A 1,153,433-nucleotide genomic window follows, 5' to 3' on the forward strand; every position below is an offset into this window, starting at 1 on the left:
TAAATCGCAAGGGTAATAAGAGATGAGGGCGGTGAAAGTGGAGGTTAAAAATGGGAAATGGGGACAATACTGAGCTTGAACTTGTTTCTTTAAAAATAAAATCCAAGACCACTGAAGAGTTTTGCTCAAATGTATATTTCAGAAAGATCCCTCTGTTAGGTAGAATATGGACTGGAAACTGCAAAACTGAGAGCAAGAGATAAAGGCAACAAAAACGGGGTCAGTGGAGTCTGAGAGATCTTTAGGAGATGGAACTGACAAGACTTGATGATTGATTGATGGGTCATCAAGTGGTGAGAGAAATAAGCAGGAGAGTCACCACGGATCCTGGTTGCGTCAGAGTAGTTACTTACTAGCGCCTCCTTTCACTCTCAAGAGCACAGCACTTCAAGTGATCAATGTTACAGTTACTCCTGTTAGAAGTGAAAGATGTCTTGTGGGGTCTTGGTTTGAGCCACAGAATGGATGCCATTCACCGAAACAGAGAATGAAGGAGAAAGAGCAGGGGTAAGGATGAAGACGTACTGGACATTCCGGACACACTGAGTTTAGGACTGAGGTTAGAGGACAATGGGAATCTTGAAGATGTCGTGACGTGTCGGGGCCAGAGACGTAGCTTTAAGGATCATTTGCATAAAAGAAATGGTATCAGATCCAATCAATACCTTAGAGCTGCTGTCACATACGAGGCAAGGCTCTGAGACATTTTGTCTTCAGGACCAGATGGTTGGGAAATTTTGGAGAAAAGCAATGAATCGAATATTTTCTGTGTACCTTCAGTTGAGTGGATGGATGTTTCCAGTACAGGGCTGGTTCGTGGGATTTTCTGAGTAGGGCCATCAAGTAATCATTATAACTGGGACTGCTACAGGTGCCCTGCAGTGCAGGGTCATGTTCCTGATAGAAGAACATGAGAGTTGGTTCTTGTCCTGAAGGACCTTATGGTCAAGTTAGGTAGATAACAGCTGACTATACAACCAACTATTGTCTACTTAGTGACATACAAGAAACAATTAAAATGATGAATTTATTTTTAAAATGAAGCATTTATATATTCTAAATTGGCAGTACAAACTAAGAGCGTTTTAGAATTTCTGAGCAGAGAAAGAACACCTTGAGCTGGAATAGTGACAGCCACTTGCTAACTTGGTGTTGCATTTTCCTGAGATGATTTTGGGCACAGGCGTAGAAGGACCCCCATGAACGGTTGTTTCATATGAATTTATGCCAGTCCTTACACTGCTGTGCACTGTCTTGCCTGATCGCTGGAAATCTCAGATGTATCAGCATTCATGTCATTTCTCCCATGAACTAGAGTTGGAGAGATCATGTGGAAAGCTTCAGGGAGGTGCTGGGCCTTGGCATAAAGGAGCGGGCATCCAGAGTGTGGCACATACAACAGGTAACAAGCTGAAAGAGTGGGCCAAAAGTGAGTCTGGCATCGTTGAGAACCATTAAGGAAACTGTGAAGGTTCATGGTGAACAATAATGGAGGAAAGGTTTAGAGAATACTTGTTCTCTTGGCTGGAGCTCTCTTCTGCAGACCTAGCAAGCTCCTGCTTATGTTGAAGAAAGTGAAAGTCACTCAATCATGTCCAGCTCTTTGTGACCCCATGGACTCCTTTGGCTGCCAAGCTCCTTTGTTCATGGAATTCTCCACACAAGAATACTGGAGTGGGTATTCATTCCCTTCTCCAGGGGATCTTTCCAACTCAGGGATCGAAACCAGGTCTCCCGCATTGCAGGCAGATTCTCTGCCATCTGAGCCACCAGACCCCATCCAAATGTCATCACCTCCATGGAGGTTTCTGTGATCCTCCAGACAATCAGGCCGTCCTCTCTGTGAGCTTTCAAGGCACTCGTTGATACCTCTTACCACAGCATCCATCACAATCACTCTGAACTGGTTTACCAGGCTGATTCCTCCATTGGACTCTGAGTTATTTGAGGATAAACTGTCTTTTTTTTTCTTGATTCCCCAGGATTCTAGTATAGTACTCAACCTATAGAAAAACTCGATTAATTTTAGCAGATTAAAGATTTAAATGACAGATAAGATGGGACTTACTTCTCCTGCCAAATAGGTTTACTAACTGTCCTCAGACAAACTTCGCCCTGCTCTGTCTCTGCCTTCTGTCCATCAGCATTCCCTCCAGGGCAGCACTCTCCTCCTCTCTAACATCTAATTCTCGTGTTTTCTTCTAGTAGTGTTAGTGTTAGTCACTCAGTCGTGTCTGACTCTTTGCGATCCCATGGACTGTAGCCCGCCAGGCTCTTCTGTCCATGGCATACTCCAGGCAAGAATACTGGAGTGAGTTGCCATTCCCTTCTCCAGAGGATCTTCCTGACCCCGAGACTGAATCTGGGTCTCCTGCATTGCAGGCAGATTCTTTACCATCTGAGCTACAGGAAACCTAGGAAAGTTTTCTCCTAGGTACTGCTCAGAGTCCAGAGCTCCCACGCAGCCTCCCCTGAGATGTGCCTTATCCCTTTGTCAACAATCTTTGGTTCGTCTGATCACAAAGACTCTTACCCTCCTGGACTGGAATTCCCCTATTTTATAGTGAGGAGATGGAAAAGCACCAGTGTGGAATTGGCTTCATCCTAAAGTTGGGCAACAAACATTGTATAGAGTGGGAGCACAGTTCAGTGAAGTCCCTTCCGATTGGCAAGGCAAAGAGGGACACAGACGAACAATCCAAGGAAAGCAACAGGGGTCTTCTCCGTGTGATGGCAGCCCTCTTTTCCCCAGGCTCTGGTTGTGTTTCTCCGTGTTTATGTGTCAGAAGTCGTCCAGCTCAGCCCCGAAGCTGCCTTTGCTACTTTGTGATTACAGTGGGCAAACCTCTGTTTAAGGGAGATATATACACATCTTTCTGGATCTTGCTGATCCCCTTGCCTAGATTCCTAAGCACAGCCAACCATTAATAATATTGCTTTTTCATTAGCAAGTTCTTAGCAGAGCACTCAGAGAAGGCAATGGCATCCCACTCCAGTACTTTTGCCTGGAAAATCCCATGGACGGAGAAGCCTGGTGGGCTGCAGTCCATGGGGTCGCTAAGAGTTGGACACAACTGAGCGACTTCACTTTCACTTTTCACTTTCATGCATTGGAGAAGGAAATGGCAACCCACTCCAGTGTTCTTGCCTGGAGAATCCCAGAGACGAGGGAGCCTGGTGGGCTGCCGTCTATGGGGTCACACAGAGTCGGACACGACTGAAGTGACGCAGCAGCAGCAGCAGCAGCAAAGCACTGTCTCGGGTAAACCCAAATGAAAGTGCCAGGACAAACCCTTCAGTGTCTCTGAGTGGCTGTCCTACCTGTATAGTGTATAGTGAAGTGGCTCAGTCGTGTCCAACTCTTTGCAACCCCATGGACTATAGCCCACCAGGCTTCTCCATCCATGGGATTCTCCAGGCAAGAATACTGGGGTGAGTTACCATTTCCTTCTCCAGGGGATCTTCCTGACCCAGGGATCGAACCCGGGTCTCCTGCATTGGAGGCAGACGCTTTAACCTCTGAGCCACCAGGGAAGCCCTGTCCTACCTGTAGTTAAACTAAAAGAAGTGATCGTTGCTTTTGTCCCCTGGAGAGCTTTCTCCAGTTTCAAAGTGGGCCAATAACTCTCTGAACAGAAGAGGAAGCAAACTATATTTAAAGCAGTGCCTTCTTGTTTCTGTTTTAGCCATTTTGGCAAACCATTTGAAAAATGAAATCTTTTGGCCTAAACTCAGTTAAATCTCAGATGCAGTTAACTGTGCCAAGATAATTCCAATTTAGCATCACCTTACATTATTTAAAGCTGTGGCTGAGGAAGCATCCACAGGGGCCATCAAACAGAACTGGCTTGAAGTTTTGGATCTTGTTTGTTTTTTGTGTTTGCTTGCAAAGAGGGGGCGGATATCAAAATGTATGGCAAACGGGGGTGGGAGTTGAAGGTAATTCACTGGTTTATCCACTCAACAAGTATCTTTTTAGGCGGTCTGTGCCAGACACTACACTAGGTGCTAGAAATAAAGTGATAAATAAGACCCAGGCTCTGCTCTTGAGAGGTTCATGGGGATTCAAATATTTATAACCTAAACCAGAAGTCCAGGAATGTAAAGTGCTAAATGCTGTATGTGGGGGCATGGAGAATGCTGCATGTACACTTTTAGAGGATTCATTTGAGCTGGAACTTGAAAAACAAGTGAAGTCTGCTTGAGAAGAAGGGCATTCTAGGCGGAGGAAAGAGCTTGTGAGAAGTCAGGCATGAAAAGGCAGGGAATGTTCTAGAAGCAAGAAGTAACTGTGGGAAATAGAATGAAAGAGATGCAAGGGACCATACATTGAAGGCAGATTCAAAAGGGTCTGGTAAGCCATGGTAAAGACTTGAAATTTATTCTGTAAGCATACGGAGTTATTAGTGATATTTAACAGGCAAGAGAGTCAATAATATCTGGGAAGGAAATGTCAGCAGACACCCTCATAGATGGAGATTTGCTCACCATGATCCCATTCTTTCTTTTAGGAAGAGCACGCTGGCTGCAGTACGGAAGATGTTAATACCTGGCCTGCGGAGACCATGAGCAAGTATAGGAGGCTGTTGTGACTGTCAGATGGGAGATGATGCACTGAACTACGACAGTTGACAGTGGTAATGAGAGGCCAAATCAAAAGATATTTTGATGATAAAATGATCAGGATTGAGTCTGGTTAAATTTCTTCGAGGCCGTGTAGGCAGCATAAAGCAGGACTTGGAGAGCCATGAACTGCCAATGCTGGAAAAGGACGCAGGAGGAGCAGCCAGTTTGGTTAGGTGCAGGGAAAGGCAGGGTGAGTGAGGGGAAGACGTGGCATGGCTTTGAACACAAGTCTGATGTGACAGAGATCTTGGTCAATGGTTCACCACCTGCGATGCCCAGCCTGCCCCAGACCTGAGGATTTACAATGTCTGGCAAACAAGGGTGTCCTTAACTCCTGTGGTGATTTTGAGAAGATCCTCCCACCTCCTCCTGGTTGAAAACCACTTTGGGTGGCTTCCAGCCACCCTCAGAATGAAATCCACATGCCTCTCCATGGTCTAGAAAGCCCTTGGTTCCTGGCCCCTACCTCCCTCTCTAACCTCATCTTGATCCCCTCTTCACTGGTTCACACAAGCCCCACTGGCCTTGTTCCTGTTCCTGAAACTCCCAAGAGGTCTTAAGGGGCTTAAAACCTTTTCCTATTCTGTCCGCACTGACCTTCCAGATCTTTTCGTTTATGACTCTTTTGTGTCATCAAGGTCTCAGCTTAAAATTCTCCCTTCAACAACCACTTACTTGTCTGTCTCTCCAACTTCAGTAAACCGCCTCCTTCCTTTTTGTTTTCATCACTGAACTTTCATTATCAAAAAGCATGTTGTTCTCACAGACAGAGAACACAAACTTATGGCTCCCAAAGCAGGAAAGAGGTGGGGAGGGAAAAATAAGGAGCTTGGGATGAACAGATACACATTATTATATATATAACAGATAAACAACAAGGACCTACTATAAAGCATAGGGAACTATATTCAATATTTTGCAATAACCTATAATGGAGAAGAATCTGAAAAAAATGTGTGTGTGTGTGTGTGTGTGTGTATACAAAACTGAATCACTTTGCTGGATACCTGAAATGAACACAATATTTTAAATAAAATAAAACAAAAACCAAAACCCCAAAGAATGATAAATTGGAGTGGTTTCTGGAAGCTATATCCCCATGTACCCTCCATGAAAACAGGTGCTGCTTTTATAGTTCTGGTGCTTAAGAATAACAGAACACAGTAGTGCTCAGTAAAAATTTGCTAAAGGATCTACTAAGGGAGGTAAGGAGGGAGGGAGGCAGGGAGGGAGAGGGCACTGCAGGAGCCCAAAGCACTGGATCTAACTCAGGACGTGGGAACAAGGGATCTTCTGAAAGAAGTGAAGTTGGGCTGAGTCTTGAGAAACGAAGAGGTTCCCACTAGGCTGAGAGAGTCCCACTAGGCCGAGCTGGAGTAGTCAGAGATGAGGCTGAGGGATGTCCTAGCGCAGAGGCTGGGCCCTCCTGTGGGAGACCACAGAGCATCCCTTAGGGGCTAAAATGTGAAGTTCTAGGACTTTATTCTGGCAAATCTGCTGACTGGTTCCTGGCTTCTGTGACCGTTGCAGAGTTGATCTGATATGTTGCTTTGTCACCTCTGACATTTCTTGGGCTTTTTTTTTCTATTAAATTCCTATAAACTGCAAGTATGCAATTAGAAGAGGTAGTTTGAAAATGGGGAGTGGGGGGAGGAACTAGAAAAATATCCTGTTTTTTGAGTCAACCCATCCAAGAGCCTTGTCTCTGCCATAAGAACCAGTTTCTGAGTGCTCTGTACTGTCTGTGAGGATAAGCCACTGCCTCGTGCTGTTTGTGCAAGATGTTGGCAAGGAGAATGGCGAGCGATTGCTGTTTCTCTGGGGCCCTCTGGAAATGAGATGCCTGTCTCCCCAGGACACTCGAGAGAGAGCCAGATTCTAAGTGAAATAGAGCTGCATCTTCACGAAGACTGTTTTGTGCACTGAATTCAAAGGATCTGTTTCTGCTGGTTTTCTTTATCTGATATTTAGAACTTGCATATAAGGCTTTTCCTGTTGTTGTTGTGCTCAATCATGTTGGATTCTTTGTGACCCTGTGGACTGTAGCCTGCCAGGCTCCTCTGTCCATGGAATTTTCCAGGCAAGAATACTTGTGTGGGTTGCCATTTGCTACTCCAGGGGATCTTCCCGACCCAGGGATCAAACTCATGTCTCCTGCGTCTCCTGCAGTGGCAGGCGGATTCTTTTTACCACTGTGCCACCTGGGGAGCCCAAGGCTTTCCCTACTTGCTTCCTTTTCCTCCGATCATCCCCCTTTTCTATCCTTTTTCCTTGAACTCCACATCAGAAATAAAAGCTTCACAAATTTGGAATCATTTAGTTTGGACATCAAGATTAAACAGGCACAGATTTGAGATAATAAGAGTCAGACTTGTTCTTACTCAGCATTTGCCAAAACTTCAGTTAGTCACCTCTCACCCTGGTGACTCTTTCCATAGGCACACAATGTTGGTATGATCTCTGTTTTTCTTTGAAGAGATTTCCTTTTGAATTTTTTACCCATCTTGAGCATTATAAAATCATGAGTAAGATGCTATATTTATAAATTTTCCAAAGGCATGTTAAAATAATCAACTATTAAAAGTAAAAATATCTGTCCTCAATAAAGCTAGAAAAAAAAAATCTGTCCTTTTCCAACTAAATTCATCTTATGGAGGTTCCGGAACTTGGGAGCCACTGGCCCAAGACCAAGACCTGACCAGTTTACATCTGCACTGGCTGATCTCATTCCTCCTGAGGATTCTAACCCAACCACAGGATTTTCTGTGACTTCCCTGGTGGCTCAGACGGTAAAGCGTCCGCCTACAATGTGGGAGACCTGGGTTCGATCCCCGGGTTGGGAAGATCCCCTGGAGAAGGAAATGGCAACCCACTCCAGTACTCTTGCCTGGAAAATCCTATGGACGGAGGAGCCTGGTAGGCTACTATCCACAGGGTTGCAAAGAGTCGGACACAACTGAGTGACTTCACTTTCACTTTCTCCAGGCACGTCTGCTCTTCTTTAGTTGGGATCCAGGACTAATTAATTAATTGGGGTCCAGTATCACCAATGCAATGAACTTGGGCAAGGTCGGGGAGATGGTGAGGGACAGAGAGGCCTGGTGTGCTGCAGTCCACAGGGTCACAAAGAGTTTGACACCACTGGGCGACTGAAAAACAACACAAATTACTGAATTCTAAAGACTGTTTTGCAGGTTGATCAATTAGTTGATATTCACAATCATGCTTTGCAAATCAAGAGAGTCAAACGCATGCTAAATATCATGATTTTGAAAACACTTTATAAGCAGTAGTCACTCTTTACATCTGAAAGAAGAAAGATCTCTTTCGGGCATCTAGAACTCCGGCCCTCCCTTCCCTTCTCCTGCTGCATGTTTTATAGTCTCCTCAGCTTTGTGGCTTTTATCCGTGTTTTTTCTAGTTTCTCCTTTGGGGTTTAATGGTGCAGATCACATCAGCAGAGTTAGTCATCTTGTGTTTGCTCTGAAGGTATTGCTGTATGTTTTGTAACCTTTGTATCTATCCATTTATATAGTTTTAGAAAGCAATGAGGTGTTCCATACCAATGAGTCTTTAGATAATTAAAGCTTATCCTCTGTAAGCTCCCAAATATTTAAAAAAATCTCAACCGTTTTGATAGAAATCTTTTCAAATATATTATACACTTGATTGCCTTCTTATATAAACGTGATATAATTTTACCCTGGGAGATAGCAATATGTCTACAGTAGAAGGAGAATCTCCAATCAGCTTGTGTTTGTTTATATTTATGGTTTTCTCTTTGACCCAAGAGTGACACCATCATAAGCTAATTAGATTGATTTTTTTTGTTGTTGTTCTGACTCCCAGGCTCTGTCTTCAAGGAGCTCGGAGCTCACAATTTTTGGGGGGGGAAGTAGGTATGTGAATATATCAAAGATATAATTAGTGATAAATATTGTGACAGCCTAAGAAGACAGACAGTCTAGGACAAGTTAGAGTTGTGCTGGGACAGAAAGGGTGAATGAGATAAATAAAAATAAGATGCCTGAATTTTAAATGATAAAAAAGTCCATCTGGACCAGAAAGGTAAATGAATTCTAAGAGGGGGCACAGAAAACACAGAAGCTTGACTAAATGATATGTCTGCTGATAAAATCTTCAGAGCCCAGAATGTAAAGATGGCTTTGTTTGCCAAGCTAGTTTTCAGTTTTACTTTGTGATGAGGAGCCCTGAAGATTTGTAAAAAGCAAAGTGGCATGATCATATCTAAGTTTTAGGAATCTCACTCTGGAGCATTTTTGCATTCAACGAAATTAAGCATCAGCTTTGTACAGAAATAGATCTATTCACGCATGATAGTCAAGCAACCAAAGTGGGTGAATTCCTTGCACTCATGGGAGTAGAGTTGAAAGTGAAATAGGAGCTAAGCCCATTAGGAAATACATTGAATTCATCCAAGAGACAAGCTTTGAGAGATTTTTGCACATAGGTCTGATAGGAATTTATAGAGATGTAGAAGATCACTCTAGGAAAACTCCCAGGAGTCAGGCTTGGATGGAGATTGGTGGTGGTGAGGATTAAGGGAGACAGAGCTGTAGCTCATGTAAGAAACAGACTATCTCATCTATCTTTGGGAGCATTCCTGGGCACAGCTGACCTAATCTTTCTCCTACTCTGATCCAGATAATCATCTTCTCTTCCACGCTACCTCTTTATCTTGTACATCATCTAGGTTTGCTTCTGCTGTTAAACTATAACATATGTTTACTTTTCTTTCTTTCCTACTGTTCTTGGAGATCTCATTTATCTCTGTAAGCTCAGGACCAGACACTTAGATACTTGGTACTTCAGTAAACCTTAGTTGAATTTTCAGTAGTGAGTGAAAGAAGCTTAGGGGGAGAGCAAGGGTCTTTGACTGGGGGTTAGGGGTGGGTAAAGGAGTAATAGAGAAAAGATGATTAGCTGAACTTTGAACATATTGAATTGGGAGACCTTGTGGAATATGAACATAATGAGAAATAACAAGAGTTTTAGATATATATATATTTGGTTTTTCTGTTGTCTATTGTAATTTTTTTTAAGACATACATTTGGATTCATCAGCATGTATTAAGATCTGGGTATAGATGACAGTCTTTGGGCAGCGGCTTCCCATTTTCCTCTCAGAGTAAAAAGGAAACGGCTCAGAATTTTAAAAGGGGGGTTGGCTATTGGAAGACCATGGGATGATTCCCAAATAAAAGGAGAAATCAAGGGAAGAGAATTTAAAACAAGAAGAGCATAGTGTCCCTGAACTCACAGAATAGAGTTTCAAGGAGAGCAGCTCATAAATAAATACCACAGAGAGAGTCACCTATGATCAGAGTAGATGTACCATCTTATTTGGCAGTCACCTTGGCTAGGAAGGTTTGAGTGTAATGTCAGGGCCAAGAGCCTGATGGTACAAAAATGAAGTCTGTTCTTCCAAGAAGCCTCAAGAAGAGGAGAAGAAAAGGGTCACTATCGAGGCTGATGGGAGCTGCCCCAGAAGCCAAGGTGAGATTTCCTCAACTGAGAAGGATTGAATATATTTTATACAGAAGGGATGTGAAGGAGGAGATAGCTGATGGAGCACAGTCCCTAAGAAGACGAGGAGTTACAGAGACCAGGAGGGGGAGCTGACTTTAAACACAAGGAAGACTTCCATTCTTTCAGGCGAGGAGAGAAAGACAATGGGTCCTTGTAGGAAAGGGGGCAGGAGCTCGAATGAATGTGTAGTGGATGGCCTAAACTTTCTCAGAGCAATGCAGTACAAAGATGCACCAAACCAAGAAAGAAGAAAACTGAAGGAGGAGGCCTGGGGCTTCAGGGAAAGTCTCAAAGGCTTAGAACTACACGTTGTGAAATGGAAGAAGGAATTGGCCTTGGGCATGTAGGCTAATACTCGAGAAGCAATTGCCCCACACGTCTGCCCAGCCTGACTTCCATGGTTTATTCTAAGTCCCTGCATCTCCTACTCTATTGATTTCAGCAAACCCTCTGATCTCTCCTTGCAACCTGCTAAGAGGAGCGATTTATCTTTCCCCTGAGCTTCTGAGTGGGAAGGAATAGCTTCCAGCAGAGTGCAGCTAAAAACACTGCCCCTTGGAAACAAAAGACGCTTTCTTTTCTGCCCCTGCCCACTGTTCCCTTTGCAGCATCTGGCCAATGAGGATTTAAGTGTTACTTTCATGCACATCAAAATTGTCCTGAGACTTGATTTTTAAAATGTTCTCTCCCTTTCCCCTCCATCACCAGCTGTGTGTGTGGGCTCCATCGGGTTATTTACTCTGTGGTAAAAGGTCCTGAGAGGCTGTGCTTTTATTGTCCTCGGGTCTTTCTTTGTAGTTATTCTGTTTCTCACTCCTTTGGTCACTTATTGGCAGACTCTGCCTACGACCGTTGGAGGCTACATATTCATTTCCTAGGGCTGTCATAACAAAGCACCACAAATTGCATGATTTAAAACAAAGATTTATTCTCTTACATCATATTCTGGAGGCTAGAAATCCAAAATCTAGGTGTCAGCAGGGCTGCACTCTCTCTAAAGGCTGGGGAAGAATTCTTTCTAGCCTTTTTCTAGCTTCTGGTGGTTGCTGGCAAGTCTCAGCATTCCTTGGCTTGTAGCTGCATCACTTGACTCTCTGCTTCTGTTTATCTTCATATGGTCATCTTTCCTCTGTGTGTGTGTGTGTGTGTGTGTGTGTGTGTGTGTGTGTGTGTGTGTCTGTTTGTCTGTCTGTATTTGTGTCTTATACGGACACTAGTCATTGGACTTAGGGCCTGTCCTAATCGAGTATGATCTCAGCTTAACTAATCACATTTGTAACAACCTTATTTCCAAATAAAGTCACACTCTGAGATTTCAGAATGATGGATAATGCATTTGGGGGGCACTCTATGTAACCTTGTACAGCCCTGTTCTAATATCCTGTTGTTCATATATTCGATTTGCCAAAAAGTTCGCTCTGGTTTTTCTGTAAGATATTATGGAAAAACCTGAAGGAGAATTTTCGCTAGCTCAATACTATAAGCTGGGACATTAATACTCTAGCCAAGCATAGCCTCTTCTTCCCCAGAAGAAGTCAGCCTGAAGTTAGCCCACAACCCTCAGTCATCAAGCTGGCTCTAGCCCCCAGATTTCTGAGTGAGGAAATGTTACTACCTCTACTGTAAAAGTGTAAGAGGAAAGTCTAGCCATTTATCTCTCTTCTCAGTGTCGCTCACACAAAGATGGAGCAGGCTGGGGATGCCCAACCCCTAGCCAGCTCCCAACAGGGTCTCTAGAATGAGCATACAGGGGCCTACCTGTAAGTAGAAATTCCTAGTGCCTGGAATTTTTTCTGGACTCTTGTACCAAATGAAAGCTATCCAACAAACTGAGACTCTCAAAATCTGTTAAAATGAAATATTAAAACTCATGCTATTTCAGATTTCAGAGTGTGTGCGCTTGCTGATAAATGTATTTGATTTCCACAGATCAGATGATTCTCTTATATTTTTCCCTTTTCACCATGCTGAGCTGGAGTTATTTGCTGATAATGTAGCCATGAGGTACAATTTTTGCCCCTTTCTGATTTTTCATTTTTAATTTGCAGACTTCCACTTGACCTACTTATTAGAGAGTTAAGGCTTAAAAGCCGTAGGCCTCCAGTGTCTTTCTCACCCTATGCAAAGCCACAGAGAGATGTATGCCTTCTTCCCATTGAATTCAGGGACCATCCTCAGGGGACAGCAGGGCAGAGGTGCTGGCCTGTGCCTTCCTCAGTGACTGTGTTCCCCATCGCATCGTGTTGATCTAAACATCCATTGCCGACACCTTCACTTATTTGGTGTGTACCTCAGAAGTTTTTCACTCGCCTCTTGTTTTGATGTTGAGGGAAGCATTCTTAACAGGCAGGGTAGCCATTGCCTAAATCTTTAGTATTTTCTTCGAGGTGGATCCCCCTCATCACCCCATCTTCAGATGAAACACCTTCTTAACTTTAATCAAGAACATATGGGAGTAAACACAACCTGAATCACGATGCATGTGGACGGAAGTGGATGCCAGACAGAAAAGTGCAAATAGGAGTATTTATAGGATGACAGAGCTTCTCTGGTAGCTCAGCTGGTAAAGAATCCACCTGCAATGCAGGAGACCTTGGTTTGATTCCTGAGTTGGGAAGATCCCCTGGCAAAGGGATAGGCTACCCACTCCAGTACTCTTGGGCTTCCCTGGTGGCTAAGATGGTAAAGAAACCACCTGCAGTGTGGGAGACCTGGGTTCAATCCCTCGGTTGGGAAGATCCCCTGGAAGAAGGCATGGCAACCCAGTCCAGCATTCTTGACTGGAGAATCCCCATGGACAGAGGAGCCTGGCAGGCTTCAGTCCATGGGGTCGCAAAGAGTTGAACACGACTGAGCGACTCAGCACAGCACATAGGATGACAGAAAGGGAGCTGGGAAGAAAATGCAAATGGGCTTAAACAGAGGTGTTGGTTCAACCAAAGAAGGAACTCTCCACAATTTACTTTCATTCAATCATCACCTTGTAGCCAACCCTTGATGTCTTACCCTTCTACAGATTCTTCTTATACAAGCATTTCTATTTCTCTTGCCATTGATTTCAATCCACCTTGGCTTTCTTTTTCCCCTCTTTTTCCCCTTTTATACCCTGTTGGAATATTTATGGCTGGGCAGCTTGTAGCGATTTCGGCCATGCATTCATTTCCCTCTGCACACTGTTTCCTTCGTGGCTTTCTCTTCAACAGCTTTATCCTGTTTCATTTCCCTCAGCACTTTCCCCCTTCTTCCAAAATTAGCTCTACTAAAATTTAATGACTTTAGTTTCCCCTTCTGCTGTGGCTTCAATTCTCTCTGGTATAAACACAACTATTATTAGCCAATCTCTTTGCTGGTGGGCAAGTCTGTCGCTGCAGTATCCACTCTCTCGCTGTGTCCTTGGTCTTGAATCCACACAAACACGGCTGTGCTTGCTTCACCCCTTGCCTGTGCTTGGCATGAAGCTCTGGCCTGTGCAAACGGCGTGCCTCTTCTGTAAGTTTTCTCTGCTCTCAGGGCGCCCTAGTACGTCACAGAGTATAGGGTATCCGGCTAACTGCTCCCCCTCTGATGCTGTCAACACCGCCTAAACTGCTATGACAGTCCATCCTATGGTTAAAGACGTGAATTCCCCTTGGACTGACTGTTAAAAGGGAACACGCTGAAGAGAACCACAGCCTGATTTTTTTTTTTTTTTTAACGTGCTTCATTCTCTGACACTGACGAAGCCATTCACGTGGAATATGCATGCTTTCTCTCTCAGCTTACCAGTTTCAAGATGTTCAGTCTGGGCTTGCTCTGTGCTGTGTTTAGGGTATTTTATTCAGCATTCAACTTGAAAGCTTCATTTGATGGACACGACTGAAAGATTGAGGCAAAAAAAAAAAAAGAAAGAAAAATTGTTGCTGTTTATGCTCCCAGCCTTCTGGAAGAGTGGAAAAATACTCACCTCTCCTGAACATTTGCTCCACTGCAGTTGCCAAATTATCTCACAGCCAGTCACTCTCCAATTTGACAGCATGGTATTTATTTTTAAAAAATTATGCATTGTGGTGTCTGTTTCTATGACACGTTCCTTATAATAATAATGGTAGCGCTTTGGCCTTTCCATCTTGCCTTTTAATTCAAGAATCTTCCAGGGCTTTGGACCCCTCATCGCCTCTGTGGCATTTCATAGACAAAGAGGCAAGGGCGGGGATTAAGTTACAAGAAGGGCAGAGCTGTGGGGTGGGTTTTCAGCAACCCCGGTCTCAGCCAACTGGAATGTCTTCTATCTCCATCTTAGTGACCTTCCTTCTCTCTTCCCACTCCTTCCTGCTTTCTTTTTTTAATTTTTGTTTTATATTAGAGTACAGCCGACTTACAATGTTGTGTTAGTTTTCAGGTGCATAGCAAAGTGGTTCAGTTATCCTGAACCACTTTGCTGGTTCATAAACACATTCCTGTTCTTTTTCAGATTCTTTTCCCATTTAGGTTATCACAGAATACTGAGTAGAGTTCCTTGTGCTGTACAGGAGGTCCTTGTTGACTATCTGTTATATATAAATGTAGTGGTGCTGCTGCTGCCGCCAAGCCGCTTCAGCCGTGTCCGACTCCGTGAGACCCCACAGACGGCAGCCCAGCAGGTAGTGAGTACGTGTTATTCCCAACTCCTCATTGACCCCCACCTTCCCCCTTTAGCAACCATAAGTTTGTTTTCAAAAACTGTGAGTCTGTTTCTGTTTTGTAAACAAGTTCATTGTATTAAGTTTTTAGAGTCCACATGTAAGTGAGACCGTATTTGTCTTTCTCTTTCTGATTTACCTCACTTAGTTATGCTTATCCCTAGGTTTTTTCAGATTGCTACAAATGACATTATTTCATTCTTTTTTATCCTGCTTTCTTATTAGTGGTAAACTCCTCCCAAATCCCTCTCTCTTTGCATTTTCCCACTATTCACAGACTCTTTATTTATTTTCATTGGAGTATAATTTCTTTACAACATTGTGCTAGTTTCTCCTATACGACAAAATGAATCTGCTATATGTGTGTGTATATATATCCCCTCCCTCTTGGACCTCCCTCCAAGGTTTTAGACCTTAATAGCATGCCTCACTATTTCAGAAAAGAGAATTATTTGGAGTATACTAGAACCTGAACAATAGTTTTGAATCCCTTGGCATGATAAGGGTATGTTAAATACCTTAACAGCATATTCATCCATTGAATTTTTAATGGCCGAACTGAGTTTTGAAGAACAAACAGGAGTTAACCAGGCAAGAGGGGAGAAAGATCACTCAATGTAAAGGAAGCAGCATGTGCAAAGTCCCTGTGGTTGGCAGGTGCACAATAGCTTGTATAAAAAGAAGGAGGGTTGGTGGGGCTGGAGCAGGACCAGGGGTCAGAGAGAATATAGAACCTGATGGGGGTGGGGACAGGGCTGGAGCAGTCCATTTGGAGCTCCATTGACTTCGTCAAGAATCTTTGTCAAAGCAATGGTGAGCCTTCAAAAACTTTGGGGGATGGAGTGATTAAAAAAAAAATCTGAGTTTTTAAAAGATCACTCAGACCATGAATTGGAACAAAAACTGAATCGAGTGGCATGGCTCTACAATTGACATGGTGGGGGTGGGGAGAAAGCCAATAACCCCAGGGGATGGCAGACATGTTTTAGAACTTCCTTGGGAGTTCTAGGTGATTTCAGCGATCTGGTTGCCTGGAAGAAAACGGCTCAAGATGAGGAGGTCATAGAGGGTAGGGGCCTAAGCTCCAGAGGCAATGAATTTGGAGCTAACCTGATGCCCAAAGGAACATCAGGTTGTAGGTGAGGCAACACCACTGCAGATTCTGGAAAGACTCAGAGAATAGCTCCATCAATGAAACAGGAGAAATCCCCAAAGACTGGATAATTACCTCGAGAAGATGTCTTTAAGCTAGAAGAGATGACAAGCTCACGTGTTGTGTGCCATCAGCAAAAATGGAGGCTAAGGAGCAAGACGAAGTTAGTAATGGAAAGGAAAGTGTATGGTAAGTAAATTCAAAACCATTGAAAACTGATTGAGTCAACAGTGCAAAATGGCTCATGTACGGTGCCTTCAAAATTGACTAATCTTATACAATTTGATTTCCTTGTCGATGTCAGCTTCCCTTGATTTGGGGAGCAGCACATTTGGAAACAACTGCTGATCTTGATAATGACTATTACCTATGGCTCTGAAGGAAGTGAGCTTAGGTGTGTGTGTGCACGTGTGCATGCTCAGTCATGACTGACTCTTGCGACCCCATGGACTATAGCCCACCAGACTCCTCTGTCCATGGAGTTTTCCAGGCAGTAACACTGGAGTGGGTTGCCATTTCACTCTCCAGGGGAATTTTCCCAACCCAGGGATCAAATCCACATCTCCTGCATTGGCAGGTGGATTCTTTACCACTGCCCCATCAGGGTATCCCCCCAGTGAGCTTACAAGATGTCATTTTTGACTCAGCTTGATAAACAGAGAATTGCACCTAAAATATTCAAATAGATTCATAACATGCAAGTATATTGATGGATGATAGAAAATGTAATTCTGGCTAGGTCAGAAATTGCACTGGCCTGAGCAATGTCTTCTCCTGTGAAGCAAGCTCTCTAGAAAGTGAAATCACCACAGGGGCTTGGTGAGTGTGGCATCAGAATTGGATTGGAATGTTTAATGGCATAGAGTCTGATAGTCCCCTCGCTAAGATGGGAATATAACTTTCACCCTCTCCCCTCAGAAGTGCTTGGACAGGCATGGCCAAGCTTATCTCTCCCACTTTTCTTTCTCTTTGCACCATAGTCTTTTCATTTTCAGCCATTGATTTCTCAGATATTTGCCCACACAGATGAAGACCCACTGGTCAGAATTTGCTCTTTTTTCTAATATCAAGAGCTTCCTACTGAGCTTGAAAGAAGTGCAAATTCTGATGCCTTTTATAGTATGAAAACCGAACTCAAGTACCCTTCAGCCTTCATTACAGCAAGTCTTGTTATTTAGAAGTTAACCAATTGGAAATTCATTGCATCGCAGCCTCTGATGAATGAACATAGTCATTCCATTTAGCCCATCACAAATGTGTCCTTCTCCAAAGGTGAGTAATTCCAATTTTCATGCCTCGGCTGCTGAATCTGCAGGACTGGCTTCTCATCATCACAAACTCTGCAGAGTAAACACAGAGGCAACGTCCAGAAAGTGGGGAAATCAAGGGGGTTGCTGGCCGTCCTTTAGTTCTCACCTTTGTTTCTTTCTTCTCGTATTTTCCTTCTACCCCTCCAAACCCAGCTTCTGTTCTTCTCTGCCCCCAGCACATAGGCATAAAGTCCCATGGAAGGAGAAAAGCAAAACCTGGGGAAGAGGGTCAGACTATAGATGGGGTTGATGAAAAAGCGTTGATGTGATTTCACCTCCCAAGTCATTCATGCTTCACGCACAACTGGTACCTCTCATGGCCACTGTTCCAAAGCATCTCCTTGTTGCCTCATCTGTGTTCTTGGCTATCCTCTTAGTTCACTCATCGCCTAACTCAAGACTTCCACCATCACCTTGGTTATCCTTCCCTGTTGTCTTCCCCATGTGGAGATGAAGGGGTGTGTGTGTGTGTGTGTGTTTGTGTGTGTGCATGCGCACACGTGCACACGCTGATAGACTGAATTGGATTAGAATGGACTAGAATGAATTGAAAGCCAGGGAGAAAGCTATCCACCCACTACTGCACAAACAGCTCCCTAGAAGGGAGATAGGATTGATGAGAACCCCACCTAGAATTCCACACTCCAATCCCCTGGACCTTATTTTCTTTTTCCAAATGCACTTTCCATTCTCTGTGATTTTACCCAGTAAAAAGGAAGTAAGGATGAGATGCCATCAAGCCCAAGCACTCTGCTTCAACTTCCTCTAGTACCAAAGGGACAGAGGCCGTGCTCTGGGCCACAACAGGCGCTAAAGTATCACATTAAATCAGCTAATCCCAGGCTCTTCCTTCTGCTTGTTTGTTGAAACAGAAGATGGCATCAGGACCTAGGCCCTCCCCAGACAATGGGAACCCTTTGAATGAATTACATTGGTTTCAGATAATGTTAATGACCCATCATTTCCATTTGAACAAGTCAATAGGTGGCCACTTAATAAACAAAGGTAGCCAATGATGATAAGCTAGACACTAGCTAGATACCAACTCCGGGAGTTGGTGATGGATAGGGAGGCCTGGTGTCCTGCAGTCCATGGGGTCACAAAGAGTCGGACGTGACTGAGTGACTGAACAGAACTGAGACACTAGACGTGTGATAAATAAAGATGGTCCATCGTGATAAAGTGGTTCCCATATGGCACTAGTAGTAAAGAACCTGCCTGCCAATGCAGGATATATGAAATGGGGTTCAGTCCCTGGGTCGGGAAGATTCCCTGGAGGAGGGCAAGACAACTCACTCCAGGATTCTTGCCTGGAGAATCCCATGGACTGAGGAGCCTGGCGGGCTACAGTCCTTAGGGTCACAAAGAGTTGGACACAGCTGAAGTGACTTAAGCATGCACAAATCACGGTAAAGTTGCTTTGAGGTAATTTTTTTTAATTTAATTATTTTTCCTTCCAGTTTTATTAAGATATAATTGCTGCACTATACCGTGTGAGTTTCAGGGGTGCAGCAGGATGATTCGACTAAGGCAGTTTTCTGCCATGCCTCTCGTTAGGCTGAAGATCCTCAAGTATTCTTTGTGGTCGTCGACTGGCTTCCCTCCCAGGATGTCTCACAGAAATGTGATGGCGGCACCTTAGTGCTCAGATATAATTGCCAACTAAAAATAGGAAAGAAGAAAAAGAATCTAGCTTTAGAAAAATGACAGATTGGCAGGCTGAAGGTGGGTTAACAGGAACAGGAATTATCTGCTTGAATGATACTCATTCCCCGGTCCTGGTCCCATTAACACTGCAGGCAGGACTGAGATGCTGGTTCCATTAACACGCCCATCCGAGTTCTCTCTGTTTCCCCTATTCTCCAGTACTGATCAGTTCCTTTAAAAAGTGTCCTCAGGCTGAAATTTTCCCTGTTTGACATCAATCCAAAGGTAAATTGCCTGCAAAGTTTGAGACAAATTGTAATTGTGTTCATGTCTGCTTCGCAACGTGTACAAGCCTTCTTTTCCAGTCAATTTTCATTTTTGAGGGTTTTTCTCTACAGCTCGCTTTGCGTCACTGACAATGATTTGATAACAGACTTTTGCCTGCTGCATTGTCTAAGGAGGAGCTATTTTTACTTTTGCGCATTTAAAAAGAAAAGAGAGTAAACATCATGGCATTATTGTGCCAGGGTGGTGTGATGGTAATGAACCTGCCTGCCAATGCAGGAGATGCAAAAGATGTGAGTTTGATCCCTGGGTCGGGAAGATTCCCCCAGAGTTGGAAATGGCAACCCACTCCAGTATTCTAGCCTGGAAAATTCCATGGACAGAGGAGCCTGGTGGGCTACAGTTCATGAGGCCACAAAGAGTCAGACATGACTGAGCAACTGAGCACATATATACAAGTTGCATAAATAAAGTACAGTAAGTATTAACAAGATGTATTACCTGGAATTATATTCATATCATGACAGCTTGTGTTGGTTTGTTTATACATATCTAGACAGATCCATTCATCTCTTTATCAGTGATGAATCTAATTTTGACAGAAAGATCAAGATTTTGCTGACGGACCTTTATATGTTCTTTCTTGTCCCTGTAGATTAAATGGCTTGTATTCTTCTTTGGAGGAACATGGACTCTACCTTAAGACTATAGGAAATGCCTGCTGGTTTATGCCCAGCCTTCCTGGTTGAAGAATGTTTCAAGCCACGTTGCTTGGGCTGTAACCAAGGATGTCTGTAACTCAGCAGTCCTGTTACCTGAAAGATGTTTTTTAAGGTCATCTCAATGTCAATTCCATCATGTCTCAGGGTGGCAGGATCCCAATGGGTTAGAAAAGTGAAAGTGAAAGTATTAGTTGCTCAGTCATGCCTGACTCTTTGTGACTCCATGGACTGTAGCCCACCAGGCTCCTCTGTCCACGGGATTTTCAGGAAAGCAGTACTGGAGTGGGCAGCCGTTCCTTTCTCCAGGGGATCTTCCCAGTGCAGGGACCGAGTCCAGGTCTCCCGCACCACAAGCAGATCCTTTACCATGTGAGCCACCAGGGAAGACGTGAACTAGAGAGCCAGTGTGGAAAGCCAGACCGAGGATGGCAGCAAAGCTGACCAGAATGTTGGAGCTAGTAAACAGGTTCAGGGTGTCTGAGTTTTTATGTGGGGTTTCACCAAAGCTTCCCAATTGCCAGAAATGCTCCTTTGAATGATTCCAGACCTTAACTGCACTAACCATTCATGGGACTACTTTGCCAGGATGGAAATATTACCATATTGTTATTACTTCTTCATTCTCCTTTTGTAAAGAACAAAAGGCACTTCTGACTAGATCTTGTAGGTAGAGGGCCCTTTTCCTTCTTTACAAGTCAACATGTAACTGAAATTTATAAGAAAGAAATAAACAAGCCACTTAGTCTCCATGACTTGCCCTATTCTAATTTCTGCATTTTCTTCTTCATTTTATTGGTTATAGAAAGAGAAGGAATGAGAGTAGACTGGACTTTTGAAAGGTATGTCTGTTTTCATCGAATCTGATAAATGTAATTGTACCCAGTTTTAGAAATGCGTTAAGAGGAAATATTTGTTTACACCTTAAGCTGCATAAAAAGCAATATTGCTTCAGTCTTGTTAAATCAATTACTCTCTGGGCTTTCAGGAGTTGGCAAGCAATTCTGCATGCCCTCAAAAAGAGCTGAAGTTGCAGAATTATTATTTAAAATCTATATGATTCACCTCCTCCAAAAAATCAAACATAATCCCTTCTGAAATTCAGATTGGACAATTTCAATCACAAAAACATACATTTATTTTTTCTGGCACTCCCTAGGTGTGAGGGACTTCTTGGGCCATTCAATCTGGCCCAGCTTTCATAATGAAATCTATCCCTTAGATAAAAGAAAACAAACAGACTTGGTAGCTTAAGCTAACATGATTTTCTGAGTTTGGGAGGGCAGCAGATTGTTTATTTTTTTTTTCAACCTGATAAGTTTCCAAGGCGAAATGATTTATCTCTGTCCAGTTCTTCTTGGGATATTCACTGGGCAGAAAGTGGATTAAGGAAGAAGTATAGAATGGGCTGAAATAGAAAGGCGAGGAACTCTACGGGCAATGCTGAATGGGCAATGGCCTAACCCGATTACTGTGTATCCTCCAAAGAGAGCAAAAATCAAATTAAATTGGAGAAAAAGAAAGTAGAAAGAGAAGGAAATTGCAATATTTTGGTCTAAGGGAGATTGCATTGTAGGGTTAATAGAATTTAGATGGCAACATCATTTTTAAAACTAGATTGGCTTATGCCTATAATTCCTCAATGTACTGTTCACAGGCAAGGTTTGTGTGTGTCTTTCTCTGACATGACACAAGAAAAAAAAAAATGTTCACAAATGATAATTGCCTAGTGCCAGCAGTCACATAGTTCCCTTTCAAAAGAGAAGAGGGAAAAGAGCTGTTGCCAAGGCGAGCTCAAGGCTGTAAGACCCAAGAGTTCTCCAGTATCTGAGTCCCACCCACAGCTGTCATTTCTCTCCAAGGCATCTGCTTGGCACCTGGAGAAGCTCTGTTCCCCAGGCTGACTTAGAGGAACTGCCCAGCTGGGATCTGCTTAATCCAACATGAACTCTCCAGTAACAGTAACCCCATGGGCTTGGGAGGCTCAGCACTCTCTGAAGGGGGTGCCCTGCAGTGTCACAAATAGACCTTATCCTCCAGAGACAAGACACACATTGACTTGTGAGCAACCCAGTATGAGTCCAAGTTGAATGTGAATATATGCCAAATTGGTGTACAGACCAGCTGTTCTCAAGGTTGTCATGATCATGGGGAGAGAAAAAAGTGGAGTTAGGGCCACCATTGCTGTAGGGGGCTTCCTAGGTGGTGCTAGTGGTAAAGAACCTGCCTGCCAATATAGGAGACATAAAAGATGCCAGTTCAATCCCTGCATTGGAAAGATCTGCTGGAGAAGGGCACTGCAACCCACTCCAGTTATTCTCGCTTGGAGAATCCCAGGGATAGAGGAACCTGGCAGGCTACAGTCCATGGGGTCGCCAAGAGTCAGACATGGCTGAAGTGACTTAGCACGCATGTACCCATTGCTACAGCACCAGATTCCACGACCTGTCTTACCACAATCACAGGCAGCATTCAGACAGCGCCAGGTGTGCTGGGGGCAGGGGGTGAGGAGTGAAGCGCTTTAGGGCCTCACTGCAATGCTATGTGTGGTCAAGAGCAGAAAATCAAGAATAGCTACCTCTCAGGAGAGGTTTTCCATACGATGCCTTCAGTTAACTCCTGGTGTTAACGTGAGCTTTGAATTGCATCGTCTTCCCCAAATGAAGGATAAGGAAACCAAAGCTGAGTGTGGTAAGTAGTAGGTAGTTGTTGGGAAAACCTGAATTCAAACAGTGGTCTGAGTCCCAAAGCCATTCCCTTAACTTTGAGGTCTTACTGCTCTGTGCTGAGTGGGCATGGGGGTAGAGCCCATGATCTGTGTCAGTAACTGTGAAACACACCTCCATTACATGCCTCAGTGACAGCTGTAGGAGGAAGTTTTAAGAGAAGGTTCTGGGGAGGAAGAAAGGTTTTCAAAAATTGTTAGGGTTAAGTAGGCAAAGGGAAAGGATGTTTAGATGGTGGAGACAGACTGGGAGACGATGGGCAGGGCAGTCCCAGTTAACCATCTGGGAAAAAGGACATTAAGAAAATTAAACTTACACCTCAGTCTTGCTCTCCACGTGCTGCCAGGCATGTACCACAAAGCCTTCTCCTCAGACACACAATTCCCACTGACGTTTTCTTCCTGTCTTTTCATAAAGCTATCATGTTCAGTCATTCACAAAACCCCAGGGTATCACAGGACCTTGATCCAGATCAGACAAACATTTCCAGGGATGGGGAGCTCACTACCTCTCAAGGGAGCACAGTTCTTTGATGGACAGCTTTCGTTCCTAGAAAGCACTTCCTTTTGTCATCTCCGCTTCTTAAAGCCCCTCCGATATTTAAAGACCACTATCCACTATTCACTATACTGAATTTCTTCCTCTCCAGGCCAAACAAATACAGTTTCCCCATTTTTAAAACTGCCCCCATGCCTTTGCTTTGATGCAACTACTTCCAGTTTGTAACTTCCTGGACACAGCACAGCTTTGGGAAGCAGGGAGTGAGTTCACATTAGCAGATCTACGTACAAAGAGTACCACTTAAGAGAGGCATAAAGGCTCCAAGAGGAGACGAAAATCACATCACCTGTACATATGTGCGAGTAGCTAAAGTGCAACGACATTGCCTGCCATATGAGGGATCCCTCAAGTCTTACTGCAGCTTTAAGAACTTCAGAAGTATATTTGCTAAAATCTTACACTATCACACCACTGGAAAGTTAAATTGTGTACATTTCTATTTTATTTATTACATCTTACAAACTTTTAATAAAACATTTTTATGAGAATATTTGTTTCTGGCAACCTTGGTCATCTTCAGAACGCCGGGCTCCCCTTAGAGATGTGTGACTCCCCTTCCTGACCTGCACATAATGGGAATTTTCCATGGTTAGGTGGCTGAATGTAGACCCTCCATATCAGGAGTTGGTGACTATTAGGAACCCGAAGGCCACATTTCAGACACACAAATCTATGCTCAAGGTCTCTCTTTCTTAGCATCCTCAAAGTGTCTTTGGGCTGCAAGATGGCTACTTGAGTGCCTGCCATCACATCTCTGTTCCATTAAAACAGTGGGAAGAAGCAAAACAGCAGAAATGGAACTTCTCCATTCTTTTAAGGAAGCTTCCCAGAGTTCCTACACAGTACTTTCACTTATATCTTATTGACTAAAATTAAGTCATAGCTAGACTTTGGCAACATAGCTGTGAGGAAGGCTTAAAAATCTTGTCTTTATTCCAAGCAACAGTACAGTCAGTTTAAAAAGTAATGGACTCCATGACTAAGCAAAATGGGAAGAATGCATGTTGGAAGATGATTAGAGTTTCTGTTCTCTTCAAGCAGGTTTGTATGACAGCACATACTCCCATATTCTCACCACCACTGAGTATTACTGTTTCTTAACATCTTTGCCAATTGACATGCTCTAAATGGTATCATGTTATTTTATTTATGTTTCTCTCATTACTGAAAAGAGTGAGCATGCACGCATATTTATTAACTACTGGTAGTCTTTTCTGATAAGTTGCTCTTTATACCCATAGCCTACTTTTCTTTTTCATCTTTTTCTTACTGATTATTAACAGCCTTTTATTTGTTAGAAATATAAACCATATACCAGGCAAACTTTTCCCCCGTTTTTAAAATTTTACCATTAAAAAATATTTTATGTCCCTTAGCCATCAGTATGGATACTATCCAAAAAAAGCCAGAAGATATGACAATTGTTGGCAAGGATATGGAGAATTTGGGATCCTTGTGCACAGTTGATGGGAATGTAAAATGATGAAGTGCTATGGAAAACATTATAGCAATTCTTCAAGATATTAAAAATAGAATGACCAGGCGATTCAGTCATTCCACTTGATATAGACCCCAAAGAACTGACAGCAAGGTCTTAAAGAGATATTTGTACATTCACATTCATGGCAGCCTTATTCACAATAGCCAAAATGTGGGACTAACCCAAACGCCCACCAGCAGATGAACAGATAAACAAAATACAGCACGTAGTACAATGGAATATTAATCAGCCTTAAGAAGGAAGGAAAACCTAACACTTGCCACAGCATGGATAAATCTTGAAGATACTATGTTACAGGGAATCAGCCAGTCACAAAAGGACAAATATTGTATGATTCTACTTGTACGGGGGTACCTAGAGGGGTCAAGTTCATAGAGGTAGAATGCAGAATGGTAGTTGCCAGGGGAGGAGAGAAGGGAGCAACAGGGAGTTGTTTAACAGGTTACAGAGTTTTAGTTTTGTCAGACAAAAAGAGCTCTGGAGATTGGTTGTGAAGCAATGAGAAAGTACTTAACACTACCAAACTGCACACTTAAAAATAGTTAAGATAATAAATTTTATGTTATGTATATTTACCATAATTCAAATATATTTTCTTTCACTAGATTGAAAATCCTTCTCTTTTATAGTTTTTGCCTTTTGTATCATGCTTAGGAAGTCTTTTTTTACCTCCACGTGAAAAATGTTTTTACCTGTGTTTTTTTTTTTTTCTGTGGTTGAGTGTGGGATACTCAGGTCCTATTGATTCATTTCCTAAGATATTATCAGTGGTTGGTAATAATCAGTTCTTAGGCATCTCTCTTTTTACTTTTTTCCTGTAATCCCCACTTTCTATTCCATTCCTCTGCTTCATAAAACCATTCTAAGGTATTGAATATGTATCTTTTTCATTTGCATATGTTTTTGCTAAATATGTATTGTATGAGATTCACACATTTTAACTGACATAAACGATATTGTGTTATATTCCTCATTATGCTTCTTACTTGTTTCACTCAGCATTGCATTTTTAAGATGTTCTGTGTGCACTTAGTCCATCGCTTCTAATTTCTGCTCAGCATTCCTTGGTGTGCCTCTTAACATTTTATCAATCTGCTGTCCCAGCACTGAACATTCCAACTGCCTCCAGCTTCCCATCACAAACAACACTGCATCCACTTATGGATTGTGTGAGATGGATTTCATTTTATCAGAATGAAGGACTTCTGTTCACCAAAGACTAACATTTATAAAACTGGTATTTTTAAAATGACAAAGAGGAAAATGGTATTCACAATGTGCAAATTAACAAGGGATCAATATCTACAACACACAAGGAACCTTCTCAAATCAAGAAGAAAAATACAGAAAGCCCAGTAGAGATTGGGAAAAGGAGGTAAACAGGTATTATAAAAATGGAAGTACAAAAAGCTAAAAAGTATTTGAAGAAATGTTCAAATTAATAATCTGAGATGTGCATTTTTAAACAAACTTGTGCTATTAGAATGACAAAACCCAGAAACTAGATAATATCACATATTTGTGTGGGGGGACACAAAATATTCTGCTCAAACGGAACCCTTGCACTGCCAGTGGGAGTGTAAACTGCGGTCAAATCAAGTGCATACACGCTCCTGACCCCAAATTCCACTCTTCCATCAGTACTTTTATAGTTTGGGGGTTTGTTTATTTTTAGCACATAAATATTTACTCCATCTGGGATTTTATTGTGTTGTAGAGTGTAAGTATTGAGCAATATTTATTTTCCCCAAATGTTTGGCCAGTTGACTTAACACTTTTGGATAACACTACCTTTTCCTCCACTGTCACTCTATCATTTACTGACTTCCTATAGATTCCTGGGTCTGTTTCCAGGTTTTAGGTTTCTAAACAGTGTATCTTGGGGCTGCCAAGCAGTGACCCACTTGGGGAATGTTTAATCCCTCCTGTGCTTTGTGCTTTGATGTCAAGAGCCATGTACTAACTACAGATCCAAAGGAAAAACAGTCACAGAAACCAAGGGCTGTTTTCTCCTGATACTTATAAATTCCTGTTGGATGGAACTTTGGTTTCTGGCTTTTATTCTTAAATGAGCGAGCCGCTTTCACATTCCTCCTTCCTGGTCTCCCAAACGTCTTGTAGCATCTTCTTCCATTTCTTTGATTCAAGAAGTTATATTTTTATTATTATTCTAAATATTTATTTATTTGGCTGGGCTGGGTCTTAGCTGCGGCACTCAGGATCTGCGATCTTTGCTGGGGAATACCGGATCTTAAGCTACAGCATGAAGGCAATGGCAACCCACTCCAATACTCTTACCTGGAAAATCTCATGGATGAAGGAGCGTGGTAGGCTGCAGTCCATGAGGTCGCTAAGAGTCGGACACGACCGAGTGACTTCACTTTCATTTCTCACTTTCATGCACTGGAGAAGGAAATGGCAACCTGGAGAACGCCTGGAGAATCCCAGGGATGGGGGAGCCTGGTGGGCTGCTGTCTCTGGGGTCGCATACAGTCGGACATGACTGAAGCGACTTAGCAGCAGCAGCAAGCTACAGCATGTGGCTGGAACCCAGGCCGCCTGCAATGGGAGCTCGGAGTTTTAGCCACTGGAACATCAGGAAGTCCCAAGAAGTCAGATTTTAAATCTCTCTCTGTCTCCCCGTCTCATTCAGTGCCCAATTAATCCTGTTTCAAAAACAAAGTTTGAAGTCTTGAACAGAGCTTGGAAACCAGAAAACCTCTCCGGAGATTAGCAATTTAGCAACTTGGAGATTTCACACAGACCAAAAAAAAAAAAACAAACAAAACCCCAAAAACCCCACCTTCAGAACTGTAGCACCTCTCCGTTCGTAACAGTGCTCCTGGGGGCACTCCCGCGAGATCGCGCGTTCTTCCCGTGCATGCTCAGTCCAAGAAACAAGATGTCTGACCACAGAGGGTTAACACCGTGAGAAGCTCAGACACCTGAAAACTAACTATCTTCACATCAGGAGAATCAAGTCACATTGCCAGACTGCAGGAAGGTGTGTGCTTCTTGAAGAGTGTCAGTCACTTTCGTCTTAAAAGATGCAGACAAGCACTTAAAGGCTGTCAATCATTTCCCTTGAGGGGAGACAAGAAACTTTTAACATATGACTTGCCAATATTTTTCCACAGTAAGGTAAGTAGAAAATTGCTTTTAATGTTAAAAAAAAAATTGCCATACCAAAAGACCAGGTTTTTTCCATGAGAATATTTGGAATAGCATTCATTGCCTGTCAGATTAAATAATAATATTGGGCTGGTCAAAAAGTTTGTTAGAGTTTTTCTGGAAGATGTAAGGGAGAAACTTGAAAAAACTTTTTTTTTTTAACTTTTCCAATCCAATAATGATAATAATAGACTTATTAAAGCATAAAGAAAAAGATCTCGTCTGACTTCCCTTGAAGGTGATGTTCCATAAGCAGCCTGGAGACAGATAATATGCCAGAATAGCATGTTTTCTGCCGAAGAAAGCTGACAACCAAATTGTGCTGTCCAACATAGCAGCCACCAGACACATGGAGCTATTTAAATTTAGTTAAAATTTGATAAAACTAGTTTTAGTCATACTAGCCACATTCCAAGTGCTTAACAGCCCCATGTGGCTAAATGGCTGCTATATTGAATAGCACCGGAATAGAACATTTGTATTATCACAGGAAGTTCTACTGGACACCACTGATTAGATCTTTTCTACTTAAAATATAATCATAGACCAGCAGCACTGGCCTCTCCTGGGAGCAGGGGTGGCTTCATGGGCATGTGGCCTGTAGAAAGGCAGAAGACCTCAAGGACTCTGCTTGTGGTTTAATACTTTGTTGTCACTATTTTGAAATTGTTAATTTTTTAATTAGAAATCCTGAAATTTCCTTCCCTCCCGAGCCCCACAAATGATGCAACCACTTCTGCCTGGGTGCTTGTTACAAATGCAGAACCTCAATTACACTTGCTGAATCAGAACCTGAATTTTAACAAGACTCCCAGGTGACTTAGGGCTTCCCCGGTGGCTCAGCAGTAAAGAACCCGCCTGCAATGCAGGAGACGCAGGATTGATCTCTGGGTCAGGAAGATCCTCGGGAGAGGACATGGCAACTCACTCCAGTATTCTTGCCAGGAAAATTCCATGGACAGAGGAGTTCATGGGGTTGCAAAGTGCCGGACTTGACTGAGCACAGATGACTTATGGACATTAAACTTTGAGAACCAGGATTTTGAAGAGTATTTCTCAAACATTTTAAATCTACAGACTCTTTCTTTAAACTGATTAAAATTTGCACAGATCCAGAGATATAAAATAGATGAAAATAATTATGCCCATTAGGCAATTATATAATAATTGATCAGCTTAAATAATATCAGGTTATTTGTGGATCCCTAGGATTTTATGGAAGAGCTTGAACACCTTTAGTCTAGAATTCTTTGGTTGGAGACAGTTTTCAATGTCAAGACAATTCCAATCCTATACCCTAGAACCAACAGACCCCAGGGAAGACAAGTTTCTTGGAATACGCATATGAGAACCATGGTAACCAGGGTGTTGTGCAATCTTTGTGTGTGATATTAGCCAACCCCCATTAGGGCATATAGAGGCTTCCCATTTTGCACTGGGCACTTCATCACATCACGTCATTTACACTTCACAGGGCTGTGGGGAGAGCTGGCATGAATGGCATCTTACACACCAGTCAGTCAGTCAGTCATTTCAGTTGCTCAGCTGACTCTTTGCGACCCCATTGACTGCAGCACTCAAGGCTTCTCTGTCCATCACCAACTCCCAGAGCTTGCTCAAACTCATGTCCATCGAGTTGCTGATGCCATCCAACCATCTTGTCCTCTGTTGTCCCCATCTCCTCCTGCCTTCAATCTTTCCCAGCATCAGGGTCTTCTCTAATGAGTCAGTTCTTTACATCAGGTGGCCAAAGTATTGGAGTTTCAGCTTCAGCATCAGTCTTTCCAATGAATATTTAGGACTGATTTCCTTTAGAATGGACTGGTTGGATGTCCTTGTAGTCCAAGGAACTCTCAAGAGTCTTCTCCAACACTACAGTTGTTACACACAAGTAAGTGAGGTTAGATTGGTTAAGTAACCTACCCAAGCAGAAGCAGAATTTAAACTCAGGTTCAGAATTCAGATTAGGATGGAATGAATGAAATGCTCTCCAGTGCAAGCTGTAAGGGGAGGGGGCACAAAAAACTCAGTAATCAAGGTAAATAATATTTAAATTCAATAATTTTAAAGACTCCGAATACAGAAGTATCCATGATGAACAAATTACCATCATTTGAAATAAAGACACTGTTTATTGCGACCCTACACTATTGTGCAACAGGGACAATTGCTTTCAGTCAGCTCATTGCTCCCAGCACTGCAGGCCCTTCAGTCTCCACTGCCTTGATGCCCAGGGTTGACCATAGTTCATGAACAGATTGGACAACATAGACGTTATATGCAGTCTTGCTTTCTGATTGTAGAGATTTTATAAACGTTTCTCATTTTGTCTGAACTAGAGAAGGATGTTTTGATAAGCGTATAGTAGAGGTCGGGGCTTCCCTCTACAGAGGGAAGAATCTCTCTGCACTGTGGGAAACCTGGATTCAATCCCTGGGTTGGGAAGATCCCCTGGAGGAGGCAAAGGCTACCCACTCCAGTATTCTGGCCTGGAGAATTCCACGAACTGTATAGTCCATGGGGTCACAAACAGTGGGAGATGACTGAGCAACTTTCATTTACTCACTTAGAGGTCAGACTTTTTTTCTTTTGCCTCAGGCTACAAATGTGGCTTGCCACTGCCCAGGTTTGTTAAATTCTAGATCCTGGGTTAGAAAGTGTACTTCTGCCTACACCTGTGGCTCTGAATCCTGACTGCACATTGAAATAACCTGAGGAACCATCAAAACATCCTCATGCCCAGGACCCATCCTCAGAGTCCTTTTAGTTTGCCTGGGTGGTTCTGAATGCGGCTTGGCTTTGGGTTTGTTGCAAAACTCACCAGTTCATTCTAATGTGTGCCCAAGGTTAACAATGATTTTGCCACTCTGCACTGCCTCCCTTCAAGGATGACAGAAATCCAACACACAAAATGAACTTTCTGTAAGGTGAAGTTGGCTGGAAAGCACATCCTCTTTCAGACTGGAACAAGAATCATAGAATTTTAGATCTAGATGGTGCCTTAGGAATCATAGATTGTAGAGCTAAAAGGACCTCTAATTAGATTGCCAATCTTATTAATGAGAAAACAGAGGCTCAAATATCATATGATCTCATTTATATATAGAATCTAAAAGATAAAACCAAAGTCCCCAGATACAGAAAACAGACTAGAAGTGGGGGTGGGCAAAATGGATGAAAGTGGTCAAAATGTACAAACTTCCAGTTACAAAATAAATCAGCCATGGCAATGTACAGCATGGTAATTATAGTTAATGATACACCACTGTATATATGAAAGTTGCTATGAGAGTAAATCTTAAAAGTTCTCATCATAAGAAAAAAATTGTAACTGTGTGGTAAGGAATGTTAACTAGACCAATTGTGGTGATTTTGCAATATAAACAAATACCAAATCATTATGCTGTACACCTGAAACTAATATGTATAATATATGTCAGTTATACCTATGTCAGTTATGTTCTCCGTACTTTCTCTGCATAACAAACCAACCCTAAATTTAATAGTGTGAAAGGAGAACATTTTACTATGTCCACGATTCTGTGGGTCAAGGTTTTTGACAGGGCACTATATATGAGTATGTGCATGCTAAGTCACTTCAGTTGTGTCCAACTCTTTGTGACCTTATGAATTGTAGCCTGTCAGGCTCTTCTGTCCATGGGATTCTCCAGGCAAGAATACTGGAGTGGCTTGTCATGCCTTCCTCCAGGGGATCTTCCTGACCCAGGGATTAAACCCAAGTCTATGTCTTCTGTAATGGCAGGCTGGTTCTTTAACGCTAGCACCACCTGGGAAGCCCCATGTCAATTACACACCTATTAAAAAAAGAAAACAGTGGGTTAGAAAGGTAACCGAACTTGCAAATGAGGGGCAGAGAGAGAGGAGCAAAGGGCTTCAGGAACTCAGCCCAAGCTCTTTTCAAGGCCCTCATGAGAGAATAATCAGTCCCCTCTCTCACCAAAAAGAAATTTAAGCAGCTCCCAAAGTCAGTAATTTCCCCTAAGTCATAAGAATTATAGTAAAACTTGTCTGTTAATTCAGCGTTTTACAACATTTTTTTAGAACAAATGTGATCAATCTGAATCCCAATTCATAAAGGATCAGCCTGCAAGCTTAACTGTTTATTTGGTCTGTACAATGCTTTCTACTCAATACTCTGTGATAACTTACGTGGGAAAAGAATCTGAAAAAGAATGGAGATACACACACACACACACACACACACACATATGAAACTGAATATTCACCCCTGACATGCTATACACCCGACACTAACACAACATTGTAAATCAATTATACTCCAATATAAAATAAAAATTAAATTAATAAAATAAAAAGTTGACCCAAAGTTTAAACATGGAGAGACCTCACCTAAAGTTTTAATATAATGTACTTCCTGGGCAGGCTTGGAATACTTGGCGCTGGGTCCTGCATTCCTGACCGTAACAACTAGCCAGGCTTGAGTCACCGCTGCCCATTGGAGGAAGCCTCCACCCCTTCCTGCTGCAATTCAGGACTCTAGGCTGGCTAAAAATGAAATCGGACATCTCCCAAGTGCCAGAACCCTCCACCCATCTGTTTCAGGCATTTGCATTGACTCTTTGGCCTGGGTTGTATTTGAGTTTGCAGCCCCTGGTCATGTCGTCACATGCCCATCGTTCCCCAGGCATTGGGGACAGAAAGAGCATTGCTGGGCTCCCTTCTGACTGGAAGAGCAGGAAAGGCTGGGTGGTGAGGTGGGTCCTCTACGGAGAACCCTCAGGGGGCTGGATCTTCTATTCTTGGGTTTTGCTGTCAATCATCCTAACACTGTGGACTAACAGATCCTGTCATTGGAAATCTCTGCCCTGCGTCGTCAAGGTTCCTCTTCCTGCTGGCTTGCTTTCCGGGCTTGCTTTCCGCCCCTTCCAGGATGCCCTCCCTCTTTTCATGTAAAGTCCACTCGTCCTTCTAGGTTCAGCTTCCTGGATTACTCTGATCCGTGGTGTCCTCTCCCTTCTCAGAAACTCCTCCCATGACATCATGTCAATACAGAAACCATATGCTCTTTTGATTTCCCCAGGCCGGAGGATAAGCTCCTTAAGTTTGCCTAGTTGTAATTCCTTTGAATCCTCCCTAACACCCTGGACGGTGCTGGACAAACAGAATCTTTACAATAGACCCTGTGCTTTTTAAACTCAGGATTCCCCTCAAACTCCCTCCGCCCTGGGAGCAGGCGATGCAGCTCCCAGTGTCAGGCACTAGAGGTCGCTCGGCCACACACATCTCGCCCTGCCCGGGTTCCATGCCGCACACGGAGTACTAGCGCCTCTGGAAGTAGGGCAGGCTCATTTATTTCCTCTCCAACACAGCCTCGGGCCATCAGAGCCTCTGATGTCAGGGTCCCTGCCGCGCAAGCTGCAGAATGAAAACACTGCAAATAAGAAAGGTCACTGCCTCCGCTCTGCACATTTACTTCTCACCTGAAATCTCTGCTTCACTAGCAACATCCCGGCTCAGGCTCTGAATGTTTTTCCTGACTCAGTGTTCCAGCAGGAGGGAGAAGAAATCTGTGACTAGTGCGCACACGTGTGTGTCCTTACAGATTATTGAGTCAGGTCCATGGGCCAGGGTTGTGTCAAGGTAGGCTTCCATCTGCTCTCCTCTCCACCAACTCCCAGGAAGGTTCTGACCAGGGCACTGATGCCCCAAATCTGTTTTGCTTTGGCTACTGTTGTTTTCAATGAATAACAAGAATGACCTTTTAAAACAGGCCTTATCAAGTTGTTCAGCCTTGAAGTAAAGGCAGCAGTCAGGTTTTATTTGAGAGACTTGCTGAGCCCAACACAACAATATGAGGGGAGCACAGTAGGTCTGAAAATGGGACAGGTGCCATGGCAGGTGGGAGGGGCAGAAGAGGGAAGACCTAAGGGAAAGCTGATCACGCACACCCAAGGGCCCAGCATGGTGTCATGTTGGCATTGCATGACCCTGACACTGGTTGAGTCAGAGTGATTGTAGAGCTTAGCAAGTAATGTGTCCATCACGGTGATTCAAGTGAATGTCCAGACACTGGGAAGAAAGCTTAGAGTAGAAAAGACCCGGACCCTAAAGCTCAAAGAACAAACTTTCTGGGCTGGAATAACATATTTCAAGGCCATCTCATTGGTAACTTCTAAATAGCACTCAGACCTCTTTAAAAGAAAGGCCAATTTGTGTGTATGTCATCCATCAAAAGGATGCACTTAGTATAGCAACTCTGAAGCTGGACTCCCTAAGTGGAAATCACAATTCTGATATTTACTAGGCATGACTTAAATGCTCTCTCTCAGTCTATTCATCTGGAAAATGGGACTAATAATGACACTTATTTCATTAGGTTAAACAAGTTCATATATGTAAAGTGCTTAGAATAGCATGTGGTACATAGTAAGTGCATATGTAAATATAAGCTAAAAATTATCTGCTTTGCACAAAGATCACAATAAAGCCCCTCTTTTCCATGCTTGGCTGTGTCTGGAATAAAGAATGAAAAAAAACTTTTCCAATTTTGTACCTAAGTGGTGACAATACCATTTTCAGTTCAACAATTATTTCCTTTCTTACACAGTCAAGTTTATAATTATCTTTAAAGTGTTTATTTTCTTTTCATCCCACCTCTCTTTAAATAAAAAGTCTGAAAAAGTGGGTAAGGGAACAAAATCAAGAATTGGTTCTTTGAAAAGATCAGTAAAATTGGCAAATCTTTCGCTGTATTAAGAAAAAAAGAGTGAGTGAGAGTGCTTAAATAACTAAAATCAGAAATGAAAGAGAAGTCATGACTACCGATTTTACAGAAGCAAAAAGGATTGTCAGAGAGCACTGTGACCAATCGTAGGCCGAGAAATTGAATAACCTGGATGAAAGGGACAAATTCCTAGAAACCCAACCTATCAAGACTCAACTGTGAAGAAATAGAACATCTGAACAGAACTATAACTAGTAAGGAAATTTAATCAGTAATAAAAAGCTTCCCAATAGAGAAAAGCCCAAGACCAGATGGCTTCTTTGGCAAACTCTACCAAACATTTAAAGAAGAATGACATCAAGCCTCCTCAAATTCTTCCAAAACTTGAAGAGGAGGGAACACGCCCAAGCTCATTTTAGGAGGGCAACATCTCCCTAATACTAGAGCCAGACAAAGACACTACAAGAAAAGACAACTACAGACCCTGATGAATATTGATGAAAAATTCTTAACAAGATTGTAGGAGACAGAATTTAACAGCAGACTTAATACTATTAAAAAGTCAGTACCACCCAAAATGGTCTACAGCTTCGGTGCAATGCCTATCAAAATCCTGACTTTTTTTTTTTGCAGAAATAGAAAAATCCATTCTAAAATACACATCAAATCTCAAGGAACTCTGAATAACCAAAGCAGTCTTGAAGCAGGGCAGTGTTGGAGATCTCACACTTCGTGATTCCAAAATTACTACAAAGTCACAGTAATCAAAACAGTGCAGTACTTGCATAAATACAGATATATAGAGCAATGAAGAGCCCCTGGGACAGCAGAGATCAAAGCAGTCAATTCTAAAGGAATCAACCCTGAATATTCATTGGAAGGACTGATGCTGAATCTGAAGCTCCAATACTTTGGCTACCCGATGTGAAGAACTGACTCCTTGGAAAAGACCCTGTTGCTGGGAGAGATTGAAGGCAAAAGGATTGAAGAGATTGAAGGGGGCGGCAGAGGATGAAGTGGTTATATAGCATAACCGACTCGATGGACTTGAATTTGAGCAAATTCCAGGAGATAGTGAAGGACAGAGGAGCTTGGCATGCTGCAGACCACGGGGTCACAAAGAGTCGGACATGACTGAACAAACAACAACAAGACCAATGAACTAGAATGGAAAACCCAGAATAAATCTCATATACATGGACAAATATTTTTTGTAAATGTCAAGATCATTCATTGGGCAAAGGAGAGTCTGATCCAAAAAATGGTTCTGGGAAAACTGGATATCCATAAGCTAAAGAACGAAGTTGGACCCTTATCTTACATTACATGGCAAAATTAATTTAAAATTGATCATAATAGCAAATGAAGCAACTGACAAACAACTAATCTCAAAAATATACAAGCAACTCCTACAGCTCAACTCCAGAAAAATAAACAACCCAATCAAAAAATGGGCCAAAGAACTAAATAGACATTTCTCCAAAGAAGACATACAGATGGCTAACAAACACATGAAAAGATGCTCAACATCACTCATTATCAGAGAAATGCAAATCAAAACCACTATGAGGTACCATTTCACACCAGTCAGAATGGCTGTGATCCAAAAGTCTACAAATAATAAATGCTGGAGAGGGTGTGGAGAAAAGGGAACCCTCTTACACTGTTGGTGGGAATGCAAACTAGTACAGCCACTATGGAGAACAGTGTGGAGATTCCTTAAAAAACTGGAAATAGAACTGCCTTATGATCCAGCAATCCCACTGCTGGGCATACACACTGAGGAAACCAGAAGGGAAAGAGACACGTGTACCCCAATGTTCATCACAGCACTGTTTATAATAGCCAGGACATGGAAGCAACCTAGATGTCCATCAGCAGATGAATGGATAAGAAAGCAGTGGTACATATACACAATGGAGTATTACTCAGCCATTAAAAAGAATACATTTGAATCAGTTCTAATGAGGTGGATGAAACTGGAGCCTATTATACAGAGTGAAGTAAGCCAGAAGGAAAAACATAAATACAGTATACTAACGCATATATATGGAATTTAGAAAGATGGTAACAATAACCCAGTGTACAAGACAGCAAAAGAGACACTGATGTATAGAACAGTCTTATGGACTCTGTGGGAGAGGGAGAAGAAGAGGGTGGGAAGATTTGGGAGAATGACATTGAAACATGTAAAATATCATGTAAGAAACGAGATGCCAGTCCAGGTTCCATGCATGATACTGGATGCTTGGGGCTAGTGCACTGGGACGACCCAGAGGGATGGTATGGGGAGGGAGGAGGGAGGAGGGTTCAGGATGGGGAACACATGTATACCTGTGGCGGATTCATTTTGATATTTGGCAAAACTAATACAATTATGTAAAGTTTAAAAATAAAATAAAATATTAAAAAAATTGATCAAAGGTCTGAGCATAAGAGGTAAAGCTATAAAGTTCTTAGAAGATAATGTAGGAAGAAAGCTTCATGACACTGGATTTAGCAATGATTTCTTGGATATGTCACTGAAAGCTCAGGCAAAGAAAGAAAAAAAAAATAGATAAACTGGACTACACCAAAATTTAAATCTCTGTTCATCAAAGGGTACAATCCCTTGAATGAAAAGTAAATCCACAGGAGAGAAAATATTTGCAAATTATATATCGTGTAACAGTTTAGCATCCAGAATATATAAAGAACCCCCACAACTCAGTAACAACAACAAACTTGATTTTAAAATGTGCAAAAGACTTCAAAAGACATTTTTCTAAAGAAGATATACAAGTGGCCAAAAAGTACTTGAGAAGGCATTCAACATAGCTAATCGTTAGGGAAATGTAAATCAGAACTGTAATGAGATTACCTCACATCCATTCAGGTGGCTACTATAAGAAAATAAGACAAAACAGAAAATAACAAACATTGACCAGAATGTAGAGAAATTGAAAACTTTGTGCCCTGTTAGTGGGAATGTAAAAAGATGCAGCTGCTATGGAAAACAGTATGGCAGTTCCTCAAAATATTAACAGTAGAATTATCGGAAATTCTGGATATGTATATACCCAAAAGAATTGAAAGCCGGACTTCAAAGAGGTATCTGCACACACATGTTCATAGCATTATTCATTATAGCCAAAAGGTGGAAGCATCCGAAGTATACGTAGAAGGATGAATCCGTAAACAAAATGCAGTCTATACATGCATTGGACTATTATTCAACCTTTAAAAAGAAGGAAATTCTGACACATGTTACAACATGGATGAATTTTGTAAACACTGTGCTAAATGAACTAAACCAGTCACCAAAGGGCAAATACTGTAGGATTCTAGTTGTATAAGGTTCTGAGAGTAGTCAAATTCATAGAGAAAGAAAGGAGAATGGCGGTCCCCAAGGTCTGGAGGGAGGGAAGAACAGGAAGTTATTGTTTCTGGGGTGTGGAATTTTCATTTTGCAAAATGAAAAGAGATCTGGAGATGGATGGTGGTGATGACTGCACAACCATGTAATTGTACTGAATGCCACCAAAGCGAGCACTGAAAATGGTTCAGGTGGTAAATTTCATGTATTATGTATGTTGCCAGAATGAAATAACCTGGATAAGAACATATTCAACCACTCATTCCTTCAATAACTATTAATATTTCCTGAGGGCCTGTAATGTGCCAAGCTCCTTTTCAGGTGCTGAGACGCAGTGGTGAGACAAATACATGGTCCTGCACTAACGAGAGCTCTAGTCTAATTGGTGGGGGGAGGGTTGGGCAGGGCACAGGGAATACACAAGAAAACAGAGAAGTAGGCAAGGCAGTTTAGATACTGATGAGTGCAAGGGAAATGAACAGGGTGATAGGATAGGAATGACTTAGAGGCTGGGGTTTACTTATGATGGGCTGATCAAGCAAAACATATCTGAACGATGACATGTGAGCCAAGATCTGAAAGCAGAAATGAATTAGACATCCAAAGAGCCTGAGTAGGGATAAGATGTTGTTCAGCGGCTCAGTCATGTCCAACTCTTTGCGACCCCATGGACTTCAGCACACCAGGCTTCCCCATCCGTCACCAACTCCCGGGGCTTACTCAAACTCATGTCCATTGAGTTGGTGATGCCATCTCCAACCATCTCATCCTCTGTCATCCCCTTCTCTTGCCTTCAGTCTTTCCCAGCATCAGGGTCTTTTCCAATGAGTCAGTTCTTTGCATCAGGTGGCCAAAGTATTGGAATTTCAGCTTCAGCATTAGCCCTTCCAGTGAATATTCAGGGTTGATTTCCTTTGGGATTGACTGGGTTTGATCTCCTTGTTTGGTCCAAGGGACTCTCAAGAGTCTTCTCCAGCACTACAGCTAGAAGGCATCAGTGCTCAGCCTTTTTTATTGTGCTGCTCTCACATCTGTACACAACTACTGGAAAAAACCATTGCTTTGACTGTACAGACCTTTGTATACAGTATGATAAGATAAGCAAGTGCAAAGACGTCGTAAAAGGCTTGGGAAATCAGGGAGCACAAGAAAGACCTGGGGCTGGAGCAGGAAGTGAGAACGGGACAGAGTGAGTTTGGAGAGCTGGGCAGTGGCTACATCATGTAAAGCTTTGTTCCCTCGATAAAAGGGTGTTGATTTTATTCTGATGAGAAGCTACAGAACATACCTAAACAGAATAGAGACATGATCTAATTTTTGTTTCAAAGTATGGCAGTAAGAGAGAAAGCATTGAGCCCAGTAAGGAAATGAGAGGCGGTGGTGGCTTAAACCAAGGGGACAGCAGCAGCAGCAGTTGTTTTTCAGTCGCTCAGTTGTGTCTGACTCTGTGACCCCATGAACTGCAGCCCGCCAGGTGTCTCTGTCCTTCAGTATCTCCCGGAGTTTGCTCAAACTCATGTCCATTGAGTCAGTGAGCAGCAGAGATGGGGTGAAGTGGATGGATTTTAGATAGATTTTTGAGTTAAAACACAGAATGGCTGATAGTCTGACAGTGGAAGTTGAGGGAAAGGGAGAAATTAGTCTTTATTTCTAGTTGCTTTTGACATGCTCGGATGCGTGGATGTTGGCATTTACAAGAGAAGCAGCAGAAGACAGTGCAAGAGGCAACCCGGGCTAGGAGAAGAAGGTTTGGTTTTGCACATGTTCCGTTTAATGTGAACATCAGATATCCAAATGGAGATGTCAAATCGGCATTTATGTACACAAGTTTGGGGTCCAGGAAAATGGCCAGGCCTGGGGAAGTAAACCTGGGAGTCATCAGCGAATAGATATTTAGAGCCAAATGCCTGATTGATATTATTCTAGGGAGAGTGTGTGTTCTGGATATTTTACATGGCTGTTTGCCTGGAATGGAGTGTATGATTGAGCCCATTAGTAAGAAAGTCTCACAACAGTTTCCCACTAGAAGCAATTTTTCTCTCCTGGATGAGATGTGCACGTCTGGGTTCTATAACACACTGAGGAAGAGGGAGAACTGGGTTGAGGGGTGTGTGTCTCTTTTTTCCATCCCTTCTTCCAAGATTGTATTCATTGAGCAAGTTTTCAGTGAACTCCAGACGCAAATGAATCGAATTGCTTTCCTCTTCCCACTCTGAGCAAAGCCCTGGATGACGATTATGGGAGGCAGATGAGAAAAAGAAGTGTAATTCTTCCCTGTAAAAAGCTTAACTACTCAGAAAGAAAGGAAGTTAGTGAAAGAGTAAAGTAATCATAGGTAAGGCATTATATGGGTTCAGTGCAGGAAAGAGAAACTAGTTACTTTATTCAGAAAAAAACGATGGATGAAGTGAACTAGGTGCGTAAAAAATTGTGGAAGATTTCAGGAGTTCACTTTCAACGGGCCCCGGGGCTGACTCCTTTAACATTAAAGAACTGACCACCAGGGAGCTAGGCACCAGTGTATCTGTTGAGTTCAAAACCTCGCCTTAACAACTGCTATTCGGGACTCGGGAAGTTGGAATCTGGAAGTGGCCAGCACTGGGCAATTATGGAAATTGTCTCTTAATACTGAGAAAAACTGGATACTAGGATGTGGAACACTGAGCCCAGCCACGCCTCACCCCACCCCACGCCCCCTACACACATACACACACACACACACACACACACACACACACACACACACACAGAGCTTCCTTTCAACACCCAGGAGAATGGATGTGGAATATTGCTGAAGAAATATTTTGCATCCTCACAACCCTTTCTGTCATTTGAAACCAGCCAAAGGTAGAGGAATATGGTCCCCACCTCACTGTAGCCTTTCAAATCTAGCACAAGTTCACCTGCTTGTCAAAACCTATTTCCTGCCCTGAATTCTAGATGAAATAGTCTGAGAAATGTGGTTTTCAGCCTTCTTGCCTCTAAGGTTCAGAGAGGTACCTTAGGAGTGGTTCTCCCCTGGGAGTGAGTTCCTTCCCCTCTCCACTGCCCTGGAGACATTTGGTAATGTTGGAGACTTTTTTGGTTGTCATAGCTGGAGGGTGAATGCTACTGGCAACTGGTGGGTAGAAGCTAGGGAGGTCATTAAACTCAGGACACATGACGGCCCCTCATGACAAAGAATGATCTGGCTCCAAATATCAGTGGTGCTGAGGTTACAGAAACTTTGTTATAGAAAGAGGGTGAAATAGAAATTGACTAAACCTAACCGTTGTGTCAAAAAATGGTGAAGGACCCAGATTAGTTATACAAATAATTAGTCTCAATGGGATTTTTATTTATTTATTTTTAATGAATATCAATTATGCAGGAGTTGGAGAGGGTCCAGAATTTTTCATGAATGACACGGGGACCGAATTGCATTCTGCAGATGGTGAAGGATTGAATCACTATATGCTGAGACAGCAAAGTGGGTGATAAAAGTCAGGAAGGGGGAAATAACCTAAGGCTTGAAGTTAGGAAAGAAAAGCCATGTTTGCAAGCTGAAAGGAAGATCAGCCTGACTATGGCAGGAAACTGAAATTATGAAGTTTTGAAATAGGTGTTTAAATAGGTGGTATCAGATTGTGAAGAGCTTTGAACATCTGGCTGAGAAGTTTGGACTGTAGTGTGGTGGAGTGGAAAGTCTTAGGAACCAGGCAAAAGAATATTGCAGCCTGTCTCCACCTCCTATAGTGAGATCCTGGAAATACTTCTTACCTTTTCCCTATCTAGAGATACTGTGACAGCCATCTGTGGTTTATGTAAGATCAGGATAGTACATGATCCTATTCCTCTTTTGACAATAAGGACTGTGGGAGACTTGTCTCTTCCCCAATTCAAGAAGAAACCAGACAGTTCTACAGCCTACGAGCCAATCTCTCAATGCAACCACCGTGCCGGGACATCTAGCCTCTTAGTCGACAGCCAGGCAAAATAGTAAATGGAATCACCTTGTTTTTCCCATTTTAGAAATATTTCAGTTTATTTAAATTGTTAAGTAGAATATGAAACCAAGCTATTACCAGAGAATGGACTTAACTGAGGTTTAAGGAGAAGTTTCTACAAAGGATCACAAGAGACTTACAGAAAAGGGAGTAAAGCCCTAATTTTAAACAAATAGAATTCATGTTTCAAACAGATTAGACGAAAATTGATATATACCCCATTTCCCCCTTTTTTATATTTAGAAAGTACAGATTAAACAAAAGGTACCTGTATCCTTTGTGTATACAATGCAGATTATAATTGTGCAAACAACAAAGCTGTCAGTCTGTTACCCCAAAATTCCAGGGTTTGGGGCCAAGGGGTTGGGGTATTTCTATTACTTTACTAAACACACTGAGGTCATCTATATTTGTTTTTATCTATCTTTCTTTCTCTCTCTTTTTTTTTTTTGGTTATAGCCATCTTAGACTAAAGTATTTTTTGGTGACTTTGTTTTGCATTTCATTGCATAATAACTTATGTCTGTGAACATCTTTTCATGTGTTTGTTGGCCTTTTGTAAATCTTATTTTGGGGAAATTCTATTCAGTTACTTTGCTCATTTTTTGAGTTATTTGTTGCCTTGTAAGAATCCTTTCTATATATTCTGAACATTAAACCCTTAACAGATACATGATTTGCAAATATTTTCTCCCGTTCTGTGGTTATCTTTTCAGTCTTTCAGTGGTGTCCTTTTGTGCACAAAAGGTTTTCATTTTAACAAAGTCCAGTATATCTATTTATTTCTCTTGTTGCTTTTGCTTTTGGTGTCCATCTAAGAAAACATCGCCAAATCCAAGGTCGTGGAAATTTATCCCTCTCTTTCCTTTTAAGAGTTTCATAGTTTTAGCTCCTATATTTAGATCTTTGATCCATTTTGTGTCATACTGTCTTTTGAATTATCTTGCTTTCTGTAGAACTCTGTTCACAAGTTGCCCTACCAACCTCCATGTCCCAACCTCCTCTGACAAGTGTTGCCTGCTCACTACCTTCCCACAATGGTCTGTTTAGACCTTCTTTCTCTGGATAGTGCCCCATTCTCCAGATCTTTGTAAAAGTGCCAGCCACCAAAATCTTCTTTCATAGTGCTCCCTTCAAATATCCCGTTCTTTGCTGTTGGCGGTGGAAAAGAACTGAAGTAACTGATGGTTTCTTAGAATTCAGAAGAGCTGATCAGTGGAAGGCTTTGCCCTTTCCAAGATAGATCACATTTTACTAGTGGACATTTTTAATAGACTATTTTTAGAACAGTTTTTGGTCCACAGTAAAATTGAGAGGAAGGTACAGAGATTTCTTGCATCCTCCCTGCTCCCACACATGCATCACCTCCACCATTAGTAACATCCCACACCAGAATGGCACAGGTATTACAATGATGAACCTACATTAGCACATAAAAACCACCCTAAGTCCATAGTTCATGTTAGGGTTCATGCTTGGTGTTATATGGGTTTTGACAAATATGTAATGACATGTATCCACAATTATGGGCTTCTCTGGTGGCCTGCCAATGCAGAAGACATGGGTTCTATCCCTGTGGGCTACGGTCCATGGGGTCACAAAAGAGTTGACACTAACTTAGCGACTAAACAACGACAACAAATGCACCATTATTGTGTCACGTGGAGTAGTTTGCTGCCTTAAAAATTCTCCGTGTTCCACCTATTCCTCTCTGCCTCCCCACCGGCCCCTGGAACCTACTTATCTTTTTATTATCGCCATTGTTTTGCCTTTTCCAGGAGGTCATGTACATGGAATCATGAAGCCTCCTAATGGACCTTCAAAATCCGGTTATTGCCTTATTTCAAGCACAAATCCACAAACTCTTTGAGAAAAGGGATTGTGATTTGTCTTCTCATATGTCCAGGAGGCATTTATTATCTATAGAACGTGTGAATGAATTCCTAGTGATGACATTTCAGTATATCAGCAATCACAAAATAGGCAATACCTTTGGAAAGAAGATCCCTCTCAGAAGCACTGGTTTATAATGATCATCTAATGGGAAGTTAGCAATGAGAAGAGTCTGGAATCACTTTTGAAAACCTAGGTGATATTTTTCTAACCAAGTCTTGGACTATCCATCAGTCTAAGACACAATGAAACTTTGAGACACAAGGGCACAAATAACAACTGCCACTGCAAATGAGATAGTCATTGTGGCTTGTAAACTTTCTACATGATTTCCTGTGATATTGCTCATTCGCCCTTAGGCTATCAGGGTAGGTTCAGAACACAGGAATAAAGAACCACTTTTACCTTCATAGGAAAATGAATAATTCTGTCCAAGCACTTCAGAATGTCCTATTCCATGATGATAAGATACATATCTCATTCTTTTCCCTCAGAGAATCCCCTGCTTTCTGTAACATTTCTTCAAAAAATTGTTTTGCCGGTTTTGTGAATACTCAGTATTAGGGTCAATTTAGGAGTTGTTTATTATTGGAATCTTGAAAGAACTAAACATGTCTTTGGTTAGTCAAAGACATTTTGCTTTGGTGATTTAAACACAGCAAATTAGAAAAAGCCTTTAATGTTGAAATTATGGGAGATCAAATATTTAATGTTCAACAGTCAAACAGCAGAGCAATTAATTTACCAGAAATTTTTACATAAGATAACTAACCTCCAAGAGCCATCATTCATGACTAAAAAAAAATACCTATTATTTCAAGGGTTGGTCAACTCAACCAACAAGCTAATTATTGGAGTGTGTGTGTGTGTGTGTGTGTGTGTGAGAGAGAGAGAGAGAAAGAGAGAGAATGTGTGTGTGAGAGAGAGTTTGTGTGTGTGTGTGAGAGAGAGAGAGAGTGTGTGTGTGTGTAAAATTGCCAACCATTTCCCCCTGAAGAACTGAACATTGCAGAAAAGCATTTGCAATATTGAAAAAAAAGAAATTTTTTTTGCTTATACTTGAGAAAGCAAGTTGTTCTATCTTCTCCTTAGATGGCTTCTGTGTGTGTGTTCTGTTTATTTATTTTGGAGACTGTAAATGGTAGGAGGACAGGACTCATGTTATCCTAGTTTTCCCTAAAGGGAAAGAGGATTGTTGGTGGCTTGGGAGGGAGGGTGGGACAGAGGGGGACTGCTTAGCAAATAATTATGTAAGAAATAAAGCCTCCTGCTTTCTACAGGCAATAAAAGACTAAAAAATATTGGAAAAGTAAAAAGGATTATTCTCATTTGACATTTCATAGGTCCCACCATAAAATTTGCATGGACAAATATTCTCTAGAGGCTTTGCCTGCCAGGGAAGTGAGGCTTGGAGGAACAGGGCTAGGGGATGAAAGTTGCAGAGAATCCTTTAACTGCAGAAGAGGTTGGCCTTCATCTGTCCCTCTGACTTGCTCTTCCTTTTGTGCGCACGCATGCACACATACACACACACTCTCTCTCTCTGTCTTTGTATTTTCCTTCTTTTTCCTCTTTCTCTCAGCTTCTTTTATTTGAAGTAATTAATTTATTTTAATTGGAGGATAATTACTTTACAATATTGCGCTGGTTTTTGCCATGCTATGCTATGCTATGCTAAGTCACTTCAGTCGTGTCCAACTCTGTGTGACCCCATAGATGGCAGCCCACCAGGCTCCCCCATCCCTGGGATTCTCCAGGCAAGAACACTGGAGTGGGTTGCCATTGCCATACATCAACATGAATCAGCCATGGGTGTACATGTATCCCACCATCCTGAAACCCCCCTCCCACCTCCCTCTCCACCCCATCTCTCTGGGTTGTCCCAGAGTACTAGCTTTGAGTGCCCTGATTCATGCATCGGACTTGCACTGGTCATCTATTTTACATATGGTAATATACATGTTTCAATGCTATTCTCTCAAGTCATCCCACCCTTGCCTTCTCCCACATAATCCAAAAGTCTGTTCTTTACATCTGTGTCTCTTTTGCTGTCTTGCATATAGGATCATTGTTACTATCTTTCTAAATTCCAGATATATGTGTTAATATACTATATTGGTGTTTCTCTTTCTGACTTACTTCACTCTGTATAATAAGCTCCAGTTTCATCCGCCTAATTAGAATTGATGCAAATGCATTCTTTTTTATGGCTGAGTAATATTCCATTGTGCATGTGTACCACACTTCCTTATCCATTCGTCTGCTGATGGACATCTAGGTTGCTGCCATGTCCTGGCTACTGTAAACAATGCTGCAGTGAACTTTGGGGTACACGTGTCTCTTTCAATTCTGGTTTCCTCAGTGTGTATGCCCAGCAGTGGGGATTGCTGGGTTGTATGGCAGTTCTATTTCCAGTTTTTTAAGGAATCTCTACACTGTTCTCCATAGTGGCTGTACTAGTTTGCTTTCCCACCAAGAGTGTAAGAGGGTTCCTTTTTCTACACACCCTCTCCAGCATTTATTGTTTGTAGACTTTTCGATGGTGGCCATTCTGACTGGTGTGAGATGGTACCTCATTGTGGTTTTGATTTGCATTTCTCTAATAATGAGTGATGCTGAGCATCTTTTCATGTGTCTATCAGCCATCTGTATGTCTTCTTTGGAGAAATGCCTGTTTCGTTCTTTGGCCTACTTCTTGATGGGGTTGTTTGTTTTTCTGGTTTTGAGCTGCATGAGCTGCTTGTATATTTTGGAGATTAATTCTTTGTCAGTTGCTTCATTTGCTGTTATTTTCTCCCATTCTGAAAGCTGCCCTCAGCCTGTTTCTTATGCATTGTCTCATTTCTTTGGAAAATATGTACTTGAAGCATGTGAATATTTTTGCATTTAAGAATCAAAGTTGTATTTTTCCCTCAAAAATGTAAAGCAGATCAAATATTTTCTGTATCTTTCACTCTGGTCTCTCCCCAAACCCTCCTCACCCCCTGTAGGTTGGTTGTTGGCTGCTGCTTTTACTTATAGCTTCCTTACACACTAGGTGAGTGATACTTAACAGAAAACTCTAACCCTATCCAAGAAATACTACTGGAGAAAATGTGTGAGAAAAATGTTACTTTGGAATACCTCTCTTTGCTGTTTAATTTGTTTATTTCCTGCCTTATGCCAGAAATTAAGGATCACCCACAAAAATAGGAATAATTTGGAAATATACAGTAAATTAAAAGCAGATCAGAAGTTGGATAAAAGGAAAAATAAAGATAGAAACCAGGAACAGATCATGTTTTAAACTTGCTCAGATTGGCTCCTCTTTTCCTTTTAGCTGACCAGATGTATTCAAAGATATTGTTTTAGCAAAGCCCCCTTTGTCAGAGGTAGCGGAGGAGATTATCTTCCTTGGAGAAAAGATTGTCTGGATTTCTGTTTTTTATTTAGTTGTTGTATCAGTAAAGTGAATGAAGCAGTTACCTTTGCTGGGAGAAGGTTCATCAGACACAAAATGAAGAATTAGGGGGCATGAAGGAATGATGTGAGGCCAGAATCAGAAAAAAAAATAATAAAGAGCTTGCAATCTTTTGACGTCTAGATAGAGTTTGCATGACACGTTATGTCCGAGGAGACTGTTCAGCACGTGCATTCATTTAGTGATTTTTTTTTTTCCCATTTATCTAAATCAGGATTTCTCAACCTCAGCACTACAGGCACTTTGGCTGGATAATTCTTTGTTGTTAGGGAACGTCTTGTGCATTGTAGGATGTTTAGCAGCATCTGTGGCCTCTAAGGGCTAAATGCCAAATTGCTCCTCAGGTGTAACGAATAACAGTGTCTCTGAACATTGCTCAAAGTCCCTGACATGGCAAAATTGCCCCTTACTGACCTAAATGTATTCAAATATTCATACCAGGCATCCTGTGAATTGGAGAGATATGTATTTTCTTCCTTCATGGAGCTTGAACTCTTTATTTGCAAAATGAAATGCATGAATGTGGACATTAAGTGAATGAGGGAAAGAAAGATTAAATTCAGTTGCTGTGAAGATCAATTAAAAAGACCCACAAAAAGTGTTTAGGGCAAACCTTGGCACATTGTACATGGTCAATCAATGTTTACCATTAAAAATGTTCATTAATATTACCATGGTTACTGTCAGTATTGATTTAAAGCATGATGGTTTTCAGTCTTTTTTAAATTGCTTTCTCTCTCTTAATCATCACAACTTAGTGGGTCATTGTTGGTGTTGCTCCTATTGTATAGATGAGGAAACAGAGGCTCAGAGAAGAGATGTGTCCCATTGATAGCTGGTAAGACTCAGGTGGCTCTAGTAGTAAAGAAAGTGCCTGCCAATGCAGGAGACATAAGAGATGCAGGTTCAATCCCTGGATTGGGAAGATCCCCTAGAGAAGGGCATAGCAACCCACTCCAGTATTCTTGCCTGGAGAATCCCATGGATTCTGGGGGGCTATAGTCCATAGGGTTGCAGAGAGTTGACACAAATGTATTTCTGAGTTACTAAAAATTGAGTTACTAAACAGTAGGTTCAAGACTCAGTCTAGTCAAATCCAACTTTTTTCATCTCCTCCACATTGTCTGCTACAAAGAGAACTGGCAGGACTAATGCCATAGAGTAAGGCATCCACGCTGCATATAACTGTGATCAGCTATGGGCATCTGTCTTTTCTTTCCAAACACAACTCCTCCTAGACCTCCATATTATACCGTTAGCAAATGAAAATCAAAAGCCAACTTGACACCCTTGTATTTTTTTCTAAAACAATCTAATATTCATCTAAGCCTGTGTTCAGTTCAGTTCAGCCACTCAGTTGTGTCCAACTCTTTGTGACCCCATGGACTGCAGCACGCTAGGCCTCCCTGTCTATCACCAGTTCCCGGAGCCTGCTCAAACTCATGTTCATCGAGTCAGTGATGCCATCCAACCATCTCATCCTCTGTCATCCCCTTCTCCTCCTGCCTTCAATCTTTCCCAGAATCAGGGTCTTTTCCAATGAGTCAGTTCTTCACATCAGGTGACCAAAGTATTGGAGCTTCAGCTTCAGCTTCAGTCCTTCCAATGAAGATTCAGGAGTGATTTCCTTTAGGATTGACTGGTTTGATTTCCTTGCAGTCCAAGGGAAAGAGGAGAGTGAAAAAACTGGCTTAAACCTCAACTTTCAGAGCCTATGTATCCAGTCCTAATCTCTGTTCAGAGTAGCTGCATTGGCAGAGGTATTACGTCTTAAGAGCCATCTACCCTTTGTGTACACGTAGTAGGGGAAGTACAGAACCAAGGTTTCCTATCCTGTGTCAGAAGCACACAGCCTTTCCCAAGAAAACCTTTGGCATACTACAACTATGTCATGGATCTTTCTAAGATCCCCCATTCAAGGTATTGTCATCTGTGCTGATGGTAGTTTCTACATGAGAGATAGAGTTACTGGGCCTTACTGTTCACACGCCCATGTACCAATTTGTTCCCATGGAATACGGCTTCTGCAAAAACCAGTTGGTCATGTGAGACCCTTGACTGCCAATGCTGAGTACTCAACATTGTGAGTTACCAGGGCTGGCTGACAAAGAAGCAAAAGATTGAAGGTTGAGGAATAGAAATCACAAAGTAAAGAACTCATCATTGTTCCATGAAGATGTGACAAAAATTAGATTTGTTCTGAATGTCAGATTTGGATTTGGGAAAACATTGACCTTTACCATCAGAGAATCAACAGAGTCACTTCCCCTGTACAGTTAGTGGCTCCCCCCAACCCTCCCACTTTATTACCACCACTCCGCCTCCCTCCTCCTACACATGCAGGCCAGGAAAACATTTACAGCTGGTGAGTATTTTAGCAGTGTGGTTTTAAAAGGTATTTTAAAATTTTTCTAGAGATCATCTTTCTGACATGGATAATGTTACATGACGGAATGAAGACCTCCAAAGAGCTATTGCTATTAATAAATTGGCTGATAAAATGTCAGAGTGAGCCACCGTTCTAATTCTCAAATAGCGAAGCATGTTGTAAGGATAAAACTTCTCCTACTAATGCACCAGGACCTCCTCTGCCTTGAAGAAAAACATATATTTTTCTGTTTAAAAATTATAATAAAGGAAGGACTAGAAAGAAAAATTAAAATTAAAGAGAAGCAAAGAAATGAAAATAACACTAGACACCTTTAGTTTAGAAAATTTGGGAGATCTTCCTGGTTATTTAAAATTTTGGGGGTAACAGAACACTTCCTCCAATTAACAGCCAGGACTGATCTCCTTTAGGATGGACTGGTTGGATCTCCTTGCAGTCCAAGGGACTCTCAAGAGTCTTCTCCAACACCACAGTTCAAAAGCATCGGTTCTTCAGTGTTCAGCTTTCTTTATAGTCCAACTCTCACATCCATACATGATCACTGGAAAAACCATAGCCTTGAATAGACAGACCTTTGTTGGCAAAGTAATGTCTCTGTTTTTTAATATGCTGTCTAGGCTGGTCATACTTTCCTTCCAAGGAGTAAGCATCTTTTAATTTCATGGCTGCAGTCACCATCCACAGTGATTTTGGAGCCCAGAAAAATAGTCAGCTACTGTTTCCACTGTTTCCCCATCTATTTGTCATGAAGTGATGGGACTGGATGCCATGATCTTCATTTTCTGAATGTTGAGCTTTCAGCCAACTTTTTCACTCTCCCCTTTTGCTTTCATCAAGAAGCTCTTTAGTTCTTCTTCACTTTCTGCCATAAGGGTGGTGTCAATTGCATATCTGAGGTTATTGATATTTCTCCCGGCAACAGTATATATCATATATACAGATGCATTATAAAGTCCATCAATCATTTACTTGATGCTTCTAAACACAATCCTAGATTTATATGCATCCCATTCAAGAACTTTCCAAAAAATTATTGTTCCTGGGCTTGAACTGGTAGAAGGGGGAATGACAGGTCTGGGATTTACTTACTCTCTGTCACTGTGGAAAAGCTTGAACGTTTGCAACTGTATGTCAATAAAATCTTTTAAAAAATCTGATGAATATGCTAGTATTTCCCTTTAAGGTAAATATTAGTTTCTTTTCAATTTAAAAAAAAGACACGAGAAAAAAAGTTTCAGTTAGTTATTTATCTGGCTGAGTTTCAAATTTCTTGCCTATAATATGTGAGTGGTGTTAATAGTTAACATTCATTGAATATTGGCCACATTCCAGACCCTCTGCTCTGTGCTTTATATTCATTATCTCAGTTAATACTTTCAACAATCCTTTAATGTAGGATTTAATATTATCCCCATTTTCCAGATACAAAACTGAGACTTGGAGGTCAAATGAATTGTTAAAAATGCCACAACTAATGAATGTCCTAGTAGGGATTCAAGACCAGGTACAACATAATCCAGAGTATAAACTCAACTATGTTCCATAAAGTTAAATAACCCTTCACATATCCAGCAGAGTAGAGTGTCTGTCGAAAATGGTAATAAACCGTGGTTGTGGATTTTAAAATAAAATCTGCCTGTAGGTATCTTTGCTTATGAAAGAGGTTCTCAACTTTGTTGAATGTTCAGATCACAAGGGCTATCTCAAAACAAATCAAAACCAAACCTTTGCTCACATTTCCTCCCATACAAATGAAATCAATATCTTTGGGACCTAGGTATATGTTTTATTTTTATTTTCAGAATCTTTGAGACCTAGGTATGTGTTTTATTTTGTATTTTTAAAGCTTCTGGAGTTCTGATTCCCAGTAAGATGGAGAAGCACATGCCACCCAATCTCTCCCACTGACTGCAATTATAAAACTTGAACAGATTGCGTGAAGCAGCTATTTGAGGGTTCTGAAAAGTAAAAAGTAATAAGAAAAAAAGCAGGTGGATTGGGGAAGAATACCAGAATTCTCAGTCCCACTAAACCATCAAAAGATAAACCATAAGTTTATCTTTTCTTTCTTTCTTTTTTTCACTTAAACTCAAGGTGTCCTGAAACCCAGTGGCACAGACAGAAATATTTCCACAAGAAGCCCTTTATTTCCAGCACAAGAAGAAGAAAAATGGTCTCCCAGTATATAGACAGAGTAGGAGAAATCTTGTTTTTATAATATTCTCTTTTCTTTTTTTCTGTTCTCTTGATCCTCAGGTCCCAGTGACCAGTAGGCACTTTGAATTTAAAGGAGGGGGTCCTTCCTCTCAGGTGAGAAGAACTGTGGTCCCAAGAAGGTAAGGGGAACTCCCCTACTTATTTTTCTCTCTCTGTCCTCTCACTCCTTGGCCCTGGATATGGGTACATAGTAAGAAGTACGTGACAGAGTAGACAAATAAAGCCTCAAAAGACCATAAAGGGTGCCTCGGGAAACTAGCATGTATGGTGGAGATGGCCGAAAGGGAGAAGATCCAGGAAGCAACCCCATAAAAAAGTGTTTTTGTGCCTCTAGTCCCATGAACTCTTCTCATAAATTTGATCCTGACCAGCATCTCACAGGTTGTGAGAGCTGACCTATGGGGTGGATTCTTACCCAGGTCCTAGAATGGCCACTGAGTGGTGCACATGTAAGACTGATCTCAGTAGCAGTGCAAGGCTTTGAATATGGAAGAGACAAAACTCCTGAAGTCTTGCTGGAACCAACCAGCTTGTTTGACTGGTAAAATGAATACTTCAAAAATCTCCATAGATTTAAATAATACCCAGAGTCTCATAACCCTCAGAGATGTCCAGGATGAAACCCTGAAGTACTCAGCATGTGAAGAACCAGTAAAATCTCCACTTGCATGGAAAAAGGCAACCAACAAATGTCAACATTGAGGCGATACAGTTGTCAGAATCATTTGATAAAGACTCAAAAGCAAATATGGACAAATAGGACAAATCTGCTCCAAGAAGTAAGAGTAAATCCTGTTGAAGTGGCTGGAGGGATAGAATGATAGATTTTTCATTAAAAGTAAAAATTGTAAGGAGAGCTGGTTTCTCAGTTGTGTCTGACTCTTTGCAACCCCATGGACTATAGCCTACCAGGCTCCTCTGTCCATGGGATTTTCCAGGCAAGAGTACTGGAGTGGGTTGCCATTTCCTTCTCCAGGGGATCTTCCCAACCCAGGGATCGAACCCGGGTCTCCCACATTACAGGCAGACGCTTTACCATCTGAGCCACCAGGGAAGCACCCCCCCCCAAAAAAAAAATTGTAAAGAAGAACCAAATACGAATTTGACATCTAAAAAACAGAATAACAAAAACAAAAAACCTCATTAGATGAGCTCACTAGTAGAATGAAATGACAAAGGAAAGAGCAGTAAAATGAAGATATAGCAATAGAATTTAACAATTGAGTAAAAAAAAAAAATTACACTAAAATCACTGCAGATGGTGATTGCAGCCATGAAATTAAAAGATGCTTACTCCTTGGAAGGAAAGTTATGACCAACCTAGACAGCATATTAAAAAGCAGAGACATTACTTTGCCAACAAAGGTCCATCTAGTCAAGGCTATGGTTTTTCCAGTGGTCATGTATGGATATGAAAGTTGGACTGTGAAAAAAGCTGAGCACCAAAGAATTGATGCTTTTGAACTGTGGTGTTGGAGAAAACTCTTGAGAGTCCCTTGGATTTCAAGGAGATTCAACCAGTCCATCCTAAAGGAGATCAGTCCTGGGTGTTCATTGGAGGGACTGATGTTGAAGCTGAAACTTTGGCCACCTGATGCAGAGAGCTGACTCATTTGAAAAGACCCTGATGCTGGGAAAGATTGAGGGCAGGAGGAGAAGGGGACGACAGAGGATGAGATGGTTGGATGGCATCACTGACTTGATGAACATGGGTTTGAGTGGACTCCAGGAGTTGGTGATGGACAGGGAGGCCTGGCGTGCTGCGGTTCATGGGGTTGCAGAGTTGGACATGACTGAGCAACTGAACTGAACTGAAGATGAAGATAACCCCACCCTCTTCCCCAAAAGAGAAGGTGCAAAATCCTATCCACTGCCATATCCATGTCTTGGAGATATTTATTCCACTTCTAGTTCAGCTGCAATCCCACCTGGATATGTTATAATCTAAAGATTAAATTGCAAAGTTAACAATCGCCAACAAAACTGTCAGATGTGTAACTAGTTTGGCCAATAAAGAGAGAGGGAGAGGGAAAAGACCCAAACAACCACCAGCATGCCTTATATAAAATAGCAGAAGGAGAAAGGAGGAAAAGAATTGGTTTCATATGCTAACAAGTGTTGTGAGTTGAAGTGTCCCCTCTAAGAGACAGAACCAAAGTGAAAAGAACGCCCAGTTGTGGATATGACTGGTGATGGAAATAAAGTCCAATGCTGTAAAGAACAATACTGCATAGGAACCTGGAATGGTAGGTCCATGAATTAAGGTAAATTGGAAATGGTCAGGGAGAAGGCAATTGCACCCCACTCCAGTACTGTTGCCCGGAAAACCCCATGGATGGAGGAGCCTGGTAGGGTGCAGTCCATGGGGTTGCTAAGAGTTGGACACGACTGAGTGATTTCACTTTCACTTTCCACTTTCATGCATTGGAGAAGGAAATGGCAACCCACTCCAGTGTTCTTGCCTGGAGAATCCCATGGACGGAGAAGCCTGGTAGGCTGCAGTCCATGGGGTTGCACAGAGTCGGACACGACTGAAGCGACTTAGTAGTAGTAGTAGTAGGAAGTGGTCAAACAGGAGATGGCAAGAGTGAACATCGACATTTTAGGAATCAGTGAACTAAAATGGACTGGAAAGACTGAATTTAATACAGATGACCATTATATATACTTCTGTGGGCAAGAATCCCTTAGAAGAAATGGAGTAGCCCTCATAGTCAACAAAAGAGTCTGAAATGAGCACTTGGGTGCAATCTCAAAAATGACGGAATGATCTCTGTTTGTTTCCAGGGCAAACCGTTCAATATCACAGTAATCCAAGTCTATGCCTCAACCACTAATTCTGAAGAAGCTGAAGTTGAATGGTTCTATGATGACCTGCAAGACCTTCTAGAACTAACACCAAAAAAAGATGTCCTTTTCATCATAGGGGACTGGAATGCAAAAGTAGGAAGTCAAGAGATACCTAGAGTAACAGGCAAGTTTGGCCTTGGAGTACAAAATGAAGCAGGTCGAAAGCTAATAGAGTTTTGCCAAGAGAATGCACTGGTCATAGCAAACACCTTCTTCCAACAACACAAGAGACGACTCTACACATGGACATCACCAGATGGTCAACAGTGAAATCAGATTGATTATATTCTTTGTAGCCAAAGATGGAGAAGCTCTATAGTGTCAGGAAAAACAAGATCTGGAGCTGACTATGGCTCAGATCATGAACTCATTATTGCCAAATTCAGACTTAAATTGAAGAAAGTAGGGAAAACCCCTAGACCATTCAGGTATGACCTATATCAAATCCCTTATCATTATACAGTGGAAGTGAGAAATAGATTTAAGGGACTAGATCTGATAGACAGAGTGCCTGATGAACTATGGATGGAGGTTCATGACATTGTATAGGAGACAGGGATCAAGACCATCCCCAGGAAAAAGAAATGCAAAAAGGCAAAATGGTTGTCTGAGGAGGTCTTACAAATAACTGAGAAAAGAAGAGAAGCTAAAGACAAAGGAGAAAAGGAAAAATATGCCCATATGAATGCAAAGTTCCAAAGAATAGCAAGGAGAAATAAGGAAGCCTTCCTCAGTGATCAATGCAAAGAAATAGAGGAAAACAATAGAATGGGAAAGACTAGAGATCTCTTCAAGAAAATTAGAGACACCAAGGGAACTTTTCATGCAGGACAGAAATGGTATGGACCTAACAGAAGCAGAAGATATTAAGAAGAGGTGGCAAGAATACACAGAACTATACAAAAAAGATCTTCATGACCCAGATAATCATGATGGTGTGATCACTCATCTAGAGCCAGACATCCTAGAATGTGAAGTCAAGGGAACCTTAGGAAGCATCACTACGAACAAAGCTAGTGGATGTGATGGAATTCCAGCTGAGATATTTCAAATCCTAAAAAATGGTGCTATTAAAGTGCTGCATTCAATATGCCAACAAATTTGGAAAACTCATCAGTGGCCACAAGACTGGCAAAGGTCAGTTTTCATTCTAACCCAAAGGAAAAGCAATGCCAAAGAATGTTCAAACTACCACACATTTGCACTCATCTCACACAGTAGCAAAGTAATGCTCAAAATTCTCCGAGCCAGGCTTCAACAGTATGTGAACCGTGAACTTCCAGATGTTCAAGCTGGATTTAGAAAAGGCAGAGGAATCAGAGATAAAATTGCCAATGTCTGTTGGATCATCAAAAAAGCAAGAGAGTTCCAGAAAAACATCTACTTCCGCTTTATTGATTATGCCAACGCCTTTGACTGTGTGGATCACAACAAACTGGGGAAAATTCTTCAATAGAGGGGAATATCAGACCATCTGATCTGCCTTTTGAGAAATCTGTATGCAGGTCAAGAAGTAACAGTTAGAACTGGACATGGAACTGTTCCAAATAGGGAAAGGAGTACGTCAAGGCTGTATATTGTCAACCTGCTGATTTAACTTATATGTGGAGTACATTATGAGAAATGCTGGGCTGGATGAAGCACAAGCTGGAATCAGGATTGCTGGGAGAAATATCAATAACCTCGGATATGCAGATGACACCACCCTTATGGCAGAAAGTGAAGAGGAACTGAAGAGCCTCTTGATGAAAGTGAAAGAGGAGAGTGAAGAAGTTGGATTAAAGCTCAACATTCAGAAAACTAAGATCATGGCATCTGGTCCCATCACTTCATGGGAAATAGATGGGGAAACAGTGGAAACAGTGACAGACTTTATTTTGGGGGGCTCCAAAATCATTGCAGATGGTGACTGCAGCCATGAAATTAAAAGTCACTTGCTCCTTGGAAGGAAAGTTATGACCAACCTAGACAGCATTTTGAAAAGCAGAGATATTACTTTACCAACAAAGGTCCATCTGGTTCAAGCATGGTTTTTCCAGTAGTCATGTATGGATATGAGAGTTGGACTATAAAGAAAGCTGAGCACCAGAGAATTGATGCTTTTGAACTGTGGTGTTAGAGAAGACTCTTGAGAGTCCCTTGGAGAGCAAGAAGATCCAACCAGTCCATCCTAAAGGAAATCCATCCTGAATATTCATTGGAAGGACTGACGTTGAAGCTGAAACTCCAATACTTTGGCCGCCTGATGCGAAGAGCTGACTCCTTTGAAAAGACTCTGATGCTGGGAAAGATCGAAGGCAGGAGGCAAAGGGGATAACAGAGGTTGAGATGGTTGGATGGCATCACTGACTGGATGGATGAGTCTGAGCAAGTTCTGGGAGTTGGTAATGTACAGGGAAGCCTTGGGTGCTGCAGTCCATGGGGTCGCAAAGAGTCAGACATGACTGAGCAACTGAACTGACTGAAAAAAAAAATAAAAAAAAACAACAATAGAGAATTAGGAAGTTATGTGGCCATACCAAAATACCTAATATTCATGTTATTGGAGTTCCAGAAAGAGGAGAAAGTAAAACATACAAAAAATATTTGAAGAGAATTTCTGAAAATCCCCTGAATTTTATGAAAGACATCAGCCTACAAATTAAAGAAACTCAGAGAACTCCAAATGGGGTGGGGGGGAACCCATAGAGACATCCATGCCATGACACATCTGTAATCAAACTGCTAAAAACTAAAGACAAAGTATTAAAAGCAGGCAAGGCAATGTTTCAATTGACCGTGGACATCTCATAAGAAACCATGGAAGCAGAAGACAGTGGCATGACATTTTAAAAATGTCATTGATTTTTTCATCAAAAACCATGGCTATCAGAAGAAAGCATGTCATGATATATTTTAAACGCCAAAAGAAAAGGACTATTGATTCAGAATTGTATATTTAGCAAAGATAATCTTGAGGAATGAAGGAAAACAAAAGGTAGTCTCTGAGGGAAAACCATGAAAATTCTTAACCAGCAGCTCTATCCCCTCAAACCACAAATGAAAACCCCACAAAAGACAAAAACCAAACAAACCCAAGACTCCTCAAAGAAAGCTCAGATAGATATTTGTAAAATTTCGGATGGAAGTTTGTAAAAATGAAGGAAGAGCCATAGAAATGTTAGGTATATAGGGAGATGTAGTAGACTACACTTACTTCATTCTTTAAAATATGTGGGATGACTGAGAGCAAAAATTATAATTACATCTGATTGGGTTTCAAAATATGTATATATACTATATAAGACAACTACAATATGAATAGCAGAAGGTGAAGGAATCTATTAATATATATTGATAAAATTTCTATATTCCACTTGAAGTGATAAAATATTGACCCTAAGTAGACTGTAAAACTTAAATATGCTTATTATAATCTCTAGAGAAACCACTGGAAAATAAAAACAAGAACAAAATAACAAGCAACAAAACTACGCAAAGAGATTTATCCAAAAACACAATAGAAGAGTTTAAATGGAATACTGAAAAACATTCAAATAACCCCAAAGAACACAGGGATGGGGAAGGAGAAGGATGAAAATAGAATAATAAAACAGAAAACAAATAATAAACTGTAGACTTAAATCTAAACACGGCAATAGTTATATTAAATGGAAATACTCTTAGCGCGCCAATTAAAAGACTGAGATTTTAGATTAAAGGGAAGTCCATGACCCATCTATATATACTGTCTACAAGAGATTCACTTTGAATACAATGATAAAAGTGGATTAAAAGTAAAGGATGGCGAAGTTATGCAAACTCTCATCAAAAGAAAAATGTGTAGCTGTATTAATAATCAGAGTAGAGTCGGAGAAAAGAAAACTGTTGAAGATAAAATGGAACTTTACGTCATGATAGAACAATTGATTCGCCAAGAAGGCATAAGAGTCCTAAATGTGAATGCATCTTACAGCAGTTTTCAAAACACTTGAAGCATAACCTGGAAGAACTGAAAGGAGAAGTAGACACATCCACAGTCATAGTTGGAGACTTCGACATATCTCTAAGTAATTGATGAAACAAGTAGACAAACCAAAAAAATCAGCAAGGGAAGCTGGAGAAAACGGAACAGAATAACGTAAAAGTGAGCAATGAAGGAAGAAAAGGCCTTTGGACTATCGCAAACAAATATCACCTATTCCCAGTTTGTTTTGCACACATACATCCCTTGTAAAAGTGAAAATCCGTGTAGTGCTTTCACTAGAGAACCTTCTACACGAACCGTATCTAAAAGAATTTCCATTCATTCCCCTAAAATATGATTGACCTTAGGCAGGACCCTTCTCCCTTCTGGGCCCTCTTTTACTTCTCTGCAGAGTGAGGGGGTGGGGGCTGCCCCCACTCACCCTTAACTCTTCCCACAGGATTAGACTTTATCCAGGTTTTCTTCCAGCTCTGTGATTTTCCCTATGCTTTTATTTCCAGTGACTTTTTTTCCCCCTAGGCAGGTGTTTTCAAATTGTTCTGTACTGATAGAGCCAAAATATCTTTCCATCTTTCTATTGTTTAATTTGCCAAGAAAGTATTAAAGATAAGACAGGGTAGGGAACTGAGTCATTGTCGCTCAGCCCAAAGGCTGCGGTCTGGAAATCTCCCCTCAGACAGAAACATTTTGAAACAAAGGTGGAAACCAATATGGAAAAAACAAAAGTAGAACAAGTTCCAGCCAAACATGTTGCTTTATTTTCTGCTGAAATCTTTTTTCCCCTGTCGTGGAGAAACAGCTTAGGTAGTATTTAACCAAATATTACTTATGTGTGATGAGAAACATGGTTCTATTACATTTAGGAAGTTACATGTTACAAACAAAACCTGACAAACTGTTCCAAGTTTGATAATAGGAGGAGAAATGGAACAAATGAAAAGGTAAACCACATTTTTCTCAGCTTCCTGATGGGTTTTGTCCAAACAGCTTGAAAAATTGCAAAATATTACTCAGGTTATTTTCAGGCATTCTGCTATTTGCATTGGAGCAAAGCTTATTGAATACTGTATTGTTCTAGTTCTAGGCCCTTTGGAAGGCAAAGAGATGTAAAAGACTTGGTCTCTGTTTTCTAGTTATTGTGAGAGCTTCTTACTGGACTGCAAATTCCAGGAGGGCAGAAAGTACATCTGCTTTGTTTATCACTGTGTAACCGGTTCCTAGCGCAGTCCTGCAAATGGGATGCTCCAGACTACTGACTTGGTGATCCAAGAACTTGATTACTGAGTTAATCTTGTTTACCTCCTTACTGAGAGAATGCCTCCCTATACAAAAATGGCTGGTGGTTCAGACGGTAAAGAATTTGCCTGCAATGCAAGAGACCTGGTTTCAGTTCCTGGGTTCAGTCCCTGCAGGGAAGATCCCCTGCAGAAGGGAATGGCAACCCACTCCAGTATTCTTGCCTGGAGAATCCCATGGACAGAGGAGCCTGGCGGGCTACAGTCTGTGGGGTTGCAAAGAGTCAGACATCACTGACATAACACTTTTATCATATATATCAGTTCAGTCGCTCAGTCGTGTCCGACTCTTTGCGACCCCATGAATTGCAGCACGCCAGGTCTCCCTGTCCATCACCAACTCCCGGAGTTCACTCAGACTCACATCCATCGAGTCAGTGATGCCATCCAGCCATCTCATCCTCTGTCATCCCCTTTTCCTCCTGCCCCCAATCCCTCCCAGCATAGTCAACTCTTCGCATGAGGTGGCCAAAGTACTGGAGTTTCAGCTTTAGCATTATTCCTTCCAAAATACCCAAATATGTGAAGTGTAGCAAGCAGATTCATGCTCAAAGGTTATCTGCTATATGTATATATGTAACAAACAACAGACTTTTTAGTTTGTTTTTACTCATGTGCAAGTAAAAGTGTTAGTCACTCAGTCATATCTGACTCTTTGTGACCTCTTGAACTGTAGCCCACTAGGCTTCTCTGTCCATGGAATTCTCCAGGCAAGAATACTAGAGTGGGTAGCCATTACCTTCTCCAGGGCATCTTTGCAACCCAGGGATTGAACCCAGGTCTCCTGTATTGTAGGTGGATTCTTTACCATCTGAGCTGCCAGGGAAGCCCCGTTTTTACCCACAGAGAGCCCACCTCCCCGAACAACAAGATAGATGAAATTTGTCAGTCTCATGGCTGTTTTTCTGAGACTCTAATAGTACAATGCTTCTAAAAACCAATCACGCAGAGATTTTGTTTAACTGCAAATTCTGATTCAGTAAGTCTGGGGGCAAGGTCTGAGATGTGCATTTGTTACAAACTTCCACTGACTGTGTGTGGAGACAAAGCATACACTGCCAAACAGAAGTGGTATTCAGGTCCAGGCAGAGAAGTTACAAGGACTGCATCGTGTGACCAGGACAGGGCTGTAAACACAGAATTTTTTTATTTGGAAATAGCTATAGAGATTATTGTGATCCACACAGTCAAAGGCTTTGGCATTGTATGCAGGTCAAGAAGCAACAGTTAGAACTGGACATGGAACAACAGACTGGTTCCAAATAGGAAAAGGAGTTCGTCAAGGCTGTATATTGTCACCCTGTTTATTTAACTTATATGCAGAGTACATCATGAGAAACGCTGGACTGGAAGAAACACAAGCTGGAATCAAGATTGCCGGGAGAAATCTCAATAACCTCAGATATGCAGATGACACCACCCTTATGGCAGAAAGTGAAGAGGAACTCAAAAGCCTCTTGATGAAAGTGAAAGAGGAGAGTGAAAAAGTTGGCTTAAAGCTCAACGTTCAGAAAACGAAGATCATGGCATCCGGTCCCATCACTTCATGGCAAATAGATGGGGAAACAGTGGAAACAGTGTCAGACTTTATTTTTCTGGGCTCCAAAATCACTACAGATGGTGACTGCAGCCATGAAATTAAAAGATGCTTACTTCTTGAAAGGAAAGTTATGACCAACCTAGATAGCATATTCAAAAGCAGAGACATTACTTTGCCAACAAAGGTTCGTCTAGTCAAGGCTATGGTTTTTCCTGTGGTCATGTATGGATGTGAGAGTTGGACTGTGAAGAAAGCTGAGCGCTGAAGAATTGATGCTTTTGAACTGTGGTGTTGGAGAAGACTCTTGAGAGTCCATTGGACTGCAAGGAGATCCAACCAGCCCATTCTGAAGGAGATCAGCCCTGGGATTTCTTTGGAAGGAATGATGCTAAAGCTGAAACTCCAGTACTTTGGCCACGTCATGCGAAGAGTTGACTCATTGGAAAAGATTCTGATGCTGGGAGGGATTGGGGGCAGGAGGAGAAGGGGACGACAGAGGATGAGATGGCTGGATGGCATCACTGACTTGATGGACGTGAGTCTCAGTGAACTCCGGGAGTTGGTGATGGACAGGGAGGCCTGGCGTGCTGTGATTCATGGGGTCGCAAAGAGTCGGACATGACTGAGCGACTGATCTGATCTGATCTGATAGAGATTATGTTGGAGGCGTGCTATGGATCCTTAGATATAAAGAGGTTGAAAATGACCTTCTTGAAGCCCTCTAGCCAGTTGTGGTTTGTTCCCACTGGGTCTGGGTCTTGGAACTTCTGATTTTAAATCTCCTGTTCTCTCCACAAGTTAAGGTGTCTACTTTGATTAACAAATTTAAGAGCAGTCACTTTATCTATGTGAGGAAGAGCATGTCCTGCAGAGACCAGGGATGTGGTCTAAGCTTACAGCCTTAGTGTAAATGAATCTTGGGTCTCGGGTAACATAGCTGAGCTACCTTCTTTCTCTGAATCACTGCCCAGGTGGCCTGTGTCTGGTTCCTGCAGCAGGGAGAAAGAAGTGGAATACAGCGTCCAGAGCATCCCACAAAATAACCTTTGCAGCCTGAATCAGGATATATGCCTCACCCCAGCAGCCTGCCTATCAGTATTTTTGGGACAGGCTAGCTCATGTCCAAGTGGCTAGGTCCTGAGACTGAATTTCTAGGGTCATCTGGACAGTCTGGCTTCCCTATCTCTAACTTGGGAAATGATTGATTGCCTACTCTGATTTCACAACACTGACGATGGCTACTTCCTAAATAACACCTTAAAAACTGTTCTTACCTGGTTTTATCTTCATCAGACTGGCCCACGTGGATGAGAATGAATGTAGGAGAGAGCATGGTTATTGAAAATGTAAATAAAATCCACAGTTTCTAAGTTGCTTGGAAGTCACCAGCATTTTTCTTGAAGCATTCCTTTGGAGGCTGTTTTCGAGGGAAAAGACTCATGCTAACTGAATCTCAGGACACCCCCAAAATCTTAATTCTGTTCGCAACATATCCATTATAATTAGGTGATGAGCTGTGCGTGTTAGCTTGTGAGGGCGGTGGACATGTGGAGAAGATAAACAGGCAGAAAGCATCGGTAGCAGTTAGTGCTTTGAGCTCAAGGAAGCTGCTGGTCTTCTGGCATCACTGCTAAATTTTGGAGGGTCTTAGAAGTCTCTAAGTCCATAGCATCGTCTTATAGTGAGAATCACAGGCTTTCTCCTCAGTGAATGAAAATCTAATAATAAATTTGTATCAACATATTTAAGCCACCTCTTTCTGAGAAACAGAGTCCTTTTCTGGGGACTTTCTTTCCGCAAACTCTCCCCTTCCTCCTACGCTCCACTACCTTTAACTTTTCGATGGAAAGAGACAAAGCAAAGCCAGCAAGACAAGCACAACTCTTCAGGGTACAACGGAAAGCACATAGGGAGTAAATACACACGCGTCTGAATTTTGACTCTCTCGGTAATTAGCTCTGTGACCTTTAGCAAGTTGCTCAATTTCTCTTATGTTTCCATTTCTGGTTATGAAATAAGTTGAACTAGATTTCAAAATATTTGTTTAGCCCTTAATATCTAGGCTTCTACAGCTTAGTTTCTTTCTAGGAGGCATAAGAGATTCAGGTTTGATCCCTGGGTCAGGAAGATCCCCTGGAGGAGGGCATGGAAATCCCCTCCTGTATTCTTGCCTGGAGAATCCCATGGACAGAGGAGCCTGGATGGCTACAGTCCATAGGGTTGCAAAGAGTCCGATACGACTGAAGCGACTTAGTAGCATTAGCAGAGCTCATAAACCCATCCCCTGGATTCTAACTTATTGAGACAAAAACTCATTCATGAGACTTGTGTCCTATTGAGTTTGACATTGGAATTCACTTAAGAAATAAATATTATCTTGATTAAAACACATATTAAATCCCTACCAAAGTCAAGGGGAGATCATCACACTCAGTACATTATTAATTTTAAACTAATCAGCTTGGCAGTTGGTGGTTGATAGCCCATTTCCTTGTCATTTGCCATTCTCCAAAGCATTCTTCTTTCTTTGTCCTTAGGTTCGTCTGACACCACTCTGACACTCTCAGGCGAATCTAGTCAGTACCCACCCCGCCCATCCCTACCCCAGCAGGGGGGACTCAAACACAGAAACACAAAGCCCTATCAGTTGACAACAAAACATTGAGTCTCACAGGAAGTAGATCTTGCTTTGTTTTAATAAAAACAATCTTAGAGCACATACACACGCACCCACCACACATGGAAAAAATGTGTCATTTGTACCTCTGCCTGGAGGAAAATGTTGATATTGTACCATGATTAATAGACATGAAATCAACGTTAAATCTCTAAATGACTTTTCTCTGCGCATGGGAGGGGTCCACAGTTTCATATACAGAGAAGAAAGGCAGAAAGAAACCTGAGCTAAAGTGACTTGGCATTTTGGTTCACCTAGAACCGGAGTGTGGAAAGTCAGGTCTTGGGGAATAGGAGGGGGAGGCATCTGAACTGCCTGAAAGCGATTACAAGAGAGATAATGGACAATTACATCAGAACTAACTCAAACCTGCCATGAGGCTCAGTCTCTCTTCATTAATAATGGGGATGCTGGCAGAAAATGAAATAGATGAGTGAGAGGCCTTGACTAAGCACACACACTTCAGCACATGCTCTGCCAAACAAGTTTGCATGTGGCATGTTGTAACTTTACTACTCAGAATCATAAAAGAGCTGGGCAGGATTCCCAGAACATTGCTAACTTTTCTTTCTTCTGCGGTCCACATATTATAATTGTATGATTTTTTTCCAAAGCCATTTTCAACTCTAGAAATGGAGAGAATATGCAATGCACATGCTACCCAAGTTTAGACCGAGTTGTGCCCTGACACGTTCTGCCCAGCATTTAGCTCCTATGGGAACTGTGGTGGTTTACAGTCAGAGAGGAAACGGAGCTAGCACAGCAACTAAGTTCAAGTCCCTTCACGAGGGTTTGATTAGCCAAAGGCTTCGTCAGCATGGCCCCTCTCCTTCCTGGCAGGTGATCTCAGCAGCAGGTAAGGTATCAGCCAACTTGGCTTCCTTTTTTTTCACCCCAAAGTTCTGGGGATCCTCATTTATTCTCAACAACTTTTATCCATCTCAGAGACAAAAAGCATCCTTGCGACTTCCCTGGTGGTCCAGTGGTTAAGAATCTGTCTTGCAATATGGGGGTGCAGTTTCCATCCCTGGTGAGGTGCAGAGCAACTGAGCCCACGAGCTGCAACTGCTGAGCCTGTGCTCTGGAGTCCCTTCACCACAACTAGAGAACCCATGCATTGCAATGAAGAATCCTGCATGACACAGTGGAGACTGTGTGCCATGACTAAGATGCCAGGCAGCCAAATAAGTAAATAAAATTTTTTTTTTAAAAAAGCATCCTTCGTCTACTCAAAGCCACACCCACCATTTTTGCCCTGAATCTCATCTCCTCCTTCTTGATTCCCCAATCTGACCATACATATCATGTGTGGGTTCATAAACAGAATTATGGATCTCCTTCCATGACTTTCTCCTCTTCATATTCTGTCCCACAAGTACCCCTTTACTCAGTTTTTCAGATCAGGAAAAATGGGTTATTATCTGAGTTTTAGCAGCTAGCACCTCAGAACTCCCCTTCCATCTCTGTACTTGAGATAGTTCAGAGATCAGAGTCATGGAAAAGGAAAAAAACAGAAAGAAAAAAAAAATGAAACTTGGGAAATTCATTCCCTCGCAGATGATTTCTTCAGCTTTCAGCCTTATCCCATGATCTGCTTGTATGGACCTAATTTTCAGAGTCTTTTTAGCAAAGTTTCATCTTTGAGGCAGGTCATTTTTCTTATTTTCTCTCTCCTGTGGGTCTCTGTCTCTGCTCGTGAATTTTAAGCAAGTCCTCCTCTCTAAAATCCCTCTCTCCACCCTGCCTCCATACCAAAATTCCATCCTGCTCTCTTCTTTTTCTTTTCTCCAAGCTTCCTGAAACTGTTCTTTCCCACATGAACTTAGACTCCTTTTCTGGCAGAGCAGGGCAAGCCCACCACAGCCTACCTCTCTGGCAGATTGCAACTAAAAACTCTAGACAGAGCACAAAAAGTAATTATCTGAGAACTCTGGAAACCAAACCTAAGCAGGCAGGGGTTGGAGAAAGGAGTTGAAACTTGAAGTGACCTGCAAGTGAATTAATTTCTCAGGTCTTTTTTACCCTGGCTTTGCCCTGAGGATGACCCCCCAAGTACAGAACTGGAAAGGGGTCAGGGCTGCAGGTGCCTAAAACTAAACTGCTGTTCCAGCTTTTTGGACTGAGACCTGGAAAAGGGGGTTTTATGGGCCAGAGAGTGTGGAGGAGAGAGAACTACACAAGGGGATCCATAATTCTGTTTTAGAACCTACACAAGTACATGTGTGGATCAGACCCAAACCAACATAGCCAAGGCTTTGTGAACTGAACTGATATGTAAACCACAGCCCAACTCTCATTAATCCCTAAGTGGCACACACAAGGGACATACTCAAAGCAGCATACTAAAGGCTTTAAAAGCTGAACTGAGATTAGAACCACCGCCCACAAAAGGCAAAACAGAACTTTCAGTCTGAATCGAATGAGGTTGATTACCTGCTGAATCAAATGAATTTTAAAAATCAACACTTTCCAGAGAATGAGAACAAGAATCTACATGACATAATACTCATGATGGCCATTGACAATGCAGTTACTCAGACACACATAGAACCGGAAAAATATGACCAACCCGCAGTGGAAGAGAGAAGCAACATAGGCCAACGCTGAGATGATCCAGATGTTAACACTTCCAGGTAGAAATTTTAAAGCAGCTTTTATAACTATGATCCATAAAATAAATCTAAAAGTACTTGCAATGAACAGAAAGTAGTTCTTAGCAGAGAAAGAGAAACTATAAAAGGGAAGTAATTAGAAAGTATGGAATTGAAAAAGAAAATATCTGAAAATTTAAAAGGTATTGAATAGGCTCAACAGCAGAATAGAGATGACGGGAAAAAAAGAATCAGTGAACTTGAAGAAAGATGAATTAAAAAGTATCTGATTAGAAGAATGGAGAGAAACAATAAAATGAAAAGAGAGCCTCAGGGACCAAAGAACCCTATTGAAAGGTCGAACATATATGTCATGGAAATTCCAGAAAGGGACGGAAAGAAAATATGAGCTGAAAACTTCCAACATTTTGGAGACAGACATAAACTTAGAGATTAAAGTAGCTCAGCGAACTCCAAGTGTGTTACATTCAAAATCAACTGCACTTGACACATCATAATCAAACTACTGAAAACCAAGGATTAAAAAAAAAAAATCTTGAAAGCTGTTAGGGAAAAAATGACACATCGCACACAGGGGCAAAGTGATTTGAAGGACTGTGAGCATCTCAGAAACCATGGAGGTCATAAGAAAGTGGATCAGCGTCTCAAAAGTGCTGAAGGACCAAGAATGAGGTGGTGCCTCCATCTGAGAGAGTCTGGAGTGCATGCTGATGACTCAATATGGGTTCAGGTTCAGGAAATGGGGAAGAAATCTAGAGATTAGTACTGGGTGGGGCTCAGAAACAAGGCAGTCAAGGCTTGATTAGCAACTGAATATCAGATTCACACACATGTACGCACACACAAGCGCATGTGGACACCCAGGGGCCAAGAGCTCATCCAGTAAGCTGGGGTAGAGGTCAGACAGCCACAGCTTCAGGAGAGGAGGGCTCTAGGGGCTGGGACACCTGGCTGGACGTTAATTCTTTTTTGTACGTGTCTAAAATATCACACCTTTGTTCACACCATTGCCTCTGCCTTGATCTCCTACTTTCTCAACTCAGTATGAGTAATTTTCTGCCTATCCTCAATGATCTAGTTCACATGCAACCTTACTCATTCTGCAGAATATTTACTGTGTACCAGCAAGAGAACGTCTCCATCAAGACTTCCCAGATCTTCCCACCGAGAGCAGTTTCCCCCTCCTTTGAATTTTCATATCAAATCCTTGTACTCATTTTAGATTTAGCCACAAGCATGTTTATTATTTGGAGAAGGCAATGGTACCCCACTCCAGTACTCTTCTTGCTTGGAGAATCCCATGGACAGAGGAGCCGGTTGGGCTGCAGTCCATGGGGTCGCTGGGAGTCGGACACGACCGAGCGACTTCACTTTCACTTTTCACTTTCATGCACTGGAGAAGGGAATGGCAACCCACTCCAGTGTTCTTGCCTGGAGAATCCCAGGGGTGGGGGAGCCTGGTGGACTGCTGTCTCTGGGGTCGCACAGAGTCGGACATGACTGAAGTGACTTAGCATAGCATAGCATAGCATGTTTATTATTGATGCTTGAGGACAGAGGTTATTCACTTTCATGTTACCACCAGGGTCAATCATGGTGACTTAAACATAAGTTATTAATACTTTCAATGAACTATCTGAGAGAATACCATTTTTTCCTCCCAAACCAATTAAAATGCTACCAGTCATTAAGAGTAGTATGAATTGTTTTTATTTTTTTACATTGCTTGATAAAATAAGTTTTAAATTAGCAAATGATACAAAAGTTAGAAGACAAAAAGAACACTGATATTTCTTAGAATTATTTTTCACGATTCTTTGGTATTTACTCATCCTCAGAAGAATCACAGCATATAGATAGGACAGGAAGAGAAACCTAAAACCAAAAGACCAAACTAATTTTACAGAGTAGAATACTAAGAGATTAAGAGGCTCTTCCAATCCCACACTCACTGAACCAGACTAGAATATAATTATTTTTCGGCTCTCCTTCTGGAGTTCCCGTTTCCTCCAATTCAATGCTGCAAGTATAGCATTACTGAAAGAATAGAAGGCCAGAGATTGGTTGATTAACAGACTTGAAGCGGCTTTTCTCCTCCCACAAGATTAAGGAGCTCTTAGGAAGGTTACCCTAATGTTCGACTAGCCCTTCCTGAGTGCCTGAGGCTGGAGACAGCAGCCACTTCTGCCTCACCAGCTACTCTCCGTTTATAACCCCTTCACTTGAAGTACCAGAGTTCAGAGGGAATCAGTTATGAACCAAGAGGGAAAGCATGGTTGGAAAGAAAAGCTCAGCGTCTCACGCTCTCATCAATTCTTTCAAAAACTGAGTTAAGGGTGCTGCCAAGCCCTTGCCTTTGCTACCTCAGTGTTTCTACTTGTTAAAGGATGATGAAGATGCTAGTAACTCTGGGAACAAACATGGAATGCATATCAACCGGCCACTAAATAAAACAGATTTCAGATGCGAATAGAAACAAAAAAGCTGGGGAAGTACGAAGAGTTTTAAGGATAAAAAAAAACCTAAAAAGATAATCCTTTTAAGAAGCTGATTTTTTTTCTTAGTCATTCCAGAAGTAAGAGGGACAGGGTAATACCGCCAATGCTTAACTCCAAAATAGATAAAAGATTTTTTTAAAAAGAGAGAGGCTGCTCTATTGAGGAAAAAAGCCCTGAAATAACCTATCACTGGTGTTCAGAAGTCACAAGGTCATCATTCATCTTTATAAAAGGAGACACTGAACAAAGATGAATAAGGTAAAGCGTTTACTTTTACATAACGCCAGGACATGTGAAAGAAATAGCTTAATTCCACAGGCCTTGAGCACGACAGAGAAATACAAAGCTTTAGGAAATATGCTATGAAATGCTATACTTCTGCTTCCAACAAATGCTTGGAGACATCATGAAAGGCCTTTTGATGTGGACAGAAAATTTTGTTCACTATTTCTTTTAAATTCATTTTTTGGGGGATCTTTTAAAAAAATTAAAGTATAGTTTATTTACAATGTTGTGTTAGTTTTGGGTGTTTTGCAGATTCTTTTCCCTTATAGGTTATTACAAAATATTGAATATCATTTTCTCTCTTTTAAATCTATTTAAAACAAATTTTTTTTTTCCCAGAGCTCTCCAGTCTACTCTCTGTCTTGATCTAAGATCAGTCAGGGTTAAACAATCCATAACTTTGGAAGTTTACATCTAATTTTATACCTTTGGCCTTAATATTTATTAACTTCAACACAGGACAATGTATTACTCTAACAATAGTTAACATTGCTGATGCCACGAGCTCTCCATTTGGCTCTCGATAGTAATTGCCTTTGTAGGGCTCTTTAAAATTGACATGTATACAGGCACACATTCTTACAAAATGAATGGAAAGAAAAATTAATGGGTTTGTCCAGTGAAACCTTGACATAAATGTACTTCTGATGGTGGAGGTAAATGTATAGGAGACCAGGATCACAGACTGACATATAGCAAGAATAAAATTTCTTCAAAATCTCCTGTTTATCAAGAAACTTACACAAAATTAAAATTGTACATTGTGATATACATAAGTTTCTTTTAATGTTAACTTAAAAATATACATTTGGTTATATACAAGTTTCTTTTACTGTTGAAATAATATTTTCCTCCAAAATTTCCTATATTATTTTGTATGATTGGCATCCATCAGTACAATATAACAAAAAGAAAGCTCACAACACTTTGGATTCAATCTTCTGGCTATTTCCAGGCCAAGTGTTTTGGTTTATTTTTTCTTTTGAATTATTCAGATCTCCATACCCAGTCATGCCCCACACTTTGCATAAGTATAATACTAAGAAATCTTATAATTTTTTATTAACTTGCAGATTTTTTCTGGGGTAGGAATATTGTTTAAATATTCCCTAAGGAGAAACCAAATGAGAGGGAAATTTTCCTCTGAGTTTTCAATTGTAGCTGATAGTGAATGGGAAATCACTTCTCACTTAGATCTACATGGCTGTTTGTGAGCAGAAAATAGTTTTAATTATCCTGACTGTGCAACCAAAATTTCTGGGACAGTCCCAATTTCATTCTTTTCAATAAATGTGAATTTCCATTATACTTACAGGAAATTGTCCAACACACGTATTCATACAGGTGATTAAAGTCCATTGTAGAAAGCTGTTTACTGCACTCTTGTGGGTAATGGTAAACAACTGGAAACAAGTTAAATGTCCTTCAGTAAGGAGAAGAGTTTAAGAAATTTCCATACATCCATATAATATAACACCAAGCAGAATCAGGTAGATCACTGTGTACTGGTCTGGGAAAATATTCAAGATACATTGTTCATTTGAAAAATATCATTACAGAACAGATGTTTAGTTGTACTCCCATTTGTGTTACACTTTGAAAATTTCCACCATATATGTTTGTAAAGGGTTAGAAAATTTTGGCTGGACGTATCAGAAACAAACCCCAAAATTTCCTCTGTGGTTGGGATGAAGAATTAGAGATAAATGGAGACTTTTGTTTGTTACTCATACTTCCTAACTCCCAGTATTTCCCGATTCCTCCAGTTCTCATTGCTTTCCACCATGTTTGAGACCCCGGTATTGTCATAAATCATACAGTAGTGGCTACAAGATATGGGCTTGCATGAGACTGGTTGGAAAAGTAAAGAAGATAGAGGTCACAGAACTTGATTAGCTATGGGATTGACCTCTGAAGGAGGAAGCCAGTGGGTCAGTGAGTCATATCTAGAGGGATGAGATATTCCAGTCCTGGCAATGTCAAGAAAATCCTGATCAGAAGTGAGTGTAGGAGCTACCAGGTGGAGGTGACACAGGAAGTCAAGCATGTGGCATCATCATTCCAAATTGTCCAACTTTTTCCTTGAACTTGGTTTGTGGTGGACATTACTGTTGCAATGTTGTGCCTGTGCTCGGGTGCTCAGTTGTTCAGCTGTGTCTGACTCTGCCGCCCAGTGGACTGAGCCCACCCGGCTCTTCTCTGCGTGGGATTTCCCAGGCAAGAATACTGGAGTGGGTTGCCATTTCCTTCTCCAGGGGCTCTTCCTGACCCAGGGATTGAACCCACATCTCTTGTGTCTCCTGCATTGCAGGCAGATTATTTACCACTGTGCCCAATATCTATTCTCCTTTTCTTCATTATTACAGAGCCAGAATTTCTTTTGGGGCCACAGAGTACCCAGTTAAACACAATCACTTCTGCAGGTTTTCTTAATGTTAGAGGTGACCAAGTTACTCAGTATTGGCCAATAGCTTGAAAGCAAAGGCTTTTGGGTGACACTATCTGAAATTTTCTCTTTTCCTGATAAAAAGGACAGATTCAGTGACTTATGCCTTTTGCCTTCATCTTTCAACCTGATTGGAAATAGATTTGAGTTCTGGGGGTAGAAAAGTCACTTTGCACCACGAAGATGAAAATCAAACCGTAAGGATGGTAAAGCAGGTCATCCGTGAGGACCTCGGGCACTTGCAGAGGTAGCCTGGGAGTCCTTCTGGAGCTCCAGTCATACAAGAAAAACGGCCCTCTGTTTGGCTAAGCTGTTGACATCAGGTGTCTGTGGTCAAAGGTAATTAACTCTAACCAATTCTGGATCCTCCACAAAGGTTCAGATGAGAGGAAACAAAGGGCTGTTCAGTTCGGGATGAGTCACAAGAACTCTGTACGAGTAGGCTGTGATCCTGCTGAGCAGGGGAGTCTGGAAAATAGACCAGGAAACTCCAGGAGAAGCTGGGCAAGGACCTGGGAGAACACAAGGGAGGCTGCATATTGGTAGGTGCCTAGGAGGCACCTGAAAATCAGCGGTCTGTTTGTAGAGCAGGATCCTGCAGGTAACACAAAGTGGGGTGACTTCTAGCTGTGGTCTAAAAAGGACTTGAAAGAAGGTTCCACACTCTTGCCAGGATCAGCTGCTTTCTGGTCCTCAACCTGTGGGGTTGATTTTGATTCGCAGGTGCTCGTCCAGGCCATGGTGGTGAAATCTCTGGCTCGTTTGCCTTCATTTCTCTGCCAGGACTCAGAGCTTCAGGCATCATTTGCACGCAGCTGCTCACGGGTGTTTGGCTTGGCCGAGCCAATGGCCTGCTGTTGGACGTGATGGGGGAGGGGAAGAGCTGTACTCCGGTAACCACGCTCCTCCAACAGCCCACCGTCACTTGCTCACTTCTGTTACTTTTACTTTTCTTAATTAAAAAAAAAAAAAAAAAAAAAAAACTCCATAGTCAAGGAAAGGTGAGTAAAAAGGGATAAATAAATAAGTGTTAACTGGGAGAGTTTCATTTTAAATTTTTTTTCAAACTTACTCAGAAGGATGCATTATCTGTTAGTAAGTAGTGTAAGTAATTATCTTTAGCGTGGAACTGGTATATTTTTGGCAGTCCCACTGAAATGGTGTAAACAACATTTCCTGTGTCAAAAGCAGAGATCCAAGTCTGTTTTAGAATGGTCCTAATCTCCATCTATTATAATTTCCACCAATAACTTGTCTTTTTATATATGCTGGCATCTGTGTGAAAGACAGCATCCCACTTTGACCAAATCTCCATCTGGTGACAGGCGGGGGAGCAGGAACGTAGACTGTCACTTTATGCAGATGGATTTCTATTAATACAAACAAGTGACCCTAAAAGAGAAATTGGCTAGCTCCAGCAGAACTTTAAGAAGATTGTTCTGAATTTCCTGAAAGCAGGTTATTTCTAAATACATGGTGTTGCCTTTTAAACACAGATCAGGCATTTCTGTCCTTCTGAGAGCTGGTTTCACAAAGTGGGCTTGCTGTTCTCAGCCCATTCGCTTGGGGCGGGAGTGGAAGGAAGTGACTGCAATGAAAGAGGTTTCTTATGGGAAGAGCCCTGAGTTTTGCTGTCCCCGTTTCAGGACTCATCAGGTTATGAGTCCTGGAGAGAGTCAAGGAGGAGGGCAAGAGAACTGAGGGGAAGGGAAATGGTTTCACCCTGCATGACTCCTGACCACCCCTTATTTGTCCTGCCTTACCAAGAGGAAAGGTAGCTTTAAAATATACTCCAGTGCATCCATCCAGTAAATTCACATTCTGAACTTAACACAAGCAAACCTTTCCCAAGGGAGTCTGCTTTCGAGGATGGCCAGACAGGTTTTCTCTGGCGACTTCCTCTTCCTTTGTGAGCCATCCCCAGGCCAGCAGTGGCAAGGAGGACACTAACTGGGCCCTGGAGAGATTCACCAGGATAACAAACCCTGGTTGTAGACAGCCCAATGGCTCATCAAGAGAGACTGAGTCCTGCTATATCATCCATGCAACAAACACTATGACATGATTAAAAATAATATTTTTGGAGGAGTTTTTTTTAACTACCATTGTTTCAGTACCATTTCAGAGCGTTTGCCCTGTTTAGCCCTACTATTACATACTTTGTGTATTTCTTTAAATTTGTTCAGTTTTTAAAATATATACTCCCTCCTCTCCTGACCCTAAGCACTTATATGTGTGACATCAGTTTGATGAGCTAGTTATATTTTTTTAGTACACAATAACATAAATAGACAACTAAAATAAAAACTTTTCGGGGGCTTCCTTGGCAGTCCAGTGATTAAGACTCAATGCTTCCAATGCAGGGGGTGTGGGTTCAATCCCTGGTCAAGCAATTAAGATCTCACATTCCCTATGGGAAAAAAAAAAGTTCACTCAAGTTTCAGCTCAAATTGTCCGGAGCATCCCCAGTGGTCCTCTTCCCACCTTTTGGAGAAACCCTGCTTTATAAGAGTATTTGGTGTCCTTGGGGTAAAGGCTATGCCATTACCTGAAAAACAGCAAATGCAGAATGCAGTGCTTGATCAAAATCTTGCGGAGATAATGTGTGTGTGTGTCTGCGTGAAAAATGCACATATGTATTTGTGCATCCCCAATATGAGAATAGCATTAACTCGATTAATATGTCATATGGTCTCAGATTGAGTTATGTCTTTTTTACAAGTGCCACCTATACTTAAAAGTGATGGTTAACTCATTGGCTTAATTTTTATAAGAACTTTCAGTTCAGTTCAGTTCAGCCACTCAGTCGTGTCCGACTCTTTGCGACCCCATGAATCACAGCACGCCAGGCCTCCCTGTCCATCACCAACTCCCAGAGTTCACTCAGACTCACGTCCATTGAGTCAGTGATGCCATCCAGCCATCTCATCCTCTGTCATCCCCTTCTCCTCCTGCCCTCAATCCCTCCCAGCATCAGAGTCTTTTCCAATGAGTCAACTCTTCGCATGAGGTGGCCAAAGTACTGGAGTTTCAGCTTTGGCAACTTTATTGAGATATAATTCACATACTAGAAAATTCACACTTTTAAAATAAAAATTCAGTGTTTTTAGCATATTCACAAAGTTGTGTACCACCAGTAATATCTAGTGTTAGAACATTTTATCACCCCAAAGAAACTCTGTACCCATTAGGAGTTATTACCCTGTTGTCCCCTACATCCAGCCTCTGGCAATCATTAGTCTACTTTCTGTCTCTATGGATTTGCATATTCTGCAAATTACATATAAATGGAATCACGGAATCATACAATACATGGCCTTTTCTGATTGGCTTCTTTCATTTAATATAATGTTTTCAAGGTTCATCTATGTTGGAGCATGTTTTAGTATTTCGATCCTCTTTATTGTAGAATAGCATTCCCCTGCCTGGATATATCATATTTTTATTTATCTATTCATTATTTGGTAGGCAATTTTGCTATTCGTACTTTCTGGCTATTATAAATAATTCTGCTATGAATATTTATGTACAAGTTTTATGTGGACATATGTTTTAAATTTCCATGAGTCTCTATCCAGAAGTAGAATTGCTGAATTATATAATGACTCTATGTTAAACAGATTAAGGAACTACCAAATTGTCTTCCAAAGTGGCTACACCATTTTATAATCCCAGAAACAGTGAATGAGGATTCCGTTTTCTGCACATCTTTGCCAACATCTGTCGCTGTCTGTCATTTTGATTTTAACTATCCTAATGGATGTGAAATGGTTATCTTATTGTGGTTTTGGTTATTACATGTTTCCCAGAAAACTAAGGATTTCAGGTTTATTTTCCTGTGTTTGTTACCCATTTGTCTGTCTTCTCAGGATAAACGTCTATTCGATTTTTTCCCTGTTTTACAATTGGAGTGTTTGTCTTCTTCCTGTTGAGCTGTAGGACTTCTTTATATAATCTATATGTCTTTTATCAGATATACAATTGCAAATAGTTTCTCCTATTCTGTGAGTTGTCTTCTCATTTTCTTGACAGTGTCCTTTAAAGCACAAGAGTTTTAAATTTCATTAAGTCCAATTATATTTCCTTTTGTTGCTTGTGGTCTGGGTGTCATATTTAAGAATCCATTGTCTGATTGGGTCACAAATATTATGCCTGTGTTTTCTTCAAGGAATTTTATAAGTTTAGCTCTTATATTTAGGTCAGTGATCTGTTTTGAGTTAATTTTATATTTTATTTGTGGAAAGGGTCCTGTTTCATTGATATCCAGATGTCCAAACATTGTTTGTTGAGAAGACTGTTCCATGCACATCGAATGGAACAAGGGTTCTTGGCACCCTTGTCGAAAACGTCATAAATTTGTCAAAAACAAATTCATAAATGTATGAATTTGGGGAATTCCCTGGTGGTCCAGTGGTTGGGACTCTCACTTCAACTGCAGAGGGCTTGGGTTTGATCCCTGGTTAGGGAATTAAGATCCTTCATGCCTGTTGCATGACACAGACAAATAAATAAAACAATAAATAAATAGATTTAATCCTGTACTTTCAATTCTATTCCATTGATCTGAGTGTCCAGCTTTATGCCAGTACCTCAGTGTCTTGGTTATTATAGCTTTGTAGTGGAGTTTGAAATTGGTAAGTAACAATCTTTTAACTTTGCTATTCTTTCTCAAGATTGTTTTGACTATTCAGGGTTCCTTAAATTACCATATGAATTTTAGGATCAGCTTATCAGTTCTGCCCAACGAAAGGCAGTTGGGATTCTGATACAGAGTGCATTGAACCTGTAGATCAATCTGGAGACTATTACTACCCTTATAATACTAAGTCCCGTGATCCACGATCATGAGATGTTTTTTCATTCAGTTAAATCTCTTTTAATTTCTTTCAACAAAGCTTTGTAGTTTTCAGTACATAAGTCTTACACTTTTTTTTGTTAAACTTACTCCTAAGTATTTTATTCTTTTGGTGTTATTGTAAATGGATTCAGACTGAGTTTTACTTTCTTCTTTATCCTTTCCCAAAATTAAGAAATTTTTACAATAATATTCTTTATTATTGTCAATAATATTTTTATAGTCAGAAAGAATATGAAAGAGTACAATTTCTGCCCTAGGAAAAATTGGGAAAACTAAATATGGACTTTGGAAGAATTTTTTTGTTATATGAATTTGACTTATAATTTGATTCAAATAATTCATGAAGCCTCTAATGGAACTTAAGTTGATTTCATTCTTAACTGCGTGTTTAACCTATTGTAAAGATGGAAAATGCACATTTATTACTCACAACATAACAAATTTTAGGCATTTTGTTTAATGAAAATGAAAGATGTTTTATTGGAAGTAAGATCAATAAACTCTACAACCTTGAGTCTATAAAGCAAGTTAAAATAAAGCACTTCATGGTCTTACAGAGTAGAGGGAATAGGAATGGGGATCTCAGTGTGAAAGGGAAAAACGTCTGTTGGCTTGCCAGATTTTGAATGTAGCTGGCCTGACAGAGTAGCTGAATCAGCCTCCCACACCCCAGCCTCACCCTAGGCTGTAACTTACCTTTCCCTTCAGTTCACTTCAGGCACCCAGTTGTGTCTGATTCTCTGCGACCCCATGGACTGCAGAGCGCCAGGCTTCCCTGTCCATCACCGAATCCTTCTCCCTTGCAGGTTTATTATGCATGTGCGTGCTCAGTCACTTCAGTTGTGTCCAGCTCTTTGTGACCCTATGGACTGCAGCCCGCCAGGCTCCTTTGTCCACGGGCTTCTCCAGGCAGGAATACTATAGTGGGTTGCCATGCCCTCCTCCAGGGGATCAAACCCATGTCTCCTGTGTCTCCTCCATTGCAGGCAGATTCTTTACCCACTGAGCCACCTGGGAAGCCCTGCAGGTTTATTATATTCTAGTTTTAAATCAGATCCATCAGTTGAACCACCAGGCCCCTCAGAGATCTCTACCTCAGCAAAAAATGTCAGTTTATGGCTTAAACCTGTCCTTTACAATGTTGTTTGTTTATTGACTTTAAATCAAACAGGACTTGCTCACATTGGTGGTAGGACCCACTTGTTATTAGCCCTTAGCAGTTTTAGTGAATATAAGACTTACTTGGTCATTGTAGCAGCTGCAAAGAGTCATGTCACTCATAACAGAGCTAAAAGATCTTTCAGATCCTAGAGATAGTCCCCTGGGTAAGGCTAAACCTCCACAGCTAAAATCATAGTTCCTGGCAAGAAAAGTTACCGGCCAAAAATATCCTGCATGGAGAACAGAATTCAGCTTCAACAGTCACTTAGATAAGCTCTTAGAAACTATTTCTTGTATAACGTAAGACAGTCAGTCCTCACCTGAAAAGAGTGCGCGCTAACACTCAAAATGCTCTATGTTTGCTTTTCCAGCATCATCCAGTAGATGCTGATGGCTTCCCAGTAGACCATGTCAAGAACTGAGAAAGAAATATTTGAGAATTCACACTCAGAAAAGGCTCATCAATATAAGCATGTCACATATTTAAATTCAGAAACTAATCTCAGGTCCTCAGACACAGAGAACCAATAAAGAACACTTCGTGGTACGATTAGAAGCCTTTTAACAACTGCCAGCCTTTAAAGCAAGAACTGGGTAAACTGAATCCCTTGTCCCCAAATCTAGACTTCTGAGTTCTTATGTACTAGTGTCTCTACCCGCTTCTTTCACTGGGAAAAGCATTAAGAAGCTAGCTAGGTGGGGATTTCTCTGGTGGTCTAATGCATAGGATTCCATCCTCCCAATGCAGGGGGCCTGGTTCAATCCCTGGTCGGGGAACTCGATCCCACATGCCACAACTAAGACCCGGCCCAGCCAAATGAATAAAAATAAATATTAAAAAAAAAAGAAGCTAGCTAGGAATGCAGTCAGCTCCCACAGTATCTTTAAGACAGAGAGAGACAAGACCTGCTAATATAGCCCTCTTTATAAAGGACCCATAACTTTCTTTCCCAACAAGAAACTGAACAGAAATCTGCAGCCCTTCAGGGACTGAGACTCTGTACCCATCTCTGCACACATCCAAATAAGGCTTAGCTCATCTCCCAAAAAAGGAAATTGAGTCAAGAAGGTCAGGTGAGAAAGGTCAGGATCTTCTATATGCCTTCCTGAGGATGAGCAAAAAGATTTCATGCTCTTTGAAAGCAAACAGAATAAAAGGGTCAAGGTTTTAACCATGGTTCTCCTCATGAGGCAGAATCTTGTGTGATAACATTTTCATCAGTAGAAACTCTCAGGCAAATTGTTCTACTCATCTCTCCCCGGGAAGCTTAACCCTAACCCTCAGCCAATCTCTTTCTCAGCAGTCCCAGAACAATATCCTGCCCTGTATCTGCATGACTTCTTTGCAAGACCTTCCCTCCAAAGATGGCCCGATAGACCCAAATCCTTCCTTTGACTGCTATGCTTGGCCCTGATAAGTCAGGCCTCGCCAACCACAGGTCAACAATAATAGAACCGTTTAAGGTCAAGCCCTTAAAGAGAAATATGGCCTTTCTTTCTGACACCTGGAAGTGTCTTCTGGTGACAGCTCATCTTTGCCTTGAAAGTGGGAAGGTAGAGGCAAACTTTCTGATTTTAAAATGTATCTTTTAGATGCTAATATCACCCATTTTCAGATTACCCCGTGTTCCAGAAAATCCTTCCTTATCTGACTCTTCAGTTCCTCCTTGTATTCTTCTCAAGCTTCAAGGCAGAGGAATTCTAGTGGGAGTAAAGGCTCTGGCTACATTGATTTTTGCTGACATTAGAGGGTCAGCTTGTGGAATATCAAGCGAATGTGATTCATTTTATTCAGACAGCAAGAATGTACACCTCCTAATTCTGGTCTGGCTTCCTGATGGGACCAGCTTGGTCTATCATCATATATCAATCCTACCTGCTAATGGGCACACAGAGTCCTTTAATGTGTGGAATCACTCTGACAGTTTTCAGCATACATTAGCTTACTGAACACTTGTTGGAAAATTGAATGACAGATTTGGCAACGGTTCTTTAAAATTCCATCTACAGAAAATAAGAGATGTGGAGATTTATCCCCATTGGTCATTTCCCTAGGGATGTCTGCATGAATCAATAAGGACTAAATGCATACCATGATGACTCACTGATGGCATATTCAGTGAGTTTGTCATGAAATTTGCTTATATTTTTAATCAAGAATGAATATACCCTTTAGTAATCTTTGTTTTTTAGTTTTTCTCTGTTTTCAAGGTGGATATTTTAAGTTGTGTTGAACAACATTAGTTCTTAAATTAGTTTCTTAAATTTACTCTGACCACAGTGGCATATGCTTATTAATAATTAAAAATGCTAGTTGAATGTTGAATGAATAAAAGGATGAATGAATGAATCCATGGAAAAAAATGTATAATTTTAATTTATGGATATAATGTTGCTGCAAATGTCTAAAAACCAAATATATATATTGACAGATTTAAAAGATAACAAGGACAAATGATAATATTGATTTTGTTATGTAATCAAATTGAAGGAATTTTTCATCTTGCTATGTCCAACAGTCTTATTGCAAAAAAACAACACTAAAAATGAATCTGATAATACACAAAACTTACAGACATAGGATTATGAGGTAAGAAAACTAATAATATCATGAGATGATCAAAAGATTTAAAGCAAGCTTTCAAGATATCTACTTCAATCAATATATATATAACAAAAAATTATAGATAAGCTGGAATTCATCTTGACTGTCCTCTTTGGATAAGCAGTATATTTTAGTTTAATAGAGGCTTTTAATAAGGAAAAGGAAGAAATAGCAAAGTTAAAAAGAAAAACATCCTTTTACGAAACTGAATTTTATAGACCTCCAAAGTATTATGTTTCACTATCAGGGCCAACAGTAAGTGGAGGTAGAGTAGCTGCCTTTGGTGTAATCTCTGCAAAAAAAGGTTACCAGGAGGATCAGTCTTTCTTAACTTCATGAATTCTTTTTCTCAACTTGAAATCTCCACCATCTCTTAATGTTTTGTAGATCCCGGTTTTGAGTCTGGAAAAAATATCTGTTTTAAGCATCTAAAGCTGAGAAAGCTCCAGGGTTGTAGTAAAAATAGCTTTCATTCCATCTTAATTCAGTGGTCCCCAATTTTTGGAGCCTTTGACAGTTTTCATGAGTACTGTCACACTGATCTCGCTCACCCTCTGTTTTTTCTTTTATTGGAATTTTATTGAGATACTTGTAGGTTTGCATGCAGTATAAGAAGTGATAGAGATTTGTTGTATACTTGACCAAGTTTCCCCTAATGGTAACATTTAGCGAAACTAAAGTATAATATTCACAACCGACATTGACATTGATGCAATTCACTGATCGTATTCAGATTGTGTGTGTGTGTGTGTGTGTGTGTGTGTGTAGTGAGTCCTGTACTATTTTATTGGTGACCTCCAATTTTTGCCAAATTATTTGCCCTAATTTTCTCTTCAGATGTAGTTAATTTGGGGTATTTTCAAAGTGAAATCCACCCCACATTTAACCTAGAATGTTCCACATCTGCCCCAAATTAGAGACTCATTGGTTTACTATTCATCTCTTCAGTGGTCTACATCAGCTTTCTTCTTAAGATTACAAAAGACAAATTTTCTTGGATTTAGATGAACATGAGTCATCTCTGGGTTAATCTGTTCCATTTGAGTATAGATTCCAGATTTTTCATGGTTTATTTGTTCATTCAAAAAATATTTACTGGTTGCTTGCTGAGTCCTTAAAGTAGTATCCTAGGAGCCTGGTGTACAGTGGGGAAACAACAAGCATGATCTCTGCTCTCAGAAGACTTAGGATCTACTAGACCGCCAGGCTTGTGCCAACAATAAACTGCCAGAATCAAGTAGGTGGAGATTAGCTGAAAGGGTGGTCACATTTTTTAAAAAGTTCAATGCAATCTCCTCACTTGCCTCAACAAATAGGTGACCTTCATTTAGTCTCCATAGGAATTCATCTACCTTAAAAAAAAAAAAAAAAGGAGAAATACTACAAATAGAATACAAAGAAATGCTACAATAATATTCAACTTTTGTCATTCAGAGGGATTATGCAGCCAGTTATAAACCAAGGAATCCACATTACCACCTTAGAGTTTCCAAATTCTTCATCTTTCTCTTTAGTGTGGCATTGGCCAAACTTGAAGGACCTAGTTCATAGATTTCTTCTAATTGTAGAGAAGGTACCACTTCCATCCTTTTCAGCTAGCCCAGAAGCTTTATGGTAGGATGATACAATGGAAGGAACCTTGGAGTAAAAACAAAAAAAAGAGTTGAATTTATACAACACACTGAAATTACAGTGTGAGTAAAATTTGCTATCAGGCTACCACACATTTCCTAAACAAAAACTATAATCACTGAATTTATTAGACAGTCTCCATCATTCAAATAGACAACACCCTTAGCCTCAGGTTGACTTATTCAGAATCTCGGAATATATTTTGCAGTGTACTCTTTGGGATTCCCCTTCTAAAATTCATTCTTCTACCCAGACTATGATTAAGTTATTTTAAAATTGGAACTGCCAGATTGTTCCACCTGCCCTTTCCCAGTCCCAAACTCTAATCCGTTCTTTGGGCAAGGGTTTTGAACCAAATTCTTGTTCAAGTGCATGCACTGATTCAAAGTTTTTTTTGAGTAAAGTCTGGCTTTGCACAGTTACCCTGTTATCAAGTGTGTACACCAATAAGGTAGCGCCCCCCCCAATCTGGGCTAGCGTACAAGTCAGGTTGCTAAATTTACACAACAGAATGTTGGCTTTGCCATCTGCACACCTGTTATCTAAAGCATATGGCTCTCTCTTTAATCAACAACACAAAACATAGGCTCTTCAGGCGCTCCTGGGAGATTTCAGTCCTGCCTCTGATCCAGCCCTTGGCAAAAGCTCACTTGAAACATCTGATATTTGAAGGAGAGTCTTTAAGGCATGCTAACTACACATTCCTTTAGGTACCTAAGTGAAAACATTTCCCTCTTACATGTAAATATTTCGAAAATAATGTATCTGGACACTCTGTGAGCCTCACACAGAAGTTGTCCCTCTGTGATATGGATTATAATGGAGGTAAACACATATTTACTTGTAGTTTATTTTGGCATCATCTGCAATTCTGTATCTGATGAGCATATTTGAGAACAAAGATGAGGGTGCAGAAAGCTAGAGGGGACTATACCTCTCACAAATTGATGGAGTCACCATACAGCACTCACTCACCTACCTTTGAAACGGGAAGTAAAGTTCTGAATTTTTCAGACCACTGTTATTATGAGATTTTTATATTAAATGTAGTGAGATGGAATTTTGACTGACAGCAGTCCTCAAGGAACCCCTGGTGGCTCAGACGGTAAAGAGTGCTTGCAGTGCAGGAGACCAGGGTTCGATCCCTGTGTCTGGAAGATCCCCGGAGAAGGAAATGACAACCCACTCCAATATTCTTGCCTGGAGAATCCCATGGATGGAGGAGCCTAGCTGGCTACAGTCCATGGGGTCGCAAAGAGTCGGACACAGCTGAGCGACTTCATTTTCACTTTCTTTCAATCCTAATAATCATTGTCTTGCTCATTACTTCATTAAACAAATAATTTTTATCACCCAAATTATGCTAGGCTAAATGTGGATTAAAAATGAATAAAATACAGTCCTGCACTGAAAGAACAAAGTCAATAAAAACATAATGCAAGCCACATATGTAATTTTAAACTTTTTACTAGCCACACTTAACAAAAAGCCAAAGTAATAGGTAAAATAGTCTTTAATAATTTATTTCACTTATCCTAATATATCACAAATATTATCATTAACATTAAATTGAAGTAAAAGTATGCTAATGATATTAACCTCTCATCAGATATAGGATTCACAAAAATGGAAGAATCATTTCATGAGGGTTTTCTTTGCTTTGTGGATCCTTTTTAGTTCAATGTAGTCCAACTTGCCTATTTTTTGTTGTTGCCTGTGCTTTTCATGTTATATCTAGGAAATAGTTGCCAAGACCAATGTCAAAAAGCTTTCTCTCTGTTCTCTTCTGGGAGTTTTCAGTCTTATATTTAAGTCTTTAATCCATTTGTAGTTGATTTTTATCTATGGAGTAAGATTAGGGTCCAGTTTCATTCTTTTGCATATGGATTTAGTTTCCCCAACACCATTTGTTGAAGAGACTCTCTTTTCCCACATTCTATTCTTGGCATTTTCGTCAAAGGACAGTTGTATGTGAATTTACTTCCAGACTCTCTATTACATTGGTCTGCATGTCTGTCTTAGCAACACTAATCCCTGGGATCCTCTGCTGGTCTCTTGTTGCCTTCATCTACAGTCTCCCTCTTGGTTGGTTTCCTCTCTTGCTTGGGACACATCCTCCTGTTGCTTCATGAGGCAGGATATGTGGAAAGCAGATTTTTGAAAGCTCGAATGCCCCCAAATGTTTTTATTTTCTTCTGATACTTGATTAATAGTAGTTTTATTGCACAGAATTTTAGGTTGGATTCATTTCCCTCAAATATCACTTTGTTATTTTAGAGCAAAAAACCAGATACAAATAATTTCTAAGTATTGGTCTTTGATCTTCTTTTTCCTGTAGCAGCCTTACAGGAAAAAGTAAGCCTTACTTTCTCCTTACCCCAGGTTCTGAAATGTCACAATTATGTGAATTGACGTGTTATTGTTGGTGGTGGTGTTGTTCAGTTGCTAAGTTGTATCCAACCCTTTTGCCACCCCACGGACTGTAGCCTGCTAGGCTCCTCTGTTCATGGGATTTACCAGGCAAGCATACTGGAGTGAGTTGCCATTTCCTTCTCCAGAGGATCTTCCTGATCCAGGGATTAAACCTATGTCTCCTGTACTGAAGGTGGATTCTTTATGGCTGAGCCACCAGGGAAGCCCTTTAGCCCTCAATGAGCCCCTTTAAATCGTGAATCCATATTTTTCTGTTCTTAAAATATTTTACTTGATGATATCCCTTTCACTCTTGTATTCTTGTCTCTCACTAGAACTGTGTTAATCTATTGATATTTGGGTCTCTAATTCTCTTATATTTTCCATATATATATATATATATGTGTGTGTGTGTGTGTGTGTGTGTCTTATTTTCATATTTTTTGAGTGAAATTCTCAAACTTATCTTCAAGTCTTCTACTGAATATTTTATTCCTATTATTACATGTTATCATTTTCAAAAAAGCATATGGATTCAATTCCACGAACATTTGTTGCATATTTATTATATTAAGTTTACTGCATTTGGGAATGGTTTGTTGGGAGTTGTAGACAGATTTTTAAAAAGCTTTTAATATAAACATATATACAAATATCTATGAAATAAAAGCTATATTAATTTGAGTCAACAACTCTAAAAGTAGACAAGGAAGAAATGCCATCAGTATTCTTCTCATTTCTAAACCAAAAGTGCAACTAATGAGATTATCAGCAAATTAATTAAAAGATATTACTAATGATCATAATAAGAAAGCTGACAAATTCTCAAGTTTGATTGACACTACTCAAGGTAAAACTTTGATTGACATCCATTCAGTCATTCTAATACACGTCTCAGAGCTCATGATAGATATAATGAGCATAAAGTTAAATTCTGGAGAAAATATATTCCATCCTGTTACAGAATATTTTGAGATCAAATAATAGGGCTCTTTAACAAGTACGTAGGATGTTCAACTACTGGCAAACCTTACATGAAGAGATCACGTAATTGGTTTTTGTCCTGGTTAAAAAAAGAATCCTCTAACCAAGGTCACATATGGGATTATTCACCAGTCTTAAATCTAGTAATAAAATGGATAATGGGAAGGCAAGAAGGGATATTTCACAGTTTTGACTCAAAATGTCTGAGCAGCATTTATAATGGAGCAACACAAAAGAATTGCTATTTGACACAAACAGCAGGGGACTCCAGTCCACTTTCCCAGCACTATGGAAGCAAGACAGGGTTCTAGAAAAGGAAGTTGGAAAACAGGGCTGCATGACTCTGAGAAACCCACTCAAGTAAAAGGTGGCTTTTTTCTCCCCTGCCCCCAGCTTTATTGAGACGTCATTGACCTACACCATTGTGTAGTTTGAGGTGTACAACAGGGTGGTTTAATATACTTAGATGTTGCAAAATGATTACCACCATAGCTCACACTTCAGTGTCACATAATTACCATTTTGTTTTTGTGGTGAGAACATTTAAGATCTACACTCTTGGCAACTTTCAAGTATATAATACAGTATGATTAACTAAGGTCATCTTGCTGTACATAAGATCCCCAGCAATTATTCATCTTATAACTGCATGTTTGTGCTCTCTGACATCTTCCCATTTCCCCCACCTGACCCCAGAGCCTATAACCACCATTCTACTCTCTGGTTCTATAAGTTGGTCTCTCAGATCCCACATATAAGTTACATTATACAGTGTTTGCCTTTCTCTGATTGATTTCACTTTGCGTAATGCCCTAAGGGTCCACCCTTGTCTCAAACAGCAGAATTTCTTTCCTTCTTAGGGCTAAATAATATTCCGTTTTATATATAATGCTGCAATAAACATGGGACTGCAGATATCTTTTCAGTTCTAATGTTTATTTCCTTTGGATATATGCCCAGAAGTCAGATCGTTGAATTGTACAGTAGTTCTATTTTTAATCCTTTGAGGAAACTTAATACTGTGTACCAGTTTACATTCCCATCAGTAGCACATGTTTCTCCACATCCTTACCAACACTTATCTGCTGTATTTTTGATAATGGCCATTCTAATAGGTGTGAGTGATATTGTGGTTTTGCCTTGCACTTCCCTGAATATTTGATGTTGAGTACTTCTGTATACCTGTTAGCCATCTGTATGTCTTCTGTGGGAAAAGTATCTATTCAGTTCCTCTGCCCAGTTTAAATCACATCATTTGTTTTTTTGCTGTTGAGTCATAATAGTTCTTTGTATAATTTGGATCTTAACCCCTTATCAGATATATGATTTATACGTTTTTTCCTATTCTGTAGTTTGCCATTTCATTTTGTTGATTGTTTCTTTGGCTGTGCAGTTTTTGAGTTTGATATGGTCCCACTTATTAATTTTTGCTTTTGCTTCTTGTGCTTTTGGTGTCATATCCCCCAAAAATCATTGCTAAGACCAATGTCAAGGGGGTTTTGCCCAGTATTTTCTTTTAGAAGTTTTACAGTTTCAGTTCTCATGTTAAGTCTTTCCAATATGTGTAGTTTCCCTCCCCCCCCCCCCCCCCATTCGACCAAGCACCTCTCTGACACCAGCCTGGTGTCCTACAATTCAACTCAATTCAATTCTGATGCTTCCGACCTGGAGATACTATGAGATCACACAAGGTAAGGGGCTCAGTCCTCTAGACTGTCCGTCTCTCACTTCAGACGCCAGTCACAAGTCCAGCTTGTCACCTGTGCTTCTGACCAATTGGTTGTACATAAGAGGTTCCAACAAAACCCTCATCAGGTCTGACTGATTTGCTAGAGTCACTCTCAGAACTCAGAGAAACATTTTATTACAGATTGCTTGTTTATTATAAAAGGATATAACTCATAAACTGCCAGATGGAAGAGATGCACTGGGGAAGTTGTACACGAGGCTCAGAGCTTCCATACCATCTCAGAGTGTCTGACACTCCCAGCACCTCCATGTGGAAGACCTCCAAACCCATCATTTGGGATTTGTAAGACGGCTTCATTATAGAGGCATGATTGGTCATTGGTAACTGAACAGTCTCTAACCCCACTCCCCTCCCAGAGATCAGGAGCTAGGACTGAAGTTTCGGTTGTAAACATTTCCAACCATCTAACCATCTGGTTGGTTCCTCAGAAGAAGGATCCCATCTTAGGCTACCTTGGACTTTCTAGAAGTCACCTAATTAACATAATAAGAGATGCTATTATGGTTTCATCACTTAAGAAATCCAGCTGTGTGCCAGGAATAGGTCAAAGGCTAAATATATATTTATTATAAATTACAGTATCAAAGTCTTCATTCCATTTTGAGTTAATTTTTGTGAGTAGTGCTAGATAGAGGTCTAATTTTATTCTTCTATGGGTGGTTTTCCAGTTCTCCCAATACCATTTATTGAAGAGATTGTCCTCTTCCCCCATTGAATATTCTTGGCTTCTAAACAGCAGCTTTTCATTTTCATACCTCAGGGTCCAGAAGGAAAAGCCAGCTGAAATTAGCAGATGAGGACATTGTTTTGTCTGCTGATATAAGAGATGCACCCCCTAGAGAGGTGCTGGCATTTGACATTAAGGACAGAGAAGCCTGGTGTGCTGCAGTCCGTGGGGTGACAAAGAGCTGGACACGACTTAGTGACTGAACAACAACAATAAAGAAAGCCTAACTGTTCTGTGATTACAATTCTTATTTGGATTTCTCAATTTCAAGGACCTCTCATCACTGGGCCTGAATCTTGGGAGAACTTTGAGTAAGTGATATAGCAGTAGCTTTATTAAGCTAGTGTGGTCATGATCTGTATAGCTCTGACTCTGTGTTACCCAAGTTCAGTCAGGGAGTAAACAGGCAGTAGGCCAGTAGAATTAAGGCTGTTTCTACATGCCTAGAATAAAAGGATAAGCCACCCATTTCATTGATTTAACTGATTCAGATCTCTGTAAGGCTGATCCAATTAGCTGTGTGGCAGTAGGCTGGTTGCATGCCATAAAAAATGAGCAGTTCGTGTGCTTAATAGATTTCTTCCTTCAAAACATGATCTTTGTATCTTAAGAGCCTAACACAGTGTCTGGCACAGCATGGCTGCTCCATAAATATTCGTGGGATGAATGAGCTCTAAGAAGTCTTAGACAAAGCAACTTAGTTCCATCCTCACTACCTGCTGTGCTAAAAATCTCCTTGGCTGATTCCATATGACACTTAGGAGACCTTTCTTGTTTTGTTTTTTTTTATATTGCATTTCATCAGTTCCTGTTAAATTCAAAGAAAAGAAGTTGAAACAGTTCTTCAGCAAATATTTATGGAAACCTACCACGTACAAGGCACTTCTTGGAAAACTAAAACTCTAAGATAATCTTTTCCCTGCAATAGCTTATAGCCTCAAAGAGAAGATATGCATGCACATATACATTCTCAGAACTACAGCTTTCTAAATGATAAATGCATCTGTATGCCGTTATATGCCCCAAGCTTATGAAAGGGGTATAAAATAAGTCTTTCTTTGGTTTGATGCTTCGTATTGGTTTTTTAGTTTTTAATGTTGATGCAGACACTTAAAAAGAATTTGACCGTACCAAGTCATAGTTGCACCATGTGGGATCAAGTTCTCTGACCAGGGGTGGAACCCATGCCCCCTGCATTAAAGCATGGAGTCTTAACCACTGGACCACCAGGGAAGTCCCTGCATCATATTGTTTAATGTTGAGATCCAAAATGACTCTAAGCTCTCCATGGTTATAAATGACAATCTTTTCCCCCACAATTTCCCTTACTAAGTACTTCCAAAAAGTGTCTGGCATTTCTCTTCTGGGTAGCCTCTGTTTGTCCCTCCTCCTATTCTCCTCTTTTGTCTGCCTGCTCTGAGTCCCAGGAGGCTGACCTCTCCCTACACTACTGACTGTATCACATGGGCTCCATAGTCCACTGGCTTACGGTTGGGTTGGGAGAGTGGAATACACCAGCAGAAGATGGGGATGCAGAGAGAAAGAATGGGTGTGTATTCACTTCTCTTCTTCCCTGCCTGAGAGCTGTTCTAACAGCAGCTGCACCTCTCTCAACCACAGATCCTGTCTCAAGACTCATGACTCCACCTCCTGCAAGGCTCTGGGAACAGTATTCGTCCTTTGCCCCTGTCATGGTTAATTTCATGTGTCAACTGGATGGGGTTGATGGGGTGCCCGAATAAGTGGTTAAGTCTTATTTCTGAGTGTGCCTGTGAGGATGTTTCTGGAGAAGACTAATATTTAATCAGTCGGTTGAGTAAAATAGATTGCCCTGCCCACTGTGGCCTCATCCAGTCTGGTGACAGCCAGAATAAAAGTCTGAGTGAAAGAAAATGATTTCTTTCTGACTGTCCTTGAACTCACACTAAGGCTGGAACTTACACCCTCGGCTCTCTATCAGTTCTCCTGGATTCCGGCTTGCTGACTGCAGGTCATGAAGCTTCTTAACCTTCATCATTGCATGAGCCAATTCCTTATAATTCATGCATACACAACATACCCTTTTGGTTTTGTTTCTCTGGCTAATTTTTTTTCTCCTGATTACTATATCCCTTCAGATCTAGAGATGGTAACGGCTTCCTAGTGTTGTCAGACTCTGGGTACTTCAACATTGCTTGTTGGTACGCTTAGCCCCGCCCATGCCTCTGCAAGGCCTTCTCAGGTGGCAAAGAGTCTGCTTGCTAATGGAGGAGATGCGGGTTTGATCCCTGGTCAGGAAAGATCCCCTGGAGAAGGAAATGGCAACCCTCTCCAGTATTCTTGCCTGGGAAATCTCAGGGACAGAGGAGCCTGGTGGGCTACAAGTCATGGGGTCACAAAGAGTTGGGTATGACTGAGTGATTGAACACACACACACACACACACATATACCTCCTACCTCTGCAAATAATCCCTTCAATAAACTTTCTCAAAATCCTGGTTGAGTAGGCATCTGTTTCCTGCCAGAAGCCTGACTGAGACAATAGCCTGAATGGTACATCGTCTCATTTACCATTCCGGCTGGAGGACACGGGAGCTCAGAGCCCCTGAGCTCAGTGGTACCTAAAGACCCCTCTCCAAAGCTGGTGGCCTCCAGACCCTCTCACCCACTGAGCTAGGTTTGTTTGGCAATGACTATTTCCCTCACTCAACCGAAGACTTTGTGTCACCTAGGAAAGAAGAATTCAGATAGTTCATCTAATACAGTGGAAATCTCTAATATGGCAGAGCTAGAGAAGCATCTGACGTGTAAAGATTTTATTCTATTTAAATATAGAATGATAACAGATTACTCAGGGTTGCCTACTCTGTCTTAATCCTTCATTAAAATAAGGTGGTAAGATGCCAGTTACAAGAAACTGAAATAATCCTTTTCTTTTTTTACTGTGTCTTAGGTACATTACAGATCAAAGAGGCTTTGGTCTTTTGGTTTTATATTCCAGCCATTTTAAATACATTACTTATTGAAGACGACATGTTCTCTGCCCTAACAACTGGCTTTGATACTTTTGTCATGAGATTTTTCTTGTATCACATTTATTTAAATATCCAGAGTAGTATACTTATTCTCATAATAAGGCCTTTATATTATTTATCATTTTATCTCCAAAGCTATAATCTTTAGTACAGAAGGCACTATAAGCATTTATTAAGTGAATGAAAGAATGAATAAATGACAATGGGCCTTGAAATGTAACTCACTTGTAAGTTGAGAGCTATGAAGCTTGAGGGGCACAGAGTAATGCCATGGATTCCTGTCCCCTTACTATGAAGGGTTCTGCCTCTCAGCTCTTTCCAGGCTTGTTGTCGTTGTTTAGTTGCTCAGTTGTGTCCAACTCTTTTGTGATCCCATGGACTCTAGCCCGCCAGATCCTCTGTCCGTGAGATTTCCCAGGCAAAAATACTGGAGTGGGTTGGCTATTTCCTTCTCCAGGGGATCTTCCAGACCCAAGGATTAAATCTCAGTCTCCTGCATTGGCAAGTGAGTTCTTTACCACTTGAGTCAACAGGGGAGCCTGTCTTGCCAGGGTATTTCCTACCTATTAGGTGTATGTTGAGCGCTTTTGAAATTGATTAGCAGCCTATGAAATTACCCGGAAATTCTGAGGTAAGCTGTTCTTTCTTTCCTATGTCTGGCAAGCTGCTTTTTACCAATATAATAAATTTTGTGCAATTTTCAAATTATTGCCTATTGAGAATATGATTCACAATATATCCCCTCTATTCTCCAAACTTCAAACTAAGTCACAGGAGAATTACCAGTTTATGTACCACAGAGAAAAATCTGCCCCCCCCCCATTCTATTATTTATTATATCACAGCGAATTGATGACTCAGTGATTGATGAACCTAAGAATTTTAAGCCCCTGAGCAAACTTTCAAACTTTCATTGTCCCTTGCAATGCAGGGCTACTCTTGATATAATATATATGTGCATATATATTTCTATATAATATATATTTATAAATTATATGTATATATTTAAGTACACTATATTTAAATTATTTATTTAAGGAAGAAAATGGAAGCAACCTCTTTTCTCATTGTTGTGTGTTTCCCCAGGCAAAAGTATCAGAATAGTTAACCATCAGCAGACTGCACAGCCTATGCACAATCATTCGCTACACCTTCAGCTTGTAGAGTTCAGCAGAAGTGGATGTTTGCTCAGTCTTAGGTAAAGATGCAGGAAAATTCTAATAATTCTCCAGTGCTATCCTTTGTTGACTTAAAATTATTTTCATGTACTAGCAGCCATCCGTAAATCACAAAACTGTCAGTGGTTTAACACAACAGGAGTTAATTACTACTCATTTAACAGTCCAGTGAAGGTTTCCTGATGGGTGGACAGATTTCCTCCGGTGGCGATTCAGGGGCCCAGGCTCCTTCCATATTATGGCTCCTCCATCCAGTAGCTGAGTCCTTGGAGACCAGCAGCCAACTGGGAGAGAGCATGATGAGTGTTCCATTAGAGGCTTTAGTTCACATTTCATTACAAACAGCTCAGCCACACGTCTGCTCCTAACCCCGAAGATGCTACCGCCCAGTGACAACAGTACACCAGGAAAGAAGGACACAGATTGTTCTGTGAATAAAGAGCTGACTGCCACTGGAAGTATGGGCACTATATAATCCCAAATAGAATATTTCTGTGGGTTTAGAGTGAGAGAAAAGGCAAGTGCTGAATCTGAAACTCAGAAATGCTAGAGATCTTCAGCCCTTATGCCTTCAGTAATAGGGAAGAATCTTTATAGTCTGTTATAAATTAATCACTGAAAGAATGTTGCCTATAACCTTGCTAAGTCACTTCAGTCGTGTCTGACTCTGTGCGACCCCATAGACGGCAGCCCACCAGGCTCCCCCGTCCCTGGGATTCTCCAGGCAAGAACACTGGAGTGGGCTGCCATTTCCTTCTCCAATGCATGAAAGTGAAAAGTGAAAGTGCAGTCGCTCAGTCGTGTCCGACTCTTAGCGACCCCATGGATTGCAGCCTAACAGGCTCCTCCGTCCATGGGATTTTCCAAGCAAGAGTACTGGAGTGGGGTGCCATTGCCTATAACCTTAAACCATACATAACAGCCCATCTCTGGGAACCCTGCCTCCCAAGTAATGAACATAAAGCTGAAAAGCCTTTGTTTTACCTACAGGAAACATCCTGACCAGGCCCTCTTGTGAATGACTGCAGGGAGGAAGAAATTAACACAACCCCTCCTGAGGCTGACCAGAATGAGGAAATGTTTAAATTGACTCCCTCCCTTTTAGCGTAAAAGAAGCCTGAATTCTAACTCAGACAAGTTGGTTCTTTGGGATGCAAGTTCACCATCTTCTCAGTCTGCTGGCCTTCTGAATAAAGTCTCTGTTCCTTGCCCAGACAACTCGTCTTTTGATTTATTGGCCTGTCTTGCAGTGAGCAGTACGAGGCGAGCGTACACTCGGTAATGAATTTCCACGCAGCCAGCCAGGAGCCTTGCTGCCCGTGGCCCGCAGCCCCATTTGGGGAGTTTTCAGGTGAGGCCCTAGCAGCTGTCCAGTGCTTGTCCTGAGGGTCTTTCCTTCAAAGTTCCCCAAAGCGGCACTGGCTGCCCAGTGCTTGGCAGTTGGAGCAAGGAATGGACATTTGGGAAGGTGACCAGACTCCAAGAGTGCATACAGATGGATAAGTTGCGCTGGTATGTACAGCCAGAAATTTTTTTTCCTGCATATGTGGGGCTTTTTCTCCAGAATAAGCTAATTTGTTTTGGGGGTACCCTATTGGAGAGAGGAAATAGTTGCGTTTTCTCTTCGTTTGGTGCCTTTTGTGTGGAATAAGCCGATTTGTTTGTATCTGAGTGGGGTGCCCTGTAAAGAGGAGTTGCTGGACTTCTACCTGATTTGTGAATCAGTGAATTGGTTCATTTGTTTCTTTGGATGCTAGTGTGTGTGTGCGAGTGTGTGTGCATGTGTGTGTGTGCCATTTGTATTTTGTCTTGAATTTCTGTCTTTAAAATGGGAAATGTTTTATGCGTGCTCAGTCGTGTTTGACTCTCTGGGACCCTATGGACTGTAGCCCACCAGGCTTCTCTGTCCATGGGATTCTCCCAGGCAAGAATACTGGAACAGGCTGCCATTTTCTACTCCAGGGGATCTTTCCGACCCAAGGATTGAACCCTCGTCTCTTGCATCTCCTGCACTGGCAGGCGGATTCTTTACCACTGCCCCACCTGGGAAGCCCACGGGCAGTGTTTAACGATCCCTGAAGAAAGTCCCCGGAGGCGCACTTTGGGTAACTGATCTGATTACAGCTCTGAGCCCATGTGTGAGGGGAGGATGGTACTTAATTGAAACAGTGTGTGGCAGCAGTACTGTTAGGGCCTCCACAAGGGGCTGAGGCAGAGTGATCCTGGGACACTGTGGGCTCCCCTTGTCACGTTAATTATGTTGTCTGTGGTCTCCTGTGTCGAAACCCCAAGACCAAACTTGAGGGTTTATTTAGGATTTTCTGATTGTCTTTTTTGGGTTTTTCATTTCATTTTGTTTGGTACTGTTTCTCCACTTATAGCCAAATCAGTTTTGTGATATATAAAATGTTTACTGATGTGAAATGGAGAAAAGGAACAGGAAAAAAAAAAACTAAAAAAAACCCTGTCTGTTCTTGTCCGAGAATGGGACAGTCCCAGGAAGAAGAGAAATTTCCACGTGTTTCCTAAAATCATCAGAAGCTACAAATAGACATAAAGGTCTTTTCCATAAATATTAGTAAAGAGGATTTAGCCATTTAGGCAGGTAACCTGGACATGTCCCATCTGCCAGAAACCCAATTTGAACCCAACCTCTTTTGTAATCAATGGGTTTTACATCGTTGTACCTGACTCATGGCTGAAATTTCGGAATGGGAACTGTGAGGTTCCTGTGTTTGTCTGTTTGTACATGTGCTATAGTTGTGTGGCATTACCACAGTTAATTTGTAAAAGAGCTGTATTCAATTGGCTTAAAGGAAATTAAGCCCTTATATGAACATTCAATTCAAACATTATATGAATTTTGGGTTCATGTGATCTTAAAATTCAGTATTGAATTATTTTGATATCTGTTATTAAAGTTAGCTTAAGCTTATTGGTTTGATTAAGTATATTGCTTTTTTTGTATCTGGGTTTACTAGAAATCAAATAAGACCTTATTATTGCCATTACAAAGTGTGTCAGCAAGAAAAATAACAATATGACAGAGCTTTTAAGAAAATAAAATAGAGGTAAATGAAGTGTTAGAGTTTTAGGTAAACTCCATAGGAATAATCGTGTCTTAGGAATGTCTTGAATGTCCATCCAAAATAGTCTCTCCAGATTTTCATGTCTTTGAAGTAAGTTGAATGAAGGAAATTCATTGACTATCTGGATCACTTTATTTTCTGTGTATATATACACACAATTTCAGTGTAATTGCTTTACAATGTATTTCTGTTGTACAAAAACATGAATCAGCCATAAGTATACTGGGTCATTTTAAATAGAATAGCATATTAGAACATTAATTACTGGGCAGGTCTGCATTTGCTTTTCTAGAAGAGGAAGATTAAAGTGTAAGTTTGTCAATTAGGAAATGCTGGTGTGACAGATAGTTGATAATTAATTGCTCCTTGCTTTTCACTAGAGATAGAGGTTAAGAATTATAAGAGACACATTTAATATGCAAAGATTTAGGATGTGTGTTTTCAGGAAAGAAGATATGAGGAATAGAAATGCATTCTGTTGTTTCTGAGGGGAAAAGAAAATGCGTGTTCAGTCATGTCCTACTCTTTGTGATCCCATGCACTCTAGCCCACCAGGCTCCCCTGCCCATGAAATTTTCCACGCAAGAAAGATCCAGGGGATCTTCCCAACTCAGGGATCAAACCCACGTCTCTTGCATCTCCTGCACTGGCAGATGAATTCTTAACCACTGTGCCAAATGAGGGACAGAAAAATATGGATACAGAAAGTTATGGAAGGTTTCTTGAGGAACACAAAGTTTTGTACATGGTCATGATTGGCTAAGATAAGATTGAACTTAATTAAGAAATGAATTTTAAAGGTGAAGTACAAAACCAGAATTTAATTCTCTAAGGGAATAAAGTTCTTTAAATATTGAATTGCTTTTTAATAATTGTGAGTTTCTTTAAGTGATCTGTATTTGTGATCTTTTTTTATCACTGGTTAAAACTTTTTGATATTTTTAACAAACTTTCCAAAGATCAAATTCTCAATGAAGTTCATTTGACCTCTAGCCAATTTTTGAGGCTTTCCAAAGGGTCCCTGGAACACCTCAAAACATTTGTTCTCTCTTCATCTCAGAGAGAGGAATATTAAGCTAACTAGGATTATTTGGTATGTTAAACCATGTGAGAGGCATTGTCAAATAAGCAGTGATAACATATCTTAGATTATATTATATGGGTAAATATTATTAATATACACATTCTAGAAATTATATGGAACTCCTAAAATTCTGGTATATCCTGGTAAATGGTATCAGCCATAATTTTGGTAATTAAATTGCATGTTACAGAAATAACCAGTTTTCTTTTGAACTACATTGTAGTCCCTGTTTTTTGATGCCAAAGCAAAAATCCCCCTTTTAATAGTCTTACAGTGGTTTCTCTCAGTTTATTGGCCTATTGTGTCATGAGCAATGCAAGTTAGGGCTCAGTAACATTGGTGCTTTCTCTGTTTTGAGTGGCAAGTCAGGTGCTCCTTTCCCAAGATGTAGAAGACTTATCGGGGAAATATTCCATCCTTCCTGCCCTCATGTTTCTTCATAGAGAACCATTCACCCCTCCTAATAAAGTCCAATCATTTGGACCCCACTGAGCAGCAGTGGACCCCATATCTTGCTTCTTCCACTCCTTGTCACAATTGAATAAAATCGGATTAGACATCAACCCAAGTTAAGCAAATCAGATACTCTCTCCAAGAAATTAGAAATTGGAATTCAAAATACTAGGTAGACTATACTGAGTGTTTAAACTCCTAGATGAGAGAAAGCTGGGACTGGCCATCTGTGTTTTAGCTGGTGTTACAGGTGCTCAGAAAGTCGATCTGGGGGTGAGCATACAAAGAAACAAGAGTCTCAAATAAGAGTAGCCTTGAGTTCTGGCATTCCAGCTCCTGGTTCCCTCTCTTAGAAGTTTCATCTTTCCAAAAGATATCCTTCTAAGCTGAAACTAGAGGGGGTGAGTCTACAGCCACTTAGTTTCTAAAATTAATTTTCACTTGGTTGCAGGGACTATCTCCCTGTAGACAATGATGGAATGTAACAGTAAAGTAAAACCCATCCATAAAATTTATCACCAAACTCCAGAAATAGAGCCCTTTTCTATATCCAAACCTCCAGAACGTTCTAGGGATGGCACAAAAAGACAAAACTCAAGACTTGGCAAAAGGGACTTTGAGATCAGGAGATTATTCTGGATTATCTGGGTGGGCCTGATATAATCACAAGAGTTGTTACAAGGAGGGTCAAAAAATAAGAAAAAGATGGGACTTGAGACCCGTTTCAGACTTCTGACCTTGGAAGAGAATAACTTTGTGTTTAAGTAATTAAGTTTATGGTAATTCATCATAACACAATGGGAAATGAATACAGCTAGTAATTAATAAACGTTCATGTAGGCTTAGTCAATCAATTGTGTCTAACTCTCTGTGACCCTTTTAGGCTCCTCTGTCCATGGGATTTTTTAGGCAAAAGTATCAGAGTGGGTTGCCATTTCCTGCTCCAGGGGATCTTCCTGACCCAGAGGTCGAACTCATGTCTCCTGTGTCTCTTGCATAAGCAGTTTTCTAATAGCTGCTTGAATATAATTTTAGAGTGAGTTCAGCATGGGTATGAAAAAAATGGACCCTGTTCTTCATTGCATGTTATAGAGGCAGGAGAGGAACCTACTTTACGGAATCATTCTTTCAAAAATGGGTATGGGGAGAATTTCCTTGGCCATCCAGTGATTTGGCCTCTGCTTTCATTACTGAGGGCCTGGATTTGACCCCTTGTTGAGGAACTAAAATCCCACAAGCTGTGCAGTGCGGCTAAAAGAAAAAACAAACAAACAAACAAAACTAAGCTTGGGGATGGGGGTGGGAGGCAGGGTTTATGCAAGAGGATAAAAAGTAGGTCTCTAGCAATTCCAAAAACACTGAGTTTAGGGGGGAAAATGTAGGTTCCATACAGTTAGCTCCTTTTTTAGAACCAAGAGTGTTAAGAAGCAGATATGATGTCTTAACCATCTGAATTAACCATCTAGAATAAACAAAGCTCTGTCCTTCAGCTTCTTAACCACTTTATAGAGCATATGTGGCTCACCAGTCCTGTCTTCATCTCCTGCTCTTTTTAATGAAAATCACTTCTTGACACCTGGTTCTTAGTAGAGTCTCATGCTTAAAGAAGATGGGAGATTACCGTCTATTAAAACGTTCTGGTTGATCTCTTGGCAATTTTTTTCAGCCTCTGAGCATACCAGCTTCACAAAATGAGATGATCTTACCCACACTACAAATACCTTAAAAACACTCAGATCAAGTATCACTTCTTTTTCACAAAACTCTGATATGATAGACAATGATAGCTATTGGTTTTGTAATTCCCAACAAGAGTTCTTTTCTTATCTCTTATCAGAGCCTGTCTTCCAACCACAGGTCGGGGCAGGTGCACCAAACTTGACTAATCAGAGTCGCTCACTGGCACTGATATATAGACACTGGAATTGCTGGATGTGACAGGACCCATCTGAGGCTATCTTCCCACCATGTTAGTTGAGACTGTTCTTAGAATGACTCTACGCAGAGACTGGTATAAATAAAAAAAACAGAGCAGAACAACACTGTGACCTGTGGCACTGAGTCCCAAGTGTTAATCTCTACATCCCTATCCTATATATTTCTCTAACTTTGTGGACTCCACATTCTTTTCAGCTGCATGAGCCAATTCATCCCTTTTTTTGCTTCAGTTAGTTTGAAGTGTATTTCTGATTCATCTGACAACTAAATGAGCACTTCTCATTACATTAGAAAATATGTCAGTGTATAAAGGTTAATTTCTATTTCAGTGAATTCCAAAGAACCTATTTTGTCATTGGAGAACATATTTTGCATAATCCCAGTTTTTAAAAAATGTATTGAGGCTTGTGTGATGGCCCAGGATATGGTGAGTCTTGATTAATTCTCCACACACAGTTGAAAAGAAAGTGAATTCTGCTGGTGTTGTAGGATGGCTTGTTCTATAAATGTCAGTTGGGTCAAACTGGTGAATAGTGTTGTTCAAGTCTTCTAAACTCTAATTTTCTGCTTATTTGCCCTATCAGTTATTGAGAAAGTGGTGTTGGAATCTCCACTATAATTGTGGGGTTGGCCTGCTTCGTTCTTGCAATTCTATCAGTTTTTGCTTCATCTGTTTTGCTCTATGAAGTGCATACACATTTAAAATTCTTATGTCTTCCTCTATGAAATTATCCCTTTGTTATTATGAAATGTTTCCCTTTATCTTTCATAATATTCTTTGTTCTGAAATTACTATGTTGGATATTAATATAGCCTATTGATACAACTTTCTTTAATCATTTTGCTTTTAACCTATATGCATCTTCATATTTAAATTAAATAAGTTTCTTATATGTAGCATATATAAGATCTTGCTTTGTGATCCAGTCTGACAATCACTGCCTTTTCATTGGAATATATGGACCACTTAAATTTAATGTAATATTTTATTTTATTAGATTTAAACATATTACCTTGTTATTTATTATCTAGTTGTCCCATATGCTCTTGGTTATTTTTTTCCTTCCCCTGCCTTCTTTTGGATTAATTAAGCAATAGGATTCCATCTCCATTATTGCTATACTCCTTTGTTTTATTTTTTAGTGCTGAAACCAAAAGTTTTTAATATATATCTTTAACTTATCACCATCTATATTTACGTACTATTATATCTCTTCATATGCAATGTAAGAGACTCACAATCGTATGCTTTCATTTCTACCCTTCTTTTCTTTACATCACTCTTGTTATACATTTAACTTCTATATGTCATGAGTTCCAAAATATATTTTATTTATTTATTAATTTTGCTTTAAGCAATCACTTATCCTTTAAAGGTATTTTAAAACAATAAAACATTGTCTTTTTATAATTATCCACATATTTTTCATCTCTCACCCTTTTTAGTCCTTCATTTTTATGTGTAGATCCAAATTTCCATGTTCTATTAATTTCTTTTCACCTGGAGAACTTTCTTTAAACTTCTTGTAGTCCAGTATAGCTGGCAAAAAGTCTCTTAGCTTCTATTTGTCTAAAAAGTCTTTGTCTTCATTTTGAAAGATATTTAGTATAGAATTCTAGGTTGACAGGATTTGGTTTGGTTTTGATTGTAACGGTGTTGCTCTTCTGTTGTCTAAGTTGCTTTATTTCTAACAGGAAGTCTGCTGTGATGCATATTTTGTTCTTCTGCATATACTGTGTCTTTTTCCCCCTCCTTGCTGCTTCTAGAGTTTTCTCTTTATCACTGGTTTTAAGCAATCTGCTTATAATGTGACCTAGTAACACTTTCTTAATGTTTCTTCTGCTTGAGTTCATTGACCTTCGATCTATAAGTTTGTACTTCTCATCAAGTTTCAGAAAAATTCAGTCAACATGTCTTCAAATATTCCCCTATTCTTTCTTTCTTACCTTTTCTCTGGGACTCTGATTACACATATGTCAAATTTGTTGATATTTTCCCACAGATCACTGATGGTATGTTCACTTTTTCCAGGCTTTTAAAAATATGTGTTTTATTTTAGGAGTTTCAATTGCTGTGTTTCCAAGTTTACCGCTCTGTCCAATCTGCTGTTAATCCTATTCGCTATAATTTTCATTTCAATTATAGAGTTTTTCATTTCTGGAAGTTCTATTTAGTTCTTTTTTAGTCTTTCTATCCTCATCATGTTCATCTTTTTCATAATATCCTGGGCCATATTTGTAAGATTCATAAAGCTGTTTTAAGGTCCTTGTCTGCCAGTTTCAGCATCTCTGCTACTTCTTGATTTATTTCTATTGTTTATTTTCTTCTCATCATGGGTCATACTTTCTTGGCTACTTTGCATGTCTATTAATACTTTTATTGGATACTAAACATTATTGGGTGCTAGACTGTGTTGTGTTCATTCAGTGTGGGACTTTGTTCTATATGCAGTTAAGTACTTCATGTCAATTTGATTCTTTCATGACTTGCTTTTGATAAGCCTGAGAAGCCTTTAGTCTGGGAATAATTTAGCCCCACTGCTCGGGAGAGTCCATTCTCAACTCTTTACCCAAAGCCCATTTATTACAAAGTTTTTCCCTGTGACAGTGAAAATGTGACCCCAGTCTTATGTAAGCTTGGGGATTTTCCAGCTTCTTTCTGATGGTTCTTTACCAAACTTTTTCTGTACTCCCCACCCCAGCCCCCGCCAAAATATCAAGGGATCTCTCTGCACATCTTTGGAACACTTGTATTCTCCCCCACCCTTCACTCTCTCCCTCCCTCCCCTCCAGTGTATGTGCACAAATTTAGCTGTATTATCTCGCTGAGCTTCACCTCTGGCTTTCTTAACTCAACAAGACTGCTGGGTTGTGTTTGGGTTTCCCCAGCCTGTGCTACGACCTGGAAACTGCTCCAGGTAAAAACTGCAACAATCATAGGACCCACCCATTTGTTTTCCTGCTTTAGAGGTCATTGTCCTGAATTCCATGCTGCCCAATGTCTGACAACTGTTTCATAGAATTTATCTGGTTTTCTAGTTGTAGCAGCAGGAGAGCAAATTCCATACCAGTTAACCCTTCACAAGCAGAAGCAAGGTTTTCCACTATATTTTGGTGGTGCTATTTATTTAGGTTTGCTATTGTGGTAATAGTTTTCCTTTTGAATGATATATCACAAGACATTCAGATGTACAGCAAAACTGGTCTTAACTGCTCTGATCTCAAGTGTTGAAGACCAGTAGAAGTGGGGGAGGATCAGAGACTAAATTTTAGCGCGATATGGATGAATCGTTCCACTGCATCAGTTTAAACTGTCTCTTTTAGTGACTCCATTTTTGTTTGGATGAGAAAATCGTATTCAGTCTCACATCCTCTTAGGGTAATCAACAGGTTGTAGTTCACCCTCAAAGTGTTCTAGTTTTAGCAGTTTTAAAAGTTTTAAAAGTCCTGCATCCTGGAAAATCTCTCAATTCCAGGGAAATTTGAAGCAGGTGGTCACTACATCACCCCCTACTCCTCTCCAAGATGGTGCCTGAGTGTTGAGACACTGGTACATTTTTCCTATCCCTGTGGTTGCAGAAGAAAGATCGAGCAGTAATTCTTACTGGCCACTAGCCAGAACTGGTAAACAAAGATTCAATTGGTTCCATTCCTGGTAATTCTATTGGAGCTGTAGCCACATATCTAGGGAGCAATGGCCATCTACTCTTGATGAGTAGGAACTGCTTCAGTCTCACTGGCCCAAGGAACCCACGGGTTCTTATAAGGATACTCATTGTTCTCCAGCTTGAACGATCTGACCTACAACCTCAAGGACAGGGACACTGCATGAAGGCTCACACTGGCAAGCTCTCCAGATAGCACGCCTAGCTACCTTTGGCATTTCTCCATAAGGCACACTGGAAATACTTAATTTTATCCCCAACCTGGGAGTTCCTGTGGAGCTTTTTCTGCCTGACGACATGATGCCACTGAATTTAGCTTGATGTGGTCACTCTCAGTTTGTTGTGGGGACAGGCAGTGAGCCTATCTAATACATCTTGCCAACTTGAAACTTGATCCTGGGAAGGGTCCATCAGGATGCATGTCTGACCACTGGTTTCTTCCACCTATAGTTCTTTATTTTCTCACCATTCTCGGGGAGTTGAGAGAGGTGGGATTTTGACTTGGGCTTTCTCTTTATCACGTGCTTCTACTGTAGACCTCAAGTATAAACTAAAACTGACCCACCATTTATAACTCTTACAATATAAAAGGTGGAGACTTTTAAAAATCATAATACTTTTCTCTACCAATATAGCCTAGCTTTCTAGATTTACACATCAGAATTTTAATATTGACTCTTATTACACTTTAGCTAGACAGCATATTAAAAAGCAGAGACATTACTTTGTCAACAAAGGTCCATCTAGTCAAGGGTATGGTTTTTCCAGTAGTCTTGTATGGATGTGAGAGCTGGACTATAAAGAAAGATGAGCACCGAAGAATTGATGCTTTTGAACTGTGGTGTTGGAGAAGACTCTTGAGAATCCCTTGGATGGCAAGGAGACCAAACCAGTCCATCCTAAAGGAAATCAGTCCTGAATATTTATTGGAAGGACTGGTGTTGAAGCTGAAACTCCAATACTTTGGCCACCTGATGTGAAGAACTGACTCATTTGAAAAGACCCTGATGCTGGGAAAGTTCGAAGGCAGGAGGAAAAGGGGACGACAGAGGATGAGATGGTTGGATGGCATCACCTACTGGATGGACATGAGTTTGAGCAAGCTTCGGGAGTTGGTAATGGACAGGGAAGACTTGGGTGCTGCAGTCCATGGGGTCTCAAAGAGTCAGATACGACTGAGCGACTGAACTGAACTGAACTGAATGAGGTGGATGAAACTGGAGCCTATTATACAGAATGAAGTAAGTCAGAAAGAAAAACACCAGTACAGTATATTAATGCATATATATGGAATTTAGAAAGATGGTAATGACGACCCTATATGCGAGATAGCAAAAGAGACACAGATGTAAAGAATAGACTTTTGGACTCTGTGGGAGAAGGTTAGGGTGGGATGATTTGAGACAATAGCATTGAAACATGTATATTACCATATATGAAATAGACGACCAGTCCAATTTTGATGCATGAAACAGGGCACTCAAAACCGGTGCACTGGAAGAACCCAGAGAGATGGTATGGGGAGGGTGGGAGGGGCGTTTAGGATGGGGGGACACAGGTACACCCATGACTGATTCATGTCAATGTATGGCAAAAACCACCACAGTATTGTAAAGTAATTAGCCTACAATTAAAATAAATATTTTTTTAAAAGAATGTTCTCATTAAATAAGTTTGGAAAATTCAGAATGATATAAAGTTAAAAATATTTCTTATTGTAGTTCTTCTTATAACTTTCAATATGTTAATGAATTTTAGACTCCAAAAGTAGAATACAGGATATGCCAAATTTATTTGACCACAGAATCCTTTTTTCAGTGAACCTTTACTGAAACAATGATTATAAAACCTGTATGAGAAATGCTATGCTAGTGATTTCCTAATATTAAAAAAACTTATACCCTATATTCATGTGAATATTAATAAATTAAAAATGCCTCTGTTGTCTGCACTAAATATTCTGTTCCTCCCCGGGTCTATTTTCCATCCATCTCCAATTTGCTTGAAGGCTCGTGGGCTGTCCTCTGTGTTCTTCTGGGTTCCCTCATCAGACTCAGCTGGGCCAGCCAATGGGAGGCCCTGGCAGGAGATGAGAGGCTATGAAGAAAGCCTGTTATGGGGCTTCCCTGGTGGTCCAGTGGCTAAGGCTCCTTGCTCCCAGTGCAGGAGGCCAAGTTCAATCCCTGGTCAAGGTACTGGATTCCATATGCCGCAACTAAGACCTAGCGTAGCCAAATAAATAAATATATAAAAAAAGGAAGAGCCCAGTATCACTCTCCTAGTTTCCTTCTGTCTGGACCAGGGGTTGGCAGTGCTTTCCTCTTGAAGGCCACAGCTTCTAATGGGAAGCCGGTTCTACAGTTACTGCTCCAGCTCCAGCTGTCTCTAGGTTCCAGAAACCATTATTCCTTTCCATTATTTCTTCAGGCTTAGCAGTTGGTAACAGCTACATGCTGTTACCACTGCCAAGGTGTTTCACCATCCATTGCTGCTTCCACATAACTCTGTATAAGGTATATATGTCGAAATCATTTCTTCATTAAACTCCCCTTGATTTCACCACTTGAGTGAGTCCTCTGTTTCCTGATTCATATAATGTCTGTTTATAGTACTGAAATTAACTCACACTTCCACATCCCCTTTCCCCTTCCAACCACAATTTTTGTTTGTTAATATGGAATTTTAGATGAGATTTCACAGTTTTCAGTTGTTAGTATTATCATTTATTTTAAACTGAGATTTTGTCTATAGGAAATGTTAGTGATATTTTGCATTTCTTCAGCCATACTTATTAATATTGTTTAGAATAACTTTTGTTTAAATGCTTTGAAGGCTCATTTTTAGTGCTTTTATCCTGGGTCTACTCTATTCTTGAATACTTTACTTTGCTTAATCACTCAGTTACCTAGAGTGGTTGTCAGAAAGAATATATGAGTTGTATATTTTAAAAGTCATTGCATATCTTAAAATATCATTCTGTTCCCTTCTCAGAACAATGCTTTGGCTTGGTATAAAATTCATGAATCACCATTCCTTCAAATCCTCTACATGTTTTTTCCAATATCTACTATATTTTAAGGTAGTGGAGAAGTAGTCTGGGGCCAACCCAATTTTCCTTTGACCAACCTCCTTTCCATTGCTGCCAGCTGAAATTTCAGGGAAGAGTTCTTATTTCAGAAGACCCCCATCTCTCCCCCCTACCCCACCACATGCAAACTTTGAGACCATGAAAATATTCTGTTCCTCAAATTTTCCTATGAGATTTATCATTCAGTAACTTTTCTTGTCTGATTCTATCTTTACCATGATGCTTTCAAAATGATGGTTTTCCAAATTTTACTACTTGGTCTCTGGCACTCAACTGTAAGCAAGAGCTTTCTCTTCTCCCTGAATTATTTATCTATTTGTTATAAGTATGGATGCAGGATTTCTGGTTTTTTCAATGGTTTACATTTCATTACTATACTTAATTTTTTTTCACATTCAGATTTTCCCAGACCTATCCAGTGAAAGCCTTTTCAATCTGACACCCCCTCTCTTGACGTTCAATTGCTCATTTCCAACAAAATTAACACGCAGGGAATAAGATTCCTAAGCTCAAATCATCAGCCTGTCCTAGAAGCTACCATCATTTTCTCTCTGTATATTCCCCCATGGCCAGACTAGGCATTAGACAGCATCTCCTGAGTTCGTTCTCTATTTCTTCAAGTCTTTTCTGATGATGTATTCTTTTGTACTGATTGCTACAAGCTTCTGTATATACTTGCATGTGTCTAAATTAGAGAAATCTGTAGATCTGATTTTTTTTTTTTTGGTTAGATCATCATAAAGCAAGATCTGACATTTTGAACATAAGTTCAAACGTGCTTATGCAAATATCCATCTAAAAATACGAACCTTATGGCTGCACAGTCTAATATGATGTGTGTGTGTGTGTGTGTATGTGTGTGCGCGCACATGCACAAGTGTGTCCACTGTTGTTGGAAACCATCCAGGGAACAGGCTATCCCTTATTAAAACCACAGTGAAAGTAGCATTGGGTACAATTGGTTATCAGTTCCAGACTAAGCTTGGTGGTTGCAAGAGGTTGCTATTGGGATCAGTGAAGTCCAGCAGAACACAGATCAGAGCAGAAGCCAGAATGAATTAGAACTTAAGTCAAGTCCAGGGTAGAGGCTAGACTTCAGGAACAAAACAGAAGGCTCTGGCCTCCAGATCAGGGAAAATCAAAGGTGGAAGCAGCCCAGTACCCTGGATAGCTCCCTGAGCGCAATAGCTTTGCTTTGCTTCAGAACGCCATTTTGCTTCTCTGCTCTATCTGGAATTCTCAGGAACTTAAAATTTCTTATCCCCTCTGTGTTCCCTCTCTTCCTCTACCCAACCTGGTGACCATTTCCATTCCTGCGATGGTTGATTTTGTGTGTCAGTTTGACTGGGTCCCAGAGCAGATAATGGTTATTCTTGGTGTTTCTGTGAGGATGTTTCTGGGTGAAATTTACATTTGAATTGGTAGACTGAGTAAAGCTGATTGCCCTTCCTGTTTGCGGAAGAATCGCATCCAGTCAACACAGGGCGTGCATAGAATAAAAGGCTGAATAAGAAGGAACTCTTCTTGACCAACTGCTTTTAGCTAGAATGGCAGGGTTTTTCCTGCCTTCAGACATAAACTGAAACATCATCTCTTCTTGGGTCTTGAGCCTACCAGCTTTTGGGTCGGAACTTACACCACCAGCTCTCCTGGGTCTCCAGCTGCTGACTGCAGATCTTGGGACTTCTCTGCCTATATGATTGCATAAGGCAATTCTTTATAATAAATCTGTGGATGGGTAGATTGATAGATATTCTATTGGTTCTGGTTTTCTGGAGAACTCAGATACAATCCTCTTAAGAGTGTTTTTTTGCAAGTTTTATATTGAGAGGGAGGTTCTCTCATGGAATATTCATGTCTTTAGAAGGATCTACAAAGCCTAGAATGAGGACCCTGGGACACAGCATCAAACAAAGAAATTAATGGCATTTCTCTCTTTGCCTCTATGTGAGCGTGGCAGTTGAGTGTCATCTTTCAGGATATCTTCCTGCATGTGTGTGTAGCACGTGAATGCCTCCAAGGGCTAGGAGCTACAGCCCATAAACTGTTTTAACCCCCTCCTGCCACTCAGCCCGTGACACGCCGCAGCCAGCCTGAGCCGGCACCCACTACCGTCTCATGGCTCTTCCTTCCCAGTGAGGCTGCCACATGTCACCAAGAGCTGCAGTTCGCTCTCACACGTTTTGCATAATCAGTTTCTATTCTGTCATGTTCTCTCACACATGGTGCTCAGAGACTTCTGGAAAATAGAGAACATTTTTCAGTTCAGATGAGTAGCATGATTTTACGCTGTGCTCAGACTGTTTGGTAAATGAAAAGTCAGTTACTCACATATCTGTCAGATGAAGAGAAAGACGCAGAGATGAGTAGAAGCTGTTTTTAGATCCAGAGGCCACTCCTTTGCCTCCACCCCCACCCCCTAAGAAGTGATCTGCATCATGGTCCTGAGAATTGCTTGCATTTAGATTTATAACTAAATCTGCTGAATGCATTTCTGCAATAGCTTTTAAGTGTTTCTTTCCTTTTGGTACATTCTACAAGCCACTCCCCGATCAAACTTCTGAAAGCACAGTTTATGCTCAGCTTAGAGACTTAGTTTTGCTGTTGACTGGCTATCCAATCTATTAATGTCACCCCTTCTCTGAGCCTCACCTTCCTGAAGTAACATTAGGATGATTATGTTTCTTCCTTGAAGGACTGTTAGGAGGATTCACTGAAAGCTTGTACATGAAGGGCTTTCTAAAGGGTCCCTAGCAGTGTTCATTAGTTCTCAGGATCTTTCTGTGGCTTCTCATTACTCAAAGTTCAAACTCCACCCTGGCATTTTAACGACTCCAAGTCCAAAACCCACCCGAACACCCGTTTATTGTTTTGATTTTCTATTCCCCCCAGATAACAAACTTTCTTTTCCAGCTGGACATATGTACCCATATTCTCACTGGGTGTGGCTGGTGTAGAATAATAAAGTCCAGAAAAATTCAGGACATTGAAGAAACATGGCAGAAACACCAGATGACTTGGCAGAACTTAGATTTGAATACACATTTTAAACAGACATTTTTCTCACTTGACTCCTGATGGTAGAGTGTACCAATTCCGTATTTTTTTTTTTTCCAATTCCGTATTTTGGCAAAAACGACCAAGGCTTGGTTTCTGGCTGGCACTGTTTTCCAAGTGTGTGACCTTAGGATGCTCTCTTTAACGCCCTAAGATTTCCTTTCTCTTTCTGTTAACATTTTGAATGTTAGCAGATTGTTGGGAGGAATCGATGAGCCAATGTATGTTAAAAATAAAGTTAAAGGAAAATGTTAAAGGATTACACAAATGCTAGTTTGCCATTAACGGGTCATTGTGAGGACAGGTGAATTCACAGTGCTTGACAAATACCTGCAGAGCAGTTCTTTTGATCAACAAACTCTGTAATCCCCTAAAATAGGTGATTCCATCATTCCCTCCATAGATCTATCCTCAAATTTTCATAAGCAGAGCCAATCTAAGGGGAGAGGAAAAGCAGTTAAACAACCTAAAAACACTAATTTCCCTTAAATTTGGAGAGCAGATATTATCCGAGCAGGCAGTTGCCTTGCCTCAGAGCACTCACAGTATACTTTAAACCTCTTTCCATTGACAGCCAGCTTTTGATCATCCAGGGACTGCTCACTCCGTTTAGGGCTTTGCTTTTCTTCCTCTTCCTGCCCACGGCCTCCTTCTTCATCATCCCCTACCCATTAGCACACCTCCCCAAGGGAGGGCCAGGAAAGAAGACATTGATTAACTCAAATAAGTCAATAAGAGTCCTTTTTAACAACTTAAACTGGTGAAAGAACAGGTCACATAAAATGTGGTTTGTGAGCACTCTGAATTTCATTCATTCACCATCCTTTCCCCTCCAACATAACCACAAGTAAACCAGAGGTGGACTGAACTGAGCCCTTCTCACAGAAATTCAGCTTCTTTGGCGAAGAGCCACAACGCGTCAGGGTGCCCTCTTCTCCCTTTTACGAGTAATGAAATGCTGTTTGACTCCTGAAAGCTGCTCTTTAGACTGTAGGGACACGAGGCCAGGGAACAGGAGTCACCCAGAGTGACTGTTTTGGAGCCATAGTTTTCATAACAGAAGCAAGAAGATCCGAAGGGGAAAGGCAAGCATCCTTCAGCCAAATCCAGACAGGGGTCATGCATTCTTCACCTGACCTGCATTCAGTAAGCACACCTCCAAGACGCACAGGCTCCCCTGAAAACGAACTGCCTAAACATCTGTGGGGAGACAAAGGGAGACATGGTGAAGGAACCCAGAAATGAATATTTCAGCAGAAACGTGGGAAGAAGTACACTGCAACTTGCAAACAGCCTTCTGTAGCGCATGCCATAAATTAACACAATATAAATTTATACATATTTACACCACATAGTCTCTAACTATATAAATCCTCAATACTCAGACTTGTGGGGTAGGTGTAAGAGAACAGTCCATATGTTTATTCATGTTCTGTGGAGCTCTAGGGAACTCAGTGAGTTTATACACACACACACACACAATATAACTAAAGGTGATTCTAAATGTTTAAGTCAAATTAATGCCTAACGACAAAATTCTGTTTTAGGAAATGTTCCCATCTTCAAAGATAACTCACAGCCAAAGATAATTTTAATTCCATTTAAACTGAGCATTTACCTAGTTGCCTTATGTATACCAAAGCATCAGTAAATAGTTACTGATGTGCACGTACAGATTGCGACCCCATGAACTATACGGTCCAAGCAATTCTGCAGGCCAGAATACTGGAGTGGGTAGCCATTCCTTTCTCTAGGGGATCTTCCCAACCCAGGGATTGAACCCAGGTCTTGTGCATTGCAGGCAGATTCTTTTACCAGCTGAGCCACAATTGAAGCCCAACTCACAGCCAAAGATAATTTTAATTCCATTTAACTAAGCATTTACCTAGTTGCCTTATGTATTCCAAAACATCAGTACATAGTTACTGATGGGCACATACAGATTGCACAGAGTAAGTTTTTTACTGAAGGAAAGGACAATTTAAATGACTTTTCCCTAGGCTCTCCCGTTGTATGAAAGAAAGCAGGGCTAAAATACAAGACTTTCAAATTTCTCCAGGGAAGCTCCCTAATTAATAAGGGACCCTGTAATACCTGAGTCGCTGGGGAAGTTGCTGAAATCAGAGTCAGAATAGCTGGGTTCTGCTCGCGGTTGACATTTGCTGCCGTATTCTCCTTGGACAAGTCACTCAATCTCTTGGAGACCCATATCCTTGGAAAGATAGTAACAACTGCCCCGAATGCCTCCAAAAATGGCAAGAATCAGTGACACAGAGCCGATGTGAAAGTCCTTGGCAACTACAGTGTTTTTCGCATGTACTGTCAAGTCATTGTTATGGGTTCTTTCATATTTGCTGCTAAGCAAACAAAGCGCATTCAGTTTCTTTTACAGCTTTCTTGGAAGAAATCTACAGCTGAATTGCTGTTGACGCTCTTTGTCTCAGAAGAATGCCATCCACAGTGGTCAGAGAAGCACATCGCAGCACCAATTGCCAACTTGCCTTGGCACATGCGTGTGTGTGGGCAGGGATTGTCAATGTGTCTTGGACATTGCCCAGTACCCAGTGGGCACTCATTAAATATGGAGTAACAGTAAGTATTTTAGGGGAAAATGGCTGTCTGACACAAACAAGACAGCAATTTCCCCACATGTCACTACTTTAAAGGTATAGCAGATGTAAAGTGAACAGAGTCTTTCTGTCCTGGCAGGCACCAGAGAATCACAATAGAGTAGAACTACGCTCATCTGAGCCAAAGAAACAACCGCTACACAGTGAAGGGTAGAGAAGCCTCATCTCTGCTTTTCTTTACACTGACAGTAAATAGAATCCTCTGCAGATAATACCTTGTCTCTATTTCTGAATAACTTGTTTCTCCCACTCTATATATTGGTAATACATCCTTTGGGGATTGGAGGGGAGAAACTTTCCTTCCAGGCATGGAAAAGGGCTCCACATCACAGAGATGCCCTTAGACTCCATGTCACAGTCAAGACATCAACTGAGAATCACATATAATAATTGAGTGATGCTGTGTCCATATGGACTCCCCATCTACCACCACCAGCACCGCCACCACCACCATGCATAGTGGAGCAGTGAGGAGTCCAGCAGAGTCACCCACCCCAAGCTCCGTGAAATCGGTGAGGCCTCCTCCTGAGGAACAGAGTTTGGCATATGCAAGAAACAAGAACGGGGACTTCCCTGATGGTCTAGTGGCTGAGACTCTTCACGCCCAGTGCAGGGGGCCCAGATTCGGTCCCTGGTCAGAGAACAAGACTCCAAATGCTGCAGTGAAGATCCTGGATGCCGCAACTAAGACCCGACGCAGCCAGATAAATAATTGTTATTTTTAAAAAAGAAAAAGAAACAAGAACAGCACCAACATGGCACATGGGAGCACCATTTTAGAGCAAAACCCCACCAGCCTCAGCTCTAACGGTGGAGGAAGGACCGCATGTGAAAGAATGAAGATACTTGAAAAGTTCTCTTTCTCACACTCCTTCTTTTACTCCACCCACAGCCTGTGAGGGGTTAAGATGTGAAGATGGGAATGCCCAGTCAAGAGGAACACTTTTAATTTAGAATTCATAGATCATTGTCTTAACCTGATGAAATCTATGGATTCCTTTTCTTAAAAAGTGCATGTGACACAAAATTACAAATATAATTTTGGAAGGCTGACCACCGCTACTAACCCAATTTAGGAGCTCAGTTCTGAAGAATTAAAGGAAAGACAGCAAGGGGTGATCTTTATAGGTTTATACTTTCTGCGGGGCTAAAAGGGGGAAGGAGTGTGTGTTAGCTTCCTATAGTTGCTATAACAAATTATCCCAAACGTGGTGCCTTAAACAGCACAATTTAGTTGTCCTACAGTTCTGGAGATCAGAAGCCTAGAATTGTTCTGCAGGGCTGTGTTCCCTCTGGGGGTTCCCGGGGAGAATCTGGTTCCTTGACTTTTCTGGCTTTTAGAGGCTGCTCAAACTCTCTGCTCATAACCTGCTCCATCCTACCTATGCTTCCATCATTACATCTCCTTCTCTGATTCTGACCCCCTCTTCTCCTTCTTATAAAGACCCTGGGATGGCAGAGGACCCATCTGGGTAACTCATGATAACCTCCTGATCTCAAGATCCTTAACTGACTCACATCTGCAGAATCCCTTTTTGCCGTGTAAGGTAATGTATTCACCGGTTCTGGGATTTAGGAGGTAGAACATAATTGGGGGCCATTATTCAAACTACCATATGGTGCTTGAAGGGTTTTACTTTGCAGAGGACCAGGGGTTCTGGGTAGAAGTGCTAACCAGAAATTGAAAGTAGGCATTGACTTACCACGTCCTCCAAGTTTCTATCCTCATGGAAGTTACAGGATGAGAACCAAATCTGAGCAATGGGAAGAAATGACTGTGCTGCAGTGCTTGAGACAGCATGATTCCCTGTTCAACCATGGCTCCAGGAAAAGACACTTGGTCTCACTAGTCTTGAATGGTACCAGGCAAACTAGATTATTGATGACTTTGAATGGCACCAACACAAAAAGATAAAGGAGAATTGAGGAGATGATCAAGCTAATTGAGGTTATATATTTAGTCAAAATATTTTATGTCACTCTCCCCTCAGTTTTCTGGATCTTTGAAAGTCATTTTTCCTTAAATGTCCAAAATACCTAGATAATCTCCTCAACTAGCCCCTTCATTTTCCCTAGATAGATAGGATAATGTGCAGGCTTGAATCTGAACATACAAAAAAGGAAATGATCTTTGTCCATAACACGTTAGGACTTTATGATTACCTGGAGGAGTTTTTGCAGATTTCATATAACACTGAGAGTGCTATTCTTAGCAAAATTCACACTTGGTATGCTCAGTTTCAATATGAACTCAATATTTGAGGAAAAGGAAATTAAATCAGCATTTGGGTGGTTGTTTTCTTTTCTGTTCTCCACCAGACTGGTGTGTCTGGATCCTGTGATCAAGATAGAATGTCATTATCCTGGTTTTTGTCTGTGACCTGTCAGAGCGGACGATTGGGTTTGAACTGAAAGGCAGCCCATATGCTGCTGAAATGCTTAATTGTAGCAACAGAGAAACATTGAATAAGCTTCATGTTGAAAATGTTGTCAGTTCTCTTCCCAAGTCCTTCAGTGTTAAAACTGGGAAAAAAATAGATGGTCGAGCAAAGGCTGTTGTTTCCCTGATGTTCTCAGAAGCCAGTTCCCAGTCCTTGGCTTAGCTTTACTGCTGAGTTTGAACTGAGGCTGGTGAACACATAAATGCCATACAGTCCCCCACATTGGAAATCAAATGGAGGCTTTGCATCTTTCTAGAGCATTGCACTAGAGTCCTGTTGATCTGGTTCTTTAGATTTAAATGGAAAACCCTCCAGGGAAGTTTTGTGTACTGTAAGCATGATCTCTGTTGGACCAGATAATAGGATCTATGTGAATGTAATGCAAAAGAGAGAGAGAGAAAGGCGGGGTACGTGGTAATGCAGAATAGAAATTATTCAGCTGAGACTTTCATTTACTGGGGCACATAATATAAAAATGCCTCTCTCTCAACTGCCATTTTACTGTGATTTCTCTAAGCTTTGGGGAAGATTATTTTACAAACAAAACAAGTTTAACTCTCAAGAAGTTAGGTTGATGAAGCTTCATATGTATTCCCAACAAATACTCATCTACACTGTGTTTTTAAACTGCACATGTTTTAAAGGTAACATTTGAAATCAATGATAGTGGATATGATTATCACTGATTTCACTTAGATAAACAAGGAGTAATTGATTTGAAAATGGATCTTCTATTAAAGGAGATATAGAGAATGGTTAGATAGCTTAATGATTCCAAGGAAACAATGACGATAGTGAGGATGCTACTTTTAGTGCTGTGATAACTAAAAGAGACAATGTCATGAAATTCTATACATGCCAAGAATGCTCATCTTGACATCGAAATATTAATACATCAAGAATGTTAGTTCTTGGCATGTTCCCTCCTGTATTAGTCAGCGTTCTCCACAGAAACAGAACCAGGAGGAGCTAGGTAGATAGATGACAGATGACAGCTAGAGAATAGATATATTATAAGTAGTTGGCTCATGGAGTTAAGAATTCTGACAAGATCTTCCGTCAGCAAGCTGGAGACCCAGAGGAGCCAACATTGTAGTTTCAGTTTGAGTCTGAGGCCTGAGACCAGGAAACCTGATGGTGTATTTCTAGTCTGAAGATGAGTAGTCTTAAGACCCAGGAAGAGCCAAAGTTTCAGTTCGAGTCTTAAGGAAGAACAAAAACAATGTCTCAGCTCATAGGCAGTCAGGTGGAAGGAATTCCTTCTTTCTGGAGGAGGTGCAGCCTTTTTGTTATCTTCAGGCCTTCAACTGATTGCATGAGGCCCACCCACATTAAGTGGGAGCAATCTGCTTTACTCAGGCTGCGGATTCAGATGTTAGTCTCATCCAGAAATATGCTATCCACACAATGGAATATTATTCAGCAATTAAAAAAGAATGAAATACTGATACATGCAACAACATGAATAAACCTTGAAAACATTGTGCTAAGTGAAAGAAGCTATACACAATATTATACTATTGCACTTATATGGAATGTCCAGAGGAGGCAAATCTATAGTGACAGAAAGTAGAAGAGTGGTTCCGTAGGGCTGAAGGGAGGAGGTTGGGGAATGATGGCTCAAATGCAGGGGCTTTCTTTTTAAGGTGAACAGTATGGTCTAAAATTGATGGTGGTGGTGGTTGCACATATCCATGAATATCCTAAAACCCAGTGAATTGTTCTTGGATGCTTGCTGTGCCAGAAATAAGCACAGGATACTCTGGGAGCTGATGAGAAAGTGAGGGAAAGCTTCATGGAGGAAGTGATACTTGCTGCTAAGTCACTTCAGTCGTGTCCGACTCTGTTTGACCCCATAGACGGCAGCCCACCAGGCTTCCCCGTCCTTGGGATTCTCCAGGCAAGAACACTGGAGTGGGTTGCCATTTCCTTCTCCAATGCATGAAAGTGAAAAGTGAAAGTGAAGTCAATCAGTCGTGTCCAACCCTCAGCGACCCCATGGACTGCAGCCTTCCAGGCTCCTCCATCCATGGGATTTTCTAGGCAAGAGTACTGGAGTGGGGTGCCATTGCTTTCTCCAGTGATACTTGAGCTGGATTCTAAAATATAGGTAGAAATTGTCCTGTAGAAGAGAGACAGGGAAAATAAGGAATGTAAGAGCATAAAAGGAGAATATTAATACCAGAGAGGATAACATGAGCAAAGGTTTGGGGGAAAGTAGTAGTAATAATGGAAGTTTGGATTTTTGATCATGACAGTAGTGGGACTGGAGAGTTTGGGAAAGACTAGAAAAAGGGTGTGATGTGTATGGACTTCACGCTCCAGGTTAGCAGCATGCTGCAACACCACAAACACTGTTGCATCTTTGATCCTTAAGTAACACCTAAGTGTGTTTTAACCAAAAATGTATGCAATCATAGCAGTGCCTGTAGAAGCAATATTGAGCTGACTAGGTCACAAAATATAGCACAGAGCACGAATTGGCTGCATTAAATGTTAAGAAGTACAGCTCTTATATCCCATAAATACCTTAACTTTATGAATGAGCCATCCTCTTGCACTACTCGCCTCCAGAAATTCTCTTCCTATTTCTCCTCCTGTCTTTCTTATCTCACCTGGAATGCTAAGTCTAAAAGACAGGAGTGTAATTTTAGGGGGAAAAAGAAAAGAGTTAAGAGGTATAACTTAATAGGCTGGTGTACACAAAATATTATATGTTTACTGAAACATGTAAAACTTTCCTCATAAGTCTATAGGAGAACCTGGCTGGATAGAAAACAGTCTTTTTCAATTGAGAACAATGGTGAAAGACATATGGAAAGAAGTGCAATAATTGCAGATGTATTTGTAGGTGTTACAAGCCATAATCACACCACTGCTGTATCTGTGCAGTAATTATTGCTGACTTGCTTTACGTGTTTATAGTCCTTCAAATGTACTTCCAAAAAAATAGAATTTTAAAATAAGTTTTGAAACACGTAAGTGCTGAGAATACTACTTTCAGTTGTAGGGTTATTCAGTTCAGTTCAGTCGCTCAGTCGTGTCCGACTCTTTGCAACCCCATGAATCGCAGCATGCCAGGCCTCCCTGTCCATCACCAACTCCCGGAGTTCACTCAAACTCACGTCCATCGAGTCGGTGATGCCATCCAGCCGTCTCATCCTCTGTCATCCCCTTCTTCTCCTGCCCCCAATCCCTCCAAGCATCAGAGTCTTTTCCAATGAGTCAACTCTTCACATGAGGTGACCAAAGTACTGGAGTTTCAGCTTTAGCATCATTTCTTCCAAAGAACACTGGATAATTAAAGGTAACTGTGGCACCAGACAAATCCATGTTATCTCAGAGACTGAATAAGGTTTCTTGCTTGCTTTTATACAATGGGATATAATTTATTTCCTCTTGAAGATATATCATCTGGAGTAGGCATGATCCAACAGAAGAGACACTGAGCAGTTAGCAGCCTTAGCCCAGAAGTGTCACCTAGCACTTCTGTTCCAAATCCATTGGTCAGAACCAGGCATGTGACCCCAGTCTAACTCAAAGAAGACTGGGAATACAGGGGAGCACAGGGAATATTTGCTGAGCACCGAATGTTCCTGTTACATGTGTGTAATGAAGAACAGGCTAGAGGCTGGGAGGCCTCCCTGTATCCGCAGTAAGCTTTTACATTGCGGGAGCAGGGTACACGTGAGATGGGTCGATTGGGTGGAATAAAATGAAGAGAGGAAGCAAGAAAAGCCATATGGCTGACAATTTTTGATCTCAATATCCATCTTAGGGGACTCCCCTGGTGGTCCAGTGGCTAAGACTCTATGCTTCCAGTGCTGGGGGCACAGGTTCAATCCCTGGTTGGGGAACTAATAAGATCCCACGTGCTGTGTGGTGTGGCTAAAGTAAATAAATAAATTATAAAATGTTAAATATATATGAAGTAATTTGAAAAAGAAAATTTTAATTAATAAATAAATATCCATCTTAGGAATTATCCAAGCCAGTTAATTTCCCCCTTCTCCCTCTGGAGATCCCTTCCAGGCTACTGGAGAGAGGGCTGAGTAAGATAAAGAGATAAAAGTATGAAAGCATGGAGACATTTTCTGTTTGTCAGAGGCACAGGAGAGGAGATGCCGACTTCTGATGAAACAAGGTGGAATTCACTCATTCATACTCCTTCTGTTTTTCACTCTTGCATATGGCTGAATAAAATAAATTCAGGGGTATCTGCATAGACTCATAGTACGGAAGCATTGGATGGCCACAGTAACCACTGTGACATTTACATCTGATACGATGACTTTATTGAGGAAACCGAACCATCCCATCTTCCTACAGGACTCCTCCAGGTCATCTCATCACCGCATTTATCCCTTTCCCCTTCAGAAAGTACAATATGTCAAAACCAGCAACAATGACCACACTAGAAAGCCAGGCTGGGAAAGAGAAAGGACAATATTGCCAGTTCTGCCCCTTTCAGAGCACAGGTGGCCTCTGGAGATTCAGCAGGACCAGAAGTGGTCCTCAGACCATCATCTCTGCCCAGTCAGTGGCTGATGCTTAATGGATGGCCAACAGCTTATTTCCTGTGGCTTAAATAAGACCAAAGTGAACCAATGGGTTTATCTTCCTGGTCATAAATCAACAAACCGGCAGTGTACTTTTCCTTGAGCTTAACTGACAGTTCAGTTTTCTTTGAAAGCATTAAAGCACTTCAGCAATGTGACTGGAGTTATTAGCTAGAATTCAGAACGATTCTCTTCCTACTCAATGGATTGTAGGAGAGACTGTCAGGATTGACACTGTCTATGGAATTCTCTAGTCAAGAGTACTGGAGTGCGTTGCCATGCCCTCCTTCAGGGGATCTGCCCAACGCAGGGCTCGAACCCAAGTCTCTTACTTGTCTCCTGCATTGGCAGGCGTGTTCTTTAGCACTAATGCCACCTGGGAAGCCATAATAGAACAGATGAGTTGAAGAAGGAGATGGAGCCAAACCATCCTCAGCCATCACGTCTTCCTGGAAGTCACCATTTTAAATATTCACCATGATCACTACCAGCTCAGTTCAGTACCTTTTTTTTTTTTTTTGGAGTTTCCATAGTAACCCGAGCTTGCAGCTGTTCCTACTCTTTTGCTATCTTACGGTTATCTTTTTATGTGTTGGTTACCCACTAGACAATGAACTTTCTGAAAAAAAGAATCCATTCATCTTTTTTATCTCCAGCATGCATACCAACACGTGTAAGTGGTCAATGAATGTTTCTGGTATAAATGGATGAAAAAAAATGGTGACATTGCAAGTCTCCCTGTGACAATGGCTGGAGCCGGTATGATGACAGTGGTGTTAGGGAGCAAAGAAGGATTCTAAGAGACAACGCTTCTCCAAAAACACTTGGAGTTTTTCCAGTGTGATTTGACCTCCTTTCAAGAAGTCTGTCCCTCCTCCCACCCACCCTTCTTCAGATTCTTTCTAAGGATGACCCACTTCTCACTAAGATTTCTTCCAGATAACAGGTTATTGGGAGCCTTCATTAAAGAAAAAGGTTTCCCCTTCAATGAAAATGACTGGAAACGGTGAAAAGACACAGTTTGAAACTGAAGGCCCCCTGCCAATACGATGACCCAGTTAGGAGCCAAAACAAAGAACAGATAAATCAGGGGAATAAAAGTCTCCCATCATTCCCACCCCCACCCCGCCCTTCTCTCTTCTACTTACTGCAGTGAGTTCTATGAAGTTTTAAACCTGAGGAGCTAATTTAATTCCCTAGAATTGGAAAATTCCAGCCTTTACCTCAAAGTTCTTCCCAGAGAAGTGGGGATAGAGTTGTACACACTCTTATGCTGTGAGAAGGTCAGTTTTCTTCTCACCTCTCAGAGGCACAGTTCCCTGTTGCTCATTCTTCTTCCCTCTCCTCTCTCCACCCTCCCGTACACCTTACAAAATGTATCCTTGTCTTACTTCCCTCAAAATTATAACAGCTCAGCAACAACTCATATTGGGGTGAGCTGGGGGTTGGAAGGTACAACAGAGTGTTGGTAAGGTGGGGAAAGAAAATTACCCTCCTTAGGGAAGTGGCTTTTTAAACAGTTTTATTGAATTGTCCAGTAATGGCAAAGGAGAGTTGAAGAGTACATCTTAGGGCCTGGAGGCTTAGGCAAGCCCGAACACTTAAAAAAATCTCTTGTTTTTTCTTTAAAATTGCTGAAAATTTCTTTTTATCACACACACACACACACACTTCTCTGCTGCTAAGTCACTTCAGTCGTGTCCGACTCTGTGCGACCCCAGAGACGGCAGCCCACCAGGCTCCCCCATCCCTGGGATTCTCCAGGCAAGAACACTGGAGTGGGTTGCCATTTCCTTCTCCAATGCATGAAAGTGAAAAGCGAAAGTGAAGCCACTCAGTCATGCCCAACTCTTAGCGACCCCATGGACTGCAGCCTACCAAGCTCTTCACATGGGATTTTCCAGGCAAGAGTACTGGAGTGGGGTGCCATTGCCTTCTCCCATACTTCTCTACTTTTGTACTAAAATAATAGTCCACCTACCAAATTTTTGGACAAAATTGACGACAAACACCATGAAGTTTATCCTGTGCCTTCAGGTACTAGTATCTCCCAAGACCATCTTTCCCGCTGAGAGAATGAATACCCCCAGTTTAGACCAGTTCCCCCAGGACATCCGTTCTTTTAAATTTCAGGCAAGCACGTGCAGGGGTTGAAGCTACCTGCCATGTTTCAGTGAGACAGTGGACGAGCAGACACCCAACTGGGTTTTAACCCAGTTTCAATTGAGCTTCTTTAGAAGTCTGTTAGGAAAGTTGCTGGAGACCAGAGAGGAGAGAATTTGTCATTGTCTTTTGTTTAAAAGATTGATTTATTTAATTTTTTAGCCGTGGTGGGTCTTTGTTGCTGCCCGCGGACTTTCTCTAGTTGCAGCAAGCAGGGGCTGTTCTTCGTTGTGGAGCACAGACTCTAGGTGCACGGGTTCAGTGGTTGCAGCACGTGGGCTCAAGTAGTTGAGGCTCTCAGGCTCTAGAGTGCTGGCTTAGTACTTGTGGTGCACGGGCTTAGTTGCTCTGTGGCATGTGGGATCTTCCCAGACCGGGACACTTCTCAAACCAGTGTCCCTTGCATTGCAAGGTGGATTCTTAACCACTGGACCACCAGGGAAGCTTCTGTGATGTCACTTTTTATGGCCATTGATGGGTAAGCAAAATTTACAGAGATGTAGTGGTTTATTTCCGTATGATCCATTGCTAGGTAGGACATGAGAGCAGAGCATTTGAAAGGTTGCAGAGGCTGTTCATGGTGGCTTTTAGCTTATCAGACTTCAGTTTCCTGTGGGCCTCATTCATTTCCTCTGTCCTTCCTCTATCCTTGTTTATTTTCTCTGTCTTGCCCTCAGAGCTCCAGAAGGGGACGTGGCTAGTTCTACTTACCTCACCTAAAGTTTCTGGGTGTGACAGACCACGCGATAACTGCCGCTTTGGATATTCTTTTTTTCCAATTAAAGTGTGATTTTGCTTTTCTGTGGCTCTAGCAAATTATCATTTTCATTGCAAAAAATATCATTCAACAAATAATTTTCACGGTTTTTTCAATGCATTAAGGAAACAAAAACCTTATGTCACAGTTCAGTTCAGGCCAGTCACTCAGTCGTCTGACTCTTTGCGACCCCATGAATCACAGCACGCCAGGCCTCCCTGTCCATCACCAACTCCCGGAGTTGACTCAGAGTCACATCCATTGAGTCAGTGATGCCATCCAGCCATCTCAGCCTCTGTCGTCCCCTTCTCCTCCTGCCCCCCAATCCCTCCCAGCATCAGAGTCTTTTCCAATGAGTCAACTCTTCACATGAGGTGGCCAAAGTACTGGAGTTTCAGCTTTAGCATCATTCCTTCCAAAGAACACCCAGGACTGATCTCCTTTAGAATGGACTGGTTGGATCTCCTTGCAGTCCAAGGGACTCTCAAGAGTCTTCTCCAACACCACAGTTCAAAAGCATCAATTCTTCGGCGCTAGGAGTGCACACTATAGAAAAGCATTTTATAGTTTCTAAATTTCTCTGCTTTGATTTTCCTTCTATTCCGGTGCTTAAGACAATGCCTGGAATAGTTCTTTTCCCCGTCTTGTTGAATTTGACTGAATTGCTTGAAAAAATCGTAGAGCAGAGACAATGTACGGAGGATGTAACTCAAACACCTTGTGCTACAGAAGAGGATCCGGGAAGCCAGGCGGATTGTCCATGGATGAACAGGTAGTGGCTGAACCAGCCAAGTCTGGTCCATTGCTCTATATCACACAGCCTCAAAATTGAAGCTGGTCCAGTGTTACTAAATTGACTCTCTCTTAATAACTTTGTTCTGCTTTTAGAATTATCTAGGATCAGATGTGATCTATAGACTAGCTTGTTAATGTTGAAATGGCTCCCACTTAAGCTACTATGTTGGATAAGTTGCGTTTGGCTGTAAGTGACAGAAAATCTAAGTCAACTGCCTTAATAAAGCATTTTACTAGCTCACATAATTGGAAGTCTACAAGTAAGTTAGGTATTACATGAGACTTGTTATAGCTCATTACCTGTCCCCCTGTGACCCCATGGCTCCACCCTCCTCCCTGTCCTCAAACCAGCAGTGAAAAGGCTACCATAGTACCAGGAGTCCTGCTAGTGCTCTGCGAGGTGGGGGCAAGGGGAGAGTACCTTTTCCTGTGCATCTCTGTGAGGGGCAAGGACCCTTACCTGAAGCCTCTAATAAACTTCTTCTTGCCACGTGTGATGGTTAATTTTACTGTCAGCTTGATGGGCTAACGGAGGCCCAGATAGCTGGTAAAACATTATTTCTGAGTATGTCTGTGAGGATGTTTCTGGAAGACACTGGTAGACTGAGTAACAGAGAGTAGGTCACCCTCATCGGTGTGAGTGGACATCATCAAGTCCACTGAGCGTCCAAGGAGAGCAAAAATGTGGAGAGAGGACGGATTTGCTCTCTCTGCCTGGGCCAAGACGTGCATTTCCTCCTGTCCTTAGGGGCTCTACAGGCTCTCGGGCCTTTGGACCAGGACTGAATTATACCAGCTTTCCTGATTCTCCAGTTTACTGATGGCCTCCATAATCACATGCATCAATTCCTATAATAAATCTCTCTCTCTCTCTCTGTCTCTCTCACACACACACACACACACACACACACACACACACACAAACTCATGCACCCAACTGGTTCTTTCTTTTATTTTTTTGGCTGCACTGTGAGGCATGTGAGATCTTCCCCAACCAGGGCCAGGGATCTAACCCGTGCCCTCTGCAGTAGGAGCATGGAATCTTAACCACTGGACCACCAGGGAAGTCCCCCAATTGGTTTTCTTTCTCTGGAGAGCCCTAATACACCACATTTAAGACAAATGGACATCCATCAGTGAAAAAAGGCTTCATTATATCTGAGTAAGCCTAGTTTATGAAAGTCGTCCTTGGCCTAGTTGCTTGGCTCTGAATTTCTCCTAGTCCCGTAGCCCCATGTCCCCCGATCCAGGACCTCTCACTTCAGATTCTGCCTTATCGTCACTTCTCAGTCATTGGTTGGGTGGCAACTTAAATTTTCTAATCAACAGCTGAGTCTTTAGCATCACATCACCTTTGCCTCTCTCTGCCCCTTCTGCCCTGATCCTTGATCCTGAGTTCCCGTTTGGGGAACTGTCCAGCTCTCTGCTTGCCCCATGACTCTGACTCTTTGCTTCTTCTTTCCCAGCTGCCACCATGGCCATGGACCCCCTCTCAGAAGCTTGAAACCTGTTCCTTTCGATGACCGTCTTCCATGTCAGCCACTTGTCTGCTCTGTCTTGTTAGTCTGTGTCTCCTGCTCTGAATTTCCACACTGAGTTGGCCAGTTCCTGGGATGCTTTGCCATCTCTTTTTGGACTTCTCATTCCCAATTACTTGCCTTGATGGTGAGCCTCAACTTCTAGCCCTGCCCCTACTTGGAGGCCCAGTGCTCATTCCTACGAACCCTTACCAGCTCCATCACAAAGTTTGTAAGGGGCATGTCCCATTCCTAATGTGATCAACCTTTGTGCTAGTCAATCATTTCTTAAGATATAGAAATTGTCTTCCTAGTTGGGAGAAGGTTTTCATTGCATCATAGAGCTCAGACTTCACAAAATGGTTTAGTGCAAACTTCTAGACTCCCATAGCACTTAGTTTTACCAGTTTATAGTCTGTTTTTATATATATCTTCTCTCTCCCTCTTACAGCCTAGTGACTCTAAGTTCCAAGACAACTAGGGCTCCGTCTTATGCTTGTTCTATGCAGAAGGGCACCTTGAAGTTCCTGCTAAATGCTAGTGGACTAACTGAGCCAGGTGAACAGACCGAGTCTAAGTCCAAGGTCACAGACATAATTGGAAGTCTACAAGTAAGTTAGGTATTACATGAGACTTGTTACAGCTCATTACCTGTCTCCTTGTGACCCCATGGCTCCACCCTCCTCCCTGTCCTCAAACCGGAGGCAACCAGAACTCAGGTTTCCTGATTTCTTGGATTTTCTGAATTACAAAACAAAGTATATAATACCGGCTTTAAAATAGTTCTGTGTATCTTATCATATTTTCCCCTCAAAGTGTACTAAAGGATTTTGCAAATAATTTCTCCTTTACCATTTACATTTCAGTAGGGAGAAATTGTTGTTAAAACAAACCAAGATTTCCTGAAGGACTCACTGAGGTGAAAAAGCCCTGAAAACTCATCACACAGCTAGTTTCCTACACTTCTCTCGTTTGCTTTTCAGACCCATGGTTGAATTTCCCCATTCCCTCTCCAAAGCGAAAAACCGTGGCTAGCTTTGTCAACAGCAAATAAAACACGGGTAACTACTTTGTAATCAGTTCATGTATTCATCTCTCGGCGTCTATTATGAATCTATTATGAATCAAGCTATACTTGGCAAATATGTAAAAGAGCGTGTGAAGCTTTCTTGCAGAACAAAAAACAATAACACTCATATTCATGGATTGTGATATTCTGGGAGAGCCATATGTGACTCGTGTGTCTTCAAAATATTTTATTCTGTTGATACATAAAAGGTTTGAAAATGTTGTTTTCTCGGCCTCTGATGTTCAAGGAGGCTAAAGAGCTGGAAACAGGGTTTTTTCTTATTCACATGCAAAAGTTGTATCAGAAACACTCTTCTGACGTAAGTTAGTTGTGTCTTCAGGAGTAAAAACGGGTGTCCCTCTTTTTCAGGCCACAAAAGCCACCGGTCGTTAACCGAGAGTGACTGTTAATAAATTATATGCCAAACAGAGCTTTGCCAGTACCCAGTGAGTGAATGTTTTCTGCTTGTTTTTATTGAAGTAGAGTTAATTTACAATGTTTTAGATGTACAAGTGATTCATTATTTTTATAGATTACGTTCCATTTAAAGTTATTATAAAATATTGGTTATATTCCCTGTGCTGTACATTCATCCGTCTGTCTTATTTCTTTTATACCTCATAGTTTGTACCCATTAATCCCCTTTCCCTACATCGTCCCATCCCTATCCTCTTAATGTGTTTGCAAATTAAATTATTCTTCAGATCTATGAGTCCAGTTTTATCACCTTCATTCCTTTGTTTTATTTTTTAGATTCCACATATAAGTGAAAACACACAGTATCTGTCTTTATCTGACTTACTTCTCTAAGCATGATACTCTGTACATCCATCTACGTTGTTGGAAATGACAGAATTTCAGTCTTTCTTATGGCTGAGTAATATTCTGTTGTATATATACCACATCTTCTTTGTCCATTAGATACTGGATATTTTGAAAGGTACCATGGAATTGAATAGGGTTCTTCTGCCTCTGAACTATGTTTAGTATTTCAACATAAGGATGTCTTGTGTCATAGAAGGAAGAAGATATATAATTATATTTTATTTATTAATACCTCATCTAGTTGCAGAAAAGATTTAAAGCAGCTTCCATAGAGACTTAGAGTATAAGAAGAAGACAAATGAAACAGAAGAAATGTGAGAAAGTTGAAGCCAGAGGAAAATGAGGGCAGTATGTTTATATGAAATTTAAGATGCAAAGACTTAAGTCAGTGCTAGAATAGTTCACCTAAGAAATATGCCTATGTCTGTCTAACTTTTGGAGAACCAAACATATACAAATCCAGACTTTTAAGCCAGAGAACTTAGACTAATTACATTTCAGAAGTATTTTTCATTTTACAAAACAATTCATCACTATATTCCTTCAAATAATGAGGCATTTGCATTTAAAATACATTCATGTTGTTGTAGACGAAACTTCAGTGTATCCATATATGATGTTTTACATCCTTTCTGCTGAAACAGGCATGAATAAATCATACCTTATTGCTTAGGAAGCCTTCCCTGGTGGCTCAGATGGTAAAGAATCTGCCTGCAAGGCAGACGACCCAGGTTGGATTCCTGGGTTGGGAAGATCCCCTGGAGAAGGAAATGGCAACCCATTCTAGTGTTCTTGCTTGGAGAATTCCATGGACAGAGAAGCCTGGTGGGCTATAGTCCATGGGGTCACAAAGAGCTGGCCACAACCGAGTGACTAACACTTTTATTGCTTAGGATGTGAGTGTACAGCAACCATTATAGGGTATGCTACTGACAAGTGCCTTGAAAATATTTAATCAAAACTATGAATGATGAGGCAGGAAACCAGTTGGAGAACAGCGAACACATAGGTCTCTCCAATTAGGCCAGGATTCCACTTCAGAGACATAAGCTGCCTTGCTAAGGAGGGAATCACACATTTGTAAGTTCTCATCCTACCTTCTTCCTCTTCATCTGCTAAAAATCCTTACTGTGATGTTTGCTAGATTGTAACCTCCTGGAGTATAGGCTTATTTCATCTGTTAGCGCTCAGGTCAGTACAGCAAATACAGTAGACACATGAAATATTTTCTGAATTTTGCAAGGAGAATAGAAAAGAAAACATTCATTATTGAATTTTGAATCCATAGTTCTTACAAGTCAAAGTAGGATTTACGTTCCTTTATGCATTTTCTTTTCAGGGTCCCACTCTGATGCTGCGGGACTGAGACCCCAGGCAGCTCAGTAGTGACTTATAAGGGCGGGGGTACCTTGACAGGGCACGGAGGTGGGCCCAGAGGAAGAGGCAATTGCTAGGTGAGGAAGAGGAGACCCAATTGGTCCTGAAATCAAAAAGATATGAGGGTCAGATACCCACAGTACCGAAGTCCCCACCATGGGTGGTCTCAAGGCAAACAGGAAGAGCTGCCCTTTAACCTTTTCATATTTATATCTCAAGAAGCAATACTCTATGGGTTTTTTTTCCTCTTCAAGATTGCTTTTGACATTCATTCCAGTTATAAATGTCACAGTTGTTGCCAAAGAGTGATTAAGTAACCCCTTACTCAGAAGTTCCCAGGATAGCAGTGGAGACTAAAACCTCCTAAGGGCAGTCTTGCTATATATTCTCTTTCTGCTATTTTCCACCATCTCATTTGCTAGTCATTTCTTTGGCTGTGTGTGGGGGAGGCGGGGCTGGGGGGCGGGAAGATAACCCATTTCAACTAAAAGAAAGCTTCCTTTTTAAGTTTTTACAATGTTAAAATAAATTCTGAATTTGAGAGTCGTATCTTTAAGAATGTTCTGGGCTATTCTTCAAAGGTAGTTCTTCTGATTTATTGAAAATAATGTGGTCAAGTTAAAAGAAAAGTACTAAAGTTTTACTTTTAAAATAAGCATTGGGGTACTGATCCACTGCTTAGTTTCCCTATAAAATTGTGGAACAGCTAACTCCAAAAATATTCTGTGCCTTTAAATTTTTCTCTGCCTAAAATTTGTTTTTTTTTGTAAATTATTTTTGAATTTATTGTTGGATAATGCTGTACTACAGAAATATATAAAACACAAGCTGTCTCTTATTTTGTTTGGTGCTGAAATGCTCAATTAAAAACAGGTTATGTTGCCTGCCCTTGGCATCCTGAGCTGATATCGTATTGTTCAGAATAGTACATGTCACCCTGAATAATTTCACATGCATCTGTTTTATTAGTAGGTGCTAATTAAACATGTATCTTGTGCAGTGACTTCACATAAGATCATTTTGCAGTTTCCTGTATTATTTATGTAGCACATTGGGATCTGTAAGTCACAAATCCTACTATAAACTTTTCCTCTTAAAATTGTTACTGGAAAGTAAAGTCCTTCTTTAATAGTGTTTTTTTTCCAGATATGCTTGGAAAAATATTCCAGTGAAAATTTTAAAACAAAGAAAGAATGTATTTCTAGTATACACTGGGTTACTATTTTCCCAATTTAGAAATTACCACAAATGCTCATTTCTCGAGAGTAATACCCTCTTTTGATTGAAGGTCTACATACTGCCCCTGGGGGTCCATCTAGTCCTATTTTTTTAAAAACTTATTTTATTGAAGTATAGTTGATTTACAAAGTTCTGCTCTACAGAAGAGTGATTCAGTTATTTATATACATGCATATATATATGCTGCTGCTGCTGCTGCTGCTGCTAAGTCGCTTCAGTCGTGTCCGACTCTGACCCCAGAGACGGCAGCCCACCAGGCTCCCCCCGTCCCTGGGATTCTCCAGGCAAGAACACTGGAGTGGGTTGCTATTTCCTTCTCCAATGCATGAAAGTGAAAAGTGAAAGTGAAGTCGCTCAGTTGTTTCCTACTCTTAGCGACCCCATGGACTGCAGCCTACCAGGCTCCTTGGTCCTTGGGATTTTCCAAGCAGGAGTACAGGAGTGGGGTGCCATTGCCTTCTCCGATATATATATGCATGTATATATATATGCATACATTGTTTTTCATATTATTTTCCATTATGGTTTATCACAGGATATTGAATATGGTTCCCTGTGCTACACAGTAGGACCTTGTTGTTTATTCGTCCTATGTATAATAGTTTGCATCTGTTAATCCTAAACTCCCAATCCATCCCCCCACCCCTCCTCCCCCTTGGCAACCACAAGTCTGTTCCGTGTGTCTTATGTCACATTTAAATTCCACATATAAGTGATATCATATGGTATTTGTCCTCTTTTTGACTTATTTCACTTAGTAGGATAATCTCTAGGTCTATCCATGTTGCTGCAAATGACATTTTTTCATTCTTTTTACAGCTGAGTAGTATCCCATTGTATACATGTCCTGTATCTTCTTTATCCATTCATCTGTCGATGCATCTAGTTCTATTCTTGAGGCCAAATTATCCATGCAGATTATAGTCAATATAAAGATAACTGATGGTAAGTTTCTCTGGTAGCTGAGAGCTATGGCTTTGCCCAAGTGTTCTGCATGATCCACTAGACCACACGCACTCATCCAGTCTGGTCAGTACCGGACTGCTTCCTCAGTTCCTGTGCCTCTTCTCCAAATACATCTCAAAACCTCAAATCTATAGCCTATAATTGTTCCAGAAATGGCCACCATCCTTTCTTTCTCCACTTTTCATTCAGTGTTATACCACCACTGTGGCCCACTATTCAAGTAAGTCGTCTTATTTATATGTAGGTAGTTTTGTAGCTTTAGACAAAGCCCTCACCCACTCTGGATCTTGCTTTCTTTTTTGAAAAATGGATGTGCATTTCTTGGAATAATCTGTCCATTAAATGAAAAAGAATCTCAGTGAAATAAGCTTGTGACCTCTCTTGATTCATAATGCATATTAGTGTATGAAAGAATCTAAGAAGTTCTACAGCAAAGAAACTGGCTTATCTTTGCTTAACTCGATGTCCCTCAGATTATATGATCTCAACACCTTCTCCCTGGTGATATGCTACCATCATTAAGAACCAGGAGGAAGTCGTTTTGAAATGCTACTCTAGACAATTCTTTGAATGACTGTTCTGATTGTAATGGACACTCTCTGACTCCCTTTTGCCACTGTGCTCTTCCTCTCACAAAGAATTTGTATGCTTAGATCTCAGCTCAGTTAATCTAACTAAATGACTCTATATAGTCAATAGTAAAAAAAAAAAAAAATTTTTTTTTCTAATTGCTTCAGTTTGAATCTGGGAGTTGGATCTGCCCACCAGTCACATAGTTCATGGCATTTAACACACACACCAGAGTACAGTATGCTAAATCCTTTCAAGAGTGACTAATACTCTACTGTGATAGGACAGACGCTTGGGGTTTTAGCCAAATCTTGTAAATTTAGCAAAGAATATCAGAGCAACTCCTTCTGTTACCCTAAATGTCAGGGACTCTTACATTTTCATGAAGAACATGCAGGTCTTGGTTTTTAAAGGTCTGATGTGAGCACGTTCATTGAAAATCATGACTCGTTTGCATTGAGAAGATGAATGCTCTAGTTAGATGTATGTGAAAAATTGACCTGGAAGTTGCAGCAGACTTTTGGTATTCCTGTTGCGTTGATTAGATCAAATCTCAGCACCCTGAACGTAAGTCACATTTTGGGACCAATAAGACTACTTTTCCCCATAATCAATTTTTAAATATATCACGTATTTTCTTGCTCTACTATTTGGAATTGAGCTGAGTAAGCTATGAGCTAGTTGAGACCCCAAAAGCACATTAAGTATGAAAATTAGCCTTTATGTTTTGCCCCATATACTTAATTTCATAATCTAATTACCTCCTCTCCTAAGTAATCACTCTCTATTTCCCAGCCTAGCCTATCCAATTCTTGCCTTAGTTTTATTCCAGCATGAAGTCTTAAAGACAGTCTATGAAGGCAGACTTAGTCTCGAGGTGTCCATTTGACCAGTACCTTATGTTTACATGATTGTTGAAATCCTGATTCACCTAGATCTTGTTTATTTGCTGAGTTTTATTCTCTTGACCTTGGAAGGAAAGTTAGCATATTCATAGTTTGAATAGCAGAGACATTACTTTGCCAACAAAGGTCCGTCTAGTCAAGGCTATGGTTTTTCCAGTGGTCATGTATGGATGTGAGTGTTGGACTGTGAAGAAAGCTTAAGCGCCAAAGAATTGATGCTTTTGAACTGTGGTGTTGGAGAAGACTCTTGAGAGTCCCTTGGACTGCAAGGAGATCCAACCAGTCCATTCTGAAGGAGATCAGCCCTGGGATTTCTTTGGAAGGATTGATGCTAAAGCTGAAACTCCAATACTTTGGCCACCTCATGCGAAGAGTTGACTCATTGGAAAAGATTCTGATGCTGGGAGGGATTGGGGGGCAGGAGGAGAAGGGGACGACAGAGAATGAGATGGCTGGATGGCATCACTGACTCGATGGATGTGAGACTGAGTGAACTCCGGGAATTGGTGATGGACAGGGAGGCCTGGCGTGCTGAGATTCATGGGGTCACAAAGAGTCGGACATGACTGAGCGACTGAACTGAACTGAACTTGTTTTTGGTTTTTCATTATTGAGGTATAGTTGCTTCACAATATTGCATTAGTTTCTGCTGTACAATTAAGTGAATCAGCTATGCTGCTAAGTCACTTCAGTCGTGTCCAACTCTGTGCGACCCCATGGACGGCAGCCCACCAGGCTCCCCCTGGGATTCTCCAGGCAAGAACACTGGAGTGGGCTGCCATTTCCTTCTCCAATGCGTGAAAGTGAAAAGTGAAAGTGAAGTCGCTCAGTCATGTCCGACTCTTAGCGACCCCATGGACTGCAGCCTACCAGGCTCCTCCGCCCATGGGATTTTTCAGGCAAGAGTACTGGAGTGGGGTGCCATTGCCTTCTCCGAATCAGCTATAGGTATACATATGTCCTCTTCCTCTTGGACCTCCCTTCCACCCCACCCTCAGCTTACCCATTTTGGTCTCCACAGAACACCAAGCAGCTCCCCACCATCTATCATTTTACATGTGCCGTTGCACAGATGTCCATCCCATTGCACTCCTGACAGCTCAGCTGTTTTCAGAGAAACAACCTCTATGTTAACCTTTCCATTATTGTTTCTATCTTGCTTTGGTTCACCTAGATTTGCTTTCTAACCTGAATCCAACTCCAGTCACAGCACAATATTATATTAACAGGTCCATTTAGGTGTGCTGGAGCATAGAGGAATAACAAAGAATGTTGAGCACACACAAATAAACCAAGTGAAAGTTAGTCAGTCAGTCATGTCCAACTCTTTGCAACTCCATGGACTTCCTAGAATTCCTAGTGCCCCCATCAAGCAATCACAACAGAGATCCCGGAGAGCCCCTCCTTAGAATCCTCTTTACCCCTCTGTCAGCTCATAGTAATGCTCAACTAAAGTAAGCCTGCCAGGCTCCTCTGTCCATGGGATTCTCCAGTCAAGAACAACTGGAATGAGTAGCCATTCCCTTCTCCAGGGAATCTTCCTGACCCAGGGATTGAGCCTGGGTCTCTTGCATTGCAGACAGGTTCTTAACCACCTGAGCTGCTAGGGAAGCCCCATATATACTAAGGATATAGCATTTGGATGGAGTCATTTTACAATTAAATGGCTACATTTAACTAACAGTTGTATCAAGTCATATAGGTATAGTGTCATGGACTTGACTTCTATGCAAACTCTAGCCACCATGGATGGCTCAACTCAAGTCACATCTTCGAGAAGCTTTCCCTGATTGCCTGAGCCCCAATGAGTCTCTTTTTTCTGAATTTATATAGCTCTGATTGTCGGTACCAAGTGCCAGAAATTTACCATTGTCTGGCATTGAATTCCATGATTATCTCATTGGCTCTATTTTTACACAGGGATAGTCTTCCTAACTAGATGAGGACTGTGTCTAACAATTTTTTATATCTCCCACAATATGTCAGAACAGAAAGTAACAAGGAGATATTCTCATAGATTCCATCAACTGGACAGTGTGATATGGGGCAATGAGTTACCTATTTGAGTGAAGTGGAAATTGAGACAGAACATGACTACTGTGGGGAATTGTTGGAAAGGAATGAAGGTGTTTAGAGGCAGAGTGAGGAAGCTAAAGGGGAAGTTCAACTGCTGTTCTGAGAGTTTGGTTTAAACTAAACACTACCATTTCCTTTGTCCCACAAGATTTTCAGAATTACCTTCCTCATTCATAATTACCTACACTGGACAAATTAGACAAGAGTCTTCCAAGAATTCCTAATGCCCCCATCAAATAATCATAGCAAAGATCCCAGGAATTAAGGTTGAGAGCCTCCTTATAAACTTTTTTACCCCTCTCTCAGGTTATGGTCGAAGAAGAAGGCAATGGAGAAGGCGATGGCACCCCATTCCAGTACTCTTGCCTGGAAAATCCCATGAACCGAGGAGCCTGGTGGGCTGCAGTCCATGGGGTCTCGAAGAGTTGGACACGACTGAAGCAACTTAGCAGCAGCAGCAGCAGCAGCTTATAGTAATGCTCAACTAAAGTGAGAAGAAAGCTCTGGCAAAAAAACTTTCTTCCTCTTTCTCCTCAACATCAGTCTCAACAGTCTTTGGGTAACTGAGACTCATGTTTCAAAGAGCATGGGGCCGATCTTAGATTGGTTGTGATTCTTCTCATTATCACAGACAGTAATTGTGCCTCTCCTTTGAAATAATTCATGCCCAGGCCTGATGAGTTTGCCCTCTTTACATATTCATAGCTTTTTGTTGATTTATTGTATGTAGCTGTATCTTTTCCAGTTTAAAAAGATCATTTTCAGAAAGATAAGCAGTGGTTTCTTAATGATGATATTTGATTAACCCCAATAAATGATTCAGCAAAGTGTTGGCTTTTAAAGATGCAAATATAAATGTGGGAGTGAGGTTTCTTCCTGCAATAATTACAATGTGCCCAGGTGACTTAATAAGCCAAACTGTTCCTAAGCACTGAGGCCCAGCCTCAACATTGGGAATCTGACTGTGGGCTAATAAAGAACTCATTGTCTTACTCTCAGACTGATAGCTGTATGTTGTCCAATTGCAAATGAGCAGTTGCAAATCTGGCTCCTCAGAGGCTGAGAAAATCTCCTTTCATCTGTAATCATAAACAAAGGAAATGAATGTCCATCTAGTATGATTTTAAGACAGAGTTCAAAAAAGGAAATGGTAGTGTGATGAGCTCTATTTTGAAAATCAAAAAGGTAGGCCTATAAGTGGATCCATGGGGAGACCCATAATGTTTTATAGTTACCTGAAAGTGAAAGTCGCTCAGTATTGACAAAGATGTGACCCTATGGACTATACAGTCCATGGAATTCTCCAGGCCAGAATACTGGAGTGGGTTGCCATTCCCTTTTCCAGGGGATCTTCCCAACCCAGAGATCAAACCCAGGTTTCCTGCACTGCAGGATTCTTTACCAACTGAGCTATCAGGGAGGGAAGCCCTTAGAGTTACCTACAACTGCAGAAATGATAGAAATCCATGCAACAGAATGCCAGGGAAATAAGAACCATTTATTTCTGTTAGCTATTGATGTGCTGTCTGTGCTCTCACATTCCCCTCGGCATGACACAGTCCACTGGAGTCAGACGGACAGTGTTGTATGCCTGGCTCTGCCTTAAGCTTGCTGTATGGAAATTTTATACCTTCTCTGAGTCTCGGGTCCTCTTCTGAAAAGTGGGGACACAAGTGTGTTCATTGTCTTACCCAAGAGGGTAGTCGTGAAGATAATATGTGATAACCTTGGAACCAGCTCAGTATGCAGAAGAGTTCTCTGTCCGTTCACTGACAAATCAAGTCCAAGGGAGATTTCCCCAAAGGCTCCTTCTCTCTGCCCACAGAGGTAGTTGTAGATGTCAACCATCTTTCCATTCTGCCAGCTGTGTGTCAACCAACCCCAGTTACAGACTTCACTTCTAATGAGTGTTTGCTGCCCTTCTACCTCCCTTTTCAACACCATCTTTGCCAAAACACTTTGGAACTTCCCAAGATGGCCAAAATGTAGCGCTCAGCCCCTTTTCAATCCATATCCAGGAGTCATAAACTAGGCCACTTCAACATGGGCTCAACTGCTTCTCCTAAAACTCTGCTTGGGCCTGAGCCTCAGGCTTCAGCCTGCCTGGAAGGGTGTTAGGACAAGAATATATGTGAAGGTGGTATGAACTGTATGATAATTCCGTTCTGTTGTAAAGTAGCCACCGCTAAGGTGATTTCAGTAAATTATCCATCTGATCTTTAGTGTTTCTTTATGGCTTGTGCAGTAGTAGTATATTCACTGAGCATTCAGAGGCAGTCCATTCCATCTTTGGATAGCTTTGGTGGTTGAACTGGAATCTGGGTCCCTGTCATTCTTCTCAGTGCGGTCCAAGTGCTACTCATCAATGCCAGATAGAGGTCTAATCATCCTTCCACATAATAATTATACATTTTATTTATGTATATAATTGTGTATTTATATGTAAATAAATATTTATATATGGGATTTCCCAGGTTGTGCAGTGCTAAAGAATCCACTTGCCAATGCAGGAGATGCAAGAGACATGGATTCGATCCCTGGATTGGGAAGATCCCCTGGAGTAGGAAATGGCACCTCACTCCAGTATCCTTGCCTGGAAAATTCTATGGGCAGAGGAGCCTGTTGGGCTACAGTCCATGGGGTAGCAAAAGAGTCAGACACAACTGAATGACTGGGTGCAAATATTTATATGTATGCATATATATTTTTTTTTTGGCCAAGGAAACTTGTTTTATCTGTTTTTTTTTTCTATTATTTCTCATAGATACATTGTCAAAATTCTTCATTGCCCTATTTTCTTCTCTCTAAACACCTCCAGTTTTTCTAGCTTGTTTGTAATAACTCATAATAATTACCAGTACTAATATTCAGCTAATGATTTGCCAATCCCTTGACAAGATTATTGTGAGTGATTTTGAGGTTTTCTTAATGAAGGCTCAAATACAGGCTAAGAATGAGGTCCACATCTCCCTGATTTCCTTATTTGCAAGCTTGATACATTGTCAGTGAAAGAGATGAATTTTGTTTGACAGGACTTGTTCTTAATGAATCAGTGCTAGTTCCTGGTGGTCACTGATTCTTCTCATATTAGTCCATTCTAGCATCTTACCCAGAAACCATTTGAATTCTCTTTCTGGAATTCATAATGTCATCTCAGATTTTGAATCTTCCTTATTCTCTATAATTCCTCACAGATTAATAACAGTGATCTAGAAATTTCTCAAACATGATTTCTCATTTTTATATTTTCATAAGAGATAGAGGGAGGAACACCATTTGAATAGAAGAATAAAGGCATAAACAACTTTGTGTGACTGGTGTGGTCACTCCTTTTTGTATAAAATCTGCTATTTCTAAGCTCCTAGATGGCCTTTTTATTGGGTTGGCCAAAAAGTTTGTTGGGGATTTTTCTGTTACATCTTATGAAAACACCCAAATGAACCTTTTGGCCAACCCAATCATTGAAAGAAAGTTCTTTCAATTCTATTGTGCTTTTCAATTTTCAAACTTTGCACATATGTGATTTCATATAATCCTATAATAACCCTTTCTTAAATTCCCTACTTCTATATTGCCCCTTTCCCTTTTCCTCTTCTCACTGGTAATCACTGGCTTGTTCTCTATATCTGTGAGTCTGCATCTTTTTTTACTTGTTTTATTCAATACTTTGTTGTATTTTTAATATTCCACAAGTTCAGTTCAGTTCAGTCACTCAGTCGTGTCTGACTATTTGCCATCACATGAATCGCAGCACGCCAGGCCTCCCTGTCCATCACCAACTCCCGGAGTTCACCCAAACTCATGTCCATAGAGTTGGTGATGCCATCCAGCCATCTCATCCTCTGTCGTCCCCTTCTCCTCCTGCCCCCAATCCCTCCCAGCATCAGAGTTTTTCCAATGAGTCAACTCTTTGCATGAGGTGGCCAAAGTACTGGAGTTTCAGCTTCAGCATCAGTCCTTCCAAAGAAATCCCAGGGCTGATCTCCTTCAGAATGGGCTGGTTGCATCTCCTTGCAGTCCAAGGGACTCTCAAGAGTCTTCTCCAACACCACAGTTCAAAAGCATCAATTCTTCGGCACTCAGCTTTCTTCACAGTGCAACTCTCACATCCATACATGACCACAGGAAAAACCATAGCCTTGACTAGATGGACCTTTGTTGGCAAAGTAATGTCTCTGCTTTTGAATATGCTATCTAGGTTGGTCATAACTTTCCTTCCAAGGAGGAAGCGTCTTTTAATTTCATGGCTGCAGTCACCATCTGCAGTGATTTTGGAGCCCCCAAAAATAAAGTCTGACACTGTTTCCACTGTTTCCCTATCTATTTCCCATGAAGTGGTGGGACCAGGTGCCGTGATCTTAGTTAGTGATACCAAACAGTGTTTATCTTTCTCTGTCTGACTTATTTCACTCAGCATAATGCCCTTCAGCTCTATCCATGTTGTTGCAAATGGCAAAATTCTTTTTTATAGCTAATATCGCATTGTATGTGTGTACCATCTTCTTTATGCATATATCTTTGATGGACACAAATCATTTCCATTCTTTGGCAATAATAAATAATGCTGTTATGAACATTGAGGTACATATATCTTTTTGAATTAGTTTTTTTGGCTGTATATTGAGGAGTGGAATTGCCGAGTCATACATTAGTTAGTTTTTTGAGAAACCTCTGTATTAGCAAGAGAGTTCCAGAAAAGCATCTATTTCTGCTTTATTGACTATGCCAAAGCCTGTGACTGTGTGGATCACAATAAACTGTGGAAAATTCTGAAAGAGATGGGAATACCAGACCACCTGATCTGCCTCTTGAGAAATTTGTATGCAGGTCAGGAAGCAACAGTTAGAACTGGACATGGAACAACAGACTGGTTCCAAATAGGAAAAGGAGTTCGTCAAGGCTGTATATTGTCACCCTGTTTATTTAACTTATATGCAGAGTACATCATGAGAAACGCTGGACTGGAAGAAACACAAGCTGGAATCAAGATTGCCGGGAGAAATCTCAATAACCTCCGATATGCAGATGACACCACCCTTATGGCAGAAAGTAAACAGGAACTAAAAAGTCTCTTGATGAAGGTGAAAGTGGAGAGTGAAAAAGTTGGCTTAAAGCTCAGCATTCAGAAAACGAAGATCATGGCATCCGGTCCCATCACTTCATGGGAAATAGATGGGGAAACAGTGGAAACAGTGTCAGACTTTATTTTTCTGGGCTCCAAAATCACTACAGATGGTGACTGCAGCCATGAAATTAAAAGACGCTTCCTCCTTGGAAGGAAAGTTATGACCAACCTAGATAGCATATTCAAAAGCAGAGACATTACTTTGCCAACAAAGGTCCATCTAGTCAAGGCTATGGTTTTTCCTGTGGTCATGTATGGATGTGAGAGTTGCACTGTGAAGAAAGCTGAGTGCTGAAGAATTGATGCTTTTGAACTGTGGTGTTGGAGAAGACTCTTGAGAGTCCCTTGGACTGCAAGGAGATCCAACCACTCCATTCTAAAGGAGGTCAGCCCTGGGATTTCTTTGGAAGGAATGCTGCTAAAGCTGAAACTCCAGTACTTTGGCCACCTCATGCAAAGAGTTGACTCATTGGAAAAACTCTGATGCTGGGAGGGATTGGGGGCAAGAGGAGAAGGGGACGACAGAGGATGAGATGGCTGGATGGCATCACTGACTCAATGGACATGAGTCTGAGTCAACTCCAAGAGTTGGTGATGGACAGGGAGGCCTGGCGTGCTGCAATTCACGGGGTCTCAAAGAGTCAGACACGACTGAGCGACTGATCTGATCTGTACTGTTTTCCACAGTGGCTGCACCAATTTACATTCCCACCGACAGTGTAGGAGGGTTCCCTTTTCTTTACATCTTCCTGTGTTTTAAAACTTCCTAATGTGCATCACCCCTAGCAAAAAGGGGGAGTTACATTTGTCTCCAGATTTCTCTACTTTGGTTGGGCATAGTCAGCAGTATCTCTTCTCCTGGGGAGAAGACAAGTGTCTGCCTGGTCTGGATTAAGAAACATTCACAGGGGAAGCCTGTGGTCATTTAAACAGTGCTTGTTCCCACAATGCACCAGGGTTAACAAATTAACAAAAAGGAAACATGCTGTATCAATGCTGAACCTTTTTAAGCATGAGATCATCACTTCCAGCCGTCTGCATTTTACACGAATCTAAATGAAAGAAACTCAACTCCCACTTGCCTACATACACACCAAAAATCATTCATCTATGAGTAATAGCTGAGCATACTTTTGAGGACAAACTGCAGCAGTTTTTAACTGTAAGATTGCAAGGATACATTCTGTGCTAAAAAGTTTTATTGAGATGGTATTGGAAGAAACGGATTTATTTAAGTACCACGTTGCATTTTCCTTTGTTCTTTCAACAGGTTAGTAATTACAGGAGTAGTAATTAGCCTCGACAGAGAGTACACAAAACAATAAATGGGAGAGTGTGTTGAGTGGAGGGGCTCTGTGCTGCCAAGCTTATTATTTTCAGTTGAAGCTAATTATCCTTATTATACCGCATGACTCTTTTTCTCCTGAATTATGAGTGGAGAAGTGCTGAATAGAAAATTTTTTCCAAAGTGCCCTAAACTGTGGAGGGAAATGAAAATCACAAACAACAAAAAGCTTGTTAGACCATGAGTTTGATCATCTATAAAGGGATTTTGAAGGAACTTGCGTTCCCCGGCACTGAAACAGTGTAACGGGCTGATGTGAAAATGCTCTGGATTGGTTTTGTTTTGCCGCATGGACGATGGGGCAGAAAGAGCTAGACTCAGCCTCAGTCTCAAGTGAACCAGAAGGAGGAAAGATGGAAAGTCTTGAGTCCTTGCACAAGTATAGGGAAGGGGCTGTGTATAGACAGAGGGTAAATTCGCGATAACCTTTACATGCAATTAAGCCTCTGTAGGTCAGAGCTCTAGGGGTGAGGAAGGGTTTTGGGATCCTGCCTGGCCCAAAGGCCACCTGCGAATTGATCTGAAAAGAGAGACTTCAGTTTCAAAGCTGGTTCCTATGCAACCCTTTTATCTCTCTTTTTTCCCCCATCTCTATTGCCCCCCCCCCATTATAGCAATGCATATGAGCAAAATTCCACAGATGGTGCATGCTTTTATGAGCTCAGTCCTGAAATTTGGTTTGAAATTTCCCCAGTGTCCTCTGAGCTTCTGTCTTTGCAACAGATGCACTTAAATGTTAGCAATTTATTTGCGGCCTGTGCTACAACCAGAGCTGAAGAGGGGAGAGAGGACTGTCATTTCTTGATCACAACTGCTGCAGGAGCGGGCGGGAGGAGAGCTTGGTTTCTGCGGGCACAGCCAGTAAGCCACATAAAAATCAATTTTGTCTTCCCCTGCAGATCACGTCTGTTCTATGAACAAGATGTTAAATCCAATTATTCTCGAGGAAGTTCTTTGCTTTCTTTAGCCTATCATGCTTAGTATTCCCACACGACAGCATCTCATTTCGGTTGTTACCACTTAGCAGGCCTCTAGATTTCCGAGGGCCGGGATGTAGAAATTCATGAGAGGCCGTGAAGAGGCAGATTCCTTTTAAGGACACCCGAGCCCTGTAAGGTGACACCATCTAAGAATACAGCACTGGTTCCAGAGCACCGTGTGAGTCAACTCTTTTGTTTAGTATGTCAACAGTTATATGCTCATTTAGCTGCACTAAAATATTCCTGAACAGAAAGTTATGGGCTTTCTGTGTGGGTTTAGAAATGTCAGCCCAGATAAGCAGGCAATTAACAAAAGCACAAAGTTATCTTCCTCCAAAGCAACCATCATGCATGAGAAGAGATGATAGGTGATTTCTCAAAGAAGGGCATGCACTAATAATGATGAACTAAGGCTGGTAACACGGGCTGGAGAAGCAACATCAGTTGTCTAACGGGGATAAAATCCCACGTGGGCTTGTGGTATTATTACATAGGTCAGCAATGCCACAGGCCCAGTTGTCGAGGTGCCATCCCCAGATCTGATCATATTGCTGATCTACTTATACCCTCCAAAGGCCTCCGCTGCCATTAGGATAAAGCCCAAATCTTGCAAGATTTTGCAAAGCCCTACATGACTGAGCGTGTCTTGCCTACTTTTTGTGGTGTCTCACCACTGACGTCTAAACCCCATCTCTCCTCTGCCTGCAGTATTCTCCCTTCCCTCAACCCCTCCATTGCTACTGCCCACACGTGCTTCAGGATCCCACTTCCCTAGGACTCCCTCTGGGAAATCTTCCTAGTTTCCGCATGCCTGAGTTGGGTGTCCCTCTGGTCCAATACAGACGGCATTTTTTTTTTCCTTTTTTTCTCTTCCTCTCCCTCTGCAGCTTGGGGAACTCTGTGAGGAATTGCCAGTGTTGAGTTCACTGTTGCACAGGGCATTATGTCCCATGATTCATTACATAACACATTTTATTGAGTCTCTAAATATGCAATGCACAATCTTCCATCCTCCGTAATGCGAGCTGCATGGCTCAAATGGATTAGTCATTGAAAATTAGATTTAGTCTAATACACATATATACCATACTACTCAGACTGGCTTATTCTATTACCGTATGTCATTAGGAAATTCTAGGTGGAGGTCAAAGTTTGGGACATCTGCCAATAAATTTAGACAAGTCAGTTTTTTCGGGGGTGTGTGGCTATTAACCACATAATGTCTTATGGGTAGAGTTAATGAGTGACAATCTGGTGAGAGGGGTAGGAGACTTCTCCTAACGCTACATTTGAGGTGGTAGCAGAGGAGAACGGAGCCCTCCCATGATGCTGTCCTGGCGTCCCCACCAGGCTGTTCTGCCACCACTCCCTTTGCTCCCATGACCTGCTTTGTGGTTTAGCAGTGTCAGCTTTGGAGAAGGAAATGGCAACCCACTCCAGTGTTCTTGCCTGGAGAATCCCAGGGACGGGGGAGCCTGGTGGGCTGCCGTCTATGGGGTCGCACAGAGTCGGACACGACTGAAGTGACTTAGCAGCAGTGTCAGCTTTAAGGTTCCACACTGGTCTCCTAGATTCCCACCTGCTTTTCTCAGTGAAGCATGGGAAGCCAGCTTTCTGGAAATTCTAGAACACAGGGACAAAGAGAGCCGGACCTCCATACCTATTTTGCAAGGCTGTTCATCCTCACATGGTAGGTTGTCAGGCAACTCTGGCAGATACAGCAGCCCCTCCAACCCCCGCTAAACTTAAACACCTGAAGTGCAGATTTTCTGATTGAGGGAATACGGCTTTGTGTTAGTTGTTGACAGTTATGAGCTATAATCATGTTTAAATCTCCCTGCAAACTATATCTGTTATGCCAAAATCACCCTGCTTAGGTTTATAGCCTGCTCAGAAGAGTAACTCCTGGTGTTATTAGATTTTAAGCAGCTGAAAGGTAGTGCTCAGGGATTTATGCCCATGGAAATTTATAGATTTTGTTATGTCTATTCCTCAACTATAAAAATGAGAGGGACCAATTTTGTTTATGCTCTCAGTTTATTGTTTGCTTGGCTAAAAGTCAGGTTGCCAGCAACCAAAGGGATAAGACATGAGTCAATGGCTAAGAAAACTTTTAAAGGCTTAGACAGAGCTGCTTTTAGATTTCGGAATTGCTGGTGCCCACTTAAAAATAACAGATGTGCTAAGATTTCCCTGGTGTTACACAAATGCTAAGGACAGCGGAAAGCTGACCTTCTCACACTTCTTAACAGTTTTTGTTCAGTCATGACCCTACCCTGCAAATGCTAAGATCTGCTGGTGGCTTTGTACTAGCTTCCCTGGTGGCTCAGATGGTAAAGAATCCGCCTGCAGTGGGGGAGACCTGGGTTTGATCCCTGGATTGGGAAGATCCCTTGGAGGAGGGTATGGCAACCCACTCCAGTATTCTTGCCTGGAGAATCCCCATGGAGAGAGGAGCCTGGTGGAGTCGCAAAGAGTCAGATACAACTGAGTGACTAAGCACCGCACAGCACATTTTGCTACCGTGGTCGAAGCTGGCATGAAATTAGTGAATGGAGGAAGCAGGCATTCCTTTTCTAAGACTATGAGGAGCCTGCTAATTTCTTCAATTAGAACAGATTAATTATAGTAATGTATCAACCTAATTATGATAAGGATATGGGAAAAAAATGAATGTATAGGAATAAAATGTATTTGCCTAGGGACTGTTGAATCCTGTCCCAAGGAGGAAGAGGTCTGGTGCCTATGTTTTCTTAATTTATCTCCAGTCTGTCAGAGCAAAGATCGTATTGTTACAGTTAGAATTCTGTTCACCTTCAGACAAGCACAGAAGCCATGTACCTCCAAGAGTATCTCCATCAAGGAGCACCCATCCAAGGAGATAGTGTTGAGGTCATTAGTAGAGTTACAAGGACAACTTCTCTGTTTTATCTCTATTATCTGGCTCTTCCTCTTGCCTAATCAATGCCTGTCCTGGAGCTGCCATATAGGACTTGAAGAGTGTCCCTAGAGTATAAAGTTGGCTATTTCTAGGGAGTACCATGGGATGCCCTTTCACTCGTGAGGCATTATAAACAAAGGCAAGCAGAGGTCTGCGTGCTGGAGGAGCACGCCTGTCATCTTGGTGACTGAGTCAAGCAACTCCAGCTCTCTGAACTAAAACTCAGGAATGGCCCAGTAGCATGCACTACCTGCCTTGGGCCCTATCTTACATTCACAAAGAGGTGTGTTACTAATATATTCCTTTAATTCTCTTCCTGACATTTTTGCTAATCTGCTTTCCTTTTCCTTTTTTTAAATTTTAAATTTAAATTTTATTGTGATAAGAATCTTCAATATGAGATCTACCCTTGAAAGGTTCCCCCTGCCCTCCTCAGGGTCTAAGCAGCTTTTATTTAAAAAAATAATTTATTGGAGTATAAGTGCTTTACAATGTAGTCAGTTTCCGGATCCTCTATATATAAACATATATCCCCTTTTTAAGTGTACAAACTGAGTCGTTAGCGGTAGGCACAGTGTTATACAGTAGATCTCCAGGACTTACTCATCTTAAGTCACTGAAACTTTATGCCTATCAATTATCGACTCCCTACTTCCTACTCCCACTTCCTCCTGGCAACCACCGTTCTGCTCTTGGCTTCTCTGACTATGTTAGATACCGCATATAAGTGGAATCATGCAGTATTAATCTTTCCGTGACTGGCTTTCCTCTTCCTCTTGACTCAAGAGTAAACTTAAGACCATGGGACAGGCGGGTAGTAGCAGATAGTAAGTTGAACTCTGAAGTAGGAGAAGCACTTGAAGAGTGATTTGACTGGTGTGTGTGTGCTGTGTGCTCAGTCGTGTCCGACTCTTTGCAACCCAGCGGACTGTAGCCCACCAGGCTCCTCTTCAATACTGAAGTGGGGTACTGGAGTGGGTTGCCATTTTCCTCCTCCAGGGGATCTTCCTGACCCAGGGATCAAACTCATATTCTCTTGCGTCTTCTGCATTGGCAGGCAGATTCTTGTCACTAGCACCACCTGTGAAGCCCCGATTTAACGTGGGGAGTTGGTTTTACATTACCCTTTGGGGGCCATGCCACCACCTCCTGAAGCAGCTGTGCTAGTGAACACACTGGTTCTTGCTGACCCATGATTCTGCATGACTGAAGAATCTTTAGACCTTAAAACCAAGGCTCTCTATGGAATTATTAAAGACTTCCAAGACATTTTTACAAGCCTAAAATTCTGTTCTCTTATTCTCTAAATTGCTGTTTAATTAAGTATAGAATACCTCTGTAATGGATCTGATAGTTGGATCAAGCACAGACCTTTTCCTTGGAGGGAAGAAATACTCTGGTTCAATTACATAATACCTTCATTATTTACCTGCATATTCTGAAAAAAATAGGACTTATTTTTGTTTGCTAGGTTTTAGTTGTACAGTAACCTTTTACATGAAGTCCCATATTTAAGATGTTGAGATAAAGTAAAATAAAATCACATGATATTTTTGGTTTTGTTTTATAACTTTTTCCAGTGAAAAGCTTTTTCTCTAATTGCCATGGCTAAGAGCTTCAGTTAATTATATCTGTAGGCCTGTATGGTGTGGTATGAGAGTCAATGGGGGGGAGGGTCATTTAGACTTCTGCTCTATATACATCTCACTAAAATAATGATAAATAAACTATAAGTCAAGTTATAAACATTTTGAAGTACAACATTTTGAAATTAAAAAATTTAATGTACAAAAATATATATTACAAAAATCAAGTTATCTTTCTTTTAATGGCACCACAGATTTGTTAATTTAAAAAAACCACCTAAGCTTTTTAAAAATTGAGGTATACTTGACATATAACATTACATTAGTTTTGGGTGTACAACATAAAGTAATGGTTCAATATTTGTATATATTGCAAAATGATCACCACAATAAACCTAGTTAACATCTGTCACTGTACATAGTTACAAAAATATTTTTTTTCCTTGTAATGAGGACTTTAAAGATCTGCTCTCTTAGCAACTCACAGATATGCAATAAAGTATTGTTAACTATAATCACCATCAGTTCAGTTCAGTCTCTCAGTCGTGTCCAACTCTTTGCAACCCCATGGACTGCAGCATGCCAGGCTTCCCTGTCCATTACCAACTCCTAGAGCTTGCTCAAACTCAAGTCCATCAAGTCGGTGATGCCATCCAACCATCTCATCTTCCACTTGGTCCACTGGGGAAGGGAATGGCAAATCACTTCAGTATTCTTGCCTTGAGAACCCCATAAACAGTATGATTATCATGTTGTATATTATATCCCCATGACATATTTTAATCTGGAACTTTGTATCTTTTGATCTCTTTCATCTATTTCATCCAAATTATCTTTTAAAAGTGTGCTCTTTCTAGAGTATAAGTAAAATGTTTGCTATTATAAAACAATTCCAGTTGAAGAAATAGATTAAGTAAATGAGATACAGTCCTTATGTATATTTTAAGCATTGAGTAAAATAATCTTATGGTCTTTCATCGTCACAGGAAGTCAGCTAACACCCTGAGGGAAAGGTTATTACAATTCCTTCCCCCGTGTGTTGCCTCTTTGGACATTAGCCTGCAAGGCATCTCTAAAGGTACTCAGCACTAATTAACACTATCTATAAAGATCCTTATTTGTAGAATTACTTACAGGGAGTCAGGCATCTCTTAAAAGGGTGCTGAATATTCTTTCGTAGCCCATAGAGAAATTTTGGCAGCCTTTAAAAGATAAGTTTAATTAAAAAAGGAAAAAGAAGAATGGAGGACATTTACAAAAATTTCTGAGAAATAAGTGTACATTCCAGAAAATTCATTGTGTAAGTTTATTAGTAGCAAGAGAACTCTACTCTGATCCAAGAGACCTATGCTCTGGTCTTGGTTCCACCAGGATCTAGTTGTGACATGCGGGACCATTCTCAACTTATTGAGCCTCATTTATCTTTACCTGGAAAATGGGGTGACATCTTCCCTACATCGTGGGATTATTGTGAGGATAAAAATGAAAGGACTAACACGAAGCACTTTGAAAAGCTGGAATCACTGAGTAAATGCAACATCTTATTATGCAAATAATCCTGAAATGTCTGAGGTCATTGAAAAAGAAATATTTGGTTATTTTGTAAAAGCCTGTATGTGTGCATGCTCAATTACATCCAACTCTGCAACCCCACGGACTGTAGCCCCTCAGGCTCCTCTGTCCATGGGATTCTCCAGGCAAGAATACTGGAGTGGGTTGCCATTTCCTCTTCTAGGAGGTCTTCCTAATCCAGGAATTGAACCTGCATTTCCTGCATCAGCAGGCTGATTCTTAAACCACTGAGCCACCAAAAATAATATGCCTAAAGAGTCAGGCAATAAGTTCTATGGCTATACATGTTCTCATTAAAATATAGGTTCTCTATTTGTCATTTTTTGATAGTTGGGTACCTCTCCAATTCCCCCATGACCTCTTGAAGAAAAATGTTTGGTGTTTCTGGGGTTAATTCTAGTTTCTTAAGTCAGATAAGCCTAAAAACTGAAATACAATCTTTTTCTAGGAATTCAGCTTAATGAGACACTTTCCAATCCTAGAACAGTTTTCTAGTCTTGACTTCTTTCTTTTTAAATTTTTTTCAAATTACATAAGCAACATATGATTACTTTAGAAATTTGAAAAATAGAGAAAAGCAGAGAAAAAGAAAATAAAATTACCCATCCTCTCATCACGTCTTTAAAAAATTTACCTAAACCAATAAGTAAAAGACCCCTCTGCACGCCACCAGTCCCAATCCCAGGGACAGTCACTGTTTTCTCCAGAAGGGTATGTATCCTTTCGTTCTTATCCAAACATTGCCAACCCATCAACAGAACATGCATATATGAACAGCAATAATTAAATCCAATTGCCTGATAGTCTTCCAACTTCCTATCATATAAAACCATAGCTTACACATATTTTTTCGATTTTGTCCATCTGAAGCTGTATTTTAGTTAACAGCTTATTAACTTGATTTACAACTTTTATGTGTTTCCACAGATGGTAAGTGGCCTCCATTTGTGCTCTGGCCTCGGGCTCCACAAATGTTCAGGGTGGGGCTGCGGCAGGGAGCCTGCTGCAGCGTGTGCTTCCTGGTCCCTCACTGCAGCCAGCCTTGCAGAACCTCCACCGCCATCTTGCACCTCTGGGTTAACCCCCAGTCCAGGCCCTTCCTGGAAACCGTTGATGTGAGGGAGGGGAGAGACAGCGAGTGGAAAACTCAAAGAAGCTAGAGCACAGGGGAGAAAGTGGAAGACAGGCAAAGGGAGCTATTGGTGCATTTGATCCCTGTCCTAACAATGATGACACCGTATCCTGAACGAGACTATGACCTTTTGAGAGCATCAGCTGACTTATGTTCCAGGTACAGAATAGGCACTCAAACAATAACTGTTGAAGAGACTGAGCAAAGGAGACTTTTGAAACCCTAAAGTGGAAAAAAAAAACTGGACTTGCCTGGTGGCTTAGATAGGAAAGAATCTGCCTGGGATGTAGGAAACCCAAGTTCCATCCCTGGGTCAGGAAGATCCCTTGGAGAAGGGAATGGCTAACCACTCCAATATTCTTGCTGGGATAATCCCATGGACAGAGGAGCCTGGTAGGCTACAGTGCATGGGGTCACAAAGAGTTGGACACAACTGAGTGACTAACACTTTCACTTTTTTCAAAGTGGAAAATACAGAATTACTTATGGATCTCATAAACTGACAGTCCTGAAAGCAGAGCTCTGAAACATGTTAGATGCGTTTGGCCACCTCATTTCAGATGCATATCTTCCGTATGTTTGTGAAGATATCAGCATTTTCAGCCCATAGTCAAATGATGTTTTCACCCTAAACATGACAACCAACATGGAGAGCTCTAGGAGAAGTTGTAACTGTTGTTTTTTTTCTTTTTAAATTAATACATCTGAGATTAAACTCTTTTTTTTTGATACTGTGGATGTATGATGAAATTCACTGTTTGCTTTTGAGTTTGATGACGTATCAGTTAGCATGGTGATGTTTTTGACCCTATGAAGTACTAATGCATAAGGAATGAAAAGACAGCAAGTGGAAAGTAAGGAAGGGTCAATTTGTGCGTGTTAAAGGCAGGTAACAGGTTGTGTCAGCCAAATGCAGAGTAAGTTGCTGGTTGACAAAATGGCAGCCCAAATCTAACGAAGCTTTCGGCCAGCAGACCTAGGATGACCATTTTTACATTTTTATCTCTAGGATCAGTGTTTACACAACATAAAGGAATCAAAAAAAAAAAAAAAGAAACAGGCATCTCTGAAATACAAGGGTTAAGTTTTCATCTTGTCTGTTTTCCTAGTCACCATATCAGCCGTGCTGCTGGACTTGAATTCCCATACCTATAATGTGGCAATCCTACATCTGAGGAATTTATCCTGCGGAAATAATCAGTTAGGGGCACAGATATTTACATACAAAGATGCTCACAGCATTGTTTAGAGTAGTGAGATACTGAAGACAGTCTTAATGGGCTACTCTGGGAGACTGGATAAAGCAAGTGCAGAGTATCTGCAGGACGAAACATTATACCATTGAACATCACAGTGCAGAAGGACAGAAGATCATGTAGGGGACAGAAAACCACAGTATATTTCACAGCCTGTTGATAAAGGAAAGAACTGTTTATAAGCAATACACAATATGATTCTACTGTTGTTCTAAAATACATAGATACGCGTAGAAAAGTGACTTAGTGTTGGTCACTCATTCGTATCCGACTCTCTGTGACCCTATGGACTGTAGCCCGCCAGGCTCCTCTGTCCATGGAGCTCTTCAGGCAAGAATACTAGAGTGGGCTACCATTCCCTTCTCCAGGGGATCTTCTGGACCCAGGGAACAAACCAGGTCTCCTGCACTGCAGGCAGATTCTTTACGGTCTGAGCTATCAGAGGAAGCCCAGAAAAGAGACTAGAATGACATATAGTGACATTTTGCAGTGTTTTTCACCAGGTGACATTAGGGGTGATTTTTTTCCTTTTGTCTTTGTGCATTTCTCTATTTTATATATTTTCTACAATGAACTTGCCTTCAAAATTTATATTTATAAAAGGATAACTTTATATCAGCATTTTAGTTTGTAAGGTTGAATGTTATCACATTCTACAGTCCCATTTTGCAGAGTTTCCTATCCAATGTCCTCTTGCCTCCTTTGTATTATCTGGTATCTGGCTTACTCAGTGGATCATATATGCTCTTTTGATGGCCAAATCTGTGTCTGATTCATTTTCATATTCCCAACAGAAAATAAATAAAAACCCAGGAAGCAATCCTAGATTTTCTCAAAGATCCAGAGAAAATCAATCCAGAGAAACCCCCGATTTCCATGCCACCACCAACACACGCCTCCAGCCTTTCACCTGGTGTGGGCACAAAGCAGTCACGTGGGTTAAAGCATTATAGTAAATACAAGGTGTTGACCTCCAGCTGTATCTGTCTGATTTACATGCACTTTCGTAAGCATTTACTATTCGCTGTATGAGCACATCACCCAGGTATAAATGAATAGTTGATTAAAGATGGTAATGGTGGTCATGGTCATTTTAACAAAATACTGTTAGTCCCTTGTTCAGAACATAATCTTCATCATTATATTATTTCAACGAGAACATCAAGTCATTTTTATTTGTTTCCAGGAAAGTTTGCCCCTCAGTAAGTGAGAGACTTGCTCTCAGATGGGGGATTCCCGTGTTCTTCTCTGGGGATGGGATGGAGTGCAGGGGAACTCTCACCCCTTCATGAGAGCCCTCCAGTGACCCTGGTCGTAAAGATGATGATGCCTTTGCCACAGGCCTCATGTGATTTATGAGACTCGGTTGGAGTCAAGGGTGTTTCCCTGGAGTGTCTGCTGCAGCCTTAGACACCAGCGCACGTACCCCTCTGGCAGGTAATTAGGGACGATGGAACTAGTCTAGACTTTGGGATTTTTCTGGTTCTAGCATGCCTAGTCAATCAATATGCATTAACCATTATGTCCTCAAGTGAACAGGATTCAGCCTTAGTGACTCATCAGCTTCACACACAGGACAGTGTGTTGTGACTTGAGACGAGCAAAAGAGTTAAAGGAATTAAGAAACATTATGCCTCAAGGTGCAGAGTACACCAGGGATGAGTGATGAGAGCCCAGTGGTGAGGTAGAGAGCAAATGCAAACCAAATGAATTTTGTGCAGCCTGCGGAAGGCTCCTTCCTAGCATTGTCTGCATGGCTCAGTTAGCACTCAGCATATGCTGCTTAGCATTGTGATTATTTGTCATTTATAAATGCCTTATCCTTCCAACTTTGCTCTGCGCTCCAGAAGGGTAGGGGCCACACAGCTCCTGTCTGGGTCTCCAGCACGTAACACCACCTCAGAGAGAACAGCCATTCAGCAAAAATGGCGGATGAGAGTTGTATCTTGGTGATTAGGGTGGGGCTTCTGGCAAAATCTGCTCTGCTGACCACATAAAGGTAGAACTTTTAGAGGTGCTGTCAAGCTTGATTGCCCAGCGAAACTTCTTTGGCCTGCTAATCACTGAAAAACAGGCTCTCTCACTCATATGAGATTTCCCCTCCTTCCTGTTCTCAGCTAGAAATACCATGAGAACAGACTGTCTCACAGTGTTTTCAGATTTCCACTTCGAGTCCCTGCCAAAAGCAGGAAGTGCAGAAGTGGGCGATAATTCTTTTTTTCTTTTTAGAACACTTTATTAAAGAGTTTTGGTTGTTACTTGTTTTTTCCCCCTGAACCTCATTAGAATTAATTTGAGCAATACTTTGAATTTACATAATGATTTTCTTACAAGTCACACAAAGAGTTTTATTTATCAATGCCATTTCCCAGTAAGGTAAGGTAGAAAGAGGTACAGCATAGCAGAGATTGAGGGCACCTCAATTTTTCTGCTTCAGCATTATTTATTTATTGGCTGATGAGGCGACTGAGACCCAGAGTTATCACCGGGGGTATTTCTCGTTCTGTGTCTGCGCCTACCACTCTGTTTCCACACTGTCATTCTTCCTTCCTCCCTGCCGTGGGGTATCACACTTGTTTCTCGTGTCTTACACCAACACCACCGCGACCTGCCACCCTCTTCCCATCTATTAAGCTCTCTCTGCTTCCCTACTCCTTACCCGTAAGTCAGACCTTTCATCCTGGGAAAATCAAAAGCAGATAACCATCACTAAGAGGGCCAAGTACCACTGTGTCTGACTGTATACTATTAAAAACAGAGAGAGAAAGGAAGACATGGAAAACAGGAAGGAAGGGAAAAAAGAGGAATAAAACATGAAAGAGAAAGAACAGGAAAGGAAGGGAAACACAGCTTTGTCAGGGGTCAAGGAAATCATTTCTCTGTGACATGCCTGGGCTCTCCTTGCAGCACTCTGCTGGGAAATTTGCTCTGTGCAGGGTGCCATTTGGTTCTACTTCCTGGAGGTCATTGTTCTACTCCACCCTGCTCTAACATTATCCTCAGATCTGAGTGCATTGAATCCTTAAGAGGTGAGACCTCAAGAGCAAGCCAGAAGTAGGGCACAATCAGTGCTATGGACTGAATTGTGTCCCCTGCAAAGTCTATACCCTGAAGCCCATACACTCCCAATGTGATTGGATTTGGAAATAGGGTTTTTAAGGTAAATTAACTTTAAATAAGGTCCTAAGGGTGGGGCCCTAATCCAATAGGACTGCTGGCCTTATAGAAAAGGACAAGGTTTTTCTCTTTTTTTGTCTGGGAATTCACAGAAGGAAGGACATGTGAGGATGCAGTGAGCCGAGGGCCCATCTCCAAGTGGGGAAGGCAGCTCTCACCAGAAATCAAATTGTCTCATCCCTTGATCTTGGACTTCCCAGCTTCCACAACTGTGAGAAATCAATTTCTACTTTTTGAGCCACCAGTGTGAAGGATTATGGCAGCCCCAGCGGATGGATATATAGGTTATTGATGAAAGCCACATTCTGAATTTTTCCCATGACACTATATGGTCCCATAGATACCCATCCCACTCGACTTGGACATACTCTGTGGGTATAATGATTTCTCATCATGAGTCAGCATATCAAGTGACAGACCTAAATTCAATTGTCGTAGGACCAAAGCAAGGTGCCAGCACTGTACAAAGTCACAAAAAAGCGGGTGATCATTCATTAGAAGTTCTCAGGATAGTGTGTTCACTTCTTCAGACAAAGGGAGATTTACTGTCATGCTCATGAAGCTTTAATTTCAGAGCACCTGCATGGGCTCCTTCCTCAGCCCTGAACCCGATTCTGTGTTTGTGTATTTTTTAAATGTTTTCATTAGAGCTCCCCCTCCCAAATTACACATGCCTCATACCCCTTCATCTCACCCCTGCATCCAGCAGGTATTTCTTAGCCAAGGGCTGAGAATAGGGTCCAAAATCAGGCCATCAGAGCCCAGGTGCATGAGTTTCAGGGTAAATGGATTGATTTATGTGAAAACAATCAAACTATGTACTAGTAATACATGAATACATGATAGTCGAGATGGAAGAAGAGTTTATGACCACTTTACAAGGACTCGGTAGATGCAGCCTGGATCTATTGGGTTGGCCAAAAAGTTCATTCAGGACTTCCATACTGTCTTATAGAAAACCCCACACAAAGTTTTTGGCTAATCCAACAGTTTGTCTCTTCCTGGCCCCAAAGATGATGCATTTCAAATGGAGGCAGACATATTCATAGAGAGCCTGCTGTGCACACCAGGTGAAGTACTCAGTATCTGGCATGTTATCTCAATCATTTTTAAACAACATCCATGTGGCATAGGCATCATTATCTCCATTTAGTAAGAACTCTGAGGATCCAAGAAGTTAGATAACCCAACCTACAGTGGAGCTCACTTTATATCCAGGCCCACCTGACCCTAAAGATTCCAAAGCTTCCAGTTTGCCATACATTCTGCTGATACCACCCCCCACCCCCTAGCTGAGGATGGGCTGACAGTAAGGGAGGAGATGATGGAGAAAGAGGAGGACAGGGTCTTCAAGCCTTCCAAACGATCATTGCACAGTCCTCCAAATGTCATTCTTTTCATATCGCTTTTACTCATGAGGGGCCCAACTGTCCAGGGCCGTGTGTGCTGACAGCAAATGAGCTCAGGCTTTGGGCATCACCATGCCTCTGAGGGCTGAATTCAGAGCTTTTTCGACTCTTCCTAGGGATCTGAGCTCTGTAAAATTTGGAATTTTAAATTCACACTCCCCCTGGCTATTGATTCAGACTTTGGATATCTAATTCTAGGAGAAAAGGAAATCATTCAAATTTTGAAACTGTCGGCATTGAATTAATCATGCTTGACTCCAGAATCTTCACCCTGCATAGCCCTTATGTAAGCTCCTTGATGGAGGTTTCCCTGTGCAGACAGAAAAAAAAAAGTGTCAAATGATGATAAACCACTCTCTTCTTTGGCTGTGAGTATAACAAGAAGTACTAGTATGACATGCAGTTTTTCTCCTTTTATCTTCTTAAAAGACCAACCAGAAATCCAATGTGAAAAAAAGCTAATGTGATACTAAGTTTGCAAATTTAAACTAAGAGTTCTGCAGTCAAGACATGTAAAAGTTTCCATAGCAACATTAGCTCTCATCTTTAGGATTTTCAGTTCTATTAAAGCCATTAAAATCATACTTTGATATATACAAGGGTATATACAATGTGATTGGATTTAAGGGGTTGAGGTTTATTTTCCATATTTTAATTATAAATGATTCCTGGTACAGCTTTGAATGCCTGTTTCCTGAATGGACCTTTTGTAAATGGAGAGTATTAAGCAGCTGGTTGATTTCTTTTGTTCTTCTCCAAATTTCTTCCTCTTTTATGTTCCATTCCCTCAATACCTTGGATGCTGAAAGAAGGGAAGATAACAGAATCAGACTGCTATAGACCTCACAAGGGACCCACCTAGCTATCATCATGGTACCACCTCCATGCATATTGCAAAACCAACTTCCTTTGGGAGGCAGGATGGGGAAGGGCAGGGACTAAGCCTACATTCTCCCCAGTAGCCATAGACTGACCTACTCACATATGCTGCCTCCTGTAGAGGGCTTCCTAATCACTCTGAAAGCTAGAAAAGGAGCTGGCTTTGCCAGCGGCCACAGAGTCCACCAGCTCCCGGAGGGGGAGAAATGTCTCCTCAAACTAAGCCTGAGTAGAGAATCTAGTAAAATCCTACATCAGCTGGAAAGGGTAGTTGTACTCAATATTTCATGAGCTATCCATAGAAAAATCACACATGTAATAAACATTTCCTTGAAAAAAAATCCCTAATAATTGTAGACTCTTGTTTGCAATGTGGATGGTGTTTACTTTTCCAAAAATGAGTGAAGCAGATGGGGATGGCAAGGATGCCGGAAGATTCCCGTGAGTTCTCCTAATAGGAAACAGCAATGGACAGTTGGGGACATCTGGAGTGAACGTGGGGGAGGGAAGCAAACATTTCTTCAATGCACTTTTCATCTGAAATAGTATCACCGTGTCATAGACACGCAGAAACCCTGAATGAAACAGACAAATGGATGCGGCAGAAGGCTTAAAGTGAAATCAGCCTGCAATGATCGGGGCTATTTTTAGTTTTCTAATGAAGAAAGCAGCTGTATTCAGAAAGGCTGTCACCGACTGCTTGTGAGACCAATTTGTTCTGTTCCAGGGTTCCAGCATTTATCACCAGCAAACTTCCCCTGAGATCCTCAGAAAGGGGCCCCAAATAGACATTACTGTGTGTGTGTGTGTGTGTTTTTTAAAGAAATGTGAAGAAGATTCTTAAGAATCTTGGTTTATAGATCTATTAGAACCAGAGAATAATAAGCTAAATAATAATTTATTCTTATGCCCTCCTGGTATAAACCCGATCGCATACAAATCAGTTGCAAAGCCTTGAGGAACAAAGGGCAAAATTCCAGCTTACTCTTTCGATGACCCAAGTGGCTAGTCTCTGCCTATTTCATTCTTTTTGGCCAGAGCTGCTAAGCAAGAGGATAGAAGACAATAGACATTTTCCAGAAACTGAAAGGCAAGCAGTGAAGATGACCCACTTTTAGAAACAAGAACCTGCCAGAGAGTGATTTACTGTTGTATGAGAGGGGTACTGAAGGTGGTTATCTGAGCTCCTGACAAAGTCTGTTTTCAGCAGTGATCCTGCCATTCTCTCTGGGGCCACAGCATCCTATGTACTTAATTCTCCTGACATGATGACATTTACAGGGCAACTATACACAGGATTCTGTCCAACCTATTAGACCCCACATATGACCTTCATTAAAAGCTGCTCTTATTGGGCAGTAGAGTATGTCTTCTTATTTCTAAATATTTAGCTTGCTGGCAGAAATTGCCCATTATGTTAGCAAGAACTTGAGAAAAGGCACTAGTTTTGCATACGTGGGTTATAAATCACACCCACAGATCTAAACCCTTCTCTGTCTTAGGGAAGTGGGAAGGAAGATGGCAGTAAGGGAATGGACAGAGATCCTCCCACAAGCAGCTTGAAGTTGGGGACTTAGCTCCTCATCCTGTGGACCCAGTGGTACTGTCGTGTGTAAAGCTTCCTGGAGGCAGCCTAGGAGAAGATAACCATGGCCTCTCAGGACAGGATGAGGCTTTGGGAATCATCAGCACATAATCCCAAGTTCAACTCAGACAGAAATGAGTTTGAAAAATCGGAGAAGGCAGTGGCACCCCACTCCAGTACTTTTGCCTGGAAAATCCCATGGACGGAGGAGCCTGGTAGGCTGCAGTCCATGGGGTCGCTAAGAGTCGGACACGACTGAAGCAACTTAGCAGCAGCAGCAGCAGCAATAGCAGCTTCTAGGTTTAAAAAGGAAAAGCGGGGAGGAGGAGTTGAGGATGTAAAAAAAAAAAAAAAAAAACAAGCAAGCAAACAAAATCATCTATAAACATCAAACAGTAATACCCAATACTGGCCTTCCATCGTTTGTAAAACAAGATGGAAGACTCTGAGACATTGAAGTTTCCTTCCAGTTCTTAAATCTGGACACAAGAGATGATGAACCCCCTGCCCCTAAAGCTTTCATGTTAATGTGGGAGTTCTCTCACTTTGGGAACATGCCTCCTCTAACCCAGAGGGTCTGAGCCTCAGCTACACATTAGAATCACCTGGGGAGCTTTTCAAAAATCCCATTTGTTCCTAAGGCCCAGGCCCAACCCCAGACCAATGAGGTCAGAATCTTAAAAATGGTGGTACCCAGGCCTCCATATTTGTTTAACGGCCTTCATCTGCCCAGCTTAATCCCTTCTTGTTTCTTCCTCACGGATACTCTGAACAGCCACGCAGGCCTTCTCAGCAGCCTCGTTTAGGGTCTGGACCGGCGCTGTCCATCACACTGCCGCTTTGGCCACATGTGACCACTGAACCCAGGAAATGTGGTTTGTTCACACTGAAAGGCTTCACTTGTAAAATACATACTGGGTTTCTGAGACTTAATGTAAAGAACATAAAATATGTCATTAAAATAATTTTGTACTGATTATATACTGAAATAATTACATTTAGATATATTGGGTTAAATAAAATATATTATTCAATTTTTTCTTACCTATTTCCTTTTACATTATTTAATGTGCCTACTAGGAAATTTAAAGTTACTTATGCAGCTCATGTTTATTTCTATTGAACATATTTTAAGCTATGGTTAATCATTCCTCTCTAACCTCTTCCCCACCTTGAACAGTACCAATTCTTTTCACTTTTTTCCTTAAATCATTTTTCCAGGACAAAGGGCTTTTTTTTTTTTTTTTTTTTCCTGTTTGCTCTTCTCTGAATCTCTTTCATGGTGGAACTTAGAGTACATATAAAGATTTGCATTTAGAATTTGCTCAACTCATGTCCAGCGTGAGGAGCTATTGGAAAACCATATAAACCCAAAGTACCTCCTCCATTTCCATTAGATCATTACAACATTCATTTGGGTTAAGGTACCAGTTCCCCCCAAACTTTTATCAAATGTTCTCCCAAGAATTTTAATCCACTAACATTCATAATATTTGCAAAGAGTAAGCAGACTGATAGAGACACAGAACAGGCAGCTTTTTTCACAAGAGTGTACAGTTCAGAAGGGGCCTGTCTGATGGTAAGAATAAAACGAGTGCTCATAAACAGGCAGGAAAATGACGATCTAGAATTGCCCTCAGCAAGTTAGAGCAAGTGGGAAAGTACTCAAGAGAGATTTTTGTCCACTGAGCAATGTTGCTGAAGCACTGTACTGCTCTTCAAAAAAACTGTTTTAACTCAGTCTTTAGAAACAGGTAGAATAGGAGGTGATTATTCATCTTGCCAGAGAAGTCCTCCTTTTAGATAAAGATTTGCAATCTTTTGCCTTTAAATAGCAACCGCCCAGACATATTTTTCAAAAGATTCTATTTACAAAAATTCCTACTTAATCACAGCCACAGCATAGAAGGAAGCAGCTTGGATCCCAGAAAGGGTCAGTAAATTACGGAAGCATAATGGCAGGATTGCTCTGCGAGTCGTTCTTATCTCTTCGCACTAGACTGCCTGCGTCTCAGCGTCGCACTTGGTGTTTCGCCACTCGCGGAGCACCACACCCTCGACTGCTCGCAGCATCCGCTCCCCAAGCCACTTCTTCCCTCAGCCCTGGGCACTTGGCGGGGGGTCTGGTTGTTCTTTTCTTTTCTTTAAGTTGAAATGTAGTTGATTTACAACTTGTGGGAGACACAAGGTTGGGTCTTCACATTTGTCTCTTGCACATACGTGCTGTTGTTCCTACATAGATAAATCAACCTTGTATTGCCAAACAGTCATGATTAGAAACCTGCAAGCCCAGGTCCCAGGAAAAGGGAGGGGCTGCTGGAACCTGGAGTTCAGCTGCATCGTCTGCCCTGATAAACCACTCAGACTGGCACGTGGTTCTATTTTTGTACCCATTACCCTGAACTAAGATTCCTATTATAAGCCTATCTCCCCTCTGACTCCTCACCGGAAGAAAATGTGTCCCATTTCTTTCTTTGTCCTTAAATCTAGGATAGTGCTAACCACATATTAGTTAATCAATAAATGTTTGGCAAACAGGTGAATGCATTAAGCATGTTAATCAGCTCTGCTCTGCAAATGGACTAAAAGAGATCTAGTTAATGAGCCATAAGGAATGTGGACATTTGAAGCAGAAATGATCAGTTTCTTAGGCTGCTGCATAAGAAAGCGTATTGAGCACAAAGGCCTAGCAACTGGCCAGTGAATGTTTTCAACACACAGTACAGAGTGAGAAGAAGCAATGGGACAGGGCTGAGAGACTGACACCCGCCCTGCACCAGGACACCAAGTCACGGGGATGTGAAGGAGCTGTGCCTTAGGTTTTGGTAGGATGGTGCGCGGCCCAAGGAAAGGCTCTATGGGGTCAGAGGGAGGGCCTTGGACACACAATGACCCAGAGTCAGAAGTATGGCAGGGCCCTGAGGTCATGGGGATAAGACGAAGGATGATGCTGAGACCAAAGACAAGGAAGAAGGTGCTGATGGAGACAGAGAATCCTCTGATCCAGTACTTTCTGTCAGCTTCTGGGAGACATGAGGTTGGGTCTTCACGTGGGCCAGAGTTCCTGGGTCCCGTTGACCAGGAACTGAGTGGAGCATTTTGAAGTGGCCAGGAAATCACAGACTCACCTCCAAGCCAGCGTCTCCTTTGCTAACTTACCCATAATGGGGCTTCCTAGCACCAGGCGTTCCCACAGTGGGGCAAGAATGTCCCCTCATCCGGTGATATGTGCAAGTACTTTGGTTTTGGATCAGAAACTCTAAGGCGGCTCAGCAATCTGTTCTTCAACCAACACTCCAGGGGATTCTGATGCAGGTTAGACTTAAACACCATCCTTGGAGATCCTAATCTAATTGCTCTGAAAGCTTGGTCCTCAGATGATGCTAATTCATAGCCACAGCTTATGGCATCTACGTTTCTGTGCCTTGAAGCCAGTTTCTTCCTCTGGTTCCTCTTCTGCAAAATGAGGATAACCCTATCCTTTTTATCTCAATGCAATGTGCTGAATTAGATGATTTCTTGAGGTCCCTTTCATCTCTAGAGAAAATGAGTCCTTGAAACAAAAAAAAAAAAAAAAGGAGAGTGAGAGAAAAGAAAAGAATCAGAAGAGGCTGGTGTGATGAAGAGCCAGCTAGCTAATGCTCCAGAAGATAAAGTAAGGCTTCTAGAGGTGGCCGTGGAATATTTTTAGCCGAATCAAATATGTAGGACAAGCAGCACTTGGTATTTCTCCATTGGTGACTGAAACAAGCCTTCTTAAGATCTCGGAGGAAGATGTAAATGGATTTGGATGAAAGGACCATTTCAAAACATTTTGGTAACAAAATAAAAGACTCTGTGGGGGATTCCTTGGTGGCTCAGTGGTAAAGAATCTGCCTGCTAATGCAGGAGACACAGGTTCAATCCCCTATGCTGCAGAGCAGCTAAGCCTGTGTGCCACAGCTATTGAGCCTGTGCTCCAAAGCCAGGGAAACACAACTACTGAGCCTGCGTGCCTTAGAGTCTATGCTTGGCAACAAGAGAGGCCCCCACACTGAGAAGCCTACGCACCGCAACTGGAAAGTAGCCCCTACTTACCACACTAAAGAAAAAGCCCTTGAGGGAACAAAGACTCAGCACAGCAAAAAGTAAACAAATAAATAAAATTATATATATATAAAGGACTCTGTAGCTGTCTGCAGGTTCCATGATGAAAATTATGTTAAGGACCAGCTCAGCACTTGACAGGGTGGACTAGAATGGGACAGACTTGGATCTCTGGGGGATAACTCCAGTGTTTTCTTCTTTTCTCTTGTCCCTTCCTCTGCCTTGTAAATAGGGAAGAAGTCTGGGAAACGTTTTTCTGTTTCCAGACATACCAGGGACAAAGTTGAACTAGGTAAACATGAAGCCTGGGGCAGGGGTTTAAGGGTATGACTGGAAGTGAAAATATAAACAGTCAATTCCTTGATGACCCGGAGTTCTGGCTGAGAGCCTGGGCTGCACCAGGAAGTCACTAGGCATCGCCAAGAATAGAGCTAGTTTCCAAGTTTCTGTCTTCAGAATGGGGCAAAGCTAGGAGAAGAGTTGATTGTATGGATGAACCTTCAGGAAGCAGACTGTGCCAGCCTGGGCTGGTAACCACAGTGGCTGAAAAAGGGCTCACTTTGCAGACTGTGGACAGACTACAACTAGGGAGGGAAGGCAGGAAGCCAGGGTTCAGTGCCAGAGAAGAAATGTCAGTCATCAGGTCCATACATACAGATCAAAATAGGAATGGTGCTCTCTTCAGTTAGGTGGTGCTGGAACAACTGTCCATGGCAGCACTTCAAGATAGCTACGACACCAGAAGATATAACTGGGGCTGACCTCCTATTTCTTCCAAATAATGCCTTTTTTTCTGAGAATGATATAAAATGACTGTTACATCAAAGGCACCACACAAAAGACATGAATTTAATTTATGGATTCCCTTTTCCCTCCCGCTTTTTTCCCTTACCTTCTTATTTACTAGTTCCTCAGTTTCTCAAAGACTGACTATGGAACTGGGATCAGAAATAGGGCTAAGCAAGAAATGGCCCTAAGCAAGGGGCATTTGGGCTTCCCTCCTGGCTCAGACAGTAAAGAATCTGCCTGCAGTGCAGGAGACCCAGGTTCAATCCCAGAGTTGGAATAATCATCTGGAAAAGGGAATGGCTACCCACTCCAGTATTCTTGCCTGGAGAATCCCATGGACTGAGGAAGCTAGCAGGCTGGTCTATGGGTTCCCAAAAAGTCAGACACGACTGAGCAACTAACACATACACCCAAGAGCCATTAGAGATTATTTAGATAACCCTTTCAAAAATATGTTAACTTTGAATCAATTTGGCACAAATTTAAAATAGAGAGCTCCAGTCTTTTCTACCTGCTAAGTTGATTATTTGAACTAAAAAAGAAAAGCAGATGACTAGATCATTATGTTTTACAAATTTCTTTTCAAAAAGATTATGTAAGAGCCCCAAAGAGTGTCCCAAATAAAATCCTGGAGATAAATGAAATCTACATTTTCATCATGATAGTTACTAGTGAATGCCGAGAGAATAAAGTCATTTCAGGAAAGACAGAAATATGAGCCAAAGGGTGGCTTGGAATGTGTCTTGGCATGAGATGGCCAAGATACAAAGAAAAAGAAAAATATACCTGGCATCTTGGCCATCTTCCCTCCTCAGAACAGAACTTCATTTTATGGAAGACATAATTATCTCCTAGCTTGTCCAATGCTGGCTGTCGAGCTAATTCTATAGAGACAGGCTATTTAAATGTTCTAGGAATGCCTGCTGGTAGGGTTTGCATATGATATGCATGGCCTCCCAAAGATTTTACAGAGCAGCGGGAACTGCGGTGCATAATTCTATGGAGGGAATAGCTTGTCAGACCTAAAAGTAGGTACCTTTAACTTTTTTGTAATTTTATGCATATTTCAGAGACTATATACATTTGCTTGTTATACTTACGTCTGTATCAGGGTTGAGAGTGAACTCAGGCTGATGTCTGAAATAAGGTATAACTTACAAGGCTTATTGGATGAGTGTCCCGTTATATGGACCAGTGGAACTGTGGCTGCGTAAACTCCCAGGACAGAGGAAGCCCTGTGTGGGCGTGTCTCTGATTTCCCAGATTAATCAAGTATCCGTCTACTTTCCAACTGCTCCAGTGCATGGGAGATCCAGAAAAGATCATCTACATGTTTTGTTTTTTTTTTAATTTTTGACTGCAACGGATCTTAGTTGCAGCATGCAGGATCTAGTTCCCTGACCAGGAATTGAATCCAGGCTCCCTGCATCGGGCATGTGGAGTCTTAACCACTGGATCCCTATCCCAGTCTACACGTTCTTACGGCAACTTACACTTCTACAAGGTCCTATGAATGGCACCAGTGATTCTTTATGGACAACCACAGCATGAACGAAGCTTCCCAGACTCATCAACTAATGTCATGTTCAGAGAGAAAGTTTGAATAACCCTAGGGGTTATACTTTCATGATAATTTTGAAGATATATAAGGAACATAGACTTTGTGACTCTGTTATGAATGCTTCCTGAGCTCAGTAAACTACTGTCCCCTACCCAGCCATGGGGGGTGCCTTTTGCACTCCCAGTGTGTAGCAAGAACCCCAGGAGAGGTCTCCAGATTTTAGAAAGAACCTTGTTGGGGAGGAACAAGGATATCCCGGGGGTGGGGAGAAGGAACACAGCGGGTGTCAGAAGAAAAGGAAGAGCGTGCCAGTTAGGGTCTTGGGAATCCCCAAGAAAGCGATACAGGAATCAACTGCATGGGGGCTCTGCACTGTTTCCTCTTTCTGACAATCAATGCTTTTTTTTCACTGAGTTTCAAGGCATCCTCCACGGATCAGCATTAGCAGAGGCATTAGACACATCCGAATCTGAGAAGCGCTTTAATTACAGTGAAGCTCAGAGCTCATCCTCCTCTAATCAGAGAGTGTCTGACTATGGAAAGCGACAGAGAGACTCATCCTCCCTTGAATGAGGGTTTTCTTAGGGCTAAAAATAGGTCTTGTAATCACCAGGCTAGCACTGTCCTGCCACTTCCGGGTTGTGTGGGGAGGGGGTTCCCTTCTTTTCTTCAACCCACTTGGACACCACCTTCACCCCTTGTCATGTCCTCATTTAGTGTGTGTGCCCGCTTGCCTCTGCTTAAACCCAGCTCAGCCCTGAACTTCTGTCAGATTACTTAACCAACCCTCATCTGTAAAATGGGGATAATGACCGTGCTTTCTGCCTAGAATTATCCCAAGAACAAATTGAGTGAATATATGTGCAGTGCTGAGAATGAGAACTCTGGCAAGTGACAAACGCTGAGGATATGTTGGGGGTTACTCTATAATTATAATTTTACATTTTTCTCGGCATTTCTGAGTTCCTTAGTGATGACCACTTTTCTTCATAGGAAGTAACTTTGCTAGTCGGGAATGATCATGGATGACCAGTTAGGGGTTTAATACATGTTCAATCCAAAAGAAAAAAAAATGCAGACTTGACAAGTAAATGTTATCTTAGGACAAGAGTTGGCAAGCTTTTTCCGTAAAGGGCCACATGGTCAATGTTTTAGACTTTGCAGGCCCTGTGGTCTCTGTCACAAGTACTCTACTCTACTGTCATGGTGGAAGCAGCCACAGGCAATATGTAAATCGATGAGCATGACTGTGTTCCAATAAAACTTTATTTACAAAACCAAGCAGTGGGCCAGATTTGGTCCACAGTTAGAGTCCCCCAACCCCAACCCAGGTTATAGATGCCACAAGAGAGGGACCAAACCCATGATCACCTTGACATCCTACTGCTCAGCATCATGTCTGGCACACACTTGTTGCTCACATTGTGACAAATTTCTGAGTGAATGAATAACTCCAGAGGAGAGTTTTTCATTCCTTTAAACAGTGGACTTTGGCATACCTATTCAGACTCTGAAATGCGCAGTTTGAAGTTCTGCCAATAGACATGACAAAAGAGTTCTTGGGAACGACAGACCATTTCCATCCAAGGGTTTCAGGCTCTCTGGCAAATGTGTGTGTTAGTTGCTCAGTCATGTCTGACTCTTTTGTGATCCATGAACTGTAGCCCTCCAGGCTCCTCTGTCCATGGGATTCTCCAACCAAGAATACTAGAGTGGGTTGCCATGCTCCATCCTCCTCTAGGGGATCTTCCAACCCAGGGATTAAACCTGGCTCTTCTGCATTGCAGGCAGATTCTTTACCATTTGAGCCACCAGGGAAGCCCCTCCAGAAAATAGGTGTTATTAAAAAAAAAAAAAAAAATCAGTGACAGAGACTCCAGCAAACCACAGCACTGCCTTTATAAAGCTTTGTCTATTGTCCATTTTGGACACCTCCAAGTCAACAATGGACGGGCATCTCCTATCTCTGGGCACAAGGAGCTTGAGATCTGAAACTTCTGCCATGTTGTTCCTGCTCCCCTGCCCAGGCTCTCGGAAGAGGTGATTCAGTTAAGAGGTGGCTCCGGAGTCAGACAGGCTCATGGATGCCATGAGCTTAAGCACATGACTTCCCCCACTTATGCTTTGGGTTCCTTGTCTACACAATGGAAATATAATAGTAATAGTCCCAGCTCCCATAGTTGATGTGAAGATGAATCAGGATGATGCTCAGTGCCGGGGTCCAGCCCCAGTGGATCCAGGGAATTCGAAGCGGGGACGGCGTCGGTGAGGATCAGGAAACAACTGCTTAATTAAACGTTAATTAAGGATATAAAGAGTAATAGAATAAGGATAGCTCAGTGAGGAAATTCAGTGGAGAAAAGAGGCTGAATAATTCAGCCAGAAGGTGAGAGAAAGAACGACATGGGGAGACCAAGTTTCGGTGAACAAGGCCCGCACTTTATTTTCCAAAGTAGTTTTTATACCTTAAGTTATGCATAGAGGATAATGGGGGAAGGGGTAGAGTCATGCAGTAAGCCAGGCTTTCTTCCTGCAAACTTATCATATGCAAAAGCTTAGGTGATTTGCATCATCTTCTGGCCCGGAGGCCTGATAACATTTTAAGACCCTTTCTTCAGAAAACTTATTTTTCTCTGAAGGTGATTAGTCAGGCGCCACCCTCCAAAAGCATTAAAGTTGCATTCCTATAGGCCAAAGGTGTGGTGGGCTATAACAAGAAAAAGAATTAACTCAAGGGTCCAAGATTACAAACACTAAAGCTACTACTTACACCAATTATATTAATCAATACACTGCCAGGGACACAGCAGGTAAGGGATATGGAGACTTAGCAGCAAACATTGGCCCAACAAGTGAAAAACCCTTCACCAATACAATTTCTAATCAATCTTTTAACTGCTCAAAGGAATCTGTGTTTAGACAGTTTAGAACATCTCATGCCTCTCACAGTTGGGAGGCTCTGAGCAATCACATGTGGCCAGAAAAACCTATTCAGGCAGGCTAGAGGACTTCCAAAGGAGTTTGTAGGTTGAACACTATCACACCCAGGAACTTTATTAACTGGAGCTGTAAGTTAACTCTTTTTTCCAGAGAGAGGTAGTGGGGGACAGCCCCCCATAAAGTCAGAGGTATAGGTGAGAGCACAAAGCAGAAAGTAGGCAGACTCTGGTTTTGAGGGGTAGATGCTCAAGAATTTCCAGGGGGACTCCTGAGGCTCGATCCCGCCTTTGCATATGCCAAGCCTCATTCCTCATGACCTTTGCCAGGGGCGGAGCTCCTGCTCCCGGCAGCTCAGCATATTGTCCATTGAACCAGCACTCAACAAAGCTAGCTTTACGGTTTCTGGACCAGCACCTGGCATCTGTTGACGTGATGGCTAAGGGCAGCCTCGCCCTGGTTCTGAACGGCCAGCTGATGCCTGGGAAGGATACCTGAGAGGCAGTGCTCCCTGCTTCCCTCCTGCCTTTGTTTAGCCCCTTCCTGCTCTTGCCCACCCCTCCTTGGTGGTTTCCACATCTGCAGGAGATGACGGTGTTCTGAATATTTTGGGAACCAGGGCATTCTCTGGAGGCTAGAAAACATAGCCCCAAAGGGTTCAAACCTGAAAGAGACACACACTGAAGCTTCCTTCAACAGGCAGTTAAAATTGAGGAAACTGGGGGATCACTTACACAAAGAGCTGGAAGGTAAGAGGCAAGAATTCTCTTCCTATCTTAGAGCAAGCAGATTCTGAGGCATGAAGCCAGGGAGAGGTCCTCACTGTGCCTCAATTTTCCTACTAGGGAGCAGGAAGTAACCATTTTAGGACTGGTTTGGGTATAATTAAAATGAGGGTTAAAGCGCTTGGCAAAAATAAAACATGATCTACAGAGGGGTGGCATCATTTAATAGTCATGATTTACGGCTAGCAGGATAACGATAGAAGCCACCATAGGTCAAAACTAATTTTAGGAACCGCTCTGCCTAGAGGCTAAATGACCTCCAACACCTTCTAAATGATTCTCTGTGACTGCCGTACAGTTTCTTCAGTTTCAGGAGAACAAGGCGGAAGCCCATCTGAATTAGCGGAGAGCAGAACTTTATTGCAATCAGTCCATCAAATCTAGCCCTTTTAGAAAATTAAAAAGTGGGCCTTTAACCCAGTGTTCCTATGAGAAGTTTTCTTAGGAATAGATTTAAATTACATGCAGTTGCTTATACCTGAGTAGGTGTTTATAGAGAGTTCCAGGGTATTGGCAAACCATTTATTCTCTTAATTAATGTAAACTTTAGTCTGCAGTCTCTGGCCCCCAATCTTGGAGGTATGGTTGTTCCGTTTTCTGTGAGGTGTCAAAAGAATTCCCTGGTGGTCTAGTGGTTAAGACTCCACCTTTCCAACGCAGGGAGTGCAGGTTCAACCCCTGGTCACAGAAGGAACTAAGATCCTGCATGTAGCATGGCGCGGTCAAAAACTAAAAGAGAAAAATTCTATAAAGGAATTCCTTTGGTTTGCTATGCAAACCTTATCTTCACTGATATTGCAAATGTAAACTTCAGGCCTAGCTCAGTCACCACAATTTCTAATTTATGGAATCTGCATTCCTAAGGACTGCAGACCCCCACACTGCAATTAAAATCCACAGGAATGCTGAGGACTCAGTCTGTGGCCTTTCAGGGGGGAGTGTGGGTCAGTCCGTAGGAACCCCTCACTTGTCACTCCTTCTCTCTAACCACAGGGCCGTTGGCAGCTGGGCTGCGGAAAAATGCCTTCAATCTCCTGCCGACCAGCTAGGAGAAAACAAGTAAGAGAGAGACTGGCTTGCTATCCTGTGTGGTGTGTGGGTTCAGCTCCATAAGAACTTTTGTCGAGATCCAGACCTTTTGTTGCTGGGTTGAAAGCCAGGGGCCTGTGAGCACGCACACACAGTTTACCAAATCAGGTGGGCTTGCCCTCAGTGATTCCTGCAGGGGTTTGTAGAGAACCCTGTAGGGTAGGAATGCTGATTCCACCCTGCAACTCCCACTGTCCCAGGGATGTGTGCTGAGGAAGAGGGGTGCAGAGGGGTCCGCCCATGCACACAGTTGGGAAGTTCATCCTAGAGTCAAATAGGAAAGGTACCTGGCCAGCAAGAGCAGGGATGATCCAGGCTCTGCCAGCAGTTTCCTTCCCATCATCATCCAAGCCCAGGGCCTGTCACATAGTAGGTCCTCAATAAAGTGAGTGAACAAATGAATGACTGAATATTTGTTTCTTTGTTGAGTGAATCAAAGTATCTAGACCACACAAGGCCATTCATTGGCAAGTGTGGGGCAAAGCCCACTTAGAAGGGTGACAGCTGAGGGAATTAGTGTGTGTCCTTTCCAAAGTTGCTGGCTTTTCCTCCAGTTAAAAATAGATGAAATAAATTTAAAAAATATTTTAATGAGGAAAATGCAAATAAATAAATGAAATTGCTTGCTTAGGAGCCCAGGTTCCTCAGGTCCAGGGTTCACTCCTTGTTCATAGGAAAGCTCACCACTTTGCCTCTTCAGAGACACAACCCTGCTATCTTTATTAGGGTCACTCATCTTGCAAGTGGAAGTCATCCTTTTTTAAGATGATGATGCGCTGGGGAAGTTCAGGTTTGCTATAAGTCTTCTGCTTTTCAGGATTAGCCAAATAGGAGCTTGCATCCAGTAGATGGCACTTTGACAACGAAGGTCCCTGAACTCCCTGAGAAATTTGACAACAGCTTTTTAAATTCATCTCAACTTTTAAAATAAGAAGAATCAAGCCACAATCCGTAATTGTGGTTGCAGATGGTCAGTATTTGGCTATCAGTAACACCATAATTCTCCAAAAGCCCCTAATTTCAGCTTGAGGTTCAGGCAGAGGAAATAATTCCTGTGAAAATTTAAGACAAGCAAAATCATTCCAACTCCTGAAAAACCCCGAAAGAAATAAGGTCATAGGACTTTCCCTGGTGCTATGGTGTTTGTGTTCAGTGATTTCTCTCTCTCCTACTAAATATACCATCTGGAAGCAAGCTTACCATCTGGAAGGACTCTAAGTGGGTTCCAGATGGATCTCCCTTTGATCCAATCGATATGGACAGGAGAACACCAGAACAAACTCTATCCCATATTCCGAGTTGGCTGCTAGATCATAAATATTTCAGAACTGGAGCTAAGAGCAAGCCCTGTACTGATGGGTTAGGAGCAGGCTCTGCAAGAAGAAAGGGCGAGCTGAGGGAAGAGAAATACCTGCAGAGAGGGGATGGGGGGATAGGACAGAATTTGAGGGTACCCAGAGGACTTGCCATATCATAGGTCACTGCCCGGAAGGACAGTATCATCATTTCAGGTTTTACTTTGTTTTAACAAAAGGGTCACAATCTATTTTTCCATTGTTTGGCACATGTGAGGGGAGTGGAAGAAAAAAGTTAAACATTGGCTCAACCTTTTCACCCTAGGGCTGTGCCAAGCGGCCACATACAGAGCGCTGTAGGAGATAAAGCCAAGTGCAAGGTGCCTGGTGTTTCTTTCCAGAAACCCCATGGCCCTAGAGCTGAGATTGGAGGACTGAAATGGAATTACTAGGATTAGAAGGCAAAGAAAGGCTTGGGCCATGTGAGTGACAGCTCTGTCCTTATACATGCATAACAGTTCTTGCCTCCTGGAATTGTGCTGAACAAATGTAGGTAAATCACCTATTACAATGCCCGGCACTTAGTAGGTGTTCAATAAACTGTAGGGTTGGTTTTTGTGTTTAAGTTAAATAAGTACTCTTGCCTAGAAAATCCCATGGGCGGAGGAGCCTGGAAGGCTGAAGTCCATGGGGTCGCTGAGGGTCGGACACGACTGAGCGACTTCACTTTCACTTTTCACTTTCATGCATTGGAGAAGGAAATGGCAACCCACTCCAGTGTTCTTGCCTGGAGAATCCCAGGGACGGGGGAGCCTGGTGGGCTGCCGTCTATAGGGTCACACAGAGTCGGACACGACTGAAGTGACTTAGTAGTAGTAGTCATAGTTTACAAAGGACCTGTAGAACACTCATACAGGTGTTGAGTCTCACAATAACTTTGTGAGACAGGAGGGAACTCTTAATACTGTGTTGCTCATGAGGAAAATGGTGCCCAGAAAGTTTTAAAGAATTGTCCAAAGTCAAACACTGGGTAAATGGAAATCTTGGACTTGAAAGTGACACGATTGGATTCTAGCTTCGAGAGGTCTTTCCACTGTGCCAACTGTACCGTCTTTTGTATAACTCCAGTGCTTTAGTCTTTTTTCAGTGTACTTCATTTCTGGTTGATCCCAATGGTTATGAATCACATTGAGTAAATAGCTCTGATAATTTGGAACTAAGGTGACCTGTGCGTGAGTGGATATGTTTCTACTTTGGGAGAAAATAGTGAAAGTAACAAGAGACACGTAACCCTGATATTATTTAAAAAGAGAATCCTTGGTCTAATTCTATGCTATACATAAATAGTATTCTACTATTTTACATTTGGTAAACTGCATATAAAATAAAATACTTCTAGCATTTAGTACAGATAGATAATAGTGTTACATAACCTAAAATAGAAAATGACAAAAGAACATTCTCCAAAGGGGGAGAAAAGGTATCTTTTTCACGTTCTGATTCTCTAGTGTTAGGGTATATGGTCCTAATTTGTTCCTATACTTTCACTAAAGGCTTCTGAAAAGTCTCCTCATAAGGCTCTATTTTTATGGAGAGCTAAAAACAAATTAAAAAGTGAAACCTTTTCAAGGGAGAATTTTCTGTGTGCTTGGTCATAGTCTAATTTTTATCCCAAAGATGGCTTTTCTCCAGGCCTGTTTAGCTGTTGGAACAAACCTGGAGGCCTCAGTCACAGACATTTATTTTGTCTAATAAAAACATTGTGGAATTTGCATAACATATTTCAATACCCAGGAGGTTTTCACTTATTTCCACTTATTTATTTATTTATTTAATCCTATTTTGGGAGGAGAAAAAAAAAATGTAATAAAAACCAGAAGATAACACCAGGGAGGCCTAGGTTGGAATCGTTTTGTCTAGTGGTCTCTGGTACATGTGCCGAGGAACAAATGTGCCCAGTCCTTCTTGGCATCTGGGGCACCATGAGCTCTTTTCAAAGTTGAGAGACTTAGAAATCTGTGGTTCCTGGTGGGAAAAATATGATTTGGCTCCCGTAGCTTTTCCTTCCCCGGGAGTAGTGGTTTAATTAATGATGTTGGAAAACTAGGCTAAACACAGACACCATTGCAGTAGGAGGCAGGAGCAGCAAAAGGCCCAACCTCGTGTTGTGGGCGTTGGGCCAGTAGGAACGCAAGAGAAAAATGGTGCCATCTGCCCATCTTCTTCGGGAATTGCTACAGCCAGGTGACTAACTGTGGGGTGTGGGTGCTTCTGCTTCTTTCAAACGTTAAGACTGGTTACCAGTGCTCCTCCTCCGCCTTTTGTTGCATCACAAAACACTGCAAAGAAATACTTGGATAAAGACATCAGGGAGCCTCAGTGCAGTCCTTAGACCACAGGTGTTGGTTCAAAGACCTCAGGATCCTCCCTCCCGGTTTACATTGGCCAAGGAGATCAATTTGCCTCTCTAACCCATTCATGGTGCAGTGAAATCATCTTCAAATTTGGGTCCTGAGAAGGAAGGAAGGGAGAATAGAAGAATATATACACTTCTACCTAAAATGCAAGTGGATATTGGGAATACTATCTATTAATACCCTTTGTTGCCATTTTTTAGTTATCCCTTTTAACTTAAAATATAGTGCAAATCTAGGCTTGATGTTCAAGAAGGGAGACACAAATTTACCACTGAGTACCCAGTCAGTGGAAATACCCTATGTAGTAATGACATTCTAAGTTCTAGTTTTCAACTTTATATATCTGGACATTTGAGTTTTTTCATTGTGCCCAGATTCAGGAGGTCTGGTTCTCATTAACCAACCTCAAAAGAGACTGATGCATAAACAATAATATCAGTGTAAAAGGTTATAATAGGAGCTATTCAATCCCTGGGTCAAAAAGATCCCCTGCAGAAGGAAATGGCAACCTACTCCAGTATTCTTGCCTGGGAAATCCCATTGATAGAGGAACCTGGCAGGCTACGGTCCATGGGATTGCAAAAGAGTTGGACAAGACTTAGTGACTAAACAACAATAGAAGCTATTCCTTTCTTACAGCTAAAAATGTAAAGTTTAGCATCGAGATCACCTTCTTTTCAATATCAGAAAAGTCCATTTGGAACAAAAATCTGTTTGTGGAGCACAGAGTCCGAACAAAAAAGGGTGGCTGGATGTCCTTTAGAGAACTTTATTTAGGTCGCGGGAAAGCCTGATGAACCAACCATCCTTGCTTTCCCTTGGAGTACCCTCTCTAGTGATCATGATGCTTATGAATCCCAGATCCAGTGGTTCAGTCCTTGGATAATACTAGATAACACAATGCTTACACTTTCCCTAACTTTCCCTTTTAGAAACCCTAAGCAGGCCAGCCTGTATGTTATAATACTACTGATCAACTTAGTAAAATCACATTCTACTCACATGGCCCTGAAATTATGTGCTTCAATGTACTTCACGTCCTGGAAGTACCAGTGTGCTTCAAATAGTGTTGGTGGTTCTTCAGATATTCTTTCCTAAGTGACTCTTATAGTTGGTCTCACCAGTTTTATATGAACTCTTAGTGTTGTCAAGCTTGTGTTTTCAAGTTCAGGGGGCACTTCACTTTACTTTTTGAGCTTCTTCTGATGATAAATGGTGAGAAAAAATAATAAGATCTATGTTTGTCTTAACATATGTGGGTCAGTGCTTTCTAATAAAACTGGAAGCAGTTAAAAAAATCAGCTATAATTGTAGATCCTTAATTCAGGTCAACTAGGGAAAAGACTAGCTTTGAATTAACCAAAGTATTTAATCACAGCTTTTGTTTTTTAAAGGTCTGATTTAATGAAAAGTACTCTGAATTGGAATGAGATCTCTACTCTATTTCCCTCCTCCATTCACATTGGCCAAGATCATTAACCTCTCCAGGTCTCAGTTTCCTCATCTGTAAAATCAAAGTATTGAGCTAACTTGCCTCTAGGGACCCTACCAGTTCAGTATTTACTTTCTTTAATATGTGTCTCTGTAGCCCTCAAGCAAAAGAATTGCTGTTTGCAGGCAAGGAAGAGTAGCTCGCAGTAGTTAGATGGTCTTGCCCCAGTGAAACACAATTTTCAATCCCTGAAACTCCACTGATGACAACAACAACAGTTAGCATTAAATTCCAAAACTAGTTCTGTGTTAACCTTCAAAAATAAACAAAAACTTTTTTGGCTTAATTTTTGTGGTATATTTTTGCATTAAAATATTGCATAAAATATTGTTATTAACCTTTGAATGGAAATGACGCAATAATAACACAGCAGAGTTTGAGCATTCCAACCCCAAAAGAACCAGGATTTCTCCACCACACTATTCATGGTTTCAGGTGGATGGTATGTACTTTTCTTCAGTCTAGGACATTTTTCATTTAACAAATCTTCAAGACTGAGTTTTCCCATAAGTAGAAGACAGAGCACATCCTTGATCATAAATTGAGATGGAGAGGCAGTAAACGCTGGTAAGCCAGTTAAAACACTAATGCTGCCCTCATGTCCCCAAGTGAAATTACCAAAGGGCAAGTATATTGTTGTTTAGCCGCTAAGTCACGTCTGGCTTTTTTGCGACCCCGTGGACTGTAGCCCACCAGGTTCCTCTGTCCTGCTGGGACTTCCCAGCAAAGGATACTGGAGTGGGTTGCTATTTCCTTCTCCATGGGATCTTCCCAACCCAGAGACAGAACCTGAGTCTCCTGCCTTGGCGAGCAGATTCTTTACCACTGAGCCACCTGGGAAACCCCTAAGTACATTACAGCCTGCATTAAAATACTTGACATTTTCAAACCCAAACAAGATGCAAAATAGATTATTTTAAAATTTATTTTGAAATGCTTGAATAAGTGATTGTTCTAATCCTCTTTATTATTTTGCCAAATCCTGAGGAATTATTGTCCCTATTTAACAGGTGAGAAAACTGAGGCACAGAGAAGATAAATAATTTCCCCAAGATCATGTAGCTAGTAAGTGGAAGAACTAGGCTTTAAGCCAGGTAATCTAATCCCAGAATTTATGATTTTAGCTTTTATATTATGTTATCCCCAATTAAATAAGCAAAATGTTCATATGACCAAATATTTTTCAATATGTGTAACTAATAACTAAAAGTAAAAAGAGTTACTGATGTGGGGAAATATGTAACATATTGTTTTGTGGATAAATAAACTATGGGTTAAGTTCAGTTCAGTTCAGTAGCTCAGTCGTGTCCGACTCTTTGTGACCCCATGAATCGCAGCACACCAGGCCTCCCTGTCCATCACTGACTCCCGGAGTTCACTGAGACTCATGTCCATCAAGTCAGTGATGCCATCCAGCCATCTCATCCTCTGTCGTCCCCTTCTCCTCCTGCCCCCAATCCCTCCCAGCATCACAGTCTTTTCCAATGAGTCAACTCTTCTCATGAGGTGGCCAAAGTACTGGAGTTTCAGCTTTAGCATCATTCCTTCCAAAGAAATCCCAGGGCTGATCTCCTTCAGGATGGACTGGTTGGATCTCCTTGCAGTCCAAGGGACTGTCAAGAGTCTTCTCCAACACCACAGTTCAAAAGCATCAATTCTTCAGCACTCAGCTTTCTTCACAGTCCAACTCTCACATCCATATATGACCACTGGAAAAACCATAGCCTTGACTAGATGGACCTTTGTTGGCAAAGTCAAGTCTCTGCTTTTCAATATGCTATCTAAGTTGGTCATAACTTTCCTTCCAAGGAGTAAGTGTCTTTTAATTTCATGGCTGCAGTCACCATCTGCAGTGATTTTGGAGCCCCCAAAAATAAAGTCTGACACTGTTTCCACTGTTTCCCCATCTATTTCCCATGAAGTGATGGGACCGGATGCCATGATCTTCGTTTTCTGAATGTTGAGCTTTAAGCCAACTTTTTCACTCTCCTCTTTCACTTTCATCAAGAGGCTTTTGAGTTCCTCTTCACTTTCTGCCATAAGGATGGTGTCATCTGCATATCTGAGGTTATTGATATTTCTCCCAGCAATCTTGATTCCAGCTTGTGCTTATTCCAGCCCAGCGTTTCTCATGATGTACTCTGCATATAAGTTAAATAAGCAGGGTGACAATATGCAGCCTTGAAGTACTCCTTTTCCTATTTGGAACCAGTCTGTTGCATGTCCAGTTCTAACTGTTGCTTCCTGACCTGCATATAGGTTTCTCAAGAGGCAGGTCAGGTGGTCTGGTATTCCCATCTCTTTCAGAATTTTCCACAGTTTATTGTGAGCCACACAGTCAAAGGCTTTGGCATAGTCAATAAAGCAGAAATAGATGTTTTCTATTTAACTATGGGTAGCATAGCATAATTTTCTGTTTAACTATGGGTAGCATAGCATAATTCTATTAAAAAGTATTTTACATGTATTTAACATGTATACATTATAGGCATAGAATATATACATTCACAATTTAACTGATTATCAGTGGTTAGTGGAATTATTGGTGATTTTTATAGTCTACTTAAGAATTTTTCTGTATTTTTCAGATTTTCTAAAACCTTTGAACTTAAAAACTTAAAAAGCTGCATTTGAACTTTCAGTTTCCAGCCCAACCTGTGAAGAACTTGGAAATTGTCACTCTGTCCTTGCAGTAAGAAAAAAAGCTGCACAAACTAAAATCCAATTACCCATCAGAGAACTCGGCAGAGCAAAACTGCTGCCTTCAAACTGGAGAGACAAACAGGCAGATACAGAGAATCACAGCTTCTGTAGAGCAGAAGCCCGTGACTGCAGCCAGCGTCTGTATGAACACTTAAAAACCGTGACTGATAAATTGCTGGAGGCTCAGTCTATCCTAGTTGTTGTTGGGCTTCCCAGGTGGCTCAGTGGTAAAGAATCTGCCTGCCAATGCAGGAGATGTGGGTTCGATCCCTGGGTTGGGAAGATTCCCTGGAGGAAGCCCACGGCAACCCACTCCAGTATTCTTGCCTGGAGAATCCCATGGACAGAGGAGCCTGGCGGCTACAGTCCATGGGGTTGCAAGAGAGGTGGACATGATTAGCAATTAAACAACAAACAGCAACAGTCTATCCTAGCTCGAGAGCTGAAAATTCTCAAGCTAGAATAGGGGCCCACACACTTTCCTGAATTTTATCTCCAGGAGCCCTACCAGGTTCCCACTGTGAAAATGGAAGAAAAAAAAAATCCCTACATGCTTCCAGCAGGGTTAGGGGGATAAGTAAACATTTTGAAATCTGCCCAGAGCATCCAGTTCCTTCATTAAAGCCTAGTCTCAAGGAACCCTGTTTAACCAAGTGTAACTGACTGGGGTTTTACCAGATCATAACACACCCAGGGGGAGGGAAATACCCAACTCCAGTCCTGTCTAGCCTTTGACATGAGGGAAGGGAAATACCCACTCAGGCTCACTGGAAGACTGAGACCTGTAATAACAGGACCAGAGAACACGTTCCATCCCCCCACATCTCACCACCGCAGTCAGGGCTCCTCACAATAACAGGGGATTGCAGCAAGAAGAACTGTAAGCCTCAGAGGCTATTTAAGTAGTCTCTAGGAAAACCCCCAAACAACAGAGGAGACAAAAATAAGGACATCAGAGGAAACTGTAACCTCTGACACCAGAGCTATAACAAGGAGTAAACAAAGCCTAAGCGAAAGTCACTCAGTCGTGTCTAACTCTTTGCCACTCCATGGACTGGTATGGAGTTCTCCAGGCCACAATACTGGAGTGGGTAGCCTTTCCCTTCTCCAGGGGATCTTCCCAACCCAGGGATCAAACCCAGGTCTCCTGAATTGCAGGCAGATTCTTTACCAGCTAAGCCACAAGGGAAGCCCAACGAAGCCTAACTCCTAGCCAAATAAACACAAAAGCTCATGTTACAGTCGTATCTACCTCCATTCCTTTTACCCCACACATCATGCCTGGCTTTCAACAAAAAAATTACAAGGTATAATAAAAGGCAAAAAACAAGGTCTGAAGAGACAAAGCAAACAACACAACCAGACTCAGATATGACAGAGATTTGAGAATGGTCAGACCAGAGATTTAAAAATAACTTTGACTAACATGTTAAGGGCTCCAATGGAAAAGGTAGACAGCATGCAAGAACAAATTGGTAATGTAAGCAGCTAAGAAAGAATTTAAAAAAAGGAAATTCTAGAAATCAAAAATACCCTAATAAGAGGACTTAGCTAGTGGCCCAGTGGCTAAGAATCTGCATTTCCAATGCAGGGGCCTGGGTTCAATCCCTGGTCGGGGGACTAAGATCACATAAGCTGTACGGGAGACCAAAAAAAAACTAAAAATGCCCTAACAAAAATGAAGAATGCCCATGTCTTCGATGGGCTCATCAGTAAATTAGACATGGCCACGAAAATAATCAGATATTTCAATAAATGCTTTCAAAGCTGAATCGAAAAGAGGAAAAAAGAAAACAGACTGTCCAAGAACTGTGGAACAACTACAAAAGATATACCATACGTATAAGGGGAATACCAGAAGGAGAAGAAGGAGAGAAAATAACTGAAGAAATATTTGAAGTAGTAATGGCTGAGAATTTTCCAACATTAATAACAGATATGAAACCAGGAAGCTTGGAAAACACTGAGTAAGATAAATACCCCCAAATCTACACTCTTTCATATCATATTCAAACTTTAGAAAATCAAACACAAACAGAAACTCTTGAAAGAAGCTTGAGATGAAAATAAAACCAAGAATCACCCTACCTACAGAGAAACACAGCAAGAATTATACTTCTTTTCAAAAGTCATGCTATCAAGGAAAGAATGGAGAGAAATATGTAAAGTATTGATAGAAAAATCCAACAACTTAGAATTCTGTGTCCAATAAAATGATCCTTCAAAAGTGAAGTCTTTCTCAGACAAACAAAAATTAAGGTAATATGTCACAAGTAGAACTACTTTGCAAGAAACATTAAAAGGAATTCTTCAGAAAAAAGGAAAATTATACAGATCAGACACTTGGGTCTATATAAAGAAAGGAAGAGCATGAAAGAAGGAATAAATGAAGTCAGCCAGGAACCATATTTACACAGAAGATTCAGGAAACCATGAGCCCAAAGTTACCTGCCATCAGAGCTCCATGAATGCAGGCACACTCTGCCACAGGGTTTGCTGGAAGTGCCCTGCCTCAGAAGCTCCATCAGAAGCAGGAAAAAAAAAAAAAAAGACTTCTCCTCTCTTTAGTCAATTTCCTATCAGTTTCACATAAGTAACCAAAATAGTCTACGCTTTGGCTACTTAGCAGCCTTCTCACCATGATTAAACTTCCAAATAATAAGAACAGTGGCAATATCATGCATCAGCTTCTAGTGTGCAAGAGAAGGTGCAAAATCCTATCCATTACCACATCCATGTCCTGGAGATATTAATTCCATTTCTAGTTCAGCCGCAATCCCTCCTGGATACTTTATAATCTAAAGATTAAATTGCAAAGTTGACAACTGCCAACAAAACTGACAGATGTGTAACTAGACTGGCCGATAAAAAGACAGAGAGGGAAAAGACCCAAACAACCACCAGCATTCCTTATATAACATAGGAGAAGCAGAAAGGAGGAAGAGAATTGGTTTTATATGCTAGCAAGTGTTGTGACTTGAATTGTCCCCCCTAAAAGATGTATTTGGGCTTCCCGGGTGGCGGTAGTGGTAAAGAACCTGCCGGCTAATGCAAGAAACATAATGAGACATGAGACTCGGGTTCAATCCCTGGGTCAGAAAGATCCCCTGGAGGAGGGCATGGCAACCCACTCCAGTATTCTTGCCTGGAGAATCCTATGGATAGAGGAGCCTGGCGGGCTACAGTCCATAGGGTCACAAAGAGTTGGATACAACTGAAGCAACTTAACACACACATGCCAAAAAAAGTATTTAAGTCCTAATCTCCCAATACCTGTAAATATGACCTTATTTGGAAATATGAACTTTGCAGATATTTAGAGGGCTTCCCTCATAGCTCACTTGGTAAAGAATCCGCCTGCAATGCAGGAGACCCTGGTTCAATTCTTGGGTCAGGAAGATTCCCCTGGAGAAGGGATAAGATCCCCTGGAGGAAGGCATGGCAACCCACTCCAGTATTCTTGGGCTTCCCTTATGGCTCAGCTGGTAAAGAATCCACATGCAATGTGGGAGACCTGGGTTCGATCCCTGGGTTGTGAAGATCCCTTGGAGAAGGGAAAGGCTACCCACTCCTGTATTCTGGCCTGGAGAATTCCATGAACTGTATAGTCCACGGGGTCACAAAGAGCTGGACACAACTGAGTGACTTGCACTTTCAGAGGAGGTAATACTGGATTAGGTGGCCCCTAACTCCAGTGACCATGGTTCTTATAAGGAGAGAGAGATTTGGAGACACACAGACACACCCAAAGTGAAGGAGGCCCTCTGACAACAAAGGCGGAGACTGGAGTGCCAGCAACCAGCAGAAGCTGGACGAGAAAAGAGCCTTCAAAGAGAGCATGGCTCTACCAACACTTTGATTTCAGATTTCTAGCCTTCAAAAACTGGGGAGAGATTGTTTCTGTCTTGAGGAAAAAAAGTTGAATTTGCTTTATAATTTTTAAAAAGCCCCCCTCCTGATCCACAAGGGGTTTTGTAGTAGGAGCCAGTGTGTACTTGGACATCTGGATCTCCTTATCTGGTTTATCGAAGTTGGAGCCTGTTTGACAAGGGCTGAATTGTGCTTTTCACCCTCTAATATGCTGTAATCTGGCTTGGTATTAGTGCACTCTTCAAATACATGTTTAATTTTCCAGTAAATTCTTAGCCCCTGTAATGTTTAAATGAAAAGATTAAAATGGTTAAGAGCATTCGATTCTGTCTATGCTTCTAAAACCACTAATTTATTTTTATCTGAACCACTCATTTTATCTTATTTGTTGCCTGTCTAATTCTCACCTGTATCAGAGTCCTGGTAGGAAACAAGCGATACCCTAACATCAGGGGAATCTGAGGACATGTGAGCAAAGCATGTGGGAAGAACAAGCGACTGACTAACCCTGGGACCAGCGACCTCCAAGCCATCACTACCCCTAGGACCAAAGGGACAGATGACATTTAAATGCAAGAAAGGTGCTCAGTTGTGTCTGACTCTTTGTGACTCTGTGGAATTCTCCAGGCCAGAATACTGGAGTGGGTAGCCATTCCCTTCTCCAGGGGACCTTCCCAACCCAAGGATTGAACTGAAGTCTCCTGTACTGCAGGTGGATTCTTTACCAGCTGAGCTACCAGGGAAGTCCTTTAAATGGAAGAACATGTCTTTAAACAAATATTGGGTGTTTTTTCCCCCCAAAATGTGGACCATTTTTTAAAGCCTTTATTGAATTTGTTACAATATTGCCTTGGTTTTATGTTCTGGTTTTTGGCCCAGAGGCCTGTGGGATCTCAGGCACACCCCCTGCATTGGGAGGAGAAGTCTTAACCCCCAGACTGCCAGGGAAGTCCCTAAAACAAAAATTGGCTTCCACCATGTGGTAGAATGTAGGGTGCTGAATGCAGGAAATTGAGTAATACACACTCCCTTCCCTCCTCTTGGGACTTTACAAGCAGGTGGGAGACAGAAACACTCAACGGATGACTCCACAAATAAATATCACAGATAGCCGTTAAGTTCCATGAATGAAGAGAAGATTGAATGAAAAAGATTTCAGTAGGGGGCTGGGACCTGATTCCCACTGGTCAGGGAAGGCTTTCCTGAGCAAGTGATGTTACAGCTGAAATCTGGGGGATGCAGAGGAGATTTCAGTTGCAAGAGTGGGCAGGGAGGGGCGCCTGACACGATGGGAACCACGCCCCACAGTGACCTTGACCTCGGAAAGACTGTGGTGCATTAACACTGCCAAGAGAAGCCCAGTAGGGTTGAAGCTCAATCCCACAAAGGGGAGGGAGGGACAAAATCGTGCCAGGTCCTTCAGGCTGGATTGGGGTTTGGAACTCAGAGGAACACAGAAAAGAGACAGGAGGATGCCAAGATCTGTCTTTATTTCTAAGAGATTCTTACAGGCAAGGGCTGCCTTTTGCTCATTTTCCAATCTTGCCCAGTATCCTTACATACAATCGGTGCTTTTGTTGAACTGCACTTCAGTTCTTCAAGAAAGGTGTTTTAGAAATTGTGTTTAGCAGTGGAAAGTAATGGAGGGGCTGTGGAATGAAACTGGGGATGAAGCAATGGTTGCTTTCCTTCCAGAAATCTGTTTTCTCTTTTTTGATTCTTGATTTGATTCTTGATTACCACGTGTCAGGGTCACATAAAATGGAAAAGATGCACTTGCTTAAAAGAACATAAAATCAGCATAAGGAAAACATTATTTCTTATGTATTACTGGTTAGTGAAAGTGAAGTCGCTCAGTCGTACCCGACTCTTTGCGATCCCATGGACAGTAGCCTGCACCAAGCTCCTCTGTCCATGGGATTTTCTAAGCAAGAGTACTGGAGTGGGTTGCCGTTTCCTTCTCCAGGGAATCTTCCCCACCCAGGGATCGAACCCAGGTCTCCCTCATTGTAGACAGACTCTTTACCATCTGAGCCACCAGGGAAGTCCATTACTGGTTAAACCATCTGCTAGGAAATCAGACTGCCTGAATTTGAATCCTGGTTTAATTACTACTACTTACTAGCTGTGGATCATTGGATAAGTTACTTAGACCCTCTGGGCCTCAGTTTTCTTATCTGCAAAAAGAGATTATAATACTACCTACGTCATCTCTCTGTTGTGAGGTTTAAGTGAGAATACATGAGAAGCATGTCAAAGACTGCCAGGCACAGAGTTAAGGGCTCAATAATGTCACCTATTATTAATTGCATACAAATTAATATATAAAAAGCTGCTTCCCCCAACTGTAAAATAACTTGCTCTTTAAAATGTTCCCAATCCTTGACTCTTAACAGGGGCTGTTGGTTATGTATTCATAATAATATTATATAATGGCAAGATGACTTATACAGAAATGTTTAATGCATCAGGTTTTGCTGGGCTTATTACACAGAGGAATAAGATCTCTCTCCAGTATTAAATTGTTTTCTGATGCATTCCAGATAATGCACTCTACGAAATGTTTAAAGCTAACAACGTGTAAACTCATGGCATGTAATTTTCTTTGATTTCCAGATCATTAGAGGCATTATGAAACATATCTGGGGTTTCCATGAAGGCATGGTCTTTTTTTTTCTTCTCTTGCCCATCTCTCAATTTTCAGAGAGCTGTACATTTGAATACTGTTTCTTCCCCACTCTCCCCCACCCCCTACATATGCTCCTGAGTGAGAAATGCACATTAGGGCATGAACATCACACAAATTGATTATTGAAGCTTATGAAGGTTAGCTCAGTAGACAGGATGTTCATTCTCTCCCTCCTAGCTGCAAAACAGGACTCTTGATCTGTCAGTCTCATAAATCATTCCCCAACTAGTCCATGACAGACAAAAATCAAAGAACATGTTAGCACCGAACCAGTTACAGATTAGAAATCAGGCAATAGCAGGCCCACTGTTTCTTGTAGAATGTCCCCCATAGGGGTACGCTGCAGTGCATGGGTAAGCACTCCCCCACTTGCTGACAGAATTATTTTTAGAAAGTAATGCCTTCCCATTTTTAAAACCCAGAGAGAGGCAGCAGGATATGTAGGTGGTAGTTCTCAGCCCTGGCTTCCAATCAAAATCACCTGTGGAGCTTTTAAAACTCTGCAGAAGCCAGGACCTCACTCCAGACTGATGGTTTTCAGCCCGGGCTGCTCATGTGAATCGCCTGGGGAGTTTTTGAAAAGCTAGGATGCCTGCCAAGCTGCCCCACCCCAGACCAATTGCATCAGAGCCTCTGGGAGTAGGGCCTAATCAGTCCTCCAGGTGATTTGAACATAGAGCCAGGCCTGAGAACCACCCCTCGAGATGGATTGAATTCACTTATTCATTTCACGAATAAGGACTGGCTGCTCCTATGTGCCAGGCCTTGCTGGCAACATAGCACTTAAGAAAATAAACACTCCCTGATCTCTTGGGCTAAGAAATCTGAGTCCAGATCTTCAGGAGTGGGGCCTAGGCATCTGAAATTTCTAAAAGCTGAGCAGCCAAGATTAAGAACTGGGGAGTAGCAAAAAGGGCAAGGAGTCCAACAGCTGTGTTTGAATCTTGGTTCAATCCTCGGCTTATTGGCTGTTTGATCCCATATATTATGTAACTCTTCTAAGCCTCTGCTTCCTATCTTTAAAATGATGAAAAGCAAATCTTCCACTCTAGGGCAGTTACGAGTTTTAAATGAAAAAAAAAAAAGTTGATCAAAATCTTGGTGGAGTGGCTGGTACCTATCAGGCACCCAATAAATGTTCAGTTCAGTTCCATTGCTCAGTCGTGTCCGACTCTTTGGGACCCCATGGACTGCAGCATGCCAGGGTTAGTTTTCCTTTTTCCTCCTCCCTTTCATTTTTCCCATTGTCCTGATGATGTACAATTGAAATGTGGGCTTCCCTGGTGGCTCAGTGGTAAAGACTCTGCCTGCTAATTCAGGAGATGAGGGTTTGATCCCTGGGTCAGAAAGATACCTTGGAGAAGGAAATGGCAGCCCACTCCAGTATTCTTGCCTGGGGAATCCCATGGACAGAGGAGCCTGGTGGGCTATAGTCCAGCGGGTTGCAAAAAGAGTTGGACAGGACTTAGCAACTAAACAAAAACAATTGAAATACCAGACACTGGCCCTGGCTTTCCAGGAGTTGTGTAATAAAGAACAGCCACATCATACCTAGGTGTGTGCTCCCAGCCGCTTTTATTGCTGCAGGCTTTCTGAATGGGGAGAAGTAATCACTGAGAATCAGAAGTCAGAGGTTTCCTAAAGAGGAAGAATTTAAGAGGAGGGTTTAAGAGCAGAGGAGGGTACTGCAGACTGAAGAAACAGCAGAGCAAGATAACTTCGAAATAATACCTGCAGGTAGGTCATGTTTAAAGACAATATTTACCTTTCAAACATTATTTGACATGTATCTATGCATGTCATTGACCAAGAAAGTGGAAGTTTACCTTGTTATCAGCATGTGCCTGCATAATAATGTATATGTTCTATGTGTTTATGAACATGTATGAGTTTTACATTTTTAATGAGAAATGCATTTTATATGCATATTCCTGAATATGTTATTCAGGAAAATGCTTCACGCCTCTCTGTCTTTCCTTGCATTCTCCTTGAGGGTATCAGCCCGCCTTATTAGAAATAACTCACTAGCCTCAGAAATAACGATGAATTTTCTCAGCACAAAGAACAAAGAACTGAATCAAGATGACATCATCCTTCTTGTAGTGAATTTTCATTCAGGTGAAAACATTTAAGCCCGGCTGAAGCTTTGTCCAGAAGAATGGTTAGTCCCAGACCAATTGTAAACGGCCAAGAAACTGGATTTGACTAAAAGCAAGCCAGGCTGGCGGGCGAGCGTGCACCTCGCTGCAACCGCGTCCCGCGGGGCAGCCGGGCATTAGGTTCCAGCCTTCCGCTGCGAGGCCTGGGCCTCCACGCAGGCTCCGTGGACTGAGGCTGACAGCGTAGCCCTCCTCTGCTGAGACTACCTGAATGACCTACTTTGAAAATGGTGTGAACTCGGCTGAGTGCCAAGGGATTGAGAGGCAAACAGGCCTGCCCAGAGGGCTTGCAGCAGAAGAGAGCAGGCTTCCTCTCGGGGGGACCCTCCAGAAGCCGTGTGTATGGTTTTGTTTGGCGGGTGGGGGGTAGTTGCTTTTTTTTTTTTTTTTTATTCCCAGGGCCTTGCCTGTTACAATTCATCTTTCAGCTCTCGGAGTACCGGCTATTGATTGGCTGGGCCAGCTGTTACATCAGAGAAAGGCAGCCAATCAGAGCAGGACTCTGCCTGTCTCCCTGCTGCAGACTGCTGAAGTTGTAACAAACAGGAACTCCAAATTCAGCCAGGCACTGCTCTTTCCAGGGCAAAGCCGGGAGGAACGCGAGGACTCAGAGCTGAATCACAGAGCGGGGACCTCCTGAGGCCTCCATCCTGGCCCCTACGTGGAGCACTGGCAAAGCTTCCCTTCCAGCCAGGTTCATTTTTCTCTGAGTATCTGACTTTTAAAGCCAATATGGATGTCTGTGGGGTGTGGGAAAGGGAAAAACCAGGGGGCAGAAATGTTGGCAGTCACAAGATTGCTGTACTTTAAGTGATGACTCCAGATAATCCCTTTTTTCTTTACTTTCAGAACTGCCTGCTTAAAAAGTTAGGCCAGCTTTGGATCTAGGGAAATTATCTGCACTTGTAAATCACTTTAAAAATGAATTTTTAAAAAAAAAATTTCAAAGCATTGCCCTGAATTCAGAATAACTAGCTTTCAAATAGGTGGGAAACAATGGAAACAGTGACATACTTTATTTGGGGGGCTCCAAAATCACTGCAGATGGTGACTACAGCCAAGAAATTAAAAGACACTTGCTCCTTGGAAGAAAAGTTATGACCAACCTAGACAGCATATTAAAAAGCAGAGACATTACTTTGCCAACAAAGGTCCATCTAGTCAAAGTTATGGTTTTTCCAGTAGTCATGTATGGATGTGAGAGTTGGACCATAAAGGAAACTGAGCACTGAAGAATTGATGCTTTTGAACTGTGATGTTGGAGAAGACTCTTGAGAGTCTCTTGGTCTGCAAGGAGATCAAACCAGTCCACCCTACAGGAAATCAGTCCTGAATATCCATTGGAAGGACTGATGCTGAAGCTGAAACTCCAATACTTTGGCCACCTGATGTGAAGAACTGACTCATTGGAAAAGACCCTGATGCTCGGAAAGATTGAGGGCAGGAGAAGGGGACAGCAGAGGATGAGATGGTTGGATGGCATCACCAACTCAATGGACATGAGTTTGAGTAAACTCCAGGAGCTGGTGATGGACAGGGAAGCCTGGCGTGCTGCAGTCCATGGGGTCGCAAGGAGTTGCACACAACTGAACAACTGAACTGAAATGTTTACCATCTGATAAGACTCTTAAGATGAAGTTTTTGTTGATAGACATATGAAGAGAATGGGAGCTGGTTTATCAACTTTTCCCACTGGAAAACCACAATGTTTTCTCTTTGTTGAATCAACTTGGGCTGCTATCAAATATGAAGGAAGAGAGAAATTTTACTTTAACTCTTATATTTGAACCTAAAATGAAATATTTGGTATTTATCTGAAAACACCATTTAAAATTAAATGCCTGTGACAGTTCTGTGACTTAGTGCTCAGAGTGCTTCTCCCCTTATTTATTTTTTTAAGCTGTCAAGATATTTTGCTTTCATGAGTTTTCTACCCTGAAGTCCTCTCAATTGCCAAAGACGCCAGTATTTGAAATCCACCACTTTCAGTTTCACCCCAACATTCCAGTCTTTTTCAGAGCTTGGTCTATGGAATACATCAAGAACTAGATACGTTTTCCTAAAAGGAAGGCCTGTGTGCCTGCTCAGTTGCTCAGTCGTGTCCAACTCTTTGCAACCCTATGGAAAAATGGTGAACACGGAGTTATCACTCCCAAATGCACACATGATTCTTCACATAAATTCACATTTGGTACCACTTGGTAAATGTTGGCAAAATGGAAGTATAGGGGTTTTAAAGTAGGGAAACACAAGCAAAAATTTTAAGTATCCTGAAGTGTAGTTGTTGAAAGTGACAATCACTCAGCCGTGTCTGACTCTTTGTGACCCCATGGGCTAACAGTCCGTGGAATTCTCCTGGCCAGGATACTAGAGTGGGTAACTGTTCCCTTCTCCAGGGAACCAAACCCAGGTCTCCCACGTTGCAGGCAGATTCTTTACCAGCTGAGCCACCAGGGAAGCCCAGGAATACTGGAGTGGGTAGCCTACCCCTTCTCCAGCAGATCTTTCTGACCCAGGAATCGAACCGTGGTCTCCTGCATTGCAGGTGGATTCTTTACCAGCTGAGCTACCAGGGGATCCACATTGTTGGTACTGCCCTTTTCCCAGTTGCTCGGTGGACACACTGGATGGGAGAAATGAGCAGAAAAAGGAAAGTGACAGAAATTGGAATCTGCATTTGACACACAACAATTGCTGGCTGTGCTCACGATATGGGACAGTCCAGATATTTACATCATCTCTGGCAAACCATCATCTTTTTCTTCAGTCTGACTCCTTGAGGACTTCTGTCTGACAGATGTAAGAATAGAGGCCACAGGGGAACTGACAATTTTATATCAGCAGGGTCACTCCCACAAGCATCAGCCTGCAGTGCGTATTAGTTTTAAAAGCTGAATAAAGGTGGTTGTGCCCAAGACTTGACCACTGGGCAGAAAAGACCCAGACTCCTCTATGAGACGACAGGCGATGGAGGGGATCAAACACCAGGCTGAGAATAGCCTTTTGGTTTCAGGAGCAGAGCCCAGTGCTGAGGAAGAGAAAAGAATCAACAGTGGAAGACAGAATTAGGAGGACCTAACCTGGAGAAGGCATTGGCACCCCACTCCAGTGCTCTTGCCTGGAAAATCCCATGGACAGAGGAGCCTGGTAGGCTGTAGTGCATGGGGTCGCTAAGAGTCGGGTACGACTAAGCAACTTCACTTTCACTTTTCCCTTTCATGCATTGGAGAAGGAAATGGCAACCCACTCCAGTGTTCTTGCCTGGAGAATCCCAGGGACGGGGAGCCTGGTGGGCTGCCCTCTGTGGGGTCGCACAGAGTCGGACACGACTGAAGTGACTTAGCAGCAGCAGCAGCAACCTGAAAAGCAGTCATAATGATGGAGATGGTGCTCTGTAGACAGCTTAACCAAATGGAATGGAGAAGGCTAATACGGTTGAGTAGATAGTTTCCTTTTTCCCAAAATAATTTAAAGTGGCTTCTGTTTTAATTTTACAGCCCAAGTAAAATGTGGCAGGCGCTGTGATGTTGTTGCTCATTGTTAGCTAGTATTCATTGACTTATGAAACACCTGGACGCATGTGATGCTGTGCGACGTGTCACTCCCAAGAGTCTGGCAGCCCTAGGGGAATTTGTAGAAGCAAACCCAAAGAGAAAGCTGTTCATTGGAATGCCACATCTTCCTCCTTCTTTCCCCCATGAAGGTTTGTAAATGTTTCTATTTAGAACAGCTATTTTGGCTTTCACTAGATTAGCCACAGTAATCATGAATACAAAGAGGAAGAGAAAAACAGTAAAGAAGAAGTGAAGCCTTGGACCCCAGGAAAACCACAGGATGCTCAAGCATCTCATATGGTGTATGCATCCTAAGTACCTGTTGAAGAGACCACCTGTTGCTGAAAATTCCTCAGTTGCTGTTTTCCTTCTGTCCTGAAGTTTTTCAAAATGCTGAGGAAAGATGATGGGGCCAGAGGGTTTCAGTGGTCTGCTGTCCCCTGGGGCCCAGTCCCCTCTGGGCTCCAGCTCATCTGGCCTGCTCAGTGACTCCCTGCCTCCTATCTGTTCTACACATTACCTGTTTAAATAGCCACATTACATCAAGTGGTCCCTGGTGGCTCAAGGGTAAAGAATCCATCTGCCAATGCAGGAGATGCAGGTTCACTCTGGGTCAGGAAGATCCCTTGGAGAAGGAAATGGCAGTCCACTCACGTATTCTTGCCTGGGAAATCCCATGGACAAAGGAGCTTGGCGGGCTACATGGGGTCACAAAAGAGTCAGACACAACTTAGCGACTAACCAACAGCCAAAAGGAAATACTATAAGAGAGAGATGAAAGGAGAAAACATTGTCATTGAATACCACAGTGATTGGGCAAGAACAGGAACATATCAGCTCCAGCGGAAGGCTTCAGTTCGAATGAAGCACTATGATCAGGAAGAAACTGGCTCTAACCTAATACCTGGGCAGGGGGCGGGGGTGAATTATGTGTAGCCTTCCAATAAACTAGGCAAACAGACTGGTGGCATGTTTGAAGAAATGACTGTGATTAGCTTTTGGTTTATCATCTTCTATCCCAGGAAGCTCATTAGTAAGCACACGATGTGAGTGTTGTCAAAATTCCCCTGAAATATACAAGAACAATATCTCCTGATATCAAGCTCCCGGGAATATGATAAGGGCAGGTAGGAATCTATACCCAGTGCATAGAAATAGGAAAACCACAGTTCTGCAAGGTTTCATTCACAAAGAGAAGCAGGTCATGGGGCACAAATACTAATTCATGCTTAGTAGGGACTTCACCTTTGCTGCTAACAGAGCTATGGTTTAGTAGAGAAATTCTCTTTAGTTTCGTGGGGAGAACCAGTGTATGTGTTACGAATGTCTAAAGGGCATCATTGTGGGAAGGATACTCATTTCATCTGCTGCTGCTACCGTTTAGCTGCTGTCGTGTCTGACTCTGCAACCCCCTGGACTGTAGCCTGCCAGGTTCCTCTGTCCATGGGATTCTCCAGGCAAGAACACTGGAGTGGGTTGCCATTTCCTTCTCCAGGGGATCTTCCCCACCCAGGGATTGAACCCCCGTCTCCTGTTTGGCAGGCAGATTCTTCACCACTGAGCCACCTGGGAAGCCCTCATTTCATCTGGGAGAAAGTAAAAAAATCAGCAAAAGCTTGGTCACTAGGTAGGTACCAGAGCTGCAGGAAAGTAATTTTTCTCTTTTCGATTCTGTGCTGAGTTCTGCTGGCACCCTGAATCAGGATGAAATTAACACCACACTCCTCACAGGGAACTTAGCATTTTAAAAAAGCTCACATTGTGTTTTAAACCTTTTATCACAAAATAATAGAAGTCATGAAGTTCAAGTTTGTTCCTGTGGTTTTTCTCTGAAACATCTGTGATTTTATATGGGGGATGAGTTTATATTCCATGTGGATCTTTGTCCATTGAAAATATGGTTGAAGAGCTAGTGGTTCAATATGTAAGGCTTACTCCCCACCCCCATCAGAGGTACTTGCTTTCCTCCTTGCAGGCACTCCAGAAATTTTTTTTTTTAAATAAGAAACACCTTTTATGTTCACATTCATTGTCATTATTACTATTTGCTGTGTCTGAACAGTGTGACTCATTCCAACTAAAAGCCCCCAGGAGAATAGAGGAGGAAGGCTAAGAAGCAAATTCCATTCAATAAATTACTATTGAGCACTTACTATGTTTGGCGCTATGAGGCCAGCATCCTTAAAGAGCATGTTATCCAGCAGACTATGTAGGGCAGATATACTAATAACTATAAATCAGGACAAAGTAAGGGAAGAGTCTTACCAAAGGTGCTAAAAATCTGGAGGAGTGGGTGGATCACCATTTGAAAAGGCTCAGCAAAGGTTTTGGAGGGAGACTGGTAAGGGGGGAAAAAGCTGTGGAAGCCAGGTGCCAGCTGGGCCCTCCCTGCCATTAAGCTCTAGGTTGGACAGGCCTGAATACCCACTCCAGGCCTCCTGGAAAATCCAGCCCTGCCCCCCCCACCCAACACTTCCCCACCCCCTGCATGTGCCCGTTGTCTGCTCTGCAGGGTGTCACCACTCATTCGTTCCCTCTGCTGAAACCCCATCTCTTTTCTTGATTTCCACAAAAAACCACTTACACAAGCCTTTCTGAGATGCCATTATTATTGAAGGGGTTGGAGAGATGGGTTGTAGCCCAATAATGATCTCAATGGGGCATGGCAGCCCACTCCTGTATTCTTGCCTGGAAAATCCCGTGGGCAGAGGAGCCTGGCGGGCTACAGTCCATGGGGTTGCAAAGAGTCGGACAGGACTGAAGTGACTTAGCAAGCACTCACACAATGATCTTAACACTGAACATTTGTCATCTCTGTGTTTAAAAATCCTTTGGGAGCCCCACCCTGTTGCTCATTCATTTTCCCTTTTGCTGCCTCTCTTTTGGTCAAAACCCCCCAAATTCCATTCATTTTCTTTTATAAAAGAGTAAGTAATTTATTTTTACTTTAGCAGCACTGGGTCTTTGATGGCACGCGCAGGCTTTCTCTAGTTTCAGGATACAGGCTTAGTTGCCCCTCGGCATGTGGGATCTTAGGTCCCTGACCAGGTATTGAACCCATGACCCCTGCATTGGAAGGTAGATTCTTAACCCCCTGGACCAGCAGGGAAGCCCCTCCATTCATTTTCTTAAACACAGAATTTCAACCTAAATTGTAGTTTACACTCTTCCTTTACACTAGGAACTATGGCCTACTTTTCCTAACAAGTGACCCATTGGTGTTTTATTTTCTTAAAGACTGTTTTCCTCCCTCTAAGATAAACTCTGGTTGGTATAATTTTATTTTTAGCATGCAACCATGATAACTTTTCAAGGCAGCGTTGCAAGATGAGGATATTTCATAGGGTCATGGGGTTAGAAGACCTAGAAAAATTCTTAGAGATTTTTCAAACAACCATCTCTCATTTTACCAGTAAGAAAACTGAAGCTCAGCCCTGCTCGAGTGCATGAACTTACTGGTGCAGAACTTTGCCAGCTCCATGCTTTTCCACACGATGATGAAGACTTACGGATGAAGGTATAAAGTTGGAAAACCAGGCATTTATTACAGGAGGTGTTGTTAGGTAGGTTGTCGGGTGGCAAAAGATGTGAATAGTAAAAGTAGCTTTTTTATTTCCTTGTAAGTGACCTTATAAGCCACTCAGCCCACCACACTGGCCAACAGGAGCAATCTAGACTTTTCAAATAGCAACATCTCCATGAATGTCATAGCAGTGTTTTTGATTGGTTTAGAGCCCAGAATATGGAGCCAGATTGCTAGGTTAGAAATCTCATCTCTGGCATATACTTTCTAGATAACCTTGGCAAGTTTCTTTATGCCTCAGTTATGGTATCTGTGAAATGGGGGATAATGATAGAGCTGCTTCGTATGGTTATGTAGAAGCCAGTATCTAAAAAGTGCTTGGTGGTTGCTTAGTCACTAAGTCGTGTCCAGCTGTTTTTGCTACATTATGCACTGTAGCCTGCCCGCCAGGCTCCTCTGTCCATGGCATTTCCCAGGCAAGAATACTGCAGTGGGTTGCCATTTCCTTCTCCAGGGAATCTTCCCAACCCAGGGATTGAACCCATGTTTCCTGCATTGGCAGAGGGGTTCTTTACCATTGAGCTCCCTGGGAAGCCCAAGCAGCGCTTAGAATAGTGCTCTGGGCATAATTCATGCTACATAAATATAAGCTATTTATTATGTCAGTTTTTCTTTTTAGTATTTTTCTTATGTGAAGAACACACTATAATGATTATAAATGAATATATTAAAATAGTGCATCCAAATGTCAAGAGTAAAAGCATGACCTCTAAATAGAAGGACATTTCAACATACTTCTCAGGAGTTTAATAAAAGATACTGACATTCATCCAGCTCGTTGCTTGTATCACTACTTTGTTCTGATTATCACTGAGTAGTATTCCATGGTATGGATGTGCTGTGGTTTGTTTAACCATTCACCCATTCAGGGACAGTCAAGTTGTTTCCAGTTTCTGGCTATTGCAAATAAAGTTGTTATGACCATTCATGGACAGGTTTTTGTGTGAACGTAAGTTTTCATTTCTCCGGGATGAATACTGTAGTGTGTAATATGTGGTTGTATGGTAATTGCCCATTTTTTTGTCCACACCCCAAAACATGTGGGAATCCAAGTTTCTTGACCAAGGATCAAACGAATAGCATGGAGTTTTAACCACTGGACTACCAGGACAATCCCCAGCATATTTTTTTTTTTAAAGCAACTGTAAACTTTTCGAGTGTCTGTTCTATTTGGGATTACCAAATATAGGAAGAATCCAATTTCCCTGCATCTTTACCATTTGGTGGTATCACTACTTTTTATTTTAGTCATTCTCATAGATATGTCGAGATATCTCGTGGTCTGAATTTGCATTTCCCTGATTAGTAATGATGTTGAGGGCTTCTCTGGTGGGTCAGTGGCAAAGAACCCACCTGCCAATGCAGGAGACGGAGGTTCAATCCATGGGTCAGGAAGATCGCCTCAGGGAAATGGCAATCCACACCGCTATTCTTGCCTGAAAAATCCCATGGACAGATAGTCCTGGCAGGCTACAGTCCATGGGGTCACAAAGAGTTGGACATGACTTAGCTACTGAGCATGCACGCAGTGATGTTGAATGTATTTTTCATGTGCTTATTTGTCATCTGTAGGACCTCTTTGGTGAAATGTCTCTTTTGCTCATTTTCTCACTGGATTGTTTGGTATTTTTACTGTTGAATTTTCCAAGTTCTTTATATATTCTAGATACTAGTCCTTTGCTGGATATGTGGTTTGCAAATATTTTCTCACAGTCTGTGTCATATCTTTTCATCCTCCTAACAGGGTCTTTCACAGAGTAGCATTGAAACATATACATTACCATATGTAAAATGGATAGCTAGTGGGAAGTTGCTATATAACACAGGGAGCTAACTCTGTGACAACATAGAGGGGTGGGGGGTGGGGAGTGGGAGGGAGGTTCAAGAGGGAGGGGATATCTGTATACTTACGGATGATTCACTGTACAGCAGAAATCAACACAACACTGAAAAGCAATTATCCTCCAATTAAAATAAATTTTAAAAAGCAGATTTTAAAATTTTGGTGGAGCCTAATTTATCAGTTTTTCCTTTTATGAATCATACTTTGGCATGAAGTCTAAGACTTTTTTGTCTAGCCCTAGATTCCAAAGATATTCTCCAGGTTTTTTTTTTTCTTTCTTTCTTTCCTGAAAGTACATAGATTTCGGTTTTATTTTGTTTATATTGTACTTTTATTTGAATTAATTATTGTATAAGGTCAAAGTTCAATTTTTGTCTATAAATGTCCACCTGTTCTAGCACTATTTACTGTAAAAGTCCTGGAGGTTCCTGCAGAGTTGAAATCTCAACTGTATAGCGCTTCGTGAAGTGATTACATCTAAGGATCTAAAGAAGCATGGAACATCTGGATGTGCCCTGGGTCTGATAATGCCTGCACATGGTTCTTCTCTGTATTTGAGGATGGTTAGGTGGGTGATGCCACCATTAATACTCAGGACCCAAGATACAGAGGGAATCATGTCTGTGATCAGAACTCAGGTTTACACAAACTGATGGGTACCCGCCTTCGTAACACCCTCCACTCCCCAGGACCCATCTCCCCTCCTAAAAGGGCTCAGGAGCAGCAGGTGAGGCTACCCCGAGAAATCAAGAACCCACTATCAAGGGGCAGAAAGATGATAGAAGAGGCGGCCTCCGTGGTGGATACTGACCCAGGATCCATTCCACATTTGGATGCCCCAGATTGACTTTCCACCCCTGATTTTCCCAGTTGACTTAAGAAATAAAGTCAGTTGGGAAAGCAGACAAACAAACTAATAAAACAAAAAAGTAAATAAAACAATGAAACCACGTTGTGTTCTCTAGGTGTGGGAGCAGCAAGAAAAAAGGGAAAAGATAATGGCTTCTTAGGACAGCTTCACCAAAGTACCAGTGAATCCAATCCAGTTGTTGGAATGAGAAAAGTATCTCTTCACGTGGTTACTCATCCTTTCCAAAGTCTTGCAGAAGTCGTGAACTCTTCTGCTCCTGGCACTCAGAAACATTCCATTTTGTTAACTCTGGAGTCTCAGTTTTCTCTCCTCCCTTCTCCTCCTCCTCTCTTCTTCCGTTTATTCCTCCTCCTTCTCCTCCTTCACCTTTCCTCCATTGAATCCCTTTTGTATCATTGTAAAATATCCATTAGGCAAGTGTGTGGATGTATCCAGGTGTCCTGGCCTACTAATATTGTGGGTTATGTTGATTAACTCCCAAATACTGAACCAGACTTGCATTCCTGGATTAAACCCTACTTAGCTATGATGTATAATTCTTTGGCAATATTGCTGAATTCTATTTGCTAATATATTGTTAAATTTTTTTGCATCATTGTTCACAAGAAATATTGGTCTGCAGTTTTCTTATTTTGTATCATCTTTGCCTGTGTGTGAGGATAATATTAGCTCTATAAAATGAACTGGAAGTGATTTTTCTTTTTTCTATAAGAGATTATATAGAATTGGTATTAAGTCTTCCTTAAATGTTTGGTAGAATTTCTCCTGTAAAACCCTCTGGGGTAGGAGATCTCTTTGGGGGGGAATTTTTAAAAATTGCCAATTCAATTTCCTTAATGATGTTAGGATTATTGAAATTTTCTATTTCATTTTTGGGAAGTTGTTGTGGCTTGTGTTTTTGAACAATTGGTTAATTTCATCTGTGTTGTCAAATCTATATGTTACTTTTTTTTTTTTTTTCATGGTGTCCCCTTTTCTTTTTGACATCTGTAGTGATACCTTTTATTCATTCCAGATATTGGTCATTTGTGTCTTCTTTCCATTTTCCCTTTGTCAGTCTTGATAGAAGTTTGTCAGTTTTGGTCTTTTTGAAGAGCCAAGGTTTGTATCATTGATTTTCTCTATTGTTTTTCCTGTTTTCATTGATTTCTGCTCTTAACCTCATTGTTTCCTTTCTCTTGCTTGCTTTGGGTTTATTTTGCTTCTCTTTTTCTACATTCTTGTGGTGAGATCTTAGATTATTGATTTGGGACTTTGTCCCTTTCCTAATGTATGCCTTTGGAGCTATAAATGTCCCTCTCAGCACTACTTTTAATGGCATCCTACAATTTTGCTATTTTAATTTTTATTCAGTTTGATGTATTGATTTCTCTTGAAATTTTTCTCATTGGCCCTTGAATTATTTAGAACCATGGTATTTAGTTTGCAAATGTTGGGAGATTTTTCTATTATCTCTCAATTATCAGTTTCTAGTTTAATCCCACTGTGAATGAAGAACATACACTCTGCTGCTGCTGCTGCTGCTGCTGCTGCTTAATCGCTTCAGTTGTGTCTGACTCTGTGCGACCCCAGAGACGGCAGCCCACCAGGCTCCCCCTGTCCCTGGGATTCTCCAGGCAAGAACACTGGAGTGGGTTGCCATTTCCTTCTCCAATGCATGAAACTGAAAAGTGAAAGTGAAGTCGCTCAGTCGTGTCCAACTCTTAGCGACCCCATGGACTGCAGCCCACCAGGCTCCTCAGTCCATGGGGTTTTCCAGGCAAGAGTACTGGAGTGGGGTGCCATTGCCTTCTCAGGAACATATACTCTATGAGACCATAAATGTCTGGCTGGAGTTTCTTAGAAATCATCAACTTGAAATATTTCTTACTTTACCATAAAGGAATCTGGGGATAACCTGGGTTTATAAAGAACCCAGGCAAGCAGGGTTTCTCTTCACTGCCCATTCATTTCTTTATTAACGCAACATTTGTTGAGAATCTAATATGTACCAAGCGTATCATGCTTCTCGGTTTAGACATTTCATTCCCAGGTGACTCAGTGGTAAAGAATCTCCTGCCAGTGCAGAAGCCACAGGAGGTGCGGGTTCAGTCCCTGGGTCAGGAAGATCCCCTGGAGGAGGAAATGGCAACCCATTCCAGCATTCTTGCAAGAATAATCCCATGGACAGAGGAGCCTGGTGGACTACAGTCCACGGGGTTGCAAAGAGCTGGACACGACAGAGCGACTGACTGAGCATTGACAAGTGCTAATAAAAGGACAAAATTCTCTGAGGACAATTTGACATATAATTTTCCAAATTCAGACAGAAACACAGTGACTTCATAGAGGAAAAGTCTATAGAAGGCTCTATAAGAACTACTCGATTCAATTGCATTTAGAAATGGTTATGTAACTGTTGCACTGAACTAGCATGACTCATAGGATGTAATCAATCATAAAGCAACACTTCAAATTTATTCCACAGAGTTAGCACTTTCTCGGCTCTTGGGTTTGAAATTTAGAGGAAATTTTTATTCTTCCAGTTACTTCCAGGTAATATATCCATTGGTCAGTAATTAACGTGTCTGGATTCACGTCACAGTAAAAAAAAAAACATCGACAGGTTTCTCCCATCCCCAGCTCAACCTCCTACAAAGAGCTACAGTTGGGTTAGGAGAGAAACCTGTGTTCCCTTCCTTTCCACATCCCTGCCCCTTGCAGTCTGTAGAAGGCGGCTGCGCACTTTTCTCTGGTTAGAATACCAGGAGGAGGAGGAGAAGGCGGGGCAGGAAAGTTCTTACTTGTCTGGTCCTCTTGTGAAGATCTGGTGTTACAGTTCTTTGATCTTCACAGGTATATAAAGTTGCCTCTCCTGTTGGTTTGTATGAATTTTTTGGAGATGCTCCAGGGTAGAGTTATCTCACCAAGATTTCCCTGCGAACAAATGGATCCATCTTAATATGGCTATCACTTACTCTTTCCTGGGACCCCAGGAATCTGTTACCAACTCCAGCCTTTTTGTTCATCTGGCTACACGTCCAAATGATCCTCTTAGAAAGGATGCAAGATAACCCCATGCTTGCATTCTTTTGTGGGTGACCCACATCCGATCCAGGGGAACTACCCACATTTTCTTTGCCCCTAAAGATTTAGAAAAGTTGGTGGGGGGAGGACACCCAGCACACAGACTACTCTATACAAAACAACTGCCATCTTTAACCTCTAGTTTTCATTTTTTATGTACTTTATATTTATGTAAGGGGTTGAAAGCCATGTGATCAGATTTTGATAACCTCTCTCACAAATTTTGCACATGGAGGTCTTGTACCTCACTTTTAAATGTGACATCAGTGTCACAGTGCGTTAGCTGAAACTTTCATCCGTCTACAGTTCTACCTGCCTTGTGATCCTAGAATGACCAGTTTCTAACCCCACCTTTGGTTTAGACTTGCCATGTCACCATGAGAAGTAGCCTTTTCTTCCCCTAGTTTCATCATCTAAGGGAAAGTTAATATCAAGTCTTTATGTAATTTGACGTACTCACTTTCATAATCTGGAGATTCCTAGGGCTACCACGACAAAATAACCACAGACTAGGTGTTTTAAAGGTTGGGCAGTCCCCAACTTTTTGGTACCAGGAGCTGGTTTCACGGAAGACAGTTTTTCTATGGATCAGGGGTCGGGGGGAAGATGGTTTGGGGATGATTCAATGGAACAGGGGTCGGGGGAGATGGTTTGGGGATGATTCAAACACATTGCACTTATCATGCACTTTATTTCTATTATTATTACATCAGCTCCACCTCAGATCATCAGACATTCAGATCCGGGAGGTTGGGGACCCCTGGTATAAACAATAGAAATTTATATCTCACTGTTCTGGAGGTTAGGAGTCCAAAATCAAAGCGTCACCAAAGCCACATCCCTCCACCAAAGACTCAGACTAGAACCTGTACTGAGCTTCTCTCCTAGCTTCTGAGGGTTACTGGCAGTCCTTGACTTGCAGCTGCATCACTCCAGTCTCCGCCTCTGTCTTCACATGATGGTCTTCCGGCATGTCTACATCTCTGAAGGACCTTCTTATAAGGCACCAGTCATTGGGTTTAGGGCCTACACTAATCCAGTACGACATCATCTTAATGTGGTTACATTGATAAAGACTCTTATTTCCAAATAAGGTCATATTCACAAGTTCTGAGTAATCATGGATTGGGGGGAGGTAAGGGTAACACAGAATATATAATCCAGTACAGGTACAGTAATATTTTCTATACATTTATTTTTATTTGTTTATTTTTTGGCCATGTTGTGCAGCATGTGGGATCTTAGTTGCCTCACCAGGGATCAAACCCACGCCCCCTGCAACGGAAGCATGGAGTCTTACCCACTGAACTACCAGGGAAGTCCCTAATATTATCTATGAAAAGTTCAACATCAGTTGCAAATATGACTTTGCATGTTTTTTCCAACAAATAACCTTTTGCAAACTATGGAGCTTACATCAGGTTTGGAAAAACCTGTGGAAATGGGTACCTCTGGGCTGCACTAGACTGCACTGCATAGCTGTAGTCATAATCATAGCACAAAGGAAGCGAGCAAGCAGCTTAATAAGCATGGGTACAGATCATATGAGAGAATCGAAGCATGCTAATCATAGCTACTCTAGAGATGAGCTAACCGATGCTTTTCCCCCAGCTGAATCCTCAGAGGGATGATGTAGTATTTGTTGATTTTGCCATGTGACTTGTGAAAACAAAAGAGATACAAAGAAGACAAATGACATTGTAATTTTGAGTGGTTTGACTGTAACTGCACATACTACACTAGTGGTGATGTGTTGTTTTGTCTACTTCTCCCTTTTCAAGGCTTTGCAACATGTTAGACATTTTTCCTGAGAGCATTTCCCACCCCCACCCTCCACCACCCCCATACCAGGTTTCCCCTTTGCCAAAAGTTTAAACGGTTGGTTGGAACCCTGTTCAAATAATGACATAACATCAGGCATAGCACTGAAAACCACTAAAGGGGAGTTTTCATGCCATCCGTCAAAATTGGGTTTTTTTAGACTAACTTCAAATAGAGCTTCTTCATGACTTATCAATAAAGTCTGTCCTGAGAAAATCTGGACCTTTAGAATGATCCAGTGAATGGTTCATGCTTATGTATGTTCTATTTCCTATCCAAACACTCTTGCTAATCTTGAGTAACTTCTTCCTGGACCTTTGATTTCGCTTGGCCAAGAGTGTCTTTGGAAAACCATATATTTATGTACCCCTGCTGATTTAATGAGATCGCCATGCAACTTTAGAAACTTGGAATGACTACATTGCATAGCGTGTATTTCCTTCTATTTTCCATGGAACTTCTTTTTGGACCATGGCAAATGCCACTACATGCCTACCTTGCTATGTGCAAGCAGCCAGTGGATACTTATCCATTCTTTTGCTGCAAACGATGGATGCCAAATTCAAATCTTCCTCTAGATAATTGTTTTCTTTGTGTCTTGCTGTGTTATCGCGTCTTTCCTGCAATTTGTATTTTCTTTTGTAAGACATTTGGATTCTTGTGAAAGTGTTATGTATGTAAATAATGGAAACAACACCCACACCATTCCTTAGCTGCTGTGGGTGCTGCCACACTTTCTTCTTGTTTTCTTTCTTCTTTCTCATCTTTTTTTTTAATCACCATAAGAATAGCTTTTAGGAATAGAAATGATGTAACAATCTTAAAGATAAAGTCAGTGCTTTATTATGAATTAGGGGAGAGTAATAAAAATTGGCTTCTCTAGCTGATGGCCGACCTGACGTGGCTTAAAACACAGTAGCAGATGTGATACACTTTGTATAATGTTCCACCACAGATTGAGCAGGGCAAGAGGTATAACACCATAGGTCAAAGTGAAATGGTTGCATGGGAACCAGAGAAATGATTGAGCTTCTGTATGCATTAGCCTGTATTTATAAAGTAAGTTGGCTTCCCTCATAGCTCAGTTGGCAAAGAATCCACCTGCAGTGCAGGAGACCCGGTTCAGTTCCTGGGTTGGGAAGATCCACTGGAGAAGGGATAGGCTACCCACTCCTGTATTCTTGGGCTTCCCTTATGGCTCAGCTGGTAAAGAATCTGCCTGTAATGCAAGAGACCTGGGTTTGATCCCTGGGTTGGGAAGATCCTCTGGAGAAGGGAAAGGTTACCTACTCCAGTATTCTGGTCTGGAGAATTCCATGGCCTGTATAGTCCATGGGGTGGCAAAAAGTAGGACACAACTGAGCGACTTTCACTTTCACATTCATAAAGTAAGTTAGGCCACAAAGATTTTTCTCCACCTTGGAGAAAAGAGCCCAAACTACAAGCTGTGCAAAACAACTGGGCCCATTTGTAGTCAGTAGTCTTCCAAGACTTTTAGGATATCTTTTACCTAAAGGGCTCCAAGGGCAGTGCTTGGAGTTGGCCTACACACACAAGCAGGGCCATGAAGTCCCAGCATCTTAGATGTTAACAGAGAGAAGGGACTGAGTCCTGCCACCCTTGCTCTGTGCTGGCCTCCTTCTCTTTAGTAGGAGACATTTGTGTGTAAGGCAGGCTGAGACCGCATCAGCTCAGGCCCTGGGAAGGGGGAAGAAGCCAAGATTCAGGGGGACAGAGGGGACAGAGCGTGTCTTCAGAAGCTAGCCTGTCCCCAGGAGGCAGCGAGGCAGACTTGTGTGCAGCAGTCAAAGGCCGTGACTAACTCAGATTGAGCCAGGCTACTTGGACATCTGACTGTGAACTCTCTGCCAGCAGAACGCAGTTCTGGAAGAAGTCCAGGTGACAATATTCAAAATCAGGCACAGTTCCAGGTGATCGGGCCAGTCACAGCGGGTCCCCAGCAGAAGCTGAGAAGAGAGTAGGAAAATCACATCCTGCGTCCCAGAGGAGGGGCAGTGCAAGCCTCTGGTGGAACGTGAGGACCGCACTGAGGAAACTGGGGTCCTGGCCAGGATCCAATCCCTGCAGAGAACTGACACGCTAGCAGAGAAACTGAGGCCAACTGGAGTCACACGGCTTTGGCCAAAGTGGTAGGAGCACTCTGAGATGCAGAGTCTACAGGAGGAACCAGATTTCCAGGTCTCTAGGCAACCAAACCAGTTTTGTCTATTAATAGGGCTAAGGCTGATGACATTGATCAGGTCTGGCTCAGATTGGCTGGGGGCAACTAAGAGCTTCTGGAACTTGACTGTGCATACGAATTGCCTGGGGATCTTGTTAAAATGAAGATTTGGACTGGGTAAATCTGAGTTGGGGCCTGTATTCTGAATTTCCAACAAGATCCCAAGGGATGCTGCTGGTTTTCTAGAATAACAGAACTCAGAAAATCCACACTTGCTGTCATTTTCTCCTCCCCACTTTCTTCCGCCCGCCCCACTGTTCTCCACCCATTTCTCCAGCCCTCCTCCAAATCATGTCTGACCATCTTCTTTTCCTTTCCTTTCCTTTTCCCCTGTTGTCCCAACCCCTTTGATTGGCTGAATTTCTCTGTCAAGACTACCAAAGAATTTCCACTTTGGGATTTCCCTGGTGGGAATCTGTCTTCCAATGCAGGGCTTCAGGTTAGATCCCTACTCAGGGAACTAAGATCTCACATGCCTCAGGGCAACCCTCGCAACTACTGAAGCTAAGGGCTCTACAGCCCACGTGCTACAAGGAAGACCCAGAGCAGCCAAAAATAAAATATACACAGAAATACTGGGGGAGGAGAGGGAGGTAAGGGATATGTATACAATTTGTGACTGATTCATGTTATTTTAGGGCAGAAACCAACATAAAATTGTAAAGCAATATTCCACCAATTGAAAAATAAATAAAAAATTTAAAAATCTGACACACACAAAAATAAATAAATAAAAGGTTTCTTCACTTTTAGTCCAAAAAAACCATAAATAATTTTTTAAAAAAACCTTCCATTTAGATGATAGATGGTGCGAGATAACATAGTCAGAAACATTTCCTCCATTTCTAGCACGCAACTAAATGCTTTTATGTTTGATAGAAATAACTAGTCCAGATTAATCTCCTTTTTGGTCTCATAAAGAAAGTGAAGAATATGTTACCTTTCTCTCCTAATATAATCCAACCATTACAAGAAAAATTTGTCTGAATGCTCGCTTAGACAACACATATACTAAAGTTGGAACAGTACAGAGAAGATGAACACAGTCCCTGTGCAAAAATGACATGCAAATTTCTGAAGCTTTCCATATTTTAAAAAAGACATTAAAATAGACATAAATTAATGGAGAAATATACTGTGTTTATGAAAGACAGGAACCAAGATAGTAAAATTTTCAGTTCTACTCCAATTAATCTATAAAAGGAATGCAAATCCAATAAAAATCCCAACAGAGTTTTGGTAAAACCTAATTCTCAAATTCAAATAAAAGAGCAAATGGGCAAGAATAGCTCAGAAAAATTTGAAGATAAAGAACAGAGTTGGGGTGGGGGGTGGGAAGAGGAGAGTGTGGGAGGGGAGTTCTCACTCTAGTGAAACTCCAGACTGAATATGTAGTCAGTTATTAAAACGGTGTAATGATAGATATTTTATCTAATGTGATCATAAGTGATTTTGATTTTCTTATTTGTGCTCTTTTTTCCTACATCAAATGTGCTAGTTTTGTAATAAAAATAAAGCTAAAAAATTAATGCTTTAAAAAAGGAAATCTCTACTATAAGATAAAAAAATTAGAATGTTGTCACATATTTATGTCCCTACTGCCTAAAAACATGTGGTATACACTACCAGCTCTAAGGAGTTACCAGTTCCTGGCTTCAGTTCAGTTCAGTCACTCAGTCGTGTCCGACTTTTTGCAACCCCATGGACTGCAGCACACCAAGCTTCCCTGTCCATCATCTGCTACTGCTAAGTCACTTCAGTCGTGTCCGACTCTGTGCAACCCCATAGAGGGCAGCCCACCAGGCTCCCCGTCCCTGGGATTCTCCAGGCAAGAACACTGGAGTGGGTTGCCATTTCCTTCTCCAATGCAAGAAAGTAAGAAGTGAAAGTGAAGTCGCTCAGTCGTGCCCAACCCTCAGCAACCCCATAGGCTGCAGCCTTCCAGGCTCCTCCGTCCATGGGATTTTCCAGGCAAGAATACTGGAGTGGGGTGCCACTGCCTTCTCCATGTCCATCATCAACTCCCCTCAAACTCATGTCCATTGAGTTGGTGATGCCATCCAACCATCTCATCCTCTCTTGTCCCCTTCTCCTCCAGCCTTCAATCTTTCCCAGCATCAAGGTCTTTTCTAGTAAGTCGGTTCTTCACATCAGGTGGCCAAAGTATTTGAGTTTCAGCTTCAGCATGTCCTTCCAATGAATATTCAGGACTGATTTCCTTTAGGATGGACTGGTTGGATCTTCTTGCAGTCCAAGGGACTCTCAAGAGTCTTCTCCAACACCACGGTTCAGAAACATCAATTTTTCGGTGCTCAGCTTTCTTTATGGTCCAACTCTCACATCCATCCATGACTACTGGAAAAACCATAGCTTTGACTAGATGGACCTTTGCTAGTAATGTTTCTGCTTTTTAATATGCTGTCTAGGTTGGTCATAGCTTTTCTTCCAAGGAGCAAGCGTCTTTTAATTTCATGGCTGCAATTACCATCTGCAGTGATTTTGGAACCCCCAAAAATAGTCTCTCACTCTTTCCATTGTTTCCCCATCTATGTGCCATGAAGTGATGGGACTGGATGCCATGATCTTAGTTTTCTGAATGCTGAGTTTTAAGCCAGCTTTTTCACTCTCCTCTTTCACTTTCATCAAGAGGCTCTTTAGTTCTTCACTTTCTGCCATAAGGGTGATATTATCTGCATATCTGAGGTTACTGATACTTTTCTGGGCAATCTTGATTCCAGTCTGTGCTTCATCCAGCCTGTCATTTTGCATGATGTACTCTCATATAAGTTAAATAATCAGGGTGACAATATACAGCCTTGATGTATTCTTTTCCCAATTTGGAACCAGTCTGTTGTTCCATGCCCAGTTCTAAATGCTGCTTCTTGACCTGCATACAGATTTCTCAGAAGATAGTAAGGTGGTCTGGTATTCTCATCTCTTGAAGAATTTTCCACAATTTGTTGTGATCCACACAGTTAAAGGCTTTGGCATAGTCAATAAAGCAGAAGTAGATGTTTTTCTGGAGCTCTTTTGATTTTTCTATGATCCAACAGATGTTGGATATTTGATCTCTGGTTCCTCTGCCTTTTCCAAATCCAGTTTGAACTTCAGGAAGTTCTCAGTTCATGTACTGCTGAAGCCTTGCTTGGAGAATTTTGAGCATTACTTTGCTAGAGTGTGAGATGAGTGCAATTGTGTGATAGTTTGAACATTCATTGGCATTGCTTTTCTTTGGGATTGGAATGAAAACTGACCTTTTCCAGTCCTGTGGCCACTGCTGAGTTTTCCAAATTTGCTGGCATATTGAGTACAGCACTTTAACAGCATTGTCTTTTAGGATTTGAAATATCTCGGCTGGAATTCCATCACCTCCACTAGCTTTGTTTGTAGTGATGCTTCCTAAGGCCCCCTTGACTTTGGACTCCAGGATGTCTGGCTCTAGGTGAATGATCACACCATCATGGTTATCTGGGTCATTAAGATCTTTTTTGTATAGTTCTTCAGTGTATTCTTGCCTATTGTTCCTGGCTTAGACTGAAAAATAATCTTATGAAGCCAGTTACTTAAGCTCAGACAGTTTTCCCATCTATAAAATGATGACATTAATAGCCTCTCAGTTCATGTTGGAGGTTTTATTGTTGGAATTGTATAAGACTTGTGAAACTGCTTCACAAAATATAAAACAAGATACAAACTGCTATTACTGGTGTGTGTGTGTGTGTGTGTGTGTGTGCTCAGTTGTGTCCGACTCTGTGAGACCCCACGGAGTGTAGCCTGCAGGCTCCTCTGTTCATGAAATTTTCCAGCAAGAATACTGGACTGGGTTGCCATTTCCTTCTCCAGGGGATCTTCCCGACCCAGGGACCAAACCCACACCTCTTGGGTCTCCTTCATTGGCCAGTAGATTCTTTCACTAGTTGGAGAAGGTGATGGCACCCCACTCCAGCACTCTTGCCTGGAAAATCCCATGGACGGAGGAGCCTGGTAGGCTGCAGTCCATGGGATCGCAAAGAGTCAGACACGACTGAGTGACTTCACTATCACTTTTCCCTTTCATGCATTGGATAAGGCAATGGCAACCCACTCCAGTGTTCTTGCCTGGAAAATCCCAGGGACGGGGGAGCCTGGTGGGCTGCTGTCTCTGAGGTCACACAGAGTATTTGAAATGAAGCCATTGTAGAATTTAAAGCTTCACACCATCCTGTGTTGGTTTGATTGGACTCTTTGAAGCCATTTGTGTTTAATGGGTGAAGTGAGTTGGAAGAGCATAATTTAAATCCCAGCTCCACTCCTCACACTCCATCTCATTTCACAACTGTTTTTCACCCATTCAATAACTGTATTTATTGGGTGCCAGTGTGCACTAGAGCTGGCAGTTTCAATGGTGAAACAGACATGCGTGCGTGAAGGACATGCATGTCCTTGCATGTGTGAAGCTTATGGATTAGCAGCATATTTGTGGACAAGAAAATAGGCTATTTCAAAATAAGGTGACCAGCGCTGTGATGTGGTAGGTTCAGGGTGCCATGAAGCTGTTGCTTGGGTGGTCATAGAAGGTTTCTTCAACCATGTAATGTTGGGGAGGATGAAATATGCAGATGATGAAAAGGGTAAAGGAGAACAGTGGAGGATGCTTGCTGATCAGGCGATGGGGAGGAGCAGCGTGTTCCAGGCAGAGGGAAGGAAACTTGGACTGCCCTCTGGGCAAGGAGAGCAACGGAACGACTTTTTTTTTTTTTAAAGCATCTGGATCATTTTTTGTTCGATTTCAGTACTTTATAATATTTCCTAGGTCAGGATCAGCATGATGAGTATTAGAATACATTTTAGGGTGACCTCCTCCTCCCCGCAAGCCTCCTGACCACTCCCATACTGGCCTTTCCCCTCACTGGCTGGCCTTTCCTTTTGAAGAGGCAGCACACCGAAGAGGTGGAAAGAGGCTTTTCTCTTTTGAAGCTGCAGCATTATTAACAGAGAAGTAAAAGTCTCCCATGAGCTACGACAAAATCCTGCAGATTGGTTTATGAATCACTGTAGCTTAGGTTAAAGCAACCTAATTTCCTGAAAGCCACTCCATGGCTTTAGCCTTCCAAAGGGGCATAAAGCTTGTATGATATTTACTCTTAGTTAAAATTAAATGGAAATTGAAAACAAAAAAACCCAAGAGTTTCTTCTGGGAGATCCAATCATTAAAGAAAACGAAAATTAAAGGCTACAAAGCCGTGTGGGTAAGATGTACATATTGCATTAAAGAAGGTCTGGAAAATATACATATCAAAGTGTTAAATTGATAACTATCACTGAGTAATTGGGTTTCATGTGATTTTTATACCCTTTTTATTGTGAAATATACATTAGAGAAAGTGTATGATATATAAAAGTATAATTTCATAAATTTTTATTATGTGAGCCCTCACATAACCATTACTCAAATCAAGAAATTGAATATGGCCCAGGGGCTGTCCATCCACCCCTTCCCACTCACAACCCACCCTCTCCCCAGCACCCTTACTTTTATGATAACTTCTTTTTTCCTTTTCTTTAGTTTTTCCACCCAAGTGTGTATTGATATTTTCACATATTTATCTTTTCTTATTTTTTGGACTTTAAGTAAATGGGAACACATGCCTTTTTTTTTTAACTTCTATCTTTTAACATTAGATTTCTCAGCTTCATTTATGCTAAGGGTATTATGGTTCATTCCTTTTGAAAGGCTGTATAGTATTCCAAGGTTGGATATAATAATACCACATTTTATCTACTCTACTGTTGGTAGACAACTTGTTTTCAGTTTGGGGCCATTATGAATGGAGTTGCTATTCTTTTGGTGCTCACATGCACGTATTTCTATTGGATATACACCCAGGGATGGGAATCTGGGTCACCAGATGTGTATATCTTTAATAGATAAAGCCAAATGCAGCAGTAGCAATGAATACTCTCTGCAGCAGGGTGGGAGTGTTCCCATCGTCCTACACTGAAGTTTTGCACGTTTTTTTTCCTTTAGCTCATTTGAATTGTCTATTTTTCCTCTACAAATATAAATATCCAATATTTAATTAGCAGAATGCTTTTCTAATATGTCTTAAATTTGTCTTTCCCAATGTGAATATTATTTTTAAACTTTTAAATTGAAGTAAATCATTCTTATCGTAAAAACCACCCAGATCACAGGTATATGGCTTAATGGATTACCACGAAGTGAACCCACCTCTGGGTCCATCACCTGGGTCAAGAAATGGAATTTTCTGGCCTCCTGGAAGCATCTTCATGCCCCCTATCTGGCACGATCCTTTCCCTCATCAAAAGTAAACTATATATTTAGTTCTAACATGATAGATTAGTCTTGTATGATTTTGAATTTTATACAAGTGAAACAATACAGGAGACCTTATTTCACGTGTAGCCGCTTTTATTTTTCAACATTTCGAGATTCATCTGTATTGCTATGTTTAGTAGTAATTCATTCTTTTTTTTTTTTTTTCCTGCCACAAGGAAGAAATTTTGACCTAAGAGGCAACCTACTCAGTGCTTTCTTAACTCATGGACTGTATTGACCCTTGCCACATGTGGATTAGAACACTTCACAGTCATCTGTGTGTTTGTTTCCACATCAATAATAAGCTTTGGGGTTCTAGGTGCTGCTGGGAGAGTGAGTATGGTACCCAGCTGCCCTCTGATATCCATAATTATGGCTCCATTTGGAGTTGTCTCTCAGCAATAATGAATGTTTTCTTTCCCTTCTTCTCCACCTAAAATACAAAATAATATCACAGCCCCAGGCTGCACACTTTTATGTAAAACAGAGCAGTCATAGGATTTTACTGGAAAGTTGATTTATTTCCGAGGATCATGAGAGTCCAAGGATAAAACTGGCATCTGGCCACAGGGAGAGCCCTTGACCTAGAAGTGGAGACAGCTTCAAAGCTGTGTTGGTTTATAATGGAACAAGGCACTTTTAACATGAATCAGAGCCTCAAAACTTTCTGGGGGCCAAAAAAAAAAAAAAAAAATCCTAAAACTGTCCTCCAAAAGGAAAGGTAAAATCAATAGCTTGGGTTTTTCACTCTTTCAGATAAGCAATACTAAACCCTTCTACCAAAACAGTTGTTTAAATCTAGCTTTTGGTTTTTTTTTTTTGAAAGAACAAAGTGTCAACTGAGCTTGAACTCTTAAAGCAGAATCTTGATATCAATCCTTTTTTTTTTTTTTTTTTTAAAGCAGCCAAACAGGCTTTCAGTTTGTCTCTGAAAGGCTCTGGTAAGTCTCTGAAAGGCTGCATGTGAATATGTAGTAAATGTAATTTTTCTTCTTTTTTTCTTTAGGCCTTGAGATGTAATTATTAAAGCTGCAAATGTCCCCAGTGATATCAGCTAGATAATCAAATTTGGATCACAGGAATGAAATAACCTGAAGTGTGCCTTTATTACTGCTTCCCTAGAAATAATTCACTTAAGATAATTCTACCCTCCCCCCACCCACAAATCTGTAACCAGACAATGGAGAGAGCCAGTAAAACTAGCCAGAGTAGTCAAAAGGGTCAAATTGATTCTCAAAGCAAAGAATGCCAATATTTCTCCACCGTAAAAATAGAATAAAACATTGCCAAAATCACATGCAGGAACAAGAAATTAAAAGGCTGAATAAAAATGCAAAATTTAGAAGACTTTATTGCTAAAGTAGCCATGAATTACTGATTAACTTTCTTAAAAAAAAACAAACAGCAAAAAATAACATTTTTTATAATAGTTGATTGAGAATAGTTTTTGTTAACAAACATATGTACCCACTGGAAAAAATGATCTATGAATATATAGGACATTCAAACAAGGATATAATTAGTATTATATAAACTTAAAATAAGCAAAATCAAGATTTCAACAAATTGAGAAGTTCTGAACTGTTTCAGTATACTTCCTTTCACTGCTGCTGCTGCTGCTAAGTCGCTTCAGTCATGTCCGACTCTGTGCGACCCCACAGACGGCAGCCTACCAGCTCCCCCGGCCCTGGGATTCTCCAGGCAAGAACACTGGAGTGGGTTGCTACTTCCTTCTCCAATGCATGAAAGTGAAAAATGAAAGTGAAGTCGCACAGTTGTGTCTGACTCTTAGCGACCCCATGGACTGCAGCCCACCAGGCTCCTCTGTCCATGGGATTTTCCAGGCAAGAGTACTGGAGTGGGGTGCCATTGCCTTCTCAGTTCCTTCACTAAGAAGATAAAAACCCCTTTTTGCTCTTACCTACCCCTCTCTTCCAGTGCTATCAGTAAAGAACCCGCCTGCCAGTGCAGGAGATGTGAGAGAGATGGGTTTGATCCCTGGGTCAGGAAGATTCCCCTGGAGGAGGGCATAGCAACCCACTCCAGTAATCTTGCCTGGAGAATTCCATGGGCAGAGGAGCCTGGCGGGCTACAGTCTATGAGGTTACAAAGAATAAGACACGACTGAAGCGACTTCTCACACACGCACACCCCTCTCTTCAGTTAAGGCCAGGAGAAATTCTTAGGCCAGTAAAGCTCGGGGTGGGAAGTCATTGCATTAAGACTGCTCTCTTTTGCCAATGCTTCTTAATCCCTATGTACCAGTCTTCCTTGCTATTTCATGAAAAGAGGATCCCAGCTGGGCCAAATTGTGTGATAGCTATATAATCTAGACACAGTCCCCAGGGGCTTAGAACAAAAATTAACCCCAAATATTTAAACTTGAAAGCTTAGCTATAAAGAATATCTACAAACATTCACAGACCAGTCAGAGATTCTATCCTCTTACAAGAACTCAAGAGGGAAGATTACCATGAGAAAGGTCTTCTAGAATTGGACTTTGCTTATCACGGAAATGTCCGTGGGTGTTAAAACAGAACACACGTTGAACCGAGAAATAGATGTCTTGGGTTCCAGAACTGAATTTGCCACCAACCAGTATAGTCTCTGCCAATTTCTTGCAACTCTTTGGCGGTGATTCCTGTCTATAAAATGAAAGGAAAAAAAATTGAACTAGATTCTGTAAGGATCCTTCCAGGTCTAGCAATTGTGTAAGTTATATTTCTAGATCATGATTAAGGAATAGCCCACCCTCTCCCCATTATTCCACATCCACTTTTTCTTTCTTGCTGATGCACTGAGAGATGGTGATGGGACTGGGAACCTAACTCATTTCCCAGTACCCATCTCAGGTCACTTCTTAGATCCAGAGTCAATTGAATGTGCTTTAACATCCTATCTCCCTAGGTTCCTTTCAGAGAAATCCATTATCATATTTGGTCTTTTTCCTGGCATTAGAATTCCCATGATGTTCCATGGGAACACTAGATCAAAACAAAAAGTATGAGAAAAGCTAGGTTTAGGGCTCCAGGCTGCCATATGTGTTTGTGATGTTCCCCGGAAGACTCAGAATCCATAAATAAATGGATTGCACTCCTTTTAACCTTTGGGAGTTACCGAGTGGATCATGTCAGTGTTGAATAATTGTAACTAGAGCTCGGGGGACCATTTGAAATAGTATGTTTTAAAACGTCATCAATGAGACCTGACATGTGAGAGACTCTTCTGCACTAAGAGCTACAGCGGATGCCACATGGAAGAGCTGCAAACCGGGAGCAAATCCACTCCATCCTACTATGAGCCTTTCCTGTTTTGTCAGCCAGCATGGTTTCCTAAATCTCAAATTGCAGCCGAACTGTTCTGCAATTCCATGGCTAGCTATTTCTGGAGCCTAACACAGCAGGACAAATGTGTACAAGTCCACACAGTATGACAGAAGAATTAAAAATGTATTTACCATCTGTTGGTAGTTTCCTTGTGGGTCTCTTTTCCTCTCCTGCAGCCATGAATAGGGTCTTCTTACCTCCTCCCATCCTCAAAGAACAGAGTTCTGTCCTCAGATCTTTGGATGAAGGGCTTTTTTCCTCCCTCTTTTAAATTTCCCAGACTGTTGAACTCTGGAAGTATTTCAGCTTCTAGGATTGTTTCCTGCAAATATAAAGTGGAGTGAGTCTGTGAACAGGTGGTAGTGTTTTATACGCCTTTGTATGGCCAGGTTACTTTGAGATCCTGGCCTTGAGTTCTGGTGACAGTGGCCTTTGGGAAGTTCAAGAGTAGAACAAGAGAAGTCAAACCCAGGTCAACAGAAAGGAAGTTAAACTTTCAGTTAGGCTTGGAAACTCATGTGGGCCCTTTACAATCTATTTAGACCTTACTATGATGGAATGTGTCAGATTCCAGACACAATTTCTGAGAGGAAAGGGTCCTCAGAATGTGACCATGGGCTTCAAGTGAGAGTCATGGCAGCCATGTAGCAGCATGGATAAAAATCATAAGCTGGAGTATAGTTTGGCAAGTTGGGAAACCAGTTAGGTTGCTTTGAAGCCACTTGGCTTATGTAGGAATATTCAGTCCTCAATAAGCATCACTAGTTTTAATTTCTGGGACATATATTATTCACTCAAAAATAAAATCTAATAGAGAGTTCTACTAAAAGTGTTGCTTTAGCCAAAATAATTACAATGCAGTGTTACGACTCCACTTGGCCTGTATCATTCAGGTAATGACTTGTTAAAAACTCTCAGGCTGTGTAAGTGGATAGCTTCCTACCTTGAAACCAGTGCTGGGTGAGCTTGGACCTTGGGCAGGTCCCCTTAAACTGCCAGCCTCAGTTTAATCATCAAAGAAATGGGAAGCATGATCTCAAGGTCACCCGACTGCGGTGGGGATTTAGATGAAATGACATCTGCCAAGCTCTTCCCACGTTGCCTGGCACAGAATAACAGCTTGATAAATGGCAGCTTTTAACAATTATTATTACTGAAAGCTGGCACTATGCTTTTTCTGTTTTTCCTCAAAACTTGCTGTCAGGTTTGTACATTGTCTTCAATTCTGGTTTCAAATTTTGTTTTTAAAAAGTCCTTCACAAATCTGAGCCTGACTATGAATTCAGCTCTTTCTGATCCAGTCTTACTAGGCGTACCAGATATGATTAAGTCAAAGATCAATAGAACATGTGGACACAATGCGTTGGTTTTGGATTAGCCTATAATGAGGGAATCATTGTGCTAGAACTTAAAACCTTGCACATAGTAGGTCCTGAAAAATATTACTGACTCATTAATTCATTTAAATGGTTGATAAACCTTTAGTCTGTCGTGTGCCAAGGACTGTTCTAGATATTTGGGGTTTATCTGTGAATACAACAGATAAAACCTCTGCTCTCGACAAAAAATAAATAAAGGAAATGACTCAGAACGTTCTAAGGTAACACATCGATGGAATAACAGAGCAGAGCAAAGTGGATCAGGAAAGTCAGGGGTCCAGTTTTAAGTAGGGTGGTCAGAGCAGGCTTTGCTGGGAGGTTTTTAATTTCCTAAGCAAAAACGCTGAAGAAAGTGATGGAGCGAGCCATGTGGATATTCAGCATTCCAAGCCAAAGGACCAGCAAGTAGGAAAGGCCCGGAGGCAAGGGAGCACCTGGTTTGTTTGGGGCCGGAGCTGTGGGACTGAGGAGGAGAGAGAGAGGCAGGGGATCTGAAAGACAGAGGGCATCCCGACGGTGTGCAACCTCGGAGGTCACGGGAGGACTTTGACTCCAGGTGGAAGATGACATTTCACACGCTTTCGAGCAAAGCTGTGGCATCACCTCACGCAGACGCCCCAGTCAGGCCTGAGGCCGACACGGTGGAAGCAGACAGAGGATTCAGGAGTTCAGTCCGAACATTCTGATGAAGGGTGGTGGTGGTTCCGCTCCAGCAGCAGCAGCCCAGGTGGTGAGAAATGGTCCGGATACATTTTTAGAGGGTAAAAATTGGATTTGGCGGCAGGTTGGATGTGGGGGTGTGAAAGAAAGAGAGGAGTCAAGGTGCTTCTTGGCCTGAGCCCTTGGAAGGACGGAGCTCCCACTTCCTGAGATGAGTGTGTGAGGACTGTACCATCCTTCTCATGGAGACTCTGAGAACAGACACTTAGGGATTCTAGGCTCCAGTGGAAGGCCTCCCTCCACCTGCTGGGGGAAGCTTCTTGAAACCAACGAGCTTCCGGATGTGCTTTTGAAAGATGGGACTCAGACTGAGTTTTTCCTAAGGACTTTTATAAGACTCAAATGAACAGTTTACAAAAAGGGCAGCAGTTTTGGGGGTTGTATTTCCTCCTCCGTGCCAAACAATTAATTGTGTTTTTAGTATTTTCCTCACCCCTACTCCACACAGAGAAATACCACTTCTTTTTCTTTTAAAGTTTTATCTATTTATTTTTTAAATATTTGTTTATTTATTTGGCTGCCGTGGGTCTTAAGTGCTGCACACAGGATCTCCCATCTTCGTTGTGGCAAGCAGGATCTTTGGGTGCAGCATGTGAACTCTCAGTTGCAGCATTCGGGATCTAGTTCCTTGACCAGGAATGGAACCCAGGTCTCCTGCATTGGGAGTGCGGAGGCTTAGCCACTGGACCACGAGGGAAGTCCCTGAAATGCCACTTCTCAAGAGGAGAGCTGCTGTGGCATCCTGGCACCAGTAGAGGGAGCCGAGGAGCCCTGGGAAGACCTTTGAGCTGTGGCCCAGTGTGGGAGGAGACAGGTCTATCTCAGACCTCTGCAACCTCTGTGCCTGGGCCAGAAGCCCGGTGTTTCTGGGAGGATGGGAAGGTAGTTCTAGAACTCTCTTGCCAGCTTTCCTATTCCACCGCAACTTTTGTTTATTGTTGTGGTCATGGCTAGAAGAGCAAACACACATCCAGAACTGATTACCGATGTGTATCTATAGAGGGAAGACAGTGGGCCATCTATGTAAATACAGACAAGAAAGAATGCAACGCATCTGTTGCCATTGCTCTTGTAGAAACGGTGTCTGAATTTCCTGGGGCTGTGGTAAAAAAAAAATTGGGTGGCCTCAAACAAGAGAAATTTATTCTCCCACAATTCTGGAGACCAGAAGCCTAACGTCAAGGTGTCAGCAGGGACCTGTTCCCTCTGAGGCTTTACGGAAGAATCTTTCCTTGCTTCTTCTAGCTCTCCGTGGTTTCTGGCCATTCTTGGCTTTCCTTGGCTGGGGGGAGCATAGCTCCAGTCTCTGCCTCTGTCTTCATGTGGCTGCTCCTTCTCCCCCGTGTCTCTTCTGTGACTCCTGTTCTTAGGAGGATGGTAGTCATATTGGACATAGGGTCCACCCTAATCCAGTAAGACTTTATCTCAACTAATTACATCTGTACATGCTAAATCACTTCAGTCATGTCTGACTCTTTGGGACCCTATGGACTGTAGCCCACCAGGCTCCTCTGTCCATGGGATTCTCCAGGCAAGAATACTGGAGTGGGCTGCTATGCCTTCCTCCAGCAGATCTTCCCAACCCAGGGAGGGAACCAGCGTCTCTGGTGTCTTCTGCATTGTAGGTGGGTTTTTCACCACTAGCGCCACCTATGTGGAGAGACTCTATTTCCAAATAAAGCCATACTCACGGCACTGGGGACTAATATATCTCTCCGGGAACACAAGTCAACCCACAACAATGGGAACTCGCAGGGAGAACTGACTAGTTGGGGTGCCACATAAATGGAGCAATAAAAGGAAAACAGTGACATGTGAAATTGTAAGTGGAGGTCAGACGGGTTTGGGAGTAACAGGAAATATTAGATAAGAGACGCTCTCATTTAGGAGACTCTTTCCATCTGTGCTTACGGCCCTGATTTTTTTCTTTTCTGTCAGAGTTAAAAAAAAAATTGTATAAATAAAAAGAATAAGAAAATAGCACTTAGCTGACTCACACGTTGGGCAGAGCCACAAACTCTTGTGATAACTTCGCAGAAATGTTGGTGCTTGAGCTGGATCCTGGAGGATGGGAATAAAAATTACCCTGCAGAGAAGGGCTTCCCAGGTAGGGAGAAAGTATATGGAAAAACACAATGTTATTTAGGCGATCCCTTTACGCCTTAAGTAGGGTGAAGAGTGTCTAAAAGCAACGCCCAGATTGTCTGCTTAATCTCTATTACTAAGAAATGGTATTAAAGAAAGGAAGAGGCAGAGATGTTTCTGGTTTTGATAAATGCACAAATCAGCACACAGTAACCTGAGGAACTCTAGGAGCATCTCTAAGGCGGAGTTCGTTCTTGGACACATTTGCCAAAGCACAAATATGGAAACCCCGCCCTCAGCCAGATCTGAAGAAATCAAAAGGCTGATGTGGTATAAATTCCTCTGCCCTGATTGCATAAAGGAGATGTGCCAACATTTTTTTCTCTGATATATTCCTTTCTGCACAGAGAGCTGAACTGGGTTCTTAAAAACCTGATCGTGAACTGAGATAGGCAATTCTGAATCACCACCAGGATCTAGGAAAATTAACTCCTCACTGATCTTCCTAGATAAGCTCCCAATCTTGCTGCCTCTCAGATCAGCACCGGGATCTGGTGAGGTTTCTGCCACAGAGCAACTCCCTTTTTTGGCATAAGAATGTACAGGATGCCAGTAAAGTTCACGCTGGGTCATCTAAGTCTCTTTAAATGCGCGATGATTCATTGCTGGGGGTGGGGGCGAGAGGAGTGAGGGGGAAGGAAGTGCTGAGCTGAGAGGCGGAGCGAAGTCATTATGAAATTGACTGCAGAAAAGCTGGCGCTGGGAGTGCTGGGGTCACATGGTCTTACTATTGGTATTTCAGCTACAAGTTTTAAACCAGAGGTAGGGGGAGGGGTTGGGAAGCATCACCTTGAAGCCTGATCGGCTTTCAGAGGAGATGCTTCCGTTGATGGCTGGCATGTTGATTAGAATTACAATGGGCGTATTAATTTCTCTTTATATCTGACAAAAAAAGAAAAGTTCTCCCATGACAGTATGGCTAGCAGAATAAGAATCTGGCTGTAAGTGGTGTGAGTGAACCGTTTGTCTTTTTCTACTTGATTTACTTGCATTCTAGCTGACAGGGTCTTCCATTCTGTGCATTCATTTTGTACTTAAAAAGGGATTGTTTGTAATTTACAGTTGAAGCCTGAGTGCTATTAGTCGGCTCGGTCAGAGAGCATGGACAGCAGGAGCAATCGCTCCATGTCAGTGCCAGGGCACAAAGCAAATTTGGATCTTCAGTCATCAGTCTTGAGAGCTCCCCAAAGTTACCCAGCAGTTAAACTGTGGAGCGGCCCTGCCCCACAGGGCTTCTGCAAATAACAAACTGCCTGACAAACCCTGCTGAAATCCTGACACGGACAGTTTCCTCTACTTGTTTATGTCAAAAGGCAAAGTTTGCCAATGCATTTTTCTCTGACTCTTCCTCTTTGGGGTAAACTTGGTAAATTCCTCATAAAATAATTGTCTTAAACTCTGACCTGCATTTGGATCAGCTTTTCCTAGCCGAAACAGACTCAAGAAAAACAAAGGCACGGTAAGAGCTTATAGCTATGTGTTTTAATGTCTTGAAGTCAGAATAACAATGTGATGGCTATTGTTCTCCCTGATCTTAGTTTGAAGGCACCCCAAGCTTTACCCTCACAACCTATCAACAGCCTCTATCTTAAGTGTAAACAATGGTGGCTTTGGGCTTTGGTTTTAATTTGGAAAATATATTTCTTTCGAGGAAACAAAATGCCAAGTTGTTAATGACGTGCTTTTAATAGCTTTCCAAATGCTCCTGGCCAATACTGAGCAAAGTTCAATTCACTCATTCTGAGCCTTAAAATGTTCATTTTAATTTCATATAAGAAGAGCTATGTTCTATAGATGCATAAAACCACAAATTCTGTTACTTCATAAGTCACTGCAGTACATTCAATGTTGATAATACTTATATTGATGAAAATGTATCTAGGTCTTGCTTGCAAAATAAATGGTAATGGTTAAAATTCATCTCATTTCTGGACATGTCCTATTGTACTAAATATTTTAGAAATTGTTAAAAAAAAAAACCCACAGATTTCCTTTTGGCTTTGATTTGTTTTCTAGTGAAGCAGTAACTGTATACTTTTCATTATCCACGCCTAAAGCCATTTCTTATTAAAAGATGTCACCCTCAACCATTCAGCTGTCACTCCAGAAAGTGTGTGCTTTCTAAAACAGAGAACAAGTTTTCCATCAGCTTCCCAGGGTGGCAAAGTATCTGAGGCCTGTCCCTACCCCACCCCGAGAGACTGACTCTTAACAAATTTTTAGTCTAACATAAAGCCTAACAAATTTTTGTTTGCTGGCCCATAGCATATCTCAGGATTATGCATTTACCAATAGCTTACTCTCACAGATCATTTTAATAAGGAGTAAAGTCCATGTTGGGCTTCCCGGGTGACTTAGCTGGTAAAGAATCTGCCCGCAATGCAGGAGACCTGGGTTCAATCCCTGGGTCAGGAAGATCCTCTGGAGAAGGGAATGGCAACCCACTCCAGTATTCTTGCCTGGAGAATTCCATGGACAGGGGAGCCTGGCAGGCTGCAGTTCATGGGGTCCCAAAGAGTCAGACATGACTGAGTGACTAACACTCACTTTTCAAGGTCAGTGTTATACACTGCAAGGGGGGAATCTCAGGAAGGTAGAAAAGTAACCAGATTACCTACTGCTGCTGCTAAGTCGCTTCAGTTGTGTCCGACTCTGTATGACCCCATAGACGGCAGCCCACCAGGCTCCCCCGTCCCTGGGATTCTTCTCCAGGCAAGGACACTGGAGTGGGTTGCCATTTCCTTCTCCAATGCATGAAAGTGAAAAGTGAAAGTGAAGTCACTCAGTTGTGTCCGACTCTTCGTGACCCCATGGACTGCAGCCTACCAGGTTTCTCTGTCCATGGGATTTTCCAGGCAAGAGTGCTGGAGTGGGGTGCCATCGCCTTCTCCGAAATTACCTACTACACTACTGCAATAAGGTCTCCAACTATGGTTCTTAGAACTAATTCCTACACCTCCCCAGCCCCACTGTCTTTACTAGTGCTGTCCATCAGAAACATAATGGACACATGGCATTGTGAATCTTATAGTAGTCACAGTAAAATGTAAAAGGAAACAGGTAAGTTAATTTTAACAATATTTTAATTTAACCTAATATATGTAGAATATTTTCATTTTAACATTTAATCAATATAAACATTGAGATACTATATGAATTTATGTGTATATATGTGCATGTGTATGTACGTATATGTTTCAAGTCTTTAAAATCCAAGGTATATTTTACAATTACAGCCCATCTCAAGTGCTTAACAATCATATTGGACAGTACTAGACCTATGCTATTGGAGGAGGAAATGGCAACCCACTCCAGTGTTCTTGCCTGGAGAATCCCAGGGACAGGGGAGCCTGGTGGGCTGCCATCTATGGGGTCGCACAGAGTCGGACACGACTGAAGCGACTTAGCAGCAGCAGCAGACCTATGCCAAAGCACTTGTTTTTGTTTTCATTGTAGACAGAATCTTATTTAAAATTGCCTAATATGTGTACTATTAAGTCATAAACTGTCAGCAGATGTTTAAACACAATGATTTTAATTTCACTCTTGACTATTGCTGATGTCACATTCATTACCCAGAAGCCTGTGGTGCTACAGTTTGGTGGAGGGTCAAGAAAGCTGATTCAGAAGCATGTCTTTTAAGAGTCTCCATGCCAAGAACAGAGCCCAGTGACTTCAGTTTGGGTGTGGTGAGTTGACCTCAGAGTCTATTGTGTGAGTGGTTTTCACTTTTGTTTTTAGTTTATTTTACTTCTCTGGTCTCTCAGCTTTATTTGGAAGTGCAGTCTAAGGAAAGCATATTGGTTTTGTAAGCATACTATGGTTTGCTCAGATTTTTAAATGATATATATAGGCTACCACTCTCCTTATAATACCGTGGTTAAAGAACTGTCAGTGTTTCCACTAACTTTGGGGGTTTTATTACACAACCATAACAAATTGCTGCAGGTTGAAATTTGGCAGATCTTTCTTTAGCCTGGAGGAAATTCTTTTTAGCAATTTTTTAAGAAAAAGATATAAATTATTAAATGCTGACCATTTAAATTTACTGTGATTTTTTTTTTTCTTTTTTGGATAGGCAAGGATATCAGATAAAATATATGTTGTATCTTTACATTTTGGTTGTTTTACAAATTTGAAATATTAATATTAGCTTTATAAATAACTTTGGCTGATGATTTACACAATTCCCTGATCCCCAACCACATTTTCAATGATCCTAGTGTTTGAGCCTTGTATTCGGAAGTCTGATCAATATACTGCTTCTGAGAGGTACTGGAACAATTAACTATGAATCTTTTAAGTTTTATCATGGTAAAAATAGACATTTTTCAAAAGATAAGGTTTGTTTTGCTATGAGCTCCTTGCAGACGGAAATGTCTTACTCATCTTTATAGTCTCAGGGCCTCGTTATTGTAAATGCAAAATGAACAGCTGCTGGTAAATAAGTGATAAACACATAAAAATATAGCTCGAGAATGAAGACTGTCTCTGTTGTTCATAAGTTTCTTATTTAAATATTCAATTATTAAATATTTACTATCTGATAACTCGAAAAATCTTAAAAACTATAAAGAACATGTTGCTGGGTCTTCAACCTCTATGATTTCCCTCATTTCTGAACAAATCAGTGGGTTACTCACTTGTTCATTAGTAATAAGTTAATGACTTGTTCATCATTAAACAACTCAATACTGTTCAGGCATGAGCCAATTCCAAAACTTTTTAGAGGCTGAGCTTTATAGCCATCTCATCCATCTCCCAGAACCACTGGAAGATGCAATGTGGAAGGACTGTAAAAAGTATGAAAAGCTACATTGATATAATTGAAACATAAATCTACCCTTCTACAAACATAGAGGATAACCCCCTAAGATGACTGTGAAAGTAAACACACTAAGAAATACCTCTCCTTTCAGCAACATATCTGATTCCAAATGAAGTGAACTTATCTGATATCATATTGAGTTAATTGACCCCAAGATTTTTAGAGAAACAGGAGTGACTCTTACTTGCCTTACTCCGTGTTGTATATCTTTATTTTTCACGGTAGAAAAGATAAGGCATCTTTCTCAAGTATGACTATTGAGGCCCACTTTAAGAATTCAAGCCTGAAACTGTAAATAATTATATCTATATGCTACTGACTATTTAGCTTCCAATCCACTCTATTACTTAGTTGTTACAAGCCGCTGAGCCCTTTGTGTTTGCTTGTCTTTGAACTGTGTAAGAGGCTACCTCCAATGAAGACATACTCTACAATTAAAAAGCCCTTGCGATTTGAAGGGCCTGTACACTTGCTTTATTAAGCACTCTTGTGCTCCCTCTGCTGCCCTGAAGAAAACCTCCATGTCCAAGACCCTGGTATATTCCTTACAGAGTGTTCCCTTGGCAATGATGATGCAGATTTGTGCATAACCCTTCTGAAATGCAGTACTGTTTGACCAAAGCATAGAATGTTAATGATTTTTCATTTGAAAAGTGCAAAGTAATAAAAGGGAAGGGAATAAAAAGGAATACATTGAAGAATCAAGTTCCACGTTTGCGAATAAATTCATCTAGACAGAGCCCTGGAGTGTAGACAGGGTAATGCACTCAGCAATCACTGTGGGGTCGGGGGTTGGGGTGGGGTAGGGATGTTGGTTACACTGTGATTCAGTAGGTCTCGGGTAGAACTCTCTGAAGGTCTAAAAAGCTTCCAGATGCTGCTCTGAAGACTATGCTTTCAGAAGTACGATGTGATATATAATTATATGATATAAAATATACTTGATAGGCCATTTTAAACCTTTAAAAGTAGACATTACCCTAACAGTGAAGTAGATATGAGTGTTCAAGCAATGCAGAACACAGATTAGGAGGAAGAAGGCTCAGCAGGCCTTATTTTTCAATCTCCTTTAATTGCAAAGTTCAACTCATGCTGGCATGAATGTAGTACCAGGTTTATGAATAGAAGCATAGTACTACAGAGTTGCTTACTGGCTTCTTGAAAACCCTTCTTTCACTGAGTTTTTCTTTGCTGGAGAAGGTATTGTTTTTAAAGAAATCAGGGCCAGTTGTGATTGTACATTTCATATTTTGCCATCTGAAAATACAACATTTCAGTACTAAAGGTAATGAAACTATATTGTGAGTATTATGTTTATGCTGGACCTTGCAGGAAGAAATAGTTACAGATTTTAACGGCAGATTATGGTTTTAACCTTAATGGCTAAGTAACTAAATGACACAGTTCTTATTAATTGTTCTTACTGTTTGGGTAATAAACATATTTATCTTCCTTGAGGGAACATTTAAATTAATTGACTAACTGTAATCTGAATTATGTGTTTTAATTTGTCTAAGGTTGTTATAATAACTGCTTGCATCAGTGTAATAATGAAAGTATTAGCTTTTTTCTTTAACCCCAAATTGTCTAAATGTAAGATGTCTAAAAATAGAGTGGAGGTGGATTGGACAATCTGCAGATTAGGAGTTGGAATGAAAGCATCTCAGTTAAGCCAAAAACATGGCAACCAATATTTTCTGTTATAAAAATATTTTAGATGAATTTATTTTTTTATGAAAGCTGTCTGAATCTGAAATGAAGAGCAGAAGTTCTCTTTTTATTCACAGGCCAGTAATAATAATACCTGCCTCACAAAGCATAGGTCTTTTCCCTGCAGAGCCTACAGCTTCTACTCCTTTCAGAAACCCACTCGCCAATTCAGGAGAAAAGATATTATTACCCGGTTATTAACCTTCACCTTGATAATGCTTGTCAACGAACACAACGCCAGGCAGAGCCTTTTCAGGAAACTGATTTTAATTGTCCACTAGAGGCTGTAATGAGACCAACAATGTCACTTTAGACCAAGCCGGGCTTTAAACTGTAACCATCATTGATTTTTAAGTGGAAAAAAAAAAGTTGTAGAAACGAGTAAACAGTAGTAGTTCTTTTAAAATAGACATGTATATGTGCATGGTATTTCAAAATGTGAGAAATATTTCCGGGGCACTACACCTTCCTAGTTAGGATGCTTTTATTTCTGCAACACCTTGGCTCTACAATACAGTTGTTTAAAAGTTGACACATTTCTCTTGGTGATTCTGTATCCTGCTTCAGTTGGTGACTAACGGTTAGATCATAAGTAAATTAAGCCAAAAGATTTCTCAAATACAACTTGCAGTCAAGTGGAGACTTTCAGAGAGAAACTTACGTGGAGGGATTCTATTTCTAGCCATTTGGTTCGAAGCACCTGAAAAAGGTCAAATGTTGCCCGACACCTACCGGCCTTCCAGAATTATCTGCAGCCAGGAGAACGCCGCCGCAATGAGCTCCCTGTAGCATGGCTGTGCCTTCTCCTCCTCCAGGTGGCACACCTGTTGGCCAGGTACCACCAGTCCAAAGAAGAGTCCTTCCCTTCCAGCTAATGCCTGGCGGTGGTACCCACGGAGGGTCGGGTGGCGAGGAACTGAGAACTGCACTTTAAAAACTGAGTCCAGAGGAAGTTCTTACCGCGCGGATTCACGAGAACTGCCATCTGATGCTCGGTTTGCTTTCTCTATCTCCTACACTGGTTACCTCATTTCCGATGAAATTAATGATTCCGAATTAGAGGCGAGAGGAGTGCGCGGGTCGTCTACCCAGGCTCGAGCTGGGTAGTTCCGTGCTCTGAGCAGATTTCCGGACCTGCAGAAAGAGAAAGGAGAGCAGGGTGGTCACCAGCTTTCACAGGCAGGAAAGGCGAGGGTGCACGTGCAGACGGGGGGTTGAGGGGGAGGACCCTTAAAACTTTCCTGAGTTGCACGCCAAGGCGATCCCCGCGGCTCGGTGGGCTGGGTTCCAAAACGCCGAAGCTAAACCGGTTTGAGGGTTAACGTGCGTGAAGGTCGGAGTCAGCCCTCTTAAGACGCTTCTCCGCACGCCCGAAGGGAACGTCGGGATCGGAACCGGCCCACCTCTGCTTCCCCAGAGGGGATTTCACGGGCTCCGGTTTGCAGCCCGGCACCCCTCGGAGAGTCCCTCCAGGGTGCCTGAGTCGCGCCCAGCCTGTGCCTTCACAACTCGATGCAGGGACCCGAGGAGGCGCGCGAGGACCGACCGGTCACCGCTCCAATTACCTCATCGCTTCAGCTCCCCGCCCCTTTCCCAAACCTGGAAGAACTGTCCCCTCCGGTCCCGGTCACCGCTCCCGCCCCGCGTCCCCCCCCCCCCCCTCCGCCACCCCGATCCCGAGCGGGTCTCGGGGAAACGCGCCCGCCTCCCCGGGGGGACTGCCGGGCCCGGAGATGCGCGCACCCAAGGGTTAAGGGCGCCGGCCGGCGGCCGCGCCGTGCGCTCGCGGTGCTCAGAGCGGCTCGCCCCGCCGCCCCGCCGGAGGGTGGCCCCCCCCCAACCCCCGCGAAGTCGGATCCTTGAGCTGCGGCGGCGGCAGCCAACTGCTCCATATTTGGCTTCTATTACACATTTACATACTGGAGCGAGCAAGCGAGCGAGCGCGAGAGAGCGCGAGGGAGGGCGGGCGGAGGGAGGAGGGAGGAGGGAGGAGGGGGGAGGAGGAGGAGAGAGCAGAGTATACCGCAGACATCATTTCTACTACAGTGGCGGAGCCGTACAGGACCTGTTTCACTGCAGGGGGATCCAAAACAAGCCCCGTGGAGCAGCAGCCAGAGCTACAGCAGCCGCAAGACACTGTTTCTCTCCCTCTGCCCCCCCCTTCCCCACGCAACCCCAGATCCATTTACACTTTACAGTAAGTGGCTATTTTTTTTTTCCTCCTCTGATTCTTTCTCTCCCCCCTCCCCCCATCTCCTTCTCCCCTGATTTAGATCAAGATCCCCCCCTACCCCGCTCTCCCGAGAGGGGCAAAAGCAACAACCAGCAAACAAACCCCAAACCCCATTCGGCGGCACGGAAAACAGCTGGAAGAGGAGCGAAGGAAATCGACGCGTCGTGTTGTGTTGTGTTGTGTTGTGTTGTGTTGTGTTGTGTGTGTGTGTGTGTGTGTGTGTGTGTACATACACCCTTCCCCGGCTCCAGCCTCCCAGGCCGACTTCCCCAGCTGTGGGCGCTGAGACGACCGGCGGGAGGGTGGTGTGCAGGGGCCGGGTGGGCGCCCGCCCGGCGAGGGGGCGCGCCCGGGCGGGGGGCGCGGGCGGGCGGGGAGATCCGCGACGGCTCCCCACTACGGCGGCTGCCGGTCCGATCGCCAGTGGGGAGAGCCGTGTCCTCTTCCCAGGAGGTGGCGTAGGGGGGAGGCGGCGGCCGGGGGTCTCGCTGTCCCCTCCTCCCGCCGCCCCCTCCTCACTCCTCTCTTCGCAGAGGGCGGCGAGAGCGAGCGGATCTGGAAGAGGGCTGGCTTTACCGCGGGGGCCGCTTGGCCCCGGAGCCCCCCGGGGCGGGGGTCTCCCGACGGAGGCCCGCCTGGGCCGGCGCGCGACTGCGGACCAGGAGGGTCTGCGCCCGCGGCCGGGTCGGGACTTTGCGCGCGCCGCCGGTCGGTGGGATCGCGGGGGGCACCGAGGGAGGTGGGCGCGGGGGGAACGGGCGCGCGGTGCCGGGAGCGCGGCCGGAGTAGCGGTGGCGGCTCGGGCGGCTGCCGCCGCCGCCGCCGCCCTGTTGGTACGGCCGCTTCCTGATCATGTGCAGCCGCCGCCGCCGCCGCCCGGAGCCGGGAGCCCGCGAGCGCCCCAGCCCGGGCCGGCGCCCCCGCCAGCGCCCGCGGCCGGAGCCGGGAAGCCGCGGCAGGCGCTGCCCTGCCCGCGCCGGGAGTGAGCGGCTGCGCGGCTGCTGAGAGGGTGAATGAAGCCGGGAGGAGGGGAGGGGGGAGGCGGCGGCGGCGGAGGAGGCGCTGCGGGCGCTGGGATGCGCCCGGAGCCCCGCTGCTCGCTCACTCTGGGCCGGGCCGGAGACTCCGCCACTCCCGCGGCCGCCGCCGCCTCCTACGTGGTTCCAGCGCTGCGCGCAGGCCGGTCCCGCAGGGGGCAGGGCAGGGGGCCGGCCGGGCGGAGCGAGAGGTGAGGCGGCGGCGGAGCGCGGCGTGAGTGTGTGAGTGCGTGTGTGTGTGTGCGCGCCCGCGGGGGAGGGGGCGGCCGGGCCATCGCGGTGGGGAGGGGGCCCCGCCGTGGCCGCTTGGCTGACTCCGCAGTGCCCTGACCCCTCCTCGGCCACCCTCGCCCTCAGGCCGCCTTCCTAAACTCCGCGGCTGGTGCTTTCATTTTATTTCAGACCACGTAGGGGGCTGACTGGAAGCGATGGAACAATTCAGGTTTTCTAGGGAGATTGAGCAAGAACCTTAGTGGGGGGTGGAAGTAGGGTGGTTGTGGAGATCCTGCCAGAAAACAAACAACAACAACAAAAAGCAGTTTCTAAGGACTAGTGGGGTTCAGTTCAATCCCGTGGCAGCTCTGTTTTGTTTTGCTTTCTTGGTATATAATCCTACAGATAAGAGGGTAATATAAATACTTCGAGAGATTGGGAAATTGCTGAAGAGTAGTAAGGGCACACACACACAGAAAGCCAGTCGGAAGCTGGTTATATAATGCGCGATGTGGCTAAGGAGAATGGCAAGCTATTTTTATTTTGTTTACCGTATGCTGTGCAGTAGGGACTCCTCCGAACTGGTTCTGTCCCCGAAGAGATTCTTAGCTTCCCTGTGAGAGCCACAGGATACAATTAGCAAAATTAGAAGACCCTATTACACCCACAGAATAAAAACTAATGGCTTAGAGTGGCATGCTCCTTGCACATCCTGGAGCTTGCACGGGAATGTGTGTATGCAAATAAGTTCTCCTTTGGCAATCTCGTAGTCACATCTCAATGACATTTGTGTTTTATAATGCAGGCTGTTCTTAATATTTAAACATCATCGTTACATATCGCTCGCAGCAGCGGGTACTTGATGGGTTATTTTTAGGCACAGCTAGTTACTTTTTCGACCGTGTTAGCTAAGCCATCTCATTTGGGTTTCTGAGGAACCCTACAGTTCCTGGAAGCCCTCGTCTTAAGCCCACCTTGTGGTTTATTTGGTGGATGAGGGTAGTTTGACACTTGAGCTTTTTTTTGGAATGGAGCGTCTGCCTGAAGAAACCACCAGAGAGAAGGATGAGAAAACCCTGCACATGAACTCTTGGAAAGGGATTGCACTCTAAGGGCTAATGCTATGGCATTTAATCTCCTCTGATTGCCCTCTAACTGTGCCTGCATCAGTCAATATTTTAGCAGCTCCACAGATAAATGGGCTTGAGTGCCACCTTCTACAGAAAGCAGAGGTCGAAGGGCTCCCCTGAACCTTCCGCCTGCCTGCCTTTCTCATCTCGTAGATACCTGTCAGCGGGTGTAGGTTTTCGGTGCACTTACTCCATCCCTGATCACTCATGTAATTAGATCAGGCTGCCATGGCAACAGACAGTGTTCTCCCGTCCATTCAGGTGGGTTTGTCTGTGCCTGAACTACTCCCAAGTGTTTGATGCACAGTATTTGTGCTGCCCCAACCAGATGAGAGACTCTTTACTATTTCAGCCGCATCTTCTTTTTGTCACTTCGGATGGGAGACGCTGCATGAGGCTTCTAGCTACTCAGCTTTTATAAAGGAGACCAACAAGCTGTGCTTACTGGGTGCAGTATGTAAATGCATCTCCCCAGACCGTGAAAGGAGCCTGACAGTCCTGCTTGTGAACACATCAACAAGTATTTGGTACTTGCTAGAAACCTTTCAGAGCTGAGGAGCTGAGGAAAGCAACCTTTCTCTTGCAGTTTGTCTGGTGCCTTTGGCCTTGCAGGCACTTAACCCTTTCAAGTGCAAAAGAACTCATCCTTTAGAACCCAAGCTGCCAATAGCGGGGTTTTCTAAAGGATTTATTCAGCGGAAGTAATTTATTTGAGAAGGATATCCCCGTTGTCATATTTAAAAACTTTATGGCCATCCTAATGACACACACAAAAAATGCTACTGGCAGTAGGCAGTCATTCTGAATGTATTCATTCTTAACTTGGATTTCTTGGCCAGGATCCTTACCTTGGAGGTAGTAAGTTAAAAGGTTTTTGTCTCAGGTAAGAGATGATACAGGCCTTTAGCTGGTAGACTGATAATGTTTGGTGCTTTTGCACGGTAATTTGTACTCTATTTGGGAATAAAATTTAATGAGCATTTAATAACAGCGAACAACATTCTGCTCTTTGCATTAGGTGGCCACCTTAATAAGCCTTCTATGCAAAGAAAAATAATACTGTTGGGGAAAAAAAGGAAAGCAGCTTTGGTTGCTGAAGCTCTGTGTTGTTCAGGCAATCCAAACAAGAGGGAGTATTTTAATAACTCTGATATTTGAAAGAAAAAATAATTGAGAATAATAATGTCTGGATGTCTGTGTGACCTTGCTAGTCAGTTTACAGTTTTACAACCCCATAGCTAAACTGGTAAATCCTTTTTTTTTTTTTTAAACCTCTGGGGCCTGGATTGAGAGAGCTATTCAGTGTTCCTCACAGAGGGCTTATGAGTTTCTACCCTTTAGTGAGTCTCTGCAGTTGGTAACATGATTGCGACCTGCTCAGATCAAGTGTTGCTGTGTTTAAAGTAAGCCATTCTTTCTAGGAGGTAAATAGATGGGAGAGGCAAGGATATAAAATGAAGCACAGAAGTTTAAGTTTTACACAACGCCTTGGAGGTCCTGACTTACATTTTACTATGTACAGAAAAACACTTTACTGGCAGCCAAATGTGAACGTGTATTTTTGAGTGCACAAATAAATTTGTGTTAAAATAAGTATGAAAAATGTGCTTGATTGGGAACTGTGAAAATGGGTATCTTCCCCTTCCCTTCCGGATTTCATTTTAAGAGGGTTTGATAAACAGAAGTGATATTTAATCAGACTAGGTTTCCTGGCCTCTAATTTGTCTTTTACCCTTGCAAATAGATTCAAGAATAACTCTTCAGCCATCAGACTGTACATGTAGCTGGCCTTACGTTTCAATAGGTCTAAGTCAGTTGTCTGGGGGTCCCAGGAAAGGCCAGCCTGAAGAGCTTATTAAAATATTAATAAACATGCTTCTGTGACTTCTTGTTTTGTTGTCATTACAGAGTTTGATTCACATTCCTTTTGTATAATGTGCCTTTATTTTTTTTCCATTCTGAAATGTCAAGTGGATTTTCTGTTTGCACTTACCTTGAATGACAGTTTTTGATGACTAACGCATGGTAACACCGGCTCATTTTGTTTCCTATGAGAAGTTAGTCAATAAACATGTTTTTACTAAAAGCCTGAAATTTAGCGAAGGTAGGAGTGAATGTTAATTCTTTAAACTATAGTTGTCTGCAAGTAACACATAGTTTTGATTCTGAAAAGCTTAAATATGTGCATATGTGAGATGACATAGTGCAGCAAGACAGAATATTATTTTTATGGGGAGACAGATGATTTGATTTCCATTGCTTTATATCTTTTGATATGTGCAGCTTAACTGCTTCAAAGAGCAGATTTAGTTCTGCTTATATTTCCCAGCTTATCAGAAGCAGGCTCTCCTTATTTTGTGAAAAGATCGAAAATAAGAAATCATAGAAATTCCAAAAGAGATAATAATTTCTGTTCTAAGGCGTTCCACACAGGACTGCCCTTTTTTAAAGAAAGACTTTTATAGTCCTCAATTATGCTGTTCAAATTTTAATTTAATTTAATTCAGTTTAATAAAATACACATTCAAAATTTCTTTAAGAGGTGATAAGTGTATACTCTGTGCTAGTTTTAAGAGAATATTTTCAAATGTTGGCTGAAAAAGTTGTAATTGGATCAAGGTTTTAAAAATATGTAAATGCTTAAAATTCCAGGAGTAATAAAAAGGCTTAGGTAAATAATCTTTAATGGTGGAAACAGTTTTCAGAAATCTCTTTCCTATTTCATAATTTATGTATCTTTGTCTTTATCAGTGTAGTAGTATATTTTATAATCCTTATAAATCTGAACTTTTCAGGCTAATGCACTATAAATTCATGTACTACCTATTGCCACCTCAAATGTACTAAAACATGTTTAGAACTATTAAAGACAAAAAAGCAACAAGCATTATATCCTCTTTGACACATTTGATGGGAGCAGAACTGTTTCATTGATTTTTTAAAAATATAACTTTTAATGCATCCCATTTGTGAAGTGATGAGAAAGCACCAATGATGGCAATAATGCAAGCAAAAATTGTATACTAAACCTGAATGTTACTTTTCAGAAAACTCCCTGTAATGTAATCAGTTTGAGGCTTCAGGGGGCAGAGGCTCCCCTGGTGATGGCATTTGGGTTCAGGCTAAGAGGAAGTTCTCTTTTTTCTACTTAGGTGCTCTTTAATGGATACCTTTTGAGTTATTTATCAGAAGTTTTTAGTCATCACTGTTATAGCTGCTAACCTGTAAATGCTTATGCTTCTAGCATTCAAATGCTAGAATTCTAGAATTCAAATGCTAGATATTTTTTCTATCACCGTGTGTGGCATATTTTCTTTTATTGCACCCTTAACTTTGGCCTACTCTCCCTGAAGTATTTATGTTTTCTTCTGTATCTACATTATTTGTATAGTATCTCCTCTTTACTGTCACATCAGTATTACTTAGGCCACCTTTCTATCTCCCACTATTTATAGTGTTGTGTTATGTTGCTCTGCTGTGCTTTTTAAATATTAAAAATTCCACTTTTAGTAGATATATTGTCTTCAACAGTCTATAGGCTATTTTATTGTACGTTGTCTGTATATTTTTGCAGTGAGTCCATTCTGCCTTGCTTTTATTTTTGGCTTCTTCCCTCTGATAGAACCCAGCAAGTTATGTTAACTCTTTAGTTACTCTAACTGGTGTAGCAACACAGATACTTTTGAAATACGCAGGCATACCGATGCGAGAGTAAATTAATATTTTACAGCATTTGCATCATGTTTGACTGTTCTCTGCACTTCAGCAGAATAGGAGGAGACTGTAATTTGGACTCTATAAAATCTTATCTGCCAGGTGATAGGTAAATAGGATAGTGTGCACACACGTCGATACACAAGCCAACACTCTCAATTGTTAGCTCATAAAGCAAGCACTCTGCAAATCCATGGTACCTGCACATTGTTTGAAAATGATGATCAAGGATTTTGAGGCTTCATTTGAGATGTTACTAGATAAAATCAAGATCACCCCCTGGCCCTTAAACCAAGTACTGTGTAAGAATAAATAGAATATTGTGAGCTTTTATTTAACTTGGCCACTATTAATGTTTGTAACTCAACAAGCTTTTTACTGGAGGGCTTGTCTTCCAAGGACTTCAGAGATGTGATAGTCTAGAAAGGCTTCCTCCTTTCTCTACACTTAACTGTTTGGGATTTCCCAGGTGGCGCTAGTGGTAAAGAACCTGCCTGCCAATGCAGGAAACCAAAGAGACGAGAGACTTGGGTTCGATCTGTTCGGAAGATCCCCTGGAGGAGGGTGTGGCAACCCACTCCAGTATTCTTGACTGGAGAATCCAATGGACAGAGGAAACTGGTGGGGTACAGTCCATAGGGTCATAAAGAGTTGGCCATGACTGAAACAACAGCACACAGACCTAACTGTTTACAGATGGGGAAACCAAGGCCTAGAGAACTTCCTTCTGCATGTCAGTCTATGGCATGCAAATGAGGCCTAAATAAATAGTTGGTGAATGGATTAGCGAGAAGTAAGAATACTTTGGCTACTATTCATTACTTTGCAAAGTGTTGGAAAGCAATCGACATTATTTTCCTTTCCAGCTGGGCTGTGCTCTTAAAAATAGTGAGTGTGTATGGATGAAAATAATCATGAGATGTGTTGCCATGTACCCAAGGCTAATTGGCTCACTTACCTGTTTACAGATTATTCACATTGGAGATCATATTCATAGCTCCAGAATAGTTTCTTTCTGACACCCAATATAATCCTGGGCCTTCTCCTTCCTACTGTTACCTGGCGTGGGCTTAGGAAACCCAAACTAAATTTAAAACCAGCCTAAGCAAATATGCAGATCAGCTCCAGTAATGAAAGGCTGAAAAAAAAAAATCAGCAATGACGAGTTTGGGGATTAGTTTATAATAACTGTGCTCCTGATTCTATTTAATGTGGACAGTTGGGAACTACCAGTATTTAAAAATATGCTTTGAATAGATAGGAAAGTATGTTAGCAGATCGAGTCCTCAACTTCTTCTGTTTCTATGCATAGGTGTTTACCTCACAAAAACTACTAGGAGCGCCAGGCTCCCTGATGGAAAGGTATATGGAAGATTGATTCATTCTGTTTCATTCATCCATTCACGCATTCACTCATTCATCCTACAGTGGGTAATCTTTCCTTAAACATGCTCAAGGTGTTATGGCAGAATGAAAATCAAGTAGATGTACATTCAGTAATTAAATCCTTTAAAGTTCAGAGGAAACTCTAGTGAGTATATGCATACTTAAATTTTTTTTCTGCGTTTGATTCTTTTTTTCTATCCCATTAGACTGGTATGCTAACAACTGTGCTCTGTGTCATGATTGTGCCTAAAGTTGCATGTTGATAGTAAGATATGCCTCATGAAAATTAGTCTTGGGCTCAATTACTATTCAGTCCGTGCCCATTTCCACCTGATAGTCCCGTAATGACCAGCATGTGTTTATGAGGTGATTCGTTAGAATCTTAGAGAAAAGATTGACAGTAGCTGGCTCAAATGGAGAGACCAAGCTTTTAATTTGATTGAAGGGATGACCTTTTTGTGTGTTGGCCTCCCTCCGAGCCCTGTTGAATCAAACCAGATCTGCCTTTTAAGCTGGCTGGTGCCTGTGTAATTCTCATAAAACGATGCAAAATTTGATGTTCTTAAAGTTTAGATTTCCCTGCATGGTGTCTTCAGGTGGAATTATTTTTTAAAGCCATTCGTGCTGTTTCTCATTTTGGATTTCCTCTTCTGCACGCCCTGGACCACTGCAGGAGGAGCCGGCTGCAAATCACCGAGGTGTTCCATTCAAGCTGCAGATTTGTCTGTCGTCTTTGGACAGCAGTCTCTTCCTCCACGGCTGCTTTGGGGGAGTCCAACACCCATCGGGTAAGAGTTTTGCGATGCTCTCTGGTTTCTATCTGAGGATAAAGTCTGGCCTGGGAAAATCACTTACTAGTCATACTTTAGCACTTTACAGACTGTTGAAGATAATTGTCTTTGCAAACTGTACTGTGTGGGAAATGGAGAAATCGCAGAGAGGTGTTTTTTTTTTTTTTAAACTTGGATTCAGGTATCCTCCTTTTTGGTTTATTTGGTTGATAACAGTCTGCCTCTGCCTTGCCGATGGTTCATTATTGTGTGCTGGGGTTGAGCCTGATCGTTTTAATTGTCACCTGTACTTGGAGCCGATGAGCAGGTTTTGCTACCAAACGGTTACCTTAAGTCACTGTCTCCATGTTTTAGGTCGTGGTCGTTGTGTGACTGTGGTGCAGGGAGATAGCTTGTTGGTTCCGTAGCAACCCATGTTGGCTGGATCTTGAATTTCTTTGTGTCAGTTTTGGATTTGACAACTTCCTGCTTTCTTCATGTACAGTAAATTTTTCTGACCTGGAGAGTCATGCAGACACAGGGTGGATGCAGGGTTGATGACTCATGGTTCTCTGTTGAAGGGAAGACTGCCTGCCTAGAATCAGGAGAGCAGGGGAAGTTAGTTCGAAGTTGGGGCAATAAGGGCTTGGGAACACTGGTATTCGCAACCAGAGGAGATTGTGAAATCGATCCCCTCTTTCTGTTTGCCTTGGGAGTAGTCCTGCTCCAAGCTGTGGAAATAGACCAGTTCAGAGGTTCTCGAGCCTGGCGGGACACCAGAATCGCCAGGAGAGGTTAAAAAAAAAAAAGAAAAAAATAGAACCGGGACTCCACCCTAGACCCACTGAATCCAAATGAACCGGAATGTTCTCTTGGAGTCACACTGGTGTTCCACTGCTGTGTCGTGGGCTGGATCTGGTGGTCTCAAGGCAGCTCTTCCCAAGTCATGTTCTGTTTCTTTCCCTGATAAGATGCATCGACCACTTTTATCCAACCTTACGTACAGAAATTTGGATTTTCAGCTCATGTTTAAGAGGCGAATCCTTGCTTTATCAGAATGTTCACTTTGAAACTGATTCACTAGATTTCTTTAAATAAAGAGCTTGCCCCTCGTCCCTGACACCCTGCTTCTAAGGTCCAGTTTTTTAAGTTCTATATAAATTCCGTGGTATTTAAAATAAGGATGCGGGGCTCTGGAACCAGCCTGTCTGAATTTAAGATATAGAAGTGCCACTGTAACCTTCCTGGGCCTCAGTTTCTTCATGTGTAAGATGGAGATCATATGAGAACTTCCGCTAGGGCTGCTGTGAGGTTGGAACGATGTAATATTTGTACACTGGACAGAATAGTAACCTGGTATATGGTTTATGATCCATGAACATAAGCTATCACTGTGAGCATGTGACTTGTCTTGACAGGGTGATTGTAACGTTCTTGTTTGGTGATGGTTGCTCCTTAACCATAAGTGACGAGGAGTAAGTAAATATCCCTGTACCTTGGTCTTTGGACCAACAGTGTGGACATTTGCAGCCCTGAGAGCCAAAAGGCCTTTTATTTATTTTTCTGGATTTTGTGTTAGTCTGCCTCGATTCCTGACCCAGGATCCCTGTGTGTTGTTTTTCTACTGTAGGATGAACTGCTGAGTTGCAGGCGTAAGTGAAGTTATTTGTGGTCTGAGTGAAAACTCACACACACACACACACACACACACATACACACACCTGAATGATTGAAGTACGGTGACTCAGGAAGGGGGATCAGTAAAGTCCTACTGGGGTGCAAGGCAGGGGAGGGGGGAAGTTATCACACACGTTCTGTTCTTGTGAAATATGGAACTGGGTACTTTATATTTTATGGGCCTTGGGTTAGGGAGGTGTCTTTTAAAAGGAAATAGAATAACTCCGGAATTATGTGCAGAGGGAAGCCTCATGAGGTCTGTAAGTATCAACTCCATTGAAAGGGGTGCAGTGTCTTATTGCTAGTTTCTCTCTTAGGGGTATTATCCATTTTAGGCAGAAAGTTCTCACATTCACATTTTTGGGGAAGTAGCTTAATTGCACATGTGGTTAATACATATGCAATTTTTTTTTAATCTGCGGTGTTTAAAGAGAGTCATGTGTTAAAACAAGAATGTCTCAAGAATTTTATTATGAAAAAATCAGGCAGCAAACAGTCCTGTCTCTCAGTCAGTACGGGAAGCTTATTGAGAAGAGATCCAGGTTTCTGTAGTACCTGGTACAGTGCATGAAGGGTTGTAGGAATGTTCGTATTGTATTACTGACAAAGTAGTAGAGTCACCTTGAGTTTTAAGCAGCTGACATGTCCTAGGATCACATTTAAAGGAAGCGTATAAGTATTAGCTAAACATGATGCATAAATAATGGCCTCATTACAGTCCTCACAATTGATGGCTAAACGTGAGCAGGGAAACAGTATCATTCATGTTGTACCTTGTTATAGTCATTAGGTTTTTTTAAAAAAAAAAACCTAGATTACAGTTATTTTAGGTTCTAGCTATTTTATCAATGTTGCTGTTGTTTACCTGCTAAGTTGTGCCCGAATCCTTGTGACCCCCATAGACTGTAGCCCACCAGGCTCCTCAGTCCATGTTATTTCCCAGGCAAGAATATTGAAGTGGGTTGCCATTTCCTTCTCCGGGGGATCTTCCCAACCCAGGGATTGAACCTGCATCTCCTGCATTGGCAGGAGGATTCTTTACCACTGAGCCACCAGGGAAACCATATCAATATAATATAGCTATAGCAAGTTATGACTTACCTTGTTCACAGGCACTGTCTGTATAAAGAAATGATTCATTCATTTATTCAATGTGTACTTTTTTTTTTTTTACTACTGCACAGAGTGAGTAAGAGCTACCAGAAGGAGGTTATATTCTTCGTGGTCAAGTAGGGGAAAGAAGACATGCTCTGAAATTACTAATACAGAGCAGGAGGGGGTGGGTTGTGCTTACTGGGGTAGGTTCTAACACAGCGGAAATTCAGAAGAATGGTGCTGAGTAGGATGATGGGGAAAACTTGGAGGAGGAAGCACCATTTGGGTTGAACTCTGGAGGCTGGTTAACATTTCTTTGGGAAGAGAAGAGAGGGCGGAAGGATGACTGTTTTGGTGGCTGGGCCCTTACAGGCAAGTAGCATGGTGTGTAATCGATCAGGCCGTTTTGGCGAAAGCCCAGGTGCTGGTGGACATCTGAGTTGCTGGAGTCCAGCAGACGCTAGAGAGTGTGGGAAGAAGATTGCTGGGACGTCCAATCTGGAAATAAATTTGGAGGAGCCACTGGCCTAAAAGTGATCTTTGAGTCTGGGCTTTGGGTTCTTGTGCCTGGTAGGAAGTTTACCAGGCAGGCGGGAATGAGTTTTCTTTCAGCAATGAAGTCAGCCAGAGTGGAATATGTGAGGGAAGGCAAGAGGCAGTGGAGGCAGCAGAAATGGAGCGCTGGTGTGACACAGCCTGTGTATGTTTCCTGTTTAAGACCTGAGGCGAAGGGAGAGTGGGTGGAAAAATTGGGATGATGCCCAAGTGGATAATGGAGTGCGGCAAGGCGGGGTGTCTTCCCTAGATGCTCAGGTACCTTGGAAACTCAGGGCTGAGCTTCAGCTCAATGAAATTTTGTTGAAACCTTTATTCTTTAAGACTTAAAAAAAATAAAGTAGAAACTGGAGCTAATTTTAGCCAGATCTAATGTGTGTGTATGAAAATGAATGCTGCTTTTGAAATTCAACATATGCAGTATCTCTTTTCATTTAAACAAATGATCCCTCTATTTTCCTCTAAACAGTTTTATTAAGAAGATTTTCAGTGAAGCCCTGCACATGTTAACAACAATTCCAGCTTTGCCTTTGATCTTTTCCACCGTGGATTTATTCATCTCATATGATATGCGTAAATCACATTGTGCCACCTACTTGTTCGGGAGCAATTGTTCATTTGTGGTAATTCATTTACTATACTTTGATAAATCACAGTAATATGAGTGTGTTTGATAGCTTCCATGTGGACTCTTGAATGTGATGTGTGTGTGTTAGTGTGTATGTGTGTGTGTATGTGCTTAGTCATTCAGTCGTGTCCGACTCTTTGTGGCCCCATGAACAGGAGCCCACCAGGCTCCTCTGTCCATGGGATTCCCCAGGCAAGAATCCTGGAGTGAGTTGCCATTTCCTTTTCCAATGTGCGTGAATATTCATATGTATACACATTTATATATATATCAGTCAGTTCAGTTCAGTCGCTCAGTTGTGTCTGACTCTTTGGGACCCTATGGACTACAACAGGCCAGGCCTCCCTGTCCATCACCAACTCTGGGAGCTTGCTCAAGTGCATGTCCATCGAGTCAGTGATGCCATCCAACCATCTCATCCTCTGTCGTCCCCTTCCCCTCCCGCCTTCAGTCTTTCCCAGCATCAGGGTCTTCTCCAGTGGGTCAGTTCTTCACATCAGGTGGCCAAAATATTGGAACTTCAGCTTCAGCACCAGTCCTTCCAATGAATATTCAGGACTGATTTCCTTTTGGATTGACTGGTTGGATCTCCTTGCAGTCCAAGGGACTCTCAAGAGTCTTCTCCAACACCACAGTTCAAAAGCATCAATTCTTCGGTGCTCAGCTTTCTTTAGAGTCCAACTCTCACATCCATACGTGACTACTGGAAAAACCATAACTTTGACTAGATGGACCTTTGTTGGCAAAGTAATGTCTCTGCTTTTTAATATGCTGTCTAGGTTGGTCATAGCTTTTCTTCCAAGGAGAAAGTATCTTTTAATTTCATGGCTGCAGTCACCATCTGCAGTGATTTTGGAGCTCCCCAAAATAAAGTCTGTCACTGTTTCCATTGTTTCCCTGTCTATCTCCCATGAAGTGATGGGACCGGATGCCATGATCTTAGTTTTCTGAATGTTGAATTTTAAGTCAACTTATTCACTCTCCTCTTTCACTTTCATCAAGAGGCTCTTCAGTTCTTCTTCACTTTCTGCCATAAGGGTGGTGTCATCTGCATATCTGAGGTTATTGATATTTCTCCAGGCAATCTTGATTCCAGCTTGTGCTTTATCCAGTCCAGCATTTCTCATGATGTACTCTGCATATAAGTTAAATAAGCAGGGTGACAATATACAGCCTTGACGTACTCCTTTCCCAATTTGGAACCAGTCTGTTCCATGTCCAGTTCTAACTGTTGCTTCTTGACCTGCATAAAGATTTCTCAGGAGGCAGGTAAGGTGGTCTGGTATTCCTATCTCTTGAAGAATTTTCCACAGTTTGTTATGATCCACACAGTCAAAGGCTTTGGCATAGTCATTAAAGCAGAAATAGATGTTTTTCTGGAACTCTCTTGCTTTTTCGATGATCCAATGGATGTTGGCAATTTGTAATCTGGTTCCAGATTATGTATTTCTGGGCTTCCCTGGTGGGTCAGTTGTAAAGAATCCGCCTGCCATTGCAGGAGACTTGAGTTCGATCTTTGGGTCAGGAAGATCTCCTGGAGGAGGAAATGGCAACCCACTCCAGTATTCTTGCCAGGGAAATCCCATGGACTGAGGAGCCTGGCAGGCTACAGTCCGTGGGGTTGCAAAGAGTCATCCATGACTTATGACTAAACAACAACAACAACAAATATATTTCTGGCTGCTAGCCAGAGCTTTGCAAACAATTTGACTTCTCATTTATACTTTATAGAAAATATAGAATCAGTGAGCCTTGGCTCTAGGGAGAAAGATCCTAAGACTATATGGCTCAAAGTGAAGGAGAAGGCTGGAAATTATCAGGTTGTATTGCTGTTACAGGGGACTCAGTCTTAATATAATTAAGGAATATTTGAGGACTGTGTATTTATTTTTTAACCTGTGTTATTTCATTGGGCCTTCTGTATTCCCCTAAATGGCCCAGAATGAGGCTGTGACTTACCTAACTTTTATAAAAGATCAGAAGGTTAAGATAGGAGTGATATAACTGGAGAAAACAGCTCAGCAACTCCAGAGGGCTGCAGACAGTGCTGTCTGTTAAGATTTAATGAACATCTAAGGTGTGAAGGGTGTTATGCCAGCTAGACCCTAAAGGAAATAAAGAGATGATCCATAGTCCACGCTTTCTGTATTTTAACTCTTTTAATCTTCACTGTGGACCTTCCGGGGCAGGCACTGCTATTATCTGCATTTCACAAGTGAGGAAACTGAAGCACAGAGTGGTTAAGTCGCTTGCCCAAGACTGCCCAGCTGTCAAGCAGTGGAGTCATGCTGGGACCCCAGCCTGTATTTATTGCTGCCAGGCACTGTCTCTCAAGCCCCCAGCCCCGTCTGTAAGAAGGCAGGGTAATGCCCAGGAGCAGCATTTAAAGACCCACGGCAGAAGTGTGGCAGGCTCTCAGAGGTCGGGATCAGGGGAGGTTCATGGGCCATGAGCCCTCCTTTTCCAGGCTTGCCTGTCTGTCCAGGGTCACCTACAAGCTGTTTCCCATTCTTTCAGTCTTTGTCTTACCTCCCTGAGATTCCTACGCACTTTCAATAATTATTAATGGAAGAAAATGATGACCATGGCATATGCTTATCTGTGTTTCAGAGGATTGGCTTAAGTTGGGCTCCAAATGTTTGGCGTCCAGAGTCCCAGCGAGGTGGTGAACTTTTGACTCTCAAAAAGAGCTTCACTGGGTCCACGCTCCGCTTGCCAGATTTGGCCGATTGGAACTATTTTTGTCTCCAGTTTGATAGATGGGGGGTGGCACCGAATCCAACTCTTAAGAACAAAGCATGCAGTGAAGGGAGGTGACTCCTGCGTCAGGGATCCACTGGGAGGCGAGTGCTGGGTCCCCTCCTGTCCCTGCCCCTCCCTGTCTCACCTCCACTGGACCAGAGATGAATCCTCACTGACTCATGTCAACAGGATAGAGAAGCAAGATCATTTTTCTCTCTTAGCCTGTGCAGGGAAAACAGAGAGCTTGTCTTTCTTACACTGAAGGAAAATTACCAACGTGGTGATCGTTTTGTAACATGTAGAAATATCGAATCACTCTCTCATACCCTTGGATGTAACGGAGTGGTGTAGGTCAATTATACTTCCATAAAGGAAAGAAAATTACCATGGATTTTCTTTTTTTTTTAAAGTGTCTTCAGAGCCCAGTCTTGCTTTGTAGACACACAGAACAGAAGGATTTGGGATTTACTCTTTGTGCGTGAGGCTGGCAACCCCAGCCTACAGCCCAGCTGTAATCATATGTGATGCATTTTATTTACAGATTAGGAAGCTCTGACTCTGACATATGACTAACGGGGAAGCTCCTCCCTTACAACAGTTGTATGTCATCTGCTTCAGAGAACTAATTGCTTGGCAATTCCCCTTTGGTAATTCCCTCTTTATTTTCTGATGAGTTACTTAACAGTGACGGGCTTGTTGAGCGGAGCGTAGAGTTTAATGTGTGCTCCAGAAACTCCACTGTAGGCCTGGGGGATATGTTTTTCGAATTCTGTTTAGCTTTTACTGAAGGAACACTGAAACCATTCTATGGCCTGTTAATATTTCACTCAATACGAGGTTAAGTGTTGAGCGCTGTGCGATTTTCCAAAAGAAATCAAAACCAGGCTTCTTTTTTTCTTTTCTTTTTCAGCGTACCCCTGTGCATTTGAAAATTATTTAAAAAGGAATTTAATAGTTATAGAATGTTTAATGCTTTTTTTCCCCCCCAAAAGATTTCACATGGAGTGGCTTTCCAGGACTCTGTGGCATGAATGGGGTGTGGTGGAAAGCTGTTAGACCGGTTTTGGGGAGACCGAGAGTTTCTTTTTAACTGCCCTGCTGCAAGGTGAGTTGGACCAGCCACCCACCTTTCTGGGCCTCAGTTTCTCCAATTACAGTAAAGCAAGTGGGTGAAAGAAATAAGCACTCAGGCCCCTTCTGTCTCTCACAAGGCACAGTTCCATGAACAGACTTGATTGTCATTCTTCCTCTTGGTTCCATGCCTCCTCCCCCCACCAGACCTTTGCTCTGTCAAACATCATTTGCTGTTGTTTGACTTTGTTCCGTTTCGTCTTTAATTAGAATTTACATTTTCGGCTATTATTGTGTCACTGTTTATAAAGTAAGTCAGAAGGGGTGCCTAAAATCATCCATCACCCCATCTCTATTAGTTTTATACCTTACTGCTTCTTCAGCTTCTTTTCCCTCTTCTTGCTACCGTACCCCAAACAACATCCTTTTCTGGAGTGGCTGTGTTATCGCTGGAAGGAATCTTTCTGCTAATTATGGATAATTTCTTTGCAAGGAGAGCGAAGAATCTCTTCTCTGCAATAGCGTCAAGGGTCACATTTGGCTTTTAATTTGCAAGTAGAAATCATTTTTGGGTGCCGTTTGGCTTTTACCTGCAGGTGCAGAGTTGAGGCTGGAGGTAATTTCTTTTTTCTTCTGCATCAACTTTCCCAATTGGTGTGCACAGACCATTACCTTGTCTTATTGGTTAATCTGTAAGCAGTTGGTACTGATGTCTCCTGATTCATGGAATGGTTTTTCTAGGCAGCCAGTGCAAGTAGAAGAGGTGACATTTAAGAGTCTTCTTGTTTTGTTGTCTTATTTGTTTTCACAGGGAGGGAGGAAGGAAGGGAAGAGGCAGGATGTGGAATGGTAAGAAGTGAAGGCTTTGAAGACAGGGAGATTGAGGTCTGAATTCTGGCTCCAGCTGCTTAGATGTGTGTCCCAGGCCACATTTCTTAAGTCTGTGATCTTCAGTTGTAAAGTGGGGATGATGACATCTATCCCACAGGATTGTTGGAAGAATCAAATGGATGTTCACTTTTCATAAGTCTGTGATTCTCGGTTTTCTCATCTGTAAAGTGGGGATGATGACAACATCTGTCTCACAGGATTGTTGGAAGAATCAAATGGATGTTCACTTTATATTGCATGGTGGCTCAGTGGTAAAGAAGTCACCTGCAGGAGACACGGGTTTGAACCCTGATTCGAGAAGATCCCCTGGAGAAGGAAATGGCAACCCACTCCAGTATTCTTGCCTGCGAAATCCTATGGACAGAGGAGCCTGGCGAGCTAGTCCCTGGGGTCGCGGAGTCAGATACGACTTAGCGACTGAACAACAACAAAGCCTATCAATATGTAATTTTATAAAAAGAAAGAGGGGGGAGGTATGGAATTTAAGGGCCGTAAAAAAAAGCAAAGGAAAGAGTTGTGTCTTTGGAGGGTGGGTACTAAGGGTAGGAGGGTCTCTTCAGCCCTTTGTGGCCAGGTTTAAATCCTACATGGACCACTGAGACTTGAGAGGATGTAGACAGCCTTCCATGATCTGCGTGTGATGTTCTCTAGGAGGTCGATTTGCTCCATCGAAGAGGGAGTTCAGAGACACTGATGTATAGAACAGTCTTATGGACTCTGTGGGAGAGGGAGAGGGTGGGAAGATTTGGGAGAATGACATTGAAACATGTAAAATATCATGTAAGAAACGAGTTGCCAGTCCAGGTTCGATGCACGATACTGGATGCTTGGGGCTAGTGCACTGGGACAACCCAGAAGGATGGTATGGGGAGGGAGGAAGGAGGAGGGTTCAGGATGGGGAACACATGTATACCTGTGGCGGATTCATTTTGGTATTTGGCAAAATTAATACAATTATGTAAAGTTTAAAAAAAAAAAAAAGCTGTGGTACATATACACAATGGAGTATTACTCAGCCATTAAAAAGAATACATTTGAATCAGTTCTAATGAGGTGGATGAAACTGGAGCCTGAGAGTGAAGTAAGCCAGAAAGAAAAACACCAATACAGTATACTAATGCATATATATGGAATTTAGAAAGATGGTAACAATAACCCTGTATATGAGACAGCAAAAGAGACACTGATGTATAGAACAGTCTTTTGGACTCTGTGGGAGAGGGAGAGGGTGAGATGATTTGGGAGAATGGCATTGAAATATGTATAATATCATATATGAAACGAGTTGCCAGTCCAGGTTCGATGCACGATACTGGATGCTTGGGGCTGGTGCACTGGGATGACTCAGAGGGATGGTATGGGGAGGGAGGAGGGAGGAGGGTTCAGGATGGGGAACATGTGTATGCCTGTGGCGGATTCATTTCGATATATCGCAGAACCAATACAATATGTAAAGTTTAAAAATAAAATAAAATTTAAAAAAATTAAAAAAAAAAGAAGAAGAGGGAGTTCACTGCTATAGAATGGATAGAAATATTACATTTTAAACGCCTGTTGCCTATACTTTACGACAGTAAGAGGAAACCAATAAAAGCAAAAGTCCCCTTTGACTCTGCCATCCCAGTCCATCAATCATAATTGCTGTTAGGCGTTGTCTTTTAGTCTTGACAATTTAACATATATCTTTTTTCACTTTTGCTTTTTCTGTTTAGTGTGAGCATTCCGATTTACAACTTCGACTGTGCAGTTATCCTTTGCAAGGATACTACCAAGTTGTTTTCTTTTAATTTCAGTTTTGTATTATTTGTGGACGTTGGAGTTGCTTCTGATTGTTTACTGTTAGAAAACTGCAGTGAATACCTCTATACGCTGAAGTATTTTCTTCGGATTACAGTCACATCAGAAGACTTCATTCCTTGATAGAGGGGCCCTTGCTCTGAATTACTTTCTAAAAGACAATATTTGCATTGTTACTGATGATATATGATTGTCTTGCTTCCACCTGATTAATGGTGAGACTTACTCTTTTTGGCTAATTTAATGGCCTCCTTGGCTTTAAAATATGCATTCCTTTGATCTCTCTCAGTCATAGAACATTTCCATATGTGTTTATTTACTGATTTTCTTTTACACAATTAGCAGTGAGTCTTGATATTTTCTCATCTGTGTCTCTGAGTTCTTTGTGTGTTCTGGATATTGATCTTTTTTAAAGTCATATGTACTGCAGCTGTTTCTCCAGTCTGATTTCCTTTTATTTGGATTCTCTGACTTTGTGTTGTAAGAAAATTCAAGTTTTTTGTAGGATGTCTCTCTTTTCTTCTGTGATTGTGCCCAGGGCCAACCTGGAAGGACAAAGAGGGGTGACCCCAGGTCACATTCTGCACCAGGCTGGTCAGCGACTTGGCTTGGCTAAGTTCTCCTTCTCATCTGCCCACTTCACCCCTTGGGAACCGCTCCACGTTGAAACCTTGCGTGTGTGCTAAGTGGCTTCTGTTGTGTCTGACTCTGTGTGACCCCATGGACTTCAGCCCACCAGGCTCCTCTGTCCATGGGATTACCAGGCAATAGTACTGAAGTGGGGTGCCAGGCCCTCCTGCTGGGGATCTTCCCGACTCTGGGATTGAACCAGTGTCTCATGCCTCCTGCATTGGCAGGTGGGGTCTTTTCCACTGGCGCCACCTAGTGCTTTTCCATTGCTCAGGGCCCTTTCTACTTTCCCACCTACTTCTCACTCCTTGACCTTGATTCATCCTGGGCCAGTTTTCTAGTCAGGGGTCCCCAACCTCCAGCCACGGACCAAGTCCCAGTCATTGCTGGTTAGGAACCGGGCCGCCCAGCTTGAGGTGAGTGTCGGGCGGGTGGGCGGGCAAGCTATGGAAGCTTCATCTGTGTTTATAGCCGCTCCCCATCGCTCGCATTATGGCCTGAGCTCTCCCTCCTGCTCAGTGAACTCAATAAATGTGGTGCGCTTGAGTAATCCCTAAACCATGCCTCCTCTCCTCCCGTGTGGAAACATTGTCTTCCACAAAACCGGTTCCTGGTGCCTAAAAAGGGACACGGCTCTTCTAGGTGTCTCGTCTCCTCTGCCTGCCGTTGGGGCTCTCCGCCCTGTGTGGCTGACCCTCTTTCTCTCGGGGAACTTGGGGGCCGTGCAGGAGGCCTGGCAGCCACCCTCATGTGGGCCTGGAGCCATCAGTCTGGATTTTCAGGCCCGGCCGAGGTTGACCCGTTCTCCAGGGCTCCCCACACCTTCTGCTCCCTTGGTCCTAAAGGCCTCCCTCGGGTTTGACATTCCTCACCCTGCCCGGCCTCCCTGCCATTGCAGCTCTTCCCTGGAGAGAGCTCTTCGGGCAGGAGATTGGGAGCAGTTTCCTGGGTCTGGAGCTCTGAGGGCATCTGGCCTCCAGGCCTGCACTGGGCCCAGTGGCCCTGCTGACCTACAGTGGTCTGCTGCTGCTGCTGCTAAGTCGCTTCAGTCGTGTCCGACTCTGTGCAACCCCATAGACAGCAGCCCACTAGGCTCTGCTGTCCCTGGGATTCTCCAGGCAAGGACACTGGAGTGGGTTGCCATTTCCTTCTCCAGTGCATGAAAGTGAAAAGTGAAAAGTGAAAGTGAAGTCGCTCAGTCGTGTCTGACTCTTCGAGACCCCATGGTCTGGGATGTGCTAAATCCCTCCTCAGTGGTATTCCTCTCTGAGGCCGAAGTGGACATTTCCTCTTCTTAGATATCTGTTTGCATCTCTGTTGTCCGTCTGCCTCTCCTTGGTTTTTCATTGAACTTCTGAATACTTAACTTCGTCCTGCAAGTTTAGCCCTGTCCCTCGTCTATTGCCCCTTATTTGCTTCAGTCATTTAGTTTTCTCCTTCCAAGTAACTTGTCCTTTCTTATTGTGTTACAGCATTTAGCCACGCTCTTCCCCTTCCCTACCTGCCTCTATCTAGGGGGCTCACTCTGGCCCATTCTTAGAGTCTGGGTTTGGAGTCCTTTCCTCCCAGGACTGGTTTTGTGTTGCCTGTCAGGCCCCCTGCTCTTCTGCTTTTGAAACATTCCACATCTCTTTTCCCAGCGTGGAGACACCAGGGACCTTTGTCTTTCCCCCCCATTCTTGGCAGTTGGCACCCAGTAGGGCTGCAATAAATGTTAAGCATTTCCTCTACAATGTGGGTTTTCAGGATACAAACTGGATGTGATTTCATCTATTTATACAGACCATGACTTAAAGGATTGTGGTCTGGAACCAGCCTGGGGCCTCATGGACCTAAGTGGTGGAAAAAGCCGTGGTGTCTTTGGGTTTGAATACTGTTTTGGTTTGAATACCGTTGTTTGTGCATCAAACAATTGGTGATAAAGGTGAGCAAAATTTGTAAGAAAGCTATGCTCAGACGAAAGAAAAGCCCAGTGATGAATTTTCTAGAATGAAAGTAATAAACTAGAATGCTGGATTTGCTTAGGGATATCTCAGTTTTGTAATACTACACTTATAGCCATGCCAAACACTATTATTATTGAACATCAGTGCAGGGCAAAAATTACTTTTGTTTTTGAATGTCTAAAACTGTCTTTCTCTGTAATGAAAATATTTTCCTGTTGGATTTTGATTATATGAGAGGATTCTTAGGAACACCGCCGTCCTGTGGGATGAATGAGCAGATTCGAGGTTTACCTCCTTAACATCTGTTCTTCGCTTCGATCAGTCTCCCTACGCGCGTGCTCTTGTGACCCGGCTCTCCAATTCAGGTGAAAGCTCTTGATAGGATAATTTCCCCAGGGAGATCATTTTATCTGGAAGAGAGTAGTTCTGGAGGCTTAAGCGAGATGGGTCAAGTGGAAGTGAAGCACCCCATGGACGGGGAGCCCTAAACCCCTCCGGCTTTGACCCGCTCAGGAGGAAGGGGGCTGGTGGGGTGGGCCAGCCGCTGGCCGTGGTGTTCCCTGCCCCTGTGAGTGCGCACCTCCTCTGTCTTGTCTTGTGAGTTTGTCTAGAAGTTGCCCTGCTGCTGGTGGGTGAAAATGCCTCTTCCAGGTAGAGGATGTCCACTGGCGATCACTGATGTGAAGGTGTGTGTGCGTCCGACGGAGGTTCTGTAGGGAGTCTGTCGTTAGGAACCGCGGCCCAGGGCCCTTTGTCCACCACAGCGCCCCAAAGCCCTTTCTACCTTGCTCTGTTCGGGCAGGTTCTCAGAGGGGGGCAGAAAGACCGCTGGGTGCATTTAGAATATTCTTCCCTTTGTCAGGGCTCCATTCCCGATTCACCTCTGGAGCTGCCTCTGTGGCCGTCACCCACACCATTGAGGAGTGTGACCCCAAGTTGTGGCTTTTGTGGGGAGACAGTCTTTCTATAGGGAGCTGAGAAAAGAATGTTTCCTTTCGGCGGCTGCCTCTGCTGCTTGATCCGACATTTTTCATAAGATTAGCATGTTGGTTTTTTTTTTTTTCTTTTATAAGTGGCCCTAGGCCCCTAAGACCAGTTATCTATTGTTTGTTGACAGGAAAAAAGATGATGTAGTTATTTATTTAAAAATCTCCATCCATAAAACTTGGCTTTCTATTGCATTTGAAGGAAATATAGTGATAGCATCTAAGATCAAATTTTGTGTTTTATTTTGGCTTTCCTGTTCTGTTGAAGCCTCTGTAACCCTTTAGACCTCTGTCTCCTCTTCAGAAGGAACAGGTTGTTATTATTTTTTTTTCCATCCCAGAGTCATCCGAATGAACAAGACTATTTTAATGATCCTTGTAAACAGATCCAAAAAAAGAGGAAAAACTGTTTCCCCACCCTCCCCACCCCCGTCACCCCAGCAAGCTTTTGATCCATTTTGGTCATCCTAGAGATTAGAACGGGCCAATGTGAGTAAGAAACAATCTGAAATGAAGAAAAATATTTTTGAGTGTGTCCTTGAAACACAAGCCTTACCAGGAGTAGATGAGCCTTCTCCAAACAAAACTCTGGAAGTTACAGTTCATATCATCTTTAAGCCCTGGAGAGAGGGTTATTAATCTATGGAAATGAACACTCACTCACTGTTTGCTGTTCTGCTGTGCAGAGAACATTCAGTGACCTGACTAATCTCAGAATTTCTTTCTCTAAATGCTACCCTTCTTACTCTTTGCCCTGAAGTCTCCAGAAATGATTTCCTTAAAAAATTAAAAAAAAAAACAACACTTTCCCATTTTAAATATGTAGGGTCTTCAAAGACTTTGCTGGGATGAAAGTTCTTTGTTTTCCTGTTTCTCCAGTAGGACTAGTCAGAACTACCCTTTTCTCTTAGCAATGTTTGGCAGTCTGAGCCTCTGATTAGTAAATGCAGTCCTAAAGACCTCAGTCTTCTGGACTGTGTGCAGTGACTAGCCGTGTCATGGGTCCAGCTCAGACGATAATAGCATATCACAGGAGTTGGAGTGCCTTGAACGAAGGGTTTCCTTGGACGGTCATCATAACTCCTTGAGGGTATCCTCGGCATTTTCTAGAGGAGGGAACAAAGCCAAAGAGGTTGACAGGTTTCCTTGGTTCCAGGGACTAAAATGCATGTGCCTGGGCTGTCTACCCAGATCTTCCGACTTGCATGAAGCTCAGGACTTTCTTCATCACCTTGTGGGGCCAAGATCTCTCAAGTCTTATTCATTTGTGTCTCTGAATTTGTAGACTGAAAAGACAACTTTGCTTAGTTGAAGTGACCTAACAGCAGTTTTGAGATAGAGCTGGAAAGATGGCCAAAGAGGATAGCCCCTTGAATGTAAGCCAGCCCTTCTTGCCTGTTGAAACATTTCTTTATAAGTTTTGATGTTGGTTCCTGGCCTAGCTTGAATTTGATGGATAGGTAGAGAGTGTTTATTTTTTTCTTCTGCAGTCACTGCACCTTTGAAGTTGAGCTTCTCAGGCTTTATTTCCTTTAATGCAACAGTGTCAGCAAAAAACCCCCAAAAATCAGGAAATTGTATTGATCTCGTCTATGGAATCTTGAAAATTGATGCCATCTTCTCTGGGAAGTCCTTTCCTATGTGGAAGGGAAGACAGATTACTTCCAGATAGATAGGTCCTGTGTGTCTTTCTGCTGGATGATGCAGAAGCGAGTTAAGAATCCCATGAAGCCCCTGTGAATCCAGTGTACACCTTCTGGCCTGGAGATACACCAGGACACTGGGTTGTGATCGCTTTGATGACAATCCTCTACGGTCCCATGACATCTAGCGGTTCATCTTTGAGTAGAAATCACCATCCATCTCTTGATGTCAGAAGCATGTATAACAACTATCACGGAGCCTTTTCTGTCTTTGCAGAAGTAATTGATCACTGATGGTCGACTGTGCTGTAGGTTTCAAAAATACTTAGAATCTGATTCGCCCTGAGACTTTCTGAAGCTAGATTTTAGATGTGGAATCTTGCCCGGGGATTCTACAGACCAGACAAAGGCCATGTCTCTTGTAGGCGTCCTCGCCGCAGTCTCTTTACAGATTTTTCCTAGGCGTAAAGGCACTAGAGCCTGGCTGGGGAGTTTTGCTTGGTGACGGAGTAGCTAAGAATGTTTCTCTCTAACAGGTCACAGAGAGTGCTGGTGGACAACTCTCCCTGCCCCAAGATCTTCGGTGGAAGTCCACGGGACTTGGTGTCTGGGCCATTCAAAGTATATATGAACTCACCAGGAGGCATAATGCGTCACCATTTAATTCTGGGCCACCCTAAAGGATGACACCCAGCTTCAGAGACCTCCTCTTGGACATCATCTCTGAGATCCAGGGTTTTAGCTCCCCACTGTCTGAAATCTGTTTCTGACCGAGTTTGAGCTGCCCCGGCTTTAGGCTTTCAGTGGCCAGGACCACGTGGCAGCGACTCACCGTATGTCGCTTTCAGAGCAGCAACTCCTTCTGAGCACTTATTGAGTCTTTACACAGATATGCTAGAAAACAGGCACCAACCCATTCTTTCCATCTTGGCATTTGCCCACAAGCCTAGTCCTGGGATGACCTGGCACAAAGGCAGTGGAGGATAAATTCATCTTGTACAGACTTGTTCCTGCTAGTTCTAGCCTGTCTGTCGCCACAGATCTAGCTTTTAAATCCTCAAGTGATTGGTTTTATATAGGAATGTGAGGATTGTTGGATCACAATAATTTTCTCCCTGGATGTCTAGTGTTTATACAAGCAGATGTATGTTAAAAAAAGTTCTATCATTGATGTAAACAGCAGGGCTTAATTTTAAAAGTTATGGATGCTTAAAGATGGTGCAGAATAAAAACATAAGATTTTTAAATTATGAGTTGCAACACAACCAAAGGTCTATATTAATGTTTGGCCAGGAAAGGGTCAACATGGAAAATTTGCAACAAAGACAAACGAGAATAGAACAGTGCAAACAGAAGCTGACAAATATATGCCCCATGTTGGGAGTTCAGCCCCTGGAATGTTATGTAGGACAAAAGGAATGGAAGAGATATTTCAGTAACATTTTGTTCTGTGTCAAAAACCTTGTGAAATATAAATCTGCTGTGTATTGGAGAATGGATACAGCAATTGATTCAAGTTGAATAGCTTTCATTTAACTAGAATATCCCACAGAAAGCCGTTCTTGTTCTGACAACCGTATTTTTGCTTTTCTTGACTTAAAGAAAATTGAATTCGTGTTTACATATTTCATAGGATTGTTTTATGGACAAAGACACAGGTCAAATCCCATCCTAGCATAGTGGCTATTGTTAGAGCAAATAGAAACATTTCTAAACGAAATAAAAACCATTTCTAAGCCATGGCCTGTGGCCCATAGTAATCATACTACATTGGAATTATGAAGCTATTTGCAACTATCAATAATTCAGCCCTAGATGTGCTTTTTTCTAATTCTGTTTTTTAAAAATATTCTAGTCTTTTGCCAACACACATACCCATGCATCTACTTCTCTGATTTGCATGGTAGAGAAGGAAGAGCATGAATATGCATAACAGGAGTCAGCTTTATATCGGACGTTTTGGAACAGATCACCTTTCTTCCTTCCATATGATGACTGCTTGAATTGCTTCCAGTTATTGAAGTTTCATAATTGCCCACAAGTGTGTATGTGTCCATTTAAGGGTCGTGCCATATGAACCAACCCAGTCACAAGCTGTGCTAGTGGTTTAATAAGCTGAACTTCAGAATTAAGTGCATGCGTGCCACATTGCTTCAGTCATGTCCAACTCTTTGTGACTCTATGGACTCGTAACCTGCCAGGGTTCTCTGTCCCTGGGATTCTCCAGGCAAGAATACTGGAGTGGGTTGCCATGCCCTTCTCCAGGGGATCTTCCTAACCCAGGGATTGAGCCTGCGTCTCTTACATCTCCTGCACTGGCAGGTGGGTTCTTTACCACTAGCGCCACCTGGAAAGCCCAGAATTAAGACCACTCTGCAAAGGTTCTCTCCATGTCTGCACTTCTCAAGGAGAAATTAGGTGCTTGTTGCTTTGTGTTTTCAGTTCCCAGATCACTCTGGCATTGATCCTGGACTCATTTGCAAACATGGTTTTTAGCAATGACTATTACCCCTAAGGAGAAGGCAATGGCACCCCACTCCAGTACTCTTGCCTGGAAAATCCCATGGATGGAAGAGCCTGGTAGGCTGCAGTCCATGGGGTTGAGAAGAGTTGGACACGACTGAGCGACTTCACTTTCACTTTTCACTTTCATGCATTGGAGAAGGAAATGGCAACCCACTCCAGTGTTCTTGCCTGGAGAATCCCAGGGACGGGGGAGCCTGATGGGCTGCCGTCTATGGGGTCGCCCAGAGTCAGACACGACTGAAGCGACTTAGCAGCAGCAGCAGCAGTACCCCTAAAACATTTTGGCTCTCTGTGGAATATGGTTTTGTAGAATCTGAGATTTTACAGGTACATCAAAGACTAAAATGCAGGATGTGTTAAACTTTTAGAGAAATTGATCAAAAGAAAACTACTCTAGGAGTAAAGGTTTTTTAGGTTTTAGCTCTATTCTACCTTCAAGGTTCTTAACTGGATCCCTTCTATTTTATTTCTTTCTGTATTTATATTAATCTGTTCCTTGGATTTACTGTTTTCTTTTTGAAACAACTTTTAAAAAGTAACACAGCTCTTAAAAATACAAATCAAATCCAACTTGCTCCATTCTTACCTTGACTATCTTTTCTGTCTTATTGCTGAACCTCTGCTTCTCTTTCTACTTCTCTTCTGGGATTTTATCTTGCTCAGCGATTCTGGTGTGTGATTCTGAATTCTATGGTTTGAGTTTCCTGACCAACTTCTTCTTGCATCTGAGTCCATTTCCTGTGCGTAAAACTTTGGCATTCCATTCCCGGATCCCAGTCAAAACTGAAACTTCTAGTGCTAATAACATTAGGCCTTGTAATACTATTAATTCTTTCCTCCCCATTTCTCATTCCATTGGCATTTCTCAAAGATGAACATTTATTTGTCATTAAGGACGTCATTAGATGGTGATAACTAGACTTACTGTGATCGTCTTGCAGTGTATACAAATATGCAACCATGATGTTGTACACCTGAAACTAATATAATATTATATGTCAACTATATCTCAATTTTTAAAAACAACAAAAAAGAGGAGACAAAACCAGAACTTCATTTTGATGTCACTTCCTTAAGACTTCCTGAATTTTTGTTTTACTGATAACACTTCATAGCTTTGAACTACAAGAACCTTCAACAGGTCTTTGATAAATTAGTTGTCCCTACACGTGGTTTACAATATTACACTCACTGTTGAAAAATAATTAAACTTCTCTCAGTGTTCTTTGCTGTGGGGTCAGGAACTTTACTTGCTTTTCCATCCAACACAGAAGTTAATCACAAACGGGTCCTCTGAACCAAATAATTAAAAATAGAGCAAAGTTTCTGAACCAGGCAGTTGGCAGAAAAGTCTGTACTTCCATCTGTGCACAGTTAGGAAAATATTTCATGATATTGAAATAGCATCAGCCTTGCTCTCTTTTGTGTGAGAGTGTATCTGATGACTGCATGTCATTCAGTGCTCCGAATGTTTGACTGTTAGTTGTTTTATCTCTCTGTGTGTGTGTATACATATATATGTATATATGGAAGTCACTGGCAGGGAAACAGGGAAGCAAATCCAGGTGTTCTGTGCATATATTCTTTATTTGCTAGTTTCTGTAGAGGGAACATGGTTTTGCTCTTGCTTTTTAGTTAAATTTTCTTTAAACATGTGCTTCACAAGATTAAAGACCATTACATTTTGATTTGGAAATCTTTATGTCTTTTGATTCTTTATCTACAAATAACCTTTGCCAATAACTTTTAGGAGTTGTTCTTATGTAGGTGAAATGCTAATGGATCTATCTCAGTTTGGAATGTGTATAATAAGGAGTTTCTGCTCTCTGGAAGGAGACTTATGTCTGGACTATATTGTACATCAAACTCATAAACACTTTATGACAGAGGTACAGACATGTGAGTGGCTGATCTTGAGATAAATTTAATCCTTCAATTAGGGTTTTCCTTTGCTTTCATCAGTAATCAGTAACTCCTCAAATACTGATCAAACTCAATTTTGGCCAGTTCTAAACCTATGCTATGACTTTAAAAGTATATTTTCTATTTATAAGGTTCTAACTGCTATATAAAATAGATTATTCCCTTCTGGTGAATTTCTATTGCAACTATCTCTCTTTATCTCTGGAAAAGTCTTATTTTTAGGTTGATTTTCTTTCTCCCTGGAGAGCCATTGTATTAAATAACAACTAATGCTCAAAAAATACACAAAAAGGAGATTAGGAATTATTGAGGAAAAAAAGGAAATGTCCTAATTTTCTTCCTGTGGCTTCAAAACATATGTATTTCTCAGAGTCGCCAGTTTCTTTATGCTTCTGGGGACTTAGAGCCTTGGCATACTCTTAATACTGTGATAATAGAATTAAATACTGAAACCAGGAGCTGTGGGTTGCTCATGCTCACATAAATTGAAATTAAGGAAGGAAGAATATCTTCAATAACTGTCATTTTTAATGTTGCAGCTCATTGTTGAATTTAGCTGTGAGGATCAACTAAGGTTGATGATGGTTCGATCATATAGGCAGTTTGCATTTGGGAAGTTGAACATTTAATAGTTTGGTTATTGAGGCATTTGGTCATCCATGAAATTCAGAATTTAGTAGTTTGATCATTTGGGCAGTGTATCATTTATGGTGTTGAAGGGACTGTGCACATTTTTCTGTCCAGCCTCCTCATTTTACAGTCAACCTAATTTTGTTCATTTCTTGTAAACCTACTATGTATGTGCAAAGCACACTGTTCAGAGGGAACAATAAAGTTGAATAAATTGTGGCCTGTGGCTTCAAACAAATTCATGTTTGATTGCCTTTTCATAATTATCAGGGGACTAACTTTTAGAAAGATATATACATGGATTTTGCTAATTGTTATTCTTTGCTCACATAAGGTGTCAGGACTTAACATATTTTGTGCACTGTGAATACTGCTAAGGGTGAATGGTAAATGTTTTTAAGCTTGAAAGTTAATGCTGGATTGATCTTCTCTTACATGATGTAGCTAACATTGCTAATATTAATTAGGCTCCCTGGAAAAGGTGCCTTGACCCTTGGGTTCCTCACACTTTACTTGTGGACTGTTATATTTGTTTCCTTAATTAATTTAGACATCTTCTAGACAACAGCATATGGGATTTCATTTTTAAAAGTCTGTGTTTGATTGTGGATATCTTTATTCAGTACTGTAAATTGGTTGACCAGTATTTATCTACCAGATTCCTGATCTACTGGACACAGTCAAGAAAGGTCATTGTGCAAAGAACCTACCCTTTTAATAATAGTAAGGGCTAGCTGGCACATTGAGGATTTAGGATGTGTCTGTCACTGTGCTGATCACTTAATCTTCACAGTCAACTTATTTGGGAGTTATTATCTCCAGTCTGCAGATAAGGTAACTGGGTTAGTAGCTTGCCCAAGGTCATACAACCAGTAAGTGGTAGGACTGTGACTCAATTCATAGCATTTTAACTTCAGGCCCTATGCCCTTAACTAATTATACTTTACCACTTACCACCCATGTCATTGTGAGACTTGCAAAATTGCTTTCATTGATGTGAGCTCTATACAAAAGCGTAGTTGCAAAATTAAGATAAACTGTAAAGCATAAGAATTCAGTGAGCACTCTAGTAACTGTCCACCCAGATTTCATAATTATCACGAATTTGACGTCCTCTCTGTGGGGCCCTTCTGCATCACGTCACCTTTCTTCCCACCTTAGCAGTAGCTGCTGGGACTTCCCTGGTGATCCAGTGCTTCTAAGGCAGGGGGCAGGGGGCAGGGGTTCAGTCCCTGGTCAGGGAGCTAGGATCCCCCATGTCACATGATGCAGGCAAAAAAAAAAGCAAGTAGTAGCCACTAAAGAACAGTGATATTTGAAAACATTTTTAACGAAAGTGCACAGAGATAAATCCCCAGTCAGATATTTATTTTGTTTTCCCTCCTTTTTCTCATCTCTCCTCGTGGCTCAGTCATCTCTTACTTCTTCCTCCTTGTTCTCACCATTGTGGGCTTAAAGAGGAACTGAGTCAGATCTGTACAAAGAGGTTAGGGAGCATGTCCTCTGCTGTGTTGTGCAGGCTGGAGGACCAGAACTAGTGTAGGGGATTTTGAGGTGGAGTGATGGTTTCTTTGGTGCTCTCGAAGGATGCATCCTCTCCCAGGCAAGGCATATGCTCTGGAGGGATGGTAACAAACAGGCCATCCGAGAGGCTGATTTCATGTAACTGGGCAGACACCTCTCTAAAAATCTTGTCAGGTTATAAGTCACAAATATTAGCCCTACAGACATGTGGTTCCTTAATAGCGTGACTCTTAAAATAGCAATGCATTTTTGGTAACTAATGTGAGGCACTTCATAACACAGTTGAGAGCCATTGAGTGGAACATGTTAAGATAATGTAACCTTGTTGTCCCTGACTGCTTTCACGCTATCTTTCAGCAAGTAGTAATAATACCTGGTGCAGCGTGTGAAAATCAAAATGGGCTCGGGTGTGGTGGGAATACTATAATTCTTTCATCACTTGGAAAATACATTCTAATAATTAACTACTTGAAACAAATAAGCAAGGGAGATTTTTGGTTTTTTGTTTGTAAATCATACTCTATTGCATGAAATCTTTTCCCAAGGTCAGACAGTACTGTAGAAGGTGGCAGTTTAATGCACTCTTAGTTATTAAGAGCATAGACCTGGGTTACTTTTACATTACTCTCATGGCATCACAGAAATATGTAATGAATTTAAAAGATTTTAAAAAATCGCATCTAGCTAGACATAAAAGTGCTTATAAAGGCATATATGTATCTGTAGATAGTCATTGCCACATACACATTTATATATGTATGTCTTGTATTAATATTTTTCTGGGGTTGCATGTGTTTGTATGTATAGATACAGTATGCATTGTTTACAGAACTAATGTTAGGAGACCTTTTTATGAACCAACTATATGATTTGGAGCTTTATCAAATGTGATTTTTCAAAGGTCATGGTTTTGGCCTGTAATAAAAAACAGTATAGTATTGAGGTTAAGGTCGGGGTCTGTGTATCTTCTTGCGCTCATCTTTTTGCTTAGAGAAAATCTATGTTCAAAGACACCAATGTGCCTACTAATAAGCTTCAAATATGAAAAAAAGAGCTACATATAACACTTTGTTGCAGTTTTGTACATTGTCTCAAAAACATGCTGTAAAAATATGGAAACTAGAAAAATCTTGGCAAATGTAGACTTAGAGTGTAGCTGATTTAAAAGCTGCATTTGAGGATTCTAAGTACTGTTCTGTGACAGCTATTACTATAGGAATTGGCACAGCTAAGAAAATTTACAGTTTAATACTTTAGAGCAAATAATTGCTTAGGATGCTTTAAATAGCACAGGAAATGTGTAGAGTGTTTACTTGACATTTGTTATATTGAACACTAATTCTGAAACAGATTCTTTGACCACAGAGAATGCCAATGTAGGTGGGGTGGGGGTAGACAAGAGAAAGAGACAGATAGAAAACAGCCAGCATGATTAGATAAAAATTAAATGGCAAATGAGCTTTTTCATGATAGAGCAATACCAGAAAAAAAAAGCCCATTTGTTCAGTCAAGTTGTCTTTGAGTGTGGTAGCAGAAAGCAAAGTAAAACAAACTCCCTGGGGTTAGGTTTCTCCTTGTTTTAAGGTCCTGCATTCTGCTCAAGGCTCTCTTCAAAACTTTCCAGCCCTTGGCCACTCTGGTTTAATTTTTAAGGTCCTGAAAGCAAGAGGAATGACCTCCCTTTTCATAAAACAGAAAGAAAAAAAAATCCCTCTTGTTATCTGTTTAATCTGCACATGCTCTTAAATTTTTTTTTTTTTTATGACAGCTCTGGCGCCCTCATTTCTTGATACAGCTTAGTTCTCATGATGTTTCCCCTCTAAATGCATCTTGCACTCCCAGAGCCTACTTTTCCACCCTTGCCAGACACTGCTCATGCAGTCTTATCCTAGGACATGGTCTCCTATGATTGGGTGATGCCTTAAATGAAGAGGGTTTCTTTTTGCAGCAACTTCTTACCCTGTACTGTGATTCAGCTGCATTTAATAGGAAGAAAATATACTTCAGGCTACTAAAGCCATTCCCATTCCTGTATCTTTGAGTCAGTTACACAGTATCTTAAGGAAGTTTTAAATGCACGTGTTAAAAATGAATTGGCATGTGTGATAGGCCCAAGAATGTGAAACTGTGCAGTGTTAAGGAAATTTGCTAGCTTGTCAACATGAGCTGCTTTAAAATACCGAAGGGAATTTTGAAAACAACATTCAAGAGTCAAAACTTCACGCAGTATGGCCCAGCACCCATAAACTTCACGGTGGAGAGGCTGTTCAGTTCAGTCGCTCAGTCATGTCTGACTCTTTGCAACCCCATGGACTGCAGCATGCCAAGCAGGCTTCCCTGTCCATCACCAACTCCCAGAGCCTGCTCAAACTCATGTCCATCGAGTCGGTGATGCCATCTGTCATCCTCTGTCATCCCCTTCTCCTGCCTTCAGTCTTTCCCAGCATCAGGATCTTTCCCAATGAGTCAGTTCTTTGCATCAGATGGCCAAAGTATTGGAGCTTCAGCATCAGTCCTTCCAATGAATATTCAGGACTGATTTCCTTTAGGACTGACAGGTTGGATCTCCTGGCAGTCCAAGGGACTCTCAAGAGTCTTCTCTAACACCACAGTTCAAAAGCATCGATTCTTCAGTGCTCAGCTTTCTTTATGGTCTAAGTCTCACATCCATACATGACTACTGGGAAAACCATAGCTTTGACTGATGGACTTCTGTCAGCAAAGTAGTCTCTGCTTTTTAATATGCTGTCTAGGTTGGTCATAGCTTTTCTTCCAAGGAGCAAGCATCTTTTAATTTCATGGCTGCAGTCACCATCTGAAGTGATTTTGGAGCTCAAGAAAATAAAGTCTGTCACTGTTCCCATTGTTTCCCCATCTGTTTGCCATGAAGTGATGGGACCGGATGCCATAATTTTCGATTTTTGAATGCTGAGTTTTAAGCCAGCTTTTTCACTCTCCTCTTTCACTTTCATCAAGAGGCTCTTTAGTTCCTCTTCGCTTTCAGTATTTATGGAGAGGCTGTATTTATGGGTTTTCCACTGACTGGAGAGTTGACCTTGAATAAATCATGTTTAACTTCTCTATGCTTCAATTAGCTTTTGAAAGATATGTGTGGTTGTATATAGCCAGTGGGAAGGCCATAACCCAAGTTCACGACAAAAGGAGAACTTGAAGGAAAATTTTATTAGAAAAGAGCAGTAGACCTGAATGCAAGCCTTATGTAGGGTACGATTAATAAGTCTTGGTACACATGGCTCCTAAGAATGATAGAGGGTTTTCTTCTAATATTCTTCTTGTATTTTGTAGAATTAAAAAACATATATTTATTGGTTTTTAAAGAGCTGTTATCATTTTTATTACCATGAGCATTAAAAAAGCTTTTTTATTGACATACAGTTGCCTTACAATGTTGTGTTAGTTTTTGCTGTACAGCAGAGTGAATCAGCTGTGTTGCTGTTGCCGTTTAGTCGCTGGGTCATGTCTGACTCTTCTGCGACTCCATGGACGGTAGCCCACCAGGCTCCTCTGTCCATGGGATTTCCCAAGCAAGAATACTGGAGTGGGTTGCCATTTCCTTCTCCAGGGGATCTTCCTGACCCAGGGATCGAACCCACATTTCCTGCATTGGCAGGTGGGTTCTTTACCTCTGAGCCACCTGGGAAGCCCCAAATTAGCTATACGTATACAAATATCCCCACTTTTGGATTTCCTTCCCATTTAGGTCTCCACAGAGCTTTGAGCATGGCTCCCTGTGCTGTTCAGTAAGTTCTCATTAGTTACCTATTCGACATAGTATCAATAGTGTATATATGTCTATATTTTTTGTTCTGCTTTTTAATTCCAGAAAGCTTTGTGTTCATGTATTTTTTTCCCCTGTAAGTTTCACCTTATATAAAGCTTTTTTTTCCTTTAAGATAGTTAACAATTTAAATTGTAATTGTGCAGTAAAGAGATTTCATTTACTATACAAAGACATTTAATTTTATTTTTAGTAAGATACTTGAAGTTATTCTTTATTTTGAAAAGTTTATTTCTTTTTTAGTCTGTTGCTGCCCCTGCATTGATGATCTCAGTGGTTTTTCATTCATCTGGGGAGTCAGGAAGAAGAGTATTCAACATTTAATATGCCAGAAGCCCTAGTAAGCACAAAAACACTTAAGTACCCATGTGATTTACGGTCAGTGGGTCTGTTTCCCCTTTCTACTGTGTCAGGAATTAGTTGGAAGGACCAGAATTCATAGGAGAAAGTAAAATAGGACTGTGGGGATTAATAATCAAAGGAGGGCTTTTTAGTCCGTGGTACCCAGAGCTGCACATTGATGCAGGAGGTGGTGCTGTTGGTTTAGTCGCTCAGTCACGTCTGACTCTTTGTGACCCCATGAACTGCAGCACGCCAGACTTCCCTGTCCTTCACTGTCTCCTGGAGTTTGCTCAAACTCATCATTGAGTCAGTGATGCCATCCAACCATTTCATCCTCTGTCACCGCTTGTCCTCCTGCCCTCAGTTTTTCCCAGACTCAGGGTCTTTTTGAAGGAGATCAAACCAGTCAATCCTAAAGGAAATCAACCTTGACTATTCATTGGAAGGTCAAGCTGAAGCTGAAGCTGAAGCTCCAAAACTTTGGCCACCTGGTGTGAAGAGCCAACGCATTGGAAAAGACCCTGACTCTTTGGAAAAGGAGTTTGTGAGGTCTTAGTAAACCAAATGTGGACAGGTCTCCTTAGCCCACATCTCCCTGGCCAATCTCTTGCAGTTATGGCCTCATTTAAGTTGCACTGTTGTGAAAAGGACAGAGGGCTGAGATGCTACAGTCTCAGGTGGAATTCTGGAGTGTGTAAATGTAAGCCTCCAGCTCTGAGTTTAGAGAAAACATTTAAAAGAAAGCCAGAGGAAAAATCTTACAGATTAAACTCTGTATCCATGACTCACTTTCTCTTTGCTCTCTCGTTCCAGCTGTTACTCATTTTACCGCGAACCCCACAGGAAGGCTTCTTGTGATGTTTTCCCTTTGACTGCTTTGCCAAAAATATAAATATACACCTTGGGAGAAAAAGGGTGAGAGAGAAAACAGACACAGGTCACAGTTTTTTTTTAAATCCTGGTTCTGCCGATAACAAACTCTATGACCAGATACTCTGTACAGGAAGAGAGGATGTTATAAAATTTGTTCTCGGTGGCCAGGCAGCCATCTCTCTGTAGAAGGGCTTGTCTCAGATGTCCACCGTGTCTGGATTGCTGAGGTCCCTTTTGGATCAGCTCTCCTGGGCTTTTGGAAGTAGCCCCGCAGGTGTGACTACAGCCTGGAGATTCCTTAGCAATGAGGAGTGAATTATCAGAGAACAGGCAGGAATGAAGCCTGTGCGGTGGGGCACGGGGTGCAAAGCTGTCTTGCAGTGGCAGCTTAAACTTGGCTGGTTATGCCCATGTGTTTTGTTATTGTTGGATATCCCAGAATTTTGAAATCTCCTGTGATTTAAACACCAGCCCTGACATATACTACCTTGACCAAGTCACTTAAGGCCTCAGTTTCTTCATCTGAAAAGTGCAAAGTGGAGATTATAATCAGCATGAGGATTAAATGAATCAGGATACATATGACACCTTAGAAGAGCTTCTCTGGTGGCTCAGATGGTAAAGAATCTGCCTGCAATGCAGGAGACCAGGGTTCGATCCCTGGGTCAGAAAGATCCCCTGGAGAGAGAAATGGCAACCCACTCCAGTATTCTTGCCTGGAAAATCCCATGGACAGAGGAACCTGGCCAGCTACAGTCGGCCAAGGAGTCGGACAGGACTGAGAGGCTAACACTTTCACTTTACTTTTTTTTTTTATGACACCTAGGAGAGCCCTTGGTACCTAGTAAATGCTGTTTATGACTTAGTTACTTTTTATCATGATAATGTTCTCCTTTAGGATTTTCTAATTTATTTGTGTAGTATTTGTGTGTATTTAGAGCAGAGTACAGTCCGTGGGGTTGCAAAGAGTCAGATATGACTGAGTGGCTGAGCACGCATGCATGCATACTAGGTCTATGGGAGGCAGTGGCGATGTGGTTGCTGACAGGGAGACCCAGGGTGGTAGTTGTTGCTCAGTTGCTCAGTCGTGTCCAACTCTTTTGAGACCTCATGGACTGTAACCTGCCAGGCTCCTCTGTCAATGGGATTCTCCAGGCAAGAATACAGGAGTGGGTTGCCATTTCCTTCTCTAGAGGATCTTCCTGACCCAGCGCTGGAACCTGCTTTTACAGGAGGATTCTTTACCACTGAGCCACCTGGAAATCCCCATTGTTCTCCTTTGGGGTTTTCTAATTTATTTCTATCATGTTTAGGGCAGACTCCTAGGCATGTGGGAGGAGGTGGGGGTGGTGGGGTTGGTGAGAGGGAGACTGAGAGTGGTAGAGTGTGGACATAATCTGGTGTCCACCCCAGGCGTCAGCCTTTGCCTGTACATATCATGTTTATTTCTCACCACCAGGCTTTGCTCAGATGCTTCCCTCACTCTCTGCCTTCACCCCCACCCTGAATGTCCAGCATGAGCCTCCCATTCTCCAGGACGGAATGCCTTCCCCAGCTATTTCTGCTCAAACCAGCCTCCTTCCCCACTTCCCTCAATTCCTGTGTACTTGTCTGCACAGCTCATTTTATCGTGTCATTATTGCTTCATTCTGTTACAAGTCTTGCTTCCTAGTCAGCCTCCACGTGACTGGAGGCTCTGGCCGCCTCTCAGCGTCCCAGGCAATGAGGCAGAAAGAGCAAGGATCAGGAAGGAAAGAAACCTGCTTTGCTCTCGCTAATCAACTCGGCATGCTCAATGCATTTGATCTCTCTAACCCTCAGAGCATCACAGGTAAAAGGAGGGTCTGGACTGAGTGCTCTCTAAATTTTCCCTGCAGCTTCATCGTTTGAGGGTAGTACACATGTGCATAAAAATGTGAGGAAAGAGTGAACGAGTGTCCACGCTTCCATTTGCTCAGCACAGCTTTAGTTATGCCCAGTAGCATCTCTGCTTGGTGAATGGAGGAAACAGGCTAGATGATGGTTTCACTTTTATTGGATAGAGATTTTGTTCATTTTGATCCTTTCGTGGTCTGAATTCGTGTCCACATCTGAGTTTATATGAGTAATTTGCCAATGATAAAAGATTTTCTGTGAAAAAGTAGTACAAATTATATCACAGACAAAATAGTGAGCACATTAGAAAAGAAAAGAGTATACAAGAAAGCACTTTAGAAGTCCCTATTTTCATGCATCTATTTTATGTATTATATATATATTATCTATTTTAGTTTATATATACAAGCTCTTAGCCTATTCACTTAGTAATTTATTGCTCATTTTGAGGTTTTTCTATAAGTACTTAAGAAATTTAAAACTATGTCTTCTTTTTAATTGGAGTGTAGTTGATGTACGGTATTATATAAATTACTGCTATATAATTTATAATTATATAAATCACTGTATAATATGGTGATTTCATAATTTATAAGGGTTGTGCTTATTTATAATTATCTTAAAGTATTGGCTGTATTTCTGGTGTTGTACAGTAGATCCATGTAGCTTATTTCATACATAGTAGTTTGAACCTCTTAATTCTTTACTCCAGTATTGCCCCTCCCCCCTTCCTTCTGCCCACTGATAACCACTAGTTTGTCTCCTCTGTGAGTTTGCTTCTTTGAAACTATATCTCTTTTTAAAAAATTATAATTTGGGCTTATTTTTTCATTCATATTAGGCATCTCGTATGCATGCGAAGTCAATTACATTGTGTCCGACTCTGCGACCCTATGGACTGTAGCCCACCAGGCTCCTCTGTCCATGGGATTCTCCAGGCAAAGAATACTGAAGTGGGTTGCCATTTCCTTCTCCATTTAGGTATCTTATCTGAACCCAATTTGCTGAGCATGTTTTGTTGTTTTTGATATATTAGGAGAATTGATACATTTATAGTGGCTGAAATTTTCAGCATCCAGTCTCAATAATTTGGAATTATTTATGCATTTCATTTATTCCTCTTTCCTAATATCTACATCTGGATCCAAAATTGATTGCTCCTTGGTCATATTTAAGGCATCTATTTACTTTATGCTTTTACTAATATTTGTAAATTTTAAACAACTACGAAAAGTTTTGAACTTACTGATCTTAATTTACTAGGAAAAGAGAGAGGGAGGGAGAGATAGAGATGGAATAGAATTTGGCCATTTGTTTATGGCTGTAACCATCTTTGTATATGAGAGAAATGACTTCATGATTGAGGAGACTTTATGGTAATAAACCATGACTTTTTCAAACACATTACTCTCTAGAAAAAAAATAGCTTTTGGAATATTGTTTGTCATACAAGTTCAGACCAAGGAGGGTGTAAGTTGACTGTCTAATTAGGCTCCATATGGCTTGAACTCTTCAGAGAGCCACCTGAAATAGGACCCTGTTAAGAAATTATTCTGTGTCGTACATAATCGTGTTCAAGAGGTCTTTGTAATTTGCATTGAAAAATGATAATTGGCATCATCCTCACAGATGAGATCTGTGACCTTAGATGTTTTCTGATTCAGCTTAACACTGACACTAAGATTTATATTAAAATCTCTTTCATATTACTGGGAACACCCCCCCCACCACCACCACAACACACACACACACTTCAAACCTTTTATAGTTCACTGAGTGTAAGAAGAAGAAGCTCCTTCCTAGTATTTTCATCTGAATCCAGTGGTTGGCTTCCATGCTATAACCAAAAGGAAAGTGTCTCTGGGTGTTGTGGGGAAGGAGAGCTTACAGGACACGGGGTCACAAGGGTAGAGAAACATCAGCTGCTTTTATTTAGCAAATATTACTATTTACCAATCATTTCTACCCCTGTGCTCCTTGCGTACCAGGATCTGAATTGATCAAAAAGGTCTGCATGTATGGAGTCTTTCCTCGTAGAAATGCTTAGGCTTCACTTGGCTGCTTTTACCTCTCTTTTAAGAAACAGTGCAGAAAAATGCTGGCATGTGTGTAGTCCATTTGTATGGCGATAGCTGTCTCTCTTAACTGGGCAAAGTTTTGTTGGAGGAGAGACGGTGGGAGTAGGTACTAAAGTCGGAATCCTGGGTGCAAGTGATAATTGACCTCACTGACTAGAGGGAGGAGGGAAAAATAGTTTGCAAGTCCTTTTCACAGGATATTTCAAGCAAGATGTTTTTTTGAATTTGGTTTCTGAGTTGAAAACCGGACCGGGCTGTTTTGTGTTTCATCTGAACAAATTTACAGTGAATCGAAGGGTAGGGTGTTTCTTAAGCCCGAGATCTTTAGGCAGCGAATCATTTCCATGTTGTTGAGACATTTTCCAGCCTTTATTGCTGTGTGTAGCTCATGCTTTTCTCTGGCTGTTTTGACTCCTTGAGAAACTCGCAATAACAAATTAACAATCACACTCCGCTGGAATGAAAACACTCGGTAGCAGAGAAATAAATAGCAGTTCTGGAAACCTGAGTAAACAGAAAACTCCACTCTCCCGCTTAAGAAGGCTCTAGAGAAGGAATCTAACGCCCAACAGATACAGGCAAGATACACCGTGTAAAGCAAAGAGGCATGAATGTACTTTCATTTTAATTGTCCAAGGGACTGTGGGCTGAAAACCGTAGAGCCACTTTCATTCTTTAAGAACTTACTAGGTAAATTATTTTCCATCTTATCACCTTCCTTCCCTCAAATGGACCATAAAGGATCAGCAGGTTTGACTTGTTAAAGTGGGTTGTATTTGTTTGGGAGCCCCACGGTGGCCTGGGGCTTCTTCACTTCCTGTCTTTCTCTGGTGAAACTGGGAATAGCCCAGGGCCTTGACCTTGGTGGGAAAGACGTGAATGGCACAGTCCTGAGATGGAGTGAGCCCAGCCCTGAGATGGAGTGAGCCCAGCCCTGAGATGGAGTGAGCCCAGCCCTGCTTGTGTGTATGCCACCTTGGTCTGCCCATTGAGTGTCCCATTGGAATTTTCAGTCACAACGAGATTATAAATAGCTCCTGGGGGTATGTCCATCCACTCTATTCATAGGGTTGCTTACTCTGGTGGTGGTAGATGGAGCAGATGTATAATCTAGGGATCATTACCAACTGGTGTTCTTGACTTTCTCTAGTCAATAGAAACTGGTAAGAGGCCAGATGAAAAATTCAGGTGAGGGCTGAATTATTGGGGCTCCTGCTGCAGCAGGAAGGAGCCAAAAACAAATAACAGTTTCCTTTGCTTGCTCACTCAGGAGTAGGGTGAGCTGGTTCCATACATGGGTTGAGGGTAGGGGTGGGTTCAGGGGTCGGGCCCAAAGGATGGCTTAGGTGATCTGCCCACCCCCTCGGTGGTGCTCTGTGCATGGGGGCATGCATTGTACTTGGCTGTCATTCCCAGTACTGTCTTTTTGCTCCCAGATCCTCAGACGTGGCAGTTGGGTTTTTGGTCTTTTCGTATCCTGCTGTCCATACGTCACCCTAACTGCACATGCACCCAGCTATTTTTAGATCCATATTATTTCTTTGTATTTTGTTGCAAGGAGATGTTTGTCCAGGTGCAAGCGCTGCAGCAAAGGGTCCCAGGTCCCAGGTCCCAGCCTGTCTCAGGATGAACACTTGACTTGGTTAGAGGCCATTATCATGGAAGATATTACAGCTCCTTCATGACCATACATGCCTGGAGGAGAACTTTGGTGCCCACAGAATCTGAACGCCAGGGGACTTTTTAGATTTCCCATTAATCAAAAAGACACCTTAAATAAGCTGCTGAGATTTCATGAATTTTCTCCAGATTCCTATTGAGGAATTGGGGCTAAGGGTTATTTTTTTTTTTTTTTTTTGCCTCATGAAATGTACCCATATTTAGTCTGTCCAGTTGCAAAAGGGAATGCCATCCATTTTGTGCTTAGGACAATGAAGTTCTTCCCACACCTGGCTGGGACAGCCCATTTGGTTAACTTTCCAGTCTGAAGCATGTGAGTCAGAGAGAAGCAAAGATTTAAATGTTATTAACATGAGAAAAATCTTTTGAACATGAAGTCATCACGGTTGAGGTTACTTTGAACATTCCTCACAGTCTCTTTTATGATTTGTACCAGAATCAACACGCATTTGTTTTATGCTAAAAAACACCATGGAGTAAAAATGGACATGAGTTTGAAAGCCAGAAGCTTTCATATTATAGAAATGTTATACTCTGATAAATATTTCGTGAAGCTCCTTGGCTCATGGGCTGTTTTTTTTTCTTTAATGGCTTTTGGATTCAAGAATTTTGAAAGTCAGATTCTTTGTAATTTAAATTTCCTTCTAAGCAAGGAAGTACAGTATATTATTAATTTTTTAAAAAATATATACTTAGAAGTTCAAGTTGTGTAATTATCTTAATGCTCCAGAGCCTCTTTTCTGACTAAACATTGGAATTTATGATGTTGAATGCAGGGAATTTGTCCAGAAAAGCTTAAGGAAATTTAGCCTACACAGGGAAATTTGCTAGATTTATAAATAAAAGGTTTAACTAAAGGGATGATACATAACAGAATTTTATCTTATCTATAAAAGATTGCTTTTGAGTTTTGTCTCTTAACCCTTTTTTAGGATTAAGTAATAATTGTAGCTTGTTTTTTGGTAGTTGATTTATAGTAATAGGTTTTGTGCAATCTGACCATGGGTAATTGAACTCATTTTAAGTGCATAAGGATAAACTACCTTTTAAAGGATCACAAAAAGGCATTTTTTTTTAAGTGAAAATGTCCCCAGAGATGACCTGCCTAAGACCTTAAAGTATGAAAGAAAGATAATATAGTATGTTACTCTGTCTCTTGAAGCAATGACCTCTTCTATTGGAAAATAACCTTAAAGAATTCATAGTTAAGAATTTTTAGTTGAAATAATTTATAAATCATGGAACTGGCTTTTAATCCTTAGCAGAATTCTTCTTTATTTCTAAGAAGCCTGCATAAATGTTTATATGAACATAACCTTAAGTATTTAAAATGTAGCATACCAACCTTCCTTAAAGACAACTTTATGCATGACAGTGCACATTCAAAGTTCTTGGATAAAAATGCTTTGTACCTTTTTTGGAAGAAAAATCTTAGTTTTTTTTTTTCCCCTTTTAATTCCTACCATAACAGAACTTTTGAACAGAGTGGGAAACTAGTATTGTTACTCACACTTACCACTAGTGTTATTACTCATGCTTATAGTATTGTTATTCACACTTATACCAGTATTGTTACTTACAGTTACCACTAGTATTGTTACCCACATTTACTACTTGTATTGTCACTAACAGAGTGGGTGAAGCAACACTATATGTTCAACTTTAGCCAGTTAGATGCATTAACTTACTCATTTAAAGAACTTGAATGACAAAACCTTAATTTTCATTATAGAAAATACTAATAGCAGAGCTTAATTAGCAAAGCTTGTATAGGATCAGATTTGCTTACTATGATGACTCAGTTCAGTTCAGTTCAGTCGCTCAGTCGTGTCCGGCTCTTTGAGACCCCATGGATTGCAGCACACCAGGCCTCCCTGTCCATTACCAACTCCCGGAGTTCACTTAAACTCACGTCCATTGAGTCGGTGATGCCATCCAACCATCTCATCCTCTGTTGTCCCCTTCTCCTCCTGCCTTCAATCTTCCCCAGCATCAGGGTCTTTTCAAATGAATCAGCTCTTTGCATCACGTGGCCAAAGTATTGGATTTTCAGCTTCAGCATCAGTCCTTCCAGTCAATATTCAGGACTTTATAATTTGACATATTTTCTCTGTATAATCTAATTTTTTCCTATTGTTTTGGATTTTATATTATATATACTGTGGTTTCAGCACTTGCATACACCAAGGGGAGAGCAGGGGAGAGAAACACAGGTGAGTGATCAGGTGAGGAGGCTGGGTGAGGTGCCCGTGGGCTGACAGTAAAGTAGAGTGGTTGGAGAGTTTGCATTTCTGGTCATTGGACTTTCTCAGAATGCCCCATGACTCCCCAGTAACTGTCTTTACATGACATTATATGAATATGTGTTTTTCTGGTACAAGGTTATAGCTTTCACCAAATTCTCAAAGAATTCTCTGGCCCTCCAGAGTTTTATAAGAACCACTAATGTAGAATTGAAAGGTCTGGACAGCTTCGAGGATAAGATGCTATGTCTGAGTTACATAAAGCAAGCTGTGGGCTACCTTTTTTCACATGATTAAAAATGGCCATGGCAGCCCTAAGTTTCTTTTGTGTCTGTGAGTTGATTTCTGTTTTTTTAAGTAAGTTCATTTGTATCTTTTTTTTTTGATTCCACATATAATTGATAGCATTTGAAAACAAATTATGGTTACCAAGGGGGTGGGGGTGGGGAGGGATAAATTAGGAGTTTGGGATTAAGATACACACTCCTATAGCTGAACAACAAGGACCTACTGTATAACACAGGGAACTATATTCAGAATCTGGTAATAACCTATAATGGAAAATAATCTGAAAAAAAGGAATATACATATATATGTATAACTGGGAGCCACCCACTGAGGTGGCTCAGTGGGTAAAGAATCCACCGGCAATGCAGGAGATGTAAGAGACTTGGGTTCAGCCCATGGGTCAGGAAGTTGCCCTGGAGAAGGGTATGGCAACCCAGTATTTTTGCCTGGAGAATCCTATGGACAGAGGAGCCTGGTGGGCTACAGTCCATGGAGTTGTAAAGAGTCGGACAGGACTAAACCGACTGAACACACACGCATGCGTGTATAGCTGAATCACTTTGCTGTACATCTGAGACTAACGTAACATTGTACATCAACTGTGCGTCAATAAAAAACAAAAATCTATTGTGACATGGCCACATATGAACTACCTTGAGTTGGTATTGCTCACACCCCTGGTACGTATCTAAAACAGCATGTTTATTTTGAAATAAGTAAAATAAATAAATAAATAACGTCTCACGGTTTGTCCCATCCCCATTTTTAGATGACTAAATGTTATACCCTTGTTCATGGTAGCTCTGATTTTTTTTTTTCCTGTATTAGAAATTGCTCAGCAGGAGACAAATGAGGTTCCCATGCGAACTGTGCGGGTGATTGAGTGAAGAGGGTAATCCATGTCGTTGGAGATCCATCTTCTTGTTCACATTTGTGTTAAGAAGTATGCAGAGCAGAAAGCCTTGAACAGTTTGGAAATGGGGAGCTGGTTACATTGGAGTGTCAAGCACACATCGCACCCCCCTGCTTTTACATATGCACATTTTGCCACTTGCAAAGCTGTATGCTTGGATCTGCGTTTGATAAGGGCAGACATACCTTGTCTAGGTTCTGGCTGTGTCACCATGCTGGCACAACATCTGGCCTGCACAATATCCAGAGAAATACTTTGTTGATTAAATGACCTCAATTGGTTCTCAGGGGCGTCCTGTGGATTCAGACACAACAAGTTTCAGCATTCCATTCTCCAGGTTCAAAGAGGACAGTTATTTACCTAGGGTCACATGGCCTGGTAGCTGAAGGATCTAGATCTCTCCTTTACACTGTGCTTCATCTTAACTCCAGTAATAGAAGTGGAAAAGCCACACTTTGATCAACTAACTGTGTTTTGATATAATGGATGAGGGATTGTAACTCTCAGAGACTTCAAAAATCATAGTCGCCTGTTGGACCTGTAACAGAGTCTCTCTTGATGGTGCTATCAAGTCAGGTTTTTATAATTTAGCAGAAGAAAAGAAAACTATTCCTTCTTATGCAACTGGATATTCAGGTGCCAGGCAGAGTGTGTACACTGGGTATATAAATGAACAAATGCAGTGTGAGCCCCTGCTCTTGGAGTGCTTACCTTTTCATAGGGGAGGAAGACTGCTTATAAATCCATAAGTGTGCTGTGTATTTCAGACAAAAATCAGAGCAGGGTGCATTAGGGGAGAAAGAGTGATGGTGGCAGACAGAGGGTGACTTTATTTGGGGAAGTCAGGGAAAACCTTTCATAGCATGTGACACTTATGCAGAGACCTCAGTGATGTGTAGGAATGCTGTAGGGGTGACATCATCAGAAGAGCTTTGCAGATGGAGGGAATGGTCATGCAAAGGCCCTGCGGTCAGGAAGAGGCTTTCACTCTGGAGTGAGAGGCAAGAGGACTTGCATTTTATTCTACCTGTGATAGGAGACTGAATTTGTTTCCCAGGGCTGTCCTAACAAAGGACCACAAATTTGGTGGCTTGAAACAACAGAAATTTGTTCCCTCACAATTCTAGAGGACAGAAGTCTGAAGCCAAGCTGTCACCTTGCCTCCCTCGCTCTGAAGTTACCAGGGGAGAATCTTTCCTTGCCTCTTGAAGCTTCCGGTAGCTCCAGGCATTCTTTGGCTTGTGGCAGAGTCACTCCAGTCCCTGCCCCTGTGTTCACATGGCCTTCTCCTTTGGGTCTGTGTCTTGTCCTCTTCTGTCTCTTTTAAGGACACTGGTTACTGGATTTGGGGCCCACCCAGGTAATCCGGGGTGATCTCATCTTGAGATCTTTTTTACTTAAGTACACTTGCAGAAACTCTTTTTCCATAGAAGCTCATAGTCACAGGTTCTGGATGTGAACATACCATTTTGGGGCCTGCTGTTCAACTCATCATGGGAACTATGGAGGGCATTTAAGCAGGGGGAGTGATGATGTCTGCGGTGTTTCATAAAGATGGCTTGGATCCTATGGGAGAGCAGTTGTAGGTGAGTGAAGAATCAACCAGGAGAAGCTCCTGCAGTGGTCCAGATGAGCTAGGAGAGCGGGGAGATAGAGAGCAATGGGTGGATTCGGTTCTGCATCACAGTGGGGCAGCAGGGACTTGTTTGATGGATTAGAAGTAGCAAGGAAAGAAAAGAGACAATCCAAGATGGCAGTGCCCTTCATAGAGAATGGGGGAGTTGGGTTTAGGAGGAAGCCAAGGCAGGGGTGGTACCATCCAGAGTTCTGTTTGGGGCACATGAACTGTTGCGAGGGGGAGATGCTGGGCATTAATTAACTTAGACGTGTGGATCTGCAGCTCAGCAGATCTATAAAGGAGAGCTTTGTCAGCCTAGAGACGGGGTAGTACCAAAGGACACTCCTCTCCAGGAAGAGGGTTGTCATGGACTGGAGACCACGATTCAGTCCATTCGCATGAAGATCACCAAACTGATAATCACCAGTTTCAATCTCTCAACCCTGGCATTTATGTCAATGTCTTCCCTGGTCTCTCAGATGGTAAAGAATCTGCCTGTAATTCGGGAGACCTGGGTTCAATCCCTGGGTTGGGAAGATCCCCTGGAGAAGGGAATGGCTACCCACTCCAGTATTCTTGCCTGGAGAATTTCATGGGCAGAGGAGCCTGGCGGGCTACAGTCCATGGGGTCGCAAAGAGTCGGACACAACTGAGCAGATAACACTGAGGGAGGGAAGCAAGCCATCAAGAGAACCTGGCTCAGTTATCCTTGGCTGTCACAAAGGCCATTGTGTGGTTAATTTTTATTTCATTGCTATCTTTATTTTTTTTTTGAATTGTTTCATTCTAAGCTCGACAAGCCTGATTGGCAGATTCACTGTCTGATTTTTTCTAGTTTTAAATGATATGCTTTTTCTTCCAGGCATCTTCATCTATTAACCTACATTCATTTTTAATTTTAATGCTCCAATCAATAATTATTTCACTTGACAGTTTTTGACAGTCTGCTGCTCCATTTAGCTGTTTAGCGTGAATTTCAAAGGTGATTTCTCAGTCTGTACAAGGGAAGTAAACTTGCTCTTTCATCCTCTACTTTGCGGGGGCATAGGAAAATAGACATGTTTTGCTCTTTCCTAAGGAGTTTTTAATATAGAAGAACTTCATAGTTTTCCATGTAGGAAGATAGAGGACTATAGAACAGTCACATTTTCTGTGATGTAGCATTTTGTTCCTGTCATTAATTCACTTGAAAGGCTGGATTTCTGTTAATTGGAATTGATATTGTGAGGTCAGCCCGTCGCCAAATATTTATTGAATACTCATTGTGTGCAAGGCACTATGTTAAATGTGGTAAGAAATTAATACACGAGTTGGACATGACTGACGGAACACATGCGTGTGCTCGCGCGCGCGCGCGCGCACACACACACACACACACACACACACTCTCTCTCTCTCTCCAAGAAGTGTAGTGGTCAGGGAAAGTGATTTTCAAAATTATGATGAGTAGAAATGCTTACAAAAATTACAGTTTTATCTTGCTGAATATTATCCACACCCAGGATAATCCTGCTTGGAAATTCCAAGTGAAAAGCCAGGAACCAAAGTGCACGGTCATCTTCCTGTCGACATTATCCACACACATACATGAGCACGTTGTCATCAAGGGCAAACCTAGCTAAAGACTAAACAGAGTGGGGTGGGGGGTGGGGGGATGTTCCTTCCCACTAGAGTCACAGTGTGAAAGTTCTTGGCAGTTTCAGATGGTGTCGGCTATAGCTGTTAGTTTACATTTTGATAATTTACTAGTGAGCGTATAATATTTAATTCCCAGTTGGATTGTGCCACCAAACACAGCATTGCCAACAGAACACACTGCAAATTAGAAAGTTAAGAGTTCTCCTAGGGGACGTGCTCACTCCGTCGGCTCTTCTGTGAGTAGAAGCGTGACCTGTGGGTTAGAAGTTCTGGAACAGAAGGTGGAACTTGGATCGTGTCACAGCGAACAGGAAAGGAGGTGCTCCCTGCTCCTGCTCCTCTGCAGTGAGCTGCTCTGCTCTGCCTTTCCTCCTAGGTCTGGGGCCGCTTGGCCTCAGATATCCTGGCATGATTTAGGGAAGCAGACCCTGACCTTTTGGAGCCCTTTCTTTCATTTTGCTCCAGGCTTATTACTAGGCAAAATTCAGTGTCGTATTTGTGTGGCTAAAACTCTTCCGACTTCAGGACTGAGCTTTTGTTTTTCAGCTGAGTAGGGCCAGAGATCTAGCATTTTCTGGACATCACTGACCCTTCACCACAATTGAGGTTTATGATTCACTCTGCCGTGCAGCAGAAACTAACACTGCTGCTGCTGCTGCTAAGTTGCTTCGGTCGTGTTCGACTCTGTGCGACCCCATAGACGGCAACCCACCAGGCTCCCCGGTCCCTGGGATTCTCAAGGCAAGAACACTGGAGTGGGTTGCCATTTCCTTCTCCAATAGAAACTAACACAGCATTGCAATATAACTATACTCCAATGAAGACAATATATTAGGGCAGAAAAACCCCCAATACCCCTTATATAAACTTCCTTGCACCTTATGGTGGCAGCCAAGCCAGTCACTCATTAGAACTATGAATACTTGGCTGTTGCTCTTTTCGACTTAAGTCTGGTTTTTGCTGACTTTCATTGTACACACGCATAGGGAGGCAAACAGAAACCCTGTTCTGCACTCGCCAATGCTCTGGCTTCAAATCAGTTGAAAGTGAGCAGAGCTGGAAGTGGTGTGTCAGCCGGCCTGTTGGAGAGGGCTGGCTGGGTCTCCACCCGCTCGCCACCCTCCGCCCTGCAGCCCAGAGATGGCTTCAGGTCTGTGTCCAGGACTTGCCACACTGACTCAGAGAGCTAAGTAACGTCTGGGCGGAGCATGCACTTTGATGCCGGCGTGGTAATTCACAGTGAGATGCGTCACTCGAGTATCCTTGGGCGCCGAGATCAGCGTATGCTCTGTGTCAAGCTACTCTGGAATGTAAATCACAAGTGGAAGCTATTCTGTTGATTCACTTTGAGAAATTGCTTGCTTTCTCGATGCAGGTAGCAGTAAGGGTTACAGCACTTCCGTCTCCTTAAGAAATGTTTCATAGGGAGTTAGGTAATTGTTTGGTGAGCCTGGAATCAGAGCAGGGAAGAGCTGTTGCTCTCTTTGTCTCAGGAGAAGGATGTTTTTCTAGTGGGACCCACAGTCATCTCACCAGGGTTGCCTAGATAGTGAAGCCACTTTCTTCCCCACAACAGCCTTGGCACTGCTCACATTTGCTTTAGTGACTGTACTCATCCCTGGAAGAGCCAACCCATGGCCCCTTTGGAAGACAATCTTTTCTTAAATTTTTGAGTGTAATTCACAGGTACTGGCTGGAGCAGGGGGCTGTGGTGGGGGTGGGGGTGGGACTTTGCTGTCTTCATTGACTTTGTGTGTGTATATTCTTATCCATTAAGTCTAGTTCTTACTGTAAACCTCTGACTTGGCAATCTCTTTTTCCCATTTTCAAGTTCCTGGTGGGGAGTGGTGGTGTATATCTTACTATACTCCTCATTATACTCTTTATAAGACCCTTGGAGACTTTGTAATAAACACCCCGTGAATTATAACTTCAGATCAAGCACTGGGAATTGCACAGCAACATGGAGGCATTTGCCCAGAGCAAGGGTAGGCAGATTATGGCCTACAGCCCCTATCTGGCCTGCTGCCACTTTTTTAGAAATAAAGTTTTATTGGAACAAGCAGTGTCCATTCATTTATCTAATGTCTATGGAGGCTTTCCCTGTATAACTACAGAACTGAGATGAGTAGTTGAGAAAGGGATCGTCAACCAACACAAAGTATGAAATATTTACTCTTGGGTGCGTTTCAGAAAATGTTTGCCAACCTTGGTCTGTAGAATTTGCAAGTCATAGAATTGCAACAAGTAAGAACTGGAAGCTTAGTCCCCCTCCTCCCACCGAAATTCAGTGAACAAATGGAGGATTAGAGAAGAATGAGACTTGCGTAAAGGTCACAGAGCTGCTTCGTGAGAGAGCCAGAAACTGGACTCAGACTTTCCAGTTCCTAGTGTCAGTACTTGCCTTTGGCTTTTGGAGGTGGGACGTTGGGAGTTTTACAGTTTACAGATGATCAGCCATTACAACACACAGAATAGAGCTCCTTTAGTGGCAAGAGCTATTTGCCAAACTGACTTCCCCCGGATAAAATTACCAACCAGGCTGGTACTGATATTCATTTGACAGCACCTACCAGAGGCTGAGAGTGGAGAGAAGGGACAAGGACCCTGATGAATAAGTGCTGTCCTTACCCTCTGGAAATTTGGATGAGAGGAAGAGTCAGATATTTGCACATCTTTTTATTTGCAGTGTGTTTAAATGTCATCACAGGGCCACAATCAAATAAACGGAAAACTGTGTTCATTTGATCATGGGGGATAGAGGTGTTATCAGAGGTGGCTCCACAGAGTTGAAGATGTTTGAGCTAAAGAACTCTCTCATAAGAGGCTTGCGATGGATGTGGCTTGGGGGCCTCTAGGCATGAAATCCAATAGTGTAGGAATATTTGTCTACCACACCCAGAGGTAGGGCGGCGGGTATGTGGCGAAGAGGGGACAAGAAACACAGTTGGAAATGTAGATTGGGCCTAAATAGTGGAGTTCATGGTATTTCATGATAAAGACTTTACTTTACTTTCTGGGGGTCTCTAATCTGTAGATTTTAGGACAACGGGAGACCACAGTTTTTATGAAGGAGGACCTACCCATCCATATGGGCTTCCCAAGTGGTCCTAGCAGGTAAATACCCTGCCCACCAGTGCAGGAGGTGTAAGAGATGTGCTTTTGATCCCTGAATTGGGAAGATCCCCTGGAGAAAGGCATGGCAACCCACTCCGGTATTCTTGCCTGGAGAATCCCATGAACAGAGGAGTCTGGTGGGCTACAGTCCATAGGATCACACAGAGTGGGACACGGCTGAAGTGACTTAGCATGCACACATAAATCCATATGCAGTGTAAGCTTCGTGTGTGGGTTTAATAATTAATATCACTAACAGAAATCAGTGCTTTCTCCCAAATATATGTAGCTGGTTGATATAATTCATCAACCCCAAATTCATTTAAAGTGTTACTAAATTAATAGTATCTTTTTGGTCACTGTATATTTTTTTGATTAACAGATATTTAGAGCAAAATATCTATTGTTCACAGTCGGTAAAATTTTGGATTAAAAAATAATATTGGAAACCACTGCTGTTGATGACAGATAGCATGCAGTTTTCTGAGTTAACAAATGGGATTGGTTCTGGGGTCATGCTGCTCCAAATCTATTTAGCTGTGTGACTTGGACCAAGTTATTTGACCTCTCCAAGCCTTAAAGTCCTTATCTCTAATAGTAACATGATAACATTTGCCTCTTTGTCATAAAGATGTATGAAAAGCATTAGCATAGTGCCAGTTGCATGAGATGTGCCCAGTAATTTCAGCTGTTTTCATTATTTCTGGTAGTCTGTGCAAATGTGTATTAGATCTGACCCAGGGTGGAGGACGAATTCCAAGCAGAGAGTTGTAAGACCTTTTGTTACCCAAGTGAGTAACAATGGGGCTGGCATGGGCAGAGGGCAGCGGTATGGAGAGAATGGGAGAGTGAACATCCGCCTCAGGTGATGACGTGGAAAATGAGAGAACCCAGCTTCCATTCATGTCCATAGCAATGGATGAGATAGAGATTAGACTTCAGTGAACCTTGTTCCTGTGATTTCCTGGCAGTATATAGTGTGAATTATCTGGCAGGTTCCATAGCTCTTAGTTCCTAGAATTGATCTAGGTAAGAATTCACCTGGAATAAATTTTATTTATTAGTTTAATGAATTAATAAGCCCTCTTTGGAACATGTTAAAACTAGAATTAGAATATAAGTATCTTGCTTCATGATGATGTAGTATAACTGCAGTTCAGCCTATCCCCATCATAGCTTTCAAAGAAATGTATATAGGACAATAAGTGACATAGTCCAAATTTTAAAAAATTGTTCTATTTGCATATTATTAGTTATTTTTTGTCTGTACTTAGAAAAAAATCAAACAGGATAAATGTTAAGTGTTGTCTGAGAGGTTTGTATTTTTGGGTCATTTTTGTGTTTTCCAAAGTGAAAATATGCATTTTGGAAAAATATTTTTATTTTGTATTTGAGAATAGTTGATTAACAACGTTGCATCAGCTTCAGGTGTACAGCAAAGCGATTCAGTTACATTAATACATATACATTTTTCTATTCTTTTAAAATTCTTTTCCTGTTTAGGTTATTGCGGAATATTAAACAGACTTCTCTGTGCTATATAGTAGGTCCTTGTTGGTTTCTGGTTTATGTGTAGCAGTGTGTACTTGTCAACGTGTATTTTTAAAGTGCTAAAAAGGGAAACTTTAAAAAGGACTGGATTGGAAAGGCTGAAGGGAATTTGCCTTCCCCATCTTTTTGAGAAGCTGTTTATAAACGCTAGTGGTAGTGGGTGCTCTCCCAAGTGTCTCATTTCAGTCAGATGGTGTTCTCCTAAATCTGCGGAATTGGGGACCAGCTCATAGAGGTGGGCGGAAGTGAGAAACGAGAGTAGCAGTAGTACATGCTAATGGGCCGGTCAGAATGTGACTATTACATCTTATTGGATTATTTTTAATGTTAGAATCCAGGCGAAGACAAATGATTCCTATTACTTTACCATCCATTCTCAATGTGCAAATTCTCACACCTGGGTGTTGGCACACATGTGTGGGTACACGGTGAAGGGGTGCTGGGCAGTTGCCAGGAGCAGCGACAACCCCAATCCAGGAATCAGGAAATGGGGGTGGGTGGTGGTGATCTAGTCTCAACTCTGTTACTTAGTTTTATAGACTTAAGTCATTAACTTCCCTGAGCCCAGCCTTTTCATCTGGGAATGAAGGATATCTGTAACAGTTCTGACTACCTCACAGGGTTATTTTGGAAATCCATTTTGAACAGATTATAAAACGCCATACACATGAGAGTTGTTTTCAGTGCTGGCTTGGCCCTGCTTCAACACTGTGGTCGTGGGCAAGTGACTCAAGCTCTGCCGACCTGGCACCGCAAAACGAAGGCTACCGAGTCTTCACTTTTTGTCTTGAGACAGTGGAGACCGAGGTTCAGAAACAGTGGGCCAGAGGAGCATCACCTAGGGCAGTAGGTCTCAAACTGAGACAGCATCAGAATTAACTGGAAAGGCGTGTGAAACTGCAGAATCCTGGGCTCTGGGATTTCTGATTTCCTCTATTGGGACCTGAGAATATGCATTTGTAACAAAATTCCCTCATGATATCGATGCTGGGGTTCTAGGAACCATACTCTAAGGATGAGGGTGGGTATTCAGGTGGTGGGAGAACTGAACGCATTATGAAAAAGCATCCAGTTGAATTTATTAATATTAATACATGTAATAATAAATCGAGTTTATTAATATATACAAACACATCCAATTGAATTTATTAATATTACTGTGATATATTAGTATATAATATGATAAATAATATTCAACACCCATATTTTATATATATATATATATATAATTTATTTAATAATATTCAATGTCCCCTTCTTCCCCCATCCACACACACCAAAATCGCCTGAACCAGACGTTTTCTGAGACTCTTGGCTACTCCTGAATATTTGGTTCTCTCTAGATACCTCAGCCAGTAGAAACAAGAAGGGACTTTGGGATTAAGCAGTTCTCCCACAAGTAGCCTAAATAACATTGACAGATCGTTACTCTTCGGCATCCACTCCAACACAGAGATGCTTTTTCCCACATGCATGTGCACCAGAGGCCAGTGATGTCTTTTTTGCTCTGTTCTCCTTTTTTTTAAAATTCAGTGAGTCAGCTAATTTTGTAGGAATGTCTCAAAGCTATTCCTGTAAAGCCAGCATTGGTCAATTGAAATAGAGGAAGCAGCGCTGATGAACGCAATCTTATTGAAATTTGATCTCGTAGAGGTCGCCCTAGATTCAGAGAGTTTGGACTGGAACCCTCCTACTTATTGCTTGTAGCTCCGTGGTGTGGTAAAGTTCATTCTGCTCACATGGTGTCTACTTTTTCAGCCAGGGTTAATTCTTTTGCTGGAGGGGATGAGTAAGAGAGAGAGTTGGCATTAATTGCTTCATCAACTGCTCGTGTTAGTCATCTCCTGCTCGTCTTATTAATTCAACTGGAAGGAGGAGAAATGTTATCTCTGGTTCCAAGGCCAGCTTCAGTTAACTAGGATACTCCCTCAGAGGGACTTGTGGTCATGGTTTCATTCACTTATTAAAGGAATGAATAGATTGTGAATCTCATTATCCTAGCATGTCTATACGTAAATATATTAACGGCCACATGTGACCTTGTGATGTTTATCATTGATCAAATGCCATAGACAGGAATGTGTTAACTCAGGATTATATTGATGGTGGTTGGTTTTCAAAAAAGAAAAGAGAGGGATGTATCTAGGTTCATGCCTTCCCCGAATTCCCCTGTTTCCCACTTGATTAACTGAGGTGTAGAGGGAAGAAGAGGACAGTTTCCAAATAAAACTGCCTTCAGCTCTTTTCAGAGTGTAACTCAGTAGCTGTATTATTTTAAAACACAATTGTATGTCTGTAATTTTCTGCTCCTTACGTTCAGCTCATTCGCGTCTTCCTGTTTGGCTTGTACCTTCCCCTTCTGACTCAGTCTTCTCGATTTCTCTTCTCACTCGACCAGACCACTGTTCTTCCTCTGCCTTTAGCTTTTTCTTACTTGGCCTCCCTTGCACGGCTTTTTTTTTTTTTTCACTGAAGCGCATCTCTGTTCACTTTTTCCTTACGAAGAGCATGGGTTATCCCCAGGCAGGTGCTCCAGATGGAAAGTATATCTTTATCTTAACTTAATAAATTCATTTGTATTCAGGAAGAGTTTATATACAGTGAAATGCACACAGCTTAAATGTATAGTTCAGTGAGTTTTGATAACTGGATATGTCTGTGTAGCCAGCACCTTATTCAAGATCCAGGGCATGTCCATCACCCCAAAGAGAGTCTTTATTTCTCCTGTTAATCTCCCCGCCCTCGCCCCCTGCCCATAATCAACCACTGCTCTGATTTCTTTCACTGTAGATGAGTTTGGTCTATTCTTGAACTTTATACAAGCGAGATCGTTCAGTAGGTACTTTTTTGGTATCTGCCTCCTTTTGTTTAACATATCATTTTAGAGATTCACCCACACTGTTGCATGTATCAGTTAAAAAAAATTTTTTTTGACTAGTAGTCCAGTGTGTGTGTGAATACTACAGTTTATTCTTTCACTTGTTTATGGTCCTTTGGGTTGTTTCTGTGTTTTGACTATTATGAAGACAGCAGCTGTAAATACTCTTTGGCAAGTCTTTTTGTGGACATATATTTTCATTTCTCTCTGGAGTGGAATTACTGGGACACTGGTTAGGTGTGTAAGTTTATAAGAACCTGACTGTTTTCTAAAGTGGTTGCAGCATTTTATGTTCCCTCCCCAAGTATATGAAAGTTCCAGTCATTCCACATCCTCACCAGCATCTGGTCCACCCCCCGCCCCATTCTTTTTAATTTTAGCTATTCTAGTGGTTAAATGAAGTAGTATCACATGGTTTTAATTGCATTTCCTGATGACTCATGATATTGAGCATCTTTTTATGTGCTTTTCGGCCATTTGTGTATCTTCTTTTTTGTAGTGTCTGTTTAAAATTCCTTGACAGTTTTTAAAATTGGGTTGGTTGCTTTTTTTTGATATATTTAGTTCTTTATATATTCTGAATATAAGTTGTTTTTTTTTTGGTCAAGTGTATGTATTACAACATTTCCCCCCAGTGTTTTGGCTTATCTTTCTTTTTTAAACTGTGTTTTTGGGTAAGCAGTTTTTAATTCTAATGAAGTCTCAATTTACCATTTTTTTAAGATAAATGTTTTTTCTCATGTCTTCGTGGAGCTTTTGCTTACCTTCTGGTTACTGAAATGTTCCCCTAAATTTTCTCTCAGAAGCTTTTTGGGTTAGTCTTAATATTTAAAGTTCTAACGCATCTCAAATTAGTTTTAATGTATGGTGTGAGGTAGGGGTCAGGGTTCCATTTTTTTTCAAACATTTATTGAAATGTATCAAATGATTGAGGAAGTTTTCTTTCCTCATCAAATTACCTTAATGTCTTTGTCAAATATCAGTTGAGAATATTTGTTGTTTCAAGACTCTGTTTTATTAGATTGATGTGCATGCTAAACTTAGGTCAATACTGGGCTAAAACAGCTTCATGGTAACTCAGGTGTTATGTATTCTCTAATTTTATTCTTCTTTTTCAAGATGGTTTTTGGTGGTCCAGCTCTTTTAGAGCTCCATACACATTTTATAATTGACTTTAATTTTTTAAAAAGCCTTTGAGAAGTTTGTTTGGCTTGCATTGAATTATAAGGGATCAATTTAAGGAAAATAAGTATATTAACAATATTGAGACTTCCAATTCAAAAATAGTATATTTCTTTTTGTTTATTAATTTGTTTCAATGATGGCTCCCTATTTTTGGTGCAAAGGAACTGCCTGTCTTATGTAACTGCATTTTGCTTTTTTTTCCGATACTGTCATACATTTAATTTTTTAGAATTTCATTTTCAAATTACTTGATGTTATATAAGGAAATACAGTTGATTTTTACCTTATTGACCTTATGTTTGTGGACTGCTAACTTCGTTTATGAGTGAGGATATATAACCACACCTTGTCTCTCACCTTACAGGGAAAGAATTTGCTCTTTTACTATCAAGTATGATGTTAACTATAACTTTTTCATAGTTGTCCTTTATCAGATTGAGGAAGCACCTTCTGTTTCTAGCTTTATTAGGGATGTTTGTTTTTATCAGCAGTGGATTTTGAATTTTGTACAGTTCTCTTTCTGCTTCTAATAAGATATCATATTGTTTTTCTCCTCTATCTGGTAAATTACATTGATTGATATTAGACTTTGAATCAACCTTGAGTTCCTAGGATAAGAACAAGTTATCATTATGCACAGTTCTTTTTACCTATTACTGAATTTTTTGCTGATATTTTATTGTTTTTACAAATATGCCCATTAAGAATTGTCTTTAATTTTTTCCCCCTGTGTAGTATTTGCTAGCTTTTAGTATTGGCGTTATGCTGCTCTATAAAGTGTGTGCTAGAGTGTTCCTGTTTTCACTATTTTCTGAAAGCACTTCTGTAAGATTTTATTTCTTTTAAAAATAATTGGTGAAATTTGATAGTTGAAAACACTTGGGCCTGGAGTTTCCTTTGTGCAAAGGTTCTAAAAGTATTTAATTTAATTAAAAATATTATACAGCAAAATATCCTTTTTTGGTTACAGTTCTGAGTTTTAACACGTGTAGCGTTGCGTAACTGTGACTGTAATCAGGTTTCAAAGCAGTTATATCACTGTGTGCTGAGGATTTTGATAAGGAATTCAATTTTCTTAACTGATAGTAACCTATTTTTTTTAGCAGAGTTTTTGTACATTTTTGGTTATGTTGAGGTAAATTTTGTATCCATTTTTCAAAAAATTGTTCACTTCCTGTAAGTTGCCAAAATTATTGGCATAAAGTTGTTTGTAACATTTAATATTTGTAGGATTTGTAGCAATATCGGCTTTTCCATTATTATTATTTTGTTTTCTCGTTTTTGTAATTAGACTTGCTGGGAATTGAAGAATGAACTGTTGCCGACTTTCTGTTTCACTGATTTCTGCTCTTAGGTTTACTATTTCTTTCTTACTCCTTATTTTTGGCATAATTTTCTCTCCTTTTTGTAGATCATTTGATTTGAAATTTTTATTCTTTTCTTTTCCTAGGTGTACAGGTACATACATTTCTAGAATTATTTCTTTCTAGTGAATGCTCTTTAGTTTTTACGACATTTGTTCTAGAACTCTGGTAATTCTCCGTGTGTACAACCTGCTCTATGGGTATGGGCTTAATAGCTGTAGCCTGTTCAGGCTTCAGCCAAGGACTTAGGGTGAATTCTCATGTTTCAACTGCACTGCACAGATTTTGATACATAATACTTTAATTGTTGCTTAAGTCAGTATTTGGTTATTTCTATTTTATTTCCTCCCCAGGTTAATAGTTAAGTATTTTAATTCCCAGAAATATTTTTAGCTTTCCTTTTTTCTTTTTCTTTTTAAATTTATTTATTTTTTAATTGAAGGATAATTGCTATACAGAATTTTTTCCTTTTTTTCTTGATTGCTAGATACGTTTTTGATTTACCTGATTTTTGCCATAATTTTGCCTTAAAATTTTGAGATCATTTTATTAGATGCATGTATGTTCATGATCATAAAATCCTCTTTACTGAGCATTCCTTTTGCAGGTATATAATATCCCTCATGGTCATTTTTAATGCTTTATGACTTACATTCCATTTGTCTGATATTAAAAGTACTGTCCTAGATTTTGTCTTTATTTTTGTTCATATTTTCTTTTTTATAATTCCTTATTTTCAATGTTGGTTTATACTTTCACTTTAAAGTGGTTCATTTTCCTCTACTACTTATTGTATGTAGTTTAAATGTAATGTTGTCTCTGTTAGTTACTGACTTTACACCCAATTTCACTTATTTAAATTATTTTTATTAAGACATTTTAGCCTTGCTACTAATGTTTTCTACTTGCTATTTCCTTTTGCTTCTTTTTTTTTTTTTTTTAACTGCTTTCCTTCCTTTCTTTGGATAGACTGAATTTTCTTTTGCTAGTTTTGAAGGAATATATTTTATTTTATTCTTATCATGTTTAACCTTATGTTTCTATAAACTTAGTTTTCTCTAAGGCTTATCAATAACTTCTCTGTTCCCCAAATCACTCCACACTTCATAACCATTAGACCTTTCCTGCCTCAGTCTGAGATTTTCCCCCTCCTGAGACTTTACTACCTTCTTTCCTCCAAGAGTTCCCGGAATACTTACATTAGTTAACGGGCATAACTCTAAGATGATTCAACCTCTAGTCTATGCAACTTCCCCATCTTGTTGGGAACCAGAAGTGACTGGTACTTTAAGAAAGTTTATTCTTCTGCAGAGTGGACTGTTGAATTGATGGGGGTGATTCTGGAGACAGAGACACTACCTAGGGGTCCCAGTGTAATAGTCATGAGAGTTTCAGAGGTTTCTAGTGAATACAGTGGCTGTCAGAGTGGGTGTATTGTGTAACAATCAGTAGGTCTTCTCATATGTGAGAGAAAGAGGGGGTGATGGTGCTAAGCATGAATGGCCAATATATTAAATTTCTGGGGTTGTTTTTTTTAGCCCTATCCCCTTCTTGAATTCCAGTTACATGGTTTCTTATCAGGGTTAAATGAGGCAAAATGTAAAAGACACAACATATATCCTGAAATGGAAATAATAATTTAGAAAAAAAATTAAGTAATTAAAAAAGTGCCCACTTCCACATTTCTGTCTCAGATGACTATATGAATGGGCATAGGGAAGCTCAGGTGACTTAGAAGGAACAAGTGTTTTGCTTTTTAGTTTGAGTTGTTGCTTTTTTTTTTTTCCTTGCAGAAGGCAGGGGGAAATGTATTTATTTTTATTTATTTCTTGTTGTTTTAAATTTGGGTCATCAGTAGGACATCTAGATGGCAGATCATTGAGTATATAATTCTATAGAGAGAGAGAGCTGATAGGAGAGAAGGATTTGAGAGTAGTTTGTAAAGACCCTATAGGGGATCTTCCAGGAGAAGGTGACAGGGTCCAAAAGAATAGAGATCCCTGTTATTAAATTGTATTACTTAAAAAAACTTTTTTTCTATTATTATTATTTTTTTGTCCGCACCATGTGGCATGTGAGATCTTAGTTCCGAGACCAGGGGTTGAACCTGCGCCCCCTGCATCAGAAGCACAGAATATTAACCACTGGACCACCAAAGAAATTCAAGAGTAGAGATCCTTGAAAAAAAAGCATGGATTTGGAGGACGGAAGATGCATCAGAGAAAATAGAGGACTGGATTCTTAACCCAGTTCCGACACTGACTGGTTTGCTTAACCTTTTGAAAAGCACCAAATCCCTTCAGGGGCTTCTCTTTCTTTTGAGCCCTTTTTTTTCCTTTCCTTCCCCTTCCCTCCCCTCCATTCTTCATTAATTCAAGTATTTTTCTTGAATCCTCATTATATGTCAAATTTTGCTGTAGGTCCTGAGCTTAAAGCATCAGATAAGGTGTGGGCTTTGACCCCTTGTGCTGAGAGCAGGCAACAGATTCAACTGTTACTCTCTGTTAAGCATTGTGGTACCTGTGTGTTACAAAACCACAGAGAAGGGGCATCTAAATTAAATTGAAGGGACTTTCCTGGTGGTCCAGTGGCTAAGACTCCATGCTCCCAATGCAGGGGGCTTGGGTTTGATACATGGTAAGGGAACTGGATCCCACATGCTGCATGCTGCAACTTAAGACCTGGTGTAGCCAAATGAATAATAAAAATAAATATTTAAAAGTAACTAGGTAAATAAAACACAATAGTTCTCTGTAAGTTTATTAAGAAAAATAAATCGGATCGAAGGAAGGAAAAGGGGAGTGTGAGAAGGCTTTCAGGACACGTGTCCTTCAAACTAAGCTTCTCAGAATGAGAGGTAGTTTAGACAAGCATATGCAAAGTAATTTAGGCAGCGTATGCAAAAAGGAACAAAACAGTGCAGAATGGTATACAGATGGGCTAAAGAAGCTGTTGAAGTCAGGCTGGCCCGACCGCCTTGGAGAGGTTCAAAGTCTAGGGCAGGAGGGGTCTGGTAGGCCAAACCCAGAAGTTTGGGTTTTATCTGGGATGGAATGCAGACCCACTGAAAAACTTGAAACAGGGATGTGAAAAATCAGGTGTGTGTTTTAGAAATCCCATTATTGTACTGGGCATTTGCTGTGATAAGGGACCAGTGGTGAGCTGGGAGCCCAGAGGAGAAACAGTTCTAGAAATTCAGGTGACAGAGGAATGCTTACTCAACAGCCATGAAGCACCTGCTCCATGCTCATCCCCGGCCTGTGTGCTGGTCATCCCACCTGGCCCCACGGAGATAGGTCCCTTGTTCTCAGAGAGCTTGGAGTGATGGTGGAAGGAGTGGGTAGATTGGCGAGGTGGAGATGAGACAGCACCCAGAGGACTTGGTGACTCATCCGACGTTGGAGGTGAGTGAGAGGGAGGAGTTTGTGGTTTGAATTACTCGGTGGATGATGACCCCATTCACTATGGTGGGGGACCCAGCAGAGCCCAGCAGAACCTCCAGGCAAACGTGTCCAGCACGTGAATAGGTCCAGACCTCTGGAGGGACCTCTGCAACTTGTGTGCGTGCTCAGTTGCGAAGTTGTGTCTGACTCTTTTGCAACCCCATTGACCATAGCCCACCAGACTCCTCTGTCTGTAGGGTTCTCCAGGCAAAAATACTGGAGTGGGTTGCCATTTCCTCCTCCAGGGCATCTTCCCCCCGCCAGAGATCGAACCTGTGTTGCTTGTGTCTCTTGCGTTGGCAGGTGGATTATTTACCACCGAGCCACCTAGGAAGCTTACTGAATCAAAGAAGTGGACTAGGTGTTAAACATACTTGATTTTGTTCAGGTCCAGGATTCAGTTTCAGTCTCTATTATGGTTGCTTCCCTGAGAAGCAGACTTCTTTACATATCTCCCATAACTTAGTGTGCAGCTGGGCAAAGCAGGAGGTTTAGTTGTTTTAGGTACATCCGGGGTCCAGTACCATTAATTTCATTACTCACCCTTCATCCCTTCACCTTTCCAGCCTGGGAGTGAGCTCACTACTTGATTTTGCCTTGTTATGTAGGTTGCTGTGGGCAGTGGTTGTATTCATGAGTGCTTGTAGGGGTTTTAGGATGATCTGGCCCTATTTATGTATTTTACAGATAAGAGATGAGGCCTGGGGAGGTTTGGGGACTTTCAGAGTATGAGCAGGGCTGAGATTAGATCTCCAAGTTCACTGGTCTCTCTGCCACTGCCTTCACCACCGTCCCTCCCACTTATTTGATTCACATTGGAGTGCTTACAGATCCAGGCAGAAATGCTCTTAGGTATATATTTGTGCAGAAGTTTGGAAATGCCTAAGCCTGTGTATGTAACTTTGAGACTCTGTGTAAAGCCTGTCAAGAAGCATTGGGTCATTCTAGCTCTGATGCAGAGAGACGCGTCCTTGGTGTCGCAGTTAGATGCAGGCAGCTCCCTGAGTGCACCCTGCTTCAGGGTGCCCTCCAAAGGCTCCCTGGAAGGCGTCGTTTGACCCCAGGTAGAGAATCACGTTGCACTGCCACTTCAAAGAATAAAAAGAGTGCAGAAACTACCGAACTGAGTGTGGGAAGCCCTTCTTGTTGGTAAGAGTTTCAAGTGCTAGAGAAGGGATGTGTTGAAAGGACATTTACTTTCATCAGCTCAGAGCATCTGTTTTTTGTTCTTTAAAAAGAAGCAACACCTCAAATTATGGCAGTCCCTAGGCAAGTAAGCACTTGAGATTTTGATCTGTACAGATTCTTCGACGGAGTGCCTCGCAGGAGCTTTTAGTAGTGATTTGCAGCATTTGTCTAGTTCTGTAGAATGACAGCCCGTCTTTGTGGGGAAGGGGAGAGAGAGGCAGAGACCGCTAAGGAGCCACTCTGTGAAACAGCAAATAAGCCATTTCTCTCAGATGCGGATAGAAGTGGAAACTGGGCTTAGCAGGCCCCGGAGACCAAATTAAAGGAGATAGGAAATGGAAACTCAAGTCCGTGTTTTCATTTTCAACTCGGCGCCCACCTTCAAAACATTCATTCAGTGTGGGCTTCGTCACAATTTTCCCCCCTCTTCGATGCAGATTTCTATTTTCTTATTGTGGTAAATGTATAGAGCATAAAACTTGCACATTCTTCGTGTGCAAAGTGACATCGGGAGCATTACAGTGATGGACATCACTCCCCCCCTGTCGTGGTAATTATTATTTTAGGCCCAGTTTCCTAAATGAAGCAAATTGACAGTTAGGGTGGTGTCACCCTTAACCCCAGGGCGCAGTGTAACCACCGTTAAGAGTCAGTCTCCCATCTCTTTTTTCCTTATTCATACGGTTTTGTTCAAGCCTAGTTGCAATATTGTTCATACTCTTCATAAAGAGAATTTTAGAACTGTTAGGGAATTTAAAGATGCTTCATTCCATTTCCCCCGTTGTTTAGGTTAAGACCTGAGTGACCAAAATGGCTTGCATAGCTGGACAGTAGCCGAGCTGGGTCTCCCTCTGTCCTGGGCGGCTCTGTCTTTAGTTTCAAAATTATTATAAAAAATTCATCTGTGGTTTATTTTTAGGGTCATCTTCCTTCTCTCTCTCTCTCTCTCTCTCTCTCTCTGTGGTTTCTATGTCTGGATTTTTTTTTTTTTTTAAGTGGCGTCTTTAAGCAGGAATTTGTTTTAAACAAGAAAATCACAACATTCATGCCATTCCCAGGGCTTATCACCCATGACTGAGACTGTGAATTCTCTCCCTTCTTGTCTCTGTCCAGATATTCTAAATCCAGGATGTTACTTTCTTTTTTTTTTTAACCCCCATTTGTTTTGCTGAGTGTGGTGAAATCACAGTTTAAAGGTGATTGTCATTTTCCCAAGATGAGGTTTTTTTTTTTTTTTAAGCCAGTTTCTTTTCCTTCTTAAGATCTGTTTTCCACTTTGAATTAGGTGGAAACTCAGGGAAGCGGAGCCCTGCAGCTAAAAACCGACCATCTGCTGACCACTTGACCCCCTCAGGGCCGACCTGCCTGTATGATCCCTTTCAAAATCCTTTCCAGCTTCTAAATTCCTATCAGCAAGGAGTTAGGGCCTGGTCCTGCCCACGCTGGAGGTCTGTGGGAGGTGGTTAGGAAGCCGGAGGAGAGAGAGAGAAGCCGGGGTATATTGTTTGGGTCGGCCATGGCAACCGCAGCAGTAAAAAGGAACAGGACTAGTTTTGTGCTGCTCTGTAGATGGCCAGGATTCAGCACTTATCTCTGGACTTTCTGCTCGGCACCAGACAACCTGATCTCCTGGTAAGCTCAGACTTGGCTCTCTTCTGCCCGTCTTTGATCACATCCTCAGGCAGGAATGGACGTGGGGAGGGAGTCCAGAACACACTGAGACTAGTACCCAGCAGAGACATAGTGACCACAGAGGCAGAACGGGGAGTGTTTTCTCGTCCATACCCCAGATACAGAGAGAAGTCCCTCCCCAGGCCCTTGGTTGAGCATGTGTGCAAGTGACCAGCTAGACCAGCAGGGAGGGCGCAGCCAGGAGGGAAGTGAGGAAAGCTTCCCGTGTACAGTCAGGGAAGCTGAAAGGCGGGACCTGCCTGCCACCTGCGGTTCACGAAAATGGGATTGCAAAGGAGAGTGGGAATCCAGAGTAAGCCCCACTCGCTGAACAATAGCTTGTTTTGCCTTGAGTCAGAATGGCTTTTCTTTTCATTCAGCAGATCATTTTTGGTGCCGTTCAGTGTATTTTAAGCTGTGTGTTTCATCCAAATCAGATGAAGAATTTTTATTTTTTTTCAACCCTGTACCGTGTTGCTTCCTCCTGGGCAATGTAACCTATACATGTCATTTTATTGCCTGTGAGCAACATCTAGGTGGTCAAGTCCTGAAGTTTGAATGTTGTTTCTGCTAAGAGGCACCGGTGATTCTTATTCAAAATTGGGCAAGTCTGACATTTCATTTGGGGAAGTCTAAGGAAGTTGGTGAGGGCTTCTGTTAATAAAAACAAGTGCCTCTTTTTCTCCTTATCGCCTCTCACTATCTGCTTGGCTGGCTCACGCAGTGTGGTCTGGCTTTAGTTCTCCCTGGAAGTCTCATTGTGCTTTCAGAGTTCTCTTTTACTATGACCCACAAACAGTGTTCAGACTTCACTTTAAGGAGCCAAAGGTAAAAACCACGAATAAACAGGGCAACAACATCTCTGCTTTTCTGACTTCAGCCCTCCTTGAAAACCACTTGGAATCTGCCTCTGAATTCAGAGAGATGTGTTCGTTTTTCCTTCTGCTTTCCTATCCTCACCTACTGTGTTCTGCTGCCCTTTTATTTTTATTCTTTTCATAGTCACTGACAGGGAAATAGTTACTCAATTTGTCAAAGGCTGGGTGGTGAGGTCACAGATTCTGAGATTAGCCTGTAATTTGTAACAGTTTCAGACAGTTGACAGCAAGATTTTGCTTGCTTATTTCTGAGCTGTTTTCCACAGTCTTTTCGATGCAGTTTAATAGTGAGTAATAGAGGTGTTCCTTTCTGTTGGGGAGGTGCTGTACACAGCAGATCAGCAAACACAGGAGAACTTCAACAGGCTCGTCATTTCTTGTCCAATGGTGAACTGAACATTGCATACAACAAAAATGGGGCTTTTTTCTGGAAGATCAGATATTAATAATTTCTGGACAGATGTGGTGTTGCATGGGTTACATTTTGAAAAATTCTTTTCTGGATGTGTTTTCTTGACCTATTTGAGCTTTGCTGCCTTTAAAAAAATTTAGCTTCATTGAAAAGGCAGGCCGTGTTAAACACTATATTGTACTTTACTGAATTGCAAGGACAGTCATAGAATCAGAATCTTAGAGCTGAAAGAGCTTTAATCTATCCTCATGTTCTAATTTCACAGATGAGAAATCTGAGGCATAGAGAAGTTAAATGATCAACCCCACAACACACAGCTTGTGTGTGTTCAGTCTGGGACTGAAAAAAACCATCTCTCCAGAGACACCTGGATGAGTGTTTTTTTTCTTCATTGGACGTAGCTTTTTAGCTTCAGTTAGGATTTTTTTTTCGTTATTGAGATTATTTTTTAAAATAGATTGGCCTTGAAAATTTATTATTTTTGCTTACTTGAAATATGTCTATGTTATCATATAACATGGGAAATGTATACACAAACGCTGCAGAGATTTTAACGTGCCGTAGCCATTAGGTGTTTAATCCTCTCTGGAAAGAAGTTGATTTGTTTAAGAAAAGCCCAGTGTTGTGTTAAGTATACACTTGGAACAATAAAACATCACCTCCTAGGTATTGGGAATGAGAGTGGGAGGGGTAGGGAGTGGCCGGTCCTGTGGGCAGCTCAAACACATTTTTGTTCTAGCCTCTCACATGTTAACACAATAATTTATCAGAGAAGGCCTTCTTCAGCGGGACTCTCTAATGATAGAGTGATGTGTTGAGACTTGAAGGTTCTAGGCACTGCTCGAAGGAATAATGAACGCAGTCAGTCTGCATGCAAGTGAAAATTTAATCACTGAGAAGTGGAACCGGTTGCCCCTTTTGTTTGTTGGTTGGGTCTTTTTCTCTTTCATCATTGTTTAATTTTTTTTTTTAATTGGGGAATAGTTGATATATAATTTTCAAATGTATGACACAGTGATTCACAAGTTTTAAAAGTTATACTCCAAGAGGTTGTAGTTTTTCTCCCCGCCCCCCCCTCCCCCCCCTGCTTGTTACCCTGTGGCATTATCTCTGCTGTGACCTTGGGACAGATGGTTGGGGTGGGCAAGTACACGCTCCTGGTGCTCGGAGCAGTCAGGAAGCATCGCATGAGATGTGTGTGCAGCACAGCCCTACAGACTCAGGAAGGGACCTCGTTCTGTACCTTGGGCAAAACTTCCCAGGGCCTGGGGGGGGTCTCTTCCCAGTGGTTGAAGCTATTTATTGATGAGAACGGCACACACTGACTCTCAGGACTTGATTATTTATTTGTACTATTTGTACTTGGGTGCTGTTTACTCCATGTGTGGCTTTGTTAGAAGTGGGTTAAAAATTTGGAAGGAAGAAGTCTTTGGTCCCTTTGGGAAGGCACAGGTTGGGCATTTCTCTACAGAGAGCAGTACCCGGTGAGTAAATTAAAAACACCTGAAGCTAATGAAACTCTGATGGGCTTCCACTGTGGCTCAGTGGTGAAGAATCTGCCGGCCGATGCAGGAGATGCGCGTTCGATCTCTGGCTCGGGAAAATCCCCTGGAGAAGGCCATGGCAACCCACTCCCGTATTATTGCCTGAAGAATCCCATGAACAGAGGAGCCTGGTGGGCTACAATCCATGGGGTCACAGGAGAATTGGACATGACTGAACGACTGGACAGGCAAACACGCTGATGCAGTCAGGGGAACACTAGCCTAGGCCTTGAGGCCAAGGTCCTAACAGAAAGTGAGGTGGAGATGAACAGATGAGTCCTGTGCTCATTCCTTTCCTAACTGAAAAACCTAGAGCAAATTATGGAATATTTTGGAGCCTCAGCTTTCTTCACCTGTAAAATGGGGATAATAATTCCTGCATCCTGTCTGAGGATGCAATCTGCTGACGTCTATGAAGCCCTACACAGTACCTATACTCTCAGTGGTGGGCCTCTGTATATAGAGGGTTTTTTCCCACTCTTTGTAGCTCTCTGCCTTGATTCATCCACTGTGAAAAGAATATGCTTCGCTAGATGATCATTAAGCACTATTTTGGCTCTTTTAACCAATAAATTATCCTCTTGATAACAACCCCCTCCAAAAAATATTGAAGATTAAGCCCAGTGGGAGCTTTGTCTCTTTTATGAGAGAATTGGGGAGTGAGGGGCAACTGTAGGGAAAAATAATTATAGAAAACAAAGGATAAGAATTTTAAGCTAATAAGGACCTACTGTATAGCACAGCGAACTCTATACAATACTCTGTAATGGCGTATATGGGAAAAGAATCTAAAAAAGAGTGGGGATATGTGTGCGTATAACAGAGTCACTTTGCTGTACACCTGAGACTAACACAACATTGTAATCAACTATACCCCAATAAAAATTTTAAAAAAAAAATTTTAAAAAAGGAAAATAAATTAGGCTAGCTTTCCACAGATTACCACCACCATCTCCCCTCCCCCAAAATTTAAGTGCAAAGAAGCGGCTAATAAAAGCTCTAAAATACTTTTAGTACAGAAAAAGAATGGAAAAAGTGTTGTTAGAAAGATGAATAAACAGCTGTATTCTATATAGCATCTCATGAACTTTTTTGAGATGGATTTGAAGGGAATTGAAGGCTTGAGAAGGGTCTTCAAGGAGTCCAAGGGTGAAAAAGTTAATAGATATTTAAAGAAGTGGAGTTTGTAACAATTTGATGGATGGTAATGATGGATTTACTTCTTCTTAGAATTATTTTGTCCTTAACACTTAATAATACAGTCTTCCTTTGGTATCCATGGGGGATTGGTTCCAGGGTTCCTCAAAGGTACCAAAATCTGAGGATGCTCAAGTCCTATCAACCTGCTCTTGGTTGAACCCAAGGATGCAGAACCCACGGATAGGGAGGCCTGACTACACCGTCGCTAATAATATGTTAAGGAATTTTCCTGATTTGTAATCCGAAACAAAATTATCTGATATATATGCTGCAATGGAAGTCCACTTAATAAAATGCATCGATAGGTATGCTAGTTTGACGAACTTCCATTCCTCACCTCGCTGAGGCATTTCCACTTTAAAATGGTGATGTTGGCACTAAATAAGCCCAGGGCAGTGTCCTCCAAGAGTAAAAAAGCCATGCCAGAATTTCCCTAAAACTCTTATTAATGGAAGTATCATATCCACATAGCAAGGATGTTTAAGAGATGAGCTGGCAAAGTATTACACTAAAAGCATCCCTAGTTTTTTTTTCCCCTCTTAGCTTTTAGAATCAAAACCATCTTTTTATTGAAAACGAGAAGGGGAGAGAACTCTTCACATTATTCTTGTGAGAGGTGTCAGAATTCTCTGGGTCCACCTAAACGTAAGGGCTTTTACAACAGCTGGACTTCTGAGCAGTATAGATTTGCAAGTAAATTTCTTTCCTTCAAATGTTCCTCTCCACAAGAGAAGGCAAACCCATTACTTCTTTAGAATTTCTTAATGATTATTCACTTCTGTTCTTACTTCAGATTTCCCTAGTAAAGATTTAAATATTTAATTTTGCGTACTCCTGGAATTAACTGCTTTCAGATATAGTATATTGACTCAGAATATTTAAATACATCAAGTGCTGACTTTGTTAGAAGGGGAAAAAAAAAAAAAACAAAACCTCAACGTTTTCAGGCAGAAATCAATGCAAAGTGTGGTATGCTGCTGCTGCTGCTAAGTCGCTTCAGTCGTGTCCGACTCTGTGCGACCCCATAGATGGCAGCCCACCAGGCTCCCCCGTCCCTGGGATTCTCCAGGCAAGAACACTGGAGTGGGTTGCCATTTCCTTCTCCAATGCATGAAAGTGAAAAGTGAAAGTGAAGTCACTCAGTTGTGTCTGACTCTTCGTGACCCCGTGGATTGCAGCCTACCAGGCTCCTCTGTCCATGGGATTTTCCAGGCAAGAATACTGGAGTGGGTGCCATCGCCTTCTCCCAAAATGTGGTATAAAGTTTCCTAAATAGAGTACAGTAGAGTGAACATAATTTAACTTTCTTCTTGGAGATTTATTGTCATTTCTCTGAAGTGATTACACTGATATAGTAGAGTCATGCATGAGGCCCCAGAAGCTCATAATTCTTTTTGATGCCATGGCCTCTGCCTTATCCACTTTTCTTGATTGTCATGTCTTAAAGCTCCTTTCATTTGCCTGTATCTGATCTGTTGTAAACTTAAGGGAAACCAGATAAGCAAGCTTATAAAATTACTGGGCTGGATTGTATACCCTGATTCTAACCCCTGACTCTCTCCAGCTATTCAGTTTGGCCCAAGGCAGTGCTGGCCACGTTCTCTGTGGTGGAGACTGAGAGATTCAGGAAGGACGGTTCCCAGCTAAATTGGGCCATTCATATATAAAGTAAGGGCTGTCTGTGTGCATGACATTTAAAAATTTTAGTAACAGCCCGAAACGGGCATTGGATAAAATAATAAAAATAAATACGATCACCTCTCTGCTTAAGCCGTTTACGATTCAAGACAAAGCTGCTAGTAAGACATCGTATAGGACTTCATTGCTTTTACTGCAAGGTATACATAAAGGCCTGTTAAGGTATAGACCAGGAGCTTCAGAAGGGATGTCAATGCCAGCAGGTCCCAGAGTGCTGGATTTGTCCCACATGCCTGGCTGGGCATGGTGTACGTAGGTAAACACCTGGTAGACTGGTGACTTAGAGATACTCAGGGCATTTGTCTTCAGCCTCTGTGATCCCGGGCAGCAGAAGAGATCTGAATAGTATGGGTTTGCTAACGCTGCTTCTAGTCAGCTCCTTTTAGCCAAGGGAGGAGTAGCTGAGGATTTTTATGCACACACGAAAATACTTACTTGGCTCATAAGACAGGTAAGAAGACAGAGTGATAATTTATACCTCGTGGAGTTTTTCTTAAGTGTATTTTCCCTGTAAGTAGAAATAGTAGTTTATAAATGGATCTTTTCAGAAAGATGATAAGTCATACCTTGGGAACTCAGAATACATTTCTCACAGAAACAGTGTGTGTGATAGTGGGGTCCCAGGAAAGTCCACAGAGTACCCTGATGACCATAGGACCCTGGCCATCACAGTCTTCATGGAGATTGGAGCCCGGGAGCCCTGTTGTTTAGTTGCTAAGTTGTGTCCGACTCTTTGCAACCCCATGAACTGCAGCCCGCCAGGCTCCTCTGTCTATGGGATTTCCCAGGCAGGAATACTGGAGTGGGTTTCCATTTCCTTCTTCAGGGGAATCTTCCTGACCCAGGGATCAAACCCACGTCTTCTGCATTGGCAGGTGGATTCTTTACCACTGAGCCACCAGGGAAGCCCCTTAGCTGGTGGTATATGACTCTGAAGAATGGTCCTCATGGTTTGTAGAACAGTGAAAAATATGAGTAGAAGCAGGTCATTATTTAACTGATAGAGTGAGTGAAACTGGCAGACAGCCTGATGGGAAGTGAACTCACTTTTACTGAAGTGGGTCCAGAGAGCCCAACTAAGAACAGGAAGGAAGTTAAAGGTAAGGAGAGTTGGACTCCACTTGGGGAAGAATGTTCTAGCATCAGGACTGCCTAAAAATAGAACAAGCTGATTGAAGAGGTAATGAGACCTCTGTCACTGGAGATGTTCAAGCAGAGGTGGGAGGACCTCCTTAATTCTCCAAAATTCTCCAGAGGTAAGCCGTCTGTTGAACAGAGGGTTATAATGGATGACTATTCCTTTTTCTCCCAGCACTGAGATACAGGACTTAGGCACATTTGTGTTCCAGTTTTTAATTGGAAAAGATAACATAACAGCATTGTAGTAATTTTGACAAAGGCAAATAGCCATACCCCTAATATGGTCTAACTTTTTGCTTTGTGTACTATGTTCCTCGTTAGCATACACATAATTTCTGTGAACCAGTGGACAAAAATGAGCAAAATGTTATTTTCCTACTCTTGAGGAGTGTTATATTCAGTATGACTCATCTGTTTTTACACTTCTAAGTACTGAGAATAATAAGATATTTAATGGTGTGTTTTTATGGTATTCCTTGTTCAAATGTTTAAATTCCTTATTAACAAAGCCAAGATTATAATATATTCGAAACATGTTGGAATCTTACAAATTTTTCGTTGTTTCAAGATTTTGACTTTACTATTTCTGTGGTCCTTGAGGATTGCTCAGGACAAAGTTCTTTTGACTTGTATAATTACCACACTGGATTCCCAGTATTTCTTATCCCAGGGTGGCCTGTATCTTAGAGTAAACTCTGATAAAGTGCATTTGGGGATGGGATGTTGAGCAGAAGCTTCCAGTGACCAGAGAACCTGTGATTACTCTCTAGGTCATGAATTTTCAAAGATCTTGAATATAATTAAATACATTTCTTAATAAACTAGGCTGAACATAATTTAATCTTTCCCCGAAGGTACTTCAGAGTCTTGGAGTGCTCTGGGGTCATGGTGAACATCAATTACCTTCTCACGGTGGGTGTGCAGAAGGAGATAGTTAATAGAGTTCCGTTTGATCGAGTCCTGAATGACCAGACATTTGTTCTATTATTATAAGTAGTCCAGTGTGAAGACTGGAACCAATGCTCAATGTTAAATTCTCAGGCTGGAGAGAATGTAATAAAGACGAGCTCTTTGGTTTTGAGAGGCTGAAAGTTGCTAATAATTCACATGGCTGTGGTAGTTCAGAGCACTTTTTTGAATCCTTTAATGCACTGTCACATACATTGTCTATTAATTGTTACTTATAACAATCCTGGGGAGAAATACAAGGCAGCTGGCATCTCATTTTTACAGATGAAGCTCAGCAAGTTTAAGTGACTTGGGAAAGGTCACACAGTATTTAGATAATGTGTGTGTGTGTGTGTGTGTGTGTGTCTGAGGCTAGTTGACTCCAAATTCAGTGTTCTTTTTAGCATCCCTAAGGATACTAAACCTTGGCACAGGTGACAGTCTTGAGTCCTGACGGTGTTCTCTGGGCTGTATGTGTATTACCTCACTTAGTCCTTACAACCACCTGATGAGCTGGTAGGTAGCAGGTCTTTTGGTATTGTTATGATTCCATGTTAAGAGATGAGGACACAGAGGCACAGAGGGGTCAGGGTGTATAGCTAGCACGTGGTACAGCTGAAATGTAAACCTAGGAGCTTGAGCTCCAAAGCCTGCTGCTGCTGCTGCTGCTAAGTCACTTTAGTCATGTCCAACTCTGTGTGACCCCATAGACGGCAGCCCACCAGGCTCCCCCGTCCCTGGGATTCTCCAGGCAAGAACACTGGAGTGGGTTGCCATTTCCTTCTCCAATACATGAAAGCGAAAAGTGAAAGTGAAGTTACTCAGTCGTGTCCAACTCTTAGCGACCCCATGGACTGCAGCCTATCAGGCTCCTCCATCCATGGGATTTTCCAGGCAAGAGTACTGGAGTGGGGTGCCATGGCCTTCTCCACTCCAAAGCCTAGGTCTCATCATTATGCTGCCTGACTGCTCAGTGTACAGATATACAGCCATTGAATAGATCAAGAGCTATGCATTTAAACGTATCTTCCTATCTTTGAAGACCTATCTGCCACCTTATTTAGCTTTAGAGCCTGTTTCTTCATCTGTAAAGCAAAAAGGTAGAATAGCCACTTGAGGTACGTGTAAAGCACCTACTATGGTGCTTATTCCATGTTGTCATTCAGTTGCTCAGTCTACCCCATGGACTGCAGCACACCAGGCTTCCCTATCCTTCACTATCTCCCAGAGTTTGCTCAGATTCATGTCTGTTGAATTGGTGATGCTTATTCCATAGCCTTTATTTTTCAAAGTGGTTGCTGATTTTGTTACCTTTATTATTAGGCATTTATAATGGCTAAAATCATATTAATTTTTTTAAAAGAAAAATTTATTTGTATTTACTTCCCATTACGCAAATGTGGCTTCCCTGGTGGCTCAGATGGTAAAGTATCTGTCTACAATGCAGGAGACCTGGGTTCGATCCCTGGGTTGGGAAGATTCCCTGGAGAAGGAAGTGGCAACCCACCCCAGTACTCTTGCCTAGAAAATCCCATGGACGGAGGAGCCTGGTGCAGGCTACTGCCCATGGGGTCACAAAGAGTCGGACACGACTGAGCGACTTCACTTTCACTTTCATGCAAATGTGAGTATATTAATTGGATCTAATTGTCTTTCCCAAGTCCTTAAAATTGGCAAATCTTATAATTACATTTGTTCATATTATACCTACCTATACCTAGATAGCATATTAAAAAGCAGAGACATTACTTTGTCAACAAAGGTCCGTCTGGTCAAGGCTATGGTTTTTCCAGTGGTCATGTATGGATGTGAGAGTTGGACTGTGAAGAAAGCTGAGCGCCGAAGAATTGATGCTTTTGAACTGTGGTGTTGGAGAAGACTCTTGAGAGTCCCTTGGACTGCAAGGAGATCCAACCAGTCCATCCTAAAGGAGATCAGTCCTGGGTGTTCATTAGAAGGACTGTGCTGAAGCTGAAACTCCAGTACTTTGGCCACCTCATGCGAAGAGTTGACTCATTTGAAAAGACCCTGATGCTGGTAGGGATTGGGGGCAGGAGGAAAAGGGGATGACAGAGGATGAGATGGCTGGATGGCATCACCAACTCGATGGACATGAGTTTGGGTAAACTCCGGGAGTTGGTGATGGACAGGGAGGCCTGGCGTGCTGTGATTCATGGGGTCACAAAGAGTCAGACACGACGAAGCAACTGAACTGAACTGAACTCATACTTAATTTATAAGTTTATTTCATTAGAGAGCCAGCAAGTTATATGAGGACCCAAAGTAATTGTCCAAATTATTTGTCAGATAGTTTATTTGGGGCTGAGATAGAGCTGCTAAAGTATAGGTTCGGATTTAAAAGCACAGAGAGAAATGTTGATTTCAGTGGTTGCACACAGGTCAATTATATGAACTATATGGTGGTCATTAGAAAATATACAATGATCACCTTTATTCTGTCTGAACACCCAGTGCGTAGAGCTTCCATTTCTATTCTATTCCAACTACATTTGCTTTTTCTTTTATTATTTGTTCATGGTATCTTCCCAGTAACTATTTATTTGCTACCCTTTAATTAAGGTGTTTTCTTGATGTTGTGCTTGGGGCTGTAAGCTCTTTATAACCTGAGAACTGTGTTGGCTTAACTAATGGTACCTACTTAATAAATGGAAGTGATGGTAACTGTTTAATAGGTGCTTTACATTTTTAACTTTTTACAAATATTAAAAAAAAACCACCTATCTTTTCACATTTGTTTACATTTCAAATAGGTATCTTTTTCATTTTTCCTTAGAGGAAATGATAATACTGCATATGCATTTCCAAACTATGCATATTTCTTCTTCTTTCCTCTTAGGAGTTTTTATTCATTCTTTCAGTACATTTTACAGAGTATGTGCTCTGGGCTGCATATTCCCCAGGTCCAGGGAGTATCATAGTGAACTAGACAGACCAGGTCCCTACCCTCAGGAGCTTTGCCGTGAGACTTCGTGATGACTGTGGTGAAAGGAACATGTCAAGATTTGGGACCTGCTTCCAAAGGAATGTTTCTGTGACACTTTCCACGAGATTCTGGCCAGAAATTGTCCTCGTCACTGCAGAATACATGAGGCTTGTATCACAGATTTCATCATGCACTTAAATGCAGGGAGAAGCACAAGTGGTGTTTGCGAGCACTGAAAGCATGAGTTGTCTTTCGGCTCTTTTCTCATTGTCTCTCTTCCCTCGCGCCTTTCCTTTGTCACATTCTCAGTTTTCATAGCTTAGTCATTATCTCCTAGTCCTTTCCTAAAACGTAATCGGGTGACCTAAGGGCAGGAAGGTTGTCTGAATGGCACCAGCATGATTTATGAAGGGGCTTGGATGTGAAAGTTTGCCACGCTGGATGGTCAGGTCTGACCTGAGGCAGTGCTAACCCAGTTTGTGTCCAGTAGACTGATGGCGTCACCGACTCGATGCACATGAGTTTGGGTGAACTCCGGGAGTTGGTGATGGACAGGGAGGCCTGGTGTGCTGCGATTCATGGGGTCGCAAAGAGTCGGACACGACTGAGCGACTGAACTGAACTGAACTGAGACTGTATCTGGGCAAGTCACTCTTTGTACCTCCATTTTCTTGTTATTGGTGTCAGAAGTTGCAGTAGCATCATTTTCTAAATTCCCTGCCAATGCTGCAATTCTGTGATTCAGATGTTCCTGAAAAGTTGAGTCTATTTTTTTTTTTTTTTTCAGTAAGTGGAAATCTATTTTCCAATGAGCCTGGAAATCTATTTTGCAATTATTCTCTCCCCAGGGTTTACAACTTATCAGCTGTGTGCTGTGGCTTCTAACGCTGTGACTGCTCTAAGCCCATCAAGAGGTTAATTACTTGTAAAGAATAAGGAGCTGCTGGAGACCTGTCACACGTCCAGGAGAGCTTTGGAGTTTACCTCTTCGGTAATGTGAATAAACAAATGTCCTCCTTGTATCTAGTTTCCAAGTGGAGGCATGACAGTACTGGGCTGTGTGGCCTGGAGAAGGTCAAGTTGCCGATGGCATTGAGTACCGAATATCATCATCTATCAGGACTGTATTCTCTGAGAGCTTCTCCAACCAGAGAACAAATAATGTTTTTTATTTTTATTTTTTTCTTCATGTCCCCTCCCTCCTCTATAATATTTTTTAAAAAACAACTTATTCCTCTATGGTTTACCATGTAAACCTTTTTTTCATTTTTAAAATTGAAATATAATTTGTGGTGTTCCAGGTATACAGCAAAATGATTCAGTTATATATAAGTATTTAGTTATGTATATATATTCAGTTTTTGATTCTTTTTCATTATAAATTATTACAAGATGTTGACTAGAGTTTCTTGTGCTATACAGTAGGTCTTAAATAGTGCCATTTTTGATTGTTTCATCTTGTTCTCCTGTAGTTGCTAAAAACTCCAAATGAGGAAGCAAATGAGAACATTTGTCAAAAAGCATTCTAACTGCCAACACAGTTCATCTTCTTTCCCATTCTTTTCTGTCTGGAGTGGAATAGCCCCAGGCCTTTCAACTTGCTTTCCTATGACTTAAGCAGTCCCAAGCATTTTAGCCCCATAATACTGCCTGACTCACAGGCTCTGTCCTGAAGAGTATTGTCTTGATTTGCTTTAAAATATACCAGACAGGAAATTCCTGCTGCATATAGGAAAGGTATATGTTTACACACACACACACACACACACCACCAAACATATCTATTTTCTTGCTTCCTTTCAGTAAAGCATGACAGGAAGGAAGAAGAGCTATCTACCCAGCTTTTGGTAGTTGTCAGGAATGTCATTAGTGGGAATCTCAAGATGTTAAGCTTAATTTTTGAAGTAGTTTATTGGTAGTTCTAGAATGGCAGTGCTTTTTAGATAGCCCCATTACTTCCATGGTAGCTCAGATGGTGAAGAATCTTCCTATAATGCAGCAGACTTGGGTTCAATCCCTGGGTCGAGAAGATCCGATAAAGGAGGGAATGGCAACCCACTCCAGTGTTCTTGCCTGGAGAATCCTAGGGACGGGGGAGCCTGGTGGGCTGCCATCTCTGGGGTTGCACAGAGTCAGACACGACTGAAGCTACTTAGCAGTAGCAGCAGGACAGCAAGGATCACCAGGAATATTCTGTAGAAAGTGGGCGTATAATGAATTCCTTCTTTTCCCCATTCCCCTTATTTTATTTTTTGGTTTGCTGTATTATGTTGAGTGAGGATGGGTATATTCCATCAACAGCATGTTACAACTTGTCGAAAATTACTCAGCCTTCAATGTTAGCGTGCTTCAGTGTTGAACAGGTACTTACTTAACCATTTCTGAGTTTCCTCGGAGAACCGTGGGCAAAGGCCAGAGTCAGGCGTTTTTCCTGTCACTGGGATAGAGGTCTCAACCAGGAAAGCCTTGAACTCTTAACTGAGTTGGTAGGCTAGTACCACCTTACTGCTGGAGTTAAACTTAGAGCCCTTTTTCTTCTTATTCTTTCTGTGACGTCAGAGCTATTTCAAGAACTATTTCTTGGGACTTCCCTATTGATCCATTGGCTAAGACTCTACCACTTGAGCCTGGGTTTGATCCCCGGTCAGAGAACTAGATCCCACACGCCCAGCTAAGACCAGCACAGCCAAAAAATAAAAAGAAGAAGAGGAATTACTTCTTCTAAGAAAAATTATTCACTTGTACCACGTGTGTTTTCTCAGGTTATAGGAGAGGGATGAACTCCCAAGAGGCAGACATTTCATCAGTCCATTTTTTTTTTAATCAAAGTTTTTTAAGAAAAGCCACTAAATGATATATTTCATATTCATGGAAATTCATCAGAGTTGTTTTGGCCTACTATCTCCTGTCTGACTGCTTTTTACTTTAGGTAACTGCTGTGATACAACTGCCTGGAGTTTGAAAATAAGCTGAAGAGCTAATGCTATTAGTAAGTTCTCAACTGTCAGTGTTGTAGGAACTCAGTAAGCATAATCCATAAGTGGTCCCTGGAGGAACTGAGTTTTCATGGGAATGTCACGTACCTTTGCTGTTAGAAGCATGATGGTGTTAAAGGTGGCCACATAAAGGACAGTTTCTGTATGCCTTATATTGGATTTGATGAGGCCTTCGGACAGAGGTTTTTTTTAGCCTCTTAGTTGCTATGGCAATACTGATTTTTATAGAGGTTTGGTGACCTCTACAAGTACCAAATAAAGTTAGATATGATAAAGGAAGCCATATGTGTCCTAAATACAGATATATAGATTGAATTTATATGCATGTTTGCCTTCATACCCTGTGGTGCTTGTTATCGTGTGTGTGTGTGTGTGTGTGTGTGTGTGTGTTTCTTCTTTTATCCAGGCTTCTTGAGGAAAGAAAAAAAAAAGACACTGATTCATAGTATCATTGTCTTTTGTTTTCCCAGGAAAATTCTGGATTTGTTTCTAAATTCATTTTTCTATAATCCTGAGTTTAATCTCTCCAGATAAATCTTTTTTTGTTCCCCCTCTTGCAGACACAAGACACTTGGCTTTGTGTATGTGAATAGAAGTCAGGTTCATCTCAAGGAATTAGAAGACATGCCAGTAATTTCTTAGGGCTCTTAAGTATGATTTTTCCCCCTTGTTTCTTAATCTATTGCCCTTTAAGACTTTCGTTTTAGGTGTCTGAAGGTGAGATTGGAAGATTCTAAGAATTTACTGGTCATATCAGATGGTCTGCTAAGTCATTCAGTCGTGTCCGACTCTGTGCGACCCCATAGATGGCAGCCTACCAGGCTCCCCCGTCCCTGGGATTCTCCAGGCAAGAGAATCCACTGGAGTGGGTTGCCATTTCCTTCTCCAATGCATGGAAGTGAAAAGTGAAAGTGAAGTCACTTAGTCGTGTCCGACTCTTAGCGGTCCTCTTAGAGGACCCCATGGACTGCAGCCCACCAGGCTCCTCCATCCATGGGATTTTCCAGGCAAGAGTACTGGAGTGGGGTGCCATTTCCTTCTCTGAATATCAGATGGTCTGGTCCCTACCAAATATATTAACATATCTGTAAAGTAAACCCTTTTGGATATTTTCTCATGACAAAAGTAGAAAGTTTAATTTTGGAGATGAAGAGGTTTTTCAGATGTATTAACTAGATTTTGTTACAGTGAGGTGAGAGGTACTTTTCAATGGAACATTTCTTATGTACTAGCCAGTGGATGGCTTGGCTTCCTGGTTGTAATTACATGCCAAAGGCTTGGTGGTTATTATTTTAGAAGTTGAGTTCATCATGGATTCCCCAAGCACGAAGAGTAGTGCACCCTGATTGTCCACATTAAGATTGTAATTCCATCCAGGGTTTACGGTGTCATCATAGAAACTAGATGGAATTACAGCCCTAGGCACATTTTGGAAGACTATTTATTGACATTCTTTATAAAGTTAAATAATTTTGTAATGGGATTTAGAAACGTAATCCTGGCCACATAGAAAGTTCTCAGTAAATATTTGTTGTTTATTTGATTGACTTCATTTACACCTTTAAATAAACTTTTTTTTTTTTGTTTAAAGTCTGGGGAGGTTGTACTTAAAAGTATTTGTAGGGCTTAAAAGAAATCTTGTCGGAAAAGGCTCTTAAGGTTTTCTGCATGTTATGGATGGAAAAAAATTGGCCCCCATATGAATATGTTAGTTAACCTTCTTTGTTTCTAGCTTGAAGTATAATATTAAATGGGTCTAGTGTCCAAGAATCTTTATTTTCAGCAAGTTTGACCATCCTGTGTATTTTGTTTTACGTAAACATCTGTTTCCAGCATAATTCTCGAAAACCTGTGTGTCTCATACCTTTGAGGTGGACCCCTATGAGGGAAATAACTACACAACCAGAAACTCTGGTTGTCTGTTGGAATAGCCAATGGGTGCTTTTCTATTTAACCTTAATTAGAGCAAGAACTATGAGAATAATTCACTAATTCATGGTGTGTTACCAGATTAGAAATCACCTCTGTTTTTCATGCTTCTGGACGTAGTACTTCAGAAGACTATAAGGTTGGAAGTTCAGAAGGAGACATTATATATTTCAGAATCTGATATGGTTTTTCACTTTAGAGTCTGTGTTATTTACTGTAGGATGATTATATATAATCTTTGTAACAAGGTATTACTGGAAGCACTATGGCCTGTACCATCATGCCCTGCAAGATACAGTATCAAGATGCTAAAAGTCAATATGTTTTGAGTAATTTTTTGAATTTGCATTCTTGTAAGTAAATACATACTATCTCTAGTCTATACACAAACTTTTAAAAATGAAAGAGCTCCAGGATCAAAAAATTTAAGTAATACATGGTTAAGATGGTTAATACATACGGAGAAGGCAATGGCACCCCACTCCAGTACTCTTGCCTGGAAAATCCCATGGATGGAGGAGCCTGGTAGGCTGCAGTCCATGGGGTTGCTACGAGTCAGACACGACTGAGCAACTTCACTTTCACTTTTCACTTTCCTGCATTGGAGAAGGAAATGGCAACCCACTCCAGTGTTCTTGCCTGGAGAATCCCAGGGACGGGGGAGCCTGGTGGGCTGCCATCTATGGGGTCACACAGAGTTGGATACGACTGAAGTGACTTAGCAGCAGCAGTAAATACATAACAGGTGGAGCTAAGGTCAATACTTTCTGCTCTCAAAAGAACTTACTGAAAAAGAAAATATCTTGGGCTTGGTACCACTTGAAGCATGTTTCATCTTTTAACAGTTTAAAGATTGAGCAATGACCGGTTTCTCTGTTTCCTGATTTGTTGCCATGCAATAAAGGCTAACTTCATTTTTAATCACCTGTACACAATGAATACCTGTAAACATTTAATGTCAGCTGTGTAAGTTAGATGCCAACTTAACAAAATCTGACTCCTTGATGCATCTTAGCATGAGCAGAGAGCAGCCTTCTCCAGCTTCTAACAGGGAAGACTGCTGCGTTTTACATAAGTTGACTTTAAAAGTGGTGGTTTTTTGGCATGTGGCGTGGGTGCAGCAGTAATCCTGAGCCTGCCTTTCAAAATGTGCAGAGATGCGTCCGGGTCTGTGGGCGGGGGAACCACCTCTGTGCCCTCACTTGTTACTCATTCAATTGTTCCTCACCAGTAAAGGGAAAACCCAGAGTCTGTACCCAACTCGTTCTCAATAATGGGGGGTGGGGGAGAGGGGCTGGAGATGCCACGATCATTTGCCCAAAGGCTTCATTTTAGAATAGTTTAGCAAAATGCAGTTTTATTATTTGACTTCCAGTGTGTGCGTGCTTAGTCACTTCAGTCGTGTCCGACTCTCTGCGATCTTATGGACCATGGCCTGCCAGACTCCTCTGTCCATGGGATTCTCCAGGCAAGAATACTGGAGTGGGTTGCCATTTCCTTCTCCAGTGTGTATTCCAAGCTAATATATAAATGGCATGAGTGATGAAAATGGAGTATAGTAGTGAACAAAATTTCCCGTGTGCTTACCAGTTCACCTGGTATGACAGTGAAAGCTTTTAACTTTTTTCCTCACATAATAATTCCTGGAGCTGTAAGCTGAAGAGGGTGTGTATGTGTGTATTTTGTTTGCAAAAGTTAGCAAATATGTTAGTCCATTGATCATTTCCTCGGTTTTCTGAAAGAAAGTTTCATTCAGTATACTTCTGGTTTGTTCACTGTAAAGTCTCGTGCACCTTTAGAATATGAAGGTGAATTAATGAGGAATCCTTTATTCTGTTAGAAAACACTCCTAGGAAGGTGACACTTCACTTGCATATAAGACTCTAAAAATGTAGAGGTTGTATAATGAATTCAAAGAAATTGAATTATGTATTCATTAAGAAGGCATTATCCTTATTAGCAGAGACTCAATGATTGTGGTTTTGCAGAATGCTAACTAAATACTTAGGAAGGAGCAGGAAAGAATGTCACTGGCCTGGCACAGCAGGGGCTAGGGTGAAGTCTCTGGCCTGTCATTAACTGTTGTGTGGCCTTTGACAAATAACCTAACTTCTCTGTGCCTTAGGAAAATGAGGAAGTTGGATTACATCAGTGGTTTTTAAATGTGGCTTCAGAAACCCCTGGAGAATTCTAGGCCTCCCACCAGCCTCTGTTGAATGAGCCAAAGACTTGGAGGTGAGGATGGGGGGTGGGCAGGGAGCAGAGGTTGAGGCCCAAGGATCTCTAAATTAGAATTTCAGTTCATGAAGCCACAAAATCAAATGATCTTTAAGACCACTTCCAAGTCTTCTGTTTTAGTCCCTACAAAAAAGTAGCTCTTGATCATCCAGTAAGGAATTGAGCCTCTCATAAGAGAAAGTTTTCAATGTAAAGAGGGGGATGGATTCATCATCTGCGAAGGCTACAGCTTTCCTGCTGTCAGAGGAGTCTAAGATCTTCCCAGAGGAACAGAGATGAGAGCTGAGAAAGGTGATTTCTCTCTACCATGTCCCCTGTGAAGAGAAACTTAGGAGATGAGAGAAGAAAATCCCTGGAGTCAAGATGCTGCTAGATGTCCCCGTGCCTGAGCTATCACCCACGAGCTGATTTGTCGGCCCTGTGGTCTGCATCTGAGTTAACAGTCAGATGATGAAAAAGTGGCCGTATTCTGTCCTGGTGTCAGACCACGGGGGCGCCAGGAGAAGAAGTGTGGCACGGACCAGGCCCCTGCCAGGGGCGCTGACAGCTCCTTGGCACCTAGAGGCACAGCCTCTGCCCCTACCGCCCGGGCACAGATAGTATCTCAGGGGAATGGGGATGGGGTGCGGGGGAGGAAAGGAAAGTCGCAGGGATCCCGAAGTGGTAATATCCATGGTGGCGGCAGAGCAGTTTGCCAAGAAGAAAATGCTGGCACTAGGTTGCCAAGCATGTTTGTACTAGAATGGGGTTCAGACATTCAAACAGAGCACTGTCTGTTTGCAAGGACTCATGTGAAAGGTTTGTTTGTCCCAAGCTGAAATCCAGGAGGAGTCTGTCTGTCATAAACACTCTCAGGTCGTCTTCAAGCCCCCTTGAATCTGATCTCCAAAAGAGGGGAGACAGTTTTCAGCTATCTAGTGAGGAACGAGATGTTTTTCTTCTAGACGTCGCTGCCTGTGAGACTTAAGGAGAGCTCTCTGTCAAAAGTTCCTGCGGGAGGGTTAACAGAGGTGGAAAGTTGAAATAACCTTAAAGGCACAGAAGCCGAGAAACTGTCCTCTTCATCCCCACAGCCACAATTAGTTTTGGAAGGCTGTCGGTGCAGAGACTCAGGGCCGTTCATTTAGAAAGCAGCTGTGTTGGATCGCTCCGGTGTGTTGGCCCACTGGGTACCATATCTCTTCCGTACCTCGTCTCCATCCAAGGCGAAGAAAGCTGTATCTTGATTGAAGCTAGACTGATGAATGGACATCTAGTTTTGCGCTCTGAACACACCAGCAAGTGGTTGGTGACCTTACAGAAGGAGTCCTTTTTGGTAAATGGCCTGATACATATTTTTAAAGGCCTGATGGAAGAAGGCAAAGGATGCCTTTTCTTTTCTCTCATGTTTTGGAAACCTGGATCGCATCAACCTTCTGGTTGGTTTTGGCTGTCAAGGCTCCTTATGCCAGAGCCAGTGCAAGCCAGGTTTCTGAGGTTCCTCCTGACTCATGTTGGCAGCCTCTTAAAAATAACTGTCCTTCCAAGTTCAGCTTAAATATATAACTCAACAAATAAATACATATAAAGTATATGAATAGAAGTAGGAAAGTGTGGATTAATAGACCAAAAAGTACCAGTTGTGCCATGAAAAATACTATAAAACACTCTTAGGAAGGTTCTTGCTTGTGTTATTACTTGTGCAGCAAATGTAGAGGCGCTGACCCACTTCTCATGACCGATCATTTCAGATTTCTCTGCCGGAAGGTTGCGAACTGCCAATCCCTTGCACATTTCCTTGATGTCATGTATGCCGTTGCTTTATCCCAGGCGCTGCATGTGGAAGTGGTTCAGCACTGAACCACTTTATCAGTGGTTCTCTGATAAAAAAGAGATTGTGTGACACCCCCCCCCTCCATGTTCCTTCTTTTCTTTCATGAATGTCCTTTGTTGCTTTGAATGAGAAATCCTCGAATATCAAATTACAAGATTATTGCTGATTTTGAAAATGAAAAGTGAGAACAGAGAGTAGAAAGGAGGAGGGAGATGCTTCATGTGGGAGCTGATGTTGACTGTGTTTGGATACACATGTGGGCAGGTATGGAGGGGCGCTCTGCAGGGGAACCAGCTGCTCCCTGAGAATGAGGTCAGGACTCAGGAGTTCTGTGCCTTTGGCGGCGGCAGTCCCTCAAGGATTTTGGGGACATTACCATTAAGGGGATAGGTGACATCAAGCAGGGTTTTCTGGCAATTGTTTGTTGTACAGGGAGCTCTCATTTTCAGGTCCCAGCTGTGTTCAGAAGAGTCAACATGGGTACTTTCAGCACGCATCTTTTTTCCCTCCCAGCTTCTGTTATCTGCCACGTGTATGTTTCCACTGGCATTGAAGCGCAGGGTTCTTAAAATTGCTGACAAATAATCTCTATTTCACATTTCACTGGCACCATGGTCTCACTGTAAATGCTCCCGGTATGTTCTTGGGAAGTTGCATAATTGCAGCTACTCGAGTTGACTGTGCAATATGTTCAGTGACTAATGGCCTAATCAGAACTTTAAAAATATATAAACAGTTCAACAGAAGCCATTGATTCACTGAGCTCTTTTCAGCCAGACAAGGGTGAGCTAATGGGAACGGCAAAGACGGAGGTGTGCAGCTGCGACTTGGGGTATTGAAGTCAGAGCCTGCCTGCACATCCCGCAAACCGCTGCAGCCTTGCTTGTTGGTGGTGCATCATCGTTCATTGTTCCCTGGCGTTGAGCCTGGAATGCCCCAGGGTTGTCCTGAGTGGCTCTTACGGGTGTTCCTTAACGTGCATGTTACACATATGGCAACTCTGCGCCTTTCCTCTAAATGGTGCTCTGGCGAGGCTGCTGGTCTCACGTGTCCTCTGTGGCGTCACCCTGGGGTTCTGAGGATAGAATTACAGCAGAGACTATGCCAGCCTGGCTGCAAGACCTACCTGGGCACATGGTTGATCGACACGTTCTGTCATCCTCAGTGGCACCTTTCCTTCCAAAACGCACAGCTGAGAGGCACAGAGGTAGAGACTTGCAAAGGAACTGAGTAGCCCTGCCCCCCAAAATAAAAGGATCCCCAGAAAAGTTGAGCAGGAGTATCAGTCATCAGTATCTCCTTCCCTTTCCTTAGGGATTTATTAGAGAGCCCCTAAATTCTACACCTCTTACCCCATCCATCCCTTTCTCATAGAAAATTTTTTCTTATCTTCACTCCCAATTGAATGTTTCAATTTTTTTGATGACATCCTTCAATTTCTAGAAGCTAGTCTCTTCTCGATGTAATAATTTAAATCGTTCCTAATTAAAACATTAGGAATTTGGTGTTTTCTAAAACGATCGACTGTTTCCCTAGGTACACGTCAGTTCATTCATAAAGAAAAAAAAATAAAGAGAGTCCTTTCACACTTTCTGTGTCCCACATTTGTGGTAATGCTTACCCTTCTTTCTGGCTGTTTAAGAATTAAATGGCCAGTGGGCTTCAGTGTGATTTGTTTCACTTGAAAGTTTTAAAGCTACTGGAGTGGAGGTATAATGAATGAGAATTTATTTTGGAGCTCAGGACACTGTGGACTAGAAAACGAAAAGGAAGAAAGGGAAGGAGTAGAAAGAGGTGTCTGGGGGCTGAGCAGACTTCTGGGGGCCGCCCGCACAGGTTAAGTTCCGGTCTGCTCTCGCCAGAAATCTGGGGTACAGAGCCAGGAGCCAGGACAGCATCCTTATCTAACTTAAGTCCTTCACATTCTGTTCAAGTTTTATTATCTGTACTTCATGGGGGAGACCAGGGGTAAAATACTCCAAAACAGTGGAGAAGCAAGGGAAAACAAACAAACAAACAAAAAAACAGGCATGAAGGACCTTGGAAAATCTTTGGTACTTATTTGGTTACATGTTTCATTTTTTAAACTAGCAACCAGATTCAGTATTTTTTAAAGAAAAGACTTTTAAAGTTACTCTTCATGCCACGGCATTAAAAACACAAGATATGAAGCTGCGATTTTTTAAACTACAATAACAATAAATTTATTAATAAGCATTAGAGTTTAAGGGGTTTCCTCTTACAACAGAATGAATTAAAACCTGCTGGAAAGCACGGCCACGTTAGCATTCTTCAGCTAATTCTTGCCTTTCACTCGAGGGATGTAATAATAAGAAAGGAATGGTTTGAGTGTTTGGACGTTATTGTGTGTCCCTCCAGTGAGTCTAACTCAGTGGTTCCCAGACTTCTGTGTGTGTGAAAGTTGCTGTCAAGTGTTGTCTACACAAAATCATGTTTGCAGTGCCTTATGGGGAAAGATCAGGGATTTTCAAAGTGAATTTGAATTATATATGACATTTGTTTAATGTTCGAACTTAACCTCCCACATAAAAACTGACTATTTTTTACTCTCTCTATCCCTCCCTCCTTTCCTTACCTCCTTGCCTTTTTTTGGGAATATTTATTGATTTATTTTCAGTTTTTTAAAATTCATTTTTATTGGAGAATAGTTGCTTCACAATGTTGTGTTAGTTTCTACTGTATAGCAAAGTTAATCAGACACACACATACATGTTTCCCCTCTTTTTTCAAAAAAGATTAACTTTTTTCTTCCCTTCTTATTTCCCTCCCTGTTTGGTAGTTTCAATTCTACAGATCTCTCTCTCTCTCTCTCTCTTTTTTTTTTTGGTGAAATTAAAATAGTGGTGTCAATTTATATTCAAACCAGAACCTTACTAGCTTGCTGAATATTCAGATCTCTTAGAGAAAATAATGAAAATATGCTGTAAAAGTCTATCTGAATTCCCCATCCGGTGTTCCTACTCAGCTTTCTGCCTTCAGTTTCTCATTTTTAGCTGGAAAAGTGTACCAGCCAAAAGACAGCCAGGTTCTTTGTGAAGCAAAGCATATCAAACCATCTGTAGATAAAAAAGTAACATTTTGGCTTAAAAGCCACCTTCTGATGTAAGACAGAATGAAAATTATAATGATTGATAGAGTATACAGTATTGTTATTAAGAATTTGAAAATAAGATTTTCCTATAAATAACTCAAGATATTCCACGTAAGTCAAGACTTATGTGATACAATATGTGCATTTTCTCAAAAATCAAGAGAAATTAAACTAGTACCCAAGAAGTTGGGTTATGAAGTAAGAATGTCAGTGAAGATCTTGAAAGTAATTTAAACATTGGCATTGTACATATTTCACTTATATCTGTCACAGAAGATTAATTTTACCCTGCACTTTTGCCATGTGACATCAACCCCATTAATTTATTTCTGTCATTTCTGGATGGCAAAATTAAAATAATTCAGTCCTATAAAGAAGCCTTTTTTGCCATTGTTAAAATTCAGTGGCACAAATGAAAGCTACGTCTAAAGTTATTGCCAGGATTTAGGGGAAAAACCAAACAAACAACATTTTGGCTCAAACAGAAGGTCTTTCGGGCAAACAGTCATGGATGAAAGTTGCAAGAAAAAAATTAAAAAACTCGTAAGTTCAGCATGCACCAAACATTTTCAGACAACCATTTAGTGTCTAAAAATTTCACAGTTTGAAGTGCGTGATAGATACAGAAAACAGGGCATGATGGTTGAGGAAAATAGTGAATTAAGAGTAGTAATAGGAAATTGTAAACAATTTTATCTGAATTTCATCAATTGCTTTTTGCTTACATTCACAATTAGTTATCTATTGAAAAACAAATGCAGGTGAACATTTAGCTGCTTAAAAAGGAATTAGCTGCTTGAAAAGACAAGTGTTCCTGTTGAATTTACCTGAAGAGTAAGCCTCAAAACACTATTGTGAAAACACATCAACCTTCACTAGTATGAATGAAGCAGAATACAAGTAAAATGGGTAGAGTAAATAGGATTTGGAGAAAATCCTAGTATACAGGGTTAAATTTTTTTTTAATTAATTAATTTGACCCTTCTAATTTTATAACCAAATACATCAAAAATAAGTTCATGATAAAGCATTCTTTATAGTAAAATCTTTTTGCACATGTTTGATGCTAGTCTTGGAATAGATGTATCTGGAAGCTGGCTTTTGATCTTACCTGTTGCAAAGTAATACCCAGGTAGTATATAAAATTCTCCCCTCCCCAATATTGTTTTCGCCCATGGCTAGCCATCTGTGAGAAAGCTCTGAGAAACCACTCTAGACCCAATGATGAGAGTACAGAGGGAAAATAAGCCAAGATTCAAAATTATAATTTCATGTCAAGTGTTATCATCAGACATCTCAAGTATTATATGACTTTTAAAAATAAATGTTGTTGGCTAAGCATTATGTGACTCCCTGTCTTCTTATCCAGGTGGGGTTTTCAAACTTTGTTCATTCTGGGAAGGGGGACTTAAAAATAGAAGACGCCTTCCCCCAGTCTGCACATAATTAATACCTGTGTTCCAACTTGGAGCCCATCACTTGCCAAGTTCATTGCTTGTCATCTCCCAGGACTCCTCCGCGGTCCCCTGATTCACGCCTTATTGTTTGTTTACAGGTTTGTCTCCCGGACTAAGGCTGGAGAGCTTTTTTAGGACAGGGACAAATTCTTGTACATTTCCCGTGATGCTTTATGCCCTGTGGCCACTCAGACGCTATTCATTGATTTTTAAAAAAAATTGTTAGCTAGTAAGTGAAAGTAAAAGAGCCAAATGAGGTAAAAGCTCAGATCTGAAATGCTAACAAAATCATGTAGGGGTGCCATGAATGTGGGATAAAATGAACTTGCTATTCTAGATCCTGTGGTGAACTAGAAGAAAATCAATGACTGATGCTCGCGTAAAACTTGTCTTGGTCTGCTGAACGTTCCAGAGCAGAGGCCAATATTGTAGTTAAATCTGTCCTGGAGATGGAACAAACCGAAAGATTTGAACCAAAAAGAATCACACTGAAAGTCTTTGGTCACCATGAACCATCCACAACAGAAAATGTAATTTGTGAGCTGGGAGTTAGGGTGGGAAACCCACGTTCGTGTCCTTTTTATGGAGAAAATATCCATTCTGCCCCTTGTACTGCTTTTTTCATGGCTCTGCCGTTGTTTATTATTATTTGTTAGTATTGACTGTTTATTTTCCCACCACTACATGAAGAGTGCAAGGACCATATTTTATTCATATGTATATCCTTGGGGCCTAGGTACTCAGCAAATGCTGAATGAGGAAATAAGATGTTTCAATTTCCCTAGCAGCGAGCAAGATATATAAAACTGGGGCTAAGACTAACAAGAATTGGTTTCATATGCTAGTAATTGTGGGTTTAGAAATAAAGAGCTACTATGTACCTTATTTTTTGAAAAGTGTGTGTATACCTGAGTAACTTTCAAAGTAAAAATTACAGTTACGGAGTATTCAATCTGGTATTCAGTCCTTTTAAGAGCATCACCCTGCTTTTCTCCATGAGCCAGATAAAAGCTGTTTGTTAGTAGGCAGTCTTTGGAAATCTTAGCTTGTATGTACTTCCACCTGATTGTAAACTCACCCACCCTTCGTACTTTGGTATCAAAGGTGCTGTCATCGTCAGCTTGATGGGGGTAGCCAGGTTGGAGACAGTCTCTGTGCTGTTATCTGTCTTGATGTTTTCATTCATCATGTAACACTTTAGAGTCTGATATTTTGCATATTGAAGACAGTGTGTATGATGTCTGAGTTTCTTTTCTCCCCACCCCATCCTGTCATCATCTTTCCTGGCAGTTCCTACACCCAATTTAATATAGCAAAGAAGAGACTTGTTGGTGATCCGGTGGTTAAGAACCCACCTTGCAATGCAAGGGACATGGGCTTGATCCCTGGTTGGGAGCTAAGACCTGGCATCCTGTGAAGCAACTAAGTCTGAGTGCCACAGCTAAAGAGAGTGCGCCATGACGCACAAAGCCCTCACACGATTCAGTGAAGACCCCATATGCTGCAACGAAGCCCCGACACAGCCAAATCCATAAGTAAATTAATATTAAAAATAAATAGCATAGGGGATTCATCTTCACCTCTCCCTGAAAACTCTTCCTGCCTGTCCATTAGCCCTTCAGGTGCCACGAAGGCTTGAATTTCAAATCCTCAAAACAAATTGAGAATGTGTAACACCTTCCCAGAGGGCTTCCCCGGTGGCTCAGCAGTTAAAAAAAGAAAAAAAAAAAATTCCTCCCGCAGTGCAGGAGATGCAAGAGACATGGATTCCATCTCTGGGTCAGGAAGATCCCTGGAGAAGAGAATGGCTACCCATTCCAGTATTCTTGCCTGGAGAATCCCATGGATAGTGGAGTCTGGTGGGCCAAAAAAGAGTTGGACACGACCTAGTGACTAAACAGCACCACCTTCCCAAAAGGTAAAAGAGAAACTGTGAGTCTGTCGGGAGCAGTATTGACTGCCCAAAGGCCAGTATCATTACAGAAATGGAGGAGAATACAGGAAGAGCTTGGTGTTTGGTTCAGGACCTGGGCCCTTAGTCCTTCAGAGTAAGGTGACATTATTTGCAGAATTTATAAGATTATTATGCATTGAAGAAAGGCCAGTGAGAGAAAAACGTCGAATTCTAATGTCTTAGAACTAATTAATATGGCCACAGTTACAGAGGATTAACGCCCTGAGGTTGATCTGTTAAAATGCTATTGGTTACTTGTTGTTACCAAGGATCTGTATGCTTATTATATTCCCTGTAATAGCCTTGTGTCGAGCCACCAGTCTGTGCAATTCAGACGACCACCTCCACCTCAAAAAGACTGATGGTGATTTTATGAATTTAATATCCAATCTTAGAAGCTGTATTTTTTGTTTAAGATTTCAGTAAGAATAGAAGCTGTGTTTTCCATTTACAGTTTTGTTATTCTGAAATCGAAGTGGAAAGTCTGAGCGGAATTAAGAACTCCATAAAACAGGATCTTTTAACATCTCGGTTTAAGTCATTTTCTTAGAGAGAATTTGTTGAGGAAATTCCCTTATTTCTTTGGTAGACTGATTTCTTCTTCTGAGACGGTGGCTATGTCCTGCGATCTGATTCCCAGACATCTGTTCTGTCATCAGAGTCAGGCTAAGTCAATCACATGGGTATTTGATTTACACTGTGTTAAACCTTGTGATTGAAAGAATTTTTATTAGTGATGTCAAGATAATAAATTGCAGAGAGCTTTCGACAGTTCTGTGTAACAGTCAAGTAGCAGGCTTTGGCCCGTCTAGCAGTGGAATGGATTGTGAGCTCATCGTCAGGTCACTGTGGAGCAGCCATGTTTCCGTGGCCTGTGGCTGGGAGTAAGTGTAGTGGGGCCATTAGAAAAGGCCTGTGGTTGAGTTTTGACTTAGAGCTGTTTTAAAAATGCCAGACAGACTGAACTCATGGGAGAGTTTGAGTGAGACCGGCTGTAATGTAAGTGAAATATACATGCAGGTTGGAGACTTCTGCCTCAGAGGGAGAAACTGATGCAGGAAAGGAGAGAGCACAGAACACCAGGTAGACTGATGTATGCCTTAGACCAGTGGGTATCAGCCTGGGACCATTTCGAGTACCCAGGGGACAGCTGGCCGGGTCTGGAGACACTTTTTATTGCCGTAACTGGGAGGAGGTGGGTCGCTGTGCTGGCGTCTCGTAGGTAGAGGTCCGGATGCCGCTGCTGCTGCTGTTCAATTGCTCAGTTGTGTCCGACTCTTTTGTGACCCCATGGACCACAGCACGCCAGGCTTCCCTCTCCTTTGGGGGAGGGGTGGGGCATTTTTCTGCCTACACAGAACCCAGAGCATTTTTCAGTGCCATTTTCGCTGAGCTAGAGACAGAAAAAGAAAGTTTGTAAAAAGGGTTTGAAATAATCCTCTTTTCAGTGGTATAACTTCAGCATTTTAGAAGCCGTTTTTCTTTTAGTTAGTGTGTTGTGACTTCTAGAAGACATTTGGAGAATGTTGAAAGGAATTGTTTAAAGTGGCAATGACACATTCCAGTAGAAGAGAAACCAAGAGGGAAACGAGTAGCCAAGGAAACTCCAGATGAAGGGTTTGAAAACTTGAATGTGCAGCTAGTACTCACCTGGGGATAAGGGAAGATTCGGATTCCTGGGCCCCTGCAGCCTGGGTAGGTGGGTTAGGGTGGGGCTCTGGGGGTTGTATTTTTAACGCATCCTTTTGCTTCTCTGGTGGCGCAGATGATAAAGAATCTGCCTGCAATGCAGGAGACCTGGGTTTGATCCCTGGGTCGAATTCTCCAGGGGGGATCCCCTGGAGAAGAGAAAGGCAACCCACTCCAGTATTCTTGCCTGGAAAATGCCATGGACAGAGGAGCCTGGTGGACTATAGTCCGCAAAGAGTTAGACACAACTGAGGGACTAACACAACACACTCCTGTGATACATTTAGCACAAAAGGTTCTTGGATCACATGCTAAGAAACAAAATGTAAATAACTGTTTTAAAATATGTACATATTTTAATAATTGAGTATAAAATGAAACTATTGCATAATACTAATGTTAGAGGACAGAATAAGGAAGTATATTAAGCATAGTAAGTTCTTGACATTTCAGTTACATTTTGGGGGATGTGGTTTGTTTTAGGCATATTTGAATCCTTATTATATCAAGCCATATTTATATTCAAAGTATATAATGATTTTGACCCTTGATTGTTCTTGTTAAGACTGTCATCTTCCCTGTGTGATTAATTGTTGTGTTGATATAAATATGATTTTGGCTTACTAATGTTCAGTAAGAACTAATGACTCTTGGGAATGTCAGTGACTCTGTGAGTCCTTTGTAAGTCAGATATAACCAAGCTATTATTACAGGCTTGTTTGGATGCTAAGAGATAACATTTATGAATTTATTTCTTAAAAAGATTTTTGTTGTAGTATAGGTTATTTACAATGCTGTGTTAATTTCTGCTGTACAGGAAAGTGACTCTATTTATATTTTTTTTCAAAATCTTTTCAGTTCATATTCTTTTCCATCATGGTTTATCAAAGGATTGAGTATGGCTCCCTGTGCTATGGTAGGACCTGTTCATCATAGTTTGCATCTGGTGGTGGCAGTTTTAGTTGCTATGTTATGTCTGACTCTTGTAACCCCATGGACTGTAGCCTGCCAGTCTCCTCTGTCCATGGGATTTCCCAGGAAAGAATACTGGAGTGGGTTGCCATTTCTTTCTCCAGGGCATCTTCCTGACCCAGGGATTGAACCTGGGTCTCCTGCATTGCAGGTGGATTCTTTGCCTGCTGAGCCACTGGGGAAGCCCATAGTTCACATCTGCTGATCCCAAACTTCCAATCCTCTCCCCCAGCCCCGCTTCCCCCGTGGCAACTGCAAATCTGTTCTTAGTGTCTATGAGTCTGTTTCTTTGGTGTATTTATTTATATCATATTTTAGAGTCCACATTTAAGTCATTTCATATGGTAGTTGTCTTTCTCTTTCTGACTTACTTCATTTAGTATGATAATCTCTAGGTCCATCCATGTTGATGCAAATAACATTATTTCATTCTTCTTTATGGCTGAGTAATATTCTAGTATGTGTGTATATGTATCAGTTCAGTTCAGTTCAGTTCAGTCGCTCATTTGTGTCCGACTCTTTGCGACCCCATGAATTGCAGCATGCCAGGCCTCCCTTTCCATCACCAACTCCCGGAGTTCACTCAAACTCACGTCCATTGAGTCAGTGATGCCATCCAGCCATCTCATCCTCTGTCGTCCCCTTCTCTTCCTGCCCCCAATCCCTCCCAGCATCAGAGTCTTTTCCAATGAGTCAACTCTTCACATGAGGTGGCCAAAGTACTGGAGTTTTAGCTTTAGCATCATTCCTTCCAAAGAAATCCCAGGGCTGATCTCCTTCAGAATGGGCTGGTTGGATCTCCTTGCAGTCCAAGGGACTGTCAAGAGTCTTCTCCAACACCATAGTTCAAAAGCATCAATTCTTTGGCACTCAGCCTTCTTCACAGTCCAATTCTCACATCCATACATGACCACTGGAAAAACCATAGCCTTGACTAGACAGACCTTTGTTGGCAAAGTAATGTCTCTGCTTTTGAATATGCTATCTAGGTTGGTCATAACTTTCCTTCCAAGGAGTAAGCGTCTTTTAATTTCATGGCTGCAGTCACCATCTGCAGTGATTTTGGAGCCCCCAAAAATAAAGTCTGACACTGTTTCCACTGTTTCCCCATCTATTTCCCATGAAGTGATGGGACCGGATGCCATGATCTTAGTTTTCTGAATGTTGAGCTTTAAGCCAACTTTGTCACTCTCCTCTTTAATCAAGAGGCTTTTGAGTTCCTCTTCACTTTCTGCCATAATAGGACATCCTTATCCATTCATCTGTTGATGGACATTTAGATTGTTTCTAAATGGCTGTTATAAATATTGCTGCTGTAAATATAGGAGTGCATGTAGCATTTGTGAATTTCTTAACGTAGAGTAGTTGCTCAGTAAATGCTAACTTTACAAATTGCTAGAGAATTTTTCTGGGACTTTCATTTTAAGAGTATAAACTTAAGAGTTCATAATTCCTATCCATCGAGTCCATAAGGCCGACCTTTGCTATGGTGTCGCCCCCAATACCTCTCCTGCATAAAATGGTTTCCTTTCTGAAGTCCCGTGGTTCTTCTCTTATTCTCTTATTTTATTGCAAAGAGGTTGTACCATTTATACACACTCTCTTCCCAGATGGAAACTAATTTCCCCAAGGCCATGACCCATCGTATCAAATACTTTATACTCCAGATAAGCCCCTGGCAGACTCTCTTTCCAAAGCACTTACTCAGTACATTTGTTGGTGGAATGACTACAATTTAGACAATTATGGCACCATCTTACAACTTCTCAGATATTGTCTCTCACTTGTTTGGAAATTGAAAATGTTGCAATGACTTTTGTAAAAACAATTTGAGAATAGTTATTTACTCAGCTTTTTATGTTAATGATGTCACGATATCAAAAATTAGCTAGAGTAAATCTACTTTAACGAGGATGGTTTGTTATCTAGATGACATGTTCCACATGTAACATCCAAATGAACTATAACACTGAGTTGTTGGCAAGTGGTTGTGATGAGCAGAAGCAGTCATTATACATTACTTGGTAAAATTCATATTCATATCTTGTCAGTTTGTAGTGAGCCAGAGATTGAAAATACCAGTTGTTTCTGTTTTAGTAACTGCTTTTAAAAAATATCTCAAATCTTTTTATTTTCTTTAGTTTGACTGCTAGTAATGTTTTTAATATGTGACCTTTCAAGAAGTAATGAAATGCATCAATGCAGCTTGGCAATGCATAACAGAGCATGCTTCTAGGATTATTTTTAATGATTAAAAGTCAAATTGAACTTAAAAAAAAAAAGACCTGAAATGCAGATGAGCCAAGTAAACCCAGAAAGAAATCTATGAATGAAATGTGGGTTCCTGGCCCTTTGTGTATTCGCCAAGTCTATTTTCTCCAGATTTCTTATTTCTTGCTCATTCACCACAAAGGGGGAAAGGTGATGGGGATCTCAGAGTATGTTGTATTGTTTTGTTCTTTTTGTTTTTGGTCTGAGGTCCCTTGAGTTTGTCCCACTGGTGTATTTTTTGCATTCTCCTTTCTCTTCCCTGGTGGTTTGAAGAATGTACTATAGTTGTCCATGAGTTTTGGTTGGGGAGGTACAGCCATCAGACCTGAGTTTTCCAGAGGCAGCTTTGATGGTGATCTGGGAAGGTGAATGGCGGAACATGAGAACGGCCGGAAATCTCAATGGGAGAGTGGGAGCGCTGGGTGAGAGCTGAGGCAGCAAGGCTGGAGGGATGGAAAGGGAAGAATTCAAGTAGTGTAACCAGGAAGTAGAACAGTTAGAATTTGGCACAGCTCCCGAGAGTAATACGAGGGAAGGTGGAGGTGTGGATGCTGCTTGTTCCCAGTTTGGGCCACTCAGTGATGCCAGGGACCAGAAGGAGCTCAGTGAATCTGTAGACACGATGGGCCCCCGGACTGTCGGCCGTCATCCAGCATTGCTTGCCTTCTCTCCTTCATGACCCTTTAGCTTACCCCTTCTTGATTGGGAACCATGGCTAATGGCACCTTCAGCTTCCGTTGGATGGCCTCAGGTGTCAGGTGCTTAGAAGTGACATCAGGGGCGTGTGGGCTCCACTGATATAAATGTAGAGGCGAAAGAGAAGTGTTAGTCTAGAGCTGTCCCAGTGCTTAATACGAAAGGCAGGATAAAAATGTTGGCTAAACTAAAATTACTCACTTCAGATTTCAAGAGCCACGGGAGAAGTTTAGTATTTACCGGCTAGGAACATCAGCCCCTCACTTAGTAATGCCTGATTCAGAGAACTTTCTTTTGTGGTGCAGCATACTGAGGGGCTTCTACCAAGATAGAAAAAGAGAACAGTGCTTCCTAAACTATAATTACTTCAACGTTGCCATAAGTAAATATTTTAAATATACAAAAACGGCAACATCAGGAAATATGACTAAGAAGTCAAGATGTGACACACCCTCTAGCCCCCACCTTTGTGGTTGTTGAAAATTTCCACCAAGAATGATATATGCAAAGAAGGTTAAGGTCAGGCTGTGAAGTTTCATAGCAAAGCCAGCATTTTCATGGCCTTTAATTTTACAAAGTTAAAATCCAATGATGTACCTTACAAATGGGAGTCCAGTATTTAAGTTAGGTACGCTGTCATCGTAATTAGACACGAGCCGTTACAGTGGCTTTCCTTTCTTAACTTCTGTACAGAAGTTTGGTATGGCAACGGAGCAAAACAAAACAGAACAAGACACACGTCTGCTCCTAACTGTGTTGCTTGCAAATACACAAACCTTGAATTGACTTGGTTTGTCTGAGAGAAAGAGGCATTTGGGAGGAGAAGGAAAAAATCTCATGAGTTGGACACAGTATCAAAAGAGTTTTGTTACCATCAGTTGATATGATTGTGTCATTTTATACCAAGTGTGTAGCACAGTGCTAAGGGAATGAACTGAATTCTTCTGTATCTTGTCGTCCTTGCCCCAGGAACTTCTAAATATTACTGAACTTCCCAAGTGGCACTCTGCCTGCCAATGCAGAAGTCACAGAAGACTTGGGTTCAATCCCTGGGTGGGGAAGATCCCCTAGAGAAAGGAATCACAATGCACCTCAGTATTCTTGCGTGGAGAATCCCATGAACAGAGGAGCCTGGTGGGCTACAGTCCACGGGGTCGCAGAGTCAGACACGACTGAGCAGGCACAAACTTTAGTAATCCATATCCTTTCTCTGGCAGTTATTCCCCAAATCATGAAACGCTCTCATCACTTTCCTGCTGCAAAGTGAAGAGGTGCTCAGTGAGTTGGCTATTTTAGCATTCATTGAAAAGCTCCATGGCAGATTGTGGCATTCATATTGGAAACAGAGACGTATAGAACATTTCAGAGGGGCGTGGGGGCTACCAGATATGGGTGTCATTAAGAATGGCTGGGCATTTAGAAAGGTCAAGACACAACTGATCCATGGATTCTAAATTGTACTCCAAATCCATTTTCTTTCTTTCTTTTTTTTTTTTTTTGCCACGAGTTAGTATATATTATCTTTCTTTCTTCTAAAATCACTTCACATTAGGATGGAGTCTCGCAGATAAGCTGTCATGGAGCTCCTCAGTGAATACCATAGATTGTACTATAGACTAATTACTCTTTCAAAATACCTAAAACTTCCGGTTGAGTGTACTGCTAATTTTGTTCAATCTTGGGACTGAAGGGAAAGATGTTTAAAAATAAAATTGTCATAAAAATACTTTCCTGTGTTATTCACTGTTCATCCAAGTGAGGAGAAATAGGAACAAACATGATATTTTGTGTTCTGCACGGTGGGAAGTGTTGTGAGAGATTCCCCAGAAAGTCTCAGGAACACTCACCATCTACTAATAGTTGTCAAAGATGTTGCTGTTGCTCAGCTGCTCGGTCGTGTCTGAGTCTGTGCCATCCCGTGGACTGCAGCATGCCAGGCGCTTCTCTCCTCCACCATCTCATGGAGTTTGCTCAAGTTCATGTCCGTTGAGTTGGCTGACGCTGTCTGACCATCTCATTCTCTGCTGTCCTCTTCTCCTTTCTCCTTCAGTCTTTCCCAGCATCAAGGTCTTTCCTAGTCAGTCAACTCTTCATATCAAGTGGTCAAAGTATTGGACCTTCAGCTTCAGCACTGAATGTTTAAGGCTGATTTCTTTCGAGATTGACTAGTTGGATCTCCCTGCAGTCCAAGGGACTCTCAAGAGTCTCCTTTAGCACCGCAGTTTGAAACCATCAATTCTCCGGCACTCAGCTTTCTTTATGGTCCAACTCGTACATCCATACGTGACTCCTGGAAAAACGACAGCTTTGACTATATGGACCTTTGTCAGCAAAGTGTTATCTCTGCTTTTTAATACACTGTCTAGATTTATCATAGCTTTTCTTCCAAGGAGCAAGTGTCTTCTAAGTTCATGGTTTCAGTTATTGTCCACAGTGATTTTGGAGCCCAAGAAAATAAAATCTGTCACTGTTTCCTCTTTTTCCCTTTCTATTTCCCATAAGTGATGGGACCAGATGCCATGATCTTCGTTTTTTGAATGTTGAGTTTTAAGCCAACTTTTTCACTCTCCTCTTTCACTTTCATCAAGAGGCTCTTTAGTTCCTCTTCACTTTCTACCATTAGAGTGGTATCTGCATATCTGAGGTTATTGCTATTTCTCCTCCCAATCTTGATTCTAACTTTTGATTCATCCAGCCCAGCATTTCACATGATGTACTCTGCATATAAGTTAAATAAGCAGGGTGACAATATACAGCCTGTTGTACTCCTTTCCCAATTTTAAACAAGTCCACTGGTCCATGTCCAGTTCTAACGGTTGCGTCTTGACTTGCATACAGGTTTCTCAGGAGGTAGGTAAAGTGGTCTGGTATACCTATCTCTTTAGGAGTTTTCCACAGTTTGTTGTGATCTACACAGTCAGAGCTTCTAAATGTCAAAGAAAGAGACTCACACAAATGGAGCCATGTCACCTACCATCAGGCAGTACACAGGAGATCCATAGTGATGGGGGTCCCTGCCAGAGGCACTTTGAAGAAAGGAAGAGCTGGACTAGTTCTGGAAGTGGAGATGTCTTCAGCTGGGCGTTGGAAAATTATTAGGACTGATCTAGAAAGTTGGTATTCAGTATGTTTTGATTGATTCTGAATTAGCAGAAGAAAGGGCATTGATGTGCAAGAAATAATGGGTAGAGGTTATAGTGACCTGAGGGAACTAAGGGTTTAGAAAGCATTTGAAGAGAATAATCCCATCTCCCTTGCCTTACTGGGGTGCCTTCGAGATGACGGGCATTTCACTGCCCTGTTTAATACATTTTAATTCCAGAGGAATGGAGAGGGAATAGAGCCGAGGGCTCCTTGGGTCTTGCTCCCAGAACATCATTATGTTTGCTCTGTGCTCCAGCCTCGTGACCTTTTAGGGATCAAAAGATTGGACTTCACAGCATCCTGCTTATGTGGCTTTTGAGTGAGACTTCATTTTCCATGGGGTGACCCTTCCGCTTTGGGAGGTGAAAGAATCTTCCTGCTTTGTACATTTATTGGGGTGGCCTCTCAGCCAATTCATTGAGCACCTCTTCACTTTGCAACAGGAAAGTGATGAAAGTATTTCATGATTTTGGGGATAACTGCCAGCGAAAGAATTTGGATTGCTGAAGTTTGTGCGTGTGTGCTCAGTCGGGTCTGACTTTTTGTGACCCTGTGGAGCCATTAGACTCCTCTGTTTTGGGGATTTTCCAGGCAAGTATACTGGAGTGGGTTGCCATTCCCTCCCTTAGGGGATCTTCCCGACACAGGGAACAAACCCAAGTCTCCTGTATTGCAGGCGGATTCTTCACTGCTGAGCCACTGGGAAGGTCAGCAAATGATTAATTGGAAATGAGGCAGCATAGTGAGGACTGGAGAGACCCTTGGTGTCAGACAGATACAGATAGAGGTTAAAGTCCTGGATCTGTCTCTTGGTTATTTAGCCCTTTGAGTATGTTATTTAGCCCCATTCAGCTTCATTTCTTCATTTATTAAAAATAGGAAAAGGGAATATATGTATACAGATAGCTGATTCTCAGTGCTGCACCGCAGAAACTAACATAGCATTGTAAAGCAATTATACTCCAATTTAAAAAAAAACAACAAAATAATAGGAAAGTGTCAGCCACCTAGGATGGTTGTCAGGCTTAAAGAGATAATTTGCAAGTTTAATACTGAAATATTAGCTATTAGTATTATTGCATGTGTACATCGACACCCAAAGATAACCAGTGTTGTTTAGTCGTTCTTTTTAGTTCTTAAAGAGGGGATGGTTTATAACTAGTGCTAAGCTAAGTGTTAGTTGCTCAGTCGTGTCCAACTCTTTGAGACCCCATGGACTGTAGCCCACCAGGCTTCTCTATCCTTGGAATTCTCCAGGATTCTGGAGTGGGTCGCTACTCCCTGATAACTACATAGTTACTTCATTAACTGATTTCATGAAATAGGCCTTTCTGAGTCTCTTTCAGGGTACTTAAAAAGTTGATTGCTGTTGGTTAAAACAAATCCTTCCTAAATTATTAAGGCCTAGGTTGGAAGAAAGTGTTTGCTGAAAGATTCTAAAGTGTACACTTCTCACAGATTCCTACCTGGGATAACCCAAATAACCAAATGTTTTCTTTATAGTCAATCCTGTCCAACTGACCCCTCATGGTTTATGCCATGGCTGTGGACCAGTAGACCTTGTTTAGGGTCACAGAATCCTAGGATAGGAAGGAAACAATGTTCTATGCTTTTCTTCTGGGAGGGATCTTCAGAACTTAGTCTCCTTAGTCAGCAGTTCCTGCTTTGAGAAGCTCCAAGACCATTTTGGGTGGGTGAGAGAGGTCTGCAGGGTCAAAACTATTTTTATAATACTACTGGGTATCCAGTCTTGCTCTCTCACAGGTGTATAGAAGAGTTTTTCAGAGCTGCGTGATGTATGATGATGTTGTATAGTGAACACTGCTCGGAAGTCTGTGTAAGTCAGTGAGCTAATTTTATTTTCCAGTGACCAGTGTATGGGATTTCCCAGGTGGTGCTAGTGGTAAAGAATCTGCCTGCCAGTGCAGGAGACGCAAGAGACACAGGTTCGATCCCAGAGTCGGGAAGTACTCCCCTGGAGTAGGAAATGGCAACCAACTCTAGTGTTGTTGCCTGGGAAATTCCATGGACAGAGGAGCCTGGTGGGCTACAGTCCAGGGGGTTGCAAAGAGTCGGACACGACTGAGCAACCAAGCAGGCACGTGTGTACAACCAGTGTGTGATTTTACGAAACCACACATGGAAAAGGATCCATCCAAAGTGCAAGACAAACCAACGGATTTTAATAGAACCGAGTACAAGGAGTTCGTTGGTAAGTTTCAGATTCCACTTTGCTACCACCCTTTAAGAAACTAGCCCTTGTTGAGTTTTGGTGTAGCACTAAAGGAGAACTTCCACCAGGAGCTGAAAACAAAGGCTAGATTTTCTCCCTCTGTTTCAACCAAACAGCATATCACAGCAACTTGAATTCAGAGACATTTGTGAAAATTTAACTGTTTTCTGTGAACCCAGACACTAAAGAAATTTGTGGAATTGAACATCAGTCTCACTCTTCTCATTAACTTTTTGGTTTTGAAAAAATATGGTTATTTTGCTGTTTTATGTAAGATGCAGTTGGTACCTTGTTACTTAAGCTAAATGCATTAATACAGATTTTAAAATTCAGTTTTCATTTCTAATATAAATATCATTAAAGGTAATCTATGTCATTAACAGTGCTTTGGGGTCCTCAGTATATTTTATGAGTGTAAAGAGGACTTGAGACCAAAATCTTTGAGAACCCCTGGCCTCGTGTATTGTTTTCCAGGGGTGTATTCTTGTCACGCATGTATACTGGTTGCCTATTTGAAAAAAGTATTCTGTGGCCAATATATTTTGGACCAAGATGCATGCTTTGTCCCCTATTAGAGCTTTATCATACATTTTAATACATCAAAGTCCCTCAAGTGTGTTTCCCCAATTTTTTGCAACCTTTTTGTCTCTTTTTTTTTAGGATAATGGAATGTCCCACAATGAACTCTTATCAGCTCATTAAACCATACTGACTAATTATCATACAGGTTGCCCTCTCCCCATTTTTCAAAAATAAAAAGCAGTTTTTCTCAGGTACTTTCCTTAAAATTCGTGCTTTATTTAGAGGAAGGCCCAAGGAAATTCACCACCTTATCTCCTTGCCTCTCTTTTTAAAAGGAAAACTACTCATACTTCCTTGTATTAAACTATTTTGCTTACCATCTTTGAAGCTGCTTGGAACTTCTGTTTCCAAACTCATATGTTTTGAAACTATTTTGAACACTTCTTTGTGTTAATTGGTTGCATCTGTTCCCTGTGTCCTATGACAAAGTAGTCTCCCCACACAAATTGTCCAAACTGCAGATCAAGTCCCAGCAGCCTAGCAGTGGAGTTGTTACTACTGTTTGGTCTTTTTAAATGGCAAAAGATACCTTTGGTGATGTGTCTCATGCCCCTTTATAAAACACAGGCGCTTTTTGTGACCGATTTGTAAATGGCACTGGGTTTTGTTGTATTTCTTTTTTATGACACTTTCTTTCCAGCTCTTTGGCTCCCATTGGTGGTGGGCACAATCTTAAGAATTTTAACAAAAGAAAAGCATTCTACAGTGTGGATGGGGGGACAGGCTGCTGGCTGCAACTACATGGGTGTTTTCCTCCTGGAAAATAGGAGTGATGGATTAGCCAGCAGCAGCCCTTTTCGATGACAGTGACATTCTAAATTTGTGTTGAGGCAAACGTTCAGAGGTCACTTCTTTTTCTGTATTTCACATGTCTGTGTCAGGGAAAGAATGGGAACGTCTTAATGTGTTACAATAATTAAAGGGACAACAGCCTTTGGATTTTGTACAGTTCAAGAGCTATCATTTTTAATATTCTGGTCTTGCCAGTTTCTACTTAAAAACTTAATATTGTTGGCATACTTTCCCTTATTATTTAAGAAATTCAAGCAGAATTTACTGTGACTATCTTATTCAGTATCTTATTCTTTTCTTACCACTTTAGTAGTTTGAGAGAGAACTTTTTACATGTTCAAAGGGACCACATTCAGTCAATATTTTAGAGTGTTAGGAAACTCTAACACTCTGGAAATTCTTTGATAGTTAAATCAGCTAGTTAACCAGATTGAAATTAACCAGACTAAGGTTACTGTTCAGACAGCAAGAGGCTGCTTTTATCTCTTCTTTGACAGGTGAGTGTAGATTGTAGTACAGGTGGGCTTCCCTGGTGGCTCAGATGGTAAAGAGTCTGCAAAGTGGGAGACCTGGGTTTGACCCCCGGGTTGGGAAGATCCCCTGGAGGAGGGCATGGCAACCCACTCCAGTATTCTTGCCTAGAGAATCCCCACGGACAGAGGAGCCTGTGGGTGGGCTACAGTCCATGGGGTTGCAAAGAGTCAGACATGACTGAGCGACTAAGCGTGACGTAGTTGGGATAGCAAAGACTGGAGAATTGTAAGGCTATGTGGCAGCTTAAGAAATCTGATGAAAATGCATATGGACCATTGCTTGTATGAACTATGTGATGTTAGCACTTTTTGCAGTAGGTCAAATTTCAGGTTTGTACATTCATTGCAGGAGAATAGGTTATTCTAGAGGAGTCTTGATATGTGGTCATTAAGAGCTGAAGCTCTGGAGTCAGATGACCTGGGCTTGATTCTTGCCCAGTCACATATGTGTGATGTTGGGCAAGTGATATAGCTTCTCTGTGACTCAGTGTCTCCAACTGTAATAAGTCAGGTAAAATTTCTAGACAGTGCCCGGTGCATCATAACTGTATTAGTTATCTATTTCTCTGTAACAAATTACCCTAAAGCTTGGTGGCTTAAAGTAGCAAAAACTTACTATCTCACAGTTCCATGAGTAAGAATCAGGGCACACCTTAGATGGGTATCTCTGGCTCAAGGCCCCTCCTAAGATTACAGTCAAGCCATTAGCCCAGGCTAATGTGAAGGATCAGCTACAGTCTCATCTGAAGGGTGGAGGCAGGCTGTGTGTGCCTGGGATCTGCCAGCAGGCCATGTGGGCCCCTGCACAGGATGGCTTCAACAGTCTGGCAGTTGGCTTCCCCCAGATTAAGTCATCCAGGAGAGAATGCAAGAGGGTACCCAAGATGAAAGCTACAGTCTTGTAGCCTCACCTTGGAAGTGACATTCCATTACCTCTGCCCGACTCTGTTTGCTGGAGTCGCTCAATACAGTCTGCACTCAGGGGAGAGGATTATAATAAGGACATGAATACCAAGGTAGGATAGCTGGGCACCATCTTCTTGGACGCTGCCCGTAACAGTAACTCATGCTTTCACATGTATCTTCTATCCTATCTACATGTCAGTGAATTCCAAACACCCACATCCAGGTGTCTACCTGATAGCTCACTAGGAGTCTAACAAGCATCTTAAGCTTAACACGGAAAAGTGGCCCTTCCTGACACCTGCCTTTTCCAGTTTTTTCTATCTTGGTGAATGGCAACTCTATTCTTAGAGATGATTGGGTCAAAAATTTGGAAAGATCCTTTACTCTTTTCTTTCTCTTCTACCACTTGTCACCTTGACCTTCGCCGTGTGTCCAGAATCTCGCCAGTTCTCACAGCCTCCTCCTCCAGTGTCATCACCTCAGTCCACGTATCGAGCATCTCACCTGAATTTTTGCAGTTGCCTAAGTGGACTCTGTGTTTTCTGCCTTGCCTCCTTAGAATCTGTTCTTCAGACAACAGATATAAAGATCCCTTAAAACATAAGGCAGATCATTATCCTGCTCATTTCAAAATCCTCTACTGTCTTTGTATTTTAAGGTAAAAAGCCAAAGTCTTTCCAGTGGCCTCCGAGGCCTTTTGTGATTGTAACATTATTCTTTTTGTGTGTTACTGCATAAAATGTTGTCAGTATGCATAATAAATACTATGTTAATCTATGTCTGGGTGAACACATCTTAATATGTTTAAGTTACCTAGAATTTATTTTTTACCCTTATTTCTCTTTTTTAAAATTATTTATTTTAATTGGAGGATAATTGCTTTACGACATTGTGATGATTTTTGCATACATCAACATGAATCTGCCACAGATATACACGTGTCCCCACATCCTGAATCCCCCTCCCATTTCCCTTCCCACGCCATCTCTCAGGTTGTCTCAGAGCCCTGGCTTTGAGTGTCCTGCCTCATACATCAAACTTGCATGGGTCATCTATTTTATATACAGTAATATACATGTCTCAATGCTATTCTCTCAAACTGTCCCACCCTCGCCTTCTCCCACTGAGTCCAAACGTCTGTTCTTTACATCTGTGTCTCTTTTGCTGCCCTGCATGTAGGATTGTTGTTACCATCTTTCTATTTTGTGAATGGTGTAAGGGAGTGATCTGACTCTTCTCAAATGGAAAGCTAATCTCCCCAGAGCTATTGATAGACAAGAACACTCGTTCCCCACCAAGGGATTATTCCACCATGAACCCATTACTCACCTTCTATGCAATCTGTGTCTAATTGTTGGAATTTAGGATTAAAATGAATCTTAATGGATCATATAAGATAAAATTGTGTTTGTGGAAATTTAATTTGATATGGTATACTCAATTGCATATGAAAACAACTTGAATTATCACTAGGAATTCATTATGGAGAGCCCTTACTTAGGTCCCTTTATTTGATAGATAAGGAACTAATTCTGCATAGGAGATTATGACTTAAATTTAAAAATAGACTAAGCTGCAAAACTCAGACAAAAAAAAAAAAAAAAAAACCTCATGGCTTTTAGACCACTGCTTTTGAGTTATGTTGATATGCTATATTTTGTTGCTGCTGCTTATAACTGTTCAGAAAATTATCACAAAACGCTTATCAAATTTTAAAACCCTGTAAGGATATCATCTAGAGGGCAATCCCTGTTTCTGTAGCTAACTTTCAGTGCTCAGGCAAATCAATGAATGCTCTAGGCCTCTGGTGTTCTTTTCGTCTTTCTGGACTTTTGGTCTTATCTCTATTTATAACTTCAACCGGCAAGCAAGAATGGGCAGGCAAAGGAGATTAAACTCAAGCCAGTTTGTTTTGTGGGTGATTAGCAGCACAGTATTCCTGCTTGGAGAATCCCAGGGACGGAGGTGTCTGGTGGGCTGGTGTCTCTGGGGTCGCACAGAGTTGGACACAACTGAAGCGACTTAGCAGCAGCAGCAGCACTGCTGAAAAGTTTTGCTGAAGGAGGAAAGTATATTACAATTCTTGCTTAAAAGGAGGTGTGTAGAATTTTCAGTGGTTTTCTTTTGATATAAATGGTTTCATGCTTGTTACACTATGTGTAATTGAGGGTCAGCTATAAAACACAAAATGAATCACTTCCAAGTTCTTCACATCTACAGAGATAAGAATGGAAAATCTTGTCACTCAGATGAGTCCTTTTTTCTTTTTTCTCCTCTGCAAATAGTCTAAACCTTACTCCTCTGAACACCTGGTTTTTGAAGCCAGAGATAGGGCCCTGAGCTAATAATGGAGACATTATCTCCTCTCCCAGATCACTTGGCTCTGCTTGGTGACAAGAATATAATCCAGAAATGAATTTCTTTACACAGAAATAAAACAGAAAAAGAGAAAGAATATTATGAGAAAGTGTTGTGCTTCTGGTAAACTTTTCAAATCAACACATTACATTGTACTCAGTGACATTATTATGCCCATTAAGAGTCAGAGGGCATGAGTGATTAAACCCAGAGTCTAGTCAAGGCAGAGATAAACTTGCTGTGTGACTTTAAGAGGCTCTTCACCTTCTCTGGGCCAGCAGCTTTATTTGCAGAAGAATCTTGGACTAGATGACAAAGACACTTCTAGTTCTAAAATACCAGTACATAAAGCTGGTAACAAGAGAATTGCAGCAGTTTATTTTTAGTAAAAGAAGATTGATACCAGCCAGTAACTCTCAGTGGGCTTGCTTAAATCCTCCTGTCTTCCAAATTCTGTTTTTACCAAATCGGTAAACTGAAGACAGTTTGTCATGCTTTGAACTTCCTGGCTCGTGTTGATTTGTATCAATATGTTACTGTTACACATTTGAGTGGGAGCTGAGTTACATTTCATGAAAACTGCTCAGAAAACTAATAAAATTGTTACAACCTCACTTTCAGTGGGAATTGATAGCATCAAGAAAAATAAAAGAGCCTTGGCCATTTTCAGGCATTTGCTCTTCCAGCTAGACTGAAAATCTAATGGCCTTACACTCAACTCGCTTGTTTAAACATTAACCAAAGTGGCTTTCTCCTCCTCCTCAAAATGTTGAAGTGCCAACATGAATTGAACCAGCAGTCCACACCCCCCACCCAAGTCCTCTTAAAAAAACATTGAGTATTCTATAAAGTAATAGCTTCAGAAGGCTTTCAAGGAATTGATTATTCACACAGCAGCCTAGGGAGGTGCAGAAAGTATATGCTGTCTCTTACAACTGGGTCAGTGCATGGTGAGTTCCTTGATTCAGGACCTTTGGAGATTCATAGAGGGTTTCCAGTTACAAGTGGGGTGCAGTCACCATAGTTAGAGAACGGGGTGACAGCCTTCCAATGGGCTTTCAGAATAGATGCGGAAGAGCTCAGAAAAGGCTCAGAAAGGGTGCAGACATCTTTTGAGGATCGTTTCCAGGCTCTCAAATGGCCATTGTCAAAGAACAAACAATGGCGGGGGGTAGGGGGTGGTGTGGTGGTTTGACTAAGCATCTGAAGAAGCCCGAACAGCACCCTGTGAGCAGTGAGCCTTGGAAGCTCACAGCCCAGTGGAGAACTTTTCAGAGCGACTTGTCACACACAGTTCTAATGTGTGGGCTTTATCAGCTGCTCTGAGTGGGGGTTAAGAGGCATGCATATTTTACCCATTCATTACATATTCAGTGTGTGAAGTAAATGCCGCTTTCCAGCTTGGGTGGAGAAGGTTATTTATCAAGATAGACCAAGTCAGAACGAAAGCCCATCAATTACCTGTTTGGAGCGCAAAATGGAAAATGTCCTCTCTCTCACACTTTGCCATTTCTGTTCAATCCTAGTAATCCTTCGTTGAAAACTACTAATATTAGCTCCTTCAATTTGAGTCTTTCATGGGCAGAATCAGATGAATTTTAATTCAAAACATAACTTTCTCCACTTTCTGCCCTCGAGAACTGCACGTCAGCATCTCTGTTTCAACATCATGAATTCTTCTTTAATTTCTTATTTCAGTTAGTAAACTTGAAATCTTGCAAGCGCAGTATCAGCGGTAAGTGTCCTGAGATGCAGCACCTATCTAGTAGGGGTTTTGTTGTCTTTTTTTGTACTCCCCTCCCCTCCCCATCACCGGCATTTCAAAGTACCATATGGAGATCAGTTGTGTGATAGATTCGTTCTGGTAATTAACATGCTTGTTTGAGGTTATAAAATATACATCTGAGAAAGGCCAGGGATTTCCCCCTGAATATCAACGAACTGCTTGAAGTGGCATTTATTTTTCATTCTGACTTGGTGTTGTGTTTTGTTTTACTGCAGCAGTCTGGAGCAAAATGAAAGAGCTTATGTCGAGGCCTCCCAAGCAGTGCTGCTACAGACCATGAACAAGAGAGGAGGAGGAGACCTCAGCCTGCACGAACGATCCTGAAACACAAATGGTCTTGGGTAAGTCATCTGAAGGGCTTGGCATCCATCAGCTGTAAATTTCATCCATCATCGTTGGTTTGGTGTCCCAGGACATCTTATTCAACCCAAGCAACAGGATGTTGAGGAAATGTTGATCAAGTGCTGGAGAGCTGAAAGAACAATGAAAGTGACTTAGCGTGTTCATTTCTGAAATTTGCAGAAGAGTAGGATTTGAGCGGAATGCATTGGTGGTTAGGAAAGACTAGAAAGAACCGAACTAAACACATAGGCAACAAACTTCATCTTCCGTGTATTGCATTTCAGTGGAGAGAATATTGGGTTAATCACATGAGAGACAGTAGATTCAGTCTAGGGGCACATTTGTTATCCTTTAAGTGAAGTATTGGGATGAGCAAGGTGAGAGGCACTGCGAGTTTCCAGAGCCTATTCAACAGGATCTATTGTGAACCTTTTTAAAAAATATTTATTCATTTATTTATTTGGCTGCATCGGTCTCAGTTGTGGCATGTGGGGTCCTTGTTGTGTCGTGCAGTGTCTTGCGTTGGCTCAGTAGTTGTAGCACAAGGACTTAGTTGCTCTAGCAGCATGTGGGATCTTAGTCCTCTGACCAGGGATCAAGTCTGCATCCCCTGCACGGAAAGTGGATTCTTAACCACTGAGCAACCAGGGAAGTCCCTATTGTGAACCTTTTAACTAACCATGGTGTCCTGGAACAACAGTCTTGGTTTGAGAGGGGAGAGGGGTGGAATGCAAATGTGCCAAGCTATAAATAAATAATAAATTCCAAACTCAACACCAAAATAATGTGGACTTCCAAGGAAGTTTTATCAGCCTGCTTCAGTGTATTTCTTGGAAACAAAGGCCTCAGATGGAAGCCCAGTTCTGCTCACATATCTTGACCTTGGACAACTTATCCACCCTCTTGGAATGAGTCACCTGTAAAAACACCACCGTCTTGAGGATGTCCAGGGTGGCTTGCAAATGTGAAATTCCACAGTTCATTCTAATGAAGTTAATGAAATAATTATACCTTTTGATTCTTGCTTCTCTGAATTTATGGTGTGCCCTTGGCAAGTCATCATTGGCAGGGGGCTCACTGGACTAACCGCTGTGAAGAAAAGGGTGCAGGCACCTGGGGTTGCTCCTTCCTTCTGTTTGGTGACACAGCCCTTTGGACAAGCAGGCTTTGCAGTTCCGGCTCGTGATTTATTCCCTTGCAGCATTAAAGAAAACATGGTGTAGTGCTCTATGAATATAACATTAGAATAAACGAGATAGGTTGCTTTTGAATTCTTGTCCTCTATTTTTCTCTTGGGGATCTAACTTCTTCTTTCTCTGTGCCCGCTGTCGCTGTGTCATGGGTTTTCTGCCAGCCCTTTAACCCCTCAGAGCCCCAAACTTTGTTTCACGTTGAATGGAATTTATGATTTCTCTTTCTTACTCAGTGTCCCTTATTCTGAAGCAGAGCTGTGAATGACACGTTAAATGATGTTCATATGTCACTCTTGTTAGCAGCTGGCTCGCTGTCAGCCTCAGAGTGGTGCATTATTTGGGTTTCATAACAGCAATTTTTTTTTCCTCTTACAAATGTTAAATTATGAAGTGCAGGAAACCACACGAATGTGGCAGAATGAAAAAATGCAAACACAGTGTTATCTGGAGATGCCAGTTTTATGATTTTCCTGGTGACCATCTCCTCCCTGCAGTCGATGTACAAAGCCTCTCTACCTGTTCAGTGGTGGCCTTGTAGCCCCGTCTCCATCTTCTGTTATGCCTTATTCTGAACAGAGAGATTGGTTTAAGATGATTGCATGGGGCTGTCTCTTTCTATCGAAGTCCTTCCTGACCGCCAAGCCTGGCTCACACTCACAAAGTCTGCCCTGAATCCTCAGGACCTAACGACTGGCTTCTCCTTATGAACTCCTGTACCAATGACAGCCTGCATCTTAAAAAAAAAAAAAAATTAAAAAAATCCTTGGCTGTGCACCACTTTGTGCATTGTAGACTTGAGGACAGGAATCAGGTCATAGCCCTGTGGTTCTCAAAGGTGGTCCAAGCCCAGCACCCCCTCCAGCAGAATCGCTAGGACGTGTGTATTAAAGCTGCAGATTTAGCAACACTGGGCTCGATGAGTCACAATTTCTGAGGGTGCTAAGCCCAGGAAACTCCTCACAGAGAGCTCTTCCGCACTGAGGTGTGCGAGTAACTCTCTGAGGCTACTTCTTCATCCTCTTCTTGGTCTCCTTGCCCACAGCAGAGGGTCCAGATCTGAGCACAATTTAATGTGCCCAGGAAATACTTCCTTGTTGATCTGAGCAGTGTCAAACCATGAGGGTTACAATCGCTCTTCTATCTCCCGACCTTATCAGGATGTGGAGTCAGCGTATTCTCTGAACCCCTGAGAAACCCCTTTTTGTATCTAAATGTGTGAAATGTTCCCCTAGGTCAGCGGCTCCTTTAGAAACCTTCTGGTTATGTCTCTTGCTGTGTTACCATTGACTCTTGACTGTTCCCTGGTAATGGCAGGAGCCCTAAGCCCACGTCTAGCAGAGCAGAAACATTAGCTGTGGGCGCAGGACTCGATGGAGCCCACGGGGGGAAGGATGGGAGGATGGCGCGGTGCTGTGGTGATTTGGATGCTGTATCCTTGGCTCCCAGGGCCTCCTCGGCTGCCTGTGGCCGTTCGTTTAATGCTGTTACTTTCAGCTGTTAGCCTCGCAGGTTGTCCATTTGGGTGGCAGGAGAGTGGTCCCATTGCTGGAAGGGAAAAAGCTGAGCTGCAGTGGACACGCGTCAAAGCCCCCGCAGTGGTGGTGGCAGATTCAGGATCTGACTGTCACGTTGACAGATGGCAATGGTGATGCTTGGCCCTCTCCTTCCCTCTTCCACATCCAGCCCGGCCTTGGATGATCCAGAAGAGATGTGGTGTTTGCTTCTGGTGCGTCTCCCGAAGGGCTTTGCTGGAGGATCCACAACCGGCAGAACACCTGACAGCTAGTTCAAGCCAAAAACTAAACCGAAGGACTCGCAGAAGCCTGGCTGGCCGAGGAGGGAACAAGTAGGGGAATCAGGAAATTCATTAGCTGCCGGGATAACCACGGCACCAGACGCTTTCTGCAGCCTTTCTTTTGACTCTTGCTTTGTCTCTGTTTTTTTCTTAGCACAGTTGCGCCAAAGCTGAATTAAGCTTGTGTTAAGAGCACATTTGAGCCTGGTGACAGGAAAGCATCTTCTTCCTGGTCTCCACCTAACCTCATCTGCTGGGGGTTTGGTAAGCAGAGAGTGGACCAGAGTAGATGGGGCTTTTTATCAGATTCTCAGCTAAGGGAAGGAAAGAAACGCATGGGTTTCCAAAGCGGTGTTAAGGGCAAAAGAGGCTTTTTAATATGTGCTTCGTGGAGAATTGACTCGATTTTCCTCTGTGTGACTTCTTCCAGATTTAAGTTACTGATATAAGCATCTTCGAGCCTTTGTTAAAGGCTTTAAGCAATAACCGGGGAGAAAATTAAAGAAATGATAAAGTGTGTGATTTTCACGAAATACCAGGTGCTGGCATTGCTGTTTGGGAGGTCTTTAGCGGTGCCTGGAATATTTCCTTTTAAGTAGCTGTCCACAGTTTGAAAAGAGAAAAAACTGCTTTTAAAGGAGATCTGTCTAGTTAGAAACTATGTCACTTGTGCTGTTTAGCACAGGCAGCCTTGAGAATTGCAGGGGTTCTGAATGGCCACCTAGGCCCTGCTTCTGGAAAGCCGATGGAAGAAAAGAGCAAGCTCAGCAGCCTCCTTGAAGACTATGGTCGGAGAGCTCTCCGAATACATTCTAGTTCAGAGGAGTTAGTTACCTTCCACGTCCCTGAGACGCTGGGCGGTAAAGCAGCACCAAGCATGCCTTGGGTGAGATGTGTTACAGCTCGCTCTTCTCCAGATACCATCACGGGCTAATAATTACATCAGCCCTTCAGAGCGGCTGTGTGGTTTGGTCTAACTGTGAGTGAAACCACACCAGTTCAGGAAACGCAGTGAATTGTCTTGTAATAGGCGTCATCAAAGCCCACATTGATTGCCGTGAAAGGTACCCTTCCTTGGTGACAGTTTGAGAGCTTTGAAGGGAGGTGTTTGCTCTGCCTCAAAAGAAGTTAGAATTAACAGCCGCGTTTGCACACTGTTGGAGTGAAAACTGAAACTCACCCATGTTGGTTCCTGCACACGCGCGCCCTGAAGGCTTCACTGCTTCGTGGCATCATTATCAGCTCCGCTCAAATGACTAACACTGTTCCCCTTTCTCCGCAGAGTTTAAGGTCACTGGCTTCTGACTTCCTCCCAGATGGCTCTGATTTGAATATTCCAAAGGTGTCTTCACCTTGAGGCTAAACGTGTACCTTCACTCTCCTGTCTCCCTTTATGGGTTCCTTGTTTAGAGAAACAAGGTCACCAGCCAGCTAGTCACCGAGGCTGGTCACCTCCTCCTCTTCCTGTATGTCATCTCTTGACCACATGTAGTTTTTGCCTCTTAAATAGATTTCAGACTATCCACTCTTCTCCTTTCCTCACCCAAGTTCTCTTTCAGGCTGTTAGCATCACTTGCCTGGACTAGGGCAGCTACTTCCAAAGAGTAGTCTGCCTTTTTTTTTTTTTTAAGGTTTATTTTACTTTTTAGCTGTGCTGGGTCTTTGTTGCTGTGCATGGACTTTCTCCAGTTGCTGTGAGCAGGGGCTACTCTCTGGTTGCCATGCATGGACTTATTGCAGTGGCTTTTCTTGTGCTGCAGCACAGGCTCTAGGCACTCAGGCTTCGGTAGTTGCAGCGTGTGGACTCAGTAGTTGGGGTGGGTGGGCCTAGTCGCTCCATAGCATGTGGGATCTTCCCAGACCAGGGATTAAACCAATGTCCCTTGCATGGCAAGGCGGATTCTTAACCACTGGACCACCGGGAGAGCCCCCAAAGAGTATTCTTGCCTCCAGTCTTTCCTTTCTCTATCCCATTCATCCTACTATTTTGAAAATTACCTTCTTAAAGAAAAGGATCTGATTGAATTATTCCTGAAAACCCTTGACAGTGTGTGGAAGTACAGAAGACTGTTTCTAATACAATGTTAAGTGTAAAATTCATAATTCAAAATTGCATACACGTATTGGTCACAAAGTCATGATGGGAATGGGTGCCTGTCAGCAAAGAGTAGACGTGAATAAAGCAAACAGGAAAGATGTTTGCAGCGTGAGAGTGATTGGTACTTCTTTTTTTAAAAATATCTCTCTTGGTATTTTTCATAGTAATGAATGAGTAGGATGAAATGCAAGGAAAAATTTAAAGCGTTTTCATTAGCTTTTTTCTTCCCTATGAGATAAAGTGAATTTCGTCGCATGATATTTGAGACCCCCTAGGAACTCGTTATCAGCTTGGTGTTTAAACCTCATCTGCCACCCCTCGCATCTCTCCACACACTTCCTTCTACTCTGAACATACTGTGTATTTTAATAATCATGCCTTTCTTCACGTTGATTCTTCGGTGTGAGATTCTGTTTCTGTACCCAGTGGACTCCTCTTTCATTGAGGCCAAATAGAAATGTCCCCTTTTCCTGCTCTATGTACTGCAATTCTTTGTTTACAAAGTTGTCTCTGTGGGTGGCTCATGACGGCAGAGATTGGTTTATTTTAAACCTTGTATTCCAAGTATTAAGCCCATTCCGCCACATAATTTAGCTCCGTACATATTTATGGAAGGTGAGAAGAAAGGAAAGAATTCATTTATGAATATACAAGTAATCCTTCAGGGGAGATGTAACATTTTTCAGATAAGCTCAGTGCTAATTACCTTGTTATAGAAATGATATAAAGGAAATGTTTTGGTTAAATAGTTTTTACAAAAGTTGTTGGATTCAGCATCAGACCATTTTCACTAAAGAAATAGGGTGGATCTTTGGTATTTGAAAATTCTAACATCAGGGAGGATCATGTCAGCTTCTCAGTAGCCATATCAGTGAAGTTACTAGAAATTGCTTTAAAAAAAAAAAACTATATTATGTCATGAAAAATCATAGCAGCCAAATCATAAATCCAAAGAAATAACACATCCAGTGCTGGCAACGTAGTATGAATAGGTGGTATTTTTTCCTAAGGGAATTTAAAAAGTCAAGAGTGGATAGCAGGAAAGCATTGATGTAACGTTTTCGATTCTGAAAGGCTATTCTGCTCTGGAAATATACTTGTTACTATTTTTTCATTTCTAAGAATTCTATTTGGTTACAATATCAAAGGAGAAAAAAATATCTTGGCTTAAATAGAATGAAAAGTCATCTTCAGAATTAATTTGGCATCCTCAAAATTTCCTTTTCAAATGGGGGAGTAGGATGGTTTTTTTAGTGTCACGTGTTAAAAATGCCACTAAAAACATCATCATTGGCACTTGTTTGCAAGGAATTCAGAATGGGATTTGTTGGAGATGAATGTGTGAGGCATGTTACACATTTTTTAAAGAATATTTTGTCATCGGGGTAAGAATGTTTAATACTGTATATTATTTTATAACATATCATTTTTCCTATTAATGTTTTAGTTAGAGTCAGTAAGCTGGGAATAGAGAATTTCAATTTGAGGTTTGCCAGGTTTTTTTTTAAAAAAGGAACCAAAATATTTTTATTAATATTGAATAAGTGATATAGCTGTCTACATAAAAGTCCAAGAGGATCTAGAGACAAACTATTAGAATTAACGAGTTCTTCAGCAAGACTGAGGTTTGCCAGTTTTTTTTTTTCCTTTGCATGCTATTCTTACCCAGCTTTCAGTTTTCTTGTGTATAAAATTACGCCAAAAGTTGAGCCATTGTTAGATGAGCAGATTTTAAGAAATTGGCCAGTCAACAACACTGACTACTGATGAGATGCGTTAAATACCACATCGCTTCTCAGCCTTGCATGTGAGTTGATCTTGGCTTGCCACAGTGAAGAACCTTTGCTGAATTTTCCTCTTTTCCTGTCCTGTGCCTCGCGTTCATGTGAAAGCCAGGCCCTTCGGCTCTCTAGAAGATGCGTTAAGAAATAGACCAGGGCTTAGGTGGATGAATGCACACTGTTAGTTATCCTCTGCTGCACTGTCCGCGGGGCTGCGGCCTTGCCCGGTGACTGCTCCAGTTCATTTAGCAGGAGGTACTGACTGTCGAATTGCCCTTTTGTGAGAGCCAGTCCTCGAAAGCATCCTAACTACCTCATGACAAAACCTCCAGCAGGCAATAGACATCTGTAAGTTTCATTACAGCTTCAGATGCTACTCGGGGTAGTAGGTGCTTATCTTGAACTGCCCTCTGCAGACCACGTATGTGGGTCCATGGGCTGATCCTATGGCTGTAGTTCCTGGAGGCTGTTTAGTGTTGGTGAGTGCACGCAGAGGAGTTTGCAAGCTAGAGGAGCCCAATTAGGAAGTCCTTTTCTGAGACTTTAAGGATCTGAATGCAGAATAGGACACCTTGATGGATCTAAAGTTTTAAAACCCAGCCCTGAGAGAACTGATTATGGTCCTTAGAGGTTTTTTAAAATAGGACATAATAAATTGCTATAATGCTATTGGAAAACAATGTCACTCAGCATAAGAGCATAGGTTCTTGAGGCAAACTTCCCGAGTCTGAATGCAAACCTGCCCCTAACTAGCTCTGTCATGTTTACCAAGTTACTTAACCTTCTTGGGTCTTGGTTCATCCATCCATGGACTAGGAGAAATTAAGCAGCATCTATCACTTGTGAGAATGAAATGAAAAGTTAAAGCTGTAACAAAATGTTAGCTGTTATTGTCCTGCCAGGCTTCATTGGTGGCTCAGTGGTACAGAATCTGCTTGCCAATGCAGGAGATGCGGGTTCGATCCCTGGGTGGGGAACATCTCCTGGAGAAGGAAATGGCAACCCTCTTCAGTCTTCTTGCCTGGAGAATTCCATGGACAGAGTGGCCTGGAGGGCTACAGTCCACGGGGTCACAAAGAGTTGGAGATGACTTAGTGACTCAACAACAATGTTATCATGTTACTGTCATGGTATTCAGTTGGACTGGTCCTCATTTGGTAATCAAACTTTTCCAACCTTTGCCTTCCTTCAAACTGAGTTTATGAATTTACAGTCAGTTATGGAGGGGGAAACTATGAGTGAGTTCAGTTAGGGAAGGTGAGGAAATGCTGTGAGAAAACAGAGAAGTGAGAGGCTTGGTCTCCTTGCTGGCGGTGACGATCTGGAGAAGGCGTTCTGAGCCCAGCATGGAAACGAGCTAGGATCCCACGTGGCAGAGGTGAGAAGGGACGGGCATTGGGTGCCGAAGGAACCCCAGGGACTGGTTTGGGTCCAGGGTAAGGTGTGTGAGGTGGAATAATGAGAGCTTGGGAGGAAGGAGACTGATTTAATAATGATGATGATGATACTAATTAATGTGAATTACTGATTGCATAGCCACCTTACACCAGCCTGTGCAATTGGTGCTTTATATAAATTAGCTCTGATTGCAATTCCCTGCAACGTAGGTATCCCCATTTTACAGATGAAGTATTGAATTACTCTCATATTAAGGTCAGAATATTTTCTGAAGTGGTGGAGAGCCACTGAAGGTTTGGGGATGGGAGAGGGTTGTGATCAGACTTAGCCGAGATTTACTTATCTGCTGTTAGACTCGAATTTTCTCAAAATTAAAGACATAATTTACATCTCCCTGTGTTGCTTGTAAGCAATAGCATTAACACTTTAAAATGGTGGATATTCCATAAATACTGGTTGACTCTCTTTAAAAGCTTCCTCAGCAAAACCTGGGAGACACATTTTGTACATTTTCCCCTTTAAGGAGAAAATTAATTTAAGAATACTTTATATATCAATTTCTTTGTGTGTGTACCTATTTCATCTCATCTGACCCTCACACACACACACACACACACACACAATGAAGGACAATGGTGTGACTTTTACATTCAAATGATATGTTATTATAAAGGATGAGGTTATTGGTGTTGAAGGGTATCACATGGGCTTATAGGAATAAAGCTAGGATTCCAACCCTGGTCTCTCCCCGAACCCCTGCCTGTACCCTGCCATCACCCCCTACCTCTTTCGAACACTTCTGATTTCCAATCTCCACTCGCGTGGTTTCTTCCACTGGTTTAAGGGCACTTGGCTTGCACTCTGCTGCTTTGAGAGAAACTAGAGCCCTCCAAGGACCTAAGCTACTTGGTTGGAGTTGATGAGAAAGGGATTATTTTCAACTGTCTTCAGGACCAGCATCCTTTTTCAACGATACTGCTGGCAGGTGGCCATTTCTGGGAGGTCATCAAATTAGCCACTTGTGTAAGGGCCTTGTGCCCTGTGTTGGGCGGTCATGTAGACAGAACTTGCTCTCCATTGTAAAATAGAGTTTGAGAGTGAGTACATTGCAGGAACGCTAAATGCTTTGTTTCTTCTGCCTGATTGAAACCAAATTTATGATACTAAAAAACACTTAGTAATGGGCACAGAGCGGCATTCGCTTCCAAATCTGTCTGAAACTTGGAGTGACATTTAGTGAAAGGGGAAGTTCAATTCTGATCATCAAAGGTCATGGCCAGTGAACCTACAAGCGCATATTGTGCAAATTCAACCCAAATCCGTATTTATTAACTTGACAAATTTTGGAGTGCTTTTCTGCTCTATGAAATTGAGTAAGAGCCTGCAAAAGATCAGATCTGCTTAATGCATTTAAATCAGGACTTCTGAATGCTTAGCTTCCGTGCCGGTGCCGATGTTCAGAGGCTTAGCTCAGCTGTGGCTGTCCCCTTCTTTGCAGGAGTAGACGTTTCTCCGTTTCCTGGTGAGTATCCACACTGGCCTCATCCCTTCCCTTGCCTGTCCTGCCCTCATCCACGTGAGAGAGTCAGGGAACCAACAGCACTGTCTCCTGGGAGCCCAGCCATCAATCCCGCATGTGTCCTGAATTTTATGCTTAAATATACTATATATAGATATAGATATAGATATAAGGGGCTTCCCGGGTGGCAGTCGTCGTAAAGAACCCATCTGCCATGCAAGAGAGAGTTAAGAAAGGTGGGTTTGATTCCTGGGTTGGGAAGATCCCTGGAGGAGGGCATGGCAACCCATTCCAGTATTCATGCCTGCAGAATCCCGTGGACAGAGGAGCCTGGCTACAGTCCATAGCGTTGCACAGAGTTGGACACGACTGAAGCAGCTTAGTGCACACACACACACACATATATACATTTAATTGCAGTAAGTATATGTAACATAAAATTGGCCACTTTAACCAATTTTAAGTGTAACAATGCAGTGGTATTAAGTACATTCACAATATTGTGCAGCCATCAGCACTGTTCATTTCCAGAGCTCTTCCCAAAAAGAAACTATGTACCTATTAACCACGAACTCCCTGTTCCTTCCTCTCCCAGGTCCTAGTGCCCTCTACTCTACATTCTGCCTCTGAGTTGGCCGACTTTGGGTACCACTTCTACCTGGAATCATATGATATTTGTCCTTTTGTGTCTGGCCCTTAGGTTAATTTTTAACACAATATTTCAAGCATACTTTTCTGTGTATTTGTTTTCACTATTATATTGTATCAATAATCATCCACAAGATATAATTCTCATTCTAATTTCACAAACTAGGTCCTATGAGAATATGGGTAAAAGAAGATACGGGAAACTGTTTTTCTCATTAGTTCACTTCAGTTCATTTGCTCAGTCGTGTCCGACTCTTTACGATCCCATGAATCGCAGCACGCCAGGCCTCCCTGTCCATCACCAACTCCCGGAGTTCACTCAAACTCACGTCCATCAAGTTGGTGATGCCATCCAGCCATCTCATCCTCTGTTCTCATTCTCCTCCTGCCCCCAATCCCTCCCAGCATCAGAGTCTTTTCCAATGAATCAACTCTTCGGATGAGGTGGCCAAAGTACTGGAGTTTCAGCTTTAGCATCATTCCTTCCAATGAACACCCAGGACTGATCTCCTTTAGGATGGACTGGTTGGATCTCCTTGCAGTCCAAGGGACTCTCAAGAGTCTCCTCCAACACCACAGTTCAAAAGCATCAATTCTTCAGCACTCAGCTTTCTTCACAGTCACATCCATACATGACCACTGGAAAAACCATAGCCTTGACTAGACGGACCATTGAAGGCAAGGTAATGTCTCTGCTTTTGAATATGCTGTCTAGGTTGGTCATAACTTTCCTTCCAAGGAGTAAGCGTCTTTTAATTTCATGGCTGCAGTCACCATCTGCAGTGATTTTGGAGCCCACAAAAATAAAGTCAGCCACTGTTTCCCCATCTATTTCCCATGAAGTGATGGGACCGGATGCCATGATCTTCGTTTTCTGAATGTTGAGTTTTAAGCCCACTTTTTCACTCTCCACTTTCACTTTCATCAAGAGGCTTTTGAGTTCCTCTTCACTTTCTGCCATAAGGGTGGTGTCATCTGCATATCGGAGGTTATTGATATTTCTCCCAGCAATCTTGATTCCAGCTTGTGCTTCTTCCAGCCCAGCGTTTCTCATGTACTCTGCATAGAAGTTAAATAAGCAGGGTGACAATATACAGCCTTGATGTACTCCTTTTCCTATTTGGAACCAGTCTGTTGTTCCATGTCCAGTTCTAACTGTTGCTTCCTGACCTGCATACAAATTTCTCAAGAGGCAGATCAGGTGGTCTGGTATTCCCATCTCTTTCAGAATTTTCCACAGTTTATTGTGATCCACACAGTCAAAGGCTTTGGCATAGTCAATAAAGCAGAAATAGATGCTCTTCTGGAACTCTCTTGCTTTTTCCATGATCCAGTGGATGTTGGCAATTTGATCTCTGGTTCCTCTGCCTTTCCTAAGACCAGCTTGAACATCTGGAAGTTCACAGTCCACGTATTGCTGAAGCCTGGCTTGGAGAATGTTGAGTATTACTTTACTAGCGTGTGAGATGAGTGCAATTGTGTGGTAGTTTGAGCATTCTTTGGCATTGCCTTTCTTTGGGATTGGAATGAAAATGGACCTTTTCCAGTCCTGTGGCCACTGCTGAGTTTTCCAAATTTGCTGGCATATTGCATGCAACACTTTCACAGCATCATCTTCCAGGATTTGAAAGAGCTCAACCGGAATTCTACCACCTCCACTAGCTTTGTTCGTAGTGATGCTTTCTAAGGCCCACTTGACTTCACATTCCAGGATGTCTGGCTCTAGGTGAGTGATTACACCATCATGATTATCTTGGTCCTAAAGATGTTTTTTGTACAGTTCTTCTGTGTATTCTTGCCACCTCTTCTTAATATCTTCTGCTTCTGTTAGGTCCATACCATTTCTGTCCTTTATTGAACCCATCTTTGCATGAAATGTTCCCTTGGTATCTCTAATTTTCTTGAAGAGATCTCTAGTCTTTACCATTCTGTTGTTTCCCTCTATTTCTTTGCATTGATCACTGAGGAAGGCTTTCTTATCTCTTCTTGCTATTCTTTGGAACTCTGGATTCAGATGCTTATATCTTTCCTTTTCTCCTTTGCTTTTCGCTTCTCTTCTTCTCACAGCTATTTGTAAGGCCTCCTCAGACAGCCATTTTGCTTTTTTGCATTTCTTTTCCATGGGGATGGTCTTGATCCCTGTCTCCTGTACATTGTCACTAACCTCAGTCCATAGTTCATCAGGCGCTCTATCTATTAGATCTAGTCCCTTAAATCTATTTCTCACTTCCACTGTATAATCATAAGGGATTTGATTTAGGTCGTACCTGAACGGTCTAGTGGTTTTCCCTACTTTCTTCAATTTAAGTCTGAATTTGGCAATAAGGAGTTCATGATCTGAGCCACAGCAGAAAATAACATTTCTAAGACAAAATTCTGATTCCTGTTGGGTAGTTAGTTTCACATTCCCTCTTGATTCTTCCTCGCTTTGGTTTTAGCCCTCTTTTGGCTTAAATTCTTTGCAGAATTTCCTCAAGCAGGCTTGCATTTCTGTAGTACCTACTAAGAAGAGTTCAGAATTTTTTAGATTCCATCTTTTGACGGACGTGCCTTTTCTTCTTCTTTTGGGCGATTTTTAAATGAATCATTCTGTCTACCTGCCTCTGTCAAACAACAAGCAGAAACATGTGAATCACACTGCTGTTGGAAAATTGGTGAATCATTGCCTTCCACTTGCGGTGATAATTACGCAAAGTAGAAGCATTCCTTTTTGCATAGAGGCAGAAGCAGTGTCATTTTACTGCAGCGATGAGATTGTGGTAGAGGTGAACATAATTCTTCTTCTATTTACATCTTTAATGAGCCGCAATTAAAAGTAGTGAGTTGGCGTGGCGGAGCGATTGTGTTATTTTCAGATTTCTATTCTAGCCACCACTGCTGATCTCAGCGACACTCCACTGGCACCCTGGAGCTCTGAGAGCCTGAATAAAGAAAGCCCGGAAGGGGCTAATCTACTTCCTGAAAGTTAATGGAACAGGAATGACCTTCTGCTGGCCTAAGGTGGACATTTGCCTCAAATCCCAGAAGCCTGTGATTCTCGAATCTTCTTTCAGGGTACATGTTTTTCTTATGGTGAAAAAGAGCTCTATGGATTGATTTCATGTTGAGGTGCTCAGAGTTTTTCTCTGTTCTCATTTTCTCCAGCCATAAATAAGATGCAATAGAGGACTCTCCCTGCCCTGGGTTCCCAGTGCGGGGTGGTGGCAAACACCATGTATTGTAAACTGTCCTTTTCCCAGCTTCGCTTGAGCCCCAACCTAAGCTCGTTGACTTCAGGGGCGCCGTTCCAACCCACGTTGTCCACATGTAATTGTAACCTCTGTGTTTAGCTACACGGTGACTCTGGTCCAAGGTGCTCTCTCAGGTACCTTTAGGTGAGTTTCCAGACTGTAGGCATGGCTGCATAATCCATTACTGTGGACGGCAGGTTTTCTTGCCACGGTAGTAAAGCTGCATACTGGAATTCACTTAGCAGCTTGTCTAAAACACACTGTGTAAACATTTTTCCCGTGGCCACCTGAACTCAGCAAAAATGTGTGCTGAAGTATTTACGATACACTTGATGCTCAAGAGGGCTGTAGTGAACTATGTAGATCTTGGCCTCTGACAGGCATCCCCACCCTGAGTTGCTCAAATACACGTGAGTGTGTTACAGACCAGGCACAGCCATCTGCAAGCTAATGCCACTTCAACTTCATAGCCTCTCACTTGTACAGATCCCTTCTAAGGCCCAGTGTCGAATTTTATGCAGATAATTTTGTGAACTCTTTGTTTAAAGACCCACTCCTGCCCCTATTCAGTGCTCTGTCCCTTATCTAACTTTATCAGCTTCAGACCCCAAACACTGGATCCACCTCTGATTAGGAATATGTATACACGTGCCTGTCTGTGTGCATGTGATCAGTTGTATCAGACTCTTTGCGACCCCAGAAACTGCAGCCAGCCAGGCTTCTCTGTCCATGGAACTTTCCAGACAAGAATACTGGAGTTGGTTTCCATTTCTTGCTCCAGGGGATCTTCCCAACCCAGCAAGATCAAAGCCACATCTCCTGCATTGGCAGGTGGATCCTTCACCAGTGATCCACCGGGGAAGCCCAGAGTTCTGTGTGCATGAGTGTGCCTGTGTGTATATTAATTACATATATTCACTTCTCCTTCATACTAGGATATGAAATTACCCTGAATCTGCCAGGCCACACAGTAGGACAGTGAAGAGGCCGGGCATAGCCTGTAGTGTCTTCACCAATTGTTTCCAGGGAAATTTATATCTTGGGCACTTAGCAAATAATAATGCACTTAACTGATAGGAGCTGGTTCCTAAGTTTCCCGAACGATGACTAACTGTTATGATTCACAGATTCCTGGGAATCTCCCTCCCCCCGGCTTGCCATTTGCCTGGAGCATGTACAGTATATCAGAGTTTCTTAGGAGTTTAGTAAAACTGAACTATATCCCTTCTTCTCTTATCCCCAAGCCACCTAAAGAAAAATTAATTTAATGGCTATTTTGCAAGATGTTTTTTTTCCTAGCTTGACATGGTTAGTTGAAGGTAAATTATTCTCCCTACTAAGCAGTTTCTTTTTCCAGGTAACTTTGATTTGAGAAGCAGCTGTTGATTTCTAGTGTGCTAAATGCGTTTCTTTCTTTGAATTCTTTTATTGTTCCCAGTCGGTTGTTAGGAGTAAAAAAGCTAATTTAGTTTAGATTATTTTTTTAGTGCCTCTGGCATTCAAAGTATGACATTTCCTGCTGAACTAGCATTGTGATGGCCTGAGAGAAAAAGACCCCAACAAAATATAACCCATTTAAAAAAAAAAAAAAAAGAAAGAATTAAGTATTGTGTTGGCCAAAAAAATTCTTTGGATTTTTTTAATGGAGAAACCCAAATGAACTTTTTGGCCAACCCAAATCTGTCTGTAAAAAAGGTTTTAAATCAGTTCATGATATTATTGATTAGCCATTTAACTTGCTTATTAGTCAGAAATCTTAGGGAGATGTGATGTCATGGACTGCTACGAGTGAACGGCAGTTGGTGTGATGCAGAGCAGGGTGACCATGGAGTAGAAACAGCCAAATATATTTAGTCCTCCCAGAGCAAGGAGGCCTGTTTCAGTGGCCTGCTTGACAACACAGTTTATCTTCATGACTTAGCAATCTCTGAGTCTGGGAAGGGCTGGGAATGGAAGCAGTGAGCAGGCAGGGTGCTGCAGAGTTGGAAACTAGATTGCTTTGGGAGGAGGGGACTGGTCACAGAGTCCAGGTCTCGGTTCTGGCTCAGTTCTTGCCCCTACTTTTGTGACTTTTGGAAAATGACTAACCTCTCCAAAACAGTCTCCTCCTCTATAGGGGGCAGGTCAGTAGGAGCCTGGATAGTTTTGGGAGGTTGCCTTGGCCTGGGACATTCTGTATCAGAAGATTAAGAGAGACATGAGATGTCACAGAGGAAGTCTCTGTGAAGCAGGTGGAAGCGAAGCAGGTGGCAGGCAGGCAGAAACGAAGAGGGCGGTCTAGCACATGGAGTGGAAATACTCTCTGTGTAAATTCAGGTGGATGTCTCTCTGCACAGGCAGGACAACTGAATACTGCTGGGGTTAGGGATGAGACCTGGGGTAACTTACACCTGGGAAACGCCTCTCAAGGAATGGTATTTCTCTTGCACAGGAGGTGCCCTTTGCCCTTCCCCCAGCACGAGGGGCTGGGCTTTGTCCTGTGCGCAGTGCTGGGCTGGCTTCCATGCCACCTTCTCCCTTTTTCTTCAGTCTTTATCTTCAGGATGCTTCTGGAGATGTTTGGGGGCCCTCGTAGATCCTTTTTCTTATTCCAAAGCCTTCTTACAATTCCTTTCTCTGGAGATTCAGGAGTATTTATTTATCTTACCACTGTCCTCCTTAAATAGTCAGATACTATTGTACTTGTTTTCGCCCAAACTCACACATGGGAATGAGCTTTTGTAATCAGCAGTGTAGGTTGAGTCTGAAATACCTGAATCCTTGCCAAGCTGCTGCTTAGTTGTTCAGTTAACACTTACTGAACTTCTGTCACGTCCTCATTTTCTGGGCTGTGTGTAAGAATAGCTCCTTTTCTCAAGAGTTTAGTAATCAAGTGGTGGAGACCAATGCAAATGGGCGCACGAGCGACAGAGTAACAGTAATAACAGTCATGCTGTTGAAAGCATAGACACTTTCTGAGTGCTTACCATGTACCCAAAGTACTGTGCTAAGCACGTTGCATGCCCTAAGTCTGTATGTCTGCATACATACACACATTAAAGATAAATGTTTAATTCTCACAACGACTCTCTGATATAGGTATTGCTGTTATCTGCCTTCTGCTGGTGAAAAAACTGTGGCCGGGAAAGAAGAAGTAAATTGCCCAAAGTTATACATTAAGCATGAGTTGGATGATTGTGTTGTTTTGTTTGTGTTTATAATTTTATTTATTGATTTTGGCTGTGCTGGCTCTTCATTGCTAAGCAGTCTTTCTCTAGTTGTGGCTGTTTTCTAGTTGCGGTGTGCACCCTTCTCCTTGCAGTGACTTCTTTTGGGCTGTAGAACACACGGGCTCAGCAGTTGTGGTATGTGGGCTTAGCTGCCCTGCAGCATGTGGTATCTTAGTTCCTGGACTAGGCACCAAACCCATGTCCCCTGCATTGGCAAGTGGATTCTTCACCAGTGGACCACCAGGGAAGTCTCTGGATTAATGTTTTCGCTATAGAAACATCTATGTCAGTGGGAAGTAAGAGCTAAGTGTATTGCTTGTGTGGATGCGAGAGCTAGAGAGGGTTCGTTTAGATGGGATTAAGGGAGAGGGTGGTTTAAACTGTGTTTTATAGGAGGAAAGAGTCCTGATGGTGTGATGTGGAGGACAAAGGGGCATTTGATGCTGGAGATGATTGCTTGTGAGGATCGGAGATCCTGAAGCTGGACAACAAATAGGTTTGTTTAGTTGGACTGAAGGACCTCCCTCCCTATGACGACAGCTGGGTGATCCGAATTCAGTGAGCAAAGAGTTACTTTGTGGGCTGTGGTGCAGGCATTGCCGGAATCAGTAGCAGGTCAGCACCTTATGAAGTCTCTCCAGGGTGTAAAGACATGTTTTCAACAGAAATGTGTTAGGTCTGCAAAGCAAATCAAGTGCAAGCCTTAATGCCCTGCCCTTAGGAGATTTCTCCTTGGGTTCTCTCCACCAGATGACATGAGCTTCACACTCTAGCTCTGAGCTGTCACCATCTTCACTTCAGTTTCCATTAATTAGCTTCGAGTCTTAGGTCTGTAATCACTTGGAGCTGTTCAGGAGCCTTGCTCCAGCCCCTCCTGGACAGCGGGAGATATTTGCCTTTTCCGACATATCTGTCTTGCCCTGGCAGCCACTGTGACACTCTGGTCAGGCAGGTGCCTCTGGGGGAGGGGTGTGTAGCAGCATCTGTGGGCAAACGCAGGACACAGTGGCAACCCCCTGAGGGCTCCAGATGGTCGGCACTGGGTAAGAGATTTAAACTTGGGCAAGACCTGGAAGCAAATGGGCGACCTGGATTTGTGGGTGCTTGGGGAAAAAAATAAAATGAGGAACTGTAGCTGTAGTAGGTCATGTTTGTTTCCCAGGTTTTCCCCTCCTAAACTGGAAAAAGGAAAAAAAAAAAAAAGCAGTGGAAGGAATTTCCCTAGGCTTGTCAATGGCTGGTTTGTTTGTCTAATTAATTAATGAACTAATTACTTTGCTTATAATCCTCCTTGTTTGGAAAAGATTTATGGCTGTGCCTTAAATCTCTTAAATCTATCAAACAAGAAAATCTTATGAAGTGGCCAGGTTAGCAAGCTATCTATGCCTCTTGTTAAGTGTGTCTTCATAACAAAAACATTTAATAAGAAATTCAATGTCAATGTGCGTGCTTGCTAAATAGCTTCAACCGTGTCTGACTCTTGCAACCCCATGGACTGCAGCCCGCCAGGCTCCTCTGTCTATGGGATTCTCCAGGCAGGAATACTGGAGTGGATTGTCATGCCCTCCTCCAGGGGATCTTCCCAACCCAGGGATCGAACCCAGGTGTCTTGCCTTGGCAGGTGGATTCTTTACCACTAGCGCCACCTGGGAAGATATTCTAAAACTGAGTGCCCTAGGTATTGGCAGTTCTCATCTATTTTCCATTTTTAAAAATAGGCTTTTCCTTTAAACTTCAGATTGTCTAGCAGTTTCCCATTTTCTGGTTTCTGTTGAGGCTGGTGTTTGTGAAACTGTAGTGCTGACATGGTAACTCTTGGGTTTTGTTTTCCTGAAAGCCCCTCTTGCCTTTTGGAGCGCTGTGAATGGGACCCTTAACTGCCTCCTCCACCCCCGCTACCCGGGTTTTATTATCTGCTCTTGCTGTGTTTTGTTGCTTGGCTTCTTGGAAGCTTAAGCAGTTCTGGGTCATTGACAAAAATCTTGCCTGTAGGAATTCAGCTCAGAAGAAATTCAAGAGAGCAAAGACTCAGTGTCTTCCCCCTAATCTCATGGAAATAAGAGTGTAAACTAGCATTTACCTTCTGCCTTTTCAGGCATGTTGCCACATGTGTCCTTGTCACAGCCATATGTGTGCCTGTGGCTGTATTGACAGAGGAGCAGATTTTGCCGGCCACGCTGGCTGGGTGACGAGACGCTCACTCCCTCTCTCGCTGTCCCAGGATGCTTCCAGCCTGCAGGGCACAGGCCAGGGGCTGGGCGTTCCTTAAGGAGACAGTGAGGGGGGCTGAGTGAATGAGGCAAAGCTACTCCTTGTCGGAGGCTTCCCTGGTGGCTCAGATGGTAAAGAATCTGCCTGCGATGCAGGAGACCCGAGTTCAATCCCTGGAGAAGGAAATGGCAACCCACTCCAGTATTCTTGCCTGGGAAATCCCATGGATGGAGGAGCCTGGCAGGCTACAGTCCATGGAGTTGCACAGAGTCGGACACGACTGAGCAGCCAACACTTACTTATTCCTTTTCAACCAAAGAAAACAGAAGAGGAAGGAACTTTATCCTTTGCTGGGTACAACCCTAGGAGCATGACCTACAACCTCTATTTAAACCCAAACCCCACCCCCACCCCACCCCAGGAGGTGAGCTTTACTGCTTGTTTCACAGATGATAGAAGACCATTCATTACGCTCATGCTCAGTCGCTTCAGTCGTGTCCGACTCTTTGTGACCCCATGGACTGCAGCCCACCACGCTCCTCTGTCCATGGGATTCTCCAGGCAAGAATACTGGAGTGGGTTGCCACGCCCTCCTCCAGGGGATCTTCCCAACCAGGGCTCGAGCCGGTGTCTCCTATATCTGCTGCATTGATGGGCGAGTTCTTTACCGCTGGAGACACCTGAGAAGACCGGGGTTAGGGAATCAGATTAATAGCTGCCCCCTGAGATATAGAATAAGGACTCGAAACCAGCGCTGTCTGAAGTTAAACTCACACTCTTCTTTCAAGCATTAGAGCTTCTCCTCTCTTCCTCTTTCCTTCTGATGTCCTGTGTGCTCAGTCATGTCAGCCTGCAACCCCAGGGACTATATATAGCCAACCAGGCTCCTCTGTCCATGGAATTCTCCAGGAAGGAATACTGGAGTGGGTTTCCATTTGTTTTTACTTATTTGATGGAGAACTGAAGAATTGTTCAGCAGATAGATAGGGAAAATAAGTCAAGGTAGCTGAAACGAAACTGTTGTTGACTGACCTTTCTAACGCAAGTCTGTGGCTGAGAAGAGAGGTATACAGTCAATCACCTTGGGATTTCAGAGCGCTGATTTTAATCATAATAATAATTGAGAACTAAGGAGAGGATGGTCCTATGAAATGTGGATCATGAAACCAAGAGTCTGACTGAGGAGTGGTGAGGTAGAAATCCAGTTAAGATATTAATGGAAAGTCCAGCGAGACCCCCAGAGGAGATGTGGGACAGATGATTTAACTCTGGACTGATGTGAGATGTGGACTTGTGAGCCCTATGTGATCTGAGTAATTTGAATCATTTCCAGAGCTGACCAGCGTATGGCACCAATTATCCGGGGGTCTCAGGTGGCAAATACGGGTGCCTTCGAGTGGGACAGGTAGCGAGATGTGCACCCAGGACTGACCAGCTGTAGCCATCTTTCTGTATACCTTCTGAAGTGTTATGGTCATGATACCAGCAGAGTTTGCACCATTGGATATGCAGGGCACTGGAAAGAAGCCTGGCTTGGGGGTCCATGAGCGAGATGGGAATTCAAATCCAGCCTGCATTTGTTAGTGACCACGAGACACTGGGCACACCGCTTCCATCTCTCAGCAGTGAACCTGGGATAATAATCGTGTTTCATATGACTGATTCTGCTGCACTGAGCAGTGTCCAGCACAGAAGTTATCATCATCATCCAGGAGCATATGTTATTATCTAAGAGCAACTAAGAGCACAGTGGTCTTTTCTTTTTTTTTTTTGCCGTCATAAAGGCTATGGGCTTCCTTGGTGGCTCAGACAGTGAGGAATCTGCCTTCAGTGCAGGAGATGTGGGTTCGATCCCTGGGTTGGGAAGTTCCCCTGGAGAAGGGAGTGGCTACATGCGCCAGTATTCTTGCCTAGAAAATTCAATAGACAGAGGAGCCTGAGGGTTGCAAAGTCCATGGGGTTGCAAAGAGTCAGACACAACTGAACTAACGCTAACTAACTAAAGGCTATGGTATACCAATGAAAGGCTCCCTCAGAAGTCAGCAAGAGAAATCCTTGACATTTCTGCGACAACAAAAATGCAGATTAGCAAAGATGCAAATTACCTCTTCATGCACTTTGGGCGGACATATAAGCCATTTACATAATGAAACCTCTCTATTGTTATTTCTGTGAAAAGCCATATTTCTGAGTATCAATCTGACCATTTTGTATTTAGAATCATTCTGTGAACAGACCCCTTTTATTGACTTGTCTTCTTAATATCTTCTGACAAGTATCATTATCTTCTTACTTCCTATTCTAGTGTTTCTAATTTCGTGAACTCCTTGAATGTTAGTTTACTACCTAAGCAGCTCATTTTAAATAATGCATTATTTTAATGTCAGCGTTTAGGAGGTAAGATCACTGCTTGTTTTCTCCGGTGCAGATTTACAGATGAGCATAAAATGCTCTGGTCAGCATGGTGCTTGGAGAGAGAGGCTCTCTACCTTTATGTATTGAAGTGACTGCTTCTCTCAGCTTTTTTCTAATGAATCCCTTGTGAGTCACCCTACTCCGCACTTCAGCACATGTTTGTGTGCACATTTGGCCCACACGGTCCTGTACTCACTTGGGCCCTTGAGTTTCTTTATCTGTATGTGAGATATGGGCTTCCTTGGTGGCTCAGTGGTAAAGAATCTGCCTGCAATGCAAGAGATGTGAGTTCGATATCTGAGTTGGGAAGATCTCCTGGAGGAGGAAATGGCAACCCACTTCAGTATTCTTGCCTGGAAAATTCCATGGACAGAGGATCCTGGTGGGCTACAGTCCATGGGATTGCAAATACTTGGACACTGAGTCTTTGCTCAGCTGTGACGTAGCAACTGAGCACATACACATACACGTGAGGTATACTGTTACGTGATAAGACTGCTTCTTTAAGTCAGCCTCACCACTTTAACTCAACAACAGAGTGCCTTGTGTCCTTTCCTGGGGAGAACTCCCCCTGGGGGCATATGATTGTCTCCTGTTTGGCTCTGACGCCCAGCAGGCCCGTCACAAAATACAGAGGGGCCCGAATGCTTACTGAAGGAATGAATGAGTGAGAAAGACCTGGTGAAACACCCAGAGCCTCTTGATGAAAGTGAAAGAGGAGAGTGAAAAAGTTGGCTTAAAACTCAACATTCAGAAAACTAAGATCATGGCATCTGGTGCCATCACTTCATGGCAAATAGATGGGGAAATAGTGGAAACAGTGACAGACTTTATTTTTTTGGGCTCCAAAATCACTGCAGATGGTGACTGCAGCCATGAAATTAAAAGACGCTTGCTCCTTGGAAGAAAAGTTATTGACCAACCTAGACAGCATATTAAAAAGCACAGACAGTACTTTGCCAACAAAGGTCCATCTAGTCAAAGCTATGGTTTTTCCAGTAGTCATGTATGGATGTGAGAGTTGGACTATAAAGAAGGCTGGCTGAGCACTGAAGAATTGATGCTTTTGAACTGTGGTGTTGGAGAAGACTCTTAGAGTCCCTTGGCCTGCAAGGAGATCCAACTAGTCCATCCTAAAGGAAATCAGTCCTGAATATTCATTGGAAGGACTGATGCTGAAGCTGAAACTCCAATCCTTTGGCCACCTGATATGAAGAACTGACTCATTGGAAAAGACCCTGGTGCTGGGAAAAGATTGAAGGCGGGAGGAGAAGGGGATGACAGAGGATGAGATGGTTGGATGGCATCACCAACTCAATGGACATGAGTTTGAGTAAACTCCGGGAGTTGGTGATGGACAGGGAGGCCTGGCGTGCTGCAGTCCATGAGGTTGCAAAGAATCAGCCACGTCTGAGTGACTGAACTGAACTGAACTGCAACACCCATAGTTGGAAGGAAGTTGCCCCAGTAAGAGGAGTGCTAAGATCCAGTCTAGGTCCGTGATTCTGTCCACAGACCCATGGCTTATTGGACGGGAAAAACATGGCAGACACCCTCCCAGACGCTTTCTCATTGTCACCTTAAAAATATCTAATAAATGGTCAGGACTTAAAAAAATGAATTCCTCTTTCCACTAGAGGGTTATAGAGGTTCTAAGCAGGCAATGTTGATCAACTTTTCAAAAAATTGGGTTTTTATTTTTAAGAAATTTGTCCTGCTTTTCTGTTTGTTTTTGAAATCTGGTTTTACTAATTAGTTCTCTTTTTATTGCCTCATTAGAGGCAGCTTCAGAGAAACGAAGGATTTTGATAAGAACACAAGGATGTCTCGTGGACTTTAGTAAAGGGTGGGGCAGATGGGCCTTCAGTGCTGGAAAACAAAACAAACAAACAAAGCCACCAAATTACCCACCCACAGTGTGTCTGGGGTTTGAATCATATAGTATGAACAGGACTGCTCCCACCTGTGTGTTTAGGCAATTTTCAGAAAAACAGATACTGAACAGTCCTGTGTGTGTGTCTGTACTGCAATTGTACCAAAAGTGTGTGTTTGTGTCTCTATCTTCGCTTGTACTGCTGTTGAAGACTTTGTGATCATTAGTGCTAATATTGCTGGAGGAGAAGAATTAATTAAGATGTCTATGGTTCTGTTGTGGTAATTTCTGTTTGCAGGGCTCATTAACATCTTTGCTCAGAATGATCAGTTCTTTTCTGGTTGGAATATGCTACAATCACCCAAAATGTAGAGTCATTCATCAGCCTGTTCTTGTTTCTTCTTCACTTTCCTTCAAGGAGTTGATCTTCCCCAGATGCTGTGTGGTCCAGAGGAGCTGAGTGGTGGCATCTGTCCCTTTTGAGTTAGAAGATTTATTGGGAGAGGATCTTGGACTTAGATGTTGGGTGATGTTGATTCAGTGGTTCAAGAAGCAGATGAAACAGATGACACATATACACTCTTGAGCATGTGTACATGCTGAGTTGTGCATTCAGTCGTGTCTGACTCTTTGCGACCCCATGGACTGTAGCCTGCCAGGCTCCTCTGTCCATGGGATTCTCCAGGCAAGAGTATTGAAATGGGTAGCCATTTCCTTCTCCAGCTAATGTCATAAATGTTTTTAATTGCTCACTCTGTATCACGCATCCTGCTAGCTGCTGGGGAAAATGCACACAGGACTCACTTTCTGCCTTCTTTGAGGTTAGAGCCTTGCAGAGAAGACAGAAAAAATGGGATTTGTGAAGACTGTTAGGAAAGAGGAAGTCCATGTGCCAACCCGAATTCCTGTCCTTCCATGGGGGCAAGTTTGCATCAGGGGCGGCTGGTCATTTGCCTCTCAGTGATTATTGGAGCATTTGTGTGCCTGGAATGCTGGTTCTAAAGAGGAAAGCATCAGAAGGCATCCCTGTTGTTTTTCAGTCACTCGATCGTGTTCAACTCTTTGTGACCCCATGGACTGCAGCATGCCAGGCTTCCCTGTCCTTCACCATCTCCCGCAGTTTGTTCCAACTGATATCCATTGAGTTGGTGATGCCATTCAACCATCTCACCCTCTGTCACCCCCTTCTCCTCCTGCCCTCAAATCTTTCCCAGCATTTGGGTCTTTTCCAATGAGTCGGCTCTTCACATCAGGTGGTCAGAGTATTCAAGCTTCGGCATCACTATGTTCATTCCAAATCTGTTCTTTCATGGCCAGAATGCTCACTCAGTCAGTGACTGGATTACTTAAGTGCTCAGTGGTGTTTTTTTTTTGGAGAGAGGGAAGCTGCTAATTTTACCACCTACTAGTGTTCTGATGGCTCCATGATAAAACGGTTCTACACTGAACCCCATCTGTCTCTCTCCTGGGCCCACGTCTTAGTCATATTTTTGTCCCAAACGTCTGGCGGGATGCCTGGCATTTAGTAGGTCTTCAGTAAATATTTGCTGAATAAGTGTGTGTAAATTGAAAAATCGCCTACTATTACTAACTCTCTGCATGTGATGCCTGCCTTGCCTTCCCAGAAAGATTGTGGGCTTCTGAGCAGGAACACTGTGAGTCACACACTGTGTTTTTGACTCAGTGCCTTGTAAGTGACAGGCCATGCTAAATCCTCAGGGCCCTCAAGAATGCCCGGTTGTTGGGGATCTTGGAAGATTCTGAGAGCAAAGATGGAAAAAACAGATATAGGTTATTGCCCAGCCATACACTAAAAAGGGCTTCACAGGTAGCCCTAGTGGTAAGGAGCCCAGCTGCCAGTGCAGAAGGCGTAAGAGACATGGGTTAGATCTCCACGTCGGGCAGGTCCCCTGGAGGAGGGCATGGCAACCCACTCCAATATTATTGCTTGGAGAATCTCATGGACAGAGGAGCCTGGTGGGTTGCAGTCCACAGCATCATAGAGTTGAACACGACTGAAGCGACAGCACACACGTACGCACATTAAAAATGTACTCTGTGAGAAATAGACACAGAAAACAAACTTAGGGTTACCAAAGCGGAAAGTGTGGGGAGCGATAAATTTGGAATTTGGAGTTGACAGATACAGGCTACTATATATAAAAGCGATAAACAACGGGGACCTACGTATAGAACAGGAAACTGTACTCAATATCTTGTAATAACCTATATTGGAAACAAATCTGGAAAAGAATATATACAGCATATGATATATAACGGAATCACTTTGCTGTAGACCTGAAAGATCGTATATCAACTATACTTCAATAAAAAATGTAATTACAAAAATCATCTCAAGGTAAAAAAATGTAATCTGCGCCGTTTACCCCTTTTAGACTTATGGACAAAAATTAGTACTCATTTCTTTCCCCCTCAGGGGTGGATAGGATTCTCTTCTCCGCGTCTGCTGTAATCACAGCTGCCTTCATTATAGAATCCCAGAGAAGTGAATTAAGGTGAACTTTGCAAGAAGGAAGAGATACAGCTCACTTGATGGATGTGGGGGTGAGAGTGGGAAGGTTGTTCTAGGCATAAAGATGGCATCGAAAAAAGGCTGGGCTGTTTTTCCATTTCCAGTCATCGTTGACAGTTTTTATTGTTTAACATTTCTCATGGTGTCCTCTGAACCTCAGGGCTGTTCAAAAACAAGCATGGCATGGTAGAGATTATGTCAAATGATAAGAGGGGCATCGTATGATCAGTGACAGAAACAAAGGTTGAAGCTGCGGTGTGATGAGAATTTAAACATACAGAAAGTCAGAAAATTCAGGAGTTAGAGTTAAACTGCAGGCGTGACTCAGTCCCCTCGGGCATATGGTAGTAGCGTTTTCTGAATCGTGGCATATTCTGTTAAATTTAAGCCCTTGTTTTTGCAAAATTGTCGTGTCAAGGTTGCAATGTGAGCAGTAACTTTAGACTCTCACGATTTTTTTTTTAAACCTTCTTCTCACCCACAGTATATGCTGTTGTAACATTTGTGCACTGGAATTCGGTATTGCTTATGAAAATTAAAGAAAGGGATGCAGTGCCCAATCTATGGTGCACAATCCCTATGACTTTATGCAAAAAGAACTCCTATCTTTGCTTGAATATGACCTGATCCTGAAACAAAACACAGCCACCTTCACTTCTCATGGGTAGTAAAATACTCACGAGATAAAATTTGCCATCGTAACCATTTTGGAGCGTAAGGGTCGTTGACATTAAGTGCATTCAGAGTGTTCTGCCACCATCACCATCGTCCATCTCTGGAACTCTTTTCGTTTTGCAAAACTGAAATTCTGTACCCGTTAAACCGTAACTCCACATTTGCGCCTCCCTCCGCCCCTGGCAACTGCCGTTCTACTTTTGTCTCTATGAATCTGACTGCTCTAGGTATCTAATATATGTGGAATCATACAGTATTCGTCCTTTGGTGACTGGCTTATTTCGCTTAGTTGATATACTTTTTAACCACAGCTTTAAGATATGACTCACATACCATAAGTGCATCCCTATAAAGTATACAACTCTATAGTTTTTAGTATATTCATAACTGATAAATTTCTGAAGAGAGTAAATTCAGTACTTTTTTCCTTATTGCACACTTTTTCTTTTTTAAATCTGGTCAGTCCAGTTATAAAAATGCCATGGAATATAGGCAACTTTATTTAATAAAGGGTTAGGGACAAATATCTAGATGACGCTTAGTTTGGTTCAGATTAATTCACATAACCAAAATATTTTTGTAAGCATGTTTGTTTTCCTTGAAACATCTTCATTTTGCATCCTGGCATCAGCAATATGTGATTATTTATTATTGTTTCTGAGGGGATATTATTTGCTTGCAAAGTTGATTATAATGAGTGAGCCAGAAATTCAACAGAACTGAAATTTCTTGAAGTCTAGATTTGTTCAAAGACCAGTTTTGAACTGACTGAGGCTGTAGATGGAACAGGCACTTGAGTTATTTGAGGTCTGGAATCCCCTGTGGCAAAGAGGATATTTTGGTCTAAGTTAGAAAAATGGCATTTCATACTTATCTACTTCTGGTGGGAGTGTTAATTGGTGCAAACATTTAGGAAAACAGTTAAGCATTATCCAGTGAAGATGGGTGTGTGTGTGTGTATATATATATATATATATATACATATACATATACATATACATATCCAGTGATGAGGCAGTTTTCCTTTTAAGTCTCTTCCCAAGGAAATCTTTGGTACACATGAATCAGAAAACATGTATGCTGTCCACTACAGCTCTTCTGATATTAATAATGGTTTACAAAATAAATGCAAACCACCCAAATGTTTATCAAAGCAGAACAGCAAATTATAATAAGATCAAATAATAGAATATGCAGCAGTGAAAATGAAATGATTTAAAATGAGACAGAGTGATACAAATAAATCTCGACAACCTGATATTAAGAAAAAAAAATGGTTGCAGAAAAATTCTTACAGCATCAATGAATCTGTTTATAAAGTTTCAAAGATATCCATAACTTACATAAAGTAGAATTTCACCCAGAGACGGTTCAGAAAAGACTAAAAGCCTCAAAGGACGTATATTAAAATTCTTCTGTGGGACAGTATATATGTGGAAATGAAAACTACCAGCTCTTTTTGCCATTTAAATGCTCCTATGAAATTTCCAAGTACCCTGCATAATAACTCTTTGAAACACCACATACATGCCACACTAGCAGACAAAAAGCCAACAGAACGATGGCTGAGTAAAAAACAAATCATGCATAAAGAATATTGTTATTTAAAAATTTTTGCATTCCTGAAATAGAATGTTCAGAGAGAAGCTTTTCTTGAATGAAGTCAGATTAAAGGATATAACTAAAAATAGAGCTGCAATTTTTAATAAATGAAAATTAGTCCAGATCCTAATCAGTACTTCCTGCATTCAATACTAATTTTGTCACTGTGGTACTTTAGTGAACGTGGGCTGTGTCTATTCTCACATCCTTTGAACTCTGTTGTCTGCTTATTGCTGTGAACATCACCATCATCACCACGGCATCATGGCCATCAGCAGCAGCACCACCATCACCATCACCATCCTCACCCTCACCATCTGGACCACATGCTCTTTTGAGCCCTGAGCTCACACGCTTCTTACAAACATCCCATTGAATGCAAACTTCTTCCTGCCTCAGGGTCTCTACCTTACTGGTCCCGCTACTTGATTTCTTCCCCCTTCTGATGACTCACTCTCTCTCTCTCCATCCAGCTGTCTGCTCAAATGTCACTTTAACTGAAATAACACCCCCCTCACTTTCCATCCCTGTAACTGGTTTAATTTTTCCTCATTGCCCTCACATACATTTCTTTGACTCTCTTCTTCCACTCAAATCTAAGAAAGACGTAGAGTCCATGTAAGTGGAGGCCCTGCCTGTTTCTCTCTGTCTTGTCACTCCAGCATTTGGGCCCAGCCCATATAGAAGCTTAGTAATTATACACTGAGTGAGTGGATGACTGTGAATCATTTCAGTAACTCTGAGATAGATAGTGCTACAACCATTCTGTTGGTTTAAAAAATGAAGGTCCAGAGATGAGTGGTGGCGACTGGAATTTAAAGCCAGGTTGTCTGACACCAAAGCCTGTTCTAAACGCTCCAGTTTGCTGCCTGGTATCATCTGTCACTGATGTGACTTTTTTTCCCCCTTCCTTTGCATAGAGCATCTTTCCTTCTTTTCAGATGAATGCACCTGAATGTACCTTTATAACAAATCATTAATGTCCCATTTTAGGACTATTTTTGTTTTGCATGTGCAAAGATTCCCCCCTCCCACCCCATTTATTTTCTTTGGATTGCCTTGCCTTCTCCAGCTGACATTGCATGTCCCGTTTAATGCCACTGTCTAGGCACGGAGAAGGCAATGGCACCCCACTCCAGTACTCTTGCCTGGAAAATCCCATGGATGGAGGAGCCTGGTGGGCTGCAGTCCCTGGGGTCGCTAAGAGTCAGACACGACTGAGTAACTTCACTTTCACTTTTCACTTTCATGCATTGGAGAAGGAAATGTCAACCCACTCCAGTGTTCTTGCCTGGAGAATCCCAGGGCTGGAGCCTGGTGGGCTGCCGTCTGTGGGGTTGCACAGAGTCAGACACGACTGAAGCGACTTAGCAGCAGCAGGCTTGGAGACCACAGTGGGTTTGTGAGTGCAACAGACGAGACTCTGAGTGGGAAGGGTTTGTAGATAACCCACGGAGCTGTGTTATCTCTCAAATGCATGTGTCATTACACCGTTTCTGATGGCATCTAATGACCTTGTCCTGAACATGTGCTGCCTTGCAATCTGTACTCATTTGTCACTTACCCACCCCTGCTCGATTTAGGGAAGTAACACAGATGGGGAAAGCGGAATAAAAATTGCAGATGCCTGGGCTGCTTTGTTTATTCTTTTACTTTTCTTTGGCATGTTTTGGGATACAGGAGCCAGATTTGAAGTTACTGATAAAACAACTAATGTTCTAAACTGAGGTTGTCATCCTTTTTAATAGAACCCAGATCTTGATGGAAGCCCAGAGCGTTCTCATTTGGCCAGTGAGAATGTGTGGCTGGTGAGGGTCCTAGAACCTGGGTATTCTGACTCCTTGTCTGGGGCTCCTTCCCCCATGCTTTGCTCGTTCAGCTATAAAGCCCAATGTGCTGCAGAACAGTAAAAGCCTTTTCTTGGATCACATGTTGGCCAATTGGTTATCAGCAGCCTCTGTTCTCCTAGGTCATCTGGCTTCTTTATCAAAGCCATCTCTTTTTGACCTTGGTTGACCATGGTGGACAGTTGGCAGAGCTCACACGGTCTCCATTAGGGCTGCATAATTAGCTGTGGCCCAAACTCCTCAGGATCCTAGGGCATGGAGACTGTAATCTTGGGGGAGGGGTGTGTGTGTGTGTGTGTGAGAGGGAGAAAAAAAAAGACACAGAAAGAAGGAGAGAGAAAAAGAGACAAAAGGAGAGAGAAAGAGACAGAGAGGCAGGGACAGAGAAGGGGAAAGAGAGTAATTATTTGGAGACTATATAACCTTTGAAGGCTTCTACTTTTCCTCTGGTGTAGAAATAAATTCAAGGCAAAGTTTCTTGTATTATAAAAGTTTGGAGGCAGGGGTGGTGTGTTCAGTTCAGTTGTGTCTGACTCTTTGCGACCCCATGGACTACAGCACCCAAGGCTTCCCTGTCCATCACCAACTCCCGGAGCCTACTCAAACTCATGTGCATCGCATCGGTGATGCCATCCAACCACCTCATCTTCTGTCATCCCCTTCTCCTCCCGCCTTCAATTTTTCCCAGCATCAGGGTCTTTTCCAGTGAGTCAGTTCTTTCCATCAGGTGGCCAAAGTATTGGAGTTTCAGCTTCAACATCAGTCCTTCCAATGAATATTCAGGACTGATTTCCTTTAGGATTGACTGGTTGGATCTCCTTGCAGTCCAAGAGACTCTCAAGAGTCTTCTCCAACACCACCGTTCAAAAGCATCGATTCTTCGGTGCTCAGCCTTCTTTATAGTCCAACTTTCGCATCCATACATGACTACTGGAAAAACCATAGCTTTGACTAGACGAACCTTTGTTGGCAAAGTACTGTCTCTGCTTTTTAATATGCTGTCTAGGTTGGTCACAACTTTTCTTCCAAGGAGCAAGCATCTTTTAATTTCATGGCTACAGTCACCATCTGCAGTGATTTTGGAGCCCCCCCCCAAAAAAAAATAAAGTCTGTCACTATTTCCATTGTTTCTCCATCTATTTGCCATGAAGTGATGGGACCAGATACCATGATCTTCGTTTTCTGAATGTTGGGTTTTCTGAATGTTGAGGGGGGTGTGTGTGTGTAATTGTTGTTTTAAAACCAAAATAATACTAATATTCATTGAGCACTATTATTTCCAGATACTGTACTCAGTGAGCTATGCACACTGTAAAATTCGATGGTCACAGCAGCCCAACCTGGTAGCTACTGATACTAGTCCCATCGAGAGATGAGGAAGTTGAGGCTCAGAGAGGGGAAGTAGTTTGCCCAGGGTTGCAGAGCTTACATGACAGAGCTGTGATCTGAGTCGAAGCAGTCTGACTGAAAAGCCTGTTCCATCTCTTGTTCCTCTGATTGCAGAAGTGATATATATTCAGTTAGTGAAAAATGAGAAGAAAATGAAGGGCAAATCACCCACAAGATAACTGCAACCATTTTTAGCGTTTCTAGGCATACACAGCTTATAACTAAGGGATCACGCTGATTGGATTGTCTGTGAACTGCCTTTATCAGTGGTCTATATATTACAAACATGTTGCCGTGTCTTTTCAATCCCACATAGCATGACTTTATTGCTATAGAGTTCCACGTCTCTTATGGATACTGTAATTTACATAAGCAGTCTAATGTGCTGAACATTTAATTCTCCAGATTTTTTGCTATTGTTAGTACGGCTGTGCTGAATTTTCTTGGACGTCTATCTTTTTTGGACATTTCTGATTGTTTCCTTGGGATTCATTTCTAGAACTAGAACTGTCGGCTCAAATAGTAAGTCTATAAGATTTTTGATATATAGCGTTCCAGTACTGTATTTTATCCTTTACCAACCAGGATAAAGAGTGTCCATGTGTCTGCACTCTTGGACAACGCCAAGTACTATAATTAAACAACAAAAACAAGGAAAAACCTTGCCAATTTGATAAATTAAAAATTGCATTTTGTTTTAATTTGCTTTTAGGTTTTTTTTTTTTTGATGTGGTTTCGAATTAAGTTGGACATTTATTCTTTTTTTTATTTCTTTTTAAATTGACTATGTTCTTTGCTTGTTTTTGTGTTAGGACATATATCTTGAACTCATTTACTCATTATATATATAAGTATACATATATAAGATGTCTGTGTATAGACACACGTTTTATATTAAGGATATTAACTCTCAGTGGTGTTACAAGTATTTTCTCACTTTGATATTTTCCTTTGAATTTTATTTATGGTGGTTTTGATGTAACAAATATTAAAAGTGTTTGTGTAGTGAAATATATTAGTGATTTTGTTTTGTTTTTTTAACCTAGAAAAGCATTCCATTCACTGAAATCGGACAAATAATAGCCTATAAGTTTCTTGTAGTTTTTTACTACCCCATAGTTTATATTTAGATTTTTTGATGTGTGATCTCAGACGTGAGAATCAAATGAACTTTTGCTAAATAGTTTATCAGTTCTTCTCGTGTCATTTATTTCATACTCTTTTCCCCATGGGTAAGAAACACTACCTTTATCGTGTAATAAATACTTTTGTGACTTGAGTTTATTTCTGAGCATTATATTTTGTTCTCTTGATCTTTGTGATTTTGCACATTCGTGGGGCTATAGTTTTAATATTTTTAGCATAAGTAGTCTTAGATTCTTCCATATAATTTTTTCCCCAAATTTTCCCAAAGAGCTATTTTAAGCCTATTCATTTATTCTTCCATGTGAACATAAGACTAATTTGGTCAGATTTGACTAGCACCACATGCTAACAAATTGAATGAACTGGCCCTTACATTCAGATTTTAAAACTTTTTTTCAGAGTAATTTTAGTTGTCATAGATTACATATTAAACTGGAGAGTGTTTAAGTCTTTACATGCTTGGAACTTTTGATCCCCGTATATAGTCTTATTCAAGACTTTTATTGTCCCTTAGTTTACATTCCTGTTTTCGTAGGAAGGATTTGAGTTTTTAATAAGTTTTCCTTGGGGATTTTACAGTATTGGTTATAATTGTGCATTTGATCTTTGTTTCAATTATATTTTTATATATTTTATATGTTTTTATATTTTAAAATATAAAATATGTATATTTTATAAATATATGTTTATATTCTCTATTTCCCTTATTGCTAGTTTATAGAAAAACTGTATATATGTGCGTGTATACACACACACATGTCTCTGTGCACACATGTACATACACTTGTGAATCTTCTAATAACTGGCCATCTTATCAGCCTTTCTAAATTCTGGTAATCTTCCAGCTAACTCCTTTACATGTTCTAGTAGCTCAGATGGTAAAGAATTCACCTGCAATGCAGGAGACCTGAGTTTGATCCCCGGGTTGGGAAGATCCCCTGAGGAGGGCATGGCAACCCACTCTAGTATTCTTGCCTGGAGAATTCCATGGACAGAGGAGCCTGGCGGGCTACAGTCCATAGGATCACAAAGAGTCAGACGTGACTGAGCGACTAAGCATAGCACAGCGTTTCTACTAATGAAGATATTGTCTCCCACATTTTAATGTTTTAACTTTCATTTCTCCTAGAACATCCCAATGCCATGTTAAATTACAATGGTAGACGAGGTATACTTGACTTCCTGAATTTAATGATTAACTCTTTATTGACTCTTCTTTTTAATTTCTAATGAGATGTTGGTTATTGGTTTGTGGCAAGCATCCTATATTGTGGCAAATAAATAGTATTCTATTTGAATTTTCAATAGCACTTCCTACAGAAATTTTTTATAAAATGTCTTTAAACATCTTTAATACGAGAATTTTTTTTTTCTTTTAACCTTGCAATGCTGTGAATTGCATAATTAATTTACATATCATGTCCATCCTGGAAAGCTTTGAAATTATTTGTCCTCCAAATTATTTGACACAGGTCCTTTTTTTAAAAAAAAGTTAATGCAAGACCACCTACAATTTTTTCTACAGTAAGTTTTCTGATCAAGATTTTTACTTCTGAAATTAATATTAAAGATTTCAATTTGTCTAGAAAATCTGCCATTTCTATATTTAAAATTTTATTAACATAGAAACATATTACACATTCTTAAAATTATGAATATCCTCAATATTTTTAGTTTTATCCTACTTCTCATTTGCAATTTGATTTAATTGCTCATTCTTTGGAGCATCCATTTAGCTAGCAGTAAATCTATTTTTTTAGGGGTTTTAAGGACTGCCTTTTGAAATTTTGAATGCCTTTCATTATTTTTGTGTTTTTTGGCCTTCATTTTGCTTTCCCTAGGTTCATTTCCCTTTTCTAATTTCTTGAGTTAATTATTCTTTAGTTTTGGATTTTCCTTAATGTTGAAAATATTTCAGGTCTTTGCCTCTGAGTTCTGGTTACATTATGTTCTCTTTATCCTTATTGTCTCAAGCTGCAGTTACATAATTTAGTGTTTCTCAGACTCTAAATCTCTTTAGAAGGGTATTTTTTAAGTGTATACAAATTTATTTGAATTGTTTATGCTTTCATTTATTATTATGGAGTTTTTCTGCATTGGGATCACAGAATATCAAGAGGTAGTAAAGTTTCCTCGGTGTCCTGACATGTGCTTAGTTTTTGTTAACATTCCATGAGTCCCTGTACAGACGATGCATGCTCAGATAATCAAGTTTATCTAATCATCAGATCAGCCTTATATTATTTTACCTTGCTTCTCTGTATCTGCTGCCTTTGAAGTCCATCATCAATCTCAATATCAATAACAAAAGACTGTAAATATAGGGGGAAATATGCATCAGTGCCGGAAAACAGAGAGAGCAACAGACATAGGCCATCATCATTCATAAGACTCTAGAGGGCCGATGCAGCCATGTGATTTGTGACTCTCCTTGAAACGGTAGCATCATGAGAAGAAAACAAGAGCCACACTTGTATCCTATATCTTTTTAAAAAATATTTATTTATGTGTATGGCTGCGTTGTGAGATGAGATGGTTGGATGGCATCTCCAACTCAATGGACATGAGTTTGAGCAAGCTCCAGGAGTTGGGAATGGACCGGGAAGCCTGGTGTGCTGTAGTCCGTGGGGTTGCAAAGAGTCGGACACGACTGAGCAACTGAACTGAACCGATGGCTGCGTTGTGGCATGTAGGATCTGGTTCCATGACCAGAGAGTGAACCCAGGCCCCTGTGCACAGTCTTAGCCACTGGACCACCAGGGAAGCCCCCCGTATCCTGTATCTCATGATGGTCCCCACGAGGCTCAGGCTGTGCGATCCAGTCCGACGCAGCACATCTGAGTAGCACCAGTCACCTCGCCTTCACCGATGCTGATGACTTTGAGGGATGCTGGTTTTACCCCGTGCACTTTTCCTGGTGGCGAGTGGCAGCTGGGTTCTGGTTTTGCAGCCCAGCAGATAATTGCTTCACCCCAGAAGCTTCAGAGACCCTTGCAGTCCCTCTCCTAGAAGGAAGAGCAAGAATGCCAACGTGTTTTAAGGAAACAAAGAACAATAATGTCCCATGTCTTTGAATAAGAGTGAAAGAAAATAGTTCTTTCCACATCTGAACACAGTGTAGTCAGAAGCAACAAAATAGAGGCGAAGGGCACACAAGGCAGAAGGTGGGCCGGGGCTTCATGGATCCGGAGGAGTCTCATTTATTGGCTTGCGTTTTCTTCCTTTCACTGGCCGAGCTTCAATTATTGACAACAAAGGTGATTCAGGAAAGGAAGACCTTGGTGACTGTGTGTGCGCGCGTGTGTGTGCGTGTGTGTGTGTGTGTAAATCACTCTGTGAAAGAGCGAGAAGACGGAGGTAGAGCTGGTTTGCTTGCTTGCTTGCCAGAACATCCAGGTCCACGTCTGTCTTCTCTCTGTCTCACCTAGCTGTGCTCGGTGCTCTTTTTTTTAATGTTTTGTCTTATTTTATTATTATTATTTTGGACTGCACCGCAGCATACAAGGCCTTATTAGTTCCCCGACCAGGGACTGAACCCATGCTTCCTGCAGTGGAAGCACAGAGTCCTAACCGCTGGACCACCAGGGAATTCCCTAGGTGTTCTTAATTTATAATTTCATCTACTCTTATAACTCTTTGAATAAATGACCGTTTTTGCCCATTTTATGGTTAAAGACTTGAAAAGTTATGGCTATAGGCTTGAAAAAGAGACTATTACTATCCTAGGCAACGTAGCTAGTGAGCTTTGAGCCTCATACTGTGGTATTTGACTGGCTAACCTATATTGTTCCTACTGACTCATGCTACTCTCCTATTGATTTTCTTAACAGAGACTGTAAATTCTTCCAAAGATCGTATCATACAAAAGTCGCTTAACTGAAAGCTACCAACATCTCTTTCTGAGCTTACCCCATCCCTCCAAGCATCATGCCTCTTTCTCAAGGTCTGTGAATTAACTCTGAATTGCAAGCAAATGGTCTTGCAGAATGAAAGGTAAGGGACTATGACCTTGCTGTGTTGTCCAAGCACACAGCATTTTTAGGATTGCCAGATGGCTCAGCGGGTAACGAATCTGCCTGCAATGCGGGAACCACGGGCTTGATCCCTGGGTTGGGAAGATCCCCTGGAGAGGGGAATGGCAACCCACTCCAGTATTCTTGCCTGGAAAATCCCACGAACAGAGGAGCCTGGCAGGCTACAGTTCATGGGGTTGTAAAGAGATGATTTACCAACTAAGCATGCAGCACACACTGTAGCAGGGTGGGGATCGAGAGCACCTCATATATCCCCTGCTCTAAACAAACTCCTGCAGCCTTGAGAAAGCCAGACCCTCTGTTAGCCCTGACTTCTTCACCTCACCTCTGTTTCATCTCAAATGAAAGGGTTAAAGTGAAGGCAATCCCTAAGGTCCATGACTCTGCAGACTCCCGGACTCTGCAGTTATACACATTGCAACACCGGAAGCCTGAACACATAAAACAGAATTTAGTGTTGTCATAAAATGTAACTTACACAAGTGAGTTGATCGCACACACAGTTCATGATACCTTTCATTGGTGTTGTGCTGTATGGTCTTGGGGCATTAGTGGAAGCAGTTCTTCTGTAAATGACTCTAATCTGTACTACTCTTACACCATTAAAGTAATTTGGATAATTTTTCACTCCTTGATTTGCTTCCTAATGTCTATAATTAGTGTGGTTTTCTTTCTCCCGATGCAGTACATTGTATGACACATACACGTGTGTGGATGTAGGATCACGTGTGCCCGACCTGAGTCCCACCTGGAACAGCTGGGCTTCCCCAAATCCACCTCTTCCAAAATCCCGAGAGTGAAGCATTTTTGTGATCCTACTCTTCTTTCTCTATTGAGGGAAATGCCTGCAGCTGTTCCCCATGGTCCACGTGCTGTGTTCAGACCTGGTCAAAGGCCCTTAACTGATCTCCCGTCCACAAGGTCTTCTTCCAGGACAGCACCAGACAAGGAGCCGCCTGGTTTGTGGATTTGACTTCTGTGGCCCTTCCCACAAGGTCCTGACGCTTCCAGGGAAGTGCCTCCAGATGCTGAGCTGCATAATCCTGGCAGAGACGACGGGACTGTTAGGGTCCCAGCCTGCAACTCTGATGCCACCTGAGAGCTCCCGGGGTATTGCCTGCAAGTGTCCCCTGCATTGCCTTCCATGAATCTCACCTCGGGGTGCCCTCCCCTTCCCCTGTCCCCTGCCTCAGTCCGCTTGTTTCTTTCCTTCTCTGCAGCTTCGTCTCTGTTTGTTAGCCCTACTCAGCATCCATGCCTCCCGTTTCTGGTTGAAGCCTCCCTGTCCTGTTGTGGTTTTGTCCTCTCCTACCTCTCCAAACCTTGCAGAATGGTGATATTTGATCTGTATGATCCAGCTCAGGGATTTCCCTGGTGGTCCAGTGGTTAAGATGGATTTCCAGTGCAGAGGGACATGGGTTTGATCCCTGGTTGGGGAATTAAGATTGCCTCATGTGGCATGGTCAAAAAAGGAAAAAAAAAATATCAAGCTCAGGCCGCCTCAAGAAGCCTGAGTCTAGACCTGGGTTCGATCCCTGGGTTGGGAAGATCCCCTAGAAAAGGAAATGGCAACCCACTCCAGTATATTCTTGCCTGGAGAATTCCATGGAGGGAGGAGCCTGGTGGGCTACAGTCCACCAAGTCACAAAGCATCAGACACGACTGAGCAACTTCACTTTTACTTTCCTGCCCCATTTACGGTGGGGTGGGGCCCTCTCTGTCTCTCCTGTGTCCTCTTTGCCCTTCTCACAATGTGCCTTTCCTTGTGGGAAATTTGTTTTAAATGAGGCCCTTGGCTGCCAGGGCTCAAACTGTGTAAACTCAAATGCGGGGGCTGTTGGAGGTTTCCCCATGAAAAATCCATTACAGGCCGACCTCAGAGATTCTGCGGATTCGGTCTGTAAGCGAATATTGTAGTAAAGCCAGTCACACGGGCTTTTGGGTTTCCCACCCGGGGCATGTTGAATTTGTGTCTACTCTCCTCCAGGAGGGAGGGTGGAGACTGGGAGGTGGGGCGCGGGGAGGAACGGCGCGGTATCTCTGGGATTCTTGGACCAGGGGGTGGGGAGGAGAGGAGACGAGTGAGGAAGGGCTGAGATGCTGTCAGGCAGGCGAAGGGCCAGAGAAAAAGAGTAACAGAGAAGGACTAATCCCAAGCCTGCCTTTAGGGGGCGCCTGGCTCCATGGCCGGAGGCCACCAGCTTGGAGAAACCGGTAAGAATCAGGCTCTTAGGTTCTCAGTGATTCTGGCCCTTAGCAAATGTGTCTGGATCAGCCCTGGGCCGCGTTTAGCTACACTTGGGAACCACTGTGTCCTTTCTAGGCGTTGTTTAGCCTTTAAGATAACAATGTGCCAACCACTTTATGATCATAATTATTGTTATATTCTGTGATAAGAATTCCTACTTCATACACAGGTAACTGAGACTCAGTTACAGGGTTTTTGCGCACAGTCATAGTGGAGTATGAACCCGGCCTGCGATTTCAGCGATTTTTATGGCAGGCCTGCACATGAAACAAAATAAGCTTTTAAAAATAGGGGAGTTACCTTATCTTGTCTCCCAGATCAGAAGGTTGACTGCTAGCTGATGCTGGAATTTAAAGGCAAGTACAGCTTTTGACTTCTCCATTTAAAAATGAAAAGGTTTAAACGAAAACTTTTTAGGAGGCAAAACAGTGATGAATATTCATTTTGAAACAATATGATGTCTCACTGGTGTTAATGTCCACAGGGTAGGGGTGGAAAAGCCAGAGCAGAAACACCCGGGGCCTAAGGGGAGGCACCTTAGGAAAGGATCCTGTGACAGACAACTTGGGTCTGGGCAGCTCTGTTTCACCTTTCTCTGAGATCAGAAAAATAGATATTGGGGCACATGCTTTGTTGCTTATGCTTAGCTCACCAAGGATAGTTTAGCATGGGGGTAATATTCATTCCGTTGGCATGAATTTTGAAAACTTCAAGATTTACGACTTGAGAACCCTCGCTCTTGAAATGCATGAGAATTTTCTCATAGAAACAGATTCCTCTTGCCAAATAGATTCCACTTGCAAAAAATCTTCTAGTTACATTTTTCATCTGAGTTACTGAAACAAATAGATTTTAAGTGTCTGGCTGGCTCAGGGATTGCATCCTGTTAGAAGGTCAGAACGGAAAAAAGATGGGTGTTAGCAGTGTTCCTGGAAGAAACTTGAAAGTGCCTGGGGAGACTCTGGGTTCCACTTCTTATCCGATATCCTGCAGTCTCATTTTTTTTTTTCCCCCACTCTCAGTATAGTATCAATTCTGGCACTGAGAAATTCTCTCTAGGTGTCTCATTAGAGTGAAGACGTCAATATTAAGAATTTCATTTTTAATTTTAGCATTTTGATGGAGCTTTTGCCTTTTTTTCCCCTGCTTGATTTTTTTTTTTTTGGTGACTACCTGTAATAATTTCCAGAACAAGGCTGGCTTTGTTATGTTTTCCTTCATCTTACCTCACCTGGCCTAGATAACATGCATTCCAAATTGTATTGAGAGTTTGCAGTGAGGCCGCTAAGCAACGGGCCCTAACAGCTGGGTCATTTTCTAAGAATCAAAGGACATGACTTCAGTTTCCAGGTTTGGCTTTGGCTGGCTTGGTGAGTGCTGACATTTAACCCGTTTCAGCCTGTGTGCTTGGAGATGATTAAAGTTCCTGCCTGATTCATAACTTAGAGGTGATTGAACTTGTAAACTATTTTGAGGCCTTTTTTTTTCCATTCATTTATTCAAACAAACATTTATCGTTGAATGAATGGTGACTTTGATTTAAAAACACACTACCGACATAAAACACTGGCAGTTTGTAGATAGCAGGTTTTTTTTTTTTTAATTTGCTCTCCTAAAGGAATTTCATTACCAAATCCTCGTGAATCTTGAACCTCAAGAAGAATAATCTTGCCTTTGTTGGAGTTTTAAATTTAGACTAATCAGACAATCGTGAAGCATTCTGTTCAAAGCATTCCTTTTAGGCAACCCACTTATTATACTCTGCTCTTAAGAAGAGATGAATTTGATTAGCATTGAACAATTCAGTTGGTGTTTTTGCATAGCTAAAATCAGGGAGAAATTTTCAAAAAATTGTACCTGCTGTTTAATATTATTCTATAGTCAACTTTTAATTATCTGTACTGATGGAATATAATCAGTGATGTGTATATTCCAAAATCATTTCCTTTGGCTTTAGGAATCATTGTATGATGTTTTCATTCACTTTCCATAATGGTTCTGCTCAACTAGTATTAAGATGATGCCAAATTCTTTATGTGCACAACTCATCAAAGGAAGGAAGGAAGGAATGGGCCAAAAGTATACTAAGGGTTAGGGAAAGGTCAACCGGAATTTTTTCATTTGTTACTGATAATACACAGAAGGAATCAACCCAAGGTTATTCATCTTGATTATTAGATAGAAAGTAATGGCCAGTAATTCACTTCAGTTGCATAAGGAAAAAGGCACAATAAGCCACTAACCAGGTTTCCATGCTCGTGTATTTTTGTTTCCCACTTCTGCATTGTGAAATTTTCTAAAAGTGAATCTGCTGAAGTCACACTCCAGTAACTACTACAGCAGTAAACACTCAGTTTCGTGATCTCCAGAATGTGCTCTGCACATTAGCAGTGCTCCACGGAGGCCTTTTGGGGAAACAGAAGGGCTGGTATCCTGACCTATTAATGTTTCTAAATAATGTCCCTGTTAACTTGCATTAGCTATTTCTGTTTATTATTAAAAATCCCTCTTTCCTTCCTACTTGTACAGGTTAAGCTTATTTTTATGGGCAGCAATTATAGGAGGAAATTTGGGGAAAGTTTATGTTCTGCATAGTGGCCTTTTGTGTGTGTGTGTTAATTATTTTTAACTGCTCTGGTCTTCACTGTTGCGTGCAGGCTTTCGCTAGTCGTGGAGAGCAGGTCTACTCTCCAGTTGCAGTGCTCGGGCTACTCACTGCAGTGGCTTCTTTTGTTGCGGAGCACAGGCTCTAGAGCGCGGGCTCAGTACTTGCAGCACTTGGGCTTAGCTGCCCAGAGGCATGTGTGCAAGGAGATCCAACCAGTCCATCCTAAGGGAAATCAGTCCTGAATAGTCATTGGAAGGACTGATGCAGAAGCTGAAACTCCAATACTCTGGCCACCTGATGTGAAGAACTGACTCTTTGGAAAAGACCCTGATGCTGGGAAAGATTGAAGGTAGGAGGTGAAGGGGACGACAGAGGATGAGATGCCTGGGTGGCATCCCTGACTCGATGGACATGAGTTTGAGTGAGCTCAGGGAGTTGGTGATGGACAGGCCTGGTGTACTGCAGTCCATGGGATCGCAAAGAGTCGGACACGACTGAGCGACTGAACCAAACTGATGTGGTATCTTCCCGGACCAGGGATCCAACCCGTGTCCCCTGCATTGGTAGGTGGATTCTTAACCTCTGGACCACCAGGGAAGTCCCATAGCGGCCTTTTGGATTTCTAAAGTCTTCTCAGCCTAAAAATATATTTCAGCATCAGCCTGCTCTAGAGCCCCTCACCTCCTGCCATTTTTAAAGCCCTCTGATTGGTCCATTCGCCTGAGAAATTGGTGAGATGGCTTGGGTCATGCCTTGGAAGTCAAGGATGGCTGGCTCTCCAGGGTGAGTAAGGGGCAGTCCCTAAGTGTGGAGGTGCTGATGTCTAGGAAAAGAGAACCATCTCTGGATGTCCACCTTGGTGTGGGGCCTGTCCTCAGTAAGTTCGCAGAAAGTCTCTAGCCTCACTGATCTGGCCTGTGGGTCAGTGGGGTCTGATTGGCATCATTGGGCTTCAGCAAGTCGGAAGCTACATTTAATTTCTTCTACTCTTTTGCCTGCCTGCCACCTGCTCATGGCTTCACCTAATCTATACCCTTGCAGGTGATCCTATAGAATGGCTGTTCATATGTACCCAGATACTTCATCTCCCCAGCCAGACACCAAGCAATGGAGAGCCTTGGGAGGGGCTAGGTGTGGCTTTTGGTGAAGGCCCATTTCTAAGTTCACAGTCTTGTCAGCCAGTCTACATTGCAAATGAATGTCAGTCTGTAGCCACCATGTGCCCTGAGCAGAGCTGACCCCAGCACATTTGTGAAACAGGTCCTGTCCTGGGTCCCAGGTGGCCCTTTCTCCTGCCACTTCCTTCTCCATCTGTGCTGACCTCCTTGTTATTTCCACATCCGGAAGCTAGTATCCTCATTCATCCTCAGTTGTTCCCCTATTATGACCTGCTCTGTTAAAAAAAAAGCAGAGGAAAACTAATGTCCAAATGTCTGCTATGTGTGTGGTCTGGGCCATGGACTTTTATGTACTTTTAATGGAACTTCATCTTTGCACTAACCTTCTGAGACAGGTGTTTGTCTCATTTCACAGCTGAAAAACTTGAGAGTCAAGCCAATAAGTAACTTCCCCGAAGTTACAGAGCTGGAAAGTGGTAAAGCTGGGATTTAAAACTCAGCTTTAATTCAAAACTTGTTCTCTTTCCACATATGTTTGTGTGTGTGTTTCTTTTTCTGGATGTCTGGATAGTCTATTTCCAAGACAGCATATTATCCTGAAATTTGAAGAGAGAGAGGGAGGGGATCTATAAACCAAAGGAAAGACTCTAATGATGGAATTTCAGGTATCCTTGAGTTTTGGGGAGGCTGTCATCTTAAAGCCACACCCTAGTGGCAACCAGCCTCTGCAGGGTGTGACCAGCTATGTAACACGCATCAAAGCATCGTTCTTAACTGTTGCTTTTACTTAATCCTAGACTGCCCACTGCTGCTATTTCCAGCATAGTTTAGAACTCACCAGCTTCACTTGGCTGTCCCTTGGCCAGGATGTGTGCTTTCCTGGTTTTCTAATAAAGCTTTAACCCATGGTGGGAACTGAATATTTTAGTTCCAGCTACCTCTCTCTGATGCTGGGAAAGACTGAAGACAAAAGGAAAAGAGGGCCACAGAGGATGAGATGGTTGAATGGTATCACTGACTCAGTGGATATGAGCTTGAGCAAACTGGAGAAGATGGCGAAACACAGGGACCCTGGTGTGCTGCAGTCCAGGGGGTTGCAAGGAGTCGGACACAACTTAGCGACTGAACCAACATCATCTCTTTCAGGATGAATTTGGCAACACCACCGTTTAGGAATATGCTGTACCTTACATTGAAAATAGATTTATGTTGCTTATCTGGGTCCGCAGTGACCTTGAACATGAAAGACATTCTTCTCAAGGAAAACGTTTTCCTGCCCTGCTCCCTTGGTTGTAACCAACAAAAGGGGGTGGTCCACCCATTTCGGCAGGGCTCAGGGGCGTGGGTGAACACATCCATCTTCCACCTTGGAGACACCGCTGACGAAGTTCCCTTACAAAGCCCAAAGGAATTTTCCTCCTTCCACCGGAGTTGCTTATAACCTCTAATTTGCTCACCATGCCTCTTGTAGAAGGGAGTAGGAGCTCAAACCACTGGCAGGCTGCCACCGAGCCACCTCGGGATGGTGTCTTAGAGCTGAGAGGCTCGCTGGAGGATGCTGGTATGCAGATGGGAAGGAGGAGGGATGCAGGTTGAAACAGCAGCCCACAGCCCCGCCTTCTGCCCTGCTCCCTGGAGGTGTGCATCTGGGCCCAGGGGACAGCCAACCAGGGAGCGGGAAGGGGCCACGTGGCAGTAAGTGAAGGAGAGGAGGAGCTAAGATCAATGAACCTTGGTACAGCGCTGCAGCAGTGCTTTCCCAAGAGCTAATAATAAATACCTAGCTTTTTTTTGTACTCTGTGCCTGATAGTGGAGAACAGAGCGCTTGTGGGAGACTTGACCTCGTACCTGTTTTGCCTTGGGAAAGGGCTGCCCTTTGTGCTGCTCTAGTAGTTGATGGCACCTCCACCTGGTGCTTTGGGCACGACCTCATTTCCCATAGGAGCTTAAAGGGATGGAGCGGGGAGGACTAATTAGTCCCTCATTAAGCACTTACAAGTGAAGTACAGGAATTCTCCTGAAAAGGTGGTCTAGTCGTTGAAGAGAAAGCCAGACCCACTTTTATCATAACATCAGAATACAAAGTCATTTGAAATAAAAGCTTTTTGTCATTGTGGCAAATGACGATGTTTTAATAGAATTTTTACATATCAGTGTAACAAAGGGATCCTATAAAATGTGATGATTTTAGTGTTTTTGCAGATCTTGAGAGCTATTTCATAATCTGGAATTTCACCTGCGGTTACAGACACATTTTTTCTCCATCCTATTTGTGGGCATCCAGTACCATGTTCTTAGTAGAAAATCAATGGGAGAGGTTTTTTGACCAAGAAGGAAAGACTGTTCTCTTAACACTGCCTGGCTAAGTTCCAGCTCTCTGGCCTAAAAAGAGGTAGCATCACTAGTGTGATTAATGTAAGGCCCCTTGGCCCTGCTTAATTTAAACAGTTTAAGAACCTAGTAAGAAGCAGAAGACCTCACCAACAGACAACAAATATTCTCCAATAGGTGGCTTGGGCACTACTAACATTAACTTCTTTGTTTGACTTTTAATCACATATAGACATTCAGAGACACTCATTGTATAGGTGAGGAGTCCCTGACCTCTGGGATCTAATGCCTGATGATCTGAGGTGGAGATGATCTAATCATAATGGAAATAAAGTGCACAATAAGTGTAACGCACTTGAGTCATCCGGAAACCATCCCCCCTCCCCCCCAGTCTGTGGAAAAATTGTCTTCCATGAAACCGATCCCTGTTGCCAAAGAATCTGGGGACCACTGGCGTAGCCGAACGTGCGCAGTTCCTTCTCCTTCCCTCACTGTCTGCTTTTCATACATCTCGCTGCTTGTTGGGGTTGTGTGCATGTGTGTTAAGTCACCTCAGTTGTGTCTGACTCTTTGTGACCCTATGGACTGTAGCCCATCACGCTCCTCTGTCCATGGGATTCTCCAGGCAAGAATACTGGGGTGGGGTGCCATGGCCTCTTCCCGGGGATCTTCCCGACCCAGGGATCGAACCCGCCTCTCAAGTCTTTACCAGGCGGGTTCTTTACCACTGGTGCCACCTGGGAAGCCCTTGTTGGGGCTAACCAGTGAGAAAGAGACCAGAATGGAGAAGGGATGCAAAAACATGGTCAGGATGATTTAAAATTCAGAGAGGGGATACTACCTATAGTAAAAGGCCATGGGGAAGAAACTTGAAACAGTTGGCAACGATATTGGCCGAAGCTGGCTAGGTTTCACTGACCATTCCCTGGTCTCTGTTCCTGTTACTCAAGAAGGTAGACTAGTTGCCCTTCCAATTAATTTCTGGGGCTGCTGTAGTGTGGTCCTGCCGTTGTTGCTGTTGTACCAGAAAGAGGCTCTGTTCATTGTACTCTTTGCCCCTCCTCTTGCCCTCTATTTGCTAAGTCTACCCTCAGACCCAGCAGGTCTGTAGATACACATCGGGGAAAGATTAGAACTGGATGATCTGGACCTCAGACCTAGAGTTCAGTAGACTCCAGCTTTGACCTTGGTCTTTGGGAGAGGGAAGAAGCCTTTTACTCTAAGCCTAAGCCTGGCAAAACCTAATTACAGGGATTTTTTTAAAAATTGCTATTCTAACATAAAAGCTCATGAGGTTTTAATGGCTATTTAAAAAAATATTTATTTTGTCAGTTGTTTCACTGGCTATTATTTTCTCCCATTCTGAGGGTTGTCTTTTCTCCAAAGTATACAAGCAGCTCATGCAGCTCAATACCAGAAAAATAAACAACCCAATCAAAAAGTGGGCAAAAGACCTAAACAGACATTTCTCCATAGAAAACATACAGATGGCTAATAAACACATGAAAAGATGCTCAGCATCGCTCATGATTCAGTTCATTTCAGTTCAGTTGCTCAGTCGTGTCTGACTCTTTGCGACCCCATGAATCACAGCACGCCAGGCCTCCCTGTCCATCACTAACTCCCGGAGTTCACTCAAACTCATGTCCATTGAGTCAGTGATGCCATCCAGCCATCTCATCCTCTGTCGTCCCCTTCTCCTCCTGCCCCCAATCCCCCTCAGCATCAGAGTCTTTTCCAATGAGTCAACTCTTTGCATGAGGTGGCCAAAGTACTGGAGTTTCAGCTTCAGCATCAGTCCTTCCAATGAACACCCAGGACTGATCTCCTTTAGGATGGACTGGTTGGATCTCCTTGCAGTCCAAGGGACTCTCAAGAGTCTTCTCCAACACCACAGTTCAAAAGCATCAATTCTTCGGTGCTCAGCTTTCTTCACAGTCCAACTCTCACATCCATACATGACCACTGGAAAAACCATAGCCTTGACGAGACGGACCTTTGTTGCAAAGTAATATCTCTGCTTTTCAATATGCTATCTAGGTTGGTCATAACTTTTCTTCCAAGGAGTAAGCGTCTTTTAATTTCATGGCTGCAATCACCATCTACAGTGATTTTGGAGCCCCAAAAAATAAAGTCTGACACTGTTTCCCCATCTATTTCCCATGATGTGATGGGACCAGGTGCCATGATCTTTGTTTTCTGAATGTTGAGCTTTAAGCCAACTTTTTCGCTCTCCTCTTTCACTTTCATCAAGAGGCTTTTTAGTTCCTCTTCACTTTCTGCCATAAGGGTGGTGTCATCTGCATATCGGAGGTTATTGATATTTTTCCCGGCAATCTTGATTCCAGCTTGTGCTTCTTCCAGTCCAGCATTTCTCATGATGTACTCTGCATAGAAGTTAAATAGCAGGGTGACAATATACAGCCTTGACGTATTCCTTTTCCTATTTGGAACCAGTCTGTTGTTCCATGTCCAGTTCTAATTGTTGCTTCCTGACCGGCATACAGATTTCTCAAGAGGCAGGTCAGGTGGTCTGGTATTCCCATGTCTTTCAGAATTTCCCACAGTTTACTGTGATCCACACAGTCAAAGGCTTTGGCATAGTCAATAAAGCAGAAATAGATTTTTTTTCTGGAACTCTCTTGCTTTTTCCATGATCCAGCGGATGTTGGCAATTTGATCTCTGGTTCCTCTGCCTTTTCTAAAACCAGCTTGAACATCTGGAAGTTCATGGTTCCTGTATTACTGAAGCCTGGCTTAGAGAATTTTGAGCATTACTTTACTAGCGTGTGAGATGAGTGCAATTGTGCGGTAGTTTGAGCATTCTTTGGCATTGCCTTTCTTTGGGATTGGAATGAAAATGGACCTTTTCCAGTCCTGTGGCCACTGCTGAGTTTTCCAAATTTGCTGGCATATTGAGTGCAGCACTTTCACAGCATCATCTTTCAGGATTTGAAATAGCTCAACTGGAATTCCATCACCTCCACTAGCTTTGTTCATAGTGATGCTTTCTAAGGCCCACTTGACTTCACATTCCAGGATGTCTGGCTCTAGGTCAGTGATCACACCATTGTGATTATCTTGGTCATGAAGATCTTTTTTGTACAGTTCTTCTGTGTATTCTTGCAACCTCTTCTTAATATATTCTGCTTCTGTTAGGTCCATACCATTTCTGTCCTTTATCGAGCCCATCTTTGCATGAAATGTTCCCTTGGTATCTCTAATTTTCTTGAAGAGATCTCTAGTCTTTCCTGTTCTGTTGTTTTCCTCTTATTTCTTTGCAGTGGTCGCTGAGGAAGGCTTTCTTATCTCTTCTTGCTATTCTTTGGAACTCTGCCTTCAGATGCTTATCTCTTTCCTTTTCTCCTTTGCTTTTCACTTCTCTTCTTCTCACAGCTATTTGTAAGGCCTCCTCAGACAGCCATTTTGCTTTTTTGCATTTCTTTTCCATGGGGATGGTCTTGTTCCCTGTCTCCGGTGCGATGTCATGAACCTCCATCCATAGTTCATCAGGCACTCTATCTATCAGATCTAGTCCCTTAAATCTATTTCTCACTTCCCCTGTATAATCATAAGGGATTTGATTTAGGTCATACCTGAATGATTTAGTGGTTTTCCCTACTTTCTTCAATTTAAGTCTGAATTTGGCAATAAGGAGTTCATGATCTGAGCCACAGTCAGCTCCCAGTCTTGTTTTTGCTGACTGTATAGAGCTTCTCCATCTTTGGCTGCAAAGAATATAATCAATCTGATTTCGGTTTGCCCATCTGGTGATATCCACATGTAGAGTCTTCTCTTGTGTTGTTGGAAGAGGGTGTTTGCTATGACCAGTGCGTTTTCTTGGCAAAACTCTATTAGTCTTTGCCCTGCTTCATTCTGTACTCCAAGGCCAAATTTGCCAGTTAATCCAGGTGTTTCTTGACTTCCTAGTTTTGCATTCCAGTCCCCTATAATGAAAAGGACATCTTTTTTGGGTGTTAGTTCTAAAAGGTCTTATAGGTCTTCATAGAACTGTTCAACTTCAGCTTCTTCAGCGTTACTGGTTGGGGCATAGGCTTGGATTACCATGATATTGAATGGTTTGCCTTGGAAACGAACAGAGATCATTCTGTCGTTTTTGAGATTGCATCCAAGTACTGCATTTCGGACTGTTTTGTTGACCATGATGGCTACTCCATTTCTTCTAAGGGATTCCTGCCCACAGTAGTAGATATAATGGTCATCTAAGTTAAATTCACCCATTCCAGTCCATTTTAGTTCACTGATTCCTAGAATGTTGACGTGATTAGAGAACTGACATGTCGCTCATGATTAGAGAACTGCAAATCAAAAGTACAATGAGGTATCACCTCACACTGGTCAGAAACAGCCATGATCAAAAATTCTACAAACAATAAATGCTGGAGAGAGTGTGGAGAAAAGGGAGCCCTCTTGCATTGTGGTGGGAATGTAAATTGATATGGCTACTGTGGAGAACACTATGGAGATTCCTTAAAAAGCTATAAATGAAGCTCCCTTGAAGTGAAAGGGAAAGTGTTAGTCACTCAGTCGTGGCTGACTCTTTGCAGCCCCGTGGACTGTAGCCCGACAGGCTCCTCTGTCCTTGGAATTCTCTAGGCAAGAATACTGGAATGAGTAGTCATTCCCTTCTCTGGGGGAATCTTCCCAACTCAGGGATCAAGCCCAGGTCTCTTGCATTGCAGGTGGATTGTTTACATTATGAGCCACCAGAGAAGCCCAAGATTATCATATGACCCAACAATCCCACTACTGGGCTTATTATACCCTGAGGAAACCATAATTGAAAACTACACATGTACCCAATATTCTGTGCAGCAGTGTTTATAATAGCCAGGACATGGAAGCAACCTAGGCATCCATTAACAGATGAAGGAGTAAAGAAGCTATAGCACATATATACACAATGGAATATTAGTCACACAAAGAACTGTATTTGAGTCGGTTCTAATGGGTGGATGAACCTAGAGCTTGTTATACAGAGTGAAGTAAGTGAGAAAGAGAAAAACACGTATCTATGAAATCTAGAACCACGTGTTTTCAGGGCAGCAGTGGAGACGTTGACACAGAGAACTGACTTGTGGACACGGTGGGGGAAGGACTGGGCGGGGTGAATGGGGAGAGTAGCATGCAAACGTTCGTTACCATATGTCAAATAGAGAGCTAATAGGGATTTGCTGTATCGCTCAGGGAGTTCAGGCTGGTGCAGTGTGACAACCTAGAGGGTTGGAATGGGATGGGAGGTGGGAGGGAGGTTCAAGAGGGAGGGGACATAGGTACACCTGTGGCTGATTCATACTGACATATGGCAGAAAGTGACACAACGTTGTAAAGCCAAAAAAAAGAAAGTAAAAATTATTTATCTGACTTTGCTGGTCTTAGCTGGCGTACTCAGGATCTTCCACCTTGTTTGTGGTATGTGAGATCTTTAGCTGCAGCATGGGGGATCCAGTTCCCTAACCAGGTGCGTTCCACTGTTTGCATAATACAAAAGATAGGGGGGATTAAACAGTGTTTTCCAGCTTTTTTGAGGTGTAGTTGACTTTCAGCAGTGTGTATGTTTAGGGTATATAGCATAATGGTTTGACTGTACGTGTATCGTGGAATGATTACCACGGTGTTTAGTTAACAATCATCATCTCATATAGACACAAAAACGAAAAAAAGAAAAAAAAATTTTTTACCTAGTGATGAGTACTCTGAGGATTTACTCTCAAGTTTCATCTATGTCATACAGTAGTGTGAACTTCAGTCATCCTGTTGCACATTATTACCTTTGGAAAATACAAATTTTTTAAGTTGATAACATAGTGAGAAATCTGTTACTCCCATATTTTACCCTTTTCATATCATAGTCCCTTTTCATCATCCACAGTGTTTTGACATCACACGGGGTGCTTAAAAGATGTGGTCCGACAGGGAAATCCCTGGGGTTGTTTTGGCTGGCTGAGGATATAAGATGAGGCTGACAGAAGCCTTCTGCTCCTCTTCCTGCGTAATGCCTAGAAAATCTTGGGCCATGGAGAAAAGAGAACCCATTAAGGGCGGTTTGGCGTGACCTCCTGGAAAATCCTTAGTTATTGTCCCAACGGTGACGAATGGTCCCGAATGTGGACGATCAGCCCGGATCCTTGTTAGGAGGAACTTGTTCTTTTGCTGCCCACTGTGCTTTTCAGAGCAGAACTAGCCTTGAGTGAGGTGGGGCTTTGGCATGTGTACGATGATGGCTTAGGTAATGCAGCCAGGCAGATATTTGCAAAGGCTCAGTCTTGAAAAATTATAAGGGGATATGTGAGAAATTGATCCATGCGGGAGAAGAATGACCATGAAAGTGGAAAATGTCCATCAGGCCGGGTGTGGTGCTTCTCTGAGCGCCTAAGTTCTCTCCTGCTCGGATGCATCATCGCTGAAGTGCTGGCTGGTCTTGGGAGGGGAGGACAGACGTCTCCGGGGAACCTCTCTCTCCCCGCCCCCGCCCCCGCCTTACTCTCCAGCGGCTGCATAGGGGAATAGTGCGTGACGGGCAGGCGTGGTAGATGTTGAGTCTTCCTCTGGATTTCCATTAAGCGAGTGTGTGGAATCAATACCCAGCTGAACGTTTGTCCTGAGAACACCCAGAGGCCCCCTGTGTAGCTTGGTATTTTTCAGACCGATTCTCAGACGGGAAAATGTGCAGAATGTCTATTTTCTAAAATAGTTCCAACATCTTTTATGTGATGCTGATGCATCTGGAAGTGAAAATGCTTAAGAGTTTCATTTCACTAAAAGTGAATTTTTTTTCTTTTTACTTTAACCTCTAACTTCAGATCACAATTTAAGGACATTTTCACCATAGTCTTAAGAGTATCCGGATGTGTGTGTTCATTGACACATTGAACCAGTCTTTTCTGAGAATTTTTATGTGCAGAGGACTGTGCAGGCTGTTATGAAAAATTCGAGCCCTGATCAGTGACTCTAAGCATCTCAGAGTCTAGAGAGGGACACAGATCATTCATTACATGGTAGGACAAATACAGTATATGTGGAAGCGTTTCACCAAGGAGGTGATATCTGAGCTGAATCTTAAAGGAAGAGTAACATTTGAATGAATAAGAAGGGCATTCCCAATTAAAGGACCAGCGTAAGTAAAAAGAAATTTTGCCTTGTAAATTCCTAAGCTTTCACTAGATTTTATGACACTAACACAAGCATCACAATAATGAAATTATTCAGAAATTCAGAGAAAAATTATCTAAGTAGATTTAAGACTTTTTTTTTTGCTAAATTTATCTGCCCTACTTTTTCATCTTAATTATGTTGCAAGGTACACTAGATTTGCATCATATTAAACTGGTTGATAGTTGTAGCCAATGAGTAGAATTATAACTCAGTTTAAAATCCTACTGGTAAAACAATTAGGAACTTAGCATTTAAGTAAATGTAGGTAGTTTAGTGTTTAGATAAATTTACATAAATTAGAGTTTGGGGTTAACAGATACATGCTCCTATATAGAAAATGGATAATGAAGATCTACTGTATAGCAATGGGAACTATATTCATTATTGTGTAATAACCAATGATGGAAAAGAATCTGAAAAATATATGTATATGTATATGTGTAAATGAATCACTTTGTTGTACATCTGAAACTAACACAACATTGTAAATTCACTGTATTTCAATAAAAAAGGAAGCTAGCATTTTTATAACATTTCCCGTCTGTAACTCTATTACTTCTCAGAAGATGGGTAAGTCACAATTAGAAATCTGACTTGCTTTGAGTTTTATTATTTATCACGGAGGTAAAAATGAATTGAAAATAGAAATCTCAAAATACAATGATAGTACTTTATATTTCAGTAGCACACAGTATATATAAAATAGTATTTATTATTTAAATTCAGCCTGTATGCAACAGAAAGAGCAATATAAAACTAAATTATAAGTTTGCTTTGTAGAATAAACTATTACCAGTACATTCTGCTCAACTGTGTACTGGTAGCATTTGTAAATAGTTCATTCTTATGTTATTTCCCCCCTCAAAGAAAACAGTTGCAAAATTTTCTTGCTTCTTTTCCCTTCTTTGCATAATCTGTTAAATTTTAGCAATTCTAAACCAGAATAGCATGAACATTTATGGTGTATTCATTAGACAAATACATAATATTTATAAAGTCTGTTTAGTAATTAAAAGAAATAGATGAATATGTATCACTTTCTTGTTTTTTTAGCAAAAGAAATAATTCACAGTAAGTGTTTCTAATTATTTCAGCTAAATATTTATAGTACTTGAATGATAATATTTGTTGTTTCTGTCATTTAGATTTTATAGATAACTTTTGGACAGACATACTTCTTTTCTGTTGGAGTGTCTGTACCTCCGCACATACATTGCAGATTACTGAAACAATACTGGCCCTTCAGCTGCAGACAGTAAAACTCTCCTTTATCTTTAGTTTACTGAGGGCCTCTCTGATAATCTCTCTATGGCCTTATGGAGATGCTAATGCTAATTAATGTTTTAATAGGAAAAAAATGTTAGCAAGTAAACCTGTTAAATTTGAAGCATGAATTGTAAATTCAACTTGGTTGCCCTAATGATAATGTCCATAAAGTGCTTCCAGTATTCTGAACTCAGTGCCAAATATTTTACTTATATGTATGTAATATATGCTGCTTAGTCACTTCAGTCCTGTCCGACTCTATGGAATGTAGCCTGCCAGGATGCCAGGTTCCTCTGTCCATGGGATTTTCCAAGCAAGTTTACTGGAATGAGTTGCCATTTCCTTCCCCCTCTCTATGTATATATATAAAATGTATGATAATATTTAAAATGTATAACTCTGGAGCTTTACACATATTATATATATATAGATAGATATAAAATTTTTACTTACACATATTTTTTCCCAACTACTATGTGAGTGTTTTTATGCCCATTTTACAGATGAATTTGTAACCATTATTCATCACAACATATAATAATACTTTAAATATACTATATCAATAGTGTATTTAAAATATGTAAGTCTGCAGCTTCACAAATATTTCATATATATGTATATACATATGCACATGTATGTGTATGTATATATATATATATATATATATATATATATATATATATGGAGCTTCCAGGTGGCCCTAGTGGTAAAGAACCCTCCTGCCAATACAGGGCACATGAGACTGGGTTGGGAAGATTCCCTGGAGGAGGGCATGGCAACCTACTCCAGTATTCTTGCTTGGAGAATCTCATGGACAGAGGAGCCTGGCAGGCTATAGTCCATAGAGTTTCAAAGAGTCAGACATGACTGAACACACACACATACACGCACATTTTCTTTTGTTCATTCAACAGATGCTCATTTATTGAATATCTATGTGCCAGGCTGCTGTGCTAAACTCATGGGGAGAGTGGAACGAGGCAATACCTACCCCTTCTTGCCTTTAAGGGACTCAACAGTGTCCTGGGAGGGATGAACTTGCCTAAGACACAAGTACAAGAAAATATGATAATTGCTTTAACAAGAGTTGGTACAAGGTGTTATTGGGCATGAATTTGAGCAAACTCTGGGAGACAGTGGAGGACAGAAGATTCAGCAGATTTTTAGTAAATGCCTATAATGCACACAGCATCGTGTTGAAATAGGATAAAAGCATGGGCAAGAACTTATACAGTTGTGCCTTCCTGGAACTTACTAATTGGTGAGGGAAACAACCATTCATCAATGAATTTAACAACTTACTAAATTAGTAAAAATTAATTTTATTTAAATTAAATTAATTTTAAAAAATTAATTAAAAGTTTCAAAAGTAAAATTACAAATGTGATCAGCATAACCAAGGAGAGAGTGATTCTGTAAAGTATATAGTAAGGGCTACTGGTACTGATCCCTGATGCTGGGAAAGATTGAAGGCAAAAGGAGAAGCGGGCGGCAGAGGATGAGGTGGTTAGATGGCATCACCGACTCAATGGACATGAATCTGAGCAAATTCTGGGAGATAGTGGAGGACAGAGGAGCCTGGTGTGCTGCAGTGCCTGGGGTCTCAAAGAGCCCGGACGACTTAGCAACTGAACAACAAGGAGGTAGTGAGCTAGCTGAGGAGGTGAGGAAAGGCACCTCTGAGGAGAAAAGGACTGAGCCAGAGGAGGGAACAGTACATGGTTATTTGGTGAAGAATATGCGCGATTTGAGGGGAAGTCTCAGCAAGGAAGAGGACATGTGCAAAGACCCTGAGGTCTAGGAGAGCAAGGTACTTCCCAGGAATTAAAAGTAAGCCAGGAGAGCTGCATGCAGGCTAGAAAATAATGCAAGGGCTGGACCACCCTGGGCCCTGGGGCCCATGGTCAGAATCCAAGCTCAGTAGAAAGCCATTGCCATGCTTTAGGCAGGCTCTGAGGATGGGCTTTAGGGTCGCGGGGTGGGAGCAGGGAGACCACTTGGTAGGCCACTGAATAGTCCAGATGAATCGTGATGGTGGGCAGCCTGGAGCAGAGGTGGTGGTCAGGGGAGAAGGGGAGGGTGGCAGATTCAGTGACTGGATGGTTGGATAACTCCTTCGTCAACGACATTTTTGAGCGCATCGCTGGCGAGGCATTGCGCCTGGTGCATTACAACAAGCGCTCGACTATCACATCCAGGGAGATCCAGACCGCCGTGCGCTTGCTGTTACCTGGGGAGCTGGCCAAGCACGCCGTGTCTGTGGGCACTAAGGCTGTCACTGAGCATACCAGCTCCAAGTAAATATAATATGCCTAGCCGCTGTTAACGGAGAAGGCAATGGCACCCCACTCCAGTACTCTTGCCTGGAAAATCCCATGGACGGAGGGCCTGGTGGTCTGTAGTCCATGGGGTCGCTAAGAGTCAGACACGACTGAGCGACTTCACTTTCACTTTGAAAAAGGAAGATGTTAAGGTTCCGCCGGTACCATTGTTAAGGAAACACAGGAGAGGGCAGAATCTGCTCTGCTTGGATCTCCGGAAGACGTCAGGGAAGAACGGATAAGTCATCAAAAGGGATTGAGATTGGAGATTGGCCTTGAAGAATGAGTAGGCATTTTCTAGTTGGCAAGAGGGGAAAGGTATGATAATCAGAGGGCAGGGCATGTGCAAAGGCACAGGGGCATAACCAGAACAGCACGAGCAAGTAGCTGCAAACGTCCATAGGTACGCAAGGGAAATTAACATGTGACCCGTAAATAACAATGTTGGTTTCTTGATACGCTCATCTCTATTTTGTGCACAGTCATCGTAAGACCTATAGTAGGTAGAATTTGTAAATAGGTTAGAATGTGTAAATGTTTTATTTTTATTTCATAGGCATAATGTATAGAAATTTCTGTCTTTACTTCCATATTTTAAATGAGGAATTCACATATGGCTCTTGATTTTATTATCTGCCTTCTTTCTAAAAAAATTTAGTCATTTGGGTAGGGCTTAGAGTTTAGGTTTTTCCTTAGTGTTTCGGCATCTGGATTTGGGATTGATTGACATTTTAAATTTATTGAAATAACTATGAATTTACTCCTGATGGAAATAGGAACATGTTGATTTTGATTTTGCTTGGAAACGAATATCAAAGGACAATCCAATCCAAAAAGCGTTAGTAATGCTAAAACTTAGGTGACATGTCAACTCTGGGGAAAAATAAGGTGATGTTGAATTAATACTTGATGTGTTTATAGTAAGTACAAGAGTGTTGATAGATCAGTCTTGGAAAAATCTCTAGCACTGAGATTATTAGCATGGCTTTGTGTGAAAGATAGTGGCGTAAAATACTGCCTTTAACATCTGTTAGCCGTGCAAATGCCCAGTTTTCTTGTCAATAACAGGTAATAATGATTTTTCACTACTTCACAGGTTGTGGTGGAGCGGGGTGCCAGGAATATAGTCGGTGTTCAATACATGTCCATGATGACTTTGACGATCAGTGATTCCAGGCTTCACCTGAGTCATCAACAGAGAGGCATTGTTCCATTTCGAAAGTGAAAGTCAGGCTTCTATGTAAATACATGTATCGAACTTGCTTACCTCTGTGGTTAGGAAAAAAATCTCAGAGAGCATGAGATTCAGTAATGTTTATGACATTTTCTGCAGAAGAATTGTTTCTCATTTCTCTGAAGTCTTGAGATCAATAGGCAGAGAAGGAGGGGAAAGAAAAGAGTGTTTTGACGGGGTTATTCCTAAGGTCAGGAGATGTGGTGGGAAGCAATCCCTCAGCAGAACCCGAGGACCTACCATGGGTCTGCTCGCTGAGTTTTTGGCATTCTGAATTAAGAACTGTGTGGTGTGTGTGTGTGTGTGTGTGTGTGAAAGAGGGCGAGAGAGATTATGCAAATATGTTTCTCTTTTCTGAGAATTCAGCTCATGTGAATGAAGACTGCAGAAAACAGCCTAACTCAGTGGGAATGTTGTTTTTATAATTACAGGTCTAGGCTTTTCACATTGACCTTCTCTGCTGCCTCCCCTTCTGCTCAAGCAAAATCTGTCTGAGAAGATCTGATGGGAAGGAACTAACTGCTTAGGACTCTCCCTTGTGATGAAAGCACATGTACAGGTAAATATCTCTGGCATCTTTAACCAAAAATAGCTCTCATTTCATTGTACAAGATCCAAGGTAGTCGTGGGGATGCTTACATACCTGTTCACGTGCACACTCACACACACACACGCAAAACAAGCATACATCTGCAGATTCACGTGTTCTCCACCTCTGTATTCTTTCCATCTCTTTATAAAAATGGACCTCTTGCTTTTTGGGAAAGAAATCAACTGCTACTTATTTTCAGATCATCGACTAGGATGGTGACAAGGCATTAATAAGAAAGGGGATACCTGGCGATTGTGTTTATCAGTTCAGCTGCAGAGACCATGTCCCATCAGATGGTCTAAGGGAGCAATGCAATATATGCTGTTATATAATCTTTTTGTTCCTCTTCACAGTGCAGTGATACACATCTTTTCAAAGCAAGTCCTTTATCTACAATATGATTTTAGTGATTACATAGTATACCATTGAATACATATCCTAAGGTAATTTAATTGATCCCTTCTAGTTGGACATTTAAGTTATTTCTATTTTTTTTTTTTGGCCTTTATGCTACCAAGAATGTTCTTATGGCTTTATGTTAGTTGCCATTATTGATGGTTTCCTTGGGATAGTTCCTTAGCAGTAAATTTCTGAATTTAAGTGTTTTCAAGTTTTAAGACTCTTGACACTTGTTGCCAAATTACTTTCCAATAAAGTCATACCAGTTTATATTTCCAGAGGTGCAGTGTAGGAGAGACCTACTTCCATAAAATTTTGCCACTGCCCAGAATTTTGAAAAAAGGAAGAATATCTGCCAGTTGATTATGAGAACCAGTGTCTTTCCACATGTTGGGTTATTTTTTTAGGGTGTGGGGCAGTGCATTATTTGTAAATCATACCATTTTGAAGGACCTTTCCTCTGTAGATAGTAGCATGCTTGAAACTTAACCAATAGTTGACATTTGAGAAATAAGACTAAATCAAGAAGCATGAAATCATTTGAGTCCTATTCCAAAAGAGTAATGCCATGAGAAAATGGTCATGATCAAAGTAAAAAAAAAAGCAAAGTATGACAGTAACCGTAGCATAATCCCATTCCTGTAAAATTGTTTTTTTATTTTTCCTTCTTCCTCTCTTGTTTCATCCTCCTCTGGGATGCAGAAAGGGTATAGTATATTAGTAATCCTAGGTCTGGAGAAACTGGCTGACTGAAGTCTTCACGTCAGACCACCATTTCCCACAAAGCTCTGAAGTCTCAGAACTGCTACGACACCTGGCCAGTGGGTCCCTGGAGCAGCCCTGGTGTGAGAGCAGAGCCTCAAATCCCCCTCCAGCTCCCTGGGCCGCCTTGCTCCTGAGATACAGCGAGGACCTTGGATCAGGCCGCCTTTCTGGCCTCTTGGAGCTGCACTGAATTCCCAACCATTCAGCTCCACATATGCAAGCTGCCGTGCTAGGCTCATCTTATTCCCTCAATGGTATTAAATAAGCTTCCTTTCACTTAAAAAAAAATGCAAGAGAAGGTAGAATCAGAGACCTTCTTAGGAAGGAAGAAGGTCTTAGGAAATGTATACTTCTTAGGAAATATATACTTTATCCTTCATAAGCACACAAGAGAAAACTGTGGAGGTGCGAGTCCCTCAGCCCCTGAGCCACATCACGAGGCTGAAACGTAGAAGGGAAAAAGAGGCAGAGTGAGATTTGGCATTAAGGAGACAAACCCAAGGGGACTGGTCTGGCTTCAGGAAAGCTAATGCTTTTCACCGGAGACTCTGCAAGTCCTGTGTATGTACATTTGTTTTGGCCCAGGTTTCCAGTCTCATTTGCACAGCTCTGTATTTTTCAGTAAAGAGAGGAACATCTGAATTCCTAATTAAGACCGTTTAGCTTAAGAACTCCTCTTTAGTGGGCCATAAATTATTCTCCTCCAAATGATTATGAGGACACCTAAGAAAATGAAACTTGTATTTATGCACATACATATGTTATCCCAGCAATATTAATAAGTTCATAAAGGGATAGAGGACAGCAAATGTGTCAGCAAATATAGGTCGGGAAAGGAGTGCATCGTGTTCTGCCAGACTCCAGCGAGCGGAGGTAGCACGGCCATGCATCTCGGCAGCAAGGACGTGGTAAAGCTGCCATATGGGAGGTTTGGTATTTGGATAGCATTCAATTCCTCCCCAATTACAGAAGCAACAGGGACTCAGACAGAGAGGAAGAAAGGATGCTCTTGCTGTGCCTTGCTGGCTGCTGTGCAGAAATGCAGACATGTTGATTATTAGGGGCTTATGGATGAATTTCTCTAGCGAGACAGAAGAGTGGGAATATTTAACCATGTTTCACAGCAGCTGGGGTTGCCTCCATAACCAAACCGTTTTTGCAGTCATGTGAGACTGCAAGGCCAGGCCAAATCATTGTTGAAAACTCAATTCACAGAGTCCCGTAGGGCCTTTGGGGGTGCCTTCAGACTTTGCCAGTGCAGAGCGAGAGTACAGGTTTTGAATTGAAAGAAATTTGAGATGATGTCTTTCAATCCTGGTCTCACTTAGTCATTCATCCCTCATGTATTCATTCAAATACCTCTTGGGGGCTACTGGGTGGTGGCGCTAGTGGGAAAGAACCCTCCTGCCAGTGCAGGAGATGCAAGAGAAGCGGGTTCCATCCCTGGGTTGGGAAGATCCCCTGGGGGAGGAAATGGCACCCGACTCCAGTGTTCCTGCCTGGAAATCTCCATGTGCAGAGGAACTTAGTGGGCTATAGTCCATGGGGCTGCAAAGAGTTGGACATGACTGAGTGACTGAGCACACGCATGCACACACACACAGGTACTAGCAGAGTTCTAAGCACTGGAGATATGGAATGGAAGAATGTGGGCGTGGGGCCTGCCCTGATGGAGCTTACATTTCTAAGGGAGATACTGTCGATGGCATCTGAACCTGGTTTGGGTGAAGAGGGGAGATGATCTGGACCATTCAAAAAAGAGGCTTGGACCAGTTGCTAGTTGCTAATACCAGTGAAATAATTTCTTCCAAAGGAGAATCATTTAAGAGTTCTTTGGACTTCGTCTTCAAAAGTAGCCAAAGAATTCAAGTGACAGGTTATGCCAGAAAACTTTTGCAGTTAGTGAAGTTAGGGTATAACTGAGAATATTGGGAACACCACACATACCATTTAGGTGATGTTGGTATAGTGGTGAGGCAGCAGTGATTGTAAAATGAAAGTAATTAACAGGTGCACACTCTGCTGGGGCAACAGGTGTTCAACCTAGAAAAATGTTTCTTAATGGATTTCTTATGACGTCACTGTGTCTTGGGTTTAACTTTGAAGCAAATGAAAAAATTGAAAAAATAAAAGGTTTAGAGTGCATCTGAAATGAGAGACTGGAGAAACCAGTGGAGAAAGACCTGTTGATCTGGAAGGCAGAGGCAAAAAGATCCAGAGGATAGGGGCCAGCAGGAGGCCGTGACTAGTGACGGCAGGACCAGATTGGGAAATGCAGAGAGAAGACAAGAGTCAAACTTGGCTTGGATGCGCAATTGTCAGGGTCCATAGAAATCTTGCAGCCATTCATCTCTCAGTTTCAGTTCACTACAGTTGTTCAGTTGTGTCTGACTCTTTGTGACCCCATAGACTGCAGCACACCAGGCTTCCCTGTCCAACTCCCAGAGCTTACTCAAACTCATGTCCATTGAGTTGGTGATGCCATCCAACCATCTCATCCTCTGTTGTCCCCTTCTCCTCCTGCCTTCAATCTTTCCCAGCATCAGGGTCTTTTCAGATGAGTCAGTTCTTTGCATCAAGTGGCCAAATATTGAAGCTTTAGCATCAGTCCTTCCAATGAATATTCAGGACTGATTTCCTTTAGGATGGACTGGTTGGATCTCCTTGCAGTCCAAGGGACTCTCAAGTGTCTTTTCCAACACCACAGTTCAAAAGCATCAATTTTTCAGCACTCAGCTTTCTTTATAGGCCAACTCTCACATCCATACATGAATACTGGAAAAACCATAGCTTTGACTAGATGGACTTTGGTTGGCAAAAAAGTCTCTCCGTTTAGGTAACAGAAATAGTTGTTGTTTAGTCACCTAGTCATGTCCGATTCTTTGTGATCCCATGGACTGCAGCACACCAGGCCTCCCTGACCCTCACCATCTCCCGGAGTTTCAAGTTCATGTTCATTGCATCAGTGATGCCGTCCACCCATCTCATCCTCTGATGCCCTCTTCTCCTTCTGCCCTCAATCTTTCCCAGCATCAGGGACTTTTCCAATGAGTCATCTGTTCATATCAGGTGACCAAAATACTGAAGCTTCAGCATCAGTCCTTCCAGTGAATATTCAGAGTTTATCTCCCTTAAAATTGATTGATCTCCTTGCTGTCCAAGGGACTTTCAGGAGTCTTCTCCAGCACCACAGTTCTAAGGCATCAAGTTCTTTGATGTGTTTCTGCCTTCTTTACAGTCCAGCTCTTACAATTGTAAGTGACCACTGGGAACACCATAGCCTTGATTATATGGATCTTTGTCTGCAGAGTAATGTCTCTCCTTTTCAACACACTGTTTAGGTTTGTCATTGCTTTAGAAGTAGTACACACTGTCAATAATCTGTATTTTAACAAAGGGTGAAATGGGTACGTTTTACGCTGCTGCTGCTGCTAAGTCACTTCAGTCGTGTCCGACTCTGCAACCCCATAGACGGCAGCCCACCAGGCTCCCCCGTCCCTGGGATTCTCCAGGCAAGAACACTGGAGTGGGTTGCCATTTCCTTCTCCAACGCATGAAAGTGAAAAGTGAAAGTGAAGTCCCTCAGTCGTGTCCGACTCTTAGTGACCCCATGGACTGCAGCCTACTAGGCTCCTCCATCCATGGGATTTTCCAGGCAAGAGTACTGGAGTGGGCTGCCATTGCCTTCTCCACGTTTTACTCTATGACTTTATAAACATGGAAGACAGAAGAGTCGATGGCTCACAGTGGAGAGTGGTATTGTCTTTTTTTCAACTGTCACTCAAAGGAAGAACTGAGGTGGCATCATCCCCAGAACACACTGACCTTACTCTAACTTTGACTAATTACTTCGCTGTTCTTACCTTATCCACCATCCTTAGAGAGTGAGACGAATGATATAATTAATTTTCCCTTCTGTGGGCAAGAGCCATTAATTTTAGTTAACTTCACACAGGTTAAAGTTCTGGATCAAAAGAGTCTCCAGTTGTCACCTCTTGGCCTCTTTGATTTTTTGGTACCCTTCCCCTCAGCTTATTTGTGGGATTGTGGTTCTTCTTACCTTCCTCCCTCCATTCCTGGATGCTTTTAGTGGTCTCTTAAATAATACAAATCCACTCAGAGATTTATTTTATCTCCTTTGACCTTCAACATGGGTTTGGTAAAGGCTACATTTTTGGCTTTGGATTTACTGTCATTGAGGGACACTTTTTCTCTGTATTCTTCCTTCCTAGTCACCTTATTCTGGTGCTCAAACTTCTACCATATATTTGACTCAAATACTATTCCTTTCTTTGACAAGCCCAGTTCATTTAGTTTAGTTGTCCGTCCCATTCCCTAACCCAACCCACCCAGACCCCCAACACACACACTGGGATTTGCAACGCCCATTTCCATGGTTAAGAAAACCCTACGGATATTTATTAAATCTTTAAAATAGAGATCTTCTCCTAAATTATCTTTTAGAATAAATATGTTCTTCCTTTCTCTATACTAGTTTCATCCATTTGAAGGTAGTCTCCATAACTCATAGCCAGTTTGGGGAAAGGTATTATTTTGAGACAGCCTTTCCTAATGGCTCAGTGGTAAAGAATCCCCCTGCCAGTGCAGGAGATGCCAGTTTGATCCCTGGGTTGAGAAGATCCCCTGGAGAAGGAACCTGCTCCAGTATTCTTACCTGGGAAATCTCATGGACAGAGGAGCCAGCCAGGGGTCTCAAAGAGTTAGACACAGCTTAGCAACTAAAAAACAAAAAATTACTTTGAGACAATGATATTTTTCATGGCAAAATGAAAATCATAGAGACAAAGACTCCAGGGTATGTAGTGTTTTTTATGTAGGCATAGTTTTTCAAAACTATTTTGAAGTGTATTCGAGTATCTAAAGTAATTTACCAGACTTCTGTATAAAGCATTTTATTCTTTGAAGAGTCTCATAAATAATATAATTTACTGTGTCAGTATGCAAGCATTCACATAAGTCTTTTTACCTTTCCTGAAATGAGGTAGAATATTTTGTCATATGACAGTGAAACCCATGAGAAAATGTTTGATACCAAAGCCTACCATTTTTGTTTTTTGTTTTTTTTTTTGCTTTCCATGTTGGGATGCTGAAGTAGAATGCTGCAGAAATTTCTTTCCTTCTAATACACTAACACTGCTCTCAGTGTTGGCAAACTGTACTATCCAAAGTGTGAGTGATGACTAAACGTAAAAATATCAAAGTGTCAGTATTCAGTGGTACTTTTTGAATTACTCTCTTTTTTCCTTTTAGAGTTTATCAAATGAGATGAAGCATTTAAATATGTTTTCTAAATTCTAGACTATTACCTACTATAGCCTTTGGTGTTAGAGTATGTAGAGGTGGAAAGTGAAATTTGAAAGTGAAAGTCATTCAGTTGTGTCCGACTCTTTGCGACCCCATGGGCTGTGCAGTCTATGGAATTCTCCAGGCCAGGATACTGGAGTGGGTAGCCTTTCCCTTATCCAGGGGATCTTCTCAATCCCGGGGATCGAACCCAGGTCTCCCTCAGTGCAGGCGGATTCTTTACCAGCTGAGCCACAAGGGAAGCCCTTAGAGATGGAAGGGAACATGAAAATCATTTAGACCCCTTCCCCCGCTAACTCAGGACCCCCTCAAAACTCATTAGTGCTTCATTTCACCAAGGGTCAAATATTGAGTCATTGATTGTTCATTGATTGTTAAAAGAACCATTATCATTAGGAGATTTAGAAATATGCGATATACAGACATTCTTTGGAATAATGTACTTGCTTGAGTTAGCAAGAAACGGAAGACTCATGCCTCTAGAGGCCAAGCGGTATCAAGGATTATGATTATCTCTTTAGATTAAATGAGAACTACATCAGTGATATTTTTTTAGATTTTTACTGTCTGAATAAAATTTAGGAAGGTTTTTTCTAGGACTTGGCAATTTACTCTGCCTCCTGTTTTCTCTTTGGGAATACTCTTTCTTCTTTCTCATTTTTCTTTTCTTTAAAGTGAAGACAACAGGTCACTGTGAGGATTATATGCGTATAAACTTTTAGAACATTTTCTGTCCTGGCGCCTGGTTAAAGCATCTGCTACTGCTAATTCTACTCTGTTATTTCTCCCTCCTATTTCACATTCTGTTTTTTTTTTCCTGGTAGAGAGTTTTCTTGAGTAGCTAAAATAAATAAATATAACCAAACAAAACGAGCAACTGAGTGCTGATATCAAATGCTTTATAAGCTGGGGGTGTGTTTGGCTCCCCTGGCAGAGATGTGAGCTTCTGAGTGCATCTATGGCTGAACTCAAGTTCAAGTGGAACGCCCTGGGTCTGGGGATCAGGGGAGCTTTGAACAAAGTACTCGCTTTGCCTCCAAGTTTTCTATGAAATATTTGTTTCGTGAGTGGGCTACTCTCTGAGGCTTCTTCCACTTCTGAAAAAGATCGTCAGCTGACATCCTTGATGTTTTAAGGCTTTGAAGTCCCTGTAGAAAAGAACCTGTGAAAAGCCCCAGTCACCGTTTCTGTTCTCTCTGTGCGTTTCTTGTGTATGTGTTGAGTGTTTTCTGGTTTTTTTCCTCCTTCATATTCAGGTGGAGCTAAAGAATGATCTGCTCCTCCAGTGTGGTGATGGTGATACAAAATAAAGCCAAACAAATCACTGCTTTCCTGCATCAAGGCAACCCCCTCCAGATGCCGAACCTCTTAAACGGGTATTCAGATGGCACAGGACGAGCACTTCGCTTGCCACTGAAATACAGCCATCTCTGGAGTGAAATTTGGCAGCTGTGTAAGTCGAGCTGCAGCACTTACATGACAGTTTGGGGAAAGGAGGGAGACGGAAATAGCAGATTCCAAAATAATCCAATTAAAAGAGCCTGGAAAGTGGAGTTGGGCAACAGGAAGGGAGGATGGGATGCCCCGAAGGTGGATTATCTCTGTGGGTTAGAAAGGCTAGACTTCAGGTCCAGAAGCTCAATGGTGGCCACACTCAATAATCTCCTACACCCGCCGGAGAGGGGGCTTGTCTGCTAGGCCACTGGGCTATAATCTTGTGATTTTTCTCTCTCTGTTTCCAGTGGTCTAATTATTAGGCTGTGTTGGCACTTAAATAGATCTGTCTTTTAGAGCCACCTCCTCCTTTTGCCCCCTGCATAGGATAATATCATGGTGCAGTGTTTATGACACCAGAATGTACCATGCTGAACAGTTGTTATATTAAAGCACCTTTTAAATGGCTCAGGCAAAATGATCTTGCAGATCAGAAAGGACAGCCCCCTCCCCCTCCAAAAAAAGAAAGGACAGCCCTTCTATTTAATTCAAAGATCTTTGCAGTAACAGTGACTGGGAAGAAGATTCAAGAAATGGGCCTGGTAGATGAATGCAGTTGGATAAAAATGGCAACTTCTTCAGATTTTTCTAGGAGTACAAGTTAACGTCGTGATAAATATTAGAATAAGATCATGGAAGTCATAGTAAAATTGATAAAATTGAAAAACATTCAACAATGTGCACAAAACAATTTTTTTAAAGCCCAGAGGAAAGAATTGTCAATGTAGAAATAATCAGATCATCAGTTCATAGGACATCAGATCTCTCAAGAGGGAGATTCCAGGGAATAAAGGAAGCAGATACTAAAGGAACCAGGGCATTTTAATTTAACCAGAGAAGAGAGAACTTTTAAAATATATATATAGGGAAAATTTTAAAGTATGCAGTTTCATTTAGAAGCTCATAAAAATCTGAGATTTTTTTTTTTTTAAATCTATGAAACAGAGATAATTATATCTAACAGGTATGCTGTGATCAAGTGTGGGAATGCTTAAAAACTGTATGGTGAGTTGTAAGGCCCTCTGCATATGTTATTTTGTAAACATGCGGCATTCTTATGCAGAAGCTGATAGGGAGAGTAATCCCCTGTGTGTGCAAGAATAACTTAGAGGACCAACCACTTGGAGGAAAAATCTATTGTGAATAATTTAAAAATATATGTGAATTTTTTTTCGGCTCCTCATTTTTCTGGCCCAGAAATTCTATGTTTATGGTATTTTTCTAAAAATTTTCCAGCTAGCTCTGTTAACAGAGTTGTCCATTCTCTGTTAAGTTAGAAACCACATGATTTTATAGTAAATATTGCTTCTGAGTAAACTTTGAATAACAGACTAAAAAAAAAAAAGAATGTCTTATTTTATTTAATAATCCTCATTTTAGGAGGTTTGGGCAGAACTAGGAGGGGGGTCTGTGAGAGGGACAAGAGTTAAATAAGTAGGGTGCTAAGTGATGAAGACTTTGCCACAGAAAAGGTGAAGCACAGTAAATTTATCCACAGTGTGGGCTGGCATGCTGAAATTCCCTTTATGCAGCAGCCCATCTGTCTCATTAGCTTCTGTGTCTCTTAATCACAGACTCCATGAAGTGTCTACTTGGCTCTTTTAAAGCATTTTATCTTAATCTGCTACAAAAGTTAATGAAAGGAAATCAACTGGATTAGATGCTGTTTGTGTATATTCCCATGCAAGTTGGGGGTGTGGAACAAGCTCTATTTATAAGTGAATATTACCATAGGGACCAGTCTGTATGCATATGAGTGTATTTGTATATTGCACTCATGTACATGTGTGCATTTGTGTGGATATGCACAGACACGGCACATAGGTGCATCTGCTCTATACACCCTCTCGTGGAAAAGACACATTGATGTTAATTAGAAAGGATGATACCAAATAGTGAAAGTAGAATTCCTTTTAGCAGCCGTTACTATTAAAATTAAAGTGCTGGATACAACATTGTGTGTGCAGGAGAGTTTGCTTATTCATCCTTCAGAACAATAGTAGGAGTTAAATATTAACAGATTTAAGTGTCAATAAGGGTCTAAAAATAGGCATTCCCTATTGTGTGCAGGTCTTGCAATACAAACATGTCTGGTTGCTTGGAATTCAAAGTGCTTTGGATAAAGAATGTTGTAGAATGCAATTTGTGGCAGAAAATGTGTCCAGGATGTTTGTTTATTATTCCTGAGAATGTTTGCAGGACTGAACTATCACATATAGAAAAGAACAGCTTTGTTTGGAAAATACAGTCGGAGCAGTACAAGAAAATTGAATTAAGTAAAGAAACTTAGGGAGACCGTCTTTGATTGATGATGCTTCTTATTTGCTCTTCATTATTCCCTGTGAAGGAGTAAAAACTATGAAATTGGATTTGAAAACTGGATTAAGACAAATGGCTTCTCAAATTTTTTTTTTTACCTTAACTGTTTGCAATTTTTTTAGTAAAGCACAGAGTCACTGTATAAAGAGTCTATGTTTACTACATTAGATCTTCCTAAACAGTGTGTCCTTGAGGTTTGATTTTAGGAATTAGTTTAGAAGATGCAGAGGCAGAGTGTATCTAGTAACTGTGTGATGGTATTTGTCTCTATTTATTGCATATACCTACTTTTTTATAGAGTGAGCAGTGGAGTAAAAGGGAGGACAAAACACTGTTTTTCTTAAGTCTTTCCTGCCTACCTGTCACCCTACATTTTCTTCTCCAGGTAAAATTTACAGTCTTAGCATTTGACCCATCGCTATACAGGCTTCCCCCACTATCCGAAAGTAGAGAGTGCCTGTGAAAAATCTTATGTAAGCTGAAATGGCTTTAAAGTGAAGAAGCTATTACCTTAGGACACATCTCGCTAACGGCCGCACAAAATGAATGGAGGGAAAGCACAGATGCTCGCAAATGCAGTTCAGATCTCTGGGGCTGGGATGCTAAGGTGCTGACTGTAGTTCCCAGGAAGGAGCTTGGCAGTGCCGCTGTTTTGCTGGGGGTGTTAACCGCTGCTGCAACACCAGTGTTGGAACTGTGTTTACTTTTCACCTGTTTCTGTGAAAGCCAAAATCCTCTTCGGATTTCTTTCCATCAGCAAAAGTAGGTGCTAATGTAGGCCTTTCGTAAAAAGGAAGTATCATGAAGTGACCTTTTGAGAAGTGGGTGATACTTGCATTCTCCAAATACTTTTATCAGAGATGTATAGACAGTCACATGAATTTCTGTTAACTAAGCTATAAACATCTTGAAAAAAGGAACTGTTTTATTTGCTGTCCCGCTAGCACCTAAGCCAAGGGCCTAAACATAATTTGTTTAATGAATGAATGAATGACTCAATTGATGTATCAAACACCTACTTTTCAAAAGTGCCAGGATTCTTTAAAGATCTGGAAGGACTGAGGAATGGCCACAGATTGGAAGAGAGCCACAGCAACTCAATGTAAGGGGAAACCTGAGACTGGATCCTGAAACAGGGAAAAGGTGTTGGTGGAAAACTGGTAGCATCTTAATGGATTCTGTAGTTTAGTTAGCGGAACTGTGTGTGCTCCGTTGCCCAGTTGGGTCTTTCTGCAGGCCCGTGGACTGTAGTCCACCAGGCTCCTCTGTCTGTGGGGTTATAGACCAAGGTTCATGTTTTGGTCTTGATCATTGTTCTGTGGTTATGTGAGATGTTGACTTAAAGAGAAGCTGGGTGATGGGTACAGGGGAACACTCCCGTTTCGGCAGCTCTCTGTGTATCTTGCTGTTGTTTTTCAGTTGCTAAGTCATGTCTGAATCTATGCAACCCCATGAACTGCAGCACCCCAGCTTCCTTCTCCTTCACTATCTCCCAGAGTGTGCTCAAATTCATGTCCATTGAGTCAGTGATGCCATCCAATCATCTGCTCCTCTGTCACCCCCTTTTGCTCCTGCCTCCATCTTTCCTAGTATCAGAGTCTTTTCCAGTGAGTCGGCCCTTTCCATCAGGTGGCCCTATATGTCTAAAATTATCTTTATGGAAATTTAGTTGAAGGTGCAAAACCAACCCATAGGAAGCAAGTAGAGAGTCACACATGACAGTATCTCGCTGACAACTTGGGATGGAGGTGGCCAGCTCTGGGCTGAGTCTGTGTTGAGGGGAACGAGAGTTGACTTGGGATTTGAGTGGCCAGCAAGAGCTTCATTAGAGAAGGAAAACTTGATGTGCACCTTGAGAGGAGGGGTAGACGTGACGGATGGTGCATGCTGGGAAGTTGTTCTAGTTGCAGGGACAGCGGGGGCAAAGGCACAAGAGGGGAATACTGGTGACCTGTGCGGCTGAGTGACGTGTGTGCTTTTGCTGGAGATCCGTGTGAAAGAGCACTGAGAAGCTTTGGGAAAGACAGAGCAGAGGATCCTTAAGATTGCGGAAGAGTTTGAAGTTGTTAGGGCAGTTGACGCAGAACTGCAAGTTCTTGTTAAAGGAAGTGACTCCGTAACATGACATATGCATGCAGTTGGTGACAGGATATCCAGAGTGGCTGGAGTTGGGAACGATGGAGGTCGTAGGCTAGGAGTTAGAAATAGGTAATGAGAGCTTATACATCTGAGGCCTGGGTTGGGAAGGATGGGGGTGTCAGAATTTTTTTTTTTAATATTTATTTGGCTGTGCTGGCTCTTAGTTGCAGCACTTGTAATCTTTCGTTGTGACATGTGGGATCTAGTTCCCTGTCCAGGGATGAGACCTGTGTCCCCTGCCTCGGGACTGCAGATTCTTAGCCACTGGGCCACCAGAGAAGTTCCCGCAGCATGTAAACTTGACTTTCACATATGTTTTTAACAATGAGAACTCTCCATGGAATGTGAGTTTGCCCACGGTGGATTCAAAACATGACTTAAATGGCAGTGTGTTGAATAATATGAATAGATGTTTTTTGGAGAATGTAAAAAGAAATGCCATCTTTTGGCAATGGCAGAACACTCTGGTAAGTGACTACTGGGTCCCCTTTATGGGCCTGCTGTGGGGGCACATATGTTCAAACTGGCAGGATAAAGAGTCTTTTATGTCCTTTTTAACTCCTGCACTGACTTCAGGACTTTTTCATAGGGAACTTATTTCAAAATTGTAATTGTAGTCAGTGGTTCTATGTAAAGATTTTATAGAAAAATACTTTGTGCAGTGGGTCTTTCTACAGTCCCATAGATGCCAGCCCGTTTTCCTCCCTTCTCAGAGTGCCTTTACTGCAGTGGGTGTCTCATTTTCTTTTGGCAGCCGAAGTGGAAGTCGCATGCTGAGTGCGGGGAACCATTTTGAACTTGTTCTCAAAAAAGTTGCAAGGCGAAGGCAAGCGAGACCCTTGCTCTGTAATCCCCAGTGGAGTTCCATAGGATGGGGAAACCCATCAAGACATCCCCTGTCAATGAGGTGGTGCACACATATCATACAGGTTAATTCATTATTTCTTAAGATGCCACGTGGGAAGTGCATGACCGTTTAACCTCATGGGCCTTTCAGAGACACAACAAAGAAATGAGCGTGGAATGGGCCAGAAAATTGCTGCTGGAAGGAGTAAAGCTAGAAAGCCAATTTTTAGGATTAGACCAAATCTGTTTAAATTTATATTAGAGTTTTACTGTACCTTATAACAACTCAATAATGAAATATGGAGGATATTTACAGAGCAAGAGGTGGAGGGTAGTTAAAATTCTTTCCCTTTTTCACTCTCATCTTTCCTTCTTTAGTCTTTTTCCCCCCCTTTCCCATTAAAAGTAAACTGAAGGAATGAATAAGAGGATGAAGTGAACAAGCTGCTTTTAACAAAATTTGAGTGATGCCACTTCTGTGAATTTTGTCTAAAAATTATATAATCCTCGTTTTCCCATCCAGCGCATACGCTTCTGCAACCCTAATCCACTTGTAAAATCTGGAAATAATAGGGAAAAGCCTTCTCAGCAAAGAGAAAAATGAAAGACCAAAATCCTGCACTTGACCCTGTAGGTGAGGCCCTGAGATACTCAGAGCCCTGTTGGCTTAGCAGGACACTCAACGTAAGGTTAATGATTTACCAAGTTTGCTTATCCAGTTCCCCAAGTAAATTAAAAAGAGAAGACCTTCTAGTGTAAATATATAGACCACAGTGAAGGAAGAAGTAAAACTAGAAGCAATATAAATCTCAGCAGGGTGGGGCGTTTTGTTTGCAGGCAGACCAACTCAGTGGATTATTCAGGGTAGGCAAACGTAAAGGACTTTTCCTGAGATGCAACAAAAAGGTGATGATGCAGAGGGCAAGGCTGTTGCGGTAAGATACAACCCCAGGCCTCAAGGAGGAACACAATAGGAGTTTCTTTCTCAGTCATTTTATAGTTAATTTGGGGCTCCCCTGGTGGCTCAGTGGTAAAGAATCCACGTGCAATGCAGGGGATGGGGGTTCGATCCCTGGGTTGGGAAGATCCCCTGCAGGAGGGGAAATGGAAACCCACCCTAGTATTCTTGCCTGGAGAATCCCATGGACAGAGAAGCCTGGTGGGCTACAGTCCTTGGGGTCTCAAAGAGTTGCATATGGCTGAAGCAACTGAACACACATGCATGTATAGTTAACTTGGGGGATTCCACAGGCTGTGGTAGAGATACACGCATGGTGGTAATTCTCAGACCCTGAGTCCTTCCATCTCGTGGCTCAGCTGTTCCCTAGGGTCAATGGGAGACCTTAACCATCTTCTGCAGCTATTTGGCCAATAGCCAGGAGGAAAAGAGAGTGTGACTCTTCTCACTGGAGGTTTGTTAGTGGACATGTGGTTCTCTTTCACATTCCCTGGGTCAGGATTTAGTACCATGGACATACCTAACTGCAACTAAAACTGGGAAATGTCAAACTATATGCCAGGGAAGCTGGTTTGTTGAACACAAACCAGCCTCTGCTTCAATTGGATACCTTCACGAGCAGGATATCATCACAGGGTGTGGCTAGGATGGGGGCAGAGGATGATATCCTGCTCGTGAAGGTATCCAATTGAAGCATAGAGTCAACTTGCTTGAGAACTGTCCATACTAGAATTTGTCTACCGTATGGGCTTACTCGGAGAAGGAGATGGCACCCCACTCCAGTACTCTTGCCTGGAAAGTCCCATGGACGGAGGAGCCTGGTGGGCTGCAGTCCATGGGGTCGCGAAGAGTTGGACACAACTGAGTGACTTCCCTTTCACTTTTCACTTTAATACATTGGAGAAGGAAATGGCAACCCACTCCAGTGTTCTTGCCTGGAGAATCCCAGGGACAGGGGAGCCTGGTGGGCTGCCATCTATGGGGTCGCACAGAGTCGGACACAACTGATGCGACTTAGCAGCAGCAGCAGCGTGGGCTTACTAGATCTTGTTTGCCTTTCTACAAAATCAAGCCTTATTTATAACATCATTTCTCTGAGAAAATGAGTTTGGAATTGCAAACAACTGACTTAGAAGTGAACTTTCTGTACACAACTCATTCATAAGTTGAGGACTGCCTGTATGAGGCATGTAACCCAGAGATAACATTTATCTGTGCCTTATCCGTATGAGCTTGTCAAGTTAACTTATGTTTACTTTTCTCTGCCTTCATTTTGTTGATAGCCTCCCTCTTAAAATTTAATACTGTCTTTATGTGTTGAGAAATATTTTCTTTGGAGGAGCCTTAAATATTCTGTGTATTGGAATAGTGATTTTATCTCCCTATGTATCTTTAGTGGGATTCATGGCTATGAAAGTCTATTGCTCAGGCAGTCTTTAAATTGTAGAAAAATTGAGAGCTATTAAAAGGAAGTGGGGGGCGGGGAAGGAATTCGCTTCTCATATTACCCTGGGCTGTCAAATATCTTGCAATGTAATTACTGCGTTGGTTTGTAAAGGTTAAAGAACTCTGAAGTTTGTAATTCTCTTTTGCATGTGTGTTTCACACATAAAGGGAGAAATCTGACAGATCGCTACAAAATGCCTTGTTAACATAAAAGTTCTGAGCAGTTTACAGTTTGTCAACACAGAGACATAATTCTTGGCTTTTACATTTGCTTTCACTAATATCTGATGAATCAGTTATTTGCTCCATGGAGCTCATTTGGAGATTACAAACCCATTTATTTCTAATCTGTAGCGTGTGTAACACGAGCACAGAAATATTCCTAATATCGTGGAACGCTGATCTTAGAAATGCTTCTTCTTGGAGAACTTGCTATCCATATACAAGTAAAAATTTCTACTGTTAGCAGAGCAGCTGACAGAATATGATCACAAATGTTGGGGATGCTGTTCTGCTCTGAGGTAGAAAACTGAGGACTGTGTAAGCTTGTCATAGTTACAATTTTCAGGGTGAAGTGCTTCCATATTAAAAAGAATACTTTGTCTCCCTCCCACCCTTGAACATGTATGCACCCCAGCAATGTTAAGAAACTGCTTCGGCTGTTACTCTGACTGGTACTTGCAGGCTCAGATTCTGATGCTAGCGTAGTTAATGTTTAGTGAATAGCAGTCACATGTAATGATCGCTCCCTTCTGTTTAAAACCATACTGCAGCCCATGCAAGAAACATTTTCTTCTAATTTTAAGTTTGCATACTTTATTGTATCTCTTGATGGTTTTTCTTTTCTGTTGAAACTATGAGAATAATTTTGATGTCATGATCTTTCTGCTATCCCCAGGTTGCAGTCACTGTCCCCCGAATTCTCCTCATAGATTCCAGGTTAACTTTATGTTAAATGTGGTTCAGCAGTAAAGAACATGTGTGCAATGCAGGAGACACAGGTTAGATCCCTGGGTTGGAAGATTACCTGGAGAAGGGAATGGCAGCCCTCTCCAGTATTCTTGCCTGGAGAATCCCATGGACAGAGGAGCCTGGCGGACTACAGTCCATGGGATCACAAGAGTCAGACACGACTTGGTACCTAAACCACCACCAAATATTCATTAATTAACTAATACTTTTGAAAGTATTTTATAGAAATTGAATGACAGAAAGCTGAGGTTTAGTACAAAGAAGCCCATATGACTGTGAAAGAAAGCACTTTATGAACAGTGGAGTACTATGTAAAAGTGAGGCATTAAAATCAAATACTCTTAGGTTTTTACTGAACGTTGACTGTCAAAACATATAAAAGACATATATTTTCCTGTAAGTACGCTGCTGATAATGTTACAAGAGTAGCTAGAAGTTATTCCAATATTGAAGTGGGCGTTTAGGGGAATTGAAGAGTTCTAAAAGCCAACAGAGGGGAAACTCTTGGACCCACCTCTTTAAGACCCCACAGGAAACATGGTACCATCTGAATGTTTCAACCTTACCCAAGCAAAAGCAAAATAGAATGTTGTACTTTTTATATCTGGATACAGAAACATGAATGCTGAATGTAGAATATAAATCATTAAATTTAATGGGTTTATGTTTTATGACCATCTCCAGTTTTATAGATTTCTAGATACCTAGAGATACATAGTAGATTTATTCTTATTAAATCTTATATAAAATTAAATCTTATACAAATTTCTCTTAGTTTCCAGTGTCATAAAAAATCCCTTTTGTCTCTTTCTAGACACCTATGCCCATCCCCTACCAGGTAGAATCCTGAAGTTTCCGGCTCCGATAGGAGTTGGATGCGTTTGTAGATTATATAGACATAATGCAGTTGGCACCTCTTCATGGAAATTGGGCTCAGTGGGCGACTTCACAGTTTCCTAATGTGCTTGCCTCGGTAGAAATTGATGTTTTACAACTGACATGCCATTGACCACAGGAACTTGTTATAAAACATGATGCTTTATCATTTGTTTTGCGTCTTCGGCCATGAACGTTAAAGCCAAAGATGAAGAGACTTTAAAAAGGCGCTATCAAGCGTATGTTTTAAGACAGTTTACATGAGACTTCTTTGAGCAATGCTTCCATCTTCGATTCCTGGACCATTCAAATAATAAAGGCACTTCTCTGTGTGCGGACAAAAGCCAGTATTACCAGAGACCCTCAGAGTCATGTGGAAGTGTTAATAATAATAATAATAATCATTGTTATTGTTGTGATTATTATTGTTGCAAATGAGTAAATTAGCCTTCTGATTTTTTAACATCAGTGTTCCCTTAAAAACACTGTTGACGCTTATGAAAAAGCTTGGTTTCCTGGAACCAATAATATTATGAGGCCACTTTTTAGGCAGTTATTAGCATGTAAATCAAACCTCAGATGCATGGTGGGGAATGGTTTTTCAATACTTTCTCTTTGCAATTTGTTCCCCAAAGAAAATGATGTTCAGTGGAGTCATTTGGAGGAAACGTTGCTTTTAAGGACCCTGTCCTCGTGGTGTGGAGAAACCACAATCAGTGCTTCAGAGCACCCGCCTCGGTATTTTTCAGGAGCTTTAAACTCCTGTGTATAAAAGGCCCGTCCACCTTAAAGCTTTTGCCTGTGAAAGATCAAGCAGAGATTGATTTTTACCCACTGTGCGCCTGGGGAAACAGAAGGCACTAGCCAAGATTGAAAGAAGCAGAGAAAGGAGAAGAGAAATAACCTCCCTGGCACCCACCTGAGAACGTCTCCGGAGGAGGAGGAGGATCAATATCTCGTGATATTCATAAGGAAGGGAACTGCTGGAATGCAGCCTTTCCTACGCTCTGCCCATCAGGGCCTCTCACCCAGGGAAGACCAAGAGTCTTTATTCAGAGAGAGGAAGCGGGACGCTTTCAGAACCATGTAGCTAACGTTCTTCTTTTTAAAACTGTACAATCGGTGCTTTTTACTGCATTCACAGAACTGTGCATCTCTCTAACCGCAATACATTTTAGAACATTTGCATCAGCCCCAAAAGGAACCCTATATCCATTAGCAGTCAATTCCCATTTTCCTGCGACCCTTCGCCCCCAGCTCCTGGCAACCAGGAATCTGTTTTCTTTACATCTAGATTTGACTGTTGTAGATGTTTCCTATAAATGGAATCATGCGCTATGTGGACTTTCGTGCCTGGCTCCTTCTACTTAGTGTGTTGTTTTTAAGGTCCGTCCACGTTAAAAGCTTGTTATCAGTGTTCGGTGTTTATTGTGATAATGATATGCCATTGTGTGGAGAGGCCAGGTTTTGTTTATCCATTCGTGAGTTGGTGGTGCCTTGAGTTGTTTCTGCTTTTTGGCCGTCATGAATAATGCTGCTGTGAACATTCCTGAACAAGCTTTTGTGGGGCCATGTTTTCGTTTCTCTGGGTAGCTTGCTTTTAAACAGTTAGGAATTCAGAGAGTAAATGATTCTTTCCCCTTTCATACGTTTGTTTGCTTCACTTCTGTTTCTTCTCTTTTCTTGCCCATCTCGCTCTCCTAAAAATAATTTTCCTTGAGAACGTTGTTGTAGAGGAGTAAGAACATCAGTTACCTTTTGCTAATCACCAACCCCTAGCATCTCTTCTTTTTTGAAGCTGTTTTTTAAACATAATTGAAATATAGTTGATTTACAACATTGTGTTAATTTCTGGTATCTGTGGTCGTTGTTCGCTCACTAAGGCTTGCTGGACTCTCTGCCACTGCACGGACTGCAGCACTCCAGTCTCCTCTGTCCTCTGCTGTCTCCCAGAGTTTGCTCACATTCATGTCCATTGAGTCGCTGATGCTATCTAGCCATCTCATCCTCTGCCTCTTCCCTCTGCTTTTGCCTTCCATCTTTCCCAGAATCAGGATCTTTGCCAATGAATTGGCTCTTCTCACTAGGTGGCCAGTGTATCAGAGTTTCACCTTCAACATCCGTCCTTCCAATGAATAGTCAGGACTGATTTCCTTTAGAATTGACTAGTTTGATCTCCTTGCAGTCCAAGGGACTCTCAAGAGTCTTCTCCAACACCGCAGCTCAAAAGCATCAATTCTTCAGTGCTCAGCCTTCTTTATAGTCCAACATGACCACTGGAAAAACCATAGCTTTGACTCTGTGAACCTTTGTTGGCAAAGTGATGTCTCTGCTTTTTAATACAGTGTCTAGATTTGTCATGGCTTCTGGTTTATAACAAAGTAATTCGGTTATAATTTTTCAGATTATTTTTCATTATAGTTTATTACAAGATGTTGAAGATAGTCCCTGTCACCAGCCTCTTATCTAAGCATCATGGAAATGTTGCAGCATTTCTTCTTTACTGATGTGATGTGCTGTGCTTATTTGCTCACTCATGTCTAACTCTTTTGTGACCTCAGGGACTGTAACCTGCCAGGCTCCTCTGTCCATGGGCTTCTCCAGGCAGGAATACTGGAGTGGGTTGCCATGCCTTCCTCCAGGGGATCTTACCACCAGGGATCGAGCCAGGTCTCCCACATTGCAGGCAGATTCTTTACCATCTGAGCTACCAGGGAAGCCCGCCGAGGTGATGGGTCAGGTTTAAAGAGGCTCCATGAAGCCTGAAGTGTCCAGCCAGTCAGTGTTGGGGAGCTGGAACTTGAACCGGCCACTGTTTTACTCTTAAATGCACTGCTCTCTGTTGCCTCCCTCAGGATAATATTAACCCAGGTCATGCACCTGTTCATCTGACAGAGTTCTGTTTCTATGTACGGGCCTTTCTCTGATTTGATTGTGAAAAGTGAGGAACGTGGTTCCGAGACTCTTCATCACCTGCTCTTGGACCTGGGGTGGGCAGTTGTGTTCCCCTGACACAGTGGTTGTGGAGTATCCCCCTACTCTTCTGACCCTTTGCCGTCCCGTCGCTCCGTCTGTTCACCTTAGGATTTGATCTCTCCTTCACTCGAGCCACCTGCAGACACTGGCACACCTATGACCTGTGTATCACCTTGAACCAGTAGCCTTTGGACCTTTCTATGTCTTGAAATCTCAGACTCTGCAATTCCCCTCTCTGGTCACAGGGTCCCCTGTTTTCCCTCCCCTCCTCTTCATCCAGCCACCACGCTCACTGTTTCAGCTGCGTTCAGGTTCACTTTCTCCGTCCCCGGCCCATGGTTTAAAAGGTTCACTAAAAAGTTGGCTTAAAGCTCAACATTCAGAAAACTAAGATCATGGCATCCGGTCCCATCACTTCATGGCAAATAGATGGGGAAACAGTGGAAACAGTGGCTGACTTTATTTTGGGGGGCTCCAAAATCTCTGCAGATGGTGACTGCAGCCATGAAAATAAAAGATGCTTACTCCTTGGCAGAAAAGCTATGACCAACCTAGACAGCATATTTAAAAAGCAGAGACACCGTTCTCCATAGTGGCTGTACTAGTTTGCATTCCCACCAACAGTGTAAGAGGGTTTCCTTTTCTCCACACCCTCTCCAGCATTTATTACTTGTAGACTTTTGGATCACAGCCATTCTGACTGGTGTGAAATGGTACCTCATAGTGGTTTTGATTTGCATTTCTCTGATAATGAGTGATGTTGAGCATCTTTTCATGTGTTTGTTAGCCATCTGTATGAAATGAGATGCCAGTCCAGGTTCGATGCATGATACTGGATGCTTGGGGCTAGTGCACTGGGACGACCCAGAGGGATGGTATGGGCGGGGAGGAGGGTGGAGGGTTCAGGATGGGGAACACATGTATACCTGTGGCGGATTCGTTTTGATATTTGGGAAAACTAATACAATTATGTAAAGTTTAAAAATAAAATAAAATTAAAAAAAAAAAAAAAGCAGAGACATTACTTTGCCAACAAAGGTCTGTCTAGTCAAGGCTGTGGTTTTTCCAGTAGTCATGTATGGATGTGAGAGTTGGACTATAAAGAAAGCTGAGCAGTGAAGAATTGATGCTTTTGAACTGTGGTGTTGGAGAAGACTCTTGGGAGTCCCTTGGACTGCAAGGAGATCCAACCAGTCCATCCTAAAGGAGATCAGTCCTGGGTGTTCATTGGAAGGACTGATGTTGAAGCTGAAACTCCAATACTTTGGCTACCTGATGCGAAGAGCTGACTCGTTTGAAAAGACCCGGATGCTGGGAAAAATTTAAGGCAAGAGGAGAAGGGGACAACAGAGGATGAGATGGTTGGATGGCATCACCGACTCAATGGACATGAGTTTGGGTAGACTCCGGGAGTTGGTGATGGACAGGGAGGCCTGGCATGCTGTGGTCCATGGGGTTGCAAAGAGTCGGACACGACTGAGCGACTGAACTGAACTATAGTCTCCCGATAGTTGAGTGTCACACAGTCCTTTCCAAACACCAACCCTGGGTGATCCCTGCCACTCACACAGCTGCCCAGAGGTCCCCACACCCAGTGGATTGGGCCAGCTGTCGATCCTTGCTCGTCATTTGAGACAGGTTCCCATGGTTTCTTCTCCAGCATACGCACTGTCACATTTCCCCATGCAACCTGTTCCTAACTTTTCCTGTCTCTTCAAAACATACCATGTCTCCCGCTTTCCGGGAATGAGGGACCCTGCAATGATTCCTCCACTTCTCCCCTTTTCCCTTGAGCTTTGTGCATCGTCCCGGCCCCGCTTATCTTAGATCCACAATTGAATCTGGCCTCTAGTATCAGATGTTACCACGTGCTACATAACCAAGACATCAAGAATTCAGAGAAATTTTTCTGAAGGCTAGCTAGCTGGGAAGGCTGCATTTTACAGAATGTTTCTCAAAATTCTTTTGACTCTATTTCTTCAGCAGTTTCTCTAAGCTATGTAGCTGCTGCTGCTGCTGCTAAGTCGCTTCAGTCGTGTCCGACTCTGTGCGACCCCATAGACGGCCTCCCACCAGGCTCCCCCGTCCCTGGGATTCTCCAGGCAAGAACACTGGAGTGGGTTGCCGTTTCCTTCTCCAATGCATGAAAGTGAAAGTGAAGTCGCTCAGTTGTGTCCGACTCTTAGCGACCCCATGGACTGCCACCTACCAGGCTCCTCCATCCATGGGATTTTCCAGGCAAGAGTACTGGAGTGGGGTGCCATTGAGGCCACCCCAATCACTCACCCCCATCCTCTCCTCTCTGGACACAGGAGAAGGGAAGGAGAGGGGCTATGTTCTCATCTGTGAAAGATGACATTGACATTTTTGACTAAACTAAAGTTGGGGTTGGCCAGTCAGCAACGCTGCCCTCCATTCTATCCACCGGACGATGGAAAACGGCTGTAATGGCTCGGGAATGTTATAAGGGTGGATGGGGGTTGCTGAGTAAGCCTTGCCATCTCTTTTGCCATGATAGATGTGTGTCTTCAAGGGAATCCAAAAAAGTTCTGCTTGACAGATGAGGTTAAAAGTACACAGATGTGCTGTAATGCCTGTGAGAGGGTTAACATGAAAAGTTTTGTGTGAGCCCAGAATCCTGTCCTTTTGCTGACCCATCACCAGGGACCTGGCATGCTGCAGTCCGTGTGGTCGCCAAGAGTTGGACACGACTTAGCAACTGAACTGAACTGAACACCACGGACCACTCTGTCCCGCCCGGTCACTCAGGACCCCTTCAAAGGGGAGTTGGGGGGCTACATCTCCACTCTCTCCTGTTCACACCTCCTCCCCTCCACCCTTCTTAGAGCAAGCACTTAAGGGAACTTCTTATGAATTCACTGTAGTGTTTATCAAGATGTTTTTACAGCTAGTTTGTTCTTAATTCAGCTGATGGCCAATGGGAGACCCAACAGTTCAGTGAGTAGAAATAGGCAAAATTGGTCTCTTTCTTTATGTCCTGAGGATAAATCCAAAGAAACCTGTCTAGTTGGCATGTCTCCAGCTGCAGCAGAGTTCAGGTTTAAGTGAATTATGAAGACTGAATTAGCTCCTTGGTCTTGGAGGGAGTCCTCCCACTCTGGAGAGGAGTGTGTTAGTAGGGTGGGGTCTCACCAATGGCCCACATATAGGAAGCTTAGTTGAATGCATCTGTTTTGCATATGGGTGATCCCTTATGAGGGATTTTTTTAAGTTATTAATTTCTTTCTTGAATATACCTATATTAAAAATAACCAACAGAGTTTTCTAGAATTAGACCACAATATTTTATTCATTTTGTATTTCAGTATCTGTCATATTTGTTTCTCTTTATTTTCTTTTAACTGAAAGAATTAACTAATTTGTTTTAAATCACTAAAAGTACAAAAGGATAAAATAAGAGGTAGAAGAAAAGTAAGTCTCTCAAGTCACCCAAATTCACTCCTAGTGGCAAGCTTCATTACCATTTTCTTGTGGGTTTGTTTAGGGATATTTTAAAAATAGAAAACCTAAGTTATAACTATAAAATATAAAGAAAATAGAAAATCCAAATATACATAATATAAACACAATATAAATATAGGGATATTTTGCTGCTGCTGCTGCTAAGTCGCTTCAGTCGTGTCCGACTCTGTGCGACCCCATAGATGGCAGCCCACCAGGCTCCTCAGTCCGTGGGATTTTCCAGGCAAGAGTACTGGAGTGGGTTGCCATTGCCTTCTCCAAGGGATATTTTATAACTATGTAAACTATAGGAGAAAAAATATGGAGTTTTTTTAATATATATATATATTTTTTGGCCAGGCTGTATGGCACGTGGGATCTTAGTTCCCTGACCAGGGATTGAACCTGTTCCCCCCTACCTTGGAAGCACAGAGTCTTATTAACCACTGGACCACCAGGAACATTCTGGTACAGGTGTTTTTCAGCATAATGTTTGCACCATGCACACTGTTCTGTGTTTTTTTTTCCTACCTTTTTTGACTTAAGCCTGTATCCTCAAAAACCTTTCTTGTCACACCATAGGGAGCAGTCTTATTCTTTTTAGTGTGTGCACGCTCAGTCTATTCTGTCCTGTCTGACTCTTTGCAGCTCTATGGACTGTAGCCCGACAGGCTCCCCTGTCCGTGAGATTCTCCAGGCAAGAATACTGGAGTGGGTTGTCATGCCCTCCTCCAGGGGATCTTCCCAACCCAGGAATCAAACCCACGCCTCCTGCATTGCAGATGGATTCTTTACCACTGAGCCATCAGGGAAACCCATTCCTTTTAATACCTAAATAGTATTCCATTGTAAGGGTTTTGCCTTAATTACTTCAGCCCCACATTGATGGACTTTTGCTTGTTTCCAATCATTTTATACTAGGCACGATGCTGCAGTGAATTACTATCTATAAATAGCATTTTCTATGTCAGCGAGGCTCTCTGGAGGAGAAATTGCTACAGTGGAATTGTTGGATCAGAAGAATGTGCAGTTTTAATTTTGGTAAACCTTGCCAAATTGCCCTCAGATTTGGCATCTGTACTAATGCATGCTCCCACTAACACCATGGGCTTGTGCCTTTTCTCCACAGACAGTGTTACTAAACTGCATGATCTTTGCCAATCTAAGAGGTGCAAACTACTATCTTTTAGTAGCTTTAATATAGAGTTTTGCTTGTTCTCACAAGCAAATGATCGAATATCTTTTCATATGTTTAACGAGCCAGTCCTATATTCTTTTCTGAGAAATGTGTATTGACTTTTATTGCCCATTTTCCCCTAGGTTTTTGGTCTTTTCCAGCTAATTCATTTTTAGGAGCACAAAGTAACTTAAAAAAACTAATCCTTTTGTCCTGAGTTTTTTAATTTTTCCATTTATTTTTGGACTTCTTAGGCTTTTTTCCCCCGCAGGATTTGTCTTTAAAGTTATGTAGGCTTACTCATCAGACCTTTTTTTTTTTTTTTTTTGACTTTTAACTTTTTGGCATACTTAGGGCTTCTCTGCTCAAACGTTATATTTTTTAAATTGTCTTATATTTTTTCTTAGCACTTTTAAAATCATAGCATTTTTGAGATGTAATTTACATACCATAAAATTCATCCTTTTCATGTGTACAGTTTAGTGGTTTTGGTCTGTTTACAGAATTGTACAACTATCACCACAATCTAATTTCAGAACATTTTCATCACCCCAAAAAGAAACCCCATACCCATTAAGCAGTCACTCTCCATTCCCTCCACCCCAAAGCCCCTGGTAACCACTGATCTCTTTTACTTCTCTATGGATTCGCCTGTTCTGGACGTTTCGTTTAAATTGACTCATACAGTGCATAGCCCCTTGTGACTGGCTTCTTCCACTTAGCGTCATGTTATCGAGGTTTATCCTAGGGCTTTTACATTTGCATTTTTCACATTCAAATCTTTGGTTGCTCAAGAATTTATCTTAGTGTAGGATCTGAACCAGGGATCTGACTTTATTTCTGCCAGGGGGCCATCCACTTATTGAAAGACTTTCTTCTCCCAATAACAGGCACTGCCAACTTTGTCATACCCTGAATCGCAGTATGTGTTTGGGTCTGTTCCTTTTCCATTGATCTTGCTTTCTGTTTGTGTGCCATTGCATACTGATTTAATTTTTGGAGCTTTAAAATATTTTACATATCTGGTATGCTAGTCTTTCCTTATTTATTTTTTTCCTTCTTTCTTTTATTTTTGGTTGCACTGGGTCTTCGTTGCTGTGCTCGAACTTTCTCTGGTTGAGGAGAGTGGAGTCTACTCTCTAGTTGAGCTTTGCAGGCTTCTCACTGCAGTGGCTTCTCTTGTTGCTGAGCACAGGCTCTAGGTCTCTGGGCCTCAGTACTTGCAGCTTGTGGGCTCAGTAGTTGTGGTGCTAAGGCTTAGTTGCTCTGTGGCATGGGAATCTTCCGGAACCAGAGATTGAACTCATGTCCTCTGCATTGGCAGGTGGCTGTATCACCCTGGAAGTCCTCTTTCCTTATTTCTTGTTGTTTCATTTTTATGGCTATTCCTTCCTATGCATTTTTCCAGATAAACTTCAGAGTTAGCTTTCTCATGGTATTCTTGGATATCATATTACGTTTATCAGTTACTTTGGAAAGAATTAGTGATTTCCTCATCAAAGACCAGCAAGGTAAATGTACCTTCTCTGTCCTTCAATAATGTGAAATTTTCTTTCTTTACCTAGTTCTTGCGTATTTCTATTTAAGTTTATCTCTAGCCATTTTCATTTTTATTGCAATTTTAAAGACTGGGATGTCTTCTTAATGGTTGTTCCTTAGGAAGGCTACTGACTTTTGCATATTATTCTTGTTGGTAAAGAATCCAGGAGACCACCTGCAGTGCAGGAGACCAGGGTTTGATCCTTGGGTTGGGAAGATCCTCTAGAGAAGGAAATGGCAACCCACTCCAATATTCTTACCTGGGAAATCCTATGGACAGAGGAGCCTGGCAGGCTGTAGTCCATGGGGTCACAACAGTCGGACATGACTTAGCAATTAAACCAGCACTTGTGAATTACCTTACAGAATTCTCTAATTGTAACAGTTGTTCAGCTGACTTGCTCATGTGATTTTCAGCCACAATCTTTGCAAATAATGATCATTTTGCTGCTCTTTGCTAGTTTTTAGATTTCTTATCTCTCTTCCTTACATAATTTAATTGGCTACTTCCACCAGAATGGTGTTAACAGCTATAATGGTAGACAGCCTTGCGTGGGTTCTAAGTTTAATAGAACGCTTCTTATGTGTCACCACTCACAGTGAGGCTGCCTTTGGGGTTGGCATGTGTAATGTTCATTGGGCATTTATGGGGCTTTATCATGAGCAGAAAGCCTTTTGGAAATGCTGGAGCTGACTGAATGGTTTGCAGAGACAGCGGCCTGCTCTGCCAGTTCTCCTGCAGTGATAAAATAGCAGACTGATTTTCCTCACTGGCACTGACAGGCATGTGAGTGGGAAGTCCATGCTCTAGAGGAAAGAGGCAGCAATTATACTTGAATCTCATGCTACGCTTATTTTGCCAGTCAAATGAAAAGTCTAAGAAGCTATAGGTAGCACCAGGAGATGGGGCTTTCCAGGTGGCGCTAATGGTAAAAAAATCTTCCCTGAGTCAGGAAGATCCCTAGGAGAAGGAAATGGCAACCCACTCCAGTGTTCTTGCCTAGAGAATTCTATGGACAGAGGATCTTGGTGGGCTGCAGCCCATGGCTAAGGACACACACCAGCCTATTAATGCCTCAAAGCTATGAACTTAGAACACCATGCATGCTAAGTCGCTTCAGTTGTGTCCGACTAAGAACAACTAATCAAATGGTTAACTAGGCTTTAAGCTATAGTCAATTAAATAATTTCCTTTTGGGCTTTCCAGTTGGTGCTAGTGGTAGAGAATTCACATGCCAATGCAGGAGACTAAGAGATGCAGATTCGATCCCTAAGTTGGGACGATTGCCTGGAAGAGGGAATGGCAACCCATTCCGGTATTCTTGCCTGGGAAATCACGTGGACAGAGGATCCTGGTGGGTTACAGTCCATGGGGTGGCAAAGAGTTGGACACGACTGACTGATCACATAAAGGGGGAAAGACCTCATACTGGGAAAGATTGAAGGCAAAAGGAGAAGGGAGCATTAGAGGATAAGATGGTTAGAGAGCATTGTTGACTCAGTGGACATGAATCTGAGCAAACTCTGGGGGACAGTGGAGGACAGGGAGGTCTGGCGTGCTGCAGTCCAGGAGGTGGCAGAGACAGATATGACTTAGCAGCTGAACAACAACAAAGAGGAAAAGAAAGAAAGGAAGGGAGAATTAATGGAAAGAAAGAGGTAAAAATCTACACCCCTCTCCTCACTGTCCTCCCAGAGCAGGCTGTGTGATAAGCCAAAATATTTCCCAGGTAGTTTCCTCCCGCAAAATATTACCAAAAGGAGGGCACCCAACACTGATTGTCAGCAAATACAGTAGTCTCAGAAAAAGCTTAGAAGAAATAGTGAACTCTTCTACCATTTGTAAGCAAAGCAGGCTAATAAGGCCTTCCAAATATTGAGAAAACCACCAGAGGGAAAAAGAATGCCTGTTGAAACATGTTTACATGTTGATTCTTTTTGATGTTGCCATATAAAAAGCGTTTTGATCTTTTGCACAGAAATCAGAGAAACATCTATTGTATGTGCTAATCCTGAACCTGACATTATTCTGATAGTAATAAATACAAGGATAGGCCATCCCTTACATGAGCAGAACTAGAAACCAAAATGAAAGATGGTAACAATTGAGGCTTTGAGGCTCCTTGGAAACATCTACCATGCAGAGTTGGTGCAGTTGTGGTTATAAACAAAAGCCATTTAGACTGACTCCATAAAGTGGAGGGCTCACGGGTAGCGTTGGGGATTCTGTGCTATATCATCTCTATGACATGCAGAAAAGAGAAAGTTTGCGGAAGTACACAGATTGCGTGCGTGTGCCCATCCGGTTGGTTTTGGCCACGCACACCTTCGGCTTGTACCTGTCAAAACCACGTGTGTGATTTTGAAGCTTGCAAGAACCACTGGGGTCTGCGTGGGCGTCATGGGCGAGTCCCCAAGCCTTCTTGTGAGTTGACGTGTTGAGGAAAAAAGAGCTCGGGCTCGGAACAAAGGCATCCAGCGCAGCCGCCTGCTGACTGTGTGTACTTGACCGAGTTACTGAACCTTTCTGAGCTGTGTTTCTCATCTGCAAGTCATGTTTACAATTCGTGTGGCTTTATTAAGAGGTGTTGGGCCCAAAGCACCTAGCATAGCATGGGCCTGGTAGAGAGTAATTGCTAAGTAGGTGTTCCAGATGGACGGAGATGAACCAGAGGAAGCAAGGGCGGAGGGCAGGAAGGGAGAATTCCATGTATCGAGTTCCACAATCCTGATATATGGAGAGTCCTGGGGAAACTCTTAAAGAATATCACACCAGGGCCAGGGATAAGGGGTGTTTCTAGGAAAGACGTCTCAGAGAGGTGAGTCATGAAGCCGGGGCAGACAGGTTGTGCTAGGGTAGCGCTTCTAGGTGGAAAAGGACAACATTTTCAAAGGCACAGGCGTGACTGAGTCAAGAAGTCTTAAACCCAGGGAAGCGTGGGTAGTAAGACAGTATGGCTGAGTCTCAGGTTTTGGATGGGGGTTTTGGGGGGGGGAGTTGTGAATAAAAGTCAGGAGAGGTCTTCAACCCTGGGAGTGCTCCTGTTTGTCCTGTTGGATTAGGACTACGGTGATGGTGGCTGTCACCCTGAGGGACACCATTGCATCTGCATTTTGGAAAGATGGCAGCGGCATCAGTGGGGTGCCTTTAGAGACCACCAAGAGGAAGTGAACTCTGGGCCACGGCAGTGATTCGTGCCACGTCCCCCACACACCCTGCATAGTGCCGAGCACATAGTAGGTGGTCAGGAAAAGCTGCCTGACGGACTTGGACCAAAGCGCTTATTTGGCCAAGATTGTCTTCTCCATGATTCGTTTGTTTTAGCATTCATAGATGATTCTCCTGTGGATTTGATCATTTCCCCCCAATTATTTTTGACCCTCGATTAAATTATCTTATTAAACAACTGTGTGTTGTGGCATAAACTTACCCTAATCTATTTCTAATTTATTGTGCAAGCATCTGTCTCATGTCTTCTTATTTAAAGGGCGCTGGCCTAGAACTGCATGAAAATCACCAGTCTCGCTGATGCTCCCTCCCCCCCACCACCCTGAAATGGTTTCTGTGCAGAGGAATAATTGTTTCCAGCCCTAAACACTTTAGGCTTTGCCCATAACTCTCTTTCAAAGCTTTCCCTGCTTTAAGATTCTTTCAAGCCTCCTGGTGCTCTTGAAGGGGAAAACTCTCAAAGCTTTTAGCTCCTGATTGACTTCAAACAGAGCAAGCTCATGGTCTTCCTTTGGAGTCATGATACCTTCTAATTAAGGTGGCCAAAGCAGTAACTGTGGCCGCGCCGCCAGCCTCTGAGGGCCGCAGATAGCACTGAATGGAGTGAGAGGTAAGTGTTCCTGTCGTGTACCGGATGAATGTGCACGCGTGCTAAGTTGCTTCCGTCATGTCTGACTCCGTGCGACTCCGTAGACTGCAGCCTCCCAGGCTCCTCTGTCCATGGGATTCTCCAGGCAAGACTACTGGAGTGGGCTGCCATGCCCTCCTCCAGGAGATCTTCCTGGCCCAGGGATTGAACCCGTGTCTCTTTGGCAGGTGGGTTCTTCACCACTAACGCCACCTGAATAAACAGTGATAAATAGCATTTATTCAGAGCTTGGATTCTGTTTTCCATCAGTCATTCAACTAACATTCTTTGAGATTCCACTGGGTACCACGTAGGGTTTTAAGTACTGAAATACTAAGGTAGTACAAAAGCAAAGGGGCCCTTCCCCATCGTGCTAGGTTATAGTTATTTTAGTGCTGTAGATGAAGAAAGAACTAGTCAGTTACAATCCACAGTGATAAGCAGGGTGCGAGGGAAATACAGGGTGTGGAGGAAGCATCTAGAAGGGGCACCTGAGCCCCACTTGGGAGGCCAGGGGAGACTGCCGTGAGGATCCAGAGAGTGAACAGGAAGTGGAGTAAAACAGATCTTAGAGAGTTTGGGGTCGGTAGTTTTTTATCTATAAGGAAACATTGGAGTATCATGGATTTTATTATGAATGTTTTACAAAAGTTGAGTAAGTCTATCAAAACAGCCTTTGAGCGGTACAGGGTTTGGAATATATGCTTGGCTACTGTCATGTAGGTCAGTTGGCTCAGATCTCTTATCAGACACAGTTTTCTTTCCTGTGTGTCTCAGCACTGCCAGCTGGCCAAAAGCAAGATCCTAGACGTCAGGGACCTGAAAGAAAGTAGAATCTGAATAATATCTCTGGAGAGACTCTGGGTCAGGGTACACACGCACAGCTGCCCTCAACACCTTCTGAAGTTGAAGCCATTTTGCTGTCTGTGCTTTTAGTGACTTGGTATCCCATCCTCTGGGCTTCCCAGGTGGCTCAGGGGTAAAAAATCAGCCTACCAAGCAGGAGACAGATCCCTGGATCAATCCCATCGATCCCTGAATTGGGAAGATCTCCTGGAGAAGGAAATGGCAACCCACCCTAGTATTCTTGCCTAGAAAATCCCATGGACAGAGGAGCCTTGTGGGCTACAGTTCACGGGGTCACAAAAAGGCTGGACACGACTTTGCAGCTAAACAACAATGAATCACATCCTCTGGAATACATGGAGCAGCCCCACCCTCAGACAGAAGAGCCCAGTGACTCTCAGCGAGATTCAGTATATGATCGAGGTGCTCTGTTGAGTTGAATAGCCCTGATGGGGGCCAGCAGGTTACAGAGGCATCAGGGAGAACAGGGCCCAAGGAGACCTCATGCTGACTTAATCCTTTGGTCAAGACTGGCCAGTAGGTCACAGCCAAGCAGACTGTTAGATGTGGGCTTGTGAAAAGTGTATCTTTTCTAAATTCTGAGTATGGAGTAGTAGAGCTTCCCACGTGGTGCTATTGGTAAAGAACCTGCCTACCAACGCAGGAGACGGAAGAGACCCGGGTTCAATCCTTGGGTCGGGAAGATCCCCTGGAGAAGGGCACGGCAACCCACTCCAGTATTCTTGCTTAGAGAATCCCCATGGACAGAGGAGCCTGGCCGGCTACATCCAGCCCATGGGGTTGCACAGAATCAGATGTGACTTAGCACGCACACACACCTGGGGTGGTAACCCACCTACACTCTTCATTTTTGCTTTCAGAACTTATGTCCAAAAAAGAGAAGCAAAGTGTCTCTACCTTATTAACTACACCTTATTCAAAACACACTGTGTGAATTACTGCTCTCTACTAAAGGAAGGGTTTTCACAATATTGTTTCTTTTGCAATGGCAGAGGGCAAGTTTAACAGGGAAACATATTTACTCCTCATAAAAGGGCAACTTGGAGGTTTTTCACCTGTCTCTGGGGAGACATGCCCTTCCACAGAGCCTCTTAGGAACTCAGGGGCGACTTAGAAATGGCCTGAGTTGGTTAGAGATGAGCATGAGTAGTTTTGGGTCTAGAAGTGTGGAATGCTTAAAATATTTTGCAAAGCAGGATTCCTATTCTGTACTTTAGTTGTTGTTTCCAGAACCAACATTTCCGGGTGCAAGGGAGCAGCTTTGAAAGCCAGAAAGCCATTCTGGCTTGTCATCAAGAGCATGTGTCCTTGGAGAATGCTTTAGTTCTACCTTCTGGGTACCCCACCACGGATGCACACGGCTTGTTCACATACACTCTCAGATGCGTTACTTAGTTCTGAGAGCCTGGGCAGTCAGAGAGAGATGATTAAAAGATTTTTTTTTTCTCCTTTCAACTGAAAGACACTGCTCTTTTTGCTCTGCCTCTTGAATATGACTTCTCTGCTTTTTGTTTATTTTCAGTCTCTGCAAGGGAAATGTCAGTTTTAACTAGAATCACAGACTGTTAGGTCTGGAAGGGACTGTAGAGATCTAACGTGCCCAGTTGGAAATGCCAGCAGGACCCATCCAGAGATGGTCAGCGGGTGTTCTGGAAAACACATCTGGATCTTGGAAGAGAGGGCAGGACTGGACTTACGATTTCGGAGTTTTTCGTGTCGAGGCAACGGAGTACCTCTGATAGAGGCATTCCCCTGCTCCCAACCTTCTTAAGCCCCTTCTGATTTTACAGAATCATCTCAATTACTCAGAAAGGCCTTTGGGGTCCTTCATTATCTGGCCCCCACTCTTCTTTCCCAGCTCGTCACCCACCGCTGTGTCTCCACACACACAGCTCCAACCACAATGGTCCACTGGCCACACTGAGGCACGTATGCCTCTTACCTCTGTTTTCTAAAGCTGTTTATCCTTCTAGAATTAGCTAAGATTCCCTTCCTTCTGGAAGCCTTCTTTCATGCATTCAGGTGGTCAAAAATTAAAAGGACTCCCGAGGCCTGTGATGAATGAGAAAAATATTTCTCCTCCTTCATCACTAGTCACAAGTCTTGTGTGGCCCACTTAGAATAGCCTTTTACTCGTTCTCAGGGACGTGAGTGGTTATCTGGCCTGGCCAAGCTCAGGGCTCAGGGATCCATCCTGACATCCATGACACATACCTTGCTGCCTGCAAGAAAATAGGTATCTATACATTGGAAATGTATCCAGTTTTCTACGTGTTATCCTTCATTTACATTATTTTCTTTTCAGATGTTTCCTTTCCAAGGAAGTTGTATTGAATTTTCCTCTTTGGAAAGGCCCATTTTTTACCTAGAATGCAGAGATTCTTACTGTAGCTGCATTCTCAGCTTATTGGTTCATTTAGGCAAGTTATATAACCTCTACCTTCATTTATCATCTGGGAAATGAGCCTAAGAATAACGCATCTGGTTTTTATAAGAATACATAAAACCTAGCATTGAAACATTTTGGAAAATGTTTTAAAACATGGAATGTAAACATAAGGCTTTATTTTTGCTACCATCCTGCTTCTAGTCAACAACAAAAAAAACCCTTTAGTCCTTCTTGATGATTTCATATAGACCATGTCATATTATTTATTTTATAACTTTGCAGAACTTGACATCAGACGAGATGAATCCATGTTTTGGTTCTGGGTTATGAGCAGTGTGTCCATTACTGAATTACTTAACCTTTTTGAGCTTCATTTTCCTCCTCTGTATATTGGGAATAATGATGTCTCTGCTGTCTATTAGGGTTGTTGAATAATTATAGTCTGCCACTATCATGCTTGAAAAATACTTTTTAAATTGCCAAAGAACATACTCAACATAACCATCATGACTTCTCTTGTGGCCTAATAATTATGCTGGCTAGAAAGAGATCAAAAATATATTATGATTTTCTTTTATTAGATACCTCTCATGTCTACTAAGTCACTTCAGTCATGTCTGACTGTGTGTGACCGTATGGATTGTAGCCTGCCAGGTTCCTCTGTCTTTGGAATTTTCCAAGCAAGAATACTGGAGTGGGTTACCATTTCCTCCTCTAGGGCAGCTTCCCAGCCAAGGGATCGAACCCCCAACTCTGATGTCTCCTGCATTGGCAGGAAGGTTCTTTACCACTAGTGCCAGCTGGGAAGCCTAAGATACCTCTCAACTTGTCCCAAACGTGCAAGGGATAAAAGGAGGAGGAACAAAAGTGAGCTGAATATGTAGAAGAGGATGCAAAGTTGGCAGAAGACTCTGATGGATGTCCCTCCTACCCTGAAGTTGAAAGGGGCCAAGTTGATATGTGGATTGCATGGGAGCCACACGGCCAAAGCTGAAGATGGGTATGGGAGAGAAGGCAGTGGGAAGGGGCCATGATAGCATGTGAAAGCCAGTGATGGTTTGCCAGGGGTGTCCACGGGCATGGCATGCCTGTTCTTGAGTGTTCCTTCCAAGCAGTGGTCGGGCACTGGTGTATTCAGTGGGACCACAGGAAACTCCATGGGAGGTGGCTCAGCTTCCCTCACGTACCTCTCTTAAGTTGGGTGGGATGAGGTGATGTTATATGTTGAGCCATGTCCCTCCAAAAAGATACTGAAAGTACTCCCCCACAGTGTCTGTGACTGTGACTTATCTAGAATAGGGTCTTTGCAGATGATCAAGTTGAGATGAGGTCACTGTGATGGGCGCCGATCCAGTATGACCTTATAAAAAGAAGACATTTGGACACCAAGACAGAGATGCAGGGAGAAAGCCGTATTAAGATTAGAGTTATGCTGTCACAAGCTTGAGATGCCTTACAGACCCACCAGAAGCTAGGAGAGAGACACAGGGCAGAACCTTCCCTCAAGGCTCGTAGAAGGAGCCAGCCCTACTGAAACCTTGATCCTGGACTTCCAGCCTCCGGAACGTGAGGCCGTAGATACTGGCGGTGTAAGGCAGGCCCCCAGTCTATGGGCCTTCGTCTTGGCAGCCCCAGGAAGCTAACAGAGGCGGGTGGGCCGTTTCCCCAGACCTGACTGCTTCTCTGTGACACTCGGTCCACAGCCTGGGTTTTATGATGAGGCTACACATGGTTCACATTTGCTGCCAGTGTATATTCAAAATGACAAGATTTCCTGTGGTTTGGCTTTTGGCAGCAAGTATGTTTAGTGTCTAATCTCAAGGTTTGGAGTTGACTTAGAATGGAGTTTCTTTTCTTTTCTTTTTTTAGTATGTATTTATTTGGCCGTGCCAGGTCTTAGTTACGATGTGTGGACTTCCTGGTTGCTGTATGCATGTGGGATCTAGTTCCCTGACCAGGGATCGAACCTGGGTCCCCTGCTTTGGGAGTGTGGAGTTCTTAGCCACTGGACCACCAGGAAAGTCCCTAGACTGGGGCTTCTTAAGGGTTGTCATGACCTCACTTTCATTATCTCCTCAAATACAGTACCTCTATGTGTGTTGAGAAGGAAAAAAGGGTGCAATTGAGTTGTGTTTTACAGTCACTTACTTAAAGTCCTGTGTTCGGTTATTATTTTTCCAGCTTCGAGTGCTTTCTTGGGAGTATTTTGTGTTCTATTGTAAGTCTGCTTTGGTTAGAGTTTTGCCAAGTCCACAACAAAGAGGGAATGTTTGTTTTTTCTTTTCACTTTCGTTGGGCTTGTCTGTTCCTTCTCTGCTGCTGCTGCTGCTAAGTTGCTTCAGTCGTGTCCGACTCTGTGCGACCCCATAGACGGCAGCCCACCAGGCGCCCCCGTCCCTGGGATTCTCTAGGCAATAACGCTGGAGTGGGTTGCCATTTCCTTCTCCAATGCATGAAAGTGAAAAGTGAAAGTGAAGTCGCTCAGTCGTGTCCGACTCTTAGTGACCCCATGGACTGCAGCCTACCAGGCTCCTCCATCCATGGGATTTTCCAGGCAAGAGTACTGGAGTGGGGTGCCATTGCCTTCTCCAAAAGGATGCTAGAACTTCCCTCCCCTCCTCTGGGGGTGGGGAGGGGAAGGAAGCAGCTTCTTTCCTCTTTGGGAAATATTGATGTATATTACATGAAACATTTGTTTTTCATAGAAGCTTCCATTTCAACATGTTGAAATAGTTGGTTCTAATTTATATGTGAAAAAGAAATGAACTTGTCATGGAAATGCTCTGAGGGTACAGTTACATAATAATTATGTATGCCCACCCCAACTCATTCATATAGTAGACCTCACCTCCCCGTATTAATAGTTTTCTAAGACTTCATGGATTCTAACAACTTTTCCCAAAGTTCCCTGAAAACACATTAAAAATAACTGTTATAAGTTGAAAATCCACTATCTTTAGAAGTATGTTGTATGTGCGTGCTATGTAGCTTCAGTCCTGTGCAACTCTTTGTGACCCCATGGACCCCACCAGGCTCCTCTGTCCATGTGACTTCCCAGGCAAGAATACTGGAGTGGGTTGCCATTTCCTACTCCAGGAGATCTTCCCCACCCAGGATTGAACCCACCTCTCTTAAGTCTCCTGCATTGGCAGGCTGGTTCTTTACCACTAACACCACTTGGGAAGCCCATTAGGATGTTGTGAGTAGCGGCAATTTGATATCCCTACTTAGTCCCTGGGGCAGTTAAGGTTCAGAGAAAATGGCAAAGCTGAGGTTAAAATTCAGGATTTCCTGATTTCCAACCAGTATAACACTTGTTTTCCATGCTAATATTATTGCAGGCCAGGGTTCAGTTAACACGGATAGTGGGGGGTGTAAGGGCAAGAGAGCCAGAGGGCTTGCAACGGAAGCCCCTCGGCCTCCAGTGAGAAAAGGAGTTCCCCTGCCTCTGCCACTGTCTGACTGCATGACCCTGGGGCCTTTGGCTTCTCAGAGATCTCAGGACAAAAGAGGGAGCTTAAAAAGTCTTTGCTTCATACTGAAATATCTAGGGATTAAATGATTTTTTGGGGATTTGCTTGAAGAAGTAAGATGAACTGTGAGTTGATGAGTATTGATGCTGGGTAGTGAATATCTCCAGTACTCTTGCCTGGAAAACCCCATGGACGGAGGAGCCTGGTAGGCTGCAGTCCATGGGGTCGCAAAGAGTCGGACACGACTGAGCGACTTCACTTTCACTTTTCACTTTCCTGCATTGGAGAAGGAAATGGCAACCCACTCCAGTGTTCTTGCCTGGAGAATCCCAGGGACAGGGGAGCCTGGTGGGCTGCCGTCTCTGGGGTTGCACAGAGTCGGATACAACTGAAGCGATTTAGCGGCAGCAGCAGCAGTAGTGAATATCTGGCATTCTACTGAACGTCTTCTGTACATGTTTGACATTTTCTATAGAAAAACTTCAGAAAAAAATGTTATGCTTCTAAAATGTGTACCTTTTGGAATTCCCTGGTGGTCCAGTGGTTAAGACTGCATTTCCACTATAGAGGACACATGTTCAATCCCGGGCTGGGGAACTACAAGATTCTACTTTATTTTTTATTATAGTAGTATAATATAGTAGTATATTTTTAATTATAGTAGTATAATGCTACTCAGCATGGCCCAAAAGCAAAATAAATGTGTACCTTTGACTCTTCCCATCTCCTTTCCTACCAGACGCTATTGTTTAGCTCACTCATTTCTCCTGAACACAAAGTCCTTTGAAAGCAAGCAAGCCTTTCCCTTTGGTCGGGTGCTAATGTGTTGTTCAGTCACTAAGTCATGTCCAGCTCTTTGTGACCCCATGGACTGCAGCAGGCCAGGCTTCCCTGTCCTTCACTATCTCCTGGAGTCAGCTCCAACTCATATCCATTAAGTTGGTGATATTATCTAACCATCTCATCCTCTGCTGCCCTCTTCTTCTTTTGACTAATATATGTATATTAATAAATGCTAATGTATATGTTGGTCTTCCCTGTGGCTCAGATGGTAAAGAAGAATCCGCCCACAATGTGGGAGACCAGGGTTTGATCCCTGGGTCAGGAAGATTCCCTGGAGAAGGGAATGGCTACCCACTCTAGTATTCTTGCCTGGAGAAGCCCATGGACAGAGGAGCCTGGTGGGCTACAGTCCATGGGATCGCAGAGAGTCTGACACGACTGAGCCACTTACACTTACCCTAATGTATATGTTATTATATACATATATATTATGTAAACATATATATATTAATAAAGACTTTCTGATGCTTTCCTCATTTTTTATTTTGTAACTGGTAATACGATGGCTGAGCTTTCATAATAAATTCAAAATCTGCTTTCTGTTCCTCACCAGTTTGAATTGTAGAAAAGAGTACAAAGGATTAGCGTACTTTAAAATACATCTCATCTAATTATACATACAACTGCATTCACTAAATGCGAATATTTTCAGGCCTTTCTTTGCTACCAAGTGCCACCTGCTTGTGATTTAAATGGGCACAAATTTAGTTCCATTAAACAAAACACAGCAACTCTTCTCCTGTAGCACAGACTTCTTTAGGTCCTATTCTGGAAGTGGGGAACTAATTCTAGTGTTCCCTTGTTGTTAGCTCTGGGCTAGTGTCAGTCACGCCACAAGGGTGATTACTTGAATGTTTTGCAGTCTTGCTTTCAAAATTTCAGCAGGCAGATAGGTTGTGATGAAGTGGTTTGTGTCTTTTAAGGATTCTTATGAACTCTATGGCATTTGAACTTGTGGTGCTAGCAATTTACCAGGAGATCTGAATTGAGGAATGCATGACTTGATTTTTGCAGTTCTTTGAGGAGATATTTTACTATCTACAGGGTAGCTCAGATGGTAAAAAAATCTGCCTGCAATTCAAGTGGCCTGGGTTCGATCCCCTGAAAGATCCCCTGGAGAAGGGAATGGCAACCCATTCCAGTATTCATGCCTGGACACAGGAGCCTGGCAGCTATAGTCTATGTGGTCAAAAAGAGTCAGACAGGACTGAGTGACTTCCACTTTACCACCTTACTATCTGTTGCGCGGGGGGCAGAAAGGTGGGGGAAAGAGAGAAGAAGAAAAAAGAGATCTCAAAATGGTGTGCTCTTGGGACTTCTCTGATGGTCCAGTGGCTCAGAGGCTATGCTCCCAATGCAGGGAGCCCAGCTTTGATTCCAGGTCAAGGAACTAGATCCCACATGCTGCAATGAAGGCTGAAAATCCCGTGTGTGCAACTGGAGACCTGGTGCAGCCAAATAAATAAACTAACAAAAAAAAAAGTAGTATGTTCTTGGCCCGTACCATGGTCTCCCCAGAAGCTGCTGGACTCTACCTTGCTATGTGTTAAAGTAACAAGGCCATTTAAGAGGAATTCATCTCCTTTTAATCTGGAACTTTCACCATCTCTGCAGATCCAAAGCCTGTGTTTCTTTGGGGCCTGTGAAAGTTAAAGCGGTGTTCAAATCCAACATGAATTTCCAAATTCTTTCCCAAGAAAGCTTCCACGAGTGGCCTCATCTGCTACATTTGGAAAGTGAAAAACCCCAGGGCGTGAAGGGTGCATTCACCACACTCATAGAAAAAAGTGATTTCCTTCCAACAGCCTCTTTGTCTCCAGCTATCTAGACCCAAAATCCTTGATGCTAGAGCCAGTCGGTTAAGAAACGAGGAGGAAGCTCCTTATCTCTCCTGAAAGTCCTGATTTTTCCTAATCTCTCCTCCTCCCTCCACCCTTGCCCTAAATTCCTTTCCATTTTGCCCTTTGAGAAACTCCTCCCTCCTTACAAAAGCTAAAAATAATGCCTTTGCTTTCCAGTGACCCTCCCTTATTAGTATCGGAGATGCAGGCAAAAAGGAAACCCGTCACGGTCGGTCCTGCTCAGAAGTGCGTGTTTACAAGTCTTGGCTCACCCCGAGATTTTCAGATGAAAAATGTCATCTGAGATTTTCACTCTGACTTGAATCCCAGGATCTTTGCCTTAGTGTCAGACCATGCCAACAGGCTTGGAAAGTCCCGACTGATTCTAGGTGATGCCAACCCCAGAGCACCCCAGAGAGAGGTTCATGGACCCAGGAAGGTAAAGACATACCCAAATCGTCCAGCTGTGATTGGGGGAAGTCCCAAGTGCTGGTGGCGACACTCCAGTTTTTAAAAATCACATGTTACTTAATAAAGATCACAGACCCACTCTTGTGTTCCCAGGGGTGTACCGACCTGCAGACAAGGGCCCCGAGGAAGGTGGAGACTCTGGAGGCCCAGTCCTACCAACAGAGTTCCAAGTTGTGTGCGATTCTGCACCCTAACTTGGCCAGCCGGCACGGACAGCTGGCTCTGGTTACTGTGGGAACAATGCAAGGAAGGCCGTTGTCACATTCCTCCCGGGTCAAAGGCACAACCTCCCCAACACGCTCAGTCCCTGCTGGTAAAGGGAGAGCTGGAGGAGCGTGGAAGCAGGGGCTGGGAGCACGCAAAGGGCTTTAGAAATCTGTTAACCCCCCTCATTTTACTGACTGAGAAACTGAGACCCAGAGAAGTTCTGTGACTTCCCATTGTCAAGACGATGGCAGACCCAGGACTGGAAATTTCTAACTCAAGGTCCAATGCCCTGGGACTGCCCTGGCAGTCCCGTGGTTAAGACTTTGTCTTTCAATGCAGGGGGTGCCGGTTCGATCCCTGGTCAGGAAGTTAAAATCCCACTTGTTTTGAGCCAAAAAAAAAAAAAACCCAGAATATAAACAACAGAAGCAGTGTTGTAGCAATAAAGACTTTAAAAATGATTCATATATTTTAAAAAAAGGTCCAACGCCCTAACGTTTCTTTGCACATCTTGATTGTTTCAGACTCATGGTGAGAAGAGATTATTGGTAAAGGCATTATATTTTCTGTGTCTTTACATTCTGTAACTGAGTGAGGTTCAGGAGTGACCATCTCTGTTACTTTTGGGCCAAGATGCTGAAGCACCGCTAGGCAGAGTCTCACCAGCAAGCATCGTCTTTGGTGACCCTCGGGGATGTCATTGGCTTCCAGCCCCAAGCCCAGAAGTGAGAGTTAATTTTTAAGTGCTCATCTTTAACTCAAGCATGAAGCTCTAAAAGCACTCAAGTAGTAATGCTTGAAAACAGCTCAATTCCTCTGAGTTCTGACCACACTTGAACTCTTTCTTTAGAAAATCGCTAAAAATGCAGTGGTTAGGACGCAGGAAAACAGAATGACTGGATAAAATTTGTCACATATACCCTGGTTGGAGGGGCATTGAGGAGTTGAATTTATAGGTAATCGAACATTCTTTTTCTTTTACCATGTTTTCCTTCAAAGAGTCTCACAGGAACTTTCTTTAGCATAGGTGCAAGCTGATACAAGATTTTCATTTAATATTTTTGCTATTCTATAAACACACACAGAGGAGGGAGAAAAAGTGTCTGATCCTAAAGGGCAAAGAATTAGAAGTGGCTCGTTTGCATATAAACTTCTAGAACTTTCCTTTCACAGGAAAAGGCACCAGAAACTACTTTTCATCAGGAAAACTGGTGCTCAGGGGATAGGCTGCTTCCACGGCTGATGGAGGGGTGGCCGTGGTGGGGAGGAACGAGCGGAAACCTCTGTGGTCCTGTGTGCTTGGTGCAGCCCACGTGTTTGAACGTCATTCCCTGAAGATGGTGGACATGCCATAGTTCGGTGCCTCACTTTCTGTTAAAAATTTTGCCTCTTGACTTCCCAGGCAACTTTTCCAGGTTCTTTTCTTTTTCTTTAGATTTTTTTTTTCATGTGGACCATTTTAAAAGTTACAATATTGTGTCTGTCTTATGCTTTGGTGTTTTGCAAGGCATGTGGTATCTTAGCTCCCTGACTAGGAATTGAACTCACACCCACTGCACTGGAAGATGAATTAACCACTGGACCCTAAGGAAGTCCCGACCTTTTCCAGGTTCTAATACCTGATTGTAGATTTTTTCCTCCTTGAGAATGACTGTATTTGGCTGCTGTGAAGGTGCCAAGGCTCACCTAGATCAGGACTTGGCAAAGGCTCCCGAGGTATCTGGAACCCTGGACGGCTACCAGGTTTCCTGTCCGCCGAGAGCCCCAGTATGACACGCCTGAGACAGAGGCGTGTTTTCTGAGTCCCGGGACGAGCCGGGGCGGGTGTCGGCGAGGGGAGAAGACGAAGGCGCGGCACATCCCTTGCTGTGATGGTTTCTTTCCCCTGACGGAGGCAAGAGTGCTCTCCGCTATTTGAAGAGAGCAATTTAGATTTATATTAAGGAATGAATAAATAGGATGCAGTGATGAAATCTCATCTGGAGTGAATGCAAATCAGATATGCTAATGATCGTGGGGCCGTTTCTCACATTGGAGCAGAAAAAGGGAGCCCAGCGGAAGCCTGGGTGCTTCTCCTGTCTCCCCCGTTAACCAACTAGATGTTCCAGAACAACTGAGGCTGTGGGAAAGGGTTATCTTTTACTTGACAGTGGGCTTCCCTGATGGCCCAGTGGTAAAGAATCTGCTTGCAGTGCAGGAGACAAAGGTTCGATCCCTGGGTCGGGAAGATCCCCTGGAAAAGGAAATGGCAACTCACTCCAGTATTCTTGCCTGGAGAATCCCATGGACAGAGGAGCCTGGTGGGCTACAGTCCATGGGTCACAAACAGTCAGCTACAACTTAGCAACTAGGCAACAACAAAGCACTTGACAAGTCCTCAAGTATTTCTGGGCAGAGTATTTTAAACATTTCCCAGAAGGTCTCAAGAGATGATTTATGCAGACCCCTACGTGAACTGGGGCTTCCCAAGTGGTGCTAGTGGTAAAGAACCCACCTGCCAATGCAGGAGATGCCTGAGACAAGAAGATCCCCTGGAGGAGGGCATGGCAAACCACTCCAGTATTCTTGCCTGGAGAATCCTGTGGACAGAGGAGCCTGGCAGGCTACAGTCCATAGGGTTGCAAAGAGTAAGACATGACTGAAATGACTTAGCACGTGCACACACATGAATTCAGTTCGATCCTAAGCGTTCAACTGTTTCTCATTTAGCTCAGTTGGTAAAGGATCTGCCTGCATTGCAGGAGACCCCGGTTCGATTCCTGGGTCCGGAAGATCCACTGGAGAAGGGAACGGCTACTCGCTCCAGTACTGTGGCCTGGAGAATTCTATGTACTGTATAGTCCATGGGATCGCAGAGTCAGACATGACTGAGTGCCTTTCACTTCACTTCACCATTTGACATTGGGAGAAAATCTTTTTGGGTTCCATCTGCAAGTCACCTCCTACTGTCTCTCCTTAGAGTTTTGGGTGCATGGGGCAGGAGGTCAGAAGTCCCCTAGTTGAGCCATGCCAGTGTCTAGCTTTGGCCTAGTCACTTTTCATGAGTGAGAAGCGGGTTGCCTGTTTGTTAAAGGGAGGCTGGACCCAAGGCTTTCCAAGGTTCCCTCCAGCTCGGACGTCCTGCCTGCTGAGACTCAGCACCATGGGGTGCGACTGGACGCAGATCAGCCTTCAGCACCGTCCTTGCAAAACTGCTGCCTCAGCCTGAGCAGCTTTCCCACTGCTGCGGAGCCAAGTCTGCCAGCAAAGGGCTCCAGGTCTGGTCGAAGGTGTCCAGCCCTCGGGAGCAGCTTGTGAAACCCCTGTGTGTGCTTTGCCATCTTCTGCTCTGGTTGGTGATGAAAACCTAAGTCACTAGGGGATTGCCTCCTTTCCAGTTATCAGTAGGGGATACCCCCAGGGCTAAAAAAGGAACAGATGCAGAGCAACTCCAGAGAAGGAAATAGCTAAAGAGGTGCCTGCAAAAGGTGAGCCTCACCCCGTTGAGGGGGAAAGCCTCACCCCGTTGAGGGGGGAAAGAACCGGGCCCTGAAGCTTTGGAAGGAGAAGGAATGCCATCCTGGGTCTCCTTCTGTGGGTCAGAAGCTCTGTGAAGTGTGAGGGGAAAGGTGGGTTGCCTTCTCTCAGAGTTTAGGGGGCTTCGGGCAGAGTGCCCTCTCCACCTGTGCTTTGTCCTGAATCACTAGAGAGGCCAGACCTGTGCACTGGATGTGGCCTCTCTCCTATATCTCTAAAGAGATGTTATTTACAGTCTATAAATAGAATATTTATCTTGATTTCTTACAAACATCCCATGGGTTTTCAAATTTAAAAACCACTGTTAAGTTCTGCAAGAAACCATGTTCAAAGCAATATGGCCTTGGACAAGTCACTTGATTTCCCCGAACCTCACTTTCCTTATCTGAAAACAAGGTTAATTGGAAATCCTCAGCCTGTCTCACAGAATGAATGAAGAAGGATTGACTAGGGTCAGTGATTCATCCTTCATTCCACAGCCGTGCATGGAACACCTGCCCGGGGGAGGCTCTACTGGGAGAGAAATCCATAAGCAAATGTACGGGACTGTTCTTCCAAGAAGAGGGAAGAAGCACCTGTAGAAAAAAGCACAAAGATAACTTCTTGGTGCTGGTGGTGTTGGTGTTAACTACCCAGTTTAATATGGTGACTCCAGAGTCTTAACTGCTTGGGCTTGAATCCCAACTCCCACCACTTAGGAGTGTGACTTCAATACCTCTACTTAACTTTATTTGTGCTTCAGTGTTCCCATCTGTACAATGGGAATGATATTAGACCCTAGGGCACCAGGTTGTCAGAGAGCTAAAGTTAGAGCCAATACTTGTAAACTAATTCGAATAACGACTAATACGTGGTGAGCCATTTCCCACGTATATCGTGGACACTGTTACTATTTCACCATGCCTTGTGAAATTGGTGCCGTAGAGCACATTCCTAATGGGTGTGCCAGGAGTGTTGCTGGTTCTCGGTCCTCAGCATCACAGTCCCTTGTAATCATACTCCCATTTTTGTCTCCCCTCCTGCCTCGTGAGCCCCTGGAAGATGCATCCTGCATCCGAGAGGCAAGGCAAGAGAAACATGTCAAAGATTCTCTCTTCTCTCTCTTCCTTCACCCCCACCCCCTGCCCTTTTTTGAGGTTGGATTGGTGCTCCTTTCACACTGAACAAAAGCTTTGCCTTGCAGAAAGGATCTTTCTGCATTCGTATGTCATCTGCCTTTAAGGGTGTAATTTGTTTCTGATGTATGCAGGGCGCTCCCTCGAGAAGGCTTTGTTGACAATGCGCAGAGGCCTCCTGTATCGATCGGTGATATAACGGTTCTATAGTGGGTGAATGAGGTCATTCTCATCGTGTTACTCAAGTCGGCGACCTTGAGGCCGATCGGATGACTAAGCCCCATAGGTGAATCCCTGGTTACAGAATGTCCTTGTTTAAAGGTAAAGCAGTATGATGGTGTTTTAAAGAAACGACTGCAAAACGAAATTACATGCCCCTTGGTGAGAGGCAGTCTATATTAATAAGCTCTGAGGCCACCCAGGCCTTCGTGGGACTGTTAGGGCTGATTTTCAAGAGTTCCTTTATCTGTACTTCTCTCTTATCTCTTCTCATTAAATTTCAATTCTCTGTTAAACTGCCATGACAGTGTAGAATACTGTCAGTGTGAAGTTCAGAGCAAAATACTTAGGGTTCTGAGCCTGTTGGCTGGTGTGCTTTTTCTTTCCTTTTTAAAAAATTCAACAGTGGGGTGGGACACAGCAGAAGATGAAAAGATTTTTTAATACAAGAAAAGAGAGGAAGTAAGCATGATGATAAAATCTGCATGCGAAAAACCCTAGTTTAAAAAAAAAAAGGAGAAGTGAACTGTATAGTTAGCCATACATTTAATCTGGATAAATACATTAGCCATGCAAATAGGGGTTTCTATGTGCCAACATCCTGTGGTTGCAGACCAGGCCTTAATGGCTTTGGAATAGATACAGGTCTTAAATGAACAAACTTTGAGAGCAGGTGGGCAGGTGAAGGACAGTGAGTGGGTGAGGGGGAGGTAGGGGGAGAGGGTAGGTTATAATACTTATTTTGGAATCATTGGGCAGCAGTCAGCTGTTTTGTTGTCTATCCATAATGGCAACCCACTCCAGTATTCTTGCCTGGGAAATCCCATGGATAGAGGAGCCTGGCGGGCTACAGTCTATGGGGTTGCAAAGAGTCGGACACAACTGAGCGACTAAACAACAAATAGCAAAAGTAGTACTTAATAATGTGCCCCAAAATTCTGAGTGCTTTTTAATATATTAATCCTTTAATCCTTACAACCATTATTATGCAAATTCAGCATCCAAGAACAATGAGATTAAGTAATTAGTCCAAGGTCATTTAAACCTAGACTTTGTCTTCAGAGTTGGTGCCCTGACCACTTATAGTCTCTCACTGGCTGGCAGGGTTTTGGGGGCGTAGAGAAGAAGGGAATACCTGTCCCCAGGGTAGATTTCTTACGAGGTAGGAAGGAACTTAATTCTTTCAAAGGGTTTCATCAAATGTCCTAATCTGGCATGTTGCCATTAAACTCATTGTATCTGATTGGAAGAATGTAGTGATTGAAGCATCACTTCTGGGAAGTAAGACTTTTTTCCCCTTCCTAGTCGAGCATCTGTTTTTTTGCCTGAATTGGATTTTATTCTGATTAGAAAGTCATTGCTAGTCTACAGATACTCGTGCACTGAGCCCTTTTCTGAGGGTAAGCAGAGAGCTGGCTTTCGCCCTTGGTCGCATCACGTGGCAGAAGAGAAACACTTTTTTTCTGGTGGCAGTTGGCAAGGCCATCGATTCACAGAGGAGGAGAAGAGGGAAACCTTCTAGACAGCTTCAACATTTGCTGGCACTCATGAGTCTGTCAAGCACCTAAACTCAGGACAGCGCACACTTAAAGTGATCTGGAATAAACTTTAACTTTCGTAAAATATAATAACAATCCAGTATTCGAGTCAGAAGAGGCACATTTTTCCTAAATCATTTAATTAACTCCTATCTCTCAAGAAAAACTTCATATGAAACAAATACACAAAAAAGTCCTAAGGTAGGTAAGGTCAACTAAGAATTGAAGATCAGGTGAGTAAATGACCGAGTAAATGGAAATTATCAAAGAAGTAGATGTATTGTGAATGCACTGTTCAAGATGTTTATTGACCGGAGCAATAATGATGTGTTTTTAAACTGTGATAAGGGCAAGTATTGTAATCCATCCAAGCCACACGCATGATTTGGAGGGTCTGTGTGGAATATAAAACTCTGCAGAATCTAGAGCTCATTATCCTATATGGCTTTTGGCTAATTAACAAACATTGGCCTTGTGTCTGTTACTTAATAGCCTAATTGCAGCTCATTGGCAAGAATGCAGTCTTTCACTGCTGATGGTGGGGTTGGGGGTAAATTTTCTGTAAAAGAGGTTAAAGGGAGAAATCATGAAACTAACTTTCTAAAATGAGATGCTCCAGAATAATCAGATATGTTTACATTTGGGTCAAATAAACAATTCCTGAGAAACTTTTTTACTGTGAGCAACCTTAGCTGTGCAACCCTGAACAACTCACCCTGCCTCTCTGAGCTTCAGTTTCTACACCAGGAAAGGGAATAATCTTAGTCCTCCTTCTTTATTGTGCTGCTGTGAGGATTAATGAGTTAAAACTTCTAAATCTCTTAGAACAACTCAACATGAGTTTCAATTTGAATTCTACCAATTGCTAACTTTGTTTGCTTGGGCAAAATAGTTATATCTTTTTTTTTTTTTTTCTCCTCATTGTCCTGTAAAATGAGAATGAAACCATTGAACAGCATTTGGGGTATTAAGTAAAACTATATATATATAGTAACTACAGTCCACAGTTTATTCAGATTTCCTTAGTTTTTACCCGATGTCCTTTTCCTGTTTCAGGGCCCCATCCAGAAGGCCGTGTTACATTTAGCTGTCATCTCTCCTGAGGCTCCTCTAGAACATGACAGTTTTTCAGACTTGACATGACCTTGACAGTTCTGAGGAGTGCTGATCATTGGGGATTTCTCCTAGGTTTCTGTTAGGATTAGAAAAACCCCAGCTGAAGGACGTTCAGCGAAAGAACTGATCAGTACTCCTCAAAATTGGTAAGTTGCCATTTTCGTCACATCATGTATATCAGGGACACGCTATCAACGTGACTTATCCCTGTTGATGTTGACCTTGATCATCGGTCTGAGGTGGCGTTCATGCCCTTTCTCCACTCAGTTACTCTTGGCGTACACACCTCCACCCGCCCACCTTCCACGTTATACTCTTTGGGAAAAGCCACACCTAAGGAGCTGGGAGCTGCCTTCCCCCTCCTTGCGATCAGTGTATCTTAATGAAGTCTTATGCACAGCTTTGTGTAGTCTCCTCCATTTATTTATTGACTGTCATTTCTTTGCTGTTGTTCAGTCACTAAGTCGTGTCTGACTCTTTTTGACCCCACAGTCGCAGCATGCCAAGCTTCCCTGTCGTTCACTCTCTCCCAGAGTTTGCTCAAACTCATGTCCATTGAGTAGGTGATGCTATCCAGCCATCTCATTTCTTATATCAGTATAAACTAATGAGTGTTTTTATTCTTTAGGTTATAATCCAGTGCTAGTTATCTTGTTTCTTAAATTGTTCCAGTTTTGGCCATGGGGAATATTAGGAATGTTGATTCCTGTTTTGCTTTGATATGCCATCATCATTGTGGTTTTTTTTGTTTTTTAAGCATTCCTTTCATATTAATCTTGAATGTTCCCTGCCCCAGTTCTAGAATTCGCTGTTTCTCCAAAGAACTCTGGTTCCTTTTGCTACAAAACGGTGTTAGAAACCAAGGTCTGGGCTCTAGGGCTTACAGAAATTTCCTGCTCAACAAATATTAGTTTCCTCCCTTCCTGCCAGGGAAGTTTGGCGTGTACAGTAGTGAGCGCCCTTGTGCCCATGGGTCCTAGCTGGTGAGCCTCACTCACTGGACAGCATCAGCCCAGATGGAAAAGTCAGCAGGATTTCCTTCAGTTCAATCCAGGTCACGGACTCGGCGGGGGCGAAGTGCTATGAGAACCTTCTCTGCCCTCATGGAACCCAACCCTCTAGAATCCAAGAGGAGTAATAGAGAAGTGCTGTCGAAAATCAGAACGGAGAAAAGCTAGTACAGTCAAAGAGCATTTGAAGAAGGCTTCTTATACACTATCAGGCTTGAGCTAATTTTATTCCAGGCAGGGAGATGGAAGAAAAGATATGATATCTTAAAAAAAATTATTTTTGTTAATCTTTTTATTTTCCCATGCATGTAGCATGTAGGGGTCCTAGTTCCCCAACCAGGGATCAAACCCATGTCCTCTATATTGGAAGGCAGAGTCCCAACCACTGAACCAGGGAAATCCCAACAGATCTCTTTTAGTAATTAAAGAGTCTCTTGATGAAAGTGAAAGAGGAGAGTGAAAAAGCTGGCTTGAAACTCAACAGTAAAAAAAAAAAAAAAAAAAAAAACTAAGATCATGGCATCTGATCCCATCACTTCATGGCAAATAGGAGAGGAAAAAGTGGAAGCAGTGACAGATTTTATTTTCTTGGGCTCCAAAATCACTGTGGATGGTGACTGAAGCTGTGAAATTAGAAGACACTTGCTCCGTGGAAGGAAAGCTATGACAAACCTAGACAACGTATTAAAAAGCAGAGACATCACTTTTCCTACAAAGGTCCATATGGTCAAAGCTATGGTTTTTCTAGTAGTCCTGTACAGATGTGAGAGTTAGACCATAAAGAAGGCTGAGCACTGAAAAATTAATGCTTTTGAATTGTGGTGTTGGAAAAGACTCAAGTGTCCATTGGACTGAAAGGAGATCAAACCAATCAATCCTAAAGGGAATGAACCCTGAATATTCATCAGAAGGACTGATGCTGAAGCTTCAGCTCCAATCCTTTGGCCACCTGACACCAAGAACCAACTCATTGGAAAAGACCCTGATGCTGGAAGAGATTGAGGGCAAGAGGAGAAGGGGACAACACAGGATGAGATGGTTGGATGGCATCACTGACTCAATGGACGTGAGTTTGAGCAAACTCTGGGAGATAGCGGAGGACAGAGAAGCCTGGTGTGCTGCAGTCCATGGGGTGGCAGAGTCAGACACGGCTTAGTGACTCAACAACAAGAACAAGAAAAATAAGAAGAGGCCTGAAATTAAGAAAGGACTGTAGCTTTGGGGGTTTATTTCAGATATGAAACAGGGCTAATTGATTTTGATGAGATAAGGGAAATGGGCTTCAGCCAGTGGTGTGTTGGAGCCAGCTTGCACTGGCTTTCACAAGTTAGTTGTTAAATTTTTAGGAAATTTTAGAACAAGTTGGCATCGTGTTGCTAGCCGGAAGTTGGTCATGGTGGGAGGGTTTATAGAAATCTGCAAACGCTACAAACCAGGGCTTCTTTCTTCCCTCCAGCTGGTTATTCAACATAACCCTGTTTACTAATGGCTTTTGCTATCTAAAAATCTTGTCTATACCCCTGCTCTGAGTTTATTTTTCTTCCTCCAGCAGTTTTTTTCCCCCCATATACACATTTCCCTTCAGTGCTTTGAATTCTCTGACAAGAACTGGCAAAAACAAAAACAAAAACAAAAAAAAACAAGGTTACAACAGAGATGAGTGCTCTTGAAGAAAAATTGCATTTTCCATCATGTTGGCTAAAACTCTGATAGTTAGAAAATACTGTAGTTAGTGGGGATATTTGAGACCCTCGGATGGCCATTCTGGATAACTGAGTTGGAAGATAACCCAGTCTTCCTCCTTGTTTTGGGTGGGAGAAGATCCATCATCACTAGTATGTAGTTGTCCATGTCATATATAAGCAGTGTGGCTGTAGGATTTTTCTCCTTCCTTATACTTGGAAGAATCTTCCTGTTTCTTATCAAGAATATGGGAAGAAGTATCATTTTCCTTCACTTGAGAAACCATGACTCAGCATCACCCTGTTGGTCGTAGGTCATGTGGCCCTCTGTTAGCTTGACTTTGCAAGAATGTAAGCATACCCGAGTAACCCCTGGAAGAGTGATCTGCAAATACGGACAGTTCTCATAAGGTCACCTCCTGGGCATGGTTCTATGGTGTTGAGCATTGTTCAGAATTAGAGGAGCTTATATTTCAAGAGCGTCAACTAAAAGCAGTCAGATGGATGTGACCAAGGAGAGCAGGGTTAGGGAGGGAAAGACTTTTCTTATTGTAGCTGGAGATTCTGAGTTATCACCTTCATCCTCAGGGAGTTCAGTTCAGTTCAGTCGCTCAGTAGTGTCCGACTTTTTGCGACCCCATGAACCGCAGCACGCCAGGCCTCCCTGTCCATCACCAACTCCCACAGTCTACCCAAACCCATGTCCATCGAATCGGTGATGCCATCTAACCATCTCATCCTCTGTCATCCCCTTCTCCTCCTGCCCTCAATGTTTCCTAGCGTCAGGGTCTTTTCAAATGAGTCAGCTCTTCACATTAGATGGACAAAGTATTGGAGTTTCAGCTTCAGCATCAGTCCTTCCAATGAACACCCAGGACTGATCTCCTTTAGAATGGACTGGCTGGATCTCCCTGCAGTCCAAGGGACTCTCAAGAGTTTTCTCCAACACCACAGTTCAAAAGCATCAATTCTTTGGTGCTCAGCTTTCTTTATAGTCCAACTCTCACATCCATACATGACCACTGGAAAAACCGTAGCCATGACTAGACGGATCTTTGTTGGCAAAGTAATGTCTGTGCTTTTTAATGTACTGTCTAGGTTGATCATAACTTCCTTCCAAGGTGTAAGCATCTTTTAATTTCATGGCTGCAATCACCATCTGCAGTGATTTTGGAGCCCAGAAGAATAAAGTCTGACACTGTTTCCACTGTTTCCCCATCTATTTGCCATGAAGTGATGGGACCACATGCCATGATCTTAGTTTTCTGAATGTTGAGCTTTAAGGCAACTTTTTCACTCTCCTCTTTTATTTTCATCAAGAGGCTCTTTAGTTCTTCACTTTCTGCCATAAGGGTGGTGTCATCTGCATATTGGAGGTTATTGATATTTCTCCCAGCAATCTTGATTCCAGCTTGTGCTTCCTCCAGCCCAGCGTTTCTCATGATGTACTCCTCATATAAGTTAAATAAGCAGGGTGACAATATACAGCCTTGACGTACTCCTTTTCCTATTTGGAACCAGTCTGTTGTTCGCCATGTCCAGTTCTAACTGTTGCTTCCTGATCTGCATACAGGTTTCTTAAGAGGCAGGTTAGGTGGTCTGGTATTCCCATCTCTTTCAGAATTTTCCACAGGGAGTTGCTTTGCCTTGATGACAGGGATTTCTTTTACCTCTCTGTTCTTTCTTATGTCCTTCCGTGAAGTAGATAGGTAAAGTTCCCTTTTCTTCTTAGCTGTCACTGACTGATTCACTGTCATATTGAGTCTCTGAGGCTGTAGCATTCAGAGAGCAGAGTGCTCGTCTTCTGGCCACATCACAGATCTTGGGTGCCCTGGTTCACTCTGAGTCTTAGCGTTGCTTAGAGTGGGGTCTGGCTGCTCACCGTTCAGAAGCCAATAAAGAGGCAAGGTTGGTGGAAAGGAAAGTTTGCTTTATTTTGGAGGACTGCAATGTGCAAATGGAGGAGGAGACAGACTTGTGCCCAAAGGCTGACTCTCTCCCATCTCCTGGCAGTCAGTGGGCAATAGCCTTTAATGGGGGTTTCAGGGATGTATCAACTAAGGAGGGAGCTAGGCCATGGGGTGGTCTGATCAGTGTCATCTTGACTGTTTTAAGTATAGTGAATCTTCAGTTCCAGGTCGGTTTGTTCGCATTTCCTTGAGTTCAGTTCTTGGAATTGTGGCGGCTTATGTCATGGCTACAGTCTGGTCATCATGTAGTTAGCTTCTTCCACCTGGTTGGGGTTTCAGTATCTACAAAACAGCTAAAAGGATATTCTCACAGCTCAGAATATTATCTGCAGCCTTTGAAGAGGAACTAAAAGTCCTTGACTTTGCTTAATGATAGAACTATTATTATTTGACTGTTTTCTTTTATTTCTGTATTTTCTCATTTCTCTGATTAAACATGTTTTTTGGTTAAAGTTTTTCTGCAGACAAAAAGCAGGTGGAGGACATGGGTGGGGTGGGCAGGGACCATAAGGTCCTATTCCATGTTAGTGGGAACGCTCGTATTTTCTTCTAGTCCAAATGATTCTAGATGTAGTGAAAGTGAAGTCACTGAAAGTGTCTGACTCTTTGCAACCCTATGGACAGTAGCCTACCAGGCTCCTCTGTCCATGGAATTTTCCAGGTAAGAGTACTGGAGTGGGTTGCTATTTCCTTCTCCAGTGGATCTTCCCAACCCAGGGATCGAATCCAGGTCTCCCGCATTGCAGGCAGACACTTTACCATCTGAGCCACCTGGGAACAGAGGCTGTCAAATTTTCAAACCCAGTTGCAATTCCTCAGCGGCTTCCTGTAAACCAGCCCTCTCAAGCATGACAGACTTGGACCTCCTTGGGATAACCTGGTCTAAACAGATCACCTGAAAAATGTGATTTTTTTCAAAAATCTTTTTTAAAAACTTGTGGTTAAGTATGCATAAAATGAAATTTATTATTTTTAAGTGTACACTTCACTAATATAAAGGACATTCACAGTGTTGTGCAGCTATCATCATCCATTCATCTGAAGAATGCCTTCTGTCTTCCCAGACTGAAACTCTGTACCCATGAAGCAGACCCTCCATTACCCCTCCTTCCAGCCCCTGACAACCATTCTACTTTCTGTCTATGAGTTGGATGGCTCTCGGTACCTCATATAAGTGGAATCATATAGTGTATGTCCCTTTGTGACTTATTTCATGTAGCATAATGTCCTCGAGATTCCTCCATGTTGTAACATGTGTTAGAATGTCCTCCTTTTAAAAGGCTGTATAATATTGCCCTGCGTGTTTGATGACTACCATTTGCTCAATCACACTTGAGAGCATCCAGCTTTTGCTTTTAAAGAATAAGACTGCTATGAACATGCATGTACAGATGTATGTTCAAGTCCTTCCTTCCTTTCTTGGGTATATATTCAGAAGTGGGATTGCTGGATCATATGGTATTCTGTGTTTAATTTTTTTTTAAGGAACAATCATACTGTTTTCCACAGTAGCTGTATCTGCACCCTTTTACATTCCCACCAGTAATGCATAAGCATTGCAGTTGCTCCACATTCTGGCCATTACATGGTATTTCTGTGGTTTTGTTTGTTGTTTTTGATAATCGCCACCATCCTAAGAAGTGCAAAGTGGTATCTCAGTATGGTTTTGATGTGCCTTTTCCTGATGGTTAGCGATGCTAAGCATTATTTTGTGTGCTTATTGGCCATTTGTGTATTTTCTTTGGAGAAATGTCAGTTCAAGTCCTTTGCCCATTTTTAATCAGGTGGTTTGTTTTTGGCCCTGGCACAGATGTCTCCCTGATTGCCTAGAAAGGTCACTGCTTCTTAAGGCTATTGGGCACTTACCCAGGGTTCTCTGGGGCAGCCTCTTCCCTGCTTCTCAAGGCTATTGGGCACTTACCCAGGGTTCTCTGGGGCAGCCTCTTCCCTGCTTCTTGAGGCTATTGGGCACTTACCCAGGGTTCTCTGGGGCAGCCTCTTCCCTGCTTCTTGAGGCTATTGGGCACTTACCCAGGATTCTCTGGGGCAGCCCCTTCCCTGCTTCTCAAGGCTATTGGGCACTTACCCAGGGTTCTCTGGGGCAGCCTCTTCCCTGCTTCTCAAGGCTATTGGGCACTTACCCAGGGTTCTCTGGGGCAGCCTCTTCCCTGCTTCTCGAGGCTATTGGGCACTTACCCAGGGTTCTCTGGGCAGCCTCTTCCCTGCTTCTCAAGGCTATTGGGCACTTACCCAGGGTTCTCTGGGGCAGCCTCTTCCCTGCTTCTCAAGGCTATTGGGCACTTACCCAGGTTTCTCTGGGGCAGCCTCTTCCCTGCTTCTTGAGGCTATTGGGCACTTACCCAGGGTTCTCTGGGCAGCCTCTTCCCTTTACATGTATGTCATGCAGACATAAATGCAGAGACTTGCCCCTCTGGAAAATTCCACCTGACACTGAAAGATTTGCCCTTCCCACTTATTGTAAAGGAAGTTCAGTGGTGAGTGCTGCAGAAATAAGCCAGTTACTGCTTTTGGATAGTGTGTGATATTGTCATCTGACTTTTTACTAAGTTAAAATAAAATCTCTTTTGGGGAAAAGGAGGAAACAGAGATTCTGTTTTTCAGGTTCCCAATGTGATGATATTCTATACCAGGGGTTGACAGACTCTGGCCCATGGGCCATATCCCACCTCCTCTTGCTTTTACAAATAAAATTTTATTGGCACACAGCCATGCCCGTTTGTATAGTATTGTCTATGGCAGCCTTTGTGGGACAGTACCAGAGCTGAGTGGTTGTGACAGATTGTCAGACCCACAAAACCTAAGACATTTCCTGTCTGGCTCTTTTTACTGAAAAAGTTTGCCAGCCCTTGACTATTCTAGACATTTAAGAAGTACCGTTAAACAATCGACACGATATAGTGGTGTTGACGGCTGACCATTCACTCTACACTCGAGTAGTTTGAAAGCTGTGAAGCTCATGGAGGTGTAAGAGAAAATGACTTTTGAGAATTTGCTGAACTCCAACGTTGTGTCCAGATGTGTTCTTTAATTAAGCCTTTTTTGTTTGATTGGGGCCATAACTTTTGCATCTAGCAGGACTCCTGCCCAGTGTGGCTGAAAGGTTTCTAACACAGGCAGCATTTTTTAAAGTTACAGTATCTAGAGGACTTCACTGGCGCTCCAGTGGTTTAAGCCTCCAACGCTTCCAGTGCAAGGGGCACAGGTTCAGTCCCTGGTCAGGGAACTAAGATCCCACATGCCATAGCCAAAAAAAAAGTCACAGTATTTGACGCTTGCCTTTGCCCTGTGAAAGTCCCTGTTTATACTAAACTTCAGTGAAGTAGCTCTGATCTTTACGTACAGTAAGAGGAGTTATACTGCAGGGACGTGGCTGGGAAACGTATAGCACAGAAAGCTTGTGGCTTTTTACTCTAAAAATAGCATCCTGCTTCTTTTACCACTCCCTCCAAGCCAGAGGTGCAGCCTTGCTAAGGTAGCAATGGGCAGTTTTGGAATTTTAAGATGCCGTTGGTTTGCTGATTTTGTCTTGCCCTCTGTTCAACCGTTTAGCCGTTCATGCAGTGATCTTATGCTAATTACCAGGAGAATTGTTAAGGTGTACGGGCATGGACTTTGAGGAGCTTATATAGTATGTTTTGGCAAGTCAAGGATATTAAATATTCAATTTAAAAGGTTTTTATTTTAAGCATAGCAGTGTGTACATCTCAATCCCAAACTCCCAAACTATATCCCTCCTTTGCTGGATAACAACAAGGACCTACTGTATAGCACAGGGAACTCTGCTCAATATTGTGTAACAACCTAAAGGGAAAAGAATTTGAAAAAGAATAGATGCATGTGTATATATAACTGAGTCACTTTGCTTTGCAGTTGAAACTAACAGAACGTTATAATAAACTCCAATATAAAAGTTTTAAAAAAGATTATTTATAATATCCTTTGAGATCATTGGGAATTCTAGACCTGTGCGCACACAACATACACTCATAATCACCCACAAACACAGGCTCCCAGGAAATCATGAAGCTAGGAGTAACGTCTACCTGAAAATGCCTTTTCACACAGAATGGCAGGTAACCATTCAGTACAGTCCAAATAGGATCTCAATAGTGGATGAATCTGGTGAGACGTCACATCTTGCTGTAGATATAATATTTATCTAAAGGCGAAATAGAGGCTTTATCCCATTTCACGAGGCTTACTGCCCCAACTCATAGTGAAAGTGTTAGTTTTCATTTCTTGTTGTTTAGTTGCTAAACGTCCGACTCTTGCGACTCCATGGACTGTAGCCCAACAGGCTCCTCTATCCATGGGATTTCCCAGGCAAGAATACTAGAGTGGGTTGCCATTTCCTTCTCCAGGGGATCTTCCTGACCCAGAGATCAAACCCAGGTCTCTTATGTCTCCTGCATTGGCAGGCAGGTTCTTTACCACTGAGTCACCAGGAAAGCCCATGGTTTAGTGCTGATCTATTGAAAGCTTTATAGCCTTTTTCCTTTACTTTTTGAGAAGAAAAGTTGAATTCTCCGCCCCCCCCCACCCCTTAATCTAACAATCAGTATTTCTCTTCCAGATGTGGTTCCTAACCTATAGTGATTTTAATTACTCTCCTCGGGAACTGCTCCCCAAATACTCTCTCCTCCATGAGTTTAAAGGCTTTAATGTTGAGCACAGTCTGGTGAGAATCCCCTTGCAAATGATTTTCTTCAGTTGGTATGAGGGCAGTATTTCCTTATTTTTGTATCTGTGTGTTTTTTCCCCCTAGGAACAGATTTTCATGATATATATTTCCCCAAATCTTTTCAATTTGTACCATCATCTTTTCAATTTGTAGACACATTTTGGAATTCAGATCTTGCCCTTAGAACAACTGGGGGGTCATCCATCCGCTCAGTAAGTGTGCCTTCTTATTTATGGCCCGATGAGACTTCATTCATTTCTGCATATTTTGTTGTCTACTGTTGATGCCAGACACTGGACTCGATGTTGGGAATACAGAAATAAATGATGTCAATTCCTTGCTCTCAGGGCTGGGCCACAATTGAGTGGGGGAAATGCAAACTCACAAAAATTTACAATGGAATATGATTGTAGAGATGTGTACCACATGCATTATTAAGTCTGGGGAATTTGTAAGCTTACTTAAGTCTTTCAATTGAGTTAGACTGTGGATAAGTGTATCAGATGAGAAACACATAAATGGTGTTTATTTACTCTGAGGTAGTAAATGGAGAAGTTGAACGAAATAAAATGCATCTATTATGACCACTGGCGTCCAGCAAGGCCACTGCCCCCGTGCCCCTGTTCTGCCTGCACTTTCTTCGTATGTGGGTCATTAACATTGTGTTTAGGTCAGATGAGAGTCTGTTCCATCTGCTGTGATAGCTGAAGTAAAATGCTGATGGAGATCATTTGAGATCGTCTCTGTGCTGCTGATTGCATGCTTGTGGCTCATAATCAGAATGATGCGAAGTAATTGTTCAAGCGACTTGCCACGGCTACGTTTTGTGTCGTTGCAACTGTCAGCAGTTTGGTCCTGCTCCTCTGCCTGAAGCGTGTTTGCCCAGCGCCTGTTGGATGGCGCGAGTCGCCCTTCACTGCTGTGGGTGACATCGGTTCTAGCATCCTCACTTGCTGCCCCCCATCTATTTTATAACCTGAAAAAGAAATGTCTGCTTATTTAGTGGGAGCAAGTGCTGGCTTTTGTGTTCAACAGAATGCTACGTACCAGGGCTTCCATACAGAAATCCACATGCTTGTTGCCACAGTGCTCCTCTCTTTTTCTCTTTGGCCAGAAAAGCCAGGCAGACCTGGCTTAGAATTCTTGCTTTGTCACCTACTGGTTATGTAACCTTGGGTAGGCCACGTGTCTTGAACCTTGTTTTCCTTATCTGCACATTGGGTCTAAGAGAACCTGTTTTACAGAGATTTTGTGAGAATTAAAGATAGTGGATAAAACTTGTTGGCATAAGTGTTGTTGTTCAGTCATGAAATCGTGTCCCACTCTTTTGCAACCTCATGGACTATAGCTTGCCAGGCTTCTCTGTCCATGGGATTTCCCGGGCAAGAACACTGGAGTGGTTCCCTTTTCCTTCTTCAGGGGATCTTCCTGACCCAGGGATTGAACCTGTATCTCCTGCATTGAAGGCATATTCTTTACTGCTGAGCCACCAGGGAAGCCCTTGTTGGCATAATTAGCCACCCAGTAAATGGGAATAGTTAATAATAAGGAATCCAGTGCTTACTCAGGATGACATTATACAATGGCAACACAGAACTTTCCTAAATCAGTAGTCCAAAAATATGTTGTAAGTGTGGAATAGAGAGTGTCAGTCCAGTTTTCCTAGCTACATCATATTTACCAGAGACACACAATTGGATGGGGGTGTCTTAGAATCTAAACCCTCATTTTCCATGGCTGGGTCTGCTCTACAGAATGTACTCTGGGCCAGCCCACCTACACCATCAAAGGATGTACTCCGGGCCAGCCTACCTACACCATCAAAGGATGCAAAGGTCCCTTTGAAAGCACATTTAAGAACATGTGTCATTTAGGTTCCACTGCATAAAAGAGACATTATACTGGATAGTGCACACCACAGCCTGACCATCTGGTTTCCTCTCATGCAGAAAGCAGGGACCATGACAGAGAGAAGCAAAGCAGAAACTCTGTCCCTTTAAGAAGTTCATGGTTAGATCTAGGAACTTCTCACAAGCTCCTAAACTGTACCATCAAAAGAGATCTGTTAAACGTAGCTCACTCCATATTCCACCATACAGTAAAGTCCGTAGAGGGAGTTGTGGAAGCGATGCTTTCTCTGCTTCCATCCAGAGCTAAATTTTAAGATCTAAGTTCTTATCTCCAGGTGTTGATGCTGTTACTCATGGACAACATAGGACAGTAGAAATCTCTTCTACGAACATGCCCCCCACCACAAATTGTTACTTCCCCTAAAAGTCGCATAAGCTGGACAAAGCATGAACTTTTCTTAGAACGTAGCGTGTGAAGGGTTTATCACCTGTGCATTTGTGGGAACCCACAAGTCGAACTCTTGTGTTTCTCCACTTTTGGTCTCAGATACCAGAATTTTTCAGCTGGTATCTGATTTGGCATTTCTCTGCTGCCACAATGTGCCCTGTCTTCTTTCGCTGTGCTCCCTGGCAGTTCCCCACCTCCTGCCTGCTTGTAGGAGCAGGGTTGGCAATGCATTAAAGGGTTCCATTCATAATTGGAGGACGTGTTCACTCTACACTCTGCTGATCGCAGGCATACCTTCACTTTCCTGGTTACTAGTTTCTCAGCCGAGGACAAGCACGTGTCGTGCAACTCAGTTAAGCTGTATCACATACGTTTTTACCAGACCAACCATTCTCTTTGAGAAGGAAATTAGATTAGAAATATCGAGACCGCACAAACATTCCCATTCTTGATATCTTCTAAATATGGTAAATTCTGATTTTTTTTTTAAAAAGTTTTCTAGTTTGTATAATGTGATTATAATTTTTAGGTTCACACAGGAGTCTACAATTTCCAGTTTACTTCTCTCTGTAGCATGAAATCACTCCACCACAATCGGGCCGTAAACAGGGACACCTCTTGAACTTCAGACTTAACGATTTTCACACTTGAAAGAGGCATCTATATCCGCTGGTACTCCTGGTCTTTAAAATTTTGTCCCCTTTCAATGTATTGGAGACTCACTGACTATTATGATTTGTGATATTATTCCCTACAGTATATGTACTAGTTTGTAGTCTTCTCAGCTACACCCACTCAAACCAAAACAATTTTTTGTTGTTAAGGCTTCTGATATTTATACACGCTGCCTTTCCCAATCTTGGTGATGATGTAGAAGCAAAAGAATCACACGCTACCATAAATGTAGTCGTTTCTCATAAATGTGGGACACTGATAAATTCTGTAAATTCAACAAATACGGATTTAGTGGTTCGTTCTTTCATCGCAATACTCTTGTAGTCCTTAAACAATTATGATGGGTATGAATTTGTTGATGTTAAAAAAGTTTTACAATATAACAAGTAAGATATTAGACAAGAACAATATGAATGGTATCATAGAATGTTATAAATACACTGTATATATGTATATAATTTTATTGATATAAGTATGTGTATGTTATATTCTGTATATTTGAGCATAGCTGAGACCTTGCTGCTGTAGAAGTGAAAATGTTCAAAGTGTTATTAGTGGAACTTTTGCTGCTTTGTATTATCTGGGGTTTTTTCCTTCCTTATCTGTATTACCTAATTGTTCATGTGGGCATGTGCCTAGTTGCTTTGGTTGTGTCCGGCTTTTGTGACCCCGTGAACTGTAGCCCACCAGGCTCCTCTGTTCATGGGATTCTCCAGGCAAGAATACTGGAGTGGGTTGTCATTTCCTTTTCCAGGGAATCTTCCCCACCCAGGGATCAAACCTGAGTCTCTTAAGTCTCCTACATTGGCAGGTGGATTCCTTACCACTGAGCCACCTGACAAGCCCTGATTGTTCACAGTAAATGGTTTTACTTTGTTTTCATTTTTCTCATCTCATTTTTGGGGCGTGGAGAAAAAGAGAATACAATACAGATACCCACAGTTTTCTCTGCCGTGTCTTGTCATCACAGATCTGTAAATGTGTTATGCTGCACGGCATTAGGGGATTTTCTTTTTATTAAGTCTCTTCTGTGTGCCAAGGACTGCACTGAGAACCTGAGACATGATGTGAAGTTGGTATTATGACCGCCATCAATGCAAATGAGGAAAGGGTTCCGAGAGTTTATGTCCCCGGCATCGCACAGGTGGTGGGTGACGCATCTGAGACTCAGATTCAGGTTTGACTCTGAAATCAGTGTGTGGGGTCCTGGTGAATCTCACTCTAAACCTCCTGTCTGCCTTGAGGAGGAAAAGGTTAATGTATGCGAGTGAATTATAAAGTGTTGCTTTCGAAAGACGGCGCTCAGAGATTTCACCAGTGGGGCCAGGACCATCTCTCGGGGATTGCAGTGTTTCCCTGCAGGGCTTTCAGTCAGCGTGTGAACTTCCCAAGAGGCAGGATCACGTGCTTTCAGTACCCCTCTCCTCTCCCCGCACAGGCTGGCGGTCGGGGAGGGGGCTTTCTCCCTGGGGCTGTGAAGACAGCCTAGAAGATTCTGAGGCACTGAGTCTGGGAATCTGTGGCCAGTGGACACCTCCCCGAGAGGAGACTGTCCATCCAGCCCTAGAGGTCGCAGTGCTCTTTTCCTTTTAGGGAAAAGGAAGGAAAAGCAGTGGCTGGAGACTGGATCCCTGGTACTCTGGGATCGTGTGAAAATTACCAGTCTGGGGAGCTAGGCTCGCCTTGCCTCCTCCCCTCCTGAACCTGCAAAGCCGTCTTGAAAACAGCCTGTGGAAATTTTTAAAAACTTGGATCTTGCGCCGAGTTCCTTGGGTGATGCAGATTAAACGGTCTGTGGCTGTCACCGCCTTATCTGCCTTTGTCTTCCAGGCTTCCTCTTCCAACACTCACATCATCTCGGTTCTTTCCCACACTTTATCTCAGACACCGTGGCTTCCTCATGGGATTACTCAGTCCGCCTGATATGTGGGCGCCTCTCTGCCAAGTCCCTCTTCCCGTAGGAGCTTAATTATGGATCCCTTTGGGGTCATGGACTTCAGTGGCGCCGGCCGGCGGGGAGGGATGGATGGAGTTGTGGGTACCCCATTTTGGGAGAAGGCAAAGTGACATGATGGGATGCTCTGGTTACTATGAAGACATCTTCAGTTAGCCCCATTGTTGGGGTGCAGACGTGGCGGTTTTAAAGGTCTACCTAAAAATGATTTCCCAGGCACCACAATATATATGAACTATATATTGTATGGTCAGGCCAATCAAGATGGCAGTTCCCTTGGTCTCTGCATCGCCTGCCCGACCAGGCTCGGCTTCACTCACATGACTATCCAATCCCTTAATTACAGGGCTTAATCAGTAACTGCCTACGTGCTTGCTCTGCCCTAACCTCTGGGTTTCCCTGGTAACTGGGGGAGCCCACCTGCCCTTTATTCCCCCTATAAATTGTAGCCTCCTCCCCCAATTAGTGAGGAGTGCGGCCATGTCCGTGTGTTGCTCATCGTCTGTTGCACACGGGGATTTGTCTCTCCAAGGCCTCAGTGGAGGACCGCCTTGTCCAGATGTCTCTGTCGCTGTCTCTGGGCTCTTCCTCTCATCTCGAGCCTGGGCAACTACAAGCCTTGAAGACCCGCGGGGTGCGGCCCCACGACACTCCTTTTTCAAAGGTTCACTCCTCTGGAGATAAAGGAATCATGCACATGATTATTTTCTTCATATTAATTGTTCAGAGCTCCGTCTTTAAAATTCTCATACTCAGCCAAGCGGTGGGAGGTCCACGGTCTTCAGAAATTAGCTGCGTGCCTAGTAAGTAATCAGGGGCCCGGTGCTAGGAGGGGTCTCATCTCCCTGGCCCGCGTCCCCAAGCCAATTTATAGGATGGGTTTAATGTTTTATTTTTAATCTTTTTCTCTTCCAGTTTTCCAAAGAAATTAGTCCGTTTTCTGGGTGGAGAGAGACCAGACTGCTATTTTCACAGGGTGAGTGATCCTTTGACTCCTTCACGGGTGTGTTTTACTCGCCTCTCTTGGTATGTGCTTATAATCCATAGGCCTTCTCCCACCTGGTACTGAGATACTCTTCCTACTCATTGCGTCTCCTCTTCCCTTCAGAGGGGAGGGTTCCCCCTGGTGTTTTTCTGCCATTTGTTTTGGCTGTTCACAGGTTTTGTCTCCTCTAAGTTGGTCTTCCTCATTGGTGTTACCTTGTTCATCTCGCAGAAGGGATGAGAGAGGAAATTTTTTTTTCCTCCATTGGCTGATGCACAGAACCACGGCCGTGGGCAAGGGGAACCCATGCATTTTGTTCATATGACATACTGTCTTAACACCACGACAGGGAATAATGGGATGTGAGCACTAGCTGGGACGTTAGAGCCCATCTGGCAAAGCCCCTGTATACAGACGGGACAGCTGAGGTCCCGAGGGCTTCCGTTCCCCCGCCACCCTCTTCTGAGCCTAGATTATGAGGGAGGCATTGGACTTTCAGCTGTGTGCGGTTATGGCCCCCCAGTCCCACACACAGCTGTCTTTTGAATCCCAGTGACCTCTGAGGATACAGTCAACAGGTGGTTCAACTTGATGTTATCCCGATGGTAAAGAATCCACGGCCAATGCAGGAGAGGCTAGAGACCCAGGTTTGATCCCTGGGTTGCGAAGTTCCCCTGGAGGAGGAAATGGCAACCCACCCCAGTATTCTTGCCTGGGAAATTCCATGGACAGAGGAACATGGCAGGCTTCATTCATGGGGTCGCAGAGTCAGACACGGCTGAAGGCACCCTCACCACACCATACCTCCATCTGTCAAGACAAGTGGCAGGAGGAGCACTCTCCCCTATTTAACTTTCTCGTACTTGACTACTACCTAGAGAAGCTGATGGCATGGAGGTACCCAGAACCATTTTTGTTTGGGACCTCATCTGAAAAGGCCTATTTTTTCTTTCCTTTGCGCCTTTCCCAAACCACCACATTTGCAACACCCCGTCACGTGCTGGGACTCTGTGGTCCACCTGTTTGCTGTTGGACTCCCAGGCGCACCTGCAGGTGGGTGCGGGCCAGCTGCAGAGCGGCACGCCCCCACCCGGGACCGCCGGCACCTGCAGAGCCAGCTTACCAGGATTTCCGTGCTGTGCAAATTTGGCATGCAGTTGTAGACTCTCGGAGGAGCATTCCTTCTCTTAAAAAAAAAAAAAAAAAAAGGTATGCTTCCATGAAATTAAAAGACGCTTACTCCTTGGAAGGAAAGTTATGACCAACCTAGATAGCATATTCAAAAGCAGAGACATTACTTTGCCAACAAAGGTCCGTCTAGTCAAGGCTATGGTTTTTCCTGTGGTCATGTATGGATGTGAGAGTTGGACTTCGAAGAAAGCTGAGCGCCAAGGAATTGATGCTTTTGAACTGTGGTGTTGGAGAAGACTCTTGAGAGTCCCTTGGACTGCAAGGAGATCCAACCAGTCCATTCTGAAGGAGATCGGCCCTGGAATTTGTTTGGAAGGAATGATGCTAAAGCTGAAACTCCAGTACTTTGGCCACCTCATGGGAAGAGTTGACTCATTGGAAAAGACTCTGATGCTGGGAGGGATTGGGGGCAGGAGGAGAAGGGGATGACAGAGGATGAGATGGCTGGATGGCATCACTGACTCGATGGACGTGAGTCTGAGTGAACTGCAGGAGTTAGTGATGGACAGGGAGGCCTGGCGTGCTGCGATTCATGGGGTTGCAAAGAGTCGGACACGACTGAGTATCTGATCTGATCTGATCTGATGGAGACTGTACAAATGTGGGATCCCAGAAGGTGGACCTACCTGTGATTCTTTCAAGACACCTGTGCCACACCTGGCTCTGGATCACCTTCATTTAGGTTGACGATCTAAGTGCAGTTATTTCCAAAATGTCTTATCACCTCTAGAGCTTGGTCTAAACCTAGTATTGAGAGCCCATGTCCCTCATTGTATCCCACTTCTCAGCTTAATCACTTTATCTTGACAGACAGAGGGCTTCTCTTCAGCCCTTCCTGGAGTCCTTGTAAAGGAACTTGATTTTTCTGCTCATCAGGTTACAGAGATAGTCTGCTTTCTACCAGCATCTGTATAGAATTTAGAACGTGGATTGCTGATTCACTAAGGGACTGCCTATCTCGCCTGCTTATTACTCTAGAATTGATGTCTCCTGGCCCCACGTACTCCCTGTGCGTGAACTGTGCATCATTAGAAGTGTGAGGGTGTCCATTCCCTCATCTTACCCAAGAAAAGCCCCGAAGGTTTATCCCCCAGAGCACACTGCTATAACATGGGACGCCGAGGCCTGCTGCTCCCCGGGGAAACTGGAGGGGCTCGGTGGAACCAAGAGATTGATCACGACTAAAGCAGGAGACAGTGAAGGGCCTTGGGAAAAGGTGCCGAATTCCTTGCCTGTTTTGTGCTGTTCTTTAAGTAAAAAAACTGGTAGAGATGGGTATGACCTGAGGAATGGTAAAGCAGTAAAATAAGGACCACCTGAACCCACGCTGAGCCACTTAACGACAACTTCGGTTTGCTGCTGGGTTGTAAGGAGCTGGAGGCATCAAATCATTGTCCCCAAAAACTACACGCTGTTTGCTTTTACTGCTTGTGGGGAACCAAAAATACACCGAAGCTGTGAGTTTCTTAAAAAGCAACTCAGAGGCTGATCCCCACGCCTCGTGTTGGTGCCACACAGTTTCCTGTGCTGTGCAAGTGTCCACCTTGGGAAACAGGGCTCCACTGGGCTCCAGCTCATGCTATTTGGTAGGGCTGGACCCTGGAACAACGCTGCCGCCGTTTCCAAGCTCGAACAGCGCCCGGCCTCGATGGTATCCCTTTAAGGGAAATCCTCCTGCCAGCACTGCGATTTTATTTGCCAGAGGCCAAGAAGCAGTGGCATGTATTGGTTCCATAGCAACATGTCTGTGCAGCCAGAAAAAATATCATGGCCATGGCAGCCCGTGTGTCCTGAGCAGGATGAACACAGCCCTATGCCTCCCGCCTTTTTTTCCATGTTATCCTGCCCCGCCTTTCCTCTCCTGTAGAGAGTGCGGACTGGGTCATTGTTATCCGTCTCTGCTATCAACAGTTGCCTCCTGTCCCCACCGAGCTGGGGGCTCGATGAGGGGAAGGAGGTGTCTGTAGTAAAATTGTGCGGGTCCCCGAGTGTGCTGGCAGAGAACTGCCCAGCCCGAGGCGGTGAGAGCCTGTTCTTCTAATCAGCCCTCTGGCCTGGCAGCCCTGGCAGAGGGGCATGGTGGACAGAGTGCTTCCTGGACATGGCGCTCAACTGCTCCTGGCTGAAAGTGGACAGGGAAACAGGCCACATTTAACGTGGTCCACAGAGGGTTGAGGAGACCCCTCTCAGGGCAGTGCAAGGCCAGGCCCTGTAGGGCTGCACCCAGCGATCCGTTGCACATGGCATATCTTCTAGGGGCTTCCACCAGAGGTGCAGTTTCTAAGTGCAGTCTCTCCAGCGTGTGTGGGTGGGGTTTTCACATTTCTTTGATGTTTTCTCGTCTCTAAAATCCTCCATGGGGACTTCCCTGACTGCCCAGTGGTTAAGACTCTGTACTTAAAATACAGGGGGTGTGGGTTTAATCCCTGGTCGGGGAACTAGGATCCCACATGCCATGTGTGTGGCCCCCCCCCAAAAAAATCCTACGTGAAACCATTGTGATCACTTTGGGTATTAGCAGATGCTTCCCCCCACCAAACTCCTGACTCATTTAAAAATCTTTACCATCCATTTGACATTTGATTTGTATTTCCTTTTTTGATATATAACACTTTGGGGGCCTGAGCAGTCTTTTTAGGTAAAGAACCTAGGAGCCATCCTTCTTACTCTTCATCTTTTTTAAATTATTATTTCTCTCTGAGTCTTATGGATAGTAACTATACCATTAATAATTTCTTCATGATAATGTTTTGGTCTCATCCAGTCTCATAAGGAAGCAATGAGGCAAGTCTGTAAATATTAAACGTCTTTCAATTTTTTAAAAGAGAAAAGATAGATTCAAAAATTTCGTTTGCTGGTGTGGTTTTAAAAAAACATGTAGATAGGAAATCATAAGGTAAGACTATCTGAAGATTTCACGTTTCCTCCTCTTCCTCTTTGTGGCTACGGACCATGAACTGTGTACCCTAGGGTTTCACAGTGGCGCTGAAGTCATCTCCCTTCTCCCTCAATATTTGCCATTTCTGTTGAATTTGCCTTATTCCTCTTGAGCTAGACCTCTCGTGAAACCCCAACCGTGTCTTTGGAGCTGTTAAGAGATTTGAAGGATTTTTCATTAAGATGACAGGTTTGATAGATTAGGATAGTGCTTCCTAATTTAGTTCTGAGGTCTGTTGAGGGAGGAAAGGTTTTTTATTGTATGAAAACCTTTATTTTCAAAGAGTACTCATTCCTTCCCAAGTCCTGAGCCAACTGAGAAATAAGACAAGTGTAATAAGGCAGATGGAGCCAGGGTGAACCTCTGGGACTGGCAACTGTTAACTGAGAAGTTGTATCTTAGGATGAGAATCTCAAAGAGCTTCTCTGGTCTGGGCTTGGTCACAGTCTACCTGCAGGAAAGTTTTGAGCCTGTGGGCCACTGTCGGTGTGAAGAAGGAAGGAAAAAGAGAACCTAATTCTCCCCCTCCCACCCCTGTGGTAGCGTAATTCTACCCAGTGAAGTTATGGGTTCCCAAGGAGAGGTGTGGTCCACCCTGGCTTTAGCCCCCAGCCAGGTACCTCGCTCCACATCCCTGGGAAAGAAAAAGGATGGAGTAGAAGGCCAGGAGGCTTAGGGGAAATTCTTCCCATGGAAAAAAAAAAAAGGGATGGAGTCTGGTGTCGGCCTCTGGCTCTGCTCTCACCTCTCTCTCTCTACACGTCTACAAATGGAGGGAGGGGGTCTGGTGTGTCCCCTGTTTCCCTCTGGCCGTCTCAACCCACTGGGTTTTCTTCCTAGCTCCTTGGTTTGCATATCTCTTAACTGGTTTATTGTTAGTCTCCTCTGTTAGAAGGTGGCGAAAGCAGAAGTCTTGTCAGTACCATTAACTGCTGTGTCCCAGGACTCAAAGCAATATACGCAGAGGAGGCATTTGATAAATCTTTGCTGGATGAATATGTGAATAAATGTTTTTTTGCCTCTTCTTACATTTAATTACTTGGATGTCTTTGTGCCTTATCTTGCCTGGCTTGTACCTTATTCATATCATAAACTCAGGTCAGCTGTCAGTTCTCCATGGAACCTTCCAGCTTCCTTTCTTCCAGGGGAAAGGATCACTTTCTTGTTTGTAAGCGGTTGCCAGGAGTTGTGTACACGTGAGTGTGTGCAGCTGTGTGTGCATGCAAGTCTGCCTTTTCTGTGTGTGTGTGCACGCACTTTCTGGATCTGGTTCTGTAACACTTGGATTCACTTGTTTAGGTATCAATATTTAATCACCTTTACTGGGTTGTAAACTCCTTAGAAACTGGGCAGCCCCTTATTCATCCCTGTTTCTCTAATACCTGCCATCCAGCAGGAGCTCAGGAAATGATTTTAGCATTTACTGTGTGTGCTTGCTCAGTCGTGTCTGACTCTCTGCGACCCTGCAGGACTTTGTCCCCGCCAGACTCCTCTGTCCATTGAATTTTCCAGGCATTGTTACTTCCTCCTCCAGGGCATCTTTCCAACCCAGGGATCAAACCCACGTTTCTTGTGTCTTCTGCATTGGCAGGTGGGTTCTTTACCACTGCGTCACCTGGGAAACCCCTCCGCTGTGTCTCAGTACTTAACTTCCTAAGTACCTTACACGTATTAACATATGTAATTCTCACAACAACCTTACAAGATACATTTTTTTGCTCTCACTGTATAGATAAGGACACTGGGGCATAGAGAGATGAGGTGACTAGCCTACGGTCTCACAGCTAGTATGTTTCCATAGCTGTTATCATTGCTGGTCCTTAGGACTGTTTAAATATACAGATGAAGGAATAGGAAGCCCAGACACATATCATTAAACAGGACCACAGACACTGGGATCAACACAAATAAGAGATGGTCACCAGGCCAACCTACGATCAGTTGACAAAGAATCCTGAGGCCCATGCTGACATAGGTGAGACCCTAAAGTTTTACAGCAGCTCTTGTGCTTAATTCCTAATTATCCATGCCAGTGGGATGGCATTAGTTACTGAAAGTAAATAATTGTCATTATATTAGGGGGATTATTTCTTAATGGGAAAATGTTAAATCATCAATTACGAGTTGAACAGTTGCTGTATGCAAGGCTCACTGCTAAGTTTAGGGGGACAGGGTGAAGAGGAGAGCCCTGTGAGTAGAAACGAAGGTCACCATGTTTAAGAGGCTCTTGTTAAAGAGGCATGATGACAAGTAAAGTCAAGGAAATTAAAAAAATAAAGGGCAGTGAGTATAAGGATGATCACAAGGCATTATTACACATGATTAATTGCCAAATGGTGATAGTGGAGGAAATGAAAGGCATCGTGTTAGTCAGGACAGGATGGGCTTGTGCTGCAGAGTATCCTGCACGCTCACTGGCTTAAAGCAGAAGTTCCCTCCTCCCTCATCGAGGGTGTAGTGGATCTGGTGTGTCTGCCTTTCTTCTAAGAAAAGACCCTATTCTTCACGCATAGCTCCCCAATGTGGGCCGCATGGATCTTTTCATCCTAGAGGCCTTCCCCATGATCACAGAGGAAAGAGAGAAAGCCTGCAGAATTGTAGCAGCGATGAAAGCCTTGCCCTGCAGGGGGCATGTGCCCCCTGCCATGTCCTAAACACGGTATTCAGTCTTTTATACATAAGCTCCCATCTTTCAAGTCTGCTCACTTTTGGTTCTCTTCCACCCAGCACACAGTAGGTGCCTCATGAATATCTGTAGGGTGAAGGAGTGGGTGAGCCTAGGGATGACATGTCACTCATCCCTGATCATGTTTGTAACAGGAATGCACGTGGCAGCCCCCAAACCCAGATTTGAAGAAGTTAAGCCTGCCTTGATGACATTGACTCAAAAGAGGATTAATAATAATAAAATAACAGAGCTAACATTAGTTCATCACAGTGCATGGAAAATCATGAAGACCTGGGCAGGTTAGATCCAAGTCAGCTGGGGGTTGAGCTCCCCTCCCCAGCCTTCCAGGCTTCAGCCCTGTCTCGGCCACGTCACTGTCTGTCTGCAACTTGACCTCTCGGTTCATGTGTTATCTGGCTGCCCTCCTAGCCTGGTTCCTCCTGAACAAGGTAGAGATCACTATCCTCCTTTAAAAATGAAGACACTGAATTAAGGAGAGGTTAGCTTGTCTGGGATGCTGCTGGGATTCCAGTCCAGGGGTATCTGACTGCACTCTGGCATCAGGCTGTCGAAGGTGTACCTGCTACCCCCCGTCCTGGGGTTGGCAGGCTGCAGCATCCTGCTCCAGGTCAGTGGAGAAGGGATATCTGAAGTGAAGTCTCTTAGTCATGTCCGACTCTTTGTGACCCCATGGACTATAGCCTACCAGGCTCCTCCATCCATGGAATTTTCCAGGTAAGAGTACCGAAGTGGGTTGCCGTTTCCTTCTCCAGAAGGGACATCTGGACAAGGGCAAAACATAGCTGAGCAAGGCATAGCAGCCGAATGTGAACAGTGAGTTGGAAGCTCTGGGTGTGAATCCACATGGGCAGTGGTGCATAGAAGTGGAAAGATGGTACTGGAAACATAGGGTGGGGTCATACCATGTGTGTGAGACTTAAGAATGTGCCTTTCAACCACATCTGCGGATGTAGTATTTGATCCAGAGAAGCCGGAATGCTGGAGGACCCATGAATGCGGTTTCTCACAGATTCTTGAAAATGGTGCCTGTTTGTTTCTGGGTTGGGGGCAGGGACATGTCATGGAGGGGAGAGGGAGGGCTCTGAGTACATATGGTCTCAGCATGGACAGGGCAGTGCTTGTGGACACGGCCTTAAAGTGGAGGTTGGTAGTCACTGGACGTTTCTCAGCAAGCTGGTGATGGAACCACTCCTGTCTCAGTGAGATTAGCTTTATAACTGTGTTCACAGCGTAGGAGGTGGTGAGGAGAAAACCAGAGACGGGGGCCATGGTTGGGAGGTTATTACAGGAAAAGGAGATAAGATTTTGAAAACTTGGGAGCGTTATGAAGGGGCAGATGTGGTCGACTCTACAAGGAAAGAGTTGATGAGGACAGGGTGACTGTTTTGATGTAAGAAGCAATGGAAGGAGTCAGAGATAATGGACTTTTTGAGCCCAAGTAGCCATTGAAGCTATCCTATGTTATATATTTTTTTGAGCTTATTTTAATGACAATGTCATTCTGTGAGTTGAGGCTTCTTGGGTAGAATTGGAGGATCGCCTTAGATTAAGATAAGCCCCCTTTGAGTAACTGAGTGTTGTCTTGACCCCAACTTTTTCACATTTCTCTTCCTTCGCTGCCCTGCCCTCCCCAAGGTCTTGGATCAGTTCTTAAATCAGCAGCAAAGTCATCAGGTTACAATTTCATCTCTATTCTGGCCCTCTGGTGGAGATAAAATGGCTTAAACATGAGCGAGAAAGTAGAATTTAATATTGGGGCATCTAGTTGCTGATGAAAGAGGCCTTGTGGTCCATGCTCAGAACCGTGTCTCTCTTTCCTGCTGGTTTGCCTCATTACCAGACATGAGCTCCCACGGCTCTGGGAGGTGCGTGGTAACATTTTGCTGGTCGGTCAAATTTTTGTAAGCTGACAATTCATCTGAGCTTCACCAGGTCACTGCACACCATTTTCTCTTTTTTGGTCTAACAGGGGAGTGCCAGTTTTGATTTGAAGGAGAGGAGAAAGGAGGCTGTTTGATGGAAGAGAGGAGGAACACTCTGCATTCCCCTTTTACTTCCTGGGACTTGTCCTGTCACATTTCACAGGCTCCTGTCTCTAATGGTAGAGGACAGTCTAATGAGAGGAGCAAAGTGCGTGAACTGCACACAATTTAAACTCAGCTCCCAAGAACCAGGCTGGGTGCTGGATTCCTGGGACTCAGGAATTCATCAGCCCCAGTCTCTTTTCCTTGAATGTAGCCTGGAGAGATGCTTGCAGGGGAGAAGAAAACTCCTAACTGCTTGCCCTTATTCTCTGCTTTCCGCATGGCTCTTGGAAGCAGGCATCTCCAGCCAGGGATGCAGAAAGTGTGATAGAGGAGGAGGCCTTCAGGTTGCCATCCCTCTTCCTCGAAGGCCCTTGACCTTCCTGATGCTTCCCTCGCTAGGTAGACCCTCCTGCTTGCCCTCATTGACATCTGTACTGCCTCTATATGAAAGCTTTGCCCCTTCTTCAAACTTCAAGGGTCCCACTTGACATGGAGATATCTGACATTCCTCCTCATTTCAAGCCCTCTTGCCAACCCATAGAATCACCAGAGTTTGTTAGATTGATTCTTAAGTGATATAGCAAGATGGTCAGAAGCCTAGAATATGTCTGGGATTGGGGACGGTGTACATTTAGACAGAAAGGCTGAACTAAGTATAGATTATGACGTATTGTGTTTCAGAGAGAAGGTGGAGGTAAGCTTTGCTCCCCATCTTGCAGAGTTTCACTTGTTACTAGAAGATTGTAAACGTCTCGAGTTTTCAGTGATATCTATGTTCTTTTGATGTACTTTGCAGGGAAACTCAAGCAGGAACAGGCTTCAGAGTAAGCTAACTAAAACATCGCGGGCTTTTGATCACTTTCCATTAGCACGAACAATAATCTCTGTCCTGGCAGATTTTATTTGAAAGGGCGTTCACTGTTAAATGAAGATAAACATGTTGCTGGGTATTTAAGACATCTTCTCAATGCAGGGACTGAAAAATTCATACATGAGATTAGCTCTGTTGCCAGAGAGGGGATTCTCAATGGCCCAAACATTTCCCTAGCCATTGGCTGAACTTTGGAAATGTGCTTTGCTAAAAAGAACAGATACTGAACAGATATGTCACTTACAAAGCCTTCTGTTTTAGTGGTGAGTCCCAGGGGCCTCTTAACCACATCGTTGCTATGCAATATTTGGTCAAAGGAGATCTACGTTTAAGGAGGACATGTGATCACAGCCACTGACAAATTCCTAGAAAGTGATGCTGGCTGTTCGTTGTTCTTTAGGTGGTGGCAGTGGGGTGCAGGAGGACCTGAGCCGCTCTTCTGGTCACTGTTGTAATGCATATTCTTCTGTTGCTACTGACTTGGGCTTTGACTCTCTGACTTGCAGGAGGGAGGCCATAACTGCTCTTCTTGGTGTCTGAAAACCTACAGGCAGAAGTGTGAGCAAGCAGATCACAGGCTCAGCGATAGACGGTGCTCAGCCCATTCTGTTGCTCTTTGCTTACTGACATATTGGGGAAAAAATAGGGCTTGCATTCTAAAGTTATTTCTATCTTAAAAGAGAGCGCCTTTTAAATGTTTAGGACTTGGGAACCCTTTTTTTTTCTTTTTAATAAACTTAGTATGTGCAAAATGGGTGTCCATGGAGTACAGGTTCCTAATTGAGAGGGAACAGTAAAGAAAGCCATTGCTTCCCGTTTCATTTACAGTGCATTCCTTCCCGAGGAGTTGAGGGTGTGGGGACGGGATTGGAGATCATCCTTTCCTCACATCCAGCTGTCTCCTGGTTCTGTGATCATTGTAGATGCCACGGCTCCGCAGTATCAGAGGCACTGGCGTTTTTTGCAGGAGTTATTTAGGGACACGCAAACCAGTGGGGCTTTCTGAGGAAGGGAGGCTGTGGATGAAAACCCTGTGGGGAAACCTTTCCTATCAGCCCTAGGCGGCAGAGCTGCTGAGGAGCCGGCTTGGAGGGTGAGAGCATCCCTGTCTCTGTGAGGCCCCGGGAGCGGCGGGCCTGTGTGTTCTGCTGCCAGCTCACACCTGGCTGCCTCCGGGCGTCCCGTCCTGTAATTAGACCCACCCTGGAGTCTGCCCGCAGATGAGAGGGACCCGGTGAGGAGAAAGGTGGTGGGGCGAGGCCGCGGCCACTCTCTGAGCCGCGCAGGTGCAGGGGGCCGGCCGGCCGCCTGGGCCACCCCTCTGTCGGTGAGTTAATGGCTCGGGCAGCGCGGCGGCCTGAGACTGACCCTGTCACTTCCTGCTGCTGCTCCCCCTCAGAGGCGATCTTGTTCGCTCCAGGCCTCCCCGGCCTCACGTCTCGTATTCCCGCTCCTTGGAAACCACTTTTACAAGCGGGTCTATCAATTTGAACTTCCGAGATCACGAGACGGCAGTCTGGAGAAGAAAGGGCGTGGCCCAGGCTCTCTTTGTGGCTGGGATGGTTCTGCGAGAGAAAGGGAAGTTTGGAGATACCCCAACAACGGAGAGATGGAGCAGCCTGCAGGCAATAGCATCACGAGTCAGCCCCTAGTCCTGCAGCAGACGCCAGCTTATTCACACAGTATCTTTTGTGCTACAAGACAAAGGAAGTTAGGGATCGTTCGCGTCGTGGAAGTTGCTCTCTGCCCGTTTATGAGGGGGCGTGGAGGGTGGCTATGGTTGCCCTGTGAATTCTCCTGCAGGGTAGCTCCTGTTTGAAGTCTGAAGTCGGGCTGATTTGATTCACATGCGGATGCCCCCTAGTGGCCAGCACCGTGCCCTTGAAGGCCCGTCCCCACGGCCACTGCCTCCCATCCCCCAGGAAACACCATCTTCCCAGCAGCTGAGTACATGTCACATCACGTCTGTATTTCCTTAGTATGCTTTGTCTACCAGGTAGGAAAAAATCCAAAGCTTTATTACAGAGCAGAGCAAACTTGCTGTTCCACCAAATGAGAAATCTTACATCTATAGCACACTTGTGTTATAATCTACTTGGAGGTGATGGAAAACTCTTTAAAGTTTTGATGTAAATATTTTCATAACTAATGTGTTACAGGAGAGTTATAATGTTGGCCAGTGAAGTTAGGCCAGTTAAAAGTCACTCAGTCATGTCTGACTCTCTGGGACCCCAGGGACTATATACAGTCCATGGAATTCTCCAGGCCAGAATACTGGAGTGGGTAGCTGTTCCCTTCTCCAGGGTATCTTCCCAACCCAGGGATTGAACCCAGGTCTCCCACATTGTGGGCATATGCTTTACCAGCTGAGCCACCAGGGAAGCATTTGGTCAAATCCTTGGCTGGCTTCCTATTCACAAGTGGACAAGCTTTATAAAACCACAAAATCTTCTCAGCTATTGGCCAAGGCAAGATTTGTCTTTCTCACTCAGAAGGTTGATAGTTAACCTTCCACTGACTGTGGAGCGTTCATACAGTTTTATATAATGAAAGCTTTATTCATTCACAATTATCTTTGGATTGTGTAAGTTTTGTTCTGTTTTTGATCATTTTTTCCCCTAGTCAGTTAAGACACTCAGATATGAAATGAGTGGTTAGCATGAACTTGATCAAATGCATAGGAATCACTTGTTAAAATGCAGGTTCTGGATCCTAGGACTGAGGGTGGGGCACAAGATTCTGGATTTCTAAGAAACTCCTAGGTGATACCAATGATGCTGGTCCAAGGACTGAACTCAGGGGAACAAAATAATAGTTGAGAGGAGAAGGAGACGACAGAGGATGAGATGGTTGAATGGCATCACTGACTTAATGGGCAGGAGCTCGAGCAAACTCGGGGAGACAGTGAAAGACAGGGAAACCTGGCATGCTGCAGTCCATGGGGGTCACAAAAAGTCAGACAAGACAGTGACTTTACAACAGTCAAGCTAGCAGGTGACACAGGCTGTGTCCTCCAGAGTCTTATGAGCTGAAAAGCGACAGGAAAAAGTATACAAGTAATTATAGCATAAAAGGCAATGTAATGAAATGTGTAATTATGGTAAAGTGTCCTAGGGAGTCAGAGATGGAAGTGATCATTTCTGATTGGGAAGGTTGGAAATTTTTCATGGAGAAAGTGATTTTTGAAAGTGGACTTGAAGTTTAGGTTAGTCTGCAGCAGGGGTGGGTAGGATGGTGAAGGCCAATGAGTCAAAAAGCACAGATTCTAGGAAACAAAGAGTATGTCCAGGGAAGAAGCAGCCCATTTGCCTGGGATGGGGAAGATGTGAGATGCAGTTGGAAAGGTAAATAGAAGAGGTGCTATGGACTGTCAGGCAGAGACAGTCTGGACTTAAATCAGACAACAAGAGATTTTGCAACAAAAAAGTAAATTGATCGAGACTATAGTTTAAAGAGATTAATCTAGCATATGTGTAAAGGATGGAGTAGAGTGGGGAGGGACATCATTTTCCAGACAGGCAGTGATAAGAGAGATAATGTGATTAAAATCAGCATCAGGGAGACTAGAGAATAGATTGGATAGAGAAGGGTCAGAAGTTAGACATCAGGGTTTTAATCCTGGATGATTAGAAACATAGTTGCATAATCACCATAAATAGGAAAGTCAAAAGGAGCTCTTACACATGTTTGAACAGGAAAATGACCTGGATGAATATGCAAAGGCCACTGGCAAGAGGCCGTCCTTGTGTTTTCTATCTAAAATATTAATAGCCCCTCAGGCTTCTTACCCTGCTTTGCTTCTTATGATACTTTTTGCTATCTGACATGATTTGTTAAATTTGTGCTAAGTATTGAAAGCCTTGCCCTCAAGGAGCTTATGTGCTTATGAAATTACATTAACTGAGCATAGGCAGAGCGAGTGGCATATGCAAAGGCCTTGAGGTGAGAACTGCTTGGCACTTTCAAAGAACCTGAACCCGAGTGACCGAAGGCCAGGGTGAGTGAGACGGAGATGAAGTTAGAGCTGGCAAGCCACAGGTAACGAAGAGCCTGGACTTGACAAGGTTTATTTCATTGTAAGTACCTGGAAAGTCACATGAGGGCCTCGGTAGACAGGTGGATTGGAGGATGGCAAGGAAACAGGGAATGGGGGGGTGGGGGGAACCTGAAGCTGACAAGAGAGGAAGTGATAGTGGTTTGGACTTGAATGGTGGCAGCCGTGTTACAAGTATATGAGTTCAAGATGCATGTCTTCTCAAGGCCAGCTGTGTAGGACTTGTAGGTTTCTGATGTGGATGAAGGATAGGGAGGTGGTCTCAGGATAATTCCCAGACTTCTGGCTTGAGCAAGAAAGGAAATGAATATGTTATTCATAGGGACGGGGAGGCACAGAACAGAGTTTTGAAAATGTTGAGTTTAAGGTATACATTCTTTTTTTTTTTTTTAAATCATGGTAAAATACTCCTACAGTTTATCATCTTGATTATTTTTAGGTGTTCAGCTCAGTAGTATTAAGTATCAATGCACACGTGTTGTGCAACCAGTCTCTAGAATTCTTTCCATCTTGTAAAACTGAAACTCCACATTCATTAAACAACAACTTCCCACTCTTCTTCCCCCGGGGACCTGGCAAACACCATTCTACTTCCTGTCTCTATGAAGCTGATTACTATCAATACCTCGTGTAAGTGGATTCTAGATACCATACAAGTATTTGTCCTTGTGACTGATTTCTTTCACTTACCACAGTTTTCCTAAGGTTCATCCATATTGTGGCATATGTCAGAATTTCCTTCTTTTTAAGGCTGAATAATAGTCCACTGAATATATATACATTTTGTTTGTTCACATTTGAGTGACTTCCATCTTTTGGTTTTTGTGAATAATGCTGTTATGAACATGGGCATACAAATATCTGTTCAAGTTCCCGCTTTCAATTCTTCAGGTACACACCCAGAAGTTCAGTTGCTGGATTGTGTGGTAATTCTATTTTTAATTTTTTGAGGAACCTCGATACTATTTTCTGCAGTGTCTGCATCATCTTAAATTCTCACCAGTGGTGCACAAGGATTCCAATTTCTCCACATCTTTGCTGACACTTGTTATTTTCGGTTTTTATTCGGTTTTGTTTGTTAAGGTGGTGAAACTTATTTTTAGTAGATCTCTCAGATAGGATGTTGTGTCTTTTCAGATATACAGATCAAGAAGAGATTTGGATCTGAGATATAGGTTCAGATTTAAGCTATCTTCCATCCTTTGCCAACTTGACTTGTAAACATTTTAAGGGCTTAGAGATTCAGTTCAAAGAATTAGATTTGTACTTAAACTCAGAAGTATGTTTGGAGTCAGAGTAGATTAACTTAAAAACATTTCTTTCTCTTCTACTTTCATATTATGTAAAATAATTTACAACTTTACAGTATCATTATCTTTATCATCTTTTGAACCACTTTATAAGGCATCTGATAAATAATTTTGAGGGCAGATGATCTTGACTTCCATTTAAGTCATTTGAGAAACAACATGTTTTGAATCTGTGTGAGATGCTCTTGTCACCAGAAATTTTATCCCAGATCACAAGTATTTGGGTCTATATGTATTGATTACATTTTAAATACCTTCCCAGCCAAAACAAACCACGTAACCAAGCTCAGTTAATGTGAACATAGATACAGGAAGGTATGATATATTGGGGACTAATGCTGTAACAGTATGAGTTCCAAACAATATGGAGAGTTTTTTCTATTCTTCCAGTGAGTATGTATTCACAAACTATACAACTTAACCTCTTACTGTGTTGCTTTAGAAAGCAATCTTTAAAATGCTTTTTAAAAATTATAATGACATATCCAATGTTTGCAGCTGTAAAGTCAGACTCCCAAGAATAATTACTAGCTAAATCTGTTTTCTTCCTTTAAAAGAAAAAACAATCTTTTTAGGTGACTTTTGTAAGTATTCAAAAACTAGCTTTGACGGAGGTGGTTTCAAGAGAGTATGTTTTCCATAGAGAGTACTTTGTTGAGTAAAATTTAAGAGAGCAGCAGTATGGTAAGCTTTCTGTGGACTCAGAAATTAAGGGAACTCGGTCTTTGGTGCATTGGGAAAAAGCCTTCCCCTTGTATTCAGGGCATACATAGTAAATTATAAACTTGGCTTTGGAGTGTTCAGTGTAAAGAAGAGTTTCTACACAGTAGAAGTTCTTAAACACTAAAATCGTGATTGAGCCCATTTCTCATAAAGGTTTGTTAAGAAAAATACAAGCTGGATAATATGGTAGTTCTATTTGTTTTTTTTTTTTTTTTTCTTTGAGGACCTTCCATACTGTTTTCTGCAACGGCTGCATCACTTTACATTCCCACCAGCAGTGCACAAGGGTTCCAATTTCTCCACATCCTTGCCAGCACTTGTTATTTTCTGTATTTTTGATAGTAGCTGTCTTCAGTACATCTTCAGCCCTTCCTAGAGGCATGAGAAAGCTTTCAGGGTTCATTCTGACTCTGCAAAGCTGTGATTGGGTAATGCCTCTTATCCCTCACCCGTTTGTCCATCCACTTACGTATTCATTAATTTCAAGTACCTTCTATAGAGAATTTCTAAGAACAATGTAATAGAAAAGCTTTATTTATTTTTATCAGTTTAGGCAACAGAGGGAAGGATAGTAACAAATATTAAATCAAAAATATTTGTATTACCTCAAATACTGGACAAATCCATATTGAAAGTTTTTAACCAAATCTCATAGATTTGACTTAAGGAATTTCATTATATTTTAAGACTCAAAGCCCCATGATATGTTTCTGCAGTGCTAATTTGGGTGAGGAAGACAGGGCTCTAAAGAAGCAGCCTTCATGTGTAACCTGGAAGGAGTATATGTATTTAATTGCCAGCGGGTCATTTATCTACTCATCCACTCATCCTTTCATTTATTTTTACCCTCATCAACTTAATACAGCGTTATCAATACTCATGAGCATGCCCTTTACTCATAGCATAGCATATGCTTTGAGCATAGAAGAGAATTGGGTAAAAGTAAGTACTGCAAAAGACCTTCCTCTTACCTTTAAGTTTCAAGCTTTGTATGCTACTGAGGCCCACTGGACTGAGTCCATCGCCTTGACTCCACTACAGCAAATACTGGTATTACTCATTTCACAGCTCTGACCTGGGAATTGCAAGAGATTTACCAACATTAACTTATCAATCCTCCTAACACTTCTGAACAAGACATCAGGATTCTTGAACTCAGCATAAAAATGGGTTCTGTGGAATGGCCTAGCCACTACCATTAAATAAGGAGGGAGGAGGGGAATTAAAGCTAAAATCCTCCATTTCTAAACTACTTCTTGGTGGCCTGACCTGCGCGCGCACACACACACAGTCTTATTTTCTGGAAATTAAAAAGGGGTGGGCAAACATTAACACTGCTCTTGTAAAAATATTCAACGAGACCATACTAGAAAAAAATCATTAGAACTCCAAATGACCATTTTCCTTAAAACACTTTCTCCACTGGATTTGGTTCTTTATAAAATGATGAACTTAAAAATGATACAGCCTGCTTGCTGTCACCCAAAAGATGAATCACAGCATGTGAACAAATGAAAACAAATCTCTAGCTAAAAGGCCCAACCTCTCTGTTACCCTGGAAATAATAGTTCTCATTTTTCCAGGGCTTCCGATGGCCTTCCAGTCCTGTGCAACCAGTTTATAATAAACTCCGATGCCAAGATTTTTCAGTCATTTCCCTGCCAAAACCATGATGCTTTCAGCCTGGGAGTAGGCACTGTCCCACGGATGAAGGGAAAAGGAGAACCACAAAAAAAAGGATTATTTCTTCCAGGAGGAAATGGGATAGCATTCCTCCTTGGGACAGCATTCATCATGCCTGGGTCTGTGGAGGCTTTTATGAGAAAGCAGAGATTTTTTATAACTCACTTAGTCTGGCAAGTGATGCAACACTGAAATTCCTTAAATGTCTAAAAGATAGGAGCATAACAGTTTGTTCTCCGTCATCTGAAGTTATCATCAAGACCCTAATTTGCTTTGCCCCTGACCATGCTTTTGGAATAAGGGCCTCATGATAACGCCCATGGATCGGTTATAATACAATATTTCAGGGAATTTAAGTACTTGGTAAGCAGTCAGCTGCAGTTTTGTTAAGGAATGAAGCCTGCTTTTTCAGCAAATCTGGCTCGTGTTCGTATTAAATGCCACCCTCCTCCCCCCGCCTTTTTTGGAAGGGGTACTCTCCAGACCTCATTCCTGACTGCAGCTTCCTATTTTAGAAGGCTGTAGATGCCCTTCTCCCTTCCGATGAAGCCCAAAGGCGTTCTTTACCTTATTGACTTTTATAAGATTGGGGATGCCCAGCCTAAACTAATGATAGAAACTCAAAAATAGGACTGATACCAGCACCCCAGGCACACCTGATAGAAGGACCTATTCCATGCTCTTTACTCAACTTCTTGGTGAAAAAAAAGTCTGGTGGCATTGGTGCTGGCTGGTTAAACTTGATACATGGTAGGCTTACTGATGAGTCAAGGTTGGCATCTGGGTTACTGATGTGTTTGCCGTGTTCGCTGTGAGGACTGGTGGCCCACCCTTGTGTGTTTCAAGGTATCCAGGCTGATCACAGCTGAGAGAGAGAACTATATAGATGGTATCTGGCTGGGTTTTGGCCCCTCGCTCAGTGGTCTAGGTATACATAGCTGATATGAAGTGGAAAGCAGTAACTGTGATCCAAGTTGGGAAATAGAACTAGAGCCACAAAAGCTACAGAAGTGGAAGTGGGGGAGGTGAACACAGGAAGAGGTGGGCTCTTGCCCTCATCTAGCACCTCAACCAGCCGTGCAAAGTGGTTCGTACTTGAACTCTTCCCCTAGAGGACTCTTGGCGAGGTCAGAGAGCTGTAGAATGCCGGTGCAGGAAAGAATTCAGGATTGGCTTAACACAGTTTGAATTTTAATTTGCCCTGTGTAATTCACACATGATGAACCGGAGGCCAAGCAGTGGAGACTTTTATGGGGTAGCAGTTAGCATGCGGTTCCAGCCTGGCGTCCAGGTCACCCGCTGGCTTCTGTCAGCCACTAAAATGACTTGTCACCCTTTTTAAGTCTTTTCTACTTTGCTTTGCTTTGTAGTCCTCTGACTGTAAGATCGGAGATATGACCATGTTCATGCAAGCATTTTAAACTAAAAGTCTCTGTTCAAAAGTAAAATATGTACCAGTTTTCTCTAATTTCTCTGATCCTCTGGTGATAAGATGCATGATAGATGTAATGATTAGTTTCCTAGGGGAATAAAAGAAATGCTATCACTTTTTTTTATGAGCTCATGAGGTTATAAAACAAGTCCCAAGTTCAGAGGTGTTAAAATATGGGAAATAAAACTGCATGGGTATCACAGACAAGCTCGGTGATGGCCATAGGCTCTTGGGCCCGGATGCACCTGCTCCTTAAAGGTGTACTTTCCGTGGAGCCCCAGACAGTCCTGGGGTGCAGACGGACTCCTAACAGTTCATGTTAATAGGGATCAGTGAGGGATTAAGGAAAAAAAATCCAAAGTATTCATTTCTAGCAACCTAAACTGGTAGCTAGTAGCTAAGCTGGTAACTAGGAGTTTCACTGACCATATGTCTTAACCACATTGACCACATTTCTCACTAAAGAAGGTCCCAAGTGTGGATGAGAAGGAGTGAGAGATACAGCAGGTGGGGGGCAAAGGGGAAGTGAAGAAGCTGGGTATTCCACACCCTAGATCATTAAAGTACATTATCAAGAGGTTTTTAAAATAACATACTTATGTACAGAATTTCAGTTTTGCAAAATGAAGCATTCTGAAGATGGACGATGGTCGTGGTTCTATGCAGTGTGAATGTACCTCATGCCGCTGACAGGTTAGACTAAACGTGGGGAGCAAACAGCATGGTGCATAATGTGTGCAGTGAACAGTCGGCATGATGACTTGAGGGCGTATCATGGGACTGGTGGGTAGTGAGGTCATAAGTCTGTGAAATAAAGGAGCAAAGTGTAGAGGGTTCATTATGCCCTGATAAGGAGCTCAGACCCCTCAGACCAGTGGCCTAAGATTTTCTCAAAGCCCCCCAGACCCCCATGGGGCTGCCTCCAGAAGTCCTTGGTGGTGATGAGGGGATGTGTAAGGAATGGAGAAACCAGTAGGTCACTATGAATAGTCTGAATTTAATTTGTTTTTTTTTGTGTTAGATTTCTATATAAAATTTCATTTGAAGGTAGGGTTCTGATTAAAAAAAGAACACTTTTGAAAATCACTGATGGTGATGAGAAATACCCCAAAATGATAAAAGTTGGTGACAAAAATCAGTATTCAGAATTCAGAGTGATGAACATGTTTTCTCCATGTCTGAACCTCACCTGGCAGCACTTTGCACTTGATATTCAGTAAAATGTTCACTGGGACTGTTTAGGGATGTGACTTGTATGCTGTGTCTAGAAGGGTGAATTTAAATAACATACTGCCCGGTAACTCAAAAGGAATTTGTAGAAATATAAATACACTTTCCCCTTATTCTCTTTTTTCTTATGTAAAATTGTACTGGAGTAATTTCTTTTAGCTGAGTTTCCTGTCTGTTTTAGAGACATTAGCTTTTATAATTTGATGCCTTGGACCCAGCTGACAATCTGATTCTGTATGTGGGATTGAATTTAGTGGAAAATAATAGTTAATTGTATTTTTTTAATGCTTACAATGATATTCTGGGCAAGTTTTGTTTCTTTATGGACGATAGCCAGATCCCTACTGTTTTTCAATTTGTTTAAACGCAACAGCTTATACAACATATGTACATGTTCAGTTGAAGATAAAGGATATCATTATTCTTAGCCGATTACAAAGAAAACCACATTTTCTCTTAAATCTCTTGATATAAAGTAATTTGAACACAATTTCTGCACAAATCATTTTCAAGAGATTGGCTGTCAAGTGTATTTTTTAAAGTAGCACTCTCCTAAGAGCCAATGAGACTTTGCAAATTTAGATATATTCTAAGCCTGGGATGTGGTTGAAAATGTCAGTTTTTAAACAGCGCTTTGAGAAGTAGTTAGCTTAAAAGTGTAGCAATTCAGAGCATACAAAGAATGATTTTGAAGAGTAAAGTCTTGATACACTGGAAAGAAACTTGACAGATTCACTACAATTAAGAGACAAGCAGCTACGACTCCCACTTGTGAAAAACTTTTTCTCATCTAGCCAACTTCTGACACTGGCCTAAGAAAACCTCCGGTAAATTCTTATTCCTTTACAGCTCCAAGTTTGTTGTATAGAAACTCTCCCAATTTCCTTATGTAGTAATAACAGATACAGAATAATAACTTTGGAGCCCACTGCCCCTAGTCTGAAGGATGAATAAATTAGATCTATGAAAAATGATCAGACTGAAATGTGTTTTTCTACAGGCCTGTGTGTATGTGCACACACATTCACGCGTAGACCCACACATTTGTTTGAGTGCACCAGTTAGAAAAAGGAGGAAAAAGTAACTTGAAACTCACTTCTCAGCTTCTCCCTCCATAACCAATATGTTTTTATCAATTCTGACTTTTTTCTATTGTGGTGGAAAGGTTTGTGAATGTGCCCTGTGCTTTGATAGACAAGGCAAACTTATGTTGCTATTGTGTCTTCTCTGCTATAAGAATCTAAATATTTAAGTATTGGTGTTTTTGCCTGATATTCTTGACTCGTGTGGTTTTCAGCTGCTTGAGCTTTGTAATCATATGTAGGCATGAGATTAAATTCACAAGTGAACCAAGTGTTTCCTCCGTGCTTGTTATTTCTATACTGCATTAAAGGTGTTTCATGGCGTGTTGCCAGTCTTATCCTACACTGGGAAAAGAGCTGCTGTTCCCCCATCATCTCTGGAAACTTTACCCAGTTATTACAGTTCGGAAGTCATGTCACACCGTCCTGAAGTCAGACATACCCCTGAGGCCCACTTCCCTTCTGTGGACACACACACTCACACACCCACACATCCTCACACACCCATGTACATACAACAGAGAAAGAGAAGTAAATCACGGAGGCAGCGCCCACTGTTATTTTCAGTGAGTACATATATCCTGCAAGGTGAATACTGGATGCAAGATGTAAAGCTGCTGTTTCCCCTGTGGGCCCTGGTACCGAATGATGTGACCACATCCGTAACTTCCACCCCCTTGAAAATTACTGAGAGAGAGGACATAAAGGATACAGACTTTTGGTTGGAAAGAATTGCACTGAAATCCCTTCTCTGCCACTTCAGATATTGTGATCTGGGGCTGTTGCTTAATCTGTCGGCATGTGATTCCCCAACAATCATGGAGAATAATAATAACGGAAGCCCTCCTTGTCTGTGGCTTTTACAAAGATTAAATGAGAGCAAATACAGAGAACTGTTTTTGTTAGTTTTAATCTGCAACTATAAAACTTGAAAAAAAATAGATGAATGTATATCCCTAACTGCCTGCAAGCAGTGGGAAGTGGCTGGAAGAGCGGGCTCTGAGACCCAGAGGAGTACGTAGCAACCCCAGGTGCCTGACTGCAGGACACTGGCTTCCCCCTGGCTTGCACATCAGAATCCTGTTGCCTGGACTGCACCCCAGATCAGTTAAGTGAAGATCTCTGCTGGGGGTTCCCAGGCAGCAGTATTTTTAGAGCTTCCTAGGTGATCTCAATGTGCAGCCAAGCTTGAGAAACGATGTTTCAGAGGGATTTGAAAGTCTCCAGTTCCCCTACAGACTGAATGGACGATGTCCAGACTGCCACAACCTATATTTCATTCTTTTGGCTTAACAAAACAAGGACTTGAGCATCATGCAAAAAGAATATTATATCTGTCCCTGATGGCTCAGACAGTAAAGAATCCACCTGTAGTGCAGGAGACCCACGTTCAATCCCTGGGTCGGGATGGTCCCCTGGAGAAGGAAATGGCTACTCACTCCAGTATTCTCCATGGATAGAGGAGCCTGGCAGGCTACCGTTCATGGGGTTGCAAAGAGTCAGACATGACTGAGCGACTAACATACAACACAACAAAACAAGGACTTGAACATCATGTTGAAAGAAGATTATATCTGACTCAGTGTGAATTCACTTAAGTTCTCTGCAAGGAGCCAATATTAATAGGCAGGTATTGGGGTGGTAATAGGAACAGAGATCTCTAGATCTCTGAATCTAGAGAAGACAGAAGCAGCTCACTAGAGCTGAAGAAACAGGTGACAAATGGAATAAAAATAATGGAAAACCCAGCAATTTCAAGCTACTTGTTGCTTTTGGAAATTGGTCCTTGCCAAAGCACCACCCAAGAACTGATTGACTTCCTGGAAAGCTCAGGATTATGGCCCTAGGGAGTCAAGTTTCTTGAAAACTTGCTATATCTTCAGAATGTGGGTTGGGGAAGACAAGTTTATTCACTTACCTTCTCTGTAACCAAAAGTCAGTTAAGGAAATTTGCAAAACGACTTATTTTTTAAAGAAAAAAAAAAAAAAAACTTAAGGAACTAAAATCACTCCATATTCAAATCTCTGTGACCTTTATTCAACTAGGGGTGCTGGGAAAGCTGGAAAAACACACGGGATCCATGCAAAAGAATGAAGTTAGACTCAACACCATGTGCAAAAAATTAGTCCTATTTAAGTTGTTAATCCATTTATTTAAAGTATATAACTTAGAATAAAACATAGGGATAGATCTTTGTGACTTTGGATTTGATAATGGGTTCTTAGACTAAAAACACAAGTAAAATAAGAAAATAAATTGGACTTCATAAAAAGAAAGCAAACTCATGTGAATCAAAGGACACTATGAAGAAAGTCAAGAGACAACCCACAAATGGGAGAAAATACTTGCAAATCATGTATTTGATAACAAAGTCTAGTTTCTGGAATAGGTCAAGACCTCTTAGAACTGCATAACCAAAACACAACTCAATTTTAAAATGGACAGAGGACTTGAATAGACATTTCTCCAAAAGCAAAACTGTTAGTCACTCAGTTGTGTCTGACTCTTTGCGACCCCGTGGACTGGAGCCCAGCAGGCTTCTCTGTCCATGGGGTTCTCAGGCAAGAATACTAGAGTGGGTAGCCATTCCCTTCTCCAGGGGATCATCCCGACCCAGGGATCAAACTGGGATCTCCTACATTGCAGGCAGATTCTTTATTGTCTGAGCCATGAGGGCAGCCCCATTTCTCCAAAGAAGAAATACAAATGATCAATAAGCATGTTCAAAAGATGCCCAACATCTTTAGTGGCTAGAGAAATGCAAATAAAAACCACAATGAGATACAGCTGTCCATCAAGATGGCCATGATAAAAAGTTAAGAAAATAACAAACATTGGCAAGGATATAGAGAGATTGGAACCCTCATCCACTACTTTAAAACTGTGTAGACACTATGGAAAACAGTTTGGCAGTTTCTCAAAAGGTTGCAGAATGACCGTGGCCCGGGAGTGCCACTTCTAGGTATGTACCCAAGAGAACTGAAAACAGGCGTTCAAACAAAAACATGTACGGGAATGTTCATAGCAGCATTCTTCATAATGACCAGAAAGTGGAAACAACCCAAATGTCCATCAACTGATGAATGGGTAAACAAAATATGGTATATACATGCAGTGTAGCCAATATTTAGCCAAAAAAGGAATTTAGTGCTGATCCATGTAACAACATGGATGAATCCTCAAAATGTTACGCACAGTGAAAGAAGCCAGACACCAAAGGCCACGTATTGTCTGATTCTGTTTAGATGCGATATCCAGAACAGGCAAATCCGTAGACACAGAAAGCAAGTCAGTGGTTGCCAGGGGCTGGGAGGAGGAGGGAATGGGGAGTGACTGCCTTATGGCTATTGGAGGGTGATGAAAATCTTTCGGAATTAGATCATGGTGATGGTTGCACAACAGCATGAGTGTAGTAAAAAACCACTGAATTGTTCCCTTTAAAAATGATTAAAATTGCAAATATTATGTGAATTTTACCTCAGTTAAAAACTATCTCTCTGACCCCATCTGTTCTTCACTTTTGCACTTTTGATTGTAAACCAACACCTTGGTGGTGGTGATGGTTTAGTTGCTAGGTCATGGCCAACATCATGAACTGAAGCCCGCCAGGCTCCTCTGTCCATGGAATTTCCCAGGCAACAGTACTGGAGTGGGTTGGCTTTTCCATCTCCAGGGGATCTTCCTGACTCAGGGATTGAACCCAGGTCTCTGCCTTACAGGCAGTTTCTTTACCAACTGAGCTACCTGGGAAGCCCAAATCTGGTAGCCCAAGCTTAGCTGTTACTGAAGGGTCTTTTTCCATCAGTTATCCTTTGTAATTCTGCTCTCATCCTATACTTTTCCCCCTCCAATGTCAGCTTCTGCAGGGACCAGAACACTGGTCTTCACTTCTTACCAGGATCTCATTCATCACTCCTCAAGCTCTGGTCCCCAGCAGAGCCAGTAGAAATACAGCAGCCATGTACAAGGTTCCTCTGCCGATTCCACACTCCACCTGGGAAGTTCTGCATCTGCTCACCCCCACCCGGCAGCTCGGGTGCCTCCTGCTTTGCCCATTGAGGCCTTCCAGTTTCCAAAACTGGAAACTAGGTTTCAATGGACTCATCCCCCACAGCATCGCCACAGAATGTAAGCTCTTAGGGACAGATGGGAAAACCCTCATAACCTTTCCTGGCAGGCCCTTGGTGACTCCTGCAAGCTCAGTACAGTGAAAGTCACAGGTAGGAAAATGTAAATTTGTATGAGAAGATCTAAGGCTGTTACTCACAGAGCTTAAGTCCTTTTCGTTCTAGATAATAGCTCTGATAGCCTTGGAGGTTGATCTCAGAGCTTATAGAGTGGTCTAAAAGTGGAAGGAAGCTGTATTCAACATTCTCGTAATTTCTTTCTCCCCTTTTCCTCCCCTCCCCACATTCTTTTTCTGCTGGGGTCAGCAGAAATGGGAATCTTTCTCTTTTTTTTCCTTTCTAGATCAGTATTATTATGATTCTGATTATACTGAAAGACCTGTATGGGAGGAATGCTGCGATCTGAATTAAAAATAGCATTTTCTGTCCTCCCACACACAGCACTTGAGTGCTCTGAATGCCTTTTATAAATGCAGACTTTCTGCCTGGCTAGATAAAAGAAGCTGTCACTTCATTTCCATAACGAAGTCATTCCCAGGAGAATTCCATTGTTTTAGCAATAGAATTTTTGTAAAAGGCCTCTTATTTTGCCTGAAAAAGGTAACAAAAATGAACTTCGGAGAGCTCATTCGACAAAACAATTAAGGAGCGAGAGATTTTTCTCCTCTTTTGATATGTGAGGAGTTCTAAGTGTGAGAATCCCCTGAGCCATGGTATTAGGATAAACCCATAAACCTGGCAGATGAAGGTGGTGGGAGAATGTTACTTTTTCTTCTAGAAGGAGTGGAGGTGCACCACTCCCTAGCATGTGGGTTCCAGAGGCGTGTGTCCAAGTGTTGTTAATTCTTTATTTTTTAATATTTGTTATTTATTTTATCTGGCCGTGCCAGGTCTTAGTTATGACACGCGGGATCTTTAGTTGTGGCATGTGGGATCTAGTTCCCTGCTGCTGCTAAGTCGCTTCAGTCGTGTCCGACTCTGTGCGACCCCATAGATGGCAGCCTACCAGGCTCCCCGTCCCTGGGATTCTCCAGGCAAGAACACTGGAGTGGGGTGCCATTGCCTTCTCCGAGGCCAGGGATCAAACCCAGGACCCTCCCTGCACTGGGAGCCCAGAGTCTTAGCCACTGGACCACCAGGGACGTCCCCAGGTGTTGCTACTTCTAAAGAGTTTTAAGTATTTGTTTTTAAAGAGATGTAGGACACTTTGGAGAGGCAGTGGCAACCCACTCCAGTACTCCTGCCTGGAAGATCCCATGGATGGAGGAGCCTGGTGGGCTGCAGTCCATGGGGTCACGAAGAGTCAGACACGACTGAGCAACTTCACTTTCACTTTTCACTTTCATGCATTGGAGAAGGAAATGGCAACCCTCTCCAGTGTTCTTGCCTGGAGAATCCCAGGGACGGGGGAGCCTGGAGGGTTGCCGTCTATGGGGTCGCACAGAGTCGGACACGGCTGAAGCGACTTAGCAGCAGCAGCAGCAGGACACTTTTAAGATGCTCATTATATATGGAAATTCCTTGTAGTTTTTCATAAAATGTGGTCATCTGGTATAGGACTCTGAAAGCCAACTGTGGCTGTATCTTGCTGGGGTTGCTGGGGTCCTGTTGCTTAGAAAAGAATAGTTGATGTTGCCCTTGATTTGACATTGTAGCAAGTGGAATTGTCACTGAGTCCAAGCTCCTAGTGCTCCCTAGGCAGCAGGCCAATAAATTCAGACATGAGTTGCTGGGGAAAGGAGTAGTTACTTTGATATTCAGAGAACTGGCAGATGGAGAGGATGGTGGACTCCTGTCCCAAAGAAGCATCTTGACTGAGTTAGAATTCAGACTTCTTTTACACTAAAAAGGGAGGAAGTAAAGTCAAACATTTCCTGGTTTAGGTCAGCCTCTGGAGGGGAGGTGTTAATTTTGTGCTTTCTGTAGTCATTCACAGGAGGACCTGGTCTGGCTGTTTCATGTAGCTAAACAAAAGTTATCTTAGCTAAATACTCATTACCTGGGAGGCAGGATTCTCTGGCGTGGCCCATTAGGTATATTTTAAGCTTATAGGCAACACATCTTTAGTGATTTACTTGTAGTAAAACATAAAGGTTCTTCCTGGATGGACCTAGAGATTGTCATTCTGATGGAAGTAAGTCAGACAGAGAAGGGGAAACATCATATGGCCTCAGTTATACGTGGACTCTAAAAAGACATGATACAAATGTACTTATTTACACAACAGAAACAGATTCATTTAGAGAATAAACTTATGGTTGGCAGGGAAGGGGGAAGGATGGAGGGAAGGGATAGTTAGGGAGTTTGGAATGGACCTATATACACTGCTGTATTTAAAATGGATAACCAACAAAGACCTCCTGTATAACACAGGGAACTCTGTTCCTTGTTATATGAAAACCTGGATGGGAGGGGAGTTTGGAAGAGAGTAGATACATATATATATATATATATGTATGTATGGCTGAATCCCTTTGCTGTCCACCTGAAACTATCACAACATTGCTAATCAGCTATACCCCAATACAAAATGAAAAGTGTTTTAAAAAAATACAAAGGTCCTTCCCAGTTACAGCATAGGAGGTACTTTGTTATACAACATTACTCGTAACTAGTTGAAGCAGGCATGTGTCTGTGTGTGCATGCTTTTTCCTACCTTCCACGCAACAGATCTTTCCTCCAAATCCCGTATCAAATCTTCAACTCCATGTTAATAAAAAGAAAAGGATAATTGTGTTTATTGGTACTTTCTTGGCACCAAGTAACCCACATCAAAGTCTACCAGCCTTTGGTGTTTCAACAGGTAATCCCCAGATTTAATGCCAAGTGGCATTTCTGTTCCATGGTGTCTCAGATGAAACCACTGAAATCTCAGTTTTAAGCTAGCATAGTTTTATTAAGCTTCCTCCCAAAGAAGAGGTTTTCAACAGCGTCTTTGTCAAGAAGTACCTCTGTTCTGATTGCATCAGAGACTTGTGAAAAAAAGAGGTTAATATATAGTCATTGTATCTCTTGGCTTTTAATTTAAGAAAATGGACAAAAAGTAGGCAAAGGAGGTTGATTTTAATGTAATTATGGAAATCCTATTGATCCAAACATTATGCAAAGTTGGATAGTTAAACTTGCTGATTTTGAATTTGGGGAAATAATTCTGTTTCACAAAAAAAGTCTTTGAATAGCCTTTAATCATGTAACAATACCACAACTTTTATTGGTTTATTTTTTACTTTTTATTCTATATTGAGGTATAGCCTATTAACAAATACAATGAAGGGACTCAGCCATATGTAGACGTGTATCCAAAGCATGGTTGGAGGTCCTAGTTGGAACTTTGCTTTTGCGTAAAAACATTTCATTAAATGAAATTAAATGAAAAGGAAGTCATGGCTTTGATAGGGTGCTTCTAAAATTTTAATACCTGTGGTGAATTCTGTTCCTTGTTTCTGTCCTAAAGGATGGGGCTGGAGAGTGTATGCAAATTCTGTCTTGTCATTTTACTATGACTTACCATTTGGTGTTTTTAGAAGTCAGGCCAGATAAAATAGTTGACAGTACTATCTTACTACTCTTAATGTTATGGTGAGAAGAGAATGAGAGCAACATCTTGGAATTTTTTTTCTTGAGATTTTTACTGATTTTGTTATTAAAAGGAGAGAATTTGTTATTAAATATTAATATTTATTAAATAATATTTGTTATTAAAATAGAGCAGAAACAGAAAGAAATGTAAAGCCAGGGGGAACTCTTCACAATAGCTACTCAGGGACCATAACAGCTCATAGTTTCTGAAAAAAGTGAAGGTGAAAGTTGCTCAGTCATGTCTGACTCTTTGCAACCCCATGGACTATACAGTCCACGGAATTCTCCAGGCCAGAATACTGGAGTGGGTAGCCTTTCCCTTTTCCAGAGGATCTTCCCAACCCAGGGATCAAACCCAGGTCTCCCTTATTGCAGGCAGATTCTTTACCAGCTGAGCCACAAGGGAAGCCCAGGAATACTGGAGTGGGTAGCCTATTCCTTCTCCAGTGGATCTTCCTGACCCAGGAATCTAGCTGGGGTCTCCTGCGTTGCTTGCAGATTCTTTACCAGTTAAGCTACCAGGGAAGCCCACGGTTTATAAATGGTTATAAGTGATCAAGACATGAAACAGGTTCTGTCCCTGCCTTTGCCATTTTTATCAGGCACTTTTGCAGCATGCATCCAGACTTCTCACTGACCTTCTCCAGCAGGTGTGAATAGAACCCTCCTCCTGGGAGAAGGTGTGTGATGACTCTTGGCAGCCTGAAAGGGACCTGCAACCCAGGGGGTGCAGAGCTGTAGTATGGTCTTTAAGTGTCTTCATCTAGATTGTTCTGTCTCCTGGGCCACAGTGCCTTCTGTTGGGTCTTAGCAACCCCCTTTGAAAGCAGAGTATTAGACAAATAAGGTTGGGGAGGAATTGTCAATAAGGAGCACATGCCATCTTGATCTTTAAAATCGTAATTTCCTCGAGACATCATTCTACGGCTGTTCAGTGAAGATTATGTATTTCTCATATTTTTTTGCCTTTACTTCTTGATATGCAGACATACGTTTCTCTGGATGCATAATTGTATTTCTCAATAAACTTTGCTTTATAACAGTACGGAGATATAACCAGCATACAAATACAGACACCTGCCAGGTCTGTATGTGTGTGGATAGAGCCTTACCTTTTGTGATAAGCTGTGCTAATCCTAGGAAACAGTGGCATGGATCAAGATGAGTTTTTTGGCTCTTTTCTAAGTTTCATCGTGGGTTTTTTCCCAGCATGTTTCTCTCTCTGATTATGTGTCCTTTTGGTGGATGCTAATTTTAGTTTTCATTACCTAAGCACCAGCCAGATAATATCAGGGAGATTGTCCACAAGATATTGCCTGCTAGATATTCATGGACTGCCAGTTTGGAAAAGGATTTTACAATGGATAAGTCAAACAAATTATTGATTGGTTGATTGAAAAGGATGGCATGATGTGATGAATGAGTCATATTCTTCAGAATACCCTAGGTTTGAGCTACAGTCAACTCCCTGTAGTTCTACTTGAAATCTGACTGGACGCCTATACTCTCGGGGAAGTTCTGTTGCCGTCCCTGGGGAAGGGGAGCATTGGGGGCCCCCCACGACCGCCATAGATGCTCCTTTGTGAGCAGGGTGCAGACAGAAACTCTGGACCTGCTAGTCTGAGCTTACCCAGAAGAGGCATTTCTGAACTCTGTAGTCAGTAGCTGTTCCTCTTCTTCCTTCAGGATGAAAATACCAAGAGAGTCAGCCTTTAGTCCTGAGTTGGAAAAAGAGGCTCTGTGGTTGATTGACAGAGCAGTTTCCATATTGGTTCATGTCGTGACTTTTCTCCAAGTCAACCAGAAAGGAGCTCACAGAGTGAGGAGACTTGAGGACATGTCAGAGGAAAAGAAAAATGCCACATTCTCAGTTAAGTCACCCAGTATGTGTCAAAGGCTTACCATTGGCAAAGGCATTAGCCTACCCACCTTCTTAGAGTTCACTACAATCTGTCTAGAGAAGTGGTGCCTGTTTGAGGATAAAGAATAAAATGGCTAGTATCCTCAGGAAAAGAAATCAAAACCATAGGAGTTCTCCAAAACCAAACAAAAAATACTTCTGATGGAGAAAGTTGTAGCACAGGAGGATGTAAAGGAAAAAGTGATGGAAGAAGTAGGACTTGAGTGGGTCTTGGTAGGTATGCCTTGGATTCTCACTTGCAGGTTGTAAGACTGAGACCCTCACTCTAATGCTGGTGATGGGATGAGCATCACACTTGGCTCCTGGTGTTCATCTCGAGTTCTTGCCACACGAAGTTTCCCCCTCTCCCTCAGTGTGATCTTTCGTGGTTTGAATCTCATTGCTGGAAGAGCCTGTTCTTTTGAAGGGCTCTCCTGATTAGGTCAGGCCCACCAAGGACGGGCTTTCTGTTTTAAGGTCAGTTGATTTAGGGCCTTAATTTTATTTGCAAAATCCTTCACAGCAGCACCACCCAGATTGTGTTTGATTAAATAACTAGGAGAGGGTACATGTGCACTAGGGGGCCAGGCAGTCTTGAGGGCTACTTTTGAATTTTGTCTGTCACAGCACAACTAAAACATCCAGGGATGGATCTGACTTTTGGCGTGGCCACATCCAAGGTAACTCACTATCACCAGGACTCAGACGTCCTGGCTTTCAACCTCGTTCCATACTGCAGAGCTTCATCCTCATGTGGGCTTCACTGGTGGTAAAAACAGCTCTGTGAGTAGACCATGTTTCCTGATTCCTCTTAGTTCCAGTCAGTCAGAGAGGGCCTTTGGTTCATGCCCATCCCTACCTAGATCCAGTCGTCATCACAAGAGGGATATGTATTCTGATTCTCCAAGCCTAGATCACATGCCTGTCTTTTTATTTATTTAAAATTTATTAAAGTATAGTTGATTCACAGTGTTAATTTTCTGCTGTATGGCAAAGTGACTCAGTTGTACATATATGTACATTCTTTTTATATACATATTCCAGGCCAGAATACTGGAGTGAGCAGCCTTTCCCTTCTCCAGGGGATCTTCCCAACCTAGGAATCGAACCCAGGTCTCCTGCATTGCAGGTGGATTCTTTACCAACTGAGCTATCAGAGAAGCCCAAGAATACTGGAGTGGGTAGCCTATCCCTTCTCCAGCAGATCTTCTCAACCCAGGAATCGAACTGGGGTCTCCTGCACTGCAGGTGGATTCTTAACTGAGCTATCAGGGATGCCCATAGTTGAGTCACAGTGTTGTAATTTTCTGCTGTATGGCAAAGTGACTCAGTTGTACATATATGTATATTCTTTTTAATATTCTTTCCCATTATGATTTATCACAGGATATTGAATATAGTTCCCTGTGCTATACAATAGAACCTTGTTGTTTATCTTGTATATGATAGTTTGCATATGCCCATCTCTGGACCCCGGAGAAGGCAATGGCACCCCACTCCAGTACTCTTGCCTGGAAAATCCCACGGATGGAGGAGCCTGGTAGGCTGCAGTCCATGGGGTCGCTAAGAGTCGGACACGACTGAGCAACTTCACTTTCACTTTTCATTTTCATGCATTGGAGGAGGAAATGGCAACCCACTCCAGTGCTCTTGCCTGGATCTCAAGGACAGGGGAGCCTGGTGGGCTGCCGTCTATGGGGTTGCACAGAGTCGGACACGACTGAAGTGACTTAGCATAGCATAGCATAGCATCTCTGGACCCAAGGCATGAGGTTGACCAAGCCCAAATAACAAAGAAAGTGAGGTAAAGGTCGTGTTCTAGAAAGATTGCTGTTTAGGAAAAGTTATAGTCCTAAATAAAATGAAATTTTACGGAACTCCTTTATCAAGCATTATAAGAAAGTCAATCAGGAAAAGGCCACTACATTTAGAAGACAGGAAAACATTCCTGACCTTTAAAAGAGAAGTTTACTTTTTAAAGTGTTGAAATCAAACTCTACAGGTTTAAGAGGTACCTGATGAAATACAGTGTGGAATTTATACTACACTTTAACATGTTTTATGGTGAATAGGGGAGAAGTGACAGCCATTTGGAAATGTATCAGAGTCTGGGGATGATTGAGTGTGTTTGTAAGCTGTGAAGAAGTTTTTGGTAGAGAGAAGACTGAAGGAGAGACAGGGCAGAATTGACCCCAACAGGACCTGAGCCAGTAGGAGACAAAGAGCCCCCAAAATTTTCCCAGATTTTAAAGTGGTATGGGATTTTGGGGTGGTTTGGTCATTTGTCACTTCTGTGGAATAAACAGGTATCATTCCTTCCAACGTAATCATCTTATAGTGATACTAAACCAATCCTTAGTCTCTGTCCGGCTATGTAATTGACAGAAAGACTTAGGCTTAGAGTAGTGATTCTCAAAGCCTGGTCCTTGGACCAGCAGCATTAACATTACCTGGGAACTTGGTAAACGTGCAGGTTCTCTGGCCTCACCCCAGACCTACTGGATCAGAAATTTGGGGAGTGGGACCCAGAGACACAGTTTCACAAGCTCTCCGGGTGTTTCTGATAGCACTTCAAGTCTGAGAACCACTGCCTCAGAGCGTGCTCATCTCTCCTTCATATACCACGAGGGTTTCCATAACGATGGCTTTTGAGAAGCTAGGAAAATCGAGGATAAAGGCTCCTGGTGGTGGGGGAGGGGACTGCACGTCTTGAAAGGCGATGGCAACTGTTCAAAAGCCATTAGTGACTAAAAATAGAATAGACTTGAATAGAAGAGAGAAGGGTACGTTATAATTTAATTGTTCTCAGGTTCACGCAGTGCTTTCATTTTGATGACAGGCACAGAGGACCTCCCAAGTCCCTCCCTGGAGGACAGAGTGAGAAGGGTTGACATTATAGCTGAGAGTGGTGCTTCCTTTGGCGTAAGGATGAAGTCGTAGAACCGGTTTTGGATATGGATTGTTTAATTTAAATTCAGGCTCTTCTCGACACTCCTAGGAGGCTGCAGAAGAAGGGCATGGCAAGGTTTCTTTCATCGAGGAGCTTATAAACTTTTTGAGCCTTTCAAGACTTAAATCAATCCACTGGACTATAAAAAGACAATATACCAAAGTGCTGAATTGAAGAGAACCCGCGGTAGAGGCTGTAAGTGCTGTGGGCAGTCAGGAGGAGGAGAAATTGACATTGTGTCATTTTCATCTCTGGACAGAGGATGAAACTGTCAGCCTGGCATAATTTCCCAGGTCTCATGGCAGAGTTTTAGACAACTTGGCAACTTTTTCTTCTTGCTCATTGTTTTCTTCCCGAATCTGTGAAAGCTTGTCAGAACTACTGAGTCAAAGTAAAGGTTTATATTTCATGACTTTGAACTTGAGAGAATGTTGATATTTGGGTTTATAGGAAAAACCAAATGTGTAGGAGATACTACATTTTATCTGGTGTCTTTAGTGAAAAGAGACTCAAACAGAAGTTTGACTTACTCGTTTCAAACAGACTTTCAAACTTACTCCATTCATGGAAGAACATGAATGAGCCTGTCTGAGGATACCTTCATTGTGTAGATGAAGAAAGCAAATTACTGATTTTCCTTAGTGAAAAAATTAAGCAGTACCAGTTCTGCGATGGTAGGGAACAAGAAAACAGTTCAGATAAACACAATATTTCTGAGGCTTTTTATTTTTATACACCATGCAGTTCTGGGATGGTAGGGAACAAGAAGACAGTTCAGATGGACACAGTATTTCCGAGGCTTTTTATTTCTATAAACCATGCTGCTTACCTGGGTAAATAAACAGATACCAAACCGAGAACCAAAAGAGAAGGCACTCAGACACTCTAGAAAGTGGGCAAAAATGCCATTTCAGTCCAGGAAAGAAATAATAAAGACGTTGTAATAGTCAAGAGGAAGCCAGCCAGTTTGGAACCTAATAGAAGGTAGTCAGAAGTGTTTTGTTTTGTTTTAAGAAGTTTACATGTAATGTGATCTGATTTTAGCCCTTTGCGGGGTAGTTTCTTAACTCCAGCTGTGGCATGTGGGTATGAAGAGGGAGCTTCACTTTACTTTATTGTGATAATGGGGTTATTTATGATGCCTTAGGAATCCACATTAAGTATGATATCTGTACTGAATGATGTTCCCCTAGCAAAAATTGCTAGCGTTTGTTGCTCTGATGGCCCAATAGTTGAAAAGAAGAATCGTTTCCTGTTTCAAGGTATTGACAATGGTTCTGTTGATCATCTTTTGATCAAGGAGACTCATTTGAAATAGCCAGGGGGGAAAAGGATGAAATAACAGAACCTAATAGTACAGGTCTAGTGAGATCGCATAATGCAGAGGCTGTTTCCTCTGCCTAGAAATGTGATGCCGGGTAATTCTTGCTCATCTTTTTCTTCCCTGTTTAAATGTTGTTTTTGTAAGACAGATCCTCCTTCTAAGTGACATAACCCGTTGTAGGGTGATTGCAAATTGCAGTGTTTATTTGTCCTTCTTGATGTCTATCTGATTTTTAAATTTTATGCATATGTTAAAAATAACATACTCTGATTTTTTAACATCTGTTCTGCTTGAGGCAATGAGGTCCTTAAAGGCCTGGTCCTTTGTCTGTTTTGTTCACTGTTGTGAACAAAGAACCTGTTGGGTATAGTAAGCTCCAAGTAAAAAATGTGTCCCGTGAATGAATGAATAAGAAAGCACTTTGTACACGTGAAACTAATTCAATGTTTTATGTCAATTACAACCTCTATTTTAGAAGAAAGAAAGCACTTTGTAAACTGAATTCACTATAAAAGTCATGGTTAAGTATTTTCATAGAAGACACCTCCTTTCTCTCTTTAATCCTCACTTTTTTCTCTCCAATTTTTTACTTCTTTAAAGGTCTGCTTGTCAGTGTTTTGCCAGTTCCAAACCTAAGATTTGGTATTATTCGTTCTTGCCTTTTTTTTTTAAGATAAGAGATCACATTTTTCCCTCAAAAATATTCTTTACCAACCACGCTAATGCTGGGATTCCAATTTTTGTTCAGTGTGCACTTATGACTTTGAAAGGAAAACATGGCTGGTACTTGTGAATGATTTATTTGGGAAGCAAACAAGATTCTAGAGTAGTATTTAACTTCTATTTCTTGTCATCCCCAAAGCCACTCTCGTACGTCACTCTCTGCAAAAGTACACACGTCAAAATACCTTGAATAATATTGGCCTAGGAGAAGTTGCTCCTGGCCCTGTCTTACAGAAGGGCGGTTGAGGTGGGTGGCGGGGGGGAGGGGGGTGGGGGGGGGAGGGGGGGGGGGAGGGGGGGTGGGGGGGGGAGGGTGGGGCAAGAAATCTAGATTCAAGAAATAATTAATGAGATACTGAGAGTAAACTCAGGTCTTTTCTTTAAAAGCAGCAAACAAACAAAAATCACCCAGCCCTTTCCCAGAAGGGCCTCCACGTGCCACTTCTTTTTTTTCTTTTTTAGATCCTCATTTCTTTTCTTTTTTATTTTTTATTTAAGGATAATTGCTTTACAGAATTTTGTTGTTTTCTGTCAAACCTCAACATGAATCAGCCATAGGTATACATATGTCCCCTCCCTTTTGAACCTCCCTCCCATCTCCCGCCCCATGGCACCCCTCTAGATTGATACAATGCCCCTTTTTGAGTTTCTTGAACCATACAGCAAATTCCCATTGTCTGTCTGTTTTACATATGGCAATTTAAGTTTCCATGTTCCTCTTGCCATACATCTGACCCTCTCCTCCCCTCTCTGCATGTCCATAAAGTCTATCCTCTGTCTTTTTCTCCATTGCTGCCCTGAAAATAAATTCTTTAGTACATTTTTCTAGATTCCATATATATGTGTTAGAATATGATATTTATCTTTCTTTCTGACTCACTTCACTTTGTATAATAGGTTCTAGGTTCATCCACCTCATCAGAACTGACTCAAATGTGTTCCTTTTATGGCCGAGTAACATTACATTGTGTATATGTACCACAGCTTCTTTATCCATTCATCTGTCGATGGACATCTAGGTTGCTTCCATGTTCTAGCTATTGTAAATTGTGCTGCAATGAACAATGGGATACACCTGTCTTTTCAATTTTGGTTTCCTCAGGGTATATGCCTAGGAGTGGGATTGCTGGGTCATATGGTAGTTTTATTCCTAGTTTTTTAAGGAATCTCCATACTGTCTTCCAGAGTGGCTGTGTCAATTTGCATTCCCATCAACAGTGCAAGAGTGTTCCCTTTTCTCCTCACCGTCTCCAGCATTTATTGTTTGTAGACTTTTTGATGATGGCCATTCTGACTGGTGTGTGGTGATATCTCATTGTAGTTTTGATTTGCATTTCTCTAATAATGAGCGATGTTGAGCATCTTTTCATGTGTTTGTTAGCCATCTGTATGTCTTCTTTGGAGAAATGTCTGTTTTGGTCTTTTTCCCACTTTTTGATTGGGTTGTTTGTTTTTCTGGTATTGAGTTATATGAGATGCTTGTATATTTTGGAGATTAATCCTTTGTCAGTTGTTTCATTTGATATTATTTTCTCCCATTCTGAGGGTTGTCTTTTCAGCTTGCTTATAGTTTCCTTTGCTGTGCAAAAGCGTTTAAGTTTAATCACGTCCCGTTTGTTTACTTTTGTTTTTATTTCCGTTACTCTAGGAGGTGGGTCATAGAGGATCTTGCTTTGATTTATGTCATCGAGTGTTCTGCCTATTTTTTCCTCTAAGAGTTTTATAGTTTCTGGTCTTACATTTAGGACTTTAATCCATTTTGAGTTTATCTTTGTGTGTGGTGTTAGGAAGTATTCTAATTTCATTCTTTTACATGTGGCTGCCCAGTGTTCCCAGCACCATTTATTGAAGAGGCTTCAATATTGAAGAGGTTTAATTTTGTACAGCTTTTGCACAGCAAAGGAAACTATAAGCAAGGTAAAAAGACAACCCTCAGAATAGGAGAAAATAATAGCAAGTGAAACAACTGACAAAGGATTAATTTCCAAAATTAATTGTATATTCTTTCCTCCTTTGTCAAAAATAAGGTACCCATATGTGCCTGGGTTTATTTCTGGGCTTTCTGTCTTGTTCCATTGGTCTATATTTCTGTTTTTGTGCCAGTACCATACTGTCTTGATGACTGTAGCTTTGTAGTATAATCTGAAGTCAGAAAGGTTGATTCCTCCAGCTCCATTCTTCTTTCTCAAGACTGCTTTGGCTATTCAGGGTCTTCTGTGTTTCCATATGAACTGTGAAATTTTTTGTTGTAGTTCTGTGAAAAATGTCATTGGTAATTTGATAGAGGTTGCATTGAATCTGTAGATAGCATTTGGTAGTATAGTCATTTTCACAATATTGATTCTTCCTACCCAGGAACATGGATATCTCTCCATCTGTTTTATGTCATCATTGATTTCTTTCATTAGTGTCTTACAATTTTCTGTGTACAGGTCTTTGGTCTCTTTAGGTAAGTTTATTCCTAGATATTTAATTCTTTTTGTTGCAATGGTAAATGGGATTTATTCCTTAATTTCTCTTTCTGATTTTTCATTGTTAGTATATAGAAATGTAAGTGATTTCTGTGTATTAGTTTTGTATCCTGCAACCTTGCTAAATTCACTGATTAGCTCTAGTAATTTTCTGATTCTATCTTTAGAGTTTTCTATGTACAGTATCATATCATCTACAAACAGGAAGAGCTTTACTTCTTCTTTTCCAATCTGGATTCCTTTTATTTCTTTTTCTTCTCTGATTGCTGTAGCTAGGACTTCCAAAACTATGTTGAATGATAGTGGTGAGAGTGGACACCCTTGTCTTGTTCCTGATCTTAGAGGGAATGCTTTCAGTTTTTCACCATTGAGAATAATGTTTGCTGTAGGCTTATCATATGTGGCCTTTACTATGTTGAGGTAGGTTCCTTCTATGCCCATTTTTTTAAGAGATTTTGTTGTAAATGGGTGCTGAATTTTGTCAAAGGCTTTTTCTGCATCTATTGAGATGATCATATGGTTTTTATCTTTCAGCTTCTTAATATGGTGTATCCCGTTGACTGATTTGCATATATTGAAGAATCCTTGCATTCCTGGAATAAACCCAACTTGATCAAGGTGTATGAGCTTTTTGATGTGTTGCTAAATTCTGTTTGCTAAAATTCTGTTGAGGATTTTTGCATCTATGTTCATCAGTGATATTGGCCTGTAGTTTTCTTTTTGTGTGTTTTTGGTTTTGGTATCAGGGTGATGGTGGCCTTAATAGAATGAGTTTGGAAGTGTTTCCTTCCTCTGCAATTTTTTGAAAGAGTTTTAGAAGGATATGCATTAGCTCTTCTCTAAATGTTTGATAGAATTCTCCTGTGAAGCCATCTGGTCCTGGGCTTTTTTTGGGGGGAGATTTTTGATCACAGCTTCAATTTCAGTGCTTGTAATTGGGGTCATAATTTCTATTTCTTCCTGGTTCAGTCTTGGAAGATTGAACTTTTCCTAGAATCTGTCCATTTCTTCCAGGTTATCCATTTTATTGCCATATAGTTGTTCATAATAGTCTCTTATAATCCTTTGTATTTCTGCATTGTCTCTTGCAACCTCTCATTTTTCATTTCTAATTTTGTTGATTTGACTCTTCTCTTTTTTTCTTGATGCGTCTGGCTAAAGGCTTGTTAATTTTGTTTGTCTTCTCTAAGAACCATTTTTTAGTTTTGTTAATCTTTTTTAGTGTTTGTTCCTTTCATTTGTTTTTCATTTATTTCTACTTGGATCTTTATGATTTCTTTCCTTCTACTAATTTTGGGGGCTTTTTGTTCTTTTTCTAGTTGTTTTAGGTGTAAAGTTAGACTGTCTATTCGGTATTGTTTCTTGAGGTAGGATTATATTGCTATAAACTTTTTTTTTTTTACTGCTTTTGCTGCATCCCATAGGTTTTGAGTTGTCATGTTTTCATTGTCATTTGTTTCTAGAAATTTTTTTTATCTCTCTTTTGATTTCTTCAGTAACCTGTTGGTTATTTAGAAACATGTTTAATCTCTGTGTGTTTGTGTTTCTGACAGTTTTTTTTCTTATAATTGATATCTAGTCTCATAGCATTGTGGTCAGAGAAGATGCTTGATACAATTTCAATTTTCTTAAATTCACTGAGGTTTGATTTGTGACCCAAGATGTGGTCTATCCTGGAGAATGTTCTATGTGCACTTAAGAGGGTGTTTTCTTCTGCATTTGGATGGAATGTCCTGAATATATCAATGAGATCCATCTCATCTAATGTATCATTTAAGACGTGTTTCCTTACTAATTTTCTGTTTTGATGATCTGTCCACTGGTGTGAGAGGGGTGTGAAAGTCTCCTACTATTAATGTTTTACTGTCAGTTTCTCCTTTTATGTCTGTTAGTGTTTGTCTTATATATTGAGGTGCTCCTATGTTGGGTGCACAGATATTTGCAATTGTTACGTCTTCCTTTTGGATTGATCCCTCGGTCATTATGTAGTGTCCTTCCTTATCTCTTGTAATCTTTATTTTAAGGTCTATTTTGTCTGATATGAAGATTGCTACTTCAGCTTTCTTTTGCTTCCCATTTGCATGGAATACATTTTTCCATCCTCTCACTTTCAGTCTGTATGCATCTTTAGGTCTAAAGTGGGTTTCTTTTAGACAGCATATATATGGGTCTTGTTTTTGTATTCATTCAACCAGTCTGTCTTTTGTTTGGAGCATTTAATCCATTTACATTTAAAGTAATTATTGATATATATGTTCCTATTGCCATTTTTAAAAATTGTTTGGGGTTGATTTTGTAGATCTTTTTGCTTCTCTTGTATTTCTTGTATAAGTCCCTTTAACATTTGTTGTAAAGTTGGTTTGGTGGTAATGAATTCTCTTAACTTTTGCTTGTCTGAAAAGCTTTTTATTTCTCCATCAAGTTTGAATGAGATTATTGCTGGGTACTATAATCTTGGTTGTTTATTTTTCCCTTTCAATACTTTAAATATATCCTGCCATTCCCTTCTGGCCTGCAGAGTTTCTGCTGAAAGATCAGCTGTTAAGCATATGGGGTTTCCCTTGTATGTTACTTGTTGCTTCTCCCTTGCTGCTTTTAATATTCTTTCTTTGTGTTTAGTCTTTGTTAGTTTGATTAGTATGTGTCTTGGCGTGTTTCTCCTTGGGTTTATGTTGTATGGGACTGTGTGCCTCTTGGATTTGATTAACTATTTCGTTTTCCATCTTGGGGAAATTTTCAGCTATAATCTCTTCAAAAATTTTCTCAAACCCTTTGTTTTTCTCTTCTTCTGGGACCCCTATAATTTGAATGTTGGTGCATTTGATATTGTTCCAGAGGTCTATGAGTCTATCCTTGGTTCTTTTCATTCCTTTTTACTTTATTCTGCTCTTCAAATATTATTTTCACCATTTTATCTTCCAGCTCACTGATTTGTTCTTCTGCTTCAGATATTCTGCTATTGATTCCTTCCAGAGTATCTTTAATTTCAGTAATTGTGTTGTTTGTCTCTGTATGTTTATTCTTTAATTCTTGTAAGTCTTTGTTAATTGATTCTTGCATTTTCTCCATTTTGTTTTCAAGGTTTTTGATCATCTTTACTCTCATTACTCTGAATTCTTTTTCAAGTAGTTTGCCTATTTCCTCTTCATTTATTTGGACTTCTGTGTTTCTAGTTTGTTCCTTCATTTGTGTAGTATTTCTCTGTCTTTTCATTATTGTTTTTTTAACTTATTGTGTTTGAGGTCTCCTTTTCCCAGTCTTCAAGGTTGAATTCTTTCTTCCTTTTGGTTTCTGCCCTCCTAAGGCTGGTCCATTGGTTTGTGTAAGCTTTGTATAGGGTGAGATTTGTGCTGAGTTTCTGTTTGTTTGTTTTTCCTCTGATGGGCAAGGCTGAGTGAGGTGGTGATCCTGTCTGCTGATGACTGGGTTTGTATTTTTGTTTTGCTTGTTGTTTAGATGAGGCGTCCTGCACAGGGTGCTGCTGTGGTTGGGTGATGCCCCGTCTTGTATTCAAGTGGTTTCCTTTGTGTGAGTTTTCACTATTTGATACCCACTAGGGTTAGTTCTCTGGGTGTCTAGTGTCTTGGAGTCAGTGCTCCTACTCCAAAGTTCAGGGCTTGATCTCTCTCCAAAGACCAGCCTAGGTCCAGTCTACCAAGAGGAATTTCACCTGAAATGAAAGGACCTTTACTTGAGTTCCAAAAACCAGTGCACAAGAACACAACGGAGATCTCTGACTCAGCAGATACTGGGTATTGCCTGCCACGTGGCCAGGCCTCCTTGGATTGCAGCAGATGACCAGACGGTCTGTCCTTGGCAGTGGTCAGCAGAACTCCACATACCACTTCTATCATGTTATCCTTGGTGGCTGGAAATGGCAGATGGCCAAGTGGAAAATTTCACAGCCCTGCAAACATCAGCACACTAAACACTGCAGACCAGCAGTGCGAGCGAGCTGGGTGGTGTGGACCAAATAATCATGTCCCCGGCACATGCCTTCCTTATTAGTTTTGGTCTCCTCTTTCTCTTCCCTTCCTGTTCCAAAGCTTTACTTTCTTTCTCCCTGAGATTCCAGACAGCTCTGTTTCCTGCCCTGTGAACCCCTTGACCACTAGGTGGAAGGAGAAACATTTGGACGCTTGAGTGCACCGGCGATGGTTGATTGTGGGTGCCTTGCCAAAGCTGACTTTTATATTCTGGCTCAGAGCTAAGCTACAGACTTCTGACGGTGAATAATCCTTTGTCTTTACGGGGCGCCTTTCTTCTTGGGAACTTGGAGTGCCTTGCCAAAGTGTTCTTATTGATCTTCCCAACAATTTGGTGAGGTATGAATATGGCAAAAGGTCATAGTCCCGGCACCCGCCCTTTTGCAAGAGCGTCAACTCGGGTGGCTTATTTTGAGGCCATGTTGCAAGTTTGCATCTCAGCTGGGATTGCATCTGAAGTCTCCCAAAATTGGCTTCAACTTTGGGGTGGGGGTGGGGGAAACGCTTGGCTGCACCATGCCGTCTCCTGGGGCAAGAGCAAAAATATCGCATTTCCTTTTTAAGCAAAGTGTACTGGAAAATGGTCTTTGGTGAATTACCCATCAGTCTAATTGATCTTCGTTTGTTGTGATAACAAGGGATTTGACGGAGTGTTCAGCTTTTTATTTTCTCTTCTGTTCCCACGCTAGGTACTTCTCCCTTCTCTGTGAAAGGAAGAAAGAACACACCTAGGCCCAGGAGCACTCCAGCTTCTTGTGGGAAGTCTCCATGGTGACGTACAAGCTGGGGCTACCTGTGAACCGCGCATAGTGAATGTTGTAAGTTAACAAGAGTCGAATCTGCACTGGCTTGCCTTGCAACGGTTTGTGAATCACTGGATGCTCGAGCCAGGGTGCTGAAGACGTGTTAGCATTAGCTCTAGGTGATCCTCCAATTAATTTCTTCTTCTTCTTCTTTTTTTTTAAAGGGGAGAGGTTCTGTTGTTATTTGCTGTGAAGTTGACTTTCTCAGCTTCTGTTGGGAACTGCTCATTCTCTCCTTCTGGAATAAAAGGGTGGAAGACAGTGATTATTTCAGCCTAGAGCCAAGTTTATAGCAGCCTCTTTAAACCCTGCTCTGCAGTTCTTTTAGGTTAGTGGGTATGGGGTAAAACCTTTCAGGCTAATGATTCCCAATCAGGGAATCACACTCTGTCATTATTTTCTTTACATGGGGTTTTTGATTGGAAGGAAATGTTTCTGGCGTTGAAAAATCTGAGGTATGCAAGCTAGTACGGTCAGCTCTTCAGGGTGCTTTTCTTGCTTAAAATTGGCTGATTTATTGGTTTTTGTCAGGCTGCTGGGTTGGGATTTTGAGATGAGTGGTTTCTGCATTCAGCTGCTGGTCACCTTTCATGAGGAGGTATAGGATCCAGTAATTGAAGAGAAAGCACACTGTGGGCTTCCAGAAGCTTTAGTTTACCACAGAACTTAAGGGTTCACTCAGCTCTGCTGCTTTCTGGAGATTTTACCTCATTGCTAGACTGTGTCATAAGAAAAAAATGCTTAGAGCTTTGTCCAGGAAAGAATAAAACTACAGGAAATCCAGGCTAGCCTATGAACATATTACCTTCAAATTTTAGAACATGAAGCGCCATCTTTGACTAGGTTTTTTTGTGTGTGTGGAAATATCTATCATATATATTTGTGCACACACATCTTTACATATTTGTGTGTATGTGTATTAAATATAAATATGTATATACACATATGTGTGTGTGTGTATATGTATATAACTGTGCATTAAGTTTTCAGTTTCTTAATAATTTGGTCAGGAAAGTTTTCCAGGCATTTATTACCTTTTTTTTTTTTCAGTTGCATAAACAATTTTGAGAGAGCAAGGAGCAGTGATATGAGGGCATGTGTCTAGGAGAAAAAGCATTTACCGTTGAAAAGATAAATTTCCACTGAAATTTTATTTCTTGGTTTTCTAAAAATTTGTATTAAATATGCATGTTTATCCATATTTCCCGAGGGTTAAATAGCCATATTAAAATAAGCTTATTGAACTCAAGCGCTCCCAGTGCCTCAGGGTAAGTGGGTGATGGGGGGTGCTGGTGTTTTCATGGATTCTCATTTTGTACGAATGATCACATTGGTTCTGGTGGAAAGTACAGGGCTCCTAGAATTATTGACCTCAATTCTATTTCTGGTCCTAAGGTCAAGGTCAAGGTCAAAGTTTGCAACCTTGGGCAAGTCACCGACTCCTGCAAAGTGTTGGTTTATAATCTGTGTTGCTCTATGCTGCTTGTTTATTGATGAGTCTCCATCTTAGTTTGGGGTTCCCACAAGCAGCAGAATCTTATTTAAAAAAACTCTTATTCTAAAAGCTTCTATCACTATTAAGGAATACTTTGGGGGCCCTGTTAGATCTGGGTGCTACTATAGCTGTATGTTTTTCTAGAAAGTATTTCCCAATCAGGTAGCCAACAGAATGCACGTCTGATGATGTTTTTTTAAGCATCTTTTAACCTAGGAAACAAGTATCTTATGGAAAAGTGCTGTAGATTTCAGGCTACATTTAAAAAGAACAGTGCAGGAACTATAATCGATATAGCTTTTGTTTCGAATCTGGTGGTGTGTGTTTTTGTTTTAAACCATTGCTTTGAACTGCTCATGTGATACCCTGTCAGAGCTCAAACATTAAGTGAGGTTTTCAAAGACATTCTAGAGTGTAAACCTTAAGATGCCACAACTTAAAGTCATTTAAAAATCCTTCTGTAAATGGAATGGGTTGAGCAAGAGGAAGAAAATGCTAAATTCTTTTGAACTCCAAAGGACTTTTTCTTCCAAATTACATTCGCTTGGGGAGGCGGGGGAAGTCCCAGTTTTCTTAGTAAATTTGGAAGTTAGTAACCTTTTGCAGTCTTGCTATATTTTTACAGCACTGAGTTAGTTCAGTTCAGTTCAGTTCAGTCACTCAGTCATGTCCGACTCTTTGCGACCCCATGAATCACAGCACGCCAGGCCTCCCTGTCCATCACCAAATCCCGGAGTTCACTCAGACTCACGTCCATCAAGTCAGTGATGCCATCCAGCCATCTCATCCTCTGTCGTCCCCTTCTCCTCCTGCCCCCAATCCCTCCCAGCATCAGAGTCTTTTCCAATGAGTCAACTCTTCGCATGAGGTGGCCAAAGTACTGGAGTTTCAGCTTCAGCATCATTCCTTCCAAAGAAATCCCAGGGCCGATCTCCTTCAGAATGGACTGGTTGGATCTCCTTGCAGTCCAAGGGACTCTCAAGAGTCTTCTCCAACACCAGAGTTCAAAAGCATCAATTCCTTGGCACTCAGCTTTCTTCGAAGTCCAACTCTCACATCCATACATGACCACAGGAAAAACCATAGCCTTGACTAGATGGACCTTTGTTGGCAAAGTAATGTCTCTGCTTTTGAATATGCTATCTAGGTTGGTCATAACTTTCCTTCCAAGGAGTAAGCGTCTTTTAATTTGATGGCTGCAGTCACCATCTGCAGTGATATTTTCTCCTTATTTTGGTATCCTGGTGTCCCAAAGCCATGCCATTATAATAGAGGAGGCAGGAGATTTTTCGAAGGACTTGAGCTTGCATGTAGATGGGGTATGGTGGAGGGTAGATGAACGTGTTAGTAATAATCATGGCAGCTGCTGGAATTAGTGGTGTCCATCTTCGGCAGCTTGTTGCCCCAGACTCACTACCTTTGTTGTTCTCTGTTTGTCCCCATCATCCACCTGTCAAATGCCACTGTGGCTCTTGCAGATGGACTTTGCTCCTCAAAGTGTCTCAAACTGGCTCTAAGGTGTGGTATCTTGTACAGAGAGAAGAGGCAAGAAAACTGACCTAGGAGTTGGAAGACCTGGATTTTACCCATGGTGCTGCAATTAACCCTACAGCCTTGAGGACCCGTTTTATCTTGAGTAATATGAGAAAGTTGAGTGTAGAGAGCTCTGATGATTCTTCTAAAGACTCTAACATTGCTTCGAATATCAACTTTGGATGAGGCTGGCTGGATGGTCACTTTCCCCTGTTTGGCGTCTTAGAGTCAGTGATCTGGCACAACTTCAGTTTATTGATACAAGAGCATTTAAAACATTGAGCACAGTCTTGTGGTTAAAAAACCAAAAAAAAAGAATTATTGTGTGTGTCACAACAACACTACCCTTTGCAGAGGACCTTCCCAGGGAACATGTGACAGTAGAAAGGTGTTCACTTGAGCACTTTTTCTAAGAATGCAGTTTTAGTCATTTAAATTTAGGATCCATACTCATTGGTCTTTTTGAAAATTAAATATGAGCCACTTTTGAAATTTAACTTTTGAAAAATAATCCACCTCTGTTCTCAAATATTACTTAGTATATAAACCAGGAGGCCGTGATCTGTAATTCTCTTCTGAGCTGCTCTGCTTTCTTGAGTAGCTCTTCTCCAGCTGCCTCTTTTAAGCAGCCTTCCCCGACCTATATAAAGCAGCACCTTGTCCCTGTATCCTCTAGCCCAGGGGTCCCCAAACTCCAGGATCTAATGCCTGATGATCTCAGGTGGAACTGAGGTAATAATAATATGAATAAAGTGCACAGTAAATATTGGAGAAGGAAATGGCAACCCACTCCAGTGTTCTTGCCTGGAGAATCCTAGGGACAGGGGAGCCTGGTGGGCTGCCGTGTATGGGGTCGCACAGAGTCGGACACAGCTGAAGCGACTTAGCAGCAGCAGCAGTAAGTGCAATGTGCTTGAATCATCCCCAAACCATCTCCTATCCCCTCCCCGGTCTGTGGAAAAATTTTTTTCCCACAAACTGGTCCCTGATGCCACCAAGGTTGGGGACCGCTTCTCTAGCCTACTTTTTTTTTCTTTTAAGCACCGTACATTTTATACATGCATTTATTAATTGCCCTATCTCCTCAACTAGACTGTAGGATCCACAAAAACAGGGATGTTGTTCTTATTATTTTCCTGGTGAATCTATAAGGCCTAAAATGCGGCTTGTCCTAAAGTGGGCACTCAGTAAATATTTGTCAAGCAACTAAGGACAGAGTGAGCCTGTGCCTGGGTTTCTCCTGTGGGAGCCTAAGCCATTCAGAAAAGAACCCAAAACATGGTTCTTATGCAAACGGCTTCAATCTGATAGTAGTTTGGTCAGGTAGAGGGTGACATGCAAAGACTAGTTCACTGTCTTTTCCTTAGAAGTAGACGTCAAATGTTGACAATGTATATAAGTCAATGTGGGAAAGGAAGCTGTTTGTTTAAAAAAAAAAAAAAAAAGGCTTCATGGAACTATCAATAGTGTTTGAGGATTTTCTGATACTTAAATTCTGCCTGATGTGTGTTTCCTCTCCTCTTCCATTTGAGTGGTTTGCTTTATGGGTTGTTTGTGAGCAGCCTGCCCTAGCATTCTGTGAAAGGCAGGGTGTTGTGTTTTATAATCCCATTATTTTATCATCTTTCATGTTTTCCATTTCCAAAGTGAGAGAGAGACTTGGCGTGGTCGGTTTACCCAGAAATTCACCATTTACTGAATAGCCTCATTTTCATTTTCTTTCCTTTTGAGAGATGTGTACTTTGGAATGAAGGAATAGTGAACTGATACAAATTGGGTCCATCGAATGTCTCTCTGGTGGGAAGGGAGAAACCAACAATCACTTTCTTAGGGAGGCATCGTCTTCTGTGGCTTTTGAGGATAGCAGGTATCAAGGTTTCTTGAAGTTTTTGTTTATCAACCCCCTTTTCAGAGTGCAGGAGTTACATTATTCCTGGGAAGAAATGGAAAGACTGAAATAAACACCTTTGTGCCTATTTAGACAGCATTATGCTGTCTTTATAAGCTTTGAAAAATGGGAACTGAATTTCCAGTCTCCAGAGTGAGAGAATTACATATACACACTCTAATCAGAGTGATTTGGGAATTTCCCTATGTGTCTGTCAATTTGTACCTTTTAGATTTGCCATCTGTGATACCAATTTTTTTTATGATCTCTAGTGCTATCATAGAAAAAAAAAAAACTGAAGTCGATAAAAGGGATCACAAGGGAAGAGATTTTACTATTAGATAAATGAGGGGAAAGTCTCTTTTTAAAAAATTCTTTGCTTATAATGACCCTACCAGTTGGTCTGCATGTTATAAAGGCAAAGAGGCTCTCATATTTCATGCAAGCACTCTGGGTGTTCTTTATGTAGCCTCAAGTCTTCTGGAGTTTTCTCTTTCACCCATTTCTTTCTCTTTCCCAAACTTCCTCCAGTTGCTTCTTCTAGATGGCCTCACTCATTCCTGGCCATTGCTGCCTTGCGGCTGGTGGTGGTGTTGGGGGCTCTGCATGAGCTGCTGAGAACTGAGAATTGATGTCAGCCCTACTTCTGAGTTGCTTGGCCGAGGGCAGCCCATCCCAGGCACACCTGTTTTCCTCGACATCGTCTTCCCCACCTGCTCAGCCCACTTGCCTTAGCATCTCAGAGAGGAAGAGAGAAATACCCAGAGTGCTGAGCAGTTGTGGCAGGAAAAACATTCGTGTATCTTCTGCAGTGTTTTGTCCTGTAAAGGAACGTGTCCACAGCCTGGTCAGACTGCTTTCTAACAGAGTAGTGCTGAAGTAAAAAGGTTTTATGTTCTGTTTACTGTTTTGAATTCACTGACTGGATCCTGTTTATGAAAAGACTGGTGTGCTCAGGTCTGTGAGGGAGGCAGGGGTGAGTCATCTGTATTCACTGCCCTCTGGGATTTTCCCTCCACTGTGCTGGTCAGTACTGGCCAGCACAGAGTCAGTGTTCTGAAGCGGGTGTGAGTAAGATTCCTGAGACTTGGGTTTTCAGAGAAGGAAGGATTCACAGACAACTGAGCATCTGAATTCGGCCTTGAAACAGGGGTTGGATTTCCACCCCATATATGTGTGTGTTTTGAGAAGGCGGCAGAGCGAGAGAAGATAACTCAAGTCTTTTTGTTTAACTGCTTCTTGCCTGGGCAGGTGAGACCTCAGAATCTGTGAGGACTGAGGTGCCATGACCACTGATCCAGACGTGGAGTGGGGGCTTGGGCACGTGGGACCCATTCCTCTTCGGAGTCATTTTATGTGTTTATGAGCAATAGCTAAAGCAAGAATTTGGGTCACTTAGAGAAGCGGCATCTCCCCAACCTGTGTAAAATGTAGTGTTTTCAACTGAACCTCAGGCTGAAACCACACCCAGGACTAAAAATGTGTTTCTCAAGTGGAGTGCCTTTGACACGCTCGCTGTGGGAGAATCTGTGTACACCGAAGGCAGGGCGAGGATGCCTGGATGGGGGTGATGCCCAGGACGGGGAGTCTTAAGCCACTGCAAATTCTTCCAGACAAAGATCAATCTTTTTCCTACTCGGTAACTTGGAGACTGATCAGCTCTACCACCTTTGTTATAAATATGTATGAATATGATGGTCATGTATAAATATGAGTGATGTATGTCTTTCTTTCCAAGTATATCATCATAGTAGTATTTTCATTCTTCATCTAAAAGACTGTTGTTTCTCTTTTGTTTTCTTAGAGGAAAGAGTGAGACACAGATAGGGACTAAATGACATCGTTTTGTCATAAAGCCAAAACAAAACCTGATGGTTCTTACCAGCAAACGTATCAATTTTGGGGACAGATGTATAAAGACAAATGAATAATTTCACTCTTTTAATTTCCCACATTTTTTAACTTTTGTAAAACAGTCATTTTTTTTTTTTTAAGAAAATCATTCATCCCTCCCTCCCTCAACATTTCATACTAAATTTCCAGTGCTAGCTATGTCATAAATGATGGTAGGTGGACTTGCAGAGTGAAAGAATGGATCCATCTTCTCTGTGTCCTGAGGATTTTGTTAACCTTTTGCAGACCCCTGAATAAGAATGTTATATAATTCAAAAAAAAAAAAAAAAACTCTCTTGCAACAAGTATAAGCTGCTTTTAAGGTGAGATAGTAAAATTAGCTGTTTGACATCTGTGTTGGAGGATGTTAGTGTCTCGGTGTCAGCTCCTCTACTTTTTAAGGTGTTTATTTGGCTTTGCTGGGTCTTAGTTGCATCCAGCGTGATCTTTAGTTGCAACGTGTGGGATCTAGTTCCCTGACCAGGGCTTGAACCTGAGCCCCCTGCACTGGGAGCGCAGTCTTAGCCAACGGACCACCAGGGAAGTCCCCAGTTCTCTGTTTGTGCTTCTGTCCTGAAACTACTTCCTTAAGTAGACTCCCCCAAAGTAGAAACCTTAATGGGATGCAAATGGCAACGTCCTTCAGAATCTTTTTATTTCCAAAATTCAATTAAGTTCTCGTCATGCTCTTTGGACTCCTCAGCATCTTATTCCACCTCTAACTCGCACATCTTTCTCAATACCTTTATCACGCATGTCTTATGACCTTCTGGCCACAAGTGTCCAGCATTAGGACTTGTCCACAGCGCCAACAGAATTCACTGCTTGAGACCCCTGCACAGGTAGGCGCTGGACTGTGCTACATCTTTCATTCTGGACATAAGCCATCCTCACATCGGGACGTCGATGTTTTGCATATTTGGAAATGAAAATGCTCTTGCTAAAATTATTTTCTAAAAATTTTGTATTAGGTGGCTCTTCACTTCATTTTTCTTTCTTTCCCCTGCAGCCTTTGCAGCTCGCATACAACTGAAAAATTGTCATTTCTCCAGGGCTAACATCCAAGACTTTGATAGGCAGTCTCAATGCCTGGGGCTCCTATGAGTTGCTGCCCATTCTAAGCATCGTAAGACTTACCTTGCAGAACAAAGAGAACTGGACCCAAAGATCGTCCCCTTCTTCTGACCTGGCAAGCTCTTCTTTCCCAGTGTCCTTTGTCTTTCTCTCTTTGTTCTCCAAGAAAAGGGGGGGGATGAGATTAGGATGCTATTGTTCAGAACGGGGACAGCTATTGCCTGTGCAAACAGAGTTTTCCTTTCCCTTTCTTTGGCAGCTTCAGTTGTTCTACCTGTTTCTGGCTCTCCTCCTTTCTGTCCCGCCCCACTTTCAGGAGACTAATAAATTAAAGATACAAGTGCCAGTTGGCTCCTGTGAATCTACCAGCTCACATAATTCCGAACGTCATCCAGCCTCTATCTTTAGTGAGGTTTTAGCCCTTTCTGTGTCACCACCGCATCAAGCTCATGTGTACATTAAGGGTAGTACGTCAAGGTGAGAGCTCTCTGCTGGGTTATGTTAGGCCATCACTCCTTTAGTGGCGCAGACAAGCTGCCAATTGGTATCTTGTTGCTGTCATTGGAGTTTGCAGTCCAGGTCCCCAGCTCTGCTGGCGATCTATTTCTGAGTCCCAGCGATGACGCCAGTTGTCCTGGCAACCTGCTGGCTGGCGCATCCATAAAGGCCAGCAGAGGGATGGCAGTGGACGAGGGTGGCCTCCAGAGGGTTGGAAGGGAGTTGGCAGTCACCTTGCTCAAAGAGGATTTTCCATTTCCTGCATCTGGGCTGGCCTCCAGGAAGAAGATGTCCATATCATGGGAGTGCCGCTTGGGACTGTGAACCACATGGTCTTTCTCGTCCAGATAGCATCCCGTGGAGAATAACACACTGATTAGTGGCTGATCCAGGCAGAGTGTGGGGACTGCCAGACCAGGGTGCTGGCTGATCTCAGGACGTTAGATGGTATCAGCTTTTCTTGTGAATCGGGTTAACGTTCCTGTTGTTCATCAGCACTGGTGTTTGGAGTTGGGGACATGGGGTAGATGTTTGGGAAGAGTCAGAGATCGAGAGAGGAGGGTAGAAGGGAAACACCACAGTGGATCTTGACTCCTTGTCCTGTTGACAGGTCTGGCCTAAAAGCAGTTGAGTGTAACTAGAGCTCTCTGACTGGGCTCCAGTAATTATCTGTGTTCGCAGCATTGCACAGGAGCACCCCTTGTCCTCTTCTCTTTAATTCCTCTCCTCCTCCCTTGATGTCAAGTTGAATTGGCACTAAATGACTTGCCCCTCCCTCCTGATTTGGATCCAAAAGAACACAGAAGCTTTCTATCTTAAAGTCCCTCACTTAGTTGGCCTTGCCTTGATTGAGCCTAAAACTGGGCAGTCAGTTGGCAGTGAATGTCTTAGGGATTGCATGCTATAACCATTTCATCAGAGAAGCCCCTGGCCAGTGCCTGTGGCTGACATTTTTTCCTCGGGAATGCATCTGTTTCTGTTGGCATGGAGATGTCAGGATATGTTTCTCACACACACACACAAAGCAAAGGTGGGTCTACCAGCAAAATTTGGGTGCTGGGGAGCAAGGGAATCTAGTGAAAAAGATATCCCCAAAACAGTTGAAACCCACAAATGACATAAAATATTATTAGTACCTTTCATTACTTAAAGAATTTTTTTGTATTCACAGAGACCTTTTAGTATTTGCTGAGATAATAGCACGTACCTGTGTCTTCAGGATGAGGAAGCCAGTTAGGGTGTAACCAGGTATTTCTAGCACATTTTATTGTTTGCTGTTTGCATGCTTAGTTTCATCCAGCTCTTTGCAACCCCATGGGGTATAGCCCTCCAGGCTCCTCTGTCCATGGGATTTTCCAGGCAAGAAGACTTGTGTGGGTTGCCATTTCCTTCTCCAAGGAATCTTCCTGGCCCAGGGATCGAACCTGGGTCTGCTGCATTGGCAGGCAGATTCTTTACCACTGAGCCACCTGGGAAGCCAAGCACATTTATACTCAACATATATAAATGCCTCCTTTCATAGCTAGAATAAGGATAAATGTTGAAGATCTGGAATTGAAATTAACAGAAATACTATTTGGAGGAAAAAAGAAACTCCACGGGAGTTGATTGTACTTTCAGAGTATCCTATGTTTCCAAGATGTTTCTTGAATAAATCAGTTTTGTTTAACAAGCATGTGGTATGCTCAACCAGGTCATTATTTTAAGTTGTTGAAAGGGTTTAAATTCTCGAAGACATTGTGTGTTTCTCAAACAATAAATACCTCTTAAGTGCATTTTGATACAGTGGAGAAACAAGGTTGATTTTTTTTTTTTAAGGATCATTATGTAACTCTTAATTCAGTATCTGATGCTAAATAGTCATCATTCTTCATGGTACACAGGCAATGAAATCAGCTCTCTCATATTGATATGAATAATAGATACAGACTGTGAATCACATTAAAGTTGGAAGATTAAAATCCTTCTCTAGGTTGGTTGCTTTTTTAAAAGAAATCTGGAGAAGCAGATGAGAGCCCAATTAGGACTCATGAGCTTCATGCTCCTTTTTCTTTTTCACAACCTCTCTAGATATACAGTAATTGGAAGCATACCTAGTACAGAAAGACCGGGGTCTCCCTCCCTCTTGAATCTGAGTCACAGAGGTAGGTGTGAATCTAAATATTCATAACGCAAGGAGAAGATGGGGATGCCCGGGGCTTGGTGCAGAAGCATCAGACTAAGGATGGACCCCTGGGTCTTTCCCCTCCACCCCTGTGAGACCCAGGGCAAGCCACCTTCTTTCTCTCTGCGCCTATTCCCATGTCTTCCAAAGGAAGGTAGTTCTTTATTCCATTGGACAGCATCAGTCAGATTTAAAGGTGTTCATCCAACTAAGGACTTTTGGACTCATAGGTATAGTGTTAGTCACTCAGTTCTGTCTTACTCTTTGTGATCCCATGGACTGTACCCTGCCAGGCTCCTCTGTCCATGGAGTTCTCCAGGCTTGAATACTGAAGTGGGTTGCCATTCCCTTCTCCAGGGGATCCTCCTGACCCATAGATCGAACCCAGGTCTCCTGCATTGCAGGCGGATTCATTGCCATCTGAGCTACAGGGACTCATACCTGGATTCAAATCCTAGATCTCCTGCTCAGTAGCTGTGTGTGTCCCTGAGGAAACTGCCCAACTTCTCTGAGTCTTACTTACCTCATCTGTAAAATAGGGATGGTCATACCTATGCTGCAGAATCGTTGAGAGAACTGAATGAGATAATGTGTGCTAAATATTAGCCCAGAGATTGCTCCCTAGTAACCATGGCAGCTATAATGCTGTTATGATAATAAATTGCACAAAACAAAGTTTATCGTGATGTGTTGCTGAAACAAACAGGTGAACAGAACAGGTGAACAGTTGAAACGTGCTAGTCTCTTTGTTGTGGAGATGTCTCCTCTGTAATGGGAATTGTCATTAACTGTCAGTGTCTTTGCGTTGCCAGTGAAGTCGGTTATGTCTTGTCAAAGTCTTCTGCTGCTTTGACATGTGTAGTAGAGTCATTATGACGGTGAAGGTGGCATCGTTTGTCAGAATTATCCATGTGCATAGTCTAAGGGACCTTGGTATTTTAGGTAAATTTTTTAGCATTAGTCAAACTGAAAGGCACAGCGAGTTTGGAAGAGACACTAGTCTTGTCTCAAAAAGAGTAGGGAGATTCCCAAAACCTACTGATATGAGTGGGACTCTGAGAAAGAAAAACGACAGTATTTTGATGTAGTCACCATGTCTAGGTGGAGATAGGTGAAAATTACCTGGGCTAATTCTTTGACATTAAAGACAGAATAAGTCAGAAGATGGAGGTATACATTCCTGTATCTTCTTCCAGCAAATATGTACCTGGTGTGTGCGCTAAGGAAAGCTTCCATAACAGCTAAAAAAGCTTCCAGTCACTGGAAAGAGAGGTGAGAAGATAGGCAATTCCTGTCTTTTAGTGGTACCCAGAGGATGCTATGGATGCAGACCAATGTGGCATCTTCTGGGCTCAGAGAAGCCTTCACCCCTAGACCTGACGAACTGACAGGTGTTAACTCGGAAACGAAGTGGGTGTACCATTTGGCATACATATGTAACAAGCCACCCCAACGTTTAATGACTTGAGACACCAAACATGTATTGTGAGCCAGAGCTATTCCAGGCTGGGTAGCTTGACTAGGACTGGTTGGTCCATGATGACCTCACTCTTATGTCCAACTGTTGTAAGCCTGGTTTGGGGGCAGGACCATCCACTGGGACAGCTGGTCCCTGCTTCACATGGTCACTCATCCTCCAGGCGGCTCGTCTGAGCTTTCTTATTGTGGTCTCAGGGAGCAGCAAGAGAGGACAAAGTCCAGCACGCAAGTGCTTTTAAACCTCTCCTTGGAAAATCTTTGCTAATCTCCCTGTGGCTAAAGCAAGTCATCTAATAAGTTCAGATTCAAGGGATGGGGGAAGCATGGGCATTAACTTTGGTTGATTGCCTGAGGGATGCTGTGTGCCAAGCTCAGAGATGAGAGAGAATGTGCCATCTTGGAAAAGTGTACAGAGTCCAGAGTGTCTAGAGCAAAGCAGGGGAGAAGTGGCAAGGCCAGATCACCAAGAGCTTCTTTTCAGGAAGCTCTGCGGAGAAGTTTGAAATCTATCTTAAAGACAGGAGAGGAGTCCTTGAAAGATTTGTACTAGGATGTGGACGTAATCAATTCCACATGTAAAACCATGGGTGATGGCAAATGCCTAAAAGCATTTGTCCACCTGGACAGTTTGGGGAAGTTTCTAAACTTTCTAATCCCGACCTAGACGTCCCAGGAATTGCTGGAGAAGACAGAAACACTGCAGCTGAGAGGTGCTTCCAAGTTGACATGTGCTTTCTAAACAGAGACCAGAAAGAGGATGCAGAGCCTCCTGGCGTGTCAGGAAGGTCAGAGGCTCAGGTCATGGGCAGTGTCTCCGTGAAGTCTTCCGGGAGGGGTGAAGGGGGTTGGACTTTGCGGGCAGTGTTCGTCACATCTCTTCCTGATGGGATCCTGCCTGGCTTCTGATGGGTTACTGATGGGTTGATTGAAAGACTCATTAAAAAAAATGTGTCTTTGCCTGGTAGGTAGTGTTACAGCGTCACCCCAGCTGAAGACTCTTCTTGCCAACTGGTTTCCCTGTTAACCTCAAAATAGGCAGTGTGTTCCAGGGGCTCTCGGACCCCCTAAAAAATCTGTCTCTATCCTTGGATGGGACCAGGGCTCACTCATTAATTTCAAGAACTGACCTTTTAACTATGCTATTCAGCGTCACTCTTTAAAAATACTAAAATAGAAGTGACTGTTTCATTTCACTAAATTCAAGTCACTGAGACCGAGAACTTGTGGTTTTCACCGGGCCGTTTGGGACCCAGTTTGTTGTCACCGAAACTGTGTGATATCGGGTAGGAGTTGGCACGATCCTGTTCAGGCCTGGAGGTTATAGCCCCGATGTGGAAAGTACTGTCTTTTATAGATTAAAAAAAGAGAGAGAGAGGCAGGGGACACCTAAATATGCATTAAGCAGATGATAATTTGCCATGTTTTCTTTTTAATTTTCCAGTAAAAAAATGGGAAGTACAGAAGAGCGTGGATAGGGTGGTGCAGGCTGCAGTTGGGGTGGCCTCTGAGTTCTACTCTTTGCCTTGAGGGACACCTTCCCTGCCCGTCACACTGACAGCGAGTGAAAATCAAGGGAAGAGAGGAGGACGAGACAAGGAGGACTGAAAACCCAGAGCCTAGTCCTCCAGGAGCAGGCGGGCCGCTGTGGTAGCTCAGAGTCCTATATTTTCTCTACTTAGAGAGTTTCCAAACCAACCTCTGGTGAGGATACTTAATGGTATTAGCTCTTTATTTTGTGCTCACTGATACAAGTGTTGGGTAACCACCGAAGTCAACTGAGGGGACAGGTTTGCCCCTTTGTGACTGGAGACTTTGCTCCTGTACTGGGCAGCCCTAATCTCCAGGCACTGCCACTTGAATGGGACGCATTTTCAAACAGGAGAGGGTTTCAGAAACTCCGATGCAGGGTCAGAGGCAATAGAGGCATTTGTTTGCTCCTGAGATACAGCTAGCATTTTAGACGTTTTTAGCAGAATGTCTCAAACAATTATTTAAAGGAAGGGAACCTCAGAATTTAAAATGTCCTGATGGGGTGAGCTTCACTGTTCTGTGAAATGGAAATGAAAATGTGGTGTGCTGGGGAATTCTTTATATGTAATATATAAATATATATAAAATCTATTTATTTGGCTGTGCCAGATCTTTGTTGTGGCATGCGAACTCTTAGCTGTGGCCTGTGGGATCCCTGACTAGGGACTGAACCCAGGCCCCCTGCATTGGGAGTGTGGAGTCCTAGCCACTGGACCACCAGGAAAGCCCCATTGGGGAATTCTCGATTCTACCTACTTGCTTTACTGGAGGATCACAGGACAAACACTGACTGACTGTATCTGATCCTGAGAGGAAGATATAATTACTGTGCTCAGCCTGGTGACGTCACAGAGTCCAGAACGATGCCAGGTGAGGGAGGGAGCCCAGCCGTGTGGATCAAGGAAGGTCCAACTCCTGTATTCTTTCAGTACAAGCAGGACCTTCTAGGAGGTTTTGTTTTGTTTTGTTTTGTTTCCAGAGTGAGGAGGGTTCTAGGAGATTTATCATGAAATATTAATCAAAATAATATGTATCTCTTTACAGATACCTATTCAGTCTGTCCGAGCACACGCAGCGTATGCAGGAGGAAAATAGAATCTTATTTTTAAAGTGGGGTGAAGATGGCAGGGTGTGTTTGCTACCACCTGTATGTTATTTCACAGGTTTCGTCAGCTTATTTCCTCACCCACCTGTGCTTTCTCCAGTACTTAAGCAATGTAACGAGGCCAGGAATCCACCAGGGACATGGGCACACAATTAAAATGAACGCTGATCAAAACCACCTCCTGTTATAGAATTTTTGAGAAGTTTTAATAATATTGCTGAAGTCTGAACAGGTGGAACTTTCTCTGAAGCTCCTTGATGAATATCCAGAGGTGGTCACTGTCAGCTAAGGTCTGACAGCAGGTGTGGAGACTGGGACGCCTGGTAAGTATTCTGAGTGTCTTACGATGGGAGACAGGCTATCCAGTTCAGAATATGGTTGCTTCTCCCCATTTTAGGTACACTCTCTGTAATCACAGTAGATTCTCTCTCTCTGTCTCTCGCTCTCTCGAACACAAACATACATAGACACCTATTCCCCTGGTGTGCTCCACTGAAGGCAGACCAGCTGCAGAGGGGTGGCATGACTCCAGAGAGCATGGCAGCCTTGCATACAGCTAACTTTCTGGGCCCAGATTCTAGGATAACGGGCATAAGGTTAAAGCCCTTCTGATCCAGCCTCTTATCTCTTATGCCGTTCACAGATTTGGATTCGTTGAATCTAACCTCTTCGTTGCAGCCGACTCAGAAATGCAGAGCTCTGAAGCCCATGTATTTACTTACTCCATCTCAATCTTAGATTTGCTGGCCGTACTTCAGTTCACGAAACTGAAAACTCCAAATTAGTTTCCATGATGAAATATGGGGCCAGAGTTGAAAACTGTTTAGCAGAAGCCACGTTTGATCTTTGGATAGAACTCCATCCAGGTTCTGCCTTGGGATGTTTTGCATTGCTGGGAGCCTTTTCAGACAGAAGGGAGAGAGACAGGATGAGAAAGCAGGTATGTGAGCACCTGTGTCAAAAGGTCATAGGTCGTGTGGGGAGAAGTTCCAAGTAGCACAACTGGATTTCAGCGGTTCCTGCGGACCCGTGGCTTTCACTGTCTGGACTCCCTCTTCTGTGTTGGACCTGATCTTTCTCTCTCCCAGATGCCTCCAATCAGTTCATGTACCTTGACTGAGCTGGGGAGAAACAGTCTGGTAACAGCATATTAACCTGATAGGGACCTCAGCCAGAATAGTCACACTTTACAAAAGCTCGGGGATTCAGGATTGAAATTTCTTAATGGTGGAATTTCAGCTGATTGTGGAGGAGACCCTTTAGGTGTCATTTTTTTCAAACATATTAGGAAGCAAGCACCTGCCCATCCAGTCAATACATGCTATCCATTCTGGTCTTCTGTGCTATAAATTTTCATGTATAATAACTGATGGCAATCTTTATAATACTCTTAAGAACTTTGCATATAAATTTCAAAGCTATGGTATGCTTCACCAACTTTCTTTTGTTCCCAGTTTTTAAAATTGTGATTAAAATACACACAATTTACCATCTTAACCATTTTTGGGTTTTTTGTTGTTCAGTTCAGCCGCTCAGTTGTGTCTCTTTGTAACCCCATGAATTGCAGCACGCCAGGCCTCCCTGTCCATCACCACTTAAATTTTTTTTTTAATGTTTTGTATTGGGGTATACCTGACTAACAATGTTGTGGTAATCGCAGGTGAACAGTGAAGGGACCCGGCCATGTGTATCGTCTTAACCATTTTTAAGTGTAAGTGCAGTGGTGTTAAGTACATTAGCATTGTCGTGAAACCATCACCACCAGCCCAGAATGCTTTTCACCTTGCAAAATGGAAACTCTTTACCATCAAACACTAACTCTCCATTCTCCCTCCTCCCCGCCCCTGGCAAGCACCATTCTGTCTTCTATGTATCTCACACAAGTGGAATCCTACAGTGCATGTCTTTTTATGACCAATTTACTTCATCTTGCATAATGTCCTCAAGGTTCATCCATGCTGGGGGCATGTGTCAGAATCTTTTTCCTTTTTAAGGATGGATAACATTCTACTGAACATACAGAAAATATATAGTCTACTGAATATATATTAAATTTATTCACCCATTGATGGACCCTTGGGTTGCTTCCAACCTCTTGGCTGATTTGCATAATGCTGCTTTGAACATGGGTGTGCAAATATCTGTTCAGGACACTTCACCAGCTTTCTTGTATGTGCTTGCTGGACATAGTTGCTTGAAGAAGACATGCATCTACCCTCGATGACTCTTTTTCACTGAATAGAAAAAGATGCCCAGGAGTGTTACCTGAATTATCTTTTTCATGCCCAGGTGTGTTGCCTGAAGTATCTTCTCTGCTAAATCTCACCTGATATGCCATGAATAGCAGTTCAACGCTGGGGCCTCGTATAATAAAGAATCTGCTTGCAGTGCAGGAGACCTGGGTTCGATCACTGGGTGAGGAATCTCCCCTGGAGAAGGGAATGGCACCCCACTCCAGTCTTCTTGCTGGAGAATCCCATGAACTGAGGAGCCTGGTGGCCTATAGTCCATGGGGTTGCAAGGAGTTAGACACAACTGCACAACTAACACATTCACGCATTTGTTCCTCCAGAATTGAGCAAAGCCGTCTACTTGTTTTACTTTAAAATGCAAATATCCCTGGGACAGAAGCTACAGATAAGATTTTTAGCACTTGGTGTGAATTAATCAGATCTCATCTTAGAAGCCTTATCTGTCCCTCTCCCTAGATCTTAACTGTTGGTTCCCTATTGTGTGTGCTTGCTAAATCCCTTCAGTTGTGTCCCACTCTTTGTGACCTCATGGATGGCAGCCTGTCAGGCTTCTCTGTCCATGGGATTTCCCAGGCAAGAACACTGAAATGGGTTGCCATGCCCTTCTCCAGGGGATCTTCCCGACCCAGGGATCAAACCTGTGACTCTTATTTCTCCTGCGTTGGCAGGCAGGTTCTTTACCACTGGCACCCACCTGAGAAGCCCAATAAATATATTTATTGCCTTGCCTTATTACTGCATTTATTATAGCCTTGCCTTATTACTACAAGTATCACACTGTATTAAAATTACTCAATGATATTATTTTGCTTCTCCTGATAGAAGCTTCTTAAGGACAAGATCCTTGTACAATTTACGTTGGTTTTTCAGGCCCTAGTAAATGTTGCCCACAGACACCTCTAAATAAAAATTCATCCATTTATTCACCAGGCATTTATTGAGTACCCACTCTATGTCTTCAAATGAATCTTAAAATTCTGACTTTCTAGTTTTGGGTGGCTGAAGATCAATTCTGTCCACCGTACAGTTTTGGAAGATTTTAGAAACCTTCAGATCTGCCTTTTACCCTTTTTGGTGCCGAACCTTGAACCAGATGAGTCACTCAACCTTTCAGTTTTCTATCACAAATCTCCCCAGTTTCTTGCGCTCCTGTTCAGAAGCAGCATCTATGCAAGTAGGTTTACATTCTTCTGTTCAAAATTAATACAGTGAGACGAGGAGACTGTGTCCCTGTCTCCAACCAACATCAAGCATGGACATTTTATAAATACATGCATTCACTTAGCCCATTGTTAATAGTAATCTCCTTAGAATGGGGGCCAGGGTTCGAGTCCTTGGGTTAGTATGCTCTGTGTTGACTTATAACTGTATACCTCACTGTATACTAGCAACTCACAGCCCAGGGATAACATGCACTCCCTTAAGGTATGTCCCCCTTCATCAGGTGATGGTTATTACCTTGTAAATGAATCTATCCTGAACTAAATTATGACTTTAGGCTCCAGCCTCAGAGTCTGTTAGTTCTCAGCGATGTTACTATCAAAGCTAATAGATTATCATTTGGGTTTATACTGTTGTCGTCACTGTTATTCTAACAGTGACATTAAAGGTTAAAGGTGTTTCCCGTAAGAGATTTCAAGATGAAACTGTGATTATTGGTACAGTTCCCTATTTGGTAGGTAAACAGAGTTAAAGATTCGTTGGTCACTAGATCGAAACAAATTGGAAATCTTTACCAAGAACATATTTATAGGATTCATAGGATTCATTTTACAAGGAACAGAAAAAAACAGGAATAAGTGGAATCCTCAGACAATCTTTTAGTCTTCTTTTTAGACCATAGTTTGGCTTCTTCCTCTATTAAACATTTGGACAGAGTTATTAGCAGGTAATAAAGTTTAAAGTCAACTGGTTTTAAGACATTTCCCCTTCTGGCGCTCTCGTATTCCTACTTTAATGCAGTCGAAATGAAAGTTACAGAAAAGGTAATAGCAATATGCCTAAATACTGAACTACAGTAAATAGCTATAGTGAATTTATGCCCATAGAAAGGAAGAATTTGAAACAGATGGCTTTTGGTTAAAGGTATTTCCTGTAACAGATTTCAAGATGAAATTGTTAGTTTAGCAAAGACGATAAGTCTTTAGAAACACTGTTGCTGGAGTACCCGTTTTTTAAAAGATCCCTCCCCACCCTAAGGACCACCACCACCACCACTCCCTCCTCTGTATGTAAAAACAGCTTTGAAGGATAAGAACAAACACCGAATCTGACGTTGCTGATTGGCTCGTGCGTCCCTCTGGTTTGTGGATGGGGAACCCAGCTCAGTTGTAAAACAACTCAGTCATGCTAATTTCTGGTCATGTTGCTACATTATCTTCATAAATAATTTGCATCGTGGGGTGTTTCTGCATATCTTGTGCATTTTAATGTTATTTTTAGCCAGAAATTTTTATTTTACAATAACAGTTTTTTGAATAGACTAATCAAGAAGCCTCCTCCAGAGTCAAGGAAACAAGTGCTGAGAATATGTCAGGGGAGTCTGTCTCCTTTCCTCCTCAGACACTTCCCTCTGCTGCTGTTCTTGCTGCTCTTGCCATTACTTTTTGTAACTTTAGTTCTTTGGAATTTCCATTTCTTTTTTTTTTTTTTTTCTTTAGACATCAGAACGTGGCTGTTGAAGTAATTTATGTCACGAGAGGCTGCACTACAGTGATCTGAAGCCAGCGTGGCTTTTGTGTAAGGCACTAGCTTTTCTGCCCTTAACAAGGAGAACGTTACTGGAAACTTGAATTATGAGATGGAGTGTTACCTCTTTCCTTTGAAACAACTGTCTCTTACAAGTAATCTCTGCAATAGCTTGAAGAGGAGTTAAACTAGAGTAGCAACATAAAACAGAGAAGGAAATGGCAACCCACTCCAGTGTTCTTGCCTGGAGAATCCCAGGGACGGGGGAGCCTGGTGGGCTGCCATCTATGGGGTCGCACAGAGTCGGACACGACTGAAGCGACTTAGCAGCAGCAGCAGCAACATAAAAAACCTGCCATGTTGTCATTCAGCCACTCAGTCATGTCCAACTCTTTGTGACCCCATGAACTGCAGCACGCCAGGCTTCCCTGTCCTTCACGATTTCCTGGAGCATCTCAAACTCAGGTCCGTTGACTCAGTGATGTCATCCAACCATCTCATCCTCTGTCATCCCCTTCTTCTCCTGCCCTCAATCTTTCTCGGCATCAGGGTCTTTTCCCGTGAGTCAGCTCTTCGCATCAGGTGGCCCAAGTGTTGGAACTTCAGCTTCAGCATCAGTCCTTCCAATGAATATTCATGGTTGATTTCCTGCAGGTTGTCACCTGTAGATGTTGGCATTTGAGTGTTTTCTTCCAGAATCTTTTCTATGGATATGTGTACAAATAAACAGAGGCGGTTTTACAAAAATGGAATTGTAATTGATAGACTTTTCTGAACCTTCTTTTCTCACTCTGTCTTCTGTTGGGAACATCTTTCCTTGTTGATAAATATAGGTCTTTAAAATGTTTATGGCTTCTGAGCTTTCTGGTGCACGGATGTAAGAGTGAAGATTCTCTGACTTCACCAATTGTATGTGCCCTTTTTGTTCCTCTGTTTTTTCTCTTTTCTGCTAGGATCCATCACATGCCTCTTGCTCTGCTCTTGACTATGGTCAGGTGAAAAACCCGAATGAAGGCAAGATCTAGGACCTCTATTTGATAGAGAGCTGTGCTCTTGAGTTCTCTGAATCCAGACTTCTGAGAGAGTATTACTCTTCCGTCTTGGCCTCCTCGACATACTCAGCATGTCTTTTCTTGGGAATTTTACTTTCCCTTAGATTCCCAGTATCTTCTGTTGACTTTCCCTCAAGTCTGATGACTCATTACCTCACCTGCAGTGGGGTTCCCTTTCTCTTGGGTCTCTTCCTTTGGCCTGAATCAAGCAGAGACACTTCTTTTTGACTCCATCACATCCCTTTCCAGTTGTCTGGAGTGAGCTCGCTCACCTTTCAGACCCCATTTTGAATCTCTAGGCCAAGTCCAGCACCTTCAGTCTGATCTGCAGTTCCTTGTCGACTTGTGGCCTTGTCTTGTGGTCCAGTGCAGTGCTCTGTTGGCCGATCTTCCCAACTGCTCTACCTCTAAGCCTTGCCTGTGCCATCACCTCCATCAGAGACACCATGTCCTCCCAGTTCTTGACCCGCAAACTAGTCCCTGCTGGGATTTCAAAACATGGACAGGAGTCGTCTTGATGGCGTCTTCTCTGGTGCCTTCCATAGGGCTCCAGTCAAATCTGGAAAGTCATCTGGAAGGAAAAACCTCAAACCAGTTTTGTTTTTTTAAATTAACAGACTTTAATTTTTTTCCAGCAGTTTTAGGTTTACAGAAAGTGGATGGGAAAGTACAGAGTGTTCCCACATTCCCCGCCTCGCTCCTGCCCCAAGCCAGTGGCCTCTGTTATTAACCAATAATGATATATTGGTCGTAACTGAAGTCCAAGATTTACAGTCGAGTTCATTCTTTCTGTTGTATTGGCTTGACCATGAAAGTTATTTGGATTTTTCCATAGTTCTGATACAGTCTATGGGTTTTGACAAATGTAAAATGATGTGGGCTTTGCTGGTGGCTTGGTGGTAAAGAATCTACCAGCCAATGCAGAAAATGGGGGCTCAACCCCTGGGTCAGGAAGATTCCCCTGAAGGAAGGCATGGCAACCCACTCCGGTATTCTTGCCTAGAGAATCCCATGCCTGGTGGGCCTGGTGGGCTACAGTCCATGGAGTCGCAAAGAGTTGGACATGACTTAGCGACTAAAAGAACAAAACAGCATAATGATATGTATCCACCAGTACAGTATCATACGGAATAGTTTCCACCCTAAAAATTCCCTGTTCTCCATCTATTTATCTCCCTCCCAACCCCCAAACACTTTTCACTATCCTCATAGTGGCCTTTTCCATAATGTCAGATAGTTGGACCAATACAGAACGTAGTCTTTTTCACTGGCTCCTTTCGCTCAGTAGCATATATTTAAAGATCCTCCATATCTTTTCATGGCTCAATTATTTACTTCTTTTGATCACTGAAAAGTATTCCATTGCACAGATTACTGCAATTTATCCATTCACCTACTGAACGAGGTCTAGGTTTCTGCCAAGTTTTGGCAGTTCATAAAGCTGCTATAAATGTTCACGGTCAAGGTTTTATATGGACCTAAGTTTTCACCTCCTTTGGGTAAATACCATGGAGTGTGATTGCTGAATCATATGGTAAGACTATGCTTCATTTCGTAAGAAACTGCCAAACTCTCCACAGTGATTGTACCATTTTGTGTTTCCTCCAGCAATGAGTGAGAGTCCCCATTGCTTCACGCCCTCACAAGCATTTGGTATTCTGGATTTTGGTCATTCTGGCTGGTGTGTTTAGTGCTATTTTGTTGTTTTGACTTGAAATTCCCTGAAGACATGATTTGGAGCATCTTTTCCTAACTTATTTGCTCTCTAAAGATCTTTTGTAGGAGGGTGTGTATTTAGGTCTTTTATGTATTTTTTTTTTAATTGGATTGTTTGTTTTCTAATAGCGTCGTTTTTCCTGTAGCTCTATTTTTGCTGTTATTTCTCTTTTAACTCAAGCTGGTTCTTACTGCTCATTAGATTGCTTACTACTGGAAGGCACACTCTCCTTCCTTGATGAACCCATGTATCTCTCAGAGTGGTGTTCACTCTGAGTCCTCCTGATGTGAGCTTATCTACCTCCTTTTGTACCCAGGCTGCTGCTTTGTTAGAATATCCAAGACAAGAGCAAGAATCAAGAAATGTAGCTTGCATAACGTAGATCACAGTATTTAGGTCGATTTCTGAAGCTGGTGTTAAATTCCAGAAATTCCTTGGCTCCTTTACATTAATTCCTAAATTTTACTCTTTGCCGTAATGATTTAATAGCGTATTTTTAAAATGTTATTTCGGGTGCCTGTGTAGTTTTCCCTGCAGACTACAGAAGTCATTTTAACTTCATCTTTCTCACCTGCTAAAAGCAGTAAATTGACAGCAATAAGTGAGAGAAACAAGCTGCTGTGTATCTAATATGAGGAATTGCATGTTCTATGTGTGCAGTAATAGTTAATGTGGGAGGAAGTCAATATTAATTAATTTCTGAGTCACTGACTACATTATAGATAATGCAGAGCTCCCCAGCCCATGTGTTACAATGGGCTACAGATACGTCAGCCTTTGGGCATCCTTAAACCCTGAGGTTATAAAGCCCTGGTGGGGGCGGGAGGCCGGGGCTTGACCACTCATGCTGGTATGTTGCTGGCCAGGTGTTAGTTTCTCTGTAAGTTGTGCCGAGAGAGAGGGAAGGGGGAGAAAGAAAACACGCGGAGGAGAGAGCCCCATCACTCACTGGCATAATATGAAGTGGGGAAGATAGCGATCTACAATCCGCAAGCATCAGTTCATTGTCAGCTCTCCAATAGCAGAGATTGTGTCTGCTTAGCTCACTGCTCTGTCCTCACACCTAAAACAGAGCTTGTTATATAATAAATGCTCAATAAACATTTATCAATTTAATTCATGAAACATACCTGAATAATAAATTCATCACACATTGCTTCACCCTCTCTGTTCTTCAATTTCTAGAGCCAGAACCAATTTATGTCTATATAACAAGTAGAAATTTACATGTAGATAGTATGGCTCTTTTTGTGACCTAAAGTGGCACAGCCAACAGCATGGTGCTGGTTAAGGAGGTTGAGGAGCCATTGATTCTTTCTTACCCTCTCTTATCTGAATTATTTTTAAGTCTGGACAATGGTGGGGATGATAATTACATAATTTGCATACAGCTCATAAAATTTATTGCTTTACATCGATGTAATCCTCAGAGCAGCTCTTAGAGAAGTATTTCTTTCTATTCCCATTTTCATAAATGATGAAACTGGTGCTCAGCAAAGTTAAATGATTGTGGAAGATGGCATAAACGGAACTTGAGCCCAGACATTTTAACTGTTTACTTCAAATCTCAAGGACTTTTCATCTGTACCAAACATTATAAGGTTTCCTCTAGACTCACTTTTAGGGCTTTCCTGGTGGCTCAGACAGTAAAGGACCCGCCTGCATTGAGGGAGAAGGGAGAGGTTCGATCCCTGGGTTGGGAAGATCCCCTGGAGGAGGGCATGGCAGCCCATTCCAGCATTCTTGCCTGGAGAATCCCCATGGACAGAGGAGCCTGGTGGGCTACAGACCATGGGGTCACAAAGAGTCGGAATGACTGAGTGACTAAGCACAGCACAGAGACTCACTTTAAAGCCTAGATGTTATTTGGTACAAATTGATGGTGATAAAGTAAACTTAGGAATGCTTAAATGAGGTAAACATTTCTAAACCTTTTTTGAAAAATGTAGGCTTAAGCTAGATGCTAGTGAGACTTTTTCAGGTCTGACTAACTCTTAAAGGTCTGAATTAGTGGAGTTTTAATGTGGATTAATGGTCGCATTTTCAAAGAATAAAGTGATTAAAGCATAAACCTACCTGCTGTTGTAGAACTAGGTGAGGTGAAATGAGATGAGACTAGATGGTGCTCTATGAGAACAAGAAGGCTGTGAAGAGGCAGGCTTATGTGGACCCTTTAAATACACTTGATACCTTTGGACAGGAAGAAAGGCCTTTAAAATCTCACGCTGGCAAGAGGAAAAGAAAATCGGCAATCTCTCTTCTTTTTTTACCCTTTCATTTGAATATTTAGTCACTTTGGTCTACTTCGGTTTTGATTCACAAATGAGTTTTCAGAAACTGCCCTCCTGTTTTTTTTTTTTAATGAAATGTTTAATTTTTCCTCTGAAAACAGACACAATCACTGGGACATGAGATGGATACTCCTACATCTTCTCGTTTTGTCAGCTGAATTTAATCTTACACTATCTACAAAATCGGGAAAGGTTTTCTCATACAATTCATGAGCAGTTCTGGACATCCCATACTCATTCCTGCATTTAAGTAATTCTCCAAATATTTATTGAATGCCAGCCACAGAATCTTTGGCCTAAAGAAGCTCACAGTCTTGACTCTGGTTCTCGACTCACCAAACACCTTGTTTCTCTTCCACCAAATTCCAGACTTTCTCTGTCTCTGGATACAACTGAATGCTGTTTGCAGAGTTCGTCCTGCTCGTAGTGAGCAGCCATCTAGCTCAGTAGGCACTTTATAAAGCTCGAGAGTTTGAGGGAAAAAGGCAAAGGAATCAGTGAGTAGCTTGCTGTTTGGTTTCCAGGAAAGAGGACTGCCTCGGTGATCCTGGAAGAGCTGTTGCCATGCAGCTCCCTGTGCGCGCATATTCTATACATCGGGGCAACATCTTCTGTGTCTTACACAAAGAAAGCAAGGCTAAAGATAGAATCCAGGGGCATGAAAACCTTTTAACCTTTCCAACAACCATGTTTCAGTTCAGTTTGTTCCCGTGTTGGCTTTCAGAAGGGGGAAGAAGAGAGAGAGAACTCTTAATTACAAAGGCCACGTTTCTTTCAGCTATACTATTTTCAATGCTATATAATTTGAAAGCTGAAGTGGCAAGTGCTTGCTTTTAAATATGGAGAGAAGGTGCCCCCTCATTTTAGGCTTCTCTGATAACTCAGTTGGTAAAGAATCCACCTGCAATGCAGAAGACCCCAGTTCAATTCCTGGGTTGGAAAGATCCACTGGAAAAGAGATAGGCTACCCACTCCAGTATTCTTGGCTTCCCTTGTGGATCAGCTGGTAAAGAATCCACCTGGGTTTGATCCCTGGGTTGGGAAGATCCCCTGGAGAAGGCAAAGGCTACCCACTCCAGTATTCTGGCCAGGAGAATTCCATGGATTGTATAGTCCATGGGGTCGCAAAGAGTCACAACTGAGCCACTTTCACTTTCGGTTTTCATGTAAGGCTTAGAAAATATTGACTTTGATTTAAACAAAAGGAAAGGTCTCCAGAGCCTCGTAATGGGGATTGGTATTGTCAAGAGGCAGACTTTTTGTTCTCCTGGTGTTGGCCTTTGGTGGAGTCTGCTCCTCTTTCCCTCCCCTTTTTTTATTCCTCTTCTCTGGATCAGGTGTGTTCACAGATGACCACTAAAGTGGGGCTCAGGGAGGCTAGGATGAGACCCAAGGCTGGATTTCTGGCAGAGCTTCTCCATAACTCACAGGAACAAGATAAGCTGCATCTGTGGCCTGGAAAGTCCATTTCCAAGACAGAACATTGATCCCTGTTGCTCAAATAGGCTGGTCAGCGTTCCTGCAAGGTCCCGAGAACAGAGTGGAAGCTATTTACTGAACACTGAGTCTGGGTCTAGGTGGATTTTATATGTTATTTCTTGGAAGATATACAGACATCTTGACAAGGTGGATATTGCTATCTCTATGTTGCAGATAAGAGAGCCCACGCAAAACGGAAGTGAGTCAGCTCAAAGCTAGCCTGCTAATAATAAACATGCTGGTTTTGACCCTAAGTCAGTCTGAGTAATAAAACCCATGCCCTCTCCACCACATCACATTCCTTCCCTTGAATCAGAAAGTACCCGGCGGGACAGGTGATGGCAGGGACCATGATACCACAGGTAGATGAAATGCTTTCTGCCTCCTTCCTCCTGTTCTCTGAAACCCCATTCACGTATGCAAATGTGTTGCGTACATGATGGTTCCAGCCCTTTGCCTGCATAACTCTACACGTGAAAAAGATTCAAGAGACCACGGAGACACTACTGGCATCCAAGTATTTGCTGTCACATGGGAGAAAGTTATACAAGAACTCCATTTTTTTCCTTTTCCTTTTCTTTCCTGTATTTAGGCATTGTAGAGTTACAGCACTAATCACCCACAGGTACAAATATCATCCTCTACCTTTATTTGATGATTTACAAATATTTTTATTATCTTTTTTTCTTTTCTCTTCTTTTTTGCAGTTGAATCCAAAATATGTATTTTATGACATTGATTTGATATTTTCTGTGGTAAAAGTATTCAATAAGGCCTCCCTCATAGCTTAGTAAAGAATCCTCCTGCAATGCAAGAGACTCTGGTTCAATTCCTGGGTCAGGAAGATCCCCCTGGAGAAGGGATAGGCTTCCCACTCCAGTACTCTTGGGCTTCCCTTGTGGCTCAGCTGGTAAAGAATCCGCCTGCAATGCCAGAGACTCTGGTTCAATTCCTGGGTCAGGAAGATCCCCCTGGAGAAGGGATAGGCTTCCCACTCCAGTATTCTTGGGCTTCTCTTGTGGCTCAGCTGGTAAAGAATCCGCCTGCAATGCCAGAGACCTGAGTTCAATTCCTTGGGTTGGGAACATCCCCTGGAGAAGGGAAAGGCTACCCATATAATGTATAGTATTCAATACATTGATGCAATGATGAATCATTTAAAAAGACAAGTATAGAATTTAATACAGTAATAAACAGATCAGCAAACATTATTCTCTTCACTTTCCAAATTCTAAGATTTCCCCCACCCCACGCCCACCGACACCCAGGACCCTCTTTACTTTGTCGATTTTTAGTATCAACTCCTTTTTCAAACACAATCTGGTGTGAAACCTCAATATATAAAACTGATAAAGGAAAAATTTGTTAGTATAATGTTTGTTAAAATTCAATGTATAATGCTGACATAAAACCCAGAAAAAAGAACAATGAGGCTTTGTGGATGAATGCAGAAATTTAAAATCAGTGTTACGGATGACAGCTGCAGGCTTTTCTAACTTCAGTTTCCAATTTATTCCCTTTTGTTGTTGTTGATTTTTTTTTTAATATTGTTGCACAGTCTTGAGAAAATAATCTTGGCTCCCTAAAAAAGTGAGTTGCAAGTAATGATAGGGTATTGTATTTTTTTTTTTTTTTTTAAGAGCTACCTTGCAATCTCAGGGTATTTTTACATTTAAACTTATCCACTTAGAACTTATTCACTTAAAACAAAAGGAAGAGTAGAAACGGCTTCTTTCAAAGTTGAAATCATTAACTATATGAAACAATTTGCAGTTTTTAATTGGAAAGGCTGCAATTTGGGGAACCAATGGTCGTTTCCTCAGCTAGTCCAAATCTTCCATTAGAAGCAGAAAATACTTTTCAAATTATAACATTAATAAGATGCTCACTGATATCTTTAAAAAAAAAAGAAAGAAAAGGAAACCTACAAGACAACCTCTGTCTATTCAATTCCAGAAGGTACAATTTACCTTGTTTGGCATAGTGAGTCCAATCTTGGAATTTCATGCTGGCATTTTGCTATCATACATGGTAACCTAGGTCACTGCAATGCCAATACATCAATTTTGTTCCACCATTTTCTGCCACACACTTATGCCAGAATTCAGAGTTTACTCGAATCAGAGTATAAATAGTCTATTTATGTCCCTTAAACTTCTTATAAGCTACTGGTGCCACATCTTACCCTTTTTTTTTTTTATGTTAAATAGTTTTTTTTCTGTAGAAGAAACCAGATCATTTGTGCAGTAGAATGTCCACCGTCTGGCTTTCGCTGTGTTCCCTTGTTTGTCTTCCTCGGGAACTGCTAGGAAGCCCTAGAGGCAGTGTTTGGTTGTTTTGTTTTGCCTGACAGCTTCACAGTTGGTCTTGTGTTAGGAGGTCATTGGTTAGTAGTGTATCTTTTCGCAATGAGATCTTTGTTTAAATTCCTAAATTTACAGGCAATTGCGAAATGATGCTAGTCTAATTCTGTTATTCTTTGTTCGTTTATTACCAGGAACCATTGTTCGAGACGAGAAACTTCCCCTCACCTACTGTTTGTTTACTCACTGCTTCCAGTTCTGTATAAAAAGCAGGATGAATACTTGACTCTAATTTACCGGTCTTGAACATAAAATTTGTTCATAATTTTCTCCTTAGTCACCATTTTTAGAAATATTACTGTAAACTCTTGAACTTAAATGATATATCTGGTGTGTTTCAATCAGTTATAGTTTTTACCATTAACTAATACGCAAATGGCCTCATTTTGACTATTGCCTGCAAACTATTCAGTTTGGTTCTTGAGTCCTTTCCATGTAATACTAGTTTTCTGTTTTTTTGGATTTATATATATATATATATATATATATATATATAGTTGTCTTACTTTCTAATATGACAGTAAGTTCTAGACTCCTGTACATTTCCTACCTCAGACCTGGGATCACCTTTTTTGCAAGAAAACCTGCTTCCTATTAGTGAGCAATGGCATTTGGAGGCCACAGTCTGGGCTCAGGTGTTCTCATTATGACTGGGTTTGTCATTGTTTCTCAGCCTTTTCAGTGGGCACAGCCAGAGTTAGGAAATGAATCAATTTCTCTTTCTCTCTCTCTATAGATATATATAAATATATAAATTTAAATATTTATATATTTATGAATTTAAATGTATATATATATATTTTTTTATATTTTTAGGTGAAATACATCATGAGTTTATACTGGTGTGCACTGGTGTGCCAACTCTTCTTGATCTCTTTCGTCTTACTCCAGTATTTTCTATTTTCAAGCAGAAAATAGTTCTCATTCGCACCAACACAATTTACTCATTTTACCCACACTACACTCACCATAATTTCTGAATAAAAATACCAGTGACACCCCAATAATATGTTTACCAAAAACTTTTCACTTTTGTTTTGGACTTTAGTCCTTTGGGCTAAGGACGTACAGTTACTTCATAAAGTGCTGGGGTCACTTGGAACAGTTCCTGTCTGAATGTTTATGCCAGTAACTAGATAGATCTTCCTTAATATAATACCCTTAATGCACCCCTGTCTCTCTCTTGGAGCCCCAAGTTCCTGGCCTTCTTATAGCACTTTCACCTGTTTGACATCATCCTATACCTTTCTCTGAGAGCTGTTTTCACATATAGGCATATGTATTTGTGTGATAATATCATTAATGTCTTTTCTCCCCAAAGAGAAGGCAAGCTCTCCAAGAGTAGGGACCATGCTTGTTTTAGCTCCTAGTAGCACAGTGCCTGGCGTATGGGAGACACTGCATAAGATTTGGTTTGTTGAATGAAAAAATAGCTGAGATGTATCACATGATAGACTGAGATCAGAGAAGAAAGAATGTTCAAGAGCAGATATAAAATTAGGCTGTGAAGTACAGCATCATAATATGTGGATGGTTATTGATGATACTGAGTCATCAAAGAAAGGTTAAAATTTATTATTCTTTATTTTAAAGGCAGTTACTGGGACTTCTCTGGTGGTCCAGTGGTCAGCGGGATTCTGAGCTCCCAATCCGGAGGGCCCAGGTTCGATACCTGGTCAGGGGAGATCCCATATGCTGCAACATCCCATATCCCACATGTTATAACCAAGACCTGGCACAGCCAAATAAATATTTTTTAAAAAATAAATAAAAGATACCTAAATATAGCACTGTGAAAGAAGCAGATCTTAGAAAAATTTCAATTTGGTAAGTGACGTTTTAGAAAGTGAAGAGCAGTTAATTTTTGTAAATACTTCATTTCCCAATAACGCAGATAAATGTTTTCATCCCACTGTGAGCACAAATAGTGTCCTGTCCCTTATTACTGCCAGTGGAGGCTGAGGGGACACAGAGCATTGAAATGACAGTGAATAAGGAAAGGATTTATTGATTTCCATGCCATCTCTTTTCCTTGATCATATAAGAATTGCCAGAAAGGCTAAAAAATGGGCATCAAGGGGAAAGAAGAAACAGTAAGATTCTTGGATAATCCTCCACCAGATAATTACGATTTAACTGGGTCTGTTTTGATGTGTGCACATGTTTCTGTACACGGAAAAGGATGAACCCACAAATATTATAAATGCCAATTTTTGAAGGCTGTTGGAAAATGCAACCCATAGCATATGGTATCAAATTAATTTGGGGTTTCACTTGTCTCGGTCTGATGTGGGCACATTGAATTATGAGATAATAGTTTGGCATCCGTGATTGCAGTGCTTTTTGTAAGCTTCTCAATTTCACAAAAATTCCTTGAGGTCAAAGGATGTGTGGTGACCCTTGTTTAGCAGATGAGGACAGAGGCGTGGGGCTTGCCTGAGCTTTGGGAATAACTCATCAGTAGAGCCGATGAGAGGTAGGTCTGTGGACTGTGGCTGAAGCCTCACCATTTCTGCCTTTACTTTCAGTGTTTTCTTTGCCTCCCTTCTCTTTCACGCCGTTGAATGCAACCTGTTTCACCCTGCTGCCATCACTGTTAGAGGGAGAAAGGAATTTACAACAGGATGGATTGTGTGTGAGAGTAAGGAGCTGCACAGCTGAATTCCATCAAGACATAAAAGTACCTGTAGCCCTGGCAGTATTAAAACATTCCAGTGATGTTTTACCATGGCTCTACCAGGGCTCCACGTGACAAGGAGGGGCCCAACCTGGAAAGACCCCTCTCTCTCTGTGTAGTGATAGATTGCTCTTGTCTGCCCACCTCCAGAACCTCCTAAGAGTGTTTGGCTTTTCGTAAACCCAATCATAAAATTTAATTTGAGGTGGAATAGTTGTTTCTCCTGTAGCCTATGTGAAATTTGGGGTGTCAGCTAATTGCGTTAAAGTTGCCAGTAAAGAAGTGCTTTGAAAGTGTGAATCACCAGTTACCTCTCGGAGGAGCTACTGAACTAAGGTAGGTATGACCTCAGCCGCTGCATTCAAAGTACAAAAGATTCTACACTTGATTTCACAAAGTGTGTCTGAATGATACTGCTTCCTATTTAGGTGATTACTTTAAAGAATATTTATAGACTTTAAGGAATATTTATAGACTTTGCCAAGGTTTCTCCAAACCTTCACCCAGTTCCTAAATCTGACACCCAAACAGGAAAATAATTTGGTACAGAACCCATCATGTACTTGTTGAACTGATGCTGTCAATTAAATGCTATGTGGGAAAGGACTTTGCACTTCTTTAGAGCACAGTATTACTGCTATATATTCACTCCGTACTGAGAGGTGAGGACTGAGTTCTGTGGTGCCTCAGAAAAGATCAGAACTTTAAGTTCTAAAACATAGCTTTGAGGGATCAGGATACACAGAAACTCAGAATATTTGAATGTCAGCCCAGATGCTGGCAGACTTCCATTCAGATTTTGTCGTGAGTAAAATGTGTACTCAGTGACTAGGTTCAAGCCCTTGGTCGTTTATAAGCAAATCTTTCTACTTTTCCTAAATCATTGCCAAAAAAAAAAAAATAGGTTAAGCAAATTTTGTGGTGGTGCTTATGCGTGCACAGACATGCATGAGGCCCCTACAGCTTCCAAACTTGGAAAGCATATTTTAACAGCCGAAGTAGATCTCTGCGTTTGATCTATATCAGAACCTCTTTTTTTCCCCCTCTTCTTCATGCTTTTTAATTATATAGCTGAAATGTTTTACCTATTAAATCTGTTTGGTCTTCAAGCTGTAAACATCACAAGCAGCTAATAAGCTTTAGGAAAGAAAAGGAAATTGACATTTAGTATAGAGGTTCCACAAAACCAATGAAAGGCAATGCAAATGAGCTAGAGCAGACAGATTTGCATATCCTTGTTGGTTTCATGATGATATTCTCAGCGTGAGCCTGGCTGACTTGCCTTTTTACCTCTTGGGATGTGGCATGTCCCAGTGGCAGAGCGCCCTGCAGGGTCAATTTAACAAGTGTAACATTGTAATTTTCCATGAGGTTTCTCAGAACCACGGAGCAAAATGCGGCCGTAAATAGTGGCAGAGGAAACCGATTTTTGAAGTAAAGGCTTTGGCAGCCAGGGCAGGGAGGGACATTCTATGAGTCTTTAATGTTGCCAGGGTAGGATGAGCAAGTTTTGGTATTGGTGCCATTGCATTTTGAAATAAATATATACCCACCAATTCCTCTGCTCTTTTGTTTTAGTCGCTAAGTCGTATCTGACTCCTTTGTGACCCCATGGACTGTAGCCCGCCAGGAACCTCTGTCTATGGGAGTTCTCAGGCAAGAATACTGTGGTTTGCCATTTCCTTCTTCAGGGGATTTTCCTGAACCAGGAATCGAACCCTCGTCTCCCACGTTGCAGGCAGATTCGTAACCACTGAGCTACCTGGGAAGCCTTCCTCTGTTCTTTTGAGAGTACTACATGCCCAGCACCAAAACTTTTGCTCAGAGACTGGAGAGATTTTGCAAGCCTCTGTTGGCTGTATCAACACCAGAAAAGCAGGCTAAGGAATCTGCTTTTGCCACCATCCTGTTAGAATAAGAGATAGTAGCCTACTGGCCAAGTTGTGTATTTGTTTGATTAATTGTATGTCTTGCCTGACATTGACATGTGGAAGCATAATTGCATGGTGACCAAGAAGGATTTGCTATTGTCAAGACTGGGATTTGAACTATACGCTCTGGCATCCCTTCCCACCTTGGTTTCTCACCCGTATGTGAGAGCTGTGAACATTAAATGAGAGAGAAGGCAAATTCTTACCGTGCCTGGCTCATAGTAAATGCCTAATAGATACTATCAGAATTTTGAAATGCTTTCCAAATTATAATCAGGTTTTCCTTTGTAATATAAAAATTTTAAAACCGTCAAGGTAACTTTCCGAAGAAGAGAAAGGAAATGAAATCCGCCCCTGAAATGGACTTGGAGGAATTTAGAGGGTCTTTTCCAAGTTGTTATAAAACACCTCTGAAGTAAATTTGCCCATTTCTGCCCACACCAATCCTATAACATTCCAGGAATAAAATCTGCACTTGAGTTTAAAAATAAAATGGTGGAACAAACTGAATTAGAAGTCCTTGGCAGACATCCCCCCCTCCCCACCCAGCAGAATGTTCTCTCAATTGGTGGTATCGCAATAAAAAAGAAGATGTATCTTTTTAAATCTGCCTTTCTTCCTCTTCTCTTCAACCAGTTGTATTTCTTTATCTTAAAAACCCAGTTTGCTTGGATTTGACCTCATCCCTCTGATATCTGCACTCCCACCCCCCACCTCAAATAAACCACATCCGCACAGACCTTCCTTCCCAAGAAAGCATGGAGCAGGGCTGTTCTCTGATGCCGTATATGTGCATACTGGCCACGCTGAGCAAGGCCAGAGAGACATGGGAGGGCTCTGCTGTTCTCAGTTGCAAAGACTGCCAAGAAAGAAAGAAAAAAAAAAAAACCACCTCAAATGTATTTGCATCTCTCCCGCCTCTTTTTTTCTTCTGTAAATATTCAAACCCTTTTTAGAGAGGCTTTTGATAATGTCTTATCCCAGCAAATGCCATGAACCCTGGATGGACCGAGTACTCCCAAATCCCATTGCGATGACTCAGTAAAAGAGAGATAAAGTGTGGTTGGCAGGATTGGGTAGAGAATCTTGTTATTATATACACAGATACACACACAGGCGCGCTCATGTACGCCCCAGCCACCCCCACCCCTATCATCACCACGAAAGTTCTGTAAAAACTAGTCATCCTCCTCTCCCTCACACAGGCGGGCGCATCTTTGCATCTTTCCCAAAAAGGGAAGGGGGGAAAGCTTTCTTTGGCTGAGCCATATGCAAAAAATTATGGAACATCTGTGTAAGTAACAACATACAACAAGACAAATTATTGGTGGTAAAAGGCAGAGCCCTTGTTTTAAAAACATGTCTGGAGATAGTGTGTATATACAGAATCTTGCTTTGTGCTAATTATGCATAATAGCTGTCAGCTTTGGGGACCACAGACTGGGCTCCTCGATACCTCGTGGCCTCCACAGGGTATGCCTTTTCTTGTTCTTCTCTTTTTTTTTGTTCTGTCTTCCTTCCCTCCTTCCTTTATTCTTTGTGGCTCTTGTCGAACAAACCATAGAGCTTTATTACAGTAGTTGCTGTGATTTGGAAAGCTACATCAAAAACGTGGGTGACTTGGGGACTCAACGTCTTGAAATGTACCAGCCCCCTCCCCGCACCATAACCCCTGATTGGATCGTTCCCACCTACTGCTGGTCCCAGGAGTGTGGCAGTGTGGGTCCAAGCCACTCAGTTTCAGGAATTCTTTTCCTTTTCAGCATTTAACTGTTCTCAATCTCAGCACCCACCATGAAAATAATGTCGTTCCAGGCGAATTCAGTTGCTTTCCTTCTTCTGAGACTCATGATTTTGCCGGAATGGCAAGCCTGTCAGGCACGTGTACTTTAGAATGTGAGAAACTTGGGGAGTCCCTGGTAAATAGAGCAAAAGGTGTTTGGAAGAAGGAGGGGTGGACATCTCTCTATGGGGAAGAAGTATTAGGCAGACTCTGGTTTCTTGGGAAGAGAGACAGTTCAGAAGGTGCTGCTCCTCTTCTCAGAAACCCCTAAGGTCTCAGCAATATGGCGAGGAGGGGACAGGGCTAAGATGACCGCTGTGCCCCCTCCCTAGCCCTCCCTCCCTCCCTCCCTCTCTTTTCCCCATTGGTAGCCCATGTTCCGGCCAACCCTGATTCCCGTCGTAGTTTCAACATTCCCTGCGTATTCACTTCCACGTTCCCTTCATTCTGACCCCAGCCCATCACAGAATCCTCCCCAGGCTTCCAGACCCAGCTTACACTCTGTCTCCTCCAGGAACACTTCCAACTGCAAAGCCAGCTAGTCTGCCTCTTTGTTGGGCTCCCAGATCCTTTTATTATTTGTACTTCTTTGCTATTTATAATACTTAGCACAGCCTGCCTGCCTCGTGTAGTTCTGTATAACTGCTGTAGCAGAAAAGATAGTGCAGAATGCTGGCTAGTGTGCAGGCGCTGGTATGAGCCTGCCTGAGTTCAAATGCCCCTTTACCAGGCCATCTCCTAGTGCTGTAACTGGGCTAAGTACTTAACCTCTGTGTCTAGTTTCCTCATTTGCAGACGTGGCTTACTAATGTGTGTGCTAAGTTGCTTCAGTCATGTCCGACTGTTTGCAACCCTATGGACTGTAGCCCACCAGGCTCCCCTGTCCGTGGGATTCTCCAGGCAAGAATACTGGAGTGGGTTGCCATTTCTTCCTCCAGGGGATCTTCCCGAACTGGGGATCAAACCCGCGTCTCTCATGTCTCCTGCATTGGCAGGTGGGTTTTTTGCCACTCGCACCACCATAGCTCCTTCACAAAGGCATTGTGGGGGTTAAATGCATGTACTGTTCTTACAGCACTGTGTAAGCACTTCAATACTAGCAGCAGTAGACCTGATGTCTTCTACTTGCCTTTAGCCCTTGTAACTGGACTTTACACGTAGCGAAAACCCAATCCATACATTTCACATTGGTTCAGGTACATCTGACCACATGCGCATCTGTTCCATTGAGTCAGCTAAGTAATTCAGAGTGCAGCAAGCCTCCCCTTCCACAGCCCCATCCTTCCAGTCACTGAAAAATCTGTGCAGAGTCAGAGTATCTCAAGTGCCAAGCCCTATGGGGAACATCTCCAGTCGTCTTTAGGCGTCTGCTTTCTCTTTTGGGTGCAGACACTCAGCAGAGCCTGATGATAAGGCAAGCGTCTGTGTGCAGCCTTATTTTGCAGAAGCCGAATGAAAGAATGGGAGTTCATCTTGGCTGAATGTTTCCCTCCCAGTTTCTAAGGCTCAGGGCTGTAAACACTGGTGGGCACTTTGAAAATGGAACCCTGGAAGTTCTTCTCCAGTTTTGGAAGCATTTACAGCAAATCAGGTGGATAAAAGTATGAAAAAAATCAGCAGTGAGAACCACCTGTCCTTAGAGTCTTTGTATATAATATTGTGTGAGGGTGTGCTTATGCGTGTGTGTGTGTGTGTTTAACCTTCATGCACAGAGCAAGGTGGTATCTCCACTTGGAACCAGCCAAACCTGTGTAACATTTACCTTGTGGTTCTGACCTCGCCTCCCCCAGGAGGCAGGTGGCAATATCTGGAGACATTTTTGATTGTCACAACTTGATTGCTATCAGCGTCTAGTGAGTAGAAACTGGCGATGTTGTTCAGCATCCGTAAAGTACAGGACAGCCCCTTACAGAGAAGTATCTGACACAAGAAGTCAATACATCTGAGGTTGAGAAGCCTAGTTTACTTTTTTTTTTTTTTGGCCGTATGGCTTGTGGGATATTAGTTCCCCAGTTAAGGATTGAACCCAGGCCCTGGCAATGAAAGCTCTGAGTCCGTCAAAGAATTTCTTGAGCAGCCTGGTTTACTTTTTAGCCTCAAAAGAACCATAGGAATTATTGGCAAGGAATGCCTATTGGATCTGCCCAGAAGAGAGCCACAGACATCACTGCAGGCCACGTAGGGCTCACCTCTGGACCCACACTGAGCACTTCCACACAGGCCCCTTCCTGGTCTTCCTCCTCAGGAAATCCTAGTCCATGAGGACGGGCTGGTTCTGACTCTATTCTTGGCTGGCAGATCATTTCTGGTCCCCTCATCTCAGTTCCTGCCTTGTATTTGAGTCACTTCTAGTTTCTTAGTTTTATATTGAATAGCGCCATGAGATACGAGACACATCTAGAAGTTAGAGAAGAGTTAAAATGGCAGGAGGGTGCTGGGTGAGTGGGGCTGCTGGGAAGAGAGGAGGGGAGGGGGCAAGAGAGGAAGAGAAATGTACAAATGGAGACTCGCTTGGTTGAGTGGTCCTGGAGTTCTCAGCTAGAGCTTTGGCTGCCAGCGTCTCCATCCTTCTCGCGCGCACACACACACGCACGCACACCCCACCACATGCGGGCCAGGTGGCTCCTGCTTACATACATGGCTTGGCGCTTTTACTCCTCGGCTGAGACCGTTTCACACATGAACAACACAGCCTCCTCCCAGAGACTTGTCATCCATCTGCTTGCAGAAGGGCTGTCTGTTTCCCTCAGAAAACTGGTCCAATCAACATTTTCCTTTGGCCGGAGTAGCTTACCAGCAGCTCCTCCATAAGGTCCGTAATTGCAATTTCTCATTCTCGTTTGCCTGGCTGGCTTCACCCTTCTGTCCTCTCTCTCTGTGTCGCCCCCGCCCGGCCCCCACCCTCAGCCCTCTCCGTGCCCGTTAAGAAGCCCTGTCAGAATGAAAGACAGAATCAACTTCCTTCCCCCGCCCCCAGCGGCTCACGACTCCCAGCTTTCAGGCAGTGTTGCCTTGGTCCTCACGAGGTTTGCAGATCGCTCTCCGCACGCATGATCCCCCTTCCAGGGTGACGCAGCGGGTGGGTGCCCGCCTCTCACTCTCTCCAAACTCTGCCACCATAGCAGTATTGTGGGCAAATATGCCACTGCGTCTTTTCTTTGGGATCTGCTCCAGCCTGTCTATCCCCATATGCTTGCAGCAGACCGTGGTTAATATCAGTCTGTGAGCATCTTGAGGCTAGCTCTGAAGTCTGACTCCAGTGTCATCATGCCGAAACAGTGCACACGCCTCACTCTAACACGCAGGGTCATCTCTCACTGGCCAACAAGGTATGGGACATGGACCACTAACTCTGCTATCGCAGGCGTGTTTGTGGTTGAGCAAGGGAATGTGTGATGGGCATGGGAGAGACCTTCTCCCAAACGACTTCTCATTCCTAAATTTTGAAAAAACGAGTAGCACAGTAGGGAGGGATATCGCAAGAACCAAGAAGTAAATCTAATGATAAACTCTTTGATGTTTAGAAGATAAATGTTCAAGCCAGAAGCCTTATGGACCCAGATTATAATGGAAAGGTTTTGTTAAAAAAAAAAACAAAAAAACAGCTGAAAACTGCTGCTTTGAAGGAAAGGGGAAAAATCTGAAGGATGATTAAGAAGGTAGGAAAAATCTGAAGAACCCAGGGGGTGAGAATGATGCTTTTCTGTGACCTGTAACTAGACTTTGTTTTCCAGTATAATATATTCAGAGCATTTCTAGATAATAAGGGATAATTAGTCTTAAAATGCTGCTGTACAAAAAGACATTTTAAACTAATACACTTGAGTGAGGACTGCAAGTGCGTGATGGGTCACTTTGGGTGAACAGCTTGGCACAGTGACGTGGGGGTCCTTCTTTTCCTAAATGTGAAGTTTGTGAGTTCAGAGAGGTCCTGAGACAGCACCCATAGGTATTTGTTCTATTCTGCTCCGTGAGACCCTGAAATCAACCGTATCTGTGTGTTTAAAATAGGAAAGAATTAAGGAGAGCTAGTACCTGGAAGCATTTTAGAGGGAAGAGAAACAGTAGCTAGAATATTGCTCTGCTTTGGTTGTTCACTTTTATTCATGGGCACATGGTGAAATTGTCTGCATAGGCACCAGAAATAGCCATTCATAGAAGACCTCAGGCCCACAATGAAGTGGAGAGTCCCTGCCCAGATCCAGCACCATCAGAAGATTCTGGAAGGTCCTCAGAGGAGACACGGCACCAGGGCTTGGGTGTTTCCAGCCCAACCTGAGCTGCTCTGAGTCTTCTCAATGGTTAGTCACAGAGCACCCACACTTCCTAGTCCCTAGGACAGTTTTCTCAACCCCTTGACTCCTAACCCCTTCAGCAATCCCAGGCGAACCTGTCAAAGCCACACACAGCAAGATCTTTGAGAGGCTTCCATAAACATCCCTCAAACCAGCATTCGAAGTGGGGAGGGAGCAAGAACAATGAGGAGAATTCTGGTTTATTCTCCAAGAAATGGCCACTTTTTGGGGAGCATGAGCTGATGTGTGCATGTGCTTAGAAAACAGGGCAGACCCTGGAAATAAGTCAACTCCATACCGATGTTAAATCACCAGGATTTGCTGACGCAACTGCTACAGGTTGTAGGGGGAGGTACAGTCAGCAGTCAGGCTCCCAACAGGGTTCAAAAATCATCTTTCTGCCACAGTGATTTTCCACGTGAGTCATGTGGACAGTTCTCGGCCCACTCCCACACACTTGCACACACACACTTATATGCCTCTTTCCTGCCTTTGTTTGAATGCATACCTCTGCTTTGGCTTCTAGGAGCAATTATATTGTAGCAACAATTACAGATGGAACTGAAGGTCAGAACCCCCGAGTTCCAGGCTGAGCTCACCACCAACTTTCAGGACTGTTGAGCTCATTCTTGAAAAGATAATAGATCAGAAGCATCCCTACAACTCTCAGACTTGTGAATTAACAAAGGAAATATATGCAGAGATGGGTGTGTGATTATAAGAATCCTACCCTGCCCCAGCTTTGTCACTAATTGCCCCTTCCTTAAAAATGAATTTGAGTTCCCTCTCCAAAATTTGTTACCTAAATCGGATGTCCTGTGACAGTGTTATTCTTTTTATTGAGATATAATTGGCATGTAACAGTTTAACTCACACATGTTGATTTGATGAGCTTCCCTGGTGGCTCAGTCAGTAAAGAATCTGCCTACAGTGCAGGAGACCTGGGTTCAGTCCCTGGGTAGGGAAGTTCCCCAGGAAAATGGAATGGCTACCCACTCCAGTATTCTTGCCTGGAGAATTCCATGGACAGAGGAGCCTGGTGGGCTATAGTCCATGGGGTCACAAACAGTTGGATAGGACTGAGTGACTAACACTTCACTTTGTTGATTTGATACATTTATATATTGCAGTCTGATTGCCACCATAATGTTAGCTAACACTTCTGTCTCATCACATAATTATCATTTCTTCTTCATGGTAAGAACAGTTAAGATATACAGAGAGTAGAGTGGTGGTTAACAGGGTCTTGGTGGGGGTGGAACTGGGGAGATGTTGTTTAAGATACAAACCTATAACTAGAAGATAAATAAATCCTGAAGATCTAATACCCAGCATAGTGATTATAGTCAACAGTACTGTGTTACAAACTTCAAAAATGCTAAGGCAATTTTTGAAGCACTTTACTAAATATAAAGTATTTTTCAGTAGTAAAACTTTAACATTCCTGGTTTCCCTCTGCCTTAGAAAAATATGAAAAAATGAAAATAAGACCTCATTGGCCCAAGTTCAACAACAGAGAGTGCAGAAATAATACAGATCGAAGAAACATCTCTCTGTGAATAATGGAGCCCCCACCCCCTGCCAACCCCTACTATTGCCCTGCATTTGTTTGGGTAGCATGTCCACACCTAAGGAGACTTTTGTGGAAGGAAAGAATTCACAACTGGGTCTTTATAATGAGAGATAGGGTGTGCCTGGTTGAGTGAATTCCATATTTGATTTGGCAACTTGTAGGACCTCTTATTATTACTGTCCCTCATTTTTAAAAAAAATACATAAATCCAAATATTTATTTTACTATTTGAAAGCCTAATTTTATTAAGTAACTTTTAAAAATTGAAGTATAGTTGATTTGCAGTATTATGTTAGTTTCAGGTGTACAGCATTGTGATTAATTTGTGTGTTTTTTTTTATAGATTATGTTCAATTAAAAGTTGTTCAGTCGCTCAGTCGTGTCCGACTCTTTGCGACCCATGGACTGCAGCACGCCAGGCTTCCCTGTCCATCACCAACTCCCAGAGCCTACTCAAACTCGTGCATCGTGTCAGTGATGCCATCCAATCACCTCATCTTCTGTTGTCCCCTTCTCCTCCCGCCTTCAATTTTTCCCAGCATCAGGGTCTTTTCAAGTGAGTCAGTTCTTTGCATCAGGTGGCCAAAGTATTGGAGTTTCAGCTTCAGCATCAGTCCTTCCAATGAATATTCAGGACTGATTTCCTTTAGGATGGACTGGTTTGATCTCCTTGCAGTCCAAGGGACTCTCAAGAGTCTTCTCCAGCACCACACTTTGACTAGATGGACCTTTGTTGGCAAAGTACTGTCTCTGCTTTTTAATATGAAGTCTAGATTGGCCATAGCTTTTCTTCCAAGGAGCAAGCGTCTTTTAATTTCATGGCTGCAGTCACCATCTACAGTGAATTTGAAGCCCAAAAAAGTAAAGTCTGTCACTATTTCCATTGTTTCCCCATCTATTTGCCATGAAGTGATGGGACCAGATGCCATGATCTTAGTTTTCTAAATGTTGAGATTTAAGCCAACTTTTTCACTCTCCTCTTTCACTTTCATCAAGAGGCTCTTTAGTTCTTCTTCGCTTTCTGCCATAAGGGTGGTGTCATCTGAATATCTGAGGTTATTGATCTTTCTCCCAGCAGTCTTGATTCCAGCTTGTGCTTCATCCAGCCTGGCATTTTGCATGATGTATTCTGCATATAAGTTAAATAAACAGGGTGTTACTTATAATCAAATGGGCTTCCCTGGTGGCTCAGCTGGTAAAGAATCTGCCCGAAATGTGGGAGACCTGGGTTTAATCCCTGGGTTGGGAAGATGCCCTGGAGAAGAGAATGGCTACCCACTCCAGTATTCTGGCCTAGAGAATTCCATGGACTGTATAGTCTGTGGGGTTGCAAAGACTCAGACATGACTGAGCAACTTTCACTTTCATAAGTTATTGCAAGACACTGGGGACAATTCGTGTGCTATGTAGTAAATCCTTGTTGGTTATCCATTTAATGTGTAGTATTAATAGTTTGTATCTGTTACTCCCATACTCCTGATTTATCTCTCCCCGACTTCCTCTCCCCTTCGTTAACCTTAAGTTTGCTTACAGTATCTGTGAGTCTGTTTCCGTTTTGTATATAGATTCATTTGCATTATTTTTAGATTTCCACCAACAAGTACTGTCATAGTTTTTGTCTTCCTCTGCCTGATGTACTTCACGCAGTATGACAGTCTCTGGGTCCAATCTATGTTGCTGCAATGGCAGCATTTCATTCTTTTCTATTGTTGCCCCTCAATTTCTTGGGGAGATTTCACTGTAGAATTAGGAATATGATTCACTGATGCAGAATTGCCAGCCAGGACTGGAGGGACTTGGAACCCCTCTCTGCTAAGTCTCACTCCAAGAATGGGGAATCTTTTCAAGTCAAAGAGTAAGAATCTCACCCAACAAGGTTATAGCTGTCTCAGACCTTCCATTCATTGAAGGCAAAGGTTTTGAAGGTATCAGAAGACGAGAGATGAACGTATTGTAAGTGGAAGAGAGTGGTGTGATCTGGATTTCTCCTGGCCCCAATTACTGTGCACAACCCGCTCTCCTCACCCGTGTGGTGAGCCCACTGAAGCCTCCCTGTTGGCAGAAACAGTTGTTCAGTGCATTGCCAAAGGACTGAGTGTCTGATATATCTTGATGCGTATATCAGACTAGAGTCTAGTCCCCGCCCATCTCCAGTTTTGTGGCCTCTCTAAGGAGAAGCATGGGCAGCAAACCCAGGCGGCTCTGCTCCAACTGAGTACAGGCAGGAATATGACTTTGCCATTCATTTTGCACACAGCGGCAAAAAGCAAGCCCTCATGTCCTTCAGAAAATGAATACCCTGCGTAAGCACTGCCTTTGCAACAGGTGCTGAGATTCAAATATTAGAAGAAATACATGTGCCATAGCCATGAAATGGGCTTAAAAGTCAATCTTGGCTAAACTTTGTTCTCCCTGTTAATTTCCATAGAAAATGATCAGTTTGGGACATAATTGTGCTTGATTTGAATTTGTCATAGTGTGGTTGTCCTAATCCCTACCTTGGTGTGCAAGTGTGTGTGTGTGTGTGTGCGTGTGCATGTGCGTGTGTGCAAGCAAGCTCATGCCCCTGCCCAGCGCATGTGTGACGCTTTGCACGTGTCTGCTTTGGCCTCCCCCTGGGCCTGCGTATAACTTGATAAAGTAGGAGGCAGCCCAGTATTTAACTCTATGGGCTTTTCACGTTCAAAATGTTTTTGAAAAATGCTTGTTCGGAGGAAAAGGAAAGACTCCAGTGCTCACAAGTCTGAGCATTGGTACATTACTTTCCATCCCCTTGATCTCAGAGCTGTACTCATCCATTATTTAAAAATTACTGATTTTAGTCATTGTTTCTCCAAGGAGAGGCGGGCAAATGTAACTGTTAGTGCAGTAAATGATTTTGCTTCTTTTCTCTTCTATGTCCTTGCCACTGTTAAAATGACACTGCTGATTGATATGTGGGAGCCGTGTGCTGTGTTCTGTTTTGTTTGAATAATCGCACCCTTAGATGCCTGTGAACTTCTGTCTTCTCACACTGTAGTAGAGAAAATCCTAAAACAGCAAGGCCAGAAACAGCAGTTGTTAAAAAGCGCATGCTCCCTTGGCAACTTGCGTTGAACAAGCTTAATCCAAAACTGTCCCCTCTCCTAATGTGCTTCTACTCAATTCCAGCTGGGAACCTGATGGTTTCGTGTGTGAATCAAAAAGAGGACGCTGATTCCCATCCAGAGCATTTTTTAATGCCAGCAGCTCATAAATGTGTGTGTATCACACATAAATCAGGGTCACACAGGGTGACAATCCGCTCTGCAACTAATGAGAGATTATGCGAAATTAGATGGGTTATGTACACGTTTTCAGTTTCTGTGTCTTTGAAATCTTTAATTAAAACACACAGGAGAAAGGCACACTGTCTGTAACTGTTAGATATTATAAGTTCTGGTTGTAAGGTAATAGCCTTCCAAGTTATTTTTATGGGTCATTCTATTTAGTGCCAACTTAGAGCAGAAAGCCATCTCCCAGCTTCCCAAAAGGAAAGTCTGTTTTCTCACTTTCTGATAATTACTTCAGGTCTGACAGTAAGGACTTGTCACAGTGAATACAGATTAGTCAACTGTGGATTGTTTGGGTCTGCGTTTCAACCACTTAGGGCAGAATAACAAGATCATTTGGGGCTTCCCTTGTGGCTCAGTGGTAAAAGAACCTGCCTGCCAATGCAGGAGACTCGGGTTCAATCCCTGGCTTGGGAAGATCCCCTGGAGAAGAAAATGGCAACCCACTCCAGTATTCTTGCCTAGGAAATCCCATGGACAGAGGAGCCTGGCAGGTTACAGTCCATGGGGTCACAAAAGAATCAGATACAACTTCACAACTAAACAACAACAACAAGATCGTTTATACCTGTAAATGATCTTCCAGTCCGGGCATGCTGTGACGATACCCTCAGAACACCGGCATAACTCTGAGACTGTCTTCCTAATTATCTTGGTTGTCTAATAGCTGAGCTGTTGTTAAATAAAACCATGCGAGTCTTTCAATGCATGCCCCCCTCATCCTCAACCTCTTAAGTGATGCAGACAGTAAATGCATTTTAATATTTATTTAGAAAACTGGCATCCTGGGACTGTTTCACCAGACGGCTCATTTGTTTGAAAGTCCCTGGGGACAGTGACAGTCATACCACCACATCTCTAGCCACCTTCACACCACAGAGGCAAAATGCAGCATAGAATACTCCAGCTGAACGTTTATAGAGGATCTTGGTGTGGTTGTAATTTCCATTTGATTCAAGTTACTTAGTGAGGATTTACATAATTTGCATTAATGTGCGACTTTCTATCATTATAAGAGTACATTTATGTTGCGACAGAGTACTTGCCGGTTGTATCCTCCAAGGCAGCTCTGTGTGTGTGTGTGTGTGTCTGTGTGTGTTATATAAAAAGTAACTGGTCTCCCAGACCATCCCCCATCCTTGCATCTTTGTACCACGTGTGCTCTGATTATGGTCAAGTGGACCAAAGACTGAGGGCTCACCCTTTAGAAGCTCATGGATAATAGAACCAGCACCACCCCCCACACATTCCCTCCGCTGGGGTAGGAGAGTGGACTTTGCCAAATGCTGGCAGAAAGCCTTGAGATTCCTTCAGTTGTGTTACCATCTCTTCCCCTCCCAGCCTCACCTCGCCTGCCCTTAGCACCTCAGTGACAGCCTTGGGAATCCGCTCACCGCACACATCCAGCTGTTTCCCTTGTGTGCTTTCCCCCTCAAAGCTCCCCGTGCACCTTTGATCATCGTATTTGCTGATTTCTCCAAAGAATGTGGTCCAGCTTGGATCTCACTCCTCTGAAAATGGTACTCCCAAGGCTCAGATCCTCTACCATGGAGGAAAATATTCCTTCTTATTGCAAAGCATTTGGACATGGTGATTCGTTCATTCATTGATTCTAAATATTTTAAAATTTAGAGTGGGAATCATTTTGTAAAGTAATAATGAGTATAATAACATTTACTGGCACATTTACTTGGCACATTTCTTATGTGCCAAGCACTGTGCTAAAATACCTATGAGCATCAGCTCATCAGAAGCTCATGACGTCCTCTTAGCCTCATTCAGTAGAAATGAGGCTTTGAGGCTGGTTAGGGGCTTAGGGTGGGTAGTAAATGGAGGAGCCGATTCAGGAGAACTAACTAGGCCACCTTCTGTGGACGTGTCCCAGGCTGGGGACAGCATGTGATTCCCACATAGATGATGTGTGATATGTACTCTACTCGGATACATCTTGAAATGGAATGTCCTGGTCAAGTTCCAGACCATGCCTGATGTCCACATCAAATACCTGGGAAACACTAGTGTTCGGAGGGCTGCTTGCTCAAACTGTTGCAGTCTCATGAGTGACTCCTGCTTCTCTGTTTCCTCTTTGATTGGACATATACCATGCCCTGTATTGCAGTGGATTTCTACTTTATTCCAAAGACCAAACATTTCTGGAAGTGCTCTGTTGGAGGCAGTCGAGGGGGAAGTTAATGTGTTACGGAGAGGGGTACCACTTAGTATGACTGCCGCCCCAACAATTCCATTTTTGTATGACTATAAGAACTTTTAACAGGGAACCAGGGATTCAAAGATTAGAGGAAGAAAATAATAGCACAGGGAACAATATCTACTTTGATAATGACAATAATTTGAGAAAGTGCATCTTCTGCACATAACCAGTTCAACAGAGAATTATTCATTCGTTTTTTTCAGTTAATGAACATTTTAAGCATCTGTTATGTGCTTTTGGTAGCTTTAGGACAGTGTTCACTTCTCAATCTTCTGCTGTACCACAGTAAATGGATACACATTCCCATTAATCACTTTAGCTCATTACTCTTTCTTTTCAATTATTCATTCATTCATTCATTCACACAGTTTTTAATCTCAAGAGTCCTGAGGTTAAAGATGAAGTTCATATGGCGGGCTTCTGAGAAGTTGACTTTTGAACCAAGTCTTTAAAGGAAGAATTATATTCTAAACTGGAGAATTGTATTCTAAACATGGAAGTCCCATGTTCCTCCAATTTGTCTCTTCCTGATAAAAAGCTAAAACTTAGAAATCCCACATCAGTGGCAGCCAATCATCCTATGCTAGACTTATGTAGTCCTGCCCTTCTACAAGAGCCTGTAAATTGTCAAAAAGTACACATTTATGTAAGTTATTATTACTGAATATAATTCTACCTGAATTGATCATCATTGCTGGTGTACTTCTCAATTACGTTGTATAGAGTTTGATTATATTGTTCTACTGAACATATACTTATTTGGCTCAGATCTCAATGTACAGAGTACTATTGCATGAATGGCAATATCCTTAAAGTATGAGATGCTGATAATTTATGATTAGCCTTCTTAGGGACAGAGGCATGGGTTTGTTCTTTGAACCCAAAGGGCATCAATTGTTTGATAGCTAGATACAGTATTCATAAACTGAAAAGCAGGGTGGGCCATTAAAAAACAAACTGTAACTCCCTCTGTTGATTAAAGTAGGCATATAATCAAATGCTTTCTTATTCTGATTTCCCTTAGGAACTATGGCTTAGAAATTATTGTTGGTGTTTGCCCTGCCTTCATGACAAAACTCCTTCCCCAAATCCCAGCAGTGTTGTCTAAGAACCAGACTGGGGTGGGATTAGTACATTGGGTACAAAAGTTAATCCAGATGGGATGGACCTTCTCCTTTTTACAGGCAACCTTTTTTTTTTTTTCCTGTTGAAGGTATATCCTAGAGAATTAACAATTTGGGGTGTGAAAGGAACACTAAATGTTCATTTTAGAGGAAGTTGACAAAAATGTAAAATATCAGTGGGGTAGTTGCCTGTTGGACCCTAGGATTTATGTCATCACATATTTATTTATTCACTCATTCATTCATTTATTCATTCAATAAATACTTACTAAACACCTATACTGTACATGGTACTAAGCCATATTCTACTGAGTATATGATGATAAGTAGGGTTTCTGCTTTCTAGAAACTAAAGCTCTGATAGAGGAGTTCAGATACGTACATGTCATAATACAAGGAGAACAAAATAGGAACTAAGAAAGCAGTACTTGGGAAATAGGATGGGATTCGGGGGGGTCCGAGCTATTATATGTAGAGAAACTCTTTTAAAATTTAGGTGTGCAAGATAACTTGGAGATTTCTTTAGAAGATAGCTCTCTATAGAAGTTTATACACTGAGAGGAATAATAATTATAGTTGACATTTATGGAATATTTAATATGTACCAGGCATTACACTAAGTGCTTTTTGTGAATTGTCTCATTAAATCCCCACAACAACCCTGTAAGATAGACATTATTCTTTCTGATATTTTACAGATTGCTCTATTGTATGCTCCATGGTTATAGCAAAAGCTTTGTCTCTATTAAAAGGCCACACAGGTAAAGGATACAAAGGAAAGTCATTGTATGTGATGCAGTATTAATTATTGGGCCAGGAAAATCTCTCTAATTTAGGTTTGGGGGGAGAAAAATCATTTTATATTCATTTAATCTAAATTATGGGATCCTTCTGGGGAAGGAAATGGCAACCCACTCCAGTGTTCTTGCCTGGAGAATCCCATGGACGGGGGAGCCTGGTGGGCTGCAGTCCATGGGGTCACAGAGTCGGACACGACTGAAGCGACTCAGCAGCAGTAGCAGCAGCATGGGATCCTTCTAAAAAAATAAGTTGTGTTACTTCGTGTACACCCCAGACATATAAATTATTGGTTAAAGTTTTTTTTTTTTTTTAATTCATAAACACTGCCTTATAGAAATTAGATAGTGGCCGTTTGTTATCAGCACACTGGCTGCAAAAATGGACGCGAAAGAAAGTCTGGTATTTTCCCCGTGAATAAATTAAACATTTATCTACAATCCTATTTACATTATTGACTTAGGTACTGGTCCTGTTTCTCCTCACTGTGTAGAATTCCCCTCACTTATTTGAGAGGAGGGGAAAAAAAAAATTAAAAATATCCTCACTTTCTTTTTCCTGCCTTGAGATAACTCTTGCTTCCAAAAGAGATATGGGAAGAGGGGCTCTCAGAACCCCATTTTGTTCCACACTTAAGGCAGGAAGGCTCTAGATAAGAGCAGAACAAATGAGATTCAAGTATTTATTCTGGCTATAACTAAGGGATTTTTTCTTCCCCAGGAATAAAAATGATAAGTGGTTACCAGTGGGAGAGGGAAGTGGGAAGAGGCAAGATAGAGATGGGGGGTTTAAAAGGTACAAACTACTAGTAATATGAAACAAGTAAGCCACAGGGATATACTGTACAGAACAGGGAATATAGCCAATATTTTGTGATAAGTATAAATGGAGAATAACCCTTAAGATTTATGAATTACTACGCTGTACACCTGAAACTTACATAATATTGTCAATCAACTCTACCTCAATTAAAAACTACATAAAATTAAAAAAAAAAAAAAAAACAGTAAGCTGGGGATAAAAAAACAAAACAAAACAAAAAAGTTACCTTGACTTTGACAGGCAAAGGGTAAATTTCGGTTCTCACAGGTGGCCTCAGTCGTCCCTGGCGCTGGAGTAGAGGGAGTCACAAACTGGGCAGAATTCACTCCTGGATGCTTTTCTCAGTTGCTTCTGCTTTTTGCTTCCTAAGGAGTCCTATTTCCCACCTACCTCGGGAAAACCAGGACTTAGATGTTGAGATAACTCCTGTGGAATCTACAATTGTACAATAAAAATATGTGTGCCAAAGTGATAGGTCATACAATTGACTTGCCACTTTTCTTAGCAGATTTTATTTCTGTGCATAATGAGAGGTAAATGTTAAAGCCCCAGCGTGAATGAGTACATTCCATGGGGGTGCACATCAGTGAGGCCTTCTACATTAATACCTAATCTCTGTCAAAGTGATCTCCAAAATTCGAATCCAGTTTTTACGTTTATTAGAAATTGTTCTAAGAGGTGCCTTGACAAAGGCATAAAAGAAAAATGAATTACTTATGTTAATACAGACTGAAGTAAGACAGAAAGAGAAAAATATCATATATTAACACATATATGTGGATTTTAGAAGGAAGGTACAGATGAAACTATTTGCAGAGAAGGAATAGAGATGCAGAGACAGAGAACAATGTGTGGATGGAGAGGGGCAAGAGAAGGGTGGGACGGCTGGGAGATTAGGATTGACACATATACACTCTCTCTCTAGTCGCCAAGTCGTGTCCCACTCTTGTGAGCCCGTGGACTGTAGCCCGCCAGGCTCCTCCGTCCATGGGATTCTCCAGGCAAGAATACTGGAGTGGGGTGCCTTTTCTGCTCCAATGTATACACTACCATGTGTAGAATAGATAGCTAGTAGGAACCTGTGCTGAAAGCTCAAAAAAAAAAAAATTACTTATGTTAAAATTATATATTATATATGCCTATATACCAACTGTTTTGCAGTTTAATATGAATTGGGCATCCTTTTATTCCACATAATCCTTCCTATTTTAAAATTATCATTTTCTGTTGGAGAAATCAAAGCATAAGGTAATTTGCCAGAGGACATGATTGATATCCTAGGTAGGAAATTGGGTCCCTGGGACAGTTATAATAGGAATGAAATGAGGCTCCTGGTAAAATGCCTGAGATATATTAACATTATTCTAGAACCCAGAGAGCCATACTTTCAGTCCATTGTACTGAACACAAACCCACAGACCTTTAAATGGTACAATTTTGTTAACTTGAAGGAGCCAGAAAAACAGACTTACCAGGGAATATTCCCATCCACCAATATGTTTAGTAAAAGTCTGGACAAAAGTCATCATCCTTAAACTGTATATTACTTTCAATAAGTGGCTATTGGTTTAAGAAGGTGTTCCTGTGTTTGGATAGATAAACACAGACTGAATGAAATCACTAAAATGACTAAAATCACTGACTAAAACCTCTTCACTGAAGAGGTTCTACAGGATTTAGCTCCTTGTTGTTTAGCTGTGTGTCTTTAAACCAGTTGACGCCTCACACGCTGATAAAGCCTGGAATAGGAGTTTGAACTCTGAGAAGCAGGTTTGAATAAGTCTAGACATTTTGTTATCTTCTGTCTAGCGTTCATTCGTGTCGTGGGCGTCACACTCCTGGATTAGCGTTTCATTATGCAGAAGCTGTTTTATCTTTGGCTTCCTTATAATAGCTTCGCGTGAATTCCGAGTGGAGAGAGAATGAAGGCCAGGGCTTCGGGAACTTCGGGGATCATACCTAAATGAGCTGGTTGGATAAGCATTATAACCTCGCTCTCTGATAGTTGTTAGATCTAGTGTCTCGCCACCTCATTTCATGTACAACATGCCAAGGAATTGACCAGGATTCCCTAAACAGTGAGATGAGACGGTAGAAATCCATTTCTGTATCAAGTATCCGACACCTGGTATAAATAAATGATGGTCGCGAGTGAGATTATCTGAGCTGTGGAAATCTAAGGGCCCGTGGGACACCTCTGAGTATATAATCGCTGCCTGGTCCCATTTTAATTAGCTCCTCGAGGCCCCAAAAAGCAGTTCAATTTTTATCCCCTGAATTAAGCATCTCTTCTATAAACAGCATTTTATTTTCAGAACTCAAAATGAAACAATGTTTGGTTTTCCTGACTCGCTGACTTTTTGAGAATGTGTTTCACTCTTAGAATGTAGAGAGGAATTTGAATTAACTCGTTTGCCCAGATAGCCACCTCTTTAATATCTATTTCCTCAGGCTCTATCCTTCCAAAGGACATCATGGCTTCAGGCTAAGTTCAATGTCTTGTAGAAATCAGCATTGCGTCAGGCAGGCTGCTGTGTCAATGAAAAAGCCCAGACCAGTATCACACTTCCAGGCTTTCTCTATAGACACCGAAATGTCATGTCATGTGGATTTAAAAAAAAAAAAAAGTGATTAAGAAGCACTAAAGACCAAGATTGCTGATTCAGTTCCCCTTATGGACTTGTCAGATTCATTCATTCTTTCTTTCAACCACTGACTCACATTCATTCATCCATTCATTAAACATTTGTTGCGTAAGATAAAAGGGCAAGATTGGCCTCCATTACTGGGTTCCTATTTCATGGGCAAGAGCTCACAGTACAAGAGGGTCAGACTAAGAATAAGTGGATCTGATAACCCAAGTCTATAACAAAAAGGATGAATTCAGAGTATCACCTTCTATCAAATGAACAAATTCTATTTTGCACCTAAAAGCCAGGTTTTCCTTTGGAAAGGCAGCGTGCTATGAGATAACAACAGGGCTTAAAGACCTAGACAGGCCTGGGTTTGAATCCTGCATCTGTAAATTACTAGCTGTGTCATTTTGAGGATGTTCTTTTGAGCTTCAGATCATCTTTAAATGGAGTAATGGTTCCTACTTTGTAGGGTCTTATGAGGAGGATGAAACACGTGGCATGATCATTGGCGCGTTTAAGCCATTTCAGCAAGTGCTGTTTCCCTTCTCTCTCCTTTGTTTTCAAGCTTCCCAAGGTAGGAGTTGGGAGAACCCTTTTCCTCTTGTGAATAGACACCTCCTCACCCCAGTACTTGAGAGCTGGGTAGGAGGACTTTTGGCAGCTCCCCAGGGGACAGCACCTAATCCCGAAGATCTGGTTTGCTGCACCCCCCACTGGGTGCAGGTACCGAGTTTTCCACCATCACCCCCAGAGACTGTCTCCCGCTGTGCCCAGCGTTCACCCACTTGGATGACGCCTGTAGCTCCCAAGAGAGACAACAGGCCCGCGGAGTGGCCTGGAGAAAAGTACACTCACTAACACGCTCCCTCTCAGGACGCTGTTGTTCCATTGCCAAGCGCATGACCTTTCGGGAATTTGGAAATTTACTACTCTGTGGGGGGAGAGAGACAAAGAAATTCAAGCTGAAGCTTTATATCAAGTAAAGGGCTTTTATTATAAGAGCGTTGAATTGGGTTGGGATTTTGCACACCCTTCAAATTTCTTAGGGTGTGGGTGAGGGCATCCTAGGAGATTTAATTAGTTCCTTGAGAGGTGCAGAAGTTTGCGAGACTGAGGCCCATTTTCTTCTATTGTCCGTGGAGGTGGGGGATGCTGGCAATTAAATTTCTGGAAGACGGAGACTGTTGCCATAGATAGAATTGTATGGATATTTGAATACAGTTAAGTACTTGGTGGAGTTTGATTTTGTTGTTTTGTTTTCTGGAAAGGGACAATTAAACTGGGGTAAGTCAGGGCAGAGAGGAATGTGGGCAATGGAGTTAGAATGATCTGATGGTCTCCTACGATAAGGAAGACTGGGTAACAGTATTAGTAAACCCTTCAGAGATAAAGACTCACAGGCTGCCCAAGGCTGTGTTTTCATCTTAATAGGCTCTCCCAATGAAGACCTGGCTTACTTCAAGCTACGTTTTTCTTACCTTAGAGTGTTTGGAGGCAGGGTCTGGACTAGATGCCAGGGAGCAAGCACAGCAAGAGGGAAGGCTTTTAGAAAGTTCTCTGCTATTTGGCAGAGTTTGTATTCTGTAGTTCACAATTCCAGGAGTCAACATTTACATTAACTTAGGTGATGACATCTCAGAGTAAAGAACCCGCCTGCAATGCAGGAGATCACCTGCAATGCCAGAGACCCGGGTTCAGTCCCCAGGTCAGGAAGGTCCCCTGGAGAAGGAAATGGCCATCCACTCCAGTATGCTTGTCTGGAAAATTCCATGGACAGAGGAGACCCGGTAAGCTACAGTCCATGGAGTCACAGACGAGTCGGACTCAACTTAGTGTCTAAACTACCATCGCTGCCTTGATTGAGCAAACCTGTATTTCATACATTTAGTTATGTGTTCAACTAATACTTAATAGTTCCATATATTAAACTTTGAGAGAAATGAATGAAAACATATAAGCTGACTTCAAGAAGGCTGACAGCCTACATAGGGAGGGAAGACTCTTATATGAACAGTTTAAACACAGGGACGATGTGCAATCCTATTATGAATGAAGAGAGACTGGATTCTAGTGGCTGGAGAAATTACTTCCCTCCGAGGAAATCAGAGAAAGGAGGTATTTCTGAGTCGGGACTCTGACTCACTAGAAACCGGGTCCCCTCTCTCCACACTGTGGACCAGCAACCTCCACACTGTGATGACATTCATTTCTCTCCCAGGTCAATAACAGGCAGGAGTTTCCTCATCCTTGAACCTCATCATTGATCTGCATCCCTCCTCCCATTCCCTCCTGGCCTTACCTCACCCCCTCCCTAGTGTGTGCTCAGATGCTCCTCGTGTCCGACCCTTTGCGACCCAATGCACTGTATCCCTCCAGGCTCCTTCGTTTCTTAAATCCTGATGCAGTCAGCAAGGGCTCTTTTGTATTTTACCTTCAAGAAGAATCTGGGTGAGGGCTCCTGGATTCCTGCTTGTCTTCATGGGAAAATACCAGGTCCACGTTGCTACGATCGGGTGTGCTAGCTCCAGGTCTCAGCAGTGACCACGCTGTCAAGGGCTTTCACTGAGCGTTACCCATACGCAGGTGTCTCGGTCTCCCATTTTCCTATGTGCCTATTAATTTATTACAGATCTACTCTTGACTTTAATTCGGTATCGGTAACGTGATATTAGTAAGATGAATACAGACAGCCAGACCTAGAGTCAATAAGACATGAAAACTAGTGATATGTAACTATTATTGATTATGCTTGATTTAAGTATTATTGATTATGCCTGATAGAAGTCATTTTCAAGAGCATAGACTGTGGGTAATATCAGCACGCATCCTTTAGACTTTATTTTCTAAATACGTCCCATCTTTTAGCGTTGGTCATTCTCATTCAAAACAACCACTGTTACACTTCAGAGAATACTTCAATTCATTCTGTTCCACAGATGTCGTGTATGACCTGAATATATGTGATTCCGATACACTTGTAGTTCTTCGGAGGTTCCCAATTTAAAGGAAGCTCATGATGAAGGCTTTAGAAAATAAAGAAAAATGTAGCAAAGCAAAGGATTGCACCATTCTAAATCTCTGAATTTTGTGCATGTCAGCTTCTCTGAAAGCAAGGGGCCATATGTTAGAAGGCATCCCCTTACTTGGGTTTAGACAAACCACTATTTCAACTGTCATCTCCCAAATGTTGCTACATGACCAAAAAAAAAGCCAGGCAGAGCCTGTGAAGTTAGTCTCAGCTGGAAATCCCAATGCAAGATCAGCAAGGCATGGCTTCCTGCTCCCCACCTTCGTAAATCAGATGCATTATTCAGAGGTCATCTCAGGTTCTCTTCCCTGAAAGGCCTTTCATCACTTGTTTGGTTCTCTAATTGGCTTATGATAGTAGGTCTTAAATCATCTGCTGGATTATAAATTCCTTCAGGGAAGAGACCTCAATTAAGCACACAGTGGATGCATAGTGTTTCAAAACAGAAAGTAATCATCAGGAGAGAGGAAGGTGGCCTGGGACTGTCACTCGCCCAGGGTCACAGAAGATATGAGACGGAAGCAGCATAAGAACCCTTTCGTGTCAAGGTCATCATAGGTTTTTGATAATTTGACACACATCCTCCCTCCAGCCAAAGAGCCTGAACCTAAGCTTAGTTCTGGGAGGGCTCCTTGTAAAGCATCCTTGTAGAGCCAGTTTCAACCTGCTCTTTGCTTTCTTTACCTTTGTCATTCAGCATGTCAGTCCAGGGAGCACTTCCACAGAAGACCAGCAGGGGGAGTCCACTTGCGTGGAACGTCTACAAAACCAACTGTTCTTTTAAAAAAAACACGAAACCAAACCACAGACCACGCTATGTGAGGTGAAGGGGCCAAGAAGGGCCTGGCTTCTGCATGTCTGAGAGCTTTTTAAAATGGTCTTTAAACAACCCTAGACCTCCATCAACCGGATTTTTAAATTATACAAACTGCAAGTCAGATTCTTAACTAGGTTTAACAAGTAGGTACACAATAACAACAATTACCATGTTTGTTTCTTTTTTAAAATTTGCCTTTATTATTGTTGTGCTTTGCATAGAGAAGACAAAAGCGAAGGCAATTCTGGAGAACAGGCAACCTCTCGGGTACCCATCTCCTGCTGATTTGTAAATGTCGGGGCAAAGCGGAGTTCGTTTTTTGGGAAATAAATGTCAAAAGCAAGTCAGAGTCATTTATCCCTTGGCAGGAAATATTGATCTGGTGACATTGTTCGATTATAATAACTGTTTCTATTGTGTTAAGTGACTGGGGTATATTTAACCAATTTCAATGAAGAATGAAGGGCACTGTGCCATTTGATTGGCTAAACGTTAGAAGCTGCGTTTTGTTCTAACCAGTTCATTTGTTCTGTCACCAGTATTTATTAAGCACCTACTGTGTGCCGAACATTCTGCTAAGGGCCAGGGTAAGAAGTAGGTTTTGGAATTGGATACCCTCGGGTTCAAATTATTCTACTGCCACTACCAATTAACTGTGAGAAGTTGAACAAGTTCACTTAACCATACTGTCCTCGTTTTCCTTACATTGAAGCCACAGAGGTTATTCTGAAAATTAAATGAAAAAATGCATGTCTGCCTGTCAGAATGCAAGGCCTAAGTTATCATTAACTTTCATTACCATCATCATCATCATCATCATCTTCTTTTTTTCTCATCATACTCTTCATTTTTATCTTCAAGGTACCAATTTGGTGAAAGAAATGTTTAACTCAGCAGCTTAACATTAACACATTTAACAGCGAACTGGATTTAGAAGTGGGAAGGGGGAGCAAATGTGAAAGCCAGCTTTGGTAAAGCCATTATTTAAAATAACTACAGTTTATTTAAAAATCTAGAACAGACAGTAACTCACATTTCACAAGGCTACACCATCCTAAGGATACATTCGAGGAGTACGCGTTTAAGGTACTTGTAAGTCAATACCTTCTTCCTCAAATTCCCACCCACCCCCTAGTCTACTTGTCCTCCTCCCTGTTCCAGGGATGTCACCAAGGTTCTCCCAAGCACCTTCTTCCAGCCCTGCTCCTGGCAGGCTTGCAGTGATCCCCTCCTCCCTCCATCCTGCCCTATATGTTCATGGTGTGGCCCCCAGACACCCTTCTGGAATATTTCATCAGCTCCTGTTTCTGCCCTTTGATGTCAAAAGGGTTGGTGATTGGCCATTCTTCTGTTCTCTTGCCAAGCAGAGACCAGGAAATGTGTCCCCTCCCTCCTGAGTGTCATAATTTATCTTTATAGACCCTGAAACACAGCACTATGACCCCACTGCCCTTCCTACAGCCTTTCCAAGAGGCTGGGTTGGTGGTCCTCCCGCCGTGACTTCCCTTTTTATCAGCGTCATTCTACCCTCCCCCAGCATCCCTCGCAGATACACCTCACCCTGTGCTCAGAGTCAGTTCCTTCCTTAGACACTCAGCCCTGAGAACATCCAGGAAATGCTGACCTTCAGATACTGTGTGTTGGTCACTGTTGGTTTTCTGCCATGAGCCTCATCAGACAGGCTGCTATACAGATGCAAAGTCTTTCTACTTATGTCACAGACCACCCAGACTCGCCCAGATTCATGGTGGGTGTGCAGCAGCTCATACCCTCCAGCTGGGCTTCTCGCTACAGGAGCCAATGGTGAGAAGCTACTGAGCTGGGATTTAGAGCGTAGGTTTCTAGCTAATTCTTCGACTTGCTAACAGTATAGTGCCCTCTGGCATTTTAGTCACCTCCTTGCTTCTCCACTTCTTTAAAACGTGGCTTTTACTAAACACCTTGCAATATACAATTGAAAGTGACATATAAGTAAATAAGATGTTGTAAATGAAACCATCTTCAGTATCCAAAGGGTGATGCAGACACTTTTGAGGAGCATGTATCAACGTATTCTTAGGACAGACTGACCTAGACGTTGGTTTGCATGCAATATCACATTCCAGTCATTCCATCCGTATTATTTTGCATCATTAAAACATAATCTTAGAATTAAAAAGAAAAACATTTTAATAATGTGTTTTTGTCCTTAACCTGAAATTAAAACTTTCAGATAAGGATAGTACCTTTGGAATGTTTTCTTTTAAACTTGAGCCAAGTTAACAGTCATCATTGCTACTACTTCTGTGACCTTGGCCACGTCTCATCTTCTCTCCGAGCCACAGCTCCCCGTGAACGACCTCTAACCTCATGCTGTGAACTTGCACCAACCTGATTCCATGTGGCAGATAACAGGACACCTAGTCATGCCTTCAAAGGTTATGAACGCAGTACACGTGTTAAGTTCATGCTCCATCTTCCCAGTACCTTGAATATTGAAATGGCTCCATTAGAAATGGACTAGGAATGAATCATAGTAGGGTGTGCTCGAAGTTTCCTATAGATTCTTGAAAAGCTATTTCACTTGGGTTCTTTGGCGTATGATTAATTTAGAGAGAAAACGGATCCAAAAAATTCTAGCCACCTCACCATTCCTCCAGGGGTTCCACTTCTTCGGTGTCTTGTCATTTTAATTGAAAGAAGGAAACCTCTGGAGGATGAAAAGAAAGAGAAGATGAGCTGTGGACCATCAGCTTCGTATGCATTTAAAGTAGAAGAAAACATCCCAAACACGCTTAGTCTTTCCCTTCCCAAAACGGACGGCATGGGGTAAATGCTCCTTCCTGTGCTGGCTGATGCTCTGTCATTTCACGGAGTAGCAGGTAGCAGGGTTTAGGCTCCCAAGCCCAGATTGCCTTCTCAGCCCCCTGACGCCAGTGCCTTTCCCCATTTGCTGTCTCTTCTTTCACCTCCAGTAAACTAAACGCTGCCATTCAAGCGCCGCTTTTATGAATGTTCTATAAAGGACATCAGCAGACTTTGCACATGAAATGCATGAAAATTAGCCAAGACAGAGGGACAGGATGTGCTGTCCGTGGTCTGCGGGAGGGGTGGAGGGCAGGAGTTGTGGTTGAAGACTGGGTCTCCTCCAGTCCACCATGGCGGCCAGGAGCCTGGTGCTTCAGCCACCAAGAGGAGCACTTGGCGGGGTTCACCTCTGAGATCGCTTCTCAGCTGGTTTTATGAAACCCAGGCTTTATTAAACCAGATTGTTTTATTGCTTCCTGCATGACCAGTCTGTTGGATTTCTGTACTCAGCTCCCTGAGAGTGCTTTGAATTATAGCTTGGGTGATTTCCATCTACAAGGTTCATGACATCATAGTGGACATTGGCGAAATGGTGTCAAACCGGCATTAACTGAAATTGAGAGGAGATAGGCTGGGAAATTCAAATAAAGGTGTTTCCAGATTAAAATACAAAATATCATGTGGGTCCAAACTCTCACTGTATAGTCATTCATAGCCCAAGCAAGGACTTTTGGCTTTTATCAGTATGATATAAATAGATGACTCCTTAAGAATAGAGACTGTCTTGAGTCAAAAGTTGACTAGTAAGTTTTGTGTGCCTGTGATGTACTTATTATGGAGCAGATTTATCTTCTGATATGTGTGTAGGGGAATGCTGATGCAAATGCAATTCACATGTGGATCCGACTCTTATTCCAGGGCAGGGTGGGGCAGTAGGTTGGAGTGTGGCTTTCTGTGTCCAGGTGGCAATTGGTATTCCACAAGATCCAAATGTGAAAGGCTTTCTTTGGAGAAATTAGACAAATCCCAGGACATCTTCCAAGCCTAGCACAGTGGATGAATGTCTCAGATGTTCAATAAAGATTGTTAAATGAAGGAAGAAATTTTCCTAGACTCAGAGACGGGGACTGGAAAAGTGATCATCAGGCATATAAGATAGAGCCTGTGCTTCTTGGCTGGACAGACGTTCCGACCTGCACCGGCAGCCCTTTGTAGTCACACTCATAGGGCTGAAAGATGAACAGCTTGAGAGGGTGCACTGGCATTTCACAGGGTGTGGATCAGAAAACAGCCCACTTGGAACGTGTGTATACAAGCATGCGTACGGCTGGGGGGCTGGTGACACAGCTTAGTGACGACCCAGGGACTAGACTGCACTAGGCGGCCTCTGCCCTCCTCCTGTGAGCTTGGACATTAAGGTCAAGTAGGTGACTGCGTGTGGGACACCAGCATGTCGAAAGGGCCCCTTGCCCGGTATCTCACGTGGCCTGCCGGTTCAGAACTTGTGGTATCTGGGTAGGTTCTGGCCCCCAGGGCAGATGTGGGCCACATGACCTTCATCACTGGAGGCTTTGGGAGGGCATAGGTGAGGCGAGAGGGCACAGTCCTCCCAAAACATCTTTTGGAAAGAGGAGAAGCCAAAACGTGCCCAGTTTCAACAAGTTTCACTTTCCCTGATCTTTTTTTTGTTGTTATTTTCCTTTGTCTCCTAAATACTCTTGCTTAAAAGAACTCTCCAAGAAAAGATTTCCAGGGAATGCTTTTTAGAGGTCCTGTGGAAGCCAAGAATAATTGGCCTCCTTTTTTGGCCAAGGACTGAAGTCAAGGCAAGTTTTAGTTGCTCCCCCAACCCCCGTGCACACATGGATATTCATATTACTAACAGTCAGCTGCTCTGAGTCCATATCAAGGATGGACACATTGACCAGCAAAAGCCAAAATTCAGCACAGTATCAATCCCCTAAATGTAAACATCTCTCTAAAATTTTAAGAGTACATAATTTCAGTATTTTTTCCTATCACTAGATGTTTAGAGCTCCCTCCAGTGTCACTGTGTTGTCATATTAGTTTTAAGCTTTTTTTTTCCCTAAGATCAATATTTCTTTAACAATATCAGGGAGAGCATTTTTGTTTTCTTTATACTCATGTTAAGAGCTGCACACGATGCCTGGAAATGTCTTGTGCATCCCTAGCGTAACCAAAAGTGGGGTCTGACTGCTCGCTGCTCAAAAGTCATTAAAGAGCCCAGGTTGGTGGAAAGGAAAGTCTGTGTTGTTTGGGACGCCTGCACCCAGGGAGGAGGGTGGCCACTTGTCCAGAGGCCAACTCCCCCAACACTGACCATCAGTGGACCAGAGCTTTTATAGGCGGAGGGAGGGGTCTACATGCAGAAACAGCATACAGTCATCTTGAAATCGGTCATCGGTGGTCTGACCAGCATCATCTTAATTGTTTTAAGTACGGTTAGTCTTCAGTTCCAGCACTGGTTTATTTCTATTTCTTTGTGGCCAATTCTCAGAATTGTGGCAGCTTATATCATGGCTACAGTCTGGTCATCATGTAGTTAACTTGTTCTACCTGGTAGGGGTTTCAGTATCTGCCAAACGGTTCACAAGATATGGCTCAGAATACTGTCTGTAGCCCTTGAGAAGGAACTGGAAGTCCTCGACTATGCTTAATGACTAAAGTATTATTATTTGGTTTCCTTTTGACTGTTTTCCTTTGTTTCTGCATGTTCTCACTTCTCTGATTACATTTGTTCTTTTAATCAGAAAAACTGAAGTTTTTCTGCAGACAGAAGGCAAGCAGAGGGCATGGGAGGCAAGGATCACAGGGTCCTGCTGTGCTTCCCCAACACCAGAGACCAGCTGTTCCTGCTGTCTGTACTTCTCTCAGGATCAGGCAAGTTTGAGGGGAGGAGCAGAGGGGGATGAAGAAGTGGTCAGACAAGGGTGATGAGAAGGAACTCATGAGATATGTGCTATACAAGTGGCTTAGCTTAAAGAGCCTAGCAGCTCTCCCCACCTTAGGGAACGGCAGAAGCCCTATCTTTGAGCTGACGAGCCAGGGCCCTGGGCTTCCATCTGCTTGCCTGGCATCATATGAAGCCACATGAAGTGTCTCACGTGTTCAGCTCTGCTGTGAAGGCAGCAATGCCTGTCCACAGCTGGATGTCTTCTAGGTTTGGGATTGCCAAAGCTCTGCTTCGCACTAGAGTCCCAGTCTTTCTGAGTGTTGTACTTGCATATGTGTGAGTATATATATGTTTATATACACTCACCATGCACCTATGTATGCATATGCATGCATATCCAACAAGATATTCAAAATCCAAAACGTTGTTTTAACAGTTATTAAAAATTCTTCATCAGCAAATCTGAATTCAGCCCAGGATCAAACCACCTCCTTCATTTGGCTGGCAGTGAAAGGTTCTGGGTATTGTAAAATCTTTCAAGATACCGTTTGATGTGGGGTGGAGGGAAGGTCGTTCTCCTTCAAAGCTTAGTGACTCTGAGGCCATGACCTCCTTGTGTACCGGCATCTCCTCCGCTTTCTGCAGTGTGGAGACTCTAGCCTTGGGTGGGCAGGAGCCAGCTCTGATATCAGGGATGATGTCTGCTCCTGCTTCACGTCAGTGAGAGCTGGAAGTTGAATTAATGAGAACAGGAGAGGCTTGGGCCCATGGAAATCGTTCTCACTCGAAAGGAGACCCAGCTCTCCAAATGTGTTCCAGCCAAGCCTTGCATGCATTATAGTCCTGATCCCGGGTGGCAAGGGTCTCAGAAGTAGTGTGTTCTGTCTCCCTCTTCTGTCGTTCTTAGCTCATGAAGCTGTGTGTCTGTTGTCACCCAGAACATTGCTATAAGCCAGTTATCTCTAATTTTTTTTTCTTTCTTTTTTTTTCTTTAATAGAAAATTATTTAATTAGTATACATGTGTTCCCCATCCTGAACCCTCCTCCCTCCTCCCTCCCCACACCATCCCTCTGGGTCATCCCAGTGCACCAGCCCCAAGCATCCAGCATCGTGCATTGAACCTGGACTGGCATCTCGTTTCATACATGACGTTTCACATGTTTCAATGCCATTCTCCCAAATCTTCCCACCCTCTCCCTCTCCCACAGAGTCCATAAGACTGTTCTATACATCAGTGTCTCTTTTGCTGTCTCGTATACAGGGTTATCGTTACCATCTTTCTAAATTCCATATGTATGCGTTAGTATACTGTATTGGTGTTTTTCCTTCTGGCTTACTTCACTCTGTATAATAGGCTCCAGTTTCATCCACCTCATTAGAACTGATTCAAATGTATTCTTTTTAATGGCTGAGTAATACTCCATTGTGTATATGTACCACAGCTTTCTTATCCATTCATCTGCTGATGGACATCTAGGTTGCTTCCATGTCCTGGCTATTATAAACAGTGCTGCGATGAACATTGGGGTACACGTGTCTCTTTCCCTTCTGGTGTCCTCAGTGTGTATGCCCAGCGGTGGGATTGCTGGGTCATAAGGCAGTTCTATTTCCAGTTTTTTAAGGAATCTCCACACTGTTCTCCATAGTGGCTGTACTAGTTTGCATTCCCACCAACAGTGTAAGAGGGTTCCCTTTTCTCCACACCCTCTCCAGCATTTACTATTTGTAGACTTTTGGATCGCAGCCATTCTGACTGGTGTGAAATGGTACCTCATAGTGGTTTTGATTTGCATTCCTCTGATAATGAGTGATGTTGAGCATCTTTTCATGTGTTTGTTAGCCATCTGTATGTCTTCTTTGGAGAAATGTCTATTTAGATCTTTTTTGATTGGGTCATTTACTTTTCTGGAGTTGAGCTGTAGGAATTGCTTGTATATTTTTGAGATTAATTGTTTGTCGGTTGCTTCATTTGCTATTATTTTCTCCCATTCTGAAGGCTGTCTTAATCAAAAATCTTCCAGCAAACAAAAGCCCAGGTCCAGACGGCTTCACAGCTGAATTCTACCAAAAATTTAGAGAAGAGCTAACACCTATCCTGCTCAAACTCTTCCAGAAAATTGCAGAGGAAGGTAAACTTCCAAACTCATTCTATGAGGCCACCATCACCCTAATACCAAAACCTGACAAAGATCCCACAAAAAAAGAAAACTACAGGCCAATATCACTGATGAACATAGATGCAAAAATCCTAAACAAAATTCTAGCAATCAGAATCCAACAACACATTAAAAAGATCATACACCATGACCAAGTGGGCTTTATCCCAGGGATGCAAGGATTCTTCAATATCCGCAAATCAATCAATGTAATACACCACATTAACAAATTGAAAAACAAAAACCATATGATTATCTCAATAGATGCAGAGAAAGCCTTTGACAAAATTCAACACCCATTTATGATAAAAACTCTCCAGAAAGCAGGAATAGAAGGAACATACCTCAACATAATAAAAGCTATATATGACAAACCCACAGCAAACATTATCCTCAATGGTGAAAAATTGAAAGCATTTCCTCTAAAGTCAGGAACAAGACAAGGGTGCCCACTTTCACCATTACTATTCAACATAGTTTTGGAAGTTTTGGCCACAGCAATCAGAGCAGAAAAAGAAATAAAAGGAATCCAAATTGGAAAAGAAGAAGTAAAACTCTCACTATTTGCAGATGACATGATCCTCTACATAGAAAACCCTAAAGACTCCACCAGAAAATTACTAGAACTAATCAATGATTATAGTAAAGTTGCAGGATATAAAATCAACACACAGAAATCCCTTGCATTCCTATACACTAATAATGAGAAAACAGAAAGAGAAATTAAGGAAACAATTCCATTCACCATTGCAACGAAAAGAATAAAATACTTAGGAATATATCTACCTAAAGAAACTAAAGACCTATATATAGAAAACTATAAAACACTGGTGAAAGAAATCAAAGAGGACACTAATAGATGGAGAAATATACCATGTTCATGGATTGGAAGAATCAATATAGTGAAAATGAGTATACTACCCAAAGCAATTTATAGATTCAATGCAATCCCTATCAAGCTACCAACAGTATTCTTCACAGAGCTAGAACAAATAATTTCACAATTTGTATGGAAATACAAAAAACCTCGAATAGCCAAAGCGATCTTGAGAAAGAAAAATGGAACTGGAGGAATCAACCTACCTGACTTCAGGCTCTACTACAAAGCCACAGTTATCTCTAATTTTTAAAAACCATTTGGGGATTAACAGATATACACTCCCATGTATGCAATAGATAAACAAGGACCTGTGTATAGTGAAGTGAAGTCGCTCAGTCACGTCCGACTCTTTGCGACCCCATGGACTGTAACCTACCAGGCTCCTCTGTCCATAGGATTTCCAGGCAAGAATACTGGAGTTGGCTGCCATTTCCCACTCCAGGGGATTTTGCGACCCAGGGATTAAACCCACATCTCCCTCGTTGCAGGCAGATTCTTGATGGCTGAGTGTTGTACAGCAGGTTTGGAGAAGGAAATGGCAACCTATTGGCACCCTTACCTGGAGAATCCCGTGGACTGAGGAGTCTGGCAGGCTACAGTCCATGGGGTCGCAAAGAGTCGGACGTGGGTTAGTGACTAAACAGCAGCAACTGTATGGCACAGGGAGCTATAGTCAGTATCTCGTAACAGCCTATATTAATGGAAAAGAAACCGAGAAAGGATATAGTTTATATAACCGAATCCCTGTACTATACAACTGAAACGCTATAAATCAGCTATACTCCAATTTTTAAAAAGTTAGAAAACCCATAGAAACTCCCTGAGCAGTATACACTGTCCCTGTTTTATGAAACTACACTAAAAGGGCAAATGAAAAGAAAGAGAGGCAGTCAGAAGCGTGCACACAAAATAAATTCTAGGGAAATACGCGAGTGGCAAGTAAATAGGCCCAGAAACAAACGATGGACAATACAGAAGAGCTTGTTTTCTTCAACCACATGGATCAACTGGTGATTGAGAAAGTGTAGCAGCCTGAGATTTCAGAATCACGTGAGCCCTGGGGCAGAGCTGTTGGCCCTACAGGGGGAAAAGTACTCCGTTACACTCAAGAGATTTACACACCGCACTGTCAACCCTGCGTATCCAAGGAGGATTGGTTCCATTGGTTCCGCCATGAATAACAACCTCCAGGAATGCTCAAGTCCTGTGGTCCACCCCCCATTATCCACAGGTTCATCCAGATAGCATTTAGGTTAGTTGAATGTGAGAACCCAAAGAGCTGTCTGCATATTTGTTGAAAAAAAATATGCATAGAAGTGGAACCATGCATTCGAACCCATGCTGTTCAAGGGTCAGTTGTACTTCAGTTGCAACCACTGAAAGTTGAACAGTTAAAAGTCAATATTGATTATTTTCCTCTTTAACTAGAGACTGAAAGGGTTTCTACCAGTGGGCACTTCTCCTGTGCTGTGCTTAGTCACTCAGTTGTGTCTGACTCTTTGTGACCCCCATGGACTATAGCCGGCCAGGCTTCTCTGTCCATGGGGATTATCCAGGCCAGAACTCTAGAGTGGGTTGCCATGTCCTCCTCCAGGGGATCTCCCTAACCCAGGGATCGAACCCAGGTCTCCTGCATTGCAGGTGGATTCTGCACCATCTGAGCCACCAGGGGAGCCCAAAAATACTGGAGTGGGTAGCCTATCCCTTCTCCAGGGAATCTTCCCAACTCAGGAATCGAACCGGGGTCTCCTGAATACCAGGCGGATTCTTTACCAGCTGAGTCACCAGGGAAGCCCGGGCACTCCTCCTACTAGAGGCAAACTCTGTAGAGGTTTTTTTGTTGGTGATATAACCTTTCTTGACACCGTCTCATCTGCTCCAACTAAGATAAAAGTCTCAGCCACAGCTCTCTCTGTTTCCACTCTTTACAGCTTTGCAACCATACCAGTGTCATATCCTAAAAAACAGTCTTACTGGTGGATAAGTAGTTTATACCGACATGTAAAGTGTTAAACTCTTGTCAGGGTGAGTCCCACATCCTCGCCAGCTGCTTGACGTTCGGGAGACATAACTGTCCAAATTATGACAACGTGTATCACATGCCTTGTAAAAGAGAAACTGACCCCCTGTTCACAAAAGTATGGTATTAATGAAATAAGCTTCCTGTTTAGCTAACTAGACTTATTGTTGTCTTGATAACTTAGCAGTTATTTCCCAGTCCTTTTTAGACCAATTTTTATGCTTTTACAACCTGGCAAAGGTAGCCGAGGAAGAGAACGCAGAAGTTGACATCGTTCTCAGTGCTACAGCCAGGAATTCTCTTTCCTTTTTCCTTTCTCTGTTTGATACCTTGCTTCTGATGAGACTCAAGGATGAGCTTCTACATTAGATTCTAGTTAGAAAATCAAATTTCTATAAAGTGTGCATCCAGAGAAGAAAATGCATTCATGTATCCAACATGGTTATTGTTTAGCTGCTAAGTCCTGTCCAAGTCTTTTGTGACCCTGTGGACTGTAGCCCTCCAGGCTCCTCTGTCCATGGGATTTCCCAGGCAAGAATACTGGAGTGGGTTGCCATTCCCTTCTCCAGCGGATCTTCCTACCCAAGAATTGAACCTGCATCTCCTGCATTGGCAGGTGGATTCTTTACCACTGAGCCACCTGGGAAGCCTTGTATCCAACATTAGACAGATAAATAGATGAATATAGATATTGAACACCTTGACTTTTCAGATGTTTTTCAAAAGTTCTCTTTGGGCTTTTACAAGATTTCTTTTTAAATTTAATGATTTTGCCTTCTGATGTTTTTCTCCACATGGCATGCTCCTTGACTAGCCAAAGGCACTGTGGGAGATGAGCTGCCTTCTCCTAAAAGGGCTATAGAATGAACTGGTGTTGCAGGGAGCCAGGGAGAGCCTCTGCTGGAGGGGAGTTTTCGGAAAAAAGTGTTGGAGAGGAGAGCTGCTTTTTACTAGATCTGCTTCCTTGGAAGGCAGAGTGCAGAGTTAATGATGAGTGAACAGGAGAAGGACAGACAGCCCTGTGGGAAGGACTGAAGGAGAAGGGGAAGGGCACTTGCACAGTGCCTCTCACACTGGAAAATGTCTAGGAGTTCCCTGGAGCTCTTACTGAAATGCACATACTAGTCCCGTTGACCTGCTGGGGCCTGAAGTCCTACATCTGTAGGAAGCTCACTGGAGGTGCTGATGCTGCTGGTCTGTGGACCACACTGTGAGTAGCATCTCTGTAGGTTGTGGGAGAGAAGGGTGTTGTGGGGGCCCAGGAAGCCCAGGAACCAATTTGAAAGATGGAAGATTCTGTCGCAGCTGATCATTTCTGCTTCCTGTTAGAGCAGGGAATAGCAGCAGTAGCACTCTGGACATTTGAGGCCTGATAAGTGTTTGTTGGAGTGCGAGGTTGGAGGCAAGGGGCTGTCCTGTGCTTTGTAAGATGTTTGCAGCACCCCTACCCTCTGCCCACTGAATGCTTGGTAGCCCCATCTCACCTTCCACCCCCATGTCTGTGACAACAGAAACATTTCCAGACATTGCCAAGGGTCCCTTGTTGTTCAACTGTGTCCAGCTCTTTGCAACCCCATGGACTGCAGCATGCCAGACTCCTTTGTGCTCCACTATCTCTTGGAGTTTGCTCATGTCTGTTGAGTCAGTAATGCTACCTAACCATCTCTTCCTCTGCTGCCCTCTTCTCCTTTTGCCTTCAGTCTTTCCCAGCCCCAGGGTCTTTTCCAATGAGTAGGCTCTTAGCATCAGGTGGCCAAAGTATTGGAGCTTCAGCTTCAATATTCTAATGAATATTCAGGGTTGATTTCCTTCAGGATTGACTAGTCTGATCTCCTTGCTGTCCAAGGGACTCTCAAGAGTCCTCTCCTTTGGGGGACAGAATTTTCCCTGGTTGAGATTCAGTGAGTTAGAAGGAGAATTAGGGGCCTTCCCGTACTTGCACACCTCCTGTCTTCCAGAACTACAAGGCAGAAATGACTTAACTCTGATATACTTAGAAGGCAATGCACTTTTCACTATTTCAGTCTTCAGAAATGCTGAGAAAGTGTTTGCTTTTAATTTGACAGCCTGATTACTTTAAAGTGTCCTCAGCTCAGACCCACACCTCGGCCCCATTTACTTACAGTTTGAGTAAAACAGTAGGGAAATTTCTTTCCAAGAATATGTTGGCTCAGTAACCTAACATCATTTTAAGTCATCACCACACACCCACCAAAATTGTGAGATAAAATGGAAACTCCATCATCTGTTCTCAGGATCTCAGTGCTCATGATTCACTTGTGACCTCTAAGAATTTCTCTGTATCCATCTCCGGCCACATTGAACTTTTCTTCCACCGCCTGGAAAATGCTTTCCAGCTCCAAGGTCAGTCAATTGACAATCTCGAAATTCCTGACAAGCAGACAGATGGGTTTGCTTTTTTCCCCATTGTTAGAGTTTGTTTCTGCTTAATGTGTTGAGAAAACATCTCAAGGTTTTAACCCTGGCTCGGTCTTGGGAGAGAGGCACTTTAACAGGCTAGCACTTCATCTGGCCTCGGGGGGCAGTTGTAGGGGGGCGGGGAGGGGGCAAGCAATGAACATCCCCTGGAGAGCCCAAGGGCACGTCTTGTACAATCAGTTAAACTTTCTCTTAAAGCCAAAGAAAACTTAGATCCAAACAGGATTTAGTCTCAAGCTAAAACAAAAATGTACATCATGTCGAAAAGGCTTTTCCAAACGCTACAGTTAATAAGCAATGCTGTGTTTTTACTGGAAAAGCATGCATCTAGCCAGGCATTCTTCACATTTTTCCCAGGATTTAGTCATAAAATCATTTTAAACATATTGCAAGGATAAAATGTGTACATATCTGATAAAGGCAGTGATTTTTTTTTTCTTTTCTGCTCTATAGCTCCATAAGGATGGGAAAAAACGAACTATAGGGAAAAGCATGTATATGTATATATATGGTGCTTCCCAGGAGTCACTAGTGGTAAAGAACCTGCCCGCCAACGCAGGAGACATAAGAAATGTGTGTTCGATCCCTGGGTGGGGAAGATTCCTTGGAGGGGAGGGCATGGCAATCTGCTCCAATATTCTTGCCTGGAAAATCCCATGGACAGAGGAACCTGGTAGGCTACAGTCCATAGAGTTGTGAAAAGTCGGACACGACTGAAGCAACTTAGCATATATATATATGTATACACACACATGTGTACACATACTTCTGTATATGTATGCGCATGGAGTATGTATGTGTGTGCATAAATAAAATATATAAAACAAACTATACTTGTACACATACATATGCATCCATTTTTACCACTGTGAGAATCTGGCTTTTTAATTCACTGTTATGATTTTACTTTAAGTAGATACTGCAGATCTTTCCCCTGGATTGGAATAAGTCAGATCCAAAGCATAGAACCCTTCCTTATCATGCCCACCTGCCTACAGCATCTTTAGGAATTCAAGCTGAAGTGCATTTGGGTCTGATTTATGTGGGGCATGGCAGGGTGGACATCATTTCTGTGTGTGGTCAAGAAGCGAGCTGGGCTGTGGGGGGTTGTTATCCATCCATGGAGACATGGGTGCGCTGTCCCAGCTGACTGTGTTGGTAATCAAAGGCAGGAGGAAAGTGAATCCAGATGTTGATCATTTGAAAAGGAAAATTCCTATTTTCAAAACAAACTGACAGAAAAGCAGTAATCTGTGGTAGAGACTAAGTAACACTGACTAGACACGGGTTTCTGGGTTTGAGTGCTGGCTGTGCAACATACTAGATCGTGACCTTGGGTGGGCCACCTGACCTTATTTATTTCTCGTCTTTAAACAGGGATAGTGAAAGCCAACCTAAGAGTGGTTATGGGGACTTAATGAGCTGATCCATCAAATGCTGTGAGCATGGAGAAAGACTGTACAAATGTCAAGTGGCCTTTTTTTCTTGCAGATATTATTCTTGAGTGAGCTCTTGGTGATGCACACACAGCTACCATGCTTTTGTTGCAGATCATGGAAATAGTAAATCAGCCGTAGCTTAATTGGAAGCTCTGGACCCGTAATGATCTGGTGGTAGCTGGTTTGCTGGCACGTGCCCGGGCCTGTCATGATGGAAAGTCCACTGGCCCGTCTCTTCTCACCTTCAGAATTCTAACTCTAGTCCCATTAAGAAAAAACTAGAGTGAATGCCATTAGTTGCTTAACAGGAATTCCAAGCTTGGCTCCTGGCTTGGAGATGACAGAGATTCTGATTGGTAGCATTTTGGTAATTTATGTGATGGAAATGTTAATACTCCCACAGTGAACAGTTCCACATCATCAGGAGGACATCCCCCAGTGAGAGTTCAGGGAAAGGGACATAGTGACTCACCCACTATGTAGTGTTTCCACTATGCAGGTTGATGGAACTAGCCTCAGTCATAGAGACAATAGTCAAACAGGGTGAAATAGTGAGGAGTGATGAGTTTTGAATGTAACTCGTTAAGTTGTGAGTTATATGTAATTTAATGTTTAATCATGGTGGTGTTTGACTGTTTGACACTCACAAGTTTAGCAACCGGCTGGTGTGAGCTTGGTTACCTTAAAGCACAGTCTTGTGCCGTGAGTCAGCAAGTGCAGGGCCGTCTTGGAAAACTGGCGTGGAAAGTGCAGCCATAAATGGACTTTAATTTCTGTGGACTTTGGATGAGCTGTCTACTCTAGGTCTCACAGTTTTATACCGTATTTCCCTTCGGCTGACAGAGTGAGTATTGGTTTATGAGAATGATCTATGGGTCTAGTTATTGCGGTTAGTATTTGAAAGTTTCAGCTTTTTAATTATTTGAAAGACTAGTGAAGACTTAGAGCAGGATCTTTTTGTTGGTCATTGAAAGAATCTGGAAACTATTCCCAAGGAGAAAGGGTAATTTTTTTTTTCTTCTTCTTTTAAGCTATCCCAAAAGGTTCAGGAGGAAATGACCATTGGGGAACAAAGGGTTAAAATTTTTGCCCATCCATGATGTACATGTTCATCATGAAAAGAGACTTTCAGATGACTTGTACCTCCTTCTTTAATCAGTAGGTGATTTGATGGAGGCCTCATGTTTGACCAGCCATGTTGTGACTCTGGAGGATTTGAGAAGCCCGGCTAACACAGAGAAAAGGTAGCCTACAGTTAACATCAAAAGACCTAAAAGCCTCGGGCTTCCCAGGTGACACAGTGGTAAAGAATCAGCCTGCTAATGCAGGAGACATGGGTTTGGTTCTCTAGACCAGAATACTGGAGTGGGTAGACTTTCCCTTCTCCAGGAGATCTTCCCAACCTAGGGATCCAACCCAGGGCTCCTGCATTGCAGGTGGATTCTTTACCAGCTGAGTCACAAGGGAAGCCCAAGAAAATGCAGTATTTCAGAGGGGACTGAATTTTAAAATACACTTGTTTTTTTTTTTTTTTTTGCAATTAACCTACAATAAAGTATATACATTATTGTAGGTTAAATGCAAAAAAAGCATATTTTGAAATTCAGTCCCTTCTGAAATACAGCATTTTGTTTTCCTGAACAGGACTTAAAACATTAATGCCATAGGCCCATGATTTTTAAACACATGGATCACCTATCATGAATTTGGTAGAGCTGTTTGCAGGCAAATAAAGTGGTCAAGTCATGCATTTTAGAATGAAACAACTCATCATAATTCTATCTGAGAATTTGTAAATCATAGACTTTTTGTGTTGGGGAAATATGTGCTCTTTTAATCATTCTTAAAAAAAATAGCCTTCATCAAGCAAAAATGTCAGACTGTTATTGTTTTGCTTATGAATTCACTTAGATCAAGTAAGATTTTGAAGATTCTTGAAAGAAAATGATTCTTACTTCATTTTGGTGCATTTACATTAAGGGATTTCAATGGTAATGGCTGTCAAATTTCTAGTGGGTCAGCACACCTGACCTGGAGGACGTTAACTCAGTCTGCTGGACCCCAGCCCTGCACTTCATGCCATCTGTCCAAATGAAATCTGAGAATTGGGATTGCTAATGTTTCCAGGTGATGGTGGTCTTCCTGATCCTGAGGACCACACGTGGAGAACCACTGACGAGTGATTTTAGAGATAATGAATGGATTGGGGAAGTGTCAAGCAAATCAGTAAGCGTAAAATGACCATCACTAGCTCATCAGGCATTCAGAATTCTGAGGAGGAAGGGAAGATATTAGGCTATTTTGCTGTTGCTGCTGCTGCTAAGTCGCTTCAGTCATATCCAGCTCTATTCGATCCCATAGACGGCAGCCCACCAGGCTCCCCTGTCCCTGGGATTCTCCAGGCAAGAACACTGGAGTGGGTTGCCATTTCCTTCTCCAGTGCGTGAAAGTGAAAAGTGAAAGCGAAGTCGCTCAGTCGTGTCCGACTCTTAGCGATCCCATGGACTGCAGCCTACCAGGCTCCTCCATCTATGGGGTTTTCCAGGCAAGAGTACTAGAGTGAGGTTCCATTGCCTTCTCCAGAAACGCTATATTTATTATACCTGGCAGCTTTCCAGTTCACAACTGCTGCTAAGCTCACTTCTAGGGGACTTCTAAGACTGCCCGTTTCTGCATCCTTGGGTGTCAGCTGGGAAGCCCAGGTTTCTGACTATGCTCTTAGCTGCCCCCTCCACATGGCGTGCCTCTGTTGGTGGCATTGGAATTTCCCCCAAACTGAGCAGACGGACAGAACAGCCATCTGAAAAGGAGAAGGGAGCAGGTTACTGATGACTGCTAGCGAGCGTCGTTTCCACTGCCAGCCAGGCAGTCAGAGCTTCCCGGCACGCACTTGATCACCTTTGGAAAGAGTCGCATGTTCCCGTTGGGGGATCGGAGAGTTCTCTGCCACTGAGCTCAGCTTCTCCCCCTCCTGACTTCTTCTAAAGCCGTCTCTCCGATGTCACTGATCCTGGTAACTGGCTACCAAGTGTTCACTGCAAGAATCGATCCCTAGACTGCTAGGTGGAGGAGGCCACGGGGCCACCCTGGGGCAGGCAGAAGCATCAGGAAGGGATCAAGGATGCTGACTTCTCTCTGGGCCACTGGGCCTGGACCGCAGAGAAGGAAGGAGACCTGAAAGGGATGCGAGGCTTGGAGGCCGCAGCAAAGCCCCTGGGGTCATCGGCTGCCATGTACACGCTCCTCCCACCATACCTGTGGGTCAAGGTTTGGTACACAGGACACACTGGTTTTCCAGCGCCTTCCAGAGCCAGCGTACTTCCTGAAAACTCTTTAACCAGGGAAGTTGGTCAATTCCAGAGTTCCACTGAGAAAACCTATACTTAAACAGATAGCCTCTGCAGGAAGGAACAAATTCATGAATCATAGTTATACTTAAATTTTTTCTGTTACAGAGAAACTTATTGTTTTAATTGCTTTTAATTAATTTATTTGACTGTGTTGGGTCTTAGTTGCAGGCTTCTCTGTGTCGTGTGGGCTCCAGAGTGGGTGGGCTTGGTTGACCTGCCGCCTGTGGGATCTTAGTTCCCTGACCCAGGATCAAAGCTGGGTCCCCTGCATCGGAAGGCGGATTCTTAACCTCTGGATCACCCGAGAAGTCCTGAGGAACTTATTTTTAAAACTGGGACCCCAAACCTAGTTGATCAGAATCCTTTGGGGAATTTCAAAAAATTCCTTTGCACCAAGCCAGAAAATTCAAGTTCCACAGGTCCTTGGGGCTGTCTGAGCATCTGTGTTCCCTGTAAGGCGTGGCCCTGATCCTGAAGGGCCGTCATGGGTGAGAACTCTGGGCAGAGCTCAGGTTTGATGGTGATGGTGACGCTGCCTTATGGGAAATTCAAAGGAAAAAAGCTTCTTTCTTTAGGAAGGGCCAAAATCCATAACTCTGATCGTTTTGATTTGAATAGTATTCTCTTGTTTTTGAAAAGCCTTTATAATGATTATTGTATTGTTCCTTCCAATGCTCCTGGGAGCGGGAGGACAGGACATGTATTACTGGCACCATTGTACGTCTGCGATGCCTCTGCAGAGGGGAGCTTAAGTGAGGCAGGGACCCTGCTGCTCCCTGTCTCGTGCGCTTTCCACGACTCCAGCTTTGTTGCTTACTCTTGTGGGTATTTGTTTTTGATACCTCGAGTCTGTCGTCGTGCTTTCCACGAGTGGATGACTGCCATTAACACGGACCATCAGGGAGATGATCAAAGTGGAGAAGCCAAATTGAACATAGCTGGAGGCGACACCCAAGCGTCTTACAGCCCAGGTTCTAAACTAGGGAGCAAGGCCAGGCTTCGTCTATTGCACAGCCAGGCTATTGTGGGTATAGGAGAGAAGCAAGCATCAAAAAAGCAGATCGGTCCAGGAGAGGAGATTATTTGCATGCATACCATACAGAGAAATGTACAAGAAAAATGTATGCATGTGTGGGGTCCAGTGAGATCCAAGATCCAGGCCATGGAGGTTAATGGAGCTTAGTTAGGAAGGTGATCGAGCAACAGATACTGATGACATGGTAATGAGAACACCAGAGTTCAGAGATAAGGATTTCCATTACCAGCACTTGGGAAGTAAAACCAGAGTTTTGGGGGTTACGGGTCAAGGACTTAGAGGACTAGCACGAGGGTGGTCCTGAGTCTGCAGGTTGGCACCACCCCCTCTTTGAAGTCCAGGAAGCTCAGGTTAGCCAAGATGTTGCATATACTTTGTTAAATCACCTTGAACAAGCCTTGCTTTCCCCAGCTGCAAAATAAAGAGTTGGCAAATTGATAGCCTGTATACATGCCTCACAGGGAAGAAATCTACCTTTGGTAAATGAATAGCAAGAATGTGGCTTTGGGCAGTGAGTGGGTGACGGGGGTTGGCAGAAGGTGACCCCTATTCAGGGCTTTTCAGCACTGATCCTGGGACACTGGCCTTATTGCAAGGGGCACCTCCTTTCATGCGTGGGGAACAGCTTGAACAGTTAGTTGCAGCCCAGTGAATGCACTGCCAGCCCGTAAGCCCCGTGGACTGGTCCCACTTATCTGGAAGAGAGCGATGCCATGCCTGTGATGGTCATGACCCCACTGACCCTCTTTGGTGCCACCATTTTCTTTTTCACGAGAAGGAAAGTGAACAGAAGGTACATCACACACTTTCATATTATCGGCTGTGTAGTTTTAGGGACAGGATTTCCAATAAACCCAGAAACCATGATTGCTGCCTCCTTTTCATTCATTCACTAGTTTTACAGCCTCAAGGTGACAAGAAAATGAAGGGCTGTCAAGACAGAAGGAAGTCCAGTGAACCTGGGAAGCGGCTTTTCAGTCAGTGCTGTGTAGAGTGCCTGCCACTTAGAGTTCCTTCCGCAGTCTCTGCTGGCAATGAAAGTCTTTGTGGAGGTTTTCCATATAGTTGCCACCGAGGGATGCTAAGGTCTTTTTAATCTGGCCACACTGGACTCAGGAAGAGAGAAGAATGATAAATCGTAATTACATAAATGAAGGTGTTGCTGTTGTTTAGTTGCTCAGTCGTGTCTGATTCTTTGTGACCCCATGGACTGTAGCCCACCAGGCTCCTCTGTCCATGGGATTTCCCAGGCAAGAATACTGAAGTGGGTTGCCATTTCCACCCGCAAGAGATTTTCCCAATCCAGGGAGCAAACCCATTTCCTATTTTTCCTGCATTGACACTTTGCAGGGAGAAAACGCTTCCTGCATTTTCTTTACCACTGTGTCACCTGCAAGGCCCAGATATTATCTCAGTTCAGTGCAGTCACTCAGTCATGTCCGACTCCTTGCAACCCCATGGACTGCAGCTTCCCTGTCCATCACCAACTCCCGGAGCTTGCTCAAACTCACGTCCATTGAGTGGGTTGATGCCATCCAACCATCTCTTCCTCTCTCGTCCCCTTCTCCTCCTGCCTTCAATCTTTCCCAGCATTGGGGTCTTTGCTGCTGCTGCTGCTAAGTCGCTTCAGTCGTGTTCAACTCTGTGCGACCCGATAGACGGCAGCCCACCAGGCTCCGCCGTCCCTGGGATTCTCCAGGCAAGAACACTGGAGTGGGTTGCCATTTCCTTCTCCAATGTATAAAAGTGAAAAGTGAAAGTGAAGTCGCTCAGTCGTTTCCGATTCCTAGCGACCCCATGGACTGCAGCCTACCAGGCTTCTCCATCCACGGGATTTTCCAGGCAAGAGTACTGGAGTGGGGTGCCATTGCCTTCTCCATTCTAGCGCTCCTCAAAAGAAAAATCTCTGGATCCTCCGTTGTTTCCAGGAATTTCATGTGTTATTTTATGTGAAGAATTGCTTTCAGGCAAGTTCTATGTTTTGGTAGCGGAGACCTCAGCAAGAAGTGAGTCAAATACACGTGATGAGTAGAGCACCCGTGCTGCTGACCGGATTCCCCGCAGGACTCCAGAGGTCAGCACTGTCCGGGGACCTGCGGTCCCTTTCACCTTGCTGCGGGTTCTTTGCTTAGGAGACTTCTTCAGTGGTTCCGGCTCAGCCCCAGCTCCTGGGCGTCTTCACAAGCCTTGTGTGTACCCTGATGCTGGGGAAGATTGAAGGCAGGAGGAGAAGGGGACGACAGGATGAGATGGCTGGATGGCATCCCCAACTCAATGGACATGAGTTTGGGTAAACTCCAGGAGTTGGTGATGGACAGGGAGGCCTGGCGTGCTGTGGTTCATGGGGTCGCAAAGAGCTGGACATGACTGAGCAACTGAACTGTGTGTACCAGGCTTTGGGTTCTTGCATGAACTGAGAACCAGGATGGTTGTTGGATGGTTAAGTATGTGTACTTGGGGACCTGAGGAACCTGGGTTCACATCTTGGGCTTCTCCGCTTACTGGTAAGTTGCATTTTTCTCTCAGAATGAGTTTACTCATCTGGGAATTAAAAACCAGTGTCCACCAAATCTGTTGCTGTGAAGGTTCAGTTGTGTGTGAGATAGCCACCACCAGCATGCAGTGATGCTCAATAAGCGTTGGCTATCAACATTACTATTACACGGTTCAGTTGCTCAGTCGTGTCCGACTCTGTGACCTCATGGACTGCAGCAGGCCAGGCTTCCTAGATATCCTCAGACAGAAGACTTGGACGGAGGATGTTGGATAACCTGATTCAGTATTCCATGCAGAGAGAATTAAATACACAAGTACCCTAGGACAGTGCCATCTATTCTAGAGAATGTTTAAACTGTTAGCGTTTCACAAGGGAGGCAGGCAGGCAGTCCTCAGCGATGAACACCCTCTCGCTCATTATAACGGTGTTAGTACCCCTGATCTAGGCTTGATATTCTAGTCCTGTCCCCAAGTTACTGTAGCAATCTAGAATGCCCCCGTTCCTCTTCAGATGTCCCTCCTTGGTTGAGAATCACTGGCAAAGCACAGTCTGAGCTTAACTCTGAACTAAAGCAACAAGGCCACCACCCCCACCCAGCGGCCAGGGCAGAGGTCTTCCATTCTGAGCTTACAAGGGAGGACCTTCTGGTCTCTCTGACTTGTCTTTTCTGTTCTGTACCTCCGGAGGGTCTGGGGCTAAGCTTTCTGATAACCCTGCAGAGAACAGAGGCAGTTTAGTGCAGTGGAGGGGCGGGAGGGCTGACCTTCCTTCTGCTTCATCTGTACACACACTTCGAGCAGGATTCTTGGTTCATTTAAGTGCTAGTCCTTGACCACCATCGAGCCATTAAGCTTCCTAATCAATCTGGAATTCAGGGATTTGCTTGATCCCTTGTTCCAAAGGCACTTTACTATGCATCTATTATATGTCAGGTGCTGTTAAACACTGCGTACTTAAAATGACTAAGATGTGACCCTTGTCCTTAAATAATAGGAAAGTGGAAGTGATGGGGGGGGGGGGGCGGGGAGGGTGTTCCGTTCCTGTTTAGAGGCATTCAGTCTGTCAGCCTAACGGGTTACGCTAATTGCTCTATGCATACCTCCTTTAGTCGTGATGGACGTTTCTTTATATTTCTTTTATTTCGTCTCCCGCTGTGCTCCTTCACCAGGGAGCTGATATCCAGGTGGCCTGAGGCAGCAGGTCAGGGAGTTCTCCCATTTGTTCTCTGGACTTTCTAGAAGATCACAGCATCTCTGCCCATGTGTTGCTTTATCATCCATGTCTCCTTCTTTTATGAAAAAGTTTTAAGCTGGGGGCTCGGTAGGATCTGAAAGGGAACATTAACATTCTCAACCACCTCCAGTCCCGAACTCACATTTTTTGTAGCAAGCGATCTCTCACCCCTCCCCAGCAGTCTACAGAGCAGCTGCAGATGCAAGGCAGAAACCTTGCTGCAGACATCCACTCGAGTGACTGAGCTGACGTGTTGTCATCCCAGGAGGGGCAGGATCAGGGGGAGGAGTGACGGATGGGGCCTTTGAGGAGCAGCCCTTACTTAATGATTTTTGCATAGATCCCTGAATTGTGGCTTCTTTGCCAGAAAAAAAAAAAAATCCAGTAATGCAGACTGCTGTAAGAGCCTGGGATGTGTCATTGTGTCTGGGGATGATGGCTTTTTCTCTGAGACCCAGCATTTGTTTCCACCTGGATAAAGGAAACCCTTTTATCTTGTGGAAGATGAATAGCCTTCAGGGTGAAGGAGAGGACAGAGACCCTACCCAAGAAAAAGATTGGAGGGGTTGTTGGTGATAATCAGATGAATGGACTGGAATATTTGCATTTATTCTTTGAATAAGTTGCACACTGTCTCTCTTCTTTCATGGAGGCAGAGTAATTCAGGAAAGGCGGATGTGTTGTCAGGTGGAGCAAATGATTCTTGTATGTCTGTTCACGTCTCCAGTGAGTGCTCAACTGATGTGTCTTGAGTACTCACCGTGTGTAAAGGACTGGAGAGAGCCTTTGATGCAAAGTTAACATCTTTTAACTTTATCCTAGAGTCAAAATGGGAAATTAGAGCTCTGGGAGTAGAAAGAAGCTGTTGCATCATTTCTCCTGTATCCCTTGTGTGAGTGGCAGTAGCCAAGCCAACACCGCCCCCCACCCCTCCCCGCCTGCTCCTGCGTGTGTGCACATCTGGCTGTCCAGTGACTGGTGTGCACTCCCTCTGCACAGCCTCTCTCCCCCGGCCCCTCTTCACCACCCTCACTGCCCAGCACCTGGCTGGACCTCATGATATTCCAGCAACACTGGAGCAAGATCCTCCCAACCATTCCCCTGCCTGCGGAACATGCTCTCTTCCCACCATCCTCTGCACTGTGACCAGAGTGACCCTTTTTTCTTTGTTTGTCTTGACTTTTTGTATGTTTTTTAATGCTTATCATAGTATAGTCACTTTACAATGTTGTGTTAGTTTCTGCCATGCAGCAAAGTGAATCAGCTATACATTTGTATATATCCCCTCTTTGTCACCACAGAGCCTCGAGTAGGGTTCCCTCTGCTGATCAGTAGGTTCTCCTTAGTTATCTATTTTATATGTAGTAGTATATGTATGGGCTTCCCTGGTAGCTCAGCTGGTAAAGAATCCGCCTGCAATGCAGGAGACCCTGGTTCGATTCCTGGGTTGGGAAGATCCCCTGGAGAAGGGATGGGCTACCCACTCCAGTATTCTTGGGCTCCCCTGGTGGCTCAGATGGTGAAGAATCCACCTGCAAAGCGGGAGACCTGGGTTCAATCCCTGGGTTGGGAAGATCCCCTGGAGGAGGACATGGCAACCCACTCTAGTATTCTTGTCTGGAGAATTGCCATGGACTGAGGAGCCTGGCAGGCTGTACAGTCTGTGGGGTCCCAAAGAGTTGGACGTGACTAGGCGTGCACACACACACAGAGTGTACATATGGGACCTTTTTAATATGAAAATGGCCCTTCTTAGCCTCTGGAAGATTTTTCATGGCCTCCAGGAGACACCTTGTGTAGGGAGGGGCCCTGCTCTCTTCCTTCCTCCCCTCCTGACACTATGTTCTCCTACCTCCCTCCGTGTGCCATGATCCCTCGTGTGACACCGTGTGCCTTTGCACACGCTCCGTCCTCTGTCTAGAGCTGTTCTCCTTGGTTTTATATATGATAGATAATTCCTGTGTGTTCTTCAAACTCAAGGTTTCTCTCTCCTCCAAGGAGTCTAACCTCACTGCCCCCTCATGGTCTTACTGAGCCAGGCTGTGTCTGCTTCCTGCCCACATAGGATTTCTGCTGTCTGTCCTCTTGAGAGTGTTTGCATAGTAGGTACCGTGGACTTGAGAGTAAGAACGATATCTTTTAGATCTTCTGTTTCATGTGCCTGGAACAGAGGAGGCAGTCCGCGAGCACTCACTACTTCAGTGAGCGGATGAGGTCTTGGGTCTGAATGCAAGTGGCGTTGACTATGAAGAGACATCACACGTTTGTGTTCCTGGGCACCTGGACCATTTGTTCTCCTATCTCATAGTCACTTCATCCCAAGGAAGGTTGTACACTGTATTTAGAGAACCTTCTGGGGATTCACTCATGTTCAGTTTTTTTTTAATCACAATTCTCTTTATATGGGGTCCGTGTCCCAAATAGTCAATGAGAGGATTTTTGAAAGCTTTGCTTGTCTTGGATACATGGAGAAAATAAGAAAAGGCAGGTGTATCTGAAGCAGCCTAGATACAACTTTCTGATAGTGAAAGAGATGGAGTCATCTTGCCATTCAAACAGTGGTATCGTTTGTATTGCTATTAAATAATAAAAATATTGTTATATAAACAGTAAAAGTGTGACATAAATTGCAGTAGGGTCCATGAGTTCCTTGAATTACCTGGAAGTACAAAATAAATTTTAAGACAGAGTACAGAGAGAATCCAGTCCATGTATAACCTTGGCATGACCACTTGACCACTGGTATGAAGTGGCGTTGGCTAATTTTCTGCTCACAGATTAGCAAAGTTGCCCCAGGTTTTCCTTTTATGCTTTTCATTTCAGTTCAGTTCAGTTGCTCAGTCATGTCCAACTCTTTGCGACCCATGACCCACAGCACACCAGGCCTCCCTGTCCATCACCAACTCCTAGAGTCTGTCCAAACCCATGTCCATCGACTTGGTGATACCATCCAGCCATCTTATCCTCTGTCGTCCCCTTCTCCTCCTGCCCTCAATCCTTCCCAGCATCAGGGTCATTTCAAATCAGTCAGCTGTTCGCATCAGGTGGCCAAAGTATTGGAGTTTCAGCTTCAACATCAGTCCTTCCAATGAACACCCAGGACTGATCTCCTAAAGGATGGACTGGTTGGATCTCCTTGCAGTCCAAGGGACTCTCAAGAGTCTTCTCCAACACCACAGTTCAAAAGCATCAATTCTTCGGCACTCAGCTTTCTTTATAGTCCAACTCTCACATCCATACATGACCACTGGAAAAACCATAGCCTTGACCAGATGGACCTTTGTTGGCAAAGGAATGTCTCTGCTTTTGAATATACCATCTAGGTTGGTCATAACTTTCCTTCCAAAGAGTAAGTGTCTTTTAATTTCATGGCTGCAATCACCATCTGCAGTGATTTCGGAGCCCAGAAAAATAAAGTCTGACACTGTTTCCACTGTTTCCCCATCTATTTCCCATGAAGCAATGGGACCAGATGCCGTGATCTTAGTTTTCTGAATGTTGAGTTTTCAGCCAATTTTTTCACTCTCCTCTTTCACTTTCATCAAGAGGCTTTTTAGTTCTTCTTCACTTTCTGCCATAAGGGTGGTGTCATCTGCATATCTGAGGTTATTGATATTTCTCCCAGCAATCTTCATTCCAGCTTGTGCTTCTTCCAGCCCAGCGTTTCTCATGATGTACTCTGCATAGAAGTTAAATAAGCAGGGTGACAATATACAGCCTTGACGTACTCCTTTTCCTATTTGGAACCAGTCTGTTGTTCCATGTCCAGTTCCAACTGTTGCTTCCTGACCTGCATAAAGGTTTCTCAAGTCACTGGTCAGGTGGTCTGGTATTCCCATCTCTTTTAGAATTTTCCACAGTTTATTGTGATCCACACGGTCAAAGCTTTGGCATAGTCAATAAAGCAGAAATAGATGTTTTTCTGGAACTGTCTTGCTTTTTCCATGATCCAGCAGATGTTGGCAGTTTGATCTCTGGTTCCTCTGCCTTTTTTTTTTTTTTTTAATTTATTCAGGGTTTCCCTTTAAATGAAGAATTCCTTTATAGACTCAAGTTCATGATAGTAAACTGAAGTATCCTGTAGTTGTTATTGCATTCATAAGCTTTTCAAAGGCAGCTTACTCTTTTTTTTTGTATACTAGCACACTGCCCTTTACCTCATTGGCCAAAAGACAGTCGACCCAAGTCCAACTAATTTCCTTGTGTATGAAGCCCATCATCCCTGTGGGGCAGGAATAATGGGATCTTAACCATCTCTGCCTCCAGGTTACTAGCTGAATGCCTGGCACTTCAATGTTAAAAGAATATATTGTTCAGGCAAAGCTGTTAGTGGAATGATCTAATGACCATAAATAAGAAAGTGTGTGGGGGCAACTTATATTTCAAGAATTATGTTTTAATAAGTGGTGAATTATTGGGGTGTAAATCCAGTATTAATTATCATCAATAATGGATGAAATATATTGAGCATTTACTGTGCATACTAAGCTTTACTGCCTCTCTCATTAAGTGAAAGACTAAATTTTATAGTTTAGAGAAAGAAAAGGACATATAATTTAAAAGTGCATTTAGTAGCAAAAGAGCTCGAGTGGAATAAGTTTGGTATGACAGAGTCTTCCCAAGTAGACGCCCTCCCGGTTCTGCTTGCATTAATATGGGGTGTGCCGCGTGCAAAAGAAGAAAAATGACAAATCATAAACATTCACAGTCCTCCTCTCCATCCCACACCATCTGAGGACTAGTTCCCTGCTTGTCTACCGTGCTCTTTGCTGTGAGCTCAGAAAGTTTTGAATGGCTGAACTGAGAGTAGGCCAGACTGCTCCTTGAGCGAAATCCCGTGACCATTGAGGGAGGGGTATGAGAACAGCTAGTGTGGGGGCCACTGAGAGACAGTCAGGGGAGGTGAGAGGCAAGATGAGGAGCAGCTACCACGTGAGCTGACACTCGGGGAGGAGAGGTGTAAAAAGGGTTTCCAGGAAGTCTTTCTGCACGTGGCGCCCTAGAGTGGTTCCACCCTACTCCCCACCCTTCCATCCACTCCTGCTTTCTCCACGCTTCCTCGGAAGACAGGGCCCAGACCTACCTAACAGCCTGAAACCAGCGCTTCCTGGTGTCAGATTTATGTTTCCTTTACATGTGACACTCCAACAGTAAAGAATCTGCCTGTAATGCGAGAGACCTGAGTTCAATCCCTGGGTCAGGAGGATCCCCTAGAGAAGGGAGTGGCAATCCTCTCCAGTACTCTTGCTTGGAGAATCCCACAGACAGAGGAGCCTGGTGGGCTACAGTCCATGGGGTCGCTAAGGGTCGGACATGACAGAGCAACTAAAGAAAAACTACATGTAACAGGCTGTGGAAGGCCAGCCTTCGTCTCTACCTGGGCTAAGTCACAGACTTTGGAAGTCAGCACTTTCATGGCCATGGATGAATGGGAAATGGGGAGACAGCTTTAAAAGAGTTTTGCATTTTAAAAAATATATGGGTAAATAATAGTTTAAACATTCCTGTCCTCTTAGCCTACCCTATCCCTAGCTTCTTTGCATTATTCACTTTCTTAGTCAATCCTATTTCCAGAAAAAGCACAAACTTCTGAACGAATGCTTAGTTCCTCATTGGGTAAAATTACTAATAATAGTCAATTACCGATAGTGGAGTCTCAATTCAGGCTATTTGGTCTATTTTGAATAAGCCTCCATTCAGTATGACTCAGTGTTGTAAAGCTGTAAGTGTAGAAGTGTAATCAACATAGAAATGTCAGCAGCTCTTAGACTGAATACATTAATAATGATACTCCATATCGGTCTGACCGCCGGGAACTTCTGCGGGAGGTTTGGTCCCTACCCAGAGACATCGTGTGCTACATTGTGATATCCAGCGTGGATAAACCTGGCCGATTGAGTTGTCCATTCTGGAAGGGCGACAGCTCAGGTTACTGTATTATTTAATGCACCTGTCTTTAGTGTTCGGTAGGAATTCTGTGGTTTGGGTGCGTGGGCACAATATAAGCTGAGAGAACTTCAATGACATTAAATATTATCACATGAAAACTGAATTTCAGTCACTCCATGATTCAAGTCCTTCCTTCACACACACAGAGCTTCACGCCCCTATCTATATTAGTTTGCCAGGGATGTTCTCACAAAGCCCCACAGACTGAGTGGCTTCAATGACAGAAGTGTTTTCTTTCACAGCTCTGGAGACTAGAAATCCAAAATCAAGGTGGTGTCAGGGCCATGCTCCCTCTGAAGGTGCTGGGGAAGAATCGGTCTCAGGCCTCTGTGATCCCTTGACTTGTGGGAGCCTGACTCCAGATTTCCCTGTTTGTAAGGACACCAGCTGCTCTGCGTCAGGGGCCCACCCTACTCTGGTCCGGCCCCGTTTTAGCTAATTACATCTGTGACAACTTTGATTCTAGATACAGTCCCCTTCTGAGATGCTGGGGGTCAGGACTTCAACATGCGCACTTAAGGGGTCACAGTTCAGCCCCTAACGATGCTCCCAAGTGATGGTTTAGAGGGCTCAGATTGAGTCTAGCAGCCCTTCGTTCAACAGAGTCCCCTCAGGGAGACGAGTCTCAGGCGTTCGTTGATTTCAGGTGCCGAGGCCCTCTGGAGCCTGTGATGCGTTCTCACCCTCCCCTAAAAGCTATTTATGGCCCACAAGTCTGCGAGCACCGGAATGCGCGTGTGCGGGAAAGACAATCAGCCAGACAGGCTTCTACTCCCACTTAAGAGCCCTCACATGGATCAGTCACCCACCCCGAGCATCGCATTAGATTTGACATCTGAAATGTGTCTGGCATTTTCAGGTAGAGAAGCCTTTTAAAAAAAAAAAAATCACGTGGATGCCAGTTCCTTACTCTCTCCCTGCAAGAGCCCAAACACAGAGATCCAGACACCAGGACCTGCTGGGCTATCAGACCGTGATCAAGCCTCTGAATAAGCCTAGAACAAGGGCGCGGTGTCTGCTGCCTCCTAATTTTTAAGGACCATTAAGCTTAGTTTCTCGTACTGTTAGCCCACCTGGCATGCAGGAGACACCCATCGGAAGTTTGTGAACAGATGACAGCCGGGGTCTCTGTCCCCTGGGCTTGGATGGTAAAGGTCCCTGCATTTGTCCCCTCCTCTGACCCCTCTTCTAAGGAGGGGGCAGCCTGATGCCCCGTTCCCAGGGTCGCATCACCCTGTGCACACAATCCGGGCATGCGGGTGCTCATGAGTCAGTGATGGAAGCCTGGATTGCATCCTGAGTGCAGTCAGAGACATCCACAGCCTGACTTGGCAGAGATCCTGCAGCACAGCTGAGGCCAGTCTGAGGAAAGCAGAACCATTCATTCCTTCTTTCTTGTTTTCCCTTCCTCCCTTTCCTTACTTCCTAAGCCAGTTTTTACGTATATCCTTTCAAGCCCCATCTTGAAGGGGTCTTCAGAAATGACCCGTCTTTGCCTGTATACTTGGGGGCAGTCAGTTGCTGCTGCCTCCTGTCCTACCAGCATCTCGTGGAGGCCTCTGTTATCAGCCTGCACTAGAGTGACCTCTACACACACCTGTCTCCCAGTAGAACTAAGAGTCTCAACTGCATTTCTGGTGGGGGCAGGGGAGGGAGTCTTTGTTTTCCTAATACGTAGAATAGTGCGTGGCTAGCACAAAGTAGGTGTTCCGTACGTGGTCATTGATAAACTGACCAAACGAATGAATGAATTTGGCTGTGTGCTCGCATCTCATTGTGTCGTGGAGGACTCAAAGAAATGTAATTTGCGGGAGGGCATTCTTCCAAACTGCTTACACTGTGAAAGATAAAACATAGACTTATTGCAAGCAAGTAGCATTCTAGTACTTTAATAGGTTGGTAGGCAGGCCCAGTAGTATAATGGAAAGAGCACTGCATATAGGCTTCAGAGATTCAGAGCCCAGTTTTGGCTCCACAAGTTATGTTTTCTACGGCCATGCAATGTAACCTAGCTGACCCTCAGTTTACTGGTCTGGAAAATGGGCCTGGTGCCACTCTTAAAGGATTACTGTGTGGGTATTAAAGGGAATGATGTATGGGAGCTTTGTGAGTGATGAAATGATGTGTAACTATAAGGTGTATTGTTATTACGACACAAGGCATCATCTGGGTTAGCACCAACCAGCAGAGAGGTATGGGCAGTAAATGGTCTGAGCTTCAAGTAATGCAGAAGGAGAGGAATTTGACCTGACCTTCCTAAACTAAGGCCATTTTGGACGTGCAGGGGGAGGGGAGTGGCTTTGCAACCCCCATGGACTGTATAGCCCACCAGGCTTCTCTGTCCATGGAATTCTCCAGACAAGAATGCTGGAGTGGGTAGCCATTCCCTTCTCCAGGGGATCTTCCTAACCAAGGAATCAAACCTGGATCTCCTGCATTGCAGGCAAATTCTTTACTATCTGAGCCACCAAGGAAGCAGATGACATATTTTGGGGCTTTTGGCAGAAATAGTGATCAGGTTGCTTTTTTTATTTGCATTTATAAATACGGTCCATTTTTATTTAAATATGTGGAGTTTTATGGTATAATTCTTGAGGATACTGGAAATAAATTGATAAAAGCACTTGTGTAAGTGAATGAATGAATGAAACCATTTTGAAACTAGCTGACCAGGTCCCTAGCCTAGATGTCAGGTATCTTTTCCACCTTTCAGGAAAAACTATTCCTTTTGCACAGTGACTTCTTTGAGTGAGTGTAAGTACCGAATGACAATGCTTTTGAATTGAACAGTTCCAAAGACGGGTTATTTTGAGACCAAAAGTAGAACTTGGTGTCAACATCTGGTTTTTAAAAAGGAGGGAATTTAGAGTTTGCCATCTATTATTCGAGCGGTAGAAAACATAATGTAAGTGGCATTCTTAAGAAATGTATTTTTGTATCCTTGGTTTTTAAGAAATGAAGGGAAACTGTCTGAAAAGCTGTTGTTTTTTAAATGAAAATGAAAGTAACTCACTGGTGTGGCTTACTTGTTTACCTTTGAAGAAGCTCGGTGCCTGGGGGTCTCCCTTCCAGTCTTGCCTCTCCTCCTCAGGCCCCACGTTGGCTGCCCCCTCCCTGTCATTGCTCTGTGTGTGTGTGTGTGTGTGTGTGTGTGTGGTCTTTTTGGAAGGGGGCACTGTGGTCGGTTTAACCTACAGTCTATTCAGATTCATGAAAAAACTGGCCGATCGATAATGAGTTCTGCCAGATGAAGTGAAATCCTGTGGGTTGACATACTAGTCCAAAGACAATCCCCGCAGACCCCGAGTGAATATTCCTTTTCATTTCCACTATGCTGTGGGCACGAAGGAAGGATTTAGTCCAAAGTGCCTTGGGGTTTTGTTCAGTCCAGGGTGTAATTTTTTTTCCTTTTTTTTTTTTTTTCGCCTATAGCCATTTCCTTGACATTACTGAAAGGACTTCCCACCCCCAACCCCACCAATGAAGCATGAAAATTGATTGTATCTTGCCAGGAGAGTTCTTCCTAAGTCTTAAGATATTAAAGATTTCATGAGAACCACATGAAGAATATCTTCCTGAATCATTTACATTTTCCCCTTTTGTAGGCTTATGTAACCATGCAGAAAATCTAATAATAAGTGTGCTATTAGTGTTCCATATACCATCCTGCAGGCAGCCGTGCTGTGGGGGTTAGGAACACCCATGCCCAGGGTTTGTGCAGATATTTAACTCACACAGTGTCTGAAGCAAAACCCTGCTGGAAACTCTACAGCTAATTGGACGGAGAGCCCATTTTTGTCCGGCTTTTTTTTCTTTCCTTTTCCTGTTCAGTCTTTCTTTTTTTTTTTCTTATAGCAGAAGGAAACATAGAGGCCATGGAATATATTCACAAGGGAGTATATTTTCCAAAGCGAGTAGCTTGAACTGTTTGGATTCTCGAATCAGTGTAGACCTAACACGGGTGGTGCCCGACCCATATCTGAACAGGGCACAGATGGCTAAATTGGAGTTAGAGGGAGCCCTTAAATTTGTAACCATCATAGGACGGCAAGAAACAGGAAAAGAAACGTAGCTACAAACATTATCGGGAATTTTCACAGCATTTATTTACAAATCACAAGGAGTTTGTACTGCCAAGCCTTTTCTCGGGATCCAAAATTAAATAAAGGGTTCCATCCAGGTTCCCCCAGAAACTGCCGCGATCTTCAGGATGAGAGAATGAGGATGAAAAAAGAATTTTTAAATTCTCCTATTTTCGTAACCAGACACAGAGGGACATTTGGTGGGCTGGGGGTAGCATCTGTAGTAGATAAAAGAATTGCAGAATCGTTGACAGCTGTGTCCTCAGAGACACTTTTCCTGCAGATATTTGCTTTGGACCCTAAGCAACAGGGCTGTAGATCTTCAAGTTTAACTATTTGTGCTTGGGGTCAGTGGGGAGAGTAGTCTGTTGAAGATGGCTTAGTCGTGGGAATCAGAGAAGTGGAGCCTGGGCGATAATGTATCGTTTCCAAATCCTCATGCCTTCCTGCTAATCCCAGAGCTTTCCTTAGTACGCCTTTCTCCTTGGAGTTCTTCTGATGTGGTTTTGGGGTCTGGGCACATCTGGTCTCTGTTTGCAGGGAGCAGGGAGCCGTCCTGCCCTGATCCAGCCTTTCTCATCCTCTGTCCTCCACAGCACTTCTGCCAAGTCACCAGGTTGGCGGGGGGTGGGGAGTGGGTGCCTTCTCTCTGCCCGTCTAAGAAGTGTTCTCCGGAAGCAGAGTTAAGCAGGGCTCACTGCTGCCACAAAGGCTTTTTGCATTTTTGCAAAAATCAACATTTTTCAGGGACTCCGGCTAATGCCACGCTCTCCACTTTGCCTTGGAAAAATAGAAGAAAACACGCAGGTTTCATCAAAGGTATTCTGTGTTGAACCGATGTATTTCTCTTCTTTCAGAGTTTCTCCTTCCATAGTATTCCCATACTATGTATGTCCTGGGGTTTCCTCCTTTTATCCCATGGCCCAGCTTATGTCCACCTCAGGCAGAGGTGGAAGTGGCTGATCTCTGGGGCATGTTTACCCTCTGACCTCACAGCATCCTTTCAACACTGCTAACCTGGAGCAACGTGCCACTGTTGATGCGTCACCGTTTATACCTTTGGAGATGATTTCTCTTTAATTGATGCTCAGTTGGACCTGTGATATTTCATTAAGGTCCAGAGGTGCTCATTAAAACAAGCATTGGATAACCTGTTAGAGTTGCCTCGTCTCTATGAATCCAAGGAAGGGCTCTATGGAACTTATTAGAGACTGCATTTATAGATTGTTAAATTAAAGGATTAGTGTTTTGCTAAACCATTTTCAGGCTAATCAGTTGTGGGAAACCAGATTTGATGTTTAAGCCAACTTGCACTATGGCTTTATAGTAAGAAAAGTTGTTAAGCTACTGTTTCTTCTAATAAACCTTCTAGCTTGCTAATTGACTGTACTCTGCAATTTTGCACTTAACCGAATATGATTTTGTCCTCTAATTTTGTTATGGGTGAGCATTATTTTTTTCCAGCTGGGTCATAAATTCTTTTTTAGCAGGGACACTGTCTTCTTTTTTTCCTGCTCCCATCCTAACAGGTTCCGGTGCCTTTCTAGGTGCTGAGCAGCTGCTTAGGAATTTGTTTATTGAGTGATCGCTACATCGTTTGAAAGTCACCACAGTGTTATCACATGATTTATGTCATCGTGATGCATGTGAGCGTTATGTGTGTTTTTAAAAATAACACTGAAAGCGCATGTTGATGTGCACCTAGGTTGTTATCCGCAGTAGGGAAAGTGCTACAAAGTTCATAGGGAGGTGGAGGGGATAAACAGATCTAACCTGGGTGTGATGTCATTAACCTGATAAACAAGTGGCTTCCAGACTGCCTCCCAGAATGAGCTGGATTGCTCTACCAGAAATGAGGGTGGAACCCATCAAAAGGTCTATTTGTCATTAATGTTTCTCTAGCTAATGATTGCCTTTCGCTGGTACACATCAATGTGCCCAGGAGGCAGATAGAAAAGAAATTAACAGTTGTATAAATGGAAAAACTAAGGCACAAATAAGAAATGTTAGTTTCTTTTTAAGTGATGGCCGGATCATCTGTAAGTAGAACCATACTGTCAAGCCAGAGTGGAGATACTGATTACAAGCAATGGTTGTAGACTTCCAGGACTAGTTGGTGTTCAGTTGCTAAGTCATGTCCAACTGTTTGTGGCCCCACGGACTGTAGCCCACCGGGCTTCTCTGTCCTGCATTGAGTGAGCCTTAAACAGAGGCAACTCAGGTGGCAAGATCAGGACTTTCACTTGGGCCTCTTGTCCAGCATCGTATCACACGCTGCCTTCCTGCCATAGAAAGCCCTCCTCTCTACCTTCTCCACTCCATCCTAGCCACATGTTCAGGGTCTTAGATGTTAATAAGACTACGATGAAGGAGTCAGTGAATTGCATACATGGGCCCTCAATGCCTCAGAAATAACCATTTCCATCACCAGTTGGAGTTCACCCTCTCCAGATGGACAGGCTTGGAGCTAAATGTGTGGTGGATGGAGAGGAGTTACTGCATTTCGGTGCTGGGGGGCCTTCCCTCTTTATGGTATCTTCCTGGCTTACCCATCTGTCCCTCTTGTGAGTTTTTCTCCTGATCTCTCTCAGCTTCTTTCCTTCTCTTCTTTCTCTCCATATCCTCTGCTGCTTTTACTTGCCATTTTCTTCATTCTCACTGGTCTGGCCCTGGATCTGAGGAGGCCAGGGACGTGGGAGGATTCAGGCTCCATGCCAACCTTTCTTCCAAAGCATAGTCGTCGTCTTGGCATTCACTGAGATGCTCGACTTTCTGTTTTTCTAATATCCCTTCCGGTTTTATAAAAGAGAAGTAGGTCAGATTTGCAAAATGCCTTGACTGGTTGATGTTAAGAAAATGTGATTTAAGTAAATGTGTATCAACAACATAATGGAGAGATAACTGGCTATTGACTCTAGCCTGCCCAGGGTTTAATCAAACAGTCATTTAATTAAAGAAATTTTGAAAAATCACTTGGTCCAGTAGAGAAGGGAGTCAAAGAAATGTGTACATTTCTAGGACATCTTTAGACACCCGAGGTTAAACCAAATTAAAACATTTCTGTCAATTCAGTTTAAATATTGGTGTTTTGAAGACTAGATCAGTGTATTGCATATCTTTTGCTATCAAGTTTTCTTTTACTTGACCAGCTAAAACTGGGACTAGTGTTAATTAGAAATACTAACATCTTCAAAAATCATAAGTTTTCTTGGTACAGTAAATCCCCACTTGTTCACATGTGCTTAGAAAAAGTCAAAAACATAAAAAGAATATAACTACTTCATTTTTGGTTCCTGTATTAGCTCATATTTAGCATATATAGATGTTTGTGGTGGCAGTGTCTGACTCTTGCAACCCCATGGACTGTAGCCTGCCAGGTTCCTCTGTCCATGGGATTCTCCAGGCAAGAATGTTGGAGTGGGTTGCCATGCCCTCCTCCAATAGATGCTTGAGTGGTGCTCATTTTTAATTAATAAAATATTTGTATGCAGTTGGATATTTTTAAAGTGATTATGGTTCCTTCTTGTAAGTAAATTAGGTGTTTAATCTTAGAGCATGATTTACATCATTAATTTGCTTTGCAAAACCATTCTTTCTAGGGAATGTGAAGGCAAATTGAGCCCAGGTCACTCAAATTTACTGTAATTCTCTGATTTCTGAGGCTCTAGAATGTAAGCTCCGAACATCAGGAACTCGGTCTTACCCATCACATCCCCAAGCCTGCCTCCCACAAGGATTCCAGCTGCTTAGGACTCAGTCACTATTTGCTGATTGATTAAGATTTAGCTCCATTAAATTATATGCCAAAATCACTTACCAAGTGCTTTTCACAATTAGTTGCAATCTGAACTGTAAGGTTTTTCTAATTTTATTTTGTCTTTAACTAGTTTTAAAAAATAGTTGATTCCATCCTATAATTTTTGAATTACAATACAGTGTTAAGTGAAGGTCGAATTTTAAACTATATATTCGGATTTATTCTAATTTTTTAAATATACATGGGTAAATGTGAGCTTTAAATATACAAAGTATGTATATTTATTACATATATACATTATATGTTTTACATATATATACATGCCAAAAATAATTGGAATATAAATATATCAGATTGGGGTTATGAACAATTTTTATATTTTTAAAGTTTCTATATTTCTAAAATCAGCCCATTTTGTATTTATATCAGAAAAGCAAAAATATTTCAGTCCTACATTACAAATATTCGTTTTGGTGATAATCTAAGTATCTGAAAAAAATTGTGATTTCTTTTCTCATGGCTGTCTCAACTTTTCTTAAGACCATCTTTGTGTGCTTGCTCTCTTTAGACGTTACTCAGTTTTTAGTGTTTGCTCTTGAAACTTTATAAAACCAATGGGAAAGCAGTTTGAGTAACTTCTGTTCTTTCATAGAGCTGTACCTTTCAGAGCTTTGATGGTTATTAGTGAAGAGAAGAATGGACCCAAATGAAAAACAGTTGCATTTAAAAAGTATGTCTGGCGGGGAGATGGGGGAGGGGGGGAATAGTTAATGTGGAAAGAACAGCTCCTCCTGAACTTGATGGCGGAAGCAGAAGCCCTGCTGTTTTCCATCTGGGTTGCCTGGAGCGTATCATTTAACCTTCTGCATCCGTTCTCTCTTCTGGACATTATAGTATTCGTAATACCCGTCTTACGCAGGATTCCTGTGAGGAGCAAGTCAGATAATAATGCACGTGGAAGTGCTCTGAATGACAATCATGACATTCTTATCACCACTGGCATTATTTCCCCATCTGAAAGGGTAGAAGACGTGAGATGCTGAGGTTTTCTTTATCTCGGCATAGAAACTAGGGAAACCCAAGATTTTTTTCTGCTTTGCCCTCCAGCATGACGAGTCAGAAGGTAAATATCAATATTGCTCTTCAAAACTGAAGAGCCTCATAGTTCATGACAGGTGATTTCTTGGTTTCAGTTAGCATTTCAGAGACCATTATACACAGTAGTCGTCCTGCATGGGGGTAAGGAAAACTCATTTTCCAAGGCATATAGTCTCCAGTGAAGGAGTCGGTCTTGGTGGAATGAACTCAAGAAAGGCAGTTTATCTTAAAGGTAAGCTAGCATTTAAGCAGATGCTGGAGATTATCAGACATGCTTGTGGAAGGCGGGGCGGTGCGGATTGTAGACTCTGAGCTTCTGTATGTCTTTAAATGTCTGTAATTGCTCAGAAGCCAGGAGTGAAACAATGGATGCACTCAAGTGTTACAGGTTAACCCCACCTGCAGGCATTCATCAAGGAAGTGAAATAGATCACCCAGTACAAGATTCTGACTCGGCTACTCCATGGCTCATGTTTCTAATGTGCAAGGATGCGCCTTGTAAGGCAGTAACTAGGGGGCAGAAGAACTCTGCTGGATACTGGGTTTGTTTGTCCTTGGGGACTGGGCAGAGATGTTACTGGAGATGGAGCAGAATAGGGGGAACTGCATATTGCCTGTCCCTCTGTTACCATTTTCATTTTGAATATTAAAGAGTTTTAGAAGACTGGGCAGACAATCTGAAGTTACTGTAATGTAAAGGGGGAAAGGTTCTTTCTGTTTGTCATAACCATAGAGTGATTTCTGGAAGTGAAGATTGTGGGATGAGGGATGGGGCTGCCCCAGGTGGAGGCATTTGGCTTATCTTTTCTCACTATCTGAATTTAGAGAGTTTAGTCATATCCATTACTTTCAGAGGGTTATTCTGTAAATGCATCTAGGAGTGTGTTTTAGAGCTATGGTATATTGATTATCTTGCATACATATTGAAATGTACTTTTTAACATTCCAGATTCTGACTCATCCCCCAAATTTGAAAATCTTCATTTAGCCCTCTCTAAAATATCAGTGCAAATTAATAGAGTTTTATCAATTTAAGTACTGAGATGCAGATTAAGACATGTGCCAGCTAGTGAATATAACAGGAAAGAAAATTTTCTCAAGTCTATTCATTCCTATGCCTTGTTACATTTTTTATTGTTTAATATCTCATTCCTTGAGTATGTGTGATTTGGGATTAGATGTGCCAATTGGAAAACCTTGGAGGTTCAGAAATTCAAAGACGTGAAATATAAAATGATATTCATTTGACAGATACTGATGGGCATATATAATAGAACCTCCATCATCTATCTTTAGAAGTAGACGATTAAACAGAAGTGTAATTAATTTGCCAACTCTGCTTCCCTGATTGAGACATTTATCAATGTTGATCTTTAATTATTCGTTTCCTTATGTATAAAATGAAATCTATTATGACCACTTAGGTCTGTTTGCAATAGGATTAGGTGCAGTTCCATGCCATCACCACCCCTACACACACACACACACACACACACACACACACACACACACAGGCTAAGAAAATTAGACATTAATTTTTCTCTCACAGAAGAAGAGATTGGGAGGTAGGATTCCAGGGCAGATATGGCAGCTTGCCAGGAGTGGGGACCCAATCCTATCTTGCTGTTTGGCCATCCTTAGTGTGTCTCTTATGTACAAAATAGCTGCTTAAGCTCCAGCCATTACATTTGCATTCCAGGAAGAAGGAAAAGAAAGGCCTAGCCACCTTTTCAAAGATGTCTGCAAGAGGTATAATAACATTTTTGTTTACTTCATGTCAGCCAGAATTTACTCTCAGTACACTTGGCAGCAAGGGATGATGAAGATAAGCCTTTCAGGTGGGCAGAAATGTGTGCAGTTCAAAAATCAAGGTTTCTACTTCCTTTTTTAAAACTTTTTGTGTTGGGAGTATAGCCAGTTAGCAATGTTGTGATCGTTTCAGGTGAACAGCAAAGAGACTCAGTCATACATACACATGTATCCATTCTCCCCCAAACTCCCCTCCCATCCAGGTTGCCACATAACATTGAGCAGAGTGCCACAGGCAGCACAGTAGGCCTCAAGGTTTCTACTTCTGAGAAAAGTGGGGAGAATGGATATTGGGAGAAACAATGAGTAGCCACAAATTTCAAGCTCAGAATGTTATGATGTCATATTTCGGGGAAAATCTGACCTGTTCAGTCAAGGTGAATATATACCAAGTGTATACAAATCAGGCAACTTGCACTATTACCTTCATTAGCTCTGCCCCTTTTTTAGACCTGAGATTGCATTTTTAGCCCTAGTTCAGAATCCTTTGGTTGACTCTTTGGCTGTATGTGTGTGTGTATGAGAGAGAGAGAAATGAAATCCTTTTTTTCATTCATTCTGGTTTAGATTCTGTTCCCACAGAAGTCATTGTGCAGCACTGAGTCGAGTTCCCTGTGCTATACAGCGGTCCCCATTAGATATCTATTTTATAGTAGTGTGTACATGTCAATCCCAATCTCCCAATTTGTCCCTTCCCTCTGTCCCCTTGGTAACCATAATTTCGTTTTCTACATCTGTGACTCTGTTTTGTAAATGGGTCTATTTGTACCATTTTTTTTTCAGATTCCACATATAAGTGATATCAAGGATATTTGTCTTTCTATGTCTGACTCACTTCAATATGACAATCTCTAGGTTCATCCATGTTGTTGCAAATGGCATTTTTTTCATTCATTTTATGGCTGTGTAATATTCCACTGTATATATACACCACATCTTCTTTATTCATCTGTCGATGGCCATTTAGGTTGCTTCCATGTCTTGGCTATTGTAGGATAGTGCTGCAGCGAACATTGGGGTACATGTATCTTTTCAAATTGTGGTTTTCTCCAGATATATACCCAGGAATGGGATTGCTGGATCATATGGTAGCTCTAATTTTAGTTTTTTTAAGGAAAGTCCCTACTGTTCTCCATAGTGGCTGTACCAGATTACATTCCCACCAACAGTATAGGAGGGAGAAACAAAATCTGTCCTGCAAGGTGTGATGTGTGTGTACACCATTATCCAGCAGTCTAGAGCTTCCCTACCTCCCTCTCCAGGGTTAGAACACATGATGTTCACCCCACATTGTCAGCACTTCACATGATTAATAGTGACCAGGAAATGTATGCTTTCCATGAGAGTTGCATGCATCTGCTTAGGTTACTAGTAATTACAGCACTCTTGTATTATGCTCCGTGCCTTGTCTGTTAAAACAGGCATGGTGGCCGAGGAGGAAGAGAAGATTCCCCTGGGATAACCAAGGGAGAAAGTCAACAAGAGTTACAACTCTGGTTTGGGCTCTATGCGTAAGATCATTCTTGCAAGTCAAAGAGAAAAAAAGAAATCACACATTTGTACTTTTTGTAAAATCAGTCCCCCATTTTAATAGCTAATTAAAACCAGGACTCTTCTATTCTGTGACGGAATCTCCACGGGACGTTTGTGAATATGTCATATTTGAGTTGCTTGGAGGTTTGGGTCTGTTTTATTGAATCGTTCATATTTTTAAGTGTCTCAGATTCTTGATCAACCCACAACATCCTGGAGTCTCTTTTGTTAAGTCTGTTTCTGCTCCTGATGGTAGCAAAGAGGTCAGCTCATAGGATGCTAGAGCCTGAGTTTAGCTAAGTGGCAGGTTCTGAATTAATGTGGTGTTGCTGTGTGGTATAATGTCATTTCCTAGGAAACTGCCAGTATCTGGCTAACTTCCAGGAGCACAAGTGGTCAAGCCAGTGGAGGTGGTATTAGAACTGTTATTATTGTTGTCTCTAACAGACAGACATGTTATGAAAACTCACCACAAAGGTCCCCTTTCCATATATCAACAAGGCTTTATAGGTAATAAAAGGCAGACAGCTGAGTTGTTGTTTTTTTTTTTTAATGTCACTATTGGTCTGACCAAGATTTGGCAACAAAAATAAATTGAATCCCTGATGTTGAAACGAGGTCAGAATAAGTTGAAAGTCAGGGGAACAAATAAGTAAGCAGAAAATTATTGTTTTTTCCATTTTGGTGTAGATGGGGATGGTACATATGGGGGACTCTGAATGGACCCACCAGAGGCAGGTGTATCAGTGGAGATGATTAGTAGCTAGACAATGACGGAAGGAATTCTAGTGCAGTATGGAGAAGCAGCAGGAGGAAGGGAAGGAAAAGAAAAGGGAATAGTTCAATATGAGGTCATTACAGGTTGTTTGGACATGGTAGGATTCCCATTGTTTTACCTAAACACTGCTTGTAAACAGTTTGCAAGTTTGAATGTACTCTTTGACTGTACAGTGTGCTATGAATTGATGTGAATTGAAAAAAAAATGAGAAAGAAGATACTTTTTCAAGGGATTTTCTGTTTGATTATGTTGAGCTTTTCTTTCACTAACGGATCTGGGGAGGTTAAGCCCCTGCAGCGTCGTTAGCCGTTTCTCTGGTACCCAGCAGAAGGACAACACGGCACTTTGAAAACCAGCAGTGCAGAGTTAGTCCTCCTTGTTCCTCCTGTTTTTAAAAAACTCAGCGCTGGTTTACGACACACCTCTGTGTTTTTGATCCACAGCGTGCACAGCCCTAGCTTCACACCATCGTCCTGAGAAGATTCAGGCAGTAATTGGCAGTCACGCCCTCTGTCCCCACTTCTGGATGGGAACCTCTTTGCAGGAGACAAGGCACCAGATCCTCCTCCACCTCATTTCCCATGACCCTATTCTTCCTGGTCCCTCCCCTGGTTATCGAATAATCTCAGTGAATGGATCACTGTCTAATGCACGGAGGTGGTGGTCTAGTTGCTAAGTCGTGTCCGACTCTTTGCAACCCCATGGACTGTAGCCCACTAGGCTCCTCTGTCCATGGGATTTCCCAGGTAAGAATACTGGAGTGGGCTGCCATTTTCTTCTCCAAGGGATCTTCCCGACTCAGTGATTGAACCCACATCTCCTGCACTGCAGGCAGTCTCTTGTATTGCAGGCGGATTCTCTACCAACTGAGCCACCAGGGAAGCCCTACTTATAGTGGGGTGTAAGTAGAAGGTTACGTTCATAAACAGTGTGGTTTGTGCAGTACCACACTTTCTATTGATTGGGCTGTTGTAGGGGGAAACCATGCTTGTGTCTTACAACCTAAAAATATCCAGAACATTGTCATGAAGTCAATTTAAAAACGGTGCACCCCTCCACCCCACACCTCCACCCCCATCAAATACAATAAGTTCGACTTGGGGAGTTATTTTTTGTAAAGAAGGTACTTCTGATAGTCTGACTTCAGTTTTATCAGCTGCCCAAGTGCCAGTGTTGAGAGGAATTAAAATGCCAAGAGGTCTTAGGTCATTATTAGAGATCTACCTTTAATAGACTCTATGGTGGATTTAGTAAACTGGACACTCTTCAGCTCTAAGCTTGGAAATTAAAGCTAGCCCCTGCTGCCAGAATGCATTGTCCCATAATCAAAATGATTTATAGGGCCTACTTGACAGCAGATACCCTGAGAAACTCCCACTGACATGGCCGGATCGGGTTGTAACTGTATTTCACAGTCACTTAATAGAAAGATCTCACCAGATGTCATGACTGCAATATTTACCCGTTAACTCTTGTTCTGGTAGTTATCTCAGCAGGCCCACAAATTATATCATGTCCCCCTTACCTGGGGTGAAATGAAAAGCTTACAAACTCAAATCATGCCTTCACTCCCCACATCAATCCAAGAAATAAACTAGACTGGAAAGAGGAGTGGCTAAGGGAAAGGGGAATGGGGAAAATTTGAGAATGCAGTGAAGACTAGTTTTACGTGGTGGAGGTGGAAACGTGGCCCTGCCTCCAGTTTTGTTCCATGTTAAAAAATCTCAGTAGGAACTCAGTTCTCTGTGTTGAGGAAAAAAATGTGCCTTCTTTTATGATTAGACTGACCATCCTGAATAGATCCATTTCTATCAGCATCAGGTTTTGCTTATTTAAACCTTGGCTTAAGTCCCAATTCATACCTGATTTACTCTTGGTGGAACCTTGAATTGATCTAAAACTTTTGTATCTTTCAGTGGCACATGGGGCAGCAGAAAAGCCCAGTCAGCAAATACTATGAAACGCTCAGGATTATTTACCAAATACTATGAAACGCTCAGGATTATTTACAAGACATGACACTTAGCACATCGGGGGAACTGATTTGTGTAACAAATATTCAGCATGCATATATCAAGTATGTGTCGGGCACTATGCCAGGGCCTTCAGGTTGGGAAAAAGAAAAACATTTGCTTGCCCTCGAGGATCTTAGAGTCTAGAGGTTTTCTGTGTCTTTCCACTTCTAATTCTGAAGCTGAACAGCCAACTGACATGCAGTAAGCATCCATTTTTCCAGAAGAACTCTGTTAGGGATGAAATAATGTAGTAAGAGAGATGAGAAAAAATAGGCAGGGGTGGGCAGGCTGGAAATGGGGGAGATACCGTTACAAAGAAACTGTTGTTTAAAGATTTATTTGTCTGTCTTTGGCTGTGCTGGGTCTTCACTGCTTTGTGGACTTTAGCTGTGGTGTCCGGGCTTCTCACTGCAGTAACTTGTCTTGTTGCAGAGCACAGGCTCTAGGGTGCGTGGGCTTTGGCAGTTGTAGCATTTGGGCTTAGTTGCTTCACGGCATGTGGGATCTTCCTGGATCAGGGATTGAACCTGTGTCTCCTGCATTGGCAGGCGAATTCTTTACCACTGAGCCACCAGGGAAGCCCTGTTGTTGTTCAGTCACTAAGTCGTGTTGGACTCTTTGCAGCCCCATGGACAGTAGCCCACCAGATTCCTCTGTCCATGGGATTTTCCAGGCAAGAATACTGGAGTGAATGGCTATTTCCTTCTCCAGGGAATCTTGCCAACCCAGGGATCAAAACTGCATCTCCTGCATTGACAGGTGGATTCTTTATCACTGAGCCACCAAGGAAGCCCAATCCTACAAAGGAACTGCACACATTTATATGATATAGGTCTGTACTTGTACCCGTGAATCATCTCACTTAATCAGATATTATAATGGCAACTAGGCAAGTGCTTACTTAAATGAGACATTCCATATAAAATGCTAGCATGTACTAAGTGCTTCATACATATTAGCTATTGTTCCTACTTCTTGTTAATACATTGTAGAGACTCAATAAAACTTGTCAAATGAGTGACTAGGAGATGAAATTAAGCACTGGAATTTAAACCTGTACATAAACTGAGTATGATATCTATATGAGTAGAGAACCTTGTATAGCATGAGTGAGATTTTCACATTCTATCCTGACAAAGATGATCAGAAATCTTCATATAACTGCACAGGCTTCAAACATGTTTCTCTGTCCAACATCAGCTTTCATTTAAAAAAAAAAATGACAGCAGCATCTCCAAGGTGCTGCTGGCAGGAAGAGGCATGGGAAAGTGTCCTTCTGTTTCACTCTGGAGAGGAAAGGTGATAATGGGAGAGGAAGCAGGCAGGCATGAAGTGATGACGGTGGTGATGGAGGCCGAGGTGGTAAGGGGGAGGGTGCGGACCAGGAGAGTGTGAACCAGCAGACAGGGCTGACAGGTAGGCACTTGAATGACTTCCCTGGAATATCTCCCAATGCCAGCACCATCCTTTATCCAAAGTGCCCAGACTAGAGCTAGCTTCTCGCTTTAGAAGCATAATGCTCCAGATGATTACAAACACTGGGTTGGCCAAAAGCTTCATTTGGGTTTTTCCGTAACATTGTACAGAAAACCCAAGCTCTTTGGCCAACCCAAGAGCTTTGTGAGCCAGCCTCCAATGCTATCTGCTCAGGAGATTTAATTGTCCTGTTTCTCTATCGTTATGAGCTGATTAATGTTGGGGGGATGAGGGGTGAATAGACAAGAATGGCCTCTGTTGTCTCCAATTTGTGCGTTGGTCTGAAGCAAGCTTTAGCAGTTCGGTAGGGCATGAGGAACTGGCGGTCTGCAGGTATGACCAGACACTTGGCCAGCTTATTAGAAGGAACGAAGGGCATCCATAGGTCAGATCAGGCAATTCAGGTAAAGCAATCCGTGGATTTTCTAGAGTTGCCCAAATTCACCAGCTCCTTATGCAGTGTTAATACTGCCTTCTTACCCCTGCGTGCACACAGCCTCAGTAAGGTGAAACACTCTAAGTGAATGATTCCTAGGACTCCAGAAACATCAGTCATTTAGGATCAGAAGATCCTCACTCGAGATTGGCCTCACAGGAAAATCTAATATAAGAATTCATGCAATGAGTTCAAATTGGACAATGGAATTGTGAGTCTGACATTAAGACAACGGAAGGAATGGAGGAGGAGAACTTTGGGAAGAGAGAGGTCAGTGGAATGTTCAGGGAGTAAAATTTATTATGGAACATTAAAAAAAACTGCAAATTACCTTTGAGAGTCATTTTGTTTATATCTTAAATGCTGCAATATCCTTTTACTTAATTTGTTTATACGCATTTAGGGGCCAGTTACATGTTTTAGTCTACAATCCACACTTAACTCCCAGAGTGCTGCCCTTGAGACAGTCCATCAGAAATTTCCTCAAGGCTCTGGAAAAGGGGATAAAAGGCATATTTTAAGAGGTGGGTGTGTATGTGCAAACTATGTTTGTTTTAAAGAGATCTTAGATGCTGTAGAAATAATTAGCCATGTGCACGAACCAAAATAATTAATACCAAATGGTACCATATCCTTTCTGAATCCTGTTTCAAAACAGAACTTGAATGAAACATTAAGTTCTCTCTCCTTGTTTTTCCCCCATGTTACTCCAGATTTTATAATCATCGCTAGTACCTTCTTGGCTATGAAGTTAATGCCCTTGTATAGAGCCATCTTCCTCACTTTTCTTGCCTTTCAGAATGCTTCATGGTTTTGGGTATTACACAATTTGCTTTCCAGAGAAATATTAACTGTCGAGTATTTTAATTACCCAAAACAAATGCCTGTTATAAATGTACAACGGCATTGGAGAAGCTTCTATCTCCATGCATCCTGATCCCTGGGAGGCATTTATTACCTATGCTGAATAGGTAAAGACCTTCTCACTTGTTGGATTCAAACCTCTTACCTTGGCATGTTGGTCCATCACAGATTGACAGGGCTATTCTAGAATCCAGTTTTCTACTTTAAGGAAGGACTCTAGTGATGTGTTGGGATAATGGAGATAGGATTTTGTGTGTGTGTGCGGTCTCCACTGTCTTTCTTCAAAGGTAAACCTGCGAGATCATGTTACTCATAATTTGCATTACCTCTCACCAAGTTTACCATCAGAGGAGTTGAGATTGGCTAAGGGTCTCCCACGATTGAGCCCTGGGCTTAAAACTCAGTTGAAGAGGGAGCAAACCACAAGAACAGTATTTTCCAAGAGGTTTACTTCCCTTGAACTGAAGCATAATCATGTTCCCTAGCTCTCGGGGCACTTGTACAAAGCCCATCTGTTTATTCAAGCACTTGCTTGATGATGTGGGAGGCTCAGCCAGAATAATCCCAGGCATGAGGTTTCCAAATGCTGGATGTGTTATTCAAGGACATTATTTCCCATTGACATACCTAAATTTAAACTAAGATAATCAATAATGCCAATGTCGCCATTGAACCTAAGGACTAGAGAACACACTTAAGATGTCACTTAGTACATATATCCATTCCCCTCCTTTTAAGGAGGACTATAAAGTATTCTCTTTGAAGTCATCTGCAGTCACACAGTTTAATCCAATGGTCATTAACCCAGATCCGGAGTCAATATCTTTTGGAAGCTTACCAGTGCTTCTAATGTTCAGCATGGACTCAGCCACTGGGGTAATCAGTGGCCTTCCTTAATTCATGTCTTACTCAGTTTCTCGGCTCCATTTAATATAGTTGATGTCTTAGTTTTCTTCCACTTCCTTGACCACTTTTCCTCTCTTGAGCCAAAATTGGGTGTTTTGGCCCCTCCTCTTTTTTTAAACTGTCCTTCTTGAGTATCTCTCTCAGCCTCAACTTCCTTCCTGGGATGTTAATAGTTCTGCTTCCTGAAATCTCTGCTCCCCTCACCTGCTCTCTGTCCTTCCAGGCGAGTGACAGATATCTGTCCTGGGGCCAGAGGTGCCTGTGGGCAGCAAAGCAGACTGGATTCTGCTCTCAGACACCTGGAGCAAGCCTGCATCAGGCCAAGGGAAAAAAGGCTGTGGACCTGCCTTCTCTTTTATGCAGCCCAGTACAGGCCATTAGACGCTATACACAATCAAGGTCTTCTCTGAAGGAAGGGAGGAGGAGATGCGTGCGCACAGGGTACCCGGAGACTCGAGGTGTGCTGAAGTCAGACGTGTTACAGCACAGAGGGGCATGCGGCTGGCAGGGCCTGGTGGCTGAGGCTGGCTGTGGTCCTGATTGTAAGATGTGAGCTATCAGACGTGTTACAGCACAGAGGAGCATGCAGTCAGCATGGCCGTGGCCGTACAGGGTACCCGGAGACTCGAGGTGTGCTGACGTCAGACATGTTACAGCACAGAGGAGCATGCGGCTGGCAGGGCCTGGTGGCTGAGGCTGGCTGTGGTCCTGATTGTAAGATGTGAGCTATCAGACGTGTAACAGCACACAGGAGCATGTGGCTGGCAGGGCCTGGTGGCTGAGGCTGGCTGTGGTCCTGATCGTAAGATGTGAGCTAAACAGCATGGCCGTGGCCGCACGGAGGTTCCTGATTATCAGAGAAGTGGGGGCCTGATATCCATGAGGAGTATTTGTTGTCCCTATCACAGTCCAAATGACATCAGGCTCCAGCCAGTCTTTCCTCTTGACCTCGAGGCTGGCCCTTGAGCAACTCGGCACTTCTTGTGGGGCTCTGCACCCCCAAAGTCACAGGAAATGATCTCTAAACATCTCAAAAAAAATATGCAAACAAAAACCTAGGTTTTGTCTTCTAGGGAAAGCATGGTTCAATAAAAGCAAATTTCACATGAGCTGATAAATAAAGTTGGAGCTCAGTACCTTCATAGATTGTTGGGGAACCTGGCATTTCATTTATGTTTTTCTGAAGCTGGGACATTTGCAGGCTTTAGGAGGGCCTGCTGTATGTCAGCCACAGTCCTAGGTACTGGAGTGGCTGGTACTTAAATGAACATAAACTTAGGCTCTGAGTGATGGTTCTCAACCTGAGCTGAAATTCTGGATTCCTGGTCCAGGCTTTATGACATGATGGGCTGGGGGTGTAGCCTTACCAGAAGGATTTTTATAAAGCTCCCCACACATTCCTAACCTGCTGCCAGTGGGTCTGGTGTAGTAAGTTCCCAAACTGAGCTGCTGATCAGAATCGCCAGAGTTTTTTAAAATGCAGATTCTTGGGTCACGGCGCAGATCTGCTGAATCTTGGGAATCTACAGGGAATGTGTACTTTTAGAGTCACCGGTGTTTCTGATAACCAGTTTGGGGAGCCCGCCCCCCTGCGATGTACTCATGCGTGGTTGTGATCTAGAAACATAATGCTTATAACAGTTTTGATTCCTTTATTCTCATAGACAAAGCCATTTTTACTCCTTTGGATAATGGCCAAGTGTTTGTAGTGGTTCTTAATGAGAATTTCACAATTCTAAAGCTACCAGTCCACCAACAGCTCTCCCCATTCTCTGAGCTCTTTTCTCTGCCATGTGTCTGTCAGGGAACTTGTTTTCTGCCTTGTTAAAATAATCCCTTTTAAGTGCTGTGTTTTCTTGTGTGCGCACATGCTCAGTGACTTCAGTTGTGTCCACCTCTTTGCGATCCTATGAACTATAGCCCACCAGGCTCCTCTGTCCCCATCTTGATGCATCTACAGCCCTCCTCTGTTACTGAATCTGTAACTTTACCGTCTCATGAACCACAAAGCCGGTCGTCGTGATGTGTCTGCTGCTGCTGCTGCTAAGTCGCTTCAGTCGTGTCTGACTCTGTGCAACCCATAGACGGCAGCCCACCAGGCTCCCCCGTCCCTGGGGTTCTCCAGGCAAGAGTACTGGAGTGGGTTGCCATTTCCTTCTCTGTGCGATGTGTCTAGCTTTGGTCATTTTCTCTGAAGATCTCCCACCGTCCTGAGATTCACTGACCACACAGTGGTCCTGGCAGTCAGCGTGGGGGAGCTTGTAAATCCATTTAATTAAACATCTTCCACACTGACCTTGAGGAGAGTTCCAAGACAGCTGTGAAATCGAAAACAAGACCCACCCGTCTGAAGTGTTATTCCTACCTGGCTGCTTGGAGCTCGTGTCAGCCTCCCAGGCCGGTCCCTTTCTGATCACCCGTTGAGAGCTGTCTGTGAAGTTCTCTGGAGCTAACACTTTGTATGTTTTACCACGTACGTTTAGGATGGGTTCATTTTTATCATTTAATTCGGAAACATTATCAATCGCCTCGGTCACTGCTTTCCTGTTGGTCTTCACCAGGCTACCCACCCCTCATGAGGTAACCCCAGCAAAATGGAAGCTAACTGTATATTTTTCAAACCTACAAAGGGGAGAAAGATCCAAATTTTTGAAATGTGCTCTTATGGGGGGGTGGGGAAAGTGTGCCAGACAAGGAGATCATATGTCTCAAAATGGAAGGGGCACATTTTTCTACTTAACACTGAGACATTTTTCTAATGGAAGGCTCCTTTATTTATATTTTTGTTTATTTTAGGAAAAGCCTAACTTATTGTAAGAAATTATCTCTTAGTGAAATAAAGGCCTTTTCCCCCCACTTCCCAGTCTAAAGTACACTCTGGAAGAGATCAGGAGCAATAGTCGTCCTCTGCACACATCTGGGACTGTGGCTAGCCCACACCTTGAAGTCAGGGCACGCTGACGGATAGGAGCTGAAAACACTGAAATGAGGCACGGTTTCCCTTCGCTGTGCTGGAATTACATTGTAAGGAAAGCGCATCGACCCTACATTCTCCAGACTGAAGGCAGAACTTTAAAAAAAAATCAACTGGGAAAAATAATAGATTTCCTAGAAAAGAACACAAGCAAAAAAACTCAAAATGAAAATCCTTTGTGGCAAATGAGGCAACCACTAAATATACTGAAGGAATTTTCAAGAGTTCTGACCATTTCCATCATCTCCTCATAGAGGGAAAGAAGTTACTGTGGGTGTTATTGGTGGTGGTGTTTACTCGCTCAGTCACGTCCAGCTCTTTGCAACCCCACAGACTGTAGCCCGCCAGGCTCCTCTGTCCATGGGATTTCCCAGGCAAGAGCACTGGAGTGGGTTGCCATTTGCTTCTCTGGGGCATCTTCCTGACCCAGGGATCAAACCTGCATCTCCTGCATTGGCCGGCAGGTTCTCTACCACTGAGCCACAAAGGAAACCCTACTATGCCTGTAGTTCCTATTGAAGATAAGGAGCATTTCTTAGCTAACATACTGCATCATACCCTGTGCTTGGACACTGCACTGAATGCTTAATATACATGATCTCACCCCTAATGGCTCAGACAGTAAAGAATCCACCTGCCAATGCAGGAGACCAGGATTCAATTCCTGGGTCGGGAAAGTCCCCCTGGAGGAGGAAATGGCAACCCACTCCAGTATTCGTGCCTAGAGAATCCCATGGACAGAGGAGCCTGGTAGGCTACAGTCTGTGGGGTTACAAAGAGTCAGACACGACTGAGCATTTAACACTTTTACTTAATCCTGCAGAGTAGATATTTTAAGATACGGAAGCAGAGCCCTGGGTTAAGTAACCTGCTGTGACTCAAGGCACCTACCCTATAGCTATCAGGTATAACATAGATTATCTCCCAGAAGCCTAAGGCAAAGCCTAGTCCATTTAGGGAGGAACAAGGCTAAATTCCTTTCTCCATGGTGAGATGGAAAAAAGGGATAGATGGGGGGGCTTCTTTCCATGATGGTTGAGATGTTTTGAAGAAAGATTGACCCTTCTAGGGGAGTAGCTGGATAGAGGGGTTAAGTGGCAAGAAGGCTTCAAAATCAGTGCTTCTAGACTTGGGGAAAGGGTACAGAACTGTGGCACCAGCATGGACACAGAGGGGATGCTGGCTTGAGAGGGATGATAAAGGGAAGTTGGAGCAGTTACATGGAGGTATCTGACCCACAGGTAATTGGAGCTGAAAGCAATGTTCAGCAAAGAGAACATATTTGGATTTTTTCTTATAGACATTGCACTTTCTTCCATGAAGGGCTTCCCTTTGGCTCAGACAGTAGAGAATCCTCCTGCAACACAGGAGACCCAAGTTCGATGCCTGGGTTGGGAAGATCCCCTGGAGAACGGAATGGCCACCCACTCCAGTATTCCGGCCTGAAGAATCCCATGGACAGAGGAGCCTGGTGGGCTACGGTCCATGGGGTCACAGAGTCAGACACAAAGTTGAAGTATTTACATGAAGGTTCCCAAGAGGCAGATGGAGCTGAAAGCAACATTCAGGAAAGAGAACGTACTTGCATTTCTTGTGATAGACGTTGCACTTTCTCCCGTCTGTCATCTTATTTCATCTCATAGCAATCTTTTGGAAATGTTATCATCATCATTCCCATATTATAGATGAGGGAAATGGAGGTTCAGAGAGGTGAACTGTCTTTCAGTTCAGAGATTTCAGTTCAGGTTCAGAGAGGTCATGGAGCTAGTGAAGAAAATGAGCTTTGTTGTCAACAGGGCGCTGACTGACTTTTTTGCATTTCTGCTTCTCCAGTAAACATTGTATTGCCTCTTTAGATTATACTCATTCAATGCCTGCAGCTTCCAGCAGCATCGCTTGTTGTCTTTCATTTGCTACGAGGGTCTTAAATAAAATAGCTGGCCAATTTTTGTGCATTTATAATGTGGAGATTTTCAGTGGGGCCTGGGTATTCTAAAGAGGTTAAATAGGAAAGGGATTGATTTCATTTGTAATGAGTAATTGTGAGTAAAATAAGTACCGTGCTCCACATTCAAAGAAGCCAGAAAGCTTCTATTGATAACTGTGGGGAGAAAGCAGATAATACAAACAACTCCACATTTTAAACATGAGCGTATTTGAATTTTATTTTTGAATGCAGATGTGATTGATCATTTGTTCTGCAGACAAGGCTTTAGTCCAGTTAGGGGGGAAAATACCAGTGCACTTGTATCGATTATTTTCTAGAAGAAGTTTTAGAGACTTACTAATAGTAAACTTTCTAAGCAGCTGAGACTTGAAATTCCTCATTAGCGGAGGTGAGGCAAGGAGTCAGAGACTGTTGCACACATCATCTTTGCTGCAGTTGACTGGCACCTGTGTTGCCTGAAGTAATCCAGGAAAGAAGTCAAGGGAAGAAAGTATGCATTTTTAATACAGAAGAAAATACCACCTCCGTGAAGGAAGTGGGGAGGAGGGTCCTTCTCAAGAGAGAATCATCACTTCAGCCTCCAGTATTTATCGGTCACGCAGTGGGTCAGGCCCTGGTCTGAGTTCTTTGAATGTGTGAACTCCCAACAAGTCTATAAGGGCCGATTTGTTGTTTATTCACCAAGTGGTGTCCAACTCTTTGCGACCCCATGGGCTGCAGCCCACCAGGCTCCTCTGTCCAGGGGATTTCCCAGGCAAGAACACTGGAGTGGGAGTGGGTAGCCATTCCCTTCTCCAGGGGATCTTCCCGACCCAGGGATGGAACGCAGGTAGGTTCTTTACCACTGTGTCGCCTGGGAAGCCCATGTGGGCGGAGGACTGGTATTCTCACTGTAGAGATGGGGAAACTGAGGCACAGCTGGTGGATGAAGGAGCCAGGATTTCCACTCCAGCAACTGGGGTCCCAAGCCTGTGCCCTCAGCATCCACAAGGGGAGGTCATTTGATGCCTGGAAGTGGTTCATGGCTGGGGATGACTTTCTTTGGCCTGCTTCAGCCTGCTTGCGGGGCACTGCCTGATCCCGTGCCATTTCCCTAACGGCCCCATGAAATAGAGTTCATTATTATCTCCATTTTCTTAAAGAGGAAACCAAAGCTTAGAAAGTTGAATATCTTCCTTAAAGTCACCGGTCACCAAATGCCAGAAGTCTCTCCCGGGTCTCTGCAACATCAAAGTCAATCATCAGTTGACTGCCCAGCAGTCAGAGCTGTAGTCTAAAGTCTGGATGGGATGTCTCTAAATACAGAGAAATAAGCAAAGCCTGTCCTCTCTTCCGTCTTTGACCGGCTTTTTATCAGAGCCTTCCCTTCATGGCATATCCAAGAAGTCCTGCCTAGAGGGGGGTAATTCCCTTCTTCCCAGACCCTAAATTGAATAAAAGAATCTAAAACCCGTCCCTGACATCCCTGCTGAAAGCTGTCGACTTGACCGTGTGCCTCGTTCGGAGGGCGGCGGCATTCTTCCAGGGCGAGTGTAAACTGTTCTCATTGAATGAATACCTGATTAAGTTAATGGTGCTGAGCCAGGGCGAGGAGGAGCGATTTGGCAGCCGAATTCCTGGCAGCTCATTCAACGTCCTTAATGTTCCACCGGCTTCGTGCTGGGCCGCCTGTGAGCCCCCGGGAGGGGCCGCCGGTAATTACTCAGCGTTTTGATTGAAAACAGCTGCAGGTAGCGCGTCATCCCATTGTCCGTTTCGCTGGTGATTGGAAATGACTGGGGGCATCTTGGTCTCCACTGCGCAGCCTCACTCCGGGGAGCGGGGGTTGGGGATGCGGGGAACAAGGTAGAGAGTAGGGTTCCCACTTGCTCCGCTTTTCAAAATGAACCATTCATCTTTTGAGGGTCAGAACTCAGCCACCCATTCAGTGACTGTGAGTCAGAGCCCTAATTTTAAAACAAACGTTTATTTCAGGGAGAATTCTTATCTTGGCTGATCCTTACTAGCTCCTCTCCCTGTTCTTTCTATGCTTGATTTAAGCTGGTTTCAATAAGATCACTGTCCTTGTAAGCACGTATTCCTTCCAGTAAATCCAAAGAGGATCCTCGGCATTCCCCTGGGATAAATGGGGGACAATCTGGACATAGTTTTGGATCATGGGATGTGGATTTTTAGGGGTTAAAGAGGCTGCAGCCTAGCTCCGGGAAGTATGCGGGGTTCATAATCTCACATGAGAATCTGAGCTTAGAAATGGAATCTCTCAGGCCAGATGCTTTTTAGTTACCCAGTTTTTTATGTCCCTCTGTCATGAGATTCACTTTCGATCCAACACTGCATGATCATGTCCAGAAATTTAGAAGATCCAGAAACACTTTGCCTTTTAGAAGCCAGCTTCTAAGGGAGACCGAACAGCAATAGACAGACACAGGATGAGAACAGTCAGCCAATGAAGAAAGGACAGCAGCCCGAGCGTCCCACAGGGTTATGAAATTCAATCTGCCTCCAGCACAGGGAGCTGACCGTCTAGTGAGAAAGATGCATGGAAGTAGGTAAAGAATGCAGTGAACATGTTACATAAGTGATGGTCAAGCCTCAGAAGAAGGGCTGTGCAACGCTGCAGTGCCTCAAGTGGCTTTGTCATGATTTTAGGGGATGATTCCAGTAGATGGTGGGCTTCCCTAGTGGCTCAGATGGTAAAGAATCCACCTGCAATGCAGGAGGCCCGGGTTCGATCCCTGGGTCGGGAAGATCCCCTGGAGAAGGGAATGGCAACCCACTCCAGTATTCTTGCCTGGAGGATTCCATGGACAGAGGAGCCTGGTGGGCTACAGTCCACAGGGTGGCAAAGAGTTGGACACGACTGAGCAACTAACACACACACAGTAGATGGTAGAGATCAGGGGCAGGAGTAGGGATGGGGTTTAGGGAGAGAGAGGGAGAATGGGGACTTAGTGTTTGATGGGGACAGCGTTTCAGTTTAGGAAAGGGAAGATTAGGGAGATGTCTGACGTCCAGAGTTGCACAATAATGTGAACATACTTAGTGTCACTGAAATGTACAGTTAAATATGATTAAAATAGTATATTTTATATTAGGGGACTTTCACCACACACACACACACACACACACACACAAAAGGAAGAGGCATATAGGGCAGAGGTCTGGAGGGGGTCCAAACCTGGGGCTTCCAGGCGTCCTCTCCTCGGGTGGGGCGGGTCGTGGAGGGTGTCACCTTCTCCCACCCCTTCAGTGTGACAGCTCACTCACAGTACAGCCACCCAGCAAGGCTTCCCCTAGCCCCGGTGTCTGGAGAGTCATTGCAGCTCAGTTGCAAACCAAGCACATGGCTGGTCTTTACTCCCAGCTCCTCCCGGAGGTTACCTCCTCCAGAGGCTGGCACTGTTACCGCCTATGGCCCAAAGCCCCCATCATAAATGATATTTTAGACTGTCCAGTGGTCAAAGCCCCCAGGCAAACACAGTCCCATAGGCAGGACATTCCAGAGGCCTAAAGGTCACCTCCCAGTCGCCAAAGACAATGATGAGAAGTCTGTTTGGGTGAGATTAATCCTGTACTATATACCCGCAGCTCACTGCATAATCTGAGCACTGGGACCCAGATATTTGTATCAGATGAACCAAGATTTTCATCTTATTTCTGTCATTTATGAGCCATGTAACCTTAGATTCGTGTGTGGATGCTCAGTCGCCTCTGACTCCCTGTGACCCCATGGACTGTAGCCCATCAGGCTCCTCCGTCCATGGGTTTCTCCAGCCAAGAATACTGGAGTGCCATTTCCTCCTCCAGGGCACCTTCCCAACCCAAGGATCAAACCCAGGTCTCCTGCCTTGGCAGGCAAGTTCTTTACTAACTGTACCACCTGGGAAGCCCTTCATGGAACCTTAGGGGACTTGTTTAACATGCTAAGCCTCAGTGTCCTGGTCTTTACAATGGGATGGTCACACACTGGTGTAGCTTGCAGGAAAAGTGTTGCTCTGTTTTCCTCACACACACAAAAACAGCCTCAGTGGCTTCTGTCATAACCCGCTTTGCTTGGGGACGCTGGGTCCCAGGAGGTCTCAGGGCCTTTGTCACTAAGAAGAGGGCAGAGTGGTATAGCATCCTAGAGACTAGAGGACAACCACAGAGGGGACGCTGCCATGGCACTCCCAGGGGGAATGACTTGTTAGTTCATGGTTATCTAGAACGTCCCACTGTCCTTCGACTCAGCCACATCCCAGGGCAGCAGATGCCTCAAGACCCTCTCAGGATGCCTCAGTTCCAGAAAGGCATTTTTCTGACCCAATAGGGATTTTCATGTTCTCCAATTGTCAGCGTGGGAGCCCCCGGCACCCTGGTCACTGGTGGGATCTGACCAAGCCTCCTCCAGCTCCCGCTGGCCCTTTGCTGTGCGGTGCGTAGCAGAGCTGCTGAGCGCATGTGTCAGAAGACAGCTGGCAGCCATCCCTGTGGGGTAGGGAGAGAAGGTTCCGCCTTTCCCCACCAGGCCTTTGGGGAATTACTCATCTTCATGTTGTGGAAAAGCGGACCGCGTGGAACCAGGAAGCATCACGCTTAACCCTCGCAGAGACACACCAGGCTCCAGTTTTCCCAGCTCACCCTTCTGTGGACTCCATTTGTATAGGCTGAGCGGCTTTTGTGCTTTGGGGTATAAACTGGGGGCCTGTGCACTGGGAGCTGTTACCAATATAATCTCTTCTGTCTGCTGAAGAAAGAGAATAAATGCTCAAACATCCATGACTTTTTCTTGTGTGAGTTACAGGTGTGAGAAAAAAAAAAGTCCCAGATGCTGGGAAGGATTGAGAGTCTGAGGGTATCGTGTTGATCTGATCATGGAACCAGGAGAGATCAGTGACAAATCAGCGTGGGTGGAAACAAGGGATTCCGCAGGAAGCGTGTGCTGAAGTACAGTTAGGATGGCGACCGTGTGTTGAGTGTGTACATTATGCCAGGCACCGGGCGTGTTAATTCCTCCCCATTTTATAGGCAGAGATACTCATTACAAGGTCACACAGTATTGAGAATCTCTCTAAACTGGACACCTGCATAATTTGGAGTAAAATAAGGATGACATTAAAAGAAGGGAGACGGGCAGTAGGCGTGAATCCAGGGTGTTTTTGTCATTATTTTTTTCAATTTGAGGGTCTTTTTAAAAAAAAATTTTTTTAATAAAATTTTTAACAGTTACTTTCCATTTAGTTATTATACTGGCTATATTCCCCATGTTGTACAGTAAATCCTTGAGCCTGTCTTCACACCCACCAGCTGTACCTCCCCTCCCACCACCCCTATGTTGCCCTTCCTTCCTTCCCACCGCTAACCACCAGTTTGTTCTCCCTGTGAGTCTGCTTCTTTTATGTGGTATTTATCAGTTGGTTGTATTTTTTAGATTCCACATATAATAAGTATCACTCTGAATTTATCTTCCCCGACTTAGTTCTCGTAGCATAATGCCCTCCAAGTTCATCCATGTTGCTGCCGATGGCAAAATTTCATTCTTTTTCATGGCTGAGTAATATTCCATGACCACATCTTCTTTATCCATTCATCTGTTAATGGATACTTAGGTTGCGTCCACACCTTAGCAATTGTAAATAGTACTGGTGTGAATATTAGGGTGCGTGTATCTTTCCAAGTTAGTGTTTTTGCTTTTGCATATATTGCCCGCCATATATGCCCAGGAGTGTGACGGCTGGATCATATGGTAGTTCTATTTTTAGTTCGTTGAGGAACCTCCATACTGTTCGTTATAATTCGTGTGAGTGCTCAGCCTCTCCGTCGTGTCTGACTCTCTGCAACCGTGGACTCTAGCCTGCCAGGCTCCTCTGTCTATGGGATTTCCCGGCAAGAATACTGGAGCGGGTTGCTGTTTCCTTCTCTAGGGGTTTGTCGTGATGGCTGCACCAATTTACATTCCCACCACACTGCACGAGGGTTTCCTTTTCCCTGCACCGTCGCCAGCATTTGTTACTCATGGATGAAGCCAGGCTTTGACCTTGTCCTTCACCTCCACCCCAGGAGTAGGCTATTCTTCCTACTACTCTCTGTGTTCTCCTCCTTATTAGTACTAGTAAGACTATGCATGTTACCTTCCTATCAGTAATAATATTTTATCCTCATACTCCAAAGATGCCAGTGGAAGTGAGTGCAGAATGACTTCCATAGTGAGATTTTTCACTGCCGTGCTAATAAGCACATTCAGTTGAGAGTCAAAAATAACTTGTCTTCTAACCCCAGTTCTCACCGTGTTACTATGGCCGGTTCTTTGCACCTTGTCGCCACAGTCCCTCTGTCCTTAAAGCAGTTCACCCTGGAGTGGGGTGCAAACTGCTGCGGGGTTGGGGAAAGCACCCAGGGAACTGTTTGCAGCCTTCGGTGGGTAAATGGAGATTTGGGCGTCACTCCCGGGGTAGCTTACGTGCCACACAGGACACGTGAGAGCAGAAAGGTATTTGCTCACGTATGGAACCAGGGAAGGTCTTGACAGAAAGGCATTTCCAGCTTTTCTTAAAAACGTCTTTTGGACAGCTCACTTGGGACCGCTTTCAATCCAGATGGTGATCCCTCCAAGTGATTATTTTTCCATCTTCAGCCTTTCCAGGAATTCCAGTACGGGCAGGCTGCCAGGGGACACTGGCTGCCCAGATGCTGCAGCGACATCCCATGTGAGCCAGGGACAGGCCAGCCCAGCTGCGGGCCTGGGCCCTCCTCTCTCGGCCTGGCCTCCTGCAGACAGAGACGTGGACCATATCCCCATACTGTGGGCCCCACCCATGGGACAGACCTCACTGTTTTCCAGAGGTGGCAGGACCCGCTAGAAACCATCCCAGTGTCACACTGTTATCACGTGGATGCGATACGGGTAGGGCAGAAGCCAGGAGCCGAGGAAAGCTTCTCCTGGGCCTGATGAATCCTGTTGCTCTGTGATGCAGACAGTAGAAGCAGATGCTGGAGCCTGACGTAGGGAGGAGGGAGATGGGGGTTAGCTCCACGCCAAGCAGAGGAGTTCAGGGGAAGGAGGACAGCAGAGCAGCCATGCGTCTGGAGCAGTCCCCTCCACATCTCCATCATGGAGGTGGATTTTAATCAGAACAAAGACTCTGAGTCCATTTATTGCCCTCAGAGCTTCCCTGAGCCCAGGGAGCCCGCAAATGCAGCTGTGTTCTTGTGGGTAGACTTAAATTTTTGAATTAACATATGACACTGAGTGATTGTATTCATTGCCCCCAAGTCCCCACAGAGTCTAGCCCTCCACACTCTGTCCATGGGATTCTCCACGCAAGAATCCTAGAGAGGGTTGCTATTATTTCCTCCAGGGGATCTTCCTGACCCAGGGATCAAATCTGGGTCTCCTGCATTGCAGGCAGATTCTTTACCATCTGAGCCACCAGAGAAGCCCCTATAGATAAACAGGCCACCCCAAAACTATTTTTTTTGGTTCTAATAGAAAGAAGGGGACAGTTTTCTCCTGCCAATCCTCATTCCCCTGAAATCCCAGTGTGGATGGTAATGGCAGACCAGGGCCTCCCCGGCCCTGTGTGGCATACATCACTGCTCTGACTGAAGGGTCCTGCATCCTGATACAGACTCTGGTACCAAACTTGCTTTTGGTGACCCTAGAGGGAGAGACCCACTCCAGTACTCTTGCCTGGAAAATCCCATGGATGGGGGAGCCTGGTAGCCTGTAGTCCATGGGGTCGCTAAGAGTCGGACACGACTGAGCGACTTCCCTTTCACTTTTCACTTTCATGCATTGGAGAAGGAAATGGCAACCCACGCCAGTGTTCTTGCCTGGAGAATCCCAGGGACGGGGGAGCCTGGTGGGCTTCCGTCTATGGGATCGCACAGAGTCAGACACGACTGAAGCGACTTAGCAGCAGCAGCAGAGGGAGAGAGCAAGCTTGTTAACCGCACGATGGTATTCATGGTTCTCCATGCCTGATCTGTACGACTTGCCCTCTGGGGGGTTTCAGCACTGCTGTGCCCTGGATCACCACTAGGTGGGAGTGCTGAGCTTGGTGCTGGGTGAGGCTGAGGGTCCCTGGCTCCCTTGCCTGGGAAGTCTGAAGATCGGGCTCACCTCCTTATTCAATTCAGCCTCTAACCTGGAATGCCACACCCACTGCAGCCCATGATCAGAGCTAGGAGGGATGCCGCAGTGCCCTTGACATCATCTTCCCCTCTGATCCCTTTGCATTCTCTTTTCCACATGGGACCATCAGCAAGTGTCTCTAAACTCTGCCTCAATGCTTAAGATGACACGGGTTTTCCCTACCTCATGAGGCAGCCCAGCCCATTTGACCAGTTCTGATTAGTTTCTAATTTCTACTGTATACAGTCTTCCATCAGTATCTTTGGGGGTTTGGTTCCAGGAGCCCCCGATGCTCAAGTCCCATGGTCAGCCCTCCATAGAAGTGGTTCTGCACTCTGGAATTCAGCCAACCGCAGATTATGTCATGCTGTGATACAGGAGACGTGGGTTCGATCCCTGGGTCAGGAAGATCCCCTGGAGGAAGGCATGGCAACCCTCTCCAGTATTCTTGCCTGGAGAATCCCAGGGACAGAGGAGACTGGCGGGCTACAGTCCATGGGGTCACAAAGAGTCAGACAGGACTGAAGTGACTGAGCACAGCACACAGCAGGTCTTTATTGAAAAAAAATCCCCATATAAATGGACCTGTGCAATTCAAACTCACGTTGTTCAAGGGCAAAGTGTATATCAATGTAATTTGGAGCTCAGTTCTGTTCTGCTGTCTTTCACTGATGGTCCTTCATAGATCTGAGCATCACATCTCTGCTCTGGCTTTTTCTGTCCTTCCCCAGGCCATACATCTTCAGTTTCTGCTGCTGTTACTTACCTGTCTTGGGTCCAGACCTCCTGCTAACCCCATCACTCCATCCTGGGCATGCCCGCCAGTATCCCCTTGCCTCAGGACTTTGTGACCTTACCAATGCTGTATGCTATTGCAGTATTTATCCTGTTACTGAGAATACTGTGCTTTTTAAATGAAGCTATACCAACTTTTAGGCACCAAACCCAACTGTTGGTTCATATTGAATGGATGGTCGAACAGAAAATTCCTGGGCTGTTTGAAATGAACTATTCTTCAACCAGATCTCTCTAACCCTGCTATTAATTGAGCTATTGAAACCAAGGGTAGGACATTTATTTATTCTTGTTCATTTTAGTATTTCTGGCTTTGTGCCATCACTTCCAGCTTCTTAGGATATATTTGAATATTAATTGCAGGTAATATATTAAGCCAGCTTCCCGATAGCTCAGTTGAGAAAGAATCTGCCTGCAATGCAGGAGACCCTGGTTCAATTCCTGGGTCAGGAAGATCTGCTGGAGAAGGAATAGGCTATCCACTCCAGTATTCAGTATAATATAGTAAGCACCCCTTCCAGCCTTCTGTTGCCTCTAAATATGATAACCAAACCACTTAATAAGATGTTGAACAGAATAGAACTGAAAATAGAGTTCTTGCGTACCAGAAGGCAATGGCACCCCACTCCAGTACTCTTGCCTGGAAAATCCCATGAACGGAGGAGCCTGGTGGGCTGCAGTCCATGGGGTCGCTGAGTCAGACACGACTGAGCGACTTCACTTTCACTTTTCACTTTCATGCATTGGAGGAGGAAATGGCAACCCACTCCAGTGTTCTTGCCCGGAGAATCCTAGGGACGGGGAAGCCTGGTGGGCTGCCGTCCATGGGGTCCCACAGAGTTGGACACGACTGAAGTGACTTAGCAAAGCATAGCGTAGCATTTGCCCCACACTGACATTGAACAGTTAAGGTCCACGATACAGAAACTAAGTGTCTGATGAATGACTATGTGATACACCTCCTTTGAGGTATGCTTATTCAGTCAGCCATGAAGATATCTAATTATGCTATCACCTAGCATACCTTTCTCCATTTTGGAAATTTCAAACATGTCAGAGTTGGGCCTACTTTTAACATTTAACCTAAACAAAGTGCGTTCTGCCTTTGCACTACACAGATCAACCTGTTTAATAATTCAGTAAAACAAGAGATTTGTATGCCAGGACTTCAAGAATCCTTGCCAAGTCCTACTGACCCCTCCCATCGGGTCCAGGTGTTCTGTCTTTTAAATGGTCGCATGGTTTTTCCAGAGCTGACACAAGCTCACCAGGCTCTATTTCCTCCTCTTTAAAACGAAAACTGTGTATCTGTTGTGCATGGACATTATATGCCAGTCATGGGTTTCACTCAAACTGAGAAACTCACAGGATGGTGGGTGCTGGGCAGAGCAACCCAGTGTATCGCCCTGACCTTGGAATGCATGTTTAGGACTGTATGTATCAGATTCTAGGCGTGTTTTCCATTCAGAGCAGTTAGTTTGTATTTATGGGACTTGGAATCAGTAGGGACCATCTCATTTTCCTGTCACTTCTGGAACAAGCTGAATCCATGGTAATGGGTAGGGGGTTCCAGGGATTTTTGAATGATAGCAAAGATAGAAGTGTCTTCCTTTATTAAAGTTTGCTTTTCCTCCCAGAGATGACTGAATCATATGTATAATTTACAATAATAGTCTTTTTAAAGTGTGTTTCCTTAGAGTTTTCAAAGACAGACAGAACCAGAAGAAAAGGAGCATCTGTTATTTAGAACTGTATCAGGTTTAGGTGACCCCAAAGGAAACAGCTGAGTTCTCCCTAAATATTCCTGTACGTGCTTAGTCAATGAGTCGTTTCCGACTCTTTTGCAACCCCGTGGACTATAGCCCGCCAAGCTTCTCTGTCCATGGGATTTCCCCTGCAAGAATACTGGAGTGGGTTGCCATTCCCTTCTCCAGGGGATCTTTCCAACTCAGGGATTGAACCCAGGTCTCCTGCATTGCAGGCGGATTCTTCACTGTCTGAGCCACCAGGGGAATAACCCTAAATATTAGCTGCTGGTCTCCAAGGCGCCATCAGTTCTGTTTGCTCACAGCGCCTAGTTTGGTTTCCCAGCACCTACTCCATTAGGAAGAGGCTGAGGTGTTTACTTAGGAGCTTAGGTGTACAGGCTGAGGTTCTCACACCTTGCTGTGCATATGAATCATCTGGGGATTTTGTTAAAATGCACTCTGAATCAGGAGCTTTGGATAGGACCTGAGTCTCTGCATTTCTAAAGCTGCTGGGGGAGCTGGTCTGAGGACCACACTTGAATAGCAAGGCCCTATGCCACTGAGCTAAATTTTAAGATACTGATGGAGAGAGAGATACAAATGTAGATGTGAAGATGCTTAAGATGACTCTACTCAGAACAGTGATTAACAGGCAAATCATACGTAGTAAACCCTATGTAAATTTGCCTTGATCCATCTATTGACCCCTGTCCACTTCCCCTTTCCTAATAATAATGTTTAAACATGATCTGCATGTGTGGCTCTTTGGTACCTTTGCAGTTATATAATCGTGCTCAGCCCCATGTTTCTGTTGCGGCAGGTGCATCCGGAGGCACACGCCTCCACTGGGGGACTCAGGTGAACGAACCATTGGTGTGTTTCAGCACTGAAAAGGCAATTAGGGACATGAAGGCCATTTGTCTGCAGCTAGAAAGAAACCCTAAAAGCAGACATCCACTCTCCTTTCTTATTCTCTTCTTCCTAGTCTCTTTCTCTCTCCCTTTTCCCTCCTGCACTTTCTACCTTCATAGATTTTACCTCTCCGTTTTTTTTCATCCCGTGAACCATCATCCAGTGCACCAGGGACATGGCGGCATCCTGTGGTGCCCTCTCGTGGTTCACTGAAAATATAGCTAGACACAGTCCCTACTCTCACAATGACTTCCCCTGCTGAGAGATACAGACAGCACGGAGAGCCATTGAAGCGCAGAACAGGGACAGGTGCCCCAGAATTACAGCAACCCAAGTCAGTAGCTGCATTGGTAAATAGGAAATATGGTCCTTCTAAATGTAGGAGGGGGAGTTGAAATTTGTATCCGTCTGGCCCCAGGGTTGCTCCAGTTAATCTTTGTATCCTTGACTTATTGTCAGTATTATCTGGAAAAGATGTTTATCAATGGACCACTTTTCAGAAGAGTGCATTTGAAGTTGTGTGTTAAGGCCGATGTGTTTTAGCGGTCCATTAGCAGAAAAACCAGCCATGGAATCTATAATGAGATCTTTAAGACCAACAAAGCCACCCAGTGTCTCTCAAAACAAACAAAAAAACTGTAAATAAACCAGGGCACTGCTAAGCACCAAGTCGGCATTGTTTTTTCAAATTCACTAAAGCTGAGTTCTGTTTTAAAAAGTACCTTCAGAGGAGTTTTCTAGCTTTGTGTATGGTGCATTCCATCGTGCAGCAATTTCACATTTGCATTGCTAATGGACCTCTCTGCAAACGTGTTTGACATTTTGCTTGGCTTTGAAAGGACTTTTATGCTGCTATTTTTTCCTTCCCTAGAGCTGCCTTGGGCTAATTAACCTATTCCCTTACTGGCTGGGCCTACTATATGCAAATACTCTCCTTCTGGATTCTGACACACTACTCTTACATGAACATCCCTAATGAAATCCTGTGGGGTTTTATTGGAGCAGTGTTACTGTGGGGCCAGCAGGGGGCGCATGGAGCAGTTCACGTTCAGTCCATCCCCTAAATTACTTTCCTTTGCTAGTCCCAGTGGGAATGCCAGTTTATGCAGTTCTCTTTCTTAGAGTAACTTGAAACCTAGAGATAAAAGATCAGTATCAGCACTTTTTAAGCAGTCAAAAGCGTCAACTCTTTTCAGTTTTGGTAGTTTAATTTTATTCTGTCGTTTTGAAAACAGCACTGTCATCTCAGTAGATTTGTATAATATTAGGTGTAAATTACATACCATGAACTTCCTAAGAGAAGGCTATATATATACCTGCGGCTTAATAAAGCCGGAGGTTGGGAGGGTAATGCTGAAAACTGCTGCCTTATTGTGTCTATTTTAACATCATACTATAGAAAGTGGGTCTGGGTAGGAGAAATGCTAAAACCCAGGTCCTGGAATTCCCAGATTCAGCAACTGTCCAGGATCACAGAACAAGACTGCTCACAGCCTGTAGGCAACCCTCACATCTGCCTCCTGTTAGCCTAGTTCCTGTTGGTTCCACTGATGATCTGCCTCTTGCCAGGTGGACATCTGTCTGCCTACACAGTCCTGGAAACAGAGTTCAGTGGTTCCTGAAAGACTGAGATAGGTGTCCTATCTCAGATTAAAACTGGCTCGCTACTTGTATGTCCAGGCTGAAACACACAGCCCTGATTGGTCTGGCAGAGGCTGCATCTCTAGGGTTCATGGTGGACTGGCCCTTTCCAAGCAGAGGGTGGAGAGGATGGAGAGAGAATTCAAAGAGCTTGGATAGGAAGTACGAGGCAGAGACGAAGCAAGCATGTTGCCCTCATGAAGGACACCCTCAATGCCTGAATATTGCATTTTTAAAAACCAAACCATGTTCCTGTTTTAACTGTCTCATAGATTCCTTTTGGCTGTTACCATATGAGTAGCTGTACTGGGAGCTGTTTGGAAACGTGTAGAGAACATAATTATTTGGGGCTGCCTCTGCTCAGTTGGCCTGTATGTAGTGTGTGTGTTTATGTCTGTGTGTGTGTGTTAGGCAAGAGAGAATTGTTGTAAATCCAGTATGGACCCAGAATCACTAGAATCTTTGAGTAGCGCCTATGGCAGAGCTTCCCTGATAGCTCAGCTGGTAAAGAATCTGCCTGCAATGCAGGAGACCCGGGTTCAATTCCTGGGTTGGGAAGATACCCTGGTGAAGGGAAAGGATACCCACTCCAGTATTCTGGTCTGGAGAATTAAGGCATGGAGCAAGTCAAACCGAGAATTCCATGGAGTCGCAAAGAGTCATGACTGAGCCACTTCCACTTTCACTATGGCAGAGGAGGACTCAGATAACCTATGAAATCCACTGGGGACTTCCGTTCCTAACCTGGTCCTCGCAGTGCTTGGCTGAGGACCGCTGATCGTCACTGGTGCGGTCCTCCTTGTAGGCTTCATTTGATCCTCCAGAGACTGGGTAAAGCTAGAGCTGAAGAGTGGGAGGGCCATTTCTGGGAGGGAAACTAAGAAATGCATTGTTTGCCCTCCAAAAAGGAAAGGGTGGGGGTAGGAGAAGAGGGTATTGAGAGAGAGATCTTAGAAGACTGACTAAATCCATAAAAAAGGTTTGACTTGCTCCGTGGCTTAATGATCTTCCTGATGTCCTACCCAGCACGGCCAGCGTTTTACCTGCTCTAATAGTGGGGCTGGCGGCAGGATTTTGGGGGATTCACATGAATCTCGCGGGAGGGGGTTCTTTTCCGGTGTTGATGTTCTGACGCCCTGTTCCCCCACCCCTTTCTCCCCCTTGGTCCCGACCCTCTGCCTTTTCCCAGATTCCAGAGCAGCTGCTGGAGGATCGCACCCACGGGGAGATGATTCCTCATGAAGAGCCTGGATCCCCTACAGAAATCAAATGTGACTTTCCGTTTATCAGACTAAAACCAGAGCCAGTCCGACAGTGAGACGGTCACCGTGGAGGGGGGACGGCGAAAAATGAAATCCAACCAAGAGCGCAGCAACGAATGCCTGCCTCCCAAGAAGCGCGAGATCCCCGCCACCAGCCGGCCGTCCTCGGAGGACAAGGCGGTGCCCAGCGACAACCACCGCGCGGAGAACGCGGCATGGCTCCCCGGCGCCCGGGGCCACGTGGGCGGGCGGCTGGGGCCAGCGGGGCCCCCGGCGGAGCTCGCAGCGGAGCTCGGTTTACAGCAGGGAATAGGTTTACACAAAGCGCTGTCCACGGGGCTGGACTACTCCCCGCCCAGCGCGCCCCGGTCCGTCCCGGCGGTGACGTCCACCACGACGATGCCCGCGGCGTACCCGCCGCCCCCTCCGTCCGGGGCCCCAGTATCCCCGGTGCAGTACGCCCACCTGCCGCACACGTTACAGTTCATCGGGTCTTCCCAGTACAGTGGGCCCTACGCCGGCTTCATCCCTTCCCAGCTGATCTCGCCCACAGCCAGCCCGGTCACCAGCGCGGTGGCCTCGGCGGTGGGCGCCGCCACGCCCGCTCAGCGCTCCCAGCTGGAGGCCTATAGCAGCCTGCTGGCCGACATGGGCGGGCTGAGCCGAGCCTCCGGACACAAGGCTGAGCCACCGCCACCGCCGCCACCGCCGCAGCACCTAGGACGGACAGCAGGGCTCCTCCCCCCGGGGTCCCCACCGCACCCCCAGCAGAGCCAGTACGTGCGCATCTCCAGCTCGCCGCAGAACGCCGCACGCCCGGCCTCGCCGCCGACCCTCCCCGTCCACCTGCACACGCACCCGACCATGATCCCACACACGCTCACCCTGGGGCCCTCCCCGCAGGTGGTCGTGCAGTACACCGACTCCAGCAGCCACTTTGTCACCCGTGAGGGCACCAAGAAGGCCGAGAGCAGCCGGCTGCAGCAGGCCATGCAGGCCAAGGAGATGCTGAACGGGGAGGTGGAGAAGGGCCGCCGGTACGGGGCGCCCCCCGCGGCCGACCTGGGCTTGGTGAAGGCGGCCAGCAAGGCGGTGCCCCACCCGTATGAGTCCAGGCACGTGGTGGTCCACCCCGGCCCCGCTGACTACAGCGTCCGCGACGCGTCGGGGGTGCGGGCCTCCGTGATGGTCCTGCCCAACAGCAGCACCCCCGCCGCCGACCTCGAGGGGCAGCAGGTCACCCACCGGGAGAACTCGCCGTCCGCCCTCAACGACAAGAGTGGCCTGCACTTGGGGAAGCCCGGGCACCGCTCCTATGCACTGTCCCCGCAGCAGGTGCTGGGCCCCGAAGGTGTGAAGGCCGTCGCCACGCTGTCCCCGCACACGGTCATCCAGACCACACACAGCGCCTCTGAGGCCCTCCCCGTCGGGCTGCCGGCCACGGCCTTCTACGCGGGCACGCAGCCGCCGGTCATCGGCTACCTGAGCGGCCAGCAGCAAGCGATCACCTACGCCGGCGGCCTGCCCCCGCACCTGGTCATCCCGGGCACCCAGCCCCTGCTCATCCCCGTGGGCAGCGCTGACCTGGAGGGGTCGGGCGCCGCCTCGGCCATCGTCACATCGTCGCCCCAGTTTGCTGCAGTGCCTCACACGTTCGTCACCACCGCCCTGCCCAAGAGCGAGAACTTCGGCCCCGAGGCCCTGGTCACCCAGGCCGCCTACCCGGCCATGGTGCAGGCCCAGATCCACTTGCCCGTGGCGCAGTCCGTGGCCTCCCCCGCTGCCGCCGCGCCCCCTACGCTGCCGCCCTACTTCATGAAAGGCTCCATCATCCAGTTGGCCAACGGGGAGCTGAAGAAAGTGGAGGACCTGAAGACGGAGGACTTCATCCAGAGCGCGGAGATCAGCACTGACCTGAAGATCGACTCCAGCACGGTGGAGAGGATCGCAGACAGCCACAGCCCCGGCGTCGCCGTGATCCAGTTTGCCGTCGGGGATCACCGAGCGCAGGTAATGTTGCCTCCGCATCACGCAGGTAGGGGGGACACCGCGCCATGCCGCCTCCCTTATCTCCTGGCCACCGTGACTTTCTTCCAAGCAGCAGACCTGTCTGCCTTTCTGCGGCTGTGGGGGTGATTGAGGGTTTTCTTTCACTTTCACTTTGTACCTAAAGGTTAGACTTCTCACGTTCCCCCAACCACCGTTCTCTAAGAGAATTAAGCCCTAATGCACCCCGAAGCATCCAATATTTGTTATGAATTAATTTCTCTGCTTCTCCAATGGGGGCTGGTCAGGTACCATGCTTGGGACAGTTAAGAAAATCACCACTCGGGTTATTTTGCTGATGATGTTCTGTGGTTTACATGAGTAACCCTGATTCAGTTCAGTTCAGTTCAGTCGCTCAGTCATGTCCGACTCTTTGCGACCCCATGAATTGCAGCACTCCAGGCCTCCCTGTTGATTACCAACTCCTGGAGTTCACTCAGACTCACGTCCATCGAGTCAGTGATGCCATCCAGCCGTCTCATCCTCTGTCGTCCCCTTCTCCTCCTGCCCCCAATCCCTCCCAGCATCAGAGTCTTTTCCAATGAGTCAACTCTTCGCATGAGGTGGCCAAAGTACTGGAGTTTCAGCTTTAGCATCATTCCTTCCAAAGAAATCCCAGGGCTGATCTCCTTCAGAATGGACTGGTTGGATCTCCTTGCAGTCCAAGGGACTCTCAAGAGTCTTCTCCAACACCACAGTTCAAAAGCATCAATTCTTCGGCCCTCAGCCTTCTTCACAGTCCAACTCTCACATCCACATGTGACCACAGGAAAAACCATAGCCTTGACTAGACGAACCTTTGTTGGCAAAGTAATGTCTCTGCTTTTCAATATGCTATCTAGGTTGGTCATAACTTTCCTTCCAAGGAGTAAGCGTCTTTTAATTTCATGGCTGCAATCACCATCTGCAGTGATTTTGGAGCCCAAAAAAATAAAGTCTGACACTGTTTCCACTGTTTCCCCATCTATTTCCCATGAAGTGATGGGACCGGATGCCATGATCTTCGTTTTCTGAATGTTGAGCTTTAAGCCAACTTTTTCACTCTCCACTTTCACTTTCATCAAGAGGCTTTTGAGTTCCTCTTCACTTTCTGCCATAAGGGTGGTGTCATCTGCATATCTGAGGTTATTGATATTTCTCCCAGCAATCTTGATTCCAGCTTGTGTTTCTTCCAGTCCAGCGTTTCTCATGATGTACTCTGCATATAAGTTAAATAAGCAGGGTGACAATATACAGCCTTGACGTACTCCTTTTCCTATTTGGAACCAGTCTGTTGTTCCATGTCCAGTTCTAACTGTTGCTTCCTGACCTGCATATAGATTTCTCAAAAGGCAGATCAGGTGGTCTGGTATTCCCATCTCTTTTAGAATTTTCCACAGTTTATTGTGATCCACACAGTCAAAGGCTTTGGCATAGTCAATAAAGAAGAGATAGATGTTTTTCTGGAACTCTCTTGCTTTTTCCATGATCCAGCGGATGTTGGCAATTTGATCTCTGGTTCCTCTGCCTTTTTTAAAACCAGCTTGAACATCAGGAGGTTCACGGTTCACTTATTGCTGAAGCCTGGCTTGGAGAATTTTGAGCGTGACTTTACTAGCGTGTGAGATGAGTGCAATTGTGTGGTAGTTTGAGCATTCTTTGGCATTGCCTTTCTTTGGGATTGGAATGAAAACGGACCTTTTCCAGTCCTGTGGTCACTGCTGAGTTTTCCAAATTTGCTGGCATATTGAGTGCAGCATATTTCACAGCATCATCTTTCAGGATTTGAAAGAGCTCAAGTGGACTTCCATCACCTCCACTAGCTCTGTTCGTAGTGATGCCTTCTAAGGCCCACTTGACTTCACATTCCAGGGTGTCTGGCTCTAGGTCAGTGGTTACAGCATCGTGATTATCTTGGTTGTGAAGATCTTTTTTGTACAGTTCTTCTGTGTATTCTTGCCACCTCTTCTTAATATCTTCTGCTTCTGTTAGGTCCATACCATTTCTGTCCTTTATCAAGCCCATCTTTGCATGAAATGTTCCTTTGGTATCTCTCATTTTCTTGAAGAGATCTCTAGTCTTTCCCATTCTGTTGGTTTCCTCTATTTCTTTGCATTGATCGCTGAGGAAGGCTTTCTTATCTCTTCTTGCTATTCTTTGGAACTCTGCATTCAGAGGCTTATATCTTTCCTTTTCTCCTTTGCTTTTCACTTCTCTTCTTTTCACAGCTATTTGTAAGGCCTCCCCAGACAGCCATTTTGCTTTTTTGCATTTCTTTTCCATGGGGATGGTCTTTATCCCTGTCTCCTGTACAATTTCACGAACCTCATTCCGTAGTTCATCAGGCACTCTGTCTATCAGATTTAGTTCCTTAAATCTATTTCTCACTTCCACTGTATAATCATAAGGGATTTGATTTAGGTCATACCTGTATGGTCTAGTGATTTTCCCTACTTTCTTCAATTTAACCCTGATTAAGAAAAGCCATTTTCCACCCCCACCCCCCCTTTTTTTTTCTGGTCAGGGAAAGACAATGCTGCTTCAGGGGAGGGTGTTAGGTGCCCAGAGTTGCCATATCCCATTACAACATCAGTGTTTTGTTGTTGTTGTTATTTATTTATTTTTTTAATTTGGCTGTGCCACGTCTTGGTTGCAGCGCTTGGAATCTGATCTTTAGTTGTGGTGTGTGACCTCTTAGTTGCAGTGTGTGGGATCTAGCTCCCTGACCGGGGGGTCGACCCCAGGCCCCCTGTATCAGGAGCTTGGAGTCTTAGGCGCTGGACCACCAGGGAAGTCCCAACATCCATGTTTTAACATGTAGGTTTTGTTATCATTTAGGTATGGTGAGGCCAACAGAGGAGAATACATCTGCCATTGAAAAGGTGGTGTGTTATACTCAGATCCCAAGAAGAGGGGATATGCCCGGCCACATGTTGACATGCAGAAGAAGCCCAGGGTCTGTTACAAGGCACTGGGACCCAGGAGAAAACATGGACAAGAGCCTTTGTTGTTGTTTCAGTGGGAAGGAGTGGGTGAGGCAGGGTAGCAAGCGTAGGTAGGCTGCTGCTGCTGCTGCTGCTGCTAAGTCGCTTCAGTCCTGTCCGACTCTGTGTGACCCCATAGATGGCAGCCCACCAGGCTCTGCCGTCCCTGGGATTCTCCAGGCAAGAACACTGGAGTGGGTTTCCATTGTGTGAAAGTGAAAAGTGAAAGTGAAGTCGTTCAGTCCTGTCCGATTCGTAGCGACCCCATGGACTGCAGCCTACCAGGCTCCTCCATCCATGGGATTTTCCAGGCAAGAGTACTGGAGTGGCTTGCCATTGCCTTCTCTGGTAGGTAGGCTAGTTGGAATCATTTCAGCAGGCTCTGGGTACAGGAGCTGTCCCTAGGTGTCTGATAGTGGCCCAGAGAGTGCAAGTCCCATTCACTGAGGAGGAAGCTGGGGTGTGGGTGTTTTCTTTACACGTGAAGAACATTATCCCCGGTAGGGGAGCTGTTAGCTGTGTCTAGGAATTACCTAATGGAGGGAGGGACAGTCCCTCCAGTGTCAGCAAGACCCCAAGATGTCAAAGCATCAGATAAAATAAAAAGCATGGTTCATATAATCTGGAAGGTGGAAGGTCAAGGTTGTCCCAGGTGATCTCCTGGACTCCTGATAAATAGGAACCCCAAGGGCCAGATGCAGCCAAGCTGAGTCATGTTAAAACTAGAACCGAGATCAGCTCTTAATTTCCATGAGTACCTTCAGTCCACTCTTTTCCAGCTTCTTAAATCACTTGAATGCATTTATTCCGCCCATGTGTATGGAAACAACCGTTTCACTGACCAGCTTGCTTGAAGTCAGGTTTGGCCCCAAGGCGGGGAACTTCCCAGGCTATAGAGCCTCAGTGCCTCTGGGAATGGGATATGACAGCACCTCCTTCAGTTTGAAATGAGTTGAAAAATGGTCATGGCGTAGCTGGTATTTGGGACAGTCAAAGATAAACAAACTAGTTAATGGTTTGAATTGTTTTTAGAATATTTTTAAAAAGATCAAGTGAGGTGGGGGAGTCTGATTTTCCAAAGCGTTTTCCAGGACTGCTTGTGAATGTCCGGATGTGGGATCTTGCTCAATATCAGAGGGCCTGTGTTGCCAGGAGCTTTTAGCCCTGAAGACTTTTCTTTTTAATGGTGAGATGTCGCTGTAAACTTTGGTGAGGCCCAAGAAAATTTCTCAGGGTTCTGATGCAAAAAAAAAAAATTGCAAAAATCAGGATATTTGGAAAAGAGCATCATTATGTAGAACTCCCTACCCATGTCTAAGTGTCTGCTCCCTCTCCGCATCCTACGTGGATTAGGAGTAGGTGGATCCTCACTGAAAAAAGAATGAGCTGATTTACTAGCAAAGTTGTCTTTTAACAGAACCCAAGTGAAGCCTGGGAAATAAACAAGAAGGAAAAGTAAATGTGTTTGTTTTTTTTTTAATGATCCCTTTAATCCTTAAAGCACTACTGTGAACAGAGGTAAGGAGAGGAAGAGGGGTTATTTTGAAATGCAACTATCTCCCGCCCAGCACCTCTTTTCAGCTTTCAGTAAAGAAGCGCTCTGAGCTGCAGGCTCATCTCCAAGGCCGTAGGAGCCCCCATAGACCAGAGCCTCACAGACCTCTAAGTTCCAGATTGACGGGCAGTGCTGAGAGGTAGCATCTCTGCATGCACCTCCCGCCCGATCCTCCGCAGAGCGAATGCTTAAACGATTGAGAAATTGGCTTCCGAGTGTGAAGTCTCATTTCCTTCCCGTCGCCAGGCCACCGGTCTCTTTGCTGACGGCCAAGGTGCAAATTAGAAGGTAGCGGGTTTGTCGGGGCCTGTTTGCAGGCCTGTGAGGCCGCCCCTGTGTGGCCTGGCCGCCCGCTGGGAAGGACTCAAAAGGGTGCCTGGGGTTCCAAGCTGCAGAAACGCAAGTGCAGGGCCCGGCACGCCAGTGATGTGTCTCTTTACCCAGAAGCCTATCAGAAACAGGCTGACATCATCCCAGCTAAAATACTCCACCAGCTGTGTTTGCCACAAGTGACGGGGGCAGAGTCAGCCGAGAATCAGAGAAAGCGAGAGGGGGAGAGGGGCGGCAAGGGAGAAGGAAGGTCCGGATTTAATTTACACTCTAAGGGCTGAGGGCTTCCCTTCCTCCTCAGGGGGCTCTCTGAGGGGTTTTCTCCCCAGGCCTGGAGATCCAGTCTCGGTCTTTTCAACTGATTAGAAATCTCTTAACACTTGCACCCATTAGGAAGGTTGAGAGATGTGCAGAGAGTTTTCACTTAATTAGCCAAATCACAGATTTGATTGGGGAAGTTGTGGGAGGAAGGGGGTGGTTTTCTAAAGGACGGATGGCTTTGTGACCCCAGGCGTAAATCCTGCATGGAGGCAGGACCACAGGGACACTTGACTTCATGACCTACCACAGGCGTCCCCAGTGGATGCGGTGTGGCTGGTGGGAGAAGCCCCGAGCTTGGGGTCTGGACAATAGCAGAACAAAAATGGTCTCACTTCTCTCTGAGCTAGGGTTTTTCTCATCACTAAAATGGGCAAATGATTCCTTATACAAGATCATATTTTCAGCATCCACTTTGTTTTTATACTCCTTTGCTTTCCTGCCGTGCAGAACAGCCCTTGTAAAATTTACTAGCATCCACTAAACAAAAAAAAGGAGTGGGGGGAGGGATATGTACAGGGAAAGGTACCTGACTTTATGCTAATAATCAGCATGTAGATCCTGGGAGAAGGAAAGCCACCCTCTATAGAAACAAGGGAATTTTCACTGAGGGATTATTTTCAGGAGCCGAATTCCTAATTATTATTGTGAAAAGAGACCTCCAGGGTGGTGGATCTGAAGCTCCCTGTGAGGCAGTGTAGCAGAAGAATGCTTTCGCATATCCATCCCCATCTCTGTGGTTTTGTCCTTCCCAGAGCAGTATTTCTCGGCCCAGGCAAAGTATCCTTGCATCCCAGTTCCCCCAGGCTGGTTCTCCTCCAGGAGAATTGAAGGATCTCAGGCACTGTCTGTCAGCCCGTGTGCACCACATGAAGCCTCTCGGTAGCCACCCATGGTCTCCAGAGTCTATGGTGAGCCCAGAAGGGATCCTGAGATGATAATAACATCAACATGGGAGCCCGTGTGATTCAACTGGAGGGCAGAGCATCGTCTGCTTGGGTGGGAAGCAGGTTAAGAGGTCAGAAAATGCAAGACCTGGAGCCTAAAAGACCCGAGGCTGAATCTGTCCTCCACCCCTGGAGCTTTGGGACCTGGTGCAAATCACAGACTAGTGCACACATGCTTGATGGTGCAAATGACACATGTGCCTTCCATCCGGCTCGTGTTGTAGTGTGAAGAATGAAAGTGATGTAAGAATGAAAGTGAAGTGAAGCCAGAGTGTTAGCCACTCAGTGGTGTTACTCTTTGCAATAGCCCGCCAGGCTCCTCTGTCCATGGAATTCTCCAGGCAAGCATACTGGAGTGGGTTGCCATTTCCTTCTCCAGGGGATCTTCTCAACCCAGGGATTGAACCTGGGTCTCCTGCATTGCAGGCGGATTCTTTACCAGCTGAGCCACCAGGGAAGAAAGGAAATTCGCTCAAAAGAACCAGTTCAGTCAGTAGTGGATAGGAGGTCCTCAGCAGTGTTAGTTTCCCTTCCTTGCTTCTGCTTGGGTGGGACTTTGACCCTAAGAAGAGAAAGGTTAGGTCCTGAAAAGTGAATGAGTAAAAGGCTTCATGCTCTTACAAGAGCTTTTGGAAGGAGGGACAGTTTAGAAAAGTCTGGAAGGAAGGCTGAACTTTTCTGGTGAGTCTCTGCCATTTCACTCTGCCTGTGTTCTTGCGGCATATTCCCAGGAGAGGTCCAGGAGCATCCTTCGCCATCGTGTTTCTGTGAAGGAAGTACCATGACCTCACGCCGGCCTGTGTGCACACAACACTGTCTGGTTTTCCTGAGTGTGAGCTGGACTGGAGGGGTCATCTAATGGTTGAGCCCTGCACATCAGTGACCAATGCAGAAACAGGCTCACACACCTCTCCTTTGCAGAAAGGATCTGGGCACCATGCCCACTGAGGAACCCCCGGCCTGGGACAGCCCCACTGGGGGAGCCCTGGATTCCATCTTTGAGCAGCCTCTGCAGCCCTCCGTCTCATGTTCCCCAGGCTTGACTTTTCTGAAGAGTACACAACATTTTGTCAGTACAATTTATCTGTGATGAGGCTGCCTTTTTTCCGTTAGTGCTGGGCTCTGTCTCTCATTAGGGCTGTCTGTCGCTCCCCCAGAGTCAGGAGCTGCCTGCTTCCTTTTACCTCCTTGATGGCTGCTTAATATTCCATGTCATTCTCTTCTCCCAACTCGTGTGTGTGTGTGTGTGTGTGTGCGTGCGTGTGCATGCACACACACACCCATACAGCATGTTACAATGACATGCTTACTGTACATCTACTGTTGGCTTTTCTTCCATTTCACTATTTTTTCATTTGACCGCTGTGTTCTGTGAGCTACCAGTGTCTGCATTATGCATTTAATGGGTCAGCTGGTGCCTAAAAATAGCCAGAGCCCTCCTGCAGGCAGCACAGACGCCTGTATAGTCCCTAAGCAGCCAAGGCAGACCGACTTGCCAAACATTTTACACATGGGGCTTGGTGGATGTGAACCCTGATGAATCAGAAAATGGGTAGTGGCTGCCCTCGATGCAAAGCTCATTACGGCCCTGGGTCCAGTGATTGGTGATAAACCTCCTAGCTCTAATGCCAGAAAGGCTCTAGCAGAGAAGCAATATCAAACACATTTTTGTTTGTCTGTGTTCCCTCCCACTCCCCCCAAAAGAAGAAAAATGCTCTGCTTTAGCATGTGTGTGATATAAGTGCCCCCAGCTTGGGGATCTTACATGTGTTATTGAAGCAGATTATCTGGGACCATTGTAGCTTATAGCTTTTTTTTTTTTTTTAAGTAGACTTTATTGTTGAAAGTAGTTTTAGCGGAAAGTACAAAGTTCCCAGACACCTCGAGTTTCCCGTTATTAAAATCTTGCATTTTAATGGAACATGTGTGACTTGTAATTGATGAGCTAATGTTGATGCATTATTATTAACTAAAGTCCATACTTTATATTAGGGTTTACTCTGTGCTGTACATGCTGTAGGTTTTGAGAAATGTGTAATATCACATATCCAGCCTTCCAAGCGTCTTAGAAGATAGCTTCCCCACCCTAAAAAGATCCTTCATGCTTTACCTATGGGTACTCCCCACCCCACCCCCAACCCTGGCAATCACTGATCTGTTTCCATCTCTGTAATTCTCCCTTTTCTAGAACGGCATGCAGTTGGACTCCTACAGTGTGTCGCCTTTCAGACTTCTATCACTTGGGAACATAAATTTACAGTGCCTTCATGTTGTTCTGTGGTTTTGAAAGCTTGTTTCCTTATAGCACTGAATAGTGCACGTTTGTTCTTTAAGGCACGCATTTTCAGACCCTGGTAGGGAGGGAAGGCAAGTGGGACAGACCCGTGTGCCCCAGAGCTGCCCTGGCACCTGCCAACTGGGTCTCTGGGAGCCAAGCGACATTGCGAGAAGAACTCAGCTCATCCATCATGTAGGGCTTGTGTTTGGAGGCGTCTCTGTGCTGGGATGTGGGTTTAATGAAACAGCTTCCACCAAAGACTGAGTCAGGCTTAGCGTGAACGTGATGAAGTGTTTTAAATAGAACACTCACAGACGCTCTTACACTCGACTGAAGAGGTGTGACTGTTTTTATTAATGATTTTTCAACATTGAAGTAAATTGGGCCTCCGTCAGCCCCTCCGTCTTTGCTCCAGTGTTTTCAATTTTTTTTTTTTTTTGACATGGAGAATGTGGTCATGCAAACTAGCCTTCGAGGAGAGCAGACAGACTTTTGTCTGTGGGTGAAACAGGACCCAGAACTTCACTTGCAGACAAAGTTAGGGATTCCCAGTGTAAGCATGTCACCGAAAGTGAGAGGTCCTCACCGACACCCACTTCTGAGTCATGTCCTCACTCCTGGATGCAGGCAAAATGTGTATATTTGCCATAGGCTCGAGAAAAAAATGCTTCGTAAAACAGAAGCCCTTCACATTTGTGAAAACAGGGATTCTCATGAAGGAAAAGGGAGACAAATTTAAACAACAGGCATTTTGTTTTCTTTATATCCTGCTCTCGGTGATACGTACATATGTGTGTGTCTAGACAGAGCACCAATCTACTGTTGAAAAATACAGCCAAACAGCATAGATGTGCGTATATGCATGCACAGTTTAGATATGGCGGTCTTTGAGTAGCTAGAGGTATTTTACTGAACTTAAACAAGAGCTAAGAATGATCATAAAAGGTGGTCAGTCGCCAGATCAGGAGGCGCACTAAATAATTATCAGCCCAAAGTGAGGATGGCACCTCCCTGTCTTGGTTTCTTCATCTTGAATAGAAGTTGGAGGCGATCGTTTTAGAGGAGCTGGTTTAGCGGGGCTGGAGAGGTGGGGGCAGGTTCCTCTTTGGAGCCGTGGGGAGCAGTGGGTGTGTCTGGAGCCACGGGAGGAGGGCGGGAAAGGGCACAGGAGGCTGGAAGGTGACCACCCCTGAAAAAGAGAGGTGCTGGATGCAAGGCATCCAGGGATGAAAGGCAGAGGGGGCCTCAAGCTGACACCAGAACAAAGGCTATTCATGCTCCCATTTCATCCTCCAGTTTGCTTCAAGTGTTTGGAAAAGGATGTATTTATGTGATGAAAAAAGAGAAACTGGCTGTGTCGAGCTGCCAGGAGTTATATAACAGGTTTTGGTCTTGTATGGTCCTGCCCTCATGAATATATTTTTGTTGGGGTTTAATCGGAGCCCATTTGAACCTCGACAAGGTCATAAAACGAAATCGTGGTTATTAGCGCAGCTGAAAGCACAGAAAGGAACCTCACGCTTGGGGAGAAAGTAACTGAAGTATGACTCAGTGAGCTCAGGGTGAGCACTGCGTCTGACAGGGGACCGTGGGGTGAGGCAGCTGTGGCTCGGCCTGGAACGGCGCCTGTGAAGAGCTGAGCGAGACCCAGGGAAGGTGCAGCTCCTCTCTGGGCCAGGAGCATGTGTCCCGCGGAGTCCCGGCTGGCAGTCGCAGGCCCAGGCAGTCTCTCTGCAGCATCTAAACACTGGCCGCTATTGGCCAGTGGTACGTTGCGGTGTTTTCACTCGTGGAGGGCAAACACAGAACCAGTCTTTCAGATTTGTCCTGAGCACCCATTACAAGCCAGGAGGTGTCCTGCACCCTGAGGATAAATCAGTGAGTGAACCAGGTGGGATCTCAGCACAGCACCCCCCACCCAGAACATACCGTCTCTTGGGAGTTCGTGGGCCGAGGTGAAATGGAGAAATATGGAAGTAAAGAAAATGACACGTCAAAAGATAACACGTGCTGTGGGAAAAAATAAAGCAGACTAAAGAGGATGGGGAAAAGAAGGATGCAGAATAGTTCAACAGGGTGTTTGGTGACACTCTGAGAAGGGGAACAGGAGGCAACAGGACACAGAGCAAAAAGGCTTTCAAGTGGAGGGAATAGCGGATGCACAGCCCAGAGGCACAAGCGTCTTTTGAAGTGAAAGACCAACGAGAAGACCAGCATTACTGCGGTGCAGGATTGAAGGGGTGGGATGCAGACCATGCCAGGCTTGTTCACAGGGCTTTTTCTCCCAGTGAGAAGCTGGCTTGGCCAGGACTGTGACCGAGGAGGCAGTGAGAAATAGGCTCATCCTAGCTGTATTTGGAAGAGAGAACCCCTTGGACTTGCTTGTGATTTAGATGCGTGCGGTCTGGGAGGAGGAGCCCAGGAACGTACGATGCCCAGGCTGTTGACCTGAACACTGGAAGTGTGAGGACGCGGCTCTTGGAGGTGCCAGGAGGAACCCAGGAGGGGCGTATCAGGGGTCTGTTTGGGACATGTTCAGTTAGAGTTGCCAGTATATAGCCAAGTGGACATCGCCAGGTAACATGGTTGCCAGTATCCAAACAGGCCTTGGTGAAATTACTGGTTTTGTATGCGTGTTCTGGCTCCTCACTGAAGGCAGGAACTAGGTCTTAAACAGTAAGTCTCACACTCTCAGTGTTACATTTTGAACTTGATTCAAACTGCAAAACCTGGAATGTGAAGCACTTAATAATATTTCTCAGCACCAGAGGGAGCCCCACACGGGCCTCAAGTTCAAGGAATTCAGACTCATTTCTGGTTTAAAGCGACATCATGTCCCAGAATCCCACCATGTCTGTTTCATATCCACAGTCGTACCTGTTGGCCTTGACAGCATGTTTTGAGGCAGATAATGCTCCTCTGTAAGGGAATTTCAAGCAGCAGACCCAGCCATATACATTCTCACTGGAAAATCTGTCAGTATGATTTCTTCATTAATTGTTAATGATTAGTTAACCTTTGAGAATGTTTATGACCTTCTGAGAAACCTAATTGCAAAATGAAAATACTTTTGTTATGACTACTTCAGTGTGCTTATTTGAGATATGTGTAAATGAGAGTTTAACCTTCACCTGAGGAAGGGCAAAACCTTACTTTAGTTCACATATATCCAGCCCCCCCCAAAAAAAGTGCATTACCTAGATAATTCAGGCTACAGCATTAGGAAGGGAAGAATATTCATGAGGATAAATATTAGCGAGGATAAATAACTAGGAGAAAGATAACATGGGGCCTGAGCCATGCAGGTAAGCCATGCTTACCACAATCAGATGACCTGAATCTTCTGCTCCTAATTTGTATGGACCCAGCTGAAGGGGTGGCATCTTTTCCTGGGATGGCAGAGCTCTCTGGGGAGAAGACAAAGCAAGCTTTTAGGAGGAAGGGACCAAAGGCAAGCTTTTGAAATGACAGAGATTTCCCCAAAGCTCTCTAGGTTAAAATAACCCATTATCATTGCCTTTTTCAGCATACCTCTCAAATATTCTCCTCTCTCCTCATCACTTTTCTTTCATGCATTATTAGGTAGGCTGTTCAAGCTATCAGGCACCTCACAGAATTTCATTCTAAGACCTGCTTTTGGAGTTTTGAGATGATAGAACAATGAAGGGCTTTTAAAATGCCCCCAAATATGGTGTATGTAACGGGGGAGCAGGTACATCTATATCATTCCTTATGGAGTCATCAGTAACGTTACTTGTCACAAAGGCTTTGAAGCCATCTTCTTAATGAGTCTGTCGCACTTGGCAACATGTAAAAGTCTTCAGGTAGATTTGTACACAGAAGTTATTTTCAGAATGTGAACACCGGCTGCTCCGAGGGATGTGTGTAATATGGCTGACACAGCAAGAACCCCTTGGTTGGTAGTTGTTGGGCTGACCGTCAGCACAGCTCTACCCAGGAGCAGGGCTCACCTAGGAAATGCAGCCAACAGTCCCCACTTGAAGTAGGATTTGTTTCCTCTGCTCTGTGTATGATGATAATGGCTTTAAGCGGTTTGGGACAGGATTCATGGAACTAGCTCCAGGTTGGTCCTCCCAATTGGAACTCAGTGGGTATCCCCATCTGATACTGTAACGCGTAGGTATGTTTGTATACGTCTGCATGATGTGAACATAGCTCTGTAATTGAATATCAGCCTCATATATAGGGAGATACTTGATTTGCATAGCAGATGTAAGGCTGATGCTATTTCACAATTTTTTGTCTCATGGAACAAATCCATAACCTCGGGTCATTGGATTCTATTTATTCCAAGTAACATTCACCACTTTGGGGGTAGTGTAAATGTTAAGTTCATCTCTTCTGGTGATACTATAATATCTTTGTTCACAGGGGCAGAGATCATAACATAGGAAAAAAGAAAACGGGTTTGGGGGCCACAGAGACTGGGATTAAATCCCAACTCCATCAGGGTATAGTCATGACATTAGGTCACTGATTCAATCTCTTTGACACTTAGAGATCCTTAGTTGTAAAATCGGAACAACAGCATTTTTCTCACTAGTTTATGTGAGTGTCAAATGAAATACTTTTTGTGAAGTGTGTACCTAAATGTTTAACAGATAGTAGGAACTCAAAAATTTTTTTAATTCTCTTTTCGTTATTCAGATAGTCCATAACAATGAAATTTTCCCCAGATAATATGAACATTTATATGGGCTCATGCCCACACACTGGAGAAGGAAATGGCATCCCACTCCAGTATTCTTGCCTGGAGAATCCCATGGACAGAGGAGCCGGGCAGGCTACAGTCCATGGGGTCGCAAGAGTCGGTCACAACTTAGCGATTAAACCACCACCATGCCCACACACATACTGTAGTCATAGGCTTTCATATAAATTCATTCTAGTTGTTTTTTCTAAAAACACTTAGGTCTTCTATGGAGCAAATAAAGTATATCATTCAAGAAGTGCATCTAAAACAGGATTAATCACAGTTGTCAAAAAAAAATAGATTAAGTAGAAAAGCCACAATCCATGTAAATTACATGAAATTATACTACTTTTAAAGTGAGATATTTTAATTATTTATGTGTTTCTGGATGTGTGCCTGTGCATGAAATTCAACAACATTTTCAATATTATTGTATTTAGTCAATACAGCCATCTTTCTATATCTGTGGGTTCCACACCTGTGGAGTCAACCAATCACAGATGGAAAATATTTATGGAGAAAAAAAATTCTAGAAAGTTCCAAAAAGCAAAACTTGAGTAGTTCCTTGGCAACAATTTACATAACATTTACATTATGAGTAATGTAGATGAGTTAATGTATGCAGACAATGTGTGTAGGTTATATGCAAATACCGTGCCCTTTTATATGGACTTGAGTATCCTTTCAGTCATTTCAATGTATCGAAATTTATGGTAATACATGGCACACGTGTGCGTGCTCCAGTTGTGTCTGACTCTTTGAGATGCTATGGACTGTAGACTGCTAGGCTCCTCTGTCCATGGGATTTTCCAGGCAAGAATACTGGAGTGGGTTGCGATGCCCTCCTCCAGGGGATCTTCCTGACCCAGGGATTGAACCTCCGTCTCCTGCAGTTCCTGCATTGGCAGGCAGTTTCTTTATCACTAGCGCCACCTGGGAAGCCTGCAGCCTAGAGAAAACAACAGCTACTGAAAGCATGCTGGGCTTCCCCTGCTTTCAGTATTTGTCTTTCAGACAAGAGAGACTGACTGGAGTGCCTGGGCCTGACCGTGTGGCTGGGCCAAGCCCGTGAACTGTTTTGTATTCACTGCACCCTCAAACCCCTGCAGTGTTGCCCGGTTTCAGGTCCTGGGGAAGCCCTCCCTGTTTTCTCCAGCTCTCTTTGGTTCTCCTTCTCCTAAATTCCTAGAATATGCATTCATTTGTCCAACAAATACTTATTTTCAACTACGTGCCAGGTACTCTCTTCGGGGCCAGGGACACAGTGATGAACACGTAAGTGCCTGCCTCATGAAGCTAAAATACAGTCTTAACTCTGATGCCTGTTCAGCGCTGCCATCGGTGAGGATAGCATCTGTCCAGTGATTAATAAAGCACAGGAACATACTTTGGGCTTGAGTCACATGCAGCGCTCAGCGCCTGAACACTAAGTAGGTGTTCCGTCATCCTTAGGGGGGGTCCATTGACTTGTTTTAACAGAGACCAGCTACAGAGCAGATACACAGTAAAACTATATTTTGAATACTGAATTTAACTTTGACTGGCTTCGCTATACGGTAAACACAGGTACAGCAGAAAATTAAGAGGCTTATTTACATGTGTTGGTAGAGGCAGATTGGGGAACTGAGTCTGTCTTTTCTTCCCATCAGCTTATGTGCAAATGTACGTTTGTGTACATGTGTATATGCAATAAAACAAGGATGAAACATCTTCATCTTTTCCTTCTTTCTCTTCTCCCTCTCTCTCCCTGTTCCCACAGGTCAGCGTGGAAGTTTTGGTAGAGTATCCTTTTTTTGTGTTTGGACAGGGCTGGTCATCCTGTTGCCCGGAGAGGACCAGCCAGCTCTTTGATTTGCCGTGTTCCAAACTCTCCGTCGGGGACGTCTGTATCTCGCTCACCCTCAAGAACCTGAAGAATGGCTCTGTTAAAAAGGGCCAGCCCGTGGATCCGGCCAGCGTCCTGCTGAAGCACTCAAAGGCCGACGGCCTCGCGGGCAGTAGACACAGGTATGCCGAGCAGGAAAACGGGATCAGTCAGGGAAGCGCCCAGATGCTCTCTGAGAACGGCGAACTGAAGTTTCCCGAAAAAACAGGATTGCCGGCCACGCCCTTGCTCACCAAAATAGAACCCAGCAAGCCCGCGGCCACGAGGAAGAGGAGGTGGTCAGCGCCCGAGACCCGCAAACTGGAGAAGTCGGAAGACGAGCCACCTTTGACTCTTCCCAAGCCTTCTCTCATTTCTCAGGAGGTTAAGATTTGCATCGAAGGCCGCTCTAACGTAGGCAAGTAGAAGCCGCGTGGGGAAGGGAAAGCTGGCCCTCCTTTATCATTTGTATCCAGATTACAGATGTACTGTAGGTTAAATAACTCAGTATTTACATGTTATCCTCTTACTTTAGGGTTCTGTTATAACCTTGTCATTAGAGTTACAGCGGGCGTTGGACAGGCGATCGGTGCATATGCTTTTTCCAGGCGTGTCTCTCGGCAGGTGGGGTGCCAGGGTAGGTCCAGCCCAGGCTCCAGGCAGGTGGTGGGCATCCTGGTTGAGATGAAGGTGGCCCCATGGCACCCGCCTTTTCTGGCATCGTGGATGCACCCACGGGGGCACCGACTTCCACCGGCTTCAGAGGGATGGTCTACGGGAAGGGAGCTGCGTCAGGGGGGTGTGCGTGTGCCTGGGTGACACTTCTGTGAGGGTGTCTTTCTCTCTGCCTCCCTCTCTCTTGCTCTCAGCACCAGATTGGAGGTCTGGGGGAATGTCCTCAGGAGGTTCTCCCGTGCAGAGTCAGCATCGGTGCCTCCGAGAGAGGTACCAGACAGCAGATGGAAAGCTAATCGTGTAAAGGAACATTCCCCGCCCCCCCCCAACTTATTTTACAATAAAAGCAACTTTTAATCATAGAGATAAATATATATATATATATATATATTTCCCCCTATGGGGCCTGACTGCACTGATATTTTTTTAAAGAGCAACTGCCACCCATGGGATTTCGTTTCTGCTTTACTAGTGCAGTAGTGATGTCTCCAGGGCGTCGTGGTGGGCAGGCGGCCCTTGCTGGCATCGCTCCGCACTGGTTGGGGGGGGGCGCTGGGCAGCAGGGGTGGGGGAAAGTGAACACCCCCTCCAGTCTCTGTGCAGTGTTAGGAAAACCAATCAGGTTAATTGCATTGACTTCGCTCCCAAGAGACAGACAAACTGCCCTTCAAAAGAGCTGCAGAAGCTCTTTGCTTTGGGTTTGCAAATCTTTTGTCTTTTAACTCTAGTACTGTTTATAGTTCATGACAATGGACAACTCGGGTGCCACTTTTTTCAGATTCCAGTGTGACGTGAGGAAATAAGATTTTGAAGATAAGCATATATATTACTATCTCTAAGTACTTAAAATGCCGTTCACACTTTATTACCAAGCATCTTGGTCTCTCATTCAACAAGTACTGTATCTCACTTTAAACTCTTTGGGAAGAAAAACAGAAAAGAAAAAAAAAAAAACTAAGTTGCTTTCTTTTTTTTTTTTTTTTTTAACACTGTAACTACATTTCAGCTCTGCAGAGTTTCTCACGGAGCAAGATGCTGAAAGTTTCAAAGTGGTTTCAAGGGATGAATGTGAATTATGAACTTGTATGTGACAATGAATGACCACCAAGTACAGCCTGACAGGAGGCACTCTTCACTTTGATGTCTCTGAAAGGATTTAAAAAGCATATGCAGAGCTGGCAGAGGAACTGAGAGGGAAGGGATGGGGAAAAAAAAAAAAAGAATACTCACTTTTGTCCAGTGTTTTTCTTTTTAAGATGAACTTTTAAAGAACCTTGCGATTTGCACATCTTGAGTTTATAAATTTGTGTGATATTCCTGCAGTTTTTATCAAATAACATTGTGGGAAAGGCTTGGGGGACTGAACGAGCATAAATAAATGTAGCAAAATTACTTTCTAACCTGCCTAAACTCTAGGCCTTTTATAAGGTTATGTTCCTTTCAAGATTCATTTTTGGTCTTCTTACCGTATCTGTCACATAAAACCAGGTCTTAGCAGGACAACTCTGAGAATTTTCTTCAGATTCATTGAGAGAGTTTTCCATGAAGACATTTATATATGTGAGCAAGTTTGTTTTTTTTTTAAGAAAACAATTATTATTGTTGTTATTAATGTTATTTTCAAAATGACTTTCTTTTTCCATCTGAAATCAAGATTTAATGTTTGGTACAAACCCAGATAGGGTCTTTCACAGTTGAGACCTTTTATCCCCAGAGATCTGAAAAATTGTTTGTGGGTTTTGAGTGTGCGTTTTAAGTGCTTAAAAGTTTTATAAGGAGAGAGAAATTTTTAAATATTCTTACTTGGAATGGCTGCAAAGAATCTGAACAAATACCTGATTTTTCTTTTACCATTGAAAATAGTACTTTTTCCATTTCACAGATTAAAAAAAAATTCTCGTCAGCCCACATTCTGGCTTTCCAGTATTCCTTCACATTTAGCTCTCAGCAGAACTGATGATTTTTAGAAACCATTTCTGGGGTGTACCAAAAACATTGGAGTAGGTTTTGAACTGCTAGATCAGTCCTTGACTTTCTTCGGTGTTCATTACCCTCTCAGCATGCTAGCAGAGAGCTGGGTGAGTCCATTCTTGCAGTCATATTGCTTATTTAGTGCTGTATTTTTTTAAACGTCTCTGTTCAGAGAACTTGCTTAATCTTCCATATATTCTGCTCAGGGCACTTGCAATTATTAGGTTTTGTTTTTCTTTTTTGTTTTGACGGTAAGAGGAATAAGGGGCTGCCATACAGACTTTGTCCTCCTCAGTCCCATTCACGTGGACTCAGAGAAACACCCACCACCTTTTGGCTTCTTTTGAGTATTGAACTAACCGGATCCACACCTCCAACACTAAAACGGGAAAACATGCGTGGTTTGGAGCAATAGGAACATCATCATTGTTTTTCGTGCTTTTGTTTCAGGTATAGGAATTATCAAAGAGTCGGTTCTTTCTAAACATTGTCCCGTTTCACCTTCCTGCTTCTTTAGTGTGGGCAATACTTGCCGTGCCAATAGAGTCTGATCAGTGTGCTCTAGAGAAAGTGTAGGTAGGCCCCTCTTGGCTTTTTCCTTATTCTCTCCATCCTTTTCCTGTGCCGGCCGGAGAAGGGCTGGAAGGAAGGAGCCAGGAAGGGGAGAGCCTCCTGCTGGGCGATTGCCCTGCTCCGGGAAGCCGAGGCCCCGGGGCAGGGAACTTTCGGAGGAGCCCCGCGTTTCCCTTGCCCTGGTGCAGGAAAGAGCAAACAAAGGAGATCGTCCCCTCCTCTCCGCGAGGAATAGTGGCGCGCAGACGGGAAGCAGGCAGACTCATTTCTAAGGCGCACTCTGGGGCAATCGAGCCAGGATCAGCCCCTGTTCCACCGTCCTTTCCTCAAGTAGGTGGGCCCCCACCCGCTCAGGTCTGTATCCTGGAGACTTGGAGCCCTGCCTCCTCCGAGCGTGGGCAGGAAGCGTGGTCCACCGCGTGCGCGCCTTCCGAGCCTCGGGTGCAGGCGGCTGCGGAGGGGCCGGGCCTCCTGCGGACAATGGCCACCGCTCCTCTGTGGCAGCTCTCGCCTCCAAATAGGAAGGCCATCCGGAGGACAGGGGCCCTCCTCTCGTTGGCACACGTGGGCGAGTGCCGAGGCCCCCAGAGCAGCCCGGTCACCGCACCCGCGTAGCCCACCTAACAGTGCCGGGCGTAGAAACTCCGGCGCCGCGCAGCTTGCGAGGAGCAGCCATGTGCCTCTGTGCCGTGCCCACTTTGCAATATTTACCTAACCCATCTTTTGTTCTTCTTACCCGTTTTCCATTTTTAAAGTAGTAACAGCAGGCCTTTTGCGTTTACAGTGGAACACAATCACAAAGAAATTAGTCAGGGAGAAAAGAAAAAAAAATTCACCAACAAACAAGGACCTCTCTTTCTAGGGATTTCTAAATCTATAAAATGACTGTTCCTTAGGATGTTTCAACTTCAGAATTATCTCAGTTTGGGCCACATTGGGGGCGGGGCGGGACGGCTAGAGAGATGGATACCACTTACCTCAAATCTTTTCAAGTGGAAATCCAAAATTGCTTTTTCATTTGGACGTTCAGGATGATTTTCTATGTCGGTCAATTTTGTGTCTTTTCCAACTCACCCCCATTTGTTTTGGGAGGAATTTCTTCTTTTTTTTCCCATTGCTGTCCTCAATCCCATCTCACCCTGAATCATGACCCTCTGTGTGTTCGGTTAGGTGAGCGCTTCGGGTTTTCTCGCCCACCGGGAAATGGCAGCACCCCCTCCTCCTCCCCCCCAAGGAACTCTGCAGAACCTTTCACACCTCTAACTCAGGGACGGGGCTGGCGTGTGTGTGGTACACTGACGTGTCCAGAAGCAGCACTTTGACTGTTCTGGGAGTAGGGTTGTACAACTTCAAGGAATGTTTGGATTTCCTGCATCTTGTGGATTTCTCCTTAGATACCGCATAGATTGCAATATAATGCTGCATGTTCAAGACGAACAGTAGCTCCTAGAAATCATAAAATCCACTCTTTGCACATAGTTCGATCTTTACTGAAATACATTGCCAAAATTTACTTTTGTTGTATAGCTTTGGAATTTTTTTTTTTTAAGGAAACAATTGACAATACCGTTTAACATCTGTGACTACTAAGGAAGCCTGTTTGTTTCATAGAGGAAAAAAAAAGTCTCAAATGCTTTTGAAGACACTAAATGCCATGCTATTTCAGATCTGGGTGAAGAAGCAGAGCTCTGGGGATGGAAGGCCGGGCTTTTTGAGCTGTGTTGGTTGTCATGGCTACTGTTTGATGAACTGTAAGCAGCTCGACAAACCGTGGTCCGTTTCCTCCTAAAACCCTTTGCACATCCTATCTCCTAGTCACCCATGATAATCCCAGGTGAAAAAAGGGCCAGCAGTCTCCATGGTCCAATCCCGCTTCTTCAGGGTGATGTGAAAGCAAAGGAAATGACGCTGTGTGGGCTTTTCAAGCGAAGCGGAAGTCTCTGCTTCCACCTTTGTTTTCAACCCAGAATTTCTGAAATAGAAAATTTAAGAACACATCTAGTAATAACTATACAGAGAACATACTTGGCTATAAAGCACATGCCTATCTATGCCATTGTGTTAGGTTGGTTTCCTCTTTTTTTCCTCCACGGACAGTGTTGTGTTTCTGTTGATAGGGAAACTCCAAACTGTTTGCACACCTCTACTCCGGAGCTAAGATTTCTTTTACATAGATGACCTCGCTTCAAATAAGTTACCTTACTGATAGATCTTTCTTGTAGCACTATACCTTGTGGGAAATTTTTTTTTTTTAATGTACACCTAATTTGAGAAGCTGAAGAAAAAAAAACTTTGAAGCACTCACTTTGAGGAGTACAGGTAATGTTTTACAAAATTGCACAAAAGAAAAATGAATGTCAAAATGATTCATTCAGTGTTTGAAAGATATGGATCTGTTGAAACAATGAGTTTCATACCTTGTTTGTAAAAAAAAAAAAAAAAAAGCATAAAGGTTGAAAGTTACATGTTTTTTTGTATATAGAAATATGTCATGTCTAAATGATCAGATTTGTATGGTTATGGCCTGAAAGATTACTACTTAAAAGGCTCTTCAACTATACCTATGCTTCCTCTAGGTTTTTGTTACATAGAACCCTCTTCTGAGGGAGACTAATTCTGTATTTTGCAATTAGAGAATACTGTTCATTCCTATGCCGAAAGTACTTCTCCGAGCTCCCTTCTTAGTTTAAACTCTTAAGCCATTGCAACTCCTTTTTCTCCAGAGATGATGTTTGACATTTTCAGCACTTCCTGTTCCAGTAAACCCAAAGAATATAATTCTGAACAAGAAGTGTTTGTAACAAGGGATCCTGGCTACCAAGAAAACGGGGCTCATCACGAGGACACACACACACACAAATGTTCAGCCTTCTCTGCCCCCCGACACCTCATTTCAATGGCGGGGGGTGGGGGGTTAAACAAGAATTTTAGTTGAGATGCCTCATTTCACTTTGGTTTGTTTTTTTTTCTTTCTTTACCATTAAGAGGCCAAAATTAACGTGGAGCAACTTCTCAGAAGTCATATTCTGTCCAGAAATCAAGCCAGCAGAAACTGGACAGCTGGCAGGGGAGGGGCAGGATGTTGGGCAGATCCCCCCTCCAGTTCTTAAAATTCAGAATCTGAGCCCCTCCCTACATTACACGCAATGTTTCTGGTAGCTGACATTCACCTGTACGACGGCGGGAGGGAACAGCGGCTTCAGTTCTCGCGTCCTCACGACTTGCATACAAATGGTTCAGCTGTATTAAAATTAAGTGCTTTTGGCCAATAGGTGGTAGCTCTCCAGTAACCGTCTCTTAAGAATTTCCGTCACTTTTCTCAGCTGAAAGGACTCCAGTCTTCCACTGCAGATATTTGGAGACTTCACCCAAGTTTTCTTTCCCTTTAGTTTGTTCGTTTGCTGTCTGGGACGGCCGATGAGCCAGTCTCCTTTTCCATGGCCAGTCTGAAGGCCCCCTTTGGAAGTGCTGTTTGCAGTCATCCTTGCCGAGGTAACAGGAACTGTCCTCTGGAATAAATGGCAAGTCTGAACAGTTACCAAGCTGGGTGTGTAGGTTTCCTCTGGTTCCTAACACGAACCGCCTACTCTTCAATTAATCCAGTTCAGGAGTGGGGTGAATTTCTTTATTGTCGGTGAACATTAAACTTGATACCTGTGTACATCAGTTCTGTGAATTTGGCCTTTTAGGGGAGGTTTTTTTTTTTTCCTCCTCAGCCTTCACTGCTCCCTGTACACCCAAATTAGTGTCAGCTGAAAGGCTCCAGCAGAGCCCTGCCAGCATTTTCTGGTGGCCTTTGGTTAAGACAAGAGTCCTAATTTCTAGCCAGTGGGGTCCTGGCCCCAGGGCCATCTCTGAGAATCACACCGAATGTGTTTTTCTAATATCAGCTCACGACCTACCAACCTTCCAATCGTACGCCTCCCACCGGCCAAGGAAAAAGAGACACCAGAACTTTGAGGGCACTATCAGACTGACATGGCCAGTACAGAGGAGAACTAGGGAAGGGATGATGATTTGCACCTTATTGAAAAGAAAAACTTAAGTGCATACATAGTTAAGAGCTTTTATTGTGACAGGAGAACTTTTTTCCATATGCGTGCATACTCTCTGTAATTCCAGTGTAAAATATTGTACTTGCACTAGCTTTTTTAAAACAAATATTAAAAAAAAAATGGAAGAATTCCTATTCTATTTTCTAATCGTGGTGTGTCTATTTGTAGGATACACTCGAGTCTGTTTATTGAATTTTATGGTCCCTTTCTTTGATGGTGCTTGCAGGTTTTCTAGGTAGAAATTATTTCATTATTATAATAAAACAATGTTTGATTCAAAATTTGAACAAAATTGTTTTAAATAAATTGTCTGTAAACCAGTACAAGTTTATTGTTTCAGTATACTCGTACTAATAAAATAACCGTGCCAATTGCAAACGTGTCTGTGCCTTGTGTCAGGTCCTTGGAAACCAGGGAGGCTGAGGAAGTGGTGGGCCTTCTTCTTGATCCGCTGTGATCGCTGGGTAGGTTTGTGGTGGCAAAGGTGACATAAGGCTTTGCCTTTCTTACTAATTTTGGGGAGTGGTAAGTGGGTCGGTTGTGCTTGAGATGAGAATCAGATAAAAGTCAGGTTTCAACATCTGATGTTTCAGCTCATTCCATTTGTTTCTCCTCTCTGCACACTGCTGTTTTTACAAGAGATTTTTCTTCTCAACAGAATTTGGCATCTTTGTGGGCTTGTAGCATTATCGATATGTTTCTGTAAGCGTTGCTGCACACTGGTTAATGGTCTGAAGGTGGAAAGTTCATTTGTGTTTCTTGGAGTTCATGCCTGTTAGAAACTCAGAGGTTTGCACTGTGTCCGCTCTCAGATGGAGGAGACTTGGCAGTTGCCCCAGAAAGGAATTCCTCCAGGACCCAGTCAGGTAAGGCCCTCTACCTGCATCTGCACACGTGGCTGTCCAATCCTTCCAGGCTCCAGCTTCTGCGGCGCTGGAAGAGAACTCTTGGCATCCAATTCAGCGTTGTTGCTCACCCCAGGCAGGGATGGGTATCTCTTTTCCTGTTAGTCGTCTTGTTTCGGTGTATCGGGACATCTCACCAGGACTCTGCTGTTAGGCCTGCGGCATCGAGGTCCTGTTGTACTAAGAATGCTAGTGTGAACGAATGTTGGTGTGTAAATTAGCAGTGATGCACTGAGCCTTGAAACCCAGACAACAAGGCTGTTCAAGCCCTCAGTCTGGGCAGACGTGGGCCGCTCTGATGCAGCAGTCTGGACCGCCACCTGCTCTGCTGTTGTAATAGTAGCTGCTAATGGTCCTGACAAGTCTGGGTTCCAAGAGCTGCGAGTCTTACCTGAGCCAGTCTGGTTGATGAGAGGAAAGCCTTTGCTTCACAGGCGGCAACGAGGTCGACCTTGAAACCACCAGGAGCCTACAGTGCACAGGAAGCCCTGTACAATCAGCAGGTCGGAGGGCATCCAGGGCAGGCTCCCCCACGCCCACTGCTACTGGAGGCAGCGATGAATCTGCAGAGGGTCAGGGAGCCTTAGAAGTGAAACCTCTGCTTCAACATGTTCCTGATGAGGTTCTGGCTTCTGTGATCTGTTTTCGCTTCCCTAAAAACCAGGTGAGTGAGGAACTGCCTCACTCCCCTTGGTGGAAACAGAGCGGGTAGTCTGGAAAGTCTTTGCACAAGATGGATAAAGCAGGCACACGTCCTCACGGATAGGACTGGACAGCCCCAAGCCAAGACAGGAGTATGAAGGATGCTGTTCTGGAAGTTTCCTGACTACTTACTGGCAGTCCCTTTTTAAGAGGTTTAAGACTTCTCTTCCACTTCTTTCCCTTCTTTTGCCATGAAGGATCTCTTAAAACTAATGAACTCAAGGTCTCGAGTGTGACACACATTTAGCACAGGTACAGGGGTTCACACCTCAGACAACCAGACAGAAAAGGTGGGGTACCTCCAGCAGCAATGCACATCCTGCCAGAGGTTCAGTATCCTTCAAACCCTTGAGTGTGTGGGCGTTCGTGTTCCTACAAGAATTACTCTGGGTGGATTTAGGAGGAAAAAGTATTACCATGGAGCTCAAGTTGCTGGATTTTTTAATGTATTCTTCTAAGACTGGACCATGAAGAAGGCTGAGCACTGAAGAATTGATGCCTTTGAGTCATGATGCTGGAGAAGACTCCTGAGAGTCCCTTGGACAGCAAGGAGCTCAAACTGGTCAATCCCAAAGGAAAACCACCCTGAGTATTCATTGGAAGGACTGATGCTGAAGCTGAAGTTTTCCAATACTTTGGCCACCTTATGCAAAGAGCTGACTCATTGGGAAAGACCCTGATGCTGGGAAAGATTGAGGACAGGAGAAGGGGGCGACAGAGGATGAAATAGTTGGATGGCATCACCAACTCAACAGACATGAATCTGAACAAACTCAGGGACATAGTGAAAGGGAAGCCTGATGTGCTGCAGTCCATGGGGTCACAAAGAGTCGGACACAACTGAGCAACTGCATGAACAACAAAGACTATAAACTCAGGCCTGTGAGTCCCTGGAGTGTGGTGGTTTGTTCAGATTCCTCATACAGTGTCAGTCACCAGGAACATCAGGCTGTTAATTTGCTCTCATGCAGCAGGAATGAGTGGCTCCTCTCTCCTCTAGGGCTGTCACTCGTCTCGTCAAAGAAAAATTAACTCCTGTATCTGCTGCTTTAGCCCCATTTAAAAGGAAATGAAGCAAAACATCCTGGGCTGCATACACTTCCCAGTCCTAATACTCAAGTAATGCTTCAAAAGAAGTGGCCAGTCATTAATGCACGCGGGTTCACCGTTTAGACAAGTGTCACTGTGCACTGGGGTGGGACTCCCACCAAGGCCATGAGTCTTTTCTCCAACAAAGTATGAATGTCACCAATGAATGAATGGACCCTTAGCAGCACCCAGGGTCCCTCCTGGGGAGTATTCATCGCTGTGATGAGGGGTCACTAGCTCCGATTCTAAACCAATGTCAAGGCTTCAGCTGCTTTTTTTCACTGGGACTCTACCTGCCAACTTTTTAGTGGATAACCTTGCAATGGAAAAATCCCCTGGAACTTCAAAATAATGTTCTGTTTTTGAGAGAGAGGACAGCCTGGAACTGAGGGGGAGAGGGGAGAGATGGAGGGAAATGAACCTAATGAAAACCCAGGACAAGACTAAAAGCAGCGTGAGCACAGTGACAGAGGACCTGTTCCCCAGAGGCATGGGTAAGAGATGTGGCGACAGTGTGTCCCCGAACCTTGGGGACACCTAGAGGAAACCAAGTTCAGCTGTCCGGTTGATTGCTCTCATTCTTCTGCAGCATCTGTGAGCTGGATGGAGCGGGGGCTGGCTCCCCTGGCCGCGGCCCCACCCTTCCCACCCAGGTACCTTGACCACCAAGAGCCAATCATGGGAAGGAAGCAGAAAACCCCCAGCTCCCCCAACAATGTGGTCCTGTAAATGCAAACTCCAGCACGCAAGCAAGTCTTCATAGCATTATATTAAAGTCAAACTTTTCTTTAAAAAAAAAAAAAGGCATGAGTACTCGTTTTAACAATGAGGTTACACATTTCGGGCAGGTAAGCTCTAACCGCTGACCCACTGAGTGCCTGACTTCTGGGCCCCTCGACCTAGGGGAGCCCCGCAGCCTCCAGGTGACGGGAGAAGAGGGGGCGGCCCCCACACCCCAGGACCTGCTGGAACCTCTGCCCTAACACGAGGAGGGAGATGGAAAAGCAGGCGTGTGTGGATGCCTCCGCTGGCCGGAGGTGGCCTCGTCCTCAGGGTTAGCTGAACACGGTGTTGTGTTGCTGGGTCACTCGGATGAACGTCGCCCTCCTGCTGAGCTCTTTGAGTTTGGCGGCCCCCACGTAGGTGCAGGTAGACCTCAGTCCCCCGAGAATATCCAGAATCGTGTTCTCGACATCCCCTTTGTAAGGCACTTCCACAGTCTTGCCCTCAGGGGCTCTGGAAGAAAAAGGAAGCGTTTCTTTCAGTTTGGTTCTTTTCCCTGAACTACCCAGCCAGGATCCCCAGCTTTGGCACTTGAACCCACCCCAAGGCACTCGGGCAGCTGCATGCCACTCTCTGATCCAACCCACCCTGGGAGGACCTCAGCCTTGCTGCACACGCCACGTGGGTCAGGCCAGCATCGCGGGTGAACGCACTCCTCCCACCCAAGACGCACAACCTGGCTGCTGACTGCCCAGAGTGCTGGGAACACAAAGTCTCCATCAGCACTCCTGGAAGAGTTGCAGACCTGGCCCGCACCCCACCACCTCCTTCAGGTACGCCACACCTTCCATCGGAAACCAGCCCCCTCTTTCCATCCTCTGCTAATCTGTACACGGGCCTCCAGCTGACCCAGAGTCCAGAACACTGATGGGGTGGGGGAACAGACCTCACGGCCACCTCCCACCAAGGCCTCTCCTGCTGGCCCACCCTAACCAATAACAGAACAAGCCCAGAGTGTGCCCTTCCCCCGTACCCCTGCCAGCCCTCCAAATGGCATCAGACAGAGCATCTTCACAAGAGACGATCAAGAGAGGAAGAAGGGACAGAGAAAATGGACAAGTGGGCACTGTGAGGTTACATGGAGACCTCCACGAGTGAGGTAAGTGATTCCACTCACACGGCCTCTGTTGGGCACCCCTCAGCTTACCTCCCTGCATCTGCACAAATCACCATGCCTGGACGTGGTGTGGGGCCTCTGCAAGGTGGACCCAGAGCAGAACTAAGGACCTCCTCAACACCCAAGGCTTTGGTAAGCATCCTTCATGTTTTCTGGGTGACACTTAGAAATTCAGGTCTGGCTCATGGCACAAACGTTAAACCACATCTGACTGTCCTGCTGAGTGCCTGTCCCACTCTTCCCAAGGCCACCAAGCAACACTGCCGGATTCCGCGTCACACCCCTTACTGCAGGTTCTGAAGATACCATCTAGACTTGTGTTAGAAGGGACATTACAAGAAGGGAATCTCCAGTCCACACACAACTAGCCCCCATCCAAGGGTCAGGAAATCTGGAAATTCTAACAATTTACCAAATACCGGAACTTTAGCTGGTCTCTTCACATGAAAAAACAGCATCTCTTGATCAAAAAGTCATTACCTAGAATTTCAAAAGGGTATTAACTCTTGTGCATTGAAATCTACACATGTAAGACTACCCTCAGGTAAGATCTAGTAGTTTAAACCATTGACCAGAACAAGACAAGGATGTCCATTCTCACCACTGTTATTCAACATAGTTTTTGAAGTCCTAGCCTCTGCAATCAGAGAAGAAATAAAAGGAATCCAAACTGGAAAAGAAGTAAAACTGTTTGCAGATGATGAGACTATACACAGAAAATCCTAAAGAGGCCACCAGAAAACTACCGGTGCTAATCAAGGAATTTGGTAGAGCTGCAGGATACAAAATTAATGCACAGAAATCTCTTGCATTCCTATACACTAACAATGAAAGATCAGAAAGAGAAATTAAGGAAATACCATTTTACCATTGCAACAAAAAATAAAAATACCTTGGAATAAGCCTACCTGAAGCAAAGACCTTTCCTTGGTTAAAGAAGAACAGTATGGAGGTTCCTTAAAGAACTAAAAATAGAGCTACCCTATGACCCAGCAATCCCACTCCTGGGCATATACCAGAGAAAACCCTGAATTCAAAAAAGATACAGGCACCTCAATGTTTACTGCAGCACTATTTACAATAGCCCAGACATGGAAGCAACCTAAATGTCCATCAACAGGAATGGCTACTGATGTGGTACACATACAGAATGGACTACTACTCAGCCATAAAAAGGAATGAAACTGTACCATATGCAAAAACATGGATAGACCTACAGACAGTCATACACAGTGAAGTCAAGTCAGAGAAAAACAAATATGCAATAACACGTATATGTGGAATCTAGAAAAATGGTAGAAAGGAACTTATCTACAAAGCAGAAATGGGAGGGAAATGCAAATAAAGAGGGGATATAGGTATACATATGGCTGATTTACTTTGCTGTAAAGCAGAAACTAACACAACATTGTAAACAAACAACTAGAGTCCAATAAAAATTAAGGAAAAACAAAAACACAACCATTGACCAGACCAAGGGCTGGCCTAGTGGCTAGTTTACAGCAAGTTCATGAAGCTGGTCACTGGTCACACCCAAGATGACTGGTATTGCTATACTCTCTGACCACAGACCAACATGTGCCAGAAATGATAACCATTTCATTTTTTAACAAACATTTCCATGGCCTCCCCAGGCTTACAGACACCCTCCAGATCCTCAGCATCACTTCTTCTCTAAGTGGCGATGGTACCTTTTGCAAGTCATTTATCATCAATGCCCAAGTCTTCTCATCTGTAAAATGAAGGGCTTTGATGTGTCTCCCAAGGACAGTGTGAGAACTAAATGGGTAATGACTGGGAAGGAACTAGCAAAGCATAAATAACTCTGCCTTAATTAAATATAACGTCAAAGTAAGAGAACCAGTCTTAGGAGGAGATTAGATGATGGGGGGGCGGGGGTGGTGCAGAGACAGAACACGGATGCAGCCTAGAGGGCTCACGCTGCCTCTGGATTACGCTTCTCACTCCTTCAGCACTTTCCTTCCGTGTCTAAGATTTGATTGAATCCACTTCCGGAACTGAGTCTTGGTACTCCCAAATCTTCTATTTTCTGTTTTGTCTAAACCCTGCTGGAATCACAGAAGATGGTTTTTTGTTCAGCTCCTTGGTTTCTGTTCGTGCTCTAGCCTGGTCCGGCCTTCCCTACCTGCTTTTCTTAGAAACCCAAAACAGATGCAGTGGCTAGAGGGCAAAGAAAGTCCTCCAGGCAAAGCATCTGGCTGTCATGCAATCGCCATGGCTCCTCTCCCAGACCAGCACAGGCCCTTGAACAGTGGTACTGGTAAAGCATTAAGCTGCTTGGCAGAGGTTCAGGTCGAAGGGGAGGCAGTAAACCCCTTTCTCTCTCTCCCCCGACACTATCCAGCCTCCTCCACCAGTCATCACACAGGAGAAAGAGGCCTTTGGAGGCCGTGTGGGACGGGGGTGTCCCTCTTGTCCTAAACTGTCTGCAGCTTCCAGGATGAAGGTATGAATGTAGCCCCCAGCTCCTTGTTCCCACCCCGCTGTCCCCATAACTACAACATCTTTTTCTTATTGCGATTCCCCCCAAGAGAGAAAAAGACTGCAGAGAAAGAGGAGTGAAGTTAGACTACCAGTACCGAGGAACAGAGCTCTGGGGGGGACCCCACCCCTCCCACCAGCCTGCCCACCTGAAATATCTCAGTGACTGAACTGTGTACCTTGAGCTTGGCTCAGACCTTACATAATGCATCCAAATCCCACGTCCTCATGGTAAGCTTTTGGGTGTGGAATAAGTGGTAGGAAATGGAGGGTATCGGCCCATGGCAGGGGGCCAGAATTCCCGAGCTCCTGTCCCATCCACATGGTGCAGCCTGTCATCACTGCCAACTCTGATGAGACGCAACGGCAGGCTCTACAGAGCAGGGCGAGGTGGTGAGTAAATTCTGCCACAGCGTTCTTCAAACACACGTACACACAATTAAAATGGAAGTGGAGCAGATAAGCAGACGTGAACATCCCTTCCACAGACTGATAGGATTAGATGCCTACAAATGCTGCCTGTGTCAGCTGTCTAAACTTGCAGGCGGGGCGAGTCCGGTGGGAGCTGCTGCAGGTGACACCGGGCATTCTTCCCAAAGGTCTGACCTCCAGGAGGGGGTCTCACCCACCCCATCTCACATGCGGTGGGAGACCCTTCAGCCTGACTCACGCCAGGCTCCACAGGGGCTCTCTCAGGACGAGGCTGGGATATTCTGGCCTAGCCCCCTGGAAGCCTAGTGGGTCCCCTCCAGGGCTGGCAACAAAAGTCATAACTACTCACGCATACCCCTAATTCCATTTCCAACTCGACCCCAAACACTGCCAGTGCTAGTTGGATAAAAATTATGGCTGTTTTGAGAGAGGCCAGGATGGGTTTTCTAATCAAAGATGACGTAAATAGATGGAAAGAAACCGTGTTCTTGGATTGGAGGAATCAATATTGTCAACTTGCTTATACTACCCAATGCAATCTACACATTCAATGCAATCTCTATCAAATTAGCAATGACATTTTTCACAGAACAACAACAAAAAATTCTTACAATTTGTATGGAGACACAAAAGACCCCAAATAGCCAAAGTGATCTTGAGAAAGAAAAATGAAGCTAGAGGAATCAGGCCCCCCTGACTTCAGACTATACTATATACAAAGCTACAGTTATCTAAAGAATATGGTACTGGCACAAACACAGATGTAGGTAAATGGAACAGGCAGCAAGCTCAGAAATAAATCCACTCACCTATGGTCAATTACATTAACGTCATACACAAAAAGAAACTCCAAATGGATTTAAGACCTAAATGTAAGACCTGATACTATGAAACTCAGAGGAAAACATAAGTAAAACTCTTTGACATAAATCACAACAATATCTTTTGACCCATCTCCTAATAAAAATAAACTGCTGGATGGCATCACTGACTCGACGGACCTGAGTCTGAGTGAACTCCGGGAGTTGGTGATGGACAGGGAGGCCTGGCATGCTGCGATTTATGGGGTCACAAAGAGTCGGACACGACTGAGTGACTGAACTGAACTGAACTGAATTAAACTCAAAAAAGTTTCTGCACAGCAAAGGAAACCATAATCAAAATGAAAAGACAACCCACAGAATGGAAGAAAATATTTGCAAATGATGGCAACTAGCAAGGGATTACTTTCCAAAATTTACAAATAGCTCATGTGGCTCAATATTAGAGATCACCTCTCACACCAGTCACAATGGCCATGATCACAAAGTCTACAAAGAGTAAATGCTAGAAAGGGTGTGGAGAAAAGAGAACCCTCCTACACCGTTGGTGGGAATGCAAACTGGTACACCCACTATGGAAACAGTATGGAGACTCCTTAGGAGACTAAAAGCGGAGCTGCCATATGATCCAGCCCCACTCCTGGACATGTATCTGGGGAAAACATGGTTCTAAAGGATACATGTACCCCAGCATTCACTGCAGCTCTGTCTACAATAGACGGGACATGGAAGCATCCTAAATGTCCATCGACAGATAAATGGATAAAGAATATGTGGTACATATAACATGTACACGATGGAATATTACTCAGCCATTAAAAATGAAATAATGCCATTTGCAGCAACATGAATAGACCTACTAAGAAGTCAGAAAAAGACAAATATCATATGACACGGCTTCTATGCACAATCTGAAAAGAATGATACAAATGAATTTATGAATAAACTTACGGTTACCAGGAAGGAAGATGGGGACAGACTCAGAGTCTGGCACTGACATGTACACACTGCTGTGTTTACAGCAGATAACCAACAAGGACCTACTGTATAGCACAGGGAACTCTATTCAGTATTTTGCAGTAACCTATAAGGAAAAAGAATCTGAAAAAAAAATGTATACGTATGTACAACTGAATCACTTTGCCACACACCTGAAACTAACAATGCTGTATATCAACTATACTTCAATTAAAAAAAGGTAAGCCATACAGTTATTTAAATATCTTAATTTTAAAAGTGTTTCCCAGGTCTTTCCCCTGGTACCATAATATAGAGAGACTCGTATTCTTTGAGACCTACTTCCATCCCCCAGGTCTCCCACATTGCAGGTGGATTCTTTTACCAGCTGAGCCACCAGGGAAGCCCAAGAATCCTGGGGGATCTTCCCAACCCAGGGATTGAACCAGGGTCTCCTGCATTGCAGGCGGACTCTTTACCAGCTGAGCTACAAGGGAAGCCACCATAATATAAACTTGTACTCTCTGAGACCTATTTCCATCCCATTCCTGTAAGAAGCAATGGAATGTAACCTCACCAGTGATGGCGCTGTGCCCACTCCCCTTCCCACCCCTACATACCTATACTCCGCGACCCCTCCGGAGTGTTTCTTCATCGCCGTCTCTGAGCTCATCCCATAGAAGAGCTTGAGCTTCTGTCCGTTCCTCTCGATCACCTCTCCAGCACACTCAGTATGGCCCGAAAACATTCCTCCCAGCATAACAAAATCTGCTCCAGCCCCTGTACCCCAAAGTGGGGACAAAAAGAAGCAGCAGAGAAAAGAGTCAGGGAAAAATCAGCTCCAGAAAGATGCAAGGACTACCAACTCTCACTCCCTCTCCCGGCTATAGTGAGAAAAACCTCGACTTCCCTACTCGGGGGGAAAAAGTTAAGGGCAGACGGGCACCAGACAGTCCGAGCAACACAACCTACTGAAGCTTGGTGACTGGTACACGTGGCAATCCTCAATGGTTATTGTTGACTTCCTATGACCATCTTCCACAGGTCTCTCTTAAAATCAGAGCAGCTTTAGAAGTGAGCAGCATCTCAGCGTGTTGTCCCATCTCATACTTAATACAATAAATCCTCTGCCATGTCCCCATTGGGCATCTGGTCAACCTAAAGGTCTCTGCACTCTCACACTCTGTAGAGACGGGAAGGGACCTCAGAACAGACAGAACTTCCTGCCCTAGAGCTTGGGCATGAAGGAGAGATATCTGTACATATGTATATAGGTGTGTGTTTGTGTGTACACATGTGTATGTCTGTGTACATCAAACATATACACACATCTGTCTAAAGATATATCCTGTAAAACTCGACTCACACCTCTGTTGTGATAAACATTTGACTTCCAGTGTAAACAACACCCCATATAAACCACCGAATGACATGAAACTTCCAGGACTGGTACAGAGGAGACTGGAGTGTTGCAGCGGCCTTTGGAGGTTATGTTGGATCCGAACCAGGAGTGGTAGGACCAGGGCCGGCTCACTGCTCTGTCCTCAGTGTTTATCACAGCACATGGCAGAGGTGGCGTGACTAGCTGTCAGGAAAGTAGAAGGCATACACGGAAGAAATAGAAACAGTCACCGTTCACCATCCTGACCATCCTACTGAGGGTTTACATTCAGAATCGGGGGATATCAGGGTACAGAAGTGTTACACAGTCAGGATGAAGGGTCAGAAGGAGCAAGCACAGACTCCCCTAAAAACTGGCCTTGACCACTTCCAGCTGGTCGCTTAAATATCTGTAAGAGGACTTCGAGGTGTGCCTCGGGTGTCCCAGGCCCTTCCGTCCAGCATCACAGAAGGCCGGCTCTGCAGGGCTGGACCCTGGGCCTGGGAATCAGGCAAGCAAGGGCCTCTCGACTTGGCAGCAAGCTTTGACGACTTCCCCGCAGGGTCCCCAACACAAATGCCAGCTCCTCGGTCCCCTGCCATGATGATAAGGGGGCAGGGACAACTGGTGTCCGGTCAGGCCTCCTGATGACCACAACTCAGGAAGCAGTGCTTTTAAGAGGCTTCCAATCACTGCCCTTTCTGAACGCTCTTGTGTCCTTTCCCAACCAGCATTTTTTCCCAAAGTGGTTCCTCTCCGTCCGAAGGCATGGCTACACTTCCTGGAATGGGGGTGGAGATAAGCCTTCAGAGCCCGAGTCCAGAGACCACTCTGCACAGGGTGCCCATGTGCCCTATTAGAGGGGAGCCCGAGACAGACACCCCTCAGTGTTCAGTACTTCCAGCTGAAAACCCCACAGTGTTCAGTACATCCAGCTGAAAACCCCACAGGAGAAACGTCCCTGGTGGCTGATCGTTATTATAAGAGGTGAGTGAAAGACCAGTGGAGCAGGAATCCTGATTCTGCCCTCGAGTGCGGGACCCTTACCTTGTCACTCGCCTCTGGGGGCCTCTGTCCCCTGCACGTTCTCCAGGGTTGCTACGAAACCTAGCTGCTAAGAACACTGCCCTGCGTAATGAACCCAAGACGATTTACGGACTGAACCAAAACAGTGATAAAGAAGGACAAGAGGGGGATATCACCTCTTACAGGTGAGAGGAGGGGCCAGCGGCATCTCTGAGGGGTGCCCAAGGCAGAAAATTCCCTCCAGCGAAAAAGAAAAAAATAAACCAGCAGCAAACCCGGTCCTGGCATCAGGAAAGGAGGGAAGGGCTGCCTCCGGCTGGTACACCTCACAGCTGTGGACTGCAGTCGGCAAAGGTTCAGTGGCGGGCACGGGGCACAGCCTGCAGAGATGCTGCATGGCCCAGTGCCTTCCCAAGGAAACACCTGGCCAGCCGGCCCGTGGTCCAGCCCCACCAGACCACAGCCGGACGCTGCTGCCCCCAGTGGGAAACAGGCTCCTCAGCATCTGGTAAGTGAAACTGCGGCTGGGATCTCAGTCCCTCCCTGGGGATATTAACCCCAGGTTAGGCTCCAAACACCCCCTCGCTGAAGTTTTGGGGGGCATCAGACCTGGTACAGTCCCCTTCCAACGGGTCCCCTGAGCCCTCTCAGTGGTGACTTCTGGACTCTGCCCACTATCTATCCCTGGGCACTGGGCTAGAACCAAAGGATGCCAGGATGTGGCCCAATCAGAGGCTGAGATCCAGGGAGAGGAAACTCAGGATTGGCCCCGATCCTCTCCGAACGTGTCTGCCCCCTCCCTCCGGCAACCCCACACGGAGCTCACCCTTCCCCCCCAACCCCTGCACGCTCCCGCCCCTCCACGGCCTCTTACCAAAGGCTTTGGCGACATCTCCTGGACACGTGCAGCCTCCGTCCTTCAAAAAGGGGAAGAGCAGAGAGAGGAGGTCAGTGGGAGCTGGGCCAGGCCATTGCCCGCCCCCTCCATCTCCCCCCGGGGGAATGAGATGGTATCTGCTGGCCTGGCCCCCTCCGGCCACACCCAGCAGAGTCCAGGCCCAGCACTCCCCTTGTGACCAAGCCGGACCGTGTGGGTAGCTCTGTCAAGTTTACGATTAACCTCCTTCTCTGAACTTTTATTCCTTTTCTTGTTCAAAACCTTGTTCTCCTCAAGACTGAGGAGTATCAGGAAAAAAGAGAGGAACTGCAACCCAGCAGGACCCCATGGGGCCCTTCCTGGGAGACAGGCCACCCCCCCCGTATTGTCTGCTCAAGCTCCTCTCTGAAGTACCTAGATAATAGTATTTGATGCACAGTTCCTGAGTTGCTTTGCAGATATGAAAGTGAAAAGTGAAAGTGTTAGTTGCTCAGTCATGTCCAACTCTTTGTGACCCTGTGGACTGTAGCCTGCCAGGCTCCTCTTGGCCATGGAATTCTCCAGGCAAGAATACTGGAGTGGGCTGCCATTCCCTTCTTCAGGGGATCTTCCTGACCCAGGGATTGACCCCAGGTCCCTTGCATTGCAGGCAGATTCTTTACCATCTGAGCCACCAGAGAAGCCCCTATTTGATGCACAGTTCTTGAGTGGCTTTGCAGGTATGAAAACCCACCATCAAACAGAAGATGTTAACTACTCTACTAATATCTGATGACCATGAGCACATAGCCCCAGGCCTCCTGGAACCTAAGGACCAATAACATGAACCCCTGTGACATCACCCTGTTCCCTCACCGTCAACCAATCAGATAATTGTGCACAAGCTGATCACGTGACCCTGCAATCTGCCCCCCACACTCCAACCTGGCTTTTAAAAGTGCTTTGCCAAAACCCTTCCAGGAGCTTAGGGTTTTTTTAGGGCACGAGCCACTGTCTCTTGCATGGCCCTGCAATTAACCTTTCTCTGCTCCAAACTCCAATGTTTCCGTTTGTTTGGCCTCGCTGCATCGGGCACTCCAACTTGTGCTAATGCCCTCCCTCACCACTGCACCTGCTATTCCCAGGCCCCGTCAGTCATGTTTCAGGCCAGTACACGCCCCGCCCCCCAACCCCGCCGCCCCCACCACCCGCCCACGCTCCCCCACTGGGCATCAGTACTCCACTTAGGATGCAGGAACCACTGAGCAGGCAGGATCGGGGGGCTGGACCTCATCTCCACCAGCCCTCGTACAACATGCCTGGCCACTGGCCATCCCCACGTAACTAGCATTCAGTCATCCCCTCTCCCCGCTGCCCGACATGAAGTGAAACTTATTTAGCACAAGAGCACTAGTATTTTATGAGCCTCAAAGGACACTGAGTTTGCTCCTTTGTATTTCAAGCCTTGTGTCTCCTTGTCACTGTCTTGTAAGGTCCCCAGTTTCCTTCAAGTCAAACACAGGCTCCCGGTACCCCCTTGACCCACCGAGTGCCCTGCACTGGTTCACTGCCCATCACTGTGGGCTGCTGGCACAGTTTGGCCACGGGGGTTATGTTTCAACACCAGAGACCCAGTACAAAACCACAGGACACACCTACTGGGTTTTCTTACAAGCACGAGAGGCACAAAAGAACCAGGCTGCTACCTGCTATTGGCAGTGTGGCCTGTGTGAGGTCCGAGGAGGAAAAGGCCAGCCACGTGGCCTGGGGTAGCTGCCCACCCAACAGAGAAAAGCAAGGAAGCAGAGGCCCTGGGAAGCCAGGTCAGTGCTCAGGTGCTGCCTGTCCCCAGGAGAGGGGACACACTTTGGGAAGGATGCAGAAGACCCAGGCCACCCGAGCTACCCATGTGGTGATGGCAGGAAGGTGGAGGGCATCTCCATGGAACTGAGAGGAACCACCTTACAAACAGCATCTCTGACTGAGGACGTGGGTCCCTACGACTCAATCCTCCTTTTCTGGTCTGCTTTTAAGCCTGTCCTTCCAGGAGCTAGACCTTAAACACTCAGTTCAGTTGCTCAGTCGTGTCCAGCTCTTTGCAACCCCATGGACTGCAGCACGCCAGGCCTCCCTGTTCATCACCAACTCCCAGAGCCTACTCAAACTCATGTCCACCACGTCAGTGATGCCATCCAACCATCTCATCCTCTGTCATCCACTTCTCCTCCCGCCTTCCATCTTTCCCAGCATCAGGGTTTTTTCCAATGAGTCAGTTACACATCAGATGGCCAAAGTATTGAAGTTTCAGCTTCAGCATCAGTCCTTCCAATGAATATTCAGGACTGATTTTCTTTAGGATTGCCTGGTTGAATCTCAAACACTGCTTCATTGCAATTCTGATCAAAAGGCAGGGGTGGGGGTTCAATTTCTTGTTTTTATGAATATTTACTGACTGCAATTACCTCCTCCATCAAGTGCATCATTCATGTCTGGCTTTCCTGACCCGGGAGGACCATGGGGTCACAGGCAAGGATTTATTTCAGAAGCAGGCTCTCCATAAAGGGCACGTGGCCAAAGCTCTTCATGTGAATACAGTCACACACATGGCCGTGTGTCTTGTTGGTGCTTCAAATTTACCGCATATTTTTACTTTCTCTTTCAAAGGTGCAACCCCTCTATGCCCTTCACTTGACTTGCCAATTATTTTTAAATTGCTTTATCTTTTTATCAAAACCAGTTCTCCACAATAGGGTTTCAAACTTATAACCTCAAAAGAATAAATAGGGACTGGCCCTGGCAGTCTGTGGTTAAGATGCCCAAGCGTCCACTGCAGGGAACATGGGTTCGATCCCTGGCAGGGAACTAATATCCCATACGCCATGCAGTATGGCCAGAAACAAAGAAGATTAAATACACTCATGCTCCCAATAAGAAGGTCCCTAGCATGGTCTGACTTAAAATATGTGTGCACACCTACACACACACACACACAAGCGTGTTCTTAAGTCTTTATCTCACTTGTGAATAGTTTGTGACTGCTCGTGCGGGCTTCTGCAAATGTCACACCTGTGTGGTCAGTGATGAGGCCTGACTCAGAAAGCCTGCGCTCTAGGGACCCCCAGAAAACAAGCTCTTCTCCTCCCAGGATGTCCACAGATGTCAAGATGTCCACAGTTAACAGGACTGCATGATGTGCTTGGGAGAGGAAACCATACATAGCACCTCATCTACTCACTGTGCCAGGGTGGGATTTATGAAACAGACAACGCATGGCCAGCAGGCAGGGCTACAGTGTAACCAGTGCAACCCAACGTCACACAACACCTTAGGGCAAAGGAGTGTGCCCCCGACTACATTTACAGGTAATCTCCAAAGGAGGTTCAAAGCATCCTTTCATGTTCTCAGGAGGCAGAGACATGCATGTAACTTTCATTCATGAACAGGCACAGCTGCAGGGAGGTTTTTTTTTTTTTTAAACATGCAAATATTTCAAGGGTTCCTTGTTTTGTTTTCCAAGAGTGTTGAAGTCTTTTAGTAGAAAAGGTATCACATGACATGAGTGATGATTCGATCTGTGAACTGTCAGCATGACCTCTTCTTAAAAACAGCTGCCCAGCCCTAAAGGAAGGGGCAGTGAAAACAAGCATGTAGTGGACAGAGGGGACTAATCGAGCACCAACTATGAACAAGGGGTTCTTACAAATTTCATTTTTCTATTCAAGCACCACAAGTACCAGAAGTTGATACTTTGTAGGTGGGGAAAAACAAAGAGGGAGGCTCAGAAAGGTGGAATGACTTGTTCAAGGTCACACAGCTGTAATAATGGATGAATGAGATTAGAACCCTAGTTAAGAGTCAACTCTAAAAATGTCTAGAAGCATACATATCAAAACATTAGCAGTGGTTATCTTAAGATGGCATTTCTATAGAAGCAAAAACAGAAATGGGACCTAATCAAGCTTCTAAGCTTTTGCTCAGCAAAGGAAACATAATCATAACAAAAAGACAACCTATGGACTGGGAGAAACTATTTGCAAATGATACAACTGACAAGACCTTAATTTTCTAAATATACAAACAGTTCATACGACTCAAAAACAAACAAACAACCCCATCAAAAAATAGGCCAAAGGCCTAAATAGACATTTCTCCAAAGAAGACATACTGATAGTCAATAGCGACATGAAAAGATGCTCATCATCCCTAGTTATTAGAGAAATGCAATCAAAATTACAATGAGGTACCCCTCACACCAGTCAGAATGGACATCATTAAAAAGTCTACAAATGACAAATGATAGGGTGTGAAGAAAAGAACTCTCCCACACTGTTGGTGAGAATCTAAATTGGTGCAGCCACTATGGAAGAGGATGGGGTATGGAGGTTCCTCAAAAAACTAAAAATAGAGTTGCCATGTGATCCAGCTATCCCACTCCTGGGCATACATCCAGACCAAACTCTAATTTAAAGAGAAACACGCACCCCTCTGTTCATAGTGGCACTATTCACAATACCCAAGACACGGAGAGAACCTAGCCTGTCCGTTGACATATGAATGGATAAAGCTCTCTCCACACACACAGAGCAATAGTACACAGCCTTAAAAAGAAGGAAATCATGCCATCTCAGCAACATGGACGGACCTACAGATTATCATACCAAATGACGCAAGTCAAAACGAGAAAGACAGGGGCTTCCCTGGTGGCTCAGTGGTAAAGAAGCCACTTGCCACTGCAGGTGCATAGGGTCAATCCCAGATCCAGGAAGATCCCACGTGCTGTGGAGCGACTAAGCCCATGCACCACAAGTATTGCGCCTGCGTGCCAGAGCCCAGGAGCCACAACCACTGAGCCTGCACACCCTGGAGCCCACGCTCGGCAACAAGAGAAGTCACTGCAATGAGAAGCCTGCGCACCGCAGCTGGAGACTAGCCCCTGCTCGCCACAACCAGAGAAAAGCCCACGCAGCACCAAAGACCCAGCACAGCCAAAAATAGATTATTTTTTTCAAAGACAAATACAGTACCACTTATATATGGAATCTAAAATATGACACAAATGACCTTATCTACAAACAGAGACAGACCCACAGACCCAGAGAACCAGGCATCTTATGCCTGCCAAGAGGGAGGGGTTGGAGGGAGGCTAGACTGGGAGTTTGGGACTAGCAGATGCTAACTATTACACATAAAATGGGTAAACAACAGTGTCCTACTATATGGCACAGGGAACTATATTCAATATTCTGCAATACATCATAATGGAAAAGTATATATATGTGTAACTGAATCACTTTGCAGCGCAGCAGAAATTAACACACTGTAAATCACCATGCTTTAATAATTTTTTTAAAAGATGGCATTTCTTGTAATCTTTATTTCCTCTACATTTCTACCTTTTACTAGGCTAAATGTATTTGGTGGAGGGATTTTTCAAGCCTCAAAAAAATGCAATTTTTTGAATGACTTTGTTTAGGTCTTTTCAAATAATGGTCTGACCATTCCTAAACTAACCATTCCTAAGCTAATGCATTAAAGCAACAAAATAAATCTGTGGATCAATGGATCCCTCTTTGCGGAGGGTCAGTGAAGTGGATGAGAGCTCTACTGACTGGGTAGAGACAAGCAGGGGGTTGGGGGTTACTCTGAATCAGCCCCACCTCTATCATTCTCTCCTCAAACTGGAGAAGTATGCTCTCTTGGTCTTTATCAATTACAACGGTTAAAACTTTGGCCCTGAGTAGAGAGATAACAGTGATTCCAGCCAACCTCACCACAGGACTTTTTTGTTTTCAGGTCCTGCCTGGGAAGCACTACAGAGTCCAGACTATTTTGGGTATGGACAGTGAACTCATCTGGTTCTTCAAATCCCTCCCCTTCCTCAGGGTTCATCAGGTACTGACTCTGATCTCTTCACTGGAACACAAGCTTGGGAGCCCTGAGGGAAAGGCCAAGCTATAAGCACAGATTAAACTGAAGCTCCCCCCAAGGCACTGGGGTGGGAAAGGGGCGGACCGGGAATGCTGGGCCAACCCTGCATTCTTGGTGACTTCAGCGAGCCCTCACCCTCTGAGTCTCCACATTTTCTAAATGAGGGTGATCAAGGGAAGGCGTGGAACACAGGAGGTGAACAGGCCTCGGTTTCAGAGCTGGCTTTGCCCGCCACCAGCAGTGTGATGCTGAGCAAATCACTAAGGTCTCAAAGCTTCAGTCTCCTCACCAGGTGTGATAATGTTATATGTCAACTTGACTGGGCTGTGGAGTGGCCTTTGGTCAAAAATTGTCCTGGGTGTTTCTGAGAGGGTGTTTTGGTGATAAGAGTATGTGTGTGTTAAATCGCTTCAGCTGTGTAGAACTCTAGGCAATCCTATGGACTGTAGCCCACCAGGCTCCTCTGTCCATGGGGTTCTCCAGGTAAGAATACTAGAGTGGGTTGCCATACCCTCCTCCAGGGCAGCTTCCCAATCCAGGGATTGAACCCATGTCTCTTAAACTGGCAGGCAGATTCTTTACCACTGGTACTACCTGGGAAGCCCTTTGTGGATGAGATTAATATGCAAATCAGTAGAGTAAAGCAGATTGCTCTCCCACATGTGGGTGGGCCTCACCTAATCACTTGAAGGCTTGAGTAGCACAAAAAGGCTGAGACTTCCCCAAGGGAGAGGATTTTTCCTCAATGACTGCCTTAGAACTGTGATACTGACTCCAACTGAAACACTGGCTCTCCCTGGCTCTCAGGTCTTTGAACTCAAGACTGGAACCACACAATCAGCTCTCCTAGGCCTCCAGCTTGCCAATTCACCCTACAGATCTTGCAATTTTTTTCAGTCCCATCATCACATGAACCAATTTATTTCCTTATAATAAATCTGCTGCTGCTGCTGCTAAGTCACTTCAGACGTGTCCGACTCTGTGCGACCCCATAGACGGCAGCCCACCAGGCTACCCCATCCCTGGGATTCTCCAGGCAAGAACACTGGAGTGGGTTGCCATTTCCCTCCCCAATGCATGAAAGTGAAAAGTGAAAGTGAAGTCGCTCAGTCATGTCCGACTCCTAGCGACCCCTGGACTGCTGCCTACCAGGCTCCTCCGTCCATGGGATTTGCCAGGCAAGAGTACTGGTGGGTTGCCATTGCCTTCTCCGTATAATAAATCTACTTCTATCTAAACACACATGTGCACACACACACACACACACACACACACACACACACACCCTACTGGTTCTGTTTCTCTGGAGAATTCTGACTAACACACCTGTCCAAAGAAGATAACAGCTACCTAATACCTAGACCGTTCCAGGGATTAGACATTATAGATATACCAGCCCAGAAGATAGATGTTCAATACCTGACAGCCTCTAAAGCTGTTTCTACCTTTAAAATGCTTTGTGTCACATCCCCAGCAGATGACAAGACAAAATGAACTGGTCACACCTTACTCTTCACCTATCCCAGGGAATGTCTTGGATTTCTCAGCCCTCTGCCTCTTGGAAGCCCACATGGGTCACAATAAATAGAAACCCAGCTCAAGTCCAGCCTCTTGGCGGTGGCCAACCCCCTGCTGTGGCTTCTTTCTGAACTTCAGTAGCAAAGATGTGCAAATTCAGCGATTAAACCGTAAAATGAGGCAGCTGGAAGGAAACCAGACAAAGTGGCAGGATCCGAACAACTGACAGGTTTCCACTGGGTTTAGGACTCTAGGCAAGCGGGAAAAACCTGTTTGTGAAACTCCATTAGACAGATAGCAAAGAAAACAGCTGCTCTGAACCACAAGATGCTTAGCTGATCAGAGGAATGAGCTGAAGTCAGGGGTGCAGAACCTATGTAAGTCTGTGAACTTCATGGGGTCTTTGCTGGCTATAAATTGAACTTCTAGCCTTACCTACAAAAGCTCTGGCCATCAATGGAAAAATAAGAACCACAGAGCATCAGGACCACCAGCCTGGGCTGTCACTGTCCCTGACAAACTCAGAGAAGCTGTTTTGTGGGTGTCAAAAGATGGCTCTGGCACATGGACCCAGCCTGTGTGTGCTGAGCCTCGACTCTAGAAGCCAGTGCCTCTCAAGCTTGAGAACAGACCCAGGTTACTCGGAGGGCTTGTTAATTTCACCTTCAGGGCTTCCCATTCACTAGGTCCGAGATGAGGCCTGAGAACTTCTCACAAGTTCTCAGCTGATACCTGATACTGGCACTGCTGGTCTGGACACACACTTAGAGAACAGCTGACAGAAGCTATACATTAGAGGGTGCTGGGTAAGGAGATCCCAGGTTGATGTTCAGAGTGACTTGTGGTGCAAGTCACCACAGCCTACCACCCCTACTCCCCCCAAAGTCCTATAAACTAAGCAAGTATGAAATTTCCAGAAAGACACAAGTATGCAATCTCAGAGTAAGTCCACAGTAAAACGTCATTAATTTGAAGTTTAGAAATGGTAGCCATTGAAGGAATATATATAAGGTCTAAATTGTTATTAAGACTCCTGATGGTGAATGAAGACTTATGACTAATTACATATGGTGCTCTAGGGGCCAAACTGTGAAGAGTCTAATTCGACAGGATTGTGGGAATGTAAATTGATACATGCATTATGGAGAACAGTATGGGAATTGCTCAAAAATCTAAAAATAGAACTACCATATGACCCAGCAATCCCATTCCAGACATATAACCAGAGAAAACCATAATTCAAAAAGATACATGCACCCCAATGTTCATTTCAGCACTATTTACAATACCAGGACATGGAAGCAACCTAAATGTCCATTGACACATGAACGGATAAAGAAGACGTGGTACACACGCACAATCACACACAATGGAATATTACTCGGCCATAAAATGGACTGAAACTGAGCCATTTGCAGAGACACAGATGGACCTGTGTCAGAAGGGAAAATCAAATATCATATCTTAACACATATACGTGGAATCGAGAAAAATGGTACGGACGAACTTATTTGCAAAGCAGAAATAGTCACAGACGTAGAGAACAGATGTAGGGATACCAAGGGGGAAAGGAGAGGGTGCAATGGACTGGGAGATTGGGATTGACGTTTATGCACTATTATGCATAAAACAGATAACTAGTGAGAACCGACTGCATAGCACAGGAACCCCACTCAATGCTCTGTGTGACCTATGTGGGAAGGAAGAGGGGATATGTGTATCCATGTGGCTATGCTGTACAATAGAAACACAACACTGTAAAGCAACTATACTTCAATAAAAACTTTTTTTTAATTAAACAGAATGGGGGCCAGGAATGTGTATGGTGAAAAGCTTCCCTGCTGTCATACAACCAGCCCAAGAGGCGGCTATGGTGAGTATTCAAGAACCACCCTGGAGGACAGCCCTGTTTGGTAACTCCAATGATGTCACTCCATAAATCAACTCACTCCGTAAATGTAGGATGCTGGCTCTATGTCAGCCTTTTATGCACAAATTGTTCAACAAATGGGTCTTAATTTGTTCACTGAGGCAAAAGATAAAAGAATGATATAGAGTGGAAGAACTTAGAACTGTCGTGCATGCACGTTAAGTCACTTCAGTCATGTCTGACTCTGCGTGACCCTGTGGACGATAGCCCACCAGGCAAGAATACTGGAGTGGGTTGCCATGCCCTTCTCCAAGGGATCTTCCCAACCGAGGGATCGAAGCTGCATCTCATGCCTCCTGCACTGGCAGGCAGGTTCTTTACCACTAGCACCACCTGGGAAAGGATCTGTCAGCACCCGATAAATCTTCAGTCATTTATTCCAGCCCCAAGCACACAGCAGATGCTCAATGAATACAAACCAACTGAATGGATGGATGGACAGAAAGCCTGGATGAGAAACCAGAAGGAGCACAGGAAGTGAGCGTGGGACCACGAATCAAAGACCTAAATCATTTCGGTTTATCCAAGTCATGTGGGGGAAGCACTGGCGGCAAGGCTCAGATGCTGTAGTAAAATCTGAAAGAGACTGTGTGCTCATAGGGATTTTTAAAGTATATTATATACCCTCAATACTGAAATCAGGTTGATTATATTCTTTGCAGCCGAAAATGGAGAGGCTCTATACAGTCAGCAAAAACAAGACTGGGAGCTGACTGTGGCTCATATCACAAATTTCCTATTGCAAAATTCAGACTTAAACTGAAGACAGTAGAGAAAACCACTATTCTGGTATGACCTAAATCAAATCCCTTATGATTATATAGTGGAAGTGACAAAGAGATTCAAGGGATTAGATTTGATAGAGTGCCTGAAGAACTACGGATAGAAGTTCATAACACTGTATGGGAGGCGGTGATCAAAAACATCCCTAAGAAAAAGAAATGCAAAAAGGCAAAATGGTTGTCTGAGGAGGCCTTACAAATAGCTGAGAAAAGAAGAGAAGGGAAAGGCAAAGGAGAAAAGGGAAGATACACCCATTTGAATGAAGAGTTCCAAAGAATAGCAAGGAGAGATAAGAAAGCCTTAAGAGAACAATGCAAAGAAATAGAGGGAAACAACAGAATGGGAAAGACTAGAGATCTCTTCAGGAAAATTAGAGATACCAAGGGAACATTCCATGCAAAGATGGGCTCAATAAAGGACAAAACAGTATGGACCTAACAGAAGCAGAAGATATTAAGAAGAGGTGGCAAGAATACACAGAAGAACTATACAAAAAAGGTCTTCATGACACAGATAACCATGGTGGTGTGATCACTCACCTAGAGCCAGACATCCTGGAGTGCAAAGTCAAGTGGGTCTTTGGGGGCATTACTATGAACAAAGCTAACCGAGATGACGGAATTCCAGCTGAACTATTTCAAAGCCTAAAAGACGATGCTGTGAAAGGGCTTCACTCAATATGCCAGCAAATTTGGAAAACTCAGCAGTGGCCACAGGACTGGAAAAGGTCAGTTTTCATTCCAATCCCAAAGAAAGGCAATGCCAAAGAATGCTCAAACTACCACACAATTGCATTCATCTCACACTCTAGCAAAGTAATGCTCAAAATTCTCCAAGCTAGGCTCCTTCAACAGTCTGTGACTTGAGAACTTCCAGATGTGCAAGCTGGATTTAGAAAAGGCAGAGGAACCAGAAATCAAATTGCTAACATCCGCTGGACCATGGAAAAACCAAGAGAATTACAGAAAAACACCTGCTTCATTGACTACACTAAAGTTTTTGACTGTGTGGATCACAACAAACTGTAGAAAATTCTTCAAGAGATGGGACTACCAGGTCACCTTACCTACCTCCTGAGAAATCTGTATGCAGGTCAAGAAGCAACAGTTAGAACCAGACATGCAACAACAGACTGTTCCAAATGGGGAAAGGAGTACGTCAAGAGTGTACATTGTCACCCTGCTTATTTAACTTATATGTAGAGTAAGTCATGCAAAATCCAGGCTGGATGAAGCACTAGCTTGAATCAAGATTGCTGACAGAAATATCAATAACCTCAGATATGCAGATGACACCACTCATACGGCAGAAATCGAAGAGGGACTCAAGAACCTCTTGTTGAAAGTGAAAGAGGAGAGTAAAAAAGCTGGTTTAAAAATCAACATTCAAAAGACAAAGATTACGGCATCCAGTCCCATCACTTCATGGCAAATAGTTGGGGAAACAATGGAAACAGTGACAGACTTTATTTTTGGGGCTCCAAAATCACTGCAGATGGTGATTCCAGCCATGAAATTAAAAGACACTTGCTCCTTGGAAGAAAAGTTATGACCAACCTAGACAGTGTATTAAAAAGCAGAGACATTACTTTGCCAACAAAGGTCCATCTAGTCAAAGCTACAGTTTTTCCAGTAGTCATGTGTGGATGTGAGAGTTGGACTATAAAGAAAGCTGAGTGCCAAAGAATTGATGCTTTTGAACTGTGGTGTTGGAGAAGACTCTTGAAAATCTCTTGGACTGCAAGGAGATCCAACCAGTCCATCCTAAAGGAAATCAGTCCTGAATATTCATTGGAAGGACTGAAGCTGAAACTCCAATACTTTGGCCACCTGATGCAAAGAGCCAACTCACTGGAAAAGTCCCTGATGCTGGGAAAGATTGAGGGCAGGAAGAGAAAGAGGCAACAGAGGATGAGATGAATGGATGGCATCATTGGCTCAATGAACATGAGTTTCCGCAACGCCAGGGGACAGTGAAGGACAGGGAAGCCTGGCGTGCTGTAGCCCATGGGGTAGCAAAGAGTCGGACACGACTAAGCGATTGAACAACAACAAATTATGTCCTCAAAGCAGGTCCAGAAATCAAATTTCACTAGTTTCAATGCTGAACCAAAACCAATAACAGATCATTCCACCAGAATATGTTAATTTACTATATCCACTTTTTTTTAACCAAAATATCCTGTCAATTATTTAATGTGAGAGCTTGGCTTAGCAACTGAACAAGTGAAAAGTACTGAAGATTTAATTTACTATATTTGAGTCCATTGTTATAGCACTGCTAAAAACATGCCAAAAGTTCAGAATTTAGATATATATTATTAAATATATATAATTCAAATGTTTATAGGATATATATACGGGCTTCCTTTATGGCTCAGCTGGTAAAGAATCTGCCTGCAATGTGGGAGACCTGGGTTCAATCCCTGAGTTGGGAAGATACCCTGGAGAAGGCAAAGGCTACCCACTCCACTATTCTGGCCTGGAGAATTCCATGGACTGTACAGACCATGGGGTTGCGAAGAGTAGGACATGACTGAGAGACTTTCACTTTCAGGATATACATGTATAACTCACATAAACTGAAGCCATAGCTCTGTCCAAGTCCATCCAACTGTATCTGACAAGTTCTGCCCTGTTCTGAGCATCTCACCTAGAAGGAGACAGATGTGATGACTACTTGAATGATGGACATGTCAATAAAGGTAGAGGAGAATGATGGATAAAATGAGGGTTAAATTGACACAGATTCAATCTGTAACATGTAGTCGCTGAGTACTGGGGTGTTTTCCCTCGAGGAGCTCCATAACAGTGTTGTTAGATCACTGATTCTCTTCACCTCCATCCATATACCCCTCCACCTGCATAATCTAACTTCTGCCCCCAGCATCGCACCAAATCGCGCTCACTACAGAAACCGGTGACCGGCCGGAGCACTGACAGCACTGCAGATGTGAATAGCTAAGATGAGGTCACCTTGGAGGAAGGTGGGCTCTAGTCCCATACGACTGATGTTCTTATAAAAAGGAGAAATCTGGACACAAAGGCAGCCGTGCATGCGGGGAGGATGCCCTGTGAAAACCAGAGCTCTGGTGCCCTTAGCTGAGCAACTACCAGAAACTCTGGAGGCTGGAACGGGGGTTTCCCTGGAGGCTTCATGGCCCTGCTGACACCTTGATCTTGGACCTCTGACCTCCAGAAGAGTGAGACAATATACTTCTCTTATTTGTTCAGTTCAGTCACTCAGTCATGTCCAACTCTTTGCGACCCCCTGGACTGCAGCACACCAGGCCTCCCTGTCCATCAGCAACTCCCAGAGTTTACTCAAACTCATGTCCATTGCGTCGGTGATGCCATCCAACCATCTCATCCTCTGCCTTCTCCTCCTCCCGCCTTCAGTCTTTCCCAGCATCAGGGTTTTGTCCAATGAGTCAGTTCTTTGCCTCAGGTGGCCAAACTATTGGAGTTTCAGCTTCAGCAACAGTCCTTCCAATGAATATTCAGGACTGATTTCCTTTAGGATGGACTGATTGGATCTCCTTGCAGTCCAAGGGACTCTCAGGAGTCTTCTCCAACACCACAGTTCAAAAGCATCAATTCTTCAGTGCTCAGCTTTCTTTATAGTCCAACTCTCACATCCATACATGACTAGTAGAAATGTATACCTGTGATGGATTCATTTTGATATTTGGCAAAACTAATACAATTATGTAAAGTTTAAAAATAAAATAAAAAAAAATAATAATACACTTTACTTTTAGAAAAAAAAAAAAAAACCATAGCTTTGACTAGACAGACCTTTGTTGGCAAAGTAAGTCTCTGCTTTTTAATATGCTGTCTAGGTTTGTCATAACTCTTCTTCCAAGGAGCAAGCATCTTTTAATTTATGGCTGCAGTCACCACCTGTAGTGATTTTGGAGCCCCAAAAAATAAAGTCTGTCACTGTTTCCCCATCTATTTGCCATGAAGTGATGGAACCAGATGCCATGATCTCTTGTTTTCTGAATGTTGAGTTTTAAGCCAACTTTTTCACTCTTCTCTTTCACCTTCATCAAGAGGCTCTTTGGTTCTTCTTCACTTCCGGCCATAAAGGTGGTGTCATCTGCATATCTGAGGTTATTGATACTTCCACCGGCAGTCTTGATTCCAGCTTGTGCTTCCTCTGGTAAGGGGCACTTTGTTACAGCGAGCCCTAGCAAGCAAATACGTGACCCTCTCATTTTCTCAAAGCTCCCCATGTATCCCGTCATGATACGCACCACCTCCAGCTATTACTGACTACAGAGTAGTTGCTGACCAAGGAGCCGCCCCCGTCTCCGCAGTCCCTAGGCAGTAGGGCCTGTATCTCTGTTGAGTGTCACCATCACCGAACACTGCGAGCATGGTCCCCAGCTGGCTCCCGAGACTGCAGGGTCACCAACGAGGTGAAGGGTGGCCGGGGAGCAAGGGCCTCCCGGAAACGTCCCCTCCCAGCCCCGCCGGGACACTTACCGAGATGATGTGCCCCTTCAGGCCGTGGGCCGAATCTGCGCACTCGATCACAGCACTCAGCTGGGGGTAACCCACCCCTGTCTTGGTGCGGGTGGTGCACACGGAACCTGGATGGAGGAGGAGGGGGACCCCAGAGAGAGATGGTTAGGGCTGAGCAGGACTCGAGACAATGAGCCTCCTCTGCCATCACACAGCCCTACCCCCATTTCCTGGGGGCGGAGTAGGGGGGAGGTGGGGCGCGGGGCAGAGCAGCCCCCCGCAGCTCAGCAGAGGTGGGTATAACCGCTGTCCTGGCCACTCATCCCTTCTGGGCCATATCACCCTCATCTGCTCAAGTCCAGGACACACCCCACTACACCGGTCACAATCACTCTCCATGACATCAGCTCCCTCTTACTGACTTCCCAGCCTCCAACTCCACTCCTTCCCACCTTCCCTCACTTCCCACACAACCACAAGGGACCTTCAGATGCCTCCCATGGCCTTGAGCCTCCTTGACCTTCAACTTCTGTCAAATGACTCACTTCTCTAAGCCTCAGTGTGTTGCTTAAAAGGTTGAAATGAAAGCATTGACCTCATGGGGCTGTGATGGAGATGAAATGGCATGAGGGATGAAGACTGCCCAGCCTCCAGTAATCCGCTGAGCAAAGGAGGCCGATGCTCAGGGCATGCTAGCAGCCACCCTCTGCCTCGGCTCTGGCCTCTACACACGCCAGCCTCCCGGTCCAGCCTCCCTCTGACCTGGCTCTGGCCTCTACACACACCAGCCTCCCGGTCCAGCCTCCCTCTGACCCGGCTCTGGCCTCTACACATGCCAGCCTCCCGGTCCAGCCTCCCTCTGCCTTGGCTCTGGCCTCTACACATGCCAGCCTCCCGGTCCAGCCTCCCTCTGCCTCGGCTCTGGCCTCTACACACGGCAGCCTCCCGGTCCTCACCCTCTCCTGGTCCATCTCTCACCCTGTCCAGCCCGGCCTCTGAGGTGAGCTTCCACTGCAGAACTCAAACCAGCCACCTTGATGCCTTCATCCCCCCTGACCTCTGCCCTCCCCATGGTCAACTCCAGTTCTAGTTCACTGTCTGCAGTGCATTAGCCCAGTTAGGTCCAGGCCAAATTAGACGGGTCTCTCCAGCACATCTCCGTGCTCAAACCTCCCCTTCCCTCCCAGCAGACCAGCGCCCGCTCCGAGGCCACCCAGCTCACACTCTGTACTGTCTACCCGCCTGTCCCCTCTTCTCTCTGCGTGCCCCGCTCGGCACCCCCCAGCCTTGCAGACCTTTCCATTCCTCCCACCTCAGGGATCCCCTGTACGTGATGTTCTGTCCCCCGAGCGCTCCCCTCTGCACCAACCCCCTGGTCTGGCCAACCCTTTCTCATCTTCCAGGCTTCAACTTCAATGTCACTGCCTCAGGCACGTTGTTCGTCACAGCGTCATTTCAAAAAGAGCATTTAAGTCATTATTTGTGTAAGAACTGAGGATCTGTTTTCTCCGCTGGAGGGTAAGCTCCGTGGATATTCATTGTTGTGGATCCAGCACTGAGAACATAGCTTTGTGTATAATAAGGCCTCTATAAATAGTCACTGAAAGAATGCGTGAATTCAAGAATGAATGAGTCACGTCCCTGTCTCCACCGCTTCACCACTCACTCACTCACTCCGTCCCTCCTGCCTGTCTGGGGGTGTTGCCTATGGGCCCGTGTAAAAGCTGGGCATGAACTCCTCCACTCCCACCAGACTCGTGCAAAGCCTCTGCCTCCTCTCCTTTTCCCCCACCATCACCAGTGGCTTCCCAGCTGCCCACAAACCTCTCCCGACAGGTCAAGAGCCAAGGCTATATATATATACTCTGAGGCCTGGCTCCGGCAGAGACACCGGGACCAGGGGAGCCGCCTTCCCCCACATCCAGTTGCAGGGAGGAGCCGTCTCCTTCTGTCCATCCTTATAACACAGCCACTCGCTCCCTGGGGGCTGTGGCACTTCCCTCCCGACCAAGGCACCCCTGCCCCAGACACGCACTGTGCGAGGCACAACTGGAGCTTTACAACCTCTGGTTCTGGTTCAGAATCGGCCTTTCTCCTTTCCCACTCCACTGCGAGATCCTGGCGGGCAGGGACTCAGCTGCAGTGGCCTGGAGCTCTGCATGGGTGGGGGACAAGGCGGGGGAGTGGTCCTGATGAAGCCCCAGGTTAAAAGGAGAAACTGGGTGCCCACTTCCTCCCAGCCCCGGTGGCCGTGGGGCACATTTTTAATGCTTTTCTCCCCCAGGTCCCAGGAGTTGTTCTATGATGAACCTTATTTAATGCTGTCACATGCGCTTCCCTGGTGGAGCTCAGTAGTAAGGAGCTGAGCCAAGGCAGGAGACACAAGTTTGACCCCCGGTCCAGGAAGATCCCACGTGCCGGGGAGCAACTAGGCCCGTGTGGCACAACTACTGAGCCTGTGCTCTACAGCCCGGGAGCCCTTACTACTGAGCCCACGTGCCTGGAGCCTGCGCTCCGAAACAAAAGCCCCCACGATGAGAAGCCCCTGCAGCACGACTAGAGAGTAGCCTCCGTCTACCAAAACTTGAGAAGAGCCTGCACAGCAACAAACACCCAGCACAGCCAAAAATAAAGATAAAATTATTTAAAGAAAAAAAAAATGCTTAGGGCCTTTTACAAGCCTACAGGGCTCTCCTTCCCGAAGAGTCTCTTCCTGCCCATCCAGGTCCCTCAAGGCTGACGACTGTGCCAGGTCACAACACAACCAAGTTTTCTGCCTCCCTCGCAGATTATGGTTTGCTTCCTTTTTTGGTAGTGTCTTCTGAGAGCATGGTATTTGTTTAAAAAAAAAAAAAAACTTTGCTGTTTTTTTTTATTCCCAAGTGAAAATGTATATCTCTTTTCCTTCTCTCCCATTTTAGTGTTTGGTTAGTCATGGATGTGCGAGGAGGAATTTTTAATATGAAGAAATTAAAAATAAGGAAGTTCATGCACCTGTCTGGCCGAAAGGGAAGGTCAGCATCAAGTGGCCCTGAGAGAAACATATCTACCCAGAAGAGGGTAGAAAGGCGTCACCTTACTCCTCCACTCAGAATGCCACTGCTGGCCCTGGGAGAGAAGGCCTGGGAGGATGCAGCAAAATCTGAGCTGGATATGTATCAGCTGAAGAGCCAAAGGTGATAACTGCCTGGGCCATGAGTCAAGTTCAAATGTGGCCTCAGCTGCATGCTTATTTGTAATGTTTGGGGTCCCTCAAACATTCACATAAACTGGAGTCATTCACATCCATTAACTGTCCCTGTGAGCTCTTCATCCCTCACCTTCCTCTTCGAGGTGAATGGGATCATTCATGACTCTCATTCTTTTCTTCCACAGGAATGTTCTGAAACCAAGACCTTATTTGAATCGAACCACATTCAAGTTCATTCAGAAATTCCCAGAGGCATCAGAAAGCAGCTCAGTGATATTTCTATTCAGGAGCCTCTTCCGATCAGAAGCTCAACAATACTTCCAAAAGAAATGTGCTTTAAACCTGTGGCTGGATCATTCCTGAGGTCCCTTCTGGGCATCTCCCAGTGTTAGACCCCAATCCTCCCAGCAAGTCTTACCTGGTCCAACTCCCACTTTGATGATATCTGCTCCAGAAAGAATAAGCTCTTCTACCATCTCTCCCGTCACCACGTTCCCTGCCTGGGATAGAAAGAATATAGCTCATGATCATGAACTACTCCAGAAGGAACAAAGGTGAGTGATGGAGGAGCCCCACACCTGAACACGAGGAGGAGCGGGTTCTGAGGCCACCAGGCAGCCAAGGAGACAAAAGTAAAAAACAGGAGAAGACAAGGGCCCAACCCCTGAATCAACTTTCAGCCAGTTGGTGGCTTAGGGTTTTCTCCAGGTTTCCTTTCTTCTCAATTAACTGTGATGGTGTGATCACTCACAGAGAGCCAGACGTCCTGGAGTGTGACGTCAGCTGGGCCTTAGGAAGCATCACCACCAACCAAGCAAGTGGAGGTGATGGAATTCCAGCTGAGCTATTTTAAATCCTAAAAGATGCTGCTGCTAAAGTGCTGCACTCAGTATACCAGCAAATTTGGAAACAACCCTAAATAACAACAATTATCAAGAACACAGAATTGGACACCCCAGGCTACCTCTGGGTGAGCTGACAGCATGAGGAATTTACAGAACTACATGACTTTGGAACTCCAAGAGACCTTGGTCTTTCCAGGTCAGGCAAGACAAACTCTTACGGAGAACCCAAACATATAAAATAAGCAATGAAACGCTCTCTCAGCTGATTAAAATGTTAATTGTGGTTCACAGTTTGTAAAACCCCTGAAGAACTTCTATGGAACCAATAGAACCCAGAATTAGGGACTACTGGTCACCTCACAGTTGGGAAAATGCCTAGGTATCCCAACCTAAAGGAAATCAGTCCTGAATATTCATTGGAAGGACTGATGCTGAAGCTGAAACTCCAATACTTTGGCTACCTGATGCCAAGAACTGACTCTTTCGAAAAAACCCTGATGCTGGGAAAGACTGAAGGCAGGAGAAGAAGGGACAACAGAGGATGAGATGCTTGGATGGCATCACTGACTTGAAGGACATGAGTCTGAGCAAGCTCCAGGAGTTGGTGATGGACAGGGAAGCCTGGCATGCTGCAGTCCACGGGGTTGCAAAGAGTCGGACACGACTGAGCAACTGGGGTGAACTAAACCCATCCTAGGGTCAGTGGTTCCCACTGAGATATGAAAAGGCAGATGAACCCCAAACCCCAAAGGCACCTTGGGGACTGGTACATACTTCATTTTCAGAACAACATGAAACTGTGGTCCTAAGAATAAACCCATAAGCCAGGAAGTGGTAGAAACTAAAAACCAGACGGATGCATCTGGTTTGAAAACAGTGCATGTTCTTTCACTGCAGGAGCCTGGGAACATGAAAATAGCCCTTTTTATTACAACTCACTGGCCTGTGGATTCTTCAGTTGGTGCATAGAATACTTGGCAGGATGCCTGTCTGAATGTTCACAACTGTGCACAGTCTTATTTTGGGCAGTGCATCCCTAACTCATACAACTTGTTTTTTGTCACTGAAGCCCCAAAAGTGTCTTTTCACTGAATTGATTCCAAGGGGAATTTTTCTTTCTCCACCTGGAAAACATGACTTTTAACTTTGTATAGAAGCATCTTCAAAAGGGGTGATGAGGATGGCTCAAAGTTACTTTAATCCCAACAGCATTTGACAATGGAAAATGCTAGCCCAGAGAAAGGATAGGAACATATGAGAATACAGTATATGATAAAGATGGCATTTCATGTCACAGAGGAAAGGAACAATATTTCAATAGAAATATTGAAATTTGGGGGGAAAGGGATCTTTTGGAAACAGATATGGATTATCACTCTTACCTTGCACCAAAATAAGCTTCAGATAAATTAAAAGTTGTCTCCTCCCAGATTTAGAGGAAAACTGAATACTCGTAATACACATACAAGTGAAAAAACATAAAGACAGATCTGTCTACATGAAAGTTAAAAACCTGCATAAACACACACTCATACATATAATCAACAAAATTAATAACCTGCTGGAGAAAAAGATTTACAATTACGAAGACGACTAACATTATGAGAGCTTTTCCAAATCTACAAGAAAAATGCAAGCACCGCACAGAATAACTTCCGAAGAACATGAACTAACGAGAGAAATAACAGTGGCCAGTAAACACAGGGAACATGTTTAACCTTCACAGCAATCAAATCTCAATGAAGACATCAGCAAGCTACCACTTTTCACTTAACAAATTGTCAGTGATTATAAAAACTAAATGCTGAAAACAGACACTCATTCTCTGCCAGTGGAATGCCTACTCCAGTACAAGTTTTCCTAGAAAATAATTTGCCCATATACAGAAATGAAAAGTATGTATATCCTTTGATCCAATAACTTCCAGGATTTTCTCTCCAGGCAATCATTATGGATGAGGTCAAAGATTTAACTACAAACATGTATTACTGTTAACAGTGCAAAACTGCAAATATATTCCCCCAAAGGGGAATGGTTCAACAATCTCTGGCCAAGCCGTGTGATGTTTATAAGATTGGTTTGATGCCATGGGAAAATGCTTAAATGCTTTCAGTATAATGTTAGGAGAAACAGAAGGAAATAGTAAGATCTCAGTTTTGTTAAACAAGTATACGTATGCTACTGCTGCTGCTGCTAAGTCGCTTCAGTCGTGTCCGACTCTGTGCGACCCCAGAGACGGCAGCCCACCAGGCTCCTCCGTCCATGGGATTCTCCAGGCAAGAGTACTGGAGTGGGGTGCCATTGCCTTCTCCAAAGTATACGTATAGATGGAAATATACACCAAAATGCTGATAAAACATGTCCTGGTGAGGGAATATTCTGACTTTTATCAATAATTCCTTACAATTTCTTGGGTTTGACAGTAGAAACTGCATTACTTTTACAATTGAAAGTTATAGTTTCTGTTTTCTTAGGGTTTTTTTTTTTTTCTCCTAAGCATACAACTCTGAACCTGGAAAAAAAACTTAGTAGGAATCCAAGAAGGGCTTCCCTGGTGGCTCAGCATAAAGAATCTGCGGGCAGTGAAGGAGCTGCAGAAGACACAGGTTCGATCCCTCGGTCGGGAAGATTGCCCTGGAAGAGGGCAGAGGAACCCATTGCAGTACTCTTCCCTGGAGAATCCCATGGACAAAGGAGCCTGGCAGATACAGTGCATAGGGTCGCAGAGAGTCAGACACAACTGAAGTGACTTAGCACGCACACAGGAACCCAAGAAACAGCAGGCCAAGCTCTCATTCTTCCTCCCTGGTTGACTTGCTAAAAATTCAAAATAAATTTTACCAATAAAATCAATTAGAAGTTAAAAATAAAACACCTAAAGAAGCCACTCGAAGCTCCCTACAGGGTTTCACTTTCACTGTGGATTTTTCTCTCCATTCTGATGCTGCCTACAGGCCAGTTTAAAAGGGTTTACTTTATACCAAAGAAGTCAATTCAAATCACCTCAGATGGACATAGCAAGTATAACCATGTGAGGTCAAGGTAGGTTTAAAAGTGTGGAGGGAGCTGATGCCATTAAGAGCCCAGGGGCTTCTCAAGGTGTCCCCATGTCCCCTGAGCTGCCTTCAGGGCTCCTGAACCAGAGGCGGGCACCACAAAGAGGACTGAGCATGGAAAAACCCAGAGTGATGACAAAAAGCCTCCAGCCCGAGGACCACACAACAAGAATGCCGATGACCAGGAGAGGACGGTGAGTGTCCCCTTGCAGAACAAAAACCTATCCAAGTTTGAAACCAAGATGGGCAAACACAAAAGCTGAAAGGAGAAGTCACGTTCAGAAACACGAGAGGCCCTGGGAGTGTGGTTAGGCTCTGGGGGAAGCCCAGCCCACAGCACAGGCAGCCGGCGGGCTGGGGTGGGATGCGCTGGGGTGGGGGTGGGTAGTTGGCCGGGGGTGATTAGCGAGCAGTCGGCTTATCTTGGCCAGAAACAGCTTCTGTGGGGAGTGGATACCAGAGGCTCAGAAGGTAGCAGCACGTCCAGCTCGGTCATGACAGGGGCAGCCAGGACAAATAGAAGCCGCAGACCCTAGCTGGGTCCCAGTGCAGACAGGCGGAGATTTCTGTTAGGGCCCCTCTCCCCAGGGAGGCCAAGCACTGTCCGGACACCACCTCCTGCGCCTGTGTCCAGGGCAGGTGGGAGGGCCCAAAGAACACATAAAAGGAACAAAACGAACATTTCACGTACTTCTGTACCATTTAAAAAAGGCCTCTAGGGGCCTCCCTGGTGGCTCAGTGGTTAAGAATCCCCCTGCCAACGCAGGAGACGTGGCTTCCAATCCTGGTCCAGGAAGATCCCACAGGCCGAGAAGTGACTAAGCCTCTGTGCCACAAGTACTGAAGCCTGAGCACCCTAGAGCTCAGCTCTGCAACGAGAGAAGCCACCATATGAGATGTCCACCAGCCGCAACTAGAGAAAAGCCCGCGCAGCAACGAAGACCCAGCACAGCCAAAAATTAAATAAATTTTTTTTTTAATTAAAACTTTTAAAAATAAACTAAAAAGTCTTCTGGGAAAAATCCAACCCCAATTCTTCCAGTTCTCCTTTGGACCCAGACATCCATGGCAAGATAACTTCAGAAAGCTGGGGCTGACTGAATGCCCTCCCACTCACTGGGTAATTTTAAGAAAATCATATCCACTCCAAGTCTCCATTTATCCTGCTATAAAACGGGGCTGATCTGACCCACCTGTCCTTGTCACTGGAGGGTTTACAAAGGAGTTTCACCAATATCCATCTCCAGAACTTTTTCATCATCCCAAACTGAAATTTTATACCCATTAAACAATAAGTTTTCTACCCACTTTTTACTGCCTCTTCAGAAGTCTTTTGCCAAGAAAAATCCTTTCTGTAGAATGAGAAAATTTGGAAAACTCAGCAGCAGCCACAGGACTGGGAAAGGTCAGTTTTCATTCCAATCCCAAAGAAGGGCAATGCCAAGGAATGTTCAAACTACTGTACAACTGCACTCATCTCACATGCTAGCAAGGTAATGCTTAAAATCCTTCAAGTTAGGTTTCAACAGCATGTGAACTGAAAACTTCCAGATGTACGAGCTGGATTTAGAAAAGGCAGAGGAACCAGAGATCAAATTGCCAACATCCGCTGGACAGAAAAAGCAAGAGAATTCTAGAAAAAGATCTACTTCTGCTTCATCGACTACGCTAAAGCCTTTGTGTGGATCACAACAAACTGTGGAAAATTCTTAAAAGAGATGGGAATACCAGACCACCTTACCTGTCTCCTGTGAAACCTGCATGCAGGTCAAGAAGCAACAGTTAGAACCAGACATGGAACAACAGACTGGTTCCAACCTGGGGAAGGAGTAGGTCAAGGCTATATGTTGTCACCCTGCTTATTTAACTCACATGCAGAGTACATCATGAGAAATGCCGGGCTGGATGAAGCACAAGCTGGAATCAAGATTGCCAGGAGAAATATCAATAACCTCAGATATGCAGATGACACCACACTAATGGTAGAAAGTGAAGAGGAACTAAAGAGTCTCTTGATGAAAGTGAAAGAGAGTGAAAAAGTTGGCTTAAAGCTCAACATTCAGAAAACTAAGATCATGGCATCTGGTTCCATCACTTCATGGCAAATAGATGGGGAAACAATGGAAACAGTGACAGACTTTATTTTCTTGGGCTCCAAAATCACTGCAGATGGTGACTGCAGTCTTGCAATTAAAAGACGCTCACTCCTGGGAAGAAAAGCTATGGCAAACCCAGACAGCACATTAAAAAGCAGAGACATCATTTTGCCTACAAAGGTCCATATAGTCAAAGCTACGGTTTTTCCAGTAGTCATGTACGGATGTGAGAGTTGGACCATAAAGAAGACTGAGTGCAGAAGAAATGATGCTTTTGAACTGTGGTGCTGGAGAAGACTCTTGAGAGTCCCTTGGACTGCAAGGAGATCAGACAAGTCAATTCTAAAGGAAATCAACCCTGAATATTCATTGGAAGGACTGATGCTGATACTGAAGCTTCAATACTTTGGCCACCTGATGCAAACAGCTGACTCATTGGAAAAGACCCTGATGCTGGGAAAGGCTGAGGGCAGGAGGAGAAGGCGATGACAGAGGATGAGATGGTTGGATGGCATCACCAACTCGATGAACATGAGTTTGAGTAAACTCCAAGAGACAGCAAAGGACAGGGAAGCCTGGCATGCTGCAGTCCATGGGGTCACAAAGAGTCGGACAGGACTGAGCAACTGAGCAAGCAGCCAACAGCAGCAGACTGAATCTGGCCTGAGGGCCAACTCCTGACAGAAAGTGCTGGAACATCAATGCCAGAGTCTTCCCCCATGCACCCGAAGATCTCTCTCTATTTACCTGGGCATCCCAGGGAGTAGGAGATGCCACCAAGGCAATAACCACCTTTCACATGAAAAACACAAGCAACCAAATTTACTGCGTGACTCTCGAAGACACACATCAGCTGAATCTTGGGGGCCCTTCCTAGCTCCTACCGCAGTTTCAGTTTACATCAGTTCCAAAGAGAGGATGAGCCAGAAAATCTAGGCTAACTTGGCCTGAGAGGGCATCTGGGAGGTAAATTCCGGCGCCCACGGCCGCCACCTTTGAGAACACTGAAGAGCATCACCCGCCCCACCCTCCTGCCTCCCCAGAAAGAGGCATAGAGCAGGCAGGGCCCCCGTGTGACTCAGAACCTTGTGTGACCATGAAATGCTGGAGAAAAGGATCCAGACAGGTGTCTGAGCCACTGGCCACACAGAGAAAGGCCAAGGACGTGCCCACAGCTTCCCAAGGGTCTGCCAACAGTGGCTGACTTGACATTGCCCAGCGGAACAGAGCTAGTCTCCTCTGAACAGATTAGGTGTCACAAGCCTGTGTCCTCAGGGCCAGATCAGAAAGAGCCACCAGCACAAAAGCACCTCCCAGACCCAACCTGGTTTTGCAGGTGGCTCTCGTGGTAAAGAATCTGTCTGCCAACACAGGAGACACAGGACACCGTGGGTTTAATCTCTAGGTTGGAAAGAGCCCCTGGAGGAGGAAATGGCAACCCACTCCAGTATTCTTGCCTGGAAAATTGAATGGACAGAGGAGCCTGGTGGGCTACAGTCCATAGGGTCGGACACGATTGAACCCACAAAAGAGACCCAACATAGGAACCTCTCCGTCACAAGGAGCCTGAGCTGGGAGGGGGTCTGGCTGCAGCAGGGTGCAATGGGGGGGCCTGGAAAGGGGGATTCCAGACCCTGGGGACACACCATCTAGCTCAGTCCCACCTCTCACTGGCTGTGTGAACATCAAAAAGTTTCTTGACCCCTCTAAGCTGAAGCCTCCCAACTAAAGTAGGTGCTCTTAGCCCTACTCGAGCACGAGTTATCACAAAAGACAAGTGCCTGGTCCTTGCTAGTGCCTCTTTCCACAGTCCCTGGAATCCACCCAAGAACACACCATTCCCATTCCTCTCGGAAAGCCACCAGGCAGAGGCCCAGAGGACTTGTCACACTCTAACACTCAGCACCTTCACAAGCCCCTTTTCTGCCAGTGACATTCTCTCAACATCCCCGCTTCCTCCCTCCTGACCTGCAGCGGTGCTTTCCTTAGGTGAAAGGTAAGAAGCAAAGGGTCCACGTGAATCCCAGATGTGCTGGGCAATGGGAGCAGCAAGCCTGGAACTGGGGCTCTGCCAAGACGCTTCTGAGCCGCCCTTCCGTTCACTGCAGAGTAACCATCAGGACAGCACTCAGCATCCCCTAAGTTATCTACCTTTCATTTCCTCATCAGTGGACAAGTACATCCTCACACCACCTCCAAATGCCACGAGAAAAATTATCTTCCTAAAGACCAAGGGTGTTAAGAGTACTGGAGGTTTCCACGTGAACCTGAGGGGTCAGTGTAGGTAAAGCAGCCAGGGGAGAAAGGCTAGAGCCTCCTGCTCATCACTGGGGAGACCAATCCCAACACTGGGAACACGCCCCCTGGGCAGTCGGCAGGCGCTGCAGAGGAACACTGGAAAGTGTCACCCCGCACCCCCCCGACGCTGCCTCGCCGGGGAAGAGGCACAGAGCAGGCGGGGCCTCCATGTGGCTCAGCACCCCTGGGTGCCCAGGGGGCGTGGGAACTCAGTGTCACTCTCCCCCTCCCCACCTCACCCCCACCCCAGGCACTGCACTAGGCCCTTTCCCTGCCCTGCCAGCCCACCTCCTTCCTGCATCACCCGTCTCCCCTGCTCCTCTCCCTGGAGCTGGAAGCCAGGCTCCACAACAGGCAGCCTGCTCAGCCCTGGGTACAGCCAGCTGTGAGCTAAACTCACCAGCAACCGTGTGCAGGGTGCACTGGGAGCTCTGGGGCGCTGGGGCATTTCTGCTCTCACTGTCCCTATTTCAAAAAGTGGCTCATGTTTTCTCCTTCTTCTTAAAACTAATATACACCCCCTCATCCCACCCCCATTTCTCTTCTCCATCAGCCTCCCGCCTCTGGTTCAGATCCCAGAGCACGTGCCCTCAATGGTACTTGCCCACTTGCCACTGGGTGACTACTGCACCCTTACCATCAGCCCATCTGATCCCCATGATGACGCTCCAACCATTTTTATCTCGACCAGCTTTTCACAAGGAGAAGAATGAGCTTCGGGAGGTAGGCGATGTCCCCAACGTGGTTCAGCTGAACCATGGTGCTCATATGGCCACACCGACATCAGGGACCCTCAGCGATGTTAATGCTGGTACAACCAGCATGCAGGTAGAGCAAGAGGTCAAGGGCAAGGGAGGCACCTGGGAAACAGGCTTAAGATTCACCCCAGGAAAAAAAAAAAAAAGATTCACCCCAGGAACAGTATATGACCCCACAGCTTCCACAAAACGATGTGGGCCATCGCAATGGACTACAGAGGCAAAGGCCCAGAAGATATGCAGTAGAATCACCATTTATACGAGGTTCAAAAATAGGCAAATTAAGTGCTGTCCTTTAGGAACGCATTGGTAGATGGCAAAACCAGGGACACTCGAGGAAGGAAAAGAGCACCAAGAAGGGTGGGGCTTTTGTCCGATGTGGGAGGAGGGGCTGCAGAGTACAGGTGCGCTGAAGGGCCCCTGCTTTTATGACTGTTTATTAAACACCCGTGGATGTTTAATGGCTTTGGATGGAGGCAACGCAAAAAACAATACCCAGTTGTGGATGTGACTGATGATAGAAGCAAGGTCCGATGCTGTAAAGAGCAATATTGTATAGGAACCTGGAATGTCAGGTCCATGAATCAAGGCAAACTGGAAGTGGTCAAACAGGAGATGGCAAGAGTGAACGTCGACATTCTAGGAATCAGCGAACTAAAATGGACTGGAATGGGTGAATTTAACTCAGATGACCATTATATCTACTACTGCAGGCAGGAATCCCTTAGAAGAAATGGAGTAGCCATCATGGTCAACAAAAGAGTCCGAAATGCAGTACTTGGATGCAATCTCAAAAATGACAGAATGATCTCTGTTCGTTTCCAAGGCAAACCATTCAATATTACCTTAATCCAAGTCTATGCCCCAACCAGTAACGCTGAAGAAGCTGAAGTTGAATGGTGCTATGAAGATCTACAAGACCTTTTAGAACTAACACCCAAAAAAGATGTCCTTTTCATTATAGAGGACTGGAATGCAAAAGTAGGAAGTCAAGAAACACCTGGGGTAACAGGCAAATTTGGCCTTGGAATACAGAATGAAGCAGGGCAAAGGCTAATAGAGTTTTGCCAAGAGAACGCACTGGTCATAGCAAGCACCCTCTTCTAAAAACACAGGAGAAGACTCTACACATGGACATCACTAGATGGTCAACACCGAAATCAGATTGATTATATTCTTTGCAGCCAAAGATGGAGAAGCTCTATACAGTCAGCAAAAACAAGACTGGGAACTGACTGGCTCAGACCATGAACTCCTTATTGCCAAATTCAGACTGAAATTGAAGAAAGTAGGGAAAACCACTAGACCATTCAGGTACGACCTAAACCAAATTCCTTATGATTATACAGTGGAAGTGAGAAATAGATTTAAGGGACCAGATCTGATAGAGTGCCTGATGAACTATGGAATGAGGTTCGTGACATTGTACAGGAGACAGGGATAAAGACCATCCCCATGGAAAAGAAATGCAAAAAAGCAAAATGGCTGTCTGGGGAGGTCTTACAAATATCTGTGAAAAGAAGAGAAGCGAAAAGCAAAGGAGAAAAGGAAAGATATAAGCCTCCAAATGCAGAGTTCCAAAGAATAGCAAGAAGAGATAAGAAAGCCTTCCTCAGCAATCAATGAAAAGAAATAGAGGAAAACAACAGAATGGGAAAGACTAGAGATCTCTTCAAGAAAATTAGAGATACCAAGGGAACATTTCATGCAAAGATGGGCTCGATAAAGGACAGAAATGGTATGGACTTAACAGAAGCAGAAGATATTAAGAAGAGGTGGCAAGAATACACAGAAGAACTGTACAAAAAAGATCTTCACAACCAAGATAATCACGATGGTGTGATCACTCACCTAGAGCCAGACATCCTGGAATGTGAAGTCAAGTGGGCCTTAGAAAGCACCACTACGAACAGAGCTAGTGGAGGTGATGGAATTCCAGTTGAGCTCTTTCACATCCTGAAAGATGATGCTGTGAAAGTGCTGCACTCAATATGCCAGCAAATTTGGAAAAGTCAGCAGTGGCCACAGGACTGGAAAAGGTCAGTTTTCATTCCAATCCCAAAGAAAGGCAATGCCAAAGAATGCTCAAACTACTGCACAATTGCACTCATCTCACACGCTAGTAAAGTCATGCTCAAAATTCTCCAAGCCAGGCTTCAGCAATACGTGAACCATGAACTTCCAGATGTTCAAGCTGGTTTTAGAAAAGGCAGAGGAACCAGAGATCAAATTGCCAACATCCTCTGGATCATGGAAAAAGCAAGAGAGTTCCAGAAAAACATCTATTTCTGCTTTATTGACTATGCCAAAGCCTTTGACTGTGTGGATCACAACAAACTGTGGTAAATTCTGAAAAAGATGGGAATACCAGACCACCTGACCTGCCTCTTGAGAAACCTACATGCAGGTCAGGAAGCAACAGTTAGAACTGGATGTGGAACAACAGACTGGTTCCAAATAGGAAAAGGAGTATGTCAAGGCTGTATACTGTCACCGTGCTTATTTAAATTATATGCAGAGTACATCATGAGAAACGCTGGGCTGGATGAAGCACAAGCTGGAATCAAGATTGCTGGGAGAAATCTCAATAACCTCAGATATGCAGATGACACCACCCTTATGGCAGAAAGTGAAGAGGAACTCAAAAGCCTCTTGATGAAAGTGAAAGAGGAGAGTGAAAAAGTTGGCTTAAAGCTCAACATTCAGAAAACAAAGATCATGGCATCTAGTCCCATCACTTCATGGGAAATAGATGGGGAAACAGTGGAAACAGTGTCAGACTTTATTTTTTTGGGCTCCAAAATCACTGCAGATGTTGACTGCAGCCATGAAATTAAAAGATGCTTACTCCTTAGAAGGAAAGTTATGACCAACCTAGATAGCATATTCAAAAGCAGAGACATTACTTTGCCAAGAAAGGTCCATCTAGTCAAGGCTATGGTTTTTCCAGTGGTTGTGTATGGATGTGAGAGTTGGACTGTGAAGAAAGCTGTGCGCTGAAGAATTGATGCTTTTGAACTGTGGTGTTGGAGAAGACTCTTGAGAGTCCCTTGGACTGCAAGGAGATCCAACCAGTCCATTCTAAAGGAGATCAGCCCTGGGATTTCTTTGGAAGGAATGATGCTGAAGCTGAAACTCCAGTACTTTGGCCACCTCATACGAAGAGTTGATCCATTGGAAAAGACTCTGATGCTAGGAGGGATTGGGGGCAGGAAGAGAAGAGGACAACAGAAGATGAGATGGCTGGATGGCATCACCAACTCAATGGACATGAGTTTAAGTGAACTCCAGGAGTTGGTGATGGACAGGGAGGCCTGGCATGCTGCGATTCATGGGGTCACAAAGAGTCAGACACAACTGAGCGACTGAACTGATTAAACACCTCTGTTTTATGCCCTTGTTTGTATGTATATTTCACAACTGAATACTTCAATTATCTAAGACAAAAAAGTAGAGCCACTAGATTTCTTCGTTCAAAGAGCGTAATTTCTGGTCACTAACTACTGGAGGTGCACTGGAATGATCTGGAAAGATCTAGATCCCACTACCAGAGAGCAGGGGTAATGTCAACAGCAACCCAGAAGTACTCACCAGAAGGAATCAACAAAGGACCTCTCCTGTTCAAATATTTGTCCTACTTCTCCTACCATCCCAGTCATCACTGCACAGAGTTTGTGTTTAACACCAAATGTTTGCAGGGCTCCCAGGTCCCAGCAGAGGGGAGGGGGTGTCTGCCCTCCCGGGAGGCCAGCTTTCTCATTCCTCCGTTGCCACAGATGACTAGGGGCAGAGGAGCCAGCTGGGGCCTCAGGACTAGATACATATCCTTGCTGGGTCACGACAGGAGCCTGAGGAAGCTGCCCAGCTCAGGACTGAGAAACAGGAGACTGGTCACGTGTATGGCCCAGTGGAAGGAGGGAGCTTCAGCATTAAAGTTAACAAGGATGGGGCATGTTTACAGGTCTCCAGGGGCAGAGTCTGGACTCTGAATTCTGACCACCCTGACCTCAAACCCCAGCTCTGCCACTCCACAAGGTGTGCCACACTCACAAGGGTGTGCCCTTGTGAAAATCCCAAAGTCAAAGGATCAGGAATAAGGCTTTCTCATCTGCAGTAAACTTGGGACAACAGTTCCTACTCTTTACAGAGATGCTGTAAAGAGAAAGTACAGAAGGAAGCCTCCTGAAACGGAGGAGTGAGAGTGTCAGTCACTCAGTCGTGTCTGACTCTTTGCAACCCCATGGCCCATGGTCTGCCGGGCTTCTCTGCCCATGGGATTCTCCAGGCAAGGATGCTGGAGTTCACTGCCCTTCCCTTCTCCAGGGTACGTTCCCAACCCAGGGGTCGAACTTCGGTCTCCTGCATTGCAGGTGAATTCTCTACCTTCTGAGAAACATGCTGGTAAGTCTGGTAAGTCGCTTCAGTCGTGTCCAACTCTTCGCGACCCCATGGACTGCAGCCCACCAGGCTCCTCCGTCCATGGGATTTTCCAGGCAAGAGTACTGGAGTGGGGTGCCATCACCTTCTCCAGGAACTCAATAAATGGTGTTTCTTTATCAAAACCCAACAATGCTGGCAGCACTCTTATGGAGGTGAAATGAATCTTGCTGTTTCCCCCCCAACTTCAAACATGGTACAGCTGGTTGACCTCAGGACAATACTTGATGCTTTCTTCTCACTTGATTGGAAAGCATAAAAATACTTATCTCAAAAATTTGGGGGGGAGGGGCTGCCCTGGTGGCTCAGTGGTAAAGAATCCACCTGGCAGTACAGGAGACAAGGGTTCAATCCCTGGTCCAGGAAGATCCCACATGCTATGGAGCGACTAAGCCCGAGCACCACAACTACTGAGCCTGTGCTCTAGAGCCCGGGAGCTGCGACCACTGAGCCCACGTTCCCTAGAGCCCGTGCTCCACAAGAAAAGAAGCCTCTGCAAGGAGAAGCTCGTGCAACGCAACGAGAGAGTAGCTCCCGCTGGCCGCAACCCTATAGAAAAGTTTGAGCAGCAACAAAGACCCAGCACACCCAGAAATAAATAAAAATATATTTTTAAAATGTTCTGGAAATCCTTCACAGGTGATTTAACTTTGTCAACAGAAATACCAATTCCTGTCTCCCAACTTCCTTAAAATGATGAAATGTGAAGATAAATTAAAAATTTGTAAAAGGAAGACACAGAGAACAGACTTGTGCTTGTCAGGGTGGAAGGGGGACTGGGGAAAGGATGGTTTGGGAGTTTGGGATTAGCAGATGCAAACTATTATGTACAGAGTGGATAAACAACAAGCTCCCATGGTATAGTGCAGGGAACTATATTCAACATCTTGTGATATACCATAACAAGAAAGACTATGAAAAAATGTATATGTGCACATATGTATAACTAAAGCACTTTGCTGTACAGCAGAAATTAACACGACATTGTAAATCCACTAAACAATAAAATAAATTGTAAAAAAGAAAAGAACTGGGTTCGAAAAAACTTATAAAAAGAGAGGTAAATTATCTAGTGGTCAGTCAGTAAGCACCATGTTAATTAGGACCAATAAAGACACATAATTACCATATAGATTTTCCAAAAGCCCAAATTTAACCCTAAAGCTTCTAGTTCTTTTTTCTATACATCTATGTTTCCCAACGATAACAGACACACATTCTCATCAGTAAAGGTGTAAAAAATTAGTAAAATACCCTCCTCAAAAGGTAGGGAAGTTCAAAAATAAAGATCCTAGATAAAGCAATACACCAACTGATTTGCAAATAATAGCTGACTATGGCGAAATGTTCATATTGTGGATTTCAACTCTCACAGCAGTTTTCTCCTAGCAAGGAGAGTAGGGCAGAGATGACAAATATGATAAAGAGAAAACCAACTGTGTTGTTTTTATTTTTTTTAAATAGACTCTGTTAAGCAGTGACATACACCTTGGTTTAAAGGTCTCATATGGTATGAGACACTTGATGATATTTAGCAGAGACAAGGAGCCGACACCCTATGGCGTTGATCTGGATTTTACTTTGTATAGCGGAGCCACTTCTCAGATCTTCGCAGCTGCTGCTGTGCTTTTCCCACTGATTCTCAACTATTCTTCTAGAAAGAAGGCACCAAAAGCTCCCAAGAGAACACAGCTCTCCCAACACACCATGTAACTCTTTTCTGCTTCCCCATCTAGAGGGTCATCCCATTACACTTACCATAATGGTGTGTTCTGGAAATCTGGACCGGACCAGCTTCACGAACTCCACAAAATGCTCCGAGTACCCATTGGCCACATCCAGGCAAATAAACTTAACCTGTGGCACAGCTTCCAGGATGTTGCTCATCTTTTCCAGATCATCCTTCCCACTGCCCGAACTCACGGCTACATGCTGTACCGAATAAACCAAGAGGTATAAGACAGGAATGGTAAGTGGCGTTCAGAGGCCAGACCCTGCCTCCATCCACCCTCCAGTTCTGGGGACAGTACCGTGCCCGTCTGAGGTTCACCCTGATCACACACACAGCGGACCGGCTCAAGAAACGTGCAGCAGCAGAGGCAAAGGAGATTCTCACGGTCAGTTATCTAAACTGACCATTGTCTTTTCCAACACTAAACGGCATATAAATGCTAAACTGAGCCCTGCACCTCAGCCACACAATCTCATCCATGGCTTTGGTTTAATTTCCTCAAGCTTTCCACGTGGCCATCAAACCAGTCAATCTTAAAGGAAATCAACCTTGAATACTCATTGGAAGGACTGATGCTGAAGCTTCACTACTTTGGCCACCTGATACGAAGAGCCAGTCTTAGAAAACACCCTGATGCTGGGAAAGACTGAAGGCAGAAGAAGGGGATGGCAGAGGATGAGATAGTTGGATAGCATCATCAATTCAATGGGGAGATGGTGAGGGACAGGGATGGCTGGCATGCTGTAGTCCATGGGGTTGCAAAGAGTCGGACACGACTTGGCAACTGAACAACATCGCCACGTGGAAAGCAGAACCACGTGGAGTGGCTGGTGCAAATTCTCCTCTTGGAGCAGAGGAGAGGCAAGGAGAACCAGGTGACCAGTCTGCTCGGGTTCCTCACGCCCAAGCCGTGGCCTTACCCTGAGCATCCCACTGAGATGGGGGTGGGGGAAGAGAGAGGGAAAGATGTCTAAAACCTCCCTGATAAAACTCCTTCCTGTTTTCATTTTTACTCCCAATACCACATTATCACAACATGCAAACTGTGCTCTCCCAGTGCAGGAGGTCCAAGTTCAACCCCTGGTCAGGGGAACTAGATCCCACGTGATACAACTAAGATCCAGTGCAGCCAAATAAGTATTTTTTAAAAAGAGAGAAGAAAAATGACATACAAGTCTTAATGTCTCCAATAAAAAAGACAAAATGTCCCAAAGCACAAGAATGAACGAGACTGAAAGGATCCTTCCTGTCTGCGCTGGGACGTGTTTCCATCTGATGCCGCCACCTCCTCCTCCGTGATACCCTCTCCCCCAACCTTCCTCAGCACCGGTGCCTCAACCCACCCCTGTGCGGCTCTCAAAATCTGCTCTGTGGGTTTTAGTAGTTTATGCCTCATTAAAACTAGCCTGTGGGACTGTGCCCAGAGTTCGCGTCTCACGTTCTATGATGTATTTATTTTTTATAAATTTAAAATTTGTAAATTCAATATTTTTGCTCACACCTCTAAACTATAAACTGCCGGTGAGCAGCACATCTTACTCTCCTTTGTTAGTCCCCCCAAACCACAAATCACAACTCAACCCCACAGGCTGAGTGTAAAGCGACTGATAATGTGACACACACCGACGCCCACCTTCCCTCCCATGACAGTCTGACCGGTCCCCAAGTCCACAGGTTCTGTCCCTCCCACTCAGCTCTGCTCTCTTTTTAATCTTTCATTTCTGTTACAGTTTGGCAGCTGGGACTGGAGTCTGGTTACTTTCTCTCAGTGCCACTGGGTTTGCCATGCGTTCCCTTTTTAATGAGCTTTGACTTCGGCGGCAGTGGGGTAGTAAGTGGAATGATCGCCCTTGGTAATGAAAGCCCCGGTTCTGATTCTCAGTGCGCTGCTGGAAACTCACGCTCCCCAAACTTCCTCCAGAGAAGACGGGGAGAAGGTGAAACAGAGATAATCCATTAGAATAAAGTATGCCAAAAAGAAAAGACGCGAGTGTGAGCCAGAACTATTTTATCTCTGAAACCACCTCCTCACCATTCAAAATCCACACACGGTCATGGCACAGCAAAGAAAAATAGCCAGAAACTAGTGTAACTTCAAAAGCAGTACAATACGAAGTCCTTTTCCAATCCAGATGATCTGACCATGGAGGAAACCATTGCCAGTGTAGAGATGTCTCTTCGGTATGGATGCAGGACCACCCAAGCGTGCCAGGATCAAGATGCAGGACCACCCAAAGGTGCCAGGATCAAAGACTGGCATGTTCTACTGGGGCCTTTATTATTTTCAAATTGCCTTTATTTTTTCTCAGTAACAGCTTTATTGAGATCTAGTCACACACACTTCATCTATTTAAAGTGCACAGTTTAGTGGGTTTTAGTATATTCAGAGTTGTGCAACCGTCACCACAATCAATTCTAGAACATTTCATCGACCTGCAAGAGAAATCTCCACACCCTTTAGCCCTCACTCTCAACTAATCCACTTCTGTCTCTACAGGTTTCCCTTGTCTCAACATTTCATGTAAATAGAATCATATACGGGGCTTTTTGTGTCTGGCTTTTTCACTTAGCAAAATGTTTTTGAAACAAGAGTGAAGCGGACCTTTAAAAGAATGACACAGACCAAGGACACAACACAAACAGTTGTTGTTGTTGCTCAGTCACTAACTCGACTTAGCACGCCGTGGCGACGGTGAGTAAAAGGACGTGTGCTTATCTTCTCCTGCGAGAGCATCAACATCACAACTAGCTGCTAAGCCGCCATGGGCAGGAGGACGTTGGAACCCTCAACAAAAGCTGATCAGAACCAAATACGCTCAAGATGGAGAACAAGCAGACTTCCACTAGAAACTGAGCCTGAGCACATGCTCACTGTAACACATCAGCAAGCTAAACGACACACCACTGGCACCGTGACAGTTCCAAGGCCGCCCGTCAAGGACCAAAGAGTTGGCAGTGGCCCAGTTCCTGGAAATCTCCACCCCCTCACTAAAATAGATGGAATAATCCTCCTACTCATTATCCTATGAAATTACCCAGGCCATAGAAGCTAGTGAAAGTGACAAGTTGAAAGTATTAAGTCACTCAGCTCGTTGTGTATAATTCTTTGCGACCCCATGGACTGTAGCCCGCCAGGATCCTCTGCCCATGGAATTCTCCAGGGAAGAATACGGGAGTGGGTTGCCATGCCCCTCTCCAGGGGATCTTCCCAACCCAGAGATCAAACTTGGGTCTCCCACACTGCAGGCAGATTCTTTACTGACTGAGACACCAGGAAAGCACCCCATAAAAGCTGCTGCTGCTACTGCTAAGTCGCTTCAGTCGTGTCCAACTCTGTGCGACCCTACAGACGGCAGCCCACCAGGCTCCCCCGTCTCTGGGATTCTCAAGGCAAGAATACTGGAGTGGGTTGCCATTTCCTTCTCCAATGCATGAAAATGAAAAGTGAAAGTGAAGTCGTTCAGTTGTGTCCGACTCTTCGAGACCCCATGGACTGCAGCCTACCAGCCTCCTCCGTCCATGGGATTTTCCAGGCAAGAGTACTGGAGTGGGCTGCCATTGCCTTCTCCACCATAAAAGCTAACCACACATTTCAAACTTCCCAGGTGACACTAGTGGTAAAAGAAACTGCCTGCCAGTGCAGGAGATGTAAGAGGTGTGGGTTCAATGTCTACATCGGGAAGATCCCCTTGAGAAAGGCATGACAACCCACTCCCGAGTCCTTCCCTGGAGAATCCTATGGACACAGGAGCCTGTCAGGCTACAGTCCAGAGACTCGCAAAGAGTCAGACAAAACTGAGGCAACTGAGCACTAGCACCACATTTCAAGGCCACTGTTGCCTTCTGAGATGGCCCACACTCTGTGGTATGTGTTCCTTCCAGATAAATCTGCTTCTTACCTATCTCTTTGGGCTTCCCAGGTGGCATGAGTGGTAAAGGACCTGCCTGCCTGCCAATGCAGGAGACATAAAAAATGTGGGTTTGATCCCTGGATCAGGAAGATCCCCTGGAGGAGGGCATGGCAACTCACTTCAGTATTCTTGCCTGGAGAATCCCTATGGACAGAAGAGCCTGGTGGGCTACAGTCCATGGGGTCAAAGAGTTGGACACGACTGAAGCCACTTAGCATGCAGCACACCCATCACTTTGTCTCTCATGAATTCTTTCTGCGATGAAACATCAAGAACTCGAGCTTCATTAGGTCCTGAAACCCCAGGGTGTGAGATCAGTTGAAAGACCGTGGGTTTGGTTGGGTTTGAGTCCCAGCTATGTGGGTCCAAGTCCCAGTCTGAGGTGAACAGTTTCATTTCCAAGGTTCCTTCATGTTGTAGCATGAATCAATACTGTATTGCCCTTCTTAGCTGAATATTCCGCCCTATGGGTATACTAGGTTTTGTTTGTTTGGTCATCAGCTGATGGGCACTTGGGTTGTCTCCACCATTTGGCTACTGTGAATAGTGCTACTGTGAACATCTGTGTGGGCTTCTCTGGTGGTTCAGATGGTAAAGAATCTGCCTGCAATGCGGGAGACATGAGAGACCTGGGTTCAAGCCTTGGGTTGGGATGATCCCCTGGAGGAGGGCACGGCAATCCACTCCAGTATTCTTGCCTGGAGAATCCCCAGGGACAGAGGACCCTGGTGGTCTGTAGTCCATGGGGTTGTAAAGAGTCAGACATGACTGAGTGACTAAGCATGCCTCAATATCTGTGTATAAGGTTTTGTGTGAACATGTATTTTTACACCTGTTGGGTCTATTCTAGGAATAGAATTGTTAGGTGACATGGTAACTCCTATGCTGAACCTTCTGAGAAATGGCCGGACTGTTTTCCAAAGCAGTTGCACCATGATACAATCCCACCAGCCATGTCGAGGGTTCCCATTGCTGCACACCTACACCAATACTTTGTGCTATCTGCCTTTCTCACTGAAGTCATCCTGGAGAGCATATTGTTTATTCTGCTCCATCATATTTAGCTGCAATTATAACTTATTATAATTAGATGTGTTTTTTTTTTCTAGATAAAAGGCATGTTTGGAATAGACTCAATCCCTGGCAGGATTGACCTTGCTGGGACCTCCACAAGCTCTCATGACAAAACACTTCACTTTCCAAGGGAAAAAAATATGCTCCTTATAGGTAAATCATCATATTTTTTAAAAGGAGTACAGAACAGGTTTCCTTGGCAAATTCCTAGCACCAATCAAGGGCTGGGGACTCACTATCGCCTTCCCCAGTTTCTCTTTGGGACTGTGTCTGTTATTATTGCTCAGTTGCTAAGTTGACTACAGAGCACCAGGCTTCCCTGTCTTTCACTATCTCCTGGGAGTCTGTGTGTCTATCTGCTGCCAACTCAAATCCTTTTGACTACCCTGATGATTTCCTTTCCAGGGCAACAAAGGCCATTTATAACCAGCGTAGAGTCTTACCTGCAGGCATTCTGGGTGATTAGCTGCAAAGAGCTTCCAGTCATCCAGGGTATAATGCTTGTGAATCGCTGTAAACATGGAGTGCTAGGAAACAAAACGGAAAGGCACCGTTAGGACGAGAAGTCAAGGAAGCCCTGCCCCGCCTTCCTCCATATGGCGAGGTTAAACCAGCAACACAAAACCATCCAGTGTTCCAGCCATTCACGCTTCGCTTGCTTTGAATATGCTCCGAGGAGCCCCTAACAGAGGAAGGTGTAACCACGGAAATCACAGGACCGTGTTCCATTCTAATCTCATCAGCCAACACAGCATTCAAGATGTAGGAGGCAATGCCAAGAAGCAGGGGTGGGAGAGGATGGGGGAGGGTTCTGAGAGCCCTGGTCCAGCCCAAACGTGACAGGCCAAGAACAGCACAGAGGGCTGGTCTCCTGCTGGTCAGCAGCACAGCCCGAAGGCAAAGTGATGCTGCTTCTTCTTGTTCAGTGGCTATGTCACGTCTGACTCTTTGCAACCCCATGGACTGCATCATGCCAGGCATTCCTGTCCACTCTCTCCCAAAGTTCACTCAAACTCACGTCCATTGAGTTGGTGATGCCATCCAACCATCTCATCCTCCTCTGTTGCCCACTTCTGCCCTCAATCTTTTCCAGCATCAGGGTCTTTTCCAATGAGTCAGCTCTTCACATCAGGTAGCCAAAGTATTGGAGCTTAGTGATCCTTGCTGCTGCTGCTGCTAAGTCGCTTCAGTCATGTCCAACTCTGTGTGACCCTATAGACGGCAGCCCACTAGGCTCCTCTGTCCCTGGGATTCTCCAGGCAAGAACACTGGAGTGGGCTGCCATTTCCTTCTCCAATGCATGAAAGTGAAAAGTGAAAGTAAAGTCGCTCAGTCGTGCCCGACTCTTTGCGACCCCATGGACCGCAGCCTACCAGGCTCCTCCGTCCATGTGATTTTCCAGGCAAGAGTACTGGAGTGATGCTTAGTCAACCCAAAAGAACCTCAGCTTCTATGCGAAAGCTTCTCTTTGTGTTCATGATCTAAACATTTCCTGATAAAAGCTAAACCCATCCATCAGGCAGCTGGTATTCTTGAGGGAAGGAAGTACATAAATCCTAATTCTAAAACTATGACCATCAACCCAGTAAGGGTTTACTGAACATCTATTTTGCGCAAGAACTTCACATATGTTATTTCATGTACTTCTCAGAACAACTTTGTACAACAGCAGTAACTTCGTGGGCAAAGACAGGACTTAAGAAACTGACATTTAAGAAACTTAACAACTGCTTGGCCAAAAGTGGGGCAAAGGACAGAATCAAACTCAAATCTGAATCCAGAACCCAGGCTCCTCCACCTCCTCCTGTATAGGGGCCTCACTCCTAACTTCTCTCAGTCTATCTCCCCCATTAAAAAATTCTCTGACTTTACTGATGCACGGAACTAACTCAGCATTCTAGAAATGGAAAATTCATAGGACCCACACATGATTAGCTATTTCAATGAACACTGTTTCATTTATGGAAAGTCTTTCCTGTGCAAATGGGAAGAGCCTACCAAGTTCTCTGTTTCTCATGAAACAGTAATCTGATATGTGAATTAATCAGGGCCATTAACCGCTCCCTGATTCCATGCACTTTTACACAAATACAGAATTCATGAAGAGCAATGGCTGATCACAGCAGAGTGAGGGAAAGATAGGGAGAAAAAAAAACACAAATTCCTTTTCCAATTAATTTGTTAGCCTCCGGCCCAAAGCTCAATGGGGGCTGAGGGCGGACAGATGCAACTGATCCTGGACTCAGACCTCAGGCAGACCACCCCCTACACTATTTGGTGAGTTCATAATTTGTTTGAAAATCTTCCTTCTAATCACTGGCTAATAATGAATCCCAGTACCTCCTGAGGTTAGTCATGCTGCCCACAGCAAGAAGCTCTTTCAACTAATTGGATTTATCTTTTCACTTGGCAGGCATTGTCTACGGAAATAGATGCACAGACTCTGAGCATCAGAAGCGCACATTTCACATCGATGATGAGTTAAGATGCACTGAACCTTGAATCCAATGCAGAGGCAGATGCATGAGATGAAGGTTCTGCCCACAGTAACTTTGCCTTTATTTTCCCAAGCCCAGGATACTAGTCCCTTTACAGGCAGAAAGACAGCAGCCGGCTCCAGGGACCTTGAGCTTATATCAGTACTATTATCTGCCAGTGTAAGTTGGGAGGCAGGTCCCTGATGCTGGAGCCAGTCTGGGTTTGCATCTCGGCTCTATGAGATTTCGGCTTTGCTGAAATGCCTTGGGCCAAGTGACCTCTCCTCTCTGTCTCTGGTGGAGTTGCGACCACCTCCTCCACATTCCATCCAGTTCTTGGCACCTAAGGTTTCTATATTGTGATATAATAAATGCTACAGAGCAAAGTGATTCTGTCTTTTTAAAGGTGCCGTCACTCTTCTACTAAATACGACACTTATCTAACATTATAATATGGCATGACATCCGACTTCGTTTTGTATCTCTAATTTCCAAAACTATCACAGGCATTTTCAAGGAAGAAATGGATGCCGGTCTGAAACTGAGCGAGGTCTTGTGAGGCTTCTGGGCACAGCTTTTCAGTGTCCCCCATTGCTTTGATTATAGCAAACAGCCTTCCTCAGCCTCCATGACCTTCCCTGAGCTCCAATGGGCAGATTCAGTTACTGATCAGGCAAGAGAGGGGAGACCAGGGAGCAACAAACAGGGAAGAGCAGCCTGGGAGCAAGGTCCTGTTTCCCCATCAAAGGATACACATGACTATATCTTTGAGCTATTTTTCGGATACTGAAACACCTACCAGGTGGGAGAAGTTAATGATTAAGGATGGTATGCTGCCCACACTCCTGGTGGCTCAAACAGTAAAGAATCCGCCTGCCAGTGCAGGAGACACGGGTTCGATCCCTGGGTCAGGAAGACCCCTAGAGAAGGGAATGGCAACCCACTCCAGTATTCTTGCCTTGAGAATTTCATGGACAGAGGAGCCTGGTGGCCTACCGCCCAGGGGCCGCAAGAGTCAGACACGACTGAGTGACTAACACTACTTCTCACGCTGCCCACAAGCCTGTAGACCGCAGACAATTGGACCTGAAGGTTGAAAACATTGACTCCTATGTACCTTGCCACCAACCCATCAGAAGAATGTCTGAGCGCTGATCACATCCTCTTTGAACAATTACTACAAAACCTGTCACTATCTTCCCCAAGTGCAGACACACAGTTTTGAAGACATTAGTCCACTGTGTCCCCCTTTGCCTGGCAAAGCAACAAGTGTGTTAGTTGCTCAGTCAGTGACACCGTGAACTATAGCCCCCAGGCTCCTCTGTCCATGGAATTCTCCAGGCAAAAATACTGGAGTGGGTTGCCATTTCCTTCTCCAGGGGATCTTCCTGACCCAGGGATCGAACCCAAGTCTCCTGCACTGCAGGTAGATTCAATGGCAAAGCAATAAAGCTATCCTTTTCTACTTCACCCAAAACTCCCCATCATGGGATACATACGACAATATCTTTGAGCTATTTTGCAGATACTTGAAACACCCTCCAGGTGGGAGAAGTTAATGATTAAGAACGGTCTCCAAGATTTGATTGGCACCAATGTAAAAAGAAGCTGAGCTTTGGGCATCAGATCTAGACCATCTCAATGAATACAAAGTCCAGACTCCACCTACCTTCTGATGGAAGAGAGAAAAAGAAGGGCCTCCAGCAACAATCAGACTCAGAACCAATTAGTTTGGCCAAAGTGAATGACCTGAAATGTCTCGCTTTTCTCCTCTCCCCTATGTATGACAACCTGTCCAGTGTGAGCGCCAGAGGGAAAAAGCCCACCTTCCTACCTGTGACATCACCACTGCCATCTCAAACGTCCCCACGGTGTCCATGTTGGCCACAATGATGGGAATCCCCGAGTAGGTCTGCTTCGAGTTCCGAAATGTGAAGGTTCGCTCAAGGTCCACCTATTGCAAGAGGAAAAAGAAGTCTTTGGTTCTTTATGTGATTGGGGCAGAATTTCTAGAGTTTGGAGCGAATGAAAAGACACAAAGGAAGTGTATGTCCCTGGGTCCTCTTAGGGGTTGGGCCAGGGGCTCCAAACACAAGCGAGTCCCTAAGGAAATGGAATCATGGGTTGTTATCCAGGTGCAAAAACTGAACCCAGCTCCTTACAATCCTCAAGAAACCAGGACAAGGCACCGCATGTTCTGCCATCAAGCCCAGCCTCCAAACTGGAAGCTCTCTCCTTCAATAGCCTCTCCCATCCCCCGCCACCTTCTGTCCCCAGCCTGCTTCATGCCAGCCCCAAACATCCACACACAAGTCACTGTTCTCCACTTCTGGAGGGACGGTTCCCCTTCTGGGAAAATCCACTCCAGTCTCCCCTGCCATTCAAGACCCTCCCTTTAATTCCCACCTTCAGAGAGAACTAGGCCTTCACCCTGCAGTCAGCTGCAACCCCCATTAATCCCTTTGCCCTTCAACCTTCTCCACTGTTTCATGACTACCAGCATCTTTCAAAGATAGCCATGTCTGTGCACATAACCACTGGTTTCTGATTTGCAAATACAGCTCCAATTCTACCCTAATTCCAGCTTCAGGGTATTTATGACTAACTCAAGTGATCGGGAATCCAGAATGAGAGCTAAGCCAGGAAGGCGGGCTCAGCAAAAGCAGCGAGTAGGGCCAGGTGTTCGCCAAGAGCTGCTGCTGCTAAGTCACTTCAGTTGTGTCCGACTCTGTGCGACCCCATAGACGGCAGCCCACCAGGCTCTGCCGTCCCTGGGATTCTCCAGGCAAGAACACTGGAGTGGGTTGCCATTTCCTTCTCCAATGCATGAAAGTGAAAAATGAAAGGGAAGTCACTCAGTCGTGTCCGACTCTTCGTGACCCCATGGACTGCAGCCTACCAGGCTCCTCCGTCCACGGGATTTTCCAGGCAAGAGTACTGGAGTGGGGTGCCATTGCCTTCTCCACGCCAAGAGCTAGCAGAATTGAAATCATGGCCTCAACCTGGGCCAGATCTCCGGCTGCCATACAAAAGCAGCCATGTATGTGCCCAGATGCAGTGCTCATCCTACGCCTGCTCTTATCTAAGTGCTCTGCTCTTATCTAAGGACCGCCCCCCCACCCCCCACCACACACACCACCCCCCCACCACACACACCACCCCCCCCACACACACACACCACCATAGGCTCCACTTCCCAGGCTGGTTTCTGGCTGGGTTTGGCCAACGGGGTCACTGGTGGGGCAAGGGAGGAGACAGGCCTGGGTCCAAGAAGAGTAGTTCTGCAGACCCCCTCGGCCCTGGCCTGCCGGGTCATGGTTCTAGCTCACAGAGTGATCCCAGGCCTTGGGACCCTCCCCTTTGGAAGTGGTTTCTCTGCAGCCAATCTCTGGGGTCCCTCGGATCCCCTCTGGCATCTCCGCTGAGCCATGCTGCCTCGCATTAAATTTCCTGTTTTAAATATTCAGTCCTGTCTGTTTCTTTAGTCAGACCCTGCGGGACACGGCCCGCACAGAAGCAAGGGGACGCTTTCCCAAGGAGAACTGGCAGCACAAACCCAGGTGTGAATCCTAAGCTGCCGCAAGAATCTGGACCTACATTAATCCCAGCTGACTAAAGACCACGGCAATAATCATTTCCTACCAGTGTTTATCTAGAGCCTTTTATTTTTCGTTGGAAGTAACTTTCACTTCTTTTAAATTTATTTTTTAATAAAAATTGCTTTACCCTGTTGTGTTGGCTTCGGCCATACACCGTGAATTGGTCATAATTATATTCTCCCACCCCTCGTCCATCCCATCCTTCTAGGTCATCACAGAGCCAGGCTTAGCTCCATGTAATATAGCAATTTCCCACTAGCTATCTGTTTTACACATGACAGTGTACACATGGCTTCCTTGATGGCTCAGTTGGTAAAGAATCTGCCTGCAGTGCAGGAGACTCTGGTTTGATTCCTGGGTTGGGGAAATCTGCTGGAGAAGGGATAGGCTACCCACTCCAGTATTCTTGGGCTTCTCTTGTGGCTCAGCTGGTAGAGAATCTACCTGCAATGCAGGAGACCTGGGTTCAATCCCTGGGTTGGGAAGATCCCCTGGAGAAGGAAATGGCAACCTGCTCCAGTATTCTTGCCTGGAGAATCCCATGGGCAGAGGAGCCCAGTGGGCTACAATCTATGGGGTCGCAAGAGTTGGACACGACTTAGTGACTAAACCACCACTACCACCACCAGTGCATACACGTCAATGCTACTTTCTCAGTTTGCCCCACCCTCTCCTTCAGCCGCTATGTCCACAAGTCCCTTCTCTACATCTGTGTCTCCATTCCTGTCCTGCAAATAGGTTCCTCAGTACCTGAGTCAGTTGTAGTGAGGTGGATAAACCTAGAGCCTGTTACAGAGTTAAGTGAGTCAGAAAGAGAAAAACAAATACCGCATAGTAACACGCATACACAGAATCTGGAAAAAACAGTACCGATGAACCTATATGTAGGAAGTAACTCTCGCTTTGCCATCAGCATGTCAAGACACCAGGAGACACCTATTTGTAGGAAGTAACCCCCACTTTGCCATCAGCATGTCAAGACACCAGGGGACACCTAGGTCTTTTGGCCTTTTCGCATCTCCTGTTCCTCCACACACAGAAGGCTTCCTGAGCCAATGAGGTCATCAACATGACGACATCGGCCTTAAACAGCATCAGCGAGGGGAAAAGAGATGCTTGACTGTGGGGGCACTGGTGGGAGGCGGCACATCCCTTTCCCCCACTTCCTTTATTACCATGCTTGGTTCTACTTCAGTAAAGCAAGTTCGATCTGCATCCTGAAAGATAACTGATGGGAACTATTAATGGCACCCTTCTGGGCTGCTAATGGCCCTCTAACATTTTGGCTTTGCAGGCTCATGACAATCAGGATTTCTTGGTCTCGAATTACTAATACTCCTTCCAAGAAGCATGGGAATAGCGGCTACACTCTGCACCTGGCTGAGCTCACAATGGTATTTTTTTCTCCTTGGCACTCCAAAAACCTATAGGCAGTAGGCAAAAAGCTGTTCTCCGTGGAAGAGGTCAGCCTTGACAATGAACCCTTCCCCTCATGTCTAGTCTCTTCCACATGGCAGAGTCTATGCAATCCTTAATTCTGGGAATGAGAAATAAAATATCTGCTCCGACCTTATGTACACAGACAGAAAGACACACACACACACACACACCCTAAAACAGACCAGTTGTTTGCTGAGAGAAATATTTTAAATATCCTAGCCACTAGAAACTAAACTTGGCATTTAATCTGCCACAGCTGGTCAAGGCACCAAATATAGCACCTCCAAACCCCCTCTCTGCCAAGCCTGATTTGAAAGGGCACATAAAGTAATAAGCCACCCCTCCTCCACCTCAAAAATACATGTTTCTACTGCCCTTGCTTCCCTGGTGTCTCAGACGGTAAAGAATCTGCCTGCAAGGCAGGAGACCCAGGTTCAATCCCTGGGTCAGGAAGATCCCCTGGAGAAGGGAATGGCAACCCACTCCAGTATTCTGGAGAAGCCCACAGACAGTGGGCTATAGCCCATGCAGTCGCAAAGAGTCAGACACGACTGGGCAAACACACTTTCACTTTTATCACAGTCAGCCCTACAGCCCATTGTTTGAGGACCCAAAAGTACAACCAGAAAGCCCATCTACCACATTTCTAAATATCTCAATGCCAGGAGCAATGTGTAAGAAGCTGCTGCACAAATTTTGCTCTGTCCTCCTTCCTGGACAACAGTTTCATTCAGGGCCTAGAAAGTACTAGAACATGGCATCATGGGAGCCAGTCCTGGCCATCTCCTCTCGCACACATCCTTTTGTGCACGCAGGGACACTTCAGTCTACATGCTAACCTCCACGTCCACACGCCTATCCCTCAAACAGCAGTGACCTGGCCACTCTCTGAGATAGAGAGGCGAGCATCTGAGCAGCATGGCTGGCCCTTAGAAAGCACACCCCGGGAAGACTCCCCACCCCTACCCCCTTGCCCTCTTGCCCTGCGCAGGCCCTGGAATCAGTTCAAAGTCATCTGGGCAGGAAATCCAGGGTTCTGAGTATCTAGAGCACGGCCCAGAGGGAAAGGCCCAGCCTTCAGCTCTGTCCAGTGAGGAGGGGACAAAAATGGGGTCTGGGGCAGGGGCCTCTTTGGCCTAAATCTATGGATGGTGCCAATTAAAGCAATTCTCTGACTGCGTTACTTGGTACCTATAAGGTTACTTGCTTACCTTGGACTATAAGCGCAGGGCAATGCCTTTCCCCTCTGTGGTCTGAGTGGCTCAAAAGGGTGCAAATAATTCATGTCTGGCTAAGGGTAAGGATGGGATTGTGTTTTGGCTCCCAGTCTCTCAGGGCACTGTGTGGTGGGCCCCAGCCCGGCCCTCTGAACGTGCCTGGCCCCCTGGATGTTTCACCATCACGTGTCAGGATTCAGGGAAGCACGTGTAGTCGCATGCCACCACCAAACCAGTGCTCCACTGTGGAAAGGCTCCAGTGGCCAGCCCTGGCGCCTGTGTGCGCATCAGAATCACGCACGATGATTCCCAAAATACACATGCTCAATCCGCCTCAACCTCCTAAATCAGAACCTTTGTGATGGAGACACTGTGTGTACCTAGGAATGTCTTCCTAGGTGATTCTGATGCATTCATGAAAAGCAAGCCTAGTCAAATCCTCCAATGTTACACAGCCACATTTACAGAGGCTGTTACAGCTGGACTCTCTCTTCCAAAAGGCACTGAAATACCAACCAGTTCAGTACCTGTGAACATGACCTTTTTGGAGATGAGCTCTTTGTGGGTAATCAAGGTAAGATGAGATCATTAAGGTAGGTCCCACTCCAGTATGACTGGTGTTCTTATAAAAAGGGGGAATTTGGACAGAGACACAGCAAGGGAGAATGTTGATTGACGGGGAAGGCAGAGACTGAACAATGCTTGCAGCCAAGGAATAACCAGGCTGTGCGGCAACAACATGAAGGCAGGGGAGAGGCAAGGAAGACTCTCCCTCACAGCTCTCAGCAGGAACCCACCCTGCTGACATCTTGACCTGGGGCTTCCAGAACTGAGAGACAATAAACCCCTGTTGTATGAGTCAGCCAGTCTGTGGTTCTTTGTTACAGCAGCCCCAGAAAAAACAGAGCCCAGGTAATAACACAATTGGCTCAGAGCCTGGAAGAACCCAGGTCTCCTTTCTTCCAGCCAATATCCTCTCTACTCTGCCATGGTCTTGTTCCTCTCAGGCCAGCCTGCTGTCCATGGAAGCTGGACCAGAACTCACCAGAGCTGGTTCATTTCTCACTGGACCTCTGGTGAGCAAAAGACTATGGAGCATTTAGGAGACTGATCACTCATTGGGTTATGTCTTGTCTGTCCCAGCCCAAGTGACCGGTTTTCCACTGCAAACTCCTCACTGTCCGACTTCCAACATTATGGTTATGCTGTTAGGTTTGTGGTTTTCTTTAAACATCTTACTAGCTTAAGGACAAGGATGGGACACTGGAGCAAGGAATGGGTCCCAAAGAAGAAAATTCTCAGGCAGTCAGGGAGGAGGTCACCCCCTCAGTGTGGCAGAGGTCCTGCTCAACCAACATGTCACTTCCTCTGAAAACACTACCTAAATGCAGCCCCATGGCCCTCTATTCCTGTGGCCCAAGGACTTATGAAGACAGGAGAATGGACAATGGAGGGACAGCTGACGATGACTGTTGATGTGGTACAACCACAGGAAGGCCACCTAGGCTGTCTCCACCTGTACCTTAGCCTCCAGGAGCTGATCTCAAGTTCATTTCATGTGACACTTGTGGCAATGCCCTGGAAGGAGCACTAAACTTGAGTGGGAGGGCACCCTGCCTTTCTCCCCATTTCCTGCTCACTTGTCTGGTGGATCCAGCAGCTGGTCCAGCTCTGAGCAAAACTGCTGCAGAGATGAATCTTGTCAACAGTCACCAGGCTCCCTTCCCAGCCAGACTGCTATCATGGGGGCTGTTTGCTCTCCTGGCTCCACTCACATCTGCTCTCGTGAGCCCGGCCATTTACCATTTAGTTTCAAATTTACATTCAGGTATCCCTGTGCCTGCGGGCATGCACTTCAGGATTATACCTGGTCGTACAATGCAAAGTTTTCATCTGCCTATGGGAAACTTCAGGCATCCACAGCCGACTGAGCACAACTTGAGAGGAGGTTAGAGGTCCTCCTAGATCCCTCAATATCAATGAAGCAGGCAGTCAGGTGATGGGGGTGGCCAACAGGTAGCTAAACCATGATGGTATCCAAATGGGCTTCCCAGGTGGCTCAGATGGTAAAGAGTCTGCCTGCAATGCAGAAAACCCGGGTTTGATCCCTGGGTTAGGAAGATCCCTTGGAGAAAAAAATGGTAACCCACCCCAGTATTCTTGCCTGGAGAATCCCATGGACAGAGGAGCCTGGCAGGCTACAGTCCATGGGATTGCAAAGAGTAAGGCACAACTGAGCAAATTTACTTCCTGCTACTGCTAAGTCACTTCAGTCGTGTCCAACTCTGTATGACCCCATAGACGGCAACCCACCAGGCTTCACCGTCCCTGGGATTCTCCAGGCAAGAACACTGGAGTGGGTTGCCATTTTCTTCTCCAATGCGTGAAAGTGAAAAGTGAAAGTGAAGTCACTCAGTTGTGTCCTTCTCTGACTGCAGCCTACCAGGCTCCTCCGTCCATGGAGTTTTCCAGGCAAGAGTACTGGAGTGGGGTGCCATTCACTTCCTAGATCCCACAATATCAATGAAACAGGCAGTCAGGTGATGGGGGTGGCCAGCAGGCAGCTAAGCCATGATAGGAACCAAATGGAAAGGCAACACCAGTTAATTCAGGTTTCCAGGAAGGGAGCTGGTAAACTCCCACAAACATGGAAATATGAAAACACTTCTCAAGGGCACCGAGATCTCACTGCTGTGTGTGCATGTAGATTGCAGTGTATCATGGGAAGCTGGGACATTCACAGCTTCAGTCAGCCCAAATTACGAAACCAAATGACTCAAGACAACATCATACTATTCCCTGGAAAAGAGTAATTCATTCTAGTGCAGAAGAAGAAGGGGGTGACAGAGGATGAGATGGTTGGATGGCATCACCGACTCAAGGGACATGAGTTTGAGCAAACTCTGGGAGATAGTGAAGGACAGAGAAGCTTGGTGTATTGCAGTCCGTGGGGTTGCAAAGAGTCAGACACGACTAAGCGACTGAACAACAACAACAAACATAAAATCTGAATGTTTTACCTTTACAAGAGGTTTCCTGCTTCAGAAAATACACATAATACATCCTTGCTTTAAATACATGATTTTTCTCAAAATAACTTTTTCTTTACTAAGTGAATTGTGACCCAATATTTAGATTATTGCGGCCACCAAATCATTAGTCTGCCCCAAATCCCCACATCTCGTCTCAGTGTGGACTCAGGTACCAGCTACTGCTGGGACTTCAGGAGTCTGGGCCTGCCATCCAAGCTGTTCATTGTTCTTCTAAGTGAAGGGGCAGGAAGAGAGCTGACCAATCCAGAGTGAAAAGTGTTACTCATTCCCCACCTCTTCCAGTCTGGGCTCCAGCTGCCAGCCCTCCAGCTTGAGAAGGTGAGTTGATTAGTTCTGATTATTGGCTAAAGCAGGAGGCTTCCAGTTAATTCAAACAAGCCCTCAGCTGGCAGCACCAGGCACTGCAGTTAGGAGTCCCAGCCGGCGCAGGCAGGCAGGCAGCCCAGATCCTCGCAAGGGGATTTATTTATGGTCCTGGAAGGGGGGGTGGGGGGAGAAACCTATGCTGGCTCAGCCTCCCCCTGTTTACTTGTGCAACCCCTGCCTCCGGACACAGCAGTTTCCTCACCTTCCTCTCCAGCTCGAAGCCCCAAGCAAAGCCATCATCACCCATATACACATCTCCAGGGGATTCTGCCTATCTGTGCAACTAGTTTATCCTTCAAGACTTGACCTTCCTCCTGCCCCCACCCTCTAGCTCTTTCCAGTCTGGTCTCCACATGTTCCTCGGGCTTTGCTCTCATTATTAAGGCAGAATGGGCAAAACTGCCCCCACCCCTGCCCCTCAGCGGTCCCATTAGCCCCCACACCCGCACCCCAGTGTTTCCAGCTTCTGGAAGACTGGGTTGGACTCCAGCTGTCCAGTAAGGGGGTGCCGCCAGGCACAGGTCCCCAGCCTCTCTCCCAGAAGTCACTGGAACGCAGAAGGTAAACCCTGAACTTTTGCCCCGGAGTTTCCCTGAGTTTCAGACCTCCTAAAATAAATTCCATGGCTGGACCTGATACTAAAGCAGTCAGAGTTCTCCGCAGAGAGACGCTGCCCAAAAAATCCCCGTCCCTGTACACCTGGGCTCCGCTGCGTCCTTTTCACCCTATATACACCCCTCAACCGGCCCCTGCCCTCGCCGTCACTCTTTCTGAATCAGCTGACCACTTGGTCTTCGCTCCTCTGGGGTTTAGTTCCGTGGTGCCTTTCCCCTCGCCGCCCCAACCGGACGCCTTGAGGATTTTAGGCCGGAGTCGGACCCCTTAAGGACAACTCGGACCTCTTACAGACACCTCCTGTCCTGGCAGGGGACCAGCTGGCTTTCCCTCTCTACGGTGGTGAGAAGAGCAGAAGGGGTCGGCGTCCCACCCACCCCAGACACACAAAAAAGCAGGTGAGGTGGGCGCACAGTACAGCGCCTCTCACCCACCTCCCCCGCGCCACCCCGGAAAAAAAAAAAAAAAAACAATCCCGCACCAATGCGGCTTTCGAAGGGCCCCACCTCGGCTCTACTCTTGAGGCTGCTTCGTTTGGGTCGGAGCAGGACATCCTTGAAGTCTAGCTTGAGGTCCGCATCTATGCGGGGCATGGTGCGGGCAGCGCGCTCGGGCCAGCGCGGCTGGAGCCCGCAGCTCCTTCCTGCAGTACAGGCGGCGCGGGACGCTAGCAGCTGGGTTTGCGGGGAGCCGGGAAGGTTAGGACGGGCGGGGCGGGGCTCCGGCGGGTAGGGCGGGGCCTCCGTTGGGAGGGGCGGGGCTCCGGCGGGCGGGGGCGGTGCCGCGGGAGCGTGAGGGTGGGAGACTGTGCCGCGGCGGGTGCTCTGCCCGCGCGCACGCGGCCCCCTTAAGGCCTCGGGCCGCCCCCAGCCGCTCTCGGCCTTGCCCCGCGCTCCGGAGGCTCCGCCCCCAACGGCGGCGGCCGAGGTAAAGAGCGGATCCGGGGACTGACGCGGTGCGGACAGACCAGATGGACGCTAGGAAGTCCGCTCGTGTGACACTTCTAGCCGCTGCCCGCCCCTGTTTACGGGCGTGCTCACTGCGGTGACCAAAGTATGTGTGTGGGGGGAGGAGGAGTGCACACCGTCTCGTCTGTCACCGAGGTCCCCTGTAGGGAGGAGACTTGGCCTGTGACCCCCTCACCCACGGAAAAGTCCACTCCTTGAAAGGCTTCCCTTCTTTCCTTTCAAGCCCCGTGTGCCCGTCAGGTGCTGAGTCACACCTCTCACATGCCAAAACCGAAGAAACCCTTGGGAAGGTGGAGAGAATTGGGAAAAGAGAGTGGGCAGGTGACTCTGGCCGTGGTGGGCTTGTTGAGGCAATCTTTGTGTTCCCTTTGGATTTCACGAGTTTGTATTAATCTAAAAGCGTGACGTCTGTAGTCGGCGGAGATCCTGAGATTCTAGGGACCTTAGTCCTCCTGAGAATGAGTGATGTCAGTTTATTTTTAGTCCACTTGTTGACCACGCTGAGCCGTCATTATGCATTAGGAATGTGCTTAAGTGCCCGCCCTGCACCTGCTCATTCGCTTGCGCAACAGCCCAAGGAAGAAGGAGCCGGTTTGCAGATACGGAACTTGAGGACATATAAAGGAAATGACTTGCCCAAGGTTATAGTAAAGTTAAATAGAAATCTCTCAGTCCTTAAAACTTATTACAACCTTAGCTAAAGCTGCTTTTGTCTTGGAACCTCTCTCTGCCTGGGTTCAAAACCTGACCCCACCACATGCTAGCTGGATGACCATGGGGAAGCCACTTAATTTATCTAAACCTGTTTTCTCATAAGTTAGATGAAAAACATTTAACGCTATCCTCTCCCACGTTTGGGAGAGAATTAAATTGTTTGTTCTTGTGGGTTTCCCATAATTAATACATGGGAACTGTTTATTTAGGGTCACATGTAGCATTATGTGCTTTTTGCTTTGCATCCTCAAACTAGATTGCTAACTGCGCAAAAGCAACTTTCATTTTCTTTCACTTGTCTGTAGGCTTGACCTGTTCTCAGGGAACTCATATTTGGTACAACTGACCATAAAGAAACATCACAATGTTCATTTAACACAAATGTCTGCAAATGATAAAGTTCTCAGCCCATCACATTTGCAGCATAGGAAGTTCCTGAACTTTCATGAAAGGAAATGAAAGTTATCAGGGAGAGAGTGAAAATCACCACAATTAGCTGGACAGGCTAAATATTTATGACCCTTATGGAATCATTTGTTGGGAGCCAGCCAGATGGGCTGCTTATTTTCAAAGTCTTAAGTTAATTCTGATCTTAATTCTGATCTTAAGTTCCTAACTAAAAACAAGGTAAAATGTAATTATTTATGGTATGGTTATTTGAAAATGATACTCCCAACAGGGAAGAGAAACTAAGCTTATGAAGGATCTGCCTGGGGTTACAGTAACAGGGGTGAATGTGTGCTTTATAGTTGTTATTACCTACCACATCTTACTCAGACGGTAAAGCATCTGCCTACAATGCAGGAGGCCTGGGTTTGATCCCTGGGTTTGATCCCTGGGTCGGGATGATCCCAGGGAGAAGGAAATGGCAACCCACTCCAATATTCTTGCCTGGAAAATCCTATGGACGGAGGAGCCTGGTAGGCTACAGTCCATGGGGTCGCAAAGAGTAGGGCACAAATGAGCAACTTTACTTTGACATCTTAAAGGAAAAGCCTCCTTTGGATGACCTTGCTGATTAACTAGGAAGGTACCTCTCCTCTTGGTCTCTTGCCCACTCCCTTTCTATAGGATAGAGACAGAAGCCCACTTTGTGCATTCCATTTCCTTTCCTTCTGGAATGTTCCATCATACCTTTCCTCTTCCCAGGCACAAAATCATATTCCAGGGGTCTTAGCTAAGAACTCAGAAGGGCAGAGGAACAATTGTTTCTTCTCTAAAATTTGTTATTTTAAGTTACAGTCTAACCAAGTCTGTATGCAGAGTTGAAATAGGAGAACATAAGGTTCAATCTATTTATGATTTAAATGTAATAGATTTACAAGGTATTTAAATACAGGGGAAGATTTGACTTAATTGAAGCACTAAAAGGAAAATGAATATATTAAATATGCAGTATAACATGTTTATAGAAATTTAATTACATTTATGAACAGGACTAAACACTTTCAAAGGCTTCTTGATGGTAAAATTTCCTAACTTTATAAAAAGATGATTAGGAACCTAACTTTGAAAAGTTAAAGAATTTGAGGTTTTAAAAGTGCAACTTCGGGGGGCGGGGGTAGGTTTAGCAGTTGTCTTCATTTCTATTGGTGTATAACAAATTATCAAAAAAAAAATTTAGCAGTTTTAAAAACACGATTTCTATAGGTCAGAAGTTTGTGTCTGGCTTAGTCAGTTCCTTTACTTCAAGCTTTTATCAGACTACAATCCAGGTGTTAGCCAGAACTGTGATCTTATAAGAACCTCAACTGGGGAAAGACCTGCTTTCAAACTTTCTCAGATTGTTGTGAGAATGCATTTCCTGCAGCTCCGAAACTGAGGATTTCAGTCTTTCAGAGGTCTTTCTCTGTTCCTGCTCATACTCATTCACTCAGTCATGTCCAACTCTTTGTGACCCCATGGACTGTAGCCTGCCAGGCTCCTGTCCATGGGATTCTCCAGGCAAGAATACTGGAGTGGATTGCCATTTCCTCTTCCATGGGATTTTCCCTACCCAGGGATGGAACCCACGTCTCTTGTGTCTCTTGCACTGGCAAGTGGATTCTTTACCAGTAGCTCCACTTGGGAAGCCCCTCTGCTCCTCGCGGCTGCTTGCAAATCCTTGCCATATAGGTTTCTCCAACATGCCCGCGTATTTCCTAAAAGCATGCTTCCTCAAAGCTGGCAATAGAATTTGAGTTTACTAGCCAGATGAGTCCTGTCTGTGTGTTCGCGCGTGTGTGCTAAGCTGCTTCAGTTGTGTCCAACTCTTTGCAACCCTATGGACTATAGACCACCGTGAGAGCTCCTCTGTCCATGGGATTCTCCAGGCAAGAATACTGGAATGGGTTGCCATGCCCTCCTCCAGGGGATCTTCCTGACAAAGGGATTGAACCCATGTCTCTTATGTCTCCTGCATTGGCAGGTTGGTTCTTTACCGCTAGAGCCACCTGGGAAGACCAGAGTCCTCTTCAACAAAGTTAATCACTAATGTCTCATTACTTTGCTATATTCTGTTAGAAAGAAGCTCAGGTCCTGTCCACACTCAACAAAGAGAATATTAAAAGGGCATGAGCTCCGGGAGGTGGGGAGCATGGAGGAAACTCTAGGCCCTGTCATAGCTGTTTTTCTACTTTTTTTTCCCCCATCCCAGGATTCAAACCAGAATTTTGAACTGTATTTCATTTAGTTCTCGGCACCAAGAGCATCCTTAGTCTCCTCCAATCTGAGACAATTTCTCAGGTTTTCCTTATCATTCATGACCTTGACACTTCTGAAGAGAATTGGTCATAGATTTTCTCCCTCAGTTTGGGTTTACCTGATGTTTTCTTAATATAAGACTTGGGTTAGGATGTGTATGCGTATGTGAAGAATACCACAGACGTGAAGCACTCATCTCATTGTATTATGTCAGGGGCTCATGGTATTAATGTGATTTGTTACTGGTGATGTGGAAGTCGATGACTTTGATAAGGTCGTGTCTGCCAGGTTTCTGTTCTGTAAAGTGATCCTTTTCCATTCTCCACGTTCTTTTCGAAGCGAGTTACTAAGCCAGTCTACGCTCAGGCAGAGGGGATTTAGCTCCACCTCTTGGAGGGAAGGGTTACCCTGGGTCGGGAAGATCCCTTGGAGAAGGAAATGGTAACCCACTCCAGTATTCTTGCCTGGAGAATCCCATGGACAGAGGAAGCCTGGTAGGCTACAGTCCACGGGGTTGCAAAGAGTCAGACACGACTGAGCGACTTCACTTCACTTGGAGGGAAGAGTGTCAAAAAATTCATGATGTATGTTAATGTGCTATGCTCACTCATGTCTGACTCTTTGCGACCCCATGGACTGGGACCCATCAGGCTCCTCTGTCCATGGGATTTCCCAGGTGTGAATACTGGAATGAGTTGCCATTTCCTTCTCCAGAGAATCTTCCTGACCCAGGGATCAAACTCGTGTCTCTTGCATCTCCTGCGTTCTTTACCACTAGTACCACCTGGGAAGTCCTTAATACTGCTCAGTAATTAGTAAATAAATTTGGGGAGATATTTTGAGGCTGTACAACTATCCTATTTCTCATTGAAGCTTCTATTAATTTTAGCATTCATGATTGAAAATTTTTTACTATTTGCTTTTCTTCTGCTCTACTAATATGAAAGTTATATTCTCTATTTCTGTTATGTTTTTAAAAAGTCTTTATTAAATGTGTTTGGAACCCACACCCGCTGCACTGGAAGTCAAAGTCTTAACCACGGGACCACCAGGAAGTCTCTGTTTCTATTTTTTTATTCAGTTCCTAGAAACTATAACATGTGTCATATCTTTTTGCCTTTTCATACTGTCTTAAAACTCAACATTCAAAAAACTAAGACATGGCATCCAGTCCCATCACTTCATGGCAAATAGATGGGGAAACAATGGAAACAGTAACAGGCATTATTTTCTTGGGCTCCAAAATCACTGCAAATGATGAATGTAGTCATGAAATCAAAAGACGTTTGCTCCTTGAAGGAAAAGGTATGACCAACCTAGACAGCATATTAAAAAGCAGAGACTTTACTTTGCTGACAAAGGTCTGTCTAGTCAAAGCTATGGTTTTTCCAGTAGTCATGATGTGAGAGTTGGACTGTACACAAAGCTGAGTGCCTAAGAACTGATGCTTTTGAACTGTGGTGTTGGAGAAGACGCTTCACAGTCCCTTGGACTGCAAGGAGCTCAAACCATTTAATCCTAAAGGAAATCAGTCCTGAATATTCATTGGAAGGACTGATGTTGAAGCTGAAACTCCAATATTTTGGCCATCTGTTGCGAAGAACTGACTCATTGGAAAAGACCTTGACGCTGAAAAAGAGGGCAGGAAGAGAAGGGGATGACAGAGGATGAGATGGTTGGATGGCACTACTGACTCGACAGACATGAGTTTGACAAGCTCTGAGAGTTGGTGATGGACAGAGAATCCTGTCGTGCTGCAGTCCATGGGGTCACAAAAAGTCGGACACGACTGAGTGACTGAACTGAACTGAATAACGTGTATTTGGCTTATTAAGTTCTTAAATTATTAAAATCTTTACCCCATCCCCAAATAGTACAAAGATTGCAAAACACTCCAAGTCCATTCATCACATTCCTGACTTACATGCTATTTTTAGCACAATATTTTGAGTCTCTTTGTTATTAATATTTATTTATTTTACCCCAGTAGATAATGTCATTTTAAAATCACTAATTAGTTTCACCCATGTTACCACTTTAATCTTTTTGATCTCAGGTCTGCTAGCTGGGATGGATGTCTAATTCTGAAGACTATTCTTTAGGATTCTTTTATTTTTTTAGTGAAGTTTTCCTTGTGATGAACTCTCAGTTTTTGTTTGTCTGCACATGTCTTTATTTTGTCCTCATTTTTGAATAATATTTTTTGCAGCTATAGAATTCCAGATTGCTAGTTACTTTCATCAGCACACTGATAATCTTTCTCTGAGAAGTGCCTTTTGGTGTCCATTATTGCTGTGAAGGAGTCAGTTGTAAATCTACCTGTACATCCTTTAACGGAGGCGGTACTGTATTGAAGCTATAATGGCTCAGGCATTTCCCCCCTTTGCTTTGTTGTTTTTTCTATTCTGCTCAACAGTCAAACAGCCCTCTTTTCACTCAGCTGGGCAGTGGGGAGAAGCTGGGAGCTGAATGTAGATCCCCTTCATCCTAACACTGAAGATTTAGGGTTCCCCTTTGGGGGGGTCCCCATTTTGTGTGGGCAGGGTCTACTATCAGACCCTCTTCCTTGCATGAGACCTGAGCTCTGACAGTTCACTTTCCCCTGACACAGATACTGAACCGAAGCAGAGGTGAGGGGTGTCAGCAGATGCTCCAATAATGTGTTTACCTCTACAGATACTGATGTCTGGCTGAACACTAGCCCATGAGCTTCCCAGTGTCTTCAGTTCTACAATGCTGAACAGGCTTCAAGTTGTTGTGAAGTCTGATATTTTTCACTATTTTTAGAGGGAGGGTTGATCTGTATGACCTAGTCCATCGTTAACCAGCAATTAGAACCTGACAATGGTCGCTCAATCACTAAAGTTTAGGGTTTCCCTCATGGCTCAGTGGTAAAGAATCTGCCTGCCAATACAGGAGACACAGGTTCAATCCCTGGTCTGGGAAGATCCCACATACTGCCACAACTTCTGAGCTGGTGCTCTAGCGCCTGGGAGCCGCGACTTCTGAAGCTGGCATGCCCTGTAGCCTGTGCTCGTCGATAAGAGAAGGCCCTGCAAGGAGAAGCCTGCACACTACAAACAGCAGCCCCCGCTGCAGCTAGAAGAAGCCCACTGCAGTGACAAAGACTCAGCACATCCAAAAATAAATCATTTTTAAAAAGCACTAAGGCTTATGGATTAACAGTGACTGGGCCAGCTGTCATTTGTCAGACACAAGTTTGAAGGAATCACGTTTGGTAAAGTATGGCCACGGTCCTTTCCATTTCTAAAGTGATTACTTTCCACCTGCCCTTCTGCTAAACCCTTGCGGTGCATTGTCTCCGTGGATTATGGAAACAAAGCTATGAAATACAGTCTGTTTTTATTCCCATTTAAAGGTTGAAGAAACAAGGCAAAATAGAGCTGTTTAAACTAGGACCTGCCTGACTTCAGACTTCCGCTAGGCAAACAGTCTTACCTATAAAAAAACAAAAATCCTTGTTGAATTGAATAGAGTTCAATTCAGTTCAGTCACTCAGTCGTGTCTGACTCTTTGCGGCCCCATGAACCACAGCACGCCAGGCCTCCCTGTCTATCACCAACTTCCGGAGCCCACCCAAACTCATGTTCATTGAGTTGGTGATGCCATCTAACCATCTCATCCTCTGTCGTCCCCTTCTCCTCCTGCCCTCAATCTTTCCCAGCATCAGGGTCTTTTCCAGTGAGTCAGCTCTTCACAACAGGTGGCCAAAGTATTGGAGTTTCAGCTTCAACATCAGTCCTTCCAATGAACACCCAGGACTGATCTCCTTTAGGATGGACTGGTTGGATCTCTTTGCAGTCCAAGGGACTCTCAAGAGTCTTCTCCAACACCACAGTTCAAAAGCATCAATTCTTCGGTGCTCAGCTTTCTTCATAGTCCAACTCTTACAGCCATACATGACCACTGGAAAAACTATAGCCTTGACTAGACGAACCTTTGTTGGCAAAGTAATATCTCTGCTTTTGAATATGCTATCTAGGTTGGTCATAACTTTCCTTCCAAGGAGTAAGTGTCTTTTAATTTCATGGCTGCAGACACCATCTGCAGTGATTTTGGAGCCCCAAAAAATAAAGTCTGACACTGTTTCCACTGTTTCCCCATCTATTTCCCATGAAGTGATGGGACCAGGTGCCATGATCTTCGTTTTCTGAATGTTGAGCTTTAAGACAACTTTTTCACTCTCCACTTTCACTTTCATCAAGAGGGCCTTTAGTTCTTCACTTTCTGCCATAAGGGTGGTATCATCTGCATATCTGAGGTTATTGATATTTCTCCCAGCAATATTGATTCCAGCTTGTGCTTCATCCAGCGTTTCTCATGATGTACTCTGCATGTAAGTTAAATAAGCAGGGTGGCAATATACAGCCTTGACATACTCCTTTTCCTATTTGGAACCAGTCTGTTGTTCCATGTCCAGTTCTAACTGTTGCTTTCTGATCTGAATACAGGTTTCTCAAGAGAGACTCCATTAATTAAAAATATATCTTGGAGACATTCAGTTGAGTTCAGTTCAGTTCAGTCGCTCAGTCGTGTCCAACTCTTTTCGACCCCATGAATCGCAGCACGCCAGGCCTCCCTGTCCATCACCAACTCCCGGAGTTCACTCAGACTCACATCCATCAAATCAGTGATGCCATCCAGCCATCTCATCCTCTGTCGTCCCCTTCTCCTCCTGCCCCCAATCCCTCCCAGCATCAGTCTTTTCCAGCGAGTCAACTCTTCGCATGAGGTGGCCAAAGTACTGGAGTTTCAGCTTCAGCATCATTCCTTCCAAAGAAATCCCAGGGCTGATCTCCTTCAGAATGGACTGGTTGGATCTCTTTGCAGTCCAAGGGACTCTCAAGAGTCTTCTCCAACACCACAGTTCAAAAGCATCAATTCTTCGACGCTCAGCCTTCTTCACAGTCCAACATTCACATCCATACATGACCACAGGAAAAACCATAGCTTTGACTAGACGAACCTTTGTTGGCAAAGTAATGTCTCTGCTTTTGAATATGCTGTCTAGGTTGGTCATAACTTTCCTTCCAAGGAGTAAGCGTCTTTTAATTTCATGGCTGCAATCACCATCTGCAGTGATTTTGGAGCCCAAAAAAATAAAGTCTGACACTGTTTCCACTGTTTCCCCATCTATTTCCCAAGAAGTGATGGGACCGGATGCCGTGATCTTCGTTTTCTGAATGCTGAGCTTTAAGCCAACTTTTTCACTCTCCACTTTCACTTTCATCAAGAGGCCTTTTAGTTCCTCTTCACTTTCTGCCATAAGGGTGGTGTCATCTGCATATCTGAGGTTACTGATATTTCTCCCGGCAATCTTGATTCCAGCTTGTGTTTCTTCCAGTCCAGTGTTTCTCATGATGTACTCTGCATATAAGTTAAATAAGCAGAGTGACAATATACAGCCTTGACGTACTCCTTTTCCTATTTGGAACCAGTCTGTTGTTCCTTCCCACCTATTAGGATGGATATTATTTTAAAAATATAAAGTGTTGGCAAAGGTGTAGAGAAATTGGAACACTTAGTTCTTGCTGGTGGGAATGTAAAATGGTGAGGGTGCAGTGGGAAACAATTGGGCAGTTCCTCAAAAAGCTAAACACAGAATTACCATATGATCCAGCAATTCCAGCTCTGGGTATATACACCAAGCACTGAAAGTAGGGACTCAAACAGACCCTTGAACATCATTGTTCATAGTAGCATTATTCACAGTAGCCAAAAAATGGAAATATGTAACTTGTCCATGGATGAGTGAATAAACAAAATGTGGTATATTCATACAATGAAATAGTATCCAACGTTTAAAAAAGAACGGAATTCTGATACATTCTTTAACATAAATGAACCTTGACTATATTATGCTAAGTGAAATAAGCCCATCTCAAAAGGAAAAATCTTGTAAGATTCCACTTATAGGAGGAATCTACACAAACTCACAGACACAGAAAGTAGAAGGGAGGTTACCAGGGGCTGGGAGGAGGGGAATTGGGTTTGATGGGTACATACAGAGTTTCTGCTTGGGTGATGAAAATTTCCTGGAGATAGTAGTGATGGTTGCATGACATTATAAATGTTCATAATGTTACCAAACTGCACATTCTAACATGGTTAAAATGGTAAATTTTGTGTTATGTGTATTTTACCACAGTAAAAAGTCACCAAAATGTAAATGCAGTAAATCATGTTTTATTTTTTTTTTAAGTAGTTTGTTGATATAAAATATTTCATTCCCCCCACCCCACCATATTTTACCTTAATTCAGTACTTCTAAAGCAATGTCATTTGGGGTTATGGAAAAACATGGTCCCAATCCTAAAACCATTTACTGAGAAATGGTCTATGTAGGTTTTCCAAATTCCGATTGGAACTCAATTAAAGTATACTCAATTCTCAGTGGATTTGAAATGGCACACCAAAAAAAAAAAAAAAATCTACTCAAAAGGATATATAGATCAGGGTATTAAGGAGAGAGGAAAATTGTATTAAGAGAATAATAAAAGCCAGTGTAAATTCATCACATAGAAATGCATTACATGGTCCTAAAGCTAAAAAAAGTTCTCCAAATATGGCATTCCGATTTCTAGGATCAAAATGTAGCTACAGTATTCAATGTCCATAAATATGAAAACAAAGTCCCAGATTCTTCCTGTTCCTGAACTGAGATTTAAAAGGCATTTTTCTCATGGGTCTCTGCTAAGAGAACTTTGCGTGATGGAAATGTGAGAATGTCCCATGATTTTTTTCTTATGACATTTGCCTGTATAGGTAAACCCATAGCAATAATTCAAGGGAAGAAATTCTGTAGGTAAAAGATTATGTTATATAGCTCAACAAATATTTCTTGACTCACTAAGCTGTTTGCATAAATATGACAAATTCTCAACCTATCCTCAAAGATTTCATCCAGGAACCAGGGTAGAATCCAGTGACTAAGAAAGAGCCAGTGCTATTTACAGGGCTTGCAAACTTCTGCCTCACCTAAACTTCACCTGTCTGGTTTAACCAGCACAGTGTTTTGGGGTTTTTTTGTTTGTTTGTTTTGCTTTTATTTATTTTCTTTCTTTCAATTGAAAGTGCCTGTTGTTAGCAGATGATACATTTTCTGAGTCAGAGCAGATCCCACCAATTTCCACCATATGACCCCCAGCCTGATTTATGTATTTATTTTGCTTGCCTGACCTTTGCAGACATTTATTTGCAATGTTCGAATGACTTCACACCTGTTAATTATTGCTGTAAAAAAAATACACCCTGGCTTTTACTGTTATTACTCAGCTGATTAGGGTTATTCTGCTTCATCACGTTGAGGATCTCACTGGGGTTTGTGTGATACAAAGCGAACGGTCAGTGACCTTTCAGCATCACGTTTGGCTTGAGATTTTTTTTTATTTCAGTGTTCCAGACCTTAGGGTCTTCTCATAGGAGATATGCTTTTCTCTTTCTCATTGACCATTACTATAAGAAGCTGGGCTTAAATAAAAGTGTCCAACTTCCCCCCTCTCCCATGGCCTTTGTCCTCATTAGCTACGCGTTTGTGATGATAATGACAATCTCATTCCACAGCTACTGATTCATTGAATTTACAGGACACCATTCTCCAATGCTGCTAAGAAACTTTAAACAAAAGGCTATCTAATTTGATTTCTACTTCTAGAATGTGTCTCTGGGGTTTGTAACAGAACCCAGGAGCACCAGAGAGCTATTTTAGGCAGAACCGTGCCTTGGAGGGAGAGCAAACAGAATGACAAAGGTTCTAAGTGTGTAACACAAGTATGTGACACGTCTTTGGTACACCGTGTAAAACATTTTAGGATCTCTTCAAATAAAAGGTGCTGTTAAGTCTCTTGGTGAGGAGGACTTTCAGCTGAGTTGCATGGAGACTGGATGATTGTATTAGCTCAGTTTTTTTCAATGCTGTGTCCTAGGCGAATACCCAGGCTCTCCTCATTTTTAAAACGTTGTTTAGTGTTCTTCCCAGCTTTGACGAAAGGAGAACATCACCTAATTTCTAACATCTGCTATCAGCTGGCTACCAAGATGGCTACATTCTTGTCTCCAGGACTAGGTGACCTGGGACATCAGTAAGAAGAATTAAGCTTCTCCTACAGCTGAGAAGCTGATAACTAATTTGCTTTTTTTTTCCCTTTTGTTGTTGTTCAGACACTCAATCGTGTCCAACTTTTTGCACCTCTGTGGACTGCATCATGCCAGACTTCCCTGTCCTTTACTATCTCCTGGAGATTGCTCAAGCTCATGTCCATGGAGTTGATGATGCCATCCAACCATCTCATCCTCTGTTGCCCCCTTCTCCTCGTGTTCTCAATCTTTCTAAGCATCAGGGTCTTTTCCAATGAGTCAGTTCTTCGCGTTCAGTTCAGTTCAGTTCAATCGCTCAGTCGTGTCTGACTCTGTGACCCCATGAATCGCAGCACGCCAGGCCTCCCTGTCCATCACCAACTCCCGGAGTTCACTCAAACTCATGTCCATCGAGTCAGTGATGCCATCCAGCCATCTCATCCTCTGTCGTCCCCTTCTCCTCCTGCCCCCAATCCCTCCCAGCATCAGAGTCTTTTCCAATGAGTCAACTCTTCGCATGAGGTGGCCAAAGTACTGGAGTTTCAGCTTTAGCATCATCCCTTCCAAAGAAATCCCAGGGCTGATCTCCTTCAGAATGGACTGGTTGGATCTCCTTGCAGTCCAAGGGACTCTCAAGAGTCTTCTCCAACACCACAGTTCAAAAACATCAATTCTTCAGCACTCAGCTTTCTTCACAGTCCAACTCTCACATCCATACGTGACCACTGGAAAACCATAGCCTTGAGCAGACGGACCTTTGTTGGCAAAGGAATGTCTCTGCTTTTGAATATGCTATCTAGGTTGGTCATAACTTTCCTTCCAAGGAGTAAGCATCTTTTAATTTCATGGCTGCAGTCACCATCTGCCGTGATTTTGGAGCCCCCCAAAATAAAGTCTGACACTGTTTCCACTGTTTCCCCATGTCAGCAGTGGCCACAGGACTAGAATGAGAGAGTCATTTCCTAGGCAGGTTGATAGGGAGTCTAGGGGTCCCCAAGAAGAGAGGGGTCTGGAATTCTCAAGGAGGAAGAAAGGACAAACTTTTTTTCTTTCTCCACATTCCTTAGGATTATATACCAATAATGTATCCTGCCTAAGGACAGTCTTTGGATTCAACCTTCTGTTATCTTAAAATGTTAATTATGGGAGTAGACCTGGTCTTTACAAGGATGTATCTTGCCTGAGGACAGTGTTATCTTAAAATGTAAATTATGGGAGTAGGTCTGATGAGGTCTTTACAACCTCCAGATATTCTTTGGATTATATAACTTCATTGTTAACACTAGCAAGCGGGTACTCTTTCTGCCCCCTTCTGATGCCTATGTCAGAAGCTTTCTCTATCTCCTTTATACTTTAATAAAACTTTATTACACAAAAGCTCCGAGCGATCAAGCCTCGTCTCTGGCCCCGGATTGAATTCTTCTCCTCTGGGGGCCAAGAATCCTGGTGTGTATGCGTGATTCAACTACAACCTTTCAAGAAAAGGTCAGTTTTCATTCCAATCCCAAAGAGAGGCAATGCCAAAGAATGCTCAAACTACCACACAATTGAACACATCTCACACGCTAGTAAAGTAATGCTCAAAATTCTCCAAGCCAGGCTTCAGTAATATGTGAACTGTGAACTTCCAGATGTTCAAGCTGGTTTTAGAAAAGGCAGAGGAATCAGAGATCAAATTGCCAACATCTGCTGGATCATCGAAAAAGCAAGAGAGTTCCAGAAAAACATCTATTTCTGCTTTATTGACTATGCCAAAGCCTTCGACTGTGTGGATCACAATAAACTGTGGAAAATTCTGAAAGAGATGGGAATACCAGACCACCTGACCTGCCTCTTGAGAAACCTGTATGCAGGTCAGGAAGCAACAGTTAGAACTGGATATGGAACAACAGACTGGTTCCAAATAGGAAAAGGAGTACGTCAAGGCTGTATATTGTCACCGTGCTTATTTAACTTATATGCAGAGTACATCATGAGAAATGCTGGGCTGGAAGAAGCACAAGCTGGAATCAAGATTGCTGGGAGAAACTTCAATAACCTCAGATATGCAGATGACACCACCCTTATGGCAGTGAAGAGGAACTCAAAAGCCTCTTGATGAAAGTGAAAGAGGAGAGTGAAAAAGTTGGCTGAAAGCTCAACGTTCAAAAAACTCAGTTCTTCACATTAGGTGGTCAAAATATTGGAGCTTCAGCTTCAGCATCATCCTTCCGATGAATATTCAGGGTTGGTTTCCTTTAGGATTGACTGGTTTGATCTCCTTGCTGTCCTAGGGATTTTTTTATTCCCTTGAAGTTATGAAAATTTGTAGAAAAACAATGGAGGGAGAGCAATCAAGGGGGAGCATTTCAGCACTCTTCTCATAGCACCCCCCCCATCATACTTTTGATTTATTATAATTTTTATCTTTTTTTTTTTTGGTCATGCCAAGTGGCATGTGGGATCTCAGCTCCCTGACCAGGAATTGAACCTGTACCTCCTGCATTAGATGCGCTGAGTTTTCACCACTGAACCACCATGGGAGTCCCATTATACTTTTTAAAGGGAAGGGGTCCTCTTTGAGAACAGAGAGCAGTAAGAAACCAAGCACTGAACTATTCTGGGCACCCTAAGCAGCAAAATTTTGTTTCTTCCAGTACCAGAGGGAGCAAACTCAAATCAAATCTATTCTTCTGGCTCTTCCCATAACCTTTTTGGGTATCTAAATAATTAGGTTCTCTGGACTTTCCAAAACCAAGAGCTGACTTTCTTCCCTGTGTTTCTCTTGTCCTTGCAGGGCAGCAAGTTAAATAGGGTGGCAAGAAAAACAACCCCACGCTCAGACCACAAAAAGCTAACTATCCACACAGCATCTGGCTTCTGCAGACGTTTAATGAGACCACGATGTTCCCTCCTCCTGTGTTAATGAATGAAGACCTCAGCTCTCAGCTTCAGGCTGGTTTACATGCAGAATATACAAAATGAGGTGACGGCCACTCTTTTCTTCTACTTGGCTGCTGACCCTTAGCCCATTTTCTTCCTGAACTGAGCTGCCTTTATTTTGCTTCTACTGATTCATAAAATCTCTTTCCCCCTACCTATTATTCCTCAAGAGCTAAAAAGATCCCATTTTCAAGAATCAGTAAGATCTCCAAAAAATCAGAGTCTCTCTTCTCCTGTGTGTGTTCATATAGCTAACGTAATATTGGACATAATGTAGTTTGGCATGGAACAGCCCAGAGCAGTGCTAACTCAAGTTTCTCATTCTTCATCCAAACTGAATTCAGTTTATACCAGGGGTCACACACACGTGTGTGGCAGGGGCAGGCAGGAAATATAAATAAGTTACTGGTCCTGGTGTAACTCGTCATTTCCCGGCCACTTCTCATAAGCCTGGACAAGAATATAAATAAGGTTGAGGGGATTCTAGGGTGACTGTCAGTGTTTTTGGAAAACCGCTGGTAAAGAATCCGCCTGCAATGTGGGAGACCTGGGTTCGATCCCTGGGTTGGGAAGATCCCCTGGAGAAGGGAAAGGCTACCCACTTCAGTATTCTGGCCTGAAGAATTCCATGGACTATACATGGGGTTGCAGAGTCGGACACGACTGAGCAACTTTCACTTTCACTTTTCAATGCTTTTGAAGAGAGTGGAAATGAGAAGACAAAAGAGCGTTTATCCACAGATCAAGTGGTTCTCCTGTGGGAACAATTTTACTTTCCCAGGGGATATTTGGCAATGTCTAGAGACCTTTGAAAGTGAAGTCGCTCAGTCGCGACCGACTTGTAGCGACCCCATGGAATGCAACCCACCAGGCTTCTCCAGAATCCCAGGGATGGCGGAGCCAGGTGGGCTGCTGTCTATGGGGTCGCACAGAGGTGGACACGACTGAAGCGACTTAGCAGCAGCAGCAGCAGAGACCTTTGTGGTTGTCACAGCTGGGAAGGTGGGATGCTAGTGGCATGTAGTAGGTAGAGGCCCAGGGTGCTGCTTAATACTCTTCAACGTATAGGACAACCCCCATCACAGAGAATCCCCCGACCTAAAATTTCATTAGTGCTGAGGTTTAGACACCCTGCCCTACATGGATACAGATTGTGGCCTTCAATTTCTTTTCCCACGTGTCCCTCCAAAACTATTCTCTATCATGTGTTTTAAATATTTATCTATTTGGCTGAACCAGGTCTTATTTGCAGCTCGTGGGATCTTCAGTCTTCATTGCAGTACATGGAATCTTTAGTTGTGGCGTGTAGTATCTAATCCCCTGACCAGAGATTGAACCTGGCCCTCCCCTGCCTGTATTAGGAACTCGGAGTCTTAGCAACTGGACCACCAGGGAAGTCCCTCTCTTGCATATTTTAACTGAAATCTAAAACTTTTCATCGTAAGTTTAGTTGAAAAAGATGTAGCTCCTAGCGTATTTCATGTGTAAACATTATATTATTTTAAAACATATCAAATGAAAACAACACCGGGACTACTCAGGGTTTATCCTTATTCACTTGCAAAATACATGAAAAAACTCTGCTTTTAGAGTTGAAAATTCATATCGTTCCTTTTTGTCCTTGACTTCCTATTTCCATTCCATGTTCCCGACAGGAATTTATCCTAGTATAACCCATTTCAAGCTTCATGAAATGAATTGAATTGGGATAAAAGGCTTCTCTCGATCACCCCATTATGCTTCTCCATCAGAAAAATCTATATCTGCCACCACAATTTATATTTTATTCTTTCCTGTGATTGTAATGATTTAATCACCTGTGTTTTCTTATGGGTTGAGTTATAACCTTTATTTGACACCACTGATTAGTTCAGTTCAGTTCAGTCGCTCAGTCATGTCCGACTCTTTTCCACCCCATGAACCACAGCACACCAGGCCTCCCTGTCCATCACCAACTCCGGGGTGGATTCCATGTCCATTGAGTCGATGATGCCACCCAACCATCTCATCCTCTGTCGTCCCCTTCTCCTCCTGCCCTCAATCTTTCCCAGCATCAGGGTCTTTTCCAGTGAGTCAGCTCTTCACATCAGGTGGCCAGAGTATTGGAGTTTCACCTTCAGCATCAGTCCTTCCAATGAACACCCAGGACTGATCTCCTTTAGAATGGACTTCTTGCAGTTGGATCTTCTTGCAGTCCAAGGGACTCCCAAGAGTCTTCTCCAACACCACAGTTCAAAAGCAACAATTCTTTGGCGCTCAGCTTTAGAGTCCAACTCTCGCATCCATACATGACCACTGGAAAAACCATAGCCTGGACTAGACGAACCTTTGTTGGCAAAATAATATCTCTGCTTTTGAATATGCTGTCTAGGTTGGTCATAACTTTCCTCCCAAGGAGTAAGCGTCTTTTAATTTCATGGCTGCAGTCACCATCTGCAGTGATTTTGGAGCCCAGAAAAATAAAGTCAGCCACTGTTTCCACTGTTTCCCCATCTATTTCCCATGAAGTGATGGGACCGGATGCCATGATCTTAGTTTTCTGAATGTTGAACTTTCAGCCAACTTTTTCACTCTCCTCTTTTACTTTCATCAAGAGGCTCTTTAGTTCTTCTTCACTTTCTGCCATAAGAGTGGTGTCATCTGCATATCTGAGGTTATCGATATTTCTCCCAGCAATCTTGATTCCAGCTTGTGCTTCCTCCAGCCCAGCGTTTCTCATGATGTACTCACCACTGATCAAAACTACCTAAATAAATTATGTATATAAGTAATTTTAAGCATCAAAAGTAAAATAACATTAAGATGTACTTTTTATTAAAACCATCAGTCTGGACATTTCTCCAAAGGAGATATATAGATGGTGAACAGGCACAGGAAAAAATGTTCAACATTGCTGATTATTAGAGACATGTAAATCAAAACTACAACAAGATACCACCTCACACCAGTCAGAATGGCCGTCATCAAAAAACCAGCAAACAAATGACTTCCCTAGTGATCTAGTGGTTAAGACTCTGCACTTCCAGTTGAGAGGCTTGATCCCTGGGTCAGGAACTAAGATCCTCCCAAAAGACACATTGAAGTCCCAACTCCCAGAATTTATGACTGTGACCTTTATTCCCTTGGTTATAGGACCATTGCTGATATAATCAGGTTAAACTGAGGTCATTAGGCCCTAATCCATTGGAGTTGGTGAACTTAGAAGAAGAGAGACAGGGAAAATGCAGGGTGAGGATGGCTGCAGAGACTTTAGTGATACATCTCCAAGCCCAAGAATGCTGAGCGCTGATGCTGTCCTCAGACACGGAGAGTGAAGCTTGAGACACTGGAGGAGGCCAAGGCAACCCACTCCAGTATTCTTGCCTGGAGAATCCCATGGACAGAGGAGCCTGGAAGGCTATAGTCCAGAGAGTTTCGAAGAGTTGGACAGGACTGAAGCAACTTAGCACCAGCCTCCAGGACTCTGAGAGAATACATTCCTGCTGTGTTTAGCCACCCTGTGTGTGGCACTTTCCCACGGCAACCCTAGCAAATGAATACAGAGAGTCTTGAAGACAACACACATGGAGAGGAGGGGGGAAGGAGGATGGGGTCAGCATACGGGGCCCTGAGCCCAAGAGCCTCCTTCACGTCTGCACTGGAGGTGGCTTGCTGGCCTCACCCTGGCCCCAGGAACACATTATGAAGTGAAGATGATAAGAATCCTAGCTCACATTAGCTCCTGGCAGGAGTAACTGTGTCAGGGCACCCACAGCACTCTTTAAAATCCCTGGAGGACAAGTGACCTATGGTCATGACCACAGGGTGTCCTCCAAGTGCTAGAGGAACCGGTGGACTATGGCTCCTCTCATGTTATCTCCATGCATTTTGAGTCATTTGAGCAGTTGAATTGTGGCTCCCTGTTCAACAGGATCATTGGAAGGGTGATTGAAAACAAATTTACTTAACCTTTGCTTTCAGGTTTCAGTTTTTTCCTTTCTTCCTTGCTAGGGCTCTGAGGGTGGTACAGGTTACATGGTTGACATTTGCATGCATGTTGGAAAACCTGTCTATTTAGAATGAGAACCTTGGGCTGAGCCTACGTTAAGAGAAATTCCCTAGCAAGGAAATTGCCTAGTGAGACTATTTCTGGAGCAATTTTTTGCTATAATAATAGCATTTCCTTCCTGCAGGGGAGAGCCTCGGGCCATGCAGACTGAAGTGTTGTATTACAACTAAGACATGGGAATATCACATTGACCAAGGAAGTTTAAAAAAGTCAGTTGCCAGGTTGGGTGGGCAGGTATGATAATGTCACAGCTGGGTGCTATGCTGGGTGGGACTGGGTTCCCTGAATGACACTGGGCACAAATAGGCCAAAGCACATGATAAGTAATAACTGGAAAAATCAGACACAAACAAGTGTTTTTAGTCTGTTCCTTTGCCCTCTCTGTGCCCAAACATGCTGCTGAGTGTTATGCATTGTCTCAGGCAGGGAGGAGGACCTGGGGCTATGGAAAATCCATCTGGTCATAGTCAGAATTTATGACCAGATGTAGGAAGACGCCCACTGAAGCGGAGGCACCCTTCTAGGGCCTGGAGGTAGGCAAAGGTAGGCAAAGGTGGCAAGGTGGAGGGCTGATGCTCTGTGGGGGAAGTGCCTTTAGCAGCTGCATCAACCCAAGTTTTTCCTTCTTAAGTCATCAGTGATCCATACACAGCTTTCCTGAACACTAAGCAATTGTTATTAACAAAAATCCTTTAACTAAAGTAAACAAAGTTCTCTTCCCCAGGAAATCCCATGGACAGAAGGAGCCTGGTGGGCTACAGTCTGCGTGTGCCAAAGGTGCGTGTGTGCTTAGTCACTCAGTCGTGTCCAGCTCTTGTCAACCCCGTGGACTGCAGTCTGCCAGGTTCTTCTGCCCACGGAATTCTCCAGGCAAGAATACTGCAGTGGGTGGCCATTCCCTTCTCCAGGGGATCTTCCCAGGGATCGAGCCCTTGTTTCCTGCATTGCAGGCAATTCTTTACTATCTGAGCCACCAGGGAAGTCTGGGCCACAGTTCCTGGGGTGGCAAAAGAGTCGGACACAACTTAGCAACTGAATAACAACAACGAAGTTATCTTAGATGTTTCACTACTGAAGATGACTTTGGAAGATTTCACCTTAAAACCACATATTGAAATCAGTTGCACAAACACACATTTCAAATTACAGTCAAAAGGCAAAATACCAAATATGCAGACACCTGCTTAACATAAGGGTGTTGACACTAGCATTCCAATTCTCTTAAGCATTTCTATATTTAACTCTGAATCTCCTCAGGTTGCAAAACACTTATTTGTTCAAGGAAGATGGTTTCGCTACCAGTTAACTCAAGTTCTATACTTCGAGACATACAGCTGAAGGTCCCGGATTCTCATCTGGGACCCTGACAAAATGCGCGTGGTTCTTGCTATTCCTATATGATTCCATAACAAGAGAGCAGTGGTCACTCACCTGCTTCCTTGGGTTTAAATTATGCACCTGACCTAATTCTTTTGAGGAGTAGGCAGGAGGCCCCAGCTCCACCTCACGGGTAAACTTTTAGATAAGTGAACTTTCTTTTTTTTCCTATAACCTTGGAAACCTTGAACATGATGGGACCCTACCATGTTTAAAGATCTCCAGGCCTCACAGAACCTTCTAGTCTTCCGTATTTAAAAACGAGATGATATAACCCTTTCAGACATTGAAACATTATCAATTAAATTTTGTATTTTTAGGTGTTTTTCACTCACTGGAAGTTATTACTTATGAAGCTAACTAACTGATATTCTCAGCAGTGGCCACAGGACTAGAAAAGGTCAGTTTTCATTCCAATCCCAAAGAAAGGCAATGCCAAAGAATGCTCAAACTACCGCACAAATCTCACAAATTTGCACTCATCTCACACGCTAGTAAAGTCATGCTCAAAATTATCCAAGCCAGGCTTCAGCAATACGTGAACCGTGAACTTCCTGATGTTCAAGCTGGTTTTAGAAAAGGCAGAGGAACCAGAGATCAAATTGCCAACAACCGCTGTATCATGGAAAAAGCAAGAGAGTTCCAGAAAAACATCTATTTCTGCTGTATTGACTATGCCAAAGCCTTTGACTGTGTGGATCACAATAAAATGGAAAATTCTGAAAGAGATGGGAATACCAGACCACCTGATCTGCCTCTTGAGAAATTTGTATGCAGGTCAGGAAGCAACAGTTAGAACTGGACATGGAACAACAGACTGGTTCCAAATAGGAAAAGGAGTACGTCAAGGCTGTATATTGTCACCCTGCTTATTTAACTTCTATGCAGAGTACATCATGAGAAATGCTGGGCTGGAAGAAGCACAAGCTGGAATCAAGATTGCCAGGAGAAATCTCAATAACCTCAGATATGCAGATGACACCACCCTTATGGCAGAAAGTGAAGAGGAACTCAAAAGCCTCTTGATGAAAGTGAAAGTGGAGAGTGAAAAAGTTGGCTTAAAGCTCAACATTCAGAAAACGAAGATCATGGCATCCGGTCCCATCACTTCATGGGAAATAGATGGGGAAACAGTGGAAACAGTGTCAGACTTCATTTTTTGGGGCTCCAAAATCACTGCAGATGGTGATTGAAGCCATGAAATTAAAAGATGCTTACTCCTTGGAAGGAAAGTTATGACCAACCTAGATAGCATATTCAAAAGCAGAGGCATTACTTTGCCAACAAAGGTCCATCTAGTCAAAGCTATGGTTTTTCCTGTGGTCATGTATGGATGTGAATGTTGGACTGTGAAGAAAGCTGAGCACCGAAGAATTGATGCTTTTGAACTGTGGTGTTGGAGAAGACTCTTGAGAGTCCCTTGGACTGCAAAGAGATCCAACCAGTCCATTCTGAAGGAGATCAGCCCTGGGATTTCTTTGGAAGGAAAGATGCTAAAGCTGAAACTCCAGTACTTTGGCCACCTCATGGGAAGAGTTGACTCATTGGAAAAGACTCTGATACTGGGAGGGATTGGGGGCAGGAGGGGAAGGGGACGACAGAGGATGAGATGGCTGGATGGCATCACTGACTCAATGGACGTGAGTCTGAGTGAACTCCGGGAGTTGGCGATGGACAGGGAGGCCTGGTGTGCTGCGATTCATGGAGTCGCAAAGAGTGGGACACGACTGAGCGAATGAACTGAACTGAACTGATATTCTCTATTAGCCAGACGATGCTTTTTAATGTTCAATTTTCCACATTCTGTATTCTTCATTGATTTAATAAATGAGCCAATAACAGCAACAAGGCTTAATAAAAATGCATCTATTCACCTGCTTATACAAATTTTTAAAATCCTGTTAATTCTCACTTTTTGCATCTCACTCTGGACCCCATGGCTTTCCAAATTTTAATGTATATCAGAGGGCACAGTCATTATTCTCTTTTTGAAGCTTAAATCATGTCAGCTTTGGCAAGTGAGGCCTTTTCAACACGTTTTGTTGTCTAACAAATGATCTCTATTCTGGCCAACTTTTAAAATCTTTGAACTTGATGGAATCCTGAAATGTTTTTATAAACTTCCTGCCTCTTAAGGTCAGGCCACTCTTACAGATATTACCAATGGTAGCGAGCTGACTTTTGGATTTCTCTCACAGCTTTATCTGATTGATGAATTCTAGCTTTCAAGGTCACTCTGCTGACAGGACACACCTAGGTTTGAAACCCAGCATTGCCACTTGTTAACTGTTCCTGGGTAAGTTTTTCATCTGTTCTGAGCCTGTTTGCTCATGTAAATGCTCAGATAATACTGATACCCAGTTCACTGAGAGAATTAAGTAAGATAATGTATATATATTCTTTATCACTGTGCTTGGAACATATGATTTAATAAATAGTAGCCGTAATAATATGTTATTTTTAATATTATTTTATGTAGACATGAACTCAGACTAATTAATGAGTAATGTGGATTTGTGTGTACATGTTAAAGACTAAACATATGTTGCAACCTAAGTGTCCATCAACAGATGAATGGATAAAGAAGATGTGGTATATAGATGTACAATGGAATACTACTCAGCCATTAAAAATAATGAAATAATGCCATCTGCAGCAAAATGGATGGCTCAAGAGATTATCATACTAAGTAAGCCAGACAAAGACTAATGTGGATTCTAAAAAAATGACACATATGAACTTCTTTACAAAACAGAAGTAGACTCAGAAACGTAGAAAACAAACTTATGGTTACCTCAGGGCAGGAGGGGAGGGATGAATTAGGAATTCGGAATTAAAATATACATACTACTATATATATAATAGATAACCATCAAAGACCTACTATATACGTACAGCACAGGGACTATACTCAATATCTTATAATAACGTATAATGGAACAGAATATAAAAAAAGAATACACACACACACACATATATATATATATAGGAATCACTTGGCTGTACACCTGAAACTAACACATTGCCAATCAACTATATATCAATAACATTTTTTAAAATAAATTGGAATAAAAAAATGACTGACCAGAGACTTTCAGGTACATTTCACTCTTCCCTAGTCTTGGGTGTTGCCACCCTGGCTCCTGAGAAGTGATTGCCATCCTTGAAGAAACTCTAGCAGGAGATCTTACGTCACGTTGAAACGCCACAGCCTCTGCAAGAAGTCGAGAGTTTCTGTGTGTCTGGTCTCTTTCTGTAGTGAAGTTTCCCCGGAGGGAGAAGAGCCACGGAAGCCTGAGAGGCCTGTGGGCTGGGAGGGGAGCTGGGCACTGGGAGCTGGGGGAGGGCGGTTTGGGGCGCTCAACAGAGAAGCGGCAGAGGCTCGAGTCACGGTCTCTTATTCTCCGTTTGGCCCCGAGTCTGATCTCCGTTTTCTCTCACTTCTTTCTTTGCATTAGTCAAACGCTGTCTCCTTCAAATCCATAACATATCGTCCTCCCTTGTTGCCCTGGAAACAGCTCCTCTTTTCCAGCCAAGAGGGTTTTATTGATCTCTCTGCCTTCTTTCAACCTCTTTTTAAAAATAAAAATGGCAAAATGTTATAATTGCACGATTATAGTACAATATCCCAACAACATCCCATGCATATAGTCAAACTACAAAATTCTTCCAACACCACAAGGATCTTCTACTTTGCCCATTTATATTCACACTCATTTCCCTTCCACCCCACCACCTCTTTAACCCCAGGCAATCATTATTCTGTTTTCCATTTCCATAATTTTGTAAAAAAAAAAATAAATAAATAAAAATGGCATCAAATGAAAATCCTGCGTCCTAAGAAGTCTTCCTTGAAAAACGCAAACACATACAAATATGCCCATTTACTTTCTCTTTAGGAATGAATCAAACTCTCCCTTTTTTATCGTTTTTGTTGGTGCATTGTTTTCTCTGTTTCTGATCAAATTCAAGGCCAAATTTCTGTTTGTGGTACCTAGTGTATTGGTGGAATGTATTTTTTCAGGTGTTATATTGTTGGTGTTGTTTAGTCGCTAAGTCGTGTCCAACTCCTTACGACCCCATGGACTGTAGCCCACCAGACTCCTCTGTCCATGGGATTTCCCAGGCAAGAGTACTGGAGTGGGTTGCCATTTCCTTCTCCAGAGGATCTTCCCAACCCAGGGATTGAACCCATGTCTCCCTTATTGGCAGGTGGGTTTTTTTTTTTTTTTTAATAACCACTGAGCCACCTGGGAAACCCATTCTTTAGTACATTTATACTAATGTTTAAATTAATTTGGGGCATGTGCTCCATCTCTTACCAACAACTTCATATAGAAACTTAATACATAAACCAGACCACACACAACTCTGCCATATAATATAAAGAATTCCACATTTCAGGTGGTGAGTGACCCATCTTAAGTAATATCTCATGTAGTAAAATTCTGGTACGAGTAAGCCTATTTTAAGGCCCAACATATAACAACCTAAGCTTTGAGAAGACCTAGAACACTTCTATTTCACATGTGAAAGTGTTATCAGAGATCACCAAAGCCTGAGTTTCTTACGGGACAATTCATTCAATTGGGAAAGGAAATCAACTCTATAGCCAAAGCTGCTTCCCATTTTAAAAAGGAAAAAGAAAATTCCTCTCAAACAGGACAGATGGTAAAAACTGATAAGCACACGTCTCCACGTCCCTCACTGGTGTTGCCAAGGACATCTGCACAAACCTGTGGGCTCTGTCGTGGGCTCTGTCGTGGGTCAGCAGCAGTGGACCGGGGTCCCTCTCGTGGACATCTGCCCGACTTGTCCTCTTCAGCGTTTCTGCGGGGGGGGGGAGGGGGGAAGGAAGTGCTCCCTTTATGCCGTGACCCCACATGTAGCATCCGCACCCCACCTCTGTTCAGGAACAACCGAGTCCAGGATGGGGTTCTCTGTGGGTGGTGAGTCTGTGGGTTCACACACCGGAGGCTGATCCTTCCTGCTGTCCCTTTCTGCTGGGTTCTGACCCTAACGCTGAAAAGTTCCAGCTCTTCTTTCCTATCTCCTAGCTCCACCCATCCCGGCTTTTTGTTCTCACTTGACTAACTCATCACTGTCTTCCTTCCCCTTTACCCAGCCCTTGTGTTTTCTAGACTCAGGAATAGGAAAGCTCTGGCATCCTACTCTTTGTCTCCCTCTTAGTTCAGCTGCTTCTTTGAATCTTGGTTTCTGCTGAGGAGCAAGCTAGGAGAGGGTTCCTGAAATCAATGAAGGAAAAATACACACCCAAGACAAACACAGTACTTCAAAATGCGTGTGTACTTGCTCAGTCGTGTCCGTCTTTGTGACTTTATGGACTGTAGCCCACCAGGCTCCTCTGTCCATGGAATTTTCCAGGCAAGAATACTGGAGTGGGTTGTCATGCCCTCCTCCAGGGGATCCTCCCAACCCAGGGATTGAACCAGTGTCTCCTGCACTGCAGAAAGATTCTTTACTGTCTGAGCCACTGGGGAAGTTCTCATGCTTCAAAATACCACCTGCCAAATGATTTTTATAAATTCTACTACTTTAGAGCTGAAAAGGGTAACCAATTATTAGTCTACTTCTCGCATTTATTTATGGGAAAACTGAGGCCCTGAGATGTTAAAGGATTTGCTCAAAGTCACCTTGTTAGTGGTAGAGGCAATGCCATGGTCCATATCTCCTTGTCTTCAGGCCAGTATTGCTTCCAGAAGACTGTGTTGCCCCTTAGGTAAGAACTCAATTACTATATTAAACCCTAGATTAGGATTTCTAATCAACCCTAGATCATTTGTACTGGATTTAAGTTTTAATGAAAATGGTACAATCTTGTTACCTGTACCAGAAGAACTTGAATAACTGAAATTAAGGATTCTTCTCAAAGAATTCAGAAAGGAATACTTCTTGGTTCAATTCAGTTCAGTTCAGTCACTCAGTCGTGTCCCACTCTTTGAGACCCCATGAATGGCAGCACGCCAGGCCTCTCTGTCCATCACCAACTCCCGGAGTTCACTCAGACTCACGTCCATTGAGTCAGTGATGCCATCCAGCCATCTCATCCTCTGTTGTCCCCTTCTCCTCCTGCCTCCAATCCCTCCCAGCATCAGAGTCTTTTCCAATGAGTCAACTCTTCCCATGAGGTGGCCAAAGTACTGGAGTTTCAGCTTTAGCATCATTCCTTCCAAAGAAATCCCAGGGCTGATCTCCTTTAGAATGGACTGGTTGGATCTCCTTGCAGTCCAAGGGATTCTCAAGAGTCTTCTCCAACACCACAGTTCAAAAGCATCAATTCTTCGGTGCTCAGCTTTCTTCACAGTCCAACTCTCACATCCATACATGACCACTGGAAAAACCATAGCCTTGACTAGACGGACCTTTGTTGGCAAAGTAATGTCTCTGCTTTTCAATATGCTATCTAGGTTGGTCATAACTTTCCTTCCAAGGAGTAAGCGTCTTTTAATTTCATGGCTGCAGTCACCATCTGCAGTGATTTTGGTTATTTATCATCAAACTGAAGAAATGGCCTAGAGGAGGTGCTCCCTCTAAGTCAACGTGTAATGAAGCAATGCATCATTAACCAATCAAAGAGTGTTGCTCCTGGATGAAAAACTGCTAACCAGAACTCAATTTTTCTGAAAAGACTGCAAGAGATACTGAGAAGGCTTATCCTTAGGGTACAATGAGTGTTTTCTGCCGCGTTTCGGTATTCATTATTTCTTCCTGGTCTTGGGTACTGGAAGTCTCTTCCAGTTAACTTAAATCTTCGTGTGTCACATCTTGTCTGAACCTCAGGGTTTCTGGAAGAAAATAGGATTCAAGAAGCCAGGCATCCAATCGTCCTGTATCATTTACAACCTATGTCTCTGCTCTGGAGAAAGGCATTGTGTCAGTACGCTGTATTTACCACTAGAGGGCACTTTGACACTTGTTTTTAACTACAGTTTTTCAGACTCCCGAATTGCAAACATCGGTACCTGTTGTGTTTACACATTAGTAGTATTTCGTAGCAGCTCTAAAGAAATGCTCTCCCTGTCCAAGATAACAGTCTGTGATTCTTAACAAATATTGGTTGATGATGGGGACAGTTGCAAGGGATTCTAGTTAATTAAGAGGAAATTGATAAGTGTTACCCTCTAGTGTGGGCAGAATTCTAAATGCAGGAATTAGGGGGGAAAAACTCACAAGAGATGGTGCCTGTGCTTTGGTTGTCTGCCTTAGTAGGAAAGCACCCGGAATAATACTATGATTTACCAAACAGTGCAGACTGAAGTGTAAGCTCTGTCTGACACAGGCATACAGCTGGCAGTCATCAGAGTTCAATTTTCTCATATTGTTCTCCCAAGGTCTTTTAAGCTCAGTGTATTATACTATCCCATGATATATTAAATCTTCATTTGCCCTTCTTTTGTGTTTCCTGGGAGATTTAATCATTATGCCATTAACATGTTTTCTAGTTCCGACTTTATACTGTATCTACTTACCCCCACATGATTTCTGCTTGGATGGGGAGAAACAAAAGACAGTTCCTGAGAATGTATCGCTATTCCCCTTCAACGGAAAGGTCAACCAACTGTACTTTTTATGAGATGGTAACTGTTTTGGGAGGAACCGGCTTTTGAATGTAAGAAAGTCCAGGAACTCCCAAATGAAGACAGTCAAAGAGCTGAAAACCCCTGATAGAAAGATACCCTTTGGCCAGAAGCATGGGTTTTATTCACTAAAGATGTTTCTTATGACATTAAAATGCAAATTCAAACACTGCCTGTAAAATCTGACACCAGCATATGTTTTCAGAATTCTTCATCATTCCATTTGCAAGCTCATGTCCCATAAAAGATTGTTTAGTCTTGGAAATTGGCTCCATTGGCATGCACAGCAGTGTTAGAACTTGTTCAAATGTTAATGCAAGTGATTGCTGTTAATTTCCTGTTTACCCTAATACAAAAATGTGAAACTATTCATTCAGCCAGCATTTATTCTCCTTCCAGATTGGTCTCCCACCCAGCTCTCTCATTCCTACAGAAATGCCTTCCATTCCCTTCATTTCTCCCATGCTTCCACTATTTTTGTTTAATTATTTACCACTGGGTTCTAAAAATTAAAACAAATATCATAAAACTTTATATTGATTATCTAACATCAACATTCAATCTAAACAGAATAATAATTATTCTGTACTTCAACCTGTTTCTTAGTTGCATTTTTATAGGAAAGATTTTTTTTAATTACTTATTTATTTGGCTGTGTTCAGTTCAGTTCAGTCACTCAGTCGTGTCCGACTCTTTGCGACCCTATGAATTGCAGCACGCCAGGCCTCCCTGTCCATCCTCCCTGTCCAACTCCCGGAGTTCACCAAAACCCACATCCATTGAGTCGGTGATGCCATCCAGCCATTTCATCCTCTGTCGTCCCCTTCTCCTCCTGCCCCCAATCCCTCCCAGCATCAGAGTCTTTTCCAATGAGTCAACTCTTCGCATGAGGTGGCCAAAGTACTGGAGTTTCAGCTTTAGCATCATTCCTTCCAAAGAAATCCCAGGGCTGATCTCCTTCAGAATGGACTGGTTGGATCTCCTTGCAGTCCAAGGGACTCTCAAGAGTCTTCTCCAACTCCACAGGTCAAAAGCATCAGTTCTTCGGCGCTCAGCTTTCTTCACAGTCGTTATAGTATACGGAATCTTTAGTTGTGGCATGTGGGATCTAGTTCCCTAACCAGCAATCAAACCCCAGCTCCCTGCATTGGAAGCAAGGAGTCTCAGTCACTGTGGCTCCTGCATTGGCAGGTGGCTTCTTTACCACTGAGCCACCTGGGAAGCCTATAGTCTAACTTTAATATGCCATAAAATGCACCATTTTGAAGTGCACAATTCAATGGTCTTTAGTATACTCACAGGTGGTGTGAGGTCCATGAAGGTACTCAGGGGGTGATGGATGAAGGGCATGCAGGGTGGAGTTTGGGAGAGTGGGCAGCCATATGATGCTGTCCTAAAGGATAAGAAATAAAGGAGAGTGTGCAAAGGTGAAAAGGAAAGCTGTGGGAGTGTGTGATCCCTCCATACTAAGACGGACATGCAGACAGCAGAAGGTCCAGCAGGTGGAAGAAGTCAGTCAAGGGCTCTTTAGCCTCATAAGAGTTTAAATCCAATTGCAGAGCAAAGCACATTCATGCACAAAGCAACTGGGGGTCCTTCTGCGTAAATGTGTTGGTGAATCTCAGGGTAGAGACAGAGCCCACCACTTAGCTGATCAGGTTTACCTTATGCCTACTCACAGTTGGCACAGTCATGGCCTCTCCTCCTTGGAGCCATGGGTCATGCTCTCCTTCCATCCTAAATGCCACCCCTAGAACTCTCCCACCTTTCGTTGCTCACCTCCATCCTCTATGAAATATTCCGCAGTGATCCTGCCCACAGTGAGTGCTCTCTTCTTATCGCGTCTTTAAGGAAATCTCCCCATACAGAAGTCATTGCATATCTGCTGGCAGTCTGATCACCAGCTGCCAGGGTCATCTTGGTCTTGCAGCCTACCTCATAACCCTGCCTCACCTGTAACTGTTGCCAGCTTGCATTATCAACGTATCTTTCCAAGTGATCATTTAAAGGATCATCACCATGTCTATTGGTTTGCTAGGGCTACTAAGACCAAATACCACAGACTGAGTGGCTTAAACAATAGATATGTATTTTTCTCCCAGTTCTGGAGGCTGAATGTCCCAGATCGAGGTGCTGTCGGAGTTGGGTTTTGGTAAGGTCTCCCTTCCGGCCTTGCAGGTGGCTGCCTTATGGCCGTGTTCTCACATGGCCTTTCCTCTGAATGTGTGTGGGGAGAGACAGAGAAAGCAGAAAGATCTCTGGTATCTCTTTCTCGTCTTACAAGGACATTAATCCAATCAGGTTAGGACTCCATCCTTGTGACCTCATTTGAGCTTAACTGCCTCCCTAAAAGCCCTGTCTCCAAATACTATCACACTGGGGTGTAGGGCTTCAACATACACATTTGTTGAGGATACAATTCATCCATAACACCAGGAGAAGACTGGGGAGCCCTGAAACAGGAGAAAAAAGATCTAGAAAGTAATACTTGACTTCTATGCAGAGTATATCATGTTAAATGTCAGGCTGGATGAAATACAAGCTGGAATGAAGATTGCCGGGAGAAATATCAATAACTTCAGATATGCAGATGACACCACACTAATGGCAGAAAGTGAAGAAGAACTAAAGAGCCTCTTGATGAAAGTGGAAGAGGAGAGTGAAAAAGTTGGCTGAAAGTTCAACATTCAGAAAACTAAGATCATGGCATCCGGTCTCATCACTTCATGGCAAATAGATGGGGAAACAGTGGAAACAGTGGCTGACTTTATTTTTAGGGACTCCAAAATCACTGCAGATGGTGATTGCAGCCATGAAATTAAAAGACTCTTGCTCCTTGGAAGGAAGGTTATGACCAACTTAGACAGCATATTAAAAAGCAGAGAGATTACTTTGTCAACAAAGGTCCATTTAGTCAAAGCAATGGTTTTTCCAGTAGTCATGTATGGATGTGAGAGTTGAACTATAAAGAAAGCTGAGCACCGAAGAATTTTCGGTGATGCTTTTGAACTGTGGTGTTGGAGAAGACTCTTGAGAATCCCTTGGACTGCAAGGAGATCCAACCAGTCCATCCTGAAGGAGATCGATCAGTCCTAGGTGTTCATTGGAAGGACTGATGTTGAAGCTGAAACTCCAATACTTTGGCCACCTGATGCAAAGAGCTGACTCATTAGAAAAGACCCTGATGTTGGGAAAGATTGAAGGCAGGAGAAAAAGGGGGCGACAGAGGATGGAATGGTTGGATGGCATCACTGACTTGATGGACATGAGTTTGAGCAAGCTCTGGGAGTTGGTGATGGACAGGGAGTCCTGGCTTGCTGCAGTCCATGGGGTCACAAAGAGTCAGACACGGCTGAGTGACTCAACTGAACTGTTATTTCCATGGACAGTGGTAAATAATCGCCTGCAATGAAGGAGACATAAGAGACGTAGGTTCAATCCCTGGGTCAGGAAGATCCCCTCGAGGAGGAAGTGGCAACCCACTCCAGCATTCTTGCCTGGAGAATCTCACAGACATAGGAGCCTGGTAGGTTACAGTACATAGCATCGCAAAGAGTCAGACATGACGGAAGTGACTGTGAACGCAAGGAAGGTAAAAACTGTCTCAAGGAAATAATTACATGCACATGCACACATAGAATAGGTCTTCTTCAGACATTTTCCACACATACCATAGTAATTTTGATAGTAATAGTAATGCTATCCAATTCCTTGCATTTTTAGACTGTCATTTAAAAGGTTTTAAGTTGTTGCCAAAGATTAAACATCTGGTGTGATGTATTGGGAACAGTGAAATTTTAAAGTAAAAGTAAGAACATTGCTCATTTACTATTTAAAAAAATACAAGTTCTTTTTTAATGAACACAAATTGTAAATCGCTCCTTTTTCTCCTTGACATTGTATCTCAATTTCACTTCCCCAAATAATTACATCCTATTGTAATAATACATTTTATACTTCAGAGTCATTTACTGATCACCCTATTATATTTTTCTTCAACAAAACAAATGAAATTAGTTTTTTAAAAATTTCTGTGACTAATGGTTAAAGTGTTAAACAGTAATCTGGATTGAGTTATTATTAATTTATTGTTCTTACACAACTGGTCAAAACAATCTACAAATTTAGTACATTTTGAAAAGGATAACTACATGTAGAAAGTAAAATTTTATTAGAAATTCATCTATTAATGAGATGTGTGTTTCCTCCACTTAGTTCATATATTAACGAACGAATATTACTTACTTTTAGAGCTCTCAGACACAGTTAAACATTAATTCTATTCCTATTCTTTTATAACTAAGTGTAAATACTGAATAACTAGCTCATAAAAATAGTTGAATGAGAATTGGTATACTTCTGTTACAGCAAATGGCTTGTTCTTTGAAAACAGAATTATATGCTAAGAATCATATGATGTTCTCTTTCCTTCCTCCTCCTCCTCCTCTCTCTCTCATATGCTAGATTCTCTCCAAAGCATGTTACATGAGTTATTTTATGTAGTCTCCTAGCAACTCTATGAAGTATGGCCCTTTATTATTCCCATTTTACAAATGAAGAAATTGAGGAGATTGACTCTCTAAGTCACAAGGTTAATAGGTGGCAGAACATGAATTCAAAGCCAGGCAGCATGACCCTGGAGCCTGCCCTCCCAGCCACGACCCCTCACAGCAGGTGGCACCGTGAAGTCCAGTTCTGTCCCAGCACTTGAAGCACAGATTTGCCGGCTGGTTCTCTAATGAAGGCAAAAACCCCAGAAATAGGAAAGCTCCATAAACGTTGTTTAAAAGTTCATTCAACCCATCTTCAATCTCCTGGAGATCTGCTACCCAGCAGCTCCTGAACAAAAGACCTAGCTGCCTGGCCAGTGATCTTTAGACTGCTAGCTAGCTGGAGGGATTGCCGTGATGTAAGAGCCTTTCACAGTATTTTCAGGGATTGTCAGGCAGTGTTTTTCACCCTTTCTGTCCCAGCAAAGTACAGACTTGCTCTGACTCTCCATCCTGTACAGCCTTCTTCCTAAGTCCAGGGCTTCAAATGCCCAAAGAGTTGGTCTAACGCAGCCTTGTTTCCTCCTGCTGAGGTCGCCAGGTTTCAGTTTCTCTGCCAGGCCCCATTGAATGCTGTCGATTAAGTCAACCTTGTGTTAGGATCTCGAGGTATTGGATGGAGGTCAGCTGCATACTTCTCTATTTATTTTCACTGGATTCTAGTAGTTACCCCATGGGCAGTGTGGACGTACTGGGGCTGCAGTTGCCTACTGTTCAAGAAAATGGGGATTGGAGCTGTTGGCAGAGGTCCTGTGGGCTTTAGGGAGGGAGAGGATGAAGGGTGGGCGGAGTCATGTTTGGAAGGAAGAAGAACCAATGGAAAAGCTGTTTTTTTATTTTTTTGTTTTTTACTGTGCCCAACTGGCCAATGAAATGATCCCAACTGGGTAGCTGGCTATGTAGGCCTGGAGTCTGGCTAGCAACAGCCCTGGACATCTGGCCACACTGCAGCCTGTCTCTGGGGCAGCTGATTTTGGGCTTCACGGCTATTACCCAGAGTCAGGAGTAATGTCTTTCATTCTGAGACGTCTAAACCCCACAACCACAGGCCTGTGTTCCTCCAGGGCAGAGGGCAAATGCAATTACATCTGTGACCAATTTACACAGCTGGGAGCTCAGTCTCCTGACAGAAACATTTATTTGAAATTCAAGTCTCCAGGGAGCTGGGGAACCAGACAGGAAGTGAGGTCCAGCAAGCCTTTGTTGCTTGCTAGTCTGAGCCTTGAAAACAAAACACAACAGAAAACATCAACTTTGCCTTTTACAAGCCAAAAGTGAGACCACTCTCTCTACAAACCAAGAGGATTTTTGAGACATAGTGGGGGAAAAGAGGAATCAAATAAGGCCTGGCTTCCACTGAGTAAAGAAGGCTCATCCACACGAGTGCGGGCAGGCATCGTTGAATCCACTGAAGGGCCAAACAGAACAAAGAGTCAAAGGAAGGACACAACTTTTTTTCTTTCTTCTGGGCTAAGATGTACATCCTCTCCTGCCCTTGACCTCAAGCTTTGGGTTCTCAAGCCTTCAGACTCTGGGACTTATGCCAGCGGCCCCCTTGTTCTCAGGGCTTCCTGGCCCCAGGGTGAATTAACTACCAGCTTTCCTGTTTCTCCAGCCTGCAGATGGCAGACTCTAGGACTTGTGGCCTCCATAACTAAGTGAGCCAATTCCTATAATATATTTCATCTTACATATATGCTGCTGCTAAGTCGCGTCAGTCGTGTCCGACTCTGTGCGACCCCATAGACAGCAGCCCACCAGGCTCCCCCGTCCCTGGGATTCTCCAGGCAAGAACACTGGAGTGGGACCTTTATATATTCCATTGTTTCTGTTCTCTTCAGAACCTTTCCTAATACATCTAGCAATGGACGTTTGGGTTGTTTTCACTTTTAATTGTTATGAACAATGTAGCTTTGAATATTAGTGTATAAATGTTTATGTGGACTTACCTTTTTTTTTTTCCATACACTGTGTCTACCTGACGTTCTTCTTACTTCTCAAGCTGCTCTTTCTAAGGTCTTGGGAGAGTTGAGCCTCCTGTATTTGGCTATTTTATTTATTTTTTAAAAAAATATTTATTTTTTATGTATTTATTTGGCTGCACAGGAAAATGGCAACCCACTCCAGTGTTCTTGCCTGGAGAATCCCAGGGACGGGGAAGCCTGGTGGGCGGTTGTCTATGGAGTCGCACAGAGTCAGACACGACTGAAGCGACTTAGCAGCAGCAGCAGCACAGGGCCTCAGTTTGCGGCATGCAGGCTCTTTAGTTGTGGAATGTGGAATCTAGTTTCCTGACCAGGGATTGAACCTGTGCCCCCTGCATTGGGAGCCCACAGAGTCTTATCCACTGGACCACCAGGGAAGTCCCTGGACATATATTCTCATTTTTCCTGAGGATATATATGGGAGTGGAGTTGCTGGATCACGTGATAACTCTGTTTAACTATTTGAGGACCTGACTGTTTCCCAAAGCAGGTGTCCCATTTTATGTTCCGATGACCAGTAGTATATGAGGGTTCCAATTTTTTCTACATTCTCAACAACACTTGTTATTTTCTGTTTTTTGTTTTTTTTTTTCTTAAATTGCAGCCATCTTAGTGGGTGCTAATTGGTATCTAACTATAGTTTTGATTTGCATTTCCTGATTGCTAATTATGTAGAGCATCATCTGCTTGTTGGATATTTTTATATCTTCTTTGGAGAAATGTCTATTCAGATATTTTGTCCATTTTTCAAATGAGTTGTCATTTTGTTGTTGAGTTGCAATGGTTCTTTGTATATTATAGATACGAGTCCCTTATCATATATACTATCTGCAAAAACTTTCCCTCATTCTGTGGGTTTGTTTTCGCCTTCTTGATGATATCCTCTGGAATACAAAAGTTTCAAAATTTAATTATGCCCTGTTAATCTTTTCTTTAATGGCTTATGCTTTTAGTATCGTATCCAAGAATCCACTGCCTACCCCAAGACCACAAAAATTTACACCCGTGTTTTCCTCTAAAAGTTTTAGTTTTAGCTATTGCATAGGTTCTGATCCATTCTGGTGTGTATATGGTGTTTGAAAGAGTCCAAATTCTGGTTTTAAATTTATTTTCGTGTATGTCTATCCACTATCCCCACAGCATATGTTGACAAATTCTTCTTTCCCCATTAAATGGTCTTGTATCTTGGTTGAAAGTCAGTCAACTGTAAATGTGAGAGTCATCATTCATTTCTTGTACCTGTTTTATTGATCTATGCATCTGTCCTAATACCAGTGCCACACTGTACTGATTACTGCAGCTTTGTGATAAGTCTTGAAATTGGGAAGTATGATTCCTTCAACTTTGTTCTATTTTTCAGGACGATTTTGGTTGCTCTGGATACCTACAATTTCGATTTAAATATGAATTTTCTGGTTAGCTTGTCAATTTCTGAAAACAAGTCAGCTGGGATTTTGGTAGAAATTGCACTGAATCTACAGATCAATTTGGGTAGTATGACCATCTTGACAACACTAAGGCTTTTGACCCACAAACATAGGGTATCTTTTTACATCTTATTTGTTTCAACGATGTTTGTAGTTTTCAGAGTATACTGGTTCTATCCTTTTTGGCAGGTTAAATTTACTCCTAAGTATTTTACTACTTTAAGGCTATAAATGAAATCAATTTCTTAATTTTATTTTTGGTTTACTCATTGCTCCTGCATAAAGATACAAATGATTTTTGCATAACCTTAATGTACTCATTTATTCATCCTAATGGTTCTTTAGCAGATTCCTTAGGATTTTCTATCACCAGGATTAGGTCATCTGAAAATATAGTTTAACATCTTCCTCTCCAATCTGGATTTCTTTGTTTCATTCTTACTTAATTGCCCTGGCCAAGGTCTTTTGTATCTCAGCTGTCCAAGGAGCTGGATTTCTGTTATCAGCCATCACAGAGGATGAATTAAATGCTCCAGCTCCTTCAACCAGGCAGTTAATGCTTAATATTTAGCCTACCACCCAAATCGAAAGATACACACTCCTCAGGGTATATTTCAGTAGAGAAAAACCAGCCTCTTGCACTAATCAGACACATGCTTGGTCAGTTCACTCCGTGTTCCTAGGTGGGATGTTGGGACACCAGAAAAGAAAGAGAAGAGGGACAGCTTTGGACATGGAGCCCTTTTTGGAGGGCCATTTGGACCAAAAGGAAGGCTGAGTGCCAAAGAACTGATGCTTTCAAAATGTGGTGCTGGAGAATAAGACTCTTAAAGAGTTCCTTGGATAGCAGGGAGATCAAACCAGTCAATCCTGAAGGAAATCAACCCTGAATATTCATTGGAAGGACTGATGCTGAAGCTGAAGCTCCAGTATTTTGGTCACCTGATGGGAAGAGCTGACTCACTGGAAAAGACCCTGATGCTGGGACAGATTGAGGGCAGGAGGAGAAGGGGACGACAGAGGATGAGATGGTTGGATGGCATCACTGACTCAATGGACATTAGTTTGAGCAAACTCTTGGAGATAGTGAAGGACAGGGAATCCTAGCGTGCTGCAGTCCACGGAGTAGCAAAGAGCCTCAGACATGACTGAGTGGCTGAACAATAACATGTGGAGCTCATAGAGGAAGAGACTGGGATTCACACACATACAAAGAACTGCAGCCAGGGCCTGGACAAACCTCCCAGCTTTAGCCATCTGTACTGCCCACTGCAGGTCAAAACAGAAAATAAAATCACTGCTTTTTCAGGCTACTAACCAAGTAGGCTCTTTTCTTCTCAGACTTGGAGTCAACAAACTCTGTAAGCCATCCTAATTAATGAAGAAAGCGCCAAGCCAGGCATGTTTTTCTATTGCTTTCAAGCATTCTGTGCTCCTAACACTTCCCTGATTGGCTGGGCTCAGGAAAATAGCCAAAGAGAGCTGAGATTGTATATCTTTGCCGGGGGGCTGTTTGCTGTGAGGTGGTCACAGATCCTTCTCCCTCACTGGAGGCAACATCTTGTCCCCCACAACTTCAGCAACAAGATGAAATCAGCGTTCCGTGGGCAGACTGTGCAGAGCAGGCTCTGTGGGGGAGCCTGCAAAGGTGGAAGAGCTATTCAAAGGTTGCCAGAGCCTGAGAATAAACTGGCTTTGATGCAGCTTATGGACACAATCCAGTTTTTAGCAAAATCCATGCCCAACCTCCCTGAAGTGCCCCATTGAGAAAACGGCTTGAAAATAGGTTGAATGACATGGGGAGCAACATCGGTAGAATAGCTTTAATGAGCCAAAAAATGTGGTTTCAAATGCCCCTCTGAGTACCGCTGCCCGGCTTTGCCAGCAGATGTAAAATCTGTGCACTGGGGCGAACTCAGAGAGCCACGACGCGGTGCTTATGCAAACTCTAAGCCAGTCAATTGCATTCCTGTTCAAGTCCAGAAAATTTACTCATGTGGAGAAAGATATGTCTGAGCTGAAGGGGAATTGTTTATGGTCCTGAATGCACTGTAGGGGTGGGGGCAGGGTGCATGCCGAAGGAAATCTCTTGGATCTCCTGCAGAGAGTTTTTGGCTGTGCTTTGCCTTTGGCTCCCAGAAAGACGGGGCGAGGAGTTGTTTACGGTACAGTCAGATCCTGATTATTCAGGGGCTGATTATCCATTTCATGGATTCACTGGCCTTGGGCTTCTCCTCCTTTTAAAGGGTTTTCTGACTTTTAGGGATGTTGCTGTTCAGCTGAGGCCAAAGAGTAGAAAGAATGAAAAAGAGACTAAAAATATTTTTACCATATGTGAGCAATTCCTGTAAGCAATCTGATCAGGAAAAGGGAGCAAACTGTGTGGCTAAAATAGAATCTGGGGCTTGCTGGTGGGGGATTTCCTTTCCTGTTCTCTGTATGTGGCGTCTTGGGCCCCTACCGCTGTTGAGACTCCATAGCAGATTTGCTGGGGAAAGCTCTGGTAGGCAGTGCTCATGAAGTGAGGATGGGAGAGAGCAGCCAGCCAGGCTCAGAGTAAGGAATGTTGACTGCAGAGTCAAGCAAGGCAACGGACCCTGACGAAACATCTGGGCTCTGACCATGCTTGGCCAACAGCTGCTTATGTGTCTTCAAGTGTGCGTGTGCTCAGTTGTGTCTGACTCTCTGCGATGCTGTGGACTGCAGCCCGCCAGGCTCCTCTGTTGATGAGATTTTCCAGGCAAGAATCCTGGAGTGGGTTGCCATTCCCTCCTCCAGGGGATCTTCTTGACCCAGGATTGAACGCGTGTCTCCTGTATCTCCTGCACTGCTGTAGGATCCAGGCTCCATCCAATTCCTTGACACCAAATGATGAGACACTTGGTAACGATGACTTGAGGGGGGTCAGTAACCAAGGCCCAGAGGCCAGAAGTAGAATTACAGATCTGTGAGGATATCTGGTGAACCCAAACACCAAGAAAGTCAAGGAAATGGAAAATGAAGATATTACTCCACAGGAGCCTTAACCACTGGGGAGGAAAGTAGGTTGACCTTTCATAGAATTAATAGCAGAAGAGTCTTATGACTTAAGAAATACCTTTCTTTAATAAAGGTTTCTTAGAAGGAACTAACTTTTATGTTAATATACTGAAGGCTTATTACATTGGACTGTAATCTCTTCATTAACCTCTCTCACTTTCCTTTATGAGTGACCATTTATATTTTTAATGTATACGATACATGTAATGAAATGATTGCAATTATACTTTAAATTTGTAATTAGGATTTTTAAATAATTCAAACTGAGCTTTTCAAAGGCTTCTTCCCTGCTCTGTCACTCTTGCCCCTTCTAATCTCACCACTTAATTCAAAACACAAGAGTTTTTATTGCAATTGAAACAGAACAGGGATTATCTTTCAGTCTTAAGTCTTTGACATTGATCTTGGTTTTTCCCCCCTTGTTAAGCAAACTTAACTTCCCCAAACTTAAGCAAGCTCAAGACTTTTGGTTCAAATGTCTATTATTTTTACTGGTGAGGTTGACAGAAGAACCCACCAAAGACAAGGTGTATTGTAAACTAGAATAACTGGTCCTAAGAGCTTTCTCCACCTCTCACTACTAGGATGCGGCAGAAAAAAGCTAGTTTGACAACAATAATAGTCCTTAAGTTTCTTTAGTCCTAGTTGACTTTGAAATTCTAATAAAATTTATGGACCTTCTTCCCAGAAAATTCTACATGAACACAAAAACACAGATTCCCTAAAGCTATTCTATGGAAATAGAACAGATTGGTTGAAGTCTCCTGATGCAAAACTGTTCTACAGCTGCATCTTTGAGATGAGCTTTAATTTAAGTGGGTGCATACTCAGTTGCTCAGTCATGTCTGACTTTTTGTGAACCCATGGACTGAAGCCCGCTAGGCTCCTCTGTCAATGGGATTGTCCGGGCAAGAATACTGGAGCAGGTTGCCATGTCCTACTCCAGGGAATCTTCCTGACCCAAGGATCAGACCCACATCTTCTGTATCTCCAGCATTGGCAGGTGGATTCTTGACTGCTAAGCCACCAAGGAAGCTCTGAACTTTAAGGAGGATTTAGAAATTTTTTTTCTTTATAATTGAAATAAAGAAATGAAGGCTTGCCAAAAAAATTAGGAAAGGAAGATAGTTGGGGAACTCAAAGGAAACCAAGGTGCCAAAGATGAAAATAAGCAAACATAGGAAAAAATGCAAAGAGAAGATTATGGGAAACCTCCTGTGGCAACATTACCTGGGAGTTCATTCTGTCCTGACCTCAACAGTACCCAGGGAAGGGAAGACCCCGGGTAAAATGATCTGCAAAATCGCTTTTTGGAAGCTGACAATTTGAAGCAAGCATGTGAGAGGGCAGCTGGGAGAGAAAAGTCTGAATTCAAAAGACCCCAGCAGGAGATGCCCTGTGACAGAATCAGACTCGACAGGCAGAGGCATTTACTTCTGCTGTCATCTCTAAACAGAAATCTCAGACGACATATTTAGTATGCTCTTGAGATGTCACCGTTTGTCAAAGGAAGAGAAGGCATATGGTCAAGCCACAAGGGAGAACCTGCCATGAGTGGTCGAGATGACTCAGACTTCTTTGCTATTCCTAATGAAACAAGGGCAGCTCTCTCCTGGTTGATTGAAGATGCATTGCGAGTGCCTACTGCCTTCAGACAAACTGTACTTTGAGGTCTTTGCACAGAGCTAGCCAATGGTCTTGCAATAACCTATATTAAAGGGGTTTGGCAAAAACATGTCTAGTCAAGCAGTTTGAAACTGATAGGTTTGTGTTAAGGAGTCTGTTACTGGATGCTTCCTCAAATAGCAGCAAACGAATCAAGAGCTCCTAACAGTTATGCTTTGCTTCAAGTACTGCTGCTGCTGCTGCTAAGTCGCTTCAGTCATGTCCGACGCTGTGCGACCCCATAGACGGCAGCCCACCAGGCTCTGCCATCCCTGGGATTCTCCAGGCAAGAACACTGGAGTGGGTTGCCATTTCCTTCTCCAAGTACAGTGTGTTGCTATAGTGGTAGAGATAAAATTCACAGAAACAATGTTATGAGTTTTCAATGACAATACCATTTCATATTTCTATGCAGTTAATACTTGTTTTGATCAGGAATAGAAAATGTTATGCCTGGAATACTCAGAGAGATAAGGAAATTATATCCATGAACTAGAACAGGAGATCATATTTCTAAAAATTAGCCAAATATAAACTGGGAAGGTATGAAAAAGAATCAATTAAAAATTTTATATAAATAGATATTAATTTAAACAAAATTATCAGTGAACATTTTTAAATACTGGGAGTTTTTTAAAAAGTGAAATGACTGCATCTTAAGGACTGAGGATGTAATTTAAGTGGTAGGCACAAATATACTAAGTAAAAACAAGAAAGACTGAAAATAAGATTTAACTCTCGAGGCTAGGAAAACAATAATAGGATAAACCTGAAGTTGGTTATTGCTTTCCTAGTAGAATAAAGAAATAATGAAGGGGAGTATATGAAGGGAAATGTTTTTACCACCATGTGATGCCATTTAAACAAAAGGAGTGTATTTCATTCTTTTTGCTGGCTAGAATGTTGAGGTGAACAGTGAGACCTGGATACAGTATCTGGCTAATGAAAGTGAAAGTCGCTCAGTCATGTTTGACTCTTTGCAACCCCTTGGATACATGGCCAGAATACTGGAGTGGGTAGCCTTTCTCTTCTCTAGGGAATCTTCCCAACCTAGGACTTGAACCTGGATCTCCTGCATTGCAGGTGGATTCTTTATCAACTGAGCTATCAGGCAAACCCTGGATACAGTATCTGAGAGCCTGGGATAGAAGCCACAAATTAAGGATGGTAGAAAGCACAGAGTCCATCTTATCCTGACACCATGAAGCCTTGAGGTTTAGCTGGAATGCTGAAACTGTTAGGAGAGAGAAAATACATTTCTATCACTGTTAAACCACTGTTCTTTTAGGCTTTGTACATTTCATATGCATAAAGGTATATACAAAATAATAAAAATATGAAGATTCAAGTCAACAATACATAAATCTTAGGAAAAACGGGTGCACTGTTTTTTTCCTTTTTAAAATTTTATTTTTTGGCACTGCAGCATGCTGGATCTTAATTCCCCAACCAGGAATTGAGAGGAATTCCCTGTGCCCTCTGCAGTGGAAGCATGGAATTGTAACCACTGGACCACCAGGGAAGTCCCCATTTTATTTTTATTCTTTAAACTGTACCATTGATGTGAATTTTTAGTGTCCTCAAGGATGGCTTTTGTATGCCAGCAGAATGGCTTTGACAGATACTCAAATGTATATAGAAAAGTAAGAGATCAAGATACAGATGCTCAGTGTGAAAGTGAAAGTTGCTCAGTCGTGTCCAACTCTTTGAATACTGGAGTGGGTGGCCTTTCCCTTCTCCAGGGTAACTTCCCAACCCAGGGATCAAACCCAGGTTTCTCGCATTGCAGGCAGATTCTTTACCAGCTGAGCCACAAGGGAAGCCCAAGAATAGTGGAGTGGTTAGCCTATCCCTGCTCTAGCGGATCTTCCCAACCCAGGAATCAAACCAGGATCTCCGACATTGCAGGTGGATTCTTTACCAACTGAGCTATCAGGGAAGCCATGATATTTAATTATGATTGTGTAACACAGGTATAGGTATACACAAATAGTTCAATGAAACAGAATAGAAACCTAGAAACGAAAGACAACCCTATGTGGAAAATGTATTTGTCAGAGTTAATGTTACATACATGGGGAAAATGATTGCCTATTGAATAAACAGCTGAAGCTGAAGCTCCAATTCTTTGGCCACCTGATGCAGAGGACAGATGGTTGGATAGCATCACCGACTCAATGGACATGACTTTGAGCAAACTCTGGGACTCAGTGAAGGACAGGGAAGCTTGGCATGTGTGCTGCAGTCCAATGGGACTCGAAGAGTCAGACATGACTTAGCAACTGAACAACAAATTAAATAAATGGTTGTGGAAAAATGGGTAATCTATGTAGAAAAAAACTTGGGACTCCATCCAACATTAAATATAAAATAGATCCCTGGTACAATAAATATATAATGGTAAACAAGCAAAAGTTTATTTTTATTAAGAAAATAGGGAATTCCCTGGCAGTCCAGTGGTTAGGACTCCAAGCTTTCATTGCTAGGGTTCAATCCCTGGTTGAGGAGCTAAGATCCTGTAAGCCTCAAGGTACAGCCAAAAGGGAAAAAAAAAGAAAGAAAAAGAGCATCTTTATGTTCTGTAAATACAAAGTGATTTCTTAAAGCAATGTATCAGACAAGCACAAACTACAGAGAAAAAGATATGTTCAAATACATTAAAATTAAAAATTTCTACACAGTAAAAGACCAAGAGCAAAGGTCAAAACAAACTTAGAATGGGAGAGGGTATTTGCAATAAATACAAATAAATAACAAGAATTATATAAATAACATATAACTTTAAAATCAACATGGGAAAGAAGAATTATCCAGTGGAAACATAGGCAAAGGATATAATTAAGCAGCTCACTGAAGAGGAAATCCAATTGGCTAATACACATACAGAAAGGAATTTCAGCCTCCCTAGTAATCAGGGAAATGTAAATTAGAGGAGATGGGAAAAAAATGAAAACTTCTTATAATTCTATGTGATGGCGAGGATATAATTCCTTCACCTAATTATCAAGAGTATCTCAGAAGAAGAATAGTTTGCCAACTGCAGTTTGCAAACTCAACTCTTATCTTTCACCACTTTAAAGTATGAGGAGGCTTTTGGATCCATCTGACAAACAATTGGTGTTTAAAAGGATCTTATTACCGGCCTCTGTTCTTAACGCTGTTCGAGAGTCAGCTTTGCCCTATGGCTGGGCACCTTTCGAGGAGGGCTGTCAGCAGTATTTGAGGCTCAAGGTTCATAATTCACATTCATAGGGGGAAAAGGAGGCTCTTTGTCATCATGGAATAAAGGGTTTTCCTTGAAATCTGATAAAGCCAACGTGGATCACTTGCCATCACTGGATCCTGTAACCATCCCAGACTTGAAGATAGGAAATGGGTTTCCTAAAATTAACTTAGATGTCTGGAAAATGAAAGTGTTAGTCATTCAGTCGTGTCTGACTCTTTTGCGACCCCCTGGATGGTAGTCTGCCAGGCTCCTCTGTCCATGGAATTCTTAAGGCAAGAATACTGGAGTGGGTAGCCATTTCTTTCTTCAGGGGATCTTTCTGACCTGGAGATCAAACCCATGTCTCCTGCATTGCGGGCAGATTCTTTACTGTCTGAGTCATCAGGGAAGCCCTAGATGTTTGGAGTTGGGTCAGTTCCCAAGAACGTTGCTGTGGATGAGGAGTGGATGGGGTTATATGAAATCCATTGCACCTCCTGTGAGTACAGGACTCCCAAATACTAAAGATACAGACCCACCAACCCTCAGAAACCGCCACAAAAGGTGACATCAATTTCAAATACAATTACATGACACTTTACATGAGGTTTCATTAAACTGTTATAGTCATTCCTGAAGGCAGTACAGTGAGGAATCTCTGAGGAGAGTGAGAAGTTGAGCTTTGCAAGCATCTCGCCTTGAGAGGCAAAACCTTGGCGTGGTCAAAGTTCCCAGCGCCAAACAGCACTCAGGGCTGCCATTTTTCCTTTCACAGGTGATATTGACAGGAGAAACAAAGCTTGTACTGCAAGCTTTGTTCATTTTTATGCACTGCTGGAATTTAAGATCCTTAAATTGCCTGGAGTGGGACCACAACCATAATTGCCAGCAAAAATATCATTGCAGTAATTGGAAGCTCATAACTACTCTGACTCTAAACTTGACCTCTGTCTTATGCTCATTCCAGAACTCTTGTGCTCAGTCTATACCTAACAGCTCAACTTCAGAGTTCTGAATGATTCCTCATCCATGGCTCAATCCACCACACTAGAGTTTACTAAAATATGTTGTGTGGAACACAATCCTATAAAAGGATATAAAAAGCGTATATGGACCAAGTTAAGTTAGGAAACTTTACATATTATATCCTCTTGAAGAATTACATTCACATCTTTAAGATTCTGAGCAGTGAAGAAATCTGTGTAATTTGGTATTTTCTAATCTAATTGCTCACTTGGTAAAGAATCTGACTGCAATGCAAGAGACCTGGGTTTGATCCCTGGGTCGAGAAGATCCCCTGGAGTAGGCAATGACAACCCACTCCAAAATTCTTGCCTGGTGAATCCCATGCACAGAGGAGCCTGCTGGGCTATAGTCCACGGGGTCACAAAGAGTTGGACATGACTGAGTGACTAACACACATGCACACAATCTAACAGCAGAATCTATTACATGAAGGACATTTATTAACATCTTCAGAACTAATGTTACAAAGAATGTACTCTAAGAATCATGGCATCATATCATGCTCGTGGTGTTACTGTTCAGTTGCTAAGTTTTGTCCAACTCTTTGTGACCCCAGGGACTGCAGCATGCCAAGCTCCTCTGTCTTCCACTGCTGCTGCTGCTGTAAGTCGCTTCAGTCATGCCCGACTCTGTGCGACCCCATAGATGGAAGTCCACCAGGCTCCCCCGTCCCTGGGATTCTCCAGGCAAGAACACTGGAGTGGGTTGCCATTTCCTTCTCCAATGCATGAAAGTGAAAAGTGAAAGTGAAGTTGCTCAGTTGTGTCCGACTCTTAGCGACCTCATGGACTGCAGCCTACCAGGCTCCTCCGTCCATGGGATTTTCCAGGCAAGAGTACTGGAGTGGGGTGCCATTGCCTTCTCCTACCTCCTGGAATTTGCTCAAATTCATGTCCATTAGGTTGGTGATGCTATCCAACCATCTCATCTTCTGCCGCCCCTTTCTCCTTTTGCCTTCAATCTTTCCCAGCATCTGGGTCTTCTTCTTCAGTGAGTCAGCTCTTTGAATCAAGTGGCCAAAGTATTGAAGTTTCAGCCTCAGTATCAGTCCTTCCAGTGAATATTCAGGGTTGATTCTTTTAGAATTGACTGGTTTGATCACCTTGCAGTCCACGGAACTCTTAAGAATCTTCTCCATCACTACAGTTTGAAAGCACAAATTCTTTAGCGCTCGGCCTTCTTTATGGTCCAGCTTTCACACCTGGACATGACTATTGGAAAAACCATACTTTGACTATACCGACCTTTGTCAGCAAAGTGATGTCTCTGCTTTTTAATACGTTGTCTAGGTTTGTCATAGCTTTCCTTCCAAGGAGCAAGCATCTCTTAATTTCATGGCTGCATTTTATCATATAACAAAATAAACAACAAACTTTCAATTTTAGATGTATGAGGCAACTCAGAAACATGGTTTTGACATGGAGTTGCCCAACTGTATGCAAAAGCAGAGAGGCTAGTATAATAAATTCCATGTGCATATCACCTAACTCAGCACTTGTCATTAGCTTCTTCATACCACCACTCATTTCCCCAACCACTCATGATTATTTTGAAGCAAATCCTAGACACACGATTTCATCTGAGAACACTTCGGTATGTATCTTTGAAGACAAGGAATCTCTTTTTTAAACACAATTTCAATTATTAGCACACCCTGAAAATGGCAAGTCTAATCCTTAATTTCACTGCTATCTTCCTGACTGTCTATAAATGTTCTAACACTTCTGTGTTTAGCATGTTTTGTTGTGTTTTGTTTTACAGTTTGTTTGAAATAAGATCCAAAAAGGTCCATATGTTACTATTGGTTAATAATTGTTTAAGTCTATTTTAGGAAAGATTCTCCCTCTTTACACTTCATGCGTGCGTGCTAAGTCACTTCAATCATGTCCCACTCTTTGTGACCACATGGACTGTAGTCACCAGGCTCCTCTGTTCATGGGACCCTCCAGACAAGAGTACTGGAGTGGGTAGCCGTGCCCTCCTCCAGATGATCTTCCCAACCCAGGGATCGAATCCAAGTCTCTTACATCCCCTGCATTGGGAGACAGGTTCTTTACCACTAGAACCCACTCCAGTGTTCTTGCCTGGAGAATCCCAGGGACGGGGAGCCTGGTGGGCTGCCGTCTATGGGGTCGCACGGAGTCGGACACGACTGAGCGACTCAGCAGCAGCAGTGCCACCTTTATACTTCTTCTTTTGTTATTGTTTAAAAAACAGAAACAAAACTGGCCCCTGTGTCTTCAGCTTTCCCTAGTCCAGATGACATCCTCATGGTGTCTCTTGGTATATTCCTCTGTCCTCTGTATTTCCTATAAGGCACAGCAGCTCACACAGATTCTGGTTTGATTTCTTTGGCAACACTCTTATACAGGTGAGTGGAATACTCCCGCTGAGAGACACGCAATGTTCCTTTTTTGATGTTATCAGCCATGGTTGATGATTGACTAAAAACACTAACTCATTAGGTGTTTCAATTCGTGATGTTTCTATCATCTCTTCTTCATTTATTATCTAGATTACTTCTGCAAAAATAAACACCCTCTTGTTAAATGGTTACATTGGGATACAACTTCTATAGACAGGGCAAGAAAAAAAATCCGATTCTTTCTACTTTAAAATTTTCAAAATATAGTATTGGCTCCCATGAGCCATTAAAGAATTATCAGTGTGTTACCATTTTCTTATTATTGTGGGCCACTATATACCCTGGAGAAGGGAATGGCTACCCACTCCAGTATTCTTACCTGGAGAATTCCATGGACAGAGGAGCCTGGTGGGCTATAGTCTGTGGGATCATAGAGTTGGATACAGCTGAGTGACTAACACTTATGTATTTATATAAACATATTCTATGTGTTAAATTTTTTTAAATTATCACACTTACTGATGCTAAAATTTGTCCCTTTTTGCACAAAGTTCCCGAGTCTTTTTCACACAATCCACATAGCTTTTGATCTGTTTCTGGTATTTTGGTATGACAAGATATACCAGGTTCTTGCATTTCCAGCACCAGGCCCGGAATGAATCATTTTTTTCAAGGTGCCCTGGTTTTGTTTTGTTTCTGTTTTTTTAACTGGGAAATGTATTTACAAAACAGTATAAATATGATTTTTTTTAGCTTAATATAGATAAAATTATATCAATAGTATCAATTTTAAAAACATAGGGCTTCCCAGGTGGCACTAGTGGTAAAGAACCCGCCTGCCAAAGCAGGAGACGTAAGAGAATTCGATTCCCGGGCGAGGAAGATCCCCTGGAGGAGGGCATGGCAACCCACTCCAGTATTCTTGCCTGGAGAATCCCGGAGAGGACGTGGTGGGCTACAGTCCATAGGGTTGGAGTTGGAGACAGCTGAAGCCACTTAGCACACGTGCACATACGTCTCTTGGTCCTTCAATGGAGTATTTCATATGACAAAAGAGAAAAGCATTTATTTTGAACTTGACCGATGTACTCTCCAAATCTGTTTTTTTCATTTGTCAAATGCAGACTATGATAATCCTTACTCATAGGTTTACAGATTAAACAAGTCAGTACACGTGTAGTTGTTAGAGCGGTGCCAGTGGTAGTGAGTGCTTAATAAACATTAATTATGATCTGACACTTAGCCTTAGTTTTGTACTCAGATCTCAACATAGAGTGATTTAAGTTCAAATTATTATTCTTTGACAACTCACAGTTCCCTTTGACTATCCAACACCCCAAATTCCCCTGACCTACTTTGAGGAGTTACATTCCCAGGCAGCAGGGTTCAATTAAGGAAGCCGGGAGAAAAAGCAACCAACTCCAAAGTTATTTTTTGCTTCTTCGAAGGCCATCTGCTGCTATGACCCATTTCGCAACATGGAAATTCATCAGCTGAGTGCAATTTCCCTTCAATCAGTGGCCCACTAAATGGAATTATGTTGCTATCTTTAAATTTGAAATGATCAGACATGGGTTAAAAAATGCCCATTCATCAGTCAAGATTCTGCAGTTAATTGTGAAAACAGAGGGTTCACCACATACCAGGATTTTGGCAGAGAAGTGGAAAACGGGTTTGTTTTCTTTTACCCCTTGGCCCTCGGGCAAATAGCAAACAGATAGTTTGAAATCTTTCCCTCTGAATTTTTTATTTATTTATTTTTGCCTTGATGCTTCAGTGAATGGGTAAACGAATTTATCTTCACAAACCTGGTCCTTTCGAGACTGGACTGATCTCTTTAAGGGGAATCGGTCAGTTGATCTTTGAAGAAACTTTATGGAAATCCGACATTAAAAATAAATTCACGACAACAAAATGTTTTCAAAATAATGTACAGATGTCTTAGTTATTCTAAAAAGTATCAGTGTGTTATTGGACAGGATAATGTACCCAAAATTGCTTTGCAGGATATTATTAGGACAATGGATGAAATTCACATAACATGGTAGATTAAAGTATTATATCAGTATTAAATTTCCTGAATTCGATAGCTGCTTTGGTCTCAGAAAATACACAATGAACTAGTAAAGGGGCATGATGTCTGCAGAGTTCTCTCAAATGGTTCAGAGAAGATTAATGTATGTCTGTGTGCAGAGAGGGAGGGAGGGAGCGTGCAGGACACAGAGCACTCAGATGTGGCGCACGCTGAAAACCGGTAAAAACTCAAGAAACTGGATGAAGGGTATAGGAGAGCTCTTGATACGATTCTTGACACTCTTCTGTAAATTTAAAATTATTTCAGAATAAAATATTTAAAATTAATTCATTAAAAAGTGAGATAATGTATATCAAGTACGTAGCTCAATGTCTACTACACAGTAGTATTAATATCAAATCTGCAGAACTTGGACATGCATCTTTGTGCTGCAAAGTTATACTACAATAGGTTTCAAAATTAAACAAAATGGTACTTTTTCCATCAAGATGAACTTTAAAACAAAAAAATAGAGCTACCATATGATCCAGCAATCCCACTCCTGGCATATATCTAGAGAAAACCATGGTTCAAAAGGATACATGCACCCAAGTGTTCATTGTAATGCTGTTTACAATAGCCAAGCCATGGAAGCAACCTAAATGTCCATCGACAGATGAATGGATAAAGAAGATGTGGTGTGTGTGTGTATATACATACATACATACATATATATATATATATATACACACAATGGAATATTACTCAGCCATTAACAAGAATGAAATAATGCCATTTACAGCAACATGGATGTACCTGGAGATTTTCACACTAAGTGAAGTAGGTCAGATAGAGAAAGACAAATATCATATATCACTTATATGCAGAATGAAAAAGTGATAAATGAACTTATTTACTAAATAGAAATAGAGTCAGAGGTATAGAAAACAAATTTATGTTTACCTAAGGGGAAAGGTAAGAGACACCTGTATGAGAGTCATGAAGCGACAGTGAGAACCTGGTATGGAACAACTGATTGGTTCAAGATGGAGAAAGGAGTTGTATGCTGTCACCATGCTTGTTTAACCTATATGCTGAGCACATCATTAGAAATGCCAGACTGGATGAGTTACAAGTCAGAATCAAGATAGGCGGGAGAAACATCAACAACCTCAGATGTGCAGATGATACCACTCTAATGGCAGAAAGTGAAGAGGAACTAAAGAACCTCTTGATGAGGGTGAAGGAGGAGAGTGAAAGAGCCAGCTTAAGACTAAATATTAAAAAAAAATAAGATCATGGCATCCGGCCCCATTACTGCATGGCAAACAGAAGGGAAAAATGAGAAAGTAGTAACAGATTTCCTCTTTTTGGGCTCCAAAATCACTGTGGACAGTGACTGCAGCCATGAAATCAGAAGACAATTGCTTCTTGGCAGGAAAGCAATGACAAACCTAGACAGTGTGATGAAAAGCAGAGACATTACTCTGCTGACAAAGTCTGTGGTCAAGGCTGTGGTCTTCCCAGTGGTCAATAATGGTTGTGAGAACCGGACCATAAACAAGGCAGAATGCCAAAGAATTGATGCCTTCAAACTATGGTGCTGGAGAAGACTCCTGAGAGTCCCTTGGACAGCAAGGAGATCAAACCAGTCAATCTAAATGGAGGTCAACCCTGAATATTCACTGGAAGGACTGATGCTGAAGCTCCAGTATTTTGGTCATCTGGTGTACACAGATGACTCATTGGAAAAGTTTCTGATGCTGGGAAAAATTGAGGGCAGAAGGAGAAGAGGGCGTCAGAGGATGAGATAGCTAGACAGCATCACTGATGCAATGAACACAAACTTGGGCAAACTTCAGGAGAAGGTGAGGGACAGGGAGGCTTGGAGTGCTGCAGTCCATGGGGTCACAAAGAGTCAGACACGACTGGGTGACTGAACAACAAGTGGAATGGTGTGTGCATGCTCAGTCGCTCAGTTGTGTCTGACTCTTTGTGAGTCTCTTCATGGACTGTAGCCTGCCAGGCTCCTCTGTCCTTGGAATTTTCCAGGCAAGAATACTGGGGTGGGTTGCCATTTCTTACTCCAAGGGGAAAGGTGGGGGGAAAAAACAGGAGCTTAGGATTAACAAACTATTGTATATAAAATAGATAATCAACAAGGACCTACTATATAGCACAGGGAACTCACTCAGTATTCTGTAATAACTAAACGGGAAAAGAATTTGATAAAGAATACATATGTGTATAGCCGAATCTCTTTTCTGTACACCTGAAACTAACACAACATTGTAAATCAACTACAGTCTAATATAAAACAGTTTTTTAAAAATCGGGGGTGGAGTGTGGCAATGGAAGGGTATTCCATGTTCCAAATGACATCAGCTTTTAGAGAGCCTTCTTCAGTGTGCCAGCTGGTGAGCTCCTAATTCTTACTCCTCAGCTTATCAGTTCCTAACAGCTCCATGAAGGTCTTGTTATAGAATTTTACATGGAAGCTGAATAACGTGTTCAAGGTCCCACAGCTAGTAAAAACCTGGGACTTCACCCAGACCCAGATCACCAACTTCAGAGCATATGAGATTTCCATGAAGTCACAGGAAAGAGCATGCGCTAGAGAAGACAAGGCCCGGAATTTGTTGCTGATCGGCAGGACGCAGACGATCAGCAGTACTTGCTCGTGTGTGGTTGGGTTGCTTAATGAAAAGGTAGGTAAAGGGCTCAGACCTGTGGCTGACTCCTGGTCAGTTAGCGCTCCACAAATATTAACTTATTATTAGTCTTGTGAAAAGACATTTAAACACTGGATGGTAACATTGTCAGATGGCTTTGCGCCTTATAGAACATTCATTTCCAAAGAGTTTGGGTTTGTGACTAAATATCGATATAGAGTTCTCTGTGTGGTTCTCGCTACTGTCCCTGAAATTTTCTATTTTGCTTTTTCTAGCTTCAGAAATTCCACCATATGCCAGCATTGTGACTTTGGGTGAGTCACTTAATCTTTCTTGCCTCCGTTTCTTCATCTGTAAATGGGAATAATAACCCTACGATATCACAGGGTTTTTATGACTCTCTCATACCTAGCTTCCTTTGTGAGATTCACCCACACTGACGTTTGGTGTTATAATGTGTTCATTCTTATTCCTGTACCGTGTATCAGTACATGGATATGACAATTCATTTGTCCATCCTACTCTTCGTGACTGTTTGTGTAGCTTCCAGTATGCACAGTGCTGTGGTCAACACTCCTCTACACTTCTTCCGGTGAACATACGTAAACATTTCCGGTGGGCATATAGCAAGGGTGGTACGAATGCATCACAAGGCATACATATGTTCAGATTTAGAAGACAGGGACAAACAGGTATTCAGGCGGCGGTATCAGTTTACACTTCTACCAGGAGTGCACCATAGTTTTGCTTGTTCCCTGCTTTTGCCAAAACTTGACATTTTTCTTGTACATAAGTTTTTGGTTTTTTTTTCTTTAATTTCTGTGGGATAGGTTGTCAGAAGTGAGATTACTAAGTCAAAGTGTGTATGTGTTTTTAACTTTAACAGATGTGGCCAGACGGTTTTCCAAAAGGTCTGCATAACTGCACATTTTCACCAAGAATACAAAAGAATACTCTTCTCCCTACATCTCTACCAACAATAAACACTATTCCTCTTTTTAATTTTTGCCATTCTGATGGGTATAAAATAAAATGTTATTTTAACTTATACTCCATACTATTAATGTTTATATATTTGTGGCCTCTGGATTTGTCCTTCTATTGAAGGATAGAAGGATATTGGGAAGGATATTGAATTTGTGACTGGTCAGAAAGATTAAGGGCTTCCCAGGTGGAGCTAGTGGTAAAGAATTTGTCTGCCAATGCAGGAGACATAAGAGATTCAGGTTCGATTCCTAGGTGGGAAAGATCTCCTGAAGGAGGACATGGCAACCCACTCCAGCATTCTTGCCTAGAGAATTCCATGGACAGAGGAGCCTGTCCTGTCCCTGGGGTTGCACAGAGTTGGACACAACTGAAGCAACTTAGCATGCAAGAAACTAATAGTGTTATCCCATTAAAAAAACAAAAACCCACACACAAAAAAATCCTCTCTGTGAAGTTGTAAATTCTCTATCTCTGCATGTGTCCAGGATGAGGCTGCTTGTTTACATCTCAGAAATGTGTTGGGTGGATTCTTCTGTTGAGTTGGAGACAGCCTTGGAAATGTGGTTCCAAAAGCAGGCCATGAGGAGAATCAAATTAGAAATTTTAACATGCAGATTCCCAGTATCCTGCCTTGAAGACTTTGCTGAAGAAGACCTGGGAGAGGCCCAGGAATCTTTATTTTGCAACATGGACCAAGTGATTCTGATTAACCTGTGTACAGACCACTTTTGAGAAATACTGGACTAGAAGATGTCTGTCTTTGAATTTCAAAATGATCGATTTTACCAGCTGCTATTGGCAGCTCAGTGGTAAAGAATCCACCTGCCAATGCAGGGGATGCAGTTTTGAACCTTGATCTGGGAAGATACCCTGGAGATGGAAATGGCAACTCACTCCAGTGTTCTTGCCCAGAGAGCCCCACGGCACATAGTAGAGTCTCAGTAAATCTATCTCAGATAGATAAATGAATGAAAGAAATCAGAACTAGGAGCTAAGAATTGGAAATAAGGAATACTGAAGTGAAAGAGAAAAAAAGCACACAAGACTGACTGATCTGGTTCTAAGAGTATGGAAAACCGGAAGACCTCAAACAGGCTCCTTATATCATAGTTCTATGGTTAGATGGCATCACCGACTCAATGGACATGAGTCTGGGTAAACTCTGGGAGTTGGTGATGGACAGGGAGGCCTGGCGTCACGGGATCACAAAGAGTCGGACCTGAACTGAAACAATGGCATATAGGTAGGCAATGAATGGAGAGAATATTCTCCAGAATTCTTCATATAAAACCACTGTATAGGTCTGGAAAAAATACTTTAATAAGCCCTTTGAGATAGTAGGTGAGAGCCCCAAGGAATCTGGGATGGGCCTGGTGGCCAGTGTAGGAGGAGGGATTTATTGATAACTCCAGGATGGTGAGGGGAGGAGAAAAGGAAGTGTGGGGAGTGTAGAGGAGCCCAGACTTGCCTGAATGCCCCTGTGCTGCGACTGAAGGAGGTCTGCAAAACAACCAGGGCTGCTTGCTGTGGTTGAACTTCTTGCTGAAATGAGAAGAGAGAGCTGGGCAAGCTGTTTAGGAGTCAGCAGGCCTGGAGGTAGCTCTAGTGGTAAAGAATCCACCTACCAATGTAGGATATACAGGAGACGCAGGTTCCATCCCTGGGTCGGGAAGATTCCTTGGAGAAAGGCATGGCAACTCACCCCAGTATTCTTGCCTGGAGAATCCCATAGCCAGGGAAGCCTGGGGGGCTACGGTCCATGGGGTGGCAGAGAGTCAGACATGACTGAAGCAACTTAGCACGCACACACAGGCCTGGAGGTGGTGAGACTGTTGAGGCTGAGAGACAGAAGGGAACAGGATGCAAGTATTTGCAGACATTATGAGGTGGGTTTTGTGTTATCTCGGGCCATAAAAGTAGGCGTTTGATGAGGTTATCAGACCTCAGGGGGCAGGGAGACTGCTGACATCTTGATTACACGAGTGGGTCTAAGAAATTACATTCTTAGAGGAAAGTTGAACGAGCCTGTCGATAGCTGGGTCTTTCCCTGTGCCAGGCATGGGGCTTATTTCTTTTTTTTTTTAGGGTTTTGTCTTTATCTTTTTAACTTTTTATTTTCTATTATTTAAATGAATTTTAAGAATTAGGGTATAATTGCTTTACAGTCTTGGGTTAATTTCTTCCATATAACAAAGTGAATCAGCTTTGCATATACACATACCAAAAAAAAGCATGAGTAGAATTTCAACAGGTAGAGGGTTTAAGTGAGGGCATTTCAAGTCTGGAACAGTGAGAGTAAAGAGATGGGGATGGGAAGTGGCATGTGGTCTGAGGAGCAAGCAGAGCAGATCTGTTGGGTGGAGCAGAGGACCATAACTTCCTTCCTTCTTCTGTGTCTTGACTCTAGGAGTCTAACCATCAACTTATCCCTACTTCTCAGAAGAGCCCAACCACAATGGTTGCCAAGCTCTGGCCAACACATATCGGTGGCTGCACTGATTATTCACTTTGTGCCTGACCTAGACCTGTGCCTTTATTTTCAGTTCATTTCACCCGTGTCCTTCAAGCTAAGCTTAAGTTCTTGGATTTGTTACCTCTGGAGCTTCAGGAGGAGAATGGATCAAAACACTCCCTGGAACACCCACCGAGGACTTATAATAATTGACTGGCTTCTACCACATAAACTTCACCATTCCTTCATTCATCAAATATTTACTGACCTTATTTATTGAGTCTGAATATTCTTAATTTATATAGAGGGCAGTGTATTAACTGTGGCTCACGGTTTACATGAAGAGCCAGAGAGATTGCCACACCCTAACTAAATGCCCCAGGCCTTTGAGGCTTCACTGGTTTCTGTTCTTGAGTTTCCTGATATTCTAAGACTATTAGTTCAGGGACACCCTTCCCTTTTCTCATATTGTACAAGTATCTCAAGCCCGCAGACTCTGACATTGCTTCTACCAAGCAAAGGGAAAGCACGTTGTCTTAAGTGCTGTGGAAATTCTACTGGAGACAATGAGCAGAGTATCAGAGTGGGTCTCCTATCTGAGCTTTGAGCTTTCTTTCTGCCATCTGCACTAAATAAGCAATTATTCCTTTGGGCTTCTTGATGATGCCAGGATCCAGTAAGTGCTGCCAAAGTCCCAAATCAGGCTGGCTGGTTGAGGTTAAAGGAATAGCTCATTCCTCTGCAGGGAGAGGTCACAGCATGCTTCATACTTCAGGCTAGAGAACTCCATTTCCCTATCCTAGATCTCTGAGCACCACTGGCTGTCTTTGGAAAGCTTGAAGTTGGGCCTTGAGCCTTGCTTGTTTGCTTGCAATTTTATGTGAACTGAGTAGTGAAATCTGCTCAAAGTCCATACTGCTGGAACACAAGATTTTGTTTTACGAACTCAGATGGTCCATGTTTCTGAAAATGATTTCACCCCAAAGCAAAACGAATAGCTGATTCTGTAACACGTACTTTGCTTTCAAAAGCCTCATTATTTTAAAGCATTTCCCCAAGATTTCTCTGATGTAGCTCTATTTTGAAATTCTTTGGTTGTGTAGAAATATGCATAAATAAAATTGAAAAAATTTTCAAATTACTAAATTTTAGATGTAGTTTTTCATTTTTTCCAATATAGTTCCCTCTCCATTGCTATAATAAGGAAGACTGTCATTCTTACTTGGAAGTTTGGGCTCTACATTTTTGGATTTTTCAGTGCTTTCTCCATCCTCATTGTAACCTTGGGCATATTTTTTTCTGAGAGACATTTGCTTGGCTGTGAGCTTCACAATGGCAGAATTTTGTTGCATGAATAAATGAATGAATACGTGTTTTTCCCCCAAGTATGAATCTGCCATCATTCTAAACATTTCGATTCATTTCTATTCAACTCAGTTCCAATTTAATTTTTATAAACCAGTTAAAGAATGGGAAACTGGACAGAGTGACCATACTTTAACACCACAGGTATCCAGACCTGGTTTGGGAAGATTTTGCCAGAAGAGCAGCCTAGGGGTCACTATTACTAGTCAAGCATGTAGACTTTGAGCTACAGGAAGAATGGGACAGGCTTCAAGTTGAGAATGTTTGTTGTTGTTGTTCAGTCACTCTGTCGTGTCCAACTTTTTATGATCCCATGGACTGCAGCACACCAGTCTTCCCTGTTCTTCACCATCTCCCAAAACTTGCTCAAACTCCTGTCCATTGAGTCAGTGATGCCATCCAACCATCTCACCATCTATCATCCCCTTCTCCTCCTAACTTCACCCTGTCCCAGCATCAGGGTATTTTCTAATGAGTCAGCTTTTCAAATTCAGGTGGCCAAAGTATTGGAGTTTCAGCTTCTGCATCAGTCCTTCCAATGACTATTCAGGATTGATTTCCTTTAGGATTGACTGGTTTGATCTCTTTGCAGTGCAAGGGACTCTCAAGAGTCTTCTCCAACACCACAGTCCAAAAGCATCAATTCTTCAGCGCTCAGCCTTCTTTTTGGTCCAACTCTCACATCCATACTTGACTACTGGAAAAACCAATTGTCCTTTTGTGCCGGGAGCCAGCGTGAGGAACTCCGCCCCTGGCAAAGGTCATGAGGAAGGAGGCTCGGCATACGCAAAGGCGGGATCGAGCCTCAGGAGTTCCCCCTGGAAATTCTCAAGCATCTACCCCCAAAACCAGAGTCTGCCTACTTTACTGCTTTGGGCTCTCACCTACACCTCTGACTTTACGGGGGGCTGTCCTGGGTGTGACAAGAGTGTTTTAGTTCACAATTGTGAGAGGCATGAGATGTTCTAAACTGTCTGAATACAGATTCCTTTGAGCAGTTAAAAGATTGATTAGAAATTGTATTGGTGAAGGGTTTTTCACTTGTTGGGCCAATGTTTGCTGCTAAGTTTCCATATCCCTTACCTGCTGTGTCCTTGGCAGTGTATTGATTAATATAATTGGTGTAAGTAGTAGCTTTAATGTTTGTAACCTTGGACCCTTGAGTTAATTCTTTTTCTTGTTATAGCCCACCACACCTTTGCCCTATAGGAATGCAACTTTATCTAATGCTTTTGGAGGGTGGCGCCTGACTAATCACCTTTAGAGAAAAATAAGTTTTCTGAAGAAAGGGTCTTAAAATGTTAACAGGCCTCTGGGCCAGAAGATGATGCAAATCACCTAAACTTTTGCATATGATAAGTTTGCAGGAAGAAAGCCTGGCTTACTGCATGACTCTACCCCTTCCCCCATTATCCTCTACGCATAACTTAAGGTATAAAAACTATTTTGGAAAATAAAGTGTGGGCCTTGTTCACCGAAGCTTGGTCTCCCCATGTCGTTCTTTCTCTCATCTTCTGGCTGAATTATTCAGCCTCTTTTCTCCACTAAATTGTCTCACTGAGCTATCCTTATTCTATTACTCTTTATATCCTTAATTAACGTTTAATTAAGCAATTGTTTCCTGATCCTCGCTTCGAATTCCCTGGATCCACCGGGGCTGGACCCTGGCACTTTTGTATCAATTTTTTAACTTAAAGAATTTATAACTCGTGGTATCTGTGGTGTGGAGGTGAAAAGAGAGACTGGTCTTCTAGAAAGGACAGTTAGATGCTAAAATGGAAAACCCATCAGCGAATCCACTCTTTCAGTGGTGCAGGAACATGTGAGCATAGCACATCCAAGCACACCCCCCACCAAGTGGCATTAGCCTTTTATATGTTCAAGACCAGGCCATTGCACAAACAGGAGGTTAGCATAGGCTCAAACAAGCATAATTAAAATTCCACAGGAAAGCTAGACCTCACTGACCCAGAACCATAGGCAGGGAGAGGATCGGGAGAGAGCTGTATTCTGCAGTCGGTATAACAGGACAAGAGTCAGGAGCAATGTCCACAGAAAGAGGACACCCTGGATTCCCCTGCATCTCTGCATTAACAATGCGCATCTTTGTCTCTGCATGTGTAAACAGTGTTTCTGATTGCACATTCTCAAGGGATGTCTGGGGACTGGTTCAGTTTAAAGTGCTAGGAAAGCAAAAGATGAAAACACCAAATTCCTTAAGCTGGGTGTACCACAGAGCCCATGAACCCGATACTTCAAGTCATACCTAGCAATCCCCCAAAATGTTATAATTAGCTATAATAATCCTGACCACCAATCACCATCAAGACAGAAGAGCAAACACTCCATTTGAAACCCTAGAGGAATGTGAGAGCTCCGTATAATAAAGTCCCAGGTACTTTTTAAGAGTTCTTATTTCTGCTTCCTCCTACTCTCAAGCCTTCCAAAAAAAAAATAATCAAAATTTTCAGGCATTTCTGTTTGGAACCACTTTACTAGACGTAAGCCTCTGTAAGTTTTAGTTCAAGGGCCTCAACTTTCACAGTGTAATTTAAATAGATTCTGAGTCATACTTTTCTTACCGTAAAACAGAGCCTGGAGAGCTCTTAGAGGGTGAAAAGGAGTTATTCTAGTCAGGGTGTATCCACCAGGACAGCGGATGCTTTGGGCCCCAACTCTCTCCTAGTTTTCCCCTTCTAACTTCCCCTAAAGGTTGCAAAGTTTCCCTTCCAACAAAACAACCTACCCTCGGTCCAGCTCCTTGACTTATTCATGGTTGAGGAGACCTCTCTGAGAATCTCTGTTTGCATAACACTGGTCTTTCTGTCATTGCTCTGCTGCTGCTGCTGCTAAGTCGCTTCAGTCATGTCCAACTCTGTGCGACCCCATAGACGGCCTCCCACCAGGCTCCCCGATCCCTAGGATTCTCCAGGCAAGAACACTGGAGTGGGTTGCCATTTCCTTCTCCAATGCATGAAAGTGAGAAGTGAAAGTGAAGTCGCTCAGTCATGTCCAACTCTTAGCGACCCCATGGAGTGCAGCCTACCAGGCTCCTCCATCCATGGGATTTTCCAGGCGAGAGTACTGGAGTGGGGTGCCATTGCATTGCTCTAGTCTGCACTTAAGTGAAGTTGCTCAGTCATGTCCAACTTTTTGTGACCCCATGGACTGTAGCCTACCAGGCTCCTCCATCCATGGGATTTTCCAGGCAATAGTGGGTTGCCATTTCCTTCTCCAGGGGATCTTCCCGACCCAGGGATCGAATCCAGGTCTCCCGCATTGTAGGCAGACGCTTTACCGTCTGAGCCACCAGGAAAGTTCTACACTTAGAACCACCACATTCTAACTCAAGAGACTCCCACCTTCGCAGGATTCCAACTTAGTCCAACGCCATTCTCACCCAACTGAGATTTCACTGACACCATCTGACATCTATGTGACACTTTTTTTTCCCCCTGTTGCCCTGTATTTGTCACAAATATATAACATGCCCAAACTCTTCCCATGGCATTTTCCTTACCATTCCCATTTGAATTACTTTTAAAGGGATGCCTCAAACCTGCTGTCTTTTGTTTTTCTAAATTGCTTATTTCTAAAGTACACTAATTGTTTTCATGGCCAACTCTGGTTGCTTTCATCTAAGGAGGTCTGAATGGTTTCCCTGTAAATGAAAGAAGGATGCTGAGCTCCCATCTGAGAATCCTGGGCCCCAAGGCAGTTAATTACTAGCAGAGCATCTCAGGGAACTGTATTGTTCTTGTGTTTCGAAGGAGCACACTGAGTGGAAGGCAATTTCTTGAGTGGAGAGATGAAGGCTTCGAGAGCCCTGGAGCCAAGTCTGACTCCAGCATGACCATAAAAGGAGAGGGCGTCTAACCACAGAGGACCGTTCCATTCCCCACTACAGTCCCAGATGCGAACTGGGCAAACCTGGCAAAAGCACGCACTTTCCAGCTACGTGCAATGAAAACCGTCTGCAGGCAGTTCATTTTGACGTCATCCAATTGGGAAGTAAACTCCTTTTTGAAGTCTAACTTATTAATTTTGCTCACTGACCTCATGGCATCCGGTCCCATCACTTCATGGCAAATAGATGGGGAAAGAGTGGAAACAGTGTCATACTTTATTTTTGGGGGCTCCAAAATCACTGCAGATGGTGATTACAGCCATGAAATTAAAAAATGCTTACTCCTTGGAAGGAAACTTTTGACCAACCTAGACAGCATATTAAAAAGCAGAGACAGCAAAGGTCTTCGTCAACAAAGGTCTGTCTAGCCAAGGCTATGGTTTTTCCAGTGGTCATCTATGGATGTGAGAGTTGGACTATAAAGAAAGCTGAACACAGAAAAATTGATGCTTTTGAACTGTGGTGTTGGAGAAGACTCTTGAGAGTCCCTTGGACTGCAAGGAGATCCAACCAGTCCATCCTAAAGAAGATCAGTCCTGGGTGTTCATTGGAAGGACTGATATTGAAGCTGAAACTCCAATGTTTTGGCCACCTGATGCCAAGAGCTGATTCATTGGAAAGGACCCTGATGCTGGGAGGGATTGAGGGCAGGCGGAGAAGGGGACGACAGAAGAGATGGTTGGATGGTATCACCGACTCGATAGACGTGAATTCAGGTGGACTCTGGGAGTTGGTGATGGACAGGGAGGCCTGGCGTGCTGCAGTTGATGGGGTTGCAAAGAGTCGGACACGACTGAGGGACTGAACTAAACTGAACCTCAAGTCACTTTGGATGTTGAACAGTTATTCATTATACCACACACGGCACCCAGAAGACATGAGGAATTCTGTGTGCTCTCCCCTTCTTCACACTCTAAGTAGCCTATCCACAGGCATAGCTTCAATCAGCTCCACTTACAGTAGGATGCTCTGGGCAAGAGGCTGGACCACTAGGTGGTACTCTAATGATGTGGCCTGCTGATGGGCATGTATTTTTATTGTATTTTTAAAATAAAACATCTTATATTAATAAGTATATTTAAGCAGATAACAACCTAATTTTGAACAAAATTTGACATTTAGACACTAACCCCCATTTTATGATTTTGAGGTCACAATTTACAACTTTAAAAAATTGTATTTCCATTAACCAATTGTATTATAGTTTAGGTTATTTTTAATACTTTTGTCCTTTAACTTTCATTCTAGTGTTATGAATGATCTATTCACCACCATTATGACATTAGCATATTCAGGACTTTATATATTTACCTTTACAAATGAGTTATAACTTTGTTTTGTTTTCCTGCTACTAACTAGTATCTTTGTTTCAGCTTGAAGAACTCCCCTTAACAATTTCTTGAAGGCTAGTGGAAGGGTGATGAACTTGTCTTCACCTTTTGTTTGTCTAGAAAACTCTTTATCTCTCCTTCAGTTATGAAGCAAAACCTTGTCTGATAATGTATTCTTGATTGGCAAGTTTATTTCTTTCTTTCAGGATTTTGAATATATCATACCACTCCATTCTGGCCTGTAAAGTTGCTGATGAAAAATCTGCTGATAGTCTTATGAGGATTCCCACGTATGTGAATAAGTGGCTTTTTTCTTGCTACTTTTAAAAGGCTTTCCCTGGCTTTAGCTTTTGACAATTTAATTATAAAATGTATAGGTGTGAGGCTGCTGCTGCTGCTGCTAAGTCATTTCAGTCGTGTCCGACTCTGTGTGACCCCAGAGACGGCAGCCCACCAGGCTCCCCCGTGCCTGGGATTCTCCAGGCAAGAACACTGGAGTGGGTTGCCATTTCCTTCTCCAGTGCATGAAAGTGAAAAGTGAAAGTGAAGTCGCTCAGTCGTGTCTGACTCTTAGCGACCCCATGGACTGCAGCCCACCAGGCTCCTCCATCCATGGGATTTTCCAGGCAAGAGTACTGGAGTGGGTTGCCCTTGCCTTCTCCAGAAGGAGTCAATTCCATAACCTCCACCAGAAGGTCTGTTTGGTTGTGTGAAGGGTCTTGGTATGCAATGACTCATAACCAAACTTTCCGCTCATGTGCCATAGAGAAGAAGTCAACCCAAACCCAGAGTATCAGATCTAAGGTGGTTTCACAGTCACCAGCACACTGGCTGTGTAAATACAAAATGGACTGAGACCCTTCAGTTCAGTCGATCAGTCGTGTCCAACTCTTTGCGACCCCATGAATCGCAACTCACCAGGCCTCCCTGTCCATCACCAACTCTCGGAGTTCACTCAGACTCACGTCCATCAAGTCAGTGATGCCATCCAGCCATCTCATCCTCTGTCATCGCCTTCTCCTCCTGCCCCCAATCCCTCCCAGCATCAGAGTCTTTTCCAATGAGTCAACTCTTCGCATGAGGTGGCCAAAGTACTGGAGTTTCAGCTTTAGCATCATCCCTTCCAAAGAAATCCCAGGGCTGATCTCCTTCAGAATGGACTGGTTGGATCTCCTTGCAGTCCAAGGGACTCTCAAGAGTCTTCTCCAACACCACAGTTCAAAAGCATCAATTCTTTGACGCTCAGCCTTCTTCACAGTCCAACTCTCACATCCGTACATGACCACTGGAAAAACCATAGCCTTGACTAGACAAACCTTTGTTGGCAAAGTAATGTCTCTGCTTTGAGAGGCAAAGTCTGAATCATAGAAGACATATTTCTTTTAAAGCAGTATGAGACCCTTCCTTTTCCTTTTCCTTTTCTTTCTCTCAAGTGTCTCAGATGGGAGATTTGTGATCTGTTCCACAAATATTAAAATAAAAATGATTATTTTTTCAAGGAAATAAAATCATGGACTACATATTAAATTTGCTTCTTCTGATCTTGCCCAAATACATCAAGAATGAACCAGGAGTCCAGGTTCAAGAATGTGAAAGGTTGGATTCTTACGTATTCCTTTCTCGTTGCCCCTTACATCATCCTTCCCAGGAAGCAAGATGATGGTATTAATGGCTGCCTCTCTGGAGCACGTGTGGAACATATGTTCTTCAAAATGTAGTTGCTGGTACAGGAAGTGGCAACTTAAACTAAGGCAGGAATATTCTTGGAACAACCTCTTTCTCCAGATGGTCTTCCCCACTCCTTGACCTACTTGATGTTCAGGAGGCTGGAAACTCTCTCTTTTCTGAGGATCATCTGTTTCTCCCAGGGATCTAATATTATGTCAGTTCAACATGGTAATGAAAAAACCATAATATGCACGGAAGCACAGCCACTTCAATAACATTTTCCCTTTTTTTTTTTTTTTGCAGTTCAGCCCAATGACCTCTAGGTGGTGGTAAAGGTTCCAACCAGTTTTTATGACCAGATTGAATGGCGGTCCTCATATTGCTCTACAGGGTCTTAAAAAGTTAATTGACAGCACTTGGGGGAAGTGGACTGCTCTCTCGTGGTTTCAGTATGACCTTTATTCCCCCTGATTCTCAGTGGAATGTGTTTTTACTGCATATTTACATTTACTAAATGCCTACTAACAGTTTTCTGGTGTGTTATTCATTTGTGTCACTGCAAAAAAACGAGCATGGACTTTGGAACTGGCACGCTGGGGTTGGACTCCTGGTTAAGCTGCCTACTAACCTACTGACCTCAGGCAAGTCGCTGTTGGACATAGGATTCCTTGGCTGAAAAATGGGATTCTTAACCACAGTCTAATTCCATACTGTTGTATGAAGAATCGAGTGCTTAACAGGCATTCAATTTTGTTTTATTTCCTTTTGCTGATGAGAAAATAGAGGATGTGTTATAGGTTCCATATGTATGTTTTATACAACCAATCTACAGCTCTAATGAGACGACATAAACTACATGGTAGATTGCAACCATTACAGTAAACTCGATCCCAACATATTTCTACTTTCATGGAAATAAACTTGGGTTAGTTCCCTTCTTCCCTATTTGCTTGAAGGGTGCAACTCTACATATCCTCAGGTTTGGACTGGCTCCTTCTCAAAATGGGTCCTTTGGAGAGTTAACTTCCCCGTTCCCCCCACCCCCCACCCCCCACCGGAGAAAACCAGGTATAGCTATTCCAATTCAAGCCATAAGATTTTGCTATTGCCATTTGTTATATGAAAGATTCATTTGCCTAGGAAACTTAGCTGAAAGCTTTAAACATCTATTTTAAGTTGTTTTTATGGCAATATGTCAATTAGAGTATTTTTTCTTTCTGGCTCATGTATAATTTTTAAAGACTCCAAAAAGTAGGCATGAGGTATGAATTCAACTTTTGAGAGGTAAAGGTGCCCAAAGTAGGAAGGGTCATACATAGCAGAGGTAGAATTTGATCTCAGGTTTTTAAGATTCCAGATCACATACAGCATTCACCGTTAAAAGTAGTCAGGGTTTGGAATCACAAAGGTTTGGAATCCCCAGCACAACAGCGCAGGCTAGAGTGGGGATCACACCCCTCACTGAATCAATTGCCCTGAACTAGCAGATCTTAGCAGAAACCCGTTTCTTTTATCTCCCCTATTCTAATTCAAGAGATGCTGTTTTAGAAGAAACACCATGAGGGCAGATTCTTTGACCAGCTACTATTTTCCTTCAACTAACCAAGAATCTTTCAACCCAAGTGCGGCCCAGTGGGGAGGGAGAGAAGAGACAATGGGTGTTGAGAAAGGTGGGGAGGAAGAGTAAAGTCCCCTGGGGGGGGGGGGGTGGGCACAGAAGCCCCAGGTGGGGCTCCTTGGAGAGGATGTAGTTAAGCCTGCTTTGCAGTGAGCATAAGTAAAGGCTATGCCAAGTGCTCTAGAAAAGCTCCTCTTCCAGCCAGACTCTGCTTTAGAAGGAAGTTTTAGAGAGCTGAACTGATGATAATCAGTCTGTAATGGAACGGAAACCTCGGGTGTTTGGACAGACATCCTAATTTTTTGAGGTCAGTGTTCTATCAGGTCAGGGAGTGTAGACCAGGTATCTGAATCAAACCTCAAGTTGGGAAAGAGCTTGGCATTTCCTTCTCAACAGTGCTGGTCCACAGCTTTTCCATGAAACCATTTGCGAATTGGGGTCAGATGGGACAGGAAGGGAAAGGAAAAGAGAGGCATGAAGTCTTGAAGGAGCCTGTTGTGCTGTTTTAAGACCAAGATCATAGGTTGTTTGTGTTAAGTTTGTGTGATGTAACTAAAATGGACTCAGGTGGCAACATATTAAATATTTCAACTTTTCTTCTTTTTTTTCCCCTTGTGGCTGGATGGATGGCAAGCAGGAGAGGGGTGGAGTGAGTTAAAACAGATTATTTAAAAAAACCAAATGCTGCCATAAATAAGAGTACACTTTGTCTATACAAATGCTGATTGCTTAAAACTCAGGACCTGGGTGCTTCTATTTAAACCTCTGGAAAATAAGTAGATTTGCTTGTGTTCTGGGATTTACTGCTCTCCTTTCAACCCTCCAGACAAATTACGGGGTGACCTGGTAGACCAGTGGGGTCTGTGGGAAAAAAGTGAAACACCTTTTCAAAACTGAAAGTGGCTCAGTTGTGTCTCTTTGCGACCCCATGGACTGTATAGTCCATGGAATTCTCCAGGGCAGAACACTGGAGTGGGTAGCCTTTCCCTTCTCCAGGGGATCTTCCCAACCCAGGAACCAAACTGGGGTCTTCTGCATTGTAGGCAGATTTTTCACCAGCTGAGCTACCAAGGAAGTCCTGCCTTTTTCAAAAGGAGAACGTATTCAGTGCAATCTGTTGTCCTTGAGTTTAAGCTCAAAACCTTTACTTCACTGAATCCAAGTTAAAAAAGAAAAAACAGGTATGGGGGGTGGGGGTGGGGGGTAAGGGTGGGGAGTCTACAAGCGGAAGGAGTAAAACATTAAACAATGTCAGGATGTAGACAGCAAAATCTAGACTGTAGAAAAAGTCCAGCTAGTCCAGACTGTGAAGAAATGATCAGGTTTCTCTTAGGAAAAAAAAAAGTTGTGCCCAATGCAAGAGAGGTACAAAGAGAGAATTTTGTACATCAAAGGGACTGGAGACATGTCAAACAATTGCAAAGTATAGATCTTATTCTGATCTGGATTAAAGTAAATGAGTTAAATAACTCAAAAAATACTTATGAGGCAATGGGCAAAAGTGAGCACTGACTGGATATGAAATCGTATTAAGGAATTACTGTCCATGTGTGAGATGTGATAGCAGAATAGTGGTTATGCTTTGAAAAAGAGCCCTGCTCTTTCTAGAGGAGATTACAGTCTTGGATTTGCTTCAGAATACTGGGGCAGGTGGAGACGCAGGGAGGCATCCAGGGAGTGATTGAAAGTATATGTTCAATGCGATTGGCCTTAAGGGCATAACTGTTGAGGTTGGGGGTTCTTTATAGGTACGACTTCCAAAAGGACAAGAAAGCTTTATCTCTATGTTGGGCAGGATAACAGCACAATCAAAACATACATATTTTTGTATGTATTTGAAATATTCCGTAATAAAATGTTAATGGCAAAAACTAGTTATATCATGCTGTGATCTTTTGAACACTAGAGCCATCCTCTCTAAAAGCCTGATGGTATTGGGTAGGTATCCCCAAAGACTAAGAGAACATTCCCCTTCTAATGTCATTTTTGTGTTAACTCAAACAAATTCCCTGTCTCGCTCTGGATCCAAACCACAAACAGTCCTTTTTTAAATTCTACTCACAGAAAATATGATAAAAAAGGAACTGAATGGAATCTGAATGCAAAGGAAAGGGAACCAAACTACAGTAGGGACATTCTAGGGCCAAGGTTAAGATCCCCAGGGGACTGAAACGTACAGCTGGCCTGGGCAGCCGGCTATGCCCCAGGCCCCGCAGCTGTCTGGACAACAGCCGTCATGGGTGATGTCTAGGCCCAGCTTGTATTTGTATCTTTTCCCTTGTGTACTTTGACATGTCACAAAACTCAGGATAGTTTTGCTTCCTAGTTAAAATAATGAACTTCGCAATGGATTTTTTCCCAGGTTTCCTGACCAAGCACCATATACTTAAATGGCTCTTAGGGCTAAAGTGGCTTGAGTGTCTTTGAAATGCTTTTGAGAAACTGAGCCTGGTTCCTCTTTATGGACATCTTGAGGAAGACGCAGTTACATCCTCTGGGTAGTGACTCCAGCTGCTTCCAAAAGAACAAGAGAGCTTTATCTCTATGTTGGGCAGGATAGAAGGACAATCAAAACTAAGGGTCTTGGAAAATACTAACTCAGAGATCACGGTTAAGGACTGACTGTTTTCTAGGACAGACTGTGGAAAACAAGAGCCAATGATAAACAGAAACGCGAAAAGTGTGTCATGACCTGAAGCCACCAGACTGGCCTCAAGGCAGGCTCCCACATTCTCATGACCATGAGCTAGCAAGGCCTGGAGGGGGACTGTTTCTGTTTCACTTTGCAGGTTTGACCCAACAAGTTCCCAGAATGAAAAAAGACAGGAGCAGCAGAAAAGGATCAGAGGAAAGAAAAGAGGGCTGTTGATCAGCAAATTCTTGTAAAAGGAAGGCAGTGAATCTGTCCCTCCTGAGACTCTGATTCTGCATCTTGATTTTCTTCCAAACAAACCACTTCCCCATTTCACTCCACCCACCATTCGTCTTCACCATAACAAGCCTAAATATACTTCTGAGTGAAAAAGCAAACTGCAAATTGAGCTGACACTAGTAGGTACTTTGAAAAGTCTGATAGAGAGTTGGAGAATATGATTCTACATTTTTCCAGGTTTTTTTGAGATATAATGTACATATAAAATTGTATCTGTTTAAGGCATACCACTAATGATTTGATACCTGTGTATATTGCAAAGTAATCACCATAGGAAGGCTAGTTAACATCCATTGCTTCACATGGTGGCCAATTTTCTTTTCTTGTGATGAGAACTTTTAAGATGTATCCTCTAAATAACTTTCAAAAATACAAAACAGTGTTATTAATTGTAGTCAACAAACTGTACTTTACATCCCTAGAACTTATTTACTTTATGATTGGAAGTTTGTACCTTGTGACAATCTGCATCCATTTCTCTCACCCCAGTCTCCTGCCTCTGCAATCACTAATCTGTTATCTGCTTTGATTAGTTTTTTGCCTTTTTTTTTTTTTAAGATTCCATATGCAATCAATGCCATTTATTTTGCTTTTCTCTGTCTGGCTTATTTCACTTAGCACATTGCTCTCAAAGTCCATCCATGTTTGTTGCAAATGGTAGGAGTTCTTTCTCTGTCATGGCTGAATAATAGTCCACACACACACACACACACGCACACACACGCACGCACACACATGCACACACACACACAATGGAATATTGCTGCAATGAATATGGAAGTGCAGATACTGCTTTGAGATTTTGTTTTAATTTCCTTTAAATATATAACCAGAAGTGGAATTGCTGTATCATATGGTAGTTCTGTCTTGTCTTTAATTTTTAGAGGAACTTCCTACTGTTACCCATAGTAGCTACACTAATTTGCATTCCTTTTCTCTACATCCTTATCAACATTATCATTTGTCTTTCTAGTGATAGCTATTCCAAGAGGTGTCAGGTGACATCTCATTGTGGCCTTGATTTGCATTTCCCCGATGATTAGTGATGAGCACCTCTGCATGTACCTGTTGATCTAATTCTGTATTTTTTTTGGCAGCAGGAGAAAAGGCACACCTATATTATATTTTCAGAGAAGGCAATGGCAACCCACTCCAGTACTCTCGCCTGGAAAATCCCATGGATGGAGAAGCCTGGTAGGCTGCAGTCCATGGGGTCGCTAAGAGTCGGACACAACTGAGCAACTTCACTTTCACTTTTCACTTTCATGCATTGGAGAAGGAAATGGCAACCCACTCCAGTGTTCTTGCCTGGAGAATCCCAGGGACAGGGGAGCCTAGTGGACTGCTGTCTATGGGGTCGCACAGAGTCAGACACAACTGAAGCGACTTAGCAGCAGCATATTATATTTTAAGCTCCTTTAACCTTAAAAAAATACACTTTTAACTTTAGAATAGTTTTAGCTTTACAGAAAAATTGTGATGATGGTACAGAAAGTTGCCTTGTACATCACACTCATTTTCTTCTATTATTAACACCTTACATTTTTATAGCACATTTGCCACAATTAGTGAAGCAATAATATTGTTATTGAATAGAGCCCATAATTTACATGTTTTCTCAGTTTTTACCTAATGTCTTTTTTCTGTTCCAATAACCCATCTAGGTCACATTTAGTCTTCAGTACTCCTTAAGTATCTCTTTCTATGTTTCTGATGACTTTGACAGTTTTGAGGAGTGTTGGTCAGGAATTTTGTAGACTGTCCCACAATTAGGATTCAACTGATGCTTTACTTATGTTTAGACTGGGGTTATGGGTTTGGGGGAGGCAGCTCTTTAACTTTCTCATCTTAACTTCTGAACATCAGATGGTTGTTTCTTTAACTCTCTTCAAAACCAAACTGTTTTACACAGCAAGAAACTTACCCTGAGCAGCTGCTGATCTGTGTCCTGAACATTTATTATTATTTGCCTTCCAGCACTTTTTGCTATTTACTCAGCTAAAGAATAAAAGCATTTTTAGAAATTGGGGATGTGCTTGGCGGTAGCTGCTAAAAAAAAAAAAGGGTGTGTATAGAACTCATTTCTAATTATAGTTGCTGTGCAGGGAGAGTTAAAAACTTAAAGTAGCACTGGATTATTTTAGTCACAAACATGAATGGTATATAAATTCTCTTTCCTTGTCAAATATCGGATGTGGATTTTTTCTGAAATAATTTGTGTCATTTTCCATTTTTAATTTTAATTGCTACAGGAATCAGGTTTTATCTTTAACACTGTTTCCCAGTGCTGTTTTTGTATCTTCCAGATTTGGAAAGACTATACTAATAAGTACACTAGATTGCATCAAAAAGAAAACTCCAGACCAATATCATTTATGAATATCATAGGAAATAATCTTAAATGAAATATTAAAACACACAATATATCAGCTCATTAAAAATATATAACAAGCACCTGGGATTTATTCTGAGAAGCAGGGGTGATTCATTATTAGAAAATTCAATAATATAATTCTTTATCTTAAGAGACCTAAAAAGAAAGATTATATATAATCATCTCCACAGAGGTAGATAAGGCATCTGATTATGTGAAATTTCACTCCTGTTAAAAGTATTCAATAGAATAGAAATTGATGACTACTTCCTTTTTATGATCGAAAGCCAAAATTTTAGTAGCATGGTAACACTAAAAACTTTTCAATAACATGATTAACAAGACAAGGATGCATTATCTTTACTACTATTTTACACTGGGATGGAGGTACTAGCCTATACAATCAGATAAGAAAAAGCAATTAGAAAGGTTAAAAAATGGAAAGGAAGGGGCAAAACTCTCTGCAGGTGATAGGGTTTTACATATGTGCAAATTCCAAAGATCCAGTGAAAAACTACCCTAAGCAATAAAAATAGAGTTTCAGGTTATAAAATTAACATATAAAACCAATAACCACCTCATATGGTAATTGAAATCCAATACAAGACACAATGGAAGACAGAACACTAGTTTTGACAGTAAAAAGACAAAAAGAGCTAGGGATGAACCTACACTTTGGACTTATGTGAGGTCATCTCTAAAACACTGCTCAGTATATAAAAGAAGACCTGAAAAAGTGGAAAGGCACGCTGTGGTCGTGGGTGGGAAGACCCAACAGCATAAACATGCTAGTTTTCACTAAGTTAGTTTATAAGTTTAATGTAATCCCAATAAAGTTAACATTAGGGCTTTCCCCTAGAATAAGACAACTTGATTATAAATTCATCTAGAAGGGGAAAAAAAAAAACAAAAACAAGAATAGTAGGCAAACCTCATAATGCAGAGCATGAGGCTAGCCCTTCCAGAAATAACATATTATGAAGCTTCTGTCTTAAAGCAATGTGATATTGCACAAGAATGGACAGATAGACCAGTGGAAGAGAATAGAAAATATAGAAATAGACGTCATTACATACACAAATGTAGGATGTAATGAGGGTGGCCTCTCAAATCAGAGAAAAGTTGGATTTTTTATTGGTGGTACTGGGATAATTGAATGACTATTTAGAAAAAGTTAATGTCTTTTTCACACCACATATCTGGATATATTCCAACTGAATCAAAGATCCAAATGTAAAAAGTGAAACCATACAGATACTAGAAGCAAAAATGAATAAATTCCTTTATAGCTTCAGTTCAGTTCAGTTCAGTCGCTCAGTCATGTCCAACTCTTTGCGACTCCATGAACCGCACCATGCCAGGCCTCCCTGTCCATCACCAACTCCCAGAGTTTACCCAAACTCATGTCCATTGAGTTGGTGATGCCATCTAACTATCTCACCCTCTGTCGTCCCCTTCTCCTCCTGCCCTCAATCTTTCCCAACATCAGGGTCTTTTCAAATGAGTCAGCTCTTCGTATCAGGTGGCCAAAATATTGGAGTTTCAGCTTTAACATCAGTCCTTCCAATGAACACTCAGGACTGATTTCCTTTAGGATGGACTGGTTGGATCTCTCTGCAGTCCAAGGGACTCTCAACAGTCTTTTCCAACACCACAGTTCAAAAGCATCGATTCTTCTGTGCTCAGCTTTCTTTTTGGTCCATCTCTCACATCCATACATGACCACTGGAAAAACCATAGCCTTGACTAGATGGACCTTTGTTGACAAAGTAATGTCTTTGCTTTTTAATATGCTGTCTAGGTTGGTCATAACTTTCCTTCTAAGGAGTAAGCGTCTTTTAATTTCATGGCTGCAATCACCATCTGCAGTGATTTTGGAGCCCAGAAAAATAAAGTCTGACACTGTTTCCACTGTTTCCCCATCTATTCGCCATGAAATGATGGGACCACATGCCATGATCTTAGTTTTCTGAATGTTGAGCTCTCAGCCAACTTTTTCACTCTCCTCTTTCACTTTCATCAAGAGGCTCTTTAGTTCTTCACTTTCTGCCATAAGGGTGGTGTCATCTGCATATCTGTTATTGATATTTTTCCCGGCAATCTTGAGTCCAGCTTGTGCTTCTTCCAGCCCAGCGTTTCTCATGATGTACTCTGCATATAAGTTAAATAAGCACGGTGATAATATACAGCCTTGATGTACTCCTTTTCCTATTTGGAACCAGTCTATTGTTCCATATCCAGTTCTAACTGTTGCTTCCTGACCTGCATACAGGTTTCTCAAGAGGCAGGTCAGGTGGTCTGGTATTCCCATCTCTTTCAGAATTTTCCACAGTTTATTGTGATCCACACAGTCAAAGGCTTTGGCATAGTCAATAAAGCAGAAATAGATGTTTTTCTGGAACTCTCTTGCTTTTTCCATGATCCAGTGGATGTTGGCAATTTGATATCTGATTCCTTTGCCTTTTCTAAAACCAGCTTGAACATCTGGAAGTTCACAGTTCACGTATTGCTGAAGCCTGGCTTGGAGAATGATGAGCATTACTTTACTAGTGTGTGAGATGAGTGCAATTGTGTGGTAGTTTGAGCATTCTTTGGCATTGCCTTTCTTTGGGATTGGAATGAAAACTGACCTTTTCCAGTCCTGTGGCCACTGCTGAGTTTTCCTAATTTGCTGACATTGGGGATTGGGGAAATTTTCCTTTGCTATGATTCAGAATCCAGAGCAATTAAAATTATTTTTTACTTCTTAAAAAATACAAACTTGCATAGTGAAAAAGATGACTTTGGTAAAGTAAAATGGAAAATGACAAACTGGGGAAAATATCAGCAACTGAAATCACAAAATGTAATCAATACCTTCCAGCCAGAGACCACCAAGCACACACCTGCGGATGAATGAGTTAGGATTTAAGCCCCTTATAACAATGGAGACTGTATGCCAGGGGCCACCACAGTGGGATTCAGGAAGACTGTCTTGAAAGTGACTTTTTGTAGGAGTTGGGCTTTGGTTAGGCATCATTGGCAAACATTCAAGAAAGTGGAGCTTTGCTCTGCATTGGATCCTGTCAGGAAACAGTAGCAAATCTATTATTGAATACCTTATTAAACTTTATCTCTAGGGCAGGAGAAATTAATCAAGGCTAAAGCCATAATTGGCAGAGAAGCAGCAGTTACTCATGTTAGCTAGTATAGGAAGATGACCATGTTTGTTTTGTTTTCTGTGGTTTACACAGGAATCGTGTTTTTGTCTGTGCTTAGACAAGATTCTCAAATGGTGTTTGTTTTGGTTTGCTTTGTCTATCATGGTTGCAAAGTGACCCTATCTGATGCTAGTGTTCTTTGTGATTTTTATATCCAATGGGGGGACGCCCATCTAGCCATCAGTACCAGGCAAACTCCTGGTAGCTCTGAGGTCCAGCTGTGGCAGGCCACTTCTCAAATGTCAGGGACTGCTTCTCTTTCTTACAGAACTTATACCCCCAAAGTCTTCTCTGTATTGTTACAATTTTAGTATATGTGCTGCCTAGGCGAGCACGCTTGCCTCTTGGAAGAAAAGCTATGACAAATCTAGATAGCATATTAAAAAGCAGAGACATCACTTTGCCGACAAAGGTCTGTATAGTCAAAGCTATAGCTTTTCTAGTAGTCATGTACGGATGTTAGAGTTGGACCATAAAGAAGGCTGAGCACTGAAGAATTGATGCTTTCAAAATGTGATGCTGGTATTATTGGTATATTGGTATACCAATACCAATAATACCAAGACTCTCAATTTCAAATTGAGAGTCCCTTGGACAGCAAGGAGATCAAGCCAGTCAATTCTAAAGGAAGTCAACCCTGAATATTCATTGGAAGGACTGATGCTGAAGCTGATGCTCCAATACCTTGGCCATCTGATGCAAACAGCTGACTCATTGGAAAAGACCCTGATGCTGGGCAAGATTGAGGGCAAGGGAAGAAGGGGGCGATAGAAGATGAGATGGTTGGAAGGCATCACTGACTCAAATGGACATGAGTTTGAGCAAACTCCGGGAGACAGTAAAGGACAGGGAAGCCTGGTTTGGTGCAGTCCAAGGGGTCAGAAACAGTTGGACACAACTGAGCAACTGAACAACAAAAATCTCTGGAGAGTCATATCACATGAATTTATGTGGAAGGGTGCAGCAAGCAGCATTAAAGAAGGCATACTGTATGTTACTTTCAGTTGTTAATTATTCTTCAATATTCATATGCTTTTGAGGTAAACACTTAAAAAAGTGATGACTAAAAGGCCAAATTTCTAAAGGGAAGATAAGGGTGTTTTAGAATCAGACCAGGCACATTTATTAAGCATTCATTCATATATTCATTTAAAAAAAATATATATATATATGTATTTAAAGCACCTACTATGTTTCTAATTGTGCTACCAGGTTCTATCCTAAGGTTACCCAAAGGACAAGGTAGCCACTTACATGGAGAGGCATTGTGTTAGAGTGTGCTCAGTTTTGCCTTCATTAAATTAAATTAAAAACCCATTGTCATTTAAACATTTATATAATTACAGGCAGTCATTATCCTGGTTGTTTTCCAAAGGCCAAGTCTGACTCAGTGTGCCTTTGATTACTGACAGAAGGCACTGCAGCAATATGAAACATCTCTGCAGAACAAAGCACACTGAAGAAGCTATTACACAGGAGGTTTAGCTCAGGAGAAAGGAACAGAGAAGCAGCTCGCAGTACAAAGCTCTTTATCTCGGTTTCCAAAGTGCAGTGGTTTAACATTTAAAAAGGCTGCTTTGGGGAACATCTTCTCCTGAAGGTTTCTTTCACATATTTACAGTCAGGAAGTACAATAGAACCATGAACCTCTTCCACTCTCTGGCGAGGATTTTCCTGCTTTTACTTATGTGTTAGATTAAAATAGGGTTTTACTTCCCTTCAAGCCTGAAGACAGAATTACATTTGAGTCTAGGTCGTCTGTTTCAAAATGTGAATTGTTAACCAGGAGATAATGAGACCTGACTTTTAACCAGGCAGTCATGACTGTCGTTGAGTATTGGCATCTGCTGTCCATCAAGTTCCCCGCGGTAAAATGAGCACGAGAGGTCTGTAAATCGCAACACTGTTCCCTCCTCCCCACACCCCCGCGGACCCCTGCACTGACAGTCATTTAGTGCTGGTTTTTCCTGGTCAGAAACAGCTGCCTTAAGAGATTTGAATATTTATTTCTTCACTTATTTTTCTCCTGAGTGTTCTGAACTTTTTATCCCTTAAAAGAATAGAGCGAGCAGAAGTAGACAAGTTCAGAACCCCTTTAGACATGTTTCTGGTTTAGTTAGTTGACAATCCAAACCCCAAAGGAAGACATGTCCCCAGTATTGGGTATCTTGCCAACATGTCTGAATCCTGCTTCCTATTTCATGAAAATGCTAGGGTTGTACCAACTTGTCGTTACACGGTTTACAAAACAAAGTGATCCCAAAGATAAAGTCATTAAAAGAGTATTGGCCTCCTAGATTTCTGATACTGAAAAAGTAATGAGATGGATTTCTTGCGTGTGTTCTGTGGGAACAAAGTGTTATTATTTCAGAGCTGCAAAGAGGCTCTGGATGATCCAGGCTCCTTATTTTGCTGTCATGGGACCAGAGAATATCACATCACTAGACTTCAGTCTTTCTATTCCTTAATGCAAGATACTTCTAATAGAGACAAAAGAAGGGATTATCGAAAGTGTCCAAAAAACAAGAAATCTCTTAAAATCAGGCCTTAGTTCAAATGGCACCTCTTTAGAGAGGCCATCGCTCCATCCCTTACTCAGCCCTCATTTACCTGAAAAGAACTGGGTTCATGAGCTTATGGTTGTGTTACATTCTACTGTCTCCAAAACTAGAATGTAAGCTCCAGTGGCGCTGGGGTTCTGTCTGTTCTCTTCATTGTTATATACTCAGCACCCAGGACTGTGGTTGGTCCCCCAGGTGATGCACAAAAATAATTGTTGAATGAATGGAAAAAAATGAATTAATGAAATGAAATCCAGCTGCCATCAGAGGTAAGAAGGAATAAAAACCAAGAGATGAAAAGGCTATAAGATATCATACTGCAATAACAAAATATAATAAACTGAGTCGACATTTTGAGAATCTTCATACAAATTTCATCCTGTCTCCTTCCACATGAAGGCTAAGATCCTAGGTATTGTAATTCCAACATTCCCAAATCTTTACATTAGGGTCAGACTCCTGGCATCTAACTAATTAATCTATACATTCTAGATATTTTATAATAATTTTAAAAAGTAATAATTTTTATTACTTTTTGACTGTACCACACGGCATGTGGGATCTTCGTTTTCCGACCAGGGCTCAAACCTGTGACCCCTGTAGTGGAAGCACGAAGTCTTAACCAGTGGACCACCAGGGAAGTCTGGATGACATTTTAAATATTGGAATAAAATGTGCTAGAGGTGTCAGCAAGCAGAAGGTGAAGTAACTAGATAAGTCACATCATAAACATTCAGACCCTGATGGTCCTGAATTGCTTGAATTATACTGGGGTCTCAAGATGCTGCCAGTGTTGAGGTCCTTTACTATGTGTTCCAAAACAGCCAAAATTCACACGTGTCATTTGTCATCTAGTAGTGACTATAAACATTCAACTTTGTTTTATTAAAAAAATGTGTTATTGAACCTCTACTCAACAAATTATTACACTAGGCATTTTATGGAGAGATATATGAAATAGTTCTGATGAAATAGTTCTGAGTTCTGATGAAAAATGTTGGCTGCCTGATGTATTGTTTGCTTGGCACACTGCCTGAAAGATGTCAGCAGCAGATAATTTTTTATCTTGCAATTGTGGAAGGATAGGGGAGGAGCCTTTTCTGTTGGATTAATAAGGCAATCATCAAATCTGAGTTAATAAAGGACAAAGGTGTCGAATCTGGAAGAGTTCAATAGGGATAAAAAGGCTTCCTGGATGATAAACATTTTCAACCAAGAGAAGAATATGAAAAACAAAAATAATAAGGCGATGAATAAAGTGGTTTAAAAAAAGACATCAAAGATTTAAAGATTGCTTTCTTCACATTATTTCTTAAACATTACTTTCAGTGGACCACTTTGATTTTATGTAAAGTTGAGAAAAGAGGGAAAGGAAGAATATAGAATTTTTAGATAAAAATAAATGCTAAAGAACGATGAAGCTTTAGACAGAAGACAACAAAAAGTCCTCAGAAAGCCTAAGAGCAGACTCAGTCAGAAACTGTGCATGTGAAGGGCTGAAAATGCTCTATCCAGCAGGAAAGAGCCTAGAAAAAGAAGAAAAAGACCATCATAGAAATAAAGACAAATTTCGACAGCTTTAAAGGCACGATTGGCTTTAGTTTCTAGCATTTGTCATTGGTTGAATTAGGTTACAAGTGGATCCCAGGTAACAAAAGCCAACTTGTAATCAAAGAGACAGTTCTGCAACAAAACAAACAAGGTAACTTGGCGATGGTGTAACAGACACCTGACGTGTGTTTATTGTTGGATACAATGCAAGGAGAACTCCTGACCCATTTCTAGCAGCATGGCACCAGTGTGTTAATCATGATGTATTTGGCTGTAGGTAATTGGAAAACCGAATAAAGCAGCTTTAACAATAAGAAAAAAAAAATGTATTACTTTCCATAGTGGTTAAGTCAGGGGGTGGTAGGGGTGGGCTGGGTCTTCAGGAGCAGTGAACTCAGCTGCTTGGTGCTGTCAGGTTGACCGAGGTTCTTTCCATCTGTCTGATTTGCCATCCTTCGCCCGTGTGCTAGTCCTCCTCATCTTCACGAGCTTGTAGTAGCAGCTCCAGGCATCACATCCGCACACAACTGAAAGTCACAAAAGAAGAGGGTACAGGAGCACCCTAAACCCCTTTTTAAAGAAAAGGCAGAACTCAAGCAGAAGCTTACAGAGCTTTACATAGTAGATTGCCAAGAGTTATGTCAAATGCCACAGTATTCTCCTTTCTCTATCTGGTTTATTTCACTTAGCATATTGCTCTCAAGGTCCATCCATGGTGTCACAAATAGCAGGATATTCTTCTTTTTTATGGCCAAACTCATCTTCTTCATCCATTCATCTGTTACTGGACACTTAGGCTGCTCCCATGTCTAGGCCATCGTAAATAATGCAGTGAATGTGGAGATTCAAATATCTCTTTGACATAGTGTTTTCATTCTCAAAGGTCATTCTTAAACCAACCAATGACAAGAGGAATTAGATTACCAGTTGTTTTAGATTAATCAAAATTTATCTCCAAGAGAGGTTGGGCGGGTCCAGCCACCTCTAAATCCAATAGATACCTGAACAAAATCAGGGTTTATTAGTAAGGGAAGCCTGGCGTGCTGCAGTCTGTGGGGCCTCAAAGAGTCAGACACGACTGAGCGACTGAACAACAAAATTAGTAAGGAAGCAGGGCGTGGGAGAAAGGTCACTGGGTAGGCAGCAACGGTGTCTGTCATCACCTCTCCTCATTTACACACAGTAACAGTCATTCTTTGTGATGTCATGTTCAGTGGGTTTTCACAAATGCATCGAGTTGTGTAACCACCACCATGACAATCAAGGTAGAGAAAAGTGTATTACAAAAGTGGGTTGATCAACCAGCATGCACTTGCTATCATGACAGCAGCAAGGAGAGGAAGCAGTTATGGTTCTTCCCACCTTTGTCCTTTATGAACACACTTCCAAGAAGATGACCAGGCAATGTACAAGTCTAACGTGAAGTGAAGTGAAGTCGCTTAGCTGTGTCCGACTCTTTGCAACCCCATGGACTGTAGCCTACCAGGTTCCTCCATCCCTGGGATTCTCCAGGCAGGAATACAGGAGTGGGTTGCCATTTCCTTCTCCAGGAGATCTTCTCAACCCAGGGATTGAACGTGGGTCTCCCATATTGCAGGCAGACGCTTTACCATCTGAGCCACCAGGAAGTCAAATAGCATGTTATGGGGGCTTAAAGAAGGGAGACTCCTGGTTCTGGAGCTATAGCCTGTTCTGTCCTTGTGACTATTTCTGATTCCCAGGACACCTTGCTCAGGTAGCCACTCAGAAGGCCATCTCTGGTTGCTGCCCTGTGCTTGTCCTGATGGTTAACTTTGCTTCCCAGAACTCACAACCCTTGCTTAATTTTGCCCATCCTTCTTGTCATGTATGGATGTGAGAGTTGGACTATAAAGAAAGCTGAACACAGAAAAATTGATGCTTTTGAACTGTGGTGTTGGAGAAGACTCTTGGGAGTCCCTTGGACTGCAAGGAGATCCAACCAGTCCATCCTAAAGGAAATCAGTCCTGGGTGTTCATTGGAAGGACTGATGTTGAAGCTGAAACTCCAATACTCTGACCACCTGATGCAAAGAGCTGACTCACTTGAAAAGACCCTGATGCTGGGAAAGATTGAGGGCAGGAGGAGAAGGGGACGACAGAGGATGAGATGGTTGGATGGCATCACCGACTCAATGGACATGGGTTTGGGCGGACTCCGGGAGTTGGTGATGGACAGGGAGGCCTGGCATGCTGCGGTCCACGGGGTTGCAAAGAGTCGGACACGACTGAGTGACTAAACTGAACTTGTCGTCAACCAGTTAGGCAGCTGGGGGTAGTTCAAGTACTCTGTCCAGACTCAGGACCTGTTTTCAGTTCAAAGAGGGAAGTGGATCTGCAGAGGGTCTAATTCCAGGGAGGAATGGCTGGTTTCAGGACAATATGATGCTGACTTGGGTTTGCCTTTGAACTTCAATATGGCAGATAGATGATGCTGGCAGACTATTTTAGAAGAGAAGCATAGCCTCTGTGATGAATTTGAACATAATAAATCATACAGTAAGATGAAATGATGATTATAATAAGGACAGCAAACACATTAGCTAACATTTACAAACCAAATGACTGTCCAGCAAGAGCAGCTTTTCAGCTCTACTCAACAATACTTACAGTGTTTAGAGTCCTGTGAATGAGCCCAACTGTGGCTAAAACCAGTCATCCAACCCGGCTTGCTTTCATCCCGGGAGCTGGCGCCACTGCTTGTCTCACTATCCGGGGCCAGCCCTTGTCCATATAGTGCTTTGTGCAAAGTAGAAAAGGTCTCCTCTTCCTCACAATACTTTCCCATCTATTAGAAAAGCACTGTAATATTCAGTAAATGTCAACAGTCAATATACAAATCCTTGGGATATGAACTTTGAGTGGTGTCCCTTAAGTTACAAGTAGCACAGCTGTAAAGAGAAGCCTTGGGATCTACTTGTTTGGGGCATGAGAATAAGTCTTCTTTCAGAAACATAGCCGGTCTGGATCAGTGGTTTGAAGGATATCTAGAGGTTTATTAATTTATTCATTCAGCTCTAATGGACTGGTTACTATATTCCAGGTGTGCTGCTCAGTGCCATATGAGTGTCATCTCATTTAATCTTTGCAGAACTGTGAACAGGATTATTTTTATCCCTGCTTTACATATGACAAACGTCAGGGTTATTGCTTGCCCTAATTCACACCATTAGTGATAAAGGTGATATTTTGATGGAGCCGATACTAAGGTTATCACTCTGCTTCTGATTACATATATTTATATAAAATAATTCTGTTGGAATTGATGTTGGTAATTCTTATATTCATCTTATGTCTCTTTATTTTAATATATTTCCATTGGATTTATTAGGAAAAAAAGGAATAGACTCTGTGATTCTTAAGGTGCTGCAGAAGATGAGGATATAAACACTTTATACTTGCAAATATTAAGGGGGAAAAAAAGCTGTCTTTTCAGACCAATGACTGAAGAAGACAAGTAACTGTTTCAGCAATAGAGGTGAATTGCATGGGGCCTCTGTGTTGCTTGCTTCACTGGGGATGGGTGTGATTGTGACCAATTAGGAGGATTAGTTCTTCAAATTGGAAGCATGCTGGCAGAGACTCAAGCATGAGAGCCTGGGCTTTCACAGTGATAATCCTTTCGATCTTAAGCGAGGCGACATGGCAGCTTCCTCCTGACACATGCCAAAGAGGAATCTGGTGACCAAAGGCCAGGTTTTCTTTTCTTCTTGGTTTCTGTAGTCATGAGAGTCTAGTTTTTGGGCCAATAAAATCCTCTTACGGAAGTCCTGCTGTCTTGCCATCTTCTCTGAGGAAGCTGATTGAAGTGAATGAGGAATGAAAAATTTTGCCCAACAGCTTATTTGGTTCTCTTACATGAAGGATTCTTAATTTAACTGATTTCCTCTTCCTAATTAGATTTTGCAATTAGGGTTGCCCATTAACCTAGAATTTTCCTATAAAAGACTCATCCTCCATCGTGTTTGCCTGCTTCATGGCACCACAGCTGTATAATTGCAGTTAAATCCACATCCTCTCTTCAAAGCAGAAGAGATATACATAGCCAGATCCAGGTGGCTGGCTCTTGAATGCAGTTGGATTTGAGAAGCATGTGCAAAGCAGTTTGCCAGCTACTCTGAGGTGATGGAAAGATGGGGGCAATCTGGGACCTCTAGGCTCCTATGATTCATTCACTTATTAACTTAATAAATGTTTATTGAGCACCTACTATCTGTTAGGCACTGTTCAGGCAATGGGGATACAGCATTTTAAAAAGCCAATAAAAAAGATGATAAAGTCCCAGGACTTTCTGGTGGTACAGACAGTGAAGAAATAAATAAGTAAACATCTAGCATGCTAGATAATGATAAGTACAAAGGAGGAACTATTATAACGCAGGCATTTATACTGGAAAGCAACGAAAACCCCCTGATGCTGTGTGCTGGTGCATAGTGCTCTCAATTACAATGGAAGAAGACATTCACTTTAACAGAGGAGGGGAGATTTGTGGAAGATTTTGTGCAAGTGAGGAGATCTAAGCTGGACCCGGAAGAAAGTTTAGGTCAAGTGAATACAGCCACAATGCAAAGAGGCAAGAAGAAAACACTTTCAGACATTATGAAACATTTCAGCAAAGGTCCAGGTGTGAGAAGACAGGGGATGCAAACCACATTCAGAAGAGCTGAATAGTTTAGTCTAGTCTCAGCACCAGTGGGATAACAGGTGGGACAGGAACGCAGCCTGGAAAAGTGTGTAGAGGCCAAGTGATGAAGCATTTTGACTTTCAGGGAGTGTAGGTTGAGCTCTGCTGGCAGGGGAGAGAACCCTGAGCTAATGCGTTTACAGACAGCAATGTGTCAGACGGTGATATATCAGCTAGATGCACTGACCAGGTGCAGGAGATATCTGGGCTGGTGCCTGCCGGGTGGCTGATACCCAGTAACATTGAGATGGTGTCTGATTCTTTGTGGCTCCATGGACTGTAGACCACCAGGCTCCTCTGATAGGATTTCCCAGGCAAGAATACTGGAGTGGGTTGATATTTTCTTCTCCAGGGTATCTTCCCCACCCAGGGATCGAACCCATGTCTCCTGCATTGGCAAGCAGATTCTTTACCACTGAACCACTAGGGAAGCACAAGCTGTCTTTGGTTTTCCTTAAAAAACAGGCGACATTATCTTATGACTCAGATGGTTCAGGATAACAAGTTGACATTTACATTCAAACATGATCTCTCCTTCACTCCTAAGCCATTGATATTCAAGTTTAAGGGCAGTACACTGAGGCCCTGACAGATTCACAGCTTCTTCCTTTTACAGTGTAGTTGAGCAACTAGGGAGCTGAAAAGCTGAGATCTACTGATAACCTAATGATTTCTTACACCAAGCCTCTGAGATGGCCTGCAACAAAGGGTGTGGCTTGTACCTTCTCTTGACAAACTGCATATACAGTCAGTTCTCCATATCTGTGGGTTCCATATTCGTAAGATTCAACCAACTGTGAATCAAAAATATTTATGTGGCAGCCTGGATGGGAAGGGCGTATGGGGGAAAATGGATATATGTATATGAATGGCTGAGTCCCTTTGCTGTCCACCTGAAACTAACACATTGTTAATTGGCTATACTCCAATATAAAATAGAAAGTTTAAAATTTTTGAAAAAAAAAATTCCAGAAAACTCCAAAAAGTAAAATTGAAATTTGTTGTATGCTGACAACTATTTACATGGCATTTACATCATATTAGGTACTATAAGTATCTAGAGAGGATTTAAAGCACACAGGAAGGTGTGCTTAAAAGTGAAGGTGGCTCAGTTGCATCCGACTCTTTGCAACCCCATGGACTGTAGCCTGCCGGGCTCCTCTGTCCATGGAATTCTCCAGGCAAGAGTACTGGGATGGGTAGCCATTCCCTCCTCCAGGGGATCTTCCCTACCCAGGGATCGAACCTGGGTCTCCTGCAGTGCAGGCAGATTCTTTACCATCTGAGTCACCATAACAAACATGAGTTCATGTGCAGATTTTGGAATCTGTGGAGGGTCCTGGAACCAATTCCTGTGGATACTGAGGGATGGCTGTCGATGGTCACAGACATATGATGAGGAATGAATTCTACCATCTTCACTCTCCTGACATTGCCCTTGACCCTCATGGTTCATAAGTAATAGGGGGCCTTAAGAGAAGAGAGGGCTTCCCAGGTGGCGCTAGTGGTAAAGGACCTGCCTGCCAATGCAGGAGCCGTACCAGAGGCAGACGTGACTGAAGTGACTTAGCACGCGCGCAAACAGAAGGAACCCGTACTTCTATCTCATCAGCTTATGTCTCTATCACCCACCCCGCAGCTGACTCTCCTTTGCTAACTCAGACAAACATATTTGGTTCACCTGAGTTTAAAGAAAAATATTTTTCACATCTTCGTTCTTTCTTCTTCCACAGTTTCCTTCCGTACGTTTATGAGGACCATTTACTTGCCTCCTCTCTTTGTTGCTGTTTATGGTGTAACGAACGCATGAGGGTTTGTAGACGTTTTTCCCACACTGTGTATGTGATGAGAGTCTTTTTCCACTTTTCCTCAGTCTTGAGGGACGCATCCATCTCTCAGGAATGCTTTGTGGAGCTGACTCTAGTATGCTGGCTTTTTTCCCCTGGTGGGTGTGGATTTGGAATAGGGGTGACCCTCCGGGGGTCCACTGTGCTGGTTACAGAAAGAGGATGCAATGCACACATTCTCCCCTCCAACTGGAAGGGCTAATATGCCCAGGCTCTTGTTCTTTCCTCGGGATTAGTGGTGGTAACATGAAGCCAGTAGAGAGGAGGGCTGGCAAAGAAATGGGTATTAACACTGATATTTTGAAAGGGAAAAAGCGAGCCAAGATTTAAGTCCTTCAGTTGTTTTCAACAATCCTTTCGGTTGGTCAAAAAACACAGTGCTGGAAATCCCAGACTCCTAATCCCATTTGATTCTACCTGTATACTTTCAAAAAGTTTTTTATTTCCTAGAAAACACAGGATTGTTAAAAAAAAAAATCGTTTCTGTTACGTGGCAGCGTAGATGGAAGTGGGGTTTGGGGGAGAATGGATACATGTATATGTATGGTTGAGTCCCTTCACTATTTACCTCAAAGTATTACAACATTGCTAATTGGCTATACCCCAATACAAAATAAGTTCAAAAGAAAAAAACCATTGCTTCATGGGGTGGAACTAGGCTGCTTCAAAGCATAAGAACCGTTAATAGTGAGGATTCTTGCAATCAACAGCTGTACCCTCAAACTTAAGGGGGTGGGCAGAATTTGGACTGTTAGTCATGCTCATTAAAAAACAAAAACAGAGACACGAAACCATTTATTTGCCCATTAAGCCCCTTCAGATGTTCTGGGAGAGAGCATCCGAGGCCCTGTGTGCCTTTGCAGCAGTGTTGGGTGGCGCTTCAGAACTCCCCTGGCCTGCATCTGTGCACGAATTCCAGTGTGGGTGTTGGGGATGGAGGAAAGCTTCCCACACCGCATCAAGAAATTCTCAGATACCAGCAAGAGTGTCCAAGAATCCAACTCAGTTCTCACATTATCTACCCTGAGACAGCGTCAGATCCCACAAGGTAAGGCTTCAGTCCCACGAGACTGCTCTCCCCAACTTGAGATGCAAATTGAAAGCCCAGGTTGGGCTCCCATAACCTCCTCCTCAGGTTTGGTTAATTTGCTAGAGCAGCTCATACAACTCTGAGAAACACTTCACTTATTGGAGAAGGCAATGGCACCCCACTCCAGTACTCTTGCCTGGAAAATCCCATGGACGGAGGAGCCTGATAGGCGGCAGTCCATGGGGTCGCACAGAGTCGGACACGACTGAGCGACTTCACTTTCACTTTACCAGATCACCAGTTTATTATAAAAAAAGAATACATAGCTCAGGAAAAAGACAATGGAAGGGGTGCATAGGGCCAGGTGTGTGCAAAGGGGTGCCAAGCTTCCATGCCCTCTCTAGGCACTGTGAATCTCTCTTATCTCCACATTCACCACCAGAAGCTCTCCTTTTGGCATTACATCAGCAAGATTGATCAATTCATTGGCTATTGGTAATTGATACCAGCTCCAGTCTCTCTCCCCTCCCCAGAGGCTGGAGGATGGGACTGAAAGTTCTGACCCTCTAATCTCAAGGTTGGGGCCCCTGGCAAGGTGCGGTTCCAATGTTACCTCATTAACATAACCAAAGACATCTTTATTGCTTTCATCACTGAAGAAATCCCAAGCAAGGGCTTTGGGGGCTTTGTGTCAGAAATGGTGACAAAGACCAAATATATACTTTTATTATGAATCACAACATCACACTTTGACTCCTGGCTTTCTGTCTTTCTAGCTCTGTGAACTTGAGAAGTCACTTCCTTTTTCTGGGCCTAAGGTTCTCATCTATAAATTAGGCCAAAACCAGTACCTACTCACAGGCACGTTGTGAGGATGAAACAAGTCGATTCCCCTAAAGCCGTTAGTATGTCTAGCACTGGACACTGGACTGCTGCTGACACCTGTGCTAAGACCCTCCGAACAGTCTTAGGTGATACTGTACATAAAGTGAGGTTAAACACCAGCAGGGAGACGGGAAGCTTGGTGGTTGCTCCAAAGGATAAACACCTTTCAAACATCAGGGTGATATGAAGAGGGAAAAGTTTTCCCACAGACTGGAGTGCAGGGTGTACCTTACACTTACCCCTGCAAAGATGCAGAGGGCAGAAGCGGGTGGAGGGCACTGAGAAACACCTGTAAGTTTCCTTTTCCAGCATAATGGATTATTTGTATACACTTACTCCTGATGTGCTGCGATTCACGGGGTCACAAAGAGTCAGACACGACTGAGCGACTGAACTGACTCTTGGCAGAACTTACATAATATCTAAACCCAGGAAAGTCATGGTTATACCTTAGTAGAGATTTGGGCTTGAACAGATAGCCTGAGGGTCATTCAGAAGACACTGCCTGACCCTAGAGGTGTCATACACGCCCCCCTATAAGCATGTTAGAAATGCTGACTCCCCTAACTAGAACTAGGTAGTACCCTCAACTCTCTCCCACATGCTCCCTCCTGGCCCGTATCAGCGGCAGCATCCGGTTTTGAACACAAAGGACATTTGTTCCATGCAATCATCGTATAAAGCTGGTCTCTTTCTATTATGAATAATCATGAAATTGAGGGTGAAGGAGAAAGGCAACTCCACATTTGAAGCTACAAAAAAGGCTGTGATTCGTTTTTAGTCTCTTTATTAAGCAGCCTAGTCTCAGTTAGATAATTTGCAGCAAGGTTCTACCCTGGAGCAAGTTTCCTCAGTCATGTTAAATTCATGGAGGAAATCCTCCCAGGATTTAGAACTGAAATATAGACAGCTTTAGTAACAGGAACGTTGATGTAAAGAGCGGGTTAAGGCAGTATGTTCTAACCATTTAGGGAAAAAATGGGTAAGATGTTACTAATAAGCTCTGCTATATTTTTATCCTACCATTTTCTTCATCTGAAGGAATATTGAGATGAGCTTTTAAATTCTGAATGATTATCTGACAGATTCCATCTTTAGGGCAAATTATTAGCAAGGGTTTTACTTCTCTATTACTTTTACTCAAAACTCAGAGGACACATGCTTACCGGAGCCCAGATGAGGAAATAAAATCTGCAGACAAGAGTGCCGTGGAGAGAACCGTGGAACCCAGCACCTTCTAGGTTACCTTACGTGGCCTTGGTGGACGCGGGGGAGAGAGGCGTAGGGCCTGGAGCACCCTCCTGCATGCGGTCCCAACCTCACTGCCCAGCCCCATCCCTCACCATCACCTCCAACTACACACCTTGTATTCCAGTTACGCCACACCAGCCACTGGTCCCAGATGTGCCGCGTGTTTGAACACTCTCCTTCCACCCCCGCTTCCTACCTTCCAAACTTCCTGGTAAGTTTCAACTTATCTTTTAAGACTGATCTCCAATGTGACTCTCCTCCAGAAATCGTTTCAACCCCAAGCACAGTCAGTGACATCTGATTCTGCTCTTCCATAGCACCCAGCACCCACTTCACTGTGGCGCTTAGGACAGCAGGATTATCATGAATATTTTACAGTGTCGGCTCTCCCTGTGATCCTGAAAGGGCAAGGACTTGCCCTGGGATATCTGAACTCTCCAGCCCAGTGTTTCCCAACAGCAGCGATACTGACATTTCAGGCCAGAAAACGCCTTGGAGTGGGGGCTGTCCTGCGCACTGCAGGATGTGTAGCATCATCCCTGGTCTCCACCCACTAAATGCCAGTAGCACGTCATCCTCAGTGTGGTGACAAAAACCATCTCTAGACTTCTCAACACCCCCTGGGGGAGAAGGTCAGCCTGGATGAGAACCACAGCTCTGGCCCTAACAGAGAGCCTGATGTCTACCAAGTGCTTAATACATATTTGTCGAGTTAATAAATCAATGTCCAAATTAATGAATAGAAACCGAGTGAACCACAGATAAGGAAGAATCTTACAGTATCTTTGACACACTCACCAAATCAAACTTAAGATCTTTGTTCCCAAAGTCTCTGTATGAACTGGTTCTACGTTCTTCCTATTTCGTCTCTCACATCCTCTGTCCCTCACCTGCAGGCACTTCCAGATCCTCACGCTTTGCTTTCCTTCCCGCCAGTACAAATTCTGTACTGACTGCAAGACAGAGAACAACTTACCTACTTCAAAAAGCCTCCCCAAGTGCACCCAATCCACAGTGACTCATTTCACCCATGAAAAATTACACGCATATGCACATATGTGCATACGTATACATACATACTTCTGCGTGCAGTATTTTTGGTCTTAGAACGATTATCAACTTTTTGTTTCACACACACGTACAGGAATATTTCTCTCAACTAGAAGAATGGCTCGCTTGCTTCTGCCTTTGAGATTTTCCTTCCCCTTAAGCATTAGTACAAGTTTATGAGCAACAGATGCTTAGCTTGTGCTTGAAGTGAATTTTTTTTTCATAAACCTCTGGCAGGTGTGTTAACTCTGTGTAATGGGTGTGGTCTTGACATAGCTTTGCTTTTAAAAGGCATAGGGCTCCGTCTTTAACATCTTGTTTTAAAACTCATTTCAAGGAGATTCTGCAAATATGAATAAAAGTAATTTGCAATGCTGTAGGATTTCTGTGAGAAGGCACTAAATACGATAAAGCAATGAGAAAGGCAACAATGGCTGCATTTGGACTTAAATTCTGACTGTGCTCAGACTCCATCTAGGCTTCGTTTCCCATTGCTTGATAAAACTACCTTTAAAATGTTGACTTCCTGGTTTATTCTGGGCTCTCTCAACACCCGAGTATCTTCTGCACCATCCTGCTTTAGGCATACTTGCAGCAACTTATATACACACTTTCCCCATGCTTGAGTTTGGAAATTGCTCCAACTTCCGGTCTATGGGGCATTTCCTTCTCACATTTTTCTTGAAATATAGTTCATGCCTTGCCCAGCAGTAGGAACCTGTGGGGCTTCTGATCCTTAGTGTCCAATGGCAGGGTTAAGGGGACAACCCCAGAATGTACCCGCCTTGCATCTGAGCTCCACATCTGCAACAGGATCTGTGCAGACCTACCGGAATGGGGTCAGGTGGGGTCTAGCTTCTTTGTAGCCCTTAATAAAAAGATGAAAGAATGCTTTGAGCCTGCCTCCTCCTATGGTAACATCTTTTTCTTTTTTTAATGTCAAGAACTGCACAGTTCATTATTTTGGGAAAACTGTTCTAGACATAAATATTTAAAATTTTCTAAGAAGGTGTTTTAACAATAAAAAAATTTACAGTTGGAAAGAGCCAGTAACTTTGTTCTTAGCTCACACAGAATTCCAAATTAAAGTGGACCCTTCCTAGATTTTGTAAAAAGTGCTTTCTATATGCGTTATAACACTAAAGGAAATAGCATGCTGAAACTTTTTTTAAAGCACACAACCCAGTGAAGCGTGAATGGTATGCTGCTTTTACGTTACTGGGAGTGTCAAATAGCAGTGAAAGGGTAGTGAAGTAAGCCAGAAAGAAAAACACCAGTACAGTATAGTAACGCATATATATAGAATTTAGAAAGATGGTAACAATAACCCTGAGTACGAGACAGCAAAAGAGACACTGATGTATAGATCAGTCTTATGGACTCTGTGGGAGAGGGAGAGGGTGGGGAGATTTGGGAGAATGGCATTGAAACATGTATAATATCATGTATGAAACGAGTCGCCAGTCCAGGTTCGATGCACGATACTGGATGCTTGGGGCTGGTGCACTGGGACGACCCAGAGGGAGGGTATGGGGAGGGAGGAGGGAGGAGGGTTCAGGATGGGGAACACAGGTATACCTGTGGTGGATTCATTTCGGTATTTGGCAAAACTAATACAATATTGCAAAGTTAAAAAAAAAAAAAAAGAAACCTATGGAACAACCATCCTCTCATGTGGCATCGCTGAATCACGCTCCCTTATAAAGTTCTGTTTATGTCCTATGGCACCACCTTGACTGACTCCACCTCTCCACCAATGCATGTCGGCCCCGCTGTATTGCTGCCATGTCTCTATCTCACATTTGTACTCAGCTCACCACAATTTGGCAACCTTGGAGTATCCCCTCAGTCTCACAATGCACCAATTCTTTCTTGGATCCTGGGACCACCTAACATTGCCACATCTGTATGGACCTTTCTCGGTCCCCCAGCTCCTTGACTCTGCTGGCCTGTTTGGATGTAGCAGTCTTGACTGTTTGAAGTTGTCTCCAGGTGTGGCTTTCAATCTCTTGATTTTTCCTCATCCCTTTGTCTTTCTCAGACTCCTTCCTAGTCTCACCGTCCACCTTAGATCTGGGTCATTTCAGGGTCCTCTTCAGCTTTATTCTTTCCTCCTTTTAAGGCTCTCCTATGCATGACTTCTAAAATTGTCACATCTTCAAATATCAATTAAATGCAATGGCCATCAAATGCTTCTCTTTACCATTTCCATCCTCTGGAAGTTCCAACCCAGGTTTTTACACAAATTAGAATTGGTGTATGACTTGTCTGTCCCACTAAATACTGATCATAGTTCTGAAGTCTCTTGATCTGTCTCATTTTCATGTCAACTGTTGTTCAGCCGCTAGTCATGTCCAACTCTCTGTGACCCCATGGACTGCACCATGCCAGGCTTCCCTGTCTTTCACCATCTCCTGGAGCTTGTTTAAACTCATGTCCATCAAGTTGGTGATGCCATCCAACCATCTCGTCCTCTGTCATCCCCTTCTCCTCCTGCCTTTAATCTAATGAGTCGGCTCTTCGCATCAGGTGGCCAAAGTATTGGAGTTTCAGCTTCAGCATGAGTCCTTCCAATGAATATTCAGGACTGATTTCCTTTAGGATTGACCGGTTGATCTTGCAGTCCAAGGGACTCTCAAGAGTCTTCTCTACCACCACAGTTCAAAAGCATCAATTCTTCAATGCTCAGTCTTCTATACGGTCCAACTCTCACATCCATACATGACTACTGAAAAAACCTTAGCTTTGACTATAGGGACCTTTGTCAGCAAAGTAATGTCAACAGGTGATCAAAACTGAGTTTTCTGTTCTCTTCCTGCTCTTGTGCATCCTTTCCTCTGAGGCAGGAGTTCCCTGTGCAAGAACCAGATCTGACTGCCACCCTCTCATCCCCAAAAGTTCTTGGTTCTGAACGCAGTGGAGAACCAAGTCCAAGTGAAGCCTAGAATTCAAAGTCGTCCACTACTGTAACTCTAACCACATGCCCTTCTGAGCTTCATTTCTTACCACGTCACTGACAACAGCGGATGGTCCAGACCCCCAAACTGCACTCTAACCCTGTGTGCACCATATACTTTCTTTACCACCTAGTAAACTTCCACTATAATGTTGAGGCTCAGCTTACAGGGTTTTTGGCTCCTAAGGAGAATTAACCATCAACTTCTGTGCCTCCATGGCACTTTTCCTATAGCTCTATTAAGTCACCTTGTAATATAGTAGTTTTTATGTTAGTCATTAAACTTTAGGAGTCCATGGTCTAGAAGAATGAACAGTATCTCATCATTTGTTGGCCTGTCATCCATCCATCCATTATTCTGGCCAGCATTTTGAGACCATCACTCTTAGGATTCCCTCCAGTGTTAATATTCTATGATTCTGAATATTATTTAATTTCTATATATAGAGAAAACAGTGTAAATTACAGGTTAAGTCCTATATCATTCATGTCATGGTCATTCTTAAATTTCCAGTGCTGCAAAATAACCTAGCAGGTGCTCCATAAATGTACTGATTGGACAAATGAGTTAATTCCTAGAAATTGATGGTGGGCTGACTTGTGGAAAACAAATCTTGCTTTTCTTGACTTTTAGAAAATTATTTACTTAAAGTCACTGCACTTGTACTGAACTTCTGCAGCAGCTGAAAGTACTCAACTGCCACACAGAGTTCTGAGTTCTTTCTATTACGTGTGCTGTTCTCTGCTCCACAACGTACTTCGTGAGCACACACTGGCACACGCAGGGCAGCGAGGTACTGGCAGAAGCAGGCAAGCCGTCCTACGGAAGCCGTCGTGTCTGCAGCCTGGGGCTGTCTGTGCTGGGACCCAGGACGACACTCACCTGTCCTGACTAGGCCACGTACTAGTGGTACCACCCGGGTTTACATTTTTAACTTCCAACTTTGCCACTCCCTTCCTTCTCCAATACTTCATAGTCCTTTTCCCAACTTCTCTTCTGCCTGTGCATATGACCCCGCTGTCACCTACATTCCAATCCTATAAACCAGAAAACACAGATGAATGAGTAACTGGTAAACAGTCTCCTCAGTTAGAGCCAATACCCTGAACATTTTCAAACCTTCCATGAAGGACCACAGTAGATGCCAACCAGGATGTTATCCATGTTCTTTTAAATGATTAAAAACCGGCTTAAATGACAATCACTATGACAATACAAACACCCATGTTTGCTTTAAAGTCTTTATTATCCTGAATATAAAAGACAGAAGTCCTCTAGGATATAACAGAGTTCTTTATGTGGAAACATTATTTTTTTACAAGTGAAAAAATAAATACCTCTTGGAATAAAGGCTTATATGCTAATATGTGCCATAAAAAAGTAGAGTTTTAATATTTGACAAAATGTCTGTGCAAAGAAACAAATGCATAAACACATTACTGCTACATTAAGGCAATATGGAAAGTATACTCAGAAATCTCAGTAAAGTGACAGTGTAGGTTTCTAGCTTTAACGTAGCTAGTATTGCACCCAGTAAGGTCATCTAGGTTTCCCAACATCCTAGAAAACCCACAAGCTGACCAGCGTCCAAAATTCCCAAGTGGGAGTGGAAAAACATGATTAAGAATACAGAAACAAACAAACAAACAAACCCGAAACCCCTCTATAACATAGAGGGACAACAAAAAGTTAATACTTAAGCATTTACTACCAAAAAAGAAGAAAAGCATCCAATATCTAGGACATCTATGACAAGGCTGTAAAAGGCTGGATGGATCAAGCAAAAGCAGCCCCACTGGGTGAAGCTGGAGCAGGGTGCATGGGAGAACTCACGAACCGCCCCCTTTGTATGCCACGAAGCTTCGTCTCGGCGAGCAATGCTCTCCCTTCCAAGGAACATGCGCTCCCTTTTCAATCTTAAAATAAAACGTTCCCCCAACTCAAGAGGCCCAAGGAGTGCCAACTACTACATAGAAATCGTTTAACTAAACTGGTAGCATTTTATCACTGAAAGGCTCGGGGACGTGGTAAGAAGAAGGGAGGAGGAAGGGATAGGAAACCATCCATGTGGAGTGATCTCTTTTCCACTGGCCAGACTGGTTTAAATCTGACAACTTTGTTGCCCACTTTAAAAAAAAAAGTCCCCGAATCAATTTTTAAATCTGCTTGCCTCCCAATCATTTTGAACAAGTTAGAAAAAACAGAAATGACATTAAAACGATGACTATCTCTTTAAGAAAAATTTCCCTATTAAAAATGTCCGGAGCTCCGTGACCCGTACAAAAAGAACCAAGTAAATCCTTAAAACAAATTCTTACAAAATTGGCTGCAGGTAGGAAACTTACCTTGGGATACGTTAAGGAGATTTAAAACATCATTTTCTAAAAGGTACCCACTTTAGGGTTAGGCTGCCACTTAACAGATGTCAAAGATTTTTCCTGATTCCTTACTTGATCATAAAAAGAAGGAAGTCCAAGGAATGTGTCTGGGTCCCAGAGCTCCTCCTGGTCGCCACCCAGCAGGTGCTGATTCTACACATGGTACATTTTGGCGGTGAGGAGTAGTTATATTCTTTCTATTCTTCCTTGTTGGTTTTTTTTTCCCTATACGTTGCATGGCAGATGGGTGTTGGAGTATTTTTTCTCTCCACAATCTATCTTTTTTTAGCTTATACTAGTGCAGTTCATGTCCTGTAAGTGCACAGCAGATCAGATCACAGTCAGGTTGAGAAGACTGGTGTGCGTTGGCAGGTAGACATGCTGGATGTGATCCACCCGTGATCTGCAGACGGGACACGACTGGAAAAGAAGCCGGCACTACAGGTTAGGACACCTTCACGGATCTGTGTCTTCAGTGTTTACCTGTGGTACCTGTTACAGTGCATTTTCTAAATACGCTGTGGTTACAATTATTTCTAGCTCTTCCCTGGGAGAGATCTTTGCTTTCTGACCAGTTTGTAAGTTTGCACTTGACAAAGGATTAAAAATAAAGATGATAATACACATATACATGGAATATTACCCAGCCATTAAAAAGAATGAAATAATGCCATATGCAGCAACATGCTGGAGAAGGCAATGGCACCCGACTCCAGTACTCTTGCCTGGAAAATCCCATGGACAGAGGAGCCTGGTGGGCTGCAGTCCACGGGGTCGCTAAGAGTCAGACATGACTGAGCGATTTCCCTTTCACTTTTCACTTTCATGCATTGGAGAAGGAAATGGCAACCCACTCCAGTGTTCTTGCCTGGAGAATCCCAGGGATGGGGGAGCCTGGTGGGCTTCCGTCTATGGGGTCGCACAGAGTCGGACATGACTGAAGCGACTTAGCAGCAGCAGGAGCAGCAGCAGCAACATGCATGGGCCTAGAGACTGTTATATAAAGTAAGTCAAGCAGAGAAGGAGAAATATTGTATGACACCACCTATGAAAGTGAAAGTGTGGTTGCTCAGTCATGTCCGACTCTTTGCAACCCATGGACTGTAGCTCACCAGGGCTCTTCTGTCCATGGAATTCTCTAGGCAAGAATACTGGAGTGGGTTGCCATTCCCTTCTCCAGGGGATCTTCCTGGCTCAGGGATGGAACCTGGGTCTCCTGCATTGCAGATGGATTCTTTACCATCTGAGCCACAAGGGAAGCCTGACATCTTTTACAGGTAAAATCTTAAAAGAAATGATACAAATGAGCTTACTTATAAAACAGAGAGAGACAGACTTAGACAATGAACTTATGACTGCCAGGGGGAAAAATGGGGAGCAGGGATAGTCAGGGAATTTCAGACGGACATGTACACACTGTTATATTTTAAATGGATAGCCAACAAGGACCTCCTGTATAGCACAGCGAACTCAGTTCAATGTTGTGCAGCAGCCTGCATGGGAGGCGAGTTTGGGGGAAAAGGATACATGTCTATGTATAGCTGAGTCCCTACACTGTTCACCTCAAACGATCACATTATTAATTAGCTATACCCCAACACAAAATAAGAAGTTTTAAAAGTAAATAAAACTAAAGATTATGAAAAAGTATAAACTGAAGGACATTAATCAGGTTTTCAGTCAGACCCTAAACATGGCACAGTGAGTAAAGTGATTACTCACAGTCTTTTGCTGTGAGATGAGGCTGTAGTCCCCATGTGGGGTGACTATGAAGCCTCGGGCAGGGATGCAGGAGACCCAGACACCATTCCAGAGACTGTGTCCTTGGCTAGTTGGCTTGGGCCACATCACTGGGCAGATGCCACGTGGCCAGGGAGCATGGTTGCTCCAGTCACAGGACAGTCACACCCCCCCACCCCTGCCCCCACCCCGGGGCTGGCCTTTCAGCAAGCAGATCCCTTGCTCAATCACAGGGGGAGCCTTGGGTGTGAGGGTCAGACTATGTGGACAGCAAAAGGCAAATTCATGACCACTCCTGGGGAAAGAGTGTGTTGTACAGTCTAAGGAAGAATGCAAGCATCCTCTTGGCTCATGTGTAGCCCTAAAAGCAGCTTCTTAAGGACCAGAAGTTATTTAGGACTAATTTTACATAAAACCACAGCAACATGTAGCTAACAGTTCTGGGGGATGAAAACAAACTGAAAAAATTATTGTAAAAGGAAATGCAAGGTGCAAGAAAGGAAAACCTACTATGTAAGCGGTACTTTTATTTTGAGTACAAACTTTAAAAGTAGTTTGACTTGCTAACTGAGAGCCAATCCAAGGGGACCTGACAGGCACAGTTGGTAATAAAAGGAAATGAATCATAAATAATCAGGCAACAACCTACTGTGAGTTAACTATCACCCAAAACTCTAAGAATTCTTCCACAAATAAGAAGTAAAAGACACCATCCTCCTAAGTGTCAGGAAGCAGAGAAAACATGAAACAGAAAAGGAGGAGTTCAGCCTTCTTTTGGGAGATCTTGTTGGGAGATCCAGCCCAGCAGGCCTGGATCCCAGTACCCAGCTCAGCCAACCAACTAGATGTCTTACCATATAAATCTGATCCTCATTTCCAGGACTGGAAAGAAGCCTGTGGTTCAGTAATTACATTGTCGAGAAGAGTGTGCTGATCTATACTGTTTCCTAAGGGCCACACCTTCCTAGTCACCAAGTACAAAGACCTTCCCCAGGTGGACATGGACATTCTCCATCAGTGCCTCCACAAGTCAGCACCTGGGCTGTGGCAGCCAGCTAAGCAGCAGCCCCTCACCCGGAGCCATGTGGACCCTCACCTGGAACCAGGCAGCCCCCTCACCTGTAACCAGGTAGACCCTCACCTGGAGCTGGGCGGCGCAGCCCTCGCAGCACACAGTGTGGCCACAGGGGCAGAAGGCCGAGTTGATCTCGCCCTCGCAGCAGAGCACGCACAGCATGGCCTCCTTGAGTTTACGCAGCTTCTCCTGGAGGGCGCGGGTCTGCTGGCAGCCGAGGCCCTCACAGCTGCTGCAGCTGGTGCTGCTCTCTGAGGACTTCAGGGGAGAGTTCGGGGGGCTGGGGTCGCTTCTGGGCAGGAGGTCCACCACACCCGCGTTATATAGAGCCCGCCTGGCGTGGTCATACGCCTCCTTGGAGGTTCTTTTAATATCGAAGACATACTTCTTGCCCAGGTTGATGTTTTCATTCAGAAAGAGAGAAGCCAAGTGGCCCTTCAGGTCTCGGCTGTACTGCATCATGACGGCACTGGTCACCGTGTCACACCTACGGACAGAGACGCACACCCACCTCAGTGCTGACGGGCCTGGGTGGCCCCATGAGCCGGACCTTAAATGCTGCAGTGAACAGGGAGGCTCATGTTGGCAGATATTTAACATTCTTGTCTGCATGCTTGAAAATAAATCCTTCCAGTCTCATATGTGTTAAGCATCTCAATGATGCCACCTCTATGCTTCTCAAATGTCTCCTGAGTAAGGATCTCTGGTCGGGCAGCGGTGAAAACAGAGGGCACCTCTACCTCCAGGGACAGTAGCTACAGTGGAAAGCAGCTTATGGCGAGAAAAGGGACGTTTTTCTTTGTAACCTTGGATTTATGCTAAAAATTTCTACAAATGTTCCATTCTGCTTCACAATGTGTCTATTTTAACAAAAAATAGTTCGGTTGCCCGCCAATTACATTTTGTAGCTTTTGATTTTCCAAATATTTGAGTCAAATCACAATGCTAAAGCACCCTCAGAAATGAGGGAATCAATATGGTTACCCAGGGATCCTCATTACACACTGAGGACTCAGGGCAGCTACTCTCCCAGGGAGGAAAAACAACTTGGGTCATCCTGCAGGGTAAGGGCAAAAACAGTGGCTGAACAAGCCCTCACTCAGTTACCCCGGTCGGGGGGTGGGGGGGGTGGGGGTGGTGAGGAAATGGGCTAAGAGATGAGCAGTGGAGCGAGTCCGTGCAAATCACACTCACACCCTCCACGCCACATGCACACGTGCTGAAGGAAAAGCAGGACAACGTTGAGAAGGACTCCTGCTAGGGCAGAAATGAAGGGCTCACAAATAGCCAATTTCTTAAACTCTGTACATGGTTCACTGACACAATGATCCCAGGAACTGTAGGAGGCTTGCTGTCACCTGGAAACCTCAACCCTGAGGCAGACACGGGGGTCATGGAGCAGGGGGGTACATGCCTGTAAAACGCGTGTGTCTCTGTGATGGCCCGGTAGAGCCCACTGGCTGCCCTGGTGCTGATCATCTTGAACAAGAGCACGATGCTGTTCCCAGACTCCTTGGTGACGGTCAGGTACACGTTCTTCCCTGACTGGGTGGCCATCTGCACCACGGGGTAAGCAATCCTGAAAGGGGGAGGAAAAGCGTGGGCTCAGGGGAGCTCCACCACTGTGCAGGCACCTAGTCAGGTTCCCATGTGCCGTGGCCCAGCTGCAAAACCAGATGCTCAAATAAGACCATCAGATAAGCACTCTGCTCGCAAGTTATAAAGGTCCGTTGAAAAGCGCTTGGGGTACATGAAGAGGAGCACTGGAGTGAGTTTTGGGGAACTGTGTGTAGGTGAAATGAGATTTTTATAGCCGTGAGTGACATTTGAGAAATATTAACTCTGCCACATGAGTACACTTAAGCCTGCATTTAAAAAAATGGAATGCTTATCAAGGCCTGAATAAAATTAACGTACCTACCCCAAATGAAACATGTTATCCCTAAAGGATGACTGTCTAGTAAAGCCCTCTCCACTTCCTATTTTCATGATCAGAGCTACAAGAGTATATACACACTTAGGTCTAAACAAATTTAAGACTTGGGATACCTATTAATTGGGCTGAAGTCATCTTTACAAATGGAGATTCCTTCAGGTCCAACCCCGATGAGGAGCTTCTGCCCCTCGCTGTCCCTCACAGAATGCCATTCAATGCCGTAGTTTTCCATTGCCGACACAATCTGCAACACTTGGTATTCGGCCGAAGCCTGGCTGGTCCCCTCCAACTCCTTATGCTTTGCCACAATGCTGTAAGACACCAAAAGGCCAGAGTGTACAAAGAGGTTAACTGATGCAGTTTTCAGAGAGAAATCTATTATTTCCACTAGTGAATTAGACTGACACTGTCATTTATGAATCATAAAAACTTAAAGCTATATATTATTGATGTTTCATCTATTTAGCAAACTTATTGTAAAATACTTTTAAGACACTGTTCAAGATCTCAACTATTAAATATTTAGCAGAAAAAAACTACTGGGGATGCCAGATGAGAATGAATTAAAAAAACAACAGAAAATCTCTAAAAATATATGTAAGAAATTTATACCTAGGAATGTCTCATGCGTTTGTCTAGGTTTACTTTCTACGTTTCATTATACTATAGCATTATATGGGATTGATTAGGTCATTTGCAACTGAAATATGCAAGATTTATTTTATCTATTGAGGTGGAACAGCCTCCAATATAGTCCTTAAAGAACCCCACCCCCTGGTATCCATGCCCCTGTATAACTTCCTTGAGTATAGGCTGGATTAATGACCTGCTTCTAATGAACAGATTATGGCAGAAGGGATGGGCTGTCACTCAATATTGAGATTAATTTATAAAGACTCCATCTTGGGTGTTCGCTCTTGCTCTGGCCAGATTGCCTGTCCTGGGGGAAGCTAGTCACCATGTTATCAAACAGCCTCTGGAAAGAGGCCTATGTGGTGAGGGCACAGGCCAGGCAACAACAAGCCACCTGAGCCCAGCTGGAAGCGGATCCTTCCCTCAGCTGAGCCCTCAGATGAGGCTGAACCCCACGGGCAGCTTGACTGCAGCCTCCTGAGAGATCTGAAGCCAGAGAACCCAGGCAGGCCATGGCCGGTACTCCTGACCCAGAGAACTGTGAGATGTTTCCTGTTTGAAGCCACTAAGTTTTGGAGGTCAACTCATTAGCCATGAATAGATAATTAAAACACCTATGTTAGGTCTCTTGATTTAATCCTTTCTGGAATGAAGGAAAGGTCAACATATCTGATAGACTTTCTAAGAGACTTACATTCTTAAAAGGCCAGAGACTTTATAATTTCCGTTATACAGCATTTTGTATAAGGGCATTTATTTGTGTGGATTATATCTTGTGTTTATAAGTTTCTCAAAGAAAAGGATAAGAATCTTTTGAAAACAGTTGGTTAGAGTGGGCAATGGTTTAGTCTCAACCTCACAAATTACCTGTATCTATCATAGTTTGATGTTTCTCCTGGAGATGCTTATAAATCTGCTAGATCCATGACAACACACAGGAGCCTGAAGTGAGGCCTCACCTGTTCAAGGTGGCACTAGAGAGCTCCTTGGCACACAGCTCCTCATAGCTGTACTTGGCTGTGTTCTGGTTGTAGTCCCCAAACTTGGTCTGGGCCAGGAGGGCACTGAGTTCCACTGCCTGCTCTGGGGAACACTGGAGGTGGCCTGCCAGGAGGGCTTCCTTGATATGCAAGAAAAAGATATGTCTGCAAAGCAATGGGAGAATGAGGTTATGCCGGGGGACTAACATGGTTATCAGACCCACTGCATGGCAATTCCATAATCCCTTTTAAGTAAGGAAAACAGAGCAGAGTAGAAAGCTACCTGGGAAATGCTTACACTTACAGACCTTTTATTAAAATCATGAGGAGTAAGAAAAAATAAGTCTAAGGATTACACACACACATAATAATTATATACACGTTTCTGCATTATACATTTCAAAAGAAATGATCTTAATCAGAAAAACTTTATCTTGATGTGTAATTGATATCTGATTCAAATGACACTCAAATCTCTCGTTTTCACCCTAACTTCTCTGCTAAGGATCATACTCAAATGTGCAAGAGCTTAGAGATTTCTCCGCTAGATGTTCTTCAGTATCCCAATTTCACCTTGTTTGGAGCCAAACTATCTTCCTCCCCAAACCCACTTTTCTCCCAGTGGAAACCAGCGACTGATTTGCTATTTTTACGGCACACTCAATTTTGATTCTTCATTTTCTGTCTGTCTAATTTCTGTCCCTGAAAGTTCTTTTAAATCCAGTTCCGTTTTCCCTGCTTTCACTTCCTCTGTCCTGCTGTAGCTCTCAGCCGTCAGAGAATTCACAATGTCCCCTAAGATGATCTCTCTTCTAGACTCTGCGTGAATCCACCTTCCAAGCTGCTTGCTTCTGATACAGACTTGCCATTCCTCTGCTCAGAATCCTTCAAGACATCCCCATTGTTTGCCAAGGAAGCACACTGTCAGCATGAACCCAGACTTCTCAACGTCTTGCCCCAGATTTCCAGCCATATCAGGTGGCACTAGTGATAAAGAACACACTTGCCAACGCAGGAGACATCAAAGACGTGGGTTCGATTCCTGGGTCGGGAAGATCCCATGGAGGAGGGCATGGCAATCCACTCCCGTATTCTTGCCTGGGGAGTCCACGGACAGAGAAGCCTGGCAGGCTACAGTCCGTAGGGTCGCAGAGAGTCAGACAGAATTGAAGCAACTGAGCAAACACACGTGCACTCCTGTCATTCCCTCCAGCCACTCTGCCCCAGGAAGGAGACAAGTTTTTTTTTCTGGAAAAACCAAGCACATTCACACTCCCACGTCTCTGGTCTTGCTGTTCCCTCTGTCCTGAAGGCCACTCTTCCTATCCCCTCATCGGATACCCTTTTGTCTAATTCACACACAGACCATTTAGCTGCATGTGAACTGACTCTCTAAGTGTGTCTAACATCAGAGAGTTCTGTAAATGTACATAAAACTACACACTGCCTGCCCATCCTAGTTTCATTCCATCTGACCCTGTCCTAATTGTACACAACACTGCATTCCACATTTACCAAAAAGTAAGTGAAATTTAGAATCCTTGAAAACTTCAGATGTTGTTACCTGATAATTTGTATTGCCTAAGACTCTGAACAGAGTGCTTAAACTGTCACAGACAGATTGGCCAGGGTTATGAAATTTGCCTCTGGCAAATGCAGAAGTATAACTTTCCCTGATGATTCAATACATCCTCTCAAACATGCTGAAATGCCACACTACTCCCTCAATTAACAAATGAATTGTGATCATCATTGTAAAGCTCTGAACAGGGCTCCTAAACTCAGTTTCCCCCTTCAGCTGGATACCCTTATTCGAGTCCTCAAGTCACTTTTATTTATGTTAGTCTTGTGTCTGACATCCAGGTAGAAGGGATAATGAGAACAATGCAAGAAAAGGAGGTAGGAGAACCTGAGGCTAGAAAAAACAAGAAGGGGCACTGCTAAGTGTCTCAAAACTTTGGGCTGACAAGAGCCATTAATCCTCCTTTAAAAAAAATGCTTAAATTCAACATTTTGTGCCTTCTGACAACGATAAAGAAATGTTTAAAATTATCAGACTCTGCCAAACACTGCAGTGTTTTTTTTTTTTTTTTCATTCAAAGCCCCTTACTGTGATGAAGAAATCACAGTAAGAATGCATAATAATAGCACTGAGAGACGATAAGCATGGTTTTTATTAAACCAAACATCTGCTTGTCTTTAAAGTATTTCTGACATACTGCTAAACTGAGAAGGGGGTCCCTACTGGGGGAAAGAAATGACTACAAAAATAACTTGTTCTAAAATATCCAAAGACTGAGATCTAGCAGCCCCATAAAACCTTGGTGTTGCAACACTGCTTCAGTCCCCAGAAGGCTTTTTAGACAACCATTCGGTAAACTTCATCTTGGTTTATGTACCCCTGTCTCTGCAGTCATCAGAGGACATGCTAGCAGCAAACAAAAATCTCAGTATATGCTTACATTAAACAAGAAAGCATGTGCTGAAAGATTTTCAAGGGTATCACCCAAACTAAGTCTTCTCGATTTAATCACTGCTTATGGAGAAGGCAATGGCACCCCACTCCAGTACTCTTGCCTGGAAAATCCCATGGACAGAGGAGCCTGGTAGGACACAGTCCATGGGTTCGAGAGGAGTCGGACACGACTGAGCGACTTCACTTTCACTTTTCACTTTCATGCATTGGAGAAGGAAATGGCAACCCACTCCAGTGTTCTTGCCTGGAGAATCCCAGGGACGGCAGAGCCTGGTGGGCTGCCATCTATGGGGTTGCACAGAGTTGGACACGACTGAAGTGACTTAGCAGTATGTGAAAGTGTCTTTTAACTGATTTCCTAGGTATTAAGTTAGAGACTAGTATAGCTGGCAAAAGAGGTTCAAAATCAATCCAATTTCTTTTTCTAAACTATCCATGCCAACTCCTAGACAGACAGCTGCCAAAATCAAAGGCAGAGAAGCAATAACAAAATATTAACAGGTGGCCAGCGGCCTGAGAGTAACGCTGATCCTTTCTCGGCATGTGAGTTGGAATTTTTAAAAAGGGGGTGCAGGCCAATAGCCTTTTCTATATACTCCACATTCTAGGCTGTACTGCGACTGCTACCCTCTTAAGTACAAAAATCCCCCTCTTTACAGAAACTTTCTGGTAGGGCGCTTCCTGCATTTTGCCATTTCATGGCTATCAAGCAACCTTTTCAAGTCAACAAGTCTGTCATGCATTGTCTCTGTGCCAAGCCCTATGCTGGAGTTCTGGGGTTCCAGGGTGAACATATGTGATAGTTCCTCTTTTGATGGAACTTACAGCCTTTTGGTGTGAAGGAAAGTATCCTATCAAAATAACCGGCTGCAAATTGGCACTTAGGTGACAAGTTTATGCTTTCCAGAAGAGCACGTGAAGCAGTGATAGCAAAGGTCACAGCGGCGGCAGGCTGTCAGCAGACTTTCTTTAATGTGCTCTTCCCAGACGGAGGATGACAGGGCGTGCAGAACCATTGCCAGCAAGGAATCCAGGGATGGCTCAATAGTTAGGGGTGGTTCTGAGTCAAGTATTTTCTTCTATTTTCCCTTGAACTATTTGGCCTGTAACTGACTGGCTCATGGATTTCACCCTCTCCCTTTTTGTAGGCTGGGTTAACTGTTACCAATAGTATCAAAATAAGTAGATGTGTTCAAAGAAGTCAGACCTGCAGTGAATTGCTTTTTTTTTTTTAACTAAAGATCAAAAGTGATTGGCATATCTAATTCAATTTAGGCTACATGCTAGAAGCATAAACAGAAAGAAAGCCTTTGAAAAAACTCATGTCTTAAGCAAATGTCTATGAATATATCTTAACAGACAAGCTCATTTTCTAAACATTCCTTTGGCTGCACCTTGAAATTCTTGATTTTTCCAGTTTTACTCAGTTACTAAGAAATTGGATACTTTCAGCATAGGATGGGGCTTGGAAGCCCAAAGTGAAAAGTTACTAGCTAACTCATATCTCTGTATTCATGAATTCACACTTACTGCAGCATTAGAGAAGATTAAAAAAAAAAAAAGAAAATAGGAATAAATATGAGGATATATATTTTAATTTAAAAAAAGAGCCACACATCCTTAATACGTTTTGTTTAGAAATATGTACTTGGAATTTCCTCTATTTTTAAAATGAATTCCTTTCCACAATTTTAAGCCATAAAATTAGGTCTTTTATCTTTTAAGAACTGTAATCAGAATGCTCTCCTCTAAACCCTGCCTTGTCTCATAAAGAAATCATCTAATAATCAAAGCAGAATTTTCTGCAAACCAATCGGGAGTTGTGGATCTGCTCATCACGGACAGTTACTCTCTATTACTGCCCTCCAGTTATCTTGCCAGTTATGTAATTTTGAAAAGCTTTTCACGACACAAATATAAGACAACTATATCCACACTCACTATTAAACTCCAAATGAAGTAACCAACTAAAACATCTCTCAAATGGCTCAAAGTGAAAGTGTTAGTTGCTCAGTCATATCCGACTCTCTGCAGATATGGACTGTAGCCCACCAGGCTCCTCTGTCCATAGAATTCTCCAGGCAAGAATACTGGAGTGGGTTGCCATTCCCTTCTCCAGTGGATATTCCAGACCCAGAGACCGAACTCAGGTCTCCTGCACTGCATGCAAATTACTAAATAGTTATTTTTTAAAACTCTCCGGTCCCAATAACTGAAGTGAATTTCTCCCCAAGAGACTGACTGAACCTGGCTCTCCATTTTAACAGCTGGTTAGTCCCTCGCAGAGTGAGACACCCACTGAGGTCACCTGAACGCGTGCCTCAGTTCAATGAGTCATTAAACCACAAGCTCTAACTGCCAGGTTATATTTAAAAATTATCAAACCACAACAGAACTGCTATACGTTTGTTTTGTATCTTAAACTCCAGAGCAACAAAAATCAGTTCAAGATGGATCCAGGCCTAAATATAAAAGCCAAAACGGTAATAGTTTTAGAACAAAACACAGGAGAGTATCTTCATGACTTGGAGACAGGCAAAGGTTTTTCAGGATGCAGTCAGCAAAAATCATAAAAGAAAAAAGTGCATAAGTGAAACTTAACCAAAATTAAAAACTTCTTCCAGTCAAAATGCATTAAAAAAAAAAAAAGACCAGGCAAATCACAGGAAAAAAGTACACTTATAAAACAAATATCTGACAAAAAACTGGTATATACAAAGAATGTGTGCAGCTCAAAATAAAGGCAACAACTAAAGTAAAAATGGGCAAATGACCCGAACAGGTATTTCACAAAAGATGTTTGAAAGGCCAATAAGCCGATGAGAAAGCGTTATTAATCAATAGAGATGTAGAAATTAAAACCACAATGTGCTAGCACTGCAAACCCAGCAGAAGGCTGGCAGGAATGTGGAGGAACTGGCCCCCTGTACACTGCTGACAGGAGCACAGAATGGTATAAGCGTTTCTGGAAAAGGTCTGGCAGTTACTTATAAGTTAAACAATTACCTCCTCTATGACCCAGCTATTTCAATCTTATTTACTCAAGAGAAATGAAAACACATGTCTACAAAAAAAGACTTGTGCTTGAATGTTTATAGCAGCTTTCTTCATGACAGCTGGAAAACAGATATTCATCAATGGAGCATGGATAAACAAACAGCAGTACATAATACAATGGAATACTATTCAGCAATAAACAGCAACAAGTCACTAATGTATACAACAAGACGATGGGTCTCAAAAAATTTATGATGAACAAAAGGAGCCAGACACAAAAGAATACCTGTGTGATTCCACCGACAAGAGGTAGAACAGGTTGTAACTAATTTATGTTGGAAAAACATACAACCTGGTTGTGGAGTGGGGTGGGTGGAGGTAGGGAAGGAGAGTAGAGAATGACTGCAGAAGGTCATGAGGGAACTTTCTGGAGTGATGGTAATAGTCTAAATCTTAATAAGGGTTTTAAACAGGTACATCTATTTGCCAAAACTAAGTGAAATATTACAATTTATGCATTTCATCATATGTAAATTTTATATCAAAAGAAAAAAAGAACTGTAGGCAAAGACTGAGTTCTAGTTAATGATATGCATAGTGAAGTATTTAGGGGGATATGTACTTACAACTTACTTTGAAAGGCATAAAAAAAGATACACTGATAGATGGGTAGAGGGGCCAATAAGTGGATAAATATGCAATCAAACAAGAATGTTAAACTGTTAATAGCAGAATCTAGGTATTTTTGGTGTTCAATCTAAAAATCTTCAACTTATCTGTACATTTGAAAATCTTTATAGTAAGAGATTGAGAACATAATACTAGTAAAAACCCCTTAGGGTCAAGGTTCAGAATTCAAATGAGGAGCCATAACTAAAATGAACCATCAAATCTAACACATTTCATGCAAAGTTTGCAACTGAGAAACCTGTCACAGCCAGTAATTACCAAGTCAGGTCTCTATTCAGGCTTAAGGAAATCTTTCTCAAAGCCCAAAATGTAAAATGGGAATCCCTGATAAATTTGTTTCCTCCTCAGGCTCCAAAGCAGTTAAATGGTAAGGAGGGTACAGGTGTGAGAAATTCGTAACTTCAAATTGATTACAACTCACTCCAGAAAAATACCTGGAAGCATAAAATCTCACTTCTAAAAGGTATGATTACTCACTCACTGGAGATAGCTGTCCCTGGGCAAATAACAATCCAGGCAATCGCAGAGTTTAAGAGTGTCAACTACAATCTCTTTCTCAGCAATTTAGATTAGAGGCCTGGAATCAGGGACACAACTCAGAATAAATATACCTGGAACCTAATCCCACACTGGTCACCCTGGTCTCACTCTCAATGCCCTCTAAATAGTCAGAGTTTATTTATAATGACATTCAAAATGAAAAGTTCATTTGGGCTACAAATCAATTTCTCAATGTTCTCTGATATTTTATATGTATATATAAGTATCAGAAGCTCAAAAAAGACTGAAGGTGCCCGGGTGGGCATCCTGTGGCTAAAATAAACATAAAACCACACAAACATCCCATATTCTGAGCAGAAAGACTTAATAAATTAGAATTCAGAAATGTAATTAATACTTTCTTTGAAATAATATACATGTCTGTTTTTAACCTTTTTTACTTTCCTGGGGCCTATGTTATATTTGGGCATATCAAAAAAAAAAAAAGAATGTGTTGTTCCACTCTTAGACATGTAGTTGATATAAAAAACATAATATTCCTGCAATGCATCCTATGGAATTTACCCATCCTGAATCACACAAAGGTAAGTTCTGTAATCAACATTTACCCTCGTGACAATGTTTTATAAGATTCTCAACATGATTACAGGCATGGGCTAGGGTCAACCTGATTCAGCTGTGGACTGATTTGAGATTATCACCTCATCTCTGCCTATAGTTTACATGTGGTATTTGCTTTGTGGGTTTCAGTGATGCCATCGTTCCTGAACTTTCACATGTCTAAATGATTTTTGTTGGGAGAAGGGGAAAAACTGAATTTAATAAGTACCAAGGACCTACAAATTGGCTGAAATTAGATAAAGCCGGCCTGCAGCTTGAAAACTATCTGAACGTCATAAAAGGCCCAGGTGGGCGGTAGTTCATCCTTGATAAGAACAAATAGCCACAATGAACAAACGGCTCTGAATGGAGTAGAGGGGGCGAAGGAAGGCAGCCAGCAAACAGAAGAATGCCAAGCACCGAGCAAACTATTAACCAAGAAGAACCGCTAGAAAACGTTTTTTTAATGGTGAGATTTCTTTTAGATTATCTCAAACGTTTCAGGTTATAGAAGCAAACTGGCAAAACATGTCAACATCTACAAGAAAATCTGTATTATCAGTATCAGTTAACCCCATTTTTACTGACTTCCAAGTTCTTAATTCATTGATTCAGCAAATATTTACACACCAGGTACTTGTTAGACTCTGGGGATACATGGTTGATCAGCTCCTTCTTAATGGAATTTAGATAATTAGAGTAGCTGATGATAAGCAAATGGTCACAAAAGTAAATGAGTGCTACACATTCGTTAAATGTTGTAAAGGAAAGCGGCATGATACATTCGGAGAGTTCAGTCTCCTAAGTGGGCCTGCTGCTGCTAAGTCACTTTCAGTCGTGTCCGACTCTCTGCGACCCCATAGACAGCAGCCCACCAGGCTTCCCGTCCCTGGGATTCTCCAGGCAAGAACACTGGAGTGGGTTGCCATTTCCTTCTCCAATGCATGAAAGTGAAAAGTGAAAGTGAAGTCGCCCAGTTGTGTCCGACTCTGTGCGACCCCATGGACTGTGTCCTACCAGGCTCCTCCGTCCATGGGATTTTCCAGGCAAGAGTACTGGAGTGGGGTGCCATTGCCTTCTCCGAAGCGGGCCTAGAGAAGGCTTTTCCAAGGAGTGATGAATGAGCTGGGGCCTGCAATCACACTCATCACTGCTCACAACTTTAAGACCCTAATGGGATGCGACATTCAGGATTACAGCATTTCCAGGAACGTGTACTTCAGTACTCACAGAGTGCTTGTACTAGGATTGTTCTCTGGGATCAAGGATTCAGGTGTTGGTGAATCCTAACTAATAAGGGTGCCCTCTAGCAAAGAACACAGAGCTCTGCTAAAATGTGGCAAAATCAGGAGAAACAGAAAGCTTTTATTGGCAGTAGATGGTATAAATACCTACGATCCCTGAAGATGTAGCATATAATTCTCTAACCTCTGGTTTTGAAAATGTTGACAAAATCTGGTCTGAATTGCTGTGAATAACCAAGAGCCTCTGAAACGTAAGAATTTCAAAGATCACTGGGATTTCAGATCCACTTTCAGAATATATTAGTCTCACGTTTTGTTTTAATCCACAGCATGGCAAACATCTGCTGAAAATACCTGCTGTCTTCCTCTCTGAAATGTTCCAGCTGAGTCTAAACAAACCTCTCCGGTTACTTTCCAGAATTCCTCATTCAAGAGCAAACAAAATAGTCTGGGTAAAGAATCAAATCTAAAATTAGGCCACATCAGAAACCAGACTAACTCTATCTCCCTATCTAAGCAGACACTGGAAATGTTTTTTTCTATCTTCAGAGAAATGTTATCTAGAAAAAAAGCATTAGAAAAGTGATATGAAGAGAAACAGAAGCCAAGAAAAAAAAAATCGGCTAGAAGGGATCTTAAAGAAAGTCTTTTCAGGGTTTTCAGCAGGGCTCAAGTCTTAGAAGGCTGTTTACACTGGTGGTTGGTGGCTGAGCTGAACCTAGAACGCAGGGCTTCCGTGTGGCCCCTAGGACTCTGCTATTAGACAGGCCTTCCCGCCTGTCATTCTCTAGCAGCCTCCCTAATTTGATGCAAACTAATGTATGAAGTGCCCCCAGTTAGGCCAGCTCTACTGTAAGCAGGCTGCTTTAATTGTCCACGGAGGACAGCTTGGCCAGGATATTTCAGCACCATTTAATGAACTGTCCAGACACTTTCAGTATACTAAGTGTACCCTCATGACTTGACTGGGAGATGCTAAAATATCACCTCTCATAACTGGACTGGCAGAGCTGAGCTTACTCACTATGTAAATAGATCTATTTTACTTCCATGGCATTTTATATCAATATTTTATAACAAATGATTGAACATCAAAAACATTAATCACCAGCTTTATCATGTTAACATTAAGGGAAATAAGTGTTCCTGTTCTGTAGTATCTGGCATATAAACACAATGCTAATTGTAGCAAAACTGGGCCCAGCACAACTTATGTTCCTAATGAAAAGATATAAAGCTAATTATAAATCACTTTATCTATTTATTAAAGCTGAATGCTATATACAATTTAGGTGGCATTTTCTTAAAATTCTGTTACTTCAGACAACCCCACAGAAAAGTAAAACACCAATATTTTAAAAATCAAAAGTTTAGATCACCTGAATTTTTTGGTATGATTTCAAATGGAATGAAAATCAATTAAAATTACCGAGTCTAACCAGGTATGTGCATTCTTTGAGTGCTGTTAGGCTTGAATCTCAAGAGTCAAAGTCACTGAGTCAATAAAGTAGGAAATTTGATTCCAATTCTAACTCATAAAATGTATTTCTTGCATGAATAAAATGGATTTGATAATAGTTATTAACTGTATTATAAGAAAGCACAGGTAAAGAATGTCTGGTAGCAAACTGTAAAATCTGTAAGCATTTATAATACAAATGCACATGTTATACTGTTATGACTGCTACCATTTAACGATGTATTTAGTCCTCCAAGCTTCTGCAGATTAAAAAAATAAATTTGTCATCAAAATAGATTTGTAAATGGAGACCCTGAAATAACTGCAAAATCAGGATAAAACTAAACAATGAAAATTCCAAGAGGTTGTGTTTTATATATACACACATATTTTTTTCTTACTCAATTGCAAGTTATCAAACTGAACTGCAAAGTAGAAGCATTCACAAATCAGCTTTAAGTTAAAAAAGCAATAACGCAACCTATCCTGATGTCATACAGACAGCTAAGACATTCTTAAACATGGAATTACTTGAATATTTTGCAAGACATTTTTAGAAGCACTAAGAATTCAATATACTAGCTTCTCTCAGATACAAAATTGAACATTTCCCTCACCCTTTAAAGCTCCATAACAAGGCAAAGCAGAGATTACAAACTCAAATAAACAGTATTTCAAAATATGTGTCTAGCCATCCTCTGGTAAACGACCAAAAAAATAAAATGACATGCTAAAAAATGCTGAAGAATATGGCTCACTCATCATTACTCAAAACTGTCACACTCACATTTTTTATGGTCGTGGCAAATTTCTAAGCCAAAGTAGGAAAACACTAAAACTAAGATCCAAAGATCCAAAGTTTGCTGTGTTTAAAAGTAGTCATTTTCCTTTTTTCCTTTTTTTTAAGTAAATACACCACTATATAAGATTTAGGTCTCTTGCATTTCAGCAATAAATATTAAACACCAGTTTCCTAGCTTAGTTCATCCTTGAGAAAAGTATTACGTCTAGTCCAGGGGAGAATCCATTTTCTGTTTGAAAAAGGAAACCGCACACTCTGATTGTCTCGCACTACTGGTAGCTTTCTAGAAGTAGAGAGAGAAATTTAGCAGTCTAAACTCAACAATCACGTGTAATGTATTTGTGGGGTAGCATGTTACTACTGGCGTTAGACGAGTTTTCTTAACTGCATTTGTAAGAAACTGAACAACTCAAAAAATTCGGAAAGAGCTCTTTGCTACAGACTGTAATCTGACACTAGGCTGAAGAAGTTGACCAAGTTTAAGTAACCCAAGAGGAACTGTTTCCTGCTTTCTGTTAGAACAGTCTGCAATGACCTATAGTAACACTGCTGAGGCAGAGGTTACTATCGGGCAGTAGATGCTGTTATCAGGAAGTCAGTTGGGTCTTTCTTCTTTCTTTTTAAAAGTTTTTTGAGCTGTGGTGCTGATCTCAAATGTTTGTAAGAATTCATCCCTGCTCTCCCACTGTTTAAATGACAAGAAAAATACCGCAAGAGCTGGAAAATGTACCCCTGGCCAACTATGCTGCTCTCTTTTCACCTCAACAAAATAACTGTGCTATGGAAAACTTGTAAGTTATGAACCACCTCTGTATCAAAACAAACGTGCCTTGAGCATCTCCAGGAAGGTGCAGTGGTTCTCCCTAAAGGGAATCAAAGGTCTATTTGACACTGGTTTATTTTAGCATCATTTTACCTAGTCTGCTCCTGTAAGATGAGGTGAGGCTCCACGAAGAACTTGACTCTCAGTTTAAGCCGGTAAGGGGCAAGCCCATCCATCTGCTGGGAGATCCGGTTTCTCAGATTTAGCCATAAACTTTCACCTTTGCTACCCGTAAACTGCAGTCCAAAATAATCAACTTCTATAATTCCCAATCTCCTGCACACCTAAAACAAAAATGAATGCAGCATAGATAAGCAAGCGGTCCATGTGGTCAAAGCAAACCAAGACTCCATCTAAGATTCTTGCATATGTTTTTTTAAAAAAACACAAAGTTCAACAACGGTCTTACAATTCCCGTTGTAGGCTATAAGAACAAAGTTCTAAGGCTCCAGTGATGCTAAACCACTAGTCGTGGTATAGAGGCAGGCACAAAAGGAGTTCTCAAAATGCAGCCTTCCAGAAAGCCTGAGGAGGGGAATCCACGGGGTATTTTCCTTCTTATTCCAATCACTGGAATTCCCTCCACCAGCACAATCTGCACAGCTGATTTGGCAGCTTATTATCTGGACAATTTTAACCATCTGGGTTCCAAAAAAATAAACACACTGAGGAAACACGCCACAAGTGTCTACTAAGCTTTACAGAAGGCTTTCCAAACATCTCAGGTCGAGGGGGGTTGAAGGCACAGCGTTTCACTTGAGAGCAAATCCTGCCGTCTGCCACACCACTAGGCGCTGTTTGGAACGGTTTTTCACTCCCGAGGAAACGCGCGTGCTGACAGACAACCAAGGAGTTTATGACCCAAAACCCACCGTCCCCAGCGAATCGGGAGAGGCAGGGCGGTGAACCGTCCGCTTGAGAAGCAGTGAGAGGCAAGGGGCCCGGCTTGTCTGCCCAGCAACCTGAGGGACCTGCGACCGCCTCCGGCACCTCATCCCGGGACGCAGGTGGCGCCGCCGGGCCCCGCGGGGACGACAGGCAGCCTCGTGCACACACCACCTGCAGCAGGTGTGCCGGGCCGCTTTCTTCCAGCAAAGTGCCGGGCTGGGGGACCGGGTGGCAGGCCCGGGCCCGTCTTCCGCGCCCCCGCCCCACCCCCACCAACGGGCCACCCCCGCGCGCGCCAGGAAGGGGGCCGCGCGCCCCTACGGCCTCGGGAAGGAGGGGGCGCAGGCCGGGCGCCCGAGGCGCACTCCCCACCGCCGCCGTCGCCGCCCGCACCACCGCGAGGCACCCCCTGACCCCGGCCTCAGGGGGCCGGCAGGGGCCCCCGGTCCTCACCTGGTTGAGGCAGTCCTCGCCGTTGGCTTTCGCCTCCACCTCCACCTCCATCAGCACTGCGTCCGGCCTCGTCACATAGCACAGCATGGCTGGGGCCGCCGCTGCTGCCACAGCCGCCTCGTCTTTGGTGTGCGCGGGGCTCAGACCCAGCTCCGGGATCGGCGAGGCTGGCTCCCGGGAGACGGCAGCCCTGCAGACCCCTGCCCTACGCCCCGCAGCCGCCGCGCCCCGCGCACCAACCCCCCCCCGCCGCCTCGCCAGCCCGCGCGTCAGCCGGCTTCCCGGGTCCCGCGGCGGCGCCGCACTCCAGCAGCCCGACTGCCTGCGCCGCGACCGGGACTCCTCAGATATAACGGCCCCGCCCCACTCAGCTGGGCCCCCCCCCGCCAATCACGGCGGCCCCGCCCCTCCGCCGCCGCCCGGCCAGCCAATAGCGGCGCCCGCTCGACCGCCGCCCGCCCTCCCAGCGCCGGCGGAGTGTCCCCCCGGCCCCGACGCCGGCCGCCCCGGAGGTGGCAGCTCCCAGGCGCCGGAACGCTGTGGAGAGGAGGGAGGCCTCGGAGCGCAGCCGCTGCGTCTGCCCGCTGGGCGACGCTGCTCCGAGTCCGCGACCGCCTGCAGCTCCTAAGCCTTTCTGACGGGCTTGAATTTACAGTGATTAATCGTCTGCAAGCTGCTGCTATCCTTTAGAAGCCTTGGGTCGCTCCAATAGCACGTTTCTGGGGTGAAGGCAGAGCAGCTCCAAAGCTTGAAAAAACTCTTGTCTCTGGGGTTTGCCACAGTGACTGGTTGGAAGGCAGAATTCTTGTTCATTATTTTAGATCTCGTCGTTGAAAAAAAAAACAAACCCAAAATCTGAGTATAAAAGTTTGTGCAGTTGTTCTTCAATAAGGCAGGGAGTTTCTCCTCTAGTGCTTTCTCTATGAACCCTCTCCGAAGGCTTCTGTTTACCCGTTGTGCTGAATCAAAACACTGGTAGGGCACTAAGGCCCTCTCTCAGGTTGCCCATCCTTGTCTCATGCCCTGTCTCATTTGTTGAGCACCTGCTCCAGTGCCAGCCTTTTCTCTCAGACAACCAGGTGTTATCCTCAACTTCAGGGTAAGGGACTCATCTCAGAACCTCCATGGAAGCTATTAATAATTAAAAGTCTCCAACTCTTCCCTCATTTGCCACTTGTTTCTCTTAGCCAACACATTACTCAGCCTATATCTTTGGTTTCTTTATAGGAGAAGCCAGAGATGTGGCTTTCAGCTTTGGACCCTTGAAAACTGACTTCTCTCTGCGGTTCAGTGTTTCATCAGGCAAATGGAGACTATAGTGTCTGTCCTGCCTTTCCCCAGGGTTGCTGGGAAGAGCAGCAGAGGTAGTTTTCAAGAAAGCATTTGGATGACCTGGTTTATGGTATATGTAAGGAGATCTATATAGCCAGCTCTGTCACCACCTGCTGATGACTTCCGTCATTATCCCTTTCCCGGAATTCGGATTGTTTCTGTCCCGCTAACATTTATTTACAAAGAAGTAAGAATATCAGAGGAAAAGACTACTAGTCAGGATCCTACCACAGTCTTTCACTAAAGCCCACGATGGCTAAAACTAAACCACGTCCCAACCTCCAGTGCTGCAGAAGGGCATGCACACACATATCTTTCCTTGTGTCTTTTAAGAATACACCTCACAAGACTTCCCTGGTGGTCCAATGGTTAAGAATCTGCTTTGCAATGCAGGGGACATGAGTTCCATCCCTGGTGGGGGAACTAAGATCCCACAGGCTGGGGAGCTAAGAAGCCAGTGCACCTCAACTGCCTAGCCCTGTAAGTACTGAGCCCTAGCACTAAAACTAGAGAGTCCCTGCTCCACAAGGAAAGATCCCACATGATGCAAGGAAGATTCCCTGTGCCGTGACTAAGACCAAACACAGCCGTGTGTGTGTGTGTATATATATATATATAATACATCTCAAGATATGCTGCTGAAACAGTCTTGTCTTGTATCAACTCTTGTTCCTGATTCACTTAATTTCAGTTACTGATCTAGGAAATTTATCTAGGAGATAACATTTGTGTAATTGTCATCTAATCTGTGCTTAATCTATAGAAATTTTAGAACTGGGAGAAGAGGTGAGGGGCAAGACAGAGGCCAAGTGTATCAGTAAACATTTTTGCTTATTGAGTGACCACGCTGGCTAAACCAGTGCCAGTGAACCAAAAGTTGTCTAATTAAAGCAAAAGAGAATTTGGTGCACAAAATTTGGGGGCGCTCACAGAATCAGTGGGGACGAGGCTTGAAAATGAATGGAAAGGGAGACATATCAATTGGCCAAGAACAAAAATTAAAAAATGAAACGTAAACCCAAAACAACCAAACACCGAAACCAAATACTCATGCTGTGGAGAAACTACTTTAAAAATAGCATATTTTTGGCTTGCCAGGGATATTTCTTAATACAAACCCAGACCATGCTTTGACTGTGGGACGGTTGGTAAAGATGTCAGTGGGTTTTGAAATTGAATCAGCAGATAAGACTGAAAAGGAGAAGGGTTTCTTAAAACAAAGCAAAAATAGGAAAAGCAGCACTTGGGGTGAGGGTAGAAATCATGATGACCAAGAAGAAAAAGAATACTGGCTTCTATTAGCATGTCCAGGAAATAGGAGACCTTAATCTTTCCCTCTCTTCCTCTCTCTCTCCCTGGTTTTTCTCTTTCCTCATTTCTTCCTTGAGTAGAGATATAGAGAGCAGATTAGTTAGGAATGAGAAGGCTGAGTTTGCTGGTGCCTGGGTGAGAAAGCAGATTATGTTCAAAGACCTGGTTAGGGAGTAAAAATCCCACAGTAGAACTGCTTCCTAGAGGATCCCACCATCTGGCAATGCTATGAAACGTCTGGAGCCGGTTTCAAGCCCCAGCTGGGTCTAACTCCAAAATAAGCCTGCACACCCAGGCCTGGGGGTGGTAACTGTATTGGATTGAGCTGTGACTGGCAGTTCCGGATTAGCCAGAGAAGTGCTACATTTTACTTGTGTCTGCTCTCTTATGCTCTCCATTAGCTATAACCTCCTAAAGATGGTGTTAAAATTAACCAGCAAAGTAAAAGGATTGGTTGCAGGAAGGTAGATTTTAAAAATACTAATAGAAACCATAGCTTAAATGGCTATTCAAGTACACCCACGTCCACACCTTTTTTTTCTGTCACAGGTATGAAGGCTAAAGACGGACCACTAGATAAGATTTGTAAGCTGCGATACGATGGTAGTCTGGCTTCAAAATGTTGCTTCTGGCTGAGCACGAGGTTTGATCTGGCTAGCTGGCTACCTCTCCGTGTGCATTCCTTTCTAAACAGTGCACACTGCTGCAGAGATCCTGTGCTGGGTCAAAGGAAAGGCCCTTCTCTCTCTTTACCTCTTACACATTCGTTTGTAAGGGCACAGAGGGAAGGACGGTGAGCAACTGCCTAAAAAGCTGTCTTTACCCTCTCACACATTATTCAAGCTAATTATTCTATCAGCAATGCTTCATCAAGCACAAGTGTGTTAAACTGTGTGGAGTGAGCTGAAATCTCTCATTTGAAATGTTAGACTTGTGAAATTCAGGAGTAGTTTAATTTGGTGTTGGCCTGCCATCAAAGTAAAGCATCTCATCTCCAAATCTGGCTGTCTGAAGAGTCGAAGAAGGAGAGGAGAAGCAACACCTGTATTAGACTCTGGAACATATAAAATGGCATTGTCTTAACTAGCAGGCGGTTTAAATGGTTTTTTCCCCTAGTTGTAGTTTATGGTGTTCTCCTTAGAAAAGACTGAAAAGTACAAGGGAAGAACGAAGTACCTGTATTTTATCAGGTGTTTCCAGTTAGTGTTGATGTTTTACTTTTGTACTTTGAATGCAATGCGCTCTAAATTTTGATTGTTGTATAATCAAATACTGCATATGAAATTCTGGAGAAGGATCAAGAGACACTTGCGGTGGGGAATTCCAAATCTAAACCTAGTATTATGAATATTAGGAAAATTATAAACAATTATAAGTGGCTCGAATGGTAAAGAATCTGCCTGAAATGTGGGAGACCTGGGTTTGATCCCTGGGTGGGAAAGATCCCCTAGAGAAGGGCATGGCTACCCACTCCAGTATTCTTGCTTGGGAAATCCCATGGACAGAGGAGCCCGGCGGGCTATAGTCCATGGGGTCGCAAAGAGTTAGATACAGTTGAGCAACTGATACTTTCATTTTCATAAACAGAATAACCTCCATGAAAAATTCCAATTATTACTCTTTCTCAGCTTTCTCCTTTTAAAAAATCTTCTGAAATATTACCCTTTCTTCTGTTTCCCTTCTTAGTATACCCTGAAATGCATGTATCATTTAGTTGAGAGATGCTTAGAACTGGGAGATAGTTTCTAATTTGGCAAGTGTTGTGTAACAACAAAAATAATTTTTTCATTCTTTGGATACATGTCTTTTATTTATGGAGATGATAGATGATTAGGCAACTACTTCTCAAGTCTGGTGATATGCAAAGGCTGATCCACCCACAACAAGGTATATAGTCGTTCTGATCTTGATTGAATTTGTGTAGGTAGATGCCGGGGATGTAGTTGGGAGCCGTGGAACAGAGAACAGATCCATTGTGCCTGAGGCTCATACTCACAAACCTGCCCTAACTGGTAGGTGTTCCAACCAACTGATCTGTAATGACACCCCTCTTCCCAGCCCTTCATACCGTGTCTGGACATGCCCTTCTGTGAAAAAAAAAAAAAAGGAGCTAACATGATATATTGTATGGATGGGTGTGACACAGAACTTGGTGAGGGTGAAGGTGAAAGTTTAAGTCGCTCAGTCGTGCCCAACTCTTTGCAACCCAATGGACTATAGCCCACCAGGCTCCTCTGTCCATGGGGATTTTCCAGGCAAGAATACCGGAGAGGGTCGCCATGCCCTCCTCCAGGGGATCTTCCCACCCCAGGGAGCGAACCCAGGTCTCCCACTTTGCAAGCAGATTCTTTACTGTCTGAGCCACCAGGGAAGCCCATTCTTTTCATGACTAAAAATTATTTATCATAGACAGACTGCCCAGAGCAAGTGCTGGATTTCAGCATTGTGATATAGACTGACAATAAGCAACATCAAATTTCCAGGAGTTTTGAGAATAATAAAATCCCCTTCTTCCTTTTCTAGCTCCAGTCAATAAGAGGTCTTTCTCAGATTATAGATGTTTTTAACCAGCTTCAAATATACATAGATTTTTTAAAAATCCCATCTAGCTGTGAAAATGGCCACTTGAAAAACGGCAAGTTTTAAATATAAGGCAGGGTATACAATGAGATAATATGGGCAAAAATACTTAGAAAAAAAAAGAAAAGTGATATTCAAATGTACAGTGGTAAAAATGATAGTATTCCTTTAAACTGCTCACCAATATTCTGTGCCTTTATCATCTATTTGATGTCCTGCTGTGTAAATCAGCTCTCTTAGGGGACAATTCTTGCTGTTGGATGACGGGCAGGATTTGCTGCTCCTGGTGATATATATATATATATATATATATATATATATATAATAGTAAGACTAGTTAGCTCATTTCTTACTATAAATGCAAAATCAGGTTTCATCATTAGGATTTTAGTGTATGTCATGAAAAGGAAAACACATATTATCAGTAATTAAATGAATGATTTACAAAACAGAAACAGACTGACAGAGAATGAACTTCTGGTTGCTGAGGCGGGGATGGTGGTGGGGAAGATGGAGGGAAGGGATAGTGAGGGGGTTTGGGATGGACATGTACACACTGTTATATTTAAAATTGTTAACCGCCAAGGACCTACTGTATAGCACATGGAACTCGGCTCAATGCTATATGGCAGCCTGTATGGGAGGGGTGTTTGAGGGAGAATGCAGACATGACTGTGTATGCTAAGTCCCTTCACTGTTTACCTGAAACTATGACAACATTGTTAATTAGATTTACCCCAATACAAAATAAAAAGCTTTGGGAAAAGCACTATCCTAAGTGTTTATGGTGGTGCCTTGCAATGTTTATATAATGTTAATAAGACCATGTTAAACATGTTTTAAGATTTAAAAGCTATCTTTCATTACTTCAGTTTTGTACTTGACATAATTTTCAACTTACAGGAAAGAATAATACAATGATTTCCAAACAGCTTCACACCAGATCCTCAGATATGGATCACACTGCTTTATTCTTCTCTCTCTTTGTATGTGTAATCTTTTCCTGAACTATCGGAGGGTGAGTTGCATACACAATGCTACCTTTAACCCTAAATACTTCAAGGATAAGTATTAATTGAAATGAATATCTACATAGTCCCAAATTAGGATATTATCTTACAGAATCACACACAATTATCATAATTAGCAAATTAATATTGATGTGAGACTGTTATCTAATATCCAGGCCTTATTCATATCTCACCACTTTTTCCATTAGTGTCTTTTATAGCGAAAAAAAAAACCCGGGGTTGTTTTTTGCATTTATTTGTCACTCTACCCATTTTTGACCTGAAACACTTCATCAGCTTTTATTTGTCTTTCATGACATTGATATTTTGAAGAGCATAGATCTTGTAGATTATGCCTCAAGTTGAGAATAATCATTTTAAAAGTAAAAGCAAAGATAACACGAAGTAACACACTTATTCCAAAGAAGGGTAAAAGGTTTACTGAAGGCCAGACCTTCTTTTTAATGCCCCTCACACAATTTTCTGTTTTCTAAACCAATTGTCTGTATATCTGAGGTTATTGATATTTCTCCCGGCAATCTTGATTCCAGCTTGTGCTTCTTCCAGCCCAGCGTTTCTCATGATGTACTCTGCATATAAGTTCAATAAGCAGGTTGACAATATACAGTCTTGACGTACTCCTTTTCCTATTTGGAACCAGTCCATGTCCAGTTCTAACTGTTGCTTCCTGACCTGCATATAGGTTTCTCAAGAGTCAGGTCAGGTGGTCTGGTATTCCTATCTCTTTCAGAATTTTCCACAATTTATTGTGATCCACACAGTCAAAGGCTTTGGAATAGTCAATAAAGCAGAAATAGATGTTTTTCTGGAACTCTCTTGCTTTTTCGATGATCCAGCAGATGTTGGCAATTTGATCTTTGGTTCCTCTGCCTTTTCTAAAACCAGCTTGAACATCTGGAAGTTCACGGTTCACGTATTGCTAAAGCCTGGCTTGGAGAATTTTGAGCATTACTTTACTAGTGTGTGAGATGAGTGCAATTGTGTGGTAGTTTGAGCATTCTTTGGCATTGCCTTGGCAGAAAGTGAAGAGGAACTAAAAAGCCTCTTGATGAAAGTGAAAGAGGAGAGTGAAAAAATTGGCTTAAAGCTCAACATTCAGAAAACGAAGATCATGGCATCTGGCCCCATCACTTCATGGGAAATAGATGGGGAAACAGTGGAAACAGTGTCAGACTTATTTTTTTGGGGGGCTCCAAAATCACTGCAGGTGGTGACTGCAGCCATGAAATTAAAAGACGCTTACTCCTGGGAAGGAAAGTTATGACCAACCTAGATAACATATTCAAAAGCAGAGACATTACTTTGCCAACAAAGGTCCGTCTAGTCAAGGCTATGGTTTCTCCAGTGGTCATGTATGGATGTGAGAGTTGGACTGTGAAGAAAGCTGAGCACCGAAGAAGTGATGCTTTTAAACTGTGGTGTTGGAGAAGACTCTTGAGAGTCCATGGACTGCAAGGAGATCCAACCAGTCCATTCTGAAGGAAATTAGTCCTGGGATTTCTTTGGAAGGAATGATGCTAAAGCTGGAACTCCAGTACTTTGGCCACCTCATGGGAAGAGTTGACTCATTGGAAAAGACCCTTATGCTGGGAGGGGTTGGGGGCAGAAGGAGAAGGGGGCGACAGAGGATGAGATGGCTGGATGGCATCACCGACTCGATGGACATGAGTCTGAGTGAACTCTGGGAATTGGTGATGGACAGTGAGGCCTGGCATGCTGCGATTCATGGGGTCACAAAGAGTCGGACACGACTGAGCGACTGAAATGAACTGAAATCAATTGTCGTCATAGGGCTTTCAGACGTAGATCTTATTTGAAGGTCATAAAAAGAAAAGACTGACATGTGCCTTTAATTGTCATGATCAAATTCCAATTAGATGGGTTAATAGCTTTGTGAGGGGTTGGCCATCCCTTGCCAGACTAACCTTCATTTTGAGGTTTTTAAAAACTATAAAGCCTTCACTGGATGCTGTCATCAAAAGAAATCAAACTATGAAAAAGGGTTCAGTGTTCACCAGTGCCTCCCTCATCCCTGGGAGTATTCAGTTCCTGTGGCCTGCTTACCAGTTTCAGTAACCTTTCCACATTTCCTAATAACGAGACTCCAGTCACTTGATGGCATTGCGTCCTGCCCTGCAGCTCTCCCGCCGGCACTCCTGGTTTCAGCTTTCCTTCCTGTCGCTGTGGCAATGGAAAATGAACATCAGGTCCACCTGGGAGAAGGAAAAGTATGCAAGCATCAACTGGCACATAGCAGGCAAGTCCTGTGTGAATGGCTTGTCACATACCTCAGTCCAGTCTCGCCCTTAGGTGCTTAACCTTCAAGGTACTCTCAACTTCTGTCTGCATATTTCACCCCAGGGGAAGATTCTCCTGCAGGCCTCTGAGGATGACCAAAAACTGGGGGCTCAGCATCCACCATACCCAGCAAAAATTAATAGAAGAACAAAGGGCAGACAGAATCTGTCCGGGTAGCAGAGCCTTTACCCTCCCTCCTTACTTCACTGCTGAGTGAAGTGAAAGAAGCACTAGGGAGGGACTTCCCTGGTGGTCCAGTGGTTAAGAATCTGCATGCCAATGTAGGGGACATGGGTTCGATCCCTGGTCCGGGAGGATTCATGTGCCTCAAGGCAACTCAGCCCATAAGTCACAACCACTGAGGCCTGAATTCTCCAGAGCCCATTCCCCGCAAGAGAAGCCATCTCAATGAGAAGCCGCTGCTCTCTGCAACTAGAGAAAAGCCCCCGTGCAGCCATGAAGACCTAGCACTGCCCAAAACATAAATACATAAATAAAGAACCCAGGGGGTAATATAACTAGAATGTAAAACACACACCAAATCTATGAATTGAAATAACCTGGAAGGAAATATACCAAAGTGTTGGCTGCGATTGTTTCAGTTAGCAAGAATTTTATAAAAAGAGATGTAAAAGAACCAATTTTCTTTAGTTTAGAACTTTATATAAGTGAGTCGCCACTGTTTTTGTTATCTAAAAATAGTATTAGAAATAGTCTTGTAGTTCCTCAGCATTACTCAAAATATTAATGAGGTATTTTAAACTAACCAAAGAAATGGAACTTTGATATGGAGCTCCACTATGAATACACTGAAGCTCCATTAGTTACACTTCAAAGGATAAATATTTATATTATTCTACCCACTCTGTCAATTCAAGGTACTCATTAACTATTCAGGCTATTTCCCCAAATACTGTTTAGCGGATATGTATGCTTGGACAAGTAGGTTACTGGAAAAGAAGTAGGGAGTTTTTGCAGTCTTTAAATTCTATTAAGCCCATGTTTCTTATTTTTAAAAACACTGTACATTCTCATTACCTGAAAGTCCTTTGAACCTTGTTAATTATAATAATATTATCTCATTGCTCCACGACAACTATTAAGGCAGACCTTTTTGATGGTGCTTCCTGTAACACCGACATGTAGCTTCAGATACAAAGGAAGCAGCCAATTTAACTTGAGAAACAAGCTGTACCACACCAAAGAGATTTTCACATGGAAGGAAGTGTCTTTATGTGTATATATATACCAAGTACATATTTTAATATGATAATGTCTGAGATACTTCCAGAGAGAAATAAAGCGATGCCATCTCTAAAAACTTATGAGCTAAGTTAAACAGTAGGTCATTCGTTACCAACTTCTAATATTTCCTCTTCCTCCCTGTAAGATCATTCTGCTCTAAGTTCTCATTCAGAGTCCTTTATGCAATATCCACACAGGCAAAATGGAAACATGGTCAGTGAAGACCGCCAGCCTTCAGACTGATAGGCTAGAAAATGAAACTCATGCGAATTTTAATGCTGACCTTGTAAATCACATCAAAGCCATGTCCCAAGGCTCAGTGTTCAGAGCGGTAAAGTTGGGGTAAGACCTGTAATTGGCCACAGTGGGTTGTTATATGATTTAAATGAGATCAGTTACATAAAAGTATTATCAAAATATGAGGCAAGATATATTTTCCTTTATGCACAATCGGAGAGATACTTAATTTTCTGTTTCTTAAAGTTCAAAGGATTAAAGTACATAACATAATGTAAGTAAAATTATAAAAACACTGTGCTATGCAATGATATCACAAGCCACATGTGTTTTCTTTTAAGAGTCATGTAGAATATGGGATCCTGCCAGATCTCTGTGTGATGACCATCGAAGCAGCGGTGGCTTTTGAAGGAAGCTCTGCCATCTCCCTTGCTGGTCTGCACAAAAGAGAAATGAAAATTTCCTTTTGGAGGAGAGAATTACATCTCTGATTTGGATCTACAACTACATTTGCCAAACCCGCTCCTTCCTCGGTTTTCCCACCTCAATACACAGTAACTTCACCAACTGAAGCCCAAGAATCATGGTTTCCTCTTTTTCACACACTCTGCATCTAAGTCATCCACAAATTCTGGCAGTAATCTACAGTGTATCCTCCATAAAGAGCCACAATGATGTTTTAAAATCAAATCATTCCTCTGCTCATAACCCTCTGATGGGTTCCTGTCTGACTCAGAATAAAAGCCAGAAAGCTGGTAATGGCCCACCTGGTCTGGTCTCCACGTTCCCCAGCCCATCTCCTACCACTCCTGGGGGTTGCTCACTGCCCTGCCGCCACACTGCCCTTCTTGCTATTCCTGAACTGAACATGCTCGTGCCTCAGGGCCTTTGCACCAGCGGTTCCCTCTGCTTAGGAAGCTCTGTCCCTGGATATTTCCATGACTCACTCCATACCTCCTTCCACTCTTAACTCAAAGCCCTCCATGACTAAACTCCATACCTTCTTTCTTGTTTGCTTTCTTTTACTAAATTTTCTTTTGGCTACATTGGGTCTTCCTTGCTGCTCAGGGGTTTCTCTAGTTGCAGCAAGCTAGGGCTACTCTCTCTTTCCAGTTTGCAGACTTCCCATTATGGTGGGCTTTCTTGTTGAAGAACACAGATCTAGGGTGTGTGGGCTTCAGCAGTTGTGGCACTTGGGCTTAGTTGCCTTGCAGTGGGTGGGGTCCTCCTGAACCCAGGAGTGAACTCGTGTACCCTGTATCGGCAGGCAGATTCTGTGTCACTGGACCCCCTGGGAAGCCCTTTCTTGCTTTCTTGTTTGGCATAGCACCTCTTGCCATCAAGCATATTTTCTTAATATAATTTGCTTGTTTGTTTTTTCAGTTGCCTGACTCCTCCCTCCTCTCCCTGTCTTCCCTCTAACTGCTCCAAATGGAATGTAAGCTCCCTGGAGCAGGGGCCTTTGTTTTGCTCACTGAAATATGCTCAGCTGTTAGAAAGTGCTTGGCGGAGAGGAGATACTCATTAATTACATGTGTGTTGGGGGCCCTCAAGACCACGCCCAGGTCTGTGATTTTCTAGAAGGACTGGCAGCAGTCACAGCTGAGACTGCTTACGGAGAAAGGCTACTTGGTGCATTCAGTACGAGAAAAAACACAGGGCGTGAAGTTTAGGGAAAACAGATATGAGCTTCCCAGGGTTTGCTCCTAGTGGAGTCACACAGAACACAATTCAACCAGCAGTGAGTCATGACAGCACATGCACACTGCTGTCTACCAGGAAACTTCATTAGAGACTCGGGGCCAGGGGGTTTTTATTGTAAGTTGGTCACATAAGCACAAGCTCTCCTGGTGGTGCAGTGATAAAGAATCCACCTGCCGATCGAGGAGACACAGGTTTGATCCCTGAGTTGGGAAGATCTCCTGGAGAAAGAGATGGCAGTCCATGCCAGTATTCTTGCCTGGGAAATTCCACTGAGAGAGGAGCCTGGTAGGCTACAGTCCATGGGATCGCAAAAGAGTTGGACACGACTTAGTGACTAAACAACAGCAACACATAAGCACTCTCTGCCTGGCAGGTGCCAAAGACTCAGAACTTCCATTGTGGTCCAGTGGTTAAGACTCCATCCTTCCCATGTAGGGGAGTGGGTTTGATCCCTGGTTGGGGAACTAAGATCCCACATGCTGTGTGGCATGGCAAAAGAATTTAAAATCTCAGACTCCCCAAAGCAAAGCAGAGGTGCGGCATAAGCCATGTTGTTTGTGTAGACAGCCTGGGCACCGTGAATCATTCTCGTCAGTTCTAGTACTCGTGAGTAGTTGTTTAGTCGCTGTTGTGTTTGACTCTTTGTGGCCCTATGGACTGTAGCCCACCAGGGTCCTCTGTCCATGTCATTTTTGCCTGTCCATTTCACAGGCAAGAATACTAGAGTGGGTTGCCATTTCCTCCTTCAGGGGATCTTCCTGATGTGGGGATTGAACCCGGGTCTCCTGCACTGGCAAGCGGATTCTATAGCTTTTCATTTCTGTGTGTAAACTTGTCTATATTATATATGCTGCTGTTGTGCTGTGCTCAGTTATGTCCAACTCTTTTCAACCCCATGGACTATAGCCCGCCAGGCTCCTCTGTCCATGGGATTTTCCAAGCAAGAATACTGGAGTGGGTTGCCATTTCCTTCTCCAGGGGATCTTCCCCACCCAGGGATCGAACCTGCGTCTCCTGCATTGGCAGGCAGATTCTTCACTGCTGAGCCACCGGGGAAACCGAGGACTGGTGGGAACCCTCCTGAAATCCAAATTCCCAGACCCAAGCCAAGGGCTAGCCTTGCAAGTTGTCCTTTCTAAAGAGCAGTCTCAAGTATGTTACAATGATCTATTACTTTTTAATTGACCAAACATGGAGCACTTTTGAGCTCAAGAGCAAGATAAGATCCATTAAAGAAAGTAAAGTTTCTAGTTTTGCAAATTGGAATCCCCTTGAATAGATTGTGAGCTTATTTATATTTCTCAACACAGTTTGCATATTTTTAAAGTAACCTGGCATGGAAAGAAGATATGGTTAGAACTTCAAGCGTTGCTTGGATTCTATACACTTAAAGATCTGTTTCTGAAGGGGATGAGAAGAAAGCTCTAGATGAAGTCAGCATCTATGAGATGATGCCTTTAGTGTGTGTATGCTTAGTCACTCAGTCATGTCTGACTCTTTGCGACCCCATAGACTGTAGCCTGCCAGGCTCCTCTGTCCATGGGATTCTCCAGTCAAGAATACTGGAGTGGGTTGCCATTCCCTTCCCCAGAGGATCTTCCTGAGCCAGGGATCCAGGGTCAGGAAGTGTAATAGCTTTAGTGTAATATCTTTATTTGATTTGATTTTTGCTTTTTGAGTGTTCAATCCTTAGCAAAGTACCTAGCATAAACAAAGAGCTACATAAATATTTGCATAGTGCATAAATATACTACCATAAATATTTAAAATGGTTCTGTTTTATGGGCATGTAAGTAAAATTAAACTTCTATTTGAGATAATTTGTGACAGATGCTGAATACAATTTGAAGACTGGTTATTATAGCTATTGTGATAAAACAGGTTAAAATATTTCTATTGAATCTTATTTAGGTATGTTGGAATTGTAAATAAATAGTTGGCATGTATTGTTTTTGTTTCCTTGAGCTAAAAGGAGAGGGGGAAACACATGTGTGTGCACACAAACACCCTTAAAAACTGTCTAGAGTTGTATAAGTTTGGGGTAAGGAGACTTGCTTGCAGCAGCCTTCTAAAATGTGAGACTTTCACAGTAATGGTGAGATCGTGGAGAGATTTCTCAGGACAGAATCCCTAAGGAAACTTAAGCCAAATAATTTTGCAAGTTGTAAAGACCAGTGAGAGTAAGGATGGTTTACTGTGATCTGAAATGAGACAAGTAGAGATTTAAATGTACTTATAGTCTTTATTTGAATGTGATATCTTATAGTTTATGAACTTTGTTCAATAAAGCTTCTTTTTATAAATATTTTATGTTTTGCCTGATAGATATTTCTAGAGCATTATTTAACTGAAACCTGGTAATTAGCTTTTAAATTCTGATGAAAATTAGCATGGTTTTATACATACATAGACATTTTGGTTTGGCCAAAACATTCATTTGGGTTTTTCTGTAAGATGTTACCGAAAAACTTGAACAACAGTTTTGGCTAACCCAATATATACTTATGTGCCTACATACATACATGTGTGTGTATTTTAATATCCCATATGTTTACTTAATCCTACCTTGTCGAAAAATCCAAATATTATGACAGCAGAGAGTAAAACACTCTCTCCTGAGGGGTAACATTAACCCCTTCTCATGAAGGTAAACTCCACTCTGGTTCACAGTTGTGGCCTTGTGGCTGATACAGTTATTAATATTTTAATCTTCAAGAGTGAAAAGAAGAAACAGTCTTAAGAAAAATGTAATACAAACACACAAAAATGAAATGTGAAGAAACACTTAAGAGTTCTGCAATTTTTCATAGGGTGACTATCTCTGAAATATTATTGTGGAAGTTATCCTATGCAAATATTGATTCAGCAAGTAAAGGAAACTTGGAAAGTGTATTTCTAGATATAAGACTTGAAAATGAATGCTGAACGGTTTTTCTAGGCTATAGCACAACCAGACATTCCTAGTTTTAGCACTAAGTCTGATCTTAGAGGCCCAGACATGATTTTCACCGTGCAGACTGGGTCCAGAGATTTAAAGCCATTTGCCTAAGATCACACGACAAATTTGGGGGCCAGCAGAAGAACTCTTGGCTTCTACTCCTAGAATTTTCTCCAGGATATTCTACGGCTTCCTTTAGTCTCTATGGAAAGGAATTCAAACATTAACTATCTACTATGTATGCAATAGCATAGGACGTTCTAAAGTACTGTAGATTTCATCAGAAGGTGAACTTATGCCTCTTACATAAGTGGGTCAGGCTTTCTTCTGTACTGCCATTTTTAGGTTGTACTCAAAGAGTAAACAGTTGGGGAAACTATATGTTCCTTGGATTTGCCATGGAAACGGGCACTCTCCAAATGTCCACTGAAACTCAGACGACGCGGATGTAAAGGCTGCATTTTGGCAGAAGACTCCTGGAACTCTGGTGGGGGAAATCTGTATTTTTCTCAAATACCAATTTGCAACAGACTTCCTTCCCTCCTTTAGTTGGCTGACTTTCCTGAGATAGCTGAAGCCTGTGACCCTAACATAAACAGCTGGTCCAGGCCACTTGAATTTAGAATGGTAGTTTTAATTTACTTGCAAATGCTATGTTAAAGCCTAAAGGATGTTAGTGGCATATTGCAATATATTCTTAAAAACTGGTTGCTTGTGCTTGGGGATGCTCAATGACTCCATAAACAGAAACTGGTGGCCCCCTCTCTCTGGGGAAGACCAATGTGACACAGCAGTTACCCAGTCAGAGCCACAGCTAGGGTCAGTTGCAGGAGAGCTGTGTGTCCCCTGAGATGTGCCTGCAGTGATATTTCCCTCTCTCACCCCCTTGCATGCTCAGTGCCCCCCTACAAACAGTGGGAAACAGAATCTCTAGTCCACTCCTTGCTGGGGACCTAATGGCTGGTGGCATTCAAAGTTTGCTTGTGTTTCCCTTGTACCTGGTGAGTACAAGCCCCCTCTTTGAGCACAACCTTAGCAGTGTAGCAGAATGTGAACCTATTTCTAGCTTCACCTGTAAATGAGAAAATGAGTCTTCTTTAAAAAAAAAAAATCTATTTACTTATGTATTTGACTGTGCTGGATCTTAGCTGTGGCTCGCAGGATCCTCCATCTTCACTGAAGCATGTGGGATCTTTGGTTCTGGCATGTGAAATCCATCTCCCTGACCAGGGATTGAACCCGTGCCCCTGCATTGGGAGTGCAGTGTGTTAGCCACTGGATCACCAGAGAAATCCCAGAAAATGAGCCTTTTATTACAAAGGTTCGGTGTGTTTTGAAACAAACCTCTGGTTTCATGTTAGGATCAATCCCATTTCTCCTCCTATCCTATCAGCTCAGGCTAGTATCTTTCCAACAAAAAATTGTTATAATCCAATCATGGAGAAGGAAATGGCAACCCACTCCAGAATTCTTGCCTGGAAAACCCATGGACAGAGGAGCCCAGTGGGCTATAGTCCGTGGGGTCGAAAAGAGTCGGACACGAAAAATACCTAATCAACTTGATGTTCATCTAGGAGCAGCAATAAGGCAGAAATTAGCATGAATTTTTTTGCTTCTTTAGGAAGAACGAGCACTGATTAAGGGCACAATAGGAGTTTTCTCTCATTGGATTTCCTTAAGGGATCCAAAGGAGTCAACAAAGTTCTTCTATCGTTACTGCTGCCGCCCATAACCAGTAATTCCCAGTCTGCTGAAGGAAATGAATGCTTACAGATGCTGGAATAAACAGTGGCTGGAATGAGGAGGAAGTTCCTTGTCAGTGATTATCTCATCGATCTCTGTTTTCAATTTGCCAGTGATAAACTCAGTCCCTGTTGGGGAAGACTGAGCCATTTACCATCTGCTGTGGCAATTCACAAAACCTCTAGTTGGGACACTCCCAGCATCCACCGGTTGGAATAGGATCACAGTGTCATCAGATTCAGAGACCCAGGGCCATGGCAAAGGGAAATACTGAACACCAGAAAGATGCTAACCCCTAGGTAACATATTTGATGCTTTCAAATTGTCTTCCGGGGAAGACTCTTGAGAGTCCCTTGGACAGCAAGGAGATCAAACCAGTCAATCCTAAAGGAAATCAACCCTGAATATTCATTGGAAGGACTGTTGCTGAGCCTGAAGCTCCAATACTTTATTTAGCCACCTGATGTGAAGAGCCGACTCATTGGAAAAGCCTCTGATACTGGGGAAGATTGAAGGTGAAAGGAGAAGGGGGCGGAAGGATGAGATGGTTAGACAGTAACACCAACTCAATGGTCATGAATCTGAACAAACTCCAGGAAATAGGGGAGGACAGAGGAACCAGGCATGCTGCAGTCCTTGGGATCACAGAGTCAGAGATGACTTAGTGACCGAACAACAACATAGGTAACAAATCTACCATGCGTTTCTCAGCCATCTATAGCAGAGCATCTGTGGGGGTAAAGGCCAGACCGTCTAGTCTGTTATTTTCCGTTTACAACACAAAATAAAAATAGAAGAGACCACACACTGTGTGTCTATGATCTGTGTACTTGTACCACAACAAGTTTTGACTGTAGATACTATTTGGCATTTTAGGCCTGCCAAAATAAGACATTCTTCCACCCTTCCCTGCACTATAATGGAAAATATTACCATGATGAAAACAAATGAATGGAAAAAACTCGTCCTTATGCATCACATGTTTGCTTAAAACCAATGAGGAAATAAGATATCACCTAGAACTTACCTTGGAATGTTTTCCCTTCATTGCCTACTGTTTAACTCCCTAACCGTAGTGAAATATCTGACTCAGAAACTTCTCAGCGCCTAGATTTTTAAATGCTTATTTTAAAAATCTTTATACTTTTTCTACACGTTAAATTTTAATCAGTCCTACTTTAGGATAAAGCTGTACATTTCAATAATATGTTAGACTAAAAGAAGGAGCAGTTCAGTTTTGACAAAACAGCATCAAGTCTCCTAACTTAGAAGGATGTTTATAAAAGGCAAGATAGTCTGTGCTTTTAGTGTATATGTGTTAAGTTGTTTCAGTCATGTTCAACTCTTTGCAACCCCATGGACTATATAGCCTGACAGGCTCCTCTGTCTATGGTTTCTCCAGGCAAGACCACTGAAGTGGGTTGCCATGCCATCCTCCATTGGATCTTCCCAACCCAAGGATCAAACCTGTGCCTCCTGCATTTGCCGCTGAGCCAGCGGGGAAGTTCTGTGCTTTTAGATGTTGTATCATTTGTTCTTATCAAAGTCCTGCTTTCATTGTTTGAGTAAATTTTATTATACAAAACAACAGCATGGTTTCCAGTATATTATTCCTGATATGAAAATGCCCTTTCTTGATCTAATCTATATAGATACGTCACTTTATGTGTCAGCCAAACTGATATTCTCTTAAAGATCTCTGAGCATTAGAAAAAACAAAGTGACTTCTTAGAATATGCTTGGGACATGTTATGGACTGACTGTTTATGTGCCTTCAAAATTCTTATTTTGAGATCTTAATCCCCATGGTATTAGGAGATGGTGATGGTAGTAGGAGATGGGGCCTCTGGAAGGTGCTTAGGTCATGAGGTTGGAACCCTCATGAATGGGATTAGTGTCTGTAAGAGATGCCAGAGATGTTCCTGTGCCTTCTGCCATGTGAGGTTGCAGTGAAAAGATGCCTAAGACAGTACAACAACATCAAAAATCAACTCTTACTTCTTATTGTCTTAATTAACAAGTCTGAACCACAGCTTTGGCTATGACTTTTCCAGCACTATATTTACTGTAAAATCTGTAACCTACCAGGCTTTAAAAACCTGTTGGTCTTTGGTTGGACATGGTCTCATGTGTGAAGCAAGATTGTATATTGGCTTTAATCCTTTGTAGGCTGACCTCATATTCATACTTTAGACCAGATACTATTGTCAAACTGGGCTGAAAGATTAGTATTCATTACACTTTCATTTGGTCAAACTGATTTGATGTGGATGTTGCCCCTCTTAGGACTTCCCTGGTGGCTCAGATGGTAAAGAATCTGCCTGCAATGCAGGAGACCTGGGGTCCATCCCTGTGCTGGGGAAGATCCCCTCGAGAAGGGAATGGCTACCCATACCAGCATTCTTGCCTGGAGAGTTCCATGGACAGAGGAGCCTGGCTGGCTACAGTCCATGGGGTCACAAACAGTCAGACATGACTGAGGGATTTTCACTTTCACTTTCACTTTGCCCCTGAGAGTTCTGAACAATTTAAAAGAATCCAGAAAGCTACATGGGGCTTCCCTGGTGGCTCTGTCAGTAAAAAATTTATCTGCAATAAAGCAGGAGACTGCCTGCAATGCAGGAGACCTGGGTTTGATCCCTGTCTTGGGAAGACTCCCTGGAGAAGTCAATGGCAACTGACTCCAGTATTCTTGCCTGGGAAATCCTATGGACAGAGGAGCCTGGTGGGCTACAGGTCATGGGGGCGTAACAGTAAGACACTAAAAAGATACATATGGGAAATAGAAGCGACTAAACCACCACCAACAGAGAAGGCAATGGCACCCCACTCCAGTACTCTTGCTTGGAAAATCCCATGGATGGAGGAGCCTGGTAGGCTGCAGTCCATGGGGTCGCTAAGAGTTGGACACGACTGAGCGACTTCACTTTCACCTTTCACTTTCATGCATTGGAGAAGGAAATGGCAACCCACTCTGGTGTTCTTGCCTGGAGAATCCCAGGGATGGCAGAGCCTGGCGGGCTGCCATCTATGGGGTCGCACAGAGTCGGACACGACTGAAGCAACTTAGGGGCAAACCACCACCAATAAGATACATATGGGAAATAGAAGTGCACTGCTGCTTCCAGAGAATTCTGTGCTGTATGCCTTTCATTCTTCTTTCATAATTACAAAGAAAAGTTGGACAATTACATTCAACAAGCCAGTAATGGTCTACTTTCTTTGATTATCTGTAATGTAAGATCAGCTTGCTGCTAAGTCACTTCAGTCATGTCCAACTCTGTGCAACCCCATAGACGGCAGCCCACCAGGTTCCCCCGTCCCTGGGATTCTCCAGGCAAGAACACTGGAGTGGGTTGCCATTTCCTTCTCCAATGCATGAAAGTGAAAAGTGAAAGTGAAGTCGCTCAGTTGTGTCCGACTCTTAGTGACCCCATGGACTGCAGCGCACCAGGCTCCTCCATCCATGGGATTTTCCAGGCAAGAGTACTGGAGTGGGGTGCCACTGCCTTCTCCTAAGATCAGCTTAACTACAATTAAAATAGTGCCCAAGATGAACTTGGGGAGGTAAAGTCCCTTAAATGTCATATATTTTAAGACATGTCAGCAAGGGTTACTACCACAGGCTTTGGGGTCATTGCTGATCACAACAAAATTCAGACAGCTGCTACACGCACCAGTCTTCATCCTCAGGGATGCTGAGGATTGCCGGCCACTTCCAGAAGGTAGGAGAGAAGCATGGAACAGATTCTCTCTCAGAGACTCTAGAAGCAGGCAACCTGTCAATACCTCAGACTCAGACTTCTAGCTTCCAGAATGGCAGAGAATAAATTCTTCTTATTTCAAGCCACCCAGTTTGTGGCATTTTGTTACAATCCAGTTGTTGTTTAGTTGCTCAGTTGTGTCCAACTCTTTGCAACCCCATGGACTGCGGCCCATCAAGCTCCTCTGTCCATAGATTTCCCAGGCAAGAATACTGGAGTGGGTTGCCATTTCCTCCTTCAGAGTATCTTCCTGACCCAGGGATCGAACCTGCATCTCCTGCATTGCAGGCGATTTCTTTAGCACTGAGTGTAGCTGCAGGAAATGAATATTCCCTGCCATACAGCAAGGGAGTAACCACGTTCAGCTTGCTCCCTTTCTTCCATGGGAGCAGCCATATTGCTTTGTTACTTAAAGATTGCAGAGCGGGGCTTGGGTTGTCAAGCCCAAGTTTGTATTGGCTTGTATTCCTACCCCAAGGCTACAGCCACAGTGCTTGCTCCATGCTTGGCTCTGTCTGAGGGTTCCATGTGTTATTTAAGACAACAACCCTGTGAGCCTGCCCAGATCTCACCGAACAGGAAACTGGGGTTCAGATTCAGTAACTTAGTAACCTGGTCACAGAGTTCATAGATGGAGAAGCCGGGACAGGGACTCTGACTCAGCTCTTCCGAAGAAGACTGCCATCACCTTAGCAGTCCTACTGGAACATTTGACTGTGTGTTACATAGAGACACAAGGGGGTGGTTTCTGAGGGTAGTGGGTGGCAACGTTTTCCTTGCGTGTCTGAAATTTAACCCAGTGATCTTAAAAACATTTTCTTTGACTTCACTTTTTAGGCAATTGCAGAGAAAATGAAAGGTAATAAAGGAAACTAGTTGTTAAATTCAGTTAAAAAAAAAAAAAAAGAATAAAGAGAGAGCAGTGGTGATATTTTTGCATATCTTTTTTCTGGTGACATTTTAAATGACACATTACATTTTCTGTGAAATGTAAATGATTTAGCTGGAGCACTTAAAACTAATGAGCCAAGAGGCTCCCTTGTCAGTGAATGCATGTAAAACAAGTAAGTCTAAAACTACATTGAACATTTTGGGGGGCTCTGGGCTTTTGCTGTAGTGAAATGGTCTGGTACCTCTCACGGAACTCCTAGTTTGGCCTTAAATAGCCATCAACTTGACCCATGCTAAAACACAGGCTTTTGACCCTCGCAGGATGGCCAGTGAAGCCAAGAAGTAGGAGCCATGTGTATAGATATACAGATTGTACACCTATGGGCTTCTCTAAGAAGCAGCCAGCCCTGAACAGTGAGAAGCAGAACAGAGTGTCTCTGAGTGGCCCTGCACATGCTGGGAGACCCCCTGCATATTTAATCAGGCATGCACTTATGCATGGATGTGCATAAGTAGATCCTGAACTCTCCAGGCAAGAACACTGGAGTGGGTTGCCATTTCCTTCTCCAATGCATGAAAGTGAAAAGTGAAAGTGAAGTCGCTCAGTCATGTCTGACTCCTAGCGACCCTATGGACTGCAGCCCACCAGGCTCCTCCATCCATGGGATTCTCCAGGCAAGAGTACCAGAGTGGGTTGCCAGTGCCTTCTCCGAGATCCTCCACGTAGGGAGGAGCAAACCACAGCGGTAAGCAAGACTTGTGCACCCACCACTGGTATCAGCTTGCTGATTTTCCTGTTCATGCTAACAGCCCTGAGATCATGCCTTCTGCCTTCTTACCCAGTCCTTCAAAGTTCGGTTGTGGTCTTTGTTCAGCCACTTTGCCTCTTATCTGAAGCTGCCACAAAGCTGTGGAAGATCCTCTAGGACTTTTCTGAGGTCTTAAATGATCTTCAAAATTTGTATAAATCAGCCTCATCTTTTTTTCCCTACAGGAATAATGAAAAAAAAAGCCTTAATGAAATTATTTCTCATCTATTTCAAAATCAATAGCTGATGTGCAGGACATTCTAGATCCAGTTGGTATGGACCTCATAGATTACTGAGAAATGTTCTAAGCACATATTACAAATTTAGGAGGGTTTGTTAACCCCTTAATGGTAGCATGTGTGTCAGTTTATCTTCTCAACTGAAATAAAATAAATAAGCCTATTTATACCAAAGTCCAGATTGTTCTTTTTTTTTTTTTTGAATATTTTGGAATACTAGCCTCATCTAGTTTTGATGGTAAATTGGATGTGGTTGGGGCTTGTCATTCAAGTGTCTCTGAAAGTGGCATAGAAAGAGCTCACAATGACATGCTTGTTGTCTTTGAGGATGGTCAAGATAATTTCACCGGTCTCAGCTCACTGGGGCCAAGACAATCTTTCCCCAGAATCTTTGTGGTCATAGCTCCTGGCTGGTTGGTGGGCTTCCCAGGTGCCTCAGTGGTAGAGAATCTGACTGCCAAAGCAGGAGACGCAGGTTCAATTCCTGGCTCAGGAAGATCCCCTGGAGTAGGAAATTGGAACCTGCTCCAATATTCTTGCCTGGAAAATTCCATGGACAGAAGAGCCTGGCAAATTAGTTGGGCTAGTCCATGGGGTTGCAAAGAGTTGGAGAAGACTTCGCACACATGCACTCCTGGCCCATAAGGCTATGTTGCTGAGAGTCCATTGTTGGCCTGGCAGTCCACACTTTTGCATAAAAAATACTTGGAATAGAAGTGATGCCGATGATAATAACGTGTGCCCTCCAGGCATTGGAAGGCAACAGCTGAAAGAGAATCGAAACCTTCTGGGGTGAGCTCCAGAGTTCTTTGAAAGGTAGCCCTCTTGGTCAGCATACATGAAAGGGCCTCAGGCTGCTAGCAGCCGGTTTTGTTGCAACTGATGATATCTGCTAATAGAGATTTAGGTGGAAGGCTGACTAGTTCTCTTGTGACACCAAGGTAAGGTGCCTAAACCTGTTTACAGTTGTTTTGTCAATAGTACCTTAAATTTAAGAGGGGTGGGGGTGATCACCTGCCCCTCCCCTGGATTCAAGTTAAGCACATGACCTGTTCTTCTGTCAACCCTAAGAGCCTGCAGCTCCCACTCAAGTTGGTAAGTCCTTAAGACAAATAAGGGTCATTCTCCTTCTAACTCTACACCTTAAATTTAATGCGATCACAAGAAATGTCATTTTAAAGATCTTGGAAATTGATGAAGTCTTTCAGTCTTTTATGTTTTAGGACCATATAACATTAGACTGAACAGATTCTTTGTATGGCTTTGTCTGACTTTAAAATTACAACTTATAAGGTCATTCTACTAATAATTCCCTTGAGTCAGAAACATCCTCTAACTCAGGGGTCCCCAACCTCTGGGATCCAGTGCCTGGTGATCTGAGGTGGAGCTGATGTAATAATAATAAATGTAATGTGCTTGAATTATCCTGAAAACATCCCCACCACCCTGCTCCGTGAAAAACTTGTCTTTCCAGAGACCAGTTCCTGGTGTCCAAAAGACTGGGGACCATTGCACCTGATGTGTTTACATTTACTAGTTCCTGTTTCTTTCATTGATCCAGTAAGTAATACCAATATGATTAAACAATACTCAATAGGAATATTGACTTCCCTGGTGGCTCAGATGGTAAAGAAACCACCTGCAATGCAGGAGACCTGGGTTTGATCCCTGGGTTGGGAAGATCCCCTGGGGGAGGGCATGGCAACCCACTCCAGTATTCTTGCCTGGAGTATCCCATGGACAGAGGAGCCTTGTGGGCTACAGTCCATGGGGTCACAAAGAGTCAAACATGACTGACTAAGCATGATGATGAATAGGAATATTAGTTTGAGTAATAAGAATCTGTTAAGGTCACAGATGATAATTTCATGTGGTTTAATCAAATTCATTTATTCTACAAGGTGAAAAAAATGTAATTGTATGGTTAAGGTCAGTTTTTTCCCAGCCTCAGAATACATATAAAGGTGTCTACCTTTGCCTGAAAGCAAAGGAAATGCAAGTGTTTTTTTTAGGGCCATCCACACCCAGACCCTTAGATCCAAGGTCAAGTTGTGAAATGGACAAAAATGATCCTTCCTGAGGGCCATGGTCCCTTAAAGTCCAGCACTCCTCTGACCTTGTGTTGAGCACCTGACCTCGCCTCGCCTGGACACACAGACCTTTGGCCTACCCTGGACTGGTGTTGTCAGTATCCACTAGGCAACACTGTGGGTGATTTTCCATTCACATCAGCTGCTTCTCACATCTGCCCTGTTGAGGGACTTTGTTCTGTGTTAATGAAATTGATTGCGACACAAATTCAGAAAATCCTGGAAGGAAAACCTTATTTCTATTGAACAAAGTTCTGGTCCCAGGTTCTAGTCAGCTGTATAAAGTGAACAATTCCTATAATAATCTGGACAATTGTTTCTGTTTGCCTAATGTATCTGGCCACAGTTCATCTGGTACCTGTGAATTGCCTCACCGTGAAAGCCTCTGCCCGAGCATGTAGCCACAGAAGTCAGTTAAAATGGCCACAGAAGGTTCTGCTAAGTCCGCACAGGCCTCTGTATGCCAGGTCGTTGCTCCCTCTTCCAGTTCCTCCTCCTGGGCTGTGGTCCCTCCAAAGGCTTTGGTAGGGCCCCTGGAGGCTGCCTTGCCCGATCAGTCATGGCTACTAGGCTTCTGCTCATGATGTGGCCGCGGTTGCAGGTGACCTTGGGTCCTAGTGACCGAGCCAGCAGACCCAGAACTGGCCTCTGCCTATTCCCAGGGTGCCAAGATCTGATATGGTTACAAAGTTGTGACATCTCTGTCACACTACTGTCACTTAGATTACTTCAGTAGTGTCTCGCTCCTCAGTCCATGTTGCAAATGTAGAAAGAAACTCAGGGTAGGGAATATAGTATAGTAAGTACTTCAGAAATAATGACACAACGAGAATAGCAATAACCCTCCCCTTCCCCCATCATAAAGGGATTGAACAGTTTCCAAAATCAATGGACCTAGTTTATTCATGAGAACTATACTCCCCCTCCCACAATGTGCAGAGTTGGTTTTGTTTCTTTAGTTTAGAGAAGAATTTTAAATAAACCAAAACTTTATTGTAATAGTCTACACTTGCCCCTGGAACTTTCCATTTCTTATTTTAGAAAATTTGCCATTTCCGAAAATAAGTACAACGGAGACTAACATTAATTTCCTAATAACTTTCCATTTAAGGTAGTTTTGAGCTCTCTATCAGTAACAAGTTATTATGTATAATAAGAAGACACATTGTTTATAATGTATTTTCCACTGAAAAGCTCAAAACAGTGTACAGACATGATCTCATTTGGCTTTGTAACAGTCTACAAGATAAGACAGAAACAGACTCTATTTTCTTTTGAGATATTTAGGTAACAGATAACGAAGTAATCAAATTGACACCCCCACACCGAATCACTCTATTGCCTACATATTGGAAACAAGAATCTTCATTTTGACTCCAAACTTCTTAGTTTACATTGGCTAACCAAATTTGCAAGTGGCTGAACATCAAACTACCACGGCCGCCAACTTAAATTACAATAATTCAGTGTAAATAAAGGGGCCATGAGTAATATGTGTGGAGCAGCAAACATTTGTACTCAGTTTGAAAACATCGCCATATTATGTTGAGTACAGGATATATAGAAAAGCTACATTGACATTATAAATTAATTCTTTATCACTTAAGAGGGAGGTCTACGAGCCACTGCCATGAGGGTTGAAGCTCTCTCCCTTTTGTATCTAATAATGGCTTTGTGTTTTGCTTAGTACTTTCTGAGCACCCACTACAGACTATGGGGCTTCCCTGGTGGCTCAGCAGTAAAGAATCTGCCTGCCATGCAGAAGATGCAGGGGATGCAGGTTCAGTCTTTGGGTTGGGAAGATGCCCTGGAGAAGGAAATGACAATCCACTCCAGTACACTTGCCTGAAAAATGCCATAGACAGAGGAGCCTCGTGGGCTACAGTCTGTGGGGTCGCAAAGAGTTAGCCACGACTGAGCACTCACCATCAGAGGTCCGCTACCCACTCTAGTCCTATCTTGGGCTGCTCCTGAATACAGTGCTGATACTAAGCATCACAGTCGTACAACAGAAGGGAGGACTCCCTCTAGGTTTACAGATTAACTAGATGACACCGCAGAGTCACGGGAGTGTTCAAAGGGCTTCTCCACCTGCATGTGCAGCCCCTGTCTGTGTATAGATAAAGCTCTGAATGTAGCTGACCTGCAGTGTTCATTGGACCCTATGATAGCAGAGCCAGGTGGGGATAGGCACCGATTCTGATAGGCTGCCTGGGCTCAGATTCCAGCTCCACTGCTTCCCAGATACAGGGCTTTGAGCAAGTTAATTTCAGGTTTCTCGTCTGCAAAATGGGGAGAGTAATACCTACCTGAGAGGATGAAGGTGAGTTATTAAGTATAAGCAATTAGAATGACACCCTGTACAGAGTAAGTGCTGTGTATGTGTTAGCCATACTCTTGTGATTGTTATTATTACTACTACTGTTTATCGTTTGGGACCAAGGGCAGTTTCACTAGCAAGTGAGTTATTCTCTCAGATGACACAATGCAAGGACGGTCTGGAGTGAACAGGTTGAGAGAGACCAGGCAAGATTGCAAAGCAGACAGTAAAGGTATGTGGCAAATGGAGTGATGAAAATAGCAGAGGAGTGTTCCGAGTTCCCCAAGGCAAAGAAAATGAAGGACAAGTTCTTCAAAACAGTGCAGATTTCAACCAAAGCTGACTGGGGCTTCTACATGAGAGGATCCTGGTTTAAAAAAATAAAAGGTACATATATAGATAGATGGGTTTTAAAGGTGGCTCAGTGGTAAAGAACCCGCCTGCTAATGCAGGAGACGCAGAAGACTTGGGTTCAATCCCTGGGTTGGGAAGATCCCCTGAAGGAGTACATGGCAACCCACTCCAGTATTCTTACTGAGATAATCTCACGGACAGAGGAGCCTGACGGGCTACAGTCCATGGGGTCACAGAGTCGGACACGACTGAAGCGGACACGCGTGCGCGCACACGCACACACACACTCACAGTGTAGATAGTAGTGTTTTGCACTAAGAAGGCCTTCAAATAGCTGAATTACCTTAGATAAGTCATTAAAAATGCTATGTTTATATTTCCTCATGGGCACAATGGAAGGTTTCTATATACTTGAAGCATTACAGCTGATAAGAGAAGCTTGGAGGTATTTCACATAAAAAACACTTAATACAATTTGAGGCATGCATGAATACATATATTCGTCTATACTCAGATTTGAGGAGAAACAACCTTCTGGAAGGTTCTATGTCTACTTATATTTCATTGTAGCATACCCATGTGAAACAACTACATGTTGTAAGACAGTGGCCAAAGATGACACTGACAAAGTCCACACCTTAAGGAATTCACAGTCAAGAGAGGGAGAGAAAGGGCGTCTGTCAAACCAAAAGCTCACTTCTGTTTAACTCTCCTTGAGGCAAGGTGTGGAGGACTGGTTGGAACAGAGGGAACAGGATATAGATAAGCCCTATCAAGTTAGCACTTGACTGTGCACCTTAGGTAAATAAATACTCTGATTTGATTCAGTCCATCAACTCGGCTCACAACAAACTGTGGAAAATTCTTAAAGAGATGGGAATACCAGAACACCTTACCTGCCTTCTGAGAAATCTGTATGTCGGTCAAGAAGCAACAGTTAGAACTGGACATGGAACAACAGATTGGTTCCAAACTGGGAAAGGAGTACATCAAGGCTGTGTATTGTCACCCTGCTTATTTAACTTATATGCAGAGTAAGTACATCATGCGAAATGCTGGGCTGGATGAAGCACAAGCTGGAATCAAGATTGACGGGAGAAATATCAATAACCTCAGATATGCAGATGACACTACCCTTATGGCAGAAAGTGAAGAAGAATTAAAGAGCCTCTTGATGAAAGTGAAAGAAGAGAGTGAAAAAGCTGGCTTAAAACTCAACATTCAGAAAACTAAGATAATGGCATCTGGTCCCATCACTTCATGGCAAATAGATGGGGAAACAATGGAAATAGTGACAGACTATATTTTGGGGGGCTCCAAAATCACTGCAGATGGTGACTGCAGCCATGAAATTAAAAGATGCTTGCTCCTTGGAAGAAAAGCTATGACCAAAATAGATAGCATATTAAAAAACAGAGACATTACTTCGCCAACAAAGGTCCATCTAGTCAAAGCTATGGTTTTTCTAGTAGTCATGTATGGTTGTAAAAGTTGGACTATAAAGAAAGCTGAGTGCCAAAGAATTGATGCTTTTGAACTGTGGTGTTGGAGGACACTCTTGAGAGTCCCTTGGACTGCAAGGAGATCCAACCAGTCCATCCTTAAGGAGATCAGTCCTGAATATTCACTGGAAGGACCGATGCAGAAGCTGAAACTCCAATACTTTGGCTACCTGATGTGACGAACTGACTCCTTGGAAAAGACCCTGATGCTGGAAAAGATTGAAGGCAGGAGGAGAAGGGGATGACAGAGGATGAGATGGTTGAATGGCATCACCGAGTCAATGGACTTGAGTTTGAGCAAGGTCCGGGAGTTGGCGATGGACAGGGAAGCCTGGCATGCTGCAGTCCATGGGGTTGCAAAGAGTCAGACATGACTGAAGGACTAAACTGAACTGTACTGATCAACTTGGCAATCACCGGGCTTATCACTGACTACATTTTAGAGTGGGGAGACTGACAGTTCTGAAAGGGTAGATCTATTGGCCTTGATCAGGTAGCTAGCAATGGGCAAACCATTGCGACTCCTTTTTGTTCCTCCCAGAGCCTTTTGGCATCCTCCCCTCTGTCCCCCTACTGTCATATCAATGCTTTCAGGATATAATCCTACCCAGCCATGCCAGGTCATCTGGATAGCCTAGATTCAATACACTTGCACTAACAAAACCATAAAAACATCACCTGACTAGTAATTCAGAAAGTGTTTTTGGATGGGAGTAAGGAGAAGATGGGGCTTCCCAGGTAGCTCAGTGATAAAGAATCTGCCTGTCAAGGCAGGAGCCGGAAGAGATGTGGGTTTGATCCCTGGGTGGAGAAAATTCTCTGGAGTAGGGAATGGCAATCCACTCCAGTATTCTTGCCAGGATAATCCCATGGACAGAGGAGCCTAGAGGGTTACAGTCCATGGGGTGGCAAAGAGTTGGACATGACTGAGCATGCACGCAAGCAAGGAAAGACAGTCAAAGGCTGGGGATTGACTATGGTGCCCCAGTGAACATTCATTTGTACTGAATGGTTTTCATAAACACATGTGAGCAAATAGGTAAAACCCAGCCACCTGTTTTGGTAATATAAAATTCTTGGTAAAAAAGTAGATAGGATGTTTGGAGTATGCAAATGTCAAGGTGATGCCTTAATATTTTTGTCTTTGATACTCAGAAATAATCCTTGAAATAAATACAATATTCACATTTTTAAATAGGAGGAGATGAAATCAATGAATTAGTAGGCAGTTTTTCCTGCCAAAAAATAGCCTAGTCACTCTAAACAGAAAAAGAGAATTCCTGTTTTCTGGATCAGGCATACTCTCAATACCAGGATGGTACAATGTCCTTCTTAACCCTCCTCTCAACTGCTAGCTCTAGTTTTTAAGTTACATTCATTTGCTTCTTGGTTTTATTGCATGCACACATATGTGTGTGTTATCAGTCATGTCCAACTCTTTGTGACCCCATGGACTGCAGCCCACCAGGCTCCTCTGTCCATGGAATTCTCCAGGCAAGAATACTGGCGTGGGTTGCCGTTTCCTCCTCCAGGGGATCTTCCTGACCCAGGGATCGAAGCTGCATCTCCTTCGCTGGCAGGTGTTTTTTTATCCCTTGTGTCACTTGGGAAGTAAGCACCAAGCAATGAAGAAAGTCAACCATCCTAACATAGCCTGCTGCTTGCAGCTCAGTCGTGTCCGACTCTTTGTGACTCTATGTACTGTGTCCACCAGGCTCCTCTGTCCATGGGATTCTTCAGGCAAGAATACTGGAGTGGGTTGCCATTTCCTCCTCCAACATAGCCTGAATTGTAAGTAAAGAGATTTAATAAAAAAAGGAATTTACTTTTTTTAGAATAGATATTTATTTATAATAAAAATTATATTATAAGCATACAAAGTCAGGTCATAAAGAAAGTACAGAAGAAAGGGAGCCTACATCGATGCAAAATTCGAATTTGTGTCTACATAGCACTATAATTATATAAGCTAAGTGAAATTGGTAATTTGATAATGATCACTATACAGTTAATTGATGTATTGGGCTGTTAAGGTAGATTATTCAGGTTAGAAATCCCTTCCAGAGTTAGAATACTTTTGACTGGCTCTCTTCATTGACTCAAGAAACTGATTAATCAACCAGACCTTTATTTCACATGGGGTTGTTGAAACATAAATTTAAACTCTCCAAAGGCATGCCTTCCAGTCTCCATCCTAGTTGGCAGAATAGGCCTGCTGTAAAGCTGTTTTCTGATGCATCATCCAGTCTGGGAGGAATTGAGAAGAGGTACTTCTATCTGCAGCGCATCATTGCTGTGCTGCCTGAAACAAAGGAGCAAGAGAAGGCCACTATTGACTCAGATTTCTCTAACCCCCTTCTTCTTAGGAGTGCAAACCAATGTATGTTAATTAAACTAGAGATTATCCCAGTATTTAAGCCATGCTTTTAGAGTACTACAAGGCACGTTCAGCTTTTAAAATACCCAGCAACCAGAACAGTGGCAGACACACAGTTGGCATCGGGTAAATAGTTACTGAACAAACAGTTAAATGAATTAATGAATGTACAAATATTTAAACCCACAGTTTTAAATATTTCATTAGAAACACCTTGTATGCTGTGCTAAATCACTGCAGTCATGTTCGATTCTTTGCAACGCTGTGGACTGTAGACCTCCAGGTTTCTCTGTCCACAGGACTTTCCGGGCAAAAATACTGGAGTGGGTTGCCGTTTCCTCCTCAAACACCTTAGAATATTTTACTTTCTAGAGCTTTTGTACAAAATGAGTCCATTATATCTGCTGTCTTTTGGTTCAGATGGTAAAGAATATGCCTGCAATGCAACAGATCCAGGTTCAATCCCTGGGTTGGGAAGATCTGCTGGAGAAGGGAATGGCTACCCACTCCAGTATTCTTGCCTGGAGAAATTCCATGGGGTTGCAAAGTCAGACACAACTGAGCAACCAACACTTTTACTTTTTTTCAAAAATGCAATACACAGAAAATAAATATAACCATTCTTTTCATTTTTTTAAACTTTCTACAGTGAAGTGAAGTGACTGTCAGAGTAAATCCAGAGTAAACAGTCCAAAATAGAATCCGTCTCTTAGGTCAGTATTTCACAATTCACTTCTCCATGGCTCATTAATTTTCAGTTTGCTAAACTAGCAATGTAAAAGCCTAAAGAAAAGGCAGAAAGAAAATTCAGGATCTATTTGACCTACCTCTGTGTTCTCTACTGCAGGAATATCATTGATTCTTGATTAGCTGAGTTTAATTAGGCAATAAATAAATAAATCTCAGGTAATAGTATTTTCATTGTAGTCACCTAATGAAGCTCTTCGTCAATATTTGACCAGAGCTGATAATTGTTAAATTGACTTCTTTGTGCCTCATCTCCCAACTCCTAGGGTAATGGGGCAGAAAAAAAGAGAAATGGAGAAGAAAAGCAAAAGCCCAAATAATCTACACACTAGATAATCATCCCATTAATATTAATAATAGAGGGTCTCTGGGGTTGGTCATAAGAACCTCTGCATGATAGGCTGAAAAGTGGTCCCTAGAAGATATTCATGTTTTAATCAATGGGACCTGTGAACATTATCCTATATGGAAAAAACGTTTTGCAAATGTGATTTAAATTAAGCATCTCTAGATTGGGAGACTATCCTGGATTATCCAGATAAGCCCTAAATGCAGTCACATACCCTCGTAAGAGGGAGACAGAAGAAGTTTTAACACACAGAGGAGAAGGTGGTATGAAGACGAAGCAGGGAGATTTGAGGCTGTTGACCCTGAGGACTGGAGGGAGGCAGCCACAAGCCAGGAAAAGTCAGAGCCACTAAAACCGAAAGAGGCCAGGAAGGCGTCTCAGAACCCACAGCCTCTGGGAGGAGCGAGAGCCCGGTTGATCCTTGATTCTAGCCCAGCGATACTAATCTCAGACTTTTGGCTTCCAAAAGCATGAGAGAATACAGTTCTATTTTTACAGGCCACCAAGTTTGTGGTAATTTCCTATAGCAGCCCAAGGAAGCTCATAGAGCCTCTATTTAGTGTTCTAGTCCACTTCCTAACCTCTTCCCCAGATCCCAAACATTTTTAAAGATGTGGCTAGAATCCCGTCTCCTCTTGGAAGCCAGTCTAGACACTCCCAGTCCTAATCGATCTCTCCTTTGTATACACATTTTATATCTGTATTTTGCATTTACCCCTACTTGCCTGATAGGGTGTGAATGTCCAACAAGTGTCCATCTGCAGACCGTGAATTCCTGAGGACCAGGCCGGTGGACTGCAGGCTCTGCCCTTGAGCCCTCTCTCCATCTCAGATCTCACCACCCTCACCCCCTACCCCGGCACCCAGCAAAGTGACCTTTTCCCCGCAAGGTTATTGTTGAATTGAATCTAGTGGCAGGCTCTAGTCATTCTGAGGCAGAGAGAGAACTGAGATGAAGTTATCCCAGGAGGTTTTTGGAGGAGACAGACCTTAATCTGGCCACCCCAGGACAGGCGAGTTTGTTTTTCTGAACACCCCGCTCCTTGATAACACTTTGCAAACAGGGTAGCCCTCTGGACTCCTGGAAATGGTAGAGGAGTTCCTGATAAGCTTCCATACTCACAGGGAGCTCTTCACCCTTGTAAACAAGTTCTTTCCATGCATGAAAAAAAATAAAATAAACCCCATCTTATTAAATTGAACTTCAGCAATCCATATTTTGAAATAGGGATGATACCCAATATTTGAATAGTGCTTTTCTGTATAAAGAGCAATTTCACAAACCTATTTCATCCTAACACAATCTCTGGAGGTATGGATCGGTCCCAAACAGATGAACACATACAGTCAGAGAGGGTTCATAGTTTGTTTCCCACCCAGATCTTTTAATTTTTCCCTCTACTAAATCACACTTGGCTGAAGGGCACCATCAAAGCAGAGGCAAAGATTATTTAGCCTCAGATCCCTCTTATGCATAGATTCCCTCTGAACCAGGGATCCCCAAGTTTCAGGATTTGATGATCTGAGATGGACCTGATGTAGTAAAAGTAGAAATAAATACACACTAAGTGTAATGTGCTTGAATCATCCTGAAACCACCCCACCCCATCTGTGGAAAAATTGTCTTCCATGAAACTGGTCCCTCGTGCCACAAGGGTTGAGGACCCCTGCTCTAAACCTTGACTATAAAGTGGTAAGGTTGAAATCATGCTGTGTTAAGCAAATTAACAGTGTAAAAAAGAATTATATAGAGACTAGTCAAATTACTTAAGTAAATAAACCTGAGAAGTTTGCTCCTACACAAGCAGGATGGTTGTGCAATAAAAATAAACCAGGGCTATTGAAGAATACTAATTAGTCAATGAATTGTGGTAATTGCACTTCATCCTTGTTCATTTGCTAAAGCAAGTCCTCAAAGAACCTTTATCAGACACCATTTGATTAACCTAACATGAGTTTATATGTGCTTGAAAGCAAATAAAATTGTATTTCTTTTAAGTGGCGTCAATAACTCAAACTTTTTATTGATTTAGTTTGCTTTCTCATCTAGTTAAGTTTAAAAACTGTGACACTGGATTATATTTTTTTGTTAGACTTTGCTCTGAAACAGCAGCATATTGGTACCTTACTTTGTCAGGAAAAGTCTAAATCCTGAGGTTTCATAGAAAAATAAAGACTCTCTGCTCTAATAAAACTGAACTGTATAATCGCTTTCCTTGTCTAAAGAAAATTCAAGGGCCAAAAACATCACATGCCATGAATTATAAAAGAACGAAATCTTGGTTTTATAAGATTTCAGGACAAAGCAAAGAAGGGCGTAGAGTATTGTAAAAGCTGAAATAACAGCTTTGCTTATGTGAAAGAGGTTTTTTTTTTTTTTTAAATGAAGGAAGAGATTTTGGTTTTTTAGAAATCTGTCTTTTCTGGAAGTTTTTGTGAAGCATAAAAATGAAACATAATTCATTGTGTGAATTCACAAAAGGTAGGTGAGCAGAAATGATAGCTTCTCTAGCCTTTGGTTCTCCAGTGTATAGCAGCCCCTCCCTGACCACAGATTGCTCTGCCGGTGTTACAACAGGGCAATGATTAAAATCCAGTTTTCTTTAAAGACTTCATTTCTATGTAAGCATTAAGCTTTACACACTTTGCACGCTGGGAAAACTTTTGTTTTCTTGGAAAGAGACATAAAATGTACTCGTCTTGCTTTGGGAAATGGTGAAGCCAGGTCTTAATGGTTATCATTTCTGTGGAAGGAAATACTCTCGCTTCTCCTTTTACATAAGAGATGAAAGAGAAAATGGAAAAGAAAAATCTCCTTAGCAATTACCTGGAGTTTGCCCTTGCAGTTTGCAAAAGTTTTTCCAATCACAGTAACAAGCTTTGCATGAGCAAAGGTACAAACAGGTCATTCTGAGTAAGTGACAAGCCATTCTTGCACCAACAAAAATATGTCAAGAGCCATCTCCCATGGATGCTTTGTTAGTGTAGACAATGCAAGTGTCCTGGACACTGAGGTGTGTGTATGTGTATGTATGTGTGTGTGACCACATGAACTGTAGCCCACCAGGCTCCTCTGTTTGTGGAATTCTGCAGAGCATACGGACACAGAGGTAGATGCTAACATATGAGATCTCAGTCTGGGCTGTGACACTATCTCCCATCGCTGACTCCCTGGTCTCCCTGCACATTATCCTTGCAGTACACTCTGGCCCTGAGTTTCCTGTGTACCTGGCTCAGATCTAAGTATTAAGGATACAACAACAAATCATACATGATTCTTTAGCCCAAGGAATTCTGAGCTCATATTTTAGCAGAATAGATCAAAGTGTAAATAGGTAATTGCCATCCATTGAGGTAAATATAAGCAGAGGATACAAGAAGAGCATGTCAGCTCTGGCTGAACTATTGTGACTGAGCATGTATGCATGCTAAGTCGCTTCAGTTGTGTCTGACTCTTTTCCATCCTGTGGACTGTAGCCTTCCAGGCTCCTCTGTCCATGGGATTCTCCAGGCAAGAATACTGGAGCGGGTTACCTTGCCCTCCTCTAGGGGGAATCTTTCCGATCTAGAGAGAGATCTCACGTCTCTTATGTCTCCTGCAATGGGAGGCAGGTTCTTTACTGCTAGTGCCACCTGGGAAGCTTGAGCAGATAGGCCTTAACTGAGGGTGGGTGTTGGATGCTGGGTATTAGAAGCCTGAGCAGATAGACCTTAATTGAGGGTGGGTGTTTGGGGCTTCAGAGGTATCAGACGAAGAATAATTGATTCAGTAGTGCCTAGGGCAATGGCACCCCACTCCAGTACTCTTGCCTGGAAAATCCCATGGACGGAGGAGCCTGGTAGGCTGCAGACCATGGGGTCTTGAAGAGTCAGACACGACTGAGTGACTTCACTTTCACTTTTCCCTTTCATGCATTGGAGAAGGAAATGGCAACCCACTCCAGTATTCTTGCCTGGAGAATCCCAGGGACGGGGGAGCCTGGTGGACTTCCATCTATGGGGTCGCACAGAGTCTGACAAAGACTGAAGCGACTTAGCAGCAGCAGCAGCAGCAGCAGTGCCTAGGGAAGGTTTGCTCACTGTAACACAATCAATCCCCATTTCTCTCCAACTTATTGCAATGAGGGGAGGAGGCAGCGGCCGGTGGAAAATCTGCTGGACTCCAATATATGCAGTCAGTCCCTCAGCCCTTGTGCTGTCCCATCACTCTCTCCTGAGTCATACTTCAGTTCTAAATTCTGCAGTGGAATCCAAGAACCTATCACTTCTCACGGTCTCGTGTGCACGTGTGCTCAGTCTCGCAGTTCTGTCCGACTCTTTGAACTCATAGACCGTTAACTGCCAGGCTCTTCTGTCCAGGGGATTTCCCAGGCAAGAGTGCTGGAGCGGGTTGCCATTTCCTCCTCCAGGGGATCTTCCCGACCAGGGATTGAACCTTGGCAGGCGGATTCTTTACCACTGAGCCACATCATTTCACACTGAAGTTCTTTAATTCCTCCTAAGGAAACCTCTTAAGGGGGAAATATATATATATATATAGCCATGTGCAGACAGAAAAACAAGCTTTGAACTCCTAAAAAGCTTCATAAACATAAAGAATGTTTCTTTTCTCTAGCACTTATTAATAGTGTTATTAAAAATTCTTGATCGTGCCACACATAAGAAATATTAGAAATCAAACTACTGGAAAAACATAGACTTAGGCGCCTGGATACATGTACAGTGATTACAAGGAGAACATTAGTCACATTGAATGTTTTTTAAAAAACACTTAATATGTTGTAATAAGGAGAGGCTTATGACCAAATTATTTTGCCAACGTCATGAAGACATGGAAAATAATTTCTAGCTCTCTCTTCCTCTTTAGGAATCCAGAGGATTTCCATAATTCCTGGGTTGCTCTCAATGCGTGAGTCCTTAGGTGACAAGAGCTTTATTATCTGATCGCTTATCACCCTACTCCCTGTAACTTCTCACAGCTTTGAGGCTAGAAGTAAGTAGAACAAAGCTTCTTGCAATAAATATTTTTGGTTCTGAAGAGACTTGCTCCAGAATTGCTATTTTTACTGACTTGAATTCTGACTTCTGAGAGATTTCATAATGATGTGAATCTTATCTGCTTCAAAATATTTTCATGTTCTAACTTTCCAAATACTCAGGAATCATGGAAGATGAATAGAAAAAAATCTTAAAGCCCATTTTCCCAGTTATAACTGATTGTTCAGCCTAAAACATTTGCCTTGTTTAGACACAGCTGGAATTATCTACCATCATTCTTTGCCTCAAGTAAATCAGAATATATATAAGAATGTGAATTGTAAAAATATCTTTGATTCACAGCTGAATTCACATCATTGTTGATTAGAGCCTGACAATCTGAGATGACTGTCAAAGGAATAAGAATCTGTAACATTACTTTTAATGTGACTACATAGCTTTATCCCTTCTAATCTTTATTTATACATCCACATTTTATGTTATATTTTTCACACAGAGCATCAGGAACACTTACTGTCAGAAGAGAGGTGTTGACAGAGGTTCTGTTTTAAGAGTTAAGCTTTTGCCATTAGGTCAAGATTAACTTATGAATCTTTTAACAATATGGTTAAATTTTTTCTTCTTTTAGTTCACTGCATATACAACTAGAAGATTCTGGTGAGTAATGCTTTTTGTGCTCCTCATATACTTAAGGGTTGTTTAAGGTGAAAAGGAAGGAAGACAGAATGTTTTTTCCCGGCTGGCCGTTGAATTCATTTTCTTCTCCAGCTACAGACTTCAGAAGCCCTTTGAGCTACACATGGAGTTCTGTGTAGTTTAAAGGTACCAGATGTTCACTCACTTAGGAAACACAGGGCATGGTGACAGGGAGGCTGGTGTGACAGCTCTGGACGTGCTGGTGCTGAGCGTCAGCTGCCTGGTTCCTGTGCGTCCTTGGCTAAGTTACACATGTTGTCTGTATCTTTGTACCAACTTCTTTGCTTTTAAGTTAAAATGGATCTTAATACTGGGACAAAGCAGACACCAAAGCAGGTGTGAACGCAAGTAGCTTATACTCCCTCCCAGAGATAAGGACTCTCTCTCTCAGCTGAAGGGGAGGTGAGCATTGGAGGAGAAATCAAGACAGCTTAGATGGGTCTCCAGGTCCTACCAAGAGAAAGTCTGAAAGCACAGGAAAAGAGCTCCTATTTGAAGTTTGGGGGATGTGAGAGCAGAAAAAAACCCCTCCCAAGTCCCCCAGAAGCCCCAGAGACCTTTGGCTGAAGGACAGTGAGGGACAGGATGAGCGGTTACTGACCATCCCAAAATGCCAGCGTCTTCCAGATGAGCAGTGGGGCTGCAGCTCATTTCAAAGGTCCCAGGGTCCCCAAGTGGGAGGAAAACATTATTTGGTGCAAGAGTGAGAGCAAACAGCAATGACGGGCTGCTTTAGAGTGGGAACAAGGATGAGGTGGGGCAGGCTGAGCAGGTGCTGAGCAGACCCTCAGCACCAGCGCCTGGGGAACAGTCCACGTCAGCAGGTTGCTAGGTGAGTTACTCAGAGTTCTCCGGAGAAACAAACCAGGATGTGTATTTATATGTAGAAAGAGATTTATTATAAGATGTTGGTTCATGTGATTATGGAGGCTGAGGAGCCCCATGGTCTACCATCTGCAAGCTGGAGACCCAAGGAGGCTGGCAGTGTAGTTCAAAAGCCAGAGAACCGGAGAGCCAATGGCAGAGACTCCAGCCAGAGATGGAAGCCCTGAGAACCAGGAGTGGGTAGGCAGGACACAATTGAAGTCCCAGCTGCACAGTCAGGCAGAGGGCGAGCCCATCCTCCCATCCTCCCAGTTTTTGTTCTATACAAGCCCCCAAAGGATTGGAAGAGGCCCACATACACTGGGTGGAGTGGGTCATTGTGCTTTATTCATTCTAGCAATTCAAATGCTAATCTCTTCTGAAACATCCCCACGGGCACATTCAGAAACATTTAACCAGATATCTGGGCATCCTGCAATCCAGCCAATTTAACACAAAATTTACCATCACCCTAGGTTATTATTGGGCTTCCCTGGTGGCTCAGCTGGTAAAGAACCCGCCCGCAATGCGGGAGACCTGGGTTCAGTCCCAGCGTTGGGAAGATCCCCTGGAGAAGGGAACAGGCTACACACTCCAGTATTCTGTCCTGGAGAATGCCACGGTCTGAATAGTCCATGGGGTCACAAAGAGTCGGACACAGCTGAATGATTTTCACTTTCACATAGGTCATTATTTGGGGCTTGCCAGGTGGCACTTGGAGGAGGGCGTGGCAACCCACTCCAGTATTCTTGCCTGGAGAATCCCCATGGACAGAGGAGCCTGGCTGGCTACAGTCTGTGGGGCTGCAAAAAGTCGAACACGACTGAGCGACTAAGCACAGCACCAAGCACGGCACAGCAGGTGGCACTAGGGATAAAGAACCCACCCACAAAGAATCAGACACAACTGAAGATGACCTAACAGGCACACTCTCAATCTTGGGGGCTTCTAAACTTCCCAATGCCTGGACCGCATCCAGTACAATTAATCGCAATCTTGAACACATAATGATATCCAGGCATGACTAGGTTTTAAAGTTTCCTGTGTAATTTCCACTTGGAATCAAGGTTAGGAAGCATTGATTCAGTTTGTTCTGTACTTACTCTAAATGGGGTTCACAGACCAGCCGCATCAACATCACCTGGGTGTGTGTTAGAAATATGGAGTCTCAGGCCCCAGACCTTCTGTACTGTAATCTACAACTAAAAAAACAATCTCAGGGATCACATATACACATTGAATTTAGAGAAGGCTGCTGTTTGGAGAAGGCAATGGCAACTCACTGCAGTACTCTTGCCTGGAAAATCCCATGGATGGAGGAGCCTGGTGGGCTGCAGTCCATGGGGTCGCTAAGAGTCGGACACAACTTGGCGACTTCACTTTGACTTTTCACTTTCATGCATTGGAGAAGGAAATGGCAACCCACTCCAGTGTTCTTGCCTGGAGAATCCCAGGGACGGGGGAGCCTAGTGGGCTGCCATCTATGGGGTTGCACAGAGTCAGACACGACTGAAGCAACTTAGCAGCAGCAGCCATGTGGATGACAGACTTGGGCTTTGCCATATTTCAAAAGCACATTGGTAGATGGTAACGAGCCACCAGGGTTAAGAACTGCTGACTTCAATCAAAGAGCTGACTGCTCCCACCCTACAGGTAGATACATCCCATAGAGCAAGGGCAGGGGAACAGTGAGAAGAGGATTTCAAAAAGTCACTTAAACAGACTGAGTTTATGTAGAAGCCACTGGATTAGATGTCTGTATCACACAGAATAGGGTTTAGAGATGCAATACAGCATCGAGTTTTACAAAGATAAAGATACATTTTTGGAAGCCTGAGTCTGTGACTGTAAAATTACTCCATAATAAAATGTTATTACAGTGCTTACACTCAATGGTAATTATGTTAAAAGAAGCTAATATATAACCACTAACCCTAACCTAGACAGCATATTAAAAAGCAGAGACATTACTTTGTCAACAAAGGTTTGTCTAGTCAAGGCTATGGTTTTTCCAGTAGGCTTGTATGGATGTGAGAGTTGTACTACAAAGAAAGCTGAGCCCAGAAGAATGGATGCTTTTGAACTGTGGTGTTGGAGAAGACTCTTGAGAGTCCCTTGGACTGCAAGGAGATCCAACCAGTCCATCCTAAAGGAGATCAGTCCTGGGTGTTCATTGGAAGGACTGATATTGAAGCTGAAACTCCAATATTTTGGCCCCCTGATGCAAAGAGCTGCCTTATTTGAAAAGACCCTGATGCTGGGAAAGATTGAAGGCAGGAGGAGAAGGGGATGACAGAGGAAGAGATGGTTAGATGGCATCACTGACTCAATGGACATGAGTTTGGGTAAACTCTAGGAGTTGGTTATAGACAGGGAGGCCTGGCATGCTGCGGTTCATGGGGTTGCAAAGAGTTGGACACGACTGAGTGACTGAACTGAACTGAACTGATACGTCCTTTGGATTTCTGAATATGAAGATTGGTATTTTGCAACAATTGTAGAAACTCTATCTCTTTGACTATCCCCTCTGTCTCATTCTCTCTTATAAATAAACTGCCAGTCAATGTATATCTGATCTCATTCTGTTCTTTATCTTATTAATCTTTCATATGTTCCCTCTTTTTGTGCTGCATTTTGAGCAATTTCTTCAAATCCATTTTCTTCTTCACTTTTTCTTGAATTGGGCCTCTTTTGCCATCAGTAAGTCCTTTAAACTTTCCTTTTTAACTGTTATATTTTTACTAATAAAATGAATAGTTTTTCTTTCCCTACCTCTATAATTTTTATCATCTCTTAGTTATACTTTTACTCTTTTATAGTTTCAAACAATTAAATCATACTTAATTTTTACCCTCTGTCCAATACCTAAAATTTTTGCAGCTTTAATTTTGCTATGTGTTATTTCTGCTGACTCTTGCATGCGGTGACTTATAATTTGCATGTGTGTGTGTGTATGTGTGTGTGTGTATTTGTGCACATGTATTGACTCACCATCGTCTCATACTTCATTTGTATAAATTCTTTGAGGATTGATATATAATTCCTTTTGGCTTATCCAACAAGGATTTGTGTTGGCTTTATCTAGGCTACTGCAGGCATTACTGACCCATGACACTTGAACTTACTTCACTGAGGTTTGTAGGACAAGGTGTGTGTGCTGAGTTGCTTCAGTTATGCCCAACTCTTTGCGACCCTATGAACTGTAGCCCACCAGCCTCTTCAGTCCATGGGATTCTCCAGGCAAGAATACTAGAGTGGGTTACCATGCCCTCCTCCAGGGGATCTTCCCGACCCAGGGACTGAACCCATGTCTCCTGCATCTCCTGCATTGCAGGCAGATTCTTCACCATTGAGCTACCGGGGAAGCCCACAGGACAACATAAGTAGGGTGAATTTGGACAGGAGACCTTCAGAAGAGACAGCTGTTGGCTGTGAATGTTTGGAATTGAATTGTTCTCCTTTCTACCTAGAGTCATGCTGGAAGCTGCCTTTTTCCTTGCTGTCTCCATCTGTGAGGCAGGTGTATTTCTGGTAGACCTTCACAGTGAGCATCATCCTTTGGTGTCCCGGCTTTCTGCAGGGTGTCTTAGTAGATGTCCACCTTGCATGGGCTCTTGTCTTTGTCTCTCTGTCCCAACACCCCCCACAGCTGTCAAAGCAGAAATTTCAAGGGGCCAGAGACAACCCCTGCCCCCAGGGTGAAAGCCAGTTTCCGAGCCTCCATCCATCTCCACGTTCCTGCTCTCACCGGATGTCTGCTCTCTGTGGATGCCTTTCTTTATCACTGGTTCAGTGATGCATCGTCAATGACTTTTAAAAACCTTATCCAGCATGTTCAGTCATTTCAGAGGGAAGGTTGCCTGGAGTAACTTAGCTGCAATAATGCCAGAAACAGAAGAAACTCTTAGTAATTTCTATCCCCGCAGATTTTCTGCAGGTTTTCAAGGCTCAAGAAGGGAAGCTGCAAAATGAAGGCATCTTTCAGAACAGGGAACTCTGTTCAGAGAACTGACATTTAAACTTACATTCCCTGTCACCATTATTGGAAATGTTAGCGAGACTGAAATAGACAACATTTTGTGACGTTCTTGGCTTTTCGAGGAGTGTGGGTCATTTAAATTTCTACAAAACTGCAAATATCTCCTTGAGCCAGAGGGCCAGATGAAAGTAGAAGCAGTTATCCTATCTCAATGTTGATTTAGATGTTGACAGAAAGCTGAGTGCATATCACAGGGATGAGAAATCACTTAACTTTGCTGAGGCCTATAATGAAAATTTGAAAAGCCGCCTAATAGAAGACAGTCATATCACTCACCCAAAATAATTGCTTCGGTAGGGATGATCTCATGAGACTGCTGTCAAGCAAATGTGTTTCTTTTTCTTTTGGCTGTGCTTCACGGAATGTTGGACCTGGGCTCCTCGACCAGGAACCGAACCTGCACCCCTTGCATTGGAAGTGCAGGGTCTTAACCACTGGATGGCCAGGGAAGTCCACACAAATGTATTCTTTCAGTCTCTTCATTTCTTGGCCCCAAAGATGACAGGTTATAGACTTCCCAGCTCAGTTACGCAAATAGCCACAGGGAGGTCTGTGGCCGTGTGTGAAACAGTCGTGTAGCTGGATCAAGAGATGATAACGATAGGTCCCTCAAACAAGGTAAAACGCGCTCTAGACCTGCGTTAGGTAAGAAGCTACAGGTGTCTGCGTGAAATAAATGAGTCATCCTGCTTGAAAGCATTCACTTTTTGACTCACACAACTGTGGAGATTTTCAGGGACTGGAGTTTTTGACAAGAGTTGTTACCCAGGTTTAACATTTTTCCCCCAATTTTAAAAAGTATTCGTTATATTTAGGAAATAAGGGTAAGGGATACATATGCTTTCAACCTGATTTGACAAACACCACCTGGACTGGCCTCTTCAAAGCAAGCAGAAGGCAAAGAAGCAGGAAGCAACTGGTTAGAAATAACAGACCCATTCCCGGGGTGTCGGCCTGACGAGTCTGGACCATGGCCCAGGTACACACTAACCCTGCCCTGGCTCTCTTCCACTCACCTGCTCTTGGCATCCTTGATGATGTGTTCGATGCTGGCCCATCCTCTGTGTGGTGCCTCTAGAGGTGGCTCTACCCTACTTGGCATATGATGGGGTCCCCTTCCCAAGCGTTCCATTACTGCACTGTCCTCAGGGGAGACAGTTGCTATGGGCTCGGCCAATAAAACAGGCAAAAAAATTTATCTAGGTTAGCCATGAAATTATATCATTTCCTTTGATGTTCTGAATTCCTGAACATTCTTATCTGATTTTATGATAAGATTTGATACCACAAATACTTTCTCTGAAGACTTTTCAGCCAGTAGAAACAAAGGACAAGCTAAGTTTTGACTTAAGGAACAAACAAAACAATTTTCAGTGTAGTTTTCCTCTTTGCAAAAGGAATGAATCCTACTGAAGCCCACTCTGCCTCTTGGGTCACATTTGCTCTTTTTAAAAAATTGCAGTAAAATATGCACAACTCACATGTCTGATTTTAACCATTTTTAACAGGACAATTCACTGCAAGAAGTACGTTATCATGGTTGAGCAATCATCGTATCTACGCAGCTCCAGAGCCCTTCCATCCTCCCAAACTGAAGCTCTGTTCCCATTAAACCATAGCCTCCCATTACTGCTTCCCAGCCCCTGGTAACCATCACTGTGCTTTCTGTCTCTGTGAGTTTGACTATTCCAGGTACCTCATGTAAATGGAATCATATAATGTTTGTCATTTACTACTTGGCTTCTTTCCCTGAAGCATGTCTTCAGTGTTCATCCATATTGCAGCATGTGTCTGAATTTTACTTCTTTTTAAGACTGAATAATATTCCATTGTATATATGTACCACATTTGTTTATCCATTCATCTGTTGATGCATGTTGGGTTGTTTCTACATCTGGGGCTAATGAGAATAACACTGTTAAAAACACTGATCCAAATATCTTAGTCCCTCCTTTCGGTTCTTTTGGGTAAATGCTCAAAGGTGGCATTGGGTCATAAAGTAGTTTCATTTTCTGAGAAAACTCCATATGATTTTGCACAACACCTGCACCATTTTATATTCCCACCAGCAATGCATAAGGGTTCCAGTTTCTCCACATCCTCACCATACTTACGATTCTCTCTTTTTTATTCAATCGTCACTGTAATGAGTGTAAAATGATACTTCATTATGGCTTAGATTTGCATTTTCCTGATGATTAGTGATGCGTGGGCCCTGTATGTTTTTGTTTATGATGTGTCTCTCTGTATCAGTTTGTCTTTTTTTTTTTTAGAGCTCCTTCTACAATGATTTTGTTATAAATATGTTCTTTTGGAATAAACAAATATCGTCTTCAAGACTATCAGCAAACTTGTTCTAAAGTATCAAAAGAGTATAAAATAGATAACTAAGGAGAACCTACTGTTTGGCACAGGGAACTCTACTCAATGCTCTGTGATGACCTAAACGGGAGGGAAATCCCAAAAAGAGGGGCTATAGGTATATGTGCAGCTGATCCACTTTGTTGTACAGTAGACACTAACCTTGTAAAGCAATTATATTCCAATAAAATTAATTAAAAAAAATAAAGTATCAACAGAGGAAAAGATAGAACCGAGAACCACTCAGAGGTAGAGATAAATAGCAAAGACACCTACATGGCATACTGAGTGCCTTTCCCTAAAAAAGAGGAAGAGTTAACAGGAGGTTAACAGTGGATATGATATTTCTCATTAGCCTATTAATTACAATAAGTTTTGATTTTTGCTAATTTGCACTTGTTCTGTAAACTGAACTGCTCCTGTCCTCAGTACTAAGGAGTAGAAGACGCTCAGTCTCAGCATGGTCCCAGCACAAACAAGAAAGATCTTGACTCTTAACTCTCTGTTCTAGGACAAAACCGTTCACCACTCTTAGTGTAGTCCACTCACCAGGGGGTGCTTTTGACTTGGTGGGCAGGTATAGCTCCCCTGTTTCTTTCCAGGAGGATTTCATGCACCTCAGTTATTTTTTGACAGTTTCGAGGAGGCAATTCAGCTATAGGCACATCATTCCATCCCTTTATTTATTTATTTAAATTTAATTTTCATTTTATATTGGGGTATAGTTGGTTTACAGGGGCTTACCAGGTGGCTCAGTGGTAAAGAATCTGCCTGCCAAGCAGGAGATGCAGATTCAATTCCTGGGTTGGGAAGATCCCCTGGAGGAGGGCATAGCAACCCTCTTCAGGATTCTTGCCTGGAGAATCCCATGGACAGAGGAGCCTGGCAGTTTATAGTTCATGGGGTCTCAAGGAGTCGGACATAACTTAGTGACGAAGGGACGACGATGAGTTGGCTTACGACGTGTTAGTTTCAGGCTACAGCAAAGTGATTCAGTTATAAATAAACATATATCCACTCTTTTTCAGATTCTTCTCCTATGTGGTTACAACAGAATATTGAGTAGAGTTCCCTATGCTATATGGTAATTCCCAAAGAAAACATATACCACCCATTTCCTGCCCTTTGCTCTTTCTCTTTAAGTACGATCATTAGGGTAGGCCTCTACCTGGTTCGGCAGCAGCAGCCACCTGCTTCAGCCAGCAGGAAAGACGATGAGATGGGCTGACCAGCTTCTGACAGGTAGACAATTAACCCCCAAGCTCAGCTCCGAGATGCACCTGTGTATCACTGCAAAGCGAAGAAGCTCAAATGTGTGTCTGGGCAACATCGCACAGAGGAGACCGAACCACACAGCAAATTTATGACAAGGACAAACGCCTGAATTTAGGCCGTGCTCGGGAAAACTGAGGAGTTGCAGTACGATGGTGGAGCTGCAGAAATCACGTATTAGTGGAAGAGGGCAGAGTTGGTTAAAAATAGTTTTAGATGTCCAGGGAGCCAGAATTCGGGTGGGAGCTTGACAGTTGCCACATGTCAGCTCTTTAGAAGCTGCTTTCAAAGATGTGTTGCAGAACAGAGATTTCTTTCCTATGGCAAGTTAGCTCGAGGAGAAATTTCTGGACAGAACTGTGATTTGTATTAACCTGAAGACAACCCTTACTAACAATAAGATTCTGTTTTGTGGGAGCCTCAGCCAGAACTAGAATCTGCCTGACACAATATACAGTTCATTATTTTAAAATAAAATATGATCTGAATTACTCAACACTGTGTTTTGAAATAAGTGACGTTTCTAAATGGATTAAAAACCTAAATGTAAGTCCGGATACTACAAAACTCTTAGAGGAAAACATAGGCAGAACACTCTTTGACATAAACTGCAGTAATATCTTTTTGGATCCACCTCCTAAAGTAATGAAAATAAAAATAAACAAATGGGGCCTAATTAAACTTAGAGCTTTTGCACAAAAAAGGAAGCCATAAACAAAATGAAAAGAACTCACAGAATGGGAGAAAATATTCACAAACGATACAACTAACAAGGGATTAATCTTCAAAATATACGAACAACTCATGCAGTTCAATATCAAAGAAAACAAACAAACAACCCAATCAAAAATATGGGCAGATGATCTAAACAGATGTTTCTCCAAAGAAGGCAAACAGATAACCAAAAAGTTCATGGAGAATGCTCAACACTGTTAACTGTTATAGAACTGCAAATCAAAACTACAACGAGGTATCACCTCACACCGGTAAGAATGATTATCATCAAAAAGTCTATAAATAGTAAATACTGGAGAGGGTGTGGAGAAAAGGGAAGCTTCCCACGCTGTTGGTGGGAATGTAAACCCGTGCAGCTACTATGGAGCACAGTATGGAGGTTTCCTTAAAATCTAAAAATAGAGCTACCATGTGAACCAGCAATCCCACTCCTGGGTATATATCTGGAAAAAAACATAGTTCAAAAAGATACATGCACCCCAGTGTTCATTGTAGCACTATTTACAAGACATGAAAGCAACCTGAATGTCCACTAACAAAGGGATGGCACACACATACAAAGGTACGTACAGGATGTGGTACATACATACAATGGAATATTACTCAGCCATAAAAAACCAAAATAGTGTTGTTTGCAACAACATGTGTGGACCTGCAGATTATATCCTACGTGAAGTCAGAGAAAAACAAATATCATATGCTATCACTTATATGCGGAGTCGAAAAAATGACACAAATGAAGTTATTTACAAAACAGAAATAGACTCACAGACTTAGAAAACACATTTAAGGTTGCCAAAGGGGAAAGGTTAGGGGGAGGGGTAAATTAGGAGGTTGGGATTAACATACACACCACCATAAATAAAACAGATAATTAACAAGGACTTGCTATACAGCACAGGGAACTCTACTCAATAGTCTGTAATAATCCGTATGGGAAAAGGATACATGTAAATGTACATCTGAAACTAACACAACATTGTAAATCAACTATGAACCTTTGTGTTAGTTGCTCAGTCATGTCCGACTCTTTGAGATTCCACGGACTACAGCCCACCAGGCTCCTCTGTCCATGGAATTCTCCTGGCAAGAATACTGGAGTGGGTTGCCATTGCCTTCTCCAGGAGACTTTCCCAGCCCAAGGATCGAACCTGGGTCTCCTGCACTGCAGGCAGATTCTTTACCCTCTGAGCCACCAGGGAAGACCTATACTCTAATATAAAATAAAAATTAAAAAAAAAAAATAGGTGAAGTTTAAGCCAGTAATATACACTAACACCATTTTCAATTTTTACTGTAATTAGTACATTGAAGGCAAATAGTGCTGCTAAGGAGTGTTTGGCTGTCTTGATAAATTAAGTAGCCCATCTAAACCCTTATTCATATTTAATTTGGCTAAGCAATCTGTTTCCTCATAGACGGTACCAAGGTAAAGTTCAGTTCAGTTCTTGTGTGTCTTAGCAGGATTTAAATTACTGAGATTTTACTGTGGAGACTGAATCAGCATGCTGGGTTGAAATTTCTGTTGTGAACATCTAATTATCCCAGTTACAAGGATATTGCCTTTAGAATGTTAAATAACATTCACTTCATGGTTTCTTTTACTTTTGTTCAGCAAAAGATTCAAAATCGACTTCATTATATTGGGGATTTGAAGTTATATTTTAAACAATTCATGATTGACAATTTGCCCACGGGCATCTCTTTTATCTTAAAGTTAGACGTTTCCCTGAGGCCACACAAAAGTGTCAAGTGGTGTAAATAGTATTTCATCACTGTATGTGTCTCTTTTCTTTCTTTTTTTCTCTCCCCTTCCTTTCTCCCTCCCTCCTCCCCACTTTTCTTTCTTGCCACTTGGGCTTCTGGAATAGGAATTGTAGCTTGTTTTGGATACATTCTATAAATGCTGCTTTATAGAACATCCAGCCTAGATACCAGAATTGGGGTGGTAATTGCCAGTTTGGGTCATCTGGTTCAGATTTTAACTATACCTTGATCGGAGCAGATTCCCTAAATAAAGTCACAGAAATTCCTGAATTGTTTACAATGCAAAACCCACCATATCCACATAGGATAGACACAGAGTGGCCCTGATCATTATAAACCACCCTCAACAAGGTGAAAGCTTTTCCCAGGTGTGGCTGAGAAGAACACCTCAGTCCAGGTTCTTATCTTGGTCCTCTCTCCTTGGCTGCTCTTCTACAATCCATCCTGGCTCAATTAATTGGACTGTTTGATTCACAAGAAACTGTTCTCTTGGTTATCTGAATAATATCTGTAAGAATTTTTCTGTCTCTGTCTTTACGCCTCAAAGTGAAACTTTAAGAAAATGAGAGATTTCACTAACTGGGTGTTATCAGATAAATTCATGCAAATACTTGGGAGTTGCAACCCCCAACCATGTAAAAACGTTTTAGCAATTACAGATTATACAGTATTTCCTCACTGCTGTGGAGGAGTACTGCTGGTAGATAGTTCTAGACTTCTCTTGTCTTTTGCTGGGATGGACCTAACTTTAGCACAGGCTCTGCCTTTAAGGCTAATACTTTGGCCACCTGGCGGGAAGAGCCAATTCATTGGAAAAGACCTTGATGAAAGATTGAAGGCAGGAGGAGAAGGGGATGACAGAGGATGAGATGGTTGGATGGCATCACTGACTTGATGGACATGAGTTTGAGCAAGCTTCAGGACATGGTGAAGGACAGGGAAGCCTGGCGGGCTACAGTCCATGGGGTCAGAACGAGCTGGACACGACTGAGCAACTGAACAACTGCCTTTAAGCACGCCCCTTCCCCTCATTAATTGGGAAACACCACCTAGAATATTTTCCCCTAGATATCCACTTAGTGCACTCTTTTAGCTCCTTCAAGTCTGTTCAAATCTTGTCTTTTCACTGGAACTTCCCACTTAATGCTACAACCCTCCCTAACTTCCCTGGCCTGTTTATCCTGCTGTGTTTTTTCTTATATCCATAGCTCTTCCCTCCTTCTGACCTACTATGTGTGCGCATGGGCTCACTCAGTTATGTCCAACTCTTTGAGACCCCATGGACTGTAGCCCCCTAGATGCCTCTGTCCATGGGATTTTTCCTAGCAAAATACTGAAGTTGGTGAAGTGAAGTCGCTCAGTCATGTCTGACTCTTTGCGACCCCATGGACTGTAGCCTACCAGGGTCCTCCGTTCATGAAATTTTCCAGGCAAGAGTACTGGAGTGGGTTGCCATTTCCTTTTCCAGGGGATCTTTCTGACTCAGGGATTGAACCCAGGTCTCCTGCATTGCAGGCAGATGCTTTACCATCTGAGCCACTAGGGAGGGAATAACTGGAGTTGGTAGCTATTCCCTTCTCCAGGGGATCTTCCCCACCCAGGGATTGAACCTATGTCTCCTGTGTCTCCTGCATTGACAGGTGGGTTCTTTACCACTGAACCACTGGAAGCCTGTAACTTACTATAGCATCGGTTATACTCATTGTGAAACTCCTCCCTTACCCTGAAAAACATAAGCTCTAGGAAGATGAGACTCTTTTTCTATTTTATTTTCAGGCATAGCTCAAGTGCCCAGGATAGTCTGGGACATAGTAGGTCCTCAATAAATATTTTGTTGAATGAATTTAACAAATGAAACATAGCAAATCACAATTGCTAATATTTGTGTGTATTTCCTGGTATTTTGAGTGTTGCACTAAGTCTTTTTTAATGCATTACCTTATTGGATTCTTCCAACTACTCTGTGATGTTGGTATCACTTTTTGCTGTTTAGTCATTCAGTCATGTCCAACTCTTTTGCAACCCCATGGACTGTGGCCTGCCAGGCTCCTCTGTCCATGGAACTTTCCAGTTAAGAATACTAGAGCAGTTTGCCATTTCCTCCTCCAGATGATCTTCCTGACAGAAGAATGGAATCTGCATCTCCTGCATTGGCAGGTGGATTTTTTTTTTTTTAACCGCTGAGTCACCTGGGAAGCCCTTGGTATCACTTTACCCGTGGTAAAACTGAAGTTCAGATATAGAATCATGTATGAAAAATTACTCAGGTAGTCAACAATAGACCAGGGATTGGGGCCAGACGTGTTTACTCTGCATCTGGGTCCTTTATCACTCTTCTATAACAACCTATAGCAGGACCAGCTGTGTAATTTGTGGGGCTCAATGCAAAAGGAAAATTCAGGGTCCTTTGTTCAAAAACTGTTAGGATTTTAAGACTGCAGCAGTGGAGCATTGAGCCAAATGTGAGGCCCGGTGTGGCTGCAGACGCTATATGCTCCTGAAGCTAGCAGGAGTCTAACAGGTGTACACACCCTAGCATCCAAGGGGCAGGCACTGCTTTTTTAACCCCTCTGGGCCCATTTCAGGGCGGGTGACATTCATTCTGTTACTGACCCTTTCTAGTCGGGTCCCAGCTAGGGTCCTCCTGCCCAGTGTCATTTGTGCCAACAGAATGAGACCGGGTTTAGTTCAGAAGCAAAGGTCTTTGATCTTTATTCTTTCATCAAAGATCGGAGACGTGCGAGCTCAGAGCAAATGCTCTTCCCGTAGGCGGTGGGCGGGGCTGTTTTGTTGGGATCTCTTTAGTGGGGAGGGGGCTGCAGCTGTGCTGCTCCTGCCCTAGGTCCAGGTCAGGGTGCAGGGCGTCTCTGCACACGGCCCGCTGCCACCATCTTGTACTGAGGTGTGTGCAGCGTGTCTGCACACGGCCCGCTGCCGCCATCTTGAGTCCCAGTGTCGTGCGCGGCTCTTGAGGTGAGGTTTCCGTTGCTGACAGTCGGCACGAGGAATTCAGGTCCCAAGTGCCGGATGTGGGACCTCTGCCCATGGTACCCTGTGAGCCAGTGAAACTCACTAAGCACAAGGGAAATGAGAAGAAAAAAAAAAAAAATTAGACTCTTACCCAGGTTCTATTTTAATTTCCTAGGAATTGTTAATGGGCTTTGCCATGACAATTCCAGTTTTAAATTTAGAACCCGCAGAACATCAGAGCTTGGTTCACTGCTATCATTTGACAGGTAAGGAAACTGAGTCTCACAGAAGTGCTGTTTATAAAGGCGAGACTTTCAAGGTAAAGCAGGTGCCGCAAGCAGCCCACGTGGTATTTAAAGAGACCAGAGCAACTGAAAGGAGGCTTTTAAAATTTTTTTACTGTAATCAACAGAGAGTCATTGGTAAGATTTCAATTACTGATATTTGTCAGTGACTTATTAAAAAAAAAAAACTAAAGAGAATTTGACAGGGAGGCCTGGCATGCTGCGATTCATGGGGTCGCAAAGAGTCGGACACGACTGAGTGACTGAACTGAACTGAACTTATGACGATGTTGCTCTCAGTTTTCTGAAGGAAAAAAGTGGAGTGCCTCACATTTATAAATATTATTTGTCTGGTGTATTTGGTGGGACAAAAAATTGAGCATACAGATTCAGATGGTTGTCTCAGGTTGAAATATCTGCCCCTCCCCCTACCATACGCTTCCCTACGGAGTCCTTCTCAGGTTTCAGGGTCTGCTTGAAATTAGACCTCCTCTCTCAGACCTTCATTTCAACTCAATCTTCATTAAGTGGTACTTTGCCCAAGGCACAATCTACAGATGTGATGCTTAAACTTTTTGGTCTCAGGACCTTAAAAATTATAGAGGAGCCTTAAAAGCCTTCATTGCGGCACCCAGCATCTTTTGCTGGGGCTTGCAGGATCTAGTTCCCTGACTGTTACCTAAAGGAGTGTGGGGTCTGGCTGGTTTCCGCTCACAAGCCAATAAATAAGCCAGTTTTGTGGAAAGGAAAGTTTGCTTTATTTCAGAAACCCGCAACTGTTGGGGGAGGGTGCAGACATCTGTCCAAAGGCTGACTTCCCCCCACCACCACCCCGCCCCTGACAACCAGTGGGGCAAGAGTTTTTATAGACAGAAGGACAGGGCTACCTGCAGAAACAGTATAGTCAACTCTGACAGTCATCTTCAAATTGGTCAATGGTGGTTGACCAGAGTCATCTTGGTTGTTTCAGGTACAGTTAATCTTCAGTTTCAGGGTCCATTTGTCCCCATTTCTTTGAGGCCAGTTCTCAGAATTATAGCAGCTTATGTCATGGTACAGTCTGGTCATCATGTAGTTAACGACTCCCACCCGAAGAAAGTGAATGTGTTTATTAGTTGCTCAGTCGTGTCTGACTCTTTGCAACCCCACGGACTGTAGCCTGCTAGGCTCCTATATCCATGGGATTCTCAAGGCAAGAATACTGGTGTGGTAGCCATTCCCTTCTCCAGGGGATTTTTCCTGATCCAGGGATTGATCCTAGGTCTCCCACATTGCAGGCAGATTCACAGATTCTTTACCGTCTGAGCCATCAGGGAATCTTTAGTATCTATAAGACCGCTCACAGTATATGCCTCAGATTATTATCTATAGTTCTTGAGATAGAACTAAAGAACTATGCTTAATGACTACATTATTATCATTTGGTCTTTGTCTGTTTTCCTTTGCTTTTGTATGTTCTCATTTCTCTGATTAAACTTCTTCTTTGACTCAAGTTTTCCACAGGCAAAGGCAGGCAGAGGACGTGTTGCTGGGGTGGGGGGTAGTGTCAAGGACTTGTTTCATGACCAAGGATCAAACCCAGCCCCCCGCCTCCATGGGAACTGCAGCCCCTGGCTCACCAGGGAAGTCCCAAACTTTTACATTTTTTCTTTTCTTTACAAAAAATTTCTTGGCTGTGCCACATGTGGGGTCTCTGACCAGGGATCAATTCCCACTGCAGTGGAAGCACAGATTTAACCACTGGCCCACCAGGGAAGTCCCTTATTGTGGTTTTGATTTGCATTTCCCTAGTGACAGTGGTGACCTGCCTCCTGAGAAATTTGTATGCAGGTCAGGAAGCAACAGTTAGAACTGGACATGGAACAACAGACTGGTTCCAAATAGGAAATGGAGTACGTCAAGGCTGTATACTGTCACCCTGCTTGTTTGACTTATATGCAGAGTACATCATGAGAAATGCTGGGCTGGAAGAAGCACAAGCTGGAATCAAGATTTCCAGGAGAAATATCAATAACCTCAGATATGCAGATGACACCACCCTTATGCCTGAAACTGAAGAGGAACTAAAAAGCCTCTTGATGAAGGTGAAAGAGGAGAGTGAAAAAGTTGGCTTAAAACTCAGCATTCAGAAAACGAAGATCATGGCATCTGGTCCCATCACTTCATGGGAAATGGATGGGGTAACAGTGGAAACAGTGTCAGACTTTATTTCTTTGGGCTCCAAAATCACTGCAGATGGTGACTGCAGCCATGAAATTAAAAGACGCTTAATCTTGGAAGAAAAGTTATGACCAACCTAGATAGCATATTGAAAAGCAGAGACATTACTTTGCCAACAAAGTTCCGTCTAGTCAAGGCTATGGTTTTTCCAGTGGTCATGTATGGATGTGAGAGTTGGACTGTGAAGAAGGCTGAGCGCCGAAGAATTGATGTTTTTGAACTGTGGTGTTGGAGAAGACTCTTGAGAGTCCCTTGGACTGCAAGGAGATCCAACCAGTCCATTCTGAAGGAGATCAGCCCTGGGATTTCTTTGGAAGGAATGATGCTAAAGCTGAAACTCCAGTACTTTGGCCACTTCATGTGAAGAGTTGACTCACTGGAAAAGACTCTGATGCTGAGAGGGATTGGGGGCAGGAGGAGAAGGGGATGACAGAGGATGAGATGGCTGGATGGCATCACTGACTCAATGGACGTGAGTCTGAGTGAACTCCGGGAGTTGGTGATGGACAGGGAGGCCTGGCGTGGTGCGATTCATGGGGTCGCAAAGAGTCGGACACGACTGAGCGACTGAACTGAACTGAACTGAGTGACAATGGTGTCAAACATCTTTTCATGTGGAAAATAGTTTTGACCTTGCAGACTCCTACTGTAAATAGTGTCAGGTCTTAGGATATCCCTGACCTTTACCGAGCTTCCCATAGTGTTTATACAGTAAGTAATGTGATGGTCTTAACCTCTGTTTGGTGCAACACCTTGTATATTCTTGATTAATTACTTGCTTGCCCAAATTCATTCCTTCTTTTCTACAAAGAGAAATGTAAATTTATTTAGAAGGATAATGTGCCTCGTTAAAAATCGTCACCTCTTTAGGGGTCTCTTCAGCTAAGAGTGACCATGTGACCCAGGCTTGGTGGTGTAATCAAAGTCTACAGGGAAGGACCTCGAGGGAAGTTTTTGTTTAATCTGATAAGAAAGGTAGTTTCAGCTGGGCTATGCCCTTTCCCTTCTTCCCTTCCATTTTCTTCCAGCTTGGGATGTAGATACATTTCTGTATGTGGGGTATGCATCCTGCAACCCTTGGGATGAGAACCCACAGTAAGGACAGAGGAGCAAAAAACCAGGAGCCTGGGCCCTTGATGACTTTAAGTTTCTGCCCTAGTCTGCTGATACTTAGACTTTCAGTTCAGCTTATAAAGCTGATTTGGTTAAGCCAATATAGTTGGCTTTTGTTACATATGACCCAGAGGGATACTGACATGTTGTAGAAGTGTAAAAAGCCCTGACAAATGAGATTCTAGAACCAAGTCAACCTAAGGAGAGAAAAGGAGACAGAGAAGAAAAGAAGCTGGATGTGTCACAGACCCTACAGCATGGGGAAACATCTCTAGATAAACTCAGATCAGAGGCTAAGCTGCCTTTCACGTCTCATCTCATTTACTGCCTGCTCCTGATCACGCAGCCTCCGCCTGCGCCAATGGGCAGCTCTTAGGTGCCCATTAGCTATGAGGGACTTCCCTAGTTCGATTCCTGAGTTGGGAAGATCTGCTGGAGAAGGGATAGGCTACCCACTCCAGTATTCTTGGGCTTCCCTTGTGGCTCAGCTGGTAAAGAATCCGCCTGCAATGCAGGAGACCTGGGTTTAATCCCTGGGTCGGGAAGATCCCCTGGAGAAGGAAATGGCAACCCACTCCAGTACTCTTGCTTGGAAAATTCCATCAACAGAGGAGTATGGTGGGCTACAGTCTATGGGGTCGCAAAGAGCTGGATATGACTGAGTGACTTCACTTCGTTTCTTCTCTTAGAAGTTTGGGGCATGGTGCTTGGATAGTCAGGCTTCCTTGGGGAATTGTTTTAAACATGGTGAATTTGAGGCTAATTGACAAAACACAGTCCCTGAATCATTAGCCTAAGCATCTGTCCTTGCAGAATGTGGCTGCCCTAGCAGTGAGAAATGACCTTGACTGTCCTTAAAGGGTAAGAGCAGAATATTGGGAATAAAATCTTTTCGATACTGTTTTGAATGATGAGGTTCTCAAACTATCTAGCTCCTTTAAATTTCTTGATTTATTGTGTAATAAGACAAATAGGAAATAGAAGGAATTTACTTTGATGAAAACTCTAATCATATAAATCCTTAGGTCCATGTAGCAAACTTGGGCTGCTTTGTTCATTAATTCTATGCTGTGGATGAATGTTGTCATGCATTTGCTTTCTTTTCAGGTCATTTAAGCTTATTGATTCTTCCTTCTTTAGTGTAGAACTCAACTCTCTAAGGACTGGTTAGAAAAACATTTCCCACTCACACAGTGCCATTTAAAAATGATTATGCTCAGTGTCTTCAGCTTAAAGTTTCCCTTCTTGGCTTCCATATGCTAGCAGTTTGTACACCTCTCTTTTATGCTTTATTTTTTTAGGGCCCACTCCAAGATGTTCAGCCCTTTCGGTAACATTCCTTCTGCCTTCTCTTGGTGGCAAAACAGCAAGAGAGACAAGGGCTACACCAGATGAGCTGCAGAGAGGTTTTTTTTCAGCAACTGAAAGTTTCTGGGGGACATATATTCAACTGTAAGTAATCATGTGTTGTCTTTTGGCTCAAAAGTAAAATGCTAAGTTACGCATTAGTTGTTGCATAAATTTGCATATTGATCTATACAATCCTGATGACTTTAATAGCATCACAGATTAGCAGAGACAGATGCTCACACACACACACAGGCTGACATTCAGAGACTCCCACCCAGAGACAAACCAAGCTTGGGAACGAGCTGGGGATGGTTCCATGAGATCAAGGAGGATTGGGAGGGCTCTAAAGGAAAAACAGAGGGCCTGCGAGGACAGAACTTGCCCACTGGTTCTCCCTCCTTGGCCAGCAGATCACTATAAGTTACCAGCCCGAGTTTCCAACTCTTGTCATCTTTGACCTTTAGACATGGCCCTGAGCGGAGTGTGGAGAGGGCAGGAGAGATGGCTTATAAAGGCTTGGCGTGAATCAGAAGACCCAGAAGTACTCTGAGATCCAAAGGAGCATTTGAACTTGTAAGAGGTGGGCTCTCACAGGATGTTTCTTGGTTTGCTTTAGTTCTTTCTTCTAAGGCCTTGAGTGGGGCATCCAAAGACAGGACCAGACCTTAGCTGCTTGGACATCTAGAGCCCTTTGCCACTTCAGCAATGATCAGGCCTTGAATTAAGATTCCACACTGCATTAATTTGTAAACAGAAGCACTGACCTATTAATTTTGTATGGAAAATGTATGTCATGAAGATCTAGGTGTTTACCACTGAAAAGTCTATTCTCTCCTAGGAACCCAGACACCTGAAACACCTCATTAAACATTAGGACAAAGGGCAAAGAATTCCTTAAGGAATATCTTCTATGTGCTTCAAGAGGCTGGATGGTGCCACCTCCACAATAATTATATATTTGCCAAGTGACCTCTGTTCAGTGATGGAAATATATTTTCAAATTTTTAGTCTCAGCTTCTCATGGTTAGTTATTCCAATCATCTCTTTGTGTGTGTATATTTATATTGGTCATTGCAAAATCAACAACTTTCAATTGCAATGCACATCTTTTATTTCATAAACATTTAGTGAGCTCTCAATACAGGCTGCTACTGCTGCTGCTGCTAAGTCGCTTCAGTCGTATCTGACTCTGTGTGACCCCACAGATGGCAGCCCACCAGGCTCCGCCGTCCCTGGGATTCTCCAGGCAAGAACACTGGAGTGGGTTGCCATTTCCTTATCCAATGCATGAAAGTGAAAGTGAAGTCGCTCAGTAAGTGTCCGACTCTTCGTGATCCCATGGACTACAGCCTACCAGGCCCCTCCGTCCATGGGATTTTCCAGGCAAGAGTACTGGAGTGGAGTGCCATTGCCTTCTCCACAATACAGGCTAGGTGCTACCAAAGAGGTTAGGTACTGCAGTGGAGACAAAGTAAGACATGGGCCAGGCCCTGAACAAGCTCACAATGACAAAAGGAGGATTACACATGACTGTGCCCCAGGAGGGAAGGGGGATTACTTTAGAGAAATATTCAGAAAGTGCTACAAGGATTCAAGGATGAGCTATTAAATCTGTTTGCTGAGATGGAGGGAGGCTGGTTCATCGATGAGGTGGCATATAAGCTCACACATGAAGATTGGGTATGATGTTAACAAGCAGAGACATTCAGATGGGGTGGGAGGGAGTAGGGGAGAGAGAAGAGGAAGGGAGCTGAGATGCAGCCCAGGCTGAACACAGGAGGCGGTACAGGGCACACCCAGTGTTTTGCTCAGATAAGCGCCTCATTCGTAAGCTTGCCGTATAGTGGGGAGACCTGCTGGGGGCCACAGGCTGCACAGCCTTAGCTCCTGGAGCTTCATTCTGTGGGACAGGGCACACCCGGCTGTTTGCACAGTAGAGGCCCGTGATCCATGGTTCTGATGGTTACTTTGGTCTCAGTGTACACAAGGGACCAGAGAGAAAGTTGAGGGTGAGGAGGTCAATGTGGAGTTTTACTGCAGGATTTCAGATCAGAAATAATGAGGTCCTGCCTGAACAGGAAAGCAACAGTGGAAATAAAAAAGGTGGAGGCAATGCAAGAGCTATTGTGAAGATAAAACCTTTAAGTCTTGGTAATGAACTGGATGCAGTAGGTAGGATGAGTCAAAGATGACTAATAGGGGCTAACATTTATTGAAAGCTGTGCTAAGCCCTTTACATGTGTTAACTTATTTGATCCTTCTAATAGTAGATAGTATTAGTATCCCCATTTAACAGATAAGAAAATTGAGGCATTTCTGGAGATTTTATGTCTTCTCCAGAATTCTAACCCATGTCTCACCAGTAGTCATTCAATATCCTGCCTTCTGTGGTGCTCTGCTCATTCCTACCCCACGTGTGTGTGCCATGTGGCTTCAATCGTGTTCAACTCTGTGCATCGGCAGGCAGGTTCTTCACTACTAACACCACCTGGGAAGCCCTCCCACCCACCTTTCACCAGGTAATTCCCAGCTGGATGGTTTCTCCTCTGCCCATTCAATAAACACATGCCAATTGAATCCCCTCTTGTCCCGACTCACAGAAGCAAAGGGAAAGTAACCACAGTCCCTGGAAACAAGTTTGTTTTTGTTACTGAAACAAAATAGGTAGTGGTTTTAAAAGGCAACACAAAACTCTGCCATTGTATTCAATTAAAAAAATTCCATAACAGCAGTTGGTATCATGATTAAGGTTTCCATTTTATTTATTACTTTGTTATGGTAAAACAAAACAAAATAAGTCCTGCCTGAATTATCTTCCATGTGTCAGTAGAAAGGCATTTTTCATATCAGTACTCTTCCTGCAACGTGGATAGTTTTTTAATCAATCTGATCTTATTTCAGTGGCTTTAGTCTCTTGGACTTTGGGCTCAGTTCAAACTGTTCTAGGATAATTAAAGATCATCTTCCTTTCTCTAGAATGGCTTATGGGCTCTTTCTAGCTCTGTTTAGTTCTCAGGATTAGGCTTTTGCTTCAACTGTTCTTTCTGTTTTCTTTTTCATGCTGAAACTACAGCACTGAAAATTCTTGATTAGAATTCAGGTACTCTGAGGGTAATCATAGTGTCACGTTCTTAAACACGTGGTATGCCAGCAGCTTTCAGAGTGACAAAATGCAGGTTTATCGTGTAATTACAGTTTGTCCTCTATAAGTAAGGAACTAATTTTGCCAAAAAACAAAATGCTGGCCTTGTTTTTGAAAACTAAAGAGTCTTTATGACTTGCAGGAAACCTATTTCATTGCCCTAATAATTGCAATAGTCACTGTAGTTATCAGTTAACTGCTTCTGTATATTACAAACAAGAGCAGAACTTGCAGAATCAGCTAAACCATGTGAGTGCATGTGTGCACACGTGTGTGAGCATGCTCATGCATATATCTAAGATATCATGTGTGTATGTGTATAAATCTGTATGTGCTGTGCTTAGTTGCTCAGTCATGTCTGACTCTTTGTGACCCCATGGATTATAGCCCACCAGGCTCCTCTGTCCATAGGATTCTCCAGGCAAGAATACTGGAGTGGGTTGCCATGCCCTCCTCTAGGGGATCTTCCCAACACAGGGATCAAACCCAGGTCTCCCTCATTGCGGACAGATTCTCTACCATCTGAGCCACCAGGGAAGCCCAAGAATACTGGAGTAGGTAGCCTATCCCTTCTCCAGGAAATCTTCCTGACTCAGGAATCAAACCAGGGTCTCCTGCATTGCAGGTGGATTCCTAACCAGCTGAGCTGCCAGGGAAGCCCATAAATCTGTGTAATTCTGTAAAAATCTGAGCTCCAAATATCTATATTGTGACAGTGGTAAATGCCTCCTGCTACCATGAGGTGAGTTATTTGGAAGCTATTTTGCTGCGAAACAAAAGCCTTCATGATATTACCACGTACCAGTGTGGAAAGGGCTCAGCTCTTCTAAAGGTGGTCTTTTTTTTATTTTACCCCATATCACTGTAAACCAGAGTTCCTGTCATTTGCTTACCGCCTGGAATTCTTTTTTTAATAAGAAGCCAATCTGAAAGGGCTAATTATTTAAACAAAACAGGGTTTGTGTTGGATATTTTCTTTCAATCCAAACATCTTGCTCTTTTTTCATCCAGAGGATAGTTTCAGTGTCTATTAGGTTCTTACTATTTTTTTTCCCACTCATTTGGCATAGAAATAAAATGTTGATAGTTTTTGAGGATGAGACACCAAGGGCAGGGAACTAGTTGCATGCTCAGTTGCTCAGTCGTATCCGACTCCCTGTGACCCCATGGACTGTGGCCACCAGTTTCCTCTATCCATAGGATTCTCCAGGCAGGAATACTGGAAAGGGCTGCCATTTCCTCCTCCAGGGGATCTTTGCCATGCAAGGATCAAACCCCCATCTCCCATGTTAGCAGGCAGATTCTTTGCTACTGTGCCACCTGGGAAGCCAGGGAACTAGTTATTTAGTTAGTGCCAATAATAGGCAGTATATATAGCTTCTTAATGGATTCATCTTGCCTAAATCCTACCTAAATAGATTCATTTAGGCTCTAGTATATAATTTTCTTCTATAGTCAGTGGCTCTGCAGCTTCATGTTGCATCAGAATCATCTGGAATTTAAAAGAAAAGTGTAATGCCCAGAGAGTCAAACCTAATGGGTGTGAGGGGGCCTGGTGCATCCATCTTGCTTAAAAGCTCACCAGATAATTCTGATGACTGGCATATTGAAAACCACAATTCCAGACCCTAGACTACTGGTTTCAAAATCACATAGATCACCTTGAGAACTTCTAAAAAAATGCTGATGCTGAGGCCCCACTTTGAGACCAAATGTATCAGACTATCTGGGATGGGGCTATAACAGGCTGGGTATTTATTAGAAGTTCTTCAGGTGATTAGAATGTATTGGCAAGATTGAAAACTGTTCGTCTACACTGGATTATGCCAATCTTCATGATGTAGATTTTACTAAAGCATCAGTAAGAAAGTACTGTAAAGCCTTCTGTTGCATGCCGTGCAGTGTAGCTTCTAAAATATTCCTTTTTATTTAACATCTTTGTTTTCTCCAAAGTTCCTTTTGCTAAAGATTCATCTCTCTCTTCTTTCTTTCTCCCTCTCCCAGAAGTCCTTTTCCCCCAGTAGCATTTCAAACCACTTTCTCCCAGCCATGCCTTTTTTTCTCTACACTGCTTCTCAAACCCAAGAAAACATCTTTTATTCCTCACTCATACATCAGGAGCCTCAAGTTATCCTCCCAAAATTAGGACTAAATTATTTATGTATTATAGTTCAGAAAGCTATAAGGCTAGAAGGAAAATGGAACTCTTACACCAGGAGAGATAACTTGTAGATAATGTTAAAAATACCCAGGGATGGAAGAGGATCCCTCATCCATGAAAACCCATCCAGGAGAAAGCGCAGGAGGGTGGGACTGACTGTCTAAAAGATGCCTTTTGCATTTACTCTTTCCTTTCTGTTTTCACTGTCATCCTCAGATCAGGCCCTCTTAATGCTTCCTTCGACAACTCTTAATACCTTTTTAGCTAGATTCCTATTCCTACACACCGTTGGGCCCTATTCCTGTCATTGCATTAAATAAGTACAAATCCAGTGGGTTTCCCAGGTGCAATTAAACTTTAATAGTAATTCTTAAATGTTTGTGGTCATTAATCTGAGGGTTTGCAAACTGCAATCTCTCTTCTTGAATGCATATTCATATAATTTTGCATAGACTTCCAGAGACTCTTGGAACCTCCGGTATCCCATGGCCCGTTGATGGACCTGTGATCCATGGACTCCACACTAAGGATCTCTGCAATAAAGGCCAGTTAGGTTAATTGATTTGAAATGAACTTTGTTTTCAAAAACTTGTATTAAAAAATTCACAGAAAAGGAAAGGTGGATGATATCAATATCACATTGTGATACAAATGTGATATACTGTCTGTGACTGTCTATACTTTAGTTCATAAATGTCTGCAAATGTTAAAAACTCAAAGTGGTGGACATAGTTATTTGAGCTATCTATATCTGGATTGATAGATTTTCCACTTTCTTCTTGATTGTCATAATGATAATATGACAATATTATTGTCATATAATGAACAATAATGACTGATATAAAATTTGACATTGCAATTCACTTACCAGTTTACAAAGCACACACGCATACATATTCCATTTGATTTACATAAGAAAAATGAGCATCAAAGAAATTAAATGACTTTACTAGAGCTGACACAGTGAGGAGGTGGTTGAACAGGGGCTGGAACTCTGGAATCCTGGCACCTAGACCAGTGCTGATCATTCTCATCCTGTTGTTTAGAATGTTCTCGCTTCACAGTGTCTGAAGTTTATTCTTTCTGATGCAAACTTTCATCACTATTATTCATTCACTTATCCATTCAATAACCTTTATATGAGTGACTTGCACAGGACAAGGAGTGTACATCATGGCCGATATCAGTGTAAGGAACTAAGTTAAAGTGTGATAATAAGGTGCCACGGGGCTTTAAGGCAGGCCTGATCACATCCAGTAAAAAGTCTCAGGGAAAACTTTATGGAGGTGGTGACATTTGGTCTTAGATGCAAATAGTGGAGAGATATTGACAAATAAATCGAGGAGGAGCACAGCAATCCAGACAACGGGGAAACCATGGGAAAGGCTCAGAAGTGGCAATCCCAGGGGAAAAAATCACACCTGTTGCGACAGAGGTCTTTGGAAACCCTAGGCAATAAGGTAGGAGAGTAGACAAAATCCTGCAGGTCATACTGAGCAGTGTGCCCTCAATTCAAGGGCACTGGGGGCTGCAGAGGATCGGAACAGGGAGAAATGTATCCTGCCTTTGCTGTAAGACTTGTTTGGTAATATTCTAAAATATGGCTTAAGTTGAGGAAGATTCTTTTTTTATAGTCTTGTTTTATATTCATTCATTATCTTGTTTACATTTTCATTCTTAAGGATGGAATCTGAAAGTTAACATTTAGTCCAGGGTTTAAAAAAACTGGAGCCTATGCCCCTTTACAAAGTCCATTGACAGGCTTCAGAAGGAAGCCTTGAAGAATCTTCTAAAATCTTAATGAATTTAGATTTGAATAATGAATCTTCTAAAATCGTATGTAATATGTTGTATATTTGTGTATAGATTCCTCTTTTTACCCAAAACTGAGATGTTTCATATCTACCAGCTTCTCAAAAGGATCTGTGACCCCCAAAAGGACCACTTAATGGAAGTAGAAGAGCAATATTGAATTTGTCCAACATAAGAATAGCACAGAGGCCTGAAGGTGCCTGAGTTATTCACTGAAACAGACTGTATTGCTAGTCCTACTGAAAAAAATTTTTTTTGTCAAAAGGGTCATAAAGCAATGGAGAGATCTAGATATAGTAACTCCTTCATTTGACAGCCATTAAAACCAGGGACCCTACTGGATAGTATGTTCCTCAGTATACCGAGATAGTCCTGGAGCTAAGGAAAACCCTTACAGAAATATTTAAGCCATATCTTTTCTTGTATCGACATCATCAATACATCATATCGGTAAAACTTTGTAATTGGTTCATTCCCTGTTAAAATGGCCATCAATCCACTACCCTTATGTCTCTCTGCTCATAGCTAGATGATTGTTGAATGACTATTTAAAAGCTTTTTTTCCTTTAGAAATAAGCATGCCTATCCAGCCTGTTTCCTGGTGACATAAGTCTCTGTTCTGCAATTGGTATATCCAGTTTTGGCACATGTAAAGTCTTACATTTTGAATTCAAAAACTGAAAACATAATTTCTTCAGGGCTACCTTCAATAGAAAGTGCTAATTATTGTCAAGGACAAGCAGAGCCTGTTGCCTTGTCTAAGAGATTTAACAAGAAACCAACCTAATTTTACAAGAAACATCTAGGGCACCAGGGGCTACTAAGTATTATCATAAAAATCCACTACCAGAACGCTCAGCGACATATGGGTTCTGGTTCCAATTTTTAAAAAATATATTTTAGGGTTAATGAGAAAAATATCTTCCCACTCCCTCCTTTTTCTCCCCACTACACTGGCCTTCCTTGTAATAAACAACATGCATTGGCAAGGTTGCTAGCAGGAGGGAGGAGAAAGAACTGCCACCTGGGACCAGCACAAAGCTAACTAGTACTCAGGAGGATTTAACCCCAGGCCAGCCTCATTAACACCTGATTGCAACTGACAGCTGCCCTCGCAAGAGGAAAGGAGTTAAAAATACCGCTGTGGTCAGACTGTGGCTAATATTAAAGCAATTTCACTAGAGCCAAGTAACGATATGGCACAGAGAGAGAAAAATCGTTGGTTTAAGAGCTGGTAGCAGAATTTTTTTCTTGAAGGAGAAACATCTCTGTATTTAAAATCCACTGATGGTTCATTCTAGCTTGGATGGGGTGGGAGGCGGTGGCAGGGCTGGGAGAGTGTTGCTCGTCAAGTGTGGTTGGGATGAGCTTGGCTGAGATAAAGGAACAGCTCCAACGCTTTGCAGGAACGATGCCCACGAAGTGGAAGTCTCAGAGGGCGAACAGGGAGGAGAGGGAAGAAAGCTCAAACAAAGTCGGATCCACATGGGGGGAGGTGGGGAGGGGGCTGACTGAAGGGCTTTTTAGAATAAAGCTACTCAGTATTTAGCTTTAAGAAATCAGTTGTATAATCCCCTTGCTCACTGTTCTTACTCATGTCCCTCAATTGACTACCTAATTGCTTTTGATACATAGTGTTTTGGGGAATTCACATGGGCATAAATAGTAAAAGTGTCAGTCAGTCACATCCAGCTCTTCGCAACCTCATGGACTGTAGCCCGAAGGCTCCTCTGTCTGTGGAATTCTCTAGGCGAGAATACTGGAGTGAGTTGCCATTCTCTTCAACAGGGGATCTTCCTGACCCAGGGATGGAACCCAGGTCTCCTGCACTGCAGGCAGATTCTTTACCGTCTGAGCCACCATATTCATATATGAATAAATAGTCATATATTTATTCTCATATTTTCTCCTTCCCTCCATCAAAACAGGTAGCAGCCTTTTCAGTGATTGGACTCAGAGATTTAGGGACAGTAGATGATCATAAGGCCTCCCTAGTGGCTCGGACAGTAAAGAATCTGCCTGCAATGCAAAGTCAGTGGCTCTTCCTATCTTTAGGTGAGCTAAAGCCATTAGAAATGAGTGAGAGAGAAGACCAGAGGCCAGCCGTGGACTCATGGTTGTAGAGGACCTGGGCCCAGCTGGCAGCAGGACCACAGGTGGCATGTAGGAAAATGCACAGTAGATTTGGGAGTGAGCAGATAAGAGCATGATGATTTTAAGGTGGCAGAATTTGTCCAAATCAATCAGGCAGTTGATATTTCAGGCCTTAAACCCCAGAAAAAGATCTGGGCTGGAGACTGAGACTCATGACCATATTCTTCAGTTTTTCTCAAGTTGTGACTCAAGAGCCATCTGTGTACAGTTGTACCTCCCTTCCCCAAGTCCTCTGGGATTGGAACCTCAAATCCCATTTTAATTCTCAGATAATTATCAAGCACACTGAAGTTTGATCATCATGGGGTGGTGGTTTAGTCACTCAGCCGTGTTTGACTCTTTGCGACCCCATGGACTGTAGCCTGCCAGTCTCCTGTGTCCGTGGGATTTCCAAGGCAAGAATACAGGAGTGGGTTGCCATTTCCTTCTCCAGGGGATCTTCCCAACCCAGGAATCGAACCTGGGTCTCCTGCAATGCAGGTGGATTCTTTACCAACTGAGCTACGAAATGATCACATAGTAAGATGCTAATTGATGCAGTCGGATAGGGCAGTAGAATTCCGAGAGGGTGGCCGAAGGAAAGGACTAAAAAGAAACCAAGTAGGAAAATGGATGAAGTTTTCCATTAGATTGGCAATAAGCTTGTCTCTGAGGACCTGGGTAAATGCTGTTCGAGTAAGGTGAATACGGGAGCTACCAAGTTTATGTGGATTACTTATAGGCAGGCGTGCGTGCGTGTGTGTGTGTGTGTGTGTGTGTGTGTGTGTGTATTAGCCAGGCCATCCTGCTGAGTTGAGATACCTGGTTTTTAAGTCCCAAGGGTCATGTAATCATCAGCAAGCTATTACTTGTCTGCCCCTTTCGGACTCTTTAAACCAACCTACAATACTTCTTTAAGCCATCACTGAAGCCTCAGAAAAGCACCAGCTGATCTTTGCATTCTCTCCCTGCCTTCTGACCCCTCAAGGCACCAGTGTAGTTTTGACCCTTGGCTTTGCCCTCTCACAGTCCTCTGGGACATGTTTTCCTTTTGTACCTTTGACTTCATACCCTGAATAGTGATAAGAGGCCCCTGGCCACAGCCTCCTGAGTGTGTCATGGGGACCTTCTCTTATCTGACCTTTGGTTATAAGCAATCAGCCCCTCCCCTTTGCAGATCTCTTTATCTGGAAAATGATGGCTTTCAAGTAGATTTCTATACAATTAAGCATCTTGCTAGAGAGTTTGTTTTCAAATGAAGCATGTTTCTCCTAGATATTAGAGTTCATCTATGTTTTTATTTAAAAACATTGGAAGGATTTATTGCTACAATCAAACATGAAATCAGGCTAAATGTCCAGAATTTAGCTTTTATTTCCAGGATTCTGAGATCAAGCCCACACTAAGGATTTTAGAAACACATTTTTATCTCCCAATCCTGGGCTTAGTTCTTAAAGTACTCTTTTTTTATACTATGTTAGAAAACAAACTCTAGGGTTGTAGAATAATAACACTAGACTATTTTAGACTTGTTTGGAATGTATTTAGACAAAACACATTCATTAGCTATTCCATTTTCTTGTATAATATTTTTATAAAGTAATGCTAACTTTTAAAATGACATAGTCCAATTTTTGGAAAAATAAAAGAAAAAATATTGTCATTTGTAGTTCTAATTCACTTTTAGCAGTTTGATATGCTTCCTTTCAGTATATGAGTGTGTACACATATGTGTGCACATGTGTGCATATACATACATACCCACCCACTAGTTGAAAATGCATATATGCTCTTGTATAACCCCCTTTTCACTCAATGTAACAGTCAGCACATCCTCACACCATTCAGTATTCTTTGCAAACACAGTTTTTATTGACTGCAAAGGTCTGTGTTTGGCGGTCTTTGTGGGATGATATGTGTCCTCTTACACTTATTTTTGAGGAGATTGAAAGGCCATTTTTACAAAAGGACATGTTTCCTACCCCTTCAGACTCAAAAGCTTTTTTGTACACCCCATGTACAATCCTAATCCATTCATCTATCTTATTTATGAGCATAAGCTCAGCCTTTTCTCCAGATTCACCGAAAACATTCTTTCCTCTCGTGAGGTTCTCACCTATTAGACTTGGCATCCATTCCAACCTCTTCTTGTTATCACAGGACATAGAAAACTAAACATGACATTTCCCAGATTTGCTTGCAGCTAGTGTTCTAGATAGGAAACTGGCTCTGACAGTGAACCTGGGGTGAAGGTGGGAAGTCCTGCTGTTGGAATGGGATTCCTGAATGTAGTGAGAATGGTTAGATCCCAGAGCAACAGAGGCCAGCTTTACCACAAGAGCCTAGCTGGCTGTGGTCACGGCAATAGGAAGCAGAGCCAGGGACGTGATCAAAATGGTTTTTCTTTCAGAGATCTTTGGTAGTAGATAACAGATCCTTTATCTCTAGTGTTGAAATATATGGGCAACTTTCTAAAGCCTGATTTGTATACTTGATGAAACTTTAGGTAGGCCTGGTGACTGTTCATCAGAGGATGCTCAAATCCCCACCAAAATTTTCCCTATCTGAGCCACTTCACATTCTCTAAACCCCTAACTGTAGGAGAGACTGCATTCCTTTAAAAAAGTTTCCACATGGGAATTCCCTGGTTGTCCAATGGTTAGGGCTCCACACTTCCATTGCCTGGGCCTGGGTTAAATCCCTGGTTGGGGAACTAAGATCCCACAGACTGCACAGCATGGCTGAAAATAAATAAATATATGTTTTAAAAATAATCTCCCACAACATTACCACCTATATGTATCATAAATTTTCTTAGCCACCCTTAAAGAGTTCTGCCATGACCTACCAAGGTGCTTGTGCAACAGGCAAAGTGGGATACCAGATTTGAAAATAATTTTAGATATTGTCTTTGAGTAGAATCCCATGAGTGTGAGCTCATTACTTTTCTTCTTGCGGTAAGAGGAGTTTCTTGGTTGGAAGCAATGTTGTAGGGCACCACAAGCATCTCAGTGTACAGAGTTTCCTGGAGACCCTGGCAACAGGCCCACTGGTCAGACTGGGAGATGTGGGATTTTAGTGACATAAGAGAGTTTTCATTAGAGATCCTGAGTTTATTTTTCTAGTTCCTGAATGCTTAATCTGGCAATTGAAAACAATTCCATATTCATTCTTTGGCTTCTGGGATGAGGGCTACTAGGGTAAGGAGGGCTACTAGGGAAAGAAGGGCTACGTGGGAGCCCCACTCCAAAACAATACCACATCCTAGGAGGAGTTATAGAATTAATGACCCTATCAAGGACCTGGAAAATACGTGGGAATTGATTGCAGTCATTTCCCTATTTAGCCTCCTCTACTATTTGGCCTGAGCAGATGTGCTGGAGGTCAAGGAGGAGAGCTGGATTTTAGGAAACTTAACTGGTAGTGGCTCTAATTGCAGTTGCTGTTACAGATGTGATCTGTTTTTATGGAGCAAATCTACATAATCCCTGGAGCTTCATATGTAGATGTCAATCTGGCAAACACTTTTTTCCCAACCAATAAGCAGACACCACTCAACACAGTTTGCTTTAATCCAGCAGCTATATACCCTCACAACATCCCATTGGCTGCCTTAATCTAATATGTAGAGATCTTGATAATTTCATCATCCCATAGGACACTCTGTTCCACTATACTGATTAGACCATGCTGATTGAGCCAAAAGTACCAAGTACCCCAAATATCTTGACAAAATACATGTGTACCAGAGAATGAGTGATAAATCTCATGAAAATTCAGAGACCTCAGTGAATATCAGTGAAGGTTCTGGGGATTTGTGAGACATTCAAGGTATCTCCTTCAAGGTGAAAAATAATCTGCAGCATGTTACATTCTCTAACATTAAGAAAGAGGCACAACGCTCCAACCTCCTGCCAAGTAACCCTTAAAGTTTCTGGTCTTGAGTGTGACTCAAAGCCAGAGAGGTTCTGTAACTGGTACTGGTTCAAGTTGAAATGCAAGCAGCTCTTCTACCTGGACATCATGGCCTAATGACCCAAAGGTGGTCTTGCTTCTGAACAGGGAACTCATTTTACTGAGAAGGTAGGCAATAAGCACATACGTGTGGGGTTCACTGATCCTACTGTGAACCCTTTCACCCACGAAAAACTGACCTTAAAAATGGTAGGATGGCCTTTAGAAGATCCAGCTATGATGGAAGCTGCAAACCAACACTTTTACAGTTTGGAGGGCTGTCTTCCAAGATGTTCTATATACTTTGAAAGAGCAATTAATATTTGGTGCTGTCCACTCATAACCAGACTTCATGAGTGCAGAACCAAGGCAAGGAAGTAGGAGAGTTCTCTCTCACTATTCACCTAATGAATGAAACACACAACATTAAAAAAATTTTTTTCAATTGAAGGATTTATGTTTAATTGAAGGATCATTGCTTTACAATATTGTGCTGGTTTCTGCCATACATCAACATGAATCAGCCATAGGTATACATATGTCCCCTCCCTCTTGAACCTCCCTCCCACCTCCCACCCCATCCCAGCCCTCTAGGTTGTTACAGAGCCATGGTCTGAGTTCCCTGAGTCATACAGCAAATTCCCACTGGCCATCTATTTTACATATGGCAGTGTATATGTTTCCATGCTACTCTTTCCATTCATCCCACACTCCCCTTCCTCCTGCCATACACAAAGATAAACTCAAAATGGATTAAAGACCTAAATGTAAGACCAGAATCTGTAAAACTCTTAGAGGAAAACATAGGCAGAACACTGTATGACATAAATCACAGCAAGATCCTCTATGACCCACCTCCTAGAATAATGGAAATAAAAACACAGAGACAACATTTTTTTATTTCCCATATTTTTTCAGACACCATCAGTGCCCTCACATCCCCTTGGCCTGCTGTGGAGGTTGCTGGCAATAACCATAAGTGCCAGAAATTAATGCCCCAGGAGCTCTGGATAAACAACTTGGCCTCCTCGCTCCTCAGTGGGATAATTCTGAGATATGTTCCACAGTTCCTCCACTGGCTTGCAGTGGGATTTGGGTTTTATGTCAAACCTAAGAAATCTTTTTTCACTTTGCATATATTTAAAACATACGCTTGTGTTTTGTTCACATGCTATTACTGTTTCATTTCACTTTTACATCTTTGATAGGTGTGAAATTTTTATAGTATAAGATGTTGGAGAAATATAATAAAATTTTCAGATGACTATCCAGTTATCACAGCACCATTTACTAAGTAATCCATCATTTCCTCACTGACCTGAATCACTACCTTTATCATAGTCTAAATTCCTGTGTGGATTCTGGCCTGTTTCTGTGCTTTCTGATCTGTCTGATTTGTCTGTCAATTCATATGATAGTACTTTTAAAAATTATTGTAACTTTTAAATGTGTTGCAATGTCTGCAAAGACAAAAGACTTTCCAGTTCTCTCACTTTTCAAAATGTTCTTGGCTATTGTTATTTATTAGTTTTCCATATTTTTTTTTTTAGTCATTTTGATTGGTTGCCTCCCAAAAATCTAGTAGGTGTTCTCTTTGGGTGTCAATTAACTCAGTAAGATTCTTTTTCTTTTCTTTTGTATTCTATTTGGATATAACTTACATATACTAAATCCATTCCTTTTGGAAAGGATTCATTCATGAGAATGAAATAAGACAACTAGGTTTTTTGGTTCCTAATTTTGCCAAATATCTCTCTGCCATAATTTTCATATTTTTGGTAAATAATAAAGGTCCAAGAAACTTAGAAATGTGTGGAGCCAGAAGATCACATATTAGAACAGAAGGAGTTAGTAGCTGTGTCAATTTCCAGCTAGTTAGCCTTTCCCTCTCTTGTTGCTGTTTAGTCGTTAAGTCATGTCCAGCTCTTTGTGACCCCATGGACTGTAGCCCACCAAGCTCCTCCTTCCATGGGATTTTCCAGGCAAGAATACTGGAGTGGGCTGCCATTTCCTTCTCTAGGGGATCTTCCTAACTCAGGGGTAAAACCTGTGTCTCCTGCATTGTCAGGTGGATTCTTTACCACTAAGCCATGGGGGAAGCCTCTCTTATCCTTAGTATTCACATTTATTAAATGGGGATAATAGTAATAACTTCTTAGAGTTATTATGAAGTTAAATGAGATAAAGTCAATTAAATTAGTACAGGGCCTCTGGGGAAACAGCATTTATGGCTCCAGTTCTTTATTTCTTCACATAGTCAGATTCTTACCTCTGAGTGCCCTCCCTCCTGCTCTGCACTGGATTCAGCCATACTACTTACTTTGGCCAATAGGATGTTCGCAGACATGATGAAAGCAGAGGCTTGTAAAGTACATGGACATTGGGATTTGCTCCTGACACACAGGAGGTGCTTAAAGGTGGTTTACATAGTAGCCCTTTCGTTATCAAAATTTATTTTTATTTAAATCACAGAGGTAGTTAGTTTTCCATCTATCTACTCTTCCCTGCCTTTATAGCTTACTCTTTAAAGTGCCTGTCAAATGTAATGTGCTTATTTAGCAATTTAACATATTTCAAATTGCTTCTATACTGTATCTTGTCCTTTTAATGGCATAGTATTTTAGTTATATTTAGTATACAGGTTGTTTGCATTTCATCTGGGCTTCTGATGGCAGGTGTAGAAGAGAAACAAAGCACAGAGCCCTCCTCTCAATAACACAAATTCAAAGGATAAGAACAAATTTAATGATATGTGGTATATATAGAGGTGTTGAGAGGAAACGGGATTCAAGGAGTTGCAGTCAAGTAGGTTAAGTCTGTGATATTTTAAATATGCTGTTAAGACTTTCCTACGGAAAAAAATAGGATAGAAAAAATAAGTCATAATCTATTTGCTTCACTTCTAAAGTGGCCTCACAGATGGTGTTTGGGCTGTGAAATGAATATTGTACCTTGACCTCTTTGTTTGCCTCTTTGGCAAACAGTTTCATGATTTCTTACCTTGTGATGCAGTTGGTGGTGTCTTGAGTCACAGAGTTTTTGTTGTGTGTCTTGAAATAATGGGTTGGGTGGAGCAGTAGAGTAACATCTGCTCTAACTTTGCTCTCTCTGATTCCTTTTAGAACTCTCTCAGTTCAGTTCAGTCAGTTCAGCCGCTCAGTCATGTCCAACTCCTTGCGACCCCATGAATCGCAGCACGCCAGGCCTCCCTGTCCATCACCAACTCCCAGAGTTTACCCAAACTCATGTCCATCGAGTCGGCAGTGCCATCCAGCCATCTCATCCTCTGTCATCCCCTTCTCCTCCTGCCCCAATCCCTCCCAGCATCTAGAAGTTCTCAATTTTGTTTTTTCACCTGAGCCAAAGAAAAGGCCACCCAATTGTCAAAGTTTACCCAGCTTACAGAATGGATGGAGCTGACCCTGAACACAGGCCCTCAGTTTCATTGGCATTGAGAGTGAAAATCAGGCCCTGACTCCTCCAGCAGCTGCTGATTAACAGCTGGTGCTGGTTTCTGGTTTGACTTTTAACTGGGAAGCCTGAATTACAGCTCCCTGATTAATGCATTCTCAGGGCTCTCTGCCAACTATTATTTCTGAACAGAGCATGTTCATAAGCAAAAGCAAAACCATCGTGCTAGGAGCAACACCAACTGACCTAGTGGCCGTTTGAAGAAACAGGGGAGGAAGAATCCCGCTTTCCGCCAGCCATCCACGTTGCCCCTTGTTTCCTGACACACATGTGTTGGTCTTTCTCATTTACCTCCATCACAGCCTGTACAGTTCAACTTTATGTTCTGGAAAAAAATAAAGAAGGTCTGTGTTTCTGGCCTAATGTACAGAGAGAGAGGCAGCTCCAGGCTGAGATAATTTAAGGATTGACTAACAGGTCTGCATTCCTGACCAGAGCCTGCATTTCATCGATTCAAGAAGTCTTAGTTCTGGAAGGAACCTTAAAAGAATCTCTTCTGGATATTTTCAAATGATTTTTTGCTCAGAAATCAGACCAAATCTTAGGTGAATCAACAAATAATTAAAACAAAGAGAAATAGAATTGCTTTAGTTGAAAAGCAGAGTGGTGAACTGTAGATGAGTGCGGAGAAGAGCCACGGGTCAGCGGGAAGCAGAGTTAGAAAGCAACAAATGGGGCCCGGATTTTGTTTTTCAGAGAAAGATAGAGATGAATGACTGGTCTGCAAAGAGATAACATATTTCCCCACCATCTGAAAGTTGGGCACCCCCATTAAACCTTTTAACAGAAACCGAAGTGGTGTAAAGTGAAGAAGCGGTTACCTTAGGACACGTCTTGCTAACAGATGCCAAAAGTAAGAGGAGATAAAGCACAGATGCCCACAGACACAGTTCAAAGCTCTCATGGCTAGATGCTGAGATGCTGAGCCTGGAGAAGGAGCTTGGCGGGTACTGTTTCTGCTCGGGAGGTCGAGGGTGGGGTGCACACTACCTCTCTAACAGCTGCAGCAAAACCAAAGCTGGAACTATTTTTCCTTTTCACCTGTTTGCCTGAAAATGAAAATCCTCTTTGGATTTCTTTCCCTTAGCAAAAACAGGTGCTAATGCAGGCCTTTTGTAAAAGTAAAGTGATGTATAGTGAACTTTGAAAAGCGGGGATACCTGTAGCGAGGAGGGAGGGATAGAACGGCAACTAGAACTTGAATATCCTGACTTTCAGTGCAGTGCATTTTCAAGAATTCTAAAGAATCAGTGGGAAATTTGGTGCCCAGTGTTATCAAAACGAGCATTACCAATGGGAGCATGTAAAGAGATAATATATGAATTCTGGAACGTCACAGCACTATAGTGGGATCTGAGTCATTTGGCACACTATTTTACAAGAAAATTCTAGAACTTTTCTTTGATGCGTTAATAATATAAGTAAAATTTTAAATACAAGTTAGAAATCAATTAAAAAAAAATCCCTTGCCCCAATCCCAAGCTCCTCACTGGGGATCACTGCCAACAGTTGGATCATCCAGGCATTTTTTTTTATGACCGCACATCCACATTTATACCCACATATATGACTATGGTGTTTGTTGTTATTTACATAGAAATAGTGTATATATTGCTCTAGAACTTTAGAAAATAAAGCAGGTAACATCCTTCCACGTGAGCACACGCTCACTTATTTTTCAGCTGCTTTGCATGTGTGGTGTGACTGTCGTGGTTTAGTGGCTCAGTCATGTCTCTTTGCTGCCCGTGAACTGTAACCCACCACCTCTTCTGTCCATGGGATTTCCCAGGCAAGAATACTGGAGAGAGTCACCATTTCCTTCCCCAGGGGATCTTCCCAACCCAGGGATGGAACTCGTGTCTCCAGCTTGGCAGGCAGATTCTTTACCACTGAACCATTTGGGAAGCCCTGTGGTGTGGCTGTAATTTGATGCATTTATCCATTCTTCTGCTGGTGAACATTGAGATTGTTTCTAAAACTTCATCATTAGAAAGCTACAATTAAGATTTTTTAACATAACAGGCTCCACTTTTGTACATTTTTGTGCCAGATAGATCCTTGGGAGAATTGCTATGTCAAAAAGACACTTAAATTTTTGATAAATGTTGCCAAATAACTCTACAGAGAACTGAGGCCAGTTGACTCTCCCAATTTTTACTGACAACTGGCAGTACCCTTTGCCAGCAATAACACTAAATATTAATCTTATTAACCTTGCCAATCTGACAAAGAGAACATCCGCACATCTCTGACTTGTGAGGTTAAGCTTCCTCTGTGCTTATTTGTCATTTGTACTTTTCTCTGAGGGTTGTTTTTTTTCCCCGTACAGATTAGGTTGTTTGCCATTTGCTATTCAGTGCCAGGAGCTTCTCATGCAGTCTTAATACTGACCCTTTGATTATGTATGTTGCAAGTATTTTCTCCAGGTCTGCTGTTTGTCACATAATTGTGTTTAGGCAGTCTCTTGTCATATAGAGGTTTTAAAATATGAAGTCAAGGGTGCCAATCTTTTCCTTTAGAGGGAAGCTCACATTTCTAATAGTCTTTCAATATAAATTATTTGTCCCCTAGTCACTCCTAGAATAACTGCAGCAGTGATACACTTTTCATTGGAAATAAATCATTCTAAATTTAAAATGCAAATTTAAACTTGCTGCTGATGTCTTTGACTAACAAAATCAATCTTTACAGCGGAAAATAAAATTCTCCTCTTAAATTGTATACAGATCAGAGAAATCTCTAGAAGGCTCAGATAAATGGTGAGTATTTCAAATTGGAAACTGTGACATGATTGGAAATCTCATGTTAAAAAGCCCAAGCAGACAGTTTTAAAAATTTCAGCCTCTTAACAGGATGTTCACGTCTCTCAGTACCTATTGTTTTTGTCAGCTCAAGTCTTGCTCCTAGGATTCAAGATATCATAGGTGATTGCTAACATATAAATGGTTGTCAAGACTTAATAAGCAATTAACACCTTTGGATGAGCCTATCTGTCATTTGAGGAAGTAGGACTCAGGAAGATTAAATTTTGTTATATGTGATAAAGCTGGTACAGGTTTATCTTTGCTGCTATGGAAAAATTGAGGTCTTCATGGGCTTTCCTATGCCCTGAAAGCCAGCATTGACTCTAAAGATTCAGGGCACACAAAGGAGATGTATGTTTGTGTGGAGGAGGAAGCGGGTAGTGGGCGGAGGGGGAAAGAGAAGGGAAATAGAGATGAGGACTGAGAAGAAGTCTTGAGAAATCATTTTGCAGTTGTAGATGATGTTGCATGGTTACTTTTTTATTTCTCTGCTGCACCGTGAGGGTCAGTATCGCATCTCTAGTGACATATGAGAAGTATTCAGAGATTATTTGCTGCTTATTTTCATGTAAATTTTGCTTCTGTATTCCTTGTACTACCAGTAATAGTGATGAACTTGGTTCTTTGTGGCTGGAACAATGATACTCACTAGGGTGATCAACATTAACAATTATCTTTGAATTTGAGCATTACTGTGCTCGGGTACTATCCAACGGTTTGGCCTAAAAATGGAATTGGAAGGAAGGTTTGCTATTTGTGCTTGGACCCCAGTGCCCTTTTTAAAACTTAATTCAGAGATTTTGAGAACAGTGAGGGCTTTCTGTCCCCGTGGAGCTTATCAGTTATGACAGGGATCAGCAGGAACTCTCTCTCCATCTTGTTGCCTCAAGACAGATGGAAATGAAGACTGTATCAGGACTAAAAGTGTTGTCTAAAACCAGGTGAAATAAATAGGCAGACAAATAAGTAGCGTGCTTGTCACCTTTCCTTTGCGGTGTATCCTAGAAGGATGCAAGGATGCATACATAAAGATACAAATGTATATAATTAGCAGGCCTGGGCATTTAGAGTCTTTATGTAAAAAGGATCCAGAAAGCTGAAAAGGGATTCAGTAGGAAATAATAGCTTAATGCTAAGCTGAAATTGATGTGGCAACACCAGTGAGGTCATAATATTTCAGAGTATTTACTCAGGAGTCAGACCCCCTCGCTAACTCTGCCTCTTGCCAGCTTTGACTGTGGCCATGTGTTGGTATCACTTTTTGCTGTTATTTAGTCACTAAGTCCTGTCTGACTCATTGCAACCCCATGGACAGTAGTCCACCAGGCTCCTCCGTCCGTAAGATTTTCCAGGCAAGAATACTGGAGTGGATTGCCATTTCCTTCTGATTATAGGTACATGCTTTAGAGCCAAAAATGTCTTGAGTGTCAAAGAATCCCTTCTCTCCAGTAGAGCTCCCAGTGAAGAAACATCCTTGGTTCCTAACTTGCAGCTCTGAAGTAGACACCTCAAAAGTCAGATGTCAGGGACTTCCCTGGCTATCTAGTGGTTAAGACTCCAAGTTTCCAATTCAGTAGTTGCAGGTTTGATCCCTCGTCTGGGGAACTAAGATCCCACATGCAGCACAAGGCCAAAAACAAAGGTCAGGTGTCTACAGGACACAGGAGAAGACAAAACGATGATTGGTGCTCAGATGGTTTTTGTTTCGTGCCTCCTCATTGCATAGGGCACTGCTGTGGTATAATCGTGCCCCATACTGTGCTGTACTCAGTTGTATTTGACTCTTTGCAACCCCGTGGATTGTAGCCTGTCAGGCTCCTCTGTCCATGGGATTTTCCAGGCAAGATTACTGGAGTGGTTGCCACTTCCTACTCCAAGGGCTCTTCCCAACCCAGGGATAGAACTCACATCTCTTGCCACATCAATCTCACACTGGCAGGCAAATTCTTTACCACTGCACCCCCTGGGTTGCACCCTCTCCACACTATTAGAGCTAAGTATAAGAAAAACATTCCCTAATTTGCAGTCATTCAGGTCTGCCATCATGGCTTAAATATCCCAGAGAAGCAAGAATAAGGAGCAATAACCACAATCCAAAATTTAACAGCTTTTATCTAACAGTAATAAACTCCTTGGTATATACAACTTTCAGAAAAATCAAAATTATAAAACAGTTTAGAATGCAGAGAGACCTATAGAAGATTTTCTTGTGTTACAAAAATACTCATTACAGAATTCCTTTAAGTAGCAAGTTATTCCAGCATATCAAAAAAGTATTAACTTACCCAAATTTATTATTATAGCTTTTGTTAATATTCCTGAGCTTATGTGAAATTGTTCTTCATTTTTATTACTAAAGAATAACTCAAATTTCAGATATTTTAATCTAGAATAAATAATGGCAATATTCATATATAGTGTATATTTACAGTGTTTTATATCCTCCTTCCCATGCCTGTGGACCAATTTCCAAATAGATACGTGACATAAAGACAAGGCTTCTGGTTACCTCTGACCCAGCCCATTTGTGCTCTCTGCATGACTGACAGATTCATTGCCAAGTATCTGCAGCCCCTCGCAGACATGTCAGGAGGGGTGGCTGTGATCACCTAATTAGAGTAGGATCAAGGAGGGGGAGCCCATGCTGGTCACCCAGGAGTCCTGTGATCAGCTATTATCAAAGTCCCCAGGCTTTCTCTTCTGATGAAAATGTCAACCTCAGGAAGAAGTGTCTGCTATAGCTTCTCAAAACACAGAGGACAGAGAAATTTAGAGGAAGGCTTTTAAAAAATTTAAACAAGGATGATCCATTATGAGCATCACTAAGGATCTTGCATGGGTCTGTGAACTTTATATCTGTTCCTCTTCACGTCTCTCACCCCTTTACTCCCAGAGGTCATCCCAATCAGTTCTATTACCACTCCTGCCACATCTCCCCTATCAAAAGTGTGAACAGAATTCAGAAAATAGTTGCATAGATTTCAGAGTATGGCCACCTTTTCTTTTCCTACTAGCCTTCCTCAATAGATACTATTAAACTCATTTCTATTCTTCCTTATCTAAACCATTCTCCATTGGTATATGCAGTCAGATAAACCTCATATTGGCATATAAATGACTCACATTATGATGGAGGATGCATCATGAAACTGTAGCATCCTATTTTCCTGGGAAGGAAAGTGTTCTGGACATACCACAGCAGGTGAGAAGCAGCAGGAAGTCTGACTGCTTGACAAACAATTTGATGAGAAAATTTGTCTTAAAGTGTCTCTTTGGAACTAAGTAAGAAAAGAGGTACCCAAGATCAGAAAGGAATTTATTAAATTTTATTATATCTGATCGTATATGTTCAATATTTTCCCAAGCAGAGCTCATCTTAGGCTTTATAGTTTACAGTAAATGCATCTCAGTACAGATTCATTCATTCTGCACTGAAAGATAGACATCATATGTGTTGGATGGCCATTTCATTTCGTTGTTTATTGCATTCATGTCATTCACCTATTCATTCATTCAAAGAATGTCCTATCCATGGGTCAGGTTTGTTATAGCAACAATACAGAGCAAAAGCAACAGGACAAAGGTTTGCATCGTTGGTGTCTAGAAAGCTCAGGTACAAGCTTTTGTGTCATTTCCCTTCTGGGGCTACATTGGCATACTCTCTCATACATTGGCAGTGAAACACAGGGACACGTGTGTGGTAGCCCAAGGTCAAGGTCAAGGCACTGGTCAATTAGGTTTCTGGTGAGAATTTCCTGGTTCAGAAACAACCATCTTCTTTCTGTGTCCTCACATGGCAAAGGGGCAAGAGAGCTCTCTTAGGTCTCCTTTTTAAGGGCACTAATCCAGATCATTAGGGCTCCACCCACATGACCTAATCACCTCCCAAAGGCTCTACTCTTTGTTACCATTCCATTAGTGGTTAGGATTTCAGCATGTGGATTTGTGGTAGGTGACACAAACATTCAGTCCGTAGCCCTGATTCAAGTGTCTGGCCATTAGTATTAAAAAATTCTCTCCAAGTGACTATAACATGCTGTTAGAGCTAAGAACCATTGTACAGGGACTGAGGGGCCATTGGCAGTTTGAAACATGTTAGTGGAGGAACATGTTAGAACTGATGCTCAGGGAGCTGATGCCCAGGAGCCTGGGTGGCCTGGAAGGAGGAGTCTGTTGGGAGTCTCTCTCAATAGTACAGTCATGAGGATGTGATGACAGTCTGCACTGACATCTGTGTTCAATTTGAGCCGAAACTGTGGCGAAGAACACAATTCTCTGCGTTTGTGCTCACCATGTGCCCCAGGGGACGTCCCGCACCCTGCTTCCTGAACAGTGACCTGCTCCCTAACCTAAATAGCACAGAAAACTGGGAGTGGGGAAACAACAAGCCTTGAAAATGATCCTTTCTCTACTTAGCAATGCTGATGTTATTTTTAGCAACTACTAGTGCTCATTCTGGAGAAGGTGATGGCACCCCACTCCAGTACTCTTGCCTAGAAAATCCCATGGACAGAGGAGCCTGGTAGGCTGCAGTCCATGGGGTCGCTAAGAGTTGGACAGGACTGAGCAACTTCACTTTCACTTTTCACTTTCATGCATTGGAGAAGGAAATGGCAACCCACTCCAGTGTTCTTGCCTGGAGAATCCCAGGGATGGAGGAGCCTGGTGGGCTGCCTCTATGGGGTCACAGAGAGTCGGACACGACTGAAGTGATGCAGCAGCAGCAGCAGCAGCAGTGCTCATTCGGGAAGAATAACTCGACCAATGCCCTGAACTTTTCCAGTACAGATCCAACCTAATCATTAGTTTCCTCCCTCCAAATTCACTCTCAACCTGAGTGAAAATTCAGGAAAAAAAAAAAAAGGAAAATTCCAAGCCAAGTGAAACAGAGTTAATTCCAAAGCCACATTAGCCACTACCCACTGGTTCTTTGTACTGTTCATCAGCTCAGAGGGTGCCCCTTCATCAAGCAACTTTCCAGTGACAGCCCCAGAGGACTCCTGTAGGATGGACATGGAACAGTCACCAATTCACAGAACTCATCCTGTGATTCTGTTCCTCTGAAGCCAGCTGTGATATTAGAACTGTACGTGCCGAAAAACTGTCAGTGTTTTTCTACCTATTACATAGATAAACCCAAAGTCTTTATCTCAGCTTTGTTGTTGCTTAGTCACTAAGTCTTGTCTGACTCTTATGTGACCTCATGGACTGTAGCCCACGAGGCTTTTCTGTCCATGGGATTTCCCAGGCAAGAATACCCGAGCACGTTGCCATTTCCTTCTCCAAGAGATCTTCCTTAACCCAGGGATTGAATCCACATCTCCTGCATTGGTAGGTGGATTCTTTACCAGTGATCCACCAGGGAAGCCCTTTATCTCAGCATACAAGGTCCTTAAAAAAACTGGCCTTCCAATTCCTGCATTCTCTCTGCCTCATCTTGGCACACTGCCCTCACCTGCAATCCACACTCCCCTAAAATCCACACTCCAAGTGAAATAACTAATATTCTCCTTTGGGTTTATTTTTTGCCTGCCTGATTTCTATTCATTGTTTATGTCTCTGTTTAGCTATCATTTCTTTCAGGCAGTCTTCTCTGATTCCTTAAAATTTGATCAAGTAACCCTCCAATATTATCTTGTGCTTTTGTAACACTTGGGACATGAACTTTTCTGGGTTGACATGAGCTCGTGTCTCCTATGAGGGCAGGGTGTCTTTTCCATATTGTATCCTTGGTCCCTAGCCTAGTGCCTGGCTAATGGGGTGCTGTGCTTAGTCGCTCAGTCGTGTCTGACTCTTTGCAACTCCATAGACTGTAGGCCGCCAGGCTCCTCTGTCCTTGGGGATTCTCCAGGCAAGAATACTGGAGTGGGTTGCCATGCCCTCCTCCAGGGGATCTTCCCAACCCAGGGATCCAACCCAGGTCTCCCACATTGCAGGCAGATTATTTACCATCTGAGCCACCAGAGAAGCCTGGATACTGGTAGAAAATGATAAATATTTGTAGAATAAATTAATACAATATAGTCTTACTAGTTTTGTTACAGCATTCCTACGTACTCTCTAGGGATCACTATCTGAATTTAGGAAAACAATACCTAAGTGGCACTATACAAATTCATCTCAAAACTGTTCTTCATTCCAGTGGAAATGGATTGTAGAAATGGTGAAATTGTTGCTTACCAGTGAAATTACTGTTTTCCAAAATAAATGGGTTGGGGAGACCTTTTTCTCTTTCATGATTAAGGCCTGTGGTGGTCATCGAAAGAGATGTAGGCAGTACAGAGTTCCTCATTTAAAAAATTCAAGAGCAATATTGTAAAGTAATTAGCCTCCAATTAAAATAAATAAATTTATATTTTAAAAAATTCAAGAGCAAAAGAACATTAAGCAAAATTTCATTATTTTTTGCGATAGCAATAGCCTAGAAATCTTGAGGGGGCAAAAAGTCACACACAGTAACATGAAAAGGCAATCTGCTGGGCTTTTTAAAGAAATGACAGAAAAATAATAGTGATGAAAAATGACCACACTATATCAAATCCTTGGAGAATGACTTTTATCGTTCATTACAACTGCTATGGGGCTTGTGCTCATACTTTTTAAACCTAACTAAAATATTTAGCTTTCCAAGGAGAAAGATTCTCTCATTTTCTTCCCAGTACTATACATTTTCTGCCCTTACTATACCAGAAGAGTATGTGTCCACTGAAAACTGGATTAAAATGAAACATCAAACAGTGAGTTATACTTGCATATAACACCGTGGTCATTTATTAAACCATGGACATTAACTATTTTGGAACTTTTAAATTCCTGTTAGGAAATGTCATTCTTCCCATGCAGAGGGAGTACATTTTGATATGGAAAAATAAAAGAATACCTTTTTTATTTATAGGAAAATGCAAAGATTTCTAACAAAATGAACTAAAAACTGATATGCAGTATTTAAGATGATTTATATAGACTTTTATTATATCACATCCATTTTCAGATAAAGTTATCGCTTATACTACATTTTCTTGACTCTTTCAGAATCTAAATAATATTAGACCATATACTTAATAATCACTAAATTATGCATTCAACTAATAGAAATGGGAATCAATTTCTAAAATGCTCCAACAATGTGACTTGATTGTGAGTCCTTTACTTAAATAAAATATTTTGCTTTTTTTTCGGTAACTTCATGAGCTAATAGTTTTAAAGGACCCCTAGTCAAGATCAAGATATCTAAGCCATTAGATCAGAATACTTGCATCCTAAGCATGATTCATATGTCATGTTAGGACCTGCATGTGAAGCATGTCTGTGGTACATGGTTTCAGTTACACTGGACAGAACTTCTGCACCTCCCTTTGGTGGGTGGTGTAAACGTTCCCATCTGATCATAATGTCCTCCAAGTCATCTGTATTTTCACAATTGGCTGTATTTCCTTCTGTTTTTAAGGCTGAGCAGTGTTCCATTGTATGTATATACCACATTTTCTTTATCCAGTCAAAAAACTAGACTTTATTAACACATTTACCTATTCTTTTAAAGCTTTATATAAATGGAAATCTTCATTGTGCTTTATTTTGTGTCTGGCTTTTGGATTGTTTTGTTCAATGTTTTGTTTCTTCATTTTATATTTGTTAATTATATATTTGTTTCTTAATAGTATATTTTGGATGAGTTAGTTGTCAGTCTTATGTATTTCAAATACTTTTCTCACTCTATAGCTTGTTTTTTACTCTGTTAATAGTCACTGTTGGAAAGCACATATTCTAATTTTTAAGTATTAAAATTTATTTGTATTCTTTTATGTCTCATTTTAAAAATTGGAGGGATGTTGATTTGACTTTGTAATACACAATTTAAAAAGAATTCCGTGGACAGAGGAGCATGGCGGGCTACAGTCCATGGGGTCACAACGAGTCGGACACAACTGAATGACTAACACACGTGTGCACACACACAATTTTTTACAATAATTGTCTTTCAATCCTTCAACAAGAGACACCCCCTGCTTATCTATATCCTTAATATCTCCCAATAACATTTTATAGTTTTTTGAGTAGAAGTCTTACACATCTTTGGAGTCCAAGGCATCAGAATATGCGAGCATTTGACACCTGGGTAGGCATCTATAACACTTTGGAAGCAGTTAACATAATTATCAGGAAAAATAATTTTCCTGATTTATTCTTAGTTTTAACATAAAGTAACAATTAAAAATAGTAAACTTAAATCTTAAAAATATTATTTAAACTCTATGAAATATTTCACGCATGAGGTAAAACTTTTCATCGCCAAACAAAATTACACCTTGCAGTCTGCACTGTTTCATTGTTTTTTAAATTTTAAACACAGATTAAAAACTCTGAAAGGTTACACAAAATAACAGATTCAAAGCAACTCAAGTTCTATTTCTTTGTCTTTACTATCACGGGGCTCTCATATTCTTTATTTTGAATCTACTGCTTAAATCAAGGAGTGGGTGGTTTCCTAAGGGTAGGATACTCTATGCCCAAAGAGAGCTCAAAAGATTCTGAGAAGGAACGGACTTATTCCCAAAATGAACTATGTCTAGCTGAATATTCATGTAGAATTCTTATCTTTTTCTCATTCAGTTGTAGAAATTCTGTTTATATGCTGAATATAGCACAGATCTTCTACTTTTTCAGCTGCCTTTAACTCTTTTAACTGTATCTTTCAAAGGACATATGCTCCTATTTTTGATGAAGCCCAACTTAGTCCCCTTTTTACAGTTATACTATTGGCATTTAGTTTAAGAAATCTCTGTATCTAGCATCTTCTAAAAATTTTATTGTTGTACTTTTACCTTCAGTTTAGTTCAGTCGCTCAGTCATGTCTGACTTTTTGTGAGCCCATGGACTGCAGCATGCCAGGCCACCCTGTCCATCACCAACTCCTGGAGCTTGCTCAAATTCATGTTCATTGAGTCAGTGATGCCATCCAACCATTATCCTCTGTTTTCCCCTTCTCCTCCTGCCTTCAATCTTTCCCAGCTTCAGGGTCTTTTCTAATGAGTCAGTTCTTTGCATCAAGTGGCCAAAGTGTTGGAGTTTCAGCTTCAGCTGAAAAAAAAACCAAACAAAACCTTTTACTTTAGTTAACAATCTGTCTGGAATGGGTTTTTGTTTGCGACATGAGATAGAGGTCACATTTTTTTTCTGTGTGGACCTCAACTGACCCAGCATTATTTATTGACAAGATCATCCTTTTTCCTCTCTTTTGTGGTGTCAGCATGGTAAAAAATCAAGTGACCATATGCACATGAACTATTCCAGGACTCTCTTCTGTTCCGTTGGGTTGTCTACTATTGTAACAACTCCATGCCATCTCATCATTTTACATTATTTTTTTATGTCTGGTAGAGCCAGTTCTTCCACTTTGTACGTCTTTAGGCTTTCCTTGACTGTTTGTGGCCCTCAGCATTCATGAGTGATAGTCGATCTGTCATGCCTGACTCTTTGCAACCCCATGGACTGTAGCCTGCCAGGCTCCTCTGTCCATGGAATTTTCCAGGCAAGATTACTGGAGTGGGTTGCCATTTCCTTCTCCATCAACATTCATAAATAAACTTTAGAATCAGTGAGTTAGTTTTTTTTTTTAATAAAAACAAAAGGAAATGAAACAAGCCTTACAAGGCTTTTGATTGGAATTGCTTTGAATCTTTTTTCTTTTCATGAATTTTCTTTCATGAAGAGAACAAGTGAATTTTACCTCTGGGTTTGGGAAGAAAGACATTTATTTTATTTTTCCAAAATCCTGAGAGCTGTACAGCAATGATAAATAGTAATCCAGTGATCTCTTATTTTAAATATTTATTTTTTAAGCAAAACAGTTTATTCACACAGATAATATCTCAGATTTGAAAGGTTTCTGGTAAACTTCTTAAATGAATTGTTTTCCTAAAACAAATAAGAGGCTTTATTATCTAAGCAGCTGGGTATTTCCTATTGCTTTGAATGTGAAGGGAAACCAACTACTCAGGATCTATTAGAACAAGTCTGATTCCTGGGCAGAGGAAAGAAGATTTGTGTAATAATACATTTTTAAGTGTATATCCTTGATGAAGATTATAAGACAAATCATATAATTTTATAAGTATTAATTATAATGTTTATTTAAATGTTTTAAAAATAATGTTTATATAATCACTTAAGTGATATAATGACAGTGCATAAGAATTACTGAAGTGTCAAGAGAACTGAATGTGATTTTGGCGAGTCATGAACACTCTCCAGGCTTCAGTTTCTGACCTGTAAAATAGGACGGTTGAGATGATCTCTGAGGTTCCTTCTAGAACAAACACCTATTTTTCTACCTATCTTAAATCTCCCTTCATAGTGCTAAAAACCACAGCCTCATTATTATATTATGGATATATTTTATGATTTGACTTCCAGCCTTTTATTATTTCAAGAAAAATTTAATGTTTTCTGTTTTAAAATGTCTTTAAGGGAATCATCAAAAAGATCTTCACCAGTATTGAAAAATTCATATGCTATTAAAAAAATCACAAAAATGTAGCATAGTACAAAATCCCAGTTACAAGAATTAATAAGACCCAGTACTCTTGCCTGGCAAATCCCATGGACGGAGGAGCCTGGTAGGCTATAGTCCATGGGGTCGCTAGGAGTTGGACACGGCTGAGCGACTTCACTTTCACTTTTCACTTTCATGCACTGGAGAAGGAAATGGCAACCCACTCCAGTGTTCTTGCCTGGAGAATCCCAGGGATGGGGGAGCCTGGTGGGCTGCCGTCTATGGGGTCGCACAGAGTCGGACACGACTGAAGCGACTGAGCAGCAGCAGCATGATCTAAAAGTACAGCATGATGACTATAATTAACAGTACTGTATTGTATACTTGAAATTTACTAAAAGAATAGGTCTTAAAACTTCTCATCACAAAAAAAGTTAACTTTGTGAGGTGATGGATGTGTTAACTAACCTAATTGTGCATATCACTGAAATTATATCTATATCTATATCAAATCAAATCATCACATTGTACACCTTAAACTTACACAATGGTATATGTTAATTATATCTCAGTAAAGCTGGCAGAGGAATAAGGTAACATAATGTTGAAACTGAACAGATGACTTTTCTATAGTAAGACATACATATACATAGTCTTGGGGGTCACTAGAGTAGAAACAATGATGTGTGAAAATAAGAGGCATCCATGCTTAGACACTCATGGAATTAAGTACACATCAGTGAGATGGAAGTATCCCTAAAACCTTGACCTTCAACTCACTTTCCCAGCAGCCATTTTCTTCCAACTGGGAAACATCACATATATTTAATATGACCCAGTCCATCTCCCCAAATTATTTTTATTTCTATCCTTCTCTAGGTACCTGGACATGGATCCTGTATTCTTTTACCTTCTCATGTCGAAGTCTGCTAATTTATTAGTTATAAATATGACAAAAGGCTATACTCTCAACTGAATTAACCACCCCCCCCCATTGTTTAGGTTTCTGAGTACAAGGTCAAGAGCAAGATCTAATTCAACTGAAATGAAAATATTAGCTGAGTTACAGTTCTGCACTTGGCATAGAAAGATAGAATAAGCCAATCAACCACCCCTAAATGTAGTGAAAACCAGGTTTTTATTACAACCAAAACACTCTGACTTCATGGAAATGTCAGCTTACTGATTAAAAGACCCACCCACCACCAACCTTCCTCACAGCAGTGAGGCTCATCTCTTAACTGGCCAAGGACCTGGTGGTGGTTTGCTCCTAGGAAAACCGTGAGGACTGCAATCAAAGAGGGAGCCACAGAGCATAGTTTTCTTCCCCCAAATTTTAAAACCAAATCACCATTCTGAGTTGAGATGTTTCCTCTAGAAGTCTAATTAAATATTTATAATTGATTTCTGGCTATAGGAGTTCAATATTTTTGGAACTGAGAAAAGAAATGTATGTCTTGTTTATCAGATTATAACATAAAACCAGAGGTGGCAGAAAGGGTGAATTTATATCACTTTGATTTCACTTCCATGGGATACTCAAGAAGAAAAAATAAAAACAAAAGAATATAGATGTTTGTGCTCACATGTAAACTTGGGAGAAAAAACTAATTATGATTAAATGAAATTCAACTAATAATCTGATTATAAAAACCAAGACAAGAGGTGTGTTGATCTTTTTACACATTTTATTTATTCAGATTTCCTCTATTTTAATATAATCTGGTAGTGGACATGATTAGAAAAGCTTTTAGAAGCAGGACTTACTTTTAATTGTACATTTTTTCTAGTTGCATTACTTATTTTTTTTTCTTTAAAGAAGGGTTTTATTACATATAAGAATTGAATGGGCCTAGCAGCATATCCCCAAATGTCTCATTTCAAGGCCATTTAGTTTTCAGTTATGAACAGCAAAATTTTAGTTGAAACAAAATGCTGTTATTTATTTTTTGCCTTACAATGTGAACAATTATGAGACTGTGGATTTAGAGCCTTATAGAAATCAGGGTGTGTAAAAAAATGAGTCATATATAAAACTCATTTCATATGTATTATAGTTATAATATTAAAACTAATTTATACAACTAATATGTATAAAGTGAAAATGTTAGTTGTTCAGTCGTTTCTGACTCTTTGTGACCCCATGGACGAGGCTCCTCTGTCCATGGAATTCTCCAGGCAAGAATACTGGAGTGGTAGCCATTCTCTTCTCCAGAGGATCTTTCCCCACCAAGGACCTGAACCTGCATTGAAGGTGGATTCTGTACTGTCTGAGCCACCAGGGAAGCCCAATATTTATAAAGCTAATTTTAAAAACTATATAGTGGCTTAGAGATGACAAAAGACTTTCACATAAATAATATATTATCTGTGTCAGGCAACATTCAAGAACTTCAAGTACTTTTATAAGTATTTCATCTTTTTCCTCTACAAAAACCCTGTCAGTAGGCATTTTTATCCTTCTCTGCTGGATGGGTAACCTGAGGCTCAGAGAGATGAAGCAAAATTTCCAAATCTCCCAGCTGGTGCATAGCAGATCTGGATCTCAAACCAAGGCGTCAAACTCCAGGAGCATATCTTAAACTCTGCATTTTCTTCCTCATTTTTTCTGCCTTTCTTTAGAGGATATGATGGAAGAACTTGAAACAAAGTTTCTACGGACAGATCATCGTTTTCTCTGCCCTAAGACAGAGCAAAATGAAGGCAGGGTGTAAGTGAAGAGACACTTCTCTGGTGGTTCAGTGGTTGAGACTGTGCTTCCACTGCATGGTGCAGGAATGTGATTCCTGACTGGGAACTAAGGTCCTGCATGCCACGTGGCATGGCCAGAAAAAAAAGAGAGAGGAGGTGGAGAGGTGGGGAGAGTAGAGCAGGAAATGTAGAAGGAAGATACTCTGTGGTGTAATATTGTTCTGGATGCACTCAGATCTTTTCTAGCTTCGAGCTAGTCTTTTTCAGTAAACACATTTTTTAAAATATTTGATCATGAAATTGGTTTTCTTTAAAGTTCTGATGTGAAATTTGGAAATTAGCATTTGAAACCAGGAGAAAATGACATTAATGTTATTTACGAGCTTTCTGAAACATTCCGTTCAAATTTCTACTGATTAGCTGGTAAGAATAAAAGAGAGGTCAATTGCATTGCTGGAAAGCAATTCTGTGTGTGCATGTGTTCATGTGTGTGTATTGTGTGTGTGAGTGTGATGCATGCATGTGTGTGATGTGTGTATGTGAAAAGGTATGTGTAGTACATACATAAGCATATCTGGTGTGTTGGGGTTACTTGGGTCAGAGGGAAGGAAGTGGTCACTAATGCCTATAGGAAGTGGATAGTGGTGACACCAGATTGCAAAAGCTGGGCCATGAAGTTGAGGAGGACAGAAGACATGCAGGGGAGAGAACCCAGTAAGGTCAGGAGTGGGCAGCCTCCTCTTCCCAGGGAGGAATGGTCTCATACAGGCCTGAGAGGGAAGCCAGCTGGAGGAGCCCCACTGATCTGGTGATCACCGGGGGAGACAGAGGTCACAGCTTGTCCTCACAGCTTATGTCCACTAGCCTGTCAGAAATTCACATGCTCTTGATAGTTAGAGGGCCCTGGGGCTGTGTGTTAGAGTCTAGTCAAGTACAAGCTATTTGTAGTAGAAAGCACGGCCACAGGGGCCATTCTGTGCCAGTCCTTTGGTTATCCATTCCGTATATCCGCTCTGCAAGGCAGCTTCACTATTCTTTATGATAAATGAGAAAGCAAGTCTCAAAGAAGCTGAATGATGTGGCCATGGCCATGAAGCTGTTCTTAGCAGGGCAGGAGTGAGAGGGCCCCCAATTCATTTTCTTTCTCTCCCCACTCACTCAGAACTCACTGCAGAAGTTTGCAAATGAGAATCCTATCCAAATTGGGCCTCCCCCAAAGCACAGTTTGTGAGAGCACCTGTCAGTGTAAACAGAAGAGAGACTTAAATATCCCATTTCTGGAAAGGCATTTTGCTGGATCAGAGCTGAGTGCTCTACCTGGTTCTTCTATGACCTGGGTGAGACATCAGCAAGCAGGTGGGGAAAGGAAGGGGGAAGGTGGAGAGAGAGATGAAGTGAGGGCTCTTGCAGCCCTCAAATCAAATTGTGCTGGTGGTTGGTTCTGAAGAGAAGTACATCAGAAAGGATGCTGGCTCTCAGGAGGGCTCTGGCTACCCACAGGAGGGTAAGGCAGGGCTGCATATGCTAAGGACTCCGGCCTGGGGCAGCCCATCCAAGCTGGACTACAGGAGCCAGTTTATAAGAGAGGCCACTGAGCCAGTGGCCCTCTTTGAGGCTCACACTGCAAATGTTGGCCACAGCTCTGTCTGACCTCCCACGTAAGTTTTTTAAGGTATCTCTTCTAAACAGTCACTGGGGTATAGTGGAGAACTATCCAGAGGAAAGAATGAGGAGCAGTAGCGACACTTGAAGGTGCCAAATGCTCCTTTGAGACAAAGAGAACATCTGTAATTCTGACTCAGTTGTATCTCCGGGTGAGGTTCTATAATATAAACCTTTTGCAGGCATGTCTTCCATGACCAGCACTAACCAAACTGTATTCTAGCCCTCACTGTTCAAAGTGTGGTCCTCAGAGCTTGTTAAAGTGCAGTATCTCAGCCCCATCCCAGAACCTTCATTTTAACTGAACCAGAATCTTCGTTTTAACAAACTCCCAGGTCTCATGTCTGCATCTTAAAGTTTGAGACGCCCTCTTGGTTTGATGTGTTCACTTGTGTCCGACTCTGTGCGAGCCCACAGACTGTAGCCCCCAGATTCCTGTGTCCATGGGATTGTCCCAGCAAGAGTATTGGAGTGGGTTGCCATTCCTGTCTCCAGGGATCTTCCCAACCCAGGGATCAAACCTGGTTTTCTGCATTGCAGGCAGATTATTTACCATCTGAGTCACCAGGGAAGCCCCTAAAGTTTGAGAAGCATGGGTTTATTTGTCACTGGTGTTAGTTAGGATTCAGGAAAGAAAAAAAAATGGTTTTGGTGAATATATACATATACATATATACCTATGTTGTCTCAGAAAAGTAATCTCTCAAATTTTGTCTAACCTAGTGCTTTCCAAATGTATTAACACAGAACTCCTGTTTTTAAATGAAACAGGTATCAACATCTCATAAGACACCATTGTTGGTTCCTAATAGAGATCCCCAACTAGCTGTTGATGGGGGTGGGAGCAGTTGGTGAAGAACCTTATTGAATACAACTCTGTTAAACAGAAGCAAGGGAAGTTTATTGGAGGTTCTAGATGCCATTTCAGAAATGAACTAAAAGATAGAATATAGAAAAGAATTATACAACGAAGGTGAAAACCATGACCGTGAATCTGCCAGTGTGATTCTACCTAAGGGTTTTAATTTCTGTGAATGTCAGTTTCTCCTTTGTGAAATAGGGATAATCACAGAGCCTACTTCAACTGTGATGTTTGGAAAATGCTTATGAGAGATTAGCATGCAGTAATTGCCCAATAAATCTTGGTTACTTTTGATGTTAACTATTCTTAATATCCACAGAGTAAAATGGAAAAAACATTGTAAGATTATATAATTTAGAACTTCCCTATGTTTTTAGTTTCTGTTTTCCCAGGTCTGCTTCCTAAAGGGATTAGCAACAAAACCAAATGTACACGGCTTGTGTGTTAGTCTTCAGGTACAGCAGGAGCCTGGGCTATTTGTGCAAGCTGCTACCCTGGAGGCAGTCAGTCTTGGGAGAAACAGAACACAAAGGGACAGATAGGCTGCTCATCACACCAACAGGAGAGGAAAGCAGGCCAAGGCCCCGAGTCCACTGCAGGGAGGAGAGAGGGGCCCTAAAGAGAAGACGTGAATGTGAGAGGCGGTCCTGATACAGTAGCACTGGAAACTCTTTGAAATACCCTGATGCCATAAAAAAAAAAATACTGCATCTTAAAAATACTTCAGTAAAGAGAACTGAAGCATAATGAAGCATGAATTCTCCTCTAATATAGTTTATGGGTAGTGGGAGTCCCAGCTTCAACTTCAACTTTTTAGAATCTCTTAGATTAAGAAGTAGCTGAGTATTTAGGATGGATTGGTGGGGAGGCCTCATCAGAAGTCTATTAGCATGTAGGGATAAGGAAAGAACTCAATCCAACTCAATAAATTTGATGGGGGAGGACACATTAAGGGCAGGGGGTTAACAGATACAAACTACTATGCATAAAATAGATAAGCAACGAAAACTTACTGTATACCTAATATCTTGTAATAAACTAATGGAATATAATCTGCAAAAAAAAAGCCACCCCGAGTCACTAGGCTGTATACATGAAACTAACAAAATACTGTAAATCAACTAAACCTCAATAGAAAAAAAATCTCAGTGTAAGAGGGATTTCCACAGGCCAGGTCCAATGGAGGATTCAGAGAGATTTGGGGTAAAAACTGAAAGTTCTGTCATGTATCAGGGTGAGAGTTTTTGGTACCTCTCCAAGCATGTGCCCTCTTCACCTCGCTGCCCACCCTTGAGAGTTTCAGCTCTCTACAGTGGTGGTAGAAGGGTCCAGTCAGCATGGGCCACGGCCCTCCAAACCCAGCAGAACCAAACAGAAGTGGTACCCGTGTTCAGCATCAGCAACTCTCCCTAGTAAAGGCGGATCCACCCAGAAAAGGCCAGGGAGTCCTACAGACGCCACACGGTAACAGCTTGGGAGTTAGTTGCTCAGTTGTGTCCAACTCTTTTGACCCCTTGGACCGTAGCCTGCCAGGCTCCTCTGTCCATGGGATTGTCCAGGCAAGAACACTGGAGTGGGTTGTCATTTCCTCCTCCAGGGGATCTTCCTGACCCAGGGATCAAACCTGGGTCTTCTGCACTGCAGGCAGATTTTTTTACCATCTGAGCCACCAGTCCAGCACAACAGCTTGAGAACATGTGTGCAATTCCTTTGGGAACGTCTCCCAAATAGTTGTGGGGAAAACATTGTGGAGAGCCTTGGTTTCCCTGGTGGCTCAGATAGTAAAGAATCTGCCTGCAATGCAGGAGACATGAGTTCGATCCCTGGGTTGGGAAGATCCCCTGGAGAAGGGAATGGCAACCCACTCCAGTATTCTTGCCTGGAGAATTCCATGGACAAAGAGCTTAGCGGACTACAGTCCAAGAGATTATAGAGTTGGACACGACTGAGTGGCTAACACTACTACTATTATTACTTGGTCCTGCAGCAGCAGGGAGCAGTGAAAGCCAGCAACGTATGTGTTCTAACTAATATTTTTAAACAAAGTTACGACTTCACTTTCACTTTTCACTTTCATGCACTGGAGAAGGAAATGGCAACCCACTCCAGTGTTCTTGCCTGGAGAATCCCAGGGATAGGGGAGCCTGGTGGGCTGCTGTCTATGGGGTTGCACAGAGTTGGACACGACTGAAGTGACTTAGAAAAAAAAACAAAACCCTTAGAAAAGAGCTTTCCTGGTAGCTCAGTGGTAAAGAATCTGCCTGTCAATGCAGGAGACGTGGGTTCAATCCCTGGGTCAGGAAGATCCCCTGGAGAAGGAAATGACAACCCACTCTAGTATTCTTGCCTGGGAAATCCCATGGACAGAGAAGCCTGGTGGGCTACAGTCCATGGGGTTGCAAAAGAATCGGATACAACTTAGCAACTAAACAATAACAACAACATACCCTTAGAAAACTTGAAAGATGTCTTCATGCCTTATAATAACATAAAATAGCACACACATAGGCAACACATTTCTACAAGAGGCTGATTACAAATGAAAAAGAGCCTGGAGGAATAGAACAAAACATCACTTACCCTGCTGACTCACCTCCCATTTCATTCAGAGTCTGCCTTAGTGTGCTCCTAGGAGGCCCTAACATCCCTCTCCCTTCATTTTCCCCTCTCTACTCCACTTTCCCAGCATCCTGGATCCATCCAACAGGTGACCCTTGTCATGAACATTGTGAAGATTGCATTCCTGGCTCTGCTCTGCTGGATGATGGTGGCTTCTTAGAGTCCCATAAGGTGCTTCAGATTCTTTAGGGTGGCTCATCCACAGCACTGAAACCACCTGGCTTCTTGTTAAAATACAGATTCTGATTCGGTAGGTCTGGGGTTTAGGGCCCAAGATTCTGCATTTCTAACTGGTGCCCAAGTGATACTTGTAGTGTTGGTCTGTAGTTCATACTTTGAGCAAAAATGATCAAAAAGAGAAGAAAATTTGTTTCTTGCTGACCTCATGAGCAGGTCAGTGACGGAACCTGTAACTAAGAGTGGTGGGAGAAAGGCTCTCCTGGTTTTGGCCTGGGCCCTGGCTTCTGCGGTTCTTCTGGGGCTAGTTCATCTGAAGCTTGTCTCATTTGTAGCTTCCATCAGCCTAATCAAGTTCGTTCTAGTCAATATGCAAATTACAAAGATTTATCTTTCTGTGCTTGCAGTTTTTGAGATGGCAATCTTTGAAGTAAAGCCTTTGCCAACTGTATTTCCATTGATTTATTGTTTTTGTTCATAATTGTTATGAGCTGCACGATTTATTTCATTGCTAAAGGTACAACTCCCCTTAGTGTAAAAACATTCACAAAAAGAGAAGAGAAAGCCTGATATAAAATGACAGCAACCAAAACCCTTTAAATAACCATATAAGCCCTCTTGTTTTCACGAATCCAGATATTCTCTGGCCTTTCCTTAGGAGGCTTTTACTCTGTGGTTCTTTTCATGTCTCACCATAAAAATGTAGAGGTTTTCCTGGTGGCTCAGACAGTAAATAATCTGCCTGCAACACAGGAGACAGGGGTTCAATCCCTGGGTCAAGAAGATCCCCTGGAGGGGGACATGGCAATCCGCTGCAGTATCCTTGCCTGGAGAATTCCATGAACAGAGGAGCCTGGTGGGTTACAGTCCATGGGTCACAAAGAGTCGGACATGACTGAGTGACAAAGCACGCATGCTTGCATAAAAATGCTCCTCCCCAAAGTAATTAGTGTTTCAAAATCTACTTGCTGCCTTATTAGGCTACTGTTGTTTAACTACACAATAATACACTTGTTTGATTTATTCACACATAAATTATTTCAACATGGAGCGTGTGAAGTGATGGGAAGAACCCCAGATCCTGGGAAATAATATATAGGATTTTTGTTTTTAACTTGTATATAATCTGCCAGTGAGCTGTGAGCTGAGGAACAGTTAATGACATTTCACTGATAATAGATATTTAGAAGCTAACAGAGTGAAAAAAGAAAATTGGCTTAACTCGTTAAAGCGCTATTGATTATAGTTATTTAAGCTCAGTTTCTGTGCAGCTCAATAGTAAATAGGCCTACACTTATATACATGTGGACATGTCATTAAACGTTAGTTTTTAGTATGCATTTTCTTTGGTTCACACAGTCAGCCATGTAATACAAGTGCAAGTTATGAGTCTAAAGTAGTGGGTTTCATGCCGCAGATCTCATGAGACATACTTCGTGTGTCTAATGTCCTAGTCTTTTCAATTACTGACACCACTTGGATGAACGGTTTTTGTCCTGTCGCCCTTGGGAACATGGCCTGAGTGCCCACATCAACACCTTATTTCACCATGTGACTCCACTACTGTTTTTGTGTCTTCCTGTCTACAGCCAGTATCTCGGGGCTTTTGTTTAATGGTGGTTCTTTCCCTCTCCCTGGAATGTTCCTATTCCTGCTTCTGGTTCCCTGCTAAGTTATTCTTCAGGACTTTGCTTTAGACGCCCTCCTCGTCTCTCCCTTTCCTCCCTAAGACTAGATTTGATGCTCCCCTTTAGGTTCCTTACACTTGATCATTCCCCCATTAAGATTTTTTCACATTCTATAAACACTAATTGTTTATGTATTTGTGTTCCTTTCTAGACATGAGCTCCTTGGGAGGAAGAAATTAGTTTTAGTCATTATGTATCCTCTGTGCTTAGCACAGCCCACGGCACTTAATAAAAGTCAACAAAAATTTTTTGAATAAATAAATGAATGAGCAAGCCCTTCTCCCCTGTTCAGCCCCCAGAACACTGTTTTCTTCCTGTTTCAGAGGAGAATGGCAGGCTGGTTGCAATAGATTATTTTCAAGACTATTGTGATTAATGTCCAAAGCCATGTTAAAATTTGGCCCATCAATTTTTTTTCTTTATAAATCAACATCAGTCTGGCTGTACCCACAGCCTACATTTCATTGACATAATGAATCCTTTATTGTTTTATCATGAGTTTTCTAGTATAAGAGCAAACTAAAATGCTTTGCTTTATTTTAAAATGCCCAGGTATATTGAAATACTATGAAGACACATTAGAAATTAATTTCATAATTAAGGAACAGAGTTAGTTCAAAGCTAATAGGTCCAGAGTTTCATTTTATTCCCCCGATGCCATGGTAAGTCATCATCATAATATTCATTCTATAGTAAGTTCCCTATAAATGTGAGATATTTTCTTTATAACCTCTTCTTTTATCTTCTTCTGCTACACACTCAGCTTCTCCTTTAAGCATCGACCTTAGGAAAATAGACTTCAACTCTAAAGAGGATAATAGAACACTGAAATTTAATTCATTTCTGAAAAAGGATTAGATGCTCCTCCCCTCTTACATGCACTAAGCCTCAGTCCTTCTTAAGCTTCAGCTCAATGCAACAAGTGGTTACTGTACATCTTTTATGTGTCCAGAACTATATTAGGCTAATCTAGTGCAGCTACTAGGGTGATTATACAAATCTATGATGCTGCCAGTTTTTAAGTAGCTTCAAAGTCTATCTGTAATTACTCCCTTAGGAACTGGTACAAGTATTTCCATAAGCTCATTCATACTACTGGTCTCTGTGCCTTTAAATCTGCTCTAACACCCCATCCCTGATCAGCTCATTTTTTGTATCCAGGACAGAAAGCATGTTCCATTGGGAATAGACATTCACAGCCTATACAGTAATTTCCACAGTGGAGTAAAAAAGATCCTACAAGGTATGTGTAATATATGTGTGTGTGTGTATTTATATATATGTATATGTGTATTTATATATAATACATACGTATAAACACTATTAATGACAATTTGCAAAATATAACCCAACCTTCCCTCATGGCTCAGACAGTAAAGAATCTACCTGAAATGCAGAAGACCTGGGTTCTATCCCTAGGTCAGGAAGATCCCCTGGAGAAGAGAATGGCAACCCACTCCAGTATTCTTGCCTGGAGAATCGCATGGACAGAGGATCCTGGTGGGCTACAGTCCATGGGGTTGCAAATAGTCGGACACGACTGAGCGACTAACACTTTTACTATGAATCAATAAAAACCAGAGCAGACTCCAAGAAGCCTGAGATGGTGTGTCACACCTCAGTGGAACAGTTACATTCACTTTTATTCTTCTGAAGCCTATTTTGAAAATCAAATATATATTGAAAGTTAAGGCTTTCGCTTAAACTCACACAGCAAATAAATCATCAGGCAAGCCTGCAATTCATTTCTCTAAGTTCTCCTGCTGCGGTTAGCTATTGTGGAGGTGGCCAGATGGGAATTAACTTCACCAAATATTTTGCAATACTTTTGCACACTGAGGTGAACTAAGGATACAGTTTTAATATGGAAAACAGATTCCTTTGTGGACTTTATAAGCCCTTTAAAGTTATGTAAATACCAGCATCCATTTCCATGGATACAAAATGGGATCAGCTGTAGAAGGGAAAAGAACTTTAGGTTTCTACTTGGAAGACTTCTCCAAGCGTTTGCTGAATTTACACGTTTCAGTTCCTAGTTTAATATGTCCTGAAGGAGGTGATGGAGAGTAGGGGTGTGGGGATGGTGTACATACAAATTGTCCATTTGTATGAGATGCTTGAATATCTGGGACTGCCTCTTTTGTGTTTGTAGACACATAGGTTATCTTTTGCATGTTGACGGAAATGTGAGCTTGATGATGTTCCTTTCGAATAGATAGATGATGATTGGCAAAAACTGAGTAGCAGGGATTATGGGTCTCAGGACAGGAGTTGACTGATGGGGGAAGCAGGAAATGCAAACCTAAGAAAAGAAGGTATAAGAGGAACTGATAAATTTAACTGAAAGCAAAACCATAGCGGTAAAACAACAAGAGATATTAAACCCATCTGTAGACTGTTCATTGGTTAAAGATAAAGGAGAGAAGTGTCTTCTGGAACTTGACACTGGTAAGGAGAATGGAGATCAGTTCAGTTCAGTTCAGTCGCTCAGTTGTGTCCGACTCTTTGCGACCCCATGGACTGCAGCAGGCCAGGCCTCTCTGTCCATCACCGACTCCTGGAGTTTACTCAAACTCATGTCCATTGAGTTGGTGATGCCATCCAACCATCTCATCCTCTGTCATCCCCTTCTCCTCCTGCCTTCAATCTTTCCCAGCATCAGGGTCTTTTCAAATGAGTCATTTCTTTGCATCAGGTGGCCAAAGTATTGCAGTTTCAGCTTCAGCATCAGTCCTTCCAATGAATATTCAGGACTGATCTCCTTTAGGATGGACTGGTTGGATCTCCTTGCAGTCCAAGGGACTCTCAAGAGTCTTCTCCAACACCACAGTTCAAAAGCATCAATTCTTTGGCGCTCAGCTTTATTCACAGTCCAACTCTCACATCCATACATGACCACTGGAAAAACCATAGCTTTGACTAGACGGACCTTTGTTGGCAAAGTAATGTCTCTGCTTTTTAACATGCTGTCTAATGGAGATGCTATAATTAAATATACAGGAGAAAATCAATAGCTCAGGTTTAAGGGGCAGGTGTATATGTGCTTACTAGATTTGGATAAATTCACTCAAAAAAGATGCTGTCAAGAACTGGGACCAAGACTAGGTACCCAAGCAGCCTGGGGGTGGAATCATTTAGACCAGAATCAGCCAGACTTCTTTGGGATGCATGACTGGACTGAGTGTGTCTCATCATGGTTCCCCACAAGATGGGGACATGGGATGCTTGGGAAGACAGGAAATAAGTGTCTGTGCTCCTTGCTACAGACACAAGGAATTGTAGTCTCTTCACCATAATGGGCACAGAGAGTGGAAGCCCATCACTCCAAAATCACTGCAGATGGTGACCGCAGCCATGAAATTAAAGGATACTTGCTCCTTGAAAGAAAATCTATGACATACCTACACAGTGTATTAAAAAGCAGAGACATCACTATGCTGACAAAGGTCCATAATAGTCAAAACTATGTTTTTTCCAAGTCATTTGTGGATGTGAGAGTTAGACCATAAAGAAAGCTGAGCGCCAAAGAAATGATGCTTTTGAACTGTGGTGTTAGAGAAGAATCTTAAGAGTCCCTTGGACTGCAAGGAGATCAAACCAGTCAATCCTAAAGGAAATCAACCCTAAATATTCATTGGAAGGACTGATGCTGAAGCTGAAGCTTCAGTACTTTGGCCACCTGATGCGAAGAACTGAGTCATTTGAAAAGACCCTGATGTTGGGAAAGATTGAAGGCAGGAGAAGGGGATGACAGAGGATGAGATGGCTGGATGGCATCACTGACTCAATGGACGTGAGTTCAAGCAAGCTCTGGGAGATGACGCAGGACAGGGAAGCCTGGCGTGCTGCAGTCCATGGGGTCGCAAAGAGTCGGACACGACTGAGCAACTGAACAACAACATCCAACTCCTGTATTTTCCAGTCACATTCATATTTTGTGCTTTTCATTTGAATTTGTGGATTAAAAGCCTTGGGACAAATGAAAAGGTTTTAACCACCTTCAGCTAAGTAGGAAAGGCTGCAGGAAGTAAGAGTATCAGGTGCATGCTCAGTTGTGTCTGACAATTTTGCAACCCTGTGGACTGTAGCCTGCCAGACTCTTCTGTCTGTGGGATTTCCCAGGCAAGAATACTAGAGCGGGTTCCTTTTCCTACTCCAGGGGGTCTTCCAGACCCAGGGATCGAACCCGTGTCTCTTGCATTGGCAGGAAGGTTCTTTACCACCTAGTATCAGTTAGGCCTTCATGATATCTCTGGACTCCTAATATCAGTTGTCAGGTAACATTCCATCCACCTGCTTCCTTTTTGGCAGAGCTCAAAATTTGGTTTAGAATCTATTTCTACCTCAAGTGACGTGGGGAAGGTTGATCCCGGCCCTAGCCCAGCTCCAGGGGCAAATCCTGATGCATTTAAGCTGACCTCAGTGCTCCTATTTCTCTTGCCCATGGATCATTTAGGACTGAGCTGTGGCCCATTGTGACCAATAAGTTGAGAGAGAAGATGTTCTGGGGGGCTCCTGGGAAAGGTTTCCTCACTCTGAAAAGAGACATTTAGGAATACGCAGTCTCTTCTTCCTTTTGATGTGGTTGTGTCTGCCCAAAGAGGCGGCAGCCATCTTAATCCATGGGGAGAGTAAGCCCAAGCATGACGATGATACACCCAGGGTGGCAGAATCGAATCAGCATCTTTGATGACCTTTTTTCAAACCAATGGATTTAGTCATCTTGGACATTTTATTTTATGGAACACTAAATTTCCTGGTAGTTTAAGCCACTTCCAGTTGGTTTTGTTTCTTTCTTGCAAGCAAAAGCATTTTGATGGAGACACACACTATTGTCTAGAAATGCCTGTGAAGATCGTATTAGTAACTCGGGCGCCTGGCAAGGTTAAGTAGGAGGCACGGCTGTTTCCTCCTCTTTCCATTCTAGGTCATTCCTCCAGCCTCTGGAAGTAGTCAGAGGCTTATTTGTACAGCTTCTATCCATGCCAGAGATTGTTGCTCAGGTTTTGCTGATGAATCCTGGAAACAAGAACCAGCTTGTATGAGCTCTGTCTTTTCAGACGGTGAACCATCCAACCTTCTGGACTTCACCGTCCAACCATCTGGACTCTTAGATGCTAAAGCTCCAGGATCTCCTCAGTCAGTGATCCCTGTCCGAGGATCAGTCCCAACATGGTAACAAGGTTGTGGCCCCCTCCCCAGTCAGAGGCCACCAGCAGCCAGAATACTCAGGAAAAGGAGATATGCCTTAAAACCCCATGGGAATGTGAGCTCCATGGAAAAGTGAGCTCCATGGATGGGAGCAGTTGGGAGAGACCTTTGCAGTAAAAATGAGTGGAATTCAAAGTCAGGAAGTTTGTAAATCATGGAATCCCACACTACATGGGATACAATTCAGGGCCCTCATCCTTGAACACAGTTGGTTGTGATGATTCAGCCATATTAGGATAAACGGCCAATATCTTCCTAATTTTGGATCCTGCAGGACTAACAGTGTGAGGAGAGTAATACTATTATTTGGTTGTATTATGTAAAAGTAATACAAATTATAGTAGTTCATATAATCAGCGTATTATTTGTGCCTAATTACCATGCCCCCATAAAAACTCTGTACACACTAAATACAGTGTAAGCTTTACCTGACAGCCTGTGTCCTCAGCTTTCCTAGAGTTACTCTACATCACTGCCATCAGCTAATGCAGTACTTAGTGCTAACTCACAGCCTTATCAAGTGTGAACGGCCACTGCCTATAATTTGCCTACATGCTTCCCAACATTTCTGTTCATCATGGATTTTATTTTTGCATCAATTATTTATTTTTGATCACATCTATGGCATGTGACATCCTAGTTCCCCGACCAGGGATTGAATCCATGCCCCTTGCAGTGGGAGCACTGGACTCCCTGGGAAGTCCCCCAGGCACTTCTCTAAAGTGCTTTACAAATCTTATTTCACAGTAATATTTCATAAATATCATCTTTATCATAACCCCACGACATAGTGTAAAAAAGGGAATGGCTACCCACTCCAATCTTGCCTGGAGAATTCCATGGACAGAGGAGCCTGGCAGGCTACTGTCCATGGGGTCGCAAAGAGGCGGACACGCCTGAAGCAACTAACACTTTCACAACACAGTGTGGCAGAGACTCTTGCCCTGCTCCTAGGTCCCCGTTCCAGTCCAATTACTCCTGCAGTACCCACGGACGGTCGTGAGGATGGGCAGTGAAGACTACGTGTCAGTTGTAAACATCCTGGTTGCCCCACCCTACCCAGAGCCTCCGAAGGTCCCAGCATGGTTATGCCCCATTGCCCTCAGGAACAACCTCCTCTTTGATGGCTCTTCTTGACCTTCTCTCCATTTCACTTGCCTTCCTCCTTCACTTGTGCCTCCTGGGATCTCATCTGAAATTATCACGTGCACCCTAGTTCTTTCCCCAGGGTCTGCTATAGGACCACCCAAGCTACAACACTGACTTCTAGTATTGTGTTTAGTCACTAGATTGTGTCCGACTCTTTTGTGACCCCATGGACTGTAGCCTGCCAGGCTCCTCTGTCCATGGAATTCTCCAGGCCAGAATAACTGGAGTGGGTTGCCATTTCCTTCTCCAGGGGCTCTTTCCAACCCAGGGCTCAAATCCGTGTCTTTTGCATCTCCTGCACTGCAGGCTGATTCTTTTCCTTTGTACCACCTGGGAAGCCCCGAGTTCTATTATTATCCTCATTTTATCGACAGATAAACTGAGGCACACAGTGGTTTAGTAATTTGCTTAATCAAGGTCATCCAGCAAGGAAGTGCTGGAGCTGGCATCTAAATTCAGGCTTTAGAGTCCGTGTTCATAATCACCATGCTAGTCTGCCTCTATAAATCATACTCTGTAACTGGTGAACATGTCCACCTTTCACTCATCCATAATAAAATGTCTACTATCTGGTCCTTCATCTAAAAGTTTGCCAACTCATATTATTTCTCCTTAAGGCATGATCTTGCCCAGCTAGAATCTATTTAGCAGCTATCACTGGAACTCCCAGAACATGGCTTGACTTTGGGTTGGGTAGCTTCGGGGAGTCTGAACGTCTGGTCAATTAGCATGTTTCTTTCCAGGATCTTCTGAATGAGCCCAGAGGTCAGTGACAGACTCAACTGCTGAGCCTGTGGCTTACTTTTCTCCCAGCTGCCAATCGAATGACTTGCGACTGTTTCTCCTTTTCCCAACCTTTTCATGGTTTTTAAGAGGTACATGATACTCCTTTCCCATTAACCAGTACACAACATTGGCCATGCTTAAAAAAGTGGGTTAGGCCCAAAGGAACTTCTGCCAGAGATGTAACCATGCAGAAGGGAAGCATGACTAGTTTTGTGCAGACAAAAGAGATCTCCTCCTGTTTCAGATGAGTCAATGGGAACAGCGTGATTAGTTCGGTAGAGTTGTTACGCTAAATGTTTGTTTGGGAATTTTTTGTGTCTATGGCAATTTCTGCTGAGCCTGGCATCACAATATTTGCTTTATGCGTTTGCACACAGGTGTCAAAAGCACGTTTACACACATTCACATCAAAGGTACCCATTTGCTAAGCTAGGCAATCAAAAGGATATCTCATTATGCATCATTTATGCCAGTCTGCCAATTTGGAACTTTTTTCCCCCTTTCTTTAGGAAACCATAGTAACTCTGTGAATCACTGAAGGTGTTGATATCTGTTTAACCACACTTTGATAATAGTATCTGCCTTTCCAGTCAATGCTTTTAGAACATTCTAGAATATACCTGTCTTAGTTCAAGCTGCTATAACAAAGTCAATAGACTGGTTGGCTTATAAACAACAAATAAATTTCTCACAGACCTGGAGCCCTGTAGTCTGATTAGGGTGCCAGACTGCTTGGACTCAGCTGAGGCTCCTCTTCTGGAGTGCTGACTTGTTTCATCCTCACATGGCAGAGAGCAGAGAGAGGAAGCCAGTTCTCTCATGACCCTTCTAAGGATGCTAATCCCATTCATGACAGTTAACCTCAGGACGGACTCTAATCCTAATTGCTTCCCAAAGGCCCCACCTCCTAATACCATCCCATTTGGGGGCAGGGTTTCAACATATGCATCTGTGGGGGATGTGAACATTCAAGTCCATAACAATACCACATTACAAAGCAGAGAAAGATGCCACTTGACACTGAATGAAAATATACCAAGAAGGTAGAAAAATCTTCCATTGTAGACTTTTCCTTTTCAGCCAGATTCATGTAGGAACTGTTTACATATTCTAGATTTAGAGATAAGGGATAACTCTTTATATATTCTAGACTTGGGGACAAGGTCTTCTGCTAGCATAATGAGTACTTCTTAATCTAAACTCTATCTTCTCAAGAAGGTTTTCTGCAGGTCACAGAGGTTGAAGTAGGGAACCACACAAAACACACATTAATTCTTGCAATGCCTGAGAACAAAGTTGATCCAAATACGCAGCTAATTGTCTTGCCCCAGCTCAACAATTTCATCAAGGTCATTTACAAAACTCAGTGACTTTCAATTATCCCCAAATACCTGGCAATTGCATGCATCGTCTCAACTTTCAACCATAATTAATTGCTGATGAATCACCAATCCAGACAAGTGAATCTTACATTGGGAAACCCTCTCTTCATTGCACTTTGACTAAGAGAGAAAGGATTATCCTGAAACCATAAAGCAAATAAATGACTACCATTTCATAAAAATACCTGGAATTTATGAAACTCTACAGCCTGAGCTTGCTGGGAATCTGTCAGAAGCAAATCTGCTCAGAGAATTTATTGTTTCTTGATCAAAGAACAGTGACTAATGTTCCTCCGCTTGGGAGGTTTTGTTGGAACCATGACGGAGACTAAAAGTTGTTTCTTGAGTAACAGTGACTTGAAATCATTATCTGCCACCCTGTAGGCTTGGTCATCCAGGGAGCCACCCGGAAAGTGCAAACACGGTGCTAATCACAAAGCTCCTGAACGTTGGGGCTTCCAGGGGAGCTTTCCGGGGACAGTGATCCTCAGTGGAGGGACAGAGAAGAGAAGAGCAGAGCGGGAGGAGGGTGTCAAATCACTGAGCTCTTCAAGCTGTCAAGGCCCCTGACCCCTCTTCCTCCCCTAAGGATTCTGACACACTTCGCCCGGCCCGCACCTCCACCTCCGAGCTGAGCAAAGGCTGAAACTAGTGTCACTGTGTTTCCACTGCTCTTTACAGCTCCCCTGCTTGTCAATCATTTGCAAGGGCTGAGCTCCCTCAGGTATCCAAGGTGCTTATGGCTCCGAAGTTTCAAAAGGCAGGACCCGCTTGCTAGCTTTCCTCCTTCCATTGGTATTCAGACCCACAGAGCTTCCCCAAGTGACCTCTCCCTATTATCTCTTCTTGGCTTTGCTTCCTGCCCTAGTTCTTCCAGCTCCTCTCCTTCTTACATTATTCATGGCTTTTATTTCTCACTTAGTAATTTATTTCAAATTTCATTCCTGCTTTTACACCCACTTAACCCAGGTTTTTATCTTGAAAAATGACTGCTCTGAATTGACCAGAAAACGAAAAAGGAGCAAATTATCAGTTTGTTGTTGTTGTTTTTTAAGAGAGTTCCTAAATTATTGCATTTTTAATTTTAACAGCTGTCTCTGAATTTGCCATTAGACGGTGCTTCTCAAACTTGGCGACACATGGGCGCCATCTGGGATGCTTTAAAAAATACTCATGGCTGGACTCCGCCCCAGAGGTTCTGTTTTAAGTGGCCGGGGGATAAGACTTGGGCACCGGGAGTTTTAAAAGCTCCCCTGGTGATCCTCGTGGGCAGTCAGTCTCCCACCACGGGAGCGCTGTCTTTGGATGTTTAAGATCCTTCTACCTCTTCTTTCAGTTTACCTCTCTTCCCTTAAGATTCCCTTGTATATCAGGAAAGCTCTGCTCTAGGTTTTGTGCAGCTACTGCGTAACTGGGCAAGTCCCTGCCTCAGCCTGAGCCTCAGTTCTTGTCAGTGGAAGCTCCAGGCTCCACCCCATGAGGCCGTGACGTGGTATCGCCCACCAAAGCTGCAGACCGGGCTCCCGGGTTAGAACTCCTGGTCTGCACCGCAGTGCGTAGTCAGGGTTCAGGGGGAAACCCAGTGAAACCGAACCAGCTAATGGTGCCTGTAGTCTTGAAGGGATTCCCTTGCCTGTCACCAATATGCCCCTGCTGTATGCACTGATAAGTCACCTCTTGGAACCCCAGATTGACTGTTTCCAGCTTCTACCTCAGCATTTCTGTGCCTCTCCCTGGGGACCAGTCAAGTGTCCAGTTGTCCTTTGCTGATCACCACCATGTACTTTAGCAAAGTTTTCGACTCTATGGCACAGGCCTTGAGGCAGTCCAACAGAATTCTCCCCTCCCTGATCAATGCATGTAGCCATGGAACTGGGGAGGATCCAGAAGGTGTGGAGGAAGCCAGCCAGGCAGGGGGCAGAAAGTTCCCTTCCTCCCCTCTTAAGAATATTCATTGGTGCCTCTCTTATTAGAAAGGGTGGAAGCATGTGAACAAGAGACTGGAACACATGGATTCCAACCCTGATTGTGCAGATGAGAAAACAAAGGCAGGAAACACACACACAAAGGCAGGTTTACTAGCTAAACCCCAGTGTTTTTTCCCCAGATGTCACACTGTCTCCTCGCTGGTAGTAAGAGGATGCCCTGATTTATGCAGGTCTTTACTAAGAAGCAGGGCTTCCCTGGTGGCTCAGATGGTAAAGAATCTGCCTACAATGCAGCAGACCCAGGTTTGATCCCTGGGTCAGGAAGATTCCCTGGAAAAGGAAATGGCTACCCACTCCAGTCTTCTTGCCTAGAGAATTCCATAGACAGAGGAGTTACTGTCCATGGGGTCTCAAAGAGTCAGACATGACTGGCGACCAACACTTATGGAGAAGTAGAGTGTGTTTAAAAGAGAAGGAAAAGAAGCCAAGGGGAGATGAGAGCAAAAATGTCATAACCCATGAACTTACATTCATGACACTCAAAACTCAGTCTGTCCTGAGCCTGCGCCCTTGCTTTCCTCTCCTCTGGAATACTTTTCACCCATCAGTGAATGGTTCGTCCTTTCCCTGTTAGTCATCTCCTCACTGCCCCCATCACTTTTGACCCCATTGCTCTGCTATTTTTCTCATCACACTGAGTGACACTTACAATTATATTATTTCTTTATCTGCTGCATGTTTACTAGACCATGAGCTCCTGAAGGGATGGATTTTGCTTGTCTTTTGTATAGCTCTGCTTCAGTGCCTAGAACAATATCTGGCAAAAAAAAAAAAAAAAGCACAGGGAATGAATAAATGATGAATGAATGAATGAGTAAGTAAATCTTTGGGAAGGAGATATGTCTGCTCTTCCAGGCATGAGATACAGTGGTCCCCATGCCACTGACTCTACTCAGCGCCTCCTTTGCTCTGTTCTGCTCTGTAGTTCTTACCACCTTCTGACTTACTCTGTTATTTCTTTACTATCTATGTTTCCCACTAGAATGCAAACTTCCTGGAGAAAGGGACTTTTGTTATTGTCTCTAACAACCCTTGCCTTCTCCCCAAAGCTAGGATAGTACCTGGCAACATAGTAGGAATTCAATAAGAATCAGTTGGTAAATACATGATTACCTTGCTCAGAAGATGTAAAACCCACAAATCTTTGGCAAAGGCAATGTTTTTCAAGCGTGTCTCCTTTTTTCACTCAGCCTCTATTTTTTCACTCTTTTCTTTCCTGAAATCTCTCCATCCCTCCATGGTGGGCAGTGGCCTGTGGACCTCTTCCTCTCCTCCCATCCAAACACAGCAGATCTCCACATCAGCCTCTAGCCCTTACATTGATTTCTGTCGCTTCTTCCTCTGTGTTTCTGCTCTCGCTGTTTTAGCCCCCCTCCCCCAATGCCTTTCTATCTACCAAAGGTCTGTGTGTGCCTCAAAGCCAGCTCTTTCCTGAAGCCTTTCTGGCCCACAAGCAGAGGTGCACTTTTCCTTCTCTGGAGCTCTGTGGTACCTGCTGCCCCATAAGTGGTACTTAGGGCATATTAGAAGAGATGGCAACTCTTTGAAGATTATGTTGGTAAGATTTTAATCCAAAAATGTGTTTTCAAGACCTGGGGATGGGTCTCAGTAGCAGGGAGTCAGTTTCCCGCTTACTCTTAGGTTGACACAAGAACCTTTAAGCATCACCAACATCTTTCTTTCTACACAATTAAGGCCACTTTCAGCTCGGGGCCACAAAGCTTCTCCTATTCTTATGCCCTGGAGAATTTCAATAGCTTTGCCGCAAATGAGGTTAGAAGCACAGATTCCAGAACGTTCCCATCTGCAGCCCTTGTTTGTTCCCTCTAACCCCCTACCTGCACTCCAGCCTCTGAGTCTCTGCGGGGGGCGGGTCTCAGGACTAGAGGACTTTGTTTTCCCCTTTCAAACTCCTCCAGTTTTTTCTCCCTCCTCCAGAAACCCATATTCTCTCACAGCCTGCAGACAACTCTGGTCTGCTCAGAATAAATACCCTCCTTCCTCCAGCCATCAAATTAGCATTTTATGTGTTTACTTCATTTCCTAGTAGACAATGTTAACTAAGTCAGCTAGTTAACTATGTCAGCTGTAGCTTTCTACAGATTCAAAAGCCTAAGGCTTTTCTACCTTAAACAGACCATGGAATTAGGGGGTCTTAAAGGAGGGTTTTTAAGACCTCCCCAATGCACTTTCTCTCCTGCTTGTCCACCCCCAGTTTTTATGGGAAGCATGAAGCAATCAGGAATGTGGGTGGACATTGCTATTTTCTCAGGAGAAGTTGTATCAGGAGTGGGAAACAGTGATGAGTGACGAGATTTTGATAGATGGAATATTTTCAGATCTGCTTAGAGATTATTCAAGGCAAACAGACATTCCTTGTACTTCTTCAGAGGCAAATTTAATATCTCCATAGTGTTATTCTTACTTTTTATGCCCTAAAAAGTATGTTTTCATCCTTACACATAATCTATCGATTAGTTACAAGTTGTATGCTCAGTGCAAGCATCTTTCAGAGAAACAACAATATAGATGTAGGATGGCTTATGTGATGTCTCATAATTCCCCATCTTGTTAAAATAGCTAAATTCAATGTTATTCATTTACTTACTGATTAATTTACTCATTCATTCATTCTTTCATTCACTCAGTATACATGGAGTAATGACTCTGTGGGCTTCCTGGTGGCTCAGCGGTAGAGAATCTGCCAGCCAATGCAGGAGATGCGAGTTTGATACCTGTGTCAGGAAGATCCTCTGGAGAAGGAAATGGCAACCCATTCCAGTATTCTTGCCTGGAGAATCCTATAGACGGAGGAGCCTGGTGGGCTACAGTTATGGGGTCGCAAAGAGTCGGTCACAACTGAACAACTAAACAGCAAAAAACAATGACTGTGCTGAGCACCACTGGGCAGTGAGGATGCAGCCGTGAACATGACCCAGGCCCTGCTGTCGTGGATCTTATGTGGAGATGAAAGGAGTCAGATGGTAAATGAGTAAATATACAAGATAATTAAAGATTAGAATAAATGCCTTCACTTGGCCTTAGATAAGGGAGTCAAGGAAAGCATCTTGGTTTTTGAGCTAAGACCTAGAGAATGATAATAATCAGGCTTTAAAAGAGCTGGGGTACCTTCTTGTAGGTAGAAAGGGCAGCAGGTACAAAGGCCCTGAGGCATGAGAAGGCTCAGTGTATGATCTGAAGGAGGCTGGTGGGACTGGAGCCCGGTGAGCTGGCTGCCCTGGGAGGAGGAAAGGCAGAGCCGAGCAATTGCTTTCTGGTCTCCAGGCCCCTGAGGAGACTTCCTGTTTTCAACAAAACCCTTTAATTGCTTGAATTTGGAATATTCATTAACCCAGGAACGCCTGTACTTCAGATGTTCCAGACATCTGAAACTTTCCTGGCAAACAGGAACCTTTACAGGAAAAAAAATAATCACAAAATTCTGCTTGGGATGTCTACAAATCTTTGCCTCAAGAAACCTGCTTGCAGCCAAAGTAACATTTTTCTCAATATGGGAGACCTGGATTCATTGCTGGTACATTATGGAGTTCGGTAAAGTACAAAGAAGGAATTCAAATTTATAACAAACACAGCTTCTGTCCTTGGATCACATGAGCTCTTCAAAATATACCTGGTCTTGAAGGAGTGACGATCTTATTCGCACAAGTAATCTTGAGCTTCAGATAATCACCAAGACAACAGAGCTACCACACATGTGTTAAGAGATTGCCCATTTTTCTTTCTCTTGTATCCCTTGAATTTTTTATCATGCAATAAAATGTTTGCAAGAAACACTAAAGCAATATAAAATGTGACTCACTGAAAAATGTCCTATATTTCAGATTAACAAGAGATAATTCTTATAAACTATTGGCATAGTCCCCAGCAAATTCTTAATTACCATTAGTTGTCCTTATTATTGGACAGAAAGGATAAACCCCAGCTTCAATCAAAAGAGTTTAGGTATTCACAGGAACAAAGCCCTCGGGTTTTAACCGGACAAACTCTCAAATCATTTTGTTTAAGAAGGAAACTACAACCTTCAAATTGTACCTAATACTTTTATTTCTGAAGCTGAAAATATTCCTGGATTTGTAAAATGAGGCACTGAGAATGCCATCATTGGACTGACTTTGTTTACTTATTTGGTTTACTTATCCTTGTAGGTCAAAATTTATTATCCTAATGGTTGACTAAGATTATTTTTTCAAGTTCAGTTGGATCAAACTGTCCCACTCCAAATTGTTCTCAACAACAAAAAAATCTCAGCTTAATTCAGAATGCAGTTTTCAGGTTTAACAAACTCTTTGTGGTGGTGTTTGGCTCAGAGGAAAACTGCGGTGCTGTGTCCTGCTTCCTCCCTGACTTTACGACTGCCACTGTGGTGTGGCAGGAACCAACCTTAAACCTGCTCTCATGCTCTGTGGTCCGACGTGTTGGATGCCCTGAGGGCCATCAGAGACTGGAATTAGAGGCCTGCAGGTAGGATGGCCTGATTAGCAACTTCATGAACCCGTAATTCTTCAGTGGCATAACAAACAGTTACGTGCTTGTCACGTGCTTAGTTGCTCAGTCGAGTCCAACTCTTTGCGACCCCATGGACTATAGCCAGCCAGGCTCCTCTGTCCATGGGATTCTCCAGGCAAGAATACTGGAGTGGGTAGCCATCCCCTTCTCCTGGGGATCTTCCTAACCCAGGTATCGAAGCTGGGTCTCCTGCACTGCAGGCAGATTCTTTAACCACCTGAACCACCAGGAAAGTTCCAATAAGCAGTTATACAACCCAGGAATTCAAACTTGCCATGGGGTTTGTTGCTGTTACGTTCATCTCCTATTTGGGTTGGGAGATAAAGGAAGGACAGGTGACCCCTTATGAAGGCCAGAACTGTGGTAGGCTTTCCTCCATCATGTCACCATACACCTATCTCCCTCTCAGGTTCATCGGGGTAGGGCCCCTATGCCCCCACCTTTGTGTCTCCAGAGCTTTTCACAGCGTCTGTAGTCAATAAATACACGTTGAATGAATGAGCTTCATTTTAAACAATTCCCGCATTTTCAGACCAGCTTGGTTGTCTCACAGAGGGCTGGGTCTTAGCCCTCTTAGTGACTTAGTGACAGTGTCCTCTTGGATCACCCAATTACATTGATGTCCCCATTACTGTGACGAGGATAAAGCATTGCCAGGAGGTAGCAGGTCGGGGAAAGCATGAGCCATCCATACCCGTGAACCTGGCCCCTTGCAATCTAGGATAGCTACCTAACACCAGCCCTGCTTGACATTTTTTTTTTTTTCACACCAGGACACACAGAGAAAGGGATGATATTCGCATAGCAAACTGAGATAAACCCTGAGTCTGCTCGAGGCAAAAGAGGCTGGCCTGCAGGTCCCAGTGCCCCCGTTCCCACAGCCTGCAGAGGCCACAGAGCTCTGCCTGGCAGGACATCTCACCCATCCCACAGGACCCGTAACCCTGACAGCCTGGTGGCCGAGGTGCCCTGATGTACTTGATGCGCAAGTAGTCATCAGCCAACTAGGGGCCCGAAGTATAAGATCTGCTCCCGGCGCCATCTCTCTGTATTTGCTCAGTCACATCATAATAACTTGACCACTGGTATACAGACAAGCATGATCAATTCAGGGTCTTAAAGGACTGGGCATGGCTATGGGCCAGGTTGTACAAAAGACTCTAAAGATATCCACACTACCTTCTGTTTGTACAGTATAGTTTATAAAAAGTTTTAGTGTATCACACATCAACTAATAACCAGATATAGTTGAGGACCAGCAAACTATAAATGGACTTCCCTGATAGCTCAATTGGTAAAGAATCCGCCCCAATGTGGGAGACCTGGGTTTGATCCCTGGGTTGGGAAGATTCCCCTGGAGAAGGGAAAGGCTACTCACTCCAGTATTCTGGCCTGGAGAATTCCGTGGACTGTATAGTCCATGGGGTTGCAAAGAGCCGGACACAACTGAGCGACTTTCACTTTCATAAAGTATAAATAAACAAATCTCTGAATAAAATACATCTGCTTTTTTTTGGTTGTGCTGGGTCTTCTTGCTGTGCAGGCTTTCTCTAGTTGCAGGGGGCGGGGCTACTGTCTAGCTGTGCTCAGGCTTCGCATTGCCAGGCTTCTCCTGTCGCAGAACACAGGCTCTAGATGCTCGGGCTCAGTAGGCATGGCACACGGGCTTAGTTGCTGCACAGCATGAGAAATCTTCCCAGACCAGGGATTGAACCCATGTCCCCTGCATTGGCAGGCAGATTCTTATCCACTGTACCAGCAGGGAAGTCCCTAAAATGTATCCATAAAGTTCCATCACTAAGGCTCATATCTTTTCCTCTCAAACCCTCAAATGTTGATTCAGTATCAATTTACTCCTAGTTTACAAATAGCTTTAACAAACTTGAATTGGATTTACCAATCACTGAAAGCAGTAAGGAGGGAGGAAGTGTCATGTCCACCTAAGATGGACATAGGACAGCAGTGAGAAGTGACAGCAGCTAGTGAGATAAAATATTGACAAACACAGAGATCTGGGACTGATACAGATGTAAACAGTCCCCTGTGTCTAAGCTGATTTTGAGGGCATCATAGACTTCCCAGGTGGAGCTAGTGGTGAAGAACCCGCCTGCCAACACAGGAGATGTAAGAGATGTGGGTGTGATCCCTGGATGGGGAAGATCCCTTGGAGGACGGCATGGCAACCCACTCCAGTATTCTTGCCTGGAGAAGCCCTTGGACACAGGAACCTGGTGGGCTACAGTCTATAGGGCCACAGAGTCGGACACGACTGAAGCATTGTCTTATGCTATGCTATGCTATGCTAAGTCGCTTCAGTCGTGTCCGACTCTGTGCGACCCCATAGACGGCAGCCCACTAGGCTCCGTTGTCCCTGGGATTCTCCATGCAAGAATACTGGAGTGGGTTGCCATTTCCTTCTCCAGTGCGTGAAAGAGAAAAGTGAAAGTGAAGTCACTCAGTCGTGTCTGACTCTTAGCGACCCCATGGACTGCAGCCTACCAGGCTCCTCCGTCCATGGGATTTTCCAGGCAAGAGTACTGGAGTGGGGTGCCATTGCCTTCTCCAGAAGCATTGTCTTAACACAGGACCAAATAATAGTTGGTATTAAAAACACTTAATTGAAATCCCAAGTCAGGAAGAACAATACGTTCTTCACACTCTGTTTAAGAATGCATAAAACAGTGTGATCTATTTTCGAGAGATTTCCATTTAAAGTCTTAAAAATTCATTGCTTGAAAATATAGATCCCGAGCTATATAGAAAACTCAGCCATCAGCTGCTTTCTAAAGGGCTCCAGATAATCAAAATCTTACAGTATATGGTTTCATATTTTGCTCTATTTCTTGACTAGAGTTTTATGTGCAGTGTCTTTCATTTTAATAGCCAATATAGAAAGTGATTTCTATTTTTTCTTTCTTTGTATAAGCCCACTACATTTAGTTGCTATTTATTGAAATAGACCTTGCTTGATTTTGAGTGGCCCTCAGCTCAATTATTTTTTCAGTCTCCTCACCCCTGCCCCACATACTGAAGCTGCAGTATCCCAGCTATTTTTAGCATCCATTGGGAAGTTATAAGCAGCGTTCTGATCTTTGTCTGACATAATTCAGTACTTATCATTGAAACAATGGACTCTTGTATGTCAATTAACTTGGACACAGTTATCTGACAGACAAATCACTTTCCCCTTTGAGAAACATTAAGGCTTCCCAGTATTACTACTATAGAGAAGTCAAATATTCAGGTCACTTAAAAACAAAAATTGATGCTTGCATACACAGTTTTGTGGATGGCTTCAAAATGGTTATAGCAGAACTTCAGCAAATTCTATCCAAAAATTCCAATAGGATTTTGGGGCAGAAGAAACTCTCAGTCATTCTTCTTGACTCTAGAAGAGATGGCAAGAAAGGGAGGAAACTTAATGAACACCTACTATGTGCTGGGTGTTGAGGTGTTGCCATGCAGAAAGTGTGTATATCCCAAGAAAGTCGAAGTTAAGAGAGGTGAATAACAAGTCCGAATGTCATATTCCGTGGATAGAATCATCCCAGAGTAGGAGCCCACAGGCCCAGGAAGACCCTCCACTATGACATTTATGGATAGCTTATTTTTCCCATGACAAGAAAGTGAAATGCAATGAGAGTGTGAGGTGCCATAACACAAGTAAGGCAACCTCTAAGACTCCCCACTGGGTACCATGCCCATAATTATCCAGAGCCCTGGTATCAACTTTTCCTGAGGATACTGTGAAGAGGAGGCAGGATGAGATTGTGCGAGGCTGCAGGAGCCACTTGGAGAAGACGATGGCACCCCACTCCAGTACTCTTGCCTGGAAAATCCCATGGACAGAGGAGCCTGGTGGGCTGCAGTCCATGGGGTCGCCAAGAGTCGGACACGACTGAAGCGACTTAGCAGCAGCAGCAGCAGGAGCCACTAACAGCGTCATGGCCTGTCTTGAGGATTAACCAGTAAGATTATGGGGATAATTGGAAGATTGTGAACATCCAGACCAGGGTCTCCTTGATAAGCTGATTACAGAAGATATTTTTTTGGGGATTCGGTTTCTATCCAATTGCTTATCCACAAATAGGAATAATGCCTGAATGGAGGGGGTCAGATGCCCCCTCAGCTGACCTGGGTACACACGGCATGTATCCTCCCAGTGCACTACCCCCAAGGCCTCTGTCACGCACGTCTTTACTCGAGGATCCTTGAGAAAACATGGCCGCTCCTGTGTGCCACAGGTATCTGGGGCTTATCTGAAAGCACCTTAGGCCCAGCTCCCCAGGTGTCTCACGCTGTCATCTCTCCTCTCCTCCGTCACAGTGAAACAGGAAACCACATGGGTGCCTACCACCACTCAGAACCCCAAGGGAAATCCAGGTCACCAAATGCCCAAATTGATGCAGGGATCCAAGGCACCCTGCCTTTCAGACTGGGTCAAAGGCAGGAGGGAGCAGACCCAACACCCACCATTGCTTCTCTATTATTCTCCTCCCTGATATTCTTTGTCTCCTTGTCCCCCAGACAGAATCAAAGCTAAAGAGCTGAGCACATTGATTCTTATGTCATAGGATCAAGCACTTTTTCCAAATCTGTTGCTTATGACAGAAACATTTCAATACCCAGGAGCCAAACACAGAGACACAAAAGTGCTTTCTGACAATGTATTATATCTGCTGGGAGTTTGAAACTCTATTTTGTATCTCAAAGGCTGAAAAGTCTTACTCTAAGTTGTTCTGTTGTAGCATTTCCTCCTTGAAGCTATCAACCCTGAAAACATAACCCTCTCTAATTCTGGAGAGAGGCATGCAGGATTATCCCATAATCACCCAGCAAAAGATGCTATTCCTGAATCCAGTGCCCACACACCTGAGCCTCCAGCCCGAGTATGCTGCTGAGGGAAGAGGGGAACACAACCACCCGGGGACACGTCTACCTACAAATTCTAGTCCGGATCCCAAACCCCTTTGCCTGGTAACTTCATTACATCACTGCTCTACACTAAGAGGTAAACCCTCCAACCAACATCATCACCTGAGGATCACTAGCCCATAAGTATGTAAAAACCATTTTAGCCTTGGGCTTGTGGACCAGAGCTAGGAACCAGTTTGTACCGAAAGCCATTAAAGGCTTTAGACAACGCTTCAAAGGACCTGATTACTTGTTATGTCTCCCTTCTGTCCTTTTAATAGAGCCTTGGCCTTTTAGATATCAGGAATCAAGCCCCTACCTCCAGTGCACCCAGCTCTAACCATATAATTAAGTGCTTTTCAATAAGACCTTAGGGCTTCCGTGGTGGCTCAACAGGTAAAGAATCTGCCTGCCGATTCCAGAGACACAGGTTCTATCCCTGGTTTGGGAAGATTCCCTGGAGAAGGAAATGGTAACCCATTCCAGTAGTCTTGCCTGGGAAATCCCTTGGACAGAGGAGCCAGGCAGTCTATTAATTCAAAAGCTTTTCAGCAACTGCAGTAGAACCTCCTAGAAAGATAGCTGGCTCACATACATGACATCATTCCTTCCTTCATCTGCCAACACAATGAAGTTTGATAGATTTTGCACCATGAGGAAGAGAGGCGCACCATCGTAGGAGTGGATGGTGGAGTGGTTTGCTGGAGGGAGCCTTGTTGCCATAAAGGCTTTGCTGAGTAGCTGTGGATGCATCAAGTTGCTTATCTCCAGACTTTTAAAGTGAAAGAGTAAAACATTGTGTGTTTAAGCCACTGCTCATTTGGATGGTCTGTCTTATGCAGCCAAACCAATTTCTGATAGATCTAAATTATAACTAGGTTGAATTCTGTTCACACTTGGGGTCAGGGTGGTGGAGGAGAGTGTCAGAGAGCCATCTGAAATTGTCAACTTACAAGTCGTAACAGTCATGAGTGACTCTTGAACTCGGCAACAGCTTCAAGAATCAGGCTAGTGCAGAGAGGTTTTTATTCTGCAGCTGTGGAATGTGTGTTTGATGGTGTCTCCTTCCCTTCTAGCAATGAGAGGAATGGCTATAATATAAAGGGTCTGTCTATTGTGCTTCAAGATGTCAAGTGCCCTTTTCCGGTGACTTGTGGGAATTCACTGTGGTTGCCATAGAGACCAAGTGAATCCGAGTTCAACCAGGATAACTAGGCCTTTCAAAGCGACATATTCTGAAGAGGAAGCCAATATGTAAGATAGTAAGGTGACTCATCTTTCATTAGTGCAGCAAATCACGCTGAAGCCTTCCTTCAGGATCTTAATGGATGTTATCCCAAGAAGCCCGTATTTGTGAGTGAATCCTGAAATGATTAATTAAGTACATTTTCTCTACCCACCCAGCACCTGTCTTCAAGGAATTCTCTTCCTCTAGAATTTTAAGGAGGAAAATTAAGCCATCAACTTCTTCACCATATCAAATAAATACATATTTTCTAGCCTTTTTTTTTTCCCTCTCTCTCTCTCCAACATACCTGAGGATTATCCTCTGGACCAGCAAGTGGTGATGGAACTAGCACTGGACTTGAGTTAAGAAACCCAAGCCTGTTCTTGGCTCTGCCCTTAGTCAGCTATATGGCTTTGGGTAGGACTACTCTGAGCCTCAGTTGCTAGACCTGATCTTGAGGAATAGTGTGAGATGACGTTTAAGATTCCTTTCAAACCTAAGAACCAGAAATCACTCCTGAACTTAATTCTCCTCTCATGGCAAATACCTTAATCAGATTTCTCTGCTTCTACCTTCTCCAACTAGCATGCATGCTGGTATAATACATATTATAATACATATTTATTTGATGAGTAAAATGAATGGATGGATTAATGATCAATCTGCCTTTAAGACTGATTTACCCAAGCATTATAGTTTTGGGTTTCTTTTTTCTTCTCCTTAAATCAGCCAGACTCAGAAATTGATTACCATTTCTGGAATCAGTATATACTGAAAGTGACTAGGCTTTGGAGCCAAGACCCCGGGCTCTTTGATTTCTGTTGGCATCCCCAGCCATTCTTGGTCCTTCAGTGGCACAAACCTTGACAGTCCCAGGAACTGGAAGGTGCATCTGTGTCTCTGCCTTTTCCTGAGGCAAAATTATATAAGTGAAAATATAATCCAAGGTCTAGTCCTTAGTAACATCCAAACTGAGTTCAAAGATTTTGAAATCTCCTGCAGGCACTTTTCAAAGTTCATTTCTTGCTCTTTAGCAGACTTTGAATCACTTTTCTTAGTCAAAGGTCAAAAGAGTACAGAGGACTCTAAATTCCTTCACAGCCGTTTCTGGAGAATTCCAAAGAGGAAGGAAAACCAAGCTGCAGGGGGAGAAGGAAGCAGACGTGATTGGGTTTAAATTCTAGGTCCCTGGACAAGTATCCTCAGTGCCCTGCCCTCCAGGAGATCTGTTTCCTGTGTTTGCAGGGTCTGGGAGACCAGCACCTAATTGCTAGGTGTGCATGAAGCAAAGTTCACTTCTTCCTGATCTCCTCTCCTCCCTAGGCTACAGGCCTCCTGACCTCATGGTTGTTGCTGAAATTCGGCCTCTGTACACTGGTGCCTGGTGAAATTTCAGAGACAGAGTTTTGGGTGAAATATTGATAGAAATATTAATAACTTTATTGCTTTCCCAGGCAAAGGGGCCCCCAGTAGGCTAATGCCCTCAAAACTGTACATCCCTTCCTGGAGAGGGGTAGTAAGGAGTCTTATAGTGTCCAAAGAGCAGGCTGTGATCAGCTCATGGACATTCTTCCAAGTGGTTGGTGGTGAGCTAAGTGGGAGTCAGCATCATCCACCTTCTGGTTACAACCGGTCTGGGGTCTACGTGCTTGTGGGCTGCATATAGTTCACGTCTTCCATCCCAGTGGGGGTTTCAGTATCTGCAAAACAGCTCAAAGGATTTGGTTCAGGTTATCTCTGGTCCTTGAGGGAGATCTAAAGGTCCTTGACTTTGTTTACTGACTGAAGTATTATTATTTTGTCTTGTTTGACTGTTTTCCTTTCTTTCTGCTTTTTCTCAGTTCTCTGATTAAATTTATTCTGTGACTAAAGTTTTTCTACAGACAAAAGGCAGGCAGAGGACATGGGTGGGGGTGGTCCTACTCAGTTACATGGTCGCCTCTTGTCCCTGGCATTTGTAAACCTTCCACAATGAGTGGGGATGGGCTAGTTTTGTGTGAGCCAGGAGCAGTGTTGTGCAATATTTCTCTTAATCCGTGTGGTGCCCATGTGAAAGCTATTAATGAGCTCCTTTACAGGAGAAGAAACAGGCTCAGAGATTAAGATTCAAGGTACATTGTGCTGATTTGATAAATTTACATATTGCAACATGTAGCAGTAGCATCACCTTGCCCTTCTATCATGTCACATAATTATCATTTCTTCTCTGTGGTGAAACAATTAAGATCTTAGCAACCTAGCTGTTTGGAAGTTTAAAACATAGTATGTGCTAAGTCGCTTCACTTGTGTCTGACTCTGCAACCCCATGGACTGTAGCCCGCCAGGCTCGTCTGTCCATGGGATTTTCCAGGCAAGAACATTGGAGTGGGTTGCCATGCCCTTGGTGAGCTGTTGCTAAACTCCTTTCCATAGAGGTTGTACCATTTTGCACTCCCACCTACAATATGTGAAATGCCAGATGCTCTAAGCCTAGCTGACAGAATGTATTGTTCAACTCTTGGAGTTTTCATCAATCTGATAGGTGAGAAATAGCTCAGTATAATTTTAATATAAATTTCTCTTATTATAAGTCTATTTGAATATCTTATTTCATATTTTTAAGGGTCGTGTCCTGTTCTCATTGGATTATAGGTGCATTTTGTCCATTTTTCTATTAATTTTTCTTTTGTTGTTGATATTTTAAGAGTAACTTTAACTATTTGAGATTTTAGTCCCTTAATGATGTAAGTTGCAAATATTTCTCCCAGTTTGTCATCTTTTGACTTTTGCCACACAAAAGATTGTATTAATGCTTGGACAAGTCTATTAACCTACTCCTTTATCTCTTCTGAATAGTGAGTCACAGTAGGCCTTTCCAATTGCAAGGTTGGAAATTTACCCGTGTTTCCTCAGAAAAATGAATGGGTTCACTTTTTACGTTGAGATCTCTAATCCTTTTGGAGTTTTCCCTGATATTCTGTGTAGCGTATGGATGCAAATCCGTATTTTTCCAAATGGCTTTTCAGTTGTCCCAACATCTTTTTCAAAAAATCCAACTTTCCCCATTTATTTGAGATACCCACTGTTTTCATACCGTAAATGTGTTCTCCTATCTCTTTCTGGAATTTTAATTTTGTTCTATTTGTCTTTGTATTCGTTCTTATTACATGCTTACTGAGAGGACAACAGTTACCTACATTTGTGGGTGAAATGCCACCTTTGCTGGTTTGTTTCTTTGTTGTTGCCTCTGTGTGCACACCCTGTTTTATTTTTATTGAAGTCAGGTTTGAGTATTTGACAAGCAATGAGGACCTACCCCACCTCAAATACCAGTGGTTGGGGAGCAGGGGATGGGAGCAAAAACTCCTTGTCCAAGGTGGGGAAACATATATCTGTCTCAGGCTTGTTTCTGCATATTGATTGCAGGACCGTCCTCCAAAGCCTGTGATTGTTCTGAAAGCTCTTATGATGTGTCTTCAGGGAGCTAAGGTTCTTTATTCATGAGAGATTTTTAACCAGGACAGGACATATGTGCCACAGTTATTCAGGATAATTCTGCTAAGTTCTTTTTATGGACACGCTGACAATAAGGCATCTTTCCATTAGGACTGGTTTTTTAACTTGGCCTCTGGGTTCAGGTTGAACTAATATCTAATTATGTCATCAGATATGATAGCAGATATGGTGTGTTACTCTTACCCCAAGTGACAGCTAACTTCTTTCAATTATTCTCTTGCTAAACATTGAGTTGTGTAGCCTTTCAGATTCTTCCTGTTTAGATGGGCCATATCTCACGAGGACTGACGTGATGTTGGACTGGAGTCTGCATATTGCCTCCATCATGCTTTGTGGTCACAAAGACACACTGATGACACTCGTGAGTATCTCCAAACAAGTTCTCTTAGCCACAAGTACTCTTAGCCTCCTCCTCTCTTCCCTCCCTCTCTTGTCCCAGCCTCTGTGCTTCACTTTCTGCTTCCAGCTCCAGAGATGTCTGAGGGAAGCACTCTTTTAGTTTCACCTGAAATCTTTTTCTTCAAGGAGCAAAACAGAGGTCCATGAGGGATGGTGGCTTCCAGAAGGCCGGTCTCTGAGGCAGATACTAACAGATCCTCAAAAACTGCCCCCTCCTCTCAAAGGTGCACAATTGTCTTGCTCATCTCTGTCATGTGTTGACTTGTGTCCCCTCAAAAGACACGTAGGAGCCCTAACCCCATGGGCATAAGAATGTGACCTTATTTGGAAACAGAGTCACTGCAGAGGTGGTTAGTTAAGATGAGGTCATACTAGAGTCAAGGGTGGGGGGTTTTATTCCACTATGACTGTTGTCCTTCAAAGAAGGGAACAGAAACACCCAGGGGGAGGACAGTCACGTGACAAGAGAAGCAGAAATTACAGTGCTGTAGCTGAAAAACCAAGGAATGCCAAGGAAGGCCTGCAAACACCTCCAGACACTTGGAAGAAGGAGGAAGCATTCTCCCCCACAGGTTTCCTCGGGAGCATGGCCCTGCCAATACTCCGATTTCAGACTTCTGGCCTCCAGAACAGTGAGAGGGCCAATTGCTGTTGTTTTAAGCCATCCTGTTATGGTACTTTGGGTTTTTTTGGCAGCCTTAGGAAATGAATACAATGCCCAAATTTTGTTGAGCCTGCCCTGAAAGGCAGACGCAAAGAAAAACATTGTATGTGCAAGTACCCTTTACTCTGTTTTTGTGAAACACAAGTTTTTATTTCTCCAGAGACTCAAGATCAGCTCACAGGAATGAGGTGCTGTTTCTGGGATCCCGTAGTGAAATAAGGTCAGCAGAAGGCACCTTCACTTGCCGATAGGCGGTGGTACTGGCAGACACACACCCTCTTCTCCAGCCGGTTGGGCGTACTGGTTGTCTGTTTCCCACCTGGGATTATCCTCCCCTCCCCTCTCCTCTTGCTAAAGGCCCCACAGATCCTGGAGGCTCAGTTCAAGCTCATTTTTCTCCAGGAAACCTGTCTTGACTGGACCAGGCACTCCTCCTCTGCGTTCCTATCTCCTATCATAATCTCTATCTCTGTGCCTAATGCCATGTGTGTTCCTTGGTATCTCACACAGTAGGGCTCCCTCATTCCAACCTGACAGTGAGTGCCTCAAGGCCGGGGATTATGCCTCTGGGCACTTGGTGCACTGCCCTGCCCATTAAGAGAGCCCAGAAAATTCAGTGAAGAATAGAATAGGTCTGAAAGTAGATCATCCACCATACATGATCGTCAACCCAATGGCCATGAGCCTAAAAGTAGTGAGGGTTCCAACTGGAAAAGAGGCAATCAAGCAAACATACTTGGGAGGGAGACATCAAAAATTCCCTTTCTCACTGCAAGAAGTTTAGGAAGAGCGATGACTAGAGAAAGCTGGCCAACCAGTTAAAATTGATTTCTCTATCTCCATGCAAATGTTCTATTTCACTTGTACTCATAGCTCCTTCTCTGACTGGGTTTTGGCTCAGGGTTTATTGTTTTGATCAATGTTTTGTATTCTGCTCATTAAAGGTATCTTGAAATTATGAAATTTTATTGCTAGCAAAGAACCTTAGATTTCTGTGCTTATTTGGAGGTAGAAGAAAGAATTTGGAGCCGGTCATGAGTAAAAAGTCAAATCCTCTGTTTATTAGCTGTGGGATGTTGTGAAAGTTGCTCACCTCTTTGGACTTTGATTTTCTTAGTATAATAATGGGAGAGTAAATGTCTTCCAGGACTGGTTATTGGGAGGATTAAAACTATTGTGGATACTGGGTGGGCACAACAAGGCAGCACTGAAAAACAGTAGTTTTTTTCATAGAAACTGGAAAACTTGTCCTTGGAATAAGTGAGATCAGTGGTTTCCAAACTCTGTTTCTTAGAATTCTTAAAGTATGAAGATGAGATACTGCAGCCTCCATGCTGGCAGCAGCTGAAGATGAAAGGACTGCCCAGTGAGCAGAGCTCTAGCCCCCAAGCCCTCCTCAACCAGCAGAGTTCTACTTGGCTCTATTTTATTTATTAGAGCTCTGTGTAGGACTAACTCATTAAAGAAAAAAAGAGTTCAAAAAGTTTAAACTCTTAGAGTAGCACAATGCTTTTATTCTGTTTACCAAGTCATGCCTGTCTTAATTCTTAAAACTGAATATTGCTATAATTTAGAACAAAGGCCCCAATGAGTCTTTTCAAAATCCCCTGTTATTTAGGAAAATTCTCTTCTACAACAGGCACCCGAAAGTTAACTTGCAAAAAAAAACATTATAATAATATATATATATATAGGATAAATATCCAGTAAATACCTAAACTACTTACATCAAAGTATTTTGAAAGAATAAATGAGATAAATGGTAGAAATTTTTGCTATAAAAACATGCTGTTCCATCATCTGTATTTAATTTTTATTCCCTTATCTTAGCCATGCTCCCTGAAATTGGGAGATTAAACCAGAGGTAGTGATTGAAGGTTAGCCAAACAAAACTCAAACTCACAAAGGTCTCATAACTCTGATTAATTAGAACAACAATGTCTAGAAGAAGATAGAATAACAAGGAGGATGACTCATGACTGGGATGATGGTGATATTATGGCAGCTACTGCTACTGGTTACCACTAATAGATTACCACACTCCAGGCACTTTGCTGAATACTTAGATTGTCACAATACCCACAAAGAGGTATGATTATTCCCATTTTACTGATAGGAAAACTGAGGTCCAGAGAGGTCAATTAATTTACACATTGTTACCTAGCTAGTAAGTAGACTCTGCCCCAGGTTGTCTGACTCAAAGATCAGACTTTTAATAACTATGCTACTCTAATTGTTAGGAAGATGATAATGGACAAGATAATTCTTCTGACTTTTAAAAAAAATTGTCATTTTTAATATTTTTTAAATTTTATTTTATTTTTTGCTGTGTGGCTCTTAGTTCCCTGACCAGAGATTGAACTCACACCCTGGGCAGTGAAAGCTTGAAATCATAACCTCTGGACTGCCAGGGAATTCCCTCTTCTGACTTTTTGGACCTCCAGTTTTTCATAGAATTTCCATTAGAAATTAGAATTTCCATTAGAAAAATTAGAATTTCCATTAGAAAATTTAATTATACTCTCTCTTTTAGTTTTAGGGAAATGTATAAATGCTTTATTGACTGAATAAACTATTTTAGGTCCAGTCCAAAATGACAGATAGCATGTGTGTATTTGCCTACCCTTTCTCCCAAGATCCTATTGAAATGTCAATAAAGACATACAGAATAAATCAGTTAGAATGCTGAAAACAAATAGAATGCCATCAGCAGAAATTTCAATGACTTGGATAAATTTCTGGGAGTCAGAGCGCAGATGGGACCATATTGATGCACAAAAGCGGAGTAATGTACAAGCTGAGACACGTGAGTGCGGGGTCTTCAGCCAGGATCCTCATCCTGAGAGGCTCCGGGCTTGGAGCCCCTGGGCAGAGAGAAAACACAGGGGCCTGGGCAGTGATCAGGGGAGTTAACCACAGAACAGACAAAACCAGACGAAACAGCTGGGTCACTCAGGCCCGCCTGCCACGCTCCACGTACAGAGAAGCTCTTTATCCTCAGCTAGACCACCAAAGACTGCATTCTGAAGAGAGGAAGATCTTCCCAAAGGGGTTGGGGGCTGGGATGGAGACAGAAAGAAGTATTGTCTAGCCTCAGGGCACTAGAGCCTCCACAGTGGACATAAATCCAGCTCCACTCTGAAGTGGAATTCTACCCCTGGATAAAGCTATTCCCTCTTGTTCAGTTGTGATGGTCCTAGACTTGCTAGTGAATTGCAAGCTTGACTGGCAAATCTATCCACTTACACAGGCTGTAACCAGCTTTCCCATTCAAAAAATGACCTTCTGATTAAACACACCTATTAGTGAAATCCACTCAATCAACCTATATTTATCAATATAGTTCTTAGTATATATGAATAGTCAACAAAGGATCACCAGACATTTGAGGGAAATCAACAAGAGGCAAGATAAAGACTGAGGTGAAGATAGACTGGCTTCTGAGGAAACGAGAAAAAATAATGGGAGATAACTTATAAAATATCTAATTATCTTAACAGAAATTCAAGAGGCATCCTTAACAAAAAAGTACTGGCTACTGTGGGGACAAAGTGGATCAGTTAGAGAACAAGAAAGTTATTGGAAATTTGAAATGATTATCAGAAGTTTTGAGAACTTAATGAAAGAGCTAAACAGTGAAATGGAAATGGTTGAAGACCCAATTAGGGACATGATTTTTAAAGTGAAGGCATCTCCCAGAAAGCTAGATAAAGTAGAAAATGACATGGATAATATGAGAAACATTGTTAGTAAAAATAGATTTTTTAAAAGACTCAGTGTTCATTTAAAAGCAGGTATAAAAACAATGAAAGGAAGGATGTAATCAAAGACATAATACAGAAAAGTGCTTTGATCTGAAAAGACTTGGGTCTGAAAAACTGAAAAAAAAAAAAAAAAACTAGTGCAAGACTTTGAATAAAATAAGCCTCAGTTGTACATAGGCACATCTGAAGAAATTGTGGAACAGGTGGGCTAAGGAGAGAATCCGAAAGTTTTCTAGAGAAAAGTGGATAACTACCAAATAGAACAAGTATGAGATGACAGCATGTCTCTAGCAACACAGAAAGCTAGAAAACAACGCTGTAATGCCTGAAACACACCAAAAGCAATTTGGAGCCTAGACAATCAAGTGTGAGGGCAAAATTGAGAAGACTACAGATATACAGTGATGCAGAAATTGTATGTTTCATGCATTCTTAAGGAACCCAAAAGAAAGGACAGCATGAAATTCAAAGCATACGACACAAATCCAGAGATTACTGAAATGAAATCCCAGTTCAATGATTGTGTAGCAAATCTAGGAAGCAGTGAGCCCCAAAACTCAGAGGACTCTGTGAAGAATGCCTTCAAGAAGAAAGTCAATTTCAATATGAAATATAAAGCAATCATCTTTTCTGCTAATAAGGAAAAAAAAATGCCCGATAAGGACTCTGAAAAAAAAATATTAAATCTATACAAAATACCTTTTCTCAGATATGAAGCAAACTAAAATATGCATCAAGTAGCTGTTGAGAATAAGAAGAGAGCATTGATTTGATTTTAGTGTTTGGAATATTTTTTCTTTGAGTAAGACAATGTAATGAATTACAACTATCTTCATTTTTCCTATGGGTCCAGTAACCCTCACTGGTTTTACAATAAGTGATTATCCTGGTTCTTATTGCTGCATAACAATTCACCCCAGAATTTATGGCTTAAAACAGCAGCAGTCATTATCACTCATCATTTCTAGGGGAAAGGAATTTGAGGGTGGCTCAGCTAAGAGATTTGGCTCAAGACATCTTATGAGATTGCAGTCAGATGGTGGCCAGGCCTGAGGTCATCCTGAAGGCTCCATCACTCACAAGTCTGGTCCCTGAGCTGGAAAGACTAGAGGGCCGGACAGATGAGGACTGGGAAAACTTTGGCATCTCTATGTCCAGGTAGGCTGCCCGGGTGGTTTCTCCAGCATGGCAGCTTCATAGTGGCCAGACTCCTTTCAAATTGGTTCAGGGTTCCAAAGGCCTGTGTTCCAAGAAAGAACCAGGCAGACACTCTGTTGCCATTATGACCTGGACTAAGATTTGAGAAATGGTTGTATCCTTTAAAAAAGAACTCGTTGCTACAGAGCATTGCTTCCCCTGGACTCTGTTAGGCAATGGAGTCAACAGAAGCCACTGAGGTTCCAGGGAACTGGAGATAGATATAAGATATAGATTATATATATATTTACACACACATATATGTGTGTATACATATATGGAGAGAGAGAGAGAAGTCAGTTAGCTATATATATAAAAAGAGATTTTACTGTGAAGAATTGGCTTATGCCAAATTGGGGTTTCGCAAGTCCCAGAATCTGCAGGGTGAGCTAGCAGCCTGGAAACCTAGGCGAATCGATGGTATAATTCTAGTCTAAAGGCTGACAGGCTTGAGATACGGGAAGAGCTGGCATTTCAGTTTGAGTCTGAAGGCAGGAAACAGTTGATGTCCCAGTTTCAAGGGAGTCAGGCAGGAGGAATTCTCCCCTACTTAGGGGAGGGTCAGCCTTTTTGTTCTATTCAGGCCTTCAACTGTTCGGATGGGGCCCACACACAATACGAAGGCAATCTACTTTACGCAATCTACAGATTTAAATGTTAATCTCATCCAAAAACACCCTCACAGAAACTCGCCGAATGTCTGATCAACTATCCGGGCATCCCCTCGTCTACTTAGTGTTAGCCGCTCAGTCCTGCCCGACTCTTTGCGACCCCACGGACTACAGCCCCTAGGCTCATCTGTCCATGGGATTCACCAGGCAAGAATTTTGGAGTGGGTTGCCATTCCCTTCTCCAGTAAAATGACCTAATAAAGTGACAAATAAAATTAACCATCCAAGCAGGAGGAGAGCTGACTTGAGGTAGGGTCACTCAAGGAAACGAAAGCAGTGATAATGGATGGCATTAGTCACACACGATGGGGCAAGTGCGTCTTACAAACATTACGCTGAGTGAAGAAGTCAGAAAGGAATGCACATAGTGTGATTCCGTTTATATCAAGCACAACACAGAAAAAAACCATCTCCAGTGTTAGAAGTCAAGATACGGCTGTGTTTGAGGAGCGAAGGGGTAGTGATTGGGAGAGGGCTCTTCTGAGGTCCTTGTAATGATTTTACCTTGATCTTCATGGCTGTTCATAGGGGTGTTTGTTATAAATCAAGGAGTTGTACATTTATGATTTATAAATTTTTCTGTATGGTTTATACTTCAAAAAAAATTAACTTTAATAAAAGAGTGATTGGGGAGCTGTTTAAACCTTCTAAAAAACATGAGCAAATATTACTTTCCAAATTTAAAAAATAATCAGAAAAGCAAAATTTTCATCAAGTCAGTATCATGGCAATTTTGTAACATCCAACTCAAAATAAGCAAAGCTATTCTTCAGTTGAATTTGTTTTCAGTAAAGTACTTATTGAAACAATTCATTATGATAAACAAAAGGCAACGAAAATTTTCAAGTGAATAATGAATCATTTACGAAAGTATTACTGCTTTGCATAAACTCATTAACAAGTGATAGTAAAAAGATTATAAGTATATGTGAATTGTTGAAACATTTATTATAAAATAAAGTAGTATATACACAAGCTTTACTAAAATACTAGTTTTTCATTGTCGTCCTAGCTACAGCAAATGTTCTTTCTCCAAAGTAAACCAAATTAGGAACAAAAGAAAAATTTTGGGAAAACAACATTTAACAGAATTAACTTTAGTCAGCAGATACATTCAGACTGCAAAAATATTGGAAAATGCATTTAAAATACTTAGGCAGATCACAATGAAAACCACAAAGTATAATGTGTTTATTTGAAATAAACATTGCATTTGCTTACTGTGCTATCATATTTTGTTTTGGCCTTTAAACTTTTAAATGTATTTAGTGCTGAAAACATGTTTTTAGTTTATCCAGTTTTTTTTTTAATTTTTTTTTTTTATATCAAAACAGTTTTTAAAGACTGAAAGAAAAAAGAAAATGAGCCAAACAAGCCTGGCATGTATATGGTTCTATTTTTTTTTTTTAAGATTTTTTTTTTTTGTGATGTGGACCATTTTTAAAGTCTTTATTGAATTTGTTACAACATTACTTCTGTTTTATGTTTTTTATTTTGGCTGAGAGGCATGTGGGATATTAGCTTCCTGATGAGGGACAGAACCCTCAACCCCTGCATTGGAAGGCAAAGTCCTAACCACTGGATCACTAAGTAATCCCTGTGATTCATTTTTTATAAATTATTTGAAATCATGAGAGGAAAGGAACTATGTCTACACAATTATTTATTGTAAATATTTTATAGAAAAATTAATGGACATTCTTAAGCATGTAGCAGAAAATTTAAAAAGAGAAATAGGAAATAGGGTTTTAGAAACTTAGAATATCTTTTCTCCACTCATAGCTTGTAAAAGTGGTAACATGGAATGAGTCTTGTGGAAGCTAATGTTGCCATTTCCTATAAATACTCTGAACAACAGACAGCAAACAAAAACAAATTTCTTTTTCTTTTAACAACTTGGTTTCTGATGAAATGGATTTCACAATAGTGTCAGGAGACCCAAAAGGTTAAATCAACATTTGTTCCACAGGGCAAACCTAGAGCTGCCCCATGGACTCTTGGCCAGATGCAAGGTCAAAGGTCAAAACAATTGACCAGCAATGGAGGAAGATAAACCTGGGCAGGTTTGCTCTTTGGCTCTCAGGATCCAGGTTAAAAAAAATGAAAGACCTGGACTCTGGACCCCTTTATTCTCATGTCATGCTGGAGCCTGGAACAGATTAAATTGTGGATTCAGCCTTGATTCTGTTACAGAGTAAAGGGGAGCCTTGGACATGTTTCCCAGAAGCAACAGCTTCCTGAAAGCATCAGAGGGGCACAGATTATATTCTAAGCGGATAAAACTTGGAGCAAATTAATTCAAGGTGGAGTAACTCCCATCTCACTTTCTTCTCAAAGTTCTGGGGTCACACCTGTTCTTCCCCTCTGCTGAGGGGGCCAAACAGCTGCTAGAACCTCAGGTTTTGTCTCCCTGGGTCCTCAGTCATCCCATTACTCAAAGCAACCCAAGAATACATAAGAATCACATTTGTTTCTTTTCCCTCCATAGCCTTTCCTTTTAGTTCTCTGGTTAAGTAGAGATGAGGGTGGAATAAACAGAGATAATATTTGACCAATGAGTTCCTGATTATTATTCACCTCCACCAATGGTCTGATTGGTCAGTGCCCTTGCTTGCTTTTAAATATTTCTCCTGAGAATTAAATAACCATTTGCCTGCTTTCTGGTTTTGAGTAACTGTGAGACAAAACTGTTTTCTAGGAAAAAAGAAGAAAAAGTTTATTAATGTTTTTGAAATGCAAATTATCTAGTTTTTAAGGTAGTTGTTTAGTTGCTAAGTTGTGTCCAACTCTTTTGTGACCCTATGGACTGGGGTCTTCCAGACTTCTCTGTCCATGGGATTTCCCAGGCAAAAATACTGGAGTGAGTTGCCATGTCCTCCTCCAGGGGATCTTCCTGACCCAGGGATGAACCTGAGTGTCCTACATTGGCAGGTGGGTTCTTTACCACTGAGCCTCCAGGGAAGCCCTCCATCATCTCTTACAGATACAATAAAAAAGAAAAAGATAATTTTTTTCCCTGTGATGAAAACTCAGGATTTACTTTTTTTTTTTTTTAACAATTTTCATATAGAAAGGACAGCAGTAATTAACTGTAGTCATTATGTTGCAACTATATTCCTAGAACTTATTTATCTTCTAACTAGAAGTTTAGGATGGCACTTTTTAAATTCAGTTTCAAGAAAGGTTTTATTTTAGAAGATTCAGTTCAGTTGCTCAGTCATGTCTGACTCTTTGCGACCCCATGAATCTCAGCACGCCAGGCCTCCCTGTCCATCACCAACTCCCAGAGTTCACTCAGACTCACGTCCATTGAGTCAGTGATGCCATCCAGCCATCTCATCCTCTGTCGTCCCCTTCTCCTCCTGCCCCCAATCCCTCCCAGCATCAGAGTCTTTTCCAATGAGTCAACTCTTCACATGAGGTAATTTAGAAGATTACGAAGTTTTATTTAGAAGTTTCACAGAAAAGTTGTGAAAATAGAGTTTGCACATATCCCTTATCCAATTTTGCATGAACCCCTCACATTAACATGATACATTTGTTGTCATTAATGAATCAATAGTGATACATTAATAGTAACTAAAGTCCATAATTCACTCACATTTCTTTAGTTTTTACCTAATCCCTTTTATTCTGTTCCACGATCCCATCCAGGACACCACATTACACTTAATCATCTTCTCGCCTTCGGCTTCTCTTGGCTGTGAGTTTCTCAAGCTTTTCCTATTTTATATTACCTTGATTTTTGAGGAGTACTGGTCATGTATCCTGTAGCTTGTCCCCCAGTTGGGGTATTCTGATGCCTTTCTCGTTATTAGACTGTGGCTATGTGTTTGGGGGAGAAAGATCACAGAGGTGAAGTTCCGTTTTCATCACGTCATGTCCTGGTACTTAGGAGCGACATCCCTTAGCACTGTTGATGTTGACGTGGATCACCTTGCTGGGGTGGTGCTTGTCAGTTTTCTCTACTGAAAAGTTACTCTTTTTCTTTGTTCCACACTGCACGTTAGAAGAAAATCAGTATGTGCAGCTGACCCTTAAGAAATAAGGAGTTATACTCCTTTCCCTGAGGATGAAGTAACTGCATCAGTTAAAAGATGGGGTATCTTTAAAAAAAAAAAACATACACATTTTAAGTTTTAATTTTGTATTGGGGTATAGCTGATTAAAATGTGATCGTTTCAGGAGAACAGCCAGTATATATATATATGTGTGTGTGTGTGTGTGTGTGTGTGTGTGTATACACACACATGTATCCATTCTCCCCCCAAACCCCTCCCACCCAGGCTGCCACATAACCTTCAGCAGAGTTCCCTGTGCTATCCAGTATGTCCTTGTTGGTTATCCATTTAAAATATAGCAGTGTGTACAGGCAACCATAAGTTTGTCCTTTAAGTCTCTTTCTCTTTTGGAAGTAAGTTCATTTGCATCATTTTCTTTTAGAGTCTACATACATATAAGGGATGCCATACGATATTTTTCCTTATCTGTCTGACTTACTTCACTCAGTACAACAATATCTGGGTTGGATGGTGCATCTTTTACGCTGTTTGCATCCCCCTATCAAATGCACGAAATCTGGTCCGAACCCAGCCAGACCTCAGGCCTCAGGGGCTTTTCAATATTCCATTCTTCTGCTATCTAGAACCTGACTTCCCCTGGCTCAGACCCCACAGCTACAGGTCACACTTTCTTTCCTGTGGCCCCTCTGCAGCCCCAGTGCTTCTAACACAGGGCATGTTGGAAATTCTGAAATCCCAGAGTCAAAACAGAACCTCCAAGAAAATGATTGAATTATCTCCCTTCCCAAATTCATATGCTGAAGTCCTAAGGCCCAGGACCTCAGAATTTGACCTTATTTGAAAATAAGGCCATTGAAGATATAATCAGTTAAGGTGAAGTTGTACTCGGGTAAGGGTAAGATAGAGCCTTATTTCAATATCTGGTGTCCTTATAAATGGGAAATTTGGACATATCGGAGGAACACTACAGGCAGAGATTAGGATTATGTGTCTATAGGTCAAGGAACGCCAAGGATTGCCAGCAAAACAACCAGAACCTAGAGGAGAGGCATGGAACGCACCCTTTCCCAAGTCCTTCAGAGGAATCAGGGCTCTGCTGACACCCTGATTTCAGACTTCTGACCTGCAGAACTTTAAGACAATACATTTTCATTGTTTAAGCCACCCAGACTGTGTTCCTGTTACAACAGCCCTAGGGAATTAATACACCCTCCAAAGATGACCCTTCTCATCACAAAGAGAGAAAAACTCTATGCAAGACCTATTTAGCTCATCCCAGGACCAAGCTGAATTCCATGAACACTCATCCATTGCCTATTCCGTGAACACTTACTAAGCAGTCGCACTGTGCTCAGAACTCATAAGCCCCTGGGAAGCAGTGGCACCTTCTTGACCCAGCCTTTAGGCTGAGGACAGAGACAATGCCGAGACACGGTAGCATTCTATTTTCCTGCCAATGGCTATAAGCATTCCAGATTCCAAGTCGATACCTGGAAGCGTGCTCAATATATTTCTCTTCTCTCTCTCTAAGTTGAAATATCTTAGATCAGGTTCCCTGGAAAACACACTGAGATTTGTGTGCCAGGGGTATTCGGTGGAGAGTACTCTCAGGAACGACCTGTATGGGATGAGGGCAGCAGACCTGGACAGAAGGAGAAGTCAAACAGTGAGGCAGCTGCGTTGAAAGCCTCCACCAACCCTATGGGGAGCCCTGGAGCTGGGATGACCTTCAGAGATGTGCTGACTGGAGGCGAGCCTTTGTACTCCTGCACAGACCACTCAGTAAATAACTGAGCAAGGCAGCCTGCTTCAGGCAGAGGCAGTCCCTGGAGAGGGTTCTCCAGTTAGCTCTCAGCAGCTGGAAGAAGACCTGCCTGAGTCCTGATGGGGATTCTGGAGAAGGCACCCCTTCTCCAGAAGCATTCACTTCAAAGGACATGTTTCCAGATGAAAAAGAAAAACCTCTTAACCAACATTTATTGGGCACCTAATAAAATTAGTAGACAAACGTTATCTAAGTTGGCTTCCTGAATCATGTTTCTGATAGGTCACAAACACAAAGGTAGCACTGGAGATGGAAAATCAGAATGGAGAACAAAAGTTCTCCCTAAGATCAAATAGGCAAGGCTCAGGCACTGGGATGATTAACTCTGCGATTTTGCAAAAAGAAGAGCCGGCCTGCTCTGTCTCCTGTTAGGGAAATGGCCCTGGGCTCCATTGTGCAATTGACAAAGTTGGGCCATCTGGTCCTTCTTCAGGCACCTGTCCAAGCACCTGATACTTTGTAAACTTCGTGGCTCTGCTCAGGAATCTCAGGCTCCTCCTGAGCGTGATGTCCAGAGGCTTAGCAGAACTCTGTTGGCTTGCAGGAATGTCTCCCTGGAGGAATGAACCCCAGGCCTGAAAATTTATGCATACAGAGCTGTTGGTGGTTCCTGCCTCTGATCCATAGCCATCAAGGGAGAGGGCCCCCTGCTTACTGGTTCCACGGAAACTCATTGCCCCTACATCAAGGCAGGCCTCTCCTTCCTACTTGTACTTGTTTCCTAGGATTACCTTAAATAACTACAACCTGGTGGGTTCACACAACAGAGATTGATTCTTTCATAGTTCTGAAGGCCAGATGTCTGAAAATAAAGTATTGGCAGGGCCATACACTCTCTGAAGGTTCCAGGGGAGGATCTGGTGCATGCCTTCCTTTCTCTCAGCTTCTGGTGCGGCTGGCAGCCCTTGACATGCCTGGCTTACAGACACATCACGTGGTCTCTGCCTCTGTGTTCACGTGGTGTTGCTTCCTGTGTGCTGTGTCTCCTCTCCTCTTCTTACGAGGACACCAGTCATATTAGATTGGACTTCTGGTGGCTCAGTGGTAAAGAATCCACCTGCCAAGTAGGAGACTCAGATTTTATCCCTGGGTGGGGAAGATCCCCTGGAGAAGGAAATGGCAACCCACTCCAGTATTCTGGCCTGGGAAATCCCACAGACAGAGGAGCCTGCTGGGGGTCCATGGGGTCCCCAAAGAGTCAAACATAACTTAGTGACTAAACAAAAACAACATATTAGATTAGAACCCATCTACTCCAGTGTGACCTCATCTTATCTTAATTACATCCACAATAACCCTATTCCCAAATAAGGTCATAGTCACAGGTACCAGGGATTACGACTTCAGCCTATTTTCCAGGAAGGAGGTGGGGGAGGGAAACACAGTTCAAATCACAACACTGTCTAAGGTTATGATGCCTGTTAGTATTTCTTCTAAATACTAATAGAAGAAACCTTGACAGTTGCCTCAAGACCTCTCAACATAACATGTGCCTCTTTATATTTTGGAGAAAAAAGTGAAATCCTGTGGCTGAAACTCTGAGATCTATCATAAAAATAGGTAATTGGAATAATTTCAGCCCAGAGACGATGGGCAAGATGAGCCAAAGTGATATAAAAGGAAAGGTATTTTGAGGCCTCTGGGGCCTTAGTGGGTCTATTAAATATTAAGTACCAACTTCACCTGCTGCTGCTGCTGCTAAGTCACCTCAGTTGTGTCCGACTCTGTGTGACCCCGTAGACAGCAGCCCACCAGGCTCCCCCGTCCTGGGATTCTCCAGGCAAGAACACTGGAGGGGGTTGCCATTTCCTTCTCCAATGCATGAAAGTGAAAAGTGAAAGTGAAGTTGCTCAGTCATGTCCAACTCTTAGCGACCCCATGGACTGCAGCCCACCAGGCTCCTCGGTCCATGGGATTTTCCAGGCAAGAGTACTGGAGTGGGGTGCCATTACTTACTCTTAGCTAATCACCTCCACTGATGGAACAGATAGTATCACTGATGAGGCCAAAATATGATCTTAACTCAGAACAACTTGATCCAACCTACAAGCCTAACCCTCAGCGACCTTGTCACAGAGATAACAAGAACAATGGTCCAGGGAAGACCTGTCAGAGATGCCAGTGTGAAACCCATCCCACCCGCTGGATAAACCCAACCAAGAATCTTCCAGTGAATTGGGTCACAGAAGCCTCCGTAGTGATAAAGGATCCCATCCTGTTCTAATCTGTGTAACTTTAAGACAACTGCACTTTCATTATGTTCTTAAATGGAAATGATGATGAGATACTATAGAACGGGGATCTCCAACCTCTGGGATCTAATGCCTGATGATCTGAGTTGGAGTTGATATAGTAATAAGAGAAATAAGGGGCTTCCTTCCGTGGCTCAGAGGGTAAAGAGTCTGCCTGCAAAGCAGGAGACCAGGGTTCAGTCCCTGGATCAGGAAGATCCCCTGGAGAAGGAAATGGCAGCCCACTCCAGTATTCTTACCTGGAGAATCTCCATGGACAGAGGAGCCTGGCAGGCTACAGTCCATGGGGTCGCAAAGAGTCGGACACGACTGAACAACTTCACTTTCTGAGTTGGAGTTGATATAATAATAATAGAAATAAAGTGCACAATAAATGTAATGCACTTGAATCATCCCGAAACCATCTCCACCCTCTACCCCATTCCTTGGAAAATTTGTCTTCCATGAATCTGGCCCCTGGTGCCAGAAAGGTTGGGGACCGCTTCTGTAGAATTCTAACCAGCCACGTGTTAAGATGAATCACTGTGAAGTTGACACCAGAGGTTAATGAGAAGGTGAGGTAAACTGCAGGAAAGGGAAAAGGACTGGCATTTATATTTTGCTGCTAAAAGAGAGAGGTGGGGGGAATTCCCTGGCTTTCCAGTGGTTAGGGCTCTGCACTTCCAGTACAGGGGGCCTGGGTTTGACCCTTAGGGGAATAAGATCCTCAAGTTGTGCATGGCACTGCCAAGAAAATGTAACACTAGAGAGAGAGATAAAAAATACAGCTTTTAAAAAAAATGTAAGTCATCTGATTTCACATGTAATTTCAGCCTTGCTTAACTGCTTCCTAAAAAGATCTTTGAAGGAATAAAAGTCTCTATCCTAGAGCCCAATAATGACTAGAAATTCCAGTAACCAACCCATCAGCCCTATCGGATCCCATAAACGGTGAGATACTTTCCAGCAATGATAAGGCTTATGACTGTCTTTGAGAAAAAAAAAAAAAAAGACAGTGGAAAGATGTATGGCAGCTGAGCAAGCTATAAGCTTCCTGTTTGTAAACCTCCCGCAGCTTAACTAAACTCAGAGTGTAATTCCTTCCCCCATAAAATGGAGATGATCAGACTTTTCCTGAGAGCAGTGGAATGTAATGCCCAGACCATAAATCCCAGTTCTAATACTGCAAAGACCTTGGGCAAAGAAACTACTGAATGTCTTAGAACCTCAGTTCCCTCATCTATAAAATGAAATTATAATAATGTCTATTCTCATAGGGTTGCTGTAAGAATCAAAAGAGATACAATGTGTTTAATGTTTTCTCTGTATCTGATATAGGATGTGCAATGTTCTTTCCGACCACATACCAGATAAAGCACCTCTAAATTGGAGACATTTGCCTCCGCTAAGTCTTTGATCCAACTCCTAGACCTGCCTACTACCTAGATGTACGGCTTCACCCAGCAGAGTAAACACAGGTGTGATGCCTCTGAGATTGTCAAGTAGGATCAGTTAAATCCATAAGTCGATGGGAACTAAATCACCAGTGGGTGATTCACCATCTATAACCTGAATCATCCATCCCCAGGTTATGGATGAAAATGCAACCCAGCCACAGAGCAGTTAACTTCATTCTAGAAATCAGTGAGGTACAGTGTGACACGGTGGAAGCAATATAACTCAACACTGTAAATGTGAACACAAACTAAATGAACAAACGAAGGAAGAAGAGGTCATATCATTTGTTCCTGATCTCCCTTTAGTGTCTGAGTTCAAAATTGCTCTTGGAGGGCCGTCTGACTGTGGTGACTCAGGATAGGAGAGGGAACTCAGAGAGCTCCAAGGAGAAGTAGAAGTCTTATCCCTTGTGAGGCCCTGTCTACTGAAATAGTGTAAGTGCAGCTTGGCACTTTTAGGGGACATTGGAGCTTATGCCAGAAGAAAGCAGAAGAGGAGATTTGTCTCGATCAGGAGGCTGACACTGACATCTGGGGAGCCTTCCTGAAGGAACAGGGTTTGAAATTACCCAGCAGGGCTTCACCTCTCACTGAACTGAAAGGACACATTCCACAGACTGGTTCTGAAGATCCTTTAACCTTTCATCATAGAGGAGGGTAGGACCTCTGCAGCAGATCACAACTTTTGCAGGAAGTTAACTTGACCATTTCCTATTCCTTTTGCCACTCTGGAGTGATGGCTTCTGTTCCTCTGCCCTTCCCTGCTGTTGCCAATCCCTTCACATACCCACACCCACATAGAGAGTGCTTTACTCTTTTCCCCTAGAGCTGAGGCTGATATTAACCCCTTTCTTAGACCTAAAACGTTTACTTGAAACAGTGGTTCTCAATCTCAGAATGAATCTGTTGGGGAGCTTTAAAAAGTCCTGATGCCCAGGCCCCACACCAGACCAATTAAATTGGCATCCTGGGTAGGTGAGGCTCAGGCATGGCTAGTGTTTTAAAGCTCTCAGATTATACACGTGTGCAGCTAAGGTTGATATACACTGACTAATGAAATTGTGAATTGAAGCATCAGAGTGTAGAAAAGTATAGTAGAGGGAACAGCCAGCTTGGTCTGGGTTTAGTAGAGGGAACAGCCAGCTTGTCTGGGTTTAGAGATTGTCCCTTGTGAATTCCTGGAGCTTTCCTGGTGGCTCAGACGGTAAAAAAATCCACCTGCAACACAGGAAACCTGGGTTTGATCCCTGGGTTGGGAAGATCCCCGGGAGGAGGGCATGGCAACCAACTCCAGTATTCTTGCCTAGAGAATTCCCAAGGACAGAGGAGCCTGGCGGGCTACAGTCCATGGGGTCACAAAGAGTCAGACATGACTGAGCAACTAAACACAGCAAGTCCTAGGGCACAAGGGTATCTGGTTCTCCCGAACTCCTGAACGTCTGGAGCAGACACCATAGCAGCTGTATTCATCCACTCCAATCACCGTAACAACATACTACAGACTGAGGGGCTGAGATAACACACATTTATTTCCTCACAGCTCTAGAGGCAGAGAGTTCAAGGTCAGGGTGCTGGCATGGTCAGTTTCTGGTGAGAGTGCTCTTACTCATTTGTCGATGGCTGCCTTCCTGTCGCAGAGAAGGCAATGGCACCCCACTCCAGTACTCTTGCCTGGAAAATCCCATGGACGGAAGAGCCTGGTAGGCTGCAGTCCAAGGGGTCGCTGAGAGTCAGACATGACCAAGTGACTTCCTACTTTCACTTTCCACTTTCATGCATTGGAGAAGGAAATGGCAACCCACCCCAGTGTTCTTGCCTGGAGAATCCCAGGGACGGTGGAGCCTGATGGACAGCTGTCTGTGGGGTCGCACAGAGTCGGACACGACTGAAGCGCCTTAGCAGCAGCAGCAGCAGCCGCCTTCCTGTCGTGTTCTCACATGGCCTTTCCTCTGGGATTGAGTTAGTGGGTGCGGGGCAAGGGAGGACGTGGGAGGGAGAGAGAGGAAAAGAGGGAGAAAGAGAGAGAGGGAGAACACTCATCTCTTCCTATTGGATCAGGGCCCCTTATGATTCATTTCATCTTTTTTTAAATTTTCATTTTATATTGGAGTAGAAGTGATTTACAACGTTGTGTTAGTTTCAGGTATACAACAAAATTACTCAGTTATTCATTTCATCTTAGTTACTTCCCTAGTGGCCCCATCTGCAGCCACACCTGCAGTTAGACGTGTGAATTTGGTGGTGGGGTGGGGGGAAAACAAACATTTAGTCCATAATAGTGGCCATGGCCCTAACAGTGGCTCCAGCAATTATAGCTTACTCAGATATGACGCGCCCTTGCTACTCATAGTGTGGTTCACGGACCAGCAGTGCCACGTCCCCTGGAAGCTTGTTGGAAATGCAAAATGTTGGGTCTCAACCCAGCCAGAGGGACTGAACCAGAGTCTGCATTTTAAGAAGATCCCAGGTGATTAGTAAATATGTGCATTAATGCATGTGAAGTGCTGTAGTAGACTTTCCTCAGTTCTAACAACTCTTCTAATCCTTAGAAATTTTAGCAGATTAGTTTGCAAACAGCTAGCCACCCCCGCCCCCCACACACACACCCCATTCCTGGATCTCAGAAGGGCCCAGACTTTCTCACCCTGTGGATGATGGGGAGGGAACCTCCTGGATGTTGACTTGGAGGAGTCAAGATGAAAAAGTCCAGGGTAACTGTATCCCCACCGCCTCACCCCTCTTCTTCCTTTAGCGTGCTCACCCTCCTCCCCTTTGCCTTTGCCTCCAAGGATTTTTCCTAAGAAAAACAATCAAGATCCATTTTGAGCCAGCAGCAATGAGCACACGTGGGAAATCTTACTTAACCGTCCAGTCCGGTCCCACTGGTTGAGCAAGAGTCTGGTGCTCATGGGTTCCCTCAGGGTCCGAGAGGATCTGAAAAGGACGGAGCTGAGAGGAGGGTGAAGCTGGTGCGATCACAGCTTTGCCAGCTCCAGGGACTGAACTCTGCTCCTGAGAGAGGGGGAAGCTTGTAAGGTCAGGGTGTGTGTGAGAAACAGAACCAGGCTAGAAAGATCTTTGCTAAGCCAGCATCCTTCTGGGATAGAAAAGGTCACAAGATGTATAGAAACACCATACAGAGTTGCCCTCAATAATGTTCACCTGTAAGAGTGAAGCTCTGGGCTCATCTTTTTGTTTGTAGTTGAATGTAGACCTGTCAGCTGGGGGCACAGCTCTAGGCTCCAATTAATATCCTTCCAGACCAAAGAAGCAAACAAAGGACTTAGGGTTGGACAGACCTGGATTAGAATCTTGGCTCTATCATTTAATGACTAGGTTACTTGCTTAGGGTCTCTCTCAGTTTTCTAATTTGGAAAAATGGGCCAATGATATTCACCTAAGTGTTGTTTTGAGGCTTAAAATACATAATAGATGGGCTTCCCAGGTGGCGCTAGTGGTAAAGAACCTGCCTACCTATGCAGGAGAAATAAGAGACATAGGTTTGATCCCTGGGTCGGGAAGATCCCCTGGAGCAGGGTACAGCAACCCACTCCAGTATTCCTGCCTGGAGAATCCCATGGACAGAGGAGCCTGGCGGGCTTACAGTCCATGGGGTCACAGAGAGTCGGACACGACTGAGTGACTAACACTTTCACTTTTTTCATATCTAATAGATATAATTGTCTGGATAAGTGTCCATTCACCACCTAGTATTCTTAGATTTTTACTGCAAGAAAAACACAACATTCTGGATACCCAAACTGTAGGAATTAATAAATGCTGTTTCTGTGATTTAGTTCTGTAAATGAGAGGGGATGAGTCAGGAGTAGGAGAAGGTCTTTGAACTTCCCCAATTCAAAATCACTCATTTGTGCCCCTCAGTAACTCTTGAGGCAGAAGTTCTCAGATCCTGAAATTTCAGTAACTCTCAAGATTGGAGAGCAAGTCATCTTTGCTTTCATAACTCTTTACTCAAATTACTACTGATCGCCCCCTTCTCTTCTCCTTCCCTCGTCTCCCTCCTCTGGTGGCTGCCTCAACGGGACTCTCTCAGAGTGAATTTAAGCTGTCTGCTCTGTACCACAAGCACATCTTCCTACAATATCATAGATTTCCCTAGGGAACTCCAACCACATTTCTCTCTAATTAAACCTGTTTGGGGCATAATTTTTTCTGGCTGCACCAAGCTTGATAGATAAACAACAAGTAAAGACTAGAAACCTGCTCCTTATAAAACAAAACTAAAACAGATGCCTTAATTATAGGAGACCAAAGAATTTGTCTCCATGTGTAAGATTATTTTGCTTTGTTGGCTCCCAATCCAGAAATAACAGTCGGGCCTCAGGTGTATCTTTTGTGTTTTTTCATCTCAGATGAGCCAAGATGAGAATCATCAGAAAAGGAATTGGGTTTTGCGTCAGACAAGGAAATTAGAGGTAACAGTTAACAGCTTAAGTATCTCAGTGGATTTTGCAAAAATACTACCTTGTCATCTAAACTGGTTCTCAAACTGTACCATGCAGAGAATCATCTACTTCAGTTCAGTTCAGTCGTGTCTGATTCTTTGCAACCCCATGGACTGCGGCATAACAGGCCTCCCTGTCCATCACCAACTCCTGGAGTTTACTCAAACTCGTGTCCATCGAGTCAGCGATGCCATCCAACCATCACATCCTCTGTCGTTCCCATCTCCTCCTGCCTTCAATCTTTCCCAGCATCAGGGTCTTTTCAAATGAGTCAGCTCTTAGCATCAGGTGGCCAAAGTATTGGAGTTTCAGCTTCAGCATCAGTCCTTCCAATGAATATTCAGGACTGGTTTCCTTGAGGATGGACATCTAGAAGGCTCATTAAAACTGATTGCTGGGGCCCATCTCCACAGTTTCTGATTCAGTAGGTTCATGGTGGAGCCTGGGAATCTGCATTTCTAATTAAGTTCCCCAGTGATGCTGATGCAGCTAGTTTGGGGCCCACACTTTGAGAATCAAAGCAGTGATTCTTACCTCTGGCTTCACATTACAATCACTTGAGGGGGCTTTCTAAAAGTACTGCCTGCTTCCCAAGTCCCCGAGATTCTGACTTAAGTGGTCTGGGGATGGGCCTGGGCATCTGGATTTAAGGGGGTGACAGAGGATTAGATGGTTGGATGGCATCACTGACTCAATGGACACGAGTTTGGGCAAACTCAGGGAGATAGTAATGGACAGGGAAGCCTGGCGTGCTGCAGTTCATGAGATCGCAGAGAGTCAGACACAACCGAAGCGACTTAGCACACGTGTGTACGTGTGGGTGTGTGTGTGTGTATACATACTGGGAGGTTTACAAAGTAGAGGAGAAATGGACTTCTTCTCAGTACCTGTGATTTCAGGGTCATTTTCTCAGGACTGTTTAAACAATTGTGACATTTCGAGTCTCAGAGAAGCTGTGTCTTTAGCAACCATGTCGTGTATGATCATCTGAAAATGCTCAGCATTTGTGGAGTATGGCACCAGGGGGTTACTGTGGCCTAACTTACTAAGCCCTGAAAAGCACTGAGGAGTGAGTGTGGCCGGCTGTTTCAGTGCTCTTTGCACAGACAGTGAAGGTCACCTTTGGCGATGCTGACAGTCTCTTATAAGGCAAAGCCCTTTTCCACTTCTAGGCACGTTTTAAAACTGGTGAGAAGCTGTGAATAAAAAAAACAAACAAACAAAGCTACAGAGAGGCAGGCAGGCCAGATGAAAGATGTAGCCCATAAGATGGTGAGTGATGCTCTTTCAGGGGTGATTTCAGAAATGTTCTGCTTTTACAAGCCACTAATTCCATGTCCAGGGGCACAAGCCGGGAGTTCTCAGGCTGAGCAACATTTTCGCAGGTAAGAACTGTGTCATGTTCTGCTGGCAAAGGGAAAACTTTCACCCCGTTGTATGTACTACACGTGTGATGGTGCGTTTCACTCTATTGTTCCAGATAAAAGGGGCCCTGCCCTTCCTGATGAATGATTCGGGTGTTAAGGAGGGCACCCAGGTGAAGGCCTAGGAGCAGGTGCCTGACCTCACTTCTGGGTCCACCCACACCCCAAACCAGCTCCCCCAGGAAGCTCAAGCAGGTGGGGCTGTGGGCAGGCAGAGGAGTAGAGTGTGGAAAAGAGGGCTCTGCCCCCAGGAGTCAGGACACTCACATCCAAAGAACAGCTGGCCAACAGGCGGGGCAGGAGGGCCAAGCAAATTACAGCTTCTTGTGGTTTCTTCCCTTCTAGATCAGAGAAATAAGCATTTCTTTGGAGGAAAGTGAAAAAAAAAAAGTTTTAATTGGTGGCCATCCAACTTGCAAAAGCCTAATTTAAAACAAAAACAAAAACCTCTTGCCCCCTGCCTCTTGCAATATATTTTAGTGTTCCGGTTTTTCTGACACTTGTGACAACATGATCCAGCGAGAAGAGCAATGGACTTGGACACTGAAGACTGAAAAGTAGCTTCTTCAGGCAGTCAGTTGACCTCTGCTAAGAGCAGGTTTCGTCTTGGCTCAGCAAGCCATGTTCCTCAAGTTGGGGCCAAGCTTGACTGAAAGGAACGCGCTGGTCCATCAACCGTGCGGTCAGTGCGGGGACCAAGCGTGTGGGCGCTGCAGCCAGGGCACCCGGTTTCAGCTGCCCTGCCTGCCGCTCTCTGAGTGACCTAGGGCACGTCAGGTACCCTCCTGATGCCTCGGTTGTCTAATCTGAAAACAAGGCTAGTCATTCTACCCACCTCGTGGGGTACTTATGAGGATGAGATAAAAGGATGCCTAGAAACTGCTTACATCAGAGCCCAGCACAGAGATGTGTCCCATAAGTGTTAGCTCTTCTTATTCATTAGAGTGAGTTGACTCTTTCAGAATAATATAGAGAAGGACCTACGTCATGGACCATCTTGAAAGCCACAGAAAGAGTGATGAGGAATATTGAAATTAGTTGTAGGAAGCAAGGTTTTTCCTAGCAAGGAACTGTGTGAAAATGCATGCCACCCTGGGGTCCCCCTGGCTAACATAAAATGTCATCTGGGTACAATGAAGCCATAGTCTTTTCCTTCTTTGGCTTCCCTATTGCCACTGGCCATGCAGCTTGTAATGCACGTGAAACAGTGCCCGGTACTGAGAAAGCTGTCCAGAAAAGTTAGCAGCTATTGTGGTTCTGGGCTCCAAAATCACTGCAGGTGGTGACTGCAGCCATGAAATTAAAAGACGCTTACTCCTTGGAAAGTTATGACCAACCTAGATAGCATATTGAAAAGCAGAGACATTACTTTGCCAACAAAGGTCCGTCTAGTCAAGGCTATGGTTTTTCCAGTGGTCATGTATGGATGTGAGAGTTGGACTGTGAAGAAGGCTGAGCGCCGAAGAATTGATGCTTTTGAACTGTGGTGTTGGAGAAGACTCTTGAGAGTCCCTTGGACTGCAAGGAGATCCAACCAGTCCATTCTGAAGGAGATCAGCCCTGGGATTTCTTTGGAAGGAATGATGCTAAAGCTGAAACTCCAGTGCTTTGGCCACCTCATGCGAAGAGTTGACTCATTGGAAAAGACTCTGATACTGGGAGGGATTGGGGACAGGAGGAGAAGGGGACGACAGAGGATGAGATGGCTGGATGGCATCACTGACTCAATGGACGTGAGTCTGAGTGAACTCCGGGAGTTGGTGATGGACAGGGAGGCCTGGCGTGCTGCGATTCATGGGGTCGCAAAGAGTCGGACACGACTGAGCGACTGATCTGATCTGATTGTGGTGGTGGTGGTGGCTAATATTAATACTATCCCTACTCTAGATAAGAAATAACACTCGACAGCAAAGGGGGGATTAGATGATAGGAGTGAAAAGTGCTTTGCAAACTAGAAAGTATTTTCCAGAACCAAGGTAGTATTATCCCTGTCCCCAGTGAAAGTATTTAATTACACAAACATTTGTGAAGTGCAAACCACAGGCTCTATTTTGTGGAGAAGCAACTGATGGTGTTACCTTATCTGAACTTTGATGCTAACAAGACTCTCCTGCCAGCTAGTGAAGAATGGCTGGCAGCAGCCTTCCTCACAGCTGAGACAGTGTAACCTGCATGGGGTTCCCAACAACAATTGAGGTCTCAACAATTAACCATTGTAATGTTCACTGAATCAGGCAGCTGACACGGCCCTGTGCTTTACAGCCTGTTTCAATATTTGGAAAAGAGAACAAGGAAACCTGAGCAGTGTAAGGATCTGCTTGTTCCCAAGAGTGCAGCCTAGCAGGGGTGGCCTAGCAGGCAGGTCTCCGCGAGCTCCCAGCCCGTGCCCTACCCCCAGGGCTGGTCCCCTTCCAGCTCAGCTTTGTGCCGAGCCGACACTTGACACCATGTCAGATGCTCTCTAGGCAGCTCCTTAAGCTGAGTAATGAGACTTGGTTTATTAGAAGCCTTTAATTACCAGCCTAATGTACAAACACATTTCTCTCCAGAGATGTTCATGCAAGCTCAGCTTTTGTTCACTAGGAAAAGCAAGTGGCTTTCTCCTCCTGGCAGACAAGATGTGACTCCAGGGTGAGATTTCACTCCGGTGAAATCCATCCTGCTCCAGCCATGATACACCCACATTCCTGCTCCCCTACCCAACAACCCATTTAGCAGAGTGTCTGACCCTGTCTGCTGGGTGACTCTTCCCTCGCTTCCCCCTGATTCTGTCTGTATCATGGACAGAAGGGCTGTATTTAGAACCAATCTCGCTTGGATGGATTGATTCATCAGTTCCTTGTTATTAAACCCAAGCAGGCTCCTGACAGTGACAGAAAGCTAGTGAGCTTCCTCTTTCATTCTACAGGATGACTGTTAAGGCATTATTCACTGTCTAGAAATCTCCAGTCCTCAGCACCCCATAAATCCCCCCAAAGAGAACGTTGTCTATTATTGCACAAAGAGAGTAAATGCCATCAACGCAAGTCCTGGGCTTCCTGCTCACAACAGCTAATTCCTGATGCACCTCCTCCCTCTGTCCCTTCTTTCCTCTGTCTGAAGCCCTCCCCCTATCTGTTCCCCTTTCTCTGCTTAAAACCATCCCAGCATCAGGATGGCACGCATGCATGCATGCTAAATCACTACATCGTGTCCGACTCTTTGCAACCCTTTGGACTGTAGCCAACCAGGCTCCTCTGTCCATGGGATTCTCCAGGCAAGATGCCCTCCTCCAGGGGATCTTCCTGACCCAGGGATTGAACCTGCACCTCTTATGTCTCCTGCATTGGCAGTCAGGTTCTTTACCACTAGTGCCTCCTGGGAAGCCCACCCACTCCTATATTTGCACAGCTATTAAAGTACATACAGAGAAGGCACTGGCAACCCACTCCAGTACTCTTGCTTGGAAAATCCCATGGACAGAGGAGCCTGGTGGGCTGCAGTCCATGGGGTCGCTAAGAGTCGGGCACGACTGAGTGGCTTCACTTTCACTTTTCACTTTCATGCATTGGAGAAGGAAATGGCAACCCACTCCAGTGTTCTTGCCTGGAGAATCCCAGGGACAGCAGAGCCTGGTGGGCTGCCGTCTATGGGGTCGCACAGAGTCGGACACAACTGAAGCGACTTAGCAGCAGCAAAGTACATATGTATCTTCTGTTCTTTGTGTGTGAGCATGCATGCCAAGTTGCATTCAGTTGTGCCCAACTCTTGGCGACCCTACGGACTGTAGCCTGCCAGGCTGTTCTGTCCACGGGGATTATGCAGGTGAGAATACTGGAGTGAGTTGCCAAGCCCTTGTTCGGCCCAGGGATCGAACCTGAGCCTCTTATGTCTCCTGCATTGGCAGGCAGGTTCTTTATCACTAGGACCACCTGGGAAGCCCCTCCTCTTTTGCTGCTGTTGTTGTTCAGTCACCCAGTCATGTCCGACTCTTTGCAACCCCATGGACTACAGCACGCCAGGCCTCCCTGTCCCTCACCATATCCCAGAGTTTGCCCAAGTTCATGTCCATTGCACTGGTGATGTTGTCCAGCTATCTCCTCCTCTGATGCCCTCTTCTCCTTCTGTCCTCAATCTTTCCTGGCTTCAGGGACTTTTCCAATGAGTCATCTGTTCATATCAGATGACCAAAATACTGGAGCTTCAGTTTTAGCATCCGTCCTTCCAATGAATATTCAGGGTTGATCTCCCTTAAGATTGACTGGTTTGGTTTCCTTGCTGCCCAAGGGACTTTCAGGAGTCTTCTCCAGCACCACAGTTGGAAGGCATTCTCTTCTTTATCCCTCACTAATTCTCTCCTAACTTCATCTCATCACCATCAAACACGTGCTTCTTTCTCCAACATGAAAGACCCATTGTTTAGATGAAATACGTGCCTCAATTTCACAAACCTCACTGATGCTTCATCATGGAAAGGTGACTTAGTTTGACTAAGGATATTAAAAAAAACCCAAAAACTCCCTCCCTTGATCCCATATCACCCCTAGGGAAAGTCAACCCTCTTTTAAAAGACTGCCTATTCCCACAGTATCAATTTCCTTCTCTCTCCCACATCCCCAAGTCCTTTTAATTTGAACCCTATTCCCAACACTGTAATCAAATTCTTGCCCAGATTACCAAAGACCAGATTCAACAGACATCCCAGCCCTCACCTTGCCTGACCTCCTCCAGCGTCTGTCACTCTGTAGACACACTTTCCACCCCTGGCTTCTATGATCCTAACACCTCCTGGTCTTCCTACCTTTTGGACATCTCCCTCTGATGACCAACTTACATTTCTAATCATCTTTTAAAAACTGGTATTTCCAAAGGTTCTGTCCTAGGCCCTCCTTTCTTCTCATCTTGCAAATCCTTTCTTGGCAATACTTCTCCGGGTGATTGCACCCATTACAATCTGTATGCCAACAACATGCAATTACGAGACCGATTTTCTCTCCTGAACTCCAGGCCCAAGTGCACGTGTGCATGCTTGGTTGCTCAGTCATGTCCAACTTTTTGTGACCTCATGGACTGTAGGCCTCCAGGCTTCTCTGTCCATGGAATTCTCCAGGCAAGAATACTGGAGTGGGTAGTCAATCTCTACTCCAGGGAATCTTCCCAGCCCAGGGCCTGAACCCATATCTCCTGCACTGCAGGCAGGTTCTTTACCATCTGAGCCACCAGACCCATATATCTGCATGTTATCCATGTATTTACACCTACATAACTTGCAGGTTCTACGTGCTCACTGCATCTGTATCTGTTAAATTTTAGTTGCTGCTAGCAGAAGCATTCCATACATTTTAAGCAGAAAGGGGTTTCTACAGGAAATTGCATGCTTTAAAAATTTTGGAAAGACTAGCAAAGTCTCCAGGAGAGCCTCCAGGAGAGGTGTCCAGGACTGACACCAGAATAATACTGAAGATTTAACCCTCTAGGAGAAGTGCTGTCTTTGCCGCAGCAAGAAGCTGAGAAGTTAGAAGCCTGCTGTTCCAAATACAAGCTTACTTCTGCTGCATCTGTCAGGCAGCTGTGGCCAAAATCACTTGATTCAGAGGCTCTTACAGCTGGTGAATTTGCATTAGCCGGATAGATGCTTTGGGCTCTGCAGCCTCTGCTCTGAATTCAAGACTCACGAGTGGGTCTAACCGATTGATGGACCTGAACCATGGAGCTTTTGGCTGTCTGGACTGTGGAGTACAGGCTGGGCCACTACAAGGAGTATAGAATAGAGGTCAAGTGATTCAATCTACTGTGTCCCTCACAACAAAGAGTTTATTGTTTCCCAACAGACTGCTGCTCTCCTAAGGTCCCATATTTCTGTAAATTTACTCCCTCTACCCAGTAGGTCAAGTCTGAAACTGGCAGTAATACCCCTGCCCCAGTGTCCTCTGATCCATACCCAATTTATGCCATTCTACTCCAAATATCTTTTAGCTCCACTTACTACTCTCTCTCCCAGGCCTCCATCATCTGTCACCTGACCTACTGTAACAGCCTCCTAACCCCCTAACCAGTCTCTCTGCATCCAACTCTGCCTTTTTCTAACTCATTCTCCACAACATAGCCGGAGAAATCTTAGTAAAATATACATATGAACAGGATACTTTGTCTTTAAAAACCTCAGTGGGTCATTTAACATGTGTCATCTGCTCCAGCTGGTAATCACCATGAAGGCAAGTGCTGGGTTTCACCCACGGCCGTCTGCACCCCCAGAACTCTGCACAGTGCCCAGCACACAGGGCATATTATTTTCTCTATGCAAAAGATGTCGCCCTTCCTCCAGGCACACAACCCCATCCCCATGGCGTAATGAGCAAGGTTTCTTTCTGCCTGGTCATAAGCAATAACTGAACAAGAGAAGCACAGTGTTGAACGGTATAGTTAGCATTAGTCAGTTAGCTGTGTTAGCAACCTGAGTCTCCTTGCTGTTTGAACTCAGTCTCTCAAGAAAAAGTTGCCTCTTAAAGATGCATATACTGTGATTAAAAAAAAAAGTTTGAGGAAGGTGGAGGATCAAGTATTCCTTCTTGCCACTCTATTTTCTCATGCTCTAGCACTCACTCTCTTCTATCCCTCTCTTCTCACTCTCTTTGTTTGGTTGTTTTCACTCCATTTGGCCTCTCTTCTCTCTCCCAACCCTCTCTTCTCAAACATCCACTTTCTTGAAGCCTAATGGAAACCTACAGGGCCTTCCTATGGGCCCTGATCCCCTGTAAACACAGACTTCCAGGTCAAAACTTGCACTGCGTGAGTGAGGATTTATTTAGTGCTTCCTTTGTAAAACACTGTCCTCCCAGAGTGGTTTTCCTCTGGAATCTTTGTCTCACGACCCAAGATTTCACTTCGAGCCAGGATTCTACTGGTCCCATACGGTTGTGTGCTATTGTGGCAGTTCCTCTCTGCCCGTGTTTTTTGGGAAGTCTTTTATTAACTTTCCATACTTATTCTTGGAATTGGGCTCAGAATGTCCCTGGAGGAATGAACAGGCTGCAAACAGACTTCAGAAGAAAACAGCAACTTTCTTCAAGGTGGTCTTACTTTTATGTCCACCAAAACAATACCAACACAGCACCAAGACAGGAAGCGCACACATGCAGACCCCAGGATGCTAGACCGGCAGCAGGGTGAGGGGGCGGTCCTGAGATGCCCTCCACTCTGCAAATCGTGTGTTCATCAGTTTCCTAGGTGGGATCCCTGCCCGTGGCTTCTCAATGTTGCATCTCAGGCTTTGGGTTGGATGTTACTCCAGGAAGAGGTGAGAGCAGGAACAGAAGCTGAGGAATGCCGCATGCGGAAGCTGAGCTGTTTCCCTGAACAGCTGGAACAAGATCTCTGGCCTTATCTTTCAGGCTCCCTCCTGCAGGTCCCTGTCCTTCCCTTTGTCTTCACCCTCCTCAGGCCTTGAGTCATCACTGGGCGTCTAAGCAGTGTCAGGCCAGACTCTTAAATGCTGCTGAGTTTTACCCACGTTCATCCAGAGGAAGAGAATTTACCTCTGTGTCTGATAGCGACCTTGTTTTCTCCATTTCTCTGGACTGTTTTTCTAGAGAATGATAGCTCACATCTACCGTCACTTCCTAGGAGTCTCAGTGTGTAATCTGCCCACAGTGCTTTCTAGTGCCTTATATGAATTAATTTGTGTAAGCCTCCCACCTGTGAGGGAGGGGGCTCTGGTCTGTCCTGTTTTACGGATGAGAGAACTGAGTAGGAAGAAAAACTCAGCTGCTCACAGCTGTACAGCCGGAAAGGTCAGAGCTCAGATCCGAACGTGGGTGGTCTTGTGCCAGAGCCCCACCAGCATTCCCCACCCCCAACACCCTCCACCCCGCTTCTTCCCCTGCTTATCAATTCTCTTTTCCTCTGGCAGGGGCCCTGGGAAACCACCTCCTGTCTAAAAAGAGGCTTTCTCTCTCCAACCAGACCACAGACCCATTTCCCATGCGTTCTGCTGGGGCTTTTAAGTGGATTCGTCAATAACACCCCTCTCTTCGGTACCCCAATTCAGAATCAGTTGAGAACTACATAGCATCAGATGGATGGAGATCAAAATGTGAGCTTTCTCCTGCTGAAGTCCCAGTTGGAGTTTGTGGCTATGTTCAGCGACCGGTGGGCCACTGAATGCTCTCAGTCATGCCACTATCTATCCTATGGCCCCGTCTAGACCCTGGGACAGCCCACATGAAAGAAAAGCTTGGTCTGCAGAGCAGACACAATTACCCAGAATTGCTGCCTCACCCCGGATAGGGGCAGAGAAGGAAGAAATCAAAACAATAAATAACTAGGACTAGCCTCTAACTGTAGCAGGATCCAAGCTGCTGAATCAGCCAGGAACCATTTCAAGCCTGCTACTTGGCATTGCACCATTGATAGTTAGTAAATAGACAAGGTCGCCAGTCTGTGGACAGCCAGCAGGCAAAGACAGACAGTATTGACCTGCACGTGCCAAGTGAGAACAGGGCAACAGCTGTCCTGCGTGAACAAAGGCAGTGACATCCATGCACAGGTTCAGCGAAACCAGCATGAAGCAGGTTGCTGGAGGGCTCATATGGAATGAGCTTCTTTCTAGAGTTGAGACTGAACCCGGGGGTGGAGTCGATTGTGATTTCTGCCCCAACACTCAGTATCCTTTCTTTCACACCTTCTTTTAAAACAGCCTCTACAAGACAGTTGGGAATTCTCTAGTTCTTGGAGAGTGGAATAAACTATTTTTGAGTATCTGTCTTGAGCAAAGCTCTGGTGCAAGCTAGAAGGTTCCTGAGTCTGTGTCCTTGGGGCCGGGGGCTCATCCACTTACCGTGCAGCCGACACCAGAGACGACAAGCCAGGCACCCCAGCCTCGGGCACACAGTTTAGTATTTTATCTCTGTTGTCTCCAGTGAATTAGGTGGCATCACCCCCAACTTAAAAGATGAGACTGAAATTCGGAATGATCAGCATGAACCACAAACATTTCTTGAGCATTTACATGCTAAGCAGCTTAGGCTCATCGGGACAGGGAGCTGTGTGATAATGAAGCAGTTGTGGGAACAGGCCCAGGGAGCCCGACTGCCCGGTTCGAATGCCAGCTGTGCCCCTTGGCAAGGTGTGATGGTGGGCAGACTACCTACTCTCTGTGCTTCAGTTGCACCACTGATAAATGGGTAAAACAGCACCTGGTCCTCGGGCTGTCCTAGGAGGAAAGGAGTCAATACGCGTGACACGCGGCACAGTGCTCATCTCGTGGCGGCCACTCCGTGGAGGCTGGTGAGCTCAGGGAGCAGCTGTTTTACAGACAAGGCAACGGAGGCTTCGCCAAGCTCACAACTGCCCAAAGTCAAAGGCAGCAGAGGAGGAGCCAGGACACAAACCCAGGTAGTCTGGCTTTAGGAACTGGACACAGGCCCAGTCCGCCAGCTGCCTCTCTCACAGCCGACACACGGAGAAGCGAGGGTCACTCTGCAGTTCCACCACGCTGCCCAGAAATGCCTCTCCAGGGCCCCTCGAATTGTCAGTCCCAGAACCTGCCTCTCTCACAGCTGACACACGGAGAGGCGGGGGTCACCCTGCAGTTCCACCACACCGCCCAGAAATGCCTCTCCAGGGCCCCTCGAATTGTCAGTCCCAGAACCAGGATTAGGACCCAGACTGGCTCCACGTTTCACTCGCCACAGCCCCCTCTCCCATCTCCTTGCCTCCTCTTTGCAGCTGGCGTCCTTCCCCAAATGAGACTTTCCTAAGCATGAGGAGCCCGTGAGGCCCTGCCTTCCAGAGTCCTTGGGGGCCTGGTCTAACTTTCCACAGCTCAGCTTTGATGTTTTCAAACTGCCAACCATTTTGAGTATTATCATATGCAAAACATGGTCTTAAATATTTTCTAATAGAAAGAGAAATGAGAAGTGTGAGTTCCCAGAGGAGTTTGTTAGCTAGTGGAGGAGACAGGCAGGTACACGAAGAGCACAGAGGCATGATCGCGGTTAGGACGACAGGAAGGGCCCATGCTGTGGCAGGAGCCCACCCCTCCACTGGGTCTCTTGTGCTGCAGAGCCTCCCAGGTGGGGGATGGGGGTGGCGTCCACGGGCAGCTCTTCAGTCCATCCCCGTGTACTGAGGAGCCCCAGTGTTCTGGGATCAAAGGGGCCCTCCCTCTAAGGCCGCTGAGCCACTTCAAGGACACCAGGGTCACAGAACAATGCCATTTGGCAGATGGCAGAAGCTGCCTGGGGGAAGGAGAAAGGCTGGCTCTGCTGCCAAGCCAGAGACGGAAAACATTTTCTCTGAGTTAGAGAAAGGGAGGAGTGTCCTTTTCTGTTTAGAAGCAGCAGATGGACCCAATATTCCAGTACTTCCTGACCGTTTTGTAGGTCATCCACCCTCTCGAGCACAGAGTGAGCTCTGTGGACCCATGCCTCAGAAAAAACGAAACTGAGCTCATGCAATACGTTGCATAGCTGCTGTGGTTTCTCAGACCCTTTAGAATTCCCACTGGGTCCCTAAATCCTGGATTAAAAATCATTCCCAGTAGGTTTTAAAAATGGCTTCAAATTCCTTGCTGCTCCTCTCATCTGGAGGCGACCTCTCGGTCCTCTTAAATCTAGGAAAGCTTTAACTGCATCTTGCAATAAAGTATGGCTTCCAAAGTCAGTTCATAAAAGGCTATGCACCTTCTACCTAGCTCACCTAGGATGCTCTGTTTGGGGGTGCTCCTTCTCAGAACTCAGCTCCAGGCCGTGTGGACAGGCCGTGTGTAGGTGCTGTGAACAGTCCCAGCTGAGCTCAGCTATAATGGGTTGAACCGCATACATCAAAGGATGTTGCAATCCTAACAATACTAGTGAGTGTGACCTTGCTTGGAAATAGAGTCTTTGTGGATGATTCCGTTAAGATCAGATCAGTAGGGTGGAGCCTAATCCAGTTCGCCCCATGTTCATATAAACAGTGGGAATTTGGACACAAAGACAGGTGTGTGAGAGAATGCTGTGTGAATGTGAAAGCAGAGATCGCTGTGATGCACCAAGGAGTGCCAAGATGCCCAGGGAACTACCAGAAATGAGGAGAGAGGCATGAAACAGATTCTGCCTCATAACTTCGGAAGGAACCAGCCCTGCCGACACCCTGACCTTGGACTTCCAGCCTCTCCAGGACTGTGAGACAATACGTTTCTATTGTCAAAACCATTCTATTTGTGGAACTTTAAACAGCAGCCTCAGAAAACTAACACCCCATCCTTGGAGTCATTCCACCCTCTGGTCCAGGTGGTAAGTAAAGGGGCCACCTCAGATGTGGGGTCCTCCAGCCCCCAGACATTCAAGTCACCTGCAGCCACTCTGGTCTTTGCAGCTGAGGCCACAGACTACAGACATCAGACGGTAGAAATGTGCCACTCGCTGTGTCCTGATTGAGTTTCCGACTCACAGGATCCGTAAGCATAATAAGCAGACATTGTTTTAGGCCACTAAGTGTGGGGCTGTTTGTAATGAAGTGGTGATTAACTGGAACGCTGTTGAAACCTCTCCTGACCTCGAACCACTCTAAATGATGTCCTCTTCCTTCTTTGTCTGCAAAGAGAACTTGCTTGATGAACTAATTTGAGCTAAATGTCCATGGTAATGGTATCACAGAACCTGAGAATTGGGAGAAAGCTTGAATCTCACATGTAGGGAAAAACAAATTACCCATAGTCCCAACTTCATACAAATCAAACATCCTTCATTTTCCCTTTCAATCCTTGTGCATACATAATTTGCAGATCGCTTATTCAAGATTCATTCAACACAGTTATAATCAGACATAATTTTCTAGTCTGCCTTATTCAACTTGCAATTTATCATAGCATTTTCCATGTTGCTACATAGTCTTTATTCTTTTAATTGGCTGCAAAGAATTTCATAAGTGATTGTAGTATAATTTACTCAATCATTGTCCTTTTGACCAACATAAAAACCTTGATGTGAATCTTCTTTAATTGCAATGTTTTAATTGTTCTAAATCAAGGTCAACAAACTGTGGCCTAAGAGCCAGATCCACCCACCCTGCTTTTGTACTGCCTGAAGGCTAATGATAGCCTTTAGAGGTTTAAATGGCTGGAAAAATTTTTTTAAAAGGATAGTATTTTATGACACTTGAAAATTACATCAAGTTCAAAATTCAGTGTCCATAAATTAAGTTCATTGGAACAAACAACACCCATTCATTGACACATTGCCTGTGGCTGCTTTCATAGTAATACAATGGCGGAGCTGAATAATTGAGACAAACTGTATGACCCACAAAGCTGAAATATTTATTATTTGGCCCTTTACAGAAATCATCTGGGGAAATCTGTTTTAAATATACATCATCATCCCTCTCACCTCACTCAGCAGTCATACCTATGGTCATTTTTCTACTGTCAAGAATCTCTTTTGCTATCTTTCTAGCTCTCATTATTCATTTGTTCAACAATAATTTGTTAAAAATCTGCTCTTTGCTAAGTACCTATTCTTGCCAGATGTTGTGGCAAAATATAAATAAGGCAAAATCCTTGCTTTCAAGGAGTTTATAGTGTAAGGAGACATTTAAGACAGAGACACACATCAGAGTATTTCAGATTTGAAAAGTCCTGGGAGGCACAAAGAAATGCTATAGGGTCCAGATGTGGGATAATTCCTAACAGCCAGGAATGTGACATTTGAGCTTCAGGGAAGCAAAGGGAATGGCAACCTGGGTAGAAAAACAACTACAGCCTGGGAGACTATTAGCATGCGTGTGTGTGTGTGTGTGTGTGTGTGTGTGTGTGTGTGTGTGTGTAAAACAATGTGACTGCAGTAGAGATGCTTTAAAAAGCCACAGTGAAGAATCAGATGAAGGAGGGAGATTGGAGAGGAGGGGGAAAGGAGTGGGGGAGGAGAGGGAAGAGGTTGGAGTCAAGCTAAGATAGGATACAATCTGACAAAGAAGAAAACCTATCTAAACCTTCAAGTTTGGAATCACTAATGCTTTTATTTCCCTTTGGCCAAAGGCAGATAAGACAGATAAAAATTTTAAGTTCTTCTACCAGGCTCTATAAAACTTCGGGAGTTAAGAGATGCCAATTAGTTACCCAGGAGAGGCACTTCTTATGCAAGTCTTTGAGATGAACTGTTACATCCCATAAGAAATAAAATTGAATGTGAGAAGTCTGGATGTTTCCAAGAGGGTTTACTGTACATGTTGAAGCAAGAATACTTTACTGCTGTTGCTGCTGCTGCTAAGTCGCTTCAGTCGTGTCCGACTCTGTACCACCCCATAGACGGCAGCCACCAGGCTCCCCCGTCCCTGGGATTCTCCAGGCAAGAACACTGGAGTGGGCTGCCATTTCCTTCTCCAATGCATGAAAGTGAAAAGTGAAAGTGAAGGTGCTCAGTCGTGTCCGACTCTTAGCGACCTCTTGGACTTCAGCCCACCAGGCTTCTTGGTCCATGGGATTTTCCAGGCAAGAGTACTTTGGGGGTTACCAAATGCAGAGCAGGATGGTTACAAATATAAGTTTTTTCACAAGGGCCTACATTCAGAAGAGCAAGTAGGGTTTCATTCATGTACTTTCAACCTTCACATGTAGCTAATTACTTGTTCCAAACGACCTTACTCTTTGAAATTCCATCTTCCTTCTGTGTGAATATCCCCACCCCGCCTTCATCACAGCTTCCTTTTACTAATCAGAAGGGCTTTTGATATCAAGGTTACAAAGAGGATTTCTTATATGAAGCCCAAAGAAATCAAACACTGATAAATTTAGTAAACTTCTACAAATCTTATTCTTTAAGGCTCAGTTCGTGAATCAACTCTTCCAGAGCTATGCTTCTGAAACTTTAAGGTAGACTGAAGATCTTGTTAACATGTACCCCACATTTGGTGGATTAAGTTTGGAATAGTGCCCGAGACTCTGCATCTCTAACAATTTCTGGTCATACTGATGCTGTTGGCTCATGGATAGCAGCAAGGGTCTGGGTTATTCCAGCCCCCAGTCCATCACCATCTTCTGAATTCCAGTGGAACGTACACTCTGTTCTCTAGCATTTCAGTCTCGTCTTGTTTCCATTTCATGAAGGTTAGCTTTAACTTCCTAGACTGTGACCTCCTAGAGGAAAGAATCGTATCTGACATGCATCTGTCCCCTCAACATGCAGCACCTGTTGCTTCTCAGAACAGGCGCTCTGGAGCATTTTGAGAATTGGTGAACAAGTCACTTGAGACAGCTCAGAGCAATCTCCAGTAAGAGACCAGAGCCTCGGGCAAAAGTGCCAGTTCAAGGCGCCATCCTCATTACCACCCCGTTCGTGGGCCTGTGAGAAGCGGGCCTTGTTTCAGTACACAGAGCAGGTACAAATTGTCAAGCCTTATGCTTGGATGAACAAGAAATGGAGCCTGGTTTTCATTCCCATAACTGAATTTAATCATGGGCAAGCATGCGTGTGTGCTTAGTCACTTCAGTCGTGTCCTACTCTTTGCAACCCTGTGGACTATAGCCCACCAGGTTCCTCTGCCCATGAGATTTTCCAGACAAGAATACTGGAGTGGGTTGCCATGCCCTTCTCCAGGGGATCTTCCCGACCCAAGAACTGAACCTGCGTCTCTTACATCTCCTGCATTGGCAGGCAGTTTCTTTACTGTTCACGCCACCTGAATTTAATTATAATGTCAATCTTTGCCTTCTGCTTGATTGCATAAAATATTATCTTGACCACATTTAGGTAAACCCAATTACTTCCGGGTTTCTTTGACCCTGTAGGATTTTCCCTCTTTCTCTGTCTCCCCTATTGGAGAAGGAAATGGCAACCCACTCCAGTGTTCTTGCCTGGAGAGTCCCAGGGACGGGGGAGCCTGGTGGGCTGCCATCTATGGGGTCTCACAGAGTCAGACACGACTGAAGTGACTTAGCAGCTGTCTCCCCTTGTCAACTTTCCTCACTGGCATTCACCGCCTCTGTCACCACTGCCATTTGTCGTCTTCATTCCTCTTTTTGACCCCCACTATACCCAGGGGTCCTTTTGTAATTTCATAGCCCCCCTGTAAGGCTCGAGTACTTTCAAGGTCTAGAAGCCTGCGCCAAGGTCCAGTTTCAAGCACGGAAGTCTAGGGGTGATTAGAACAGAATATTAGCCATGAACCTGAAACACAGCACAGGAGGCGGCCTTCTCCTTGCTTTACAGGAGCTGCTTGTTAAGAGAAAAACCGAGTTCCCAAATAATGTGAGCCTAGGTGAGTGAACATGTTTAGCAGTTGACATGGTATTTAAAGGCAGACTGAACAGAATAAATACGAAACTCAAGCTTTAGAGCTTCTCGATTGCACCAGCCCCCTTTCAAGACTCTTATCTGCTTCAGTTATCAAATGGGGGGTCCCACTGTTCACCCCTTGCAAAATCAATGCACACAAATGTTGGTAGCAAAAGAAAGGTGCCTTTAGTCAAAATGCTGGCAATCTGGGGAGATGGTGGACTCGGTGTCCCACAAAAACCACCTCTGAAGATTCTGCTCGGCCATGGAAGCTTTAGAGGGAGACAGGGAAGTCATCTCAGTTAATCACTAAGATGGAGGGGCGGTCAGAGTCATCGCCACCCCCTACTGTGTGCAGGCTTGTCGACTCCTCATGATCGTTCTCCAGTTGTTATCTTGCCCACAGTTTGGTCACAGTTTGTTTAGGAGATTATGAAGGGGAAGCTAGGGCAGAGATCTGGTTATCTATTAATTACTTATTCTTCATTTATTTGATCTGCGGGAGGAACTGACAAGTTAGGCAAGGTATTGTGTGATTAAAAGATTTGAAAGGTGTGCTTAGGCCGGAGTTGAGTAAAGTGTAGGGATGCCTGGTTGAACAGTCAGTTACAACATAGCTTTGCTAAAGTGACAAGAAATGGGGTTTCCTGCTGAGGGTGGTTTCTTGAAAGGAACTGCAGACAGGTTCTTTTTCTCGAAAAGGGCCCCTCAGGTTGTATAAGCTTTAATTTGCAAAGATCTGCCCCTGGTGTATTATGGAAGAACTGAGTGTGGTGGTTGGTAGTGATGATATTGGTGAAGAGAGAGGCTCAGTGTGACATGCCAGGTGGACATGGGTCAGAATGCACTGTGTTCCCCTCAGAACCAGGTATTTCTCTTCTCCATCGTGCAGGTCTGTGACCAGCCCCATTATCCACTCAGTATTGGCCTCGGTCCCCACTCCCCCGCCCCAGTCACACTGGCTCCTCCCTTAGTCACCAGTGGAATACATTCCATCTCAGGCATGTGTTCAGCCCAAGTCTCCTTTCCAGCCCCACCACCATCCTCATAGCTCAGGCTGTGTCACACCTAATTGCAAACCACAGACTGCCAACGGGCTCCCTCCAGCCTCGCCCCTGATCTCCTCCTGGTGCTGTTTCTCTGGAGAACCCTGACCAATGCAGCACCTAATACACATTTGTAAGATGAATAAAGCTGCAGTGAAAAGAGCGATCCTGTACATTCAGGAATGTCGCTGGGCCTCTGACATGTTACACCTACAGCAAAGAGCATGGCCTTGGAGACTGATTCCGTGAGCAATTCTCTGTTTATAAGGAAGGCAAATCCACTCAATCGAGGGAGAATGAAGGGGACTTGTGGGAAGGATACAGAGACCCTCCCTGAACCCAAGGGCAGGAAGCAGAGCCGAGCCTCCAGAAAACGGACATCACAGGGCAGTGTCTATCTTTCATCTCCCTAGTCCGGAGGGGCCAGGCGCCCTCACTTCCTGCCTGTCTTTTCTGCTCTCCCATGGATGGCCAACTTGCTCTGCAAACTGCACCCCCAAATACAGGCACGCTTGAAGGCACTGGGGGTTAAAGCTTCAACATATGACTTGGGGGGAACACAGGTCAGTGCATAACATACCGCTTCCGACAGGGAATCCAAGTGATCTGCTTAATCTGAGGTTCCTCTTCAAGAAAGTGGGACAGTATTGCCTCATAGGATTCATATGGAGACTGAACGAGGGGATGGACATGACCCACGAATGACAGCTCTTCTCTCTACTGTCTTCCTCCAGATGGGCAGGCAGGGCACCCACGTCCTGAGCTTCAGAGCCGTCCTTGTTTCCCACCAGATGGCTTTGCTCCTGCCCTCCTCTTCCATCTTGGGTTAATCACGGTCACTGCATATTCTCACCTTACATGGAATAAGTAGGGTTATTTTAAACATCAATTTTATTATCCAGTTATGTTAATGGTGCGTGAAATAACATGTGAAGAGCCCATTAAACATTGTGAAAGAGTTTCCATTTCTTAAAAATGAGGGGATAATAAGAGAGGCCCACATAATTCACTGCTGAGGGGGAGAGAGAGGCTGACTTTAATCTTCAAATGCCCTTCTAGGAGGCACAACTTTCAGAACTCGAAACTCAGCATTTCAAAAGAATTTGGGGAACAGCTGGCCCTCCTAGGTACAATCCCAGAAGCATGTTCCAACCAAGAAATAATTAACAGTGTGGATAAAAGAGCACAGGAATAAAAATTAGTACCTTGCATCAGAGATGAATTTTGACCCAAAATGAAATTTTTTTTCTTTCATCAAATTCTGTTCTGCTGCCTGACTCACACGTACCTCACTGTAAGACCACAGTCTGTCAGCCCCAGCTATCAATATAACCTGTTTAGAAAAGGCCGAAGGAAAAACCCATCCACAACGTCTACCCAGATCCTCGTCCCCACCCACTGCAGACTAATACCAGTACAGCCCTGGGCTCTCAGGAACTCCAGGGAGCAATGGATTCTAATTGCCTGTGCATGAACCTATGATGGCCATTTACTCATTTCTTCAGAAAGTTTTATGTCCTAAAATTATAGATTCCTACTTTGTGCTCCTGGCTTCTCAGAGGACTCCACCCTCCCCTGAATTTCCTTCTATCACATGGTCACCACTGCTCTGGACCTTTGCTGGCTTCTCATCTTCCCGACCCTTTATCATCAGATACCCTAGCTAGCTAGTTAGCTAAGTCGCTTCAGTTGTGTCCGACTCTGTGCGACCCCATAGACGGCAGCCCACCAGGATCCCCCGTCCCTGGGATTCTCCAGGCAAGAATACTGGAGTGGGTTGCCCCTAGGACCTGGAATTCAGCTTCTTTCCTTCTCTGTTGACAGTCATTCCCTTGGTGCTTCCATCCAGTCTCACGGTCATTAATATCAGCTATAAACTGACAACTTCAAGATTTAGTGCTGTCTCTCCAGGACTCCAGACTCATATGTCAAGCTGCTTACTGGGATGCCCAACAGGCATCTGAAATGTAACTTTCCCAAAATCTTTGCTGATCTTCTCCCGCAAACTTGCTCCATCCACAGTGTTCCCCATCTCACTCAATGTCAAGTAAATCCTTCCTGTTGCTCAGGCCAAGGCCAAGAATTCATGATCCGTTCTATTTTTAAAAACTTATTTATTTTTGGCTGCTCTGCGTCTTTGCTGCTGTGTGCATGCTTCTCTAGTTGAGGCGAGTGGGAGCTACTCTTCACTGTGGTGCGTGGGCTTCTCACTGCTGTGGCTTGTCTTGTTGCGGAGCTCAGAATCTAGAGTTCAAGCTTCAGTAGTTGCAGCACGTGGGCTCAGTAGTTGTAGCTCAAGGTGGGTGGGTATCTAAGCACATGGGCTTAGTTGCTCCATGGCACGTGGAATCTTCCCAGACCAGGGATCAAACTGGTATCCCTTGGATTGGCAGGCAGATTCCTATTCACTGTACCAGCAGGGAAATCTTTGATCCATTGTTGACTCATTTCTTTGTTTTACACTCAACTCCCAATCCAACAGCAAATCCCGTTAACTCCACCTTTAGAATATAATCCTGGGATTTATTCCTTCTCACCACAGCCCCGTCCCTGACCCAAGCCACCATGTCTCATCTTGACTTTTGCTCTGTCTTTGCTCCCCTATAGACTACTCTCCACACAGTGGCCAGAGAGATTCTTTTAGAACACTAGCCAGACCACATCACTCCTCTGCTCTGCCCATCGGTGTCTGCCATTTCACTGAGAACAAAGGCTGGAATCTGTAGAATGACCTCAAGGCACTACGGTCTGGGCCCCCCACCATCACTCCTCCAACTTCCTCTCCTCCTCTCCCCTTCCTTCACTGTGCTCCAGTGACACTAACCTTCTCTCTCTTCTTTAACCCCTGCCAGGGGTGCTCCTCACACATCTTCCTTTTCTTTACCTGCAACAGGGCTAGAAAACAGGGCTGGAATCTGCCTGGACCATGAATACATAGCTGGATTCCTTTCAGTCTCTTATGGACTTGATGAAGTGTCCTCTTCTCTGTGAGGTCTTCACTATTCAATGTAATAGTCACTTCCCAACCTGTACTAGACTTTCCCCCATTCCAGCTGTGTTTTCTCCTCTGCCTTTATCACCATTTGCATACTGGATGTTTCCTTACACGTTGTATTTACCTGCTGTCTGTTACACTGAAATGTAACCTCCATGGGGTCAGGGCTTTGTCTCTTTTGTTCACTTTTGTCCACCCAGATAAACCTATTGTTTGGATCTATGAATAATTGTTGCTGCTGGAAAATTCTCTAGAGAATATCTAATCCAGCTACTTCTATGATAGCTGAGAAAGCTGAAACAAATCCAGTAACAACTTGCTCAATATTACATAATTTGTTAATGGTAGAGCTGAGATTACAACAGGTTTCCTGACTCCGAGTCCAGCCCTTTGTCAAGTAAAGTATCATCTATTTTCTGTCCAAATGGATTATTATAATGTTTGGGGACAGAGATTATGGCCTCAAACTTCTCTCTAGTCATAGAAACCAAAACAGTTGAAAATAATGATAGACTTCAGAAGCAAACTCAAATCATTAAGAGTATTAGAGAGACATTTTCCCATGAGCTTTAGAGTGCACATGCCTGACTTATTAGTCAGTTTCTAACAGAGAGATGATAATAATACCAGTAAGAGTCACCACTACCCAGTACCCAACAAATAGCAGGTCTATATACATTGCCTCATTTAATTTTTGTAACAACATCTAAGGAAAATATTATTTCATTTCCATTTTATAGATGAGTAAATTGAGGCACAAGGAGGTTAAGCAATTTGTCCAACTCCATACAATTAATAAGCAGAGTTGGGGTTCAAGGCCAAATCTGGCCCTCCATCTGTTGTTTTTTTTTTAAATAAAGTTTTATTGAAACATAGCCTGTCCCTTTGTTTACATATCCTCTATGGCTGCTTTTGCACAATACCAACAGAGCTGAGTAGTTGCGATAAAGACCCTGTGACCCACAAAGCCTAAAACATTTACTATGTGATCCTTTACAGAAAAGGTTTGCCAACATCTGGGCTAGCACAAGGTGGTGCTCAGAAAAACAGCTGTAAAAGGAAAAGGAAAATTCTGAAGAAGTAACACAGCATAGCTATTAGAAATTATCCAAGGCCTGGAGACCAGTGTAAAAGCTTGTGAGAAGTTCAGCAGGTTTGGGCTATCTCCTCAAGGAGGCTGAACAAACTCCTAAAAGGCCAGCCATGGGGAACAAGTATCCCAAGATAGCAAAACCCTGTGTTCTCTCTGTCTCTCCAAAGATAGGTCAACAGTCTACCTTCCCCCAAGACAAGATCAGCAGCAAAACCTTTTCACTCATGGGCTTTAGTGTCTAATAAATCACCTCATGGGGAAAGAGTAACCTGGCCCTTTTGTCTTGGTTTCTTCCTTGAAATTTTAACTCCCTAGTGCTCTAGGGCAGTAGTTCCCAATCACTGGGGCTTGTCTCTAAAGAGCTTTCTCCAGTCTCTCATGAAACAAGGGAAATAAAGCAGGTCTTTCATAGCATTCACAATGCATCCTTTATTCTAGACTCTGTGCTCCCCCTTTGGGGTTTGAAGATGTCCCCATCCTGTATGAACTGATGGTGAAAGTGATTGGTAGCGGGCTTATTTATTTATTCTCTCGTGCCTTCATTTGACCAAAAAAAAAAGTTGGCAGCCCAACTTACTTTTTAAAAATTTTCCTGAAAATGTACAAGCCCTAAAGAGTAACCATCTGGGCTGCGTTACTCTGAGAAGCGCTTGTGATAGCTCAGCTTTCCTGCACAAGGCACCTGCCGTCAAGAGTCGCTGCTCTCAGGTGATTTGCCTCCAGCAAATGCTGATGTCACCCTGGCACTCCGCTCCAGGATGGCCACTTGGCTCCCTTCCCTGTGGTCACACTGTCTGCCCATAGCCACAGAAACCAGACTGGAGTTAGCCTAAGCCAAAGAAGGAAAGCATTGGCTCACAAATTCTAGCTGTTGAAGGGACAGGAAGGGGTTGGCCTCAGGGCTCATATGAGCAAGAGTCTCCAGCCCTGTGGGATTACCTTCTCCATTTCTTGTCTCACTTTCTCTGTACTCCATCATTATTTCCTCATGAACTCGAGGGCTTTTAGCAGCTCCAGGCTTCCCTCTCTATAGCTTTGGAAGTACAGCAAAAATGGCAAGTTTTGGTCAGCTCTGGTTGAACAGCCCCAGAGGGACACTGTGCTCAGCTTACTGTGGATTACAGGCCCGCCCCAATAAAAGGATGCTTGAGTGTGTGCCAGATAGCCTCGTGGCTCCCTCCCTACCTCCCTAAGGTCTCTAAGGTCTTTACTCAAAAGCTCCTTTGTTAGTGAGGCCATCCCTGGCTACTCCACCTAAAATTGTGCTCCTCATCACCTGGTTCAGTTCTGTTCAGTTGCTCAGTCATGTCCGACTTTTTGCCATCCTGTGGATGGCAGAATGCCAGGCTTCCCTGTCCATCACGAACTCCCAAATCTTGCTCAAACTCATGTCCATCGAGTCGGTGATACCATCCAACCATCTCATCCTTTGTCATCCCCTTCTCCTCCCACCCTCAATCTTTCCCAGCATCAGGGTCTTTTCCAATGAGCCAGTTCTTCACCTCAGGTGGCCAAAGTATTGGAGCTTCAGCTTCAGCATCACTCCTTCCAATAAATATTCAGAACTGATTTCCTTTAGGATTGACTGGTTGGATATCCTTGCTGTCCAAGCAACTCTCAAGAGTCTTCTCCAACACCACAGTTCAAAAGCATCAATTCTGTGGTGCTCAGCCTTCTTTCTGGTCCAACTCTCACATGCACACATGACTACTGGAAAGACCATACCTTTGACTACACAGAGCTTTGTTGGCAAAGTAATGTCTCTGTTTTTTAATATGCTGTCTGGGTTGGTCATAGCTTTTCTTCCAAGGAGCAAGCATCTTTTAATATCATGGCTGTAGTCACCATCTACAGTGATTTTGGAGCCCAAGCAAATAAAGTCTGTCACTGTTTCCATTGTTTCCCCATCTATTTGCCATGAAGTGTTGGGACCAGATGCCATTATCTTAGTTTTCTGAATGTTGAGTTTTAAGCCAGCTTTTTCACTCTCTTCTTTATCTACTTGCAATAAAGTGATGGGACTTGATGCCATGATCTTTGTTTCTTGAATGCTGAGTTTTAAGCCAGCTCTTTCACTCTCCTTTTTCACTTTCATCAAGAAGCTCTTTAGTTCCTCTTCGCTTTCTGCCATAAGGTGGTGTCATCTGCATATCTGAGGTTATTGATATTTCTGCCTGCAATCTTGATTCCAGTTTGTGCTTCATCTAGTCTGGCATTTTGCATGATATACTCTTCATATGAGTTAAATAAGCAGGGTGACAATATACATCCTTGACATACTCCTTTCCCAATTTGGAACCAATCCAAAACTGTTCCATGCCCAGTTCTAACTGTTGCTTCCTGACTGGCATACAGATTTCTCAGGAGGCAGGTAAAGTGGTCTGGTATTTGCATCTCTTTAAGAATTTTCCAGTTTGTAGTGATCCACACAGTCAAAGGCTTTAGCGTAGTCAATGAAACAGAAGTAAATGTTTTTCTGGAATTCTCTTGCCTTTTCTATGATCCAACAGATATTGGCAATTTGATCTCTGATTCCTCTGCCTTTTCTAAATCCAGCTTGAACATCTGGTCACCCAAACTTCCCCAAATTTCTCTTTTCCCCTTATCCTGCTCTATAATTTCCATTAGTGTATATCATCTCCTAATATATAATTCACTAATTTGTTTATTGTCTGCCTCCTCCCACTATAATGCAAGTTCCATGAAACAAGGATCGTTGTCTATTTTGTTTATTACTATGTCCCATTGTCTACAATAGTGCCTGGCACACAAGGACTCAATGAATGTTTCTTTTGTTTGTTGATTGTTAATCTTCCTTTTATTGTTGTTATTTAATCGCTAAGTCATGTCCAACTCTTTTGCGACCCTATGGACTGTAGCCCGCCAGGCTCCTCTGTGTGTGGGATTCCCCAGGCAAGAATACTGGAGTGGGTTGTGTGCCCTCCTCCAGGGGATCTTACTGACCCAGGGGTTGAACCCGTGTCTCCTACATTGCAGGCAGATTCATTTACCTCTGTGCCACATGGGAAGCCCAATAGTCTAGATTACTAGACTATAATCTTCTCATAGGCTGGGAATCTTGAAATCTGTTTTGTTTTAATCAACAAGTCCCAGTGCCTAGAATAGTGCCTGATACCTAGAGGACCCTCACTGAATACTTGTTGACTGGAATCAGCAAATCACTGTGTCTGTGCAGATGGCCAGTCATAACTTTCTGTCTCCACTGGCTCCACAGCTTCACCGATTCACTTCTGAGAAGTGGATTCCATTGTGCTCAATAAATATCCACTGTGCTTTCCTAACTTGGAGTGAGGTGAACTTGAATTTGACACTCGAAGGCTGCAGAAGGTTATAGCTGGGTACAAAGCAATAAAACATGGCTGTCCATATGAATCATAGTACAGTGAGGGTGGATACAATTGAGCCAGAGTTGAGAAGTGAACTTGACATAAAACACCAGGCTTTAAAGCAGTTCTTCGATCTTTTGGGCACTTCCAATAACTTCCTGCTTCCTGGCACTTCCTGCCAGGATCCTTCTGCACTTGTCTCAACCTTGTATTTCAAGAAAAGTGCAGGTTTCAATTGATAAGCACTATTAGAGCCATGCTAATACTACTCTGGATATGTGTTAGCTGTCATCCTTTATGTTATAAACATTACAATTTTGTTCAATTCTTTAATATCTCCATATGCAAACCTTCTATTAAACCAAACCTTTGATCTCCCCCTACTCTGAATGTCTTCCTATGACCTGTTGCCATGGAGATGATCACATACACCTCATGTAATTATGTAAACAGCAGATAGTTCTGTCCATCTTATCTCACATATAGGCTGTTTCATTTTTCCTTTTCTGCTGGTAAGTTTTCATCTTAGCTTAGGTGAATTTACAGCACCATGCTTAAGGACTCAGGTGTTTTAAGTCAACAACAAAATTAAATTTCTCTTGATGAATTAACTAGACTCCTCCTAATTCAATATTCAATTAATTTGAAAGTGGAAGAGACCATCTTTAACAAGCTGGAACCCAAATTCACAAAGAGATCAGAGTTTCTATTTCAGTTCAATTATCTGAAACTTAAAACTGTCTTATTAGAGTTAAAATGATAAAAAATACGTATTTTAAAAATAACAGTTATTCCCTGGAAATAGAATCTGGAGAATAGTAGATGGCTGCTATAATAGCTCTTATGTATGTATGTATGCATGTTAGTCGCTCAGTCATGTCCCACTCTTTGTGACCCCATGGACTGTAACCCACAGGCTCCCCTGTCCACAGAATTCTCCAGGAAAGAATACTGGGGCACGTTGCCATTCCCTTCTCCAGGGGATCTTCCCGACCCAGGGATCCAACTTGGATCTCCTGCTTTGCACGCAGATTCTTCATTGTTTGAGCCACCAGGAAAGCCTCTTAAACATAGCCAAACAACTCAAAATACCTATCTTTCTTACTCTTTATGAGCAGAGTTTCCAGATAAAATACAATGTTTAGAACATACTTTACTTAAAAATTAATTGTAGTTTATCTGAAATTCAAATTTAACTGAGCATTCTGTATCTTTATTTGTTAAATATGGCAACTCTATTTATGAGACACAGTTGGCCATCAAATACTCCATACGCCATCCAAATTTTTCCTAGTTACCAGGAAAAACTAAAGAATCTCTATTTCTATTAGTAAAAGAGGGAGAAATGTCACTCAGGAATCTATGGGTTTGCAGGGGCATCAAAGACCCTGCTCAGATCATGGGTGTTTGTTCAACACAACACAGAACCGCTAACGCTTGGTGTAGCAACTAAAGACCCTCTATCCAGTTTCATGCAGAATGGGAGTGAGGAAAATAGTTATAATTAATGTCTAATGGACAAGTGGTCCTTTCATGATATGGGGCTATTTTCTAACACACATTGTAACTCTTTCAATGTTGGTAAAAGAAATGCTACAACATTCTCTTGGGTTTGTGCTTCTGATTAGCTCTGGAGTAGAGTCCAGAGAACAGTTCTAGCCCCTACACTCTAACTCACTGGGTAGACTTGGGAACATTACCGGCATTTTGTGGCTCTCTTTGAGCCTCCTTTTACAGTTTTTCCTATGAAATGGGAAAGATACTGGCCCAGTCAAACTTGTGTTGCTGTTGTTCTCAAATAAGATTATCAGATGATAGTATAATTTATATGACAATTACAAAGAGTGTGCAAACATCACACAAGGTCTTACCATTATTATTGCCTCTTTATGAGGCTTCTCTTTATGAGGCTTCTTCTTTAGCTGTAAAAAATCCACCTGCAATGCTGGAAACCTGGGTTCAATCTCTGGGTCAGGAAGATTCCCTGGAGGAGGGCCTGGCAACTCACTCCAGCAATTTTGCCTGGAAAATCCTATAGACTGAGGAGCCTGGTGGGCTGCAGTCCACCAGGGGTCGCAAAGAGTTGGACATGACTGAGTGACCGGGCACGCACACATGCCCCTTTGTGATGCCCAAGTTGTTGCGACCAGGTAGGATGGGAGTGGGGGTGGGCCACCTGTTGGAACTGAAAGGCCCCATTGATTTGAGATTCAGCTCTTCCCAGTGGAGCTGGGACACGTTGGTCTTGAGCAAAACATACATATTATAATTGTAGCGAGACAATTATAATGTCACAGGAGCAACAACCCAGCCTGCTCTGGGACAGTGCTCCAGGGAGGCCATGGGACTGACAGGCACCATCCTCCCCAGAAAAGCCCATTTGGGAAGTCACCAAATTGCACCTCGGCAGGACCTATGGAAGTAATTACAGTCCGTGCTGTGAAACCAGATCCCTTTTCACAGATGAAGTCGCTGATTCTCTTTCTGAAGCCAGGAAACAATAGGTTATTGCCCTTCACATAACCAACAGCCTAACCAGTACCCTGGCTCAGAGGTCCCCAACCTCCAGGATTTAACGCCTGATGATCTGAGGTAGAGCTGATGTAATAATAATAGAAATAAAGTGCACAGTAGGTGTAATGTGCTTGAATCACCCCGAAACCATCACCCCCCTCAGTCTGTGGAAAAGTTGTCTTCCAGGAAACCAGTCCCTGGTGCCAAAAACATTGGAGACCACTGCCCTGGCTGCTAGCTCCTGAAACAGGGGGTGGGGCAGGCGAGAGAAATGGTCTGTTTCGAGGTTTTATAAGGTAACTGCTCTGTGTGCACAAAGGGCCTGAAAGGAGGCCGAGAAAGAGAAGGCGTCCCAGCTGAAACTTGGGAGTCTTTGTGGTCTTTGTCATCTGGGGCTGGGGTACCGGCTAGGATCCTCGTAAAACTCTGAATGTTGGTAGGAGACGTGAAAAACAGCTCAGCCAGCCCCTCAGAACCCGCTGCTTCCATGTCATCTCCTTCAGTAGTGCTTCCCTGCTTGCCTTCCTAATTTCTCTTTCTTTATCCACCTTTAGTCACAATGGGGAGCTAGAAAAATATATAATCATATGTCATCACACTTTGTGTGAAATCTTGTTCCTTCACTTAAAAATAAGATACAACATTTACTAACTCTCCTTAAAAAAAAAAAACCCTCTACCTAAGAGAATTAGGTTGTTTTTATTTCGGCATGGTCTTTATCTATTTTAATTTTCCCCTATAGGTCTGTAGCTCTCAAGAAAATGATTCCCTACCTTCGCCCTAAATAGTGTATTTTATAATCCAAATTCAAAATAAGTACATTTCCCTCTCAATTATAATTATTTTTTAAATTGCACTTTGGTAGTCACTAGCAATCTATAAAATAGCCTTTTCTATAAAATGCTGCTATAAATATGGGTGTACAAATATCTGATTGACACTACGTTTTCAGTTCTTTTGGGTATATACCCAAAAGTAGAATTGCTGAATTATATGGCAGTACTACTCTTAAAATTTTGAGAAAATGCCATACTGTTTTCCGCAGGGGCTGCATCGTTTTACAGCCCTACTAACAGAGCACAAGGGTGCCAGTTTCTCCACATCCTCACCAACACCGGCTGTTTCTCGTGATTTGTGGCCATCCTAATGGATATGAGGTGGTATCTCATTTTGGCTTTGATATGAATCTCCTTTATGATCAAAGATACTGAGCTTCTTTTCAGGAATTTGTTAGCCATTTGTATAATCTTTTTTGAAGAAATGTCAGTCAAGTCCTTGGCCGTTTTTTAAGTCTGGTGTTTTGTTGTTGCTGTTGAAATATAGTTCTTTTTATATCCTGGATATTAGCCCCTTATTGAAATATAATTTACATTTACTCCCATTTTAAAGGTTGCTTTTCGCTCTGTTGACTGTGTCTTTCATGTACAGAAGTTATCAATTTTGATGTATGTGCATCTGACATAAGAAACTTCAAGGTTTAGTCCTTCTAAGATAATTCTGAAATATCTTTTAACTATAAATGATCAATTCCTAGGACTTTATTCACCATAGGATGTATAATCAATATACAGGGAATTATTATATATGTAATTAATATACAGCCACCAGGGAAGCCCATAATTAATATATATGCTTTCAAAGAGGAAATTCCTGGAAACTAGGAAAAGCCCAACTATTTTTCCAAAGTTCTTTCCATATACACAGTTGGCAGCTATACCCTTAAGCTCAAGACATTATTCCCAGTTAATATGAAAACTTACCCCAAAGGTATAATACTTAAACGTTGTTATCAGTCAGCAAAACAAGGCACTGCAGTGTGCATTTCATATTCAAAAGCAGAGACATTACTTTGCCAACAAAGATCCATCTAGCCTTGACTAGATGGACCTTTCCATCTAGACCTTTCATCTTGACCTTTCCAGTCAAGACCATTCCTGTGGTCAAGTATGGATGTGAGAGTTGGACTGCAAAGAAAGCTGAGTGCTGAAGAATTGATGCTTTTGAACTGTGATGTTGGAGAAGACTCTTGAGAGTCCCTTGGACTGCAAGGAGATCCAACCAGTCCATCCTAAAGGAGATCAGTCCTGGGTGTTCTTTGGAAGGACTGATGCTGAAGCTGAAACTCCAATACTTTGGCCACCTCATGTGAAGAGTTGACTCATTGGAAAAGACTCTGATGCTGGGAGGGATTGGGGGCAGGAGGAGAAGGGGACGACAGAGGATGAGATGGCTGCATGGCATCACCGACTCGATGGACAGGAGTTTGGGTGAACTCCGGGAGTTGGTGATGGACAGGGAGGCCTGGCGTGCTGCAATTTATGGGGTCGCAAAGAGTCAGACAAGACTGAGCAACTGAACTGAACTGAGTGTGCGTTTTATTTGCAAGGGAGAAGGAAGGAAGCATGGCATGAACAACCAAGAAGCTGAGGAAGAACTAAAATACAAGACCATCAGGATGGAAACTGATAGCAAGAGCTCCCACTTACACAGGACTTACAACGTGCCAGGCACTGTTCTAGGCGCCTTGCGTGCATTGACTTGAGATGTGCGCAAGTGTTTCTCTTTTAGAAATGAGAAAAAGGAGACATGAGTTTCAGGAGCTTGCCCAAGGTTAATACGTGACTGAGCTGGGCTCCAAGGGGATCTAATGGGAGCCCGTGTAGTCATTACACTCCCAAGGGAACACGACCCTCTGGATGCAGCCTCCTCCTTGTGCCCACCTCCACCACCGCTCACTGGAGACCACTACGGTGCCTCCAGGGCTGCGATGATTTCTCTCTTGGAAATGATCTCTTCTACATGCAAATGGAAAGCATTCAAACCAAGATACTTGGGCCCTCGTTTAAGTAACAATTAATTCACCTCTTATCTTCGTTTCCTGGGGCCCGGTTTCCTCTGTCTCATTCTACTTCTATTTGATTCTCTCAGAGAGGTCAACACACAAGGCTCTGGTTGAAGTGCCTGAGAAAGCTGACTATACTGAGAGCCCACAGGGCAACAGACATGTGCATTCTCACTCATGTCTTTCTCCCCGCCTCCTGCAAGGCCTGCCTTCATCTTCAGCAGAGAGAAGTGAGGCTCAGCAATGCGAGACTGCTTGCCCCAAATCTCACAGTCAGTGGGTGGAGGGAGCAGGATCTGAAGTCAGAACTTCCATCACCTGCCTGCTGCCTCCTCCTGGGGGCCCTGAGGCTCTCTGTCTTTCTGAGGGTCCCTGTCTGCTGAAGGGCAGCCCAGCATGCTCTTCCAAAGGCCAGACACCTCGCACTGTCTTACCCCCTCTCACTCAGCTCTTTATTCCTCTTCTAGAGCTCACATTACAGACTTCTTCCCTGCAGGTGCTCAGGGCTCTCGCTGTCAGAGATGAAAAGTAACCCTCTCCACCATGAATGTGTGTCTCACATGAAAGCTGGCATCACAGCACAGTTTGCTTCCCTGTGGTTCAGCTCTGCTGGTGACCTCCACCCCTGCTTCTCCTCACTCCCTAACTCCACGGGCAAGTCTGCTGGGAGACGTCCCCCACTGCTGTGCACACGCCCTCACATACATGTGCGCATGCACACACACACACCACATGCACATGTAAACACACTTCTCACACAGCACAGATACATACTCCCCCGCACACATACACCTCACACCACACATAAACACACAACTCATTTACACCTTTACACCTCAGAGATACACAGACCTCATACACTACACACATATCCCTCATCACACACACACATCTGATACTACACACACTTCATAACTGCACACAAACCACAAACACACATCCAGGTATACTTAATAAACACACCCCACATACAGACCTTAAAACACACATATAAACATGTACATATATACCTCACTTACTGTATACACACACACACACACACTCACACCCCCTCATACAGCCACCCCACATAAATATAGGAAAGGAAAATTGTTTTCTATATACTCATAGGTTCTGGGGCTGACATCTATGAATTAAACTGACAAAAGACAAGTTAGCAAGAAAAATGGTTTATTACATATGTATACAGAGGCCTTCCTAGAAAAATAGTGAAGCAGTGAGACCCAAGGGCTTTATATATCACTTTAACAAAGAGCAATAAATTTGTGTAGAAGTGACAAGACAAAGAGAGAGGGGTTTAGACTTTAGGGGCAGTAAACTGTGGGAAGGTAAATAAAAAGGGAAAACTAATGGCAGATGAGGGTTAGTCAGCAAGGTTCTGTTTATGAGACTCATCTCAGTGCTGCTTCACGATAAGATTCACTCTCGCCTTCCTGGGCTGGGAGAGGGGCGGGGAGCCACCTTCATGAAGGGAATTTTATGCGCTGCTTTCTGGCAGAGAGGTTTTCTTGTGGCTCCTGTTCTTGATTGCCTTTAGCTCAAAATAATCCTTATGCCACAATGGCATATTTTGGGGTAATATAGGCTGCTCACCTTTATACATCTCAAGACATACACATAAACACACACACTTCACATATTGCAACACATACAGTAGTTCTCCATATCTCTAGGTTCCACATGCATGGATTCAACCAGCCACAGATCAAAAATATTTGGGGAAAAAAAAGAATTCTAGAAAGTTCCAAAATGGAAAACTTAAATTTGTTGTACACTAGCAACTATTTGCATGGTATTTACAACTATTTAAATACCATTTACATTGTGTTAGGTATTATAAGTAATCTGGAGATGATTTAAAGTATATGGGAGGATGTATGTAGGTTATATGCAAATACTATGACATCTTATATAAGAGAGCTGAACATCCTCGGATTTGGGTACCCATGGTGGGAGTGTCCTAGAATTAATCCCCTGATGATACCAAGGAATAACTGTACATACCTACCTCATACACTGACATGCTTCACACCACACACAACTCACACCACACTCAAGCACACACACCCCACATGTTATACACACATCCACAAACACACCTCAGTGAAAAAGTGAAAGTGTTAGTCACTCAGTCATGTTCGACTCTTTGCAACCTATGGACTGTAGTCTACCAGGCTCCTCTGTCCATGGAATTCTCCAGGCAAGAATACTGGAGTGGGTTGCCATTCCTTTCTCCAGGGGAATCTTCCTGACCCAGGGATCAAACTTGGGTCTCTTACATTGCCGGCCGGTTCTTTACTGTCTGAGCCACTAGGGAAGACCCACACAACTCGGAGACACACACATAAAACCATATGCCACACATAATAAACACACACACATACACCTCACACAGGTCATGCACACGTGTGCCGCCCTTGCTGCGCACACACACCACGCACCGTGTGCATGCTCTGCCCACAGAGTCCCCCTTCATCCTTTGAGATCCACTTCCCTTGGAAGCCTGTCCAGTTCCACCAGCACGAGGCTGGATCCAGAGACCCTCTGGGGGTCCCCTGCCTGACCCGTCATCTCTCCATTGTCGGTGTCTGTCTTCTCCAGCATAAGATGTATTTCTGAAGGCTTGACAGGTGTTTATTCACATTTCTACCCTCTTCCCCCACCCCTGCACCAGCACAGCATTCAGAATCTTGGCAGATACTTCTGGAACGAAAATTTGCTCTTCCTCTGATAAGAGCCCAGTGGATTAGTAAGCCAGCATCGCCTACTAATTCCAGACTGTCTGTCTGGGTCCAAATATTAATCACTATAAGCTGATGCTTAACCTTGGGACAGTTTGCTAACCAGTGACGTGGAGATGTCAACAGCAGCTAGCTCCCACTCACCGGGAAGATTCAGGGAGGTTTTAGAATGAGGAGACACAGATAGTACGGCATATATTAGCTCTAAACAAATAACATTATCAATCAATACACTGGGGATGGAAAGCCACACAGCTCTGCTAGAAAGAGGCAACCCCGATATCTGGTCTGACCAGGCAAGACGCCGATTCTGCCACCTTCCTGGGCCCCTTCTCTTATCTCAAGCAGACAGGTGTTCCCAGGCACAGTGGATTCAAGAAAAGCGGCTCTCAATCCAGGCTAACCAGGCTGGGCATCTCTGCTCCCAGGTGCATTAATAAACAGGCCTGCCATCTAGCTCAGATCCCCCAGAACACGTGTGCTCCTGTTTGTAACTATAGTCTTTGTTCTAAACCCACGCCAATGCCCGCTTAGTGTTTCTGACAGATTGGTTCTTTCTATTAGGTGACTTTCTGAATAAATGAAAAACATTTCCCTGTGGCCTGCCTGTCACAGTTTTCTTTTTTTTTTTCTGTCCTTTAATTGGGAACACTTTCTGACCTTACCAAGGCCTGTCTGCCTCCTAGAGAGGTAAAGATTTGACTTCTTCACTATTAAAATTTCCTTCTGAGTCAACATGGGTATATTGCGGGGGGGGGGGGGGGGGGGGGATCTAGCTAAGGGGAGGGGTGAAAGCAGGAAAACATACAATTCTGTGAGTTAAAAGAAGGTGAGTGGTTCAGGTCCATTAGGATGCTGGCAGGAGCCAGGCTGGGTAGGAGATGCTGACGGCCCTCCCGACGGGTCTGCACGGGCTCCTCAGAGCCCAGTGTTCAAGATCCCTGCGTGGCAATTTCATCCCCTGCAAATGCTGCACATTAGAGTGCATTAGAGAAATGGAGAACTGTCATGATTTTCTTGCTGAAAGACTTAGGTGGGAAAGGGGGTGGGGTGGCCTGCCTGAGTGCGGTTCCACTTGAACTTGTTAGAAATAGATTTCACACCTGCTTCCTGCTCCTGAACGTGCTGCTTTCTGCATTTCAGGCCACCATGGGCACAACCCATCATCCCCCATTCAATGACATTGCTCGCTAGTTCATAGCACCTGAAAGATTGGGGTTGGGCGGGATCATTTCTGGGGGCCACTCACATTCCATCGAGGGTTACAAAGCTACCAGGGCAAGGTGCCTGGGGCTCAGGGCCCCCTGGTTAATGCTTCCAGAGGTGCTCTGTGCACATCAAACACTTGGATTGCTGTGCTTTGAGAAATGCTTTAACACAAGCAGCAAGGTAAGCTGAGCACCACGGATGACCAAAGTGTCACTCTGTTGGCTTCTCATATCAGCTGACATCATCCAGATCTTTCTGATGGGGGAGCTGAGTCGTAGGCTGGTTCAGGTCACTGCTTTCAGGTCAGTTAGTTAACCATGGATCTAGAAGACTCCTGTGTGACCTAGGAGTCTACAGGGCTGCTATAACAGGCTGCCACAAACTGGGTGGCCTGAAACAACAGACATTTCTTCTCTTGGAGTCCCAGGAGCCAGAGGTCTGAAATCAAGGCGTCAGCTGGGTCGATTCCTGCAGAGGGCTCTGAGCAAAGATCTGGCCAGCTCTCTCTCTCCTGTGAAATGAAAAATGTCGCTGCTGTTTCAGAAAACAAAGGCTGTGGTGGCCATCAGTCACTGCCATCACTCTGGATGGTGAGCCCTGAGGGGACGCAGGATGGAGAAAAGCAGGATACTGACCCTAGATAGCTACGGTGCACTTGCAAGGAATGATTTTGAAGAGCCCCCAATCCTGCATCTTCCCATTCATATTAAAGTGTTTAAATTCACTAACTTGAGATATCTGGTTTTCTTCAATTAACAGTAATATTTTGAAGTTTCACTACCTGGTCTTTGTTGCAAAAACTATGCAACAAAGTTGTTTTCCAGGAACTTGAGAGTCAGTTGTGTCTAGTTTGAGCGGAGCTGGTTAAGGCTGGAGAGGACCACGCCCCTTCAGAGCAGTCTCTTAGAGCTATCTGAGAGGCTGTGTTCAGCATTTCTGCCCTCAGTTTTTTCCACCAAATAAAAAATAATTCTCAGCTTTTAGGTTGTGCATTTTTTTTCCAGTTTCCTGTGGTTGCCAGTAGTCCCTGGCATTGCTCAGCTTTGGCAGCAGAGTTCCAGTCTGTTTCCATTTTCACATGGCGTGTCTTCCCTGACTGTATCCCCTGGGCATATGCAAATTTCCCTCCTTTTGTGAGGACAACAACCACTGCATTTAAGGCTCACCTTAAATTTTTTCTTGGTCACCTTCCCATAACCATCCTCCTCCACAACTCCTCTTTCATCCTTGGTCAAAGGTGGCGGTGCCTGAATGCTAAGTTGCTTCAGTCATGTCCGACTCTGTGTGACCCCATGGGTCAGGTTCCTCTGTCCATGGGATCCTCCAGGCAATAATACTGGTGTGAGTTGCCATGCCCTCCTCCAGAGGATCTTCCTGACCCTATTTATTTAACGCTAAATTCTTTTTTTTTTTTTTTTTTCACTCAATAAGTTTAATGACAACACTCACACTCAATAAGTTTAATGACAAGACTCAATACAATGGAGTACAAAATAGGATAACACACCTTCGGGTAACTGACATGTCCTTTATTCCATGTTGTCCTATTAGAGTTTTATTTACACCAATACTGTGATATGCTTAAGATATAGATCAGTAAATAAAAATATTAAAGATACCAGTACAGAATATTCATTCAACAAATTAAAGCAAAAACCAAAGCTCTGGAACAAGACAAGCCTTAACCAAAAATGTTTGGATGTACCCAGGGAACTCCTCTTGTGAGCCATATCCCAGGTCTCTGGTCTCAGTGACCCTATTTAATAAGCACATCAACCAAGAAAGGCCAGCAAAAGGTTTTAAGAGGTAAGGAAATGTAGACTTATTTTGTAATACACAAAGTGCTCATTTCAGTAGATCCATTAAGAGAGAACATCTGAGAAAGATCATGAATAAAACTCACTCTGCCCAAATTGTTAGACATAAGTTTTTATAGCACTATTTTAAATCTATATAAACAAGTTCAAATTTTTTAGTAGTTTCTTAAACTTTATAGAAAACCCTTTACAATTTCTAATGTTTATTAACATAAGCATACATGAACTACCTTTATAATAGAAACAGTTGCTCAAATGTTAATAAGGTGCTATCTGTGGTCCTAAAATAGGCCACTTCCATCTAATAATTATGGATCATCATAATAACTACATAAATGTATCATGGTAAACAGAACAGCTATATACATGAGCCATACTTGAGGCTCCAGCAGTCATGGGTACGAGTTGATCACAGGATATCCACTTCTAAAGCCTCAACAATGCACGCAGCAGAAGGACGGTCTTTAGGATCTTCATTAGTGCATACGGAGAAGAGCTCAATTACTTTCTGGTATGTTTCATCCAGTTCCTCCATATTAACAGGTGGCCTAGTTCCCAAAGCTGCATAGTATGCGTCATCATCAAAATCACTTTCATCAAAAGTTTTATCTTCATCATCATCATCATCTGGAAGATTAATGTGTGGAATAGATAAAGTCATCATTTCCCACAGAGTAAGACCAAAGGCAAATACGTCTGCCTTGTCAGTAATAATACCATCCTCCTCCAGAGCTTCCTTAGGTTTCCAAGGCTCAGTGCCAATGTAACAGGCCTCAGGGTCAGTCACAGTCATATTTTCATCCAATGGAAGAGAGACTCCTACATCACAGATTTTAATTGTTTCAAAATCGCCTTTAATAACAACATTTGAAGACTTTATATCTCCATGGAGCAGTTTCTTATCTTGGTGCAGATACTTTAACCCTCTTGCCATGTTCAAAGCAACTTTTAAAATTATGGCTGCTGGAAAAGGATCTCGGCTATCTTTATTTCGTTCTTCTATTAAGTCATTCAGAGACTTTTCACCTCCATACTCCATAGCAAGACACAGACTGCCATCGCTAGCTTTAGTGAAAGCACGGTAACCTATAATGTTTGGATGATTGAGTGTTTTCAAAATCTTAGCTTCATCAGTTAGTCTCTTTTGATACATACTCTGATATTCATCATTACATCTAGGATTAATCTTTTTCACAGCCCAAGGAGAATGAGACAAACCTCTTGGAGATCTTTGCATAAGGTAGACATTTACCCCAGTACCAAAGCCAAGCTTCTGCATAAATGGAGAGGCAGGAATATTTATACATGGAGTTAAACATAATGCAGATTTCCTTTTTTCAGATAATCTGCTTGGTGTCTTGAAATTATTGGTTTCTTCCATTGTAATAATTGCTTAAAGTCCAGAGCCACGAGGTGGGACGACGAGATGTCCAGGGAAAGGCTGTCTTGAAAACTGGTCCCGAGCAGCCCCCAACACTCCGCGCCCCTCTGGGGTGAGGGGGTGGGGTCCTAACGCTAAATTCTAAGCCGCCTCTGAGAGATAATCTCTTTTCTGTGGTGTCTCCCATGTATACAGAAGGTATGCATGATCATAAGCTTCTGTTGATTGATTCTCTTGTCAATCTGTGTTTGATTACAGGAGACCCAGCTGAGAACTTAGGAGGGTCGACGGAAAGCCATGTTTTCCTTCCCTACAACCTCATCTCAACTGAATTAATGGATTCTTCAAAGACCTTATTTCCAAATAAGGGCCTATTCACAGATTCCAGATGGGCATGAATTTTGGAGGACATTATGCAACCCAGTACAGTAACCTTAACCCCGTTTATGCTTTTCCAGCCTCAGTTTCTTCATCTGTACCTCAGTGGGTTCCTGGGAGAATGAAATGAGGAGACCCACGCAAAGGGCTTTGCCCTGGCCTCGGCAGTCCTTGGATGTTGGTTGCCCTTGCTGCTTGCACATCCTTATCAACACTGTTGATACCGAACCAGGATCACTTACGGCCTGGTGTGCCTCAAGCCGAAACCCTGAGACACTGAGGTTTGAGCCAAAGAGAAAATGTATATGCAAAGCATTCTAGCAAAGAGAAGTGAGAACAAACCTCAAATCCACCTCCCCAAAGGCACGGGGCGAGGGGCCTTTATGGGATAAAGAATGGAAAAGCATGACAGTCCCAACAGAGGCCTGGGGACAGGAGGAGCGTGGGGAAGGGGATTGAAGAAAGGTGCAGTGATTGTTCTGCACAGGTGTAATAAGCTGCAGGGCTCCCTATGTTCAAAATATCTCCGAGTGGACACTCGCTCATGCCCAGTTGAATGGGCATGGTCCTTTCCAGTCTTAACCAGCTCGGTTCAAACTAGACACAACTGACTCTCAAGTTCCTGTAAAACACCTTGGAAGAACACCTCGCTGTTAAAGCTATGTGCTGCTCGTAGGACATGCAAGACTTCAGTGGCAATAATTAAAGCCATCTTCATTAGTGAAGGCAAGTTATAGATGAAATAGATTTAACTAATGATTACCCATGGTTTCACCATCCTCAACATCATCTCCTTCATCTTCTTCAGCCACTGGGGTTCCAGAAGCTGTGAGAGACACAAAGAGGAACAGCACACAGCCTCTGCTCTCAAGAGGTCTACGGTTCTAGCTACGGGTGCTGCCCTAACATAACTTACATACTAAAGTGCTAAGCAAGATGGTGTCTAACAGGACGGCCGAGGAAGAGGAGACCAGAGTGGAAGTGGCCTGAAGAGACACATGCCCAGTTGACACCCATGAGAGTGAGCTTTTCAAAGAATCTTGGGGCAGCTGGGGCCCCCCCAGAGCCTCAGCCTACTGCCCAGAAGGGGCGCCTCTTCATTCCTGCACCGTGGAACCAGGTCGAGGGCACACAGTCACATGGTCATCACCCACATGCTTCATTACCGATGGAGTATGGGCTGACTCTGAGAGGCACTAACTTCTCCCTTGGAAAAGTACATGTCTGACTGAAATGACATCATCTGCATTTCGGTGAGAAGTCTGACATCTGGGACTCGAGGGGGCTCTCAGGGCACCTCCTTTACTTACCTTACAGATTCAAAGAACATCAGTCCCACAGTGAGTGGGCCCCATCTCTCTGTTGACTAAAAAATACACACAACCTAAAAATTAAGAATTACCTTTTATTCAGTGGCCTTTCTGAGGACTTGGGCCCAGGAGGTAGCCTCTCAGATAGCTCCAAGAGACTGGTCCAAAGAGGTAAGGGAGAAGTCAGGATACTTGGAGTTTTGCAGCAAAAACCAGGTAGTCAGAACATCAGAAGATTACTGTTAAAGAAATCAGATATCTCAAGATGATATGTAGGAAGATGCAAGAGCCTGGGCACATGGAAATGATTCCTTTGTTAGGCACCTTCACTATTTAGGGCCAGTTTCCTGTTTTTTTTTTTTCCATTTTGAATCCTCAGGGTGCAGTTGGGGGCTGTAGTGGCTGGTGGCTTGATGGCCACAGGTTCCTTTGTTTACTGGTATGGCAGGAGGCATATTTGGTCCAGACCTTCTGAATTCATAGTCCCTGTGCTACGCTGGCTGTGATGGGAAGCCTGCAAAGCTTGTTATCAGAATGCTTCTCCCACCCCTGGAAAGCATGAGCTGTTGATGCAGATCTCAGCAATGCAAAGTCCAAGGGTCGAGAATGTGTATGGCTAAAACCACACTTTGGAGCACTCAGCGGTTCCTGAATTAGCAGTGCAATTGGCCCTCCTCTGCTCTCGCACTTCCACCGGAGAGACCTTGGAAAACCAGCCCTATTGTCAGCTCTTGAGAGTGTGCTTCTGAAGTGCTCCGCTGAGGCAATTGGCTTTCTCTCATCTGCTGGGAGTCCTGCCTTTCATGTGAGTATTATAAATAAGATGAATCTTGCTCATCAATGAGCAAGGGCAAGAAGGCAAAATTATTCCTCTAATAATAGATTCCCTGGGCTGAAATAATCTGATTGGCTTTCTTTGATAGGAAAGATAAAATTGATTCATGTAAATGTATTTCCCTTTGAAGAGTACTCCAATGCACTGACTTGGGGCAAAACATGATATATTTGGTGGTTGGGTAGCAGCTGTTATATCCTTAAATCTCAAATGTGATTTGGGTGCTGGGACTTTATAGTACAAAAGAGGGCCACATTCATAGAGCAGGCCACCAAAGCTTTCATACATCCGATATATCTTTACTGAACCTAATAATCTTAGCTCCAATTCTTGGTCCTCTAAGAGGTCAAATGTATAATAATAATATAGCCAGAATTTTCTAGAAGGGTTTGGATATTAACTCCTTGCTACTGAATGGAAGATCATAGATCCTGATGTTTATGTTCAGAACATGACTATAATCTTTTGTGTTGATGAGTTGGATGGAGATGCAGAAGAGGGAGTGTGTCTTTAAAATTCCAAGGTACAGAGGAAGCCCTTGACAATTCTTTAGAAAGATAAAGGACCTCTTCCTACCTTACCTTATCTTCTGTGCCTTTCTCCTACTTCCTGGTAAAAATAATCATTGCAACAATCATTGTGGTGATAATACCAGGGATAATAACATCGAGGTTGACAGTTAACATTTACAGAGAGTTCTGTACGTGTCAGAAACAGTGCTAACGGCTTTACAGATATCTTGTCATTGACCCCTGTCAACGATGTGATGATGTTGTTATACAGCACTGCTAGTGACCCCATTTTACAGATGGAGAACTGAGGCCCAAGGTCACACAGCTGGAATTCAACCTCAGCAGTCAGTTCAGGGGCTCACCCCCCACCGCCTTCAGAAGTATCCCCTGCCTTTTGCATTCTTCTTATGCTGGTGAATCTCTTAAAACATCTGGACAGAAAAGGGTTAAATGCAGTCTGTAGGAGAAACTAGACGAGGCTGGGACAGTGAGGACTCGCAGGAGAGGGGTTGCTCCTGCAGGTAGAGGTGGATGTTATGCTACAGAAGTTGGTGACAGGCAAGAGGTCACCTTCTGGGCGGGCAGGTGATGTCAGAGTACAGAAACAGGAAAGTGGACTAACCAGAACAAACTCTTTAAGACATTCAGAAAAGCAGGAAGCCACAGAGACCTCTGTCTGCTGACGGGAAAGGTCAGCCTCTGAACAAAGGATTCAGAGACGGACCCTGATCTATGTGAGTGCAAAGTCTCCTGGAAACCTAGATGCTCGCAGTGGGCTACAGTCTAAGTCAGATCACAGAACTCGGGCATCACTGCTGAGTCTCCTGGTTATTGGACCAGAAGTCCTTAAATCTTCCCTGAATTTGGGCTACCAAGGGCTTGTCTGCCAAACTTCTCCCCTGCGTTCTTGGTGAACTCACAGATTCCCAAGGCCTGCCTCAAGCAAGTGCAGCTTGGGAATCTGTGTTTTTATAAACATCCAGGTGATCCTTGTGACCAAGGAAATCTGGAGAAGAATGAAGGAGGTTACTTAGATCCTGAGGGCTACACCTGCAAGTAGAGGTGAGGAAGGCTTAGCTGTGGGAGAGGAGAGTGTGGGATCAGACGGCTAGGCAGGAAATCATATTTTAGGGTCACCAGTGTGTCCCAGTTTGCCTAGGACTGAGAGGGTTGCTGCGACACAGGACTTTCAGTTTTAAAACTGGGACAGTTCCAGGAAAACCCTGTTTTTATTGTAAAGCCACATTCCCTGCTTGCCATAAGCCTCACATGACCCCAGAATTCCAAAACTGTCTATTTTCCTTTCCCAGTAGAATCTAGCTTCCCTGGGCTTTAGAAGGAAAGCCTTGCTGAATAAAGTATCCCACACTGAATTATGTATGACTGATAACTCCACTGGCCTCCCAGAGGTATTTGCATTTTTTAAAAAGGGGGACTATGTTTTATTTTGCTTTCTGCATTTCTGTTGCAGTTGAAATTACCGAGTATTTTAAAAAATCAACAGTAAAACTTGTAGTTGCATTTCAGAAAAATGATACAAGTCTACTGTGCAATTTCTTTTAAGTTTCCTGCTGCTGCTGCTGCTGCTAAGTCACTTCAGTCGTGTCCGACTCTGTGCGACCCCATAGACGGCAGCCCACCAGGCTCCCCCGTCCCTGGGATTCTCCAGGCAAGAACACTGGAGTGGGTTGCCATTTCCTTCTCCAATGCATGAAAGTGAAAAGTGAAAGTGAAGTCGCTCAGTCGTGTCCAACTCTTAGCGACCTCATGGACTGCAGCCTACCAGGCTCCTCCGTCCATGGGATTTTCCAGGCAAGAGTACTGGAGTGGGTTGCCTTACACCTCTCTCTCAAAAGCAGTGTGCATTCCACTCATCAAAGTTAGGTATGAATTCTTACTGTCTTGTCAAAGCAATTTTCATCTCTTTCCTTTCCCTAAATTCAGTACTATGACTTTAAGAAAAAAAATCTTTCCATACATGTCTGAAGTCATTTGCTTGGAGCTTACTAAGAGAAATTAGAAAAGCAAGGTGAATAACTAAACCAAATATTGTATGGCGAATTAATGCAAATACAGGAGCAGAAAAATATTTACTTTACAGAAAAATAATTATAATATTAATAAAATACAAACAGGACCCAAACCTGAGTTGACACTTGCTGGGTGTGTGCCTCTCAGGCCACTGAGGAAGGCATCTCCGACATGACATTTCCCCAGAGCCACAAGTCCCCAGAACAGAAAGCATAAGTTGACTGGCAAGGGGAGAACTTGAACCCTGAGTCCAGACAGGAGAGAGAGAATAAGAGTCTTTCTCCTTCTATCACTGTTGCTGAAGCTTAGCTCCAGGTGAAAAGACAGCAGTAGCCCCAGAAGGGAGGCAGGGCTAGCACAGTAGTTTCCTGCACAGACGCCATGCCACCTTCATGCTGCCTACATTCAAATTCCAGCTGTGCCACATGTTAGCTGTGTGACCTTGGGCAAGCTACTTACCCTCTTGTAGCCTAAGGTGAATAGGTGATTGTGAGAATTCATAAACTAATATACATAAAGAACTGCCACGGATCAGTGCTCTGTTAAGAGTCTTCTTATGTTAAGAAGGATAATGATAACAAGCAGTAAATAAGCCATAGAGATCTAACTCACAGGGTAATGAATAGAGACAATAGTACTGTACTATCATTATGTAATGTGACAAATATCAAGATGCTGGCAATCATATTACAACATATAAGTGTATTAAAGTAACAGCCTGTATACCTTACACTTATACGATGTTACATGTCAAACTTATTCGATTAAAACAGACAAAAAGGATAATGGTAGAAATATCCACATCTGTTATCTTGAGCACACTGGTTAATTTTAAAAATTGCTCTGAGCACAAGCTGTGTGACATTGCCAGATGCAGTCTGCCAAGTGGTTCCACTGGGTACCCAGGGTGGCGGTTGTCTGAATGAATTGCCACATTTAAAAAAATCGGAAACTCTCACATAGAAATACATGTTTCCAGCTGTTTTGAAAAAGCAGAAGGATCTGGCCATGCTGTGCGCACATCTGTGTGACCACCCTCAGCCAGGGCTGAGTGGAAAATGTGCCTGCTAATTTGTCGGGGACCCCACAACCGGATTTACTGTAGGCAGTGGAATTTGCAAGGCTTATTCTAAGGCAGGGAACAGCAAACCATCGGCCAAACCCAGCCCACCAACTGGTTATGTAAATAAAGTTTTATTGGGGGACTTCCCTGGTGGTCCAGTGGCAAAGACTGCAATGCAGGGTCCCAGGTTCAATCCCTGATCAGGAAACTAGATCCTACATGCCGCAACTAAACATCCTGCAGAGCCAAATAAATAATAAGGAAATAAATATTTTAAAATAAAGTTTTATTGAAATATAGCTGCAATCATTCATTTACATATTGCCTATTGCTGCGTTCACATTATAATGGCAGAGTTGAGTAGTTGGAACAGAAAGTACATGCCTCACGAAGTCTAAAATATTCCTCTCTAGCCCCTAGTGGAAAAATGTTTGCTAAACCCCATTTCTCAGGTATCATCTTTCTGTAGAGAGTTTGCTTAAAGATGGCTTATTTTTATATTTTTGAAAATAGTGTATTCAGAATTTTTAAATGTATTATTGTTGTTTAGCTGCTGCTGCTGCTAAGTCGCTTCAGTCATGTCCGACTCTGTGCGACCCCATAGACGGCAGCCCACCAGGCTCCGCCGTCCCTGGGATTCTCCAGGCAAGAACACTGGAGTGGGTTGCCATTTCCTTCTCCAATGCATGAAAGTGAAAAGTGAAAGTGAAGTCGCTCAGTCGTGTCTGACTCTTCACGACCCCATGGACTGCAGCCTACCAGGCTCCTCTGTCCATGGGATTTTCCAGACAAGAGTACTAGAGTGGGGTGCCATTACCTTCTCCATTGTTGTTTAGAGTGAGTTAATCAGAGCCATTACCTTGAATCACAGAAAAGCTGAAACACCTGGAAGTTTGATCTAAGTGACTGTAGTTCCCTCGCTTCCCCTGTGCCTCTTCCCCCATGCCTCCTCCCCCATTGTGCCCAAATTGCAGGAACAGTTCTTAAACTACATGATAAAGATGAGGCAATATAGCTTATGTGACACCATATTTAAGTAGCACTTAGATTTTGTTATCAGTTATAGAAATCTGTTCCTAGATCAAGTGAAATGTCCATTTCCTCTGGCTTCACCTGAATCACTGGAATCAAAAGCAGGCCCCAAATGTTGATCTCCCCTCCCGTTACAGTTCTATTTGTGTAGTTTCTAGAAACGAAATGAGTCCCACTAATGGTCTCTAAAGCCTCTTCCAACTCTAACATTCTATGATTCGACCATCTGAAAACCAGGAGCTACTGCCACTAGGTGTCTGCCGTGTGCCAGCTCTGGTGCCAAGCAGCTGGGAAGCATCAACCTTTCAGCCTCCCCAGGTTCCTCATCAGGAAAAGGGCATAGTCACAGTACCTCCCTCGTAAGCGAGGGTTAAATGCAGAGACACCTTAGGCATGTACAGTACAAACTGACCTGTAGGAAAGTCTGTCTACTATTATTTTTATTTTATTCCCGACCACTCAAAACGCACTATATGACCTCACTAAAGTCTACCATTTCTTGAGAGTTCTACGCTCTAAAAATTTCTTGACCCCCATCCCTTCCTAAGTGTCTCCTCTTTCCTCATGACTCTCTGGAATGATCAAAAAATCCTGAGTTTTAGCTCTCAGCCACTATTAGAGTGCATTCATGATCTATGTATTTAGGGAAGTAGTTTTTGAAGGGAGGTATTTCCCACAGAGCATTCAGTATTCTGAATTCAATAGTGGGTTCAGACGCCAGTTGTGTTGCGCAACCCCCAAATCTCATTTTCCAAGCCTACTCTTCTTTCCTTACAACCTGTATTTGAACTATCCATCTTGAACTAAATTGCCATATGATGTGATAATTAAAACTTCACATCTGCAGCTTTCTGCAATATAAAATAAACCACACATATTTGTGTATAATTAAACCAATCAGGCGTATTAGGAACACATGTTTACTGATTCAAACTGTAGCATGATAAGCCAACACTGCGGCACTTGGCTTAGTCTTTCCGGGAGCGGAGACATTCCACAAACTCATGGGCAGTTTCCAAGTGGCCCGTGTAAGTGCCCAGAAGCTCTTGTCAGCCCCATATCTGGTCTTTGCTTTAGATTATCATTTCTTCCTCTGGTTCCCAACTTTGTCTGTACACTGGAATCACCCGGAACACTTTGTAGATACTAATGCCTTGGTACACCCCTACGGCTTCTGACTTAATGGGTCTGTGTAGAGCCTCACCAGCTTCTCTGGTGGCTCAGCAGTAAAGAATCCGCCTGCCAATGCAGGAGGCGCAGTTTGATCCCTGTGTTGGGAAGATCCCCTGGAGAAGGAAATGGCAACCCACTCCAGTATTCTTGCCTGGGAAATCCCATGGACAGATGAGCCTGGCGGGCTACAGTCCACGGGGTTGCAAAGAGTCAGACACGACTGAGCTACTGAACGACAACAGCCTGGTCATCAAAACTTTTAAGGCTCCTCTGGTGGTTCTAGTGGCAACGAAATGTGAGAACCGTTGATCTATAACATTATCAAATGAGCAGGCTGTTTAATTGATCATAGTTTCATTCTTTTATATGCATAGTATACCTTGACCTCTACAGATGTACAAAATGCCTCGAAATTTTCAACAATTGTAAGCTGCATACCAAGTTGTATACAGGGAGCTCTGCATGTCCAGAACATTCTGTGCTCTGGTATGTATTGGAGTGTTGCATAGTTACATAACTCAGTAATGGGTAAAGAAATACTCCACTAGACATTAGTAGGGGTTAGAAGAAAGAAAAGAGGTTCAGAACCACAGAAATAAATAAAAATTAAGTAGTTCTTTACTGTGGGATTTCCCAGAAACTTTAATATGATTAACGTGCATGTAAATATTCAGGAGCATTTCCCAAGCTCATTTGATCCCAGAATGCTTCCATCACTCCACATCTCAGATGTGCCTCATAACATCTTCCACAACATCCTGATGGATACTTTGACAAGCTTAGGTTCAAAGGGTTTTATGTTCTGGCAACGGGCAAGGAGGGGGTTGCTGAAGGAAGCACAGGACACAGAGCTGACACCTAACTCTGCACTGGGAACAAGGGCCCAGCTTCTGGGAAGCTGACCTTTGCAGTCCACGGGTCCTTTTTCACTCTGGCTTACTGAGGCTGGTGGCGAGGCCCTTGGTCGCTCAGCTCTCCCTATACCTGGGTGAACCATGTCTTTGTCTTCCAGTCTCCGGGGGTCATAAAGAAGTTCTGACACGTGGGAACTATAAGTTAGTGGCATTCTGTATGGAGAGAGAATGAGGGTCAATGCCAGGGCTCAGTGTTCTTTCCCACAGGGCAGAGGAAAGCAGAGGAGGAGGAAGGATACAGTCCAGCACGTACCTAGCAGTTCTGTTCTTCTGACCTCTACCATCTACTAATTCTGGCAGCGTGAACCTGGGCCAACCTTCTCACCTATAAAACAGGGATACATAATAGCTGAGTGTTCTCATGGAGATTAAATATGACCATATAAGTGAAAGCGGTATATGAACCATAATGGCCTATGTAGATGATGGAAATTACTTTTATTATCATTGTCATTATCATCAGTAGGATTCTCTCCCTGAGTCTATCTGAATAATAACCCAGGGGGAATTTGACTGGAAAATCTATAGCCGTGCAAAATCGTCTCACTAGGCTTTTTTTTTAACTTTTTATTTCATATTGGAGTATAGCCGATTAACAATGTTGTGATAGATTCAGGTGTAGAGCAAAGGGACTCAGCATAAATACACATATCTCCATTCTCCCCCAAACTCACCTCCATCCAGGCTGCCACATAACACTGAGCAGAGTTCTCTGTGCTATACAAGTAGGTCCTTGTTGGTTATCCATTTAAAATATAACATGTTTCACTAGATTTTAATAAATATTGAGAGAGAGGTACTGCTAAAGTCTTTAGAGGAATTCTGTTTTGCTTATTCTCCTGAAACCTTGAACATAAGCTTAAAGTTCATTTTATTCCACTATTTAATGGTTGTCTCCTACCATCGCTTCAGATGCATCTTGTTAGCAGATGGTTCCTTTGCGAGAGCACTTTAATTGAGTGATAAACACCTGCATCTTTCTCCAAGGTGGTGGCTTTCCACAGGGCGGAGCTGACCTGAAGCAGCACATAATGAGTGGACAGAATATGAGCAGCAGTTTATCCCCCTTCAGGTTTTTCCCATCGCCCCAATTCTATTTTTGCAGACATGACTGAGAGCATAGCTGGGAGGTAGTTTTCATCCACCTTAACCAAACCTGGAGAATCCTAGAAACCCTGAAGCTGGAGTCCAGCTACACTTTAAGTCATGGTTCTTTTCGCTAATAGTCCTTCCTGATGGACTGTTTCTCATCCAGTTCATTCCATGTGCCAGTTTGCCAGGGTGCACACTTTATTTGTCCTCTAACTGGCACAGTAGATCCTCTGTTCTTCCTTTTATTGTGCAAATTTGTACTGGATCTGTTTGTTTTGCTTCCCACCAAGCGGCGCCCCTCCCTTCCCCTCCACCCATCCTGTGTGGAAATCCTCCCTTTCTTTCCAAGGTGCCTCCTTCAGGCCACTTGGTGCCAAGCCCTGGACAACCGTTGTCTTTAAGGAGCGCTTCCACCCCCCACCCCACCACCATGGAGACAACTCCTTTGAGTTGTTCTTTCTGCTTAGACCACCCCACATAGTGTTTGGTCTAACATGTCCCTGCTTGCTCGGAGGGATAGAAATATGCATATGCTTTGAATGGCTTGACTCCTAATACACAAGAGAATTACATCTTTCTACTTGATAAAACCTGAGTACCCCTGACTTCTTCCAAGCTCATCACAATAATCAAAACAGCAGGAAACTTCTATGCAAGTACATGTACTGGGCTTTCATAGGTGCCGTCTCATTAGACCTCCCTCCCCCTCGTCGCTGTGGAGCCTCACTAAGGGGGAAGTAGGTGGCTGAGCAATCTTATTCAAAGTCAACAGGAAGCAGGCAAGGGTGTAGCTACATTTTTAGTGAAGGGGCTAGGAACACTTTTTTTTTTTTTTTTTTTTTTGCTCTTTGTGTTTTATTAATTATTTTTGTTGGTCTCCATCACAGATGAATTTTTCACTGGTAATTCCTTAGAACTGAATCCATCCCTATGGGATTCAGAGCAGTGAAAATAAATTTCAAGCCATAGAGCTAGGAAATGATAACAACAACAATGAAAGGGGGCAGGAGGGACCCGGGGACAGCCCACAGGGCCAGTTCAGTTCTCAGCTGCTGTTGGGCTTTGCAAAGCTCGGCTCATTATAACCTGTTCAACATAGCCCTTCCGGACCTTCAGTTCTTCTGAATTCATTTTGTCGGTGAGAGGTTTGCCAGAAAAGAACCGCCGCTGACTACCTGATTCCACTCCTGCTGAATGTAGCTGCCTCTTCACCCGGTACTTTCTCTTGGAGTAAAGAGAAACTTGTTTTAGGGGCTTATGGTAATAAGCTCTAGAGCTTATTACAAGCTCTATGCTCTATCATATGTAAGAGAATCTATTATAAAATGTAAACAGTAGTATTATAGCTTGGAATATTCTAGAAAGTAGGCATGAATGTGCCCACACAGCCAAGTATGACCTGCCCAGGGACCCTCTCTGCTCAGCCTCCACCCCCAATATCACCACAGAGTCTCTCTTCCCTTCATGGATGTCTCTGATGGGAGACCCCATCAGAACTCCTCTTTTAAAGAAACATCCAGACTTGTCCCTTCTCATCCCCTTTTCCTGCTTTAATTTCCCCTTTGTTACTACCTATCTGCCAGTGTCCTCTTATTAGAATGTAAGTTCCACAAGAGCAGTGATTTTTTTTTTTTTTCTGCTTTATTCACATACATCTGTGCATGGCATCCACAGGCACTCAAATATCTGTCAAATGAACAAATCAATGAATGGCCACAGAGAACCGACGATTACTAAGAGCAGTGATTTTTCTCTTTTTTCTACTTCTTTTAGTAAACCTTCAATACCTGTGCTCCTGCTGCTGCTGCTGCTGCTGCATGGCTTCAGTCATGTCCGACTCTGTGCGACCCCATAGACAGCAGCCCACCAGGCTCCCCTGTCCCTGGGATTCTCCAGGCAAGAATACTGGAGTGGGTTGCCATTTCCTTCTCCAATGCATGAAGGTGAAAAGTGAAAGTGAAGTTGCTCAGTCATGTCCGACTCTGAGCGACTCCATGGACTGCAGCCTACTGGGCTCCTCCATCCACAGGATTTTCCAGGCAAGAGTACTGGAGTGGGGTGCCATCGCCTTCTCCGTCAATATCTGGAAAGGGTAGTAAAGATTGTAATTCAAAACATTAACAAAAGTTCTTTAAATCATGGATCAGGGCAAGTTTAAAGAATAAGGGCAATAAAGTCATTTACTTTGCAATGACAACATTAAGGTGAACTGCTGGTAAGTCAAGAGCTATTCAACCTTGATGATAAACAATTTGAAAATGTAAATGAACAACAGCAAAGCAAAAAGAAAGAAAAAATATGTCCCAGCAGCCTAGCCTCACTGAAGGAGCCAGAGAAGGAAGCTTAACCTGTACAAACTGATACCCAACTTTAGAAAAATGACCCAGAGTGTATAGAATGAACTGATGGTAGGTTCTTAACTAACCTGCTCTCTGGGAGCCTTGTTACTTTTTATTTTTTAAAGTAGTCCTCTTTCTGGATATTGTTGTTGTTGTTCAATTGCTAAGTCATGTCTGACTCTTTGTGACCCCGTGGACTGCAGCACACCAGGCTTCCCTGTCCTTCACCATCTCCTGGAGTTTGCTCAGACTCATGTCCATTGCGTGGGTGATACCATCCAACTATCTCATCCTCTGAATATTATTGAATTCAATTTTTAAATATTATTAAGGCCTTCAATAAAACTTGTGAGGTTCTGTGCTTTGCCCTGGGATATCACTATGCCCAAGTCAGACCCAGACCCATGGGGCCTAGAACTGAGACTCTGGTGCAAAATAGAGATAAGTATAGAGACCATTACCACCCAGTGTGGTAAGGAAAGCTGCCGGGAGCCGGCATATTGCATATTGAGTGCATATTGCATATTGAGTGCAGCACTTTTCAGGATCTGGAATAGCTCAACTGGAAATTCTATCACTGCCGGTAGCCAGCGTGAGGAACTCCGCCCATGACAAAGGTCATGAGGAAGGAGGCTCGGCATACGCAAAGGCGGGATCGAGCTTCAGGAGTCCCCCTGGAAATTCTCGAGCATATACCCCCAAAACCAGAGTCTGCCTACTTTCTGCTTTGTGCTTTCACCTACACCTCTGACTTTACGGGGGGCTGTCCCCCACTACCTCTCTGAAAAAAGTTAGCTTACAGCTCCAGTTAATAAGTCCTGGGTGTGACAGTGTTTAACCTACAAACTCCTTTGGAAATCCTCTAGCCTGCCTGAATAGGTTTTTCCGGCCACATGTGATTGTTCAGAGCCTCCCAACTGTGAGAGGCAGGAGATGTTCTAAACTGTCTAAACACAGATTCTTTTGAGTAGTTAAAAGATTGATTAGAAATTGTATTGGTGAAGGGATTTTCACTTGTTGGGCCAATGTTTGCTGCTAAGTTTCCATATCCCTTACCTGCTGTGTCCCTGGCAGTGTATTGGTTAATATAATTGGTGTAAATAGTAGCTTTAATGTTTGTAACCTGGGACCCTTGAGTTAATTCTTTTTGTAGCCCACCACACCTTTGCGCTGTACGAATGCAACTTTATCTAATGCTTTTGGAGGGTGGCTCCTGACCAATCACCTTTAGAGAAAAATAAGTTTTCTGAAGAAAAGGTCTTAAAATGTTAACAGGCCTCCGGGCCAGAAGATGATGCAAATCACCTAAGCTTTTGCATATGATAAGTTTGCAGGAAGAAAGCCTGGTTTGCTGCAAGACTCTACCCCTTCCCCCATTATCCTCTGTGCATAACTTAAGGTATAAAAACTACTTTGAAAAATAAAGTGCGGGCCTTGTTCACCGAAACTTGGTCTCACCATGTCGTTCTTTCTCTTACCTTCTGGCTGAATTATTCAGCCTCTTTTCTCCACTGAATTTCCTCACTGAGCTATCCTTATTTCAGCCTCTTTTCTTCACTGAATTTTCCTACTGAGCTATCCTCATTCTATTACTCTTTATATCCTTAATTAACATTTAATTAAGCAATTGTTTCCTGATCTTCGCCTACGCCGTCTCTCCTTCGAATACCCTGGTTCAGCCGGGGCTGGTCCCCGGCAGAAAGCAGCATATGTTACAGTGTTGGCAGCTATCTGGTTCTTAAGGTGGTTGGTAGGTGCGTAGGTATTCATTTTTATGACTATGTTTCATAACTTACATACATGTACACATATGTATTTGTTATTTTACATGTGCCAACTTTTACATGATTTAAAAGGTGACGTTTAGAGGATGTGGAGGCAGCCAGGGTGCACCCCATCATAACCTAGTGGGTGCCATATGAAAGGTGTAACCAGAATAATGAGTAAGAATGAGCCAGAGAAGGGGAGACAGGCAAAGGAGAGAGGTCTCAGACAGGAGGAGCACGGAGGAGAGGCCTGGATGAGGTGAGGAGGGGCAGGACCTGTCTGAGGAAGGCAGAGTAGTCTAGCGTGGCTGAGTGATGGTGGCCCCGAGCACCGGCCCAGATGCTAAGGACTTCGTGAGCCAGTCCAAGAAACAGAGCTTTATCCCAAAGACAGTGAGGAGTCACGGAAGGGTCCTGAGCTGAGTTACAGGATTAGATCCACGTTTGAGAAAAATCACGCAAGCTGCAGGGTGTTTAGTGAACTAAAGGGAACAAGACTGGAAACAGGAAAATCATTTGAGACACATTTGTTTACTTACACATTTTACAAAGATCAGAAAGTTTGAAAACGTGCAACACTGGTAAGAGTTCAGAGAGGCAGAGAATCTAAATCAACACGGCGTCCTTAGAGGGCAATTTGTCAATATCTATGATAATAAACAATTCATATACCTTTGACCTAACAGTTCTATTGCTACAAATAAATCTGGCAGATAAATTTGCACACCTGATAAGAGATGTATGTATGAGATGTTCACTGAAGTACCCATAGTATAAAGAGGACAGCTCATTTTAAAAATGAGTTAGATGGTTCTGTGTAGGCATGAAAAGATCTCTTACATATGTAAATGAGTAAAGCAAGATCTCAAATATTGGGTATGATAGTCTTCCATGCACATAAAATAACATATACGTATACACTGATGCATCTATGATTTTGTTGATGCATAGAAAAATATTTGGCAGGATAAATTGGTTGCCTCTGAAGAGAAAGCCTGAAGATCTGGTAGAAGAGAAAATTTACTTTTTATTAAATATATTTTTAATTTTGTTTTTGTATGAAAAGGACAGTTAACATGATATCTACTCTCTCAATAAATATTTAAGTATACAAAACATTATTATTGACCACAGGTACTTTCCTTCTTTTTCATTGCTGAGTAGTATTCCATTGTGTTATAAATATATGTATATATCCACACACACATATATAAATCTTACATTTTAATCTGTTCATCTGTTAATGGACACTTAGTTTGCTTTCATATCTTGGCAATTATCAATGATGCTGCTGTGAACATGGGGATACATATATTTTTTCAAATTATGTAGTGTTTTTTGGCTTTTTTGAATATATACCCAGTAGTGAAATTGCTTGGTCATGTGGTAGTTCTATTTTTAGTTTTTTGAGAAACCTCCATACTGTTTTCCATAGTGGCTGCACCAATTTATATTCCCACCAGCAGTGTCCAAGGGTTCCCTTTTCTCTACATCCTCACCAGCATTTGTCATGTTCTTTTTGATGACAGTCATTCTGTACAGCAGATCTTTAGAACTTACCTTCCTTACCTGAAACTTTGTGCCCACTGATTAATGTTTAATTAAAACATAACACTCATGATGAGAAGATCATGCCATGTAAAACTGTATAGGCATATGTGTACATATTGTATTTTAATTAAACATTATGGGGTTTTGTGCAATTGTGTTTAAGATGGATTTTCTAGTACCTGGTAAAAGATTACGTAACCTGTCATTCCTCAGCCAAGACCTGCTGAATCCTTGCTACTCCCAGAGGACCAGTAAGAAGATGTTTTCAAGGTGGCTTCTACACCTAACTATTTTCTAAGGAGAGAACAAAACTGGCCCGTGGTCCCTAGAAGGCCCTTTTGGAGGCCTGATCCATAGGAGGTACCTGATCTGCTTTGAAAACAGAGTAATGAGGAATCTAACCATAACCTTGTATATCTTTCCATTTCCCAAAAAAATCCTGGGTCAAGCTTTCATCCCGTCAGACCATCTCCTGCTCTCCCCTTGTCTAAACCTTCCTCCAGGCAGCTGCTAAGGCCCTCTGCCCCAGACGGGCCATGGGAGGGCTAGAAGTCAGGCCTTGGGAAGGCAGCCTGGAGGGGGCGTCCTGTTAGGGGCCACCCAGCCTACCTTTCCCTCCTACTTTGGCCCACCCTCCCCTCTGTGCAACCTCAGCAGAGGAGCGTGTCTTCTTTCCTGGCCAATGATGCTCAGAGGGAGGAACCAGGCCTGGAGAAGAGGATTCTTCCCCAACACTCACATGCAGCATGCAGCAGAGACCCTTTTCACTTGACTCAGAGGCAGGGGCATCACCCTCAAGGATTCCCAAGCACTTTCCCAGCAGGTGTGCTCAGGTTCCTGCTGGTGAAAAAAGTTTTCCTGGAGGTTAGGCAGGGGTTGGAATCCAGCCCGTCCACTTGTATTTCTATTCCCCGTCCCTTCGGCCTGTTTATAAAGAGCTCTTCATTTATAATGTGATGTTTACTTCGGAATGCTCCAGGGAACTCCTGCTCCATCTTCCAGCCTCCAAGACCCTGAATAATTGATTTTAAAAGTAGCTCACGGCATATTTGCTCCATGAGGGGGAAAGAGAGTGCAATGTAGAAAGGCAGTTTAAATGGGCAGAAAGACAGGTGAACAATCTTTTTTGTGTTCTGAAAACCTCAAACAAATGTATATGTACATGTAATGGCTAACGATGAGCTAGCAAATTGGCTCCGCATCACATGAGATTCAGCTCATATCAGAACAGGCAAGTGGTAAGGTGGAAGAGAGCCCTTAGTGCCCTCAGCCAGCTTCCTCTCTGACCACTCCTTTTATTTGTTAACACTGAGAAATAAATAGGCTCTTCTTAAAGGAAAACAAAAGTGCCTTGCAAGCTTCAGCTTGAAAAATTCATTTAAAACATAATGTCCTCTCACCAAAGATGAAGGTAACTATATAACGTAAATTAACTATATAGCATATATTAACTATATTAACATGCATTGGAGAAGAAAATGGCAACTCACTCCAGTGTTCTTGCCTGGAGAATCCCAGGGACAGGGGAGCCTGGTGGGCTGCTGTCTATGGGGTCGCACAGAGTTGGACACGACTGAAGCGACTTAGCAGCAGCAGCAGCATATATTAATTTTATAGCATACATTAATTAGCTTGGTTGTGGCAATCATTTCACAATGTATCAAATTTCCAAACATCACAAAGTATATCTCAAATGTATGCAATTATTTATCAATTAGACCTCAGTAAAGTTGGAAAAATAAATTTTTAAAAATAATGTCTTCTGTAGTAATTGGATTCAATTAAAACAACCATAGCAAAACAGAAGTTTTGATCTTAAACATGGAAAATTGATGCTTTTTTTGGATTATCTTATAAATCCAAGCACAGGATATAAAATGCTCAGAGAGAACTCACGCTTCAGTTTGAGACATGTCAGTGTAAGGTTTTCTTCCTAAGAAACCTCTGGGAAATGTTATACACAACCTGTACCATTAAAGCACCTTCCTGCTTTACTGCACATTGGTTCCTAGGTAATCACTTCATTTTTATTAAATCATTGCAGAGGCCAAGGCCACGAGAAGTGGGACATAAGACGGACAAGTGTTGGTAGCTGGAGGGCACAGGCAGGAAGCATTTCCAGTTGGGATGCTGCCAGAGTGGTATACGATGATGGAGGAGCCTGGCCTCTAAGGCAGTTGTTTCAAGCGCTGGGAAAGGGGGAGTTTTAGTTTCCTAAGGCTGCTCTGACAAGGCACCAAAAACTGGTTGGCTTAACCAAACAGAAATGTGTTGTCTCAGTTCTGGAGGCTTAAAGTCCAAAAGCAAGGTTGTGCTTCCTCTGATGCCTCTGGAGGAGACTCCATCCCAGCCTCCTCTGGCTTCCAGTGTTCAGGGCGATTCTTGGTTTTTCTTCGCCCGTAGCTGCATCACCCCAGTCACATGGCCTTCTCTCCCCTGAACATCTCTGTCTCTGTGTCCAACTTTCCCCTTTTTATAAGGACACCAATCATCTTGGATTACAGCCCCCCCCCAGTGACCTCATTTTAAGTTGATTACCTCCATAAACACCCTGTCCCCACATAAGGTTAGATTATGAGATACTGGAGATTAGGACAGCAGCACATCTTCTTCCGAGGGACACAGTTCAATTTATAGCAAGAGGGGCTTAGAAGACCCCTGGGTGGATGGGGAGAAGGGGTGGTACAAGACCGAAGTGGGGTGGGAGGCTGTCAGCTCTACCCTGAATCCACTTCTCAGTGATACACAGAGTTGTCTGGATCCCTTCTATCAGGGAAGAAAAACAAAAAAAAACTTGGCTTTCTGAGCCGCACAGACCACCACAGAGCCCCGTTCTCTGCCTCTGGACTGTTGTACAGAGGTGTCTCCAGTACATGGGGCAGACAGTTTAAAGCACAAAGCAAAACAGATTTCTTTCTGTCATTAAGAGAGCTCTCTGGAAAGAGATACCTTTCCTGTGATAAACTCACAGAGGTGAACACAGGCCCTCAGGAGCAATGGCTCAGTGGCTGGCTGGCGGTCGGCCAGAATAAGCACACATCTGCTCACACTCAGCGGGGCACCCTGGGTGGGTGATATTTAAAGTAAAACACAGCATCTCTAGTGAAGTTTCCACAGCAGTCACTTGATAAATTGGTGATTTGATAAACTGGTGGTTTTGTTGAGGTGGAGAGAAAGACAAGGGCGAGAGAAGGGTGAAATTGAGAAAAAGAACATTTTAATTGATGTAAAAAGTGGAAGCTGTGAGCTTGCTGGTCAGAGCAGTCGTGATTTAAGTCTGGAAAACCATATTAAGCTGGACTCCAATTTCTAGGGCATGGTAGACCTGACCTTATAATCCCATAAATTTGAAAGTGGTTATAGACATTCACTTCTCAGATAGCTTAAAACATAGCCTCTTCTTTTAAGGGGCATGTGATGTTTTAAAGGAAGTTACATGGGTCTAAAACTGACAAGGGATTTTAGGACACATTCATTTTTTATTGACAGTCCAGCTAAAAATGTAGTTGTGACAGGATGTTAAAAACCATCAGCTGACCATGTGTCCCTTCCCTTATAAGTGGATTTTCCCATTCGGGATGGGGGACATGGTTGGGTAAAACCATGAAGATGCCACACCCAAGGTTCCATTGCTGAAGGGTTGATGGTTTCCAGTTTGCTCTACAAGTAGCAGTAAACCAGCTGACTCTTCAGAGTTCAGAAGAGTCATCTTACAGTCAGTCTGTAGGATATTTGGGGGGAAAAGCCTGATTCTAATGTTCAGTTACTCTAAGGGACATACTTCTCCTCTGTGAGAGGGATCCCATTGGCAGGAATCAGTCACATGGTCTCACACAGATGCTGTAGGATGGAAATCAGTCTAATTGTGTGCCCCAGAGGGGAAAACTCAGATATTGGTAGTCTGCCATGGTAGGCAAGGTTGGACAAAAATAAAAAGAAGGCAAGGGCTTTGATAGAAACACAACCTCAAGCCCTAGGTTTCATCTGTCCTTTCCTTCCAAGAGATGGACATCAATGTCTTAGGTCCTTATTAATTGTAGAGAGAACCTCGCCCCCATGAGATGTATGGCGTAGACACATGGAAGAGAGGAAATATCCCCTTTTTCTTCAGAATAGTCTTTGCCCTGTGACTAATTAGACATACTGTGTGTGTGTGTGTGTGTGTGTGTGTGTTAATCACTTAGTCATGTCTGACTCTTTGTGACCCCATCTACTATAGCCCACCAGGGCTCCTCAGTCTATGGAATTCTCCAGGCAAGAATACCAGAGTGGGTAGCCATGCCCTTCTCCAGGAGATCTTCCCTACCTAGGGATTGAACTCAGGTTTCCTGCATTGAAGGCAGACTCTTTACCATCTGAGCCAACAGGGAACATAAGACACAAGGGGAAGTGAAACAATCAGTGGAGAAAGTTATTTGAACCATGTAAATCTCTCTCTATATATCTCATCGGGAGAAGGCAATGGCACCCCACTCCAGTACTCTTGCCTGGGAAATCCCATGGAGCCTGGTAGGCTACAGTCCATGGGGTCGCCGAGGGTCGGACACGACTGAGCGACTTCACTTTCACTCTTCACTTTCATGCATTGGAGAAGGAAATGGCAACCCACTCCAGTGTTCTTGCCTGGAGAATCCCAGGGATGGCAGAGCCTGGTGGGCTTCCGTCTCTGGGGTCGCACAGGGTCGGACACGACTGAAGCGACTTAGCAGCAGCAGTATATCCATCTGAACTGCTACGCAAAAATAACTAGGCACTTTTTCTTCCATGTCCTCAAAGACTTGGTTGGTGATGTGGGCTTCCCTAGAAGTATGAAGACAGCTCATGCAAGCCCTGAGGAGAAAAATCTGTTTAACTATCTCTTTTAGGGTTTTTTGACTATTCTGCAAATATTCTGATCATGAGCTGACAAGCTATAAGGCCAGGAGCATCTGAGGCCACCTGGGGAGAGCAGAGACAGGAATACCCTGCTCAGTTGAGAATGACAGTCACCAAGAGGTCAAGCAAATTCAATTTTAAAGAGCACTTGAAAGGGGCAGAAAAGGGATGACAGTGGGAGGAAGCAGAATATGATGAGGCAATAATTGGAGAGAATAACTGAGGACTCTCAGCTGTTTTATTTAACCCTCTCTAAACCTCTGCGTATCAAAGGTTCTCGTATAAGTCCCAGAAGCTTGGTCTGCCTAAAAGATGCCAGTAAAGGAGGAGAAGTTTGCAGACACACCCCACTTCCCTTTTTTACATCTTTTTGTCTCCCAGACTTCCTCCTCTGACTCCCAGATGCCTGGGGTCCTCCTGTTGTCTCCTGATTGCTCCAGCAGTCACCCCATTTCCCCCTGTGCTTACATAGTAAACTGGAACGTTGCTCCTTGATTTAACTTGTGAATGATTGAGAGTTCTATTAACTGTTAATTTATTAACCTTCCCACTATGTTTTGCACTTTATAAAGACAAATAAATCAATTCTTAGTAATAGGCTTCAAGGGTCAGTGAAAGTGTTAAGTCGCTCAGTTGTGTCCAACTTTTTTGAGACCCCATGGACTGTAGCCCACAAGGGCTCCCCAGTCTATGGAATTCTCCAGGCAAGAATACTGGAATGGGTTGCCAATCCTTTTTCCAAGGGATCTTCCTGACCCACGGATTGAACCCAGGTCTCCTGCATTGCAGGCAGATTCTTTACCATCTGAGCCACCAGGGAAGCCCCTCAAGGGTCAGAAGTGGGAAGATATTCTTGTTCTGCCTATTATATTATGGGGTGGTCCTATATCAGGTCTATAACTTTCCTCTGAAATAACTGATTTAGTAACTATTTGGTCCAGTTAAAGGCCTAGACTTTTCTTAACACCACAAATCTGGATTTAAAGCAATCACGGGATTGTGTGTTGAATTTTTCCAGTGCAGGGTGTCCCATTTTAATTACCTCACAATTTGATCCTAGAATAATAGAGCCATAGGGTTTGGTTTAGTTTTGTTTTGTTTTTCTCACTTGTTACAGTTCTGAACCATGACCTATGATGTGAACAGTTTCTTTCCAAAGCAGCGCATGACTCAAGGGCTGAGCGCAGGCCAAATATGTCGGACTAGTGGGTACGTTTGGGGAAAAATTAAGTATAAATGAGAAGCTCTTTGATGGGCTGTATTTGTGGCTGTTTGTCACTGTGCTGATTGTGACATTATTGCTACTCTCTGCTGCTTATGACATAAAACAACAATTTCAACTTGCTCACAGTGTTTTCAAGTCAGGAATTTGGGAAAGCCCTGCTGAGACAGAGCATTTCTGCTCCACATGCATCAGCTGGGGTGGCTTGGTGGGCTGAAGGGTCCACTCCAGGGTGACTTCTTCACCTGACTGGCAGATCGGTGCTGGCTGTAGCCTGGGACCTCAGCAGCGGCTCCCAGCCAGAGACCTTGGCTCCCCGGCATGTTGGCCTCTCCACGGAGCTGCTTGGGCTTCCTGACAGCATGGTGGCTGGGTTCCAAGAGTGAGCGTTCCCAGAGGCCAAGGAGGAAGCCAATGGGCTCCTGCTGATCGAGACATGGAAATCACATGGCACAACTTCCACTGCATTCAACTGGTCAAATAACTGCCAATCACTGGGTCCAACCCAGATTCAAGAGGAGGGAAAGGGGACTCCAGTGCTGAATGACACAGGAGCAAAGAACACATGGCCATCTTTAAATACCCACAGACCTTCTCAGAAAAGAACTATCCTAAAAGGCTATAAAATAGTGTTAACTGTGTTATTAAACCTAACATTATATTTCCTCCTCCTCCCTAAATACAATCTGTTATCCACTGGCCACTCTACCACCGGAAACATTAATATTACTTAGTCTCCAGGTTCAAGGTCTCTCTGGGTGCTCACCCAGGCCTGTGTTCCTACAGCTGGACCAGACTGTCTATTCACTTTTCCCATAATCCAGCTCAGAAGTGCCAGATGGGTTTTAGTGTTTTTAACTCTTATTAGCAGTTTAACCTTAAAGAAAAGAACAGGAAAATTTCTCTAAACTTCTCTATTTCTTTAACAAATACTCAAGAAATACCTGTTATGTCCAGAGCACTGTACCATGTTCTGGAATGTGGAAGAGGAAAGGAAAGATTTGCTGTTCTCACAGTTGCTTCCAGTCTCACTGGGGAGACGGTTGTGTTCAGAATTAACAGAGAGGAGGAGAAGAAAGCAAGTCTTGGAAATGCTGAATGTGGGTTGAGAATGGAAATGGACAACTTTGTGTTTTTGACTCACAAAACCAGTATTTGTGTGTAGAGGAGTGGCAATCCAGGTAATGGAGGGGTCCCTATCAGCAGAAAGTAGACACAGGGACATAAAAACCGGACTCGAGTGGTGTACCAAGAGAGCAGCACGAGGGCGAACTGTTAAAGCTCAGGCTCTCCGCCAGACTTCCTGACTCTGCTAGCTGTGTGACTTTGCAACAACAGACTGGTTCTTAACAGTAACTTAACAGAGGTTAAGTTACTTAACCTCTCTGTGCCTCAGAATCCTTACTTGTTCAGTTCAGTTGCTCAGTCGTGTCCAACTCTTTGCCACCCCATGGACTGCAGCACGCCAGGCCTCCCTGTCCTGTGTATCACCAACTCTTGGAGTTTACTCAAACTCATGTCCATTGAGTCGGTGATACCATCCAACCATCTCATCCTCTGTCGTCCCCTTCTCCTCCTGCCTTCAATCTTTCCCAGCATCAGGGTCTTTTCAAATGAGTCAGTTCTTCGCATCAGGTGGCCAAAGTATTGGAGGTTCAGCTTTATCATCAGTCCTACCAATGAATATTCAGGACTGGTCTCCTTTAGGATGGACTGGTTGGATCTCCTTGCAGTCCAAGGGACTCTCAAGAGTCTTCTCCAACACCACAGTTCAAAAGCATCAATTCTTCAGTGCTCAGCTTTCTTTATAGTCCAACTCTCACATCCATACATGACCACTGGAAAAACCATAGCTTTGACTAGACAGACCTTTGTTGGCAAAGTAATGTCTCTGCTTTTTAATATGCTATCTGGGCTGATCATAGCTTTTCTTCCAAGGAGCAAGCATCTTTTAATTTCATGGCTGCAGTCACCATCTGCAGTAATTTTGGAGCCCCAAAAAATAAAGTCTGTCACTGTTTCCATTGTTTCCCCATCTATTTACCATGAAGTGATGGGACTAGATGCCATGATCTTAGCTTTCTGAAGGTTGAGCTTTAAGCCAACTTTTTCACTCTCCTCTTTCACTTTCATCAAGAGGCTCTTTAGTTCCTCTTCACTTTCTGCCATTAGTGTGGTGTCATCTGCATATCTGAGGTTATTGATATTTCTCCCGGCAATCTTGATTCCAGCTGTGCTTCCTCCAGCCCAGCGTTTCTCATGATGTTCTCTGCATATAAATTAAATAAGCGGGGTGACAATATACAGCCTTGACATACTCCTTTTTGTATTTGGAACCAGTCTGTTGTTCCATGTCCAGTTCTAACTGCTGCTTCCTGACCTGCATACAGATTTCTTGGGAGACAGTAAGGTGGTCTGTATCCCCATCTCTTTAAGAATTTTCCACAGTTTGTTGTGATCCACACAGTCAAAGGCTTTGGCATAGTCAATAAAGCAGAAGTAGATGTTTTTCTGGAACTCTCCTGCTTTTTCGATGATCCAACATATCGGCAATTTGATCTCTGATTCCTCTGCCTTTTCTAAATCCAGCTTAAACATCTGGAAGTTCACATACTTTTGAAGCCTGGCTTGGAGAATTTTGAGCATTACTTTACTAGCGTGTGACAGGAATAATGACTGTACCTAATGCATAGGATGCTTAAGAGAATTTAGTGAGTTAAGATTTATAAAGCCCTGAGAATGGTGCCTAGCACGCAATAAGTACTACATGAGTATTTGTTACAGAAGTATACTAAGTCCCCAATAGGCTTTCTCAGTGGCTCAGTCATAGTGAATCCGCCTGCCAATACAGGAGACATGGGTTCGATCCCTGGGTGGGGAAGATCCCCTGGAGACAGGAATGGCGACCCACTCCAGTGTTCTTGCCTGGGAAATCCCATGGGCAGAGGAGCCTACAGGGCTAAGTCCATGGGGTCGCAAAGAATCGGACACGACTTGATGTGTTACTGAGACCCAATAGTTTTTACTCATCAACAATTGCAGAAAGCTCATTCTTAATGCAAAGGACACCTATAATTTGGAATAGAGAACAACTGAATATACCTGTAAATGCAAATATAGAAGCACAATATTGGCTATGTTGTAGATACCCATGGGTATCTACATGTAATTGAGTTGAATGGAAGGTTATGCTGTTCTTTCTCTGGAGAAGGGCTTTGAGGTTTGGGTAGAATTTGATTATTAATTATTAAATATCATTTAAACAATACATGTAGAGTTCTGGGCTTATGGTATGAGTAGCATGGCTGAGACATACACAGTGACACAGCTGTGAGTGAAAATGACAAGGTCCACGCTTGTAAACTCCTGGCGTTTACTTCCTGGTGGTGAAATAAAGACGCAGGGTGTGACACAGCACTCACAAAGCACACACAGAGGAACAAGCAAGATGCGAGTGTCGGGAACAGAAGGAGACAAGGCAGACTAGAGCAGGTGGCCTGCTCAGCGTAGCACAGGACAGACAAGTGGAAAGCCATCTGGGCTCCCAGAGAAGACGTCAAATGGAAATGGCCTGAGCCAGAGTGTTAAAGCCCTAGAGCTCCCTGCAAACAGTTTCTATCTAATGCACGGGTGCTACCTGACATCTTAGATCCCAGCTAAGACAAGAGGAGTTAGGTCAGGCAGAGCCTATGGCAAGAGTCTTGGTTTCACGTAACTTTCTGATTTCAACAGCTGTCAGGCATTAAAACAAGGCCAGTTTCAGAATGTAAAATACAAAAATCAATTGTATTTCTATACACTAACAAAGAATAATATGATAATTGTGTTAAGACAACAGTTCTATTTGCAATAAAATCAAAAGGAATAATATACTTGGGAATAAATTGAACAAAAGAAGTTCAAAGCTTCTACTTTGAAAACTACAAAACGTTGCTGAAAGAAATTCAAAAAGACTAAATTAAATAGAAAGGTACCCCCATGTTCATGGATTAGAAGAATTAATATTGTCAAAAATGGTAGTATTAATATAGTTAAAAATGATAGATCCATCCGCAAATGGATCTACATATTAACACAGTTCCTGTCAAAATCCCCACTGTCTTCTTTGCAGAAATTGATGAGCTGACCTTAAAATTCATATAGAAATTTGATGGACCTAGAACAGACAAAACAACTTTGAAATAGAAGCACAAAGTTGGAGAACTCACTTCCTCCTTTCAAACTTATTATAGTGCTATAGTAATCAAAATTGTGTGACACGGTCAGAAGGATAGACAGATAGATCAGTAGAATAGAACTGAAAATCCAGAAGCAAATTCTCATGCTGTCAGTTGGTTTTCATCAGGAGTGCCAAGGCAATTCAAAGGGGACAGAATAGTTTTTCAACAAATGGTGCTTAGATGACTGGATATCCATTTGCAAAAGAGTGAAGTTGGACTGCTTCCTCACAGTTGACAATCAGTAACTCAAAATGGATTATAGACCTAATTTAAGAGCTAAAATCAAAAAACTCTTAGAAGAAAATAGAAAAAATTTAATGACCTTCTGTGAGGTGAAACATGAACAAGAGAAAAATAATTAGACTATCAAAATTAAATACCTTTATACTTCATGGAGGAAATGGCAACCCACTCCAGTGTCCTTGCCTGGAGAATCCCAGGGACGGGGGAGCCTGGTGGGCTGCCGTCTATGGGGTCGCACAGAGTCAGACACGACTGAAGCGACTTAGCAGCAGCAGCAGCAGCATACTTCATGAACTAACACAATGTTTTTGCCAGACAAAAGGAGGGGAAGAGGCTGACAGACAACTTTAAAAAAATCTCATGAGGTGACTTATTGTGTTTTCTTAGGGAAGAGTGAAAAGGAATTAGAGGAAGACTTGTTTTATTTGTGTCAGAACTGAACGCAGTTACTGTACAAAGCTTGTAAAGCTTCAGATGCTTTGTTTAGAAGTGCTTTTTAGCTTTTAGGTATTTCTAGTATTTCCCCAAGCTGCTCACCTGAGCTTGCAGAAGACTTAAGAGTTGTGTTACAAAAATGGAAACCATAGCAATCTCACACACCTTTTCATTAGGGCATCTAAGCCTGAGCCATAAAAGGGTGACAGCAAAAGCTGAAGGGACTTTTTTGTGAGGCTATAATCCAATTTATCTCCTATGCTTCTGGGTTTATATTTCCACAATTCATTTTTACAGTTCTTCAGGTTTGTGGCATTTTTATATAACTTATTTCACCTAATTACTGTAATAACTATAGAAGATAGATATTATTAACCCTCGCTTTATAGCTATGAAGAAGCTGAAGCTCAGAGAGTTTATAAGTTATGCAGAGAGAAAAAGCAATCTCTGGCCAGTATTTCTAAATACAGTAAAAAAAAAAAAAAGAAGTTGTGATAATAGTGATGGCATAATTGTTGTTGTTCAGTCATTCCATCATTTCCAACTCTTTGTGACCCCATGGACTGCAGCGTGCCAGGCTTCCCTGTCTTTCACTATCTCCTGGGACTTGCTCAAACTCATGTCTCTTGAGTCAGTGGTGCCACCCAGATTTTCAAATGTTGCCTGTGTAACAATAGCATGTGATTAGACCATTGGCTAACATTAATAATGCTTTATAACCATATGATTGTATTGGTTACAATATGGGAAAGAAGACAGAAATTCAAAATGGAACAAAAAATCACTTCTTGAAACTACTCTCAATACTAGGGATGTGGCTGAGACAACAAGATATTAGAGAGTTTAAATTCAAAAGCAATTCATTATTTTCAAGTTAAATGATCAAGTAAAAGAGTTTTCCTAAATGTTCTCTAAACACCTACAATTTGACTATGATACAAGGAAGTACATTAACATTTGTATTTATGATCAATCTGTGGGTTAATGCATTCTGGAACATTTTGATTGTTTCGTGGATTGGTTACTAACTTTGTATGTTGACACATCCTCTCTATAAGCATAGAGATTATGTGAAAAGTACTAATTACATATTCTGAGATTGTATATCAAGTTCAAATCTAGCTTAAGATTTTCCTTGATATTCAAGACTAAGTTCAAGGATAGCCATTTCTAAGATATTCATCTTGATATTATGTATTATTGTGTCAATGTTTTGGAATCCCTCCTTTTTAAAATTACACTCAGCTAATGTTACATGTGATCAGATTGGCTAGTTTTGTGTGATTATGGTTTCAGTGTGTCTGCCCTCTGATGCCCTCTCGCAACACCTACCAAAAACAATACCCAGTTGTGGATGTGACTGGTGATAGAAGCATGGTCTGATGCTGTAAAGAGCAATATTGCATAGGAACCTGGAATGTCAGGTCCATGAATCAAGGCAAATTGGAAGTGGTCAAACAGGAGATGGCAAAAGTGAACGTCGACATTCTAGGACTCAGCGAACTAAAATGGACTGGAATGGGTGAATTTAACTCAGATGACCATTATATCTACTACTGTGGGCAGGAATCCCTTAGAAGAAATGTAACAGCCATCACGGTCAACAAAACAGTCCGAAATGCAGTACTTGGATGCAATCTCAAAAATGACAGAATGATCTCTGTTCAATTCCAAGGCAAACCATTCAATATCACAGTAATCCAAGCCTATGCCCTAACAAGTAATGTTGAAGAAGCTGAAGTTGAACGGGTCTATGAAGACCTACAAGACCTTTTAGAACTAACACCCCAAAAAGATGTCCTTTTCATTATAGGGAACTGGAATGCAAAAGTAGGAAGTCAAGAAACACCTGGTATAACAGACAAATTTGGCCTTGGAGTACGGAATGAATCAGGGCAAAGGCTAATAGAGTTTTGCCAAGAGAACGCACTGGTCATAGCAAGCACCCTCTTCCAACAACACAAGAGAAGACTCTACACATGGACATCACCAGATGGTCAACACCAAAATCAGATTGATTATATTCTCTGCAGCCAAAGACGGAGAGGTTCTATACAGTCAGCAAAAACAAGACTGTGAGCTGACTGTGGCTCAGATCATGAACTCCTTATTGCCAAATTCAGACTTAAATTGAAGAAAGGAGGGAAAACCACTAGACCATTAAGGTATGACCTAAATCAAATTCCTTATCATTATACAGTGGAAGTGAGAAATAGATTTAAGGGACTAGATCTGATAGATGAGTGCCTGATGAACTATGGACTGAGGTTCCTGACATTGTACAGGAGACAGGAATCAAGACCATCCCCATGGAAAAGAAATGCAAAAAAGCAAAATGGCTGTCTGAGGAGGCCTTACAAATAACTGTGAAAAGAAGAGAAGCGAAAAGCAAAGGAGAAAAGGAAAGATACAAGCATCTGAATGTAGAGTTCCAAAGAATAGCAAGGAGAGATAAGAAAGCCTTCCTCAGCAATCAATGCAAAGAAATAGAGGAAAACAACAGAATGGGAAAGACTAGAAATCTCTTCAAGAAAATTAGAGATACCAAGGGAACATTTCATGCAAAGATGGGCTCGATAAAGGACAGAAATGGTATGGACCTAACAGAAGCAGAAGATGTTAAGAAGAGGTGGCAAGAATACAAAAAAGATCTTCACGACCCCGATTATCACGATGGTATGATCATTCACCTAGAGCCAGACATTCTGGAATGTGAAGTTAAATGAGCCTTAGAAAGCATCACTCTGAGCAAAGCTAGTGGAGGTGATGGAATTCCAGTTGAGCTATTTCAAATCCTGAAAGATGATGCTGTGAAAGTGCTGCACTCAATATGCCAGCAAATTAGGAAAACTCAGCAATGGCCACAGGAATGGAAAAGGTCAGTTTTCATTCCAATCCCAAAGAAAGCCAATGACAAAGAATGCTCAAACTACCACACAATTGCACTCATCTCACACTCTATTAAAGTAATGCTCAACATTCTCCAAGCCAGGCTTCAGCAATATGTGAACCGTGAACTTCCAGATGTTCAAGCTGGTTTTAGAAAAGGCTGAGGAACCAGAGATCAAGTTGCCAACATCTAGTGGATCATTGGAGAAGGCAATGGCACCCCACTCCAGTACTCTTGCCTGGAAAATCCCATGGACGGAGGAGCCTGGTGGGCTGCAGTCCATGGGGTCTCAAAGAGTTGGACACAACTGGGCAACTTCACTTTCACTTTTCACTTTCATGCATTGGAGAAGGAAATGGCAACCCACTCCAGTGTCCTTGCCTGGAGAATCCCAGGGACGGGGGAGCCTGGTGGGCTGCCATCTATGGGGTCGCAAAGAGTCGGACACGACTGAAGTGACTTAGCAATGGATCATAGAAAAAGCAAGAGAGTTCCAGAAAAACATCTATTTCTGCTTTATTGACTATGCCAAAGCCTTTGACTGTATGGATCACAACAAAATGTGGAAAATTCTGAAAGAGATGGGAATATCAGACCACCTGACCTGCCTCTTGAGAAACCTATATGCAGGTCAGGAAGCAACAGTTAGAACTGGACATGGAACAACAGACTGGTTCCAAATAGGAAAAGGAGTACGTCAAGGCTGTATATTGTCACCCTGCTTATTTAACTTATATGCAGAGTACATCATGAGAAATGCTGGGTTGGATGAAGCACAAGCTGGAATCAAGATTGCAGGGAGAAATATCAATAACCTCAGATGTGCAAATGACACCACCCTTATGGCAGAAAGTGAAGAGGAACTAAAAAGCCTCTTGATGAGAGTGAAAGAGGAGAGTGAAAAAGTTGGCTTAAAGCTCAACATTCAGATAACGAAGATCATGGCATCTGGTCCCATCATTTCATGGGAAATAGATGGGGAAACAGTAGAAACAGTGTCAGACTTTCTCTTTTTGGGCTCCAGAATCACTGCAGATGGTGATTGCAGCCATGAAATTAAAAGATGCTTACTCCTTGGAAGGAAAGCTATGACCAACCTAGATAGCATGTTAAAAAGCAGAGACATTACTTTGCCAACAAAGGTCCGTCTAGTCAAGGCTATGGTTTTTCCTGTGGTCATGTATGGATGTGAGAGTTGGACTGTGAAGAAAGCTGAGTGCCGAAGAATTGATGCTTTTGACCTGTGGTGTTGGAGAAGACTCTTGAGAGTCCCTTGGACTGCAAGAAGATCCAACCAGTCCATTCTGAAGGAGATCAGCCCTGGGATTTCTTTGGAAGGAATGATGCTAAAGCTGAAACTCCAGTACTTTGGCCACCTCATGCGAAGAGTTGACTCATTGGAAAAGACCTTGATGCTGGGAGAGATTGGGGGCAGGAGGAGAAGGGGACGACAGAGGATGAGATGGCTGGATGGCATCACCGACTCAGTGGACGTGAGTCTGAGTGAACTCCGGGAGTTGGTGATGGACAGGGAGGCCTGACGTGCTGCAATTCACAGGGTCGCAAAGAGTCAGACACGACTGAGCGACGGAACTGACTGAATGTTGCATATGTGAACTTACAATAAATTCACTGGCACCAGAAATCCTTCCTTCTAACTGTCCTCCACCCTCAACCAGACACTTCTGGAATGTCCTTTTGATCAGCTGTTCTCAGGAGGGGCTGAAGGGTTTGAGATACCAGAAGAGACTAAGTATCATCCCTAATCTAGTCATTAATCATTAATTGCTTTAATAGTTTAAAATTTATGCAAAGACAGTTCATCCATAATTATGCATGTATTATACCTTTGGGCATATGAAATGTAAGACAATTTTCTATAATTTTTAAGGGCAAGGTAACAGATGACTTTTCAGACTTTTTTCCAGAGGCTATCAACAAATAGGTTTTTTTTTTCCCTTCAAGGAAATAATTTTCAAACTTATTTCCCTTAGGAGGTACCCCAGGGGCCTCAGAGGGTGTTAGAGATAGTGAAAGAAGGTATTATGTTTAATCCTCCAACTCACTTCACACAGAGTATTAAACTATTTCTAATAGTGATATTCTTCACAAAGTTTGGGGTTTACCACAACCAAAACACAGATAGAAAACTATTGCTTTAAGGCAACCTCTAGGGTGTCTGTCTCAAGATATATAGGAAGGTATATTGAAATTCTCAGAAGCCATGTAAAAACAAGTTTAAGTCATTTCAACTTAAAAAAAAATTATGCAGTTCTACTATTTTAGGATGAATGTGGTGATTCCAAAAATAAAAAGCAGTAATAGGTCATGTAAGTTGAGCATGGCTATTACAAGGAACTCACTTTAGACACCTTTGTTTCTGTATGTTTGTGTCTATGTGTGTTTGGCCGCCTGAGTCCCCATAACTAATCCTTCGTTGTCCTCAAGTGAAGTTACGGGAATGCTGATAGTTATTTCATACCTTCCCTTATGTTACTCCAAAGAATTTCTCCACTCTGCTTCTTTGTCTGTTTGAACCAGTTGACGTGGTTTGCGTGACTTCATGGCAGTTCACTGGCTTGTGGGAGCATCCCAGCCTCTCTGCCTGTCTGCTCTCAACTTGCTATTTCAGACTGTGATTATTAGATTCCCAGCTTGCCCTCACTCAAGACTGCATCCAGATCTCTTTTACCAAACTCTTCTCCCAACCAGCCTCAATTCTCAAACCCTTATCCTATATGAGGTTATCAAGAAAAGAGCTCAGAGTAGACTTACTACACCAAAATGGAAGCACCTTTCACTCTAGATTTTAATCCTGAGCAAAACATTATGAACCAAAGAACAACACATCTTTAAAGGAACATAGACGAGATGGTGATTCAGTCCCGTGATTTTTCCTACCCTCTCCACAAATCTTGGCTTTTTTAAAGAAATAACCTCTAGAAAAGAATTTACCACCTTCCTAAGATTCAATAATCATTCTTCTACTCCCTGGTAGGAAATTCATCAAATTCATTTATATTTTAAAATTAGCTTTTAAAGTAGAAAACACATCTTTTTGCCACATCCTTGGAGACTAGTTGTTAAGACTACGAAATTTTAAAAATTGAATCAACTATAAAGTCACGAGTCAGTTTATATCAGAAAATGAAATCATAGGCCAGTTCTAAGATTCAACCTGTATAGAATGGGGAAAATACTATTAACTCCCCTCTGGGGTTGGTCTGGAGTCTTAAATGGGTTCCCCCATGTGAAGTGATTGGAACAGTCTGATGTATAGGAAACACTAAGTAAAGTGCTTTGTTTTGTGTGGTTATTGGTTGGAGGTGTTATTAGGACCAGGGCTTTGAGTTTTCTGCTCACCCAGTATGACCATACACTTTCAACCAGGTTGCTAAAAAGTCACTAGCTAGTAAAGTGATGAATCATTTCCAATTACAATCCAAATCAGCATTTTCCTTTGTACCCAGGACTTTGTTCCCTAGCACCACTCTTAAAGCTGCCAGCTTTTGTTTCTTTGCAAGAAAGATTTAAAGTGCTTTTCTGTTTCACCATTCTTCATCCATCCCATGACAGCCCAAACAAAGTACATCACATGTACATGACATGGAAATTTTATTTTCCAGGAACAATTTTGGTTACATTTTGACATAGCACTTAGACTTATGAGAGTAAGACAAAGTCTCTCTTATTTACTTAACAAGTCCTTAAAAATACTTCCAAACCTTATTTATGAGGCCTGATCAAATGGCCTCCTTATTAAGATTTAATCTATTTCATTTAACTCCAATTTATAAAGAACTCTTCAGGCATTTTTATTAAACATTTTCATGGTAATATTTAGAGTCTATTACTATTATTTAGCAACAAAGGAAGACATTTATCCTTAGAAAATGAAGTACACCACCCATCCACTGTTAGTTCCCTTGCATTTATCTCATGGATTTTTTTTTTTTAATTGTATTCCCTTATTTGGCTTCATTGGGTCTTCCTTACAGTATGTGGGATCTAGTTCCCTAGTCAGGGATCGAACCTAGGCCCCTGCATGGGGAGCAAGGAGTCTTAGCCCCTGCACCACCAGGGAAGGCCCCTCATGGATTTTTTAAAACAATTAGAACTTGGGAAGGAACCGGGTGGATATGAGTCAGCGTACTGAAGTAGAAGGAACACAACATTTGCAGTTAGAGGACCGGGTTTTCGATCCCAGTTCTGTTCCTCATCAGTTGTGTGGCCCTGGGCATATACATCCTTTGACCTTTCTGAGTTTTTCCTTATCGATTAAATGGAAATGACAATTCCTGCTTCTCACTTCCTCCCATAGGTATTTTAAGTCACAGAGGTGGCCGGCTATGTAGAACTGTGACAATTCAAACTTGCCCCACCAACCTTGCCCTCAAGTCTCCTGACTTCTCCAACTGGGTCTCCACTGGCCCCCCACACGCTCAGGGGTTCCATAGCACCCTTACCTACATGTTGCCCTCTTGATTCAGAAGGGAAATATGCAGAATAAATTACCATTTATTCTTATCCACTGATGATTCCAGACAAGTAATTCTGGGAGACCCCACCTGGCTTAATAAAATCTGAAGACAGAAAAGTCTTCCAAACATGATTATCTTCTAACCATAATTTACTTAGGAAAAACTCAGTCCCCACTGAGTCCTGTTATCAGTCAGGTCACTCTGTCATTCAACAGAATGTCACTGCAAAAGTCATTTTTAAAGACCTCTCTCTCTCACGCACACACACACACTATCTACATCCTGTTGGTAATTGTTAATGGTTGGATAATGAAGTTCTTTTAAAATTCTCAACCATTCCTTGTAAATAAGCTCTCGTAAAACCAAATTTTAATAATATTTTTATTCATTCAGATCATACCTGCTTCATGTTGTAAGGCTTTATGAAGAGTCAGAAATTATTTGGGTAGTCAGATATGCAAGATATATATCTATAGATATATACACACATATAATTTAGTAATTTGAAAGTATTTACCTAAAGTTGATTAAGCAAATAATGATCACATCTCTGTGCCATTACTTTATGCTGCTGCTGCTAAGTCGCTTCAGTCGTGTCCGACTCTGTGCGACCCCATAGACGGCAGCCCGCTAGGCTGCCCGGTCCCTGGGATTCTCCAGGCAAGAACACTGGAGTGGGTTGCCATTTCCTTCTCCAATGCAGGAAAGTGAAAAGTGAAAGTGAAATCGCTCAGTCGTGTCCGACTCTTAGCGACCCCATGGACTGCAGCCTACCAGGCTCCTCCGGCCATGGGATTCTCCAGGCAAGAGTACTGGAGTGGGGTGCCATTGCCTTCTCCGGCCATTACTTTATAGACCCAAACTAAGTCATTGAGACCAAACACACTTTTAAAAATTTTGGATAAATTTTTCTATTTGTAAAACTAAAAAGACCCATGAGATGCACTATTTTTTCAGCAAATTATTTGTAGCCTGTTGTGATCAATGAAAGATGTATTTAGCTATTTCTCTGCTCCTAACCAAGGGCAGTCACACAGCTGCCTAAGCAAATGCATTTTCCCACATGTTCTTAGGATTAGCCCCCATGGTGGCCTTTTCTATTTATTTTAATTTAAAAAAAAATTAAAGATTAAATTTAAATTAATTTCATAATAAATAAATTAAAATTTTAATTTAAAATTTAAAAATGCATTTCTACTTAGAACATATCTTGATGGCACAGTAAACATGAAGCTCTGAGTGCTCCCGGGGAGCAGAGAGAGCCTCTGGAGACCTGGAGACTGAATCCACGCACCAAAGTGGGGAGGGGGTCCTGAAATTCTCAGGAAATGTGAGGACCAGGTATAAGCCCCCCCTTGCCCACTCCCTCCTCCTGGAGCATTGACATCTAGGTTGAAAATGGGTTCAGGCAAATGTCAAGCAAAGTCTACAAATGGGCTACATGTGGAGTGGTCCCATGTTGCCATGGTAATGGGAAGACAAGGAGGGGGTGTTAAAAGCTACTATTTTTAATTCTTAGACTGTTCCAGTACAATTTTCAGAGTCATCTCTCTGTCCCCTTCCACCTCCCTTACAGCCCTCCCAAAGTGCCAGGGCCTATTTACCGGTTGCCAAAGGTTAGCCGGTCGATTCTCCATCAACTCTCTGAAAACTGAAAAATCAACCCATTGTTCCTTATACCTGACCCCTAGCTACCAATCCAATTTCTTCCCTGACTTAGCTGATGTAATTGATTGATTCCTTTTTTTTTGCAATGGCCAGACACAGGGTGGAACCTACTCACTTATGCTATAAGGAATAAAGTTATTTGGTAAGCAAATAGTTAAATGTATGGATTGGTGGCACCACTTTGCTGAAGCAGAGCATCATTGTTGTCTATCCTGTCATATCCATACAGACCAGGTTCTACAAACCTCAGCATTTGGTGGGCGGGACTGCTGGTTCACTCCCCCTTCCTACTTGCTCACTACTTTTGTAAGTAGCTCTGTATCACCATAAATGAATTGGTTATCAGTGTATTACCCCTTCACTGGTGTGCTGCAGTCCATGGGGTCGCAAAGAGTACGACTCGTCTGAGTGACTGAACTGAACTGCCACAATGGACTGGACCCCAAGCTTTTCTTCTTTACATTGAATGTGATATAAATTTTGTCAGTAGAGGGCGCTACAGGGGCACCGTTGGAGAAAGGCGGGTTCTCTTCCCGGGTTTGGCTACTGCCCTTTGTCTTTTCAGAGACTTCCCTGGTGGCTCAAATGGTAGTCTGCCTGTAATACAAGACTGGGGTTTCATCCCTGGGTCAGGAAGATCTCCTGGAAAAGGGCATGGCAACCCACTCTAGTGGGTTTTTTCTTGCCTGGAAAATCCCATGGATGGAGGAGCCTGGAGGGCTACAGTCCCTGGGGTCGCAAAGAGTCAGACACTACTGAGTAACATTTTGTTTCTTGGGTGTTTTTTTTAAACGTTTCTTTTTTCTTGTCCAGTTTTATTGAGATATAATTGTTGTACAGCACTTTAAAAGGTGTACAGCATAATGCCTTTACTTTTGGACATCATGAAATAATTAGCACAGGAAGTTTAGTGAACATCCATCTCATAGAGTTACAAAATGGAAAAAACCCAACATTTTCTTATGATGAGAACTCTTAGGTTTACTCTGTTAACAACTTTCATATGTAACATACACCAGTGTTAACTATATTTATCATATTATATATTATATCCCCTGGAGTAGGAAATGGCAACCTTCTCCAGCATTCCTACCCAAGAAAATCCCATGGTCAGAGGAGCCCGGCAGGCCCCAGTCAATGGGGTCACAGAGAGTCAGACACGAATGACTAAACACACACACATATACACATTTATCTCATAACTGGAATTTTGTACTTTTTGCTGCCTTCTTCCTATTTCCCCCACACCCTAATTATGATCTCTTTTTCTGTGAGTTTGTTTTTTATTCATTTTTAATTGAAGGATAATTGCTTTACAATATTGTGCTGGTTTCTGCCGTACATCAACATGAATCAGCCACAGGTACAGATATGTCCCCTCCCTCTTGGCCCTCCCTCCTACCTCCCACCGCATCCCAGCCCTCTAAGTTGTCTCAGAGCCCCGGTTTGAGTTCCCTGAGTCATACAGCAAATTCGCACTGGCTATCCGTTTTACACGTGATACTGCGTATGTCTCCATGCTACTCTTTCCATGCACCCCCTGCTCTCCTTCCCCTGCCCACGTCTACTAGTCTGTCGTCTACGTCTGCATCTCTGCTGCTGCCCTGCAGTGGCTCGTCAGTACCATCTTTCTAGATTAAATACATATGCATTGTATACGATATTTGTTTTTCTCTTTCTGATTTACTTCACTCTGTATAATAGGCTCTAGGTTCATCCACCTCATTAGAACTTACTCAAATGAGCTTCTTTTTATGGCTGAGTGTCCATCTAGTCAAGGCTATGGTTTTTCCTGTGGTCATGTATGGATGTGAGAGTTGGACTGTGAAGAAAGCTGAGTGCCGAAGAATTGATGCTTTTGAACTGTGGTGTTGGAGAAGACTCTTGAGAGTCCCTTGGCCTGCAAGGAGACCCAACCAGTCCATTCTGAAGGAGATCAGTCCTGGGTGTTCTTTGGAAAAAAATGATACTAAAGCTGAAATTCCAGTACTTTGGCCACCTCATGCGAAGAGTTGACTCATTGGAAAAGACTCTGATGCTGGGAGGGATTGGGGGCAGGAGGAGAAGGGGATGACAGAGGATGAGATGGCTGGATGGCATCACCGACTCGATGGATGTGAGTTTGAGTGAACTCCGGGAGTTGGTGATGGACAGGGAGGCCTGGCATGCTGTGATTCATGGGGTCACAAAGGGTCGGGCACGACTGAGCAACTGAACTGAACTGATTCCTAGTTTTAAGGAATCTCCATATTGTCTTCCATAAAGGCTGTATCAATTTATATTCCCACCAACAGTGAAAGAGAATTCCTTTTTCTCCACACCCTCTCCAGCATTTATTGTTTGTAGATTTTTTGATGATGGCCGTTCTGACCAGTGTAAATTGACACCTCATTCTAGCTTTGATTTGCATTGCTCTAATAATAAGCGATGTGGAGCATCTTTTCATGTGTTTATTAGCCATCTGTGTATCTTCTTTGAAGAAATGTCTGTTTAGATCTCCTGCCCACTTTTGTTTGTTTTTCTGGTATTGAGTTGCATATGCTTTCCTCTTTGTGTTCCTACTGCCCGGTCTGTTAGTGGGACATGTGTGCAGGGACAACTGGTGGTGTCTGCCACAGCTGCATGTCTGCAGACCTTTAAGGACTTTGAACACTTCCTGGGCCTGGTGACGACCTTTCCATGGCCTTCCCAGTGCAGACACCCAGCAATCCAGGCCTTACACACAGTGGTACCTCAACTCTCTCTGCATCTGCCCACCTTGTACACCTGCCCAAATTACCTGCAGCCCAGAAGGATGTTTCCTACTTGCCTGGCGCTTAAGGATGAGCTCTAGAACTGGCAGCACAGCAAAATCCTCCTCTGGGCTTCAACTTTACCTTCTGAGCCTCAGGCTTAGGGAGGGTACCCTCCCAAGTGTGTGCTTCCCTGGATACTCCCTCTAAGCCCTATGATACCATTTAGAGTTGTCTTTACATCTTTATGGTTATGCTATCACAGCTTAATAATTCTTTACATTCAATCTGCTTACATTACTGTGTGATTTCTGTCTCCTGATTAGAACCCAAGTGATATACCCTTTTCCCAAATGACCGTCAGTTTGATCACCAGCCTCAACCTCACTCCCTTCCTGGATTGATTCTGCACCCACCAAGCCTCCAGGGAACTGGTCAGAAAGAGTTCGATTGATCTCTAAGTGAATGTTTCTACTTAACTGTTTTGCAGCTTTTCAAAACATGATGCCCATCTTCTCTTTGTGAATAATGACTTCTTCAGATAAAATGGACGAAAACAAATTGGTTAAAAACAACACTCCTCCTTGAAAGAGACGCTGTTTCAGCCCCCAAGAAACTCTTCTTTAATCAACTATACTTTCATTTAAAAGAAAGAAAGGAAGGAAGGAACTCTTTTTTTTTCTAGAAGGGTGTGTGTGTGTGTGTGGGCGCGCGCGTCGTCAGTTATGTCTGATTCTCTGTAACCCCATGGACTGTAGCCCGCCAGGCTCCTATATCCATGGAATTTTCCGGGCAAGAATACTGGAGTGGGTTGCCATTTCTTCCTCCAGGGGATCTTCCTGACCCAGGGATCCAACCTGAGTCTCTTGAGCCTCCTGCTTTGGCAGGTGGATTCTTTACCTCTAGGTCACCTGGGAAGCCCAGAATGATATAGAGAGCCAATTTATGGTAAATTTTTTGCCACTGTTCATGTTGAGGAACTCCAGCTAAATACATAGACTCCATTAGTCTAAACTAACTAAATAATTGTGGGCTTTTTTTAATGAGAAGGGTTTGTTGAGTGCCAGGTGAGTAATTGTGTCTTCCATTACCTGAAGACCTTGTGAGTGTAGAGGCTAAAAGAAGTCATCTTGCTTATTGTGACCCTTTCCATACACAGCCTCCACTTCTGACTGATTATTATACATTCATGAATTGATACACAGAAAGTATTGATCAACTTTCCAGGTAGCAAGCTCTTTCCAAAGCAACTCCCAATTTGATGAATTCATTTTCTTTTGTGACCCTGAAAGCTATTTGATTTTCAGAGCATTCCTACCTAATGGCATAAAGATTGAACTGAATTTTTTAGTAATGAGATTTAATTAGAAGAAAGTTTTAAATAAAATGGATGATAAGAGCTTTTTACAGAAAGAAAAATCATTTTGAAAATAAATTGTTCCCATCAGATCTTGCTGTGAATGGCGTGTTGCTCTTGGGAACAGAGTAAGATGATTCAGAGCAAAAGCACCCTGGAATCATTAAGGACATGTTAGGAACAAGGTTTCTAATGGAAGCAACAATTGTCTTGGAAGATGCAGTCAATGAAAGTTTTTGCCTTGTAAAATGGATAGCGTTTTGCCAAACATCGACATGAATCAGCCACAGGCGCACATGTGTTCCCCATCCAGAACCCCCCTCCCACCTCCCTCCCCATCCCATCCCCCAGGGTCATCCCAGCGCACCAACCTTGAGCACCCTGTCTCATGCATTGAATCTGGACCAGTGATCCACTTCACATATGATAATATACACGTTTCAGCACTACCCTCTCAAATTATCCCACCTTCGCCTTCTCCCACAGGGTCCAAAAGACTGTTCTTTACATCTGTCTCTTTTGCTGTCTCGCATATAGGGTCATCATTACCATCTTTCTAAATTCCATATATATACGTTAGTATACTGTATTGGTGTTTTTCTAACTTACTTCACTCTGTATAATAGGCTCCAGTTTCATCCGCCTCATTAGAACTGATTCAAATGCATTCTTTTCAATGTTTGGCAAAAACCACTACAATATTATAGAGTAATTAGCCTTCAATTAAAATAAATAAATTAAATTTAAAAATTAAAATAAAATTTAAAAATGGATAGCTTTAAAAAAAATTGGAAGAAAAAATGTTCATTAGATTTAGGCTTTGAATCTCTGCTTAGGGAAGTCGTTTATATAACGGAGTCATGATCACTTATATTGATAACAAAATGCCAGAAAAAAAATATACCTCCTCATACTTTCATTGTGAACAAAGCACTCTGATTAAAGACCCATTCCTTTGGAACTTTAGGGGTTTAGGATGTCAGAATTGCTTATTAAAACGCAGATATTTCTAACAGGAGTGACCCTTTAAGCTTCTATGAGCCAGCTTTATCAGAGAGAAGTCTGTGGAGTTGCTTTGTGATCATGACGGGCCCACAAGTATGGACACAAGCTAGATTTCTGGTGAGTGGTAGAGGTTCCCAGCTACACACTGCTCTACTGCACTTTGCTGTTTGTGTGCTCACTGACATACATTGTCTTGTTCAGGAAGAACTGCTCGAAACATACGCAATCTATCCATTCTCCCGGGCAGGCAAGCCAGGTCATCAAAGTGCAAGATACCTACAGACGCATTCTGTGCAATCTTGACATGTGTTTTTCTGATTGTATTTGTGTTTTGTATTTAGTCACTCAGTCGTGTCCGGTTTTTTTAGACCCTTTCAACTGTAGCCCACCAGGCTCCTCTGTCCATGGGATTTTTCAGACAAGAATACTGCAGTGAGTCACCATTACCTTTTTCGGGGTACCTTCCCAACCCAGGGATCGAACCTGTGTCTCTGCATTGCAGGTGAATTCTTTACCTGTGGAGCCATCAGGGAAGCCTTCTGATAGTATTTACTTAAATGCAATGCCATCAAAAACCAATACAACAAAGAGTCCTATGAAGCTCATCATTGGATTTACTGTAAGATCATTGTCAAAGATTTTGGCATTATCACTTCCACTGTCTTTTTTACATGGAAAAATTTCCTGACTGGTCTTGGAACAAATGGTATTTGGCAGTTCTTTTGGAAAACTGCTTCCTTTTTTATATTATGGACACTGTGAAGCATTTCACAGACAAGATTTCCTTTTTTAAAAAATTCCACTCATTTTATTTTTCACTTGTCTTCAATGTGTTTCCACCTTTGTTTTCCTTTCATTCTTTATCTGTGTTTTTAATTTATGTTATAGTTGTGAATAGTATATGAGTAAGTATGTGCATCTATGTGTGACATATATGGGTATGTGCATGTGTGTGTTAAATAGAGCCTTATTATAAGCTACTTTAAATAATTTTCAGAGCAGTTCAGTTCAGTTTGGTCGCTCAGTTGTGTTCGACTCTTTGCGACGCCATGAACCGCAATACATCAGGCCTCCCTGTCCATCACCAACTGCCGGAGTCTACCCAAACCCATGTCCATTGAGTCGGTGATGCCATCCAACCATCTCATCCTCTGTCATCCCCTTCTCCTCCTGCCCTCAATCTTTCCCAGCATCAGGATATTTTCAAATGAGTCAACTCTTCGCATCAAGGTATATTCAAAACGCATACATAACTGGTTTCATTTAACTCTCACACAACCCTATAAGATGAATTATGCTTCTCATTTTAAAAATGAATAAACCTCAAAGCTGTAAAATACCAATACCTTATCAATGTCATGGGTCTTCCCTGGTGGCTCAGATGGTAAAGAATCTGCCTGCAATGTAGGAGACCTAGATTCTACCCCTGGGTCAGGAAGATCCCCTGGAGTAGGAATGGCAACCCACTCCAGTATTCTTGCCTGGAGAATTCCATGGACAGAGGAGCCTGGTGGGTTGCAGTTCATGGTGCTGCAAAGAGACAGACACAACTGAGCAACTAACACCATATCAATGTCATGAAACAGAGCTAGTCTGAAACACATTTTCTTTTTTGTTTTGAATTCAAAACCCCATGCTTCCTTCCCATACTTAGTATGTTGAAGGAGAAAAAGATACTAAAAAAGATAGTAGAAATTCACAGTTTTCCCTAGAGTCACTTCCCATATCCACTGTACATAGAGAACGCTTAAATAAATGCAACTAAACTATTCTGACTCTTAGAGTAAAATATTCCAAAATCAATCCTTCTATTGGACCCGTCCTAAATGGGCCAGTAAGCCCGCATAGTGGGGCTACTTGGGTGGTCAGCCTGTATTCAGCAGAACCCAACTTTACCCAGACGTTCAAGGAATCTCCCTCAGTACTTGTTAATAAGTTGGTTTTGTAATCTCTCCTTTAAACCCTGCACACAGAGGCTTGGGAATTGCATTTATGTGTGTTGAAGTTGATTAGTTGACATGACCTCTTTCTTTTCAACAAATAAAACATGAAGCTTCAATCTCCAAAGCTCTTTGCCTATTTATTTTTAATGAGTAATGTGCCCTGGATCAGACAAGCAAATCACAAGTTCATCCAGAGAAGCCTGGAATCCAAACAAGATGCTAGATAAAGCCTATGTGCAAAAAATTATCTGAGTGAATAGTTCTCTAGCTATTAAGATCGGTTAAAGGTACTTGTTATCCTAAGAAATATATGGAAACATGAAGGATACCAACCATATTTTCATTTCATCTTTATCTCTGTGGATATGGGATTTGGTTACAAGGAAGGGGGAAAGCTTAATAAAAATGTTTCTGGCCTTGTGATTATTTGGTTCATATTTTCAAGGCTCAAATTCCCATATGCTAGATATCTAATTAGTGTTGTATATTTCTAAGTTAACAGGACAGGCTATTAACTTATGACAAAATTGCTCCTAGAGGGTAGGGGGATGGGTAGAGCCTAAAATGCAGTTCAGTTAAGTAAAGTGTGCTCTGCCCACATTGCCCTCTGGAAGAGGCTTGAACTTGGATGCACAGCCTGAGGTAGAAAGTATCTTAAAGGTCATCTAGCTCAAATCTTCTCAGTAACTTTCCCCAAATGCCCTCTTACTTCTGTTCAAATGCCTCCAGGATTGGAAAACACCCCATTTCTTCCACTTTTAAGACATTCCCACCGTCCAAGACTTCCGATCACAGCACAGGCAGAGCTATTACCTAGAATTAAACGCTTGGCAGCAGGGTACTTTCCCGTAAAAGTCTCTAAAGGATCTTTCCATCATTGTTGTGAACTAACCGGGAATAATCAAATCAATCAAATATCTCCATCAGAAAGATGGCTGAAACGTCACTCAGGCAGGTCATTTCCTGTAGGTCAACAGACTGATCTGCAGAATGGATGGACACAGACTTTACGTTGTCTTTGGGGTCCTGGGGTCTCCACAGGGGGAAGGGAATGATTATACAGTTCAGCAAGCAGTCCCATATGTTTCTGTATGTTTTTTATAGGAAATTACGAGCACCACACCCCCAGCAAACAGTACCTGTGGCCTCTCCGTGAGCCACTCTACCTAACCCTAACAACGGCAGCTCTCTTTCCCTCCTGTTTCTTCTGCTCCATGAGCCACTCTACCTAACCCTAACAACGGCAGCTCTCTTTCCCTCCTGTTTCTTCTGCTCCACTTCCTTTTTTGGAACCTCAGATGCACAATTTGAATTAATCATAATCCCTGGTTCTTGATATATTCTCATCACTAGTTCAAACATGTCTTCCTCTGAAATTTTAAAATTCATTTATTCAATTTATTAATAATATAACGAACACTCATAAACCTACAATCAACACAAAAGTACAGTATTGACATTAATTGGTATCGTAATATATGTTACCTATATGCTCCTCTTTCTTCCCATCCCCTAGCCTTCCTTCACCCAAGAATAACCACTATATTGTGGATTATTCTTTTGTTTTTACATATCTATAGTCCATCACATATATATGTGTTCCCAACATATATCGCTTAGTTTTACCTTTTAACTCTATAAAAAGGATACCATACTGTAGTTAATATTCTAGACTTACATTTTTCAGTGAATATTAAACTTCTCAGGCTTATCCATACAGCTGCTTATAGTTCATTTGGTTTTGCTTCTATATAATATTCCACTGTGTACATATACCTTAATTTTTACTCTCCTGTCAGTGGGCATTTAGGTTGTTTCTAGGTTTTTGCTCTCACAAATAGTGCTTCTCTGTCTGTTATTGTACATGTGCAGAATCTAGCAGAATTACTGGATTATATGTTATTCAATTTTCTGAGGCAATACCAAACTGTTTTCCAAAGCAGTCATAACAATTTACACTCCTGCCAACGATGTATAAGAAATTTTGTTGGTCTACATGCCCTCCGATAGTTGTATCATCAGAATTCTTAATTTTGACCAATCAAATATGTATAAAATTATATCTCATCTAATCATTAGTAAAATTAAATATCTACATGTCTTTATTGGCAACACATGTTTTTTTCTTACATAAAATGCCTGTTTACTGATTTTGTCTATTTTCTTACAGGATTGTTTATTTAATGATATGTAGACATTCTTTCGGAGAAGGCAATGGCACCCCACTCCAGTACTCTTGCCTGGAAAATCCCATGGACGGAGGAGCCTGGTAGGCTGCAGTCCATGGGGTCTAGAACAGTCGGACATGACTGAGAAACTTCACTTTCACTTTTCACTTTCATGCATTGGAGGAGGAAATGGCAACCCACTCCAGTGTTCTTGCCTGGAGAATCCCAGGGACAGGGGAGCCTGGTGGGCTGCTGTCTATGGGGTCGCACAGAGTCGGACACGACTGACGTGACTTAGCAGCAGCAGCAGACATTCTTTCGGAGAAGGCAATGGCAACCCACTCCAGTACTCTTTCCTGGAAAATCCCATGGTTGGAGAAGCCTGGTAGGCTGCAGTCCATGGGGTTGCACAGAGTCAGACACGACTGAAGTGACTTAGCAGCAGCAGCAGACATTCTTTACATAGTCTTGACATTAATACTTTCTCAATTGTATGTGTTAAAATCTTTTCACAGATTTTAAGTATTTTCTTTATGAAATATTTTGACAAATGGATATTCTGATTTTTAATATAGTCAAATCAATCTTTTCTTTTCTATTCAAAGCCTTTTTTGTCTTGGTTAAAACTCCTACCCTCTCCCAAGTCATAATGACTGCTGTAGAGAGCCACCCAGATCCCTGTTCAAACGTGAAAGACTTTACTGAAGGGACTTCTCTCCCAAAGCCATGCCACCTTCCTGGGGCAATCTGGGTCCCCTGACTGAAGCAGAGGTCTTATACAGGCTGAGCCCTTTCACTCAAACACAGAATGGCTCTGGTAGACCATCCTATGTCTGAGTTTCTCTGTAGGATTAGTTAAGGGTTCTGGTTAGACTGCATGCCTTCTCTCCTCCCTTTGCACAATCCTGTTTCCTTCCCGTCCACAATTATTGATCCCAAGAACACTCCGTAGTAACCTGCAGCTAATCTCTGAGTCTGCCTCCCAGGAAGCCCACCTGCAACAAGAGATCAAAAAATAAACACCTAGTTTTTACTCTTCCTCACAAATCCTCAGGTTAGCTATTGTACCTATTAGAATTGTCTTATTCGGAAGCACAACCAACCCCTGAGTAGCCTTGGGTCCTCAGTTCTACTCTTTGAAGCCAAACAGAACAAATCTATTCCCTCTTCCTCACAGCATCTTAAATTAGAAGAGGATGACCTGTGCCCACTAAAACTTTTTTCCTCTGGGCAAAAAAGCCCGGTTTCCTTCCGTTGGCCCCCACAGGACAGGGTCTCCAGCCTTGCCTCCCTCCCTGTTGGCCCCTCCAGTTCACGCGTATCTCTTTGCTTACTACTTGACATATTGAAAGAGCTCTTTGATGTACACCATAGGCAGTATCAGAAACCCAGGAGCAGTCAAAGCCCAGTACTGACTTTGTACATGACCTTCGTATAGAAGGGATTTGGAGCACTGAGAAGTTGAAGCCAAAAAGTCACCCCACGGCTGAAAAGGATCCTGTCAGGTCAGCTCATCCACTCCGCTTGCTGGCACCTCAATCTGCTCTATCTGGGGCGAGGAATCACCTTTTCTGTTGGTTCCATTTTGTACCCAACCAAAGACTTCCATGGTGGCTCAGACGGTAAAATGTCTTGCTTACAATGCGGGAGACCTGGGTTCGAGTCCTGGGTTGGGAAGATCCTCTGGAGAAGGAAATGGCACCCCACTCTAGGACTCTTGCCTGGAAAATCCCATGGACAGAGGAGCATGGTGGGCTACAGTCCACTGGATCGCAAAGAGTCGGACATGACTGAGCGACTTCACTTCACTTTCACAAAATGGTTTACTGTCCCTCCTCCTTGTTATCCCCAATTCTTAATAAATCTTTTCCAAAAATTAAGGGAAAGAAAAAGGCACATTTCCTCTTCAGTAGTAGCCCAAGGTAAAGCCTCTTCTTTATGGATACCTTTGTAAGGAGAGCTAAAACATGACCTGTCTCCCCAATGGGCATTGGGAAGACAACTGAGGTTTTGAATGGTGGACTTAGAGGGTAAAGCATTGGTACTTACTGCAGATGATGTTGTCTTTGCCGTTTTCCAAGATCTTGCCTATGTCTCTCTCCTACCTATGGGTCTCTCTCCCTCTTGTCATCTTATAGCCAAGGTCTCCAAGAGCTTCTGCTCTGCTTCTTCCCGAATGTTCCAACTTGCAAGATAGCTTATTTTCTTCTCTCTTTTTCTAAAGTTTCAAGCAATTCCCACTGAGTGTTCAACAAAATGCTAGCCAGGCAAGCTAGTACATGTGGCCATGAAAGTAACTTTCCACCTGAACATTTGTGGAAGTTTTCATGTTTAAAAAAAAAAAAAGAAGGTGCTTCCTCTGCAGGGGACATGGGTTCCTCCTCAGGGGACATGGGTTCCTCTGCAGGGGACATGGTTTCCTCCGCAGGGGACATGGGTTCCTCCTCAGGGGACATGGGTTCCTCTGCAGGGGACGTGGGTTCCTCCTCAGGGGACGTGGGTTCCTCCTCAGGGGACGTGGGTTCCTCTGCAGGGGACGTGGGTTCCGTGCCTAGTCAGGGAAATAAGATCCTGCAGACCATGCGGTGCAGCCAAAAAAATTAATTTACTAAAATTTTTTGAGAAAGAAATACAGAAAATCATAATACAGAAAAAAATCCCGTCCCACTAAAACAACTACTAACACTCTGATGTGCATCCTTTCATTCTGGTTTCTCTGTAAATATATTTTTTTCTTTTAAATTTTCTAAATTGGGATAATATTATTTTGCAACTCACTATTTTCACTTAATATGTCCAGAATATTTTTTCGTATAATTAAGTGCTCTAGACTGTCAGTTTTAACAGCTACATTGCATTCTATCACATGGATGCTATGTACTTTATTTTGCCAAGTCCCCATTGTTAGATTTTTGGTTGTCTTTCAATATGATTATTTTAAGTAATTCTGCACTAAATTAACCCTTTAAATATATTTTGACATACATTCATATTTATTTCCTTAGAATAAATTCTTAAAAGTGAAATTTAAGACCTCAGATGGAGAAGGCGATGACACCCCACTCCAGTACTCTTGCCTGGAAAATCCCATGGACGGAGGGGCCTGGTAGGCTGCAGTCCATGGGGTCACGAAGAGTCAGACACCACTGAGCGACTTCACTTTCACTTTTCACTTTCATGCGTTGGAGAAGGAAATGGCAACCCACTCCAGTGTTCTTGCCTGGAGAATCCCAGGGACGGGGGAGCCTGGTGGGCTGCCGTCTATGGGGCCACACAGAGTCGGACACGACTGAAGCGACTTAGCAGCAGCAGCAACAGCATGGCCAGCAGTATTTTAAAATGCCTACTTCCCCACACCCTCAATGTCACTACGTGTTACTATGAAGAATAAAAGACTTTCCAATTTGGTTGACGGCAAGGGGCTATTTCTCTTCATGGTGTTTATATCTCATTTATTTTCTTACTTACTGGTAAAGTTAACCTGTTTAATAAAAGATAGTCATTGACCATTGGTATTTCATATTTTCATGTCCTTTTTTCCAGTCAGTCCATTTTCTCTCTCCTTGATCTGAATATTCTCTGTATGCATTACGGATGGACCCTTTGTCTTCCACCTGTGTTGCAGTTTTTCCCATTTCTGAGGAGGAGATTAACTGGTCTTCCTCATCTAAATGTCTCTCTAATGGATAAAATTGGAAGCGGTGTGAAACAGTGATATGAAATTCTTCATCAAGTATAAAGGAGAGGGGTGTTTCCCAGAACTCCTGAAGATCCCCGTGCAGGTAATAAGGGCAAGTGAGAGAGGACAGCTCTTCGCCTGAGCACGTAAATGACCAGAGCCTCGTGGACCACGTACCGCAGGGATGCTGGGAAATGAGGGTAGCCTGTTTTCAGCCCCGCTGTGACAGGTCCTGTAGCGGTTCTCACCGCAGCTGTCAATGTGACAAAGGCCTGGGGGCTTTCCTGTCTCCTAAAAATCAGTTTCATATCAATTAGTATGTTTATTGTGTCACCAGGGACCAGATGAAGAAACAGTACTTCCCCCTGAGATAAACACTTCCATTTAGAGCTCATTAACAAACCGGAGCTCAGAAAGCTGTAATCATAATTTAAGCAACAAAGACACACTTCCAGGTCAATGCCCGGGGGAGCGGGTCCATTTCTGTTGCTTGTTAAGGACCTTATTAGGGCTTTAAGACACATTTAAAATCTTTGCCTCAGCGAGACTTCCGAGCTCATTTAAACTCCCAGCATGCCATCAAGGCTGGTATGAACTTTTCCATGTTTAGGATTTATTTCCGACAAGAGAGAAATAAATGCATCATACTTTGTGAATAGGTTCTCTGAGAATTAACAAAGAACAGTAACAGGAATGGGGAGGAAGATCCCCAGGGGGCTGGCTGTGAATGGTTGTCCTGAAGCCTGGAAGAAGGAAAGAAACTATGTTGTTGGTGTCATATTTTTAGATTCTTAGATGTAAATATTTTTATACTCTGACCTCTGCTGCTCAGTTGTGGTACATCCTTTGAACAAGGACATTCAATGACACCCAGTGCATCCTAGTGTCTCCTCCCTCCCTCTACTGTGCTGTGCTGTGCTTAGTCGCTCAGTTGTGTCCGACTCTTTGTGACCCCACGGACTGTAGCCCACCAGGCTCCTCTGTCCATGAGATTTCCCAGGCAAGAATACTGGAGTGGGTAGCCTCTCCCTTCTCTAGTGGATCTTCCTGACCCAGAAATCAAACCAGGGTCTCCTGCACTGCAGGTGGATTCTTTACCATCTGAGCTACCAAGAAAGCCCCTCTCTGTACTACCCAACTTCAACCAGAATCTCTGAGGCCAGTCAATGACACATGTGACATTTCCTGATGCAGGGAAGTGATGTCATATTAAACTTAGCTGTTGAATCTGAAGTAAGAGAAAAATGGTATGGTAAAGACTCCGTTTTCATTTCTTTGGCTTTTTCTAGTAGTCTGGGCAATCAGTGCTAGTAACACACAATCCCCAAATCTCTCCTGCATCACAGTCCAAAGCAGACCAGGCCGCACTCCTGGGAGGCTGTCCTGCAAGCGGTTAACATAGGAAACCCAAGTGCCTTCCATCCTGTGGTGCTGCCATCAAAACATAGTGGGTAACCAGTCATGGAAGGTAGTTCTGGAGCAGGGAGAGAGAATATGGAAGAGGTGGAAGGAGGCACAGGGGGCCCTATGTATACTGTCCAAAACCAAGTCACATGGCCCTGACCTAACTATAAAAGAGGCTGGGAAGAGATGCTCCTTTGTGCTCAGAGAGAAGGAAATGAAATGAGATGTGGTAGCCATAACATTGTCTCTCCCACATCTCTGTTGGTTTTCCTGTATGAGTGATACAAACAGCTAAAAGACCCCTCTAGCCTAAAACGTTCTACACCTTCAGTTTTGTTGGATATATGAAATCTCCACATCAATATACCTTTCTTTAAGACTTCAAAGAAGTAGATAGTAGATAGATGGTCTAAGTACATACCATGGACAGAGTCGTCTTTTATTTATTTCTGGCTGGGCTGCGTCTTGGTTGCTGCTCAGGCTTTTCTCTAATTGCGGCGAGTGGGGGCCACTCATCGTCCCAGTGCGTGGTCTCCTCATATGGCGGCTTCTTTTGTTGTGGGGTGTGGGCTGTGGGTCGTGCAGGTTTCAGTGGTTGTAGAGTGTGGGCTCAGTAGTCGCAATTCCCAGGTTCTAGACCACAGGCTCAATAGTTGTGGCACACTGGCGTAGTTGCTCCACGGCATGGGATCTTCCTGGACCAGGGATCAAACCCATGTCTCCTTCACTGGCAGGTGGATTCCTTACCACTGAGCTAACAGGAAAGCCCCAGAGTCACCTTTTAAGGCAGGGATCCCCAGTCTCTGGATCTAATGCCTGATGATCTGAGGTGGAGCTGATGTAATAAGAATAGAAATAAAGTGCACAATAAGTGAAATGGGCTTGAATCATCCCCAAACCATCGCCCTGCTCCTTGCTGCATGCCCTGCCCCCCAGATTTGTGGAAAAATTGTCTTCCACAGCACCAGTCCCTGGTACCAAAAAGGTTGGCTGTTTGAAGGAGTATAACTCAACATTCCTTCCTGTGGGCAGGATGTTCTCAGCGTCTTAGGGAAGCATAGTCAGCTACTTCTCACTTACCCGTGGAGATTAGACCAGCGGGCTGTGCGTAGGTGATCCATACAGATTGGCATGAGCAACTCAGACACCTCAGAGCTGGCCGGTGCAAACGATTCAAAGAGAGATGATTCACACCAAACTGCTCCAAAACAGCCTGATCTAACATTCTCTTTTGTGAATCATAGATCTGAGGTGAACAAAGAGGAATCAGGCCTTCAACTCTGGGTTGCTGCCTTGAAATGTACCTGACAATTTTCCCCATTGCTAGACAAGGAAAATGCGGACCCTTGGTAACCATATGTCCCTGAAATAAACCTCATTTCATAATCTGAGTCTATCATTTGGCTCATAAGAGGTCCCTGGGAAAATCCCAAGTGGGGCCTGAACATTTCTGGCAAAAAACGGGAACAACTGAAACCATAGCTCTTAACCAAGGCGGGTTAAGAAAGGATGGCGGTGGTCAAGGGCAGCTGAAATCCTACCGTTCTGAAATCCTGCCAGGCCTCCCGACCCTAAGGAGTAGGAAATGGTCCTTAATTAAGCCTTGGTTCTGCTCCCTGGGAACGGGTGCCAAGCCCACTGTTCTCCATGACTCTTGACTCCACTGTCTGGAGTTCCTTCATTTGCACTGTGTTTCTCAGCTACACAATAGACAGCATTAGAGACTATGCCCTCCTTGAAAGGTGACCAACCATCCCAGTTTGACCAGGAATGAAGGTTTTTCTGGACTGCAGGAATGTCAGTAGCAAAACCAAGGAAGTCTCAGCAAACCAGGATGAGTTGGTAACCCCACCTACCTAGCAGCTGGGTAGCTTTCTCAAGGCCGCTTCCTGCCCGTACAAAGTTGGAGGCCCAAAGATCTTTCTACATCTTGAAAAATCAGCCTATTTTAAACCAATCTATGGTGCTTTGGACAAGATATTCACTCAAAGCTTTGTTAGCTTTTTGTATTTGATTTTAGACAACTCTGTGACAAAAGTCATATTCACAATTTTTTGGAGTTATCCAATTTACTTATTAATAGTTACTTTGATATATCAGGCTTCTGTGGGTCCATTGTGTTCTACTGCAGGAGAAAAAAAAATCTATTGGGCACCTCTTTAATCTTTTCAATGACTTTTAAAAGCTTGATTTGGTCTTTCCCTGAAGGCTGAATCTTAGTAGGTTTTTTATACTCAAAGAACTTCTCAGTGTTCTCTTTTACTGATTGGAGATGAAATGGTTTTGCTCTTCAGCCCTGAAATTTCCAAAATTCTTGAGCTCTGTATATTTCCTGTCTGTTCTGCTTGCAAATCTATCAGTTCTTTTCAGATCTCATCTCTTCTTGTACTATTTTATGACATATAAGTTGTATAATTACAAACAGCTCACACCATCAATATTCTGTCTCAGAACCTCTGTACCCCTCTTCACAAGCTTTTTTGGGACATTTTTTGTCTTTCAGATTTTTATAGGTGAGAGTTTTGCCAAATATTTTGCCACTGCATAACTTGGGTCATCATTTTTCCAATTTCTGTTATTGTTTCCTCGTGTGTGCTTCGTCACCCAGTCGTGTTCAACTCTGTGTGACCCCATGGACTGTAGCCCAGCAGGCTTGCTGTCCATGGAATTTTCCAGGCAAGAATACTGGAGGGGGGTTGCTATCTCCTACTCGTTTCCTTGCCATGTGCTAATGAAACTCAAAGCCACTGCCACATGTATTTTAGGCAACACTCTACTTCTGGTACTGATTTCTATCCTAGAGCGGTTTCACTATAATATTTCTTCATATCAAATGGTTCCAAGATCTCAGTAGCTAAAGTAATAAAAATTTAATTCCACACTCACATATTTGTAGGTAACCTGCAGTTGAACAGATGTCATCTGGACTAAACTAAGCAAGGCCGGACTACAGCTGTAGAGTCAGTGTTCCATCATTTCTGGGTTCACCTTTGATCTGAACATCCTATCAAGTCTTGCCACCACTCCTGATGAGTTTCAAGGTAATAGATCACGCTTGAATGTGGGCCTTGACTCACAGCTCCCCTCAGCTTGGAGAGTCATCTTAGTAAAAGATTGAAAACAATTTCTCTCTCTCACTGGAAAAAAAAAAATGGTTATCAATTTCATAATATCATGTTTTATTTTTATTATTGTAAAAATTATTATTATTCTACAAATTTGTTTTCAGTGTCTGTAAGGTGTTTGTGGTGCAGTACTATTTAGGACAAATACTACTTTAACCCTTTGAGACTTGTAACCAGAAAACTGATAAGACTGGCTCCAGCACACATTTACCGAGTGCTTCTTATGTTTATGAGAGCTGTGGTGAGTAGAAAACTTGTCACTGTTTCAACAATAAGTATACTAGTGTAGCACCTACCACACAGTGTTCTGAGTACTTTCTTAGTATAATAGTAATACAGTCTACATGGCAGCCCTCTCACACAGGAGCTGTGTTAGTCCCATTTTACAGAAGAAGAAATGGTTGCCCAGAAAGATGAAGTACTTTGCAAAAGCTTGCACTTCTAGTAAGGGGCAGAGCAAGGATTTGAACCAAGGCAGCTTGCCATCAAAGCCCATACTCTTCATACTGCACCAGACTAGCTTCCTGTTGCCTGTAACCAAGTGAGGGAGACTGAAAAATCATGCAAAAGCTAACAGAAGTGATCAAGGAGAAAGTGATTCTCTGGTAAAGCCCGGAGACAGCCATCATCAGAACCAGTGACTCATGTAGTGAAGCCGCCAGATAATGGGACACAGGAAAAGTAAATTTTAAAGGCAGGGATGCCCCTGGAAATGGTCAGAGCATGGGCTAACTAGGAGAGGGCTTAAAAGAAAACAGGGAGATGATCAGGACTGGGCAACTGCAGTGTAATGATTGGGAGTGCTCTGTGAAACCAAGGAGGGAAGGTACAAAGATGCAAGGTGATTTTTAAATCTCAATATTTAATAAATATGGCCTTCTAGCTTAGCATGATCTGTGATGACCTAGAGGGGTAGGATGGGCGGAAGGGAGGGAGACGCAAGAGGGAGGTGATGTACGTATGATTATGGCTGACTTGCTTTGTTGTATGGCAGAAACCAGCACAACATTGTAAATCAATTTTCCTCCAATTAATAAATAAATAAAGGTAATCAATAAAAACTGAAAAAATAAATAAATATGGCTCTACCCGGCCCTGCCATATTTAACTCCTTTCATCTTTTTTTTTTTTTCCACTGATAACTAGACGATCTCAGTGAGGTCTAACTCTGCCAAGTCAAAATTAGTCTTACTAATTCAGATAAATGTTCCCTGGGGACGTTACTGACACGGGCAAATTCATAGCACGTGGTTTCTCTGGTCTGATTTTAACTGCAGGTGAAAAGCTATTAAAGTAACCCTATGAGCTAATGTGAATGACTGCTTCAGTCTTGTCTCATCTCCTGGAGGCGTTTGGAATGGTGGGGTTTTGTTTTTTTGACCACTGCTAATGAGACGATGTGCATGAAATCACTATAGAAATGATACATCATCAAGTAAATGTTAGTTGTCATTGTTAGATTTCAGGCAGATGATAGCTTTAGTTTCAAACATTACTATGGCTGAAGCTGATGTTGAAATAGCTCAGAACGTGTTAGCTACTCCAGTTCCTGAATAATACCAGGGGTCTGAGGATCAGACAGATAAAGGGGGCTTACACAGGACAAGGTCAGGGACATCCAGTGTCAGGGTCTCCATGGAAACCATGAAATCACTCAATTATTTGACAAATATTTACTGAGTGCCTACCTGAGCCAGGCACCAATCTATGTGATGGGCATTCAGGGTTACACACAATGGATAAGACCCTCACCCAGGAGCAAGGACTCTCAAACCAAACTGCTTAATTCAAGTCTTGATTTTGCCACTCACAAGCTGGATGACCTTGAGGAAGTTTCTGTGCCTCCATTTTCTCATCTAAGGAAATTGAATAAAGGTCATCATGAGGCTTAAATGAGTTAATATTGCTAAAACACTTAGCACAAGAGCAGGCTTGTAGTAATTAATATAATGCTTGTTACATAGGTGGGACTGTTCGTATTCAGTGACTCAGGATAGAAAACAAGTCAAGAAAGTAGGTGCCATGATGGTGTACAAAGGGCAACATGACAAAGGGTGGCAGGGTCTGGGGCCAGAATGCTTAAGGTTGTGAAGCAGGAGTGAGCTTGGTGTGTTCTACCAACAGACGAAGCAAGGCTGGGTCACATGAAGCAGATGGGAGCTGGGAAAAATAGAGGGAGATGGAAGAAAAGATGAGAGACAGGGTGGGGGAAGTCGGAGACAGGCAGAGATCAGGTCATGTGGGGCTGTGTGTGAGCAGCCAGGGTGAAGACTTTGAAGTTTATTCAAAAAAAGATTAAAAGTTTTTGAGCAGGGAAGGAATAGAATGTGATGTGTATGTTTAGGAAAGCCCTCTGGCTGCTGTGTGGAGAACAGACCATGGGATGTACAAGTGGAAGCAGAGGCCAGGGAGACAGCTGTGGCCCTTGTCCAGGTGAGATATGATGCTGACATGGACAGGGATGCACACGGTGGAGATGGAGAGAACAGAACAGATCTGGGATATGTTTTGGAAGTAGAATGGGCAGGCTGTGCTGTGCTTAATTGCTCAGTCGTGTCTGACTCTTTGTGACCCCATGGACTGTAGCCCACCAGGCTCCTCTGTCCAGGGAATTCTCCAGGCAAGAAGACTGGAGTGGGTTGCCATGCCCTCCTCCAGGGGATCTTTCTGAACCAGGGATCGAACCTAGGTCTCCCGCATTGCAGGCAGATTCTTCACCATGTGAGCCACCAGGGAACCCAGAATGGGCAGGGCATGATGGTAAACAGGATGTAAAAGGTGATTTTTTTTTAAAAAAGAAAATAGTCTGTTGAACAATTGGGTGGACAGAAGTACCAGGTGGAAAGTTGAGAGGATGCAGTTTGTGGGGCGGGAGCACTCAGTGCCCAGGAACGTGGGGCTGGTGGTGAGAAATCCATTGTCCTCTAGGTCTTCCAATCACTATGACTTTGAGCACAAATTCAACTCCCATTCTCACTCCCTTGATCAATGACATGAGGATGTTAATATATTCCCTGATCACCTCTCAGGGAGTTTGTAAGGATCAGATTAGATAATAAAAGTAAAAGGCTTTGAGTGAAAGTCACTCCGTCATGTCTGACTCTTTGTGACCCCATGGACTATACAGTCCATGGATTAAAGGCTCTGAAACCCATAGCTAATGAAGTGAAAGTTGCTCAGTTGTGTGTGACTATTTGCGATCCCATGGGCTATACAGTGCATGGAATTCTGCAGGCCAGAATACTGGAGTGGGTAGCCTTTCCCTTCTCCAGGGGATCTTCCCAACCCAGGGATCGAACTCAGGTCTCACGCATTGCAAGCAGATTATTTACCAGCTGAGCCACATGGGAAGCCCAAGAATACTGGAGTGGGTAGCCTGTCCCTTCTCCAGGGGATCTTCCCAACCCAGGGATCGAACCCAGGTCTCACGCATTGCGAGCAGATTCTTTACCAGCTGAGCCACATGGAAAGCCCAAGAATACTGGAGTGGGTAGCCAATCCCTTCTCCAGGGGATCTTCCTGACCCAGGATTTGAACCGGGGTCTCCTGCATTGCAGACAGATTCTTTACCAACTGAGCTATCAGGGAAGCCCTCAAAACCCATAAGTCACCATATAAATGTTGGGTATTATTATTATCACTGTCAAAACCTCTGGGGCTGAGCATCTGAGTCACTGAATATACTAAGTGTTTGACAGAATTCTACTAAAACATTAAACGATAAATTTTGAAAGGCCTGGCCAATCTGCTTGCTTCCCCTTAACACAGTCATAGAAAGAAGCTGAATATCCAGCCATGTCCCACCTCTATCATCACTTCTGTCTCCTCATTATAACCCAGTGGCACTGGCAACATTCTGATCATGAACTCAATGGCTGTATTCTGGATCTAATGCACTCTGACACTGTTGGAAAGAATTTTGTTTTAGATTTTTAAGTGGGAGAAAATTCACAACATCTAGATGTCACTTCCAAGGTTAGTGAGGCTAGTCAGAAAGAGCTCTGAAGCAGGGAAAAATCAATCCTTTCTAATGTTCATGGATGGAGTAATAATCTGTAACTGACATTAAGCTCAGAGCCTCCTTACAGTTTAGCAAATTTGCAGAGAAACCAGACCCTTGAATTTCATTATGTGCAACAGTGGTATCTTTGTCCAAATCTATTTTTTCACTGTAGAAAAATTTATTATACTAAAAGAATAAAAATGATCTTAAAATACAAGAAGAGAATCTTGGTTGGTTAAATTATGATATCTACCTACAATGAACTGCATATGCTTTGAAAATGATTATACATGTTGCACATATTAATATAGTTATGTTAATAACAAAATATTAAGTGAAATGTCAGGTTATAGGTTTTGTATATGGTATATAACCTCGTGTTTTTAGAACATGTATTTATACATGTATATACACGATTCTTTTTAAGTTTTAGAACAATTTCAAATGTACAGAAAAATTACCAATATAATACAAAAACTTTTTCCTGAGCCATTTCAGAGTACATTGCTGGTATGAGAGGCCTTCAAGTGAACCACTCTGAGAGCTTGTTTCAGTCCCTGGAATTGGAGAAAAGTGTTGTGGGGGTGTCTAGTGCTTGATGCCTGACTGGGAAGGGAGGTGGCTGGTGTGTAAATGGCTTGCATTTCCAAACTGGAGAGCTCAGGACAGCTGAGATCCTATGGGGGACCGCTGCAGGAGAAAGCCAGACTGGATCACTTGGAGAGGACCCCCCTCCCAGGAGGGTGCCTGGGAGGCCAGGTGGCCACTAGAGACAGTAGGCCTGCAGAAGTCGGGGACAAAGGCAGCTCATCAGCTGCCAGCAGAGGAGGCAAAGGTATGAGATTCCTGGAGATAGAAGAACCCCCCAAAAGAACAGCCCAGGTACCCACAGGAGGGAAATCAGCATTCGGATTCTAAGCCACCCAGGGACCCAACATCACACTACCATCATACGAGGCAAGTATGAGCCCTCGTGCCGCTTATCTCTTCCTTCCCCAACCTGCAGCCCAGGAGCCAGATGCTGCAGGGGAGGCGGGGAATGAGGAGGAGGGTGTGGAAATGGAGCAGCTGGTCACGCCTCCGCCCCCATCCCCACTGTCTTCTAACCCTGAGCAGGTCCTGAATGGAAGAGGACTTAATTCTACTGGACTTCGCAGAAACTGGACTTCTTTCCTGTATGTGACCAGTGCACTTCGTATGGTTATGAGAAGTGGTCGGGAAAGTTCTAGGACCCACCCAAGATTGTATTCAGGAGCAGGGAAGAGTCAGTTGAGGAAACCCACTGAAAGAGGCAGCAGTGGGAAATAATATGGCAGTTTCTTATGTGTACCTGTTGAGCTTGTCCAATAAACTGGATACTTAACAGAAAATATTTAGTTTGAGCATGAAATATACCTCTAAATATGATATGGCATCCTCATTTTAATAAGTAATTTTTTCCAGCTTGATTGAGATATAATTACATGTAACATTGTGTAAGTTTAAAGTGTACAGTGTGGTGACTGGACACTACATTTTTCTGCCTGTTAAAAATCTTTTGATAACTTAGTAGTTTGCAAAACTTAGCCCTATAACCCTCTACTATATATCTCATTTAATTATTGTGTTTCTGTGTTTTAAGAATCCTGCTTGCAAAATAACTTCCCTAAGAAGTAAAAATGAACAATACTTCTCTCATAAAATTCCCCAGCAAAGACATTTTAAGTGTTATTCCCACGGTAATTAACATACATGCATGCATACTCCGTTGGTTCACTCATGTCCGACTCTTTGTGACCCTGTGGACTGTAGCCCACCAGGCTCCTCGGTCTTGGGATTCTCCAGGCAAGAATACTGGAGTGGGTTGCTGTGCCCTCCTCCAGGGATCTTCCCGACCCAGGGATCAAACCCGCGTCTCCTATGTTGCAGGCGGATTCTCTACCACTGAGACACTGGGGAAGCCCAGTTCTCTAACATCCTTCCAGAGAAAGAGTAGATTATACATAAGTTCTGACACAACCCATTATCTCACTGAATTAAGCTTGAAAAGAGGATATGACATTCTGTTCCTGTAGCATTCCGTTTTATGCTTTCAGGACACCTTATCAATGTTGAATTGGAAATAAATAAGTGCCCGAGGCATTTATTTGAATGTTACCTGAATTGTTGAAGTCTCAAATGCCAAAGTTCAATTTCTTAACTTATAATTTTTAAAATTACTTGCTCTTTCTAGAATTACAGAAATTCCATTTTCCCAGCTGCTGTTTTATCTTTTTATTTTATCCTTCTGGTTGTCCTAGAAACAGTACTAGAATTATTCATTTTCAGAAAACGTTTTCTTGTTGTTTGCATGGCAAGTTCCTCCCATTATTTTGGAAAATAAATAAATTGAATGTTCTTTGAAAATAAATACTTTGAAGAACTTGGGAAAAATTAAAAGAAAATTATGAAACCTAACTTCAAAAAGGAAACAGGAGGTCTGTGAGAGTTGGCTAAATTCTATGCCGACCTGGGTTTCTGACACTGTCCTCTGTTGGAATGTGTGACTTGCGGAGCTGGTTTGCTTTTTGTAGTCAGTACTTAGCTATGGAGGTCACAAAAGTCCCCCCACTGGCGTGTGTGCCTGTGCGCCATCCAGGAGGGCCACAGTGTACCTGGAGGGAGGTGGCAGTGGTTGGACAGGCATAGGCGACTGCGGGGAGGTGATAGCTCTCCTGAGGTCCTCAGATAAGAGAGGAAGAGACATCCTTACGTGTAGAGACCAGGAGGAGAGGCCATTTCAAGCTTCCGCTGTGTTCTACAGCTGTCCCTCCTACAAAATACGAAGCCCACTCCCCTCTTCACGTCTCCTATCCAAGAAAGAGCAAGGAATGAAATCATCAATTTGATAACATTCTCTTGATCATCAAAATGCCTCCAGGATGGGAGCCAATTAGCAGGTCTTAGTTTTATTCAATCTCTTCTACTTCAGGTTTCAGTGCAATTTCAGGGAATTTCATTACCTCCAGGAGTATCTCTTGCCTTGTCTGCAAACACTCCTTTACTTCTTTTTTTCTTTTGGCCATGCTGCATGTTATGCACAATCTTAGTTCCCCAACTCGGGTTCTAATCTACACCCCCTTCAGTGGAAGCTAATATTCTTAACCACTGCACTGACAGGGAAATTTCTTCTTTTTGTTAAAGATAATAATAATTTAGCTATTTATCTCATTTTATATAGCCCTTAGATTTCAGAAGGCCATGATTTGGTCTTCAATATACCCAATTAGGTCCTATGTTCCTTTAAGGCAGAAAGCTCTATTTTACTTGCAGTGCTCTGTATCGGGGGGTGGTGGGGGGGACAATCCAGTGGCAACATCAGCAAGAATGCCTGGGGCTGTCTGCAAGAAATGTTCCAAGATTTCAGATTTCTGAGATTGAAGAGTATGAAATGTATCTTGGAAACAAGGCAATAAATGATGTGTTTGGACAGAAATCTCTAGGATAAAAAATAAGAGGAAACTGCTGGCTTGATTTTGCAATAAAATTACCAGCAGACTGGAGAGCAAAAGGGCATATGTTCCCAGAAAATATCATGATTGTCGCAAAACTGACCAAGGTGTGTTGTGGATATTAAGGGACCCAATGTTCTAAGTCATCTGCTGCTGCTGCTAAGTTGCTTCAGTCATGTCCGACTCTGTGCGACCCCATAGACGGCAGCCCACCAGGCTCCTCCATCCCTGGGATTCTCCAGGCAAGAACACTGGAGTGGGTTTCCATTTCCTTCTCCAGTGCATGAAAGTGAAAGGTGAAAGTGAAGTCACTCAGTCGTTTCCGACTCTTAGTGACCCCATGGACTGCAGCCCATCAGGCTCCTCGGTCCATGTGATTTTCCAGGCAAGAGTACTGGAGTGGGGTGCCATTGCCTTCTCCTTATTCTAAGTCATCTAGGCAAAACAAAAGCCAGCCAGACAGGAGCAAGGGAATGAGAAATGTTAGGTAAAGAAGGATGGAGGGAGAAACTCCAATAAACCACTGCCAGGTGTTCTCATCTAGGGCTCCAGATGCTGTCCTCAGGACCCACAGGAGAGATCCTCGCTGTGATGGTTAATTTTATGTGTCAACTCGCCTGGACCACAGGTGCCCAAATATTTGGTCAAATATTATTGAGTTTCTGTGAGGGTGTTTCTGGATGAGATTAACAATTGAACAGGCAGACTGGGTGGAGTTGATCGCCACTCCCCTCCCAAGGTAGGTGGGCCTCATCTAATCAGTTGAGGGTGTTGTTGTTGTTGTTGTTTTGTTGTTGTTTTGTTGTTGTTTTGTTCAGCCGCTCAGTCATGTCTGACTCTCTGCTACCCCATGGGCTGCAGCATGCCAGGCTTCCCTGTCCTTCACTGTCTCCTGGAGCTTGCTCAAACTCATGTCCATTGAATCAGTGATACTATCCAACCATCTCATCCTCTGTCGTCCCCTTCTCCTCCTGCCTTCAATCTTTCCCAACACCAGGGTTTTTTTTTAATGAGTTGGCTCATCACATCAGGTGGCCAAAGTGTTGGAGCTTCAGCTTCAGCATCAGTCCTTCCAATGAACATTCAGGACTGATTTCCTTTAGGATTGACTGGTTGGATCTCTAGTTAAGACTTAAATAGACCAAAAGATTAGGAAAGAACTCCTCCTGCTTTAAGCCGGGACCTCAGTTTTTCCTGCCTTCAGACTTGAACTGTCTTCCTGAATCTTGAACCTACCAGCCTTCAGATCAAAAATACACCATAGATACTCCTAGTTCTCAAGCCTTCAGACTCGGACTGTAACTTACATCATCAGTTCTCCTGGGTCTCCTGCTTGCCAGCTACGGGTCTTGGGTCTTAGCAGCCTCCATAATCATATAAGCCAGTTCTTTACAATAAACGTGTGTGTGTGTATATGTGTATACACTATTGGTTCTGTTTTCCTGGAGATATATTCTAGTGAATATAGTATTTTGAAGCTTAAAAAATTTTATGTGCAAAGGGCTTATGTTTCTCAAGAATTTCATTTCAGAACAGTAAAAAGAGTCAATATAAAGCTTTGTTCTAGGAAGGCAGTCTGATAGGGTAGGGAACTATTTGGCTGCCGGATGGCCGTAGTACACATCCTTCAGGGCAAAGCACACAGGCATGATTTTTCTCAACTAAGCTTTTGACAGAAGTTGAGCGGCAGCCCCATAGAAGGGACACCCACCAGGGACCTGCCTGACAGTCAGCAAAGGATCTAGACCCCAACAGTGAACCTGGCCTTGGCATAAACTAGAAGCTTCACTCCCTTATGTTTGTGCTTGCAAATAGAAGAGTTGCAAAGAGACAGAAATGTGATTCCAGAAAGTTTCATTTGAGGGTTTGTTTCTAGTCTTTGTGAGAAGAAATTTCACTGATGTGCCTTTCTTCTTTTTTATAGCATTTCAAGAAGTATGTGATAGCTCTGATAATAAGAACAGGAATTACCTTTTTCTGAACCAAAATTGAGACATAGCTTGACAAAGAAACATCTATGGTTTCAGAAGCTATTATAAAGTTTTACAGTGGTACAAAATGAATCATATTCAGTTAGACAATTAGTGAGCCTTCTTTACTGAAAAGAAGAAAATTTCACTGCTAATTGGTCCAGAAAATACAGGACATATGTTACCTTAAAATGCTGAACAAAAGACACAACAGAAAGCAACTTTCATTCATTCACTCAGCTACCATTTATTGAATGCATTATATCAGTGAGGATAAAAATAGTAAAAGGCAATATTCACCCTCAAGGAGGTTATAGCTTAATGCGAAAGCAATTAACATGCAGTTTACCATTAAAATAGTCAACATGCATGCTGTGTAGTATGCATGATGGGGTCAGGGAAGGAATGGGCCAGGGGACAGATGTTCTTGTTAAGAACCAGGCGTGAGGGGAGCCATTACAGGAAAAGCTGCTCTTGTGGAGACATATACAATCAAAACCCTCCATGGAGCAAGGTCATTATAAAAGAAGGTGAAAGATATCATCTTACCTGGTAATACAATAGCAGAGCTAGAGAACAGCTCATGAATAGGCAGAAAGTGCTGCCTAAGTACATTCTGCTTGAAAGAAGCTATCTTTTCAGTAGAATAACAGTATCAAGTCAGAGCACCGGTTGTACAGACCTTGGGATTCTAAGCAGGGCAGAGGACACTGCAGAAACGGAAACTTCTTCCTTTGGAGGGGACCCTCCTTTGTATAGTCTTGGCAGCCACATCTCCCGCCCTCCTTCCCACCTCGGCAGTGAGGCTGTGGACACCTGACCTGGGGCAGCTCATCCGATGCGCTAGCCCCAGATCTAATCCTCAGCACAACAAGCACAGCGCCAGCACGCATTCTGCTTTCAGGGACAGCGTTCCATGGTGACTTTCGCTGCTGCCCCAATGGCAGCGTCCTAACTAACCTGTTTCTATGGCCTGAATTGCAAGCTGTTCAGCTTCTGTTGGTTCCTAACTGCAGTCTGACCTTGTTCTTTGCTTTCAAACCTTGTTCTTCAGTTTTCCCATCGATTTGAGCATGTCTCCATGTTCTTGGAAAGTGTGTGTGGAGATGAATAATTTTTTAGACAGGAGGAGAACAGGTGAAGGGAAGCCAAGTAATTAATGAACAGCAAGTCCTTCTCAGCCTTCACGATGGGCACCAAGTAATTAATGAACAGAAAGTCCTTCTCAGCCTTCATGATGGGCACGATTGATGGGAAATTGTAGGAAAAAAGACATGAAGGAGCAGTGAGAAGTAGAATCGATGGGAGCCAATTTAAAAGACAAAACCGGGATGAAGAGCCAATTAGAAGCCCACAGAAAATATTGACAGAGGAATGTCGGGGAGGGAAAAGTACAATGACAACATGAGGCCACTGTGTATAAAGAAAGCTAGCAAGGGGGGAATGGCAGAAGAAAACTTTCTTAGAAAAATACAAAAGCACATCAACTAATGCAGAAAAGGCAATAACAAAGCTCAATCTTGGATAAATCTAGACCAGACCATCAAAAAAAAGGTAGAAGACTATGTTCGTAGGACTCATATATGTTCATAGAAAAAGAATAAAGAAGAAGGAAATACAAGAGAGTTATCCAACTAAACTTTATAGGTTTATCTTGAAAAACATTATTCCACTATAAATGTAATATCAGAATACAGAGAAATGAGCAAAAATTATTTAAAAAAATAATCCCCCCCCAAATTATCCATCATCCTATTAAGCCTAACACAACCCTATCAGTATGTTGGCATGTGGTTTATTTCCAGTTACATAGAAGTTTTTTTTAATTGGTAGCCATTCTGTATCCTGATTTTATATTTTCTCTTATTATATAAGCAAATTTCTCTGCTGGCTCAAAGGCTTAGAAAATGTAAATTTTAATAGCTTCCTAAGTCTATAAAGGAGATAACCTTGATTTCCTTGGTTTTAGATGGGGTGTGTGGGTATGTGTACACCACCTATTCTGTGGCTACTGTGAAACAGGACTATATATGCATTTTCTTTAATCCCAAAACAATCCCATATATCAAATATATGATCACCATTACAAGTTTGATGAAGTTCAGTGCAGTTCAGTGATCTGCCAACAAGTAATGATAAAGTTAAGGTCTAACGATAAAGTGAGGTCTATACTGAATTTTGCCCACTCCGGTGTTCTTGCCTAGAGAATCCCAGGGACGGGGGAGCCTGGTGGGCTGCCATCTATGGGGTCGCACAGAGTCAGACACAACTGAAGTGACTTAGCAGCAGCAGCAGCAGCATACTCAATTTTGCCCAATTCCAAGTCAGGGCTTTTCCACTATACCATGGCACCTCCCAGTCAGTTGTTGCCAATTTTTTTTTAACTCTGAATAATGTAATGTCTAGTCAAGGCTATGGTTTTTCCAGTAGTCATGTATGGATGTGAGAGTTGGACTGTGAAGAAAGCTGAGCACCAAAGAATTGATGCTTTTGAACTGTGGTGTTGGAGAAGACTCTTGAGAGTCCCTTGGACTGCAAGGAGATCCAACCAGTCAGTCCTAAAGGAGATCAGTCCTGGGTGTTCTTTGGAAGGAATGATGCTAAAGCTGAAACTCCAGTACTTTGGCCACCTCATGTTGACTCATTGGAAAAGACTCTGATGCTGGGAGGGATTGGGGGCAGGAGGAAAAGGGGATGACAGAGGATGAGATGGCTGGATGGCATCACCGACTCTATGGACGTGGGTTTGGGTGAACTCCGGGAGTTGGTGATGGACAGGGAGGCCTGGCGTGCTGCAATTCATGGGGTCGCAAAGAGTCGGACACGACTGAGCGACTGAACTGAACTGAACTGAATGTTGTAATTAATATATTTGTGTTGATAGTTTCCCCCTTAGTTTGGATTAATTTGTTACAGAAGAGCTACCCAGAATCAGAATTACTAGGTTACAAGAATATTTTTACATCTCCACACATATTGCCAGATGGATTTCCAAAAGGCTGAATGTCCTTTATGGTGTTGTCAATAAGGAGTAAGAGTATTTTAATAGACTTTTGCAAGCACTGATCCTTTTCTTAACTTAATAACTTTCTTCATTTTCTGGCAGAGGCTTTTTTATAAAACTGGGTAAATAAAAATGACAAATTATTGATGCAAGAATATGTGACATTTTAGTTTAAAAATTATTTCAGTATGATAGATAACCTGTCAAGAGGCCAGGTCAGTAACCTTTCCCCATTCTTTCCTGCCACCAGAACTCCAGTGTTCATTAAGAATTCACATTCCTCTGTAAGACCTCTGCGAAGGCTGGCCCTATCTCATCTCTATAGGGATAAAGCTTAATTAGTTTAAGCCAATCATGATAATTTTACTCCCTTATTGGGGATAGTCTTAGGAAATGACATATGACCCTCTTCTGGCCAGTAAGCAGGAGTTGATTCCTGGGGACAGTTTCTTTACCATTGTCCCCGTTTCTGCCTCTGGACGTAGGCCAAAGTGAAGATAGGATGCGTGGAACTATAGTTATTTGAAACCATGAAGGGACCTAGGTGACTTACTGAACTTGGCAAGTGGAAAGAACATGGGTCCTGTCCTGGTGCCCCTTAACTGCCATCATCACGATACCCCTGCATCCAGACCACCTGATTTTTTTTTATAATAAATCCTATTTAAGCCCACTGGGTCTGAGTTTTCTGACTCTTTGCTCTTCCTTAAAGCAGACAATATCCCATTTGATACAAGGATCAGATACAAGGAGTCAAAGACCTTGATATATATCTCCAGGGTCAGTTTGGTCCCATTCACGAAGACCATAGTGGAAACCAGCAGTGATCCATGAGGTCCGATAGGGCAATGTAAGGAGACAGTGTGCAATGAATTTATTCTCTTTAGGAAACTTTTACTTGCAAAAGTGGAGTGGAAGTCACCCTAGCTGGTGAACCTAGGTCAAAAAAAGGTAAGGCCAGGCATGATTTCCTTCTTCAAAACCACATGAGTCCATGGTCTCCTTCCAAGCTTTGAAATCCATGATGCCCAAAAGAGTAATTTACACAATAAATGATAAGAGGCCAGAAATGGGGCTCACATACAGTCAAGGTCCTCTGAAGTTCAGGTTGCCAGCTCTGGAATTGACTGTCAGCTTAAGAAAGGCACTTCCTTTCTTGGTGCTTCAGTTTCTAAGTAACAATTTATATTCATCTTATCTCCAAAGTTAAATGACCAGTTCTACATTTTTTGAGAGGGACAAAGTAGATGATCATGCAGAATTTACATATATTTATTACTCTTTCAAAATGTATTTATTTCTAATTGAAGGATAATTGCTTTATGATATTGTGTTGGTTTCTGCCCTGTATCAACATGAATCAGTCATAGGTGTACATATGTCCCCTCCCTCTTGAAACCCTTATTCTTACTATAATTATCACTAATACTAGAAAAAATGTGAGTTACAATGATACAGAGTGGATGCTTTGTGATCACAGAGATCTGGGTTCAAATACCGTTTATTGGTGTGAGGTTGGGTTATCACTTAATATTTCTTTTATAAATATTTATTTATTTATTTGGCTGCACCCTGCATAGAGAACATAGAGTCTTAGCCACTGACCACCAGGCAAGTTCTGGGTATCACTTAACCTTTCTAAACCTTGGTTTTCTCTCCTATTATATGAGGATTAATAATGACTCCCTTAAACGGCTGCTGTGATGATTAAATAAGCTAATGCATGTGAAAAAATCTTAACCTATGGTAGACACTCAGCCAACTGCTACCTATTGTCATTAGTAGTAACAATAATAACTAACATTTATGTTCAGTTCAATTCAGTTCAGTCGCTCAGTCGTGTCCGACTCTTTGCGACCCCATGAATCGCTACAATTCATGAGCCAGGATAAGTAGTTGGGTCTCCTACTTTGATTTTTGTATTCTCTCTAACACAGCTCACAGCCTTCCTGGATAAAACTGGGTCTCAGATTCCTAAAACACAGAGAAAATGAGAAGAAAATACGTACAAAGAGAGTTATGTTGTCTAACTATGCATAAAACTGTAAGAATTAGATACACTATTATAGCTCCAAACCATACCCTCTTCCATAAAGCTGCCTGCATTTGCTACTCTGCTATCTCAGACGATCCTCAGCCCTGTAGAAGTAGTGTGCGTGTGTTAATTGTTCAGTGGTGTCTGACTCTTTGTGACCCCATGGACTGTAGCCCACCAGGCTTCTCTGTCCATGGGATTCTCCAGCCAAGATTACTGGATTGGGTTTCTATTCCCTTCTCCAGAGGATCTTCCTGACCCAGGGATCAAACTCTGGTCTCCTGCATTGCAGACAGATTCTTTACCGTTTGAGCTACAGGGAACTAGTAGGAAGTTAATAGCTTCCTATTCTCTGCCCAGGCCAAAATATTAATATTTTCCTCCTTCTGTGAAATGTTGACAATGAGCCTTGAGAGGACCAAGGACAGTTCACAGGCTAGGCGGTTAGGTGATGGAGTCAGCTCTCTTCTCTCTAGGAAGAGAAATAAAGGGGGAAATCTATACCTAAGCAAAGTCAGTTTTCAAATGTGCAGTCTTCTCGGGGTAAAGAAGAGTACACAAAAGTTATCTGAAAATAGAAAAGGAAGCCATTAAAAATCCAGCAGCATATTTGGTGTTGAAGGATAACCAAACAAGAAAGAAAGGAGCAAATAGAAAGACGGACTTAAAGCGCCAGGAGCAGAGCAGTGCTGATCTCTATGGAACAGACTACCAGACTCTACCTCACCATAGAATTTCTACTGCCTTAGGAAAGAAACACCTGTTATATCTGTGGCTTAGATGGTAAAGAATCCACCTGCAGTGTGGGAGACCTGGGTTCAATCCCTGGGTTGGGAAGATCCCCTGGAGAAGGGAACAGCTACCCACTCCAGTATTCTGGTCTGGAGAATTCCATGGACTGTATAGACCATGGGGTCACAAAGAGTTGGACACGACTGAGTGGCTTTCACTTTCTCTTTCAGACAAGTACAGTCAGACCATCTCTATTGTTCAGTTGCTAAGTCATGTCCGACTCTTTTTGACCCCATGGACTGCAGCTCTCCAGGCTTCCCTGTCCTTCGCTGTCTCCTGGAGTTTGCTGAAACACATGTCCATTGAGTCAGTGAAGCTATCCAGCCATTTCTATTGAGTTTGAGGTTTTTGTTGTTGTTGTTTATTGTTATAGAACAGTGATCAGTATGGCATATCAATATATTCTGGCTACTGTTCAGATAAAGAAATATTGAGAACAGTAGTGACGGTATATTTGATTCCACTTGGAGTTGTTATAAAGGTCGTAATAACCTTTAAGATGGGTACGAATAAAAAGCTTCAGAGACAAAGACATAATCAGAAGGAGTATAGTGAGAGTAGACTCTTTGCTCTGCTTCTTTTCAGAAACCTTGAGCTCTCCACACGTAAAGGGGCGTGTGCAAAGTCGCTCGGGAGAGGCTTTAAGATGAAAACCCGGGCTCTGAGACACAAAGTTCCCAAATCAGAAACTAACACAATTAAAGGGAAATCTGAAGTAACAAACTCTGCTCTCAAAACTCATAAATGTAAGAGAAAAAATTCCTAGACACTCCTAGCCCTATTTGAGATCAGAAAGTGACATCGCTCAGTCGTGTCTGACTCTTTGCGGCCCCATGGACTGTAGCTTACCAGGCTCCTCTGTCCATGGGATTTTCTAGGCAAGAATTCTGGAGCAGGTTGCCATTTCCTTCTGCAGGAGATCTTCCCAACCCAGAGATTGAACTCAGGTCTCCCGCATTGTAGGCAGACGTTTTACCGTCTGAACCACCAGGGAAGTCAGAAGTTGAGATCAGAAGGGGATGCTTAATAAGCAGAGTCTCAAAAACCTCCTGAGTAAGATCTAGAAATTCCAGCATCCCAGAAGGATACAGATCATGTCAAAGAGGACGAGCAGAGGGAGTCAGGGTCATGAGATATTAACAGTAATAATGAAGACCTCTTAGAGTTTATGTTCAAAATTTTAAAGACAAACAACATATAACTAATGGGAAATTTAGATATATGCCATTAAGGAAAAAGAGGTCATTTTTACCAAGAAGAAAAAGAAATGAAATATTGTTTAGGTGAACAGAAGGAAACAAAGAGCTCTCTTTAAAAAAAAAAAAAGTCAACATGTATTTTCAATTTTAGAAATCTTTTTGAATTAAGTTTGACCTAAGACTCTGATGCTGGGAAAGACTGAAGGCAGGAGGAGAAGTGGGTGACAGAGGATGAGATGGTTGGATGGCATCACCGACTCAATGCACATGAGTTTAAACAAGCTCTAGGAGTTGGTGAAGGACAGGGAAGCCTGGCGTGCTGCAGTCCATGGGGTTGCAAAGAGTCAGTCGTGACTGAGCGACTGAACAACAAAGTGAGCAGTGGATGACTGGCCAGAATGGAAATATGTTGTAACTGGAAAATATGGGGAGTAAGCAAAAGTTGATGGAAAAGTTATTAGAAAGTTCTGGATTTCCAAAGAGACTGTGTTCCAAATCCACTTCCTAGACCACAAGATCTAGGGTGTGTCAACAGCTTGGTGTTTCTTCTAACACAGCACTAAGAGTGTAAAAACACACCTCACTGGTTGAGATTTTGAAATGATGAAAAAACAGGAATGGGGGTGGGATGGAGATTTAGGCCACAATGGAAATGAACGCCTGTGCCAATCAATGGCAACCCACTCCAGTGTTCTTGCCTGGAGAATCCTGTGGACAGAGGAGCCTGGTGGGCTGCTGTCCATGGGGTCGCACAGAGTCGGACACGACTGAAGCGACTTAGCAGCAGCAAATCCAGGATGCAAGAGCAGGGGTGTTGCTGGAATCAGTGGATGGATTAAGCATCCCACATCAAAACAGAAACTGCCAAGCGAGGGTGGTCTGAAGCTATGAATGGAGATTTGGGGGATTTTCTGAATTCTGGAAAAAGAAAGGTTTGAAGCCAAAGACCATAAGCATCTCTCTAAAAAAATGTTATTGTCAGAACTTGTTATTGTCAGAACTTCAAGAAGCTGTTGTAAATCCTAGTCACTACTAAAAAACATGTTTTTTTTCTTTTTTTAAATTAATTTATTTTTTATTGAAGGATAATTGCTTTACAGAATTTTGTTGTTTTCTGTCAAACCTCAACAGGAATCAGCCATAGGTATACATATATCCTCCCCCGCTTTTGAACCTCCCTCCCATCTCCTCACCCATCACACCCCTCCCGGTTGATACAGAGCCCCTGCTTGAGTTTCCTTTTACAGGAAGAAAATGCATTCTAAGCTCCAGTTGGATGGAGGGTGGTGGTAACCAAATCAGGAACTGTGGAAAACCATGATGAAACATAAAGTGGCCTGGGAAATACTCAGTCCAACTCCAGTGTGTTAAAGGAGAGAAAGTTAGTAGAGGTATGCAATTACTCTGGTGGCTCAGATGCTAAAGAATCTGCCTGTGATACAGGAAAGCTGGGTTCAGTCCCTGGGTGGGGAAGATCCCCTAGAGAAGGGAATGGCAACCCACTCTAGTGTTCTTGCTTGGGAAATCCCATGGACAAAGGAGCCTGGGGGCTACAGTCCATGGGGTCACAAAGAGTTGGACACAACTGAACACGTGCATGAACACAGCTAGTGACTAGAATGCAGGGCTTGATGAGAGACCAGTTAAGCAAATTCATCAGAGGAAGTCCTCTCCAACCTCCCCTGTCCCCTCCCCAGGGAGAATTACCTGCTTGTCCCCTCCACCCTCTCGTCCACTACAGCATTTACCAAGCTGCAGCCAAGTAAACCACCATAACACCGTCCTTTCTCTCTCACCCACACTCCCCTCTGGCCTTCAGGATGCAACCTATGTTTCATTTGTCCCTTTCACCCTTAACATAAAAGGCAGTATTGAGCCTCATAGTTAAGATTCAGTAAGTATTTATGGAATGAGCTAATGAGCTCCAAAAATGTAGATGGCAGGGTGGATATACAATCAGAGGAGGTACATCGGGTGCCTTCAGGATTCCAGATCAGAGAAAGTGATAGTCTGGGGATGTCTGTCCTGGTTAGACCACTCAGAGTCACTGAGCACACACTGACAGCACACAGTTTACCTGGGAAAGGTAGCTGGGTTAATGAAGGTTCTGGAAGCTTGTAAATATATTGAGAAGTCATGGAGGGAATTAGAGGTATTTCAGAGAAGGCAATGGTGACCCACTCCAGTACTCTTGCCTGGAAAATCCCATGGACGGAGGAGCCTGGTGGGCTGCAGTCCATGGGGTCGTTAAGAGTCAGACACGACTGAGCGACTTCACTTTCACTTTTCACTTTCATGCATTGGAGAAGGAAATGGCAACCCGCACCAGTGTTCTTGCCTGGAGAATCCCAGGGACGGGGGAGCCTGGTGGGCTGCCATCTATGGGGTCACGCAGAGTTGGACACTACTGAAGCAACTTAGCAGCAGCAGCAGCCTAAAAAAAAGAGATGTTTCAGCAAGTGGTTTTCAAGCTACGTTGGTATTTTTACAGAGACGCCTGAGGAACTGCCAAGAATAGGGAGCAGAGAGGGAGTGGGTAGAACAATAGGCTTGAGCCCAGCTTCAGAAGGAGGAGTCTTGCTTTCATCTGCTTTACATACTGGTCTGTAGCATGAGATTCACAGTGAGGGGTTATGGACAGTGGGGAGGCTCACTGCCCTGGGTACCATGATGGGACAGGGCGAGGTGGGGGGCTTTAAATATGAGGAGGAAGATGTAGACTTGCTCTTTGTATCCCTAGCACTGAGAACTAGGAACCCAATGATCGCAGGTCACACAGTGAAAGTAACACCCAGGGATCAGACCTGATTGTAAGCACCTGCCTGTATTGTGGCCGAGTCTTCAGGCCTGGCGGGCATGTTTCCCAGCACTGCCTGCTCCAGGCTCTGGAGAAGGGATTAAGATAGCCTGCGGTCAGCAGCCCAGAGTTTGGCTGCTGAGCAGATCTTGCTGCCAGTTCCACTCTGACCCTTAAGTTGGACTCTTCTTGTTAGGTCTGATTCTTCACAAGCCAAACCCCCAAATCATAGGCTAGCTTCTGCATTGTTCCCACATACCCAAGCTTTATGAACTTTCCAGAGCTACAACCACTTCTCAGAAAACAAAGATTTTGTTTCTGAATGTTTTTTAAAAATATTTTTTATTTATTTGGCTACCCTGGGTCTTAGCTGCAGCACTCAGGATGTTCAATCTTTGTTTCGGCAGGCAGGATCTAGTTCCCTGATCAGGAGGGATGGAACCCACGCCTCCTGCAGTGGGAGCGCGGGGTCTTAGTCCCTGGACCGTGAGGGAAGCCCCTTGTTTCTGAACCTTAATCCTTACCACCAGGTCTCTTTCACCATAGCCCTCCAGCCAGCTCTGCCTCCCCTCTTCCTGTGATGTGATGCCCTCTGGATGGTGCCCCACCACCCCCTGGCACTTCCACGTGCAGCCCCTAGCACCAGTTCTCCTTGATACCCCTGACATCCTTGCCCGACCTGGAGCCCCACCCACCAGCTGCTGCTTGGCAACTCTGACCCTCCATGTTCGTATCTGGATTTCCTCCCAGTGCCCAGGACTGGATGCCAAGCACACAGCCATCTTCTCCCAGGAGACTGTGGTTACCATTATGGCTTCTTCTTTGTAGAACAACAGCTCCATGAGGGAGCTGCTTTGTTCACAAGTGTAACCCAAGTGCCTAAAACAGTGCCTGGCATGTGACAAGTTCTTAACAGATAATAGATGCTGGTTTTGTTTTATCCCTTGGGCCCTAATCCTTCCACATTTTATGCCATTGGCCAAACTCTACCACTAGCCGTATCTTACTATGTATCTGCCTTGGAAAACCCCAACTCCCTGGGGATAGAAAATTGATATTCATTCTTGCTTGGAATGTTTCAACAAGAAGTGGGGGAAGGTGGCTGACCTCGATGGTTTCCAAGCTTCCTTAGAGTTTATCAGGAAGATTCCATATGATGGTGTCACTCTACTCTCGATTCAGAAAGAAAATCAACTCCCAGGTCATTATTTGTGCCCTGAGTTGGCTGCAATAGCCATCAGCCCTCCTCATCCCGCTGCCTGCTGTCCCTTCTAGGCAGTCATGCTCCAGTGGATATCACTCTCAGGCAGCCATGTCTCTCACCCCACACTCTGAACCCTGGCCACAGAGGACAGGACTGGGGGTGGCACGTGACCCAGAGACAGGGCATTTGTAGGCCAGCCAGCAACCCATGACGTGGTCCAGTATGGTAACTCAATGGCCATGAGTTTGAGCAAACTCCAGGAGAAAGGGAAGGACAGGGAAGCCTGACGCGCTGCGGTCCACGGGGTCGCAAAGAGTCGGACATGACTTAGTGACTAAACAACAACAATGGTAACTAGGCGGGTTACTCAGGTCTTCCTGGGGAACATGAGCGGAAAGAACAGGGCAGATGACAGGATCTGAGGCCGAGGGAATATTCTGGGGAAGGGTAGCGGCCATGATGCATCATTCTCAGGGCTAAGTTTTAAGGAAGCAAGAACTGAAGAGGGTCAGGAATAAAACATAGAACATAGAATAAAGCAGAGAACGGGGCAGAGGGGTGGGGTGGGGACAAACAGACTCTCCAAGGGGCCCAGTCAGGCTCAGAGCCACCGGGTGCCCCGCTGGCTTCCCTAACCCGCCCCTTGGGCCCTGCACATCCTGGTGGGTGGGCTTCTGAGCACAGGTCTCCCTGGGATAAACATCCTCTTGTCAGAGATGCACAGAAATCTTACCACTAAAAGACCCTAACGGAAGCACGCACTGGTTGGGGAAATTCTTTTGTTTCCTCTTGCTCTTGTTATAAATTACCCTCAACTTAGTGACCTAAAGCAAAACACACAAACTCGTGACCCCGATCGGCTTTTGCTGGGCTAAAATCAAGATGTTGGAAGGGCTGCAGTCCCTCGGGGCCAGTAGAGGAGGCTTTGCTTTCTGGCCTCCAATTCCTAGGGGCCATCTGTAACCGTTGCTTGTGACCCCAATCAGCAACTGCATCACCCAATCTCTCCTTCCATCCTCACTTCTTTCTCTGACTCTCCTACCTCCCTTTTCCCCTATGAGAACCCTGACCATTTCCTTAGACCTTCCCCGGGTGGTCCAAGATAATCTCCCCGCCTCAAGGTCCTCAACCTGAATTATATTTGCAAAATTCCCTTTGCCATATAAGGTAATGGAGTCCCAGATCCTGGGGAGTAGGACATGGACTCCGATAGGGGGAGCCATGATTCTGCCCACTGCAGGGAACAGGGGCAATCTCCTTAGGACTGCAAAGTAGACCAAGCCCTCAAAATACCCACAAAGTCATAAGTCAGCTCCAGAGGGCTGCTTACATTCCAAACACATGAAAACAGGAAGGAATGGACCTGGCAAACAGGCAAAGTTCCCTCGCATAAGCATCTGACGGGGAGGAGAGCACCCTCCATATTCTCAATGCTGGTTTCCATTATCTTACACAAACACAGGGCTTCCAGGGAGTGTGGACTTAATCTAAAAAGGAGGCGCGAGTCTCACCCTCATTGGAAGCATGTCTGATTAGCACTGCAGTGAACAAGCGAGCTGTCCGGGGAGAGTGAGGCCGGCCAGAACGGTAGAAGATACTGGTATAGACCCACCTTGGATGATGGCCTTTCCTCATTACAGACATTTATTTAGCTACATTTCACTCACAAGAGCCTGTTGACAGCCCAGATGCACACGGCTGGGTAATTATAGGGCTCTAAGAAATGACGTGATGGGAAGAGAGGAGAATACATGATAAGAAAATAATGCCTGGTAGCAGCTTTGACTGACAGCACAGAGCTGTCCCATCACGCCTGAGTGTGACAAGGGGAGAAAGCGAAAAGAAAGAGGCTAAGCCTGCCCTGTTCTGGCTGTTTCTTTTCAGTCCCTTGTTCCTTGTTCTTGTCTGTTGTGAAAAAGAACCTCAGGTGCCTTCTTTAGTATTTAGCTGGAAAGGAGCCTTCGAGACCTGAGGTTTCATGGAAGCCAGGTGTTTAGTTCAAAATACAGAAACGAAAAAAAAAAAAAAAAACCTTCGTTGAATTCAGTTTTTCAAAAAATACACAGGCTCTCAGCAGCCAAGCATAGTATCTTCGGAAGCCAGCACACCAGAGGTGGTCCGTACCCATCCCCGTTCCTGGGTGGTAGACCCAAATAGATAATGATGCAAGGATTCCACCCCAGTTTATAAAGAAAATTAAATCAGCACCATTCAAAGATGTTTATTCTTATCAATTTGATACCAAGTCAAGTTTCAGGCGTGGCCTGAGGGTTATGGGGCTTCCTCTAAGGTTTCCAGCCTCAAATATCTACAGCTAGGGAAATACAGGTCTCTTGCTGCTGTTTAGTCCCTAAGTCATGTCTGACTCTTTGCAGACCCATGGATTGTAGCCTGCTAGGCTCCTTTGTCCATGGAATTCTCCAGGCAAGAATACTGAAGTGGGTTGCCATTTCCTCCTCCAGGGGATCTTCCCGACTCAGGGATCGAACCCACGTCTCCTGAACTGGCGGGTGCATTCTTTACCACTGAGCCCCCTGGGAAGCCCATAGATCTCTTAAGGATACACAATTTTTAGTCTGAGTTCTGAGGTCAGAGTTCAGTAAGCTTTCTATTTGGACATTTTTATGTTACTGGGATCCAAATGCTAACAGAAAACTAGTCAAAAATAGGGAAATAATTCATATCTGTAGTATTTCCCTCATCACCAATAATCTGCAGAGGCTAAAGGCAAAGTGTTAAGTGCCAGGCAGACTACATACATATTCCTTTGTTTTCCTTTTTTATGAGCTCTCTGCTGCTCCAAGGCCCCATCTATAAGTGCTGTTTTCCCCAATTAATTTGGATTACTAAATGATGAGAAAACATGATGTGTAACAAATGAGATTAGGAAGAAGAGGGAAGAAAGAGTGAAAGGATATTACTTCTTACCTGTTGAAATAACCCAAGGCAATTTCTCATAGAACAGCTTGCTTGACCCATCAGAGCCTAGAGCTGCGTTTCTCCTTGGTAGTATGTGCTTTCCACAGACTCATGTAGGAGAAAGCCAGAAGGGAGTAAGCACACCCTCTGCTCCGAGACGGATTTATTCCCACAAGGAGGCCATACGAGCGAGAGGAATGACTACACACAGCACAGCCCTAAATAAGAGTGCAGTGGGATGGAGATTCTATAAATGCAACTGGATGGAAATAGCGATTCCTAGGAACAGGGAGGCTCGGAAAGCCTGGAAGAGGAGATATTTCTGCTCTTCGATCTGATTTCAAATTTTGTGTCTTCAGCAAAATGCCAGAGGCACAGCCCTTATGGGCCCAGAGGGAGATAAATGAAATGTCCTCTAGAAAACCGAAGCCGGACTATTTTGAGGCCAGAAGTATCTTAACTACCATGCTCTGAGAACTACAAAACCATGACAGCAATAAAGATTATAGAGGAGGAAGGAAAGGCAGGCAGAGCAATGATTCCCCCCAAAGATTTCCATATCCTATTCCCCATAATCTAAGAATGCACTGGGTTACATGGCAAAGGGGAATTAGGGTTGCAGATGGAATTAAGACTGCTAATCAGGGGACCTTGAGATAGGAAGATTGCCTTGGATTTTCTGGGTGGGCCCAATGTAATTGCAGAGGTCTTAAAGTGGAAGAGAAAGACAGAAAAGAAGGTGAGACTGATACCATGTGAGAAGGACTTGACCTGCCAATGCTGGTTTGTAGGGTGATGAAGGGGCCATGAGCTGAGGAGCCCAGGCAGACTCTAGAAGTTGGAGAAGGCAAGGAAGCAATTCTTCCTGGAGCCTCCAGACAAGATGCAGTCATGTGGACACCTTGATCTTAACCCAGTGAAACCAATCTCAGGCGGACTTCTGACCTCCAGAACTGTAAAATGATAAATCTGTGTTGTCTTAAGCCCATAAGTTTATGTCCATCGGAGACTTATATGTCATCCACGTGAGTAGGGGAACATTATGGATGTCTGTACTGGTCTTGATGAGGACTAGATCTTCAGTATATACCTCATGCTCCCCTTAGGGAAATGAAGTCCTTGGGAATCCCAAGCAGTTGTTAGGAGAAAAGGAAATATTAATATTTTCAGACTTCTTGATCTTCACATTTCATCCTTTTAAGCTGGGGAAGTCTGAGCTATGCAGAGGGACCACTGTAGTGGAGTTAAGCAATCAGTCTTCCGACCCTCAGTGAGATACAGGCGCCTCCAAGGATTGCATGCTAGCGTCAAAAAGACTTTCCTGGCATCGTGGCCTCTGCTCTGAGAAAGATCTCAGGTGTGCTCCTACTTTTGTTTCAAAGTTAGAATCTTCATTTGAAAGTCGTGTTGTGGCAGATACTATTTAAAGCAAATCCAGAGGTCTCTCTCCTATTCTTCCTTGCCAAAAGACCCCTGTTTTGTTTAGATAGCCATCTACTCCTCCCTCAGGAGATTCAGAGTTTAGTAGTGACTGGGCTAAGCCAATCACCATGCTCTCCTTTGGCAGTGACCGTGTCACCATGGACATGAGATACAGTTCCAGCCAATGGGCTGTGAAGACAGATCTGTTTGAAGAATTCTGGGAACAGTTTTCCTCAAACTTGAAAAGAGACGTCACAAAGAAGAGCTTCTTTCTGTCTCTGGATGTTGTTGTGATGAGGAGGTGATTTTTGGATTATAAGCCACCGTCTCCAGACCGTGAAGATATGAGGCTGAGAGCAAAGCCATATGTCAAAGTTAGCAGGGTGGAAGGACAGAGAGAACCAGGGTCCCTGATAATGCCAAGGAGCACCTGAATTAACCAATTTCAGAGCTGCTATAAATCCCTTCGAGTTTTTTTCTGTTGGTTGCAACTGAAAGTATCCCACCTGATGAACAGATGGCTAATTAACATCCTTAAACATGGAAGTTAATGAAAAAAAGATGTCAACTTCAAGATTTTTTAAAAAATTAAGCAAAAGAACAGATAATTGCCAAATGAAGAAAAACAAATAGCCAGTAAACATTTGAAGAAGCATTCAAATTTACTAATAACAAACTAATTGGCAGTAAAAAGAACCAGATACTGGTTTTTTGCCTCTAAATTGGCAAAATCCTTTTTTCAATGATGGCATATAATATTGTTGACGGCTTAGGGATGTACACACTCCCTTGGAATTTTTGGCCACTTGGCACACAGGATCTTAGTTCCCCGGCCAGGGATCAGCAGCTTGCCAAGGTCCCTTTAGCCTGACAGTCTATGAGGAAGTTGTTCAGAAAAGCACCTCCACTCCCTTCTCTTTCCTGGACGTCAACACCTCACGTGGATTCCTGATGGTCCCTAATGAGCTGGACCCTCTTGGAATCCGCCTGTTGAGAAACATGAGAACCTTGGGGGCCAACCAACAGGCCCTTGGACCTTGCACTGAATTCTTGCTCTGTTTCGTCTCTTGTCTCAGTGCATATTCACTGTCTCCATCTGGCTCTCTCCCTACGTGTGACCCACGTCCTCCTCCTGCTTGGCCTTCCGTGTAGTCCCATGGCCAAGACCGACTTCATTTCCCCCTTTCTCTCACCCGCCCTGCCTCCCTCTCTCCCTTTACACACAAGGACACACAAGCACACATGAACGCACCACACATACACAGTATACCTATGCACATGTACACATGTATACACATGTAGATACATGCATACACACACACACACACAAATACACACACACACACACCAGTGTTTTCAGTGCTCATTATCAATTAGTTGAAATGGTTTGCCTTTTGAACTATTTGTTTGTCTCAATTGTTGCCTTCCCGTTCTGCCTTCTGGTTCTCCTCTTTTTCAAAATTCTTTTGTTTCAAATATCAGTAAAAAGTCCACAGGGTAACAGCTGTATGTTGCAGAGCCACTGACTGGGAACACACATATACACAGAGGGAGTCCCAGAATCTTTGCAAAACTCCCATCACCAGGGCACAGGGTCAGGACCTCTGCTGTCAACCAGAACAGTATCATTCTGTCTCTACTCTGCACAGAGCCATGCAGGGCACAAGAACTATTTTGTGGGGGGGGTTTGATCAGCTGCCAAGGGTGTCCAAGGCTGTAATTGTGGTATCACATTACCCGCTCAGTCCCTAAGGGACCTAGGAGCTGCTGTTCATATGCACTGCTCTGATCATTCTTTTTGTTCAATAACAATTCCTTTAAAACGGCTTCTGTAAATTGGGAGAGAGGGTTGGATAATCACAGGGTCATTGTATAATCTCTACTTAGGGGACACACCCCTCTATGACCATCTCACATTCCCGAAATGCCCTCCTAAAGTCCAGTTCCTTCGCAACCCAGAACTCTGCCCTGAAACCCATTCTTTCCAGCTGTGCTTCTGACCTTCTGCCTCCTTCTGGCTGGCCCCCTCCCTCTTAAAATGGCCACATCCAGCCCCCTAAACCCCAATCTGTGGGGTTCATTATTGTGCTGCAAAAGGGCTCAGTGCCCAGAAACTTACTTAACTAATATCCAACTTCGAGTGTCATCAATGGCCTCAGACACTGGCCCCAGGCCGAACCCAGTGAATTTGGACTCTGGGATTGTGACAACCCCTGGAATCTAGCCCGGCTTTGACAGGGGCTGGAGACACTGCTTCTCAGGAAAGGAAGTCCTGAGTCAGGTTGATCTGTCCAACCTCTTCCCACCCTCACCACCACCCCCACCCCCAGATCTATCCCCTCCCTCCGCCGCCGCCACCATCTCCAGCTCAATTATAAGAAGTGACTCTGGAGTCAGAAACACCCAGCTTCCAATGCAAGCATTTGCTATTTACCAGCAGTACAAGGTCAGGCAAATACTTAACCTCTATTGCCTCACCTGCCTCATCTAAGAAAGGCAAATAACAAACCAGTTTTGCAAGGTTGTCAGGAGGATTTAAAGAAACAGACACAAATATGGCATTTGATACACAGTAGACCATCAAAACGGAGAAGGCAATGGCACCCCACTCCAGCACTCTTGCCTAGAAAATCCCATGGATGGAGGAGCCTGGTAGGCTGCAGTCCACAGGGTTGCGAAGAGTCGGACACAACTGAGCGACTTCACTTTCACTTTTCACTTTCCTGCATTGGAGGAGGAAATGGCAACCCACTCCAGTGTTCTTGCCTGGAGAATCCCAGGGACGGGGGAGCCTGGTGGGCTGCCGTCTATGGGGTCACACAGAGTCGGACACGACTGAAGCGACTTAGCAGCAGCAGCAGCAGGCCATCAAAAATTTAATATGTGAAAGTATTAGTCACTCAGTCATATCTGACTCTTTGCGACCCCATAGACTGTAGCCCACCAGGATTCTCCAGGCAAGAATACTGGAGTGGGTTGCCATTCCCTTCTCCAAGGGATCTTCCTGACCCAGGAATTGAACGTGGACCTCCTGCATTGCAGGCAGAATCTTTTACCGTTTGAGCCACCAGGGAAGCCCGTATAGTATAAAGGAGTTCCCTAGTGGCCTAGTAGTTAGGACTCCATTCTTTCACTGCCATGGCTGGGATTCAATCCCTGATCATGGAACTGAGGCTCTACAAGCTGCAAGGTGCAGCCAAAAGAATAAAAATAAAAAATAAATAAAATATCACCATTATTTTATCCAGTCCTCTCCTGGTTTTTCCCAGGTCTGTAGACACTAACCGTATTTCCACTCACCTACCAGATACAAAAAGCTGGCAACAAGTGCAGCACTTTCCTACAGGCCACTGCAAGGCTGGTAAGTTGTGGGTCAGCTGGGGCTTCTCAGGTGGCGCAGTGGTAGAGAACCCTCCTGCCAATGCAGGAGATGCAAGAGATGTGAGTGCAGTCTCAGGGTCAGGAAGATTCCCTGGAATAGGAAATGGCAATATTCTCCAATATTCTTGCCTGGAAAATTCTATGGGCAGAGGAGCCCGGTGGGCTACAGTCCATGGGATCACAAAGAGTTGGACACAACACAACAACCCTGAGCACACACACATATCCACACACACAATTCCCAGACACATCGAGCCTCCCTCCTCCCCTGGCACGAGCTTGGACTTTAGACCTGCCTGTGGTCTATTCCTATAATTTCTCAGTGTGAACTTCTGTCTATCAAGTGTTCTTTCTGATGTCTGCCTTTGCAAGCCACACCCATCCAGTGGTACGCTGGAGCCGGTTGGTACTGGCTAACAAGCGTTATTTAACTCTTCAAGAATTTTGCTAGTTAACTGAAACCAGCTATGGCAAGAATATTTACACCCTGGAAGTTGGCAACCATTATAAATTAATCCATGTGGCACCTCCCTACCCAGAGCTGGATTGTGAGCCCACCCTGTACCCACCACTCATCCTGGGCATGATATGTCTGTGCCAACTCTGCTTAACTACACCCCTCCCAGCAGCCCATTTCCTGTTACTGAGACCTCACCCAAGGGAGTGTGTCTGGTGTCCAGGTCCTTGTGACCCCAGTAGGGCATGAACTGAACCCCAGATGTGGTACCATCTAGTAGAATCGCACAAACTCTGGGCATCCCAGGGGACTCACTGCTTTGTTTACCATCAAGTTCTCACATATCTGAGACAGCTCCTGTCAAAATAGAGGCAACAGACCATTTCACACATTAATTATCTCAGATGCAAACCTAATGGGAAGATTTCAGAGGTTCTCCTATTGAATAAACAAGCCCTGTCAATGTTCTATAAAAAAAGATTCTGGAAAGAGTCTAATTGACAGTCCCCTCGTAGCATTTTAATTGAGATGATGCCATGTGACAGAATGAATTCCATCCATGACTTCCCGTTGGCTCTCGTGCGACCTTTTCCCCCATTTCTTGACAGGTTCGTCTTTCTGAGCATCTTGTGGAGAGTGTGAAAAACATCCCCTTTCTTCTCTGTCATGCTGAAATCTGAATCTCATGAATTTATTTTCCTTAAAATAACAGGTGCTGCATATTCTGTTCACTTCTTCAATTATATTTGGTTTAACACTCCTCTTCGAAATAGCTCTGCACGTTCTTCCTCTCCTCCTACTCTTTCTAGCCTTGATCTTTCCGTGGAAGATTATTACTTTGAACATTAAGTTGACCATAGCCAGGCAAATATCAAAGAGAGCACAGATGTGTCATTTCCATGGATGTACATTCAGCATATAGTTTCTTTCCTTAATTTATTCTTGACACCATCTTTAATGCTTTTAAGCCAATAGTCACAGACTTAAGATGGCTCAGAAGAGTAAACAAGTACACACCTATCCATCCACATGTTAATCTGCTCACCCACATGTGCGTAGCCTATTCTGTTCTCAGTCCTCTTGAGGTTCCTCCCCTCAAGGGGTTTGGTGGTTCATCTAGCAGGAGAGATAGATAAGTAAGAACACACAATAGGGGGAAAAAAGAGACATAATAGGATCTGATACTGTCTGAGCAGTAATATAGGTATGAACAAAGTAAAGAGGTAAGATGAAGTGATGACTAAGTCAATTGGAGAATATTAGTTTCCTGTGGTTGCTGTGACAAATTATCACAAACTTAGTGGCTTAAAACAAGACAGATTTATTCTCTTATTGTTCCAGAGATCACAAGTCTGAAATGAGGCTTATAGAGCTAAAATCAAAGCATTGGCAGGGCTGTTTCCTGTTGAGGGTCCAGGGGAAGAAGCCCCTCCTCTTCTTCTAGAAGTCAGAAAAAGCCTCTTCCAACTTCTAGAGGCTGTATATATTCTTGCCTCCAGTCTCTGGTTCCATCTCTACTCTGCTTTCTCCTCTTCTGATCTCTGCTTCCTTTTATAAGTGTGATTACATTGCCCCCAACCCCAGATAATTCAAGATAATCTTTTCATCTCAAAATCCTTATTTTAACCACAAATGAAGTCCCTTTTATATGTAAGATAATGAACTCCTGCGTTCTGGAATTCCAATACCAACATTCAGCCTGCCCCAAGTAGGGTGAGTGTCGAAGAATCAGTGCTTCTGAACTGTGGTGTTTGAGAAGACTCTTGAGAGTCCCTTGGACTGCAAGGAGATCCAACCAGTCCATCCTAAAGGAGATCAGTCCTGAATATTCATTGGAAGCAATGATGCTGAAGCTGAAGCTCCAATACTTTGGCCACCTGATGAGAAGAACTGACTCATTTGAAAAGACCCTGATGCTGGGAAAGGTTGAAGGCAGGAGAAGAAGGGGACGACAGAGGATGAGATGGTTGGATGGCATCACCGACTCGATGGACATAAGTTTGAGCAAGCTTCAGGAGTTGGTGATGGACAGGGAGGCCTGGTGTGCTGCAGTCCATGGGGTGGCAAAGAGTCGGACATGACTGAGCGTCTGAACTGAACTGAAGTAGGGTGAGGGGAGTGGAGTCCAGTGAAATGTCTTCCCAGATGTCAAGCAAAAGATGGTGGAGCCATTTGCTATGTCTTGACCAAGTCATACCTATCTGCATCCTCCAAATCTGACCCACCCTTCAGCTGCCGCTGCTCCCATCGCTGCCCTCCTTACCTCTGGAGATGGCTTCAGCCTCTATTCAGCTCCTCCAAGGTCATAGGGGCCTGTGAGGCAGCCAACCCAATGCTCTATAGCTTGGCTAACAATCTGCCTTAGCAGTGGACCACCCACCACCACAATCCTCAGGTTCTACAAGAATTACAAAGGATTTCCCAATTTTACTTTAGAAAAAAATAACTTTTTAAAAAGCTATCTGTTATTGTTGAAGTGAAAGTCACTCAGTCATGTCCAACTCTTTGTGACCCCGTGGACTATACAGTCCATGGAATTCTCCAGGCCAGAGTACTGAAGTGGGTAGCCTTTCCCTTCTCCAGGGGATCTTCCTAATCCAGGGATTGAACCAGGTCTCCCGCATTGCCGGCAAATTCTTTACCAACTGACCTATAAGGGAATTGTGTGTAACAAATGATACTAAGTGATCATGGCATCTGGTCCCGTCACTTCATGGGAAATAGATGGGGAAACAGTGGAAACAGTGTCAAACTTTATTTTTGGGGGCTCCAAAACCACTGCAGATGGTGACTGCAGCCATGAAATTAAAAGATGCTTAGTCCTTGGAAGGAAAGTTATGACCAACCTAGACAGCATATTGAAAAGCAGAGACATTACTTTGCCAACAAAGGTCCATCTAGTCAAGGCTATGGTTTTTCCTGTGGTCATGTATGGATGTGAAAGTTGGACTGTGAAGAAAGCTGAGCACTGAAGAATTGATGCTTTTGAACTGTGGTGTTGGAGAAGACTCTTGAGAGTCCCTTGGACTGCAAGGAGATCCAACGAGTCCATTGTGAAGGAGATCGGCCCTGGGATTTCTTTGGAAGGAATGCTGCTAAAGCTGAAACTCCAGTACTTTGGCCACCTCATGCGAAGAGTTGACTCATTGGAAAAGACTCTGATGCTGGGAGGGATTGGGGGCAGGAGAAGAAGGAGACGACAGAGAATGAGATGGCTGGATGGCATCACTGACTTGATGGACGTGAGTCTGAGTGAACTCCAGGAGTTGGTGATGGACAGGGAGGCCTGATGTGCTGCGATTCATGGGGTCGCAAAGAGTCGGATACGACTGAGCGACTGAACTGAACTGAACTGACTGAACTGATGTACATGAATTGATGGTTTAGTTGCTAAGTCATGTCCAACTCTTGGTACCCTATTGACTGTAGCTTGCCAGGCTCCTCTGTCCATGGGATTCTCCAGGCAGGAAACTGCAGTGGGTTGCCATTTCCTTCTCCAGTGGATCTTTCCAACCTAGGAATCGAACCCAGGTCTCTATATTGCAAGGATATTCTTTACTGACTGAGCTACATTGTACACATATTATCTCCTTTAATCCTTGAAACTAACCACTATGGCAAGTACTAGCTTTATCCCCAGGCCCAAGGTGAGGAAACTAAGGCTTAGTGAGAGGCCATTTGTCCATGGCCACTCTTACCACATAGCTAGAACCATAGTTCAAAAATAAATCCCGCTCCCTCTGGTTCTAAAGCACCTGTTCTAACCACAACTGTGTTCGATGCCGAAGGCTTCCCAGGTGGCGTAGGGTAAAGAATTTCTGCCAGTGCAGGGGATGCAAGAGACATAGGTTTGACCCCTGGGTTGGGAAGGTCCCCTGGCAACCCACTCCAGTATGCTTGCTTGGGAAATCCCATGGACAGAGGAGCCTGGTGGGCTACAGTCCATGGAGTTGCAAAGAGTCAGACACGACTGAGCACACACGCATACACACACACCTGTTCTATGCCAAAGGTAGCTGAGTCCCCATTCAGAGATTTCTTCACTAAGGGATTAGATGCAATAAAGTGGAAAAGATATGAGCAGGGATCCTAGAACTTAGACACATATAAATTTATAAAATTAGACCAGTTGATTCATTTCTATATGCCTCAGTTTCTCATCCATAAATTGAAGATTAAAAATATTACCCGTTTGAGAGTGGATTTTTTTTTCTCCAGTATGTCTGGTGTGGAGCCTTAGATTCTACCATCTGAACAGGGCTTCCAGATGATTCTTGTGAATCACTCTTTGAACAGCTCTGAGCTACATGTCCTCTCTTCAGGTAGGTCTTATAGTTGAATTGGGGTCAACCAATAACCACCAGAGTAATAAGTCTTCAAGAACAAAGAAAAGCATTACTAGTTAAAAATTGCTCTGGTAGGATTCTGAATGATGGTACAGCGTATTTCCTTCTATTAACATTTTTACTGAGATATAATTGATATATAACAGTATATAAGTTTCACATGTATAACATAATGATTTGATATTTGTATGTATTGTGAAATACTAACCACAATAAGGCTGGTTAATTACACAATAGTGTATATTTGAAAGCTGCTAAGAGAGCAGATCTTAAGAGTTCTCACAAGTGAAGGAAATGTAGCTATGTGTGCTGAGATAGTTTAATGATTATATTAGATAATACTAGTAAAAGTTATATACCTGGAAGACAGTGTATCAACACAGCTGCATTATTTAACTGAGTGTTCTATTACTGAGAGTAGAGATTAGATAGACGCTTCTCCATGAGCACTGGAGCAGGGGAAGGTGTTCTTCGATGGAGAACCATCACGGGAGGTTGATAGAAGCATCGTGGTGCACAATCTATTGTTGTTCTTTTTCGCTCGGTCATGTCTGAATCTTTTTTGACCCTTTGGACCATTCCCCACCTCCTCTGTCCATTGGATTTCCCAGGCAAGAATACTGGAATGAGTTACCATTTCTTTCTCCAGGGGATCTTCCCCACCCAGGGATTGAACCCACATCTCCTGCATTGGCAGGTGGGTTCTTTACCACTAAGCACACAATCTAAGTTCCAATGAAAGTTAACTCTCCTGCAAAAGGTATGCCATGGTGAAGGAACTTTGTTATGAAGTGTTCTCTCTCAGCTCTTAACTCCCTTCTACAGTTGGCTCAGCCATGCTGGGATGAGACTGCTCGTCCTTTGCCAGTTGCCTCCCCGTTAGGTGTCAGCAGTTAGGGCTCTGGATAAAGCCTAGAAGTGGGGGCAGGCAGAGGGGCCTGCTGCGGTTCCCGTGTGCACCCAGCCCCCATCACAGCACTCACAGGTCGGTTCTGGTCACAGGTGATTTCCAATTGCCAGCTTCTTTTCACTCTCCCAGAATGGAGAGTGAGTAGTAGAGCCCACATCCCTTCGAGCTCCCAGCTCCAGGGCTCCTCCGCCAGCCCCTGGGGTACAGGCAGCAGTCAGACAGTGCCCTCCTCAGACTCTGTCACCCTTGTGGACCCCTATAAAGCTTCTCAGTTTTGGAGACCCCAGCCTCTCCCTTTTGATCTTGCAGCCCTGGAGTTCCCAGGAAGTCACTGCTTCCTGCAGTGACTGCCTCTGTGCTAATCCTGTCACATCGCTGTTCCCTTTCTGTGTTTCCTGTCCTTCAACAGCTGTTTAATCAATTCCCTGGAGGAATCTCTTGCTGGTAGAGTAACTCATGTGGATTCTGTTTTTTGACTAGACCCTGCATGATAGTACACACACACACACACACACACACACACAAAAACACACACACACTTGTGCACCAACACTGTTTATGGGGATTTGTGTATACGTGTATACACACACAAAGAAGGAGATGAGAGAGGACAAGATGGTTGGATGGCATCACTGACTCAATGGACAAGGAGATGAGCAGGCTCCAGGAGACGGTGAAGGACAGGGAAGCCTGGCATGCTGCAGTCCATGGGGTCTCAAAGAGTTGGACACGACTGAGCAGCTAAACAACAGCACACACATGTTTGCACGTGCCTTACCTATACAAATGTGTGCACTTTCCTCAATTTGTCCCAGCTGCAGCTGCTCCCTGGGCCCTCATTAATGCTCTGTCCTTTCTAGATTCTAAAATGTATTGGAAAGAACAAAGTGACAGAGTTCTAGATGATGGAACATCTTTTCCTTCTTATAAACACAAGCATCTGTTCGATACTTCTGTAGTCAAAAACGTGCAGGCCAAGTCTTTTTTAACAGCAGGCATTCCTGCTAGCAGGCTTCCCTGGGGGCTCAGACAGTAAAGAATCTGCTTGCAATGCGGGAGACTGGGATTCGATCCCTGGGTTGGGAAGATCCCCTGGAGGAGGACATGGCAACCCACTCCAGTACTCTTGCCTGGAGAATCCCATGGACAGAGGAGCCTGGAGGGCTGCAGTCCACAGGGTCGCAAGAAGTCAGACACGACTGAGCGACTAAGCACAGCACATTCATGGTAGCAACATGTGTTAAAGACTTACTGGCTCCAACAGGAAATTTTAAACAACTTGATGATAGAAAAATTCCCTATTGAAATGTTCACTGCTTCCTTCATTTATTCAACCTCTATCACTTTCCACTCAGTACCTAGTTCTGTCTTAGACACTTCAATTATAGGAAAGGATGAGACAAAGTCAGAGCCCTCATGGGGGAGGGACAGGAAATGAGGGATGGGAAGATTGTGTGTGCTCAGACCAGGGGCAGGGGAGACCACTGACTGCAGTAGATAGAAGAGAGGCTACGTGTGAGGGCTCTGGGCTCCAACTGCCTGGTTTCAAATCCTGCCTCCACCACTTTACTGGCCAGATGACCTTGGATGACCTTTCCTTCTTTCACAAAATAGGGATGATAATAAATACTTCTTCAAAGGGTTACTAGGAAGATTAGACAGGAAAACAACTGGCGCTTGTTAGCCTGAAACTATCTCAACATTGTTTGTTAACTGGCTATACCCCAATACAAAATTAAAAATTAAAAAGAAAAGAATGTTGCAACCGAAATATGTATTATTAATAGTCTATCCTTTTTTTGGATATCTTATAAGAAAAAATGCTTGAAACAATTGATAAGAACATATTCCAGTAATAACCTTCGTAAGACTGAAATATACCTGCTAACACAATGAAAGTCTCATCTATGTGGAATAAAGTCCACTTGAAGTTTAAAAAATAAACAAACAGCATTTGACACAGACATGTGGTAAGTGCTAGTTGCTATTCCTATTAACACCACCATTAGAGATTTGCTTGAGGGCTCCTTTGCCCTGGAAATATGACTTGTTAATCTGCCAGGGGACCCTAGCGGGGCTGAAAGGCAGGTCCCAGTTGCCCATTCCCCAGGGACATCGTCCTGGAAAAATCACATAGCTCCTCTGATCTTCCATTTCTTCACGTGCAAAACGGTGCCAACAGTGTCTGCGTTGCAGGGCGTGGCTCACAGCGATGAAGCAAGCAAACTCACCCCCAAATCCTGCTGCCAGGCGCCTCATAAACAGCACTCACTCCTCTGACAAAGACTACAGGGGACCTACTATATGGGCCAGGAACAAAACATAACTGCTGTTCTCAAAGAGCTTACCTTCTAAGGAGACAGATGAGAAATACACCAGCAAGTCCCTATACATGATTCCATGAAGGAAAATAGAGGAGGGAAAGGGCAGAGAGTTCAGGGCTGGTGGTGAGCGGGGTGGTCTCTGTAGAGGTGACGTCTGGCAGAGGCAGGAAGGAAATGCGGAAGTAGGCTGTACAGAGATTTGGGAAGGAAGAATCCCGTTTAGGGGCAAAAACAAGGACAAAGTCTCAGGGTGGAAAGAGGGGTGTTTGAGGAGCAGGGAGAGACGGTATCACCAGAGCATGGTAAGTGTGGGAGAGAGAGAAGAACCAGACAGGGGCCAGCTCAGGCAGGGATTTCAGGCTAGTTTTTAGGGGAAGGTATTGGAGAGTTGGGACTTCCGTGGTGGCTCAGATGGTAAAGAAACTGCCTGCAATGCAGGAGACCTGGGTTTGATCCCTGGGTCAGGAAGATCCCCTGGAGAAGGAAATGGCAACCCACTCCAGTATTCTTGCCTGGAGAATCCCATGGACAGAGGAGCCTGGCAGGCTACAGTCCATGGGGTCTCGAAGAGCTGGACACAACTGAATGACTAACACACATACATAGTAGAGGGTTGAAGTCAGAGGAAGCACCATGATCTGAGTTTGCTTTTTCTCAACAATCACTCCAGCCGCCCTGTGTACAGCTGCAGGTGGGGAGAGAGCAGACGCAGGGAGTCCAGTGGGGAAGCTCTGGTGTTTGGAACAAGGGATGCTGGTGGCCTGGGCTAGGGTGGGAGCACAGAGGTGAGAGGGGATTGAATTAAGGATGTATCTGAATCCTTAAAAGGATTTGCCAATAGACTGCAATGGAGAAGAGTAGGAGCAGGGCACGTCGGGGTGAGGGACTGGACAAAATTAGCTCAGATTTAGCCATATAAGCAGGGTGCCTATTACACATTCATGCTGAAGGATTGTATGTGCAGTTAGATATACACGGCTAGCCCTACCTTCTGCCCCTCTCTGCTTCCCTTCCACCATTATGGGGTTATTTATTAGAGTTAAGCCTATGACCTAAGTAGATGCATTAAATCACCATTTTGTCATTTGGTATGAATCTAGTTAATTTACTGTTCAGCAGTTTGCTGAAGGAATGAGAATTTCTCTGGTGCATAGGAGCCTCTACCTGATCTCAAGAGAGGTCGGGGTGTCCAGAAAAACAGAAGGAGTGCAGAAGGGGGAGGCAAAGCAGTGCTGGAAAGGATTTTCTCCTGCATGGCAGGGCTGGCCCTGTGTATATAACCTGTGCTGCCTTGGAATTTCACACAAGAATTATGAACACGCTGAGTACCTCTTTTGGGTCATTTACTTCCCTCTATCAATTACGAGCCAAGGCAGACACAGTCTGAATTTCAACCAGATCACCATCACTTTTTCCACCCAACACCCATTGTAATTCTCATCATCATTGTTCTCGGTGACTGCTGGAGCTTCCATCTTTCCAGGGAGGGAGACAAAGCAGCAGCCATGTCTTGAAAATAACCTTTCCAATTACCTTTCTCCTCTCTCCCGATGAGCCTGGCAGACTCATGGACCCCATCTCTGTCTCTCAGAAGCAGTCTCTGCAGAGCAAGAGACAGACAGTAACTCTCCTCCCCATCACCTTGGCGTCCCTGGCTTGCTGCTCAGCACGGCTTCTTGGGGTTCTTTATCATCTTAATTGCATCTTGCATGCCCACCTTTCCGTTCGAGGAGCTGTGGGTATTAATCACTTCCGAGTCACTGTGGGTAATGCTGAGCACTTCATCTTTTGCTCTGTCACCAGCAGAGGGACATGGGAGGTCACAGGCGGGCAAATGGCTTCCTTCTTGATCACAACCTTCCTAAAATCCTCACTACTCACCATGTTGGCAGAAAAAAAACGTCAAGCCTTTTCCTCTGGGTAGGCATTCTTCACTCTAGCGAGTTGCCTCCAACCTCAAATTCATCAACGTCCATTGAAAATTACCAACCGTGTATTGTGTTATTAACCCTTTGCAAGCACCATCCACTGAGGTGAATGAGAACACGCCGCAGAGTGGTGGTTTCAAAATTCCTAGCAGCGTTAGCATCCCCAGGACCTCATTATAAATGCACATCCTCAGACCCCACCCAGATGGTCTAGTCAGGACCAATAGGGCTGGGCCCAGGGAGGTGTTTTATCCAGTGCTCCACGTGATGGTGCTAGTGGTAAAGAACCCAGTTGCCAATGCAGAGGATGCAGGTTCGATCCCTGGATGGGGAAGATCCCCTGGAAGAGGAAATGGCAGCCCACTCCAGTATTCTTGCCTAGAAAATCCCATGGACAGAGGAGCCTGGCAGGCTGCTGTTCATGAGGTCGCAAAGAGCCCAACACGACTTAGCAACACAGTTTCTAAGTGAGACCTGTAATGAGACCATTTTCACTGAAACATCCCTGTATTTCTCTTCCTCCAAAAGCAACAGCTCTGGTCCCTCACTAATTGTCCCACAGAAAATGGCCTGGAAAGTTCAGCCTTAGGTTTCCTCAATGCGTTAATGTTAACCTTTCCATAACCATGCACAAAACAAGTATACACTGTATGAAGATGTTTGCCAGTTCTGACAGAGGATGAGATGGTTGGATGGCATCACCGACGTGATGGACATGAGTTTGAGTAGGCTCTGGGAGTTGGTGATGGACAGGGAAACCTGGCGTGCTGCAGTCCACGGGGTCGCAAAGAGTTGAATACGACTGAGTGACTGAACTGAACTGAACCGAAGACCATCTCCAGAGACCAAGCATTGTAGTGTCCAAGGGTCACGGAGAAGGAAGCCTTAGGGGTGCAGATGTGCTCAGAAACGGCCTAGCTACTAGGTCCATACACTGCTCATGCTCACTAGTATGCTTTCAGAACTTGACCTAGGATTCTGTCAGCAGCACTCTAAGACTGCTTAGGGCTTCCCTCATAGCTCAGTTGGTAAAGAATCTGCCTGCAGTGCAGGAGACCTGGGTTCTATCCCTGGATTGGGAAGATCTCCTGGAGAAGGAAATGGCAATCCCCTCCAGTATGCTTGCCTGGAAAATCCCATGGATATAGGAGTCTGGTGGGCTGCAGTCCATGGGGTCACAAAGAATCAGGCACGTCTGAGCAACTGACACTTCACTAAGACACTTTAGTGTGGCCTAGTGTACACACCCCTTCTCCCAGTTATTTGATCAACCACTGATCTAAGTGCTGCTGTGAAGGGATTTTTTAAAAATATATTTATTTATTAACTTGGCTCTGCTGGGTCTTAGTTGCAGCATGTGGGATCTAATTCCCTGACCAGGGATCAAACCTGTCCCCCTCCCCCTGCATTGGGAGCTTGATGTCTTAGCCACTGGACCACCAGGAAAGGCCCCTGGGAAGGAATTTTGCAGATGTAATTAGATCCCAAGTCAGTTGACCCTAGGAAAAGAGATTACCTTCAGTGGGCCTGACCTTATCACATGATCCCTTCAGTGTGATGGAACTATTCTTGGCAAGAGAGGTTTCCATCGTGAAGGACGTTCTCCATGCCTAGCTTTGGAAATGGAGGAGACTACAGGACAAGGACTTCTCAGGTGGCTCAGTGGTAAAGAATTTGCCTGCCAATTAAGGAGATGTGGATTTGATCCCGATGAGGAAGACCCCCTGGAGGAGGAAATGGAAACCCACTCCAGTATTCTTGCTGGGACAATCCCATGGACAGAGGAGCCTGGCGGACTGCAGTCCATGGGGTTTCAGAGTCAGACACGAATAAGTGAGCATGAGCACAAGACAAGGAATGCACTTGGCCACTGGCTGACAGCTAGCAAGGAAGTAGAGTTTCAGTCCTACAACTGCAAGGCACTGAATTCTGCAGAAACCTGAATGAGCTTTGAAAGCAGATTCTTCCTTAGACAAGCCGCCTAATGAGATCACAGCCTAGCCAACAGTGTGATTTCAGTCTTGTGAAACCCTGAACAGAGAACCCAGGCCTTCCATGCCCAAACTCCTGACCAACAAAGCTGTGAGTTGATGAATGGGTGTTGCTTTAAATTGCTAAATGTGTGGTAATTTCTTACACAGCACTAGGAAACAAACACAGATGCTAATAGGTAATAGCCCCATCCTTTGCCCTAAAAGATTGTTATCGTTGTTGTTTAGTCACTAAGTCATGTCCGACTCTTTGTGAGTCCTACCCTAAAATGTATTTCTGCCCTGTCACGTAGATAGCCCATATACCCCATGCTTTATTTTCTTGGGCTCCAAAATCACAGCAGATGGTGACTACAGCAGTGAAATTAAAAGACGCTTGCTCCTTGGAAGAAAAGTTATGACCAATCTAGACAGCATATTAAAAAGCAGAGACATTACTTCGCCAACAAAGGTCCATCTAGTCAAAGCTATGTTTTTTCTAGTAGTCATGTATGGATATGAGAGTTGGACTATAAAGAAAGCTGAGCACTAAAGAATTGATGCTTTTGAACTGTAGTGTTGGAGAAGACTCTTGAGAGTCCCTTGGACTGCAAGGAGATCCAACCAGTCCATCCTAAAGGAGATCAGTCCTGAAAGTTCATTGGAAGGACTTATGCTGAAGCCGAAGCTCCAATCCTTTGACCACCTGATGTGAAAAGCTGACTCACTAGAAAAGATCCTGATGTTGGGAAAGATTGAAGGCAGGAGGAGAAGGGGACGACAGAGGATGAGAAGGTTGGATGGCATCACTGACTCAATGGAGATGAGTTTGGGTAGACTCTAGGAGTTGGTGATGGACAGGGAGGCCTGGTGTGCTGTAGTCCATTGGGTCACAAAGAGTCACAATTGAGCACCTGAACTGATACCCCAAGCCTGCTCCTCATTCCCATTTCTATTCTTAACCCTGCCAGAGAAGGTTCTGGAAATATGAAAGATAACTCTCTTTAGAGTAGAAGGCAAGTACACATGAGGCTAGGAAGAGGCTAGCCAGTCTGCTCTGTGACAGACAGGATCACCCTGCAGTCCCTGCCTTGCCCCTGAGTGTGGCTATCATGTGCTTTCTGCAAACAATCCATTATTTTTATGCTCTCGATCGTCTAGCACATAACCTCTTACCCTCACTCCAAAACTGGCTGGTACTCGGTGCCCTGAAATATCACAGATGGTGCCGACTGCCTCGTGGCTCATTTCGTCGGCTGTAATAGACAGCCTGGCCTTGCTGCAGCACAACATCCAGACAGGCCCTATCCTTCAAATTCCTCCCTGTCGGAATTTCCGCACTGTCAGAAAGGGAGAGTCATTTATGGTCTCTCTTGCCAGACTCTCTGTAGGACAAGACTGCATCGATAGGCTAAATGTGCAGCAGGAATATCCAGCTCAAGGCTGATGAATTTCCCTGCAGGGGAGATTACAGGGAAAGTGTGGGTGTCTTTTTTTTTTTTTTAACTTTCTGATCTTGGCAATTAACATTTAATGTAATTCATCACCATGAATCACTGGGGGAGGCTCTCCTACAGTACTCGTTAGCTTATTAAAATGAGCACAACTGTTCTGGCTGATCTAAATTATAGAATGATGACCAAACTAGCAATAATAATACATCTGATGTCCATTTCATCCTGTCTTCTGTAATAATTCAGCTTGCCCTCCTCTGAGTCTGTGCGGTAGGGATAAGAACTTAAAACTAAAAGGGAAACCTGCCATGCCAGCCTCAGGAATACCTTCCTCTCGGTTCAGGATGCCTCCCATGTGGGATGCTCTGCTCTGTGCTGGAGGGAGCAGGAAGGGGTGAGCGTTCTCGCCTACAAACCCTGGCCCAGCAGTTGGCCGCTTCCACCTACTAATACTTCTGAGAGTCAATATAGCCTAGTAAGTATTCCCAAATTTTGCCGCATACCAGAAAGAGTTGAGGAGCTTTAAACACCACTGATGTCTGACTCTCATCCCAGACACTCTGATTTCCTCAGTCTGGGGTGTCACCTGGGAGTCTGGAGTGTTTTCAAAGCTCCCCAGGTGATCCCAATGTGCAGCCAAATATGGGAACCACTGGCCTCATAGTCAAGGCACACTTCTTGTCAAGATTTACCACCAACAGCAGGACAACTTTGAGCAGTCACATCTTCTTTCTATACCTCAGTTTTCTAATTTGTAAAATGGACATAAACACGGCACCTACCTCCAGGTATTATGAAAGTTACTGATGGTTTACTCCAGCTCCTGGCACCTAATAAGAAGGCAGGGTATGTTAACTATTGACATTCTAATTGTTGATCTCATTATTTCTCTTGGCCTCTCTGGAGATCATGGAACCAAAGATTCCTATGTTGGCAAGGACTTGAGGGTCAACTACGTTCAGGAACCGCTCTTCAAAAGTCCCGAGCAGGTGACCGTCCAGTTTGGCTTGCTAGCACTTTCTCCACCCAATGGGACTCATCCTGATAGTCCAATTCCCACAATTTGAGGGCATGGTGGGGGGAAACTGGGAGTTCAAGTTGGAAAAAGAGGTCATAGCATAAAGTTTCATTCATTCAGCAAGCATTTGTTGAACATCTACAGCGAGTACTGTGCTGGGACCACTGAAGGAAAGACATAAACTCATGGTCCCCTCAGCACAAATCGCCAGCTCTTGGTCACCCCAGAGTCAGTTGAAGCTGAGAAGCCCAGATGATCCACTAGGAAATTAACTCTTTTGCTGTGGCTTTTCTGTTTGCTTGGAATCCCTCAGAGCCACGGTGGGTGTTCAGCTCGTCACCTTCCTGCCTTACTCTTCCCATTCCTTCACCCTTGCCTTTGATCACTTTCTTCCCACTCCTCCTACCCTGTGGCTCTGTTTTGTGTTCTCAGATGAGCTGTGCCATTCAAATACCTCAACTGTTGTGCCTCTCCCTGTACTGTTTCTCTGCTTCCTCCTATCTTTCAGTATGACTTGTTCATCATCAGCACGCAATACACATCAGTCCTTTCAAAACAACCCTAATGGATGCTTGTCTAGGATTTTATCCCCTTATAAGCCAATAATCAATATTTAAGAGGAGTTTGTTTGTTGTTTAGTCTCTAAGTCATGTCCGACTGATTCTTTTGCAACCCCGTGGACTGTAGCCCACCAGGCTCCTCTGTCCATGGGGTTTTCCAGGCAAGATTACTGGAGAGGGTTGCCATTTCCTTCTCCAGGGGATCTTCCTGACCCAGGGATCGAACCCACATCTCCTGCATTGCAGGCAGATTCTTTACCATTGAGCCACCAGGAAATAATTCTATCATTCCATTTTTCTGTTCCCCTTCCCAACAAAATGCCCCCAAAATTGTCTATACTTCTGTCTTCACTTATTTCTTGATATTTTCTTCTAAACCCTCCATTCTCAAGCTTCTACCCCTAGCACACCATTGAACTCCCACTCATCCATGCTGCTGGTGGGTGCCTGCCATTCTGCTGGGCAGTTCTGGCTCTAACCATCTGGAGTTAGTGCAGACCCTACAGGTTAAGGCTCAGTCCTTCAAAAGACTGCTGCAGGTCCAGGGCTTCCCAGGCCACCTGCACTGCTGACCGATTAGCTACACAGTCGAGGGTTCCTACAACCCGCACATTTGATAATTCACTAGAAGGACTCATAAAACTCTGGAAAGTACTACACTTATGATTATAGTTTTATATAAAGGATACAAATCAGAACAAGCCAAAGGAAGGAATACGTAGAGTGAGGTCTGGCAGAGTCCTGAACACAGAGCTTGTGTGCCCCTCCCTGTGGAATGAGAGCATGTCACCTTCCCAGTACACTGGTGTGTCCACCAACCAGAAAGTTCCAGCCAGCGTCAGCAATAGGCATGACTGACTGGATCATTGGCCTCATGTTTAAATGCAACCTCTAGCCTCTCTCTACTCACCCAAGGTTGGAAAATTAGGCTGATATCACAGGGCTCAAAGCCCCAACTCTCTAATCACAGGGCTCATCTTTCTGGCCTGGGTGAACCCCATCCTGAGTCATCTCATTAGCATAAGCTTTCTAGGAGTCACCTCTTCAGCATAAATTATCTAGGTGCACAGTGAATAATCAAATGGCATCACCGACTCAACAGACATGAGTTTGAGCAAACTCTGAGAGATCATGGACAGGGAAGCCTGGTGTGCTGCAGTCCATGGGGTCGCAGAGTCGGACACAACTGAGCGACTGAACAACCGTGAGTAACTGAGACATTCCTCTCAGTTGGATAAGGAACCCAGGACAAAGGCAAGCCAAATTTCATTATATGGAGACCTCCATGTTGCAGATCCAAGAGCAGTGGTGTGCTTCTTAGCAGCGTTGGATGGTTGATCACTTCTTCTTTCTTGAGAGTGTTCTCAATGAGCTCCTCCCACCTCCCAGGTAGGTTGTCTTTCTACCTGGCTGGCCACGCCTCCTTCGCCGGAGGCTACTTCCCTTCTTGGCCTCTAAGTCTAGAGTGCCCAGACGTCTTCCCTAGCTGTCCCTTCTTTCACACAGCCCCAGGCCCGTAATGAGTAAAGCTACACTGAGCCACAGCTGCCCCGGGGCCTGTGTCACTGTGGCGAGCCCCAGAAACCCCGAGCCCTGTTCCACCGGAGATCTGCACAGACCAGCATCTCACACACAGGCACCACTCCCAGAGCAAGTGGACCTGGGCCCTGGGCCCCAGGTGCTGTGCCAGTTCTTTGGGCACATCTATCTCAGCATGCTGACTCCACTGCCGCTCGGAGTACCAGCATGTCTGACCCGGGACAAAGAACACCCTTGGCTAAGCCTCATTCCCATAGACAAAAAGGAGAGAACAGGCAGATCCGAGCGTCTTTGCCTCCAAGATCCCTAGTAACCCTAGTGATCACCATCACCTGCAGGACCTTCACAGAATTGGCTGCAGAAGATGGGGCACACCTGGCTGATGTTGATTTCGGTGGGCACAGCCACATGGAGTCTACACCACTGCGCCTTCCCAGGAATCCCTGACGCTGTCCCCCTCCCAGCCTTTCCCCTCTTAGCCACTGTCAAGGGAAATTCTTTCTGAGAAGAAAATAGTCCAAGAAGACTGGGAGAGGTGACGGCTTCTTTCCCTTACTACTCTGGTTAGTAGTAAACCTCAGAGGCAACAGGCCGTGCTCAGTAAGTCAGCCCCTATTTACCCTAAATAATCAAAGCTGAACCAGACACAGAACTGTATCAGCAGCCACTCGACAGGCCCCCTCACTGCATGTTTTTGTTGTTGGTTTAGTCACTAAATCGTGTCCGACTCTTTGCAACCCTTTGGACTATAGCCCCGTCATGCTCCTCTGTCCTTGCGATTCTCCAGGCGAGAATACTGGAGTGGGGTGCCTTGCATCTTTTCAACTCCTTTCAAATACGTGTGCAACTGCAGATTACTAGCAGGCCCAGGGAAAACTGAGGCCACCCAGAGCCCAGATCGAAAGAGACTCCAACGTGACTCGTTTAAAAACAGCGCAACAGCAAACAACTTGTGACGTTCGCTCTTATGACATCTCCAAAACACTTGGAAGATGTAAACACTGGGAAAGTCAAAGCTATGGATTTGCCTAACTGGCCAGTCTCCTGTAGACCCAACTAAGCTGTTTAAATGCTTGTGCCTGGCTGCAATTTGGGGCTTCTGTTCTTCTGGCTGGGGGGCTGAATCAGAACTTAAAGTATGCCTTGACCTTGACTCAAAGGTATGCATTCCTAGTTCATTGCCTTGGTCCTTGAGCTTATCCAGATGGCGAGATTTTTCAGATCTGGGAGCTCGTCCTCACCATCTTTGACCCCTCTTGCGGTTCTTACTGCTCAGCCTCATTTATAATTGGAGCCCCATAAACATGGACTGGGTCACTGCCACACTTACTGAAATGTGATTGGGCTTCTGGGAGCTTGACTCATCATCAAATGGAAGTAGTATTTTTAATGAATAGCATTTAGGTTAGGCAAAGGGAGTCCATAGCAAGCAAACAGAATGTTCTGGAAGAAATTTTACTTCGTAGCACCAAGGAAGAGAAGTGACGCAGACAATTTCAAATAAAAAGAAAAGCCAGGTGTCTTGCTATTGTTAGTAGAGTTGTTCTGACTGATACCAACATCAGTCTCTTTCACTTGGCTCAGGAGACAGTCCAGCCATAGAAGAATCACGATCCCTGGGGGCTCAGCAGGCAGGACAGTGACCCCGAAGACTGCCCAGGCTGCAGGAGATGCCGGCAGATACTCTGCATGCTGGAAATGAAACATGTGTGCATGCTAAGTCACTTCTGTCGTGTCCAACTCTTTGCAATCCTACGGACTGTAGCCCATCAGGCTTCTCTGTCCGTGGGATTTCCCAGGCAAGAATACTGGAGTGGGTTGCCATTCCCTCCTCCAGGGGATCTTCCTGACCCAGGGATCAAACCTGTGCCTCCTGCAGCTCCTGCATTGCAAGCAGATTCTTTACCACTGAGCCACCAGGGAAGCCCGCTGGAAATGATGTTGCTATAAACTGAGCTGTGAGACACACACAGAAGCAATTTGTAAACGGTTGCTGACAAAGTTTGGGGGCATTGAGAACAAGCCTGAACCAACAGGAAGGATGGAAACCCACGTCATCCTCTCAATGCCTCCAACTGATGATGGGGTGTCCTGCGGGACAGAAGCTAGACCCTTTGTCACAGAGCTAAACTGCCACCTGACCCAGGGGTTATTTTTTTTTTTTTTTTTTTTTGAGAAGCTGAGGGAAGGTGGGGAAGCTGCAGGCCAGTCTCTGTCCTACACCAACACGTGCGGGCAGATGAGTGATCATGCGCTCGAGCTGCTAAGCGCAAAGGCAGAGTGGATGCCTCCAGTCTTGTATATAATGTCTCTGTGGGCCACCTAACCTGGAAATATGCAGGGAGGGGGAGTGTGGGAGGCACAGAGCAGACGAGCCACGATGACACACAACAAAACCTCACACTTTCTGAGATCAGCACCTCCCTGCAGGGCTACGAGGGTCTTTGGCAGAAGCAACCGGCCCCTGCCCATCCCCTTCTTCCACAGTCCCCTTCCCATCCAGTTCCCTCCTACTGCTTTCCAAAGCCCATAAAGCTTGAAGTGCTCGATGACTGGATGTTTCAGAAACTGTTAGGATCAAGAAGGGTCCAGCAACTACCTAACTAGGCTGTGGGGACCATTGTTTTTCAGTGGGCTGGAAACCTGGTGTGCAGACCCCTGACTCAGTGTTCCTGACACCCTCTACATAGACCAAAATAAGTCTGGACTGGTTTCTGGTTCTACCCTTCAGAGCCCCCAAAATGAGAGCCCGGCAGTGATAATGATCATTTTGCTGCTGCTAAGTCACTTCAATCGTGTCTGACTCTGTGCGACCCCATGTACTGCATGCAGCCTACCAGGCTCCTCCATCCATGGGATTTTCCAGGCAAGAGTACTGGAGTGGGGTGCCATCACCTTCGAAAGATCATTTTACCTTCTCGTATTTGGAGCCACGTCTACCCAACATTGAAGAATCTTCTGGAAATGTGGAGATTTTTTTTTTCTCTCTTCTTCCCAGAAGAGGGTAAGTGTCTTATTATCACAAATGAAACCTTACCAGATTCAGAGAAAGGGCTGAACCACCCCTTAGAATCTAAATCCAGATTCCCTACACATTTTCCATGGATACAAATCTTGGTTGTTCACCACCACTCATTGATGATAATCAAAAGATAGACAAGACAAATTTCCAAGGGGAGGATTGGTCCTTAAGTAGAAATACCTGTTTCCATGGTGACATCTGATTAAGTTATAGTTTGGAACAGGGAACTGAAAAAAGGAGTTGACTAGAGATTCTGCATTTTAAATCCATATCATCAGTGAGAGTGTTGAGGGATTTGAACGCCTCCAGAATAACTTCACATGTTGGGAAGGATGAGTCACTTGTCATTTCCCCAGGACCACTCCCCGCTCAGGCAGGCAGCTTTGTATCCAGCCTACCAGGAAGAGCCAAGGAGATAGACGTGAGTTTAGTTACTGCCCCTGAACTGGGAAAGCAGACTAGTCTTTGTCCATAGAACTTAAGCTTCTCTGAAGCATGCCTTAAGAATTAGTTATTCAACATGTGGATTTTCCTCTCCTGGGGTCAGTTAAACACTCATTAGAAAAATGGTTCACAGCCTTGGCTGTAAGTTAGAATAACCTGGATAGCTTCTTAAATAATACTGATGCCAGAGTCCCCCCCCCCCGGAGATTCTGATTCAGTCCAGTTGGACTTGGGCCCAGGTGAGGGTATGTTTTCAAAGATCTGCAATGAGTCTAATGTGCATCAAAGTTCTAGCGTCTCTCTCCTGGCTAAACAGTTTCCACGGTGGCTGGAGAGGAGGCAGGTCTCCACTGCTCAGACTTCCATTTAATGAGTGTTTGTTATGGAGCAGGCTGAGAAATGAATTAAATTACCTGATTTAACCTGTCAGCAACCTGTGGGGTAGACGTTATTATGATCTCCATTTTGCAAATAAGAAAACTGAAGTGTAGAAAGGTTAAATCATTGCCTGAATCTGCAAAGCTATAAAGCATAGAGCTGGCTTCAAACTCCAGCCTGGTGTCCACCAAACCCATGCTGCTAGTCACCGTCATAATACCCTCCCCATCACTGGGTAGCCCACCGGTCACTAAGAAAATGCCCAGTTGTCCAGCTGTCACCACTTTACAGAAGAGGCAGAAGCAAGGAGTGGAAATAAAGAGCATCTCACAGGTTGTGTGTGTAGAGATCTGATAATCCGCCAATAGAGTCTCAGTCCTGGTAGAGAAAGTCAAGGACAGCAGGTGCAACAACTTTCTTGTCTAGATAAGGAAACATAAGTCCAGAAAGAGTGATTTCCAAGGTTCATAAGCAGGTTGACTTCAGAGTCCCATTTCCTCGTTCTAAGTGAAGTCTCTTTCTCCCGCACCCCCTAGTTTCCTGTTTACCAGGTAGCAGAGAAGAGAGCAAACTTCCCAGGTGGCACACTGGAAAAGAACCCGCCTGCCAATGCAGGAGACACAAGAGAAGCAAGTTCCATCCCTGGGTCAGGAAGATGCCCTGGAGAAGGGAATGACAACCCACTCCAGTATTCTTGCCTGGAGAATCCCACAGACAGAGGAGCCCGGAGGGTGGCAGGGGGTCCATGGGGTGGCAAAGAGTCGGACACGACTGAGTGACTCAGCACACAGAGGACAGAGCAAGGGGACCGGCAGACTCAACTCACAGCCTGAAATGAGCTAATGTGTTCACAGAGGCTAATATGAGTGTCATAGGCCGGGAACAAGAGGAGGAGGAGCTTGCTTGTGTCTGGTGAGTTTGGGGGGAACCTCACAGAGGAAGTGGCTTTTAACTTGAAGCAAAATCAGATAGGCTTCCATCTTGCTGAGCTGAAAGAAAGAACATTTCCATAGGGTGGAAAGAGTATATGCAAAGGCGGGAAGAGGGAAGATTTGTTGACCATCAGGTGTCCTGAATTGTCTTAAGCAGAGGAGGCCTGTGAGAAAAAGAAGCGAGAGACAAGGAAGTGGGAGCCAGGGCCCCGTCCAAGGGGGCTGGACCCTAATTCAAAGACAGTGGGACCATGGCTTCTGTGTCCAGTGCGGGGGTGTAGGGGCTGTGCTTCCAAAGGACACAGCCCAGACTGAAGGGGACGGTCAGAGACGGGTCATAGAGTCCATCCTCTCACAACGCAGCAGATGCCTGGCCCACTGCCAAGGTCGTGGGAAAGGGAGCGACCAGAGATGGGGTGGGGGGGGCAGAGAGCTCCAGCAGAGAGGTGAACGAGAGCAGGGGCAGCGAGGGCTGTGGGAGATGGAAATCCACCTTCTCCATGAGGGGGTGGGATGGTGCTTATACAGGACACCACCCGTAAAACAAAAAAGAGAAAAAGAAAAGGTGGGATGATAAAGTCCTTCTGGTCATTTTACAAAAAAAATCCTGCAGGAGAGGAAAACCCTGTAGGAAAGGAGACTGGGGGTTGGGGGCTGGGGTTTGAGGTGGGCTGCAGGGCAGGAGGAGAGGAGGGGTTGGAGGTCGAGGGGAGGGGCGTGGGTGAGGGGGAGCAGGCGGGCCTCGGAGGAAAGCCTCCAGAGTCTGCCCCTTGGCCTGGGGGGACTGGTGACTAAAGCGGTCTCAATGAGGGGCAGTACGTGGTGAGGAACAAAGTCCGGGGGGATGTTAGGAGCTCAACTGCACTGAATCAGATCCTCTTGAATGTAGCACAGTTGGCGGCATCAGATGAGATAGTGAAAAGAGAATTCCATTCAGGTGGTTCACCTGCAGAGACTTGAAAGAGGGTGTGGGCAGAACTAAAGAGACTAACCCCCAGAGACCAGCACCAGCCGAAGCCACCCACCCCGGGCCTGAGCAGAGGGCAGTGAAGGTGGGACTGCGGCCCCAGAGAGGGCGGTCACACGGTCATCAATGTAGGGCCAGCACGGGGATGGACAGAGAAGAAACACCCCAACTTCTCCCCCACTGCGGGCTCCTGGGTAGTGCTCACTGACTGATCACAACAGAGAGTGGGGCACGAGGCAGCCCAGGTGATGTGATTGTTCGGGACCACAGCCCTCCCAGGTGCCAAGCAAGGCAGGGAAGGGATTTGAGGGCAGAGCAGATGGAGATGAACTGACACACACAGCTTGCAAGCAGCTCTCCCCCGAATCCATCAGAACACGATGATGTCGCTGGTGTGTGATCCACACTGCTCTTCTCTCCGTGCGGGTGAGTGACGGGTGAGCTTTGGGGAGGCTGGGGGTTTGGGGGCCTCCGGACTCCGCACAGCTTTGTTACTACACCTCACCAGCTTCTTCTCCCCAAATGTCTGAAAACCAGCATCTTTGGAGTCCCATCTGAGTGCTGTGCACTATAAACCCACAAGCAGGTGAGCACGAACTTTCCGTGGTGGCAGACTTTGCCATCGTATGCCCGTATTTTCCATAAACTAAAATCTTCTCTAGTATTTTTGTCATAAGTGTGAGAGGAAGTTTGGGAGATGTGGTTTGGCAGGTGAATTGTGGAAATTCCCAGATATTTGGTATTTGAAGATAAGAGTGAAATTATTGGATCACTCATAAAGCCTTTTGCCACACCTGGTGCCAGAAAATTTTAAATGTACAGTTTTGGGAGCAGGAGAAAGGAAATGCAGAGAAGGACTCGTGATAAATGTAAAGCCATATAGGATTAGGAAAGGTACTGGCAGATGAGATGACTTGTTGCAGACCTGGGAAAGGTGAATTTTTATTACTTTTTTATTTTTAGCTGCGCTTCCTTGCTATGCATGGGTTTTCTCTGGTCATGGTGAGTGGGGGCTACTCTCTAGGTGCAGGGTGCAGGCTTCTCATTGAAGTGACTTCTCTTGTTGCAGAGCACGGGCTCTCGGGTGCTCGGGCTTCACTAGTTGCAGCCAAGTAGGCTCAGTGGTTGGGGTTCCCGGGCTCTAGCGCACAGGCTCATTGGTTGTGGTGTGCGGGTTTAGTTGCTCCTTGGCATGCGGGATCTTCCCAGACCAGGGACCGAACCGGTGTCTCCTGCATTGATTGACAGGTGGATTTTTTATCACTGAGCCACCGAGGCCCAGTGTGAGTTATTTGCATAATAACAGACGGCGTCACCGCGCACTGCCTCAGGTGCCCAGCCCCGGGAGATCAGTGCCCTCATGACAGCCTCGAGCCTCTGCAGGCCTGACACAACACCCACAGGCCTGCAGCCCTTCATCCTAAGTTGACAGAGTGCTAAGTGAAAGTCGCTCAGTCATGTCTGACTCTTTGTGACCCTATGGACTATACAGTCCATGGACTTCTCCAGGACTGGAGTAGGCTGCCTTTCCTTTCTCCGGGGGATCTTCCCAACCCAGGGATCAAACCTAGGTCTCCCACATTGCAGGCAGATTCTTTACCAGCTGAACCACAATCCTAGTTTGACAGGGTGCTAAGATTCCATCCAATCAAAATTGCATCATCAATTTAAAAGCGGCTTGTTTTGAGGAGAAAAAGACATTACCGAATCATATGTTCACATCAATTTTCAGAAACATAAAATTAGAAAAAACCTTCCATCAGACTTCAAATCTTCCAGCTTCCAGGGTGCCAGCTAGAAGTTGTTTTCTTGATGACAGTAATTCTCATGAAAGTACCAATGAGTCTGAATTCCCTTAAGGAGACTTTTTCTCTTCCGAAGAGTATCCTGCTAACCTAAATGACTCTCTCATTTGTGCAACAGGGAAAAGGAGATAGTTTTGACCCAGAAAAAAATATCTTCAGACGTTTGGTACCTTATTTCCAAAGACTGCCCCTGGACTTTTCAGCTCGAGAACTCAAAAGAGCTTCTCTGAGTCACCGGTTGTTTTTCAAGAGTGTCAGCTAAGGAAATAGTAGAAATGAATAGGGATCGATCCCTATTTCCAACCCAAGATCAGCGAGGCCTCCAAAGTCAGCTCCTTACAGGAAGCACCTGCGGTTTTTGGCCAAGTGACCCTGATGACAGGAGGTATGAGTCCTCTTCAACATAAACTATCCCACCACCTGTAAACTAAGCCGAAGGCTCACACGTGACCAATGCTAAGGAGAGGGGTGTACAATGCAGGACAGGATTAGGAGACATGCCTTGTGAAGAAGGCCAGGGAAGTCTTTTTTTTTCTTTCCTCTCTTTTTAACTGAATTATAGTTGATTTACAATGTCATGTTAATTTGTGCTATACAGCAAAGTGAGCAAGTTATATACGTATATACGAGGGAAGACCTGGGGGCTCCATCACTGTCTGTGGGGTGGGTGGGGGCTCTTGTTGGCTGTTTCCTCACTGAGTTTGGGAAAACCCTGCAATGGCTTCAGATAGTTTTCACATGAAAAAAGATTCTTTATGGGCTTCATGACTCAAGAACTGTATCTCCTTTCCAAGCTGATCAAGAACAAAAAGTGGCCCTTCGTTAAACTGCTACAGTGCATGGTGTTTTTTTGATTTTTTTTAAATTTTATTTTATTTTTAAACTTTACAATATTGTATTAGTTTTGCCAAATATCGAAATGAATCCGCCACAGGTATACCTGTGTTCCCCATCCTGAACCCTCCTCCCTCCTCCCTCCCCATACCCTCCCTCTGGATCATCCCAGTGCACCAGCCCCAAGCATCCAGTGTCATGCATCGAACCTGGACTGGCGACTCGTTTCATACATGATATTACTCCACCTATTATTATTAAAACACCATGCTATTATTGAAACATGTATAATAGCATGGGGTTTTAATAACAATAGGTGGAGTTGCTCTCCTCCCAGAGTCCCTGTACTCTGTTATGCATTTAACTTATCTTCACAAGAGTTCAGAAACACACTTTCAGATACCACTTCATGGTGGATTTGGGGAAACTGAGGCACGGGGTTGCTAAATAACTGCTGAACTATGTTTTGGCCACCCAGGAGGCAATTGATCCCTTTTCACCATCACAAAAGGCTCTCCACTGACAGGGTCAGTCCAGGTTCAATGCATGATGCAGGATGCTTGGGGCTGGGGCACTGGGAACCCAGAGGGATGGGATGGGGAGGGAGGTGGGAGGAGGGTTCAGGATGGGGAACACCCGTGGCGGATTCATGTCAATGTATGGCAAAACCAATACAATATTGTAAAGTAATTAGCCTCCAATTAAAATAAATGAATTTTTAAAAATTTAAAAATTAAAAAAAATAAATAAATTTTTTTAAAAGGTGAGTCTGTAGCTGAGAAAGAAAGAGGACGCAAGCCTCATTTTCCAGGTTTTGTGTTTCTAACCTTGTAAATCAGTGGTTCCCAAATCATAGTGGTGAAATCCGCTGAGTTCCCCTTTCTGTCCTGCCTCAGACCCGCTGCATCCGAATCACCAGAGGGTGAGACAGGATGTCATTAGCTGCATCCCTCCCCTTTTTCTGATGTTCAGTCACAGTTGGGTCCCCCTGGCTAGGGGTGTCCTGGGGGAGCTTCACTTGGACATCTCTAGGCACTCTGCTTCCTGGTACCAGGTGCTGTCTGGACACATTTGGTCTTTGGTTGGGCTTCCCTGGTGGTTCAGTGGTAAAGAATCTGCCCGCAATGCAGGAGACGTGGGTTTAATCCCTGGGTCAGGAAGAAACCCTGGAGAAGGAAATGGCAACCCACTCCAACGTTCTTGCCTGGGAAATCCCATGGACAGGGGAGCCTGGCGGGCTACCATCCATAGGGTCACAAAAGAGTCAGACACAACTGAGCAACTAAACAACAATCACATCCAGGCCCAAGTTGTCCCCTGGAGGATGAATCTGGGCCTTGCTGTGAGTTTCCCTGCTCACAAAGATTAGCAGTCATTTCCTTGCATCAGGGCATGTTCCCTGCGTCCTAGCCTCCGATCAGCGTAGAGAATGAAGCATGGAGTCAGACGGCTGTGTGAACTGGGGCAAGCCTTTGATTTCTCCCAGGGCTTGAGCCTCGGCTTTTTCATCTGTATAAAGGATGGGGTTGGGGGTGGGCGGTGGAATGGCAATGTAAAAGGAGAATTACTAAAGGAGTCAAATGGTATCTGATAAATACCTGACGTGGTTTTTCAAGTTTTTTACCTTTTTTTTTTTTTTTTTTTACAATTTTTAGCTTTTTAAGTTAAAAGTTCAGTTTTTAATTTTTGCTTTTTACAGTTTAACTATCTGGGACTTCCCCAGAGATCCAATAGTTAAGACTCCACATTTCTAATGCAGGGGAATGGGTTCGATCTCTGGTCAGGGACTAAGATCCCACATGCCATGAGGCATGGCAAAAACATTTTTCTTTTAATTAAAAAAAAAATTTTTTTTTGACTATCTGACTCTCCCATGTTGGCTGAGAAGAATCTTTAACTGTAATTCCTGGTTAAATAAACAGCTTTCTACAGCTACTCACATGATTCTTACCCAACAGAGTTACCCAGGTGGAAAGTAGTTTGATTGTAAATCTACTACATTTTGGAGCATCAGTTTGGAGATTGAGACCGCTGTCCACTGCTTTTGTTCATGAGGCTGTATCTGTGTCATTGCTTTATTATTTACTAATAATCATGAAGTTTCTGACTGTATCTAGGTCTGGGCTCTTTTGAGAGTCTTCCTGCAGGACTCCACAGACATCTCAGCTTTGCAGCCAACTATCACAAACACAACCTCCAAATTTGATGAGGTAACATCTCAACAGACAGAGATGCGATTTTATTTATATTGTATATGAGACAGAAGGCTTGTCTTCCCAGACACCAGATACAGAAATTCAGAGCTCGGGAGACTGTAGTGTGCCCAGCCATCCCTGTGTGCTGGGATTGTAGTGTTCACTGGACCTGGGAGTTTCAGTTTTAAAACCAAGAATGTCCCGAGCAAATTGGGACAGCTTGGCCTCCCTGGCAGGGAAGGGATGGGCAGAGAGAGGTCCTTCCCATCCTCTCTCAACAACCGGAAGGAGGCGGGGTTCCCTTCGACTGGTCATCCACCCCTTTACCGATGGGTAAAGCAGCCCAGGTCAGACGTGCTCCTCGGCAGCCTTGGGTACACCTGCATACCTCATGCTAGACTCCAGCCTCTAGAGAAATCCTGGCTCTTTGAAATCTGAAACTTGTTGAGGGAATAGCAAACAGAGCAGCTGGGACTTCCCACTTCTGGAATCCTGAGAATTTGCTCAGAATTCTCTTTCGCTCAGATATTACACTCAGGGCCAGTCTTGTGGCAGGCAGAGGGTGGGAAAGTTGATAGACTCTGCCACCTACTAGCAGTGTAGCCTGGACAAGTCCTCTCTGAATGTCTGTTTATCACCTACACTTTGGTGATGACGTCTTCAGAGAGCCGTGGTGAGAGTCCTGCAGGTAACACGTGGGCACTAACAAAGGCGCTGAATTTATGCCCATTTCTCTCCCCATCTCTGTGCCCTTCATGAGACATGTACTTAGGGATGCTGTGATAACACCCTCCAAACATTCCTCCCTGAGTTTGAGATTCTAATGCTCACTGTTAGAATTGCAGAACATTGAGTTGGAAAAACATTTTTCAATGTTCTGTTCTTTGCTCCAAAATGAGTATTATTAATGATCCATGAGGCTATGAGTTATAAAAATCCTGATTCTCCAATCTAGCCATTGATGGATAAAGAAACCAAGGCCCAGAGTGCATGAGTGGGTAATAGACCTGCTACATAGATCTAGAAGCCGGCCCTCTAACTTTAAATCTCCTGATCCAGCGGCTCCTCCATCGCACTCTCTCTATTCCTTTTCTCAAGGATTTGGTCTCTGGCAATGGAAAGAGTTGGGAGAACAAGAGTAAGAGCTTTGGGAAGTTATTACCAAGATATTAACATTGTGCTTAGTCATTCACTTGTGTCCAACTCTTTGTGACCCCATGGACTGTAGCCCGCCAGGCTCTTCCGATCATGGGATTCTCCAGGCAAGAATACAGTAGTGGGTTGCCATTCCCTTCTCCAGGGGATCTTCCTGATCTAGGGATGGAAGCTGTATCTCCTGCATTGGCAGGCAGATTCTTTACCACTAGTGCTACCTGGAAAGCCCATTACTGAATTTTGATTAAAGCGGGCAAGAGCTGGTTTTACTGGAAGGAAGTAGGAAGGCCAGTGGGGGAGAGACAAGAAGACAGGGTTTAGAAACACTATCTCAAAAGAACACAGTAAACTTTCACCAACTAGTCACCATCAGGGTGACCCCAATCAAGAGATTATGCTGGACTGCTTGATGATAGTGACCCAAACTTGGCTACTTTTTTAAGGGGTCCAATTCTAGCTACTGTGACAATTACTAAGACATAGAGTTTCCTGATGTGGAATTGTGGAAACAGCAGCCCCATCATAAAAAGGGGGGCTGGCACCAGCTTTCCCAAGCTGTCAGATGAGTCTCTTGTATCTAGGGCACAGGAAATAGGATGTTCACCCGTTTCATTATATCTGTGGTTCCGCAGTACTTTTGCTAGACTTTGGGGCTGCTCTGTAATTCAGGCTTGTGTCTTAGGATGGCTCTCCCCTTGATAAATCGTGCTGGTGATGTGAAATCACTTTGTAAGTGGGAAGGAATGAAATGCGTAATCGAAAACCTGTACCCAATTTGCTCAGCCTAAGAATCTGACAGTGCAAAAGGTAGAAAGTGCTCCTGGCCAAGCACGGATTGTGAAATGAATTAGAAAACAGAGGAGCTGTTTTACAGTCACCCCTTTGCAGCTCACGAGTAACCCTGAGGGCTGCTGAGTAACCCCATCATTTTGCCCAAGAGGGAACTATAACTACAATTTCAAGTTACTTTTAACTGTAGATTTTTTTGTCCTAAACTATAGATAAGAATTGGGATTCAGACTTAATTCCCCGCTCCTTACAAACCTGTGAAGAAAAATGAGCCTGTTTATCAGGTCCTCAGAAAGTTGAAGATTTAGCTAGATTTAGTAATACCCCATGACAAAGACAAAGTCTGTCCCAGAATAACAGAAGCAGTGTAGAGAGTGTATTCTAAAAAGTGTGTTCAATTATGCATTAGATTAAAATGGAAAGTAAATTATAGGTGAAATTGCACATAACAAAGATTTTGGAGCTCTGTCCTGACCCACTTATTAAGAACCATATTTGGAAGGTCAGGATTTCATTAAGCTAAAAGAAGTTAACGATCTCTTGAAATTTGTCAAAATGGGTTTGACACTTAGTAAAATAATAATAATAGTAAAAGCTTGAAGTGAAGTGTTAGTTTAGTCGTGTCTGACTCTTTGAGACCCCGTGGACCGTAGCCTGCCAGGCTTCTCTGTCTATGGAATTCTACAGGCAAGAATACTGGAGTGGGTAGCCATTCCCTTCTCCAGGGCAATCTTCCTGACTCTGGGATTGAAACTGGGTCTCCTGCATTGCAGGCAGATTCTTTACTACTGAGCCACCAGGGAAGCTGTAAATATTTATCTTGTGTCAAGGGAGAAGCCAATCACTTCCCATGTATTTTATAGCTGACACAAAAATCAGCATGCAACAAATGTTTGGTATTGTCATACTTATCACATTTAACCATTACAATCTTATGAGTTATGTACCCTTATTGTTCCCATTTTGTATATAAGCAAACTGAGATCCCAAGACGTAAGTAATTTGTCCAAGCTCCCATACCTGTTAGACATGAGTATTAGTTCATTTCCATCTAACAGGAAGGCCATGCTTTGACTGCTATGCTCTAATATCCCATTGCTGTCCACACTGCCCTTATTTAAGGTCTTTGTCCATGCAGCAAAATCAATTATGCAACTAAAAATAAGAATCACATAGATGACATATATGAATTCTTAGCATATATATGGGTAAGAGTGTGGACTTTGGACCCAGTCCTACTACTTACCAGCTATGTGGTCTTCCACAAGTTACTAACCTTTCTGTGTCTTGGGTTCCTTGTCTATAAAGTGAGGATAATAATACCTACCACATAGGTTTGTTGGAGAAAAAGATTAACACCAGATAATACCTCTGTAAATGTTGTACATGCAAGCCCAGTTGCTCAGCTGTATCCAACTCTTGGCAACCTCATGGACTGTGTAGCTCACCAGGTTCTTCTGTCCACGGAATTTTCCAGATAAGAATACTGGAGTGGTTTGTCATTTAAGAAACCATCCAACCCAGGGATTGAACCTTTGTCTCTTGCGTCTCCTGTATTTCTTTACCATTGTGCTATCTTGGAAGCCCTTTTGTAAATGTTGCCTATTATTATTACGAAATGAACCTACTATCTTAAATGTAAGTAGCCTCTCAATGACAGTACTTGCCCACACAATTCCTTTTACACAATTTTAACTCAGTTTGTAAAAACTGTAATAAAGTCTTGAGATGTTTTTCCATCTTAGGGAGACACCATCAGCCTAACAGCTGTAAAATCTAGGAGACTGAGCTTGCCCCAGCCATGTGAGTAATGGTTCCAGAGTGCCTTAAAACAGGGGTCCCCATCTCCAGGTCCCCATCCTGTCAGATCAGGGGCAGCAATAGATTAGAAATAAAGTGCACAATAAGTATAATGTGAATCATCTCGAAATCATGGCCCACCTGGTCTGCGGAAAAATTGTCTTCAACGAAAGCGGTCCTTGATGCCAAAAGTGTTGGGGACTGCTGCACAAGGAATGGAGGGTCGATTGTACCAAGTACTTTTTCCCTTTGGTATTTGCAGACAGATGATTGTGTGGAGATGACTATAACGATCAGAGTTGTCCTCACATGGAGCCCGTGTGAACCTGTCAATTCAGGCATGGTCACATGCCTACTGTTTCCAGGTCAATCAGCTTCCTGCCTTCATTGGTGAAACCCGAGACTCACCAGGCAGGCTTTCCTGCCAGGAAGTATGAACTAAACATCTGTCATTCCACCATTATAGCTTCATCTCTAGCTCTCAAAAGCCTCTCTTCTGAAGAATCCACGAATAGAATTTAAATATGCCTGGAAGGTTCCAAGCTTTAGTGGAACCTGCTCAGAGTGCCATATCAGTTGACACCTTCTGCAAGTGTCCAGGTGAAAAGTAAAACACTTCTAAGAACTGGACCCGGGAAGGTGAGGGAGCAGGCAGTGAAGCCACCCAAGAGCCTCTGTTCTGGTGTGGGTCCCCAGGCCCCTTGAGGCATGAACTGTATGTCTTGCCTATAGATAGACAACCAATAATTGAATTAGCTGTTTGTGCCTTTGTCTGCAAGATTATATGGAAAAGCTTCTGAGATCAGTAAATTCCCAGTCTTTAAGTATTTGTCTTCATTGAGGATCCCAGGAATTGTCTAAGGCTTTCCAGAACAAATGAAGGGCTTGATTACTAACATTCAAAAGACTAAGATCATGGCATCCAGTCCCATGACTTCATGGCAAATAGATGGGGAAAAAATGGAAACAGTGACAGACTTTATTTTCTTGGGCTCCCAAATCATTGCAGATGGTTACTGCAGCTGTGAAATTAAAAGACACTTGCTCCTTGGAAGAAAAGCTATGACCGACCAATCTAGACAGCATATTAAAAAGCAGAGACATTACTTTGCCAACAAAGATCCATCTAGTCAGAGCTATGGTTTTTCCAGTAGTCATGTATGGATGTGAGAGCTGAACCATTAAGAAAGCTGAGTGCTGGAGAATTGATGCTTTTGAATTGTGGTGTTGGAGAAGACTCTTGAGAGTCCCTTGGACTGCAAGGAGATCCAACCAGTCCATCCTAAAGGAAATCAGTCCTGAATATTCACTGGAAGGACTGATGCTGAAGCTGAAACTCCATTACTTTGGCCACCTGATACAAAGAACTGACTCATTGGAAAAGACCCTGATGCTGGGAAAGATTGAAGGTGGGAGGAGAAGGGGATGACAGAGGATGAGATGGTTGGATGGCATCACCAACTCAATAGATGTGAGTTTGAGCAAGCTTTGGGAGTTGGTGATGGACAGGGAAGCCTGGCATGCTGCAGTCCATGGAGTCGCAAAGAGTCATACAGGACTGAGCAACTGAACTGAAACTGATTATTAAATTCTTTATCATTAAACAATTAGTGATTCACATCAGTTCAGTTCAGTTCAGTCGCTCAGTCGTGTCCGACTCTTTGCGACCCCATGAATCACAGCACGCCAGGCCTCCCTGTCCATCACCAACTCTGGGAGTTCACCCAGACTCACGTCCATCCATTCGGTGATGCCATCCAGCCATCTCATCCTCTGTCATCCCCTTCTCCTCCTGCCCCCAATCCCTCCCAGCATCAGAGTCTTTTCCAATGAGTCAACTCTTCCCATGAGGTGGCCAAAGTACTGGAGTTTCAGCTTTAGCATCATTCCTTTCAAAGAAATTCCACACACATAAGTCTAATTAAAAATGAACTACTCTGTTTAATGATTGTTGCAAAGAAGATAAAACTGCTCTAGTTGTTCTAAACATTTAACGTCCATCTAGGGGGAAATGCAACTTTTACCAGGGATTGGACCATCAGGATCTTTCTCAGTGAATGCAGGTCCCTCTCAGGCAGATTAAGGACATTGCCTTCAGATGCTCTTCAATTATCTTTAAAATGAAATAAGAGAGGAAATGAAGTTAGTACCCAGGACCACAGAGGACATGTTCTCTCCATTTCTTTGTTATTCAAATGAAAAAATTTCTTTATTCAACAAAGAAGCATTTAAGATTCATATCTAAATGTTAATTTTGGAAATCAGAATTGTTTTATCCTCTCCTGTATTGTATTTGCTTACACCTCCCCCAAAAGTATGTTTACTCATTTTTAAATCCAAAGTGTCATAGTTCGCTTTCACAAAAAAACTTAGTCTTTTGGGCTTTGGGGGTTTTGTTTTGTTTTAAATTGAAGAAAAAACTGATTACAGAATTGTTATGCTGATACCTTCAAACAGCCTTGCTCCGCGTCCTGCCCTGGAAAGCCACATTTCCATTTTTCAGGTCTGTCCTGCCTGTTCAGGTCTCTGGTTGTGAAGAGATGATGATCGTGATAATGCATAAAGGTGGGGGCAGAGAGGACCTCTTTTAGACGTACTTCTTTCCTCTCCTGTCCTAATATAGAATCCAGGAATTATTAGCTAAGACCAAGGACTCAGCTTTTGCCAAATTCCTGAGTTCTAGGCCCTCTTCTCCCCGCTGGGGACCCCAGCAGAGGGAGGACATGAGCATGTGCTGACTCCAAGGCCCCTAAATGCACCTGGAGGTCCCCTCTCCTGCTAGAGAAGCAGCACTCCTGGTGAGACGAGAGCCAGAGATTGGCCTCAAATCTCATCTAAGCCTTTAGTTTTTTTTACGGGACTTGGGAATGTTATCATTTCTTGAACCTGTTTCCCCACTTAACAAAAGCATGGTTTAAAATAGATTTGTAATGAGTATTGAGAGAGACCACATTTCAAAGCAAACGGTGGAAGATATTTAGCCAATGTTAATTTCCTTTCTCTGATCTAACTATTGATTATGAGTTTCTAACTCCCTCTATAAACCATCCTCCTCTTTAGAATTTTAATCTGGTCTTGTCTTCGGCAGCTGTCCCCAAAGAAGTTATGCTTTGTGAAGTCTCAGGACAGAATGCTAATTTAAAAATCTTTGTAGCTGCTAGCAAGTCTGACTTAAGGCATACCCAGAAAACAATAAATATTTGAATAATGGCCCTCCACGAAGATAGGTATTTGCCTTAATCCCAAAAACCTGTGAATGAGACCTGATGGGGGAAAAAGATGCAATGAAGTTAAGGATCTTGAGATGAGATCTTCCCCTATTATCCAGATAAGTGTTCTTATAAAAGTGAAACTTAGGGGGAGAACATGGACGAAAGAGGAGGAGGCGATGTGACCAACAGAGGCAGAGGGTGGAGGCACAAATCAAGGGATGCTGACAGTCACCAGAAACTGGAAGAGGCAGAGAATGGATTCTCTAGAGTTCCCAGAGGCAGCGGAGCCCTGCTGCGTTTAGAACTTCTAGCCTTCAAAGTAGAAGAGAATAAAGTTCTGTTATTTTAAGTCACCAGATTTGTGGTGCCTTGTTACAGTAGCCACAGGAACCTGATACAAGGCACTGCTATTATTAATAAATACAGATTTCCTTCCTCTCAGTTTTGTTGTAAACCTAAAATTGCTCTAAAAAGTAAAGCCTGAAATTATATATATGTGTATATATGTATTGTGCGTACACATATTTTATTTTAAACCATTGCCTTTTTTACTTTGATACAGAGAAGTTAGAAACGTCCCTTCTCTTGACATTTTTCTAACAGAAACCTTTATTAAAACAGGGGCAATCAAGAGTAGAAGGAAGAGTTTCTCAGGACATTGAAGTCATTCTGCTTGTCATCACCAAAAATGTGCCATGAGTACTGTGGAAAAATAAGAGGAACCGCTTTTTTAAAAAGCATTTGCCTTTATATTTGTGCGTGTCAACACTGGTACTGGGGAGCCAAGAACACCAACACACTTGGCATTATTCCCACTGGGAGATTTTCAGTCCTTACCTGCAACCACCCCAATCCAGTAACCAAAGATCACAACGACGCTTGGTGACTATCACTCTTCCTGAAGCACTCGCAGTGCTGATGATCTTCAACACTTTATTGACAAAAGGGAAATGTTGGCTCAGTTCTCTGCTCCTTAAAAAGTCTGTGTATCACCATTTGGCATCTCCAGGTTTGACTCACGCAGGGTATGGTGTTCTTTTCATGAGTACACAATGAGCCAAGGTCCTCTCAGGGGTATAGGTGTGTGTTCAGGAAGAAAAGTTTACAAGATTTCTCTTCTTAACTCTAATCATTGAAAATTAGATTTCTCATAAAAAAAACCATTTCCCTTTTTCCTAGGGGTGTAGTACAACTGGAAGATCACAGCGCATCATGAACAAAATATCAAATTGAATGTAAAAGTGGATTAAAGGTGATTTAGACCTTTGAGGAGCAGCAGGGAAGCTATGGTACCTGCGGTATTATTAAGACTGGAGTTTGGGTGATTATGTTTATGTCTCAGTTCAAATGAGGTTAATGGGCTTTCAGATTATCACTGGGGGAGGGCAGACAGAACCAGCATCTTTCATGAGATGAGCCTGAGTTCCTTGCATTGTTCTGCAAACCCTTTAGCAAGTATGTGACCTTTTACTTAAACCAGTACTCCCTTTTCCTCCACATTTATTTCACTTGTTTGGTACATTCTATTACTCTCTTCCACAAGAGTAAAGAAAGCATTGAAAAGAATCGAACTTTGACTCCTCATTTGGACTTTGTTCAGGAAGATATTATATAGGCATTTCCTGCTTTAAATACAAGCCTAATGGGATTTGCTGATTTTTTGCACGTGAAGTATTAGAAAGAGAGGTGCCTCCGAGATTTGGGGACAAAGAAACTGGAAAGTGAACTTACCATTTACTAAGATGGGAAGATGCAAAACAGGCTTGAAGAGGAAGGTGTCAAGGGTTGGCTTCTGAACATGTTAGGTTTGAGATGTCTATTATATGCTCAAGAGGAGCTACTGATTACACTATGGCATATATAGACTAGACCAGGCCAGAAATGAGAGCTGGCGTCATAGGTGAGAGCTCCTCGGTGAAGGACTTAGGGATGCTGGGCTAGGGGTAATGGGTTACTTTATCCTAGAACCCTTCAGTTTTTAACCCAAATGTACTTGTGAACATCCAAGAGAAGGATTTAAAGTTTACCGAACTTATTTAGGTTATTTATTAAATTTACCACACATTTTAGGGAGCTTCCAAGTCACACTATTATTCTGTAGAATGCCCTTTGCAGAATACTTTTGAAGACCGCAAATGTTAGTTTTATCATAGAACTATCTCTACCTTGCAGCAAGATGGCAGCAAAAGCAGTAAGAGTTTGGAATGGATATCCTTTAATGCAAGATGGTTTCAACAACTTGTGCACTATACTTGTGACAACTCAAGTGCACTACATTTATTGTGCACTTAATTTCTATTATTATTACATCAGCTCCACCTCAGATCATCAGGCATTAGATCCTGGAGGCTGGGGACCCCTACTATAATCAGTACCTGATTACTTTTGTGCTTCTTTGCATTCTCCCTTGTGAATTACTAGAACCCCATTCTTACTTGGAAAGCAGATTCTTTGGGGCTTGTTTATATGAATTGAACCCTAGATCTTGATCAGCTTACCCCTTGGGTGAACGAATAAAGTTAGGCTTCTAAACCGGCAGGGCAAAGGACTCAACCTCACAGAGTCCAGGCTGATTTAGTTCAGCTTGCCTTTATCCCTTGCTTTTCCCCAACTCTGTGGGTCCTATATATTCAGACCGCCGCCTCTCATACTCCTCTTGATCGGTGTTAGCCTAGAACCTCTTGTGCTACGCCCACCGCAGTTCTCTTCCCTGATGACCCTGTGTTCTCCTAGAACGTAAACCTCATACAGACCAATAACCGAATCTACATCTCCTGCTTCCAGCTTTCTCCGGAATCCTACAACGGCATTTTTGCATTGCCAGGCGAGTTTTTTTACCACTACCACCACCAGGAAGCGCCTAGGATGGTATTTCTAACTGCCATTAGCATCTCTATTGTGGTATCCTAGAAGCATCTCCAACTCAGTGTTTCTCCAACTGAGATCAACCTTCCCCTCATCTAAAACCTGGTAGAGTTTAGATAAAAGGGAGTTTCTAGTGGCACTTCTTATGATTTGAGTGTTTTCCTTTAATTTGCTTGTTTGCTTCCTGAGAGCTCACCCATTCCCAAGGCACCTGAAAAATTCAGAAGGTGAGACCAGACCACCTCTAAAGCATTTGACCACCACCCTCTAAAGCATTCTTCTGGGACTTCTGGTGGTCCAGTGGTTAAGACTCCATGGTTTCAATGCAGAGGGTACTGGTTCAGTCCATGGTCAGGGAACTAAGGTCCCACAAGCTGTGTGGTGTGATCAGAAAAAAAATTGCATTCTTCCTTGCCAGTCCCTTGCCAGTATCTCAAACCAGATCGCACATTTTGATTCCCTCCTCAGGGTGAGTTCCTCCTTTTTAAAGAGCAACACCCAGCAAGTAAATTGCTTATAAATCTTAGCATGAAGCCAAAGAATCATCCAATTTCTCCATGCAGTCTTTGTCTGTCTGAAGAGGCTCATCAAACTCCCATAGCCCATGACATTAGCACCCTGTGGCCCAGGAAGCTCATCAAACTCCCATAGTCCATGACGTCAGTGCCCTATGTCTCGCCTACCCCACCGCCACCTTCAGTGTGCCCCCGAGTAGGTAGGAGCTCAGAGCCCAAGTCCCCTCTTTTGCTCCAGGGATAGACAGTTCTGATTATCCTAACACTTGTCCTGTTTTATTGTAATTATCAGAAACAGAAGGAAACCAATATTTACTGAAGGCAATGGCACCCCACTCCGGTACTCTTGCCTGGAAAATCCCATGGATGGAGGAGCCTGGAAGGCTGCAGTCCATGGGGTCGCTGAGGGTCAGACATGACTGAGCGACTTCACTTTCACTTTTCACTTTTATGCATTGGAGAAGGAAATGGCAACCCACTCCAGTGTTCTTGCCTGGAGAATCCCAGGGATGGGGGAGCCTGGTGGGCTGCCGTCTATGAGGTCGCACAGAGTCAGACACGACTGAAGTGGCTTAGCAGCAGCAGTATGACCCAAATTTTGTAGCGGATGATTTACATTCATGATACTATTTAATCTTCACGTCCACCCTTTGAGAAGGCAATAATTATCTGGATCTTACACATAAGGAAATAACCCAGAGAAGTGACGTGTCTACCACAAGATCTCATGGCTAACAAGGGCCTCTCCCTCGCTGCCCCCATCTACTATGAGCTCCTCCTCGGCACTGACCATCTGTAATTCATCTCAGTGTCTCCACTGCATCCGTCACACCCTAGTAGGGGCTCAAAGAATATTTTTCCCAATGAAGGAGGGAAGGAGAAAGGAAAAGGAAAGGCCCTAGATTTCACCTTACACTTTGTAAGCATTTAATAAACATTTATGAATGAATACCAAGGTTTGAGAGAGGCCCTCCAAACTTTCCCCTGAGGCAGTCGAGTGATCTGATTGGCAGGACTCAATTTATCAGCCTCCCCCAGGCAAGCTTGTGAAACAGAGCAAGAATGATGAGGCTAGAGCTAATGTAATTTCAGATGAATCCATTAGAGTCCCTGTACTGCTTGAAACTGGGACGTAGAGTTAAAGAGCCCTTTATAATTTACACTCAAACACAAATGGGACGAGGAAAGTGGAACCTTCGCTTTATATTCTGATGCCTTTTCCTATGGCCTTGGAAGCAGTTATCAAATATAGAGAGTTTCAACGAGGGTAGAACGCTGAGGTGATTTAGGAATGATCCTACCCCAGCCTGAGAGCTACATGAGCTGATTTACTGAGCTGTCTTTCAATTTTATGGTTCTATTATTTGGGTAGCAGGAGGCAGGAGAGAGGAGAAAGCCATACTTGCGGAGCGCCTGTCTGATGAGACGCTGTCAGGTCCGAGGGAGCGGAGAGAGGCTGAAATGGCGGAGTCTGTTTCATCATGACCCTGCACCTTGTCCCTGAGACGATGCGATACACAAACTGCTGGTTATGAATGTGTCAATGTTTCCATAGCCTCTGTACACAAGAGGGGTCAGCTGGAAAAGTATGGACTCTGTGTCCATAGCGTTCTGCTTATTTATCATTTGCAAAAAGATTAAGAGGATAGTCCAGGGATTTCTTCTTGGAGAAGAAATGGAGAGAGAGTGAGAGGGCATTTATCTCATCTCTAGGAAGAAATCAGGGAGAACAGAAAGTTAAAGACTGCCAGGCAATTCTCCATCTCTCCAAACCTCAGGGGTTTTAGGACCATAGGGTTTTAGAGCCAGAAGAGATCTTGGAGGCAGCTGATTATTCTGTGGAGGAGGGAGCTGGGGCGACCAGGTGGCAGCCGGCATCAGTGAGAGGTCCCAGACCACCTGGGGCCTGCCTGGCCCTGCGTTGCCCCTCAGGCAGGAGAGCCTGTCTGTCGGGCAGTTCTCCACTCATCCTATCCTGTCTCAGTTCTACCCACATCTCAGATTCAGTGCCCCCCACGAAATAAGCATAGCGATGCCTACTCTCTACAGACTTGTTTTAACTTATCCAATGAGATAACACATGTGGAAGGAAAATGTTTTGCAAACTTTAAGAATCAAATGAGATAGCAGGTGTCCGATGAGAATGTTTTGCAAATGGTAACCCCGGGATGGTACTATTAACCTCAGTGGAAATATAAGCATCATCAACAGTGTTGACATTAAAAAGTATCTACTCCATTATACGTCATCAGTGTAAATAATAGTAACAGATTTCCAGTCTTTGTACATGACTTTTCAATTGACATCCTTTTTAACCTTCTAATAACAATTCCTCTAACTTTTTTTTATAAGTTCTTTCATCTCATTAGACAAAGTAATATATGCTCATTATAGACTATTTTAAAATACCAAAAGACTTAAAGAAAAAAATGTTACCCATAGTCCCAAAACTCAAAGATAGTCACCATCAATCTTTTGATATATTTTTTCCAGTTTTTCACTATGCATATTTTAGTTATCATCATATTGATTGGAATAGTTTCTTCCCCAATTTTTTCATTTAACATTATAAGTTAGATATTTTTCCATGTTACTAAAAAGCATTTACATGTTTTAATGGTTGTATAATATTTTATGCTATGAATATAAAATAGTCTATTGAATCATTCCTTCTTATGAACTATTAGGTTGCTTCCTTCGGAAAAATATTATACAGAATGCCACAATTAACTATACGAATAAATCTTTTATGGATCTCAATCTATAAAAAGTATCTTAAGATAGTTTAGTAGAAATAGGAGTCTTGAGAAGAGGAATCTTTAAAGTTTTAATACATTCGTTGAGTTGCTTTCAAGAAAATTTTTATCAATTTACCTCTGCCCATCAGGCATTCAGTGATAAATTACCACAAGTTAGGTGGCTTAAGGAGAAGGCAATGGCATGCCACTCCAGTACTATTGCCTGGAAAAATCCCATGGATGGAGGAGCCTGGTAGGCTGCAGTCCATGGGGTCGCTGAGCGACTTCACTTTCACTTTTTACTTTCATGCCTTGCAGAAGGAAATGGCAACCCACTCCAGTGTTCTTCCCTGGAGAATCTCAGGGACAGTAGAGCCTGGTGGGCTGCCATCTAGGGGCTCGCACAGAGTCGGACACGACTGAAGCGACTTAGCAGCAGGTGGCTTAAAATAACAGAAATTTAGTCTCTCACAGTTCTGGGAGCCAGAGTCAGAAATCAAGGTTCTGGCAGCACCATCTTTCCTCCGGAGGTTCCAAGGAAGCACATTGCTTGGCCTCTCCTAGTTTCTGGTGGGTGCCAGCATTTTGGTGTCCCTTGGTTTAGGGCAGCATAATTCCAATCTCAGCCTCCATCATCACATGGCCTTCCTCCCTGTGTATCTCTGTGTTTCCAAATCTCTGTTTCCTGGTAAGGACACCTCTTTGGATGTAGGACCACTTTAATTCAGTGCAACCTCCTCTTAACATGATTGCATCTACAAAGACAGGTTCTTGGCTATCAGGACCTCAACATGTCTTTGATTTTAGGAGGATTTTTGTTTGCTTGTATTTTTTTGACTGCATTGGGTCTTCCTTGCTGTCCTTGGGCAGGCGCTACCCTCTGCTCGGGCTTCTTGCAGCAGCTTCTCTTCTTGGAGCACAGGCTCTAGGGCGCCTGGGCTTCTCAGTAGTTGTAGCACATGGTCTCTGTAGCTGTAGAACACAGGTTTAGTTGCCCCACAGCATCTGGAATCTTCCTGGACCAGGGATTGAATTCGTTTCCTCTATATTGGTAGGCAGATTCCCAATCACTAGATACGAGGGAAGTCCTTGGTATATCTTTTGAGAGGACACAATTCAATCTACACCAAGTGTATATGAGAGTTCCCCATTTCCTTCTGTGGTCCCCAGCAATATCACTTCACATTTTAATTGTATCATGTACAGCCTCAAAGAGCCAACTCATTGGAAAAGATCCTGATGCTGAGAAAGATTGAAGGCAGAAGGGCGCGACAGAGGCCGAGATGGTTGGACGGCATCACCGACTCAGTGAACATGAGTTTGAACAAACTCCGGGAGATGGTGAAGGACAGGGAAGCCTGGCGTGCTGCAGTCCATGGGGTCGCAAAGAGTTGGACATGACTTAGCAACTGAACAGTGGTGACATCAGCCTCAAAGCAGAAATAGGTTTCCATAAAGATCTTCACTAGCGTTGAGCATGGTACAGTGATTACTTTTCAGGGGTTTTTTTAGGCTCTTCTTTTTTACATAACCAAGCTTGATATTTATTTATGTAAATTTTGGGAGCAGCACGGATCTGCTTTGGATGTCAAATGTAGCCATCTTTGCTGTGGGGCCAGGCCTCCCCCCGGCCAGAATCTCAGGAAGGGAGCTTTTGTCAGAAACTGTCCTGAAGAGGGGGAAGCTTATGAGCTTGGGATTAGACAAATCTGGGTTCAAATCCCAGCTCTGACACTTAGCCCTGCATTACCTTGAACATGTACTTTATCTACTTTCTCTTCTGTTAAATAAAGATAGAAGACATGGAAGGGTCAAGCACTTAGCCCAGTACATGGGAACTACTCAGTACATGTTATCTATGGTTATTCATGTTGATTATGGTTGTTGTCATTGATACTGTTATCATCACCCTGCTGTTGATCCTTCTTAGTTTTTATGTATTTGTGTCCTGGGTGTCTGTCTGGGCACTGTTCCTGGAGCTCAAGAATTTTTGGTCTGACTCTGACTCTCCGCTACCCAATCATTTATTGTCTGGATTCCTAAAATGCTCCTTGCTTGCCTGGATCCTCCTCTGATGTCCTTAATTTCCTTGTAGGTCCTTGCTTTCCACCACCAGATCATCCTGTTGTGTCAGAGGACAGTTTCTAGTCCAGAAAGTTTGGCTTCCCCCTGGTGCCCCATCATATCTCAGCCCTTTAGACCTGACCTGACATCTGGAACTTGCTCTGTATATGAGCCCTCTTGCCCAGTCTAACATCAGATATGGCATGGTATCTCCCTTTAGCCAGCCTTCTCTTCCATCTGTATGGTATATTGTGACTTTTCAACATGTGATGACTTTATCTGGACCACTGCAGGCCCAACTCGTTTCTCTGAGCCCATCCAATCTCTTCTGTTCAAAGTCCTAGTTTCAAGAATTAACCTTAATAGAATTATCCACATTCTCCACTTCAAAAGGATTCTTCATTACCCTATATGATGATTCTTAGAATAAAAACCATATGACATTTCCCCCAAATGTATTTGCTTTCTGTTCCTCAAGTATTTTATATTCAACAGGATCAATCATGGGGAATGGAATGGGAAGAAAGGGGACAGTCGATGCTAAAGTGGTCCTGGGGCCACACGATAATGCACACATCTTCTCCCACTTCTAATCGGGTGGCAAATTACTTATCCCACTTAATAAGGTAAGGGAATTATAAAACCCATCTATACCTATTTTATCTTGTCTATTTATGTTACTTTGGGGCACCTGCTTACAGTAACCACAGTCAAATCCGTTAAAGATGACTTTTATCTCTTAATGTCAGAGCCATCTGCTTGATCTCCCTTGGTGGATTTTCTTGGTGTCATTAACAGCTAGGCCATGCCCTTCAAGATAGAACAATGGGTCCTCCAAGACCTGGGATTGCGTAGTAAAATACCACACTTTAAATGATGTTGCATACAAGCAAGACTTAGTCCTATGAGTCAGAAATAGCCTCTTTGCCCTATGGCAATAGGAAAGAAGTTCTCCTAAATATTACAGAACATCTTCAAGCTGGCAGACACAAGTGCTTCTTTGTCTTCTCTGGTGTCTCATAGGAATCAAATCTCTTAATTCAAGAAAACAGAGGGATTTCCCTGGCGGTCAGTAATTGAGATTTCATGCTTCTAATGCAAGGGGCTCAGGTTCAATCCCTGGTCAGGAACTAAGATCCTACATGCTGTGCAGTGCGGCCAAAACAAAAAGACAGTGTCAATAAATGGTAAAAATGCCAACACTTCGGTTCTGATAAGGCAAATCTCTAGAGGCAAGAGAAAAGATCTACACTGGGTCTGACCCAGTTTCTCTAGTTGTACTGCTCATTTCCATGATTTGCAACTCAGCTGTCTATGTTATATTACATCAACCCACTCCAGTTTTCTTGCCTGGGAAATTCCATGGACAGAGGACCCTGGTGGGCTACAGTCCATGGGATCTCAAGAGTCAGACACAACTTAGTTACAAAGCAGTAACATACATTGGCCTACCTACTTGTTTATGCCTACTGAAAACCTCTAGTGTGACATCCCCCTACTCAGATTCTCAAACTGGCAATGGAGCTGTTCAAGGATTTGACCTTACGTTTTTTCAGGTAGAGCCGTGACACAGCTCTAGGGGTGAGAGAACCTTTGCTCTGGGCCCTTGGAGTCACTCAGTCTTTTTGATTATGAGAGAGCCTTGGGAACTTCTTGGGGGCAGTAACCACTGTCTAAGGGGCTGCATCCCACGTGGTGCTGAGTTCAAGCTCAGCTTAAGAAAGTGACTCCTGGGTGGAACTCTAGAAAACTGGGAGCTTGTCTCTCATCATGATTGTTGCTTAATTCTTAAAGAATAGCACCTCATGGGAAATCAGATGCCATGGAGTCTCACATGACTGAAAAAACCATAAGCAGATAAAGGAATGTAAGGCGGTAGAGAATGAAATTAGAATCTCCTTAGATCTGACTGCGGAGAAGGCAATGGCACCCCACTCCAGTACTTTTGCCTGGAAAATCCCTTGGATGGAGGAGCCTGGTGGGCTGCAGTCCATGGGGTCATTAAGAGTCGGACACGACTGAGCGACTTCACTTCCACTTTTCGCTTTCATGCATTGAAGAAGGAAATGGCAACCCACTCCAGTGTTCTTGCCTGGAGAATCCCAGGGACAGGGGAGCCTGGTGGGCTACCGTCTATGGGGTCCCACAGAGTCGGACACAACTGAATCGACTTAGCAGAAGCAGCAGCAGATCTGACTGAGGTTAAGTTAGGATTTGATCATTTAAAGAATATTTACTTTTATTGCCCTAAAGAAAATGGATTTGTGCTGAAGTACAAGCAATCAAGAGAAGTCTTATTCACAGCATCTACCATGCTGCTTGACATAAATGAATTTATTGTTCCAATTGGGGAAGAACAGGAGAGATTGGCAATAAAGTGAAAGATGCTGAGCTCTTTACTCTCTTCAAAGAATGAGGACCTGGGAGCTGAGCTCCATGGCAAAGTCCAGCTATGATTCAATTTTAGAGAAGGCCTGAGGCTAGGAATTAGGTCTCTGATTCAGGGTTGCAGCCCTTACAATAAAGGAAATTTCGTTCCCTCTTTGAAGGCTGATGGCCTCATAAGTCAGCCACCCTTCACGCCACTCTCTTGGGGCTGTCTGGACCGGCCCGCAGGGATCTCACTGGCCTCTAGGCTCCATCAAATGCTGGAATGTTGCACTTCTCAACACCAGGGGATGACTTACTGTCATTTTCTAGAAAGTGGAAAAAACCATTTTTTCATGCTCCTGGGTCTCTCAGCAAGGGTGACAAAATGAAACATGAGTTTTACTCTGCTTCTGAATAAGTAAAAGCTTATTGGCCTACAATTCATAACTGACTTTTTTTGGCATCATATCCACCCTCCTGGGGATCAAGGCCTATTTTATTCTTCCCTTTCCTTGAAACCCACATGCATTCCTTCATTCTTGAGGATGTTCTTTATGTCAGAGAGCTATTGCAGGGTTTATCTCTATCTTCCTATTGTTCAGTAGGTGCTGTGCATTGACTCATCTACCCTGTGTTGACACTTTGAAAACTGTGCCGCCTGTCCTAACGTTTAGCCCCTGCTCATTTGTTTGGTCTTTTTCCAACATTTCTTCAGCTCCCCATCATGGCTCTATGGATTACAGACTCAGTGCTACAGATACACAACCGACACCCTCAAAAAGCTCAGATTCGTACAGAGAGGGTAAGGACAGGAAAGTTTAAAATAAAGCAGAAACATTAACTACCAGATATGCAATATAATTTCAGGAGTCTCAAAAACCATATGAGAGCCTTAGTTCAGTTCAGTCGCTCAGTCGTGTCCGACTCTGTGACCCCCATGAATTGCAGCACGCCAGGCCTCCCTGTCCATCACCAACTCCCGGAGTTCACCCAAACTCACGTCCATTGAGTCGGTGATGCCATCCAGCCATCTCATCCTCTGTCGTCCCCTTCTCCTCCTGCCCCCAATCCCTCCCAGCATCAGAGTCTTTTCCAGTGAGTCAACTCTTCGCATGAGGTGGCCAAAGTCCTGGAGTTTCAGCTTTAGCATCATTCCTTCCAATGAACACCCAGGACTAATCTCCTTTAGGCTGGACTGGTTGGACCCCAAATTCCTATATGTTCTCAAAAATACTTAATATTATGAAAATAAAGAAAATTCCCTATAGGCATTCAGAGGGGGAAAAAAAAAAAGATTGCCCAAAGAGAAACAACAATCAGACTTCACAGTAACAGAAAATGATGGTGCCTCATTCATAGAGGTTTTTTTGGGTTTTTTTTGGTCCAATGTTTTATTTAGAATACTCAAAATTTGTGACAGGAAAAGCCTATAACCCAAGAATTCTATACGGAGTCAAAAAAAATAAAGGATTGCCAGCTTTAACAGGTAAAAGCACAGGACACCCAAACAATATTTGAATTTTAAATAAGCAATATGTTTTTAGTATAAGTATTTTGGGATACATTCATATTAAAATATGTTTATTGTTTACCTGAAATCCAAATTTAATTGGGTGTCCTGTATTTTATCTGTCAACCCAGATATAAAAAATCCTTTATGCTTCAGATATTTCAGACATTAATGAGCTAGATTAGTACACTATATTTTCTAAAACAATTACTTGAGATATTCACAGAATTTTGAAATTTAAATAAGAAAGTCATGATTTAAAGGAGCTAAGGACTACACATAAAATAGATAACTGATGAGCACATACGGGATAGCACAGGGAACTTAATGCACTGTGATGGTATGAATGGGAAGGAAGTCCAGAGGAAAGGGGATATGTGTATATATTTGGTTGGTTCATTTTGCTGTACAGTAGAAACAACATTGTAAAGCAACTATATTTCTATAAAAATTAATTTAAAAAAAATAAGGGGACTAAGGACTAGCAGTGAGCACCAGTTAAAAATTTAAAAATTGGGTATAAATATGGTTGAAATTCTAGGAGAAGCTACATATTGTTAAAACGTAATGATTTAAAACTAATACACTACTAGTCATTTGAAGTCTATAATCTTAGCATTACCAAGAACATGGATTGAGTCAATGGCCAGGAACAAATTCTAAGCATGTTAAGAGCACAGTTCACACAGGGTGGCAAGGTTAGAAAGATGAATGGCAACATGCCTCTTGATTTTACAGAGTGCTGCTGTTTGCATGATGTCATTCAAACATGATCTCATTTGGATCTCACACGACCCTGGGAGAGTTGGCAGAATTAATAAGGTCAGTGAGCACGTGTTTCTCATCTATACCACCCGGAAAAACAAGGCTGAGGGAGCTTTAACATATCACCCCATACTTAGCCACTAGCAAGTAACAGGATCTTATCTCCAATTTCAGAGGGTGATTCCAGACTAAAATGAGGTGTTCAATTGGGTTTCTCCAACTCTCAAATCCAGTTTTTAAGCCACTCCCACTCTGTAAATATTTATTGATTAATATTTTTCTGTCAATTCAGCTGTTTACTGAGTTTTGTGTGCTCAATCGTATTCTTTGAGGTATGTAGGAATGGTCTGAAACATGATCTTTGTTTTCTAGATTTAAAACCTACTTAGAGAGGAATCCAACATACATGGGACAGCCTTCAGGAGAGGACTAAGTTTCCAAATCAGAATATTATGAAATAGTACTAACAGAATGCTTTTAATTTTTAAAATCTGTATATTTTTAGTTATGATTAGGGAAAAATGTCTGGAGTGTTGTAATACTGGGAAGATTTATTTTCTTCTCTGTAATTTTCTATATTTCCAAGTTTTCTACAGTGAATAGAAAATACTGTAGAAATCAAGAGAAGGCCTCTCATTTTGTTGAGTTCAAATTAGATATTTTACAGAAGAACAGAACTTGGAAATCTCGTCTTCTTAAAAAGTTGTGATTCTAGACCTATATCATCTGATATTGGCTGTTGAATACCTGAAATTCGCTTAGTCCAAGTTTCCATATGACGTGAATATAAATTACACTTCATATTTTGAAGACAGTACAAACAACCAAAAATGATGTCTCAATACTTTTTATATTGATTACATGTTGAAATGATAGTATTGAATATTTTGGATATATTGAGTTTAGCAAAATACGGTATTGGGTCAAATAAAATTAATTTCACTGGTTTCTTTTACTTTTTAAAATACGATCACTTTAAACATTTTAAAACGAGTGGCTTGCATTTGCTGCCCAGAGTGTGTTTCCATTAGGCAGACAGTAATGCTCTAGACGGATAGAACACCCGCATACGGGCTACATGGGAATCAGATTTTCTAGGTAATGTCATCAGGGTACCTACACAGCCCAGGGAATTTCTAACTAGACATATTACCCGAAAAAAAAAAAAATGTGAGTTAATTTTATTTAAAATTAGGGAGAAATCTCAGTAAAAAGAATCAGTGCATCCTCAGGATCAGGAATCACTGAGTAGGGTACTTTGGGTTTGTGTTTTGTTTTTAAATCTTCCTCTACACGTGTGTTCTTGCCTGGAGAATCCCAGGGATGGGGGAGCCTGGTGGGCTGCCGTCTATGGGGTCGCACAGAGTCGGACACGACTGAAGCGACTTAGCAGCAGCAGCAGCTACACAGTATATTCTTTCCCAGTAAGTTTTGAATTTTTAAAACTACAAAGCAGAATCTAATTTCTACAGTTTGTGAAACAGATTCTGCCTACAATTTACAGGGAATTCAGAGGCAGGTGACAGATGGGTATTCGGGAGAAGTTCGTGGAGAAAGGGGTACACACATGAAGTGTGGAAGGAGGGTGAGTTTTACACAAGCAGATGGGAGAACAAGGCTCTCAGATCATCCCGCTAGTGTCCCAGCAGGGGACACACCCTGAGCACTAGCACCTGGGGCTGAGAGCAGAAACATGCTGCTCGCACAGGCCTCAATTTCCTCATCTGGAAAAGAAGGATAATAATGCCCACCTCAGTGTGATTGTTCAGGATGAAATGTGAGACTCTCTATATGGCTCTCAGCACAACAAAGCACTCAGTTGAGTGGTCCTCATCACTACTATGATTATTACTAACAGAAACTATTGCGGTGCTGGTTGGAGGGTAGACCAGACTATAAAACGATTTGAAACCCATGCAGAGGAGTTACAGAAAATTAAGTGTGCAGGGTGGACTAAGAGGCAAGAACTGGACTCCAAGAGGTCACTTGTGAGGCTCATGTGATGCAGGTGAGAAATGGCGTCTTTCATTTCCTAGAGCTGCTGTAGACAAGTTCCCATAAACTGTGTGCTAAGAAGGTCAGTAAGGCACCGCCTCATAGCTCTGGAGACTGAAATCAAGGTGTCAGCAGGGCCAGATTCCCTCCAGAGGCTTTAGGGGAGGATGGTCCCTGGCCTCTTTCAGTCACTCTTACCTCCAGCTTAGGCTTGTGGCTACATTGTTTCAAACGTCAAGGCCAACACCTTCAACTCCCCCTCTATTGTCTTCACATTATCTCCTCTTCTCTGTGCATGCGTGCATGCTCAGTCGCTTCAGTCACATCCAGCTCTTTGCGAGTCCCTGGACTCTAGCCCTCCAGGTTCCTCTGTCCATGGGATGCTCCAGGCAAGAATACTGGAGTGGGTTGCCATGCCCTCCTCCAGGGGAGCTTCCCAACCCAAGGATCAAACCCTCATCTCTTACATCTCCTGCATTGGCAAGCGGGTTCTTTACCACCAGTGCCACCTGGGAAGCCTCTCCATTCTATGTCATCTCTCAGATCTCCCTCTGCCTCCCTTTCACAGGGATGCATGTCATTGCATTGAGTGCCCACCTAGATAATCCAACACCATCTCCTCATCTCAAGGGCCTTGCCTGGATCACATCCTTTGCCATTTAAGGTAGTATTTACAGGTCTGTCTTTTAAAGTCAGCTGCCTATCACAGGAAGGGAGTACTCAACTATAGCTATTTGGCAAGGATAATAATGCCCACCTCAGTGTGGTTGTTGTAGGATGAAATGTAATGCTCTCTGTAAAGTGCTCAGCACCACAAAGCACTCAGTTGAGTGGTCATTATCACTACTACGATTATTACTAACGTGGTTGGAGAGAGGACTCGACTATAGAAAGTCTTGAAACCCGTGCAAAGGAGTTAAGGAAAATTAAGTGTGAGGGTGGAGTAGAGAGGCAAGAACTGGACTCCAGGAAGTCAGTTTGTGAGGCTGATGTGGCTTTACTGGTATGGATTTGGCTTTAGTGGTACAACCCAGCAGAATGTAAGCCCTGAGAGTGGGACAGAAAAGGAGAGAGAGAGACTATGAGAAACTTATTACAGGCAAAATGGATGGGCCTGTTCACGAAAGTTGAAGTTCAGTGGACATCGTGTAAAGAGAGACATCACCAACAGTAGGAAAGACACGTGGGCTTACTCTCCAGGTGATCCAAGGTTGAGGCTATTTTCCTGTGTGTTCTGCATCCCAGGCCCTGATGCCACTGGACTAGCACGGGTCCCTGCCTGGGAGACATTAATGAATTCCCTTGTCAGGCTTTAGACCCGGTGAGGGTCCTAGAGGGGAGGCAGCCACCAGCTGCAGTGTGTTAGAACAGACTGTTTACCAAACTCCTGCAAACATCACTAAACGCAGGGGGCACTGCTGTAAATTAGGAGAAAACAGGTTCTTTAAAGACAGTTACTGCCCTTGCCAGAAACTAATAGAGGATTGCTCTTCAGTACCTCCGTGACCCCAATCAAGAGGTTGATGGGTCCTGATTATCATGTGAGGCCTATTCAGCTGTAAACATGGAAAAAGAATGCACTCTAGGGAATCTGGACCTGCAAGAATGGTTGTTGCACCCCATTGCCCTGGTTTAACAAAAAACAAAGCCAGTGTGCGTCTGTGTTTCTCCTGTTGGGCAGGAAGACTGGAAAGGAGATTATTTCTTGATGACCTTTTCCCAATATTTATTAGACATCAGTACAGGGTTCACTGATCTAGCAAATCAACTTCTGGTATTTTCAATGAGAAAATGATATAAACGCTCATTAAAAGTGCACGATTTGACCCAAAGGCCAGAAAATTGAGAACTAAGGTCAGTAGAGGAATTTAGACTCCCATTCTTTGCACAGATGAGTAAACATGATGAGGACCCTATGCTTAATCAGAAACTTCTCTGGTTAGCATCGTGGAAAAAGAATAGCGTTAAGTGCAGGTTATACTTACTGCAAAAGTGGATCTTGTCTGTTATAATCATGAGGTTAGTGATAACAGGTAGTGGTGACGCCATGCCTCATTCCTCTCACCCTTGCCCCCACATGATCAGTGTAAATTTGTTTATTTTTGCTGTTATGCCACCATAGAAGAAAGCTCAAAATTCAATGGACTCACCACCAAAGAGCTACCAAGCCCTGTTCTGTACAACACCCACTGAAATGTCACATGGCTTCAGAAAAACAACTCCTTTCCTTCCAGGAGTTAACAATTTAACAATCCTCAATTTCTCATCGCCTCGGCAAAAATTATCTCCATTTCATTACATTCATTTGTTACAGATGCTTACATTTGATTTCTCCAGAGACTAGGAATGAAAGACTTCAGAAAACGCTTCGACCTATATTTTCCGAATCCCTATCTTTAGCAAATCCCAGACTTCCCCCTTTACAGCCAAACACTTCATTAGTTTTGCTTTTCTCTTCTTAAGAAATGTGTAATAAATCCCATGAATCAGGACTAATACTTAGCCAAACATTTTCATGAAACGCCCTCAGATTAGTCCAGTTGCCTGGGCAAACAGCAACTCTACCTACCTGCCTTTAGACATCCTGGAACCAGCCTTCACTCTAGGCATCTCCACCATCTACTCCCAATAAATCTCATCTTGACTAACAGGAACCTGTCAATGGACAGAAGTTGTTGTTCAGTTGCTCAGTCGTGTCCAACTCTTTGTGACCCCATGGACTGCAGCGCACCAGGCCTCCCTGTCCTTCACCAGCTCCTGGAGTTTGCTCAAACTCATGTCCACTGAATCAGTGACGCCATCCAACCATCTCATCCTCTGTTGTCCCCTTCGCCTCCTGCCTTAAATGCTTCCCAGCATCAGGGTTTTTCCAGTGAGTCTGCTCTTCACATCAAGTGACCAAAGAATTGGAGCTTCAGCTCCAGCATCAGTCCTTCCAATGAATATTCAGGACTGATTTCCTTTAGGATGGACTGGTTTGATTTCCTTGCAGTCCAAGGGACTCTCAAGAGTCTTCTCCAACACCACAATTCATCAATTCTTTGGCAGTCAGCCTTCTTTATGGTCCAACTCTCACATCCATACATAGTCATGGATGGAAAAACCATAGCTTTGACTAGATGGACCTTTGTAGGCAAAGTACCATTTGCTTTTTAATAATTCTAACCTAGATAGAACAGGCTATCTAGGTTTGTCATAGCTTTTCTTCCAAGAAGCAGTCATCTTTTAATTTCATGGCTGCAGATACCATCCATAGTGATTTTGGAGCCCAAGAAAATTAAGTGTGTCACTATTTTCATTGCTTCCCCATCTATTTGCCATGAAGTGATGGGGCCAGATGCCATGATCTTCATTTTTTGAATATTGAGTTTTAAGCCAGTTTCTTCAGTCTCCTCTTTGACCCTCATCAAGAGACTCTTTAGTTCCTCTTTGCTTTCTGCCATAGGGTAGTGTTATCTGCATATCTGAGGTTATTGATATTTCTCCCCGCAATCTTGATTCCAGCTTGTCGTTCACCTAGTCCAGCATTTCGCATGATGTACTCTGAATATAAGTTTAATAAGCAGGATGACAACATACAGCCTTGATGTTCTCCCTACCCAGTTTGGAACCAGTCTGTTGTTCCATGTCTGGTTCTAACTATGCATTAGGTACAATCACTTTTCCTATGTTGCAAGTAAGAATTATGAGGCATGGAGGGATTAAGTAATTTGCCAAAGTCATACAGTTAGCAGAGTCACCCAGTCTGTTTTGAGAGGCTGGAAGCAACCATGATGACAGCAAATTTCATCTCTCCCTACCTCCATGTCCCAGAAGACAGTACAGTGCTCTGGACATAGTAGGCATTTTATAAGTCATTTGTTAAAGAATTATGTTTAGAGGTTTTTTTGTTGTTGTTCTTTTCTTTGAAGCCAAACTGTTCATAAGAGTTAAAAATGCTAAAACTTGTCTGTCACTTCTGAGCTGGATTGTGGGAAAAGTAAATAGACAGTCCAGTCTGGCTGGACTGGGCATCTTACAGGCCTGGGTGAGCACCCAGAGAGCCCTTGAATCTGGAGACTAAGCAATCTTATCGTTTTCCTAATTGTGTGTGCCAACGCCTAGCAATCCTTATATATCTTTTCAGTCATATACACATGTAAATATTTGCCACGGTTAAACCCTGAGTGACGCACTCATTAAGGGCCCTCTCCCCAGCTTACTCTGCAGCAGTGGTACAGAATAGGAACTTAAGGAGGTGCTGAGACTCCAAACACCTCGCAGGGCCAACTCCTGCAGCTTTGGGTCAAAGCCGGACATGTACAACGTGGAGGAGGGTGAAGCTGCATCGTGCAGACAGGTGTGCATTCTCAGCCCACCTGGCAGAGGGGGATGATGGCTTATGAGCTTTTTTTTTTTTAAACTACATCCAGCTTTGTGGCCCCCACCTCCCAACCTGGGAAACCATCCAGAAGCAGTTGCTACTGGGACACCTGCTGTCGCTACCATCTCCGATCGTATCGAACAGGAATCCTGAAGCTCCCAGAAATGGGACGAGGTCTGGGCCTTACTCTGGAGTGGTTGCTGCCCCTTCTCTTCACCTGATTTCCTAGTGTCCACGTTGAACTTGTTTTCTGTGGAGCATAGCTGTCACAGGGAAGCCTCTCTACGTTCCAGTTTGCCTCAGCCTGGGTGAAGAGGCTCCAAAGTCAGGAAATCCCAGTGAGTTCCAAGGAGCTGTGTACGGCATGACCGGAGGTCCTGACACCTTGAGAGGTGCAGGGCGCAGGCACCGTCTTCTCCACTCACCTTCCATCCCCTAAGTCTCAGAGCACCCAGTTCTCCCTGGCCCAGCTACTTCTCTACTCACTCTTTACCTTCTGCATGTTTCAAACTAACAGGCTCTTTACTCCCCCCTGGCTTTAGAGAAACTATTCAAACTAACAGTCTATTTATTCCTCCCTGGGTTTAGAGAAACCCTCAAAGGTGTGTTACCTTATACTTCGCTCATGATAAGTCTGTATTTATTTCTTTTTAATTTTTAATCTATGGGATTAAGAATCAGGATAACTTTGGGAAGAAAGACAGAGGGAGAAATTGAAGGCATCACAAGGTGGAGTTTTGGGGTACAGGCAATGTTATTTCTTGATCCAGGTGATAATTATACAAATGAGTTCATAAGAGTTTATTATTATGATCATTTATTGAGCTGTACTTTTGTGATTTGTGTGATTAACCCTCTGCATTATACTTCAGCCTTTAAACATTTAAGACAGTCCAAATACTATCAAAGTGGTGTACAGTGAAAAAAAATTCGTTTCCCACACTTATCTCTTGCCCCCCAGGTCCCCTCCTCAGGTTGAATAACCCTGTTTAGAAAAGGGCTCTGGTAGTCGTTAGTGCTGTTCTACATCTCCTCCTTCAGGGCACCTGGGCCCGTTGCCCTCCCGGCATTTCCCGGCCCTCCTGTGGTTGGACAGGAACGTGCGACTGCTTCTGGTCAGTGAGTTGGAAGCGGAAGTGATGTGTGTCACTTCTGGATCAGGGCATTCAGTCTCCGGTGTAAGGTCCTCTGGACGTCTCCTTTCCTCCTACCCCAGGGACATGCTGTTTTTTGGTTGGGGTTCTCCTCCAGCTTTGTTCTCAGATGGATTATGACAAAAAGCCAGTTCACAATGGATGCAGGCAAGAGGCATGAGCAAGGAATGCGTGTGATGTCAAAGCCATTGAGACTGGGGGATAGTTTGGTGCTGTGCTGATCCGCAGTGAGACCTCCTCTGTGTGTGCATGTGTGTGTGTGCACATGCGTATGTGCGCCCTGCATGTGTGTATCTCTGAAGAGGACACCAAGAAAAGTTGAAATAAAAATACGTGGGCAAGTATGAGTATAGTTAATGTATCTGTTAAGATATTTTCAGCTCCAGGTATAGAAATCCAAAGTGAAAGTTGCCTACTCAATAAGACTATTGCTGATAAAATAGAGGTGTGGTGATTCCAGGATTGATTTAGCTCAGCTGCTCAACTATGTCATCAAAATTCTTCCTTTTGATGATCCTTTCCCCTCTGCCTTCCTCAGTGTTTGGGCCATCTCCTCTCTTGGTGCAAGATGGATGACTACAGCAGATTCTGGTCTTGCTTTTTCTCAATCTCTCATAATCTCTCTCTCTCACACACACAAATACACACAAACATCCAGATGCAAATAAGAGGCGACTGAACAAAATGTTCAGACTGAAAAAGGAAACAAGCCTTCAGCATATTATGATCTTTTAGTACTTCTCTGATGGTAATTTCACAGCTCTTTTAGTAGTTTGATATATTTATTATTGGGCTTCCCTGGTGACTCAGATGGTAAAGAATCTGCCTGCAGTGCAGAAGACCTAGGTTTGATCCCTGGGTTGGGAAGATCCCCTGGGGAAGGGAGTGGCTAGAGCTTTTAACACAACACAGAGCGTTCTTTCGTTAGCAGACCACAAAATCGGGTGGGACCTGTGACAACCAAGAAGAAAGAAAGTGATAGAACATTTGGTTGGTCTCCTTAATCTGCACTGGTCTCCTTAACTTAAAGAAGTTGAGAGTAAAACACACCGTAATCCTTTTAAAATTAATTTATCAGTTTGAAATACCTTTCAGTTCAGTTCAGTCGCTCAGTCGTGTCTGACTCTTTGTGACCCCATGAATCGCAGCACGCCAGGCCTCCCTGTCCATCACCAACTCCTGGAGTTCACTCAAACTCACGTCCTTCGAGTCGGTGATGCCATCCAGCCATCTCATCCTCTGTCGTCCCCTTCTCCTCCTGCCCCCAATCCCTCCCACCATCAGAGTCTTTTCCAATGAGTCAACTCTTCGCATGAGGTGGCCAAAGCGCTGGAGTTTCAGCTTCAGCATCATTCCCTCCAAAGAAACCCCAGGGCTAATCTCCTTCAGAATGGACTGGTTGGATCTCCTTGCAGTCCAAGGGACTCTCAAGAGTCTTCTCCAACACCACAGTTCAAAAGCATCAATTCTTCGGCGCTCAGCCTTCTTCACAGTCCAACTCTCACATCCATACATGACCACAGGAAAAACCATAGCCTTGACTAGATGGACCTTTGTTGGCAAAGTAATGTCTCTGCTTTTGAATATGCTATCTAGGTTGGTCATAACTTTCCTTCCAAGGAGTAAGCGTCTTTTAATTTCATGGCTGCAATCACCATCTGCAGTGATTTTGGAGCCCCAAAAAATAAAGTCTGACACTGTTTCCACTGTTTCCCTATCTATTTCCCATGAGGTGATGGGACCGGATGCCATGATCTTCGTTTTCTGAATGTTGAGCTTTAAGCCAACTTTTTCACTCTCCACTTTCACTTTCATCAAGAGGCTTTTGAGTTCCTCTTCACTTTCTGCCATAAGGGGGGTGTTATTTGCATATCTGAAGTTGTTGATATTTCTCCCGGCAATCTTGATTCCAGCTTGTGTTTCTTCCAGCCCAGCGTTTCTCATGATGTATTCTGCATATAAGTTGAATAAGCAGGGTGACAATATACAGCCTTGACGTACTCCTTTTCCTATTTGGAACCAGTCTGTTGTTCCATGTCCAGTTCTAACTGTTGCTTCCTGACCTGCATACAAATTTCTCAAGAGGCAGGTCAGGTGGTCTGGTATTCCCATCTCTTTCAGAATTTTCCACAGTTTATTGTGATCCACACAGTCAAAGGCTTTGGCATAGTCAATAAAGCAGAAATAGATGTTTTTCTGGAACTCTCTTGCTTTTTCCATGATCCAGCAGATGTTGGCAATTTGCCATCTTCTTCATCACCATGACCAATAATAAAGTGTCAATGACTAGCTACAGAGTAACTGATCAATAGGAAAAGAAGTAATCATCCTAAATATTCACTAACAAGTTTCTAAGAGACCTGAATTGTGCAAACTGTCTCTTTAAAAATGTCCTGTAAAAGAAAACTACAACTGCCCAGGAAATATTTAATTTATGCTTATTGCCAGTAGCACATTTCCTACTGATTAGATATATAACACTGGATTTTAAAAACGTTTTTACAGAGCTTACACTTCATTAGGGTACTTTATATAATCTTATTCTTTAAGAAAATAGATCTTGGAACAGTGCCATGTAGGCTGAACATCTAGTTTGTAGCCTTGGGTTACATCGTTTAGGGTGAATCCCCGTACCTGTTGTTAATGGGTTAAGGAGGCTCTGTGTCCCACAGGAAACTGAAGGAAACAAGGACACGAGCATTTATTAGGTGCTGCTATATGCACTTGTGTCATAGTTATTTATACATTATTTTATCCCACCTTGCTTTGTTGTGTGGTCATCTCCATCTTTCCGGGTGAGGGAACTGAGACAGAAGTCATGTGACTTAAAATACATAGGCACCAGGAGCTGGACAACGGAGAGCAGACAAGGGAGTCCAGGTGACTGTGGGATTGATGTTGTACACAACTGCCTTTTAGGGGGTCACAACTCTCTGATGTGCCTGAAAGCCTTGACATTTAGAAAATAGTTTTTCCATAAATCCACCCTTTATAAGGCAGTGTCTCAAAACGCACCTATAGGAACAAATGGCATTTCCTGTTTTCGGAGTACGTATATAATAAATGCTAACTGGCATTGCTTACGGGAGTGAAAATAATAATGGCCTTGGACCTGATTAGGAAAATAAAATCAGCGCTTCTGTGTCCTGTGGCTATAGCCTGAGCAGCCCAGCCTGGGAGCCCCATGCCGACTTAGGCCAGCTTGAGAAAGGAGGGTCCGCCCCTCTGTCACCAAAAAAAGCATTCATTAACCAAGTGAAAACTTCACGTAGTACATTGTCATCTAGTGGATAAATGAGCACAGTAAACCAACAAAAGCATTTCCTGAGTGAGCCAGCCGCTGTACTAGGCACCCATGCTACTAAGGCTAAGATTTCTCGTCTCGCGGAGCAGACGTGAGCTGTGGCTATTTGTTGTCCTGCGTCGTCCAGCTCCTGGTGCCTACGCTTCTTAAGTCACACAACTTCTACATCTCAGTTCCCTCACCTGGAAAAATGGAGGTAACAACACCGCAAAGCAGGGCTACATAAAATAATGTATAAATAACCACGACACGAGCACATACAGTAACACTCAATGTTACAGACAGAGATAACAACTGTGAAATGGCCTCTTACAGCGGGGGAGGCGGTGACTTCTTTTCTTGCTGTTTTAACTTTTTATTTTGAAATAATTTGAGACAAAAGGCTTATAAAAATGGTAGAGATAGCCTTGACCTTGCTTGCTCTTGACCCTGCTTCCTTTAATGTTAACAAATTTCAAAGCTATCATATACTATGAAAACCAGGAAGCTGACATGAGTGCAATATTCTTTTGGCGGGGGGCTATTTTTTTCTCCTTTGGCCGTCCTGCATGCCATGTGGGATCTTAGTTCCCTGATTCACAACCCCCCAACCCCTCCACCCCTCTATCCCCCACCCACCCCGCCGACCCCTACCTGCCCATCCCCCCACCCCCCTGCATTAAACTATTTCAGAAGATATTAATGCAGTTGTTAAATACCTCATACCCACCTCAACCAGTCCTCCTGTGGAGGAAGGGATAGGAAAGCATAAGATGTGGGTGAATGCGTGGGGGCCAGGGGTTAAGCATGGGGACCTGGGAGTGCAGGGGGAGAAGCAGATGCCCTCAGTATCAATACTGAAGTAAAGAGACCTCCTGCACCAACCCTACATGCCCCCTACCCCCGCCTCCACCCCCAACGTTGGCCTTAAAGTGAATAAATTGTGGGCCCTTTTGTATCCCAATAAAACTGGAAATATGCCTATCCAGGCCAGTGCCAATTTTCTGTTACTGCCTCTGGGGTCTAGCTGTCTTCCTAAGTGGACTACTCGAGATCTATTTCCAGTGAGCTTGCCACAGTGCCTAGTTCCTGTATAAAATTTCTGGAATCCAAAGCAGTAATTTAGGAAACCCCATAAAAAGCATCCCGAGGCTTTAACCAATGAAAGTCCTGTAATCTGACAGGTCTGCTTTATGTGGGAAATGTGGGTTGCTGCCGTTCTTAAAGCGGCTCCCGACAGAGTCCAGTGTCTCTATGCTCTGGCCAGGAAGGGTCTGTTCTGCTCCCCCTCAGTGGGCCCCTGCCCAGCCCCCACTGCGCTCCATCCACCCTGGATGAGGCACACGGCAAATGCAGACATTCACTAGGGGGCCCTTGAAGGCCCTTATTTATCACGTAGAAGTCCGCTAGCGCCTGAGGGCTGCCCATCACTGGGCAACCATCCCCCTTCAGGATGTTTTTCATTTCCAATTAAAAATCTTCTCACAGTGCTGAAGGTTTTCATTTCTCTATGTAAATTCTGTTTTCGCTCGCGCTTCTTTCCGAAGCTCTACCTTTTAAATGATTTGCTCCCACCACGTATGAACATGTGTTGACTTCTAACCCTCAGAATAGTCCTTGAAAATTATTTCTGTCGCTTAGAGGATCCCAGAGGCATTGTGGATAGTAGAATCAACCCAGGATCTTGAGACAGAAAACCTGATTCACGTCCCGGCTTTTCCCCTCACTGCCTTCATGACCGTGGACGACTCACTCAAGCTCTTCGGAATTCTCGTCTGTTCGAGTGGGTACAGTTCCTCCTGTTTAGCTCACAGCTTGATTATATGGAAGAAATGGAAGGACGTGAGAGTGGTTTATAAGCTATAAATCTGTGCTAATAATAGCAAGCCTTTCTCAATGTTTATTATATGCTAGGCATGGAGTGTTTGGTGCTTATCTCATTGAATTCTCACAATAACTTCGCAGGGTAAACATTATGGCCATTTTACAGATGGCTATACTGAGGCACAACACCAAAGTATCTTCCCAGGCATCATACTGGTAGTAAATGGTGGCCTTGGGATTTGAACCCAGGACATCTGACAACAAAGCCTACCCCTTTACCACAGTGCTGAGTTACTTCCCAGTACAGTTACTATGTTAACATCACGGTTAGAATGTGAGGTTAAAGATGCTTCTATCCTCACTGGGTAAAAGACAGTGCTATCACCACGGGCTCTCCTGCCATCCTCTCCTTCTGAACCCTTCACTGCAGAACCCTTTGTGAAGTTCACTTGGAGGAATCAAAACTACTGGCTGCTTCGAAGGTCTTTTCTGTGCCTCCCTGTGATGTTTCAGGGGATATATCTGGCTAACAGTATATCCTGAATTGCATGCTAGTGAGGCACACCATAACGGAGTCCTGCTTTTCTAAGACAGATAACAAGGCAGAAACAGCTGATCACATTTATGGCTGTGAAACTTTAGACATTCTGCTGGTAACTGGGTATAGCATGGGATTCCTTGAATGTCAGTCGAGTACAGACACGTTTTGAAGGAAAAGTATTCTCCTGGATCATGAAGACCAGCTCCACAGACCCCTAGTTTGAGAAATGCCAACATGTGGGAAATGGCAACCCACTCCAGTATTGTTGCCTGGAGAATCCCTTGGACAGAGAAGCCTGTCGGGCTACAGTCCATGGGGTCACACAGAGTCCGACACAGCCGAGTGATTAAAGCACCACCGCTAGACAGAACACCGCCAAAGCTGCACCCAGGAACCCGGGCCCTCCTGCCATCGCCTCTACCGATCCAGGCTGCTGTCAACGAGACCGGCCGGATCTGCGCTCACAGAGGCCACGAAGCCCAAATGGCTGGACAAGTGACCCAGTGGGCGAGTGCCCAGAGTGGGTAAGGGGTCAGGGTGAGCAGCAGCCTGGCTTCCCTGCGCTGTGGCCGTGAAGGACCGCCAGTGCCCTCTCTCCCCAGCTCCTGCGTTTTGAAGAGGAGCCTGGCCCTCACGGTGGTGCTTTACTCGCTCAGCGGTGTCTGACTCTTGTGACCCCACAGACTGCAGCCCGCCAGGCTCCTCTGTCCATGGGATTCTCCACGTAAGAATACTGGAGTGGGTTGCCATTTCCTTCTCCAGGGGATCTTCCCGGCCCAGGGATCAAACCCGGGTCTCCTGCATTGCAGGCAGATTCTTTACCAACTGAGCTACCCAAGGAAGCCATGCCTTTATGCAAAAATCTATCGACACTAAGTGTTGAAAATGAATACAACAATGCTTAAAGCACCAGAATAACCAGACCAAAAAACAGCTCTGGGGGCCAGAGCCACAGCTAGAAAACCACCAGGTTGAGACTCTGGTCAAGAGTTTTCCAGCATTGTCCCACAAAGAGTTCCATCGAGTCTTCATGAGGCTCTGTGGAATTTGGGGGTGCAGGGCAGGGGCAGCTCTTCCCCCATTTCAACCAGAACAGCTCTGTCTGCTCTTTTAGTCACATCCCACCGACTTGTTTTAAGAAATGCTCTCACGGCTAACGACTGGCAGAGTGGATATTTAAGGGCACTTCCTGCTCTAACATCCACATGTCTGCAACTCTAGTGGTCAGTGTAAGTATAAAAAAGTCCTTATGGTGTGCTTTTTAAGGAAGAAATTATTCACTGGGTCCAGAGAGCTGGAGTGAGGAGGTGTCAGCCCTCTCAAGGCAGCAACTCACTGCTCCTGCTTCTGCACTCACAATTTTGATGGTTTCAGTTTTAGCAGGCACCCCGCTTGCATCTTTGCGTTTCACCAAGACTGGAGCACAAAATAGCAGTTCTGTAGAGAAAGAAAAGCCTCACTCAAAAGAAATATCAAGTTCCGTGGGCCAGCCTGTTTCAGTCCCACTTAAGTTCTTTGAGCTTATTTAGTAGCAAATGGTAGTGGTGTTGCTTTTCCGGAAATGGCTCTCTGAAAGGCAATTTGTCTTGCAGTGCAGTCTCTCCATAGTAAAGCTCATCTTAGGCCTTTCACTGGCTCTGTGTTTATCTTGTGGAGAAAGAGGCTGTCGTGTTCAGGAATGCACACAGCAGAGGAGCCAGAAGTGACACAATAACAGAGTTTGGGAGCCTCCCCTGAAAACGTGTGAGCGAGTTTTTGCTGTATTCGACAGTTGAAAGGATGTAGGGTGTTGACAGTCCTGGCAGACCCAACAGATAAAAACTGCTGCTTGGATGTGGCAGGGAACCAGCGTGTGTGGTAGGGGGGTGGTTACAGATTTGTCTACCTTCCTTCTCTCAGGGATAATTTAAGAAGTTCAGTATTATTTTATCATGTTATCAAACCGCTAACCTAAGTGTGGGGGAGGGGATGGCAATGCAGAAGACATAGGTTTGATCCCTGGGTTGGGAAGATCCCCTGGAGAAGGAAATGGCAACCTGCTCCAGTATTCTTGCCTGGAGAATCCCATGGACGGAGGAGCCTGGCGGGCTCCAGTCCATGGGGTCATACAGAGTCTGACACAACATTTTTAGTGACTGAACAACAGCAACAAGGAAACCAAGAGGAATGTAAGAGAATAAAAACAAAGGAAAGATAAATGAAGGTAAAAGGAGAAAATCTCTTGATCACCGCCACGTGATTTAGCTTAGTAAGTTCCTCAAAGGGAAAGAGCTGGAAGGTTCATCATAGTGAATGGTCACACCTGAGAGCCAGCCATCCCCTGGCACTTTGTTTGAACAGGGCTTTATGTGGGAAGAGGGGGAGAAGAAAGGAAAGGGTATGTGATGTTTTCCACTCCTGCCTGTGCCTCTAATCCTCAGCCCTGCAAACCTGGAAACGTCAGTCAGTGTGGCTTCCAGGGGTCCCTTCACTTCCACAGCAACTTCTCTGAGAGGGAAGGCGTGCTGACTGCCCGCGTCATTTTTCAGTTTGATCAGCTGGTCCTGTGTCTGGCACGAGGTGGACGCCGCCCCAGCACGGGACCGGTCTTCTCTCACACATCAGTGTCTGTGGTGGCACAGACATCTCCAGCTGCCCTGGAGGTCAAACTCGATGGTGGTGGTTTTCTCCAGAGGCACGCATACAGATCTGGTAATAGAGACATTTACAGTCACGTGCTTGATAATTTTCTGTACGGAAATCCTCTCCCACAATGTGGCATGCTTTTCATCCTCAAAGCCTTTGAGACTCTGTTGTGCTTCTAAATGAGATCAGCGGCTTAACCTTTCTTTGCTTTTGATGCAAACTCATAATTATGGGCAGTCTGCAGAGTGGGAGGTTCGCCTCCCTTCTCTGTCCTCACTGGGATGACACGAAGGCAGCTCTTGTGACGAGTGTGCCATTAGGGTGTCAGCACTGAAGCACTTGTGAGAAACATTTAGTGGCAGCTCTAACTCAACCCTCATCTCTTCTGAGTTCCTAGAAGTATGTGTTTTAAAAGTAAACCTGAGCACCGAAGGTGCTGAGAAAAGCACCGTTATTTAGATGTTCGTTGACAGGCCCCATATATTAGATGTTCTCTTGCCATTTCACACAAATTGATGTTTTGACAGGTGCCTTTTTATTTAGTTGGCAGGACTTACTTTACTGTTTTTCTCTTCAACCCTCTTTGAAGTTCCTCTAGCAGATACAAATACCAGGCTGGTGTTGGCCAGAAGTGATAATCAACAGACAAAATGAACAAGTTCTAGAAAAGACCCTAGCCATTCTGGTACATGCTATTTTGTGGTATTTTATTTTGTAACATGGTTTAAATTTACTTTCTTCTTTCCTCTGGGGAATTATTGATTCCTAACCTTGAAATGGAGACTCAAATAAGGGCAAAGAGTTGATGAGGTTTCCCAGGTGGTACTAGTGGTCAAGAACCTGCCCGGCAATGCAGAAGACATAAGAGATGCAGGTTCGATCCTTGGCTCAGGGAGATCCCCTGGAGGACGGCATGGCAACCCACTCCAGAATTCTTGCCTAGAGCGTCCCAAGGACAGAGGAGCCTGGTGGGCTACAGTCCGTATAGTTGCACAGAGTTGGACATGACTGAAGTCATGTGACTTAGCACACATGCAAAGAGTTGACGACTGTCCGTTTCAGTAGAAGAGGGACATCCATCCTTTCCCTAATAGCTCCGTGGTCTTCACGATGTTATCTAGTAGCCTCTCCAGAGAATCACAACATTCACTCTCTCTGGAATGTAATACCCTGAGGAGCACTCTTTTTTTCTATTCATATAAGGAGATGAATGTCATAGAAGAATAGTTATTTTGTTAATTCTTGGTCTCCTCAATTTGTTTAAGACGAGGAGAATAGGTACATCCATTTGTAATATCTCTGGGGACTAAAGTTTTCTAAGTTTCCTTTTTAGGGGAGAATTTTAAGAGTCTAGTGCCCCCAACCCCCACTTGTCTAAGCTTTTCTTTTGCAAGAAGAAGCTTTTCTTTTGTTGTCATTTGCATTCTGCCGCTTACGGACTTCATTTCTCTATTTGAAGCTAGACCCTGAATTCCTGAGTTAGAAGGCCCCCCTTCTGCCCTCATCTGCTCCCGTCATCTTGAAGATGTTGGGACACGATCATGCCTGTGGAACTCGACAGGCTTCGAAGCTCTCAGAGCTTGTGTTTTCACATGTTTTCCCCTCTCAGTCGACCTCAGCCTTTGCTCAGATTCTTTTGACAGGGTGGTAGGCGCTTGTCTGTGTTTGGTCCTTCTCCCCTGGTTAGTTCACTCAGAAGTGGGAGATGCTCTTCACCTGAGAACACAGATAACTCCTCCCTTGGAAGCCGTTATATACCGTCCTTACAGATGTCTGTCACTCTTCTCTGGGAACTGCTAATAGAGTTAGAAGGAACTTGATAATGTGGCATTTTCGGTGTCTGGAATGAGGAAAGCCACCAGAGACAGGGCTTATCTTCATAGGATGCGGTGCGCAGACTGTCTGTGTGGCCCAGACCCCTTTCTGTGGAGGAAGGAAGTCAGGACTTCCTCAGCTGTGGAGACCCCCTTGGCTAAGGTCCCTCCCCTTCCCACATGCCTTGACTGAGGGACCTGGGGCTATAAAGGCCGGGCGGTCTCAGCCCAACTTGGGATGACTCTGAAGGGCCCTCTAGCTCCTGGACTCCCAGTAGCTGAGCCTGCCGTAAGGCCAGCACCACAGTCAGTTTCTCCCTCAGCCCACAGCTGCGTCCTTCCAAGGACAGCTCCAGAGGTACCTCCAACTCCCTAAACTCTGGGGAGCCCAGCCTGTGACAGAGAGTGATGTCACTGATTGGGCAGAGGAAGGCCCATGGTCGTGGAATTTTGTCTTCTCTGTCATCGTCAGATGCTAGTCTGTCACAACTAACAGTTCTAACGACTCTGCTGAGATAACATGGAGATGAAATTGGAGAATAAGCTAATTGTAAGGAAGAAAATCTGTGGTTTTTACTCCACTAACAGTAGTGTCAATGGTATTAAATCACCAGGCATTAAATTTCATTTGCTGTTTAATCCTCACAAAAATTCTGTGAAGTGGAAATTATCCTCATTTCATTTTGTGAATAAGGAAATGTGCTTGGAGATGTGAAATAACCTGAAAATATGAGAAGGCCAAAACAGATCTGGAACTCCAGTCTATCTGACTCCAAAACTTGAATTCTCATCCTTACCTGGAATGTCCCTCCGTCATCCCCTCTTACTCCTTTGCTGCCCATCAAAAATTCTGCTGTTCTCACCTTATAGTTAACTCAAATAATGCCTTTAAAGGATAAATTTTGAAAACTGCCGAAGAAAGATATTGTTCTCAAACAATGCTATATTCTACTGTACTGGTGTGAGTTTATTTCATAGTTTAGGACAACATCTAATTAAGGTACTAAATGAATCTCTCCGTGTAACATGAAGGTCTAATCCAGTTGAATCCTGTAAAATCCACTGAACAGACAGGATGAAACTCCTCCAGCCTTTATTCTGTCCCTGTACCGTTACTGTTTCCCAGTATTAACCAGCAAGCTGGATACAAGGGTCAAGCAGCATACTTGTTCTCAGAGCAGTTTTATAAACACATGGCTCAGTTTTTGGACCCCTTCCATCTGGCTCCCTTTGTCCCTTCTTTGTTGACTTTCCTTCGTTATTTAGGTGTTTGCTTCACCTTTTAAAACGCTGTGTATGTTCCTCTCAGCTGTTTTAAATCCTTTTTAGAAAGTCGGTTCCATCTTCGTTATTATTTCACTTCATCTATTCCCTGGTCTCGTCTCCTGTGATAATGGTACCAGAGCCATAACTTCTTAATCTTCTAGAAACTGTACAGATACCTAAGTCAACATGGTAGAGGAATAATTATGTGCTTTTACTGCCCACTTGCTAATATTAAGGAGGCAGTGTTACTCAGAAGAACAAGTGTAGAACTTCAAATCAAAGATACATATATGTGATAATCCAATACATGATAAAAATGCCATTTCATTTAAGTGGAAAAGAGTGAGTTATTTAATAATTGATGATGATATAAATAGTTATGCAACAGAAATAAAGTAAAATTGGACTGCTATCTTATATAGTATATAAAAATTGTCAGATGACTAGAAGGCTTAAATGTAGAATTTTTTTTTAATTCCACAAGAAAATCTGAGAAGCATGATGTAAACAAGGCTGGAGAAATAGACATACAAAATAAAAAATAGATATTTTATTACATATAAATTTAAAGCTATTTTATAGCTAAAAAACATAAGGTCAGTAACAAATGATAAGCTTAGGAGACTACATGCAATGCACAAAATGTGTGGGAGTTAATTATACTCTGCAAAAATCTCTTTAAAATTGGAAGAAAGAGACAACAACAATAAAAGGATTCAAAGAGATCATTCATAGAGGGCGAGTTCAAATAGTCAACAACATATGGAAAGGTCAAATTCACTAACCATTGCGAAGAGGCAAATGAAAGTAATAATAAGGTACATTTCACACTCAACAGAATGGCAAATATTTTTAAGTATTATAACACCTATTGCTGGCAAAAATTCTGATAGAAGAGTGAATTGTTTCAGCTTTGGGGGAAATCAATCTGACAGCATCTATTATGTTTCAATATACACAAGCACCTGTTTTGAATATTTATGGGGAAAAAATAGAAAACCTCGTATTTAATGAAAAAACATTGAAAGCACTCCCTTTGAAATTAAAAAAGGACAAACAAGGATTTTTGATAATACTTCTCTAGTTGAACATTATAATAGGTGCTAGCCAGAATAGTAAGACAGATAAAATAAGAGAAAGTTTTAAGAATTGTTGGAGAAGACTGTCAATTTGTGGATAAAAAATTGTATGTCTAAAAAATTTTAAAGACTCCTCAGAGAAATTACAAGAATTAGAGTTTAGCAAGTTTTCTTGATACAAAATTAATATATACAATCATATTTCTGAACATTAGCTACCAAATAGTTTAAGAATAAATAATTTTTTAATTTATAATAATATCAAAGATACTAGATGTCAAGGAAATATCTATCAGAAAATATGCAGGCTATTATGGATAAAACTAAATTTTTTGAACAAACTTAAAAACTGCATATGTAGAGGAGAAGGAAATGGCAACCCACTCCAGTGTTCTTGCCTGGAGAATCCCAGGAACGGGGGATCCTGGTGGGCTGCCGTCTATGGGGTTGCACAGAGTCGGACATGACTGAAGTGACACAGTAGCAGCAGCACGCTATTTTCATGGTATGTAATACTCATGCCATTTCTTCCCAGTTTAATAGTTTTGGTGTGATCTTAGTCAAAATTCCAACAAATCTTTCTTCATAGAACTTGGCAAGTTGATTCTAAAATTTATATAAAAAGTACAAAAGGCCAAGAATAGTTAAAACCCTCTTGAAGAATAAGGTGAGTGGCTAGTTTTTCCAGATGTACAAATTTTTATAAACCTATGTTAACCAAGAGAGTATAGATAGTGTTGACATGTTGTTTCTGTTTAGTTGTTCAGTTGTGTTTTTGTGGACTGTAGCCCGCCAGGCTCCTTGTCCATGGGCTTTCCTAGGCAAGAACTCTGGAGTGGGTTGCCATTCCCTTCTCCAGAGGATCTTCCTCACGCAGGGATTGAATTTGTGTCTCTTGCATCGCCTGCATTGGCAAGCAGATTCTCTACCACTGTGCCACAGGGAAAGCTTCAATATGGGCGTGTGTGTGTGTGTGTGTATGCACACACGCGCATACACGCTCAGTTGCTGAGTCGTGTCCAACTCTTTGCAATCCCGTGGACAGTAGCCTTCCAGTCTCCTCTGTCCATGGGATTTTCCAGGCAAGAATACTGGAATAGGTGTAGAGATAAACAGACTAATGAAATAGAATAGAGTCTAGAAATAGAAGCATGCTCTAGAATTCATTATCAAGTTACAATTTCTCTCAAAAGAATTATTACTTGCCCAGAGAGATGTGGCTTTGTTTAAAACTCAAGGGTCCTCCGCTGAAGTTCTCCTAACAGATATTCCAAAGAATCCTACAATGTATTTTGCAGCACTAGCCTTTGGAGCAACTTGGATCTTCTGGAAATAAGGCCCAGAGGGGAAACTACCTGACCAATTCCTTGACAAGGTGGAAAGGTTTATTCTGGGCCCCAGTTCAAAGCTAGCAGCTTTTCTAGCCACCCAATAAGTGAGCAGCACAACACATTTGTATCAGCTAGGAATTGTATTAGGGACAATTAATTACGTTCAATCATAACAGTTTAACCATATGGGGGGGTGGGTATCTTTGTCAGAGTAAGAAGTATGGAGGTAGACAGCCCAGGGCTGGTGCAGCAACTGCCCAGTAACAGCATTGTCTCAGGATCCTTCCATCTTTCGGCTCCGCTGTCCTCCACTTGCGATATATGCTCACGCGTACTGCCTCAGGCTCATGGTCGCAGGTTGGATACCATAACTCCAGATAGGAAGAGGGAGGGAAACAGAGGTGGTACATTTCCCAGAAATCTACTAGCCAGTTAGCCATACTCTGATACTTGGTGACTCTTAGCTACAAGGGAATATGAATGTTTTTCAGTGGACACATTGCTACTCAAACAGAATTAGAGTTCCCTCAAAAAAAAGAAATCCATATTTGTAGAGAATTAGTAATGTCTGCCATAGCATCCGGATGTGGTACATGTGATTTCTAAAATTTTAAGAAGGCCTATAAAGCCTTGGGGCTCCCCTGTTGGCTCAGATGGTAAAGAACCCACCTGCTGCAGTGCAAGAAACCTGGGTTCAATTGTTGGGTTGGGAAGATCCTCTGGAGGAGGGCATGGCAACCCACTCCAGGATTCTTGCCTGGAAAATTCTATGGACAGAGGAGCCTGGCGGACTACAGTCTATGGGGTCACAAAGAGTTGGACACGACTGAGTGACTCAGCACTTAAAGCCTTGTGCCTCTCTTTCTTAGTGGTAAGAAGTGCAATGGACAGTTGCTTGTCTTGTCTTTTGTAGGAAAATTTCCCAGCATTCCCCAGTTCTCCAGTGTGCTCATTCACTCATGCTCGCTCACTCTCTCTCTCTAACCCCCTACTTCCTGCCCTCCAACACACCTGCAAACTCATGGAACTTTAACAGGATAACAAGCCCCATAACTCCATGTGATTTAGTCTACCCCTTTGACACACAGAACATACCAAGGCACCTAGGCTACATGTTACTTCCTGTTTCCAACTTTATCAATATGATGTCATTATTATCATGCGCCAGCTCCACAGTCTGTGGACTGACTCTGATATAAACCCAGAGTACTGGCATAACCCTGAGGCCCCATGGTGAAACACATTGCTGACTCTGACAAATGAAAGCTTATGCTGTCCCTTACTATAGGGAGAGAGGGAAGAAGCAAAGGGTACTCAATGGGGATTTAAGGGTAATCTGAGCAAGCCAGCTTACACTGCAAAGGCTGGCCTAGATTAAAAACTAGTGAGAATGACTGTTCAGGTTTGGATGAAATTATCTTAATTTGGCTTTATTATTTTGCAGGAATACAAAAAAGAACAAAATTTAAAAGTTTGCAAAAAGTTTGATAGTCTCAGTAGACTCCATGGATAAGGATTTTGATCTACCGTTTGTGCTGTTTTGCTCTTGTAGAGGCATGGAAGAACACATTAGTATTCAAGGGTCCATTTCCCCACGATGTAAGGAGATTCTTATGGTTCACAGTTACACACTCTTGCATGCTACTTTTGCATTAGGTAATTGGGTCTTCTCATGAGTTCAGTCCAGGATCCCCTGCGTGGCCTACATGAATCTTCTAAGTCTTCCCCCTGAAATTGTCCTTATTTCCCCAATCAGTGCTCCGACTTTCACTTAAGAGACTAGCTGAGGGTGTGGCTTTAATTCTTTTTCATGGAGAAAGCTTCAGGATCAAACCATACATTTGATATTTAGCTCTCTGCACACTTCAGTAGCTAGTGATAAATTCTTCTGACAAAGCCATGGAAGCCGCTGGTTTTCAGCGTGTGCTTTGAACTGAGAATTTGGAAATTTGAGCGTGTCTTTCTTTTTATTTAACCTGTCAATTATCATTAGAAGATGCCACCACCTCATCCCATAGTCCTTGAGGTCCCTGTAACTTTCATATTCAATAGCATTGACCTCTCAGTTCCCTTGAAACTTCCCTCAGTGGAAATTCAATGTAGGTGTACCTAGTTGATGATTTGATTAAACACTTTACTAGATCATGACCAGAATCTTTAAGAATATGAGCTGGATTTTTGTTGCCTTCAATTTCAAAGCCAGATAACACTTCCATATTTCTGCATACATCCCATATTTCTCTGGAACATTCATAGCTCTTAGTTGCAAAGACTTGAATCCAGCTCTGTCTGACTGAAGCATAAAATTAATTTACTGAAGGATAGTGGGTGGCTCACAGAATCTCTAGAAAGGTTAAAGAGTCAGATTTGCAGTGAGGCAGCCAGGAAATGCACTGTTGAACAGGAACATGATCACTTGCATAGTCAATAAACTAATTGGGCTGTGGGCTCTACTAATCCTCTAGAACCACTGCCCTAGGACTTGTCTTTCTGTCATCTCTAACCCTGAGAGACAATGCAGAGTTTCTTACGGCTCCCCCAACTTCCTGACTTCGTCTCAGAAGTGGATGCTGTGACTCATACTTAATTCTCACAGCGGAGACTGGGAAAGCAAGTATCTGATATTTTGACTTCTATAGAGAAAGGTGTTGGAGAAGGCGGTGGCACCCCACTCCAGTACTCTTGCCTGGAGAATCCCATGGACGGAGGAGCCTGGTGGGCTGCAGTCTATGGGGCCGCAGAGAGTCGGAGACGACTGATCGACTTCCCTTTCACTTTTCACTTTCATACATTGGAGAAGGAAATGGCAACCCACTCCAGTGTTCTTGCCTGGAGAATCCCAGGGACAGAGGAGCCTGGTGGGATGTGGGGAGCGAGCTCTGCCCGTGGCCAAGGTCATGAGGAAGGAGGCTTGACATACGCAAAGGCGGGATCAAGCCTCAGGAGTCTCCCTGGAAATTCTCGAGCAATCTACCCCCAAAACCAGAGTCTGCCTACTTTCTGCTTTGTGCTGTCACCTACACCTCTGACTTTACGGGGGGCTGTCCCCCACTACCTCTCTCTGAAAAAAGAGTTAGCTTACAGCTCCAGTTAATAATTCTTGGGTGTGACAGTGTTTCAACCTACAAACTCCTTTGGAAGTCCTCTAGCCTGCCTGAATAGGTTTTTTCCAGCAACATGTGATTGTTCAGAGCCTCCCAACTGTGAGAGGCAGGAGATGTTCTAAACTGTCTAAACACAGATTCCTTTGAGTAGTTAAAAGATTGATTAGAAATTGTATTGGTGAAGGGTTTTTCACTTGTTGGGCCAATGTTTGCTGCTAAGTCTCCATATCCCTTACCTACTGTGTCCTTGGCGGTGTATTGATTGATATAATGGGTGTATAGAAATGTAAGCAGTTGCCTCAATGTTTGTAATCTTGGACCCTTGAGTTAATTCTTTTCTTAATTGAGCCCACGTCACCTTTGCCCTATAGGAATGCAACTTTCTCCAATGCTTTTTGGAGGCTGGCGCCTGACTTTAGAATAATCACCTTTAGAGAAAAATAAGATTCTTAAAATGTTAACAGGCTTCCTGGCCAGAAGATGATGCAAATCACCTAAACTTTTGCATATGATAAGTTTGCAGGAAGAAAGCCTGGCTTACTGCATGACTCTACCCCTTCCCCCATTATCCTCTATGCATAACTTAAGGTATAAAAACTACTTTGGAAAAAAGTGCGGGCCTTGTTCACCGAAACTTGGTCTCACCATGTCGTTCTTTCTCTTACCTTCTGGCTGAATTATTCAGCCTCTTTTCTCCACTGAATTTCCTCACTGAGCTATCCTTATTTCAGCCTCTTTTCTCCACTGAATTTCCTCACTGAGCTATCCTCATTCTATTACTCTCTATATCCTTAATTAACATTTAATTAAGCAATTGTTTCCTGATCCTCGCCGACGCCGTCCCCGCTTCGAATTCCCTGGATCCACCGGGGCTGGACCCTGGCAGTGGGCTGCTGTCTATGGGGTCGCACAGAGTCGGACACGACTGAAGTGACTTAGCAGCAGCAGCAGCAAAGAAAGGTGTGTTCTGCCTTTCACTAACACAAGATAAGACAATCCAAACATAAGACAGGATTTCAGACATTGAACAGATGAAAGACTGGTGTTCCCATTACCTTTTAATAAACCAGAAGAAGGAGAAATAGACCTCTTTCCCTTTGTCTCCAGTAGGGAGACAAGGTCACACAGAGCAAGAAGACAAATACGGCACGGACGCTGGAGGTCACTGAGGCACTTTCGTGATGGCCTGTTTCCTGGGTCTCGTGTTGAATTACAACACTTTGATGTCTCCCCCTGTTGCTGTCAACTGCCAAGTCACCCCTTCTCTTCACCAGGGATTTGTCCGAACCCAAGAGCTTGCTTGGCCGCTTTCATCCCTTTGGGTTCCATCTATTAACTATTAGTGTTTGGTCATCATTTAAAATGAATTTTTTCCAACAGGAAAAAAGTACTTGCCTGCTAAGTAAATCTCACCAAAAGGGCAGGTACATTGGGAAGGCCCCATTCTGGCCTTTTCTAGGTGGTCAGATATGGCCGCGTACGCCCTCTTCTCTGGTCGAGTGGAAGCAACGACGGTGTACTGAGTCTCATTAAATTTCAGGCCTAACAGCAAATAACAGGGCACGCTCCACATGGGCTGCTTAATCTTGTCAGTGTAGCAAGAGCCTTGGCAACTTTCTTTTTCATCTC

The 1,153,433-nt window shown here is 43.2% G+C and overlaps 5 protein-coding genes, 1 long non-coding RNA gene and 1 other non-coding gene across 23 annotated transcripts; 3 read left to right on the forward strand and 4 right to left on the reverse strand.

The window, feature by feature from the left end:
* The first annotated feature begins 201,494 nt into the window (after positions 1–201,494).
* On the forward strand, positions 201,495–201,601 carry LOC113882315. Its single transcript, XR_003508332.1, has one exon. It is a non-coding gene; the product is annotated as a U6 spliceosomal RNA (small nuclear RNA).
* Positions 201,602–208,633: 7,032 nt separating this feature from the next.
* On the reverse strand, positions 208,634–222,749 carry LOC113882229. Of its 3 annotated transcripts, none has more exons than XR_003508322.1 (4): positions 222,678–222,749; positions 221,667–222,068; positions 210,284–210,474; positions 208,634–209,471 (listed from the first exon to the last, which is right to left on the reverse strand). It is a non-coding gene; the product is annotated as an uncharacterized LOC113882229 (long non-coding RNA). The 3 variants fall into 3 exon arrangements; XR_003508323.1 differs by lacking the exon at positions 222,678–222,749 and adding an exon at positions 214,249–214,312 and having other exon boundaries at positions 221,667–222,556; XR_003508321.1 differs by lacking the exon at positions 222,678–222,749 and having other exon boundaries at positions 221,667–222,551.
* Positions 222,750–222,918: 169 nt separating this feature from the next.
* On the forward strand, positions 222,919–637,445 carry ATXN1 (ataxin 1). 13 transcript variants are annotated; one of them, XM_027525447.1, is made up of 10 exons: positions 222,919–223,131; positions 231,321–231,435; positions 299,038–299,180; positions 331,866–331,991; positions 389,323–389,450; positions 452,835–452,895; positions 495,885–496,013; positions 618,283–620,365; positions 635,266–635,788; positions 637,052–637,445. In XM_027525447.1, the coding sequence occupies exons 8-10, from the start codon at positions 618,443–618,445 to the stop codon at positions 637,144–637,146; spliced, it is 2,541 nt and encodes an 846-aa protein (XP_027381248.1). In that variant the 5' UTR covers positions 222,919–223,131; positions 231,321–231,435; positions 299,038–299,180; positions 331,866–331,991; positions 389,323–389,450; positions 452,835–452,895; positions 495,885–496,013; positions 618,283–618,442; the 3' UTR covers positions 637,147–637,445. The 13 variants fall into 13 exon arrangements, with proteins under 13 accessions (XP_027381248.1, XP_027381249.1, XP_027381250.1 ...); XM_027525448.1 differs by lacking the exon at positions 299,038–299,180 and adding an exon at positions 397,229–397,425; XM_027525449.1 differs by lacking the exon at positions 299,038–299,180 and adding an exon at positions 437,701–437,774.
* Positions 386,938–387,637, forward strand: LOC113882228 (histone H2B 1/2-like). Its single transcript, XM_027525459.1, has one exon. It carries the CDS (start codon positions 387,368–387,370, stop codon positions 387,635–387,637), a length of 270 nt encoding a protein of 89 aa, XP_027381260.1. The 5' UTR covers positions 386,938–387,367.
* An 8,649-nt stretch (positions 637,446–646,094) lies between the features above and the next one.
* On the reverse strand, positions 646,095–706,708 carry GMPR (guanosine monophosphate reductase). 3 transcript variants are annotated; one of them, XM_027524579.1, is made up of 9 exons: positions 706,514–706,706; positions 697,552–697,671; positions 693,684–693,767; positions 688,282–688,455; positions 673,452–673,533; positions 669,865–669,971; positions 655,234–655,276; positions 652,573–652,732; positions 646,095–646,576 (listed from the first exon to the last, which is right to left on the reverse strand). In XM_027524579.1, exons 1-9 carry the CDS (start codon positions 706,598–706,600, stop codon positions 646,396–646,398), a joined length of 1,038 nt encoding a protein of 345 aa, XP_027380380.1. In that variant the 5' UTR covers positions 706,601–706,706; the 3' UTR covers positions 646,095–646,395. The 3 variants fall into 3 exon arrangements, with proteins under 3 accessions (XP_027380380.1, XP_027380381.1, XP_027380382.1); XM_027524580.1 differs by having other exon boundaries at positions 646,139–646,576; positions 706,489–706,706; XM_027524581.1 differs by lacking the exon at positions 688,282–688,455 and having other exon boundaries at positions 646,139–646,576; positions 706,514–706,708.
* Positions 706,709–799,254: 92,546 nt separating this feature from the next.
* Positions 799,255–820,027, reverse strand: MYLIP (myosin regulatory light chain interacting protein). The gene is made up of 7 exons (XM_027524275.1): positions 819,705–820,027; positions 818,457–818,647; positions 806,751–806,936; positions 805,272–805,469; positions 804,637–804,801; positions 803,289–803,709; positions 799,255–800,827 (listed from the first exon to the last, which is right to left on the reverse strand). Exons 1-7 carry the CDS (start codon positions 819,789–819,791, stop codon positions 800,738–800,740), a joined length of 1,338 nt encoding a protein of 445 aa, XP_027380076.1. The 5' UTR covers positions 819,792–820,027; the 3' UTR covers positions 799,255–800,737.
* A 177,140-nt stretch (positions 820,028–997,167) lies between these two features.
* Positions 997,168–999,047, reverse strand: LOC113881923 (lymphokine-activated killer T-cell-originated protein kinase). Its single transcript, XM_027525050.1, has one exon. It carries the CDS (start codon positions 998,918–998,920, stop codon positions 997,949–997,951), a length of 972 nt encoding a protein of 323 aa, XP_027380851.1. The 5' UTR covers positions 998,921–999,047; the 3' UTR covers positions 997,168–997,948.
* Positions 999,048–1,153,433: the final 154,386 nt, after the last annotated feature.

This window comes from Bos indicus x Bos taurus, chromosome 23 (genome assembly GCF_003369695.1).
Source record: "Bos indicus x Bos taurus breed Angus x Brahman F1 hybrid chromosome 23, Bos_hybrid_MaternalHap_v2.0, whole genome shotgun sequence".
Taxonomy (NCBI): Eukaryota; Metazoa; Chordata; class Mammalia; order Artiodactyla; family Bovidae; genus Bos; species Bos indicus x Bos taurus.

Excerpts from the sequence above, each read along its gene's own strand:
- ATXN1 (XM_027525447.1), top strand. The coding sequence starts at position 618,443 with ATGAAATCCAACCAAGAGCGCAGCAACGAATGCCTGCCTCCCAAGAAG. Across the intron at positions 620,366-635,265 it reads TCGGGGATCACCGAGCGCAG|GTCAGCGTGGAAGTTTTGGT; the intron begins GTAATGTTGCCT and ends CTGTTCCCACAG. Across the intron at positions 635,789-637,051 it reads CGAAGGCCGCTCTAACGTAG|CTCTGCAGAGTTTCTCACGG; the intron begins GCAAGTAGAAGC and ends ACTACATTTCAG.
- MYLIP (XM_027524275.1), bottom strand. The coding sequence starts at position 819,791 with ATGCTGTGCTATGTGACGAGGCCGGACGCAGTGCTGATGGAGGTGGAG. Across the intron at positions 806,937-818,456 it reads ATCTTACAGGAGCAGACTAG|ACATATCTTTTTCTTGCATA; the intron begins GTAAAATGATGC and ends ATTGCTTTGCAG. Across the intron at positions 804,802-805,271 it reads GACTTCAGCCCAATTAATAG|GATTGCTTACCCCGTGGTGC; the intron begins GTATCCCAAGTC and ends TCCCCCTTTCAG.
- GMPR (XM_027524579.1), bottom strand. The coding sequence starts at position 706,600 with ATGCCCCGCATAGATGCGGACCTCAAGCTAGACTTCAAGGATGTCCTG. Across the intron at positions 673,534-688,281 it reads TTCCAGAACACACCATTATG|GCAGGGAACGTGGTGACGGG; the intron begins GTAAGTGTAATG and ends TTTCTATCCCAG. Across the intron at positions 669,972-673,451 it reads CAAAGTGGGAGTTGGACCAG|GTTCCGTGTGCACCACCCGC; the intron begins GTAAGACTTGCT and ends TCCTCCATCCAG.
- LOC113881923 (XM_027525050.1), bottom strand. The coding sequence starts at position 998,920 with ATGGAAGAAACCAATAATTTCAAGACACCAAGCAGATTATCTGAAAAA.
- LOC113882228 (XM_027525459.1), top strand. The coding sequence starts at position 387,368 with ATGGTGGGCAGCCTGGAGCAGAGGTGGTGGTCAGGGGAGAAGGGGAGG.